Consider the following 1,153,433-nt stretch of genomic DNA (forward strand, 5'->3'; position numbering starts at 1 on the left):
TCTAAAAATAAAGAATTTGAAAAGAAAAAAGCAGAAGTGGGTGTGTGTGGGCACACACAGGTGGTTGAATTTCAGATTATACCATACAACCATCCCTTCCAACTATGTAACGGACAAACCATACAGCACAATGGTGTGCCAATGGTAAGTTTTAGGAGGAGGTGGACAGTAGCCAGGACTCAGAAGCTGGACCATCTTTATATATCTGATAGCATTTTAAATTTGGGCTCCGTGGGTTCTTCAAGTTCTGAGCATGTGCTCCTGGCTGAGTTCCTGTATTAAAACCACCAACATAAAAAGTATTTTCCAGCATTTATTTTGATGGCAGTTCAGAATCTCCCATCCCATAAAAACCCTCCACTGAGCTTTGTTAATTCCTGCTGTAAGCCTCGGGGATCCTCATTATATGAAGCAGAAAATTACCCAGTATAGCCAGTTGTCAGCACATTATAAGCCAGAGCATTGTGCACAGGGCGAGGGGAGACACCCTATAACCTGAAGATATAATTACACCACAGCTGAGAAACACTGCTGTCCTCCAACCTTACCGAGCAGATTATCACTATACTTAATGCAGTCTACAGTGTACAGATGAAGGACTACTATAAGACATAAATAGACAAATAGAGCTCCAAATGGTCCTTCATACTATCTTCGTATATCAACAGGTTTTCTATATTTTGAACCTTTATTTTACTTATTTTCAATAGGTTGGGGAATTACTTGAGCCCCTGACATTTTTTACTGTTGTCTGGAGATACTTTAGAGAGATTTCCCCCCCTTCTATCACTTCTTATAATAGGGACAATTTACCAGACGGGAAGGCAACGGTTTGGCAGGATGGGAGGCTAAACGTCCAACAGCAACTCAGGAATGAAACAGAAATGAAAACACTATTTTTTGGTAGAGGAGAGCTGGAATCCCTATCTGCTTTTTAATGCTCCCTGTGTACCTGATGTAACTTTTCCCTCACTTTCTGTCTGGTTAAATTGGCTTCATCAGGACAGTAATTGAGGTATTACCTCTTTAACGAAGCCCTGGATTGCAGTAAAACCCAACAAGGGTTCTAGCCCTTCCCTAATCTATTAAAAAAATAAATAAAATAATTTTTGATATAGACATTATTGCTTTGGAACTTCATCCAGAACTGTTTTATTTTTTTTCTAATTTTGGTAGGGAAAGGTTGTATTCCCAATCGTTGTGTCCCCAAGAGGAAATTTTAACACACCTTTGAAAAGAAACTTCTTAGAAGTCAGGAGAAATCCTACTACTGAGAATGCTGTTACAAGCAGGGTCGGGACAAGGGGCGGCTGCCCTAGGCACAGTGGTATCATGTGAGGTGGGAGGGGTGCCATAAGGAGATGGGCGGAGGGTGCAGTAGGGAATAAGAATTGTTCTAGTAGGGGAAATTTGGGGGGGGGGGCTTGAGCTAAGGGTGGTGTCCTAGGGGGATATGTGTTGGGAGGAGTGATGGGGGGGAGGATTTGTGCTAGTTGGGGGGATTCAGGGGGTTTGTGCCAGAAGAGGTGATATGGTAGAGGGGGAAGGGGAATTGCCTTTTTTTTTGGGTGGGGGTCTGCTACTAGGGATGAACAGGGGGTATTTGTACTGGGATACTAGGAGTGGAAATTTGAGGGGATTTGGAGGGGGGGGGGGGGTTACCCAGAGATTAAATTTAAGGGATTTGAAGGGTAGAGGATTTGTGCTAGGAGGGTTGATTTATTTGGGGAGGCATTTGTGTTGGGAGAGATTTCAGCAGAGGAAGCGGATTTGTACTGGGAAGAGGGGAGATTTATGCTTAGAGGGAAAGCATGCGGATTAGTGCTAATTTTTTTTGGGGGGGGTTGGGTTTCCTGACACATAATGCTCGTACATATTGGGGGGGGGGCGCAGTTTGGTTACAAGTATCCCCACTTGGAGATTTCCACTCCACTGTAAAATTTCCCTCATTTTCTGTCTCGGTGAGACCAGTTTACCGGCTAAAAATGTAGAGTTAATCTCCCCAATAGGATCACAGACAGAAAGTATAGCCCTGACAGTAGCCCTTCCCCATTCTGCCCAAAACTTTAAATCAGTAAAAAAACATGAGATATTTTTAAGTGACAAGAATATCATGTTTATGATACCAGTGGAGACTTTCTGCCTGCCTTCCATCTCCATTTTTGTATTTATACAGTATTTATACAGCGCACCCTAATGACCTGGATTAACCAAAGCTACTCAAATAAATGATGTGTTACAGTAGACAACAACAACAAATTTGTCACGTCATCCAAAGGTACTGGTACCTCTTGCAGGCTGGTCCTGCAGTAGCCTCATGTCTGAGGGACGAAGCTGAAATTGTATACCGAAGCAATAGATCAATTAGAGATGCTCTGGTACATTGCCACTTCAGAAAACTGGCACTAACGACCCATGTCGCCAGAAAGGGACCTTCATATGTGAAGGCTGCTCCTGTTGTCAGTATATTTCACAAGGCAGGAATCATATATTACCAAATGGGGATACTCATGTAGCAAGGTAAAATGTTATTTGCCAAACTGCGGGCATTGTTTACATGATGATCTGCGGCTGTGGTTTTTTCTACATAGGGAAGACTTAACAAAGATTTTGGAAAAGGATTTATGATCATGTGTCAGCTATCAAGTTAGGGGATATTTCCCCCCCATAGGTAAATGTGGCACCTGGAATCATAATAAAAATCCAAACTGTGTAAAATGTTTTGCTTTTGAGAGGGTGCACCCAGATACTAGAGGAGGTGATTTGGATCATCCTTCAAAAGGAAGCAAGAAGAATACACCAATTGGTGGCAACCAGAGTTGTATAAAGTACTCGAAACCCATACTTGATTAAAAGTACAAGTGCTCGATCAAAAAGTGACTTGAGTAGAAGTACTAAAGTATTCAACATTTTTTGCACTTAAGTATTGCAAGTAGTTTTTTTTTAAAAATTTGCTACTCAAGTACTGAAAGTAAAAGTACCAGTAGTTTTGAAAAAAAAATTGCTACTCAAGTACTGAAAGTAAAAGTACAAGTACTGTGTTATGTAGTTATTAACCACTTTACCACCGGAGGATTTTGCTGTCTTCCGTCCAGGCCACTTTTTGCGATTCGGCGCTGTGCGACTTCAACTGACAATTGCGCGGTCGTGCGACGCTGCACCCAAACGAAATTTACGTCCTTTTTTTCCCACAAACAGAGCTTTCTTTTGGTGGTATTTGATCACCTGTGCGATTTTTACTTTTTACGCTATAAACAAAAAAAGAGCGTTTATTTTGAAAAAATAACAATATTTTTAACATTTTTTTATATGAAATTCCCCCCAAAAAAGATGTAAAAACCAATTTTTTAAAAAATTTTTGGCCAATTTGTTTTCTGCTACCTATGTTTGGTAAAATCGCAATAAGCGTATTTTGATTGGTTTGCGCAAAAGTTATTGCGTTTACTAACAAATGGAAAGATTTCTGTCATTTTTGGTGTTTTTTTTTTAACGCGTAATGGCGGCGATCTGCGATTTTTTTTTGCGGGACTGCGACATTGCGGCGGACAGATCGGACCCTTGACTGACATTTTTGACACTTTTGGGGGTACCAGTCACATTACTGCAGTAATCAGTGCTATATATATGCACTGTTACTGTAAAAATGACACTGGCAGGGAAGGGGTTAATTTTATTGGAGAGGGAGGGGTTAATGTATGCCTGGTGCTTACTGACGTGTAGGGGGGGAGGTGACTGAGTGAGTCATGGACAGATCGGATGTCCAGCTATGCTGAACAGTCCGATCTGTCACTCCCTGTCACTATGGAGATCCGCCCGCTGTGTTTACACACAGCGGGCGGATCTCCAGACTCGATCCCCGACGATCGGGTAAGAGCAGCGGCGATCGCCGCTGCTCCTCCCCTGGCCCGACTCCCGCTGTGAATGAAAACAGCGGGAGCGAGCCTCCGGCGGCGCGCAAGCGCCGCCCAGAAGGGGGAGTGTCTGACGACGTAGTACTACGTCGTCAGACGATAACGAGCCACTTTGCCGCAGTAATATTACTGTGAGCGGTCTTAAAGTGGTTAAAGAAAGAAGTCAAAAGTTTGAACATCATATTGTTTTTTATTATTTCAAATGCAGCTTTTATTTATACATACAGTAGCTTTTATTTTCGTATGCGCTGATAATACACATGTTTTGAGCTTCATGAAACCTGCCATCTGCTGTTCTTGTAGTGGTCTTTTTTTTTAATTGTAATGAGTAACTATGCAGCACAAAAAAAAAAAATCAGAGTAGAAGTATTGAAATTGAAAAAAAATATCGGAGTAAAAGTATTGAAATCATTGAAAAAATGTAGTGAAGTAAAAGTGGAAGTAGGAGAAAAAAATTCTACTCTTTAAGCATGCATGGGATAGGCATAAGGCTATCCTTCATATAAGATAGGGCCAGGGACTATTCATAGGATTCAGATATATTGGGCAGACTAGATGGGCCAAATGGTTCTTATCTGCCGACACATTCTATGTTTCTATGTTTCCAGGAAAGTACAGATACCGCCTTTCGGTACTTAATTACAGTAGTGAAGTAGTTCTACTTAGTTACTATACATCTCTGGTGGCAACCCAGCCCCCATGGTTAAATGATGCCTTGAGCTTTAAACCTTTTTTGCCCCTTTGAGAGAGGGGGCTGTGCAACCCTCAAGAGTTGACACGGCCTTTGGTGTGAGAAATTTGAGCCTTTAAGATATATTTATTTTGATATAGCGCTACCTCTGGTGTTCAGTAGATAACATACCATCATAGTTGTTATAAAGTATGATACGTGGCAACCTCAGGCTGGGCTCCCATCAGGCCATGCCATCAATGTGTTTCCCCATACCCCTCGGAGCCTAATCCTAGGGAATCATCCCCAGCCAGCACTCACAGCAGTGTATCAGGACTAGCACACTTTTCTAACACACGAGGCTTTTGGTCACCATAGTTGTTATATGTATGAAATGCATGGGGAAAAAAGTGTTATTTGTTCAGTATACATAATATTGTGTATATGCACGAATTATATTTTGTTCTGTAAATAACGTATTGTACCATGGGTGCTGTTTCAAGTGCTCTTCTGACAATTGTCCCCATTGGACCGCCGCTGCCATGAATTGAGACCCTAATCTTGTGGGGGGGGGGGGGGGTTTATAAAAAATTTTTATAATTTATTACTTTTTCTTTCCTCTTTTTTTCTTTCCTCTTTTTTTCTTTCAACTTCTTTATTCTCTATTACTTTTTCTTTCTCTCTTTTGCTCCCTTTTCTCTTTCTTTTTTCCTTTTCCTTTCTTTACCCTATAGATACCTCAGGTATCAGCAAGATGGACGCTGAGTCATGATGTCATTACGTGGTGTTTGTGTGATAACGTCATTGCCTGGCACTGTGCGTAATGACGTCATTGTGCATGCGTGGGATCATGCAAATGCCCCTTTTTGGCGCCAGCTTCAAAGGTATTTTAACCCCCTTTTGATCTGGTGATTCCTGGAGCTTGAGTCCCAGGATGGATGCTTGGGAATTTCTTGTTGGTGGACGCCCTGAGGAGTTAGAAAGACAGGAAACATTGGGATCATCATTATTAATGGTAAAGAAAAATGACTACTATCACTATATTGTATTTATAGGAATTGATTTAGCAGTATGGGAAATGTCCTTTATTATTACTGAATATACTGTATTTTTCGGTCAGTTGACATAGATCGTGGATAGACAGATATTTGGAATCCATTAGGATCCAAATATCCCTAAGGGTTAATGTTTATTATGTGATTGGGAAGTAGGGGTATAGTTTGGAAAGCCCTGGTCTACCATGGAGTCTACTGTTATGTAGTGTTTTTCCTTATTCCCCATTTTTCCTCTTTTTTCTTGTTTTTCTTTTCTTTCTTTTTTTTTTTTACACCGTTGTGTACACTATTCACTCTATAGGGCTTATTGCAGCTCTGGTGTATCTGTTATAATCAATCTTTATATGTTTATTTGTGAAGCCTGAATGTGTCCTCTACTGAAATGTACTTGTACTGCTGTCTGGGTAGTGTTACTTACCTGTCTGATTTTGTTTGTAATTTTAGAGATTTTATGCAATTTTATGTTGGAGATAAATAATTTTATGTAAGATACCCTTATGATCAACCGGGACCTAAGACAATATATTGGCATCATTTTTAATCGTACTGTGTTTTGAAACAATACCATGATGTCTGACATTCAGTTTTAATCTTTCATTTTTAATGTTTTGTACAATAAATGTATTGTTTTTTCAACTATAATCTACTGTAGCACCTATAAAGTCCTAGTAGTTTTTCTTGGTAGGGAACTGACTATTTTTCAATGCTACCCAGGATTGTTGATCCTGACTGAATGACGATTCTATATTCTCATTTACGCAAATATCAAGTGGCAGGGCTATGAACTTTAGGCTCATTCTTAGTCATGGGTCACTGGCTGTCTTGTTCTTATGCTAATTTTCCCTCCTGTGTTACAGTGCACATATGTCTGCATTTAGACATTATTACACAATGTAGATACAAACATCTACAACCATACACTATATTACCAAAAGTATTGGGACACCTGCCTTTACACACACAGGAACTTTATTGGCATCCCAGTCTTAGTCCCTAGGGTTCAATATTGACTTGTCCCAACCTTTGCAGCTATAACTGCTTCTGGGAAGGCTGTCCACAAGGTTTAGGAGTGTGTCTATAGGAATGTTTGATTATTCTCCTAGAAGTGCATTTGTGAGGTCAGTCGCTGACATGGACGAGAAGGCCTGGCTTGCAGTCTCTGCTCTAATTCATTACAAGGGTGTTCTATCAGGCTGTGCGGTCCAGTCACGCTCCTCCACCCTAATCTCGCTCATCCATGTCTTTATGAACCTTAATTGTGCACGGGTTGGAACAGGAAGGGGCCATCCCCAAGCTGTTCCCACAAAGTTTGGAGTATGAAATTGTCCAAAATGTCTTGGTATGCCGACGCCTTAAGTGTTCCCTTTACTGGAACTAATGGGTCAAGCCCATCCCTGAAAAACCACCCCACACCATAATCCCCCCTCCATCAAATGATTTGGAAAACTAGATCCATAAAGACATAGATGAGCAAGTTTGGGGTGGAGGAACTTGACTAGTCTGTACAGAGTCCTGACCTCAACCCAATAAAACACATTGGGGATGAACTAGAGTGCAGACTGAAAGCCAGGCCTTCTCGTCCATTATCAATACCTAACCTCACAAATGCGCTTCTGGAAGAATGGTCAAACATAGACACACTCCTAAACCTTGTGGACAGCCTTCCCAGAAGAGTTGAAGCTATTATAACTGCAAAGGGTGGGCCAACTAAATATTGAACCCTATGGACTAAGACTGGGATGACATTAAAGTTCATGTGCTTGTAAAGGCAGGCCCTCACAAAATTTTGGTAATATAGTGTATCTCCAGGGAGGAAATGTGTTACCACAACATAATTAAAAGTGCCAAAAAGTTGAGCATACACACAATATGGCCAAAAATGTGTCCTACTCTACTGTATATGGCCAAAAGGATGTGGACATCCCTCCAAATTTTTGATTTTGGCATACATAGACATTTTAGAAAAATTGTGGCAACAGTTTTGAGGAAGGCCCTTTTCTGTTCCAGCGTAACTGTGCCCCTCAGCACAAAGTAAGCTCTACAAAGACATGGTTTGATAAGCATGGTGTGAGAAAACATGAGTGACTTGACCTGACCTCAACCAGCAGCTGGCACTTTCATCTTCTCCCTGACATCCTGTCTTGTAGACAGTCCCTATGCAATCTCAATTACAATGCAAGGCTTCCACCTGTGCATCCTATTCCACCATCCTGCCCTGATGCCTGCAGCCTATCAAAGTCTATAGCAAACTGCTGCTGGACACAACCAAATGGTGTATTGAGTGGTACTAGCATTTAGAGACATATGTGCTCAGGGACGAATGCCCAGAGCACAGCTATTCTAGACATTCTTTGTGCAAGGGCCCTTAAAGGTACACTCCAGTCAAACATACAGTAAATTACTAACTCAATTGTGCACATTAATGGGTAGAAGAATGTTGATAAGAAATTTTTTAACACAAAAGCTGTAATTGAGCTCTAATTTTAGGTGCCGCCCACACTGTGAAAGTGATCAGTGGCTATACAGCCAACTGATCACTTTCACTTTAGAGCCAGAAGAATTGGAGCACAAACTGATGGCTGCTATTGCAGCTATCAGCTTATGCTTATCCCTTCACTCTTTGGATGTACTACGTATGTCCAAAGAGCTGAACTTGAAAAGTCGGATAGACAGCACCAACTCCATCATTAGTGAGATGAGTGTAGCCAGCCAGGAACAGGAAACATGTTATTTGAAGGATAAGGAGATAAAAATAAAAGGCAAGAAAGCCTGAAAAATATAAACTAATGTGCAATTACATCTAAGGACAGGTAAACTGTAATTTATTATATTCTTCTTTTTGGGGCTTAGATATACTTTAAATTTGCTTGGGCTTAGAAATGGTCTAAATATACACACATTTCTTTCTGTATGCATATTTCCCTGTTAAAAATATAGTTTGACATTGGCACTGTTTAAATATGTTGAAAAAAAAACACACATAAAAGCATACACACAATAAATGTATTGTTGCCTGTCACTATACATAATTATAGCCCTGAAAACACGTGCCAATGCTGGAAAAAATTCAGCAGGGCCCTGGAACGCATTTTCAGAAAATACATTGCTGTAGAAAACTTTTGGATTTCCCTGATTGTTGCAAGCTCCATGTGATGAAAAAGTGTTGTTTATGGATGAACTCCACAGAGGGCTTGGTTTTAACACAACAGAAAGTCCAAATACTGGTGTAGCGCTCACTCCTGGAATGGCCACTGGAAGTAACCCAGGTTACCTGTTGAGAGGCTGCCAGGTACCAGTTCCTTAGTACATGGGCAAACTCAGGCTGAGTCTAGTGGTGACATCTGAATATTTATTGTAGGACTTGAACATACATAAGAAAGAGGGATGAGGGTGAATGATATTAAAAAAAAAAACACATGCAGCTCTTGGAGGACAGTGTTGTTTCAGTAGCATTTTCCCCTTCAGTAGAAACCTCAAAGTTAATTTTGGCAGTAGAGGGGACAGCCAGTTAACCTGAGACTCTATATGAGCAGTCACAGTCATTGCAGCAACCTCTGGCATCTAATCCTCAAAACACTTGCACACCTGGAGCTATAAGTGAAGGGCCTACTCTCAATGTCCGGAGGCAGCTCCCAACTAGCTCCCTCGCAACACTCTCCAGTGAAAGGGTTTCCTCTTCAGCCCAACTTCTACAGATGGTATCTTCCAGCAAGTTTCCAGAAATCCAGCTTGTAGGCAGGTTGGTTTATTAGTTATTCAGGCTTTCCATTGAGGAAGGGGTTAAGCTATTCTCAGCATTTTCCCCATGCATTTTCTGGGTTCTGCCCTCCTGCCTGTGCTGTAAATAAATATGGGGATGACATGGGAAGATTCGGGAGGACAAGTTGAGGATGTAGCCACTGATAACATCTGGAATGCACCTTAGAAAAGACTTCCTGATCTAGGACTCTACTCAAAGGTGTCCGCAGCCTATTGCATTAGAGTGTGCACCCCAAAGCTCCCCAGCCAACTCCCCCTCCCCCCAACTCCGCCGCCGTTACTCAGGGAAGAGAAGTAAAGCAGCCCCAAATAATCTGTACATTGCAACAATATGCAAGGTTTAGGAATGTGTAACAGAGTACCACACTCAGGAGTGCATAACACACTCAACTCAGGAGTGCATACTGTGCAGGTTAGCACAAGGGACAGTACTTGTATATCTCCCCCATAGTAACCATATACTGTTCATGTTCACCTCTGCACACTTCTTTGCTTACCTCTGCTTCTCTCTTTCACAGCTCACCTCTGTAACCCTTGTTCACAGTTCATCTCTGTACCCCCTCTCTGCAGCTCACCTCTGCAACCATCGTCCACAGCTCACCTATGTCCACTCATCCACAGCTCACATTTTCTTCTCCCATCCACAGTTTGCCTCTTACAGCTCTCCTCTTCTACTCTGATCCCCCCACAGTTTTCCTCTTACAGCTCTCCTCTTCTACTCTGATCCCCCCCCAACCATCCACAGCTCACCTCTTCTTTCCTCTTCCAGAGTTCACCTCTTCCTCCCCTTATGCACAGCTCATCTCCTCTCCTCCCGCCTGTCCACAGCTCACCTCTTCTTCCCCCCGTCTACAGCTCCCTTCTTCCCCCATTCACAGCTCACCTCTTCCTCCCCTTATCCACAGCTCAGCTGTTCTCCTCCCTTCTGTTCATACCTCACCTATTCTTCCCCATTCACAGCTCACCTCTTCTCCTCCCCCTGTCCACAACTTACCTCTTCTTCCCCATTCACAGCTCACTTCTTCCTCTCCCATCCACAGCTCACCTCTTCTTCTCCCATCCACAGATCACCTCTTCTTCTTCCATCCACAGCACACCTCTTCTTCCTCCATCTACAGCACACCCCTTCTTCCTCTGTCCACAGCACACCTCTTCCTCCATCTACAGCTCACCTCTTCTTCCTCCATCCACAGCTCACCCCTTCTTCCTCTGTCCACAGCACACCTCCTTTTGCTTTGTCCACCTCCTTTTACTCCATCCACAGCACACCTCCTCTTCCTGCTCCACAGCACACCCCTTCTTCCTCTGTCCATAACACACCCGTTCTTCCTTTGTTCACAGTTTACCTCTTCTTCTTCCATCCACAGCACACCCCTTCCTCCTCCATCCCTAGCACACCTCTTCTACCTTCATCCACAGCACACTTCTTCTTCCTCCATCCTTAGCACATGCTTTCTTCCTCAGTCCACAACACACCTCTTCTTCCCCCAGTCCACAGCTCATCTCTGTACCCTTGCCCAGAGCTCAACTTTGCACCCCTGTCCACAGTTCACCTTAGAACCCCCCTCTGTCCACAACTCACTTGCGGAATCAGCCTGGGATAGGTTAAGAAAGGGTTAATGAAAGAGGGCAAGTACTTTCTTTTCAGGCCTGCTTATTGGGCAACTGGTCAGAGAGGCTGGGAAAATGGCTGTTTTGCTATCAGTACTGAGGATAGCTTGATGCTGGATGGAAGCCTGTTGCCTCTAACTTGAACCAGCCGGGTGAGCTTGCCTGAACTGGGACTTTCTATGTTATATGCTGTGGATGGGACGCTGAGCATTATTCAAAAGGACTGTGTCAAAATACTGATGAGCAGAGCAATGTGAGTCGTTTTGAACTGGCCATGAAGACAAAGTCTGTCATCTTTGTGTTGCTTTTTGCGGAATACAGCTTTTTTTAAGTTGAGTGAACTGTCTCACAGCTACCTGTTAACCGCTCAGTTATTAAAGTATATACTGTCAAAAAAGTCACCTCTGCACCACCCACCCCCCAATCCCCCAAACTATAGCTTACCTCTGCCCCCTTTCACAGTTCCCTTCTGCACCCCCATCTTTAGCTCACCCCAATCATCAGCTCTCATCTCTTCAACCCCCCATCTTTCACCTCTATTACCCCAGCCACCTCTTCACAACCTCCAACATTCCCAGCACTCAACAGCCTTCACCTCTGCACAACAACCCAACCACCCCACCGCTGCTTTTCTGCATTTTTTGCACAACGTCCCCCTCCCCCTTTTCATCCAAAGCTCTCACCTTTCAAAAATTACCCACCCCCCAGCTCCCACTCTGCATAAATTACTCCTCTCCATCTCTCACTTCTGCAAAGTTCCCCCCTCCCCAGTTTTCACCTAAGCACAACACCCCCAACCTCCACACAGCTGTCTGTCTGCACAGCCACCCCCTTTTCCTTCACAGCAATCATCTTTTCAGGAATCCACCCTTGCCCCAGCTGCCACCTCTTCACTACACCTCTGACCTCCCTACAGCTGCCTCTCTCCATAACTGCCCCCCCCCCCCACACACACACACACGCACACTTTTTTACAGCTCTTTCTCACTTCTCCTCTTCATATAACCTTCAGAGTGGTGCAGAAGACACAGTGCAGTCTCCACCTATCAGAAGTTTTGTAGCACAGAGCCTAGGAAGAGTTTCAGAGCTCCATGTCTGACAGACGGGGACCAGGACGGGGATGGGACTGAAGCTGCCTCCTGAAGCGCCACAGGAATTTAGGCAGTTGTGGTGCTGGGACCCGGGCACCCACCAACATATGCCCTTCCCTGGGTGCCCGGCGATAGCACACAAAAGGCAGTAGAGGAAGTGAATAGTGCAGTAACTTCCTCTACCGCCTTCTGTGTATAGTGATGGGTTGGAGGCAACAGGGCTGCTGGAGGTGGCAGAACAAAGTTCTGCCACTTTCTGGCTGATAAGCCTTGTAAAATGTTAATGCACACAGGGTGATTAGGGTGTGCAGAGGCACAAACGACACACCATGTGCGCATGCCTATGACTCTACCTCTTATGGACTCTTACCTTTGAGAAGGTAGGCACTGGGCAGCCTGGGTCTAGTTAGTCAAGAATTAACTGTATTGCATTGTTATACTGTATTGTCGAGTGTCAATTTGTATTCAAAGGGGTGCGTAGAGGTACAAGGCATATCTAGAAGAACAAGGCCTGTAAAGTGTGTGTCAGTGTAGTGGTGAAGAGTGGGGTTTTGCATATCGGTGCGGTGGCAAAGAGTTAAATTGTGCACATTGGTGCAGTGGCAAAGAGTGAATTTGTGCACATTGGTGCAGTGGTGAAGAATGGGATTATGCACAACAGTACAGTGGCAGAGAATGGTGTTTTGCCATCAGTGCAGTACAGTGACAGAGAGTGGGGTTGTGCACGTCAGAGCAGTGGCAAAGAATAGAGTTGTGCACTTTGGTGCAGTGTTGTAGAGGCGAGCTGTGCCTTCCCAGCAGTGGCAGAGAGTGGGGTTGTGTATGTTGGGGCAGTGGTGGAGAGGGAAGTTGTGCACATTAATGCAGTTGCAAGGAGAAGGGATGTGCATGTTGATTCAGTGGAGAAGAGTAGAATGGGGCCATCCCTGCAGTGGCGGAGAGTGGAGTTGTATCATCCCTGCAGTGGTAGAGAGTGCAGTTGTACATGTCAGTGCAGTGACAGAGAGTGGGATTGTGCATGTCTGTGTAGTGTCAGAGAGTGGGGTTGTGCATGTCTGTGCAGTATTGAAGAGTGGGGCTATGTATTTTGGTGCAGTAGCAGACAGTGAGATGTGCACATTGGTTCAGTGGTGGAAAGTGGAGTTGTTCCATCCCTGCAGTGGTGGGGTTGTGCATTTCAGTACAGTGGCGAAGAATGGAGCTGTGCCGTCAGTACAGACATGGTGGAGACTGGGGTTGTACATGTTGGTGCAGTGGAAAAGAGTAGAATTGTTCCACCCCTGCAGTGGAGAAGTGTGGGGTTGTACATGTCAATGGAGTGGCAGAGAGTGGAGTTGTGCATGTCTGTGGTGGAGAGTGGGGTTGTGTATCTAGGTCCAGGGGCACCAACTTAATAAATATTCAGTGTAATGATTTGATGAGGTTTAATTCTATTTTAATATCTTGTAATTAGAACGCTGTGTTAAGGGGGCTATGTGGTTGTCAAAATGTAGCAACAAATATATTTTTTAAGAAATGTAGCATTACACTAACAAATCACTGCAAAATAAAATCACAAAGCTACAAAACCAGCTTCATCACCAAATCTAATTCAAACCTCAACATTATTAAGTTTCATTTCTTGCAATAGCTGTTAAGACAATCCCTACTTAGGTGTTGAAGTGAGATGCTGGCCAATGTCCAGCACGTGATTCGATTTGCTGGACAGACAGCTGGATGGTTCATTTGCAAATCATCAAGTCATAGCGGCATGCAGGCCAGTGTGGGAAGAAAAAGTGTTGTATGGCAAGTGTAAAGAGCTGGCGTCAGCACTCAGGTGACGTGAGGTGCTGCAGACACAAAGCAGACCAGGACAATTCATGTTACGAGAATGTATGGAAGAACAGCTGTCTGTATTGCCCAATAGCAGCCAATCATATTTATCATTTAACTTGCACTCAGAATGTTATACTGAGTTATATTAATCTTTTGGGAAGTTGTATAAAAGGCATGAAATCACTAGTCCTACACATTATTTAAAGTGGACCTTTTCTTGGAAGGGGGCATTCATCCAATGCTAGCTCTCTGGCTGTTATGATGACCCTCTAGTTTCAAAACTAATCAAGTTACTGATCAGAAGCATGTATACAGATCAGGAGATTTGGAAAACGGTCAGAAGACCTTACCTGTGAATGTGTGCTTCATGTTAGTGACCCAAAGTATTGAAGCCAGAGGGTCAGGCAGGCAAGGAGCGTATACAGAGTGACAATTCAGCAATTGCAGTCTCAATGCTTTTCTTAGCAAACATTTTTGTTACTGGTATCCCAGTGACAGGTAATGTTTTAGATGGGGATAACAAAAAAGGACATTATTTTCCAAAGAAGGATGAATGTGAAATGTTATCATCTGGTGATCCAGAGAGAAGAAGAATTCCAGACCCTGCTTGGCTAGGGGAAAAAACAATGCTATTCCCTCAAGGACCAACACAAAGTATACCGCTATTCCTAGTGGGCCTGCATATAGAACAAAGCCAGTCCCCAGTGGTTATTTGAAAGAAAAATGCAATTTCCCAATGGACTTATTGGCCAATGGAAAGTACAACACAGTCCCTAGTGGGTCAGTGAAAGAAACAATGCCATTCCCTGATGGACCAATGGGAAGTACATTGCTAAACCCTAGTGAGCCAATGCAAAGCCAGCTCCTGGTTGGCCAGCGGAAAGTACATTACCAGACTCGCTTGGGCCATGGAAAGTACAACAGTGGTCCTTGATTGCCAAAATGAAAGTACAATAATATTGGAAATATTAGAAAAACAATGCATGACCTTGATTGGCGAGTGGAAAGAATAAAGCCAATCCCTGAGTGACCAGTGGAAAGAACAATGTAATTTCCTGAAGGACCAGCAGAAAGTGCACTGCTATTCCTAGTGGGCCTGTGTATGGAAAAAATCTAGTCCCTATTGGCCACTGGAAAGATAAATATCATTTCCTGATGGACTGGTAAAAAATATATTGCCAGTAGCTGGTGGGTCAATGGAAAGTGCAACACAATCCCTAGTAGGTCAGTGAAAGAAACAATGCCATTCCCTGATGGGCCAGTGGGAAGTACAATGCCCTAGTGTGACAGTGTAAAGAGCAAAGCAAGCTCCTGGCTAGTACATTGCGAGACTGTCTTGGGCCAGTGGAAAGTACAACAGTGGTCCTTGAGTATTTTGTTGAAAGCACAATGCCGTCCCCTGTTGGAAAAACAATGCATGACCCTGATTGGCCAAAGGATAAAATAAAGCTGATCTATAACTGGCCAGTGAAAAGCAAAATGCTATTCCATAATGGGCCTGCTGGGTCAGCGAAGATCATAATAAAACTCAGTAGTGGACTAGGAGAAAAGCAAAATGGAATGGCAGTAGCAGGATAAACAGCAATTCTGAGAAATCCAATTTTTTGTACAGCAAACAAACCAATAACAAATGCTGCATTACACTTTAGGTCTGGGAATTATGTTTTGTTACATTCATGTCTTGTCTTGTAAAGTGGCAGAAATGGACTTTCCACACAGCAGGCTATAAACTCCTCATCTTCATGAATGGCTTGGCTTGTCCTTGTGCCTTTTTTATCACAACTGAAATCATCGAAGCAACAAAGACAAACACAACTTTACAGTCCTGCAAACACTCCTTACATGGAGGCTTTAGGTTCCATAGAGGGCGGAACAGCAAGTGATTTCTGATTACAGGACTAAAAAACTTGCACAAACCTTCGAATGTGCACATTTTTTGCAAAATCTTTCACAATTTTGTTCAGATGATCAGTTGCTTTAGTAGAGAGGAGCGTAGGGTTCAAAAGATTTTCCTGTATACGAAATGTAAAATCACATACTGTATGTAAGCAACTTTGCACTATGTATGGCTCACACTCACATTTTTACAATGTGAAAAAAAAAAAAAAGATTTCTTCTACTATACACAATGAGACAATTTGACATTTGTGGCCATCACTATGATGATACGACTAAAAATCACCCAAGAAACAGTTCGTCCCTCCAGGCCTTCATCCCTGAACACACAAGACCCTAATTGGGTGTACCTCTTGGTACAGGGATGAGCCCCTTCCAGCCACAGCCTCCCATAGACTGACAGGCTGCCTGCAGCAGTTCTGGACGCTGCACTTGAAAGTGCAAGGAGGGATGCACTGTTTCTAGACAACCCTGTGAGCAAGAGGCCCTAAAGTGGAACTCCAGCCACATATTTTTCTTTGATTTGGATAGAATGGGGGTGTTGGAATCATTGATAAAATTCCCATTAGGTAAAGTTGCCCTTACCTCCTGCCTTTTTGACTCATTGTAATAGACACTTTTCCGTTCTCCTTTATACTCAGCAGTATTACTCAATGCCACAGCCTGCATTTAGTGGCTCATTGATAAAACGCAGGCTGCAGTATTGAGCTTGTGGTCCTTTCAAAAATTCCTCCATGATTGGAGAAGAGCCATTCATCTGATTTTGAGGTTATGTGACCAGGGTTTTGTAATGTTCTGGTACCTTTGGGTACCCTAATTACTCTTTCATAAGTGTATGCGCCCCACCATTCTCTTTTGGTAAGGTGCGCATACACCTTTAAGACTGATGCTGTCATCACTGAGCGCCGGACTGGATGGCTATTTAGATCGCCGGCTCTCACTCACATGTGTTCGTTCAAACTGCTTTGTGCCTTGATGCTAACCTGTCTTGAAGCTCTCATGCTTGCAAACATACCTCGCTGTCGGAACCACGCTGCGCTGATCCCTGTATCCCGCTACCGGATCATCCGCTCTTGCCGAACCTCTCCTCTGCTACATTGCTATTAGTGATAAGTACCCCACAGGGGAAACCTCTATAACCTTTATACTAAAGCTTACACTATCTAGCTCTGCATACTAAGGACTATTACTACATCTGCATTATCTAAGATTGCTAGCTCTTGAGCCTACTACCACCTGTTCTTGCACTGGGTTGATCTCTCTTGTATGTCCACCTGCTACTCTGTCATCTGCTACCATACATGATTGCTAAACCTATCTGCATCCCATCTGCTACTATCTTACTTTCAAGAACATTTCCTTTCAAGTGTCTGTCATCTACCATCTCTACCCAACCTGTCTCTTCAGCCTATCATCACTGTGTTACTATATACATAAGTCACTCTAGGAAACATCTTATTGAGTGTGTGTATTTACTTGCTGAATTGAGATCATCCACACATGATGAGTCATTGAGAGTTGGGATTGGTGTCTCAGCGTTTCTCTACATGACTACTGAAGTGGAATATTTCTGCAGCTGAAAATCCACATCATAAGTAAAACGCAGGAGCGTTACAGGTTTGGAGCACAATGCACATTTGTTTAGCATATTGCTATGCATTATAAATATTATATTTTCTTTTCTAAGCATTGGCATGGTTGCTGCATCGTCACTTCAAAATGTATCCACAAGAGTTTTCCAAGAGATCGCTAACTGTTCCTCCATTCTCCTCGCCCATTGAAACAGAAAGTATAAGCTGGTGGTCACAGCTGTGACATCATCAGGTACAATGCAGAACTAGCAGTTCTGCACTGAATGTGAGGATGCCGAGGGTCTGAACACAACCTAGAGCATCAGAAGGAGAAGTTAATGCTGGCTGCTGGAGGAACAAGGCATAAAAATATTTTTTACTAACACCCTAGACAAATACGAGCATTTAATCCTTGCAGCGGGAGGAATCCCTATTGCAAGAGTTTTTTTTTTTGTATTCTCAGGTTTCAGCTTTAAAGCGGACCTCCACTCAAAAGGGGAAGCTCCGCTTGTCTGCCTCTCCCCCCCCCCCCCTCCTCTGCCACATTTGCACCTTTTGGGGGAGAGTGGGTACCTGGTTTTGACAGGTACCTGCTCCCACTTTTGGCTCAGTTAGCAAATTGAGACAGAATTTCGGTGCCCCCTCTCCTTTGCCCACAGCCTTCTGGGACCCTTCACAGGTTCCAGAAGACTGTGGCCCACATGCAAAGCGCAATGTGCAACACGCTTCGCGCATGCGCAGTAAGAAACTAGCTGTGAAGCCACAAGGCTTCACTGCCAGTTTCCCTTAGTCAAGATAGCAGCACCAGCACCCAATAGCCAATTAAAATCAGCTCAAATGAGGACGCTGCTGAATGCCCAGACAGGTAAGTGCTCTAATATTCAAAGTCAGCAGCTACAGTATTTATAGCTGCTGGCTTTAAAAAAAAAATTTGGGAGGGGGGGGAGCCTGGAGCTCCTCTTTAACATAATATTTTTTTATGTGAATATCACAGTTTTATCTCCTTGAAGGTTCATAATTTTGCTGTAACATTGCAGAGATTATTAGATTAGCATTTAAAGGGAGCTCTCAGTGGCTCAGTTCAGTCACTTCATCCATCTGTTAAAGTGAAACACAAAAGAAAAAAAATTGATCAGACTTTAATGATACAGGTGAAAACACCCTCATATTTAAAAACATAGACATTTTATTACATCTTATTTAAATTCAAAATAAATCATCATAACTGTAACAGATTCCCAATACTTGGACCAAGTATTTCTGTCTTAGGTCTCCAGAATCTCACGTAATGCAGTGACCTGGCCCCTCAATTCCCCCCAAACATCAGCCTAAGCTCGATGAAGGGTAAAACAAAAGACACTTTATTCAACAACTCACTTCCAATATATACAGTCTCAGGTGTTTGATTTCATTATCATATGCAATTGCATGCAGAACATAGTCAACATACTTTGGTCATTTGGAAAGAGACAATAGGTGAATGAGACTGCAACATTATCATAATTAACTCAACAGACAACAAGCCCAAAACATAGCCGAATACTCATTCCTAGAAGTGTGAACACACTCCACCTCTAAACAGATGAAAGCAGAAGACATAGGCTCTCAGACTGCCCATCTCCATTTTCAACAGACCTTATTAAAAATTAAGTGTCAATTCACATCCCCCCAGTATACAATAGCTGAATTTGACGTCATTAGCATCTCTTTAGTCTCTCAATGTGTGGAGAAGTCCTCTGCTGCAACAGGCAGCTTTAGGCCTGTAACATTGATCCCAGTATGAGTCTGTATCTTGGGGTGACATGGATTAGAGTCCAAAGCAACCCTACTCCCATGGTCCTCCAGCATATACCCCCACACAGAGGTGCACTCCCCTACAAGCCAGGGCCAATAGTCCGTGGGCAGGAGTCTGGCCTCCACACACCTCCAGTAACCCGTGGCAAACATCCCAGCAAATGAGCGTTCGTCACAATAACCATAAAGTTAGCTTCTGAACTACCCTTCACCACATACTTGTCATTACTGACAGAATGATCTGTCAGTTACCACTCACAGTATAGGCCTAATTCCTAAAAAATTCAATAATCAATTAATGTGGGTCCTTGTGATGGTGGATCTCCTTAGGTCTACGCATTTCTCAAAATTCTTTTGCTTTTCAAGGACCAATTATGGATCATGAAAAGAAGGCAGAAGTGTATCACTATAGGACAGGCATATCCGCATAACGGGAGTCACCCCTGAGAGTGGCCACTAGGACAAAGGAATGGACCAAACGGGCCAGCAGCACATAAAAGCTTATTATTATGGTGGTAGTGTACAACTTGTCATTGACAAAATAACTAAGACTATGGCCCAAACTCTTTAAGATAAGGAAATCTTCTGAGTATACAGGTTGCAGACCTCCCACTATGGGGAATTAATCCCTTGTGTAGTTTTTTTATTCCTCTCATGGTTATGAGCCACAGGTAAGTGTATCATGGGGAAATGGTTTCTGTATTCCCACTCACAATATTTATGTCCTAAGGGCCAACAAAGAAATTCTTTGTTCTCTACAGTCCATATGGGAATATGTTATTTTTAGACAAAAGTTATAAACCAGATTGCCAAATACTCTAAATTTTGAAAAACCACTAACAGGTAGAGTTTTTATATCAGTCAGGGGCATAACTACAGGGGTTGCAGGGGTTGCAATTGCAACCAGGCCCCATGCTCCAGGGGGCCTGTGCAGCTCCCCTGTACACCTGGATAGGAGGAGCGGCGGGGGCAGCATATAGAGAAATTACTGTCCTCTTTTTTCCTCCTGTAGCTGCATGGTACACTGAGTCATGCATGCACAACTCAGAAAACAATTGCAGCACTGCTCTGTGCCATGTGACATCATCAAGGAGCAGCCATTCAAGTGGCCAAATAGAACCCAGAAGGAAGACCAGGCAAAGATGGAATCGCTGGAGTGCTGACACTGTAGTGCTGGTGGACTTAACCTCTTTACAATCGCCCACCGCAGATGTACTGTGGCATGCAGCCGCTCCTGCGCGAATCGGCGTAACTGTACGGCGGTCGCGAGAAGGGAGCTAGGGGGCGAGCATGCGGCGCTGGCAGTGCGCTCCCGCCCCCAGTCAGCAGCGGGGAAGCCAATGCATGGGTCAGGCGGCTCCGAGAGAGAAGGACGGTTGGCTGTTGTAAACATAGCCGATCGTTCTTCTCCCTGGAATGATCATAGAGCCCATGCGATCCTTCTATATAGAATCACATGTCTCTATGGTCATTTCAGAAGCCACGCCCCCCCACAGTTAGAATCACTCCCCTAGGCTCACATTTTTACCCCTTGATCACCCACAGGGTTAACCCCTTCCCTGCCAATGTCATTATTACAGATACAGTGCATATTTTTAGCACTGATTACTCTAGTAATGTCACTGGTCCCCCCAAAAGTGTCTAAATGTCAGTTAAGGGTCCGATCTGTCCGCTGCAATGTCGCAGTCCCGCAAAAAAAAAATCGCAGATCGCCGTCATTACTAGTAAAAAAAAAAAAAACAATAAAAATGACATAAATCTTTCCCATAGATAGTAGACGCAATAACTTTTGCGCAAACCAATCAAAATACACTCATTGCGTTTTTTTCTACCAAAAATATGTAGCAGAAAACAAATTGGCCTAAAATGTTAAAAAATTTGGATTTTTAAAATTTTTTTATTTTTTTTGGGAATGTTATATAGCAGAATGTGAAAAATATAGATTTTTTTCAGAATTGTTGCTTTTTTTGTGTATAGCGCAAAAAATAAACATCACACAGGTGATCAAATATAACCAAAAGAAAGCTCTATTTTTGGGGAAAAAAAGGACATAAATTTAGTTTGGGTACAGCGTCGCACGACTGCGCAAGTGTCAGTTAAAGTCACGCAGTGCCAAGTTGAAAAAAGTGGCCTAGTCATTAAGGGGGCAAATCCTTTCCGGTCTTAAAGTGGTTAATTTGATAATGGTAATTCGACCATCATGTGCTATTATATGTGCTAATATGTGTTAGCACTTTATGGCATAAACCACCTGGGGGCTCAATAAAAAAAAAAAATAGCGGAGCTTAATTCTGCTTTAACAACTGCTGAGAGAAGATATAAGCCACGCAGCGAGTACAATGTTTTAGAATCAGCCAACCCATAGACTTGCATTGTGAGAAGAAGCAATAAAGCACAACCACTGTGTAGTGCTGCAAAGCAGGAAGTGAAACCTGTTTGTGTATATTAGCTGAATACAGTTGCTCCAATGTACATATTTAAACACAAACTGTACAAAGAAACACAATTTTCAACACATTTCAATATGGTCAACCTGTTCTATTTTACACGTATAAAAAAGAAAAAGAAAAAAAAAGCAGAATTGAAAAGGCTAGTCAAGCCTGCACATCAGCCGACAGATCTGAATCTGGGCTGTCGGTTGGATGTCTCCTGTGTTCTTGCTTGCCTTCTGCACCTATACCTTCTGTATATCTGTGTCACCTCTGTTTTCTCAGCATTTTGTTTGATTGTCTGAGTCCCTGTGAACAGGATAACAAGGAGGTGCTGAGACTGCCACTCCCTGCCGCTCAGAAATAAAAAAACTGTATTTACCAAAGGCTCGGGCCTAAGAAAACTTAACAACCTGGAGTGGAGTATGTGGTATTTACAGGCTACCAGATTTACTCTGTAGAGAAGAAGCAGAGTTTCAGAGTACAGGGTTTTCCTTTAGGTGCTGAATTACATTTATACTCATAAAAACGAACCCCTTCTCTTTATTTTTAAAGAGGTTGTAAACTGCAGGTGGTTAACTACTTCCGGCCCGCGCTATAGCCGAAGTACGGCTACAGCGCGGGCTCTAATTTCCGGGAGGCCGTCTTTATACGGCCTCCCAGTAACAGGCTCCCCGCACGCTCCCGCGAACGCGCATCGAGGAAAATCTGTGTCGGCCGTGTCCCTTGGACACAGCCAATCACAGATCGTGGTGAATGGCCAATCACAGCGGCCATTTACCACGTGATCGGACCGTGCAATGAGAGATGATCTCATATGTAAACATATGAGATCATCTCTCATCGCCAGCTCTCTTCCTCACACGGAGACTGCAGTGTGAGGAAGAGGAGATCCGATCATCGGTAAGGGGACACAAAGGAATGTAATCAGGGCACTGATCACCAGTGCCCTGATTACACAAGAGGGGAAATAAAAGCCACAACTGCCCACAGTGCCCGCCATCAGTGCCCCCCATCAGTGCCCATAGTCAGTGCCCATAGTGCATCAGTCAGTGCCTATCAGTGCCTGCTCATCTAGGCACTGATGGGCACTGACTAGCAGCACTATGGGCACTGAGTGTGGGCACTGATGGTGCTGCCCCTCAGTGCTGATCAGTGCCACCCGTCAGTATCCATCAGTGCCACCCATCAGTGTCACCCATCAGTGCCCATCAGTGCCGCCTCTCAGTGCCCATCAGTGCCACCTCTCAGTGCCCATCAGTGCCACCTCTCAGTGCCCATCAGTCCTGCCTCTTAGTTCCCAGCAGTGCCACCTATCAGTGCTCATCAGTGCCGCCTATCAGTACCTCCTCATCAGTGCCACCTCATCAGTGCCCATAGGTGCCACCTCATCAGTGCCCATATGTGCCACCTCATCAGTAACCATCAGTGCAGCCTATCAGTGCCCATCAGTGCCGCCTCATCAGCGCACATCAGTGAAGAAGAAAAATTTATTTATTTTCAAAATTTACTCACAGAAAATAAGAAAAACTTTTTTTTTTTTAATTTTCTGTCTTTTTTCTTTTTTATTTGTAAGAAATAAAAAAGCCAGAGGTGATTAGATACCACCAAAAGAAAGCTCTATTTGTGTGAAAAAAATGATAAAAATTTCATATGGGTACAGTGTAGCATGACCGCGCAATTGTCATTCAAAGCGTGACAGCACTGAAAGCTGAAAATTGGCCTGGGCAGGAAGGGGGTATAAGTGCCCAGTAGGCAAGTGGTTAATAAAAAAAAATCCCCTGCAAAACAATGTCATAATCTGCTACTATGCATGGCATACTGGCACATTCTGAAAGACTTACCTGAGAACGAATCCCTCCAGCACCACAATGTCACCGCTGAGATGGAGGACATCTTCCCCAGTCTTCCTTACGCTGGCTACATGAGTGGCCGGGGGGCACGATGACGTCACTCCCGCGCGTTTCCGCCACGGGCTCTGAAGGTCCGGCACTGTAAGCCAGCCCTTCAGAGTGCATGCGGTGGCTGCATGCACTCTGAATATTTACTAAACTGTGCAAGTTTAGGAGATATTCACAGTACCTACAGGTAAACCTTAATATAGGCTGGCCTGTAGGTACAAGTGGTAGTACAGAGTTTACTACCACTTTAATGAGACAGAAGTCAGCTAAACTCAAAATGTAACTAACATGTAATCAAAATCCAAGATGCAGCCCTGAAGGTACACTCCATGTAAAACTAGCAATTTTGGTCCAAAAACTGAATTCCAGGAAAATAGCTAAATGCTCAGATAAAATACATACTGTAAAGCCTAGTACATGGGGGACGCCCCCCTCCCGCCAGAACACTCTGGTCAGCGCACTCAGCCATTGGCTGAAAGCGCTGTTCGGAAGTCGATCGGCAGACCTTTTTTGGTCATGCCCCATCAGCAGAACCTGGCCGAATGGCCGATTCCTGTCTGACTGGCTGCAGTACACATGGGGCAAATGTTGGCTGGTTTCTATTGAACCGGCCAATGCCATCCGACATTCAGCCCCTGTATACTAGGCTGAAGGGTCCCTAACATTTAGCCGGACGCCATGGGATAGCATAAAGGGGTAAGATGTGCTCTCTCCCTTCCCTGGTTTCTACCGCAGGTTGCTACAACATTCAGGATTCTGCACAGCAACATGAGCAGATTGGTGCATTTTGGTGGGTGCTCTCAGCATATTAACCATTTCCATACAGGTTATATTCTGGTACTCCCCTCCTACATGTAAAAATCATAACCCCCAAAGAGTGTATATGTTTTTTTTTAGCAGAGACCATAGGGAACAAAATTTCAGTTGTTGCAACTTTTTTATGTCACACGGTATTTGAGAATCAATTTTTTAAACATGTTTTTTTTTTGGGGGGGGGGGGGGACTGTTTAACGGATTTAAAAAAACAAAACACTAAAGTTAGCCCAATTTTTTTGTATAATGTGAAGGATGATGTTATGCCAAGTAAATTAGATATCTAACATGTCATGCTTTAAAATTGCGCAAACTTGTGGAATGGCATCGAACTTCAGGACATAAAAATCTCCATAGGCAAAGATTTAAAAATATTTACAGGTTACCAGCTTATAGTTACAGAGGAGGTCTTAGGCTACAATTGTTGCTCTCGCTCTAACGTCTACATATGTGGGAGACCGGGGCGCTCTAAATTTTTTTTAATGTTTATTTCATTTTTATTTTTATTCTTTTATACTTTGCTCTTTAATTTTTTTTTATCACTTTTTTTCTTATTACAAGGAATGTTTACACATCCCTTGTAATAGTAAGTTGGAATGACAAGTCCTCTTTATGGAGAGATGTGGGGTCTATAAGACTTCACATCTCTCCTCTACACAGGAAATACTAAGATCAAAAGAAAAAAAAAAAGAAGATCTCCAGGCGAGTACACAGCAGTGTTTACAACTGCCGAGCCGGACATGACGTGACGTAATTACGTCGCGCCCAGGCCTCCCAAGGTCATAGAGGCTGCCGGGGACCATCTCAGGATTCTCTAAGGTGAACTTCTGCCGCCGGCGGATTCTTTCTCCATCTTGCCGATTGAATGGGCAAGCTGCTAGAAGCACCGGAAGGTGGTGGTGGGGGGGGGGTGTGTCCCCTCCCGCCACCTGTAAGAATGATCATGAGGCTGAACTGCCGCTATGATTGTTCTTACAGTGCAGGGAATCGCCGGCTGAAAAAGATGATATCTGAATGATGCCTGCAGCTTTGACAGCCTTGGGCTGGAAGTCATTAAAGCCAACTGCATGACGCATGATAAGTCATACCACATGATTTCCAATGAGTACCGTTCATATCTGTGCAACTTCAAGTCGCAGCGATTTCAAAGTAGTCCCTGCACTACTTTGGTCTGACTTTAATGCGACTTGAGGTCCATAGATCTCAAAATTACACAGGCATTGCTTGAAGTCACATTGAAGTTGCATCAAAGTCGCACAAGTGTAAAAAGGGTCCTAAGGCTGTGAGCAGATCGGCCTCTACAAACTCAGCAGTGCCTAAAAATGCCTAAAATGGGAGAGCAACTGAGCATGTGCAGAGCAGGGTGAGACCGTGTATTACTGGATTTTAAACAGGATAGACATTTATTTTTAATGTTTTACATAGCTTTACCTGCAAAATGGGCCAACCTGAAGTGATCTAGCAGGACTTCATTTTCTGACTAAAGTTCCACTTTAATTTTACTCTCCTCTAGTAACTCAATGTGAGTGTCAGTTATCAGTCCTGAGGTCAGGCAGGAGAGGAGTCAGCCTCCATGGTGGCTTTATAGCCGGACACAGGGCTGACATTTCTGTTCAGGCAGGGAGAGAATACAAATGAATAACAGTAACCACACCTATCCTAGAAATGTGGCAATTCCTTGCAAAGCTGTAACATTTTAATGTCATTTCAAAAGACATTTTCAACATTTTTAAAGCTCAAACTCACAGATGAGTAACTATACCTTCAATACAGCTTCGACAGTGAGTGTTACAGAAATTATCATTTACAATAGTTGAACTTTAAGAAAAGAGAGAAGGTTGGAACAAATGATAGTAAAGGTTGCTTGTGCTGACTTATCAACTTTTGCTTATCTACAGCATTTGAGTCACAAGAAAAAAAGCTGCAATGTGTTGCTTGTTACAAGTTTTCAGCAAATGGAATATCCATTATGTTTCTCCAAGTTCTGTGTAAGTTAAAGCGTCTTAAATTACAAACACCTTATTTATAAAAGTGTATTTATTTTATAACATTAACATATTTTGGTGCATTTTATGGACACATTTTAACCATTTCCTTCCATGGTCACACATATAGCTACTGCGTCCTCTTTAACCACTTCAGCTCCGGAAGATTTACTCCCCTTTATAAGAGGCCATTTTTTGCAATAAGACACTGCGTTAATTTAACTGACAATTGCGCGGTCGTGCGTCACTGTACACAAATAAAATTTCTGTCCCATTTTTCCCACAGATAGAGTTTTCTTTTGGTGGTATTTGATCACCTTTTTCTTTTTTTTCTTTTTTTGCGCTATAAACAAAAAAAGACCAACAGTTTAAAAAAAAAACATCCAATAAAAAAATTTAAAAAAATCGAATTTCTTCATCAATTTAAACCAATATGTATTCTGCTACATATTTTTGGTAAAAATTGGCAATAAGTGTATCTTGATTGGTTTGCGCAAAAGTTATAGCATCTACAAACTATGGGATATATTTATGGAATTTTTATTTATTGATTTATTTTTTTACTAGTAATTGCAGCAATCAGCGACTCATAATGGGACTGTAATATTGCGGCGGTCAAATCGGACACTAACTGACACTCTTTTGGTAACCAATGGCACCAATACAGTGATCAGTGCTAAAAATATACACTGTCACTGTACTAATGACACTGGCTGGGAAGGGGTTAACATCAGGGACGAACAAAGTCTTAATTGTGTGCCTAGCTGCTGTTTTCTTACTGTGGGGAGGTGCTTTTACTAGGGGAAGGTATGGATCCATGTTCCTGCTTTGCAGGAACACAGGATCGTTGCCTTCCCTGCAGACAGAATGGCAGTCTGCCTTTTGCACAATCACAGCAGGAGTGAGCCGTCCACGACGGAAGTGTGGGATCACGTAGATGTACGTGATCCTGCGCACAGCGGCCACCCTGTAGCATTAAAGCTACAACAGGGCAGTCTTAAAGTGAATAAAGTGGAACTACACTGCATCTGAGCACCAAAAACCCAAAACACTATTTTATCCTCCAGCATTTGTGGCCTTGGCCATCTTGAGTAATGACAAATGATTCATGTAGCATTTACTTCCTGGAATCCAGTTAGGGTAGCCATACATGGATCAAAATTCAGCTGGTTAAGCAGGGTCTGGTTGAACCACTGGTAAACAAAAAAAAAATACCTATGTATAGCCAGTTATAGGCTCCTTTCACATGGGCATCATCTGTGCAGACTAGGCAGTTGAGCTACATATTTAACCTGTTTCAGCCGCCCGTCAAAACCCGTAAAGGCCATTGGTGGCCCCATACACAGTGTCTCAGCCACTAGGCTTTACGTTGTGGCTTGGCGAAAAAAAATTGGAGAGCATACTGTGTTCAGCAGGCATTACCACCCCCAACAAGTGATTGTGCCCACACAGCAACCATGTCTATTGGATGCCATTGTGGCATGATGAAGAGGGATACAGTGTGTAATCCCTCTTCAAAAAGACATGTAGGAAGTGACATACCTCCTCCTAATTGCCCGCTATCCACGGGCCAGCTGCTGCTGACAAATCGATCCACCGTGGATCGCGAGTCAGCAGCGCTGTCCACGTGAAAGTGGCCTCCTACACCTTCAAATTCACTTGTCCCTATGATTGAAAATGAATGTTGTTCTGACCCCACATAACCATTAGTAATTAAAAAAAGGTTCCAAAAACCCCAAAATTTCAAATGAAATTCTACTAGTGTCTGACTGGCTTAAATCCAAAATTTTCAGTAGTCACCGTAACTGGACCAGAGAAGTGTTTCAGAGGAAACAGTTGTTACGATAACAACTGTCTAAGAAAGGACTTCCCTCCACTCTGGAAAGAATTCCTTTCACTTCCTGCTGTGTCTACTGAACAGGAAGCAAAGGAAAATCTCCCTATTGGGACACAAAAGACAACAACAGTGCTGTAAGCATGCAGGGAATGTTCCTTTATTTGGCTGTTGGCCTGTCTATCATGTCTATTAAGGAGGCAGCACAACCATCAACTAAGAAGAGCACACAGCAGGCTGACAACTCTTCTGCTAACTTTAAAGCAGTGAATTAGCATTGTCACCCTGCAACAGGAAGTGCTGTTATTGGTACGATGTCTAGTTAATAAACTTTTACAACAAATTCACAGAAAAGTGCATATAGTGAGGCACAATGTCAAACATTCTGAAATATAGAATATGATATACATTACATATACTTTACAGAAAACAACTATGACCGGAGAACCTACGGTATTAGCACCGCAGTTACCGCATCGCTCATGAATGTGTATATATCCTTATAAATGAGCTCCCTTGTCTCTTCATTTTGATCAATGAGGAAAAAATAACCATGTCTCATCTTTTAACATTCTTTTTGCTGAGCTATTCCTGGATTGAGGATGCCATATGGAAGAGATCAGAGCTGAAACAGCCCTCCTCAGAGTCAGAGGTGAGGATGCAGTGCAGCATATATTCTGGTCTTCTGAGCCGCCTCTCATACTTCTCACTGAAGTATTCGTGTAAATGTAAAGTCATCAGCATCGGTGACTTATGACTGGCCACTAATGAAATAAACACCTCCACTCACTTCAATAGCCCCATTATATACAGAGGGTGAATCACTGTCTGTAGATCCAGAGACACATTTTCCTCTGGACTATGTGACACATTCTGATGCAGAAAAAAGAACTGGGAACCCCCAAACATTGAATTCAGAGCTGCCTACTTTATAAAATAATATACTTGTAGGTCAAGTTCCTTTATAGGGATAGACTTCGGTTCAATCCAAACTCAGAAATTGGTTGTCATTGCTGAGCCAATTATTATTACTATTATTATACAGGATTTATATAGTGCCAACAGTTTGCGCAGCGCTTTACAATATGAGGGAAGACAATACAGTTACAATACAATTCAATACAGGAGGAATTAGAGGGCCCTGCTCGTTAGAGCTTACAATCTAGAAGGGAGGGTCAAGTGAAACAGAAGGCAATAACTGTGGGGGATGAACTGATGGAAAAACTGGAAGTATGGTTGTTAGGTGTGGGTAGGATAGGCTTCCCTGGAGAGGAGGGTTTTCAGGGATCGTCTAAAAGCTAATAGAGTAGGAGATAATCTGACACATTGGGGTAAGGAGTTCCATAGGATTGGAGAGGCTCTGGAAAAGTCCTGGAGGCGAGCATGGGAGGAGGTGACGAGGGAGCTAGAGAGCAGGAGGTTTTGAGAGGAACGAAGAGAGCGATTAGGTTGGTAGTTTGAGACTAGGCTAGTGATGTAGCTGGGGGCTAAATTGTGGATGGTTTTGTAAGATGTTGTTAGTATTTTGAATTTAATTCATTGGGTGAGCGGAAGCCAGTGGAGGGATTGACAGAGAGGAGTAGCGGACACTGAGCGATTGGTAAGGTGATGAGTCTGGCAGCAGCATTCATGATGGATTGAAGGGTGATAGCCTATGTAGAGGTAAGCCAATAAGGAGGGAATTGCAGTAGTCGAGGAACGAGATGACCAGGGAGTGAACTAGGAGCTTTGTTGTGTCATTGGTTAGAAAGGGGCGTATTTTGGAGATGTTGCGGAGGTTGAGGTGGCAAGATTTGGACAGTGATTAGATGTGGGGCTTGAAGGAGAGTTCAGAGTCCACGACTACACCTAGGACCTTGGCATGTGGGGATGGGTTGATAAATGTGAGATCAGGGGAAGGGGCACGTGGTGGAGGAAAAATTATAAGTTCTGTTTTGGATAGATTGAGTTTGAGGAAGTGGTGTGACATCCAGACTGATATATCTACTAGTAAATTAATGATTCGTAAGGAGACTGAGCTGAGGGGTGGATGGTATTGGAAGCCATGGGAGGCTATCAGCTGACCCAGAGAGGAGGTGTAGATTGAAAATAGGAGAGGTCCAAGAACAGAACCTTGGGGGACCCCAAAAGAGAAAGGAAGAGGAGAGGAGGAAGTAGAATTATAAGTATGCTAAATGTGCGGTTGGATAAGTAGGAAGAGAACCAGTGAATAGTACAGACACGAAGACCAAAGGCGTAGAGTTTTTTTGAGGAGGAGGGGGTGGCCAACCGTATCAAAGGCAGCAGAAAGGTCCAGGAGTAGGAGTACAGAATAGTGTCCATTGGTTTTGGCCATTGGTAGATTGTTTGTCAGTTTTAGGAGAGCAGTTTCTGTGGAGTGTTGAGGCCGAAATTCAGACTGAAGGGGATCAAGAAGGCTATTCTCGGCAAGTTGGTTGCTCAGTCGGTTGTAGACCATACGTTCAAGGAGTTTGGATAAAAATGCTAGCAAAGAGATAGGGCGTAGGTTGTTAAGATTGGTTGGGTCCAGTGGGGGCTTTTTAAGTATGGGGCAGATTTATATTGGTTGAAATCTTTCTGAGAACTAGTCTTACACCATAGGCACTCAAGAGCACGGCTACACTTTTTCAGACTTCTAGTGTTGTCTGTTTGCCAAGGTTGAAGGAGTCGGGCCTGATTCGATGTGTAGTGAGGGGGGCCAGTGCGTTCAGGGAGGCTAAAAGTGAAGCGTTGTAGACAGAAGTGACTAGGTTGGTGCAGGACAGGGGTGCAATTTTGTCATAGAGGTGGTCGGTAGCAGAGAGAAGAGTAGGGTTGAGATGGCATAGGTTTCTACGGGTAACTGTAAGGCAGTTGGAGGGAGAGGAGGTGGAGGAGAGGGAGAGAGTGAAACTAATAAGGTAGTGATCAGAGAGAGGGAAAGGATAGTTTAAGAGGTTGTATGGAGTGCATATGCGGGAGAAAACAAGGTCAAGAATATTGCCTTCAGCGTGAGCAGAATCATGTATCCATTGCTTCAGGTCAAAGGAGGAGGTTAGACTGAGAAGTTTGGAAGTGGCAAGAGTGTTAGTATTAATAGGGATGTTGAAGTCGCCGAGAATGATTGTAGGGATTTCAGAAGAGAGAAAGTAGGGTAGCCAGGCAGAGAAGTCATCAAGAAAGGTTGATACTGGTCCAGGGGGGAGGTAGATCACAGCTATTATTAGAGAAACTGGAGAGAAAAGACGAATGCAATGTGCTTCAAATGAGGAGAGTGACAGAGAGGGAGGTGGGTGAAGAACCTGAAAGGTGCTATGTGGGGCTAGAAGTATCCCGACACCCCCTCCCTTGGGTCCACTGGGTCTGAGGGAGTGAGTCCAGAGAAGAACACCTTGGGATAGGGCAGCAGAAGACACAGTTTTGGATTCATGAAGCCAGGTTTTGGTAATGGCAAGTAGATTAAATGAGTTAGCGATAAAGAGGTCATGGAGAGAGGTGAGGTTATTACAGACAGAGCGGGCATTCCAAAGGGCACAAGAAAAAGGGAGTCTGGTCTTGGGAAGAAGAGAGAGAGGGGAACTAAATTGTGCTGATTGCGGCCAGAGGGTGCAGGGTAATGGGTGTGAGGAGTACAGGTAAATGATGGAGGTCCAGGATTTGGGTATATATCTCCAGAGGTTAGGAGAAGCAGAAAGGTGAGGGAGGTAATATGAGAGTGGGATTTATATGAAGTGACATGCCCGTGTCCTGCAGATTTTGTGTGCGTGTGGATTTAGAAATAGCAGGAGATGGTGAGTGCAGTAATAAGGAGAGGACAGAAGTGAGGGTGATATATATAAGCTGTGGGATGGAGAGGGGGGATGAAGGAGAGAGAGTTTCAGGATAGAGGACACGGCTGTCAGAAGGAGTGGTAGAGAGTGCATTTTACAAGGAGAAAGAGCTGAAGTGGTAAACAAGGTCACCTGTAGTCTGTGGGGTGTTTATCTCAGCCTTTCCTGTGTTCAAAAAAATAAAGCATTGCAATAAGAACAGTCTACAGATGGTTGAGCAAAACAAACATACCACAGTTAAAGAAAAGACATAAGGAGAGCAGTTTTCAATATCACAGTTTTGGGTGGAGTTGCAGCAGTATGAACTTACCTACGGAGGGACAGAGGAGAAATATTTAGATTTTCAGAATGAGCTGTGAGTGGAAGATTCCAAGACCTACAACTGTATATATACAAAGAAATAGGGATTTTTGTGACATCATTGACCTAATATGGCCACATGATGTCATGAGCATCCCCACCCCTTTGCAGAAAGTCTCCAGTGCACAGCTCATTGTCTCAGCAATGACAGATAGCATCTGAGTTTGGATAGAACCAAAGCTCATCAATAGTCCTTTAGCACCCAAGGTATAAAGGCAAAGTGCCCCCCCCCCCCCCCCACTACCACCTGCTAAGAGGTTGATTTTTTTTTAGCAGAAAAGTCTTTGCATGTCCCTACTTCCAAAAAAAAATAAATCCTTTCTTTGCACCTAGAAGTGCTTTTTTTTCCAAGTGCAAATGTCTCCAAACTTTTTAAACAAAGGGCTAGTTTACTATCCTTTAGGGCCAGTTTGCACCCCAATGCAGTGTGAGAAAGGTGCATATTGTGAAAGTTTTCTGCATCATGCTCAGAATGTACTGCCTTTGCAATCTGCTGTGGGTGCAAATGTAATGACAACAGCACTCCAAATGCAGATTTGGTGCAGTGAAATTGTAAAGGTTTTGCAAGCACTTCTTTCTCTGCATTCTGGTGTGATTTCAGCCCATTCAAAGTAATCAGCTGCAAAATTGCACGGCATGAGAATGCACAGGAACGTGTGCCTCGTTCCTGTGTGATCCTGGTGTACCTTAGGCTTGGTGGTCAGTGGAAGTAAAAAAAAAATAAAAATACAGCACCTTCAACGATCCTCTTTGACCTTTTAAAGGCCAAATTGACGTGGATCATGATTAACCAGTTCTGAACCGGAAGGATTTGACCCCTTAATGACCAGGCCATTTTCGGCACTGCATTACCTTAATGGAAAATTGTGCGGTCGTGCGATGCTGTACCCAAATAAAATTATGTTTATCAGACTTAACAACACACACTATTTTTAATAGGCTTACCCATGTATACTCCTGATGAGTGGGCAACAGACCCACGAAACGCGTCAAGTTTGAATACATGATATGTCTCAACATGCAATACCGTCATTGTAATTTTGTTATGCTTTATATGCAATTTACCAATGTTTATCAGTACATGCATTTTACTCATTGTATGCTGTTACTTTATTCAATTTTATGACAAGAGTCTTGACCTTTATGCAATTTTGCTGCTGCAATTTTATTAGGTGTGTTTTTCTTGCACTTTGCTTGCCGGTTATGCTTTGTATATTTTTATTCAATAAATTAAAAATTTTTACTTGGTACCCTATATCCACCTAATTTAAAGTCCCACAGGGCTATCCTCTCCGTATTTGCATTGTATTAGGGATGGAGGTGTTTATAGTTGACAATGTCAGATCGTTCCTTTTCTTTTTTCAAATAAAATTTATGTCCTTTTTTCCCCCACAAATAGAGCTTTCATTTGGTGGTATTTGATCACCTGTGTGATTTTTATTTTCTGTGCTATAAACGAAAAAAGAACGACAATTCTAAAAAAAAAAAAAAAACAATATTTTTTACATTCTGCTAAATAACATTCCCAAAAAAAAATTTAAATATCGCATTTTTTCCTCCTTTTAGGTTAATTTGTATTCTGCTACATATTTTTGGTCAAAAAAATCCCAATAAGCGTATTTTGTTTGGTTTGCGTCTACAAACTAGAGGAAAGATTTATGTAATTTTTATTTATTTTTTTTTTACTAGTAATGGCGGCGATCTGCATTTTTTAGCGGGACTGCGACATTGCGGCGGACAGATCGGACCCCTAACTTACCTTTTTGAAACTTTTGGGGGGACCAGTGACATTACTACAGTAATCAGTGCTAAAAATATGCATTGTTAGTGTAATAATGACATTGGCAGGGAAGGGGTTATCCTAGTTGGTGATCAAGGGGTTATATGTAAGCCTAGGGGTATATTTACTAACTGTGAGGGGTTGGGCTTATGAAATGACCATAGAGACCTGTGATCCTATATAGAAGAATCACAGTCCCTCTGTGATCATTTCAGAGAGAAGAACGGTTAGCTGTGTTAACAACAGCTGACCATTCTTTTCTCTCAGCGGGCAGCGATTGCGGGTGCCCGGCGGCAATCACGGCTGTGCATTGGTATCCCTGCTGCCGAGTGGAGGTAGGAGCGCGCTGCCGGCAGTGCGAACTCGCCCCCCAGCACCAGGCGCGCGACCAGAGTACCCCTGCGTTTGTTCGCGCAGGAGGGGCTGCCTGCCACAGTTTAACTGCGGCGGGCAGTCTATTACTGGTTAATGATGTGGCTGTTCTCTGGGATAGGCTGAAATATTTTGAGAAAACATGGGATCCATGGATAAACTACCTCTCTGAACCCTCCTGAACTGGTCAGGGGGACCCTTTGTATACAATGCATTGCAGATGCACGTTTTAGGTTTTACTGGAAATAATTATGCCCCATGGTTGGCGTCAGTGTGAGGAATAGTGTCTTGTACCAGTGGGAGTAATAGTGTTCCAAGGGTTAGAAGAGAAGCAAAGGGAAGCATGCAACCCATAAGCTGCAGTTTGGAGACCACTTCTCTAATGCAGCAACCATGCAGTGTACTATGCACTACTTTCACATTATGGCAAGTGCTATCTATCCCTACAGTTCTGCTTTAAATGCAACCTGTTAAATATGGAGAACTCTTTAAACATTTACAGTTTTGGAACAAAAGGCCATAGTGACCAACCAGCATCCTTGTTTTGCTTTATCAAAGAATAAATAATGAAGACAGACTGAGAAATTTGGGCTGCAGTTGTAACTGGAAAAGACTAAAAAAATATGATTTAAAATGTTTTTAAAGCCCAAACTTTTAAATGTTTTCTTTTGGGCTAAGAGGGAATTTCTCCTACTTCGGAGCGATCTCTTCTCACTACCTGTTCAGTCTCTGGGATTGGAAGTTGAGGAAAAATCTCCCTAATAGGACACAGACAGAAAAAATCTTGTCAGGAGTTTTAATCCTTCTCTAATCCATATTTCCTACCCTACAAAAATGGCTTTAGAAATACTTTAACCGCTTGCCGACCGCCCGCCATACAACACAGTTGTACGGCGGCAGTCTGGCGCTCCCAGGCAAAGTGCCCTACATGTACGGCGCTAGCCTGGGAGGAGCTAGGGGGCGATCGGGCGCTGCCGGAGTTGCGCTCCTGCCCCCGCTCATCAGCTGGGGAGTCAGTGCGTGTGGCCGCCAGCCACTCGCGATCTCCCGCTGCAGTGAGAGAAGGACAGACAGTTGATGTAAATACAGCCTTCTGTCATGCTCACTAAAGTAATCACAGAGGCTATGCGATCCTACTATGTAGGATCGCATGTCTCTGTGATTACATCACAAGCCACGCCCCTTGACAGCTAGAATCACACCCCTAGGGACACACTTAACCCCTTGATCACCAGTAAAGTTAACCCCTTCCCTGCCAGTGTCATTTTTACAGTAATAGTGCATATTTATAGCACTGATTACTGTAGTAATGTCACTGGTACTCCCAAAAGTGTCAAAAATGTCAGTCAGGGGTCCGATCTGTCCGCCGCAATGTCGCAGTCCCGCAAAAAAAAATCGCAGATCGCCGCTATTACTAGTTTAAAAAAAAAACAATAAAAATGACATAAATCTTTTGCGAAAACCAATCAAAATACGCTTATTGCTATTTTTTTTTTTACCAAAAATATATAAAAAAAAAAAATATATAGCAGAAAACAAATTGGCCTAAAATGTTAAAAAATTTAGATTTTTACTTTTTTTTTTTTTAGAATTTCATATAAAAAAAATATGAAAAATATTGTTCTTTTTCAAAATTGTCGCTGTTTTTTGTTTATAGCGCAAAAAATAAAAATCGCACAGGTGATCAAATACCACCAAAAGAAAGCTCTGTTTGTAGGGAAAAAAGGACGTCAATTTTGTTTGGGTACAGTGTTGTACAACCACGCAATTGTCCGTTAAATTCACGCAGTGCGGAATCGCAAAATAGGGTCTGGTCTTTGAGCAGCCAAATCTTCCGGGGCTAAAGTGGTTAAAAGAGCCTTTTTCAATCAGGGTGCCTTGAGGTTTCTTCAGGGGTGCCTTGGCAAAAAGCCTAAAAATTGCCCCAAAATTGTATACAAGCCGGTGGGTGGATGAAACCTGACTTTTAGTTGCACAAAGCCACAGGTTTTCATTGTACACCATTAGATCCTTCTAGCTGCCAACTTCCTAACAGCCAATGACATCATCAGTTGATAAGGAGGATTTCAGTTGCTTGCATATCATCCTTGTTTGACCCTCCCCTGCCCCTCTTCATCAGATTTGGGGTCTTATTAGCTGAGTAATAGAGAAAAAATTAGAGAGAAGAGAAACATTGGAATACTAGTAACTACCAGTTTGCAAAAGTGTATTTGCTTTGAAAGAATAAATCACCTCAAATGTTGGGTGTCCTATGTGTACTGAAGTTGCTGCATTATTTAAAACTATTAGAATAATTTTTAAATTTTAGAATGGTGTGCCTAGAGATTGTCCATCATTTTGGAGGGTGCCTTGACTGAAAAAAGGTTGAGAAACACTGCTTTAAAAACACAAATTCCACCTGTAAACCAACCATATGTGGATGAGGCTCATGTCACTTATATTTATTCGTGGTGAGTGTGGCAAATTGTCATGCTCCTTATAAGCGATAGCAGTACAGGGCACACCTAGGCTCATACTATAGTCAACATGATTTCCTGTTTTTTTCCCATTTCTTTTTGGGTGTGAAGGTGCTGATTCAGGTCACAGCTGTGCCTACTTCCACAATTATACTTCCCTCTTTATATAGTTGAACTTTACCTTGAGAAGCTGCTGATTTTCCTTCAGTAAAAAATTGCCAAAATGGACAATTTACAGGAACAGATTGTTACTATTTGTAAAATGAAATACACTGACTTTTTGGTGTTATAAAATTTGCACGTGTTTCTTCTTGCCCTGAGATGCCCCAACTGCCAGTGACCTTCCAGGCATGAGGTGATGATGTATGGTATGCAAGATTAAAGACACAAGAAAACAATTGAACCATTTTGGTAACTTTACTGTTAATTAACTAATTGCAGACTTTGGGCGTGCTACACACACCCCAAAAAAAGTAATCATTGTACACGGGCCATGTGTAGCACATCCAATCTATATGCCCTACTTCTGGGACCCTCCCTCCAAGTATACCGTAATTGTGGGCCTGCAATTAATCAAAGGTGGGATTACAGTATACTCTGAGAATAATTAAAAAAAAAAAGCAGCCTCAATCAGCGTTTATTGTTTCATACTGCTATTATACAAAGATACAAAGTAACATATTGCTACCTATGTATCTTTCTGTTAATTCATCTGCAGGTCAAAGGGATGAACTTAGATCTGCAGATGATGTCAGTTAGGCTAAGTTCAGACTGAAGGCGGGTTTGAAATCGCTTAAGTTCAGCTGAATCCACATGATTTCAAACGGGCATTTCAGAGTTCGGGGGTGATTTGGGAGACATCTGTGCGGGTTCATTCACAGATGTCTATTGAAATTGCCCCCGAAATTGCCAAAAGAAGTGCAGGAACTACTTTTGGGAATCTATGCGGCATCGAAAAAGTCGGCGTTGCACCATTGCACTGGCAATAGGCTGGCGATTTGGCATGCAATTTGACATGTCAAATCTCCCCGATGTGAACGGTGGCTAAAGGTGATTGTAAAGTCTCATATTTTTTTCTATTAAAATAATAAAAATGTTATACTTACCTGCTCTGTGAAGTGGTTTTGCACAGGGCAGCCTGGATCCTCCTCTTCTTTGTTCCCTGGCTGGAGCTCCTGGTCCCTCCTTCCTGTTGAGTTTGCAGCTTGCTATGGGGGCAATGGAGCCGAGCTGCAGCTCTGTGTGTCCATTCAGACACTGAGCTGTGGCTTGGCCCTGCCCCCTCTCTCCTGACTGGCTAACTGAGTTTGATTGACAGCAGCCATAGCCAATGACGCTGCTGCTTTGTCTCAGCCAATCAGCCGAGGGACATGTGCACATCACTGGATAGAAATGGGCAGGGCCGACATCAGGGGGGGTATGACCGATACTCCTGTATGAGGCCCGGGCTTACAAGGGGGCACAGACAGCAGGAGGATCGGTGAGGAGGGGGATCAATGACAGAACGATGCATTGTGTGCTTCTTCCTCCGCAAGCTGAAAGCCTGTTTCTCCCCCTCTCCCTCTTGCTGGCTTTCAGCTGCTTGTCCCCGCCCATACTCAGAGCATGGACAACGGGAACAACAGCCTGTAGAATTAGGGAAGAGGAAAGAGCCAGGAGGAGGTGCGCTGTGTTGTGCTCTCCCCTCCTGTCAGAACAACACACATGCAGCACAGGAGACAGGATCACTCTTACATTGCATCCGACTGTACACATACACCCAGTATGACTGCGGGCGCACAAGAGAACGCCGGTTCTGGGGCGCTGTCATATGACTAAATAAATCAAAGAAAAAAAACGCGCTAGTGTAACATAAAGCTGCAACTTCAAGTGGTTACAACACCCCAAATATATGTAAAACAATAAGTCGCACTCAAACCTGAATAAAGGAACAATATTCCAAACCAAATGAGTATGGTTAAAATGAGAAAAAAATATAAATGTACAAATTGTGAAATATAATAAATTAAATATTATATAATATACTCATCCAAAGTGTTTAAAGGATAGGGGTAGGTACTTCTTACCAGAAAAATATATAAAAAGGTGCACCAAAGGAGATGTGCAGAAAGAGGGAAGCACTCAGTGGAGGGATTCCTTACAATAGATGGATGAGCCCAAAGAGTTGTGACACCCAATAAAGATGAACCCTTATCAGACCATGATAAGGGAAGCACATCAATATGGCAATCGTAGGGTTGCTGAAGGTAGTGGGGAGATCTCAAATGGACCAATCCTCCGCAAATGAAACGTTAGGGAATGGTATCCACATTACATGAAAAAAGAGGGGGACGCCATAGCATAAAATCCAACACAATTTAATGGCATAAAAATAAAATACACTCACATAAGTCCGCTGTCATATGACGTCATACCAGAACGAGAGCCGCATCGCTCCGCCGTTATTTGATTTATTTAATTTGTAAATAACTTTGCAATACTTTGTACCAAAATCATATTTTATTATAATTTTCAACAGGACAAATTACAGAATAAAATGTGCACATTTTATGTGCAGCAACATTATTTATTTTTAAACTAATACTGCTAATAAAAAAAAGTGTGTTTTAGTTTTATTTTGTTGCGTTTTTTTGTCTAAGGATGGTGAAAAATAAATAATTGTTGCAAAACATCATGAACAGAAAGCTGTGTTTGTCCTTAAAAAAAAAAACAATATGTGTGTTACCTTGTTATCTTTATGTAATGACAAAGTTAAGGCTAAACTGCCCAAGTGAATGCGTGGGCACCATCACAGCTTGAAAATGTGGGCACTGCAAACAGATCCTACATGGCCCAAGGCCAAGTTCTGAGTGGCATTGAAAAACTTTTGAGCTGTGGAACCATTGTTGGGAGCCATGTGAATTAAGCCTAAAAAACAAGGCTGCAGCCCTCCTTTAGAGCAATGCTTCACATAGCATTTCTGTGATTTATTAAAGTAGATCTAAACTTAATTGCTAAAATTTCATTTTCTGAATCAGCTTCACATTCCTATGTCATTTCTAAAAGTTGTTGCCATTTTTTTTTTTTGAATCTCCAGATTTCATGAAATATTACCTGGTGATTCTGCCATAAAGGTCTGTGTTCAGGTACTACTTGTTATGGGGAGACACTTTTCTCCTAGTTGTGCTCCTGCATTGTCATCCTAAAAATTCTGGATTAATCCTCTGCACACTACTATACCACCTTTCAAGCAAATATTTTTAATACTTGGATTGTTTAGATTTGTAATCCCTCTCTGGCCAGTCCCCACTCTGCTCTGCAAAATGCAAATGCTCCACTGGATATAGTGCCTATATGGTGCAGATAGGCGCATGTTTTAGGAGAGCTACAAGGTACATGTCTGGTCACTGACCTGCCGCAGTGTGCAGCAGGTTCATCCAAAGTTTTAGTGTTAACGAATACCTCCACGTTTGTTGAGAAAAAAAACATTCTCCTCTGGGTGATCAATGTACAGTGCAAGGATTTTAACAAACTTTGTTGCAGATTCCTACCTTTTGTTATTCTAAAGAAATAGCCATTTGTCTGTGTCCATGTGCGGAGAGTGAATTTGTATGGGAGTGATTTATAATTATCAATCAGCTGCTGCACTAACAGGGTTCGAATGAGAAAAGTGGCAGGGTCTGAATCCCTTTAGATGTGATTTCCCTTTGGGACTAATTCACCAAAAATTAAGTTTGTGTTGCAAAGGATTCCCATAATCTGATTTACATCTTAATGCAGAGATCTAAGAAAATCAGTAAACCAATCACACGAGCTGGAAATTACGTTTCTGGGGGAAGTTCCGTTACCATCTGTATACAGAACACCTTCAAGTAGCCATATGTCAAAGTCTTACCTTGCCCTCCTGTTGGCAGCCATCTTGGACATGTGCAGATTGCTGCCTCATATAAATTCTGATTGCGTCATTACTTGCCTGCTGCCTGTGTGTTGCACAGTGATGATGCTGAACACCTGACTATATCTATCACCTGATGGGTTGCAGTCCTTGCCCCTGTGTTTGTGCTCCAAGGTGCATCTCTGCTAGCAGTCATCTGTTCTCCGTGTTCCTCTGTGTATGACCTGGCTTGGCTGATGACTCTCCTGGCTCTTGACCCTGCATCAGCAGACGACCCTGCATCGGCAGACGCTCCCGCATCGGCAGACAACCCGCTTCTGAACTCGATCCCGGCTTGGATTACTACCTACTTCTGGACTTGCCCCCGGCTTGTTCCTGCTCTCACTTCCTCACTCTTGTTGTGCGTTTATTGTTGTTTGCTCCAATAAACTGCTTTATTTTACCTGCATCCCCGTGTGGTCTGGTTTCCTGGTACCCTGGCACCATATCGCATTTTTCGGGACATTATAGTGGCTGCAGATTGACAAGGAAATGTAATTTTTAATAACACTGAATTACAATATCACTTGTATAGCAATTGTATATGCTATATTGATTTTCTTTGCTATTTTCCCCATAAAAGTGGAATTACCTTTACCATGTGGTCCCACTCCTTTAGCACCTAATGGATTATATACATGTAGAAGCTACTGGGGTTTAATCACAGTTATAGCTTACTTCTATTGCATTGCAGGTCAGTGACCAGACCTGAACCTTGCCGCTTTTCTACAACTTGTGTCTATTTGGCCCATATTGGCATCGTATCCACTGCAGCATTTGCATTTTGCAGAGCAGAGTGGGGACTGGCCAGAGATGTATTACTTTGACACAGCTGGCGAGCTTAAACATGCAATGTATGTGAACTTAAAATCCCTGTTTTTCTTTCTTTTTTGCAAAGTTTGCCAGTAAGAGTGTGTTGCATTGCAGGTGTGAATACACCCTTAGTTTACCAGGCCCAGAAAGATGAACTCCAGCTTTACCTTTGGTCATGCACATTTGCACAGACTCCTGTCTGGTAGTAAAATTGTTCATTCTGATTTCACTGCATACTGTGAGCTTCTCATAATGCACATTATAATTTGTACCAAGTCAAATAGAGTCTGTCTCATTTTCTTGCTGGAGGACATTCCTGGTCCTGGCCTCTGAACTGTCCCTGGCCGCCTTTTATTTATTGATTGGATTTCAGTTCTTTTAGTCACAAAGGTACAGGATCACATCTGGGTGTATGCATGCAAATGCTGTCTGCGTAGGAATGCCCACTCCTCCAGACTGACATCCACCCGTCTGGCATTTTAACTTTTAAATAACTTCCCAAAGATTTTTTCCACTGCTTGCATCAGGGCTGAGGGCTCTTGGAGGGAGTACTGACCTATGTACGGCATCCTGCTGGCACCTCCCACCAGCCATAATCTGCTGTATTACATAGAGAAACATAGAGATCCAGTGATGATATGACTGAGTCTAAAAATGGTATGTAGTGAAAATAAAGGTTTTATTTAACCCCTTCCCATCTGCCCTGACATTCCTTTAACTGGACTTTTTTGCCCTGGGGCAGGAATTTGTGCCCAATCATATGACCACTGTGAGTGGCTGTCACTGCGGTAACATGATTGGGAGCTGGTCCTGCCTGTTCATGATCATTAGCATAGACTGAAAGCTGTCTTTAACAGCTCAGTTTCTGTGCTAGGAGTGCGCTTTCAACACAGAAACCTAAGATGCCCATAGATCCATGAGAGCGTAAAAGACAGCCCTCTTTGCCCTCTTTGTGTGTTGATCAGGAAGATTTTTTTAATGCAGTCTGCCTAACTATTAACCAGAGATGAACAAAACCAAATTCTCCAAATGGGATTCAACTTGCATTGGGCAGATTCAAGATTTTGACAATCGTGCCCCAATCCACTGGATGAACTGGCTTGCTTCTCCCCTTTTGCCCATGAACTGTAAATGTATTTTACTGAACCTCTTAACAGTTCACTTCTTCATCATTTATTGGGTTCAAGTCCAGGATTGTGGCCACCCTTTCCTAGCAATAGTACTAAATGCAATGGGGAGAATGAAGGACTGCACTTGTACACAAATTTGAACAAAAAAAAGTTAAAGGAATTTTTCCAAACATGGCAGATCAGTCATATACTGTAATTCTGGTAAAACATTGCTGTAGTGGATTTTCAGTTCGATCATCTCCGCTAATCACCGCAGCTTAGACATTGGGACGGACGTTATGACGCCACTTTCCATGACAGCGCTGAAATCTCATACTGTGTTTTGAATTAAAGCTCCATCCTTCTTTGCTACTGATGAAGTGTCAGAGAATCACTGTATACTTCTTACATTCCCCTGACAGCATCTACACTGCGAACCGAGCCGTCGCTATGGGGATTGTGTATAACACTGAAGATGGGGCAGATGATAACTTCCAAATGTCCGGCAAGAGGATAACCCCCTTACTACAAGTCCATCTTCTCAATGAAGTTTTTTTTAAAATTCAGACTGACTTATGGCATACAATCTATGTTGCCCAGAGCAACGAAGCACATTTTCCTTTTCTTTTCCCATACAACACCTGAAGGAGAATGAAATTGTGGTCATCTATTTCCTCAGGACTTCTGAGGAAATTCTTTAATAAATGAAAAATATATCAGCGCAAGTTTATACTCCCCTAGTAGGTGAATAATGATGTTATCCATTCACTTAAAGTGCTAGTGCATCAATATATGTAATAACCCTTATTCATAATTCATATCCAAAAAACAGAACAAAACAAAAATAGTGCCTTACTACTAAAAGTGCTAGTGCAACAAAATCTGTGAACAAAGTGCATCAATACAATAATCAGAAAACAAAAACTGTTATGAGCTTGGTGCGGTCTAAACAAATGACAAATATAAAAAATATGTATGTGAAAAACCTAGTTAATTCATCAAAAAATACATATTATTCAAAAGCCACATAAAATTTTAAATATTTAGTAAAACAGTGTCCAATATTCCTTAAAGTCCCAAATGAATACTAAAAGTGCCAAACAAAGGTGTCTATAAAGTAATACAACTTCTTCAGTGAGCAATTACGCAATACGCCCGATGTGATCCTTCCACCATATCCCCCAAACTGACTCACCAGATGGGGTGGCTGGTCAGATTATAAACCAGCAAATATGCATTTTTACATAAAATTTTCAGCAGGTTGGATCCTGTTTCAAAAAGGAATAATTTCCATCTTCCCATACAGGAACTCTCATAAGGATATGTGAGGGTATGTAGTCATTTGAAAGAAAGGAGAATCCATATCCATATAAAAAAACTCCACTTATTTATTAAAACATAAAGACACTCACATTTCACAAGTGTCTGCCCAAGCCACGAGTGAGACAGACCTGCGCAGTGATGCTTGGCATACTGGCATACATTTCTGTGTTATAGAATTTCTATTCTATAATATAGAACACAGTAGTGCAGTATATGTTACTATAAGCTAATGCTGAACTCTGGCCAGATATCCATATCCCTCCCTCCAGTTAACTGCTCGAGTAGTATAAAAGCTGAACTCCAGGCACAAAAATATATTTCTCAACAGATAGCCACAGTGGATAATTGAATAACAAAATTATAAAAGCGACACTTATGTTTTTTCCCCCATTTTACATGAGCTGAACTCAAAGATCTAAGACTTTTTCTAGGCCTATTTCTCAGTCTCTATTGTCATTACAAGACAGCTGACCGTCGGCTATGGACACCGGTACCGGGTTGATGCCTCTAGCTGCAGGCATCACCCCGGTACATGCACTTTCCCGAAATATCGGCAATATCGGTAAATCAAAAGCCGATTCTGATATATAGGGTTGAAAGTCCATATCGGCCCTCGATATATCGGCTTTGCCGATAATCGGTCGATCCCTACTATATATTTTTTTTAATTCATGCATGGACTGATAATCACATAATTTCAATTTTTTCATTTTTTTGTTTCTTATATGAATTTATGTAAAAAAGTGTTGCGCTTAACTAAGTTTTGCAAATTTATTCTTTAGAGAGGGTGTTGTGGAATCATCTCACAGCGTTATAGCTAGCAACACATTTTCAGTTTTATTGGCCTTTATATTTGTGTTTTGTAGAAGGTAATATAGGCTGCGCTGATTGTTATATAAAAATTGTTTGGTGGTCATGCCTCAGGACACAAAGGATATGGATCTAGGTTTACTCAGTTTTCTATACGGTTCTAAATTGTAACTCATGCAAGGATCCTGTAAAAGTCCTATTAAACAAACATATCTAAACAATTCCGATATGGTGAAATGTTCATCTTGTTCATTGCCATCAAACAAGCCATAGCTTGGGGGTTGCAGAGGACCCCTTGATGCCCATTGGAATTTGGGAGTAGGGCACAACTTTGGTTCCTCCCCTTCCTTTGTCTTTGTCCTCCCTCCTTTTTTTGGACAATTGAACACACATATATATATATATATATATATATATATATAGGTAGATTCCAGGAGATGATCAGTCCTATGAAGCCAGTGCACCAGGGGATTGTTTTAGTCACAGGAAAATACTAGGTGATATGTCCTTTAGCTTCCTTTTTTATACTATACACTAGTGAACTCCATCACTCTTCCTGGCATTGATATGGAAATGTTATTTAGGAGGCTTCTTCTTTCCCCTTTTTACAGATTCCTGGATACATAACTTGAAGTCATCACTAATATTTTAGTTGCTTTCAATAAATATTCTATCTATACCATTTTGATCTGGAACATAAGTAAACCCATTATATCTATATTGTCCTATTTAACTTTAAAAGGGAATTTGTAATAATTAATACTCAAACCATGGTTTCTAACTGTTTCCTTTAGATATTATATCCAAATTGTTGACTATCTTGAATCCCTGGCCCTTCCCCTTTGATATTGTCACTGCTCATCTAAACAATGTTGGGCTGATTCCCCCACTATGGGATGTGGAGGTAGGCACAAAATGTTATAATATGGATTTACTTAACTTCACTATTTACTATTATCACAACCCTCCTGGGGTCTTGCAGCAGTGATGGAGCCCAATTGCAGTGGAACAGCACTCGCTTACAATCACGACCCTTAGGAGCACCTGGAATTGGGGGCAGGGTCCAGAAGGGTCTGTGCTGGCATGGAGGCCTTTAATGGGAAGAAGCAGAAAGCAAGGTCAGTCAATTTGAAGTCAGGGCAGGTGGCTGGCAAGAGAAGTCGATCAATCCGGAGTCAGGTCAGGTGGCAGGCAAGGAGAGCCAAACAGAAGATCAAGGGTCAGGAACCAGGAACACGAGCTAAGAAACAGGACCAAAGACAGGTATACGAGAGCAAGGAAAATAACCAAGCACTGAACTAGAAGGCGTGCTTGGTTTAAATAGAGAGCCAGGATCACATGACCGACCACCTCCCACCAGTAGGTGGGGCACACAGGAGCTATAAAGGGAAGTCAGGGACCCGGCGCCATCTTGATTTGCACCATAGTCCCTGACCTTCCTTCCCCTACCAGATCTGCAGCCCTCCACCCCCTCCATGAGAACACCGGGTCCGCATGGCAGCCACCATCTTGCCATGATGGCGTGCTCCCCACTGACCTCTGCAACGAGAGGGAGCGAGGGAACCACCTCAGACATGGGAGAGAGGTCTCTGAGAGTGGCGAGTGCTGTGAGGACGCCGCGGGCGCCCCAGAGTGGGTGAGTACATGGCAGTGCCATGACAACTATACACCACACCCCCTATCTGTGTTTTCTATTTGTTTGGCAGACCTTTAATACAAATGGGTCCGCCTCCTTTAACCCCTTGTGGGTTGTGTGAGATGGTATACAGCTTTCTGCCTGGATGGTCCTTTGGTAACAAGCAACCACAAAAAAATTCTGTGTGTTTTTAGATGATGTGGTTCTCTTCTACTGTTGTGTGACCTTACTGGGTCAGTATGTACACATATACATTGTAAATACTATGCATTAATGGATGTGTGTGGCTTTAATTGTACTCCTCCTTTTTCTTATATTTTAGAAAATTCTTATATTGTAACCACATATCCCTGAAGAAGAAACTATCAATCTTTTGAAATGCGTTGGGTCCACACCTGTTTTATAAAGATGGATGTGGTTACATCTGTGTAATTTACAAGAGTACTACCATGGTTAACCGTATTGAGATTTTAATTTATAATTATGGTTTGTTGTGTGGTTTTCATACATACATGTGAATAAAGTTACTTTATCTGTTGTTGACGTTTATGCCAAAAAAAAAAGTCCAGCTGGAGGGGGTTGTGTCCATACAGTCCAGTTATTTGGAATGTGTGCATTAGTTTCCACTACACAGCAATTCATCTTATATTTCAAACAAGCCATAGTTCATTCATGGAAAACTCCCCAGGGTTAAACTCTCAAGAAGTTAAAACACAATTAAATGGGGCAATGATTATTGAAATTTTCATAAAATCTGGTCCCCTATGGATAGCCTATACTCAGCTTAACTCTGGAGCCCTGCATATAAAGCTACATTTGGGTGGTTGGCTGACCCCCAAGGATATTATTATTATTATAATATAGGATTTATATAGCGCCGACAGTTTACACAGCGCTTTACAACTTGAGGGTAGACAGTACAAATACAATACATTTTAATACAGTAGGAGTCAGAGGGCCCTGCTCGTTAGGAGATTTCCCAATATCTCTCCCCTTGCATCTCCCCCCTTGCATCTCTCCCTTCCTCCTGTCCCTTTTCACTTAAAATACTTCTTCTTGCTCTCTACATTTCCTTTGGGTAGTGTAGATATAGTAAACTTGCACTTTGGAACTTGCTCCAGGCTTCTAAAGTCCATCCTTTAGTATGTACTAATAGACATGCAAAAATATCCACCACTTTGTACTATTCTATGCTAAAGCTCCCATGGTTGCGAAGGTGCCAGATTACTGAATCTGGTATAATCTATTCAATTATTTGGTATACGTTCAAGAGCAATTCATTGTTTGTGCATTATTGTAATTGTTCTATGGACCTTGAGTTGATACTGCACTGTGTGCTTGTACCTGACTGCAACAGTCTCTTTGTACCTGTTAAATCTTCAATAAAAACCAATGAACAAGAAAGATGTTTATGGGCTCTATTTGACCCAGGGCCGAATATCTAAACCAGGCAAGAATTTAATGGAACGGTCATATGATCAAGTCATACACAATGTACTGACCAACATAATAATCATAATGATCGTCAGCAGGAGTCATTTCCTGCAGTGGTCCTCTGAATCCCTTTTCCACACAGGCAAACTGATGTGATAGGCTTTTAGAGTTGTTGGAGGTTAGAGTTGTTGTGATCCAAGCAAAGCAGCATATTATTGTATGTCTTAATGCATCTACTTTTACTGCCCTATGTTTACGAAGAAGTCCCAAATGACAGGAGCAAAAGACATGATTTATATCAAATCCTTCCTGACACTTTGCTTCTTCTACAGCCAAATAGCCATTAGAGGAGCACTCTCAATTCAGGTGCGTCATGGAAAATTTAAGCCTGCTGTTGGAAGAAGAAAAGTTTCAAAAGTTTTCTTTCTTACACAAACAGCAGATCTGTCCTGCAACAATAAGACTACGGCCTTAGCTGCAGTAAAAACTTCATGATAAAAGTTTTCCTCATCAATTTAGGATTAACCCTAAACTGCTGATTTACGTATTTGGTTAGAAGGAACAAACTTCCTCGTTAAATGAAACTTTTTTAAAAAATACTACTTTTATTAGAAATGAATTATAGGCAAACACCTAAATATATACAACTGAGATATACGTATCTATGTGAAACATTTTACATGCCAAAGGATTTGTAATTTTGTCTAGCCAGCCTTGTAATCTGGGAACCTCTTCTTGATGCCAAAGTCAGGTACTGGATCTCTGCAGACTACACTGCTGTAAAGTCAGGGCCGTTTGAAGGAATTTGGGGGCCCCAAGCAAAATGGACATGGAGGCCCCCCCGCACACATGCAAATTCTAGTAAAAAGTGGTAAAAGTGCAGACATGGTAAAGGAGATGTCATAGGCTGTGCAGACATGGTACAGGACATGTCAGAGGCTGTGCGGACATGGTACAGGACATGTCAGAGGCTGTGCGGACATGGTACAGGAGATGTCAGAGGCTGTGCGGACATGGTACGGGACATGTCAGAGGCTGTGCGGACATGGTACAGGACATGTCAGAGGCTGTGCGGACATGGTACAGGACATCTCAGAGGCTGTGCGGACATGGTACAGGAGATGTCAGAGGCTGTGCGGACATAGTACGGGACATGTCAGAGGCTGTGCGGACATGGTACAGGACATGTCAGAGGCTGTGCGGACATGGTACAGGACATGTCAGAGGCTGTGCGGACATGGTACAGGACATGTCAGAGGCTGTGCGGACATGGTACAGGAGATGTCAGAGGCTGTGCGGACATAGTACGGGACATGTCAGAGGCTGTGCGGACATGGTACAGGACATGTCAGAGGCTGTGCGGACATGGTACAGGAGATGTCAGAGGCTGTGCGGACATAGTACGGGACATGTCAGAGGCTGTGCGGACATGGCACAGGACATGTCAGAGGCTGTGCGGACATGGTACAGGAGATGTCAGAGGCTGTGCGGACATGGTACAGGAGATGTCAGAGGCTGTGCGGACATGGTACAGGAAATGTCAGAGGCTGTGCGGACATGGTACAGGAAATGTCAGAGGCTGTGCGGACATGGTACAGGAAATGCCAGAATTATTAGGGGCCCTAATACAATGCTGATCCCCCTCCCCCTAATACAATGCTGCTCCCCTCCTCCTAATACAATGCTAACCCCCCTCCCCCTAATAAAATGATGACCTCCCCCTAATACAATGCTGTTTCCCCTCCCTACCCCTAAAATTTTGGGGGGGGGGGGGTGGATCAGCATTGTATTAGGGGGAGGAGGCCCCAGGGGAGGATGGCATTGGCAGATAAGCATTGTATGAGGGGGGCGGGTCAGCATTGTATTAGGGGGAGGGGGGGTTAGCATTGTAGTACTAGTGGGGGCCCTAAAATATGCTGATCCCCCCAAATGCAAGAGGTCCAGGTCCCCCCAGGCCCCAGCCCATTAACTCTTGCCTGGCTCAGATGGCTGTCTCAGGCTCTGCTCTGCTCCGCCTCCGCTCCGCTCCGCCTCCGCTCCTTCAGACTGAAGGCTTCAGTCAGTCTCACTCACAGTCAGACAGACTCCTGTGATGTGATGTGAATCGATCCGATCATCATGCTGCTGCTGCTGCTGCTGGCGCCACGTCTGCGTGCTGTGGGAGGGATCGGCGCTGTCAGTGAATGAACAACCGCCACGCAGCCGCTCCAGACGGATGTGACGTCATGCCGCTCATAGCGGCTGACGTAGCAGGAAAGATCCATTACCGGAACACAGCGGGGGCCGGGGCTGCAGCCGGCCCTGATGATAAATAATGTCAGTAGTCTGTGTCGGGTCTTGGGGCCCCAGGCCAGCTCGGGGCCCCAAGCAATTGCTTCGTTTGCCTGCCTTGACGCGACGGCCCTGTGTAAAGTAGTGCCTTGGGGTTTTTTTTTTTCAGGGGTGCCTTGGCAAAATGACTAAAAATTGCCCAAAAATTGTATACAAGCCATCGTGTCGATGAAGCCTGTCTTTTAGTTGCACAAAGCCACAGGTTTTCATTGTGCCCCATTACAACCTTTCAGCTGCCGGTGTTCTAACGACTAATGGCATCATCAGTTAATAAGGAGGATTTCAGTCGCCTGCATGACATCCTTGTTTGACCCTCCCCTGGCCCTCTCTATCAGAGTTGGAGCACATAAGCTGACTGATTGAGAAAAACTGAGGAAGAATAGAAACATTGGAATACTAGTCAGTACCAGTTTTTAAAAGTGTATTCACTTTGGAAGAATAAATCCCCACTAACATTGGGTGTCCTACTTGTGAGATTGTTGCTGCATTATATAAACCTATTAGAATCATTTTTACAATATAGAATGGGGGTGCCTTGAGACTGTCCATGATGTTAAAAAGGGTGCCTCGAGAGTGTCCATAATTTTTAAAGGGTGCCTTGACTCAAAAATGGATGAAAAACACTGCTGTAAAGCAATTAAAGGATAAGTTCACCTTTGGGAACATGTTACCTGTTCCACCCATTTTTAGTAACATGTTGCCACTTCTGCAGCTGCTGCCGGATCCCGCACTCCCTGTGACAGTAGTACGGGGAGAAGTTCCCCGCACTAGCTGACACTTTATGAAAACAGCGCGGCCACAGGGCCACGTGATTTATACACAGAGCTCTGTGTATGTATGAACTACAAGCCTCGACATCCTTTGTGGCTATCAGCTTATAGTTCTCAATGAACAACCATGGTGCTGAGGTCATCTTTGTGTTTTACTGTCCAGTAATCATGTTCTCAATGTTAGACTGAAAGCAATAAAGATATAATTGGCTGACAGTACTGCCCTGCCCTCGGCCAGTCTGAATGTTGATGTAAACGGGTTTTAATGAGGCTGATAGCGATCCCACTTAACCACTCCCCCTCTCACACCTGTTCACCCCCTCTGGACCAGAGCAATTTTACAACTCTGCTATGTACCTGTTTTACGGCAATAACTGTCATTACTAAGGATAATAAGGCGATGCATATATATATATATATATAAAGTAGAACTACGGGCAAACATTTTTTTTTTCATTTTTGATACAGCAAGTGAGGGTTTTAACCCATCAGATATTTTTTCGCCATCTGTGTCCCATTGCGGAGATTTCCCTTTACTTCCTGTTCCATATCCAAACAGAAAGTGAGAGGAAATTCTTACAAATTCTTTGGGGAGCCCCAGTTCACCAGAGCTAGTGTCCCCGCTGAAAGATTTCCCCTTTATTACTTTTCTGGGGACAACCCAACATTTGGGATTTTAGTTAACATACACTTTCAATGATAATGGAAAACAGGACAAATAGAGAGGATGCATCTCCTTAACCACTTTACAACCGGAGGATTTTGCTGTCTTCCGTCCAGGCCACTTTTTGCGATTCGGCGCTGTGCGACTTCAACTGACAATTGCGCGGTCGTGCGACGCCGTACCCGAACGAAATTTACGTCCTTTTTCTCCCACAAACAGAGCTTTCTTTTGGTGGTATTTGATCACCTGTGCGATTTTTACTTTTTGCGCTATAAACAAAAAAAGAGCGTTTATTTTGAAAAAATAACAATATTTTTCACATTTTTTTATATGAAATTCCCCCCAAAAAAGATGTAAAAACCAATTTTTTTAAAAGTTTTTTGCCAATTTGTTTTATGCTACCTATGTTTGGTAAAAAAAATCGCAATAAGCGTATTTTGATTGGTTTGCGCAAAAGTTATTGCGTTTACTAACAAAGGGAAAGATTTCTGTCATTTTTGGTGTTTTTTTTTTAACGCGTAATGGCGGCGATCTGCGATTTTTTTTGCGGGACTGCGACATTGCGGCGGACAGACCGGACCCCTGACTGACATTTTTGACACTTTTGGGGGTACCAGTGACATTACTGCAGTAATCAGTGCTATATATATGCACTGTTACTGTAAAAATGACACTGGCAGGGAAGGGGTTAATTTTATTGGAGAGGGAGGGGTTAATGTATGCCTGGTGCTTACTGACGTGTAGGGGGGGAGGTGACTGAGTGATTCATGGACAGATCGGATGTCCAGCTATGCTGAACAGTCCGATCTGTCACTCCCTGTCACTATGGAGATCCGCCCGCTGTGTTTACACACAGCGGGCGGATCTCCAGACTCGATCCCCGACGATCGGGTAAGAGCAGCGGCGATCGCCGCTGCTCCTCCCCTGGCCCGACTCCCGCTGTGAATGAAAACAGCGGGAGCGAGCCTCCGGCGGCGCGCAAGCGCCGCCCAGAAGGGGAGGAGTCCAGTCACGTTAATACTACGTGACTGGACGGGAACGAGCCACTCTGCCGCAGTAGTATTCCCGTAAGCGGTAGTAAAGTGGTTAACAGGGGTACAGGCATAAAAACTGACAAGTGTTCTAATCCCTCTCCGCTCTATCAAAATTAAAAAAAAAAAATGTTGCCTATATTTATACTTTAATGACAAACAAGGCTTTCTTCTTATGATATTTTTTGCAATGCTTAGACAAAACAACGCAACAAAACAAAACAAAATGCACTTTTTCTTTTTTCTGAGCAGTCTTAGGTCCGGTTCACACTTATGCGATGCGGGAAGGCTGCGAATCCGCAGCCTGTTCCCGCATCGCAAACGCACCCCCGGCAGTTCACACTGCCATATGCGATACGCTGGGGGTGTCAATGTAATCTTAACGACACCCCCAGTTTGATCGCATATCGCAGTGCGATCTTGCAGTTCGCACAGGATCGGATCGCACAAGTGTGACCCGCTGTGCGATCCGATCCTGATGCGGCTGCCAAAAAGGGCCTGTGCGAGTTTGCTGCAGGTGCGGGTGCGAATTTAGCTATACAAAGTGTATGGCTAAACTCGCACCGCACCGCCGATCGCATGTAATGAAGGAGCAGTGCGCTCCGACATTACATGCGAACCCCACACTCGCACATGTGTGAACCGGGGCTTACTGTAAAAATAAATAGAGTTTCTGCATATAAAAAGTGCACATTTTATTTGTAATTTTTCCTTTTTAAAAATGGCACTAAAATTATGATTCTGGTACAATGTATTGCAAAGTTGTTTACAAATAAAATAAAGTGTTTGTTTGTTTTTGTTTTTTGCTCTTTAGAAATGTGTAAGGCCCCGTTCACACTGGGGCGACCCTACTTCCCGGGGCGACCTCACAGGTCGCGGCGCGCTGCTCGCACCGCGACCTCGGAGCGGCCGGCACGGACTTCATAACATTGAAGTCAATGCAGGTCGCTCCGGGTCGCCCCAAAGAAGCTCCGGACCCTTTTTCTAAGTCGGAGCGACTTGTGTCGCTCCTATTAGAACGGGTCCACAGCTTCTCTATGCCAGGCGACCTATGGCGACCTGTCAGGCGACCAGGTCGCCTGACAGGTCGCCCAGTGTGAACGGGGGCTTAAACGATTAAGTGCCGGTTCACATTTATGCGATGTGGAAACGCTGCGAATATACAGCGTGTTCCCCGCATCGCTACCGCACCCCTGACAGTTCACACTGCCATATGCGATATGCTGAGGGTGTCAATTAAAAGTTAACAACACCCCCAGATCAGATCGCATATCGCACAGAATCGGATCGCACTAGTGTGAACCACCATGCGATCAGATTCTGCTGCGGACCAAAAAAAGGGTCCTGTGTGTGTTTTAGTGTGATTGCGGTGCAAATTCAGCCATACAAACTGTATGGCTGAATTTGCACCGCACAGAGATCACATGTGATTTTAGGAGCAGTGCGCTCCGAATTAAATGCGATCTCTGTGATCGCACAAATGTGAACTGGGACTAAGGCTCAATACACACTTTTCAATTTCCTTTAGATTTTTTCATTTAGAGTTACCAAAACCATAAAATATGAGGTCAAAACTAAACACTTTCAATTTGTATGCTGTCATGCAGGCCCTTGCACTACTTAGTTGAAGGTAAATCTAAAGGAAATTGAACAACAAAAGTTGTGCAGTGTGTATCCAGCTTAACAAACAAAACAAAAAAAGTTAAATATGAATACAGTAATACCTTGGTTTGCGAACATAATTTGTTTCGGAAACTTGTAATCCAAAGCGCTCTTATATCAAAGCGCATTTCCCCATAAAAAATAATAGAAACTCAGATGATTTGTTCCACAACCATTTATTCATATACATATAAATACGAGTAAAGTGTACAGTAAAAATAAAACAAATTAACCTGCACTTCAAAATACAGTACTATACAGTATAAAGTGTACTGTACTGTAAAAATAAAACAAATTACCTGCACTTTGCATTTGAAAAGAATTGTGGCTGGTGTGAGGGAGACGAGAGAGAGGAGAGGAGGAGGGTGGTTATTGTATAGGATGTCTATCACTAACTTTAACAAAGAACCTATCCTGTCTGACAGTTTTCTATATGGTGTCTCTCCTAGGCTCGCATGTGGTATACACTGCATTCGCCTATTATAGCTCTAAGGTGCAGTGCTACTTCATACATTAACTGCGTTTAGGTCCCCATGCTCACATGGGCCTTGGCCCACTCAGTGTGCAGGTACATACATACATTAGGGGGTTCCATCCACTGCAGAACTCGGAGACGCTCGGGAACTGTTGACGTCACTTCCGGGTGTTCCGAACGCATGTTACGTCCACCAACCCAGCTACGAATGTCTCAGAATTCTGCAGAAAGCGCTGAGAGCCACCAGCGCCCCTAAACCTCTGGCCACATTCAGAACTGTACACTGTACACCAGCAGCTTTACTCTACAGTACAGTACATATACACCAGCAGCTTTACTCTACAGTACAGTACATATACACCAGCAGCTTTACTCTACAGTACAGTACATATACACCAGCGGCTTTACTCTACAGCACAGTACATATACACCAGCAGCTTTACTCTACAGTACAGTACATATACACCAGCGGCTTTACTCTACAGCACAGTACATATACACCAGCGGCTTTACTGTACAGTACAGTACATATACACCAGCGGCTTTACTCTACAGCACAGTACATATACACCAGCGGCTTTACTGTACAGTACAGTACATATACACCAGCGGCTTTACTCTACAGTACAGTACATATACACCAGCGGCTTTACTGTACAGTACATATACACCAGCGGCTTTGGAATCGCACCAGACTCCTTAACATTGTGAGTATCATTCTTTTTTAACATTAAAACTTTTGCTCGTATATCAAGACACGCTCGCAAATCAAGGCAAAATTTTAAAGAAAACTTTGCTCATCTTTCAAAACGCTCGTAAACCGCGTTACTGTTAAGCCAAGGTTTTTCTGTAGTTAGTAAATTAGAAACAAACAAAAAAAAAAAAAAAAAGAAGGAAAATAATAGTAGAAGAGGGAAGACTAAGCAGTTAAATAACACTTATAAGAGTAAACATAGGGTTAATAAGGGGTTAAACAGAGGAACATTTTATTAACAAAACTTTTTTTTTACTTGTCAAGTTAATTTAAACCCACCATCATCTGAAGATCTAAGTTTATCCCTTTGATCTGCAGATAAATGAAGAGAAAGATACAAAAGTAACAATATGTTACATTGTATCTTTGTATAATTGCAGTCTGGAGTAGTGTTGTTAATAAACACTGATTCAGATTGCTTTTTTGACAGCTAGAGCTACCAACTTCTCCTCTGAGTATGTTGCAAATGTGCGATGTGTGTTTGGGTGTCATTCATTATTATTAGCACCCCAAATGTAGTGAGATTTTGCCACGATTGTCACGTTAAAGCTCACGTGACAAAATCTTGCAAAGCTCGTCACCCAAAAAGGTACATGTACATTTTGTATGGCATGTGGAAATGTGCAAAAACTGCATTAAAAAAAAAAGAAAGCAGAAAGTGAATGGGGCCTCAATCCTTGCCTGTGTTCCAGGCTCGGCTGCTGCCCCAGATTTCCTGTCTCAGGGTAGTCCTTTCACTTGCAGCATCCAATGAAATCACCCTTGCATGCACTGACCCTCTACTGACTTGTGACTCTCTATAGGGGGGTATGTTGGTGCCTCAAACCAAAGTGTGGGACTTTCAGGGCAAGTGATGGATACACGGTTGTATAAAGAAAATACATTTATTGATAAAAAATAGAAACATATATTCAACGAGAATTATAACTGACAGTTATAATGGTGCATAGGTGTTGGGTTATAGACCCAAGGTGCGTAGAGGAAAGGTAAGTTTCGGAAAAGGAGGTTTCCGTGACAGTGGTGAAAATAAGGTGACTTTTAATTTGGATGAATGGCTCTGTTTTCCCAGGCTAGTTTGCTTGGATTTTCACATAGATCATCCGATGTTGATCCTACGCGTTTCGGCTAACAACGTAGCCTTTTTCAAGGATATTCATATCACCAGTTCTGTAGGAATAGTGACGAATTTTAGTAATCGTTCGTATATATCATAGTAAATCTTTTTAACATGGTTGGATAAAAAGGAGGGAGTACATACATTTGACCTATTCTTGTGAGTTTTTCATGTCTGGAGAAGATTCGCAACAGGAACCAATGGGAAGCAGCCTGGAAAGCACTTGTGACTCTCTAAGGCAGTGGTTCTCAACTCCGGGCCTCGGGACCCACTAACAGGCCAGGTTTGCAAGATAACTGAATTATATCACAGGTGATATATTTTGCTGCTCAGTGATTGCAGTACTCTAGTCTGCATCTCCCCAAGGTGATACTTTAAATCTGGCCTGTTAGTTTGTCCCGAGGACCGGAGTTGAGAACCACTGCTCTACGCTGTGGGCATTGATAGAAACACACAGCCTTGTATCCTAGGATGGCAAGGCACTGCTCTGCTCCTTCCTCTTCCTCCCTACTCCAAACAGGCTGACTCAAGACTGCACTGTCCACATGCTTTCCTGTGAAGACCAAACATTCGGGGAAACAGCACTGACAGAGTACAGGTTAGCAGCATTGAAAGTTGTAAACTGCAAATGCTTGAGTTAGAATTTAAAGAAATAGTTTACAAGGGAAAGTTTATTTTATTGTGCTCAATGCATTAAAGTAAAAAACAGTAAGCCCCGGGTCACACTGATGCAAATTCTATGTGGAACAGATGCAATCCAAAAAGCATAGATTCGCATGTCATCTAAAAAGGCATTATTACCAATGAAGGCTGTTCATATACAGGTGCATCTCATAAAATTAGAATATTATCAAAAAGTGAAACTCATATATTTTATATAGATGCGTTACACACAGAGTGATATATTTCAAGCATTTCTTTCTTTTAATTTTGAGGATTAAGGCCCACAGCTAGTAAAAACCCGAAATTCAGTATCTCAGATTCAGTATCTCAGATAATTAGAATAATTTTTAATACAGAAATGTTGGCGTACTGAAAGGCATGTCCATGTACAGTACAGTATGCACTCAATACCTGGTCGGGGCTCCTTTTGCATGAATTACCGCATCAATGTGGTGTGGCATGAAGGCGATCAGCCTGTGGCACTGCTGAGGTGTTATAGAAGCCCAGGTTGCTTTGATAGCTTTTAGCCCATCTACATTTTTGGGTCTGGTGTCTCGCATCTTCCTCTTGACGATACCCCACAGATTCTCTTTGAGGTTTAGGTCAGGCGAGTTTGCTGGCCAATCAAGCACAGTGATACCATCATCATTAAACCAGGTATTGGTACTATTGGCAGTGTGGGAAGGTGCCAAGTCCTGCTAGAAAATTAAATCAGTATCTCCATAAAGCTGGTCAGCAGAGGGAAGCATGAAGTGCTTTAGAATTTCCTGGTAGAGGGTGCACTGACTTTGGACTAGAAAAAACACAGTGGACCAACACCAGCAGATGATATGGCTCCCCAAATTATCACTGACTGTAGAAAATGTTGCATTTCGCTTGGAAATCAAGGTCCCAGAGTCTGGAGGAAGAGTGGAGAGGCACAGAATCCAAGTTGCATGAGGTCCACCGTCCAGTGTAAAGTTTCCACAGTCAGTGATGATTTGGGGAGCCATGTCATCTGCTGGTGTTGGTCCACTGAGCTTTATTAAGTCCAAAGTCAGTGCAGCCCTCTACCAGGAATTTCTAGAGCACCTCAAAAGGGTCCTGTTTGGGTTTTGATGCTGTGTGATCTTCAGCTTTATAGATTTCTATGGGACTGCATTGAAATCGTATCACTGCAATTTTTTTTCTTTACCCAGATGTGAGCACTCCCTTTATAAATTTGCACTAAATTTGCATGTAAAATGCAAATGCTAATTAGAATTTGCATTGCAATGTAAGTAAAAAAAAAATCGCAATGTGCTTTAAATTCGCACCGCATCAGTGTTTAACCACTTTAGGACCGGAGGATTTTCCTGCTTAACGTCCAGGCCACTTTTTGCAACTTGGCACTGCGCGTCTTTAATTGACAATTGCGCGGTCATGCAAGGCCGTACCCAAACAAAATTTACGTCCTTTTTTTCCCACAAACAGAGCTTTCTTTTGGTGGTATTTGATCACCTCTGCGCTTTTCATTTTTTGCGATATTAATAAAAAAAGAGCGAAAATTTTGCGAAAAAATTTACATTTTCTAATTTTACAGTTAAAAAATATCCAATATATTCAATGTGTGTCATATATTTAGGCCAAAATGTATTTAGCTACATGTCTTTGACAAAAAAAATTCTAAATGAGCGTATTTTTAACCACTTTAAGACCTGAAAATTTTCCCCATTCCTGACCAGGCCTAATTTCCGATTCGGCACTGCGTTAATTTAACGGACAATTGCGCGGCAGTGCGACGCTGTACCCAAATTAAATGTATGTCCTTTTTTCCCCCCACAAATAGATATTTCTTTTGGTGGTATTTGATCACCTGTGCAATTTTTAAATTTTGAAAAAAAGAGCGACAATTTTGAAAAAAAAAAAATATATATATATTTTTTACATTCTGATATATAACATTCCCCCCAAAAAATGTGTAAATCAAAATTTTTTAACATTTTAGGCCAATTTGTTTTCTGCTACATATTTTTGGTAAAAAAAAATCACAATAAGCGTAAGTGGTTTGCGCAAAAGTTATTGCGTTTACTAACTACGGGAAAGATTTAATTGGAATAATTAGATATGTGCGCTCCTAGGTCGCAGGATGTCATCCTGGTATCCCCATCCGGGGGGGTGTACACACGGTCGCTGCAGTGTCAGGATCCACAGCCTTAACATACCATTGGTCCATTGGCATGTGAGCTTTTTGCCTCACTGGTCCGTGATTTGGGTCTGTGGGCCGGGGCTTTTCTCCCCACTCGGTCACCACACATTATTCCTCTATGGGACCATACCCTCCATAGTAATAAGCCAATACTTTGCTTTATATTTATGCTACTCCAAGCTCTATATCCTATGATAGTTTGGACGTTTCTACTTGGCTCCTTGTTCTAACTACAGCGTACCGATCCCCCTCGTTATTACCCTTTCCAGCCTTTATGGCATGATTCATCAGAAAGTTCTTTCACCTGTAATATCTTTTTCAGATGTTTGTCTTTACCATATGCTCCAGAAGAAGCTTAATAGGTTAAGCGAAACATGTAGAGCAGCTGGGATTCAACCTAACATCTGCGTCTACTATATACAGACGACCCTTTGGAGACGGCTATCCCTTCTCCAGGGCCGCCTCATGAACACAGGTCTTCCTTGTATCACTTGTGAACACTGTATAATAACCAATATCTGATAAGGCTATGTGACTTGCACTACTTTTTGTAGGCTCTGCCGCCATACTGCAATTATTAACGTATATGACATGTTGCTCTTTTTATATGTCCCCTCTTTTTGTGGTTTATTATGTATGTGTTTTTTGTAAAAAATTTTCTAATAAAGAATATACCATTTTATATTGGTGCCTATAAAGTCCAATCTCTTTTTCCCCCACTCTCAATTACGGGAAAGATTTGTCATTTTTATTGTTTATTTTTTTTACTAGTAATGGCGGCAATTTTTTTCGCGCGACTGCGACATTGTGGCGGACAGATCGGATCCCTGACTGACATTTTTTGACACTTTTGGGGGTACCAGCGACATTACTACAGTAATCAGTGCTATAAATATGCACTGTTACTGTAATAATGACACTGGCAGGGAAGGGGTTAAATAGTAAAGCAAATCTCCTGCGCTCAAGTAGAATATGATGAAGGGAAGAGAGATGCACTTCAGACTTAGATGGAAAAAAAAAAGGGCCAATGGTCTTGCTGCCCCCTCAGGATCAAGGGTATCCAGAATCAACTGAGAGAAAAAGACAAAAAAAAAGGGGCGCACCGACCTAGTGCATTACCACTAAAACCATTTATTAAAATGTTAAAAAGTATACAATATACTCACAAAGCGGGTGTGATTATACACACATCACCATTGCATATACAATCTCCAAGGTAGCCAAGGTCCCATACGTGACAAAATGGCATGCAGAGTGCCGCATGGGGCTGCTATGGCTAGGCTGACGCGTTTCAGGGGCGTACCCCCTTCCTCAGAGCCAGAAAAGTTGCAGCAACTTTTCTGGCTACCTGGGACCTTGGCTACCTTGAAGATTGTATATGCAATGGTGATGTGTGTATAATCACACCCGCTTTGTGAGTATATTGTATACTTTTTAACATTTTAATAAATGGTTTTAGTGGTAATGCACTAGGTCGGTGCGCCCCTTTTCTTTTGTCTTTTTCTCTCAGGGAAGGGGTTAACACTGTTGGCGATCAAGGGGTTAACTGTATGCCTCATACTTACTGACGTGTGTGGGGGAGGGGTTTGTGTGACACAGACACAGATCGCAGGTTCAGCTATGCTGAATCCTGTAATCTGTGACTGTCTGTCACATAGGAGATTTCCTCACTCTGTCCCCGACGATCGGGGAAGAGAGACGGTGATCACCGCCTCTTCTCCCCTGGCCCGACTCCCGCTGTGTCTGAATACAGGGGGAGCGAGCCTCCGGCGGCGCGCGCGCACCGTCGAGAGGGGGCGGGATCCAGCGACGTAGGTCTTCGTCGACAGACCCAGGAGAGCCACTCTACCGCAGTACTGGCAACGTGAGCAGTCGGCAAGTGGTTAAAGAACAAGTATGGCCAAAGTCTTTTTGCCCCTACTTCTCCTAAGGATCACAGAAGTGCAGTTCGTTCTGCACTCTTGTAACCCGTTTTCAGCTGACAGCGGGCTTAAAGTGGTTGTAAAGCATTTTTATGTATTGAAATACCAAACATTCCTATACTTATCTGCTCTGTGCAATGGTTTTGCACAGATCAGCCCCAATCCTCTTCTTCTGGGGTCCCTCGCCGGCGCTCCTGCCTCCTTCTCTTCATCGGGGACCCCCACGGAAATCTGCTTTCAATTAGGCAACCATCTGGGCTCGCTCCCGAGTCCCGCTGCTGTATCTATTGACTCCAATGGCTCCCACTGCTATCAATCTGTCCAATGAGGAGACAGACATCGGCTGGAGCCGCTGTGCTCGTACACATCGCTGGATCGGATCGTGCTCAGGTAAGAAATAGAGGGGGTTTTGGGGATGTGCTGGAGCACAGATGGTTTTTCACCTTCATACATAGAATGCATGTAGGTGAAAAACCTTAACCACTTAAGGACCAGGCCTATTTCTAACACTTGTTGTTTACAAGTTAAAATCAGTATTTTTTGCTAGAAAATTACTTAGTAATAAAAATAAAATGGAGATCGTTGCAATACATTATGTCACACGGTAGTTGCGCAGCGGTCTTACAAATGCAATTTTTAAAAAAAAAAATGCTCCTTTTTTTAATTAAAAAATAAGAAATCAGTAAAGTTAGCCCAATTTTTTTTCTATAATGTGAAAGATAACGTTATGCAGAGTAAATAGATACCCAACATGTCATGCTTCAAAATTGCGCATGTTCGTGGAATGGGGACAAACATTGGTACTTGAAAAAAATCTCTATAGGCGACGCTTTAAAAATTTCTACAGGTTACCAGTTTAGAGTTACAGAGAAGGTCTAGGGCTAGAATTATTGCTCTCACTCTAATGATCGTAGCGATACCTCACGTGTGTGGTTTGAACACCGTTTACATATGTGGGCGCGACTTGCGTATGCTTTCGCTTCTGCACGTGAGCTAGGAGGGACAGGGTGCTTCATAATTTTTTTCTTATTATTTATTTTACCTTATTTTTATTTTTACACTGTCCCTTTAGAAAAAAATGTTTTGCTCACTTTTATTCCTATTTCGAGGAATGTAAACATCACTTGTAATAGAAATAAGCAGGACAGGTTCTTTTTAATGTGAGATCTGGGGTCAAAAAGACCTCACATCTCACATCTACACTTAAAAGCAAAAAGAAAAAAAAATTTCAACCGGGTGCCCACTCCCGCCGCCCATAAAAGTGATCCCACTGCGAAACTGCCACTGGGACCACTTTTATGTGAAAGAGGACCGCTGGCCGAGTATGAAAATACTGGGGTAGCTGCCATAACACTGGTAACGTCAAAGTACTGACATAAAACTGCAGCGGGCGGTCCAGAAGTGGTCAAAGCAAATCTTTATTGCATCTGAACGCCACAAACCAAAAACACTGTTTAATTCATTTTTAATATTCAAAGCAAACTCCCTCATCCATCCATGCCTCAATGATTTATTTTGTTGAGAAACCACATTGAAAGACAGTCCCTAGCATTTATGGCCATGGCCATCTTGAGTAAGAGCAAATGTTTCATGTAGCCGTTACTTCCTGGAATCCATCTTCCCTTAGCTCAAGCATTCATGCAGGAGGGTGTGGTTAGCTGAGAAAACCCCTCCTCCCCTCCGGAAGACTCCCGGATTACTTAAAAAGTAACCCAGTTGTTGACCCTCCTAAGGACTTCTGGGATGTATGACATCATTTGCCTAGGCAAGAAACCAGGAAGTAACTGAAGAAATGTATAAAAAAAAGTTTAAAAAGTAAATATAATACACTTTTATATCAATTTACTAATTCTACCAGCATGAGGGTTTAAATAATCAATGTTGATGTGGAGAGTGAAGTTCCACTTTAAGTCCACAGCTAGTCCCGACTCCGGATTGGTCCTGGGCAGCCACTTAGCACAGGACCTGGAAGAGAGCAGTGATCACTGTAGTATTCTCCATTTCCGCAGGAGTCAGCCAGGTATGCAATATGTATACTTACACTTTAACCACTTCTGGACCGGAAGGTTTTACCCCCTTAATGACCAGGCCATTTTTTGCGATTCGGCACTGTATTAATTTAACTGCCAACTGCGTGGTTGTGCGACGCTGTACCCAATCAAAATTGACGTCTTTTTTTTTTCCACAAACGGGGTTTTTTTTTGGTGGTAGTTGATCACCTATGCGGTTTTTTGATTATGTGCTATAAACAAAAAAAGAGCGACAATTTTGAAAAAAAAATAAAAAAAAACAGTATTTTTCACTTTCTTATATATAACATTCCCAATAAAATAAAAATAAAAATCAAATTCTTTCATCATTTTTGGCCAATTTGTATTTTGCCACATATTTTTGGTAAAAAAAAACCCCAATAAGCGTATTTTGATTGGTTTTTGCAAAAGTTATCACGTCTACAAACTAGGGGAAAGATTTATGTCATTTTTATTTATTTTTTACTAGTAATGGCGGCGATCTGCGCTTTTTAGCAGGACTGCGACATTGCAGCGGACAGTATGGACCCCTAACTGACATTTTTGACACTTTTGGGGGGGGGGGGGGGGACCAGTGACATTACTACAGTAAGCAGTGCTAAAAATATGCACTGTTACTGTAATAATGACACTGGCAGGGGTGGGGTTAACACCAGGGGAGATCAAAGGGTTAAATGTGTACCCAGGGGGTGATTCTAACTGTGTGGAAGCCAGACTTGGTGGATTGGAAACAGGGCTTCTGTGTTCCGAAATCGCCATGGAGATTCAGCAATCAGCAGGTAACCGCCCCCCCCCCCCCCCCAAAATAAAATGCTAAAAGTGATGGGGGAGGGGGCAGAGAAGTGGAACTCCTCCTTTTGGGTGGTGTTGCGCTTAAAATTCTTTGTTGCTATTAAAGAATAGATCTGAATATATAATACATTTAGTGCAGCTTGAATGATGCAAGCTTTGGGCCCCTAGGCCACATAGAATGACCCTTAATCATTGGGATTTCCCCGGAGATTATTGTCAGTGGTGATTCCTGCTCATGTCAGTATTAGGAGGAGAGCTCCTCCTGGGCAGGGACTGACGTCATGGTTTTCAGCCTCCATACAATACTGCAGAAAGGAACACATGGGCTTTTATCATCCTGATCCTCAATGAATGACTACATCCCCCCAGTACGGCGCTCCATGTGCTGGCAGAGGAGGAGTTCCCCGGGTTCCATCCATGATGACGTCACCCCCTCGGCAGACGAAGGTTTCCCTTTCTCCAGCACAGCTGAGCATGGCACGGTGGGCGCGGCCTGTTGAAACAGGGGGCGTGGTTCGCGGCCGTCGGGAACGCGCGGAATAAATTCCCTCTGCAGCCCGAGCCTTTTCTTGTTCCCTCGGTCCACGCGAGACGTCACACGGTCTCGGGAGCGCGCAGCTCCTGCACTGGGTGTCTGGAGCCGCGCATGCGCGCTGTAGGAGGTTGGTAGCGGGATAGACGGGCGGTGCGTAGCGGCTGCAGCGGCGGCGGAGGGAGAAGAGCTGCACCGGGGCGGACCTGGGAGCTGTATTGTGGTTATTGTCCGGTAAACGGAAGATTGCTGCGGCTCTAACGGAGTGCTGGGGAGTCTCGGTATCGCGCTCGGATGCCACTCCCTGTCTGCGCACCGGGAACCGGGGAGAGGAGCGCCTCCATTCACTAGCAGCAGAGGGAGAGGAGAGCGGACACCATGAGGTGAGGAGAGAGGACAGGCTCTACACTGCCCGGCATTGTCTCTACCACTGCCCATTCATTTCTACTGACAGCTCAGCCCCGCACCGGTACCGGAGAGTTGTGTGTCCCCCGCACCGGTACCGGAGAGTTGTGTGTCCCCCGCACCGGTACCGGAGAGTTGTGTGTCCCCCGCACCGGTACCGGAGAGTTGTGTGTCCCCCCGTACTGGTACCGAGCTCCGATCTCCATCACCGAGCCTCCATTATCTCTACACCGCTCATTGTTCACTTCTCAGCCTGCAACCCTCCGATCATCTGTGTACACATTCCCAGTACTGAGCCCCCAACCTATACCCTGCACCCCAACACTGAGCCCCCAACCTATACCCTGCACCCCCAACCTATACCCTACACCCCAACACTGAGCCACCAACCTATACCCTGCACCCCAACACTGAGCCACCAACCTATACCCTGCACTCCCCCCCAACCTATAACCCGCACCCCAACACTGAGCCACCAACCTATACCCTGCACCCCCAACCTATACCCTACACCCCAACACTGAGCCACCAACCTATACCCTGCACCCCAACACTGAGCCACCAACCTATACCCTGCACCCCCAACCTATACCCTGCACCCCAACACTGAGCCACCAACCTATACCCTGCACCCCAACACTGAGCCACCAACCTATACCCTGCACCCCAACACTGAGCCACCAACCTATACCCTGCACCCCCAACCTATACCCTGCACCCCAACACTGAGCCACCAACCTATACCCTGCACCCCAACACTGAGCCACCAACCTATACCCTGCACCCCAACACTGAGCCACCAACCTATACCCTGCACCCCAACACTGAGCCACCAACCTATACCCTGCACCCCCAACCTATGCCCTGCACACCAACACTGAGCCACCAACCTATACCCTGCACCCCCAACCTATGCCCTGCACACCAACACTGAGCCCCCAACCTATACCCTGCACCCCCAACCTATACCCTGCACCCCAACACTGAGCCACCAACCTATACCCTGCATCCCAACTTATACCCTGCACCCCAACACTGAGCCACCAACCTATACCCTGCACCCCAACTTATACCCTGCACCCCAACACTGAGCCACCAACCTATACCCTGCACCCCCAACCTAAACCCTGCACCCCAACACTGAGCCACCAACCTAAACACTGAGCCACCAACCTAAACCCTGCACCCCAACACTGAGCCACCAACCTATACCCTGCACCCCAACACTGAGCCACCAACTTATACCCTGCACCCCAACTTATACCCTGCACCCCAACACTGAGCCACCAACCTATACCCTACACCCCCAACCTTTACCCTACACCCCAACACTGAGCCACCAACCTATACCCTGCACCCCCAACACTGAGTCACCAACCTATACCCTGCACCCCAACACTGAGCCACCAACTTATACCCTGCACCCCAACACTGAGCCACCAACCTATACCCTGCACCCCCAACACTGAGCCACCAACCTATACCCTGCACCCCCAACCTATATACTTAGCCCCCAACCTACTCTGCACCCCAACACTGAGCCACCAGTCTATACCATGCACCCCAACCTATATCCTGCAACCCAACACTGAACCTCCAACATATACCCTGAAACCCAACACTGAGCCACAAACCTTTACCCTGCACCCCCAACCTACTCTGCACCCCAACACTTAGTCCTGAACCTATACCGTGCACCCCCAACACTGAGCCCCCAGCATATACCCTGCAACCCAACACTGAGCCACAAACCTTTACTCTGCACCTCCAACACTGCCCCCCAGCCTACTGTGCCCCTCCCACACACCCTATGCCCCCAACACTGTGCCCACCCCACACACCCTATGCCCCCAACACTGTGCCCCAAACACTGTGCCCCCACACACACCCTATGCCCCCCAACACTGTGCCCCCCCACACACACCCTATGCCCCCTAACACTGTGCCCCCCACACACCCAATGCCCCCCAACACTGTGCCCCCCACACACCCTACGCCCCCAATACTGAGTCATCCAACTCTGAGCCCCCAACATACCCTACAAGCAACTCTGAGCCCCCAACATACCCTACAAGCAACTCTGAGCCCCCAGCATACCCTACAAGCAACTCTGAGCCCCCAACACCGAGCCCCCAACATACACTACAACCTCAACACCTACCTCATTCCCAGGACAGAGCCACAAACCTACCCTGCACCCCAAAACGGAGCCCCCCAATATACCCTGCACCCCAGCACCTACCCCATTCCCAGTACAGAGCCACCAACATACCCTTCAACCTCAATACCTACCACATTCCAAGCACTGAGCCACAAAAGTCCCCTATACCCCAACACGTACCCCATCCCCAGTACAGAGCCACCAACATACCCTGCAACCTCAACACCTACCACATTCCCAGCCCCCAATATTCAACCTGCAATCCTTCAATCGTCTGTGTACATAGCCAGCACTGAGCCACCAGCATATGCTGCACCCCAATACCTACTCTATTCCCAGTACTGAGCCACTAACCTATACCCTGCACCCCAACACCTACCCCATTATCAGCACTTAGCCACCAACATATCCTGCACCCCAACACCTACCCTATCCCCAGTACTGAGCTCCCAAAATTCACCCTAAAGCCCCCGATCATCAGTGTACATTCTCAGTACTGGACCACCAACATACACTGCCCCCATATTCAACCTAAAACCCATGATTATCAGTGTACTTTCCAAGTACTGAGCCACCAACATACCCTACACCCCAACATCTCCCCCTGCACTGAGCCCCCTGTATTCACCCTAACCCCCCCCCCCCCAAATTATCAGTCCACATCCCCAGTAATGAGCTACCAACATACGCTGCAACCCCCCCAATCATCCATCTATATTCTCAGTACACAGCAACCAACCTATACCTTGCACCCCATTACTTACCCCATCCCAAGCATTGAGCCCCCAATATTGCCCACAACCCACCCCCCCCGATCCTCCATCTATATTCCTTGTACAGAACCACCAACCTACAACCCAACACCTAAAACATCCCAGCACTGAGCCTCCAATATTTACCCTGCAAGTTGCAACCCCCTCCCCGATCATTGGTGACCATATCAAGTGCTGAGCATGCAACCTATACCCTACACCAGGTATCCTAAAACTACGGCCTTCCAGCTGTTGGGGAGCTACACATCCACTCTGACATTCACAGACATGACTCTCGGACATGACTAGGCATGATGAGAATTGTAGTTCCTGAACAGCTGGACGGCCATAAGTTGAAGACCCCTGCCCTACACCCTCCCAATCGTGGTTTTACATCCCTAATCACAGCCTATACCCTGCACTGTCCTGATCATCAGTGTACATTCCCATTTGCAGAACTGAGCCTGGAACTTGTATACCCTGCAACCTCCCTAACACCAGTGTAACTGAGCCTGAACCCCCCTGATCATACTGTACAACCCCATCCACAGCTGTGAGCCTGGAACTACTATACCTCGCAACCCAACACCTGCACTATTCCTGGCACCTATATTCTACAACCCCCTGCTCATCAATGTACAACCCCATTCTTCATACTGAACCTGGAGCTTATACCCTGCAACCCCCCAATCATCTAAGTACAACTCCATACTGAGTCTGGAACGCATACCCTGCAACCCTCTAACCATCAATGTACAACCCAATTTCTATGCCCAACACTCACCCCATTCCCATTACTGAGTCCCCAATATTTATCCTACACCCTCCTGATCATCATCGTACCCCAGCACTCAGCCTGCACCCTCCTGAACATACATGTCATCAGTCTGGAACCCCTACCCCATGCTTAGCACTTAGCTTGGAACCCATACCCTGAGTCTCTGACATTTATCATTGAATCCCCCAATCATCAGTCTGCAACACCTTCCCTTATACCAGCATTTTAGTATCTCTATTGTGCCTATTGCCAGCACCCAGCATTTAGCACCCCTGTTGTTGTCATGAGGCATCCCTCAATCCTATTGTCCCCTTTGTCAGTACTGAGCTTTAAGTACATATATTGCGACCACTGCCAGCACTTATGGTGTACTTATTGATTTTATTGCAAGCATTAAGCTTCCATTTTCCCTATTGATCCTATTCAACTTTCTTTACGCTTGTTACCTCCATTGCCAGCATTGGGCTTTCAGTCCCTCAGTTGCCCCCATTTCAAGCATTTAACTTCCTAGATATTTGTTCTCCTATTTGCCTGGGCTTCCTGTACATCCATTACCCCTGTTGCAAGCACTGAGCTGCCATTAACCCTATATCCCCCATTGCCAGCATTGTTGCCTTTGCCCGTGTTATGTACGTCTGTTGCCAGCAGTCAGTTTCCAGTACTGATGATGCAAGCATTTAGCCTCTAGTACCCTACCTTGCCCAGCACTGAGGCTTCATTTTAATTACTGCACCCTCTTTCTGACCCAAAGCCTTTTTTTTTGTTTTGTTTTTTAATCCTAAATAAACCTGTTAACATTGACCCTGCTTGCCCACCATTCTGTCTTCAGAACCTCTATTTCACCTCCTGGCAGTCATATAATTTACCTCCCTTCTATCAATCAACCTTCAGTATTTTCTTTTCCAAATTACAACCAGCACTTCTGCACCCTAGCTCAGCACTGGTACTATATTACTTTTGCTGTACCTTCCCTACAAATAGTCTTCTGTACTTCTTTTGCACCACAGCCCTGCATCTTCCTGTATTCGTCTTGTCCAGCAGTTCGCCTCCAGAATTTCTTCTGTGCCCTTGTCCAATACTGAACCCCCAGTGCCCCTTCTGTTCCCCTTCCCAGCGCTTGGCCTCAAGCACTCCTACTGTACCTCTTCCTAGCCCTGAGCCTCCAGTATCCTTGCTGGTACCTCTGCCCAGCTCTAAGCCTCCAGATCCTATAGTGTTTTCCATGCCAGTGCTGAGCTTCCAGAGACCCAAATTTACCCCTGCCCAGTACTCCACTTTCAGCTACCCTAATGTACCCATGTCTAGTGCTGACCCTCTAACACCCCTGCCTATCACTGTTCATAATGCACCCGTGCTGTACCGTTCCTAGTGCTGGGCTTCGGAACCTGTGCTCAGCACCAAGCCTTGAGTACTTCTATTGAACTCCTTCCCTACAATGGGCATTCATCCTTACTGAACCCCTTCTCTACATTGAGACTCCATGTTCCCTGATTTGCTCCTGTCCCAAATGGAGATTTCTCCTTCCCTCCTATATATCCTTGCCATACATAGCTCCTCCAGTGCCCCTACCATACGCCTGTCCAGCACTGATCCTCCAGCATTTATCCTCCACCTACTGGTTGTCTCCTGGTATTTCTCCATTACCAGTGCTCATGGATCTCCTGTGTATTTATCTCTGTTCTCAATATTTGCTTTCAGTATTCTGGTCTCACTCCTTTAACCATTACTTCAGGGTTTTTACAAGCTTTGTGTTCCTAATATCTCTGCTTTTCAGCAGGCTAATTCCTGGTCTCCATTATGTGCTTGCACTTTCTGCCTGGTGCCCTTGGATATTAAATTGTCGGCCACTTTATGGTTATTATGTAAAACAAATAATGTTCTATGATTACTGTATTCCCGTTACCTGTTCTATACAGTCTTCTCCAAGCATACCTGTCACACTGCCCACCAGTAGGCAGTCGACCTCCAGAACCTAAATCAGTGATGGCGAACCTTGGCACCCCAGATATTTTGGAACTACTTTTCCTATGATGCTAATGCACTCTCCAGTGTAGTGGAGCATCATGCGAAATGTAGTTCCAAAACATCTGGGGTGCCAAGGTTCGCTATCACTGACCTAAATGCTTCTTTGCTCAGGGCTGAGTCCCCCAGTATACTTTTTGATCTCCCTGACCATCAGGCCTTTCTCCCCTCCAGCCCCATGCTAAGCCCTCGCTTTCCTACCTACCCAGCTCTTTCCTAGTGCCTGGCCTGCAGTTGGGTTGTGCTCAATGCTTGGCCTAGTATTTGTCCTGTATACCAAGTCTGCTGCATTCTTCTCTTCTTAGTTTTTACCCATTTCTATATATAAATTCCTACTCAATTTTCCCACATTTCTCAGCCTGCCCTGTAGTGTTTTGGGTCCCCATTGTGCCTTCTCCAGTATGTTGCATGCAGATGATTCCAGCGCACCGATGGACTTTAGCTGTATCTTGGCTCACTGTAAATGTATGCTGAAAAGTCCACAGTAATTGTAGTGTGCAAATGTCTTCCATGTAAAAGTTTTCCCCAACTCTACTCCTTTTATACTCCTCCTAGCAGGTGCTGACTTCATGAACAGTCTTTGTACAGCGTCTAGCTCCTAATGTACACACAAAATATGCAAACACTGGTCCTGTTCCACTTCCTGCTGGTGATCAGGTCGGCCAAAAAAAGGAAAAGGCCATCCAATTGTGCACTTTAACAAGGTGCTTTTTGTCCTGATCTTCAAGATTACACATGGTGTTGAAACACCAAATGCAATTCCTATGCTGCCTTATTGTCTTTAACAATGGAGATGTATATTGTCACTTGGCTCTATTCTAAAGAAGGCAGGTACCTGGGGCATAAAAGTTTTTTGTTGTTCTTCCCCCCCCCCCCCCCCTCTCTGAATGTTTGCATTTAGATGAAGCAGATTGGTTATATGGATGCATTTTATATAAAGAGAGGGCTAGGTGCTGAAACCGTGTACAAATACAATATACTTTCAGCCTGAAGGGGAGTCGGCCAGCTTGATGTGTAGCTGAGAAGTGAGTGGGCTCCACATATGTTGGTGTTTTCTAAATGCAGGGTAATAATTGACTCACGCAGTGTGTGGAATTTGCTCTGAATGGGTGAAGCAGCTGTGCTGCTCTCAGTCTATCTCCAGCTAGGAGACAGCTCATGTGTAGCTCTGCCTGCTAAGGCCTTGTAGTATGGACCTTTCTTGTAGGGGACCGTAAAGCCCCTGAACCGCTATTTTCGATAAGGAGATAGGAAAACCCAGAAAAACTGGCAAATGTTCTTTACCAATGCTCATACACAAGGATCAGAGATGCATTTAAAGTGGATCTTTACTGCATATGAGCACCACAAACCAAAACTGATATTTAATTCCTTTTTATTATTCAAAACAAACTCCCCCCCATCCATGTCTCCCATTCTTTATTTATTTATTTTGAGAAATCACTTTGAAAAAACATCCTCTAGCATTTCTGGTCGTGACCATCTTGAGTAAAGGAAAATAATTCATGCAGCATTTACTTCCTGGAATCCATCTGCCCTTAGTTTAAGCATGTATGCAGGAGAGTGCTTAGCTGAGAAAACCCCCTCCTGAAGACTCGTGGGATGTATGACATTTACCAAGAAGTAACTAACGAAATGTTTAAAACGAGTAAATATATTTCCTATCAGTTTACTAATGCTAGCATCAGATTAAAAATGTTGAGTGGGAGTGTGAAGTTCAACTTTAAGGGCCATTGGTGGTTCTTTTCCATTATTTGCTCTTTCAGTAATCTTAGTTTTTTAAGGTTTTTGTATGCGAAACAGGCTTTTCATTTTGGATAGAGTAGGAAAGGGAGAACCCCTATTGAGATTTTATTTGCTGCCTGTGTTCTGCTGGGGAGATTTTATTTCCTGTCCTAGAGGCGGAAAAGGAAGCAAGAGGAAATTTCCTAAAAGAAATGAAAATTTTGGTTTTACACTGGAACATTTTGTCTTGATTGGATGATTAGGTTCAGCTCTGGTGACAATTATCAAATGTTAGATCTCCCCTCGCTTTCTGTCTGACAGCGGTCACCAGAACAAATACAAAACTTGACAGTGAGTCTAAGGGTCCTTTCACGCGAACGATCCGTTCAGATCCGCTTGTCAGTTTTTTTAGGCGGATCTGATCGGATCCTCCATGCATCCCTATGGAGCAGCAGATGTCAACGGAGACATGTCCGCTTTCACCCGCTGCCATCCGCATCCGATCCTGTCCATGAAATCCGGACGGATGGAAACCCTATTTTCCATCCGTCCAGGGGATCGAATGAGAGCAGACAGGGGGTCCGCTCTCATCCAATTCCCCCATAGAGAGCAGCGGGGCTCTGACACCTCCCGCTCAACACACAGAGCGCAGAGGGAACTGTCACCTGCCTGCTCAGCGGGGATCGGTGTATGGATTGGTGCAAGGAGTCCGCCGACGGAGGCCATGTGGACCGTGTGAAAGGAGCCCTACCCTTCTTTATATCCAAAACTAGAAAAGAAGTTTTGCCTCTACAATACACCATGAGCTGGCAATTCAGGTGGAAATCAAATCTTTTGATCTCACATTTGTGTTTTTTTTTTTTCTTCATTGAAAGTTTCTTGTGCGTAATCCAGTATTTTTAGTATATTTTAGTCTATAAAGTGGAACTCCATGTTACACCTCGCTAGCCTTAAAGTGGTTGTAAAGGCAGAATGTTTTTCTACCTCCCGCTGCTGTCAATCAGAGGGGCCGAGTCCTGGTCTGTATCTTTTGAACACACAGAGCAGGGCTCACGTAGGAGTGCCCCTATAGCAAAAAACTTGCTATGGGGGCACTGGGAGGGGAAGGTGGAGCCAGAAGCAGGTAAGTATAAAAGGTTATTAAAAAAAAAAAAAAAAAAATTGAAGCTTTACAATTTAAAAATGCCAACCATCCTAAGACCTATGCTAACTAACGTGTGTAAAAGATCTGTATACTTATCTGTTTTCAGGCTGCTATGGTCTGGCCAAGTGATCTGGTTCCCCTGTAGCAGTCAGTGCGACTGCAGGGACAACCGTTGGCTCATTGAAGCCTATGAATGATGTCCCTGCACCCAGGCATTACCAGCTGCAGTCTGAACGCTCTCTCTTCTCCCCTGCAGCCGGTGCTGGCTGACTTGGGGGATGAGTTGACTGGACCAGAGTGCCCTGAAAATAGGTAGGTATACAGATGTTTCTTACACAGGTTAGTCGATTAGGTGTTAGGGGGGATCTTTTTAAGGGAAGTTAGGTTTTACCTGAAATTCTACTATGTTTGACAGTTGAATTTCAGAATCATAGGTTGCCGTGATTGTAATCAAAATCTAGTTGAAACTGCTGAAAATAATGTGCTAGTACTATGGCCAGCATTGGGCTATATTTTGTACGTGATTTTGTCAGTGCTAATAAGAGCGATTGAAAAATGATCTATCTGTAATAAAAGAAGAAAGAAAAATCCAAGCTAAAAAATTAGTTGACTGGTATTTTTCCAGTGTAGTCAGTGAATATTCCTATACCAAGAATTTTATTTTATGTCCATTGAATGTTCACAAAATATCCATCAAATCTACCCAGAATTGTTCACCTGTGGCCAGCCATACACATTTCAAACAGGCTTACATAAGGTGCTGACAGAAGAATCACACTGTGCAACTCTGTGTCTTTTTAGATGTCTGCTTAAAGTAAGAGTCGGTTCACACTAATCCGACTCAGTCGCCCCAACTAATGACGTCGCCCGTGCAGCGCGACTTCAGCGCGCTTGCAGCGAATTCTCATAATAGAAGTCAATGCAAGTCGCTCCGACTTTGCAGAAAAATAGTGCAGGAACCTTTTTCTAAGTCGGAGCGACTTGAATCGCTCTGGTTAGAACGGTTCCATTGCACAGCATTGGAAGCTACTTGCCAGGCGACCAAGTCGGATTAGTGTGAACCGGCAGTTATACTAAAGCTTTGTGTTTTGTTTTTTTCTAACATAAATGTTTTACTTACCTGCTCCGTGTACCCCCCCCCCCCCCCCCGAGCATTGCCCCCAGAGGAAGCATGCTCGCTTCCGAGCTGCTGCTCTGAGTTCATAAGACACCTAGAACCGTGGCTCAAACCCCCCTCCCAACACTCTCTCCTCATTGGCTCACTGGCTGTGAGCCAATTTGATTTATGAAAATCCTTGTTGCCTGGTAGTTTTGGGTTTGCAGGGACAAGCAAGCAGCAAGCTAAAGTCAGAGAAAAGCTAACTCTATAGCTGTTCTGGGGAAGTGGCAAACTATTGTATGGCTGCCAGGCAACTAGAATTTTCAAAAGAAGTCAGCAATGATGACCCACATATCTTTTAATGGCAGTGGAACTCCAGGCAGATATAAAAATCACAAATGAGTGGAGTTTTGTATTCATTAAAAAATGAAATTTTAAATGCGGCTAATGTTAAGTACCTGTGTTTGGACCTGGTGTTCCCTGTAAAACGTAGGCAGGTGTCAGGTGCTAACGAGCAGAGGGGTGAAACGCTGCGACTCTATTGTCCAATCACAGGTTGGGGGCAGGGACCTGACCTAGCGTTATTTTTTAACTACGGCTGGGAAAATTCAGGTCAAAGGCCTGCCTGTACTATTGGGCAGATGTAAAAATCATTTGGCAAGTTAAACAGCCAGCCTCCCTGTCTGTATGTCATTTGTGTCTTTAGCATTGTTTTTTATTGGCGTTAAGCGCTGATGTGGTTGTAAAGGCAGAAGGCTTTTTTTTTTTTTTTTTTTTTAATCCGAATACATTTTTTGCATTAAGATAAATGGTCTTCTGTGTGCAGCAGCCCCCTCAGCCCCTCTAATGCATACCTAAGGTTCAACTCGATGTTGCCGGCGTGTCTCGGCTGCCCAGGAATCTCCTTCTCAGTGGCTGAGGCAGCAGCGCTGCGCCAATGGCTCCCGCTGCTGTCAAAGTCAGTCAGCAAATGGGGAGAGAGGGGGCAGGGCCGGGCCGCAGTTCAAGTCTGAATTGACACGGGGAGCTGCAGCTGGGCTCAGGTGCGCCCATAGCAAGCTTTCCACACAATTTCAATGCTTCACATCAATGCAGTTTGCACGGCTGATTTCATTGCAGCTTGCAACTTAATTTAACAAGTCTATGAAATTTGCAATTAAAATGTTAAAAAGTAGTGCAGGAACCTTTTTATAATCACTGCAACGTGAACAGTTCCATTGCTTGAAGTGGGGTGCAACTTGTCATGCGATTTGAAACTGTCAAGTCACACCTGTGTAAAAGGGGGCTAAAGTGGAACTAGGGCCTTCCATTAAAAAATATTGAAATAAAATGCACAGCAGCACTTCAAAAGGCTTCTGTGCTTATTGCTTTCTCTTGGTCCTTGCTGCAAGGTCTTAAAAATTCCTATCGAACCTACCAGTGAAATCCACCCGATCGAGCTTCCTGTGGTGGTGTGTCTATAATGCTACACTGCTCCTGAATGCCTGCAGGCTGCATTGGGCTGCAAAGATGTTGCTTTGTGTGTGGCTGTGGGCATTGTCCCTACTGATTCACAAGTCTCTCTAGATTGCCAATCATTACCTGCCCACACCTTGTGCTGTCCACAGCTTTCTGGATAGACAGCACTGGCTCTGTTGATGAAACCTCCCACTGTGAGCTGCAGTGTCTGGGAGGGGGAGCGTGTGACATCCAAATGAAGGAGGATGTGACTTGGTCATGGAAGTTTTCTTTTTCCTTTTTACTACTATAAAATGCTTGTGCATCGCATAGTAGCTTGATTGTTTAGTTTCTCATACAGGATAGTTGTACTTAAAGTAGATCTATATGCAAAACTTTTTTTTTTTTTTTAATTTTGGATAAAGCAAGGGAGGGTCCCATTGCGGAGATTTCACTTCCTTTCCCATAGCCAAACAAGAAGTGAGAGGAAAATCCTGCAAATTGGGGGTATTTTTTGGGGACCCCCAGATCACCAGAATTTGTGTCCCCATTGGAAGATTTCCCCTCTATTACTTTTCTGGGGACAACCCAAAATTTGGGATTCTCTTTTACTTTCACTTTCAATGATCATGGTAAACAGGGCAAATAGACAGGGTGAATCTCCTAAACGGGGGCACAGTCAGCAATATAAACTGACCGGGGTTCTAATCCCTCTCCACTCTATCCAAAACTAAGTAAAAAGTTATGCCTTTTAGTTATACTTCAAATACAATCTGATGAACACCCACAATGTGTGAGTGCATTTCTTGCACCTGGATACATTGTTGTGATATCTGCTGTAGCAAAAGTTATTTCATCTTTATAGTTTATATTTGGCTTTGAGCACTGTGGAATCCATCACAAGTCTAGAAAATATTAAAACTGATCTCTAGCTTTACTTTAAATAGTTTGGGCCAAGCTGGCCCAAACAAACTATTTCCGACACTAACATGCGCCCGCTGGGTGTGCTGTATAGACTGTGTGGACTACAGCACTGAGTTTCAGATATGAGATGAGACTTTCCAGTCTCACACCCGGGACTAAATGGCATTGGGCTGTCATTGAATACAAAGGATCCTCTGTTTGACCCTCCTCTACAACTCTGCCATCTCCTACTCAGCCAATCAGAAAAACAGTGGGCACAAATTTGTGTAGGGAAAAGTTCCTTTGGGCCAAGTTGGCTCAAAATAACTATAAGGCTGGGTTCACATATATGCGAATTGGGGGCAGGTTTCCCGGCCTCCAATTCACATGACAGGTGGGTGTGACTGGGGGCCCTAGTCCGGATTGCAGAAGGATCTTGTGCATCTTTGGATCCAGTTCTGGTGCGAATTTAGGCAAAAATTCAGACCCGAATTGGTGAAAAGACGCTCCAGACCCCAGGTATGAACCTGCGGCCGCATATATGTGAACCAGGCTTAAGGGAAAGTAAAGCTAAAGATCAGCTTTAAAGTAGAACTATAGGCAAAACTTTTTTTTTTTTTCATTCATTGACGGACACAGCTCCTGATATTCTTAACGATTAGGGTTCACTACCCCTACAGGAGTAAGACACTAGGGAGAAGTCTGGCAACGCCTATGGGCAATCCCAGGGGGTATCCTCTCTGTTATAGGTACTCAGTTTTTTTTTTCTGCCTAGTCAGGCAGGAGTAGGGTAACCTAGTTCCTCGCTGGGATCTTTGGTCCTGGCAAAATTTTTTCTTTTAGATAGTTTTTTTTTTTTTCTCCTGGTTTTTCCTGTGAGATCTATAATCAATTGCTGGACTGGGCGACGGGCTGGATGATCTAGATCCAGCTGTCACCCTAGCCTGCCCAGCGAGTGCTCCGCGCTAGGTCGGCCCGCAACGTAGCCCCATCGAACTGAGGGCTGGCCTGCGAGTTAAACGCCTCCGAGGCTGCATACTACTGGGGTCTTGTCCCGAGTCGCAGCTTTCCTCCTGGCCGACAGCACCCCCCATTTTGATGGCGCGGGGTTTTGTCTGGAGCGGTGCACACTTGGTTCTTGCTATGGTGAATAGCGGTCCCGCTCCTCTCCCCCTGGGGGTTTTGAGGTGTACACGGGCCCCTCCAGGGGATGGTTGCTGCCCCCGGGCTTCCCTCCTTTCCGTTAGGCATCCCCCTCACATGTCCCCCCCATCCTACCCCCCCCCCCCTCCACTATTGCTGGGGCTGTATGGGTGGTCTGGTACACCACCCGAGGTGGGGACAGGGAGCTATGTTGGCAAAGGGGGCTGTGGGGATGCGCCGCCGGCGACCAAACGATCCGCTGTGCAGGGGGGTTGTAGTCCTGCCTGTGCCTGTCCTGAGGCCTAAGGATCCCTCCTGGGTCCCTCGTAGGGCCACGTGGGACCGCCATTTTCTTGTAGCCTTTGTGCTGAAATGCACAGTGGCCATGTTTGTGTAATTTGTGTTGCCATAGAAAACAGCGGCTGCCATGACAGTGGAGCCCTCATCCTCTGGTGTTGACTCCTGGATCCTTTCCTTTCTGGATCTCCGTACACGCAGAGCAGATTCTCCTGGTGGCTGCGGGGTGGTGAGTCTGGTGGGGTCCTCTCCCCCTCTGCTGAGGATTGATTTGGGTTCTGTGACTGGCAACCTGGTGTGCCGCCAGAGTGGTGGAGTTGTCCCTTAAAAGTGTTACACTTTTTCGTGGGGTCCCTTGGTGACTCATGAGTCTTTTAGAGCACATCTCCCCACCTGATCCCCCCCCCCCCTCTCTGAGGCCGTGGGGCCCCTCCGGTCCCATCCATCCATCGACGCACTGACTGCAGTCCTTGAGTCTGTTTTGCGTGACGGGCTGGCCAAAAAAAAAAAAAGCGCCCCCGCTTCCCCCTGCCTCATCTGTCCCCTCAGATCCTGAATCTGATTTGGCCGCCCCAGACGTGGGTCTCGCTGCATTGGTCTGCCACCACGTGCCCTGAATCCTCTGATAGGGAGAATTCCTCCACTTCTGCAACTGTGCAGGAAAAGGTGCTGGGGGACGCACTGATTGTATCTGTGCGCCAGACCTTAAAGATGGAGGCTGCGGCGGAGGCGCAGGTTCCATTTGGCACTCACAAGCCATCCAGAGCGACAGAGGTGTTACCTTTCTCCTCCTATTTTGACAGACTTGTCAATACAGAGTGGGGACGACCAAAGTATCCCCTTGGATAATACCCCTATAAAGAGTCCCTTCTTAAGAAGTGGACTGTTCCACCGGTGGTGGACCCTCCGGTTTCCTAAACAAGGCAACCATGATTCCGGTTGAAGAGTCTCCTGCTTTTAAGGACCTGGCTGACAGGAAGGTGGAGGCTGTGGCCTGCAATATGTGCACTGAGGCCAATATTGACCTGGTGTCGCAGACTCTGACAGAGTGGGCTGAGCTTTTTTGCCTTGACCTGGAGGGAGAACAGCTTCCCCTGCCTTTGCTGAGCTGGTGGACCAGCTAGTCCAGGGGCTGCAGTTTCTGTGATGTCTCTTTTGATGCGGCTCCCCTAGTGGCTCAGATCTCTGTTTCGACAGTGGTCATTCAGCGTATCTTTTTGCTCAAATGCTGGTCTGTGGACCACACTTCTAACAAGGCCTTGAGTAATCTTCCAGTTTTTTTAAGGAAATCTCCCGTTTAGTGCTACCCTGGATGACATTAAATGTCTCCGATAGGGAAAGAGTACTTCCTCCCACAGGCTACCAAGGGCAAGGTCCCTCGTCGTAGACATGGGACCTCCTTCTCGCCTTCAAAAATGTTTTTTTTTTTTTCTTTTCTTTTTTTTCGTCCCTCAGGGTCGACTGACAAGGGATCAAAGCCCTTCAAGACCTCCTCTGGAGGATCCAAGTGAACTTGGTCTGGCAAGTCAAGAGCGGACTTCTGCACTCCCAAGGACAAGGCTTGAAGGTGCGCCCTCACCCATATCTGGGTATCCCCCAGTACAAGACAAGTGGGTCTACAAAGTCCTACGGTTCGGCTACAAGATCGAGTTTCGTTCTTACCCTCCTGAAAGGTTCTTTCCTTCCAATTTTTGCGACTGTCCCCAGTCTGCTTACAGGCTTTCTTTGGGGAGGTACAAGACATTTTTTACTTCAAGGGGTGATAGTCCCGGTTCCGACTTCAGAACGTTTTCAGGGTTTTTACTCAAGCCTGTTTACAGTCCCCTGAAAGGAAGGCAAGGTGCGTCCGATCCTCAAGGTGCTGAACTGCTTGTGCAGGTGCAGAAGTCCAGAATGGAGTCTGTTTGCATGGTGGTGGCTTCCCTGCATTGGGGGGATTTTCTTTTCTCCATCTACATCAAGGACCCTTATCTTCACATTCCAATATGTATAGGTCACCAGCATTTCCTCCCCTTTGCTGTGGGAGAGGAGCATCATCAGTTTGTGGCGTTACCCTGTGGTCTCTCCTCCGCTCCTCCAGTCTTCACAAAAGTGTTGGCCCCGGTGCAAGCATTGTTACATCAGCAGGGGATCGTGTTCCTGGGCTACTTGGACGATCTTCTGCAAGCAGAGTCTCCTACTGCGCTGATGGAGAATCTAGAGATCTACATACAGACCCTGAGGAAGTTTGGCTGGTTTCTAAATCTTCAGAAGCCTGTCTTGGTTCCCTCCATGAAACTAGACTATCATGGTCTGACTCTGCACACGGCCTTAACCAGAGTACTCCTTCCTCTGGACAAACTGAAGGCTGCAATTTGCCTCCTGCTGTCCGTTATTCCTCTGGACTTTCATGTGAGTGCTGGGGCTAATGGTCTCTACCTTCAAGGCGGTCTCGTTTGCACGGTTCCATAGGAGGTCCCTGCAAGGGAGAGTCTGATCAAATGGGACAAGAATTTGCAGTCTCTGGACAGCCAAATCCAGCTGTGCCGGGGTGCAAAAGTGTCCCTGATCTGGTAGCTTCGTGCTCCGGCAGGGCAAATCTTTTTTTTTTTTCTCCCCTTGTATTGGACGGTGGTCACCACTGATGCCAGCTTGTTTGTGTATGCAGACATATTGAACAGAAATTCTGCTCAGGGGGTCTGAACCCTGGAAGAGTCCAGACTACTGATTAATATCCTAAAGCTCTGAGCAATCAGTCTGTGCCTGGAATATTGGTTGGATCATCTCCAAGGATGTCCAGTGCGCATTAAATCAGACAATGCCACAGCCGTTGCTTATGTCAAACATCAAGGGGGTACAAGAAGTATCCTGGCAGCTCTGGAGGTAGCCAGCATTCTCGGGTGGGCAGAACGTATGTTGCAGCCCTTTCTGCCGTACACATTCCTGGGTTGGAAAACTGGCAGGCGTATTCCCTCAGTTGGCAGGCATTGGACCAAAGGGAATGGTCTCTTCATTCGGAGGGGTTTCATCAGTTGTGTTTCCAGGGGGGGCACCCCCGAGGAAGATCTGTTGGCATCTCGGCTCAACAGAAAGGCGCAGAGGTTCGTGGCAGTCATAGAATCCTTTGGCGGATGCCACAGACGTGCTGGTGGCCCTGTGGGGTCAGTATCGTCTGATTTACGCCTTCCCTCCTCTCCAGCTTATGCCAACACTTCTATGCAGGATCGAGGCAGAAGGGATTCTGGTCATCTTGGTGGCCCCGGGCTAGCCTCGCTGGGCTTGGTACGCCGATCTGGTCGCTGATGTTCCTTGGAAGCTTCCTCTCAGGGAGGATCTGCTGTCCCAAGAGCCAATCTTCCACCCTGCTTAACAGTCGCTGGCTTTGACGGCTTGGCTGTTGAAAGCCAGGTACTGAAGGATAGGGGTTGGTCTGAATCGATTACAACACTGTAAAAAGCTAGGAAATCTACTTCTAGGAAGATCTACCATCGTACGTGGAAGACGTACATTGCGTGGTGTGAGTCCCTTTGGGTTCATCCTCGCGCCTTCTCGGCGGCTGGGATCTTGACCTTCCTTCACGGGGGGTTGAACAGAAATTGGCCTTAAGTACCATTAAAGACCAGGTGTCTGTTTTTGGGGTCTTCTTTCAATGACCCTTGGCCACACACTCCCTGGTGCATACTTTTCTTCAGGGTGTTCGCCATTTGGTTCCTCCAGTGCGGTCTCTGTTGCTGCCTTGGGACCTTAATTTGTTACTTTCTGTCTTCCAGAAGTTTACGGTTAAGATTCTTTGGGAGATTCCCTTTTTTTACGCTGTCTCAGAAGGTGGGGAATGAAGATTTTTTTTTTTTTTTTTTTTTGACTGGCGGCATTCTCATGTCTTTCACCTTGGTGGTTATTTGCCCCTGTCTGTCATTCCTTCCAAAGGTTGTCTCTGATTTCCATTTGAATGAAGACATTATGTTGCCTCCCCTGTGTCCCAGGCCAAAACATCCTAAGGAAATTGCCTTGCATTCCTTTAGATGTGGGAAGGGCAATTAGGGTGTACCTGGCAGCTATGGAGTTGTTTAGGAAGTCAGACTCACTATTTGTGCTTATGGATGGGTCTCGGACAGGGTTGTCCGCTTCCTCTGCGACCATTCCCGGATGGATCAGTTAGTGATTCAGGCCTTTTCCGTCAGGGGTCAGGTTCCTCCTTTCCCTATCAAGGTGCACTCTACTTAGGCTCTCAGTGCCTGCTGGGCCTTCCGTCATCAGGCCTCGGTGAAGCACGTTTGCAAGGTGGCCACCTGGTCGTCGGTGCACACTTTCATAAAGTTCTATAAAGTGGATGTGTTGGCATCTGCGAATGCCTCTTTTGGCCGCAAGGTTTTGCAGGCTGCTGTTGAGGACCTGGTCCTCTTTGAGGGTGTATTGTTTTTTTCAGGTGGGCTCCAGTTGTTCTGGTTAATTCCCTGTTGCTTGGTTGGCTACTGTTTTTAGCCTTGGGAATTTTTTGCTGTTCCCACCCCTCCCATGTTTAACACTGCTTTGGGATGTCCCAATGGTTAAGAATATCAGGAGCTGTGTCCGTAATGAATGAAAAAGAAAATGGGATTTTTTACTTACTGTAAAATCCATTTCTCTGATGTTCATTGAGGGACACAGTACCCACCCCTCTGTGGAGTTGTATTTTTCTCTGACACTGCTTGTAACAAAACGGAGTACCTATTGCAGAGAGAGGGAGTATACCCCCTGGGACTGCCCATAGGTGTAGCCAGACTTTTTTTTTTTTTTTTTTTTCTGCCTACTGCCCTATTCCTGTAGGGGTCAGTATAGCCCAATGGTTAAAAATATCAGGAGCTGTGTCCATTAGTGAACATCAGAGAAATGGATTTTACAGTAAGTCAAAAATCCAATTTTTTAAATTTTGGATAGAGTATGGGGGGGGGGGTTACCATCTGTGTCCAATTGCAGAGCTTTCCCTTCACTTCCTGTCCCGTAGCCAAACAGGAAGTAAGAAGAAATCTCTGAAAATTAACTGAATTATTTGAGAACCCCTAGGTCACCAGAACATACCCATGGGAAGATTTTCCCTCTATTACATTACAAATTTTTATTTTTTTTTAAACCTGCTGCTATGCCATTTGTTCTTAAAGGAATACCCAAAGAACCTGCCTTTGCACGTGTTAAATTGCCTAAGCATGCATGGTGTAACATATTACCATGCATTTCGATGTGGTGCATAAAAACAGGTTAAAGCGGAGTTCCACCCACATTTTACAATGCCCTCCATGCAGCACTTCCTAAAAATGGCAATTTTTTTTTTTTTTTTTTTTCCGGTTTACTTACCTTATTTATGGAGCAAAATCTTTTCACTTCTTTTCACTACCTCCTTATGCGGCCGTGGCCAACTACGTAATTTCCGACTTTGCATTGGCTCCTGGGAGAGAAGTGTCGTCAATCCCAGGAGTCAATGGGCTATGGAAACCCAGCCTGCAAGCTGTGGGACTCGCTTGCAACGCACTGCGAATGCGCGAAATCCTGGAAGAGGGACACTGCGGCTTCAGATGGCCACGCTGTACAACAACTGCTCAAATTAAGTAATTCATGCTGCAATGTAAACAAAACAGTTTACTGGATGTCTTTATTTAAATGCATGAGCCCTGACTATTCTAGGGGTATTTTTTGCTAAAAAAAGAAAATTTGGCCGGAACTCCGCTTTAAGAATGTTCTGTTGTCAATGTGCAGTAGGCAACCCCAACATAGACATGTTGCCGCAGCACAAAGATTTTAACGGGGACTAAAAGTTTTTTATATATATATATTATTATAATTATTATTATTTTTTTTTTTTTTTTTTTTTTACTATATACAATTTTTGTAGCCTGGAAAGTACCCTGCGGGCCTCAAGAAAAAGGACATTCTATTGCCTATAACTAGTCAGATTCTTCTATTCTTTGTCTTTTTTATTCATCAGTATTGTAGAATTTTAGGGAGTTTTAAGTATTTTAGGAAATCAGTGCATCAGACTGAATTCTGCAGAAATGGTTTTGGTGAATCCAGAAAACCCCTGGCTGGTGACTGCATAGACCTCTGTTATTTCTGTCACTAAGACCAGCACCAACAATAGTGCATCAGCACACTGATGGAGGTCGTCAATCACAGGCAGGCCAGGTCCTGGACTGATATGTGTTGAATGACTGCACTGTAGTCCGCAGAGAGATCCAGGATCTAGTAAGATCTGGCAAAGGTGCTTGGATCATAAGATTAGCTATACGGAATTCTAAATCCTTATGCAGATAAGAGTAGCTGTTTGGTGTTTGCTTTTATAGCTGAAACTGGTCCTTTTTTATACAAGGCGTTGCAATAGGTTCACTTAAGTGCAGCCTTATCTAGCACCATATACTTGCCCTCTTTTTGCCTCCCCTGCCCCCCCATTCAGCTGCTTGGTGAGTAGATCAGTTAAAAGCTAAGTGTCACTGTGATCTAATTTTACACATGAAATCCCCTGTTGGCTGAGTGCTGTCACATGCTCATTCTTACCTGAAAGATCTGGGTATTTCTTTCCACTTTTGACGCTTAGCCCCGGTTCACACTTATGCGATGCGGGAAGGCTGCGAATTCGCAGCCTGTTCCCGCATCGCAAACACACCCCCGGCAGTTCACACTGCCATATGCGATACGCTGGGGGTGTCAATGTAATCTTAACGACACCCCCAGTTTGATCGCATATCGCAGTGTGATCTTGCAGTTCGCACAGGATCGGATCGCACAAGTGTGAACCGCTGTGCGATCCGATCCTGATGCGGCTGCAAAAAAGGGTCCTGTGCGTGTTTGCTGCGGGTGCGGTGCGAATTTAGCCATACAAAGTGTATGGCTAAACTCGCACCGCACAGCCGATCGCATGTAATGAAGGAGCAGTGCGCTCCGACATTACATGCGAACGCCGCAGCCGCATGAATGTGAACCGGCTCTAAATGGAGCGACAGGGAAGTGAAGGAAATATACGTATATAATAAACAAGCAATTGTACTTGTGGTTATATGGGGGATTAAAGCAAACCCATGCTTTACACTGTTTGGACAAAATACTGGTTTGCTTTAAGGCTCCATGCACACAGGGCGTCATAAAAACGTGCTCCAAAGCTGTTTACTTGACGCCGGGAAACAGCAGCTGTAAAAACGTGCTTTCAGTAGCTTTTTCCATTAGCGTTATTGCACGTTTGGCCACAGTAGCTGTTAGCAGCGTTTTTTCTGCCTCCATTCAAAATCAATGGTTCCCTATGGGAACCATTGCGCTGTGAGAATCTTGAGGGGGAACTCCACGCCAAAATGGGGAAAAAAACGGCGTGGGGTTCCCCCCCAGGTTCCAAACCAGGCCCTTCGGGTCTGGTATGGAATTTGAGGGTAGCCCCCCACCTCAAAGCACCTTGCCTCCATGTTGATGAAGACAAGGGCCTCATCCCCACAACCCTGGCCGGTGGTTGTGGGGGTCTGCGGGCAGGGGGCTCATCGGAATCTGGAAGCCCCCTTTAAAAAGGGGGCCCCCAGATCCCGGACCCCCTCCCTATGTGAATGGATATGGGGTACACTGTACCCCTACTCATTCACCACATAAAAGGCAGTGTGTGTAAATAACGACAGGAGACGTTTTGGAAAGTTTATTAAAAATCTTCATCCCGTCTTCTCCCTCTCCGGTCTTCTGCTCTTTTGCTGTCCTCACTTCTTGTCCTGTCCTCTCTTCTTGTCTTCTGCTCTTTTGCTGTCCGCTCTGGTCTTCTTCTCTCCGGTCTTCTGCTCTTTTGCTGTCGGCTCTTCTTCTTCCTCCGGTCCTCCTCCGACGATGTCTCCGGCGATTATGCCGGTCTCCGGTCTCTGCAGCTTATTATATAGCCATTAGGGGCGTGGCCACCAGATGATGTCATCTGGAGACCCCCGCCCCCTTATGTCACAGATGACATCATCTGTGACACAAGGGGGTGGGGTCTCCAGATGACGTCATCTGGCGGCCACGCCCCTAATGGCTATATAATAAGCTGCAGAGACCGGCATAATCGCTGGAGACGTCGTCGGAGGAAGAAGACGAGTCGACAGCAAAAGACCAGAAGACTGGAGAGAAAATGACAAGAGCGGACAGCAAAAGAGCAGAAGACAAGAAGTGAGGACATCAAAAGAGCAGAAGACCGGAGAGGGAGAAGACGGGATGAAGATTTTTAATAAACTTTCCAAAACGTCTCCTGTCGTTATTTACACACACTGCCTTTTATGTGGTGAATGAGTAGGGGTACAGTGTACCCCATACCCATTCACATAGGGAGGGGGTCCGGGATCTGGGGACCACCTTGTTAAAGGGGGCTTCCAGATTCCGATGAGCCCCCTGCCTGCAGACCCCCACAACCACCGGCCAGGGTTGTGGGGATGAGGCCCTTGTCCTCATCAACATGGGGGCAAGGTGCTTTGAGGTGGGGGGCGCAGAGCCCCCCCTGCCCCAAAGCACCCCCCCATGTTGAGGGCGTGTGGCCTGGTATGATCCAGGGGGGGTGGGGCCGCTCGCTCGTCCCCTCCCCTTTCCTGGTATGCCGGGCTGCATGCTTGGATAAGGGTCTGGTATGGATTTTGGGGGGAACCCCACGCCGTTTTTTCGGCGTGGGGCTACCCTCAAATTCCATACCAGACCCGAAGGGCCTGGTTTGGAACCTGGGGGGGGGAACCCCACGCCGTTTTTTCCCCCATTTTGGCATGGAGTTCCCCCTCAAGATTCTCACAGCGCAAGTCGCGCCGCAAGTCTGATCATCCTGATCCGACTTGTGGTGCGACTTCCATTCAAATCAATAGGCTCCCATAGGGAACCATTGATTTTGAATGGAAGAAAAAAAAAACGTATAACGTGGCTTAACGCACGTTAAGCCACGTTATTCAGCCTTTAGCAGTGTCAGACGTTTTTACAGCTTGACGCTGCAGCTCCAGAACGCACAGTTCCTGTTTTTTTTTTGGAGCTGTAAAAACCTATGCCACTTGGAGCTCCTAAAAGCTCTATGTGTGCATGAGGCCATAGAAGAACATGGATGGGCGTTCTGCAGCTGCAAAAAAAAAAAAAATGTCTAACGCTGCTAACAGCAGCTCCAAAAACGTCCAGTGTGCATGAGGCCTAAGGGTCCATTCATTCTGTTGTGTTGTGATAACACTTGCATTACTGCAACACAGGTTGCATACGTTGACATGTAGTGTTATTTATTCCAGTGCACCCTGCTGATGGACAGTCATTTGAACATGCTGTGTTTCATTGCTCTGCTAGAAATGGTACAAACACATTTTTGGATGCATTTACTATTGTAAAGTTTTTATTTTTTTTATCTTTCTAAAATAATTAAACAAGTGGTCCGAAACTCGTCTTCTGGCGTCCCCCTTGCTGGTGCTCTCGGCTTCTTCTCTTCTGTGCCTGCCAAAATAGCGAGCTACTTGGGAGCAGAGTTGCGGGTTTGTTTCTGAGCTGAGAAGTGTGTCTGTAGACACACACAGCGTGGTTCGACCCTGCCCTCCACACTGCTCACATTGAGATCAGATTGAGTGAGGATTATAAGTATTTAAGAATTGGTGGGTTTTCGATACTGCTACTGGAACTTTTTTACCTAATCTGGGAATGCATTAAAGTGATTGTAAAGCCTCAAGGTTTTTTTTACCTTATTGCGTTCTATGCATTAAGGTGAAAAACATTCTCTGCTGCAGCTCCCCCCAGGCCCCCTCATTTTTCTTGCCTGATCGATCCAGCAATGTGCACGCGCACAGTGACTCCAGCTGCTGTCTCTCTCCTCATTGGACAGATCGATAACAGTGGGAGCCATTCAATCAAATACAGTGACATGGGGGGTGGCGCCGAGTTCTGCTGTCAGTGGATGCACCAGCGGGAGCTAGCCAGCACTGGTCCCCCCCCATTGAAAGCGTCTTTCTGTTAGCCACCCAATGAGGAGGTGCCTGGAGCGGCAGCGGGGCACCCCAGAAGAAGATTGGTGCTGCTCTGTGCAAAACGATTGCACAGAGCAGGTAAGTATAGGCATGTTTTGTTGTGTGTTAAAAAAAAAAAAAAGAGGGTTTACAACCCCTTTAAAAATGTCTTCGCTTTAGAACCACTTTAGGGTTGTTAAGGTCCACATTAAATCTGTCAAATGTAAAAAATCCCTGTGTGACAAGCTGAACATAGAACCTGCTTTTTCCTGGAAAATAAAGCCAAACCCATTCAGTTTCTCTGTTAAGGATGTTGGTGCACCTGAGCTGGCAGGCTACCTGGGATTCTAAGAAAGACTGCTTGCATCTTATGCTTGCCACAGGGTTTTTCCTCCACAATTTCCTTTTAATACTGTGATGCAGAAGGGACCAGAACATGTAGCAAGAAATAACCTAGCAGAGGTCAGTGGCCTGTCCTCATTATACAAAAGCTGCCTTCTGATTGGTTGTTGAGGACTAAAGCTGCTCTTTTTAGCACACTGCTATGGAATGAAGCTGCGGATGTCTCGCTGGCCATGTTGCCTATTGGGGGGGGGGGGGTATAGATTCCCTGCTCTACCTTATAAGCTCGTCATAATACAGACTTAAGGGAAATCCCTGCATTTCATTGTGTACGAATGCAAAGTGCTAAGCGCTTATGGCTGTTGTGAGCCAAATACGAATCCCTAATTCGGCGAGGGGTCCTCGGATAACGTCGAGCCTCCCCCTTGGCAAACCTCGGTTTCAAGCATCTAGCTATGAATGGTTTTTCCTGTAGTGTGATTGTGCTGCTGCAAGAATGAGCAGGGATCCCCCTTCTGCCAGTTTTTTGCGTTGCTGTCTGCAGCATGCACCTTCTGTAGGCTATTCTCGCCGCTGCTCCTCTGCGTTATTTATTGCTTGGTGATCTGTCCAGCCTGCCAGACGGTTTGAGCTGGAAAGGAGGCATACATTTGCCCTTAGAGAAATTGGTTTGAGTTTGATTTCCCAATAATTGTTAGGGCGACGTGCATGGCACAGTGTTTGCCTGCCTTGCTTTGGCTAAAGGGGGGTGTCAAGGTTTTGAACCCCCCCCCCCCCCCTTCACCTCGTTCCTCTTGTTTGTTGCAATGCAGCAGATGCTAGGATCAATACTGTGTTTACAGCATGTAAATCCTCTTTCTTGTCTGCCTGCTCGTTTTAAAGGTAATTTCATCAGGAGTGGAAGCTGTCTCGTCAGGCAGCCAGATGCATAATATATTTATGTGTTTTCTATGCTTCTGCTTTTTTTTTTTTTTTTTTTTGTGGGGGGGGGGGGGGGGGTTATTTTGGTGCATCACTTCGTGAGGCGTGAGACTTGAATGCTGATGTGTTCTAAATGAAATGCTATCTCCACCGCCTCACCAGGCCTCATCCTAAAAGGGTGAAACAAAAGTGCTGCGTTTTGCCGGGAGAAGGGGGTCTTACACGCAGTTGCTGTGCGGTTCCTGTATTAAAGATTAATGAGGAACAGTTGCTCCAGCCTTCCTAATGTAACCTTGGAGGATTCGCTGGAAATAAGACACCGCTGCATTCAGATGAGACAGAGATGCTGTAAAAATGGACAAAGGGGTGTGTTTTTTTTTTTTTACTTTTATTTTTTTGCCTATAAGCCAGTTTCCAGGCCTCATGGCTTTTAAACAAAACCTTAAAAAAAATGAAGACATGAAGGTTGAAATGGCATTCAGACACTTACCCATTGTTTGCCAGCATTGAGTGATCACTGTGATGTTTTGAGGTTACCTGCCGTCTTTTGGTGTGGGAAGAGGGGCCTCCTCTGTGTTTGCCCCATTGCCCTGGCTTGTAAATCTGACACACAATGCCATGCACAGTTTTTGTGTCGCCAGCCCTGGTCATTGTGTACTTGTTGCTATGGCAGCAGTGTTGTCTAAGCGTCACAGCTTCCTAGCAACTTATATAGGGAAGCCAATGGCCGGCTTATGAAGAAAACAGGAGGGGCTGAGGGATGCTGCAGGTCACCTGACCAGCAGGGAAACATCTCAATATTTGCACTCTGGTCCACCTGTATTGGCGTATCTGTAAAATGATATGTTCATGCCTAAAATAGGAAATTTAGGACATATGTTTGATAAGGGCAGGTTGGAATATACGCTGGGGTAAAACGATACATCTTTTTGTCGATCGCCATACTTTTTGGGGTTGAATAGATGGCCATGTTTACATGAAGGTCCACATTTTAAGAGGCTTTTAAATTTTATCCAGTCCCCTGAGTATCTGGTGATAAGAATTACAGTTCCTGGAAGATGCAGGCTTTTATGCGCGTTCACAGGCTGTTTTCTTCTGCCCATATGCGAGTCGCACTGCCCTTTCTGAATGTTCCTGCCATCTTCTGGGACCTCTGTGTGGCCTAGAAGGCAGCGAGGGGAAGGAAGGGCCAGAAATGACCCTCCATCAGTCCTCTAGCTGTGTTTCAACTTTTTTTCTTTTTTTTCTTTTTTTTTTTTTTTTTTTTCAGTCAAGGCACCTTTTCAAAAGTATGGACAGTCCCAAGCCACCCCATTCTAAAATAGAAAAAACTGTTCTAACTACTATTTTATTTCCATAATGCAGCAACCACCACATGTTTTTAGAGGTGATTTTTTTCTTTCAAAGCGAATACACTTTTGCAAACTGGTACTAAATAGTATTCCAATGTTTCTCTTCTCCCTTAATTCTCTCCATCAGTCAGCTAATGTTACCCCAGTTTTGAGGGAGAGGGGCACAGGAGGGTCAAACAAGGATGCTGTAAAGGCAACAGACAGACATCCTCTTTATCATGTTAGGATGCCAGTGTCTAGAAAGCTGTAATGGTGTATAAAGAAAGCCCATGGCTTTGCGTAATTAAAAGGCAGGTTTGATCCACTTGCTGGCTTGTGTACAATTTTGGGGCAATTTTTAGGTATTTTGCCAAGACACCCCTGAAGAGACCAAGGCACCTTGGTGTAAAAAGGCTGTTCTAGCTGGTGGAAAAAAAAAAAAGTCCCATCCATGGCCAGCCTTACTGTGAATGTGATTACAATTGCTTCAGCTCAAATTGAGTCTAAATAAAAAAAAAAAAAAAATGTCTAACCTTTTAACTCTCCATCTAAAACAGTTTTTGAATGCTCGAATATTTATCTGATTTCTGTTTTTTTTTTTCTTACGAGAGCAGCATGTTTGTATGTATTTATGCAGAAATATTGTTGGTTTCCTGTTTTAGCCAGTGGTAGGTGGAAACGAATGTCACTGGAAGTTTAAGCACAGATTTTATCATTACACTGAAACTGTGCTGATGGTACAACGTTGGAATGTTTTACTTAGAGAGGCTTGAAGGGGTTGCTAAAACTGACCATACACTAGAAGAGTTGTTTTAATACTTTTGTTTCAGGAATGTTTGTTTGATTTTTTTGAATCATTTTAATAGGTTCAAATCAACAATTGTTCTCAATTGCAGTGATAAAGTTCAAAAGAGCAGGATGAAAACTTTTTTTATTTTTTTCCTGAGGCCAATTTCTTCGAGTTTAGATGGGTTTTGTCTCGGAGATATTCCATTCATTTCAAAATTGAATGTTCAAAGCAAAAATAATCTTTGAAGTTCTTTCCAGTGACATTCGTTAAGTCATTGAATGTACCTATGACAATCTACCGACAAACATACATATAAAAAGTCTTCTAGTGCAGCCTTTCTCAACCGTGTCAACACAGAGGAACCCTTGAAATTTCGGGTCTTGGGGAACCCCTCTGCTAAAAATGACAATCTACAACTCCTGACACATTAGTGTGACAGTCAGTGGGAAGAATGCTCCTTACTCTGGTCATCGTTGGGAAGAATTACCCCCTTACAGAGAGCTAAAAGGAACAATGGTGTCACTGGGAACTTATATGAGAGGCAGAAATTGCCCATTGCTCAAGGAACCCCTAGCAACCTCAGGAGGAACCCTGGTTGAGAAACCCTGCTCTAGTGTAGAGCTAGCTTTATAGAGCAGCCAATGTGACTTTCATTAAACCTTTATTGAATCAATCACTGTCATTGAAACCACGTGCATCGGGACAATTCACCTGAGGCGAATGTTTGCTTAGTCATATTGACAGCTTTATAAATAAGCCCCCCAACCCAGTGGTTTTATTTTCTTCTTTGAAGGTTTCCTCCAGCCCCTGTAAGAGTGACGTCACACATCCAGCCATTGATCTGCACCAAGCAGACTGCAGAAGTGTAACAGAATAAGCAGTAGAGTTGACTGTTAGTAATCTTTCAAGCTGGACCTCTTTGATTGGGTGCTACTTAGGGCTCTTTTACACGGTCCACCTCCGTAGGCGGATCCGTGCTGCTCAGCCGGGATCGATCCACGATCACCGCTGAGCCGGCGGATGACAGCTCCGTCTTTGCTTGCAGTGCGGAGAGGGAGGTGTCACAGCCCCCACCCCTCTCTATGGGGAATCGGATGAGAGCAGACCGATCACCGATCCATCCGATCCAATCACCAGGACGGATGGAAAATAGGGTTTCCATCAGTCCGGATCTCTCGGATCGGATGCGGATGGCAGCGGTTGTCAGCGGACATGTCTCCGCTGCTCCATAGGGCTGAATGGGGCATCCGATCAGATCCGCCTAAAAAAACTGACAGGCGGATCTGATCTAGGACCGCCTGTGTGAAAGAGCCCTTTGAGTGGGACCTGAAGCTGTCAAGTTGACAGCGGGTCTGTGCCAGGATGATCCCTTTCAGAGCATGTGTCCTGCGAGTGGTTGTTATGGATAGGGAGTAGTTTTTGCAGCCAAGGGTATCTAAACCCAAGAAAAAAGACATTTTGCAGTTTACTAGTCCTTAGGTGTGGTGGCTGCATTCGTTTTGTTTTTTTTTTTTTTCCGTCTGGTAATCCTGCCAATAACGTCCTGTCTTAAGGTGACACCATTTGATTACCCTACTGTATCTTTGGAAGAACAGCATTGTTGCTCTAGGCTGCTCCTTTTGAGGAGATCAAAACAAATGTCTCTCTAACATATGGGGTAGGGGGGGATTAGTTTAATAGTTCAATTTTTAGACTTGGTTTGGATTACAGACATTGTTTAAAACGGAGTTGTGGGAAAACGAAAACTCTACTTGCAGAAGCGGACTGTGCCCACACTGAAAATTTCTCTTTCATGGGGATAAGGCAGTTTTAATGTGGTTGTAGACGATCCCCTTGTAAAGCGACCTATGCAGTTTAAAATTAAAATGAAAGGCAAAACATTTGTGTATAGATAAAAAAAAAAAAAAACATATGAATACTAGCCCCCTTCTTTTCTTCTTTTTTTTTTTTTTTTTTTTTTTTTATTATAAGTGATCACATTCTCACGTTCTCAGCTGCATAAGAGCTGAGGAAGGAGAAGCAGCAGCACACCAAGCTTCCCAGAGAATGGCTGTGCAAGGGTGGGGGGGGGGGGGTGTCAGGACAAGTATGATTATTGGAGGAAAGCAGGCTGGGTTCCCAGCACAGCTGAGAATGGACAGTTTGTTCTCCTGTTAAGTGTGGTCAGCTATTAATAGGAAAGCAGAAGGACTGGCAGGAACACCGGGGATTTCACACAAAGGAAGCAATACAAAGAGAACAGGAGACTTTCTCATACAAGTACATGGTACAGCATGCACATATCTGGAATATGAAATGCTGGGGTAACAAACTCTTTAATTTCCCTGATCCTTCTCTCCGGCATGCTCCATCACTGCTAGGCCGTCCTGGTAGCCCGTCTCCGCTGTACTCTGGCGTTCCAAGGTCCTGTGACGTTTATATTGATTCAGGTTCCATAGTCCTGCATTGAACATGAGTATGTTGAGGGCAGTTCAGCACAAGTTAACCCTTGCAGTGTGGGCGCAGCTCCACTGCAGAGAGTGATTGTTAGTTATACTGGAGTTGGGCTTTATGATTTCAGTGCACAGGACACTGGATTTTTTTGGCAGGATCAACCAGTATTTTCTGTGCTTGCTAGAAGTATACTCGGCCAGAAAAAAAACAAACAAATGCAGCCACTACATTAAGAGCCCATTCACACAGGGGCAACACGACTTGCTGGGGCGACCTGTGAAGTCACGGTGCACAGCGTCATGCACGGACTTCATATAATTGAAGTCAATGCAAGTCGCCTCCAGGTCGCCCCAAAGTAGTACAGGACCCTTTTTCTAAGTTGGAGCGACTTGTATCGCTCCTATTAGAATGGGTCCGTCCTGTGCTAATCAATGGCAGGCGACCCACCGTGACTTGTCGGGCGACCAAGTCGCCTGACAAGTCGCGCTAGTGTGAATGGGGACTTAGTGATGGATACTTTAAAGTGTTTTTTTTTTTTTGGGGGGGGGGGGGGATTAGAAATTCTCCCAAATTCACCAAATGATTGCTTCAGACACAATGGGCGGTGGTTGTTCTTTCAGTAAAGTTGTCATGCTGGGAATAGGAACTCTGTCATTGGTGACCTAAAAAACACTAGTTGCCTGGCTTTTTTTCCTAGTCCCCCGGGATCTATACTTTTGATTGAGCTGGACTGCGCATGCATATCAGAAAATCAAGAAATCCTTCTTTTTATTTTAATTGGGTTTGTGCCTCAGTAAAAGGTCTAATTAAAGGAAGTCTTCAACACAGGTGCTGTGTGTGCAGAAAGTCTGCCCTCAGGATGGCTATGTTATCCCAAATAAAGTCACAAACAATGACACGTGAAAGGCCGTATTTAATAGGTATTTTCTGTACTGTGTAAATTGCCTTTATTGGCCAGTTTATTTGCTTGAAAGTGTTAGAGGTTTAAGCCCCACCCATTTTACAGCTGCCGGCTAATTACTAGTTGGATTCATTTGCAGTGTGGTTTGTTTGACAGCAGCATTTATGTAATGCCCCGTACACACACGTGCAGATTGTCGGCCGAAAAGATTTGGCCGACGACCGATCGGCCGATTTTCGGCTTGTTAGTATGATGCTTCCGACAGCGCACTTTCGGCCGAAAAGAATCTGTCGTGCAAGCAATAATATTTTTGTATGCCGACACCAGAGCGGCCGATTGTTCGCCAGTCAATACAGAATTCGGCCGACAGACAGCAGATTTGCAAGACTGGGCATGCTCAGAAAAGAAAAAACACACGGAAAGTTAACCATCACATGATATCACTTCTGCAGTCGGCTGTAGTCGGCGGACAAAATTCTTGTGCAGTCTTTTGCACTTTTCAACAGACACGACAGCCCGGGGACAAAAGACGGCCGATCGTTCGGCCGACGATCTGCACGTGTGTACGAGGCATAAGTGTCAGAGGTAAGGTAAAATAAAACCTAATATTCAATTGTAGAGATTTTCCTGCAAGCAGGCTTTGGATAGCTCCACTCCTAAAGTGGCTGGTTCCATAGAACGTTATTCACAGGACTCTAAAATTTTTAAAGTAGTAGTAGGGCCAAAGTTTTTTTAGCCATACTTTTCCTGTGGGTGAAAGGAGTGTACTTATTTCTGCATTCATGTGACCCAGATTCAGCCGACAGAGGAATAGTCCACTGTCAGCTGAGGTTGGAGATCTGCTGCAGACTCTGGTGCTCCCAACAATGTGGAGATCTACCCAGAAGCCTGATCTCTGTGCGCTGCTTCCTGCACAGCTCAGCACTCCAGTGAACGCTGGAGGGGCAGAGCACAGAGCCAGTGACTGACAGTCACTGCTCTCTGCTCACCACTGAAGACCAAGAACTGAGTGGTCAGTGGTTATGTGATCGCTCAGTTCTCTGTGTAGAGCCGGCAGGGGACAGCTGCAGCATTGGAGGTAAGTATACATTTTTTTTTTTTCCTATTCCCACGCTTCTCTTTTAAAGGCTAATTTTAGTAACTTGTTATACTTGTATTTAGTGTGTAACATGTTACTAGGCAGCACCACCTGATTCCCCCCCCCCCCCCCCCCACTGTGACAGCAGGCAGGAGTTCTTCTCTCTCTACCCTCTGTTACAATTTAAAGGATAAGTTCACATATGTAACATGTTACACCCATATTCAGGGTGTAACATGTTAAAAATACACTGGCCTCCACACCCCACAAGCAATCTAAACAAAACACGGCGAAGAAGGAGGCCTCTGTCCACATCATCTATATACAGGGTTCTGTGAATGGGAAAACTACAAGTCCCAACAACAACCTTTAACCACTTTACCACCGGAGGATTTTCCTGCTAAAAGACCAGGGGGTGTTTTGTGATCTTTTACTGCGTGACTTTAACGGACAATTGCGCGCTGTACCTAAACGAATTTCACGTCCTTTTTTTTTCCACAAACAGAGCTTTCTTTTGGTGGTATTTGATCACCTGTGCAATTTTTTTTTTTTTTTTTTTTTTGATCACGCGCTATAAACAAAAAAAGAGCGTAATTTTTGCAAAAATAACAATATTTTTCACTTTTTATATGAAATTCCCCCCAAAAAAATGTAAAAATCAAAATTTTTTAACATTTTCGGCCAATTTGTTTTACGCTACCTATGTTTGCTAAAAAAAATCACAAAAAGCGTATTTTGATTGGTTTGCGCAAAAGTTATCGCGTTTACTAACAAAGGGAAAGTTTTTTGTCATTTTTGGTGTTTTTTTTTTTTTAACGAGTAATGGCGGCGATCTGCGATTTTTTTTTTTTTTTTTTTTTTTTTTTTTTTTTTTTTTCTCGGTACTGCGACATTGCGGCGGACAGATCGGACCCTTGACTGACATTTTTGACACTTTTGGGGGTACCAGTGACATTTCTACAGAAATCAGTGCTATATATATGCACTGTTACTGCAAAAATGACACTGGCAGGGAAGGGGTTAACTGTATTGGACAGGGAGGGGTTAAGTGTGTCCTAGGGGCGTGCTTCTAACTGTAGTGGGACATTGCTATTGGTGTAAAAACAAAGATCAACGGGTCTACATAGTAGAACCGTCTGATCTTCATTTTTACACAGGGAGAACTGACAGGCGGCTTGTTTACATAAGTCGCTCTGTCTTTCTCCCGCTGTACCGGCGATCGTAGTGTGACCGGCGGACATCGGGTCCGCTAGTCACACTCCCGCACTCCTCCGTGAACGAGGCGGGCGCATGCTCGCCCGCTATTGGCTCTAGAAGGAGTGACAGGCGAGCGACGTAGACCTACGTCACTCTGCCTGGCCGGGGCTGACTGCCGCAGTAAATATACTGTGCGCAGTCGGCAACCAGTTAAAGGGTCCTAACGGAAAAAAAAGTGATTTTTTAATTTTTTTTTTTTTTTAAAAAGTGACTTGCCCTTTTAAAATTGGCGCATCTCCTAGCCTCTTGATTCATGCACAGGGAACTACAAGTCCCGTCTGCCTTCATGCTGCCTACAGCTCAGGAACTGTCTGCCAGAGGTACAGGCAGAGAGCTCTAGGTGGTGTGGTGCCGGAACCTGACATTGCACCTTCGATCCATTGATTTTCAGGTGCAGTGCTCTGCAGGCTTCTTACAAGGTAAGGGAAAAAATGCATTTTTTTTTTTTTTACTTGCAAACCAATTTTTTTTAAGGCAAACTTAGCCTTTTAAGTGTCAACATTTCCAATATTCTTTTCCTTTATAGATAAACTTATACAAATACTTGTAACTGCTATAACTGGTTCTTCTGCAACAGGGCAAATTGATTTCAACACTTTCTTATTTTCCAAGTAAATTCATGTTTTCCAAACACAGTAGGCTATAGGAGAGGAATAGTGTATAGCTGAGTGTAGTATGTGCAGTAGAGGACTATATGGAGGGTATGACAGTGGGCAGTATATGCAGAAAAGGAATATATATGACCCTGGGCAGTTATGTGGGTGCTATGACATTGGACAGAAGGGAGGCGTGCACAGGATATAACTGCAGAATCTGCAGGATGTGTATTTGAGAAGCAGTATGTGCAGGACAGTGCGCAGGGTATGGGAGTGGGGAGGTTGAGGTTGAAAGGATGCTATATTCATTTTCTGGTGGCAGAATCATTGACCAGTGAAAGGAAAGTTGTGACTTCTCGGTATATTGTGTTGGTAAAATGATTCCTTTTTTTGCTTGTGTTTTTAGCAGCTGATCACCAATATTAGGCCTTTGCACTGTCACTAACAAAACCACTTGCTGACCGGGCCTTTTCTGGAACTTTTTGTTTACAAGTTTAAAGTAGTATTTTTTTCTAGAAATTACTTAGAACCCCTAAACATAATTTTTTTTTTTTTTTTTTTTTTTTATAGTAAAGACCGTAGAGAATAAAATGGCGATTATTGCAATATTTTGTCACACTGTATTTGCGCAATGATCTTTCAAATGCAATAAAAAAAAAAAAAAAAAAAAATGAATAACTAGTTAGCCCAATTTGTTTGTAGAATGTAAAAAGATGATGTTACGCCAAGTAAATGGATACCTAACATGTCATGCTTTAAAATTGCACACGCTCGTGGAATGGTGACAAACTATGGTACTTAAAAAATCTCCATAGGCAATGCTTTAAATAATCATTTACCATTTATTTTTAATTTATTTCAGGTACTTATATAGCGCTGTCAATTTATGCAGCGCTTTACATATACATTGCACATTCACATCAGTCTCTGCCCTCAAGGAGCTTACAATCTAAGGTCCCTAACTCACATTCATACATAGTAGGGCCAATTTTTTATTTTTTTTTTTATACAGGATCCAATTAACCTACCAGCACGACTTTGGAGTGTGGGAGGAAACCGGAGTACCCGGAGGAAACCCACGCAGGCACAGGGAGAACATGCAAACTCCAGGCAGGTAGTGTCGTGGTTGGGATTCAAACCAGCGACCCCCTCCCCCTCTTGCTGCTAGGTGAAAGTGCTAACCACTACACCACTGTGCCGCCCCATCATTTTAATCATTTTATCAGGTTACCTGTTTAGAGTTAGTGTAGGTCTTGTGCTAGAATTATTGCTCTCTCTAACGATTGTGGCGATACCTCACATGTGTGGTCTTAAAAGTATTTACATATGCAGGTGCGACTTGCGTATGCTTCTTTGTGCAAGCATGTGGGGGGATATTTTTTTTTTCTTTATTTTACTTCTTTTTACACTGTCGTGTGTTTTTTTTTTTTTTTTTTCTATTCCTGTTGCAAGGAATGTAAACATACCTTGTAATAGAAATAAGCATGTCAGGCCCTTTTTTATTGAGATATCTGGAGTCAAAAAGACCCCAGATCTCTAATTGTACCCTTTTTATAAAGCAAAAACAAATACAACAATTGACACTTTGGCTTAAAAAAAAAAAAAAAAAAAAAAAAAAATTTATGCCCAAGAACCAGAAGTGACTTCAGACACTGCTCCAGTCCTCCAAGGGCATAGAGCCAAGTAGGGGCCATCTTGCCTTCACTCGACTTGCCATCAGATGGATTGGATAGCTTCCAGGTTTACACGGGAACGACCGTAAATTGGGGGGGGGGGCACCTCTCCCACCGCCTCTAAAAATTATCCCATGGTGTATTCGCCGCAGGGATCACTTTTAGCAAACGCTGAATCGCTCACAGAGAAAAATTATACTGGGGTTCTGGCAGCAGCTAGCGTCGAAGCAATGACGTACATATACTGTGGTCGAGGTCGGCAAGTGGCTAAAATACTGCTAAAAATCGGATCCATCGATGTATAATTTGCCTCTCAGCAGTCCCCTTTGCTCTCTCCTTCTGACCATACTCGCCTAATTTATTCTAAAGCATATTACAGCACTTTGACCATTTACATAATAGTCGTTGCTCAGGCCCAGAAAACCTTCTCTTGACCTTAGTCGTATATAATAGCTTGGAGCTGCATTCAGTTAAAATTCTTAAACTGTTTGTAAGCACTGAAGTATGGGAGCCATCATTAATCTCGGACTCTCAAACTGATCCTGTCTTCAGTACCTGCAAGTCACTGACCTGGAGCTGGCACCCCAGATAAAAGTACACACATTTCAGACGTAATGGGCTGCATGTTTCTGCCAGACTTTCTGGGTAGTCGGCCTTAGAGATTATTTAAATGGTGATGAGTAGTAGTCAGCAATGGCAGCTCTTATTATCCTCACAGGTTGCCTTTAAGATGGCCAGAGGCTTCTAAGGGCTATTAGGGGGCCACACATATCTCATAGAATATCTATCTGTTTAAAAACCCCAAGGATCATGCACAGTGCAGACCACAGTATCCTTATGGCGCTTTTCCACTGCATGGAACTGAATGGTTCGGCTCGCTTTTGTGCTTTTCCACTGCTGGTACTGCATGGTACGGTGTAGGAACGGTTCGGTACGGTATGGCGGCACTTTTCCACTGCATGGAACTGAACGGTACGGCTCTCAAAAACAGTACCACCTCGATTGTGGTTCCAAGAGGTACCATACCCGGTACCATATCCCACAATCCTTTGCATGCAGTCACTACTAGCCACTGATTGGTCAGAGAATCCCACCCACCCCGTTGTTATCCCACCCACTCAACTTTAGTACTACTTTAGTGCAAAAGCAAACCATACCGCACCGAACCGTTCCAACACTGTACCATGCGGTACCAGCAGTGGAAAAGCAAACGGGGCCGAGTAGAGCCGAGCCGGTACTTGTAGTGGAAAAGTGCTATTAGATAGGGTCTGCATCATATGGAATGTGTGCTTATGACCTTTTTTTTCCCCTCCATGCAGCTAAAATTTTCCCCATTACTGACTGATCATACATTGTTCTGCACTTTGTTTGGAGGTGGCCATCTTGGTAGAGGAGCAGGGGTTTGCTTTCTCAAGTTGGAGCTTCTCTAATTACTGGTGTGTTAATCATCAAGGAGAGCTGGAGGGGCACAGATCTACATAATGGATGAGGCAGAAGCAGGCAAATCCTTACACTGCAGGTCCTCAGGTACAGCTTCCTCTCAAGCAAGCAGACCAGTAAGTAGCCCAGTAGTAACATTACCAAACTGGTGAGATTAGCAATCAAAGGCAGCAGTTCCTTAGATGATCTCACACTGCAGAAATGTAGCTATGATGCTCAGGCCACAGGCAGCACATTTTGTTTCCAGGAGTTCAAGGCAAAGGCTATATTGTTGCTTAGGCAGTTAACATTTCTGGATCTTCTTTTTTTGAGTTCAAGTCGACTTGAATAATCTGGAGTATGAACGAGTACTTTTGTGTTAGCAGAATCTGGATTGACAGGGCATGCTCATCCCACGTGCGATGTTGTCAGCACTGTGAAGGAAACCGATGTCTCACCAAAGGCGGCCAACAAAAGGAGGGCTTAGACCGACAGCTGCCTCTGCTGGATGAACATAACGATTATGACATCCTAATGTCATTCACTTTTTCAAACCGTCTCAGCTCTCGGTGCAGCTGTTGTTACTGTCTACTGCTGCTGCAAATGTGGACAGGTGTGGTCAGATTTATGATCTCTCGCTTTTGTTTCTGTTGATACATAACTGGTTGTAAAGAAATGCATGGCATGTGACTGTTGAACCTCGTTTGAAAATAAGATGCCTGGCTATCTTCATGGTAAGCTGGCTTCATTGACCTGGAACAAGTGTGTAGCAAGGCCAAACTCATGATTTGCATATATTTTTATGGGCCAGTTGCTTAATAAGTAGCTAACTGCATGCCTTCAGTCCTTGCAGCAAGAGATCAATTTGTATGCAGCCCTCTGATGCCTTGTCCACTGCGCCATGCTAACAGCACAGCTTGTATAGAATAGAATATGGAAATTTGTTAGGCTTTGTGCACATGGACTTCAGGTTGTACAAGAGCAGTGTGTAAAGAGAGCTTTTGGCAAGCTCCAAATAGTTTTTTTTTTTAAGCCTTTAAACCATCCTTCGCCTCAGGTTGGAGATGTAGGAGACCTTGTCCTGGCTTTTGAAGATTTATGATAGGCATTCCCCTGCAGTAGAGGATAGAATATACTCCCCTGAATGCCACTGAGTTCTGCAGTTACCTAGGGGGTCAAAGGAAAGAACCAGCCTTTGGCAGGGAATATAGGCATCTGACACTCCTGGAAGTGTCGAATGTTGACGAGTTTACCTGGGTACAGTGCTGGAACACAATGTAGGAGAGATTTTATACAACCCCTTCTATAGCAGGGGCGTGCTGGTTTTTACATCTGTAGTAGCAATTTGAGGTGCACTGAATGTAAATTTTGGTGTCAAAACTGAAAATGGAGGATGCACTTGGCCAAAAACCGAAAATGACAGTTAAAAAACAAAAAAAAAAAAAAAATATATATATTATATTATAGCTGTATTAGTCAACTTTTTAATATCATGAATTTAAAGGGATATGATTTTATTGTGGAACATTATTGGCACCAACAAGAAAAGCTCAAGAAAAATTCAGCCCTTTAATTTCTATGTATGTCTTCATAGTGGTCCATTGCGCTTCCATTGTGGTGTTAAAAAATCTTGCTTGCTGCATTTTTGGTCACTTAAAAAAAACGCACCTCCCTGTTGAAATGCATTGAAAATGCAGCAAGAATGCATCAATAACGCACCTGTTTTGTTTTTGATGCAGGTTTTGAGTCACATTAGGCACCATTATCTCCCCCTTTTTTATTTATTGGCAAAATGCAGAAAACGCCATTTTCCGCCGATATGTAAGAGATTACAACCAAAACATACTTTTTTTTTTTTTAGATTGGGTAGAGTAGGGAAGTGTCAGAACCCCAGTCCTGTTTTATTATTATCTGTGTCCTCATCTGTCAGATTTTTCTGTGCTTTGAGGCACAAATGAATGAAAATTGCATCTTTGATCGCTGTCACTTTTTGGAAGATTTTTCATTTTTCTGCTCAGGTGAAATCTTCTCACCCTCACTTTTCCCTCTGGGTGACAGTTTACCAGGACAAGAGTGGGGAAAAACCCGAGGAGTTCTCATCCAATACTAGAAAAACATTAAGCACATAGGGAACAAATGAAACGGAACTCTGGTCAAACCTTTAAAGACATGGAGTACATATCCATCACAAGCAATACATTTTTTTTTTTTTTCTGTCTCTGGGTGTTTTTGTTTTTAGGTGGTCAGTTTAGGGGTGGATATTGCTTAGTGGATTAGTTCTTCTTTAAGAGAACACTGTTTTGAAATGATTAGGCTGTCAGCCAGCAGTGGTGTGGGAACAGAGACAAGTCACACTGATAAACGCCCTATCTTGTGGCCTGTAGCATGCGCCTGTCACTTGGAAGATGGCGACACCCTCCCAGAAGAGTCAGCTCTTGGAAGTAGTCAGCACTGCGTGGCCTGTTTAACCCGAAATATCACTATTTTTAACGTTTCAACCCTATTGGAGGATATACCTCTTTCAGGATTTTTTTGCCCATGTCCTAAAGCACACTATTTTCCACAAGCACTTTGATACTATTGTGTCATAGACCTCACAATAACAAATATGCTGTATTAAAAGTATCTGATTGTAGCAACTAAAAGAAACAAAGTAAAGTATGAATTTTATTCACAGGCTGCTGTTAGCAGAGAACCTTCTGTATGCAAATAAAGATGTCTCTTATGCTGGCCATACACTATACGAAAAATCGTTCAAACTAGTTTTCGAAAAAAGGAACACTCGGCCATGAGAGCAAACGATCATTCCATCATGTAATAACTGATAAATTGGACAATGGATGGAAATGATTCTATTTTTTTTTTTTTTTTATGTTTATTTTTTGGTCTTTTTTTTTTTTTTTTTTTTTCACATATACCTAGTGCAAACCGTTTGGAATAGAAACACATTAACCCTTTCAATTTATCGTTCGTTCGGCAGAAAATTTCCAAACTTTTTTCGGCTCAAAAACGTCACAACCGATTACCGATTTGTGCCCATTAACTGTCCGAAAAAAGAACGAACTGTCCAAATGACCACATTTTGGACGATATTTCATATAGTGTATGGCCAGAATTAGGCTGGCCATAAACAGTACAAGTTTCTTTCCTGCAGCCATAGGTTGCAGGAAAGAGAGTTACACAATTCCCCCATCAGCGTGCACACAGCACTGATTGGGGAATCTCTCCTGCTGGGCCATTGTGGGGGGACAGTAGCGGGCGGGCGAAGCAGTCCCCTCCAGGAGAAGACAGTGATTATCGCTAGCGGCTATAGCAGCTGCTTGTCATAATCCGAAGCGAACCCGGCCTGCTGGTTGTACCCAGGTTGGATCTATGAACTTGGTACATTCAAGCCTGCCCATTAATGGTTCAAATCTAAGCCAGTGCCTTTAAATCTGGTCAAAATTTAAAAGGATAAGTTCACCTTTTAAAAAAATAATAAATGCACATTTTTCTGCAGGTAAAAAAAATTTGCATTTAGTATTACATTCCCGTACTGCTGTCACAGCGAGAGCTTGGATCGCCAAGCCGCTGCAGGAGTGGGAACATGTTTCATCCTAAAAACGGGTGCAACATGTTCCCAAAGCTGAACTTATCCTTTAAAATTCTTGTAACGGATCAGCCGGCACCCCGACCTGGTACTTCCATTGACGGATGCTCCTAGTGCTTCCCAAGGGCTCCAAGCACTCCACCAGACACCGTAACCACTTTAGACCCCAGGAACCGCCGCAGCTTGGTTGGGGTCTCGCCATCTCCTACCCACCCTGGACCTACGACAAGGCTCCAGGTTCCCGTGGGTGACCCTCTCCTTCCCCAGAGAGTGAAGCAGGAACAAGAACAAACTCTTACAAGAGCTAAGTGATTATCCAAGGGAGTATGAAGGATATAGCAATCCCTTGTAGCATATTCCCCCAATGAGACAGGACTCTAGATTGAGGGTGAAGTATATCTCAAACTTTATTTAACAAAAAACATACTTTTATACAGTTTTCCCCCACAAGGTTACCGCCCAGGTGGACCTTGTGGAGAACATGACAATCCTATATTAATTTTCACATTATAATTCAATTATTTCTAGTCTACTCCCATTGTTCTGCACAATCTTTAAGTTTGATAACATTTTCAAGAATCCCACACATTTACTTGGGTTCCATTTACTATGCCCTGTGAATAAGAACTTCTTGTGTCACAGAATTCATAGGCTGCCTTCTGAATTATTGGAGGAACGTCTTCACGGCTTGCTGGCGGTAAGGTACCATGGGATATGTAGTCTTTAGAAATGGGAGGCGGCAGAGGAGAAGTTGCAAAGCATTCAAGGAATCCAGGAAGTTGGGGAAAGAGATGGCCAGCAGATAGGCAGCACTTAGAACCTGTAAGGACGTGTTTCCATGAAAGTGGAGCTCCACCCAAAAGGGGAAGCTCCACTTATCTGCAGCGGCGAGATCAGCTGGAAGTTCAGCCCCCCTCCTCCTTCCTCTGCTGCCAGTCCATTTGCATAGCACAGCGCACTTTGTGCATGGGCAGTAGTAATTTGACTGTGAAGCCGCAAGGCTTCACTGCCGGTTTCCCGTACAGGCAATGGCGGTGGCAACACCCGAGCGCTGAGTGGAAACATCAGCTGGGATGCCGACACCGCTGGATTCAAGAACAGGAAAATGTCCTAATATTAAAAAGTCAAATCTTAAAAGTCAGCAGCTACAGTATTCCCTCCCTCTTTAAGCTTATATTGGGCTGTCAAAAATATTGATTTGTACTATTACAATGCTGCTGATATAAAATGAAAGTCTATACTATGACATCAGATCTCTTTTTAACTTAAATTTCCTGCTGGATAATCGGATCCACTTCTCTCTAGTTTGCATTTGTAATCCAAGATCTGTGCTGCCACGGTCCCAGTTACATATCTGTTCTCAGGCTCCCACTTTTTAAATGGACTAAAAGTCCTCCAACTGGAATTCACAGCTAGCAGAAGCAAAGCACAAATGGTGCAAGCCCCAGGATGACAGTATGCACAGATCCCTTGTCCAAGCTTTCAGTCAATGTGGTAGATCTAATTTTTTAATCTAGTGGGAATTTTCAGTTCACATTGGTACATAGAATACCTTGGGTGTAACAGACCACACACTTCCCAGCATAAAGAAGGCTGTCTGCGGACAGAGGTCTGTGAATAAAATATACATTAATGTGTTCTTTAATTTCTGTTTTTCCCAATTGCTACAACTAGATACTTTTAATACAGCACAAGTTTGTTAGGACTCATTCACATATGTGGTAATACCATGTGTTTTAAGTAGCATTTACCACTTGCCCTCCAGAAGATTTACCCCCCCCCCCCCCTTCTTGACCAGACCTTTTTTTGTGATACGGCACCGCTGTACTTTAACTGACAACTGCGCAGCCGTATAGTGCTGTACTCAAATATCCTTTTTTCCCACCCAAAAATAGAGCATTCTTTTAGTGGTATTTGATCACCTCCTGTGGTTTTTTTATTTTTTTTTTTGAGCTATAAACAAAGACCTGCAATTTTAAGAAAAAAATACTTTCTGCTATAAAACGCAAATAAAAATTTTAAAAATCAAATTTAGGCTAATATGTATTCTGCTACATATTTTTGGTAGAAAAAAAAATCCCAAAAGGGGGAAATTGATTGGCTTGTGCAAATGTTAGTGTCTACAAGCTATGGGATTTTTATTTTATTCTTTACTGGTAATGGCAGCGATCAGCGACTTTTATAGCGGGACTGTGATATTGCAGCGGACAAATCGGACACTGACACTTTTTGGGGACCAATGGCACTAGTACAGTGATCAATGCTAAAAAATATGGTGTACTAATGACACTGGCTGGGAAGAGTTTCAGGGGGTGATAAAGGGGTTAATAGTCCCTAGCTGGTGTTTTTTTTTTTTTTCTACTTCGGGGGAGGTGCTTTTACTAGGGGAATGCATGGATCGTGCCCCTCTGTATTGAAGGATTGGCGGGTACATCAAGTCTGCGGTACCCCCCATCCCCCCCCCCCCCGATCAGCTCCCACTGTGTATAATCACAGCGAGAGCACGTATGCGTGCCCCAGACCCGGTAGTGTCGGATCATGTACTAGGTACGTGGTGCGACGCAGCCGGCCCATTTTACCGCAGTATATCTATCTAAGTTCTACAGTCTGCAAGTGGTTAAAACCCTCTATACCACCATTTAATGCCTGCCATAAAAAAATTACAGCGAGCAACACACAATGTACAACAGGTACAATAGTGATGTGGTAAAAATTAAGCAGTATGTATGATGCTTTCAGGAGTCATCGTCTCCTAACAGCTGCCTCCATTAACTTCAATGGTAGCAAGCCCTAACTATTCCTTAACCACTCCTATAGCATTTACAGCGTGTTAGTGACTCATTTATAAAGTGTTAGCTGGGTGCTGGGGGAGAGGCAGTGGAGGATCCTATATCCCAGAAATGCACTGGGGAAGTGATATAGAATTAGGACAGAGCAGCTTTAACCCCGAGCTTCCAGAGGCACTTTGTATTAGCAAACTGTCAATGCAAGCAAGCAACCATGCCAGCAAGTGTTGGTGCCAGCAAGCGACCTCACCAGAAAGTGACCTACCAGCAAGTATCAGTGCAAACAAGTTACTGTGACAATCTTTTCATGATCATCATCTTGAAATGGACCAAGCCAAGGGATCAAAGTATATGAATCCATCCATCACAAAAATGCTTGCTATTGCACCCCAACCTAAATGCGCCTCTACATCATTTTCCCTTTAACCACTTCCCTCTAGAAAAAACACTTTCATGTGCACATGAAAACTTCAAAAACTCAACAAAAACACGTCATAAACACTTGAAGTGTGTTAATGAGCATTGCTTTATTCTTCATAATCGACATGTATGAATGAGCCCTTAGTGTGGTATCTGTGTGAAATAGTTGATATTTAGCACACTTGGGTACTCATTTACACTCTTGGTCAGGAAGCAACAGCAATAGGCAACTGGGCTGTGGATTTATCGCCCCCCTCCCCCCTCCATCCCCTGTCCGCTATAACATAACACCACGGCTGGATAAAGTTGTACACAAAAATTATAACCACTGGAGTGTTTGGGGCAGCATTGCCTCTGAACGCAACCCATTCAAGTGAACCTCAGACCATGTGCTAGACTCCCAATTGCAGCATGGTATTCCAATTTAAAAATGCTATTCGGCCGTCAAATTGACTTTGGAGTAGTCTTGAAGAGTGAAGGTAAGCCCTCCAATGGGGGCAAATGTGCTGGTGACAACTGAGATTGGAATTTTACTCATGCAGGAAATCAAACTAGCAATAACCAAACCAATAAAAACACAAAAAAGCTTTGGCTCCACAGACACTTTAACAGAGGGTCTAACCCTTATCTATTCCATCCAAAACTAAAGAAAAAACATTCACTATAGATACTTGAACTGGATCTGTTCCCCTCTGTATCCCTAGCGGGGAAAAAAAGTCCACAGCGTGGAATAAATATTTGCCCTGTCATTACAGTAACTAACATGACATTTTAATTTACAGTAGTTGTCAGTGTCTTTTGCACCACCTTGTTAAACAAGAATGTGTCTGTCAAATCTACTGTAGCCTTACTTAACCTTAGATTATGCTAATGTATGTCCTTTTTTTTTTTTTTTTTTTTTTTTTTATTGTTGGCTCTAGAAGTTCTATTACTAAACTTCAGTAGTATTTTATTCCTCCCATGTGTTTGTGGCGCTTAAATTTCACTGCTGTTTTAAGGCTATCAACACTTAAGCCTCATACACGTTGGAACTAGGTTTTTTTTTTAAAATTTATTTTACATTCAACCCAGCACACACGTTTTGTCTATATGGCTTGCACATTGAGCCTGTACTTTTGCGGTTACTGTGAGGATTTTTGAAGACATTTCCACCTGGAGCGGTGTGGTTTCTATCTAGGCATGATGGGAATTGTCATTCCTGAGCAACTGGAGGGCCATCGTTTGAAGACCCCTGCCCTAGAATCTGAAAATCACTGTAGTCGACTCTAATACAACGATCACCACTAGCTGCTGGGTCCCGTGCCAAATGGCTGCCATGCTGCATTGTGAAAACAATGGAGTTCATCTGCTCGCCATGAGCACCAAGTGGGGTATGCAGGGTAGTGCCATCTCTTCCTCCACCTTGATTCAATCAGAGAATGCTTTGCATTCATTAAGATGATAAAATGCTGGAAGCTAGTGGAGATAGCTGGAGTAGCTACAGTGATTTTCAGGTTCTGGGGGGATCCCACAGGTATTGTACATGCATAGTTACATTGGTCCAAGGTGGACAGATGTAATTTTGTAAAAATATCTATACCTGGAATTCTTCATTTAATCATTTTCATCTTCAGTAGCTCTGCCTGAAAACTTCGGTCATGTGACCTTTTGGTAGTGAAATGTAGGCTACCTTTCACCTGTCTTGAGTTAAAGCAGTGGGTCAAAATATAGAATACAAAGACACCGGCAACTAGAAGGTGGCCACGATGGTATCCTGGTTCTCTGACTATATTATCTTCTGAAAGGCAGCTAGAATTTTCATAAGGAAGTAACCCATGCATAGCTCTGTGCTGGGATAAATGTTGGTTCAGCCTTACGGGTGAATATCCCCTGGCATGGCAATTTTAGAGGTTTCGATTTGCTTTAGGTGAAACAAAATAGAGTAATGCCTGATACAGATGAGATTTTTGTTTTTTTGGTTTTTTTACATGCTAATCTCCTACTGAAAATTAAGAGGTTGCTAAAGTTACCAAAATTCTCATGACAGAATAAAAATTCGGAAGTTATGTACTGAATTTGTATTGCACTTTCAGAATAAAACTGTACTGATCATCAGTATCAAATGGGAACATTTTTCGTGTTTTTCCGTTCAGTTATAATCGGATGAACTGTCGTGATTGGCTCTCGAAAGCTGTGAACTAATGATCAGATTATCGCATGATTGCTATGGAAGCTGTATTTGTCGCATGTTTTTATGATCGTGTGTACCGGACTTAAGGTTGGGCCTACTGAGCAATTGGTTTTTCATTCCATTCCTCCATCCATAAAAGTGATAAATGGAGAAATCGCCCACCACCAGGGGCATCCATTGATGTCCTAATACACTGACCAGTGACTGCAGCTGCTGATCGTTGGAAAGTTTTGTCGGGTAGTCCATGCACGGATTGATATTCAGCTGGTCTACCAATGACAGGATGGTTCCCTGGCAAAATTCTGGGCTTGTATACCAGACTGCTCATTAAGCGACTTGCTCAGGGGTTGTATTTTATTCCCATTTTAAAAACGTTCATTGATGGTGCAAGCTGCAGTTCCTTTGTGCTGTGGTGAAAAGGATAGGTTGCCTGGCCTGCCCCCATCTATCAGTTGTCCGATAATGAGATTGCAGCCAGCTTGTTCGTTGGGGATTCCGTTATGTTCTGACTGCATGGAGATGCTGCAACGTGAGTGTTGTGTTCACTCCCAAAAGTGCCACCACATATAGGCCTAGTTATGTTTGACTCAGTGTATATGTAAAGTACATGTATGGATCTGTGTAAACATTCCGTCTAAGGAAAAAACGTTGATCTCAGTTGACTCCACTGCTTGCCTTTCTAAAGATGCTCTGGTGCCAGTTGTCTAATTTTCTGAAGTGGGGACGGCTGATAATATGTAGTTTAGCTGACTATCTTAACCAGACATTGGAAGTAATTGGTTGTCTCCACTCCTTTAAAACTTAAACTCAAGAACTTAGTACAGTAAAGCCTTCTTAGAACAGAAGGTATTCACATATCTTTAAAAGTAAGAGGATTATTCCTTATTTAGGGACAACGGGCAGAGCCATGCAGATCAGTTTATGCCCCAACAGCCAAATGCACAACCAGAACTGCTGGTGTATAGTTCTAATGTAGCCTAACATTAGGGAGCCGTATATTCCAAACTGCATACAGCAGTTTTATGCTTTTGGCCATCATCCGTGCAGTGTATGGAAACCATGGCCTCAATGGAGTAGGGCTCTAGTAAATGGCGCCGAAGAAAAACCAACTGAGGAAATGTTGCTTCCTGTCTAAGATGACATTTTAGACTAGGCAAAGGTACTAATAATGCTAAATGATGGAACCCTTTTTCTCAAATAAATGTATTAATGCATACCTGAAAGGTTAATTTAAAGCCTTGTAATTTGCACAGAGCAGCTGGTGCTCCTTGCTCCTCCCTCCTGCAGGGTGCCCCCACAGCAAGCAGCGTGCAATGGGGACACCCAAGCAGGCGCGATTCCGACCCACGGCTCTGTGTCCTTTCACACACAGAGCTGCAGCTCGGACCCGCTCCCTCCATCTTCTGATTGGCTCATTGGCTGTGATTGACAGCTGCTGCCAAAAGCCAATCAGGAGTGTGAATCCCTGAAGAGGTCAGGCTCTTGTGGACATCGTTAGATCGAGAGGGGGCTTGGTTGAGTATTAGGGGGGGGGGCTACTGCACATAGGTTTTTTTTACTTTCATTCAAAGAAAGCATGAAGGTCAAAACCTTGTGCCTTTTACAACCACTGTAAACCATTTTTTTTTTTTTTTTTTTTTCTCTCCACATTTCCGGTCCACTTCGTTTAGTCCAAAATATTTGTCTCTTGCAGGGTGACAGTGCTGTCCACCTGAAGATGACACCTGTAGCACGTGCCAATGACACAAAGGGATCCAGTGATCAGCTGTGCATTAAGAATTGATGTCTTGCACATGTTAAATGTTCTGTTAACAAACAAGTTGGCTTCAATATCACCTGTATGAGCGTTTCAGATATCCTGTTGTACTTAAAAGTTCACCAGATTGCTGTGTTGGTATGAATGCTGTCTGAAGGTCTCACAATCTGCTGTGATGTATATGGACAGTATGGTGGGTAGCAATGCTTACAGGTTTTGGATGGGATATAATACAAAATCAACCTCTTGTTGCTCGTTTTTGAAGCCGGATTGAACTTTTAGTTCAAATAAGTTAAATACACAATGTGCGTCAAAACGAAAGGTTTGCATGCTCTTAAAATAATTTTAAAATCTGAATTTAGACAAACCTGCCTGTCAGGAATTTTTTTTTCATTCGATCACTGCTGGTAGCTGTAGCAATAAAAAATAAAATCTCTTCTGGGCGAGCTTTGTACTGTACATTGCAAGGATTTATCAAAAACAGGTTACTTAAGTTACAAAAATTCTTGTACGGCAAAATATACATTCGGAAGTGATGTAATGAACTCTCATTAACGAGCATACGTGGTGGTCGTCTTCTTTTTTTTATTTTTTCTATTTTATTTTTTATTTTTTGCGGACCAATACAGTACTGACTTATTAACAAATAGTTCCTTCTAGTATCATCCGAGAGAAATGTTTGTGCTTGTCCCTTAGGATAATTTTGCATGAACTGTCATGATCGGCTCTCGAAATCTGTTTGCTAACAATCAGATTATCGTGCGATCGCTTAGAAAGAAATTATATTTTACGTCTAATTTTCTCATGTGTACTAGGCAATAGTTTTTTCCACTATGTCCTTTCTAGACCTGGTTCCTGAATAGGAAGGTCTGTATTCATTACATTCAGAGATTTACAGATCTCCATATTTAATTTTCTGTTTTATATTAAATCTATAATATTTCATTATAAGTGCTAATGAAACTGGCATTTTTCTTTGTGGAGCCAGTCCCCTGTGTGTGTGTATGTGTATGTGTGTATGTATATATATATATATATATATATATATATATATATATATATATATATATATATATTATTAAAATTAGCTTTTAGTGCTGGTTTACACGGGAATCGCAAAGGCACATCCGATTTGAATGGGCTGAAATCACACTCGATCGCATGAAAAGTAGTGCATGTGTTACTTTTAAAAATGCACTTTAACCAGATCACATAGTACAGGCGCACTGCATTTTGCAATCTGGGGTGTTAGATCTACATTGACATCCGCAGCTGATTGCTTACCCAGTGTGCTTAGAACAGGGTGCGGGAAATGTGCACGGAATGCTGGTTATCTGCACCACATTCTGGTGTGAACTGGGGGTTAAGGTCGGCCATAGTCAGCGCAAATTTCTTTCCTGCAACCATGAGTTGCAGGAAAGAAATTTGCTAGATTCCCCATTAACACACAGTGTTGAAGTGGGAATCCCTCCTGCCGAGCCATTGTCTCCTCCCAGCAGGGGAAGCCGTTCTGATGGGAGAAGATAGTCATTATTGCTAGCTGCTTTAACAGCCGCTACAGATAATCGCAGGTAAAACCCAGCATGCTGGTTGTACCCAAGTTGATCGATCTATCAACTTGGTACATTCACCCTTGCCCATACACGGTTCAAATCTGGGCTGAACCGGGTGAGATTTGAACAGGTATGTCCTGCCTAAGAAAGGAGGCAGTCCTCTTCAGCAGACACAGCATATGTGGCTGGTGAATGCAGCCTGGAGACACCTGGAGCAGTACCGCCTTCCTTTTTTCACCCAGGGTTTAGAAGTGGTATCTCGCAAGGATGACTGGCTGAACAGAACTCCCAATCCTTTGACAAGCAGAACAGTTTGGATATACTGTGTGTATTTTATGCATTTAGGTGTTTGGCTGGAGCTGGTGTTTTGCAGTAGGTGCAAGTCAGCCCCTGGTTATCGGAATGGTCACTTTATCCCCATCCTTTTCCTCTCCATGATCTATTTTTGGGCATGTGTGCCTTCTTTGTCTTCCCTGAAGTCCACGATCCCCCCCCCCCCTCCAGAATTTTGAAGCTGGTGGTCAATTGCTCCTTCTCAGGCTCTAGCTGTTTGCACAGCCCATCCTTGCAGGGAGAACTTATTACAAGAGGTGTGAACCCACTGCCAGCTGTTTACTCGCTGTGGACTGATAGAATTGCTTTGAATGGCTTTCTCTGCAACTGCTTTTGTGAAGGACGTTTTGTGTGGTTAGAGCGATGCCCGCCTGCCGCATTCTTCTCCAACACTGTGACGTCTTTCAGTGTCAGGGCTGCCTTGTGTGCTTTACACCTTTGTTCTTCTTAAAGGGACCTAATCTTGCTTGTCTGGACCTAGCATCCAATATATTTTTCATGGTAAAGCTGAAATGTAATCTGCTAGCGGGCATTCAAAGGCAGACTGCATTTGCAGCAGCAGACCACCCTAGGTAACACCCACATGTGGTTTCCAAACAATAACTTTTTTTTTTTTTCCTTAGCACATGTACCAGCTAGCCTGCAAAAAAAATAATTGTCTAGCAACACACGTTCAAACTGGAGGGTTTAGTTGCACACGTTTTGCAAATTTTTGTGGCAGTCGCTGTGCCTTGCCAAGGACCCCTGCATAGTGGGGTTCTGATTTAATATATTGAGTCTCCCAGTTGGTGTATGTATGTGTGTATGTGATATATCTCCAGTGAATAAATTGAGGGAGGTTATGCCTGGAGCAAGCCCACATTAAAGAGATTTTAAAAAATCTATATCGATCACTCAAAAAAATTAAAGGAAACCTTTTTAACCAGAGTATGGCATCAAGTCAATTAAACTCCTGGGATATTAGTCAGTTAGGTAGCAGAGGGGGTTGGTAATCAGTTTCAGCGGTTTTGGTGTTAGTTAACCACTTGCCGACCAGTCGCGTTGACTGTACTGCGGCAAAGTGGCTCGTTATCGTCTGGCGACGTAGACCTATGTCACCAGACATTCCCCTCTCTCGGTGGGCCGTGCACGCCGCTGGAGGCTCGCTCCCGCTGTGTTCAGTTACAGCGGGAGTCGGGCCAGGGGAAGAGCGGCGGTGATCACCGCCGCTCTTCCCCGATCGTCGGGGATCTAGTGTGGAAATCCGTCCGCTTGTGTAAACAAAGCGGGTGGATCTCCTAAGTGACAGACAGGGTCAGATTGCAGGGTTCAGACCTGCGATCTGTCCCTGTGTCACTCAGTCACCTCCCCCCACACACGTAAGTAAGCACCAGGCATATATTAACCCCTTCCTCTCCAATAAAAATTAACCCCTTCCCTGCCAGTGTCATTTTTACAGTAACCGTGCATATGTATAGCACTGATTACTGTAGAAATGTCACTGGTACCCCCAAAAGTGTCAAAAATGTCAGTCAAGGGTCCGATCTGTCCTCCGCAATGTCACAGTCCCGCAAAAAAAAATCGCAGTTTGCCGCCATTACTCGTTAAAAAAAAAAAAAAAACACCAAAAATGACAAATCTTTCCCTTAGTAAACGCAATAACTTTTGCGCAAACCAATCAAAATACGCTTATTGTGATTTTTTTTTTTTTTTTTTTACCAAAAATATGTAGCAGAAAACAAATTGGCTTAAAATGATAAAAAAATTTGATTTTTTTTTTTTTTTCATTTTTTTTGGAAGGGGGGGGGGGGGGAAATTTCATATAAAAAAAAAATGTGAACAATATTGTTTTTTTTTTTTTTTTCAGAATTGTCGCTCTTTTTTTGTTTATAGCGCAAAAAATAAAAATCGCACAAGTATCAAATACCACCAAAAGAAAGCTCTATTTTTGGGGAAAAAAGGACATTAATTTGGGTACAGCGTCGCACGGCCGCGCAATTGTCTGTTAAAGTAACGCAGAGCCGAATCGCAAAAAGTGGCCTGGTCAGGAATGGGGTGAAACCTTCCGGTCATAAAGCGGTTAAAAATACGCTCATTGAGAATTTTTTTGTCAAAGACATGTAGCTAAATACATTTTGGCCTAAATATGACAAAAAATGAATATATTGGATATTTTTTTAACTGTCAAAGTAGAAAAATATTGTTGTTTTTTTCAATTTCTTTTCATTAATATCGCAAAAAATAAAAAGCGCAGAGGTGATCAAATACCACCAAAAGAAAGCTCTGTTTGTGGGGAAAAGAGGACGTAAATTTAGTTTGGGTACGGCGTTGCATGGCCGCGCAATTGTCAGTTAAAGTCGCACAGTGCCGAATTGCAAAAAGTGGCCTGGACGTAAGACAGCAAAATCCTCCGGTGGTTAAATGAAAAACAGGTTAACTAGATAGGCAACAATGAGACAACCTCCAAAACAGGAATTGTTTTACTGTGGAGGCAAATTATATATTTTTTCCCTTACTCCTTTTTTCTGACTTTTTTTTTTTTTTCAATAGTTTTGCATTTGGCTAGGGTCAGTGTCACTATTGGAAACATGAGGCAATACCTGGACTCTATAGAGGTCTCACAGTCAGTCCAACTCCTCCAGAATGGCACATCAATACATGCCATTGCCAGAGGGTTTACTGTCTCCCAGCACAGGCAGTTACTCTAGGAGAGCTGGATAGGGCTGTAGACGGTCCTTAACTCTTCAGCAGGACCGGTATCTGCTCCTTTGTGCAAGGAGGAACAGGATGAGCACTGCCAGAGCCCTACAAAATGACCTCCAGCAGGCCACTGGTGTGAATGTCTCTGACCAAACAATCAGAAACAGACTTCATGAGGGTGGCCTGAGGGCCCGACGCCCTCTAGTGGGCCCTGTGCTCTCTGCCTGGCACAAAGGAGCTCAATTGACATTTGCCATTGAACACCAGTATTGGCAGGTCTCCCACTGGCACCCTGTTATTTTTACAGATTATAGCAGGTTCAACCTGAGCACGTGACACTTAAAAGGGTCTGAAGAAGCTGTGGAGAATGTTATGCTGCCTCTAACATCCTTCAGCATGACCAGTTTGGTGGTGGGTCAGGGATGGTCTGGGGAGGCATATCCATGGAGAGATGCACATACCTCGACAGGCTAGGCTAGACAATGGCACGCTGGCTGCCATTTGGTATCCTGGTGAAATTCTTGGATCCATTGTCTGATCCTACGCTGGTGCAGTGGGTCCTGGGATCCTCCTGGTGCACGACGATGCCTGACCTCATGTGGCGAGAGTATGCAGCCAGTTCCTGGAGGATGAAGGAATTGATACCATTGAATGGCCCCCACACTCTCACCTGACCTAACTCCAATAGAACAACTCTGGGACATTATGTTTCGGTCCATCCGATGACGCCAAGTTGCACAAGTCTGTTCAGGAGCTCAGTGATGCCCTGATCCAGATCTGGGAAGAAATACCCCCAGGACACCATCTGTCGTCTCATTAGGACTAATGCCCCGACATTGTCCGGCATGCATACAAGCACGTGGGGGGGGGGGGGGGGAGAGCATACAAACTGAGTATAATTTTGATTTGCTGCAATGAAATTTCAGCAAAATAGACTAGCCTTCTGTATCATTTTATTCACTTTGATTTTAGGGCTGTCTTTGAATTTGGCCCTCTGTAGGTTGATCATTCCCTTCAAACGATGTGGCATCCTTTCATTCCTAACACATTACTCGTTCGTATCAGTATAGATATCCAGCATGATGTTTTGTCCCATTTGAGATCTGGTGCTTTCAAAGTGTTCCTTTTATTTTATTTTTGAGCAGTGTGTCTCTCCATTTCTCCCTCTTATATAGATATCTCTCTCTCTCTCTCTCTTTTATATATATATTATATAACAAGCACAGAGCAGCCCCAGTCCTCTTTTTCGGGTCCCCCTGCCGAGCAGTGCCCCCAGAGAAAGCTGTTTGCCTTGGAGGCACCGCTGCATGCTCAATCCCGAGCTGCTGCTCTATGCATCCATAACACGCATAAAACTGGCTCGGCTCTGGCCCATCTCTCCTCATTGGTTTACTGGCTGTGATTGACAGCAGTGACAGCCAATGGTCTACTGCTGCCGTCTCAGCCAATGAGGGAGAACCCCAATACAACCGAAGCTATCATGAACATTGCTGGATCGGAGGGGGCTCAGATAAAAATTGGGTTAGCTGGGGGAGCTCAGCACATAGAAGGTTCTTTCATAGAATGCATGAACCACTTGAAGGCGCCAATGTATCCCCACCCCATATCCAGTAAGCAAGGTATACAAATATCGCAACCACCCCAATCTATAACTAGCCTTTGCGGTAAGGTGCACATGGAAGAGTTTTGCACATTTTCAAACAAACTTCCCAGCACTCTTACCAGCTAGCCTGCACCCACATGTGATGCTGAACCTCAGTGAGTGAAAGAACTAAAATCCAAAGTAATGAAAGGGATGGGACAGAGACTGGGGAGGGAAGTGCTAGAAGATGGCTATCTTCCACCCAGGAAATGAGGTGGGCTCTGTGATTTGATGAGAAGCTCACAGTGTGCAGTGAAATCGGAGTAAGCATCTTCAGTAAAGGAGAGAAGCCTGTACAACCGTGGAAGGCTGGAGTTCCATTGTAAGTTGCGTGTAAGTCTGTCTGCACACAGGACCTAATGGCTAAAGCCATATTTATGGTTTATTGGCCTTAGAGCCCCATGTGCTTTGGACCCAAGTGTGACTTCCAGGAATTTAATAATTTATAAGCACTCACAGAGATCTCCATACTCCCCCTGACAATGATAAGTTTTACTGATCACTGCGGGAGAGAAGGAAGTGCTTCCTCCTGCCTGCGGTATACTAATGCCTATATCTCTGCTTACTGCGGGAGAGAAGGAAGTGCTTCCTCCTGCCTGCGGTATACTAATGCCTATATCTCTGCTTACTGCGGGAGAGAAGGAAGTGCTTCCTCCTGCCTGCGGTAGACTAATGCCTATATCTCTGCTGGAGCAAAGTCAGTGGACTGGAGCTCAGGGATGGCTTTTTAGGCCTCATGCACAAAGGGCATTTGCTTTGCTCCTCTAAATGCGAGAACTTCTAGCAGGAAAAAGGCTGCCTAAAAGGTGCTTTAAGGATGGAGCAAGAGCCCAGTAAACCTCCAGCCTTGGAGGAGTGTTACAATCCCCTTTTCATCCTCACACAATAGCACCCTCTGCGCCAGCAGCCAATTGGTAGGGGTTCGACAACGAGGGGGGCCGGGGTATGGGAGCAGAGCATGGGAAGGTAAAGACAAGATGCTTATGGTGGCTTCTGTAAGTTGGACCTTTTGCATGTCTACTATAAGCAAAGTAGAAGTTCCAGCAGTTCTCTTCTGTGGCCTTTATGGTGGGTCCTCTGTCCTTTAATTTCTTCCTATTGTGATGAATACATAGTAGAACTTTGTCCTATTAGACAGAATAAGGTAGTCGGGTATAGAATTTTATGTATGCTCCGCATCAGAGGGGATAAGGCGAGTTCTGAGGGTTCTAAGCCTGTGACATTCTTTGCCTAAAGGACATTGTCCCTTTTAGTCCACTAGATGACTAGAGGCTGTCATGAGTATGGAACATCTATAGGAAGCAAATGGATGAAGCCAGGACATCTTGCTTGCCTCATCTGGTACCGCACAGTGAAGCTCTCCAGAGTTGGTCTGAAGGTAAGTATCCACCATTCCAGTTTTACCGAGGGAGTGTGAGGTCAACTACAGTAAAAAATTCACCAAAAGTGAAGTTACTTTTTTGATGACCTAAATCCTAAAGCATTATCCAAATGTAAATCATCTGTCATGTTTGTTATCTGCTGTGTTTCTAGCTGTTGCTTGGTATAGCAGTTCGCAGCCCTTTGCCCCATTATTGAAGGTCCCCTGTGCTTTGAAGCTTTACAAACTGCTTTCCTGGTTCTCTGATTCAATCAGTTTGACGTCCTGTTCCTGATTTATATTCAGTCTTGTGACTGGGAACGCTGACAGGCCAGTTTGGACATTGTGCTATGCCTCTAAACCCATTACAGAACAACTCCACACTAAACAAATCCTTTTCTATAGTTTTCACTGGCAGAGCCGTTCAGATCGCTAAATATTACCTGTTAACAATTCCATTTGTTCCCCAAGCCTGGAAGGACTGATGCCTAATAATATGCTTATGGTGTTTATCTCTATCTTAAGATACCTGGACTAACTTGCCCACCCTCTGGATTGAGAGGATCAGAGAACTGTCCTTGTTGACCTTTGTCTCAAAACATACAAATTTATTGGCTCACACCTGCGCTTTTGCTTTAAAGTAAAGTGATTGTAAAGTCCCGTGTGGTTTTTTTTTTTTTTTTTAAATAACCGATTCCTCCTGGGGTTTCCTTTTTGCTGCTCCTGCCCCTCCCTCCTGTCAAATGCCCCCACAGCAAGCAGCTTGCTATGGGAGCACCTGAGCTTGGGCTTCAGCTCCGTGTCCATTTGGATACGGAGCTGCAGTTCGGCCCCACCCCCCACTCCCACCTGATTGACCAACTGACTTTGACAGCCACTGGAGCCAATGGCACTGAGACTGTGTCTCAGCGAATTGGAGGACAGCGTCCTGGTTGACCGAGGGATTTGTGGACATCGCTGGATAGAGATTGAGCACAGGTAAGTATTGGGGGGGGGGTGCTGGGAAGGCTGCTACACACAATGTTTTTTAACTTGATGCATAGAATGCATTAAGATAAAAAAAAAAATCCTCCTGACTTTACAACTCCTTTTAAGGGGTCGTTGACCTTTTAAAGTGTGCAAATTTAGGGAAGCCATAGATGCTTAGATTTCCCCATCAGATCCCCACAGTCCATGCTGATTGGGGAATCCCTCCCACAGCGCTATTGTGTTCAGCGGGTGGTGGGGCGGGGGAGAGCGAAGGGGGCGGCTAGGGGCACGCCGAGCATCTGTAGCTGTTGGCAGTAATCGCATTCCTAAAATTTGACAGGCTGATTGTACTGAAGTCGATCAGTTAAAGCGGAGTTCCGGGCACAAAATCAATATTTTTTTTTTGTGCCCCTCCGCTAGTTAGACATCACCTAAAAAGGAATTGGATAGTTAGGTTTTTTTTTTTTTTTTTGTGTACTTCCTCCCTCAGCGCCGCGGCTCACCCGTCACTTCCTCCTTCGCGATGATTCCTGGGAGCTGAACGTCATCGCTCCCAGGAATCAATGCGACGGCACCGGCCCCGCTCTTCACTTCCGGGCGACAAACAGCTAAACAGAAGCTGTGGAGGAATGCGGCGCCGCCCCGGAAGTGACGAGAGGGGCCGGTGCAGGCGCATTCTGGGACAAGAAGACGCGGAAGAAGACACAGAAGAGGACCGCGCCGGCTTCAGCTGCCCACAAGAGAGATGGAAACGCTGTGGAAGAGATTTTATAAGTGAGTATTTCTTCTAAAAGGTAAGTGTGAACCGGGACAGATCAGAGGCTAGCCATTGTGGAATGTGCTAGCCCTGACTGTCCCGGGGGTATGTTCAGTGAAAAATGACTTCTGTGCCCTGAACTCCGCTTTAACAACCAGCCTTCCTATATATGGATTGATCTTGGCTGGTCATCTATGGCAAGCTTTAGAAAACTGATTAGTCCTTTATTTGCATGCTTTTTCTTCAGTGACCGACCCACAGTCATAATATAAGATCAGGATGGCATTTTCAGAAGGAGAGGTTGGCAATAGTTTGTACCTGTCCCCACCATTCCAGAAGTGTGACACGTGAAAGCACAACTCCACCCCAAACATGTTTTTGGGTAAAGTTTTGAGAGGGTAAAAACTGACTACTTTTTTTTTTTTTTTTTTTGGCCATGTTCCTGTTTGGTGGATTTCATCTTACTTCAATTTGACCTGTGTCCGAACAGATACATCATGCAGTTTTTATCTTGCGATATCCCTCCTGGGTCCTGGCAGCCTTGTGGAGCCCTGTGTGTTGGCCATTTTGTTGTAGCCTATGTCTTTCTATGGCTGGCGGTCATGTTTGTGTAGTCAGGCTGCCATTTTCCATTGGTCTGGCTTGCTAATGGAATGGCGGCCATGTGAGGGGAGCCTCTGGGGGGTCCTCTTTTCCCCTGGTGTGGACTCCTGGGTTTTCCCCTTCCCCTTGGACGCTGCAAGTGGAACAGTGCTACCTGGTGCAGAGCAGTGCTGCTCTGGTGGGGTGGTGAGTCTGGTGCAGGTTGTGGGGTGCTCTGCTTACTGGTGACCCAGTGGTGCTACCGGCATGGTTGGGGTGGCTCATAGTGGTGCTAGACACTTTGTGGGGGTCATCCCTCATTATTTATGGAGACTTAGGAGCATGTTTCCCCACCTGACCCCCCTCTGAGGCTGCATGTCCATAGGGGACACTGATGATGGTCCTGGAGTCCTTTTTTTGCCTTTAGCTAGGATAATCTAAAACGTCCTTTTGTGGTTCCTACAGGCTTTTGCGGTACGGTACCCCTTTGAGGTGTCTCTCCTCAAGAAGTGGACTGTTCTACGAGTGGTGGACCCCCCTGTCTCCAGGTTGAACAAGGCAACCATGATTCTGGTAGTGGAATCTCCGGCTTTTAAAGATCTGGCTGACAGGAAGGTGGCACACAATATGTTTACTGTTGCTGGGTCAGCTCTGAGGCCAGTCCTGGGCGTTGCCCTGGTGTCACAAAAATGAGTGGGCTACACTTTTGCGCTGTGACCTAGGGGGTGAGCAGATTCCCCCTGCTTTTGCTGAGTTGACGGACCAGTTGATCCAGGGGCTGTAGTTTGTCTACGATGCCTCTTTTGGATGCCGCTCCCCTGATTTCCAAGGTATGTTTTGGCAGTGGTGCTTAGGCTTGTATTGTGGCCTAAGTGTTGGTCTGCGGACCAGACTTCTAAAAAAAAAAAAAAAAAAACGGACTGATTTACCCTTTTAAGGCGATCGCCTGGTTGGGGCAACCCTGTATGACATCAAGAGTCTGACAGGGGGAAAGAGTACCTTTCTTCCACATTCTGGGAAGGGAAAAGAACCCCGTCGCAGACCTGGCCCATCTTTCTCAGCTCACAAAAGGGTTTTTCGTTCCTCTGACAAGGGTTCAAAACCTTTCAAGTCCTTAGGAGATTCCAAGCTGCCCTGGTCTGGCAAGCCAGGAGCTGGATTCTCTAGACCCGGGGACAGGGCTCCTTCAACATGAAGATGCGCCCTCACAAATGCCTGGGGTGGGGGGATGTCTTTGCTGGTTTCCGGCCCGTGGACCTCCTTGGTAAACAAGTGGGTTCACTAAGTGATACAGTCTGGTTAGAAGATAGTTTCCATCTTGCCCTCCGCAAGGATTCTTCCTTCCAATGTGTGCCTGTCCCCGGACCAATTTTAAGCTCTCTTTAGGGTGGTGCAAGACCTCTGCTTCAGGGTGTGATTGTCCTGATTCCAGTATCGGAATGATTTCAGGGTTTTTATTCAAACCTTTTCACGGTCCAAAAGAAAGGGTGCAAGGTATGTCCGATTCTGGACCTCAAGGCCCTAAACTGCTTTGTGCGGGGACATAAGTTCGGAATGGAGTCCATTCGCACAGTGGTGGCATCCCTACATCAGGGGTATTTTCTTGCCTCTATCGACATCAAGAATGCGACATCAGCGCTTTCTCCATTTTGCTGTAGGAGAAGAACATTATCAGTTTGTAGCGTTACCCTTTTTGGTCTCGCCTCCACTTCTAAGGTCTTCACAAAAGTGTTGGCTTAGGTTCTGGCATTGCTATGTCAGTGGGGGATTGCAGTACTGTGCTATCTGGACTACCTCCTCTTGCGAGCTTAGTCCTCTACTGCCTTTCTGGACAACGGGAGATCACTATACAGACCCTAAAGGAGTTTGGTTGGCTTCTAAATTACCAGAAATCTGCTTTGATTCTATTCAGGAAAATGGATTATTCTGGGTCTGACTCTGGTCTCGGCTCTAGCCAATGTTCGTTCCTCTGAAACAACTCCTGAAATTACATGCTGCAATTAATCTCCTTTTGTCCAGCAGATGGTCTTCCCTTTGAATTTGCCATGTGGGTGCTAGGCCTGATGGTATCTACCTTCTTCGAGGTTGTCCCGTTTGCACAATTCCATACAAGGTCCCTTCAAAAGGAGATTCTGGAAAAATGTGACAAAGAGTCCGAAGTCTCTGGACAATCTGATCCTGCTGAGCCAGGAAACCAGGGGGTCTCTGGTCTGGTGGCTTCTCTCTGCGGCTCTTCGGCAGGGCAAATCCTGTCTCCCCTTGTATTGGACAGTGGTTACCCTGGACTCCACTCTGTCCGGGTGAAGAGGTGTCCTGGGACCGAGCTCCGCTCAGGGTTGTTGGACGCTGGAGGAGTTCACACTACCGATCAGGGTCTTGGAACTTCGGGCAAATAGGCTGTGCCTGGATCACTGGACGGATTCCCTTAGGGAGTTTCCGGTGCATTGCCAGACAATGCCACGGCGGCGGTTTATGGCAATCACAAGGGAGGATTGTGTTGGCAGCCCTGGAAGTAGCCAGCATTCTCCGGTGGGCAGAACACTTTCGTCCCAACCCTCTCCACAGTACACATTTCAGGAGTGGAAAACTGACAGGCGGACTATCTCAGTCCAGGTGTCCCTTCATCCGGACGTGTTTGATCAGGTATGTCTCTGGTGGGGCTCCCCCAAGGTGGATCTGTTGGATTCCCGGCTCAACAGAAAAGTGCCGAGGTTAGTGGCAAGGTCACAGGATCCTCTGGCAGACGCCGTAGACGCTCTGGTTGCCCTGTGGGGCCAGTATATTCTGATCTTTGCCTTTCCTCCTCTGAAGCTTCTACCGCAGCTTTTGTGCAGGCCGAGGGGATTCCAGTCATTCTAGTGGCCTCAGATTGGCCTCGTTGGTCTTGGTACACTGACCTGGTGCGGCTGGTCGCTGACTTCCCTTGGAGAAATGCCTCTCAGCTATTGTCTCAAGGGCCGAGCTTTCATCCTGGTTTGCAGTCTCTAGCTTTAACAGCCTGGCTGTTGAAAGCCAGGTGCTGAAGGATAGGTTTGCCTGGGTTGGTGATTCTGACGCTGCTGTAGGCTAGGAAGTCTACCTGTGGGAATTTGTACCATGGTACGTGGAAAGCGTACATTTTGTGGTGTGAGTCGCTTGGAGTTCAGCCTTGTTCTTTTTCGGTGGCTCGGATTTTGACTTTTTCTTCAGCGAGGTGTTTTTGCAAAAATTGGCCTTGAGTACCATCAAGGGCCAGGCGTCAGCCTTGGCGGTCTTCTTTCAGCAACCCCTGGCCACGCTTGACCTGGTGTGTTTTTTTTTTTTTTTTAATTCAAGGGGTTCGACATCTGACTCCACTGGTGTGGTCTCCTCTACCGCCATGGGATCTGAACTTGGTGCTTTCAGTTCTCCCAAAGCCTCCCCTTGAGAATATCAGGAGATTCTCCTGCTTACGCTGTCATGAAGGTAGCCATTTTGGCGACTATCACTTCTGCTCTTATGGTGTCGAAACTGGCGGCGTTATCTTGTCCTTCCCCCTATTGGTGGTCCACAAAGATAAGGTGGTTCTTCACCCATGTCTGTCGTTCCTAAGGTTTGTCTCTGCTTTCCATTTGAATGAATACATTCTGTTGCCTTCGCTATGTCCCAGGCCTAAACATCCTAAGGTATTTGCTTTGCATGCCTTTGATGTGGTTCAGGCAATTCAGGTATATTTCGCAGACACTGAGTCTTTTCGGAGACTCATGAAATTGTGGTCTCAGACGGGTCAAGAAAAGGGCTGTCCGCTTCTTTTGCGACCATTTCCAGATGGATCAGACAGGTGGTGACTCAAGCCTATTCTATTAGGCATCCGGTTCCTCCTTTCCCTGTAAAGGCACACTCTACTCAGGCGCTTAGTACTTCTTTTGTCTTTTGTCATTAGGCGTCAGTGGCGCAGGTTTGCAAGGCGGCCACTTGGTCGTCAGTGCACCTTCTTAGGGTATGGAAATCGCTGTACAAGTACCACAGGTGGTCCCCAAAATATAAAAAGCTTGCCATAGTGTGAAAAATACTTAATCTTCTGGGCGGAGCGGCATGCTGACGTCGCCACACTTTTTTCGGATCCTTGAAGGATGGGTAGCTGCGCCCTGCTGCTTGTTCCCAATGTGATTATATGCTCTTCATGTCGGAAGTGCAATATTTTTTTATTTCCAATAAAAATTTAAAGATTTTTTTATTTTTTTTTTTTTATTATGGCAAGCTTTTTATATTTTGGGGACCACCTGTGATATTGGTACCTAGACAGGAATTTCCATACCCTAAGAGGCTCCTGGGATGGTCAAAGGACCTGGCTGGTTTTAGAGCCCCGAGTGTCATTGACCTTCCATGATAGAAGGTCCTTGCAATCTGGTAAGCAAACATTTTCCTATGGTGGAGTTGATTGTCACTGGATCATTTAACTAAAGGTGGCAGATGGTGCGGATGCTATCAAAGAACCTTTTTTACCACTTTGGGACTGTTTACTAACCACTGGTGTTTAACTCAATATTTTTAGCGCAACTCTGTTTATGAACTTCTGATTTGGGATTTGCTATATCTTAGTTTGTGGCTGTTTTTGTTGTTTGTTTAATTTAGAGCAATAGCGCAGTTTTAGGTTTTTGTTTTATACTACAGCAACAGCTGACTCCGAAAGGACACACCCCTTCCATGAGAGGATGGGTTTTCTAGGTTGATCAGTTCTTCACAGGCTGTTAACGAGTATGCAAGCAAAGCTAGACTTCCTTATCAGAAAGTAGGCTTTCTTTACAAATAAAGCATTGCAGATATACCCTGTGTTAAATGTTCACTTGTAAGGTAAAAATAATTTTTTTTTTTCACAAGAAGTTGAAGGAAAGGATACAACTTCGCAAATAAATGAAAATACCGACCAAAACCATGATCTTTTTCCTTTTTTTTTTTTTTTGTTATAAATCACTGTTTAGCTGATAAATGCTCGGTCGCTTTTTCCGGCTGTTACTGGAGACACTTTTATCCCTTCTCTTGCTACGCGTTCATGTCTTTTAATACCAAGATTCTCCCAATGTCAAGTTTTAAAATACCTGTCTATTTTGGATGTCACAAGATCTTTATGGAACAGCAGCTTTTATAAGTTGCATGGTTTTGGATGGAGAACCCTGGCCAGCGGGTAAAATTTCAGCCTTTGGTTTATTTTGGGGATTGGGCGCATTCCTTCAGTGGAGGTTAGAGTATGTGAAAGGAGAGCTTTCTGTTTAAACATGGTCCTGTTCAACTTCTGCTAACATATTGCCCTAAAGGAGACCTACACAGCAGAGTAGAATCTACTATGGGTACAGAAAGGGCGTGTTCTGCATTGTACTCATAGCGATGAGTTCACTTTTTCTACTAGAAGCCTAAAAAAATGTGCTTGTTGCAATATAAGGCTCAATTCACAAAACAAAAAGGATAAGTATTTATATACTATTACTAGTATTTACATACAGTGCATTGCAAAAGTATTCACCCCCTTGGCATTTTTCGTGTTTTGTTGCCTCACAACCTGGAATTAACATGGATTGTTTGAGGATTTGCATCATCTAATTTACAGAACATGCCCACAACTTTGAAGATGATTTTTTTTTTTTTTTTTTTGTGGAGCAAACCACAAATAGGACAAAATAACAAAGTCAATGTGCATAACTATTTACCCCCCTAAAGTCAATACTTTGTAGAGCCACCTTTTGCGGCAATCACAGCTCCAAGTCGTTTTGGATAAGTCTCTGAGCTTGCCACTTACCACTGGGATTTTTGCCCATTTCTCCTTGCAAAACTACTCCAGCTCCTTCAAGTTGGTTGGTTTGCGCTTTTGAATAGCAATTTTTTAAATCTGACCTCAGATTTTCTATTGGATTGAGGTCTGGGCTTTGACTAGGCCATTCCAACACATCTACATGTTTCCCCTTAAACAACTCAAGTGTTGCTTTAGCAGTGTGTTTGAGGTCATTGTCCTGCTGGAAGGTGAACCTCTGCCCTAGCCTCAAATCGCACACAAAGTGGTACAGGTTTTGCTCAAGAATATCCCTGTATTTAGCACCATCCATCTTTCCCTCAACTCTGACCAGTTTCCCATTCCCGGCTGCTGAAAAACATCTCCACATCATGATGCTGCCACCACCATGTTTCACTGTCGGGATGGTGTTCTTTGGGTGATGTGTTGGGTTTGCGCCAGACATAGCGTTTTCTTTGATGGCCAAAAAGTTCAATTTTAGTCTCATCAGACCAGAGCACCTTCCTCCATACATCCGAACATTCCAATTTTCTATTTCTAAAAAATAGTTTTATATATATATTTTTCTCATTTCACTTCACCAACTTAGACTATTGTGTTCTGATCCGTCACATAAAATTCAGCCTAACAAAACATTGAACTTAAGGCTGTAATGTAACAAAAAAGGTTGGGGGGTTGAATACTTTTGCAAGGCACTGTACTGTTTTCAGTTGAGTCCAATTAAATTTGAAAGCGGCAAAATTTAGTTTTTTTTTTTTTTTTTAAATCCCCCCCCCCTTTTTTAAAATGATAAAAAAAAAAAAACTTGTAAAAATTCAATACTAATAGTATTAAAGGGCTGTGAAGAAACCTGCATAGTTGTCAAAAGGAAAACCTTATCATGAAAGCATATGAAACGCCACGGAGGTTTTTGTTTTCATGCTGGCTTTGCTTTTATACACCAGACCACTTTTGCTGTTTAAATTCCCTATAAATAAAAAAATAAAAATATGCGCTGTGAAAAAGTCATCCAAATAAAATAATAAATACGTGGCTGTTTTATACAGAAAGGTAGTATACCAAACCCAAAATGCACATATAAAACTAACTGTGTAATGCCAACTTGTAACAATGTGCAACACTTAACTGTATGTTGTCCAAAAAGTTTAATAAAAATAAATCCAACCTCGATGCTCTTGAGTCCTTATTCCCCCCCCCCCCTTCCCCCCCTAGTTTACTTCTGGTATTGCTTTGCTTCACCTGCTGGGTGAGCCTCTTTCTCATTTGTACCTCCCCCCTACTCAATTACCTCTTGGTTTCTACCTGGTCCTTCCTTTTTCTAACTTTTATAGAATGTATACTATTACTCCACATGGACATTTTTTTTTTTGCAAACTAACCCTTGTTACAATTGTTAAAGCTAGCCCCTGCATGGACAGAAATTTTGCATTTTCTCTTGTAATAACCAAATACTATTGAAATGGAAAAAAGAATCCCCAACAATGTCTCCACTGTGAAGTGAAGAGAGGAAAGTTTTCCACCTTCCTGTATGGTCCACTCTTTTCTGTGCTCGAGCGCTAACCACCACCTCCTTGGGAAATGAAAACTCACCAGAGAGGCATAATCCACCATGAGGTGCCAAGGAACGGAGGAGATTTGACATTGGTGCCCTTGATCTGGGGAGGCTCCATATGTGTTAGAAACGCTTGTGCTGCTCTTCCTCTTTTTACTTCACAGTGGAGTCCATTGTTGGGGATTTGTCTTTATTAAACTTTTTGGACAACTTATAATTTTTGCAAATTGTTACAAGTTGCTGCTCTACAATTTTTGTTTTCTATGTTTAAAATACCCTGGTTGCCTTGTGTCTTGGGAGCCCCTGATCTTCAGTATGTGAATCTGCTGGCCAGGGGTCCCTGAGTCCCTCTGCAGTCTAGAGGATCTCAATCATTTACGAAGAAGATTGACTGCTTAAAATCCCTCTGGGATGCGTCGTATGCAGAGTTGTGCGCATCTGAAAGAGGAAAGTTGCAGATAGTCAATGGCAAGCGGCCTCAGGCCTTTCCAGTAGTGTAGTATTGGACAGACACAGGCTAAACGCTTAGTGTACAGGTCGCCTATAGGAATACCCACATCTAAGAAGATTGTGCTTTGCCTCGCTCCCTCTGTCTTGCAAGCCTCACTGTTGACCTGTCTGTTATGGGCCAGTACAAAGGATTTTTGGGTATGGGGGAGGATCTAAGGTTTCTCATATGAGTGCGCTCAGGGTCTAGCAGCCATTCGCTAGGCTCCAGCACTTGTTGAATAATGGAGGGAGTGACTTTACCACTGTTTTTCAAGTTGACCATAGACGGTTAAGCCTAGTATACAGGGGCCGAATGTCGGGCAGCATCAGCTGGTTCAATAAAAAACGTTCGCCATTCGACCTGTGTGTACTACAGAAAAAGGTCTGTCGATCAGCTCCCGATCAGAACTTTTAATGGCTGGGAGGGCTGACTGGAGTGTTCTGGAGGGGGGCCGTCCCCCTGTCAGAACACAATAGTACAGCAGAGGAGATTGCTGTACTAACGTCGCATAGTTTTTACAGCGGCTTCTCCTGAGCTGTCAGTTTTTTAAGCCCAGTACACACCAGTATTTTTTATTTTTTTTGTCCAATCTAGCAGGGCTGAATGGGAGGGAAAAAAAAGAAATTGTGTCTCAGGAGCAGCCCAACTACCCCCCCCCCCCCCCAAAAAAAAACAGAACACTCGAGTCATTGCTGATCAGGAGCCATTTTGGCTTCTGGCGGACCAACTCCAATATCCATGTGGGCGAATGTCAGCATTTTGAACCGGCCGATGCCACCCATCATTCAAGCCATGTGTACTAGGGTTTAGACTAGCAGATTCCTCCAGTCACACAAACAAGGTGGATGGAGGAATACCGCCCGCCAGAACATTGTATTCTGACAGCGGGATGCGCCAATGTCATAATACACTGATCAGTGGCTGCAGCCAGTGACTGTTAAGTTTTCCAACATTTGCCTTTTAACAGAAGTCAATTGAAGGATTGACTTCTGTCGAGTGTAAATGGCCATACACTGATCAGAATCTGGACAGACCCTGCTGAACTGGCCAAATTTTGATCAGTGCATAGCCAGCTTTTAGGGCCAAAATACGCTAAAACCATAATCAGTGGAAGAATTACTATAGAGTTTTTCTTCACAGCTTTAAAATGATCTAATATTACAATACATGTAAAGCCTTGGCTGGATAGCAATGAATCACTTGATGCATCATGGCTTTTCTGTCTCATTTCTGCTATTTGCTGTCTAATCTTCGTCTGAGAAGTGTGAGCGTTTCCAGGCGGATGGAGATACCAGTATACAGGTCTGATGTGGCATGGCTGTACTGTCATTGCTCTTGCAGGTCCATGCAGCCTTGTAGGAAATGATTGTGCCCTCAGGTGAGCAAGCTTGAGCTGGCAGGGCGGGAGTAATGAACACGTGGATATTTGTATATACCTCATTGTCTGGAGACCGTGTACTGTCACGTTGTATCACTTTGTTCTTTGTACCTCCTATTCTCCTTTGGTAACATTCAGTTCTCTGTACTTGTGTCTGGGTTATAATGAGGAAATAAGCATAGAGGGCAAATAAGTTTAATTTTTCATGATTACTTTTCTTGTTCTCAAGGTTACCTTGACTCCACCATAAATAAAAATTAATTGTAACAGACCAGTAGTCTCTAAACTGAGGGCCAAGCGTGGCACTTTACATACCTTTTTATCCGGCCCTTGGGGCCCTATTCCTCCCACTGACACCAATGATGGGGCACTATTCCTCCCACTGACACCAATGATGGGGCACTATTCCTCCCACTGACACCGATGATGGGGCACTATTCCTCCCACTGACACCGATGATGGGGCACTATTCCTCCCACTGACACCAATGATGGGGCACTATTCCTCCCACTGACACCAATGATGGGGCACTATTCCTCCCACTGACACCAATGATGGGGCACTATTCCTCCCACTGACACCAATGATGGGGCACTATTCCTCCCACTGACACCAATGATGGGGCACTATTCCTCCCACTGACACCAATGATGGGGCACTATTCCTCCCACTGACACCAATGATGGGGCACTATTCCTCCCACTGACACCAATGATGGGGCACTATTCCTCCCACTGACACCAATGATGGGGCACTATTCCTCCCACTGACACCAATGATGGGGCACTATTCCTCCCACTGACACCAATGATGGGGCACTATTCCTCCCACTGACACCAATGATGGGGCACTATTCCTCTCACTGACACCAATGATGGGGCACTATTCCTCTCACTGATCCTCCCACTGAAACCAATGATGGAGCACAATTCCTATTGTTCCCACTGATTCCATGACATTTTCTACTTTAACTGGCCACAGTCTGGCCCCTCAAAGTCTGAAGCACAGTAAACTGGGCCTTTTTTTTTTTTTGTTTAGAAAGTTTGGAGACCCCTGTAATAGACGATGGTGTTAAGGGGTCTTATAGTTTAGATAATAGGGCCTGGTTTCACTTTACCTATTCATATCAGCTGAATGTCTAAGATGGAAGTATGACCAAAAACTATTTTGTACATTTGCAAAGTAAAAAATAAGTTGCCTCTAATAAAGTACGCCCCTCCTCTGGCTGCGGCAGCATTTAAAGTGGTGTTCCACCCAAAAGGGGAGGTTTTCCTGTAATCAATCCTCCCCTGCCACATTTGGGATGTCCTCCTAGATTTGACAGGTTCCCACTTCCGCTCGGATGGAAGTTCTCCTCTCCCCCCTCCCTCCGTGCAGTTTTCTGGGACACGTCACAGGTCCCAGAGGACTGCCCGACCATTTAGCGCAACCCGCACCCGGCTGTGAGGCAGTAAGCTGTCACAGCCGGGTGCCCACGTTTTAAATGCCAGGGAGAGAAGCGACAGTTCAGGTGACCACATCACTGGATCCTGGGACAGAAGAGTGTCTGTTTATTAAAAGTCAGCATCCTACTCTTTTTGTAGCTGCTGACTTTTAATAAACACAAAAAAAAAACTGGAGCTATTTTTATTTTTAATGTCATACCTTGCTCATTTATTGTCTTGGTTTAATATAGGCAATTAGTGTATAATTCTTCAATGTATAAAAAGATATATTTCGCGCTCACCCAAAATAATATAAATATGTGTGTATGTGAAGGTGCTGCAATATGTAAAACAACCTAAAAACATGACAAATACTGAGTGTTCAATTAATAAATATATATATATATATATATATATATATATATATATTATATTATAGTGCCCTTATGGGATTCACAGCACTGGTGCTTTCTCAAACACGGACCACTGCATGCCTCTTGCCAGAAAAGATGGATCCCAAATTATAGGGATCTGATGCGTTTGTATCAAAATAGACCAGCTGGAGTAGTTCACTCCTAGGGCTTTGTGAAAAGCCAATCCTTCCTGGTAAGGTGTCGGCTTCAATCCAGTATTGCCTAAAATATCCTGACTCCTTGGATAATCCCACCATCGGTATTCTTCAGCATAGGGGGTTTAAGAAGGAGACTTCATAAAGCAGTATCTATAATTACCATCTATTAAAAGGTGATTATTGCACTTACATGAAAAAACACATTAGAAGGCAAAAACCTACAGCCGCGGACCTTGTCTGCAGACTGGTGCGTAGTAACATCAGACTTTGGCTCCACCGGTTGCGTTTCCTCATAAGAGTCATCGACTTGGAACGGAGACTCTTCTGAGATGTCGCACACCACGCTATAAATACCTAAACAGGCAGGAAGGACACTGGAACTGCCGAAATTGGTTTCACTGCTCCTGTGTCACCTTAATTTCTAGATATTCTACCTCGCATTCCAATTTTCATATTGATACAAGTACTTTACAAAGCGTCCTTCCAACCATTCTGAATACATGTAAATGTTGTATTAAATTAAAATATTTCCCTAATGCATTTTCTTATAATAAAATTATTCCATAAAGGTCTATTTACCATGTCTGGACTGGAAGGTTTTACCCCCTTAATGACCAGGCCATTTTTTTGCGATTCAGCACTGCGTTACTTTAACTGACAATTGCGCGGTAATGCGACGCTGTACCAAAAAAAAATTGATGCCTTTTTTCGCACAAATAGAGCTTTTTTTTGGTGGTATTTGATAACCTCTGCGATTTTTTTTTTATATATTTTGCGCTATAAACAAAGAGCAACAATTTTGAAAAAAAAAAAGAATATTTTTGTTAGAGGCATTCCAGGCACTGATTTTTTTACATAGTTAAATTGGTGCAGCATATACCGGTGAGATCCCTCCTTGAAGCTGGGAATGACTGTGGTAGATACCACTACTCCATTGATCTCCACTATTTTCTGGGTCCTGTGCTAGACAGCTGCATTCTGAACACAGTAGGTGGTACGCTTGGCATGGGTGCCATTCAGAGATTGCTTTGTGTTTTTCTCAATGAATGTAAAGCATTCTCAGATTGGATGGATGGGGGGTGTAGAGGATAGACATTGATGTCACAATCTTAACCACTTCTGGACCAGAAGATTTTCCCCCCTTAATGACCAGGCCATTTTTTGCGATTCGGCACTGCATTATTTTAACAGACAATTGCGCGGTCGTGCAACGCTGTACCCTAAAAAAAAATGTATGTCTTCCCCCCCCCCCCCCACCACTAATAGAGAGCTTTCTTTTGGTGGTATTTGATCACCTGTTTGACTTTTTTTTTTTTTTTTTGGGTGACTGCGACATTGCGGCGAACAGATCGGACCCCTAACTGACATTTTTGACACTTTTGAGGGAACTAGTGACATTACTACAGTAATAGTGCTAAAAATATGCACAGTTACTGTAATAATGACACTGGCAGGGGAAGGGGTCAACCCAGGGTGGATCAAATGGTTAAATGTGAGCCTAGGGGGTGATTTCTAACTGTAAGGGGAGGTGTGGGCTTGTGAAATTAATACAGAGACCTTTGTTCCTAAATAGGAGGCACACAGGGGCTCTGTATTGTTTCCTGAGAGAACGGTCTGCTGTCGTTACAACAGCAGACTGCTGTTCTCTCTTCATGGGGAGCGATCGCGGGTGCTCTGGCAGATATCGCGGCCGTCGGCCCCGTTGATCGGCTTCCCTGCTGGCGAGTGGGCGTGCACGCGCACCCAGGAACGCTCCTGCGAACCGCAGTACAGGTACGGCAATTCGCGGGAACCTTCCGCCATATATAGGCATCGGCTGGTTGGCATGTTGTTAAACAGGACCTGGAAGATCATGTCTAGAACTGTGGTAGCTACAAATACTAAGATTGTTCGCTCCCTTCAAGTAGAGATGCATACTTGCATTATGCCAAGCTGGACCTATGTACTGCAAGTATGCAATAACCCCCCCCCCCCCCCCCCAAAAAAAAAATTCTTACCCTAGCATGATCTCGATCTAGTGATTTGCATAAGAGCAGCTACTGTCCTGGTTCTCTGCCTCCTCATTGGCTCAGACAGAAGTCATCCAGTGAGGAAGGGGTGGCGCTGAGCCTCAGTCTGTGTCTCTTAAGGGGATGCAGAGCTTGGAAGTGAGCATGCATGAGTGCCCCCAACGCAAGCAGCTTGCTATGGGGGCACTTGGCAGGGGGAGGTGCCTAGAGTACCAGTAGGGGAACCGAGAAGAGGAGGATCAGGGCTGCTGTGTGCAAAACCAACTGCCCAGAGCAGGTAAGTAATAACAGGTTTGTTATTTTAAAAAAAATTGTAAGCCTTTAGTAACCCTTTAAAGGATACCTATATTTAGCTTGTAACATGTTGCTAAGGACTAAAGAAACTTTTTGTGTGCCATCTCTGATGTTTGGATTCTTCTGAGGCCTGCATTGGGCATGCACGGCATGTTTGAGCTGCTTTCTGTGCGTTTTGGAAAGCGTGCATAGCAGAGTGTTATTAATAACCGTGTATTAAACATAGATCTCAGTCTGCATTGACATTTCTGTGGGCGAGTCCCTGATTCTCTCCAATGTATACTGGGTTTGTGACTCATAATCCTACAGGTGGCTTTCCCTTCCAAAACAAAGGCTGGAAGGGTTAAAGGGGAACTCCAGCTCATTGGAGATTGAATCATTTATCCTACGTACATTGTAAGGATTTCAGATGTGTTTTTTTGCCTTCTCTTGAAATGAGCTTTTCCAGGGCCCTTGCTGAAAATGACGGCTACATTTTGAAGGTTTATGTTCACTATAATTATTTGATCTGAGTGTTCGAATAAGGAATGGTTGCACCCTGGCATCCAACATCGATAAAAAACATGCTAATGGGGGGGCTCCCTGCTCTGTGCAATAAGCTGCCTGTAATCCTGACTTAGAGGTTGGTGAAGAATTTTCAGAAGAGCTCAGAGACTGGCCGCAGCAGGGGGGATGGGAAATCATGAGCAGACTACAGGTTGGGTACTGTTACCATGGTTGCAAAGAAAAAGCGCTGTTTTGTGATACAATTTTACTTAAAAGGGTGATCTGTCAATAAAGCTAAACTGGCCAATAAAATGTTGCCCGCGCTCCCATTAGAATGTACATGATGGTGACAAGTTGAGAAAATAGGCATTATGTTGTGCCCAATGTAGGACCAGCGGTTGCTGCTAGGTGAGGGTTTGTTGGCACCACCGGAGGAGGAGACTGGATGTCACTAGCACAACTGGCAGATAGGAATCCTGTGGGACCATGCTTTCCTCGCTATTAAAATCCTCCTTACCCAAGAAGAGAAAACAAGCTTGATCTACTGGGGGGGACTGGCTTTAAAGGAGTACAGCCAAAACTCGTTGGGCTGTACTTTTGGATCACAGGAATGCAGTTGGTTCTGCACTCCTGAGACCTGTTTTGAACTGACGGTTGTCAGCTGACGTCACAGAGCCGGTCTTGACTCTGGAAAGATTGCGACCTGTTTTAAGCTGACAGCAAGCTAAAGCCTGCGGTCGGCTGACTTTACAGAGCCGGTCCAGACTGGGGAAAGATCGTCGGGATTCACCCAGGAGCCTGGACCGGCATCGGGCTCAGCCTCTCAGCGACCCACTGATAGCCTGAGCCAGCCCCACCTGCCCCCTCCATAGCCCGGCACTCCAGTGAGCCTGTGGGGGGGGGGGGGGGGCGTAGAACAGAGTCGGTTACGAACAGTCACTAGCTCACTGAGAACTGAGCATCACCTATGTTTGATCATTGGCTCTGTCCTAGAGCCAGTGTGGGATAGATGCTACATCCACCAAGGTAATGGGCCATACACACTATAAGATTTTCTGAAGACTTTTTCCTTTAGATTTACCAAAACCATATAATATGAGGTCAAACCTAAACACTTTCAATTTGTATGCAATCTGGCAGGCCCTTGCACTACAAAGAAAAGGTAAATCTGAAGGAAATCTAACCACAAAAGTTGGATAGTGTGTATCCAGCTTTAGTATGGATTCTAAAAAAAAAACGAAAAAACCCTGTACTTCTCTTTTAATGATGTCCCACCATTTGCTTGTAACCCCACTGCCATTGATGGTGGTTTGGGCAAACATGCAATTGACAGCCAATCCGCATAATTCCTGATTATGTGATCGCTTTGACAGCCAATCATGGTGAGCACATTGGTTTGTTGACAACAGCCCACCAGCTGAGCTATCATCTTGGCATGGCACATCGGCAGCCACCTGTTAAAGCGAAAAGAGAAAAATACATTAATAAAGAAAAAGCTATAAGCGGTTACTTGTTAATGATATTTAATTATTTTTTTTTAAAATGTCTTATTCATTTACCAGCTTGTAATTAAAAAGAAAGAAGGAAATGTTTTAAAATACCAGTAAATAAGTACCAGTTCTTGTAGATCATTAATAATAATGTGGACATCATTTAGGGAGACACATCAGTCACTGTTATGGTCCTGGTTAACCAGCGCATGCTGCCGCTGCTAAAATTGGCCTTGGCATCCGTGACCCCTGGTGACAGAAGGGTTAAGAGGATCGCCATGGTACAACCAGGAAGCAAAGCCTACGTGTGTATTGAGGAAATGTAGGAGTGTATATATAATATATATTCTCTCCACTTCCCCTTTAGTGCTGTTTATGAGGCTGTTCGTTGCATGCACCTGTGGTTTTGGTTAATAGATCCTTTTGTGACATGACACATTTGTGGTACTGTGGTGTCCCGTTGCTTCATGAGTGGGAAGCCACAGGGTTTTGTCACTTAAAAAGAAGCTGAAATGTCAGATTTGTCACCTCCTTAGTGCTGACATCTGGTGGAGCAGCGTTTTTAAAGATCAAGCAGATACAGTATCTTACAAAAGTGGGTACACCCCTCACATTTTTGTAAATATTTTATTATATCTTTTCATGTGACAACACTGAAGAAATGACACTTTGCTACAATGTAAAGTAGCAAGTTTACAGCTTGTATAACAGTGTAAATTTGCTGTACCCTCAAAATAACTCAACACACAGCCATTAATGTCTAAACCGCCGGCAACAAAAGTGAGTACACCCCTGAGCAGAAATTTCAAAATTGTGGTGTGAATGGGGAGCAGGTGTGGTAAATTTTGTGTCATCACTCTTACTGGTCACTGGAATTTCAACATGGCACCTCATGGCAAAGAACTCTCCAAGGATCTGAAAAAGAGTTGTTGCTGTGCATAAAGATGGCCTAGGCTATAAGAAGATTGGCAAGACCCTGGAACTGAGCTGCAGCACGGTGGCCAAGACCATACAGCGGTTTAACAGGACAGGTTCCACTCAGAACAGGCCTCGCCATGGTTGACCAAATGTTGAGTGCACATGCACTGCGTCATACCTAGAGGTTGACTTTGGTAAATAGACGTATGAATGCTACCAGCATTGCTGCAGAGGTTGCAGGGTTGTGGGGGGGGTCAGCCTGTCAATGCTCAGACCATACGCCGCACACTACATCAAATTGGTCTGCATGGCTGTCCTCCCAGAAGGAAGCCTCTTCTAAAGATGATGCACAAGAAAGTCCGCAAACAGTTTGCTGAAGACAAGAAGACTAAGAACATGGATTACTGGAACCATGTCCTGTGGTCTGATGAGACCAGGATAAACTTATTTGGTTCAGATGGTGTCAAGCGCGTGTGGCAGCAACCAGGGGAGGATTACAAAGACAAGTGTGTGTTGCCTACAGTCAAGCATGGTGGTGGGAGTGTCTTGGTCTGGAGCTGCATAAGAGCTGCCGGCACTGGGGAGCTACAGTTCATTGAGGGAACCGTGAATGCCAGACATACTGAACCAGAGCATGATCCCCCCCCCCCCTCCCTTCAGAAACTGGGCTGCAGGGCAGTATTGCAACATAATGACCCCAAACACACCTCCAACACGACCACGGGCTTGCTAAAGAAGGTGAGATTAAAGATGATGGATTGGCCAAGCATGTCTCCAGGCCTAAACCCCATTGAGCATCTGTGGGGCATCCGCAAACGGAAGGTGGAGGAACGCAAGGTCTCTAACATCCACCAGCTCCGTGATGTTGTCATGGAGGAGTGGAAGAGGACTCCAGTGGCAACCTGTGAAGCTCTTGTGAACTCCATGCCCAAGAGGGTTAAGGCAGTGCTGGAAAATAATGGTGGCCACACAAAATATTGACACTTTGGGCCCAATTTGGACATTTCCACTTAGAGGTGTACTCACTTTTGTTGCCAGCGGTTTAGCCATTAATGGCTGTGTTGAGTTTTTTTGAGGGGACAGCAAATTTACACTGTTATACAAGCTGTACACTCACTACTTTACATTGTAGCAAAGTGTCATTTCTTCAGTGTTGTCACATGAAAAAGTTATTAGAAAAATTTGAAGGGTGTACTCACATTTGTGAGATATTGTATAGAACACACCCTTTAGTACTCTTTCTAAAGACTGAGATTTTTAAAGAGTCTTTGTTCAGTTTTCATATACCAGATGGAAGATGAATTCAGGCTTCCAGTGGGAGTGTCTGCTGTTCACTTTAGTGACCCCCCCCCCCCCCCAGCATCACATACCTTAATTTTGTTTTAAGCAGCTGGGAGTAAAAGGAAAGCCCTGTGTAATTTACTGATTGGCCCAATGCTATCCCTTTTGAGTAGGTCGCTTGCTTCTCCGTGCTTGGAACTACAGGATTTTCCTTTTTGGCTCCCCGCTCCGAACCGAGCGGTGGGAAAGAAAATAAACCATGAGTTTATGATAATGGGAGGGGGTACAAAGAGTGCAAGTTCACCTTTTCAGAAAAAAATACCGTACACCCTCAACACTCCCCCCTGGGGGGGGGGGGGCAAAAGAACTAAAGAAGTAACCTATTAAACTGCTCTGCGACTTTTGTCATAGGTGAATACTTAGGTGGGCTAGCGCGAGGCATCTCCACTGTTGGGGGTGGGGCAGAGTTTTAAAACTATGCATACAGAATTTTTTCTCAAGTGTGTTTTTTTTTTTTTTTTTTTCATCCATCTTTCCCCATAATGCTAAAAAGTATTGGGAGGATCACAAGAGCCATGGGTCTTTTACTAGTCATGAGAAAAATAAGCGGGCAGCCATTGCCAGCCCCTTCTAAGAAAGGGTAGTTGCCAGGCTGTCATGCTTATCCAGTGGCTTCAATACTTTTGAGTCACAGCTTCACAACAAGTGTTCAGACTCTGTTCAGACTCTGTTCAGACTCTGTTCAGACTCTGTTCAGACTCTGTTCAGACTCTGTTCAGACTCTGTTCAGACTCTGTTCAGACTCTGTTCAGACTCTGTTCAGACTCTGTTCAGACTCTGTTCAGACTCTGTTCAGACTCTGTTCAGACTCTGTTCAGACTCTGTTCAGACTCTGTTCAGACTCGGTTCAGACTCGGTTCAGACTCGGTTCAGACTTATACTTGTCAGTGTCTATCCATACAGCTGCATTCTTAAAGGCATTGTAAAGGCAGAAGGTTTTTATCTTCATGCATTTTATACATTAAGATAAAAAGCCTTCTGTGTGAAGCAGCCTCCCAAGCACCCCCTTATACTTACCTGAGCCTCATCTCTGTCCAGCGATGTCCATCGGCCATCCGGGACTATCCCTCCTGATTGGCTGAGATACAGCTGCAGCACCATTTGCTCCCATGGCTATCCATCAAAGTCAGCCATTCAGGAGAGAGGGGGGGGGGGATAAAAGCTCACTCTCGGTCCAGCCGACAATGCCTCAATCGCCCCTCCCTCCCTTTCCTTCACCAACCTGAAATATTATGAACATAAGGGTTATCGCATAATGAGAAGTTTCCAACACTTGTGCCATGGAGTCATCCTGTAGCCATTTAGACCATACTTTGTTGAATTTTTTGAGGCACCCTCTGTTGTAGGAAGTGTTCTTATATAAGGGCAGAGCAGTATTTACCAGCTTCCTCCAAAATGTGACCGTTGGAGTAGTGGGCTTCTTCCATGTGAGAGTGACGTCCTTCCTGGCGTAGAATAGGAGCCCCAGCAGTCCCCATAGGGGCTAGATCTTCGACCAAACCCAGTATGTAGAGAAGTGGAAAAAACCCTTCTGGAGACTGTATGGATGATGAGGGCTATTGACTCCCAATATTGTATGATGACACGGCATGACCAGAAGATTTGAGTGAAATCTCCTTGGAGTCTGTCACCGAGGGAGACAAGTTGTTTAAATAGGGTTCAAAGTTACTTTTTTTCAAACTTTTTGTGGCACCGTCCAACACACTGCAGCAAAATGCAGCAATCTGAATTTTCCTGGACAGCACATCACACCAGCATTTTTGGTGTGAACAGGTCACATAGAAAACCTCTATCAACTAAGCTTTTTTTTTTTTTTATATATAAAGCCAAGTATGTTGTGACCTCATTGGTGTGCAGCTGACTGTTTGTGTACAGATTTACAGGGTGTAGAACTCTGCAGGGAGTTGGTACTGAGGGTTTTCGTGAACACTTGTTGGAACCTTGCATCTGCTCTGACCATTGAGAAGCAACACATGCTATATGTCACTTATCCTTTGATTTGATCTCAGCAGTTGTTCAGCAAGCTTGGCACACAGGGACAAGGGAATGCCTACAAGTATAAACTGTGAAGAAAAGCTACATCAAGTGTAAAAATAATTCACCTTAACAATGATTTCTGAATGTTATAACTGAAAATATGTAAGAATACAGTCCAGTTCCTTTTTACAATAACCATTGCCTCTTCTTGTGTCCTTGCAGTGAACAGAGCATCTGCCAGGCCCGGGCTGCTGTTATGGTGTACGACGATGCCAACAAGAAATGGATACCAGCCGGCGGCTCTACAGGATTTAGCAGAGTCCATATTTATCACCATACAGGAAACAATACGTTCCGGGTGGTGGGCAGGAAGATCCAGGATCACCAGGTGAGTGGTAACTGCAGAACCTACAGACATTAGGACTTCCCCACTCCACTTGAAATTGAAAAAATTATATATTTTTGGTGTGAGTGCCGAATGGTTCAAACTCCCCCTTAGGTTTTTATTGCTGTGTGTTTACCCATTGTAGAGATAACCTCTGGTTTTCTTTACCAGTGATTGAAACCTACTTTTATATGGTGATTTTGTTTGCTCTCCTCTGGAATAACTGTGTGTATTAAGGCCCGTACACACACGCAGATCGTCGTCATACAAACGTCGGCGGACGAAAGATCTGCCGATTGTATGCGTGTTAGTATGGTGCCTCCGACAGATGTCTGCACACAATCTGCGGACAAGAGTCTTTCTTGCAAACATGAAAATTTTTGTCTGCAGACACCAGAACGGACAATTGTTTGCCTGTCAGTACAGAAATCAGCCGACAGACCACAGATTTGCAAGACTGGGCATGCTCAGAAAATAAAAAACACAGGGAAAGTTAACCATTACATGACATCACTTCTGCAGTCAGCTGAAGTCTGCGGACAAAATTCTTGTGCTGTCCTTGTGCTGTCTTTGCACTTTTCAACAGACACCGACATCCCGGGGAGAAAAGACGAACATTTGTATGACGACGATCTGCGTGTGTGTATGGGGCTTAAGATTCTGTAAATGGAGGTTTTCTATTCAAAAACATCCCAAAAGGGAAAGAAGGCTGCCCTGGGACTTTAAATGAAGTGGACACACAGGGGCCAGGCAGATGTATGATGTAAAATAGTTTATTAATAATAGAGCAAATCGTCAAGTGTGGCCATATGTATATCAAAAGTAACATAAAACACATATATATATATATATATATATATATATATATATATATATATATATATATATATATATATATATATATATACATATACATGCTTGTAGGTACAATCGAAAAAAATGCATGGGAAAACTGAGGCATCTTAAAGCGGAGTTCCAGCCCCAAAATCATGCCTGCCGATATTATGGCATCTGCTTCCTTATCCTTTCCTGAGCCCGAATTGGATATTCCCGGCATTTTTATTTTTTTACTTTTTTAGAGAGGATAATATACTCACCTTACCATCCACTTCCTCCTTCCTCGGCTGCGTCCCGCGCCGTCACTTCCTGTCCCGCAGTGCGTCCTGGGAGCTCTTACTCGTGGCTCCCAGGATGCAATGGGCGGTAACGAAGGCGGCTGTCCGCTCCTCTCATCGCGTGATTTCCAAACAGGAAATGACGCGATGTTAGGCGCAGCACAGTACCCCACAGTACATAGTACTGGGCATGCGTGAGATTTCGCACTGGATTCACCGGCCTCCGCCCACTCCAACCAGGAAGCAGGGTAGGCATTTCCCCCACAACGGACTCGGCGATCCAGGACAAAGATAGCGGCGCTCACAAGAATTTTTATAAAGTAAGATTTCATACTTGCAAACGTATTATTACAATGTATGAAACAGGATTAGCGGATGTATAGAGGTCTAAGGGTCACTGTTTGGGGGGGATATAAAAAAAAAAAAAAAAAAAAGATTCTGTAGCTGGAACTCCGCTTTAAGCTCAATGCGTTTCGTGAGAATATCTCACTTCTTCTGGAGTGGATGCTATGGATGGGTCTAGAGCGTACATAAAATAACGTAATCAAGTATAGGAATATATGACATGGTATCTAGTTAGGTATGCAAACTCATCAAAGACCCTATGCAGAAGTAACATACTTACAAGTGTATTAAGCCGTAATGATCAAAAAAAAAATCACTGGACATGGCGTGCAGGCATATATATATGTGTGTGTATATACAGTGGGTATGGAAAGTATTCAGACCCCCTTAAATTTTTCACTCTTTGTTATATTGCAGCCATTTGCTAAAATCATTTAGGTTCATTCTTCTTCCTCATGAATGTACACATAGCACCCTATACTGACAGAAAAACACAGAATTGTTGACATTGTTGCAGATTTATTAAAAAAGAAAAACTGAAATATCACATGGTCCTAAGTATTCAGACCCTTTGCTCAGTATTTAGTAGAAGCCCCCTTTTGATCTAATACAGCCAGGAGTCTTTTTGGGAAAGATGCAACAAGTCTTTCACACCTGGATTTGGGGATCCTCTGCCATTCCTCCTTGCAGATCCTCTCCAGTTCTGTCAGGTTGGATGGTAAACGTTGGTGGACAGCCATTTTTAGGTCTTTCCAGAGATGCTCAATTGGGTTTAAGTCAGGGCTCTGGCTGGGCCATTCAAGAACAGTCACGGAGTTGTTGTGAAGCCACTCCTTCGTTATTTTAGCTGTGTGCTTAGGGTCATTGCCTTGTTGGAAGGTAAACCTTCGGCCCAGTCTGAGGTCCAGAGCACTCTGGAGAAGGTTTTTGTCCAGGATATCCCTGTACTTGGCCGCATTCATCTTTCCCTCGATTGCAACCAGTCGTCCTGTCCCTGCAGCTGAAAAACACCCCCACAGCATGATGCTGCCTCCACCATGCTTCACTGTTGGGACTGTATTGGACAGGTGATGAGCAGTGCCTGGTTTTCTCCACACATACCGCTTAGAATTAAGGCCAAAAAGTTCTATTTTGGTCTCATCAGACCAGAGAATCTTATTTCTCACCATCTTGGAGTCCTTCAGGTGTTTTTTAGCAAACTCCATGCAGGCTTTCATGTGTCTTACACTGAGGAGAGGCTTCCATCGGGCCACTCTGCTATAAAGCCCCGACTGGTGGAGGGCTGCAGTGATGGTTGACTTTCTACAACTTTCTCCCATCTCCTGACTGCATCTCTGGAGCTCAGCCACAGTGATCTTTGGGTTCTTCTTTACCTCTCTCACCAAGGCTCTTCTTCCCCGATAGCTCTAGGAAGGGTTCTGGTCGTCCCAAATGTCTTCCAGTTGAGAATTTTGGAGGCCACTGTGCTCTTAGGAACCTTAAGTGCAGCAGAAATATTTTTGTAACCTTGGCCAGATCTGTGCCTTGCCACAATTCTGTCTCTGAGCTCTTCAGGCAGTTCCTTTGACCTCATGATTCTCATTTGCTCTGACATGCATTGTGATCTGGAAGGTCTTATATAGACAGGTGTGTGGCTTTCCTAATCAAGTCCAATCAGTATAATCAAACACAGCTGGACTCAAATGAAGGTGTAGAACCATCTCAAGGATGATCAGAAGAAATGGAAAGCACCTGAGTTAAATATATGAGTGTCACAGCAAAGGGTCTGAATACTTAGGACCATGTGATATTTCAGTTTTTCTTTTTTAATCTGCAACAAGGTCAACAATTCTGTGTTTTTCTGTCAGTATGGGGTGCTATGTGTACATTCATGAGGAAGAAGAATGAACTTAAAGCGGTTGTAAACCCAGGGGAAAAAAAAAACAAACCCTGCAAGACAAAGGCATAATGAGCTAGTATGCATCGCATACTAGCTCATTATGAATTACTTACCTTAGAACGAAGCCCCGTCACGGACCCCCGGACACCGCTGCGGACGCTGACATGATCCCACGGCGTCTCTTCCGGGTTCGGCGGCTCCGGCGCTGTGATTGGCCGGAGCCGCAATGACGTCACTCCCGCGCATGCGCGCGGGAGCGATTTTCCGGCAAGCTGCCGGCAAGGGAAGCTGAAGGTCCGCCGGACCTTCAGAGCGCATGCGCCGCTCGTGCGAGCGGCTGCATGCACTGCAAATATCTCCTAAACCGTGCCGGTTTAGGAGATATTAATTGTACCTACAGGTAAGCCTTCTCATAGGCTTACCTGTAGTTAAAAGTTAAAAAAATCGTGATACTACCACTTTAAATGATTTTAGCAAATGGCTGCAATATAACAAAGAGTGAAAAATGTAAGGGGGTCTGAATACTTTCCGTACCCACTGTGTGTGTGTGTGTGTGTATATATATATATATATATATATATATATATATATATATATATATATATATATATATATATATATATATAATGATTTTTTTTTTTTTTTTTACATTGCAGCCTTTAAAGCATAGCAGTGTAACGATCAGCAGATGCAATGTGTGGATCCTGCAGACACTCATTAAGCTATCTGCCCATAACTCTGATGCAGGTTACTGAATGGCAGCAAAAATCAATGTACTATGAGGATGCTCATCAGTGAACTTCCAGTTCACTGAGAACTGCAAGCCATCAGCCACAAAAGCCGACTGTACTTTTAGTTTAATTCACAGGATACTGAATAATGCGGGGCCATATTGGTAGAGCCCTAAGGCGTTTTTTTTTTTTTTTTTTTTTTTTCAATTATTTTCTCCCCAAAGTTACTTTGTTTTATGTTACGACTATCCGTGTAAATAGTGCTTAGATGCTTTCTTTGACAGAGGTCACAATGAGTGTTTTGTATTCTTTGAGTTCTTCCTAGTACAAGCAGGAATTGTAGTGAACTCACCGAGGGAAATGCACATGGATAATTTTGTAGAGCATAATTGCTGCTCTGCACTGCGAGCTCCTGTGGCTTCTTTCAGATGACTCCTATATATGTATTGTATGTGCCAGCAGGAGTCACATTGTACAGTCAGGAAGCCAGCGGAGTGGTCTGTGCCCCTCTAGATATGTGAGAACAACAATAGAACTTGCTCTGTGTTCTATAGGTGGGCTTCCAGAGTTTGGGGGAAGTGTGCAACTATACCATTGTGTGTCTGTTATGTTACAGGGTCGGCTCAATCCAAAGTATGCAATACTTTTTAAACTGCTGGTGAGCTGAATTTCTGGGGGTGCTTGTGACCAGACCCTTTTCCAGGTGTTGCACTTCCCCCGTAGGTTCTACATAATGTACAATAACTTAAAGTATATGTAAAGCCAACATTTATTTTGCATCATGTCTCACTGTATACAGTGTTTGTTTTTTGTTTTTTATGGATCTGTTGCAAAGTTTCTTACCTTGAAAACCTGCCAAGAGCAGTACTAGTTGCTAAAATATAAAAGCCGGGGTTGCACCAAGTAAATATGTACCCAACATGTTGGTATCCTATATTTTCCATAGACAGTGCTTTAAAAGCCCTCCTTAGGTCATCAGTTTAGCGTTGCGAAGGTCTGGTGCTAATATTGTTGCTCTCATTGCGGTGTGCGTGGCGATATGCAACATGTATTGTAATCAACGTTTTTAGGCATAGGTGCCACGTTGGTGCATGTATGTTTGTACGTCCATATATGTGGGACTGTCTCCGTTTTTTTTTTTCTATCACATGGGAAAGTCCCCTATGTGATCTTCTTTTTTTTTTTTTTGACAGGTTCTCTCTAGTGAGACATCCAGGGTCTAAAAGACCCTGCATGTCTCTTCTGTGCTCTAGTTAATGTAATGCACATTACACTGCATTACATTCATTGCGGTCCTTGATGGCCAGGGAAACTGAACGGGGACCCAGAAGTGACATCACATCCTGTGTCTGCTCCTCTCCCTCGCCTCTACTCGGCAACACCCTCTATGCCTGCCCCTGGATACATAGCGGAGCGGCACGTGCAGGGTGTGGGGAGAATTCTGGCGCCTAGGGTTTGTCGAGCCCCGATTAACAGTGTTGTCATCTTGCCTTGTGAACTCCTTCAGTTGGCGTTTGTGTTGCCTATCAGGTCAGGCAGACCTTTGGTAAATAAATGCGCTTGCTGACAACAGTGCTGCTATTTGCAAGGCAATGGCTTAGTGGTGTTGGCTTGAAACCGCTTTTGCTGGCAGAGTCTCCAGGTAAGAAACTTTAGAAGAAGTTTATAAACAATATTTACTTAAAGTGGTAGTAAACTTGTAAAAAAAAAAAAAATTCTTCTTGCAAGGTAAAGGCATCACATACTAGCACATTATGAAAGACTTATCTTAAAATGAAGGCCTCCAGAAGTGAGAGCTGTCACCACTGCAGAGGCTTCTATCTTCACCCGGTGTTGCTTCCGGGATCGCGGGCTGTGGCCAATTAAGTGGCCTAGCTGCGATGACGTCACACTGTGCAGGAACCATAGCACAGAGCTCTGAAGGAGGGTATGCCGTTCCTTCACAGCGTATGCGCCACTGAAGTCACCATCTGCCAACCAGGTGAATCTCTCGTAAACTGCATGTTTAGGAGATTATTCGTTTAACCTTCGGGTAAGCTTACCTGTAGGTAAAAATCAAAATCCAGGCTTTACTACCACTTTAAGAAACTGTATATAGTGAGGCATGAGGCTGAACATACTGAAAAATATATTTTATAGTAGATCTAACCCAATCTTTAAAATCTCATAAGCTTTAACATGTTGATTTTAAATGTTTCTCTTGTTAATTTTTTAGATTTTATGAAAATAATAGAAGGGCTGGTGACTAGGAGGTGCCAGGCCGCAAAAGGTATAGCACAGTTTTATTCAAAATGACATAAGTGTACAATAACAAGACACTTATAAACATCCATGGTAACAGGAGGTCCAATCTATGCTGGAGCTGCTGTGATGACAGAGGCACAGGGAGTTGTGCTACCGCCGGGCAACCGCCAAAGGGAAATAGAGCTGTCTAACCCAAAGATTCTGTAACCAATCTGGAATGCCAGAATACACCATCAGCCTTTGCTTATGGAGGCGTGGTCTCTGAAACGCGTTCCTAGTTAGTTGCAATGCCCTTGGGTTTGATAGCACCGTTTCCTTGTGGCTGTTCCCCCGTCGGTAGCCCAGCTCCCTGGAACTCTTCCCGCAGCGGCTCCAGCACAGATTGGACTTCCCTTTGGCCGCTCCACATGGAGCTTTACATTCCTGTTACCATGGGTGTTTGTTGTTGCATTCTTTTTGTACATTTGTCATTTTGAATAAAACTGTCATACACTGTTGGCGGCTTGGCACCTCCTCTTTCCCAACCCTTCTTCTGTTGGTGTTCGGGTTCCCCGCCCACTTCGGGAGGCAGGCTTGTTTCAGCCACAGTAGCCATGTTGTCTATTCATAGATTTTTGTTCAGTTTACCTCTGGGGCTTTTTCTTATATGGTCAAATATATGTGCGTGCATACACCTATTTTCAGTCCTCATTGGTTTTATTGTATGCTAGTGTGTTTTTTTTTTTTTTATGTACATGCTGGCGGTTCATGTTAACATTTGTTCCTTATACACTATCCAATTTTGATTGCATACAATTTTCCTTTGCCGACAGCAAGTCTAGTGCTGAGTGATTGATGTGTGTTGTTCATTAAATAAAACCCCTGGTCATCCTGCCATGAAGATCCTTGTTCACTCACCTTCAGTAATGTGGTGACAACTGTCTTTGTGATTCTGCCTTGTCCTCCTATCACATATGCTCCTGATAATTTGTAGGGGGCTGTGACAAGGTAACTTCCTAAAACAGGAAATGGCATAATCGTCAGCTATTAGTTTAATGAAAGCTGCAGATTAAAAAAGTTAAATCACTTTTAAGAATATTCTAAAGCAGAACCCCAGTTTTAATTTGTGTTACACATTTTTACTGCAGAGGGGTCCCAACGTCCCTTTTTTTTTTTTTCCCCCTGCAGTTGTAGGTTCTGCGTGCAGGACACTTTTTGTGTACTCTGCATTGGTTGTGTGAGATTAAGCCTCATCTGCTGCGTCCCATCATGGCCAGCTGCCAAATAAACACACCATATAGTTCTCATTACTACAGGGGTGATGACCTGATGCAGCCAGTGGCTTTTTACATTGGGCCCAAACAGTACAGCGGCATGCCCACAGGATCTTAAAGTGCACAGACTTCTGGGTAATGTAGTACCTGCATCACTATTGCTTCCTGTCCACTGCCCTACTACAGGAAGGAGGACCGGTGCAGTCATGTGACTACTGCGTTACATTACAAAAAAAGGTATTTGGTTAGGGAATTGAAGATAAAGTGTACACTGTCCAGGAGTAGAATAGGCGACTGCTTTTTATGCCCAGAGTTCTGCTTTATCTTCTTTCATTAGATTTAGATCTACTTTTTAAGGCCTATCCCTGGGATAGGTAAAGCTCTTAAGATCTAGGAGATGGGGGGGGGGGGAGAAACCGTAACCATCCTGTTTTCCTGGCAGTGGTCACACGTCTCTGATCCAGCAGTGGACTATTTCTCAGTGCCCTCACTTTTACTGCAGGATTATGAGCTCAACATTGTACTTGATGTTTGAGGACCTGTGACCGCCAGAGCACAGGGGAGAAGAGGTTGTGGGGAATGGTCTAGCCACATGAAGGGAGCTTTCCTTGGCAGAGGATTGGAAGTGGATTGGAAGTAAAACTGCATTTTTCCAGTCCCCTAGACCTAAACAAGCTTCTAAGCTTACAGTTATGGGGCTGCCCCACTAGAGTCACCTAGCTTTCTGAATTAGCTAGGAAGCGACATGTATTGTCACTTCCTGGTTAAGAGCTGTCATTCTCCGACAGCACTGGCCGTAGAAGCAGGTAATAGTGTGCAATCTGTGTTGGGTTCAGGGGAGACATCATGGGTCCAATAGACCCCTGATGTTTCCATTAAAATAACCTATATTCTATCACATAAGAGCCCATTGGTTTTATTAAAGGGACAAATAAAAAAAAAGTACATTTTTTTTTCTTTTTTAAAGTTTCTCAACACACACACACGATAGGACATCTATGTACAAAAATGGTGAATGCCCCCCCCCCCCAAAAAAAAAAAACACACACACTATATATATATATATATATATATATATATATATATATATATATATATATATATATAATATATGCAACGCTTTTTTTCCCCCATTTTTCATGGGCTGAACTCAAAGATCTAAGACTTTTTCTATGTACACAAAAGGCCCATATCTCTCAAATATTATTCACAAGTCTGTCTTAAGACTTTTTTTGTACAATTTTCTTTAGATCTACCTTCAACTATGTAGTACAAATGCCCGCCTAATTGGATACAATTGAAAGTGTTTGACCTCATATTATATGGATTTTGGTAAATCTAACAGAAAATTGTACAAGAAAATTGAAAATGTATGGCCAGCCTTAATCTGTTTTAGTGAGAATTTCTCCTTTGCCAAGATAATCCATCCACCTCACAGGTGTTGTATATCAAGATGCTGATTAGACAGCATGATTATTGCACAGATGTGCCTTAGGCTGGCCACAACAAAAGGCCACTCTAAAATGTGCAGTTTTGTCACACAGCACAATGCCGCAGAAGTCGCAAGTTTTGACGGAGCGTGCAATTGGCATGCTGATTGCAGGAATGTCCACCAGAGCTTTTTGCATGTGAATTGAATGTTCATTTCTCTACCATAAGCCATCTCCAAAGGCGTGTCAGAGAATTTGGCAGTACACCCAACCAGCCTTACAACCGCAGACCACGTGTGACCACACCAACCCAGGACCTCCACATCCAGCATCTTCACCTCCAATGATCATCTGAGACCAGCCACCCGGACAGTTGCTGCAACAATCGGTTTGCATAACCAAAGAATTTCTGCACAAGCTGTCAGAAACCGTCTCGGGGAAGCTCATCTGCATGCTCCTCATCCTCGTCAAGGTCTCAACCTGACTGCAGTGATAACTGACTTGAGTGGGCAAATGCTCACATTCCATGGCATCTGGCACTTTGGAGAGGTGTTGTCTTCACTGGAGAATCCCGGTTTTCACTGTACAGAGCAGATTGCAGACATCATGTATGGCGTTGTGTGGGTGAGCAGTTTGCTGATGTCCATGTTGTTGATCGAGTGGCCCATGGTGGCTAGTGGGGTTATGGACAACGAACACAGGCGCATTTTATTGATGGCATTTCGAATGCACAGAGAATACCGTGTTGAGATCCTGAGGCCCATTGTTGGGCCAGTCATCCACGACCATCACCTCATGTTGCAGCATAATGTACGGCCCCATGCTGCAAGGATCTGTACACAATTCCTGGAAGCTGAAAACATCCCAGTTCTTGCATGGCCAGCATACTCATCGGACACGTCACCCATTGAGCATGTTTGGGATTTCTCTGAATTAGTGTATATGACAGCGTGTTCCAGGTCCTGCCAATATCCAGCAACTTAGCACAACCATTGAAGAGTGGTCCAACATTCCACAGGCCTCAATCAACAACCTAATCAACTCTATGCGAAGGAGATGTGTTGCACTGTGTGAGGCAAATGGTCACGCCAGATACTGACTGGTTTTTGGACCCCCCCCAAACACAGTAAAACTGCACATTTTAGAGTGGCCTTTACTGTGGCCTAATACCCCTAATTACACACGTTCTGATAATCGTATGATAAAACTCGCTTTCAACCTGATCGCATGATAATCTGATCGTTAGTACACAGCTTTCGACAGCCAATCACGACAGTTGCTCCAACAAAATCCGAAGGGACAAACAGGAAAACTTCTGTCGTACGATAGCCCTGCGAACGTCAGTACACTATGCGTCTGCTAAAAATCGATCGACAGAGACCGCCCATGATTAGAAACCCTAAAATAGCATGGAATAAGCTTGGCTGCCATTGTTTTTGTTTTGCACCATCTGATACGTAGCTAAGCAACCAGGACGTTTTTCCCGAATCGTACGACAAAGTTCAACGGTTTGTACGCATTGTTGAATTCGATGTTAGTATCATGCAACAAAATGTGAACGATAAGTCGTCCGATTATCTGAACGTGTGTACAGGGCATTAGGCACACCTATGCAGTAATCATGCTGTCTAATCGGCATCTTGATATGCCACACATGTGAGGTGGATGGATTATCTCTGCAAAGGAGAAGTGCTCACTAACACAGATTTAGCCAGATGTGTGAACAATATTTGAGAGAAATAGGCCTTTTTGTGTACATAGAAAAAGTCTTAAAACGTTCAGCTCATGAAAAATGGGGGCAAAAACAAAAGCGTTAACGTTTTTATAATTTTGTTCATTGTATATCACTGCGCACGCTGGAGTGAGAGCAATAATTCCAGGCCCATTCTTTATGGTTACTCTAAAACTGGTGACCTGTTGCATGCAATTTTAAAGCTTGACACGTTGAGTATTTACTTGACACAAGCTCAACTTTTGTATTTTTACCAAAACATTGGGTAGTATATTGTTTGTGTGCACTAAAATAATTGTAGTGTATTTTGTACCTAAAATATGGGTTTGATAAACTGTTATGCCAAGGTCATGTGTCGTTAAAAAAAAAAAAAAAATTGCAACTACCACCATTTTATTTTCCACGGCCTCTGCTTTCAGAAAGTATACAATATGCTGTTTGAGGGTTTTAACTAGTTTTCAGGCCTCAGTGTTGCTAAACCCAGGACCCTGCATTCACTACATCTGATCTCCCACAGGAGGCACAACATGGAAATGCAATCAGTCTTGTGACTTCTATCAGTGTCCAGCCAAGCACTGGTTAAAGCTTGTAGGAGGAGTTTTGACTGTCCTGTGGGGACTGCAAGAGCCCTGACCCTCTGTCTGGACAGTGCTGATTGGCCCTGTGCTGATCACATGCCCTTTTCCAAGAAAAAAAAAAACAAAACCTCACAATACACCCCAAACTGAGTATGTGCAGCCTGACTCTATAGGCTCTTTGTTATCAGGAAATTATCAGGACAGTGGAAGGAAGGGAGGATCTGTGCATACAGGATCAAACAGCCTTTTTACACATTGCATAGGATTAACCCCTTAGGTTCCACAATGAGTATACCAAGCATGCCTTACTGCATATGCAGAGTGACATCACTGTTGTGGGTTTAGTAACACTTTAAATGTACATTTTAATGTGTGCAAAAATTGAAAAAATGGCTCCAGGACTGAAGTTGTAAAGGGCATGCCCATCCCAGCCTTCCCCTAGATCAGTGTTTCTCAACTCCGGTCCTCAGGGCACACTAACAGGCCAGATTTTAAGTATTACCTTGGGGAGATGCAGACTAGAATACTGCAATCACTGAGCAGCAAATGATATCAGCTGTGATGTATTTCAGTTTTCTTGCAAACCTGACCTGTTAGTGTGCCCTGAGGACCGGAGTTGAGAAACGCTGCCCTAGATCTTACATCTTCCCCAATCTAATAGCAACCGTGCCTGCCTGCTTAGTGCATTGTGTTAGACTTGTGACTTATTGTTTTGCTATTTGAACATGGCTCCTTTCACACTGGCGGTGCGCCCGACGGAGTCCGATCTGCTCAGCGGCGGATCGATCCGCTGAGCAGGCAGATATCTGCTCTGTCTCCGATCTGTGTGCAGCCCTGCTCTCCTCTATGGTGAGAACGGACCGCCTGTCCGTTCTTATCCAATCCTCCAGTATGATGGAAAATAGGGTTTCCATCCATCTGGATTTCACGGACCGGATCGGATAGCAGCGGGTGTCAGCGGAGATGTCTCCGCTGATATTCGCTGCTCCATGGAGCATTTGATCTGGTCCACCTGAAAGACTGACGATCGGATCGGAAAGCCTGTGTGAAAGGAGCCTTAATGAGCAGTTGTCTTTTAAAAAAATAAATTTGATATACCCAAGTCAAAAAATGTATTGTAACTTAGGTTTCTATTTGTTTGCTCTGAAATTATCAGTTCTTTTACCACAATAATGTTTTGTTTTGTTTTCCTCTATTTTTGGGGACCTGTAATGGAACACATTTGAATAAAGGCCCACGTTCTTTCTTATATTGGGGCAGGTGAGCCCCTTTGTTCTCCACGAACACCTGGGCTCACTTGTGCTGCCTGTCAGTGTGTTTTATCAGATCAGCGTGAAGGAGTTACAGAAGCACGGCCTACTGAAAAATGTAGGAATGCCGCCTTCAAGCTGCCTTTTGTTATCGGTGGCGGGAGGCGGCTGTTTGTAATGTGTAGATATTGGCAGGCATGTGTTTTTGTCAGCTGCGTGAAAAACGTGGTCAAGGTAAGTTCAAGGTTGGAGAGCTGGAGCAGTTGCTTACTACAGCGAGCATGCATTGTAAGCTGCTGAAGGGATTCTATGGTTTCATGATGGACCTTGTCTGCCACAGCTGAAGGCTCCTATCTTAGTGATGGCCCTGAAGTGGTTGCAGAGGCAAGGAGGTGCGATTGGTCCCAGATATACACAGGTGCTGCAGCTCTGATAGACCAAAGCTGCTGTGTCAGGTGCCATTTAAAGTCCAATGAAAATAAAAAGCATCCAAGAGGCGAAAGGACTTTGTGAGCTCATGCAGAGTCCTGAGCAGACTGGCTCAGGTTGGGCTGCCCACAACAGATGGCACTACCCTCCTATGGGTACCCCAGCAGAAGTCCAAATTGATTTATTAGTTTACATTAAAAAAAAAAAATCCCTCCTTGAATAAAACTCCCCCTTCGTCAGTTAACATATCTGAAGAGGGAGTTTTTTCTGGCCCCCAAAACGTGTTTTTTTATTTTTATAAACCAATCAATCAGTTTGGACTGCTGATCCTTCCTTCCATTGGTGCACATTTTTGGTGGCCTGTTTGGAAGACCTCTGATATGCCAAGTTTTATGCTAGAAAAGGCTTGCTTAGGGTATTGTGTGGATCCAGCAATCCTTTTCACAGTGAGCCCTAATTTGATTGGACAATCAAGGAGAAGCATGATACTGGGGTTACAGTTATCTTATAATCATGTTGACTGTGCTTGACTGATGGCACTAGTCATTCCAGTAGAATAAATGTTCTAAAATGGTTGCAGTAAGAAGACCTATTGAAGTGAATCAAACAATTGACAAAAAATCCAGAATTTTGAGCTGTCAGAACCATAATAGAGGGGACTTGAAAAACATAAGTGACTTATGAGATTGCTTGTGAAAGGACATATATACAGTATCTCACAAAAGTTAGTACACCCCTCACATTTTTGTAAATATTTTATTATATCTTTTCATGTGACAACACTGAAGAAATTACACTTTGCTACAATGTAAAGAAGTGAGTGTACAGCTTGTATAACAGTGTAAATTTGTTGTCCCCTCAAAATAACTCAACACACAGCCATTAATGTCTAAACTGCTGGCAACAAAGTGAGTACACCCCTAAGTGAAAATGTCCAAATTGGGCTCAAAGTGTCTATTTTGTGTGGCCACCATTATTTTCTAGCATTGCCTTAATCCTCTTGGGCATGGAGTTCACCAGAGCTTCACAGGTTGCCACTGGAGTCCTCTTCCACTCCTCCATGAGGACATCACGGAGCTGGTGGATGTTAGAGACCTTGTGCTCTTCCACCTTCCGTTTGAGGATGCCCCACAGATGCTCAATAGGGTGTTTAGGTCTGGAGACATGCTTGGCCAGTCCATCACCTTTACCCTCAGCTTCTTTAGCGAGGTAGTGGTCATCTTGGAGGTATGTTTGGGGTTATCATCATGTTGGAATAGTGCCCTGCGGCCCAGTCTCCGAAGGGAGGGGATCATGCTCTGCTTTTATTATGTCACAGTACATGTTGGCATTCATGGTTCCCTCAATGAACTGTAGCTCCCCAGTGCCAGCAGCACTCATGCAGCCCCAGACCATGACGCTCCCACCACCATGCTTGACTGTAGGCAAGACACACTTGTCTTTTGTACTCACCTGGTTGTCGCCACACACGCTTGACACTATCCGAACCAAATTAATTTCATCTTGGTCTCCTCAGACCTCAGGACATGGTTCCAGTAATCCGTGTCTTCAGTCTGCTTGTCTTCAGCAAACTGTTTGTGGGCTTTCTTGTGCATCATCTTTACAAGAGGCTTCCTTCTGGGACGACAGCCATCCAGACCCATTTGATGCAGTGTGCGATGTATGGTTAGAGCACTGACAGGCTGACCCCCACCCCTTCAATCTCTGCAGCAAGGCTGGCGGCACTCATAGGTCTCTTTCCCAAAGACAACCTCTGGATATGATGCCGAGCACGTGCACTCAACTTCTTTGGTCGACCATGGCGAGGCCTGTTCTGAATGGAACCTGTCATGTTAAACCTCTGTATGGTCCTGGCCACCGTGCTGCAGCTCAGTTTCAGGGTCTTGGCAATCTTCTCATAGCCTAGGCCATCTTTATGTAGAGCAACATTTCTTATTTCAGATCTTTAGAGAGTTCTTTGCCATAAGGTGCCATGTTGAACTTCCAGTGACCAGTATGAGAGAGTGAGAGCGAGAACACCAAATATAACACACCTGCTCCCCCATTCACACCTGACACCTTGTAACGCTAACGAGTCACATCTCACCGGGGAGGGAAAATGGCTAATTGGGCCCAATTTGGACACTGTCACTTAGGGGTGTACTCACTTTTGTTGCCAGCGGTTTAGAAATTAATGGCTGTGTTATTTTGAGGGGAAATTTTGCACTTTTATACAAGCTGTACACTCCCTACTTTACATAGCAAAGTGTTATTTCTTCAGTGTTGTCACATGAAAAGATATAATAAAATATTTACAAAAATGTGAGGGGTGTACTCACTTTTGTGAGATACTGTATGAGCAAAAAAAGTAACTGTTGCAAAACAATATAAGCACACAGTACATATATAGTATCTCACAAAGTGAGTACACCCCTCACATTTTTGTAAATATTTTATTTTATCTTTTCTTGTGACAACACTGAAGAAATGATACTTTGCTACAATGTAAACAGCTTGTATAACAGTGTAAATTTGCTGTCCCCTCAAAATAACTCCACACACAGCCATTAATGTCTAAACTACTGGCAACAAAAGTGAGTACACCCCTAGGTGTAAATGTCCAAATTGGGCCCAAAGTGTCAATATTTTGTGTGGCCACCTTTATTTTCCAGCCTTAACCCTCTTGGGTATGGAGTTCATCAGAGCTTCACAGGTTGCCACTGGAGCCCTCTTCCACTCCTCCAGAAATTCTAATTTAATATTTGTGTACACATCTTCTTTAAAGCCTATGTCATTGCTTAAAAAATTAATGACATATCTGCAATAGATATACATTTCCCAAGTTTTTTGTCTTTTCAAAAAACCTGCAAGTAGTGACATTTTTATTTGTTGATATGCTGGAAATCCAGTAAGCATTTAACTTCCTGTAGTGAGCTGACAACATGGCCACTAATGCGCTGAAACCAGAGGTGTCCTCCGCCTAGCCCAGATCAACTGCAGAACCCATTCCCTTATGTGAAAGAATGGAAGATTTTAAGTATTACCTTGGGGAAATGCAGACTAGAGTACTGCAATCACTGAGCAGCAAATTATATCACCTGGGATGTATTTCAGTTATCTTGCAAACCTGGCCTGTTAGTGGGCCCTGAGGACCAGGGTTGAGGACCACTGTTCTAGTCTTGCCAGCTCACTACAGAAAGTTAAAAGCACTCCAGACTTCTGGTAGGATCCACAAGTATTTTCTGTACTTGCAGTATAAAACGTAGTTATATATTATGTACTGCATGTGTATGTATTATAGAGATGTACTGCTTTTATTTTATTTTTTTTATTAATGTTTGCATGCGGGTCCTCCTTTTTTAAAGAGCATCTTCAGACATAAAAAAAAAAAAAAAATAGTGAGCAGCTGAAAATACTGTGGCTGCTGACTTGTAAAAACATAAGTCGCCTGTCCAGGGATTTAGCACGGTCCTCGCTTGGGCCGGTTCTTCACTGGTATTTGGGTCCCTGGCACAGGCATGTTTACTAAGGGAAGCAGGCTGTAACTTCTTGTGGCTTCATAGCTGGCTTCCCACTGCATATATGAGAGCTGTGCTGCACTGTATTAATGGTCCCACGGCCTCCTGGGACCTGTGATGTGCCCCAGACGGTTGCGGGTAGGCAGTGCCTGGCAGAACTTCTGCTTCAATTGCTTAGGTGGCCTTAGCAGAAGTGGGAGCAAGTACCTGCTAAGTAGGTACCCGCTCCTCCAAAAGTGAAAGTGGGGTGGGGGGAGGAGATGTTAAAGTGGATCTTCCCTTTTTAGGGTGAAGTTCTGCTTTCAATAAATGTCTGACATGTAAGGAATTCTCACTGACGTTGTTTTCTGTGTTCTTTACCAAAGGTGGTGATCAACTGTGCCATTCCTAAGGGGCTGAAGTACAACCAGGCAACTCAGACCTTCCACCAGTGGCGGGATGCACGACAAGTTTATGGGCTCAATTTCGGGAGCAAAGAAGATGCCAATGTTTTTGCAAGTGCCATGATGCATGCCTTGGAGGTGCTGAACTCCCAGGAGTCTGGTGAGTGTAAAACTCTGCTTCTGTTCTCATGGTCAGCCAAAAATGAATAGGGATTGTTGGGAAGTGTAAGATGGTTCTGCAGCTTCATAAAATAAAGCAAATTTTAAACTTGGCTCAATAATAAATACTGCCTTTTGTTTCCCTTAAAGCTGAAGTTTAATCTGTATATACTTTGCCCTTTGTGCTGCCAGCCTCATCAACATGATAATTAAATGTTTAAAAAAGCATTCCTATATTATGTACCTTATTCTAGACTTCAAGTCATCACTGAGCCTCTGTTCCTCTCCACACAATGCAGGCAGATTATGGCTGGTGGGAGGGGCCGGCAGGGTACGATACATGGTTTCCTGAAAACATCACAGCACCCTGCTCCGTACTCCTTTCAAGAGCCCCCGTCTCTGGTGCAAGCCGTGGGCTGGCTCTTGGAAGTAGTTGTTCTAGGCAGACTTCATTTGTATGCAGACCGCCCCTAGTTAACACCTACATGGGATGCTGAGCCTTCATGACTGAAAGAACTGAAATCCAATAAATGAAAGTAGTGGGCCGGGAAAGTAAGGCTCCAGAGGAAAGGGCTGGTTAATGCTGGATGTCCTCCAGCAAGGGAAAGAGGTAGACTGACTTGCTCCAGGTTCTAATGCACACTGTGAGAAGCTTACAGTATGGGATGAAACCGGAGTAAGCACTTTCAGTACAGGAGAGACGTTTGTACTACTGTGCAAGACTAAAGCGAAGGCTGAAGTTCAGCTTTAAAGTGTTACTAAACCCAGGAGCCTTCATTCACTATATCTGGTCTCTCACAGTACACAGAACATGGAAATGCAATTATTTTTGTGAATTTAAACTGCTAAATACCTTTTCTCAGCAGTATATAGCAGTATTCTGACTTCTGTTAGTGTCTGGTTGAAGCTTGGAGGAGTTTTTTTTATTCTCCTCTGACTGTCCTAAGAGGCTGCATGACCCCTGACCCTTTGTCTAGACAGTGCTGATTGGGCATGTGCTGATCACATGATCTCTCCCAAAAAAACTTTCTAGCAATACACACCAAACTGATCATGTGCAGAGTGCCCCCCAAGGCTCTATACTATCAGGAGATGGATTGGGGACCGTAAAAGAAGGGGAGGATCAGAGAAGACTTACATAATACTAAGGATTGACCCATTAGGTTCTACAGGGAGCACAACAAGCATGCTTTACTGAGCGTATACACACTGATTTTACTGTTGTAGGAAAACTTTGACATTTTGTCAAAGTTGGCAAGTGGCCAGTTCTTTCTAGGTTTAAAGAGCAACTCCATGGCCAAGCTCTAGCCATACCATCAGTGATTGCCTTGCTGTGGGTACATATAAGACCCTCTTGCTCATAGTTTTAAAGAAGATGCATTCAGCTGTTTAGCTACTGAAAGGGGCTGAAGCTGGTAACAGGTAAGGATTACACAGAAGATGGCAGAGTTTGGTGGAGAAAGGCAATGATATCCTGATTTAGAATTGCATAGTATAATAGTTTATTTCAAAATGGTTGGCAGTAAGTTTGTGCCTGTCTATTGAACCACAATCATTTGCCTGTGGCTAGCTTTGGCTCAGAATGCCACACGCAGGTATGCCTGCTGTATCGGTGATTCCTCTTCTGTTGCAGCCTTGTGTGTTCTGCTGCCGGATTTCCAGCACCAAGGGAGAGCTGGAAGCTCCGAGGCCCTATGCCAGAGGAATGCATATTTACAAGGCCTCTGCCTTCTCCCAAACGCACGCTTGGATGGAGATGGGCCATGGACCGGAGCCAACAGGCTTTGTTCCCTCCATCCCTGCCTGTTTCCAGCAATCAAGCACACTCTTTTAAAGAGTACGTGTTCCAGACCCTAGTGGTTGTATAACAATTTTATAAACCGCCTTTCCTGCATTGTTAGTAGGTAGGGATACCAGTTTCTAAGCCTGCACGCTGGGTGTGTCCCAGTACCTGCTGCAACATGTCAGAGAGCCACAGTTTGAAAAGGGTTACTTAGGACTGGTTCGGCTTGGATGGGTTATAAATGTGGCGAGCAGTCTGTGTGATAAAACTGGTATCTCTAACTAAATACATGGTTGAAATGCCTGTTTGGGATCTATTATGTCTCAACCTTTTTGATATCCTATTTAAACGCTTGTATAGACGGGCTTCTGACTATATTATCCCCATATAAACGCACACCTATTTTGTATCAAAATACATGAATAATGTAAAACTCTGTACTATACACAGCGCAAATGGAATTAAAAAAACTAAAAAGCCCACTTTGATAAAATGTCCTGCGTTTAATGAAAGCTTCAAATAACAAATGTGCCCAAATTCTAATATTGAGAGCACAGAATTAAGTTCAGCCCTCCAACAGTCCCAGTTTCTCATGTAACACCTTGAGAAAATGAATTGCCCACCACTGATTTCCAAGATGGTGTCATCTGTGAGCTGGCATTAGTGACCCTAACTCTAGAGGTTTCCTGAATAAAAGATTATCTGTATGCTGTATCTGTGTATCTCTATTCAGAAAGCTTTGAGTCCGTGTCACTTCCTGAACAGAGATGCCAGCTCACAGCACAAGGATTTTGACTTGGTGGTGGCAGGGCACAGAGCAATACTATAGTGAAGTTAATGCAGTGGGAAGTCATAGCATAGACTCAGGGGGTAGATTTGGCTTCGGACAGGTTTTTTTTTTTTTATATAAAAGAGAACCAGGAGGACCTCAGCCACGTGATAATGGCCATTTATAGACCAATGGACAAGCTGCAAAAGGGCAGCAGTGGTTCTAACCAGCTTTAGTTTGCTTTAGAATGGCTCCTCTTCCCATAGAAATCTGTAAGAATGTAAAAGCAGCTTAAGCAGGCCAAACCCTTTTTGTAATAAATTTTGAGTCACCATTGGTGACAGTGGAGGCATCAAGGACCAAATAGGTACAACCAATGGGCTGGGTGTGTTCAGGGGGCTGCAGTTTGTCCCGGTCTGATGTAAAGCCTGGTGTTTGTGCATTTCTTGGCTATGTTTGTTTGACACAGTCCCTTCTGCAGCCTGACCGCTTGTTTCAAAGTTCCTGTTCTCGTGTGATCATGGGTGAGAGGAGACTAAGGAAATGCTACTTTCTGCTTGCAGCAGACAGCTGACATATTAGCCTAGAAACGTCACTGGACTGGAGCTCAAGGAAAACGTTTTAATTTTAAAAAAAAATGACACTACTACTGTTGTGACGTCAGGAATTTATGCAGACCTGTGGAGTTACCGAAAGGTCCACTGAAAGCATACCTGAACCTAAAGACAAAAGTGTCTTCTATTGTATCTTTCATTCATTGTAGTGGCTGCATTAGTTTTTCAGGCTTTTTTTTTTTTTTCCATCGTCTGATCGGCCCTTAAAATACCTCCTTTTTTAAGGTGGCTACATTCAATCATCCACTGTGACTACGAAGGAGAAACTTAGCCACCCTGGACAGAAGCCTTGTCATTCAGTGGAGAGGGAAGTTTTTTTTTTTGTCAAAACATTTTATTAAACCTTTTGGATAATACAAAAACCAAAACAATGCATACCAAGCCAGAAGAAGGTATACAAATGTCACAATATGTAAAACATGGTCATATAGACTTCACATAAAAGGATCAATAAGGCACCCTGGAAGCAAAAATTGAAAGAACAAACACAGTAGATACAAAGTCATATATATGAGTATCCCAGCTGTGAACAGAATCTGGGGTGTTTAAACAGGTTTAGGAATGTGGTGGACCAGTCTGGGTTCCGACACCCCCAGTGGAGAACTTGCTGTGTCAGAGGTCAGAGGATGGTCACCAGCCAATGTAAGAAATCCCATGTATTAAGAGGCCCTATCAGGGGCTAGCATCAGGTAGTTTAGACGGAGGCATTATGACCTTTGTAATTGTTCTGCGGGTGTCTTGGAGAGGTGGGGGGGGGGGGGGGGAAGAGAAGGATAGAGAGAGAGGAAGAATAACCACGGGAGAAAAAAAAAAAAGGGGGGGGGGTCTGGCCTAAGGCTGAATATTGGGGGGTCGATCTGGAGAGGCTTTCAAGGCAGGTAGTGAGGCAAGTACGTGGGTACAGTTATGGCAGCTAAGTGATCATCGTGCGAAGTTTTAGATGGACTAACAATTTAAGCCAGCTCTAGCTAATACTTAGTTACAGTAACATGTTTTTTTTTTTTTTTTTTTCTTGTTGTGACAGGTTTTACTTAAATGAATAAAAGCTGATCATTGTAAGAACACCTGTCCAACAGTAAATGGTTTGTTTCAACCCTCTGAGTGCCACCTTTGCTGGACAACTTTGATCTGGTAAAGGAAGTTGAAGAAAACGAGACTTGCTAGCCAGATCACAAGGTAATAAATTATTACAGAGGGGATTCAGTAAAACAAGTGTTAAGGGGATTTTAACCACTTCAATGCCGGGCACTTTTGTCACGAGAGCGGCCATCCTGGGCGATGTTATGACATCCCAGAACCATAGCCGCACTGCTCTGCAGTCATTTGATGGCAGGCGGGCAGCAAGTGGTTAAGGACTCAAGATTCTGTGTGCAGCGCCCCCCCCCCCCCAATACTCCAGACCTGAGCTCCCTCTCGATCTAGCGATGTGCACGAGAGCTGAACTTCTCCCAGGTCACTCATTCCTTAGTGGCTAAGGAAGCAGCGGGAGCCATTGGCTCCTGATACTGTCAATCACTGCCAGTAAGACAATGAGGAGAGAGTGGGGACGGGGCGGAGCCGCAGCTCCATGTCTTATAGACGCATGGAGAAGGGCTAAGGCGCGAGCAAGCACCAGTGCCCCCATAGCAGCCAGCTTGCTATTGGGGGGGCACTGGCTGAAGAGGAGCTAGGAGGTCCAGCGGAGGGGGCCTGAGAAGAGGATCGGGGCTGCTCTGTGCAAAACCATTACATAGAGCAGGTAAGTATAACACGTTTAAAGTGACATTAAAGACAATTTTTTTTTTTTTTTTTTTAATAAAGGAGTTTTAAAGGCAGAAGGTTTTTTATCTTAATGCGTTAAAGCGGAGTTCCAGCCTCGGATATGTTTTTTCACTAAAAATACCCCCGGGACAGTCGGGGCTAGTGCATTTCACAATGGCTAGCCTCTGAACTGTCCCAGGTCGGACTTGCCTTTCAGAAGAAATACTTACCTTGAAAATTTCTTCTCCAGCGCTGCCATCTCAGGTGTGGGCAGCTGAAGCCGGAGCGTCCTCTTCTGCGTCCTCTTCTTTCCCACAATGCACTGCACCGGCCCTGCTCGTCACTCTCGGGGCAGGCGCGTCATCCCTGCACAGCTTGTGGGCATGCCCAGAAGCTGTTTAGCAGGGAATGACGCGCCTGCACCGGAACTAACGAGCGGGGTCGGTGCAAGCGCATTGATTCCTGGGAGCGATGATGTTCAGCTCCCAGGAATCAATGCAAGCAGAAAGTGACGGCGCGGGCTGCCGCCAAAGAGGAAGGAAGTGGAAGAAAGGTAAGTTTATTTTCTTCAATATCAAGGTAAGTAATTAAAAAAAAAATCGGGACTATCCATTTGTTTTTTAGGTGATACTGAGCAAGCGGATGGCCCAAAGTGGATTTTGAGGCCGGAATTCCTCTTTAAGATAAAAAGCCTTGTGTACAGCAGCCCTCCCAGCCCCCCTAATAATTACCTGAGCCCCATCTCTCTCCAGCAATGTCCACGAGTCCCCCGGCAATCTGGAATTCTCCCTTCTGATTTGTTGAGACAGCCACGGCTCCATTTGCTTCAGTGGCTGTCAAAGTCAGCCAATCAGGAGAGGGGGGGGGGGGGGCGAATGGCAGATCCGTGTCTGAATGGAGAGACAGAGCTGCAGCTCGGCTCGGGTGCCCCCATAGCGCAAGCTGGTTGCTGCGAGGGCACTCGATGGGAGGGAGGGCCAGGAGCAACAACGAGGGACCCGAGAAGAGAATCAATGCTGCTCTGTGCAAAACCAACTGCACAGATAGGTAAGTATAACATGTTTATTTTCAACAAATAAAAAAACAAGACTTTACAATCACTTTAATGTTACCGACCGACTGCATCATATGTACATTTTTATTTTGGCCCTGGTGTCACTTTTAAATGTAAATCTGTGCTGGTCTGTGAATTGTAAGCTTTTCTGGCAGCAGTGAATGTGTCTGTGCTGTGTAACGTCCTGCATGTTCTTCTGACAGTCCAGAAAGATGGAAATAAGTCATTTTCACAAACCAAAATGAATGAGCTCTGCGACAACAGTGTAAAATCTCACTTGGCATGTGAAATTTTAAACTCTGAGAATCATTACAGTAACAGGAGTAGATGGTGTTCTCAAGCTTATGCAGTGAGGGGATTTAAGGACAAGATGAAAGAAGGAGAAACACCAACAGTAGTAGGTTCATAATTGCATCCAGTTTTGTGAAACAACCATAGAAGGGCCATTTCCCAGTCTCATACTACCCTCTAGTGGCTATTTGCAGGACTGACTGCTGTTATGTCATCTAGTTCTTTATTACAACTTGTAAACAATAATATTTCTTAGTAGTTGATTAGTTAAAAACGAAGACGATACAATTAAATATTGTAATGGTTGTTGCAATTTGTATGGAAAATATAAATTCTGCTTGGCCAGTTGCTGTCTCAACCAAGTGGAACACACAGGGGGACAGTTTTAAATATCTTCAGGGAGACCTCCAGTAGAAGAAATGGGTTTTAAAGGGTAACCTCTGTTTTTATTTATTTTTTTTAGACTTTTGAATGCTGTCGGTTTAGGGCCCAATTCTATCCAAAATAGTTTTTCATTTTGAATAGAGCTAGTAGGGTTTCCCCAGTTTATATTTTTAGCGATGTCGCTTTCGGTCCTAATGACACCGTGTCAGGAAGAGCAGAAATTCTTGTCAACAGAAAGAAATAAAAGTGAAAACACTTTTATTTATAGTGTTTTGTTGACAATATTTAATATTAATGTCTAATCATTCTTGGAACGTGTCACTGGAACAGGAAGTAAGGGTAAATCTCCCAGATTGGTTCACGCATTGAAAAAAAAGAGAATGTAAGTGAATTTATCAATTAGTGGTGTATTACAAATCTGTTTTATTCATAGTTCTACGCTCAGTGATCACTTTTTTGGGTACCCAAAGTACCCACATACCTCAGAAATACCCAGTGAGTCAAATACCTAAATAGGAAATGTCTCCAGCACACAAAGCACCCACAAATGGTCTAGCGTAGTGATGGTGAACCTTGGCCCCCCAGATGTTTATCTACCACCTACTTTCCCATGATGCTCATGCACTCTGCAGTGTAGCTGAGCATCATGGGAAATGTAGTTCCAAAACATTTTGGTTGCCAAGGTTTGCCATCACTGGTCTAGTGGTTTGATCAGGTTTGGGGTTGCTTTGATTAAGCATTACGATGGGGAAGATGCATGCTCCATGAAATATTCACCTTTTGGAATCATTTTGTGCTAGATTTGCTAATTGTAGCATTTCATAAATAATGACCTTATGGGAATTCAATAACTACACTCTCTTGACCTGTGAAAAACATCCAGAGAGCTGCTATTCTTTTGGTGAAAACTGGCAATAAGACCGAGGAGAATGGCCTAACCTGTTTTAAGCTGAAGACCACAAGTTGTCAGGTGATTGATCTTTACATTGGAACAGGCAATGGCTATCTCTGAACACACAGCACACTGGACCTTCTTCTATAGCAGCTAAAGACCAGGTTGGTTTCTGTTCAGCTAAGATCAGGAAATTAGTCTACAGAGGACATTCTTACCAAAATTTAAGACTCAAGTCCTAAAAGACTTAAGGCTCAATTCTAGGGCTGAAACAACTAATCGACTAAATCGATAATAATCAATGACAATCGTTGTCAACGATTGTCATTATCGATTAGTTGCTCCGTCGATTAGTTGTGCTGCTTTGTGAAGTTTCCCCGCCTATCAGCAAGCTGTCTGCTCTGTGAAGCCGCCGGCTGCATTCACTGTCTCTCTCTCTCACAGCTCTGCACTTCCGTGACTTCCTCCCTCCTCCCCCCTCCTTTCCTCTCTGCCTTTCCTCTCCGCCCTCTTGCTGATGTCAGTGAGTCAGCAGCTCGAGGTGAGGCAGGAAAGAGGACAGAAGCAGCAGAACGTGAGTGCCGAGATTAGAGTTAGTGTCCTGTGACTGTCCATGCACTGTCCCGCCAAAAAATATAATAAAAGCTTCTCCAGATAAGTTAATATTCCTTATAAAGTGCAATATTATAATAGAAAAATAAGTGATTATAAACGTCCATATAACACATATAGGTTGTCTTTCTTTGCTCCCTATTTCATATCTTTGGCTGACATGGAAGTTTTTATTCACTTATTTTTCTATTATAATATTGCACCTTATAAGGAATATTAACTCTTTTATCTAGATAAGCATTTATTATATTATTTACAGTATATAGGAGCTTAATTAGGGAAAAAAAAAAAAAAAGTTTTGGTATAAGGCTCGGTTCACAATTGTGCGATGCGGGAAGGCTGCGAATATGCAGCGTGTTCCCGCATTGCATCCGCACAAGAGGCAGTTCACACTGCCATATGCGATACGCAGGGGGTGTCAATTAAATGTTAACGACACCCCCAGTTTGATCGCATATCGCAGTGCGATCTGACAGTTTGCACAGAATCGGATCGTACAAGTGTGAACCACTGTGCGGTGCGATCCGATCCTGAGGCGGCTCAAAAAATGCCTCATGTGCGAGTTTGCTGCGGATGCACTGCGAATTCAGCCATACAAAGTGTATGGCTGAACTCGCATCCGCACATGAGATCGCATGTAATTTAGGAGCAGTGCGCTCCGAATTACACGCGATCTCGCAAACCGCACAAGTGTGAACCGGCACTAAGTGCTGGTTCAAACTACTGCGGGTGCGCTGATTCGCACTGCACCCGCACAAAAGTCGCACATGACCCTTTTTTTCAGCCGCATCAGGATCGGATCGCACAGTGGTTCACACTTGTGCGATCCGATCCTGTGCGAACTGTCAGATCGCACTGCGATATGAGATCAAACTGGGGGTGTCGTTAACATTTAATTGACACCCCCTGCGTATCGCATATGGCAGTGTAAACTGCCTCTTGTGCAGATGCGATGCGGGAACAGGCTGCGAATTCGCAGCCTTCCAGCATCGCACAAGTGTGAACCGGCACTTACACTCTGTTTGCTCATTATTATTTTAAATAAATGAAAAAAAAAGGCATATTGAGTTTTTTTATTATTTTATCCGATTAATCGAAAAAATAATCGGCAACTAATCGATTATTAAAATAATCGTTAGTTGCAGCCCCACTCAATTCACAAAGCTTTAACACGTAACTAAGGATCCTACTAGCCGTGATCCTGAATAACCATTGCGTTTCTTGACATTGAGTCCACCTTTTTAAAGATACATATGTGTCCTAGATAATGGGAATGATTCTCTAAAAAAATAATTATACATTTATATATATATATATATATATATATATATATATATATATATATATATATATATTATCTGGTCTCCCACAGTACACAGAACATGGAAATGCAATTATATTAGTAAATATAATTGGATAAATACCTTTTCTCATCAGCAGTATATTAGCGCTGCACGATTCTGAAAAAAATGAGAATTACAATTTTTTTCTTTATTCTAAAGATCAGGATTCTCACGATTCTCAACACTTTTTACATTATACAAAAAAATTGGGATGACTTTTTAGTTTTTTAAATTCATTTAAAGTGTATTTTTTCCCTAAAAAACTGAGTTTGAAAGACTTCTGCGCAAATACAGTGTGACATAAGAGTGCAACGATCGCCATTTTATTCTCTAGGGTCTTTGCTAAAAAAATACATATGTTTGGTTCTAAGTAATTTTCTAGCAAAAAATACTGATTTTTACTTTTAAGCAACAAGTGTCAGAAAAAGGCCTGGTATTTAAGAGGTTAAACTGCCCTCACTTAAAAACGGAAGTTAATTCCTTTGATCTAAAAGAACGAAATTATACATTGTAAAACATTGTGTTTATAGTTATCTAGCAGCCTCAATAATGTTGATAAACATTTGCTGGGGGCTTCTTTTTTTTGACAGCTGTGAGTGAGCAGCAGTGTTAGAGCCCATTCACACTAGGGCGACTTATGAGGCGACTTGTGTCGCCCCAGGTCGCTTGACATAACAAAAGCAATGTTAATGAATGAGTGCCGTCTTAATTGGCACTACTGAAGTCTCTCCGACTTCAGAAAAGGGTCCTGTACTACTTTGAGGCGACCTGTGATCCGACTTGTCCCATATACTTCAATGGGAGTCTTCTCCTTATTTTAATTGAAGCGACTTGTGATCCGACTTGTGATCCGACTTTCCATAAAAATGGTATTGAACAAGAAAAAAAGAGCATTTTTCTTATAATTTTTATTAAAACATGAATACGGCTTCTCTGCACCCGGTGTTTTTTTCTTGCAGGCATTTATCGGGCATTTTTGGAGGCAGGCATGACTTTTTTTGGATTTAGTGTCTGGGGGGTCTACAAAGTGTACCTGTGAAGTTTTAGCTCTGTAGCATGTCCTGAACCCACACTGAACCCACACTGAACCCACACTGAACCCACACTGAACCCACACTGAACCCACACTGCTGTATTAATAATTATAAGAAAAATGCTCTCTTTTTTTTACTGGTTCTGGACATGCTACAGTGATGAAACTTCACAGGTACACTTTTTAGACCCCCCCAGACACTAATCCAAAAAAAGTCATGCCTGCCTCCAAAAATGCCCGATAAATGCCTGCAAGAAAAAATGCCGTTTGGAGAGGAGCTGTATTCCTGTTCTAATAAAAATTATAAGAAAAATGCTTTTTTTTTTTCTGGTTCTGGACATGCTACAGAGATGAAACTTCACAGGTACACTTTTTTCATATTCTGATTGGCCAAATACAATGTCGTTCAAAGTCGTCTATCATACAAGTCGCGTAAAAAAATTCACAAGTTGCGCCGAAGTCGCGCTAGAAGTCGCCCCTTTATGAGGCGACTTAGAGGTCGCGCTAGTGTGAATGGGCTCTTAATTTCGTCTACTAAAACCGACTAAAATGTTTTCGTCGACTAAATAACACAATTTTAGTCGACTAAAATACGACTAAAACTAAAACAATTCAGATGACTAAAATACGACTAAAACTAAAATGACATTTTAGTCATAATACTATAACTAAAACTAAATAAAAAATTGACATCAAAATTAACATTCCTCTGCTGGCCATTTCTATTTAATGTTAGTAATATATTCAGGTAATATGTTCAATGACATTACAGCCAATGGAGTTTAAAGCAGTGTTAATTTCATCAACGAAAACGTTTTCGTCACCGCTTTCATCACCGGCATTTTTCAACTGACAAAAACGAGACGCAAAGTATATAGCACATTTTCGTCCTATGACGACAACTATGACGAAAATCAAATCAGTTTGCGTTAACGAACGAAAACTAAACGAGAATGTGAAGCAGAGACGTTTACCCAACTTCCGGTCTTTAGAGTTGCTGTAGGCCTCTTGGTAGCCTTGGTAGCCTCTATGTCCAGTTTCCTTCTGGCTTTTTCATCAAGATTGGAGCGACATCCTGATTCAAGAAGGTTCTGTGTTCCACTTCCTAACAATAGACCTCACTATGCTTCTAGGTGTTGATGAAGACTTTGACATTTGTTTGTATTTATCTCCTGCCTTGTGCCTGTCCACAACTTTATCCCAAAGACAGTGCCTTGCCACCGATAGTTGATTGTTTGCTTCAGTTGCATTACCAGGGACTAAAATGCTCCAGGAAAGCTCTTTTCATGCTGAGCTAATCAGAACGACCACAGCTGATCAGTTGAAAGTCAGATTGCTTTGTGTGCCATTGAGAAGGTGATTAGCTACACCTGTTTGAGTTTACAAGTCATTTTTAGGAGGATGGTGATCCTTTTTCTTCAAGTCTGTGATTCTGTTTTTTTTTTTTCCTGACATGGTGCTATATCTCTTACTTGGATGTTATAAGTTGCACTGAGTAAATACAGTTGGATAAAACAAAAACTGTCTTCATTTCAGGCTGCAACGCAACAAAATGTAATCATTTTAAAGGGGGTGATTATTTTCTATACCCACTGTATGTATGCAAAAGTGAACCATTTGCCTCTGACATCCTTTTCTTTTCCTAAAATCTTTATTTTCAAATCTCATGGAAAATGTTGCTTTTCTTGAGCATGGGTATCCTATCCTATTGTTGAAGCTTTGTGATTTGAGCCTATTGTCTGGTGAAACACAATTTCTGCAGCAGCATGCAGCTGGCAGGGTTACAGTGTTCTGTACACAGTCTGATTACATGGGCCTGTCCTGTCTTGTACCAACTGTGCAGGGTGGTGATGGTGTGGAGAATGTCTCTTTTGTGCACATAAGGCACCTTAATACCAATTGAGGATTATTTGATTGTTACAGAATATTCTTAGCCATGTGCACACTTCTAGAGGCATTGGATAGATGGTTCGATATGTGCAGGGCAGCTATCATTCATTACAAATGGCGGCATTGCCTCCTGCTTAGTAGTGATGCAAAGTGGTTGTGCCTTTCTGATCCTCTTGCCTCGCTGCCAAACAGGATTTCTCTGTTTGAATAATAGAGTATCTCTGGTTTACGAAAGAAAATTCTTGTTTAATTGTTTTTACTCCATCTGATTAGATTTTCAGAGTGAACAAGAGTTACTCCGGCCATACATTGATCGAATATTACATTTCGATCCATGTATCGGCAGGCTGATTGCACACAAGTCAATTAATCGATTGACTTGTGTGCGACCAGCGAGCTAAAAATTTTTTTTTTCGATCAGTGCCCCTGGCTATAGCTTGTGGTGCTGAGGACTGTATGCTGATGGCAGAAAAATCTCCCTGCTGTCAGAAAACAATAGAACAGCCGAAGGGATTCACACATTCGATGTGGATGGGGGTTGAACAAAAAAATGACTAGTGTATGGCCAGTCTTGGTTTTTTGATTACTGGATAGCTGAAGTGCATTGTTTCACTGTTTAGTAATTCTGCCTTATTGTGATTTAATAACATAGGTGTAAATGCAATGATGAATCTATTTTAAAGGGTCATTAAACTGTCCATATATGAATCACTTAAAAGCTCCTAATATACAATCCCAATTCCAAAAAGGTTGGGATGCTGTTTATAATCTACATAGAGATAGAATAAAAATCCCATTTTTTTTTTTTTAACTGAGACAATGTACCATTTTAAAGCGGAGTTCCGGGCACAAAAACAATATTTTTTTTTGTGCCCCTCCGCTAGGTAGACCTCACCTGAAAAGGAATTGGATAGTTATTTTTTTTGTTTACTTACCTTGTAATTGAAGATCGAAGATACTCACCCCAGAGTACTTCCTCCCTCGGAGCCGCGGCTCACCCCGTCACTTCCTGTCTCGCTAAGATTCCTGGGAGCTGAACGTCATAGCTCCCAGGAATCAATGCGACGGCACCGGCCCCGCTCGTCATTTCCGGGCGCCGCGCCGGAAGTGACGAGAGGGGCCGGTGCAGGTGCATTCTGGGACAAGAAGACGCGGAAGAATACACAGAAGAGGACCACGCCGGCTTCAGCTGTCCACAAGAGAGATGGAAACGCTGTGGAAGAAATTTTATAAGTATTTCTTCTAAAAGAAGAAAAAGTGCGAACCGGGACAAATCAGAGGCTAGCCATTGTGGAATGTGCTAGCCCTGACTGTCCCGGGGGTATGTTTAGTAAAAAATGACTTCTGTGCCAGGAACTCCGCTTTAAGAGAAACAAAAACATTTTTATTGTGAATACAATGTTTTTGAGATTTGCAAACCATTGCATTCTGTGTTTATGTAGATTTTACACAGCATCCCAACATTTTGGATTTTGGTTGTAGAAATGTGCTCACTATGCAATACAAAAAAAAACAAACATGTTATACTTACCACTTGTATGCAGTTGGTTTCCCTCGTTGCTGCTCCTGGCCCCTCCCTCCTGTTGAGTGACGCCCCCCCCCCCCCCCCCCAAGCAGCTTGCTTTTGGGACCCCCAAGCGGAGCTGAAGCTTCGTGTGTCCATTCAGACACTGAGCTTCCGTTCAGCCCCGCCCCCCTCTCTCCTGATTGGCTAAGTTTGATTGACAGCCGCGGGAGCCAATGGTGCCGCAGCTGTGTTTCAGCCAATCAGGAGGGGAGAGTCCCAGATGGCCGAGGAACTCGTAGACATTGTTGGAGAGAGATGGGGCTCAGGTAAGTATTAGGGGTACTAGGGAGCTGCTACACACAAGGTTGTTTTTTAAAAAAAAAATTCCTTTCAATTACAATTCCTTTCAGTTTAAAAGGAATAATTCAGGGTTCTCCCCCTATTGCATGTATTTAAATGTAAAAATAAACCAAAGGGAAAATGCTCTCAACAGTGTGAAACAACATATTGCATTTTAATGCAACAAAAGTTTAAAAATAACTCGCTACCGAAACCAGCATCAGACAAGACGTACAGGTGCAGCTACCCTCAGTCGCTGAGCAGTCTAATGCCCCTGTGGGTTTGATGGTCTCTACCTTCGAGGCGGTTCTGTTTGCTCAGTTTCATACCAGGCCTCTGCAGAAATATTCTGGCCAAGTGGGACAAGAATTCTTAATCATTGGACAACCTGATTTAGTTGAGCCGGGTTGTGAGAGGATCTCTATTTAGATGCCAGTCTGTCCAGGTGCGGCAGTGTTCTGGGCTCAGACTCCGCTCAAGGTGTGTTTGGACTCGGGAGGATTCCAGTCTGCCGATCAACATCCTGGAGATTCGGGCGATCAGGCTTTGCCTGTCCCAGTGGATGGATCCTCTACAGCGGTGCCCAGTAAGGGTTCTGTCGGACAATGCCACGGCTGTGGCATGTGTCAGTCATCAAGGAGGCACAAGAAGTGCCCTAGCGGCGGGGAAGTAGCCGTTAAGGTGGGCAGAATATGATATTCCACCCCTTTCTGCGGTACACATTCCAGGGGTGGAAATTTGGCAGGCGCACTACCTCAGTCGGCATGGTTTGCAGCCGGGTGAATGGTCTCTTCACCTAGAAGTGTTTCAACAACTGTGTCTCCAGTGGGGAACCCCCATTATGGACCTGTTGGCCTCTTGTTTCAACCGGAAGGTTCAGAGGTTTGTGGTGAGGTCTCGGGATCCACTAGTCGATGCCGACAATGCTCTGGTGGCCCCTTGGGGTCAGTATCGCTTAATTTATGCTTTTCCTCCACTACAACTTCTGCCGAGACTGCTATGCAGAATCGAGGTGGCAGGGATTCCAGTTATTCTGGTTGTACCAGACTGGCCTCGCCGGTCTTGGTACCCAGGCCTGGTAAGGCTGGTAGCCGACGCTCCTTGGGAGACTTCCTCTCAGACGATCTCTTTTCTCAAGGACCAATCTTCGATCCTGCTTTACGATCACTATCTTTAACGACACGGCTAATAAAAGCCAGGTGTTGAAGGGCAGAGGGCTGTCGGATTTGGTGATTCCTATGCTGTTGAAAGATAAAAAATCTACTTCCAGGAAGATTTAGCATTGAGTTTGGCGGGCGTACCTTGGTGTGAGTCTCAGGGGGGGGGGTTTCTCTCTGTTCCTTTTCCGTTGGGGGGTACAAGACATGTTCCTTCAATGGGTGATTGTCCTGGTTCTGATCTGGGAAACTTTTTAAGGTTTTTGCTTAAACCTGTTCCTCGCCTCTGTCGATATCAAGGATGCCTACCTTCCCATTCCATTATGTGCCAGTCACCAGCGTTTTCTCCGCTTTGCTGTGAGAGAGGAGCTTTATCAGTTTGTGGTATTACCTTTTGGTCTCGCGCCTTTTCTTCGGGCCTTCACAAAAGTGTCAGCTTTGCTGCACAAACAGGGGATCGCGATACTGGGCTACTTGGGACGATCTACTGAGAGCGGATTCTCTCTCTGCTCTGGAGGAGAACCTGGAGATCACAATATGAATTCTGCGGGAGTTCGGCTGGATTCTGAATTTTCAGAAGTCTGCTCTGCTCTGGTTCTGTCCACAAAGCTGGATTATCTGGGCCTGACTCTGGGCTTGGCCTAAGTCAGAGTGTTCCTTCCTCTGTACAAACTCCATCAATTCCAGGCTGCAATTCGCCTCCTGCTGTCCAACAAATGGTAATTTCTCCGGACTTGCATGCGGGTGCTGGGCCTGATGGGGTCTACCTTCGAGACTGTTCCATACGAAGTCCCTGCAAAGGGAAATCCTGACAAGTTGGGACAAGACTCCACAGTCTCTGGATAATCGGATCCAGCTGAGTCGGGGCACGAAGGAGTCCCTGATATGGTGGCTTTGTTCTCCGGCGCTTCGGCTGTAAAAATCCCCCCCCCCCCCCGTATTGTATAGTGGTCACTACAGATGCCAGCCTGTCCAGCTGGAGAGGTGTCCTCAGCAAGCATTCTGCTCAGGGGATCTGGATGCTGGAAGAGTCCAGACTCCCGATCAATGTCTTGGAACTTTGAGCGATCAGACATTGGACGGATCGTCTTCAGGGTTGTCCAGTGCGCATTTAATCGGACAATGCCATATCTTATGTCAATCACCAAGGGGGCACAAGAAGTGTCCTGGAGGCTCTGGAGGTAGCCAGAATTCCAAGGTGGGCAAAATTGGTTCTTTCCAACCCTCTCCGCCGTACACATTCCTGGGGTGGAAAATTGTCAGGTGGATTACCTCACTTGGCAGGCGTTGGACCACGGGGAGTGGTCCCTTCATCCGGAGGTGTTTCATCAGCTGTGTCTCCAGGGAGGCACCCCGAGGTGGATCAGTTGGCGTCTCAGCTCAACAGAAAGATGCAGAGGTTTATGGCTTGGTCAAGGGATCCTCTGGCGACCACCAGACGCGCTGGTGGCCGCTTGGGGGGTCAGTATCTTCTGATTTACGCCTTCCCTTCTCTCAAGCTTCTGTCCAGACTTCTAGGCATGATCGAGGCAGAAGGAATTCTGGTCATCTTAGTGGCTCCGGACTGGCCTCGCCGGGCTTGGTATGGTGATCTGGTGCCGCTGGTCGCTGACGTTCCTTGGCAGCTTCCTCTCAGGGATGATCTGCTGTCCCAAGGACCAATCTTCCATCCTGTGTCCCAGGCCTAAACATCCAAAGGAAATTGCCTTTCATGCCTTGGATGTGGTCTGGGCAATTGGGGTGTACCTGGCAGCTTACTGAGTCTTTCAGGAAGTCAGACTGTGTTCATGGATGGACCTCAAAGGGTTGTCAGCTTCCTCTGCGACCATTTCCAGATGGATCAGACAGACGGTGGTTCAGGCCCATTCCATCAGGGGTCAGGTTCCTCCTTTCCCTGTCAAAGTGCATTCTACTAGGGCGCTTAGTGTCTCCTGGGCTTTCTGTCATCAGGCGTCAAGTGACGCAGGTTTGCAAGGCTGCCACCTGTGGTCGTCTGTGCACACTTTCACAAAGTTTTATAAAGTGGATGTTTTGGCATCTGCGGATGCTTCTTTTGACCTCAAGGGTTTGCAGGCTGCTGTAAGGGTGTGTTTCTTTCAGGTGGGCTTCAGTTGTTTGTTTGAGCTCCTGTTGCCTGGTTGGCTAATGTTTAGCTTTGGGAATTTTTGTTGTTCCCACACCTCATGTTAACCACTGCTTTGTGACTCTCAGGAGCTGTGTTTGTCAATGAAAGAAAGCGAAAATGGGATTTTTGACTTACCGTAAAATCCATTTCCCTGGTCCTTGACGGACGCAGCACCCACCCCTCTATGGAGTTATATTTCTCCTGACACTGCTTGTAACAAAACAAAAAGTGGTTATAGCAGATAGAGGGAGTATACCCCCTGGGACAGCCTAGTGTTCTACTCCTGTAGGGGGCATTGTAACCCAATGGTTATGACTATCAGGAGCTGTGTCCGTCAATGAACATCAGAGAAATAGATTTTACGGTAAATCAAAAATCAAATTTTTACACAAAATCCTACCCAAGTATCCTGACCCGGACTTTTGTTACGAACACTATCCCTGGCACTGACCCAGATCAGAACTTGATTTTTTTTCTTTATTTTTTTCATCATTTTTTTTTTTTTTTACACATTTGTTGACCTATTTCTACTCTGCATTAGAGAGAGATACAATGTGTACATTTTTCTTTGTTCCGAGGAGAAAGAAAATACATGGGCAGGCCACACGGTGATTGATCACTATGATAACCAATCGGGGCTGTCACAGCAATCAATTAACCAGGAGTCCTAGATCTCGATTGTTAGAATGAGACCCAGGTCTCTGGGTAAGAGCCAGATCTCTATTCTGGGAGCGTGCTCTTAGCACAAACGGAGGTACACGTATATATTTGCAACCTCATGGATAAAGGGCCACTGGCGTGAAGTAGCATATATATGTAGTCAGTGGGAAAGGGTTAAGATTTGTCTGTGTCCCCTGTGGAGTAGGTTCCCCTCATTTCTTGTCTTCATGATCATGCTGCAAGCAAAATAAAATCCCTACCTTAGGAGAAACAGGCAGGAAGAGAAACTGGTCAGTGGCATAAACTTCCCCACTCAGCTTTGGTTGGAGTTCCCCTTTTATTCACATGCACAGCCGTATAAAGAATGCTTTTCTCTCATTTCCTCTTATTAAATAAATCCACATAGACCACTCTTTTATTCCAGCGCATAAATGCTTCTTATTTTAAGAACTTCTGTTATCGATTTACTTTGCTTAAATGGATGTAAGCAAATTCTATTTTGCCCCATCCCGTCACTGTGCGGACCTAGGCCGTTGCTGACTGTACCGTTAAGCGCTCTCCCTTTAATGGATCTGTCTGAAGGACACTGCCGTCCCTCAGAGCTGGAGGTTAATGAATCAATAATTGCCAACTCCTTGTAATGCTTGGTAATATGCTGAAATGCCTTCCTGTTCGGTGAGGCCAATATTTACATTAGCCTCTCTTAGACGGCAGAGAGATAGAAGTCTTATGGATATAGAAGCATCAATAATTCATGAGACTCAGGGAAAGTGCAGACCACAATCTCACTTCAGTCTCAACATAGCGTAAACAGCAAAAAGAAGCACCGGAGAAGTCGCCGGCTTACCTAGCACAGCCGGCATCATGCTTCACAGTCCTGAGCGTTTTAGCAAGGCATAACTGTAAGGATGGTCCTGTTCCTGCAGTCCGAGGCCAGCCGTGAGACGGCCCCGCAGCCACCCCAGGATGGCATGTGGAAGTATTTGTGTTGTCACAAAAGGGATAGTGCACGGATATTTGCTTGTGAGTATTATTATTCTATTTTAGGATTTAAAAAGCACCAACAGTTTGTGGAATGCTTTACAGTTACAAAACAATTCAAGATGAGGGTTAGGAGGGCCTTGCTCAGGAGAGCTTACGATCTAAAAGGGATGGGCAAGTGATACAAAAAGATAATTGCTATATGAGGACAAGTTCATGTTGAACTCTGCTGCATCAAAATGGGTTATGTAATCAATGTGGCACCTAAAACCTGGGCAACCATACTTAATACGATCATATTACGATCATATCTCCAATCGGATGAGGATTAAGGTGTTGGTCCTGTATCTGATTGTAACTCATAATGGATAACACACATTACAATGCAATCAGACTATCTCCACTGCCACATAGTTGCTCTGATTTGACCATGTATGAAGATGCTAATAATCAGAAGTGATTAGTTCCTGTTTGGGTAATGGATTGTAGAAAATGTATGTGTTAAGATGCTGAAATGGAAAATAATTACTTTGAACTCGCTTGGAATTTGGAAGTAGTATTAAAAATCTGAGCTTCACTGACCTGCCAAGTGATGGGGAGCTGAGTCTTGGAACGGCACAATTTTGTTTTGACTTCTAAAATATATAAAGTATTGGAATTTTCCTTTCTTCCCCAAAGAGAGGGGTCTTGTTGCTTTGTCTACCATCTGCCATGCTGGGAAGAATAATCTGATTCTAAGGTGTTGAATTGGCAGCAATCACAGGGAGGAGGTTCATTCAGCGAGGAACTCTACCTGTGTGATCTGAAAGGGAAAAGGAGCCTGAAGTTTTTAAAGTTTGCTTATATTTGTCTTCTGTGGTTCCTTCCAGCCACTCTATTTAGCATGCTAATGACATTTTTAAATAAAACCTTTACATTTTTCTTTTTTTTTTTTTTTTGCATTTTTTATTTATACTTTTTTCAGTACAAAAGCCAAGAAAAACGGGGGGAACAAAAGAAGTTTTTAGAAAATCGATTGATCAAATAGAATACGCTCCATACAGCACAATTGGAGTCTAACAAGGTATCTGCAAAACTGGGCTATAATGACCTCCTATAACCATATAGTCCATAGAACACCATGATACGTAGGAGGCCAGACAAAGGAAGAGTTAAAGCAGTTTGGGGACATTAGGTTATGGCGGTAGGGAATCCAGAAGCCTGTCTTGAAAAAAAGCCAACATGGTTTATGTATTGTAAATCTCTTCGTAAGAACTTTTCATTTTCATTACGTAACTTACGTAGACTCTGTGCTTTTCTATGTAATGCAGGCAGATGGTGGGAAGGGCTGGCAGGGTGCTGTACATATAGACTCCTAAACACATTGTAGCGCCCTGCCTCATCACTCCTCTCAAGAGTCCTCAGCCTTGAGGCACATCGTGGGCTGCCTCTTGGGAGGAGTTGTGCCAATATCAAAATACCTTAATGGGCACATGTTTGGAGTAGTGGGCGTTCCTAGGCAGACAGCATTTACATACAGACTTATCCTAGATAAAAGCCCACTTGTGATGTTTTGACCCATGATTGAAAGCTGAAATCCAGTGAAGGGTCGGGCCCAGGACAGTGTTGTGAAGGAAAGGGCTACATAATTCTGGACATCCTGCAGCCAGGAAATGCAGTGAGCTCTATCTGACTTGCTTGAGGCTTTTAATGCAAAATATTAAAAACTCCACAGTATGCAGTGAAATCACAGTAAGCAATCTCAATACAGGAGAGGAGCCTGTGCAACTGTGCAAGACTGAAGAGAAGGCTGGAGGTCAGCTTTAAGTCAGAAGTTTGCAGGGTGCAGTGCTGATACAAAGCTGATCTTGATGTGTGGGAAACTGACTGGACTTTTTCGATGGTTTCTTGGAGGTTTTCTAAACCTAGTGAGGTTTGATTGGGTTTTCTCTTGTCTGAATCCCTTTTACTGGTCTATGAATTTGTAGCATTTGTCATCCTACGTTTGTGTGGCTCCTATAGTAATGGCCATTTTAGTGTTTTGAGTGGCTTGTTTAAAGTGGACCTAGCATCAGCAACTGACTGAATTTCGATCCATCTCTGGGCAGGCTGGTTGTACTGAAGCCCGATCTATTGATAGACTTCCGTAAAACCAGCTTGTCAGTTTTTTTTTTTTTAATTAGGATCACTACCGGAGTAATCGTAACCTCCCACTGTCAGAATTCAATAGCGCTCCTTGAGGGATTCCCTATCAATGCTGACTGTTGATGGGGGAGTCAAGCAATTTTCTATCCTTCAACCACAGTTGAAGAAAATCGCTTAATATATGGTTGGCCTAAAAGGGGAATTCCCCTTACTTTGGGATATTTCTTCTAACTTCTTGTGTTTGAGACAAAAGGTGAAGAGAAATTTCTGGGATGGCAAAAACAAACTGAAAGGGGTCCTAACCTTTTCTACCCCTATATAAAAAAAAAGTCTGGGCTATACATACTTATCCTAGAGCTGGATCGCTGCTACACTTTACAAAATAACTACTTTTATGCCAGAAAGTGCAGATAGTGCTGTGCCTAACAGTTGTGAACAGAAATGTATCAAAAGGAGTGTAGCGCTAATAAAGGTTATCACAATAATTCATGAACACATGTGTAGTGACATAGAGATAAAAAATAAATATAAAAAAGTCCATAAGAGACGTGAGTCCCAGAATGGATAATTGATGAAGAGCTGTAGTCCAAAGGCAGAATCCCAATAGGTGGTGAGGCAGGAGGAAAACACCCGGTACTAAAACATGGCTGCTTATCAGAATAAATGGGCCTCCAACTTAATGCCTAGGCCACAATAGGCTTGGTAGAAAGCTCAGCTCAAACTCTTGCCTCCACAAACACAGGGATATAGGCATAGATCCATGCACCCCTTATCAACCTTGGCTCCACAGTGCAGAAGATTAAACAATATATTCAAATAGGGCTCCAATCATGTGTGATGCCATACACGTGGAAGAGAAAAATTGAGGGAGACCATAGCGTAATCCAGTATTGAATACCAAAAAGCATTTATTAGGTCACACTTATATTTTTGTAGACCAAGACATGCAGACAGTAAAAACTGCAGCGTCCCGCAGGGAGGTAACAAGCCGGCGTTTAGAGGGGCGTGATCAGTGTGGTGTCCGGTACAGCCCGACTGGTTTCGTCAGATGTGACGTCTGGGGCGTGGTTACCGGACACCGCCTTCACGCCAGTTATATTCCTCTTGTGGTCAGCACATCCGCTTATCCCACCAATCATAGCCGACTGAGGGCGGAAGTGTCGCAAATGCACCTCCATGTATGAGGGCGGAAGTGACAACATAACAGGAACCTCTCATCAAGCATAAGACGTGTCAGTATACTATCCATAGTGGAGTAGTCTAAACACCATTAAATGCACAAAGAAGCGAACAGAAGACAAAACTTTTTGGGAACAGACAGGGGGAGAGAAAAGGGAGGGTGAAGACAGGATCCCTGCACTGTATATTTGTGTGAAGATTCCTGTAATGCATCTGATTTTTTTTCACTGAATGTTCTTGAGACCACATCATCATGACTCCATAAAGGATAATTGCACTTTAAAACCTTCCTCATATCCATACTAACCCACCCTCCACAGATGTATGCTTACTTAGATTCTTACCCCCGTTCTGCTGTTTACATCCAGTGCCACAAATTAATACTGTCATGGCTGTGCCTACGCATTACAGACCCTAGCCTTTATGGCTCCCATCTTCAATTGTGTCTAGCCTCAGAATGCAGCCCTGTAGAAGTCTATTGGACCTGTAATGCACAGGCTTGGCCAGGACAGTACTGGATATAAAAACTCATAGGATTGAGTTAGTATGGATCTGTGGAGGGGAAGGGTAGGTTCGTTTAGGTCAGGAAAGGGGCAAAATGCACTTTTTTTTTTTTTTTTTTTTTTTTACCACTTGTCTACCAGCTCCATTTATTAACAGCTGGTAGATAAGGATTTTAAATACAGTTTGTGGAGCAGGTGATGGGCTTTCATATTGCTGTGCATAACTTCCACAGCCCTCTGATCCCACATGGTAGACAAATGGTTTAAGTGCACCTAAGGGGGTTTTTTTTTTTTTTTTTGGTTTGTTTTTGTCTTTTAACCTGCTTTCTAAATTTGCATTCACTATTTGTGAGGATGGAGGGAGAATCCAAAATTCTGAGTTGCCCCTGGAACAGGTAGAGGTGAACATTTCCAGATTTACACTATGAGTAATAACTTTATGACCACCCACCCAATATTGAGTAGGTCCCTCTTTTGCCAACAAAACAGCCCTGAGCCATCAAAGCATTGGCACCACTAGACCTCTGATACAAAGACATTCTTAGCAGATACCTTAAAGTGTTTGATACCCTAAAAAAAAAAAAAAAAATCCTGTTTCCTTAAACCATGATATACAGCACAGTGCTTGTGCTGTGTAATTTGCCCACCCCCCTTAACACTTAAAATACCTGGCTGATCCTGCCAGTTTCTTCCCACGACCCTGTACACTGACCAGAGTGCATCATGGCTGCTGAGCCCTGACACTGTGGTCAGCGTACGGGCCTGTCATCCACAGCTATCTGCAGCTCTCTTCTGTCTCCCTCTGTCCTCCTCCCCTCTGTCCTCCTCCCCTCTTTGCCTGTCAGCTCAATAGTGCTGCTCTGCTCCCATCCTAGCTGCCAAAAAAACTATGATCTTTTACATGTATCCCCTTTGTTAGATTACAAACTGTATCCTAGTGCCTGTGCTTTATTGAGAAAAAAAAAAGCCGATTTCTACTGATTTTCACAGCTCTACTCGGCCATCACGTGACTCCCGGCTCTCCTTCTGACATCAGAGGTAGTTCTTGGCCCCGCCCCCTGGAGACGTCCGATGGGGAGAGAAGAGACGGGAGTCCCGTGATCGCTGATAGGAGCTGTGAAAACAGTTAGAAATCTGCTTTTTTTAAAAAAATAAATAAAATAAAGCACAAGCAGTAGGATAGTTTATAATCTAACAGAAGGAGGATGTCAAGATTACATAGTGGCTTAACATCCATTTTAAGTCCTGTGCATTGGGAGGTGGGGCCTCCATGGATTGGACTTGTTCCAGCACCCCCACACGTGCTTGATTAGATTGAAATCTGGAGAATTTGGAGATCAAGTCAACACCTCAAACTCCTTGTGTTCCTCAAACCATTTTTGAACCATTTTTACAGTGTGGCAGGGTGCATTATCCTGCCGAAAGAGGCTACTGCCATCAGGGAATACAGTTTCCATGATGGGATGTAGTTGGTCAGCAACAATATTTTGGTGGTATGTGTCAAAGTAACCTCCATGTGAATGGCAGGACGTAAGGTTTCCCAGCAAAACGCTACCCAAAACATCACGCTGCCTCCGTGCCATCTCTTCCCCAGATAAGCACACACCCCCAGTTATCCACCTGATGTAAAAGATTGTGTGATTCATCACATCAGGCTACTTTCTTTCATTGCTCCATGGTCCATTTCTATTGCTTACATACCCATTGTAGGAGCTTTACCCAACAAGCTGCCTAATATATCCCCCTGACTTTCAGATGCCATTGTAACTAGATAATCAATGTTGTTTACTTAACCTGTCAATGGACATAAAGTTATGGCTGATTGGTGTATGTCTTAAGAAGGGACTTATTTTGTCGAGGGGTTCATTTTGTAGAGGTTTCTTCTTTCTTTCTGTGGTGGGTACAGGACAGGAAGTGAAGGGAAATTCCCCAGTGTGACACAGATGACAAAGAAAACCTGGCAGAAGTTTCAATACTTCCCTACTCTATTCAAAAGAGGAAAAAAAATGTTGACTTTTAAAACACATTAAAGCCTACTGAGCAACAAATATACAACAGGCAAGCATTACCTGTTCTGTGTTTTTGCTGAATTGGCCTGAAGCTTGCTTTGGCTACCTCCTGATATTTTCTATTCTTTCCATCCCCAGTGTTTTTATTAGGTGAGTGACCTTGCTAGGTGGTTTTAGCTGAGGACAAGCCCCCCTCCCCTCCCCCCCAACTTATGTCCAGTCATTGTGACTGGCTGTTGTTGCCCCGTAATGGTTTAGTCTGAATCCACCTATCTGCTTTCAGCTTCATTGTATGTTATTTCCTTAACCTTTCCTTGTGCAATGGCCACCTTGCCACGTGTACTTTTTAGGATTAATATTTGTTGTGACTGTTGTGAACCATTTATGGATGTTAACCATTTTTACACTTGCTGTTATCTCTTTTTAGGTCCAACGTTGTCTCGTCAGAATTCCCACATACCGCAGCAAGTGCAAAATGGCCCCTCGCAAGAAGAGCTGGAGATGCAGAGAAGGTAGGGAGCTTATGGTATAGCTTCAAACAATTCAAACTAGAGCTGCACTAATAATTGTTACAAAAAAAAAATCATGATCTCGATTCAACCCTCTCACGATCTTAATTTCGTATTTCCACGATTCATACAGTTCAGAGCCGTTCTCGGCTCACTCACAGCTGTCAAAAAAAATAAAAGCCTCCGGCAAATGTTTATCAACGTTGCTCAGGCTGGGAGATAACTATAAACATGTTTTACATTGTATCATTTCATTCTTTTAGATCAAAGGGTTGAACTTCGGTCTGTAAGGCTCGGTTCACATTGGTGCGATGCTGGAACCCTGCAAATCCACTTTCGAACTTTCAATTCAGACAGGATACAAGACTTAGCCTTTTTCTGACACTTCTTGCTTAAAAATTAAAATCCGTATTTTTTTTGTTAGCAAACTTAGCCCCCAACCCAGTAGGCTTTGCGGCCTACTCGTGGCTGACTGGCCAAGCTGTCCGGGCTGCTGACGGCCTCACGCGGCCGGACCTGGCCAAAAATTTAGGCCGCGGCCTATTCGCGGCTGACTGACCAAGCTGTCTGAGCTGCTGGCTCAGTGGCCTCACCTGCCTGTTAGGTTTTCAGGGCGAGCTTAGTATAATGCAACCCTACTGGGTCTGTGTCCACGCACTTCGAGTGCTTTGACAGTGAGGATGATTCCTCTTTTACTGCATATGCGTATGAAAAGGTGTTGGTGGATGCACTGATTGTATCGGTGCGGGAAAATTTAAATATGTGGGATGCAGCCGCTGCTGCATCAGAGGTGTGCCGATCCCCTTGGGGCCAGCAGATCCTCTAAAGTGGCAAAAGTATTCCCTTTTTTCCCCGCCTACAATGACAATTGTCGCGAATCAGTGTAGTTGTTCTGAACGCAATATGGCAGTGCCTATGCCTTTTCAATAGACTGTATCCCTTGAAGAGTCTCTGGGTACATGGGCAGTCCCACCTGTGGTGGACTCTCAGGTCTCCAGGCTGAATAAATACACCTTAATTCCGGTGGAGGAGTCTCCAGTTTTTAAAAGATCCTTTGACAGGAGAGCCGAGACTTTGGTCCACCACATGTTTACTGTGGCCGGTTCTGTCCTTAGGCCAGTGTTCACCATAGCGTTGGTGTCTCTGACTGTCCTGAGTGGGCTAAGCTTTTGCGCCAGGTTCTGGAGGGGGAACAGCTTCCACCTCTTTGCGGAGCTGGTGGACTATTTGGGCCAGTGGTTGCAGTTCGTCTATTTTGTCTCTCTGGATGCGGCTCCCTTAGTCTCTGGGTTGTCTGTGACCGCAATGATCCTTCGGCGCATGATACGGCTAATTTACTGGTCTGCGGACCATACTTTCTAGAAGGCCTTATGTGATCTTCCCTTTGTGGGGAATCGCCTGTTTGGAGCCTCTCTGGAGCCTCTCTGGAAGAACCTCCTCCGGAAGTTCCATGAGGACCCCTGCAGACAAGCCCTCTTCTGCCTGAAGGGGCGCCATTACCCCTATTTGGGATGGGGGAGGATGTCTTTGCTTCCGGACCCGTGGACCTCCCTGATTCAAGACAAATTGCTCCACGGGTCCGGAAGTAAGCAAAGACGTCCTCCCCCACCCCAAATATGGGTAATGGTGCCCCTTCAGGCAGAAGAGGTCTTCTGTCAGCCTCTCGAGTTTTCGCAAGTGTTGGCATTATTGCGCCAGCAGGAGATTGCGGTTCTGGAGTACCTGGATGATCTTCTGCAAGCAGAGTCTCTGATTGCTCTGACGGACAACCAGAAGATTACTGTGTGGACTCTGTAGTGTGTTCAGTTGGAAAATAAATTTCCAGGTATTGGCTCTGGTTCCGTCCACTTAGTTGGACTATTTGGGTCTGTTCTGGACTCGGCCTAAACCAGGGTCTTCCTCCCATGGAATGATTTCCAAAATCTGTCCACACGAGACCTCTGGAAAGAGATTCTTGCCATGTGGGGCAAGAATTCAGTCTCTAGACAATCTGATCCCGTTGAGCCAGGGTACGTGAGGGTCCCTGGTTCGGTGGTTCGCTCTCTGGCGCTTCGACGGAGTAAATCTTCCATCCCCTGTACTGGACGGTGCTCACCATGGATGCCAGCCTTTTAGAGTGGGGTGGTGTTTTTTGGCATGGATTGTGATCAGGGGGGACTGGATTCCAGACTCCCAATCGATTATACTGGACATTTCCTCTGGAGGCGTTTTCATCAGTTGTGTCTCTGGTGGGGAACTCCAAAGTTGGTCCTGTTGGCCCCTCGTCTCAACAGGAAGGTGTTTGGGTTTGTGGCATGGTCTCAGGATTCTCTGGCTGACACCACAGGAGCACTGCACTGGTGGCTCTTTTGTGGCCGGTATCATCTGATAGAAGTCTTTCCTCTTCTAGAACTTCTGCCAAGATTCCTGCATAGGCTTGGGGCAGAAGGGATTATGGCCATCCTAGTGGCTCCAGACTGGCTTCGCCGGTCTTGGTACGCAGATATGATACAGTTGGTCGTTGATGCTCCTTGGAGACTTCCTCTTAGAAGAGAGCTGTTGGCTCAAGTGCCAATCTTCCATCTTGCTTTACAATCGCCGGCTTTAATGGCTTGGCTGTCAGAAGCCAGGTGCTGAAGGCTAGAGGGTTGTCTGAATCAGTGATTCCCATGCCGCTGCAAGCTAGTAAATCTACTTCTTAGTAGATTTACCATCGCGTTTGAGGAGTGTACTTTGGGCATGTGAATTTCTTGGGGTTGTTTTTCGGTGACTGGGAATTTTGCTTTCTCCAACGAAGTGTTGCGTAGTGTCTGGCCTCAGGTACCATCAAGGGCCAATTTGCTTTTATCGTCCTTTTGGCTATGTTTCTGTGGTTCACACCTTTGTTCAGGGGTTCGCCACTTGGCTCGCCCAGTGTGGTCTCCATTGTCCTCGTGGGATCCTAACTTGTTGCTGTCTGTTCTTCAGTAACTGCGGTTGGAACATCTTCATGAGATTCCTGTTTACATTGTCCCAGAAGGTAGCCTTCTTGGTGGCTTTTTCTTCTGCACAAAGGGTATCGGAGCTGGCAGCTTGTCTTTTCGTTCACCTTACTTGGTGGTTCACGGAGAGAAAGTGGTGCTTTGTCCCTGCCAGTCGTTCCTTCCTAAAGACTTCTCTGGTTTCCAATTACATAAAGACATTGTGTTGCCTTCCTTGTGTTAGTAGCCCAAGCACCCTAAAGAGATTGCCTTACATTCTTTGGATGTGGTTCGGGCAATCGGGGGAATACCTGGCGGCAACTGAGTTCTGTGAATCGGATTCCCTGTTTGTCTTTAGGGATGGACCCCGTAAGAGGCTGGCCGTGTCTGCTGCGATCATTTTCCAATGAATCAGGCAGACAATGGGCAGGCCTATTCCATCAAGGGCAGGGTCCTCCTTTCCCTGTTAAGGTGCATTCTACGTGGGCACTTAGTGCCTCTTGGGCCTTCCGTCATCAGGTGTCAGTGTTGCAGGTTTGCAAGACAGCCACCTGGTTGTTTGTGCATACTTTCCCAAAATTTTATAAGGTGGATGTGTGGGCATCTGTGAGTTCTTCCTTTGGCCACAAGGTTCTGCAGGCCGCTGTTGGGAGAAGATTAGTCCTCTGAGTGTATTTTTTTTTTTTTTTTTGTCAGGTGAGCTCCAGTTGTTGTTGGTTGAGCTCCTGTTTTGCCTGGTTGGCTACGTTTTAGCCTTTGGGAAGTAGGTTTATTGCTGTGTTCTTCCCACCCCTCATGTTGACACTGTTTTGGGACGTCACAAGGGTCAAGAAGATAAGGAGCTGTGTTAGTTAATGAACAAAAGAGAAAACTGGATTTTTGTCTTACCGTAAAATCCTTTTCTCTTTCGTTCACTGAAAGACACAGTTTAAGTCTTCAGACCATTGGGTATTATGCTGTCACTCTTCAGGAGTAGGACTAGGTGGAAACCTTTTTTGGTTCCCCCCCCCTTGGGCAGTCCAAGGGTATACCATCATTTCCTGCTGTAGGACTCCAGTTTTTTTCTGCCTAGTCAGGACCTGGCTCTCTGCTAGGATCTGTGGTCCTGGCATTTTTTTTACTTTTTTCTTCATTATTTTTGTTCCTGTGTGAACTGCAATTAACAGCCGGACTGGGCGACGCACTGGATTTTCTAGATCCTTACGGTCTTCCAAAGTCAGGCATGCGAGCACAACCCAACAATTAGCTCCATGCTAGGTTGGCCTCGACATAGCCCCACTGGACAGTGGCTGACCGGCGAGTGAAACACTTTGCGAAGTCGCATAGCCCTGGTCACAACAGTCATGACCAAAGTCGCAGCGTACCTCAGGCCTGCACCCCCATTCCAAGATAGTACAGTGGACTGCTGGGTCACGCCCGCCTTGTGACATGGTATGGTGAGTAGTGTCCCCCCCCCCCCCCCCTCCTTTCCTGCAGAATGAATGGGGTGGTCGTGTGCCCCCCCACCGGGCATGATAGGCCCCTCCTGTGTCCTTCTTCCTCTTTGTGCTTCCCCCCTTCTCCTTTTGCGGGGTTCCCCCCTAAGGTGGTGCCCTCATCTGTCCCCCGTCCTCGCTCCTCTGCCCCCCCCCCCCCCCCCCCCGTAGGGGGTGTCCGTACCTGGAAGGAGGGGGTCTGAACTTTTTCCAGGGGTCCAGGGTCCCATGCAGCGCCGCGTGGTGCAGCCTTGTTGCCGTAGTCGGCTCTGTATTAAAATTTTCCTCCACCTCCGTCCTGCCTCCTCTCAGCTCTCCCATCCGCCCCGCCCCCTGTAAGAACCCGATGATGCGGCTGCAACTCCATCCTGCCTCAGCCCCGCCTCCTGTCAGTAAGCTGTCCGCTCTGTAATAAAATTTGACGCACATCTCCCAGGAGCCTGTGTGCCGCAGGAAGTGACGTAGCTCGCCGCGGCGACGAAGGAGGAAGAAAATTGCTTACCCCCTAGCAACAAGGTAAGCCAATTAAGGAAAGAAAAAAAAAAGTCGGCAATGCTGATTTTAATTGAGGAATGCCAGCAATTTCTAAAAAGTTTAAAACATGGGTGGAACTCCACTTTAATGATCTTTTACATAGAGGCACCGAACAGACAGTCACCTACAAAACAGAAGAGCAGTCAGTTTTCTTTTTTTTAGAAGCCTGGTCAGCCGACCAGTACTTCAGCCATATCATGCGGCGAAGGATCACCGCCAAATATACTGGAACCCTTGGATCAACTGATCCGCCAGCTCAGAAGGGTGTTGACTCCCCTCCAGATCCTGGCGCAAAGTCTTAGCCCATTCCGTTAAGGTTTGGGATACAAGGCGATGGCAAACACCGGTCTTAAAATTGAACCAGCCACGGTGAAAAAGCACCGGACCAGAGCCTCAGCTCATTTGTCCACCGGGTCCTTAAGACGGGGAACCTTCCACCAGTAAAGGTGTGGCCTTATTTAGCCTGGAAACCTGAGAGCCCACCCGACGGTGGAACCATTCGATTCTTCAGAAGAGACTCCTCAAAGGGATATCTCCTAGCACAGTGGTCCTCAACCCTGGCCTACAGGGCCCACTAACAGGCCAGATTTGCAAGATAACTGAAATACATCCCAGGTGATATCATTTGCTGCTCAGTGATTGCAGTATTCTAGTCTGCATCTCCCCAAGGTAATACTTAAAATCTGGCCTGTTAGTGGGCCTTGAGGACCACTGTCCTAGAAAAACAATTAGGAATGCCAACCATTCGTTTCGGGGAACCCCACTGACTAGTTGACACGGCCGCACCTCCGTCCCACCTCAGCCCCGCCTCCTCTCAGTCAGCTGTCCGCTCTGTATTAAAATTTTCCTCGACCCTCGAGTATGTCTTCTGACTCTGATAAACCAGCAGCACCTATTCCCGGAAGAAGGTACATGTGGGCTTCACATGTCCACATCTAAGATGGGATCCCGCAGCAGGAGAAATATAAAGTTAGTTTGTTAAAAATAATTATGTATAAGACCGCACACAATACAATAATAAATTTAGCTAATATAAAATAGATTTCATGGATTAAAAAGAATATCTCTGGGTTTTTTAAAAAAAAAAAATTGGGCTGGAACTCCGCTTTAAGGGCCTTACGGGAGGAAAGAGTACATTACTTCCACAGACTGCTAAGGGCAAGGAACCTCGACGTGGGGTCCTTTTTTTTTTTTTTTTTTTTTTTTTTTTTATCGGCTCACAAGGGGCCCTTTCGTCCGGCTGATTCTGCAAGAAAAGGACTCGAGATCCACCCGTAACTTTGTGGGAGGTTCCAAGAGACCCTGGAATGGAAAGTCCAAAGCGGGCACTTCTTGTTCCGTAGACGAGCTTTCTCCAGCCTAAAGGGGCACCCTCACCCGCATCTGGAGTAGGGGGACGTCTTTGCTTCTTTCCGGATCCGTGGACCTTGCTCATTCAGGACAAATGGTTTCACGAACTGATTTTGTTCGGTTAGAAGATCGAGTTTCGATCCTTGCCTCCAGCAATGTCCTTTCCTTCCAACTTGCGTCTGCCTTCAGAGTGGCTTCAGGGCCTCTGCGGAGCAGTGCAGGACCTGTTGGCGCAAGGATTTATTGTGCCGGTTCCAGAGTCGGAACGTTTCCAAGGTTTTTATTCAAATCTGTATACAGTTTCCAGGAAGGAAGACAAGGTTTGCCTGATCTTGGATCTCAAGGCTCTGAACCACTCTGTGCGGGTCCAGAAATTTTGGATGGAGTCCATCCGCACAGTAGTAGCTTTCCTGCATCAAGGAGATCTGCTGGCCTCTATCAATCTCGAGGACACTTACCTCCATATTCCAATATACAGTTGTGCTCATAAGTTTACATACCCTGGCAGAATTTATGATTTCTTGACCATTTTTCAGAGAATATGAATAACACAAACTTTTCATTCACTCATGGTTAGTGTTTGGCTGAAGCCATTTATTATTAATCAACTGTGTTTACTCTCTTTAAATCATAATGACCACAGAAACTACCCAAATGACCCTGATCAAAAGTTTACATACCCAAGTTCTTAATACCATGTATTGCCCCCTTTAACATCAATGACAGCTTGAAGTCTTTTGTAGATGAGGCTCCTTATCCTCTCAGATGGTATAGCTGCCCATTCTCCCTGGCAAAAAGTCTCCAGTTCCTGAAAATGATTGGGCTGTTTTGCATGAACTGCACATTTGAGATCTCCCCCAAGTGGCTCAATGATATTGAGTTCAAGAGACTGAGATGACCACTCCAGAACCCTCACTTTATTTTGCTGTAGCCAATGACCGGTCAACTTGGCCTTGTGTTTAGGATCATTGTCATGTTGAAATGTCCAAGTACGTCCCATGCGCAGCTTCCGGGCTGATGAATTCAAATTTTCCTCCAGTATTTTTTGATAACCTACTGCATTCATCTTGCCATCAATTCTGACCAAATTGCCTGTGCCTTTGTAGCTCACACATCCCCAAAACATCAGCGATCCACCTCCGTGTTTCACAGTAGCAATGGTGTACCTTTCATCATAGGCCTTGTTGACGACTCTCCAAATGTAGCATTTATGGTTGTGGCCAAAAAGCTAAATTTTGGTCTCATCACTCCAAATAACTTTGTGCCAGAAGGTTTGAGGCTTGTCTCTGTGCTGTTTGGCGTATTGTAAGCGGGCTACTTTGTGGCATTTGCGTAGTAATGACTTTCTTTTGGCGACTCAACCATGCAGCCCATCTTTCTTCAAGTGCCTCCTTATTGTGCATCTTGAAACAGCCACACCACTTGTTTTAGAGAGTCCTGTTTTTCACCTAAAGTTATTTGTGGGTTTTTCTTTGCATCCTGAACAATTTTCCTTGCAGTTGTAGCTGAAATTTTAGTTGGTCTACCTGACCTTGGTTTGGTTTCAACAGAACCATTCATTTTCCACTGATTAGAGTTTGAACACTACTGATTGGCATTCTCAGTTCCTTGGATATCTTTTTATATCTCTTTCCTGTTTTATACATTTCAACTACCTTTTCCCACAGATCCTTTGACAATTCTTTTGCTTTCCCCATGACTCAGAATCCAGAAACATCAGTGCAGCACTGTTTGAAAGATGCAAGGGTCTGTCAGGAGTCCAGAAACTCATTGACCTTTTATACACACACACACTAATTACAAGCAAACAGATCACAGGTGAGGATGGTTACCTTTAATAGCCATTCAAACCCCTTTGTGTGCATGTTATCAGGCCAAAATCACCAGGGTATGTAAACTTTTGATCATTGGGTAGTTTCTGTTGTCATTATGATTTAAAAAGAGTAAACACAGTTGATTGATAATAAATGGCTTCAGCCAAACAAACATGAGTGAAAGAAACATTTTTGTGTTATCATATTCTCAGAAAAATGGCCAAGAAATCATAAATTCTGCCAGGGTTTGTAAACTTATGAGCACAACTGTATGTCAGGCATCAGCGTTTTCTTCGTTTTGCTGTGGACGAGGAGCCGATTTGGACGTTACAGTGCGAACTCTGCATGAGTTCGGGCGGGCACTGAATTTTCAGAAATCAGCACCGTCTCCGTCCACAAAGCTGGTCTACCTGGGTTTGACACTGGATTCAGGGTCAGCCTGGGTGTTTGTTCCTCAGGCGAAACTTCTGAAGCTACAGGATGCTGTTCGGCTCCTGTTATTCAACCATTGATCGTCACTCAGGACTTGAATGCAAGTACTTGGTCTGATGGTCTCCACCAATACCCAATGGTCTGAAGACTTGAAGCTGTGTCTGTCAGTGAACCTTAGAGAAAAGGATTTTACAGTAAGACAAAATTCCAGTTTGTTCTCTAATGTTCATTGACGGACGCAGCACCCGCCCCTCTAATGAGTTTGGTTATATGTTGTTCTGACACTGCTTGTTACAAAACTGAAGAGCTATAGCAGGAAGTGGGAGTATACCTCCTGGGACTGCCCTATAGGCGTAGTCAAACTTTTTTCTGCCTAGTGTCCCACTCCTGTAGGGGGCAGCATAACCGAAGGGTCAAGAAGATATGGAGCTGTGTCCGTCAATGAACATCAGAGAAAAGGATTTTACTGTAAGACAAAAATCCAATTTTTTTTGTATAATGTGAAAGCTGTTATGTCGAGAATCGTGATCTTTATTCTAAGCAAAAAAATCACCCAGCTTACTCTGGGGGCACCCGAGCCAAGCTACAGCTCCCTGTTTCCATTCAGACAGAGCTGTGGTCTGGCCCCGCCCCCTCTATCTCCTCTTGGCTAACTGACTTTGACAGCAACAGGAATCCTGGGCAGCCGAGACACTCCTACAACATTGCTAGATCTAGAGGGACCCCAGGTAAGTATGAAGTGGCTGCTGCACCTAGAAGGCTTTTTATCTTAATGCAAAGAATGCATTAGGATAAAAAAAAAGCACCTTCCTTTACAGTCACTTTAAGTGCCAATTGACACTGGTAGCTCACACAGTCGTGCCCTTTGTAACTGTGCAAATCGTGTGCGGTGCTATTTTTGGCTCATGTATTCATTAATCCGCACTTGAAGTAGTGCTTGCTCTACTTTTTTTACAAATTTGCTGCAACCAAACCGCATGGTACTGTGGTGCCATGTGATCCGGTGCAGACAAACTCCCTGCGTGTGCGACCTGCGTTTGGAATGTCGATAGGACTTCATTGCCACCTGCAGCAGATCGCACACCCAGTGCATTCGAAATGGAGCAAGAAGTGTTAACGGAATGCGGGTTTCCTTTACCGCCTTGCAGTTCGAGTAAGTCCCTTTATTTGGACCAGAACTCAAAAGGATGAATCTACTATTATATGGAGGAATGTATGATGCTCCTCCATAGCTGTATGTTTGTAGTGTGGGATCATCTTAGGCACTGCTGCCTCTGGCTGCTAGTTTTCGTTTACATATATTTTATTTACTTTATCAAGGATTTAAAAAAAAAAGGGGGGGGTAAACGCAGATACAATGAAAAGACCTTTAAAGGGGAATTCATAACAACAAGCGCTAACAACACTTCTCTGAGGGTAGTTCACGTTAGTTTCAGCAAGATTACTGACGTGTGTCAAATTCGGATAGTTCTAACTACTGCCACTTTAGGAACCTGTTGCTATGGCAGCAACAGAATCCTAAAGGGTAACTCCACTTTCGTGGGGGGAAAAAACGGCAAATAAAAAAAAAAAAATATAGCATATACAGTTTGGACACAAATCACATTGTAATTGAATGTTATTAAAAATGACCTTCTTTTCAATTTGCAGTGGTAATTTCCTGAAAATGCAATATGGCTAACAAAAAAATATAAATATAAATACAAAAATAGTGTAGCGCTAATCAATTTAAAAATATATATATATATATATATATATATATATATATATATAACATCATTGTGAATAACCACCAATAATGGATAAAAAGTCCAAGATATGAAGCATAAAAGATGTGCATAGGCAAGTCCCAAAAAGCAAGTGAATCAAGGGTTTCCAAGACACAGATGTTATCCAGGTATTATATAGTGTATGTTCTTCTTGTGACACCGCGAGAAGGTGCAAGTAGGGGACACCACAAAGTGAGGGTAATGGGAGGCAGCTTACCAAAACACTGTGGTCACTCAAATTAAGGAGATGACCTCACCAAACATCTAGTTAAATCAGATGGACTCCAGCCGCACCAAGAGGACAGGCAATAATCAGGAAGGTCCAGTCTCCACATCAGATAGTAGTATTCAATAGATGCGGACATGTGTAAAAAAATGCATATAATAGAAGACCATAGCGTGATTCTGAAATCACTAAAATAAGGATTTATTAAAAAACTACTCGCAATACAAGCGAATCAAACAGGCACATGAAAGGAATTGGCTGAAAAGTCCGGTCGCGGCGTCCCGCGTGTTCCCAACAGCAAATAAAGATAAGGCCGGCACGGATGGGGGCGTGTGTATGTAGCGTCTGGTGCCGCAGATACGTTTCGTCATCAAAGGACGTAGTCTGGGCGTGGCTACCAGATGCAGTACACACGCCTCATATCCCCCAACAAATGGAAGAGTGGCAGATGTTCCAGCCAATCACTAACGCGAAAGGGCGGAAGTAGAGAAGTCACCTCTTCAAGTAGGGCGGAAACACAGCACTGATCTGGCCGCCTTACAAAACGGTAAACAAAAACATAGGGATGGGACACAAAAATATAAAAAATTACCCATAGTACATTCAGTACATCTAAAAGGGATAATTGTACCAATCCATGTATATCATACAAAATTGCTGAATGTGCCGTGTACCATACATTGTGCGATGGATGTCGCCATCTTGTGGTGAAAAATGAATATAGCACTTAAAAATTGAAGTAGTGCTATAAACACACAGGTATATGAAACCAATATATGAGAAATATTCTAATTATTATTTGCACAATATATGATGCATAGCAAAAAAGGCAACCATGCATGCACAGACTACATTATAAAAACATTAATAAGACATGTATTTAAAACATCCTGCGAAAAAAACAGCCAAAAGAAATATAGGAAAAAATATATAATAAAAAATAATAGTAAAATCAACTATTATTAATAAATGAATTCCCATCCTATTCGACATTTAAGCCATGTGGCACATAAGTCTTGAGGGAATATATCCACCGAGTCTCCATACGTGAAATTTCAGGTTTCACGTTGGATCCTCTCCAGTGAGGGGTAAATTTGTCGATGGCAATAAATAGTGTGGTGTTGGGATTTCTATGATGGCAATTGATGGCAATGGTCATAGTGCTTGGACACACTATGACCAGGAAATCCCTTTTTAATATTTCCTACATGTTCCCCTAGCCTGGTCTGCATCTTCCTTATTGTTCTCCCCATGTACTGCTTACCACACTTACACTGTAGGAGGTAAACGACATTGGTGGTTGAACAAGTGATGAAGGAGTTGATGTTCTATTCCCGACCTGTGGCAGATGACGTAAATTTCTAAATTTTTTTACCCTTAAAGGAGTTGAGGGAACAAATATTACACCTATGACAGGGATAGTATCCCTTAAAATCACCAAAAAATGTCAGTCGAAGAGGTCTTTCAATGACATTGTTGGCAATCTTATGACTCCCCTGAAAATGACGCTGGGACGGTCTGTAAGGATGGGGCCCAGAATACGGTCACTTTTAATGACCGGCCAATGTTTCTTTATAATATTTTTGATTAAAAAATGAGTTTAAAAGGAAGTAACAAAAGAATTTTTAAAATTATGATTATTGTTCTTCCTTGGATTGGGGACTAATAGTTTTGAGCTGTCTGTAGCCAATGTTTCATTAATGATTATATCCAACTGCGTCTGGTCATAGCCCTTATCTAAAAATTTGGAAAATCATCGAGATGAGTGCAATTCCTGCGTAAATGCAGGAACTGCCCCTTGGGTATAGCCTTAAGCCAGGATTCGTGATGGCAGCTATTTTTTGGAATAAAACTTTCTGTCCGTTTTTAAAAAAAAAAAAAAAAAACGTGGTTGTGATGATTTTATCTTGTACCACCAAATTAAGGTCCAGAAACGTGATATGGGTCTTACTACTGGTGTGATCCAATTTGATTCCTCTATCATTGGTATTCAGACCAGAGATGAAGGAATCTAAGGAGGGGAGATCTCTTTCCCATAGGAGGAGGATGTCATCAATATATCGCCGCCACAGAACTAGCTGTAGCGGACGATCATGAAAGATGACATCCTCCTCCCATTTAGCCATGAACAGATTCACTAAACTGGGGGCAAATTTTGCCCCCATAGCGACTCCATGATTCTGAAGGTAATAGGTGTTATTGAACCAAAAGAAGTTATGGGTCATTGCAAACCTAATGATCTCAAGAATAACCTTCTTTTGTTCATGCAGAAGAGGGCTCCATAAGTCTAGATAGTATTGTACAGCTTCTAATCCTTGTTCATGATGGATTATGGTGTACAAGGACGCCACATCTGCTGTGGCCATAATGAATCCCTCCTTCCAAGTAATGTCCTGCATAATGTTAAGGACATGGGTAGTGTCCTTAAGATAGGGAGGAACTTTTTTTAACCAAAGGCTGCAAGAATTCATCTGCATATTTACCTACACGGGAACATAGGGAATCAATCCTGCTGCAATATGGCTACCTGGAGGTGTTCTGTACACAGAATGTGTACTGACCACACCCCAGAAACATAATTTCCTGCTCGTGTGATTGGCTCATAGATTTTCACAGACGTCTGCACTAAGATACAAGTCAGATTTCTGGCACCCCCTGCAACAAAAATGTCATTTTTAGTGAGATACTCCCAATAGGAACACATCTAAAGGGATGCAGGCCCAGCAGCTTTCCTCATTAGAGCCCTGCAACTGCCACAGCTGATAGATAATTATGAAACCACTCCCATTTGACCCACTTAGCACAGAGGAGCAAACAATGATTTCTTCAGAATAACTAAAGGTAGGAATCTGCAGCAAAGTTTGTTAAAATCCCTGCAATTTACAGAGATCGCCCAGAGGGGAATGTTTTTTTTCCTCAAGAAAAGTGGAGTTATGCTTTTAAGCATTGCCACCAGTTCACAGATTAGGCAACAGGTGGTATTGAAGACCAATTCTGGGCTGGCTTTCGGAAGTAAGCCAGTACTTGGAGTCGGGCATGACGGTGTGAGTGACCGCTTAGCGCACAGTGCTGTATCCCTGGCCCCATTTAGGTATTGGCTGGGAGATTCTTCAGCTGAAAACTAAATGCAAACAAAGGGCCAGCAGCTCTGACCTGAGGAAGCAAAGCTCTACCTTTACCAAAGATAGCTGCCTCCCCACAGAGACCCAGTGCAGAACAAGGCATATTAAAATGACACTAAACAAGATCTATATTGTCCAAAGATCATCCATACATCTCCATTACCTAATGGCTTTGTAATTTTTCTTTTTTATTGTGTTAATTTTTGGTCTCCCTGTAAAATCCGAACCCCTCCCTTTTCCCATCATTTCCATTTTGTTTGGAATGGGCTGTGGATATTAGTTGGGGTTATGTGCCTTGCTCTAGGCACACTCCAAATCCCCGTAGATTATCTCAGAATGAGCAAGAGGGGGGGTGGCTACATTCCTACGTACAGTTGGGACCATGGAGAAGAAATGTAGCCAAGAAAAAAAAAAATGAAACATTTGAGGCTCGGAGGTAGCTAAGAGCAATATAAGATTGCTTGAATTTTTTTTTTTTTTTGTGTAATCAGTTTAGTCTATTAAGGGGGGAAAGATCAGAAGAAGTAAGACAACAGGCAATACTAGTGACTAGTCCTTAGTTCTCTTGATTTCTTTATTCTTGGGCATAACTTTTCAGTGTTCGGGTCTTTTTTTTTTTTTTTTTCTTTTTTTAAAGTCCACTCCATCTTTACCAATGTCCGATGTACACAGCACTTTATATAAACCGCATTCCTGATCCCTGCCTGGAAAGAGGAAGTATAGTCGTTTGGAGAAATTGGTTTATGCATACAGGGTGACTCCAGACCTCAGGATTCTGGGAGCCACTGTTGGTTATAGATATTCTGTGAAAGTTGACCATATGTTGATTCTGGGGTTATAGATCTACTGCGATTCCAGATTTACCACAAGTGAACCCCATAGCTGTATGAATTGGTATCATGATTCATCATGATTTGTCAGATATATATGGACTGCCTTAGATTTTAGAGGCATTGGGGCTGCAGTGGTTAACTAACATTGTCTTATGACTTTTTGTGCATGTATTTATCATGTTTTACTGAACATATGTCCTTTGATACATTTTTTGTATGTCTGTGAAATAAATGATTCATATTTTTAGAGAATTGTTGTATTTATTTCCATCGGGATCAGCACTCACTATTAGCCTCTAAAGTCCCAACCTGTTTGAAAATGAGAGATCTCAATGATTTGTGGGATTCTCTCATTCCCCTCTTCTCTTTTTTCAATTGCATTTACAGGGATGTGGCAATAGTGGGACCCTGAGTATGTCTTATCCATTTTTCATTTTCCAGTTATAGATCTACTGCCAGTGACCTAGCTGCTGATGGAGCAAACTTTAGGAATTTTATTGTGTAGCAGGCAGCCTGGAATTTACTGCCCCCCTTTCCCAAACGGGGTGACAAGTTGTACCAGAGAACATAGTGCTGTAGGTGCCCTGTACTCTGGAAACTAGTATGGTGCAGAATGGTTTCCCCATAGAATCCTGTTTTATATACTTTCATGCAATCTAGGGATCCCCAAAATTTGCTCTTGGACCTATTACATGCCACTCGTTGTCCTGGATTTTAAACCACATGCTGAGTTTTGTCTGGATGATGTCTACAAATTTTTGCTGTTTTTCTCCATTTCTCTCTCAGGCTTTCTGTCAGAGCTCCGCTTCAGTGAAGAATGTCTTTGAAGCTTCACATGTGTGTTTTTGAAGCCGATGTGTGTGTAGGTGATGGTATTTATAGAAGCGCATTCAGTCATAGATATTTATAGCACCTCTGTAGCCATGGCCTGGCAGCCTTCAGGCTTTTGCTGGCCTTCCCCCAGTGCAACGCTTAATCCTTATGGAGATTTTTTCCGAACTGGATTTTGTGTCCTTGATGTATTTCACTCACATTAAGCAATAAGTATGCGTAGGACATATGTGTTTACACAACAAACCTAGTCCACCATTAGCCGCTTCAAAAGCGACGGTGTTGAATTTGACGTAGGCAATAGCAACCTACTATATATATATTTCCAATTACTGAAGTTTTTTTTTTTTTTTTTTTTTTTTTTTTGAAAGGGAAGATTCTAATTTGTTGATTTGGGGTATTGCAAGTGCTTAGTTTATTACCTTAGCAGAACTTTTGTGTTTCTGAGAATGTTTATTGGCCATTCACAATTTATCTGTATATACAGGCAAAGCCCAGCCTGTGTATACTGTCTTGTGGCCTTATGATGGTGGCATACAAACTGAGTACCATTTTGAATTGTTACAATGAAATTTCAGCAAAATGGCTATCCTGCTATTTTCACTTTGATTTTTGGGGTGTCTGAGTTCAGCCCTCTGTAAGTTGATCATTTTAAATTCCATCAAACGATGTGGCATCCTTTCCTTCCTAACACATTACCCAGTCCATATCAGTATAGATATCCAGCATGATATTTTTGAGATCTGATGTGTTTTCCCTTCATTTTTTTGAGGTGTGTGTGTGTGTGTGTGTGTGTGTGTATACACAAACACGCTCTGCAGCAAGCCATCGACCCTTCGCGGGGGGGCGTGACAGGTGGATTGTGACCACGGCTGTGCCTTCCACAACCTCCGCTTCCTCACCTCCCACTCTCCTGTTAAATGCAGAGTGGGAGGTGAGGGCTGGAGCTGCTCAGTGATTGGTTGCTAGGTGGTCCTAGCAACCAATCACCAGCTTACTATTCTGAACCACGTCAGCTTCCGCCTTCCACCCAGCACTATGCTGTCTTCTGATCTCCGCTCTGATGACCACACGCTGGCATGTAAGTGCTAACTACACAGCGCTGTGTGTATGTAAGGGGGGGGGGACAGAGGACACTACGGGGGGGTCCTGGAGGGGCTTGATGTGAAGGGGGTCAGACGGGTTTTTTTTGGGGGGGTACAGGACACCACTGGGGGGAGGGAGGGGGCAGAGGAAACTATAATGGGGGGTATAGGACACTACAGTGGGGAGAGGGGGTATGTGAAGGGGGCAGAGGACACTGCATTTTGGGGGTTACAGAACAATACTGTGGGGGTGGAGGACACAATGAGGGGGGGGATGCCACCCCCCCCCCCCCAGGGGTTTATGCCATAATGTCCTAGTATGCAAAGCATATTGGCACATTATGGCAAACTTGCCTTTTTAAAAAAGCACTGCGGCGTTAGGCCTTGTTCTTTAGAGAGATGTATGGCCTCCTCACTGCCTGTTTTAACCAGCTAAATGGACTACTAATGCAATGTGCGTGGTTGCAGCGTGGGCCAATTCACTTGAATGAGTCATAGGTGGCAGTGCCCACCGAATGAAACTGGGTGTAATTCTTAGTGCAAAGTTTTGCAGTATGTGTACACCCCTGATTGCTGCCTTTCCTGTTATAGGAAGATAGGTTAAAAAGGCAGTAAAAATACAGCGCAACCATGGGGTTTTAGTTTCCCTAATCATTAGTGTGAAGGAGCCCTAATGCTCCTGACAGACAGCATTGTATATCCTTTTGATTTTACTCATAGTTTGACTTTAACACAAATGCCAATAACCACTTCATTTCAGATGTCTCTATTACCACAATTGCAAGGAACCGCTGTCATTCATATCTCAAACTGTTGACATTTCATGTTATGAAATGAATGGAATGTGTTTACAGTTGAGACTATATATTCAATACTGTCCTATTATATTCTATTAGTAACTTAGTCTACATGACTTCATCCCACCACAAGCCAATCAGTGTGTGCTTTGTAATCGGCAGTACAGCTGGCTGTGAACAGAAGCACATGCTAAGAATGACATGAAGATGACTCAGACGCAGAGCAGGTCTCACGGTGTCAGTAAGGCTTGCATACGCTATTAATAGTTAGGAAGTCACTTGGAAGGCTAGCACCGCTTATAAAGAGAAAGCGAGCACTACGAAGCAAGATTCCCCGGGAGTCTCCCAAAAATGAAGCCCTACGGATGTTACATTGTACTCCAACAGGGAAATGGACCAAAAGTAGATCGACTTTTGCTGTAAGTACACCTAGACTAGAAGGTTTCTAGATTAATTGTTGCTGTTTTCAGCAAATTATAGCTATAACTGGGAATGATCAGGTATCTAATCTGATTCTATAGTGGAATCAAAGTTCTGGCATGGATTATTTTCCCAGTCCGTTATTACTGACCCCCACCCATTGCTTTCACAAGTCATAAACTCACAAGCTCAGCTACAGTGTTGGTGCGTGTTTTTACTATCAGCATAGAGAGCTAAGTGTTCTAGTGTCCTCAGGACCATCTGCCACATCCCTGGGAATATCAACCCCAGAAAAGCAAAAAAAAAAAACCTGGGTGGGACTTTATAGGCAGAAAAGAAAGAAATGGAGTAATAAGAATGTAAAATCAAAAAAATTATTGCACAAAATCTTAGTCATATAATCACTAAGATTTTGTGCAAAAAAATTTGAATTTTACAATTATTACTCTATTTCTTTTCTACCTATAAAGTCCCACCCAGGGTTTTTTTTGCTTTTCTGGGTTTCATGTTTTTACTATGATCGTCCTACAGAATGATCATGCTTTTGTCAGACCCTTCATCCACAGCCTTCCGTTTATGGGCTCCTCAATGGATGTGATATATTTAGGAGCTGTGTACAAAGATCAGAGCTGACCTTAAAAGACCCATGTTGCTTTCCACAACCAGTGTCCTATAGTGCAGTGGTCCTCAACCCTGGTCCTCAGGGCCCACTAACAGGCCAGGTTTGCAAGATAACTGAAATACATCACAGGTGATATAATTTGCTGCTCTGTGATTGCAGTACTCCAGTCTGCATCTCCCCAAGGTAATACTTAAAATCTGGCCTGTTAGTGGGCCCTGAGGACCGGAGTTGAGGACCACTGCTATAGTGGATCTAAAAAGCTCTAGAGCAGCCGTTTTCAATGCAGAGGAACCCTTGAAATAGCTTTCCGATCTTAGGCAACCCCTTCTAAAAATGGTCAATAGAATGTCCCTTACACTTGTGGTCATTTGGAAGAATAACCCCCTTATAGATGACTAAAAAGATCAATGGCGTCAGTGAGAGCTTATCTAAGAGGCAGAAATTTCTAATCGCTCAAGGAACCCCTAGCACCTTCTGAAGAAATCCTAGGGTTCCATGGAACCCTGGTGGAGATAGGCTGCTCTAGAGTTTTATAAAAAATGAAGCAAAGTAGTCCAAAGCAACCAAAGTTTGACAAGTAAAACCTAATTGATTGCTATGGGCATTTCCATTTCTGCTCAGAATTTCTTTGCAACAGTTTAACCTGACTTTTGTTCTACATAAAAACTACGAGGACTTGTCACTTATTGACTAAAGTTCTTTTTGTTTAGATGAATTTAGTGCACTGAACTGCTTATTCTTGGGATCTGTGAGTTGTCAGAGTCCCCTTATATAACATGAAAAGACTTGTGTGATCGCCAGGTCCCAGGCTTGCAGCTTTATGCCTAGTACACACAATCAGAAAATCGAATGACAAAAATCACTTTTAGAGTGATCTATGATAATCTGATCATTAGTACACAGCTTTCGATAGCTGATCACAATAGTTCATCAAATATCCGAAGGGACAAGTACGAAGATTTTTCTCATACAATACCAGATCGTACGATTTTTGTTTTAGCCACTTGCCGACCTCCCATATATACTGCGGCAGGCTGGCTCGGCTGCGCAAATTGTCGTACCTGTACAGCGGTTTGGGGGAGCGCTCCTGGGGGCAAGCGACCGCCCCCACTAGGCAGCGGAGTTGCCGATCCACGGCACCCCCGATTGCTCCCCGCTGAGAGAGAACGTCTGTCAGCTGTTGTAAACACAGCAGACCGTTGTTCTCTCTGAAATGACCACAGAGCGCCTGTGATCCTCCTATAAAGGGATCACAGGTCTCTGTGTTCATTTCACAGGTCCCTCCCCCATACAGTTAGAAAACACTCCTCTAGGCTCACACTTAACCCTTTGATCACCCCTAGGTTAACCCCTTCCCTGCCAGTGTCATTGTTAACGGTAACAGTGCATATTTTTAGCACTGACTACTGTAGTAATGTCACTGGTTCCCCCCAAAAGTGTCAAATGTCAGGGGTCCGATCTGTCCACCGCAATGTCGCAGTCCCGCTAAAAAACGCAAATTGTCGCTATTACTAGTAAAAACAAATATAAAAAATAAAAATGACATAAATATTTCCCCTAGTTCGTAGACGCAATAACTTTTGCGCAAACCAATTAAAAAACGCTTATTGGGATTTGCATGCTAGTCGTCCTCATCTGGGTCTCGACCTGACTGCAGTTCGTTGTCGTAACCAACTTGAGTGGGCAAATTCTCACATTCGATGGCGTCTGGCACTTTGGAGAGGTGTTCTCTTCACGGGTTAATCCCGGTTTTCACTGTACAGGGCAGATGGCAGACTGTGTGTATGGTGTTGTGTGGGTGAGCGGTTTGCTGATGTCAATGTTGTGGATCGAGTGGCCCATGGGTGGTGGTGGGGTTTTGGTATGGACAACGAACACCGGTGCATTTTATTGATGGCATTTTGAATGCACAGATACGTGACAAAATCCTGAAGCCCATCATAAAAATTCATCATAAACAATCACCTCATGTGACAGCATGATGATGCACAGCCCCATGTTGCAAGGATCTGTAGATAATTCCTGGAAGCTGAAAACATCCCAGCTCTTGCCCGACCAGCATACTCACCAGACATGCCACCCATTGAGCATGTTGGGGATGCTCTGGATCGGCGCATATGACCGTGTATTCCAGGTCCTGCCAATATCCAGCCACTTCGCACAGCCATTGAAGAGGAGTGGACCAACATTCCAAAGGCCACAATCAACAACCTGATCAACTTTATGTGAAGGAGATGTGTTGCACTGCATGAGGCAAATGGTGGTCACACCAGATACTGACTGGTTTTCGGGCCCCCTTAATACAGTAAAACTGCATATTTTAGAGTGGCCTTTGTGACCAGCCTAAGGCACACCTGTGCAATAATCACACTGTCTAATCAGCATCTTGATATGTCACACCTGAGAGGTGGATGGATTATCTCGGCAAAGGAGAAGTGCTCACTAACACAGATTTAGCCAGATTTTTGAACAATATTTGAGAGAAATAGGCCTTCTGTGTAAATAAAAAAAGTCTTAGATCTTTGAGTTCAGCTTATAAAAAATGGGGGCAAAAACAAAAGTGTTGAGTTTATAATTTTGTTCAGTGTATATAAGAACTGTCAAACGGCGGAGGAGGCATTTGGTGGTGGTCAGTGAGCCACCCCTCAGTGAGTGTGGAGCGTTTTTGTTTTGGTAGTGCTCTACTCATAGTAGTCACATAAAAGGTGGGGGGTGGGATCTGGGGGCCCCCATATTTTCCGATGAGCTCCCTGCCTGCCAACCCCCACAGCCCAGGTTTGTGGGGAAGAGACCCTTGTCCCCATCAACATGGGGACAAGGTGCTTTGAGGCCCCAAAGCACCCCCCCCCCACCACCATTATGGGGCTATGTGGCCTAGTTAGATTCAGGAGATGGGGGCGCTCACTCGTCACCCACCCCCACCCCCCCCCCCCGACCTGCCAGGCTGCGTGCTCAGATAAGAGTCTGGTATGAATTATTGTTTGTTTGTTTTTTTTTTTGTTTTTTTGGTGTGGGGTTCCCCTTAGAGTCCGTACCAGCAATTGCAACTGTGAGTCCATTTAAATGCGATTTGACCCCCTTTTTTTTTTTTAAGAAAAGTCATTTTTGCTGCAGCATGTTTTATTTATGCTACAGATGTGTCACTTTACAGGCAGATTAAGGCCCCTTTCACACTGTAGAGTCTGTTTTTCTCAGCGGGGGATCGATCCGCCGATCCCCCACTGAGCAGGCGGATGGCCCCATAAAGATGCATGCATCCACCTGTCTGTTTTTTTTTTTTTTTTTTTTGGCGGATCTGAATGGTCCGCCTGTGTGAAAGGGGCCTAAGGGGATCCCCCAGGCACTTTTTTTTTTTATTTTAGTTGTTTTTTGTTAAGCATCAAAATCATGCCTAGAAAAAATTAGTTTTTTTTAAAACGTTGTTTGCATTGATACATGTTCCACAGGGCAGTACCCGGACCCCTATAACCCTAATGTGGCCAATTACTTGCATATATGCCTTCAAAATGGGCACTTTTGATTTATCAAGAACTCACTGGCTGACTGACTTTGACAGCAGCGGGAGCCAATGGTGTTGGGCTACTGTCTCAGCCAGTGAGGCGGGTAGTCCCGGGCAGCCAAGGCACTCCTGCAACATCGCTGGATATAGATGGACCTCAGGCAAGTATTATAGGGGCTAAGGGGGAGGGGGTGGCTGCTGCACACACAATGCTTTTTATTTTAATGCATAGACAAACACTTTTACACAAAGAAGGTGCATAGGAAGAGTGGGAAAGCAGAGTGCTGGAATTTTAAGGCTACGTTCACATGTGGGCGTAGCGGATCGCGGGCAGAATCACTGCGATTCTGCCAGCGATCCAGAAATAATTGCAAATCTCGGGACGCCTGTGCGATGCCCATGATTTGCAATGGCACCCCAAATGCTGTGCGATGTTGCCACGATTTCACCTGCCGAATTACGGTAACATCGCGCAAACAGAATCGCGGGACGCATGACGCACAAAAGAAGCTCTTGTTCCTTTTTTGGGCGTCATGCATCCCCCTCTTCTGTTTGCGTGATGTTACATACATAGTTACATAGTAGTTGAGGTTGAATAAAGACCATAGTCCATCCAGTTCAACCTGTGTAGATGTGTGTGGCCGTAATCATCTCTCATACCCCTGAATGTTTTTCTCCTTGACATGTACATCTAAGAGTCTTTTGAAAGCCACCATACCTCCCGCAGAAACCACCTCTTGTGGTAGAGAATTCCACAATCTTGTAGCCCTAACAGTAAAGAACCCCCCACGTTGCCTGAGGTTAAAACGCTTCTCCAATCGCATTGAATGCCCTAGAGTCCTCATGCAATCCTTTCAACTGAATAGCTTTTTTTCTATGCTGAGATCACCATTGAGATATTTATAAATTGCTATCATGTCCCCTCTCAGGCGTCTCTTCTCCAGGGAGAATAAATCAAGCGATTGCAGATGCTCTTCATAATTAAGGCCCTCCAATCCCCTAATTAGTTTAGTTGCCCTTCTCTGGACTCTCTCCAGCTCCAACACATCCCTCCTGAGCACTGGTGACCAGAACTGGACGGAGTACTCCAGATGTGGTCGGACCAGAGTTTTCTAAAGTGGAAGGATTATAGTCTTATCTCTGCAATACATCCCTTTTTTTATGCATGCTAATATTCTGCCGGCTTTGGCAGCTACCGCTTGACATTGCATGCTATTGCCTAGTCTATCCTCTACCAAGACTCCCAGATCTTTCTCCATTTTTGATTCCCCCAAAGGTTCCCCCCCTAAAGTATATTGTGATTTTATGCTTTTAGTCCCCAAGTGCAAAACCTTACACTTCTCCACATTAAACCTCATTTGCCATGTCGTTGCCCACTGTTATTTTGTCCAGGTCATTCTGTAAGATATCTGCTTCATGCTGTGCAGTTATTGCCCTGCCCAATTTTGTGTCATCTGCAAAAACTGATATAGAACTACTGATTCCGTCCTCAATGCTGTTTATGAATAAATTGAACAAGGTTGGTCCCAGGACTGAGCCTTTGGGGACCCCACTTACCACCTCAGACCAGTCTGAGTATGCGCTATTTATTACCACCCTTTGGACACGCCCTTTTAGCCAGTTCCGTATCCAAGAGCAAACCCTGCTGTCGATGCCTGCAGACCTTATTTTGTAAATTAAGCGCTTGTGGGGAACTGTATCAAACGCCTTAGCGAAATCCAGGTACACCACATCCACTGGTCTCCCCCTATCTAACTCACAGCTCACCTCCTCATAGAATGTTAAGAGATTGGTTTGACAAGAACGCCAAATTAATAAACCCGTGCTGATTACTGCTGAAGATGTTGTTGTCTTTAGCAAACTCTACGATATAGTCCCTTATCATCCCCTCCAGAAGTTTTCATACTATCGATGTCAGACTGACAGGCCTATAATTTCCCGGGACATGCCTCTGCTCTTTTTTGAATATCGGTACCACATTTGCTTTCCTCCAATCCCCTGGTAAATTTCCTGTCCTAATACTGTCAGCAAAGATCACGAACAGTGGTCTAGATATAACCTTACTAAGTTCTTTGAGTACTCTTGGATGTACGCCATCCGGGCCTGGTGATTTGTGTTAATTTTTATCCAGCCTTTTCCTGATTTCACCCTCTGTTAGCCATAGCGGCAAGTCCTGTGTATTACTACTAACCATACAGTCATGGTCAGTGTACCCCTCCTTTTCATGTGTAAAGACTGACGAGAAAAAAGCGTTCAGCACGGTTGCTTTTTCAGTGTCCTCTGTAACCATCCTCCCATCATCGTTAATTATGTGTGCAACATGCTCTGCCCTAGTTTTTTTTTGCTGTTGATATATTTAAAGAATTTCTTTGGGTTCTCTTTACTATTCTCCGCTATTTGTCTCTCAAAGTTGATTTTAGCCGTTTTGATTTCGTACTTGCATTTCTTATTTGCCTCCTTGTATTGCTCGAAAGCCAATACTGTGCCCTCTGATTTATATTTCTTGAAGGCCATTTCTTTTCCCCTAATAAGTTTTTTTAACATTTATGGTTTAGCCAGCCAGGTTTGGCTTTATCTCTTCTAAATTTATTTCCCATAGGAATGCACTGCAAGATGCATTTGTTTAATATGTTCCTAAAGCATTCCCATTTTTCCTCTGTGGTCAGTGTTCCCAGGGTTTGGTTCCAGTTTACCCTTTCCATCATTGAGCGCAATTTGGGAAAGTTTGCCCTTCTGAAGTTTAGGGTTCTTATCAGGGCAGCCATCAGAAATGTTGGGGCCCCTTACACAGCTTTAGGACTGGGCCCCCCGGTGCTTGACCACCAACCTTCCCCATGGCCCGCCAACTGGCTGCCCCAGCAAATCTGCCCACTGGCCATCTTACCAAGTAAAGTAGATTTTAAGAAAAATCAGAAGATGAAGGGGGGGGGGGGAAACCACTTTACAGTAAAGGTGCAACAATGGTAACATTTCCATAATTTAAACCACAGTTCCCAGTCCACCACAGTGCCCCGTACATCACCGTGCCGCTTACATAACAGTGCCCTGTAAATCACTGTGCCCCCTATACATCACTGTGCCCCCTATACATCACTGTCCCGCTTACATAACAGTGCCCCGTACATCACAGTGCTCATACATCATGGCCACTTACATCACAGTGCTGCTTACATCACAGGGCCCATATATAAAACAGTGCAGCTTACATCACAGTGATCTGTATAACAGTGCAGCTTACATCACAGTGATCTGTATAACAGTGCAGCTTACATCACAGTGATCTGTATAACAGTGCAGCTTACATCACAGTGATCTGTATAACAGTGCAGCTTACATCACAGTGATCTGTATAACAGTGCTGCTTACAACAAGGTGCCAATAAATCAATGCCACTTACATCACAGTGCCGCTTACATCACAGTGCTGCTTACATCAATGCCACTTACATCACAGTGCTGCTTACATCAATGCCGCTTACATCACAGTGCTGCTTACATCAATGCCACTTACATCAATGCCGCTTACATCACAGTGCTGCTTACATCAATGCCACTTACATCAATGCCACTTACATCACAGTGCTGCTTATATCACAGTGCCAATACATCAATGCCACTTACATCACAGTGCCCATAAATCAGTGCCCCATACATCACAGTGCCCGTTAATCAATGTGCTCCTTTATGCCACAGTACCCCTTTTTTTGCAAGCCTTCCCTGCAGAGTACCACCTTGGTAAGTCATAGGCACTGATCAGCCTGGGTGTCCTCTCCCTTCTGTCTCAAGCCAGCAGCCGCTACAATGCTCACAGTGGACGGAGACTGGAGGTGCTGCAGATCTGGAAGGAAGGCGAGAGCTGGCCAACTTAACAAGCGGGTACTTATCCACTTGTTAGTTTTAAAAGGCTCCCGCACTCTCTGCAGATAGTCCTGCAGCACCTCCCACTCCCTGTGAGTATGGCAGTGGTGGCTGGCGGGAGACCTAGCAAAAAGGACACAACTGCTAAGTGGTGGACCGTGGCCCTGACAGGACTTTCATTTGGCATGGACCGTGGCCCCATTTAGTGTTCCCTACGAAGTACCAAGAGCCTCTCATGGGCCCAAATGTCAGTCCGCCCCAATCCCTGTCCACAATGTATCCCCATCCCCACCCGGATTATCCATCCCTGTCCACAATGTATCCCCATCCCCACCCGGATTTATCCATCCCTGTCCACAATGTATCCCCATCCCCACCCGGATTTATCCATCCCTGTCCACAATGTATCCCCATCCCTGTCCACAATGTATCCCCATCCCTGTCCACAATGTATCCCCATCCGGATTTATCCATCCCTGTCCACAATGTATCCCCATCCCTGTCCACAATGTATCCCCACCCGGATTTATCCATCCCTGTCCACAATGTATCCCCATCCCTGTCCACAATGTATCCCCATCCGGATTTATCCATCCCTGTCCACAATGTATCCCCATCCCTGTCCACAATGTATCCCCATCCCCACCCGGATTTATCCATCCCTGTCCACAATGTATCCCCATCCCCACCCGGATTTATCCATCCCTGTCCACAATGTATCCCCATCCGGATTTATCCATCCCTGTCCACAATGTATCCCCATCCCTGTCCACAATGTATCCCCATCCGGATTTATCCATCCCTGTCCACAATGTATCCCCATCCCCACCCGGATTTATCCATCCCTGTCCACAATGTATCCCCATCCGGATTTATCCATCCCTGTCCACAATGTATCCCCATCCCCACCCGGATTTATCCATCCCTGTCCACAATGTATCCCCATCCGGATTATCCATCCCTGTCCACAATGTATCCCCATCCCTGTCCACAATGTATCCCCATCCGGATTTATCCATCCCTGTCCACAATGTATCCCCATCCCTGTCCACAATGTATCCCCACCCGGATTATCCATCCCTGTCCACAATGTATCCCCATCCCTGTCCACAATGTATCCCCACCCGGATTATCCATCCCTGTCCACAATGTATCCCCATCCCCACCCGGATTATCCATCCCTGTCCACAATGTATCCCCATCCCCACCCGGATTATCCATCCCTCTCCAGGATTCTGGTCGGGGATGGGGATACATTGTGGACAGGGAAGGATAAATCCGGGTGGGGATGGGGATACATTGTGGACAGGGATGGAGGAATCGGGCCTGGATGGGGATGATGGGAGTTGCAGTGTGATAATGGATGAGGATGATTCTGGGTGGGGATGAGAGTTACTAAGTGAAGAGGCTCACCACAATGTAATTCCTTTCCCCACTTACAATCACCCCCAGCCATTTTTACATTGCACCTCCATCATGTCTGGAGTTCTGTGTCCCATCAGGAGTGCAAACAAAGCACTGGAGGAACAGCAGCAGGCTGCAGCACATCACACATAGAACACTCAGTGACTTTTACCCTCCAAGCCGATCTTCACTCTGCTCCATGGCATGCACCTGTGAGGGCTGGAGCCACTTCCTCCATTAGGCAGATAACCACACCCCCATGCTGAGTGCTGGCCAATCAGCTACTGCCCAAACGTTTTTTTAAGAACCAGGCTCCACCTCAGGCACAGAGGTTATTGAAGCTTGCCAGGATCTACCCGCGGTCACTGGGAGGAGAAGAAAGCCTGTATGTAGGTATTTCTTCTCCTTCGCTCCTCAGTCAGAGTACTGCAGCGAGAGGGGGGAGGATTATTACTGACTAGAACACCCCCACCAAGCAAACACACGGCACAAACCCCAAGCAATATCTAGAGCCCAGGTTGTCCTGAACTCCTTCCTCCGAGATTAGGTCTGGGTCATTCGTGATCAATAGATCCAGGACTGCATTTTCTCTAGTAGGAGAATCCACCAACTGAGACATGTAGTTGTCCTGTAACGTTTCCGTGAATAGACTGGCCTTCTGTGAGTGTGTAGTCCCCTCTTCCCAGTCAATGTCGGGATAATTGAAGTCCCCCAATATGATGACTGATCCCAGTTTTGAACTTTACCCAACAGTAATATAAATTCCAGCTCTACCTCCTCCCTTTGGTTGGGTGGCCTATAGCAAACCCCCACAATTACTTTTCCCTTTACTTCTTCCCTATGGAGTTCTATCCACACGGATTCTAATGCCCCATACACACGTGCAGATTATCTGCAGACTTTTGTCTGCAGACTTACCAAAACCATATAATATGAGGTCAAACCTAAACACTTTCAATTTGTATGCAATCCGGCAGGCCCTTGCACTACATAGAAAAGGTAAGTCTGCAGACAAAAGTCTGCAGATAATCTGCACGTGTGTATGGGGCATAACTCCATACTCATCCCTTCCATAATATCACTCCTCTCTCTCTCACCCTTACATTTTTCTTGACATAGAAATACCCCTCTTTTTCCTACCCTGTCCTTCCGGTACACCGAATACCCTTGGATATTGGCCAGCCAGTCATGTGAGGGGTCGAACCAAGTTTCCGTTATTCCCCCAAGGTCTATGTCGTCCTCATGTACTAACATTTCCAACTCATCCATTTTATTAGCTAGGCTCCTGGCATTTGCATATACCCCTCTTAGTTTTGTGGAAGTTGATAGTGAATGGCGATTATTTTAATTCCTGTTTGGTCTGAGGTTTTCCCGCACAGACCCCCCAATTGACGTTATGGAACTACTGTCGCTGTTGACTACTACCTTCTGTTACAGCGATTCGGCAGGCGGAAATCGTGGCAACATCGCACAGCGTTTGGGGTGCTATTGCAAATCCAGGGCATCGCACAGGTGTCCCGCGATTTGCATTGATTTCCGGATCGCGGGCAGAATCGCAGTGATTCTGCCCTTGATCCGCTGCGCCCACATGTGAACGTAGCCTAAGGAATTCACTGCTTCTCCTGTTATACCAGTATGAAACCCGAAACAAAAATGTATTATTTTGCAGCTTACCAATTCTTAGATGTGTGTGCTGCATTCGGTTTTTTTTTTTCACCAATCTGGCCAGTAAGTAGTTTTTTTTTTTTTCAACTTTCTTAGCAGACCAAGCTGTCCAGCAAAATTATCAATTAATGGGTTGAGCCAACCCTTTACCACTGACGGGTGCTAACAATGATCAGCTTTTATCCATTCAAGTAAAGCCTGTGTCCCTAAATCTGCTGGTGACCATGCTGCTGCCCAAGTGGATCTGTTGCTTCTGCATCTGGTGTGAAGTCTATAGAGAAGTCAGTTGAACTGGGGAAAAAAAACTGACTCTATTCTCCTATCAATACACTCTATGCGGATGGGGTAATCCTCCCTACTGAGCTATTCTATTCGGCCAGCCTGGAGACGTCCCCACCATCTGAAAACACTGATCAGCGTTACGGGCTATTGCCTGCAGCGATGACAGGGCGGTTGTACAGAAGTCGTTTGGTAGATTGCCTTCTTTACAACCTCCCTGCTTATACAAAGATTGAAATTTGCTAGTTTCTGCTGAACCGGGCAATTTTTATTTAGATGTATGGCTGTCTTAAGACACCAGGTGACTACCAGGTGAAAATGAAGGGAAAAAGCCAACAGATAAAGCTAATGCAACCACCTCATTTAAGAATTGTCAAACTGCAATAAATTTGTTTTTCGGTTTATTAGTATTTTAACTTTGCGGGTGACTCAGTATTTGTAGCTAGAGAGGTCAGTGAGCATGTGTAATAAACCTCATTTACTACTTAAAAATATGTATATATACGTACATGTTGGCTACAATTATTTTTTGAACCCCTAGTACAAATTATCTACCTTTGTCTTGAGTGACCACTACTCTCAGATTCTATAGCCGATGATCATATGGCCAAGTATTCAGGCTGGTCATCGCCTAGTCTGACGATGACACAGAGAATAATAAAATCTTTTTCTCTTTTGTTCATTGACGGACACCGCTTCATGTCTTCATTAGACGGATGGGTTATGCTGTGCTTCCTAGGAGCAGGACACTAGGCGAAAAAGGGTTAACAAAAGTTAAAGCTTAACTACGTCAATGGGGCAGTCCCAGGTGGTATACTCCCACTTCCTGCTCTACAATCTCAGTTTTTTCTGCCTTGTCAGGATTAAGGACCTAGCTCCTCGCTGGGTTCTCTGGTTCTGGCACTTTTTTTTCTTTTTTAAAATGAATTTTTTCCTTTTATGGTTTTATTTTTCTATGATGGTTTCCACCTTCAAGGCTGTTCCTTTCGCCCAGTTCCATACCAGAGTCTCACAAAAGGAGATTCTAACCAAATGGGACAAGGATCCATTTTCTGGAAAAGTTGATCCTGTTGAGTCGGGGCGCGAGAGGATCTCTGCTTTAGTGGTTCTGCTCCCCAGCCCTTCGACAAGGAAATCCTTTCTCCCCCTGTTTGGACAGTGGTTACCACGGATGCTAGCCTGTCCGGGTGGGGAGAGGTCCTGGGCACGGCAACAACCCAGGGGTTCTGGACCAGGGAGGAATCTAGTCTATCAACATCCTGGAAATTCGAGAGATCAGTTTAGGCCTGTCCCAGTGGGCGGATCGTCTGCAGGGGTGTCCGTTGAGGATTCAATCGGACAACGCTACTGCTGTGGTGTATAGCAATCACCAAGGGGGCACAAGAAGTGCCCTAGCGGGCAAAGAAGTGGCTGGTATTCTAAGGTGGGCAGAACGCTTTGTTTCAGCGCTCTGCTGTGCACATTCCAGGGGTGGAAAATTGTCAGGCGGACTACCTCAGTCGTCATACTCTTTGCCCAGACGAATTGTCCCTTCACCTGGAAGCGTTTCAAGAACTATGTCTCCGGTGGGGAACCCCCGATGTGCACCTGTTGGCCTCTTGGCTCAACCGGAAGGTTCCGAGATTCATTGCGAGGTCTTGGGATCCTCTGGCAGACGCTCTGGTCGCCCCCCGGGGTGGGGTTGGTATTGTCTGATATGCTTTTCCTTCAATACAACTTCTGCCGAGACTTCTGCTCAGAATCGAGGCAGAAGGGATTCCAGTGATTCTGGTGGTTCCAGACTGGCCTCGTCCGTCCTGGTACGCAGGCCTAGTAAGACTGATAGCCGATGCCCCTTGGTGGCTTCCTCTCAGAGAAGATCTTCTGTCTCAAGGACAGATCTTCCATCCTGCTTTACGATCAATGGCTTTGACAGCCTGGCTATTGAAAGCCAGGTGTTGGAGAGGGGGTTGTCGCAATCGGTGATTCCTACTCTGTTCAAAGCTAGGAAAACTACTTCACGGAAGATTTACCGTTGAGTTTGGAGATCGTATATTTCTTGGTCTGGGTCTAGGGGGGTTTTCCCCCGTTCCTTTTCGGTATCACGGCTACGAGATGTAGATCACGTTTGGCTCTGGGTACCATTAAGGGCCAGATTTCAGCTTTGGCAATCTTCTTCCAAAGGCCATTGGCTGCAAATTCCTTGGTTCACACCTTCGGGCAGGAGGTTCACCAACTGGCCCCTGGTGCCTCCGTGGGACCTTAACCTGGTACTGTCGGTCGTGCAAAGACCACCCTTTGAGAATATTCATGAAATTCCTTTGCTTACCTTGTCAAAGATAGTGGCTTTCTTGGTAGCTATTACTTCTGCACGCAGAGTCCCTGGACTGGCTGCGTTGTCCTGTCGGCCGCCTTACCTGATGGTTCACAGGGACAAAGTGGTGCAACGTCCCTGTCAGTCGTTCCTTCCTAAGGTCGTTTCAGGGTACCACTTAAATGAAGACATTGTTTTGCCTTCGTTATGTTGTAAGCCAAAGCATCCGAAAGAGGTTACTTTGCATTCTTTGGATGTGGTTTGAGCCATCAGGGTTTACTTGATGGCTACTGAGTCTATTCCGAAATCAGATTCCTTGTTTATCCTCACAATGGCCCTCATAAGGGGCAGGCTGCATCTGCCGTGACCATTTTCAGATGGATCAGGCAAACGGTGGTGCAGGCCTATTCGGTTAAGGATCAGGTCCCTCCTTTTCCTGTTGGGCCACATTCCACAGGGGCACTTAGTGCCCTCTGGGCCTTCCATCATCAGGCGTCAGTGGTCCAGATTTGCAAAGCGGCCACCTGGGCATCTGTACACACGTTCATCAAGTTCTGCAAGGTGGATGTTTTTGCATCTACTGATGCTGCCTTTGGCTGCAAAGTTTTGCAGGCCGCTGTGGCAGGGTCCTTTTTGCCTCTTGAGGTTTTTTTTTTCTGGTAAGTGAGCTCCAGTTGTTCATGGTTAAGTGCCTAATTTACCTTGTTGGCTAAGTTTAGCCCTTTCTTTTGGGATTAGGTCTATAACTGTTTTACCCACCCCTCATACTGATACTGCTTTGGGACGTCCCATTCATCTAAGAAAGATATGAAGCTGTGTCTGTCAATGAACGAAAGGGAAAACCGGATTTTTGTCTTACCGTAAAATCCTTTTCTCTGATGTTCATTGACGGACACCGCACCCACCCCTCTGTGGAGTTGGGTTATGTATTCTCCTGACACTGGTTGTTAATAAACTGAGATCCTAGAGCAGGAAGTGGGAGTATACCACCTGGGACTGCCCCATAGGCGTAGTTGAGCTTTAACTTTTGTTAACCCTTTTATGCCCAGTGTCCTACTCCTAGGAAGCGCAGCATAACCCATCCGTATAATGAAGATATGAAGTTGTGTCCCTCAATGAACATCACAGAAAAGGATTTTACGGTAAGACAAAAATCCAGTTTTCTCAAAACAGGAACAAAGTTCCAAAAAAAAAAAAATGCAGGGACCTTATTTATAGGGGGAGAAGGAGGTTTTGGGGATAAACATTGGTGGACATACTTTCTCAGCCATCTACAGAATGGAATATTGCTGGAATATGCACATTTTTCACCTGTTTTGTCTCTGTAATCTGAAAATGTTAACACCAACAAGCTTATAACCATTCTGCCTGTGTAGCTCAAGCACAGCCTCCTGTTCACTGCAACAAAAATAACTGATTAGTTGTCTGCTAAAATATTAATGGAGGTTGAGCTGAGCGTTTAACTGGTAACCATAGAGACTTTTCTTACCATAACACTTCTAACTCCTCGACTTTTATTTTACAGGCAGCTGCAGGAGCAGCAGCGGCAGAAGGAGTTTGAACGTGAGCGTCAGGAACGTGAACGTATGGAACGAGAGCGCCTGGACCGTGAGAGGCTGGAAAGAGAGAGACTGGAGCGAGAACGGCTTGAGAGGGAGCAACTGGAGCGTGAACGACTTGAGCGCGAGCGCTTAGAACAAGAGCAATTGGAACGGGAAAGAGAGCGTGAGAGACAGGAGAGAGAGCGCCAGGAGCAGCTGGAGCGAGAGCTGCAAGAGCAAGAGAGGCTGGAGCAAGAGAGGCAGGAGAGAGAGCTGCAGGAACAGCTGGAGAAGGAGCAGCTGCAATGGGAACGTGAGAGGAGGGTGTCCAATGCTGGTAAGAGACTGTTTGCCCACATCTAGACACGCACAAGAATTATGCACCACTCAGTACACCCATTGCCTCCACTCATAACATCTTAAACATCAGACTTGCACACAACTTATTACAGGAGGGGATTAGCAAATTCAGGAATGTCAAATGGAAATTTTATAGGTTCTGGAACAGCCAGAGTCCACGTAAAACTGGCATTTCAAGTTTTTGTAAACTGGAAAAATCAGTCTTATAGTGGTTTCTTATCTCTTTCTCTCTCTCTCGGCTTCTGGTGGTGAAAAGTGCTCTTAAGTAATTGGGTTTCCCCTTGTGGCATCCTCAAAGATCAGTTACATTATCACAGTGGCCTATTCACCAGAATACAATCCACACCATCCCTTTTGCGACACTGACCAGTCCCAACTAGAGACGGTAGAGGTATCAGTGGGGATGGATCCCTGTGATGGATTTATGTAACAAAGTTGACAGCTTCCCTCCTTTATATAAAGAATTTAAAAGTATAAATTGTAGTGAGGGAACTTGAATTAAATCCGTGTAATAGAAGAGTCTGTTTAGGTCACATACGCACCAGTGCCAAAATGCGAGCCCCAGGAAGCAAATCACTGCAACCATTAATTGGTCAATATTGCCAGGGCCTGTGATGTAGCGTTATGTCTAGTGACACTAGTGCTGACCTTATGAGAGAAGTAACTTGTATGTCTAAACCCAACAATGAAAATGGAATATTTTGCAGTCTACACATTTTTTTTAATACATATATATATATATATATATATATATATATATATATAGGTTTAGATACACTTTAGGTCAGACATAAGGCAGGTTGATTAGGAGTAAAGATTGCTACAGAGTTTTTTTTTTTTTTTCCTAACATGGCTATTAAAACAAGTTTTTTTCATTGAGGGGGAAAAATCCTTTTTATCTTTTAAAAACCTTTACATGTGATTTCTACTGATCACCTGTGCAAGTTAAAGGAGAGTAATCGAGATTATCTATGCTAAACAGCATGGATAGAGACCTTTTCACTTCCAAATACTGTATTTAGACAGCAGTAGCACCCACAACTGACACAATATTGTAACTGTGAACGGAAGCAGTCCCTGTTCGGTCAGTAAATTTCCACCTAACTAATGTGATTTTGAAATCAAATTTTGTTGAGCCATGTGGCACTGACTGGGTCAGCCCCGGCTCGAACTTTGGCCGATTTAAGCAGGAATCGTCTAAAATTTGAGCCATGTGTGGCTAGCATACATCTCTCAAGCCATAGGAGGATGTGCTGCAGATGTCTAAATGTGCCTTCAGGTATTATCACCTATCCTCTAGTGTAGAGGGATATGAAATTTGGGGCGCTCTAATATGCTCTCATTCTGCTTGGCCTTACCCTCTCCTAAATCTAATTATTGGTCAGTGAACTGGAAATTTTGCGCTTGGGCGCAGCATGACTGATTCTCTCTGCAACAAAGTTTTATTACCAATTCATCCTAAGGTAGTAGGTCTGATTTTTTTTTTTTTTTCATTGCCCATAGTAAATCTAAAAGCTGAAGTTTCTTGGACTTGCTGCAGGTGTAGGACCATCATTTTTAGGTATCATCACATAACAAATCAGCCAGAATGCTAAGATTAATTTACTCTTTAGTAGTACTTTCTCCTTCGTTCATCGACGGACACATCACTCCATAAATCATAACTAGTGGGTTATATTGCCTCCTCCCAGGAGTAGGACTAGGCAGAACAAAAAATACCTGGCTACGCCCATGGGCCGGCCTCAGCTGGTCTATAACCCCCCCCCTCTGCTCTAGGTAATCAGTTTTAATCTGTCTAGTCAGGAGTAAGGAATCAGGCTCCCCGCTGGGATCTGTGGTCCTAGCAATTTTCTATGGAGGATGCAGCTGATGTAGCCACGGAGGTGGCTGTGTCATTTGGTACGCATAAGTTGCATCATACTCCAAAGGTGTTTCCTTATGTGCCTTATTTTGACAGGTTTTCCTGTAATGAATGGGACCAACCAAAATTACCCTTTGTGGTCCCCAAAACGTTTTGCTTTATGTTACCCTTTTGAGGAGTCACTTTTAAAAAAGTTGAACAAAGCTACCATGATCCCAGTAGAGGAATCCCTGTCCTTTAAGGACCCGGCTGACAAAGCGGAAGCTGTGGCACACAGCTTGTTTACTATGGCTGGTGCGGCATTGTGGCCAGTCTTTGCCTCAGCCCTGGTGTCTCAGACCCTAACTGAATGGGCCAAGCTTTTGCAACAGTGCCTGGGCGTTGGGCAGGTCCCTACTGCTTATGTTCATTTAACAGTCCAGTTGCTCCATGGGCTACAGTTTGTGATGCAGCTTTAGATACAGCTCCTGTGCTGTCTAAACTTTTTCAGCAGTGGTGATTAGGCACGTGCTGAGGCTTAAGAATTGGTCCGCAGACCAAGCTTCTAAGAAAGCTCTCATTGATCTGCCCATTCAAGGCGATTGCTTGTTTGGGGTATCACAGAAGGGAAGAATACCTTCCTGCCACAGTCAAGGAAAGAGAAGGAGCTTCGCCGTAGACAGGGGCCCTTCTTCTTAGCCCATAGAAAATTATTTTTGTGCTTCTGGGACAGAGAATAAGGGAAATGGATCTTTTAAATCTTCCCTGGGAGGTTCCAAGCAACCTTGGTCTGGTAAGCCTAGAGATATCCTCTCCGGACCAGCAGACAAGACTCCTTCAGCATGAAGGTCTGCCCTCACCCATTTTTGGGTTTGGGGGACATCTTCGCTGGTTTCCGGCGCTGTGGACCTCTGAGCGTCAAGGAGATACATGAAATGTTACTTTTGGGGGTACCCAGAAACTAGAAAGGGGGACAAAGCTTGTCCTTTTCAGGTTTTTTTAGGTTTTGTGTTTTCTTGTGCAGATTTAGATCCTGCAAAGGTTCAGGTTATGTCTGAACTATCTAAGGTCCCCCTATCCCTGTCCAGGGAATTGATTTACCCTGGTCTGATTCGATTTCTGACCAGGGTGGTCCTTCCTCTGCGCAAACTTTAGGTACCACAGGCCGTGAATCACTGTCTGCTGTTACACGGATAGTTCTCTCTCCCATTTTGCATACAGGTTTCTGAGTCTGGTGGTATCCAGCTTCAAGACAGTTCTGTTTGCACAGTCTTGCATGCAGCTCCTTTAGCAGGTTCGGCTCCACAGGAGGATACTGAAGTTTGTGGCGAGTTCACAGGGTCCTCTGACAGACGCCACAGGCATCCAAGGGCCACAGTAAGGCCAGTGTCATCCTCGGCTAAGGCTTCTTCCGCAGTTCCTGTGAGGAATCAAGAGTGAGGATCTTCCAATCATGCTGGTGGCTGTAAACATCCCTTGGGGGCTTCCTCTCAGAGAAGAGCAGTTGTCCCAAAGGCTGATCTAACATCTTGCTTTACAGAGGCTGGTTTTAATGGCTTAGCTAATGAAAGCCAGGTACTGAGGGATAGATGTCTGTCTGGATCAGTGTTCCCTACTATGGTGAAGGTGAGGAAGTCCTCTTCCAGCAAGATGAACAATCATACGTGGAAAGCGTACAGTTCTTTGTGTGAGTCGATTGGCGCTCATACTCGATCCTTTTCTGTAGCTCGGATCTTAACCTATCTTCAACAGGGCGTTGATCAGAAGTTGGCCTTGAGTACCATCAAGGGCAAGGTGTCTGCCCTGGCAATCTTCTTTCAGCGACCCCTAGCCACGCACTCTTTACTTCCTACCTTCATTCAGGGGGTTCGACATGTGGCTCCACCGGTCTCTGTTGCCGCCATGGGATTTACATTTAGTACTTTTGGTTCTCCAGAAACCTCAATTTGAGTATATTGGGAGATTCCCTTACCTGCGTTATCCCAGAAAATGACATTCTTGGTGGCTATTACCTCGGCCCGAAGGGTATTGGAATCAGCGGTATTCTCCTGTTGCAGTCCCCATTTAGTGGTCCATAGGGATAAAGTGTTTCTTCGTCCCTGTCCATCATTCCTGCCTAAAGTTGTCTCTGATGTCCAATTGAATGAGGGCATTGTGTGGCCTTCCTTGTGTCCCAAGCTGGCTCATCCCAAGGAATTTGCCTTGCATACCTTGGATGTGGTTCGTGCGATTCGGGTATATCTGGCAGCTACTGAGTCTTTTCAGAGGTCAGACTTGCTTTTTTCGGCTATTTACGGAACAAGAAAAGGGCTGGCCGCTTCAGCTACCATCTCCAGATGGATCAGACAGACGGTGACTCAGGCCTATTCCATTAAAGGTCAGGTTCCACCTTTCCCTGTCACAGGGCATTCTAATCGGGCGCTGAATGGTTCTTGGGCCTTCCGTCATCAGGCTTCAATATCGCAAGTTTGCAAGGCAGCCTCTTGGTCGTCGGTGCATACCTTCACAAAATTCTATAAAGTAGATACTTTGGCATCTGCAGATGCTTCTTTTGGCCGGAAGGTTTTGCAGGATGCTGTTTAAGAGGGGCTGTTCCCTCTTAAGGGGTGTTTTTTCTTTAAACCTTTATTTTTCTGATGGGGCTTCTGTGTCCTGGTTAAGGGCTCCTATGTTTAGTCTTGGGTGATTTTCTCCACCCTTCATTTTCCTTTTGGCACTGCTTTTGGATGTCCCACTAGTTATGTTTTATAGAGCGCTGTGTCCATTGATGAATGAAAGAGAAAATGGGATTTTTGTACTTACCGTAAAATCAATTTTTCTGACTTCATCGATGGACACAGCACCCGCCCCTCTATGGAGTTCTGCTATTTCGAATACTCCTTGCTACTAAACTGATTCGGTGCAAATGAATAAATTAATAAGCGGCCTAAAGTGACAAGTGCATAACTAAACGTGTAAATACATGGGAGATATGAAATATAAGTGCAATGAGGTGCACAGTGCTACATGTCAAGTGATTGTACCAAAAATACTATATGCATGTGATCAATGATCAACCATGCAATATATAAAATAATGTGTGCAAAAACATATGTTTTGCCAATAAACAATGAAATGCTTTGTACAAAGTGCCGTACAGAATATAAAGTGTTAAATAGTGCAATATCACTGAAAAAATAAATTATCAATTCATATTAAGGTCAAATGTCCAAAAAAAATTATCCCAAAAAAAAAAATGTTTTTATCAATATTAATTCACATTAATAATTCTTTTAATTAAAGTTAGTTGAATCAAATTTAAAGTGTTCTAAAGAAGTCACAAGATGTAGTCCAATAAAGTGTTACAGCAAAAATTGTGCAAATGTGCAAACTATGTGACTCTTCAGAGGTAAAGTGCAAATTCTGCCAACTCTTCAAAGGTGATATGCGCAGTGGGGCGTCCTTTGTGCTGCTTCCGCCTGTCCCCCCTCTAAAATAACTCACTGGATGGAATGGCTGGTCCAGTAATAAACGAGCAGTAGCGCTGTGTATGGGTTTATAGGTCTGATATTCCCTTCACTTAGTGATCCTCAGGCAAACAGTCATGTCATGTAGATTCAGGTAGGGATATGTAGGAGAAAGGATAGGCTGACATAGTGTAACTCCATATAAAAAAGCGCTTTTTATTTAATGTTAAAAACACTCACATTTCTCTATCGCTCATTGACAGACGTAGTCTTCTTGATTCTCAAGAGCTGGGTTATGTTGTCTCCGCAGGAGTAGGACTAGGCAGAAAGACAAAACGTTCTGGCTCCACCTTAGGGGCAGTCCCTGAGGGTATATCCTCCCTCTCTCTGCTACAGGGAATCAGTTTTTTTCTGTCTAGTCAGGAGTAAGGACCTAAGCTCCTTGCTGGGATCTTTTTGGTCCTGGCAAGATTTTTTCTTTAGAAGAAATATTTTTTAGGTAGTTTTTTCTCCAGTGTTTTTCCTGTGAGATCTTCAAGCAAAAAACGCCGGACTGGGCGACACTAGTGGTCACCCCAGCCGGCCTACGAGCGCGCGCAGACCATTGCATTGCGCTTGGTCGGCCGCGACACATTCAAGTAAGTATGCGGGGCCGGGCGACGGGCTGGATGTTGAGATCCAGTGGTCACCCCGGTTTCTGCCTACGAGCGCGTGCAGACCAGAGCTCCGCGCTGGGTCGGCCGCGACGGAGTCCCAGTGGAGGGACTGACCTTGCGAGTTAAAAGTCTCGCTTGGACGCCAGGAACCTGAGAGTCGAGGCGTCCGGAGTGGTCCACAAACCCCCACCCCGGTGGAGAGGGTATTGTGAAGAGAGGGTGCCTGTCGGTTCGGTATGGTGAGTAAACGTTCCCTTTTTTCTTTCCTCGTTATGAGGCAGTATGAATTATGGGCCCCTCCATACATGGTCAGTATATATCTGACACTAAAAGTCCCCCTTGTAAATACAGTATGTGTTTGTGGGAAGTGGACTTGGTTTGAGAGCTAACACTCTACCCAGCAGACTGTAGCATTACAGCAGACATAGGAGGTATAATCCTACCTTATTTGTAGTGTATCTCCTGTAGATCTATCAATCGCCACTCAGCAGAGATGCAGGTGGATGTGCTGGGAAAAACGATTTCGGCGGTCCGCCGCCATTTTGCCGTAGACCAGGTGCATGCATGTCCTCAGGTCACGCCGGCCGCCATGTTTTTGGAGTCTAATGTCTCCTATATGGGGGCGGCCATGTTTCATGAGCCCAGCTACCTCGTGGAGAGCTGGGAACGCCGGAAGGCATACACAGGGGGCGGAGCCACGTCCTTCTACCCGGGAAAAAGCAACAGCTCCTTCCAGTCTGTAAAGACAGACGCTGACTGCAGTTGGTTGGAAACTTCACTGCATCGGTTGGTGAGCCTTGGGGGTCCCTCTCTCTCTCTGTGGGATCGAGAAGCAGGTACTCTGAGGGGCGCTATTGCGCTAGGGGGAGACACATAAAAAAAAAAAATTTAAAAAAAAAAGAGGTATTTTTTATTTAAAAAAAAAAAAAAAAGTTTTTTTTTGTGTTTTCTGGCAAAGGTGTCCTGAATTATCATGGACCCTGCCACTCATGTATCTCCTCCGGATCCCCTCGAGGGGTCTGCGGGATCCTCCAGCACCCCACTGACGATTAAATCATTGTCCGCTATTATGGAAGCTTGTTTCCCGGGTGGAAGTGGCTTGTCAGGGACAGGGCGCAAGTAAGCGACCCCCGCCTAACCCCTTATTATCTGAAACCTCGGATTCAGACTCTGAGCCTATTTCTGCAGTTGCAGGTACTTCATCTGGTATTGGTGTCTCGTGTACTGTCTTTTCAGACAGTGAGGAGGATGTTTCGGCATCAGCCATAGCCAGAGAGGAAGCGTTGGTAAACGCACTCATGGTATCTGTTCAAGAGACCTTAAGATTACAGGGTATTCCGTCAGAAATAGCTGAAACTGAAATCCCTTTTGGGACTAAAAACGCATCTAGTGGCGAAGGTTTTTTCCATTGCCCAAATGTTTTGGCAATCCAATCAAAGAAGAATGGAGTCTGCCAAAACGCATTTCTACTATTTCTAAACGCATTAACAGGCGTTATCCGTTTGAGGAAACCCTCATTAAGAAATGGACAGAACCACCTGTGGTGGATTCACCAATTGCTAGATTGAATAAAGCCACGGTTATTCCTCTAGAAGACGCTCCGTCTTTTAAAGATCCAGTGGATCGCAAGATAGAAGCTATGTCTCGCACCATGTTTACCTTGATTGGATCAGCTTTCAGACCAATAATTGCTATTGGTCTGGTTTCGCAGGCTGTAACTGTATGGACCAAGTGGTTACGCCGGGACCTAGAAGAGGTCCCTCAGGCGGTATCAGATTTGTTGGAACAGATGATACAGGGGTTACAGTTTGTGTGTGATGCGGCGTTAGACGCCACTTCATTATTGGCGCGAGCATCTGTCTCAGCGGTGGTTCTCAAGCGTACACTGTGGCTAAAAGGTTGGTTAGCCGACCAAGGTTCCAAAAAAGCATTGGCTAATTTCCCCTTTTTAGGAGAGCGTCTATTTGGAGCCAACTTAGATGAGATCATTAAGGATCTCACGGGTGGAAAGAGCACCTTTTTACCGCAAAATTTTAAAGGTAAAGGAACTCGTCAAAGACGAGGGCCTTCTTTTTCTGCTCACAAGAGGTTTTTTCGTCCCGCGGGTGAAAAAATTAAGTCCTCCAAAGCTCCTGCAGGAGGCGTCAGGGGTCGTTGGTCGGGCAAGCAAAAGCCCGCCCCCTCTAGACCTGAAGATAAACCGTCCAAAGCCTGAAGGTGCGCCCCCCACCCATAACTGGGGTGGGGGGACGTCTTCGCCGGTTCCCGGATCCATGGCTTTCCAGAATCCCGGACAGATGGGTTTGCGAAGTCATAAGGTCAGGGTACAAGATCGAGTTTCGATCTCTCCCACCGGCGCGATTCTTCCCTTCCAATAGCCGACTATCCCCGGATCGTTTAGACGATCTGTGGAGAGCAGTCACAGATTTACTACAACAAGGAGTGGTAGTCCACGTTCCTTGGACAGAACGCTTTCAGGGGTTTTTATTCAAACCTATTTACAATACCCAGGAAAGAGGGCAAAGTGCGTCCAATTCTGGACTTAAGGGCACTCAATTCTTTTGTCTACATAAGAAGATTCAGAATGGAGTCCATTCGCACAGTAGCAGCCTTTCTGCATCCAGGGGATGTCCTAGCGTCCATAGACATCTAGGACGCATATCTTCACATTCCCATTTTCGCAGGACATCAGCGGTTTCTACGCTTTTCCGTAGAAGAGAACCACTATCAGTTTGTGGCGTTACCTCTCGGTCTCGCCACGGCTCCGCGGGTCTTCACGAAGGTGTTGGCCCCAATGTTGGCACTTCTGCGCCAAAGAGGCATATCGATTCTAAGTTACCTAGACGATCTTCTGCTTCATGCAGAGTCTCCTCAGACCTTGCTACAAAACATAGAAATTACTATGATTTCTTTACAGGAATTCGGGTGGCTGGTGAACCAGCAAAAGTCATTTCTGGTTCCCACCCAGAGGCTCGAATATCTGGGTCTAATTCTAGACACAGTCAGGACAAGAGTTTTTTCTTCCGTTAGGGAAACTCCGAAAGATTCAATCAGCAGTCCACCAACAGCTGGTCTTCCCTTCGGACTTGCATGAGGGGTCTGGGGTTGATGGTGGCTTCCTTCGAAGCAGTCCCATTTGCCCAGTCCCATACCCGAATTCTTCAGCAAGAGATTCCTCTCAGATGGAATCGGAATCCGGAATCCCTGGGCAATCAGATCCGATTGAGCAAACAGACCAGAGAGTCTCTGGTCTGGTGGCTTCGGTCTCCGATGCTCAGCCAGGGAAAGTCATTTCTGCCAATATATTGGACGACAGTGACCACGGATGCCAGTCTATCCGGATGGGGAGGAATTCTCGGTCAGTTATCTGTCCAGGGACTTTGGTCCCCGGAAGAATCCAGGTTACCGATAAATGTATTGGAACTGAGAGCGATTAGACTTTGTCTGATTCACTGGACCGAGCAGCTCCAGGGCAGCCCGGTTCGGATCCAGTCGGACAACGCCACGGCCGTGGCTTATGTCAATCACCAGGGGGGCACCAAGAGTGTCCGAGCGGCCAAAGAAGTGGCTTGCATTCTTCGCTGGGCGGAACGATTTGTTCCAGCAATCTCTGCGGTGTTCATTCCGGGGGTGGAGAATTGGCAGGCAGATTATCTCAGCCGTCAGACTCTGGATCAGGGGGAATGGTCCCTCCATCCAGACGTTTTCCACCAGTTGTGCCTACGATGGGGCACCCCGGATATGGATCTGTTGGCATCTCGATTCAACAGGAAAGTTCAGAGATTCGTGGCTCGCTCCCGCGATCCTCTAGCAGAAACCGCAGACGCACTGATCGCCCCGTGGGGGCAATACCAGCTAATGTATGCCTTCCCTCCTCTTGGGTTACTGCCAAGACTTCTTCGCAAGATAGAGGAGGAAGGAATTCCAGTAATCCTGGCAGCTCCGGACTGGCCTCGTCGAGCTTGTTACGCCGACTTGGTCAGACTGATGGCGGACGTCCCGTGGAGACTTCCTCTCAGGGAGGATCTACTGTCTCAGGGACCGATCTTCCATCCTGCTTTACGATCGCTGGTTTTAAACGGCCTGGTTATTGAGACCCAGGTGCTGAAGGACAAGGGATTGTCAGCTTCAGTTATTCCTACTCTAGTTAAAACAAGGAAAGCGACTTCCAGAAAGATTATCATCGTACATGGAAGTCTTATATTGTGTGATGTGAATCCCTTGGGTTCCATCTACATCTTTATTCGGTAGTCCGAATATTGGTTTTCTGCAACAGGGAGTTGAGCAGAAGCTGGCCTTGAGTGTTATCAAGGGTCTGGTTTCAGCATTTGCTATCTTCTTTCAGAAGCTTTTGTCTACTCATTCCTTGGTGCGGAATTTCATCCAGGGGGTGCGACACCTGGCTCTGCCAGTGCACGCGCCGTTACCATCCTGGGATCTTAATTTGGTGCTGTCGGTTCTTCAGACACCTCCCTTTGAAAATATCAGGGAGATTCCCTTGCCTACTTTATCCCAGAAGGTGGTCTTCTTGGTGGCTATCACTTCTGCACGCAGGGCGTCAGAACTGGCTGCATTATACTGTTGTTCCCCAGATCTGGTGGTTCATAGGGATAAGGTTGTTCTTCATCCGAATCCATCCTTCCTTCTAAGGTGGTTTCAAAGTTTCATTGAATAAGGACAGTGTATTGTCCTTCCTATGTCCTTAGCCCAATCATCCTCGAGAATTTGCATGGCATTCCTTGGATGTAGTTCGGGCGATCAGGATATACTTGAATACTACGGATTCAATTTGTAAGACGGATTCACTGTTTGTGATCACGGATGGCCCTAAGAAGGGGTTGCCTGTTCTGCTGCGACCATCTTTAGATGGATCAGACAGACGGTGGTATAGGCTTATTTTATCTAAGGGTCGGGATCCCCCGTTCCCTGTTAAGGCGCATTCTACTCGGGCGCTTAGAGTTTCCTGGACCTTCCGCCATCAGGCGTCAGTGGTTCAGGTTTTCAAGGCGACTGTTTAGTAGTCGGTTCATACCTTTACAATATTGTATAAGGTTTATGTGATGGCATCGTCAGATGCCTCTTCTGGCTGCAAGGTTCCTGCAGGCCACTGTTTGAGGAGACTGTTGGTCTACCTCGAGGATTTGTGGGGTAGGTCTCATCTGTTTACTCGATGAGTCCTTTGATACTTCTGGTTGGCTCCGGTTGGGCCTTCTAGATTGGATTTTGATTCTGTCAATCCCACCCCTCATTTTGTGGCACTGCTTCTGGATGTCCCAGCTCTTGAGAATCAAGACTACGTCTGTCAATGAGCGATAGAGAAAAATGGATTTTTGTAAGATCTTACCTTAAAATCCTTTTCTCTTAAGCTCATTGACAGACGTAGTACCCGCCCCTCTATCATTGAGTTGGGTTAAATTCTCTGTACTGCTTTAAAACAGAACTGATTCCCTGTAGCAGAGAGAGGGAGGATATACCCTCAGGGACTGCCCCTAAGGTGGAGCCAGAACGTTTTGTCTTTCTGCCTAGTCCTACTCCTGCGGAGACAACATAACCCAGCTCTTGAGAATCAAGAAGACTACGTCTGTCAATGAGCTTAAGAGAAAAGGATTTTACGGTAAGATCTTACAAAAATCCATTTTTTTTAAGTGTCCTCCCGACACGAAGGCTTATAGCAGAGTTGCAGTATAGAATAATTTCTTAGGCAATCCTATGTGTTTACAAATCCTCCGTCTCCGGCTACAATGTATCTATACCATGAAGACGTCACACCAACGTAACTAGTTGGGCGTGTCTAAGGAAGGAGGAACACACTGGGCTTTGGTCTCATGGCGGGATACATTGTAGCTGGAGACGGAGGATTTGTGAAGAGGAAATCAGACCTATATACCCATACACGGCGCTACTGCTGGTTTATTACTTGGCCAGATATTCCATCCAGTGAGTTACTTTAGAGGGGGACTTGTGGAAGCAGCACAAAGGACGCCCTACTGCGCGCGCACATCACCTTTGAAGAGTTGGTACAATTTGCAGTTTACCTCTGAAGAGTCATAGTTTGCACATTTTGCACAATTTTTGCTGTTACACTTCATTGGACTACATCTTGGGACTTCTTTAGAACACTATCAATTTGATTCAACTAACTTTAAAGAATTATTAATATGAATTAATATTGATAAAATTGTGTTTTTTTTATTTTGACATTTGACCTTGATATGAATTATGATTTATTTTCTCAGTGATATTGCACGATTTAACACTTTATATCCTGTACGGTAGGGCTGAACGATAGTCGATATGATATAGACTATCGTTCTGCAGACGTGGGCGATATTCATATCGCCGAGGTCACGATATTTTGCATAGTCAGGGAGAAGTCGGGACTCGGAGGAGGACTCAGACATCCGTTAGGCAGGGAGAAGTCGGGACTCGGAGGAGGACTCGCAGACATCCGTTAGGCAGGGAGAAGTCGGGACTCGGAAGAGGACTCGCAGCCGTCCCACACTTAAGCGGTGAGCAGCGCGCCGTGAGCAGCTGCACAGCTAACCACGCGTGCCTGCACACCTGATTGGTTCGCTGTGCCGCTACTCACGGCGTGATTGGTTCGCTGTGCCATTGAGAAAACTAGCTGAGGGCGGAGACTGAACGTGTGGGCTGCAGTGCACGGAAGTGGAGTGAGTCAGTGTATGCGGCTGTGATCTTTTACCGGCTCCTAGTCCTCCGCTCCTACCACCACTGTGAGTCCCGAAGAGAATGAGAGACTGAATAATCCGATTCCACACAATTCCACACTGTCACTGAGAGTATTGAGTACCATTATTAACCCTGGCCTGCCCTGTATCTGCAATTAAAATTTAGAAGGCTGTGCTGCTGCCTGCATGCTTCATGATTTCCATCCATTCCCAGCATCCTTCCCTACAGTGTCAGTAACATTAACCCTGGCTGTCCCAGACTCCCAGTGCAGTATATAATATATACAATCATTAGAAGGGCTGCTGCAAAACTCATCCCATCCCTACAGTAACATTAACCCTGGCTGTCCCAGGTGTCCCTTTGTAAGGTAATTGTTGACTTTAGCCTGGATTGACGGGTCTCTCAATATCGCAATATATATCGTTGAAAAAAAAATATTGCAATATATATTTTTCCAGTATCATGCAGGCCTACTGTACGGCACTTTTGTACAAAGCATTTCATTGTTTATTGGTAAAACATATGTTTTTGCACACATTATCTTAACTATTGAATGGTTGATCATTGATCACATGCATATAGTTTTTTTTGGTACAATCACTTGACATGTAGCACTGTGCACCTTATTGCACTTATATTTCATTTTTCCCATGTATTTACATATGTTTAGTTATGCACTTGTCACTTTAGGCCGCTTATTTATTTATACATTTGCGCCGATTCTTATATCTTGGGTTATTGCATCACTGCACTTTTTTTGCAGGTAATTGGCAGCAATTGTAAATTTGTTTAGACAGCCTCAGACCCCCTTGGTGCCTGATCTAATTATCTCTACTAAACTGATTACCTAGAGCAGAGAGGGGGGTTATATACCAGCTGAGGACAGCCCATGGGCATAGCCAGGTGTTTTTTGTTCTGCCTAGTCCTACTATTGGAGGAGGTAATATAACCCACTAGTTATGATTTATGGAGTGCTGTGTCCGTCGAACTCTGAAAAATAGATTTTACGGTAAGTACAAAAATCCCATTTTATTAATGGGTGGTTCCTTTATGAAGATGATGGGGGGGGGGGTATACAACTTGCTCTATAGCTTCCAATGATTTTATTTTTTGTAATAGCACAGACTCCATAGGCTTGCTGTACACATGGGGATAAGCAGATTGATGGGTTTACTTTTTTGAGTTTTCTTTAGACAGCTAAGTGACATACACCTCCCAAAATCCTCTCCTTTACACGTCTCCATCCGTTATTAGAAGGTGTGTTTTATCTTAGAGGGGTACTTGGGGTGCCACAATAACAAAACGCACCAAGCTCAACAGTGCTTTCAGTTATCCAAACACAAAGCCAGGACTCCAAGGAATGCAGCTTCTACAGTCATGCTCATAAGTTGGTTTATTCCTAGCACAATTTGTAAGATGTGAACCATTTTTAAAGAAACATTTGTGATCAGACCAAACACTTGATTTCACTTTTTAATGTGATTCGAATTGAACTATTGGGCATCCCAGAAAAGCAAAATCATTAAACAAACCATAGCAATAAATACAAATATAAAAATTTTTCAAAAGTTTGCAGACCTTTTAGATTTTAGTTTATCTATACCCCAATTGTTTTTGAAATTTTGGATATCCTGGAGAAGGAGTAAAATCCTTGACCGGTTTTACTGCCGTTAGGAACTTTATTAGGCTCTATTCACATCTGTTTGTTCCAAGATTCGGCATTTCTACGTGTCGCACTTACGGTATCAACAATTGTTAATGGCACCCCAAACGCGGAAAGGAGACAGGTTTTGACACACAGAAAAAGCGCAACCGATGTGGTGAAATACCTAAATTGGAACATGGCAGAAAGCGTCATGACTTACTTTACAGCATCTCTTGCACTTAGGGCAGCCCATTGAAATCAGTGGGCTACCCCGTGCCTGTTACGTGGAAAGACGTGTGTTTCAAAAAAGCTAGGTGTGAATGGGGCTTTCTATTACTGTCCTGAGGACATTGTTTCACTTGGACCTATTTTCTTTCCTATTGTGGTCTGCTTCCCTGTTGAAGATTAAAAATGGCCGTCCCAAACAAAATATCTCTCTAAACAGAAAAGCAGAGAAAACAGAATAGCAGGGGACCTGACGGGATTCTAACCCCCCCCCCCCCTTACTCTATCCAAAACCAAAAACCATAGTTTAGGCTACAGTTACACTTTATTATGTGTTGCCCGTTTTGCATCAATGAGGACTTGTAGTCTTTTGTGATGGGTGTAAATAAGTTGTAGGTACTGTAAATTCTTTGGTTATCTAGCATAAATTGCATGTTTTAAATATCCCTAAAATAACACGTCCCCCCCACCCTTTGCTTCACAGCAGAGAAGGTGTGGTTCTCTTCATAGGCCTTGTTTACTCAACTTCAAACCTAGCATTTATGGTTATGATTATAAAGTTTCATTTTGGTCTCTTCTAATCACTCCAAATGATTTTATGTTCCAAAAGTTTTAAAGGTTTTTCGAAGTGCTGCTTAGCATATTAAAGGCAGGCTGTGTTTGGCGTTGGTGCAATAAAAATGGCTAACCTTTTACAAATTCTGCCAGGCATATGTAAAGCTTTGAGCACAACTGTTAGAAGCTCTGAGTCAGAATACCAAAAGAGCACCAATATGTAATCAAGGGATGTGAACAGCCCCTTCACTGTGGCCTGTATATTGATGATCATTTAGAAATGAGTTGTTGTTCTCCATTTGTACTGTTGAATTGGGACGGGTTGGTGGCAAACTCGTTCAAAGCAATAACGTCTTCTTTATCTAATCTTATACTAACCGTAGTTCTTATTTAATCTTTTCCTTTGAATGCTGGTTTGGTTGCTTCATTAGCTCCTTTTTTTTCTCTTTTTTTTTTTCTTCTTTATTTGTCTTGTCTGTTGCTGCTATGTGCACCAAATCCACCCCAGACTCATCTTTCGACAACTCATATAACACTGCACATCTTGATTACTCTAGCTCTCAGTCTCATTCCACATCCCCCATCTCTTACGCTAAAGCCATCTCTGTCCCAGTGTCGTCTATATGCACAGACTCCATCGCTGACTGTGTCATTGTCACTTCTCAATCCATCAGTTCTACGCCACCCACCCCTCCCTTGCGCCACTCTGCTTCACGATTCGCCACATCGCTGGGCTCTGCCTTCCATCCTGTCCTCCCACATTATGCCACCATTCCTCGGCCTTTAAATAAAATTTCACGGCCGCCATCTCCTGTGAACCAAGCACCTCCTCCACCACCGCCACCCCCTCCCCCAGTGAAGCCCATAACGTGGTCTGCTTCTAACTTTGCTCCACTTCCTCCCTCTCCGCCAGTTATGATCAGTAGTCCGCCTGGCAAAGCCACAGGCCCTAGGGCTGTACATCTAGTGTCTGCAGCGCAGCTGGCGCTCTTGTCCTCCACACCAAATGGGCACGCGGATGCTCCTTCCTATGATACGTCATGTACTCCTGCCCCTCCTCCACCACCCCCGCCACCTCCATCATTTACTCCATTCTCACTGTCCTCATCTCAAGCTGTCAGTTGTTCTCCGAGCGCTTCTGTTGTCTCAGCATGCCAGCCAAGTGTTCTCCCTTCTCCCTCTGCAGCTTCCCCCGCCTCTGTCGAGAACTCTTTACTCTCTGTGCTGGGAGACACCTGTGCTTCTCAGCCAGACTTGACCACCTCCTCTCAACCGACTGACCCTGCGGCCCATCCGGGTAAGGCTTACTGTCACTGCCATTAACTGACTAACCTGAACATGCCATCCTTAAACCTGTGTTAAGAAAGGTTTGGTCTGACCATAACCTGGATGTTTAGTACTTCAATACAGACAGGAACGTTTTGCTGTTTTTATTTTATATTGTTATTTCTTTGATGTGATTTACAGCAGTGATGCACAACCTTTGTTTTATATTTGGTGGCCCAAGTGTTGGTGTGTTTTTTTTTTTTGCCTGCCATAGTTTTTTGGGCCTTGCCCTGTGATAGTGCCCACTACTTTTCTAAATAATTAATGGTGCACATCATGTAGATCTGCCTTGGTCCCCATTAAAGCACAATGAAACCTAGTGTTAAAAAGATTTGCGCTTTATGCTATAATGTACTAGTTTGCACAACCTATTGGCATATAGCCCTGCAATGTCTGTAATCTCAACTCAATCTTCTCCTGGTCTTCTGTTCAAGTTCAGACCTTTCGTTTGTTGTGACGTTAGTCCCGCCCATGGAAGTTGTATCATGCAGAACAGTGCTGTAAATGTACGGCGAACTGTGCATTTGTACGCAGTGTACTTTAACGCTGACAGGGGAAAGCGGATATTACAGAAGAGACCATTAGTGTCTCTTCTGTCATACAAATCCTACTTGTCAGTTTTTATTTATTTTATTTTTTTTAAAAGTTAGATTCCACTTTAATAATCAAGTCTAGAATATTGCACATGGGTATTCAAAAAAGATACCCGGCGATCTAAAAATATTTATTCATTGGCCATAGAGAAATGGTTGACATTGTCCCCAATAGTGGTGTGCTTAGATTTGGCCAGTGCAGTAATAGTTGAACTTGAGTGGTCCTGAATAAGGTGTATTAACTCTTAAAAGTATAACTAAAGGCAAAACTTTGCTTTTGGATAGAGTGGAGACAGTTTAGTTTTTATTGCAGTGTGTGCCCCTATTAAGGAGATTCGCCCTCTCTATTTGTCCTAATTACCATTCATCATTGAAGGTGAAAGTAATCAGGAAAGGTGTCCCCAGAAAAGTAATAGAAGGATCAATGGGAGACACTAGTTCTGGTGACTTGGGGTCCCCAAGGAATTCCTTTAATTTGCAGGGATTTCCTCTCACTTCCTATTTGGCTATGGGGTAGGAAGTGAAATCAAATCTCCCCAATGGGACACAGATGGCGAAAAAAAAAAATCTGACAAGTGTTATAATAACCCTCCCTTGCTCTATCCAAAAATGGTCCAACATACATGATCCTTTGGTACTAGCTTAAACAGCATTGCGCCACATAGTTTTACGCCACAAGAAAAGTAAGTAATAGATATGGTTTACAAAGTTTTTCTTTTTCTCTATCGCATTCTCAGACTTGCTGAAAAGTGGAATTTGGCTTTAAAGTGCAACTAAACCCTCCTATAAGCCAAGGACGGTGGCACATTAGCCTCTATTTAGATCTGCAGTTGCTTTTGTGTGGCACATGTGATCAGCTGGAACACCAGACATTTAACGGCTGAGAAGTTTGGTTGAAAGCTTTGATATAAGTACACTGGCAACTGTGACACTTATCAAGGCATGCCTTGTATGTAGTATGCCCTTAGTGTTCTAACACTGCAAAAAGACAACACTGGTATGTTTAATATTTTAAAACCCTTTTTTAAACCTGAGCTTTCTTTTTGGAAAACCATTAAAAATTGGGTTTAGTTCCTTAAATGTAACTTTTTGACGGACATCATTTATCAGCTGAAGCCAGTGGACTTTCTAAATTACTTCTAAGCATTGAGACAATGTATGGATTAATTGTCCTTTTCCAAAAACCTCAGTGGTACAGATGCAAATTACTTACCAGATCTTTTAAGGAGTGGTCTGCTCTAGACAGTTATTTATTTTTTAGTTCTGTTAAAGTGTACCTAAATCCAAGAACAGCAAAAAAATGTATTGAAGCTTAAAGTCCTTACATGTGTGGCTGCATTAGTTTTCTAGTGCAGCCATTACATCTAAGGGCTGTTAATCCGTATTTTTTTTTTTAGGTTTTGATACACTTTAAGCTAGCTAGCATTGGTGCAGAAGCATGCCTGCTCACTTAGCTTGAGTGAGCATAAGGCAGTGGATAGCGTTTGCAGACACCTGCTGTGCCACAATTATTTTTAGGAAAGAAGTGAGGGCTGTAGCGTTGACTGGTAGTGGCTGTAGAACAATCAGCTGGGTTGTGCTGGTACACGTCACTGTACCATAATATGACCTTAATTCTGTAGGTAGCTTATTAGTCAGTACCTGTCATATCCTGACAAAATTTTGCTGCAGCAGATTTTCCAACAAGACTTCAAAAAGCTTGATCTGCTGCAACAAAACTTCTGGTGTTCTATCTGCCTCTCCCAGTTTCCACCACCCTTTGGGTGAGCAAGTCCTTTATGGTTTCCTGTAACATTTAATTTACATTTTTATTATAATTGCATTTGTTATACTACGGCTTTCCCTTTTTCTAACTTCTACTAACCTCTGTGTTTTTGTTTGCTTTGTGTGTTTTTTTTCTTTCACTTTCTTAATATAAGAATAAAGAAAACTTGTAGTGTGGGGTCTTTAGTAGTGCTGATTTCTCACATTTTCTCCTTTTTTGTAGGTGTTTTACCAGGACCACCGGCGCCTCCGCCCCCACCCCCTCTTCCAATTGGTTCGAATTTGTCTCAAGTGGGCATGCCCCCACCTCCCCCAGCCCCACCACTTCCCCCTTCAGCTCCTGCCCCTCCTCCTCCTCCTCCTCCTCCTCCACCTTGTCCTCCTCCCCCTGCAATTATGGCAGCTCCTCCTCCACCAGCTCCCCCACCACCTCCTGCACCTCCACTTCCTTTTTCCGCGGCTTCCGTGACCTCAGAAGATAACCGTCCACTATCAGGCCTTGCTGCTGCTTTAGCTGGAGCCAAGCTTCGAAAAGTGTCTCGGGTAACTATATTTTAATTGGTTTTAATGTCTTTTACACCTTTGGAGAGATTTGCTTTTACAGGCAGATTAAATGGACTTAATGTATTGAGTCAAATTTATTATACTATCTTTTTACAGCTTCACAATTAGTACTTTAGCATTTTAAAACCTGCATCCGTTCATGCAAAAGATGTTGCTGCAACCCTTTAGGCAGCCCTGGCAAAGTCTGTCTTAACCCCCCCCCCCCCCTCACATTTTTTGTGATGGTGCTCCTTTAGGACTTTTCATACCATATTATTGTTGGAGACCTTGCAGCTGCACAAGCGCTTGTTTGCACTACAGTCTTTCCTGGCAGTTTTTGGCATTTGGTAATTGGTTCTAACTCCTGCCCAACACCCTGCATATATTGAGTCTGTAAGTGTATAATGAGGCAAAAAGCTTAGTGTTTTCTATAGCTTCTAACACACCCGAAGAAAGATCCGAGCTTGGCTTGCACACTGCTAATAAAGACACCAATGAACGTTCTTTTGCATCCAGCACAGTGTGAATGAGGGTTTGTTAAATTGAAGAGGTAGGGAACTAATAGTTATTTTTAATGTTTACACTATGTTCACACTGGTGCGTTGGGAACACCGCATGTGATTCATTTTGTAAGGCTGAAATCACATCCACACCAAAATGGTGCAGGACCCAACACCTGGATCGCATCACATGGCTGTGTATGTATGTAATGCGATTCTGGCAATCGCACAGCATTTTGCAGTCTTTTTCGAGGTGTTAAGATAAAACGGACACCCGCAGCAGACCGCGTGGACGCAGTGCAATATGGGGTAACGCAGCAAATCTTGTGCATAGCATTAGAGTGAACCAGGGCTTAGTCTACTAAGACAAAGTTAAAATTCTTAAAATTCAGGCCAAGCATATAATCAAATATGCATAAGCAGAGTACCTTGGGTAAAAACCTCTTGTCAGGCTGTCCATTAGTTCCAGAAAAATAGGTTTAAGCTGTATATGCCAAGCTTGTACTGACTTCTTCCCCTCTTTAGCTTCTTTATATTTTCACTCAATCAGCGCCACAGGCATCAGGCTGCAGAGCTGGTGTGTGCATTCTGACTGAGACTCTCCTTACTATCAGAAAACAATGACCCAGCAGGGAGGATTCCTACATCCTCATCGAATATTTAGATGGGGGAATTAGGTCAGTTTTTTTTTTTTTTTTTTTTTTTTTCAACCGGTTTGAACAAAAAAAAAAAACCTGACCCATGTATGGTCAACTTGACACTTACAGGTTTTGTCCCTCCCCCCAGCTTGCCATTGGACAATGAAAGGAAAAGCAGCAGGCTGATGAACTAAACCTTCTATCTTCTTTAACAGCTTGTTAGCGAACAAGGAATATTGTAAAGGCCAGAAAGGAGCATACACTAAAGTTAAATAAAAATTACATATTTTGTATTGCACAGAACACTACAAGTTGCTTCCACATTGCCAAAAAGGAGAAACAATTAATAGTAACATATAACTGTACATCTTACAATGTTAATCATTTATATACAGTATTATATGGCTACCCATTTTAATGGCATATCACTGAAGGTTGCTGAGTCGTATTTTTGTGTCTGTAGATTTAGATGCCATATTTTCATTTCACGCCTATCTAATATATGGGCGTATAGGTACGTGAGTATGTCGTGCATCAAACGGTCATGGCCAAGGTGTTAAATAGCCTTAGAGAAAGGGCTTATAGCTTAACCACTTGCCAACCCCCTTCCTGCCCTGGAGGCCAATTTTCAGCTTTCAGCGCTATCGCACTTTGAATGACCATTGCGTGGTCATCCAACGCTGTACCTAAATTACATTTTTCTTTTTTTTTTTTCACAGATACAGTGCTTTCTTTTGGTGGTATTTAATCACTAGAGGGGGGGGGGGGGGTTATTTTGCGCTAATTGGAGCACTGAGCTGTGGAGGGGCGGGGAGCGGACGGCTCAGGCTCTCAGTGGCTCGTTGAGAGGCTGACCCAGGTGTCGGTCCAGGCACCTTGCGGATCCCAACTCCGTGGTCGTGATGACGCGGTGCCTGAAATTACTTCTTTGACATCAGCAGAGAGTGGACTTCAGCCCGCTCTCTGCTGAAAACTGGTCACAGGAGTGCAGAACAAACTGCACTCCTGTGATCCATAGGAGATGTACAGCCAAATGAGCTTTGGCTGTACATCTCCTTTAATGAATATAGAGCTGCACAAATTTGTGGCATTAACATTTGTCTGGAGTGCAAGGACCTTTAGCCTAGGTTTACATTCTGAACTGCATATGAATCACACTGGAATTGCACTGCATTCCTGTGCAAATCACATGCATGCGATTTGGTGCAGTGCAATTTGACTTCATTACTTCTGAATAGCGGAAATCGCACCGCATCAGAAAGGCGCAGGCAGCTTTTTTTTTTTTATTTCACACAGGGACAGGATCACAGGGGTGTTTATCGATCCTGCTCAGGCAAATGCACTGTTTGTGACCTGCTTTTGGGGGTGTCGTCAACTTTCCATTGACACCCGCAACAGAACACAGCGCAATTGTTATGCGGTGTGGGAAATGCACAGGAATCGCTGTGTTTCCTGCACTGCATCAGTGTGAACCAGGGCTTAATCCCACATGAATCTTGATACCATACCACTGCTACATTGAAGCGCTGCACTTGCCACAGACTAAGAGTTAGCTCTGGCATTGTCACTCTGACATTCGTGTTCTAAAAAGCGCTGCATCGCTTTGTCTCTCCCCTGCTCTCTGTCTGCTCCTCTATCATGCTTCTTGGTGTGAAAACTTTGCCTACCCTTACTGGACAACTCAGGAGCCAATTAATTCAAACTAGGATCCAGAATGCTACCCCTGAAGCCTGAGAACAAGCTTTTTGTTAGCGCAGTATTCTTTAGTCATGGCATATTGCCATTGAGAAAATTAAAAATGAAGAACCATTAGGAAATGTTACAAGCCACTGAAAAGTCCACAGCATTTAATGTTGTCATTTTCTCATTTCATAGACTGAAGATGCCTCCGGTCAGGGGAGTGCAGGCTCGGTTGTAACCAGTTCAGGATCTTCTAAAGCTGAATCAAGTCGTGGAAATGGCCCACTGCCTATGGTGGGCGGTGGACTAATGGAGGAAATGAGTGCACTACTAGCCAGGAGGTGAGCCCAAGGACACTGTTTTCCCTAAAGCCTGGTACTCACTGTTTTTTTCCGTTCAACCTAGCAGTTTCTGACAGGGGGACAACCCCCCAGCCAGAGCACTCCGATAAGTGTTTTCAACCATTGGCTAAAAGTACTGATCGTGAGCCGGTCGACTACTGGTTTTCAAGCATGCTCATCCGACAGAAGCTAGCCAAATGGGCGGCTTCTGTCGGATTGGCTGGCATACACGAATGTCTGCCGGTTTTTATTAAATCAGCTGGCATTCGACCCTTGTGGAAGGGGCTTAAACCTTTGAATCCTGGGATCAATTTACTGTATTATTCTCATCGTTTAACAGCCACCCTTCTCCTATGGCATGTTAGTTTTTGTTGATTCTGCCTTTTAGATCTAACATTAAAGTGTTACTAAACCCACATCCGTGAAATCAGTGTGTAAAGCATGCTTGTTATACTCGCTGAGGATCCTAAGGGGTTAATCCTCTGCATTGTGTATAAAGGCTGTGTGAATCCTGTCTCTCTGATCCTCCTTCTTTCACTGACTCCAGACCATTTTCTGATAGAACAGAGCATTAGGGGACTGAGGCTGCACATGCTTAGGTTGGTGTGTATTGCTAGAGTTTTTTTTTTTTTTCTTGGTTGAATGCATATGAGCTGCACAGGGCCAATCAGCACTGTCCAAACAGAGGGTCAGGGGAAAATGAAAAAGTCTCTTACAAGCCTTACAAGCTTTAACCAGACAGTGATACAAGTTGCATAGTGAGGTTGAAAAAGGAAAACCAAGTCCATCCGGCTTGACCGCTTAAAAACAAAAAATAGTCACAAGGCTGCTCTAACTGCTGATGAGAAAAGATATTTAGCAGTTTATATTTACTAAAACTATTGCATTTCCATGTTCTGTGTACTGTGGGAGACCAGATATAGTAAATGCAGGGTCCTGGGTTTAGTAACACTTTAAGTCCCGGTTCACACCGGTGCGATGCGGGAAACCCTGTGAATCAGTGCCGGTTCTAGCATCACACCAGAATCGCACAATGGTTCGCGCTGAGATCTGCGAATCGCTGGGGGTGTCTATGTAAAGTTAATGACACCCCCAGAATAATTTGCAGATCTGTCCCACCACCTGCAGTCTTCCCTCACTCTGCTGCAGAACTATATTGACTGAAACATTTTCAGCTTGGGTCGCTGCTAGGTGTGGCGATTGCCCCAACCTTCTCTGCACATTGCGGTTCCATCCACCATCAGTAGTGATCTAGGGGCCAGAGGATCAAACCACCAATAAACCTGGAAGTGTGTTGAATAAAGAGGTTTTAGCCAGTGTAGCTCTCCTCCCCTGTACTGAAATATTTACTCTTATCAGTGCAAACTATGAGCGTCTCACATTGTGTATATCTTTGCAGGAGGTCTGAGCCCACCTTATTTCCTGGCTAAAGGACAGGACACTCAGTCCTTTCCTCTCTGGCCTGCCTCTTCCAATCATTTTTCACATTTCTTTAAAGTGGTTGTAAACCCATACATATATTCAGAGAAGTGACTGGCCTCAGGTGATACACAAAGATAAACAAATCATCCTACATAAGTTATACCTGTTTATCTGCAGTGTTTTCTTCTCCTCTATACAGCTGTTTAAAGCCTAGAATTTTTTAGGGTTTTCTGAGTGGTCAGAAAAAGGCGGAGAGCTGACATTACACACTGCAGAGCTCAGTGAGGAGAGCTCTGAAGTTGATTGGAGGGAAAGGGGCACACCCCCTCCACACAGGAACAGAGCTGAGGCTGTAAATCAGCTGTAGATTCCTCTTATGTCATCATTTTTCTCTTAATGTCAGGAAAACTTGTCTGAACTGATTTGTGCTGATAGCAGAGGAACGAAGCAGCAGATAAAGGTGACTTGGTGCTCTTAATTGAGACAAGTACACACTAGGGATATGCTTTGTTCAAATTTCATGTCTGAGGTTTACAACCACTTTAAATGAATGAGGCTCCGCATCATGTGTGAAAGTTGCATAAGGCAAATCTGCATGTTAATGCGGGCTGCCTAGAAATGCCCCCACCTCCAGACTTGCACCCACCCATCAAGAGATTAGGGATATTTGCTTAACTCCTCCTAAAAGCAGGTCCACTGCTTACATCAGAACCAGGGGGGCTCTTAAAAGGAGTACTTGGGTGGAGTGCTGTCATGTTTTTAGGAATTTCCAACATCCTGCTGGCTCCTCCTCCCAGTCACAATCTGCCTGAGTTGCATATAAAAGCACAAAGATCCAATGAAATCTCTGGGCCCAAAATTCTGTATGTAATGAAAATGGTAAAGTTTCTTTTATAAGTTTCATTAGCCAGTTGGAGAAAGGGTTTAGTCAAGGGGAAACCAGGGTGGGCAAAATACTAGCTGATGTTCAGCTCTGAAGAAAAATTGTCACTAGAATAAATACTACAAACTGGTGTCGGAATGTTTGAGTACCCACAAGGTGCTGACACCACAGTTATGCAAATTCATATTTTATACACCCTAGGGAGCATCACAATGTACCCAATTTGCTGTAAACTGAATCATATTCATGCACCTCCAATAATGCAAAGGTTGCATCGCTCAGTACTTCACTAAAGTATCTGAATTGGAAATGGGTGCTGCCTTAGGTCTGACAGAGCAAATTTGATCATTTGCATATGAACTTTACTGCAGAAATAATTCATCCTAATTAAGTGTGACTTTTCATCCATTCCTGGTACAGGAGACGGATTGTAGAGAAAGTACCGGCAGACTCTGACTCAAAAGAAGACAAAACGGTAAGAGTGAGCCTACAGTTACAAAATCCATGGTTGGTGACAGTGGTGCAGAGAACTATTATCCATTTACTGGAGTCATTAAACAGTGAGGGAAGTAATGGACCGTGGGGAAAGCAGACTTTTTAGAGGCATCCCAGGGATCACAGGGCCTTGGTGCAGGTTTTAAACTGGGGGCTGGTTCATACCTCTGCTGTGTTCCTCTTTAACAGCTCTCTAAAATGTTCATCTTTTCAGTCTGTAAACATCTAACAGAGCTTTAAAAGCAGATAACACTGGCACTTGCAGCCATGTTTGGGCCACCTGGAATCATAGCATAGCAAGTAGTTATACCCTAGCCACTTTTATACAGCAAGTGTATGAATGCCTTTGATTGCGTTTTCTACTATCTTTGTATTTTGCAGGATGATGCTGAGCAACTACCTACAAAAGCGCCCTCTGCTGGCACACCTGGTAAGAATGCTATGCAACATATGACAACATGACACAGTTGGAAGCAGTTATCAAGCGATTCAAAGTGATTTTAAAGTTTAAAAAATGTTTTTATGCATTAGGGTAAAAAGCTTCTGTGTAACAATTCCAGCCCCCGCTCCCCCTTATACCTACCTGGGCCCATTCCTGATCCAGCGCTGTGCATGAGAGCAAAGGCTCTCCTGGCTCTGTCCATCCTCTCTGGGCAGAGTGAGAGCTTGTCAGTCAGATCTTGTGACGGGGGTCCTGAGCCAATCCTGTCTTTGGCTTCCTATGAAGGCACCCACTGAAGAGGAATGTCAGAAGGGGACCCATGAGGAGGAGGATCGGGGCTGCCCTGTGCAAAATTTGGGGGGGAGAAGCTGTAAAATCACTTTAATTACGCAATTGGATGCAGATCAAGTTGCCTCTTATTTTGTAAAGTTTTTTTTTTTTTTTTTTTCATCCCACAATGGAGTGCTGATGCATTGCTAATCCAGGAAAAAAAATAGTAATTGCCTCTTTTTTTCCTCTTTATTTCCCATAGAACCCACAAGAAAGCCTTGGGAAAGAACGAACACGATAAATGGTAGCAAATCTCCTATTATCTCCAGGTAAATAGTCTCTATTTTGTCTGTAACTTGCTGTAGTGTTGCAAATTTGTGATTGGCTGGTGATGTCGTCTTAGTCATCGATCTTTATTGGGATTGTGCAACCAGGACTTCTGCAGCTTAGAAGTGACCACGTGTCTGAGCATAGCCATCTGTGGCTGGAGAGTTCAGGGTGTCCCATAACTGTTTTCTCTTGTTTCAGACCAAAGTCTACACCAACGGGGCAGCCAAGTGCCAATGGGGTACAATCAGAATCCTTGGATTATGACAGATTGAAACAGGTACTACAATCGACCGACCCCAAGCCAGATTTATGCCTGTTTAATGTTTAAGAGCCCATTCACACTGGGAACTGCATGTGAATGGCGCAGGAACACTGTGCGGTTCTTGTGCCGTTCACATGCAGTTCTCTGCAGTGCCATTTCAGTCATTTTAATTTTCAATATTTTTTTAAATTACAATTTGTGCAAAATAACCCAGTGATGTATTTAGGTTTTATGCTGCCCTAGGCCTAACTAAACTTGTGCACCCCCTAATTTAAATATGACCCACCCCTTCCTGATTATGACCCACCCTGTCATCTGTAAACCATAGACCATAACCACAGTCTATCAGTTTCCATAATTTCAGCCTCATCAGTGCAGCCTTATCAGTGCCACCTGTTTACTGCCCATCAATGCAGCATATCAGTGTGGCCTCCTCAGTGGCCACCAGTGCAGTCTTATCAGTGCCCATTAGTACAGCCTTATGACACAGGATTAGTAAGATTACTCTTTTAAGATATTTGGACTTGTTTGCTGCCACTGTTTGTAATTATAGGATTATTTCACTTATTTGTATATTAAATAGGAAGCCCATAGTCATTATACAAATAATTAAATAATTTTTTTTGTGCTGCCCTAGGCCTGGGCCTTGTTGGCCTAGGTCAGAATACAGCACTGAAATAACCTATGAAAGATAGATGGAAAGTAGAACATTCATCAAGAAAATTATTTTACGGTATCAGAATACAATCAGTGACATGCATATGAATCCAGGAAATTATGCATATAAATCCTATTACAGAATAACGTGTCAAATAGTTGCATTTGAAGCATTAATCACCAGCAACATCCATGTAACATAACAGCATGGGAAAACGTCAACTGAAAACAAACCGTCTAAGCTATATCGGATTATCCTGATAAAGTAGAGTGCAGAACAATGAGAGCAGAAGAGAAAAGGAAAGGATAGAAGAACAAGTCAGTCTCTCCCCCACCCCCCCCCAGGACTGTGCCCCATTATAAGTACAGTATGCCACCTAATATTCAGGGAGCCTAGAGACACGGCTTCCACACCTTCTCAAACTTTATCTGAGTGTGTCTACGGATACTAGTCAATTTTCCGTTAACCATGATCCAGGAGATTTTATGTTTGACCATCACAATATTTAGCACCGGTGACTTACATGAATGTGCTATTATTTTAGCTGCTAGGAGTATAAAAAAGGTGAGGGTACGCAGATGTCTGGGGATCTCCCCCTCAAAGTCGGCAAACAGCACCGTCTTAGCAGCCCTGGGAACATTGTGTCTCGTCACCGAATGGATCAGGTTACACACCCTGATCCAAAGGCGCCGTACCTTCGGACAGGACCACCAGACATGGTGAATATCGCCTACCTGTCCACATCCCCTAAAACATAGGAACGAGGCACCAGGATATAGCTTCGCCAGTTTTGACGGAAATAGATACCAGCGAGATAACACTTTATAATTAGCTTCCACCAGGGAGGTGTTAAGTATTCCCCTGTGCACCATGGTCGACCATTTTATCCATTCCCCCTCCTCAATTGTTTCTCCCAGATCTGATTCCCATGCCTGTTGGTATGAAAGTTTGTGATTGTGAATAGGGCATAGAGTGCCGTTATTCTACCCCCCCCCCCCCCCCACCCCCGGTTCCGACCCACGCAAACATCTGTTCTCGAAAAAAGTTCGAGGTAATGTCAACCCCATCTTTCAATAATGCGTTATTCGACATAGACTAAATGTCTCCCCAGAAGGCATATTCAGCGTCTCCCTAAAATAACTGTGCGGTCTTATCCCCTTGTTGTCCAGGAAGTGAGCAATCCTATAAAGACCTTTGTCAGTCCACCAGGTGAACTGACTAGGCCTTTGGCCCGGAGGGAAGCGAGGATTCAGTCCGATTTGCTCCTAGACATTATTCACACTATCCAATTGCATCATACATACGAGCTACTCATGTCCCCCATGAGTGAGCTCTACCATAAGGAAAAAACTAAATGGTCCCAATGGTATCACTGGTTTAGTTCGAATTTCACTGTATAACCACATCTGACATTTATTATGTGGCCGCTAGATGGTGCACTTGAGCATTTATGATGTCCCTAGCAGCAATGAGTGCTGAGGATGTAAGTCTCATGTCTTATGCTTTAAACCTTCCTGTATTGATATGAGTATTTTATGTGCTGTATGAGCTCAAATAACCTGGTTGAATATTATTTGATTCTCTCATCGTGACTCCTGTTATACATGTTATGCATACCTGCTTATAGTTTTCCCCTGTTGTATGACAAAAATGAAATAAAAATATTTGAAATTAAATAAATGGGCTGAAAATGCACCGCACCAAAATTAGTGCATGCGCTACTTTTTGAAATGCATGGCAACCCCTTCTCATGATACTTTTTTTTTTTATATCTGGTGCGTTTGCGGTGTCGTTAACTTTGCACTGACCCCCCACAGCAGGTCATAAGGGCAGTGTGATTGGAATGCGGCGCAGGAAGCCACACTGGAATGCGACTTTCCTGCACTGCATTCTAGTGTGAACATTTTTGTTTGTGTGTATATGATTCAGAAGCATATTCTATATTTAATCCAATAACAAACATGGAGAAGAGCTAGTATTTTAACCACTTAACCTCTGGAATATTTTACCCCGCTTTATGCCCTGTAATTTTTCTGCTGCTCAGGACTCTGCTACTTGGCAATTGGACGGTCATGCAACACTGTGCATAAATGACATTTTATAGAATTTTTTTTTTTCACACAAATAGAACATTCTTTTAGTGGTATTAGACCGCCACTGGGTTTTTTTTTTTTTTTTTTTTTTTATATTTTTGGAATAAAAAAAACTTTCCACATTCTGCTCTATTCAATAAAAAATTATTTCTTTATAAATTTAGGCCAAAATGTATTCTGCTACAGGTAATTGATAAAAAAAAAAAAAAACATTAGTGTATATTGGTTTGTGTGAAAGTTTTTGAATGTCTACAAACTATGGTATTTATACTGGAATTTATGCAGCTATACTTGTAATGGCGATGATCAGTGACTTCTAGTGTGACTGTGATAAGCAATCTGGCGCTAACAGACACTGACTGTGGGAGGGTCACTGACATCTCTAGTGACACTAATGCAGTGATTGGTGATAATCCTGTACACTGACACTGGCTGGGAAGGGGATAGCATCTAGGGGCAATCAAGGGGTTAACTGTGTGCCTAACAAGTGTAATGTGTGCTGTTGAGAAGAAACAGCTAGATTGCTGTTCCCTGTACACAGAGTTCTGTGTGTGATTGGACACAGTCGATCAGCTGGTTTCAACAGAAATAATTGGCTGAAATCTGCTGCCAAACTCAGTGGCGGCCCGTCCATTAGGGGCGCTGCCCCCCGCCCCGCATCCATGCGTCCGGCCCCCTAATCTAAATGCAGGGCGCCGGACGCATGGATTAAAAAAAAATTGGAAGCGTGATTAGAGCCAGAGACTTTATTAGGCTTCAAAAAAGGTTGAGCCCCCCTAGTTGTGTGACAATAGCGAATGAATATTCGCTATTGCCGCACTGATTCTTCTCCTGGCCAATCGGGAAGCGGGTCCTGAGACCTGTTTCCCGATTGGCCGAAAGGAGAAGGCATCCTATTGGCCAAGAAGGAGAGGGGAGATGGCCAACGAGAGGGAACATGGAGACTGAGGGGGAAGCCCCCACTGCCTTTCAGTCCTGCGGAGCAAGGTAAGTAAACTGGCATGGGGGGGGGGGGGATATATAGTGGTGCAGGCTGGAGTGATTGGAGGGGGTCCGTCTGCCGCCACTGGAGCACCAGCCGCCAAACTCAGAAATGTTGCCAAGTTTGCACCTGCTGCAAGAGGTTAAAATCTGACAGATGCATCCAAAGTTAAACTATACTACCTTTGAGGGAGTTTGTCTGGGCCATATTAAAAAGGCATATTCAGTAGATCCTTGCAATACGTGCACTTTTTCCACTGTTGGGATTTCTGTGCAGTAGAGGCACTTGGTTGTATACACGGGCAGGAAGTTACTGAAATGTTGTCAGTTCAACAGGTTGGTTTTTACAATAGATAAAACATGGGACAATTTGCATAAATTGCAGAGAAGTACTACATATGGATTTTGTTTTTTGCCCAGACATAAATTTTAACCTTTTAGGTCCGAATTACCACAGGTCCGTATCCTAAACAACTCCAGGAACCTGAAATTCTTTGAGCCATCTTACTGAATGTTTCCTGATATCTACTTGTACTAACCTCTTCTTCTTTTTATTTATTTTTTTTAACTCCAGGATATTTTAGAAGAAATGAGGAAAGAATTAACAAAACTAAAAGAGGAACTTATTGATGGTGAGTATAAAGTGGCTTGAAAATCTGAAAATGACCATGGCAGCCAAAAAGCCGAAGTGCAACTCTGGGCAAAATGAAAAATGTATCAGTTTCACTTGCATTCGCACAGCAGTTTTTCTGATTCCCTTTTTTTATAAAGTGTTCTTACCTGTTGATCCTGCCGGTGGATCTGTTATCTTTTCACTTTAGTGTCAATACCGTTCATTCTGGATTGAAATTTTGTCTCCAGCATTGTCACCCTGTGACAGGGTAGTGTCATTTTAAATTACCTTTAAGTCATGGGTGTCCAACCTTTTGGCTTCTCTGGGCCACATTGATTGTAGAGAAATTTTCTCGGGCCGCATTTAAAATATATACTATAGTTAAGGTAAGTAAGCAATAAAACGCCGCCATGCCCTTCCTGCGCCGCTGCGCCCACCCCCCCCCCCCAGCACTAATTTAACACCACTAGAGGACGGTCAAATGAAATGGAATCAGTATACAGAGGTTTACTTCTTATGAGGGATATTAAAGGAACACTCTAACCACCATGACCACTTCAGTGATTTGAAGTGGTCATGGTGGTAGGAGTCAGAAACACATGCTGGGATATTTACAGTTATGTGCTGGGGAATAGTTGCACTCCTAGCACATATGACTTAGACAGCCAGAAAATGTCATGTCCTTATTTATACATGTATGTATAAGGAAATGACATATTATGACAAAACACAACTAGTTATTAAAAAACATATTGCAACAATTTACACACGTTAATGCACAGACCTTTTCTACTTATTTTGTAGACTGCTGGCGGGTACTGCTGGTCATGCGGGTACTGCTGGAGGAAGCAGCGGCTGCGGTAGAGAGCAGAGCCGCTGCTTCCTGTGTGACTCCTGTCACAGGCGGAGTGCATTTCATATCACTCCGCCTGTGACAGAGCCAGAACTATACAGGAAGCAGCGGCTCTGTCACTGACTGCAGACATCCTAAGTCTCCCGCAGCAGCTGGGAGATCGCACGGCACTTGCAGCCCAGTGCGCGCCCATCCAATGCAGCCTTGCCAGTGCGTGCCCATCCAATGCTGCCTCACCAGTGCAAGCCCATCCAATGCAGTCTGCAAAGAAGAGCGCCGCTGGATTACACAGAGCAGGGAACTCCTGCTTACCCGGCAGCCGCTGTCATACGAAGCCCTGCCTCCACCAATGTTCTGTCTATCACAGGAGCAAGTCAAGGAAGCGGGGCTTCATATCGCAGCGGCCGCCGGGTAAGCAGGAGATCCCCCCTCTGTTTGTAATCCGGCGGCGTCGCCCCCCCTCCTCTCCCTCCCCTCCAAGCGGCCTCTGTCTACAGTTAGTTGGAAACCGCTGTGGCCGTGCCCCCGACTCTACTTCCTTTCTCCCCAGCAAAAAAAAATGAATTGTCAGGGGGCAGTGGGCCGCATTGCCTGCGGTTCTGGGCCGCAGGTTGGACATGCCTGCTTTAAGTAAAAGAAGCAAATTAAAGCCTAGTTTCGGCTACCACTTTAAGGGAAACTACAGTCAAAAATTAAATTTCTCTTTCGTTCATTGACGGACACCGCTTCATATCATCTTTGTAACTGTAGGCTCACTCTTACCGTTTTGTCTTCTTCTTGGATTATGCTGCTTTCCAAAGGAATAGGACTAGGCGAAAATTTTGATTACACCCCTAGGGCAGTCCTAGGGGGTATACTTCCCACTTCCTGCTATAGGACTTTAGTTTTTTTCTGTCTACTCAAGAGTAAGAACCTAGTTCCTTGCTGGGATCTCTGGTGCTAGCATTTTTTCCTTTTTGAATGAAATTTGTCTTCCTTTTTATTATTTTCTGTTCCTGTGAGAACTACAATCAACTGCCGAACTGGGTGACGCACTGGATAACCTAGATCCTTATGGTGTTGCCAGTGAGTGCGACCCAACTTTAGCTCCACGCTAAGTTGGCCGCGACGTAGCCCCACTCGACAGTAGCTGGCCGATGAGTGAAACACCTCGCGAGTACACATAGCCCTGGTCACGACCTTAGTCGCAGCGTACCTCTGGCCACAGCACCCCCCATTCCAAGATGGTGTGCTGGACTGCTCAGAGTGCCCGCTCGGTTCCCAGGTGTGGTGAGTAGTGTCCCCCCCCCCCCCTCTCTTTCTCCTTTGGGAAAATTTTAGGGTGGACACGGGTCCTTTCCTTGGGTTGGTAGGCCCCTTATGTGCCCTTCCTTCCCACATCGTGCTCCCCCCCTCACTAGCGGCGTCCCCCTGCACAAGTCACACTTACCCTACCCCTTTAGTCCCCCCTCCCTGCGGTGGCCAGGTGATTCTCAGGTAGTGGTGTCATGCGGTGAGAGGCTGGAGGAGGGGGGGGGTGAGCGTGCCGCTGGTGGCTCACAAAAACGTTTATATGGTAGGGGTCGTGGTTAGGGTCCCTCTGGTGAACTACAAGTACCTGAAGGGTCGTTGGGGGTCCTGGGTGCTGCGCCTCGTGGATGGTTGTTCTGCAGCTTGGTGGGCCATGTTTGTGTAGTTCGGCAGCCATGTTTTCAGAGTTTCCCATTGAATTCAGTGTGGCGGGCTTTTTCGTAGCTTGTGATACGGCGTTGGTCCTCTAGTGGGTGTTGACGCATCTTCCTTTTCTCTAATCGCCACGTGGCAAGCAGCTTGGCGCTCTGCATCCTTCCTTAAGTTGGTGGTGAAGTCTCTGTGGGGTAGTTCCCACTTTTGGCTTTAGCAGTGCTGCTGGTGCGCTGGGACTTGTAGTACTACCACTACAGCGGTGAAGGGTTTTTTATTTTTAGTGCAGTTTTTTCACAATATTATGGGTGGCCTCCAGTTTAACCATGGAGTCCCTGGAGCACGTGTCACCACCTGACCCACTCTCGGAAGCTGTGGGACCCTCTCGGTCTCAGACTGCCCTGGCAGCCATGACAGGGGTCCTGCAGTCATTAGTGTAGATATGGCCATTTCAAAGTGGCCTAGCAAGAAGCGCCCTCTGCCTTCACCGGTCTCCTCTGCCGCCTCAGATTCTGAAGGGTAGATTTGGCTGCTGCGGATGCAAGTCAATCCACCGGGTCTGTGTCTACGCACCCTGAGTGCTCTGAGAGTGAGGATGCATCCTCTTCCACTGCAGTCACGCATGAAAAGGCGCTTTTGGAGACACTGATTGTATAAGTGAGGGAAACTTTAAAATTGGAGGACACAGCCAATGCTGCGTCGGCGGTGTCGTTGCAGTTTAGTACCCACAGACCATCCAAGGTGACTAAGGTGTTTCCCTTTCCTGCTTATTTCAACAAGATTGTTGCAAGTCAGTGGGGATCCCCGAAACGCATGGTTGGGATACCTAAGCATTTCACTAGGAGGTATCCTTTTGAAAAAAAATATAGAGTATATCAAACTGCGCCAACCAAAATTATAAGAAAAGAGAAAAAAGCTGCTAGCACATCAACTGACGTGTTGTGAATAAATTTAAATAGAAAAGTGCAGCGCTAAACCAAATGGATAAATATGTTACCATGTGTAAATAAGTAAACATTCATAAAGTGATCAGATAGATCATATCTGTAACCATCTGTAACCTGTGACTGATGATCAAATGTGTTGCCACATATAAAATAAAAAGTTCATGAAATGAGTCCCCAAGTGGAAACAGAGAAAAATGTGCATCCAAATTCATAGGTGACGGTGAACCGTGTCAGGGAACCCCACACCAAAGATCAATAAATGCGCTCACCGGAGGGACTAACAGTTCCACCGGTGGTAAATTCTCAGGTTTCCAGAATGAATAAAGCCACACTTCTTCTGGTGGAGAATTCCCCATCTTTTAAAGACCCGGTGGACAAGAGAGCTAATGCTCTAGTCCAATACCTTTACACCGTGGCAGGTTCAATGCTGAGGCCGGTGTTTGCCATCACCTTGGTCTCCCAGACCTTAATGGAATGGGCAAAGCTTCTGCGCCAGGATTTGAAAAAAGAGTCAACAACCTCTGAGCTGGCAGATCAGTCGTTACAGGGGTTACAGTATATATCTGTGATGCCTCTCTGGATGCTGCCCCTTTAGCCTGCAGAGTAGCTGTGACACTTTGCCGCATGATTTGGCTGAAATACTGGTCTGCGGACCAGGCTTCCAAAAAGGTGTTGACTGATCTCCTTTTTGTAGGAGACTGCCTGTTTAGAGCATCTGTGGAAGAGATAATTAAAGGTCTTATGGGGAGGTAAGAGTACTCTGCTTCCACAGGTTGCCAAGAGCCTCGTCGTAAAAGTGGTCCTTTATTCTCGGCTCACACACGGCCCTTTCATCCCACGGGCTCGCAGGACAAGAGACAAAACGCGGGATGTTCCAAGAGGCCCTGGGCTGGTAAGTCAAAAGCAAGTTTCCGCTTTTCCTGCAGACAAGCCCCCCTCTGCCTGAAGGGGCGCCCTAACCCATATCTGGGGCGGGGGAACATCTTTGCTTCTTTCCAAACCCGTGGACCCCTCCCATTCAAGACAAATGGATCCACAAGTTGATTCGGTCCGGTTACAAGATCGAGTTTCGGTCCTCGCCTCCGGCAAGATTCTTTCACTCCATCTTGCGCCTGTCCCCGGATCAGCTGCAGGGCCTTTATGGGGGCGATTCAGGATCTGCTATCACAGGGAATAATTTTCCCGGTTCCAGAGTTGGAACGTTTTCAGGGATTTTATTCAAATCAGTTTACTGTTCCCAGGAAAGAAGGCAAGGTCTGTCCAATTATGGATCTCAAGGCCCTGAATTGCTTTGTGCGGGTTCAGAAATTTCCATTGCACGGTGGTGGCATCCCTTCATCAAGGGGATTTTCTGGCCTCTCTCGATATCAAGGACGCTTACCTTCATATCTCTAAATATGTAGGGCACCGGCGTTTTCTTCGATTTGCCATGGGAGAGGAACATTATCAATTTGTGGCGTTACCCTCTGGTCTTGCCTAAGGTCCGGGTGTTCACAAAAGTGTTGGCCCCGGTGTTCGGCTTGGGGGATCTGTTGGCGTCTTGGCTCAACAGAACGGTGCAGAGGTTTGTGGCTCATTCACAGGATCCTCTGGCAGATGCCACAGGCGCGCTGGTGGCCCCGTGGGGTCTTTAATCATCTGATTTACGCCTTCCCTCCCCGCAAACTTCTGCCAAGAATTCTATGCAGGATCGAGGCAGAAGGGATTTCGGTCATCTTAGTGGCTCTGGACTGGCCTCGCTGGGCTTGGTACGCCGATCTGGTGCGGCTGGTCGCCGATGTTCCTTGGCAGCTTCCTCTCAGAGGATCTGCTGTCCCAAGGACCGATCTTCCATCCTGCTTTACAGTCGCTGGCTTTGACGGCTTGGCTGCTGAACACCAGGTTCTGAAGGATAGCGGTTTATCTGAGTCCATGATTCCTACACTGTTAAAAGCTAGGAAATCTACCTCTAGGAAGATCTACCATTGTACGTGGAAGACGTACATTGCGTGGTGTGTGTCTCTTGGGTTTCCTTCCCGCTTCTTCTAGGTGGTCTGGTTCTTGACCTTCCGTCAACGGGGGGGGGGGGGGGGGGGTTGTTGAACAGAAATTGGCCTTGAGTACCATCAAGGGCCAGGTGTCTGCTTTGGTGGTCGTCTTCCAACGACCTTTAGCCACACACTATTTGTGTGTACTTTTCTTTAAGGTGTCCGACATTTGGTTCCGGCCTTGGGATCTTAATTTGGTGCTTTTCAGCTCTACAGAAGCCTCCCTTTGAAAATACTTGGGAGATTCCCCTGCTTCACTGTTCTAAAAGTTAGCTTTTTTAGTGGCTATCACCTCTGCGCGCAGGGTGTTGGAACTGGCGGCATTATCCTGTCGTTCACCTTACTTGGTGATTCACAGGGATAAGGTGGTTCTTCATCCCTGTCTGTCGTTCCTTGTCCCTGATCGTGTCTCTGATTTTAATTTGAATGAAGACATTGTGTTGCCTTCCCTGTGTCCGAAGGAAACTGCCTTGCATGCCTTGGATATGGGCTGGCCAATTAGGGTGTTCCTGGCAGCTACGGAGTGCTTCAGGAAGTTAGACTCTTTTGTGCTCACGGATGAACCTCAAAAAGGGTTGTCCGCTTCTTCTGTGACCATTTCCAGATGGATTAGACAGACAGTGGTTCAGGCCTTTTACTTTACGAGTCAGGTTCCTCCTTTCCCTGTCAAGGTGCATTCTACTAGGGAGCTTAGTGCCTTCTGGGCTTTTCGTCAGGAGTCAGTGATGCAGGTTTGCAAGGCGGCCACCTGGTCGCCAGTGCACACTATAACAAAGTCTTGCAAAGTGGATGTGTTTGCCTCTGCAGATGCTTCTTTTGGCTGCAAGGTTTTGCAGGTTTCTGTTTAAGAGGACCTGATCCTCTTTGAGGGTATTTGTTTTCAGGTGGGTTCCAGTTGTGTGGTTGAGCTACGGTTGTCTGGTTGGCTAAAGTACTAGTGCGCTGAATACAATAAAATTTGTTTACAATGTCTCTCTTTACAAAAGAGTTATCTATATTCTTTAGTAAAGAGAGACGTTGTATACAAATTTTATTTGAGAGATCACTAGATAGCGCACTAGTACTTTTTTTTCAACAGTTTTATTTTATGGTATTCAGGGATTTCCAAGTGCAGCAATCTGTCAATCTAAGCTAGCGCATTCTATTACCCTTTTTCCAATTGGTTAATTGGGAATTGTTTTTTTGTTCCCACCCTATGTTTAACACTGCTTTAGACCATCCCAATGGTTATGAATATCAGGCACTGTGTCCGTAAATGAACGAAAGATAAAATGGGTATTTTAACTTACCGTAAAATCCATTTTTCTGATGTTCATTGATGGACACAGCACCCACCCCTCTGCGGAGTTATAATTATCTTGACACTGCTTGTAACAAAACTGAGTGGCTATAGCAGAGAGAGGGAGTATACCCCCCTGGGACTGCTCATGGGTGTAGCCAGAATTTTGTTTTACCTAGTGTCCTACTCCTGTAGGGGCCAGTATAACCCAAAGGTTATGAATATCCAAAACTGTGCCCGTCAAAGAACATCAGAGAAATGGATTTTACAGTAAGTCAAAAATCCAATTTTTCTTGCGGGTAAAAAAATGTGCGATCTACTATTGTTTTTTTAAGGGGCCTGGAAAGCATTACACCACGGATCAGCAGATCCCTGATGCCATGCTGGTTCTCCTGCAGATCTGTCAGTGTGAGCTGTCTGCCCTATACATCACACCGCAAGGCAATTTCACACTGACAGGAAGACTCTATGAACTACCACAGCACTCAACAGCACCATGGTAGTTGAATGAGAACTACAAGCCGACTGCTGCAAAGGATGTAAGGACTTGTAGTTCATTCATACACAGAGCTCTGTGCGGCCTTGTCGGCGCATTCCTGCACAGCTGCGTTGGTTTCTACAAGTGACAGCTGGTACGGGGAACTTCTTCCCGTACTTGTGTCACAGGGAGCGAGAGAGCAACAAGGAGCGGCTGCAGCAGTGGGAACATGTTGCATGTTCTACCCTAAAAATGGGTGGAGCGTGTAGAATGTTCCCAGAGGTGAACTTATTCTTTTAAGAATCTTCTACTGGTGCTGTAGGGGTTATAATTAGCGACTGTGACACTGAAGCTCGCCCTCTCCCTCCTCCTCCTTCCCAGAATACAAAGCAGTCTTGGCATTCCATTCACAGAACTTTTTGCATTTTGGGAAGAATACTGAATGTTTTGTGAATGGACAAACAGGAGGTGAGTTGTGCCAATGCTTCAGTGCCAAAGCCCCCAACGGGAGAATGGGTGCCATAGGAATGAACCATAACCCTGGACCTGTATAGCACAATGTAGCAAACATGTTGCACCACCTATCATAGTGAGCATCAAACACAGGATCCAGTGCCTGAAGCAAATCATACAGGTTGGCTCCACTTTTGCAGTTCTTGGTACAGTTGCCAAAAAGTACCTTAATAGCAATCTAGAAGCTGTCTGTGAGCTGTAAGGTGATGAACAGTAAGATCTTGACAGAAGTGTCCATCAAAGAAAGAAGGAAAACTAGTAATAGAAAAAATCTTCTTTGACAGGAGAAGGGATCCATTACCTAAAGACACTAGCAAAAAGCTGAAGTCTCAGAGTGGGTGGGGCTATATTGGCACAACTGGTGGGGTGGGGAGGTTTCCAGCAAAGCTTTTGCCAGTGCTACATCACCTGAAGGTAGCAGCATATAACCTGTCCCAGTTAGGAAGATGCTTCCTCTCTGACTGACCTATTTACGATTTATTGAAAGTGAAAATAAATTTTATATCTTGCATACATTGCTAGAATACTACTATACAGCTACCTTCAGATGATTGGACACTGACAAAAGCTTTGCTGGGGAACAGTCTCCCAGTGTACCCATATAACCTCACTCACTCTGTGAGGCATCCGTTTTTTTGGGAAACCCTAATGGTGCCCATACATTAGACTAAAAACCGTTTGAAGAGCTGTCATTCAGAACATTTGTACATTTATTTTTTTTTTTTAAATGGGCACAAATTAAAAATTTTATGTTTTTGAGCAAAAAAAAAAAAAATCGAAGGACAAGTTTGGAAAACTACCGAATGGCTGATAAATTGAAAGGTTAATGTGTTTTTGCCCGTTAAATTTGATCTGTTGGTACTGCGCATATGTAACCCAGAAGAAAAAAGTTAAACTGATTCATTAACTGTATGTTCATTGAGTGATTTACTTTTGAAGTTCAGTCATTACATTAAGGCAATGTCGTTTGCTCTCATTACTGTGTTCGTTTTTCAAAAATGGGTTTGAACTAATTTTCTGGTGTATGGTTAGCATTAAGAGATGGGAAGAGAGGAGAGACTTGTGTACTGTACTATTTTCTTAACTGTACAGTACAACACAGGAGTTAATTCTTGGACCATGCCACCCTTGAGGATGACCAATGTTGGATATGGATGTTAGACCAATGTTAGATGTGGTAAAGAACGCAAGAACCCCACTTCTTGGGCAAATGGATGCAGTTAGAGTAAGAGGGACGGATTCCCTGAGGTCAGAAGCCATGAAAGAAAGGCAAAATAACAACCCGGTTGGGTGGATGAGGAGGGAGAAATCCTATAGAGCAGGGTTCTTCCAACTATGGCCCTTCCATTTGTTCCTGGAACTACAATTTCCGTCATATCTGTGAATGTCAGAGTTTTACAATGCCTCATGGGATGTGTAATTCTGCAACAGAGCAATATTTTGGAGATCCCTTGTATAGAGGGATCGCCCTGTGAGGGACTAACGCTGGGTCAAGTGCAGTGTTAATTTTGGCATCTTATTTTGATTTTGTTTTAGTTAGTCTTTTGACTAAAATGCCGTGTTAGTTTTAGTCCCATTTTAGTAATTGTATTTTAGTTGCCAAAAAATCTCCAGTAGATTTTAGTTGAATAAAATAATTTGTTAATTAAAATCTATTGTGTTAAATTGTAATGCATTATTTAATAATTTCTTTAGAATTTCCAAACTCATATATTCCTAGAGTAAAAAAATCGAATGTTATTTATGGTATTAGGGTTTTAAGAAACTCTCAGATACAGAGTTAGCCACTCTGGAAGGTGGTCAGAGGAGGCCTGTAATGCTGCACAGTGCTGGATGGTAGTTTCAGGTCTAAGGGATGTCCTGTAATACACAGTGCTGCTCTGGTCTCTGGCAGTCGTCACGGATGGCGCACACAGTCACTTCAACTAGCTTGCTTGCTGGGAGCGGAAGCAGGCAAAGCTCAGTGAAAACCAGGAGTTAGTAAACGTCCTGCCTCACATTTTCATCCCGTTTTTTCGTTCGTTTTGTCAGTGGACAAAAATGTGCTGTACTTTTCATTTAGTTTTCGTCACTGTAAAAATGCCACTGACGAAAACTTTTTCGTTGACGAAATGAACACTGGTCAAGTGGCAAGAGTATAAATGGCAGGCAGCCATTTGTGATATTACTGACCCCACCCAGAATGCAAATCCTAAGTGTTTTACATTCCTTCAAGGCAGGACATAGGGAGGGAAAATAACATTCTCACAGAAGGCGACAAATTGAGCCCTAGGGAAGCAAGAAAGGCTTCCTTCCAGGATACTTTGTCCCCATGTAGTATAAGAAAAGGAGGGAGCCTCCAGAAAGAAAACCTGGGTAAGCAAGGCAGACCGATTGCTCTTAGGGTTTACAGAGGGAATAAGGTTCTGTTGCTACAGAGGTCATTATAGGGGGTAACCCTTATAGCAGGGATATGGAAACTGTGCCCCTCCAGCTGTTGCAAAACTATAACTCCCATCATGCCTCTGGGTGTCATGCTTGTGGCTGTCAGTCTTGCTATGCCTCATGGGACTTGTAGTTCTGCAACATCTTGAGGGCCACAGTTTGCATATCTCTGCCGTTATAGTATCTCTCTTAGTAACTTTTGAGCAAAAGTCCTACATTTTTTTTTTTTTTTTAGCGTAGCAGACCTTCAAAAGTCTTGTGTTATGAATGTATATTGTGGCACTGCTTATTTCGTGTTCTGTTTTTAATTTTTTTTTTTTCATCTTTTAGCCATTAGGCAAGAGCTGGGCAAGTCAAACAGCGCATAGAGAACGCCAAGCGCCTGTTCAACTGGCCTGATTAGAAAAGGACTTTTTTTTTTTCTAAGCTGTTTTAAAGGAAGTCTGAACTCCTGCAACCGGGGAACAGCATATAAAGACCTTTCAGAGACTTCTTCACTTTGGATGTATACGAATTCTCTCCTGGATTTCTGCTTCTTCTTTTTTCCTCCTTTCTCTACGCTTCGACAGCGATGGGGATAAATGGTCTTAAAGTTGCTAACCAATTATGCAGAAGTTTTTTTTTTTTTTTTTTTCATGTTTATTTTTTTTCCCCCTTCCTGTCCAACGAGCTTGCAGTGCATATCAAAAAACAACCATGTCAAAAAGAAAGCAATCATTGCACACGTTTCAGATTTTTTAGAACAATCGGCAGGTGGAGAGATGGCTGGTCTAAAGAGGGTTCTACAGTTGGGTGTACTGCAAGTGTTAAACTCAGGTTTGTCTTCCTATAATTCTTTTTAAAAAGGCAAAAACAGAGAGAATGTCAGGTTCCAGGAACAGTGCAGTCCCATGGGTAAATTTTAAATGAGAGCAAAGAGTATTTAAACCCCATTTTTTTTTATTTTCTATAAATTGTTTTGATACCTTGAAAAGCTTTTTTTTTTTTTTTTTTTTAGTACCACAAAAGCATATCTCTGGTGGAAGATATGATATAAGATATATAAAGATTGTTACAACGCTTTACCAAATCCCCTCACCCCAAAAAAAGCAATTGTAAACAGAATCTGCATAAAGCCAGCACTAGGTTTTCTTTTTGCATGGGGAGAAATTTGACAAGGTCTAATGACAATCTGTTTTATTATAGATGCTGTGCATGTCACATTAGTATAAACTTTCCTGATAAGCCTTCAATTTTATCCAGTGCTTTTCTCAAACCTTGGAATTTGTTTGAGTTCCCTTCCTGTTAAGTTTGAATTTCTTAGCAGGCATGTTAGGACGTCCTCTTCATTGTGACCAATCTAGGCATATCTCAAACCAGCTGTTTTGTTGATCTTTTTTTGATAAGGAGTTTAATAAGGGAGTGACTGATGGTTGCCCTGCCAGGTTCGGAGTTATACAGGCTTACAATATCCTTTTCACAGGCCCCTAGCTTAGAAGAAGTTTGGTTTGACCTGCACTGTGAAACTCTTGTGCTGGAAAGGTTCACAGTCCTCCAGTTAATAAAAGGGTGACTTGTTTTTGAGATACAGAATTCAGGAGAGACATTTGAGGTGTAAACTGCGCAGTGGAGTCGTTTTGGACTTTTTGGATTAGAATTGTGCCATATTGCCATGGAACCCCGCGGAGAAGGAACAGACTGCAACTCGAATAACACAACTTCATCGCCCCCCCCCCCCCCCCCCCCACCAGGAAGTGCTGGTCACCAAAGTATCATGCATTTTTAGGAAGCTTTGAGCAACAATCATCCTCTTTGTTGGTCTGCTGTTCAATAGGTACAGAGACCTGGACTCTGCAGATGGACTAATAACATCCAAAAAGTGCAAGCAGCCTTTTTATTCCCACTCTTGTGCATGGTAGGAAGTAAAGGCGTTGTTGACTGACGCATCAAGCTTGTCAAGAACATCATCAAAGCGATCATCCTTTCCAGTCACCATTATACTTCTGTTTACTGCAGTCATTTCAACGATTAGAGAGTTCAGCCATGTATGTGACACTAGAGCGTGCCCCCCATTTATTTTCAAATTTCAAACTTAAAGCCACCTTATTATGGTATGTGATCATGAGCAGTCCAAAGTAAGACAGCTTGATAGGTCTCCCTTGTTATTGAATGGAAACCGGTTTATGCACTACTCGTTTTGTGCCTTGGTGAAAAAAGCATATTTTTCAGTTGTTGAGTGATCCAGTGTCTTCGTTACGTCTTCACATCTTGTCTTGCATATTTACTCATATTTTTCTTTTTCTTGTATCACCCCTACATACATTTTTTTTTTTTTTTTTCCCTGAAATCTTGGATATACAAACAAATAACCTTTCAGTGGTTAAAATTTCATTTTTTATTTTTATTTTGTAGGCTCTCAATCCTGAAAACTATTTTTGGGGAGTGATTTGTTGACTTGTTGGGCAAGTTGTCCTAACTTTAGAACAGTTAGACATCTTTTTTTTTTTTTTTTTTTTTTCAAATCCTCCCTCCAAATGAGAAAAAAAAATTTTTTTTTTTCTTTTTTTTTTTTTTTTGCAACACTGTGACCTAAGCTGTGATAAAATGATACCCAAGAGGTTAAAATCAATCACAATGAAACTGAATGTATAAATCGTGAGTGCTGGTGCTGAAGTCTCTCTTCACACTCATCCTGGTTTTGACACTTTTCCACGCTCATCTTGTGTGTCTCATCCGAAGCTGAATTTGGAACAATTGTAAGTGGAGCTGTCATGCCTGCGCAGTGGAGGAAGTTGACACTAAGCCAATCAGCTCACAAGGAACTTTTGACATTGTAACTGCCTGCGGCATGCAAAGCCTCACGCTGTGATGACATTAGTAGCTCCTGGTGAATTAATAGGCTTGTCAATTTTGGTACGTTGGCCCAAGAACAAAATGCCTCCTGCTGTGTTCAAGGTGACAGGTGCACTTTAATTGAATGTCACTTGTCCATGTTATCAATTTTCACACTTTTATCTTTTTACCCATATCCTTCCAAGTCATCTCTGCTATTTTTTTTACCATTTGTTTGTTTTAAATTTACTACATGCTAACTTTTTGTTTTGTTTGAGCGATTGAAATAAAATTGCAATATAAGTGTTGCCCACCATCGTTCTGTTGAAACCTTCTAATCTTTGGACTGCTATAAGAGTTTCCTGCCAGGATTATTGAATGTGATTTTAAAAATATGCTGAATACCCTATAGAGGACTTTAAAAATGGTACTTGCTATTTGGAGGTTTACATAATGCTATCATTATTTTTCTAATTTTGAAAAGGCATTTTACCAGAATTGAATACTCTCCAATAATGTAAGACTCTATGTAGTATGTATAAATGAAGACTGTACATAAACATATTTGTGTGGGTTTATCTTGACTATGGGGTAGTAGGGGTTAAGCAGGGTCTAGATAAGGGGTAAAATGTGCAAGACCTCTGCCAGAGTAAATGTGGATGGCACATACATTGCTGATTCTATTACAAAAGTTTAAACAGGTCTCTTGATAAAGGTATACTAAATGGACAAAGGTTTGCCTATATTGGTTGGACATTTGATTATTAAACCTTGGACACTTATGGTGTCGGTCCCCCATTTGCAGCTAGAATAGCCTTCAATGTACCTTGGGGGTTTTTCACAAGATTCTGGAGTGTCTGTCAGAATTTGTGCTCATTCCGCAAAAATTCATTTGAGTAGACCACTTGAGTTCCTCTACAACAGGGGTCTCTAAGCTTTCTAAGCAAAGGGCTGATTTACTGTCATTTAGACTTTAGAGCAGCCAGGCTGTGGCCAGTGGGGATAGAAAATGTCAGTGGAAGTAAACAGTGCCTCAGGTTTGGTGGTCAATGGGAGTAAAGAAAATTGCATAGCACCTGTGCTCAGTATGAAGAGAATTTGTGCCCCATCATTAGTGGGAGAAATAGTGCCCTATAGATATCAGTGGAATGAAAAATGCAATTATGTGGGTATCATTGGAAGGAATAGTGCCCCATCATTGGGGTCAGTATAAGCAATAGTGCTCCATTGTTGGTGTCTGTGAATTATGCCACACTATTGGGTGTGTGTGAATGGTGCCTCATCACTGGTGTCTGCAGGAGGAACAGTGCCTTGCATCAGGAATAGTGCTCCAAATGCCAGACAAAGGTAAGCGAAGGACCACAGTTTGGAGACCACTGCTCTACACCAAACTCGTGAAACCATGTCTTCATAGGGGGAACAGTCATACTGTAACAAAAAGGGCCTACCTAAAACTCCTGCTACAAGGTTGGAAGTGCATAATTGTCTAAAATATATTTTCTGCTGTAGCATTAATGGTGTCCTTCACTGTAAACTGAATTCAATGAGGAGCAGCGTTCATATACTATACTAAACATGGGGGTTGGGGCATAGATGTCCTTCCCCCCCACACAGGAGTTACCAGGAACCATGCAGTATATCTAAAATTAACCAGTTTATTGACAAATTTATAAATACCAAACACTAGAAAAATATTACCTCCACCTTCAAACAATAAAAATGACAACATTGTCATAACATAGTGTCCAGACTAAGCCATATCACACCAACCATAAACTGCCAGTTATGGAATCTAGTCCCCAGGTGGGGAAAATTTTGTAAACCAATTAATTGCTATTTATTGGCACTTTGGTAAGGTGTAGCTGGGCTGGAAGAGTGAAAGCTCTTTTGGGCTGGATGGTGTCCTCTTACTGACCGTTCGTGGCTGGTGTGACTTCGCTGTTGTGTTGAAGTGGCCTAGTCCGGACGTTGTATGTTATGACAATGTTGTCAATTTTATTGTTGGAAGGCATAGATTATATATTTTTCTAGTGTTTGCTATTTTTGATAAATTTTTCAATAAACTGGTCATTTTAGATTTACTGCATGGTCCCTGCTACCTCCTGTAGGGCAAGGACGTCTATGCCCTAACCCCCATATTTGGTGTAATATTGAGATCATGTGTTTGTGGACCACATCTGATTGTTTAAGGGTGAGTAAGTGGTTTATGTGATCAGAAGCTTATTTACAAAAAAGGTGAACTGCGTGGCTTTTGGGGCAAACGCTTTGACCTCTTCTTTTGGGTAGTTAAAGCTCCCTAGTTTTAACTAGTTGGTAGTGTTCATATACTTATGGTCTTCCAATTGTCTCAGTCATCATATCTGAATATATAGCAGTTTCACAGCACTCAACTTTATTAGCCAGTAAAGAGGATCTGTTTTTAATTGCTATAACAAGAGTCCTAAAGTACATATAGTTACAAATGTGGAAGTTGGATGTTATATTAAGGTACTTCTCTGATAATTGATGCGCTAAACTGTGTTATGTGTCCTGAGATGCACAACTGAAAACTAACTAAATGCAGGCTTGCGTTGAGGTTACTCTCCCAGGGCAACTAAAAACACCTTTGTGTGCTCTTAATGCTACAAAAAAAGCTAGACAGTTTGGCCAGATCAGTGGATCGCTTGGCTCGCAAGGTGGATGCCTTAGGGACACCAAAACTCAAATCCACTTGTTAACAAAGAGGACTAATGTTCAAAAACACTCAGCCCCATCTGTGAACAAAGAGAACCCTATCACTACCAACAAACAAAACCTGTTCAACAGCATATAACCCCATTAGCCAACAAAAAGGACTTGTACACTAGCACTTGACCCTACTAACCAACAAAAAAAGATATTCAACCTGTATTTAATTTACAATAAAAAGTGGTCTTTGTTGCATACATTTGCAAATACAGTGTATAAGGAGATCGCAGGCCACATTATGGTATCCGTACTAATCTAAAATACTGTATGCTTGTTTTGCATAATCACTATGGTTCTCCTCCACTATAAGCCTGCACCTGGTGTGTTCAGCTAACCCTCTTCCACCTCTTGACATAAATATAACGTTCCAGCAATAAAAATGTATTTATAGAAATGGCTTTTGCAAGACAAACCTTCCCACTGTTGTCCATTGGCTGACTTAACAGTACATTTCCACTGCCATATATAGGTAGTGTTTGCTGGCTGCAGCTAGTATATTGCACTTAAAAAGACTTAACATAAAATTGCAAGCTGGTTTATGTAAAAAAAATTGTAATAAAAAAATTAGTTTATTGAAGTAACGATCTGTTTACAATGAATTATATTGTAGTATAGTGTGGAGGTATATTGTGACATAGCTGACATCCTGTCCAGGAATCCTATAGAAGGATGTTGCCAAATCTTGCTGTGTTTTGAACTAAGAGCAATTTACAAAGAAGAACAATCTCCAAGACAAATACTCAAATTTGTCTTAAATCATTTTTGCAATGATGTGAACTTGTCTTTAAATTTTAAAGCTCACCACAAGTTCCTATGCCAATGTCAGCAGAAGCAGAGCACATAATTGCTTTCATGACCTCATTCTTTTCAGGAAAATAAAGTGCTGGTCCTGCGCTGCTTCATATGACCTAGAGTCTAGGCAAAATCATATGGTTCCCTATTACGAGCACTGTGGATATTTCATATTATCAGAGACTGCATAAAGTTTGTTTTTACTTGGGGGATGTCAATTAAGCCCCTTCACACAGGCTGTCCAATTAGGTCAGCCTGTCAGTGTTTTAGGTGGACATGATTGGAAGCTCCATTCAGCTCTCCATGAGCAGGACCCTGTGCTCACTGCCCAGCACCATGGAGCTTGATTGGCATTTGACATTGAACACCAGAATGGGCAGGTCTGCCACAGGCACCCTGTGCTTTTCACATACGAGAGCAGGTTCACCCTGAGCACATCTGACAGATGTGAGAGGGTCTGGAGAAGCCTTGGAGAACGTTAAGCTGCCTGGAACATCATTCAGCATGACCGGTTTGGTGGTGGGTCAGTGACCCATTGTCAGACCTTTTGCTGGTGCAGTGGGTCCTGGGTTCCTCCTGGTGCATGACAATGCCTGGCCTCATGTGGCAAGAGTAATATAGCCAGTTCCTAGAGGATGAAGGAATTTAAACCATTAAAGGGCCCCCGTATTCGCCTGGCCTAAATCCAATAGAACACCTCTGGGACATTGTTGCAGTCCATCCAACACTGCCAGGTTGCACCTCAATCTGTTCAGGAGCTCAGTGATGCCCTGGTCCAGTTCTGGGGCGAAATACCTCGGGGCACAATACATCTCATTAGAAGCATGCTCTGACTTTGTCAGGCATGCATACAAGCACGTGGGGCCAAACAAACTACCGGGTACCATTTTGAGTTGCTGCAATGAAATTTCAGCAAAATAGACAAGCCTGCTGCATCATTTTCCACCTTTTTATTTTGTGGTGTCCTTTTTATTCAGCCCTCAGGCTGATAATTAGTATTTCCATCAAACGGTGTGGCATCCTTTTCATTCCTAACCTATTACCCAGTCCATATTGGTATAGATATCCAGGTTCAAATTAGTATAGATACCCAGCATTATATTTTGCCCAGTTGAGATCTGATGTGTTTTCAAAGTGATTTTTTGAGCAGTGTAGTTGCATTTTTAAGAGCTGATTAGTAGGAAGCACAAGGAAACATAGCTGTCTTTATGTACCTATACTTACAAACTTTACATAAGGACATGGTTATAATGCAAAACTCTTAAGATTATTTGCATTAAGCTTGATCTATTTAACGTTAGAACTTTGAGCTTCTCAGACATATTTAACCACTTCTGGACCGGAAGGTTTTACCCCCCCCCCCCCTAATGACAGGCCATTTTTTGCAATAAGGCACTGCGTTACTTTAACTGACAATAGCGTGATTGTGCGACACTGTGTCCAAATAAAATTGATGTTTTTTTTCCCCACAAATAGAGCTTTTTTTTCCTTAGTATTTGTTCACCTCTGCAATTTTTTTTTGCGCTATAAACAAAAAAAGCGACAATTCTGAAAACAATTTTTTACTTTCTGCTATAAAAAAAAAAATTTCTCCTATGTCCTCTGACAGACTCAGCTCTCAACGTTTTTTCACGAATGGGTAATGTGCACCCTCTGCAAGGGTAGCTAGGCAGTGAAAGCTTTCACTTGACACGCCCACAGGGACTGTCCCTCACAACATTACCTCAGACACACTGTGCTCACTAACCAGTTTCTTGCTGCCTAGCTTAGGAGTATGACCTAGGTTCCTGTTGGGACTTCGGTCTCAGTGTTTATTTTCTTTGAGAAATGTTTGTTTATTTTTCTTTACTCACTATCGTTAGCTAGTGTCAGGGGGATCCTCCTGGTGAACTACAAGCGACAGCCAGGCTGAGGGTTCACACTGGATAATCTAGATCCTTACGGTCTCCCAGCCTGGCCAACGAGCGTGAGCAGGTTGTAGTCCGCCAAGGCCTCGCCACGACAGAGCCCCGACAGGTGGGGACGAGCCTGCGAGCCTCCCACTCAGGGTGGGAGACGAGCTGTATCAGAGCGGAGCCCCACAGTCCATAGTATGGTGAGTGATACAAGCCCCCCCTTTTCTCTGGGACCGATGCCTGTGGAGGAGCTGTTGGCCCACTCCTGGGGATAAAAGGGCTGTGTTTTCCTCATAATATCCCTCTGGCCTGTCAGGGACAGGTCTTTCCCTCCCTGCTCCCACTGGGGGCGCTATAGTGGTGACTAAAGCATGGGGGAACGGGTGTAATAATGTTATCTTGTCCTGGGGGGGGTCCACCGTAGAGGGTCCTAGTGAAGGCCTCATTCCCTGGGCTCCTGACCGTTGGCGCTGTTTTCGACTGCCATTTTAAGTGTGGGCAATAAGCTGCATTCAAGTAAGGGCAGCAGCCATTTTCTTTCCATGAGTGTTGGGTGCTAGCTTAACTGTGGACAACCGCGCTGTATGGGTGGCGCCGTTTTCTTCAATTCACTTGTATTGGAGTTTTTTTTTCACTTGCTGCTGACAGACTGACAGAGCGGTTTACTTTCCAGGTTGGCCAGTATGAAGGGTTTTTTAGTCCTCACATTCCTAGGAAACACTTAGCTCCTATCAGAATACCTGCTAGCATTAAAGGGGGACCCTGGCTATAGCACGGTTTAGCGGTGCAGACCGCGAGCGCAACATTTAAAGGGCCAGTGTACCCAATTTTAAAATGGAGTCCCAAAGTGAAAATTTCACATCTGAACTTATTTGTGCAGCCAGTCCATCCGATTCACATTCTCTGGGGTCTCTGTCTGAAGCATTAGAAACTCTGGTGTCCAAAGTTGACCTTGTAATGAAACAAGTTGCTACTCAAAAACATCCAATGCCCTCAGTCCTCTGATTCAGAGCCTGATATGGTTGCCACGTACAACGCTCCCCTGAGAGGTCCCTGTCCTCAGTCAGATAATGAGGAGGATGAGTCCTCAGCTGCAGCACGGGAATGCACTCTGGTGGAAACACTGATTCGTTCAGTGAGGGAAACATTAAAACTGGATGATGAGCCCACACAGTCAGAAAAGCAGGTTGTCTTCGGCTCCCACAAAGCCCAGAAGTCGGGTCAGGTTTTTCCTTGTCCTGAGGATTTTTACGAAATAGCGAATGAGCAATGGCGGCGCATTAAGCACATGCTGGTGGTGCCCACATTTTTTTTTTTTTTGCGCCGCTATCCTTTTGCGGACTCTGTGTCCAATCCCTGAACAGTGTCACCCAAGGTGGATCACACTGTTTCCCGTTGAATAAATCAACTGAGGTACCCGTGGAAGATTCTCCGGTGTTTAAAGACCCGTTGGACAGGCGTACAGAGGCACTTTCCCGCCACTTACACTTAGTGGCAGGTTTGCTGCTTAAACCTGTGTTCGTCTGTCTCAAGCCCCGTACACACGTACCGATCGTCGTCATACAAACGTCGGCGGACGAAAGATCTGCCGATTGTACGCTTGTTAGTATGGTGCCTCCGACAGCTGTCTGCGCACATTCTGCGGACAAGAGTCTTTCTTGCAAACATGAAAATTTTTGTATGCCGACACCAGAACGGACGATTGTTCGCCAGTCAGTACAGAATTCTGCCGACAGACCGCAGATTTGCAAGACTGGGCATGCTCAGAAAAGAAAAAACACAGGGAAAGTTAACCATTACATGACATCACTTCTGCAGTCAGCTGAAGTCGGCGGACAACATTCTTGTGCTGTCTTTGCACTTTTCAACAGACATCAACATCCCAGGGAGAAAAGACGAACGTTTGTATGACGACGATCGGTACGTGTGTACGGGGCTTTAGTTTCTCAGATGGTTACGGAATGGATCAAGGTGCTTAAGGGCAACCTGCAGACTGAATCGGTTCCTCAGACTCTGATTGAACTCACAGATCAGATGGCCCAGGCCATGGTGTACCTATGTAATGCGGCCTTGGACAAGGTCCCTCTGGTTGCCAGAGTGTCTGCGGTGGGGCTCGCATTGCGCCGCATGGTGTGGCTGAAGAGCTGGTTGGTCTAAAATGGCAGAGGCTGACCTTCCCTTTTTGGGTGAACGTCTATTTGGTGACTCCTTGGATGAGTTAATCAAGGGCCTAACAGGGGGCAAGAGTACTCTTCTCCCACAATCCTCAAAAAGTAAGGCACCTCGCAGGGCCTTCCTTAAAGGCTTACCGTGCCTCAGGGGCACAGGAAAAAGGCAAACCGTTCAGAGCCTCCAGAGGAAACAAGAAGTCTTGGTCGGGTAAGCCCAAGGCTGGTCAGTCAGGCTCAAAGTCCTCCTCTGCATGAAGGGACACCCTCACCCTGTTCAGGGGTGGTGGACGTCCGCACTCACTTTTGGGAACCCTGGACGTCTCTGATTCTAAACAAATGGGTTCACAAATTGATTTGTACAGGCTACAAGATCGAATTCCAGTCTTGCCCAGCAGACCTGGTTCTTTCCATCAAATCTCCGTCTGTCTCTGGATCGTTTGGCCTATCTCAGGGAGGCAGTGCAGGATATCCTTGCACAGGGGTTATTGTCCCGCTTCCTCTGCCGAACAGGTTTCGGGGTCTTTACTCGAACCTGTTCAAGGTGCGTCCAATTCTGGACCTGAAATCGCTATACCGCTATGTGCGGGTACAGAAGTTTCGGATGGAATCCATCCGGTTGGTGGTTGCGTCTCTGCAACAAGGAGGTTTTTTGGCCTCCATCGATTTGAAAGATGCGTATCTGCACCGATTTACGAGTGCCACTAACGGTAGCTCCGTTTCGCGGCAGCAGGCGAGCACTATCAATTTGTGGCATTACCCTTTGGTCTTGCTTCCGCTCCCAGAGTCTTCACTAAAGTTTTTGGCTCCGGGGGTAGCTTTGCTACGCAAGTAGGGGATTGCGGTCCTCGGTTATCTGGACGAGCTCTTGTCACCCTGCCGGGCAATCTAGCGTTCACAGTTCAGATGCCTCGGGAGTTTGGGTGGACCATCGACCTCCAGAAGTCTGCGCTGACTCCGTCGGTGCGACTGAGTTATCTGGATATGGTATGGGACTCCGCTCAGGTGAGGGTCTTTCTGCCAGGGGAAAAATCTCCAGACTTTGCAGGGTGAGATCAGGATCCTGCTGGACAACGATTTTGCCTCCCCTGCAGACCTGTATTTGGGTCCTGGGGCTGATGGTGTCAGCCTTCAAGGCAGTCCCATTTGCCCGCTTTTACACAGGAATCTATGCAAGCAGAGGTTCTTGCCAAGTGGAACAAGGATCCGCAGTCTTTGGACAGAATGATTCGTCTAAGCCGTCTCACGAAGTCGAAGTTCACATTCGGAGCCAGGGCTGGTCTTTTCTGCCGCTGTTGTGGACGGTGATCACCACAGCACCTCGGTTGCATGGTCTCCCGGTTCGACTTTTGAACCGACGATGCCACGGCTGTGGCTTACATCAATCACCAAGGGGTCACCAAGAGTGCTCGGGTGGCCAAGGAAGTGGCCGAGTTTCTGGCCGAGGCTCACATTCCAGCTCTCTGCCGTTTACATCCCAGGTGTGGTATACTAGCAGGCGGATCACCTGAGTAGTCAGGCTCTGGATCAGGGGGAATGGTCCCTGCATCCGGAGGTTTTTTCGGCTCTTGCATGCCCGATGGGGAACTCCGGAGGGAGATCTGTTTGCATCTCGTCTAAACGGACAGGTAAATCGGTTTGTGGCCAGGGCTCGAGATCCTCTGGCCGACGCCGCGGACGCACTGGTGGTGCCTTGGAGCCGTTATCGACTGATCTATGCCTTTCCTATGTTACAGTTGTTGTCACAGTTCCTCCACAGGTTAGCGGTGGAGACGGTACAGGTGATTCTGGTGGCACCAGACTGGCCTCGCCGGTCTTGTTATGTGGACTTGGTGAGGATGGACGTCGAGCCTCCATGGCGGCTGTCGCTGAGAGAAGATCTGCTGTTTTCAGGACCGATCTTCCATCCTGCTTTACGGTCGCTGGTTCTAACGGCTTGGCTGTTGAAGTCCAGGTGTTGAGAGACGGAGGTCTCTCTGATGCTGTAATTCCTACCTTGTTGAGAGCTAGGAAGGCTACTTCAAGAAAAAATTTATCATACTCGGAAGATGTATATTGCCTGGTGTGAGTCGCATCCTTGTTACTTTTCGGTGACGAGGGTCTTGGGTTTCTTACAAAAAGAAGTGGTGCATCGTTTGGCTTTTGCCACGAATAAAGGTCAGGTGTCGGCCTTAGCCATTTCATTCCAGCGTCTCTTGGCGACTAACCCCTTGATTCGCACCTTTTTATACAGGAGGTGCGTCATCTGGCTCCACCGAGGAAATCCCCTTTACCTCTGTGGGATCTGACTGGTTTTGTCCACTCTACAACGACCTCTCTTTGGTAATATCTGAGAAATCTCAGGCAGCCTATTGTTCGGGCCTATTCATTAAAGGGTCAGGTTTCTTCTTTCCCTGTGAAGGCACATTCTTCTAGAGCGCGGAGTGCCTCTTGGGCTTTTGCCATCAGGTTTTTTGTGGCTCAGGTGTGTAGAGTGGCGACTTGGTTGTCTGTACACACTTTTCGGAAAAAGTTCTATGAGATTGCTTTGCTGGCATCCTGGGATGCTCTTTTGGCCGCAAGGTTTTGCAGGCTGCTGTTTGCTGAAGAGACTTAGAGTTCTCTTTCAGGGGTGAATTTTTGTTTTGGGGTAAGCTCCTGCTTGAGCTTCTGGTAACCTGTTGGCTACGTTTTCTTTTGGCCTTGGCAATACGTTGACTGTTTTTTGGTTGCGTTCTTCCCACCCCTCATGACTACACTGATTTGGGACATCCCATTCGTGAAGAAGCATTGAGAGCTGCATCTGTCAGAGGACATAAGAAAATTTGATTTTTGTAAGAACTTGCAGTAAAATCCTTTTCTCTGAGTCCTCTGACAGACGCAGCTCCCGCCTCTCTATTTTGGGGTTGGTTGTGTTTTCCTTCACTGCTTTGCTACAAAACTGATTGAGCACAGTATGTCTGAGGTAATGTCGTGAGGGACAGCCCCTGTGGGTGTGTCAAGTAAAAGCTTTCACTGCCTAGCTACTCCTGCAGAGTGTGCACATTACCCATTCGTGAAGAAACCTTGAGAGCTGCGTCTGTCAGAGGACTTGGAGAAAAGGATTTTACGATAAGTTCTTACAAAAATCAAATTTTTTCATCATTTTAGGCCAATGTGTATTCTGCTACATATTTTTGGATAAAAAAAAAATCACAATAAGTGTATATTGATTAAAGATGAATAAGGGTGCGCTAACCAAAATAATATGCAGCTGCACTAGAAAAGGTGAAAATAACAGTGAAAAAATGAAATAGTGCACTTACAATGTGGCATAGAGTGTATACAATCAACATAATAAATCATATAGTGATACTGAACCACACGGTGATAAAAAACATAAAAAATAAATGCATCAAAAGTCCATTTAAAAAGCAATCTCTCAAAAGAATGCATAAGCGTGATAACACACGTGTTATCACGCTTATGCATTCTTTTGAGAGATTGCTTTTTTAAATGGACTTTTAAAGCATTTATTTTTTGTTTTTTTATCACCGTGTGGTTCAGTATCACTATATGATTTATTATGTTGATTGTATACACTCTATGCCACATTGTAAGCGCACTATTTCATTTTTTCAAGTGTATATTGATTGGTTTGCGCAAAAGTTATTGCATCTACAAACTAGCGGAAAGATTTGTCATTTTTATTTATTTTTTTTACTATTAATGGCAGCGATCAATGATTTTTAGTGGGGCTACGACATTGCGGCAGATAGATCGGACACCTAACTGACATTTTTGACACTTTTGGGGGGACTGGTGACATTACTACAGTATTCAGTGCTAAAAATATGCACTGTTACTGTACTAATGACACTGGCAGAGAAGGGTTTAACACAAGGGACGATCAAAGGGTTAAATGTGTCCCTAGGGGGTGCTTTCTAACGGTGTGGCAGATGGGTTGGGTTTGCTGAATGAACACAGAGACCTGTGTTCCTAAATAAGAGGAACACAGGATCCCTGTGTTCAATACTGACAGAACAGCGGTCTGCCATGTTTACAACGGCAGACTGCCATTCTGTCTCCATGGGGAGTGATCGTAGGTGCCTGGTGGAAATTGCGGGCGCTGGCCCCGCTGCTTGGCTCCCCCTGTAGCAGGTACGTCTTTGCATAGGACATAGTCGACCTGTCTTTTATAAGTATGGCCGCTGGTCAGCAAGTGGTTAACATGGGTTTTTAGTGAGAAGATGCCTCCTAACATGGGTGATCAGTGGAAAAAGGGCTCTGGTACATTTGTCTGTCTGTGTGTGTGTGTGTGTGGGAGGGGGGGGGGGCAGTAGGGCAGCACTCTAAACCAGTGTTTGCCAATTGGTGTTTCCTCGGAGCTCTAGGATTCCGCGAGAACAAAATTGGAGTTCCACAGCATTTTGCCACATCCAAGATGGCCGTCGGAAGGTCGGAAACAGCAGAGATCACGCGTGATCTTAAGCCTGCCTTTCATTGTCTCAAACTGCAGATCTGGACCTCGTCTTTTGAGCAAAAATAACTTGAACTCTTTGCCAACACTTAAGGATTTTCTTGAAGAATCAGAAATAGAACTTGAAGATGAAATTCGCAATGGAATTGTAGATCATCTTCGACATTTAATCACATCTATTATGTGTATCACAGTATTTTTGCGTTCTTGAATGAAAACAATGACTGGGTTCAAAATCCATTCAGAAAAAACAAGCCAGCCGATTTTTCTGATGCAGATTTTGAGAATCTGATTGATATAACCGACAGTCAACTAAGCCAAAAACTGAAAGAAGTTTCTCATTTCTTTTTGGGGTGATTTATATGAAGAATACCCAGAATTGTTCAAGCGGGCAATCAAAGTTCTGTTGCCATTTGCCAGCACATACTTATCGAAACTGGATTCTCACTTTACTCTGCAACAAAACAAAGTATTGAAATCGGCTTGATGCATTTGCAGACATGCAAATAAAATTGTCAACAATTAATCCAGATATAAAGGATGTTTACTTTTGGAACATGTTGTTAGAATGGAACATGTTCCAGCATCTGCAGCTCTCCCCCATGCTGCCCCCTCTCTTTGTGGCCATAGGTCAGGAATCTTCACTGCACCCCCTGTCACTATTTTAAAACAGTTCCTGTGAATGAATGCCTACAAGTACCATCAGCCTTGTGAGGGCGCTGGTAAGTGTCCTTATAGTTCATTGATTCTCCCTGCTCTCAGGAAACTGTCTACTTGTATAAGGTATGAGCAGACAGCTATGCTGAGAGTCTGCAGGAGCTGGACACCGCTCCTTAAACTACTGATCGCGGGTGCAATGCTCTGCAGGCTCCTTTAAAAAAAAAAAAAATAATAAATGCTTGTTTTTCTCTTTCCTTCATTGAAGGACACAGCTCCTGATATTCTTAACCATTGGGGTATCAGGCCCCACAGGAGTGTAGGACACTAGGTGGAAAAAGTCTGGCTACGCCTATGGGCAGTCCCAGGGGATATACTCCCTCTCTCTGCATTAGGTACTCAGTTTCTTTCTGCCTAGTCAGGAGTAAGGACCTAGTTTCTTGCTGGGATCTCTGGTCCTGGCAATTTTTAGATAGAATTTTTTCTCCTGGTCTCTTCCTGTGAGATCTACAATCGGCTACCTGACTGAGCGACATGATAATCAATCTAGATCCAGTGGTCACCCAAGTATGGCCAGCGAGCGCACGCAGACCTCTGCTCCGCTTAAGGTCAGCTGCGACATAGCCCCACCGGACAAGGGCTGGCCTGCGAGCTAAACTCCTCATGAGGTCGCATACGACCGGGTCTCGGCCCGAGTCGCAACGTTCCTCCTGGCCGACAGCCCCCCATTCAAATGGCGAGGGGTTCTGTATGGACCGGTGCCCGCCTGATTCCTGGTATGGTGAGTAGCTGTTCCCCCTGGAGGGTTTTGGGAGTGGACGAGGGCCCCTCCTTGGAATGGTGGGACCCCCGGGTTCCTCTCCTTCTCCTCAAGCACCCCCTTCATCTGGCCCCCCCTCCACTTATGCTGGCGCTGTGTGGGTGTTCTGGTCCACCTCCTGGAGTGGGGGCAGGGTGCTGTTCTGGCGATTGGGGGAGGGGTGCGCCGCTGGTGACCAGACGATCGGCTGTGCGAGGGGGGGGGGCTGTACCTGGTGTGGGCTTCTGCCAGGGCCTCCTGTCCTGCCAGGGCCTGTCCTTGAGGCCTAGGGATCTCTCCTGGATCCCTGGGAGCCTTGTGGGGCTGCCATTTTAGTTGTAGCTTGTGTGCTCCAGGCACGGCGGCCATGTTTGTGTAGTCCAGTGGCCATTTTGCAGTGGCTTGCCATTGAAAATAGTGGTGGCCATGACTGTGGAGCCCTGTGGGTGGTGATTTTGGTGGTGTTAACCCCCCTCATCCCCTGGTGCTGACTCCTGGATCTTCTAATTTCCTAATTGCCACACACGGAGTGCAGATTCTCCTGGTGGCTGCAGGTGCCGGTTTCTCTCTGCTGAGAATCGCCTGGTGCTTTGTGCCTGGTGACCAGGTGGTGCTGCCAGCGCAGGGGGGTTGTCCCTTTGCAGTGTTTTACACTTTTTGTGGGGTCCCCCTGGTGACTCATGGAGTCTTTGGAGCACATCTCCACACCTGATCCCTTCTCTGAGGCTGCTGGGCCCTCCAGGTCCCAACCATCCATCAGTGCACTGACGAGGGTCTTGAATTCCTTTGTCTCCTAGGTGGAGGTGGTGTACGGCCGACGGGCTAGCAAAAAGCGCCCCTGCCTCATCTGTCTCATAAAATCTTGAATCTGATTTGCCTACTGCGGACGTGGGTCTCCCTGCTGGGTCTGCGACCACACGCCCGGAATCCTTAGAATCCTCCCTTTCACCTGTTTGGAGCTACGCTGGATGATGACATTAAAGGTCTCACAGGGGGGCAAGGAACCTCGTCATAGACGTGGGCCATCCTCCCTGGCTCATAGGAAGTTTTTTCATCCCTCTAGGTCCACTGACAAGGGCTCGATGCCTTTCAGGGTCCCCTTTAGTGGATCTAAACGAACCTGGTCTGGCAAGCCGAGAGCAGGCTTCTCCAGACCCACGGACAAGGCTCCTTCAGCACGAAGGTGCGCCCTTATCCGTATTGGGGTGGGGGGGATGTCTTCACTGGCTTCTGTACCCATGGACTTCCCTGGTACAAGACAAGTTGGGTCCACAAAGTTATTTGGTCGTGCTACAAGATAGAATTTCGCTCTTGTCCTCTGGCAAGGTTCTTTCCTTACAACTTGCGCCTGTCCCTGGTGTGCTTATAGGGTCTGCTTGGGGTGCAGTACAGGACCTGTTACTTCAAGGGGTTATTGTCCTGGTTCCGACCTCCAGAACGTTTTCAGGGTTTTTACTCAAACTAGTTTACAGATCCCAGGAAGGAAGGCAATGTGCGTCTAATCCTGGATGTCAAAGAGCTGAACTGCTTTGTGCAGGTGCAGAAGTTCAGGATGAAGTCCATTCGCACGGTAGTGGCATCCCTGCATTAGAGGGATTGTCTTGCTTCTATCGACATCAAGGATCCTTACCTTCACATTCCAATATGACGCCAGTCACCAGCACTTTCTCCGCTTTGCCGTGGGCGAGGAGTATTATCAGTTTGTGGTGTTACCTTTTAGTCTCGCCTCCTGCTTCTCGGGTCTTCACAAAAATGTTAGCCTGGGTGCTAGCATTGTTATGCCAACGGGGGATCGCAGGACTGAGCTACTTGGACGACATCCTTCTGTGAGCGGAGTCTCCTAGTGCTCTGGTGGAAAACCTGGAGATCACCATAGATCACTGAGGGAGTTCGGGTGGATTCTGTATTTTCAGAAGTCTGCTCTGTTTCCGTCCACAAAGCTGGACTATCGGGGTCTGACTCTGGACTTGGCCTTAGCCAGAGTGCTCCTTCCCCTGGACAAGCTCCAGAAATTGCAGGCTGCAGTTTGTCTCCTGCTGTCCAGCAGATGGTCATCCCTCCGGACTTGCATGTCGGTGCTGGGCCTGATGTCTACCTTTTGAGGCGATTTGCACAGTTCCATATGAGGTCCCTGCAAAGGGAGATTCTGGCCACATGGGACAAGACTCAACAGTCTCTAGACAATCGGATCCGGCTGAGCTGGGTATCGAAAGAGTCCCTGATATGATAGCTTCATTCTCTGGTGCTTTGGCTGGGCAAATCTTTCCTCCCCTTGTATTGTACAGTGGTCACCACGGATGTCAGCCTGTTTGGCTGAGGAGGCATCCTCTGCAAAAGTTCTGCTATGGGGCTCTGGACACTGGAAGAGTCCAGACTACTGGTCAATGTCTTGGAACTTCAAGCAATCAGACTGCCTGGCCCATTGGACGGATCGTCTTCAGGGATGTCCAGTGCGCAGTCAATCAGACAATGCCAGGGCCGTGGCTTATGTCAATCAGCCATCAGGTCCTGGCAGCTCTGGAGGTAGTGGACATTCTAAGGTGGGCAGAGCTGTTTGTTCCAGCCCTCTCCGCTGTACACATTCCTGGGGTGGAAAACTGGCAGGCGGATTATCTCATTTCGGCAGGCGTTGGAACAAAGGGAGTGGTCCCTTCATCCGGATGTGGTTCATCAGTTGTCTCCGGTGGGGTATCCCCGAGGTGGATCTGTTGGTGTCTCGGCTCAACAGAAAGGTGCAGAGGTTTGTGGCTCAGGCACGGGATCCACCATGGGGTCAGTATCGTCTCATTTAAGCCTTCCCATCCCCCAAATTTCTGCCAAGAATTCTACGCAGGATCAAGGCAGAAGAGATTCCAGTCATCTTAGTGGCTCTGGACTGGCCCTGCCGGGCTTGGTGCACCGACGTTCCTTGGAAGCTTCCTCTTGGATGATCTGCTGTGCCAAGGACCAATCTTCCATCCTGCTTTACAGTCGCTGGCTTTGAAGGCTTGGGTGTTGAACGCCAGGTGCTGATGGAAAGAGTCGGTAAATCCAACGTTGGTAAAAGCTAGGAAATCTACTTCTGGAAAGAATTACCATAGTACGTAGAATTCGTACATTGCGTGGGGTGAATCTCCTGAGGTTCACACTCGCTCTTTCTCGGTTTGGATCTTGACCTTCCTTCAACGGGGGGTTGAGCAGAAAATGGCCTTGAGTATTATCAAGCGTCAGGTGTCGGCCTTAGCTGTCTTCTTTCAACAGCCCTTGGCCACATACTCCCTGGTGCGTACTTTTAGGGAGTTATGCACTTGGCCCCTCCAGTGCGATCTCCGTTGCCGCCTTGAGACCTCAATTTGGTGCTCTGTCCTTCAAAAGGCTCCTTTTGAGAACCTTCAGGAGACTCCCCAGCTTATGATGTCCCTGAAGGTGGCCTTATTGGTGGCAATCACTTCTGCGCGCAGGGTGACGGAATTGGCGGCGTTATCCTGTCGTTCACCTTACTTGGTCCCTGCCAGTTGTTCTTCCAAAGGTCAGGGCCGCTGTTAGAAATCATGGGGCCCACTTCGATCCCACCCTTGGCCCTGCCCTCTGTCCCACCCCTGGCCCCTCCCTTGACTGCGCCTGTTCAGTTTGTGTTTGCATGCACCATACAATGGAGAAGGGTGGAATTGTGATGGCTCTATGGGTAACCATTTGTAAATGGTCTCTAATCTGCTCTGGAAAAAGATGCATAGTTTTTTTCTGTCCTGAACGGACATAGAGGTAGGTGTAGACCTAAATAGTGCTTTCAATTAGGTCCACGTAAAAAACTGACAGGCGGCCCTAACTGGAAAGCTTGGAATGTTCTTAACCTCTTCACGCCGGACGCACGCATAAATATAGCCTCTTGACGGGTGGACTAGAATGTACACATTGCTGTGCCGAAAGCATGTGCCCTGTGCGCTCCCTGGACAGTTATTGGCGATTTAATAGAAAGCTCCTAATCTCTACTTGCGATTGGGAGCTTTCCGATCATGTCAGCAACACTGCCCCACCTCCCAGCATCAGAAACCTCTTAAAAAGCTTGGAAGCACCGCTGTAGCATGAAGCTATGTATCCCGTGAAAGCAAATGCGCCAGTTTTCGACAAAAGAAGCCGAGCTCCGAGCCGAGACAGCCGAATATAATTTAACCCTTACATGATGGAGAGGGAGGGGATGCCTATCTTCATGCCATGCCGCCGCTTCCCCAGCTGGGACAAGTGCTGCTGCTCCCTGTCAGTGTCAGTAGCCTCAAGTCGGTCTTTGCATCTGTCCTGATAGAGCGGGACATGTACACAAAATCACTCCGCCAGAGCAGGCAGCCTGCCAACCGACCGGAACTATAACTTGGCAGAGCAGGTTGCAGCATGGAGCATGTTCTTACGCCCCGAAAATGATTAAAAAGTCCCTGCAATGCTACGACCTCCTGGGCCCCACAGCTGATCTGATGGGCCCCAGAAAAATGTGTCTATACACCCCATAGCATGTAGGAGTGGGGCGGGTGTATTTTAGTAAGCCCTATTTCTTTATTTGGCAGACATTGACTATAAAGATTTCGGGGCCCCTGATGGGACCGTATCAGCGGCCCTGCCAAAGGTTGTGTCTGATTTTTAATTTGCATGTAGACATGGTTTTGCCTTCCCTGTGCCCCAGGCCAAAACATCCAAAGTAAGTTGCTTTGCATGCCTGGGCTGTGGTCTGGGCAATTGGGGTGTACCTGGCAGCTACAGAGTCTTTTAGGATGTCCTCGAAACGGGTTGTCCGCTTCCTCTGCGACCATTTCCAGATTGAAGTCTTAGCAGATGAGCGTGTAGGGTACGGCGTGCTGACGTCACTGCGCTGCCCTGAGGATGGGCTACACGAGAGCCAGCCGGCTTCCTGCTTATGGGAGTTTTTATCTGTATCATGTAAGTAGAATTTTACATTTATTTATTAAATGCTGTACGGAATCACACTATCGAGTCCACTTCTTTCTTTATGGTGTATTGGAGCTCCATCTTGTGGACAATACTGGCACTGCTATCTACTTCTGGCTATAACCTGGGGGTTTGCTGAAGTTGGGATCTCTTCAGAGTGGCGCTGTGAGGAACCATTCATAGAGGCTCATTTTATACCAGAATCTGGTGAGAAGACATGCATGTCACTTGTGTGGGAGCACTGTGGTGAATAATAATACAGGATCTTTCCATTCACTTCAACCACCCTGGTTCTGGATTTCATTTTTGGGACTATATTAAGTTCTTTTTATGGACTAACCTTATTTGTTTTATTTGTTCATTTATATTATTTATGTGTTTGGGATTTTCAACGGTCACCAATATTGCACCTATATTTGTTTTTCACTGGTCATCTGGTGTTCTTTATTGTTTTAGGTTTATTCACTTATTCATATGGTTGTGATTTTAGTGGTCATCAGGTGTACACATACTCATTATCTTTGTTGTCCACCTTGCACTTGGTGCTCATTTATTGCAATCTAATATTATTTGGGTAAATTTCTATACTCACTCTAATACTATTGTAAATGGTGTATTGCACAATACCCACTATTAGTTTTCACTAGCGCAGCTTATTTTTATTTACTTTTGTGCTTGGTGTTGTCTCACTTAAAGCTGCTGCTTTTTATTATCCTTTATTGTTAGCGCGGTTACCCAAATTTGACCTAAAGGAAGCAAGCCTGATTCACTCCTGCATGGAGAAACACATTACTCTCCCTGCTATCCACATGCTGGGAATGGCAAATTACAAAGTGGACTTCCTGAGTCTACTCGGGGGGAAGTGGGTCGTCCATCTTCTAATCCTTCCAAATTCTGTCACCAGATGTGGACATAATGATCCTGGTAATTTCCTGGGTCAACATTCGGACTGGTGTATGCTTTCCCTCCCAGGAGGAATTCTTTCTCGACTACACAAGTTGGAAGAACAACAGATTGGTCCTCATTGCCTCAATCTGGCCCAGAAGAACCTGGTACATAGACTCCTGGCGAATGAAACCTTGCCCCTTCCTCTATTACAGGTCTCTCTGTTCTGTTCTGCTTCTCAAATGCTGACTTTAACAGTATTGTTATTGAAACCCGTGTTCTAAAACACAGGAGCATTTCTAACTGTAATTCCCACCTTATTCAAGGTGAGAAAAGCTACCTCTTGTATGATCTACCAATGCACCTGGCTGGAAGGTGCAAAACAAGGCATAGCAACCATTGTGAATAATATATCCCTCACATTTTAGCCTTCCTTGTCTGTTTCAGTCTGGCCTGGACAGATTTCTGCCTTTTCCATTTGTATTCTAGATATCTTTGGCTTTATATTCTTGTCAAAACGTTTGTACAAGGGGCTGCTCATGCCATTCCCCACTTTAAACTCCCATGTCCACCTTGGATATGCATCTGGGTGGTCATTAACCATGTCAGATATGTCTCTGAGTTGGCGGCTCTTTTTTGTTGTTGTAAGGAACATATTCTTACATAGAGACAAAGTGGTCCTGAGACCTAGACTCTCCTTTCTTTGAATGGTGGTCTCTTCTTTTGAAACCTATGGGGATAAAATCCTTCCTTTCCTATCTTCCTCCCTGAAGCATGCAAAGAAGATTTCACTCCACTACCTAGATGTGGTTTGAGCAGTTGTGGTCTACCTAGCTGCAACATCTTCCTTCAGAAAAGCCTAGGCCCTCAGTCCTCCTCCCTGAGGGTCCCAAGAAGGAACATCGCTGCTTCTCTTTCAACTCCTTTCCAGAGCTCATGGGTTTGAGGAAAGGGTTTCTATCTTCCCTATCAGGGCTCATACCACCAGATCTATCTGTGTTTCTTGGGATTTTCAGCATCAATCATCCATTTTGTAGGTTTGCAATGCAAACTGTCCTCTAATTGTTTAGGGCCTGTTGACCCTTCTTTTCTTTGTGCCTGTCCCCTGCTAGCAAGAGTCCAATTTTTCCCTAATAGTTGTAAGAGGGGAAAAAAAAAGCATCTCACAAAGAGCAATTTTAAATTTGACCACAAGATGGCACTTCTCCCCCCGAAATTGAGCAGTAAGTGCCAAACAGGCAAAGGAACTTTTTTTTTTTCTCAGAACTATAATTTCATTACATTACAAAAGTAAAAAGAACAAGTCTTTCTTGTTATGAGATTTCACTTGGAATCATTTTTAAGATGTTCAGAAATTATAATATCTCTGTGCATTAAATAATTGTGGAACTATGGATATATTTTATCTAGAATCAATATACACTTCACATGCAATCTCAAAGTATTATGGGTTATCTAAATAGAGCTTTGCCGCTCTCCTTGCTTGCACTAATTGAAATCTCAGACTCTATCTGATTTAGCTATGATGATGAACTTCTGTAAACAATACTGTTCGTGGACCGTATTGCGATCCGCTCCGGCACTTTTTTTTTTTTTTTTTTTTAACGGACACGGATGACACTTGTGTCAACCGGTCCGTATTTCCGTATATCATCCCATCCATTTGTGAATGATATACGGACATAATGTAAGTCTGTGTCAATGTAACTATCCCAAAAAAAAAAAAAAAAAACCCATGCTTGGAGTTCAGTTTAAGGCTTTCCCCCATCAGTCTGCCTCCTGCACATTCCTATTGCCCAGTGTGGCTGCCCATTATATTGATTGGCCAAAGTAAATGTGTGGGGCTGGGCTGCAAGCTCTGGCACTATCTGAAGGGTCACCACCTAATTTCTGGACTGATAAGGCCTCATGTACACTGCAACTTGTAAACAGACGTTTTTGAGCAGTTGGGCGTTTTTTTTCAGAAGCCCCTGAACCCACCTCAATGTTTTCTTATCTGTCCATGTACACAGGGTCATTTACAGTCATTTTGAGTTCAGTGTAGGTTTTTGGAAAGCAATTATTTGCGTTCAGAATGTGTGTTTACCGGCCAGGGCAGCCATCAGGGGGGTACAGCCCATACACATGTAGGGGGCCCGGGCGTTCTGAGGGGCCCAGCCGCCCAGGCCCCAACCAATGAGATTGAGTTGTTGCTGCTGTATTAACTAGCAATTGCTAAAGCAGGATGGCTCCAGAGGAAGCCGATGCAGCTGAAGGGATGTTTCTTTGCTGTCTCTTTGGTGAAAATATGAGGCTGTCTCTTTACTGGTTGGGGATGTGTCTTTGCTGAATATATGAGGCTGTCATTTTGTTGGATTAGGATATCTCTTTGCTGAATATATGAGGCTGTCATTTTGTTGGATTAGGATATCTCTTTGCTCAATATATGAGGCCGTCTCTTTGCTGGATTCGGATGTCTCTTTGCTGAATATATGGGAATGTCTCTTTGCTGGCTTGGATTAATTTTCATAAGTTGTAAGAGTGTCAAAATATCAGTGGGTGCACTGAAGGACTCGGTGGGATGGCCAGTGGGCGGATTTGGTGGGACGGCCAGAGGGCGGGCCCCAAAAAATGTTGGTGATCAGGCCCGGAGGGGCCCAGGCCTAAAGCGGTGTAAGGGGCCCCAAAATTTCTGATGGCTGCCCTGTTACCGGCATTTCAAATGCAAAAACGCCACCGAACGCGATCACCCGCGTTTTTCCATTTTAAAAGGGAATGATTTTTTTGACCTCTAGAAACTAGGGATGCACCGAAATTTCGGCCACCGAAATTTTCGGCCGAAAATGGGCCTATCCCATTTCGGCCGAAAATGGGTTAAAATGCCGAAATTAATGGCCGCAGCGCAGGTTTGAAAAGTCCCTGATTCTCCCGTCCGTAGGATAGGAGAATCAGTCTGTTCAATTAGGGGCCGTGGCTGCAGCAGAACGGAGCGTCTGTGACACCTCGTCTATCACACAGCCCAGCAGCGAGCAGTACTCCCCCCTCCCAGACACGGACAGGAGAGGAGATAGGCACACACACAGCTCGTCCTCCTCCCCCTCCCACCCCAGTTTTTCTGTCTGCCCGGGGCCGCCCACTCTCCTATCTCGGCGTATGTCTGTGCAGGACAGAGAGGGAGATGTGGGCGGGAAATATGCAGAACAGCAAGCAGCTACGTACACATTCCAAGCCTCATGAATGAAATCTGAGCCATCCTTTTTTTTTTTTTTTCTCTAGCAAAGCGTCCACATGACAACCAGTGAAACTAGTTGTTAAAACTCTTGGGCTATCTTGACCAGTATCTGGCAAAAGCTCCCTGTCTTTGAACTGAAAAGAAGCAATGCAGAAATGGCAGTAACAAACACCAAATTATTCCAAACAGTTCAATTACTTTGCTGTTTGTAATTAAGTTTATTCTAATGTTTGAAATAATGTCAGTTTTTAAAGACATGTACTTTATTTGAAGGTTAATTACCCTGAAGCAGCAAATGTACTTTTTTCTCTTTGTATGTATACATAATGTTTCATTTAAGTTTATGCAATTCTGTGTTCTATAGGAACATAAAAATAAATCTTCTTGCATAAAAAAAAAAAAAAAAAAAAAATTAACCCCTTTTGTACTGCATTAGTGCAACCAGTATCAGTGCAGCGAGTGTTAATTAACACTGATACTGGTTGCACTAATGCAGCACAAAGGGGTTAATTAACTGCCACTGGTCGGTCACTAATGCATCAGTGACCAGCAGTGGCAATACATTAACCCCCCTCATGCTCCTTAATACTAATACCATTGGTAATTAAATTAACCTCTTGCCAACCCTTCACAGTACATATACTGTGACAGGGTGGCAGCAACAGGTGTACGTCACTGCCTGTTTTTTGTGTATGCCCCTGTTCTATCTAATTTAAAATTATTTGGGGGAAAAAGTCATTTTCGATTTCGGTTTCGGTTTTCGGCCAAGGGCCTCCTGCATTTTCGGTTTCGGTTTCGGCCCAGAATTTTCATTTCGGTGCATCCCTACTAGAAACTGTTCTGATGGCAAACGCCCACTAAACGCGGCTGCAAACGCGACACAACGGACGTTTTAAATGTCCTTTAAATTCCAGCGTTCAAGGGACTTTTTAAAACGTCCCGTGTACATGTAGCCTTACCTGGCCCAGAAATGACACAATCCTGTAAATCCTGATGTTTGCACAGTTCTTGACTGTTTTACAAATATCTGATATAAATCCGCTCCTGCAGCAGCCTCTCACCCTGTGACTTGCTACAAAGTTACAATGTTTCAGTCTAGGGGGAGAAGAAAATGCTTCCTCCTGCTTGCAGCAGACTGATGATATCCTTTCAACCTAGACAACGTCACTGCATTGGAGTTCAGGGATGGTATTCAATGATAAAATGTGGAGTCTCCAAAAAAATACTATTCCTATATTATGTTGCATGTCAAGAATGTATTCAAGCAGACATTTAAAGTACCTGAAAGATCCACTTTGTTATTATATAATTGCTACTTTCTGCAAAGGAAGGGTTATGATGCAGCATTTTAGATTGTTAGGGTGAGAGGTGGCTAAATATTTCACTGTCCTCTGGAATGAATTACATTCTACGATTTTAGATTCCATTTAAGATCTTAGTCCATTCCAATCTTTAGAATAAATTAGCAAAGGGCAGGTCTGGTTACTATGTTATTAACTTAGGAACACTTCCTCCCATTTCATACTGCAGGATGCTGGCTGGAGGTGATAATCAAACACTTGTTTCCTGGACTTAGCTAGATGGATGTAAAGGAAATCTATTAAAAAGTTTTTTTTTTTTAGTATGTAAAAGCTTAATGTATGTTATTATAACAACTGGTTTTGTTCACCTGGTGGTGCAACTCTGGGCTGAATTTCTTTTTTTTTTTTTTTTTTTTCCCCTTGAAGCATTAAACAATTTTTTTCAATAATTTGTGCTGGCCCCTGCTATACCTCGTCTTCACCACAAGATGTCCTCAGTCTTCTGAGTTTAATGACATTCAGCTTCACATAACCCAAAAGACTAAGGAAATATTGTTTGTATAGTGCAGGGGTCTTCAAACTATGGCCCTCCAATTGTTCAGGAACTACAATGCCCATCATGCCTAGTCATGTCTGTGAATGTGAGAGTTTTACAATGCCTCATGGGATGTGTAGTTCTGCAACAGCTGGAGGGCCATAGTTTGAGGGTCCCTGGTATAGTGCATGACCCTGCACTCACAATGTATTAATGTAGAGAGCTGTGCTGTTATCGGGCCAGAAATGCCTTACTCTAGAACATGGGTGTCCAACCTTTTGGCTTCTCTGGGCCAAACTGAGTGTAGAGAAATTTCCTCGGGCCGCATATTAAACATATACTATAGTTACAGTATATAAGTCATAAAATGCCGCCGCGCCCCTTCCTGTGCACCCCCCCCCCCCGGCACTAATTTAACACAACTAGAGGATGATCAAATGGAATCAGTATACAGAGGTTTACTTCTTCTGAGCGATAATGAAGGAACACTCTAACCACCATGACCACTTCAGTGATTTGAAGTGGTCATGGTGGTAGGAGTCAGAAACACTGCACATGCTCCCCTCCCCCCTCTGAGGCAGCCTCTGCCTACCGTTAGTTGGAAGCTGCTGTGGCCGTGCCCCCAAACTGACTTCCTTCCTCCCCAGCAAAAAAAATAAATTGTCAGGGGGCAGTGGGCCGCATTGCCCGAGGGTCTGGGCCGCAGGTTGGACATGCCTGCTCTAGAAGATGAGGACCCAGTGCATCATGTGACCAGTCATAAGACCTCAGAAAAAGGCAAGTAGAAGAAAAGGTATAACAAATAGCTTGTAGAAGCTTCAGTGGAGGGAGGCAGTCTCCGGGAATGAAGGGTAGAGCACTCATCCCAGCGCTGATCTTTAGAGCATATGTCTAGCCATTACTCAAATCTACATCTAAACCTCCTTCTCCCCCTGTAAATCATGTCATTGCATTCTATTCTTCATTTAAGCCAACAATTTTTCAATATTTCCTTTTTCTTTTTGTAAAAAGTCTCTTGTTTACAGGACTCAATAGCTCCAGCTGAAATCAACACTCCAAGTGAATAGGAAGAAGTGACTCCTTCCTTTGTGCTCTTTCCTCCAAAAGCTCATTTGAGCTTTCAATTAGAGACAGTTCAGAGCAACCACCATTGTTCTGCACTACAGTTTCTATGTTATTGTGCATAGTTGAGTTGTTTAGCCTTGTTTCCTTGTCCTACGCACAAAAAACATTGGAACTGGGGAGCAGAAAAGGCAGCAGGTGCTCTGAACTGATGAGTCAAAATTTGACACATCTGGCTGTAGCAGGAGGCAGTTTGTTCACAAAGGTTTTGAGAGCAGTACAATAATAAATGTCTGCAGGCAACAGTGACTCGTGGTGGAGGATCCTTGCAAGTTTGGGGCTGCATTTCTGCAAATGGAGTTGGAGATTCGGTCAGGATCAATGATGTCCACAATGCAGAGAAATATAGGCAGACACTTCTCTATCATGCCATAGCATCATTTGATTTGAATTTCTCTTCTGTTAATTTATTTTCCATTTTGTTAATTGATAAAAAACATCTATTAACATTTCTATTCCTGAAAGCATTCTAAATGTAAAGCCTAAAACTTTTGCCACTGTACTGAGTAAATATATATACACATACACACACACACACACACACACACACACACACACACACACTCACACACACTCTCTCTCTCACAAAAGTGAGTACACCCCTCACATTTATGTATATATTTTATTATATCTTTTCATGTGACAACACTGAAGAAATTACACTTTGCTACAATGTAAAGTAGTGAGTGTACAGCTTATATAACAGTGTAAATTTGCTGTCCCCTCAAAATAACTCAACACAGCCATTAATGTCTAAACCGCTGAAAACAAAAGTGAGTACACCCCTAAGTAAATATGTCCAAATTGGGCCCAAAGTGTCAATATTTTAACTGTGGCCATCATTATTTCCCAGCATTGCCTTAACCCTCCTGGGTATGGAGTTCACCAGAGCTTCACAGGTTGCCACTGGAGTCCTCTCCTCCATGACATCACCAAACTGGTGGATGTTAGAGACCTTGAGCTCCTCCACCTTTTGTTTGAGGATGCCCCACAGATACTCAATAGGGTTTAGATCTGGAGACATACTTTGCCAGCCCATCACCTTTACCCTCAGCATCTTTAGGAAGGCAGTGGTCATCTTGGAGGTGTGTTTGGGGTCATTATCATATTGGAATACTGCCCTGCGACCCAGTCTCCAAAGGGAGGGAATCGGGGTCTGCTTCAGTATGTCACAGTACATGTTGCCCTTCATGCTTCCCTCAATGAACTGTAGCTCCCTATTGCCGGCAGTACTCATGTAGCCCAAGACCATGACACACCCAACACCATGCTCTAATGTAGGCAAGACACACTTTGTATTCCTCACCTTGTTGTGGCCGAACACGCTTGACACCATCGGAACCAAATAAGTTTATTTTGGTCTCATCAGGCCACAGGACATGGTTCCAGTAATCCATGTCCTTAGTCTGCTTGTCTTCAGTAAACTGTTTGCGGGCTTTCATGTGCATCATCTTTAGAAGAGGCTTCCTTCTGGGATAACAGCCACACCAACCAATTTGATGCAGTGTGTGGCGTATGGTCTGAGCACTGACTGGCTGATCCCCCCCCCCCCCCACCACCCCTTCATCCTCTTCAGAAATGCTGGCAGCACTCATATGTCTATTTCCCAAAGACAACCTCTGGATATGATGCTGAGCACATGCACTCAACTTATTTGGTTGACCATGGTGAGGCCTGTCCTGTTAAACCGCTGCATGGTATTGGCCATGTGCTGCAGCTCAGTTTCAGGGTCTTGGCAATCTTCTTATAGCCTAGGCCAGGGGTCTTTAAACTATGGTCCTCCAGTTCAGAAACTACTATTCCCATCATGCCTAGTCATATCTGTGAACTTCAGAGTTTTGCAATGTCTCATGGATTGTGTAGTTCCACAACAGCTGGAGGGCCGTAGTTTGAGGATCCCTGGCCTAGGCCATCTTTATGTAGAGCAACAATTCTTTTTTTCAGATCCTCAGAGTTCTTTGCCATGAGGTGCCATGTTGAATTTCAAGTGACCAGTATGAAAGAGTGAGAGCGATAACACCAAATTTAACACACCTGCTCCCCATTCACACCTGGGACCTTGTAATACTGAGTCACATGACACCGGGGAGGGAAAATGGCTAATTGGAACAAATTTGGACATTTTTACTTAGGGGTGTACTTGGTTGCCAGTGGTCTAGACATTAATGGCTGTGTGTTGAGTTCTTTTTAGGGGACAACAAATTTACACTGTTATACAAGCTGTACACTCAATACTTTACATTGTAGCAAAGGGTCATTTCTTCAGTGTTGTCACATGAAAAGATATAATAAAATATTTACAAAAATGTGAGGGGTTTACTCATTTTTGTGAGATACTATGCGTGCGTGCGTGCGTGCACACACACACAAACACACATGTGTGTGTGTGTATATATATATATATATATATATATATATATATATATATATATATATATATATATATATATACCCACACATGAAAACATTTTTTGGTAACCGTATGTAAAAAATGAATGTACTGTGTACTTTGTATTAAAAGGGAAATGTAATGGTGCTTTTGTAGCATGAACCTCCCTTTCCCTGATGGCTTTCAATTTGGGAACCAAAGGAGGGTGTAGTCTTCCTTAAATGCTGGAATAACGACAGGTCCGAGCTTTCAGCTCCTCCACCCAAAAAGGGCTCTTGCTGTTCACTGATTATTGTCTGAAAGTAAAGATATGAGAGGACGAATTTTTATTATGACTGTACAGGACGCTAAACGGAATGAAACCACCACACATAGAATGCTGTATAGATCATGAGATGTGAGCTTTTAAGGAAAATGTAGATATTTTCTTTTTACTATGTTAAGGTCTAAAAGATTTTTAATAAATATCAATTATCTGGTTTTTTTTTTTTGGCAGTCTGTGTACTCTGGGGAGTTTTCTTTCACGTCTGTCTCAATTGTCAACAAGAGGAAATCTCGCCAAAAAAAAGGGAAATTCTTATTTTATTAATTTCAGATCCTTATATAGGGCTGTCAAATTACGCAGGACTTTACATATATATACAGTATTGTACATTTACATCAGTCTCTACCCTCAAGGACTGTTGAGAAATGCAGGCATGCTTGGGTGTCATGACTGTCTGAATACAGTAGCCAGCAGCGGAGATTCCTCCATCTACACTGTTTAGCATGGATGGGGGAATCGCCTGAGGGAATTCTACTCGTGTATGCCTATCTTTACATTTAAAAATTACCTAGCATGCATCAACTTAAAGAGAAACGTCAATCTGCCCCACCATCTCTCTCACCCTTACCTGTCATGCAGTAATATCCCCAATTTAGATACTCACCTGCCCACAGCTCCAGCGTTCTCCTGCTGTGATTCGCTACACAGTTGCCATTGGCTGCCTCTTGGTCGATGTCATTGGGTGCCTTTTCCTAGTTCAGACAGCCCAGCCCCCGGATGATAATGTACGTCAAGCCCTCCCTCTTCTGGCTTCTTCATTCTAATTTTGCTGAGAATGCCAGTCGGGGGTGGGGTGGCCTAAAAATGAGAAAAAAATTCAACAAAAATTCCCATATCTGTTTTAGCTTGCAGAGAGGTTATGGGGAGGAGGGGGGCACAAAAATGGCAAATGCATAGGGTGAAGGACCACTTTAACGGACAATTGCATCTTCTAAAGTTGTCCTTTGATTAACATTGCACCCTCCTGAGTGCAACTCATCTAGGATAATTATTTTCTCCATGGCATGTGTGCCAAGGCTTCATTACTCTGTAGGCAGCTGTGTTCATGGTGTCTTCGAGCAGGGTATAACTTAAGCCCCGTACACACTATCAGATTATCTGAAGACTTTTTCCTTCAGATTTACCTTTTCTATGTAGTGCAAGGGCCTGCCGGATTGCATACGAATTGAAAGTGTTTAGGTTTGACCTCATATTATATGGTTTTGGTAAATCTACAGACAAAAGCCTTCAGATAATCTGATAGTGTGTATGGCCCATCACACGTAGCAATATATGGAACTGCAGCACGCATACGCAGTATGAAGAGGAGCAGGCCTGAATCTTGTCAGAGGAAAGATTGCTGGATCAGGTAGGTAGGTAATTATTATCTAAAGTGATGGAGTAAGAGTCTGGCACCAAAGCATCTTGAAATTAAAGAAATCCCTTTATTTCTCCATCAACACATAAAAAGGTATCAATTCCATATAAAAGTTTGAACCCCTTCCACCAAGGGGCGGGGGGCAGGGTGAGCAAGTGCCCGCCCCCCCCCCCCCCCCCCGGAATCTCAACTTCCTTCCCCAATAAATTCCTTTCTCTGTTTAATACTCCATAGTGTGTGTGTGCCCGTCATTGTGTTTGTGTTTAAAAAATTAGCCGTTGTTCTGTCAAGTACAAGTTTTCAGAGCGCCGCTGCGCTGATCGCCGTCAAGTGATCCGCCGGCTCCCTTCTCTGTCCTCTCCCCGTCTGACAGGCAGGGGGCGGGCCATGCCAAGGATTCCCTGCTGATGTTAGCCGGGAGGGGCGGAGCCACGGCCCATGGAGGAGAGGAGCCTGGAGGACAGAGGCAGCAGTAGTCAGGACAATCATGTGAGCGGCGACGATCGGCGCTCTGAAAACTTAAAAAAGAAGTAAGATTCAAAAGAATGGCATAAGACACATAGGCAGTAGGGCACACTGACTTACATGATTGATTTTGATTTGAAAGGAAGGTTATTATTAATCTTAGGGATATTGGTGCTTATGCACAAGAGGCAGGAGGAGTAGTACACAGGGGCAGTGCAGTGGCCAATGGCGCACACACATGTTGATTTTGATATCACTAGGGATACTAGGATATACTAGGGATATTGGTGCTTATGCATCAACGCTGCACGTGCACCTGCAAATTTGTTGCCCCTGCCCGGCCTCAATCTTACTACCAACTTTTCACACCACCCTCCCTCTCATCACCATTTTTTAACTACCACATACCAGGGGCGTAATTGCAGGGGTTGCAATTGCAACTGGGCCCCATGCTCCAGGGGGCCTGTGAGGCTCCCTTGTACACCTGCATAGGGGGGGCCGCGGGGACAGCATGTAGAGAAATCCCTGTTCTACTTTTTCCTCCTGTAGCTGCAGGAGGAAAATGGAGGAGATTGGTTCCTCTGTGTGGTGCCCCTGCCGCTCCACCTATCCACTTCACTTGTGTTCTGCTGTCTCTCGGCCCCTTTGTGCTCCCTGTTGCCCTCCAAACCCCCCCACTGTGTTGCCGGCTTCCTCCCTCCGACATTGTGTTGCCTTCCTTGTGTCCCAAGCCAGCTCATCCCAAGGATTTTGCTTTGCATACCTTGGATGGGTTGTGCGATTCTGGTGTATCTGGCAGCTACTGAGTCCTTTCAGAGGTCAGACTCGCTTTTTGTGGTTCCGGACGGACCAAGAAAAGGACTGGCTGCTTTTTCGGCAACCATCTCCAGATGGATCAGACAGACGGTGTTTCAGGCCTTTTCCAACTAAGGTCAGGTTCCACCTTTCCCTGTCATGGCGCATTCTACTCGGGCGCTGAGCGCTTCATAGGCCTTTCGTCATCAGGCAACAATATCGCAAGTTTGCAAGGTGGCCACTTGGTCGTTGGTGCATTCTATCAGGTAGGTACTTTGGCATCTGCGGATGCTTCTTTTGGCCACAAAGTTTTGCAGGCTGCTGTTTAGAAGGGGCTGTTCCCTCTTGAGGGGTGTTTTTCTTTAGACTTTTATTTTTCAGATGGGGCACCTGTGACCCGGTTAAGGCTCCTGTGTCCTGGATAAGGGCTCTTATGTTTAGCCTTGGGTTATTTTCCCCACCCACAGAGAAAATGGGAGTTTTGTACTTACCGTAAAATCCATTTCTCTGAGTTCAACGAACACAGCAACCACCCCTCTATGGAGTTCTGATACTTCTAATACTTTGGTGTAGCCAGGTGTTTTTTGTTCTGCTTAGTTCTACTCCTGGAGGAGGCAATATAACCCAGTAATTATGATTAATGGAGCGCTGTGTCCGTAGATGAACTCGGAGAAATAGATTTTACGGTAAGTGCAAATATCCCATTTTTACTCAGTGAACTGCAATTCAATTTATAACATTTGTATCATGTGTTTTTTCTGGATTTTTGGTTGATATTCTGTCTCTATCATATAAAATACACCCATGATAAAAATTATAGACCCTTCATTTTTTTTGTAAGTGGGCAAACTTCCGAAATTTGCAGGGGATCAAATAATTATTTTCCCCACTGTATAAGATCTTGGGGTAGTAGCATCATTAACTTTTGTTTGGATATTATCCAAAGTGGGCTGCCCTCAGGGGGTCAAGGAAATAACTGAAGGTGAATTTGTCATTTAGGCTCCATGCACACACTGTAGCTTAAAAAATGGCAGAAAAATGCTCATAATAGCGTTTTTGTTCCAGCTTTTAGCAGCAGTTAGGAGCTTTCATCTTTTTTTTTTTTTTTCTGCTGGCAAATCGCTTCCAAAAACTGTTTCTGCTCCTAGAAGCTGAAGCTTCAGCAATACTTCTAGACTAAAATAGTGTGCATGTATGTGACTTTTATATGGATGGTTGTTTCATAAGCCTACTGATCAATGGTTGTGTATGTACACTACCCACTTTGATGTAACAGTCGTGTTTATCTTTACTTACATTACACTTACACTTTTTTCTCTTTTTTATTTTATGTATGTCCTGTTCAATTTTGAAAAATTTCAATAAAAATAAATTGTTAAAAAAAAATGGACACCTAGGATAACACTATTTGCTTCTAGAAGTAGAAAAACAATTGTGCATTGTGCTGCTGCTAGGAGTGTTTTTTTTAAGCTAGTGTGCATGGAGCTTAAAGCGAATGTTTCTAAATTCTAAATGACAAAAACTTTGCCCATGCAAACTCATGCTATAATGTGAGATTGTGTTTCATAGATGGTCTATTTGCAATAATTAGATCACATCCATATAAATAAAACAACTTCACTAACCCAATATACTCTTTTTTTTGTTTTAGGGCACAGCTTTTTACTCAATGACCTATCCTCTTGCAGCAGAGCAGACTGTTCCCATACTGCAGAGGAAATGGGCTTGGTTAGTCTGGCATGTGGTTGGACTTGTGATTGCTCTGACCTTGTGCCAGATGTGTGATAGGGATTTATGCACCAGCCTCAGGAGCTGCACCTGACCCCCATGTGCCATTCCTCAAGTGTGAGCTATATCATTAATGCAGCAAATAACTACAAGTCTGTCTCTAATGCATGTTTTGGTGCACTGCCATTAACTAGACACAAGCCAGGGGCACAATAAAGTCAGCTGTTTCTTTGTTTTGTTTTTTTGTTTGTTTCATATTTCTGCTAAAACAATACACACAGACTGCATCCATTGACATAGATAGACTGCAGGACTTGGCCCCGCCCCTGCTCCTTTGCCACTGACTGATTGACAGCACTGGGAGCCAATGGTTCCAGGTGCCCCAGCAAAGCCAGTGAGACCCGGAAGTGAGGGAGAGAAGGAGTGCAGGACTGAATAGGGGCTCAGGTAAGTAAAAGGTTGGGGAGGGGGGGGGGATGAGGGGTAATGCTGATTCCTAAACATTTTTACCTTAATGCAAGGAATGCATTAAGGTAAAAAAAATGTTAAGGCTCGGTTTCCACTATTGCGACTTGCTGTGCGACTTGACACATGTCAAGTCGCACAGCAAGTCAAAAGCCATTCATTTCTATTTGGCCCGTTTTCACTGCCGCGACCTGAGTTGCGGCGACTTGAAAAGTAGTTTGTGCACTACTTTTGTTCCGACTTCAGTGCGACTTCCCTCTATAATGAGGGACAAGTCTCACTGAAAGCCGCAAACAAGTGAACACTACAGAGTCGCGCTAGAAGTAGCGCGACTCTGTAGCCGCAGCAGTGGAAAACGAGCCTTAGGCTTTAGAACCGCTTTAAACGCATTAAGGTAAAAAGAAAAAAAAACCTTTTGACTTTAGAACCACTTTAATGCTGAATCTGCCTATTTTGGTTCTTTTGAATATTTCTATGTAGATCATGCTAATCTGTGGGGTGTACAAAGTAGAAGGTCATGCAATCACGATTTAACAATTGCATGATTATTAGACTGAAGAAAACTGCAAACATTTACTCAAAGAATGTCAGTTTGCTGACCAGTCTAGTTTTTGAACGCATTCACTCATCAGTAACGGTTGGAGTGGCCTACAGCCAGGTCATTTGCATGACAACCTAGACAGGCGGATGTCCTGGAGCTTGGCTACAACCTTCTTCTGCAGTAAACCAGGTGCATAGCATAATTGGTCAGAGTTGAGCACCTGTCACTTAACAAAGAAGGAGGACATTGTCTATGCCTGTATATGGGTCGATGCTGGTACAGACAATGCTAGTGGAGCAACTTCTCCATCCAGAAAAAAAACTGAGGGAGAAGAGAAACATTGGAATACTAGTCAGTACCAGTGTGCAAAAGTGTATTGGATTTGGAAGAATAAATCGCCTCTAACATTGGGTGTCCTACGTGTGAATGTTGATGTGTTATTTAAAACTATTAGAGTAGTTTTTTATATTTTAGAATGGGGTGCCTCGAAACTGTCCATAATTTTAAAGGGTGCCTTGACTGAAAAAAGGCTGAGCACCACTGCAGCAGTAGATGGCAAGATCGCTGTCACATTTTTATCTCTGTCTGTATCAATGATGCCTAATTTTCCTAATTTCCCATCTAATTAAACCCTTATCAGCAAGACAGGAAGTGGGGGGGGCGGGAATCTCTCTAACGGGGATTTGAGTAGCAGCAGGGCTGCTGATAGGGGGTTACAGGCAGTATTCCCATCCCCAGTGCCCCATTGAGTCAGTAGGGGGTCATGTCAACATGTTATGTGGTGGGGTTGACCAGGGGGAGGCCCTGTGAAAACTCTTCAGGAGTTTGAATCTTTTCCCACCCTATCCAAAACTAGAAAAAATAATATTAGGCCTCACATACACTTTAATCCATCTCTACAGCAAATAGTCAGCTGTTTTCTGAATTCTAAAAGACCCTATGAAACAGAGACATGAATTTTTTTTTTTTTTCTTTGGGCTGTGGAACCTGTTTTTTTCCATATTCCAGCCTCCTCCGTACAATGCTGAAGTATAATTTTGGGGGAGAACAGTATGTTGTTGTTACATGGACTAGCCAGAGGGAACATAACTGAAATGCCTTTCTTGTGTGGAAGGATGAACTCTAATCACTTAAGTTCCTCAAAGTCTCTGCAGATGGATGAATCTCGGCACATATCCTGTACAGAGGGAAGTGAAACAGGTTTTTCAAAAACAACTGGAGCCTTTGAAAATACTTAAGTCAATTATTGTAGTGAATGGAGTGAAAACATTGCCTTGTTAACACATGTTCTGGCTATGATCATATTTTCTTTTGTCTGAATATTTATTTAGGTTTTCAAATAGGAGACAAAGAAAACAGTAACGTCTCAAAAAGAATATGCGGATGCTTGCTGAAAAATAGGCATACGAAGCATCGCATAAGCGTAAAACAAAGATCAGGATATCAATGTTTAAAAAGGAACTTTACTTTACCAATCAATATTGATTATTTTTTTTAATCCTCATGCTACTACCATTAGTAAATAGATAGGAAAAGTGTATCATATTTGCTTGTTTTAAACTTTTTTTCTTTTTTTTCTACATTTTTTCAGTTACTTTCTGGTTTCCTGTCTAGGCAAATGATGTCATACATCCCAGGAGTCTTCAGGAGGGAAGGAGAGGAGGAGCGGTTTTCTCAGCTAAGCACAATCTCCTGCATGGATACTTGAGCTAAGGGCAGGAAGTAAATGCTACATGAACCATTTGCCCTTACTCAGGATGGCCACAGCCAGAAATGCTAGGGGGTGTTTTTCAAAGTGATTTCTCACCAAAATGAAGGATGGAGACATGGATGGATGAGGGAGTTTGCTTTGAATGTTAAAAATGAATGATATAGTGCTTTTTGGTTTGTGGTGCTCAGATGCAGTCAAGATCCGCTTTAAGAAGAGGATTCCTTCTTTTGTATGACATGATATAAGTCCCTTGTGCAAAGGTGTAATTTCCACCAATATTGAGAGCTTAGGGAAAACATTAGGAGTCAGTGTAGTCTAGCCCTTCTGATCTGGGAGTGTAGTAAAAAAAAAAAAAAATTCAGGGGGTGCATAATGTCAACGAAGTGTCCCTGACAGTCCGCCCTACAGTGAGACAGAGATGTAGGGAACCAGTGTTCCCTAATCAATAAGAGCGCTTCTGTGCCATGAATCACAACCCAAAAGTACTGTCTGAAATGACAGTGGGTAGTATAGAGGCAGTGCTGGAGTGAACAGGTAATGTTAGTTCCCTGCATCTCTACATGGCTGCCACGAAAAACAGGTGAATTTGGCTATCATTAGATTAAGATGAATAAACAGAACCTTAAATTAAATGTCCTCATCTGGGTATTCCCTTACATCAAATGTCCCCACTGAGATGCCCTCTTACACCAATTGTCCCAATCGGATTGCCCCCTTACATCAATTGTCCCTTTACGTTAGTTGTCCCTATCAGAGTGTCCCCCTAAATCAGTTGTCCCTATCAGACTGCCCCCTTACATAAACTGTCTGCATTTGAGAGCCCCCTTACATCAACTGTCCTTATCAGTGTCCCCTTACATCAACTGTCCCCTTATACCAATTACCCCCTTACATCAATTACACTATTAAGAGTGCCTCTTTGATTAATTGCCCCCATTAACATGTCTCCTTACATCAACTGTCTCCATCAGAGTGTTCTCGTTTATAAAGTGTACACTTACATCAATTGCACTGATCAGAGTGTACCCTTACATCAATAGTCCCTTTCAATATGAGTGTCAGTGAGTACTGAGTGTCAGTGGGTACTGAGTACCTGAGTGTCAGCGAGCGCCTGAGTACCTGAGTGTCATTGAGTACCTGAGGGTCAGTGAGTACCTGAGGGTCAGTGAGTGCGTGAATGTCATTGTGTAACTAAGGTACCTGAGTGTCAGTGAGTACTGAGTACCTGAGTGTCAGTGAGCGCCTGAGTATCAGTAAGTGCCTGAGTGTCAGTGAGTGTCACGGAGTACCAGAGTGTGAGAAAGTAGAGTTAGGAAGCTAGAAAACAGCCACACAGGACAGACTCAAATTTCTGAATCCCCATTATAGGAGATAGTGGGTACGATGCCCGGCAGGTGTGGAGATGCGACTCGGTGCACATCTTGTGGCATGTATACGTTCTTTGATCATGCGATCGAGGGCGAGTACAGCTGCACAAAATGTAAGCACGTTGCTTCCCTGGAGGCTCAAGTGCTGAATCTAGGGAAGCAGCTGGCAACACTGAGAAGAATCTCCATACTGAAGGAGAGCTGGGAACATACCCATCAGGTGCAGGCAGGGGTCTGCACAGAGGAGGGCGGAGATACAAGGGTGCAGGCATCAGAGCAGAGTAGTTGGGTGACAGGAAGGGTAGAAGGGAACAAGGCAAGGAGGCCGGTCCTGGGCTGGAGCACCTCAATAAATACGCCCTGTTGCGTGATGTTGGGGAAACCAGTCAGGGACCAGCATTGCTTGAGCAGAGGGATGCCCCTAGCTGCTAGGGGAAGAACTCCTCCAGTGAGGGCGGGGAGCAAGGGAAAGGAAAGACAGGTTCTGGTGGTAGGGGACTCAATTATTACAAGGACAGAGAGGGCAATCTGTCAAAAAGACCGTAGGTGCCGAACTGTCTGTTGTTTACCGTTCGCTCGGGTTCGGCACATCACAGATCTGGTGGACAGATTATTGGGTGGGGCTGGGGAAGACCTAGCTGTCATGGTACATGTGGGTACCAATGACAAAGTCAGAGGGAGATAGAGAGTCCTAAAAAACGATTTTAGGGACTTAGGAGCTAAGTTGAGGAGTAGGACCTCCAAGGTAGTATTTTCAGAAATACTGCCTGTACCTCGAGCCACACCAGAGAGGCAGCGGGAGATTAGGGAAGTAAACGAGTGGCTGAGGAGCTGGTGTAGTAAAGAGGGTTTTGGGTTCCTGGAGAACTGGGCCGACTTCTAAGTTGGCTACCAACTCTTTAGTAGCAACGGTTTGCACCTAAATGGGGAGGGTGCAACCATACTGGGAGAGAAGATGGCCAACAAGTTAGAGGGGCTTTTAAACTAGGTGATGGGGGGGGGAGGGTACAGATGTAGTATTAGCCAGCGGGGAGCAAGGTTCAGCGGGCAAAAATGGGGACATTAGCGGTAGGGTATTCAGAGTTCCAAGGTGGGTATGGGGAAAAATCGCAAGAGCAACCTAAAAACAACATCAAATGAGGATATAGTATGCATCTGGACACAATTACAAGGTTTGTATACCAATGCTAGAAGCCTGGCCAACAAGATGGGAGAGCTGGAGCTGCTAATGTATGAGGAGGACTTAGATTTTGTGCGGGTTTCAGAGACTTGGTTTGACAGCTCTCATAATTGGCTGGCGACCATTCAGGGGTACTCCCTTTATCGCAGAGATAGAGAAGGTAAAAAAGGGGGAGGGGTATGTCTGTATATTAAGAACAGTGTACAGGTAAATATGAGGGAGAATATTAATAATGGAGCTAAGGATGAGGTAGAATCCCTATGGGTAGAACTTCAAAGGGAAAGCACTATGGGGAAAGTAATATTGGGAGTGTGCTATAGGCCCCCCAACCAGAGGGAGGAGGGGGAGGCGAACCTCCTATCACAGCTTGGAATGGCAGCAAGGATGGGAAATGTTATTATAATGGGGGACTTTAATTATCCAGATATAGACTGGGCAGAAGGAATCGCGCATTCATCCAAGGCTCGGCAGTTCCTAAATGTTTTGCAGGACAATTTCATGGGTCAAATGGTTAATGCACCGACAAGAAACAATGCGGTACTTGACCTACTGATTACCAACAATACGGACCTGATTACGGATATAGAAATAGGGGGAAACTTAGGAAGCAGTGACCATAGGTCAATTAGTTTCAGAATGAATCATAGTAATAGGAAACACAAGGGTAATATAAGGACACTGAATTTCAAAATAGTCAAAGAGGGAACAAAGAACACTGAGGAAAAATGGGAGTGCTTCAAGAGCATACGAAATAAAGGGATTGGCCAGTTCATTCCAAAGGGGAATACATTTAAAAGAGCTAGAATAAACCCTGGGTGGCTAAACTCCAACATAAAAATGCATATTAATACTAAGGCCTTCAAAAAAGACAAGGCTGAGAGGTCATTGGCAGCATTCCAACATTACAAAGAGTGCAATAAGAAATGTAAAGGAGAAATCAAAGCGGCTAAAATGGAACATGACAGACATATAGCTGAAGAGAGTAAAAAGAACCCCAAGAAATTCTTTAAGTATATAAATAGTAAGAAAGCGAGGCCAGAACACATTGGCCCCATAAAAGACGACAAAGGGAATCTGGCCACAGAGGACAGAGAGAAGGGGAAAGTGTTAAATAATTTCTTCTCTTCAATCTTCACAAAAGAATTGGGGGGCTACACTAACCCAGCTTGTAATGATAAATTAAATAACACACCTCAGGAAGTATCCCCATGGTTAACAGAAGATAGACTTAGAACCAAACTAGAGAAACTTAACATAAATAAATCACCAGGACCAGATGGCTTACACCCGAGGGTTCTTAAAGAACTCAGCCAGGTGATAGCCAGACCATTATTCTTGATCTTTATGGATAGTCTACAGAGGGGTATGGTGCCAGCTGATTGAAAAAAGCCAATGTGGTACCAATATTTAAAAAAGGGCTGAGATATATCCCAGGTAACTATAGGCCGGTCAGCCTAACATCAGTAGTCTGCAAGATTATGGAAGGGATGTTAAGGGACTATATACAAGACTTTAGTAATGAAAACGGTATTATTAGTAGTAATTAGCATGGATTCATGAAAAATCGTTCTTGCCAGACCAATCTATTAACCTTCTATGATGAAGTGAGTTGCCATCTAGATAAAGGAAGGCCTGTGGATGTGGTGTATCTGGATTTTGCAAAGGCATTTGACACAGTTCCCCACAAACGCTTACTGTACAAACTAAGATACATAGGTATGGACCATAGGGTGAGTACTTGGATAGAGAACTGGCTCCAGGGGCGAGTCCAGAGGGTGGTAATAAATGGGGAGTACTCGGGTTGGGCGGATGTGCAAAGGGGGGTCCCCCAAGGATCTGTCCTGGGACCAATCCTGTTTAATTTATTCATAAACGATCTAGAGGAGGGCAGGGCCATCTTACCGAATTGGCACGCTGGGCAGTTGCCCAGGGGCCCCACATGCCCAGGGGGCCCCACCTGCCCAGGGCCCCAGCCAAGCTTTAGTCGTGATTCCTGTGTGCATCCTGCCTGCCAAACTTGGCAGCTGGCAAGCGCCTGTTGGCCTTGCGCTGCTGTCAGGCCACTTAGGTCATGGAAGGGGGGCCGACAACTGCAGGAATGCCTGACCACCTCCATGGGAACAGGCACACACAGGACAGTAGAGTCTGAGTCCCATCCATGTGTGTGTTCACCGGAACCAGCCGCCCAACTTGGAAGCTGTCATTAGCCTGGCACTGCCAATAAATATCGCCTTATCGATAATTTTCATTTTTATTCTCGTCTGTGATTGTGTAGGCAGGGCCTCAGTGCACTGCATTGCCCGGGGCCCTTTAATGTCCTTAAGATGGCACTGGAGAAGGGGATATCTAGCACAATCTCTGTATTTGCGGATGATACTAAACTAAGCATGCCAAAATCTTTTATGCAGGATGTGGAAACCTTACAAGCAGACCTGAACAAAATAATGGGGTGGGCAACTACATGGCAGATGAAGTTTAATGTTAAAAAATGTAAGGTAATGCACTTGGGCGTCAGAAACACGAAAGCAAGCTACTCACTAGGGGGGGGGGGGGACCTCTGGGTGAATCTAAGATGGAAAAGGACCTGGGGGTATTAGTGGACAACAGGCTTGGCAGTGGCATGCAATGCCAAGCCGCTGCAAGCAAAGCCAACAGAATACTGACATGTATAAAAAAGGGGATTCACTCCAGAAATAAAGAGATTATTCTCCCACTTTACAAGACTCTGGTCCGGCCACATCAGGAGTATGCCATCCAGTTCTGAGCACCGGTCCTCAGAAAGGATGTGCTGGAAATGGAAAGAGTCCAGAGAAGGTCAACAAAGATAATTAGGGGAATGGAGAACATCAGCTATGAGAAAAGACTGCAAATATTGAACTTATTCTCTCTGGAGAAGAGATGCTTGAGGGGGGATGTGATATCAATGTACAAATACTGTACTGGTGATGGCTATAGCATAAGGAACAAACTTTTCAGAGAAAGAGAATACAATAAGACACGTGGCCACTCAATAAAACTAGAGAAAAAAACGGTTTAACCTTAAAATACGTTCTTTACTGTCAGAGCGGTAAGGATGTGGAATTCTCTTCCACAAGCAGTGGTATCAGCGGGGAGCATCGATAGTTTCAAAAAACTATTAGATGGGCACCTTAAAGACCACAACATAAAGGGGTATAAAAAGTACGGTTAACAGCAAATACACACACACATCATAGGTTGAACTGTATGGACTGATGTCTTTTTTCAACCTCACTAACTATGTAATATATTCCCATATACCAATTGCTCCCTTACATTACCTGTCACCATCAGAATGTTATTTTACATAAATTGCCCCCTTACATCAATTACATTAATCAGAGTGCCCTCTTACATCAAGTGCCCCCTCCAGAGTGTCCCCTTATCGGTCAACGCCAGACTGGTATGGAGCAGTAGCCCGGAGGTGGATCATGTTGCAGGTCTAGAGGGAGGAAGTTCCAGTTCAATCCTCCTGTAATCTCTGGAGGCAGGACATGCACATGGCGCCATTGGTTGTTAGGATGCCGGCGGTCCTAGCAAGCAACAATTTCAGGGGAGAGAAAAGACCTGTGCTGGGGATTGGGGAACTTGGTGAAGGCCCAGTGGATGCACCAGTCTCAGAGACCTGAGGAAGGGGGTGAATAAAATCCTGATCTGGACTAATTTGTTTTGGACAAAAATCCTAGATCTAGGCCTGCAGTGTATCTTTAAATATTTCAATATTTAAAGGGTGATATGTGGTAGCGTTAAGACCTTAGTAACGCGAAGGGAAAGAGAGTAGATTTGAAAAAGAAAAGGAAGTTATTTTCAGGAAAAAGGGGCGTAGAGGAGGGGAAGAATCAAGGATTGGCCAACAGGCGTAAGCAATGGTAGCTGAGCTGGTAATAGGGATCAGCCCTTTTTTGAATAAAGTAATTGTTCCAAACCTCCAAAACAGCATTAAGTGTATTTATTGTGTTATGTATTGCTGTTTTTTCATCAATCATATTTTTTATTTGGTTAAATTAGTAATGCATGGTTCGTGAGGGGGCGGGCGGCACACGTCTGTTTGCATTCGGTAGTGATCAAGCAGCTGTGAGGATTTGGGAAAGGAGTTTTTCATGTTTTTTTCTAATACACTGATTGGAAATCCAAAAAAGTTTGTTGATGAATCCAAAGTTTTTGAACGTTCTACAAGTTTAGAGAGTAGGATGCCTATTTTTTGCCAGGGGGCAAGATATTAGGGCAAGACCAAAGGCTATGATAGAGTGAGCCCCCTTTCAAATTGCATCTTCAATATAGATTGCAAGCTATGGTGTAAATAGTTTCATATTTCTGGTGTATAATGCCAAAGTATTAAAATCTTATATACATTTTCTTTACAATGTATATACAGTGCATATGAACCTTCTATGGGGTGCTGGGGTCATAACATTTTCCATACTTCTAATGGCAATTCTTGTCCTGGGGTCTTCTCTCATTTCCTCATTGCCCTAGTGCCATTGTATTCCATACAAGCAGTGCCGGTGTTGGCAGGTGTAAAGCAGGAGCAATGCTATCCGGAGAAACCGAAAGCCATCTTGTTTAAAGAACGGAAACCTGACCCTACTACAAAGCAAAGGTAAACACCTACTATGCTCTGGGACATTATTAAAAGGATGCTGACCAGAGTTGGTCTTTAATGTCCTTTTGAGTGTGTCTGTATGAGCATTTATTTGCCTTTTTCATGTTATTAATGGCAAACCTTCAAACGCCATTGTGAGCTGAATATAAAATAAAAAAATAGCAATTTACATAACAAACTGTAGTTCGAATCCTTGATTTTATGACATGAAGTTGATTGTTGAAAATAAAAATTCATGTTTATATTTTCATCAGATGTAAATAACAAAATAAGGAATTGATACATATGCGGTCAGAAATTGTTTTAGAATGACATATTGTAGCGGTCAGTGACAAGAATCCCCAGCCACAGTGTTCTAGAATCATTTTTATTTACTATGCCCCCAGAGGTCATGCCAACCTAGAATCATTTTTATTTACTATACCCCCAGTAGTACATGTATACTATGAAGACACCTGACTATTACACCTACTACTGGGCAAAATGTATGTGGACACCTTTTCAAATGATTGACTTCAGGCACTGTTAATTGTACAGCATGCAAAAACATTTTAGATAACTGTGTACTCCCAACTTTGTGTCAGTGGTTTGGAGAAGGCCCTTTTCTGTTATAACGAGACCGGTGGTAGGACAGGGATGTCCAGTGCCCAGGTGCGTATTACCCTGCGTGCTCTGGAATTCTTATTCTCTGCCCCCCTTTGCCTGCTATCTACCCATAGTTAGTACAGCGTTTGCACTGCCCATGTTTGATCATCCACTTGCTTTCCAGCAACATGGCGGGTGGGCAGTTGCACATTTGCATTTTGTTTTTCCTAGGGGCTATAGGCAGTTGGGGCAAGGGGAGTATGGTGTGACAGCTGCAGCACCCTAGTAGAGGTGATGCCAGGATCCACTACTTAACCACCATCAATCTAGGGTGTCCATACAGTGCTCGCAGCATGGTGCCCCCCCCCCTCCTTATTAGGGTGTTGCGCCGACGGAGCCTACCCCTCCTATCTACCCCTTGTCCCAGCCCTGAGTTTGACTGTACCTCTGTGTATAAAGCCAGCTCCATAAAGACCTTGTTTAATGAGTTTGATGTGGAGGAACTTGAGTAGCCTGCACAGATTCCTGAGTTCACTCCTACAGAAAAGCTTTGGGATAAATTGGAATGACGATTGTGAATCGGGTCCAACATCAGTATCTGATCCCACAAATGCTATTTTGGCTGACTCTGCATAAATTCCCTCAGACACTACCCCAAATCTTATGGAAAGTCTTTCCAGAACAGGTAGAGTTGTCATAGAGGCTAAGGAGGGCCAACTCATGATTTTGGAATGGAATGTCCAACCAGCCTATATTGGTTTGATAATCAGGTGTTCACAAGCTTGCAAAATAGTTTGGGTGTACGTGTGCCTTTAGATAGGTGCACTATTCTCACAGACAATTCTATGATCAGATTCTCCTTGGACCTCACTGTTTGTGTGCAGTGGTGGATATACTGTACAGTATGTTCTGTTGGTTCTACAACTCATGTGTCAGCTGTGATTTAGCTTTCATTCAATGTTACTCTAATATATAGAACTTTTTTTTTCTAGAAACGCTAAAGGCAAAATATTCTTGCAAGAATGTAAAAAAAATTCCATGCAGCCTTTCAGACATAATCGCTGTAATTCTTTGAGTTGGGAGCCAAATAAGGTAATCTGTCATTTTTTTTACTGGAGCAGAAGGTATGCCTGTGATGATGTGACCACATTTCTCCTTGATTTGTCTTGTTGATGTGAGCTCCAGTCTTTTTGAAAGAGCAGGCATTTCGCACTTGCTGTTAGAACCGGTTTATGTCTGTGCATCTGCCTGTGGTATAATGCACTTTTTTATCTGTGGGTAAATGGATGGACAACAGACATCAGTTTATGTCTGTATAGAGTTTTCAGGTAACACCATTCTAATAATGTACAGACCTAGACTGCCCCAGAATGAAAGTCAATCCTGACAATCTCTGCAGACACAGGAACTGTGGACAGGATGTTAGCACAGGGTCTTCCCAAGGTTTTTTGATGAAGGTTTTTTGGTTGTACCTAGTGCGCCCTACTTCTCTAATTGGTAAGAAAGCAGTCCTTTTTCTCTAGTCCAAGGACTTTGCCTAGACTGAGAAAATGCAGCTGCAGGCAGGAAGAAGCATTTCCTTAGTCTCCTCCCTTTCCTAGTGATCAGAACATTGTGGCTTTTTAGTAAGCCATGGCAAGGAGCTTCAGCAGGGGCTGATCTGAATCAGACATTTGTGAACACAGCCAAAGACTGCACAGGGACCAGGATTTATAGAACTGTGATACTGTATATATGAGCCAGCTTTTCAGTCTTGGAAGTAGAAGGTGATCCTGAACAATGCCTGACAAAGATGGCCCCATCTTCCTGGAGAGAAAAGCAGATAAAGGCATTGGAATACTGTGATCTCCCCACCTAGAATTGATAACTTACACAGTGCATATTTCTTTCCTGCAATGAAAGACATTTGTACAATTCCCCCATCAACACAGAAAGTGCTGACAGGTGAGTCCCTTCTGCCGGGCCTCAGTGATTTTTGCTAGTGGCTATAGCAGCTGCTAGCGATAATGGCTAGAGAATCCGGCAGGCTGTTTGCACCCAAGTTGATCGACCCTTATTTGGCTCAGATGGTGTCAAGCGTGTGTGGCAGCAACCAGGTGAGGAGTATAAAGACAAGTGTGTCTTGCCTATAGTCAAGCATGGTGGTGGGAGTGTCATGGTGTGGGGCTGCATGAGTGCTGCTGGCAATGGGGAGCTACAGTTCATTGAGGGAACCATGAATGCCAACATGTACTGTGACATACTGAAGCAGAGCATGATACCCTCCCTTCGGAGATTGGGCCACAGGGCACTATTCCAACATAACGAACCCAAACACGCCTCCAAGACGACCACTGCCTAGCCAAAAAAGCTGAGGGTTAAGGTGATGGACTGGCCAAGCATGTCTCCAGACCTAAACCCTATTGAGCATCTGTGGGACATCCTCAAATAGAAGGTGGAGGAGTGCAAGGTCTCTAACATCTATCAGCTCCGTGATATTGTCATGGAGGAGTAGAAAAGGACTCCAGTGGCCGCCTGTGAAGCTCTCGTGACCTCCATGCCCAAAACGGTTAAGGCAGTGCTGAAAAATAATGGTGGCCACACAAAATATTGACACTTTGGGCCCAACTTGGACATTTCTACTTAGGGGTGTACTCGCTTTTGTTGCCAGCTTTTTAGAAATGAATGGACGTGTGTTGAGGTATTTTGAGGGGACAGCAAATTTACACTGTTATACAAGCTATACAATCACTACTTTACATTGTAGCAAAGTGTAATTTCTTCATGGAAAGATATAATAAAATATTTTCAAAAATGTGAGGGGTGTTGTGACGGGAGTCACTTTGGCTGGGGGGCCTGTAGAACCCAGCTTACATTAGAGAGGTTGGGAGATCCCTGTCTCAGGCAGGCCCCTCTTATGTGTAAGTCACCCTGTGTCTATTATGGGCACAGGGTGGCCAAGAAATTATGGACTTAATGGACACTGAGAATATGGTTTGGATTACTCAAATGGGACAGTAATACTTGTCAACAATATATCTCAAAGAATATATGAAGACTCTGGGACTCTAAGCCTTGCTGCCTATTGCCAATAAGGCTTCATGCAGGCAGACTCCTAGCAGATGCTAATATCATCAGCTCAATCACCTGTCTTCCACACATCATAATTATGCTGATTTATTCTGTGTTTACACTTCTAATAATGTGTAATTTTGTGGGGGGTTTTTTAACCTTGTTGCTGGCAGTCTGGTCTTCCAATCTGGTTTAAGTGCGCTGAGTTAATTAGCATGTTAATGATAACCTTGTCTAGATGGGATTAGCCATGATGTTGTGAGTAAATATTCTGGTCATTGTTCATGTAGTGATTGACATACTTCTCAAGTGTATAAAAAGTCTGTTTCTTGTTCAATAAAGAGTTAGTTGTTTTCAGATACATACAAGCTAGGTTGTCAGCTAGTTTTGTATGTAGGGCGGCTGGAATATCTATGTTCAAGACTGTAGGAAGCCGTATACTGACAGAAGCCCAAAAACACAGTGTGGGTCGCGGTTCTGTTACACTGGTTGGCAGCATAGGTAGGCAGCATACGTACCTACTGCTCTCTCGGTCACTATAGGCTGCACCTCGCCCCGTGCTCTGGTTCTCTGCTCATAGCTGTGGGGTGTAGCGCCGTCCTCTGTAGCACGGGGCGAGGTCCGGCCTATAGTGACCGAGTGAGAGCGGAAGGTATGTATGTCCTATTGCCTTGTGAGCTCTAATGGACCTTATGGATGAGTGCCTGTGATCCCCTATCTGGATTTAGTTACCTGGTGGATTGTACAAGCGTCATTGACCCTTGAGATCAGGTGGCTCTGGTAAGGATTTATTCTTATCGGTGGAGGATATTTTCATTAGGTGGTTATCTCTCAATACAGAGTATCACACAGTATCACACTGTGATTTCACCTAGAAAAATCTGCATTTTTTTTTTTTGGACTATCACTGGTTTTGTCACTGACTTTTTCAATTTAATGTTTTTTTTTTAATATCAGCACACAGTATATACTGTGTTTTCATTTAGAATTATTTGCATTTTTTTGGGCTATCATGGGTGGTGTGTTATTGACAGGGCTTTTTTTCAGTGGGAACGCGGGGGAACGCAGTTCCGGCACCTCTAATACTAAATGTACTGTATGTAATGACAAGGGTTGCTGGGGTGTGCTGGAGGAGCTAATGTTGCTGCAGGGGATCTTTTTTGCATGTTGATCTATTGTTGCTGAGGATGTCTGTTGTTTCTTTTTGCTGGGGGGGTACTTATGTTGCTGAGGGGGGGGGGAAGGTCAATTGTTGCTTGTCTTCTGCTGTTGAGGGAGGGTTCTATTGATGCTTGCTGCTTGCTGGGAGATCTGTTGCATGGTGCTCAAGGTCTATTGCTGGCCCTGGGGTGGTATGTTTTTTGCAGGGGTCCATTGTTGCTGGGGGACATCTATTGTTGCTGGGGGGGAGGTCTATTGTTGCCATACAAATTACTTAGCACCACGAAATGGTTCTTGGCTCTGTATTCTCTAAAAAGGGACAGTACTAAGAGCTGGGTGGGGGGTGGAATCAAGAAACAGTGCTTGGAGGTGGGTAGGGGGCGGAGACAGAATTGCCTCAGAAAAGGGGAGTTCCGGCACCTATTCTCTGAGAAAAAAAGCCCTGGTTATTGATATTTATCTCTACACTTAACATATGTTTTTGTGACTGTAGTTGTACACAAATTTAATTTTGTTTTTTAGCGCAACTATCTTTGTCATTTTTTGCTTGGTTGGGCGGTATCTCACTTTATAGTTGCAGCTCATATGTATCATTATTTTTATTATTTTCTTTAGGGTCCTTTCACATGGGGCGGACCGTTTTTTGATCCGCTCCGGCACTTTTTTTTTTTTTTTTTTTTTTTACGGACATTTTTTTATGTCTATGGGATTGCAGGTGTCATCCGTTTTTGCATCCGTTCCGTTTTTTTAAACGGAAGAAAAATAGGGTTCTCTTCCATTCCAAAAAACGGAAGTGATCGGGAAGGACGCAAATCGAATGTCAGCGGATGACCATCCGCTGACATCCGCAATCCCATTGACATGCATTATGTCCATTTTTCATCCGCAAAAAGATGGGATGAAAAGCGGACATTCGGACCGCCCATGTGAAAGGACCCTTAGTGTTGTTTTAAGCAGTTATTTTTTTCTTTTTTCTTTTTCCTTTTTCACATATTATACTTAACCTATGGGAAATTAGAAGAAAGACAGGAAAAAGGGGAGAAATGTAATCTGGGAAAATGGATCAAGGAAATATTAATTCACAAATGCAACAGGCCTTGTTTACCAAAATTGGCAAGTTGATTCAACAATCCAGTTCCTCCAAATTTTCTAGAATTTTGAGCAAGTGGATTTTTAAAAAAGGTGTCAGTATTTCCCAGATAATGAAGTCAATGCATTTTAACCACTATAGCCCCTTAAGGTTTTACCCCCTTAATAACCAGGCAATTTTTTTGTGATTGCGTTATTTTAACTGACAATTGTGCGGTCGTGCGATGCTGTAGTGGCATTTGCTCACCTCTGCGGTTTTTATTTTTTGCGCTATTAACAAAAACAAGAGCAACAAATTTGAAAAAAAAACAAAAAACAATATTTTTTACTTTCTGCTAAAAAAACACATCCAATAAAAATAAATGGAAAAAATGAAAAATTTTCTTCATCAGTTTTGGCCAATATGTATTCTGCTACATATTTTTGGTAAAAAGAATCCCAAAAAGCGTATATTGATTGGTTTGCGCAAAAGTTAAAGCGTCTACAAACGATGGGATATTTTTATGGAATTTTTATTTATTTTTTTACTGGTAATGCCGGCGATCAGTGATTTTTAGTGGGACTGCGACATTGCGGCGGACAAATCAGACATCTAATTGACACTTTTGACACTTTTTTGGGGACCAGTAATAATATAGTGATCAGAGCTAAAAATATGCACTGTCACTGTACTCATGACACTGGCAGGGAATGGGGTTAACATCAGGGGTGATCAAATGGCTAAATGTGTCCCTAGGGGGTGCTTGCTAACTGTGTAGGGGAGGTGCTCTGACTGAATAAAGACACAGATCCGTGTCAGAATGGCGATCTGCCTTGTTCACATAGGCAGATCGCCGTTCTGCCTCTCTGGGAAACAATCACGGGTGGCAGGTGCATATCGGGTCCGCCGGACCCACTGATTGGTTTCACCTATGTCTAATCAGCGCATGATTGCGCCTTTGTGGCTACTCCACAAAATGACGTACAGGTATGTGATTTTGCGCAATAGAGCCATCCTGCTGCAGTAAATATGCGGTAGGTGGTCAGCAAGTGGTTAAATTACATACACCCCTTTAAATTTCCAAATACATTTTTTCATACCTCTCCTCCTCTACAGCTGCAGTCCTTGAGAAGATGGTTGGTTACAGTCCTTCTCAGAGGCAGCCTTAAAGTCCTGTTGAGGCTGGCATTTTTGTGTTGGTAGGAATGTGCAAGTTAGCAGCACCTTTAATGTCTTGAAGAAGAATTCCAGGTACAGTATAGATACTTTATTCATAGTTACATCAATACAAATATAACTATGTATACACCCTACCTGGCCAATGCCCCTGGAAGCTGAAAATCACACCACTACTCCAGTGATCATTAAGAGCACAGAAGATCAGCCTGTAAGGGCGGTAAGGTGATGGGGTGGTTGTCACGTCCTCAATGTTTTCCCCCTCTTTGGGTGCCAAGCAAGGATCACATGAGAGGCCTACCCCACATTGGGTTCTTCTGGGCTATGCTAGGACCCTTTACATTTAGGAGGGTCACCCAGAGCCCTTGCCCTCCCCACCTGTCCAGCATATCACTGCTACCTCACTCTCAGTAATGGTATGGGGTTCCGCTGTGCACCTAGCGCTGACTCCATGCATCCACATCACTTCACTTAATTCTTCTTTTTCCGTATCTGTGTACGGGTTTAGGGACCTGACGGCTCAGATCTATTCCCGTTGCTATGGGAGTCGGATCTCTGCGGAAGGAGTGGCAACAACATCTCCCTCGCTGCAAGAAGCTATCTCCTCTGCCATATGTACACGCTTAATCACAGGCTGCTAGAGAAACCTTTGTTACCTTTGGCAACCACTATATCTTCACACTGTGTTTTAGTGGTTGTAAACCCTCACATATACTCATTGAAGTGACTGGCCTCAGGTGATACAAAGAGATGAAACAAATCCTCCTACATACATTGTACCTGTTTATCTGCAGCACTCTCTTCTCTACATCCTTTTAAAGTGCTGAATTTTAAAGCTTGTTTGAGAGCTCAGAAAAAAGGGGACGGAGAGCAGAAGTTACACTCTGCAGAGCTCAGTGAGGAGAGCTCTGATGGCTGATTGGAGGGAAGGGACACCCCCCTTCACACAGCTCGCAGGAACAGAGCTGAAGCTGTCAATTAGCCGGAGGCCCCTCCCTTGTCACCATTTTTCTCCTAATGCCAGGAGGTGTCAGAGGTGATTCATGCTGATAGCAGAGGAAAGAAGCAGCAGACAAAAATTAAACTAAGACCGCATTCACACTGAAGCGGCACGACTTCGGGGGCGACTTCACGAGTCACGTGCACCGAGACTTCGGCGCGACTTGCACGGACTTCATATAATGAATGTCTATGCAAGTCGCTCCAGGTCGCCCCGAAGTAGTACAGGACCCTTTTTCTAAGTCGGAGCGACTTGTGTCGCTCCTATTAGAACGGGTCCTGTAGCACTGCATGGACCGCGACGGACCGCGACTTGTCAGGCTGACAAGTCGCCTGACAAGTCGCGGTAGTGTGAATGGAGACTTAGTGCTCTTATTTGAGACAAGTGCACACTATAGAGGGATATGCTTTATTCATATTTCATGAGGTTTAAAACCTTTTTAACTCTCGTACTGTTATCTTTATACCCCAATGTAGTGATCCAACTTCAAACTATGTGTGTCAGTTACTTACATTGCACCCTTTGAATAACTTCAGACCAGGCAAAGACAAAGTTTTAAACATTTTACTAAAATAATTTATCATTGTGACTAAGCCACAGTCCAAAATAAAGTGTAAACATTTCCCTAACGTTAATAATCCTTAACTCAGGCTTGTGGCTGCCCCAGAATACCTGCATAGGAAAGGGTCCATTTTTGGCAAAGACCATGGTTTGTGTGTTCAGGAGGGACTACAAGCCCCAGCAATCCTCCTAGGCAGTGGGAACTCCAACTTTGGCTTTCCAGACTCCGGCAAAACAGCAGCATGGACCCCCTTATGCCCCCAGTCCACTCCCTAGGATCCAGGCCTCCTTTCCCTTATATAGCACACAGGACTAGGTTGAACCCAGGGAAAACCCACCATAAAGTCCCGGTAAACACACTTAACTCTCAGCTGGAGCAACATTAAATATTACCTTCCTACAAGCCACTTGGCATGGATGCCGTTTAGGGAGAGCTTTGCATTTTCTGAATGAATGCAAAACGGATTGGATGTGGTGGAGAAGTCAACAATGTCACACGCTCTACCTTGTCCAATCAGAGAACGTTTCACACTTGTTTTTAGGAAGCTAGGTACAGCACCTAGCTGGCTCCTCCCACCAGACATGATCTGCCTAGAGCAGGGCTTCCCAAACTTTTTTGGGCCGAGACCCACTTCTGAATACAGTTATTTTTCGGGCCCTTCTTGCTTGTTATTGAATATTATAAAGCGCTACAGAATTTGTTGGCGCTATATAAATGCAAATAATAATAATGCATATTTTAAAGGGAGGGGGATGGTAAATTAAAAATATAAATTTACTACTTTTCAATTTATTTTTGAATACACTAGCCAGATGTTCTAAGTGAGGGGTCAGAAACCTGTGGCATATAAGCTGAATTTTAAGTAATCAGCACCCTCATAGACAGTATAAGGCAGGCAGAGGACAGAAATCAAAGACTCCAGGACAGTGATTAGCAGGCTATATGGCACTCACCCTCCTTCCTCTCCCAGCAGTCCACGGTGAAGGTGAAGCCCCTGTTTGCCCTCTCCAGGGCCCAGCACACCTCACCCAGAGTCTCCATGATGAGGAGCTCTATGCTGGTCTTCTTCTCCTTCAGATCCTTTACTGGGGTCACAGAAGCTGCCATGAACTCCTGACACCACCGGGCCACCTGGTCCTCCTATGACACCGAGGCTGTCGTCTCCGCTCGCTATAGCTGAGAGAATCCCGCCTCCAGTCTAGCCATTACCTCTGCCACCAGCAGGACCGAGGAGCTGGCTATGCACCCCATGAACATATACTACATAATAGCCCACATACGTACTCACTGATGCAAGTATCCTCCTCGTGGGAAATGCAGACCAGCCTCCGTAAACTGCGTGGGCGGGGTCCCGAATCAATCGCAATTTTGGCGCTTTTCCACTGCATGGAACCGTACCGGCTCGGCACGCTTTTGTGCTTTTCCACTGCGGTACCGCATGGTATAGGGTCGGAACGGTTCGGTACGGTACGGTATAGGTTTGCTTTTCCACTGCATGGAACCGAACGGTACGGTACGGTACGGCTCTGAAAAAACAGTACCTACTCGATTGTGGTTCCAACAGATACCAAACTGGTACCATATCCCACAATCCTTTGCATGCAGTCACTACTAGCCACTGATTGGTCAGAGAATCACACCCACTCCGTTGTTATCCCACCCACTTAACTTTAGTACTACTTTAGTGGAAAAGCAAACCTATACCGTACCGTACCGAACCGTTCCGACCCTATACCATGCGGTACCAGCAGTGGAAAAGCAAACCGGGCCAAGCAGGGCCGAGTAGAGCCGAGCCGGTACTTGCAGTGGAAAAGTGCCATTTGACTGCTCTGGCTCTGTAATTTGCACGGGCTCGCACAGCACAATTTAAGCAGGTCCACGCTCAGTGATTTCCTTCTCAGCGCGACCCACTCAAATGCAGCTCGCGACCCACCAGTTCGGGAACTCCTGGCCTAGAGAATAGAGGAACACAGAGATCCAGTGATGACATCACTGAGTCTAAAATAAGATATGTAAAGAAAACAGAAAGGTTTTTAATCTAATAATGCATTTAACATGTTTATAAAGGGGTATGTAGGAAGCAAGGAAGGCAAATTTGTCAAATAAAACCTTAATTTTTTTACTGGACTAAAGGGAGTTTTTTTTTTTTTTTTTTTTTGTATCAGCTTGGAATTAGTCATTATCTTTTTGATGTGCAGGAGAACTCATTGTATGTTAAATTTACATCAGAGCTACAGTGAAAGGCAGAAAATATGGTGTAACTGCAATATTACTGAAACAGGAAATCTCTTTCTAACGGAAACAGCAGCACCGGCTACAAGCCTCAACCAGCTGTAACTATAAAAGAACAAAGTTACACAGGCTGATGACTCTATTGCACAAAGTAAATCATTTATGCAAGCACCTGCTATTGGGAAAATGTTATTAGCTGCTGGTACACCTAAACCTAAAGTAGAACTAGCACTGGATATATGTTTTACATTAAAAATGAATTCCAGGTATAGATATTTTACATAGTGAAAGTTGTCAGGCTTGGAGAATGGAACTATGCATACAAAATACCTGGCTGATCCCCATGGAAGCTGGAAATCACTGTAGTAGGCTTTGCTAATACAGTGATTGCCTCTAGCTTCTGGGCCCTATGCTGAGCCGCTACCCTGCTGCATTCTGAACATAGGAAATTGGCCTCTTGGCACAAACGCTATTCAGAAAATGCTTTGCATTTTCTCAACCTCATCTTATCAGAGAATGCTTTATATTTACTGAGAAAATGCAAAGTGTTCTTTGAATGGCGTCCGTGCTGAGCAAGTGACCTCCTGTGTGCACAATGCAGCAGGGAAACTGCTCTGCTTGGGACCTGGAAGCTACTGGAGATCACTGGAGTAGCAGTGCCTACTACAGGCCATCTAAATACAGACTTACGTAAAGTGGTTATAAAGGCTAAACATTTTTTACCTTAAATTGTTTGTAAAGGAAAACATAAATAAATAAATAAGTATAAACCAGTTATTTACTTATTTATCTGATCTGTGCAATGGTTTTGCACAGAGCAGCCCCGATCCTCCTCTTCTTGGGTCCCCTGCTGGCGCTCTAGGCCCCTTCCCTTTGCCGAGTGTCCACCACAACAAGTACCTTGTTATGGGGGCTCTCACGCATGCTTGTTGGCATTGCTGAGCCAGCTCTCTATGCCCATAAGGCACACAGAGCGTGGCTCAGCTCCGCCCCCTGCTCCCTACCCAGTGGCTGTTATTGACAGCAGTGGGAGCCAATAGCTTCTGCTGCTGCATCTCAGCCAATGAGGAGGGAAAGACCTGGGGGAGCTGCTGCTCTCATGCACATCGCCGGATCAAGATGGGGCTCAGGTTAGAATTAGGGTGGCTGAGGGGGGAGCTGCATAGTGAAGGTTTTTTACCTTCATGCATTCTATGTTAGAAAACCTTCAGCCTTTAGAAGCACTTTAATTCCTTGCATTAAGGTAAAAAATGTTTCTGTCAATATACCCCCCTCACCCCCCCCCTCTTTTTACATACCTGAGCCCTAATTCAATCCAGCCCTGTGCCCGTCTGCAGCTCTTCTCTCCCCTCACTTTCGATCTCACATGCTTTTCTGTCAATCAAATCCAGTGACGGGGGGAGCTAGAGACAAGGCCAAGTCCCTCAGACAGCAAGGCTCCGGAGCGACCCTGCATGAGTGCCCCTAAAGAAAGACTTTTTTTTATGGGGGCACTCACCGAAGAGGAGGAGCCAGAAGTGCTGGCTGGGGACCCGAGAAGGGGAGGTTTAGGGGCCACTCTGTGCATGTGCAATTCCATGTCCCAATACTTTTGGTAATATACTGTATAATGTGTGTGTGTGTGTGTGTGTGTGTGTGTGTGTGTGTGTGTGTGTGTGTGTGTGTATATATATATATATATATATATAATTTTTTTCCCAATGTCTATACTTTTACTCAGGAAAGATAGTTCTATAGGCCAGATGCTTCATACACCAGCAAGGTCACTAATGAGTTGGCCCGATGAATGGTTAAGAATTATGAATGTCTGGCTGCACTGTTTATGGGTGAAGATAGGCACACTTCCAAATTGCTACATAATGAAACATTTCTTGCCTTCAATAAAAACTGTTTAAAAAGAAACATTTCTATCTATATATGTAACTAGCATGTATCCAGATCACCTTTTGTCAACTTCAGCATTGTAATAAAGCTGTAACTGTATTTGGCAGTTACCTGGAATATTCTCATCAATGACCTTGTTCTCCTGTTTATTTTGGCTGTGTCTGTACAATTGGCATGAGAGGTCTACATCTAGATTTCCCAGATCAGTCAACACTTATGAAACACTTATATAACTTTATATCCAGCTAGGATTAAGTGTATGCTGTAGTTATCAAAAGCTTAAAGCATAATTCTTGAAGCAGGGTTTAAACTCGAGGATCTCCAGAAAAAAGTTCTTAGGAAACCTTAACTTTCTTGGTAAAATCTCTCATTTTACAATTTCATTTTTACTGTCAAGCCTACTAGAGGCTCCCCTAGCACATAAGAGTACAGAAAAGCAGTGTGTTCAAAAATCAGCAATGCTGTGTTCTATACAGAAAAATGTAAATATAAAGTAAGCGTACTGTGCCTTGAAAAAGTATTCATATCCCTTGAAATTTTCCACATTTTGTCATGTTACAGCCAAAAACGTAAATTTATTTTTTTGGGATTTTATGTGATAAACCAACACAAAGTGACACATAATTGTGAAGTGGAAGGAAAATGATAAATGATTTTTAAAATTGTATGTCAAATGTCACTAGTTGGTCAAACGTTTGTGGCCATCTGACCATCACAAATACGGGGCAGTAAGATGGACACCCCTCCAAATTATTGAGTTCAAGTGATTCCAGCAAAATGTACTGTTAATGCTACAGCATACATAGACATTTTACACAATTGTGCACTTCTGACCTTGTGGCAAAAGATTGGAGAAGGTAATTTTCCATTCCAAGGACTATGTCCTTGTGCACAAAGCCAGCTTGTCCGGGAAGAATCCCGAGACAAATCTGCATGTGCAACGGAGAACTGGCTTACACAAAGCGTTCTAATTTCCAGTCTTCACTGGCTTATATAAGGACACCAGTTGCTCTCACAAATTGCTGGATTATCGTCAGCCCTGTATCCTGTGTTCCTATGATTTGTGCTTCTGCTTGATTACCTGTTACTGACCCGGTATACCCCTGACCTGCTCTGTCTTCTACTTTGGCTCTGAATCCGGCTTGCTCCATAGACCCGCTCTTGCCTTTTTCCTGATTGACTTCCTGTGTTTGACCCCAGGTTGATCTCTACCACGCTTCTGTCTCTGCACCTGACTTTCAGTGTTTGACCCCCGTCCTGCTTGTGGCCTTGCTTTCTGCTTCACCCACCTGTCAAGACCTGCCAGCACCTTCCGAGAATCATCTACTGTGATCACTTTTCTGCTCTTGGGTGTCCTCACATCTGAAATTATCAGGCAGCTTCATCTTCAGGCAACCCGTGCATCTTTGGGCATATCACCCTCTGTCACCACCTTCGGGGGTACTCTGCACTCAGACACAAGGGGAGCCCTCTCGTCACTTCAGCCTCCAGCCCAGTACATGACACAGCTCCATAAAGACATGGTGTGATGAGTTTGGCATTGGAGATGAGTGAGATGCACAGAGACCTGGCCTCAACCCTAGTGAACACCTTTGAAATAATTTGGAAAATCAATCGTAAAGCAGGTCTTCTCAACCAACATCCGTAATAATCACCTCACAAATGGCCTTTAGGATAAACAGTAATGAATTCTAACACACACTCCAAAATGTTGTGGAAAGTCTTTCTAGAAGAATGGTGGCTCTTATAGCTATGAAGGGAAGGGAGAAGGAGGGGAGGGGACCCCTACCATATTAATGCCAATAGTTTTAGAATGGGGTTTCCAACAAGCTTGTAAAAATGCAAAGGTCAGATGCCCACAAACTTTTGTTCATGTAGTGTATACACACTAGTGGTCAACAAGGGTGTAAATATTTACAGTACACTGAATTTAAAGTATTTGGGATCATTCCTTAGGCTTCATTAACATACTGGCGTCCCGATTCCGAATCACGGCGAATCTCAGGGCGCCTGTGCGATTCCCGTCACTTCCAATGTCACCCCAAATGCTGCGTGATTTTGCCAGGATTGTCGTCCGATAAATCGCGGTTACATCGCGCAAACAGAATTGCGGGACACATGTCGCTCAAAAAATGTTTTTGTACTTTTTTTTTTTTTTGCCGACAGGCATCCTGTGATTCTGTTTGTGAGATTGTACCCCTATTTGTTGGGCAACAATCGCAGGAAAATCATGCCACGTTTGGAGTGCCATTGGAAGTGACAGGAATTGCGCAGGCGTCCTGCGATTTGCCGTGATTCGGAATCGCAGCGATTTTGCCAGTGATCCGGGATGCCAATATATAAATGGAGCCTTAGTGATTGGGTAAAGCAGATCCAGCAGGCAATAACTGATGGTTGCCAAGAAGGATATTTAAAAGGCTAGGAACATATAACCAGTTCATGGTTTCCAAATTATTTTTTATGATGCCATGAAACTAGAGCACACTTTAGCACAGTGGCTTGGTGGTTAGTCCTCCTGCTTTGCAGCACTGGGCTCCTCAGTTTCAGTCTCAGTCGGGACACTATCTTTATGAAGCTTGCATGTTTTCCCTGTCCTGCATGGGTTTCTTCTATGTACTCCATTTTCCTTCTACACTCCAAAGACATGCTGCTATAATATTTGATTTCTGTCTAAATTGGCCCTAGTACATGTGTGTGTATGCAAGTGAAATAGAGACCTTAGACTGTAAGTTCCTCGAGGACAAGGACTGATGTGAATGTACATACCGTACAAGCGTTGCATAAATTGTCCTCACTATATATACACCCGTAATAAATAAATAATGTTGTATTTTTAGACATCATGATCAAGTGAAACTGGCCCTTGACCAGCTCCACTGGAAGGGTATAATACTTTCACATTGTGGCCCTATGAATTTTGTCGGCCATGGCTATATAATGAATGTGTTTATGGTATGGGGTTTGCACATCTTGGTATGTATCACCTAGGAGGAGGACCAAGGTGAGTTTAGGTAAACTCCTGGCAATTTTGTGGATGACAGATTAGTAATAAGAAACCAAAATGCTGACGCAGCTTGACCACGCCATAAAATACACAAACGTTGAATGATTGAACCTGTGGCTTAGCAGCCTCCGAAACCAAAAGGTATGTTGAGGAAAAGTACTGTGAATATTTTCTGCTACTAAATATATACTGTGAAATAACTTGGGAGAGGGTTCCATTAAGGTTATTGGATAGCTTCCTTTGCTGAGTGTAGCACTCATGCCAGCTGTCCAACATTTTGTTAATACCCAAGTCCTTCTCCCAGGCAAGCACAATCCATAATTTAGTATCAACAGGTGCCAGTTGATCTTTAATTTCTCCCACCAAGTCCTTACATCCTCCTCCCTACTCTACCCCACCCTTAAATTAGAAAAAAAAAACAGCATACATACCTAAACTTCATCACGGAAATTTTAATTAAGTCCTAACAACAATTCTGAGGTGGTAGTTTTCTTAAAGCAGAACTAAACCCCTATCATTTTCAGCCAAGGAAGCTGCTATCTTTGCCTCTGTTTATTCTTCAACTGCCATGATGCTGCAAATGTGATCAGGTATGGCACAAACCGTTTGATGGTTTGATAATTTGGTTGAGAACACAACCAATGTGACAGTTACATTCCCTGCACATGCTTGAAACTGTTAAATTGATGGGATTAGTTATGCTTTTGTAGCCATACCCACGTAGGGGCCGCTGGTGATTGTGGTCCATCTCCCACCCTGCACAGCCAGTCACACAAACTTCCAAACACAAAGAAGTCCTTGCACTTTGTTTTATTAGGGGTCAAGAAGAAGTCCTTGCACTTTGTTTTATTAGGGGAATTAAACATGGACGGGGATGGGGTACATATGGGCTGCCCACTTGATTGAAGAAATGTAAATAGGCAATCAACTATATATACCAATGGTATATGCATCCTCTTCTCTTCACCTTCAGCACATACACTTGCTTGCAGCAACCAACTAGCATAAGGGTTGGGGCCCAACACTGGCTCAGACAGGCCCAATCGAATACCCTTTGCAGGCAGGGACCGTGGGCCCCTATGGTCCAGCAAAAATGGTAGTAGTTCTTAGTGCTAGCTGTTTCACATGTGACTTCTGCTCAAAGTACCAGCTCTTCAGGCCCTGCCAGCCCTCCTGGCTGCAGCTGCCTCTTTCCACTGCCCGTGCCACCACAGTCCTCCTGGCTGGCTCTGCAACCATCCAAGACTGCTCCATCCCAGTCCTCTCAGCTATGTCTCCCAGTCTTCCTGACTGTGTGTCGCTCACCAGCCCTCCTGGCTATTCCTTGTTCCTCCTGGAGACTTGCCTGGCAGTGTTCTCCCACTGTCCTCTCCTTGCTCCTGAGCCTCCTTTCCAGGACACCTCCGTGTGTGTTAAGAGGGTCCTGTCCACACCCGAGCTCAGGTCCAAGGTCAACTCCCCCTGACTGGGGAGCTCCTTCAAAGGCCATGACAGCCGAACACAACTCCTTCCTAACTGGGCTGACCCTGAGTATTTGATTGGGCCTGCCCCCTGCCAATCCTGGTTGGGGATGGGTCAGGGCCCTCAGAACACTCCAGGCAGCTCCACTTTACTTCCCCTCCCATCTTTCTAGAAGGTTCAGTACATTCCAGAAATAGGGGGAGGTCTTAGTGATGCTGCCTGTGAGTCATCCAGCCCTCCCTGGATCTCTGCCCAACCCAGGAAAAAAAAAAAAAATCAGGCTTGCCTGCCAGCCAAGTCTGAAAAAAAACAAACAAAAAAAACAAATGACCTGTACTAGAAAGAAAAAAAAAAACCAAAAAGCCTATTTACACTTCTAGCACTAGAGGGTGCTACACTCACCCTTCCCTAATGCCCAGCCAGTCCCTTGGCTGGGGAAATTTGGAAAAATGGCTCCTGGGCCCAGGAGCAAGGGCATCCCATACAAATACAGTTTTGGAAGGGGGAAAGGGAAAAAACTGGGACAGGGCTATTTTACAAATAAAGAGCAGTAAAAAGATAAAGATATTTTGTTTGTATAGACATCTATGTATATCACACTATACACAATCCTAACTACAGGTCCCTGTAGCTAACACAGCAACATCAACACTGTACATGATGAACTAAAAGTAATGACAAATGTGAAAGGTGAACCTTTAGTACAAATGACTGCTACAAACAAGTGCTGAGTGAAAGTCCAAGAAAAAATTCCATTGTTGATCCAGATAAAGTGTTGAGGTGCCTCACAACTTCAAACTCATACAGTGAACTGTGCTTTTGGCCCTCTTGCGCTTGCACTTGACCAAAAGATGTGGACCCCTTAGCAATATTGCATGTGGGTCTATTGGGCTGTATATGGTAAGTGGGAGGATGTCACATCTCATGTATCTTGTGGCTTGGCACTCATAAATGGAGAAGAGAAAATCCCAATAGTGTAATATAGCCTTGTTTATTAGTAGAAACCATTAAAATTACACTTACAGTGTTGCAGACAAAGTATCGCTTTGGGTAAAGCATAAAACGGCAGGGCAGTCAATCACTCAGTCCGAGTCCGTGCCACGAGGTGGGCATTGAAGGCAAATCTCCGCTTACGTTACACCGCTAGCCAGATGTTACATCACTGAGGAATCGGAATCTACGTCGACGCGTTTCGCCATTCCCACAGGATGTTATCAAAGACAAAGATTCCTGGTTAAAGCAAGTTAAATAGCCATGCGCGAAAAACTTCCGTTCACATGACCTGGATAAAATGTCCATTAGGGTGTACTTGGCTTCACAGTCAAAACAGTGGTCTACTTTCTGCCTATATATGGATATGGTCAGCTTCGTAATTAACATGTAGGCTCCTATTTACCTACATTCGCTTGTTGCCACTCAACCGAGGACCCTAATGACATACCACTTGTAAGATAAAAGGTATTACATATTAATTTAACCAATCGTTTAATGTTTATATTCCAGACATAAAAACTAACATATATAAAAAATATATTATTAATAATAATAAAAATTATATTCAATTTTAAAAAATTCTAAAAAAATGAACAATTGGAAAAATAATAATAATTGAAATTAAACCTTTAAAAATAGAATGAAAATTCATGATGTCAGAAAAAACATTTTCAAATTTCCTTTTTAAAAATTATGGGCCAATCTGTCCAATCACAGCTAGTCACATGTAAATGAGGAAGTGCCGTTTACCGGCTCTCCTCGCTTCACACTGTCAGAGTGTGTGGTGAGGAGAGCCGATCAGCGGCTCCTCCTCAAAAGGGAACCTAGAAAAGGTAATTAGGGCACTGATCATCAGTGCCCTGATTACAGAAATTAGTAGAAAAACTAAAAAACAATGCCCACCATCAGTGCCCACAATCAGTGCCCATAGTGTTGCCAGTCAGTGCCTGCTCATCTGTGCCGACCATCAGTGCTCATCAGTGCCGCCCATCAGTGCGGCATATTAGTACCTCCTCATCAGTGCCACCTCATCAGTGCCCATCACTGAAGGAGAAAAATTACTTATTTTTAAAATTTACTCACAGAAAATAAGAAAAACTTTTTTTCAAAATTTTCTGTATTTTTTCTTTTTTTTTTTTGTAAGAAATATAAAACCCAGCGGTGATTAAATACCACCAAAAGAAAGCTCTATTTGTGTGAAAAAAAATGATAAAGATTTCATATGGGTACAGTGTAGCATGACCGCGCAATTGCCATTCAAAATGTGACAACAATGAAAGCTGTGTCAGTTTTTTTGGCGGATCTGAACGGTACCCCCATGCATTCCTATGGGGCATCGGATGTCAGCTGAGACATGTCCGCTGACATCCGATCCGATCCAATCCTTCAAATCTGGACGGACAGAAACCCTATTTTCCATCTGTCCAGCTGATCGGATCGGATGAGAACGGACCGACAGTCTGTTCCCATCCGATTTCCCCCATAGAACTCACAGAAATATCAAGCTATAGCAGGTCAACAGATTCCAACTTACTTCAATGGTGCGATGTGGATGACGGTTCTGGGTTTTACATACTTTGCATTTCTTAGAATATAGCAGGTCATTTTATGCATTTGCATTGCAGAGCCAGGACGCACACAATGCATTTTGCATTTGAATGCCTATGTTTGATTACAGATGTGTTCTAATAAAAAACAAGCAACATTTGGCAACGCCCATGTACACAAACCGTAATAAAGACCTAATTGGGTTTCCATTTACATGGCTAAAAAAAAAAGAAAAAAGGAAAAAGAAAAAAAAAAAACGATATCACACAGCTATGAACTTTATGTTATACACCTTCACTTTTTTTTTTGTTGTTCAACCAGCAGGATGAACAAAAACCCCCCCGGAAGATCCCTGCATCGTCTTCATACCTCAACATGTTAAAGACCCACTTGTGTGTGCTGGTTACTTGTGTGTGCCGGATACTTGTGTGTGCTGGATACTTGTGTGTGCTGGTTACTTGTGTGTGCTGGATACTTGTGTGTGCCGGTTACTTGTGTGTGACGGATACTTGTGTGTGCCGGATACTTGTGTGTGCTGGTTACTTGTGTGTGCCGGATACTTGTGTGTGCCGGTTACTTGTGTGTGCCGGATACTTGTGTGTGCCGGTTACTTGTGTGTGCCGGTTACTTGTGTGTGCCGGATACTTACAATACTCCTCTTTATTACCATCAGGTAAAACATTTCAAAACTACTTAGAAAAAAGTACAAAAATAGACATTTCACAGTCCAACAGGCAAGACATGATACTTTCCTAGCTCCCTAAACTATGGTTACAGGCTTGTGTTGTGTCCCGGCATACCTGCAAATCATAATCCAGTAATTCCAGTCCTTCAGGCTGGGGTTAACATATGTGCAGGCGCGATTCCCAGCATGGGGTCCGGTGCCTCCCCGTTTAGGTGTGAATTAGGTCCACATTTTTGCATGAGTTCGCACCTGAATTGGACCCAAAGGTGCAGAGGACCCTTTTGGAATGCGGACCGTGGCCGCCTCGGACATGTGTGAACCGGCTCTATTGCCCGCCGGGCACCACACTTGCCTGTTATTCTTATTGGAAAGCGGGGAAACTGGCATCCAATTTGCACAAATGTGAGCCCAGCCTCAGAGGCATTTCTATAGCATTGGTGTCTTCAGGGCGAACCCCAAGTTAAAGTAGAACAATAAGAAAAACTATTTTTTTTTAAAATTTTGGATAGAGCAGGGGAAGGTTATAACCCCTGTATGATTTTTTTTTGCCATCTGTGTCCCGTTGCGGAAATTTCCTTTCACTTCCTGTCCCAGAGAGGAAATCCCTGCAAATAAAGAGAATTCCTTTGTCACCACCAGGTCACCAGAACTAGTGTCCTCATTGGAAGATTTCCTTTCTATTTGATGGAGACAACCCAAAATGTGGGATATTCTTATACTTTCACTTTTAATGATAATGGTAAACTGGACAAATAGAAAGGGTGAGTCTCCCTAACGGGGACACGGTTAAAAAAACTGACAGGGGTTAATTCCCTCTCCACTCTATCCAAAACCAAAAAACTGAAAATTGTATCATACTTACCGTAATTTTCTTTTCCTGGTGCCTGTCCATGGTAGCATACAGAACATGGAGGCACCAGGTAAAAGTTTTGCATTTGGTTATACTTTAAGAGTCTCTATGAGCCAGGCCATGATGAGCGACATCCTCCTACGACTCTCTTTGTCTGTATCCATCCATTACAGGCCTCACAGATCAACCCTCTGGACTTTACTCAATGAATTCTATTCTAATTCCATGTGCTGGACCCCTGACCATATTTATATGTCACAGGACAGGTGTGCCAGACCCAGAGTAGAATGCCTTAAGAGTTCCCTTCACTGGAACTAAGGGGCCAAGCCCAACCCCTGAAAAACAACCCCACCCCATAATCCCCCCTCCACCAAATGATTTGAAGGGGTGGCCCAATACTTTTGGCAATATAGTGTGGATGAGCGAGTTTGGAGTGAAGGGATTTGACTGGCCTGCACAGAGTCCTGACCTCAACCTGATAGAACACAATTGGGATAAATTAGAGTGGAGACTGCAAGCCAGACCTTATGCAACATCAGTGCCTGACCATACAAATGCTCTTCTGGAAGAATGGTCAAACATTCCCATAGACACACTCCTAAACCTTGTGGACAGTCTTCCCAGAAGAGTTGAAGCTGTTATAGCTGCAAAGGGTGGGACAACTCAATATTGAACCCTACAGAATTAGACTGGGATGCCATTAACGTTCATGTGTGTGTAAAGGCAGGTGTCCCAATACTTTTGGCAATATAGTGTATTTAGGTTCAGATTTTCGTTAAATAAAAAGAACTAACTCCAAATATCCTGGCCAGTCATTTGGACCCCCACTGCGCATTCCCAATGCAGGTGCAGCAGTCCGTACCCCACAAAACAGCCCTGGAGTGAACAATTGCAATGGCAAGCCATCTTCCAAATATGCTCTGCAGCGCTAGTGGAATGTTCTACGGTTTACTCAGGGGCGTAACAACAGGGGTTGCAATTGCACCTGGGCCCAATGTTCCAGGCGGCCTGTGCGGCCCCCCTGCACACCTGGATAGGAGGGGCGGCGGGGGCAGCATGTAGAGAAATCACTGTCCTCTGTTTTCCTAATGTAGCTGCAGGAGGAAAATGGAGGAGATTGGTTCCTGTGTGCTGCCCCCGCCACCCCTCCTATCCAGTTCACTTGTGTTCTGCTGTCTCTGGGCCCCTGTGTGCTCCCCCGCCCCCCCTACTGTGCTGCCCCCCCCCCCCCCCACACTGTGCTCCCTTCCCTCTCCTGCCGGCTGCTGCAGGGGATGTGTCACAATAGAGAACCAGGAAGGGGTCAGTAAATATGTAATTTACCAGCTCCTTCCTTTTCTGAATGGACAGAGTCATAGTCAGTGACATTGTAAAAAAAATAAAATAATAAAAAAATAATACAATTAAAATACCAAAAAATAAAAACTACTGACACCAGAGGGTGAACTTCCAGTATTGCAAATGTCACACTTGTGACTGGGCCCTGGCATTCCAGCACTGTGGGGAGGCCCCAAGATGGCAGGAAGGGGACCCACTGCAGAACTTGTGAAAGGGTCCCGCTGCGGGACGGTAATAATGGGCCCCGAAACGAGAGTAAAGGGCCCCAGGATCAGTGGGAAGAGCCCCAGGCTTAAAGGGAAGGGCCCCGGTCAGGGGTCCGAGGGTCCTTTCATGGTTTCTTGCACTGGGGCCCCAAAGGTTCTAGTTATGACTCTGGGTTTGCCCCAAGGCCTCCCGGGACCCATGATGTGGGTATCTAGGAGACATTGCAGGCATTTATCCCACCATTCTCATCTGAAGATTTTTTTTTTTTACAAATAAATAATATTAATAATAAATAAATAAATGATCTGTGATGTGATTTTGTTAAAGGAGGGGAGAAGGAGCAATATTTATAAGAATGAAGGGATTGAAGGTTCAAAAAGCAGCATTTTTATTCTTGGGTCTGGTCCAGAGATGTATTTAGCTGCCATTAGTGGGTATATTAATGTTATTAGTCCCTGTCAGAACTCGGTCATGTTTGTGTGGTAAACTGCCTGTTATTATTTATTTTCTGGCTCTTATTTTATACAAACATCTGAAACTTCGCAACCGCTTTGTGTTTCCACACATGTCCCGTATTTCTCGGTGTTTTGTACGTTGATAGGAGACTTATAAGTTCAGTGGGGACGGTATTAGGCTGAGTACAGGGCTCTATGAGGTGAATCCTCAGCAGCCCGCCCTGCTCTCATCATCAACGACCCAGCTCACTTCCCGCCTCCATTTTACTCCTCTCTGCCTCAAGCGCCAGACCGCGGGGCGTGGCCAGCCTCTGCCCACAACACCTGCTCCGTCCAATCCTAGCCAGGGGCATGTTCCAAATAACCCCCGGCGACCAATCGGATTCCTTCGCGCCTAGGAACACTTTTGAGAACTCGCCGAGAACCGAAGCCGGAGCCGTTACGGGCGGGGGGCGCTGTGAGTGCTGTGAGGTAACCGGAGCGGCTGGTCAGCAAAGCGGGAGGAGCAGGTAATGACCAGGGGGCGTGTGGGTGGGGGAGAAGTGTTATGGCGCCGGGTAGCTGAGCGGCCGCGATGGTTATCTGTCTGGGTGTTTGTTTAGTGGTCTGGGGGAGGGCCGGGTGTCACCATGGCAGGCCGGGAGATCCGCTCAGGGTCCTCTTATAAACTTTTTACGGGAAAGTTTTGGAGATATACATGGGGGGTATAATGTGAAAAGCGTAAAGCACACTCCAGGGGGCAGTAATGGGTAAAATGCTGCAGGGCCTGGGGGTCATAGCAACCGAGTCCGAACCTGTTAGTGTGCCGATTATTCTCATCAAAAGTCCGCTAGAGAGGCCGTATGAAGTGCTACAGGACTGGGCTGAGAGCCCTTCATCAGACAGGAAACCTCTAATAACATTGTATGAAAAGAACACCATTGTATCCAATGAGAAAAGTAACAAAAAACTGGAATTCTGCTATCACTCCCATCCTAGAACAGGTGTAAGAAGAGATACAACCACCAGGGGGCGCTGACAGTAAAGAAGTACATGACTTTACCATCTGATATCCATCCCATAATAATCCCAACCAGGAAATCATCATTACTAAGGGCTCTTTTACACCACAGTCTCTGTATTTTTGGATACGTACTTTGTAGTGCGTTTTTTAACCACTTAAGCCCTGGAAGATTTTACCCCCTTCCTGACCAGGGCCTATTTTGCGATTCGGCACTGCGTTACTTTAACGGACAATTGCGCGGTCGTGCTACGCTGTACCCAAACGAAATTGACGTCCTTCCCCCCCCCCCCCCAAACAGAGCTTTCTTTTGGTGGTATTTGATCACCTGTGCGATTTTTGATCATGCGCTATAAAAAAAGAGCGACAATTTTGCCAAAATATTTTTCAAATTTGTTTATTTGTTTTCCCCCCAAAAAAATGCAATTTGTTTTCTGCTACATATGTTTGGTAAAAAAAATCGCAAAAAGGGTATTTTGGTTTGCGCAAAAGTTATTGCGTTTACTAACTAAGGGAAAGATTTTTGTAATTTTTATTATTTTTTTTTTTTAACGAGTAATGACAGCGATCTGCGTTGGTTTTTTTTTTTTTTCTTCTTTTTGCGGGACTGCGACATTGCGGCGGACAGATCGGACCCTTGACTGACACTTTTGGGGGGACCAGTGACATTACTACAGTAATCAGTGCTATACATATGCACTGTTACTGTAAAAATGACACTGGTGGGGAAGGGGTTAACTTTATTGGAGAAGGAGGGGTTAAGTGTATCCCTAGGGGCGTGCTTCTAACTGTGATTGGGTGTGGCTTTTCATGTAACAGCAGAGATCTATGGTCCTACATAGCAGGACCGTATGATCTCTGCTGTTACACAGGGGAGAAAGACAGGCGGCTTTGTTTACATTAGCCGCCTGCCTTTGTCCCGGTGTAACCGACGATCACGAGTGACCGGCGGACATCAGGTCCACCACCAAATGGTGGGTCTGTCCGTGAGCAAGCGAGAGCGCGCCTCCAGCGGCGCGCGCTCGCTCCCTAGAGCCTCACAGGCTAGCGACGTAGTACTACGTCACTTTGCCTGAGAGGGGCTGACCGCCGACGTAGATAGTCGTTAGGCAGTCGGCAAGTGGTTAATAGTTAATATCCTTTGCTAAGCTCTGACACGTATGCTGCTGTGTGTTCCGCAGGTGCATGGGCACGGCAGCGCATTCATTTGGGTGGGCTGTGTTTTCTGCAAAGAAAACCTCGTTGAACATTTTCGAAGAAAAAAAACATATTTTTTACTTTCTGCTATAAAACATATCCAATAAAAAAATCTAACTTTTTCATAAATTTAGGCCAATATTTATTCTGCTATGTATTTTTGGTAAAAACAAATCCTAATAAGTGTGTATTGATTGGTTTACGTAAAAGTTATAGCGTCTACAAGCTATGGGATATTTTTATGGAATTTTTGTTTTTACTAGTAATGGCGATCAGTGATTTTTAGTGGGACTGCGACATTGCGGTGGACAAATCTGACACTCAGTGACACTTTTTGGGCACCAGTGATCAGTGCTCATGAAAATGCACTGTTACTGTATAAATGACACTGGTAGGGAAGGGGTTAACACCAGGGGGGATCAAAGGGGTTAAGTGTGCTCCTAGGGAGTGCTTTCTACTTGTGGGGGAAGTGGATGCACTAAAGGAAAAGAGAGATCAGTGTTTTAGCTTAGTTGAAACACAAGATCTCTTTTCCTCCCTGACAGAACAGCAGTCTACCTTGTTTACATAGGCAGACCGCAGTTCTGTCATTCCCCTGAACGATCTGCAGGTCTCGGCGGCCACCCAAACCCGCTGATTGGCTCCCGCTCTGTCCAATCACAGCGGGAGCGACGCTTGTGCCCCTGATATCTCATGCACAAAATTACGTAGATGTATGTGATTTTGCCCAGCCAGGCCTCCCTGCCGCAGTATATATGTGGCAGGCAGTGTGGAAGTGGTTAAAGTGGCTGTAAACCCCCAGGCGCCTCCTCTTCATTGGGTGCCCCCGCAGAAAGCTGCTTTCCCTGGGGGCACTTGTGCAGGCTCGCTCTGGAGTACTGCTGCTGCGTCCATTGACACAGACAGCGAGACTTGGCCATGCCCTCTGCCTCCCGTGTCACCATATTTGATTGACCACAGCTTTGAGCCAATGGCACCTGCTATTAATCTGTCAAATGAGGAAAGGGACAGTGGCTAGAGCCGCTGCACTCTTGCACATTGCTGGATCAGATCGGGCTCAGGTAAAAAAAAAAAAGGTGGAGGGGGTCTGGGAGGAGAGCTGCAGCACAGGTTTTTCACCTTAATGCATAAATGCATTAAGGTGAAAAACCTTGAGGCTTTACAACCTCTTAAAAACGGCGCAGTTTTCATGTGTAGGAAAGCACACCGTGGCGTTCAGTGTGCAGGGGTGCTATTAGTTAATGGCACCCCCATATTTTGGGTCATTTACTTGCACACCCACATATATGTGAACGTAGCTTAAAGGCCCATTCAAACCAGAAATTGTGCGTTTACTGCGCATTTTTGCATGTGCATTGACATGAATTTAATTAGAGTTTTTTTTTTTACACAGTGTATTCTTCCTTAGCTTGCATTTCCTTTGAGGTTACTTCTGTCATCTGTGGTCCTTGGGCTTTTTGTGCACTGTGTTGCAGTAAATTTCAGTGCATTTACAGTGCAGAAAATTGCAGCTTGCTGTACTATTTTGCACTGTAGTAGTGTGCCCATAGGATAACCTGTGTTTTGGACTGTCATAAGCAGTCAAAAATGCATCTCGCTGCATCTGGTGTGAACGGGGCTCTTAGGCCACTATCACACTGCCACGTTGGAGTTTGGCCGCAGTGTGGGTGCAGTGTATCCCTAATTTCCCATAGACATTCCAATATTTCATTTTCTGAAAGTGCACCAAAGATGCAGCATGCAGGACTTGGTGCACTTTCAGAAAACACGACAAATATGCGGGGCATTAATAGAAAGTCTATGTCAAACTGCTTGTACACTGCTCTGCGGGCAAAGTGCAACAATGCAGTGTGAAAGGAGTCTAGGTTACATTTGCACATGTTTATTCGTGTTTGTGTCAGTGCCTTCCAGTGTGGAAAAATGCAGCATGCTTTGTTTTTTTTGTTTTTTTTTTTTAAACCCACATAAAAGTACTGCAGTGGTGTAAACTAGGCTTTCTGGAATGCATTCATTTTTCTTATGCATTTTTGCTGCATCTGGTGTAAGGGACGGTTCACACCAGAATAAGGAACGTGTTCCTGTGTGAGTCCTGAGTTTTCCCTTGCAGTCTGATTTTTGTAGCCCATTCATTTGGATGTGCATTTTGCATAGGAAAACATACAATTTGGTGCCTCGATCCTGTATAAAAGTCTCGAGAAGCTTGAAAGGAGGAAAAGCAAAAATTGGACGATATTGACCTCATGGGACCACCAGTGCATCTGTGGCGTTCGCCAGAGGATCCCCTGACCTCTGCACCATTCTGTTGAGCAGAGATGCCAACAGATCCACCTTGGGGATGCCCCAACATAGACACAACTGATGAAACATGAAGAACGAAGCCACCATATCAGGGACTCCTTCAATCCCTGGCTCAGCCGGATCTGATTGCCCAGAGACTGCAGAATCTTGTCCCATTTGGCCAGAATCTCCCTTTGCATGGTCCTTGTATTGAACTGTGCAAACGGAATCGCCTTGAAGGTAGACACCATCGGGTCCAGCACCCACATGTAAGTCCGGAAGGATGACCATCTGCTGGACAGCAGGAGATGAATTGCAGCCTGCAATTTCTGGAGCTTGTCCAGAGGAAGGAGCACTCTGGCCAAGTCCAGAGTCAGACCCAGATAGTCCAGCTTTGTGGACAGAACCAGAGCACTTCTGAAAATTAAGAATCCAGCCGAACTCCCCCAGAGTTCGTTTGGTGATGTCCAGGTTTTCCACAAGAGCAGTAGGAGACTCCGCTCGCAGAAGGAGGTTGTCCAAGTAGCGCAATAACATGATCCCCCATTGGCGTAACAATGCTAGCACCTGGACTTACTTTTGTGAAGACCCGAGGAGCAGAGGTGAGACCAAAGGATAAAACTGATAATGCGCCTCTCCCACGGCAAAGCGGAGGAAGCGCTGGCGACTGGCACATATTGGAACGTGAAGGTAAGCATCCTTGATGTCGATAGAGGCAAGAAAATCCCCCTGATGCAGGGATGCCACCACCGTGTGAATAGACTCCACCCTGAACTTCTGTACCCGCACAAAGCAGTTCAGCACCTTGAGGTCCAGGATTGGATGCACCTTGCCTTCCTTCCAGGGAGCTGTAAACCGGTTTGAGTAAAAACCCTGAAAACATTGAGGTGTTAGTGAAAATATACTACCTGGGATGGCTATTGTCCAGGATATCCAGGATCCCCCTCCACATATGAAAACATGCAGCTACCTAGTATTTACCGGACTAAAGCTGGCCATATGTTTATTTGGGTTTTTTATTTTCTAGCCAGTGGGAATCCCCTCCACCCTGCCCCAGCTGGGACATTGTATTCTGGCAGAGGCAACTACAGCTGTCAGGATGCCCTGATAATTGGCTGCAGCCACTAATCAATGAACCTTTTTCAGCACCCTTTAACATAAGTTGTTCAATCAACTTCTGTCTATCTGGAACAGCCACAAGCTGATTTTGCTCTACTGAAAATTTGCTGTTCCTTTTCTTTCATCCTCAGTGATAACAGTAAAAAGGACAGATAGGGATAATGAATCTCCTCCCCATAACAGGGGCACAGACAATAAGCTGACAAATATAACCCTTCTCCATTCCATCCCAATTGGAAAAAAAAATTCCCTCTGGTTAAGTGGTTGTAAAGGCAGAAGGGTTTTCACCTTGCATGTAAGATAAAAAACACCTTCTGCATGCAGCTTCCCCCTGGAGACCCCCCCCCCCCCCCCCAATACATACCTGAACCCGATCTCGATCCAGCAATGTGCATGAGAGCCGATATTAGTGTTTACTAGATGATGGAAAGTTAAAGTGGCACTAAACTCTGATTTGAGAATAAATATTCTTTGCATGTATGTGTTCCTAAAGGATAAGTACACATTTGGGTGTTTTTAGTTTGCATTTTTTTGCTTTCTGTAACAAACCATGAATAGCTGGTTAAGGAGCAGGCTGGGAAGCAGGGTTCTCTGCTGACAGCTGAATGTAAAAACAAGAATTGACAGCAATGAAACCAGTGTGGTGTACCTCTCGCCCAATCCATACAAAAAAAAAACTTTGAAGGATAATTGCGTGTGATTTCCCCTACAATCCATAGCAGACCCTTATCTGAGCATGCAGGTCAGGAAAGGGAGGGGGAGAGCCATCGCCCCCTCCCGAACTATATCAGGCCACGTGTCGTCAACTATTTGGGGGTGGGGGGGGTTTGCTTTAGATTCCCAAAGCTCCTTGTTCCATGTTGAAAGTGACAGGTCCAGGATTGTGGGGGTCTGTGAGGAGGGGGGGGGGATATCGGAATCTGAAAACCCTCTTTAACAAGGGTCTTGGATCTTGGCCCCCTCATGTGAATGCGTAGGGGTAAGTAGTACCCCTAGTCATTCACCAAAAAAAAGTGGCGTTTAACATTTTCAATTCTCTGAAATAAATCAACTTTTTGGTGTTCTAGTTTTGAGATGCACCTCTATTTATAATATGTATTATATTTTACTTAACGCAAATTTAAATGAATATGAATTTGTCAGCCATTATTGGCACCTTTTTGAAGCGGGATTTAAAAATTCTGTTTTCTAAATTTTTGGTGCATATTCAGTTAAAAACTACCAAAATCGCACCTCCCCATTGAAATGCATTGAAAAAGCAAAAAACGCATCAAAAATGCACCCAGGTCACATGGCCTATGAAAAACACACCATAAGCAAAGTAAAATCACAAGCATTTTTTGGCATCCATAATTGGCACTTTTTTTTTTCTGTTTCGGCACAACGCTGAAAAACCTATTTTCGGACAATATTTTTAGGAGACCGACATTTCGGTGCATCACTATAGGAAACATGTTAAATAGACTGTGGGGCGTTTCTGCAAACTGCTAAACACATAGGTGTGAAGTGAACCTTGCCTTAATAAATCACACGACTGCCATCTAAGTACCACATACAAATGAGGGTGATAAAAGCTGGCAATAAAAACAATGACAGCAGTGCGGTGTACACAGGCGGAATAATGTGCATGATATCAGTACATCTCGTTTGCTCAGATGCATTTTTATACAACTTACCTGGGTGCATCAAAAAAATGTGAATTTAATATTTTTATCTATTTTCCTTTGTGTAGTGAAAAATGACAGCTGATTGTTTACGACAGTTTTATTATAGCAGTTTAGGGGGGGAGGCTTGAAGCGGTGTTCCAGCCTCCCCCTCCAAAAATTAAGGCAGTAGCTGCTGACTTTTAATATTAGGACACTTACCTGTCCTGGAGTCCAGTAATGTCGGCACCACAGCCGATGTTTCCATTAACTGTCGGGTGCTGCCGCCGCTATTGCCATTAAGGGGATTTGGCAGTGAAGCCTTGCGGCTTCAAGGATGGGTCCGAACTGGGCATGCGCGAAGCTCGCTGAGCATTCAGATTGGCTTGGCCGCGGGGGAAGGAGGAGCGGGGCCCAAACTTCTGAGGGACAGTGCCGCGGCACCATCTCCTGGAAGTGGGGAAGGGTACCTGTCAAAAACAGGTACCTGTCCCCCCTGAAAGGTGCCAAATGTGGCATTGAAGGGGGGGAGGAAGCAAATGAGCAGAAGTTCCACTTTTGGGTAGAACTCCGCATTAACTACTATCATTGTAAGAGCAGCACATAACATTCAGTATATGTAATTCTAGAGAGGGACTGTCAAACTGCAGATGTATCAGAGGAAATGATGGTCAGACTGTGGACATGCTGCAGAATAGAGACTGTGTGTCATCTTAACATAAATCTAGAGCAGTTCACTGCTATTACCCCTTTACAAATCAATCCTTCAGCTACAGACTTCTGGGACCCACGGGCCACATAGAAAGTACCAAAGGGCTGCATGTTGGGCACCAGGGGGTCTAAATGGGAATGACAACTGTCACTGGAGAAAAATGGTGGCTGGCATTGCTGCACTTGCCTTTGAGAATGTCTGGCTTTTATGCTAACGCTTTGATCCTTGACCCACACTCCTTGTACAGCACAATTCATCCCGGTCTCTGACTCAAAAGTGCTTGAGTCAGACACAGATCGGATCTAGTATTTTTAGGAGGCAAGCAGCAGATGGCAGCCCCTGTACTTTCTCTCATGACAGTCACTTTAAATGTACATAAATTCTTACTGCGGGCCTTATGTTTGAGTGTTCGAGGGAAGAATTGTTTTTGCTTTCTGTAGCTGCCAGTCCGCTTTCCCCATACAACGTTTGGTATCTATATCCTAGCTGGTGCACGGAAGTGGTTGGCGACAACTAGGCCTTCTTAGCAATCTTAACCGCTTGCCGACCGCCCTACGTATATATTTTGCGGGGTAACGGCTCTTCTGCGCAAAATCACATACCTGAACGTCATTTCGTGCCACAGAGTCTCGGGCGCACATGCGCTCCGCTGGCAACCAACCCACACTGAGATTGGACTCAAGCCAATCAGCGGGTCCCGCGGAACCAACAGATCGTTCACGAGAGGCAGAACAGCTAGTTAAAAAAAAAAAAAAAAATTGTAGACGCTATAACTTTTGCGCAGACCAATATACGCTTATTGGGATTTTCTTTTACCAAAAACATGTAGCAGAATACATATTGGCCTAAACTGATGAAGAAAATTGAAAGTAAAAACTGCAGAGGTGATAAAATGTCACCAAAAGAAAGCTTTTTAGTGGGGGAAAAAAGGGCATCAATTTTATTTAGTACAGCTTCGCAAAGGCCGCGCAATTGTCAGTTAAAGTAACGCAATGCGGTATTGCAAAAAATGGTCTGGTCAGGAGGGGGGTAAACCTTTCCGGAGCTGAAGTAGTTAAAATCTTTCATGCATCCTCCTCAAAGCTACAAAATGCTTGCTTTTTTGTTTTTCTGAAATCTTTCCTCATTGATCTAACCATATGCAAGTAATGTAAGAATGAAAGCATGCAGTTAGCAAAGTATTGAGTGTGCATTACATTCCCATTCTTGCTCTTCCTCAATTTACTATGTAGTGAAGATAAGTATGACCGCCTCAGAGCTTGCACTTCAAAAAAAGTTGACTCCCATTATTTATTGCTGGCATGTTCCTTTTCCTATTGGACCTTGCGTAGTTACCCTTAGTCCATTGACATGAGATGAAAATTACAATGCCCTTGGGAAAGTTGAATTGGGCCTGAACTTTCATCTGCTCTCTGTTGTGTTTAAGCAACCTAATGGGTTGTTGACTTAAGGTACAAAAATGTATACCGTGATATGCATGCCATCATCCCCATAAATAAAGCAAAAAACAGAAAAACAAGGACCAAGGGAGGTCCAGAAAAGCGGGACTATATCGGTATGTGTATGGTTGTAGGGATGCAATCACAACACCACTATATAAAAAACATATCAATTTATTGTTGATTAAAAGAAACAAATGTGACATCACAGAATGACAAATGTATAGTTTTGTTAAAAAATACATTTATCCGTGTGTAAAGAAATTGCTTGAGATCGATACAGTATACCACACCAACGGATTTCGATGTATATGCAGTCTAACGGTCCCTGGAAAAGCCAACGCGTTTCGCAATTATAGCTTAGTCTAGGGCTGCAACTAACGATTATTTTAATAATCGATTAGTTGCCGATTATTTTTTCGATTAATCGGATAAAATCATAAAAAACTCAATATGCCTTTTTTTTTCATTTATTTAAAATAATAATGAACAAACAGAGTGTTCCGGTTCACACTTGTGCGGTTTGCGAAATCGCAAGTAATTCGGAGCGCACTGCTCCTAAATTACATGCGATCTCATGTGCAGATGCGAGTTCATCCATACACTTTATATGGCTGAATTCGCAGCGCAACCACAACAAACTCGCACATGAGGCTTTTATTGAGCCGCCTCAGAATCGGATCGCACAGTGGTAAGTGGTTCACACTTGTGCGATCTGATTCTGTGCGAACTTGCAGATCGCACTGCAATATGCAATCGCAACTGGGGGTGTCGTTAACTTTTAATTTGCACCCCCTGCGTATCGCATATGGCAGTGTGAACTGCCAGATGTGCGGATGCGATGCGGAACACGCTGCATATTCGCAGCGTTCCCGCATCGCACAAATGTGAACCGGCACGAAGGCCATCACATCCGCACATCTGGCAGTTCACACTGCCATATGCGATACGCAGGGGGTGCAAATTAAAAGTTAATGATATACCCAGTTGCGATTGCATATTGCAGTGCGATCTGCAAGTTCGCACAGAATCGGATCGCACAAATGTGAACCACATACCACTGTGCGATCCGATTCTGAGGCGGCTCAAATAAAGCCTCATGTATGGCTGAACTCGCATCCGCACATGAGATCGCATGTAATTTAGGAGCAGTGCGCTCCGAATTACATGCAATGGCGCAAACCGCACAAGTGTGAACCGGTACTTGTACCAAAACTTTTTTTTTTTTTTTTATCTGCTATATACTGTAAATAATATAATAAATGCTTATCTAGATAAAAGAGTTAATATTCCTTATAAGGTGCAATATTACAATAGAAAAATAAGTGAATAAAAACGTCTGTCAGCCATAGATATGAAATAGGGAGCAAAGAAAGACAACCTATATGTGTTATATGGACGTTTATAATCACTTATTTTTTTATTATAATATTGCACTTTATAAGGAATATTAACTCTTTTATCTGGATAGGCTTTTATTCTGTTTTTGGCGGGCTACATTGCATGGAATGGACACTGTAACTAGTACTAAGCTCGGCACTCACGTTTTGCTGCTTCTCCCTCAGCTCGATATGACTCACTCCCTCACTCACTGACTCAGCAAGAAGGCAGAGAGGAAAGGAGGAGGGAGGGGGAGGTCACGGAAGTGCCGAGCTGTGAGAGAGACAGAGAGGGCACACTGCTGCTTCACAGAGCAGACGGAGCTCGCTGACAGTCGTGGAATGTCAAGAATGCAGCACAACTAATCGACAGAGCAACTAATCGATAATGACAATCGTTGACAACGATTGTCATTATCGATTTAGTCGATTAGTTGATTCAGCCTTAGCTTAGTCAGGGCACTACAAAGACCAGATAGATGCTGCACTAAAGAGATATTAAAGAATATACATTACAATCATAATTTTCTCTGTCGCTCATTGACAGACGTAGTCTTCTTGATTCACAAGAACTGGGTTATGTTGTCTCCGCAGGAGTAGGACTAGGCAGAAAAGAAAAAACGTTCTGGCTCCACCCTAGGGGCAGTCCCAGAGGGTATATCCTCCCTCTCTCTGCTACAAGGCATCAGTTTTTTTCTGTCTAGTCAGGAGTAAGGACCTAAGTTCCTTGCTGGGATCTCTGGTCCTGGCAAGATTTTTTTTTTAGAAAAAATATTTTTTAGGTAGTTTTTCTCCAGTGTTTTTTCCTGTGAGATCTTCAAGCAAATACGCCGGACTGGGCGACACCAGTGGTCACCCCAGCCGGCCTACGAGCGCGCGCAGACCATTGCATTGCGCTTGGTCGGCCGCGACACATTCAAGTAAGTATGCGGGGCCGGGCGACGGGCTGGATGTTGAGATCCAGTGGTCACCCCGGTTTCTGCCTACGAGCGCGTGCAGACCAGAGCTCCGCGCTGGGTCGGCCGTGACGGAGTCCCATTGGAGGGACTGACCTTGCGAGTTAAAAGTATCGCTTGGATGCCAGGAACCAGAGAGTCGAGGCGTCCGGAGTGGTCCACAACCCCCCACCCCGGTGGAGAGGGTATTGTGAAGAGAGGGTGCCTGACGGTTCGGTATGGTGAGTAAACGTTCCCTTTTTGCCTCGTTATGAGGCAGTATGAATTATGGGCCCCTCCATACATGGTCAGTATCTGTCTGACACTAAAAGTCCCCCTTGTAAATACAGCATGTGTTTGGTGGGAAGTGGACTTGGTTTGAGAGCTAACACTCTACCCAGCAGACTGTAGTATTACAGCAGACATAGGAGGTATAATCCTACCTTAATTGTAGTGTACCTCCTGCAGATCGATAAACCGCCATTTAGCAGAGATGCAGGTGGATGTGCTGGGAAAAACGATTTCGGCAGTCCGCCGCCATTTTGCCGTAGACTGGGTGCATGAATGTCCTCGGGTCACGCCGGCCGCCATGTTTTTGGAGTCTATTGTCTCCTGTATGGGGGCGGCCATGTTTGATGAGCCCAGCTACCTCGTGGAGAGCTGGGAACGCCGGAAGGCGTACACAGGGGGCGGAGCCACGTCCTTCTACCCGGGAAAACTAACACAGCTCTTTCCAGTCTGTAAAAGACAGACGCTGACTGCAGTTGGTTGGAAACTTCTCTGCATCGGGTGGTGAGCCTTGAGGGTCCCTCTCTCTCTCTGTGGGGATCGAGAAGCAGGTACTCTGAGGGGCGCTATTGCGCTAGGGGGATACACATAAAAAAAAAAAAAAAAAAAAAAGGTATTTTTTATTTAAAAAAAAAAAAAAAAGTTTTTGTTTTTTCTGGCAGAGGTGTCCTGAATTAACATGGACCCTGCCACTCATGTATCTCCACCGGATCCCCTCGAGGTGTCTGCAGGATCCTCCAGCACCCCACTGACGGTTGAATCATTGTCAGCTATTATGGAAACTTTTGTGTCCCGGGTGGAAGTGGCTTGTCAGGGCGCAAGAAAGCGACCCCCGCCTAACCCCTTATTATCTGAAACTTCAGATTCAGAATCTGAGCCTATTTCTGCAGTTGCAGGTACTTCATCTGGGATTGGTGTCTCGGGTACTGTCTCTTCAGACAGTGAGGAGGATGTTTCGGCATCAGCCATAGCCCGAGAGGAAGCGTTGGTAAACGCACTCATTGTATCTGTTCAAGAAACCTTAAGATTACAGGGTATTCCGTCGGAAATAGCTGAAACTGAAATCCCCTTTGGGACTAAAAAACGCATCAAAGTAGCGAAGGTTTTTCCATTGCCCAAATGTTTTGGCAATCCAATCAAAGAAGAATGGAGTCTGCCAAAACGCACTTCTGCTATTTCTAAACGCATTAACAGGCGTTATCCGTTTGAGGAAACCCTCATTAAGAAATGGACAGAACCACCTGTGGTGGATTCACCAATTGCTAGATTGAATAAAGCCACGGTTATTCCTTTAGAAGACGCTCCGTCTTTTAAAGATCCAGTGGATCGCAAGATAGAAGCTATGTCTCGCACCATGTTTTCCTTGATTGGATCAGCTTTCAGACCAATAATTGCTATTGGACTGGTTTCGCAGACTGTAACTGAATGGACCAAGTGGTTGCGCCGGGACTTAGAAGAAGTCCCTCAGGCGGTATCAGATTTGTTGGAACAAATGATACAGGGGTTACAGTTTGTGTGTGATGCGGCGTTAGACGCCACTCCATTATTGGCGCGAGCATCAGTTTCAGCAGTGTTTCTCAGGCGTACACTGTGGCTAAAAGGTTGGTTAGCCGACCAAGGTTCCAAAAAAGCATTGGCTAAATATCCCCTTTTTAGGAGAGCGTCTATTTGGAGCCAACTTAGATGAGATCATTAAGGATCTCACGGGAGGAAAGAGCACCTTTTTACCGCAAAATGTTAAAGGTAAAGGACCTCGTCAAAGACGAGGGCCTTCTTTCTCTGCTCACAAAAAGTTTTTTCGTCCCGCGGGTGAAAAAATTAAGTCCTCCAAAGCTCCTTCAGGAGGCTTCAGGGGACGTTGGTCGGGCAAGCAAAAGCCCGCCCCCTCCAGACCTGAAGATAAATCGTCTAAAGCCTGAAGGTGCGCCCCCACCCATAACTGGGGTGGGGGGACGTCTTCGCCGGTTCCCGGATCCATGGCTTTCCAGAATCCCGGACAAGTGGGTTTGCGAAGTCATAAGGTCAGGGTACAAGATCGAGTTTCGATCTCTCCCACCGGCGCGATTCTTCCCTTCCAATATCCGACTATCCCCGGATCGTCTAGAAGATCTGCGGAGAGCAGTCACGGATTTACTACAACAAGGAGTGGTAGTCCACGTTCCTTGGACAGAACGTTTTCAGGGGTTTTATTCAAACCTATTTACAATACCCAGGAAAGAGGGCAAAGTGCGTCCAATTCTGGACTTAAGGGCACTCAATTCCTTTCTCAACATAAGAAAATTCAAGATGGAATCCATTCGCACAGTAGCAGCCTTCCTGCATCCAGGGGATGTCCTAGCATCCATAGATATCAAGGACGCCTATCTTCACATTCCCATTTTCGCAGGACATCAGCGGTTTCTACGCTTTTCCGTAGAAGAGAACCATTATCAGTTTGTGGCGTTACCTTTCGGTCTCGCCACGGCTCCTCGGGTCTTCACGAAGGTGTTGGCCCCAATGTTGGCACTACTGCGCCAAAGAGGCATATCGATTCTAGGTTACCTAGACGATCTCCTGCTTCATGCAGAGTCTCCTCAGACCCTGCTACAAAACATAGAAATTACTATAATTTCTTTACAGGAATTCAGGTGGCTGGTGAACCAGCAAAAGTCATTTCTGGTTCCCACCCAGAGGCTCGAATATCTGGGTCTAATTCTAGACACAGTCAGGACAAGAGTTTTCCTTCCGGTAGGGAAACTCTGGAAGATTCAATCAGCAGTCCAGTGGTTACTATCCAACAGCTGGTCTTCTCTTCGAACTTGCATGAGGGTTCTGGGGTTGATGGTGGCTTCCTTCGAAGCAGTCCCATTTGCCCAGTCCCATACCCGAATTCTTCAGCAAGAGATTCTTCTCAGATGGAATCGGAATCCGGAATCCCTGGAGAATCGGATCCGATTGAGCAAACAGACCAGAGAGTCTCTGGTCTGGTGGCTTCGGTCTCCGATGCTCAGCCAGGGAAAGTCATTTCTGCCAATATATTGGACGATAGTGACCACGGATGCCAGTCTATCCGGATGGGGAGGAATTCTCGGTCAGTTATCTGTCCAGGGACTTTGGTCCCCGGAAGAATCCAGGTTGCCGATAAATGTATTGGAACTGAGAGCGATCAGACTTTGTCTGATTCACTGGACCGAGCAGCTCCAGGGCAGCCCGGTTCGGATCCACTCGGACAACGCCACGGCCGTGGCTTATGTCAATCACCAGGGGGGCACCAAGAGTGTCCGAGCGGCCAAGGAAGTGGCTTGCATTCTTCGCTGGGCGGAACGATTTGTTCCAGCGATCTCTGCGGTGTTCATTCCGGGGGTGGAGAATTGGCAGGCAGATTATCTCAGCCGTCAGACTCTGGATCAGGGGGAATGGTCCCTCCATCCAGAAGTCTTCCACCAGTTGTGCCTACGTTGGGGCACCCCGGATGTGGATCTGTTAGCATCACGATTCAACAGGAAAGTACAGAGATTCGTGGCTCGCTCCCGCGATCCTCTAGCAGAGACCGCAGACGCACTGATCGCCCCGTGGGGGCAATACCAGCTAATGTATGCCTTCCCTCCTCTCGGGTTACTGCCAAGACTTCTTCGCAGGATAGAGGAGGAAGGAATTCTAGTAATCCTGGTAGCTCCGGACTGGCCTCGCCGAGCGTGGTACGCCGACTTGGTCAGACTGGTGGCGGACGTCCCGTGGAGACTTCCTCTCAGGGAGGACCTACTGTCTCAGGGACCGATCTTCCATCCTGCTTTACGATCGCTGGCTTTAACGGCCTGGCTATTGAGACCCAGGTGCTGAAGGACAAGGGATTGTCGGCTTCAGTTATTCCTACTCTAGTTAAAGCAAGGAAAGCGACTTCCAGAAAGATTTATCATCGCACATGGAAGTCCTACATTGCATGGTGTGAACCTCCTGGGGTTCCGTCCTCGGTCTTATTCGGTTAGTCGAATATTAGCTTTTCTGCAACAAGGGGTTGAGCAGAAACTGGCCTTGAGTACTATCAAGGGTCAGGTCTCAGCATTAGCTATCTTCTTTCAGAAGCCTTTGGCTACTCATTCCTTGGTGCGGAATTTCATCCAGGGGGTGCGACATCTGGCTCCGCCAGTGCGCGCGCCGTTACCACCCTGGGATCTTAATTTAGTATTGTCGGTTCTTCAGAAACCTCCCTTTGAAGATATTAGGGAGATTCCTCTACCTACGTTGTCCCAGAAGGTGGCCTTCTTGGTGGCTATCACTTCTGCACGCAGGGTGTCAGAACTGGCCGCATTATCTTGTCGTTCCCCATATCTGGTGGTTCATAGAGATAAGGTGGTTCTTCGTCCGAATCCATCCTTCCTACCAAAAGTGGTTTCAGAATTTCATCTGAATGAAGAAATTGTATTACCTTCCCTGTGTCCTAAGCCCAGTCATCCTCGGGAGTTTGCTTTGCACTCCTTGGATGTGGTCCGGGCGATCAGGGTATACTTGAAAACGACAGACTCGTTTCGCAAGATGGATTCACTTTTTGTGATCCCGGATGGACCCAAAAAGGGGTTGCCTGCATCTGCCGCGACTATTTCCAAATGGATCAGACAGACGGTGGTACAGGCTTATTCTATTCAGGGTCGGGAGCCCCCGTTCCCTGTTAAGGCGCACTCCACTCGGGCACTTAGTGCGTCATGGGCCTTTCGCCATCAGGCGTCAGTGGTCCAGGTGTGCAAGGCGGCTACCTGGTCGTCGGTGCATACCTTTACAAAACATTATAAAGTTGATGTAATGGCATCGTCTGATGCCTCGTTTGGCCGCAAGGTTTTGCAGGCCGCCATTTGAGGAGACCAGTGGTCTACCTCGAGGGTTTTTTTCCGTTGGAATTTTTGAGTCTCATTCTTTGTTTATAATGAGCCTTTAAAACTTCTAGTTTGGCACCGGTTGGGCCTTCTAGATTGGATTTTGATTTCTGTCAATCCCACCCCTCATTTGTGGCACTGCTTCTGGATGTCCCAGTTCTTGTGAATCAAGAAGACTACGTCTGTCAATGAGCGACAGAGAAAATCGGATTTTTGTAAGATCTTACCGTAAAATCCTTTTCTCTTAGCTCATTGACAGACGTAGTACCCGCCCCTCTATCATTGGGTTGGGTTAAATTCTCTGTTGCTGCTTTGTGACAGAACTGATGCCTTGTAGCAGAGAGAGGGAGGATATACCCTCTGGGACTGCCCCTAGGGTGGAGCCAGAACGTTTTTTCTTTTCTGCCTAGTCCTACTCCTGCGGAGACAACATAACCCAGTTCTTGTGAATCAAGAAGACTACGTCTGTCAATGAGCTAAGAGAAAAGGATTTTACGGTAAGATCTTACAAAAATCCGATTATTGCATTTGCATCAAATGTTACATGAATACATAATTCATAATTGTGCTGACCTAAGAACAAGGCAGGCAGGAGGAACAACACTTCCTTTGCAGGCGTCGGGAGCCCATTAAAGTGGACCAATGTCAGTGGTGGGAATTAAGTTTCACATTGGGGGCAAAATAGATGAACCCCTTGCACAAAAAATAATAATGGGATAGAATGGCTAACATGGAGGGGGAAGGAGAAAGAAAACCTCCATTAGATTCCCCCCCAAGAAACCTCGCATACCTTGCCGCACAGTGTCTCCAGTGTATGCTGCCTTGCTCTTTCCGATCATGTGACCGGCTTAAATAGGGCACCACCTCTGCCTAGAGCGAATCAAATCAGCTGCAGTAGAGACAATTAGTCCACAAGCTGCAGCTGTGAGACAGGCCTGTGTGTCACATCTGCACAGCGGCGGAAGTGACGTCGGCAGAGCGGCGGAAGTCCAAAGGGAAAACCACAGAGAGCCTCTCTGTAACTTCCGCGATCCATCCGCTCCCTGGAGGACGAAGGGTGAACTTACCACCGAACGCCTGCTGGAAATATAAATCATCTCATGCCTGCCAGGTCTCGGTCTGTGAACAAACATTTAAACAACAAACGCTCATCAGAACGATTGCATTACATTTACTATTACATATATAGAATGGCAGAGTAACATAATGTGAATAAGGGAAGGAATTTAGATTAAAAAAAATCAAAAATCAGCAAACATATATATGTATTTCACTCCCACAGCACCCTCTATTGGGGGCTATAGGAATGATTTAAAGCTCAAGACGTTGTTGAGGCCTGAATACTGGGTGGCCTTTAGGTCAAAAATCCACTTAGACTCCTTACATAATACTTTCTTGTCAACATTTCCCCCCCTAGAATCCTGATGTATTACTTCCAAAACTGTAAATTTGATCACTGAATCATCAAACCTGTGTTTTAACCCCACATGTCCTCCAATGGGTGTATTGATCTGTCCTGTATTTATATAGAAAATATGATCAGAAATGCGCTCATGCAAAAATTTGATCGTCTTCCCTACATAAAATGAACCACAAATACATAACATAATATATACCACATTTTTCGTTTGACAGGCCATATGTTCATTTATGTAGTGTATACGTCCTGATGGTAACCTATAGGATGGCCCTTCTAAAATCCAAGGGCAGAAATTGCAATTTCCACACTTGAACATCCCTTTGGGTAATTGATCATTCTTATGAGGTCTGGCATAGTGACTGTATCAAGCTATCTCGTAGTGATTTTGCCCTCCTATATGTAACACTTGGAGAAGGTCCAAGGTACTTGCACAGTACTGGGTCATCTGTAAGGATGCTCCAATTTTTTCTAAGTATCTCATAAATCTCAGAGTGCTGTCCAGAATACGTGGTAATAAACCTCGTCCTATCATCTCCTTCCTCTCTTTCTTGTTAAAGAGTAGTTCATGACGTGTTTTTTTAATAACTTTATTGCATGCTTTGGGTAATATCGACTTAGAATATCCTTTTTGCATGAGTCTAGTTTTGAGTTTATCAGATTCTTGTTTGAAAAGGGCATCTTCTGAACAGTTTCTCCTAAGTCGGAGATATTGTGAGTATGGTAGACTATTAAGCTTTATTGTCATAAGTGAAATCTAAATTTTAGCAATCATCCCTGAAGTGACTGCCACTAAAACCTGTTGGGGAAAAAAAATGTATTCAGAAGGAAATACCTCTTCTGCTGCCTGCTCTTCGAACCACTGCTATATTGAAAATAAATTGCCAGGTAACATTTTCTTAAGCCAACGTTTCTGGATGGCTTGATCTCATATGTCCTGTTGTAATAGAGTTGGTAAGGGTGCAGCTGGCCATACAATCTGAAATATTCCTCCATCCATGCTTTAAAGCACAGATGGATGAATCTCTTTTTGCAGCTGTCAGAATACCTCAACAGTGGCTACTTCTGATCTGGATGCAGCTGTTATTCAGATGCCAATTTTCTGCTTGCCTCCTGCAATTTTCTAATTGGATGTCTTTGGGAAGGTGGCTACAGGGCCACACACGCAGGGCATTTTGGCTGGTTCATCAGGATTTGGTCAAAATTTGCATAATGGATGGCCAGCTTATAATAGAAACTGTACCATTTACAATATTTTAAACATGGTGGCATCAGAGTTTTTTTAGTACAGCTCCAAAGTAAATAACAGTTGCTCTTAAGTGCCGGTTCACACTAGGGCGACCTGTGAGGCATCTCACTGGTATTTAGGAACATAAACTTAAATAGTCAGTCAAAAAGCCTTTAAAAAAAACACTGACCTATCATTTAGCTTATGTTCACGTTTTTCATCAGAAAGATCAAAATATCTACATTGCAAGAAAAAAAAAAAAAAAACAGTAAAAAAAATCCTTAAACTCTGGTCTATGTGGTTAACAATGATTTGTTCCGCGGGACTGTGTTTGTTTATTCCTCTTGCTTTTTGACGGACACCTGTCCTTTTAATATTGTAACCCAACCACGACGATATCGAGACACGACCACGACGATACGATATCGCGATATCTTCGTTATCGTTACATCCCTATTTGTGACTGCAATGCATCTTTTAAATGGTTCTAAAGGCTCTAGGTTTTTTATACCTTAAAGTGGTTGTAAGCGTTCGATTTAAAAAAACCTGACTATACTTATGTGCAATCGTTTTGCACAGATCAGCCTTGATCCTCTTCTGGGGTCCCCTGCCAGCGCTCTAGGCCCCTCTTCTTTATCTGGTGCCCCCACGGAAAGCCGCTTGCAATGGGTGCACCCGTGAGGGCTCACTCTCGAGTCCCCCTGCTGTGTCCGTTGACACAGATAGCAGGACTCAGCCCTGCTGGGCTAGCTGCGCTCGTGCACATCACTAGATCGAATCAGGCTCAGGTAAAAAGAAAAGGGGAAGGGGGGCTGCAGCACAGGTTTTTTTTTTTTTTTCACCCTAATGCATAGAATGCATTAAGGAGAGAAACCTATGGCTTTATGACCTCTTTAATGCATTCTATGCAGTAAGGTTAAAAAAACCTGTGTGCACCCCCCCCCCCCCCCCCTTGTCATGTCATTGTAGAATGTTCACCTTGCGACAGACAACTGGGAATGCAGTTGCACAGCTGTGTGTCCATAGCTCTGACCTTATAATCTGAAAATGATCCTAAATGTATTTGTTTTCTGAAGCTGCTTATTTTGGTCTCCATCTAAGCTTTAATAATCTTTGGTCATAAAATATTTGCACTGTAAATAGTTGACATGAAAAATGTGTTCTTTCAACACTGGAGTTTCACTTTTTTATATTTTTTATAGTTAAATCTCATCAAAATGCCAAGTCAAAAATTTGACACTGGATCCGCAGTCATGGGCAGATGGCCAGGAAGCAGCCTTTACTATGAAGTACAGATTGTGGCATTTGATCCTATAACTCAGTTTTATACTGTGCAGTATAAAGATGGAACGGAGCTTGATATAAAAGAAAATGATATTCGAGTGAGTATTGGTTTTACTTGGTTACATTATAGCATCTAGTCTGATCCTTATTATTTTTCCAGGGTAAATATACGAATACCATCAGCTTTATATAGGGCTATGTTCAAAATACCTTTTTATTTCAATGATCTTAAAAGCTCTTGCTCCTTCATGTGATCTAACTCATGACATGAGGTCACATGGTCTTGGGGAGCTACAAGCTTTCACATTCCCTGTCTGGTTAAACTCAAGCTAGCCATACACAGTTCAGTTTTTTTTTTTTTTTTTTCTTCTTTCAATCAATGAGCTAAATAAAACTGAACGGATTCCCTCATCCATACACATTTGAGGTGGTTGGAGGAATCCTGCCGCTGCGCTATTGTATTCTGACAGCTAGGAGCCTCCCCCCCAGCTGTCAAATACTCAGTTCACTGCGGCAGCGTGAATCAAGCCACTTTTATTTGACATGGTAGTTGAACAGAACTCGAACAGTAGATTGACTTCTGTTCAACCGCAGTGGCTGAACGTGGAACGAAATTTGGAAGGTGCGCAGCTTAAGCTTGGTCCATCTAAGGCCAGCTTAACTGTGAGAATAAGAAATTTAGCAAAGCCGTGTGTAGAATTACTAAGAAGATAGTAAAAATTGCATACGTAAAAAAAAAATTTCCATTGTACATATGCATTTGCATGAAACAAGGTTTTTAACTGGTAGCTGCCCGAACACAGTACATTTACTGCTGCAGGGAGGCTTGGGCAAGCTGGATCACGTATGTGTGTGACATCCAGCTGAGGGGCACGCAGGACACTCCCGACTATCCAATCACTGTCGTCAAAGCTCTTTTTAATGAATTTCATTGAGGCATACGCAATTTTAAAATGTGACATATTGGGTATCTTTACTTGGTCAGTAGAAATGTTTGAATTCCTCTGCAATGGAGAATGTTTGTAATGAAGAGTTGCTGCCTGCCTTCAATACTTCTCACTACTTGTGGAAAGTCTGAAAAATTAAATGAATGTGTAGGCCTTGGCGCTACTCTATGTTGGTAATTGAATGTATGGTATGTAAATACGTATATATCTTGAGAGTGGTATCACAATCCAATAAATCAATTTGTATGCAGTATTGTAAATAAATAATCCAATGAATGCAATATTGATAAGACAGTGATACAATAACTCAATACATAGTTAATAAAAATTAAATCCAATAAAGTGCTGGTGAAACAGTGGGTAGGTGAATCAATAAATAATGCTATAAATATAGTGTTAATTGATACGTGAATGGACCAATGCCTTAGTCCACTATACTATCTCAGTGTTTAAGCAGTGAATATGTATTTAAAAATCAGTGGATATATATTTAAAAATCAAATGCAATATTGTTTCCACTCCATGAATTAGTGGAGCTAATACTTAACAGTATTACGCTATGGCACATCTATTCTCTCCCCATGGGATAACATCCAACTAAGGCCCATTTAACACCCACGGGATCCCAGCAGCCGGTGGCCCCTTTGTGTGTAGGAAACGCACATCCACACAGGACCAAGAGGGACAGACCCAACACAGAGGGATATAGGAACGCCCAGAGGGACAACTAGAAATATCTTGATACCCAGTTGCTGTGCAAGGCCCGATACCCTTTTATGGGGAAATCATTGCGGTGAGTGCAAACACAAAAAGAGGGAACAGAGCACTTCACCGGGCATAGCAAGTATCCTCATCTGCACCAGCACCATAATTAATATTTCTATATATATATATATTTTTCTTTTTTAGCAGAGACCCTATAGAATAAAATGGTGATCGTTGCAATCCTGTGTCATAACATTGATGTCTATGGCGGTCGCCTCCGGGTCGCCCCAAAGAAGCTCCGGACCCTTTTTCTAAGTCGGAGCGACTTGTGTCGCTCCTATTTGAACAGGTCCGCAGCTTCCCTATGGAAGGCGACCTGTGAGGCGACCAGGTCGCCTTAGTGTGAACGGGGACTTAATCGTGCAGCTTTAGGCCCCGTTTACACTGGGGCGACGCTACTTTGCCGGGCGACCTCATAGGTCGCGGCGCGCTGCTCGCCCCGCGACCTCGCAGCGGCTGGCATGGACTTCATAACATTGAAGTCTATGCAGGTCGCTCCGGGTCGCCCCAAAGAAGCTCCGGACCCTTTTTCTAAGTCGGAGCGACTTGTGTCGCTCCTATTAGAACGGGTCCATAGCTTCTCTATGGAAGGCGACCTACAGCGACCTCAGTGTGAACTGGGGCTTAGTGCACAATAAACAGAAGTAATTGAGTTAAAGTACCATGTTTGAGTTTTGTAATTTTTTGGATGTGTTCTTCTTTGTTGAAAGCACGGAGTGTTAATTTTCCTTTCTTGACCTATTTACTGTGGTAGACCCTGGGTGCTTTCAAAACCAAAAAAAGAAGCTCAACCTCTCCCTCCAGACGTAGAAGCCGATCTAGATCACGTTCTCCTGCCCGCACAAAGTCACCAGGCCGAACGCCGAAGAAAGTCCAGCAGCCATCTCCTGTTCCTGTCACCAGAGACAGTCGGAAAGGGGGCTTTTTAAAGGTCCATTTAACACCATTGGTATGGCTTTTTAATGCTCTAAAGCTTTTATTCTATTCACAATGGCATAATAGGAAGTCCATGTTGCTTTGCCGATTTATATTTTTCTTTAGGTGTGAAGGATGTTGGCATAACTGACTCGCTTCCTTAATTTCAGAGACTTGAAGACTATAGCATTGAAAAAAGCAATGGTGATGCAGAGGTTATTGGGGAAACTGATTTTCTCACAGAGCATTTGCGTACTAATGTGGAGAAAGATTACCTTAGGGAACCTTTGCGTAGTAACGTGAAGAGAGAGGATTACTTCAGGGAGACTTTGCATAGTAACGTGGAGAGAGAGGATTTCGTCAAGGAGTCTTTACATAGTAACGTGGAGAGAGAGGTAAGCTGCTACAATACATTTGATTTTTCCAGCATGGTTTATCATCTCTAACCTTTTCTACTTCTTTTGTCAGAACTATTTGCTCTCCCTCTGCTAGGATAAGGTCACACTTTTCATGCATACAGTCCTATCTGAGGAGAACTTCTGAAAACACGGTCGGATCCTGAAAATGTCACCTTTATCACAATTTATACATGTCCCTCACAGTTTTCTGTGCCCCATACAAAGTCTTCACCTTCTGGCCTGTATTATTAAGTTTTCACTAAGACAGGAAGTTGGAGGAAGTCACCCCCACATGGACGACTATAAAAAAAAAAATAATAAATCCTCTACAGAAAATGTCCTATTGTCTATAGACTTGGCCCCCTTTGCTTGTGGCTTGTTCCCACTGTTCTTGGAAGGCTTCCCATAGGATTTTAAAGTTTGTGAAGATTTGCATCTGTTCAGCCAAAAGAGAATTTGTGAGTCAGGGACTGATGTCGAATCGGAAGACATGACACTCAATCTGTGTCCCAGTTCATGCCAAAAGTGTTTAGTCGGATTGAGGTCAGGGTCCTGTGCAGGCCATTAGAGTTCCTCCACACCAATATCACTAAACCGTGGAACGAAAAAGAGCCTTCCACAAACTTAACACAAGGTTGGAAGTGAACATTGGGGAGAATTTATTAGATCTGTAGCAGCTGTGGATGTTCAGTTAAGCTTTTAAAATGAACGCTAAAAGCTGTTACCATGTACAGATCTTCCAGATCATGGCTGCTCCAGTTTTAAAGAGGTTGTAAACTCGTTTGAAAGTTTTTATTTTTTTTTACAACCTGCAAGAGAAACGCATAATGAGCTAGTATGCATCGCATACTAGCTCATTATGAAATACTTGCCTTACAACGAGCCCCCGCCGTGCCGCTCACTCACCTGTATGACGGGCGACATGTTCAGTCGCCCGTCTTCCGGGATCGCGGCATCCGGCCATCTGATTGGCCGGAGCCGCGGTGACGCCACGCACGCGCGCGGGAGCCGACGGTCACGGCACGGGACTCTGAAGGAACGGCACGAGCGGCCGGTCCTTCAGAGCGCATGCGCCAGTGACGTCACTGGATGCATCGAAGGTAAATATCTCCTAAACGGTGCATGTTTAGGAGATATTTACAGTACCTATAGGTACAACTTGCCGAGGAGGGTTTACTTCCTCTTTAATAAATTCCCCTCGTTGACTAAAATGTTTTTGCATGCTGTAGTATAAATTGTATCCTTCACTGGAAACACCTGAAATCGGTCATTTGGTTTTGCGGGTCCAGGCCTATGGCCTATATCATGGGTCGCCAAACTTTCTAAATAGCCAGTTTACTGCCTTTCAGACTTTAGAAGGGCCGCACTGTGGTCAGTGGGATAAGAAAATGTCCTAATAGGGAAAGTAAGCAATCCCACTTTTGGTATTGGGAGGAAGTGTGTCCCATCATTGGTACCAATTAGAGGAATAGTGCCCCATCGTTGGTGTCAGTGGCAGGAATTATGGAAGGAAGTGTCCTAAGGGCCACATCTGACCCCAGGGCCTCCGTTTGAAGACCACTGGCCCACATAATGTATATTTGCAGAAACTCAGTAGTAGTTAACTTTCCCTATCGTTCATTGACAGACACAGCTTCATATCTTCTTAGCCATTGGGTTATGCTCCTCCCATCAGGAATATGACACTAGGCAGGAAAAAGCTTTTACCACGCCTATGGGGCTGTCCCTGCAGGCATAACCCCACACACTCTGCTACAGCCCTCAGTTTTTCTGCCTAATTTAGGAGTAGGACCTAGTTCCCTGCTGGTTAGCTGTTATTTTTTGGGAGCCTTTTTTTTTTTTTGTATCTTGTTAAGTAGAGTTCCTGGAGAACTACAAGCAACAGCCAGCTGGGTTTCGAACTGGATATTCTAGATCCTTAAGGTCTCCCAGGCTGTCCAGCGAGCGTGAGCAGGTTATAGTTCCGCACTAGGCCTCGTCACGACAGAGCCCCGATGGACGAGTCCGAGAGTGGACCATCTTGCTGGGACGCGAAGGACCTGGAACGCCCTAAGTCGCAGCGTTCCCCCCCCCCCCCCCATTTCCCCCCATTTCTCCCGTGGTCTTGGGGTGGACGTGGGCTCCCTCCATGAAATAGTCGGACCCTTGGGTCTCCCTTGGTTCCCCTGGCCTCTTGGACATAACTGGCCCTGCTATCAACTGCCCCCTCCCAATACAAGTTCCTACCTTTTTTGGGGGTTTTTTTTCTGGTGGGGCCCCTTCCTGGGAGTCATCCAATGCCTTTGTCGGTGACCCCCCTGGGGGTCCTGGAGACCTTATGGTGTGCCGTGGGGGCCTCCATTTTGCTGTAGACTTGCTCTGCATTGCCAGAATCCCTCATTGTATTGTATGGGCAGCCATTTTATAAATCTTCCCCATAGGAATACACGGGGCTGCCATTTTCTTGTGGTCCATGGTTGTGGACAGCATATGCAAGGCTAAAGACACTCTAGGCATGACCCAGGTGCTTTCACTTCCTGTGTCAGATCATTTCTCTCTGCTGTACAGATCGTTCCTGCAAGCCTCCTGATCTGTGTGGTAAAATTGGGTCTCTTGTGGGTTTCCTCACACACCCTGACAAACATACTGTGTTAGAATGGGACTTCTGTACCGCCAGTGCAGCGGTGTGATCACGTTTTTGCGACTAAAGTGACACTACATCTTTTTAAAATTAGTGAACATGGAGTCCCAGGACAAAATTTCACCTACAGACCCCCCCTCAGTGCGACTGCGGAACCTTCTGGGTCGCAGCTCTTACAGCAGTTTTGGAAAGCCTAGTATCAAAAGTGGATTTTGTGTTAAAAAAAAACACTAGCCGTAAGCACCTTTTGCCTTCACCCCCCCCCTTATTTGTATCTTCAGATTCAGAGGCAAATGTGGCTGCCGCAGACGCATCCCACCCTGGTGGCTCTGTCATTTTGATGGCGAAGAGGACCTGTCCTGGTCAGCCGCTGCGCAGGAAAGCGCATTGGTGGAAGCAGGTGTATTTTGGCACCCGCAAATCCCAGAAATCGGGCAAAGTGTTCCCTTGTTCTCAACTTTTTGACAATAGTGTCAGTGAACAGTGGGGGTCCATTAAGCACATGCTAGTGATGCCCAAGCGTTTAAATGCTATTATCCCTTCGGATAAGGTTTCCACTCTGCGGACCGTGCCACCAAAGGTGGATCATCCTGTTTCCGGACTGAATAAGCCTACTGTGGTCCCGGTGGAAGAATCCCCGGCCTTTATGGATCCCGTTGTTAGACGAATTAAGTCTGTCCCGCCATTTTTATGGAATACTGTACTCCATATTGAAACCAATTTTTGTGACCACCCTGGTTTCGCAGACCGTCACTGAATGGGTGAAATTACTAAAAGGTGTCTTGGAAACTGAACAGCTCTCCCCGGGGCTGATTGAGCTCTTGGATCAAATGGCTCAAGCCCTTCTGTATATATGCAATGCTTTTCTGGGTGTGGCTCCAGTGGTAGGGGTGGGGATTGCTAATAGACGCATGGTGTGGCTAAAAAGCTGGTCTTCAGACCAGGCTTCTAAAAGGCTCTTTCTGACCTTCCCTTTACGGGGAGAGGTTGTTTGGATCCTCCCTGAATGAGTTGATCAAAGGCCTTACGGATGGGAAGAGTACTCTTCTTCCTCAATCCTCTAAGGGCAAGGCACCATGTGCTAGACCGGGGACCTTCTTTCACTGCTCATAGGCAGTACCCCCAGGTCGCAAGAAAAGGGAAAGCCATTCAGGTCTTCTGGGACTTCCAAGAAGATGTGGTCAGGCAAACCGAAGTCAGGCCAATACGGATCTACTGAAAAATCCTCGTCGGCATGAAGGGGCGCCCTCACCCGATTCTGGGGTGGGGGGATGTCTTTGCTTCTTTCCGGAACGTTGGACTTCCTTGTTTCAGGACAAATGGGTTGGTGAACTGATCCGATTGGGGTACAAGATCGAATTCTGGTCTCATCCAACGGACAGGTTTTTCCCATCCAATCTGCGCCTATCTCCAGACCGTTTAAGGGGTCTCCGAGAGGCGGTACAAGATCTGCTGTCGCAAAGGGTGATTGTGCCTGTTCCCTCTACGGAACTTTTTCAAGGGTTTTATTCTAACCTGTTTACTGGGCCCGGGAAAGAAGGCCAAAGTGCATCCAATCCTGGACCTCAAGACTTTGAACCGCTTTGTGTGGGTACAGAGGTTTCGATTGGAGTCCATTCGCAGAGTAGTGGCGTCCCTACACCAGAGAGACTTTTTGACCTCCATTGATATCAAGGACGCATATCTACACATCCCTATCTACCCTTGACCCACCAGCATTTTCTCTGATTCGCTATAGGAGAGGAGCATTATCAATTTGCGGTGTTACCCTTTGGTCTTGCCTCCGCCCCGAGGGTCTTCACCAAGGTGCTGGCATTACTGCGCCAACAGGGGATTTTGGTTCTGGGGTACCTGGACGATCTCCTATTGAGGGCGGACTCTCACTCAGTCCTGTTTGGGCGATTTGACTGTCACTGTTCAAACACTGCAAGAGTTCGGTTGGAACATCAAAAAAAATCTGCCCTGATACCTTCAATGAGACTGGATTATCTGGGCCTGACTCTGGACTCCGCTTTGGTGAGGGTCTTTCTTCCCCCCGGACAAGTTGCAAAAATTGCAGGGGGAGATCTAGTTGTTAGCAAACAATCTCTCCTCTGCGGACTTTCATGCGGGCCTTGGATCTGCTCTTCTGTGGTGGCTTCACTCATCAGCACTTTGCCAAGGCAAGTCCTACCTGCCGTTGTATTGGACGGTGGTTACCACGGACGCCAGCCTGTCAGAGTGGAGAAGAGTGCTGGGGAAACTCTGCACCCAGGGGTCATGGACGGTGGAGGAGTCTAAGCTGCCGATAAATATCTTGGCGCTCAGAGCAATAACGCTTTGGCTGAGTCATTGGTCGGCTCGTCTGCAAGGTTGCTCTGTCCGGATTCAGTCGGACAATGCCACGGCCCTGGCAAACATCAATCATCAAGGGGGCACCAAGAGTGTCTTGGCGGCCTAGGAGGTGGCCGAGATTCTGGATTTGGGTGGAGAAGTTTGTTTCAGCTCTTTCTGCTGTGCACATCCCAGGGATGGAAAACTGGCAGGCGGATTACCGAAGTCATCAGGTGTTGGATCAGGGGGAGTGGTCCCTGCATCCGGAGGTGTTTCAACTCCTGTGTGTCTGGTGGGGGACACCCTCTGTTGACCTGTTTGCTTCTCATCTCAACAAGAAGGTTTAGAGGTTTGTGGCCAGGTGAAGGGATACTCTGGCCGACACCACAGACGCACTGGTGGCTCCTTGGGGGTCAGTATCAGCTGATCTATGCGTTTCCTCCGCTGAAACTCCTGCCAAAGCTGCTGCGCAGAATAGGTGGAAGGGATTCCAGTCATTCTGGTAGCCCCAGACTGGCCTCGCCGGTCTTGGTACGCAGACCTGGTAAGGTTGGTCGCCGATGCTCCTTGGAGGTTTCCTCTCAGGGAAGATCTGCTGTCTCAAGGGTCGATCTTCCATCCTGCTTTACAGTCGCTGTCTTTAACTGCGTGGCTGTTGAAAGCCAGGTATTGAAGGATAGAGGTCTTTCTGACTCTGTGATCCCTACACTGTTGAAGGCCAGGAAGTCTACTTCCAGGAAGATCTTCCACTGTACGTGGAAATCGTACATTTCATGGTGTGAATCGTTGGAAGTGCACCCTCGCTTGTATTGGTAGCTAGGGTTTTGGCTTTTCTTCCACAAGGACAGTGTTTGGGTTTGGGCACTATCAAAGGCCAGCTGTCGACTTTGGCAGTGTTTTTCCAACGCCCTTTTTAGCTATGCATGCCCTGATTCGCACTTTTATTCAGAGGGTGTGTCATATGGCGCCTCCGAGACGAACCCCATTACCTCCGTGGGATCTGAATTTGGTGTCATCGGTTCTTCAAAAACCTACCTTTTAAAAACGGGGAGATTCCCCTGCTTACATTCTCAGAAGGTTGCCTTTTTTGTGGCAATCACTTCTGCCCGTAGGGTGTCTGAACTGTGGCATTGTCTTGCCTTTCACCTTATCTGGTGGTCCACCGAGATAAAGTGGTGCTTCAACCTAATCCGTCGTTTCTTCCTAAGGTGGTTTCTGATTTCCATTTGAATGAAGACATTGTGCTGCCTTCACTCTGTTCTAAGCCCAAGCATCCCAAGGAAATTGCTTTGCATTCTTTGGATGTGGTTCGGGCAATTAGAGTTTACCTGGTCTCTACGGAATCTTTCAGGAAATCAGACTTTGTCCTTACCGAAGGATCTCAAAGGGTTGGCTGCATCTGCTGCGACCATATCCAGATGGATCAGGCAGACGGTTCAGACTTATTCACTGAAGGGTCAGGTTCCTCTTTCCCAGTGAATGCACATTCTACTAGAGCAGTGATCCTCAAACTATGGCCCTCCAGCTGTTGCGAAACTACACATCCCGTGAGGCATAGTAAAACTCTGACATTCAGACATGACAAGGAATGATGGGAATTGTAGTTCCTGAACAACTGGAGAGCCATCGTTTGATGACTCCTGTACTAGAACATTGAGTGCCTTTTGGGCTATTCGCCATCAGGCATCAGTGTTGCAAGTTTGCAAGGCGGCAACTTGGTTGTCAGTGCACACGTTTACAAATTTCTACAAGGTAGATGTGTGGGCATCTTCGGGTGCCTCTAAGACCTGTCTCGTGAATAAATATTCTTATATATTCCCTACTGCAGACTGTTTCACTAAGATTGGTATATGCTTTTAAAAAGAAATTAATCAAAAATAACTCATTATACTCGTTCAGAATAATATTCTCGAACGTGTAGAACGCACAACAGGTCGCAAGGTTTTGTAGGCTGCTGTTTAAAAGAGATCTTTTGTTCTCTTTGAGGGTGTATGCTTTTTCTAGGTGAGCTCCAGTTATTCCTGGTTGGCTAGGTTTAGCCTTTAGGGAATTATGTTCTTCTTTGCGTTTTTTCCCACCCCTTATGAAAATACTGCTTTGGAACATCCCAATGGCTAAGAAGATATGAAGCTGCGTCTATCAATGAACGATAGAGAAAACTGGATTTTTGACTTACGGTAAAATCATTTTCTCTGAAGTTCATTGACAGGCGCAGCACCCGCCCCTCTACTTATGAGTGGAATGGAATTGTTGTCTTCTAAACGCTGCTTGCAATGAAACTGAGGGCTGTAACAGTGTGTGGGGTGTTTTCTGCAGGGACAGCCCTATAGGCGTGGTGAAAGCTTTTTCCTGCCTAGTGTCCTATTCCTGATGGGAGGAGCATAACCCAATGGCTAAGAAGATATGAAGCTGCCTCTTTCAATGAACTTCAGAGAAAAGGATTTTACGGTAAGTCAAAAATCCCGTTTATCTCAAGGAATGCTCATGGGAAGACCTTCTTTTGCCTTTGTCTTTAGCTCTAACTTGGGTGTTGTATCTATATCTAGATCTATAATTTTTTAATTCATTTTTACAGGTGAAAGTGGTGGAAGAGATTGTGAGAAGTGATAGAGTCTTGCGGTATAAGCGTAGGAAAGAGGATTACGTAGAAAAAGAATCGAACAACATAGAAGTTGTTCAAGCAAAGCCAGCTGAGGAGAGTCATTTGGAGTTTGGCAGTGCAATAGGTAAGTCTTCATTTATTAAACTGCCTTTTTTTTTTTTTCCCCTCTTTACCCTAGTATTCTATGAGTGATTCTATTTTACGGAAATGATTCTTGCGCTGTCGTGGGAACATTGTATACAATTCTACCCTTGATGCTGCTCATATGGTAACTGGTACCTCAAACAGTTTAGACAGTGGTGGGGGGGGGTATTGCGCTTCAAGGGTGGTAATTGCGACTTACAGTGGTGATCGAAAGTTTGGCCACCCCAGGTAAAAATTTGTATTAATGTGCATAAAGAAGCCAAGGAAAGATGGAAAAATCTCCAAAAGGCATCAAATTACAGATTAGTCATTCTTATAATATGTCAATAAAAGTAAGATTTTATTTCCATCATTTACACTTTTAAAATTACAGAAAACAAAATGGCATCTGCAAATGTTTGGGCACCCTGCAGAGTTAATATCTTGTACTGCCCCCTTTGGCTTGTTTGAGGTATCTTTGCCCATTCTTCCTTACAAAAGCCTTCCAGTTCTTTGAGATTTCTGGGCTGTCTGTCACGCACTGCTCTTTTAAGTCTATCCATAGATTTTCAATTATGTTGAGGTCAGAAGATTATGAAGGCCATGGCAAAACCTTCAGTTTATGCCTCTTGATGTAATCCCCCGTGGATTTCGAGGTGTGTTTAGGATCATTATCCATTTGTAGAAGCCATCCTCTCTTTAACTTAAGCTTTTTCACAGATGGCATCAAGTTATTATTATTATTATTATTATACAGGATTTATATAGCGTCAACAGTTTGCGCAGCGCTTTACAATGTGAAGGAAGACAATAGTTACAATACAGTTCAAAACAGGAGGAACTAGAGGGCCCTGCTCGTTAGAGCTTACAATCTAGAAGGGAGGGTCAAGTGAAACAAAAGGCAATAACTGTGGGGGATGGGTTGATGGAGAAAAAGGAGGTACATTTGTAAGTTACCATCCAAAATTTGCTGAAATCTTATTGAATCCATTTTTCCTTCTACTCGTGAGATGTTCCCTGTGCCACTGGCTGCAATACAACCCCAAAGCATGATTGATCCACCCCCATGCATAACAGTTGGACAGAGGTTCTTTTCATTAAATTCTGTGCCCCTTCTTCTCCAAACATACCTTTGCTCATTCCGGCCAAAAAGTTCAATTTTAACCTCATCGGTCCACAGAACTTGTTTCCAAAATGCATTAGGCTTGTCTATATGTTCATTTGCAAAGTTCAAACGCTGATTTTGGTGGTGAGGACGTAGAAGAGGTTTTCTTCCGATTACTCTTCCATGAAGACCATATTTGTACAAGTATCTCTTTATAGTGGATTAGTGTACCACAACTCCAGTGTCTGCCAGATCTTTCTGGAGGGATCGTGCAGTCAAACATTGGTTTTGAATTTTTTTTCTCACAATCCTGCGAGCTGTTCTGTCTGATATTTTTCTTGGTCTTCCAGATCTTGCTTTAACTTCCACGGTTCCTGATGAATGCAATTTCTTAATTACATTCCGAACAGACGATATTGACATCTGAAAACTAGGGATGCACCGATCCGATATTCGGATCGGAAATCAGGGCCTGATCCGGACAAAATAGCTGAATCGGAGATCGGTAAAATTTAGCCGTCCCACGGGCCGATCTGGTTTTTGCTGAGTAACGGCTCAGCCATCCCTTACTAGGTGCAGTAATAGTATGGAACGGGAGCCGCTACTTCCTGTATAGGTTTGGCTCACAGGCGGAGTGATATCAGATGCACTCCGCCTGTGAATGGAGGAGCCACACACATGAAGCAGCGGCTTTGCTCTGTACTGCAGCCGCTTGCTTTGTGTGTAGCTCCGGATCGGTTCCGTATCGGTATCGGCGATTTCACAACGCCAGGTATCGGCTCCAAAAAAGTCGGATCAGTGCATCCCTACTGAAAACGCTTTGCTATCTTCTTATAGCCTTCTCCAGCTTTGTGAGCGTCAGCTATTTTCAGTTTGTTTTCTAGGCAACTGCTTAGAAGATCCCATGGTGCTGATTGTTGGGGCAAGGTCAGATGAGTCTGGGCATTTAAAACCTTTGAGATTGACATCACCTGGTGTTCCCAGACGATGATTGAGAACAATCCATGACACTGGCAGGTCTCAGCCTTGCAAAGGGGGCAGTGCATGCTATAAATTCTGCTTTTTTGCAGATGCCATTTTTTTATTTTCTGTAATTTTGAAAGTGTCAATGATGGAAATAAAATCTAACTTTTGTTGACATATTAGAAGAATGTCTAATCTGTAATTTGATGTCTTTTGGAGATTTTTCCATCTTTCCTTGGCTTCTTTCTGCACATTAATACACATTTTTACCTGGGGTGCCCAAACTTTCGATCACCACTGTATAATCTCAGGGTATATCTTCCCTATTCAAAAACTTATAAATATTCAATAATTGTACAGTAATAAATATGTGCACTATTGGATATTAAATATACGAAATTTGATAAATAATAAATATGTGCACTATTAGATCTTAACCGCAAATATCGATCATGTGCAATTATAGGTAAAACAATAATTAATAGAATAAATGTGCACTGTGATATGTTATAAATCATGTATCTAAAAATAAAGTGAATTAGTATCACCTATGAAGTGTAAAGTGCATAAATATACATAAATATAAAGTGCATAGAACTCAGTACATTGTGGGATTGTGCAATAATGCTAGTATAGTATACAGTAATTCTTCCAGGTGCAAGTGCTCATAATCACAAAATAACTTGTATTGTTGTTGTTCCAATTGATTCTACATATTAAGACAAAATTAATCCATATTAGACAAAGGTGCTTCAGTGTCCAGATATGGAAAAGTGACAATGTCCCATTTTTCCACTCCAGTGGATTATAATGGATCTCTTCCACCTCTAAACCTTGTGAATAATAGTGTTCTTCAGTGACAGCCACTTCTAGGTGTGCTAACCACTCACCTTAATAATGGCGCAAATAATGTGCCTCTGGTATCATTGCCAGACCCATTTTCCACTCCTGTCTCAGCTTGGTTGTATTTTCAGCTTAGTGTGGGACTGCGAGTGCTCTTTCACCTCTCTGGGGTACAACAGATCTTTGTACACCGTTATCTCTTTTCCTCTGCCTCGTATCTCAAAATAATGGGGCCATCATGGTGTAGTATTTAAAACGTTTATTGCTTAAAAAACATTGTAACTTACAATTTAAGATCACTTTCTGCTGCCTGTTTGTGTGCCGTGGGACTCGCGTCTGTGTCCCGTAACGTCACTTCCGGTAGTGTGCTCCCGTGTACGCCCTACGCGTTGCGTCTCGTTACCACGCGACTTCTTCAGGGTATCCAAGTCTTCAGGAGATTATAAGTCGCAATTACCCCCCTTGAAGCGCAGTACCCCCCCCCACCGTTCTGCGTGATGGTTTGCTTTACAGGTACAGGCTAGTTCCTTAAAATGTTCTGTTTAGTGATCATGAGCAAACAAGCTTCCAATGATGACAGTGGGAGACATGTATGGCAAATCAGTGGCCATCTCCATCCAGATTTTTCAGTTTTCTAGTTGCTGTCTGCTTAAATACTATATTGATATTGTTCTCCTGGTGTAAAATCCCCAGAAGGTTTTCCATATCTTCTGACTTTCACATAATTATTGTACTTGATTTCCTAAAATGACTAATGTATTATGACCTGGGGAACGGTCAATACCAATGGTATAAATGGTAAAATATGTATAAAATGCTACCTGCATGGCTGTCAGTGATTAAAAAAACAAAAAATTGGCTTTTCTCCCTTTCGTTTACTGCATGCATCGTATGGCCTGTGATTAAAAATGATAAAGTCAGATCTGGCCAGCCAATTAACATTTTCAGATTGAGGCAGCAAACCATAGTAGCATTTGTTCTCTAATAAATCTGTTTCACAAGCTAATTTTTTTTATATTTTTTTCTTCTTTTTAAGGAACATTTTTTATGACCCTGACTTTGCTTCCATTGTTGTACTATTTGCTGTATCAGTGTACTCAGAAGAATGCGTCACTCCTACATTTCTACCCTCACTGGTCACTGGCTGAATTGTGGAATCCTACAGTTTTGGGATATTTTACTTTGTGGGTGCTTTTGAATATAGTATTCTACCTGCTTCCCATTGGAAAGGTGAGGACTTTACAATAGTTATGTGGAATTTTGGTATGTAAAGTGTCTTTTTGAACTTACAATCAAGCTTACCTGTAGGTTCAATGAATATCTCAAGTATGCACTGCTTAGGAGATATTCACATCAGCAATAGCCAATGGTGTCACCCGCGCATGTGCAGTGATGCTCTGCATTCAGGGCAGGCAGTATGAAGTGGAATGCAGAGCGCCGCAATTGGGGGTTCCCACGCTTATGAGCGGGAGGGATGTTATTGCGGATCTGGCCATTTAAGCGGCCGGAGCCCACAAACTTAGGAAGAAGACCGGGTGAAGACAGAAGCTCCAGGAGAACTGTGACAGCGCTACGCTGGAGAGCTCCATTTGCAGGTGAGTTTATCATAATGCGCTAGTATGCCGTGCTAATTAGCATGTTCTGTAGTAAACCTGCAGGGGGCCCCAAATGTTTTTTTTTTTTTTTTTTTTTTTTTTTTACGGTTTACTACAACTTTAAGCAATGAAGCAACCTTACTTCCTGTTAAGCTTTGATGACGTAGTAAGATTTTTTAATTTGTCAGATGTCTGTCAGGCAAGTCTTTTTCATGTTTTCTTCTGCAAACTAAACAGCAATTTTACTTTGCAATTATCCATCACTTTGATTGCAATGAAAAACCTGACCACAGATTCAAGCCGCTTGTGTGTATGTGTGTGTGTGTATATATGTGTGTGTGTGTATATATATATATATATATATATATATATATATATATATATATATATATATATATATATATATATATATTTACACACATGCGCACACACTGCCTTAAAGTATTCATACCCCTTGATATTTGCCACATTTTTTCAAGTTACAACCAAAAGCGTAAATTTATTTTTTTGGGATGTTATGTGGGACCAACACAAAGTGGTACAAAATTGTGAAGTTGAAGGGAATGATAAATGGTTTTCAAAATGATTTACACTGAATACAGTGTGGTGTGCATTTGTATTCAGCCCCCCTGGGTCAATACTTTGTAGAACCACCTTTCACTGCAATTACAGCTGCAAGTCTTTTTGGGTATGTCTCTACCAGCTTTGCACATCTAGAGAGTGACATTTTTGCCCATTCTTTGCAAAATAGCTCAAGCTCTGTCAGATTGGATGGAGAGCGTCTGGACAGCAATTTTCAAGTCTTGCCACATACTCTCAATTGAATCCTGATCTAGACTTTGACTGGACCATTCTAACACATGAATATGCTTTAAACTAAACCATGCCCTCTAGTTCCTCCTGTTTTGAACTGTATTGTAACTGTATTGTCTTCCTTCACATTGTAAAGCGCTGCGCAAACTGTTGGCGCTATATAAATCCTGTATAATAATATTCCATTGTAGCTCTGGCTGTATGTTTAGGGTTGTTGTCACGCTGGAAGGTGAACCTCCGCCCAAGTCTCAAGTCTTTTGCAGACTCTTAACAGGTTTTCTTCCACGATTGTCCTGTATTTGGCTCCATCCATCTGACCAGCTTCCCTGTCCTTGCTAAAGAAAAGCATCTCCACAACATGATGCTGCCACCAACATGTTTCACGGTGGGGATGGTGTGTGTGTGTTCAGGGTGATATGTAGTGTTTTCCGCTGCACATAGTGTTTTGCTTTTAGGCCAGAAAGTTCAATTTTGGTCTCATCTGACAAAAGCACTTTCTTTCACTTGCTGTGTCCCCCATATGGCTTCTAGCAAACTGCAAACGGGACATCTTACTCTTCCATAAAGGGCAAATTTGTGGAGTGCATGAATAATAGTTGTCCTGTGGACAGATTCTCTCACCTAAGCTGTGCAGCTCCTCCAGAGTTACCATGGGCCCCTTAGCTGCTTCTCTGAATAATGCTCTCCTTGCCTGGAGAGCATTTCCTCTATTTCATACAGAGCTGTTCTCTGCTCAAAGAAAAAGAAAAAAAAAACCTCCAGCAAATGTTTATCAACATTGTTAAGGCTGCAGTATAGCTATAAACACAATGCTTCAGTTCCGGTTCACACTTGTGCGATGCGGGAAGGCTGCGAATTTGAAAGACTGCGAGTTCACACTGCCATATGCGATATGCAGGGGGTGTCAATTAAATGTTAACGACACCCCCAGTTTGATCGCATATCGCAGTGCGATCTGACAGTTCGCACAGGATCGGATCGCACAAGTGTGAACCACAATGCGATCCGATCCTGATGCGGCTGGAAAAAGGGTCCTGTGCGTCTTTTGTGCGGGTGCAGTGCGAATTTCAGCCATACAAAGTGTATGGCTGAATTTGCATACACACATCCGATCGCATGTAATGAAGGAGCAGTGCGCTCCGAATTACATGCGATCGCCGCACTCGCAAGAGTGTCAACCGGCCCTTACGATGTATAGTTTTGTTCTTTAAGACCGCGTTCACACTAGTCCGGCTTGGACCGCAACTTGTCAGCCTGACAAGTCACGGTCCGTCACGCTCCCATTGTGCGGTACAGGAGCCGTTCTAAAAGGAGCGACAAGTCGCTCCGACTTAGAAAAAGAGTCCTGTACTACTTTGGGGCGACCTGGAGGCGACTTGCATAGACATTCATTTTATGAAGTCCGTGCAAGTCACGCCGAGGTCGCGCTGCACGCGACTTCACAGGTTGCCCCCTAAGTCAGAGCGACGTAGTGTGAACCGGCACTTAGATCAATGAGCTTCTGTCTGTGAGGGCAGTTTAACCTCTTAACTAAGCATTTTCTCTTTCGTTCATTGATGGGACACAGCTCATGATCTTCATAACCATTGGGTTATACTGTCCCCTACAGGAGTAGGACACTAGGCAAAAAAGAATCTGGCTACGCCTAGGGGCAGTCCCAGGGGGTGTAATCCCTCTCCCTGCTTTAAGTACTCAATTTTTCTTTTCTGCCTAGTCAGGAGTAATGACCTAGTTCATTGCTGAGATCTCTGGTCCTGGCAAATATTTTCTTTTTAGATTTTTTTCTCCTGGATTTTTCCTGTGAGATCTACAGTCAACTGCCGGAGTGGGGGACGGGCTGGATAATCTGGATCCAGTGGTCATCCCAGTCTGGCCAGCGAGCGTGCGCAGACCTCAGCTCTGTGTTAGGTCGGCCACGACATAGCCCCACTGGACGAGGCGAGTTAAACGCCTCACGAGATCGCATACGACTGGGTCTCGGCCCGAATCAGTGTTCCTCCTGGCCGACAGCCCCCACTTTGGTGGTGAGGGCTTCTGTCTGGAGCGGTGCCCACCCGATTCCTGGTATGGTAAGTGGCTGCCCCCCCTCTCCCCCTGGAGGGTTTTGGGGTGGGCGTGGGCCACTCCTTGGGACAGTCCCTGCCTTCCCAACAGGCAGCCCCCCTGTCATATGTCCCCCATCGTACCCTCTCCACTTACACTGGGGCTGTTTGGGTGGTCTGGTCCACCTCCTGGGGTGGGGGCAGAGCAGGGCATGTCACTATACTGGGGGGGGGGTGTACTATCTGGCTCTGACTCTGGACTTGGCTTTAGCCAGAGGGATCCTTCCTCTGGATAAACTCTGGAAATTGGAATTTTATTCCTGCTGTCCAGCAGAAGGTCATCCCCCCCCCCCCCCCCCCCAGACTTGCATGTGGGTGCTAGGCCTGATGGTGTCTACCTTTTGTGGAGGTTCCACTTGCACGGTTCCTTACAAGATCCCTGTAAAAGGGAGATTCTGGCCAAATGGGACACGACACCGTAGTCTCTGGACAATCAAATCCGGCTGAGTCAGAGAACGAAGGACTCCCTGATATGGTGGCTTCGTTCTCCGGCTCTTCGTCTGGGTAATTCCTTCCTCCCCTTGTAATGGCCAGTGGTCACCATGGATGCCAACCTGTTCGGCTGGGAAGGCGTCCTCGTCAAACATTCTGCTCAGCAGGGCATCTGGAAACTGGAAGAGTTCAGCCTACCGATCAATGTCTTGGAACTCTGAACTATCAGACTGTGTCTGGACCATTGGACGGATCGTATTCAGGGATGCCCATTCAATCCGATGCCACGGATGTGGCTTATGTCAATCCCCAGGGGGGAACAAGGGGGGGGGGGTTGAGCAGAAATTGGCCTAGTGTCAGCTTTGACGGTCTTTTTTCAAGGACCCTTGGCCACAAGCTCCCTGGTATGTTTTTTTTCTTCAGGGTGTCCGATGTTTGGTTCCTCCAGTGCAGTCTTAGTTGCTGCCTTGGGACCTCAATTTGGTGCTTTCGGTCCTCCAGAAGCCTCCCTTTGAGAATCTTCGGGAGATTCCCTTGCTTACACGGTCTCAGAAGGTGGCGCTTTTGGCGGTGATTACCTCTGCGTGCAGGGTGTTGGAACTGGCGGCGTTATCCTGTCCACCTTACCTGGTAAAATCACAGAGATAAGGTGGTTCTTCACCCATGTCTGTCGTTCCCCGCCCCCCATTGTGTTGCCTTCTTTGTGTCCCAGGCCTAAACATCCGAAGGAAATTGACTTGCATGCCTTGGATGTGTTCTGGGCAATTGGGGTGTACCTTGCAGCTACGAGGTCTTTCAGGAAGTCACTCAATATTTGTGCTCACGGATGGGCCTTGGAAAGGGTCTGCTTCCTCTGGGACCATTTTCCAGATGGATCAGACAGGCGGTGATTCAGGCCTATTCCATCAAGGGTCAGGTTCCTCCTTTCCTTGTTACAGCGCACTCTACTCAGGCTCTTAGTGTCTCCTGGGCCTTCCATCATCTGGAGTCAGCGACGCAGGTTTGCAAGGCGGCCACCTGGCCTTCGGTGCACACTTTCACAATGTTCTATAAAGGGGATGTGTTTGCATCCTCTTTGAGGGTGTATTGTTTTTTTCTGGTGGGCTCCAGTTGTTTTGGTTGAGCTCCTGTTGTCTGGTTGGCTACTGTTAAGCCTTGGGAATTTATTTGCTGTTCCCACCCCATGTTTAACACTGCTATGGGACATCCAAATGGTTATCAGGAATGGAAGATCAGGAGCTGTGTCCGTCAATGAACGAAAGAGAAAATGGGATTTTGGCCGTGAAATCCATTTCTCTGATCATTGACGGACACAGCACCCACCCCTCTGGAGTTGTAATTCTTCTGACACTGCTTGTAACTAAACGGAGTACCTTGAGCAGGGAGAGGGAATATACCCCCTGGGACTGCCCAGAGGCATAGCCAGATTCTTTTTCTGCCTAGTGTCCTACTCCTGTAGGGGGCAGTATAACCCAATGGTAATCAAGATCAGGAGCTGTGTTCGTCAATGAACATCAGAGAAATGGGTTTTACGCTAAGTCAAAAATACCATTTTCTTTTTTGTACACTGACGGGCACAGCTCCAGAATCTTCTTGACCATTGGGTTATGCTGCCCCCTTCAGGAGTAGGACATTAGGCAGAAAAAGAATCTGGGACATGCCTATGGGCAGTCCCAGGGGGTATATTCCCTCTCCCTGCTCAAGGTACTCAGGCAGTAATAAGCTTTACCATGCCTATGGGGCAGTCCCAGAGGGTATACTCCCAATTCCTGCTATAGTCACCTAGTTCCTTGCTGGGATTTCTGGTCCTAGCATCTTTTATTTTTTTTTAAATGGATTTTTTCTTTTATTTTCCGTTCCTGTGAGAACTACAATCAATTGCTGTACTGGGTGACAGACTGGATATTCTAGATCCTTGGTCTCCCCAGTCCGGCCAGCGAGCGCGTGCAGACCTCAGCTCCGCGCTAGTTTGGCCACGACATAGCCCCACTTGACGGGGGCTGGCCTGCGAGTTAAATGTCTCATGAGGACGCATGCGACCTGGTCCAGGCCTGAGTGGCAGCGTGCCTCCTAGCCTGCAGCACCCCAAATTCCAGTGGAGAGTTGGTCTGCCTGGAGCGGTGCCCACCTGGTTCCATTGTATGGTAAGTAGTACACCCCCCCCCCCCCCCCCATTGCCTGGGGGACAGGCCTTGGACCAAGGAGTTTGGTCACTTCATCCGGAGGTGTTTCATCAGCTGTGTCTCCGGTGGGGAACCCCTGAAGTGGCTCTGTTGGCCTCTGGTCTCAATAGGAAGGTGCAGGGAATCGTGGCAAGGTGTTGGGATCCTCTAGCCTGCACCACGGACACACTGGTGGCTCCTTGGGGCAAGTACTGTCTGATATATGCCTTTCCCCCCTCTCAAACTTTGCCGAGACTTCTGTGAAGGATCGAGGCAGAAGGAATTCCGGTCATCCTTGTGACCCCAGACTGGCCTCGCCGGTCTTGGTACGCGGATCTGGTACGGCTGGTCGCTGATGTCCCTTGGCAAATCGCTCTCCGAGAAGACCTTGTAGCCCAAGGGCCGATCTTCCATCCTGCTTTACAGTGGCTGGCTTTAACGGCTTGGCTGAAGGATAGGGGGTTGTCTGACTCAGTGATTCCATCGCGTCTGGTAGTCGTATATTGCGTGGTATGAGTCTCTGTGGGTTTCTCCCCGTTCCTTTTCAGTGGCTCGAATTTTGGCATTCCTCCAAAGAGGTGTGGAGCAGTGCCTGGCCTTGGGTACCATCCAGGGCCAGGTTTCGGCCTTGGTGATTTTCGCTCAATGTCCTTTGGCTACCCATTCCTTGGGACGCACCTTTGTTCAGGGGGTTCGCCACTTTGCTCCGCCTGTGCAGTTTTCGTTGCCTCGGTGGGACCTCAAGTTGGTACTGTCGGTTCTTTAGAAACCGCCTTTTCAAAACATTTGTGAGATTCCTCAGCGTACATTGTCCCAGAAGGTAGCCTTCTTGGTAACGATTTCTTCCGCACGCAGGGTGTCCAAGCTGGCAGCTTTGTCTTGTTTATCTTATTTGGTGGTTCACAGAGATAAAGTGGTGCTTCGCCCTTGTCAGTTGTTCCTTCCTTAGGTTGTCTCTGGTTTCTATCTGAAGACATTGTGTTGTCTTCCCTGTGTCCTAAGCATCCTAAGGACATTGCCTTGTATTCTCTGGATGTGGTTCGGGCGATCAGGGTGTACCTGGCGGCAACAGTTGTTTAGGAAACCAGACTCACGTTTTGTCCTTACGGATGGATCTCGCAAAGGGTTGGCCGCGACCATTTCCAGATGGATCAGACACAGTAGTGCAAGCCTATTCGATCAAGGGTCAGGTTCCTCCTTTCCCTGTTAAGGAGCAATCTATGCAGGCGCTTCGTGCCTCCTGGGCCTTCAGTCCTCAAGCGTCAGTGATACAGGTTTGCAGGGCGGCCACCTGGCCGTCTGTGCACACTTTCACAAAATTTTACAAAGTAGATGTTTTGGCATCTGCGTATGCTGCTTTTCTCCACAAGGTTTTGTTGGATGCTGTTTGAGAGGACCTGGTCCTCATAGGGTGTATTGTTTTCAAGGGAGCTCCAGTTATTCCTGGTTAAGCTCCTTGTTACCTGGTTTGCTAGGTTTAGCCTTTTGGGAATTTTTTTCTGCTGTTTTTCCCACCCCTCATGTTTGACACTGCTTTGGGACGTCCCAATGGTCGAGAAGATTCTGGAGCTGTGTCCGTCAATGAACGAAAGAGAACTGGATTGTTGTCTTACCGTAAAATCCTTTTCTCTGATGTTCATTGACGGACCCAGCACCCACCCCTTTATTGAGTTGGATTATTTTTCTTCTGACACTGCTTGCAACAAAACTAAATGCCTATAGCGGGCAGTGGGTGTTTACCCCCTGGGACTGCCCTATTGGCATGGTAAAGCTTTTTCCTGCCTGGTGTCCTACTCCTGCTGGGGACAGCATAACCCAATGGTCAAGAAGATTCTGGAGCTGTGTCTGAAGGAATTTACGGTAAGACAAAAATCCAGTTTTTCTGACACTTGTTGCTTACAAGTTTAAATCAGTATTTTTTACTAGAAAATTACTTGGAACCCCCAAATATATATATATATTTTTTTTTTAGTAGAGACCCTAGAGATTTTTAATGGCGATCGGTGCAATCTTTTATGTCACACTATTTGCGCAGCGGTCTTTCAAACGCAGTTTTTTGGGGGAAAAATACACTTAATTTTATAAACTAAACAGTAAAGTTAGCCCAATTTTTTTGTATAATGTAAAAGATGTTACGGGTCAAGCTATTTGACTTCTTTTTATAATGCAGGTCATTAGTAGAAGGTAAAAGTGTACATGTAATTTGACTTGTTTACTGTCGCAGCGCATTTTAACTTTGTCTGCATCACATAAAGTAACTAGTATAAAGAGGACCTGAACTCTGGAAGCCAAAAACCACAAGCCACGGACAAAGGACCAGTATTAGCGGTCTCCCTGCAGCTTTGCTTTCTTACTGACTTACTTACTTTGCCTTGTTCTGTGCTGTGTGGCAGAGGTAATCTTGGTAGAGATAGGGCTTTGCTTTCTCATATCAGTGATATGTTATATCGCCAGTCATTGGTGTGATAAAGAAACAGCTGGAGTGTTGGAGGTAATTGGCCTCAGGTAATGCTTCCTTTATATAGCAAGCAGTGCAGTAGTGACATCCTAAATCTTACTATAGCTCTAGTCCAGTGAGACAAGCGGTCATTGGCAGCAGTGCCTTAGATCAGTGGTCCTCAACCCTGGCCTACAGGGCCCACTAACAGGCCAGGTTTGCAAGATAACATCCCAGGTGATATAATTTGCTGCTCAGTGATTGCAGTACTCTAGTCTGCATCTCCCCAAGGTAATACTTAACATCTGGCCTGTTAGTGGGCCCTGAGGACCGGAGTTGAGGACCACTGCCTTAGATGACTTCACAATGCATATATTCAGCTATGAGGTTCAAGGCAGTGAAATGTCTAGGCAGAGTCACATTTTAGGAAGTACACTGCTATAATTGTAGAAATTTAAAGCAAAAAATAAATATTTCAGGTTACTGCTCAGGCACAATTAACTTTTTTAGATGTTCCCTATAAAATGGAAAATGTATTTTGCATTCAGGTCCACTTAAGGTTACTTAAGCTCACGGTTTCCAGAAGTGGGGCTTGAATAATCATTCTGCGGTTTTAATTTTGTGTTGACTTTTGTTTTATTTTTTTTTAGATTGCATATGGTGTGCCCCTTCCAAATGGGAAAAGGCTAAAATACAGACTTCATGGTAAGATTTTTGTATTCTTTCTGGTAATTGCGCTGGTCTCCCGATCTGTTATTTTGAGCCTGTGGACTGTAGATCATACTCGGCTGGACATAACGTTTTCAAGTTTGTGTGTGGCATTCTATGTTTTGTTGAGCATTCTATATAATAACCCTCTGGAGTCAGCTGGGGAGTTAGAGGAGCCAGTGACTGCAGAGCTGAGTCCTGCTTCTAAAAAGAATCATGCTTATTTGCCTTACTTGAGTAGAGTTGGTGGCTATACAAGGCAGTAAATTAGGAGCATGTTTTAGAAGTTTCTGGCACGATTAACCGCCTCTCGCCCGCCTTATAGTAAAATGACAAGGGGCAGGATCGCCTCTCGTTCTAAGGCAACATCATATGACTTCGCACCAGAGTCACTGCTCTAGCGTGCCCATAGATGGCGAGGCTTTATCCCCATGTCATTCAAAGTGTAACAGCACTGAAAGCTGAAAAGTGGGTTTAAGCATCCAGTATTGAAGCGGTTAAAATTTCGCTCAATTATTCATAGACACTGTTCTGTTTTTAAACGGAGACACTGACTGGACTGGATATACACCCTGTGGTGGCTGGCTGGCACCCTGTGGTGGCTGGGCTGGCTGGTACAGGGCCTGTGACTTGCTTTCTGGCACCCTGTCTGTGGGTGGCTGGGTGGCACATTGCCTGTGGAAGTGGGTGGCTGGTACAGGGCCTGTGGAAGTGGGTGGCTGGCTGGCACTGGGCTGCTGTGGGTGGGTGTATGGCTGTGATACACTCCCACGGTACTAGTCCCAACTCCAGATGAGGCTGTCCAAGGCGAGGGAGGCGGCCTAAGAAAGCAGAATGACGTCACAAAAATATCTGGCCCGATACCGATATATCAGGGAAAGTGCAGATCGGCCTTGCCCTAATGGGAACTATGAAAACATCTCTTCTACATTGTAGTATGCTATAGCAAATGACCAGCATTGCATTAACTTGGGTCCAGGATAAAAAAGTTTAGTAAAGTGTTTTTCATATTTATAGCTGCTTGTTAATAATCCAACTTTAAGGAGGCATAGATGTATCTCGTTCTAAATGCAAGTGCAGCATCACTTACCTGTCTGTAGATCCTGAGTCCATGCAAAGACACAAAGCCCATCAATATTCATGAAGGACAGCAATGTCATAACTACTGCCAGCAAGATAAGCAAAGTGTTTGATCTGAGCAAGTCTTTGACGAGCAGTCCTTGACTTTGGCGTTTTCGTATTCGACACAAGTATCTTATGATTGTTTTCTCCTTACAGGACTCCATTGTTTGCTTCTGGTTGCTGTGGTGGTAGCAGCACTTTTGTACTATCAGGTCAATCTGATTTGGGTATACAAACACCTCCACAAGTTTGCAGCTGCAGCTACTTTATTCTCTGTCGTTGTAAGTGTTTTTGCATTTGCACGTTCATATAGAGCCCCAAAAGAAGATCTTTCCGAGGCTGGGAAATATGGTAGGTCATTTTTTTTTTTTTTAATTTAAAGTGTTTGTAAAATCTCGCTTTTTTTTTTTCTCCTAAAATAACAAACATTTTATACTTGCTTCCTCTTGGTTTTGCAAATACCAGCCTGGATCCTCCTCTTCTCGGGTCCCTCGTTGCTGCTCCTGGTCCTTCCCTCCTATTGAGTGCCCCCACAGCAAGCAGCTTGCTATGGGGGCAACCGAGCCGAGCTGCAGCTCCGTGTTTCCATTCAGACACGGAGCTGCTTTTTGCCCCCCCCCCCCCCCCCTCCTGATTGGCTGACTTTGATTGCCGTGGGAGGCAATGGCGCTGCGGCTGTGTCTCAGCCAATTGGGGGGGGGTGCCTTAAATGCATTAAGACAAAAAAACCTAACTTTACAACTCCTTTAACAAGCTGGTTGTAAAGCACACCCTTCCTCATTTGGCATTTTGGAGAACATAAACCAGAATCAACTTACCATGTTTAAAAGTAGTTTGAGAGGTTACTTTAACTGTCCCAAGCTTACTTGTTTACCACTGTAGGTGCATTTTTCTTTTTATAAAAAAAAAAAAAAAAGGTAATTTACAAAGCCTGGAGCAGGTGAAGCCCCACTTATATTTGGCGCTTGGCGGCCGCATGACTGGTCATGTCATTGGACTTCTTCCCTATCAGGGAGTATTCTCTGCAGGTTTATATAGAAAACGCTGCAAAGGAGACTGCATGCTCCACACCACTCCGCTTATAATTGTTTGAAAAATGCAGGCACTATGTGGAGCAATTTACTGTGGTAGTCTATGAAAAGCAGTTTCTATTCTGTTATAAATTTACCTTTTTAGTGTTTTTATATGGCTATTTCTTTCTTTGGTCTTTAATTTTTATAATCTAAGATGCCAACATATTTCCCAATGTTTGTTTAGAAATGTAAAGTAACCCTGTCATGAGAAAAGTATGTTTAGGCTGCCATTGTTGGTTTACCTTTGAACATGGTTCCCTGGCTAGCTCTGTCTACTTTGGACCCATAGACTCAGAACAAGTGTGCTGTAAATGTCGGAATTCTCTATATTCCAACAAAAAAACTCAGGAAGCACTAAAGCAAAATATCAGCATGACCGTTAGGAAATGAACATTCTCAAAGGAGAGGTCAGCAAAGGCAGGCTTCATGCTTTTATCATGAATGAGTTGGGTATTTCTTTGTATAGCCGCTTCATAGACACCCAGCTCAGATATTTAAAGAGGATCTTCAGTCTGGGGGAAAAAAATGCAGCTTTACAGTTGGCGCCCCACTGCACATTGTGAATGGACCCCCAGTCTCCTGGTACCTGTGACTTGTCCCAGGAGGTTGCAAGTAGGGAGGCAGAGAATCATGTAGGCCAGCGGTCCCCAACTCTAGGAACTGGCTTCATGGAAGACAACTCGTCCATGGACTGGGTCAGGATGGAACCAGGGGGCTGTGCAACACATTTACTGGGAAGTAAATCCTGAATAGATAAGAATTCCGTGTGAGCTGGGGTATCTCTCCAGTTGCAGACTAGGTGGGGACTCTGAGCTATCAGGTGCAGTAGGCGACGGCTGCAGGCACTGTGAATTCTCTGGGTGGAAAGTGATGCTGGGAAAAGGGGAGGGAGTGCCTTTAGTGGTTGGAGGCTCACTCCACTGCTACCCACCCTGAGGTTTGGGGACCTCTAAAGTAGGCGATCGGAGCGGGTACCTGCTCGCAAAAAGGAAAAAAAAAAGCGTGTTAGAGAAAGGGAGGAGGGGGAGAAAAAGTGGAAGCTCCCTTTTTCAGGTGATCTGCTTTAAATGCTAGACATTTGTTTTATATTAATGATTTTATGTTTAATTTGCTTGCTACGAGTCACACAGTCTGACATGCTTCCTTATTACAGGCAATTTCCTCTATGGTTTTTTCATGGGTCGGGAACTAAACCCTCGCATCAAGAACTTTGACTTGAAGTATTTTACCACCATTCAGCCTATGCTTATTGGTTGGGTAAGTCATGTTTTGTGTTTGAATATTTCAGTGAAAACTAAAACTCAAATAATTAGTAACTCAATATAGGCGGCTTACATTATAAGGAAGTCCTGACCTTTCCTATAAATGTTGGTGCTGACATTTGCCGGTTACTCAGTCCACCCACCTATATTAAAGGAACCAATGTAAGGTGTAAGAGTGTCTACAGGAAAAATTGGGAAGTTTAAGTTTCTACATGTCTGAATCGACTAATAGTTTGACTGTTATCATTGAAGCTATCTTTTGTTAATTTCTTTCATGATATTCTCTATTCATGTTTTAAAATTGTTTAAATGCTATTCTAATGCAGGAAGTCTACAGTTATAATTTTACACTCTGATCTTTCATGATTTCCTAGGTTTTGCTGAACTTGATAATGCTTTTGGCTGAAATGGATACTCAGAAGCTTGACAAACCTTCAGTATCTATGATCCTCGTAAACAGCTTTCAGCTGTTGTATGTCCTTCATTTTCTTTGGAATCAGGTAATTCAAAGTTACTCAACCTAATCTCTTTCTTTTCTTTTTAAGTTGTACAATATATAATCTGTTACATCTGTCTATAAGTAACTGATTGCTGTAATTACTAGTTAAAAAAATAAAAATCTCAGTTTGTAGACACTATAACGTTTGCGCAAACCAATAAATTTACACTTATTGGGACTTTAACAAAAATATGTAGCAGAATACTTACGGCCTAAATTAATAAACCAAATGGTGCATATACTAATCAAACACCAAGCTGCGCAAAAAATCATATATAAATAATGAATATCCTCGGTGTATCCAAAGAAATATGTGAATAATTGTAAGGAAATCAATTATAAACAATGAAAGTTCATAAACATGGTGCTGTAAATGTTGCTATAAAAAGGTGCTCCTTGATGGAATCCTTTCAATGCTTTAAGTCCCGTGAAATAAACCATTCAATAATATGAATGAATTAATTAAACAGATCACATTGACATCCACCACCAATGTGACAACCACTCCCATCGGTTGTTCACTCACCAGAAAGTGCCCCTCATTCTCATGGTATGGGAAAATGCGCTTGTAGGGATTAGATCACACCAGTCCTCTCTGGGTTGAAGAGCAATTTTTCGTTTCCTCCTCCAAACGACGACTTTGTAGTCATAAGGAAAAGAAAACCTCAATTGGCGTGATAACGTTTAACAATACTATTTATTAAAACATAAATCCCTCTTCCATTGCTCTTAGAGTTTGCAAAGAAAATGCACATTGATATACAAACTCTGTAGGTGCAATGGAAGAGGGATTAATGTTTTAATAAATAGTATTGTTAAACGTTATCACACTAGTTGAGGTTTTCTTTTCCTTCTATGACTACACGGGAGTCGTTTGGAGGAGGAAACTAAAGATTGCTGTTCAACACAGAGGGGACTGGTGTGATATAACCCCTACAAGCGCATTTGCCCATACCATGAGAATGGGGGCAACACTTTCTGGTGAGTGGTTGTCACATTGGTGGTGGATGTCAAGGTGATCTGTTTAATTCACAGGAGTCACATTATTGAATTGTTTATTTCACTGGACTTAGAGCATTGAAAGGATTTCATCAAGGAGCACCTTTTTATAGCAACATTAATTTACAGCACCATGTGGGACTTTTTATGAACTTTTATTGTTTATAATGGATTTCCTTACAATTATTCACATATTTCTTGATTGATTATACACTATTTTTTTCGCAGCTTTGTTTGATTTAGTATATGCACCATTTGGTTGATTTATTTTAAGATAAGTTGCGCCATCACTTAATTACGAAATGGTTATATGAGCACATCGGTTTTTGCAATCAGTGTGTTTGGAGTTATATCATTATTTCATGTTTTTTTGATAGATAAATTCATTTATTTTTTAATTGTATTGGATGGGTTTTATAGCAGAGTTTTTTTTTTTTTCTTTTCTTTTTTTTTTTTTAAGTTGTCGGTCATTTTCTGTTTATAGTCCAAAAAATAACCACGGTGGTGATCAAATACCACCAAAAGAAAGCTCTATTTGTGGGGGAAAAGACATAAATTTTACATAGGTACAATTGCGCAATTGTCAAAGTAATGCAGTGCCGTATCGCAAAAAAACTGGACTTTAGTCTTACTGTGAAATCCTTTTTGCTGAGGTTCATTGACGGACACAACTCCATGTCTTCTAGACCACTGGGCTTATGCTGCTCTCTTCAGGAGTAGGATTAGGCGGAAACCTTTTTGGTTATGCCCCTGATGCAGTCCCAGAGGGTATACCATCACTTCCTGCTATAGCACTTCAGTTTGTAACAAGCAGTGTCTTAACCAATTAAAGCCCCAGAAGATTTTACCCCCTTCTGACCAGGGGGTATTTTGCGATTCGGCACTGCGTGACTTTAACGGACAATTGCGCGGTCGTGCGACACTGTACTTAAACTAATTTGACGTCCTTTTTTTTCCGACAAACAGAGCTTTCGTTTGGTGGTATTTGATCACCTGTGCGATTTTTTTTTTTTTTTTTTTTTGATCATGCGCCATAAACAAAGAGCGACAATTTTGCAAAAATACAATATTTTTCAAATTTTTTATATGAAATTCCCCAAAAAAAGTAAAAATCTAAATTTTTAAGAAATTTTCGGCCAATTTGTTTTATGCTACATATGTTTGGTAAAAAAAAATTGCAAAAAGCGTATTTTGATTGGTTTGCGCAAAAGTTATCTCGCTTACTAACAAAGGGAAAGATTTGTCATTTTTGTTGTTTTTTTTTATTTTTTAACGCGTAATGGCGGCGATCTGCGATTTTTTTTATTTTTTATTTTTGCGGGACCTGCAACATTGGGGGGGGGGGACAGATCGGACCCTTGACTGACATTTTTGATACTTTTGGGGTTACCAGTGACATTTCTACAGTAATCAGTGCTATACATATGCACTGTTACTGCAAAATGACACTGGTAGTGAAGGGGTTAACTTTTTTTGAGCGGGAGGGGTGGTGTGTGTCCCTAGGGGCGTGATTCTAACTGTGATTGGCTGTGGCTTGAGCTGTAGGAACAGTGATCAACGGTCCTACATAGTAGAACCGTATGATCACTGTTTCTACACAGGGGAGAATGACAGGCGGCTTGTTTACACTAGCCGCCTGCCTTTCTCCCTCTCCACCGACGATTGCCGAGTGACCAGCAGACATCAGGTCCGCCGGTCACACGCACGGGGGGGGGGGGGGGGGGGGGGGGTCTGTGACCGCGCGGGAGCGGCGGCGCATGCTCGCTCCCCAGAGCCTCACAGGCTAGTGATGTACCCATACGTCACTTTGCCTGTGAGGGGCTGACCGCCGCAGTATATGTACTTGCGGCGGTCGGCAAGTGGTTAAGAACACAACTCAACCCAACAGAGGGGCAGGTGCTGTCCATCAGTGAACCTCAGAGAAAAAGATTTTACAGTAAAGCAAAAATGCAGTTTTCTCTTTAGTTCACTGACGGTCACAGCTCCACTAGACCAGTGGTCCTCAACCCTGGCCTACAGGGCCCACTAACAGGCCAGATTTGCAAGATAACTGAAATACATCCCAGGTGATATCATTTGCTGCTCAGTGATTGCAGTACTCTAGTCTGCATCTCCCCAAGGTGATACTTAAAATCTGGCCTGTTAGTGGGCCCTGAGGACCGGAGTTGAGGACCACTGTTCTAGACCATTGGGATGCCCCAAAGCAGTGTCAACATGAGGGGTGGGAAAAAACACAGCAATACGTAGAATTACCAACAAGGCTAAACATAGCCAACCAGGTAAAAACAGTAGCTCAACCAGGAACAACTGAGCTCACCACCAGGAAAAAATTACACCCTCAAGAAGCGGAAGCCTCTGCAACCGCAGCCTGCAAAACATTGCGGTGAAATGCCGCACCTGAAGATGCAAGTATGTCCACTTTATAAAACTTTGTGAATCTGTGTACAGATGACCACGTAGCTGCCTTGTACACCTGAACCACTGAGCGCCCTCGTAGAATGCGCCTTAACAGGGAAAAGAGAAACCTGACTCTTAATAGAATAGCCATGCACCACCGTCTGCCTGATCCACTTGGAAATGGTTGCAGCAGACGCGGTCTGCCCCTTACGAGGTCCATCCATAAGAACAAACAAAGAATCATATTTCTGAAACGGCTTAGTCACCGCCAGGTACACCCAAGGAATGTAAAGCAATTTTCTTAGGATGTTTAGGACAGAAGGACGGTAACACAATATCTTCATTCAAATGAAACCCTGAGACAACCTTAGGAAGGAATGCCTGACAGGGTCGCAGCACCACTTTGTCCCTATGAATCAACAGATAAGGCGACCGACAGGACAACGCAGCCAACTCCCGACACCCTACATGCGGAAGTAACTGCGATTAAAAAGACCACCTTCTGCGACATAGGGAGCAGAGAAAGGTTCTCGAATATTTTCAAAGGGAGGTTTTTGAAGCACCAACAGTACCAAATTGAGATCCCACGAGGCACCAGGGATCGCACCGGAGGAGCCAGATGGCGAACTCCCTGCACAAAAGTGAGAACTAAGGACTTTGCTTCCAACAGCCTTTGGAAAAATATAGCAAAGTGATCTGGCCCTTGATGGTGCCCAGCACCAAACGTTAATCTATACGCAGTTGTAGAAACTCCAACAGGCGAGACACAAAAGGAACGGGGAGAAACCCCCCGGAGACAACACCAAGTAATGTACTCCTTCCAAACTCTGATAAACCTTCCTGGAAGTAAATTTCCTAGCTTTTAACAGCGTAGGTTTTCAATAGCCAAGCTGTTAAAGCCAGGCGGATGGAAGATTGATACCGGAGACAGAAGATCTTCCCTGAGAGGAATTTTTGAAGGGACGTCTACTACCGGCCTTACCAGGCCTGCATACCAAAACTGGTGAGGCCAGTCTGGTGCCACCAGAATGACTGGAATACCTTTTACCTTGATTCTGCATAGCAATCTCGACAGAAGTTGCATTGGAGGAAAGGCGTAAATCAGACAATATTGACTCCAAGGGGCCACCAGGGTGTTGGCCAGAGGATCCCAAGATCTTGACATGAACCTCTGCACCTTCCTGTTGAGACGAAAGGTCCAACAGGTCCACATCGGGGGACCCCCACCTTCACATCCGGGTGAAGAGACCATTCTTCCGGATCCAACGTCTGCTGACTGAGATGGTCCGCTTGCAAATTCTCTACCCCCAGAATTTGCACAGCAAAGAAGACCAGAACATCTAGTTCTGCCCACCTCAAGATGCCGGCCACTTCCCGGGCTGCCAGGGCACTCCTTGTGCCCTCTTGATTGACATATGCCACAGCCGTAGCATTGTCCGGTTGTATCCTAACAGGGCGTCCCTGCAGACAATCCGTCCATCAAGACAGACCAAGCCTGATCGCCCGTATCTCCAGGATGTTGATCGGCAGACTGGACTCACCTAGAGTCCAAATACCTTGGGACTAGTACACTCCCAAGACACCTCCCCACCCAGATAGACTGGCATCTGTAGTGATTACAGTCCAATACAGAGGAAGGACCGAAACTCAATCTTGTAACAGCAAAAGGCGAAGATGTCCCCTGAGACGGGGCAGGTAATGGCACCCGACGCAGGGGGAACCCCGATGGAGACTGGAGGAAAAACATGAGGGGGAGGGAGGGGGCCTATCATCCCTAGAGAGGGCCCGCAAAAGACCCCCCCCCCCCCCAGCAATTCTGAATACTATTCACTACACTACGGCACCAGGCGGGCGCTACTCCTAGCAGTCCACCGCACCATCTTGGAATGGGGGTGCTGTGGCCTAAGGTATGCTACGAGACTGATCGTGACTGCTGTCGTGACCAGGGCTATGCAACCTCGCAAAGTGTTTCACTCGCCGGCCAGCCCCTGTCCAGTGGGGCTATGTCACGGCCGACCGAGCGCAGAGCTAATAGTTGGGTAACGCTCACAGGCCCGACTGGGAAGACCATAAGGATCTAGGATATCCAGTGCTTCGCCCAGTCCGGCTGTTGATTGTAGTTCACACAGGAACAACAATAATAAAGTAAAAAATTCCATATAAAAAGGAATGCCAGGACCCGCAGATCCCAGCAGGGAGCCAGGTCCTCACTCCTGACTAGGCAGAAAAAACTAAAGTCCTTTAGCAGGAAGTGATGGTATACCCTCTGGGACTGCTTCAGGGATGTAACCAAAAAGGTTTCCGCTTAGTCTTACTCCTGAGGTGAGCAGCATAAGCTCATTAGTCTAGAAGACATAGAGCTGTGTCCGTCAGTGAACGAAAGAGAAAAATGTCCTGGTCGTGAAGTGGGTAAATCTTCTCAATCAACATGAACCACAGTCAAGTGGTTAATTCATACACATTCAAAATTCATACACATCCACTAAATGATCCTATAATCTATTTTCATGAAATCATTTTTTACCGTTTTTTTTTTTTTTTGTTCCTTCCGCCTTGAAACATCCTCCCAGAGCTCCCAAACCATTCCTTTTTCTTTTCACTTATGTTTGTTTGGAACAGGCAGTGCATTTTAGTTGTGGTCATGTGCACTGCTCTATGCACACTACAAATCCCATAGTCTCCAGCCCATCTTGGGAGCAAGCAAGAGACAATAGCTACGTTCCTGCATGCAGTGAGACCATGGAGAATGAATGTAGCCACCCTCTAGCAAGATGTTTAATTACAGCAGTAAAAAAGGAATTTAGAGGAGGCTGAGAGCAATAAAAGGACAAATTATGTATGGTCATCTGATGAAAATATATTCTCATAAGAAAATGAATTTGTGATCAGGAAAAAAAAAATGTATCCCGCCATGCCAGTGATTAACATGACTAGGTAATGTAAGCGCCCCCTACAATGCATTGTGTGTGCCCCTTGAAGTGCCTGCAAACACGTACTGGCTATTTACCTTCAGATCAGGGAAGGGTTGTTGTGCATGTAGGCACCCCCACAGACATTTAGATAAAGTTCATCTAGTTTGGGGTTTTACTTCTGATGTGAATTTGCTTAATTGTACAAAGACCATACATTGGCTGAGTCGTTAATGCATGGCTGGTCACCGCTTTTAGGTAACTTTAGCTATTTGCCTCTTATGTATTCAGAGCAAAGGGGGGAAGAAAATCACCATCTGCATCATACGTGCTTTACAAAACAATTTAGTGTAGCTTATTAATGTGTATATTGATTGATCGGGTGTCCTTATTTCTAGGAGGGGGTCCTAACCTCTTTGGATATTGCCTACGATGGGTTTGGCTTTATGTTGGCATTTGGAGGCTTTGTATGGGTTCCGTTCACTTACTCCCTGCAGGCATTGTATCTGGTCAACCATCCAGTGGATATTTCCTCTGCAACTGTTGCAGCTATTCTTGCTTTGAACAGTAAGTTTTCTTCTTTATTGTGCATTGTTTGCATACTGCTAGATACTGGGGGCATTTGTCCAATGTGCTCACTCACTTTTCTAAATGTGTGTATGGTTTAAGTAATTGCAGAATAGAAAATTATATGACTGAGCTAATTTTTTTTATTTTTTTATATTACTGCAGTGCCGTTGCATGTTTTCCCTATTTTTGTTCTTATTAGAGGTAGGGTGGAATAGCTGCTTTGGTGACATTGCATAACTCTTGATTCACAACCCAGAATGGAACCTGAATGTACGAGACAAAAAAATTGTCCTATGTTCACGAAACTACAAATTGTTCACTTCTGGCTCATCTTTTGTGTACATCCAAAAAAAAATCATTTTACTTTAGTATATGAATGTAAAACCAGCATCATTGCTAGTGTCACTTTCTCTTACGTCCTCTGACAGTCGCCGCCCACTCATACAGTCTTCACCAATGGGTATTGACCTCTTATCCATAGGAGCAAGCTAATACCCATTGGTGAAGACTGTATGAGTGGGTGGCGACTGTCAGAGGACTCGGAGAAAGGAATTTTACGGTAAGATTTTACAAAAATTCCGTTTTTTTTTTTTTTTTTTTGTGTGGGGTTTTTTTTTCCACACAATTCTCTTATGAGAAACCACTTCAGCTCTTACACCTGCTCACCCCTTATGGAACAGAGCAATTTTCAAATTTCTGCTATGAACCTGTTTGGCGACAATTTTGTCATTACTTAAGATAACGTTATACATAAAAAAAATTTTAAGGACAAACAAGGCTTTTTTTGTGAAAATTGTCCTGCAACAATGATTTTGTTCTGCAATTCTTAGAGCTCTTTCACATGGTCCGCCTCCGTAGGCGGATCCGTGCTGCTCAGCAGGGATCGATCCGCGATCCCCGCTGAGCCGGCGGGTGACAGCTCCGTCTCCGCTTGCAGTGCGGAGAGGGAGGTGTCTCAGCCCCCGCTGCTCTCTATGGGGGATCGGATGAGAGCGGACCGCCTGTCTGCTCTCATCCGAGCCGATACCTGAACGGATGGAAAAACAGGGTTTCAGATACGGATGGCAGCGGGTGTCAGCGGAGGTGTCTCCGCTGACATCCGCTGCACCATAGAGCTGCATGGAGGATCCGATCCGCCTAAAAAAACTGACAGGCGGATCTGATCGGACCGCCCGTGTGAAAGAGCCCTTAGACAATTAATGTAACAAAACTAGACAAAAGGAACTTTTTTTTTAAATCTTGTTTGTTTGCCGACTGCTCCACGTATGTATTTATACTGCGGGGCCCCTGTGCGAAATCATGTAGGGGACACCAGTTGCAGACTCTGGGCGTACTAGACATGCCCTGTGTATACTGATGACTTTTTTGGGCATGTCTAGTACACCCAGAGTCTGCAACTGGTTAAAATGCTGTCCTGGAATAGACTTACGTTGGTACGAGTCATGGCCTTCAAGCTGGTCCAAACTATTTTCTTAACTAATACAGTTGCTTTGTCAGAGATATGTGTTCCGGCAGCGGCATGAGAAACTTCCAGCTTGGTTCAAGCAAACTATTTTAAAATTTCACTAAAACTTGGAGTTAGGCTTTAAGCTGGCATATTTATAATGCATTCATCCATGCCTGGTCAGGCATTTATGGTGTTTTTATGCTTGTTTAATTTAGCTCTCGGATACTTTCTATTTCAACGCGCAAACAACCAAAAGTTGGCCTTCAGGAAAAATCCAGATGACCCGAAGCTTTCACGTAAGTCCAAACCCCCATCTGTTTGTGATTTTTTTTTTTTTTTGTGGTTTGAATCCAGTGCTTGTCCTCTGGATTACATTCAGCTGTGTAAATGTTCTCTTTTCTCTCTCCAGATCTAAAAACAATCCCAACTTCAGCTGGCAGTAAGCTGATTGTGTCTGGGCTTTGGGGATGGGTCCGACACCCAAACTACTTAGGTGATATCATAATGGCCTGGGCCTGGTGTTTGCCTTGTGGTGAGTATTAGTGTGACAGTATTCAAATATTCTAAAACTGTTTTGTAGTAGGAAGAAAACACCACAGTTTGGCTCTTGTATTCAGGTTACATGAATGTATGTTTAGTTCGCGCCTTGCCTTTACATGGGCTCAGCGGCCCGTTAATTTGAATGGGCTCCTATATCTGTTTTTTCTGCAGGGAAAGTCCCTGGCTCTTTTTTTTCTTTTTAACCCGGCGACAATGCAGTTTCTTGCACGTAACATGCTACATTTTATGATGTGTGGGGGTGCTATTAAAAATTGATTGCACCCTCATGTATCTGCAAAAGAGCAGCACATTATGGCTGTACAAATGAGTGCAGTTAACATGAGCGATGAACACGCAGTCCTGTGACAGTGTGAACATAGCCTTACAGCTACCACTTAAAGAAAATATATGGTTGCCACATAATTTATTTTAAAAACCATCTGCATTGTGCTGCCTGCCTGATGGTCACCTTTCCACGACTTCTGCATTCTCTTGCTGCCTGCAAGCATTGATTCCTGTGATGACTCCTGAAACTTCTCCTCTCAGCACCTTTGTAGATCAGAAGGCAGGCTCTGAGATGTGCGACACAGCAATGTCTACTCAACAGCGCATAGTGAATAAATGTTACATTTAGTTACTGTATTTCTAATTGTGAATTGTATACTGCCACAAATTGCCAGTAATAGTTTAACCCTTTTTCTTCCTTTCTAGGTTTCACCAGTGTTTTGCCATACTTCCACGGCTTCTTCCTTACCGCCGTACTCATGCACCGAGTGATTAGAGTGGAACAGCAATGTAAAATAAAATACGGCCCTGACTGGCAGAAGTATTGTCAGCATGTCCCATATCGCCTATTACCTTACATTTACTAGCAGAGCAACTATATCGATTTCACAATTGTCACCATCTTTTGGATTTTATTCTGATTTGGTGACAAGTGAAAGGCTTTTGTAAATGTTTGATATTTTGTATATAATGTTTAAAGTTATTTTTATGTATGCTATAGGAGCACAGAGGCTTTTAAATTTCCCACTGACCAAGGAAAGCTATTTTCTACTGTATGTAAATGTATTTCCCATGCTTTGCATTTTCCGTTAGGTTGGCTTAGATGTACATTAGGAGAACCTACAAGCTAAAGTGCTTGTTTTTGGCAAGATGACATGGGATTGCCATTATGTTAACTGTCTTTAGAGATTTACCCTCTATGTCCTGTGACCAGTGAAACGAGGACTGAAAATTAAAGTTTGCGTCAAAATAGGAATAAGGCGAAAAAAAGGGATTTCCATTACATTGGAAAGAGATCCTCTCCCTTTCTGATTTGTTTACAAGACAGAAGTAAATAAGACTCCTTAAGCCCCCGTTCACATAGGGGCGATCCGACTTCGGCTGGCGACCTCCGAGGTCGCGGTGCGAGCAGCGCGCCGCGACCTCGGAGCGGCTGCCACGGACTTCATAACATTGAAGTCTATGGCGGTCGCCTCCTGGTCGCCCCAAAGAAGCTCCGGACCCTTTTTCTAAGTCGGAGCGACTTGTGTCGCTCCTATTAGAACGGGTCCGCAGCTTCCCTATGGAAGGTGACCTGCGGCGACCTGTGAGGCGACCAGGTCGCCTCACAGGTCGCCTCTATGTGAACGGGGGCTAATGGGACTCAAGGTTTTTACCCTTCCCTATTTATAAAAAGAAAGGCAACCTTTTGGCTTTAAGCCCCCCCCCCTCCTCCCTGTATGTTGGTCTTCAGCACACGTATGGATAAACATACATTTTATAGATGTATATATGTGTATATATGCTCTCTCCTTGGATGCCAAGTACTTGTGTTTTGGGAAAATTACACATACGGGCTTCTCTTTTTTAATGAAGTATATATTAATCTCTGGGGGAAAATCACTATTTTCTACTACTACGCCCTGGGATGTGCTGTCAGTAGAACTGCTAGCAGGTGAACATGTTAATCTGAGTTTGCAGCACTAAGATTTCATGCATAAGTCTTCTAAACATCTCATTTACTACACTGTCAGAGCTGTAATGTGAAAAATCGCTATCCATTTCCTTCTGCACTGCATTCAGACCTCTCAACTACTGACTGCCATATACAAACAAAAATCTGCTTTACCATAATACAGCGATCACAACTTCTAATATAAAAAAAAAAAATGCAGCTAGCCGTACAATTCATTTCGAGTGGACACTTTTTTGCAGACTTTTTTTTAGGAGCCACTGTAACCCATTTGGCAGCTGGAGAACATTTCATGAATTTACCCAAAAATATTACAGCTTTCTCTGTACATTAATATGCAGTTCAGTTTTGTAGAAGAATGCTTTAGCTGGGGCAGATAATATATTGGTTCTGCTTTACTGCCTCTGAGCTAGTCTATACCTTGTGACACACACGGTGATTGCTTCCAGCTGAACCTTCTGAACTTTCAAAGAGCTGTTAAAAACTCGAAACCCAATCCCCCAACCATACCGTTTTCTGGGTCTGTAATATGCAAATTGTGTAAACAAGACGCTCAGAATAATTTGTTTTCCATGCAAGCTCTGCTTTACTAGAATTGGTAGTTAGTGGGGAGCCATGCTGTGATTGTGCTCCCCAACACCATTAACAGCTGTGACATGCCAAGGAGGGGTTAATATTTTTTTTTTTCTTTTTTTACTGTGTGGCTTGTTAGATACAAATAATACGGAAGACCTTTTTTATGCCAATATGTGATCTTACAACTAAGTATTGTATATTTGTTGAAGTTGTATGTTTTATTGTGAAACGATCGCTTTCTCAGGTCTTTTTTAATCTTTTTTTGAAATCCCATATTTAAAATAGATAACTTATTATGGGTATTTTATAATGTGAGATTAATCAAAAATGTGTGTATTTATGCTACCTCTGCTATATAGCTTTCTTGGCATAGCCGTGACTGTTTACAAAATGTATCACAAAGGCGTGAACTAGTCATTGATTGGTGTTTTCTGCAGCATTTTGTTTTCAGTTTAGACAACCACCCTCTGAAATCACAATTATTTGTCTCACGCCAGTCCTATGCACAAACCCCAACTTCAGAGTAGGAGGGTGTGCGCTTTTAGATGTTAGTGCAGTGTTGCCACAGCAGACAAGGTGCTGCCAAACTGTAAATATTATAGGTTATTTTTTTGCAGAGGAGTGTTTAGTTTGAGCTTCAGACTCTGCAGGGTTGGCACAGTGATTCCTTTTCCCTCTGGTGTTGTAGGCGCGGTCAGACAGAGGGTTTGATTTTCCAAAGGTAAATCTGCTGTGCACTTGCTCCAGCGCTTACTAAATTAGGTAAAGCTTCACTTTACAAAGTATACTCAGTCACATTCAAGGAAAATTAAAAACAGCATTTTTGCTTGTACATGATTGGATGATAGAAATCAGGGCTTCCCCTCAGATCAAGAGCAACTGCATATTTGCCTTTAGTAAATGAGCCTCAGTGTTTGCCATTTGGAGGGCCAACTGGGCTGATTGAGACCTTCAGTTCTCTTTTCTCTTCTCTTGGCACATGCTACTCCACTTTTATGCTGTTATGTGCTCCTGGAGGATGTGAACCCTGGCAGCTCAGACCATACATTCTGCAACCAAAGTACCCTTTAAATGTAGCAGTACATCATCTGCCTGTTGCAATCCTGTAGTTTTACATGGAAAACTCTTAAGGCCCATACACACCTTTGCAAACTGTAATGCACATCACTCATTGCCGTTTATTATGAAGGGTACCCCAACTCACCCGCCTGCACACCACAACACAAAGGATGGTGTTGCATCATAAAACATGGTGTATATCTGCTTTTTTACAGTGTTGTGGTGTAGTTATGGGCTGCCCTAATGCAACACATGCTAACCATGTGTTCACCAATGCAGCACAGATGTAAATTTACTTTTAATATTTTCTTTATGCTCTGTCTGCATAATGAATTTTTTTTTTTTTACATGAATACATTTTGTATTATAGTCATATGTTTTTGTATTAAGATATATATGCTTCTATTTTTGCTTTTTTTTTTTCTACACATTCACATAAACCATTGAATTGTTATTCTAAGCATTACATTGCTCCCAAAATGTACTATAACATTTTTAAATAAATATTTTGTGTGGACTTTTACCAGTTTTTGTAGAAGTTTTGCCTGTTAATGTGTTTCCTTGTATAGTTACCTAGAAAAGGACCGCTTTATTTGATTGGATTATATGCAGAGCTCAGGGTGGACTGTTTGCTGGTGTGGGAATGAGGCTGGACAGTGGCATGGAACTAGGCACTGATAATGGCATTGCCCCTTTAAAGATTCAGAAGTGACAAATGAAACACAATGGTGTGGTAGATAATGCAGCTTAATTTATGGATTAAAAAGCCATACATTTTTACTCAACATAACTGTTTTACAATATCAGTGCTATGCAAAAAAAGTTATTGTGGGAAATATAATTTTTTATATAGGCTAAAATTTAGGGGGCAAGCAGCCTAATCTAATATTTCACCTAAGGTTGAGTCGACTGGCCTTGGTCATCCCCCTGCTTGATGGATACCAACCAGCTGACCTTGATGGTGGATACGAGTAATGTCAGTGGCAGGCTGTAGAAATTGCCCTCCACCAAGACGACTGTTAATATCCTTTTGGGAGGGAAACCCCCAGACGGGCACAAAGTGTAAGATGTAAGAAAGGTACACCAGTATAAAAGGAGTGTCATTCAGTTATTTGGCAGAGCATGGCCACCCCTCTTTGTATCCAGTGCTCAGGTCTGACCAATGTTGGTATATTCACAGATGTTACGTAATTGGTGGAATGTCCCGTTGAAGATAAAGTTCCAGCCCTCAGTGGTGTTCTGTATAATGGACATTCATAAGTGAAGGCTGTGTTGTGTTCATCAGTGCAGCTGCTTGCAGTCTCCAGTTCAATCTGTATATTGAGAAAAAAAATTAATACTAATAACTTTTAAATTAAAAAAAAAAAAAAATTGAATAAAAGGTACCATGAGGACAGATAATGCAGAAAAAAATGCACCTTCCTGCTTACCATTTGTGGGATGAAGTGGATTTGTGGCAGTGGGTAAAATCTTTGCTGATGTTCACACTCCTCCAAGACATGTGTATCATGGCTCCACTGTGCACTGTCCAGGAAGAGGCCGAATACCAGAACACCCTGTTCAGGTGGATGTGAGCCCTGCACATGGCACAGATCGTACAGTGGGGATTAGAAGAGCTAATGCTGAAAACTCAGCAATAGGAAAAACAATCCTACATTACTTTGCCCAGCATCCCATAATAAAAAGCTGTTCTGCCTCCTCCATGGTGCTGTCCCCCCCCCCCCCCCCCCCCAACGCACCTGCCTATTTATCCAGCGCTGGCCCCTTTTTCTGGGTTGAATGATACCAGATGTCATTCAGACCTCTTCTTGTGAGCCCAAAGCAGTAAGATTCCACCTTTCAGAGCTGTAGTTATAGGATAGTGAAGAGTCAGATGGCGCTGCAGAATTTAGAAATGCACACACTGGAGGGACCTGGAAAAATGTTAGAATATCTTTTCCATTGAGGGACACAGAAAACCTTACCTTTGGGATAATACTGCCTCCTACTGAAGGACTGGACACTCAATCTGTAGTTAGAACTACAAAGGTATAACCAGCATGCTCCACTTTATTTTTTTTTATTTTTGCTGCACTTGCCCTGTTCCTTAGCTGATTTAGTAGGCCCTCTGGGACTGACGTCCAGAGCTCATGTTTATTGGTGCCACATATAGCCTTTTTTTTTTTTTTCCCTGTCAGAATAGTTTTTGCTCTGCACCTCCTAGCATTGGTCCTATACTGGATGCTACTGGTCCCGGGCCCAGTACAGGCAATCCCTCCTGTACTGAGCCTGGGCACTCCAGGCCAGAGAAGAGCACATCTCAAAATATTTCCGTTCGGACAACTTAGTCCCCACAAGTGCACTTGCTATCCTGGAGAATGCAGAAATAAATCACTGTCAGAGATGCGTGCCACATTCTTGGTCCCTGGTATATCCTGATTAGATTATACTTTGATTGCTGGGCTTGAGGCTCAGAGGAAAACTATTCATTCATAAGATACAAAGCCTCCTGTCAATGGCTGAGCAGCGCTTAACCCAACTTGATTTTGTTCCAAGAACTGGAAGTCTTCATACTGCTGCTGAAACACAGCACATGTATATACTGTATGTAGCATATGCCACATATAGATTGTACAGTGGTGTATCGGTTAGTGAAGGAAATTGTTTGGACCAGCACAGGAAAATTAAGGGTAAACAAAACATGGAGTTAGGCTTTAAAGTATATCTATACTCAAAATGTAACCTCCATTTTTGATCTTTTGCTTAAAAAAATAAATAAATAAAATGGTTTACTTCCACCCTGGACCGTCGCTTCGGTCCTCCAAGGCTATAGAGGCAATTAAAGAAGACTTAAGCCCTGTACACACGCAACGATTATCGGCCGACCGATCGTCTGTCTTTTGTCCAGAGTTGTGTTTTATTGGTTGGAATGTGCCTAGACTACACACGAATTTTCTCGCCCAACAAAATTCTACTTCAGAAGTGATGTCATGTGTTGGTTTGCTTTCTTTGTGTTCTTTCTTCACTGAGCATGCCCAGACTTGCTCATTAGATTTTTCCCTGTCAATCTGTACTGACTGCATGAAAATCGGCCGTTATGTTGACGGCCAACAAAAATTTTATAGTCTGCACACCAGATTTTTTTCGGCTGAAAAGTCGGTGTTGGTTGTCGGAAGCATCAAACTAACAAGCTGAAAATCGGCAGATCGGTCGTTGGACGAAAATTCCCTGCCAATTTTCGATGCGTGTGTACGGGGCTTTAGTCCAGGGGTAGGCAACTTTTTAGAGGTTGAGATCTACCAAGTTTCCAATAAAAAGAGTGTTCTGTACACTCCCCTGCACATCACCAACCCCCTCCCCCAAGGCAGTAACCTCAATCCCCTCCACACACACTGTAGTGTCCTCTGTCTCCCGACCCCCCCCCCCCCCCACACACACACACACAACCAGGCTGTGTAGGTACCACTTGCTAGCAGCCAACATGTGTACCCCCCCCACACCCACACACTCACACTCCTGCAGGCTGGGAGGAGGAAAAGTGGTGGTCCATCCCCAGGCTTGCCAACCGCCAGTCTAAAGTCTACTTACATTAAAAGCTATTTCAGTGATGCTGGTGATTCTGTTGGTATCAAGATTGGGAACAGTCACAACAGGCTGTACTCGGTGTTTAAAGGTGAGCGAGTCCACTGATAGACTTCTTTTTCGGGCATAGTTTTGTAACACAGCGGTCAGGAACCCTGAGGAAAATAAAGCATAGAAAGTACGAACTTGGGAGTAGTTGAGATTATACACACACTTTAGCTTTGCCATTTTTATGATCTTGTAGAGTCTCATTCTCTGACCTTTTAATCTACCTGAAAGTTTAGCTGCAGAGGGAGTCCAGTGCCATGAGCCACCCTCTAGTGTTTATATTTCAAATTTTTTTTTTTTATGTTTTTTTGAACATAACAAAAACATACCAGTGGATTAATTAACAAAGTATTCTCTGCCTTTGCCAAGAACACATTGTACAAAACGATGCAATGAGATGAGCCAAGAGAAAATGAGAAAAGCGGTTTACTTTCTAGTTAAATATCAGTGAATTCAGCCACTTGCCTACCTTGAGGGAAGAAGAACGCAGGAATCCAGTATTTGTACGGCTCCCCTGTGAGGTGTGACCCATTCTCCGGAACAGTGTCGGAAGTTTGGGATGAATTTGGTCTGGAATGTTTGAATGTCTTTTTCAGCCCCAGCTGCTGGCCAAACCTAAATATAATACATCATAATATATTTAAAGTGTAACTTTAGGCATGAAAATGGGTGGCCAGGCAGGATTTTTAATGCAGAAGAGACATGCCTTGTCTCGTCTGTATTAAAGCTACTTACCTGCCTGTCCTATGTGCTCACTGCACAAATTTGGCAATACCGAAGCTGACGAAAATCCCATGCATATGCGGGAGTGATGTCATCTTAGCCTAGCCAACGGCAGCGACCTGCTGGATTCAGTAATAAATAACAATTATACAACTGCAAGAAAAAGTATGTGAACCCTTTCAAATTATATGGATTTCTGCACAAATTGGTCATAAAATGTGATCTGATCATCATCTAAGTCACAACAATAGACAATCACAGCCTGCTTAAACTAATAACACACAAAGAATGAAATGTTGCCATGTTTTTATTGAACACACCATGTAAACATTCACAGTTCAGGTGGAAAAAGTATGTGAACCCCTAGACCAGGGGTGTCAAACTTAATTTCATCGCGGGCCACATTAGCATTATGGTTGCGTGCAAAGGGCCGGTTATATGATTAGATGTCCAGAGCATCCCACGCCCCCTTACAAGAGGTATCAAGAGCCCCCCCACCATAATAATTTAAGATTCATCCACCCTTCTTGATATCACAATGCACCGCTTTACCTTGTGCTACTGCCAGGAAGAAGATGCGGGTTGACCTGGGAAGCAGAATGTTCAAGGTCTGGAGGAGGGCTGGAGTCAGCTTCCAGAGTCTGCTGAATGCTGAGACCAGGGGGGGGGGGGGGGGCAGAGACAAGGTGGTGTTGTGGTTGCACAGGGAGGTGCAGGATCTGTAGGAATTCTGACCTCCTTTCTGTTGCAGACTGCTGAGAAGGGTGGGAAGAGGGGCAAACATGAGCCTTTCTGCAGCAGCACAGTGAAGCACTGGATCTGGCAAAGGAGTTCTGTCCTCTCTGCTGTCGACTACTGAGACAAGGTGGGGGCAGAGACCAGGGGGGTGCTGCAGCTGCAGAAGAGGTGCGAGGGCCACATGAAATGGCCTGGGGGGCCGCATTCGGCCCACGGGCCTTGTGTTTGACACCTGTGCCCTAGACGAATGACATCTTTAAGAGCTAATTGGAGTGAGATGTCAGCCAACTGGAGTCCAATCAATGAGATTGGAGGTGTTGGTTACAGCTGCCCTGCCCTATAAAAAACACCAGTTCTGGGTTTGCTTTTCACAAGAAGCATTGCCTGATGTGAATGATGCCTCGCACAAAAGGAGCTCTCAGAAGACCTACAATTAAGAATTGTTGACTTGCATAAAGCTGGAAAGGGTTATAAAAGTATCTCCAAAAGCCTTGCTGTTCATCAGTCCACGGTAAGACAAATTGTCTATAAATGGAGAAAGTTTGGCACTGCTGCTACTCTCCCTAGGAGTGGCCGTCCTGTAAAGATGACTGCAAGGGGGCGTGTCCAAGATGGCGACTTGAGAGGACGTGTTGAAGAGAGCTCCGCTGCCTAGCCCGGAATTTATCCTGCTTCTCTGCTGCCCTGTGACCCCTGGCTAGCCCTGTGTTGGCCAGTGTGTCCCCCCGGACTGATATGACCAGAGGCCGACAGTCTTCGGTGTCCCGTAAGCCGCCCACGGACCAGGCTACCCCGGCTGGCGCGAAAGCGGGGCCTCGTGCTCCCTCCAATATGGCGACACAGACCGAGGGAGAGGACCCGGCGCTGAGGGAGTCCAGCAACTTTAATGCCCTCATGCAGGCCATCACCTCCTGCCAAACGACACTGACTGGGAAGATAGATTCGGTCCAAATGGACATCGGCCTGATTCGCCGGGATATGGACAAATTCCGCACCAAGCTGACCGAGGTGGAGCGCCGGGTGAGCGATACTGAGGACGTGCTGCGAGACCATTCTGCTTCCCTACACACGCTGCGGGTCAAAGTTAAGGCCCTGGAGTACCGAGCCGAGGATTCGGAGAACCGGAACCGGCGCAACAACTTACGGATCCTTGGTCTCCCGGAAGGCGCTGAGGATCCGCATCCTGCAGATTTCACGGAGAAGCTCCTCCGCACCCTGCTCCCTCAAGCGGCCTTCTCTCCCTACTTTGCGGTGGAGCGCGCCCATCGGATGCCAGCGCGCCGGGGACCCCCTGGTTCCCCTCCCCGCACTTTTATCCTGCGCCTACTTAACTTTAGGGATCGGGACTTGGTGCTCCGGGAGAGCCGGCGGCTGGAGTCTCTGAGGTATGAAGGGTCCAGGCTGATGATCTTCCCGGACTTCTCGGTCGAGACACAGAAGCTGCGCAAGTCGTTCGACCAGGTTAAGGCGGCTCTCCGCCAGCGGGGCATGAAATACAGCATGTTGTTCCCAGCTCGCCTCAGGGTTCAGGACGGTGAGTCCCTCAAGTTTTTTACCTCGCCAGAGGAGGCCTCTTCCTGGTTGGAGTCGTTGCCCAGACGTTAGGACTCCTGCCCGGCTGGGCGGGATGGATGGATCGATCTTGAGGTTCTCTGCTGGTCGGTATCTACCGCTTAATGGCCACTTCCCCCTTGTTTTAGCGATTGCTCCGGTCCTCCCTACCTACCTGGGGGTTTGTTGACTCTGCGGGGCCTCTGGCTGGCCGATTTCCGGACGGATGGACAGACGGATGGACAAGGGATCCCTGAATTCTTTACCCTGACTGTTGTCATTCGTTGGCTGCTCCATGCCCCCTTTGCCCCTTTTCTTTTTGCTTATCCTACAGCCCTGGCGGGTGGGGGGGGGTGGGGGGACTATGCTGGGGGCTGGGGGCCTTGATTCCCCCCCCCCCTTTTTTTCTTCTGTTTTTTCTATGGTCATGGTCTATTTTTCTAGAACTTATTTTTCGTTTCTCCTGGTTTTTGTTATTTATTTTCCGGGCACTACTGCGGAGGCTCGTGGACTCAGGACTAGTCACTGTTGACGCTTTCCTGGTGCATGGTCCCCCATTGACCGATGGTTGTGTTCTTTTTGGGGTCTCAGGCTCACCCGAGTTTTTGGGGTGTAGCAGGGTGGGGGGAGGGGGGGGGAGTTCATTTGGGAATGTTCTATTTTTATGTTTGACCGTTTCTTCTTTTCCAGGTTTGCCACCAGGGTATTGGGTCTCTATTGTGCACATTATTTGCTTTGTTCCTGCCTTGTTTCTTACACGTGGGGGTGCTGTATGGTGGGGGCGGTATGTGTTCTCGGGCTCGAGTGTTGATCCAGCAGCTGCCCCCCTGTTTTTATTTCCTTTATTTGTCTTATGGCTCCGTTAAGAATTCTAACTTGGAATGTGCGGGGCTTGAATTCTAAATTTAAAAGGTCCCTTGTGTTCTCCTTTCTACAAAAACATCACCCGCACATCTGCATTCTACAGGAGACGCATCTCACGGGGGCCCGGGTGCTGTCCTTAAAAAAATCGTGGGTTGGGTCTTATTATCATTCCACCTTCTCCTCCTACTCCCGGGGTGTCAGTATCCTCATACATCGTTCCCTACCTTTCACGCTGCTGGATCTGCATCTTGACCCTGAGGGCAGGTACGTGGTTTTACATGCTATGTGTGATTGCATTGAATTGGTCATTGCTGGTTTATATGTGCCGCCGCCTGCGGCTATGTCCGTTCTGCATCGGCTTCAGAGTGTGGTTGCTGGCTATCCTACCCCAAATGTGATCTTTGCGGGCGACTTTAATATGGCCCCGGAGCCGGGTATGGACAGGCTGGGTGGTGATCCGGCGGCCGATTCGGCCCTGGCACGTTGGGCGGAGGCCCTGGGGTTAGGGGATGCGTGGCGCTGGAAGCATCCCACTCTACGACAATACACTTGCCACTCAGCCGCGCATGCCTCTTTTTCACGTATAGATGTGGTCTATATTGGCTCGTCCCTGTTGCCGCGGGTGGAGGAGGCTACCATCCTGCCCCGGGGCATATCTGACCATGCCCCGGTGCTGGTGAGTTTTATGACGGATACGGCTGCGGGCCAGGGCTTGTGGAGATTGTCTAGGTTCTGGGTCACGGATGAGCGGGTGGTGCCGCCGGTGGCCTCTGAGCTGTTGGCCTACTGGGGTCACAATGAGGGCACGGCCGCTCCGGCCATGGTGTGGGACGCATTTAAAGCGTATGCAAGGGGACGCTACCAGTACACGATTGCCAAGGTTCGGAGGGACTCACGAGCCCGCCTCTCCTTGGCGGAGTCCACAGCGGCGTCCCTCGAGGCGGGTTACCTGGCCTCGCGGGATAGTGGTACCTATGCTGACATGCAGGCGGCCTATAGGGAGGTGGCGCTCATTCGCGCGGAGTCCTGCCGCAGGTTTCTTCTTTCCCAGTCCCAGCGGGTGTTTGAGCAGGGGGAGCGGTCGGGCAGGCTACTGGCGTGGTTGGCGTCGGAGCGTTCCGGTACCACGGGTATCGCCAATATCAGAGCGGGGGACGGAACCCTGCTGTCTGACCCCAGTCTAATCAATGCTCGGTTTGCCAAATATTATGCACAGCTATATGAGTCCAGGGTCACCTACTCCTCCTCTGAGCTGTCGGGGTACTTGGAGAACATAGATTTCCCCTCACTCTCTCCCGCCAAAGTCCAGCTTCTTGACGCCCCCATCTCTTTGAAGGAGGTTCGCAAGGCTATTCAGTCTCTCCCAGTGGGCAAGACGCCAGGGCCCGATGGGCTCCCTACAGAATTTTACAAAACTAACCTGGAGGTGGTTGCCTCTCATCTTCACGAGACGTTTCGCAGCACACTGGAGGCGGGCGCCCTGCCGCCCTCTATGTCGGAGGCTGTTGTGGTTGTCCTGCCTAAGCCCGGGAAGGATCCCGAGTTGTGTGCCTCTTACCGGCCTATTTCACTTTTGAATGTAGATGCAAAAATCCTTACTAAAATATTGGCCAATCGCCTCAACTCGGTGATACTGTCTTTGGTGCACGGCGACCAAACTGGCTTTATGCCGGGTAAGGGCACGGACATAAACATTCGCCGCCTACATACCAACCTGGCGCAAGGGGTGACTAGCGGTTCCCGGGGGGCAGTGGCCTCTCTTGATGCCGAGAAGGCTTTTGATTCTGTGGAGTGGGAGTACCTGTGGCAGGTGCTGTCCCGCTTTGGCGTTGGACCGCGCTTTATTGCCTGGGTTCGCCTTCTCTATGAGGCCCCTGTCGCCCGGGTCCGCACAAATGGCCTCCTCTCCCCATCTTTTCGGCTATACAGGGGCACCAGGCAGGGTTGCCCGCTTTCCCCGGGCCTCTTTGCATTGGCTATTGAGCCGCTCGCAATTTTGCTGCGGACGTCGGGGGAGGTGGGGGGTTTGGGGGTAGGCCCGGTGGTGGAGCGGATCTCTCTGTATGCTGATGACACTCTGTTATACTTGAATGACACCGCTGATTCTCTGGTGGCGGCATTGGGTATAATTGATCGCCATGGCGACTACTCTGGAGTGCGGATCAACTGGTCCAAGTCGAGCCTGCTCCCTATTGATGCTGCGGCGCTTCCTCCTTCCCCCCCTGTGGCTCCGCTGGAATGGGTCTCTCATTTCCGTTACTTGGGGGTCGTCGTGAGGCTTGACCTCTCTTGCTACCTGGCGGACAATCTGGAGCCGGTGTTTCGACAGCTGGTCGCTAAGTGTCAGGTGTGGCGGTCGCTCCCCTTGACCCCTGTGGGACGTATCAACCTATTGAAAATGACCTTTCTCCCCAAATTTTTGTATGTTTTTAGAAATACCCCTGTACCCATCCCGGCGTCCTTTTTTCGTCGCCTGGACAGTGTTGTCTCCTCCTTCATCTGGGCGGGGTCGGCTCCGCGTATTTCTCTGCGGAAATTGCAGATGCCCCTTTCCTCCGGGGGACTGGCCCTGCCTTGTTTTCGGAAGTACTACTGGGCGGCGGTGTTGATCTCTGTCCGCTGGTGGTTCGCTCAATCCAGGTCCAATCCGGCGGTCAATCTCGAAGCGGCGATTTTGGGCTCCTATGCGGCGTTGACTAACCTAGTGTACAGGGGGGCGGGGGCTGCCCCTCAGGTGACTACTCCTATGCGGACGGTGGTACGGGTGTGGGAGCAGATGCTGGGTGCCACGGGGGAGGCTGGCACGGTCTCACCTTATACTCCTCTGTGGGGTAACCCTCGGTTGCCTCATTTTCGCTCCATCCCTGATCCAGCCATATGGGCGCGGCATGGAGTGACTATGATACAACATATAATGCCCTCGGGCTCTCTGCTGACCTTCCAGGCCCTGCGGGATAAATTTCACCTCCCGTCGCGTATGTTGTTTCGGTTTTTGCAACTTCGCCATGCAGCCCAGGCTCAGTTTCCAACACCCCCTACGCTTGCTCCCCATGGGGTGGAGCGATTTTTGACCACACGCAATGCTGACAAACTACTGTCCTCTATCTATCTTAGACTTACGTGTGGTCGGCAGGCACGAGAACCTCCTCTGCTCCAGCTGTGGCGGCAAGATATCCCTGCGCTGGTCGAGGATGATTGGGATCATTGTATCCCTCATTATATCCCCACGGTAATCTCGGCCAGGGATAGATTTATTCAATTGAAGTTTTTGCATAGGGCATACTACACCCCGCAACGATTGGCTAGAATATACAGCACCCACTCTGACGTATGCACTAAATGCCAGCAGGCGGTAGGTACTTTTCTCCATGTTACCTGGGACTGCCGGCTCCTCCAGGACTACTGGATGGGCGTTGTATGTGAGCTCAGCGCAGTGCTGCAGGTGCCGGTGCCCTTGGACCCTAGGGTCCTCCTCTTGGGGATGGGGGAACTGGTGACTCAGGCGAAGTACTCTAAGCTCCTCTTATTCTTTCTCTGCTTCTATGCCCGAAAGGCATTATTGATGAAATGGAAGGGTGCTGACCCCCCCACGGTTGCACAATGGAGGGCGTTGGTGGATGCTGCTCTGCCCCTCTACAAGCTGACCTATATGGGGCGTCAATGCCCTCAAAAATTTGGGAAGGTGTGGGATGCCTGGATCGCAGCTAGACCTCTGCAGATCTGACCACGTTATGTTGTTTATTGCTTTTGGGGCCCTGGTGGCGAGGCTGCTGCTGTGTGGTTATGGGCCGTGGGGTACTGTGGAGGCGCTTATGTGTCTCTGCTCCCCTGCGGTTCGGCCTCCTGGAGCTCCCCTCGGCGCCTCCCCCTCCCAGGGGACCAGGGGTCTGGGGGGACTGTGGGCTATTGCGGCCCTGATGTTACTTCTGTATATTGAGCTGAAAGCCATTCCTTATGTCTGTTTACTTGCTTTATTTATCGCTGATGTGCATTTGCTCTCTTTTGATTGATTGTGTTTCTTTTTTATTTCCTGTGTATCCATACCTTGTTGGCACTGTTACTTTATTATTTGTTTTAAATCAATAAAACGTTTCTGTTAAAAAAAAAGATGACTGCAAGAGCACAGCGCAGATCGCTCAATGAGGTGAAGAAGAATCCTAGAGTGTCGGCTAAAGACTTGCAAAAGTCACTGGCAAATGCTAACATCCCTGTTAGCAAATCTACAATACGTAAAACACTAAACAAGAATGGATTTCATGGGAGGATACCACAGAGGAAGCCACTGCTGTCCAAACAAAACATTGCTGCACGTTTACAGTTTGCACAAGAGCACCTGGATGTTCCACAGCAGTACTGGCAAAATATTCTGTGAAAAGATGAAACCAAAGTTGAGTTGTTTGGAAGAAACACACAACATTATGTGTGGCGAAAAAGAGGCACAGCACACCATCAAAACCTCATCCCAACTGTGAAGTGTGATGGGGGCATCATGGTTTGGGGCTACTTTGCTGTGTCAGGGCCTGGACGGATTGCTATCATCGAAGGAAAAATGAATTCCCAAGTTTATTAAGACATTTTGCTGGAGAGCTTTAGGCCATCTGTCTACCGGCTGAAGCTCAACAGAAGATGGGTGTTGAAACAGGACAATGACCCAAAGCATAGAAGTAAATCAACAGAATGCCTTAAACAGAAGAAAATATGCCTTCTGAAGTGGCCCATTCAGGGTCCTGACCTCAACCCGAATGAGATGCTGTGGCATGACCTCAAGAAAGCGATTCACACCAGACATCCCAAGAATATTGCTGAACTGAAATGGTTCTGTAAAGAGGAATGGTCAAGAATTACTCCTGACCGTTGTGCACGTCTGATCTGCAACTACAGGAAATGTTTGGTTGAAGTTATTGCTGCCAAAGGAGGTTCAACCAGTTATTAAATCCAAGGGTTCACATACTTTTTCCACCTGCACTGTGAATGTTTACATGGTGTGTTCAATAAAAACATGGCAACATTTCATGCTTTGTGTGTTATTAGTTTAAGCAGACTGTGATTGTCTATTGTTGTGACTTAGATGATGATCAGATCACATTTTATGACCAATTTGTGCAGAAATCCATATCATTCCAAAGGGTTCACATACTTTTTCTTGCAGCTGTAGGTTTTGGGGGCTGCTGTGTGAAGTCTCTCACCTCTCCTCTACACAATGAATCGCATGACTGCACCATGTGGCGAAAAAAACAATTCTCTGTACAAGATCATCTACCCAGGAGCCAAGTAGTTTGCAAGATTCGTATGAACACCGCTGAAACACAATATATATTACACATTAGTTTTAACATTCAAGTTACTGTTGAATTACAATCATGTTTCAAAAGCCCTCCCCTCATCACCTACTATACCATACAGTGGCGTAGCGTGGGTTCTCAGCGCCTGGGGGAAGGCAAGTAATTTACACCCCCTAACGCATGGACTTTTAGGCTCAGTGCACACCAGCAGTTCCAAAACCGCTAGAAAAAATGCGAACATTAGCATTTTTGCAGTCTTTAGGAATGCTAGCATGTATAGCGAGCAGTAGCCGCTGCTGTCCCTGACAACCAGTTGGTTGTCATGGAGCTGGCCGCCGCACTCTTAACAGCAGATGAGTCGTCAGCTGTAAGTGGGGTTCCCCGCTGACAGCTGAATGTAAATGAAACAATGGACAGCAATGAAAACTTCAGAAAAAAAATCAGTGTTGGGGTCCACCCTTCCAATCCATATCAGGCCCTTAGAGGAACCGCATGCCAAAATTTAAAGAGAATGGCGTACCCCCCCCCCCCCCCCCCCAAACTTAGACCAGGCCCTTAGGTCTGGTATGGATTTTGAGGGGAACCCCATGCCAAAATTTGTAAAAAGCTCCTTATCTTCATGACTCATAGGGTTATGCTCCTCCTATCAGGAATAGGCACTAGGCAGGAAAAAAAGCTTAACCACACCTATGGGGGCTGTCCCTGCAGGCACAACCCCTCAGACTCTGCCATCATCAACCCGTTTGTTCTGCCTAGTGTTAGGAATAGGACCTAGCTCCCTGCTGGGACTTTGGTCCTAGCTGTAACAGGGAAGGTTTTGTGATCAGGTTATAGTCTAGAACTAGGCCTCGCTACGACGGATGGGGATGAGCCTGTGGGTGGACAGTCTCACTGGGACACATCAACCTGGAACGCCCTTAGTCGCAGCTTCCCACTTGGCTGACAGCACCCCCATCCCGGGTGGGAGGTGATCTGTTTCAGAGTGGCGCCCCCCTGGTACCGTGGTATGGTACCCTTGGCGGTCACGGGGTGGGAGTGCGCCCCTTCCTGGAATGGTTGGACCCTAGGGACTCCTTTGGTTCCCTGGCACCCCGGAGGACTAATCTGGTGTACCCCTTGGCATTCCCCTAGCAGGTTTTACCTTGGGGGGCGGTAATAATGCGGCCATTATGGTGCTTCTATTAGGGGGGTGGATTGTCCTGGGTGGGTCCCTGGCTAGGGACCTTTAGATGCCTATTGTTCTGGGACCCCTTTGGGGGGTCCTGGAGACTGCATGGGGCACCGTGGGGGCAGCCATTTTACTGTGGTTCATGATCTCTGTGTTCCCATTAGATTGCATGGGCAGCTATTTTCTATAATTCCCCCATTAAGAATGTATGAGCGGCCATTTTCTTGAGGTCCGTGGAATGGACAGGCACGCGGCATGGCTTATAATAGAGGCAGAGCTTCTTTCTCTTCCTGTGCAGACAGTGTTAGTTTCGTTTTTTCACTGATCAGGCTGGATGCTTCTCTGTGGTCTAGTAACGTTCCTGGGTTTCCCTGTGGGTTTTTTCCTCTTCTGCTCTGCTATTATTACATAATAATCAGGGATTGTGAATCCACAGTAATAGCGGTGGGACCGCGTTTTTTGCGGTCTTAAAGGGACATTACACAAAACTTTTTTTTATTTGAGCAATGGAGTCCCAGGATAAAAATTCACCTGCAGACCCATTGGAAGCGACTGTGGGACCCTCTGGTTCACAGTCGCAGCCAGAAATTGCAGTTTTTTTTTTTTTTTGCAAAGCCTGGGCAGTTTTTTTTTTTTTTTGCAAAGCCTGATGTCAAAAGTAGATTTTGTCATTTCTGGTGCTGCCAGCCGCAAACGCCCTCTGCCCTCGCCTCCATTGGCAGGGTCTTCTGATTCTGAGACAGATCTGGTAGCTGCGGACGCAGACCACATTGAGGGGTTGGTGTCTTCACATTCTGACGGTGAAGAAGACCTGTCCTCCTCAGCCGCCGTGTGGGAACACGCATTGGTAGAAGCCCTGATAGTTTCTGTGCGGGAAACCCTGAAATTGGCTGATGAGCCTACAGCGTCAGATACGCAGGTGTCTTTTGGCTCCCACAAATCTCGTAAATCGGGCAATGTATTCCCTTGTCTAGAATTTTTTCATACTACTGTGGGTGAACAATGGGGATGCATTAAGCACATGTTGGTGGTGCCTAAGAGTTTTACACGCCATTATCCCTTTTGTAGAGGCGGTGTCCAATAAGTGGATTGTACCACCGAAAGTGTATTCTCCGGTGGCCAGGTTGAATAATGCGATTCTGGTACCGGTGGAAGAGTCTCCAACCTTTCCGGATCCCATGGATAGACGGGTGGAATCCTTTTCCCGCCATTTACATGTGGTAGCAGGTCACATGTTAAAGGCTACCTTTTATGAATGTTTTAATAGCGCAGACTGCTACTGAATGGGTGAAGTTACTGAAAAGTAACTTGGAAACAGCACGGCTTCCCCCTGCGGTACTGGAACTAATAGACCGGTTGACCCAAAACCTGGTGTTCATGTGTGATATGCCCCTGGACTCAGCTTTCTTGGTGGCCAGGATGTCAGCAGTGGGGATTGCTATTAGGCGCATGGTATGGCTAAAATGCTGGTCAGCTGACCAGGCTTCTAAGAAGGCTGTGACTGATCTTCCTTTTACAGGGGAGAGGCTGTTTGGTCCTCCCTGGACGAGTTGATCAACGGGGGGTAAGAGCACTAATCTGCCCCAATCCTCTAAGGGCAAGGTGCTGCGTAGTAGGCGGGGGCTTTCCTTTACTGCTCACAAATGTATTTTTCGGGCCTCCGGGTCGCAAGAAAAAGGTAAACCGTTTAGGTCTTCTGGAGGTTCCAAGAAGCCATGGTCTGGAAAATCTAAGTCCGGCCAATCTGGACCTGGAGACAAGTCCTCGGCTGCATGAAGGGGCGCCCTCATCCGAGTTTGGGGTGGGGGGACGTCTTAGATTCTTTTATGGAACCCTGGACCTCCTTGATTCAGGACAAAAGGGTTCACAAACTGATCCGACTTGGATACAAGATCGAATTCCAGTCTCGTCTGTTCTCCCTGTCCAATCTTCAATCATCCCCAGTCCAGTTAAGGGACTTGCGAGGGGCGGTACGCGACTTGCTGACGCAAGGAGTGATTGTGCGGGTTCCCGCTCAGGAACATTTTCAGGGGTTTTATTCAAACCTATTCACCGTGCCCAGAAAAGAAGGCAAGGTGTGTCTCATCCTGGATCTCAAGGCCCTGAAACACTTTGTGCGGGTACAGAGGTTTTGGATGGAATCCATCTGCATGGTAGTAGCGCCTCTGCATCAGGGAGATTTCTTAGCCTCCATAGATATCAAGAATATATCTATGCTGGACAACAGCGGTTTCATCGGAGCATTATCAATTTGTGGCGTTACCCTTTGGTCTCGCCTCCGCTCCCAGAGTGTTTAACAAGCTACTAGCACCTGTATTAGCACTGCTACGCCGGCGGGGGATTACGGTACTGGGGTACCTGGACGATCTCCTGTTGAGAGCGGACTCTTTCAGCCTTGTTGGGGGATCTGACGATCAGAACCCTGCAGGTGTTCAGTTGGAACATCAATTTAAAGAAATCCATGCTGACTCTGGTTCTAAAACTGGATTATCTGGGCTTGACTCTGGATTCAGCCTTGGTGAGGTTTTTCTATCCCCGGACAAGCTGCAAAAGTTGCAGGGGGCAATTCAGTTGTTGTTGGACAACAGTCTGTCCTCTCGACGAGTTAGGCTACATTCACACCTGAGCGTAGCGTTTTTCGCGCGTTTTTTACCGCGATTTTACAGCGATTTTTGCTGCGTTTTTTTACCGCGATTTTTACCGCGATTTTTGTGCAGGCATTTTTAGATTGAATAGAGATCAATGGAAAACGCCTGTAATCTGCCCAAAAAGAAGCTCATGTACTTTTTTGAGCGTTGGGCGTTTTGTATACAGCGTCAAAACGCTCAGATGTGAACAGGGGCCATTGAAATGAATAGGATTTGTCTTGTTGGGCGTTTTGAGAGCTGATCCTAGAGCAGAAAAACGCCCCAAAACGCCTAGATGTGAACGGAGCCTTACCATCAGACCCAAGGCTCGCATGCAATCGACCTTTGAGGCGGTTCCATTTGCTCAGTTATACAAGGCCTTTGCAAAAGGAGATTCTTGTAAAATGGAACAAGGATCCAAAGTCCTTGGATTCTTTGATTTGGTTGAGCCACAACACAAAATCTGCTCTGTTGTGGTGGATTCAGTCTCCAGCACTGTGCCAGGGCAAGTTCTTCCTTCCGTTGTTTTGGACGGTGGTAACCACTGACGCCAGCCATTCGGGCTGGGGAGGGGTGCTGGGGAAGCTCTGTGCCCAGGATACCTGGACGATGGAAGAGTCAAAACTTCCGATAAACGTTTTGGAGCTCAGAGCGATAAAGCTTTGTCTGAGTCATTGGATGACAGGTCTGCAAGGTTGTCCAGTTCGGATTCAATCAGACAATGCCACGGCTGTGGCTTACATCAAACACCAGGGGGGCACCAAGAGCGTCTTGGCGGGTAAGGAGGTGGCCGAGATTCTGGCCTGGACGGAAAGCTTGTTCCAGCTCTGTCTGCTGTACACATTCCAGGTGTGGAAAATTGGCATGCGGATTACCTGAGTCGTCAGGTGTTGGATCAAGGGGTCTTTCTGACTCTGTGATTCCTACACTCTTGAAGGCTAGGAAGTCTACTCCCAGGAAGATCTACCATCGTACGTGGAAATCGTACATTTCGGGGTGTAAATTGCTGAAGGTGCACCCTCGCTTGTTTTCAATTGCTAGGGTTTTGGCCTTTTTGCAGAAAGGGGTGAACAGCGGTTGGTTTTGGGTAATATCAAAGGCCAAGTTTCGGCTTTGGCAATACATTATCAACGCCCGTTAGCCACGCATTTCTTAATCTGGATTTTTATCCAGGGAGTGCTCCATATGGCTCCTCCGAGGCAATCCCCGTTACCTCCGTGGGATCTAAATCTGGTGTTATCTGTTCTTCTAAAGCCTCCTTTTGAAAAAATGTGGGAGATTTTGCTGCTTTCTTTGCCTCAGAAGGCTGCCTTCTTGGTGGTGATCACTTCTGCCCGCAGGGTATCTGTATTAGCGGCGTTTTCCTGCCGCTCACCTTATCTGGTGGTACACAGGGATAAGGTGGTACTTCGACCTGATCAGTCGTTCCTTCCTAAGGTGGTTTCTGATTTTCATCTAAATGAAGACATTGTGTTGCCTTCACCTTGCCCTAAACCTCAGCATCCTAAGGAGTATGCCTTGAATTCTTTGGATGTGGTTTGGGCGATCAGGGTTTATTTAGAGACCACTGAGTACTTTAGAAAATCAGACGCTCTTTTTGTCCTTACTGATGGACCTCGTAAGGGATAGCTGCGTCTGCTGTGACCATTCCCAGATGGATCAGGCAGACGGTGGTACAGGTTCATTCTACGAGAGCCCTGAGTACCTCTTGTGCTTTTTGCCATCAGGCGTCGGTGCTACAAGTTGCAATGCGACAACTTGGTTGTCTGTACACACGTTCACAAAATTCTACAAGGTAGATGTGTTGGCATCCATGGATGTTTCTTTTGGCCGCAAGGTTTTGCAGGCTGCAGTTTAAAAGAGAACTCTGTTTAGTTTCTCTATGAGGGTTAAATGTTTTCCGGGTGAGCTCAGTTGTTCCTGGTTGAGCACCATGTTACCTGGTTGGCTAAGTTTAGCCATTGGGGACTTAGGTTTGGTTTCTGCTTTGTTTCACACCCCTCATGATTATACTGCTTTGCGACATCCCTACGAGTCAAGAAGATAAGGAGCTGCGTCTGTCGAACAATAGAGAAAACTGGATTTTTGTAAGAACTTACCGTAAAATCCTTTTCTCTGAAGTTCGACAGACGCAGCTCCTTATCTTCATGACTCATAGTGTTATGCTCCTCCTATCAGGAATAGGCACTAGGCAGGAAAAAAGCTTAACCACACCTATGGGGGCTGTCTCTGCAGGCATAACCCCTCAGACTCTGCCATCGTCAACCAGTTTAGCTGCAAGCAGTGTTTAGAAGACAAAAAAACCCATACCTCAGAAGTAAACACTGCTTGCAACTAAACTGGTTGGTGATGGCAGAGTCTGAGGGGTTATGCCTGTAGAGACAGCCCCCATAGGTGTGGTTAAGCTTTTTTCCTGCCTAGTGCCTATTCCTGATAGGAGGAGCATAACCCTATGAGTCATGAAGATAAGGAGCTGCGTCTGTCGATGAACTTCAGAGAAAAGGATTTTACGGTAAGTTCTTACAAAAATCCAGTTATTACATAAGCCCAATAAAAAAAAAAAAAAAGGATTTTTAATACAGAAATGTTGGCTTACCGAAAAGTATGCCCATGTACAGTATAGTATGCACTCAATACTTGGTTAGGGCTCTCTTTTTTTTTTTTTTTTAATGAATTACTGCATGAATGCGGCGTGGCATGGAGCCAATCAGTCTGTGGCACTGCTGAGCTGTTATGGAAGCCCAGCTTTCTTTGATAGTGGCTTTAAGCTCATCTGCATTGTTTGTCTGGTGTTTCATCTTCCTCTTGGCAATACCCCACAGATTCTCAATGGGGTTTAGGGTTAGGTCTGGCGAGTTTTCTGGCCAATCAAGCACAGTGATACCATGATCATTAAACCAGGTATTGGTACTTTTGGGAGTGTGGGCAGGTGCCAAGTCCTGCTGGAAAATGAAATCAGCATCTCCATATAAAGCTGGTCAGCAGAGGGAACCATGAAGTGCTTTAGAATTTCCTGGTAGAGGGCTATGCTGACTTTGGACTTGATAAAACACAGTGGACCAACACCAGCAGATGACATGGCCCCCCAAATCATCACTGACTGTGTAATTAATCTAAATAAAACACAAGTTTCACTTTTTTTAACTGAATTACTGAAATAAATTAACTTTTTGATGATATTCTCATTTTATGAGATGTACCTGTAGTTCACTGCTATCTAAGTGAACCCTTTTTTTATCATCAGCAACTGAGGGCATACATTAGTAATCACCCACACTTTTTAAAGAATACAAATAGACATGACCCAAATCTAACATTAAGCCTCCCTCTAAACTACAGCAAGGGTCTGGCCCTCCAGCTGTTGCGGGACCACAAGTCCTAATGGCTCATAAGACTTGAATTCTGCATTAGCTGGAGGGCCACAGGTTAAGAACCAATGCTCTATACAGAGTGTACCAACATTATTTTCTTCTTTTCCTGTAGAAAAAAACAACATTGTTTGTTTTTTTTGTTTTTTTTGTTTTTTTTATACACCCTCTTGAAATTATCACCAGCCTTGTAACATTCTTAAAGGGGTTGCTTCTGGAGGTTCAGTTCCTACTGTCGTAGGCCTGCCCCTAGAACTACATCTCCCAAGCCCTTTCTGTACACATCTTGGCAGTCAAGGCATCCGCATTTTCTTGGGGTTAGGTTGAGTCCAGTTGGCTGGGCTGACAACACTTCTTGGGATTTCACAACACTGTCAGCTTGCTACAGGAGCTCACCACATTTTTGAGAGGCTCAACAGGTTTTTTTTTTCTGTACTTGAAGCATAAATAAGAAAAAAACACGGGAAACTATGCATGTGTTGCAGCATTGTACTAAATATTTTTCCTTTACCAAGAAATATGCTTTAAATAAAACCTCCTAACAGTGAACATTGTAAAAACAAAGCTTGATGAATCTGCTCGCACTTACCTGCCACAGCTCAGGCACCTTGAGGTTGCCCAGGGAGTTATAGAGCTCCTCCAGGACCCTATTCAGTATAATTTCTCCCCGCACAGCCTGCTGCAGAGCATTGAGTGAGCTGTGCATGACTGACAGTAGATGATTAAACCGATCAATCTCCTGGTGGAGAACAGTGAGTAGAGCTGAATTCACCAGAGGGTCATAACCTGCAAACACAAACCCAAAAACTGTTATTACAGGAAATATCCAGTTCTCATGATTTACTCAATGTTTTTAATACTGTCAGTTGAGGAACAGAGTATAGATTTTTTGGAGTTTCTCACTCTGGACTGCATTTTGGCTTCTGAATATCACTAAGGGCCGTCACTGCAAAAGTTTGTGACACAAGGATTTTGTACATTCATTTGTTTAGAGTAGGTAGAATGATGTTTTGACACAGAGATAATCATATCTGAAAATCAAAAAAACAAGTAATTTACCTTAAAACCTCAATTGAACCCCTAACTCTAAATGATATGCCTTTATACAAAATCTCAACTTCCAAAACTCTAACCCTCAATTCAATCCCTAAACCTTCAACTCAATCCCTACACCCAACTCTGATTTTGCACAATGCCTAGGCAGTAACAGGTTCATTTAGCTGCCGGCCATTCTATCTGCATATGCTCATTTTATCTTTGCTTCATGGCACTAAAGCCCTGTACACACGATCAGAATATTGTGCAAAAAATACCGCTTTCAAAGCGATTGTGTGATAATCTGATTGTTAGTACATAGCTTTCATCTACACGAAAATTTTTCTTGTATAACACCAGATTTTACAATTTTTGTATAATCAGGACACAGTTTTTGTCCGAAAACACAATACAAATACATTATATCACTTCTGAATACTTATTCTGTCATACGAGAATTTGTGTACTTTAGTAACCTTTTTGTTTTCTATATGCAGACTAGAATAAAAAAAAAAAAAAAACCAACAATCATTCGCCCGGTAATCTTATTGTGTGTATTAGGCCTAAGTTTGGCTGTTCAGAATAAAGAGAAAAAAAAGTACACAGTGCATCCAGGTATGAGGGAGCATGTGACTCACTCCCATTACCCTCACATGACAACGCTGCCGTTTAATGACTGTCTGCTCATGCACCCAGGACCATCACATGAGAGCGTCTAAGACCTTACACAGAGCTTAACTCTGCTGCTAGTGGCCAAATAGAGCAGAGAAGGTGAATATGTGATTCTAGGGAGAGTGGCACTTATAGTGCACCTGAGCCAAGATTATAGGCACTCTTATTTTTGTTTTACATAATCTTAAACAAGTCATCCCTGACCTCTCTAGCTGCTTGTACTGTGAAGTAATTCATCCCCAAAGACCACAATACTATAAAGTCATAACAGCCTATAAAATACCTATTGTGTGTCTTTGTGATGTGATTTCAGTGTGTCTGTTGTAAACTTTGAAGATGAATTTCTCCACAAGGACTATAGCTAGAGATGTGAATGAGGGCTTGTATTTAAGTGCTTTTACTGCTTGTTCGGAATAGGTGACAATCTGAATGGAATTTAAGTGAATCAAGGCAACCTACAATTACCAGTTTCTATCAAGACTGCAAAATAATGTACACTGTTGAATAAAGGCTGCCATAATAAGTTTCATGTGACCCAAAGTCCTGTTATAGTGGGTTGCCAGCTGACAAAGTAGAGATGCTCCAGGCTTTGGAAGGATCCCGACCATATTGTTGGGATCCACCCAGCTGCCTGATTGGCAGATGGCTCCAGTTCTCAGCACACGGCTAACAGCGAAATCCCGCTGTGCCTGCGCCTCTCCAGCCCAATGCTTCAGTGAGTGTTCAAAGGGCGGAGCAGAGAGAACAGACTGACAGTCACTGCTTTGTGTTCCGATTGGAACAAGAACTGAGTGATCGCTAGTCATGTGATAACTTATTTCTTGGGCTTAGAACTGATGTGGGGCAGCTGTAGTATCAGACCAATTCTGCAGCATAGAGGTGAATATAGATGTTTGTTTTTCTTTTTATATACCCCATATATCTCTTATCCTCTTCACATAAATGTTGGTGCCAAAATACAACACACCAAGAGATCATTGTTGTACAACCTACACTAAAAGATCTGACCTACATGCAACTCTTTCATTGCTAGTATTGGCAGGTGGAAAATAGAACAAGAGATAAATACAATCCTATTTGTCTCTGTGCCAAGGTTGTCTCTTCACAGAATAGGGAAAGAGGAGTGATACAAATGTAGCAGATAATCAAGGTGCAGGTAGATGTTCAGATGACAATGAAGTAGAAAATAAAAAGTTTGTATATAGTAACAGCTGGCTAGCTTACATTGGCCAGCAGATGGTAATATTGCTACATGTACTGGCATGTTGACACATGAAGGTGAATTCAAGTGTACCAGTCATAAAAGGAACAGGAAAACTGTCATTGCTGACCTCCTTCAGAAATGCTATTTTCTGCCAGATATATAATAAAACTCTAATTTCTAAAATACTAAAATACTGACTGTATTTAATTCAGGGAATAAGTATGTTTTAGAATACATATGTGTATGTTATTCAGGAAAACCCCAAGTTCCTATGTGCATACTAGTTCTGCGTCAGTGACTCAAAGTATTGACTCCAAAGGGCCAGCATGAGAGTCAGCGGGAGAGATGATGAATCAGTGCAATCCCTTTCAGCCATAAACCATTGATGAAGGCCGTTCCTGAGTTGAATTGACAGTGTCAAAAATCAGAAAAATTTGCACCAGCACATTGTTGTAGCAAATAAAGAAAAACCATTTATTCGCCAGCACATACATAATGTGTGTGATGGTTTTAGCAGCAGTGACAGGTGAACATAACAACAGGGATTAAATATCCAGCCTGACCAGTCACCAATCCCCTGTGATGATTACTCAGGCCGGGTATTTAATCCTTCTTGTTGTTATATTCCTTAGTCACTGCTGCCTGAGGAAGGGGTTCTCAGTGCCCCTGAAAGGTCTCCTGTGGTGGCAAATAAAAGTTTACCTTTATTTTACAACAATGGTGTCCAGAAGTAAAGATCACATCATAGCATCCCACATATCCACATATATCTATAAGGACAGGTTTCCATTAAGTGAGGCATACAGCCAGTGGCGGCCCATCCATTGGGGGCGCAGGGGCGCTGCCCCCTCCCCTAATCTACATGCAGGGCGCCAGAGCATGGATTCCAATGGGTTTATTTTTTTTGAAGCACGTGATTAGAGCCAGAGGCTCAAATAGGCTTTAAAAAAAGGGTGGGCTCGGGGCGCAGAGCACTGCACCCTGAGCCAACCCAGTTGTGTGACAATAGCAAATGAATATTCACTATTGTCACACGGATTCTCCTCGTGGCCAATCAGGAAGCGGGTCCTGAGACCCGTTTTCCAGTTGGCCGAAAGGAGAAGCCATGCTATTAGCCAAAGAGGAGGAGGAGGAGACGCAGGGGACACAGGGGAAGCTGCTGCTGCTGCCTGCTCTCCACATGTCAGTCCAGGGTGAGTGGGCCAGCGACCGGGGGGTATGGTGTGAGGGGGCTGGAGCTGGTGTGGTCCGGGGGGGAGGGGGGCATGGTATGCGGGCTAGAGCTGGTGTGGTCCGGGGGGGTAGAGGGGTATGGTGTGGCCTGTCTCGCGCCCCCCCGCCCGTGGAGCCGCCACTACATACATCCAAGGATAATAAAGCACAGATACACAAATGTTTAGCAGTGGTGACATTCATCTAATTCAGTGTCACAAAGGGCAAAGTGTGGTGGAGAAATCAAAACTAACAATCAGAAATCATCTTTTAATGATCTAAATGAATTCAACTGAAAATCTGATTTGTTAGTATGTATCACTGCTTTTTTAACACTTCACAGACATATTCATTTACATATTGACCCATTACATATAGAGGTTCTAGTTCTCTGCTTGGCATTGCTGCACACAGTGACTGTGCTTTACTGCTCCTCTCTTTCTCAGTGCAAGTTTAATTACAAACAACAGGCCATCTAAAAAGCTCAGTGGATTTATATCAGCAGTGGCGCTTATCACTTTCCTTTATATCCATATAATCACTAGAATTTTAAATCAGTGCAATTGTAGGGCTCCATGCAAATAGCGTTTTTTTTTAAGCTAAGAAATGCTGGCAATAGCTTTTTGTAGTAGCGTTTTAGGAGCGTTTAGGAATGTTATAGCTTTATTAGCATTTTTGTGGTTCCTTTAACCACTTCCCACCCAAGGACGTGCACGTACGTCCTTGGGTTTCAGTTGTTATACCGGGATGATGCCTGCACCTATTGGCATCATCCCGGTACCATTATTTTCAGCCGGCGATTCTGTAGAAGGCAGAAGTGATCTGAGTGGCTACTTAGCCACTCAATCACTTCTGCGGGTGGTGGAAGGGGGTCCCACCCCCTCCCGCCGCCTATCCCGGGCTCTCTGGACCCATCGCAGAGGCCGGGAGCGATGTGGCCAGCGGCGATGGCTGCCCTTGGACAGAGAGAGAGGAACTGATGTCCTTCCCCTCTCTCTGTAACCCTGGAAACTGGGAGCGACAAGTATTCCTCACTTCCCATTCCGTCTTTTTGTTTACCTGGCCACCAGCGGCCAGAGAAGCAGCCGACCTTACTGATCTCGTTCCGATCGGCAGCATTGGGAGCAAGAGGAGAGATTTGGGGTCTAACAGAGATTTGGGGTCTATTTGTTGAAAATGACTTAGAACCCCCAAACATTGGGATGTACTTAGAAATGACCCCATTTTGGGTACCGTTTTACCTGTACGACCCTCGGTCACTTTCAGAGGTGCACCTGCATTAAGAGGACAATTAGCTCCCAATGTACCGGATGAACCAATTAAACCAAAAAAATTTTTTGCTGATCTTATTGGTTTTTATCCCTGCCGGAAGTGCAGAGTGTGCGAATATAATTGTGATAAAAGAAGGAAATTTACATCCTTTCAATCTTCTGTCACAGGGAGTCTTCACCATATCAAATTTTTCGCCACTTGCATAACTACTCATATTGTTTATTTGTTAACGTGCCCCTGTAAAAAGCAGTACGTGGGACGCACTATAAGGTCCTTTAATGTGCGTGTTAATGAACATATTACGAGCATTCTCACAGGCAAGGATAAGCATACTGTAGGTAAACATTACCTTCTTTATCACCATAAAGATCCCACTGGCACTTTATTTCAGGTCATAGACCAGTATGTACCTCCCTGGAGGGGTGGCTCAAAAATTCGTGGTGTCTCTAGGAGAGAGACATACTGGATCTATACTTTGAAGTCCTACCATCCTTTTGGGTTGAATATAGAGTGGGATATAAACGCCTTTATAAACACAGCTTAGCGTACTAAATATCCCATTCCCATCTGCCTTTCTGGCTATTTTTAGCCTTATATGTTCCCTTTATCCTCATTCGTTCTTTTATGTGATTTTATTATTTTTATTCACGATATTTTTTAAAATATTTTTATTATATTTGTCTTTTGGCTGTATACATCATGTAGTTATGTAATAAAAATATTTTTTGTTATAGATATCCTGTATTAAGGGTCACCTAATATGGAGATAGACTATGGACTGTATATAGACAAAATTTGTTATTATGTCCCTTCAACTGTGGACAATTGACATTTTTGTTTTTTTCAATATACTGGTTTCTCAATAAATGAGCCCACTATGTTGATATATTATGGTTTAGATAACTAAACCGATTTTTTCCTCTCCCCTTTTTTGTTGGCGCTGTTTAACTATAACGTCATCTTTTTATTCTCCCCCGTTTTTTGTTCTCTTATTGGCGATATTCACTACTCGCTGAATCGGCCAATCTGAGCTGTCTCCATTTCTGTTTTGTTGACCTGGTGCATTGATATGCTCCAACTTCCGGTAAAGCGGTCCGCCTTGCCGTGCTGACATCACTTCCGCCCAATCCCGGATGTGATGTCGGCATATCCGGTCTTACACTTCAGATGGAGGCTTGGGGTTGATGATGGTTAAAGGCCGTCCCCCCTCGATGTTTTGACGCTGACATCGCTTCCGCCTATTCCCGGATGTGATGTCAGCACTTCCTGTCTTACAATTCATAAAGAGGCTTGGGATGTACGATGGCTAATGCCATCCCCTCCAGGCATTTCATCACTTCCTGTTTCCCCTTATGATTTAATAGACTTCATTTTTGGCGCTATACCATAGTGAGGCTTGGAACACACGCCGGTTTTACTTCCGGTTTCCATGCAGTCCACCGCCTACTTCCTACAGGTGTACCCAATTAATTCTACCTCTATATATATATGAACACTGGCTACCTGCTGACTTTATCTTTTGAAAAAGGCATTTATGCCGAAACATGTAAAGAGGACTTGGTCAGCCCAGCTGTTTTACATCTTATATGCCTGTCTTTCACGGATGTCTGTAAGTGTATCAGCTTTATTGTTATTAAATTGATTTTAGCAATATTACGCTATATGTCCCTCCATTTTTTTCGGTTTTACCACCCACCATGTGGAAGGGGAATCTCTGAACTATTCCATCTACCGGAGATTTGCATGGTTGCCGTTGGAATCGGTGAAAAATCTGTGGGGACACTCCATCATTTTTAAGCCTGTTTGACTCCTACACTATATGGTGTTTTGGGGTCCCATCCATCTGGTGAGCGCAATATATTTCTACCTTCACTGGTGACGGGATTTGCTGCACTTATATATGATTTGCACCATTATATATTGGACTTTTTCTCACCATCAATTGTTTACGTTACTTGTGGAATGTTTCCTGCGATTGGACAATTTATTTTGTTGGGAATTTTTTTCTTCTAGCGCTGCACATATTTTTGTATTTATTGATTTATCACCCTCCTTAGTTCAGTGATTGATGTCAGCTGCTTACATTTTTTAAGTTAGCGCAATAATCTCTATTTTATTCTATATATATATATATTTTTTTAGCAGAGACCCTATAGAACAAAATGGTGTGTGTTGCAATATTATATGTCACACAGCAATTTTTCAAACACAATTTTTTGGGGGAAAAAACAGCATTCGCAAATTTAAAAAAAAAGCTAGCTCAATTTTTTTGTATAATGTGAAAGATGATGATATGTCAAGTAAATAGATACCTAACATGTCATGTTTTAAAATTGTGTCTGCCCATGGAATAGCGGCAAACTACGGTGCTTACAATTCTCCATAGGCGATGCTTTAAATGCCTTTACAGGTTACCAGTTTAGAGTGGCCCCACACACCATTGTGTTCTATAGGGTCTCTGCAAAAAAAAAATATATATATATAATGTTTGGGATTTATAAGTAATTTTCTAGCATTTTTACACGTAGGAGCAAAGTGTCAGAATAGGCTTGGGAAGAAGGTGGTTAAAAAAAAAAAAAAAAAGCTTAAAAAACCCTGTTTAGAGTGTTTAGCAACGTTTTCTTCTGCTGGAAAAATGCTCCAAGAAACTACAAAAACATTTTTTTTTTCCTGCTACAAGACGCTGAAGCTAAAAAAACACTAATAGACTAAGGTCTCTTTCACACGGGCGATCCGATCAGATCCGCCTGTCAGTTTTTTAGGCAGATCTGATTGGATCCTCCATGCAGCTCTATGGGGCAGCGGATGTCAGTGGAGACACCTCCGCTGACACCCGCTGCCATCCTTATCCGATCCTGTCCGTGAAATCCGGACGGATGGAAACCCTATTTTTCCAAACGTTCAGGGATCGGATCGGATGAGAGCGGACAGGCGGTCCGCTCTCATCCGATCCCCCATAGAGAGCAGCGGGAGCTGTGACACGGAGCTGACATCCGCCGGCTCAGCGGGGATCGGCGGATCGATCCCTGCTAAAGCTTCTAAGAGCAGAAAAAAATACTAATAACTGCTTCTAGAAGCAGAAAAAAAGGCTAGTATGCATGGAGCCTAAGCGTCACATCAAAAATGACTTTTAGCCTAACTTCACACTTAGGCCGTTTCAGCTGAACTCGCACAAATTCAAGCCGGCATTTCAGTCCGACTTCGATGGTGATTTCACAGATATGTATTGCGGGTTCCTTCACAGATGTCTATTGAGATCGCCCCCTGAGGTCGCCCAAAGTAGTACAGAAAATACCTTTGGGAATCTGTGTGGAGCCGCAAAGTTGGCATCGCGCCAATTCGGACAGTCCCATTGCCGGCAATTGGCTCTGTTTTGACATGCGATTTGACATGTCAAATCGGACCAATGTGAACGTGAGCTTAGTTTCAGAGCGGGCTCACTGAAAATACATGCCACTTTCCCCTCTAAACCCCTTTAGCTCTATCTAGTAAGTGCTATTGGGGGAGAGAAGAAGGGCAATACCCTAAGCCCAGCATGGGCAATGCATTGGTTTGTTTTAAACAAAAGGGACTAAAGTTGAATATCATACCTTCCATTGATTTCACAAGTCTTTCCCAAGCAGGATCAGTAAACAAGCTGCTGAGAGTGGTGGTCTTGTCTGATGTAGCTGCTGACTTGTCCTGCTCTGTCCTTCCTTCCACTGTAACTGGCAGTCTGCTGAGGATACTGGAGGCCAAGTGCAGAACAATCTCATCCCGGCTGCTGTCACCTCTGCTGGAAAATGAACACCATTAACCAGCTGATACCAAATCTCAACAACGGATATATAAACTCAAATGACGCCAATTCCCATCACCTTAAAGTTGAACTCCAGAATAGACAAATACACCAATTCACCATAAGATTATGATCACCCACCAAAATAAATCTTGGGTATGTTCCCCTTCTGCCACAAAAACAAACTCTGGCCCACCCAGGCATGGACTCCACTAGACCACCGCTTGCTTTCTTCCCATACTGCATTGATGATCACGTGCCCATTGTAGGTACTTTTGGTTGTGGTCACTCTGACTGTTCGTGGCTTTGCAGCCACATACACAACAAACTGCAGTATTCTGACATCGTTCTATCGAAAGCAGCATTACATTTTATTTGAGCTTCAGTAGCTCCTCTATTGGATTGGACTACATAGGCCAGCTCACATGAATCAGTAAACCTTGGCTGCCCATCACCCTGCTGCTGCTTTTCCTTCCTTTGACCCATTTTGGGGGGTCCTGACCAATGCAGACTGGGAACATCCCATGAGAGCTGCAGTTTTACAGATGCCCTGACCCCATTGTCTATCCATTACAATTCGGCCCTTTTCAAAGTCTCTCAAATCCTTATACTTGCCCATTTTTTTCTCCTTTCAACACCTCAACTTCAGGGACAACACATTCGCGTGCTGCCTAATACATCCAACCCACTTTCAGGTGGCATTGTAACAAGATAATCAACGTTATTCACTTTACCTGTAAGAGGTCATAAGGTTATGGCTGATTGGTTTTTTGTCTAAATACAAGAGTTTTGTGTTCTTACTTGGATCCTGGAGTGATTTGTGTATTTCTTCCAGATCTGTGCAGTAATCCAGTGTGAAAATGAACCCTCTCTACAGGAGCTTGCTGTAATAAAGACCAGTTACTGCTGCTCTCTTTCCTTGTGCAGGGTAACTGGTCTTGTCTCTGCCCCCTCCTGCAGTTTTCTGCAGGTCGCCTGTAGTGGGAGGAGTCTTCTGTGCCCCGTCCCACAGCTCTGCTCTCTGCAGCTTTTTTTATTGTTGCTCTATAGCTTATGAACTGTAATGAAGTATATCCCAAATCCTGCAGAAAACTTCACTACAGGGGTGCCCCATTCTCTGAACTTCCAGCACGGAGGGGGTTAATATCTTTGGGCTGAGCTTCTGTGAAAATAGCTTCTGATAAGGACCCACCCCCCTCCTCGCTCCTCCATTAAGAAACCTTCTTTGATTACTTTTACCGCATGTAACAATCTGTAAATGCTGCAGAGAATCCTGTGACCCATCAGACTCCCCCATTCCTAAATCATATAACAGTAATTGTTTAGCCCATGTACGTCCAATCCCAACATTTTCTTGGCACCGGTGCAGCATCCAGCCCCGCTGCCTGTAGCTGGTCAAAATATATGGCAGGCTAAAATATGCTGCGGATAGAATGGACTGTACCAAGTGGTACTTGCATTAATGGCTTTATGCGATCAGGGTTGAATGTCCAGAACGCAGCTATTCCTTAACCTCCTCCTTAACCAGAGCAATTACTTGGATGATGCCAGTGCTGGCCTTTTGTTTCTTTCATTTTTGGGACTTACTGCAATATGATCCCTCTCTACTTTACTTGAATTGTTTTTATTGCTGTCTTGCCATAGACAACAAAGAAGTTTCCCATTTACAGAATAGAGTCATGTATTATACTAGTCAGCCTTTAGTGAATACGAACCTAACAGTTATATATTCTGCGCTGATTCTCGGCTGCATACTGACGATGGTGTCTGTGAAGAGCTGTGCCTGAGAAGTGAGGAATGCTCTGTCTGCGTCGGGGTGCATCCCGAATATCTGAGGGGTGTCTGTATCCGGGAGAGAGCTGATATAATCTCGGCATTCCCATAGTGTGGTATTATCCGCTATGGTCCGGTATACCTGGAAACAGACACGTCTGTTAAAGTATATATAAACCCAATCAATCTTGTAGAAGCTTTAACGTGTAATGTCATTTTAAAAGTAATTTTCAATATTTGTTAACCTGCAACTTTCATTAAAATAATCCCTAGTGATCCTGCCATGAAGGTCCTTGTTCAAGTACCTCGTGTTATTCTCTGTCCCTGTCTCCTAATCATGCTCCTGCATGGTTACCTTGTCACATGGGCATTCAATGCTACAAGTGGCCGTTTCAATATAATCTACAGGCATGGCCAGTCATTGTCACCATCAGGAAACCCTAACTGAGAAATGTCCCTGAGACACTGCTGGAGTGCATGTATACAGAAAGATGAAAAAAAGGTGAAAACAAGAATATTACTAAAAATGTCAATTTTATATTATTAATATAAATGTCTTTCAATTAGGGTTTACATTAACAGTATGCACATTATGACCTGAACCGGACCAGAAGGATTATCTTTATTATTAATATTATTTTGACGAGCATGGCATTTCTATGTCCAGCATGTTCACAATAAATTTTACTTATTTACTACATTTATTTAATATTTGTATTATTATTATTATTTTATTATTAGGCTTGGTTCAGCCTCAATTTCCCTGCATTTTTTTAAAGGAGTCCTGTGCAGTTTTGTTCACCAGCTTAGGTGCGATTCAGGTGTGAATTTTACTTAAAATTGCACTTGAACCGGACTAAAAATGCACAGGACTCTTTTTAAAAATGAACCGCAGCAACCGCAGATATATGAACTGGCTCCATAGAGAAGGCTGCCACTTCATATGTCATGCAAATTAGATGCGGTTAACCACTTTGCCGCTGCTCACTAGAGCTCTACTGCGGCAAAGTGGCTCTTGTAGGTCTGACGACGTAGACCTACGTCGGTAGACACTCCCCCTTCTCGGCGGCGCGCGCGCGCGCCGCCGGAGTCTCGCTCCCGCTGTATTCAGTCACAGCGGGAGACGTGCCAGGGGAGGAGCGGCGGGGATCGCCGCTGCTCTTCTCCGATCGTCGGGGAATCGAGTCTGGAGATCCGCCCGCTTGTGTAAACAAAGCGGGCGGATCTCCGAAGTGACAGGCAGGGTCAGTTTGCAGGGTTCAGCATAGCTGAACCCAGGATCTGTCCTTGTGTCACACAGTCACCTCCCCCCACACACGTTAGTAAGCACCAGGCATACATTAACCCCTCCCTCTCCAATAAAATTAACCCCTTCCCTGCCAGTGTCATTTTTACAGTAACAGTGCATATTTATAGCACTGATTACTGCAGTAATGTCACTGGTACCCCCAAAAGTGTCAAAAATGTCAGTCAAGGGTCCGATCTGTCCGCCGCAATGTCGCAGTCCCGCAAAAAAAAAAATCGCAGATCGCCGCCATTACTCGTTTAAAAAAAAACACCAAAAATGACAGAAATCTTTCCCTTAGTTAGTAAACGCAATAACTTTTGTGCAAACCAATCAAAATACGCCTATTGCGATTTTTTTTTTACCAAAAATATGTAGCAGAAAACAAATTGGCCTAAAATGATAAAAAATTTTGATTTTTAAATTTTTTTGGGGGGGGGGAATTTCATATAAAAAAATGTGAAAAATATTGTTATTTTTTCAAAATTGTCGCTCTTTTTTGTTTATAGCGCAAAAAGTAAAAATCGCACAGGTGATCAAATACCCCCAAAAGAAAGCTCTGTTTGTGGGAAAAAAAGGACGTAAATTTTGTTTGGGTACGGCGTCGCATGACCGCGCAATTGTCAGTTAAATTCGCACAGTGCCGAATCGCAAAAAGTGTCCCAGACGTAAGACAGCAAAATCCTCCGGTGGTAAAGTGGTTAAAAATGCATCCAATTCACATATATAACAAGGCCATATTATTACTATTACTATAATTATTATTACGACATGCGTATTCTATGTCCAGCATGTTCACAAAATATTTATCTAACATTGTCTAAAAACATGCAGAATATTTTAAATAAACAGTAAACAATAAAAACATAAAACAAATATTTTTTTTAAATTAGTCGATTATCAACAGTTGTTACAATGCAATGTTATTATATACTATTTAACTTTTTTAGTCTAAATATGTTTTTTTAAATACAGAAAATGGGCCACACATTTGATTATCATTTAGAAATTTACAAAGTGCAGAAATGTCAGGAAATCTGAAAATATAACTTTTAGGTTATAACAATGCAAAGATTTTAGTCTGCAATGATAAAGTATTATTGTACATTAAATCATCAGGTAAAAAGCCTGTGTTCTATACCCTGAATTAAATGCTTTAAAGAATGGTTTCAAGAAACAAAAATGTTTTGAGAAATAATAAAGTGGAGATGCCGGGGATTGAACCCGGGGCCTCATACATGCAAAGCATGCGCTCTACCACTGAGCTACATCCCCTACTGGTTATCTGTAGCAGCAGAAAAGGAATAGAGTCTGAACAGAGAACAATGACTCACTTCATTCACAGAGGAATTACGTCACCATGGTTGACAGCATGCAGTATAAAAGACCTGAGCTGAGACAAGCACAAATCTGTCAATCCTTATCACTATTTCAAAGTGAGTGTGACCTTCGTGTTACTAAGAAAATGGAGTTTATTACCAATGCATTGTCCTGAGAATGCCATCATACATTCATCCTGCTTTTTCTTTATGTTTCCATTTCTTATTTACAGTATTCCTCTTTATTATGCTACTATGTACAGTGTGTGTTAATTTTATATTTTTATACTACAGTAAACAACCGTTATATCACGGTTCAGTTTTTGCGGTTTATTGGATTTTTTTCTGTAAGACCTATTAATATTATTTTACTAATTAAATCATTATTAATTAAAAATCTTTGTGTTTTCCATAGCTCTTGCTATGTCTCTCAGTATCTTTTATGTGTTTAAATGAGTTTCTATTGTTTTAAAAGTGTGTTTAAAGACCTTAAAATGCTTTTAAAAGTACAGTGAAATACCGCGACTGCTCTGCCCCCCTGCGACGGACCTGGACACCAATCCCCCCTACTGATCCTGGACCCCATCTTCTCCCTACCTTCCCCTTTTCCGCTTCTTTCTACTTTCTTTTCCTTCCTTTCCTATTTCTTTCTATACCCCTCTTTTCCTTTGTGTTGCTCTGTCACCCGACAGACCTGGTCCCCTGGGGACCTTTCTAAAACTTGTTAGCACCGCTTACTGCGGCCACATTGTTATTCATTGTTATATTTTGCATTTGACATGTCCCTGCGGTCGTTTTGATGTCCCAGGGCCGGTTGTGTGGCTGTGGGTTGGGGCCTGGGCAGTCGCCCCCCCCCCTCTGTTTGGTGCAGTGTGTTCCCTTTTTGGGGCGCCGGGGGGGGGGGGCCTGGGCCTGACTCGGATCGCCTCGGTATGGGATATAGTAGGCTATATGTTGCTTAGCGGGATGTGCTCTTGTTACGTGTTCCCTCGGGGGCTGCGTCCCTTCATCTCTTTCTCACATTATGTTGTTATGTTTCATGACAGATGCTATTCCATTGTTTTCTTATGTATGTTTAACTTGCACTTAAACCAAATAAACATCTATTGAAATCTAAAAGTACAGTGAAAGTTATAAAAACGTGCCTAGAGTGTATTTAATTAGGGTCTTTCTATTTCGCGGATTTTCACTTTTCGCGGGTGGGTCCGGAACATAACCCCCCCCGATGGAGGGGGGTTTACTGTATAGTGTTATATACATTTTCTACAAGAACACAGATTCTTTACTGCACAGCACAAACTTTTCTCTCTGTTTCTCAGATTCAAATCTCTTTTCCTCCACAATCATTCCTATTTTAGACATTAAGTAAACAAATAGTATAAATGAACATGCTGCTGCTCCTTCATTGTCCAATCATTAGGCAGGGATTGCACATCCTGGATCAAGCTGCGTTGCTACTGCAATGAAGACCCCGGACCTAGCTATGCTGCTCATCAAGGATGCCTGGATCATAAGACTGGCTGAGCAGTTTTACATTTTTAGAACCAAACTATTATTAGGGCTACAATTATCTGGATGAATGAGAACCTATAATACTATTTCATGCAGCCTTTTGTGAACTGTGAGGTCACCTTGTCCTCGGAGAAGGAATACCCATCATGTAACACGGCCGGATTATAGAAGGTGTCCAGGATGCTGAGCAGACATCGGCGGTCCCAAAGATCTGTAACACGGCCTCCATACACCACCTCCCCGGTCAGGTAATGGAGAGCCTTCCAGGGAATCTCACTGCGACCCTCAGTAAGCATCGCCAACATTTGTATAGAGACCTGCAAACACAGCCTGGGTTATATTACACATAACATAGATTTATATTAACAGGATATCCATGTCATTCTTTATTCTAGAATTTAACTAAAGGCAAAACTTTTTTTTTTGGATAGAGTGGAAGGGGATTAGAACCCCTGTCAGGTTTTTAATGCTGCCTGTGCCCCTGTTAGGGAGATTCACACTCTCTACTTGTCACTTATACAATTATCATCAGAAGTGAAATAAAATCTCACATTTGGGTTGTCTCCAGAACAGTAAGGCCCCTTTCACACTGTAAAGTTCGTCGGCGGACTCCTTTTATCTCAGCGGGGGATCGATCCGCCGATCCCCCGCTGAGCAGGCGGATGGCAGCTGTGTCTCTGCGCTGTGTGCGAAGACACAGCTATCAGGTCCCCACTGTTCTCTATGGGGAATCGGATGGGAACGGACCGTCTGTCTGTTCTCATCCGATCCGCTGGACAGATGGAAAATAGGGTTTCCATCTGTCCAGATTTGACGGACAGGATCGGATTGGATGTCAGCGGACATGTCTCCGCTGACATCCGATGCCCCATAGAGATGCATGGGGCATCCGTTCAGATCCGCCAAAAAAACAGACAGGCGGATCTGAACGGTCCGCCTGTGTGAAAGGGGCCTAACAGAGATGAAATCTTTCAATGGGGACACCAGTTCTGGTAGCCCTGGTGACAACCAAGGATTTCTTCACTTTGCAATAATTTTCTCCCACTTCCTGCTTTGGCTATGGGACAGGAAGTGAAGGGAAATCCTCCCAATGTAATAAAGATGAAAAAAAAAAAAAAAAACTGACAGGGCTAATAACCCTCCCTTACTCTATCCAAAATGGAAAAAACAAAAAGTTTTGCCTTCAGTTCTTCTTTAACAAAAGGTACAATATCTGTTACTGCAAGAGTCCCTGGTATATAAATCAGCCATCCTCGCCCACTCCAGTGTGACATTGTTTTGTAAAATGAATTAAACGCAGCACTGCTCAGATGCTTCTGTCAGATACATCAGCCACAAATATCGCCGCAAATGTTTCCCAGGGCCAAACATCAACATAGTGAATCACATAAAAAATGATCACAAAATGGCTTCAGCTGGCTCTCCACCCATAAGGAAAGCCCATCTAACATGTTTCACCCATATAGGGCCTAATCATAGAGCATATACTGTATATTAGAGTTGCACCAATACCCTTTTTTTATTGACTAGTACGAGTACCAATACTTTCGGCCAATTACTCGCTGATACCGAGTATTGATACTTTGCAGTGTGATTTGAGCCCATACAAAATGAATGGGCTCAAATCGCACTGCAAAGAACTGCATGCACTTTGAACTGGAATGCAGTGCGATTCCTGTCCAACTCACATGCGGTTTCCCCCACTGCTCTTGTGTGAACTCAGGCTACCCATAGGGATTTTAACCTGGGTTCACACAGGAGCAGTGCAGGAAACCACATGCGATTTGGACAGGAATTGCACCGCATTCCTGTTCAAATCACATACAATTCTTTTCAGTGTGATTTGAGCTCATTCATTTTGTATGGGCTCAAATCGCACCGCAAAGTATCAGTTTCCGTTATTGGGGCATTTTCACGAGTATGAGTGCATCCCTAATATATAATTAAGCCCTATACGGATGAAACATGTTAGAGGGGCTTTCCTTATTGGTGGAGAGTCAGCTGAAGCCGTTTTGTGTTCATTTGTTTTGAGATTCACTATATTGATGTGCGGACCTGGGAAACATTTACGGCAACATTGTTTTTTAGCTTTGTCTTATTGAAGGGTCATGAGGCTTCCCTCCTACTTCATCAGAAGTTGTCATGCTGCATGAGCTTTCCATTATCTCTCCAATCAAATAGATGACACTGCTGACATCACAGGGGGTGGAGACATACTGCAGGAGTAAATCCAACTGTTGTAAAGACACCTCTTATTTAAATATTTGATCTCTAGGAACCACTCATGCCCACTACCTTTTAACCCTCACCCCCTCTAACTAATCAATGAGTTAATAAAATAAAATGCCTTTTTTTTATCTTAATTCCGGCTCTAAGTCTTCTCCCTTCCTCAATGCAAAGTGGAAGGGTTCTACGTCTGGAGCCCACATCGCTGTCTGGGTGAGATGAACATTTCTCATTGGCTGTTCAGTAGTGGGGTCCAGAATACTGCAGTGGCATAACGAGGTCATGTAGGGTCAGCAACAAGACCAGTTAAAGGTCCTCCCAAAGTGCTGATCACCAACCTTTACCCCTGGAAGAGGCTTCACAAAGGGAAACAAGATGGCGAATCAAGTAAGTTAAATGGTGTTTTTAGCATACCTTTTTAATGGGTGGTGGGAGGAACCTCCACATCCAGTGTGGGCAAATGTATTAAACAGCAGCTGCTCAAGACAGTGAAGACTGCACTTGCTGTACACCGGAAAGGTGAATATGTAATATGGTATGTTCTTTTTTAGGCTGCCTTTTATTACATTTTGGTACTGTACTGGCATGATCACTTTAATGGAAAACTGAAATGTGTTTCCCAAGCAATGTCTGATTGGCTGATATAGGCAAAACTTGCAGCTTACAGTACTGTAAGTCACAGTGGATATAAAAAGTCTACACACCCCTGTTAAAATGTCATGTTTCTGTGATGTAAACAAATGTGACAAAGATAAATAATTTCAGAACATTTTTCACATTTAATGTGGCCTATAAACGGTACAACTCAATTAAAAAACAAACTGAAATATATATATTTTTTTTTGGGGGGGGTGGGGGGTAAAATAAAAAAAAACAAAATAAAAGTGTGCACACCCTTTTATAACTGGGAATGTAGCTGTGTTCAGAATTAGGCAATCACATTCAAACTCACGTTGAACAGGGGTCAGTACACACCTGCCATCATTTAAAGTGCCTCTAATTAACCCCAAATAAAGTTTAACTGTTCTACTAGGTCTTTCCTGACATTCGAATGCTACAGCAAAAGCCACGGTCTGCAGAGAGCTTCCAAAGAATCAGAGGGATCTCATTGTTAAAAGTTATCAGTCAGGAGAACGGTAAAAAAGAATTTCCAAGGCATTAGATATACCAGGGAACACAGTGAAGACAGTCATCATCAAGTGGAGAAGATATGGCACAAGAGTGACATTACCAAGATCTGGACATCCCTCCAAAATTGATGAAAAGTTGAGAAGAAATCTGGTCAGGGAGACTGCCAAGAGGCCTACAGCAACATTAAAGGAGCTGCAGGAATATCTGGCAAGTACTGGCTGTGTGGTACATGTGACAACAATGTCCCATATTCGTCATATGTCTGGGCTATGGGGTAGTGTGGCAAGGCGGAAGCCTTTTCTTACCAAGAAAAACATCCTAGCCTGGCTAAATTTAGCAAAAACACATCTTAAGTCTTCCAAAAGCATGTGGGAAAATGTGTTATAGTGTATATATTAAGGCTTACCTATAGGTACTATAAATATCTCCTAGACTTGCACTGTTTAGGAGATATTTACATCGCATGCAGCCAATGACGTCATTGGCACATGCACTATGAAGGAACAGCCGCCGTGCCATTTCTTCAGAGCCCTGTGCCATGACCGGCAGCTCTCATGCGCATGCGCGGGAGTGACGTCATGCGGCTTCAGCGAGTAGCACAGCCGGAGTCTGCCGACCCGGAAGAAAGACGGGTGATGATGGATGCGGCCTCCAGCGGGGACAACGCTGGCTTCGCCTTGCAGGTAAGTGTCACATAATATGCTAGTATGCATAGCACATTATGCATTTACTTTGCAGGTAAACAAAAAAAAAATTTCAAGACTTTACTTCCTTTTTATGGTCGGATGAAACCAAGGTTGAACTTTTTAGCCATAATTCCAAAAGATATGTTTGGCGCAAAAACAACACTGCACATCACCAAAAGAACACCATACCCACAGTGAAGCACAGTGGTGGCAGTATCATGCTTTGGGGCTGTTTTTCTATAGCTGGAACAGGGGCCTTAGACAAGGTAGAGGGAATTATGAACAGTTCCAAATATCAGTCAATATTGGCACAAAACCTTCAGGCTTCTGCTAGAAAGTTGAACATGAAGAGGAACTTCATCTTTCAGCATGACAACAACCCAAAGCATACATCCAAATCAATAAAGAAATGGCTTCACCAGAAGAAGATTAAAGTTTTGGAATGGCCCAGCCAGAGCCCAGACCTGAATCTGAATGAAAATCTGTGGGGTGATCTAAAGAGGGCTGTGCACAGGAGATGCCTTTGCAATCTGACAGGTTAGGAGTGTTTTTGCAAAGAAAAGTGGGCAAATATTGCCAAGTCAAGATGTGCCATGATGATAGACTCATACTCGTACCACCAGTGCTGTAAAAAAAATCAGGTGCTTCAACAAAGTATTAGTTTAAAGGTGTGCACACTTATGCAACCATATTATTTTAGTTTATTATTTTTACTTCCCTCTATCTAAAAGATTTCAGTTTATTGTTCAACTGAGTTGTACCGTTTATAGGTCACATTAAAGGTAGAAAAAGTTCTGAAATTATTTATCTTTGTCTCATTTTTTTACATTACAAAAACCTGACATTTTACCAGGGGTGTGTAGACTTTTTAGATCCACTGTATGTGTATACAAAAAGAAGCGAGTACAGACCTCCAGGTCAGAAGAAGTGAACTCGTAGGGAATATTCCAGCCCAGTGCCCCGTATTTTCGCCTCTCATTTAACACAGAGTGGAAGAGGCATAGACTGAAGAGCAGCTTTTTCCAGGGCTGTCCATGGTTCTCCTTCCCAAACGTCTTCTCGGTTATTAGTCCAGTTCCACTATTGTCGAACGTCTGCAGCATTTTCCCTTTCAAACCCATAGGGGGCTCTACAGCCATCTACCAGAAAACAGAAGAAACATTAAAACAAAACCCCAGGAACAGCTAAACATGCAGTTGGAATAAATATATGTGAACTATTTAATCTGTCAGAATAGTAGTTGTAAATCTGTTCAGCCAGTCTTGTAATTCTGATTCTCCTGCCTCACTGCATAGCCAGCAGGGTGACACCACTGTTCACTATTGTAGTTTTGTAGATGTCTGCATCACTTGTCTACTTTTTGGGCTATAAAAAGTGATCATTTTGTTTAAGTCTCGCATGTTCCCCTTTCTCCTCATTCACATGAGATTTTACTCACAGCTGTGACAGGAATCCAGCGTATTCCTGCCGCTGCTTTTACAGGTATATGTTAATAGTGGAAGCTGCTCAGCCTTTATAAAACCATGACAGGGTGACAGCGGCAATTTAATTGCACATGCAGAGATTACCTGCAGTTAGGGACAGATGACAGTCCCTGGATGCAAGCAGATGGCGTCCAGGAATGACCATCTTTCCCTAACGTTGGTAATCTCTCCATGTGCGATTACATCTGAACACGCACGGACAGCTGCTGCTGCCAACTATTCGCATCTATCTGTGAATCCAGCCACAGGATTACACCGCATTCTTGCCACAGCTGTCAGTAGAATACAGTGTGAATAAGGCCTCAGATGCCCAAGACTAGAGTGTAATTTATGCAATTTTATGATTGGATTATGTGAGTGTAATTATTGGAGTTTTAATAAATGTGATGTTATATAACGGTATTACACTAGTGGAGGTTATTCCTTTTTACAAATGTCCGCACTCTGCCGGCGGACTCTTTGCTGCTCAGCGGGGGATCCATACACTGATCCCCGCTGAGTAGGCAGGTGACAGCTCCGTCTCCACTCTGTGTGCGGAGAGGGAGGTGTCAGAGCCCCGCTGCTCTCTATGGGGGAATTGGATGAGAGATCCCAGGGACGGATAAGAAAATAGGGTTTCCATCCGTCCGAATTTCACGGAGAGGATCGGATGCGGATGGATGCGGACATGTCTCCGCTTACATCCGCTGCCCCATAGGGATGCATGGGGCATCCGATCAGATCCGCCTAAAAAACTGACAGGCGGATCTGATCGGATCGCTCCTGTGAAAGAGGCCTTACATCGGTGAGGAGGAGACAGTGAGAGGATCGCACATCAACCTAAGTGATTTGGACAAATCATTTATATGATCTTGGCCTTGTCCATGAGAGTGGAGAGACTGAGACATGAGAGTGGAAAAAGTGGAATTTTGTTCTGTGAGTGGTTCATTTATCAGGAGTGTGATTACACATCGGTGGTGGCGTGTGAGGTGTTCCTGTAATTTCACATTGGGTTACCATGGTCTCTTCCAGAATATGCTACTCACATGTATCTTCAAGTTTGTTGATGAACTTTTTTAACTACTTTATGGAATTTAATTTATGATTTTGGATTGTCATATTATGCTACTGATTTCCCTTACGTGTAATTTGGAATACTCAGTTGCATGTTGGATTTCTATTTTATGATATATGTGTTTGTTGAAGTAGCAGCAGTAATATTATCAGTATTTAAGGTTTATCCAAGTGCAGGGGATAACTATATGGTATTACATCAATTTAATTTTGTTTCGTTGCATTCGTAATGAAATTCGTTTAGCTTATTCTTTTTTCAACTGGATTCAATTTTTTCCAATGGATTCAAAGTATTTATATTCAAATAATAAAATATTGAATTTGAATTTCAATTATTTTTATTCTATTCTATATTAGTATTTTTTTCTATTCTATTCTTTTATTTTTATTCTATTCTAATCTATTATTTTTTTTCTATTCTATTCTTTTCTATTATATTTTATTCTATTCTATAAAGCAGCCTAAGTAGGAGTCATCATCTTATTTCACTTTTATACCTTACTTGCAATGTTTCAATTTCAAATTCATTTTCGAATTCTAGTTCAGAAAATTTGTTTTGTTATCATTTATTTCTGATTCGTTGAAATTTGGTACTATTGTGATTCGGATACATCCGAATCTCCAAAGAATGCAAATTTCATCCGAGTTTTGATTTGTAACTAAATTAATTGCACATGTCTACCCAAGACCCCCCTCCCCCTCTCCAGCCCTCAGTGCTTGAAAACATGTTAGACTGGCAGCACTATGCACTGCCACAGAATTTAAATAACTCACAGGAATGAACTTCACACTCTCTGCCATGCAGCTGATGGTTGGAGGATTGGGAATGGTATACAATGTTCTTAAAAATTTTAATTTTAAGTGCTATTTTTTCCATATATATATATATATATATATATTTTATTCAAAAATATAATGCTAAATTCTATTTTGACTGTTGGCCCAATCCACCTCTCCCTGTCTGGACTACTTGTAAGTCTATACATTATGGCTGCACTGCATTCATGTGATTGTTACCTTGCCCGATGAATTGTAACCTGCTGTTTTGTCCTCTGAGTTGAAGTGTACCTCAGCTTTTTTTTGTAATTTTGTACAAGTCCAATAAAAACGCTTTTGATAAAAAAATAAATAAATAAATATATATATATATATATATATATATATATATATATATAGCATCTGGCATACTGGATTGGTGGCTAGTACCGCTGTGCAGCACAGAGTGCAGGGAATCACTTCCTAACAGGGACAGTATCTGCATAGGATTTGCACATTTGTGTGTGTTTTCGATGGGTGCTCCAGTTTCCTCCCTGGCTCTTCCTACACCAGCTCTAACGGGAGTGTATTCATGTTGAGACATCAAGCTGTTTAATGAATAGTTCAGTCTCACCTTGAAACCCTTTTGAAGAATGGACACTGGAAACAACCGGTCTGATTTGGAGCTCAGCCACAGTCTAAACTGAGGATCTATAGATTGACTCTGCTGCTCGAATCTGTGAAGAAAACAGCCACAAATCAGCGGAGTGCAGCTTGTCATAGATTGTGCTTTTTAAACAAATAAGATATATAGGTCATACACAATCCATTATGGACTCCAAGTGGTCCTAACATCATTTGCATTTGTTGTAACTTAAGTAACATATTAGTTAGTCAGGTATTTATTACCTATCACAGAGATCATGATACTCCCCCTGACAATGCCTTTATCTGCTTTTCTCTCCCAAAGGACGGAGCCATCTTTTTTTTTTTTTTAAGCATCTTTAACATCCACTTTCTGGACTGAGATATTGGTAGCAAAATGACCAAATTCTGTAAATCCTGGTACCTGTGAATTTTTTGGCAGCGTTCACGAACGTCTGACATAGATTAGCCCTCACCTTGTTACTTGCTAGATGTACAGTGTATAGCCTAGGTCAGGGATATGGAAACGCTGGTACTCCAGCTGTTGCAGAACCACAAGTCCCATTTATTCTCCCTGTAGAAGAGACGTCTGAGGGGGGACATGATAGCAATTTATAAATATCTTAATGGGGATCCCAGCTTAGAAAAAAAAGCTGTTCATTCGAAGGGATTGCATGAGGACTCGAGGGCATACAATGCGATTAGAGGAGAAGCGTTTTAACCACAGGCAACGTGGGGGGTTCTTTACTGTTAGGGCTACAAGATTGTGGAATTCTCTACCACAAGAGGTGGTTTCTGCGGGTAGTATGGTGGCTTTCAAAAGACTCTTAGACTTACATCTCAAGGATCAGAACATTCAGGGGTATGTGAGATGAGTACAGCCACACACACCTACACAGGTTGAACTGGATGGACTATTGTCTTTATTCAACCTCACCTACTATGTAACTATGTAACTATGTAATGATGCATAGCAAGACTCTGACAGTCGTAAGCATGACACCCAGAGGCATGATGGGAGTTGTAGTTTTGAAACAGCTGGATGGCCACAGTTTGCATATCCCTGGCCTAGGTGATCATTTGGTGAGAGGAGATTGCAGAAATGCTGTCTACTGCCTGCAGCAAACTGGTGACATAATTTCAGCCTAGACAAGTCACTTGACTGGAGCATTAGGGTGGCTTTTTTACTGATAAATGGTGGTGCTTTTCAGAAAAATTATACTGTTTCTGTATGTTGTGACACATCAGGAGTTTATTTATGCAAACATGTAAAGTTTGGTCCACTTTAAGTTCCAGTTGATAAGGAGTAATATGAGTACATTCCTTTATAGCACTATATTTTAGTGTCATTTATAATAAAGAATAGACTTACCCCTCCACAATTTCCCTCAGCCTGGGCATAAAGGAAGCAGCAAGGTGGCAGTTTTGCAGGAACACCCAATGTCCTTTCAGCCTCTTGGATTTGTTGATCAGTTCTTCCGCCTTCACCCCCTGACCGCGGCCCAGAGAGATCATGTCCAGGTGCAGCGTGTTCCCTCGGGTCTCCAGTGCTAGGCGCTCCAGGTCACCAACAGGGTCACTACCTGTTATGATGTATTGTGTGAAAGTTAGATGCATCCCTCTAGCTACAAACCTAATAAAGCCAGACTGATTTTGTTTTGGATGAAGAAAGAAAGGGTTAGACCTTCTGTCAGGCTTGTTTTTTTACAGGTTAGAGTCGGGGGCAATGTCAAGCATCACTGTCAAGTTTAAAGATTACACTCAGGGTGTGATTAAAACTACTTTCTGGTATGTTCACAGGTACGATATGAAGGTCAGACAGGGAAGACACTGGGAGAACAACATACAAATATTGGATTTCACTGGGAGAAGCTTTCCTCATTCCAGAAACTTCTACTGGTAAATATGACATTTTTTATTATGTTAGTTAATTGTTACAGTGCCTTGAAAAAGTAATTATACCCCTTGAAATTTTCCACATTTTCTCATGTTACAACACAAAATATAAATGTATTTTATTGGGATTTTATGTGATTGACCAACACAAAGTGTCACATAATTGTGAAGTGGAAGGAAAATGATAAATGGTTTTCAAACTTTTTTACAAATAAATATCTGAAAAGTGTGGCGTACATTTGCATTCAGCCCCGTTTACGCTGATACCCCTAACTAAAATATAGAGGAACCAACTGCCTTCAGAAGTCACCTAATTAGTAAATAGAGTCCACCTGTGTGTAGATTAATTTCACTATAAATACAGCTGTTCTATGAGGCCCTCAGAGGTTTGCTAGAGAACCTTAGTGAACAAACAGCATCATGAAGGCCAAGGAACACACCAAACAGATCAGGGATAAAAGTTGTGGAGAAATTAAAGCAGGGTTAGGTTATAAAAAAAATATCCCAAGCTTTGAACATCTCACATCTCAACATCTTCGCTGTTCAATCCATTATCCGAAAATGGAAAGAGTATGGCACAACTGCAAATCTACCAGGACATGGCCATCCACCTAAACTGACAGGCTGGGCAAGGAGAGGATAATTCAGAGAAGCAGCCAAGAAGCCAATGGTAACTCTGGAGGAGCTGCAGAGATCCACAGCTCAGGTGGGAGAATCTGTCCACAGGACAACTATTAGTCGTGCACTCCACAAATGTGGCCTTTATGGAAGAGTGGCAAAAAGAAAGCCATTGTAGAAAGAAAGCCATAGGAAGTCCTGTTTGCAGTTTGCGAGAAGCCATGTGGTTGACAGAGCAAACATGTGGAAGAAGGTGCTCTGGTCAGATGAGACCAAAATTTAACTTTTTGGCCTAAAAGCAAAAGGCTATAAGTGGGGGAAAACTAACACTGCTGATCACCATAAACACACCATCCCCACCGTGAAACATGGTGGTGGCAGCATCATGTCGTGAGGATATCTTTCTTCAGAAGGGACAGGGAAGCTGGTCAGAGTTGATGGGAAGATGGATGGAGCCAAATACAGGGCAATCTTAGAAGAAAACCTGTTTGAGTCTGCAAAAGACTTGAGACTGGGGTAGAGGTTCACCTTCCAGCAAGACAACAACCCTAAACAAACAGCCAGAGCTACAATTAGCTTAGGTCAAAGCATATTCATGTGTTCGAATGGCCCAGTCACAGTGCAGACCTAAATCCAATTGAGAATCTGTAACAAGACTTGAAAATTGCTGTTCACAGACACTCTCCATCCAATCTAAAAGAGCTTGAGCTATTTTGCAAAGAAGAAGGGGCAAAAATGTCACTCTCTAGTCTAGATGTGCAAAGCTGGTAGAGACATCCCCAAAAAGACTTGCAGCTGTAATTGCAGCGAAAGGTGGTTCTACAAAGTATTGAACTCAGGGGGGCTGAATACAAATGCACGCCGCAGTTTTCAGATGTTTGTAAAGAAATTTGAAAACCATTTATTTTCCTTTCACTTCACAATTATTTGCCACTTTGTGTTGGTCTATCACATAAAATCCAATAATAAAATACATCTACGTTTTTGGTTGTAACATGACAAAATGTGGAAAAGGGGTATGAATACTTTTTCAAGGCACTGCACATATGTACTATCGCCGCAAATGCCAGGATGGAATTTATATCAGTGACAGTAGATGGTAATGGCACAAAATTTACAGGTAAATGTTGAAATATATTTTTTTATATATTTTTTTTTGGGGGGGGGGGGGGGTCTCTGGGGACATTACTGTGAAGGGGGCTGAAAACACTGATGTGAAGGGTGAACTGATATGATGGAGACTGATGTAAAGGGAGGGGATTGTATTATGCAGGGGGGACTGAGGACACTGATGTAAGAATGGGATTGTGATATAAGAGGAGCGGGGCTGTGATGTGAAAGATTCGAGTTATCCCACAAACATGCAATTCAGACCTTTGCTGGAGGAAAATTTTACTGATCAGACTCCAGTGAATTTTCATTCAATACTCCCATTCTAGAATGGTGAAATAATACATTTCCTTCAAAGGGATTTATCATAACTGTATAAAAGATGAACTACTCACCAGAAGAGAGTATGAAGATAATTGGGGAAGTGTTGCTGGTTTCCTCTAGGGCTTGTTTCAGATTAATTGCACTGCTCTGAACATATTCTTTACCCATCTTCTCAATGATAAACTCCTGGATGGCGTTGATTAAACATTCTGGACGGAGGATTTTGATCTAAAAACACGGAGATCCATTTGAGTTTATTTTATGACTTAGGGCAGGTGGAAACTGACACTTAGAAGGCATTTTGACTATCACCTGCTGTGCATGGCAGAGCAAAGGACCTCAACAGGACCATATGCCTGCACAGGAGGTGTGCCAGGTGTGCCTGTGTACACCCTAATCATTATGTGCAGTGTGTTTACTATGCTTCAGTTTGCGAATGAACACAAAGCCACTCAGCACAGAGCACTTCCCATTCATTCATTGCCACTTGCAACTGAAGCTGTAGAGAAAGGCATGTGTGTTTGAGTTTTGAGGTGCACACCCTAATGCAATAGGCTGCGCACACCTATGAACAAGGCACTGCTTTACTGAAATGAGCTGTGCTCAGCAGCTATGCCAAGTGTGAACTCTATAGGTGGTAAAGAGGAGTGACAGCTTATGGAGGGCTATAGACTGCCTATGGATCAGTGTTGTTCAGTGCAGCGCTGTCACATAGGAGTATGTCACATGCTTCTCCATACCTGGAAGTACAGGATTTTTCATTTAGCTCCTGGCTCTAAATGGAATGTCTAGGGAGTGAAAGAAGTTGTGGTGCTAGGAAAGAGGGGATTCAAGTAAACCTGTTGCTTGAATCGACGAAGTACAATTTTACATTATGCACAAACATTATTTTACCTGTGGAATGGCTCATCCCAATATAACAATTTGGAAGCTACACTATATTGTCAAAAGTATTGGGACGCCTGTCTTTACACACACATGAACATTAATGTCATCCCAGTCTTAGTCCGTAGGGTTCAATATTGAGTTAGCCCACCCTTTACAGCTATAACAGCTTCAACTCTTCTGGGAAGGCTGTCCACAAGGTTTAGGAGTGTGTCTATGGGAATGTTTGACCATTCTTCCAGAAGCGGATTTGTGAGGTCAGGCACTGATATTGGACAAGAAGGCCTGGCTCGCATTCTCCGCTCTAAAGCATTCCAAAGGTGTTCTATCGGGTTGTGCAGGCCAGTCAAGTTCCTTCACCCCAAACTTCGCCACAAACCCCATTCATGTCTTTATGGACCTTGTTTGTGCACTGGTGCCATGTTGGAACAGGAGGGGGCCATCCCCAAACTGCTCCCACAAAGTTGGGAGCATGAAATTGTCCAAAATGTCTTGGTATGTTGACGCCTTAAGAGTTCCCTTCTCTGGAACTAAGGGGCCAACCCCTGAAAAACAACCCCCCACCATATTTCCCCTCCACCAAATGCTTTGAACCAGGAACTTGACTAGCCTACACAGAGTCCTGACCTCAACCCGACAGAACACCTTTGGGATGAATTAGACCAGAGACTGCGAGCCAGGCCTTCTCGCCCAACATCAGTGTCTGACCTCACAAATGTGCTTCTAGAAGAATGGTCAAACATTCCCATAGACACACTCCTAAACCGTGTGGACAGCCTTCCCAGAAGAGTTGAAGCTGTTATAGCTGCAAAGGGTGGGCCAACATAATTACTGAACCCTACAGACTAAGACTGGGATGCCATTAAAGGTCACATGCGTGTAAAGGCAGACGTCCCAATACTTTTGAAAATATAATGCCTATACTCAACAAAGTATCGCAACCTTGTGATGAAAATAAAATTGCACAATTTTATTGAGGTATCCCACATTTCTGTTACAAAGGATTTATTGAAGGTTTTTTCTTTTTTTTTTGTTCAGGAAAATACAAATAAACTGCATTCAAAAAGCAGCAACTGTGTGAAGTTACTCAAATAACAATATAGTAAGGCATTCACAAGATAAGGTATTTTTTTTAGTAGCAAAGGCACTAACAATGAAAATTAGCGAAGTGGCAAAGATAGTCATAAAGAATTCAAAAGTGATATTCCAAATATGGGGGAGTTTGCTCTTCGCTTGCTAGGCTGGTCACTTTGTTGGACTACTAAAAAAAGAAAACAGTTATGCTACTAAAAGTGAGAAAGGGAAAAAAGGGAGGAGGGAGGATGGGGGAATGAGAACACTTGCCTGGGAAAAAGAAAAAAAACAAAGGAAGGAAGAAGAAACCCGAGTAGTCCAACCAGTAGGCCTCAGCAATCTTTATGGAGGTAGGTTATAGAGGTATCCCACAACTCTAAAGGTGAATATAGATCTCAGGCAAAGGTGCGATGTGCAGAGACAATCCAACCATTGGCCGAAGCTTTCCTCTCAAGCTTGGTGCATAACAATGTCTGTCAGGATAGTCCAAGCATATTGGTAATGGATTGAGGAGAAAAGACTAGCAGGAAACATCTTCAATGCCAGGATATCTTAGGATAAACAATTGCTATTGGTAAAGTTTTTGACACCTGTCCAAGTAATCAAACAGTCCTAGACTAAAAGGAAGATCCAACATATCCTCTACTTCTAAAGCGCTGTGTCCAAAACAGAGTTTTATCGGGAGTTCCGCTTTAAGGCTACTTATTTACTGGATATATACAGTGCCTTGAAAAAGCATTCATACCCCTTGAAAGTTCCCACATTTTGTCCTGTTACAACCAAAAACCTAAATGTGTTTTATTGGATTTTATGTGATAGGCCAGCACAAAGTAGGGCATAATTGTGCAGTGAAAGTAAAATGATAAATGTTTTTCAAAATGTATTTACAAATAACTATCTGAAAAGTGTCGCATGCCCCCCTGAGTCAATACTTTGTAGAACCACCTTTCCCTGCGATTACAGCTGCAAGTCTTTCTGGAGATGTCTCTACCAGCTTTGCACATCTAGATGGAGAGCGTCTGTGAACAGAAATTTTCTTGCCACAGGTTCTCAATTGGATTTAGGTCTGGACTTTGGCCTATTCTCACAGATGAATATGCTTTGATCAAAACCATGCCATTGTAGCTCTGGCTGTATGTTTAGGGTCATTGTTCTGCTGGAAGGTGAACCTCCACCCCAATTTCAAGTCTGTTGCAGACTCTAACAGGTTTTCTTCTAAGATTGCCCTAAATTTGGCTCCATCCATCTTCCTATCAATTCTGACCAGCTTCCCAGTCCCTGCTGAAGAAAAGTATCCCCACAACATGATGCTGCTACCACCATGTTTCACAGTGGGGATGGTGTGTCCATGATGGTGTGCAGTGCTAGTTTTCCACCACACATAGCGTTTTGCTTTTAGGCCAAAAAGTTCAATTTTGGTCCCATCTGACCAGAGCACCTTCTTCCACATGTTTGCTGTGTCCCTCATATGGCTTCTCGCAAACTGCAAATGGGACTTCATATGGCTTTCTTTCAACAATGGCTTTCTTCTTGTCACTCTTCCATAAAGGCCAGATTTGTGGAGTGCATGACTAATAATTGTCCTGTGGACAGATTCTTCCACCTCAGCTTTGGATCTCTGCAGCTCCTCCAGAGTTACCATGGGCTTCTTGCCTGCTTCTCTGATGAATGCTTTCCTTGCCCGGCCTGTCAGTTTAGGTGACGGCCATGTCTTGGTAGGTTTGCAGTTATGCCATTCTTGGATGATGAATTAAACTGTGCTCTGTGAGATGTTTAAAGCTCGGGACATTTTTTTTATAACCTAACCCTGCGTTCACAACTTTATACCTGAACTGTCTGGTGTGTTCCTTGGCCTTCATGATGCTGTTTGTTCACTAAGGTTCTCTAACAAACCTCTGAGGGCTTCACAGAACAGCTGTAGTTATACTGAAATTAAATTACACACAGGTGGACTCTATTTACTAAGTCACTTCTGAAGGCAATTTGTTCCTTTAGAGTTTAGAAAGGGGTATCAGAGTAAACGGGGCTGAATACAAATGCACTCCACACTTTTCAGATATTTGTTTGTAGTAAATATTGAAAACCATTTAAAACGTTCCTTCTAATTCACAATTATTTGACACTTTGTGTTGGTCTATCGCATACAACCCCAATAAAATACATTTATGTTTTTGGTAGTAACATGACAATGTGGAAAATTTCAAAGGGTATGAATACTTTTTGAAGGCACTGTAACAATTAACTAACATAATAGATCATTTAATATTTACCAGTATAAGTTTCTGGAATGAGGAAAGCTTCTCCCAGTGAAATCCAATATTTGTATGATGTTCTCCCAGGTCCCCAGTGTCTTCTCTGTCTGACCTTTGTGTCGTACCTGTGAACACACCAGAAAGGAGTTTTAATCAACAGCTAAACATCTGTCTACAGCTCTGCTAAACTATACTAAGGGCTCTTTCACATGGTCCGCCTCCGTAGGCGGATCCGTGCTGCTCAGCGGGGATCGATCCGCTGATCCCCGCTGAGCCGGCGGATGACAGCTCCGTCTCCGCTTGCAGTGCGGAGAGGGAGGTGTCACAGCCCCCGCTGCTCTCTATGGGGGATCAGATGAGAGTGGACCGCCTGTCCGCTCTCATCCGATTCCTGAATTGATGGAAAAATAGGGTTTCCATCCGTCCAAATTTCACAGACAGGATTGGATACGGATGGCAGCGGGTGTCAGCGGAGGTGACAGGCGGATCTGATCGGATCGCCCGTGTGAAAGAGCCCTTAGACAGTGCGGAGGATCCAGTGACAGGTGGGCAGCGCACAGCAGGAGGATGAATCGAATCTTCAGGATGGGGAGCGAGAGGTTGGCAAACATGTCTCTACTGTTTTTTTTACCAACCACTAGCTTCACTTTCATGAATGAACACAGTAAGTGATCAGTACTGGACTTCTAATGGTTAACTAGTAAATATCATTAAAGTGATTCTAAGGCTCCATGCACACTGGTGTTTTTTTTCAGCTCCTTGAGCAGAAAAAAAATTGTTTTTGTAGAGTTACTTGGAGTGTCCTGGGCAAAGCGACGTGGGTATATGTCTCTCGCTCTCATCAGCAGGGAAGCCGATGCATGTGTCAGGTGGCTCTGATTGCCGCCTGACACCCACGATCGTTCCCCGCTGAGAGAGAACAGTCAGCTGTTGTAAACACAGCCGACTGTCCTTCTCCCTGCAATGATCATAGAGCTCATGTGATCCTTCAATATAGGATCACATGTCTCTATGGTCATTTTAGAAACCCCACCCCCCCCACAGTTAGAATCACTCCCCTAGGCTCACATTTAACCCCTTTATCACCCATAATGTTAACCCCTTCCCTGCCAGTGTCATTACAGTAACAGTGCATATTTCTAGCACCGATTACTGTATTATTGTCACTGGTACACCCAAAAGTGTCCAAAATGTCAGTTAGGGGTCTGATCTGTCTGCCGCAATGTCGCAGTCCTGCAAAAAATCGCAGATTGCCGCCATTACTAGTAAAAAAAAACAATAAAAATGACATAAATCTTTCCCGTAGTTTGTAGACGTGATCACTTTTGCGCAAACCAATCAAAATACGCTTATGGCGATTTTTACCAAAAATATGTAGCAGAGACAAATTGGCCTAAAATGTTAAAAAATGTTGATTCTTTAATTTTTTTTTTGACAATGTTATATAGCAGAATGTGAAAAATATTGTTTTTTTTTTTTTTCCAAAATTGTTGCTCCTTTTTTTGTTTATAACACAAAAAATAAAAATCACACAGGTATTCAAATACCACCAAAAGAAAGTTCTAATAGTGGGAAAAAAAGGACGTCAATTTTATTTGGGTACAGCATTGCACGACCACGCAATTGTCAGTTAAAGTAACACAGTGCCGAATCGCAAAATAGGGCCTGGTCATTAAGGGGGCAAATCCTTCCGGTCTTAAAGTGGTTAAACGCTCCTAAAACACTGCTAATATGCTACTACAAAAAGCTATTACCAACGTTTTTTATCCAGCATTTTTTTTAGCTTAAAAAAACAGCTAGTGTGCATGGAGCCATAACAAACATGTAAGCCCTAATCCTCCTCTTCTGGGGTCTGCTGCCAGCGCTCACAGCAACCTCTGCCTTCTGACTGTGGCTTGCTATGAGGGCACACATGCAGGCTCAATCCTGAGCTGTACTGCGTCTGACACACACAGTGCGACTCAGCCCTACCCTCCTCTGTTCACAGGATTTGATTGACATCAGCAGGAACCAATGGCTCCCGCTGCTGCCAAGCCTCCTGTGAGAGAGGGGAGGGGAAGAATAGCGCTGATGCAGGCGGGCACAGTATTGGATTGAGATCAGGCTCAGATAAGTATTTGAGGAGGGGCTGGGGGGAGCTGACATTGAAAGGTTTTTTTTAACCTTAATGTGGAGAATTCGTTAAGGTAAAAAATATTTTGCCATTATATCAACTTTAACTGCTTCCCAACCACCCGCCGCCTTTTTACTGCGACAGGGTGGCCCTCCTGTGCAAACTGACCTAGACCTACATCGGTCGCGTGCGAGAAACTAGGGGGCAAGCGCGAGCTGCCGCCAGCACGCTCCCGCCCCCACTCGGCAGCAGGGATGCTGATGCAGCGGGCAGGCGGCTCCGATTGCCGCCTGACACCCGCGATCGCTCCCCGCTGAGAGAGAAGAACGATCAGCTGTTGTAAACACAGCTGACCGTCCTTCTCCCTGCAATTATCATAGAGCCCCTGTGATCCTTCTATATAGGATCACATGCCTCTATGGTCATTTGAGAAGCCATACCCCCCCCCCCACAGTTAGAATCACTCCCCTAGGCTCACATTTAACCCCTTGATCACCCACAGCGTTAACTCAATGGCATTATTACAGTAACAGTGCATATTTTTAGCACTGATTACTGTAGTAATGTCACTGGTTCCCCCAAAAGTGTCAGTTAGGGGTCCGATCTGTCCGCCGCAATGTCGCAGTCCCACAAAAAATCGCAGATTGCCACCATTACTAGTAAAAAAAAAAAAATGACATACATCTTTCCCGTAGTTAGTAGATGCAATAACTTTTGCGCAAACCACTCAAAATACGCTTATTGTGATTTTTTTTTTTACCAAAAATATGTAGCAAAAAACAAATGTTAAAAAATTTTGATTTTTAATTTTTTTTTGAGAATGACATAGATATAGCAGAATGTGAAAAATATATATATATATATATTTTTTTTTTTTAAATTGTCATTCTTTTTTTTGTTTATAGCGCAAAAAATAAAAATTGCACAGGTGATCAAATACCACCAAAAGAAAGCTCTATTTGTGGGAAAAAAAAGGACATCAATTTTATTTAGGTGCAGCATTGCACAACCGCGCAATTGTCTGTTAAAGTAACACAGTGCCAAATCGCAAAATAGGGCCTTGTCATTAAGGGGGCAAATGCTTCCAGTCTTAAAGTGGTTAACTGACATGTTTACTGGAAATATACATTTCACCATCAGGAAATGACATGATACTTAAGGTCTAATTTGTTGGATTGCTGTTTCATGCCAACCAAATACAGTGTTAAAGTTCATATATCTCTCCTGTTAGTTATATTGGTTTCTTTTTTTTCCCCTTAATTTTGTTGCTTGCACATCATTTTGCCAATCACATCCCACAGAAGCCTGTGTACATAACTGGCACAAGAACTGCTTGTAAAGACCAATCAGAATTTGAATGTATATATATCCACAGAACACTGGCTATAATTGGTTATATACTCCAGCGGGTTGGTGCGGCATTGTTTACCTTCCTGTAACGAGAGGTCCTCTCCTCTATAGGGGCTCCTGAGGAACTCATACAAGTTGTTGCTGTTGTAGAACTCCTTCCACTGCTGGTCACTGGATAGCAGAGAGTCACAGAGAGCAGAGAATGGCTCCAGGTAGTGTGTCAGATACTCACACTGCCTCCAGGTGGAGCCAGAGAGCCACTGTGGGATGTCAGGTGCTGCAGAGTCATCTGAAACAATGGGGACAACAACTTAAAAAAATGCAGGTAAAAACACAGAAAAATCAAGTATTTTAAATTCTTTTTTTCATGTTTAATTTCTTTCCCTAATTGATTTTCTATTGACTTGCAATGTGCCTATGTACTTTGACTGCTTCAGGAGGAATTAATGACCTAGCACAGCCCTTTCTCCCCTTTCTGGGAGTGTCTTATTACTGTCTCTGCTGGCCCAGCTCCCTTACCCTTTTATGTAGATGACAGGGGAAGAGTGACAGGAAATAGAAAGGAGTGTCACTCCAGTGAGAGTCTGCTGGGACTGCTGACATGACATCCAAGATGGCAGCCCACAGCAGTGTTCTCAGGGAGGCGTTTATAAGTAAATAACATGCTTAAAATACATTTAATGCACATATATTCTCATGAGAAGATTGTTGTTGAAATTACTGGTTTGGCGAAAGGGTCTTTTTAGGTTATAGTACTATGTTACAATGAATAGCGGAACTCCCTTCCATATCTTCCTAAACAACACATACAGTACATTTTTACTAAAAAAGGGCAGCTGCACAGGCTGTTCAGGGTCCATAGTGGTCACATACCATACGATAACCATGTTATATTGGTGTAGATATTTTACCAACAATTTGATGCTTTGTCACAAAACATTTGTTACATTGATTTTTTTTTGGCACATGATATTGCAACTATCTGCCTCTCTCAGGCCCCGCAATCGTTCCTGAGAGAGGCAGAATGGCGGTCTGCCTATGTAAACAAAGCAGATCACCGCTCTGACAGGAGAGAAGATAGAGATCTTGTGTTCCTGGTATGCAGGAACATGGATCTCTGTCTTCCCCCAGTCAGAGCAACCCCCACACAGTTAGAAAGCGCCCCCTAGGGACACATTTAACCCTTTGATCGCCCCTGGTGTTAACCCTTCCCTGCCAGTGTCATTAGTACAGTAAGGGCTCTTTCACACGGTCCGCCTCCGTAGGCGGATCCGTGCTGCTCAGCAGGGATCGATCCGCCGATCCCCGCTGAGCCGGCGGATGACAGCTCCGTCTCTGCTTGCAGTGCGGAGAGGGAGGTGTCACAGCTCCCGCTGCTCTCTATGGGGGATCGGATGAGAGCGGACCGCCTGTCCGCTCTCATCCGATCCGATCCGATCCCTAAACGGATGGAAAAATAGGGTTTCCATCCGTCCAGATTTCACGGACAGGATCGGATACAGATGGCAGCGGGTGTCAGCGGAGGTGTCTCCGCTGACATCCGCTGCCCCATAGAGCTGCATGGAGGATCCGATCAGATCCGCCTAAAAAACTGACAGGCGGATCTGATCGGACCGCCCGTGTGAAAGAGCCCTAACAGTGCATATCTTTAGCACTGATCACTGTAATAATGTCGCTGGTCCCCAAAATAGAGTCAGTTAGGTGTCCGATTTGTCCGCAGCAATGTCCCAGTCCCACTAAAAATTGCTGATCGTCGCCATTACTAGTAGAAAAATAAATCAATAAAAATGCCATAAAAATATCCCATCGTTTGTAGACACAATAACTTTTGCACAAACCAATTAATATATGCTTATTGAGATTTTTTTTACCAAAAAATTTGTAGCAGAATACATATTGGCCTAAATTGATGAAGAAATTCGATTTTTTTTTACATTTTTTTATTGGATGTGTTTTATAGCAGAAAGTAAAAAATATAGTTTTTCTTTTACAAATTGTCGCTCTTTGTTTGTTTATAGCGCAAAAAATAAAATTTGCAGAGGCGATCAAATGATCAAATACCCCCAAAAGAAAGCTCTATTTGTGGGGAAAAAAGGACATCGATTTTATTTGTTATTGCATTCGTTAAAAAAATAGTACCAATGTGCTTTGGGGGTCCAAAAGGCCCCCTTTATTTGGACTTCCATATTATGGATAAACTAGATATACGCACTTTGGGGAGTGTGAGGTGCAGAGTCTAAACACAACCACCAGATCTTCATCAGAGCACCCCACAACAAGTGATGGACTTAACTGGTGGGTGTACCAGTCATTGGCCCAGGGAGGTTCACCTTCTCTATTTGTAATGTCTAACAAATGTGCATCTTCTAATGGGAACACCTGCTCCAGTTAGCGCCCATTCACACTGGCGCGACACGACTTGCTGGGGCGACCTGTGAAGTGCACCGCGACCTCGGCGCGACTTGCACGGACTTCATATCATTGAAGTCAATGCAAGTCGCCTCCAGGTCGCCCCAAAGTAGTACAGGACCCTTTTTCTAAGTCGGAGCGACTTGTGTCGCTCCTATTAGAACGGGTCCTGTACTATTCAATGGCGAGCGACCCACCGCGACTTGTCAGGCGACCAAGTCGCCTGACAAGTCGCGCTAGTGTGAATGGGGTCTTAAAAAAAATTCAAAGAAGCTGATGTCACAGAAATGTTTTTTTCTAATTCCTTGTAGTGTCTCTGGGACAGGCAGTGAAAAGAAATCTTCCCAATGGGACACAAACCGCAATGAACGCCTGACAGGTGTTTTAAACATTCCCCTCTCTATCCGAAACTGAAAAAATATTCAATACAAATAAACTTTACGCAGTTTGTGTGGAGTTTTTTCCTTTAGGTAGAATACATCAGGAAGCACATGTATGAAGTAGCACATATGTGAAAAGGAAAGAATATGAGATTGCGGTACCACTGTCTCCTGCAGAGTCTTTTCTGTACATGAAGTTAGTCAGCAGCACTGAGTTCAGGAAGAAATTCCACTCAGAATGTGGTAGGAACCCCAAAGGACCTGGAAGATCCTCACTGCCATTCCTCATGATGTTCACAACCAGCAGGAAGGAGAAGCAGAGCTTGTGTTCTGTGAAGAGGGACGATGACACTATCTACAGGGAAAAAAAAGAAAACAAAGCTTCAGAATTCTCAATGCTACAACTGCTGAATTTCTGACTCAATTAAACATGTATTAAACACATTTATATTTGTCTTCATTCTTAGGTAGCTTACTTTGTAGAGCAAGAAATTGACTTACTCAAATTTGCAGACCAATCGCCTGCCTTGTTTTCCTACACATGAACAGGCTATAATATATCCATTGTGCACAGTAGGAAATGTGTAAAAAAATCAGTTTATTGCCATATGTGACACAGGTGTGTTTAACCACTTGCTGACTGTCTCACATATATTTACTGCGGCAGGTCGGCTCTATTGCGTAAAATCACCTACCTGTATGTCATTTATGCAATAGCCACTAGAGGATGCCAGCTGCCGCCAGAGGCACGATCGCATGCAAATTGGACAGAGTAGGAGCCAATCAGTGGGTACGGCGGACCCGGAATCCGCTGGACCCGTGATCGTTCCTGACAGAGGCAGAACGGTAGTCTGCCTATGTAAACAAGGCAGATCGCCATTTTGACGGGAGAGAAGATGGAGATCTTGTGTTCCTGCTAAGCAGGAACACGAATCTCTGTCTTCCCCCAGTCAGAGCAATCCCCACACAGAAAGCACTCCCTAGGGACACATTTAACCCTTTGATCGCCCCTGATGTTAACCCCTTCCCTGCAAGTGTCATAGTACAGTAACAGTGCATATTTTTAGCACTGATCACTGTAATAATGTCACTGGTCCCCAAAATAGTGTCAGTTAGGTATTCGATTTGTCCGCAGCAATGTCATAGCCCCACTAAAACTTCCTGATCGCTGCCATTACTAGTGAAAAAATAAATAAATAAAAATGCCATAAAAATACCCCATAGATTGTAGACGCGATAACGTTTGCGCAAACCAATTAATATACGCTTATTGGGATTTTTTTTTTTACCAAAAATGTGTAGAAGAATACATATTGGCCGAAATTGATGAAGAAATTTGATTTTTTACATTTTTTTTAATTGGATGTGTTTATAGTAGAAAGTAAAAAATTAAGTTTTTTTTTTTTCCCCACAATTGTCGCTCTTTGTTTGTTTATAGCACGAAAGAAAAAAAAACAAAAAAAAAAACGCAGAGGTGATCAAATACCACCAAAAGAAAGCTCTATTTGTGGGGAAAAAAGGACATATTTTTTTTTTTTTTTGTGTACAGCATCGCATGATTGTGCAATTGTTAGTTAAAATAACGCAGTGCCATATTGCAAAAAAAAAGGCCAGGTCATGAGGGCTGAAATGGTTAATGAGTAGGAGTGAATGGAGCAGTACCTCTAGCTCCCACATGGCAACAAATACCACTTCTACAGCTGACACTCAGGTACCTTAGGGATCTGCATGAGCCCACTGGGTTAAGATAATAAATAATATGTTAAAATGGTTGACTTAAGGCCCGTACACACGTAGCAATTGTCGGCCGTAAATATTCGATTGTCGGCTTGTTAGTATGATGCTTCCGACAACCAACTGCAACTTTTCGGCCGAACAGAATCGGGTGTGCAGGCTATAAAGTTTCTGTTGGCCGTCACCAGAACGGCCAATTGTTCGCCAGTCAGTACAGAATTCGGCCGACAAACAGAAGATGAGCAAGACTGGGCATGCTCGGAGAAGAAAAAACACACGGAAAGTTAACCATCACATGACATCAATTCTGCAGTCGGCTGCTGTTGGCCGACAAAATTCGTGTGCAGTCTTTAGCACTTTTCAACCGACAGGACAGCCCTGGACAAAAGACGGCCGATCATTCGGCTGACATTTGGTACGTGTGTACGGGGCTTAAGTCTCCCTGCAGCCTTACAAATGTATCAGAAAGTTTAAGGCAGGTAATTCACACCTTATAGGGAATACGCTGTAAAGGGTCATCACTAGTAAAGTTACCTTTTCTAAAATTTATAGATAATTACTTCCCATATTTTTTAAGCCTTGGACTTTGTTAAAGCTGTACTATTTTTAAACAGCAGCAGGCACGCTACTTACCAGCAATGAAGTGCATCCTTTGTGCTGGTGGCTGTTTACAGTAGAAATCCTCACCAGCTCTAGAGACATTCATGGCACCTGTACTATAGGTTTCCATAATGGAAAGCATTGCATTCATCTGCCCATACTGGAGCAGAAAGGGCAAGCATAGTCTGAACTTTATTTTTTTTTTTTTTTAATATATATCTTAGTGAGGATTTTCAAGTGAATACAATTTTGCATCGGAAACGCAATACAGGTGCAGCAACATAAAAAGGTACATGACCTTATACAATAAAAAAGAGAACAACTTAATGGTATGCAGTAAAGTTGTTGCACTAATATGGAGACATGGATGTGTTACTAGGTTTTCTAAATAATATGAAGTGTTGGTATGAGGCTTATCAAGAGAGCATAAAAACAAGAGAGGGAGGGGGTACTTTTTTTTTATTTTGATAAAAAACAGTCACAGGCACAGCCAATGATATTTAACCCCTGCAGCACTAGAAGATGTATCCAGGGTAGAGGACTGAGCTGTTATCAGCAACCACCAGCACACAGCACACACTTCACTACTGGCAAGTAGAGTCCCTAGAGCTGTTTAATTTTAATGTTTTTCTCCACAGAACTTCAGCTTTAAAGATAATGTATGTTGGTTTTGCATCTCACTTTTCAGGAGAGTTTTTAAAATTATGTTGTCAATAAAATTTACAAAGTTGAATACAAATATTTTGTAGTTTAATATCCAGTCAGCAATTGTTTTCAGCTAATTTTTACACATTCTCTAGGCTTTCATTTACTCAAATATTGAATATAGACTGTTGGTTAAAGTTCTAAGTAAACTTTACATCCATGGAATGAATCAGCCTACTGGGTTATCTCCCTTCCATCTGTTTGTTTTGATCAGATGCTCCCACATAGCTCATCACATGCATCCCACAAGGCAAACAGCTTTTACTATACTCTATTCAGAAAACCTATAATGCTATTTGATAATATTGGTATTAAACCCCAACAGCAGCCATAACTTTATTTTTATGAAGTTTAATGGAACATGGGTTAGAACTTTTGTCAAGTTTTTATTAGTGGTCTGTCCTCATTGGGGAGATTGTCCCCTTACTTACTTACCCTTAGAATGTGAAAACCAGTAAATGCTCAGACTACAGCAGAATACACCATTAAAGTAAATTAAGATGGGTTAGAACCTCTCTTAGGTTATTAATGTTTGCTTGTTCCATGGCTATCTATATAAATAAAATAGATACAAACTAACATACATAGACTGTATGCAAAGATATAAAAAAACACCAGTTTCAAAACATATCAGCTTTGAAAAAATTACCCCAAGCCATTCGATTTTGCTTTAAGTTTGATTAGGTTCTCATATTTGGGTGTTACACAGCCCGATCACAAAGAATAAATTATCCAGGGATGAACAAGTTTAAGAAGCTTTAAAAACACTGCAAATAATAACCACATGATTACCTTGTAGACATTTCTGGTAAGAGTGTCACAGATATTGTGCAGGTGCCTTTTGATGTCCTTATTTTCCTCGTCACTGGCTTCCTTCTCTATAGATTTCTGTAGGCTCAGTGGGCGAATGGTGCCAGAAGACGACATTAAAGAGACATACGTTTGGTTTGTCTTTGAAACATCCATGGACTCCACAAACACCTTGTGGAACCAGTGCAGAGAGAATTGGTACATGTAGTTGAGATGAACAAGGTCAGCCACTACAAAGTACAGCACGGCCCCTCTACAGGCCAAAGATAGGTAGATACCACGGGCTGCTTCAATGGTTTCCTCTGTTTTTTCAGAAGCCCTCATTCTCTTTATAATGTCCTTGGAAGTAATTTTGGATTTCTGCAGAGTGTCGATGAGGTCCTCATCATCGAGTAGGTGTCCTAGTTAAATAATTACATGGTTATACTACAGGGGACAGTATTTCGCTATGTAAGGTCTTGAATTTGATTAGGCAAACTACAGGCAAATATAAAAAGTGGGCCTAATAATACCTTATGAAATGAATTACGCTTCCAAATGAATACCTTTTATTTCAGGATTTGCCTGTCCAGCTTTGTCTGGAGCCCTTCCAGGTTGGCCACAGGGCTTTCTTTTAGCTGGAACTTGGTGGAACTCAGTTCCACCACCTCTGGCTCAGGCCCTGTAGCCAACCTAGAAGGGATCCAGACAAAGCTGGACAGGCAAATCCTGAAGTAAAAGGTATTCATTTGGAAGCGTAATTAATTTAATCACTATCACTTGTAAACACAGAAATCCAGCTTTTGTGTTTACAAGTGACAGCTTGTCTCCCAATGGTTCCCATAGATCTGATCTCCTGAGTGGATTCCAACTGAGTGCAGGATGGGGACAAGGGAGATGCAGGTGCCCAGGCTGCAGTGCAGATGCTGACACCCCCACTGGATGATCTCCCTGCAAGTGAGAGAGGCGGAGCCACCTACAGTGTGTGGGGAGGTACAAGAGGCGGCTGAATGCTTCAGCTTAATGCAGCAACAAAAGTAAGCTGGATGATGGTGGAGCTCTTAAGGGGGAGAATATTGGGGCAGTGGAGGGAGGTTGCATGCATAGGTCAGAGCTGAAGAGGGGTGAAAGTGAGGTGTGGTTAGGAATGCAGAGGCAAGCAGCTGCGGAAGAAGCCTGAACTCTGCACTCTGTGTGTGGCGCACCCCTGAACTCTGCACTCTGTGTGTAGCGCACCCCTGAACTCTGCACTCTGTATCTAATGCACTCCTGGTAATTATTGCCCCTTTAAGACCCTCCCACTGTTAGTTAAATTTGACCACACCCACTATTTGATGCTATTTGGAGTGTGTGTGTGTGGGGGGGAGGGGGATTTGGTGGGTTGTGGTTGAGTTTCTATACCTATTTTGTGAGAAAAAAGCCCTAACTTATAAAGCCTAAATTTGAATAGCTAAGAACATCCCCCTCTCTCCCTCAAATGACAGTTCATCCAGTCCATCGTTCTGCTGATAGGCTGCTCGGGCATTGGGCATTTTTGGATCAGAACATGAGGTGTACCTAATACACTATGAGAAAATGGAGACAAATAAGGGCAGCTTGAGGCAGCACTTGAGGGACACAATCTGAAGAAAGAGATACAATCAGCTACTTTTGTTTCAGTTGTTTTGTAGTTTCCACAGGTTCAAAGCAACTCTATCACAAATTTCACAATAAAAACCTGCTAACCTGCACATATTTACTGCAGTCTATAAGCTCCATCCATATGCCCTTGTGCCAAGAAAAGCTTTGACACTTCCTGAGCTTGCCCCCACTCATTCCTATTGGTCTGTCATTATAATGAAGTTTCTCACTGGGCAATAAAATGTGCAGGTGGCAGTAAGTGTTGGAGCTTTCTCCATCAGAAAGGCCTTGGACTGTTGACCTCTCAAGGTAAACAGGACCGCTTTAAAGATACTTGGACTGGGTGGATGTAGTACTCGGAAGAGATTCCGGATGCTTAGCTTACGGGCCTTGCACTGGGGTCGTGAGACTTATTTTGGGTACTGTGTCTCCTTTATAGGGTGCCTTCTCCTTTTTTACCCCTGTTCACTCCAGGTTTTTCCTTTGCCTTTTCTCTCTCTCTTCTTCTCCATCCTATCCTTCGCTCTTTCTCTCACTAGCTCTGTCTGGAGCTGTCCATCTCCTCCCCCCACCTTTTCTTCCTTCTTTCTACAGAGGCCTTTTTTTTTGTCTTTATCCTGAACATGGTTACTGATGTAGATGTGTATGTGCACTTGTCTCGGGTTTCAATCCTACCCGGCCTTCCTGAGAGTATCCCTTCGGGGGTCCTGCCGGGTAGTTGAGATGGACATGTTAATAATATAAGGTTTATCCTTTGTCTGGCCGAATGGCACCTTCTTCACCCTAACAGCAATGTCCCCCACTTTATGTATATGCTCATTATTTTACATCTATGTTCTACTCCATACAAACTGTGCCCCTTTTCTGTTTTTGACTTACTGTTCGAAACTTTGTTTGGTTCCTTCTTTTGTATTGTGTGTTTTTGTACTTTCACAAATTTACAAAATAAAGATTATTTAAAAAAAAAAAAAGAAAGGCCTTGGACTGGATGTGGGATAGGCTATAGGCTTGGAGGATGAGATAGGTATTTGAAGGCACCTTTAGGTCAGTTATTCTGCCGTTATATTCTTGAATGGTGAAAGGAAATCAGGGCACCAGCAAGAATCCCACATAAATACAGGGAGATCATACAAACTCAATGAAGATAATGTTATAGTAACAACCAAACCCTGGATCCTAGTACTACAAGGGCAGTGCTCTAACCACTGATCAATATTGCTGCTGATGTATGGTCAAACATCACTGAAAACAAAATTCTTCTTACAGAACTGGAAAATGAAGGACAGATCTTTTTACTATGGCTCGTAGGAACCCTTTTTACCATGGCGCAGTTTGATAAATAAAACCTTACCTTCTGTTTTCTGCAGTAAAGTGAGTGAGCGTTCCTCCAGCTCTCGCAACGTGGATAGATCAGAAGATATATTCTCCAGTAAATTGTTCCTCTGCAGCTCCAGGTGTGGCTGCTCATGTGTCACCACACTGGACAACAGCTGGTCCTGCAGCCCTTTAAATGTTACTGTGAAGCTGATCACAGTCACCATAATACAAACAGCAGGCAGGAAGTGAGGGCTGGGGTTCTGGGTGGACATGTAGAGCCTGGAAAAAGAGAATCATAAATGTTCTATCAAAATACAGTAAACCCCCCTCCATTGCGGGGGTTACGTTCCGGACCCAGCCACGAAAAGTGAAAATCCACGAAATAGAAAAACCCTATTAAAATACATTGTAGGCATGTTTTTTTACTGTCACTATACGTGTAAAAGCATTTTAAGGTCTTTAAACACACTTTTAAAACAATAGAAACTCATTTAAACACATAAAAGATACTGAGAGACATAGCAAGAGCTATGGAAAACACAAAAATATTTCATTTTTAATGATTTATATAGTAAAATAACATTACAAAAAAAAAACGCAATATACCGGGACCGCAAAAACTGAACCGCGATGGAGCGGGGGTTTACTGCATACAATATTATTTTTTTGAGCATTTGAGAAAGCCAATTCGGGCGCTACACTTTAGATGGGGAGTGATATCATCGCACTGGGCAGAGTTTTGATGCCATTTTTGAGGACTGTGTTTGCCAGTTGTAGAGATATGCCTGTAAAACCCTGCTATGAGTACAACATTTATGTTTTGCAATAAAAATTGAATAGTTGTCTGCACTTTCCGATATCTATCTTTTCCTTTTTTGTGGCTCATCTACTCCTGAGGATCTGATCACCAGTAATCTGCAATGCATGGAAGAAGTCTGATTCATTACATGTAAAGGAAGAGCATTTGACCTCATATATGCAATTGGGGTCCACAGTATCAGGTGGACACCCATAGGATGTGGTAAAGGGCACTGCAGTGTTTTCATTCAAGTTAAAGGATACGTGAAATAACAAGAAATCAGAAAATAACACTGATTGCACAGAGATTGGAAGATGTATTTTTTTATGTTTTTTTGGACTAAATTAACTCTTTCACACATGTGTATATATTTTATTGCACTATTGTTTGTAAAATATTTAACACAGGAAAAAGAGTGTTTTGATTATTTTTTTTATTTTGAATTTGAATATATATTTATTTAGATTGTACAGGTCACTTTAACATATTGGATGTAGCTGTTGTTCAAAGCGCTTCACCATTTGTTTTAAAATATAATTTTTTCCCCTTATCCATAGGTCTATCATTGTCTATTGAATGGTCTATCACAAGTCTATCAGAATTAAAAGACATTATACTGTATATATATATATATATATATATATATATATATATATATATATATATATATATATATATATGAATATGAATATATATATGAATACCCCGCTGGCTAAATCTGTATGGTTGCCAGTATCCTTAAGCCTGAGTTCACACTGTTGCGAACACAGACATCGCATGTGATTCGCATTGCACTGCTGTGCAGATCACATGTGATGTCTGTGCGATGCAAATTCAGTCATACAGTTTGCATGGCTGGACTTGCATACAATTCGCACGAAAATGCTTTTCCCACACTGGAATCGGATCGCATTGGTTGTTCACACCCATGAGATCCAATTCCTGTCCGAATTCACAGTTCGCAATGCCATCTGCGAACCCATCTGGGGATGGCAATAACTTTCTATTGACACTCGCAGCAGTTCACAGAGGGCAGTGTGAACTTCCTGAGGGGGGGATGGAATGCGGGAACACGCACTAGAATCGCGCTGGTTCCTGCATCGCAGTAGTGTGAACCCAGGCAGTGTAAAGCCCCGTACACACGTACCGATTGTCGGCCGTAAATCGGCCGATTGTTGGCTTGTTAGTATGATGCTTCCGACAGCCGACAGCCCATTTTCGGCCAAACAGAATCTGTCGTGCAGGCATTAAAATTTTTGTTGGCCAACACCAGAACGGCCGATTGTTCGCCAGTCAGTAAAGATTTCGGCCGACAGACAGCAGATTTGCAAGACTGGGCATGCTCAGAAAAGAAAAAAGACAAGGAAAGTTAACCATCACATGACATCACTTCTGCAGTCGGCTGTTGTTGGCCGACAAAATTCGTGTGCAGTCTTTTGCAGTTTTCAACAGACACGACAGCCCTGGACAAAAGACGGCCGATCGTTCGGCCGACGATCAGTACGTGTGAACGGGGCTTAACTCCAGAAAAAACATTTAGACAAAGTGCAGACATATTACAACCTATGTCCTTGCTAATGATTTGGAGCATTACCTGCAATTCCAATGAAAATTCTGGTATAATAATGTCAGTCTCTGTTGGTTAAAATAGGAGCCCAACACATTTGAGGTGAGATATGTGTGTTGGACATATTTTACCCAATACAGACAGAATTTATAAAGCCTGTATTTTCTTTGTCTATTCATTGTGGTGCTCTCTTTACAAATTCCCTCACCTGCTTTTACCCAAGACTTTACATCTGGCAATAGTATAAGTGAACTCTAATTTAGAGTTCACTTATACTATTGCCAGATGTAAAGTCTTGGGTAAAAGCAGGTGAGGGAATTTGTAAAGAGAGCACCACTATGAATAGAAAATTTAGAGTCTCTAAATATGAACTTCTCTTTGTTCCCTTTTGTTCTGTTATTTACTGTATACTAATGAAAGTGTTTTGGTGCAAACAATAACCTGTTGGTCTTGCCAGAAAGTTTGTGAGCTGATAACTACCTGTGTTCTCTGTGTGTGCGGTTTTCATTTTTCCCAGCTTCCCCCTGTGAATTACAGAGCAGCTTTCCTCTATGTTATGGAGATCAGGAGAGAGGGGTGTTCTGTAGTTTTTGCTTTCCTAAGGTGACAATGCTGCTCCTCCATAGATACAGCATGGTAAATGAGTGGTGTCACCCCCTGGACAGGAAGTGTATTTCTAGCAGGATTAGCAGGTAAAAATCCTGAAAACCACTTCTAAGGACTAGCCATCTTCAACATATTACAATACATTTTATTAGGCTACACTATGGGGTCTACTTCTAAAAAATCAGAATACATAAATGAATCATCTAGTGACTCTGCCTGTACATTTGTGCTGTGTGGATTAGGCACAAACAAATGTTGTATAAGCTATTATTCTCTTCTGTCAAATGTTTTTTTTCAGTGGTAAAATACCACAGTATGGACACTAGATGAAGCCGAGGAGCAGAGAAAATGCATCTTTAAAACAAGAGATACAATGTAACAATTCTAAATAACACTAGCTAGGGGAATTGAAAAATAAATGTAGCCAATGATTATTTGCTAATTCCCTTTGGCATTCTCTAGAATTGTTACATTGTATCTCTTGTCACAAAGAGATATGTATTTCCTAGAGTCCTGAGCTCCATCTAGTAGCTAAAATGTGGTATTTTACTACTGTAAATAAAAAAAAGAACATTTGTTCAAAAGAGAAAAATAGCCGAAACATTTGTATTTGTCCAATTTGCATAGACGGCTTATAAAAAGTTTCAGCCACTTTTGAGACTTTTGGTTCCCTGGTCTGAATGTAATACCAAATGTCACCTTCAGGCTACTCTAGAGGGCAAATACTGTAAATATAGAAATTTTGGTAGAACTCGGTGTTCCTACATGGAGAGGTCAAACACAGGAGTGGTGACAGGTTAATTTAGAGTATCCATAGCCTTTAATCTAGAGATATTTAAAGATATTTTGCAGGCCCATAAATCTCTTTTGTGATCGATGTGGGCTAATGCCTAGTTTTGTACTGCTCTACATCTATGTATAGCTACCAGGCATTCTTGGGTGTCCTACCTCTTTGATAGGTTTTTGCCTTCATTGTTGTTTGTTACATCATTTGCCTTATTATGTGAAAAATCTGTACAGAAGCTTTCCAATTTTTCAATAAAAATGACATTTAAATGCACAAAAAACAAACAAAAACATGAGTGGAATCCTGAAATCCTTTGGATGCAAAATAACACCTTACCTAAAATTCTGGTTGTACTCGATTTCAGAATCACCTAGTCGTATAAAATCTTGTCCAGCCCGACTGTGAATTTCTTTTCCCAAAACTGACTTTAAAGTTGGATCCAAATCTTCTGAAACGTCCTAACAAAGCAGAACCCAATAAGCAGGTTGTATCTGAATACTAGTAACAGTATTACTATATACAATTGCTACTAATTATAATTTTAACAACAATAATAAAAAATATTAACACATATGGTTTAAAATGTATGAGTATATTTAATGTAGTATCTTTTATGGTAAAACTATAGATGTGCGTAGCCTTTTGCATTAGGGTGTGCACCCCAAAGATCATACACACACACCATATTAAAAAAAAAATGTAAACAAATATTTTAAAATGTTTTAAAACATGGACAATGTCAGTAGAGCAGTAGACGGTATCAGTCGTTTTTTATTTTTTTTATTATATTTTACAATTTTTAAAATTATTTTTTATAATATTTTTTTTTCTTTTACAATTTTTTAGGAGCCCTGTTGGGGGACTTTTGTGAAATATCAAGGGTCTAAACAGACCCCTGATGTCTCACTTTTTTTAATGAAAATTCTATATTTAGTAAGACATGAAGGCGTACAAGAAGGCAACAATAGATGGGAAAAAGTAACAGTAGTCCATTAGCACATTACAAACAGTAAATCCAGCATCGAGAAGTTTTCAAAAACATGACAGCATATGAAATCACAGAAAGGAGATGGACCACCATGGGACCCCAATGGTTGAAGGCACTATGACTTAGATAGAGAAGGAGGACCAGCGGGCACATCTAGGGAGATCCCTTCCCCCACCGGCATTCATCTCAGGGCCGGCTTCAGGGAATTGGGAGAAACATCCCCAGAGTCCCAGGTCACCACGACAGTAACCAAGGGGTCTCGCGTGTGTATGCCCCCTAGGGGGGAGAGCAAGATACAGGCCTAGGAAACAGGCTGAACCTATTGTAAAGAAACCAGTGATGTCTCACTTTTGAGCCTGAGAAAGGAACTGAGGACAGAGATTCCCTAGTCCCTTTCTCTGCAGCCTCAGCTGCATTTGACAGTAAATGAATGGGAAGTGCTTTGTGCTAAGGAGCTTCCTGTTCCTTCACAAACACGGTTTACTATGCTTCAATTACGAATGGACATGGGAGTGATTGATCACTCACTGTGTTAATTCTAAAAAATAAAGGGGCTGGTAAATGACATATTTACCAGCCCCTTCTCCAGTCTCCATCCTGACATAACCCCCGCAGCAGCCGACGAGAGAGGAGAGGAGGGAAGCTGGCAGAGCTGCCAATTGTTCTCTATGTATCCTGTTCCTAATCTGTGTTGCACCAAAATCTTAACCACTGTTATCAGTCTGGCCTTACTCTCCTCTATGGACTACAGAACACCTCCCCTATGTTTTGAAGGAGAGTAGATGATGGTCTGCAGTCATGTCTTAGGATGACAAAGCTGCTCCCTTATAGAGACAGTACAGTAAGTGAGCTTTGTCACCCTAGGATAGTAAATGCGTTATTGGCAGGATCATTAGGTGAAATCAGGTTAAAAAAAGACTGAAAAAAGAAAAATTACTGAAACCACCACATCTAAAGACTGTTAAGCAGCAATATATCACATTTTTCTTCTGGGGTTTACATACCATTTTAAATGTTTTTTTTGGCCTGGTTCTGCTGTGTGACAGAGCTATGTAAATCTCAGCACCGTATAGACAGAAATACAAGCCTTTGAAGTCAATTGATATCACAAGCTCAACATTTGGCACATAACTTGGTTACATTGTTTAAACAAATACCCTTTACCAGGACAGATAGCCACACCATGGAGGGAATGTGTTATACATTTATAAAACACCTGTAATAGTATGGGTTCCCCAAGGCGTATAGCATTTTCCAAAGTCTTCATATAGCCGGGGTCGGAGGCCAGAACCTGGCGCAGTTTGTTGCCTTCCATCTGGCGAATCCAGTTATAGGCCTGATCGTGGGGGTCAATAAGAAGAGGCCAGCGCCGACCATTCTTTACCAGTATGGCATTTTCTGTGGAGTATGGGTCCGGGGGTAACCCTTCACTCTGCCACCTCCTCACCTACCAGACACAGAGAGACAGAGGGGGAAATTATGTCACAGCACTGAGCAAATAAGAGCACTATGGCATTGCTTGATAATATTACAACATATACATATAAAAACTTTACAAAATGGTAGTTATAGACATATGGCATCTCATGGATCTGTTGGCAAACCAGGGCAGAACCCCTCATTAAGATGGAACTTAGTCAGAATGTTCCTGCTAGATCACTTCAGGTTGGCCCTTTTTGTGGATATAGCTATGTAAAACATTAAATAAAGTCCCTTTACTGTTTAATATCCAGTAATACACTGTCTCACCCTACTCTGCACATGCTCAGTTGCTCTCCATTTTTAGGCATTGCTGAGTTTGCAGATCTGCTGACAGCTTTAAAGTGGCATTAACCACTTAAGCCCCAGAGGATTTGGCTGCTCAATGACCAGGCCCCATTTTGCGATTCGGCACTGCGTGATTTTAACGGACAATTGCGCGGTCGTGCGACGCTGTACCCAAATGAAATTGGCGTCCTTTTTTCCCCCCACAAACAGAGCTTTCTTTTGGTGGTATTTGATCACCTGTGCGATTTTTATTTTTTGCGCTATAAACAATTTTGAAAAAATAATATTTTTCACATTTTTTTATATGAAATTCTCAAAAAAAAAATGTAAAAATCTAAATTTTTTTAACATTTTAGGCCAATTTGTTTTCTGCTACATATTTTTGGTAAAAAAAAATCACAATAAGCGTATTTTGATTGGTTTGCGCAAAAGTTATTGCGTTTACTAACTACGGGAAAGATTTATGTCATTTTATTGTTTTTTTTTTTTAACTAGTAATGGTGGCGATCTGCAATTTTTTTTGCGGGACTGCGACTTTGCGGCGGACAGATCGGACCCTTGACTGACATTTTTGACACTTTTGGGGTTACCAGTGACAATACTACAGTAATCAGTGCTATAAATATGCACTGTTACTGTAAAAATGACACTGGCAGGGAAGGGGTTAACTTTACTGGTGATCAAGGGGTTAAATGTTTCCCTAGGGGCGTGATTCTAACTGTTAGGGGGCGTGGCTAGTGAAGTAACTACAGAGACATGCGATCCTATATAGCAGGATCGCATAGCCTCTGTGCCTACTTCAGTGAGAATGACAGACGGCTGTGTTTACATCAGCCGTCTGTATTTCTCCCTCTCCTGCGGGAGATTGCGAGTGGCCGGCGATCACACGCACTGGCTCAGCAGGGAACGAGCGGGGCAGTAGCGCGCCCCCGGCGGGCGAGTGGCGTAGGTCTACGTCGGTTAGCCTGTAGGGGGCTGACTGCCGCAGTAAAAAGTCGTGCGGCGGTCAGCAAGTGGTTAAACCCTCCTATCCTTTACAGCCAAGGAAGCTGCTTCTTGTTTGATCTGCACTACCATGGCACTGCACATGTGATCAGTTATAACACCAGCCATTTTATGGTTAGACAGTTTGGTTGAGGGTGCAAGCAAATGTGACAGTTAGCAATTTTGGCATTCCAGGAATGTATCTGTTTTTTAAAACAGAAAAATGTATTGGGCTAAGTCCCACTTTATGATTTACTGCTGTTCAGGGGCTCTGGGCTTCAGCAAAATGGCAGCCTTCTGTAAGAAGGCACATGAACAATGCTGGAGATAATTTACAGCACACAGTAATTTTGGTAGCATATTTATTCATGTAGAATGCATATTCCTGGCTATACTTTTTTTATCAAGTTATGGGTAAAGTTCCACCTTAAAGTGGTTGTAAACCCTTACATATACAGTACACATTGAATCGACTGGCCTCAAGTGACACACAGAGATTAAACAAATCCTCCTACATAAGTTGTACCTGTTTATCTGAAATCTTGTTTTCTCTACATCCATTCAAAGTACACAATTAATAAAGCTTGTCTGAGCTTCCAGAAAACAGGGCAAGGATTGCTGATAATACACACTGCAGGGCTCAGTGAGGAGAGCTGATTGGAAGGGACACACTCCCTTTTACACAACACACAGGAACAAAGCTGAGGCTGCCCGGTACAAGCTCTGTGCTGGAGATCCCTCCCCTGTCACTTTTTTATTTTGGTGTTAGGAAAACATGTCAGAAGTGATTTGTGCTGATAGCAGAGGAACAAAGCAGCAGACAGAATAGACATTTAGTGCTCTTAGTTGAGACAAGTATAGACTATAGAGGGATATGCTTTGTTCACATTTCGTGCCTGAGGTTAACAATCACTTTAATGATTTTTACAAAAAGAGAATACATAGAGGGGGTACCTTACCTCACTCCTTCCTGCCATCGCTCTAATGATGGAATAATCTTCTGATACTGGTATCTTGTAGTTTCTACAGAATCCCAACCACTGCTCAACCAGCTGTACCCGATACTCTGATGTAAACACACCACAGTATGCGATAAATGCAGCTGAAACCAGAACATCACCAATGATTCCATCCAGTCGAAGGTCCAGCCTGTCCACTGACTCCTTCCAGCGTACCTATGTAGGGAAACAGTGCTGTCATTAGGACTGGAACATAGCCCTACCAATGGCTTAAAGTGAACATACAGGAGCTCAATTAAAAAGGAGTAACAACAAATAATGCACATTTACAAAGTATAGCAATCTCATTTACAAGCATGCTCTGCATATTTTTAATAATGATGAATTGTATACAATTTTGTTTATGATAAATCATTTTACCTGTCTTTTTAGGTTATGACTACATAAAATGCACTGATTTGTTTTATTACTACTTAATCATGCACTGTAAAGCAGTTCTTCAGTCTGAAGAAAAAAGTCAGCAGCTATAGATACTGTACTTGCTGACTTTTAATAAAAGAACACTTACCTGTCCAAGGATCCTCACCCAAGCTGGTTCTTCCCTGGTCTTTGGGTCCTCCCTGCCAGCATCTTTAGTGTGGGAAGCCGGCTGTGACTTCTTGCAGCTTCACAGGCAGCTTCCTAATGCACATGTGTGAACCGCGCTTTGTGAATGGTCCTGCAGCCTTCTGGGACCTGTGATGTGTCCCAAGAGGCTGTAGGCAGGGAGGGAGGGGGTGAACTTCCTCTTGTAACGCCTAGGTGATCTGAGCAGAAGTGGAAATGGGTACCTGTCAAAACCAGAAACTCGTATCCCCCAAAAAATGTAATGTGCCAAAAGTTAAAGGGAGGGGGGGGGGGGGAGAGGAGAGAGACGAGAAAGAAAAGCAGAACTTCTTCTTTGGGTGAAGTTCTTCTTTAAATTCTTAATGTAAATAGATTTTATATAGATAGTGACATCTATATTTATATTTTGTTATCCCTAAAGAAGGGGGAAGCTCCTAAAATGTTTTGGCTTTGTATACATTTTCATCTGATTTTAGGTTGAAATAAATTTGTATCTAGACTACTACATGATGTGGAACTTCAATTCTAGATTTACTCATCCAAGTCACAGTATGGGCTGACCATGGATAACCTTTCGGGTATGCACCACCACTGAGTGGTAATATGGAAAAACTCCAGGGATCCAGCGATCTATCAACTCTCTTAAAGTGATGCTAAACATACAATGTTTATTTTTACATTATCCCTTCTATTTATGTATAAAGAGCATGGCACTGCATTTATTTTAATATAAAAAGCATCTCAGTATTTATTCATTGCTGTCCAGAGGTCACATGACATTTCCTCGGACTTTCCTGTCCTCAGGGAAAGTTCTAAGGGAGGAGTCTCTAGTACTCTAGTACACTGACTGGTGCTGTGCCGGTCACAAGACAAAAAAAAAGACTTTCAGAATAAAGATATAAAAAAGAATTAATGGCAACAAAGCGTTTCAAAGTTTCATACAAATCTATATTTCAAGCAATGGTTATTTATATAATATTTTTGTAATAACATAGTGTAGGTGGAGTTTAAGTTGACCGGCAATAGCTTTCACTTTGTTCACACTGTAAAGATATCTGGAGGGGGTTCTTGCAATCACAGGCTGTGTCACGCCCCTCCAGCCTATGTCTATGGTGTGTATGTGCTGGGACAAACAGGGAAGTGAAGCCTCAATCAATCATCATCTTATATTGCACCCCCCATAGTGTTTAGCAATATGAGGACATGGAGGAAAAGGGAGAGAGAGTGTTATTTACCACTGTGTATACACCTACATGTGTGTCACATGGACTTCACAGATAAGACAAAGGAGCAAATGAACAGCTTAGAATGCAACTGAAACTGGAGCATGTTCAGTAGATGTCAACTGCTGGTCTACCGAATCTCAGGCTGTAGTGGGGACACCGATAAGGAGGGAGGGACCGGGACTTTGGCAGTATGAGTATGAAAACAATGTATTATAGCATGTATTGACAGTTTTTGATAATTTGGGTTTATTGACACTTTAGGGAAAAAATATCCAAAACGTAAACAAATGCTTCAGCTATGGACTTTTAGCCAAGAGAGCAAATACAAATATTTTAGGTAATGGGTAAGCCTGAACAATAGAGGAAAACATGTTCATATTCTTGCTTGAGGCCAATTGTGACTGTTCTCTCCAAACAATAGTTCTGCATAGTACCTTCTCCTCCTCCAGAGCGGTGATCAGCACAGAGGCCCTTTCCAGGCGTTTGGTGGTGAGCTGTTTTCTGTACGCCAGCTGGTCTTTCTCTGCCACACTGTCATTGTACTGTTTTTGGAGTCGTTGCTGATGTTCTTCAACCTAAATGGCACCCACAACACATTTATATATAAGTACAGAATAACACCCTCTATGCATGACAGACCCAGTAAGGTTAGAGGTTCTATTACATTGCTTCCTCCCTTAGTCACGCTCTCTCGTTTTTCTGTTAGCTTTAAGGGATTTCTGCATCTGGATATCTACTTTGTGTACAAACATGACTGCTGAAATCCCCCTAACTTGATTATACCAATAAGGTATGCACAGTGCAGCTCGCATATGGCTCAAAATAGAAGATAGGATACCTGAAGATTTTCTCTATAAAGTATATCTAAACCTAAAAACAAAAATGTAACATACTGAAGCTTAGATGTGGTGGCTGTATTCATTTTAATTTTTAGGGTAAAAACATATTCAGCAAATTCAGAAATGAAAGCACAAATATCCTTATTCTTCTTGTGTAATCTACTAATCCCACCAATCCACCATATAATAGAAATGTTACAACAATGGCTGCTCACATACATACAATGTAGAAATAAGACATGATGGGACTGGAATAGTACTGTCTGCAGTCCCACCAGCTGAAAATTTAGGTGAAAAAACCCTGGAAAAAGAAAACAAATGCAGCCACCACATCTAAGCACTGGTAAACTGCAATATATTACATTTTTATTTTTGGGTTTGAATATGCTTTAAAGAGGAATGGAGGCTGTGGGAGTCATTAAAGCACTTGCCATAATATGAATGGTATACTTGAACATTATGACAAACTTTCCCCTTAATTTGCACAATTTCAGTGGTGACAGCTCCATGTTCTCCGTCACTCCAACTACCTTCTTCTCCACCATTACTTTAGCATCAGATGCATTCAGTTTAGATTATGAGGCAACCGGTGATAATACAATTCCCACACATGCATGCTGGAGTTACAATATCTCTCTTGGCATCTTCCAGACGCCGAGAGTGTACCAGGAGTGTAAAATATATTGCAAGCAGTGTACGCAAAAAAAAAACCCCATAAAAACCACAACAGTAGGAGAAAGGGTAACAGGTCTTTGTCTTTTTCACAAAAGGGAAATACAAAGTCATATTTGTTTTAAACTTCAGTTCCACTGTGATAGAATTCATGAAAATAACAAACACCAATTCATATATGAAATTGACAAAGTACAAAATATTTTTAAAGTATCAATTTAAAGCTGAACTCTATACAGGGATAAAAGGTACCCATTAATGCTGCTCTATATTCATTAATAAATCAAAAAGTTTGTTTTATTCTCAGTGAAAGCAGTGTAAGTTCCTGAATATGACCAGGAATTAGTCTATTGCAGTCTCTGTACAGCAAAGCTCAGAAGGGAGAGGAAGAAGCAGCAGAAGAAGTCATTCAGTTGTGCTGTAGTGCAAGGAGCAGGAGGACAGAGGCAAGAGCAGAGTGACACTGTCTAGTCACAGGATGCCAAAGAGACATTTTGTCAAGGAGGATAGGAGTAATGTGATTTGCTTCCTCTATTTTTTGCCCCTAAAGGCTTCCTTCTCTTACATAGTTACATAGTCTGGGGGGTTGAAAAAAGACACCAGTCCATCACGATCCACCTGTGGTGTGTGTGCTTGTGTTTATGTCAATAGTACATTGTATATCCCTGTATCCTTAAGGTGCTCGTCTAATAGTTTTTTGAATTTATAAACACCCTGTTGATACCACTGCTTGTGGAAGAGAGTTCAACATCCTTACCACTCTGACAGTAAAGAACCCTCTGCACAGTTTAAGGTTAAACTGCTTCTCTTCCAATTTCAGTAAATGGCCGCGTGTCTTTTTTTATTCCCTTTCACTGAAAAGTTTTTTCCCTTTGCTAGGGTCACCAATACAGAATTTGTACATCACTATTATATCCCCTTTTCAAGCATCTCCTCTCCAGACAGAATAAGTTCAATGCTTGTAGTCTTTCCCCATAGCTGAGATCCTCTAGTCCTTTGTTAGCTTTGTTGCCCTTCTCTAGACTCTCTCCAGTTCCAGCACATCCTTCTTGAGAACTGGTGCCCAGAACTGGATGGCATACTCAAGATGCGGCTGGACCAGAGTCTTGTAGAGTGGGAGAATTATCGTTTTTTCTCTCTGGAGTGAATCCCCTTTTTAATGCTTTAAATATTCTGTCGGCTTTGCTTGCTGGCTGGCCTTGCTTGTTGGCCTTCTCTTTGTGCAAGCCTCTTCTCTTTGTTGTCTGACCAATCACAGCTCTTTAATGTCATCCTGTAAAATGCAGGACTGCTGGTCCCACCCACAACCCAGGATATCATACAGGTTTGGCTACCAGGAAAGTGAGGAATAAAGCATATCACTGTATTCATTAACACCTTTGAAAAATGAGATGCTAACCCTTCCAGAGGGGTAAGTGACCCACTGAAAGGGTAACAATTTTTCCTTCCTTGAACTCAGTTTTAGGGCTCTTTCACACGGGTGATCCCATCAGATCCGCCTGTCAATTTTTTAGGCGGATCTGATCGGATCCTCCATGCAGCTCTATGGGGCAGCGGGTGTCAGCGGAGACACCTCCGCTGACACCCGCTGCCATCCGCATCCGATCCTGTGCTTGAAATCTGGACGGATGGAAACCCTATTTTTCCATCCGTTCAGTAATCGGATCAGATTGGATCGGATCTGATGAGAGCGGACAAGCGGTCCGCTCTCATCCGATCCCCCATAGAGGGCAGCGGGGGCTGAGACACCTCACTCTCCGCTCTGCAAGCGGAGACGGAGCTGTCATCCGCCCGGCTCAGCGGGGATCGCGGATCGATCCCCGCTGAGCAACACGGATCCGCCTACGGAGGCGGATCGTGTGAAAGAGCCCTTAATCTGTTTATTTAGTTGTTTGACATAAAGATACATTTACACAGAGAGCCATGATAAAAAAAGATGGCATCTTACCATGGATAAATTGGCCTGTTTCTGTCCAAGTCTTTCTTGGGCCAACTTCAAGGCCTCCTGAGCTTCTGCGACACGATGTTGTTTGGGTATCACCATCTGGAATAAAACAGGACACGCAACATGTCAACGAGGAAAATTGCTGCAATCTGACTTTGATCTGGTTTTCAGTGTAATTATGGAATACAACCTGGATGCAACTTAAGGTCTGCATATTGTATGAGGCAAAAATCGCACTGCAGTCGCACCAAAGTAGTACAGGAACCCTTTCTAAGTCTAAGGAACCCATCTAGTCGCATAGATGTGAATGGACACCCGTGAAAACAATGTGATTTTCATTGTCATGTGATTCTGTGTGACTCAAGTTGCATTTAAAAAGATTTTCAAGTACCGTAGTTTGTGGCCATTCCACAAGTGTGCACAATTTTAAAGCATGATATGTTATGTATCTATTCGGCGTAACATCATCTTTCACATTATACAAAAAAATTTGGCTAACTTTATGGTTTTTTTCTTTATTGTTTTAAATCACGAAAGTGCATATTTTCCAAAGAAATTGCGTTTGAAAAACCTGTGATACAAAATACTGTGATACATAATATATTGCAACAATCACCATTTTATTCTCTAGGGTCTCTACCAAAAATATATAATTAATGTTTGGGGTTTCTAAGTAATTTTCTAGCAAAAAAATATGAATTTTAACTTATAGGCAACAAATGTCTGAAAAAGGCTTAGGCATGAAGGGTTTAAATGAGAACTACAGTAAAAATGTCTTTATTTTAGGAGGGTTATTTACCTCTATTAGGGTTTTACAGCTGTCTGCTGCATTTATTTCTCTATGAAGCCACCATCACAGTTTTGGGACTTTAAAAAGATTCAGGCCTAACTTCCTGAATCTTTTTAAAGTTATGAAGACACTTAGACGAAGGCCCAAGTTAAGAGACAACAGTGAGATTAAGGAAGATGAACCCAAGTTATCAAAAATAGTGAGCTACAGATGGGAGCACCTAAGGTACGGGACCATAGTGAGGTGCAGGAAGGTGGGCCCAAGTTATGGATAAATAATGAGGTAGGGGAGGGTGTTCCCAAGCAAAGGGACAATAGTAAGGCACAGGAAGGGAGACCAGCTTAGAGAACTATAATGTGGTTCAAGCAAGAAGGATTCAACAGGAGGAACAGAAGAGGAACAGCAGAAAGGACCCAAGTTATAGGACAATAGTGAGATGCAGGAAGGTGGGCCTAACTTATGGATCTATAGTGACGTGCAGTAAGGTGGGCCTAAGTGAAGTGCAGGAGATTGGTATTACCTTATGGGTCAATAGTGAGGTGCAAAAGGGTGGGAAAAATGATAGAACAATAGCGAGGTACAGGAGAGCAGGACCAAGTATGCGAAAATGATGAGGTATAGAAAGGTAAGTCCAAGTTATGGGACAATAGCATGGTGTAGAAGGATGGGCCCAAGTTACGAGACAAAAGTAAGGTAGGAGGATGGGCCCAAGTTATGGGACAAAAAGTGTGGTCACCAAACTGGATATGCCAGTCTGGCAGGGGTGCCTGGATCACAGGACTGGCTAAACACTATTACAGATGTTTTGGCAGTTAAAATATAACTTGTATGTACTTAATGTGGCTCTAAAGGCAGAAGGTTTTTTTATACCTGCATTCTATGCATTAAGGCAAAAACTCCTTGTGCATGCAGCTGCTTCCCACCCAGCCCCTCCCCCGTATTGATCCAGCGCTGTGCACGGGAGCGGGGACTCTCTCCACTTTTTCCCTCCTCATTAGTTCCTACTGCTCTCAATCACAGGCAGTTAGCAGGGCGCGGGGGGGCCGAGACGTGCTCTGTGTGGCCGGCTTGGGGGCAAGCACGCACGAGTGCCCCCATAGCTAGCTAGAGGCTTGCTATGGGGGCACTCGTTGAAGGGGAGGAGACAGGGGCGTCAGAAGGGGACCTGAGCAGAAAAGAATCAAGGCTGCTCTGTACAAGCCACTGCACAGTGCAGGTAAATATAACATGTTTGTTATTTTAAGAAAATAAAAGGTGATCTTTTACAATCACTTTAAACTGTTTTCAGCTGCTTGCCCAGAATTCAGTTTACACTTAAAATGAACTGTTCCCCCTGCAAGTCCTATACTATCCAGCGAAATATCAACCACAAAGCCCTTGAGCTGCTTATCAAAACTGTATAAACTGGGCCTTTGCATGAGTGGTACAGGTAGTACATTTTACAATAATTCTTACAAAATGATTTTACTCCAGGCTCAGGTGGACTACAACCTCTCCATATGATTGAATGGAAAATGCAGAAGACATGCATGGAGCCAGCAAAGATTTTTTTTGGGGGCCAAGGGGAGGGGGGTCAGTACAGTATAAGTGTAAGCACTCTAAGGGTCAAATTCAGTCCCATAATTCATAGACAACCTAAATTTTCCCATAAAGCTAAAGCCTTCCTAATATTAACGACATCCTTTACATTGCTTAGTTTGTTTTTCTAACCTGTAGCCTACATACTAGGGATCCACCGATTATCGGCAATGCCGATATATCGGGGGCCGATATGCACTTTCCCCGATATATCAGAATCAGCCCCTGAGGTTACCAATATTGCTGATATTTCAGAAAAGTGCTCGTACCAGAGTGATGCCTGCAGCTAGAGGCATCACCCTAGTACCGGTGTCCATAGCCGAAGGTCAGCTGTCTTATAATGACAACCGGGTACTCACGCCAAATTAAAAAAAATGACAGTATTCAAAACAGCCACACTTGGCGTTTTGAATGCTTTTAAGTGCAAAGGAGGGGTTTGGGGTCTTTTAGACCCCCAGACCCCTCCACAACAGTACCTGTCAAGAAAAAAAAAAAAAATTTAAATGTACAAAAATACCGATATTCAATGGCCAAAATATTGGTATCGGCTTTAAAAAAACAAAATCAGTCGATCACTACTACATACCTTGTAGACTTCATGATAGTGCTCTAGAGCCAGCACCCACTGACAAAGAGAACGGCAGGCCGTGGACACTAAACCAACTTTTTGCGGGTTAAAATCCGGGGTGCTTGTATATTTCTTTAACTGATGGAAAACCTGTAAGAAGATATCAAAGCATCATGTCACATCAAACTAGAGCTGCACAATTCTGGATAAAATGAGAAAAACAATCTTTTTGCCTAAAATAAAGATCACGATTCTTGGCGTAACTTCATCTTTCACATTATACAAAAAATTGGGCTAACTTTACTGTTTAGTGTTTTTTTCATTCAAGTGTATTTTTTCCCAAAAAATTGCATTTGAAAGACAGCTGCCCAAATATAGTGTGACATAAAATATTGCAATAATCACCATTTTATTTTCTAGGGTCTCTGCTAAAATATATATATGTAATTTTCTAGCAAAAAATACTGATTTTAACTTGTAAGCAACAAGTGTCAGAACAAGGCTTAGTCTTTAAGTGGTTTAACTGCACTACAGAGTTAAGTTTGTCCCTCTAGACCCCATTCAGACTAGCGCGACTTGTCAGGCGACTTGTCAGCCTGACAAGTCGCAGTCGGTCGCTCGCCATTGAGTAGTACAGGAACCGTTGTAATAGGAGCGACACAAGTCGCTCCGACTTAGAAAAAGGGTCCTGTACTACTTTGGGGCCACCTATGAGCGACTTGCATAGACTTCCATTATGTGAAGTCCCTGCACGCTGTGCACCGCAACTTCACAGGTCGCCCCTCGAAGTCGGATCGCCTCAGTGTGAACCGGCTCTTAATCTAAAAGAAGGAAATGATACAATGTTTCACCTTATCTCTCAACACTTAGCAATGTTGTGATAAACTTTGCTGGTTGTTTTTTATTTTTTTCTTTGACAGCGGTCAATTGTGAGCAGAGAACGGCTCTGCACTGAATAGTGGAAATGCCAGATTAAGATTGTGAAGGGGGTTTAATCGAGATTGCGATTTTTGAATAAATAATCGTGCAGCTCTTCATCAACCCTTTTCATAATTTAAAGATAAATATGGATTTTTCTAAGTGAGCACATATTTTGAGTTATAATTTCTGTGTTTACCTTAAAAGTATGGGTTTCCTTTTTTTTTTTTTTTTTGCTTAATCTTAATGCCTATGAGCTTCTAGTATCTACCAATCTTTCCTGCCATCTGAGAAGTGCACCGTTTCTGTTAAAGTAAATAGAGTTAATTACCTGTGGGAGGGTCTACAGACTTTCTTGAAGTGTCATACCGACAATGGGAGTCTGGATCCGCCCCCTTTCCTCTCCTCGATTGATGTTCTGGGCTCTCTGCTCGTTCCCGAGAGCTCACATAACACACAGAGCTGCTCTCCTCCTCCCCCTCCCTCCTCTGTTCCAGGCAGAAACATCTCAGCTCACACACACACAAAAGTCACTGAATGTGCTCTTTATATTACAATCTACATTCCTAGTAGTTATAATGCAAAGCATAAATTCTAAAGTAAAATAAAACTGGCCTTTATCAGATATTTCACTTTAGATTTAGAGGGCAGGGAGTTCTCAACTTTCCTCTACCATTTCCATTACCATGTCTTTCCTTATAAATTAATACAGTGGGATGCTTAGGCTCCGTTCACATATTGGCGTCCCAGATTGTGGGCAGAATCACCGCAATTCTGCTCGCGATCCCGAATCACGAAATCCCAAATCAGGTTCTGAAGTGGCCATTTCAGTCTCCTGACCTCAATATCATTGAGCCACTCTTAGGGAGATCTCAAACATGCAGTTCATGAAAGACAGCCCAAGAATTTCCAGGAGCTCAAGGCTTTTTGTCAGGAGGAATGGACAGCTTTACTATCTGAGAAGATAAAGAGCCTCATCCACAAATACCATAAAAGACTTCAAGCTGTCGTTGATGTTAAAGGGGGCAATACACGGTATTAGGAACTGGGGTATGTAAACTTTTGATCAGGGTCATTTGGGTAGTTTCTGTTGTCATTATGATTTAAAAAGAGTAAACACAGTTGATTGATAGTAAATGGCTTCAGCCAAACACTAACCATGAGTGAAAGAAAGGTTTTTGTATTATCATTCATATTCTCTGAAAAAAAGAAATCATAAATTCTGCCAGGGTATGTAAATCTATGAGCACAACTGTAGTAAAGTATGGTAAAGATCCAAGATATACAAAAAGGCATTCAAACCCCACATTTTTCACTGCTAATTCCTACATTTCATGTTAACTTCACATTTCAAAAATACATTAAAGCTGCACAGTAACCAGGAAAGCATTTACTGAATATAGCCTCGCTATAGGTCTCCAGGACGTCAAGGTGATAGGAAGCTGTTATTTCTTCTTTTTAACTCTCTGATAAACTCATCACATCCAAAAAGCACTTTTTACATTTACATTTTGTATTATGTAATAATTTTACACATTGAACCAATCACTTCTCAATGATTGGTGGACCAGGATGCAGAGTGGTGTGGATTTTAATAATGATACCTTCTCCGGCACGCTGTCCTTGTCGAGATTGACCAGTCTCTTGAGGAATCCCTGGTCTCCAAGGAGTAGCTTGGCTGTGGCCCAATCAGGTTTCTTCTGCAGAAGCACGCACACAGCGTTCATGACCGTCAGTACCAGGAATGGAGGATTTGTGTACACTCTGCATGATAATGTTCAACAGTTAAACTCTAATAAAGCAAGCTTAATAGATGACCTTAATTTTTTGTTAGTGACAAAGGTTTCATATTTGACTTTTGTTATCTGTCACAATTTTCTGATATCTGTTAGTATTAGATGGATATCTGATAGATGCCAGCTCATAAAACAGGCCTAGTTAGAACCAGAACAGGGAACCGTTGATCTAGGGGGCAAGTAGGAACAACAGGCCCTTCACTGAGAGACCTGCAGAATGCTGAGGCTCTGGTTTCATCTATAAAACATTAAACACTTGACCCATCCCCTCTTCCAAAATGACCAGACGGCACATTTTATTTGTAGTAGAATGACCATAGCAGCCTTTTTTATTACAAACCATTAAATACAACATTCACAGGAAAACAAGTTTAATTCATATAATACAGTCAATGCAAAATAAACCAACCTCAGCTTATGCCCGGTCTAAAGGTCTTTGAAGGCCTATATACTCATGATTAACAGGTTGTGTATCTGCCACCCAATCAAAGGCCCCCAGCCGCAACTAAACCGGCTCAGTGACAATTAACTACTTATGTACTACCAGATACAACCTAATTAATACCCTGATGTTACCCCTGTATTGTTAGGAAAGGACACCCATAACTCAAATGGGCCCAACCCACAATTTTCCACAATTATTTAACCAGCACCGCCTTCAGACCCCTGCCACAGCACACAAGCATGAAACCTTACGCACGTGTTGCCCTCCAAACCCGGAAGGCCTGCTGAATACCATCCTGCAATCCCAGATGCCACAAATCGATGCCTATGGCATTCAGATGCACACCATCTTTTCTTTCCCCATTTCAGGCAAAAAAACTTACTACCTCCTTGTTCACCTTTATTCTGGGTTTGTTGATCTTTTCAACAGAGTGAGCCATATGCCACTCAGACCTGGCAACTTTATCTGACCACACAAATATGGTATCCAAGAAAAAATGACTGAACTTGTAAAAAAAAAATCAAACTTAATATCCTGTATTAGGTTACGCATGGAGCACAAGCCAAGGTTATTACCCCCCGACATGCAAGAGGACCACATCAGGGTGCTTGTCCAATCTAGAATAAAGATGCATGTCAGGCAAGATCCCAGACCACAGGATTCCTGAGACCACAGGATTCCTGGAACACCCAGACAGCGTACTCTGACCTCACTCCTGGACAAGTCTAACTGCCTACCCTCTGTCCTAACCTCTGTCCGCCTGGCACCCCAAAAAACATAGGAGTGACCCAGGATCCATACCAACCACAGCTCGGAATTAGCAAGAGAAAAGAAAACGGGGAGGGGGGAAATACAACACCCCCAAAAATCCTAACCATATCAACAAACAACAACAAGAGGATAGGAAACACATTAAATAATGAAGACAGGTTATACCCTATAAAATGGCACAACTTAGCCTGACCCAACAGATAGCAAACCTTAGAAGTTGCAATAAATGAGGGCACACATATGACCAAAATCTGACTGATTCCCACCGCCCAATGTGCTGAACGACCTGGTCACTAAGTCCCCATCGGACCGCTTCTATTGCCGCCCCAATTCGAAAGTAATGAGAAGAATAGTTGTTTGCACTTAAACCAGCGGACAACAGGCATTTCCCGAACACCGCCCTAAACTGGAATCAGTACATTGCTGTCTCATCCGCATGCATAAAGGAAACTCCCGAAAGATTTGGCTGAAGCCGTGAAAAAAACCCCCCGCAGCCCGGACAAGGCAAACTGGAGAAGAGGGAACCATGCACAGCTCAATCCAAGAACCCCTCCTACTGATCTGTGTTATATTTTCTTAACAGAATAACCAATGTAGTGTCCCGTAACTATACATCCTCTACGTTTAAACCACCCTCACCAAGTTTGTTCCAGCTCACCAATTCCCTCACCTGAAAAGCCCCAAAAAAGGCCAGAACAAAGATGGCCTGGAACAAAGCAACCTCATAGGTGGAATACCAAACCCTATCCAAGTGACCCACTACAGCACCAAGAACTTCAAATGACACTGGGCGTCAAGCGTCCGCCACAGAGCAACCCTTGCCTGGCCAGAAAAAACCTTAGTAACATCTCAATAACAATAAAATAAAGCAACACGTGTACATCATCGTCACAAGAACAACTTCATTCACCAGTTCGCTCCATTCCTGCCGCACCCTGTAGTACGAGGACCAAACTGACGCACATACCGAATGATGAATTGAGAACATGGAAGTGGCAATGCAATGCTCTATAGATGCTTGGGGCATAAAATTCCACACTGCTCTGCTTCCAGTGCCAACCGACAGAATCTGTCCCCAAGGAAACTAAACAAAGCATCAGCCAACTCATGGAGTTATCAACTTATGGAGTGTGCACAATTCCATTACCAGTACATTGGGAAACAGTTTCAGAAAAGCAAAATTACGCACTAAACCAACCTCCCTCCATTCCACTGGCCAACTCTCAGCACTTCAATGACCCTGACAGTAGGTTCCATAACCAGCAGACCCCGGCGCATTAGTAAACAGTTTTAGATCAAAATTGGAAATCACCTGCTCCTGCCAAAGAGAGCGATCATTGTAAGAAACCAGAAATTAATCCCACACTCGCATGTCCACTCACTGATCCTGCCCCAGCTGAATATAAGGGTGTGGAGCCCTAATGCCAACTGTAGTAGATGGCAGTCGTCTACAAAAAACATAGCCCATGGGCATACTGCAACAAGCAAAATTAAACTTGCCCAAGATAGATTGCAAAGCACAAAAGTTGAATTTTTTTTTGCATTGCCTGGTGGCAAAAACTGTCTCCTTCAGAATTTTAAGTTTGTCCAAAGGCAATTGGCATTCCATCGCCACGATGTCTATGACAATACTTAGAAACCGCAACTCAGTGGCAAGGCACTCTGTCTTCCCTTCCCGATATGCTCCTTCACTTCCGCTTTTAGATGAGCATCCAAAGGCCCTTTTATAAACAAACATACCCTTTGCATTTTTGCCAGACATATCCCATCAACCCCGGTAACCCCTTCGTCAGGCGTTCTGTTGTCCAAAGCCTTACCAGCCGTAGTTACCACATACGCCACCAGCTGTTGACCAGAGGAATCTAATGGTCCCGCACCTGCACCAAGAGGGTTAGCTGAGGCCTCAGATGTAGACCTGACTGCCTGATCTCTGACACTGGAGGTGGCAGCTTGTGCTGTGGACCATGCAGCTAGCGAAGAGGACCTCCCTATGACCTGCTAACAGGGTATGTACAACATCTGTGCCAGGGGCCCCCACCAAAGAAGGGATTGAGGACCCAGCACTGCCCCCCAAAACTTGAGAGGGTAGGGGAGTAGGTGGCAGATGAAAAAAACTCCCACCATGGGTTTGCCATAGATGGGGATTCCTTTCCGACTCACACATCAGGGGAAGCAGGTGTGAGCTTGGCTGATGGGGTCTGAGGGTCCCTTAAGAGGCTCCTAGAATGGCACTGAACCAGAGATGTCGCCACAGGACTGAAGCGCTCAGAAGGCCTACACCTCCTAGCATGTGGGTGACTAGAAGAGGGCCCAGGAGAGACTTGCCTGGGCTCCTGCAATAAGTGTGATAGTTTTTCTTTTAACCACCCAGGGCCTAAGGCCACAGCTGCAGCTCTAAGCTGGGGCAGCATGTTGTCCAAGTCACCCATCTTTTTTTCTTCGTACGGGTGAAGTCCAGGAACGCAGAAAAAAACTGTCTGTTGCTGTGATGGGCTCCGACTGAGCTCTGACACGATCCCCCCTCCTCTCTACCTCTCTACAGGACACACCCTTTGCCTTGAATTCTTCAATCTTGTACACAGAATGCATAATTCTAAATCATCCAACTAATACTCCGCCTCTTCTGCAGGCCCCAGTCATGCTGGCCATCCTCCTAGTTTCCCTAAGATCCAGGGCATATACTTTCATGGCAGCGAAAGTTTCCTATGGGCTCAAGAAATTGCATGTAATGCAGCAATGATTGGTAGGCCTGGTAAGTGGATGGTGTTGCAAAGGACATGGTTTATTGTGACACATATTTTCCCATTTACATTATGCATATGCTAAAAAAAAGAAAATATAAAGAATGAATTGTATACAATGAAGAACTTTATGGGCTAAACAAGATAACTATTCACGAATAACATTAAATTAAATCAAATCAAGAAATCACATGACATCTCAGATCAGGAGTTCTAGTTTCTCTCTGACTTTGCTTGTTGCTCCGGTTTAATAATGCCATAAACAACCCAGTGACTGTTTTCATAAGTCAGTGCACAATGAATTTCAGGTAAACATGACACAGCTTTTGTGATGTCACTTACTTGACTTCTGAAATGTCAGATTTGTCCAGGGAATCCAGGGCAGACACGGCCTCAGCTAGAGCGGGGAGGACCTCACTGAGCTCTTGCTGGGATTGCTGCAAAGCAACACAGGAAATAAAAAGGCATAGATACAGGTTGCAAAGACATTTGATTTTTTTTAAACTGCCATGTTTGCCATATTAAGCTAACGAGCTGCAGCATTTTAGGCAGGCATGCCCTAAATCTGCAGGGGCTGCTGACATCACATTCAAGATGGTGGCAGCCAGCAGCAGCAGCCTCAGCTATTTTGGATATCTACCCATTGGAGGCTTGTAAAGATACATAACATACAAAAATGCATATAATGCACATATGGTCTTATGGGAGGATTGTTGTCAAAATGAATAGTCTGGCTAAAGGGTTTCTTTAAGCTTTAATGAGATGAGTGTATTTCTACAGATAATGGGACAATATGCTGTATGTAGTAACTATTTTACTGATGACACTTTAAGGCACAGACCTTCTACGCCTAACATAACATCTGGTCTTGCATACATGGCAAACCACATGTAAACACCTGTTACCTCAGCATATTCTTGTACGATTCTGGTTTCTTGAGCCATCACCTCTTCTTCCTGCTTTACAATGGCTCGAACTTGCTCCACTACAACTGAGTCTCTGTGGAGTTTAGCCATCAATTCTTCTATTTCCTACAGGAAGAAGAAACATTATATACATTACTATAAAAAAGAACAGTTTGGTGTACATCAACTTTGATTGAGACAAAAAAGCCTTCAGCTGAGGAGAAATTACGAGTTCCTAGGTGATGTATGTAGCATAATTACATCACAACAACCTTACCTTTGTTTTTTGCTCTATTTGTGGTCCCAAAGCCCCCAGTTCATACTGCATGATCTCAATGGATGAGGAGGCCTCCAGCAGCTTAGAGAGCCCGGTATAGAAACGTTTTCTAAGAGAAAGAACAATTCACTATAACAATGCTGATTGGAAGGTTTGAAAGTATGCCAACTGTGACCCCCCCCCCCCCCCCCCATCACAGAAGCAAGAGACAAACAGGCTATGTATCTTGACCTAATGCAAAGCGACAGAAAATGACCAAAGGGCTTATCAAAGTAATACCACTAACCCCCAGAAATAGTCGGAGCTGAGGTGATTACTGTTCCAGGCACTGCAGGGCTACCAAATATTTAAAAATAGGGGTATCTTTACTATAAAAAAATTGATTGCTGGTTTACCTGTAAAATCCGTTTCTTGGAGTATATCATAGGACACAGAGAACTTAGTAACATAGAAAAGTGACGGCAGTAAAAAGACAGAGTAGTCCATCAAGTCTGCCCGTTTTTATTTTTTGTTTTGTTCTCAAATTAATTTTGAACTTTCCTCCAGCTAGTTTGAGGTCATGTCCCTATGTTCTTGATTTTGGTTTTATATTGAAAAAACTGTGCTCCTGAACCTTATTCACCTACTTAGTTTATTTAAAGATCTCCCCTTTACCTTCTTTCTTCCAGACTGTACATTTTAAGTTCATGAAGTCATTCATGACAGGTCCCCCTGAAGAAGCAAGGAAATCACCACCTGGTGGACTCCATGCTGACTTTTTGGACCTTCAAGACGTTGTTGAGACCCTCGTGGTCCAGAACAGGCTAGACATCTCCATTAGGCTTTGGAACTATAAACAGGTTGCAATTGAAGTCTTGAGACCTCTCCTCTGCTGGTACAGATGAAACAACCCTTTGGGACAGCAGTCTTTCCAGGACCTTAAAGAAAACCACTCTATTTTGTGGATCAAAAGATACCCTTGAGCGTACAACTCATGGAGGGAAAAAGCACCAAAATTCCTGCTTGTAGCTTCTGAAGACCACTTTGTATACACAATTGTCTGTGACTTCCTGAATCCAGGCCGCCATTAAAGCCAACACACATCCTCCCACCCACGCAAGGAAGATTTGGCTTAATTTGCCTTAACTGAAGAATTTAGGAGTCCAGTTCTTCTTAAGGAACTGGGATGTATGCTTCTGCTTAGAGCCCGAGGCTAGTTGCTTATGAGAAGAGCACTTTTTAGATTCTGAAGTCACAGGTTTCTGACCGGTCACCTTAACCTTCTTTGTTAGGGGTAAGAGCGTGCTTCTACCTACGGTCACCTTCTGTGGAGAACAGTTCAAACAAGAAATTACCATCACAAGCCAGCCTTTCGTTTTGCTTTTTGCAGAAATGTTCTGCTGACCAACATTTGAGCCATTTGATCATTCTCATATGGGCAGCCATTGTACCCACTCTTGAAAGCTGCTGTATGGAATTTTACTTAAAAACCCATAGCTCTCTGAAAATCTTTCAGGCACTGCCAAATGGCAGGATCCTCAGAATCTGACTCTCTGTAACACAACATGCTTTTTGTTCAAATCTTAAGGGCTTGGCAGATTTTCACCACAGTCACTGCAGACTGCATAGCCATTATGACCAAAAAGAAGGATGGCCTCTAACCTCTTACCCATTGTGTCTTTAAATACTAGGTTCTCGTGGTCTAATTTAAGCAGGAAATAGCCCAATTTCCTGAAGAATTTCAAACCTCTTTAGTGGTGAGCTCAGTCAGCCTGCATAGTAAGTGAAGGTGCACCAAAAGGACTAGGAATCCTTTGGCGGTCGCCAGGACCCAAAACCAGTGACTTTAGGAAAAGAGGATTGCATCAGCGGTGACTACAGATTTAGGAGCGTCACATCTGCCAGGAAACCAGCTGTGGTTATCTGTGTCTGAAACAGCCCTGGACTCTGAGATTCTTCCTGGGAGGACTCATCTAAGGAGGATCCCCAAACCCTGATGGCTTCCTCCTCCCACAAAAGGTAAGAAGGGGAAGGAGAGCATCCATGTTTGCATCCCAGGCGTTTTAAGGCAGTGAATACCCATGAGAATTGATTTCAGAAACCAGATTTGGCTACAGAAAATTCCTCCCTTGACACAAATGAAAAGGAGGATTGTACCTCTGAGACAGATAAGCTAATCTGAACCTTATGGGAGCCACTGCAGAAAGAACTGTGCAGGGGGGATCCCCCTTACCTGATAGAGGGATTCAGAAGCCCATGCCATTGTCCTTTAGCTGAGAGGAGTGTAGGCACAGGCAAACACTGAAGTGGGAGTCAACCCCTAATCAGGTGCCCTCAGTATTTGCTGCACCCCACAAGCTGCACTGTGCAGGTGTTGAAATGTATGAATCTGGAAGAGTCAATTTTGCCCCAGGTAAGTGGTAAAATGGTGCTGATGTATGTGCAGAATGTACATATACTATTACTGCACATGTACCACAACGCCCCTTTTGAACACTGCTACTGTGGTGAAGCACTCCACTCTAAAAGTAGTCAGAGACAGCTCAAAAGCACATGGACCACACAGGGACACCAGAGACCGCCACAAGGTCCACAAATCCCAGACTCAATTCTCAGGCTCCACAGGGATGTTCCCTGCAGAGCCTTAAGGAACTCAATTCCCCTCCAGGGTGATCAATGTTCTGGACCTGTGGAGCACCCTGCTAGCAAGGTAACATAGTAAGCGTAACCAGGAGACTGGCAGGATACAGCACCTACTGGCCGTGTTACAAGCTGTATATGCTCTTGCATGCTAGGTTCAGGTACAGTTCCTCTTGTCCTGCTGGCCATAGTGACTGATCTGGGTAAAGCCACCTCTGTCCTATCAGGGGTGTAGAGGACAAGACAGGATTTATGGAACAAAGCCCATGTGAGAAATATTCTCAGGTAAATATACTATTAAATGCATTTGTTATATCTCTGCCTCATACACAATCATACACAACTGACTTTTTTTTTTTTAATACTGTACTTGTTTTCACCTATTCTATATCCTTTGTTGCTGATCCGCTGCATTCTCTCTACAGCCGCTGCCTGTGTGACAGGGTAACAACATAGATGCACAACTGGGAGACAATTAGGAGACAGGGATTTGATTACATGGGGTCTTCGTATTTATTAACATTTGTACTGAAGCAGCATCAGTATAATGGACTTAAGATTATAAGAAAAGGGCATAGAGGTAGTCAGCCAAAGCAGATCAAAAAGTTATTTGCTTGCAGGACATTTGTGGCTGTAGATGTTTCCTATCTAGAATAACTAACATAACAGTTTATGTAGGTGCTGTCACTATACACAGCTAGACTCATTAAAAGGGGTCCCTCACCCTCTCAGAAGCAGATCTCCTTTAAAAAAACATAATCAGATGCATTGCAAAGAATAGAAGACAGTATACATTCAATTATTATTACTAGTTAGTAAGGTCCTTTACCTGTCTGTGGTCAGTTTTTGTCTCTTAGTCTGTAGGATGTTTGAGAAAGTTTCTATGAAACTCAAGTAGCTCTGAGGGGTCACATAATAATGTTTTCTGCTTTCCTTCAAATATTGTTCTGCTTTGCTGGAAACACTTTTGTGAATGGCGACACAAGCCTGAGCGATCCCCTCCTGAAGACTCTGCAGAGGAAAACACATACCTACTTATCAGAGGTGCTACCACTACTTTCAAAGTTCACTTCATGGAAAAGCTTCATTAAAGTGAATGGTAAAGTGTAGCCAAAACCTTCCTTTTTAGTTTCATGCAGAGCAGACAAATGTTAAACTCCTACTGATCTTACAAGTATTGAGTGTTTTACTCATGTGGGATGCTTCCATGCAACAGGACTGTAATTTGGATACTGACAAAGAAAAAACAATACAATGGCAGCTCGGTATAACCCGTTTTCCTTCCAGCATACTTGGTTTTGTGGAAAAGCACACAGAGAAGGATGGGGCATGTGTCCCTCAATATATTACAAGAAAAGGTTCTGCGGGGAATACAAAGTTTCCATTTTCATTTAAACTCATTCAAAGACAGATTAATTCAATGACTGTTGGGAAGTACCAAAAAAAAAAAAAAAAAGCAGTCCAACCGGGGGAGTGGGCAAAAGCAACAAAACACTAACAGACCAACATCAATACAACACATGTTGGGAGTATGTGAGGTCCACCTAGTAGAAGTTGAAGAACCTGTAAATAGATGATCAGATGGTAGCCTTACAAATCTGGGAAACAGTATCCTGATGTGGAGCCCTCCCAGATCTGGTGGAGTGTACCCTGACATTAAAGCGTTAAATATAATTCTTAAACCCACAGGCCTAAATGATGATCTGTCTGAGCTTGTGCAAAAATAAATGAGAGGCAGGTTCCCCTTCATGGGTACAAGCAGGAATGGCAAAGGGAGAGTGAGTATTGCTAAATAAAGCAGTAGCTGGGAGGTAAATACGCACAGCATAAACTACATCCAGGCAATGGAGGTAAGTGTCCTTCTGATGAACTGGAGATAATGTCCTGGTTGAGGCCAAAGCTACCCTAGGGAGGCAGGAAGTTCTAGGCTTTAACACCATCTTGTCCTTGTATAAAACCAGGAAGGAGACTTCACAGGATAAAACAAGCAAGACACTCGTCAGCTTAGACACATATCTCTGATAGGTTCAAAGGTGTTAAAAGAACTACGTTAGACCCCACTGAGTAACTGGGGAGTGCACAGTGGAGCCACATGGAAGACACCCTGAACTTGATTAATGAATGGGAAGCTAGTGGTCTTTGGAACAAAATACTCAGTGCTTAGATTTGACTCTTAATAGTACTCAGGGCCTATTGTTGATGCAGACCTGATTGCAGAAAGGTCAGTATTAGTCCCACAGAGAATTTTCTGGAATTAAATTTTCTCTGCTCACACCAAGTAAAGTATGCCCTCCACATGCAATGATCATCCTTTTGGGAAATGGATTTCCTTGCTTTCACCATAGTGGGAACCACCATTTCAGAAATAATATTGTCCCTCAAGACCGGTTCATTTATGGCAGTAAAGTCAGTGCCCATAAAGCAGGATGGTAAAATGGTCCCAGGGACAGAATAGTCACCAAAGCATCTACTAGTATTCTGATCAGGCAGAGTACCTCTGTGCCAGTCTAAAGCACTGGAATACCCACTATCTCGATCCCGTAGGAAAGAAGAGGAAGGAGATTCAATGGAAGAAAGCTGTAAATCAGGCTGTACTGATCCAACTGAGATAATAGAACATTCACTGATTACACCACACATGTAAAGTATCACCACAAACGAGTGAGAACAATAATTCTAGAGGCATAGCTCACAATTAAAGTGATTTTAAACCTTTAACTTTTTTTTTTTTAATAACAAACATGTTATACTTACCTGCTCTATACAATGGTTTTGAACAGAGCAGCCCCAATCTTCCTTTTCTGGGTTACCCTACTGGTGCTCTTGGCTTTTCCAGTCCCTCTTAGTACCCCCCCTAGCAAGTGGGTGGTACCCAAACCCGCAGGCTGCATCCATAGACACAGACCATAGGGTTTCTCCCCAGCCCCCTCCTTCATCATAGGACTTGACTGACAGCAGCAGGAGCCCATGGCTCCGAATGCTATCAATCTGACTAGTGGAGAGGGAGAGAGAGGAGAGAGCTGCTTCTCTTGGACACAGCGCTGGATCAAAATCCGGCTCAGGAAAGTATGAGGTGGGGCTGGGGGGGGGGGGGAATCCTGGACACAGAAGGTTTTTTACCTGAATGCAGAGAATGTATTAGGGTAAAAAACATGAGGCTTTAGAACCACTTTAACTCTAAAATGGTAGTCTATAATGGCTTTTAAAGGGTCACTTATGGACAATTTTAGTTACCATTGTTTGTCACCATTTCACTGATGTGTATAACAATAAATCTTGACATGTTAGGTATCTATTTACTTGACACAACATCATTTGTTATACTTTACCAAAAAATTGGGTTTTATATTGTGTTTGTATGCACTAACTTTCATTAAAGGGTATTTCCTCCTGAAAACCTGCTTTAATAAACAGATGTGCATATATGGTGCTACAAAAACAAAATTCAGGGCCTCTGCTTTTATAAAATATATAATGTCTGGAAGTTCTAAGTAATTTTCTAGCAACAAAATGCTGATTTTAACATGGATGTCAAAAATGAGACAGCAAGTGGTTAACCCCCCCCCCCCCCATATACCCCCATTGGTAATCAGTTGCACATTACATGCTCCCGCACTGTTCTTTCTCCCCAAGCCAGGATTTTAGTTGTATTGTGGCAATAACTCCTGTCAGTGAATGAGAACCCCAGCAGGTGACCTAAGTCCTATGTCACACTGGCCCCAGGTACACAGTGAAATTGTTGGAGCCAAAATCTACAAGAATACAAGGCCTTGAAAGGACCAAGGGGATGGTGTTATGGGGGTTTCAGCCTATCATCTGAACATACAGCGAGCAGATAAAATGTATTTGTGTAGGCTCACGTAGATGTAGTGCTGGAAAGCAGCCCAGGAGAGTCCTGTACTTCTGTAGACCCCTTAGCGGAGCAGTGATGATGTGTGACTGCTGAGGCCTGTTTACAAACTGGAGCATGCTAGGAATAAGAAGGGTTATACCAAGCAACCACTTTTTTTGTTTGCCAGTGTGCGAATACTCTTGTAGACAGCAGTATAACCCAAAAGTTTTGAATTCCTTTGTCCCTGAATGAATGCTAAATAAATTCTATTTGTGTCGGGATAGACCTGTGCATTGGAAGAAACTCTTCATGGATACCTTTAAGTACATGAATAATGGGAATTTGTACTCACCGTAAAATCCATTTCTCTGAGTTCATTGATGGACACAGGGCTCCATTAATCTTGACTATAGGGTTATATCGCCTCCTGCAGGAGTAGGACTAGACAGAAAAAAAAACTTGGCTATGCCCATGGGCCGTCTTTAGCTGGTATAAAACCCCTCTCTGATATAGTTATTCAGTTTAGTAGCAAGCAGTATTAAAAAAACTCCTTAGAGGGGTGGGTGCTGTGTGCATCGATGAACTCAGAGAAATGGATTTTACGGTGAGTACAAAAATCCCATTTTCTCTTTAGTTCATCGACAGACACAGCGCTCCATTAATCATGTCTATAGGGACCCCCAAAAGCAGTGGCAAAAGGAAAATGATGGGTGGGGGAAAAAAACCCACGGCTAAACATAAGAGCCCTTAACGAGGACACAGGAGCCCCATCTGAAATACAAATTTAAAGAAAAACACACCTCAAGAGTGAACAGCCCCTCCTAAACAGCAGCCTGCAAAACCTTGCGGCCAAAAGAAGCATCCGCAGATGCCAAAATATCTACTTTGTAGAATTTGGTGAAAGTATACACCGACGACCAAGTGGCTTCCTTGCAAACCTGAGATATTGACGCTTGATGATGAAAGGCCCATAAAGTACTAAGCGTCCGAGTAGAATGCGCCGTGAACTAGACAGAAACAATCTGAATACCTATATCAGAGAGGCGGTTATATACCAGCTGAGGACGGCCCATGGGCGTAGCCAAGTTTTTTGTTCTGCCTAGTGCTAATCCTGCAGGAGGAGATATAACCCTATAGTCACGATTAATGGAGCGCTGTGTCTGTCGATGAACTAAAGAGAAATTCGAGTAGATGTTACATCTTTATGCCAAGGGTAGTATTCTGCTGAGAACCCATCTTGCCTATTTGTGCAATTTGTTCAATATTTTCTTACACTTTGAGTGTAGGAAAATGCAATACGAAGTGATTATATAGGACTAGAAGACCTTATCAGAAGAAAGATGCATTTAATCATATAACAGAGAATTCTAAACATGTATAGGAAGATGTGCTTAATACACCATAGAATATACAGACATGGAAATATCAATAGAAAAATCTGTGTACAAAATGCAGAGTAAATTACACAGATACAGCCCAGGATTATAGGGAGAGAGATCTATGTACTAGCATTTATGTTTTATTGCCCCTCCTTCCTTTTATAGAGGCTGATTGACAGCATAGTACTTCTCAATGCCCTGCCTACTTTAAAGAACAAAACCCAATTTTTGCCTCCTCAGCTGCTTCTTTTGAAACATAAGGCTTCATGCACACTATGCTTTTTGCTAACTCCCCTAGACTCCTTTCCTCCTGGCAGCAGCATTTTGGCAGAAAAAACACTTGACGCCTGTAAACTCTTGTAACGTGTATAGGCGTAGCAAGTGCTTGGGCCTTAATTCATTTCATTAGCCAGAGTAATAACTTATTGAAATGGATTAACGCTAATGGATTAAGTGCTAAATGTGTCTAATGCTTTTAGGCCCCTAAAGTGTTTTTTTGCCAAAACTGCTGCTCCTGGACACACTGGAAGTGTGTTTTTTTAGCTGCCGCTACACGCCTCTGCCTCTAAACTCCTCCAAAGGTCTATGTGTGCATGGACACACAGGCTAACATGCAGGGGCATTTAGAGGCAGGAAAAAAGATGCCAAACACTCCTAGGGGCAGCAGAATAAATGTCCAGTGTGCATGAGGCCTAAAGCAGACCAACAGGATTATGTGACTTAATTTAATAGAGGGTTTTTTTTTTTTTTTTAGCACGGTCACAAATTAATTTTAGAAGTTTAGTTTTATAGGCTCTCTCTTGAACCTTTCTTATTCTGGTGGCTTGACTTCTGATTTAAGGCTCATACCACTGAAAAAAAAATTGTGTGCTTAGTAGGGGCTGTGGCTTTTGTAAACATTCTAGGATTGAGACCGTAAAATCTCTGCACCAAGCAATTTCAGCTTCTCCCACATGAGTTCCCAGCACCTCCCACCTTATGTGGTCAGTGCAAGGTGGTCTACCTGTTAGATTCTTTTACATTATGGACAAAGCTGAAAGAAATGACAGACCTCTGCTGTTTAATCAGGAGTAAGATTTGAGGTGGGAGTGAGGGGCATAGCTGATCGGGATCTCAATCTGGGTGAAACTGCAGCTGCAGTTTTTAAGAAATGCAAAAAGACTAATTTGACTAAATACACCAATCTTAACCCATAATAGACACATTCATTTTTGGTTGAGCAGCCCTCTAATGAAAGCATAAATGGATTGAGTAGCTCACCGGATTGTCTTGCAGCAGATGATGCTCTTGCAGCAGATTGTGCTCTGTGATGTAACTGTTAACCACACTGCAGAGGGCTTCCTCCGGCCACTCGTCATACCAGTCTATAGTACAGCAGTTGACCAGAGATGGGTGAGATCGGCAGTGTTCACGTAATGTCTGTCCTGCAGGACTCAGGGCAAGGACCACGTGTAGCTTCGAACGAACCCGCTGCAGCCAATGAGAGGTTTGGTAATGTCACATTATTTTACAGAGTACTTTGAATTTCAAAATATGGAAAGACAAAGATGGGGAGACACTAACACTAAAATTACTCATATTCCTAAAGATCTGATTAATAGGCAATCAGGTCCCTGTCTAAAGAAATGGCAAACAGCTCAATTAGTTTATTCCCAGTGATGTGCATAAAATATAACAACTACCTATACTTTTTTTTTGTAGTTTTGGATAGAGTGGAGAAGGGTTAGAATCTCCATCGGGTTTTCTTCTCCTGGCTGTGTCCTTGTTGGGCAGACCTTATATCACTATTTATCCAAAGGCACCAGTATAAATGCAATAACTTCAGATTTCCTGTCCCCTTCAGTGGATTGAAAACAACATCCTGCACTGTCAAAAACAGCAAAAACTTATAGTAATGAAAATACTGCATGCATTATGCTTTATGGTATATTCAAATGATGGTGCTGCATTGGGGTGTGTAAATGTTGTGTTGCACATAACATGCATTGCGTTAAGGCAGCCTAATAATTTTGAAAGGCCTGGCAATGCAGCCAAAAACAGACATGCATAAATGTATTCACATTGTAGAAGCTCTTTCACAATACAGTGCACTGTGCCACAACATGCACTATTTTGGTGCATTGCGGTATGTTGCACTATACAGCCCATTCAATATGAATGGTTTGAAACGCACCTTAATGCATTAAAATTTGGGTCATGCTGTATTTATGTCAAGCGCACCACAATACATATCCAGTGCAGTACCTTGCATTGCGGTAATGCGTGCATTTTAACGTGTATTACCACAATGCAATGGTGTGATTGAACCTGAAGGATACAGTGTACACACAATTTGGTGAGTAGGCAAAGTGGGCAAGAAATCTTGCAGGTGGGAATCAGTGGTGGTAAAGGACATAAAGTCAGTCTCATGGATAAGAAGGACTATAAGGCTTGTCTACTCTGCTTATACTTTATCTTCTCCAGTTCCTCCTTTCTCCATCAGCAGCACAGTGAGAGCAGCAGTACATAGCGTCCTTAAAATGTTACTGCTCTACAGTGGCAAACCTATCGCATTTGGCACCTAACCCCTCAGTAGTAGAAACCATTATTCCCCTCCACCAGTACAAATCCCTCAGTACATACAACCCTTCCTCTGCAGTACAGACCTCTCAGTACAGTAACCCCCTATCTCCTCCAGTATAAACCCCTCAGTAGCAGAATCCCCCCATAGAGACAAGCACGCCCCCCCCCCCCCCAGTACAGAAACTCTCATCCTCTCTGTAGTACATTCCCCTAAGTAGAAAACCCCCCCTTCCCCCCAAGACAGACTTCTTAGTACAGACAACCCCCACTCCAATACAGACCCTTCAGTAGTAGAAACCCTCCTATCCCCCAGGCACAGAACCTTGAGGTAAAGGGGGGCAGGGACCTCGGAACCCCCCCCTCCCCCAACTCACCAGCAGGAGCTAAGAGTGAGAGGTAGTCTTGCTCTTGGCTCTGTTATATGAGTGGAGAGGAAAGGAGACTTCCTTCGACTCGGAGCTCTGCAGTCACTGAACCGGGGGCTGTGGACTAGCTGGGGGTGCTGCATTTGCATAAAATTTATTTTTATCTGTTTTGTGGCACTGCAGGGCAACGCCATGCAACACAAAAAGAAAGAAATGTCAGGCAGCCCAAGCACCCCCTGCAAGTGTGCACCCAATACAGACTGCACCCTCTGCACCCCCATTAGTATGTTACTGCTGCCCTTGGTCACACTTACATGTGATCCTGAGCTGCCATGTTTGAAAGAACTGAAAGAGGTTCTAAAACCTAAGGGTCCTTTCACACGAGCAGTCCGCTTGGTGGACTCCCCTTTGCTCAGCGATCCGCTGATCCCCACTGAGCAGGCGGGTGACAGGTGTGTCTCTGCTCACTGTGCAAAGACGGACCTGTCAGAGTCCCGCTGTCCTCTATGAGGAGATCGGATGAAAACAGACCCCCTGTCTGTTTTCATCTTATCCCATCTGATCCAATCCTCTAGATGAATGGAAAATAGGGTCACCATCTGTCTGGATATGGCGGACAGGATTGGATCGCATAGCGGCAGGTTTTAGCGGACATGTGAATGCTGACAACTGCAGCTCCTTAGAGGTGAATGGAGGGTCTGATCAGGTCTGCCTGAAAAACTGACAGGTTTTTCCTTATCGGAAAGCTCATGTTAAAAGGGCCCTTATGGTTTTTTGCACTAATGCATAGAATGCATTAAGGTAAAAAACCTTCTGTTCTGCATGTGTCCCCCCAGCCCCCCGTTACATTTACTTGAGCCTGATTTTGATCCAGTAATGTGCAGGAGAGCAGAGGCTCTCTTTGCTCTCTCCCTCCTCACTGGACAGATTGATAGCAGTGGGAGCCATTGGCAGATTGCTGCTGTCAATCAAATTCTGTAATGAAGGACAGAGCGCGGGGCCTTCACAAGTGCCCCATAGGAAGCGGCTTCCTATCACCGAAGAGCATATATACCCCAATAGAAAAGGGTTTTCTGTGTAGAAGAGGTAGTCTCTTTATAGAGGTCTGGCACATCCCCTGCTGAGTCGCACCTGGTGGTAATCAGCAGGGAGCATTACCTTTGCCACTTGCAGACCAGCTCTAGCTCTGACTCAGTAAAGGGTATGACCAACCTCTGCAGATAGATCACTCCTTCCACACAGAGAGCAAGGATCCTTCTCTACAGCATGCTGTGGGGTTAGACTGTGCGCACCTTTCTATGCATTAAGGTGAAAAACCTTCTGTGCTGCAGCTCCTCCCCCCACTGTCGCTCTCCTCATTGGACAGATTGATAGCAGCAGGAGCCATTGGCTCCCGCTTCTGTCAATCAAAAGCTGTGACGCGGGGGACGAGGTTGAGTCCCGATGTCTGTGTCAGTGGACACAGCAGCAGGACTCGAGAGCGAGCCCGTACAGATGCCCCCATAGAAAACAGCTTTTCGAAGAGGGGCCTGGAGCACCGGTGGGGGGGACCCCAGAAGAAGAGGATCGGAGCTGTTCTGTGCAATACCATTTCTGGATGTTTTCCAATTAGGAAACAAGGTAGATTTTACCTGATTTGCAGCTTCTAATTAATACTGGAAGAATAAACAGTTTGAGTACAGGAGAGGAGTGAAGGGAAGGTTGGAGTTCAGCCTTAAAAACAGACACACACTGTCTATGTACAGCATTGAATTAACATTAATCCCACTTCTACAGAGAGGATTAATCTACCTGTAGGAAGAAGGTCAGCATAGACTCTGCACTGTCAGACATGTTGGCTTCTGCAGCCTCTGTTTGGATCTCCACAAACAGACCATCCAGTTCCTCCTTGTCAAACAAGTCAGGAACTTCTCCTGAATTCAAGATGCTGTTTATATCCTCCAGGAAAGAACCCTGTGCAAAGACAAAAGTATACAGTATATACAGTAGTTACCAAGTGCCTAGAATCAGTCGCTTTGGTTGGAACCTGAAGAGCGGATAATGAGAAGTCATGAAAGGTTCATGAGTTCATCAAACGAGACACATATTATGAATAGTATCTGTTGAAACCGCTGCATCCCAAACAAGTCTTAAGCCAAAGCATTTATTTCATTTTAAATAGAGAAGAAAAGAATAATATTCTGCCCATTGGTTTTTTTTTGTCATCTGTCACAATAGGGAATTTTCCCTTTACTTTTCCCAGTGGGGACACAGACCTAAAAAAAACTTTACAGAGATTCTAACCTTTTGCTATATATCCATTTTAGACTATCCTGTCCAAAAGGTGACAACAATCCTGTGTCATTTTACTGCAGAGCAATCAGCGTTGTTTTAGAAAGAGATAAGGTGACAAATCTACTGGCAGGATCAACAGCTACCAAAACCACAGGTGGGACTTACAGTACATCACATATGCCATCGATTGATTTTGCCCATAGTTTTATTTTACACATTTTATACGAATAAAAGTGAACCACTGTAAGCATATATGGTTTTTCCCAATCAATATAACTGTCACTTTTGATGGACAGTTTAGTCTGCATGTACATATGGAGAAAATTATAAATAAGGCATGTAAAATAAAAAATAAATTCATATCTAGAAATACTATCCCTACATGTTTTTTTTTTTTTGTACTCCATACAGTTACCTGTTACAAGATCTTTCCCAATAATGAGCCTTTAAATAAATTAAATGTAAACTAGGTCAAGAAAGGGTTAAAATGTAATCACAAGCAATTAAATCTTGCGTACAGATGAGCCATTAACCACAGTAAAAGGCAGTTTATTTGTTAGTAATGATTAAATACTAAGTAGCTTAATTGATCCATTAGATTAATCTCACCGCCACGTGAGCTGAGAAAAGACTGTTTTTTCACTTTGTGAGGATAACATGGCGGTTGAAAAGCTCTTTTGTTTTTCCTCCATATAGAACATCAGAATTCCAGTCATTTTAATGCGGAAATTGTCATTCTTTTTCAGAATTTCTTACTATGTGTGCAAAATCAAAAAAGATTTTGCTTTAGGATAAGGTGACCAGATTTTTAAAATGAAATCCAGTGACATATTTTTTTTTACTGGCAAATGGTAAACTATTTTATAAGCATATTTTCCTCAAATTATATATGCAGTGTATGTGGTACGTGTTTATGGAATGATTGTATGATATATACGTTATTTCTCACATTTCGCCTATGAGATCAAAAAATTATACTTATACTGTCTCTCCCTCTCTCTTTATACTGTATTTTCCTCTCTCTCTATACTGTATTTTCTCTCTATGATTAGTAGAGCTATCTCTTTCTCTCACTCGGGACCCCCTGGGGTTCTCTCTGTACCTCAACAATGTGGTTCTGGCTCTCTACTGGTCACGTGTAGTCTCTCTGCAGGCTGCAGCCCATGGTCAGTCATTGTGTGGCCCCTGAAGCTCCTCCCAGAGTGTGTCTGGGCCCCGCCCCCTCCCTGCTGCGTTCTTCTATTTAGCACAGCAGCCAGAACAGCCATGTGTGCAATGACTGTGCACCGCTCAGGGGGATCGGGGCTGGATCAGCACTGCAGGGGGAGAAAAGCAGTGACCACGGCCTGGAGTTGGACCCAGCGGCCGGACCAACAGGGCAAATGCCTGCAATCCAGGGACAAAACCAGGGACAGGCTTGGTCCAGGGAGAGTGTCCCTGGAGTCCCCTCTGGGGACTGTCCCTGGAAACCGGGGACATCTGGTTACCCTACTTTGGGTAGGATTGCCACCTCATCCCTTTAAACCAGGACACTCATTACTTACACAAGTTCTGTGGCTGATTAAGGTGGTAATCAAAATCACTTGGTGCTTTATCTGCATTATATTAGCCTCAGAACCTGTGTAAAAATATGTGTCTTGGTTTAAAGTGATGAGGTGCAACTTTAAAAGGACATGGCTAAATTACATATATTGATAAATTAAATTTTACCTTGATTATGTCAGAGCCTCTAATGAGGAGTACCGCGTTCTTGCCTTGCAGTCCAGCTTCCTTGAATACTTTCTTCAGCTCCTCCCTGAATTCCGCATGGCTGTAACTCTGTGTTATGGACAGCCGAAAGAGCTTGCAATCTGATATGTAGCAGGCCAAGGCTGCACTGCTAACTTTCCCTGTTCCATCCAGTCCGATCTGCACAAACAAATCATCACAATGTTATACCCAGATAGCAAGCAATTATGCTGCAAGTTTTGATTTGCTAAGCTATTGCTAGACTTGCCAGGCTTCACAAGTTTGTTGCACAATTTCAGCAAGTCGGCATTGCATGACTCCAGATCAACTTTCTTCGCAAACATTCTGCAAGTGTTCTGCAAGTTCTGTTATGCTGTGCAATAGTCATCCCACCACAGGGGTCACTGTGGCTGAATTTTCATGCTGTAGACTTGCGGAGCTCTTGCTATAGACTCACCACTGCAACTTTACTCTTGTTAGAGATTTGCCATGCAAATTTGAAAAGTGTCAACTTGAACGTGTGCTTTAAGTGCTCTGCAAATGTACAACTTGCCAGTGAAAATGTGCAGCAAGATACCAGACTTACAATTCAACACTTCCACAAATTTGTGGCAAGTTATCCTTGCTATCTGGGTTCATTATTCAATTATAAAGATCATGGAGTTTTACTCAAGATAGTAAAAAGCAAGCAAATACCTACACTGGAAGAGCACCCAGTAGGTATGATGCAATGCTTTGCCCATAATGTGAACCCTTTCTAGAGAGAGGCAGGGTCAGGCAACAGAAGAAATGTTAACTTATTGGAAGATAGGACCTAATGTCACAAGCAGATATGCCATGTTCATACCTTGTTCTCTTCCTCTCCTGCCTGGGGGGGATTTTTAGTACTTCTTTTTGCTGGTGCTCGGCCTTGCTCAAGATGGTCACGGCCAGAAATGCTAGGGGGGTGTTTTTCAGAATGATTTCTCAGCAAAATAAAGCATGGAGACAAGGATGGATGGGGGAGTCTGGTTTAAATATTAGAAAATTAAATAAACAGCATTTTTGGTTTATGGTGCTCAGATGCAGTGTAGTCCTGCTTTTAGCTTGTAACAATGTTTGCTGGAGTTAATGATCCTTGTCCTTTACTAATAATGCCACTGTTCAATATCTTGGCAGGATATATTAATTGGGGTCTTTACACGTGGCAGTTATTCTGCAAATTAGAACTAAAATTAATTTCACTCCTGATTAGGTCTATGGTAAAAAAAAAATTAAAACTGGAAATTGTCGTTATTTATCTGAGCAGTACACATCCCAAGATGAACTTATGTACAATACATGATTTCAATACCAGCATCATGTGACCTCCAGGCTGTCTGAAGACTCTAGCCGCTCTTATGATGTGCTGTACAGCTTCAGTAAAGAACACATATGTATCCTGTATAAATGGAACAGAAAGAAGATTTAGCATAGGCACAAGTATATCCATTTACTGTATGCTGGAATGATATGTGAAGTGTGCAGAGCATCCAGTGTGATGTCAGTTTATTTTAAGTTCAGGATTTTTACACTTTATTCATTGCTGTAGTTTTTTTTTGCACTGCCTAAAGCAGCTTCTAGTGTTCAAGTGTACACAGTTAGCTATTGAAAACAAATTAAAAGCTTTCAGCAACTTCTTTGAAGCCTTAGGGCCCATTTACACCACACCACCGTAGGAACATGCGTTATGCACATTGGTGCAATCCAGCACCACTCTAATGGCAGCCTAACACACCTTCTAATCAGACTTGGTTTGTAGCGCATCGCAACCTGCGGAAACATACTTAAGTGCATTGCTTTGGTTGAATTGGTTTGTTGTGGTGTGTTGGGCAGCCCATTCAAATAAATAGGCTGCCCTAGCACAACAATTTCAGGCTACGTTCACATCTTGGCGTTGCTAATTACAGGCGTTTTTTTTCAGGCGTTTTTATGGGCGTTTATTCAGGCGTTTTACAGGCATTTTACAGGCGTTTTTTCAGGCGTTTTTGTGCAGGCATTTTTAGGTTGACTAGTGACCAATGGAAAAAAATAAAAACGCCTGTAATCTGCCCAAAAAGAAGCTCATGTACTTTTTTGAGCGTTGGGCGTTTTGCTTAAAACGTCAAAACGCTCAGATGTGAACAGGGGCCATTGAAATGAATAGGATTTGTCTTGTTGGGCGTTTTTTGAGCTGATCCTAGAGCAGAAAAACTCTCCAAAAGCTCCCCAAAACGCCTACATGTGATCTTAGCCTTAAGCCTAGTACACACGCAACGAATTTCCGCCGACCGGTCGTCCATCTTTTGTCCAGAGTGGTGTTTTGTTGGTTGGAATGTGCCTAGACTGCACACAAATTTTCCCGCAAGACAAAATTCTACTTCAGAAGTGATGTCATGTGTTGGTTTGCTTTCTTTGTGTTCTTTCTTCTCTGAGCATGCCCAGTCTTGCTCATAAGATTTTTCCCTGTCGAAATCTGTACTGACTGCACGAAAATCGGACGTGTTTTGACGGAGGACAAAAATTTTAAAGCCTGCACACCAGATTTTTTTCGGCCGAAAAGTCGGAGTCGGTTGTCGGAAGCATCATACTAACAAGCCGAAAATTTGGCGGATCGGTCGTCGGACGAAAATTCCCGGCCAAATTTTGCATGCTTGTCCCACTTCCGTTCACAGCGCCAACAATTTATTCATAGGAAAACTGCATTCCATGGCCACTGAAACTATGGTTATTCTGACTTTTGTGGCTGGGCCTTCCATCTTGTCCGGGGCAAAAGACATGCCGAAACATTCCGCAGGATGTTACAATGTCCCCAGCAGGATCTCACAAGTCCTTGACTCTGGCGGTCCAATGCACAAAAAATCATCCAGATAGTGGATGACTGAGTTCACCCCCGAGACTCCCCCAACGGTCCACTCAAGGAACGAACTAAACATTTCAAACAGGGCACATGGGATAGAACAATCCATCAGCAAGCAACGATCTTCAAAGTAAGAACCTTGCCAACAACATCCTAGCAAATGAAAAATCTGAGCCGCTGGGAGCCGCCAGAATACCAATTGAACATGAGATTTAGCCATGAGTGAGCCCTGGCCGTATCTACGTACCCAGGAAACAGCTGCGTCAAATGATGTGTAGGTAACTGCACATTCCAGCGTGTTAAAACCATCATTCACTGAGCCTCCTTTTCGGATATGAGAGATGATGAATCATCTGAAACTTTCTTAGCTCCTTCTTCGGAGCTACACCCAATGGGGAAACTTCAAGACGCGGAAGAGGCGGGAAAGGAAATGATTCACTCATGTAACCCAAGGTCACTTCTTTCAGCAGCTTCTTTGACACAACTAACGGACTAACCACTTTACAACCAGCCGCTGCAGATGTACTGCGGCAGGCTGACTCGTACAGGCAAAGCGCTGTACATGTACGGCGCTCGTCTGGGACGAGCTAGGGGGAGATCGCGTGCCACCGGAGGTGCGGGGAAGCCAGTGCGGGTGTCAGGCGGCTCCTATGGCCGCCGGCCACCTGTGATCTCTTGCCGCTGACAGAGAAGGACGAACGGCTGATGTAAACACAGCCGTCCGTACTTCTCCCTAAAGTGATCACAGATGACATGTGATCCTGCTATATAGGATCACATGTCTCTGTGATGACTTCACAAGCCACGCCCCCCCAGTTAGGATCATGCCCCTAGGGTCAAATTTAACCCCTTGATTACCAGTACTGTTAACCCCTTCCCTGCCAGTGTCATTTTTACAGTAACAGTCCATATTTTAGCACTGATTACTGTAGTAATGTTACTGGTACCCCCAAAAGTGTCAAAAATGTCAGTTAGGGGACCGATCTGTCGCTGCAATGTCGCAGTCCCGCAAAAAATCACAGATCGCCGCCATTACTAGGAAAAAAAAAACAATAAAAATAACATAAATCTTTCCCGTAGTTAGTAAACGCAATAACTTTTGCGCAAACCAAATAAAATACGCTTATTGAGATTTTTTTTACCAAAAATATGGAGCAGAAAACAAATTGGCCTACAATGTTAAAAAATTTTGATTTTTACATTTTTTTTGAGAATTTCATATAAAAGAATGTGAAAATGTTTTTATTTTTTCAAAATTGTCGCTCTTTTTTTGTTTATAGCGCAAAAAATAAAAATCGCACAGGTGATCAAATACCATCAAAAGAAAGCTCTATTTGTGGGTAAAAAAGGACGTCAAATTTGTTTGGGTACAGCGTCGCATGACCGCACAATTGTCTGTTAAAATCACGCAGTGCCCAATTGCAAAATAGGACCTGGTCATTGAGCAGCCAAATCCTCCGGTCTGAAAGTGGTTAAGGAGCGCCGAACATAAATTATTGGAAACGGGAGGGACCCCCCCGCAACATAATTGGGATGTGTCCTTTCCAGCCTCAGCAGCGTCGTCCCTTTTTCCAGAATTGTCGCTGGCACGCCCTTTCTCTTGTCTAAAATGCGAACGAGGGAATGATTTCCTCCGCAGCCTGAATATTCGTGTTTGAAGCTGCAGGCACTTCCAAAACGACACATTCCTTCATTAAACTGCCAACAAATCCTTCTAGGGGCCGGCGATCCAGAGGTGGAGGCACCGTCGACACCCCCCCCCCCCAGGAAAAAACGTACCCCCAGCCCTGGAAGAAGCCTTCAACTGCATGCAGAGGCTAATATATTTGTGATCCCAGTGTATGGGGGGGGGGATGGTTTTTCGTTGACAAAAACTATTTGTCATAGCGGATCCATACCAGCCCCCTGTATACCCTGTGAGCCTCACTAATGGCTTCTAATTAGAAAAACAGGGCCGAACAGTTCTCCAGTGCTTTTTCCACGATCACGCTAACAAAAATTGCAAATGCTTGCAACCAATTTGCAAACGTCGGAGGAATAAGCCGATACCTCCTCTTCTCCTCATTTTCCTTTTGGCTTTTGTCCGGTCTAACACGATCCAAGTTAAATTTGGAGCAAGGAAAATATTTTCACATACTCACTCTTCCAGAGTTTTTTGCAAACTTCAGCTTTAGGGTGTGCCCCCAACGGTCTCTCGAAGCATATATATACCTCACATTTTGCAGAATCAGCTAACCGCACCTTTTCCACTTCCTTGTCTCCATCCTTCCAAGTCTCAGCGGTGATCGCTACAGCTGCCACGATGTCCTCGTTTGTTTGTGTGCCCACGAATACCGCTGCTGACGTCAAAGAGGGAGCTCTTGAAGAGGCACAAATGCCCTCGGAAAACGTCTCCCTTTCTTGACGGGAGCCTACGGCAATACTGGGGGGGGACTCCCTTGTCACCCCTGCTTCCAATCTCTGCAGCAAGTCCTGAAGACTATTCCAGAGGCCCCTGCCAACCTGACCTGAACCCACCACCTGCTCTTAGGCCCCCCCAACACAACAGAAGAAAAACAAGACAAATCAGAAACAGTACACTCATCAGGGTGCACTGGGCAGGAAGCCATACCAGCCGTCATTTGGGATGCCCCTGCTGCCTCCAGAGTCTCCATCTCCAGCTCCCCATCCTCAAAGCTGCTGACTTCCCCCTCAGAGCGGACCTCTGTCTGTCTGTGGAGCTGCTGTCCCCTGCCAGACAACTGACTCCTCATCCTGGACACTGTATGTGCTGCTACTGTGCTGGGGTACCCTGAGGGCTTAAGAACTGGCCGCAGCAGCTCTGTCTCCCTCTGAAGATGTCATCAGCGCTTCTCTGGCAGCCCGCACAGGCCCCCCTCGACCACCGGGCTCCCCCAGCAGAGGAGCCGAATATCCCATGGCGCTGTTCTCCCACAGAATGAGGGGCACCGGCTGCTCCCAGAGACAGGCCGGAGCCCGCTTTGCATACTCTCCCCCGCCGAGCTGACATGCCGACCGGGTCTTTGCCTGCAGTGCCAGCCGCCCGCACCTGGGTCTGGACTACAGATGAGGAGACTGCAGCATGGTGAGCTTCTCTCTCCTGTGGGCTCTGCCTTGGATGGGGATTCCTCCCAGGACCACTACCCCCACAGTAGCAGGCAATTGCTTAGCAGGTAGGCCTGGAGGGTCATCTGGGCTAAGGCGCACCCGGGGGCCAAGACTTCCTAGCTTGTGTGGTGGCAGGACCCGGCAAAGGGGGGTCCTGCCTGCGGTGTCCCCCACCGCTTTTGTATGAACCCAGGCATGTCATAGTGACTTCAGCCTGGGTTCACACAGGAATGCTGCGGGAAACTGCATGCGATTCTGACAGAAACTGCACCACAAGTATCGGTACGTGTACTTGCCGATGAAAAAAACAGTATTGGTGCAACCCTAGTGCCAACATAAAATAACAATTAAACCCTAAGGCCTCATTCACACTGGTGTACCGATCTATATACCTTTTTTTTTTTTTTTTAAGGGCCGATTTTATCTGCATTAGATGCACAATATATCTGCCAGAATAGACAGGGGTTTTTTATACTTATTCAACAGACATAACAACACACATTAATTGGATATTTACCAAACAAAAAGAGATCAAATAAGAAAAGTTCATTGTTAGGCCTCATTCACATGAGCATAAGCCCATGCCAAGGGCTGTTTCTACCAGAATGGGATGGACAAGTGTTTTGTGCACCCAGTGCAGGCAATGACACCAGTGCTTTTGAAGTATGTTTTTGTAGCCATCTTGTTATTCAATTTAAAAATGGTAAGATCCAAATAATTAATTTCTGTGTTGTTAATACTAGCCGTAAAAGAAATGTGGTATTTATTATTATTCATATGTTCAATAAAATTCAGTAATGTATGCTGTGATCCTTCCCAAATAATGAAAATATCATCAATATATTGTTTAAAACCTTTCAACTGGGGGTGTGGGTTATTAAAAATATACTCTGCTTCCCACTTATTCATAAAAATATTAGCCACCGTAGGTGCATATTTTGCCCCCATTGCGACGCCTTTGATTTGCTTATAAAAATTCTTTGAGTGCCAAAAATAATTATTGCACATAGCCATCTCTAAAATCTCTAATAAAAAATCTATTTGTAAAGGAGGTAATTTCTTATCTTCCTTTAAGGCCCACTTTACTGCTGCTAAGGCGTCCTTTTGTCTAATTTTAAAAGATGTTTGTAAGTAAGTTTCTTTTTGCAATACATTTTTAAGTGAACGTACTTCACTATGGATGGCCTTTTATTTCCTATGAGGGGACTCGGGATGCAATAAGGACCACCATCCAGGATCTCTCCTACAACATTGTGGATTCCAGGCTGACAGAAAGAGGCTGTGACTACACTGCTGGATTTACATTGAATGACTTATATCAAACAAAATTGTGGTAAGTAGATAACCACAAGGGGAGTACCCCAGTTTATATACACAGTGAAGCACAGAAGCACTTTATCTGCACCTGATGGACACTTGTTTGATTTTATGGACTTTATGATTTAACATTATTCTCAGTATAATTTTCTGCTTTGTCTTGCAAGATTTTGCACATTTTTGCACATTTGCATAACTTTTCAATTGGTTGAATGGTAAGATTAATCTATTTAATAAATAGCAGCGCTGCAATATTAGGTTTATAACATTTTAAAGGCACCAGCACTTTAACTTGCAGCAAGCAGCTATTGATTGCACAGGCACTTTTTTATTTAATTTATTTATTTATATATATATGCACAGCACTTACCATAGGCGTGAGGATATACTGTTATACATTTAGATAAACTTTAACCCTTACAATTGCATTTGTTGCAAGCAATGCTAAATGTGCTCACAATGGATGAAAATGTTGGATTGTGAATGGCCAAGCCATGAAAGAGCACAGATTACCTGTCAGTGACTTCTTATGTAGAAGGTTCTGTGTCAGAGGTCTACCTGTATTTTGTCTGCACAGCAAAGAAGTTGATTCCATAAATTTAATAGAAAAACACAGAGGAAGATACTCACTCCAGAGCTGGGGGAGTTCATTCTCATCTTCATCCGGTACTCCTCCAATTTAGATACAAGCTGTCTCTGGTTGGTGACTGGTCGGTACACCCTGCTCTTTGCTGTTGAGCTAGTCTCTAAAAAGTCTACAAACTGAACTGGCTCTTTCATCAGCTTCTCTTTTGACCAGGTAATCTACAACAAATAAAAGTGCAAATGACAATTACAGAAAGAACCCCCCACCACGCTACGTTCAGCCTTATAAACTGCAAAGAATTGCATGACACCATTTTTTTTTTTTTTCATTTTATCAGTAGCATGCATGACACAATTTTAAAAGATTCCAATCAATAAAGTAAATTTAACAAGATTAAAGTGGATCTTTAAGTTTAAAGTGGTTGTAAACGTTCGATTTAAAAAGAAAACACAACAAACATGCCTATACTTACTTGCTCTGTGCAATGCTTTTGCACACAGCAGCCCCAATCCTCTTCTTCTGGGTTCCCCCACCGGCTCTCCAGGCCCCTCTTCAAAAAGATGCTTTCAATGGGGGCACCTGTACGGGCTCGCTCTCGAGTCCTGCTGCTGTGTTCACTGACACAGACAGCGGGACTCGGCCCTATCCCCCGTGATTGACAGAAGTGGGGGCCAATGGCTCCTGCTGCTATCAATCTGTCCAATGAGGAGAGCGACATCGGATGGAGCCGCTGCGCTCGTGCACATTGCTGGCTCAGACCTGGCTCAGGTAAGAAAATGGGGGGGGGGGGGGGTCTGGGGAGGGGGAGCTGCAGCACAGAAGGTTTTTCACCTTAATGCATAGGATGCATTAAGGGGGAAAAACCTTACATTTTTACAACCACTTTAAATCAGCTAAATATGTGTATCAAACCCCACAGCATGCTGTAGAGAAGGAACCTTGCTCTCTGTGTGGAAGGAGTGGTCTATCTGCAGAGGTTGGTCATGCCCCTTACTGAGTCAGAGCTAGAGCTGGTCTGCAAGACCTCTGTAGAGAGAGTATCTCTTTTACACAGAAAACCCTTTTCTATTGGGGCTAGGCTTTTTTAAGAAAAACTATAACACATATTGCACACATTTTCATTTTAATGTACCTGGGATGTATTTTGCTGATTTAAACTGAAAGTTCCTCTGGGGGTTGAGGAAAACTTGTACTGAGAAAAATATGAGAGCTGTCATTGCTGACCTAGGCTTCTAAAGATTCTAGTAGTCCGACCTAGCCACTGGATTGTACTGATCCAGTGGCTTTAAAGCCTTTTGAGTCACTGAGCTGGAACAGATCAGGAGAACATGCATGGAGATCTGGAGTTTTGAGCTCATTCCGATATAACTTGTCAGATGTTTGTTGTAGGTTAATGACGTAAAGTTGAGATTGAGACAGCCAGGCAACTGGCATTTTTAGAAGGTTGTCAGCAATGGCATCTCATATATTTCTCCTAGTACAAGTTTCTATCACCTTTAGTAGGCTAGGAGAGAGTAGTATTCCTCTCTCCAGGACTTGAAGCAATATTGCATGAAATAAAATGTTAAATGGATCTCACTATGAGGCTCCCTATATATTTTGTCTAATTTACCATTGGCCGTCCTTGGAGTGCACTAAAGGGGACCCTGTGCCCGGGAGCAGCGCGAGGACCAGCTATATTGCTTCAAGTCCTGGAGAGAGGAATTCCACCTTTTATAAGCCTGTATGATCCCCCTACCGTAAGGTTAGAGGGGATCCAACATATCTGGTGAGCCTCCTGACAAACTCCCTTGAGCACTGGTGACCCCTTATGAACATCCTTATCACGGTCTCCCCTTTTGCTTCCTGCTTGGATCATTAACATTTGGGAATTTTGGACATACCTTTATTTCTATATGTATGGTTCACACCCCATATAGATAAATTAGTTGTGGACATTATTTATATATTGATTATCCCAATTTTTATTGTATCTATACCTTTATTGGTTGGTTGTAATATTTTGGTATTATTACATTTAGTTAGTTGTATGTACAATCTTTGAGGTGGTATTACATACACATATACTTATAGACTATTGTTAAGCGCACTAAACGTGGGAGATTACTCCTTCTTTCTTCCTATACACCATTTAGTTACAGTTACACCAGTAAGTTAATACAGGAAGTTACAAGGACTGTAATATGGAACTATATTCTTTAAGTGCCGGTTCACATTTCTGCGATGACAGAGATCGCATGTAATTCGGAGCGCACTGCTCCTAAAATTACATGCGATCTCTGTGCGGTGCAAATTCAGCCATACAGTTTGTATGGCTGAATTTGCACCGCAATCGCACCAAACTTGCACAGGACCCTTTTTTTGGTCCGCAGCAGAATCGGATCGCATAGTGGTTCACACCAGTGTGATCCGATTCTGTGCGAACTTTCAGATCGCACTGCGAAATGCGATCTGATCTGGGGGTGTCGTTAACTTTTAATTGACACCCCCAGCGTATCGCATATGGCAGTGTGAACTGCCAGGGGTGCGGATGCGATGCGGGAATACACTGTATATTCGCAGCGTTCCAGCATCGCAGAAATGTGAACTGGCACTTAAAGGTGTAATGAATATGTAAACTATTGTTTGAATGAATTATTAACGTGATGAAGGTTTGTTACGTTGGGTACTTTTGTGTTTATGAAGATACCTGAACATAACTCTGCACAATTTAGGCATATCCACTACACCTCTTCCCAGATTGTTCTTTTTTACCTTAAAATAATTGTGCAGTTCATCTGACACACACTGATAGAAGCACTCTCTGTCTTCTTGATCCACAAGGCGATCGTAAAAAACACGTGTAGCTTCATGAACAAGTAGCTGGGCTGCCATTTCCTTTGTCACAATAACTGATTCGCTCGCCTGCAGCAACCCTTGGAGGACCTGTTGGAGTTTGATTGCAGTGATACAAGAAGATTACATTACTTTGTTTGTAAACTAACCACAGATCAAAATTGATGATAAAACTTGGAAACATGACAGTGTCATCACAATAAGGGATTTTGCAATTGGGCCTGCTGAGCCTGTTTAGGATAATTGCAGCCATATTTCCTTCACCCAGGCATCCCAGATACAGCATACAGCTATCATTAACACAAGTGCAGTGAATGTGCTAATGCAAAAATAGCAAAATGTCTTTTTTTTGCATGCATGCCCTGCTGCCTGGGCAGAGGAAATACAGCTGCATTTATGCTGAATGAGCTCAGCTAGCCCGAATGGAAGAACCCTATCCCTACTGTGTTTCAATGGAGAAAATCAATGTGATGTGATATCCAGTTAAAGTGGATGTAAACCCCAATCATGAAATCTGACCTAGACACATAGATCTGTAGTGTTTACCCATCTCTCTCCAAAGCCCTAAGTCCCATATTTTTCTACAGCTCAGTTCCCTATGTTATCAGCATTATAACTTCTGACAGGCTCTCCGACACAGGATATAAAAGCAGCTGGAAATTCATGTCAGGGAAGGGACTTAGAGACAGATAAGTAGAGAGAGTGTCTATTCACAGCACAGCTCTGCATGTTACTTCCTTCCTCTGCCTATGTGGAGGTGGGGGGTGGGACGGTGTGCCTTTCCTCCAATCAGCTCACACACAGTGTATGCCTAGACTCCCCTCCCACTGCTGAAACAGGAGGAAAAATTTGTAAAACGATATGTACTTTCTAAAGAACATAGAAAGCTGAAGACAGCAGATATACATGTGAAACTTTTGTAGGGAGATTTGTCTCATCTCTGCGTATCGTCTGAGGCTGCTCACTTCACTGGGTATATGTGTGGGTTTACATCTACTTCAAGGCTGCCTGAAACTTATTTAACTAAAAATTGAACCTTTGCTTTACTCTTGCAGCTCCCAGCTCATATACTAATTTTCTTGTCAGTCCCCTGTTGCTCGAGGGAGTGAACAGTTGGCGTATAAAAGCTGACTAAAAGCTAAAACAACTACCTCCTGCTTCCATGTGACATTACTCAGGGAATGAGCGGCATTTACCAAGGAAAAGCCTGGCATGTGGAAGAACATAGAATAAGGCCGTTCCATAAGTCCCATAACTGGAAATACCAAGAATGTTACTTTGCTTTCCTTGGTGAACAGAGTAGCTTGAAGCAAAGGGAAGTTAAATAAAGGTAGTTGTTGGTGCAAGCATCAAAGGGAACCTTCTGCTTTGCCTTGCATATGCAAAGCACAGATTCAATTCAAGTATAAGATCATCTGTCCAGAAAAAAAAATTAAAAAGTGAGCTAACAGTATACATCCACCCCCCGCCCCCACCCCGATCCCTGCTGTACTTTAGTCAGGTTGAAAAAAGACACAAGTACTGTACATCTAGCTCAACCAATAAAAAAAAAAAAAAAACAATAAAAAAAAAAACCACAATCATACAAGCCCATATACACAATCCTATACCCACAGTTGATCCAGATAAAGGCAAAAAACCCCAGCAAAGCATGATCAAATTTGTTACAGCAGGGGAAAAAATTCCTTCCTGATCCCCCGAGAGCCAACCAGATATTCCCTGGATCAACTTTACCTATAAATGTCAGTACCCATTTATATTATGTACACCTAGGGAAGAATCCAGGCCTTTTTTAACGACTTCTGGACCGGAAGGATTTGCCCCTTTATGACTAGGCCATTTTTTGCGATTCAGCACTGCGTTATTTAACGGATTGCGCGGTCTTGCGGCATTGTATCTAAATACAATTGATGTCCTTTTTTTCCCCACAAATAGAGCTTTCTTTTGGTGGTATTTGATCACCTGTGTAATTTTTATTTTATGCGCTATAAACAAAAAAATAGCGACATTTCTGAAAAAAAACAAAACAAAAAAAAAAACAATATTTTTCACATTCTGCTATATAACATTCCCGATAAAAAAAAATTTTAAACCAAAAATTTTCATCATTTTAAGCCACTTTGTATTCTGCTACATATTTTTGGTAAACAAAATCGCAATAAGTGTACTTTGATTGGTTTGCACAAACGTTTTTGTGTTTACAAACTAGGGGAAAGATTTGTGTCATTTTTATTTATTTATTTATTTTTTTACTAGTAATGGCCGCCTTCCTGCGATATTTAGCACAGGTCGGACCCCTAACTGACATTTTTGACACTTTTGGGGGGACCAGTGACATTACTACAGTAATCAGTGCTAAAAATATGCACTGTTACTCTAATAATGACACTGGCAGGGAAGGGGTTAACCTAGGGGTGATCAAAAGGTTAGATGTTATGGGCTTGTGAAATTAGCACAGAGACCTGTGTTCCTATTTAGAAGGATCATAGGCGCTCTGTGATCATTTCATTGAGAACAACGGTGGGCTGTGTTTACAACAGGTGACCGGGGGTTCTCTCTCAGCTGGGAGCGATCGTGGGTGTCCGGCGGCAATCGATGCGGTCGTTCCCGTGCATCGGCATCCCCGCTGCCTATTGGGGTGTGCTCGTCACCCAGAACCGCTCCCTCGAGCCGATGTACCTCTACGTCAGTTCGCGCAGCCAAGCCAGCCTGTCGCAGTAAATTTGCGGCGGGCGGTCAGCAAGCGGTTAAAGCAATATACTGAGCTCGCTAGAACCACCTCTGGAGGGAGTCTATTCCACATTTTCACAGCTCTTACTGTGAAGAAACCTTTCCATATCTGGAGATGAAATCTCTTTTCTTCTAGACATAAAAAGTGCCCCCTTGTCCTCTGTGATGACCTTAAAGTGAATAACTCCACGCCAAGTTCACTATAAAGACCCCTTATGTATTTATACATGTTGATCATATCCCCTCTCAATCTCCTCTTCTCAAGAGGGAATAAATTCAGTTCCTCTAGTGTTTCCTCATAGCTGAGCTCCTCCATGCCTCTCGTCAGTTTGGTTGCCCTTCTCTGCACTTTCTCCAGTTCCCCGATATCCTTTTTGAGAACTGGTGCCCAAAACTGAACTGCATATTTCAGGTAAAGTCTTACTAATGATTTGTACAGGAGCAAAATCATAACTCTCTCTCTCTCTGCAGTCCATCCCTCTCTTAATACAAGAAAGGTTTTTGCACGCTTTAGAAACTGCAGCATTGCATTGCAAGCTATTATTAAGTATATGATCTACCAAAACCCCCAGATCCTTCTCTACTGTGAATTCCCCCAGTTGCCGTTACCTTATGTCTGTGGGTGAAGAGATGTCAGAATTCACGCAGCTGTCTGGGGATTGGAAATCTCTGATCTTCTCCCTCTTCTTTCTGCAGTGCTTCAGGGACAGATCAGAGTGATCCTGATTGGTCACAGCCACAGAGCATTACATATCACCCACGGAGGTAAGTACAACTGAGATCAGAGGGGGTGGGATTGAGGGCGTATGGTGTTAGTTCGCCTTTTCATTTTACTTAAAAGGTGAACTAACCCTTTAAAGTATGTCTAAAGAATACACTAATTTGTTTTGTATATCTTGGATAGAGTAAATAATGGTTAAAACCAACATCAGATTTCTACTAACATTTTGTGCAATTTCAGAGATTTCCCTTCACTTCCTGTACTGTAGACTCATCAGGAAGTTAGAAAAGTTCTCAGCAAAGTGAGGAAATTCTCCTCTTAGAAAGTTCTCACCAGAAAAAGTGTCATCATTGGAAGATTTTCCCTTTTTTTCCACTTCTGGAGACAATTCAAAATTCTGCCTTTCTCCCTAACTTCTTGAACCAGTGAGGCCATCAGAAAAAAATAGAAAGTTTAAATCTCACTAATGGGGGATACAGAAATAACTAAAAACAAAAAAGAAAAGTTTTGCCTTTGGATACACTTTAAGCAAGAACTCCAAAGGGTCCTGTATTTAGGCTATTTTTGGGCAGTAGGAAAGTAAACTGGCCCTGTAATATGAATATTTGTGGGACAGTAGAAAAGTAGACGATTACCTTAAACAGGTCCCTGAGATTGAAGGTGTAATGACACTTAGTGGGGGTGGGTAACAAGCTCTGACACGTCTTGTAATAGATGGCGATTGCACAGGATGACAGTAACTCTCTGCACTTCTGGATGTCCGCTAAAAAGTTCTGGTTCAGCAGAAATGAACCCAGCTGTACCTGAAAGAAGAGAAGTACATGCATTAAAATACGTTTCCACAGTTGAGTTGAAAACAAGCTATTGCAATAAAGTCCAATTTCTGGTTATTTTTGGGATTTCAGTTCTTTTAATCATGAAGACTCAGGTGTAGGTGTTATTTAGGTTGGTTAGTACACAAATGCAGACTGCCTAGATTCCCCCACTTAGTAACACCCATTAAGGCATTTGAACTTTGCATAACTCCTCCAAAGAATTGAATCACTGCTCGGATCTGTCCTCAGATCTCTGCAGCACTGTGAACTTAAAGAACTCAACCCTGAGCACTTCTGGTTCACAGCTGTCGAAATCCAGGCTAGGAAGTTGGGTGTACAGCAGATCGAGCACAATCCTGTGCTTGCCTGGCTGGAGCAGATGGCAGGTAACACATTAGGGGGTACTTTCGATTTTTGGCATTTCACGAGTGCAGGCGCGTGCAGTTTTGAGGCTGGCACATTTAGTTACTAATTTTCCTCTTTTTAACCTTCAAGGCCTCTGCCTTTAGAAAATATATAATTTTCTGGGGGTATAGCTAAAAAACGCAGATTTTAACATGTGAAAATGCAAATGCAAAACAAAAACTGGCTGATGTTGATGAGGCAGAAAATGAGGAACCAGCAAAGGAAAAATATAAGCAGATTAAACTTCATCTTTAAAACCCAACTTTGGGTTAGAAAAAAATTTACCCATGCAGTGGGGCTGTGCCTGCACTGCATGGGTTAACTGCTAGTTTTTGTCTAGGGGACTGGAGAATGGAGACATACACTTACCTAATCCTCTGATCCTTCCCGCACAAGACCGGTCCCTGTGGCTCCTGCTTCCCACCACCTCCCGGTACAGCAGTCTAGTGCGGTAGATTGCTCCTTAAGTTATCGCATCCATAGACTTGCTCTGGACATGAGGACATCAGGAACAGTCCACTGCTGGATCGTGGGGGAGCGCCGTTTGCAGGTGGATTGGAGGTTTGGGTGAGTATAAGCTTTCTCCAATCCCTTAGACAAAAATGACCAGTTGACCCGTGCAGTGCGGGCACAGCCCGACTGCATGGGAAAACCTTTTTATTGCCCAGAGTTGGGTTTTATGGAGAAAAATTGCAAAATAATAACAGAAGAGTATCTGTCATCCTTCTTGGGTTTTATTCATTCTCTTTATTATGGCATATATTGGGCATATTTCTATAATGAAGAATCTATGTTTGACTGATCATTTGCAGTTTATTTGTTCAGGATCCAGTTGGATGTTTCACCATATTTATAATGTGTTTTTACCTTCAGGTTCACTAGATCGATTCACATTTATTACAGTTTACTTTTCAGGACTTCCTGTTCTTGAATGGAAAATGTATGTCTCCTCCTGCTCACACATGTTCGCTTATCACTCCACACACTTGCTGAAAATAAGGTTTTTGGCCAAAAATCCTCATTTAGCATTTTCATTCTCCACCCCCTTTAGATGTTACAGCTAATGTTAATCTGCTGTGAGAATTCAGACAAATAGAAGTGCTACTTTTAAATAAAACCTGAAGAAATGAGTAGACTCAATTCAATACTAGCACCCAGACTGTCATACTAACCCAGTCGCTCCAATATTTTCTGACCTGGAAAAAGTACAGAGATAAAAGATTTTCTCTTTTCTTTGATTCGTTATTGTTGCAAATTTGTTTCAGGTGTTCGACTCCAGGTCTATTGAAATTGACAGCCAGGCAATCAAAATTTTCAGAAAGAAGTCAATGGTAGCCAACATATTTCTTTTTTATGACATGTGTACATAAAATGACTCTGTCATTACTAAAATATTTTTAAAAAGGCACCGCATAAGGATAATACATAGTAGTCTCACTGCTGGTGACTGTGATATTGGTTCTATTGCAGTGCTGGATATATCTGATGCTTGTGCCCCCCCCCCCCCCCCAATGCATTGTGATCCCACCCACTAGCCCCTACTTCACTACTGTGTTCCTGCAGAGCTGTATAGCTATGGTGGCCAGTGGGTGGAACCACACTGCACAGATCCTTCAATTGGTGTAGCTCTGCAAGACAGTGACCGGGAGTGGTAAGTGACCAGGTCTGGTAAGTATTAATCCTGATCTTTTCAAGGAGAGTTTTTTTTTTTTTTATACTTTTACTCATTTTTTTTTTTTTTTTTTTTAACAAACTAGCCACTTTAATAAACATGGCCACAAGATGTCAGCAAAGCATCATAAAAAAATAACTGAAGTTAAAAAAAAATATATATATATATATATATATATTGGATTACACTGTTCCAGGCAAAAAAGTACCGAATAAAGAGATGAGAGTACAAAACAACATTGGATTGTGGCTGATAGAGATTTCATGGTCCAGCTACTGAATGACCTCTCGAATGAAAGATTATGTCACAAACATGCGCATCCACATGAGGCTTGTGCCTATAAAGGGAAGTACTATGCAGACTTCCTCTTCCTCCCTTCATTTGATATCATTGCAGGTTATACTCTTATGCATGTTTTAATAGTACCCATTTGGATATTATCACTTCTTTGTCGTATTCATTATCTTGCATTTTTTTACTATACTGAATGACCGAATGGATGTATGCTTTAAACTGCAAAAGCTGATGTTAAGGAACGGCTATTTTTCCAGTTTTGACAGATTTTCCAACTTTGACCAATGTCAGTAAGTATGCACCATATCTGTGGGATCCCTGTGGAAGATGAAAATCAAGTTAGCAGACACCCCTACTACAGTGATCTCCACTAGCTATCAGGTCCTGTGTTGAGCAATTGCCCTGCTGCATTGTGAACACAGGAGGCCGCTCGCTTGGCACAGGCGCCAGTCAGGGAACACTTTGCAGATTCTCAATGAATGCAAAGCGCGCCATTCTGAACAAGGTGAAGAGGTGATGCGGTGACATCACAATCTTTACCTCATCCAATCAAAGAATAATACTAAAATTCAAAGTGTTCTCTAAATGGCATTTGTACCCCATGTGCTCACTAAGCAGCAGGGCAGCTGCTTGGCACAGATTCTGGAAGCTAGTGGAGATCACTGTAGTAGCGGTGTCTATTACAGTAATTTCCAGCTTTCATGGGGATCCCAAAGGTATGGAACATACTTACTTACATTGGTCCAATACCTAAACTTTAGCTTTAGTTCATTTACAAGTTGTTGAACTACAATAATCAAATACCACCATAACTATCATACATAATCATTTTAAAAGAAGATTCTTCAGATATATTTGATTACAAAGAGTGGTTCTCAGCATGGCTTCCTGTGACTTGTATAACTGATTGACACATATTTACAGTACCATAGATTTTTTTTTTATATTAAATTAGGTTATGGGGGTTGTATAGGCTTAGTGTAGGAACTGCATAAACGACTAACCTATCTGTTTTATCCTAAAGTTTTGTCAGATCACAGCTACAGTATTTTATAATAACTAATAAAGCCGTAAAATGTTTAGGTTACTTTAGGTGGATGACTATATAAGCCTTTTTCGATTTATTCCCTTTATGAAAGCATCAGTCTCCACCATTTTTGTTGAAATGATTATACAGTATACTGATAGATCTGTATCCCATATATCGTATACACATCTGTTGACAATGCAAATGTTACATTAATGGATTATTCAGTAGAATTTTCTCTGATGGCACAAAAAAGCATAGTTACACTGAAAGTAAAGATGTCCCCACACAGTACCACCTCTTTACCACAGACCTCAGTCCTCAAGGTTGACCACTAGCAATATCCAACTAGGAATAATGAGGAATAACTATAACTGCAGAACATCATGGCCAGGCACCTTGCACCTTCAGTGTATTAATGCAGAGAGTGGCAATCATTTCATCATAACAAGAGAAGACTGAGGAGGAAAAGGTCCCAGCACATCAGACAACTGGCCAGAAGACATCACAAGAGGATACACATAATAAAAAAAGCATAATTAAAAGCAAAAAAAAAAAAAATCAGTGGCTCCAAGGGGGAGGGTAGCCACTGGTGGTACCCCGGAATTGGGTTGTCAGTGTTCCACATTCAAACCCTGCATGCATTCTGTATTACCACCCATGTCTATAGGAGTTTCATCACTGCTAAAACTGATAAAATGATTGCTATACACCACAGGTGTCAAACACAAGGCCCGCGGGCCGAATGCGGCCCCCCAGGCCATTTCATGTGGCCCTCGCACTTCTCCTGCAGCTGCAGCACCCCCCTTTGTCTCTGCCCCCACATTGTCTCAGTAGTCGGCAACAGAGGGGACAGAACTCATTTGCCAGATCAGTGCTTCTCTGTGTAGCTGCATAAAAGCTCATCTTTGCCCCCCCCCCTTCGCAGCAGTCCGTAGCTGAGAGGAGGGCAGAACTCCTTCAGATCCTGCACCTCTCTGTGCAACCGCAACACCACCTTGTCTCTGCCTCTCCTGGTCTCAGCATTCAGCAGACTCTGGAAGCTCACTCCAGGATGTAAGGGGGTGCAATGTGATGTAAGGAAGGGTGGGTGACTCTTGACTTCTGATGATGAGGGGGCTCTTGACATCTCATGTAAGGGTGTAAGGGGGCGTGGGGTGCTCTGGACATCTAATCTTACAGATATAACCGGCCCTTTGAGGGCATCCATAATGCTGATGTGGCCCCACGATGAAATTGAGTTTGACACCCCTGCTATACACTCTGCTGACATCGGGTACTTAAACATGGGGCTGTTTAAGATGACTGAGAAAATAATTTGCTTTGCAGCACTTTGCCCAATATCACCGTTAAAATTGTTTTCACATTAGTATTGCTAAAATAGAAAACTGCAATGCTGAATTAAATTAAAGAAAAAAAAATGACAAAAGTCATTAAGGTACTTTGAGGAGTTCATTATATAGTCTGCCCCTATTGGAAATAACAGATTTCACCGGGTGCCACAAACAAAGCAAAACTTTGCAGGTGAGAAATTCTTTTCAATGCTAAAAAAACTGAGAACAATTCATTAAGAAATGGATTGTATGGTTATAATAAAGAGCTGAAGCTGTAAAAAAAATTGTTTTTGTATAAATGTGATTTAAGGGATTAAAAAAAGAACAAAAACAATTAAAAAAGCAATAAACTTTTTTATAGATTACTTTCTTGCGGTTTGTGGGAGTCTAAAGTTTGAAAGATTTAAAAAAATGTGATTTCACTCTTTAAAATATTTAAAATATTATACCCCCCAATGGTGGAGGTGTGTCCAGGCTAAGCATTACTTCCACTGGACCATCCTTACATTAAATTGAACCTATGTTTTACCAAGTAGAGCGATGTACCAGATCCACACTCATACTGAACCCACCTGCACGTATTAACCTTTTGCTCCCCCACAAATCTGTTTAATAAGGAAGAGACATGACCCTGCATTAGCTACAGGTTGCAACTCTGATAGGTCTGAGAACTCTCTCTCTCTCCAACCCCAACTAACCCCATCTGATAACACTCTGTGTGCTTGGACTGAGTGGCCAAGCAGAAGTGCTGTGGTAGGGAGGGAATCCTATGCTCCCCATACCTTTAAGGTACCAGGTATTGTTTTCTCTGAGGGCAGTTCTGAGGACCTTAGTGACCAATTGGCAAGTGCCAGTGACAGAGGCGGCTCTAGGCTCTGTGAGGCCTAAGGCAAAACTTGGACATGAGGCCCCACTCACGCCCATAATGAAAAAAATAATTAAAGCGATAAAAATTAACTGTATAAATTGTATATATTAAGAGCCTTAACCTTTGTACTATGAATTCACAATTTCTAGAATTCTCTCTAACCAATTCTTCTTTAATCAAAGATCATTAAACTTTGGGTATGTATGTATGTATGTATATATATATATATATATATATATGTCTGCTCTTACATCGCAGTCCCCAGCATTTCCCTATAGGTCATGATTCCCTGAGACACTCCTTACTCCCCCCAGGGGCCCTCTCCTTCTCCCCCAGCCACCCATGGGCCCTCTCCTTCTCCCCCAGCCACCCATGGGCCATCTGCTTCTCCCCCAGCCACCCAAGGGCCCTCTCCTTCTCCCCCAGCCACCCAGGGGCCCTCACCCTGTCCCCCAGCCACCAAGGGGCCCTCTTCTCCCCCAGTCACTCAGGGGCTCTCTCCTTCTCCCCCAGCCATCCAGGGGCCATCTCCTTCAACCACCCAGGGGCCCTCTCCTCCTTCTCCTCCAGCCACCCAGGCGCCCTCTCCTTCTCCCCCAGCCATCCAGGGGCCATCTCCTTCTCCTTCAACCACCCAGGGGCCCTCTCCTCCTTCTCCTCCAGCCACCCAGGCGCCCTCTCCTTCTTCCCCAGCCACCCAGGGGCCCTCTCCTTCTTCCCCAGCTACCCAGGGGCCATCTCCTTCTCCCCCAGCCACCAAGGGTCCCTCTCCTCCCCCAGCCACTCAGGGGCTCTCTCCTTCTCCCCCAGCCATCCAGGGGCCATCTTCTTCTCCTGCAGCCACCCAAGGGCCCTCTACTTCTTCCCCAGCCACCCAGGGGCCCTCTCCTTCTCCCACAGCCACCCATGGGCCCTCTCCTTCTCCACCAGCCACCCAGGGGCCCTCTCCTTCTCCCAAAGCCACACAGGGGCCCTCTCCATCTCCCCCAGCCACCCAGGGGCCCTCTCCTTCTCCCCCAATCACCCAGGGCCATCTCCTTCTCCACCAGCCACCCAGGGGCCCACTCCTCCTCCCTCAGCCACCCAGGGGCCCCTTCCTTCTCCCTAGGCCACCCAGTGGCCCTCTCCTTCAGCCACCCAGGGGCCCTCACCTCCCTTAGCCACCCAGGTACCCTCTCCTTTTCCTTCAGCCACTCAGGGGCCCTCTCCTCTTCCCCTAGCCACACAGGGGCCCTCTCCTTTTCCCCTAGCCACCCAGGGGCCCTCTCCTTTTCCCATAGCCACCCAGGGGCCCTCTCTTTTTCCCCTAGCCACCCAGGGGCCCTCTCTGACCGGGCAGTCACTTCCTACTAATGCAGGTACACACCCACCGATTCCTCCACATCTTAGAATTACATGATCAGACAGCCAATCCACAGGCAGAGAAGGCGGGGTAAGTGTCAGTGGACAACAGACACCTGGCAGCTGCAGTTAAAGGACTGCAGCACACTGCTGCAACTTTTATATCCGAGGATTTAAAGCAATCTTTAACTTGGGAGATTTCCCTGACTGCACCCTTCTAAATGTTGTCGCTCCGTCACTGGCCGTGAGGCCCCTGTATGTGCGAGGCCTTAGGCGACCGCCTAATTTGCCTAATTAGAGAGCCGCCTATGGCCAGTGATGTAATATAGGATGAATAAAAAAATAGTCACACGATCTGCCATACCTGGAAGTTCTCTTCACCATTGATGGTTAAATGGATTAGTGGGGGAGCAAACAGAAAGCAAGTATTTGCTGCTGATGGGGCTGGAATTAAAATAATCTGCATGGGCAAAGCACATGTTTGCTTTGAAGTCCAACCCTAGGTTAAGCAGACACCTCTAGATGAGCAATATGCTGCCAAAGCGTAACTTCCCTGCATTCCTTTTTGTGACGTTGGATCTGTTTTCTGCATTGCTCCCTGTGATCCATGACATTGCGATCATCATAACATAGACTCACTGGAAAAGAATCTAATGAGGCTAAAGAGCCCTATAACATATGCTATTAGAAAACATAGAAGAGATGTTATCCGGCAAATTTATGTGCACATACTCATTAGAATTGAAAGTTGTTTATGTATAGTTGCAAGTAATCAGATCTGGGAACTTTCTGGCTTTGACCTGCAGATAATTATATGATTTCCACATCAGGCTCTCACATTTCCACATCGGGCTCTCACATTTCACTATTAGTTAACAGAGAGTAGAAAGGGAGGATGAGTTGTTGAATTTCCTCCCTACTTCAGTCAGGGTAGATGTTAAAAGAAGATAACTACTCATGGGTCTGCAACCAAGTGCAGTAATATTGACCTACTTGCTGCAATTAAGTTTACTAAAGGGATTTGGAAAGTTTGCCGGCAAAATTTTCAATATCTGGTGCCTCCCCCATGGTATCTTTTCTTTACAAACCAGCTATTCCACTGACCATATGGTATTGCCATGGAAACTCAAATACTTCTTCCACACTGACACCCTTATTGATGCGAAGACAAAATTATTTCCTCCAACTCTACAGCGACAGTTACACTTGCAAGTCTTTTTTAGATACTTTCAAATTAAACACTTTCCACAAAATTAATCCCAATTACCCCCCTCCCCCACCACTCTCTTTGAAAAGCCTTGTATTACAGGTGCAACTTGCAGGGGACTAATCTCATGTATAAGGTCATCCTGATCACCCCACTCTCTGATACATCCCTGAAACATAGCAACATGATTAAATGGGAACTGATACTAAATAAACTTTTGTTAGAGGACTGTAGTGCGATTTGGACAGCCACACACAAAATTTCTCTCTGTACTGTTTATAAGGAAAATAAATCTAAACTCTTTTTGGTATTATACATCTGCTTTCTTACATACTCTTTACCACACCTATTTTGGACTTGCCCCAAGATACGGCCATTTTGGCAAAGAATAAAATCCTTTGTCTACACTCTTTTACAAATTAAAATCTTACTTGATCTAAGCTTATACTGTATATTTGCTGGGTCTCCCTTCACCTGTGGTGTCTAAAAGAAAGTTAGTTCTACATGTACTTACTGCAGCCAGATGCTTGATTGCTTCAAGCCTCACTATATCATCTGTCGCAATCTTGTTCACAATAGGCATCACCTTTCCTATGCTGAACTTAAAGTGTTCCATTCTTTGCCGAAATACCATACTGTGCCATACTTTGTTATGGCTTGTAAAAATGTTCTAAAAATAATAAAAATGCATTGAAACTGAAAAGACTGGGTAGGAGAGTCGGGTGTATGCCACCCATGCCAGTACTATTAGGATATGTTGGGCTGGTGGTTCTGAGTGGAGATGCTTCAACATTCAAAGATCAGAGTTGGATTCATAGTCAGTGACACATGCTGGGTATTATACAGTAACCTGCTCCTTGTTAAGAGCTGCTATCAAAGTCTTCCAGCACCCTTTGCAGCTCTGAGATGTCACTTGTCCAATGAAGTAGTGATGTGGTGGTGCACTGAGCTACAAGTGGACTGAGAGCTGACTGATCAGCGGTCATGTGATCTGTCAGCTCTCTTAAAGCTGGTATGGGATGGTTGCAGTGTTACACAAATGCTGCAAAATGGAGGCGAGTATGCGTGTTTGTTATTTTGCATACCCCATAATTCTGCTTTAAATTTTCATCCATACTGTATTCTTGTTTACCTGGAATATATGCTGCAGTGCCTGCACAGATGGGTGAGGCAGGGTGAACATACAGAAATGTTTTAGAAGACGGGGACTGAGCTCATTCCTTCCTCCACCAGGGGGCGCACAAGCAGCGATGAGAGAGACATCCTGGATGTTCTGGAGGAAACAGGTAGTTGCTGAATTAGGATTTTATACTATTTTGGCAATCCGACATTTAAAAATACCCACTGACAGAAGAAGTCAAGACAATTTTTGCCAGATGAAAAGATGAGGCTATTTCTCTAGATACCAAGCAACACAAACACACTAGGTGTTTTTTTTTTTTTTTTTTTTTTTAACAATACCTTTTCTTATACTGATATGGCCAGGACATTAATGACATTAAGGACATTTTTATTATACAAGTAAGACCTTTTAAACCTTTAAACCTATTGCTAAAACAACAGGTTTTCTTTTCGGCAGATACATTTAAAAAATGAGCAGAATAGACTGGATTATGACAAACCAAAAATTTTCCAGTATTGTTTGAGCCAACAAATAAAAAAATAAGAGTTTTGCTATTAAAGTCCTATTAGGCTCAATTCATAAAGCTACCACACATGCATAAGGATCATTAAAACAAAGTGACAGATATTTTAAATCAAGTTCAATGAGATTTAAAAACTACAATCATGTGACTACAATAAAGATCCTTTTCTTTTTTGAAAGTTTTGTAAACCCTATGTTAACAATAAAACACCAGCATCAACTGAATGATTGCTCTAACCATGTCTAAGGCCTCCATTTTTTTTTCTTTGCTTTCATTTTTTTTTTTTTTTTTTTTTGTTTCCAACATTTTTAAAGTATCTGTCCACCTAAAAATAATATTTTAGCTACAGATGCAACTGGTTGGCTTTGCCAATCCAGGGATCTTCCTGCAATAATGACACTTTTCATGTCCAGAAAGGTGTTTTAGGTGTTCCTGTCCACCTTTGTTTTCTGGCTACTTCTGTGTAAACTCAGTGCAGAGATTTCACCGCTAGAGTACCCAACAGGGATTTCATCAATAGAGTTTAAGGGGCCGATTTACATCTTTGCATTGCGGCTACATATGTGTTACCCAAATGCATGGCAATGTATTTTAAACACTAAGGCTCCGTTCACACCTGAGCGTATCGTTTTCAGGTGTTTTTTTGGGCATTTTTTCAGGTGTTTTGTGCAGGTGTTTGGAGGCAGGCATTGACATCTAACAAAAATGCTTGTAATCTGCCAAAAAATAAGTGCATGTACCTTTTTGAGCTTCAGGCCTTTTGCTTCAGGTGGCAAAACCCCCATATGTGAACAGGGGCCATTAAAATAAATGGGACTTTGCTTGTTGGGCGTTTTGAGACTTCAGAGATGAGCTTTTTTTGAGCTGAAAAATGCTCAGGTGTAAACAGGGCCTTAGGCAATGCACCAGTGTTGCAATGTGCTGCGATGCACCATAGTGTGTTGCAGCAAAAAAATGTTCAACACAATTTTTGGGGCATTAGAAGCCTATTGATTTTGATCAACCACACATGTGTAAAAGTGTCCTCACTCTCCAGCATCCACCAAAAATATAAATATGAGTTTTGGGTGGGCTAACCATTAACTTGCTTTCCCCCTTTCTTCTGTCCTTACTATTTCCAAATTATTTTAAGCTTTAACTTCCAGTACCTACAGTGTGTGTCCTCACTTAATAGTGCACAGATCAGTGAAGAAAAAAAAGGTTTATTAGTGTAAAAAAAAAATGATTACTGTTGCCCACAGTAATCATTTTTCTTACACACTTGGTTTTGTTACTGTGTACCCCATACTCATTCACATGGGGGGGGGGGGGGGGGGTTGGCAGCCTTTTTTAAAGCAGCTTCAGATTCCGATAAATCTGCTACCTGCACACCCCCAACCCACAGCCCAGGGTTGTGGGGAAGAGAACCTTGTCTCCATCAACATAGGGACAAGGCAGAGCCCCCCCCCCCCCGCCCCATGCCAGGCTGCAAGCTCGGATAAGGGTCTTCCATTTTGGTGTGGGCTTCCCCTCAAAATCCATACCAGACCTAATGCTCTGGTATAGATTTGGAGGGAGGGACCCCATGCCGTTTATTTTTTCGAATACATTTTGCATTGCTAACATTGCCTCTGAGCACATGTCGCATGTCACAAGTTGGATCAGTTAAGATGCTGATCCGACTTGGATTAGACTTCTATTAATTTAAATGGGCTACAAATCGAACCCAAGTTGGACCAAAGTCAGGCCGACACAAGTCGGACCAGTTAAGATGGCTCTCACAGGGAAACATTGATTTTTACATGACATGCGACATGTGCTCTCAAAGTCTGAGCGCATGTCACACCAGTGTGAACCGGTCCTAAGGTGGCTCTCATAGGGAAACATTGACTTTTACAAGTCATGTGACATATGCTCTCAAAGTCGGAGCGCATGTTGCACCAGTGCTAACCGGGCCTTAAGTGGCTGCAACACTTAGGAAGCAATGACCAGCTGTTTCCCAATCTACAGTACAGAGACTTCTGTCATCAATAACTGACTTCACCAGCTACCAGTTTCAACCTGAGGCATCATCGGTTATAACCAAGAACCAGTACTAGGAACCATAATCATATAAAGAATAAAATAAAGATACCCACCTTCCAGGTAAGTGATTTTGTGTCGTAGAAGCCACCCAGTTCTAGTAATTGACGAATGAGCTCTAGTGGTGGCTGGGCACCATATTGTTCAGGGTTTGGCATGTTCAGGTCATCAATAAATATGGCCACCTAAGAAAAGCCATGAAGAAAATAAGAGACATTTAGTTAACCCAGTTTAATTTGAAAACATTTCTTAAAATCTGTTGCCACTTAAAATTGTATATATAACCAAAAAACCTGCTCACATTTGCACACTTTTTGCTTCTTATGTATAGCAGTGAAAGATTTTTTATTAGGATTTTATTAAGAAAGCATAGCACAGAAACAGCCATTGAACCAAATGGAAGCATAGAACTTGACCACAGCAAAAGATAAAGTCAGCCAGTCATATTAAAAGTTCCCATTTATACAGTAAACCTGGAAACAAGGCCATATAGGAAAATTGGTGAGGTCGATCCCCTGTCAAAATTGGATATTGCAAAGAGTAATAGTGTCTACAAAACTGAATAGGACGGTGGCTTAACCATCCTGCCAGGCTGAAAGAATGTTTTTTTTATTACGGTTTCAAAACACTTACTATATACAGTGAGGAAAAAAAGTATTTGATTCCCTGCTGATTTTGTACATTTGCCCACTGACAAAGAAATGATCAGTCTATAATTTTAATGGTAGGTTTATTTTAACAGCGAGAGGCAGAATAACAACAAAATATCCAGAAAAAGGCATTTAAAAAAAGTTATAAATTTATTTGCATTTTAATGATTGAAATAAGTATTTGAACCCTTCATTATTTTTTATGGGATTAAGGTCTGGAGACTGGCTAGGCCATTCCAGGACCTTAATGTGCTTCTTATTGAGCCACTTCTTTGTTGCATTGGCTGTGTTTTTTGGGTCATTATCATGTTGGAATACCCATCCATGACCCATTTCTATTGCCCTGGCTGAACGAAGGAAATTCTCACCCAAGATTTGACAGTACATGGCCCCTGTCCATCGTCCCTTTGATGTAGTGAAGTTGTCCTGTCACCTTCTTGGGGTCATAGGCAGCATTCCTGCTCCTCCAAGTTAGGTTGATGCCAAACAGCTTGATTTTGGTCTCATCCGACAAAAACACTTTTACCTAATTCTCCTCTGAATCATTCAGATGTTCATTAGCAAACTACAGACGGGCCTGTACATATGCTTTCATGAGCAGGGGGACCTTGCGGGTGCTCCATGATTTCAGTCCTTCAATGCGTAGTGTGTTACCAATTGTTTTCTTGGTGACTATGGTGCCAGCTGCCTTGAGAACATTGACAAGATTCTCCCATGTAGTTCTGTGCTGATTCCACACCGTTCTCATGATCATTGAAACTCCACAAGGTGAGATCTTGGTCTTGGAGCCCCAGACCAAGGGAGATTGAGAGTTATTTTGTGTTTCTCCCATTTCCGAAAAATCGCACCAACTGTTGTCACCCTCTCACCAAGCTGCTCGGCGATGGTCTTGTAGCCCATTCCAGAGCCTTGTGTAGGAATACAATCTTGTCCCTGACATCCTTGGTCAGCTCTTTGGTCTTGGCCATAGTGGAGAGATTGGAATCTGATTGAGACCCGGTTCACACCGGGGCGACTCAAAGTCGCCCCGACTTTGAAGCCGCCTGTGCAGCACGACTTTAATCGCGGCTTGCAAACGACTTCTCTAATAGAAGTCAATGCAAGTCGCTCCGACTTCGCCCCAAAGTAGTGCAGGGACCTTTTTCTAAGTCGGAGCGACTTGAGTCGCTCTGATTAGAACGGTTCCATTGCACAGAATGGAGCGCTACTTGTCAGGCGACCAAGTTGCCTGACAAGTCGTGGCAGTGTGAACCAACTCTTAATGATTGCTTCTGTATACAGGTGTCTTTTATACAAGTAACAAGCTGAGATTGGGAGCACTCCATTTAACAGAGTGCTCCTAATCTTAGCTCGTTACCTGTATAGAAGACACCTAGGGGATCAAATACTTATTTCACTCATTTAAAATGCAAATCAATTTATAACTTTTTTGAAATCCCTTTTTGTTTATTTTGTTGTTATTCTGTCTCTCGCTGTTAAAATAAACCTACCATTAAAATTATAGACTAATCATTTCTTTGTCAGTGGGCAAAGGTACAAAATCAGCAGGGGATCAAATACTTTTTTCCCCTCACTGTACCTGGTGATCCCGACAATTTTTCCTGACGCTGTAGTCTTACTGTGAAAGGGTGACAAATATGCTCATTTGCTTTAGGAGTACAGAATGCTGTGCCTGTAGGGTCCTGTTAGCAGGATCCCCTGACTGCTATCCTTTGAGATCTCCAATGCAGTTTGCCTGACAGTAATACAGAAAAATGCTGTTCTCAGCTGTACGCACGCATTCAATTGTACACAAACTTACACTGGATTTGGATTACAAATGGCCCTTTTTCTTGTTAAATAATCTTTTTTTGCTGTCCTACAGAAGGAATTGGATAAAAGTGGAGAGTATGCATTTTTAAAAATCATTTTATCTAATTTGCAGAAAAGACAGCAAACTGACACCCAGCTGCTTATTTTAATCTTTGTTTTCAGTGATGAGCTTCCAAGCTACTAATTAGACATGGCTATCAGCATCTACCAGGGATGTGTCCAATTTATGTTTTAAGACTTGTCAGATGACACGTTCCTGTTACAGAAGATTATGCCAAATGTTTCACATCAGACGCACTGTAATTCACAGACAAGGGAAAGTCTATTCTTTTCAGCAGCATATGATTGCACCCATGTGTTGGGAAAAGTCCTGCACACTTTAATTTTGATTTGTTGAGCTGTATATCCTGTGTGTTGTGGTGCACTGCATTAATAAAAAATGAGTCATGCACATTTTTTACCCACTGTGGTATGTTGGCATGTTGGTTATTATGAATGGACTACCTAAATGCAAGACGTGTTAGGACAAGCCATTAAGTGCATGCATAAATGCATCACAAATGAACACTAATGTGTGAATAGCTACAGGACCCAACAACAAAAATATAATATATTGCAACAGAACAGTCCTTAGATGTGGTGGCTGCAATCATTCTCTTTTTCAGGCTTTCTTCTTTTAATTTTTACCTGGCGATTCTGCCAGCAATGATAACCCTCACTCACTGTACTGTATCTATAAAAAAAGTAGCTTTGTCACATTTCCTGTGTGTACAGCAATATAATGGTTGATTCTGACAGAAATCCAGTTTTCTTGTAACTTCCAACAATATTTTCTTAAATTATTAAATAGTGCTGCACAATAAATAACTAATTACCAAGCAGCGAATCAATAAATCAATAAATAGAGATGACAATAAAAAAATATTAATTTGCATGTGTAAATAAATCAAATCAATAGCAAAAAATGTATATATAGTAGTAAAATCATAAAGAATCAATAAATAAATTCACAAGGGGGTGCACAGTTGTTGCTTATCTGTGACACTCTGGTCACTCACTTTTTTGGGAAAGCACCAGCCACAATTAGGTGGCCTGAGCACTTATAGAAGATATTTGCTTCATCACCAATTGTCACTGGAACTGTCATATTGTATTCATTTATTTATTTAGCTTTGACAGCATTTTGCACTTATATATATTGATATATATATCTCATTTTTTGTTTGATTTTTTTGATTACTGGGACTGTTATATTGGACTTCTATTTTGCACTTTGCACTATTTTGCTCCTTTGCACGTATTTTGGATTTTATCCGAGTGTCCATTGTTTTATAATTTTCCGCACATATATTTATATACATTTTTTTGTTTGATTCTTTATGATTTTACTACTATATATACATTTTTTGCTATTGACTTGATTTATTTACACATGCAAATTAATATTTTTTTATTGTCATCTCTATTTATTGATTTATTGATTCACTGATTGGTAATTAGTTATTTATTGCCCAGCACTATTTAATTATTTATGTACCATTTACACTTATATGAGAAGTGAGGTGCTTGCAGCAATATATTATCTTATTTAGGGAGGCTGCTCGCGGGATCCCTTGTCTGTTTTGCTCCAACAATATTTTCTGCTCTCAAAATACCACCCCCTATGTAAAGGAGATGAGAAGAGGGAAGGTGTTCTTTAGTCCTGTCCTAAGGTGACAATTCTCCATAGATACAGTATGGGGAGTAGGGTTTCCACCTTTCTGGGATTCACCCGATCAGTCCGGGATGTGTTTGGGTTCCAGTCCACCTGAAACCCAGATACATTATTCAGACAGGAATGTGGCTTGGAACAAGACTTGAAAGGAGGGTGAGGGGCGCTATGAGTGCCGCATTACTATTCTCTTTGGAGGACCCAAAGGTGTCCCAGGTCTGTTACAATCCTTGTATACAAAAAAAAAAATACTGTGCGCCGATAAAGTGTTTGGATTTGGCTTGAAGAAAAAGTGGCAGCTCTAATGGGGAGTGAGCATTGCCAACCTAGGAAAGAAAGGGTGTTACTGGTAGGATCATTAGATGGAACTAAAGGTAAAAAAAATCCTGAAAAAATAATACAGCCACCACACATAGGGACTAATAAGCTTTAATAATTTATTCTTGAAGTTAGATACACTTTAAAGCTAAATTCCAGGAATTCAGCCACTTTGAAAAATGTACACGTCACCTAGTGGGTGTATCTCTTATTTACCAGTGAAAGTTTTATGGAGCTCTATATTTCCAGTGTTTTGGGAGTATGGCTATTGCTACATTTCCAGAGCTTTAATGCTGGACCTCTTGGTCCCAGCTCCTTCAGCTGTAGGACTGCATGCAGCTGCAGTGCCCACCCCTCCTTCTGCCCAATCATAGCTCACCTTGTAATATGTGAAGTCATTCACAGACTACAGTGGGAGGCAGAGATGCTCTGTGTGAGAACACAGCATCATCTCCATAAAACCGCCCAATGTGAATAGAAGAGATACGTCCAGGAGGTGGTATGTACCTAGTTGGACTCATTGTATGCCTGCACATTTTACAAAGTGGCTGAATTCCTGGAGTTCAGCTTTAAAGTGTATGCAATACCAAAATATTTTTTTTGTATAAAGTAGGGGAGGGTTACAACCCCTATTTTGAATAATCCCCTTTTTGCTGTATGTGACCTGCTGGGAGTATTTCCCTACACATCCTGTCTGGAAATCTTTCTACAGTGATAGGAAGCTCACAGACAGATGTTACCAAAACATCTGCCACATTGGATGATTTTCCTCTCACCTCTACCTCTGGTGATGAACTCTATATTTTTAATTTCTCCTCACTTACATTTCAGTGACAATGAACAATGAACAAATAGAGGGTAAATTTCTCCAGCGGTGAAGCAGACATATCAATAAAGAAAACTGAGGATCTAACCCTTTCCCCACATTATGCAGAACTAAAAAAAAAAAAAATGTTATTGGTTTTCCCATTTTACCCACAGCAACCTATCAAGCTATTACTGTTCTAGTACAGGAACATTGAAATTGTAGCATAGGACTGAGAGCTGAACTCCAGGCAAACATCTAAATACACAAGTAAGATATTTTCTGTATAGGGGGCGTGGCCGGGGTGTGAAGCTGAGAAGACGTGCGGCGCCTGAGCTCCGATCCTGACCTTATCCTTTTATCACATCCGAGCTATCTCTTACCTCCTCGGCACCCCCTTACCAACCTGGGTCCCCCTAAGAAGACGAGCGGCAAGCAGCGGGTCCCTCCGCTGCCTCCTGGCAAGCTCCGATCCTTGGCTGCTGCAGTGTCTTCTCCTGGTCCCTCGGGACGGTCAGCGGCCATCTTGGCCACGAGCTCCTTTACCCACAACATGTCTGTTAGCACACAGACGGAGGCCGGCCCGAGTGGTAGCCAGGATCCATCGCCATCTGAGATCCTGCAGGCGATCAAGGCATGCAAGGACACCTTGACAGTTAAGATGGATTACCTCGCTATGGACATCAGCCTCATCCGCCATGATTTGGACAAATTCCGGTCGCGGATGTCCGAGGCGGAAGATCGCATCCCAACTGGAAGATTCCACAAGAGAGGAATCCCGCGACCTCCGGGCCTTGCAACTACAGGTTAAGGCGCTCCAAGACAGGGCAATAGATACAGAGAACCGCTTGCGGGCGGAATAATATCCGCATCCTGGGCTTGCCGGAGCGGGCGGAGGGCCCCAGGCCGGCTGAATTTGCGGAATCCTTCTTGCCTACTCTCCTGGATCTCCCTGCCATGCCGCCTACTTTCGTGGTGGAGCGGGCCCATAGGGTCCCACCAGCGCCTCCCAGACCTTTCCTCCTCAGACTCCTGGACTACAGGGACCGGGATCGTCTCCTGTCGGCTGCCAGGGCTAAGAAGGAGCTCCGCTTTGAGGATGCCCGTATAATGCTTTTCCCGGATTACTCACCTGAAGTGCAGCAGAAACGTCGCCAGTTTACGGAGATCCGACGTCGCCTCCGGGATCAAGGCCTCAAATACAGCCTCCTCTACCCTAGCAGGCTCCGGGTCATTGATGGCGACCGTACCCGCTTCATTGATACGCCTGAGCAGGCGGCCTCCTGGCTTGATGTACGCTGATCCGGGGACCCTCCTGTGGACTGGTATGAGGGTTGCCCCTATCCCTGCTGTCTTTTCTGTGGCCTGTTAATCCCTGGGGTCCCCTCTGCCCCCCCTTCCCCTTTTCACTTGACTCTCGCCATAGACTTTGCTTGGTTCATTTACCCCCCTTCCCCCCCCTCCTTTACAGTTGCCAAGTGCCATCGTTGTCGTGCATCAAGATAGCTCGCCATCGTGGAGCTACCCTAAGCACCTACCAGTACTGCACGGTTTCATCCACAAAGCTCCTTGATTTCTCCACTCTCCCCCCCGGACTACCGGGCTTCTCTTCCTCTTCCCAGGGGAACAGCAACCCCTCTCCCACCCTGCAGCCATGTTCTGGATCTAACGGGTAGACTTGTGTTTCCTTTGCTGGGGATGTTGTTTTTCGGGGTACAGGCCGTCCCTAGCTCCCCCCGGGGGGTCCAGGTTCCCCCCCGGTTCCTTTTTTCTTTTTGCGGGGGATGCTGGGGTTTGGCAGGATAGGCACTGCATGCCTGGGCATTTTTTTTGTTATTGTATGTTCCTTTGTATGCTTCATGTTGTTCACTGTTTATGGGTTGCGTGTGCGGTGCTTGGGCTCGACTGAACTTGCTACTCCCCTGATGCTAAGGCTGTCCCCTGCGGGATCCCCCCTCATCTACACCCTCTGTGGTTGTCATGGCCCCACGTGACCCTCAGTCATTTTCCATCATCTCATGGAATGTCCGTGGCCTTAATTCCAAATTTAAGAGAGCGCTTATGTTCCAATATCTGTCCTCCCACAAACCATCCGTAGTAATTCTTCAGGAAACGCATCTGGTGGGGAGCAAGTTACAGTCCCTCAAAAAACCGTGGGTTCATAAATCATTCCATGCCTCTTACTCTGTTTATGCCAGGGGGGTCTCGATATTGATCCGCAAGTCTCTGCCTTGTGAGGTGGAGGCGGTCCATACAGATCCCCAGGGCAGATATGTTGTCCTGGTCCTCATCCTTTGGCAACGCAGATATGTGTTGGTGGGTCTATACGTCCCCCCCATTTAAGTCTGAAGTCCTCTACTCTGTGTTGGATAAGGTGACCCCCTATTGCCCGGCAAAGCTGCTGTTCTTGGGGGATTTTAACGCCATCCTCTCCCCCACCTTAGACAGGCCTGCTCCCCCTAAAACCTTTTCAGCGGATTTGTTGCAATGGGCGGAGGCTGCCGGGGTGTGGGAGGTTTGGCGTTGGAAGCACCCGGACCAAAGAGGTTACTCCTGTTTTTCCTCTTCGTACAAGACTTCCTCCAGAATTGACCTGGCGTTGTCTGATGTGGTGACGGCGCGGTACTTACCGGCAGGTTTGTCGGACCACTGCCCCTTGGAGCTTACCCTGCGCTCTCACATGGCTCGTTCAGGCTCCATGTGGCGTTTGGGCCCTCAATGGGTGGAACACCCCGGGGTCGCCTCTCAGACTCCACCGGTTCTGGAGGAATATTGGAAACATAACGCTGACTCGACATCACCTGGGATGGTGTGGGATGCCTTTAAGGCGTTCACCAGGGGCCACTATATGTCCACCATTGGGGCGGTCAGGTGGCAACAGGCCTCTGAGCTGGCCCGTCTGGAGGGGGAGGTGGAGGGGGCCTCTGTTGCTTACGGCCTGGACCCCTCGGTCTCCAACTTCGAGGCGTTGCAGGCGGTGAAGCGGGACCTCCATCTACACATGTCAGAGGTTACGAGATTGTCCATGTATAACGCCCGCTAAAACGTGTTCGAACAAGGGGATAGGAATGGTCGATTTTTAGCTCTCATATCCCAACATGATGCGCCCTTGACGGTGATCCCTGAACTTACGTCTCCCACAGGGGGGGCCCTCACCGCCCCCGAGGACATCTTGGAGGCCTTTCGTTCTTACTACAGCTCCCTCTACTCTACTACCCTCCCCCCGGACTTTCGACCGTCTGACTTGAACTCCCTTCTGGATCCGGTGGCCCTGGGATGGCTCTCTGACAGTGAGCCGCAATGGCTGGTGAGACCCATTGCCTCTGAGGAGGTTTTGGCTATTCTCTCGACCATCCCGAGCGGCAGGGCCCCGGGTCCAGATGGTCTCCCTGTGGACTTCTATAAGACCCACTCCGGACTTCTGGCTCCTCTGCTGGCCGCAACGTTCACTAGGTGTCTCGCGGAGGGGTCCCTCCCTCCTTCGATGGCTGAAGCGCATGTCATCCTCATCTATAAGTCCCCTAAGGACCCTAAGTTGTGCGCCTCTTACAGACCTATTGCGCTGCTCATTACTGACTTGAAAATCTTGACTAAGTTGCTGGCCACCCGGCTCCAGCCCATGCTGCCCTCAGTGGTAGACCAGGACCAGACCGGTTTTATGCCCCATAGGTCCACTGACGTGAATCTGCACAGACTTTACACCAACCTTCAGGCGCACCATCTTAATGTAGGCACAAGAGTGGTGGCCTCCTTGGACATAGAAAAGGCCTTCGATTCGGTCGAGTGGCCCTTCCTGTGGGAGACTCTTCGGAGGATGGGATTTCCCCTGCTCTTTATTGAGTGGTTGAAAATCATATACCGTTCGCCAATGGTGGCTATTCGTTTGGGTGGACAGGTGTCGTCCTGGTTTGCCCTGTCTAGGGGCACGCGGCAGGGTTGCCCTCTCTCCCCGGCCCTGTTTGCCATTGCTATGGAGCCGGTGGCGGAAGCTCTTCGCATTTTCCCGCTGGTTCGGGGTCTGCGGATTGCCGGGCTGGAGGAGAGGGTAGCCCTGTACGCCGACGATCTCCTGTTGTTCCTTAACGACGCCGACTCTTCACTTAAGGGGGCGCTGCATGTTTTGGAGGCGTTCTCTCGGGTGACCGGGTTGAGGGTCAACTGGTCCAAATCGCAGCTGTTGGCGATCAACCAGGGGGCCCGCTCCTCAGCTCCGTCTGACATTCAGTTGGAATGGGTGGAGGAGATGGTCTATTTGGGGGTGCGGATCTCTAGGGATGTTGCAGAATTTATCACTCTCAATCTGGACCCGGTGGTAGTGGCGGTCAGGGCGAAATTGAAGGCATGGGAGAATCTGCCCCTTTCTCTCCTGGGACGGGTCAACCTGATCAAAATGAAGGTGCTACCTAAATTTACTTACCTCTTCCGCCACTCTCCCAGGTGGATACCGAAGTCCTTCTTTCATTCCCTAAACAAATTGTTCTCCTCCTTCTTATGGGGGCCTCGGCCCCCGAGATATAAATTTTCCACCCTGATGCGCCCCCTCTCCTAAGGGGGACTTGCATTCCCGGATTGCCACAAGTATTTCCTTGCGTCCCAACTGGTCTCGGCTGCTTGGTGGCTGAACCCGGATCTCTATAACTCGGTGACTGCGGTGGAGGCGGCGGTGCTCGGGTCCGTGGAAGCTCTCTCACACTTACTATTCAGGGGACCTAAAGCCCCACATGAGCCTACGTCTTCCATGGCCGCGGTCCTGCGAGCCTGGAGAACTGGCTTGCAGTTCGAGGGCTACCCGGACACTGCCGTCTCCCCAAACGCACCGTTGTGGCATAACCCCACCCTTCCTCATCTTTACTCCCTCCCTGACCCGGTGGTTTGGACGAAGCATAATGTTAAAAGGATTTCGGATATCTCCTCGGATCTTTCCTTCCCCCCCTTTAGTTTCTTTACTGACACCTTCCAGGTCCCGTCGTCTTTGGTTTTCAGATATCTACAACTCTCCCATGCCTTCAAGTCCCAGTTTCCGTCCGGGGGCTTCCAGGCGGTTCAGTCGGATCTAGAGAGGGTTTTGAGGTACGAATGCTCGGAGAGGGCGGTGTCGACCCTCTACGCGCATCTCCTTCGGGTCCACTCTCCGGAGCTCACTGGTCTACTTGCTCGCTGGACCAGGGACGTCCCGGACTTGGACCAGGAAGACTGGATTAACATGTGGGAACAACCATTTCAAGTGCTAGTTTCTCTCCGAGACAGACTTATTCAATTCAAGATTGCCCACAGAGCCTATCTCACCCGCACCGGATGCACAAGATCCACGTCTCCCACTCTCCGGAGTGCTGGCGGTGCGGCCAGGTCCCGGGGGATTTCCTCCACATTTTTTGGACCTGTCCCCACCTTTCTGCCTTCTGGTCCGGGGTGCTCCATATGATCAGTCGGGTCTCCTCTGTTTCGCTGGATCCCTCCCCGAGGATCTGTCTCTTGGGGTTGCTCGATGACCTGGTGACCCGGGTGGCGGAGCGGACGTTGCTCGGCCTTTTACTTTTTTATGCCAGGAAATCTATTGTACTTCACTGGCGACGCCGCTCCCCACCCACGGTACATCAGTGGAAGATCCTGGTGAACTCGGTTCTTCCCCTCTATAAGGACACATATGCTCACAGGGGGTGCCCCAAAAAGTTTGACAAGGTGTGGTCCAGATGGTTAGCGGACTCCTCCACGGCCGGGAGTGACTGAGATGGGCCTCGCCTTTTGCCCCACAGTGCCTGGCGATCCCTGTCCCAGTGCATGGATGAAACCCGGGGTGATGGGGGGAATTTTCATGTCTACTAATTGGCCATATAGGTGGGTCTCGTGGGGCCCTCGGCACTAGCTGTATGCACTGTTTGTCGCTCTTACATGACTTCTTCTCAGGGTTCGTATGTCATTGTATCTACTGTACTCTGTAATGGACCCCTGCGTGGGTACTCTGCCTTACATGCCTACATGATTGGTCGAGTCGGTTCTAGTCTGAGTCTTTGCACCGCTGTTTGTTGAAGTTGTTTTTCTGTGTTTATATTTCAATAAAAAGATTTTCAAAAAAAAAAAAAAAAGATATTTTCTGTATATGTGATATACCGAAACTGCTTAAAGATTTATATTATATCCGATCAGGCAGCCTTATGATCCAGGCACCACTGAAAGACAGCGCAACCAGGCCTTATACTTCGGGAAACCTTCTTCTGCAGACTACACTGCAGTTAAGCAATACAGCCTACGATGCTAAATTCACGATCATTGCTTTCAACTCTTCACAGAGTTATGTGAAATGTCTGCGCGTTAGAGAAAAAATAATTTACCCAATTGGTAGTGCTCTCTGCTAAGGTTGTTTAAATCTTAGACCTGAATGGAAATATATATCCTTTGGCAGGTAAAACAGCTCCCTTATATGTATTTTATCTCTGTATTTAGCTGTTAGCCTGGAGTTCAGCTTTCATTTCCTGCTATTCCCTATTACTTATACTCCCTTTATAATCTATGCACCATTCGCACAGCACAGCAGAGAAAATGACCAGTAAAATCACCAATACAGTCTGCTCAGAATTCATCCAAGGAAAAAGACCCCCCCCCCCCCTTAGGGATCGACCGATATCGGTTTTTCGTTGCAAATACCGATATTTTGGCCAACGCATATCGGTATCGCCCGATATGGGCCAATATTTTGTACATCCTATGTCAGGGTCCGAGACTAGTCTTCTCCTCCTTCAACCATTAGGTGGTGATGCTCATGTAAGGGTAAAATGATGTCACATAGCATAATTCCATTTACAAATGTTATTGAATATGCCACTCACATATGTACAAATTAAAGATATAAGCAATTCCACATTAGCAGATCTGCTGGCAGATCGGTATCTCTCACCCACTTGCCGTAAGTGATACCCGGATGATACCGCTCTGTTCGGCATCCACTCAATACTGCTCTGTGTCTCACCTGCTCCATCTCCCACCTACCCGATAACGATCCGTTTCTCACCCACTTGCTGTAAGTGACACCCGGGTAATACCGCTCCGCTCGACATCCGCTCGACATCCACTCAATACTGCTCTGTCTCTCACCCGCTCCATCTCCCACCCACCCGATACCGATCCATCTCTCTCCCACTTGCCGTAAGTGACACCCGGGTGATACCACTCTGTCCAGCATACGATATCGGAGGTCACGTGCGTGGTCACGCCCAGCGTGACTTAATTTGTACATATGTGAGTGGCATAATCAATAACATTTGTAAATGGAATTATGCTATGTGACATCATTTTACCCTTACATGAGCAATATTTGGAATATCGGCAATATCGGCCAGTTCCGGGGCCAATACAGATATATCGGCAAAAGTCAATATCGGCCCTCAAAATATCGGCCTTGCCGATAATCGGTCGATCCCTACCCCTCATGCTCCCAAGTGATCACAATCAGGCCAGGTGACTGGTTGCTTAGGTACCAATCACTGCATTGTGGGAGGAAGGGGAGACGGTCACATGATATCCATACCAAGAAGTACCAGGTATCTCTCTCCAGCAGGCTAATGAAGGGCCAGAAGGGAGAAGGGAAGGAAAAGCAGTGAAGGGAAAGGGAGGGGGGTGTATGTTAGGGGCAGCGTCTGACAAGTAAATGTTGCTTTACATTGTCAGGAAAAAGCACAGGTTCAATTTAAAAGGTGAACTTTGGGATAAACAAAAATTTCCAGATACAAGTATATTTGTATTTTAATCTTGGGTGGGATTTGTGCATTTCTCCAAGATATGTGCAGTAATCAAGTGTGAAACTGCCACTGTGCAATAGCTTCTTATAATAAAAACTGGTCACTGCTGTTATTCTTCCTTGTGCAGGGTGACGGGTCTTGTACCCACCTCCCTCCTATAGTTCACTTCTGGCAGCCTGCAGGGGGTGGAGCCTACTGACCCCCCCCCCCCCCCACTGCGCTGTGTTCTACATAATACAGTAATATCTGGGTTTGTAAAGGCATTTGGAACACACAGAGTGAATTCATAGCCTTCATGGCTTTTGAGGAATATATTTCAGTCAAAGTTTTTGTGCGAGGACTTAGCTTTAGCCCTCGTTCAGCTTAACTTGTACGATTTTAAACCAGCAAGTCAGTGCGAGTTCGGGGGTGATTTGACAGACATCTGTGTGGGTTACTGAACAGATGTCTATTGAACTCGCCCTCGAAGTCGCCAAAAGTCAGCGTCGCACCAATTACGTTGCGGGCAAAAGGCTTTGATTTGGCATGCGATTTGACTTGTCAAACACATCAAAGTCGGACCAAAGTAGTGCAGGAACTACTTTGAAGTCGTTGTGACTTGAAGTAGCACAGATATGAACGTTACTCATTGGAAATAATGGAGTACGACTTGTCATGTTACTTTGCAGTCCCAAGTCATAGGACAAGTTGCATATGTTAGAAAGTTAGGGAGCAGAGAGAAAAGAGAAGACATCAAATACGCTACAAATTATACTATAACAATCAGGATCAGATGTGTGAGTAAAGTTCAATAATAGACATATTGGAGTGTAAAAATGTGGATGTCGAAACAGTTCTGCTATTTAGCATAATGTTTTTAGCAAGGAACAGAACAATCCTTTATGTGTACGGGCATTTTACTGTAGTCATTAACCTCTGATGTCTCTGCCTAGAAAGAGCCACAAATATCTCCTGAGTTGGGAACAGAAAACTGAAGGCTGCACAGGGAGCCCGGTCATCATTCCGAGAGTGTGCAGCTATTGGAACTTTTATTGTACTCTCCAAGCTTCTATCAGCATAGGGCAAATGGTTAAAAAATTACAATAAAGAGTAAGAAGGATAATACATTTGGGACATCTGAAATTTAAAAGTAAGTGCCTCTGCCAATGGACTTTGGGCTTGTGTCAATGGCATGTGGGAAGCATCTAAGATCATTCAGAGTTCATTGACGTGCACATTTGATTTTATGTGGGGTGTTGATGTGGTCAGGGCCGCTGATAAGGCAGTACAGCCAGCCCTCTTGTACTGGGCCCAGGCCCCATCAGTTCAAAAGGGGTGCTCGGGCAATTGCTGAGCTGTGCTGTCTTATTGCAGGCACAGATCCTTTCTTGCCTCCCCCTGCAGTGTTTCTAGCTTCTCCTCCCCCATCACTGGCTGCACTGCAGGGAGAGTGTTTCTAACACATGGGCCCCTTCCATCTGCTGTCCGGGCCCCCCTGTGTGCCCCTTTCCCCTGCAGCGCTGACAGCTTCCCACCTAATATCTCCCACTGCCAGCTGCTGCGGGCACACAGAGGGATGCTTCAGGAAGAGGAGAGGGGGAAGGGGTCCGTAAGGAGGGCCCTGTCAGGTAAGCTTATGAGGCCCATGATTGGTAAGAACAGCCCTGTATGTGGTGATAGCTGTTGGTAACTGCTGGTGCCACGTGTGAATTCCTGTGATCCAGTACATGTTCCCTGCTGTTCTATCATGTGGCTGACTCACTTGAACTCTATTGTACAAGACAGGGGGGTTTATTTACTAAATCTGGAGAGTGTAAAATCAGGCTCCGTTCTGCATAGAAACCAAACAGCTTCCAGGTTTTATTGCCTAATCATTAAGTGTTACTAAACCCAGGACCCTGCATTCACTATATCTGGTCTCCCACAGAACACGGAAATTCAAATTTTAATAAATATACACTGCTAAATACTTTTTTCTCAATAACAGTATATAGCAGCTTTGTGACTTCTATCCTTTCCTGAATAAGGTTGTTGGAGGAGTTTTCATACTACACTGAACCGTCCTATCAGGATGTAGGACCCCTGACCCTCTGTCTGGACAGTGCTCATTGGCCCTGTGCTGATCACATGCTCTCTCACAAGAAAAAAAACCTCTCTAGCAATACACACCAAACTGAGCATGTGCAGCGTCTTATCCAGACATGTTCTGGAGTCAGTGAAATAAGAGAAGGATCTGTGCACACAGGATCAAACAGACTTTTTTACACAATGCAGAGGATTAACCCCTTAGGTTCTACAGTGAGTATCATAAGCATGCTTTACTGCATATAAAGACTGATTTTACTGTTGTGGGTTTCATAACACTTAAAATTGAACAAGCTAAGTTTAGCAGCTGATTGGTTTCTATGCAGAAGTGAGCCTAATTTTGCACTCTCCGGCTTTAGAAAACAAACCCCAAAGTCTTTTAACACTGCTTTTATAGATTGACCCTTAAGAGAAACTGAACATAAATAAATCACCGGGACCGGATGGCTTGCACCCGAGGGTTCTTAAAGAGCTCAGCCAGGTGATTGCCAGACCATTATTCTTGATCTTTAAGGATAGTTTACAGACAGGTATGGTGCCAGCTGATTGGAAAAAAGCCAACGTGGTACCAATATTTAAAAAGGGGCCGAGATGTTTCCCGGGTAACTATAGGCCGGTCAGCCTAACATCTGTAGTCTGCAAGATTTTGGAGGGGATGTTAAGTGACCACATACAAGACTTTAGTAATGAAAACTGTATTATTAGTAGTAATCAGCATGGATTCATGAAAAATCGTTCTTGCCAAACCAATCTATTAACCTTCTATGATGAAGTGAGCTGCCACCTAGATAAAGGAAAGCCTGTGGATGTGGTGTATCTGGACTTTGCAAAGGCCTTTGACACCGTTCCCCACAAACGCTTACTGTACAAACTAAGGAAGGTAGGTATGGACCATAAGGTGAGTACCTGGATAGAGAATTGGCTCCAGGGGAGAGTCCAGAGGGTGATGATTAATGGGGAGTACTTGGATTGGGCGGGTGTGGAAAGTGGGGTCCCCCAGGGTTCTGTCCTGGGACCAATCCTGTTTAATTTATTCATAAATGATCTAGAGGAGGGGATATCTAGTACAATCTCAGTATTTGCAGATGATACTAAACTAAGCATGCCAATATCTTCTATGCAGGATGTGGAAACCTTACAAGCGGACCTGAACAAAATAACGGGGTGGGCAACTACATGGCAGATGAGGTTTAATGTTGAAAAATGTAAAGCAATGCACTTGGGGGCCAGAAACCAGAAAGCAAGCTACTCACTAGGGGGGGAACCTCTGGGTGAGTCTAGGATGGAAAAGGACTTGGGGGTACTGGTAGACAACAGGCTTGGCAGTGGCATGCAATGCCAAGCCGCTGCAAGCAAAGCCAACAGAATACTGGGATGTATAAAAAAAGGGGATTCACTCCAGAAATAAAGAGATTATTCTCCCACTCTACAAGACTCTGGTCCGGCCACATCTGGAGTATGCTGTCCAGTTCTGGGCACCGGTCCTCAGGAAGGATGTGCTGGAACTGGAAAGAGTCCAGAGAAGGGCAACAAAAATATTTAGGGGAATGGAGGACATCAGCTATGAGGAAAGACTACAAGCACTGAACCTATTCTCTCTGGAGAAGAGACGATTGAGGGGGGATATGATATCAATGTACAAATACTATACTGGCGACCCTAGCATAAGGAACAAGCTATTCAGAGAAAAGAGATACAATAAGACACAAGGCCACTCACTAAAACTAGAGGAAAGGCGGTTTACCCTTAAAGTGCGTAAGGGGTTCTTCACTGTAAGAGCGGTAAGGATGTGGAATTCTCTTCCACAAGCAGTCGTATCAGCAGGGAGCATTGATAGTTTCAAAAAACTATTAGATGGGCACCTTAGAGACCACAACATACAGGGGTATACAATGTATGTTTAAAAGCAAACACACACACACATCATAGGTTGAACTGGATGGACTGATGTCTTTTTCAACCTCATTAACTATGTAACTATGTAACCCTGTTCTGGACATCATATGTGTTCACATGCGCTCCTGAAGAAGAAAGAGAATGTTTTCCAAACACGTCAAGCTTCTCATGTGGACCAATTTTGTAAAAACAGGAATATTCTCTGTATTATAGATGTAAACTTTACATGGGATGTGGTTAGTACGATGTCTTTTTTTAACTTTTGTATAATACATTTGGAATTGCATGTGATATATTTCTGTTTTGTTGGTTGTGCTCACTACTCGTATGCCTACACATTTTGTTATGCATTTGACTTGCAATTTACCTTTTTCTGACCCGTATTTGACTTTCTTCAAGCAGGATTTGCATCCAACTAGTCTTGTATTGAAAAGCAAAACAACTTGAATAAAACAAAAGCCCAAAATCTGCATATGGTATATTGCTATGGTATAGCAATCACAGCCAGAATTCTGTCGCTGGAACCTGTATATAGGCTTTGAAGTCCAGAGCAACATCACCTCTTTTACATACAGTGTATGTTCCAGCTGTCCCTCACTTGGAACCAAATCACTTTGTCTCCTATTCTTCCTCAGTTGTCTCTCTTTGGTCTCATGTATAGACCTCTATAGAAAAATATTATTTAATGTAATCAAACGTTTTATGCCACACTAAACCTTTCATCCAGCCTTGAAATAATTGCATCCAAAGTTGTATTAAATGTTCGTTTTCTGTTTTCTTTTGAAATAACACTCATGTTATACTTACCTGCTCTATGCAGTGGTTTTGCACAGAGCAGCCCCGATCTTTCACTACTCGGGTCCCCCGTCGGCGCTCCTGGCCCCTCCCTTCACCAAGCATCTTGCTATGGTGGCACCTGAGCAGGCTCGCTCCTGAGCAACTGCTCTGTCTGACCATTTAGACACAGAGCACAGCTGGGCCCCGCCGTCACTCTCTCCTCATTGGCTCACTGGCTGTGATTGACAGTAGCAGGAGCCGATGGCTCCCACTGCTGTCTCAGTCAACGACAAGGCAGAGACCCTGGAGAGCCGCTGCTCCTGTGCACATCCTTGGATCGGGCATATGTAATTATTAGGGGAGGCTGGGAGGGCTGCTAAGCACAGAAGGTTTTTTACCTTCATGCATTCTGTAATAAAACCTTAAGCCTTTAAAACCACTTTAAAAAGAGAAAACAAAAAACATGCATTTGTTGTTTTGAAAAGCTTGTATGAAGGAAAATGAATGGTGCGAAAAAATAACTTGTTATTGTTATTATTCAAACAGTTTTTGCATATTCATTTTTTGTGGCCTGTATAACTGTTGGCGTGGCAGGGGTGTATCCTTTGCCTACATACCTGTCAGAATGTGGAGAAATATTCTTGAAGGAAATAAGACGCATATGAATCCATACTGCACTGACTTGCTTCTGAGTCCGAGTTGCTCTGAATTATTACTGAGTTGCTTTGACTTGCCGTAGCTGCCTCTAGTTACTTTTATCTGCTTTTATATTCATACTGACTTATGCAGGGAAAAAAGCAGCGCAGATGCAAATTGCCTATTGTCCTAACACAGAACATTTTCTTTTTCTACTACCTGGATCAGAATCATGTGAAATGTGTGAATACACTTATAACTGTGTTTCTATTGATTATGAGAAATATGTATGGCCAAAAGCTATACAGAGAAAAGACACCTCTTTAATGCCTATAAGCGTAGAGCTACTATGCCTTATGCTAAATCCATTCCTGATGGCAATGCACACAGTCAGTGAAAGAACATCATCTTGCTATTCTTACTTGTTTTGACTTTGGTGCTCCCAATGTATCCCGGCCCTTCTTCACCAGCTTACTCAGGATTTGGCTCTGGATTCTGGCTGGATTGGTGTGTGTTCCTAGATGTATGGTGGAAATCATCAGCTGGTTCTGTTTTCGATTTCCTGAGCCACTGGCTGACATTCGCCCAGTGAGCGATCTTTCTGTAAAAGAAGATATAACATGTTACCACTGGTGCCATGTCAAATATTGTGACAAACCCGAGCAGTTCAATTTGAGAAACCAGTGAAAACATGTAAAGCATGTTTATGTACCAGAAGATCCAAATATTTAAGCCTAGCAGCATAGCACACCTTGCATAACACCCTCTTCTCCAATCTCCTAAGCCTTGCTATTGATCAGTGAGTCCACTCATAAAGAACCAGAAGGAAAGGTTTTGGAAACGGGACAAGCTCAACAGTTACATAAAAGGTTATGATTTACATTTACAGTGTATTTTAGGGAAAATAAAAACTATTCAGTAAATCTCTGCAATACATACAAGTCTCCCCATGAAGTTATATGGTCTCCTAACTATAGAAGTTTATTGATTGCAATTTATACAGCTCTTATAATCTTAAAAAGAATTACCATTATTTTTTTTTTATTTTACTAACCTGTCCCCTGTGGGATAAAGTACATGTAGTACTTTGTTCCACATTGCTAGGTGCTTTCTAACCCTTGCTGAGGTCAGACTGGGTACCTTTTCCCCACGTGGCTGTTTGACAACTTAGCTAGGAAGGAGATGGCTGCTTGTGTAGGCTCTGAACAATCTCCTAAGATAAGCGAAGGCAAGAGGAATGCAGAGGGGGATGAGATGTGCAAACTTCCTGACCCTTTGCATTCCTCTTGCTACTGCCTAAAGGAGTTGTAAAGTCTCAATGTTTTTCACCTAAATGCATTCTATGTATTAGGGTGAAAAACCTTTGGTGCTGCAGCTGCCGCCCAGACCCCCAGCCGCTGTCTCGGGTCCTCATTGGATAGATTGATAGCAGCAGGAGCCATTGGCTACAGCTGCTCTCAATCAAATCAAGTGACACAGGAGTGGGGGCGGGGCTGAGTCCTGCTGTCTGTGTCAGTGGACGCAGCAGGACTCATGAGCGCACCCACGCGGGTGCCCTCATGGAAAGCGGCTCTCCATTAGGGATGATCGAACGGTTCGGGTCCACCATCGGTTCGGCCTGAACATTGGGTGTTCGAGGTTCGGCCGAATTTAGAACTTTTTGCCCAAAAAGTTCGGAATTCGGCAACCAGAACCGACCAAAATGCAATGGTTCAGGAAATGGGCTTTAAAAGCCCGTGATTGGACCAGAACCATTAGCAAAAGCCAATTGAGGGGGCAGAAGAATGCTAGGAATGTGATTGAAGTGACTAGGGGGTCCCTAGACCAATCATTAGTGAATACGCCCCCCCCGTATATAAGATAGCCCCCGCCAAATTCCTAGCATTGTTATACTGGACATGGAAGAGAGTGGAAGCAGTTCTGTTAATTTTACTTTAAAAGTGTCATTTAGCATTTATTAGTGTGAGGAAAGGGATATCTAGTGTAGTTAGAGTGCTCCTTTACACTTTAGTTAGCTTCAAAAATGTAGTTTCTGTAGGGAAAGTATGAAGTGTCAGGGTGACCGTAATGTAGTGTAGGGTTAACTGACTGCTATGGCAGGGTGACCGAACCCTTCCATACCAGGGTGACCGTAATGTAGTGTAGGGTGAACTGACAGTGACTGCTATGGCAGGGTGACCAAACCCTTCCATAGCAGGGTGACCGCAATAGAGAAAAGCTATTTTCTCTTAGCTGACTTTTGTTTCTGTAATATGGCTTCGCCGCCGCCAGCATTTTTGGCTGCAGGCGTTGCTAGTGCTTTTTTGAGCACATGTTTGGAGTCAGACATGACTTTTGAACATGTGTATAGGGGGTATATATACACATCCATGTCTGTATATATACACCTGCACATATATACGTGTGAAAGGAGCAGAAAAAACTACTTGCGCTAATGAAATAATTAACACCAATATATTTCTGCTCCTATCACACCTATATATGTCTAGGTGTGTATATACATATAAGTATGTGTGTATATACACCACTATACACAAGTTCAGATATTTTGCCTGCCTCCAAAGAACCCAAAAAAATGCCCAAAAAACGCTAGCGTCAAAAAAAAAAAAACGCCCATGTGTGTTGTTGCAGGCATTTTTTGGGGGTTTTTGGAGGCAGGCAAAACATCTGAACTTGTGTATACAGTACCACTATACACAAGTTCAGATGTTTTTCCTGACTCCAAAGAACCCAAAAAAATGCCCAAAAAAAAACACCTGCTATTAAACCGGCAAGGTGTGAAAAGCGAGAAGCCATATTCCAGATCTATAATTGCACTAATACAAACAATCTTTTTTATGGTTCTGGACATGCTACAGAGCTGAAACTTCACAGGTACACTTTTTAGACCCCCCAGATACTAAATCCAATTTTTTTTTTTTCAATAATTGGCTCTCTATCAAAAATGACAATTTTTAGACCCCCCAGATACTAAATCCAAAGAAATATATATATATATTTTTTTTAATTTTTTTTAAAAAATTTTAAATAATTGGCTCTCTATCAAAAAATGACAATTTTTAAGAACTTTTTTTGTGTGATTTTGTGTCTGGGGGGTCTAAAAGGTGTACCTGTGAAGTTTCAGCTCTGTAGCATGTCCAGAACCCCCAAAAAAAGATCATATAGGTGTAAAAGTGGGGTCCCAAGTTCCCTGCTCTAATGAAAAATTATCTTTTTTTCTGGTTCTGGACATGCTACAGAGCTGAAACTTTACAGGTATACTTTTTTAGACCCCCAGATACTAAATCCAAAGTCAAAATAAAAAAATCTCTTTTTTTTTTTTTAATTTTTTCAATAATTGGCTTTTTTATCAAAAATTACAATTTTTAAGAACTTTTTTTTGTGTGATTAATAGTCCCTGGGGCATGACCCAGAACCCTAGGCACTTTTTAGGGGCATTTATTGGGTTTTAGGGCTTTAAAATTGTGTTTTTTGATTACCGAAGTTCGGGTCCATTGATTTCAATGGGGTTCTGAAATCCGGGCCGAACTTTCGGGTAGTTCGGATGTTCTGGCCGAACCGAACTTTTCAAAAGTTCGATCATCCCTACTCTCCATGGGAGTACCTGATGAAGAGGAGGAGCCAGGAGCGCCAACTGGGCACCCCATAAGAGGAGGATGGGGGCTGCTCTGTGCAAAATCCTTGCACAAAGCAGGTAAGTATAACATGTTTGTTATTTTGCAAAATAAAAAAAACAAACCTTTACAATCACTTTAACTTGATAAAGTGCTCAGACCTGAGACAAGTGGCTGTTAGGAAGCAGCCATCCCCTTCCTAGCTATGTCGTGGATGGCCACAGGGGGAAATAAGGGTAGGGAAGGGGAGGTGCCAAGTCCAACCTCAAAGAATATTGATCGCTCTTCTTTAAAGCAACCCTGTGCTTCACCCTGCTAGGGCACAGCAACAGGTTCACTTTAATGCTAGTCTACTCAGCTGCACATACTAACATTTCTTTTGCATCCGACTGCTCTGTCTGGCTGCCAGGAAAAAAGAAACAAAACCAAATTTAAGCTCCAAGTTGTGACCTAGAGCTTACACAGGGTTGAGGATGTTTTCCTTGTCCCCATGTGACAGCACTGGACGAGTGTGGCTGCATAGTATTCAGACCAAACTCGTGCATGACCCTTTTTTTTGTCCGCACCAGAATCGGTTCACACCCATGCGATCAGATTCCTGTCTGAATGCACAGTTCACATTGCGATCTGCGAACAAATCTGGGCATGTCATTAACTTTGTATTGACACCTGCCATGGTTCGCAGAGTGCAGTGTAAACCGCCGGCATTTAAGGCGCGATACGGGAACCCGCACTGGATTTGCAGGGTTTCCCGCATCGCACAAGTGTGAACCGGCCCCTAACTTAGATTATAGTAAATTACTGAAAGCCAAATGATGTCAAGGTCAGCTTTTGATTTACCACAAACTGTAGTCATTTTACATTAGGCGCAATTAATGGCTTTCTTAATAAACAACAAAACACATTAATTGAAGCTGGCAGGGGGGAAATTTGGTCAAATGAGAAACCTCTAATTTTGTGGCAAAATTAGGTTTTTATAAAATTTCACACTCCGATTTCGGAGATTGGCTGATTCTGGCACACTTGCAGAATGCCCCGCTCAATCCTCCACAGTTACAGTAACAAACATGTAATGGATGTGATTGTACACGTTTGTAGAACACATGGCTACTTGCCACCCTATGTCTGTATGGAGCTTTACCTGTGCCTTCAGCTAAAACTCCAATCTCTTCATCACCTCCAGAAATTGATCCTGTTATAGATGTGATATTCTGCAAAAGGCTACAAACACACAGTACAACAGTTATGTTATATGAGTAAATTTACACAGATACAGGTATAATAAAGGGGTAAGGAGACTGAGGGAACACTTCCTCCTGCTTGCAGCAGACTGATGACTTTAGTGCCGATCCACACATATGCGATGCGGGAACCCATGCGAGTACACTGCGGGTTCCCGCATCGCACTCGACTCACAGGCAGTTCACACTGCCATATGGAAATCGCTGGAGGTGTCAATATATAGTTAATAACACCCCCAGATCAGTTTGCATATCACAGTGTGAACTGTCAGTTCGAACAGGAATCGGATCGCATAGGTGTGAACACCCATGCTATCCGATTCTGGTGCAGACCAAAAAAGGGGTCAGAATGCGATGCGAATTCAGCCAATCTGTATGGCTGAATTCGCAATGCACAGACATTGCATGTGATTTGCAGAGCAGTGCGCTGCAAATCACATGCAATGTCTGACATCCCATATGTGTAAACCGCCACTAATTCTTCTAAGATGTTCCTGTCAGAAGAGGCCTGGACATCATGCCTGGACACAGTCTCTTATTTAGGAAAAGTACAGGTTTATGGAAAATGATACAGTTGCTAAATATTGTGACATGTCAGGAGTTTTTTCATGCAGATTCAGTTTGCTGATATGTCCTGTTCACTGCAGCAATGATGTGCTGTAACCTGTAACTATCTATCAGAAATAATCATTCTGGAACACCCATTTCAGTGAAATAACATTGCTAGTTAGCTATATATTTGCTATGGGTTACTACACAGAAAGAAAAATAAATAGCATTCTGTTATTCACACAATAGCCTTATGTATATAGTCAAACCTATAATCAGTGGTAAGCTTTCTTACTTTGCAGTGCTGCGGTTCTACTAGGCTTAATTCCCACTAAATAAATTACTGAAGACAATAGAGTTGATTTACTAAAGGCAAATAGACGGTGCACTTTGCAATATGCAGTTGTACTCTGTAAGTGCATTTGCTCCAGAGCTTAGTAAATGAGCAGAAGCTCTGCTGACCTCCATCATCCCAATCACGTGCAAGCAAAAATCTATTTTTTTTTTTCTTCTCTGCATGTGATTCAATATTCTTTGCAAAGTGAAGCTTTACCTCATTTAATAATTGGAGAAATTGCACTTGCAGAGTGCAACTGCACTTTGCAAAGTGCATAGTCTATTTGCCTTTAGTAAATCTACCTCAATATGTTATGCTTGTGTTTGTCTGGGTTACTGATGGGTGCTCAAGCTGCTGCACACCACCCAAAGACATACTTACAGATTAATGCTGAACTCCAGTAAGTGCAGATATACTTCAAATGGCAAGCTACTGTATTATTTGAACACAGTCTAATTTCAGTTTTTGTTTTCCAACTAAAGCTGGCCATACATGGATTAAAGTGCAGCAGGAATCGGATGAATTTAAATTCATGTATGGATCTTCCAGTTCATGAGAAGTTGATCTATTGATAGACTTTTCATTAATAGGGCTTATTTTCGCTTGATCAGCATTTGCAGGGAATCGGCTGCAGTGCTGATTGGTGTATTCTGACGGTGAGGGAGTCCCGAATGTGTAGATGGGTAAATTGAATCAGTTTTTCCGTTCAGCCAGCAAACCAAATCATATAAGGCGAGCTTAAGACCTTCAAGGTAGTAGTTTCCAGCAATGACAATCAGTTGCTGCTACTCCTGACTGGTCTTGTTCCTGCCCCCTTGAAGGGAATACCGTAAGTGATGCCAGTAGTTTGTGATCACCTTGGTTTTTCCTTGCCCATAAACAACCATAGGATGGGCATGGGCACCTGAAAAGACCCTCCTCACAGCAGCCAATGTGGGGAAAATGCAGAGAAATCAGTATAAGTAGGTAAATCCAATGCCTTTTGGGGGCTCACAACTCCCCCTTCATCAGGACTTGTGCTGTTGGTGATAGAAGGAAACACTGGAAAATGAGAATAGAAACAACGATCAGAATGATGAAGCACAAGCCCTGATGAGGGGGGAACTGTGAGCTACTGATTTACCTACTGATTTTTCATCTAGATCTAAATTAATAAACCAAATCAATTTTAGACTTGTAGCGCTCTCATCCTTTACACTTTTATTGGATTACTCTGGGGACTTAAAGGGTTACCCCATATAATAGAGAGCTGCCTCCTAAGATTGGAGACTACACCAGATCATACTTTTGAGTCTAGTGCTCCACCAGCACCTATTCTGTAATGGATTTACCTACTAATCTTTCATCTAGATCTAAATTAATAAACCAAATCAATATTAGACTTGTAGCGCTCTCATCCTTTACACTTTTATTGGATTACTCTGGGGACTTATAGGGTTACCCCATATAATAGAGAGCTGCCTCCTAAGATTGGAGACTACACCAGATCATACTTTTGAGTCTAGTGCTCCACCAGCACCCATTCTGTAATGTGCTAACGAAAACAAGTGCTGTCTAAATGACCTAAATATGAAACTAGTTGCACTGTTTTACACACAAGTGCTGGGAATTCAGAGTAATACCTGATTGTCCTGGAATCACTAAATAGGAAGATGTGCCCTAGCACAGTCCCAGCCTTTACAGACAGTCCACCAGGTTTCTGGAGTTTATGCAACATATTCTGGATTAAGGTGGATTTCCCAACTCCTGAATCACCTAGAAATGCAAAAAAAAAAAAAAAAAATAGGTAACACAAGAGCACCCCGAAAAGGATATAGATGGATACTGATATAAATTGATCCATGGATACTCCGGTATCAGGAGCTCACCTGTGAAGAGGATGGGCTGCTTGGCTATCAGGAGAAGGCTGCTTAGGAAGGAATACCTCACACTGTCCACAGTAGAGATGAAGCGTTGGACAATGCCACCTCTGTCCTTTAAAGGGTTAAGCTCTGAGAACAGTAAGGTCTCTAAAAAGACAAAAAAGGGCAAAAATAACATATACACACCCAAATATACTGCAGCATTTCCTAAATTGTATATATATATATATTTTTTTTTTTTTTTTTTTTCTTTTACCATATGAGCAAAAGTAAACATTGTTGAAGCAGAACTATAGCCAAAATAGCAAGATAAAAATGCATAGCCCAATTAATTAGATAGTATATGTGCTATGCATTCACCCGTCGTGAATGTTGTTGTATTTTTTTGTATACAAACTTTTATTGAAAGGAAACAGAAGATGGTGGTACAAAGAGAATTGGTACAATAATATGACAAATAATGGTATCACGTAGAGTAAACAGAGATATAACAATCTTAAGTAATTTCAAGTTATCTCTATTCAAAATGGGAATTTGATATCAAAATAACAACAAGGATATCAAGAATATAGTTCCTGGACATAGGTACAGAGCAGTTTTAAATAGTTAGTCACCTGTACAGTAGTCAGAAAAAAAAATATATGAGTGTGTATCCATGGGTCCCATTTATTAGTGTGAAATTTCATAGAGTTGTAAATAGTATGAAAATTTTTTTCCATAATATAGATCAAATTTATTCTTGTTTTAAGTTGTGAAACCGGAAAAAGAGTTTGATTTCCAATGTATGGCAATCAGCCATTGTATAGCATCTGAGATAGTGTGAATTAATCTAGTGTGAGGTATGGATAAATTAATAATTGGTGAAAAAAGTAAGCAATTAGATATAGTGAGGGTGATGTTAGTATCTGCGATTTTTGAAGAAAAAATGTCCAACTGGCACCAGATGAAAGAAATTTTATCGCAATACCAAAACATGTGGGTAAGGGAACCAGGAGAGGAGCAGCCTCTGAAACAATTTGAGGGAGTGGAAGGGAAAATAGCGTGTAGTTTAAGAGGTGTTAAATACCATCTCGTAAGCAATTTGATCAGTGTTTCTCTAATAGTGAGGGATAAATTTAATCGTCTCTCAGTCACTATCACTCTGGAGAACATACAGTCAGGTCCATAAATATTGGGACATCGACACAATTCTAATCTTTTTGGCTCTATACACCACCACAATGTATTTAAAATGAAACAAACAAGATGTGCTTTAACTAAAGACTTTTAGCTTTAATTTGAGGGTATTTGCATCCAAATCAGGTGAACGGTGTAGGAATTACAACAGTTTGTATATGTGCCTCCCACTTTTTAAGGGACCAAAAGTAATGGGACAGATTAACAATCATAAATCAAACTTTCACTTTTTAATACTTGGTTGCAAATCCTTTGCAGTCAATTACAGCCTGAAGTCTGGAACGCATAGACATCACTAGACGCTGGGTTTCATCCCTGGTGATGCTCTTCCAGGCCTTTACTGCAACTGTCTTCAGTTCCTGCTTGTTCTTGGGGCATTTTCCCTTCAGTTTTGTCTTCAGCAAGTGAAATGCATGCTCAATCGGATTCAGGTCAGGTGATTGACTTGGCCATTGCATAACATTCCACTTCTTTGCCTTAAAAAAACTCTCTGGTTGCTTTCTCAGAATGCTTTGGGTCATTGTCCATCTGCACTGTGAAGCGTCGTCCAATGAGTTCTGAAGCATTTGGCTGAATACGAGCAGATAATATTGCCTGAAACACTTCAGAATTCATCCTGCTGCTTTTGTCAGCAGTCACATCATCAATAAATACAAGAGATTTAGTTTCATTGGCAGCCATACATGCCCACGCCATGACACTACCACCACCATGCTTCACTGATGAGGTGGTATGCTTTGGATCATGAGCAGTTCCTTTCCTTCTCCATACTCTTCTCTTCCCATCACTCTGGTACAAGTTGATCTTGGTCTCATCTGTCCATAGGATGTTGTTCCAGAACTGTGAAGGCTTTTTTAGATGTTGTTTGGCAAACTCTAATCTGGCCTTCCTGTTTTTGAGGCTCACCAATGGTTTACATCTTGTGGTGAACCCTCTTTATTCACTCTGGTGAAGTCTTCTCTTGATTGCTGACTTTGACACACATATACCTACCTCCTGGAGAGTGTTCTTGATCTGGCCAACTGTTGTGAAGGGTGTTTTATTCACCAGGGAAAGAATTCTTCGGTCATCCAGCACAGTTGTTTTCCGTGGTCTTCCGGGTCTTTTGGTGTTGCTGAGCTCACCGGTGCTTTCTTTCTTTTTAAGGATGTTCCAAACAGTTGATTTGGCCACACCTAATGTTTTTGCTATCTCTCTGATGGGTTTTTTTTTTTTAGACTAATGATGGCTTGCTTCACTGATAGTGACAGCTCTTTGGATGTTATATTGAGAGTTGACAGCAACAGATTCCAAATGCAAATAGCACACTTGAAATTAACTCGGGACCTTTTATCTGCTCCTTGTAAATGGGATAATGAGCAAATAACACACACCTGGCCATGGAACAGCTGAGCAGCCAATTGTTCCATTACTTTTGGTCCCTTTAAAAGTGGGAGGCACATATACAAACTGTTGTAATTCCTACACCTACCACTTGATTTGGATGTAAATACCCTCAAATTAAAGCTGAAAGTCTGCAGTTAAAGCACATCTTGTTTGTTTAATTTCAAATCCATTGTGGTGGTGTATAGAGTCAAAAAGATTAGAATTGTGTTGATGTCCCAATATTTATGGACCTGACTGTAGGTTTCTAAATTCCATTTGTCCTCTACAACTCCTATTAATGCCACATTCCTTGGTGACGCAAAATTTCCATTAGTTCTCTATAACACGAGTATCCTCTCTCCTTGGATTAGTAAAAACCTAATGACTTTATCTAAATTCATCATAGATTCGAGTTTTGTTGATTTCTCTTCCCTACAATCAAAATACAATCTTCCGAATTCGGAGCATTGAAACTTTCTACAAATTTGACATTTTTGTCATAAATATTATCCACTTTCCAATCTAGATTCCCCTACCTTTTAAGAAAATATATGCCTCAAAGACCCTAGAGGTAAAGGCCTTATTTCTTTAATTTATTATAACTTAATTAATACCAATCCTCCAAACAAGCTCCCACATATGCTCAAATGGGAGATTGAATGTTCGCTTACTCTATCCATAGAAGATTTGTATGTGAATAATCTCAGGAAATGTGAATGTTGTTGTAACATATACCTTCAATACAGATATTTCCCCGGGAGCATTTTTTTTCTGCCGTTAGATTTCCTTACATGTATTCAACTCACTACCTATGAGCCAAAGTTGTTGTGGACCCAACCCCAGCCTTTGACTGGACAGGGAAAGGAGAAGCGGCACAGTGATGAGCTCATCTCTCTGTCACTTTGCTCCTTCCGCCTATCAGCATGCTGACTCCTTGTTCTGTTTGTTCTTCTCACGCTCCAGTCCTGCTGTACAGGTCAAATTCAGGTACTTACAAAAAACATTTAGGGATGCATTTATGATTACAGAACTGCATTAATCTGTGCCTTTTACCTCTGCCTAGAGTTTAGTTTTAAAAGAAAATGATTTGTATTTTCAGTTAGCATTTTAGTCATTACTGCAGGTTTTCTTAAAAAGGTTCATCTGTTTTTTTATTTTTACATGTTTACTTCCAAATTCTTGCTGTTGTATTAAAGTGTATGTCTAGGCAAAAATAAAAATAAATAATGTTTAGCATATCTCTGCAATACCTGCACATTCCTCCACTTTAACTTAATTATAGTTATTTATTATATTATAATTTATGATTTTGTGTTTCAAACTTTATCATACCTGAGATGTTATAAAGAAGAACGCACAATAAAAAAAAAAAATCATATGTAAATAGTTGGTTTGGGCTGCTCGTTCTTAAGAATTACATGCAAAATAATGGTACCGCTTTCAGCACCTAAAATCGGAAAGAATCATATTGCCAGGGAGGTTAAATAACGGAAAATTCCTATCATACTTACCGTAATTTTCCTTTCCTGGTGGTCTCCATGGCAGCCTACGTGTGGGTTAACCCCGCCTCCTCTCCAATGGTATAGGACCCCCCTCTATAAATTTCAGCTTGCAGGCACAGCCAGTGTTCCATATCTTAGCCGAATCCAAGACCAGAGGGTGGGAACTCCGGCTGCCATGGAGACCACCAGGAAAGGAAAATTACGGTAAGTATGATAGGAATTTTCCGTTTTCCTGGCAGTCTCCATGGCAGCCTACGTGTGGGAAATAACTAGCCCAAACCACACGGGTGGGAATGTTTCAAATCAAATTTTACTTCAAATTATTAGCAGACAAAACAGTCAAGCCAAAATTAACTGAAGATAAGGAGGCTGGCTCCACACAATAATGTGTCATAAACGTATTTACAGAAGACCATGAAGCTGCTCTGCAGACTACTTCTGGTGCAACATGATGTGAAGCCGCCCAGGACGTTGAGATGCTTCTCGTCGAGTGGGCTGTCACCGCCTCCGGAGGAGCCAAACCCTCTACACAGTAAGCTCGCTGAATGGCAGACACAATCCAGGCCGCAATGGACCTTGACGAGGCCCGTTTCCCTCTATTCTTGCCTGAGAAAAGGACGAAGAGATTATCCGATTGTCTGAAAGAAGACGTTGACTGGAGATATTCCATAAGAGTTTTCCCTACATCCAAGGGATGAGGTTCATTATCCTCTGAAGAACGAAAGGTAGGAAGTACAATCTCCTGGTTCTCATGAAAAACCGATGATACCTTCGGATTGGAATTGAGCATCGGAATTAGGACTACTCGGTCCGGGAAAAACGTGAGAAAAGGTTCTTTATAACCAAGAGAACTGATCTCAGAAACTCTTTTAGCTGAAGTGATTGCTACTAAAAAGGCTGTTTTAATGGTAAGATCTTTAATGGAGTCCGACAAACTAGATCTTGAAAGGACGTTAAGGACAAGGGGAAGGTCCCATTTTGGGAACCTTGGCTTCCTCTGAGGTCTGAGTCTGACCGCACCTTTGAAGAATTGTTGTATGAGTATATGCTTGGCCCAGGAGAACCCTGAGAACACCGATAAGGCTGATATTTGCACCCTGAGAGTCCCAACTGATAGGGACTTATCCAGACCTGCTTGAAGGAACTTCAGGACTTCTTGAACTCCGAAATTCAGGGAAGGATTTCCCTCCGGGTACGTGAATTCCAAGAATCTAGACCAGACTCTACAGTAAACTCTGTTCGTGCTAGGTCTCCTAGAGTTCATTAAAGTAGGGATTGCCCCAGGAGGGCATCCGAGTGACTCCAACCTCTCCCTCTCAAGAACCAGACCGTTAACCTGAGCAAGGCGGGGCAGGGGTGTAATGTTGTTCCCTGCGAGAGAAGGTCTGGTTTGATGGGCAGGGGAATCGGGCTCCGATAGCTGAGTTGCAGGAGAAGTGGGAACCAGGGCCTGTTCGGCCAGTGAGGGGCTACCATGACGATCTCCACATCTTCTGCTTGGAGTCTCTGAAGAAATCTGAGGATGATGGGAAATGGGGGAAAAGCATATGCCCTGCTGAATTCCCATCTGTCGGTCAGAGCATCCGTTCCGCATGCTTGGTGACACTTGCTGCGTGTGAAGTACCGGACTAGCTTGTGGTTGCATGGAGATGCAAACAGGTCTACTTCTGGTGAGACCCCTAGGGACAGAATCCACTTGAATGAGTCTATGTGGAGAGACCACTCGTTTTGATTCAACTGAACTCTGGAAAGGAAATCTGCCTGAACATTCTGTGGCCCCGGAATGTAGGCCGCCGAGATGTTGGACAGATGGGCTTGGGCCCATGTCATGATTGGGTCTACTTCTTGAAGAAGGGAGAGACTCCTGGTACCGCCCTGTCTTTTCACATAAGCCACTGCCGTGGTGTTGTCCATTCGAAGAAGTACGGATTTGCCTTCTATTAGATGATGGAAAGCTTGAAGAGCTAGAAAAGCTGCACGAAGCTCCAGGACGTTGGAAACCGGGGAGTGGGCTTGCGGGGGCCATTTCCCTTGAGCCACCCCTGTCATGCAATGGGCTCCCCAGCCAGAGTTGCTGGCGTCGGTTGTAATGATGACCCATGTGATGGGGACTAGAGAATGGCAATTGAGCAGGTTCTTGCGTTGGAGCCACCAAAATAAGCTGCTCCTCATGCTGTGGGAAATAAAGATATGCTGATCGTGATCTTCCGGATTCCACTGCCGAAGGAAGCCCCTCTGAAAGGGCCGCATTCGCCACAGTGCCCACTTGACCATAGGGGCCGTCGAGACCATTGTGCCGATGATCTTGAGACACTGGGATGCCGTCAGAAAAGAGGATGAGAGGGCTGGAAGGATCCTCTCCCGAACCACCGGGATTTTCTCTAGAGGCAGAGAAAGTGTATTCTGAACGGTGTTGAATTGAGCCCCTAGATAGACCAGATGTTGAGAGGGCTCCAGATGACTTTTTTGAAGATTCAACAACCACCCGAACTCCATGAGAGTTGTAGTGACCAGGTCCCTGTGGAACAAAAGTTGATCCCGGTCTTGTGACAACAGTAGAAGATCGTCCAAGTAGTGATGTAGACGTACACCCTTTGTTCTGATTAGAGCCACCACAGCTAGAAGGACCTTGGAAAACACCCTTGGGGATGTGGACAGGCCAAAAGGAAGGCAGATGAACTGGAAGTGTTGATGTTCTACCGCGAAACGAAGGTACTTGTGGAAGTTTACTGCTATAGGCACATGGAAATACGCGTCTTTGAGATCTATTGACACTAGCCAGTCTCCTGGAAGTACTGCTTTCTGGATAGTAGATAAGGTTTCCATTTTGAACTTTTCGTTCTTGATGAACCTGTTGAGATAGGTGAGATCTATCACAGGGGGCCAGGATCCATTCTTCTTCTGTACTAGAAAGAGGGGCGAGTATACGCCTTGGAATCTTTCCTGCACGGGCACCGGAATTATTGCGCCCTGAGCTACCAAAGTGCTTACATAGTCGAGCAAAACGTTTCTTTTCTCGTCCTGAGAAGGCAAGCGAGTGGGAATAAATCTGGACACGGGATCTGTTGAGAAAGTCCATGTGTGTCCTGTGGACACTGTCCTGATGGTCCAGAAGTCTGAGATTGAGGCCGCCCAGACACGCTGAAAGCGGAGCAGGCGTGCCCCCACCTGGCATGTCTGAACGGGCCCAATCTCAAAAGGACTTCGAGGTTTCTTGACCGGAAGGTGCTGAGCCTCTGACCGGCTTACGAGAGGATGCTTGGCTGCTCTTCCAATTTCTCCTGTAATCTCGCCCAGGCCTATATGAGCGGGCATCCTTTGATCGCTCTGCAAACTGCTTTCTTGGTTGCTGCTTCTTAGGGCCAAAGAGGCGCCTATCTTGGGGAAGGAGACCTGACTTTCCACCCGTCACTTTAGTAATTGCATTATCCAATTTGTTTCCAAATAAAGAGGAACCTTCAAAAGGGATTTTGCACCAAGCCTGTTTAGAGGCTGGGTCTGCCAGCCAGGGACGCAACCACAGGGCCCGTTTGGCTGTGACAGAAGCCAACATGGATCTGGATAAGAGACGTAACACATCAATGGATGCTTCTCCAAGAAACACAGAAGCTAACTTCAGTTCCTGAACAGGAGAGTTCTCTACTGCATCTTCAGACACACTTCTTAATTTTAATTCAACATCAGAAACCCAGGTTTCCATGGCCTTAGACATGGCTGCTAGTGCTAGCACAGGTTTACAAGCCGCACCGGCTGTGACATAAATTCTTTTTAAATCCAAGTCCATCTTCCTATCCAGAGGGTCTTTAAAGGACACCGCATTATCCAGCGGGAGTGTAACGTGTTTAGCCAGTCTGGAAACTGCAGCATCAACCAGAGGAGCTGATTCCAGGTGACTGACTTCTTCCGATTTAAAAGGATACAACTTGGACAGTTTGGAGGATAAGGAGGTCTTGCTGTCCCCTTTACTCCACTCTTCTAGGATGACATCCTTCAATTCGGACAGGAGCGGAAAGTTTAGCCGCTCTTTCCCCAAATGTTTGAAAAACCTTCTCTGTTTTACTTGTGGGGTACTGGGATCTTCCCATTTCAGAGCCTCTTTGACTGCTCTTATGAGAGGTGCAACAAGGGCAAAATCAAAACCCCCAACTGCACCTTCCTCTTCTTCCGAATCGCTCTCTGAGGATTTCCCGGAAGTGAAGCTTGGCTGAGAGGGATCTTGCTCTTCAGGAGCATCAGCAGGAGAGCTGGGAGTAGCAGATCCAGGTGTGGGACTAGCATTCCACTCTTTCATGGATTGTTGGACAATCCGTTTCACCAGGGATTCCAATCTCTGATCTTCAGACTCTCTTTCACCAGCTGCACGAGCGAAACAGGGCTCGCAAAGGGACTTGTCCTCCGGGACATGCGCCCCACAACCCCAACAGGCTCTCTGGGCCATATGGCTACTGTGGCGGTGTGTGCGGTGTCTGGAGGAGGAATGTGAGCGTCTCCTCTCATGTCTGCTCCCTGATGGAGACTCACGGCGTCTTGACCTTGAAGATGATTCTCTTCGTGGCCTGACAGGGTCTCTTTCTTGACCAGACCTGGAGGAGCTGGGAGAAAGAGAAATCCAGGGAGACACAGGATTTAGCCATGAATCATGAGCCAGCATCCCTCCCTTCATATCCCTCTAAATGTACCAGCACTCACCTGTTGTGAGAGGGCTGGCCACAAGAGGGCGGTGAAGCAGGATCCATGTTTCAGGCAAAACCACAAACTCACTAGGAAGTAGAGCATACAGGGATCACTACAAAGCAATAAGGAACATTCAGGTGTTGTCCTAATATGCATCCAACCGCTCTCCCCCCCCCCCCTGCATACCACAAAAAGGTATGCAGCATCCGGTCCCCACATACCTGGTAAACAAACGGACAAGGTACCGGGAAGACGTCACTATGCCCACAGTGCATTCCCAAATGCTCTGGAGCTGACAGGCGTTTAAATTTTCGCGCCAGGATGACGTCAGCGATGGCCGGCCGTGATCGCAAGTGCGCATGCGCGGACCAGGCCTCGCTTCCGATCGCGGCGAAGTGCGCATGCGCAGGCAGCGAGCGGAGCTCCATTACCATACAGCGCATGCGTCCGCCAGACTGAGCGGAGGGGAAGCAGGAAGGAGATGGCTGGAACGCACGGAGCGTTCCAGCCGCCATTGGGCCACCAGGGATAGCAAAGAAAGATAGTTTGGAGACAAACAAACATAACAAAAACACTGCCATGGAGGAGACAAATCTTCAGACCCTGTCAGGATATCCGTCGGCCATCCGAAGCACCGCACAGTTATCAGCCAAAGGGGATTTTGAAATGTCACTCACCCGCCCGTGGCTGGGCCCTGGACATAGACACCGACTTTTCATTCTGAGGTAAGCCGACCAAATTCCAACAGGAAATAATCCAAATAGTTGGTCCTTGGAGGAGGACAAAAAAGGAACACTGGCTGTGCCTGCAAGCTGAAATTTATAGAGGGGGGTCCTATACCATTGGAGAGGAGGCGGGGTTAACCCACACGTAGGCTGCCATGGAGACTGCCAGGAAAAAAGGGTATTTTTTTTTTTTTTTGCTGCCTCTAACCCCATTGTAAAGATTTTTCATTACTTTCTGTCCTTCCGACTTCCATAACAGGAAATGTCTCACATTAAAAATTTGACAGAGGCTCTTATCCTTCCATACTCTATCCAAAACAAAAGTGATAACCTTAAAAACAAAAAAAATCTAAAACAAAATGGTTACAGTTTTTTTGTTGGAGGCAAACATCTTGCTTTAGGTTCACAAGCTGTTTAAAAAATTCTAGGATAAGCAAATATTGTCAAAATACAAATAGCATGTATATTGTTACTTGAATCTTGGTATGCTTTGGGTTTCTTCCAGATCCGTGCAGTCATTCCCCATGAAACTTTACCTCTGTGCAGGAGCTTCCTGTAATAAAGACCTGTCACTGTTGAACTTTCATTGGGCAGGGTGACTCGTCTTGTCTCCGCCCCCTCCTTTCGTTTTCTGCAGACAGAATGTAGTGGGTGGACCTGCTGGGTCCCTCTCACAGCTCTGCTCTCTGGACAATTTATGTACAGCACAGTGAGAGTGCTAACTAAAGTTACCTGCAGCTGATGACCTGCAGGAAGGCCCCAGGGCTTAGCAGACAGTGAAGCACACGGCCCCCCTTCCTCCAGGGGAAGAACAAGTTAATGGGCTTGAGGGAAGGGAGTAGTCCAGCAGCCAGGAAGGAAGGCCCCAGTGCTTAGCAGCCCCTGAAGCACATGGCCCCCCTTCTTGCAGGGGAAGAACAAGTTTGAACAGGTTCCAGAATATTTACCAACTCATTGACCACCTACTGGGCACACCTCCCCAGGGATAGGCCAGAGGGTAGTAAATATTCAGGTAAAAGATTTGAGTGCCCCTTTCTGAACTCTGAAAGGTTCTTAACAGAGACAGGGGTAAGTAATTGATCTCACCATCCGGTAAACCACAAACAGATCCAAACAATCAACAACTGCTCCACTGATAAAACAGGAGCCCAAAAAGAACAAAATTTGTCTAAGACCCGAGCAACCTAACTAGGAGGGTGCTACATATGGTAAGCTCTGGGCTTGCAAAGTTGTTTAGTGCACACAATGTGTATTTATATGCTCTGTGGCCACTGAGGAATATATTTAGATCAATTTTTCCCAGAATTCAACTTTAATTGCCAAGGAAATTTAACCCTCCTCTTGTGTTAGGGTCAAAACTGACCCGTTTTCAGGTTTTGAATGTCTATAAGTATCACATAAATTTGTTTATTGCATCAAGATTTTTTTTACTTTGTCAGGAACCTCTATTTAAGCAATGTAATAGAAAAATAATCCTTTTCACTAAATTATAAAATACTGTGGTGAAAATTAAGACGTTCATGGTGTTAGGGTCAATTCTGACCCAGTTATAATATAGGATTTTAGGACACTAATAAGTGCCAAAACTGAAATCATAAACACTCTCTCTGCTTAGTAACAGTGACAGCCAATCCCCTCTCAACCCTGTGAGCTGTAGTTAGGGAGGGGCCTATCTCTTTTCCTGCTTGTCTGCTTCTCTAAATAAAGTGAAGAAACATAGGACAAATTCATTTCAGAGTTGCTGACTTTATTTTACCATCTTTTCAATTTGACAATGAGAGGTATGCTATCAAAAGAAAGGTCTAAGGGGTCACACCAAAAATATTAAAACCAATCTTTTCAAGGATAAAGAAGCCTAACAAGGTAACCAAGAGGTAAGAAACAAATTTGATGATAAATAATTATTCAGAGGGTATTTTATGGCTGATTTAAAACACGGGTAAAAACTGACAATAACATCATGGATAGTAACGGAATTCTAACATAAGAGGAGGGTTAAAAGGAAATGTATATGGTGCTGTCAACAATCAGATGGTTTGTTTCACATATTCTGGATATGCCCCCGTACCTGCTCTTTCTGAGACTCAATCCGGAACCTGATCTTTGGACTGACAGACATTTTGCTAGCAGACGAACCAAAACACTGCTTGCTTCACCACATCCCATTTTCAAGGTGTAGATATAAGAAGTCCCTCTTGATCCATCTTCTCGATGTCACTAAAATATGTATACCACAAAATTGGAAATGCCCAGAACCCCCAACAGTTGGCCAGTGGATAGCTGTTGCAAACTAAATTAACCTGATTGAACAGTTAACGGCTGTGTTTTATTGACAAGATTTCCAGTACTCACAAGCCTACAGCTCCCTTCTGACCTCCTCGGATGAGCAATTGTGACTGCGCAAGCGTACCCATCCCCCCTCTCTTTTCTCTTTTTTTTATTTACCTTTTCCCAAAGCCTTCCGTTCTTTTTTTTTCAATTCTTTATTTTAAGACAACTCACAATAAGTACCGAAATTATTTGACATTTGCGTCAACAGATAACACAAAATCAGAAAGTCAAAACATTTGGAATACAGTTTCTGTCATGAGTGGCATCCAGAGGATGAAAATAGTGTCCCGATAAACCCTGCACAAAAGAGTCTCTGTACCCCGTGTGGTTTTTGCACAGTGAACACCGTCAGTAATAAAAAATAAAAAGACAGGAAAAATCAGGTGGAGAAAGGAAAAAGAAGAAAGAAAAAGGAATAGAACAGAAAGGAAGGGACGGGAAGGGGTCCAGTCACAGCCACCACCCAAGAAGCTCGCTGGTACAGTCTCAATTTGGAAAAATGGAAAATTCCTATCAATTACTTACCGTAATTTTCCTTTCCTGATAGTCTCCATGGCAGCCTACGTGTGGGTTAACCCCGCCTCCACTCCAAGGGTATACGACCCCCCTCCCATAAATTTCAGCTCTCAGGTACAGCAGGTGTTCCATATCTTAGCCGAATCCAAGACGAGAGGGTGGGTACTCCGGCTGCCATGGAGACTATCAGGAAAGGAAAATTACAGTAAGTAATTGATAGGAATTTTCCGTTTTCCTGTCAGTCTCCATGGCAGCCTACGTGTGGGAAATAACTAGCTCACGCCACACGGGTGGGAATGCTTTAGCAAAGAAAATTTTAATTCATGCTATTTGCAGACAAAACAGTCAGACCAAAATTAACTGAGGATAGAGAAGCAGGCTCTACACAATAGTGGGTCATAAAAGTATTGACCGATGACCACGAAGCCGCTCTGCAAATTACATCTGGAGCCACGTGCCGCGAGGCCACCCAGGAAGTAGAGATACTCCTTGTAGAGTGCGCCATCACCGCCTCCGGAGGAACCAGCCCCTCAGCTCTTTAGGCCTGCTGGATAGCTGCCACTATCCATGATGCGATAGTCCTGGATGAAGCAGGTTTACCTCTGTTCTTTCCCCAGAACAGGACAAAGAGGTTGTCAGACTGCCTGAATGGTGCAGTTGCTTGAAGATAGACTTTCAAGGATTCTCCTACATCCAACGGATGAGGATTGGACTCATTAGATGACCGGAAGGTAGGCAGGACGATCTCCTGATTCTGGTGAAACACCGAGGTGACTTTCGGATTTGAATTCAGCCTGGGTATTAGAACTACCCGATCCGGGAAGAAAGTCAAAAATGGTTCTCTACATCCGAGAGAACTTAATTCAGAGACCCTTTTAGCCGAAGTAATGGCTACCAGGAAAACAGTTCGGATGGTCAAATCCTCGATAGAAGAAGAGGAATCTATGCCCGTTTTTGAGAGGGCATTTAGGACAAGAGGTAGATCCCACTTCGGAAACCTAGGTCTTCTTTGAGGATTGAGCCTGACTGCTCCTTTGAAGAACTGTTGAATCAGTGGGTGTTGGGCCCACATGACCCCAGAGAAGGCAGACAAAGCCGAAACTTGGACTCTAAGAGTTGCCACTGAAAGGGGCATATCCAGACCAGCCTGAAGAAAACTTAGTATTTCTTGAATCCCAGGGACTGAGGAAGACATATCTTCTGGATATGGAGACTTCATGAATCTTGCCCAGATTCTACAGTATACTCTATTAGTACTTGGTCGTCTAGCATTCATCAAGGTGGAAATGGCTGTAGATGGGCAGCCGAGCGATTCCAACCTTTCCCTCTCAAGAACCAGACCGTCAACCTGTAACGCTCCTGCGTTTTTATATGGTGTGGATTTTCAGCTGCAGAAATAGTTCCACGTCAGTAGTCATGTAAGAGATATGCTGAGATACCATTCCCAACCTCAATGACTCATCATGTGTGGAAGGTCTTATTTCAGCCAGTAAATACACACAATTAGCAAGCTGGTTCTTAGAGTGACTTTATGCATGTGGTAACACAATGATGAAGGTTGAGGGATAGGTTGAGTGGAGGTGGTAGGTGATAGACACTTGAAGGTGAGACAGTAGCAGATGGATGCAGGAAGGTTTAGCAATGTTGTATGATAGCAGATGATAGAATAGCAGGTGGACATACAAAAGAGATCAACCCAGTGCAGAAAAGTAGCAGTAGTCTCAAGAGCTAGCAATCTAGTTTATGCAGATGTGATAAACAGTCTCTACTATGCAGAGCTAGATAGTGTAAGCTTAGTATAAGTTTATAGAGAATTCCCCTGCGGGGTACTTAACACTATTAGCGATACAGCCGAAGGGTGGTTCAGGAGAGGCGGATGATCCAGTAGCGGGATACAGGGATCAGCGCAGCGAGGTTCCGTCAGCGAAGTAAGCTTGCAAGCATGGAAGCTTCAAGCAAGGTTAGCATCCAGATAAGGGTGTTTGAACGAACACATGTGAGTGAGAACCGACGCCTTAAATAGCCATCTAGTCCGGCGCTGAGTGATGACAGCTCCAGTCTTAAAGGTGTATGCGCACCTTTCCAAAAGTAAATGGTAGGGCGCATACACTTGTGGAAAGTGTAATTTAGGGTACCAAAGGTACCGGAACATTACACAACCGGAGAATTGCAGGGCAGGGGTGCACTGATGTTCCCTGAAGAAGCAAGTCTGGTCTGAGGGGAAGAGGGACCGGGTCCCGGTAACTCAGCTGTAGGAACAGCGGAAACCATGGCCTGTTCGGCCAGAAAGGCGCCACCATCACTATCTCCACATCTTCCGCTTGAAGTCTCTGCAGAAATTTGAGAATGATGAGTACTGGAGGAAAGGCGTAAGCTGAACTCCTACCTGTCGGTTAGCGCATCTGTCCCGTAGGCTTGAGGGCATTTGCCTCTCGTGACATACTTCTCCAACTTGTGGTTGCAAGGAGTGGCGAACAGATCGACTTCGGGAGAAACTCCCAACGACAGGATCCATTTGAACGACTCCACATGGAGAGACCACTCGTTGTGGTTCAACTGGACCCTGGACAGAAAATCTGCTTGAACATTCTGTGAACCTGGAATGTAGACTGCCGAGATATTTACTAGGTGAGTCTGGGCCCAGGACATGATTGGGTCTAATTCTCGTAGCAGAGAGAGACTCCGTGTCCCACCTTATCTCTTCACATAAGACACTGCCATGGTGTTGTCCATCCGAATTAATACAGATTTCCCCTCTAGTAGGTGTTGGAAAGATCGAAGACCCTGGTAGGCTGCTCGGAGCTCCAGTATATTGGAGACTGGTGTGTGTCTCTGAAAAGACCACTTTCCCTGTGTCATCTCTGTCAGACAATGAGCCCCCCAACCTGAGTTGCTGGCGTCTGTTGTGATTATAGTCCATGAGACTGGAATCAGAGAGTGACAATTGAGCAGATTCCTGCGTTGCAGCCACCAGACTGTATCTCATGCTGGAGGAGATATGAATGTACTGATCCTTCTCTTCTGTGTTCCATTGCTGTAGGAACCCTTTCTGGAAGGGCCTCATATGCCAAAGAGCCCATTTGACCATTGGAGCCGTGGACACCATGGTGCCAATGATTTTGAGGCACTGAGAGGCTTTCAGCCGAGGAGAGGAAAGAGCCGGAAGGATTCTCTCCCTCACTACCGGTATCTTCTCTAATGGGAGAGAGATTGAATTCTCAACGGTGTCGAATTGCGCCCCAAGATAGACTAGGCGCTGAGTGGGCTCCAGCTGACTTTTTTGTAGGTTTAACAGCCAGCCAAACTCTTTGAGGGTCGATATGACCTGATCTCTGTGTGCCAATAACTGATGTTTCTCTTGAGACAGCAGCAGAAGATCGTCTAAGTAATGATGTAGACGTATACCCTTCAATCTTATGAAGGCTACTACAGCCAGAAGATCTTTGGTGAATACTCTGGGCAAGGTAGACAGGCCGAAGGGTAGGCAAATGAATTGTAGATGCCGATTCTGAACACAGAAGCGGAGATATTTGTGGAAGTCGGTTGCCACGGGTACATGAAAGTACGCGTCTTTCAAATCTATTGAGGCGAGCCAGTCTCCCGGCAGTACTGCCTTTTGAATAGTTGAGAGTGTTTCCATCTTGAATTTTTCGTTCTTTATGAACTTGTTCAGGTATGTGAGATCTATAACAGGCCTCCAGGCCCCGTTCTTCTTCTGGACTAGGAAGAGGGGTGAGTAAACCCCTTGAAATTTTTCTTGTTCTGGAACTGGAGCTACCGCTCCTTGAGCCACCAAAGCGTCTACATAGGCGAGCAAGACTTCTCTTCTCTCTTCTAGACAGGGCAAATGAGTTGAGATAAATCATGGAACTGGATCTGCCAGGAATGACCATCTGTGGCCTGTAGAGACCGTCCTTAAGGTCCAAAAGTCCGTGATTGAGGCAGTCCAGACATGCTGAAAATGGAGAAGACGTGCCCCCACCTGACATGCCTGAACGGGCCCAATCTCAAAAAGATTTAGTGGAATCTTGTCCAGCAGGCGCTGGATTTTTCGATGACCTCCGAGTAGAGGATTGACCACCTCTCCAGTTTCTCCGGAAGTCTCTATTAGGTTTGTAAGAGCGTGAATCTCTTGATCGTTCCGTGTATTGCCTCCTAGGTTGGGGCTTCTTCTGACCGAACAATCGTCTGTCCTGCGGGAGGAAGCCTGACTTTCCGCCAATAGCCTTGGCGATGGCACTGTCTAATTTATTCCCAAAAAGGGAAGTACCCTCAAAAGGGATTTTACACCATGCTTGTTTAGAGGCTGGATCCGCAAGCCACGGGCGAAGCCACAAGGCCCTTTTTGCTGTCACTGAGGATAACATCGATCTGGACAGAAGGCGCAGAACATCGATAGATGCTTCTCCTAAAAATACTGAAGCCAACTTGAGTTCATGAATAGGGGAACTTTCCACAGCTTCTTCTGAGAGGCTTCCAAGCTTAGTCTCAATATCAGATACCCAGACTTCCAAGGCTTTAGACATCGTAGCTAATGTCATAATGGGTTTGCAGGCCGCGCCGGCCGTCACATAGATCCTCTTTAGGTCTAGATCTATTTTTCTATCCAAGGGGTCTTTGAAGGAGACCGCGTCATCTAGGGGCAAAGTGACATGCTTTGCTAATCTTGTAACTGCCGCATCCACAAGGGGAGCAGATTCCAGACGGACGACATCTTCAGGTTTAAAGGGATATAATTTCCCAAGTTTGGAGGATAAGGAAGACTTACTATCCCCTTTACTCCACTCTTCAGTAATCACCTCTTGTAATTCAGAGAGGGAAGGAAAGTTGACACGCTCCTTGCCAAGGTGCTTGAAGAACTTCCGCTGCTTTTTCTGAGGAGACACAGGATCCTCCCATCTTAGAGCTTCCTTAATGGCTCTGATCAGGGGTGAAACCAGGGCAAACTCAAAGCCGCCTACAGCCCCTTCTTCTTCCGAATCACTGTCAGATGATTTTGCAGAAGTAATGCTCGGTTGAGAGGGGCCTTGATCTTCCTGTACTTCCGCTGGAGAACTAGATGTAGTAGGACCAGGTGGTGGGACTGTACCCCATTCTTTCAGGGACTGTTGTACTATTCTCTTCACTAGAGATTCCAATCCTTGGTCCTCATGCACCCTCTCACCGTCTGCTTGAGCAAAACATGGCTCACATAGGGACTTGTCCTCCGGGACATACGCCCCACAACCCCAACAGGCTCTCTGGTATGTGCGGTGACTCTGGTGTTGTTTGTGGTGTCTGGGGGAGGAATTAGAGCGTCTCCCCTGCTGCCTACTCCCTGATGGAGATTCATGGCGCTTTGATCTGGAGGATGAACTCCCACGAGGTCTGACAGGGTCTCTTTCTTGTGGCAAATCAGGCCTGGAAGAGCTGATGGAGAAAGAGAAAATCAGGGAGACACTGGATTTAGCCATGAAATAGGGACCAGCAAGCCCTGCCCCGCCCCCCCCTGGAAAACGCCAGCACCCACCTGTTGTGAGAGGGCTGGCCACAGGAGGGCGGTGACGCAGGATCCTAACTTCAGGCCAAACAACCTGACTGATAAAGAAAGGTAATACACATCAGACGCCATGTCAGTGATACATTGTGAGGTAGCAACCATCTACCCCCCCTACCCCCTCTGCAGTCAAGTATCCATTGCACATACCTGTAGCAAGGAATCCAGAGACACTGGGAAGCTGCCGCAACGCCCACAGTACATTCCCAAAGTACAGGGGAACCGTCAGCTGTTTAAATCTCCCGCCGGAATGACGTCAGCGGTGATGCGGCCACGAACGCTAATGCGCATGCGCGAACCAAGCCTCGGCTTCATTCGCAACGTACTGCTCATGTGCGGGACCACAAAGCGTCTACCGATTGGACGCAAGGAGCAGAGGAGGAACAGGAAGGGTTGCTGGAACGCAGGAAGCGTTCCAGCGCCATTGGGGCCAAACAAACTTTTGCAAAGCGATAGAAAAGAGAGACAAACAAGGTGCACATAAATGACAAATACCGCTGCCATGAAGGGATGCAATGCGAATCTTCAGACCCATGTCAGGAAATGCCGGCCAAGCTTCAGTCAATCGCAGAGAGCAGGGGAATTTAAATGTCACTCACCCGCCCGTGGCTGGGCCCTGGACATGCAGACACCATCCAAAGTATCCTAAGGTAAGCCGGACGATAGTAAAACATCAGAAATGTAGGTCCTTGGAGGAGGAAAAAAAAGGAACACCTGCTGTACCTGAGAGCTGAAATTTATGGGAGGGGGGTCCTATACCCTTGGAGTGGAGGCGGGGTTAACCCACATGTAGGCTGCCATGGAGACTGACAGGAAAACTTCATTCAACAAAGCCTTGTACTCTTCAGAGTAAACAAATTTGTGCTGTCAAACCATTTTTTGAGGAATTTATCTCAGAAGCCCCTTTCAGTGGCCACCAGGTCCTCCAACTCGTTGATTTTAAAGACTTTTCTCAATCAGACTGTAATGGGCGGTGCCTGCTTCCAAAAGAGTGCAGTTCTTTGCTGTGGTAATCAAAAGTGGTAAGATGGATTGCCTGGAGGCCTTGCCTGAGAAACAGTGGTGATGCAGAAAGAAAAGCGCTGGGTCCTTCGGTAGGTCACGGTTAGTAAATTTTTGGATTATGCGATGGACTTCTGTCCAAAAGGAATGCAATAGTTGGCAAGTCCAGAAAATATGGAGAAGGGAGCCAGTCTTCTCTCCACATCTCCAGCAAAGTTCTGAGCTTTGGTGTATGGTACCACCGGGTCAGGGTCTTGAAACCAGATTCCTGATGTTTAGCACAAATAGAGGTTTAAAGGAAAAAAGGAGAATTCTGTCCACCTGTTTCGTAAGGCTCAGCCCTGGGTCCCATTACAATTTGGAAATATATGGCAGTCGAAAGGTCGGAGGTCGGGACACCAGCAATCGATAGGTCTGAGAGACTGCGTGACGCAAAGGAGACTGCTCTGTAAATAAGAGCTTAAACGTGCTAAGGGGACATGTAAAGGTATCCGGGGAGGGTAGAAAGCCAATGAAATGTGCCAACAGTACTTTCTGCCAAAAGGAAAGTCCTGCGTATACCTGGTCATGCATGATTAGCTGTCTGGTAATCCATTATCCACACGCTATAAAGTGCCTGGCTTGATGATGATCCGCAGATTTTAAATCCGGAAATCCTGACTCATAAAGACCAGGACTGAAGGTGGGGTTCCCAACTATAGGGGTAAGCGGTGATGAAGCAATGGTGGTAGATCAAAAGACTTTGGCACAGACTTGCCAGGTTTCCCCCACGTAGGGTGGGTATGAACCGAGGCCAGCAAGTCCTTAAGACACAAGGGCACGGAGTCGAGTGGGATCCTGGAAGGGGTCCACTCCACCTGTATCCAGGCAGCACCAATCCAATAAACTTGTAAGATGACACGCTGCATGATAGAGGTTAGCATCTGATAGAGCCATACCTACCAGCAGTTTCGGCAATCACAGGATTGTCTGACTAAGACGCAGGGGCTTTTGAGCCAACAGAAAGTGCACCATAGCTTGGTTGACCACCCGAAGAAAGGTGCCCAGAACATGAATTGGGAGGGCCTAAAGAGGATAAAGAAAACGTGACATGACATTCATCTTGGCGATACTGCACCATCCAAACCAAGAGAAAAAGTCATTTTGCCAAGAGTCCAGCTTTTTTTGATAGTCGTCAGCAGGGGGGAACAATTTAGGGCACATATGCTTCCCACCTTGCTAGGTAAAAACGTGCCCAGGTAGTTTATGTGGAAAGTTGCCCATTTAAAGGAGAAATCTGTCTTGAGAAGAGCAGTCTAGGACGATGGCAGGGATACATTCAGTGCTTCTGATTTTTGGTAGTAGATCCAAAAAAAAAGATAGACCTTCATAGATCTTCAATTCTGAGTGTAAGTTTGGGGCTAGGCAACTAGGGGGTTGGACAGAAAAAATAACAAGTCATCGGCTTAAGCTGCAACCTTTGGAGCAAACGCAGAGTCTAGATTATGCCAGTGATGTCGGGGTTATTCCGTAGAAAGGGTTCAAGGGTCAAGATGAATATCAAGGGAGAAAGGAGGCACCCCTGTCGGGTCCCATTAGTGATCCCGAAGGAAGAAGAAAGATGATCATTCACCTTCACTTGGGCAGTCGGCAGAGAATAAAGAGCATGAATTCAATCCATCATTCGTTGACCCACTCCAATATGTTTGAGAGTCTCAGTCAGCAAAACCCAGTTTATCTTATTGAATGCCTTTTCGGCATCTGTTGACAGTAGCAACATAGGGATTTTCCAAACATGGGCAGCATGAATCAGGTTGATAGCCTTTATTATGTTGTCCTGACCTTCTCTCGTTGGGATGAAGCCCACCTGACCAGAATGGACCAGCTGAGGGATCAACTCAATCAGGCGCATTGCAAGAATTTTGGTGAACAGTTTAAGTTCAGTGTTCAGGAGTGGCCTTCCATTCTTTATCTGTTGTTTTCAATAGAGTTAGTTTACTCTTTCTTTCTGCTCACTGTTGTTTGCTTGCCATCTGTCCTTTGTGATGACATACTTTCCCTATACCCCTTTGTTGAAAAAGTGAACTGGTACATCGGTCTCTGGATTAGAGTTCTGAAGTTCTCAGTTGCCGCTCAGCATGTTTTGTACTTTATGCCTATGGCTTTATTTTAATTGTATATCTCTGTAACAGTTGTAAATATTATACCCAAATTCGACGCAGGAATTTGTATTATTTTGCTGGTGTGAAAAATAAAACTTTAAATGAAAAAATGGAAATGTATGGGTGACAAAACTGTACTGCCTTCCACTCCCAAAGATAAATGATGTATATTTTATAAATAACACCTTCATAAATATGTAAACAAGTGACCCCTGTTGGCAGGCGATAAGTGATAAATGAGCTGTGATGAAATGCACTGTCAGCACAACGGTAAAAAGTAACATTTACAAAGAATAAAAGAGAAGATGGGATATTTTTAGAAAGTGACACCAACAAACGCTGCCATGATATACTGAGAGAGGATGCTGTCAGCTCTGATGATCATCTGTGTTGTACGAGCCTGCAGAAATCCCTCCAGCTATAGAGGATGGGTTGCAGAAGGTTAACTTCCCTTACCCATCTATAAATGATTATAAGATAATGGACACCTTACAGATAATGTTGAATAATTTGGGGACAGAAAAGTGTCTGTGTACCAACCTGATTTCAGCTGCTCTTTTTCACCTAGTGCAGATTAGAGATAGATTAAAGCACAATCCTAAATGGTAGATTTCTCCTGTTCCGATGACAACTCAAAATTTGTGATTTTCCCTCACTTTCAGGCCCAGAGACAATGTCCAGCAGAAAAAATTGAGAGAATGAAACTCCTCTGTGGGAGCACAGATTGCAATATAAACTTTGGTGCGGAAGGAGGAAAGTGCAAAAAGCCCCCATTGAAGGAGGACCCTTTGAGCCCTTATTACATGTTGGCTTTTTATTAGGGGTGCACCGATCTGACTTTTCTTGTCCCGATACCGATTTCTGGCATTGTGTATCTGCCGATACCGATACCAATACCAATCCGGAACTACACACATACACAATATGCATGCGTCTGCAGTACAGAGCAAAGCCACTGCTTCATGTGCATGGCTCCTCCATTCACAGGCGGAGTGCATCTGATATCACTCTGCCTGTGAGCCAGACCTATACAGGAAGTAGCGGCTCCCATCCCATACTACTACTAAACCTAGTAAGGGACGGCTGAGCCGGGACTCAGCAAAACCGGATCAGCCCACGGATCCGTTAATTTTACCGATCCCCCGATCCAGCTATTGTGGCAGTATCGGCGCCGATATCCGATCCTAATCCCTACTTTTTATGATACAAGAATATGAATAAAATTAAATCTGGACTTTATACATTATGCTTTTGCCACTTTCCTCCATGTATAACCAGTCTATACTTGAGTAAAGACCTCTCACCACCAATCCTGAAGGAGCTTTCTGAAGGTAATCAACGCCTCCACGCTGCAAAAGGTCTGAATAAAAACACCTACAACTATAATGTTGGCCAAAAAAAAAAAAAGATTGATTTTGTTCAGCTATTGTATACTGACAGCCAGAAGGTCTGGCAGAATACCCAAAATGTGCCAACATGGATTTTCATCCTGGCTCCTTCGACAGAAGTTGATTACTTAGTTGCCTTTTGTGGAGATGGCATGGCCATCCACCTCCTCTGCATTGGTCAAAATTCTAACAGAGTAGGGCTAGCTTAAGAGATCCAGTGCCTCACAATTTCTTCTAATTTCCAGCAATAAAAACCATGACAGGGGTTCTAAACCTTCCACACTCTATCCAAACAAAGTAAACTAAAAGAAAAGTTTTACCTTTAGATACATTAAAATTCTAGTAAAACTATGCTGCATTTGTAGTTGGCAGCAACTCCAGGTTGTTTTATATATATATATATACATATATATATAGTAGGGATCGACCAATTATCTGCAAAGCCGATATATCGAGGGTCGATATGCACTTTTCCCGATATATCAGAAATCGGCCCCGAAGGTTAGCGATATTGCCAATATTTCGGGAAACTACATGTACCGGAGTGATGTCTGAAGCTGGAGGCATCACCCCGGTACCGGCGTCCATAGCCGACGGTCAGCTGTCGGCTAAGAAGCCGCTCGGCTGTTATTACAAGGAGCGGGAGGGGACGTCCGCCCCCCTCCCGCCATCATCCTGCACTGCCGCCGAAGACCTGATGAAAGCCACATTCGGCTCTGATCGGGTCTCCATGCAAAAACCTGGTGCCAGATTAAAAAAATGACAGCATTCAAAACAGCCAAACTTGGCGTTTTGAATGCTTTTAAGTGCAGAGGAGGGGTTTGGGGTCTTTTAGACCCCCAGATCCCTCCACAAAAGTACATTTAAAAAAAAAAAAAAAAAAATAAAATACTTTTTTTTTAAATGTAAAAAAATATCGGCCAATATCAGCCGATACCGATATGCATTGGCCAAAATATGGGTATCGGTATCGGCAACGAAAAACCAATATTGGTCGATCACTAGTTCTGACTTCCCCTTAGTGAGCATTCCTATGACATTCCCAAACCCTCCGCCTTGGCATTACTCAACCCAAAAGACTGAGGACATCTTTAATTGAAGCACTGTAGGGTGCAGCATCAGAGAAGAGGTGAGTATTGAAAATACAGATGATATTTTATTACTTTTATTGGACCGTTTTTATATATATATATATATATATATATATATATATATATATATATATATATATATATATATATGTGACACTGCCCCTAGGGGGCTGCTGGATATAACACTTTCTGGATTCCCCTGGGTTACCCTTAGCAACTGATAGCAGAAAATTTGTACTTTAAGTCCTTGGCTCAGTCAATGATCAGTCCAGGGGATGTTGTTTTTGTGTTTTTATTGAGAACTTGAATAGGAAAAAGGGAGAAAGGATGAGTGGGATACTCCAACTGACAACTGTTCACAATATTAAGGACAGCTCCTGGTTAAAATTCTCTTCAGGGCTTTAAACTTGGCACCCCCTTTCACTCTCTCTCTCTCTGTGCTGACACCTGTCCACTGACTCTACACACCAGAGTGTTCCCCTTCCCGGGCAGACCCCTGGGCAAGTTCCTCTGTACTCAATGACACTGTTTTTTCAGATTTACTTCAGCCCCAACTCCTTCAATCAGCATCTCCAGGACATCTGGGTTCAGCCACACTGTCTGGTTCACCAGGCCGACTGCCTGTGACCACCATCCATAACTACAGAAGGAGAGACAGCCGTCTACCCCCTTCTGGGACCTGGCTTCCCGCCCAAAGACCTCTTGCCTCATGTGCTCCTGGCTTTTATACCCTATCCCATGATGCACCACTTCCTGTGCCAATCCAATGGGATGGTATCTAAGCCTGTGTGTCATTGGCTGGGTTTCCTCCACTGTCCAACATACCACTCCCTCAGCCCACATGAATCACACATGGAACACATGAGCAGGCCTAACTAATGATCAGGCTCCCCTGATAAGCAGAAGGAGCAACTAGGCTTTACCTACCTAGCACCTATCTAGGAGGGTGCTACAGAACGCTGCCTTGCAATACTCACCTTTAGGTTCACACCTATGTGGTGGATTTTTGGAAAACGCACATATAATGCATAGGTGAGAATGGGGCCCTAACATTGAGCTGCCCCCCACCCCACAGTATCTTTTCTCTGCCATAAGTATGTCCTCAGACTTCTGTTTTGAATGACACCCAGGGTCATTCAACCTAGAAGATTGTGGACACACTGGGGTTGATTTACTATAGACAAATAGACTGCACTTTGCACTGTGCAGTTACAATCTGCAAGAGCAGCTGCTCCAGAGATTAGTAAATGAGCAGAAGATCTGCTGACTTCCATCATCCAATCCAATCATGTGCAAACCAAAAAAACGGAATTTTTGTAAAATCTTACCTGTAAAATTCCTTTCTCTGAGTCCTCCGACAGTCGCCGCCTCCTCTAAGTCATCACTATTGGGTATTGTCCACCTATCCGTAGGAATAGCTAGGCATATAGACTTAGTCAAAAGACAAAAGGCATTAGCATATACACACCCACGGGGGCTGTCCCATCTGGTCAATACCCCCCCTGCATCACCACTCCCAACTCAGTTTGGTAGCATAGCAGTAGGTAATAAGAACCCCAAAAGAGGGGCGGGGGCGGCGACTGTCGGAGGACTCAGAGAAAGGAATTTTACAGGTAAGATTTTACAAAAATTCAATTTTCTCTTACGTCCTCCGACAGTCGCCGCCTCCTCTAAGTCATCACTATTGGGATGTCCCAAAGCAGTATAGACATGAGGGGTGGGAGACGCAACCGCAGAAAAGGCAACGCAGTACCCACATCAGAGAAAGGAATCTTACATGCACCGTAAGAATCAACTGGGCAACAGAAAAAACAATGCTCAACAGGAGCAACAGCCCAGGAAAGCAAATGCCAACAGCCAGGGACTCAAGGCATAGGCCTGCTCAATGGTCTGTCTGATCCACTTGGCAATAGTCGCTGCCGATGCAGCCATGCCCTTCCCGAGGTCCCTCAGGAAGGACAAAGAGAGAGTCCACCTTCCGAAAGGATTCCGTAGACTTCAGGTAGACCTTGATCGCCCTGACAACATCCAAGGAGTGCAAATCAATCTCCTTAGGATGCTTAGGCTTTGTACAAAGCGAAGGCAAGACAATTTTCTCATTAAGGTGGAAATCAGTGATCACCTTGGGAAGAAGGGACGGGGGTGTTCTCAACACCACCTTATCTTTGTGAATTGTCAAGTAAGGGGAGCGGCAAGACAACGCCGCCAGCTCCGACACTCTGCGAGCCGAAGTGATCGCCACAAGAAAGGCAACCTTTTTCGACAGCAGAGGCAACGAAATCTCCCTGATATTTTCAAAAGGAGCATGCTGCAATGCGGACAGGACCAAGTTCAAGTCCCATGGAGGTAAAGGCTCCTTCCTAGGAGGGGCCAAATGTCGCACACCTTGAATGAATGTGCGCACCAAGGAATGAGACGCCACAGGGCGTTGGAAAACGACCGCCAGTGCTGACACCTGGCCCTTTATAGTGGCCAGCGCCAGGCGCTGATCCACTCCAGACTGGAGGAAAGCCAAGATTCTCGACACCGAGTAAGAACGAGGGGAGAACCCCCTAGACTCACACCAGGTGAAATAGGCTTTCCAGGTACGGTAATAGATCTTACCAGAGGAAGATTTCCTAGCCTTGATCAGGGTAGGGATAACCTCAGAAGATAGACCCTTGTCCCTCAAGACCTGGGTCTCAACAGCCAGGCTGTTAAAGCCAGTGACTGTAAAGCAGGATGGAAGATCGGACCTTGAGACAGGAGATCTTCCCGCAGAGGCAGACGCCATGGAGGCGCCACTGCCAGGTGAACAACGTCGGCGTACCAAGACCGGCGAGGCCAGTCCGGCGCCACCAGAATCACCATGTGCGGTTCCGAGACCAATCTGCGAAGGAACCGGGATAGTAACTGAATCGGAGGAAAGGCGTACATCAGACGATACTGATGCCAAGGGGCCACCAACGCATCCGAGGCGTCCGCCAACGGATCGCGCGTTCTTGCCATGAACCTTTCCACCTTTTGATTTAGCCGGGATGCGAACAGATCCACGTCTGGGGATCCCCACTTCGCACACAGCATCTGAAAGACCTCCGGGTGTAGGGACCATTCCCCCTGGTCCAGGGTCTGGCGGCTCAGATAGTCGGCCTACCAATTTTCCACACCCGGAATGTGAACTGCCGAGATCGCCGGGACATGAGTCTCGGCCCAAGACAGGATGTCGGTCACCTCCCGGGCTGCTCGAGCACTCCTGGTGCCCCCCTGGTGGTTGATGTAAGCCACCGCGGTAGCATTGTCCGTCTGTACGCGAACAGGCAGGCCCTGGAGACGGTCCGACCACTGGAAGAGACAGAGTTTTATCGCTCGTAGTTCCAGCACATTTATCGGGAGGGAGGATTCCTCCTCCGACCAAGTGCCCTGGGCAGACAGGGTGCCCAGGACTCCACCCCAGCCCGACAGGCTGGCATCCGTGGTAACCACTGTACACACCAACGGGCGGAAGGACTTGCCTTCCGCCACCGACGGGGACTGGATCCACCACAGAAGAGCCAATCTGGTCCGGCGACTCAAGGAGACCTCCAGATCCAAGGACTGAGGAAGTCTGTCCCACCTGGCCAGGATCTCCGTCTGGAGAGCCCGCGTGTGGAACTGGGCAAAGGGAATTGCCTGGAAGGCCGACACCATCAACCCCAGGCCCCGCATGCAGGTCCTGAGTGACAAGGACGGATTGTCCCTGAGGGATCGGATTTCGTCCCGCAAAGTCCGGAGCTTGTCCTCCGGCAAGAACACCTTTGCCTGAGCAGTGTCCAGAACCATTCCCAGATAGGGAAGGCGAAGCGATGGAGACAACGCTGATTTTTGAACGTTGATGGTCCACCCGAACTCCTGAAGCGTCTGTACCGTGATGGACAGATCGCGCACAAGGTCCTGACTGGCACGCGATCTCAGAAGCAGATCGTCCAGGTACCCCAGGACCGCAATGCCCTGGGCCCGCAGCAGGCCCAGAACCGGTGCCAACACCTTGGTAAATACCCTGGGTGCCGAAGCGAGACCGAACGGTAACGCCACAAACTGGTAGTGGTCCTCCGCGATAGCGAACCGAAGGTACCGCTGATGACCCTCGAAAATGGGGATGTGCAGGTACGCATCCTTCAGATCTATCGAAGCCAGGAATTCTCCTGGACTCAAGGAGGCCACAACCGAACGGAGAGATTCCATTCGAAACTTCCGAACACGCACGAAGCGGTTCAGCGCTTTTAGGTCCAGAATAGGACGCACTTTGCCCTCCTTTCTGGGCACAGTGAACAGATTCGAATAAAAACCCCCGAAACCTGTCCCGATGAGGCACCGGGACAATCACCCCCTGAGCAAGCATGTCCTGCACTGCTTGATGCAAGTCCTGCAGACGCCCCGGAAGTAGCTGGAGATTGGAGGGAAAGAATCTGTCTGCCGGCCTGGAAAGGAATTCGATCTTGTAACCTGATCAAACGATTTCCTGGACCCACCTGTCTGAGGTCCGGAGCAGCCAAGGTTGGAGGAAACCGCGCAAACGTCCCCCCACCCCAGAAATGGGTGAGGGCGCCCCTTCAGGCAGAGGCGGAGTGTCCCGCCGAACCGGCATTGCCGGTCTTCTGCTTACCCGCCCAGGGCTTCTTCTGGTTGCCCTGGGCTTTGAAGGGCTTGCCCTTGGATTGGTTCCGAAAGGCACGAAAGGACCCCTGATTTGATCTAGGCGCAGAACCCCGCTTTCCACGGAAAGACTTGTTCTTCTGGTTTTGGGGTAGCATAGTGCTCTTACCCCCCGTGACGCCCTTCACCAGGGTATCCAACGCCACGCCAAAAAGGCGAGAGCCAGCATAGGGAAAATCAGCAACCGTTTTCCACGAGGACTGGTCGCCGACCAGCTCTTCAGCCTATCAGTCGCCGGTTAAGCACCGCGACACTCGAGAGGCGAGCCACCAAGGGGGCCTCATTTAGGGCTGCATCACACAGATACATGACTCCTTGATGGATCTGATCCACCATTTCCAGTCGTGCAGGCGGCACGTCATCGGACACTAGGTTGCTTCTAAGCACCTTAATCCAATCAGCCACCGCCTGAGCCACCATAATGGACGCGAAAACCAGTTTGAGCAACGAACCCGCCACCGTATAGGAATGGCGGGCTAGAGACTCCAACCGCCGGTCCGTGGGATCCTGGAAAACCGGGGTATCCTCAGTAGGAACCAAGGTAGACTTGTTCAGCACGGCCACAGTGTGATCTACCTGTGGAGGCACACACCATCGCGATTCCTTAGCCGGCGCAAAAGGATAAAGCAATTTGAACCGACTAGGTACCAGGAAAGGACGTTTTAACGTGCGCCACATTTCATTAACAGTGTAATGAAATTCAGCTGGGCAGGGAAAACCCTGCGCAGACTTGCGGGTCCTGTGCGTCCCAAATGAGGACACCCGGAGGACAGGGCTCATCCTCTAAATGTAAGGTTTCCTTAACAGAAACAATCAACTCATCCATGGTCGCCCGTTCTTCGGGTGACCCTGGGGAGGATGTATCAACACCCTCCACCTCAGCCTCCCCCTCAGACCCCGGGGGGTCTAAGGATGAGCGGGACCCTGAAAAGGGCACACTCGCAGCAGCAGCAGCATCCATATCCCCATCTGAATCAGAAGAGAGAGACAGCCTTGGCCGTTTTCTCACAGCCCGTTCAGACATCAGCATTTCCATATTTGCCACTAAAGTCGCAACCACAGCAGCCAGATCAGGTCGCAGCGGGGCCACAGGAGAACTGGGGCCCCCCACTAAAGAAGGAGGAAACTTGCTTTCCTGAGAATCCATGGCTCAAGATAATAAAAAAACTACAGTGCAAAAAAGTAATGTACTGTCCCCTTAAATAGCGCTGCGGAGTGTAGGCATGAGGGGTGGGAAGAATGCAACCAAAAACTGTTAACATATTTCCAAGGCTAAAAACGTAGCCAACTGGGCAACAAAAAGCTCAACCAATACCAACAGGAGCTTACCCACAAAAGAAAAAAATGCAACCCCTCAAAGAGAAAAAAAAACAAGTCTCTTTAAACAGCAGCCTGCAAAACCTTGCGGCCAAAGGAGGCATCCGAGGATGCCAATAAGTCAACTTTATAGAATTTTGCAAAAGTGTGTACAGACGACCAAGTCGCCGCATTACACACCTGAGCAACCGATGCCTGATGGAGAAAAGCCCAAGGGGCACTCATCGCTAAAGTAGAATGTGCCCTCACAGGGAAAGGAGGAACCTGACCCTTCAATGAATAGGCCTGAACAATGGTCTGCCTAATCCATTATGATATGGTCGCAGCAGACGCAGCCGAACCCTTTGCCAGATCCCTCAGGAAGGACAAACAAAGAACCAGATGTCTGAAAAGACTCTGTTTCTGACAGGTATACCCTGTTCGCCCAAACCACATCCAGTGAATGCAAGGCAAATTCCTTAGGATGCTTGGGCTTAGCACAGAGCGACGGTAACACAATATCTTCGTTGAGGTGGAAAGAACACCACCTTAGGGAGAAAAGATTGATTAGGTCAAAGAACAACCTTATCCCTATGAACGACCAAATAGGGCGAACGGCAGGACAGATCCGCCAACTCAGACACTCTGCGGCAGAAGTGATAGCCACCAGAAAGGCAACCTTCTGAGACAACAAAGTCAGAAATATTTCCCTAATATTTTCAAAGGGAGGCCGTTGAAGAATGGACAACACAAATTCAGATCCCACGGCGGCAAAGGGGATTTCCTTGGCGGAGCCAGATGACGCACCCCTTGAATAAAGGTGCGGATCAAGGAATTAGTCACCAAGGGACGTTGGAAGTAAATGGCTAATGCCAGCACCTGACCTTTTATCGTGCCTAAGGTTAAAAGAAACAAAAAACTGATATCGGAGTCCCAGCAGAAAACCTAGGTCTTACTCCTTAACTAGACAGCAAGAAACTGATTTGAGAGCACAGTGTGTCTGGGGTTAGGTCATAAGGGACAGCCCCTATAGGCGTGTCGAGGGAAAATTTTTCACTGCCTAGTCTACTCCTGTAGATGGCGCATAACCCATTAGTGAAGAAGCATTAAGAGCTGCGTCTGTCAAAGGACGTAAGAGAAATGCTCTTTTAACTTTTCCTTACATGTGATTAGGTATTCTTTGCAAAGTGAAGCTTTACCTCATTCACTAAGCTCTGTAGCACCTGCACTTGTAGAGTGCAACTGCACTTTGCAAAGTGCACATTCTATTTGCCTTTAGTAAATCAACCACAGAGTAAGTGCATGAGACTGCCTCTTGTCCTGCATACCACCACAGCTCCCTGCACTCACATTGTGCCAACATGTCTTCATGTTAGCACTGCTTCCTGCATTATCTAGGCAGGACCATCCACTGCTAGAGAAATTAACCTTAAGGTGAGCATATTAAAATGTATAACCTTAAATAAATATTAAACAAGAGCAATTTTTATTGAAATATCGAGTCTCCTAAGCAGTTCTATGACACAACATCCAAGCAAAAAGACAAAGATTACCAATTCAAAATCCGACAATTAAACTCAGCAAAACTAAAACACGACCGAATAGAAATAGAAAGCGCAAGCATTCATCCGGTGATTAATGTGTCCTGTCTGGTGTAATATTTGTCTTCAAGCAGATGGCCTTTAACAATGTGAAAAATTACAGCTGAGAGAATGAGGAAAACAAAAGAATAGAATTGGACGCAACAAAAACTTCATAATCGAAAAGTGGAAGACACACGGCGAGGGCATCACAAAACTGCCCTTTTATTCAGTGCTATAAATATTTTTTAATCCTTCAAGCCATCAGGGCATTTTATTGCCTCTGTATGCTAAAGAAGTATCATGCAAATAGTACAGATATAGAGTTGGAGGCTGTGGGAACTGGGAACACAGAGGTATTATGGTGAATGAGTAAGATAAATGCCCACAGCCACAAAACAACAACCAGATGTAAAACGTAGAATCAGCATACTCATTGTGATAAAAAGAAAATTAGAGTAAACATAACTAGACAAGGAAAATTCATAAAGGAGATTTAACCAAATAGGAAAGGAATGTCAAGCTTTAATAAACTGTATGAAGAGAAAGTGCTGATAGAAGTTATATGAATCCTTCACAAACCATTTTAAATACTCAGGATTACAGTGGAACTCCATTTAAAAAGGTAAATAAATAGTTTACAAAGAATCAAAGTATACTATATGCTAAAACTGAGTGGATACTTGACCATCACAACTACTATATGGCTAAAAGAATGCGGACACCCCTCTAACCCTACATTCACACCTATGCGGTTTTTAATGCATTTTCTGTTTTCTAGAAACGCACTACAGGTTATTTAACATATATTCCTACGGTACACGTTCACCTCTATGCGTTTTTCAGCCTGTGTGTTTCTGGAAAGGGTCGGGAACTTTTTTTCCCTCAGCAGATTCCGTTTTTCACATAATAAACTTCAATACAGTCACACCAGAAAAACAGTGTCTTTAGCAACCAGCTATATATAGTGTTTTTAAAGGGAAAAAAACAAACGAACGCAAAATGCATGAAAACTTCATACAAAAACACATAAGAACCAAGGGTTTAAAAACACAAAACGCACCGCAAAGCGACCTGGAAAACCATATCATGCACAACCCACAAAGATGTGAACCTAGACTAACTGATTGCTTTCCAATGGTGGGGAAGGCCCTTTTCTTGTGCTGTGTGCTTGTGGAGCTGCATGTGTATGCAGCCAACTCCATATGAAGGCATGGTTTGATGAGATTGGAGTGGAGGGACTCAAATGGCCTGCATAGAGCCCTGACCTCAACCCTACTGAACACCTTTGGGATGAGTTGGAACACCAATTGTGAGCCAGATCTTTTAATTCAAGATACAGTGGGTAAAACAAATATTGTACATGTCACAATTTTTCTAGGTAAATACAGTGGGTACGGAAAGTATTCAGACCCCCTTAAATTTTTCACTCTTTGTTATATTGCAGCCATTTGCTAAAATCATTTAAGTTCATTCTTCTTCCTCATGAATGTACACATAGCACCCCATACTGACAGAAAAACACAGAATTGTTGACATTGTTGCAGATTTATTAAAAAAGAAAAACTGAAATATCACATGGTCCTAAGTATTCAGACCCTTTGCTGTGACACTCATATATTTAACTCAGGTGCTTTCCATTTCTTCTGATCATCCTTGAGATGGTTCTACACCTTCATTTGAGTCCAGCTGTGTTTGATTATACTGATTGGACTTGATTAGGAAAGCCACACACCTGTCTATATAAGACCTTCCAGATCACAATGCATGTCAGAGCAAATGAGAATCATGAGGTCAAAGGAACTGCCTGAAGAGCTCAGAGACAGAATTGTGGCAAGGCACAGATCTGGCCAAGGTTACAAAAATATTTCTGCTGCACTTAAGGTTCCTAAGAGCACAGTGGCCTCCATAATCCTCAAATGGAAGACGTTTGGGACGACCAGAACCCTTCCTAGAGCTGGCCGTCCGGCCAAACTGAGCTATCGGGGGAGAAGAGCCTTGGTGAGAGAGGTAAAGAAGAACCCAAAGATCACTGTGCCTGAGCTCCAGAGATGCAGTCAGGAGATGGGAGAAAGTTGTAGAAAGTCAACCATCACTGCAGCCCTCCACCAGTCGGGGCTTTATGGCAGAGTGGCCCGACGGAAGCCTCTCCTCAGTGTAAGACACATGAAAGCCCGCATGGAGTTTGCTAAAAAAACACCTGAAGGACTCCAAGATGGTGAGAAATAAGATTCTCTGGTCTGATGAGACCAAAATAGAACTTTTTGGCCTTAATTCTAAGCGGTATGTGTGGAGAAAACCAGGCACTGCTCATCACCTGTCCAATACAGTCCCAACAGTGAAGCATGGTGGTGGCAGCATCATGCTGTGGGGGTGTTTTTCAGCTGCAGGGACAGGACGACTGGTTGCAATCGAGGGAAAGATGAATGCGGCCAAGTACAGGGATATCCTGGACAAAAACCTTCTCCAGAGTGCTCTGGACCTCAGACTGGGCCGAAGGTTTACCTTCCAACAAGACAATGACCCTAAGCACACAGTTAAAATAACGAAGGAGTGGCTTCACAACAACTCCGTGACTGTTCTTGAATGGCCCAGCCAGAGCCCTGACTTAAACCCAATTGAGCATCTCTGGAGAGACCTAAAAATGGCTGTCCACCAACGTTTACCATCCAAGCTGACAGAACTGGAGAGGATCTGCAAGGAGGAATGGCAGAGGATCCCCAAATCCAGGTGTGAAAGACATATTGCATCTTTCCCAAAAAGACTCCTGGCTGTATTAGATCAAAAGAGGGCTTCTACTAAATACTGAGCAAAGGGTCTGAATACTTAGGACCATGTGATATTTCAGTTTTTCTTTTTTAATAAATCTGCAACAATGTCAACAATTCTGTGTTTTTCTGTCAGTATGGGGTGCTATGTGTACATTCATGAGGAAGAAGAATGAACTTAAATGATTTTAGCAAATGGCTGCAATATAACAAAGAGTGAAAAATTTAAGGGGGTCTGAATACTTTCCGTACCCACTGTATATTTCTAAAGGTGCTATTGACATGAAGTTTTCACCACATGTCGGTAACAACCCATGCAATCCATACATACAAAGAAACCCAAACAAATACTTTCAGAAGTTATGTGTAATAGAATGGAATGACACAGTGAAAAAGTATTGAACACGCTAACTGAAATTTATTTATTACTTCATACAAAATCTTCTTTGTATGTATGGATTGTATGGGTTGTTACTGACATGTCAATAGCAACTTTAGAAATATATTTACCTAGAAAAATGGTGACGTGTTCAATACTTATTTTACCCGCTGTATCTTATTCCTCTTCCATACCACTGTAATGTTTATTCTTATCTGCAATGTTGCAATGTTTCTTCTCTTTGTGTCCTCCAATGTAAAAACAACAAAAAAGTATTCAGAAATAAAAATGAAAACTAATACAGCCATCACATGTAATGCTGGCCATACACTATACAAAAATTGACTCTGAAAAGTTAACGATTTTCTATTTGTGCCCATTAAGTGGACGAAAAACGAATGAACTGCTAGTGTATAGCCAGCATAAGAATTGGTAAGCTGTAATACACTGCTCAAAAAAATTAAAGCGGAGTTCTGGCCTCAGGGGTGAAATTTAGATAAAAATACCCCTGGGACAGTCAGGGCTAGTACATTCCACAATGGATAGCCTCTGAACTGTCCCGGGTCGCACTTACCTGCAAGAAGAAATACTTACCTTGAAAATTTCTTCTTCAGCGCTGCCATCTCAGGTGTGGGCAGCTGAAGCCAGCGCGTCCTCTTCTGCGTCCTCTTCCGTGTCCTCTTCTCCCAGAATGCGCCTGCACCGGCCCCGTTCGTCACTTCCGGTGCAGGCGCGTCATCCCTCCACAGCTTCTGGGCATGCCCAAAAGCTGTTTAGCAGGGAATGACGCGCCCGCACCAGAACTGAAGAGTGGGGCCAGGGGCAGGCGCATTGATTCCTGGGAGCGATGACGTTCAGCTCCCAGGAATCAATGCAAGGAGGAAGTGACGGCACTGGCCGCGGCCGCAGAGGGAGGAAGTAGAAGAAAGGTGAGTATATTTTTTTCAATATCAAGGTAAGTAAACAAAAAAAAAAATCTTAAATATCCATTTATTTTTCAGGTGACCCAGAGCAAGCGGATGGCCCAAAATCGATTTTGTCGATTTTGAGGTCGGAACTCCGCTTTAAAGGAACAATTTTTAATCAGAGTATAGCATCAAGTCAATTAAACTCTTGGATTATTTATCTGCTCAGTTAAGCAGCAGGGGGGTTGTTATTCAGTTTCAGCTGCTAGCATGAGGCGATACCTGGACCCTATACAGGTTGCACAGGCAGTCCAACTCTTCCAGGATGGCACTTCAATACGTGCCATTGCCAGGAGGTTTGCTGTGTCTCAAGAGCATGGAGGAGATTCCAGGAGACAGGCAGTTACTCTAGTAGACCTGGACAGGCTCGAAGGAAGTCCTTAACCCATCAGCAGGACCGGTATTTGCTCCTTCGTGCAAGGAGGAACAGGATGAGCACCGCCAGAGCCCTACAAAATTACCTCAAGCAGGCCACTGGTGTTAATGTCTCTGACCAAACAATCAGAAACAGACTTTATCAGGGTGGCCTGAGGGCCCTATGTCTGCTAGTGGGCCCTGTGCTCACTGCCTGGAACAGTGGAGCTCAATTGGCATTTGCGATTCAACACCAGAATTGGCAGGTCCGCCACTGGCGCCCTTTCCTTTTAACAGTTGAGAGCAGGTTGACCCTGAGCACATGTGACAGACATGAAAGGGTCTGGAGAAGCAGTGGAGAACATTATGCTGCCTGTTACATTGTTCAGCATGACCGGTTTGGTGGTGGGTCAGTGATGGTCTGGGGAGGTATTTCCATGGAGGGATGCATAGGCCCCTACAGGCTAGACATAAGCACCTTGACTGCCATTTGGTATCGGATGAAATCCTTGAACCCATTGTCAGACCCTACGCTGGTTCAGTGGATCCTCGGTTCCTCCTGGCGCATGAAAATGCCGGCCTCATGTGGCAAGAGTATGCAGCCAGTTCCTGAAGGATGAATGAATTTATACCATTGAATGGCCCCCACGCTTGCCTGACCTAAATCCAATAGAACACCTCTGGGACATTATATTTCGGTCCATCAGATGCTGCCAGGTTGCACCTTAGTCTGTTCAGGAGCTCAGTGATGCCCTGGTCCAGATCTGGGAGGAAATACCCCAGGACACCATCTGATGTCTCATTAGAAGCATGCCCCAACATTGTCAGGCATGCATACAAACTACTGAGTACCATTGTGAGTTGCTGCAATGACATTTCAGCAAAAATGCACAAGCATGCTGCATCGTTTTTTCACTTTGATTTTTGGGGTGTATTTGAATTCAGCCCTCTGTAGGTTAATGATTTTCATTTCCATCAAACGATGTGGCATCCTTTCGTTCCTAACACATTACCCAGTCCATATCAGTATAGATATCCAGCATGATATTTTTCCCCATTGAGATCTGATGTGTTTTTAAAGTTTTCCTAAGAAATTTTTTTGAGCAGTGTGTATTAAATGTATGGTTTTATATTTAAAACTGATTTAACTCAGTTAACCCTAATCAGCCCTAACCGACTCTTCCCCCCTCATCTCCCCTGAGCTTTTTCTCTTCTGATAATTTTTTTTTTTTTAAATCAACAATATTTGAATGGGGCTTGAAAAAATATGTAAAGTTAAAAAAAATATTTTTTGTAAATAACTTTGTAATTCTTAGTACCACAAACATAATAATAGTTACAAACATGGCAAGAATATATATATATATATATATATATATATATATATATTACTTTGTGATTTTTGTAACCTTAAAGCAGAAATAAAGGCAAACCTTTTTTTTGCCATCTCATGTCCCATTGGGGAGATTTCCTTTCACTTCCTCTCCCATAGCCAAAACAGGAGGTGAGAAATCCTTCCAGAGTGAGGAAATCGCTGGATTGTCAGCCGTTAATCACAGGTATTGGTTTGTTCAGCAGAGTCTGCTGAACAGTTCTATAAGTTCATGCTCACTGAAGTGACCATGAGGTTATAGCAGAAGGAGGAATGTCAGGTCAGTACGGCGTAAGACCTGGCCAGCTTCGAAGCAGCGTTGTAGGTCTATACGCCATACAGGCCTGGCAGCAAAAAGGTTAATACAATTGGAAGAGGACATGTTATAAAGTTGTGCGCTGTGCCCTGTGTGTGGACTCATCCCTACATTCAGCAGTGGTTATAAGAAACTTGGAGCTTGGAGTGTATTCTTACGTTTATGACCTTCTTGTAACAAAGAGGTCATTATAGTCTGGTAAGTTCCCTGTGCTGGGTAGAGGTGGTGGAATTACTGGTTGATGGAAGATGGCTGTGTGATTTTTTGTATAAGCACGAGGTGTGATATGTATAGAAGATCTGTGCAAATTGAACAGTTCTGAAACACAGAAGGACTTTTTGATACATGTTACATTTGTTTGGACTTTTGTTATATGCATGATACTATATTTTTTCACATTTACATTAACTCTTAAAAACCCGAATGACTCTAACTTCCCTTTAGATAAAACAGACAAAGACATGATGCATACTCCATTAGCATCAAGTGCAGGTGAAACATTACCTTTCTGGATTAAAGATTCTGTAGATGGAACTAAATTGTGCCAAGGCACAAAGTTGCCGGTTTTTAGATCCACAAAATAACTGAAGATTGAACTCTCTCCTAGTGGTATCTGAACTCCTAAAAGGAAAAAAAATATGAGCGCTTTATAAATGTAGTGTAAGTTCTTAAAGCACATTCTGATAACAAAAAGTGTGAAAGGATTTCTAAAGCTAAGAACAATCATGTAATATATTATGACTTACCACTTCTTAGTGGTGTGGCTGCATGCGTTTTCTTTTTTGAAGTTAAAGCGGAGCTCCTTCAAACAGGGGAAGCTCAGCTTATCTGCCCCCCCCCCCCTCCGGTGTCACATTTGGCACCTTTTGGAGGGAGAGGGCACCTGGTTTTGACCCCCCTCCTCCTGGCCATTCACAAAGCGCAGCGCGCTTCACACATGTACAGTAGAGAACCAGCTGTGAAGCCACAAGGCTTCACTGCGAATTACCCTCACAAGCAATGGCGGTGGCAGCACCTGATAGCCAATGGAAAAATCGGCTGGGGTGAAGACACTGCTGGATTCGTGGAGAGGCAAGTGTCCTAATATTAAAAATCAGCAGCTATAGTATTAGCTGCTGACTTAATTTTTTCTGAAGGAGCCTAGACCTCTTTAAGAGCATTTTTAGCAAATGCAGAAAATACCTGCTGTTTTCACAAAAATGCATTGACCTTTTCACTTCCTGTGAGCTTACCAGGAGACATAAAACAATCTTATTTTCTTTCTGTAAATGCCAATGTCCCCATCCCTGTGTAATGGAGATGGACAAAGGCATGTCTATCATCCTGTCCTAGAGGGGCAACCATGGCTCTCTTTATAGATGGGGTGCAGGAGTGAACGTGGTCACCATAGGAAGTGTGTTATTCACAGTATCCCTAGGTGAAAATAAAGGATCAAAAGCATGGGAAAAACAAAAGCAGCCACCACATCTAAGAACTAATAAGTTACAGTACACACCTCTGACCAGTAGGCAGTGTGACAGCAATTCATGCGGGCCCACCCACTCCCCACACATGAGGAACTACACGTTACTGCCATAGGTTACACATAACTCGGAATTTAGGTATCTGGATTTTATTGTAAAGCATCTAATCATTAGGGAGACAAAAAACAATCAGATAATGGGAGTGGTCACTTAGACAGGTTCTTCATCTTCAGGCAGAAAGCTGAAGATGGCATGTTCTTTTAAATTGAAGGACTACATCAAAGCATGTTTTGGTAATCATGCGTGCACTACAACAAATCAAAGGCAGCTGTTATTTATGCTGAAAATGGTAGTTGTCTGACTAGTTGTCGGGCTCTTATACTGGTCCATGGATTCAAACTCAATTTCTGAGTCCCTGACCTGAAACAGAAATGCAGATCAGGAAAGTCAGAAGTTCTTATAATTGTCCTGGGTTAATGAATCAATGTACTAAAACTAGAGGGATGAGTATGAGAGCCAGGCATCCGGTGCCTACAGAGTGATGGGACAGCACTTCAGCCCTAATGTGACTCCTAGGAAAAGTTTCCTTTAAAGGTGTCAGGACATTAGACAAATGTCATCTGGTAGCTACAGTTCTGTTCAGGTGACAATCAAGCAAAAGTTAAAGGTGGCAATATCCTCGGGGCATATTCACTGTAGAGAAAATTTGTGAGTGGAGAGAAAAGTGGGTCACTGCAAGTCCTTAGGATTCATATTTCTATGAGATATATCTGCCATAAAGAACGGGAAATCTACATATTGGACAGATGATTGCAAAACTATCTCATTCAGACAAAAGTTTAAGTGAATACAGACAACAAATGTATTTAAAGCTATCTAAGCCCAAGGACAAAAATGTAATAAATTGCAGCTTATCAATCCTTTTATGTCAGTGAGTGAGGGTGTATCCAAAGTTCTGAGTTGCCACCAGAACAGGAATAGAAGGGAAACCCTACAACATTTGATCCCATGACAACTGTTGCGCTATCCCTCACATTGCAAAGATATCCTCTCACTTCCTGTAACTTCCTGTTAGTCTACAGGACAGGAAGTAACAGAAAATATCCCACAAGACACAAATTACAATAAAAAAATAAAAAAGAGGTTCACCCTTCTTTACTTCATAGCAAATGAAAAAAAAAATGTTTATATATACCTAAAATTTTACTTTTTACTTCTCATTACAGCCACTAAGAGAACACTATAGTAGTGATCTACCATTGCAGGGGGGTGGCAGAACAGATGTCACGTGTAATGTCACGTCAAATCCTCACTAGGTACACTGGAGGACATTTATAGAGAAAATTTGTGACACTATGTGGTTTATTTGCTAAAGGCAACTCCACTGTGCACTACAAGTGCACTGCAAGTGTCATTGGAAGGGCAGTCGCTGCAGATCTGAAGGGGAAGGAAAATAAAAAAAAAAGCATTTTTTCTTGCACATGATTGGATGATAGAAATCAGCAGAGCTTCCACCCATTTCAGATCTTTCCCTCAGATCTACAGCGACTGCACTTCCAAGTGTACTTGCAGTGCACTTGTAGTGCACAGTGGATTTGCCTTTAGTAAATCAACCCCTATTAGTTGAAATTATGCTGTTTCTCAATCAGAAAAGTCTATACTATAGTTTTTCTGTGTATATGAGACCCCTGAGCCTGTAATCCTTGGCAGTCAACTGCAACAGATTTTTACAGGTCTGTGACAGGTCATTGGCGATGAAACAGATTTTTCACTCCAAACAGATACCCAAAAAAGTGGTCAGGGTCAGGTTTTATTCTATGGCAGTGCCGCTTAGGAGCAGCTGAGGAAGCTGTAAGCTTACAGTAAATCAATTTCATTATCTGTTTTACTACTCCTGTTTAGCATTTCTTTTCTGTGCAACAGATTTGATATATGTCCCTGAAAGATATCCAAATTGTGTTCTGAATGCTCTGCTACACAGTGCACATAAGGAGCAGTCTGTAGCATGGTCAGAAGGCCAGTAGCTGATCATTTCAGCTCTGGTACTTAGTGCTGGACTGTGGTTGTCACAGACAGCTAGTGGTTTGATTCATAAAGCTTGTCACAGCTGCTGGCACTCAACAGGAGTATACCCAAAGCTATTTTGGTTATACTTCTGGGGATCACATGAGTGCAGTTCCTTCAGTCAGGATCCACCCACCTTTACAGTTGGGATCCACCCAGATGTAGACAAGCAGCTTGCTCAGACTCTCAGAAAATAGCTAGGAGACTGAGCCAGCTGTTTCTGCCCCCTTCCCAGCTCAGCCCTCCAGTAAGCTCTGGAGGGACAGAGCAGAGAGCTGGTGACCAAAAGTTACTTTTTTTTACTGGTGTTTGATCATTAAGTTCTCAGTGTTAGAAGCTGGGGGGGGGGGGGGGGGGAAATGCAGCATTGGATCCATGCTGCTTCCACCTAGGTGAATATGAATGTTTATTTTTTAAAAGACCATACTTCGCTTTTAAAGTCCGGAGCAGAGCAGGCTGCATTCTAAGCATTTGTAGGCCACATGTTGGCAAGAGGAGCATAAAGTCTGAAGGTACCATTAGAACCTACTTGCCTTCAGTTTGTAGATTAACATTCTTTAGCACAGTTGCCTGTGCAAAGGCAACTCTAATCTACATTCTATCGGGGGAAGAAGACTGAGGTGAACTTCCACTCGGATCGCCAGGGTGATCTGACTAGAAGTCAAAACCAAATGTGGCAGAGGAGGGAAGGAGGTGCAAATAAATGTAACTTCCCCTTTTGGGTGAAGTTCCACTTCAAGCTCATGGATTTGTTCATAAAAAAAACCTGCCTGCCCGAGCTGACACTGTGCTTACACAGAGGGATCCAAGTGTAATAGGTCAAAGAGAGAGCAAAATTTAAAATCCTAAGGAGTCCAAAGTCTTTATTGTCCAATTGGTTATAACAATCAGGGAAAGGTCAGCCAACCTACTGTGAATACCAGCACTGACTGTTGTCTATAACATCCTCTGCCTGCATATTAGTTTGCTTAACCTCCCTGGCGGTATTCCAGAGTGTGGCTCGAGGTGGAATTTCATTACCATTAGTGGTAACCCCAAGTCACACTCGGGGTACCGCCAGGGAGAAATCGCTGGATCCTGGAAGAGGTTACTTCACTTGTCCCAGAGATCCCATGATGTATTCCTGCAGTGTATGGCGGCCGGATCTTCCGCCTGATGCTGTGTGCCCCTGCTTCCGTTCCCTGTGAGCGTTGCGTCGCAGGGGGGTGGAACCGGTGGCAAATTCAAAAAGTAAAACACACAAACACACGAATAAATTACTTAATAAAATAAATGGACCTTAGTTTGCCCCCCAGTCCTTTCTCCAGTGCCCTCCAGCGCCTTTGCCTGCAGTTTTACTGTACTTATGTATATATAGTAATTATGTATATATTATGTGTTTATATATACTATATATATATATATATATATATATATATATATATATATATATATATATATATAATATATATATATCTATACATATATATATATATATATATATATATCCATAAATATATATATATATATATATATACTTTAACTTATTTATAGTTATTTATTATATTAAAATTTTATTATTTTGTGTTTCAAACTTTGTCATACCTGAGATGTTATAAAGAAGAACGCACAGTAAAAAAAAAATCTTATGTAAGTAGTAGGTTTGGGCTGCTCGTCCTTAACCACTTGCCGACCGCTCACTCGAGCTCTACTGCGGCAAAGTGGTTAGTTCCCGTCCAGCGATGTAGATCTACGTCGCCGTACTCCTCCCCTCAGTCACAGCGGGAGTCGGCCAGGGGAGGAGCAGCGGTGATCACAGCCGCTCTTCCCCGATCGTCGGGGAATCGAGTTTGGAGATCCGCCCGCTTGTGTAAACAGAGCGGGCGGATCTCCTAAGTGACAAGGAGTGACAGATTGCAGTGTTCAGCATAGCTGAACCTCCGATCTGTCCCTGTGTCACTCAGTCACCTCCCCCACACACGTTAGTAAGCACCAGGTATACATTAACCCCTCCCTCTCCAATAAAATTAACCCCTTCCCTGCCAGTGTCATTTTTACAGTAACAGTGCACATGTATAGCACTGATTACTGTAGTAATGTCACTGGTACCCCAAAAGTGTCAAAAATGTCAGTCAAGGGTCCGATCTGTCCGCCGCAATGTCGCAGTCCCGCAAAAAAAAAATCGCTTATCGCCGCCATTACTCGTTAAAAAAAAACACCAAAAATAACAGAAATCTTTCCCTTAGTTAGTAAACGCAATAACTTTTGCGCAAACCAATCAAAATACGCTTATTGTGATTTTTTTTTACCAAACATAGGTAGCAGAAAACAAATTGGCCAAAAATTTAAAAAAATTTAGATTTTTACATTTTTACATTTTTTTGGGGGGAATTTCATATAAAAAAATGTGAAAAATATTGTTATTTTTTCAAAATTTACGCTCTTTTGTTGTTTATAGCGCAAAAAGTAAAAATCGCACAAGTGATCAAATACCACCAAAAGAAAGCTCTGTTTGTGGGAAAAAAAGGACCTAAATTTTGTTTGGGTATGGTGTCGCACGACCGCGCAATTGTCAGTTAAAGTCGCACAGTGCCGAATCGCAAAAAGTGGCCTGGACGCAAGACAGCAAAATCCTCCGGTGGTAAAGTGGTAAAGAATTACATGCAAAATAATGGTCCTGCTTTCAGCACCTAAAATCTGAAATAATCATACCGCCAGGGAGGTTAAGAGTATTGTTGAGTTCATTTAACATTCTGCCATTTCACTCAGCACTGATGAAGGGGGATTGCATGATCTCGAAATGCATTGGCTGTCTTTCTCCCTGCTCTGTCCTTCTCTCTCTTGGATTTCTCAACCTGGGTGAATGTAATCTCCTGGGGATCTCTATCTTTGCGAATACAGGCCAATTGGACTAAAGTAATGACTTACTCCACATTTTGATAACCTGTGAAAACCCCCCTCCCATCACTATATTCTGGACTCTTGCACAGATGGAGGGAAAGTAATAACTGATACACTGCAGCTGTCACAGTGAAATACAGTGAATAAAAAATATGAGTTTAAAAAGTTTTAAAGCCAATTATTAAAAACTTTTATGTTAAAAAAACTTAACTTTTTTTTTTTTTTTACATCTTTGTCTTTTGTCATCGTATAATAGAAGAAATGTTCAGGAAATGTATTAAACCAATGTACCAAATAAAAGCCACATACAGTATCTCACAAAAGTGAGTACACCCCTCACATATTTTATTAAATATTTTCATGTGACAACACTGAAGAAATTACACTTTGCTACAATGTTAAATAATAGAGAGTATCAACTCTGAAGATAGTACCGAACCCACATTCCAGGTTCACATACTAAAGAAAAAAAGAGGAAAGGTATATGACCACGTGGTCATAGAAGCCAATCATGATCATGCCTATTAATAGGACTTTGTAGGGTCTGGCACTCACAGTAATAGAGGTAAGCATATATAAAAGAAATACGTTTATTGAACCACAATCCCAAGCCCATCTATGGGTGACGGCTTGGGATTGTGATTTCTGATGGTCTTGAGGCATACCTGGTTGAACCAGTACTTGACTGATGATTTTAAAATATGAAGTATGGTAAGCATGCATTTATATGATGTAGGTATGGTGTTATTTCCCATACACTAAATTTATTGCACATATAACTGTATATCTATGGTGATTTTTTCTTTTGTTCTTTTCTTGAAGTCTGTAAAGGTGAATTAACCGCCTATTGTGTTCCTGACGAAGCAGTGACTGGTTATACCAGTCTGCGAAACGCGTTAAACTGGCAGTTCACAGGACACCTTACAGTTCATTATGATGATATATTGTCTGAACTATTTTTGATGTTTACTATTTTTAATATTTTTTTGAATAAACTTATTTCTTTTATATATGCTTACCTCTATTACTGTGAGTGCCAGACCCTACAAAGTCCCATTAATAGGCATGATCATGATTGGATTCTAGGATAACGTGGTCATATACCTATCCTCTTTTTACTTTGCTACAATGTAAAGTAGTGAGTGTACAGCTTGTATAACAGTGTAAATTTGCTGTCCCCTCAAAATAATTCAACACACAGCCATTAATGTCTAAACCGCTAGCAACATAAATGAGTACACCTTTAAGTGAAAAAAATCCAAACTGGGCTCAATTAGCCATTTTCTCTCCCTGTTGTCATGTGACTCATTAGTGTGATAAGGTCTCAGGTGTGAATGGGGAGCAGGTGTGTTAAATTTGGTGTTATCGCTCTCACTCTCTCATACTGGTCACTGGAAGTTCAACATGGCACCTCATGGCAAAGAACTCTCTGAGGATCTGAAAACAAAAATTGTTGCTTTACATAAAGATGGCCTAGGCTATAAGAAGATTGCCAAGACCCTGAAACTGAGCTGCAGCACGGTGGCCAAGATCATACAGCGGTTTAACAGGACAGGTTTCACTCAGAACAGGCCTCACCATGGTGGACCAAAGAAGTTGATTGCATGTACTCAGCGTCATATCCAGAGGTTGTCTTTGGTAAATAGAGGTATGAGTGCTGCCAGTATTGCTGCAGGGGTTGAAGGGGGTGGGGGGGGTCAGCCTGTCAGTGCTCAGACCATACGCTGCACACTACATCAAATTGGTCTGCATGCCTGTCGTCTCAAAAGGAAGCCTCTTCCAAAGATGATGCACAAAAAAGCCCGCAAACAGTTTGTTGAAGACAAGCAGACTAAGGACATGGATTACTGGAACCATATCCTGTGGTCATGGTTCCTGATTACTGATAAACACTGACGCTGCAAAATTTGGCTTGATCATGTAGGCAACAAGGAGTTCTGGTTAGGGTAATAAAAGTAGAAGGATCCGTGCATGGAATGGGATAATTGTGTTACTGTTATAGATACTAATAACAAAAAACTGGAAGCAGTTTCTTACCACGGGCTTGTTCTCCTTCAAACAAATCATGAACGAAATTGCTGAAGTCATATGTCACATTGACCAGGAGCTCATCTCTAGCCTTTAATCCGATGAGAGAATCTCCTTCCTGCTCATCTTCGCGGGTTAGAACCCCTCCAAATGCCCATGTGTATGCAAATATATACAACTTCCCCAGCATAGGAATTAGCTTCTCCGGGTGCTTCTCTAAAAACCATTTGAGTTCTTCTCTACAGATAAATGTAAAAATGAAGAGAAATAAGAAAGCTGACATTGCTGACCTTCAAAATATGCAAATTTCCTAGTTGCCTCTGAATGAAATGAAACAAATATACAGAAAATGGATTAGGGTGAGGTCATGAGTCCTAATCTGAGTACTTGTTCCAGATATATAAGGAAATAAATATGTTTCAAGCACACAGCATAAAAGCTAGGTGAGGTGTATTTTCAGAAGAAGAGTTCACCAAAGGAACCCTTGAAGTGTATGTAAATCCTCACCTTGTAAAACAACCCATTCAGTTTAAAACATAAATGAAAGGTAAAACATTTGTGTATAGATATAAAATAAAAAAAAACACATTATAACCCCCCCTCCCTTTTTTATAGGTGATCACATTCCATCCATTCTCAGCTGCATAAGAGCAGGGGAGGGAGGAACACCAGCACACTGAACTTCCCAGTGAAGGCTGTGCAGGGGGTGTGTGTCAGGACAAGTCTGAACATTGGAGGAAAGCAGCCTGAGTTCCCAGCATAGTTAGAGAGTTGACCATAGTGTGTTCTACTGCTTAGTGTGGTCAGTTTTGTTATAGGAAAGCAGAGGGACTGACGGGAACACCAGGAATTCCCCACAAAGGAAGCAAAACAAAGAGAACAGGATACTTTTTCATACAAGCACATGGTACAGCAAGCACATATCAGGAATATGAAATGTTGGGTTTACATACTCTAATGCCTACTACAGGTTTCCAGTTAAATATGGAATAACACAAAGTTTTAAGGGATGATTCACATGCTTCAGTGATGAACTAAATTTAAAAATCAAGGATTAATGGTGATATAAAATTATACAATCCAGTATGTGCTCATGGTTGGAATGTAAGTGACTTTAATCAACACTAAGCCTGCAAAAGAACTCCTCCAACATCCCACTGTACAGTTTACAATAATTTTTTTCGCTAGTAAAATCTGTCTAATGATCACGTAGTTAAGGGAAAAAAAACAGGACATTACCCAGGGGTCCAAGACTGGCAAAGTTATTCAAACCTCTAGCTGGTTTTATTGGAGCTTTCACATCAAAAAATTACCATGGAGTTTCTTTAGCTTAAAGTAAATCCATCCATTAATGGGCTCAAACCTCAAACCTGCACTTAGCATGAAAACTTCATGACTAGTACAGGTTTCCATTTTTGTCAATGTTGCATTAATTTTGGCAAACACTATTGCAGATCTTGATATAAATCATAGCTTTCATTACTAACCCTCTAGAATCCCTTAAGACATGCTGCAACCCTTACCAGTATCACCTTTACCCTGGGCTTTATTCATAGAATCATCTGCAGCTTTATTGAAGTGCACCTGAACTCAAAAAGTGATGGTCTGCTACTTCATAGAGAACTTCTAGAGATGTTAATCATAAGGGAAATAGACAGTACACTGCACATAGAGGTTGAAGTGCACTTGTGGGTGCAATTGCAGTGCACAGACTATTTACCTTCAGTAAATCAACCCCATTGTTTAGTATGACTCAGTGAACTTTATTAAAACCAAAGAAAGTTACTAAAAGGGGAATTATAGTGGCATATGGAACCAATTGGAATAGAGGCCGGTGCATAGCTGTGAAACCTTCTGGCAGGATGTGAGTACGGCATTGAGGATGTCAGGCAGCCTGTGTACACTGAGCACTCATATCCTGCTGGACAGTTTTGCAGCAGTCTGGCAGTGAATGTCACCAGTGGGGACACAGGCAGCAACAATGGCTACTTCAAACATGCAGTAAGTTTCCTTGTATATCCTTAAATTTACGTGTCTATTGTTTTCTAACCTTTTTTGTAGACCTTCACTCAGGCTTGGAGAGTACGATGTCCTAGTGTTGGCGGCGGAGTGGGTTTCATAAGTGTTTGGTAAAGAACTGAGCTTCTCCTTTAATTCATCTGTTGCTGTAATGGAAAAATATCAGTGGTCAAATATTGGGTTCTTCACCAAACTATAGTAATTGCAGTGCCATTTTAAAGAAGACCTGTACTGTGGAAGTTATGCCTGTGGGCTGCTCTTTTCCCCATAACTAGCCATACCTTGTGCTGCATCCTCAATATTTTCTCAATCACTGCTTTATAAATGATGAGTATATCTAGGTCGCCACTAACATAGGCACCTTAACCATCTAATCCTATTTATAAAACAAAATACTGTATATTAACATATTTGCAATTTTGCAGATGCATCCAAAACCAGATTACAAGCGAGATTTTTCTGTAACTACTTATTCAATGAGAATTAAGACCAGTATGCCCCTAAATAAGATGGTGACATTGGGGGTTCACACAGAATCTGGTGCAGCTGTGCATAGTAACCAATCAGCTTCTAGGTTTTAATGTCAAAGTCTATGTTTGAAGCTGATTGGTTACTATGCACAGCTTTAACAGATTCTCTGTGCACCAGTATTAGTAAATCTCTCCCATTGAACTGTAGCATGCATTTTTAGGCGCAAGCAAAAATAGAAGATAACTGATGACAATAAATAGAAATACACACTGACTTTGGGACGTCAGTGTGCGTGCATTCCGTGCATACATAGCATGATGATGTTGTGTACTCGTGGTGATGATGTCATCACATTGATATAAGTGCCATTATAAATAGAGGGAGTTTCTTTGAATAGCCGCCGTTATACATTTTTGTTAAACTCTTCACATATGTTGCACTATTTCAGCCCTGACAAATCCAGTTAAGTCAAAACATGTTGGGTTTTCAGTACTTTGAATAGTACTAGCACTTTTTTGTAATTAGAGGGTACAGGAAAATTTGTGACTTTTCGGAGAACAGATGAAGCAGTCAAACAACAAATAGATAATAAGAAAGACATTGGAGATCTAAATACAGGCTTGCAAAGACTATCATATAGTGTGTTGACAGATTAATTCATGTAGTCTTAGGTGACAGATTAATAGGACAGTAAGTGTTCAGAGATAGATGCAGTAGATTTAGAGACTTCTTATTGATCTATTCCTGTTCCTCACTGCAGGAGGCACAGTTAGATCACATGAATAGCTTTTGAGACCAACTGTATTTTAACATTAGTAATAAATAAGAAGTGGTAAGTCTAAATGGGTTAGGTGCATGGTGATGGACGTGCATCAACTTTGCTTTCCTTTACACTGCTAAAAAAAAGTAGGAGATAGGGTTGTTAATCAGTTTCGGCTTCTTTGGTTAATCAGTTTCTGCTTCTTTGGTGTTAATGAAATTAACAACAGGTTCACTAGATGGGCAACAATGAGGTGACCTCCAAAACAGGAATGGTTTTACAGGTGGAGGCCACTGACATTTCTTTACCATACTCATCTTTTCTGACTGTTTTTCACTAGTTTTGCATTTGGCTAGGGTCAGTGTCACTACTGGTAGCATGAGGCCATACCTTGACCCTAAAGAGGTTGCACAGGCAGCCCAACTCCTCCAGGATGGCACATCAATATGTGCCACTGCCAGAAAGTCTTAAGAGCATGGAGGAGATTCCAGGAGACAGGTAGTTACTCTAGGAGAGCTGGACAGGGCCAGTATCAGCTCCTTTGTGCAAGAAGGAACAGGATTAGCACTGCCAGAGCCCTACAAAATAACCTCCAGCAGGCCACTGGTGTGAATGCTTCTGACCAAACAATCAGAAACAGACTTCATGAGGTTGACCTGAGGGCCCAACGTCCTCTAGTGGGCGTGCAGTGGGTCCTGGTTTCCTCTTGGTGCCCGACAATGCCCAGCTTCATGTGACAAGAGTATGCAGCCAGTTCCTGGAGAATGAAGGAATTGATATAATATCCAATAGAACACCTCTGGGACATTATGATTCGGTCCATCTGACGCTGCCAGGTTGCACCTCAGTCTGTTCAGGAGCTCAGTGATGCCTTGGTCCAGATCTGGGTGGAAATGCCCCAGGACACCATCAGTCATCTCATTAGGAGCATGCCCCAACATTGTCAAGCATACATAGAAGCATGTTAAAGGGCCATGCAAACTACTGAGTACCATTCTGGGTTGCTGCAATGAAATTTCAACAAAATGGACTAGCCTGCTGCATAATTTCTTCACTTTGATTTTCGGGGTGTCTTTGAATTCAGCCCTCTGTAGGTTGATCATTTAATTTCCATCAAACGATGTGGCATCCATCCATTCCTAACACAATACCCAGTGCTATAGATATCAACCATGATCATTTTTTCCCCATTGAGATCTGATGTGTTTTCAAAGTGTTCCTTTAATTTCTTTGAGCAGTGTGCTAATGTTAACTCCCACAGTAAGGTCATGTTATAGTACTGAAAAATTCAGCTATATATTATTTTTTGAACTTTCATTTATCCAAGCACTTTTGCTTCTTTGGTAAACCTTAAAAATCGAATCCACCAGAACCCAATATATACAAAAATCAGAACTTACTTTGCCCGAAACCTCCATTCCTGCTCATGAAATCGATAAAGGCACCCAGGATTTTGCACAAATTCATGACGAGGACTGTGTCTTGGACAGGGAAAGGTAAGCTGCTCCTATGCCTATGGATGAATTTTATGCCCTCATCCACACTGAGACTGAACAGTACGTTAAGGTACTGCACTCCCTTGGCAGGGAGCTTAGTTGATATCCGAGTCACCCAGGTCCGAACAAAGGGTTCCCATCCCAGATCCACTGGATCCTACAAAAGATGATTCACATTTTTTTAAGCTCTGTTGGCATCTAAGCTGGCAATATAACATTAAACAGAAGTATTTTTGAACAAGATCAAAAAATAAATTACAAAATATAGAAACACTGAAAAAAACGATTAAGATATCTGCAAAAAGCTTTCACAGAGTTATTAAAAATTTCTGATTTGAACTAATGTGACATTATCAATCCCCCACTCAGACTGCTTTTCACTGATAAAATGTTTTCAAGGTTGTGCTTGCAGAGGTGAGGTCTTGGGCCTTCAGGTAACATTTTATAATCACAGGGGAGGTCCACTGTAAAACCCTTGACCTGGAACCAATAACAATTAAGCAAACTTACTACACTATATGGCCAAAAGTATGTGGACACCCCTTCAAATTAATTATTCCCAGGCAAGGGTACTCTTAATACTACAGCATACAAAGACATTTAGACAGTTGTGCACTTCCAACCTTGTGGTAACAATTTGGGGAAGGCCCTTTCCTGTTGCAGCATGACTGTGCCCATGTGCACAAAGCCAGCTTCATAAAGACATATCTTGACAAGTAGGGTATAAAGGAACTCAAGTGACCTGCACAAAACCCTGCCCTTAACACTATTGAACACCCTTGGAATAAATCAAAATGCCAACCGCGAGCCATATAGGCATAGAGTTCATATTACAGGTGGTCGTTTTGGATGAGCTTGAGTTCCAATAGCAGAATGGGGTTATATGGAATGGCTATCCCAAGAACACAGGGAAGCAGCAAATGCAAATTTAAGTTGGCCATACACAAGTAAAATATTGCATGAATTGGAATTCGTGCTCAACCATATTGATAAAGAAATACAAAGGAGCAGGATGAAATTTTTTTCTTAAAAAAATGACTTTCAAACCATGTATGTGTTTTTTGTGCAGGAAAGTCCATTCACTCTAAAATGGGATTTTAAAAGAACACAGATTTTGGGGCACTTTTGAATTGCATTCCTCAAGTTATCAAATGTACTCAGAATTTTTGTATGAATGTTCATATAAATGCTTGTTAGAAAATCTACTAGTATATGGCCAGCTTTAAAAAGAATATATATTGTTTTGAGATCCATATATGCATAGTTTCCAGTATTTGCATTCAATAGTATGCAGGCATGCTGGAGTTCTGAACACTATACCATATCTAGCTTTACATGTCTCTGATAATTATATTTCCATGATTTGTAGACAGGTGGTATGCAAACATTGCAAGGATTTATGTTATGGTGGGACACAACACAACTAAAGTTTGGGAAACCCTGTCCCAGAGAGAGATTTATTGACCTACTGTTTGTTAATGGAGTGTGGAAGAAAACAAGAGCCCTCAGGGGAAACCCACAAAAAAAAAAAGTAGGACATATAAACTTGAAGATCACCTGACTAAAATGCTAACCGCTAAGCTGCCTGTGTACCACTACAGGGTTCTTACCATATACACCATGGCACAGCGGCTCACTGTAGCAGGACTGGCCTGTGATAAGTTATCCACCTCGAATATCATTCTCATCCCCTGAGGAAGACGAATTCTTTCACTGTTGGCCAAGCAGAGAGTCCTTGTGTCATCCAGAACAGTATTTAGGTTTTCAACCCACACTGTGTCCACTGGGCCATCGAGAATTATCCAGTACCAATCTGGAGCCACATCTCCTGAAAAGAAAGCAAGGATGTGTTTGATTATCTTACACAATTTGGTGCTAGGTATATGCAAATAATAACTTAGTATGAAGAATATCCAAAATAAAATATATTTATGCAATTGACTGCATAGAATTCAGATTACTCCAAGGATTGGGGGTATGACACAACACTTTATGTTATCTATACACCTTAGGTGTATTGGGAACCAAATTTTGAGGGCTCAGGATTTTGAACAATTAAAAAAAATTGAAACAGGAATGTCTGCAGTACCGAACCTGAAATTAAAGTGGAGATATTGACTGGATGTGTCAGATGACATTCTAGTAACACTAGCAGTTCGATCCTACCTTTTAAATGTACTAAAACAACAGCAGAAATATCAATAGCTGTATCTACCTTTCATATTTGAGATTCAGATGTTTTTTATATATAAATATATTAAGAACCTCATGATTTTCTTTCAGCTGTTCGGTTTCTAGCTATCCATATGAAAATTAAAACCGAGCTATTAACTGACACTCTATTGGACTTGTAATGGTGGTGATGGTTGGTGATTTTAACAGTTTCAGAACAAGGATATGGAGACAAATTTGGCAATCCATTGGGGGTTTGTCATCATAAATAGGTTGTAAACCCGCTGGGCATCCTGTATAAAACAAATCTACATTTGTCTGCAAATAAACTATTGTCTGCAAATAAACGAAGACCTGGCCGTCCTTCTAAACTTTCAGCTCATACAAGGAGAAGACTGATTAGAGATGCAGCCAAGAGGCCCATGATCACTCTGGATGAACTACAGAGATCTACAGCTGAGGTGGGAGACTCTGTCCATAGGACAACAATCAGTCGTATACTGCACAAATCTGGCCTTTATGGAAGAGTGGCAAGAAGAAAGCCATTTCTTAAAGATATCCATAAAAAGTGTTGTTTAAAGTTTGCCACAAGCCACCTGGGAGACACACCAAACATGTGGAAGAAGGTGCTCTGGTCAGATGAAACCAAAATCGAACTTTTTGGCAACCATGCAAAACATTATATTTGGCGTAAAAGCAACACAGCTCATCACCCTGTACACACCATCCCCACTGTCAAACATGGTGGTGGCAGCATCATGGTTTGGAACTGCTTTTCTTCAGCAGGGACAGGGAAGATGGTTAAAATTGATGGGAAGATGGATGGAGCCAAATACAGGACCATTCTGGAAGAAAACCTGATGGAGTCTGCAAAAGACCTGAGACTGGGACGGAGATTTGTCTTCCAACAAGACAATGATCCAAAACATAAAGCAAAATCTACAATGGAATGGTTCACAAATAAACATATCCAGGTGTTAGAATGGCCAAGTCAAAGTCCAGACCTGAATCCAATCGAGAATCTGTGGAAAGAACTGAAAGATGCTGTTCACAAACGCTCTTCATCCAACCTCACTAAGCTCGAATTGTTTTGCAAGGAGGAATGGGCAAAAATTTCAGTCTCTCAATGTGCAAAACTGATAGAGACATACCCCAAGCGACTTACAGCTGTAATCGCAGCAAAAGGTGGCGTTACAAAGTATTAACTTACGGGGGCTGAATAATTTTGCACGCCCAATTTTTCAGTTTTTTTATCTGTTAAAAAAGTTTGAAATATCTAATAAATTTCGGTCCAATTCATGATTGTGTCCCACTTGTTGTTGATTCTTCACAAAAAATTACAGTTTTATATCTTTATGTTTGAAGCTGGAAATGTGGCAAAAGGTCGCAAAGTTCAAGGGGGCCAAATACTTTCGCAAAGCACTGTATGGCCAGCTTAAGAGCACACTCACCTATAGACTGCGGTGCTGCATTATCAGGATGATCTTCAGCTGTGTTCATATTCACAAATTTGGGCACCTCGTGTACGTTTTTCTCCTTGTCCCCATCATTGTGCTATAAGGTAACAAGCATTAGAGACAATAATGTTTTATTTATTTACTTTTTACAAATAATAATGCACACATGCTGAATGAATCACTGTAATGACATAGGAGGAAAGGAAAGTGTCTGCCTATGGTCTCTGTTTTCTTTATTCCCACTGAAAGGACATTGAAAAAGAGAAGGGAAGAATTCAGCCAGATTTACTTCTCTATTGGATTTCTTTTGTTCACTCACAGTAGGCTCAGTAAGAAAAGAAAGCTTGTCTAAACCCAATAATAAAATTGCATTGCAGCTTACCAGACCTTGAATGTGGAGGATTCATTTTCCTTTTGTTAGGGTTTTTTCCTCTATTTTCACCCGGTGATCCTGCCAGTAACATTTGTTATCCTACAGTGGAATCATTCACTTCATTGTATCTATGGAGCAGCAGCTTTATTACCCTATGGCAGTGATGGTAAACCTTGGCACTCCAGATGTTTTGGAACTACATTTCCCATGATGCTCATGCACTTTGCAGTGTAGTGGAGCACCATTGGAAATGTAGTTTCAAAACATCTGGGGTGCCAAGGTTCGCCATCACTGCCCTATGGCAGTAAGTGTGTTGGGACTACAAAAAAAAAACCCATTCTCATCTCCATTAACCGCTTGCCGAACGCCGCACGACTATTTACTGCGGCGGCCAGCCCCTCACAGGCGCGCTCCCGCGCGGTCACGGACCCCCCCCGCGCGTGTGACCGGCGGACCCGATGTCCGCCCGTCACTTGGCGATCGTCGGTGCAGAGGGAGAAAGGCAGGCGGCTGATGTAAACAAGCCGCCTGTCATTCTCCCCTGTGTAGGAATAGTGATTATACGGTTCTACTATGTAGGACCGTTGATCACTGTTCCTACACCTCAAGCCACAGCCAATCACAGTTAGAATCACGCCCCTAGGGACACACATAACCCCTCCCTCTCAAAAAAGTTAACCCCTTCACTACCAGTGTAATTTTACAGTAACAGTGCATATGTATAGCACTGATTACTGTAGAAATGTCACTGGTAACCCCAAAAGTGTCAAAAATGTCAGTCAAGGGTCCGATCTGTCCGCTGCAATGTCGCAGTACCGCAAAAAAAAAATCGCAGATCGCCGCCATTACGCGTTAAAAAAAAACAACAAAGATTTTTTTTACCAAACATATGTAGCATAAAACAAATTGGCCGAAAATGTTAAAAAATTTTGATTTTTACATTTTTTTTGGGGAATTTCATATAAAAAAAAAATGTGAAAAATATTATTTTTTCAAAATTGACCCTCCTTTTTTGTTTATAGCGCATGATCAAAAAAATCGCACAGGTGATCAAATACCACTAAAAGAAAGCTCTGTTTGTGGTAAAAAAGGACATCAAATTAGTTTAGGTACAGCGTCGCACGACCGCACAATTGTCCGTTAAAGTCACGCAGTGCCGAATCGCAAAAAAACCCCTGGTCGGAATGGGGGTAAAATCTTCCGGGGCTTAAGTGGTTAAATAGGGGGGAGATGTTTCGTAGTTAAAAAAAAGAACTCCGGTATCAATGTTTGAGATTTCAGTTCAATGCACAGGAAGTTACAAGGACACTGTATTTCTGGCAGGATTAGCATGTGTTTTACTTGCAGAAAATGTACTTTGTACACTCTTCCTGTCCTGAGATGACAACACTGCTCTTTCATAGATACAGTGCATGAAGTGAGTGTTGTCAGTGTTACTGGCAGGAAATACATCCTGGAAAAGAAAACGAATACAGCCACCACAACTAAGGACTGGTAAACTGCAATATATAATTTTATTCTTTGATTTAGATATTCTAGAATACAATTTTGCAAAGAACAAAATCTCCTTATGTTGTCCTATTCTGCTCTCTGTCTCCTGTATCTATACACAGAATCAATGTAAAGACAGGCCAACTTCTTTTTTTAGTTTTGTTTGGAGCGGGGAAGGGTTAGAACCCTAGTAACATTTTATAAATGTCCATGTACATATTGTACATCCTTTCTCTTCATTCAGATGAGCACTGTCATCAGGACAAAATGTAATGGGGAATCTTTCAGCGGGGGCACTTGTTCTAGTAGTAGCTATCACAGGAGATCCCCCCTCACTTTGGAGAGATTGTCTCTCACTTCCAGTTGGTCAGGACACAAACAGAAATGTACCCAACTGGACAGACCAATGGTTGGTATGCCAAATGAAAGATCGGCACATGTATGAAGTCTCAGGCAGCAACATATATTTTTAAAACCTCCATAACAACCCTCCTAAGTCATTTAGTGTTAGTAACAATGTAATGTATAATGCAGTCCCAGGTCAAAATAACCCACAGTTTTACATGAAAACCTTTGGTATTTTATATAAAACAAATGACTCTGTGTAGCCACAAAAATCTAAAGCTATGGGGCTATAAAGACTCGTACACACGATAAGATTACATTTAGTCCGACGAACGATCTACCGATTTTCGGATTGTTAGTATAGTGCTTTCGACAGCCGGATATGAATTTTCGTACGGCAAAACTTGGATGTGCAGGCTATAAAATTGTTATCGTACGTGAACACAATGTCTGATTTTCGTTTAATTAGTACAGTTTTTTTTCGAAAAAAATCATAAGAGCAAGACTGGGCATGCTCAGAAACTAAAGAACACATACAAAACAATCCAACACATGACATCACTTCTGAAGTTGAATTCTGTCATACGGGAATTTTCGTATGAAAATAACCTCTTCACTTTCCATATGAGACTAGCATGCAACAAAAAACTAAAGAAAATTTGTCTGATAATCTGATTGTGTGTATGAGGCTTTAGCCTTACCTTCCATCGTGCACAGGTTCCTCTCCTGTACTGAAATTGCTTCTCCCTGTGTGCATTAGACACTGCAGAAAGTCAAATTGAGCAAGCCTGGTTTCGTAGCTAAAAGATGTCCAGAATCACCTTTCCTACTTCCTCCCTAATCTAAAGCCTGGCATCCAGTGTGCTGATGAAACAAACTGACAGCTCTGGTCGGAGCAGCTGTACTAACGACCTGACGTTAGTGCAGCGATCCCCCGCTTAGCTGTTGTGTTCTGACAGGGGACGACCCCCCCCGCAAGAACACTCCAATCAGCGCTCTCAGTCATTGGCTGAGAGAGCTGATCGGGAGCCGGTCGGATGCTGCTTTTCCAGCATGCTTCTCTGACAGTAGAGGGTTTCTCTCGGACTGGCTGGCTTAAACACGGCCTGAACATCAGCCAGTCTTTATTGAACAGCTCATACTTTGTACTGGGCTTTAGGGCTCATTTAAACTTGTGTTAGCCCCCTGAAGAGCGATCCTATCTGCGTTTTTTAAACCCCTAAAAGCCTGCATCATCACCTCATCCACTTCACTTGAACGAGTTTTCAGGGGGCGGTAGTGCCACATGTGATGGGGAGATAACTTTGCAGCACTGCGATGCATGTGCATATTCCCATAAAGCTGCCATTGCAGCTTTGGGGGGCAGTTGGAGGGTGGTAATAACACAGCTCAATCGCCAGTTTTTTTACCCCTACTCAAATGTAAAATAGGTATTACTGTCTCTCACTTACCTCATTGATTAGATTTCACTTTTACAATCATGAAGGCTCAGCATCACATGTGGACATTACCCAGGGGGTCTGCATGCATATGTAGCCTGCCAAGCAACGCCCACCCCTCCAGACTGACATCCACCCATCAAGAGCCAGGGAGGGCAAAATATAAGCAGATTAAACTTAAGTTTTAAGTGATCTGCAGAGCATCCCACTAAAGCCTTACTTTAAGGTTATGTTTTCTCTTTTCTGAGGGTAGGGCGTAGATCACTACTCCACTAATCAGGGAGTAGGATGATAACCTTAAATGTGAGAATGGAAGGGATAACGACCCGCTTACATGACTGAGTTCAGAACTTTGTTGCAACACGGAGCACTTGGAACAAATTCTCAGAATTTTTCCGGTTTCAAGCTCTTCCCCTCATTTGTTTGTTGCCAGCTGAAAGTCTCATTTGGATGCTATGGGGCTCTCCCGGCTAGACCTTCACCCCCCCCCCCATTCCTTCCTGCCCTCTATTGCTCCTTCTTTGTGTGATGCACAGCCTACTGTCTGGGCGCAGTGGGTGGAGAGAGGTGCCCCTCCAACCATATGTAGAAATTCTGATTAATTGATTCACACTGTAATATTAGGAATTTCAGTACACTGCTCTTTGTATGCCTCCCTATTTAATATAATGATGTAACCCTCAAGTCTGCTTCCCAACTATGCATTTTGCGTGTATTGTATTGAGAAATCCAATAAAACGTATTCTTTAAAAAAATCTTACTTCAAAGTAGTAATGCTAAACCACTGTGCAACCTTTAGAAGGTTAGTAACTGGTCGTTATATTGAGTGGTGAAGATTAGAGGGTGAAAGTATCATACTTACATGAGAAGGAGAATCAGCAGCATTAGTCCTTTCCTCTTTAGATGACTGCTGAGTAAAGATGCGTACAGCATGAGCTAGGAGACCGTCCGACCAGTCCATGGTATTGGGGTTGATTTCTCCATAGAGTTCTCCAAGGGTCACACATTTGGGGTTGATGATGAAAGTGTCCACCTTTCCCTTCTTCACAAAGTTTTTAAAGGTATAGAAAGTATACAGTTGTGTTAGTACACAGCAAATACACTTTAAAGTAGAACTTCAGGCAAATACACTGATGAAATACATACTGTACAAAGAAGTTGTTTCTTGCTAAAGGATTTACATTTCTGTCCATCCAGTCCTAATAGTTACACATCCCTGCCAAGCAGCACAGCCCTGTTTGGTGAGTTGAGACCTTTCTTTACTGCAGTTTAGTAACACTTACCTAGCCTGTAACTGGACTGTGTGGAGAAAGAATCAGTAAATTGATAAAGTTCATATTCCCATCGCACACCTTTCTGGATATAGGCACGTGTGTTGTGGGTGTTGTGGGTGGTGTCACCAGCTGGACACTGGATCTATCACAGGTACATACATATTTGCCAGCACACCATGGATCTTGCAAAAGCAGTCCAAAAACTTTTTATTGCAGAGGATCACATCAGAAACAGTGCAACGTTTCGGAGTCACGCAGGACCCCTTCATCACATGCCTGACGAAGGGGTCTTGCATGACTCCGAAATGTTGTACTGTTTCTGATGTCATCCTCTCTGCAATAAAAAGTTTTTGGACTGCTTTTGCAAGATCCATAGTGTGCTGGCGAACATGTATGTATCAATAAACTCATAATCGTATTTCTCTGGGAGCCCTATCTCTCCACCTATCAGCATGTTCCTTAAACTGAAGCACAACTGGTTTGCTCTCTGGGCTGCTTCTCTCTCCCCTAGTCTGAGCTCTGTTACACATGGACTGTAACAGGCTGAAACCTATGGCACTTTTCCACTGCAAGTACTGGCTCGGCTCCACTCGGCCCTGCTTGACCTTGCTTGGCTCTGTTTGGTTTTCCACTGCATGGTACCGCATGGTACGGTGTTGGAACGGTTCGGTACGGTTTGCTTTTCCACTAAAGTAAAGTGGGTGGGATAACAATGATTCTCTGACCAATCAGTGGCTAGTAGTGACAAACAGTCAAGACTGCATACAAAGGATTGTGGGATATGCTACTGGTACGGCCCTCTTGGAACCACAACTGAGGTGGTACTGTTTAAGCGAGCCGTACCGTTCGGTTCCATGTAGTGGAAAAGCGCCACCGTACTGTACCGAACCGTTCCAACACCGTACCATGTGGTACCATGCAGTGGAAAAGCACAAAAGCGAGCCGAACCGTTCGGTTCCATGCAGTGGAAAAGCGCCATTAGTCATATTCAGGTACTTAAAGGTGCATTAAAGAATTTGGAGCCGTACTGATTTGTGTCTTTTGGATCCGTCTGGCGTTCAACTTTAAAGTGTATGTAAAGCCAAAGCTTTTGTGTCTTTTGAACTCCCATCAGGTTTTACTGGTGTCTATGTTCCCGCTGGAGAGATTCATTCTCTCTATATGTCCTGGTGACTGTGGTCTCCATAACAGAATATGATGGAGAATGCAAAAAATTGATTTTTGTAAAATCTTACCGTAAAATCCTTTTCTCTTAGCTCATTGACAGACGTAGTCCTCGGTGATACACCACCTTCGGGTTATGTTGCCTCCACAGGAGCAGGACTAGACAGGAAATTAAAAAGCTCTGGCCACACCCCAGGGGCAGTCCCAGAGGGTATATCCTCTCTCTCTCTGCCTCAGCAAATCAGTTATGTGAAAAAGCAGTCTTTAGAGATTTTAACCCAACTCAAAAAAACAGAGGGGCGGGGACTACGTCTGTCAATGAGCTAAGAGAAAAGGATTTTACGGTAAGATTTTACAAAAATCCATTTTTCTCTAGCGCTCATTGACAGACGTAGTCCTCGGTGATACACCACCTTCGGGACGTCCCAGAGCAGTATCACAACTGAGGGGTGGGAAAATGGAAATCAAATCCCAATCTAGAAGGCCCAACCGGTGCCAACTAGAAGTTTACAATGCTCATCCTTAATGATGAGACTCAACAAAAAAAGAGAAAACTATTTTTTTTTTTTTTTTCAAACAGAAAAAAACCCTCGAGGTAGACCACCGGTCTCCTCAAATTGCGGCCTGCAAAACCTTGCGGCCAAATGAGGCATCCGCCGATGCCGTCACATCAATTTTATAGAATTTTGTAAAGGTATGTACTGACGACCAGGTGGCCGCCTTACATACCTGGACCACTGACGCCTGATGGCGAAAGGCCCAGGAAGTACTGAGCGCTCGAGTGGAGTGCGCCCTAACAGGGAACGGAGGACTCTGACCCTTAATAGAATAAGCCTGTACCACCGTTTGTCTAATCCATTTGGCAATGGTCGCGGCAGATGCAGGCAAACCCTTTCTGGGGCCATCCGTGATCACAAAAGTGAATCCGTCTTACGGAAAGATTCCGTAGCTTTCAGGTATACCCTGATTGCCCGAACCACATCTAAGGAATGCAACGCATGTTCCCGATGATGCTTGGGCTGAGGACACAAGGAAGGTAGTACAATATCCTCATTCAGATGAAAATCTGAAACCACCTTAGGAAGAAAAGATGGCTTAGGATGAAGTACTACCTTATCCCTATAAATCACTAGGTATGGGGACTGGCATGATAATGCAGCCAGTTCTGACACCCTGCGAGCAGAAGTAATAGCCACCAAGAAGGCCACTTTCTGGGATAAAGTAAGCAAGGGAATCTCCCTGATGTTTTCAAAAGGAGGTTTCTGTAGAACCAACAAAACCAAATTAAGATCCCACGGCGGTAAGGGCGCGCGGACTGGAGGAGCCAGGTGCCGCACCCCCTGGATGAAATTCCGCACCAAGGATTTGGTAGCTAAAGGCTTCTGAAAGAAGATTGCTAATGCTGAAACTTGACCCTTGATAGTGCTCAAGGCTAGCTTCTGCTCAACCCCTTGTTGCAAAAAGGCCAATATTCGAGACACCGAATAGGTACGTGGAGGAAATCCTAAAGATTCGCACCACGCAATATAAGTTTTCCATGTGTGATAATAGACTTTGCTGGAAGTCGCTTTCCTTGCTTTAATAAGGGTAGAAATGACTGAAGCTGACAAACCTCTGTCCTTCAGTACTTGGGTCTCAATGGCCAGGCCATTAAACCCAGCGACTGTAAAGCATGATGGTAAATTGGTCCTTGAGACCATAGACACTCCCTGAGACGAAGTTCCCACGGAACGTCTACGACTAACATGTCCAAGTCGGCTAGGCCGGCTTGAGGAGGCCAGCCTAGAATTTCTAGGACCACTGGCGCTGATTGGATCTGAACCAGGCGTCCCTAGAGGTATCTGGCCCCGACCATCCGAGAAAGTCTGGTCGTTTTCTGTTCCCACACATTTATCAGATACCTGATAGTTATCAGGAAAAGGTGATCTTTTCTGGTTGTACCTCAGGGACCGAAGTCACCCGACTAGAGGCTACTTGGCCTACCTGGTCAACCAGATCCGATTCCTGTGAGGTATCGGGACTAATCTTAGGAAAAGGTAAAGGAAAAGATCTATTCAGGGAACGGTAATTACCGCTTCCTGTAGTGCTTAAATGTTGGAAGGGAAGAATCGCACCGGTAGTAGTGGTTGATGCTCGATCTAATGTCCTGAATACCGGTGAAAACGTCCCCCCACCCTGAAACCGGGTGGGGGCGCACCTTCAGGCTGTGTACTCCTTAGCTTCGGGTTTGGCTGGGTTGGTCCTTTGCTTGTCCGACCAGCCCCTCTTGAACCCTCCTGGAGGAGTCTTGCCTTTCCCGCTAGTACCAGCCGGGCGCCCTTTATGGGCGGTAAAGAAAGGTCCTCGCTTGTTGCGAGGTCCCTTAGCTTTAGCAGCCTGTGGCAAAAAAGTGCTCTTGCCCCCAGTGGCATCCTTAATGATTTCATCTAGGTTGGCCCCAAATAGACGATTCCCCTGAAAGGGGAGATTTGTCAAGGTCTTCTTGGAACCTAGGTCAGCTGACCAGCATTTTAACCACAGCACACGTCTGAGGATCACCGCTGTCTTAGATGCATGCCCTAATAAGGGAGTAGTGTCCAAGGCTGCGTCACAGATAAACTGTAGCCCTTGTATAATCTGTTCCATCAAATCAGATGTCTCCTGGGGAATATCTTTTCCCCTAAGATCTTGGCGTACCATTTTCGCCCATTCCGTAAGTGTCTGGGAAACTAGACCAATAACAATTACTGGTCTAAAAGCTGACCCTATCAGAGAGAAGATGGTGCGGGACTTTGCTTCCATCTTTTGATCCACCGGATCCTTAAAGGACGAAGTGTCCTCCACTGGAATAACCGTGGCTTTATTCAGCCTGGAAATAGGCGGATCCACGACTGGTGGTACCGTCCATTTCTTAATGATGGATTCCTCAAACGGATAGCGTCTAGCAATACGCTTGGAAATAGTAAAGGTACGTTTAGAATGCTCCCATTCTCCTTTAATCTGATTACCGAAACATTTAGGTACAGGAAAAGCCTTCATCGTCTTGATGGGCTTATTAGTACCAAAAGGAATCTCTGTTTCAGTTGCCTCTGCCGGTAAAGCCTCAACTGGGATAACAGCCCTTGCAGAGGAACCTGCAACTGCCGTGACCACCTCTGAATCTGAGTCAGAGGTGTCAGATGGTATAGGGGTAGGCGGGGGTCGCTTCCTTGACCCCCATCCCTGACAGGCCGCCTCCACCCGAGCCACCATAGACTCCAAAATTGCTGTAAATGACTCTATACTCTGTGCACCGGCGGGTCCCGTGGCCCCCTCGAGGGAAACAGGTGGGGGAATATGTGTGGCAGGGTCCATGATAACTCCAGTTACTTCCTGGATAATATAATTCAAAAAAACTTTTCTTTTTTTTTTTTTTTTTTTTTTTTCGACCCCCAGCGCACAAAAGCCCCTTAGTGTTACCTGCTAGGGATCCCTATCGATCGAGAGAGAGAGAAATAAACCCCCAGGCTCACCACTTGATGCTCAGAGTTTAACTGCAACAGGTTACAGCGCTGTCTTAACAAACAGGAAGTCTTTTGGCTGGCTGTCCAGGAAGAAAGGAGGCGGCTCCGCCCCTCTGTACGCCTTCCGGCGCCTCCCCCAAGCTCCACGAGGTGTTTGGATCACCTCAAACATGGCCGCCCCCATGCTGGAGACACGAGGCTACGCCAAAATGGCGGCTCGTGCGATCCAGCAAAAAAAATGGCGGCGGCCCGTACTGAATAGCGGTGTGCTGCAGGGCACACAACACTCTCACTGCATGGGGATATGGCGTGGTTGGCGGTACCGGCCCTGGCGGACCGCATGGCCGTTCGGGAGGCCTGCTGATAGCTGGAGATCTGATTAGGAAGGCAGTCTACATGTCCGTGGCTTCTGACTGGTAGGTAGCTTATTCTTAACCCATAAGATTCCCAGAATGCCACAGATTACATCTTTAAAACATGTATACAATTAGATTGTTAGCTCCCAAACCAAGCCTCCTGGCTTTTTGCACACATAAAATCACACTCAAAGTAGGAGGATCTGTGTCATGTTGTAGGATAGAAAGGGACTCTATCTTACCATACAGAGAGGGGCCCGCGTTCACCACAAAACCCGTCAGGGGGAAAGGGGGAACATAGTACTCACCATACCGGAACCAGGCGGGCACCAACTCCTGACAGTACCCCTCTCCACCGGGGCGGGAGGGCTGTCGACCGATACGGACGCCGTGACTCATGGTCTTTGGCGTTTCAGCGAGACGTTTAACTCGCGTGGACAGTCCTTTAATGGGACTTTGTCGCGGCCGACCCAGCGCGGAGCTATGGCCTGCACGCGCTCGTAGGCTGAACTGGGGTGACCACCGGATCTCAACATCCAGCCCGTCGCCCAGTTCAGCTTTCTTGCTTGAAGATCTCACAGGAACACTGGAGAAAAAAGCTGTCTAAAAAAATCCTTTAAGAAAAAATTCTTGCCAGGACCTAAGATCCCAGCAAGGTATCTAGGTCCTTACTCCTAACTAGACAGAAAATAACTGATTTGCTGAGGCAGAGAGAGAGAGGATATACCCTCTGGGACTGCCCCTGGGGTGTGGCCAGAGCTTTTTAATTTCCTGTCTAGTCCTGCTCCTGTGGAGGCAACATAACCCGAAGGTGGTGTATCACCGAGGACTACGTCTGTCAATGAGCGCTAGAGAAACTGTTGAATTACTGCATCACAGGAAAAAGAATAAAGGGGAAAGCTTCCAATTGTAAAACCTGTTCCGGTAACAACCATCAAGTAGAGGATATCGATTCACCTTGGAGATATCTTTTCTTACATTCTGCTGTTTTTTAAAGTCAGGAAGCGGAGGAAAATCTCTGACACTAAAAAAAGGCATGACATAGATCCTACCCATTCCAACACTCTAAAAACCGGTTTGGGCTTTACACACTCTTTAAAGTCAAACTCCAACGAAATGTTTTTTTATTTTATTTTTTAACTTTAGTTTTTCCTTCAGTCTTGCACAGTTGTACAGGTTAATCTCCTGTACAGGCTTAAGCCGGCCATACGTGGATTGAAACCTCTTTAGGGGAACTGATTTACTCTCAGGTCCTGCAACCTTTAAGGAAATGAGGGGAAACTTCCCTATTGGGGCAACAGATAGAAGAAAAAAAAAATGACAGAAGTTCTATCCCTTCTCACTCTGTCCAAAGCTTAAAAAAAGTTTTGGGTGGAGATGTACTTTAAACAAACATCCCCAACTATTACAGTATAGTGACCACTCAGGGATTCATTCAGTAGGTTTAATACGTGGACATTGGCATAAAAAAAGTGCTGAGAGTAACAAGTCCGGGTGTGGCAATATAATAAAGTTATCTGAAACCAGAAAATGTTGCATTTCCACTCTACATGATAAAATATTTTTTGAACCAGAAAAATACAAAGAAATTACTGCTAGAGTAGGTCCTCCTTTTAAAATTGATGGTAAATGAACCAATGCTTTTTCCAAAATTCTTCGTACAGTTGTTTTTCCTCCCCCGGTGGGACCCACCAACATCACGCCATGACGAGCCTGAAAAAAAGACACAGGGCATGCACACTGTAATTCATGATATTTACGCTGAAATTAAAGTGATTCTAAACTGAAACCGTTGTTTTCCTTTAATGCATTCTCTACATTAGGGTAAAAACAGCTGCAAGGATGAGCACAGATAGGTGGCATTGATGGGCCTCCCCCCTACCTGTCCTAGCCCCTCCTGCCCCTAAACACTTACCCAAGTCCTCTATTGAATTAGTGCTGTGCCCAGCTGCAGCTCTACTCTCCCCGCTTTTTGCTCTCACAGGCTACACTGGGAGCAGCGGTAGCCAAAAAGCTCCTGCTGCTGTCAGTCAAATCCTATAAGGAGGGATCGGTGGGGCGTAGCTGGCCGTGTTGTGTGTGCCTATGGACGCACACAGCTCAGCTCGGGATGACAGAGCAAGTAAGTATAATCTCTTTTATTTTAATAAAAAAAAGTTAGTCTTTTCCACCACTTTAGGTTTCTACAGTATACTCTATATTCTCATATGTTGTATAGGTGACATTTCTACTTTATCAATGGGTAATTCTGCCTCCAATGGTGAATTTAGCTGAACATAAAATGCCCCATCAGTGAGCTCCCACCCCCACCATACACCGTGGTCTTTTGCCCATATCACATGCTCCCCATTTTGCCCATAGAACACATACCTATCTTCCCAGTAACCGTGCCAAAAGTGAGATGGCCCATTCAGAACACATAGATAATTAGCTAGCCTTTACCAAAGCATTGTATGTACATTGTGTAGCGCCGGCTATCAGAAATGTGGCTAGTGTATACAGTATGTATCACCTAGGTTTCTCAGCAATACATAGTGAAGGGATCCAGAATTTGTATCTGCTATAGAGAAAACAAACCTGTTATTTTTTAGATCTTAATAAGTTCACTTCTGGGTCTTGAATCCTGTAGGCTTTGTAAAGCTGGGCTCTGGAGCCAATGGACTTTTTATAACTGGGTCCTTGAGTTTGTAGGCTTTGTAGAGCATTGTATGGGATCCGTTTGTTCAAGTTTTACTAATTAGCCAGACCAAAGGTGTAACTAGAACCTTCAGGGCCTCTGGTGCAAGAAACCATGATGGGCCCCCCTGACACCCCCCTTTCCATTCGAGCCTCGGCCTTCCAATTTTGGGAGGGCGGCCATGTACATCCTCCCAGAACTTTGCCTCCCGCGTGCCACCTGGGGCGTGAATCCAGCGCACTCTGTGACTGCTGTGTCTTTTGGATGATCACAGATCATGGTAAAGGGTCAATCACAGCAGCCCTTTACCATGTGATCAGCTGATCACATGTAAACAGATTGAGGTTTATCAACAGCCCTTTCCTCCCATGCTGTTTCTGTCTGAGAAAAAGGCTAGCCATTAAAAGGCAAGAATGTCAGCGCATTGTTTACACTGATAATCAGTGGCCTGATCATCAGTGCAGCCTATCAGTGCTCATCAATGCTGCCCAATATTGCCCATCAATGCCACCTACCTGTGCTCATCCTTGCAGCTGTCAGTGCTCATCTAGGCCGCCTATCAGTGTCGCCTATCAGTGCTCAATGCCCATCAGTGCCACCTATCAGTGCTCATCAATGCCACCTATCAGTGCGCATCAATGCCACCTATCAGGGTCCATCAGTGCTGCCTATCAGTGCCCAATACCCATCAGTGCCACCTATCAGTGCCACATATCAGTGCTCATCAATGCCACCTACTGTATCAGTGTCCATCAATGCCACCTATCAGTGCTCATTAATGCTCATCAGTGCTGCCTATAAGTGCCCATCAGTGCAGCCTATTAGTGCTCATCAATGCTACTTATCAGTGCAGCCTATCAGTGCTCATCAATCCCAGCTATCAGTGCCCATTAGTGCCTCCTATCAGCCCTGCCTATCAGTGCCACCTGATCGGCAGGGCTCATCAATGCCATCTGCCTCCTCAGCAAGGCTTTGAGCTGAGAGCGTCTCTCTCATATGGCTCAGAGCGGGCCCAGCATTGAAAATTCCCCCTCCTCTCTTGTACAGATGGGAGACGAGACAGCCGATCAGCAGATCGGCTGTCTCTTCTCCCATCCGTACGAGGGAGGAGAGGGAACTGTCAATGCTTGACCGGCTCTGAGCTATATGAGAGAGACATTTTCAGCTCAGAGCCCTGCGACTAGCAACCCTGCTGAGCCCCCCCCCCCCCCCCATTTGACAGTGGCAGAAGGCTAGAGCCCGGTCACATATTAACTAGTAATATAAAATACATTTAAAAAATCCAACAGTGATGTTGGGAGCCCCTCATAACAGGCACAACAGGTCTGTAGACCTGAGAAACTCAGCACAGAGATCTGACCAATAGAATGCTCTAGTTTTTTAAAAAAAACTGACAGCTGATTTCTAACGATAATGGAAAGAACACCTTTGGTGGAACTGGCCCTTTAAGTTTTGTTGCATTGTATTGAACTACATTTTGTTATATTACGTTATCATACAAATATCCGCTAAGCTAAGGCACTCACCAGAATCTGATTATAGAACTGGATGACCTTCTCTGTCTGGCTCTCCCAGGGCTGAAGGCCTAATTCATTTGTTGCCAAAGATATTGCTTTCTAAAACAAAACAAAAAAAAAAACACAGACACAGTGCTTTACGCTGCAGAAAATGCACAGAAAAATATTTTTAATAAATGCTTAGCCCATTGTGCCAGGTTCAGCTAACGTCTGTTAATGAGGCAGGGGAACCAATTAGAGAGAAAATGGCAAAACTGCTTAAACAATCAGACACAAATAACTGCTGTTAAATCAGATTTTATATGCGCTGAGTCCCTCAAAGGTGGAATAAATAAAACAGATGCATGTGTAAGATAAATGACAAAATGAAGGAGGTTTTTTTTTCACATCAAAAAAATATTATAAGACTAAAAATACCAAGAAGCATTGTTTTTTGCTTTGTAAATATTGTTCTTAAAGGGATACCTCCCTGTGGTGATGTAGGGGCTGGTAGGAGCATCCAGACACCTGACACTCCTGTAGGTGTCTTCTGCTGAAGATTCCTTAGCCACCAGTGCTCTTGAAAACAGAATATCTGCTGCACTGTCCACCAAAGTAGTATGTATTACATCGTTTTCTTTGCAGGCAAGATTGTGGGACTTTTTGTATCCCTTTAAATAGCCTCTGTGACTTGGCACATTCAGGACCAAGTGATAGGGTCTCTTTAAATTTCACCCCAATCTACCTACATTTACCTTTGCTTCACTCTGTTCCTTTGCCGTTTTACCCCTGTGTAAGCTCCATGTCAGAGGGCTAAAGAGCATACACAAGTTTTATTATACCCCTCATCCTTTAATGACAGTGTTTGGCCTTGCAATAAGCTACTCAGGCCTGAGTACTGCATCATGGTTGTAGGCCACATATAACCCAAAGCATTGGAAATTTTGCAGCACTTGCGACAGAGCAACAGAACAGAGGGGGAAGCACAGAGGACAGGGGTCCTTTAAAGTGACCCTCTCACAATTACCCGAATAGATGAAATGACATAATCTTTTGTGCTGATCTTTTGGGCTACTTCCACCGAACTCAACCTTTCTGGGATAGGCCTATACTTGTGACAGGCCCCAAGAATCTCCTTATACTTAGTTGAGAATTTAAACATGTGTTATGATACCTTTCCCCTATTTGCTAAGGGACAAAGTAAGGTCTTCCATTTCATTATCTCATTTACTGCCGCAACCCATTGCCCCACTGTGGAGGAGTTGTATCCTTCCATTTAGCTGCTATATAGGCTCTGGCTGCATTTAGAAAATGAATGGACAGGGAGCAGCTGTAGTTCCTTTGGAAAAGAAGACTGGAATGAAGGAGGCATACTGCCAGGTTGTGCCCTAGGGACAGTCCAGTGAGTTCCTGGATCAGTTCATATACTGAACCCGTGGACAGGACCAAAAGACATTCAAGGTGGAGCCATCTGATTCTCCACATCTCCAAAAGTTCGGCCTCAGGGAGTGTCTGATATAGCCTCCTGGGGACCCAATACCACCTAGTTAGCAATGTACAGCCAGACTCCTGGAATCTTCTAGAAATGGAGAATTTATGAGTAAAGTGTAGTGCATAATCTCTCCCCATTTACTCAGAAATGGGGTATAGTCTTCTAGAGGTGTAAGTGACATAATCTTTTTAACATATCAACTTCAAGTTTTAAATACAATTAGTACAGAGATATGAACTACTTTTATCAGTCTCTTGTAATCTCCTGCACATTCTCACTCTGGGAGGGGGAGGAAATGCAATCTTAGCCAGTCAAGCACTATTGCATGAACATGGGCTGATTAGTAGACCTCTAACTCAACAAATCGCATGCCAGACCTTTGCAGAGATAGTACTCCTATTACACGGGGAGCACGTGTCTCTCTGCAGCATGCTGGCAGAGGTTAGACTTTTCTACTCAGCTTGTGGCTGCCTTATAAAGAAAACAAACTGTTTTTAGTACATTGGACACCTTTTGCTTTGATGTTCCTGGAATGTATGTAGCCGATTTGGCTTCTTGAGTCCCTAGTCGTTGCTCCAAAACAGCACTAGGACAGAAGCTATTTAAAACAGTACTGGCATATAGCAGCTCTGGCAGGTTCCAGCCAATGTTCAGCCTGAAACCAGTGGCTGTCAGTGACAGCCAGCATCTAGCACTAAGCTCAGAAGCTAAAACAGTCAGCTCCTAGATTTATGATTTTGCTACACATCACAAAATAGAGTGTTAGTAGCAGATCAATGTTAACACAATGCTTTAGCAGGTCAGCCATGTTTCTTTCACAGAGTGGAAGATCTTCAGCCAAAAATGTGGGAAGATTAGCTTTCTTTTAGGCAGTAATAATTACTGCAACATTGTCAGCAGACAGGAAATATTTCTCTGTGGTTGTGATGAAAAATAATGAATTAGAGTAGGAATGTAGGGACATCATGGCAATTCATTGTGGTATGGAGGTTTAGACAGAGCTGTTGCAGCTCTGTCCAGTATCTCCCTGCTGCAATAGATCCCTGCTATACTGCTCTATTGCTGGCTGATTACAGATCATTGTAGATCACTGTTAGTAGTGATTTGTTGATGCAAAGTTGCATAGGAGGGATCTAGATTAATTTCCTGGCCCCAACAATGACCTTGGATGACATTTGCATTTTCTGCACAAGCGCAAAATGCTAATGTATTTGTTCACATGGATTTTTTAGAGACTGCAAATCTGTGAAAAAGTCATTGTCATGCTAACCTATGCCCTTGCCAACCCAACTTGGTCTCATTTTAATGTTATGCTACCAATTTACACAAAAATATTATTTTTAGAATCAACAGAGGAGTACAGTTTTCCTAAAGTAAAACACATACAAGAATTTTGAGCTTTAATGCTTCGCTATGTTACATAAAAAATCTTGCTTATGTGTTATAATTTTAATTTTAACCAACAGACTGTGAAGATTATGTTTTTTGCTTAATACCTTGGGGTGCGCTAATTGTGTACTTTTTGTGTTTGGAAAAAGTACAGGAAAATGCTCCTTTTCTCATTTTCAATGTTTCATTTAAATAAAAATCTAGGAAATAAAAATATATGTATACAAATCCACTACCAGATTAAAGCCCTATCTGCTCCCCTCCCCAAAAACAAAAAAATTAGAATTCGCTATGATAGACTACAAAAGCTAAAAGGTATAAGGTATGGAAACAAGGCATCTCTTAAACTAATAAACCATTCTGGAATCTGAATATGATTAAGGAGGAAGGGCCTGGGGATCTAAGCCGTTAAACTGAAAATGTAATTTTAGTTGGGCTTTAAAGAGTAATTCCATCTAAAAAAAAAAAAAAATTGTCCTCTGGATGATCAATGTATTTTGCAAGGATTTTAACAAGTTTTGTTACAGATTACTAGATCTTGCTGCACTGAAGTAAAAATGGTTTGTTCCACATTGTTTCCTGCATATTGGTTCTAAATGGGAGTCATTTTAGTCAGCTAGTGCACTTGGGATTGCTCTGATGAGAAAAACCGCAGTGTTTGTATACCTTTAGATGTAACCCTTTGTGAGCATTTCACCAAAAATTACATTTTTGTTGCAGAGGATGCCTAAAACCTGACTTGTATTAATGCAGAGTTCTTCACACAAGCAGGAACTGACATTTCTGGAGGCAGTCTGTACACTAGCTGTGTACGAAACACCTCCAGGAGCCATACTGCATTGACTTTTTTTTAGAAAAGACGCTGCAGTTTGAAAAGGAAAGATAATTTTTAACAACATTAAATTACAATATGGCTTGTATAGCAATCATATATACTCTTTTTTTTTTTGCTCACGAAAATGAAGTTATCCATTTAACAAAGTATTTTTACCATTTATGTGTAGTTGAGTATGACAGTAGCAAAAGAAAGAGTTTTGATATTCAGAAATGAATGGCTTAATCCATTACCTCTAATCTCTTGGCATTTGCTTTTTCAAAAACGACACCCGGAAACAGGTCAGCCATGATGCTTTCAAAGAGTGGAACATCTTCAGCCAAAAATTTGGGCAGATTGGCTTCCTTTAATGCGGTGATAATAATTATGGCCTCATCATCAGCAGACAGGTGAGATTTTGTCTCTCTGGTTGTGATGAAAAAGAATGATTTAATACATCTGTTCTCCTGCAGAGTGCACAGGGGCTGCATGCTACCTTGATGGTTCTCTCAGCTCTTCAAATAAATTGCTTATATTTTGGCAGAAACAAAGACATTTATCATTCCTTTCAGTAAGTACATCATTGGAGTTACTGCAATGTAATGATTTGCAATTTTTGTGTCATTTCATATTTCTACACCCTTGATTTTCCATATTGCTTCTACTGTCTAATACAGATTCAGTTGGACTCTTTCTAGTGCATTTACAAAGTATATTACTACTTGTTTAACTATAGACATAGCAGACCAGAAGACTGCTATAGGACCCAAAAGCAATGGGGTCCCAGAGCAATCTGTTTACACACTAAACAAAGCAAAATACAATATGTATTCATTTAGTGATGTGAGTAATGACAAGTTACAGCCTAACCAATAAGCCAACAGCAGAATTGTAAAATCTGTTCTGGTCTAATAAGGGTGTATGAGTGCAGGAGCTCAAGTGATTAGATACAGAGGTTCACAAATTAATCATTAAGAGTTCACATTATCTCAACAGTTGTTGATGTGAGGTATAAAGCACTGGCAGCTGGAGGTGCACATTTCTGCTTTCATTCATTCTAGCTATGGCCAAAAGTTGAACATTCTGGCACTGGCACAACTCTGGCATTTCCGTTTAGTTGGAGCTCGTCTACTCCCTTCCATCTCCCACATAATTCTATTGGTCAAGAAGCATAGTGATAAGCCACAAGAAATGAGGGGACAGAGTAGCTTTAAAGTTACTTGTACCTCACATACCTATTGGCCTATAGCTGATGGGCTACTTTCTTGACCAATAGAAAGGTGTGTGAGGTGGAAGGGAGCAAACAAGCTACAACACTAAATAGAAGTGCCAGAGATTTGCCAGTTCAGAACTTCAAAAGGAGCTCCAGGCTCCCCAAAAAAAATGAAAAGTCAGCAGCTAAAAATACTGTAGCTGCTGACTTTTAATATAAGGACACTTACCTGTCCAGAGATCAAGCGATGTCCTCACCTGAGCCAATTCTGCAATCAGCTTCGGTTTCAGGCACCTGCATCGTGAGTAAGGGAGAAAGGCAGTGAAGCCTTGCAGCCTCATAACCAATTTCCTACTGGGTATGCACAAGTCAGGCTGCACGTTGGAATGATCCCGTAGTCTTCTTGGACCTGTGATGTGTCCCAAAAGTCTGTGGGGGAAGGAGGGGAGGGGGAAAACTTCTGGCTCAGATCGCCACAGTGACCAGATGTGGTCAAAACCAGGTACAGGCAGTCCCTGAGTTACAAACAAGATAGGTTCTGTAGGTTTGTTCTTAAGTTGAATTTGTATGTAAGTTGGAACAGCTAAATTTTTTTAAGAGTAACTCCAGCCAAAAAATATGTTTTAAGTTTTTTGGATAGCATAGGGAAGGGTTAACATCCCTGTAACATTTGTTTTGCTGTCTGTGCCCCTGTTCAGAAGATTTCATCTTACTTTCTGTCTCTGTGACAATTAGACTTTGAAAATTTTGGGTTGTTGTAGAAACAACGATTGGTAATAAAGCTTCAGTGGAGACAACTTTTTCCCATGATAAATCTCATAGGAGTAAATTTCCCTTTCTAGGGGTAGACTTCTCACTTTATGTTGCTTCCCTCCATTTGTAAGTATAAGTCATAGTTTGTAACTCTGGGACTGCCTGTACCCGCTCCCCCCCCCCCCAAAAAAAGTGCCAAATGTGGCAGTGGAGGGGAAGAGGATGCAAACAAGCGGAAATTACCCAAAAGTTACCCTTTAAGCTTTAAAAAAGTGGAAAGAAACTGATTTAAATACACTTTTCCAGTAGTCAGTGTACAAATATTTTTATGCATCTAAACTCAAAAACTATTTAGTTGTGCATAGACGAGGAAAATGTTAAAATCTCTGTCAGATTCATATTGCTGTCTGCTTTGCCCCGGCGACCATTGTCTTCAGCATAGACGGTGATGAGAAATCCAAAATGTTACAGTTGTCAACAATGCAGGAATAGAAAAGAAGTCTCATGGGGACACCTGTCGCAGGGAGGATTAAAGTGAGGGAATTTCCCTGCACTTATCATTTTCTATCACTTTAGTGTCTGCATTACAGAAAGAAAAGGAAAATTGTGGGGATTTAAATAAATCTCAGATTATTCAACAAATTAGGGATATGGCACAACAGTTCTGTTTGCAATAAACGCTGTGTGTTCTCCCAGCTGCGACAGCTCCCCCCACAGGAGAGCAGAACAGCTCTGCTGGAGGGACCCCCCATCAATACTGACTTCTTGATGGGGAAATCTAGCGATTTTGTTTCCTGCAAAGCCCCGCCCCCACAAATTAATAGCTGACAACAGCTCTACTTTAATTACACATAGTGTAAAGAGAAGAGGAACTAGAACACTAAATTCTCTAAGAAAATGGCGAACTTTGCAGGGATTACATGAGGCAATTTATAAAACAAATCATCAATCTTTCATACAAAATTTCATTCAAATTGAGAAGATAAAAAATCATAGCAGCACCCTCTACATTAAACCATTGAACAGGTCAAAAATACCCAATCCCAAGCATGGAGATACAGATCCAGCTAAGTTATAGATGGAAGTTCATAAAACAATGCTGGTATGTGTGGTGTCAGCATGGATCTCACAGATCAACTTTGCGGTTCCTCCATGCTTGATAGTCAAAGTGTTTCACAAGATTTGCTTGCTTCTTCAGGGGTTATTGGGTGAGTGCTTGAAAGTAGAGTCTAGGGTGACATGCAACCATAGGGATGTACATAGGGGCCACCCTGGGGAGGAGTGGAGGGAACCAGGTTACAGAATCCAGATTCCCATTTCTCCCAATACACAGACCAGAAACTTGTGAACAGACTAAAGCGTGACTTTACTGTGCCATTCCGGATCAAAACTGATAAAGGGATACAAGATGCATGGGCTCAGGAGAAGGGGTAGAAGGTAAGAGGGCTTGCGATCCTATATCAGGTGAAGTTGACTGTAATCTTAAATGGGCTTCAAAATGGAATGATGTTCCCAGTACATATCAGAGCAAGGGTGAAAGCCCTGAGGTATTTGTATATTGGGACAAATGTAGAAGATATCACCTTTACATACTGATAAAGCCCCTGATCAATGGAATCTCCTGCACCCTGTCTCCCGGCCAAATCCTTGAATAGGTTGTTGTTGCTGGATCTGTATCTCTATCATGCTTGGGATTGGGTATTGTTGACCTGTTCAGTGTAGAGGGGTGCTGCTATGATTTTATATGTGCTTGAATTTAATGAAATTTAGTAATAAAGATTGATTATTTTATTATAAGTTGCCTCATGCTATGCCTACAAAGTCCACCATTTTCTTAGGGAATCTAGAGTTCAAGTTCATCTTCTCTTTACACTCATTTTGGATGTTGGCTAAGTGAGGGTCTTCCTTTTTCTTTAATTAAACATAATAATAAAGCTGAAGTTTTTCTGCTTAGAATTTGCCTTCCCTCATCAACACACAAATAGGGCTTTCATCTGTTCAAAAAAACGGATGTTAACAGAAGCGGATGAAAACGGATGTAAATGGTTGATCATCCATTTACATCCGTTTTTCAATAGGAATGCATTGATGTCCGTTTTTCATCCGTCTGTATGTGTGAAAGGGGCCTTATGCCAATATCAAACTGCGCTGATGAGTGCATGCCAGTTTAGAGGAGTGGGTGTTCCTAGTTCTAATTTAGAGAGTGTCGTTTTGGCTCTCTCTGCTTACCAGAAGAGCAGCAGGCAAAACATTTGCGCACTCTGCTTATCAGGGAGCAGGATTGGTAGTTAGGTGTACTCAGTGTGCCCAGTGTGTGATTCATCTGGTCTCAGGGAGTGTCCCCTAGCTGATCCAATGAGGAGGCACGTTGGATGCTGGAGGAAACCTGACCAATGACACACAGGCTTTTGGTACTTTCACAGGGGTTGGCACAGAGAGCGGTGCATTATGGGACAGGGTATAAAAAGCCACGGGCACATAAGGTCTTTGGCAGGAAGCAGAGTCCCAGAAGTAGGATGGCGGCTGCCTCCTCTTCTGCAGCAGTTTATGGTGGTCACAGGCAGTCGGCCTGGTGTACCGGTGGTGTGAGGCTGAACCCAGAGGTCCAGGATAGCTGACCACAGGAGTTGGGGCATTGGAGAATCTGGAAAAACAGTGTCGTGAGTACAGAGGAACTTGCCCAGGGGTCTGCCCAAGAAGGGGACCACTCCGGAGTGGACGGGTGTCAGCTAGCCCAGAGAGAAAGGGGGTACTAGGGGAGAACCCTGAAGAGAAATACTATAGGAACACTTATCTCATCTTCCGTCAAGTGGCAGGATGAAGTAGCGGCCTTGCCGCATTCTCAAACTAGAAGTCCTCAGCATTGTGAATAGTTAACAGTTGGAGTATCCCACTCATCCCTTCTCCCATCCCAATTTAAATAAAACCACAAAAAACAACAACCCCTGGACTGATCTTTGACTGAGCCAAGAACTTAAAGTGTTAAGTTTCTGCAAACAGTTGGCAACCCAGGGAAATCCAGCAGCCCTCTAGGGGGCAGTGCTACACTAGGCAGATTACATTTGCATGTAGTCTGCCCTGTTAACCACCCACATGTGATTCTGAGACTCCATGATTGAAAGAAGTGAAATCCAGTTATTGAAAGAGGTGGGCCAGGAACAGTCAGGTTGGGGAGGAAAAAACTAGATGAAACGGGACGTCCTTCAGGCAGGAAATTAATTATTTAAATAAATAATTAAATAAATATAAGCAATATCCATACAGGAGAGGAGCCTGTGCAACTGTGAAAGACTAAAAGTAGAACTCGAGCTCAATTTTAAATTCACACTTTACATGAACTGATGGGGACAAGTCAGCATCAAATCAAATTATTATACTATGTCATGATTTAACCACTTGCCGACTGCCGCACGACTATATACTGCAGCAGTCAGCCCCCTACAGGCAAAGTGACGTACCGGTACGTCACTCGCCCACAAGCCTGTAGGGGGCGAGCGCGCCCAGCCGCCGGCGTGCTGGTTCCCTGCCATCCCTGCGCGTGTGAACGGCGGCTCTGATGTCCGCCGGCCACTCGCGATCTCCCTCAGGAGAGGGAGAAAGACAGACGGCTGATGTAAATACAGCCGTCTGTCATTCTCCCTTAGATCATCACAGAGGCTATGCGATTCTGCTATGTAGGATCGTATGTCTCTGTAATGATCTAACAAGCAACCCCCCCTGACAGTTAGAATCACGCCCCTAGGGACACACTTAACCCCTTGATCACCAATAAAGTTAACCCCTTCCCTGCCAGTGTCATTTTGACAGTAACAGTGCATATTTATAGCACTGATTACTGTAGTAATGTCACTGGTACTCCCAAAAGTGTCATAAATGTCAGTAAGGGGTCCAATCTATCCGCCACAATGTCGCAGTTCCACAAAAAAATAAAAAATTGCAGATCGCCGCCATTACTAGTTAAAAAAAAACAATGAAAATGACATAAATCTTTCCCGTAGTTAGTAAACGCAATAACTTTTGCGCAAACCAAACAAAATATGTTTATTGCGATTTTTTTTTACCAAAAATATGTAGCAGAAAACAAATTGGCCTAAAATGTTAGAAAATTTTGATTTTTACATGTTTTTTTTTTTTTGAGAATTTCATATAAAAAAATGTGAAAAATATTGTTATTTTTTCAAAATTGTCGCTATTTTTTTGTTTATAGCGCAAAAAATAAAAATCGCACAGGTGATCAAATACCATCAAAAGAAAGCTCTGTTTGTGGGAAAAAAAGGACGTCAATTTAATTTTGGTACAGCGTCGCACGACCGCGCAATTGTCCATTAAAGTCACGCCGTGCCGAATCGCAAAATAGAGCCTGGTCTTTGAGCAGCCAAATCCTCCGGGGCTTAAGTGGTTAAGAAAAAAAGGAGAGTAAGTATTAGGAAAACATTAAAATCATAATAAATATTCCTTAATGCTAACTCAATATATTGTAAATACTTAATAGAAAGACACTGTACTTTCACGTTATGTTTTCCCTTTAAGCTGCTGATCTTTCTCAATATAAATTAAATATTTTTAAATATATATATATATATATATATATATATATATATATACACACACACACACACATATACAGTGAAGGAAACCCTTGATGCCCCACGACACAGGAAGAGACACAGCTATGTGGGACAGCTCAGACAGCACCCGCATATCATGTCAGACCATATTCCAGTCTCAGCTGATCCTCATTTGTCTGGATTTTAGGGTTATTTTTAACAGGAGCAGTTTCCCCTCACATACATATTAATATTTCGCTTTGCTGGCTCATTTGTGGTTTATTGCAGTATCAGCTAAAGGCTTCAGTTTGACTGCTAAAACCTAGATCACAAAGCAGTAGCCTCGGTGGAACTTTTTTCTGCTATTTGTGCTTTTGATGGAATTAGCAGGTGCGCAGACCTTAAAGTTTCCCTCTATGCCACAAGCTGATTATCCTATTAAAACTGCTGATCACCACTCATTATTTTTAAAGGGATCCTGGCAGGAAACCTGTTATCTTTTACAGCCGAGGAGTCCATCTGATGCTGGAGGCTACCACTGAGTCACTGAGCTGTTAACCTAAGCTAATGGGAGTCTTGGCTGTGCCAGATAACAGCTATTTTTATATGGTTTCCTTGAAGCAGGCTGCCTTGAGGCTGCTTTTGAAAAAAAAAAAAAAGCCTTTCAGATACCTACCTCTGTACCAGTGGCATTACTTTTGTTCAGTCACCCATGGCAAAGGACCAAATCTGTGTGAAGTGGAGGCTTTGACTGACTGTTTTGGTAGAAGAAGCCAATCAAAGGCACCATCTAGTGCCACCTCATCCCTTTAAACCAGGACACACATGAATTACACAGGTTATGAGGCTAAAATAATGCACATAAGGCATTAAGTGAGTTTAATTACCACCTTAATCAGCCACAGAACCTGTGTAATTAATGTGTTTCCGGGTTTAAATGGATGAGGTGGCAACCCTACCACTATCTCACACAATTTTGGTCCTTTGTCACACAAGTGGGAAGAGGATGAGAGTCAGCATCTGCCATGCATTGTACTGCACTGCAAAAAAACAGCAAAAAAGGGTCATGTTTGTTTTTCCATGCATTAGAGTGTGCTGCCAGCCCATTAAAAATTAATAGACTTTCCTAATGCAGTGTATCTAAACTCAATGGAAAATTAATACAGCCCATAATGTGGATCAGGCCAAAGTCCATTAAGACTTCAGGTCAATTTTAAAGTCCAAACCCAGCCAATTTTTTTTAATGTATATAGTTGAATAAAGTTTGTTCTTCTGATTGTGGCTCCACTAGGGAGATTTGAACTCAAGCCCCGTACACGCTTACCGATTGTCGGCCGATCGATCGGCCGTCTTTTGTCCAAGGGCTGTCTTGTCTGTTGAAAAGTGCAAAAGACTGCACACGAATTTTGTCGGCCAACAACAGCCGACTGCAGAAGTGATGTCATGTGATGGTTAACTTTCCTTTTCTTTTTTCTTTTCTGAGCATGCCCAGTCTTGCAAATCTGCTGTCTGTCGGCCGAAATCTGTACTGGCTGGCGAACAATCGGCCGTTCTGGTGTTGGCCAACAAAAATTTTAATGCTTGCACGGCAGATTCTGTTCGGCCGAAAGTGCGCTGTCGGCTGTCGGAAGCATCATACTAACAAGCCTACAATCGGCCGATCGGTCGTCGGCCGAATCTTTACGGCCGACAATCGGTACGTGTGTATGGGCCTTTACTCTTTAAACCTTTGACACCAGGACAACAAATGAATGGTGGTGTTTGATAGCATGTCAAAGCACTGATAGCAATATAAAAAAACCGAGAGAGGTTCAGACCCTACCCCTTTTTACTAACTACGTGTTTTGAATTATTTTTATTGATTTGAGCTCTATACAGAAAAAAACAGCAAAAGCCAACAGGTTCTTTTATTGCAATTATGAAGCTGTATGCAACCTACAGTATCTCACAAAAGTGAGTACACCTCTCACATTTTTGTAAATATTTTATTATATCTTTTCATGTGACAACACAGAATAAATGGCACTTTGCTACAATTTAAAGTAGTGAATGTACAGTTTGTATAACAATTTGCTGTCCCCTCAAAATAACTCAACACATAGCCATTAATGTCTAAACTGCTGGCAACAAAAGTGTGTACACCCCTAAGTGGCAATGTCCAAATTGGGCCCAATTAGCCATTTTCCCTCGCCGGTGCCATGTGACTTGTTAGTGTTACAAGGTCTCCGGTGTGAATTGGGAGCAAGTGTGTTAAATTTGGTGTTATTGCTCTCACTCTCTCATACTGGTCACTGGAAGTTCAACATGGCACCTCATGGCAAAGAACTTTCCTGGGGATCTGAAAAAAAGAATTGTTGCTCTACAAAAAGATGGTCTAGGCTATTAGAAGGTTGCCAAGACCCTGAAACTGAGCTCCAGCATGGTGGCCAAGACCATACAGCGGTTTAACAGCGGTTTAACAGGACAGCTTCCAGCTGAGGGCCAAGCATGTCTCCAGACCTAAGCCCTATTGAGCATTTGTGGGGCACCCTCAAATGGAAGGTGGAGGAGCGCAAGGTCTCTAACATCCACCAGCTCCGTGATGTCGTCATGGAGGAGTGGAATAGGACTCCAGTGGCAACCTGTGAAGCTCTGGTGAACTCCATGCCCAAGAGGGTTAAGGCAGTGCTGGAAAATAATTGTGGCCACACAAAATAATGACACTTTGGGCCCAATTTGGACATTTTTACTTAGGGGTGTACTCACTTTTGTTGCCAGTGGTTTAGACATTAATGGCTGTGTGTTGAGTTGAGATACTGTAAACAGACAGATAAATCTCTTTCTGTTCAAATATTCACAATGCTGGCCTCTAATCTGTATCACAGTAGAAAAAGATAATAAAGTATGTATGTTTGATAGCATTACATTGAGCCACACTGTATGGATTATGGATATAAGCTATTAATTACACAGGTGTAACAGGTCCTATATAAATAAAGCTTACTGTACAATGGTCATGTTTTGTTTCTATTCCCACCTGGTCTCCAAGTCGTGTTTTTTCTGGCCAGCCACAACTAGAACCGTCTTGATGGCTCTCATCCCAAAATCATAGTGATTCTAGAAAACAAAACTTACTTTATTTATCATTATTTTAAGTAACAGTGTACAAGTATTTAGCATCCACCATGAAAAAAATGTGAATTACTTTTGAATCTGCTTCAGCATTGGACCAGTACTAATGCAGCATAATGTGTCCCATAGTCTCTGTGATGATCAGAGATCTCCTAATAGCTGATGACAGCCATTAAAGTCAGTAGAGGTCCGTGGGTGTGACAATCTCCTTGCCTAAGATACTTTGATGTTGTGTGTACATGATAGAATCTGAGCATTGACTGTAATGATTGTATGAGAACTGGGAAATACAGATCCTCTGCAGAGAGTTTAGAAGTTCCCTCACACACACAGCAACTTAAGTAAAATATCTGTCCACCAATATATCACTCTTCTCTGGTGAAACACACTGCTTAAAGACACCAGTCAAGTCACTAAACTGCTTGTCTTTATATAAACCACCTAGAGGGGATTGTGCCTTAAATAACAAAACTGGAGTTACACTTTAATCCAACCATGGGATATGTCAAAGCAGATGTTGATTGTCCAAGTATATTACCAGAGGTAGCAATGGGTTCGGGCATGTTCGGATCGAGCTCACCAGGAAGCCGGCACTGCACACCGCCAATCATTGGGAACGTGTGTATGTGCAGCTGCCAGTCGGTAAATGCCTCACTGGCTATGATTGGTGGTGTGCAGTGACGACTTCCTGGCAGGCTCAATCCAAACAAGCCCGAGCCTATCACGAATCGGATGTGTGAAAGTTTGTAACATCACCATAGAAATAGCTAGCAGTAGTTAGTCACATTCAGCTGGCCTTGTTCTGTAATGTTGAAGACATTTTATAGCTTCTACAAGCCGATTCTTTAGTTGTAATGGAAATTGTATAGGGTGGTTCCAAACATTTTCATTCGCAAGATGGCTAATGTTTCGAATTCCATAACTGGAAGATTATAATACAACATTTCTGGAGTCCCAAAACAATGGATGATATGTGGGATCCTAGAGACATGGCTCCTAAAGGTGTTAAATAGCACAAAGATCACTAACACTCAGAAAATGCAGTTATATTGAGCCTTTTTCTTTTTTTATGCATATAAATGTCAATACAGTTTGCATTGATGCAGAGAGAAGATGAGAGGCGTTGAGCCACCCCGACTCAGAACCCCTAGGGGAACAATGTCACCAAGTCATGGATCGTCCCCACCTCTCGACCTCCCCAAGATCAACACAAATAAAGATGAGCTCAAAACAAGTGGAACTAAGCTAAGTAAAGGGTTAGATTATAAACTTCTAGTTTCAGGTGCCAAATAGGGCCACTCCGACCAAGCTTTTTGAAATTTGTGATGCGTTAAAGTATTGAAGGATAAGGCTTTTTCCAGTTTATAGTTCTCATTGACCAAGGTGATTGCCTCAGAGAGATTCAGAGTGTCAGTGGTTTTCCATTTTCGTAATATTAAAGTCCTAGCTACCGAAAAGAGATGTACAATCATTTGTCTATATGTGAGTGGATATAATTCAATGTTTCCAGTGATGGATGCCATACATTGGAAAATTGCTTTCCAAAAACTTGTAAGGGAGGGGCACTCCCAGAGGATGTGTTGTAGGGTACCAATTTTACCACATTCTCTCCAGCATAGTGGAGAGAGGGAAGCATTCATTTTGGATAACCTATAGGGAGTGAAATACCACCTATTCACAATCTTAGTTATCATTTCCCAATGATTTGTGCAATGTGATAATTTGTGGGTAGAATTGATCGCTATTTGCCATTGTTTTAGAGTGAAAGATTGGTTAAGCGTTTTCTCCCACTTCAGCATGTGTTGTGATTTGGTTTTGAGGGAATCAGATGTAAGGCAGGAGTGAGTGCCGGTTCACACTACTGCGGGTGCGCTGATCGCATGTAATTCGGAGCGCACTGCTCCTTCATTACATGCGATCTCCTGTGTGGATGCAAATTCAGCCATACACTTTGTATGGCTGAAATTCGCACTGCACCCGCACAAAAGACGCACAGGACCCTTTTTTTCAGCCGCATCAGGATCGGATCGCACAGTGGTTCACACTTGTGCGATCCGATCCTGTGCGAACTGTCAGATCGCACTGCGATATACGATCAAACTGGGGGTGTCGTTAACATTTAATTGACACCCCCTGCGTATCGCATATGGCAGTGTGAACTGCCTCTTGTGCGGATGCGATGCGGGAACAGGCTGCAAATTCGCAGCCTTCCCACATCGCACAAGTGTGAACTGGCACTAAAAGAGAGATATTCCTTTAGTTAGGGGTGGAACTGTGGAGATGAAATTCCATGTTTGGGAATTAGTTAGTAGTTCTGATAGTAGATGTTTGGCTATATTGAGCCTTTTTCTTAAAGTAGACCTACAGGTGCATCTCATAAAATATCATCATAAAGTAAACTTATATCAGTAATTCAAATTAAAAAGCGAAAATCATATATTTTACATAGATGCGTTACACACAGAGTGATATATTACAAGCATTTCTTTCTTTTAGATTTGATGATTATTGCTTACAGCTAGTGAAAACCCAAAATTCAGTATCTAAGAAAATTTGAATATTACATAAGACTAATAAAAAAAAAAGGATTTTAAATACAGAAATGTTGCCCTACTGAAAAGTATGTCCATGTACAGTACAATATGTACTCAATAATTGATCGGTGTGACGGAATCCGGACACCCTGACTGGGTATCTCCACCAAGAAGCTGCTTCCTAAGCTCTGGAACCCGAGATCCGTGAATATGACTATAGTTACCCCAAGAACTCGACAGTACAAGTTTTGGAGTCAAACCAGAATCAAACTGCTTATTGAAACACAAAGCAGAAGGAGATATACACTCTGACAACCCCTCCCCCTTAGCCAATCCACACAAACATACACATCCCATAATAAGCTTACTCAAGGCAGACATGAACAATAGAAAAATGGAATGCAGGTATTCAACATTAACAAACCCCCACCCCACTAGCAAGGGTCTATGAAAACACTTTATACAATATATCTTTATATTTCCTGAGCGACACTGTTTAGAAATATTACAGTCCCAAGTGAAAGAGCCCCTCACTCCCCCAACACAAACCACACATATAGAACCCAGGATAACAAGGGTAACACGAAAGGCTGAGTCCAGTGTGGTTGTACAGCGAGTCTGATTAGTGCAGACCCGACTGGGGTTCTTGCTCACCCTGTGCCCCTAATAGACACAGGGTGACTTACACACAAGAGGGGCTGGGGAAGCTGGACAAGTAGTCTCCCAACCTCCCTAAAGCAATCTGGGTTCCACAAGCCCCCCAGCCAAAGTGACTCACGTCACAGTCGTGGCTCCTTTTGCATGAATTACTGCATCAATGCGGTGTGGCATGGAGGCGATCAGCCTGTGACACTGCTGAGGTGTTATGGAAGCCCAGGTTGCTTTGATAGCGGCTTTCAGCTTGTCTGCATTGTTGGGTCTGGTGTCTCTCATCTTCCTCTTGACAATACCCCACAGATTATCTATGGGGTTTAGGTCAGGCAAGTTTGCTGGCCGATGAAGCACAGTGATACCATAATCATTAAACCAGGTATTGGTACTTTTGGCAGTGTGGGCAGGTGTCAAGTTCTTCTGGAAAATGAAATCAGCATCTCCATAAAGATGGTTAGCAAAGGAAAACATGAAGTGCTCTAGAATTTCCTGAAAGAGGGCTGCGCTGACCCCGGACTTGATAAAACACAGTTGACCATCACCAGCAGATGACATGGCTCCCCAAATTGTCATGGACTGTGGAAAATGGTGCATTTCAGTTGGAAATCAAAGTTCCAGAGTCTGGAGGAAGAGTGAAGAGGCACAGAATCCAAGTTGCATGAGGTCCAGTGTGAAGTTTCCAAAAGGAGCCCTGACCAAATACTGAGTGCATACTGTACTGTACATGGACATACTTTTCACTAAGCCAAATCCTTTTTTTATTGGTCTTATGTAATATTCTAATTTTCTGAGATACTGAATTTTGGGTTTTCACTAGCTGTAAGCCATAATCATCAAAATTAAAAGAAAGAAATGTTTGAAATATATCACTCTGTGTGCAACGCATTTATATAAAATATATGCTTCACTTTTTGAATTGAAATAAATTAACTTTTTGATGATATTCTAATTTTATGAGCTGCACCTGTATATTTAGACAGCTTAAAACTGGATACACACTATACAATTTTCTTTAGATTTTTTGGGATTTTCTGGGTTGATGGAGGGCCATCAGCATCCTAACATACAATGCAGGACTGCTGGTCCTGCATTGTACATGATGATATCAGAGTGCCTGTGTATGATGGAGCAGCAATGAAAAGAAGCTTCAGGGGACTGGTTGTGCAGCTGGGAGGAAACCCAAGGCAGTTAGAAATAAGATAAATATAGTTGATTTTTTTTCTGTTCTTCCTATACATAACAAGTATTTAACCCTTAACTGCGGGGATACATTTTAGCTTTAAACACAAGTTTCACCATGGGTGTTGAAATCCCCTACAGGTCAGTTGCCATCAATGCTTTTTGTATCACATGGATCGTTCTGACCCTGTCAAAATGGATAAATAAAGGGTAAAAAAATTATGAGGGTTATACCTGCTGGGAAAGCTGCTTACTGGCCAGTTGGTACAGATTCACAAGCTTCCCTGACAGAGGTTTGGCTGCTTTGAATCCCTCAGAAAAGAGCATGATCTCTGCAATGAGCTGGTAGTCCGGGACCATCATAGAGACAGGTCTGAATAGGGATTTTAAATTGTCTGGAAGCTCTACTCTGCCTTTATATCTGAAAAGAAAAACGTGAAGTGTTCCATAAGAAGAGGTCTGAAGGACAGCAATAAACTAAATATTTTGTTCAATTCTCCCATACTGAACGAGAAGAAAAAAAATGGAGAGCCAAAATGGTGCTCAGTACATCAAACAGCATTGTTTCAAGCTAGACTTTTTAATAGTTTTTAGACATATTTGTGAACATTAACAACCTAACGTAAATAATTTTATCGAGGACTGTTAAAAACCAACTCCAGCTACAATGTATTTAATTTTGGGTTGAGCTAAGAAGAATTAGATATTCCGTCAGTTTTTATTATTCTTTAATATTCATTATCCTACTGTCCCTAAGTTCATGAATCCATAAAATAAAGTGCACTCCTTACAGTCATAGACATGTAAAGTCACGGGTGCTTAAGGTGAACCTGACAGATGGCATTGTCAACAAACAGTCCAAATATGCTATGTATTACTGGCAGACCATTGGTGTAATACAAAGATTTATTTGCTATCAAACAGTGCACTGTTTTGGGACCACTGAGGATCCCTTTTTTAGGCAGCAGTGCCAAAAAAAATGGCTTGAGTTAGGCTTTACAAATCCTTTTTCTATGTAAAGCTTTTGAAATAACTATGTAAATTGGGTACCCAGATTTGGTAATTAAATATGCAGACTTTGCTTCCTGCTTATTAGTACTGTACAGTGACTGTGCTTCACTATTCTTCTCTCTCTGTGAATCTTTCCATACATGGTTAAATGTTTTCTGCTAAATCAGCACCATGCATCTTGACACACTTTAACTGAAAAACCAAAAGATGTTGGTTAGACAATTTGAGGTAAACAGTGATTGTAGTCAATAAAATGCCATCACTGCACAGCTATTCAGACAGCCTCAGGTGCTGCCGCTGTCTGATTATAATAGCCGGCAGGGGTCATCCCTCCATCTATGGAAGACATGTACAGCTGTGGCCAAAAGTTTTGAGAATTACACAAATGAACCTAATCCCATAAAAAAACATTTCCACTGCATTTGTGAAGAAGGCTTCAGGGTCCAAGAAGGTCCAGCAAGTGCCAGGACCATCTCCTACAGTTGATTCAGCTGCGGGATCGGGGCACCACCAGTGCAGAGCTTGCCCAGGAATGGCAGCAGGCAGGTGTGAGTGCATCTGCATGCACAGTGAGGAGAAGACTTTTGGAGGATGGACCGGTGTCAAGAAGGGCAGCAAAGTAATTTCTCTCCAGGAAAAACATCAGGATCAGACTGATATTCTACATTTGACACAGTTCCCCACAAACGCTTACTGTACAAATTAAGGTACGAAGGTATGGACCATAAAGTGAGTACCTGGATTGAAAACTGGCTTCAGGGGCGAGTCCAGAGAGTGGTAAAAAATGGGGAGTACTTGGATTGGTCAGCTGTGGAAAGTGGGGTCCCCCAAGGATCTGTCCTGGGACCAATCCTGTTTAATTTATTCATAAACGATCTGGAGGATGGGATGACCAGCACAATTTCAGTATTTGTGGACATCCATTTGCAGGAACCCGCTGATCGGCTTGAGCTGTGTCTAATCACAGAACAGCCAGTGTGCCGGCACCGCGTGCGCTCACACCCCCTATGCGAAAGTGCTAGATCATGTACAAGGTACATGATCCAGCACAGGAGAACCACTTTGCCACCGTATATGGGTGTTATCTGGTCAGCAAGTGGTTAAAGAGTCCCTGAAAATTAGAAACAATGGCTTTGAAATAATAGAGCTTAATTCTTTTAGGACCCGTGGGTGTATGCCATCTGGTCCAGTTACCTTACTCACCATTATTCTGTCTAAATATTTCTACTTTGTCCCCAGTCACCCACTCCAGATTATTTTGTAAAGGGCCTACATGCTCAGACTTGATTTTTTTTTACTATTAATATATTTTAAGAATTTTTTTAAGGTTTGTCCTACTCTCTTTTGCAATCTAAAGTTTGTTTTGAATTTTTGTGGCCTTGATTTCCTTTTTACATATTGTTATATTCCTTGTAACATTTAAATGATGATAGTGTTCCCTCATTTTTATATTTTTTAAAAGCTATTTTTTAATTATTTATAGTTTTTTTAACTTAGCTGTGAGCCACATAGGTTTCATTTTTTACTTAAAACTTATTGCCCATGGAAATATATTTTGCTGTCTGTTCTGTGTTCATCAGTGGCAATATTCCCTCCCAGTCTAAGACTTGGACAGCAGCCCTAATCCTTGGAAAATTTTCTCTCTTAAAGTTAAGTGTTTTTATTTTTCCAGTATGTGCTTGTTTTTTACAGCTAACATTAAATTAAATAGTGTTATGGTCACTGCTACTCAGATTATCTTTTACATAATCATTAGTAATAAACTCTGCGTGGCTAGAGATTACCAGGTTCAGCAGAGCATCATTTCTAGTTGGGGCCTCTATGAACTGTACCATAAAGTTGTCTTGTAATAGGTTAATACATTTTTGCCCTTTAACTGTTCCTGCAGTGCATTAATCCAGTCAGTTTCTGGGTTGGTTCAAATCCCCCATTATTATCCCTGTCCCAGCTCTAGCAGCCCTTTCTATCTGTGCAAGAAGGCTTCACCTCCTCATTAACACTGGGTGGCCTATAACAAACTCCAATGATTAACTTTGTTGTAGGCACACACATATGCAGTTCCACCCATAATGATTCAGCCCCATCACACCCTCCATCGAGTAGGTCCTCTTTCACACTGGCTTTGAAATAACTTCTCACACAGAGACTGACACCATCACCAGCCTCTAACTCACCAATTTTGCTTTGCAGACTTCTGGCATTGGTGAAGAAACACTTTAATTAATTGTCACATTTTGCACATGTATTTTTCATGTTTTTTTTTTTAATACAAATAGTATTATTTCCAATGGTTGTTTGTAACATGGGAACCTTCTAATCACCTGCCATAGCCCCCATCTTCCCCCATTCCTCCCACCATTAGGGATTGACCCCTGTCTTTACTGAAATAACCCACGCAAACGGAGAAATATTTTTTTTTTAAAAAACAGAGCATGTTCTTCTACAGGGGTCTCCAAACTTTCTAAACAAAGGACAGGTTTACTGCCCTTCAGACTTCAGGGGGTCGGACGTTGGCCATCAGGAGTACAAAATGTCCCATCATTGATGTACTTGGCAGGAATTGTGCCCAATCATTGGTCTGATTGGGCCCATTTGTTGGTGTCATTGGGAGAACTGTGCCCCATTGTTAATGTCATTGGTAGGGATTGTGCCCCATCGTTGGTGTCATTGGGAGGAATGGTGCCCTTCATCTGTGTCAATTAATGAAATATTGCCCCAAAGTCCAGATAAAAGCAAGGCAGCATCTGGCCCTCGGGCCACAGTTTGAAGACCACTGTTCTACCATATTACCTAAAAGTGCTAGCTGGAGTTAGGCTACAATTTGTTTGTCACTTACCTAAAGTCTATCTAATACCAAATGCCAATGTAAGACCATCTTGCCCACAGGTTGACAACGCTGCAGTGTGATTTCACTCCAGACCCAACAGCGATGTCAACCTGCAAAAGACAGATGTGCTGACAGGATCAACAAACAAAATTATGCAAGAGGAAGGAACCAGACAACCCCTAAATACTGTGCTGTTACTGTTGATAGACTACATGGTATATGTCAAGCCAATGAAATCCTATCGCAACCAAAACATATGTGCCCTGTAATCACATCCATATAAGGTAATTATTGATTAGATGCTGTACTTTGCACTGCCTTGCTTAATCAGTCTGTAAGATGAAGAATAAAACTTTTACTGTACTGGAAAAAACTCTGCAGATAAAACCAGCCTATGCTATGAACATACTTTCCAATACATAACCCCACAGGGCGGAACTGAGTATCCTAAAATAGTACTGGGTTCTACCATCCCATAGAGGCACTCCATGTATTATGCACATCATTCTATTAAAAACACAGCAGCCACAAGCCCTGTTTTGATCCAGACATTTGATATGAACGGGGGAAGCCAATTAGGTAGCCAAAAAGAAAAATATTTCTCATTATCTGGGGGAGGGTAGTCCCACTACTCGTTAATTCTGAATGTGCTACCTATATGTATAATTTATTGGGAAGAACATTTACTATTCCCTGTGTCAGGAAATGGTGTCGGCTTTGCACCTACCCTGGATTCATGGTAATGAAAATTCCACACGACATATTCAGACGGATCTCTCTTCCTTCGAACATAAACCTACCGAAAACACAAGAACTTTTAAATCCACAGATATAGAAGTACAGGGATTCATCAATAATTCATTACTCAAGCGTATGACTTCTATACAAAATACTTAAGTCCATTTATGTGTAAAAATTTGGCCATTACATTTTCAACTAGGATTGTCAGGAGGACACCAACAGGAGGACACCAACCAAATTTTGTTTTATAGATGTGTTGCAGTGTTTTTTCCTGGTTGAATTTTTTTTTTTTTTAAGAAAAAAATAAAACACAGATTAAGTTTGTCTGTTTGATTAATATTTAACTTTGTTGATCAGAAATGATTAATTAAGAATCATACTGTCAAGAAACTCTTGTTAACAATACAACATTTTAGACTGCATAGAAAACAGTAAAAATCTTGGACCTGCTCAATTGCTTATTTTTTTATATTGTCTTGAAAAAAAAAATGAATGGAATATTCAAATAATAATCTGATTGTAATGTTTGTACATCACATACTAAGAAAAGGCAAACAGCAACAAAAAACGTTCTTCTGTACAAATGAACAAAAGTGTTTAATTTAACTACAAAAATACTCTCTCTGGCTTTTTCTGGGTGCTGGTGCTCTGCCGAATTGCAGAACAGACATTTCAGGTCTCTGCTCCAATGAAGTACCTGCCTGCTCCCACTTTTTTTCTTTTCAGACTTTAGTTCCACTTTAAGACACATTAAACACAAACTGATACCAATGATATAAAGGACCCCAAAATATACATTTTCATAAACAAGCAGGCACTCCCAGCAAAAAAACTGTTCACAACTGAACAACTGATGATCAAAACAGGGTATTATATAATAAACAAAGTTCACTATTTAAAGTGGAAGTAAACTTCCATCTCCGGCTTTTACTTATAGGTAAGCCTATAATAAAGCTTTATAGCAGGGGGGGGGGGGGAGTACCGCGCTTTAAAGGTGCTTAGTGAAAATAAATTAGTGCATATTAATCATATAAATAAAATTGCTTTCAGTGCTTCCAAATATATTAATCATATGAATCCCTATGTGCTTGAATAAAATTCTGCTTACTAATAAATAAATTTTCTCCAGTGCATAAATAATATCTTATAGGTGATGCAAATATAAATTAATAATAAATTGATTTCTCTTCAGTACATAAATATTATCTTATAAGTGATGTAAAAATTGGTGCTTAATAAAATCCACAATCCTTATATAAAAATTATTAAAGTGCCAGTGAAAAAATTATATAGTAGTGCTGTTAAATCGACAATAAATATATAATTCAAAAAATCGGCGAAGTGCTAAAGTGTCCTTGAAATAAGTTCAATAAATAAAGAAGTATGTGTTCAAAAGAATCTTCTTTCCCAAATCTCATGCAGGTGCTCTTCCATGCAGTGACCACTAGGTGTCCTAAGCGCTCACCTCAATTGCCTTTACAATAAGCCTTGTATTATTTGCCTTTGTGTGGTATTTCCTCCTTCTCTATGGCGTGTAGGTCCCGCTAATAATACCCGAAAATTCTCCTTTATGGACCGGTATTTCAGGGGGTATATGTGGAACCGTTGTATCTCCAAAAATAAATGGGCCACAATAGTGAAGTACCGTTGATAATTTATTAAAATAGACTTCTTCCAGGGATGAAGCTGTGTGGGCACGCAGCGTAACGCGTAGGACGCCAAACCGGAAGTGACGTATCGGCAATACGAGTGTTATGCAATAGGAAAGACGGAATACAATGTGAGTCTTATTTTAAAGTCTATTTTAATAAATTATCAACGGTACTTCACTATTGTGGCCCATTTCTTTTTGGAGATACAACGGTTCCACATATACCCCCTGAAATACCGGTCCATAAAGGAGAATTTTCGGGTATTATTAGCGGGACCTACACGCCATAGAGAAGGAGGAAATACCACACAAAGGCAAATAATACAAGGCTTATTGTAAAGGCAATTGAGGTGAGCGCTTAGGACACCTAGTGGTCACTGCATGGAAGAGCACCTGCATGAGATTTGGGAAAGAAGATTCTTTTGAACACATACTTCTTTATTTATTTAACTTATTTCAAGGACACTTTACCGATTTTTTGAATTATATATTTATTATCGATTTAACAGCACTACTATATAATTTTTTCACTGGCACTTTAATAATTTTTATATAAGGATTGTGGATTTTATTAAGCACCAATTTTTACATAGCTTATAAGATAATATTTATGTACTGAAGAGAAATCAATTTATTATTAATTTATATTTGCATCACCTATAAGATATTATTTATGCACTGGAGAAAATTTATTTATTAGTAAGCAGAATTTTATTCAAGCACATAGGGATTCATATGATTAATATATTTGGAAGCACTGAAAGCAATTTTATTTATATGATTAATATGCACTAATTTATTTTCACTAAGCACCTTTAAAGCGCGGTACTCCCCCCTGCTATAAATATCTGTATTGTGTAGGTTACCAATAACAGTACCTGCAGCATTAAAGGAGATAAGGAGTTCATAAAGAGTGACAGCGCGAGAATTTCACCAACCCATTACTATAATAAAGCTTACCTATATGTAGTGTAAATTTCTCCTAAACATGCACTGTTTAGGAGATATTTACTGTACATGCAGCCAGTGACAACCTCCTGTCCCTGCTGCAAAAGCCTGATGGCACCCTCAATGCTGCTCATTTGGCAAGGTTAATCTGTAGTGGAAAGTAAGGCTTAAATTCACTTTCCAGAGAAACTATACCCAACTTATAGAATTTTAGTACTAAAATCTACTATACTATACACACTTATTTATATATAGCTTTCCTTTATATTCTTTACAATTTAAAGAATGATAATTCCCAATCAATAATAATTACACATGATGAAGAGGTTTCTAATCTTCAACATTAATCTAACATGTCCACAGACCTATGAGGGTAGCTGGATGTGTACTCATGACCCATAACCATACTCAGGCAAAAATAATAGTCTGAGATGTATGGTTCACTTACCGCTTTACATCATTTATACTGCTTTCCACACTAGCCACATCTTATTTTCCCTCAAGCAATAATATATTGTAATGTACCTCCCCAGTGAGAAGAGTGAGGCTGCAGAGGATATTGCAGCCTGTAGACAGACATGATTTTCACAAACTGATATTGGACTAGACTACATGCAGCTTGTTCATTCTGCGTGTAGCTCTTGTTAAGAGTAAGTTAACAATCTCCATCACAGGCCAGACAAATGAATTTTGTTTCTGTCAGCACTCCTCAGTTAACAATATGTATTCATTTTTTTTTACAACCCCTTTAATTTAGGTTTGCTGCAGAGTGCTACATGATTGCTTACCTTATGGCTTGGCTGTCCTTTGCCATTTTGATGGCATGAACCTGCGAGGCGATTACGGACAGCACTTCCACGTCTATGCGGTTAAACTCATCAAAACAGCACCAGGATCCAGACTGAGCCATTCCTGAGAAGAATTTTCCCATCATCTATAACAAAGTATAAGTCATTATTAGCCATCTAGCATTGTTCTAAATGTATATATTACAAAAAAGAAGGCTTTGGAACTTGGAACTAACCTTTAAACTCCATAAATCTAAATTAATATAAAACCAATTTCAAACAGCAATAAATCATGGATTTAAAGGTAAAGGAACTTTCTAAGATCAGGCACCAAAACTCACTCGCACATACGTTTAGTTAGCAGAAAAATGTTTTGTGTATGCCAGGAGAGTTCTGTAGACCATCCTTTCTCAATCAGGGTTCACTGGAACTCTAGGGTCCCTCCATAGGTTACTAATACCATATAGTATACAATACAATTTCCTTATTTAATTTCCTTTAGATTTACCTTCAACTATGTATTGCAAGGGCCATCCTGATTGCAAACAAATTGTAAAAGTTTAGGTTTGACCTCATATTATAAGGTTTTGATAACTCTAAAAGACAATTGTATAATGTATGGCCAGCCTTAGGGTTCTAACTAACGGTGCATACATAGTTCCAGGACAAACATCACTCAGTAGAGGCATCAGCATGGGACCAAGGAAGACTCTTTCCTTCTCTCAAGTTATAAACCACTTACATCAATAATATTTTTAAATGTCTGTAAGGGGGGGTCCATCTTTCTAACCAACAAGGGGGGAATTTTTCCACTGACCACTGATGTAAGGGAACACTTCTCATCTGACTATCTATATAAGGGGGCATGTTCCCAGTGACCGCCAATATAAAGAAGCACTACACTAACCAACAATGTAAGCCAGCCCTTTTCCCACTGATCACCAATTAGAATGGACTCTTTTCATCGGACTGTCAATGTAAGTGGACCCCTCTCTACTGACCACCAATGCAAGAGAGTCCTAAAATGACCACCAATGTAGGGTGACAAGTTTCACTATCTGTGTATCTATTCTGGCCATTGTTATTCTTTGTTTTTCATTATAAATCTTTGCATTTCTCAAAAACATGATTCACTTTGGGTGTCACATATGCTAGTTATTATTCTTATTATTTATTATTAGAGCTACAACTTAACACACTAGTGTACCATAAACTATAGATATAATCATGTAGATACAATAATTGTAAGCAGGGTTCCCTTAGACCTAAAAATTATTTTAAGGCCTCCTCCAAGGTAATATGGTTGAAAAAGTCTGCTTTAGATTCTACTAGATTTGAGCTCTTGCAATGCTTTCCTTACCCCCTCTGCTTCTGACAATTTTTGAACTGTAAACCTAAAGGACAGTTTTATTTAATGTCAAGTTGTTTTCAAAAGTTTTAAAAGTACTAAAACTAATCAAGGCCCTGGTCAGCCTAATTGTCGTACTTTCCTTCATCAGATATTCTTAAGTTTACTTTTAAAAGATAAGTTCAGCTTTAAATAATAAATGCACATCTTTTTTTCCAGGTAAAAAAAAATTTGCATTTTATTATTTTTTGTCACTGCAGTCTGTAAGGCATTGCACACACAATCAGCAGATTGTGAGTGCAATACCTGGGTCCTGCACAGACTCAATAAGCTATCTGCCTGTACTTCGTAAAAGCAGATTACTGAATGGCAGGAAGCTGATACATATTCCTAAATACAGGTGGAACATGTAAAATATTCCAAAGGCGAAATTAGCCTTTAAAGAAGATGATCCATACACTGTACCACTGTACTAGAACCCCCGGACTCTGTAAGCATCATAATTCTTATTGGTCAGCACAGCCATCTTTCAGGATGTAAGAGAAGGCTTAGAAGTGACTCTCATTGGTAAACGCAGTCACATAGTAGCGCTGACCAATAACCACTTGCCATAGGGAGCAGTATGATGGTTACAGGCTCCAGGGCTGCTAGTGCAGTGTCAGATTGTCCTTTCAAAAGGAAAATTACTCTGTAAATTTACTAAAATTCTATTTATTTAGGATACTCATTTATGCCAAATAAACCTGAATCTGCTGAAATGATTACCATTGTTTTTTTTAACTGTCATGCTTTTAAGGATGGAAGGGTAAGATTTTCAGGTAAACCATAAAAGCCATTTAATAAACATACCTTGTAGTCAAGGCCTTCTGAGCAATTAAACACCACACACTGTTTTCCTAAAGCCTGTTAATAAAAATAGAATGATATGAATACCAATAATTTCTTGTCAGGAGAAAAATGTTTTCTGTTTCATACAGTGACTTACTTTGGCCAGATCCTTGACGGTTTCTGTTTTTCCTGTCCCAGCTGGCCCTGCTGGGGACCCTCCAAGATGCAAGTCCAGAGCTCCGGTCAGGGTCAGCCAACAGCGGTCGGTGAGAGGTGTTATAACAAGGCGTGAAGAGCAGCCCAAATACTCATAGCCATAGATAAAGGAGGCACTGCCCTGCACTACATAGCATGAGTTATTTTGGTCGTTCCACTCATATCGCAGCTGCCTGAAAGGAAACCGAGGTGATAGCAAGTGATATGTAGAAAAATTGTGGAAACCCTTACTGGGGTTTTATCCTCCTACAGTAAGCTTATATCTCTGTTAAATGTCTTTATTGCCCCCTGTTCTGCTCTGCATATCATAAAGAAGACAAAAAAATCTGGCCCTCATGCCAGAAAATAGCCCAATTTAATCCAGTTATGTATTCATTATAAATCTGTAAAATTATCTTTAAATTGTACTAAAATCTATCCTTATATTAGCCTCCGGTAATCCCTTCACAAAGCCTCTACTGCATTTCACAGTGCTCTCAATATAACATCGGAAGCTTGCTTACAAGAGAAGGAGCTCAGGGATGATGTCATATGAGAGCTTCCTTTTATAATCAACTGTTGACCAAGCGGTATGTCTTAGCTGCAGTAGAGAAAAGTCAGGTAACTGAATAGGCTGAGCTGTCTGGCAGGGGTGTTTGAATCATGAAAATTTCCATAGGAAGAAAATACAAAAGCACTATAGCAAACAAAAAAAGAAAAACAAACAAAACACAGACTGTCTTCACAATGGTGAAGACCATCAAGAGCATATTTGATGAACTTTTAAGGACAAATTCTATTTTCTAATTGCCAGTTGTTGAATGTACAAAAGTCTAAACAACTGTTAATGTTTTTTTGAATTGCTGTGCCAAGGCCCCTCTGCAAAGTGCAGTCCCCAATGCCAGTCTACTAGGGCTCGCATCTTGAAACATACTGCATAGAAAAGAAATAACTTGAGTAGGTACAGTGCCTTGCGAAAGTATTCGGCCCCCTTGAACTTTGCGACCTTTTGCCACATTTCAGGCTTCCAACATAAAGATATAAAACTGTAATTTTTTGTGAAGAATCAACAACAAGTGGGACACAATCATGAAGTGGAACGAAATTTATTGGATATTTCAAACTTTTTTAACAAATAAAAAACTGAAAAATTGGGCGTGCAAAATTATTCAGCCCCTTTACTTTCAGTGCAGCAAACTCTTTCCAGAAGTTCAGTGAGGATCTCTGAATGATCCAACGTTGACCTAAATGACTAATGATGATAAATAGAATCCACCTGTGTGTAATCAAGTCTCCGTATAAATGCACCTGCACTGTGATAGTCTCAGAGGTCCGTTTAAAGCGCAGAGAGCGTGTTCATGAAGAACAAGGAACACACCAGGCAGGTCCGAGATACTGTTGTGGAGAAGTTTAAAGCCGGATTTGGATACAAAAAGATTTCCCAAGCTTTAAACATCCCAAGGAGCACTGTGCAAGCGATAAAATTTAAATGGAAGGAGTATCAGACTACTGCAAATCTACGAAGACCTGGCCGTCCCTCTAAACTTTCAGCTCATACAAGGAGAAGACTGATCAGAGATGCAGCCAAGAGGCCCATGATCACTCTGGATGAACTGCAGAGTTCTACAGCTGAGGTGGGAGACTCTGTCCATAGGACAACAATCAGTCGTATACTGCACAAATCTGGCCTTTATGGAAGAGTGGCAAGAAGAAAGCCATTTCTTAACGATATCCATAAAAAGTGTCGTTTAAAGTTTGCCACAAGCCACCTGGGAGACACACCAAACATGTGGAAGAAGGTGCTCTGGTCAGATGAAACCAAAATCAAACTTTTTGGCAACAATGCAAAACGTTATGTTTGGCGTAAAAGCAACACAGCTCATCACCCTGAACACACCATCCCCACTGTCAAACATGGTGGTGGCAGCATCATGGTTTGGGCCTGCTTTTCTTCAGCAGGGACAGGGAAGATGGTTAAAATTGATGGGAAGATGGATGGAGCCAAATACAGGACCATTCTGGAAGAAAACCTGATGGAGTCTGCAAAAGACCTGAGACTGGGACGGAGATTTGTCTTCCAACAAGACAATGATCCAAAACATAAAGCAAAATCTACAATGGAATGGTTCACAAATAAACACATCCAGGTGTTAGAATGGCCAAGTCAAAGTCCAGACCTGAATCCAATCGAGAACCTGTGGAAAGAACTGAAAACTGCTGCTCACAAACGCTCTCCATCCAACCTCACTGAGCTCGAACTGTTTTGCAAGGAGGAATGGGCAAAAATTTCAGTCTCTCGATGTGCAAAACTGATGGAGACATACCCCAAGCGACTTACAGCTGTAATCGCAGCAAATGGTGGCGCTACAAAGTATTAACTTAAGGGGGCTGAATAATTTTGCATGCCCAATTTTTCAGTTTTTTATTTGTTAAAAAAGTTTGAAATATCCAATAAATTTCGTTCTACTTCATGATTGTGTCCCACTTGTTGTTGATTCTTCACAAAAAATTAAATTTTTATATCTTTATGTTTGAAGCCTGAAATGTGGCAAAAGGTCGCAAAGTTCAAGGGGGCCGAATACTTTCGAAAGGCACTGTATGTAATGGAGGTAACCCAATAAACTCACACTACGTAGGAATATAGCCACCCTAGATTACAGGGTCATTAGGTAAAAAATGTGTATGGATTATTATTTGATATTTAAGGTGCGGGGACACATCAGAAACCCAGCACAACTCAGTGGCAGCTGAAGACCTTTAGTATTTATCCACATAAATACAAGCAAATTAAAAATGGTATACCAAGATTAGGTTGGGTTCACATGGGCAGTACAATTCACATAAATGTTTTTCAACTATGTGTTTGTGTCTTTGCCTGGAGCTAAGATTTGTGTCTTTGCCTGGAGCTAAGATTTGCTCTACAACATTAAAATCGATAATCATTACATCTATAGGCAGTCTATCGTTGATCACATAGGGTTCTTAAATCTTGATTACACAACTGTATAGAAAGTACAAGATGTATTTGAATAATTTTTTAAGCACTGACCATTTTTTAAGCACTGACAATTTTTCCACAGTATTTTATAGGGAATGTTCAACCATTCACATCAATCCCGCAATGTACAATTTATTGCCCCCAAAAATAATCTACATACTACCTGTATGCTTTTGAATTGAATGAGGGAGGAAACTGATGCTTTCACCGGGAGGACATACAAACTCCACACACAGAGTGGTTGATTTACTGAAGGCATGTAGGCTTTTAACTTTGCAAGGGAGGTTACACTTTAAGGGAATTTGCCCCAGAGATTAGGTACCCAATCATGTGCACATGGTTGGATGCTGGAAGTCAGCAGAGCTTCACCTTATTCACTAAGCTCTGGGGCAAATTCCCTTACAAAGTGCAACTTACCTTGCAAAGTGAACAGCCTACATGTCTTTAAAAAATCACCCCAAAGTATCCTTACTAGAACACAAACCCTAACCACTTATTCACTTTGATGTCCAACCAAGGCCTAGTTAAAATTACCTTGTCCATTCAAAATCTTCTGGAATGAACACCTTGTTCTTTATCAGTTCAGTCAGTACGTCTCTACAATGTACATAGATGGTCAAAAGGGCTTCCAGAGTTGTTTTCTGGTGAGGAAGGGGAATATCCAGAGCCATTTCAGCCAGTTCACCAAGCTGATTTATTAGATTAGACAGGACGATCTTTAGCTCCTTCTCTGGCTCAGGGGCAGAGAAACTTCTCATACAATCCTTACTGAACATTATTTGGCTCTAAAATAAAAAAATAAAAAAAAAAAAACAATGCAGCCTTAGCTAAAATACTGTATGCCTCACTAAACATTATAATTTATGTAACCCCTAAAGCTATTTTCAGTATGTCATATCATGTCTTACTGTATACAGTTTATTTAAAGGAATCATTTTTAGTAAAGCTGTTGCAAAGTTTCTTACCTGGAAATTTTGCTGAAAACAGCACTTCCTGTTGCAGACTGACAGGGATAAGCCACTGTCTTGCAATTAACAGCATCACTGTCAGCCTGCTGTGTGAGTGCCTTCAGTCTGATAGACCTGAATGGAAGCCCAACAGCTAACTGGAGCAGCCTACATGGCAAGCTGATAACTCTGCTGCTAATTGTGAGTTAGTGGCTTAGTTATCGTCCTGCAATAGGAAACGCTGTTACCACATTATCTCCAGATAAGGGATTCACAAAATACAATTTACATGAGAAATCTAGCTGGCCACAGATGGATCAAATTTTGGCAACTTCAGCAGCAAGCGGACAATTTCCAATGCATCTATGGCCGTTCCGGCTAGAAAGAAGTTGATTAAATAATTTACTTCTCTCGAACAGGAATGCTGGAATTTTATTTTTGATCAGTACTGCAGCCAGAGGCGGAGTCCCACTGTCAGAATTTTTGATGCATTTGATAAGATACTAAATACAGGCAGTAATGGTATAAAATGTAGTATGTGTGTAGGTGGAAAATCAGTGTCCTTTCTTGACACTATGATTTATATCCACAATGGCAGAATGGAATCTGACATTTACATCAAACCTACTGACAGGAATCAATTGTTGATTTTTTATAGTTTTCGTCCTCCACTTGTGTTTAGATCAATTATACGGATACTGATTAGAGTTAAAAAAAAAAAAGTCAGCAATGAGGAGAGAACACAGAAAATGGAGGAAATGTGTCAGAGATTTAGAAACTGTATATATCCAGTTAATAAGATACAGCATGAACTGGGGAAACAAAGATACATTGAGAATCCCCAAAAAGATAAGAGATTTGGTATGGTCTTCCCTTCTCCATGAAATATAACAGTTATAGTGAAAAGATATTTAATATTAGGAAACACTGGATACTGTTGCAACGTGCATAGCCAGAGATAGAGTACTTTCAACAAATACCATTAAAAGCATATAGAAGAAATGGTAAATTGAGGGATATGTTAGTACATTTCAAACATAAAAACTACAAGCAAAGAAAAGGACCTTCCTAGGAAGTAGGAGAAATGGATCATATCCATGTTTCAGTTGTGTGCAATGCAAACTAATGAAAAAAGGAAACAGTTTTGTACACCCTACAAGTGGGAAAAAACATGGAATCCGTGGTTTCCACACATGCCAAACATCATATGTGATTTATGCATTACTTTTGTCCATGTAATCTAATATATGTTGGGGAGACTACACAAAAAAATCAAAGACGGTAATATCACAACATCGGTCATCCATTCAGGGTAACCAACCGGGTTTACCAGTCCCTAAACATTTTATGCAAGATGGGCACAAAGACAGAGAGTTACAATTTATGATCTTGTTGGAGGTACGGAAAGACAAGAGAGGAGGGGATAGGATCCATAAACCTAAACAAAGGGAAGTGTGGTGGATAAACAATTGACTTTTCATCCACAGGGTTTTACAAAGATTATGATTTATATTTATTCTTATGAAATTTTTTTTTTCATTAACAAGGAGTATATATGATTGGTCAGTATAGACATAATTTATAAGTATGATCTTTTTCAGAAATGGAAGAACTAAGAAGTTTTATGAAGTACGGTACCATCGGGACTGATAGATATAGATGCCGAATATGGGGGCACAGCCTCGAAGCTTTGTGTACATTGATTTGCTTGTTGAATTTTTTTGATTCATTTTTTTAAGTTTTTCCTTGGATGGTATTTATTTGTCAGTAGATTAGGATATAGAACAGGTTAACCTGAGGGTTCACTTAATGTTTGGTAAAGGGATGCACCTGTGTGGACTGTGACGCTCTTTGTATGTGAGAAAAAAAATGTGATTAAAAAAATCAGTACTATGCATGCAGCTTGACAAAGGACTTGTATGTGTCTGCAACTGCAGTCATTTGTATTCGCAAGCCTATAATATGCACGAAGGTTTGAAGTAAAGGAAATTCAGCAAAGACTGAGATTGCATCTCCAATTTTTCTGTTTATGTCTGGTAGAAAACTTAGGCTGGATATACACTATACAACTTTTGTTGTTATATTTCCTTTACATTTACCTTCAACTTTGTAGTGGAAGGGCCTGCCTTATTGCATACAAATTGAAAGTGTTTAGGTCTGACCTCATATTATATGGTTTTGGTAAGTCTTAAAAAAAAATCTTAAGAAAATTGTATAGTGTGTATCCAGCTTAAGGAGTACCACATTAGATGCAACCCTGTGAAAGGAACCTTTATTGCACGGCAGAGGTGTCCCACCCTGACATTTATATATATATATATATATATATATATATATATATAAGTAAAAGATCATGAATATAAAAATAAATACATAAGTAAAAAATAATGAATATAAAAATGAAAGAGTTCATTTATAATGTTCTAGACATAGGGATTCTCAGAGCATGTTCATTTTAACACCACTGACAAATCTCATTTAGTTTATGTTGATTGTAATATTGTCCTGTCTTTATTAAAGATGTTGCCTATCATTTTATTTGTTTTATTAATTTTACTGTTTGCTAATGAAGGGTTGTGAGTGACCTTTGGTGTCTCTATGTAAGATAATATCTTTGAGTCTGCTGTATACTGGAATCAGATATTATATACCAATGAATACTTACCCTTTCATTTTCATATTCATTATTTTTTACTTTTATATTTGTATTTGTTTTGTAGCGTTTGGCTCCCGAAAAGCGTTGGCTTTTTTTTCTGTTATGAATCAAATTTATCATTTTAAACATTGGACTCTTGGATGTTTGTTTGGCATTCTTTTTAGACTGTATTTAAAGGGTCTAATGCTATCTTTGTCCCCTTAGAAAAGTTCTCATCCATTCCTTTCTGCCACTTGGGAGAGGAAGTGAGGGAAAATATGGCCTCAACAGGGACACTGATAGCAGGAAAAAAACACATTTTATAACAGAGGGGTGAATGGTTAGAGCCTCTTTCAGATTTGTATAGCCCTTGCCCTCTTGGACATATAAGTAACTTTTATTTATCAAAACAGCCACTTCAGATCTCACGGCCCCCAGCATGGAGAAGTCCAAAGCAGACATCCTTTTTACATTTTTAATCTGTGATTTCCATACCTTTATGTGTTTTAGTTTACAGTAGTTCTGCCCCTCATGCAGGGCCAGGCTGTTGTTTCTCTTACTAAACAATTGGAAACTTCAACCCAGAACAAGTTTAATAACAAAGGTTCTGCATATGCTCCATAACGCTCTTATGGCCTTACTTTCAAACTATATGGACAATGCCATTCAGTGACTTGGAATAGGAAATCCATACTGATTATTATTTGAACCCTATCTCTGGGAAAAGATAAGATTATGGGCAATAGCTGATGTTAACTGTACTTACCACAACAAGAACAACCTGCCCGGGGTGGCAAAGCATCCATTCTTTGAAGCCTGACTTGCCCCAATCCTGTACTCCAGCCCTGACCAGTCTGTAAAAAAACAGGACTTTTGTTGTTAGTATTAAAGCAAGCACACAGTGAACTGGGTGGAAGTAGAGAAGAATTTTTTAAACTTATTTACAGGCACATCTTTTATTGGGACCTTTAGTTAGGAGACAGAATCACTTCAAAGGCCCATTGACAACTGTAAGTGCATTAACACACATAATTATGTGTTGGGGTAAAAACGTGTATAGATTCAGCTGATTAGAAAGGAGGAAATCCCATACATCAATAACAATTAAATCAATTGCTACAACTCCGAAGGAGTTCTGTAAGTTTCAATTGCTACAACTCCGAAGGAGTTCTGTAAGTTTCAATTGCTGCAACTCCAGAGGAGTTCTGTAAGTTTCTGTGAATATTTTCATGATAGGTTTTTTAGATGATGGTATATGTAAAGTCTTTGCAATTTTACGTTGAGGAACACTATTCTGAAATTGCAAAACAATTTTTAGATGCAGCTTTTCACAGATTGGTAAACTTCTGAGACACTGACTCTCTGAGATGCTGTTTTTATACCCTATCATGTTACTAACCTGTTGCCAAATAACCCAATTAGTTGCAATAGGTTCTTCCAGCTCTTCCCTGTTAGAACCACTTACTTTGCCAGCTTTTGTTGTCCTGTCTCATTTTTATGAGATGTGTTGCTGCCATTCATTTCAAAATTACCTTATTTAATATTCAAAAGGAAAATTTTCTCAATTTAAACATTTTGTATGTTTTATATTTTGTGATTAGAGATGGGTTCAGGCATGTTTGGGATCCTAGTCTCAACCCACCTGCCGGATCCCACCAGGAAGCCGGCACTAAACACCGCTAATCACAGGCAGTGAGACATTTCCCGCACTGCAGGTGCACAGACCCTTGAGACATTTTCTGGTCTGTGCAGCTGTGGACTTGGAAATATCTCACTGCCTGTGATTAGCGATGTGCAGTGTTGGCTTCCTGGCGGGATCCGGCAGGTGGGTTGGGACTAGGATCGCGGATCATGTGATTAGTAAGAATCATCTTGGCCCTTTTCCTTTATGTTTTTCAAGGCCATTTATTACCTTGTGGGGTGATTATATTTTTAAACAAAAGAATATAGGAACATTGGAAGCAAAGGTAAAATTATGATCCAAGATTCTGGACAGGGTTCACTAAAAAACAGGCTTTCCGCTAGGGCATTATAAAAAAATGTCCGGTAATTACTCCCCCAACAACTAGGTCAAAACTTACTTTTTTACCACATCAAACATGCTGGTCTCCAGGTTTCCTAGCCATTGCTCCACTGGGCCTCTGATTCGAACATTCCTACGCAAAGCAAAAAACGTTAATAAAGCTGTGTCTGTTACACTGAGTTCTTTGTAATGATAAAGACTAATGAAAACACATGTACTTAGGCATGCAGATTTTCTCTCCTTCCGCAGATATAATCATCTCCACCTCAGGGGGACTTTTAATGGGGTATTTAATGTCCAGGTGTCGGATGTTCTCAAAACACTTCACTAGGTGAGGCTACATGGCAGAAGCAAAGTTGCATAGTGAAAATGAAAAATATAACCTTCATACCTACAATCCATAAATGTATGTCCAACCAAATATTTTTAGATTTGGATAGAATGGCAAAGGATTGAACCCCTGTCAACTTCTAATGCTTTCTGGGGATGTATTAGAACAATATCTATCCCCCCTTTCTTGTCCAGGGTCAAAGGTTTTACCAGACAGAAAATCCAACACTTTACAGTTGTGACTGGAACAGGAGATCTTTCAATGGGCACACCTGTTCTAGCGACAACTGCCTAAGACAATTAGTCCCCTCATTTCAGAAAGACTCCCACTTCCTGTTGTGTCTGTGGGACAGAAAGTAAAGGGGAAATCTCTCCAAACAAACACAGAGAGCATTAAAAATAGGTTTTATACATTCCTTACTATCCAAAACTGACAAAATAGCTGTAGATACCTGTAAATCTCAGTTGTGAATAGTTACTTTAATAGTTAATAGTTACTTTAAGGCTGGGTTCACACTTTTGCGCTCTACCACAACACATGTCATTTGTACAGGAGTCGCACTGGATTTCTGTAGAAATGACATGCAATTCAATGCAGTGTTAATTGAGCCATACATTATGTATGGCTCAATTCCCAATGGACCCACACCAAAAACGAGCAGGACCCTTTTTTGGTCCACAGTGGAATCGGAAATGCATAGGTGTTCAGAACCATGGGATCCAATTCCATCTGATTCCACAGTTCGCACTGCATTCTGCAAAGCTTTTGGGGTGTCATTAACTTTATATTAACACATGCAGCGGTTCGTAGAGCGCAGTCTGAACTGCCTGCGTTTCTGATGTGGTGCGGGAACCCGCACAGGAATTGCTGTGGTTCCCACACCACATTAGTGTGAACCCAGCCTTAAGCTGAACTCTGAGATAATAAAGATTGTCTAAATACAGTAATCATGTGTATTACTACTTGAATATCGGTGTGCTTTGTGTATTTCTTACAGATTTGTGCAGTAATCCAGTGTGAAACTTTTCCTGTGCAGAAGCTTCCTGTAATAAAGACCGGTCACTGCTGCTCTCTCTCCTTGTGCAAGGTGCCTGGTCTTTGCTCCACCCCCTCCTGTAGTTTTCTGCAGACAGTCTGTAGTGGGTGGACCTGCTGGGTCTGCTCTCTGCACAGGGCATGTGCAGCCCAGTGATGATGTCACTACTACTTTCATAAGGTAATAATTGGGTTTGGTGCACACAACAAAGAATTATATTTTTTGTGTCTATTGAGGAATATATTTATGAAAGTTTTTGTACCATAATCAGCTATAACTATTTCAATTACCATTCTGTTAAATACTACTGGTTAAAAAAACACAACCTTAGTTTTAAATAAAAGGATTTTTCATTTTATGTGTTGCAGGAAAACTGCCACCATGTGGCAGATTATTGGTCTTTTACCTGGACGACATTGGGATTCCTGCTCTCCGCCAAGATGGCCAGAAGCTCGTCATTGCTCAGAAAGTAGAATCTCGGAAAAACTCTTCGCTTGATTTCTAGAAAGTCCTGAAAAAAAAACAGTTTGGAGGTTATAGACATCAAGTGAACTTAGTGGGCAACATCAAGGGCAAGTGATCTGGTGGTCACCCTCAGTGTCCATGCCACAACTAGATGCAACCCAATACAGGACCCCTACACCTCCCCATTGCCAGTTTTCCACCCTAAACCCTTTAAAAAGACAAACGTTTTGCAGTTAATAATGAGAATATATTGTGTTGATTACATTGATTCAGTGTAATGTAGTGGCGCAAGCAGATTTAATGGACCATTTGTTCTGCCACATGGAAGGAAATTTTATGCAGCTCAGCAACATATTGAAAAAAGAACCATGATTCTTTAACTGTTTACATTAAAAAGTTAAAACTCATCCCAGACTCACCAGTGATTATGGGTTGTGGAATATATTTTTATTAATTTTGTAGCCTGTTGCATTCCTTTAAGTGCGTTCCATACAGAGGGAGTGTATATTTGCATTGCAGCCCATGGGTTCTTCTAGGCTAAATGGCATCCTGTATTATCTAACCCCTTCAGTGGCCTAGGCATCATGGACACGCCCCCTAATTTTGGTCATGCAGGCAGTGGCATTACATGGATCTTTTGGGAAGTTCTAGACATAAGCTGGATACACACTATCCAACTTTTGTGGTTAGATTTCCTTCAGATTTACCTTTTCTACGTAGTGCAAGGGCCTGCCAGATTGCATACTAATTGAAAGTGTTTAGGTTTGACCACATATTATATGGTTTTGGTAAGTCTAAAGGAAAAAGTCTTCAGAAAATCTTCTAGTGTGTATGGCCCATTAGTGTAGATGGGGCTAACTGCAGGTATGTCAACAGTTTTAGGCCCCTTTCACTCTTGTGCAACTTGTCATGCAACTTTGGACATTAGAGTTGCACGACATGTCATTCCCCATATTTTCCAATGATACCCATTCATATATGCGCAACTTAAAGTTGCAGCAACTTCAAAGTAGTTCATGAACTACTTTGGTCTGATTTTCATGCAAGTTGAGGGCCACAGACTTCAATGTTAACCCTCAGAAGTTGCATGAAAGTCATACCTGAATAATATACAATGCAAGCTGTGCAACAGTTGTCCATTAAAACTGATCAAAGCCAAAGTCGTATGCAAGTTTCACCCATCCAAAGTTGTGTCAAAGTTGCACTCCAAAGTTGGCGCAACTTTGGAGTCGTACAAGTGTGAATGCTGCCACAATGTCGCTGTTCCTCCTGTCGCGAAAACACCAGGATTTTCACAGACCATCGGAACAGGGAGGCAGTGAAGGCAAGTATAAACACCAAAGCTCATCTAATATGCTATTAGTCCATAAGCCATAAATAGTTGAAACCCTAACTGGATGTCATTATTTTGTTAAAGTATAAACATTACAGTTGTTGTGTTTGTCAATTTTTTTTGTAAAATACTGCCTTCAGAGCTGCTGAACTTCTACAGCCTCCTTCAGCCACTTCATGTCTATATGCAATCGATCCACCATTGGCTGCACATCATTGTTCTGGACTGGCTCACAGATATTAACATTGGTTGAACATGCCCATGCAATATGTGTCCTCACTGGCTACTTGTAGTCTCCTCCAGGGGTGCCTGTGACAGGGTGACAACACAGAAGTACATCTGGGAGACAGTTGTCACCCTGTAACAAGAAGTGTTTAACCCCTTCCGTACCGCGTCATGTCAAATGACGTCGGCACAAATCCTTTCTCGATCCGGGCGGACGTCATATGACGGCGCCCGGATCTCCCCGCTACTGCGCGCCCCCAGGGGCGCGCAGCGCGGCGATTGGGGGTGAGGCTCGTCCCTCGGACTGAGCCCAACCCCGATCAAGGTAAACAGCCAATGAAATTGGCTGTTTACCACGTGATCGGCTGTGTCAATCACAGCCGATCACATGAGCGGCTCCAGCGCGAGCCGCTCGTTCCTTCCTTAATGCGCGCCCCCGGGGGCGCGCAGCGCGGCGATCGGGGACGAGGCTCGTCCCTCGGACAGAGTCGATCCCCGATCTAGGTAAAGAGCCAATGAAATTGGCTCTTTACCACGTGACCGGCTGTGTCCAATCACAGCCGGTCACAAATGTCATCAGAGAACACGGTAACTAGCTGTCACCGTGTTCTCCTCCTCACACACTGATCCTGTGTGAGGAGGAGATTTTGGTAACAGCTAGTTACCAACTACAGTGCACCCCAAACACACTGATTGCCCCCCCCCCCCCAATAAAGAGCACCTGTCACTAGCCCATCAAAGTACCCGAGTACCTGTCACCAGCCCATCAGGTACTCTGATGACAGGTACTCGGGTACTCTGATGATAGGTACTCGGGTACTCTGATGACAGGTACTCGGGTACTCTGATGATGGGTACTCGGGTACTCTGATGACAGGTACTCGGGTACTCTGATGACAGGTACTCGGGTACTCTGATGACAGGTACTCTGATGGGCTGGTGACAGGTACTCGGGTACTCTGATGATGGGTACTCGGGTACTCTGATGACAGGTACTCGGGTACTCTGATGACAGGTACTCGGGTACTCTGATGACAGGTACTCGGATACTCTGATGACAGGTACTCGGATACTCTGATGACGGGTACTCGGGTACCCTGATGACAGGTACTCGGGTACTCTGATGACAGGTACTCGGGTACTCTGACGACAGGTACTCTGGTACTTTGAGTACCCGTCATCGGAGTACCCGAGTACCTGTCACCTACCCATCAGAGTACCCAAGTACCTGTCACCTACCCAACAGAGTACCCGAGTACCTTCCACCTGCTCATCAGAGTACCTGACACCTGAAGTACCCGAGTACTTGCCACCTGCTCATCATTACCCATCACTACTCATCAGTACTCATCAGTACCCATCAGTACCTATCACCTATTAGTATCAGTACTGATCATCCGTACCCATCATCAGTACAGTATCAGTATCACCTATCAGTATCAGTACTACTCATCAGTACCTATCACCTGCCTGTCACCTGCCCATAAGAGTACCCGAGTACCTGTCACCTGCCTATCGGAGTACTCGAGTACCTGCCACTTGCTCATCAGTACCAGAGTACCTGTCACCTGCCCAGCAAAGTACCCGAGTACCTGTCACCCTTCATACAGCCACCATGTCCAAGTCCAAAAAGGTTTATATACGTCGTCCGTTTAAACCTAAATACCGGTGTTATGGCAGTAGATAGCTGCCACAACCCTGGTATTTTTTTAAACGGTGGACGGTTGGCTTTCCGATAAGGGTGGTCCCAGCGGCGGATTCGCCGCGGGATCACCCTTCCGGGGTGGCGGAAGAGGTGCCCCCCCCCTCCCGCTGCATTCTGGTCCTTTTCCCCGTTTACCGGACCCGCCGGCAGCGGGGAAAACGATCCGGTCCCAGATCCTCACAGACAGGATGTCGAGTGAGGGCGAGCTTGCCCTCACTTGACTCTATGGTCTTGGAGGACCGGAGCTACGGCAAACGTCATTGCCTAGCAACCAGTTTAAAGGTCCCCTTTTTTTTTTTCATTTTATTTAATTTTTTTTTAATTTTTTTTTTTTTTTTTTATCTATCTTTTAGTGTACTTGTGAGATCTGAGGACTTTTTGACCCCAGATCTCACAAAAAAGAGGTCCTGTCGTGCCTTTTTCTATTACAAGTAATGTTTACATTTCTTGTAATAGAAATAAAAATGATCAATTTTTTTTTTTAAAAAAACAGTGTAAAAATAAAAAATAATAAATAAAATAAATAGTAAAAAAAAAAAAAAAAAAAATTAAAGCGCCCTGTCCCCGCGAGCTCGCGCGCAGAAGCGAACGCATACGGAAACCCCGCCCACATATGTAAACAGTGTTCAAACTACACATGTGAGGTATCGTCGCGATCGTTAGAGCAAGAGTAATAATTTGAGCCCTAGACCTCCTCTGTAACTCTAAGATAGCAACCTGTAGAAATTTTTAAAATGTCGCCTATGGGGATTTTTAAGTACCAAAGTTTGTCACCATTCTGTGAGCGTGCGCAATTTTGAAGCATGACATGTTGGGTATCTATTTACTCGGCGTAACATTATCTTTCACATTATGGAAAACAATTGGGCTAACTTTACTGTTTTCTTATTTTTTAATTAAAAAAAGTGATTTTTTTCTCAAAAAATTGCGTTTGGAAGACCGCTGCGCAAATACGGTGTGATAAAAAATATTGCAATAATCTCCATTTTATTCTCTAGGGTCTCTGCTAAAAAAAAATATATAATGTTTTGGGGTTCTAAGTAGTTTTCTAGCAAAAACAACTGATTTTAGCTTGTAAACACCAAATGTCAAAAATAGGCCTAGGCAAGTGGCTAGGATGCATGATGATGCTCCTTGGATGTTTAGGCCCCTCTATATGGCTAGGCTGTGAAAAAGTCTCACACATGTGGTATTGCCATACTCAGGAGGAGTGGCAGAATGTATTTTGGGGTGTCATTTTTGCTATGTACATGCTATGTGTTAGGAATATTCTATAAATTTACAACTTTGTGTAAAAAAAAAAGTTTTTATTTTTTTCCCACATTTTCCAAAAACTTGTGGAAAAAAATGACATGTTAAAAGGACCCATAATGCCTCATAGAATATACGTTGGAGTGTTTGCTTTCCAAAATGGGGTCATTTTGTGGACTTTTCCATTGTATTGGTGCTCTAGGGCCTTGAAAAGTGTGATAGGTAGTAAGAAAGTTTTATGTGTATTTATGCTCCTAAAACGCCTTATGGTGCTACTTGGACGTGGAGTCTCTTTTTGTGGCCAGGCTGTGTAAAAGTCTCACACATGTGGTATCACCATACTCAGAAGGAGTAGCAGAATGAATTTTGGGGTGTCATTTTTGCTGTGTACATGCTATGTGTTAGAAATAGCTTATAAATTGACAACGTTTTGGGAAAAAAATAGAAAAAAAAATGTTTTCTTCATTTTCCCAAGAATTGTGGGAAAAAATTATAACTTCAAAAAACTCACCATGCCTCTTACTAAATACCTTGGACTGTCTACTTTACAAAAAAGGGTCATTTGGGGGGTATTTGTACTGTCCTGACATTTCAGGGCCTCAAGAAAGGAGATAGGCCATCAGTACATCTGGTGTGATCAATTTTCAGTAATTGGTACCATAGCTTCTAGACTCAATAACTTTCACACAGACTAAATAATATACACTAATTTGGGTTAATTTTACCAGAGATATGTAGCAGTATAAATTTTGGCCCAAATGTATGAAGAAAAATTAATTTTTTGCAAAATTTTATAATAGAAACTAAAAAAAAGTGTTTTTTTTGCAAAATTTTTGCTCTTTTTTTGCTTATATCACGGAAAAAAAAACCCCAGTTGTGATCAAATACCACCAAAAGAAAGCTCTATTTGTGTGAAAAAAATGATAAAAATTTTGTTTGGTTACAGTGTAGCATGACTGAGCAATTGTCATTCAAAGTGTGAGAGTGCTGAAAGCTGAAAATTGGTCTGGGCAGGAAGGGGGTCTAACTGCACTGTATGGAAGCGGTTAAACAAAGACCTTCATGTCAGGATCACAAGGTATTATTTTAATAAAGCCAGCAAATTTAAAAAAAATAAATAAATGACTATTTAAATGAAATTTACATGTTAAATCTCATATCATATTTAGGTGATTGGGCATATATTTAGTTTATTGAGTGCAGAAATAAGTTCTGTTAGTAGAACGTAGATCTACTATATTTAATTAAGTCAGACCTGACCCACAGCCTTTCACTAAAATAGTGGCGTAATAAAGCCCAGTCAATGTGCATCACTACGAAGCAGGAAGCAGAGCCTCTAATAAGCAAATACGTCTTCCTCCATGTACAGTACATATATAATTACAAACTTTACAAATGTTCTATAGCATTAGCATGCAACTCTTATGTAATTTACATTCACTATGAACACCAGCAGGGGTTTCAAATATAAAAACTTATCTCTAACTGAAATGTTATCCCTCAATCCATTTGGTCAAATAATTTTTATCCTTTTTTTTGTGGGATTGTGTAGGCAATTAATAATAAAGAAAAACCGTTTAAAAGAATTTAGATTTTATTAAATTACATATAAAAAGAAGACCAAATCCCCTCTAAATGGGGGTCTTGTAATCTTAAAAATCAGAACCACCATATAACAATGACAATATATTGGGGCTTATGTGAGCTCGATCAATATTTGACAGAGCCCATATAGTCCACCATATTGCATATGAAAATCAACATGACTTAGCCCACAGTGGTAATCCCAGCTAATTGTAGAAATCCTTCATTCATACGACACTTTCAATTATGGTGAATGCTACAAATATGCTGGGATCCCCAGCATATTTGTAGCATAAGTACAATTATACAGTGCTGGCACCATCACATCAGCGCCACTCTTTATACCATCCAGGACTGCTTTGCGTTGCAACAAGAAGGCCAAAAAAAAGGACCCAGAGTGATTGACATAAAGACTTAAAGAGTGAGTATTAAAAAGAAAGAAAACTGACAGCCGAGGACTCTGTGGGGAAAGGGGGAGGGGTAAAGGGGCTAGGCAAAAAGTTAGGCTTTAAGCTAAGCATATTCATTTAAAATTTCAAAAATATATTGCCTGTGGAACTGGGGTGCACAAGTGTGCCCTCCTCGCAGACGACATTTTACTGTACTTGTCTACCCCGCTGGTCTCGGTCCCTAATTTGCTTCAGGACTTGGGGTCGTTCACTGCGATCTCTGGACTGCGGGTGAACCATTCCAAGTCCCAGGCCCTAAACCTCACCCTGGATGACGCCACTGTGTCTGCTATTAAAACCAATTTTCCCTTTAAATGGCAGGATAGGTCTCTACCATACCTAGGCATCCACCTGACTCCCTCGGTAGCCACGCTCTACGCCTCCAACTATCCTCCCCTGTACAAGACTTTGCGGGAGGACCTCCTGAGATGGGCGGTTAGCCCTCCGTCGTGGTTCGGCAGGTTGCATTCGGTGAAGATGAATGTTTTACCAGGGTTACTTTACTTGTTTCGCACCTTAGCGATCTCAATTAATATGCCTGATCTTAAAGCATTTCAGAATAAGCTTGTTCAGTTTATATGGGGGGACAAGAGGCCCAGAGTGAATAGGCGAACTCTGTTTACACCCAAATTGCGAGGGGGGGTCTGGGGGTCCCCGACTTACTTAAATAATATTATGCTGCTTAGCTCACTCACTTAATCAGATTGTAAAATGCCCCACCCGATTTGGATGCAGCTTGAAGCCACCCATTTGCCCACTACTCCAATTAATCACCTGATGTGGCTGCAGCCCAAAGATTGTCCTGCGATCCTATGCCCCACTTTATCTCTGTCCCTGGGGATATGGGACACACTGGCGAAACGCCATGGCTTCAAGTCTCCCCACACACCGTTGGCACCCCTACTGGGCAATCCGCGGTTCCCTCCGGGCCTCTGTCCTCCTGCTTTTGAATGGTGGACCAATAAGGGATTTCTCCATCTGGCGGACCTTTGTGATAGGAGGGGTCTGCTCCCTAGAGCTACACTACAGGAAAAACACTCTCTTCTAGAGGGTGAGGTTTTTCGCTATACTCAGATTTCCCACTATGCTGCCTCTATGAAACGTTATTGTGACCTAGCAACCTCGACTCCCATGGAGTATCTATGCAACACAATTGATAAACAGAAAGGCTACATAGCTACGATATACAATGTATTGCATGATTACTGTACTAAACTGCCTTATATGACCCATTGGGAAGCAGACTTGGGGGAGGAATTGGACAGAGCGGAATGGAATAAGTTGGTGCAGCTGAACTCGAAATCCCTGATTAATACTTCTCTGATAGAAGCCAACTATAAAGTCTTCTTGAGGTGGTATATGGTCCCGGTCCGGTTGGTGGCAGCAGTCTGGGAGGCCTCTCTTTTATGCTTTCGGGGCTGTGGTCAATCGGGCACAGTTCTACACATCTGGTGGACCTGTCCCAAGGTCCGCAGATTCTGGATCCGAGAGTATAATTTTATATACTCACTTACCAACGTTAATTTGGTCAAGTCCCCTCTACATGCGCTATTGGGAAAACCTATTGAACAGGCCCCCAAACACGTCAAACGCTTGGTTGCCTTTATCTTTACGGGGGCCAAAATTGCCATAGCCCGATCCTGGAGATCGCCAGCGATATTGCTGGAGCTGCTTAAAGCTAAGCTGACCTGGATCATGGTCAATGAGAGAATGGTGGCCATTCTCCAAGACAAAATGCACCTCTTTGGGACCCCTGGATGAGATATCTGGCGGGCCCCCTGTAAATTCGAGGATATACCCTTTGTAACTTGAGAGCTGATGACTCTCTGTTGCTATCTTGACCCCTCTCTAGCGGACCTGGACACCAACCCCTTACCGCTCCTGTCTCTTACTCCCCCCCTTTCCATCCCCCACCTCTTCCTTATCCCTTCTTTTCTTTCTTTCCTTTTCATTCTTACCTGTACTCCTTTTTATTTCCACTGCTTTGACACTCTGCAGACCTGGTCCTCCTTGGATCATTATAGATCTGTCACTGCCGCTTAAAGCGGCTCTTACGCTGTAATTTGCCATATCGGTAGCCTTGGTATATCAATGCGATTGAATCGGCTTTCCGAGGCCGGTGATGTTGCGGCAGGCTGGGGATTGGGTGACCGCTCTCCTCCTTGGGGCGCAGCATGTTCCCCTGGGGGCGGGCCCGGACCTGGTTGGCGTCGCCCCGGTTCGGGGAATAACCGGAAGGGTGCTCTCTGCCTTGTATACCATTGCCACGCGCTCCTTCGGGGGCTATGTCAACTGTTCAACATTGTTCTCTGTTTATTTTCATAGCAGATGTTAACTCTATGCTTTCTTGTGTATTTTTCTTTGCACATAAATTAAATAAAAATCTATTGAAATCTAAAATTTCAAAAACATGAAAAGAGTGTAGTTTCCCTTGAAGGTCCATTACTTATATTCACAATGATCAAGGATATTACATTTAGAAAACTGTGATCATTTAGGCAAAGCAAGCTGTGCAAGCCTCACGCTCTGAGCATAACAAAGCCCAGTACAATTACAGGCCTCTTATATAGTATAAAATCAGCACACGCCAGACAGGATAAGCAAAATACAAGGGATGGCTTATTATCTTATCAGTGGGGAATATAAGGGTATGAACATTAAGGAACAAGTTTTTGTTAGCACAGCACTAGCACAAGCATTTAAGTCCAGTCATTTTTAGTGAAACTGTGGTCCTCTTCTGTAAGATAATCTGTTGATAAGTTTGGTAATAATAAAAGATATAGTAACAATAAGGAACTTACACTGCTGTATAAATCACAGGAACAATTGTCAACCTAATAATTGTCATTAACAACAAATATTCTTATGCATAGAGATGTGTGTTGTAGTGTACCAATGTTTCTGTACGAAAAAACAAGGTCATGCCTTTCACAACAGTTAAGATAAAGTATTGTAGAAATGAAGAAAAAAGAAAAAGTGTGTGAAAAACAAAGGAAAAAAGGGGGAAAAAAGAGGATGAAGATGCATCAGGACCCAAAATTTTAGGTTGTTTATCGTTCATCTGAAAGTTACTGTAACCATGTTTGTCATATTTTATCAAATAAAGGTATTTTATCATTCAAGATGGTTGTCAGTTTTTTCTTCATCATAATGGAAAATTTTACTTTTATCAATGCAAATGGGATGGATGGAGATGTCCACGACCTGGCGATAACTATCATAGCTGCCAGAAAATTAAACTAGATCAATTTTTTAGTATGTTGTGGTGCCTCCTCTATGAGTTTGTTCAGAAGGGATTGCCAACAAGATTTCTTTTAGACTATTATGTGTAATGGAAAAAATTAAACTGAAACTAGAATCCAAAATCTTTTAACCTTTGGGCATGTCTACCATATATGATGTGCAGACCCTTCTTGTCCACACCCTCTGAAACAGTTAGCGGAGAAACTGTGGTCTTTTTAAAGGAAAAACAACATAGCTTCTTTCACATCAGCAGTTCTGCTTACCACACTCTGAAAAGCAATATGTGGTTGATCCCTTTTCAGAGGTCAGTAAAGCAGCAGTTGATGCCAGATGTGCTACTACCAACTCCTGAAAGCCTGTTTTTTTTTGGTTTGCTTTTTACTTTTCTTTTTAAATTGCCAAACAACAACTGGTTGCAGTGCGGCATCATTGAACTCGATGGATGAGTTTGATAGGCGGCGCTGTCTGTCAAAGTCTGCACTTAATTTAAAAATACCTTGGCTGCAGCTTGTGTAGAGCCACTTGTTTTTTTTCACTCCCAAGCCGCCCATCTAAAACAGCCCTATATGGGAAAAACACCACTGCTAACACCTTTCTAAAACCACTGGGTGCCTAGTAGTCATAGCAAACCTCTTTGCTGATTCTTTTGTGCTCGTTTCTGAGTCAATAACCTGCAACATATTCAGTATCTCACAAAAGTGAGTACAACCCTCACATCTTTGTAAATATTTTATTATATCTTTTCATGTGACAATACTGAAGAAATGACTCTTTGCTACAATGTAAAGTAGTGAGTGTACAGCTTGCATAACAGTGTAAATTTGCTGTCCCCTCAAAATAATTCAACACACCGTCATTGCTGTCTAAACCGCTGACTGAGTATATCCCTAAGTGGCAATGTCCAAATTGGGCCCAATTAGCCATTTTCCCTCCCCAGTGTCATGTGACTCGTTAGTGTTAGAAGGTCCCAGGTGTGAATGGGGAGCAAATGTGTAAAATTTGTTATTGCTCTCACTCTCTCATACTGGTCACTGGAAGTTTAACATGGCACCTCATGGCAAAGAACTCTCTGAGGATCTGGAAAAAAAGAAGCGTTGCTCTACATAAAGATGGCCTAGGCTAAAAGAAGACCCTGAAACTGAGCTGCAGCACGGTAGCCAAGATCATACAGAGGTTTAACAGGACAGGTTCCACTCAGAACAGGCCTTGCCATGGTCGACCAAAGAAGTTGAGTGCACATGCTCAGCATCATATCCAGAGGTTGTCTTTGGGAAATAGACGTATGAGTGCTGCCAGCATTGCTGCAGAGGTTGAAGGGTTGTGGGGGGGTCAGCCTGTCAGTGCTCAGACCATACGCCACACACTACATCAAATTGGTCTGCATGGCTGTCATCCCAGAAGGAAGCCTCTTCTAAAGATGATGCACAAGAAAGCCCGCAAACTGTTTGCTGAAGACAAGGAGACTAAGGACATGGGTTACTGGAGCCATGTCACGTGGTCTGATGAGACCAAGATAAACTTATTTGGTTCAGATGGTGTCAAGCCTGTGTGGCGGCAACCAGGTGAGGAGTACAAAGACAAGTGTGTCTTGCCTACAGTCAAGCATGGTGGTGAAAGTGTCATGGTCTGGGGCTGCATGAGTGCTGCCGGCACTGGGGAGCTACAGTTCCTTGAGGGAACCATGAATGCCAACTTGTACTGTGATATACTGAAGCAGAGCATGATCCCTTCCCTTTGGAGACTGGGCTGCAGGGCAGTATTCCAACATCAAAATGACCCCAAACACACCTCCAAGATGACCACTGCTTTGCTAAAGAACCTGAGGGTAAAGGTGATGGACTGGCCAAGCATGTCTCCAGGTCTAAACCCTATTGAGCATCTGTGGGGCATCCTCAAACGGAAGATGGAGGAGCGCAAGGTCTCTAACTTTCACCAGTTCAGTGATGTCGTCATGGAGGAGTGGAAGAGGACTCCAGTGGCAACCTGTGAAGCTCTGGTGAACTCCATGCCCAAGAGGGTTAAGGCAGTGCTGGAAAATAATGGTGGCCACAAAAAATATTGACACTTAGGGCCCAATTCAGACATTTCCACTTAGGGGTGTACTCACTTTTGTTGCCAACGGCTTAGATATTAATGGCCGTGTGTTGTTATTTTGAGGGGACAGCAAATTTACACTGTTATACAAGCTGTACACTCACTACTTTACATTGTAGCAAAGTGTCATTTCCTCAGTGTTGTCACAGGAAAAGATATAATAAAACATTTACAAAAATGTGACATATATCACAAAAAACTCACTTTTGTGATATACTGTATGTAGATAAGGAGTTCGGGTTTCTGTTTTTTTGGTCTATGACTCAAAAAGTATTGACAAAGTGAGCTACGCAAATAGCATTTTCAGAAGGTGGTAAGCAGAGACAGCACCTGTATTTCTCATTATAGGTTGCAAATCGGTAGAATTGGTGGGAAGCAGCCACTGCCATAAGGTGCCCGCATGTCAGTTCACACAGCTTACCTTGTACATCTCCTAAATCCAGGCTAAACCTTTGCATGTGTGAGCAGTGCTGAAGAGGAACTAGAACTGCCATTTCTCCAGGAAAAGAAAATATGTCAGCGCATTTACTACTTGTTTAATCATACAGTCCAGCATAAATGATAGCATAGTATTATGTTAACATCTCAGGAGAGGTCCCTTTGTGGCTAATGTTACAGCAGATAATGCAATCTAGCTGCAGTAGAACAAAATGTAAACCAAAAATCTTAAGCTGGTCATAGATGGTTCTTTTTTTTTTCAGCTCGCGGGCTAAACGAAAAAAAGAAAAAAACAAAACAAAATGAACAGGTTCCTCCATCTACACATGAGAGGAGGATCAAGGAATCTCCCCTTCCCCCAGGGATTTTGTATTCTGACAGTGGGACTCTCCTCTATTGATCAACAAAAGTTTTCCAGCTTGCCCATCTGACAGAAGTAGATCTAATGATTAACTGTTGAACAGGGACGGCCACACACTGAGCGAAATTCATCCTGTCCCTGCTGAACCGGCTGAATTTTATTCTGTCTCTGGGTAACTTAAAAGTAAAAGGCAAAATAAAAAGACTGCAAACTAGAAGAGAGAAAATTCAAGGTACTTGGCTGACAGGGCAACCGGCATAAATAGACCTAACAACAGTCACTGCTCAGGAAGGTAGAGTGATCTCAAGAAAGACAATGACTGGTGACAATTTGCAATCGGAGGGTGAATGCCACCAGCAGGAGAAATACGGGGCAGCAAACATGCCAGCTGCTTCTTTCACCTACCTCCAGACATTTTACTATCTTCTCCAAATGAGCATTGTTAGTCTGTAGGATCTCAAGGACTCCTGGTGCAGTAGCAGCCCGTAGGGCATTGAGTCTATCCTTCGTGTGGCTCATTAATTCTTTCCAGGAACTGTCCACTTGGGCGAACAGCTTGGCCTCTGCCGGGAGCTGCCTATAACGAGAAATAAAAGTCTAAATACAGAAGCACTTTCTTTTTCATGGTTCTTTTGAAAGATAAGTCCTCCCCAAAAGTGATAATTTAGAGAGATATAAGAAACTGTCAGCAGGCTAAACAAACATTGCCTAAATGCAATTAACGTGTAATCTTAATCTTGAATATTGGCCTCATTTGTGTATTTCCTGCAGATCTGTGCAGTAATCCAGCAAGAAAATCCCCTTTGTTTCTGGGCAGGAGCTTTCTGTAATACAAACTGGTCACCGCTGCTCTGTCTTGTTGTACAGGGTGACTGGTCTTTTATTCACCTCTTTGTAGCTTTCTGCAGGCAGCCTGTAGTGAATGGGGACTGCTGGGTCCCTGCCATAGCCCAGCTTTCTGCACAGGCTATGTGAAACCCAGTAATGACATCACTGGTACATTTACCAGGTAATATCTGGGTTTTCAAAGGCAATTAATGTACATAATATGGGGCTATAACACATTGGGTTGATTTACTAAAGGCAAAGAGACTGTGCACTTTGCAAAGTGCAGTTGCACTCTGCAAGAAAAATTGCCCCAGAGTTTAGTAAATAAGCAGAAGCTCTGCTGACTTCCATCATCCAAACATGTGCAAGTAAAAATGCAATTTTTTTATTTTCCTTGCATGTGATTGGGTATTTTTTCCCAAATGTAGTGCTACCTCATTTACTCAGCTCTGGAGCAACTACACTTTACAAAGTGCACAGTCTATTTGCGTGTACTAAATCAACCACAATTCCCTTTCCATAGACCTACCTCTCCATAGGCAATACCCTCTTCAGTCCACCATGAATGCTCCTGCCAAGCTTATCTACCTTACCAACCACTCACTGTCTGCTACCCCTCTCTGCCAATCCCTACCCTGGCTTCCAATTGCCCAAGTTCTGTATATGTTGTAAAACTTGTATTTTGAACAAATTTCACTTTAAAGTTTTCACATCTCAGAGTCAGCTGAATTCTGTACTAGTATTGGCATACATATTATCCTATAATATGCTAGGAAAAAAAATAAATTGTATTGTTTTGTAATAAAAGAATAATCAAGTGTCACAATGAATTTTCTTTACACGGACTACAGAATTACATGTAATCGTGTAAAGATGACATCAATGCAAAATATCTACAGCTTGGCTGGCCCCTAGGGCAATATAACTGCATCACTTTTCTCAGGCTGCAAAAAGTTTAGGACCAAATCAGCATCTATGAAAGTTTTGAAGATCAGCTGTCTTCTTTTACTTGCGACAGTGCACATCAATACAGTATATAACCCCTATTGGAATATATTACAGCAGACCCAACAGCAATTACAATGCAGGTCAATCTTTTTATATTTCCAAGTCAACTTAGTGAATAAATTAAATAAAAATGTTTTAAAAGAAGTTTTACATTTTCATAAAAATTGAATTCTGGGCCTCTCTGATGGTCAGTCACATGACCAGTACCCCTTGAGAAAGTCACGTGATTGGCGACGAAACGCATCGGGCAGAGCCTTGTGACATTACCGCGCAGCAATAGGAAGTACACTGTGATTTCCAGAGCCGAGTACCTGCGGATATCTCTATGACATTTGAGGGGACTATATACCCCTATGTGTATAGTGGTTTCACTTGAGTGCACTAGAGGACCCGATGTCCACCGGACACCCGCAATATTTCCCGAGAGAGGCAGAGTGGCAGTCTGCCTATGTAAACAAGGCAGATCACTGTTCTGACAAGGGAGAAGATAGAGATCATGTGTTCCTGCTAAGCAGGAACACCGATCTCTGTTTTTATCCAGTCAGAGCAACCCCCCCACCCCAAAGTAAGCAAGCACCCCCTAATGACACATTTAACCCTTTGATCCCCTCTGATGTTAACCCCTTCCCTGCCAGTGTCATTAGAACAGTAACAGTGCATATTTTTAGCACTGATTACTGTAATAATGTCTCTGGTCCCCAAAAAAGTGTCAAAAGTGTCAGTTAGGTGTCTGATTTGTCCGCTGCAATGTTGCAGTCCTGCTAGAAATCGCTGATCGCTGCCATTACTAGTAAACAAATATTAAATAAATAAAAAACGCCATAAAAAATATCCCATAGTATGTAGACGCGATAACTTTTGCGCAAACCAATCAATATACGCTTATTGGGATTTTTTATTTTATCAAAAATATGTAGCAGAACATATATTGGCCAATCTGATGAAATTCGATTTTATCGGATGTTTTATAGCAAAAAGTAAAAAATATTGTTTTTTTTTTTCATAATTGTCGCTGTTTTTTTTTGTTTATAGCACAAAAAATTAAAAAACACAGAGATGATCAAATACCACCAAAAGAAAGCTCTATTTGTGGACATAAATTTTATTTGGGTACAGCGTCGCACGACCGCGCAATTGCCAGTTAAAATAAAGCAGTGCCGTATCGCAAAAAATGGCCTGGTCATTAAGGGGGTAAAACCTTCTGGGGCTGAAGTGGTTAAGGATTGCTATCACTGTGTGTTTTGGCATGTTCACTTTTTGATGGACTTGATTTATTACTAGTACAGTAGCTGGGTTTATACACTGATTTCAGTTGCAATTTAGTCAGGTTGGTCAAGTCCTCACAATTCTGTACATTCATTTGTACATTTAATACCATTTTTTATTATTGCCACTTTATTATATTTAGCTATTATTGTTGATTCTAGGCCCACCATGTGGGGGTCATCATCATCACTGTCAGTTAACAATATTTACAGCATCATTGAAGTATTCACAATTCCTTTTTTATATATTTGGGCAATTTTTATTTTCATTTTTGCTAGTGAGGTAGCGCTTCACTTTTCACTGTTATTATTGTCTTTGGTTTATGTGGGAACACATTTAGGTGTTCAGCAGCAACCTAAGTTACATCACCTCATTGGTGAATATTACAAGCCTGTAGATTCACTCATAGTAGTATTTATTTGTTTCAGAAATTACAATGCAGCTCAGTAATTTTATGATATTTCCAAGTCTAGCTAGTGAATTAATTGAATAAAAACATTTTAAAAGAAGTTTTTAATTTTCAGAAAAATTGAAGTCTGGGCCCTCTGATGGTCAGTCACATGACCAGTACCTAGTCAATGGGCATGTGATCTCTGCGGTACACTGATGTTCATATAAAGCAGTGCAGTGTAGGCAGATGTAATTTAGCCTCCCTGCAAGGGTGGTGCTGTTTGGCGGCCGCCCATGCAGGGAGGGTGGAGGACAAGGGAGAAATCAGGTTCCTCCGAGGCCTCTGTAGGTGTCATCAGGGAAGCAGCTGCTACCATGACTGATCTGGCAGCCATCTTTGACGTGGGCAGTGCTTATAAAGAGCACTGTCACCTTTGGGTTGGTGCGCATTCTGCATAGTGTGTAGGTCAGGGACAGATTCCCCGCCAGTTAGGGACAGTGGGATTAGCATAGGGCCAGGTTCCTATAGAGGAGGGACAGAGTAGGGACTGTCGCTGTATCTCTAGCAGTAGCCTCCCTGATTAAGGTGATTAGTTGCTGGTCTACCTTCCAGCCTCCTCCTCTGTGGGATGCTGTCAATCGTCTACAGTGTGCATTGCTTCTCCTTGCCTGGTTCAATGTAAGTGTTCTGGTCCAGTGTGGCTGAGTTTGGAAAGCTTGCTGTTCTTGCTGAACATTACCATATAAATATACAGTACATTGCTGCCCCAACCAGTCTCTGTGTAAGTCCTCTCACCCTGTGGGCAGTGAGCCTGCATCAAACCTGCAGCCTGGCAGTCAGTGGCTCGGCCTGAACATTCTGCTGACCTCACTCTTCAAAGACTCTGCACATCAAAAGTAACCACATGACTTATACCATGGCTTTAGCCTAAAGGCAGCCAAAAGTCAACCAAAACTCAGTGTATGTTACTGTATGTTACTAGCATCTCTACACAATGTGCATGTAAACCCTATCTATGAATTTCTTCAAAAATCTGTTTCTGCCAGTTCCTACCAGAAATCAAGTGAGCTTGTAACAATATGTATGCTCTGCTGATCTCAAGTGTTATTGGCCTTGCCTAGTTCCATTTTGTGGACTACAGTACAAACCCCTATTATGTTATAGGGATGAGGAAGGGGAAGATGTTCTGTTGTATAAATCAGAAGTGACTAGCCCAAGGAGATAACTCCTCACTGCAATGAGGGGGCGTTGTCACCCAAAAGGTGGCTATACACTAAATCTGATTGAATATTCTCCTTTAGATCTACCATGAACTTTGAAGTGCAAAGGCCTGCCTGAATTGACACCAATTGAATGGCTTGTTCAGGTGTGTCCGCCGGTTCCAACGTTTTGGAAACTCTAAAAGAGGTTGTACAAAAATTTTATAATTTAGATTGTATAGTGTATGGCCATCTTAACCACTGGCCTACTGGGCACTTCTACCCTCTTCCTGCTCAGGCCAATTTTCAGCTTTCAGCGCTATCGCACTTTAAATGACTATTGCGCAGTCATAGATAACTGTACCCAAACAAAATTTTGATCATACTTTTCACACAAATAGAGCTTTCTTTTGGTGGTATTTAATCACCACTGGGGTTTTTTTTCAACCTTTTGCTAAATAAACAAAAAAGAAAAAGTGAAAAAAAAAAAGTTTTTCATAGTTTGTTAGCAAATTTTGCAAACAGGTATTTTCGCTCCTTCACTGATGAGCACTGATAGGCTGCACTGATGAGAAGGCACTGATAAGGCTGCACTAAAAGGTGACACTGATGGGCACTGAAAGGTGGCATTGACAGGCGGCACTGATGAGCGGCACTGATGGGCACTGGTAGGTGACATTGATGGGAACTGGTAGGCGGCACTAATAGGTAACACTGGTGGGCACTGATTGGCAGCACTGATTGGCAGCACTGGTGGGCACTGATTGGCAGCACTGATGGACACTGCTGGAGCTGCACTGATAATCAGGACACTGATAATCAGTGCGCTAATTATCAGTTTACATGTCCCTTATACAGAAGCTGGTTATTGGCTCTCTTCTCCCTTTCTCATGCTGTCAGCGTGGTTAAGGAAAGCAGATAAATAGCTTCTGTTTACATCCTGACCAGCTGTTATTGGACACAGCTGATCACGTGGTAAAGAGCCGCTGATTGGCTCTTTACCTCAATCTGTGATCAGCAGCGTCCAGGAGACACTGATGACCGTGCAGGCGGACGGTGGGTGCGATCACTGGAGGACATCATATGACAGCCTCCCAGAACTGGCTGTCCCCGCTGTAGCCGTCATTCAGTATAGTGAGGTCGGCAAGTGGTTAAGACAGGACGTGTGTTACCGGCAGGATCACCAGGTGAAAAAAATGTAAAAAAGTCTAAAAAAAGTAAAACTATTCTATCCACCACATCTAAGGGGGTCTTACACAACCCATGTCAAGTCTGAGTTATAACTCTCTAATCAACTAGGAGTATTGATGGGGTGTGGCGAACAACTGTAGAAAGAGCACTGTTTCCACAAAGGTCCTTCTCCACAATATGCTGGAAGGGGACAGGCTTTTCTACTCAGGATGTGGCTGCTTTAGAATGAAAACGAATTGTAAGACTTTGCACACCTTTTGTTTTGATGCACCTGGAATGTATTTAGTTGAAAGTTAGATTGGGGTTTAACAACTCCTCCAGTCAGTGAAGGAATCAACTGAACTTCACTATTAAATAATAATGAATGGGGATCTGCTTTCATTATTTGGTGAGATGCTCCAACCCCTGCCACTTATAATGTTATTAAAGAGCCAGTACCTCTGGATGTCAGATGTCAGGAAGATTTGTTCCAAGTACAGCCAATTTCTTTGGCACGTCATCCACTCCTCCATGGTACGAAAAAAGAGGTTAAGTTTTCTGTCCCATTCATCAACAATGTTCTGAAAAACATATAAAAGACATCAGAATATTTTTTAAGCATTGAAGGTTTCCTATTAACAGCCATTCTGGTGGATGTTATTTTAACGAGAACTAAGGTCCAAAAACAAAAAACTACTAGGTGGTAGAGTTTTTATTTGGCGTAAAATACTTTATATGTTCTTCTTTCTATTGTTCTCAGCAGTTTTTTTTATCATGTGTACACTCTGGGGGAGATTTACTAAAACTGGAGAGTGTAAAACCTGGTGCAGCTCTGCAGAGAAATCAATCAGCTTCTAGGTTTTATTGTCAAAGCTTAATTGAACGAGCTGAAGTTAGAAGCTGATTGGCTACTATGCACAGCTGCACCAGATTCTGAGTGCTCCAGCTTTAGAAAATCTCCTCTCTCTCTGCATCTGTGAGATGCTGAGAATGGAGGGATGATGTAACTCCAACATCAAGCATGCGCAGGAGTCACATCATCAGTGGCCAGAAGATGCTAGATCCAAAAAAAAGACTGTCAAAAGAAGTCAGCAGTGGCAATGGAGTGACAAGGGGGAGTATGGACATTGCAACACAGAAGAATGGCACGTAATATGCAAACATGCTGTATATATGTGCATGTTATGGCAAGAGCCAAGCCACCCCAAGACCGGTAAAGTTCTGTTTTTGTAAATGGACAAATGCAGCATGCTTTGTATTTGAGATGCAGTTTAGAAGCTTCTGAGATCTATCTGAAGTGAATTGTCTCTGAGCTCCCCCTGAGCTGCTGCCTTGGGGTAGTAAGCAGACCGTGTTTTGTGCGGTTTAGGTGTGGAGGTGGGATTATGAAGTTAGGGATTCATAGCTGAACCGCGGGGAATAAAACACTTCACCCTTGCAGTGGGTTTCCTGCTGCAATGTAAGGGTTAACATCAGATAAGTATCTCACTTTATTTATTATCTCATAGAAAAATCAAGCAGTGTGCACCCACTGCAATTGTAAAGCTATAAAAGGAATATATACATATCTGTCACAGCAAGATATAGTAATCTTACAAGAGGATCTCAATAAAATAATGGGGTGGGAAACTACATGGCAAAGGAGGTTTAATGTTGAAAAATGTAAAGTAATCCACTTGGGGGCTAAAAATGTGAATGCTAGTTACTCGCTGGGGGGGGGGGGAGAACCCCTGGGGGAATCCAGGATGGAAAAAGATCTTTGGGTCCTAGTAGAAGACAGACTGAGCAATAGCATGCAATACCAAGCTACAGCAAGCAAAGCCAGCAGAAAATTAGCATGCATAAAAGAGGGAATTTATTCCAGAGATAAAACTATAATCCTGTCACTTTATAAATCTTAGATTCGGATACATCTGGAGTATGCCGTCCCGTTCTGGTCACCAGTCTTTAGGAGGGAGGTGCAGGAACTGGAGAGAGTTCAGAGAAGGGCAACAAAGTTAACAAGCGGACTGGAAGACCTCAGCTACGAGGAACAACTACAAACATAAATGTATTCTCTCTGGAGAAGAGATGGTTAAGAGGTGATATGATAGCAATATATAAATGCCTCAATAGAAAGTAAAAGCAGCGCTAAACTAATAAATCACATGTGAATATATTAAGCATAAGTACATGTCATATAAAAATTCATAAATATATAACACAAATGGTGAAAGAAAGTCAAAAAAGTGCTCAAAAAGTCCCAATAAACAAAAATGTGAATATTCATCCGGGGAAGGGGAACTTATTTCCAAAGCTCCTTATGAGACAACCACAGGGAAGTATAAGTAGGGGACACCACTGTGCGAATATTATAGGGTGCAGCTTACCAGACCAGTATGGCCAATCAAATTAATGAAATGGCCTCACGAGCATGTAGATAAACAGATGGATTCCAGAGTTATCAAGCTCAATACCTGGGAGGTCCAGTCTCCACGATATATCCGGATTGCCAGATAGGTGCAGTATATATAGGGGATATATGACAAAAGACCATAGCGTAATCCCGTAAAGTTGATACACGCAAGTTTATTAAAAAGCTACTTACAAGATTGTAGAGACAAACAGGCACATCAAACATGTATAGGCTGCAGCTACGATCGCGGCGTCCCGCGTCTTCACAGCAGATAGAGGACACAAGCCGGAAAGGAAGGGGGCGTGTAGACGCTGCGTCTGGTCCCGCCCTTACTTTGGATCACTGTCTGTTGGTCTAGTGTCGGCAGCTTGGTAAAAAACGTTTTACCTCACTCCATTTAACAATTTTTTTAGCGCAGAAATTCCCCATTGTTTTTTTCTATAAATGCCTCAATGGCATTTCTGGCATAGGGAATAAACTTTTCAGTCTCAAGGAGTGTATGAAGACATGGGGTCACTCAATTAAATTTAAGGGGAAGCGGTTTATCCTTAAACTGTGTAGGGGGTTTTTCACAGTCAGGGCGGTAAGGATGTGGAATTTACTTCCACAATTGGTGGTGTCAGCAGGAAGTATCGATAGTTTTAAAAAAACTCTTCGAGGGGTATCCTAGTAAACACAGTATACAGGGATACAGGAAATTATTTTTGACCTGAACACACACACACACCCACACAGGTTGAACTGGATGGACTGATGTCTTTATTCAACCTTACTAACTATGTAACTACATCTACTGTTATAGAAGGAAATGGTTTGCTCGTGTTACCAGAACGGCAAGTCATGGTAGTTATGGTTGTTACCATCACCACCTCTAAAAATCTGTAGAGGCATACCCAAAACGTTTATTTTTTTTTTAGTTTTGGATTGACTAGAAAAAGGGTTATATTATCTGTCAATTTACTTTTTGCAGTCTGCCTCCTATGGGAGAGGTTTCCCTTCACTTCCTGTCTTGAAGACGAAACAGGAAGTTAAAGGAAATCTTCACAAAGAAGACCGTTGTCACCCAAACAGATTTCCCCTTTAGAAGACTTTCCTTCACCCCTGTAACAATTTATATTTAGACAAATAGATGGGGTGAATCTCTCTAATGGGGACAGAGACATAAAAAAAAAAAACCTGACTTTTTACTCTTCTTTTATAATGTATTTATTTATTTAGCTGTTGCTTTTTCCTCTACTTCTTCCATCCTGTCAACCTATGACATTATCCCTCATTTACCTTATTACCCAACCTGATGGCATACCACTATATATTGGCTGGCTTAATTTAAAAAAAAATAGCTTTAGCAATATTCAGCTTCCAAAGTTGAGGGATGAAAACCATATATCATGATCACAATTTTAAATTAATTATTGAATATACAACTTTTTAAACAGATTCAGAAATCAATAATTGGACCACAGAGTTAACAGATAAAAATTATATGTTAGTATCAAACTGTCATAATAAATACTGAATATATAACACCTTGCTGTCATAACAACACATTTGCTATCTTTTCATATATGATTATTCTGTTATACTTTATACACTGTCTAATGTATTTGTTATACATTAAACTTAAAAAAAATAAAAAAAAATATTGAAATACATTTTTTTCTTTAGATACATTTCAAAAGTTATGCCTACTTCCCCCACCTTCCCCCACCAATGACCTTTCTACATATTCAGGTCTGATAGGGGTCCAAGCCATTTTGTGCACAGCAGAAGTTTATGTTCTCAACTTATAAACTCCTGTTTATATTTTGTGTGCTTGCAGCAGTGCTACCGGCACCATAGGAAATTATGTTCTTATTAAAACGCACGCTGAGTGTTTCCCCCCTCTTTCACGACTTCTAATTTTGTTCATTGTTGCTCAGGCAGGCATGCAATTCCCCAAAAACTCATATGCAGACTTGCTATAATTATAATATCATTTTATGTTTTACATTAAAAGACTCATTAATTGTAAATGAGTCCCAAAATAGTTGCGCAGGTGTAATAAACACACAGAACACTTTTCAAACTTTTTTTGCTGTAAATGTCACCTTTTACTGTATTGAATCATTTTGGGTTAGAGCTGCACGATTCTGGATAAAATGAGAATCACAATTTTTTTGCTTAGAATAAAGATCTCGTGGTTCTGAAGAACTTTTTTATTTTAAAGATTTACAGCTCCTAAACATTGGGTTATTAAACAAGATGGCAATAAAATAAAACATAATACCCTTTGCTTCAATCAAATTTAAAGAAATGTAATGAAAAATAATGTGTAAAGAAATAAAAAAATTACCATTAAGTTATATTAGGGTCTTTTTTTTTAGTACTCATTGATACCAATTACCGATACCTACCACAACTTTTTTGTTTACACTTCAGCTGTCAGCAATGGTACAAAGCAATGAAAAGTTTTTTTTACAAATTAAATCATTTTTTTTTTTTTTTTTTTAATTTTGGGCTATTTTCAATGTGAAACATGTAAATATATGTTAAAGGTGTAAAAATATTAATGAACAAAGCATACAAAAAATCAGCAGGAAAATAACAATTAAATGAAGTAGGGGAATAAGGAGTTAATAAGGCTGATTAGAGTAAATTAAGGGTTAATAAGGGGATAAACAGAGGAACAATTTAATAAGAAAAAAAAACCCAAAAATTTTTTTTTTTCACTTGACAAGGTTGATTTAAATTGGCTTAATTTGCAGACCGAAGTTTATCCCTTTTATCTGTAAATGAACGGAAAGATACAATGTTTATTTTAATCTCTCTTCCAGCACTGAGCAAAGTTGTTCATAAACATTGCCTGTTGCTTTTTTTTTTTTTAGGCTGCATTCACACTTGAGCGTAGGGTTTAACCACGATTTTTACCGCGATTTTCAGGCATTTTTGGAGGCAGGCATTGACATCTATCAAAAACGCTGGTAATCAGCCCAAAAAGAAGCTCATGTACTTTTTTCAGCTACAGGCGTTTTGCAAAACGCTCAGATGTGAACAGGGGCCATTTAAATGAATGGGGTTTTACTTGTTGGGCGTTTTGGAACGTTTTTTTTTTAGCGTTTTTGGAGCTGAAAAACACTCAAAAATGCCCAGGTGTGAATGGAGCCTACAGCAGTGAGCAGTTAAATGCTCTGCACTTGTTGCATGAATCATGGAAATGCTGGATTAGGATTGTGTGGGGGGTTGAATCGAGATCGTGATATTTTAACGATTCAGCGTGTAGCTCTATTTTGGGTTCTGTAAATGTTACCAGACAGAACTAGGCAAAAGAAACATACTGTAAACATATTGTAAAAAAGACAAAACCTCCCCTAAAAGCTAATAAAATGAAAGTCCATAAACTGATATCAGTTAGTTTGTTCACCAGCAACTGGAAGCACAATCTCAGCACCTAAATTCCTGAATCTCCCTGGTACATTGGGGCAGCAATTCAGATTCAATCCACACTCAGATACCCACACACTACATATGTGTGCTCTGATGGAAATAACATAAAACATTGCCAGTCCAAACTGGGCACATTTATCTCAGGAGAAATCTTCTGTGAAGTAACACAAATTTCATTAGTAGCTTTGTAATTAATTACAAAATGATTATAAAATACAGTGATTCTCTAAGAGAACTATTGTTATCACTGCTCAGACTTCAGTCCATCAAGCAGTGCATCCAACAGAAAGACTCAAGTTAGGATGTTAGGACCCCTCCATTGTTAAGATAACACTTTTTAAAGGACAACCATACCTTTGGATTAAGTTGTCCCCTAAGGCATGATCCCACCCATTTGTGTGCAGTCACTTGGACACCTGGAAAAATGCTAACATACATCCTCAATCCAGAAATTTTCTCTGCGTGTCCTTGCTTTAAAAAAAGCACTTAGTCCTCCTTAACCGGCACATGTGCACAAAATCTCAACGAAATTGATTTAATCTCCATTAGGTGAAATGCATTAGAGCCAGTGAGGAAGTGGTTTTAAAGGGTGCAGAGAGCTTTAATCTCCCTGGCCGTATTCCCGAGTGTGGCTTGGGGTGGAATTTCAGTTCCATTACCGATAACCCCGAGCCACACTCGGGGTACCGCCAGGGAGAAATCGCTGGATCCTGGAAGAGGTTACTTAACTTGTCCCCAGGTGTATTCCGGCAGTGTACGGTGCCCTGGCTTCAGTTCCCTGCGAGCGTTGCGTCGCAGGGGGGTGGAACCGGCAGCAAATTTGAAAAGTAAAACACACAAACACACTGATATATTGTAATCCTATTGGATTACATTACTAAATAAAATACATTGACCTTAGTTTGCCCCCCAGTGCCCTTGCACATATATATATATATATATATATATATATACAAACATATATATATATATATATATATATAATTTATGATTTTGTGTTTCAAACTTCATACCCGAGATGTTATAAAGAAGAACGCACAGTAAAAAAAAATCATATGTAAATAGTTAGTTTGGGCTGCTTGTCCTTAAGAATAACATGCAAAATAATGGTACCGCTTTCAGCACCTAAGATCTGAAATAATCATACCGCCAGGGAGGTTAAATAACTCCTGAAGGTATGTCCCCTGGACCTATTACTGCGCCATTCCTAGTCTTAGAGCAAACCCCAATGGTAATCATAACCCTAAACCAAACAATAACCCTAGTGCTAAGTCTACAAACAAAGTAATATAGTCGCCATGTTAACACACTCATGGTGATCACATGACTTTGCTTATTAACAAAACTACATGAAGGATCATATTATTAGCTAACATGGTTATTGATGGTTTTGTTGGTAAAAAAAAAGCCAAGTGATTGCGATGGGATATGGCATGGCTATGTTGGTAAACAATAATATCTCTAAAGCCCGAGAACCTGCATTTTCAGAAGAAGTTCAGCAATGGCAGCCTATCTATTTACCTCAGCACCCTCAACACCTGTTTCTTTTAACAAGGAAAAATTCATATTGGGGCTTATCATCTGAAATGGCAACAGGAAAGGTTACCTTGATTGGTCCACAGTAACGAGAGCCCTTCACAGTGGAGAGAATAACCTGACTTTCCTCTAATTGAGTCATAATATCCTCTGCAGAGGCAATAATCAGGATTTCGGACTGTTCAGACTGGTGCACGGCTAGCTTGAATTCAGTTTTATTCCAGAGCATAATAATTTTATTCAGCATCCCCTCCAGGGTGGCTTCATTTGTTGCTGTTGTGGAAATGTCAATTATTTTGTCTTTATGCTGAAATATCTAAAGTGGAAAAAAAAAGCGAGAGATCAAAATCAGGAAATATAATCAAAAAAGTTTATTAAAAGAGAAATATAAACACTTTTGAATTTGCCGCCGGTTCCACCCCCCTGCATTTCGTCGCTCGCAGGGAAGGGAAGTGGAAGGCTAGTGCCGGCAATCGGCCGTGCACAGAGTGGGGAGAGAATGTGAGGAGGACAGGGAGGACGGCGGGGGGAGAGCAGGGAGGGTGAGTAACGTTCTGGGGTAATCCCGAGTGTGGCTCGGTGTTACCGCTTTTGGTACTGAAAATTAACCCCCGAGCCACACTTGGGAATACCGCCAGGGAGGTTAAACAAAATCAGTCAAAAATATTAAAAACAAAGGTCCATGCGTAATAGAAGTACCTCTGGTTACCATCTAGGCCAGTAGAGAGCAGTTCCTTTTATCACTTTTTTTACACCATGTTTCTTAAAATGCAGTCAGCATTCTGTCATAAGCATCACAACTGTCATCTATATATCTGGCACCCCTTATTCTGTGCTATTAACAGTTTCTAGAGAGATGTTTGCAGGATTCATGTACCAGCTTTCTACACAGCAACAGCATGCATAATAGGAACATCAGTGGGTTAAATCAACCAATGGCTTATAACTATCGGATACTCTGGGGTTGAATTATTAAAGGCAAATAGACTGTGCACTTTGCAAAGTGCAATTGCACTCTGCAAGAGCAGTTGCTCCCGTGCTCAGTAAATAAGTACTAGCTCTGCTAACTGCCATCATCCAATCATGCAAGCAAAAATGCATTTTTTTTTTAAATAATTTTCCTTGTATGTGATTGGATATTCTTTGCAAGGTGAATCTTTACCTCCAGTGGCGTAACTAGAACCTTCAGGGCCCCTATGCAAGAAACCATAAAGGGCCCCCCGGACGAGGCCCTTCCCTCCCAGCCTGGTGGCGGAACGCCAGGGTCGGTCGCAAGTGCGATGTTTGTGTGGTAGTTCTGCCATTGGTGTCAGTAGTTTTTTATTTTAATAACATTTTTCTACCATTTGCTCTATTCATTTTTTTTAACAATATTATTTTTCTTAAATATTTTTTACAATTTTTTAGGAGCCCCATTTGGGGGCTTTGGTGAAATATCAGGAGTCCAAACAGACCCCTGATATTCCACCTTTGAGACACAGCTATCCATCTCCTTCTCTGAAGCATCAGCTGCACAGAATATATGGATAGGAATAGCTCTGTACAGAGCTTCCCATTCATTCACACACTGAAGCATTGTAAACACAGAACGATGTTTCAGTTATGAATAGACAGAGTCAGTGATCGGTAGGGATCACTGACTCTCCATTCAGAAAAGGCTTCATCCTGACAGATCCCCCGCAGCAGCCAGTGGGAGAGGGGAAGGGGGAACCTTGCAGAGCTGTAGGGACGAGGGGGGGCAGCAGAAAGAAGCTGCATAGGAGGAGCTGTGGGGGTAGCTGCATATAAAGGAACCAATCTCTTCATTTCCCCCCGCTTCTCCTCCTCTCACCCCCCCCCCCCCAGGCATTCAGCAGCTGCAGGAGGAAAATGGAGAGACGGGTTCCTCTATGCCGGTGTTTCTCCATCTTTTTCCAGTCAGGGCATCTTGAAAGTATTTTCAGTCTGGAGGCCCCCCAGTCTAAGGCTTGGTTCACATTACTCCGTGTCACAGAATACGCGCAAAATTGCACATGTTCCTGACACGCAGACAAACATGCAGGGGTGTCATTCATTCTTAATGGTACCCCTACACATTGGCAAACATGGTGCATTTTTGCTGCAGCACGATAAAAAAAAAAAAAAGGATTTTTTTTTCCCTGCGTTTTTGTGGGGCGGCCCACTGAAATGAATTTGCTGCCCTATATGCAGCACACAGCTGCACAGATGTGAACCAAGGGCTTGTTCACATGTGAGGTTGAGGGGTGGTAAAACCACACGCTTTAACTGTGTTTTTACCAACCCCAACTGTTCACCCTGTAGCTGCAGAGACAGCAGCTGGGGGTGGACACATGCTGTGGCTGGTATACGCCCTGGTGAATGGGGCTGCACTACAACCACCCTGCAATTGTGTGCATTGTACACAGTTACAGCATAGTGATAATGCATTAGGCGTTAAAACAGGCGGTGAGGAGACAACATATTGCCTTTTCACCGCCTGTCAAATGCCTCTGAAAAGCGATATGAGCATGGAACGCTTTTCAGAGGAATGGCATTTTCTTGCTGGTACTATGAACAAACTGTAAAAAAAATTACTTCTGATTGTACACATATATGGGGTCAGGATTAAAAGTAATGCGCACACACACACATAAACGCACATGTACACACATATACATACTCATATATAAGCACATATACACACACACACAAACACACACACATATATATATATATATATATATATATATATATATCTATATATATATATATATATATATATATATATATATATATATATATATATATAAGCATACACATAAGCACACACACACACACACATATATATACAGTATATATATATATATATATATATATATATATATATATATATATATATTGTGACAGGAAGTCAGGTAAATCTGGGAATGTAGTCACTGAGAGGAGACACATTCCCACCTGCTTTGAAAGTTCACTGATACTATAGGGTGTTGGCTGCAAAAAGAGCCAGCAGGAAGTTGAAAACCATTCAGCTGTTCAGAATGAGGAGATCAAGGCCTCTATAATTTGTCCAGAGAAAATCTATTGAGTGCTGCCTCCTGTCGCCGTGTGGGCTGGGAGAGGAAGGCAGACATACGTGTACCTCCCGACGCCGTGTGGGCATGGGAGAAGGACTGCTGCCTCCTGTCGCCGTGTGGGCTGGGAGAGGGGGACAGTCGGATGTGTGCCTCCCGACAAGCTGGTGAGCATGGGAGAAGACCCCCTACAGCGATGTGAAGCTAAGGAGGGTAACCACGAGTGAAGACGTCTCAAAGGTGAGAAGACAAAGTGTTCCATGTGAAGAGTGTGAAGAGTAAAGGGACCTGTTAAATGAACTGTGTTCAATGTGAAGAATCTGAAGAGTAAAGGATCCTGTTATAAATGAACATGTGCTGTGTGAAAGAAAACAAAGGGACATGTTCAATGGACAATGTTTGTGCTGTGTGAAAAGCAAACAAATGGACATTTGAGTGTCTGCTGTAGGATCAGCAGTGTCGGCCCAACAGTAGGTTGGAAAGACTTCTTAGGTAGGTTCCAGCGTGAGAAGGTAGCCGCCCACAGAGGCAAGGATTTATTTTCTGTTTTATTTTATTTTGGATGTTTTGCTGCATACAGCCTGGTGAAGAAAACACCATTTAATAAACCACACTGTTTGTTTGCAAGCACTTGTCGGCTACCTCTCTGGGAAAACGCACCCCCCAAGGGGTCATCCACGCCTACCACCGAGCTAATCCCTCACAATATATATATATATATATATATATATATATATATACTGTATATAAGCACACACACACGTACATATATCCACACACATATAAACACACACACATACATACATACATGCACACACACATATATACACATACATGCACACATGCACACACATACATATATACACATACATGCACACACACATACATACATGCACACACACATATGCATACATACATAAATGTACATACATACAGAAAGAGAGACAGACATACATACAGAGAGAGGACTGTACCTTCCTGTAACTTCCTGCGAGGTATTGCATTGTAGGGGGAGGCAGAGAGCACAGCACACACTGTGCTTTCACTTTCCTATGTGAGAGCAGCTCCCTCTGTGCCGATTTACAGTTCGGCTGAGGATCGGGGAGCTCGGTCTCAGCTGCGCTTGTTTCTCCTCCTCTCTCTACATACAGGGGGCCCTCTCAGGCCCCCTGCAGCATGGGGCCAGGTCGCCATGGCGACCCCTGTACGTCTGCCCCTGCTGCGTAGGAACCTGGACAACAGTTGGATCAGGGGAAAGGCATAGAACAGCCGATACTGGTGCCAAGGCACCACTAAAGTGTCCGTGGCAGCCGCTAGAGGATCGCGGGTTCTGGCCACAAACCCTTCTACCTTTCCGTTGAGACAGGAGGTGAACAGATCCACCTCCGGAGTTCCCCATCGGGCACACAGGAGGCGGAAGATCTCCTGGTGTAAGGACCATTCCCCTAGGTCCAAGGTCTGCTGGCTCAGATAATCTGCCTGCCAGTTCTCCACTTCCGGAATGTGGACGGTCGAAATCGCTGGAACGTGCGTATCGGCCCAAGACAGAATCTCGGCCACTTCTTTGGCCGCCCGGGCACTCTTGGTGCCCCCTTGATGATTGACATAGGCCACCGCCGTGGCGTTGTCCGTCTGAACATGGACCGGACGACCCTGTAGCCGTGTCATCCAATGAAAAAGGCAGAGTTTGATTGCTCTGAGCTCCAAGACATTTATAGGCAAAGAAGGTTCCTCCGCCGACCAAGTCCCCTGAGCACAAAGCGTGTCCAGGACACCCCCCCCCCCCCAGCCTGACATCCGTGGTGACCACCATCCACAAAAGGGGCAGAAAAGATTTGCCCTGTGTCAAGGTGGGAGACAGGAGCCACCACAACATCGTGAGGTGGCTTAGGGATATCCTCTTGTCTAGAGACAGAGTCTGCTAGTCCCATCTGGCAAGAATCTCTGCTTGCAGTGTTCTTGTGTGGAACTGAGCAAACGGCACGGCCTCGAAGGCCGAGACCATCAGACCCAGGGACTGCATGCAGGTCCGGCAGCGAGAAGAGATCGGCTTCCCTGAGGGACCTGAGCTCGCTCCGTAGGGTCCGAAGCTTCTCTTCTGGGAGAAAAACCTTTGCTTGGACTGAGTCCAGGACCATCCCCAGATAAGTGAGACGAACTGAGGGGGTCAGTGTTGACTTCCAAAAGTTTCTGGTCCAACCGAACTCCTGGAACGTCTGAACCATAACCGTCAGATCGCTCATCAGAGATGCATTTGAGTTCGACCTCAATAGGAGATCGTCCAGGTAGCCGATGACTGCAATCCCTTTCATGCGCAGCAATGCCAATACTGGAGCCAAAACCTTGGAGAACACCCTTGGAGCCGAAGCGAGACCGAAGGGTAAGGCCACAAACTGAAAGTGCTCCTCTGCCACTTTGAAACGGAGATACCGCTGATGACCTTCGAAGATAGGGATGTGCAGATATGCATCCTGTAGGTCGACGGAGGCCATGAAGGCTCCTGGACTTAAGGATGCCACCACCAATGAGATGGACTCCATCCTGAATGTCTGTACCCACACAAATCGTTTCAGGGACTTGAGGTGCAGAATCGGACGCAACTTGCCCTCTTTTCGGGGCACCATGAACAGATTGGAATAAAACCCGTGAAATCTGTCCCGCTGAGGGACTGGCACAATCACTTCTTGGACAACTATGCTACCTGAAAGTAACACAGATGTCCCCCCACCCCTACAACGGGTGAGGGTGTCCCTTCAGGCGGAGGAGGACTGGGCCGCCGAGCCGGACTGACCCATCTTGGACTTACCAGACCAGGATTTCTTGGTCCCCCAGGGGGCCTTGAAGGATTCACCTTATTCTTGTGACCCTGAGGCACGAAAGGACCCCCAATATAGCGATCCCCACCGCAGACAGCCGTGCGACCAAAGGAGCCTCGTCCAAAGCCGCATCACCTAGATACAATACGGCTTGGGCCATTTGATCCACCAGATCGAGGGCCACAGGGGGGGCCGATTCCGCCACCAGGATTCGCTTAAGCTCCTTGAGCCATTCGCTGACCGCCCGAGACACCATCACAGAAGCGAAAACCGGTTTGAGTAGGGAACCCGCCAACAAAAATATAAGGCGTGAAAGCGTTTCCGTGTGCCTGTCCACCGGGTCCTTAAAAACCGGGAAGTCCCCAGCATTAGTGTGGACTTGTTTAACTTAGAAACCGTATGGTCCACCATAGGTGGCACTGTCCAGCGGTTGTCAACTGTATCTGCAAAGGGATAACGGTACTGGAAGCGCCTAGGTACTGTCAGCATATGTTTTATGCGACGCCATTGTTCGTTCACTGTTTCGTAAAACTCCTCGGGACAGGGGAAAACCTGACCCGTCCTCTGGGCTTTGCGGGACCCGATAGAAACCCGCTTACCAGATTGAGTGGGTTTTTCTACAATATTTAAAATTTCCCTGACAGAGGTAATGCGTGCATCCATCATAGCGCGTTCCTGCGCTGTATTGGGGGGAGACTCCTCCTCTTCCCCATCTGAATGTGAGGACAGGGACCCCTCCAGGGGGACGTTGTCCGTGGCAAACAATTCAGGCTCTGAGTCAGAAGACTGAGAGGGCATCGGCCGTTTTTGAGTAGTGCGTTCTGACATTAGCAGATCCACCTTAAGTGCAGCAGATAAGGAGGCCATGGAAGAAGATTCAGGAGTCCCTGAAGCCCCAACCAGGTCTGGAGGGAATTTGCTGTCCTGTGACACTGCCCCTTTAAATCGGCGGTTCCCGGGGTTCCCATCGCAAATCTACACTTGTGGACAGCCTTCCCAGAAGAGTTGAAGCTGTTATAGCTGTAAAGAGTAGGCCAACTCAATATTGAACCCTACGAACTAAGACTGGGATGCCTTTAAAGTTCATGTGTGTGTAAAGGTCCCAATACTTTTGGTAATATACCATTTTCTTTGTATCTGGTATAAAAGCCTAAGCCTATGGTACTGACTAAATCATTTGCCAATTAGCAATATCTGGCAAACTTTGAACTTCCCAACTTGATGTAAAAGCAAAAACTCTGCTAGTTGCATCCTGCAAATAAAATAAAATAAGCAATCTGATCCACCTACTGTGAAAGTGCTCAAAACTGCACCCCTATTGGAGGAGAGTGGTGGACACTCTGAACAGGGTATTTCAGGTTTCACTTCCTTTAGATCCCAAAGCCTGCTTGCTTAATTTACCAGAACTAGATTCATTTGAATGGGAGAAACACACCAGAGAGGCAATTGTTAGGACCCCATTTTTAGCTTGTAAGGTAATAATGACACACTGGAAGTCAGAGAGCCCTCCCACCGTTAAAGAGTAGATTGTTGCTGTGAGTAACACACTTTGGATGGAAAAGATTATTTACCAGCATAGGAGGTGTCCATGCAAGTACATGTAAGTAAGAAAAACTCTGGGACCCATGGTTAGATGTACCCGGGCTTGCCCCGATGGATCTGGTCATGGACAGGCTCCTTGGACTTATTGCTGGATGATAATCCAACTTAAATTTATTATGGGTGGTAATGGTGACATGGTCATGTAATTTTCCTACATATGTTGGATCTTGTATAGTATGTTCGCTTTAAATTGGTAGTCACTCTGCGGTTTTTGATGGCGTTAATCTTGACTGTTTTTATATACCATACAAAGTATGTGGTTGGCTATGTTGTACCAACAAAAGTTTTTCTTTGGATAAAAAAAAAAATGCTCTGTTCTATACTGGCGCTAAAACACCTCTGAGCTAGATGCCTAGTAACTGATAATATCCCTCCTGCTGCCAGAGGTTAGAAGAGGTCACAGCACTCTACAGAGGTCCACAGCAAGTTGTGTGGTATACAAGCCAAATACCCACTACAGATCTGTAAATGGATTTATGCCCATCTAATCCATCTAGTATAAGACTAATATGAAATCCTTAGTCCTGCTGACTATAAAAACACTATGTTTGTCTAGCATAGCTTGAATTAAATAATTCATCTACGGTTCACAGACACCAATTTAGATTTTCTGGCCCAAGGCAACACAGCTTTTAAATCCAGATCTAGTTTGCCAAGAAAGTAAAATTGAAATCTAAACTGCTGTCAACTTTTTCTATTGCTAAAATATTTTTGCATGTTTTCTTATGTAATGAATGTTAAGATTATGCTAACTTGCACATACAAAATGCAAATCTCTCATTTTACCGCATGTTAATGGATATATCGACAGTTTATCCACCGAGCAGGAAATTAGCAATTAGAGAAATAATTCTGTGGCAAACAGTAAAAACAGCGAGATAATGAGAACTTTTAATGTCTTTTTTTCTAATATCATTTATTTCCTAAGGGGAAGATTATCTCAGCTCAAGGGGTGTTGCTGTCCAGGTACATAATTCCATATTTGTATTTTCTAAAAATCTCAGAGTTGCAACACTTTTTGCTCAAATAATTTAGTTAGTTTACACTTACTCTAAATTCCAGAAGATTTCCCAAGGTGAAATTCTTATCTCTTGTAATCATTCGACCAATAGTAAAATGTATGGCATCCCAATGTCGAGCTTGGAGACACGGATTCCTTAGTGCCACCACAATGGGTAAACTTTGTTTAAAGTCCAAGATGGATTGCTTCAGACTGATCACAACATCATTGGGTGGCAATCCTAAAAAGGGGTCAAAAATAGTTTTTAGCTGGTTTTAGAAGGAACTTGGCTCTAACATATCTTGCGTTTCTAGGTAAGAACATACAAGAGCTGTGCCGATAAGTGAATGTAAATTTGTGCAGTAAAATCTCTTATAAGCTTTCTTGTGCAAAACTTTTGTTTGGGGTTTTTTAGTAGAGAATAAAATCTCTTAAAAGCTTTTAACATGTTAATGTAATTTTATGATTTATCCATTATTTTTAAGGCTGCAGTTTTTAATTAAATAATATCTAGCAACCCTGCCATGAAGGTCTTTATATAGGTGCTTGTTCTTAGAAGACAATACTCTGTCCCTGTCTCCTAATTGCCAGCCTGGATGTCCCTGTCCCCTAATTGAACCCCTTGATGGACACTAAAAGCGGCCATGGTAACAAACACTGGTTAGACATGATCTCTTGTTGTCAATCTTCAGAAAACCTGCCCTGAGAAATGGCATACAGTTATTGCTGGAGTGCAAATACAGAAAGTATTTGCAAGAGTTCAGCAGCACTGAGATACAACAAAGAATTGGGTGAAAATAAGCATTTTATTTGAAAAATGGCACTTGTTTATTATACACAGTGGCTTTAGCCAACTATAGGCCATTTAGTAAGGGTTTACATGTACTTTAAATGCCACTACATGAAACAAAAGCTATTATAAACTGGCCAAAATGCTTACAATCTATAAATTTGTCAGAAACAATTGTGATAGGCTGTTTAAACAGAGCACATTATTAAAAAATTCTCCAGCAGAGGTTACCTTCAGTGAAAATTGCAGGACATAATTATCAGTAGATACAGAAAGTAGGGCAACTTATTTAGTATACAATTCTTTAATTTTACTCGAAATTCGAACTTGCCCCCGCCCCCTTATACCTTGTGTGACAATAGGGAAGACCTGAGGCTGAGGTGCCTAAAAGCTTGAAATGTATAGATAAAGCCAAGCTTTCCATATAACTTCATATATCTGTATCTTTGAACCCACTCATTGCTCTGATAATTGATTTTTGATTCTATTCATGAAAAGCACAGTTTGCATTCTTTAGGTTTGTGGAAATGTTACTTTACACCCCATTCACACTTGTGTGACTTCTCATACCACTTTGGACATCAAAGTCGCATTACAAGTTGTACCCCGTGTTTTCCAATGATAACCATTTATATATGTGCGACCTAAAATAATAGCGACTTCAAAGTAGTTCATGCACTACTTTGGTCTGACTTTCATGGGCCATAGACTTCAATGTTAACCCTCACAAGTTGCATGAAAGTCATACCTGAATGTTTTACATGCAACAGTGGTGCACCAGTGGGTCTGTCGTTGCAGAGGGACAATAAGTTATATCCAAATCACACCCATCCCAAGTTGCGTCAATGTTGCATCAAAGATGCCCCAAAGTTGCCCTCCAAATCCTGCAACTTTGGAGTAGTACAAGTGTGAATGGAGCCTTAAAGCGAACATGTTCTGCATTTTAACCTTTTAAAAGTCCTGCTCAAAATACCCTGTCGGGGAACAAATTATGTAAATAATGGTACCCTGCAAAATAAGACACTGCATACTCACCCCTACGGCAACCTGTCTCCTACCTTCTCTCTGTTTCAGTGCTGCAATCTCTGCCTGACATCAGCATTCGACAGGAGTGGTAAAAACCTTGGTAAATGTTCACTTTGCAAGGGAATTTGCCCCAGAGCTTGGTGAAAGTTGTGAAGTTTCACTTTGCAAAAAAAAAATACCCCATCATATGCAAGAAAAAAACAGGAATTTTTTCTTGCATATGATTGGATGATGGACATTAGCTCATTCATGAAGCTGTTGGGCAAATTCTCTTGCAAACTGCAACTTTCCTTGCGAAATCAACAGCCTAATAAATAAATTATTACTTCCGCCCTATGGGGACAAAAGTTACAGCTGCTAGCACACTGTCTCTATATCCCAAAATGGATATAAGATAAATAAAAATTGTATACAGAGGTGTATAGCGCCACACCACTATATACAATTTTTTTAAAAATCAACAGCCTAATTGCCTTTAGTAAATCAACTCCAGTGTCTTTTCTTTCAGTGCACCTTTATTTTTCGCTGACAGGGTCACTTTCAAAGAGACATGTCACCCTGTCCATGCAGGGCAAAGAGAAAGTGTCTCTGGAATGGGCATTTCCTAACCCCTTGATACTCATTTGGACTCTTGAATGACCTTTATGGTTGAGTTAGCAAATACATTCAAGTGACAGTATTTTCAGCCAATTGCTAGGCCCTGACACCATCACAGGGGGGGGGGGGGGGGGGTCACGAATCCCACCATTCCCAAAACTGCTGGTTATACTTGTTGATTGTAGAGGAGCTGTGAGGAAGTACTGGTAAGCTGAGAGAAAGGGGGTTGGGGCCCTTTGCAGAAACATTGTCATTGTGCCTGTTTGGTCAGGGTCCTTTTAACTGCAGACAACACAAGATGGCTCCTATTACGTGTGTAATTGTTATTTCTTTTGTGATTTACTGTATTTATTTTGGTACTGTGGCATTGGCATTTTGTCAACTTTGTTATGCTAGCTAAACAATAATGACAAACTACCTTTTTCAAGCATAAACAATGTATGGCTGAATCGATTGACATCTCGCTGTATTATGTCCACGTTGAGGCTTTCGAATGAGGTGAGTCTCCACTCTGCTGACAGTTTTGCCCATTCTTCTTTGGCTTCCCAAAGGAGCTTCCTCAAACTCAAATCAGACTCAACCTCAGAGAGCTCCCCATTGACCATCTGGGTGGTGATGGCATCTCCAGAGCTTTTCTGCGATAGCAACACATCCAATAACCTTGCCTTCATCTGAGTGATTGAACTGCCAAACCGCTCCTGGTATGAGGAGTAATATTGGGCCTTGTTTGCAATTACTTCAAACTCCTCCAGCAAGTTGACGATGACTTCTTTGGCTTCCAGAGGGAAAGTATCAACTTCTAGAAGTATTGGGTTCCGTACCTATCAATATAAATTGATGTTATATCTACAGCAATAGTGGGGGTATTATTGAAAGTTACAACCAAGTGTACAAACCTCTGTATTCACATAAATACAGCTTAAGATACATACTAATAATTGAGAACAACATCCGTTTGCAATTTTGTCAACAATATAATTTTGGCAGGCAATGATCAAAGTGTAACTATAAGCAAAGCTTTTTTTAAATTTTGGATAGAGTGGAGAGGTATTAGAACAGTGTTTATTGCGGTCTGTGCCCCTGTTAGGGAGATGCACCCTCTCTATTTGTTCTGTTTACTGTTATCATCAAAAGTGAAAGTAAAAGAAAATCCCACATTTTGGGTTGACATCCAAACACTAATAGAGGGGAAACCTTCCAATGTGGGCACTAGTTCCATTGGCAAACCAGGATTTTCCTCACTTTAGAGCAGTGGTTCTCAACCTGTGGGTCGTGACCCCTTTCACAGGGGTTGCCTAAGACCATCGGAAAACACATATTTCCGATGGTCTCACAGAGGGAACGCACCGCTCAACTGTTGGTGCAGGGCAGCGCCATTTTTAAATGCAAGACGCCTCATCAAATGGTAAGTGAGACCCCTCCGAAGCCCCTGCATCTCCTCAGGAGATGAAGTGCTGCGGCATGGTACAGGAGATTCTCCAGGAAAATCCCCTGTACCATGCCCGCAGCACTGCATCTCCTGTACTATGCCTGCAGCACTGCCTCTCCTGTACCATGCCCACAGCTCTGCATGTACCATGCCCACAGCCCTGCATCATGCCTGCAGCCCTGCATCTCCTACATGATGCCCGCAGGCCCTGCATCTCCTGCACCATGCCTGCGGCCCCTGCACTATGCCCACAGCCCCTGCACCATGCCCGCAGCCCTGCATCTCCTGCACCATGCCCGCGGCCCCTGCATCTTCTGCATCATGCCTGCAGCCTCTTTATCTCCTGCACCATGCCTGCAGCCACTGCATCTCCTGCACCATGCCAGCAGCCCCTGCATCTTTTGTGCCATGCCCGCAGCCCCTGCCTCTCCTGCACCATGCCCGCAGCTCCTGCACCATGCCCGCAGCCCCAGCATCTCCTGCTCCATGTCTGCAGCCCATGCATCTCCTGCACCATGCCCGCAGCCCCTGCATCTCCTGCACCATGCCCACAGCCCCTACACCATGCCCGCAGCACCTGCATCTCCTGCACCATGCCCGCAGCCTCAGCATCTCCTGCACCATGCCCGAAGCCCCTGCATCAATTTGTAACAATGAAAATACATCCTGCATATCAGATATTTACACAGGGCCGGTCCGAGGCAGGTGCTTAGGGTGCAGTGCGCCCAGGCGCCACCTGATGGGGGGCGCACTATCCTCTCCCGGCCGCAAGTCTCTCACTGCAGCCTCGGAGCTGCCTGCTATATCTTTTGTAGTTGTGAGCTGAGGGGAGGGGCGACAGTGGGGGAGGAAGACAGGCAGGGCCGGTGTGGTGGGCGGAGAATTACATGAAGGGGGAGGGGCGCACTGGAGCCGCTCTGTTCTGAAGCTTCCTCCCTTACAGAAGTGTCATTACTGTCCAGCAGCTATGGAGTTCCCAGCTCTGCCCAAGGGAGGAGACTGCTCTCTCCTCCCCTGATAGCATCCTGTGGGCGGAAGAGAGGAGGACAGCCATAGAGAACAGCTCCTGAGTACAGAAGTGAGTGTGTGCAGAGTGAGGGCAGAGCCTCCTGTAGTTTGTTTCCAAAGGGCAGAGAAATTCAGTATATTGGCTATGAAAGGATGAAAAATAAAAGTGTGTGCAATCCCTGCTCCCCCGCCCCCTCCCCACATGCCAGCCTCCTGCTAACCTCTACAGTCAGCCATGTGTGTCCTACGGAGGGACAGAGCTGCTGAGAACCGACTGGCAGCATTCCTAGAAGTGACTAGCAGCATGGAGGACCCAAGCTGAGCTACTGCCCTCTGTTGCTGTTACTGAAAGGTGGGAGGAAACAGCTTCAGAGTCCTACAGCCGATATGTGGATGATTGTAGCAGAGGAGATCTTGCTTCATACAGACTGATAGCATGGATTTTTAGAAGGGGGGGGGGGATGGAAATGCAGGGACAGGGTGTCAGTTATGTGTTACACAGAGATAGGGAAAAATACACTATTCCTAAAAAGCTTCTTCAGTGCAACAAAAAATGCTCTTTTATTACCAATTCAAGTTAACAATAGGCAAGTTATAGGAAACCTAACATGAAACAGGGAGGCTGTCATTGCTGTTTTTTTTCTGAAAATGCTAGTTGCTTGGTTGGGATGCTGACTGCATTGTTCTGATTCAGTGGAGGTATACAGATTGTGGTATGTGAATTCTAGCAGACTTTCCTGACATACATGACATGTTTGAGGTCAGAATGTATTAGATAGTGGGTCAGCATAACGCCATCTAACTAGCATTCTCAGGAAGAGGTTGGCAGTAAAAGGCTTATATTTCACTAATCAGACCCAGTCCTCCTTTTCCCAAACACACAAATTCACAGGACTCTGCTAAGGGGTAGGGGTGTTATAAGTAAAGTGTAATATCCCTTATTATAGGTAACTTAGGAGGCATTATGTTGCCTCTTATGTAGTACACTACACATACACTTCCAAAACATGATGGTGATGTCACATTACCATTATGGAAGTGTATGTGTAGTGTACTACATTACATGGTCTGACTGTAACTTAGACTGAAGTTTAATGCATAGTAAAACATTTTAGGCTTATGGAAGTGTATGTGTACTAATAATGCGCATTGTGCCGCACATTCACGAGCATATGAGGGGGGGAGCGGCAATTTTTATTTTGCCTAGGGAGCCAAAAATCCTTGCACCAGCCCTGGAGAGGAGGAGCCGTACAGAGGAAGCAGCGGCTTTGCTCTCTACTGCAGCCGCCTGCTTTCTCTGTACGGCTCATCCTCTCACAGGCGGAGTGCATTTGATATCACTTCGCCTGTGAGCCAGGACTATGGAGGCGCCATTCTCACAGTGACAGCCGCAGCCCCACTGAGATATCACACAAGAGCTTTACACCACAGAGCCTACAGAGCCCAGCACACCACAGAGCCCAGCACACCACAGAGCACAGCCCAGCACACCACAGAGCCCAGCACACCACAGAGCCCAGCACACCACAGAGCCCAACACACCACAGAGCCCAGTACCACCGGCACCACAGAGCCAGCATACCACAGAGACTGGCACCACAGCCCAGCATACCACAGAGACCGGCACACCACAGAGGAGCCAGGAATCAGGACAGGCAGCCAAGAATCAGGACCAGCAGCCAAGAATCAGGACCAGAAGCCAGCCCCAAGGCCCCAGTAGCCAGACCCCAGGACCAGCAGCCGGAATACAGGACCAGCAGTCTAGCCCCAAAAACCAGGACCAGCAGCCAGGAATCAGGAGGACCAGCAGCCAGACCCCAGGACCAGCAGGCCAGCCCCAGCAGCCAGACCTTAGGACCAGCAGCAAAGCCCCAGAAGCCAGGGCCCAGGACCAGCAGCCAGCCCCAGTACCCATTATTTAAGGTAAGTGAAGTCTTCTAGTCTTGGGCCTGGGCATCAAAGTGCTATTAATTAATATAATATTGTTTATTTTTCTATTGTTCGGTGACACTCTAATGTAGTCTCTCATCGGGGATGGAGGGGACTCTTTCTATCAAAGACTCTCCAATAGGCACAGAGAAGGCCTCTGTAAGATAAACCCCCCTCCAGGTCCCATTAGACTCCGTTGTAGTCTCTAATGGGGCCTGGTGGGGGCTCTTTCTAACAGACTCTCTAACAGAGGCCCTCTCTGTGTTCCTTGGAGAGACCCCCTCCAGGTCCCATTAGGAAAGGGGAGGAGTTAGTAAGATGACCACGCCCACCCGGGGGCGCCATAAATATTTCTGCACCCAGGCGTCTGTTACCCTAGGATCGGCCCTGTATTTACATTATGATTCACAGCAGTATAAAAATTACAGTTATGAAGTAGCAACGAAATGGGTAAGCGTGGAACATGCTTGTGACCATGGAAGACGGTGTCAGATCATGGGCTGGGTGTGGGTGGCTGGTGAACAAGGGAAGTTGGAACAGGTGTAAGCTGGTGAACATGGGGAGCTGGAGCAAGGCATTTTTTAAAGACAGATGTTGTCAAACAAATAGGATTTCTTTTTATGAGGTTGTGAGCAAAACCTTGAACAGAGGGGTGGCTGTTTGACACAGTTCCTCACACACTGATAATATGTAAGCTAAAGTCTTCAGGCTTGGAAAAATCAGTTTGTAAATGGATAGAAAACTAGCTAAAAGATAGAATTCAGAGAGTAGTAAATAATGATTCTTACTATAAATGGTCTAAGGTTATCAGTGGTTTGCCCCAAGGTTCAATGCTCGGACCCTTACTATTTAATACATTTATAAATTATATAGGGTCTGGGATTAAAAGTAGCATTTCAGTCTTTGCAGGTGACACCAAGCTATGCAGTGGAATAAGTTCCTTACAGGATGTCTCCAACTTACAAGCCAACCCCAGTGCATTATTTCTTTGGGCAACTATGTGGCAGATGAGGCTTATTGTTGATAAATGTAAAGTTATGCACTTGGGGGCTAAGAATATGCATGCATCGTACATACTAGGCGGAGTACAACTGAGGGAGTCAATGGTGGAGAAGGATCTGGGTGTTCTGGTAGATCGAAAGCTTAATAATGGCACGCAATGCCAAGCTGTGGTTTCCAAAGGGAGCAAAATTCTCTCTTGTGTTAACCACTTTAATACTGGACACTTTTACTCACTTCCTGACCAGGCCAATTTTCAGATTTCAGCCTTGTCACATTTTGAATGACAATTGCGTGGTCATGCACCACTGTACTAATATGACTTTTAAAAAATGTTTTGACACAAATAGAGCTTTATTTTGGTGGTATTTATTCAAAGATGGGTTTTTTATTTAGAGACAGAATTTTTGTTTCCTCATTTCTGTTATAACATTTTGCAATTAATATTTCTTCATAAATTTAGGAAAAAATGTATACTGCTACATTTCTTTGGTGCAAAAAACCCAAATCAGTGTATGGTATTTAGTCTGTAGGAATGTTAGAGTCCACAAATTATGATATACTGTATATGTATATCTAAAAATCGATCAATCCTGATGTACTGACAGACCCTCATTTCTTGAGGCTCGTAAATGCCAGGACAGTACAAAGAGCCTCTAATTACCCCTTTTTGGAAAAAGTAGACAGTCCCAAGATATTTAGTAAGAGGTTTAGTAGGTTGTTATTTTTTTTATTTCTTGGAAAATTAGGATTTTTACATTATTTTTTACATACTATCACCCGTACAGTACAGCGTCATCATATAACTGGTGTGGCGGTGATCAGGGACACTGTCTGGTGACAGTATGTAAAAAAAAAAAAAATAAATGTTAACTTTTTATTTTATTTTTAAATATTTTTTCTCTTTTTTATTAAATTTTTTTCTTTTTTTTACAATTTTTTTTTTACATACAGTGACCAGAGCAATACAGTGTTACCATAGTAACACTGTACCACTCTGGGGAGGTGATCTGGATTTTTTTTGGACACACTGATTGCTTATATCTATGGATTTTACAGTTATAAGCAACCATTTTTTCTACAATGAAAACTATTAATTCAGTGTTTCTTATTGTGATTAGCTGTGACTAGCCACAGCTAATCACATGGTACACATGAGGTTATCCCTGTCTGTACCATGTGATCACTTTGACCAATCACAGAGCTTATCACAATAGTACACAATAAAAGGCATGAATCAAAGCCTTTCATTGTGTACAATTGTCATGTGATCTGCTGTGATTGGCCATTGCGATCACATGGTACCGGCAGCGGGCCAGTACAGTGATCTATCATCAGTCATGTCTGGTGGACACAGCGGGTGGCAGATCATGCCAGAGCGTGTCCCGTGAGACGTGCGAGGCACGATCCTGGGAGGACATCATATGATGTCCTCCCAGGATAACAGGGTTCCCACTCAGTCCTCATATTACAATAGGCTGGACAGGGGGGTTAAAAGAGGTATGGACTGCAGAGAAAGAGAGACGTGATTTTGCCCCTGTGCAAATCATTGGTAAGACATCATCTGGAATATGCAGTTCAGTTCTGGACATCAGTTCACAAAAAGGATGTCAGAGAACTGGAGAAAGTGCAGAGGAGGGCAACCAAACTGATAATAAGCATAGAGGAGCTATGAGGAAAGATTAGTTGAACATAATTTATTCTCTCTTGAGAAGAGGAGATTAAGGGGGGATATGATCAACATGTATAAATACATGAGTAGTCCATATAGTAAACTCAGTGTAGAGTTATTCACCCTAGGGTCATCACAGAGGACAGGGGGGTATCTGGAGGAAAAGAGATTGAATCTCCATATATGGAAAGGTTTCTAATACTTTAATACTTTACCCTGGATTCTAAACATGAGCTCATGTATGCACACCTGGCCTGAAACTGACATTTTGCCCACTGATATGGCACCACAATACTAGCATGGAGTTATTCTAGGTGAAGGGTAGATGGCTTAGACAGAAAGCTGTATTAGAAAAAGAGGGTGTTGGAAAAGGGGAGGTGGAAGTGGGAAATTCTTGTCCAGGAGAGACAAGTCAAGAAGCTGTGGCAATCTAGAAAACTTGGATAATACCTGTGTGGAGGAGGGGGTAGAGCAGGATGGGAGGGATTCAGGGGCAAGGCATCTAAAAGTGAGGAGGTGGCTGAGAATGCAGTTTAAGAATCTAAGGGTGTTGGGAGAGGAGAGGTGGGTACAATGGAAGTGGGGGAGCTTTGCCCTGCAGTTGATGACAGACATGGGGTTATGGGAGGTAAGGCAACTTGGACAAAACATAGGGATGGGGGAGGGGTAGTAAGGAGTAAAGTTGGATAGCATTAGAGTGCAGTGTCAGGTTGTGCAGGCCCCCAAATAGGGTAACTTCTGGGCAAAGAAGTTGAAAGTCAGGAGAAGACTGGGGTGCTAGGGTGCTGGCAGTTGCAGGGATCTAACACAAAGTAGCTGAGTGAGAGGGGTAGCAATATTAGGGTTGCAGGACGTAAAGAGAGGAGACAGTAGGATTGTAGGGCAGGGCCGTGCAAAGACCTTTGGAGGGGCAGGTGCTCAAAGTATAAAAGGGGCACATGGAACAGGGCTTTAAATAGGGCTGTGCTCAAAAAATCAAAACAGCAATGTATCGTGACGCATTCCTTTCTGATACGCGTTTCAATATGGATGATTCTGTATTGATAGAGCAGAAAAATGCTGTGATGCAGCTTTGAAAAAGAAACAGAACAGAAAAGACGTTTTTAAGTTTAAAAGTAATAAATATTTTGTGTCTTAAGTTGTGCCAACCTGAAGACTTTTGCTAACTCTGTTATGCAACGTTCAACTTAGCCCATGTTTCGTACAGAAGAGTATAGTTTTATTTAATGCCATGTCATAATTAGATTGAGCACTTGGGCAGTCATTCACAAAAGGGCATTTAATTACAAAAAGGAGAGGAAATTTTGCCTTGCAAACATCCCAACCTGCAAAAACTAATTTCAGGGAGGTGGCAAACTCATTTCAGGGAGATGGCACTCCGCGCCCTCCATGCCCCCCCTTCCCCACCAATTTAACACAACTATAGGATGATCAAATGACATTGAATAAGTATACAGAGGTTTCCTTCTTCTGAGAGATATTAAAGGCACACTCTAACCACCATGACCACTTCAGTGATTTGAAGTGGTCATGGTGGTAGGAGTCAAAAACAATGCACATGCTGGGATAAATACAATTATGTGCAGGGGGCTAGTTGCACCCCTAGCACATGTGACGTAGCCAGACAGAAAATGTCATGTCCTTGTTCATACATGTATGAACAAGGACATGACATTTTATTATGACAGAACACCACTAAGTATTAAAAAATACATTACAACAATTTACACACGCTAATGCACAGACCAATGATGTGAAAGGGGCCTAAGGTTGCTTTCACATGGATGCACTACGGTTTACCTGCTGGCGGGTACTGCTGGCTGGTACTGCTGGTGGGTACTGCTGGCGGATACTGTTGGATGGTACTGCTGGCGGGTACTGCTGGCAGGTACTGATGATGGGTAATGATGGCATGTACGGCTAGCTGGTACTGCTGGTGGGTACTGCTGGCGGGTACTGCTTGCGAGAAATGCTGGCTCCTCTGAGACACATCAATGCCGGAGTATGAGGAGCGGTGCTGGAGGAAGCATGCAGAGCCGATGCTTCCTGTATCTTTCCTCTCACAGCCGGAACTATACAGGAAGCATTGGCTCCGCTCAGACTCTGGGATACGCTGACAGCTGACAGCCAGGCAGTCAGCCGGGACATCGCGTGGCACTTGCGGGTGTCAGGGAGCCACAGTCCAAATGCAGGAGACTCCTGCACCTCGTGAGAGATTTGGAATGTTTGCCTTGACAGAAAGGCAGTTTGGGCATCAAGGGGCGCCCCCCCCTATGGTCGTGCCTGCTGTAGGATCAAATGGGGAAAACAGTTTGGGGAAAAGGAGTCAGTACAAGGTGGGGCAACTTGACTAATAGTAGGGGTGGAGCTTGAGTGCAATGTCATGTGTATTGGGGCACCCAAATGGGGGATTCATAGATGGGGGGATGTTAATTAGGAGTAGCATGACAACAGAAGGCCTGAATGGGGGGGGGGCAGTATTAGGTGTGAGTGAAAGGAGTAAGGGTGGGGGGACAGCAGGTGTGTAGGGTAACATGGGAAACTCAGTTTGGGCAAACAGAGCAAAGGTGGTAGGAGAAATAGGAGAGGCTTTGGCATGTGAAGCAGGGTAAAACAACATACAGCTGATGAGTGAGGGAAGTAATATAGAGGCACCTGACTCTAAGTGGGTCTATAGATAATGGAATTGGGAGGTGAGAGAAGGCAGGGATCATTGAGAATATGGGGGTTCAGGCTGATGGAAGAAAGATGAACATTGGTTACTTTGATCCATGGAGGAGCATTGGGCATGCACAGTTGTAATGGAGGTACAGGGTGACATTGGCATCCTGGGGGGGGGGGGGGCTGCTGTGGAAGAGGTACTCCTCTCAGAACCCTCCCCCCATACACACACTTTTGTTCCTTACAATCTTTCCACAGCTCTACCAACCCATCCCCCACCATCTTCCAACTGGATGTCCCTAGCACATCCGTGTCAAATTTCTTTTTTATATCAGATATTTTTTATTTTGGTCCATGTTAAGTTAAAAAACTACCAGTACTTCCAATGATTTTCGGCCTAAAACTACTTTCCTGCACCCAGCACAAGCCAAACTCCCAGTGACCCCTCATCGATTTAGCCAGCAGACTCATTATCTGCCTGTCAGGCTGCCCCCCTCAGTACTCCCTACATCCACTGCATACAACCCTTCAAATACTAGATTTTTTTTTGTCTAAAATATTCCTCTTTAGATTTTAGTTATGTAAAACCACTTCTAATATCAGCTTTATGAAGCAGTAAGACCCATCCAGGATTAGAGTCAGCTGTGCTAATTTTGTTAAAAAAATGTTTTAAGATGATTTGTAATTTTATCTTCATTTCTGGGTTGGAAAAAAAATCTGTATTAAGTCTCCATCTGTATGGGGTATTAGAATGCAGGAGAAATTCAAATATAATGAAAACATTTTTCCTGATTGGGCGAGGTTTTATTTTTAGTTTTTAGGGAAATACACAGTACGTGTTAAAGTAGAACAAACACTTGCTAAACATATGTTCAACTTTCCTTTCTGTGCTATAATCTGCTTTATAGCAGCCTCTGCCTTTAGAAAACCCTTCCATGGAATGCTTGCACCACACTGAGCATTACTGTACATGCACAAAACCAGTGCAGGCGATAAACTTACTTTGATCTTGAAATCCATTAACTCAAAGTGTAAGTTAGAAATATACTTGTCCAAATCCCCGCTGAACTTCACAATGTCCTCATCCTTCTTAGCTTCGCAGTAGAGAACCATGGATTTCAGCTGCTGGAAGCAGGGAGTTAGGCTCTGATACATTGCCGTTTCCTCCGAAGGGATGTTGATACCATAGTCTTTTGCAACAGAGTACAACTGGATGATGGTGTTATATTGTTTCTCAAAGGCAGGAAGGTCTGAAGAGATCTGACCCAGGAATGTCAGGTGCTCCACGAACTCTTCCACGTTGGTCAGCACCAGGTTTAGCTTTTGCAATGACTTATGTATGACCTGGAAGAGAGTAGAGATATGTTCACAATATAGTAGGAAAATAAATATAACATGGCAGCTTGGGGACCAAGTCTACCTTTTATGCATTTTCTATTGGTAGCATATTTGTAGTTCCTTACACATTGGCTAAATTACATCACTATTTCTTCCATTTTAACTTTCATGTTTACTGTGTTTTACTGGATCCCTTTTTGACAGCCATTACTGTAATTAGAGGAGCCCCTATGTGTATATAAACAGCTGCTGCAGATCACATAATATTGCCTGTAACTAAAAGTGCATGGGGAAGAGTAGGAGCAGTAACCAATTACTAAGTCGTGTCTCAGTCTTGATGATAAGGTAGCTTCAATCCATTTTGTGTTCAAGATCATGGACTGATTTAAATATTGGGTAAATCTATAAGCATAGAATGTTATTCCCCGCACAGTGGAGCTCTGACTGAAATAGGGAGGTACAAGAACTAGGATCCTGCTGCATTCGTATCTGTAAGCAGGGGTTAGTACCCCTTTTAGTGAGGTCCCTCCCCTGGGTGGGTATAGTGGTTGGAGAAGGTCACCCTACATAAGCTGGAGCATAATTGCCAACATTTAAAAAAAAAAATCTAGGGACATCTAGGGATCAAGAATTCATCACTCCTGAGTCCTGAAGGAAGGGGGGGAGGGGGGGGGGGTTACAGGCATTATTATTATACAGGATTTATATAGCACCGACAGTTTACGCAGCTCTTTACAATATAAAAGGGAGACAATACAGTTACAATACAATAAAATAAAATACAAGAGGATTAAGAGGACCCTGCTCAGAAGAGCTTGCAGTCTAATAGGGTGGGGCAGGTGTTACAAAAGGTTGTAACTGTGGGGAATCAGCTGATGGAACAGGTCAAAGATTAGTTGGAGGTGTTATAGGCTTCCCTAAACAGATTTTTTTAAGGGATTGCCTGAAGGCAGCTAAAGAAGGAGATAGCCGGACAGGTTGAGGTAGAGCATTCCAGAGGATGGGAGAGGCTCTGGAGAAATCCTGGAGATGAACATGGAGGAGGAGACAAGGGAGTTTGAGAGTAGGAGGTTTTGAGAGTAGCGGAGAGAATGGTTTGGGTGATATTTGGAGACAAGTTTGGTGATGTAGCTCAGGGCAGAGTTGTGAATGGCTTTGTATGCTTTGGATAGTATTTTAAATGTAATAATGCTGTGATGGCGCCTGGTTCTGAACAAGATTTACACTTATAGAGTCACCCGCTGCCCCTTTCAGTGTGTGCCAAGCACACTTGAACTAATATAAAAATGAAAGTAGGCGCTGGTGCTAGTGTTAAAATAATCAAACAATGTGAAATATGCAAAATACAAAAATGCTCAGAAGGTGCTAGAATCAATAGATATAAGTGACGTGCACAAATCTGCAAATATTCTAATATATACCTCCATATACACAGTGCCAAAGTGTTTTTACAAAAAAAGCAAAAATAATTGGTAAATGTAAATAAAATAAAAAATATATAAATATTAAGTGCAATTGGGTGTTGCCAGGTATGAACAAGCCCATGCAAGGTTAACAAACTTAAAAGTGCCCGCTGAAAGAAATCCACCTTGTGAGCTGTGATACATAAATGTGCTCACTGGAAATAAGCAGGCCACACAGACCTATAGTGCTTGATCAATAATCCAGAATACTGGAAATGGACACTTTCCTCCTCCTCCTCTTCCCTCCTGAAAGGGTCCTCTGGATCCCTCATACAACAGGTATAAGTGGGAGACAAGAAGCCATATATAGTGTAATACTGCCTTTATTGTAAAATTATGCGGTAAAAAATAGTAGTGTGCTTACATATAAAGTGCCCTCCTGGCACAGGAAGAATCGCCAAAGGTTGCTATATGTGACAGCCAGCCGCGCAGAGATCTCTCCCTGATATTCTGGTAGCTTGGCAGGCGTCGGCGTGCGACTTCCTGATGATGCTACTTGAGAAATGCATTGTGGTCTAAGCTTCGCCCGGAAATTCTAACCAGTGACATCACTTCCTCTGTAAGCGGTGGAACGTACGCCGACCGCTGCCATGCTACCAGAATATCAGGGAGAGATCTCTGCACGGCTGGCTGTCACATATAGCAACCTTTAGCGATTCTTCCTGTGCCAGGAGGGCACTTTATATGTAAGCACCCAACAATTTTTTACTGCATAATTTTACAATAAAGGCAGTATTACACTATATATGGCTTCTTGTCTCCCTACCTATTGTATGAGGGATCCAGAGGACCCTTCCAGGAGGGAAGAGGAGGAAAGTGTCCATTTCCAGTATTCTGGATTATTGATCAAGCACTATAGGTCTGTGTGGCCTGCTTATTTCCAGTGAGCACATTTATGTATCTCAGCTCACGAGGTGGATTTCTTTCAGCGGGCACTTTTAAGTTTGTTAACTTTGCACAGACTTGTTTATACCTGGCAACACCCAATTAAACGTAATACTTATATATTTTTAATATAAATTTTTGTAAGATCTTACCGTAAAATCTTTTTCTCTGATGTCCATCGACAGACGCAGCCTCATCTCCATGAGCTGAGTGGTATATGCTCCTCCCATCAGGAGTAGTCTAGGCAAGAAAATTTGAATACACACGCCCAGGGGGCTGTCCCTCCAGGCATAAACCCCCACTGCACAACCCAGCACATCAGTTTAGTTTAAAAGCAGTGAAGACAACAGAACCAACCCCAAACAGAGGGGTGGGTGCTGCGTCTGTCGATGGACATCAGAGAAAAAGATTTTACGGTAAGATCTTACAAAAATCGTATTTTCTCTATCGTCCATCGACAGACGCAGCCTCATCTCCATGAGCTGAGTGGGACGTCCCAAAGCAGTATAGGCATGAGGGGTGGGAAAACCGCAACCAGACAGTAACGTCAACTCCAAAAGGCTAAACGTAGCCAACTGGGCAACATGGAGCTCAACCAAACAACAGGAGCTCACCCAGATAAAAGACCCCAAAGAGAAGTACAAACAAACATTCTCTTATGAAACAGCAGCCTGCAAAACCTTGCGGCCAAAAGAGGCATCCGAAGAAGCCAACAAATCCACTTTGTAAAATTTGTTAAAGGTGTGCACAGATGACCAAGTCGCTGCCTTACAAACTTGTACAACAGAGGCCTGATGGTGAAAAGCCCAAGAGGCACTCAGCGTTCTAGTAGAATGCGCCTTCGCAGGATACGGAGGAACCTGACCTTTGATCGAATAAGCCTGAACAACCGTCTTCCAGTTCCATCTCAAAATGGTCGCAGCAGACGCAGCCAAACCTTTGCGAGGACTGTCCGGAAGAACAAAGAGAGAGTCCGACTTTCTGAAGAACTCAGCCGTCAGATAAACCCTTATCGCCCGAACCTCATCCACAGAGTCTTCATTCAGGTGAAAATCCGACACCACCTTAGGAAGAAAAGACGGATTAGGTCGGAGGACCACTTTATCCCTGTGGACCAGCACAGGGGCTAGGACCTTGGTAAAAACTCTGGGAGCCGAGGTGAGACCAAAGGGTAATGGCACAAATTGAAAGTGCTCCTCTGCCACAGCGAAGCGGAGGAATCGCTGATGTCCCTCGAATATGGGGACGTGGAAATACGCATCTTTGACATCGATGGAAGCCAGACAATCCACCTGATTCAAAGATGCCACCACCGACCGAATGGACCTCATTCTGAATTTCTGCACCCGTACAAAGCGGTTCAGAGCCTTGAAGTCCAGGATTGGGCGCACCTTGCCTTCCTTTTTGGGCACGATGAACAGGTTTGAATAGAAACCTTGAGAGCATTCCTGTTGGGGAACTGGCACAATCACCCCTGGAGCCCGCAGATCCTTCAAATGCTCTGGAGAGAGGTAACGATTTGACTGAAAAAACCTGTCCCCTGGCCGGGACCAAAATTTGATCTTGTACCCGGAACAAACCAGTTTGCGAACCCATTTGTCCTAAATGAAGGAAGTTCAGGGTTCCTGAAAGAAGAGCAGACGTCCCCCCACCCCTATGATGGGTGAGGGCGCCCCTTAATGCTGAAGAGGACTTGTCTGCAGCACCGGAATGACCGGGCTTGGACTTGCCCCACGGTTTGTTAGCACCTCCAGAAGTCCTGAACGCCTTACCTTTTTCTTGCGCCATGGAGGCACGAAAAAACAGAATTTTTGTAAAATCTTACCTGTAAAATTCCTTTCTCTGAGTCCTCCGACAGTCGCCGCCTCACCATATTCGTCACTATGGGGTTATTGACCTTTGCTCCGTAGAAGTAGCTAGGCAACAGAATATGTCAATATTAAAGCTTTTAGCATATCCCACCCCCAGGGGGTGGTCCCCTCAGTCAATACCCTCCTGCTTCCTGTATCCATACCTCAGTTTCAGTAGAACAGCAGTAGAGTACATAAACAAACCCCAAAAGAGGGGCGGGGGCGGCGACTGTCGGAGGACTCAGAGAAAGGAATTTTACAGGTAAGATTTTACAAAAATTCCGTTTTCTCTTACGTCCTCCGACAGTCGCCGCCTCTCCATATTCGTCACTATGGGGACGTCCCAAAGAAGTGCATACATGAGGGGTGGGAAACGCAGCCGCGCCTAAGGCAACGCAGTACCCACAGCAGAAAAAAAAGGAACCTCACCAAAGGAAGGAAACCAGCTGGGCAGCATGAAAAAAACTTTGCTCAACAGGAGCAACAACCCAGGAAAAACAAATAACCCAGGGATAAAAACATCCCAAACAGCCAAGGGCCCAAAAATAAGGGACCCTAAGGCACTGCCGCACTAAGAACCTTGCGGCCAAAAGAAGCATCTGCCGATGCCTGAACATCCACTTTGTAGAACTTTGAGAAGGTGTGAACGGACGACCAAGTCGCCGCCTTACACACCTGGGCCACAGAAGCCCGATGATGACAGGCCCAAGACGTACTCAGAGATCTGGTAGAGTGTGCCTTCACAGGCATAGGGGGAACTTTTCCCTTCAAAACATATGCCTGTTCAATAGTCTGTCTGATCCATTTGGCGATGGTAGAAGCCAACGCCGCCAAGCCCTTCCGAGGCCCCTCTGGAAGGACAAATAGAGAATCCGTCTAGCGAAAGGATTTAGTCGATGACAGGTAAACCCTGATCGCCCGAACAACATCCAAGGAGTGTAAATCCACCACCTTAGGATGTCTAGGCTTCGTGCAAAGTGAAGGCAAGACAATGTCCTCATTGAGATGAAATTCCGAGATCCTCTTCGGGAGAAAAGAAGGGTTAGGTCGCAAGACCACCTTATCCAAGTGAATCACCAAATACGGAGACCTGCAGGACAAGGCTGCCAGCTCCGACACTCTGCGAGCTGAAGTGATCGCCACCAAAAAAGCGACCTTCTTGGACAACAGAGGTAACGAGATCTCCCTGATCTTTTCAAAGGGAGCATGTTGCAACACGGACAGAACGAGGTTCAAGTCCCATGGAGGCAAAGGCTCCCTCCTAGGAGGGACCAGGTGTCGCACCCCTTGAACAAAGGTGCTAACCAAAGAATTAGATGCCACAGGGCGTTGAAAGAGAACGGCCAGCGCAGAAATCTGACCCTTAATCGTGGCCAACGCCAAACGCTGGTCCACACCCGTTTATAGGAAAGACAACACCCTAGACACCGAGTATGTGCGAGGGGAAAACCCCCTGGACTCACACCAGGCAAAATAGGCCTTCCAAGTACGGTAGTAAACCTTCCCCGAAGAAGTCTTTCTAGCGTTGATCAAAGTGTGAATGACCTCCGGGGAGAGACCCCTATCCCTCAGGACCTCGGTTTCAACAGCCAGGCCGTCAAAGCCAGCGACTGTAAAGCAGGATGGAATATCGGTCCTTGAGACAGAAGATCTTCTCGAAGAGGCAGACGCCATGGAGCGTCGACCGCCAGATTCACGAGGTCTGCGTACCAAGACCGGCGAGGCCAGTCTGGCGCCACCAGAATCACCGTGAGCGGTTCCGAGGACAACCTGCAAAGGAACCTGGATAGTAGCTGAATCGTTGGGAATGCATACATCAGTCGATACTGATGCCACAGAGCCACTAACGCGTCCGACGCGTCTGCCCGAGGATCGCGCGTCCTTGCCACGAACCTTCCCACCTTGTTGTTCAGACGAGACGCGAACAGGTCCACATCTGGAAGACCCCACTTCGCGCACAACATCTGGAAGACATCCGGGTGGAGTGACCATTCCCCCTGGTCCAAGGTCTGGCGAAAAGGTAATCCGCCTGCAGTTCTCCACCCCCGGAATGTGAACTGCCGTGATCGCCGGGACGTGCGTCTCGGCCCAAGACAGAATGTCGGCCACCTCCCGAGCCGCTCGGGCACTCCTGGTGCCCCCTTGGTGGTTGATGTAGGCCACTGCTGTGGCATTGTCTGTCTGCACCCGAACCGGACGGCCCTGAAGCCTGTCCGTCCAATGTCGAAGGCAGAGATTTATCGCCCGCAATTCCAGAATGTTGATCGGAAGGGAGGATTCCCCCTCCGACCAAGTACCCTGGGCGGACAGAAAGCCCAGAACACCACCCCAGCCCGACAGGCTGGCATCCGTGGTGATCACCGTCCACGAAAGAGGGCGAAAAGACTTGCCCCCCGACACCGCCGGGGACTGTAGCCACCACAGAAGATCCCTTCTGGTGCGAGGACTCAACGAGATCTGAAGATCCAGAGATTGTGGTCGCCCGTCCCACCTGGACAGGATCTCCGCTTGGAGACCCTGTGAAACTGGGCAAAGGGAATTGCCTCGAAAGCCGAGACCATCAATCCCAGACACCTCATGCCCGTCCGGAGGGAAGACCACGGAACGTCCCGGAGGGACCTGACTTCTCCCTGAAGTGTCCTGAGCTTGTCTTCCGGCAGGAAGACCTTCGCCTGAACAGAGTCCAGGATCATTCCCAGGTAGGGAAGACGAACTGACGGGCACAGCGTCGATTTTGGAAAGTTTATCGTCCAACCAAACTCCTGTAGAGTTTGCATCGTGATGGACAGGTCTTTCACCAGACCCTGACTGGTTGCAGACCGAACCAGAATGTCGTCCAGATACCCCAGGACCGAGATGCCCTGGGCTCTCAATAAAGCCAGAACCGGTGCAAGCACCTTGGTGAACACCCGCGGAGCCGAAGCGAGACCAAAAGGCAGCGCCACGAATTGGTAATGATCCTCCGCAATGGCGAATCGAAGGTACCCCTGGTGACCCTCGAAAATGGGGATGTGAAGGTACGCATCCTTCAAATCGATGGATGCCATGAATTCTCCCGGAACTAGAGCAGCCACCACCGAGCGCAGGGATTCCATGCGGAACTTGCGAACCCGCACAAAGCGGTTCAGAGCTTTTAAGTCCAGAATTGGATGTACCTTGCCCTCCTTTCTGGGCACAGTGAACAGATTTGAATAAAACCCCCGAAATCTGTCCCGATGAGGCACCGGAACCACCACTCCCTGAGCCCGCAGGTCCCGCACCGCCAGGTGCAGATCTCGCAAACGCTCCGGAGACAGTTGAAGATTTGAGGGAAAAAATCTGCTCGCCGGCCGAGAGATAAACTCGATCTTGTAACCGGACCGAACGATCTCCTGAACCCACCTGTCCCGAACGCGGGCCAGCCAGGGTGGAAGAAAACCGAGCAAACGTCCCCCCACCCCAGAACTGGGTGAGGGCGCCCCTTCAGGCCGCATTGTTATGGGCAGCGGACCCGGACTGGCCGGACTTCTGCTTACCTGTCCACGGCTTCTTTTGGGAGCCTTGACCTTTGAAGGGTTTGCCCTTATAGTGCGACCGAAAGGCACGAAAGGACCCCTGAGAGGGTCTAAACGAAGCATGCTTCTTACCTTGAGCAACCTTAGCCTTGTGAGACTGGGGCAAGAGCGTGCTCTTACCCCCAGTGATCCCCTTTATCAGCGTATCCAAGGAGTCGCCAAAAAGGCGAGATCCCGTATAGGGTAGATTAGCTAAAGTTTTGCGAGAAGATTGGTCCACAGACCAACATTTCAGCCAAATCAAGCGGCGTGTCAACACCGCCACGCTGTGCACACGTGCAGCCAAAGGGACTATATCTAAGTCCGCATCACACAAATACATGACACCCTGATGAATTTGATCCACCTTATCCAACGTTGTCGGCGGGGCAGAATCAGCCACCAGGACGCGCCTGAGCACCTGCGTCCAATCCCCGACAGCCTGAGCTGCCATAAGGGAAGCAAAAATAGCTTTTAGCATGGAACCGGTAACCGAGTAAGTATGGTGGGCAAGAGACTCCAGTCTCCTGTCCGTGGGATCCCGGAACACCGGGGTATCCTCCGCCGGAATCACAGTAGATTTATTCAAAACTGCCACCGCGTGATCCACCGGAGGCGGCACAAACCAACGTTCATCAGTGGCGGGTGTGAAGGGATAACGCAGCTTGAACCTACTTGGCACAGCAAAAGGCTTCTTTATATTGCGCCATTGTTCACTAACAGCGCACTGAAAATCCTCAGTGCAAGGAAAAACCTGCGACGATTTGCGTCTCCGCTGCGTCCCATAAGAGGCCAGGATGGCAGGAGGACATGGTTCATCCTGCAAATGCAGTGTTTGTTGCAACCAATTCATCCATGATTGCAAGCTCTTCAGACGAGCCAGGGGGGGAATCATCAACCCCTTTAACCTCTGCCTCCCCTTCCGACCCTACAAGGTCCAGGGACGAACGGGACCTCGATAAGGGGACCCCAGCCATAGCAGCCCCATCACCATCGCCCTCTGAATCAGAGGAAATTGAAACTCTGGGCCGTTTTGTGGATTGAGCAGCCACAAGCATCTGCACCTGAGCAGCTAGGTTAGCCACAATGGTAGCCAAATCGCCCCCCTCGGGGGAAGCAGCAGACCCTTGGCCCCCCACTAAAGTGGGAGGAAATTTGCTTTCCTGAGAATCCATGCCCCAAAATTTTGCAGGAAAAAAAGGGGTACTGCCCCTTTAAGATCGCGGCGAGCGTAGCCCACCGCACACACACAGCACACACCGACCCCCACAGGGAGAAGCACAAAACTTAGGCAAGGAATACAGGAATAAGGAAGGTAAACCTGGAGAGATCACTGCATCGATCGCTGTTCTCAGGGCAAAGGAAGTGATGCAATACAGACCGCTCCTATAAAGCCTATGGAAGGCTCCACAAACATGGCCGCCGGTGGGGGACTGCAAAGGCAGAGCATGCAGCGCTGACATGTGGCCTGAGCGATCGCCGCCAAAATGGCGGCGCTTGGCGCCAAAAACGCCGCTCTCCTCATACAGTAATGGCCATCATACGCCTGCAGTAATGATAAAAAAATGGCGGACCGCAGCAGCGGCCGCCGCATGTATGCACAAACATGTCTCACATCATGCCCCACAGCATACAGCATGTCACACAGAAAAACACACAGCCTGTAACACAGAACAGTGCAGGATAGCCCCCCTCCTTGCAGCCCACAGAAGGCAGCAAACCAGACAGGGAGCCCAATAGTGTGTACAGAAATGCAGGGTTACACAGTCCCAGACTGACACCCACTAAACAGACAGGTCCCCACACAGAGTACACTTACCTTCTGAATGGCGTGGGGAGCCCGCACAAGCGATCAAGCCGCTGCACAGAGGACAGGGAGAGTCGCAGCCAGGACGCAGTAGAACTGCGGTGCGAAACCGCATGGCGTCCAGTGAGGTAGCCACCTCACCGCAGCATCCCTGCAGCGAACAGGGTTGGGTCGTCCACACATGCCAGGAAAAAACCTGACTGAACGCTCGATGGCAGGCTGGGAAGCCTCTGGCCCACAACCTGCGACCAGGGGGGCCAGCCCGAGACCCAGCCCGCACGATCCTCTTCATCAGAAGAACTAACTAATGCTGAAAAAATTAACAGCTAAGCAAAGAGAGAGAAAAGCACTCAAATAAAATCAAAAAGAAGATAAAGGCTGAGACAAAAAGCCCCAGCACAGAAACAGCCTGCTACTCCTGATAGCTAGACAATGAAACTGAGGTATGGATACAGGAAGCAGGAGGGTATTGACTGAGGGGACCACCCCCTGGGGGTGGGATATGCTAAAAGCTTTAATATTGACATATTCTGTTGCCTAGCTACTCCTACGGAGCAAAGGTCAATAACCCCATAGTGACGAATATGGAGAGGCGGCGACTGTCGGAGGACGTAAGAGAAAAAACGTTTATGAGCAGAAAAGGAGGGACCCCGCTTAATACGGGGTGTCTTACCCTTGGATGATTGAGGAAGCAGAGTACTCTTCCCGCCAGTCAGGCCCTTGATCAACTCATCCAATGAGTCACTAAAACAACCTGTCTCCCAGAAAGGGGAGATCAGCAAAGGCTTTTTTAGAAGCTCTTCAACCAGACCATGCGTCTTAAAACAATGCCCATGGTCAAGACCCTAGCCACCAGGGGTGCAGCATCCATATAGACACATCACACAGGAACACAAGAGCCTGGATCACCTGGTCCAACAGTTCCAGCTGTTCCGGAGGAACAGTCTCGGGGTCCAAAGACTCCCGCAAACCCCTAATCCAGTCCATCATCGTCTGTGAGACTAGCACAGAATGGAACCCGCCAGCACGTGAAGATTGCGGGAAAGGGATTCCACCCGCCTGTCCACTAGATCTGTAAAAACTGGGGAATCCTCCACAGGCACACAGTAGATTTGTTTAATCTGGAAACAGGATGGTCCACTTCAGGTGGCACCATCCTACGGTTGGAAACCTTTTCAGCAAAAGGATACCGGCGTTTAAAGAGTTTAGGCACCACTAACAAGTGCTTAACGCACCGCCATTGATCACTCACAATATCGTGAAAAGTGTCGGGACAAGGGAAAACCCTGTAAGCTTTTGGAGACTTCTGGGAGCCAAAAGCCACCCGTGTCCCTGCCGGTGTGGGATCATCAGCCAATTTTAAAGTATCCCGCACTGAAATAATCAGGGCTTCCACCAAAGCACGTTCCCGGACTGCAGCTGAAGAAGACAGGTCCTCTTCACCATCTGACTGTGAGGACAGTGATCCCTCAGGAAGAGCAGCATCTGGGGCAACCACATCAGCCTCTGAATCAGAGGACACCTCGACAGATGGAGAAGGCAGCGGCCGTTTATGGCTATCAACCTTTTTCATGACTAAATCAACTTTATTTGTCAGGCTTTCCAGGGCAGCTGAAATTGCAGCCAGCAACTGCGATCCGGACTGTTTGGGAGTCACACAGAGTGGGTCTGAGAGTGAAATTCCAGCTTGGGACTCCATAGTGCAATTTGCAAAAAACTGAGTACTGTAGCTTTAAGAACACAGATCGCGGTATCGACCACGGATCGCAGTGGTCTGCAGGGAGCCGCTTTAAACCAAAGTGATAACAGAAAGTGCAAGGATATGCCCGCAGGGACCCTCAATACTTTACCACCTCAGACACAAAGCCTCCTGAATCTTCCACAGCATGGAGAGAGAAGCAGGAAGTGACCTCGGCTCAGCAGCAGGAAATGACCACACAGGAAGTGATGTCACCTGGTAGGGATACACTGCCAAGTATAGCACCAGGGCTACACAAAGATGGAAGTCCATACAAAACAATAGGAAGCTGCAGGGAAAATGGCTGCCGCATACAAGTCTATGGGGAAAATATTTGATTGCCCACACCTAAGATGGCGTCGCCCACGGCGCACCATGCGGCTAGGGACTGACACAGTAAGGCCTCAGGAACCACAACAGGGACCAGGAAACCCAAGGTACCATGTCACCCCCCCCCCGAGTGCCAGAGCACTCCAGACACACAGCCCCCGCAGGGACAGGGAGAGGGAAGGATACACAGACCGGGCACCGGGCAGACAAGGGGAATCTCTTGGGAAGCACAATCCCCCATCCCCCAAGGCCATCAGAGGCAAGGGGGGCACAGTTACTCACCATACCATGGACCGGGTGGGCTCCGCTCCGGGCAGGCTGCCTCCCACCCGAAGTGGGGGTGCTGACAGCCAAGGGGTACGCTGTGACTCAGGGTGTTCCAGGTCGTTGCGTCCCAGTGAGGCATCCGCTCGCAGGCTCGTCCCCCTCCAGACAAGGGGGCACCATCGTGGCTAGGCCTAGGTCGGAACTATAACCTGCTTACACTCGTAGGCCAGACTGGGGGGACCATAAGGATCTAGATTATCCAGTACGAAGCCCCACCCAGCATCGTTGCTTGTAGATCACCAAGAAATTCTTTCCTGAACAATAGCTAGCAAGTGAGTAAATGTAAATAAAAGAAAATATTCTGAAAAGAATAAAAAACCGGGACTGGAGTCCCAGCAGGAAACCTAGGTCTTGCTGGCAGATCGGTATCTCTCACCCACCTGCCGTAAGTGATACCCGGGTGATACCGCTCTGTTCGGCATCCACTCAATACTACTCCGTCCCTCATACCGCTCCATCTCCCACCCACCTGATACCGCTCTGTCTGAGAGATGGAGAAGTATCGGGTGGGTGGGAGACAGAGCGGGTGAGAGACGGAGTGGGTGAGAGACGGAGCGGTATCGTGTGGGTGCCGGGTGGAGCGGTATCACCTGGGTATTACGTACGGCAAGTGGGTGAGAGATACCGAACTGCCAGCACATCTGCTGATGTGGAATTGCTTATATCTTTTGTACATATGTGAGTGGCATATTCAATAACATTTGTAAGCGGAATTATGCTATGTGACTTAATTTTACCCTTACATGAGCATCACCACCTAATGGTTGGAGGAGGAGAAGACTAGTCTCGGACCCTGACATAGGATGTACAAAATATCAGCCCATATCGGCCGATACCGATACGTTGTGACTAGGGTTGAGCGGACACCTAGATGTCCGTGTTCGATGGGTTCGGCCGAACTTTAAAAAAAAGTCCGGGTCCGTGTCCCGGACTTTTACCGAACTTTTCCCGGACACCGAACCCCATTGAAGTCAATGGGGACCCGAACTTTAAGGCACTAAAATGGCTCTAAAACACCAAAGGAAAGGGCTAGAGTGCTGCAAATGGCAGCAAAACGTAATTAAGAGCATGGCAAGTGCTCTGCAAACAAATGTGGATAGGGAAATAACTTAAAACAACAAAAAAAAACAGAAAAATAAAACAATGTTCTTCTTCATCTCTGAAGGACGAGGCCCATATGGAGTAGGAGGGAGGTTGAGGTGGTGGTGGATGTGGCGGTGACATAGGCGTGCGCACAGGGTGTGCTGGGTGTGCCTGGGCACACCCTAATCACCTAGGGCACATAGCATTGCCAGTGAGGAGATGGGAAAGATCTCCCTGGGACCTGCTCTGCTCTATTTCTCCTTGCCTACAGGTACATGGCCCCGATACATTACTCTCCCTGCTGGCAAACACATGCATGTGTATTTCAACTTTGGGGTGCACACCTTAATGCAATAGGCTGCGCACACCTATGGGCGGTGTAGGTGGAAGCGGCGGTGGAGGAGGACCAGGGCCGGATTAACAGCATCATGGGCTTGGTGCTGAGGATTTTGAAGGGCCTTAGGGCCGTGCCTTGCCATGCACCCAGAGGAGGAAGGGTGCAGCCATGCATGCCTAATTCAACATGGGATGCTGTCTCTGAAGCCCATAAACACATCCATGCATCGCCAACTGTCCCTCCTTGTCCGGCCTTCACGCTGTGTGGGGAGGTTCTGAGGGTGCTGCCTGGGGAAGCGAGCATAGAAGCCAGACTTCTGTGTTTACAAGTGACAGAAGAGCGGTAACAGTGAATATGGCCAACCCGGGGCCTATATAAAAGGTAGGGGCCTGGAGCTGCAGCTCCAATAGCCCCTACATTAATCTGGCCCTGAGGAGGAGGACGAGGTAGCCAACACTGCTTCTTTTCACAAATTTTAAATGAGGGTACACCCCAAAAGAGTGAGAAAGAGCAAAAATGGAACAATGGGTGGGTAAGGTCGGTATCCATTGCTATTCTGCATAAGGTACGGAAAAGTCCCGTGGGATCCATGCCTGGTTCATTTTAATGAACGTGAGCTTGTCCACATTGTCTCTGGACAGGCGGCTGCGCTTGTCTGTTATAACGCCCCCAGCCGTGCTAAATACCCGTTCAGATAATACACTGGCTGCAGGGCACGCCAGCACCTCCAAGGCGTAAAGGGCAAGCTCAGGCCATGTGCCCAATTTGGAGACCCAGAAGTTGAAGGGGGCAGACCCGTCATTCATTACATGTAGGCGTGTGCACACATACTGCTCCACCATGTTGGTAAAATGCTGCCTCCTGCTAAGACGTTCTATCTGAGCTGCTGGTGCTGCTGTTTGTTGTGGCGTGCTGACAAAGCTTTTCCACATTTCGGCCATGCTAACCCTGCCTTCTGAGGTGCTGGCGGTGCCCTGGTTGCGTTGGCGACCTCCTCCTCCTCCTCCTCTGCCTTGTGCTTCCACTGTGGCCCCGCTGTCAGATGGGAATGCCAGCAGCATGGCGTCTACCAGCGTGCGCTTGTACTCGCGCATCTTGCGATCGCGCTCCAGTGAGTGAATTAAGGACGGTACGTTGTCCTTGTAACGGGGATCCAGCAGCGTGGCCACCCAGTAATCAGCACAAGTTAGAATGTGGGCAACTCGGCGGTCGTTGTGGAGACACTGCAGCATGTAATCGCTCATGTGTGCCAGGCTGCCCAGAGGCAACGAAAGGCTGTCCTCTGTGGGAGGTGTATGGTCCGTGTCCTCTGTATCCCCCCAGCCACGCACCAGTGATGGCCATGAGCTGGCCTGGGTGCCACCCTGCTGTGAACATGGTTCCATCTCCTCCTCCAGCTCCTCCTCCTCCTCATCCTCCTCATCCTCCAGAACTGTGCCCCTGCTGGACAATTGCGTCCCTGGCGTTTGCGTGTGCAGGAACCCACCCTCGGAGCCCCTTGCGAATGACTGCCCTGAAAGCCTTGGAAATGTTACCTCTTCATCCTCCTCCTCCTCCTCATCCTGTGCCACATCCTCTTCCATCATCGCCCGAATTGTTTTTTCAAGGAGGCATAGAAGTGGGATAGTTAAGCTGAGAACGGCGTCATTGCCACTGGCCATGTTGGTGGAGTACTCAAAACAGCGCAACAAGGCACACAGGTCTCGCATGGAGGCCCAGTTATTGGTGGTGAAGTGGTGCTGTTCCGCAGAGCGACTCACGCGTGCGTGCTGCAGCTGAAACTCCACTATGGCCTGCTGCTGCTCGCACAGTCTTTCCAGCATGTGCAAGGTGGAGTTCCACCTTGTGGGCACGTCACATATGAGGCGGTGAGCGGGAAGGCCGAAGTTACGCTGCAGCGCTGCCAGGCGAGCAGCAGCAGGGTGAGAACGCCGAAAGTGCGCACAAACGGCCCGCACTTTCTGCAGCAGCTCTGACATATCGGGGTAGTTTTTAAGGAACCTCTGCACCACCAAATTCAGCACATGCGCCAGGCAAGGGATGTGCGTCAAACCGGCTAGGCCCAGAGCTGCTATGAGATTTCGCCCGTTATCGCACACCACCAGGCCGGGCTTGAGGCTCGCTGGCAGCAACCACTCATTTGTCTGCTGTTCCATGCTCCTCCACAACTCCTGCGCGGTGTGTGGTTTGTCCCCCAAACAGGCAAGTTGTAAAACTGCCTGCTGTCGTTTACCCCTGGCCGTGCTGAAGTTGGTGGTGAAGGTGTTACGCTGTCCGGATGAGGAGGCGGTAGAGGATGAGGAAGCGGAGTAGGAGGAGTTAGGAACAGGAGGCAAACTGAAGCGCCCTGCAATCCTCGGTGGTGGAAGGACATGCGCCAAATTGCTATCCGCCTCAGGCCCATCCGCCACTGCATTTACCCAGTGTGCCGTTAGGGAGATATAACGCCCCTGACCGTGCTTACTGGTCCACGTATCCGTAGTTAGGTGGACCTTGGCACAGATGGCGTTGCGCAGTGCACACCTGATTTTTTCCCCCACTTGGTTGTGCAGGGAAGGGATGGCTTGCCTGGAAAAGTAGTGGCGGCTGGGCACGACGTACTGTGGGACAGCCACCGACATAAGGTTTTTAAAACTGTGCGTCTCCACCAGACGGAATGACAGCATTTCAAAGGCCAATAATTTTGAAATGCTGGCATTCAGGGCCAGGGATCGCGGGTGGGTAGGGGGGTACTTCCTCTTCCTCTCAAGTGTTTGGGAGATGGAAAGCTGAACGCTTCCACGGGACATTGTGGAGATGGTTGTTGGTGACCCAGGTGGTGGTGTTGCTGACAGATCGTCTGTTTGCGGGGTGGCAGGTGCCGGTATCACTACAGATGTGGCTGGAGCGGCCGAGACTGCAGCAGAAGAGGAAGCAGGATGAGCCAGAGACGTTTCTTGGTTTTGAAGGTGTGTACTCCACTGCAGCTCGTGCTTTGCACTTAGATGCCTGATCATGCAGGTTGTGCTCAGGTTGAGAAGGTTCATGCCTCGCTTCAAGCTCTGATTGCACAGGGTGCAAACCACTCGTGTCCTGTCATCAGCACATTTTCTAAAGAACTTCCACGCTAGAGAACTCCTTTGAGCTGACTTTGGTGCGCTCGTTCCCTTGCTGCGTTGGGCAGTAGCGGGCGTAGTGTCTAGGGCACGGCCGCTCCGCTTCTGCACCCTGCTCCCTCTTCTGCTGTGCTGGTGGCTCTGTGCGACCACCGCCTCTTCCTCCAAACTACTCAGTTCACCTGCATGACGTTCATTCCATGTGGGGTCGAGGACCTCATCGTCCTCCACATCATCTTCCACCCAGTCTTCACCCCTGCCCTCCTTGTCGGTCTCCACAATGCTGAACGCCGCAGCAGTTGGCACCTGCGTTTCGTCATCATCGGAGACGTGCTGCGATGATCCTTGCATGTACTCATCTTGAGAAATAAGTGGTTGGGCATCGCTGCACTCAATCTCTTCCACTTCTGGGGCAGGGCTAGGTGGATGGCCCTGGGAAACCCTGCTGACAGAGTCCTCAAAAAGAATAAGAGACTGCTGTATGGCTTGGGGCTCAGACTGCTGGCCTGATTTGCAAGGGGGTGAGGTGAAAGACGGTTGGACATTGGCTGCAGGTGCCAACTCTGACCTTTCTGCAGTAGACTGGGTGGGAGACAATGTGAAGGAACTGGAGGCACTGTCAGCAGCAAACCAATCTACTATCGCCTCAACTTGTTCTGGCCTCATCACTTCTAGGGGCGTTTGATGCCCTACCAAATACTGATGCAGGTTCTGTCGCCTACTCACACTTGAGGAAGGTGTTTCACTTGTGCGTGTAGCTGGCACAGATCGACCATGTCCTCTCCTTGCAACAGGAGCTCTACCAGCAGCACCACGACCCAGGCCACGGCCCTTATTTGACGGTCTCCTCATATTTCTGTAATTTAAGATCTTGCCCTAGAAAGGTTTTTATTGAATAGCGGAATAGAAAATATGATCCAAAAAAAGTGTATGTATATCACACGTACACAACCACACTAGGCCCCAATTACTATTGTTTGTACCCCTAAAAGGCTAGATGAGGAGTAGGGGGAGTATGGAACAGGCAGCACCCTCAAACCTTCAGAAGTATGAGATGAACCCCAACAACTTGGAAAGGTGGATCTCTCTCACACGTACCGACACAGACTATCCCGCAATTCAATTGATCCTCAAAGGTTTTTATTGAATAGCGGAATAGGAAATATGATCAAAAAAAGTGTATGTATCTCGCACGTACACAACCACACTAGGCCCCAATTACTATTGTTTGTACCCCTAAAAGGCTAGATGAGGAGTAGGGGGGGTATGGAACAGGCAGCACCCTCAAACCTTCAGAAGTATGAGATGAACCCCAACAACTTGGAAAGGTGGATCTCTCTCACACGTACCGACACAGACTATCCCGCAATTCAATTGATCCTCAAAGGTTTTTATTGAATAGCGGAATAGGAAATATGATCAAAAAAAGTGTATGTATCTCGCACGTACACAACCACACTAGGCCCCAATTACTATTGTTTGTACCCCTAAAAGGCTAGATGAGGAGTAGGGGGGGTATGGAACAGGCAGCACCCTCAAACCTTCAGAAGTATGAGATGAACCCCAACAACTTGGAAAGGTGGATCTCTCTCACACGTACCGACACAGACTATCCCGCAATTCAATTGATCCTCAAAGGTTTTTATTGAATAGCGGAATAGGAAATATGATCAAAAAAAGTGTATGTATCTCGCACGTACACAACCACACTAGGCCCCAATTACTATTGTTTGTACCCCTAAAAGGCTAGATGAGGAGTAGGGGGGGTATGGAACAGGCAGCACCCTCAAACCTTCAGAAGTATGAGATGAACCCCAACAACTTGGAAAGGTGGATCTCTCTCACACGTACCGACACAGACTATCCCGCAATTCAATTGATCCTCAAAGGTTTTTATTGAATAGCGGAATAGGAAATATGATCAAAAAAAGTGTATGTATCTCGCACGTACACAACCACACTAGGCCCCAATTACTATTGTTTGTACCCCTAAAAGGCTAGATGAGGAGTAGGGGGGGTATGGAACAGGCAGCACCCTCAAACCTTCAGAAGTATGAGATGAACCCCAACAACTTGGAAAGGTGGATCTCTCTCACACGTACCGACACAGACTATCCCGCAATTCAATTGATCCTCAAAGGTTTTTATTGAATAGCGGAATAGGAAATATGATCAAAAAAAGTGTATGTATCTCGCACGTACACAACCACACTAGGCCCCAATTACTATTGTTTGTACCCCTAAAAGGCTAGATGAGGAGTAGGGGGGGTATGGAACAGGCAGCACCCTCAAACCTTCAGAAGTATGAGATGAACCCCAACAACTTGGAAAGGTGGATCTCTCTCACACGTACCGACACAGACTATCCCGCAATTCAATTGATCCTCAAAGGTTTTTATTGAATAGCGGAATAGGAAATATGATCAAAAAAAGTGTATGTATCTCGCACGTACACAACCACACTAGGCCCCAATTACTATTGTTTGTACCCCTAAAAGGCTAGATGAGGAGTAGGGGGGGTATGGAACAGGCAGCACCCTCAAACCTTCAGAAGTATGAGATGAACCCCAACAACTTGGAAAGGTGGATCTCTCTCACACGTACCGACACAGACTATCCCGCAATTCAATTGATCCTCAAAGGTTTTTATTGAATAGCGGAATAGGAAATATGATCAAAAAAAGTGTATGTATCTCGCAAGTACACAACCACACTAGGCCCCAATTACTATTGTTTGTACCCCTAAAAGGCTAGGAGTAGGGGGAGTATGGAACAGGCAGCACCCTCAAACCTTCAGAAGTATGAGATGAACCCCAACAACTTGGAAAGGTGGATCTCTCTCACACGTACCAACACAGACTATCCCCCAATTTAACTGATCCCCAAAGGTTTTTGATTAAATAGCGGAATAGAAAATATGATCCCAAAAAAGTGTATGTATATCACACGTACACAACCACACTAGGCCCCAATTACTATTGTTTGTACCCCTAAAAGGCTAGGAGTAGGGGGAGTATGGAACAGGCAGCACCCTCAAACCTTCAGAAGTATGAGATGAACCCCAACAACTTGGAAAGGTGGATCTCTCTCACACGTACCAACACAGACTATCCCCCAATTTAACTGATCCCCAGAGGTTTTTGATTAAATAGCGGAATAGAAAATATGATCCCAAAAAAGTGTATGTATATCACACGTACACAACCACACTAGGCCCCAATTACTATTGTTTGTACCCCTAAAAGGCTAGGAGTAGGGGGAGTATGGAACAGGCAGCACCCTCAAACCTTCAGAAGTATGAGATGAACCCCAACAACTTGGAAAGGTGGATCTCTCTCACACGTACCAACACAGACTATCCCCCAATTTAACTGATCCCCAGAGGTTTTTGATTAAATAGCGGAATAGAAAATATGATCCCAAAAAAGTGTATGTATATCACACGTACACAACCACACTAGGCCCCAATTACTATTGTTTGTACCCCTAAAAGGCTAGGAGTAGGGGGAGTATGGAACAGGCAGCACCCTCAAACCTTCAGAAGTATGAGATGAACCCCAACAACTTGGAAAGGTGGATCTCTCTCACACGTACCAACACAGACTATCCCCCAATTTAACTGATCCCCAAAGGTTTTTGATTAAATAGCGGAATAGAAAATATGATCCCAAAAAAGTGTATGTATATCACACGTACACAACCACACTAGGCCCCAATTACTATTGTTTGTACCCCTAAAAGGCTAGGAGTAGGGGGAGTATGGAACAGGCAGCACCCTCAAACCTTCAGAAGTATGAGATGAACCCCAACAACTTGGAAAGGTGGATCTCTCTCACACGTACCAACACAGACTATCCCCCAATTTAACTGATCCCCAAAGGTTTTTGATTAAATAGCGGAATAGAAAATATGATCCCAAAAAAGTGTATGTATATCACACGTACACAACCACACTAGGCCCCAATTACTATTGTTTGTACCCCTAAAAGGCTAGGAGTAGGGGGAGTATGGAACAGGCAGCACCCTCAAACCTTCAGAAGTATGAGATGAACCCCAACAACTTGGAAAGGTGGATCTCTCTCACACGTACCAACACAGACTATCCCCCAATTTAACTGATCCCCAGAGGTTTTTGATTAAATAGCGGAATAGAAAATATGATCCCAAAAAAGTGTATGTATATCACACGTACACAACCACACTAGGCCCCAATTACTATTGTTTGTACCCCTAAAAGGCTAGGAGTAGGGGGAGTATGGAACAGGCAGCACCCTCAAACCTTCAGAAGTATGAGATGAACCCCAACAACTTGGAAAGGTGGATCTCTCTCACACGTACCAACACAGACTATCCCCCAATTTAACTGATCCCCAAAGGTTTTTGATTAAATAGCGGAATAGAAAATATGATCCCAAAAAAGTGTATGTATATCACACGTACACAACCACACTAGGCCCCAATTACTATTGTTTGTACCCCTAAAAGGCTAGGAGTAGGGGGAGTATGGAACAGGCAGCACCCTCAAACCTTCAGAAGTATGAGATGAACCCCAACAACTTGGAAAGGTGGATCTCTCTCACACGTACCAACACAGACTATCCCCCAATTTAACTGATCCCCAAAGGTTTTTGATTAAATAGCGGAATAGAAAATATGATCCCAAAAAAGTGTATGTATATCACACGTACACAACCACACTAGGCCCCAATTACTATTGTTTGTACCCCTAAAAGGCTAGGAGTAGGGGGAGTATGGAACAGGCAGCACCCTCAAACCTTCAGAAGTATGAGATGAACCCCAACAACTTGGAAAGGTGGATCTCTCTCACACGTACCAACACAGACTATCCCCCAATTTAACTGATCCCCAAAGGTTTTTGATTAAATAGCGGAATAGAAAATATGATCCCAAAAAAGTGTATGTATATCACACGTACACAACCACACTAGGCCCCAATTACTATTGTTTGTACCCCTAAAAGGCTAGGAGTAGGGGGAGTATGGAACAGGCAGCACCCTCAAACCTTCAGAAGTATGAGATGAACCCCAACAACTTGGAAAGGTGGATCTCTCTCACACGTACCAACACAGACTATCCCCCAATTTAACTGATCCCCAAAGGTTTTTGATTAAATAGCGGAATAGAAAATATGATCCCAAAAAAGTGTATGTATATCACACGTACACAACCACACTAGGCCCCAATTACTATTGTTTGTACCCCTAAAAGGCTAGGAGTAGGGGGAGTATGGAACAGGCAGCACCCTCAAACCTTCAGAAGTATGAGATGAACCCCAACAACTTGGAAAGGTGGATCTCTCTCACACGTACCAACACAGACTATCCCCCAATTTAACTGATCCCCAAAGGTTTTTGATTAAATAGCGGAATAGAAAATATGATCCCAAAAAAGTGTATGTATATCACACGTACACAACCACACTAGGCCCCAATTACTATTGTTTGTACCCCTAAAAGGCTAGATGAGGAGTAGGGGGAGTATGGAACAGGCAGCACCCTCAAACCTTCAGTATGAGATTGTGTTCACTGTACCCCACAAAGATTGAGTTCACTGCACCCCACAATGATTGTGTTCACTGCACCCCACAAAGATTGTGTTCACTGCACCTCACAAAGATTGTGTTCACTGTACCCCCCAAAGATTGTGTTCACTGCACCCCACAAAGATTCTGTTCACTGTACCCCACAAAGATTGTGTTCACTGCACCCCAAAAAGATTGTGTTCACTGCACCCCAAAAAGGATGTTGTTCACTGCACCCCAAAAAGGATGTTGTTCACTCCACCCCAAAAAGATTGTGTTCACTGCACCCCACAAAGATTGTGTTCACTGCACCCCAAAAAGATTGTGTTCACTGCACCCCAAAAATGATTTTGTTCACTGCACCCCAAAAAGGATTTTGTTCACTGCACCCCAAAAAGGATGTTGTTCACTCCACCCCAAAAAGATTGTGTTCACTGCACCCCAAAAAGATTGTGTTCACTGCACCCCACAAAGGATTTTGTTCACTGCACCCCAAAAAGATTGTGTTCACTGCACCCCAAAAAGGATGTTGTTCACTGCACCCCAAAAAGGATTTTGTTCACTGCACCCCAAAAAGATTGTGTTCACTGCACCCCACAAAGGATTTTGTTCACTGCACCCCACAAAGATTGTGTTCACTGCACACCAAAAAGGATTGTGTTCACTGCACCCCAAAAAGATTTTGTTCACTGCACCCCAAAAAGATTGTGTTCACTGCAGCCCAAAAAGATTGTGTTCACTGCAGCCCAAAAAGATTGTGTTCACTGCAGCCCAAAAAGATTGTGTTCACTGCAGCCCAAAAAGATTGTGTTCACTGCAGCCCAAAAAGATTGTGTTCACTGCAGCTCACACACAGAAAAATGGATGTGGATCACTGACACCTGCCTATCTCCAATCCCACACCACACAGCAATATCGATTGTAGTTTGTAGAACACAGTTTCCCTAAAATTCAGCAGACTCTGTCCCTAACAGGATTGAGAAGAGATCGTAGATCAGGATTGAGTGCAGACCCCACCCCCCACACAGCAATATCGATTGTAGTTTGTAGAAGACACTGACCCTATATAATTCAGCAGACTCTATCCCTAAAATGCCTACAACTCGCCCTGCCTAAACACTCCGACCTGTCCCTCAATTCTATCCGGACACAAATGGTTTTTTCCTGCCTATCTTTCCCTAATCAGCAGCCAGCACGTTGATGTGTGCTCTGTCCCTGAATCTAAGCAGCATAATGACGCCGCTGCGGCTGCCTCGAACTTATAAAGACTTGGTCACATGCTTCAGACGGCCAATCACAGCTACTGAGACATTTGCAGGCATGGCTGGGATGGCTTAAGGCACACCAGTTAAACGATTGTTGATTGGCTGTTGAAAGCCCGCCATGAAAAGAGCGCCAAAGCATGCAAAACCCGGAAATAAAACGACCGAACACGGATTTTTACCCGAACATACAGTAAAGTGTCCGTGTCCGTGTTCGGGTACAAAAAATCCAATTATTCGGTACGAACACGAATAATACAGTCCGTGTTCGCTCAACACTAGTTGTGACCAATATATCGGTATCTGTATCGGCCCTGAAGAAACCATAACGGTCTATCCCTAGTCCAGAGCACTGTGCATTACAGGCCTTCTCAAACGGTCCAGAGCACTGTGCATTACAGGCCTCCTCAGGCTGTTTAGAGCACTGCGCATTACAGGTCTCCTCAGACCAGAGCAGTGTGTACATTACACGGCTAAATCTGTGTCTGTGTAGTTTCTTCCAACCTTAATACTATAATTAAACCCTTGTTATTAGATTTTTTTTTACTCTAGGAGTATATAATGAGTTTGGAATTTATAGAGAAATGCTTAAATAATGCATTGCAATTAAACCCATTCGATTTTAATCAACTAAAATTATTATAGTCGACTAAAATGCACTGCTGATTTTAGTCGACTAAAATACAACTAAAACGAAAATAATTCAGATGACTAAAATATGACTAAGACTAAAAATAAAATGGCAATTTAGTCAATAGACTATGACTAAAACTAAATCAAAATTTGATGTAAAAACTAGCACTGGTGCCATTGAAAGGAATGGGGTGCGACTTGTCATGCAACTTTGATGTCCAAAGACACATGACAAATCACACAAGTGTGAAAGAAGCCTTAACCTACAATAAAAAAAAAAAAAAAAAAAAATTAAAAACACATCTTCATTTTAAAACAATATTCAGATTTAATTACGCTGAAGTTTTTTAACGAATGGCTCCTACATAGTATTTGGGAGAAACGAATTACAATACATTTTAATACTGTTCAGCTGAATTCTTGCATCAAGTTTCTAAGCCAGTAATAGCACTGTTATTAATATTTAGATATCATCTGTAAAGGCCCTATGGATCATTATGAGCCAGGCAAGGGAGCTATGAAAAACTGTTTTCTGCTCCACAAATTATTACTCTTTGGTGTCTCAAACTTTATTTCAGAACTTCTTTCCTCTGCTGCGTTCATAAAATATAGAAAAAAGTACATGAAGAACTTCATTATTTGCCACATCATCTGTTCTACTAGATGATAACTTTTCTACAAAATAGACAAATGTGCTGCTTGGAGATAATAAAGTGCTGTAGAATATTAAGGCACTGTATAAATTAGGAATATGTATAAAAAATAAATATCCGGATCTACTTTTCTTCCTTTGATACCCTCGCAGAGATGCTCACTATAACTGGTGGCTCACCATCTGTTCTCCCTTAACTCAGGTTGGGGGCAACTCAGCAAACCTCTGAGATCCTTTGGATCCTTTTTAAAGGTCAACAATGCAGAACATTCTCACTATTATGCTTTTCCCTAGATTACCCTTTTCTTGAATTGTTTTAAGTATGTGATATCTCTCTTGGCCCACTGGATGACTAGGTCCTTCATCTTGCTCTTCCTACTCCTATTCTCCTTCTCTTTTTATCCTTCTCTTCCCTCCTCTTTTTCCTCCTTTTATATTTTCTTTCCCCTTTCTTTCCCTTTCTTTTATGAATAGTTATGTGACTTCATGTTGTACCAGGCTATGCTTCCATTGTCCATATGATCCCAGTTGATGGATACGCTAGTGGCCTTGTCACATTTGAATTTGATATTTCGATCATATGATGCATTGCCTATACATTCTTTTTATTTACAGTATGCTTAGTCTGGTCCTCCTCATGTGACACAACCCTTAGCTCAGAATTTTTGATTTGTATGTGTCATGCTTTGGGCGATAACCTTTGATGTTGACTTGTGGATATTTTATTGTTGTGTCCTTTACTTTTTGTAAAGTGTGAAACAATAAAAACATTTTCACCTCTAAAAAATAAATATCCCTAAATGTTGCCCTTGGCCATACATGCTAAACATGTGAAGCCACTGTGTTCAGACTTCTAGGATCCTCCTGTGGTACTTGTTACTACCACTCCACATATACTATTTGGAAAAATGTTTGGGAAAACCTTACACTATATGGGCAAAAGTATGTGGATACCTCTCCAAATTATTTAGTTCAGGTAAAGTAAAGGATACTGCTACACCATACAAACTCATTATAGAGAATTATGCGCTTCCAACCTTTTCCCACGTTTGGAGAAGGCTTTTCTGCTCTAACATGAGTTCTGTGCCTCTGTGTACAAAGCAAGCTCCATAAAAAACATGGTTTGATGAGTTTGGTGTAGAGGAATTCAAACAGCCTGCACAGAGCCCTGACCTCAACCCTCCCAAACTCTTCTTGAAAAATTTAGAACGCTGGCTGACTTCTCATCCAACATCATTACCTGGCCTCACAAATGCCCTTTTTGATTGAATGGGCACAAATTCCCACAGACACACTCCAAAATATTATGAAAAGCCTTCACAGAAAAAAGAAGACTGTTATGTTTGAAAATCAGGCATCAAAAAGTACACATTCAATATTTAATAAAAAACATTTATACTCACCTAGGTGGATGCAGCATTCATCTGATGCTGCATCTGTTCCCCACCAGGTCTGCAGTGAGAAGTGAGCCATCAAACACGGCTGGTTGCTCAGTTCTCTCCCTCTGCTCTGAGCAGAGAGCCATGACTGTCAGTCAGCAGCTGTCTGCTCTCCCCTCCAGTGAACATGGCAGCGCTGGGCTGTGGAGGGGACGGGAGGGGCTGGCTCAGGCTCTCAGTGGATCGCTGCAAGGATGAGCCAGGTGTTGCTCCAGGCTTCTGGTCAGATAATGACCATATGATCGGCATCTTTTCCGAGCCTAGACCAGTTGAGTGGCATCAGCCAACAGTGGGCTTTAGCACGCTGTTGACTGAAAATGGGTCACAGGAGTGCAGAATGGCCCTGTAATGATTAATGGCAGGTTGGAGCTTATTTGACACATCTCTCCCAGGAAATGGTAAAGAATGGTAGACAATACTGTCAAATCACGATCTCCTATGTTAAATATATGCATTATTCCTAGGCACCTATTATAATAGAGGTGAAACTTCAGCTGCTGCTATTTTAAAAACTAAAAATATGTTGTCCACTTCAGTTAAACATAAAAAAAAAGTTTTACAGCACCTTCAATCCAGCTGCTCCCTGTGGAAAATTAGCTCCTCCACTAGATTGCGATCATCTTCCAGACAGAATGACTGCATCATTTAACCTACTTCTTATGAGTTCAGTGTTCTCTTCAGACACACCTAAAGCCCCGTACACACGTACCGATTGTCGGCCGTAAATATTTGGCCGACGACCGATCGGCCGATTGTAGGCTTGTTAGTATGATGCTTCCAACAGCCGACAGCGCATTTTCGGCCAAACAGAATCTGTCGTGCAGGCATTAAAATTTTTGTTGGCCAACACCAGAACGGCCGATTGTTCGTCAGTCAGTACAGATTTCGGCCGACAGACAGCAGATTAGCAAGACTGGGCATACTCAGAAAAGAAAAAAGACAAGGATAGTTAACCATCACATGACATCACTTCTGCAGTCGGCTGTTGTTGGCCGACAAAATTCGTGTGCAGTCTTTTGCAGTTTTCAACAGACACGACAGCCCTGGACAAAAGACGGCCGATCGTTCGGCCGACGATCAGTACGTGTGTACGGGGCTTTATAGTATGTGAGCACCACTGCATGCAGGAGGACCACCCACTGCTGCTGCAATCATGAAATTAGCCTAAAGGCTGCTGTTGTTAAGGCATGTATAAGGTGAATAATAAAAAAAAAAACAAGAAAAAAAAAACAGTGCGGGTGGAGGTACAGGGGGGTGTGCGGAGTTTGGATTGGGGGAGGGGGCAATTTTGCTATTTGTTAAAAAAAAATATTTTTTTTTCAGATGAGTGCCTTTTTTATTTTACAGTATAACCAGAGATAAAACTTAGTTTTTTTGTTTTGGATAGAGTGGGGAGGGATTAGAACACCTAATAGGTTTTTATTGCTGTCTGTGCCCCCGTTAAGGAGATTTACCCTCTCTGTTTGTCCTGTTTACCGTTATCGTCAAAAGTGAAAGTAAAGGAAAATCCCAAATTTTGAGTTGTCCCCAGAAAAGTAGTTGAGGGGAAATCTTCCAATGAGGACACTAGTTCTTATGGTTTTTTTTTTTCCTTAGTCCCCAAGGAATTCCCATCATTTGCAGGTATTTCCTCTCACTTCCTGTTTTGGCTATAGGACAGGAAGTGAAGTGAAATCTCCGCACGGAACACCGATGGCAAACAATAAACTGACAGGAGTTATGCCCGGCCCGTACTCTAACCACAGTGGAAAAAAATGTTTTGCCCATAGTTCTACTTTAAGCATAGTAGGGACAGGATGGGTAGGAATTGAGGGTGTTATTTTAGTAGAAGTTAAAGTAATTATTTCTGATTGTACGAGGGGTCTTCAAAAAGTTTCCACACTTTTTTTATATTTAATAGAGTTAAAAAAAGTGTGGAAACTTTTTGAAGAACCCTCATGCATCATTATTTGCACTGTGATTTTAAACAAATCTGTAGGTGTATACAGACCCAGAAGGCAGTGTCCACTTTGCTCATTGCCAAGAAGACAGTGTCTTCTTCAGTCATCGCCAAGGACAAAACTGAACCACCCCAGCTCTCATTTTTAGGTAAATATGAATGTATAGAATATTAATAATTTTTTAAAGGGAAATTATTAATTTTTACACACAAGATCCGATTCTGTACTGCATGCATTATTCGTAGTCCTGTGAATTGAGAACCCTGAGATAAATGTTAATATTCTTCTGTAATATAAAAGAAACACACTGAGAGCAAAATAGATGCCCCTACCCAGTGCTCCTGCAGAACGCTCACAGTGAAAAAAACAAACTCTTAAAAGCAGCTACTATACAAAGTGAACCTCATACAGAATATGCTAATGAAACCTAGGTAATCACAGCATTAGCAGCGCTCTAAAAATAAACCAAATAAAATAAAGATAGGTCCTTCAATATTTGCATAAAGAATGTCCACATAAACACCCGGTGAGTCTTACTTTCTTGCAGAAGGTAGGCAATGGTTACAGGTTCAGATGATCTATATAACCGTAACCACACCTCGTGGAATACTGTTCCCCATAGATATTACACTCATCAGAGCTCTAATCGGATACGCTGTAAATAGAGTCTCCCTCTCTCCATCACAATCTCATGCCACAATCAGTCTCCATGACCATTAGAGACAACAACCTGGGCTCTCGCTCAAACTAGGACATGCTGTCTCTAAGAATCTCCTCTCAAAAGTAGCAAGTTTAAAGAATAACATAATAATATCCCCAGCCTGCGCATCTCTCACCACCCTTTAAACACCGACCAGTGGTGATTCCCTGGGAGAGATGCGCTCTGTCTGTAATGTTGATAGCTGCAGGGTCAGGCCCTAACGCGTTTCGTCATCAACTTCATCAGGGGGCGTGGCCACCTGACGCAGGTCATTCAATTTATAGGCTGATAACTTTTTATTGACCTCAAATACCGGTGTGATAATATAATCAAACATCGGCAATACCTAAGATGGGACAGCATGGGGGATTTTGAGATGCTAGATGCGTTGTAAAACACTGAAGACATTATAAATGCCTGAAGGTCCTACATTGTGATTAACCATGAATCCCCGGAACAAAGATTGCTCCACGATCACAATCATCACCCTGGCCACTCAAAAAATAAAACTGATTAACTAAATCAGAAAACAATTAGGTATAAAAATCAGATAAAAAGGACTGACTCTCAGTGGACCCAATCATAAATTAGAGCAAAGAACACCCTTTATATATAAAAAAACTACCAATACTTCCCATGAATTGCTAATCCTTTACAAATATCTCTCATAGGGAAAAACTATATTAAATAAAAACAATGAAAAGAATCCAATGTCCTCATCATTATACATATTCTTATTGCACAAAAAAACGTAAAAAATAAAAACTAAAAAAAACACATACTGTATTAAAGTGTACTAAATCAATAATCACTTATAAAACAATTCTTATCCAATTCTACATTCATTTTTCTGGGGCCTACAGTATTAGTCAAATAAATCTATTTTGTCTCATTTTTTGATAGATCACTTACCCTTGTGGTCTCAATATCACCCCATGCCGTTCCATCCTATGTATTGCCGACGTTTGATTGTATTATCACACCAGTATTTGGGGTCAATTTAGAGTTAACAACCTTGCTTTGAGACTATAAATTGAATGAGCCGCGTCGGGTGGCCCCGCCCTCTGACGAAGTCAATAGCGAAACACGTTACAGTGTGACTCCGCGACTATCAACATTACAGACAGAGCGCACCTCTCCCAGGGAATCACTGCTGGCGTGGTGAGAGATGCACAGGCTGGAGATCTTCTGTAATATATTCCTTTCCAACTCAAATCAGCTAAATTAACAAAGCCATTACACCTTTATTTTGTTATAAGAATCAGGCACATTCGGCTTTCAACCAGTGCCATATGAAATTAACCACTTGTGAAAAACCCACAGACAGCAACTTGAGCAAATCTAATGAACAGCACTGGTACTTTATCATTCTAAACATTTTTATTGTTATGCTGGAAGGGTGGTTTGCTTTATTGATTAAAACTATAACACAGAACTCATATTAGAATAATGTGTGAGGTTAAAAGGCAACAAAAAAGGCAACAAGCATATGTATGGTTTGTCTGAGCAAGGGAAAGCAACAGGTTCTCTTTAATGTTGGCCTTGCCAGCAGTACATACTTATGATCCCTTCACTCCCCCGACACTTAGTTCAGCTGGTGGAGATTTTGACTAAGCTACCTTTTTCTCTCACATGACAGTGATAATGATTGATGACTGGATGCTCAGGCACCTAGTGAGAGAGAGTCCTCAGTGTAACTCCAAATTGCAATCTTACACTGAGTTTTTTTTCCTCCTTTGCTCCTGGTGGCAGAACAGAGTGGAGGGTAAGTAAAAGGAAGTTAGGTGTGTGCTATTGGTGGAACTGGCATTTGCAATGGTGCTGGGGTGGTTCACAGGAGCTCTTGCCATAATGTCCAAGTATGCACAGGTTACTTGTCCATTATGGCAAACTTACTTCTGGTTTACCCTCCTCCAAAGTTGACAAGTGTAACATTCTTGTTGGACCATCACTTCCATCTTAAAAATCTTACCTCCAGAAGCTGCATGTTCTTAGTGTAGGCGATAGTGGGCAGCGAGGTGTGAATAATATCAACAACTGTTTGCAAATGCTGCAGACAGGCTGCCTGGAAATCTAAGCTCTTCACTTTAACAGCACCGACTCTCCGCTCTATATTCATCTGTTCACAGTCCATGATGAAACCTCTAAACATGGACAGAATGTTTCGGTATTCCTCAGGTGACAGCTCAGCTTTACCACTGGATATTTTGCCTTTTATCTTCTCCGCAGTTTCCACCATGGAGCAGAACTTGCTAAAATGCCTGCTGTAAGCCTCAACTTCCTCCATGGAGAGTTTAACAATTGAAAAGATCTTTTTCACCTTAATATGAAAAGATAATCAATGGAAAAACAAAAGATAAACATTAACCTTTAGGCAATTATGGGCCATGCATTGAAAGGGAACTTTACGTGTTTTTTTGAAAAATGTATTTTTATTGAGAATATTTTTTGGATTACAATAGACAGAGAAGGTACATTTCTAAACCATAGATAAGGGACAGTGATCATACAAAACAGCGTTCAAGTACGTATTGACGATACCGAAAAGAATCGGGAAGTTTAAGTGTTCTTATATGTTTTATTTATTGTGTTCAGTACTAAAATATACTCTTTAATATTTCTTCAGTAAATCTGAAATGCTATTTATGAATCTTTTAATCATTAATCACCACTGTCAGAAAGACTGCCAAAAGTGTGCAGACTGTGCTTGGCTTTGTTAATAGAAAATCCAGCATGCTTTACAGTCATTACAGTCATTTACAGTATTTACAGCTTGTAATAAAAGGTTATTTGTAAAAAAAAAAAAAAAAAAAAATGTATTCAAACAATTTAAAAAAAAACATAAAAAATTAAAGTATATAAATAATATAAACTTGACCAAAACTATTATAATATTCCTTAAAAATGAAAAATTCCTATTTTTTTCTACTAGGATTCACCGCAACCTAAGTCACTAAGGACGATTTGGCATTGGCATTAGCCAGCCTTGAGGGTAGGATTGCTGGCATGATTGCAGCATCACAAGGAAGGAGGAAATGTGATAGATCCCCCTCACCTGAATCAGTTCAGGATTGGGCAGAGGATGTGGAAGAAGTAGCTGATGATGACCCTATGGAAGGTCAAACTGAGGTTTCCACTTCTGGGGAGTCAGGGTCAGAGGAGTCTCTATCAGCCTCTCAAACCCAGAGATTGTTAGTTCAGTCTCTTACTGAATGGTACGGTCTGGATACAAATTTCCTCCCTTGGAGACGGCTGAAGTCTCTTTTTCCTCTTTAGGCTCCTTGCGCCCTCCTCATAGTCCTTCCCATACATCCGCTCTTAGAGCAAGAAATGTATAATGATTGGGTCCATCCTGATAGGATTTTTGTTCCTCCTAAAAGTTTTTCACTATTTTATCCTATGGAGGAAAAGTTTACTAAGAAATGGAATATTCCCACTGTGGGTGTTGCCATTCCTTCGATTAACAAGAGCTTAACCTGCCCTGTGGATAATGCCCAGGTTTTTAAAGCTGCAGCAGATAAGAAGTTGGAATCTTTATTGAAAGCCTCCTTTGCGGTTGCAGGTTCTGCGATTCAACCACCAATAGCGACCATAGGCGTTTGTCAGTCTTTAAAAGACCGTATGAATCGAGTGTTCAAGACAGTTCCTTCTCAAGGAGAGTCTGTAGAAGATCTGTCAGATCTACCTTTCACTTTATGTTTAACAGTGGATGCTCTTATGGACTCCATAAGGCAGATGTCACAGGTTGCTCAGATGACAGTGCATATGCGCAGAATCCTTTGGTTAAAGAGCTGGTCTGCGGAATTACCATGCAAAAGGTTACTGGCTGGTTTCCCTTTTCAGAGAGAACACCTTTTTGGTGATGATCTGGATAAGTATATCCAAAAGATCTCGGGGGGAGTATGTTTCTACCTGTAAAAAGGAACAGCAAGCGTCTTTCTTTTAGGATCCCCAGCACTCATACTACTAGTGCTTCTAATTCCAGATGGTGGCAACGGCCTCAGCCATCTGGGTCCGTAACCAAGCCTTCAGGGCAAGGTCAGAAAAATCCCTGGGCCTGGAGATCAGCTAAGTCTTCCTCTAAGTCTACTCTGTGAGGGGGCACCCCAAATCACTTGGGTGGGGGGAAGGCTGGTTCGGTTCTTGATGGTTTGGGTGGAAAATTATCCAAGACAACTGGGTTATTTCCACCATCTCACAGGGGTACAAACTGGAATTTCGGGTGTTCCCGCATCCTCCGTTTGTAAAGTCAAGTATACCAACAGATCCCCTAAAAAGAAGATCTCTCTTTCTAGCGATGGACCAGCTGAGGGCCCAAAGAGTGATAACGGAGGTTCCAGAGATTGAAAGGTTCAGGGGTTTTTACTCAAACCTGTTCATAATCCCCAAACCAAGCGGGGATGTGAGACCTATTCTCGATCTCAAAGCTCTAAACCAGTTTCTAAACGTTCGTACTTTCCGTCAATTTGTTCAGTCATAGCCTCCCTGCAGGGAGAGGAATTTCTAGCATCCATAGACATCAAAGATGCATATCTTCACATGCCTATATTCCAGGCTCATCAAAGGTTTCTACGCTTTGCAATATAAAACCGTCATTTTCAGTTTGTGGCCCTGCCCTTCATGTTAGCCACAGCTCCAAGAGTGTTCACTAAGATCCTAGCTCCAGTATTGGCTGTTCTAAGGTCCCGAGGGATATCTGTAAAAGGGTATCTGGACGATCTATTACTTGTAGATCAAACGGCTTCGGTTCTAAGCCGAAATGTCCTCCAGACAGTACAGTTCCTAGAAAGTCCGGGTTGGATATCGAAATTGGCAAAGTGAGCATTACAGCCGGTCCAGCAACTGGAATATCTGTGTCTTCTTGTGGATACAGTACAGGCAAAGATATTCTTACCAACAAGAAAGGTCACAGACCTGAAGGATCTGGTTCGGTCCATAGTAAGGCTGAGATATCCTTCTATACGTCTTTGCATGATGTTATTGCGGAAGATGGTGCCTACATTCGAGGCAATTCCCTATGCTCAAATCCATGTCAGACCCTTACAGAACAACATTCTGTCTACATGGACCGGAAGGGTTCAATCTCTGGACTGGTCGTTGTCTTTGGTACCAAGAGTAAGTCAGAGTCTAAATTTGTGGCTAATGACCAGAAATATGGAGAAGGGGAAATCCTTTCTTCCAGTAACCTGGAAGGTGGTGACTATAGATACCAGTCTCTCCAGCAGGGGAGCAGTTCTGGAGAAAGCCACTGTCCAGGGGAAATGGTCTTGGGTGGAGAGAGGTCCCCCAATCAACATTCTGGAAATCCAAGCAGTCAGTCGGGCTTTGAAATACTGGACGCCCAGATGTCAGGGGTCACCCTGTCAGGGTGCAATCCAACAATGCCACAGCCATGGCTTATATTACCCATCAAGGAGGCACAAAGAGTCAGTCAGCCCAGAAAGAGGTGGATATCATCCTGTCCTGGGCAGAGAAGTTTGTGCCATGCCTGACAGCAGTTTTTATTCCAGGAATAGAGAACTGGTAGGCAGATTTTCTGATCCGTCAACAGCTATTTCCGGGGAAATGGTCCTTACATCTAGAGATTTTTCAATCAATCTGCCTATGCTGGGGGATCCCCAATTTGACAGCTTGGCTATTAAAGCCTTAATTTTGAAGGAGCGGGGTGTATTTGGCCCTGCAGTTTATACCCTGATAAATGCTAGGAAACCAGTCTCTAGAAACATTTATTACAGGGTCTGGAAATCCTACATTACCTGGTGTGCAGCCAGGAAATAGTGATGTCGCCAACATAAAATTTAATGTTCGCGAACGGCGAACGCGAACTTCCGCAAATGTTCGCGAACCGGCGAACATTGCGAACTGCCATAGACTTCAATAGGCAGGCGAATTTTAAAACCCACAGGGACTCTTTCTGGCCACAATAGTGATGGAAAAGTTGTTTCAAGGGGACTAACGCCTGGACTGTGGCATGCCGGAGGGGGATCCATGACAAAACTCCCATGGAAAATTACGTAGTTGACGTAGTTACGTACGTAGTCAGGTTTTAATCCATAAAGGGCATAAATCACCTAACATTCCTAAATTGTTTGGAATAACGTGCTTTAAAACATCCAGTGTGTGTATACGATCAGGTATGATGTTGTATCGATCAGGTAGTATAAGGGTTACGCCCGCTTCACAGTGACAGACCAAACTCTGACAGACCAAACTCCCCGTTTAACGCACCGCAAACATCCGCAAACAGACCAGAACCGACCAAAATGGGACAGGAACTGGGCTTTAAGGGTTAGGGTTAGGTTTAGTGTTAGGGTTATGGTGAGATACTTAGGGTTAGAGTTAGTAACCCTACCCCTATGCCTCTAACCCTAACCCTCTAACCCTAAGCACTAAAAATAACCCTAACCCTAGCCCTAGCCCTAACCCTAATTCTAATTTTTTTTCTGGTTCTGGACATGCTACAGAGCTGAAACTTCACAGGTACACTTTTTAGACCCCCCAGACACCAAATCACACAAAAAAAAGTTCTTAAAAATTGTCATTTTTGATAGAGCCAATTATTGGAAAAATTAAAAAAAAAATTAAAAATGTCTTTGGATTTAGTGTCTGGGGGGTCTAAAAAGTGTACCTGTGAAGTTTCAGCTCTGTAGCATGTCCAGAACCAGAAAAAATTATGAATTAGGGTTAGGGCTAGGGTTAGGGCTAGGGTTAGGGGGTTAAGTTTAAGGTTAGAGGGTTAGGGTTAGGGCTAGGGTTAGGTTTAGGGTTAGGGTTATTTTTATGGCTAGGCTTAGAGGGTTAGGGTTAAGGTTAGAGGGTTAGGGTTATGGTTAGATGGTTAGGGTTAGGTTTAGTGTTAGGGGATAGGGTTAGGGTTACGGTGAGATACTTAGGGTTAGAGTTAGTACCCTACCCCTTCCCCTCTAACCCTAACCCTCTAACCCTAAGCACTAAAAATAACCCTAACCTTAACGCTGACCCTAACTCTAGCCCTAACCCTAATTCAAATTTTTTTTCTGGTTCTGGACATGCTACAGAGCTGAAACTTCACAGGTACACATTTTAGACCCACCAGACAATAAATCCAAAGAATTTTTTTTTTTTTTAATTTTTCCAATAATTGGCTCTCTATCAAAAATGACAATTTTTAAAAACTTTTTTTGTGTGATTTAGTGTCTGGGGGGTCTAAAAAGTGTACGTGTGAAGTTTCAGCTCTGTAGCATGTCCAGAACCAGAAAAAAAAGATAATTTTTCAGTAGAGCAGGGATGGTGGGAACCCTCCTTTTATAACTATATGATCTTTTTTTTCTGGTTCTGGACATGCTACAGAGCTGAAACTTCACAGGTACACTTTTTAGACCCCCCAGACACTAAATCCAAAGAATTTTTTTTTTTTTAAGTTTTTTTTTTATTTTTTCAATAATTGGCTCTCTATCAAAAATGACAATTTTTAAGAACTTTTTTGTGTGTGATTTAGTGTCTGGGGGGGGGGGGGGTCTAAAAAGTGTACCTGTGAAGTTTCAGCTCTGTAGCATGTCCAGAACCAGAAAAAAATATCATTTTTCAGTAGAGCAGGGATGGTGGGAACCCTCCTTTTATAACTATATGATCTTTTTTTTTCTGGTTCTGGACATGCTACAGAGCTGAAACTTCACAGGTACACTTGTTAGACCCCCCAAACACTAAATCCAAAGAAATTTTTGTTTTTTTAAATTTTTCCAATAATTGGCTCTCTATCAAAAATGACAATTTTTAAGAGCTTCTTTTTGTGTGATTTAGTGTCTGGGGGGTCTAAAAAGTGTACATGTGAAGTTTCAGCTCTGTAGCATGTCCAGAACCAGAAAAAAAGATAATTTTTCAGTAGAGCAGGGATGGTGGAAACCCTCCTTTTACACCTATATGATCTTTCTTTTCTGGTTCTGGACATGCTACAGAGCTGAAACTTCACAGGTACACTTTTTAGACCCCCCCCCCCCCGACACTAATCCCAAAAAAGTCATGCCTGCCTCCAAAAATGCCTGATAAATATATAGAAAAAAAATAAATAAAAGCAGACTCATATACCAGCCCTAAAAAGGGCTTTTTGGAGTGCTGTCAGGATGCTGTCATTACAGCAGGAGTGGACACAGAACACTGGCCTAGCTAATGATTTCCCTATCAATTCAGCAGCAACAGCAGCCCTCTCCCTGCTCTAACTAACTCTGCAGCTTCAGAATGAATCTAAGATGGATGCTGCTCTTGCTTTTTTATAGGAGGTGGGAGGGTCTGGGAGGGAGGGTATGCTGATTGGCTGGAATGTGTCTGCTGACTGTGAGGTACAGGGTCAAAGTTTGCTCAATGATAATGTATAGGAGGCGGACCGAACATCGCATATGTTCGCCCGCCGAGGCGAACGCGAACATGCGAAGTTCGCCGGGAACTGTTCGCCGGCGAACAGTTCGGGACATCTCTACCAGGAAATGGCATCCCCGCAAATATATCATCAGGAGAATTCTATCTTTCCTTCAAGCAGGGGTAGATATGAAATTAGCCTTGAGCACTATTAAAGGGATGATTTCAGCCTTATCGGTTTTCTTCCAAGAACTGACCTTTCCCATTTGTTAGTTCAGACCTTTGTCCAGGGAATGTTACGTTTGCTTCCACTTGTGAAGCCACCATTATCTCCTTGGGACTTAAATTTGGTGCTGGCAGTTTTACAAAGACAGCCTTTTGAACCTCTGGGGCAGGTTCCCCTGGTTCTTCTGACCAGGAAACTGGTCTTTTTGATTACGATAACCTCGGCTAGTAGGGTATCAGAACTTGCAGCTCTTTCTTGTAAAGAGACATTCTTTATATTTCATCAAGATAGGGTGATTCTTCATCCACACCCAGATTTTTTGCCCAAGGTCGTGTCCGCCTTTCATTTGAATCAGGACATTATACTACCTTCCTTTTTTCCAAATCCCTACTCAGAGGAGGAAAAGTTATTGCATTCTCTTGATGTAATGCGTGCACTTAAGTTTTACTTGGAAAGATCGGCTCGGATTCGTAAGACTGAGAGCTTGTTTGTGCTTCCAGAAGGGCCAGGGAAGGGGTTGGCAGCATCAAAGTCTACAATTTCTTTTTGGATTTGCAAGGTTATTACCCAGGCGTATGATTTAGAGGGGAGGGTTCGACCTTTTCCTGTAAGAGCACATTCTACGAGAGGAGTAGGTGCCTCTTGGGCACATCACCATCAAGCCTCTATGGCTCAGATTTGCATGGCCGCGACCTGTCGTCAGTGCAAATGTTCACTCGTTTCTATAAAGTGGATGTTGGGACCAAGGAGGAATCTGCATTTGGTCACAGTGTTCTGCAGGCAGCGGTGTAATCCTTTTTGTGGTCGCATGGCGGTATTTTTTTGGTGTCCCCCCCTCCCCTCAAATGCATTGATTTGGGAAATCCCATATGTTATGATTTATGGCTCTGTGTCCCGTGATGTACGAAAAGAAAAATTGATTTAATACAGACTTACCTGTAAATTCCATTTCTTGAAGTACATCAGAGGACACAGAGGTTCCTCCTCTCTTCTATGGGGCCTTAATTGCTAGCTACAAAACTGAGGTACTTCCTGTGTGGGAGGGGTTACATAGAGAGACACCCTTCCTGATTGGTTGCCAGTGTCCTTCACCTGTAGGTCACTATATAACCCATATGATTTATGGCTCTGTGTCCCGTGATGTACTTCAAGAAATGGATTTTACAGGTAAGTCTGTATTAAAAAATGTAATTTTTTTCCATAGCATTGACAGAACCCTTCACTTTAAACACATGAACTTTGAAGGGAAGTCAACATACTGTTGGCCATGCAAAGTCAATGTGATGGTCAGGTGTCAACAAATTTTGGCTATATAGTGTTTTCAAAGAAAAATGTACAGCAGGTACAAGTATTTAAGAATATGCAAACTGACATAAAGGCAAGCATGTATGTGTTATAGGCTATGTACATGGAAACCAGGATGGCTGCTGGAATATGTTTGATCACTACTGACATCAAAGACAAATTTCACACATGCCAGAGACATGAGCATGAAAGCTTTACACACCTGGATAATGTAATCTTTGTCTGTTCCGAGAAGGAGATCACAGTCAGGCCAAATCTTATGACCACTCCTTTTACTTCCCTTTTTCTCTGTGTGAAGCAACATTTTCATATCTTTTGGTGGTTGGCAGCAGAAGTTGGAGAAACAAGGCTCGAGGCTGAGAGGAGACATTTTACCTGGAATAAAACAAAGGTAACAGTTTAAAATTTGGTATTGAATTATTGTTAAAGCACTGGTCCCTCTGGTATAGTATAAGGTGGGAGATGCAAAGGGATTTCTTCTAAAGGAAAAAACCTGTTTCAGTTACAAGTGTCGGGGGTGGAAACATGTTCTTTATGAAAGCAATCTTTTGTACTCTTATACCCATAACAACTGTAAAATTTTGAATTTTCTCTCTGTTGTCATCAGAGCAAACAATGGGTGTGGAATTCTCCAAAGGAAACAGAAATAGAACAAGTTATTTTAAAAGCTTCTTACACCCACTCAATCTAAAAGAAAATAGTCTGTGGTTCTACCTTAAAACACTAGATTAATTGGCATTTTTTAATATCTGCTTTTTTTAAAGGATCACTATAGGAAAAAATGTAACTGTATGTTGGTAATGCATTGTCAGGGTGTGTAAACGCTCCTATTTTGTGACAGCTGCTGGTCTCATTTTAGCATCCTGGTTTTGGCTATGATGCATTCCTGTCTCCCTGTAAACCTGCAAGGTGATTGACGTGGCCAGTCTCTGGGTGGAGAGTAAATCTGATTTAAGCCAGCCAGCCCTGCATTTTCATGCTTGTTATTGCATTTGTAACATGTGCTCTAAGCTCTCTGTTTGGCCTGCCTGCTTTGGATTCCCTTGTTGATGACCTCAGATTGGATATTGGCTAATCTCTGAATTCTGCTTGCCTTTTAAATATGGATTGGACCCTGCATTTTCTGAACCTTGCCTGCTTTTACCTGGACTGTCATCCAACCATTCTGCCTGTCTGCCAACTGCAAGTATCTGCTGTGCTCAGTCCACGCCTGCCCCAACGTGGTAGCCAGGCACTATAGCATTGTGCATAAGTCCTGGGGGCAACCGAGTACCGGTAGCCCTGCTTGCCTTATAGAAAAGGGGCTGCTATAGGTGAAGAGCACAAAAGTCAGCTATAGGGACTAACCACCTGCATTTGGGGTAACTGTGAGATACAGGTAATGATAGCACTCAGTATATGAATTCCTTTTTTATCAAACTAATAATTGCTGTGAAGCTAAAACTCTGAAATGTCATAGAATTTTTCTGATAGTGGCAGCGACATTTGAAGAGCCGCCTTAATAAATGATGTGGATCAGGAAGGATTGTGGTCCAGTAATATGCAGAGCAGTGACAGGCATATAAATACAATGGATGTCATGTCAATGGCTGAGATGCTGAGCTGCCATAGCCCTTGGCTACTCGTTAATATGGCATTAACGTTACACATGACAGTCTTGTCACTCACAAATTTCACTGCCAGATGGGATATGCTGTCAAATGACAGTGCAAATAGATCTCCCAGAGTCATTTGTGTAAATACATGCAGGCACTCTTTTCTAATGCGATAAAAACAAATGGGAGAAAATCATCATTAATATTAGCTGAAACAGAGAGACTGGCTTGGTTTACATCATCATCTCACCATAAATTGGTGAACTACCAATACCAGAGACAATGAGCTTAATTCACAAAGCATAACACAAGGATAATAGGATTTTTATACTCATGTCAAATAATTTACTTGGAGTTCATTGAGGGTCACAGAAATTATTTAAATTCTTAGACTGTCCTCAGGAAGGAATTTCTGGGCCTCAACCCTCAAACCACCATGAACTCCTGTGTCCCTCAATTGATATTAAAGAAAATAGGAGTTTTGCATTCACTGTAAAATCTTTTTCTTGGATTTTTATTTGTATATCTGCTGTCTTCAGCTTTCTACACTGTTTAGAAAGTGAACATTGTGTTAGAATTTTTTCCTCCTATTCCAGAACTGGGTGTGGAGTCTTGGCATACACTGTGTAACAGCTGATTAGAGGAAAGGCACAGACCCCCCTCCACATAGGCAGAGGAAGGAAGAAACATGCAGCGCTGTGCTGCGAATAAACCAGCTCTCTGCTATTCAATGCACCCACCCAGACACAAATTTCCAGCTGCTTTTATCTCCAGAGAACTTGTCAGAAGTTATGCTGATAACAGAGGAACAGAGCAGCAGAAAGACACAGGACTTAGGGCTTTGGGGAGACATAAGTAAACACTACACATATATGTGCCCAGGTCAAATTTCAGGAACTGTTAGAAATCACAAGACTGCTATATTCTGGTGAAGAGAAAAGGTATTTAGCAGTTTATATTTACTAAAACTATTGCATATCCATGTTCTGTGTACTGTGGGAACCCAGATATAATGAATGCAGGCTTCTGGGTTAAGTAACACTTTAATAGTGGTTACAAACCATTTTTTATCTGTTTGTTAATCAAAATACTGACTAAGGTCTGCACTCCAAGGGTATTCTTTTCTTTTTGGAATACAATGATTCTTGGTTGTGGAGATAATGAAACTGATATACAAACATACCTATTGTCTGCTCAAATCCATTCACTATGCCCCGTATGTGAAGGTCAAAATCATTTTTTGGGGGAAACACATAAACTTTCTTTGAAACACCTGAAGACCTACAAAATAAAAAAAACATAATTTTAATGGATCAGTGTTTTGACAAATGGGTGCAAAGGTGTGTGCTTGGTAGTGTCTAGCCACCTTCCCGTGCTCTGATGTAAAAAGTGCTGTCATTGGAAGCAGTGAGTGGAGAGTTGGCTACAAACCATGGTGGTACTAAGGATTGAGTCCAAATCTTTATTTCAAGAGACCTAAATATGATGACTTTTTTCCTCAGAGGGCCTTCACCTTGAGCCTCACCTTGCAGTATCAATGTCATCCTCCTCCTCATCCTCTTCTTCTTCACGCCATTCTTCAGAATCTAAAATATAAAAATATGTATACAATATTGTATGTATACAATATAATAGATACAGCAGTTAGCTCCATCATACAGCTTCCTACAGAAAAAGAGTCAGATGGGAACAATTGGACTTATTAACACATGGAGCTAACAGATATAAGCCATATGAACACCACTCAACCAGTCTTACCTAACACAATTTCAACCAATGAGAATTTATTCTAGATCAGTTGAGAGTGGGCAGAACAGTAATAGATATTTTCTGATTCCTTGCTAAGGCTGGTCAAACACAAATTTATTTTCTGCAACAACTTGTTTCTCTTGTAGGAAAGTAGTGAGTGTACAGCTTGTATAACAGTTTAAATTTGCTGTCTCCTCAAAATAACTCAACACACAGTCATTAATGTCTAAACCCCTGCCTACAAAAGTGAGTACATCCCTAAGTGGAAATGTCCAACTTGGGCCCAATTAGCCATTTTCCCCTTCCCGGTGTCATGTGACTTATTAGTGTTACAAGGTCCCAAGTGTGAATGGGGAGCAGGTGCGTAAATTTGGTGTTATCGCTCTCACTCTCTCATACTGGTCACTGGATATTCAACATGGCACCTCATGGCAAAGAACTCTCTGAGGCTCTGAAAAAAAGAATTGTTGCTCTACATAAAGATGGCCTAGGCTATAAGAAGATTGACAAGACCTGGAACTGAGCTGCAGCACGGTGGCCAAGACTCTACAGCGGTTTAACAGGACAGGTTCCACTCAGAACAGGGCTCGACATGGTCGATCAAAGAAGTTCAGTGCACGTGCTCAGCGTCATATCCAGAGGTTGTCTTTGGGAAATAGACGTATGAGTGCTGCCAGCAATGCTGCAGAGGTCGAAGGGGTGGGGGGTCAGCCTGTCAGTGCTCAGACCATGCACCACACACTGCATCAAATTGGTCTGCATGGCTGTCATCCCAGAAGGGAGCCTCTTCTAAAGATGATGCACAAGAAAGCCCGCAAACAGTTTGCTGAAGACAAGCAGACTAAGGACATGGATTACCGGAACCATGTCCTGTGGTCTGATGAGATCAAGATAAACTTATTCGGTTCAGATGGTGTCAAGCGTGTGTGGCGGCAACCAGGTGAGGAGTACAAGTGTGTCTTGCCTACAGTAAGGCATGATGGTGGGAGTGTCATGGTCTTGGGCTGCATAAGTGCTGCCGGCACTGGGGAACTACAGTTAATTGAGGGTACCATGAATGCCAACATGTACTGTGACATACTGAAGCAGAGCATGATCCCCTCCCTCTGGAGGCTGGGCCGCAGGGCAGTATTCCAACATGATAATGACCCCAAACACACCTCCAAGATGACCACTGCCTTGCTAAAGCAGCTGAGGGTAAAGGTGATGGACTGGCCAAGCATGTCTCCAGACCTAAACCCTATTGAACATCTGTGGGGCATCCCCAAACAGAAGGTGGAGGAACGCAAGGTCTCTAACATCCACCAGCTCCGTGATGTCATCATGGAGAAGTGAAGAAGACTCCAGTGGCAACCTGTGAAGCTCTGGTGAACTCCATGCCCAAGAGGATTAAGGCAGAGCTGGAAATGAATGATGGTAAAACAAAATATTGACACTTTGCGCCCAACTTGGACATGTTGACTTAGGGGTGTACTCACTTTTGTTGCCATCAGTTTGGACATTAATGGCTGTGTGTTGAGTTATTTTGAGGAGACAGCAAATTTACACTGTTATACAAGCTGTACACTCACTACTTTACATTGTAGCAAAGTGTAATTTCTTCAGTGTTGTCACATGAAAAGATATAATAAAATATTTACAAAAATGTTAGAGGTGTACTCACTTTTGTGAGATACTGTATACATTGCATAAACAAAGTAAAAAAAAGATATGTTTTAATTTATAATCCCAAGTAATGGCAAAGATATTAGCGAATAAACAAGGCTATACCGGAAAAACAAAAATTGCTCTGGTCCATATGAGGTAGATAGGTACGAAAGCTGAAATGTTTTACTGACTTCTCCTAATGAAACTACGGGGACAGGAAGTGAAGGAAAATCTCCCCAAGGGGCCACAAACCACAATTAAACCTGGGCTCTAGAATTCCCTTAAAGCAAAAGTGGAACTTCCGCTCTTTTGTTTCCTCCCCCCCTTCGGTGCCACATTTGGCACCTTTCAGGGGGAAGGGGGGAATGGGTACCTGTTTTTGACAGGTACCCTACCCCACTTCCGGGATACGGCGCAGAGGCGCCGTCGCTCGGAAGTTTGGCCCCTTTCTCCCTCCTCCACCGGCAAGCCAATAGGAATGCGCAGCGTGCTTTGCGCATGCGCAGTAGGGACCCGCCCGTGAAGCCGCAAGGCTTCACTGCCGGGTTCCCTTACCAGCAATGGCGGCGGCAGCACCCGACAGCCGATGGAACCATGGGCTGCGGTGCCGACATTGCTGGACTCCAGGACAGGTAAGTAATTTTTGGAGGGGGAGGCAGAACTCCGCTTTAAGTTGTTCAAAGTTATATAGGCTACTCTTCTGTACTGAGTCTGATTTCACTGCACCCCATGAGCCCTTCACAGCGTGTATTAGAAAAACGGCAACAAGCTACATAGAGCCTAATCTCATTTTTTCCGGGCTGGAGGATATCCAGCATCATCTCGTTCCAGCTTACTGTCCCTGTCCAAGTCTTTTAAGCCTGGAGGCTCAGCATCATGTGTGGGCATTTGCCTAACGCCCACTCTCTCAGACTAACATCCACGCATCAAGGCATTTTGATATTTGCATATCTCCTCCCAAGAGCCAGCCGTACTTTGGCAGGGTGCTGTAATATTTTCAAGAAGCTATGTACAGCACGCTGCTAGTGCCTCTCCTCAACCATGATCTGCCTGCACTGTATAAAGAAGCATAGAGAACCAGTGATGATGTCACTGTGTCTAAAATAGAGTATGTAAGGAGAATAAAAAGGTTTTATTAAAAAATTTTGTCAGCATGATGATGACGTGGGTTCTAATGGTGCACATACGGTTACCTCTGGATTATATACAAAGCATAAGCAGCCATTTTGTAAGCTGAAATCATATTTTAGACTTACTTCAGGAAGAACTTTAGAAGTTACATTGTTATAAAACAGTCAATAGTTTCCATAAACTGGCTGACGTGTTATGATGACCAGTGTATTGTATGTTCTGTGACTGGAAAGACGCAGTAAAAAAAAGGTTACCTGAGGACTGCTCTTTTTCCTGTTCAAACATCACTCGTTTCTTCTCTCCCGTATTCTTTTTTGTTGTTTTATTGGTTCTTAATGTCAGCTGTTCATTGTCTTCTTCACCAATCCCATGTGGAAAAGATGACGTAGTAGGTACATAGCTTGTGGATGTCGGCTGCTTCAGGTCTGACAGAGAGCACAGGCCCAAACCTACCTCAAAGACTGCCACTGCCTTTTGCTTTCCCTTTATATTCCTTTGAATTTGACTCAGAACCTAAAATAAATCCAGCAAAGTTACTCAGTGGTCGCATGGCTACATGAAAAGCGGAATTAATATTAATAAAAGGTAGGAAAAGACTGTGCTTTGACATGGAATTCCAGGCTAACCCAATCTGTCCCCTCCCCCTCCTAATACCTATCTAATACCTATACTTATAATAAATAATGAATAAATCAGCGCAAAATAATATCTAAAAACAAAATAACAGCTGGACACTCAGGGTCAAAATATCAAATCTCAGAAAGAGTCATTAATAAAAAAATCAGTGCAGCGCTCAAAAAAATTAAAGAGAAACAGACGCCCAACAATATATATGGAACGTCCCATGCAGTGACATATGTGCTCCAAAGTAACGTTCTTGAGTGATCAAGTGCCAGAGTTCCTCCACCAGTAGTACAAGGCTCTCACCTCAAGGGGCGACCCCTGAATTAACAGATGGGTCTAAATGTTTGTCGCCTATAAGGCAGAAAAGACTCTCCAGCAAGGATCCCCAATGGAGCCGGACATATGCAAGACAGGAACAGATCATACAATGATTCCGCATCCCTCCACGTAAATCATTCCAGGACTCCCCAGTAGATGTCATATAAAATAAAGAATATAAAATATAGCATATATATATATATATATATATATATATAGTGCTCTCCGTTTGCTAATTTAAAGCTTTAATGAAGTAAAAAAAAGGCTTACATAAACAGCACTGTAACCCAGTGCCAGGCGATAATAGCTTAAGAACAAGTGAAGAGACAAGATGACCGCGGGTGATGTCAGATGCTCCCCTCCTCCTCTGTATGTGTTACGTCCCATGGGCTGGACTTTTTCAGCAGATACGGAGGCAACGACGGCACCCGCTAAATATAGGAAAACTGATCTGCGAAAGGCGGAGACCCGCTCATCACCTGATCCAGTAACTGTGGCAGCCACAAACGCTCCTAAAAAGGACCGGAGGCTGGAAGACTGAGATCAGCGGAAACTCACTCATAATCTGATCAAGTTACTATGGAAACCACCTATGCTCCCAAAAAGGATCGGAGGCCAGACACCCTCACAATATAAATAGTCATTAGAGCAAATGCCCAAACAACAGCACAGTTTCTACCGTCAATGGTCAGCTACTTATACAGTAGGGATCGACCGATTATCGGCAAGGCTGATATATCGAGGGCCGATATGCACTTTCCCCAATATATCAGAATCGGCCCCGGAAGTTACTGATATTGCCGATATTGTGCGCGGCGCACACGTGACATCATTGCGTGTGTTGCTTCACGTGTCTCCGCGCGCTGGGCCTATAATTTGACACGTTTTGCCTTCTAAGACCGCCTCCCACGCCTCGGACAGTGTGTGCATCTGCAGTCCGGTCACGGTGCCAGCCACCCACAGGCCCTGGCCTCAGCCACCCACCACAGGGTGCCAGCCAGCCACCCACCACAGGGTGCCAGCCAGCCACAGCAGGGTGCCAGCCGCCAGCCATCGACCCACAACAGGGTGCCAGGCCAGCATCCAGCCACCCACCCCACAACAGGGTGCCAGCAGCCAGCCACCCACCCACCCCACAACAGGGTTCCAGCAAGCCAGCCACCCACAGGGTGACACCAAGCCAGACACCCACCGCAGTGTTCCAGCAAGCCAGCCACCCACAACAGGCCAGGGTGAGTGACACCAAGCCAGCCACCCACAACAGGGTGACACCGAGCCAGCCACCCACAACAGGGTGACACCAAGCCAGCCACCCACCACAGTGTTCCAGCAAGTCAGCCACCCACAACAGGGTGAAACCAAGCCAGTCACCCACAACAGGGTAACACCAAGCCAGCCACCCACAACAGGTGACACCAAGCCAGCCACCCACGACAGGGTAACACCAAGCCAGCCACCCACAACAGGGTGACACCAAGCCAGCCACCCACAACAGAATGACACCAAGCCAGCCACCCACCACAATGTTCCAGCAAGCCAGCCACCCACAACAGAGTGATACCAAGCCAGCCACCCACCACAGTGTTCCTGCAAGCCAGCCACCCACAACAGGGTGATTACAATCCAGCCACCCACAACAGGGTAACACCAAGCCAGCCATCCACCCACCACAGTGTTCCAGCAAGCCAGCCACCCACAACAGGGTGACACCAAGCCAGCCACCCACCACAGTGTTCCAGCAAGCCAGCCACCCACAACAGGGTGACACCAAGCCAGCCACCCATAACAGGGTGCCAGCAAGCCACCCACACTGCCAGGCGTCAGCCACTGACCCACAACAGGGTGCCAGCAAGCCACCCACTCTGTCAGGCGTCAGCCACCGACCCACAACAGGGTTCCAGCCAGCCACCCACACTGCCAGGCGTCAGCCACCGACCCACAACAGGGTGACAGCAGCAAACCACCCCACAACATGATGCCAGCAAGCCACCCACACTGCCAGGCATCATCCACTGACCCACAAAAGGATGCAAGCAAGCCAGGGTGTCAGCAGCCAGTCAGCCATTTTTTTTAACCTTATTGTCTCTTTGAAATTGCAATGGAGATGGATGAAGACAGAAAATTTAAAAGTGCGCTCTGGGACTATTTCTCGTCTCAACCATCTCCAGGAAAAACAGGAGAATGCAACACATGCACAAACAATATAAGCATGGGATCAATAACTGCAAAAAACAAAAATATTTTAAATCTTTGGGCCCATCTAAGAATTCATCATATTGAATTATATCATGCAGCACAGAAAAAACAAAATGAATATCAATGTGATTTTGAAATACCTCCTCCACTATCCCAGGCAACAATAACAGATATGTTTCAGAAAAAAACAGGTGTCACAGTCTAGATTCAGATGGAAGATCCCAACTGCTGGACAGATTAATCATAGATGATGGCCACTGATAACCAGCCATTTACAATGGTGTCTGACACAGGATTTAGGCGGTTGATGTCCATACTTGAGCAAAGGTACACATTGAAGAGTGAGAAGTACTATCGAACCGAAATGCTGGGAAAGATTCACCAAAAGGTCATTGAGAAAGTAAAGGCTATGCTGCAACCAGAGAATGCTGGCAACTCACTTCACGACTGACTGCTGGTCAGGAGGAGGACGAACAGAGTCACTAATGAATCTTACATGCGACTTCATTGACAGCGGATGGACAAAAAGGCAATTGGTCTTGAATACAAAATTGATGCAAGGATCCCACACTGGGGAGTACAGTAGAGAAATGTTTCTAGGCATGCTTGAAGAATGGGGAATAACCTGAGTGATGCTTGTGCTCCTTCGAGACAGAGGAGCAAACATGCGGAAAGGAATGAGGCATGCTGATATGTCAGACCTCAGTGTCATGGCACACAACACCCTCCAACTTTCAAATGATGGTCTGTCAAGCCAGAGAGCTTTTATTGATATATGTTTTGAGAAGCATGAAGAGATTAAAAATGTTGTGCTGGCAAGTCTTTTGAATCCTCCATACAAGAACCATGTTTCTCTTCTGATGATGTATTGGCCAAGGCAAAACAATGGCTGACAGAAGATATTCAAAAGGAGGTGTAGGAAGTTCCTGCCGAAAAGACAAGTCCAGAACAGCTTTTTTATAATCTGAAAGAGCAGCATGCTGCAAAAACAGAAAAATGTCCAAAAAGACGACAACCAACAGAAGAGAATCTTCTTCATCATGGTCGAATTAATCATGACATTTTCAGTGTTTTATTGGGGCCTCATGCAGAGAATTCTTTTGAATCTGCAATAATGAGCCTGGATGATGAACTTCATCTCTATTTGAAGGAACCAGTAACTGACAGAAGAAGTGGTGATCCTCTTCAGTGGTCGAAAGAAAATGAGGCACGCTACAAAAGACTTGCTTGCCATGCTAGAAGATACCTCTCTCTCTGCTCCTCTGTCCTCCTCTCCTCCTGTACCAAGTGAGCATGTTAATGAAGTGGTAGCATTATATGAAAAAAAAGAAGCCGTTTAACAGGTGAACATGAACATGCTGAAATGTTTTGCTTTCTGCAGTATAATATTGTTCTACTTAACTGGGAGTAATAAAAAGTGTAGTAGTACTAGTGTCCACTCCAATCCACTGTCTAGTTTTTTTTCTAGCAGTTTTGCACTGACTGCAGTAGTGATTAAAATCATTGCAGTGAGTGCACTACTGCAGCAGTAGTCCACCGACTCCAGTCCAATCCACTGTCTAGCTGTTGTCTAGCTTTTTTTCTAGAAGTTTTGCACTGACTGCAGCAGTGATTTAAAATCATTGCAGTGAGTGCACTATTGCTGCAGTAGTCCACTGACTTCAATCCACTGTCTATCTGTTGTCTAGCTTGTTTCTAGCAGTTTTGCTGCCACTGACTGCACTGTTACAGTAGTGATTTAAAATGAATGCAGTGTGTGAGTGCACTACTGCAGCAGTTTTTGCATCATTGACAATCAGATGATGTGAAACTGATGTCCCTGCAAGTGCAGTTTTCCTATTAGTTTTCATGCAGTTAAGGTGTGAAGAACAAGCCCTTAATGTTAAAAAAAAGTTAATAAATAAACATTAACATGTTCAGTAACAGATTTGTGTCGAAATTTGTGTTTATTTTTGCAAAATTTTAAATGTACAAAATATCGGCCCATACCGATATGCGATGGCCAAAATATCGGTATCGGCTACGAAAAACCGATATCGGTCGATCCCTACTTCCAACCTCTGTAGGGGTACCTCCATCTGGTGAGTGCGGTCCTATTAGGGGAGCACCATTTCACTGGCACATACCTGCACAGATTGATTTCATTATTACCACTGACTTTTTCTGCACTTTTTTGTTGCACTTTACTTCTATTGGAATATTTAGACTTCATAATTGTATTTATTATCTATAGGATACTCACTTCAAATTGGTTTGTTATTTTCAAGCTTTTTATATATTTTATATTTATTGATTTTTATATATTTATGACTTTGCACATATGATGAATTGATTTGCAGCACCACGGCTATATTTTGGATTTTTGCACACTTTTTATATATTAAGATCATTGGACTTTATTATTATTTATTTATTTATTTATTTATTTATTTGTTATTGACTTAACATTGGTTTACACTGATTTATTAGTATTAAGTTTACTGATTATTATTGATTTATTCAAATATCAATTAACAAGCACATTAGAGCACAATTTTATATATACCACATATAGCATTTATCGATTTATTTATTGGTTGTATAAACATTTATCAGTTTTTTAGGCAGCGCCACCATACCTTTATTTTCTTCCTGTAGCATTTATAGCGTGTTAGTGAAGCATTTATAAAGTGTTAGCTGGGCAATGGGGGGGGGGGGGCAGTTAACAGAGAACTAGGACAGAGAAGCTCCAGCTACTTCCTGTTTGTACTGAACAGCTGTGTGGTAACTGTATTTGCTTCTGTGTGCAGGCAAAAACATCAAGCTAGGCAGCAATACTGACTGTGCCAGGTAGAAGCAGAGGCATTGAGCATGACTGTCAGGGGCAAAGCCTTTTGTTTTAGCACAGTTGAGCTGGACCAAGCCGAGTGTTTAAGAGATCAAAGTATATAAATTCATCTTGCAGAGAATTCACAAAAATGTCTGCTATTACACCACAACCTAACTATGCCTCAAAGCAGATTTTTTCCTCTACATCAATTGCTATTGTGGTTTGCCATTTTGCAGCAATACTAAGGAGGAAACTGGCCAACCATATGCACCCTAAAGAGCCATGTTCATCCACATTTATGTAGACCTACCTTAACAATATCAAGCTCAGATGCCAAGGGTGCGTGTTGAATGTTAGCAACTTCATTATTTCCTTTTGCTAAATCTGAGTCAGAGAGTTTCTTGTCACTGAAAAAAAAAAATGTTATTGAATACTTCTAATAATCATAAGGAGATCTAAAACCACAGTTCAGACCAATTTAAAATCCTTGCATGTAAACTGAACCTGTGCCTTGTCCATGCAGGCCAAAGCAGCAAATTTACTTTACTATGTGTCTATGGGGATTGGGCTTGTGTCTATGGCATCAGTTTGACATCAGTTGAGGTTCTTCTGAAATGATTCAGAATTTGCATTTGATCTGCAGTTGACCTCCCTCTGACAAGTGTGTTTTACATCACTATAGACATGTAATAAAAAACATTAAGCGAACAAAGGCCTATCGACGCTAATGAAGTATCTACTATTTGTACTCCCACTGCTTCCCCACCACAAGGAGTAATAAGGAGAAGTCACGTGAGCTCTGAGCCAATCCCAGCTTAAAGAGGCTGAAGACTCTCTCCCTACCCCCATGAGACAGCAAAGGGCAAAATACCAATGATGTCATGTAAAAAAAAAAAAAAAATTTGCTCAACACTCTAAGGTATTTTCTTGGTCCTGACAGTGGAATAAAGCTATGGGGTAGCTAAGGAAAGGGGAATGTATGCATAAGGAGTGTTGGGCATTAAAGTGAATAAATGGAGGAAAGAGAACAGGGATGTCCTCATAAGTGACCTGCCGCTCCTTCCCTGTCTAATCTGCTGGCAGGGGGTGGTGAGGTCACCAAGGAAATAGCGATTTGGAGCTAGTATTTGCTTTGATCATCCAATAGAAGGGTGAGTACTTTTACTAACACTACAAAAGGGTAAGTGGCAAAGTGCACATGAAAACACAGTAAGGCCTTATGCAAAAAGGATGACATAGATGCCACTTTTAAGGGTTTGATTATTTTTTTTTTTCTGCCTCTAATGCCCTGCTATATTAGCCAATGTGTCCTTGCACACATGGGTGTTTAGAGGCAGAAAAAAAAAACGGGAGCAAGAATGTTCAGGATGGGAATGTTTTGGCAAAAAAAAAAAAAGCCATAAGCGCCCGAAACGCGTGTTAATAGCAGTTATGCGCAAGGCTTGTTTAGCGCTTGAGCGTTCATTCATTCCAATGGCCAGAATAGATTAACATTCTGGCCAATAGAATGAATGAACATCCAAGCATGTGATGCGCCTAAATGTGTTTGCAAAATGCGGCATTAGGCGCATTTGTAAAGCTGCTTTTATCTCCCCCTGGAGCATAGGCATCCAGGGGATGAAAAAAAGGCCTGGTTGCATGAGGCCTAAAGTAAGTGCCTTCGAAAGTATTCGGCCCCCTTGAACTTTTCGACCTTTTGCCACATTTCGGGCTTCAAACATAAATATATAAAACTGTATTTTTTTTTTTGAAGAATCAAGAAGTGGGACACAATCATGAAGTGTAATGAAATTTATTGGATATTTCAAACTTTTTTAACAAATAAAAAACTGAAAAATTGGGCGTGCAAAATTATTCAGCCCCTTTACTTTCAGTGCAGCAAACTCTCTCCAGAAGTTCAGTGTGGATCTCTGAATGATCCAATGTTGACCTAAATGACTAATGATGATAAATAGAATCCACCTGTGTGTAATCAAGTCTCCGCATAAATGCACCTGCACTGTGATAGTCTCAGAGGTCTGTTTAAAGCGCAGCGAGCATCATGAAGAACAAGGAACACACCAGGCAGGTCCGAGATACTGTTGTGGAGAAGTTTAAAGCCGGATTTGGATACCAAAAGATTTCCCAAGCTTTAAACATCCCAAGGAGCACTGTGCAAGCGATAATAAAATGGAAGGAGTATCAGACCACTGCAAATCTACGAAGACCTGGCTGTCCCTCTAAACTTTCAGCTCATACAAGGAGAAGACTGATCAGAGATGCAGCCAAGAGGCCCATGATCACTCTGGATGAACTGCAGAGATCTACAGCTGAGGTGGGAGTCTCTGTCCATAGGTCAACAATCAGTCGTATACTGCACAAATCTGGCCTTTATGGAAGAGTGGCAAGAAGAAAGCCATTTCTTAAAGATATCCATAAAAAGTGTAGTTTAAAGTTTGCCACAAGCCACCTGGGAGACACACCAAACATGTGGAAGAAGGTGCTCTGGTCAGATGAAACCAAAATCAAACTTTTTGGCAACAATTCAAAACGTTATGTTTGGCGTAAAAGCAACACAGCTCATCACCCTGAACACACCATCCCCACTGTCAAACATGGTGGTGGCAGCATCATGGTTTGGGCCTGCTTTTCTTCAGCAGGGACAGGGAAGATGGTTAAAATTGATGGGAAGATGGATGGAGCCAAATACAGGACCATTCTGGAAGAAAACCTGATGGAGTCTGCAAAAGACCTGAGACTGGGACGGAGATTTGTCTTCCAACAAGACTGATCCAAAACATAAAGCAAAATCTACAATGGAATGGTTCACAAATAAACATATCCAGGTGTTAGAATGGCCAAGTCAAAATCCAGACCTGAATCCAATTGAGAATCTGTGGAAAGAACTGAAAACTGATGTTCACAAATGCACTCCATCCAACCTCACTGAGCTCGAGCTGTTTTGCAAGGAGGAATGGGCAAAAATTTCAGTCTCTCAATGTTCAAAACTGATAGAGACATACCCCAAGTGACTTACAGCTGTAATCGCAGCAAAAGGTGGCACTACAAAGTATTAACTTAAGGGGGCTGAATAATTTTGCATGCCCAATTTTTCAGTTTTTTATCTGTTAAAAAAGTTTGAAATATCCAATACATTTCGTTCCACTTCATGATTGTGTCCCACTTGTTGTTGATTCTTCAAAAAAAATTACAGTTTTATATCCTTATGTTTGAAGCCCGAAATGTGGAAAAGGTCGAAAAGTTCAAGGGGGCCAAATACTTTTGCAATGCACTGTATATGTGGGGCATTAAAATTAGCTTACATACAGGATTTTTGCTTGGAGCTCTGCTTTAAGCTTTCATTAGCAGTGGTGCAATAGTTAGCGGTCTGATTACCTTAAGTTATAATTTTTCTTCTCCTCTGTTGATGTCACATTGTGGGAATTTTCTAGGAATTTAGCAAGTATCTGGACAGAATTGGTGACGACATAGCGCAGCATCTCCTGAAAAATGCAGTCTGCAAGTTTTAAAAATCGATTAAACCTCTCCTCCAAGTTCCTCCAATCAGAGATCTGTGTGTAGTTTGGCTTCACAGCGGAGTCAGATAAGAAAAGGTCTTTCAGCCCTGCAGACTCGGCCACCTGAATCATAAACAAAACAATCTTTTGAATTTGTTGTCAGAGAGGTGTATATACAGCATTTATCTTGCAATATAATGTAACAGCAACAGGGAGACTCATTCAAGGGAATTCAAAATAGCATTAGCGACAGATTTTGGTGATAGTTCACTTAAGAACTAGAACTAAAGAACTACCTGTGCCTATTTCAGGCAGGAATTGCGAAGTCCATAACATACACATGCAGCAAAATCAGGTAGTTCTTACTACCACTGCTTTAAGAATTTGTTGCTATGTTAGTGACAACTTCTTAAAGAATTTCAGTTCTTAGATTAGGAAACTGGCAGTAATTAAGACCAACTCTGAGCTGGTGCACAGAGATAAATCAGTACTGTGCTGGGAAGCTGTCATCTATGTGTTTAGGTTAAAGTTTTTTTACCTGGAGTTAAGCTGAATTTAAACCCTAATAGTGAACTTTTACAATATTCTAACAAAAAAAAAATGAATGAATCCTTTTTGGCCCAATAAATTTGCCATTGAAAGCGTTTTGTTATATCTGTTTAATAAGAAAAAAAAAAATGTTGACGCTGCCAGAAATTTTTTGAGCTGTTAACTTTCGGCCTGTGCAGACTGTCATAAATAACATTGTTATCTGTATCTTTTGACACAGAAGGGTGAGTAAAGCCGGTCATACGGATCAAAACTTGGCCGGTTAAGCAGCGACCAGCCGAATTTTGATCTATGCAGGGCCGTCTTTAATATTAATTGGACCCTGGACAAACATTTTCTTGGGCCCTCTTGAATCAACTATTTTTGGGCAGTGAAGGCTCAAAGGGCAGATGCTTTGGACCCCACAACAATGACTGGGCCCGAGGCAGCTTCCCCTTTTGCCCTGCTATAAAGACGGCCCTGGATCTATGTATGGGCTAGCTTGTAGGCAAGTTGCCTGTGTGTATTTAGTTAGCACTGACTGCCCAGGTTGGGAGGGAAGGGGTTAATGCGTGTGCCACCTTTTCTTGTGTGTTTTCCTCTGGGGTCCTATCTCCCTCCAGTGCGATATAAAGGGAAGGGGCCTAGATCCTGGGGGTGGGGTTCTGGAACCTATAACGACTCGGGATGTACGCACGGGAGCTCAGAGCTATACCTTAAAGGGGTTTGAAAGGTTTCCCCTGTGCTGGGTTGAGTGACCCTGTGCTTCGTCTGGAGTAGGCCAAAGAACCCACCCCAGGGGTAGGTCTCCTATGTGACCTACACTTGGCAGGCCAACTAGGCAATGGGGAACATAGATGAATTGTCACCAGGCTTCCCCTACAGCATGGTTGTCCAGAAGTTGATATACCAATCCATGTCTGTACAACCATTCTGTCTGGATTTTCCCAATGGATTAGTCAGGTTGGTCATTGCACTATGTGTGAATACAGACTGGACTGCATTCTAAAACGCTGGTCACTGCAAGGACATCCAGAAAACAATGTTTTCTATGTGTCGCATTCACACTGCAAAGCAGGCCCGAGTTGCAGTGCAGCGAGATGCAATAAAATGCAGACATGTATAGGATCGCTTGTACTTTTGTACACTTCCAGTAAAGTTAAGCGAGGGAAAAAAAGAGATCCGTGTATGCACACCACACAGCCCCCTACCACAGCCACAAACAGTCAGCTGCTGGAAAGGAAACTGCACCGGTTTACTCCTGGCAGTTGTACGTTGTGTGTGAACAAGCCGTCAAGAGTCTTGAAAAATGACTTGCTGATTCAGGGGCATGAGGAATAAGAAACAGAATGTCACCTATACATTGTGGATGTGTATACCCTTATACAGTGGTGATCGAAAGTTTGGGCACCCCAGGTAAAAATGTGTATTAATGTGCATAAAGAAGCCAAGGAAAGTGTAATGTTCTGGTACCTTTGGTACCCTAATTCCACTTTTCCTAAGTGTATGCGCCCCACCATTCTCTTTTGGTAAGGTGCGCATACACCTTTAAGACCGATGCTGTCATCACTGAGCGCCGCTGGAGAGGCTATTTCAGCCTCCGGCGGTCTCACTCACATGTTCGTTCAACGTCGCATAATCTGCCTTGAAGCTCTCATGCTTGCAAGCATACCTCGCTATCGGAACCACGCTGCTGATCCCTGTATCCCGTTACCGGATCATCCGCTCTTGCCGAACCTCTCCTCTACTACATTGCTACTAGTGATAAGTACCCCACAGGGGAAACCTCTATAACCTTCATACTAAAGCTTACACTATCTAGCTCTGCATACTAAGGACTATTACTACATCTGCATTAACTAAGATTGCTAGCTCTTGAGCCTAATACCATCTGCTCTTGCACTGGGTTGGTCTATCCTGTATGTTCACCTGCTACTCTATCATCTGCTACCATACATGATTGCTAAACCTATCTGCATCCCATCTGCTACTATCTTACTTTCAAGAACATTCCTTTCAAGTGTCTGTCATCTACCATCTCTACCCAACCTGTCTCTTCAGCCTATCATCACTATATTACTATACATATAAGTCACTCTAGGAACATCTTATTGAGTGTGTGTATCTACTTGCTGAATTGAGACTATCCACACATGATGAGTCTTGGGAGTTGGGATTGGTGTCTCAGCGTTTCTCTACATGACTACTGAAGTGGAATATTTCTGCAGCTGTAAATCCACATTATACATAAAACGCAGGAGCGTTACAGATTGAACGAACCTCAAATGGATTCAGCAGAAATAACCACTCAGGTGACACAATTAAAACAGCAAGTAACTGCGTTAATACACGCACTTGCTGAATTAAGAGAAGAAAATCAGGCTCTGACGCAGCAGGTAACCAGACTGACACAACTTACCACTGCTCAGTCCCCTGAACCCAAAATAAATCCTCCTCTGATATTTACAGGCGATCGCAAAAAATTTCGCGAATTTAAAAACGCATGTGATTTACTTTTCTTGCTAAAACCCCGTACCTACCTTACTGATCACATTAAGGTTTGTACTATTATTTCTTACCTAACAGGCGATCCTCGGGCCTGGGCAGACTCTCTTTTTGAGAAAAACGATCAGCTTCTCAAATCCTATGCCTTATTTCTAACAGAACTTACTAGCCTATATAATGATCCCAATAGGCAGAGTACTGCCGATCTTCAATTAAGGTCCTTGAAACAAGGTAGGAGACCTGTGGAAGACTTTGTCGCAGAATTCAAGAGATGGACCCTTGATTCAGAATGGAATGATGCATCTCTGAAAACTCAATTTAGGCTTGGCCTATCAGAGGCCGTTGAAGACGAGCTCGCCCGAGCGGATCTGCCAAAAACCCTGGATGCATTGATACAACTCAGTATCACCATAGATAGAAGACTACGAGAAAGAAAGGCTGAAAAAATGGGAATGCCATTATCCAGTTCTTCTCGGATTTCGGGCGATGACCCCACTCCTATGGAGGTAGGAACCATACGCCCACCTCTATCAACTATGGAAAGAGCCAGAAGACGATCTGGTAATCTCTGCTTGTACTGTGCATCCCCGGATCACAAGATAAACGTCTGTCCCCTAGTCTACAAAAAGAAGGGTGAGTGTTCACATGTCCTCCTAGGGGGATTGACAACTTCAATTACTAACCCTTACCTTTTTGTTTGCTTAACATTACAGTGGGACCAGAACAGGATTACTACTAAGGCCATGATTGACACAGGATCTTGTGGAAATTATATTGACATACGTTTTGCTGCTTTAAATAAAGTCCCTATTATTTCTAAACCTAAACCTGTCTCAGTGAGTCTTATTAACGGTGTTCCTTTATTCTCTGGTCCGATCACTGATCAGACACAGGCACTCCTAGTCACTACTAACGGGTCTCATATGGAGACCACTACCTTCGATCTAATACCTTCACCCCACTTTCCCATTGTTTTGGGACTTCCCTGGTTACACACACATCAACCAACCATAGATTGGAAGGAACGGACCCTGGCCTTCCTCTCTTGCTATTGCGAGGGTACGTGTAACCTCCCGTCTTCCGGGAAGATCCTGTCTGTGGTGACAGATGAGATTGCACCACTATGTTATCAGGATCTCTCTGAGGTTTTTCTTGAGAAAAATGCTCAAGCACTACCTCCCCATCGAGACTATGATTGTAGTATTGATCTACTCCCAAATAGCAAATTGCCGTTCGGTCATGTTTATCCTCTTTCACAGGATGAACTTTCCCATCTCAAAGAATATTTGGATGAGAATTTGAAAAAAGGTTTTTTTAGACCTTCCACTTCTTCCACAGCAGCAGGACTCTTTTTTGTCCGCAATAAGGACTCAAGTCTCAGGCCTATCATCGACTATAGGCAATTGAATGCTATTACAATAAAAGATCGCTATCCTCTACCGCTTATCCCTGAGCTCATTGAGCAGGTGCGTGGAGCTACCTATTTTTCAAAATTGGACCTGAAAGGGGCATACAATCTCATTCGAATCCGTGATGGACACGAGTGGAAGACTGCATTCAGAACCAGATACGGATTGTTCGAATATCTTGTAATGCCATTCGGGCTATGCAACGCCCCTGCAGCCTTTCAACGATTTATAAACGATATTTTCAGAGACTTACTAGATGTCTGTGTTGTGGTATATCTGGACGATCCTTGTCTGAACACATAAGACATGTAAGACTAGTATTATCGAGATTGCTTGCACACAACCTATACGTGAAACTGAAAAAATGCTTGTTTCATAAAGAAGAGGTACTGTTTCTAGGCTACATCATATCCAAAACAGGAATCAAGATGGACATGAGTAAGATATCCTGCATTCAGGATTGGCCTACACCAACCACCCGCAAGGCGCTACAGCGATTCCTTGGATTTTCTAATTTCTACAGGGAATTCATCAGGAACTTCTCTGCCATTGTGAGACCCCTCACACAGCTCACTAGCATTAAGAGACCATTCAAATGGTCAGATGAAGCAAATAAAGCTTTTCATCTGTTAAAGACAAGGTTTACTTCTGCTCCCATACTACGCCATCCAGACCCATCCCTCCAATACATTCTGGAAGTAGATGCGTCAAACATGGCAGTAGGAGCAATACTCTCCCAACGACCAACTAACACTTCACCACTCCATCCAGTCGCCTTCTTTTCTAAATCCTTAAGCAGTCCAGAGGTAAATTACCCCGTGGGTGAAAAGGAACTGCTTGCTATAAAATTGGCTCTGGAGAATTGGCGACATCTACTCGAAGGCACCCGATTACCAATACTTATATACACAGACCATAAAAATCTTCAATATCTTCAGACTAACAAAACTCTCTCTCACCGACAGGTACGATGGTCACTATTCTTTCTAAGGTTTAACTTCCTAGTGACCTACACACCTGCAGATAAGAACAAAAAGGCGGATGCACTATCACGACTAACTGAAGAAAACTACTTCGAAATCCCTTCCGTTCCTATAATACCTCACAAGCGTATTATTGGAGTTGTCTGTTCTTTGAAGGAAGAGGTTTTGCATGGTATAAGTTTGGATTCACCCCCACCACAACTAAATACCGATGCAGAAGGCTTCCTCTACTACAACGACAAACTTTACATACCACCTACCATGCGCACTTATCGCATGATGTGCCTATGGCAGGACATATGGGTATGACAAAGACTCTTAATCTGATTACCAGACAATTCTGGTGGCCTGACATGAAAACATCTATACAAAAATTCGTCTCTTCATGCAATGTCTGTGCTAGGTCCAAAATTGACACTACGAGACCATCCGGTCTACTATGCAGTCTACCAATACCCCAAACTCCATGGGAAGTTGTGTCCTTGGACTTTATAGTAGAACTACCTCCTTCCAAAGGATTTAATACCATCTTGGTGTCAGTGGACCATCTGACAAAGATGGCACATTTCATTGCTATTCGCAGACTACCTTCGTCCAAACAAACGGCAGAACTCCTGATGAAACATGTCTTTAAGTTACATGGTACCCCAAAAACTCTTCTGTCTGGATCACAATTTATTTCCAAGTTCTGGCAAGAACTATGTCACATACTACGAATTGAGCGGAAGCTCACTTCTCCTTACCATCCGCAGACCAACGGACAGACTGAAAGAGTCAACCAATGCATCGAGCAATATTTACGTTGTTACACTTCTTACCAACAGGATGATTGGGTGGATCTTCTCCCTCTGGCAGATTTTGCCTACAACAACGCAACCCACAGTACGACCAAGCAGAGTCCGTTCTACTTGAACTATGGGTTTCATCCCTCTATTCTTCCACCACGCATCCTTCCTTCAAATAACCCAGTAGCCTCAGACTATCTTACCCAAATAAAGGACTCTCTGGGTTTGCTTAATACTACCATTGCACACGCTCATAGTCAACAAAAGAAGTACTATGATCTTCGCAGAAGACCTTCTCCTCAGTATGCTATTGGGGACCTCGTTTGGCTCTCAACAAAAAATTTAAGAATGAAAATCCCTAGCAAAAAGCTTGGACCTCTCTTCTTGGGACCTTTCCCAATCAAGAAACTTATTGGAAAAGCTGCAGTACAGCTTACATTGCCAATAGACCTCAAAATACATCCCATTTTCCATGTGTCTCTACTGAAGCCCCATGTTTCTGACCAAGGAATAAGGCCTACTATCCCACTTCCTCCCCCTGTACAAGTTGAAGGTGGAGAAGAATATGAGATAAAAGAGATTCTGGATTCTCGTATCCACAGAAGAAAACTTCAATACTTAGTTCGATGGAAGAACTATGGGCCCCAAGACGACACCTGGCTAAACACCTCTGAAATACATGCCCCTAGATTAATCCGCAACTTTCATGCAAAGTACCCAGACAAACCAGCTCCAGAGGCCTTCAGGAGCCGGCCTTAAGGGGGGGGTACTGTAATGTTCTGGTACCTTTGGTACCCTAATTCCACTTTTCCTAAGTGTATGCGCCCCACCATTCTCTTTTGGTAAGGTGCGCATACACCTTTAAGACCGATGCTGTCATCACTGAGCGCCGCTGGAGCGGCTATTTCAGCCTCCGGCGGTCTCACTCACATGTTCGTTCAACGCCGCATAATCTGCCTTGAAGCTCTCATGCTTGCAAGCATACCTCGCTATCGGAACCACGCTGCTGATCCCTGTATCCCGTTACCGGATCATCCACTCTTGCCGAACCTCTCCTCTACTACATTGCTACTAGTGATAAGTACCCCACAGGGGAAACCTCTATAACCTTCATACTAAAGCTTACACTATCTAGCTCTGCATACTAAGGACTATTACTACATCTGCATTAACTAAGATTGCTAGCTCTTGAGCCTAATACCATCTGCTCTTGCACTGGGTTGGTCTATCCTGTATGTTCACCTGCTACTCTATCATCTGCTACCATACATGATTGCTAAACCTATCTGCATCCCATCTGCTACTATCTTACTTTCAAGAACATTCCTTTCAAGTGTCTGTCATCTACCATCTCTACCCAACCTGTCTCTTCAGCCTATCATCACTATATTACTATACATATAAGTCACTCTAGGAACATCTTATTGAGTGTGTGTATCTACTTGCTGAATTGAGACTATCCACACATGATGAGTCTTGGGAGTTGGGATTGGTGTCTCAGCGTTTCTCTACATGACTACTGAAGTGGAATATTTCTGCAGCTGTAAATCCACATTATACATAAAACGCAGGAGCGTTACAGAAAGATGGAAAAATCTCCAAAAGGCATCAAATTACAGATTAGACATTCTTATAATATGTCAACAAAAGTTAGATTTTATTTTCATCATTTACACTTTCAAAACAACAGAAAACGAAAAAATGGCTTCCGCAAAAGTTTGGGCACCCTGCAGAGTTAATATCTTGTACTGCCCCCTTTGGCAAGTATCACAGCTTGTAAATGCTTTTTGTATCCAGCTAAGAGTCTTTCAATTCTTGTTTGAGGTATCTTTGCCCATTCTTCCTTACAAAAGTCTTCCAGTTCTTTGAGATTTCTGGTCTGTCTGTCACGCACTGCTCTTTTAAGGTCTATCCATAGATTTTCAATTATGTTGAGGTCAGGAGATTGTGAAGGCCATGGCAAAACCTTCAGTTTACGCCTCTTGATGTAATCCCCCGTGGATTTCGAGGTGTGTTTAGGATCATTATCCATTTGTAGAAGCCATCCTATCTTTAACTTCAGCTTTTTCACAGATGGCATCAAGTTACCATCCAAAATTTGCTGAAATTTTATTAAATCCATTTTTCCTTCTACTCGTGAGATGTTCCCTGTGCCACTGGCTGTAATACAACCCCAAAGTATGATTGATCCACCCCCATGCTTAACAGTTGGACAGAGGTTCTTTTCATTAAATTCTGTGCCCCTTCTTCTCCAAACGTACCTTTGCGGTGAGGACGTAGAAGAGGTTTTCTTCTGATGACTCTTCCATGAAGACCATATTTGTACAAGTATCTCTTTATAGTGGAATAGTGTACCAGAACTCCAGTGTCTGCCAGATCTTTCTGGAGGAATCGTGCAGTCAAACGTGGGTTTTGAATTGTTTTTCTCACAATCCTGCGAGCTGTTCTGTCTGATATTTTTCTTGGTCTTCCAGATCTTGCTTTAACTTCCACTGTTCCTGATGACTGCCATTTCTTAATTACATTCCGAACAGAGGACATTGACATCTGAAAACGCTTTGCTATCTTCTTATAGCCTTCTCCAGCTTTGTGAGCGTCAACTATTTCAGTTTCAGTTTTCTAGACAACTGCTTAGAAGATCCCATGGTGCTGATTGTTGGGGCAAGGTCAGATGAGTCTGGGCATTTAAAACCTTTGAGATTGACATCACCTGGTCTTCCCAGACGATGATTGAGAACAATCACTGGCAGGTCTCAGCCTTGCAAAGGGGGCAGTGCATGCTATAAATTCTGTAGGGTGCCCAAACTTTTGCAGACACCATTTTTTTGTTTTCTGTAATTTTGAAAGTGTCAATGATGGAAATAAAATCTAACTTTTGTTGACATATTATAAGAATGTCTAATCTGTAATTTGATGCCTTTTGGAGATTTTTCCATCTTTCCTTGGCTTCTTTATGCACATTAATACAAATTTTTACCTGGGGTGCCCAAATTTTCGATCACCACTGTAGTCACAAGAATGCTTTAAAGTTAATATCTGACCTCCAAAAAAGTTTGGTTGATGGCAGAAATGGCTTTCCCCCGAAGTGTCTGAAGCCTGGCCAGAGCGGTGTCACATTGTTTGGTCTGAATGTCACAGAACTCTTTCAAACAATAGCTGCGGGAGTCATCTACCTGTAGGATCAGAATACATCAATTAACTCTTATATACTGCATGTAAAAGGTTCCAAAATGTTTCACAGCATACTTCAGTACTGTACAGCAGAAATCATCCTTATGACTTGGCAATATTCTGGATGGGATTAGTCTGACTCTTACTCAAGCAAGTCTAAGAGCTAATCTAAAGCTCCACCCCTGCGGAACTTTAGCTTTAGAACTGTTATACATTATATTCATTAGAACTCTACTAAAAAAGGAAACAGCTATACATGGATAGCTCAAAAATTGAGATTTTTGACATTTATGTCACTTTGATGAGATTACTGAAGGAAATCAGTAGTGTATTTTATTTGATCACCCCACTATGGTACTTTAACTTTAATTGTTTTATATCCTGATATTTTCTTGAAGCAAAGTTTTGCAATATTTTTTTTTCCAAGAACATTTTTCATGAAATAAGCAATGTTGGTTATTACATACAAGAACACATAATGAATTCTGTGAGGTGATATAAACATAGATGAGATTGTGATAAGTGTTACAATATATTAATACAAAGAACAGTTTGTAATATAACTAAATGTGCAAAAATATAACTGTAGAACAGTAATATTCAATAGTAGTACAAGTAGAGTGTTTAAATGGTTGCAAAAATGGTCAGCAAAGGATTAATTATTAAGCTGAATGTAATAACCTCTACTCAGGTGTTTGATTTACATTGGGGAGAGCAATGGGGCTGGTGAGGATATGATGATGAGTGGGGACAGGACAATCTGATTTTGGAGAATATAGATAGAATGTGAACGTGAGTGGCAGGCACTAACCCTGTAGAGAGGAGGGGGGGGGATGAAAAAAAAGCAAGGGGAGGGAAGGGAGGAATGAGATGTTATGGTTGTTTTAATGATGTTGGGTATAGTTTTTGATGGCTTGATTTTGGACAGGAGTGCAAGGGTTAGGTATAACGAGAATAAGAGAAGGTAAAAGAGGTGTATGGCGCTGCCTGTGTGCTCTTACCAATTAATAAAATTAATAAAATTCCACAAAAGTGCCACAGTGCAATAAATATATAAAATATATAACTCCTTGTTATTGATAGTGAATGAAGTGGTATAAAAAAGCTGGTGATAGTGATAGGAATTAGATGATGGTAAAAAATGGGTAAATAAATAGTGTTACTTAAGGTGCTCTATGGTCCTAAATAGGACCTAATGACATGAAAATGAATGGTGAAAAAAACAACACAAATAAACAAGCCGTAGCTTGTTAAAGTGATATAAAGTGAAGGGTGTTTCAAAATGTATGTAGTGGTAATACATAAAATAAGGTGAAAAAGGTGAAAAAATCCCCTAAGGATCCTGTCCCTTGGTATAGCTGAATAAAGACAATCCCAAAATGTATGGTGTAAGATCAGCAGGGCACTTATATATAGCAATCCATAAATGATCTAAGAGATAAGTGGTAAAAGTCTAAGAAATGCGTGATATAAAATCTAAAAAATACCTGATGTAAAGGTAAAAAATGCGTGATATAAAAGGTATATGGGCAGCTATACCGGTCCCTAGATATAGCTAAATGAAGATAATATCAAATATGCAGTATAAAACCAGCAGAGCACTATATATATAAGCCAACCTATAAATAATCTAAGAGATACGAAAATATAAAAGGTGTACAAGCAGCAGGAAACCACATAAAAGAGTAGCAGAGATTATTACCCACAAGAATCTCAAATAAATATAGTAAAAATGTAGTCCATAAAAAAGCAGTCCAATTGATTTCTTTCAGATGTATCATAATCAATATTTTTCACAGTTTTTCTTAAAATACTATGATAATAAATTATCCATAAATAACTTCTGTGCAAAACGAGATATTTCCCAAAAAAAGGTGACTTCAGTGCAGGTGCATCAATATGTCTCTTTAAGGGTGCCAAACACAGGTGATCACTCCGTGCTCCCCTCACCCCCAGGGCCGCACTCACCAGAAATAATCACCCCTACAGGGGTAACAAGCCTTGGGTATACTATCAGTGATGGTAGTAACTGCATTTAAGTAAACGGCGTTACTTAACGCAGTTACTTTTGAGGGTAACAAGTAATCTATCTGATTACTCGTCCTCTCCCTGTAATGCCGTTGCCCTTACTTTCGGCTGCGTTACCGCAATTACATCTACCGCCACTAGATGGCAGTAGATTTCATTGTAATTCCCCCTCTACTCTATGACCGCTGTCTGCGGTCAGAGCTGCAGACATTGAGGAGATTGGGCACCGGGGAGCAGCAGGGAGAGAAGATGGAGTGAGACAGGGATTGGTTTCTCACTCACATGCCACGGAGTTAATCCCAGCAGCACATAGAGAAGATGGGGAGCAAAGTGCTGGGGAGGGATCAGAGGTGATTGGCAGGAAGAGCTCTCCTCTGTTCCGGACACGCCCCTCCAGTCATTAGCATTCAATGACAGGGCTCCCATCTACCCCTTTTCTGCATCGATGTACTGTCTCCTCCCCCCCCCTGCAGATGTTGGTGAGTGGCTGTGTTTAGGCATATGTAGTAAGTGAAACTTTATGTTACAGGTAGTGACTGGATTATAGTACTTTGATATCTCACAATTAATGTATTCCCCCACCCCCAAGTCACTTTTCATATGAGTCTGCTAATTATAGAATATGTCCAGTCATTGCTTTGTATCTGAGATCTTCATGTTCCCATCTAATCTCCCTTCACTATGCTTGCTTCTATACCTATAATGTATGTGAGCCCCGATCCAGTCTTCTCATCACTACAGAGTGCTGCACAAATATTCCAGCAAGAATCCCTAATATCAGCTCTGGGTGACATTACTGTGATTGCCTCATGCCTAGTGGAGGGGTTGCGGCTCTTATAGATTGCTGCATTTTACCAATTTTCCATGCAGTTCTGTCACTCTGGATATCAGCTTTTGCTACTATCACTTCTTTCTGCTGTCGGGGCCCAAAAAATAATAACAAAATAAATGACACTGTTCGCTGCCTATTGACATGGGATGGGGGAGGAGGGAACATGGGATGAAGGAGCAGTAGGACATGGGATGGAGGAGGACATGGGTTGGAGAACATGGGATTGCAGAGGAGGGGGCATGGGATGGAAGAGGAGGAGGACATAGGACAGAGGACATGGGATGGCAGAGGAGGGGGGCATTGGATGGAAGAGGAGGAGGACATGGTGAGGAGGAGGAGGGGGGCATTGGGATGAAGGAGGAGGTGACATGGGATGGAGGAGGAGGGGGCATGGGGTGGCTGAGGGGACATGGGATGGAGGAGGACATGGGATGGAAGAGGAGGATGACATGGGATCGGGGGATGAGATTGTAAGAAGAGGACATGGGATGGGGAGATGGGACTGAAGGAAGAGGAGGAAGAGGACATGGGATGGAGGAGATGGGACTGGTGAAGGAAGAGGACATGTGATGGAGGAGGAGGAGAACATGGGATGGGGGAGGTGAGATTGTGAGAGGAGGAGATGAGATGGGGAGATGGGACTCAAGGAGGGGGACATGGGAAGAATGAGGGGGAAATGGTATGGAACTCGGTGGGATTGTCAGTGAGCGGATTCGGTAGGGCCCAGACCTAAAGCTGTGTAAGGGGCCACAAACTTTCTGATGGCTGCCCTGTCTGCGGTACTGGAGAGAGAGGAGGAGGAGACTCAGACTGTGAGAGAGGAGAGGCAAAAGGCAGAGAGAGCACAGCGTGCCAGGCCCAGGAGGAGGGCATGCCAGAGCATGTGGCGACCCTCTGCCATTTTGCCAGCCTGGCCGGCCATATAGGTAGAGAAAATAAGTATAAAAAAATAAAGTCAAGGACCAGGACTCCACCAGGGCAGCAGGAAGTCCACCACCAGTCCACCACCGCACACAGCCAGCCCAGAAGAGAAGAGAGAGGCGCAGACAGACAAGCCTGGAGGAGGACAGAGCCAGACAGACCCGGACCACAGTGTGCCAGTGCCTGGGCAGGCCACGCCACCACAGCAGGTACCAAAAAACAAAAACCTCACAGTCACAGGCTCAGTCACAGTCAGGAGTCAGGACTCAGACCCCCACCACCACCAGTGTGCCACACCGCCACCACCACCACCAGTGTGCCACACCGGCACCACCACCAGTGTGCCACACCGCCACCACCAGTGTGCCACACTACCACCGTCACCATCAGTGTGCCACACCGCCACCACCACCACCAGTGCCACACTGCCATCACCACCGTGCCACACAGCCATCACCACCACCAGTGTGCCACACTGCCACCACCAGTGTGCCACACCACCACTATCGTGTCACACGGCCACCACCAGTTTGCCACACGGCCACCACCACCAGTGTGCCACACCGCCACCACCCGTGTACCACACCACCACCAGCCAGCCACTCCAGGCAGCAGGTACCAAAAAACAAAAAAAAATACAGTTACTCACACAGTCAGGAGGAATCAGACCCCCACAGTGTGCCACGCCGCCACCACTATTAAAGATCTTATAAAACATAATTGCATTATAAAATAGTAAAAAAAAAAGTCACATTTACTTTGCTGAGTAACTAATTACTTTTTCAATGTGGTAACTGAGTCAGTAACTCAATTACTTTTTGGGAGAAGTAATTTGTAACTGTAACTAATTACTTTTTTAAAGTAAGATGACCAACACTGTATACTATTGCCTCTGGTAACCTCCAGGTCCCCTTTGGTCTCCCTAGATGATCCAGTTAGTATTGAGTGCTGTCCTATAGCCTGCCCGAGTCCGATCTCACTTCCCTTTGGGTATACACTCCACGGGTATGTATGGGGAAGAAAGGGCCTCACATAGAGTAGTATTGTCTAATAATCACTTTATTACATCCAAAAAATAATACTCACAATGCGAACGTTATCAATAAGCAGGAATACACAATAGCGGTTGCGCACTTCCGGGACGCCGTGCGTTCCACAAACCGGATGTGCGTTCCAACCAGGCGGATGTGATATGATGACGCTCTACGCGTTTCGTCTGTCCGACGTCATCAGGAGTCATCTTAGATTATTTATAGGTTGGCTTATATATAGTGCTCTGCTGGTTTTATACTGCATATTTGATATTATCTTCATTTAGCTATATCTAGGGACCGGTATAGCTGCCCATATACCTTTTATATCACGCATTTTTTACCTTTGCATCACGTATTTTTTAGATTTTATATCACTTATTTCTTAGACTTTTACCACTTATCTCTTAGATCATTTATGGATTGCTATATATAAGTGCCCTGCTGATCTTACACCATACATTTTGGGATTGCCTTTATTCAGCTATACCAAGGGACAGGATCCTTAGGGGATTTTTTCACCTTTTTCACCTTATTTTATGTATTACCACTACATACATTTTGAAACACCCTTCACTTTATATCACTTTAACAAGCTACGGCTTGTTTATTTGTGTTGTTTTTTTCACCATTAATTTTCATGTCATTAGGTCCTATTTAGGACCATAGAGCACCTTAAGTAACACTATTTACCATCATCTAATTCCTATCATTATCACCAGCTTTTTTATACCACTTCATTCACTATCAATAACAAGGAGTTATATATTTTATATATTTATTGCACTGTGGCACTTTTGTGGAATTGTATTAATTTTATTATTTGGTAAGAGCACACAGGCAGCGCCATACACCTCTTTTACCTTCTTTTAATTTTTACTATATATCCTAGGATTATAGTTACATAGGTGGGCTGCAGCCAGTTATACTTAGATTCTAGTATATCCTAAGCGTGGATCTTTTTTACATACATAATGAGAATAAGGTATTTCAATGTGATAAATTGATAGCTTTGACTCCTTGGAGTTAAAAAGGTATTGGGGAGAAAATTGGCTCTATAGCTATTGTGAGCTGGGTGAGCATGGTTCATTTCTTGCTTTGAAAGTGTAGCCAACTGGCCCAGGTATTTGCAAATTTGGAGGGTGAGTCATGGGATATTGAAATAAGTTCTTAAATTTCTGCTATTTTGTCTATGCGTTTGTATCAATCCGAGAGAGAGGGAACTTGTGGGGTGCGCCACAGCCGAGGAACACACATTTTAGCAGCATTGATCAGTAGCATGGGTAGGGATTTATATTAAGATGGGTCATTGGACTGTTGATGGTGGAGAAGGAATTGGGCAGGCGAGAATTCTAGAGAGTGAGATGTTATTAATTCACTTTGGGAATGTATTCTTTTCCAAAACGCTTTGATGATAGAGCAGTTCCACCAAATTTGGAGAAGGTTGTCTTTCGATTGATGGCATCTCCAACATTGATCAGGAATAGATCTATTCATTTTGTGTAGGAGAAAGGGTGTAAGGTACCGTCTGGATAGTATTTTCTGGTTGTTTTCCTGTATGGAAACATTGATGGACCCCTTGTGAACGTTGTGGAAGATTTTCTCCCACTGGGCTTCTGAGACTTCCATATATAGGTCTTGGGCCCAGTCATCACAGACTTTCCATTTGTTAGCTGAGATACTGTTCCAGAGTAATATGTGCATTTTAGGTATAATTAATTCTAAGGCCTGAGCAGGTTTTAAATCGATCAAAAATAGAGATGATGGTGCGCATATCTGAGGCGGGGCTACAGGTAAAAATAAGTATATCGTGCGCAAAAAGAGATATGCGGAGTTCTTGGGAGCAGAGTCTAATCCCATGGAGTGGGGCCACTTCAAGGAGGTAGCTGGAGAGGGGTTCCAGGGCTAAGTTGAAGAGCAACGGGGATAGGGGGCAGCCTTGTCTCGTGCCCTTATATAGACGGAATTCTTCGGTGAGGGACCCGGTCACCCAGAGCCTGGCCGCTGGAGAAGCATACATGGCTTTGACAACATGTGTGAAAGGACCAGAGAAGCCAAAGGCTGTAAGAACCATCGACAGCCATTCAAAGTTAACGTTGTCAAAGGCTTCCTCCGCGTCCAGGGTTATGATCGCCAGGTCCTCCACCGACTGAACTCTAGCCTGGTCCAGGGCTAACAGCACTTTGCGGAGGTTGGAGGCAGCTGATCTGCCCTTGGTGAAGCCTGATTGTGCTGGGTGTATCAAAGAGGGCATGATTTGGGCCAGTCTAGATGCAACAATCTTAGACAAGATCTTAACATCTAGATTCAGAAGGGATATTGGTCTATAGGATCCAGGTTCTAGGGGGTCTGCTAAGGTTCCAGACAGAATAAAAAAATGATCTGACAAGTCCCTGAGCTCTGCCCACTCCTTCTGAAATGGAAAAATAACTTTGAAAAGGTTGCTATTTAAAGTGACGAGTATACTTTAAAAATGATTGCAGTAGCAGGGGCAGTTTTTTTTTTTTTTTACCTTAATAAGCACAACAGGTATGTCTCTGCCATTGTTATCTTGCTGGATGTCCACAGCACCCTCACACAATGACTGGAGGTATAGCAGGCAGTCCTGGGACAGCTCATCAGCCGTAAACAGCTGTTGAAGAAGTATTTCCCTGTAATGGAAGACCACAGCATAGTTATTTCTAAGAAGGCTTAATGTCCAATACCTGATATGTAAAATTCCAGAGGGTCTGAAAACCATCAAAGACAGCCTAGGACAAAGATTCTCAATCAAGTGTTACTCATAACCCACTGGAGCTTCTAACATGTTCAAAATACTTAAAAACCTACTGAGATGAGAAAAAATAACTCCTTTTAATGGCAAGGCAGGTATGTAGGGTTGTGGTCCTGAGTGGCGTTACTTGACCAATCCATCCCTACCATAACAGGGCTACATAACAGTGTTTGCCCCTTAGGCTGAAGGTTTTCAGTACTGCCCTGTCCCCATAGCAATTATAGAGGGAGGATACAGGAGTTAACCACTGCCTTTTTCCAATTTGCAGAGTTTGTGGATACCTTTTTCAGCCATGCCCCCATGCTACTTTGACCTGTCTCTTGTACTGTTATGCCATGTCTACTTTGAATATGACAGCTGTTGGGAAGTTAGTTGCTGGGTTAGGTGGAAAAGCTTGGTATCATTTAAATTACTATTGAGACATGCTGAATAGCTGCTGTGTTTGTCGTACCTACAGTGGGGAACATAATTATTCGATCCCCTGCAGATTTTGTAAGTTTGACAACTTACAGATCGGATGAAAAACGGATGCAAACGGATGAAAAACTGATGAAAAACAGATGAAAACGGATGAAAAACTAATGAAAAACTGATGAGAAAAGAAAAAAAACTGATGACAAAGGATGAAAAACTGATGTTGACTGGAAAAAACTGATGGCAAAAAAACATGACAGCTGATGAAATGAATGCTCCGTATGTGTGAAAAGGGGCCTTAAGAGGGTGATGGCTCCTAATGACAACTCATTATGTGTATAAAAGACACCTGTCCACAGAATCTCTTTCTTCCATTTAAACCTCACCATCATGGGCAAGACCAAAGAGCTATCAAAGGACGTCAGGGACAATATTGTAGACCTGCAAAAGGTTGGAATGGGCTACAAGACCATCAGCAAGAAGCTTGGTGAGAAGGAGGCAACTGTTGGGAGCGATTATTCGCAAATGGAAGAAATACAAAATAACCATCAATCACCCTCGGTCTGTAGCTCCATGCAAGATTTTGCCTCATTAAAGCAGTGTTCTGGCCTCCCACTACAAAATCTAAAAATCAGCAGCTACAAACACTGTAGCTGCTGACTTTTATTATTAGGACACTTACCTGTCCTGGAATCCAGCGATGTCGGCACCGCAGCTGATGTTTCCATCAGCTTTTGGGTGCTGCCGCCGCCATTGCCTGTAAGGAAGCCCGGCCATGAAGCCTTGTGGCTTCTCAGCTGGGTCCCTACTACTCACGCACGAAGCATGCTGCACTCTTTTACTGGCCTGGCAGCAGGGGAAGGAGGAGGAGGGGCCGAACTTCAGACGTATCTCGTTGCGTTGAGGTCCGACAGGAGTGGGGACAGGGTACAAATACAGGTACCCGCTCCCCCCTCCCCCCCAAAAGGTGCCAAATGTGGCATCAGAGGAGGGGAGGAGACAGATAAGCGCAAGTTCCACTTTTGGATCTAACTCCGCTTTAAGTAAGGATGATCATGAGAAAAGTGAGGGATCAGCCCAGAACTACACAGAAGGAGCTTGTGAATGATCTCAAGGCAGTTGGGACCACACTCACCAAACAAACCATTGGTAACACAATTCAATGCCATGAATTGAAATCCTGCAGGACCCCCAAGGTCCCCCTCTTCAAGAAGGCACATGTACAGGCCCCTCTGAAGTTTGACAGTGAACATCTAAATGATTCAGTGAAGGATTGGGAGAACATGCTGTGGTCAGATGAGACCAAAATTAAGATCTTTGGCATTAACTCGAGTCAATGTTTGGAGGAAGAAAAATGCTGAATATGACACTAAGAACACCATCCCTACAGTGAAGCACAGGGGTGGAAATATTATGCTTTGGGGCTGTTTCTCTGCTAAGGCCTCATGCAGACTGGATGTTTTTAAAACGCCAGTAGAAAGCTGTAGCTGTAGAAGGAGTTTTTCAGCTTTTTTGCAGTAGCATATTTCAGCGATTTTTTTTAGCATTTTCAGCTGTAGCGTTTTTTTTTTTTTAGCTTCTTTAGCAAAACTATACACCCACAAAAGCTTTTGGCTCAAAAACATAGATAAATGCCAAAAAGCTGCGTTTTCAGAGTTTTTAAGCTTTTATCAGAGTTAGAGAGTTTTTACAGCTGAAAAACGCCTCTCAAAACCCACTAGTTCTGGGGTTTTTCCCCAGCAAAAAAAGCCCCTGCCAAAAACTGCTAATAACAGTCTATGTATGCATGGACACATAGGATAACATGCTGGGGAGTTTATTGGCTGTAGAAAAAAAACATCTGATGCCAAAAACAGCAGCTGTAAAAATGTCCAGTGTGCATGAGGCCTAAAGATACAGGCCGATTTTGCCACATTGAGTAGCCAATGGACGTAGCCATGTATAGTAAAATCTTGGATGAAAACCTTCTTCCCTCAGCCAGAACACTGAAGATGGGTCGTGGATAGATCTTCTAGCATGACATCGACCCAAAACATTCTGCCAAGGCAACAAAAGAGTAGCTCAAGAAGAAGCACATTGGGGTCATGGATTGACCTAGCCGTTCCCAGACCTTAATCCTATAGAGAATTTATGGAGGGAGCTGAAACTTTGATTTTCCAAGTGACAGCCAAGAAACCTTAAAGATTTAGAGAAGATCTGTGAAGAGTGGACCAAAACCCCTCCTGAGATGTGTGCAAACCTGGTAACCAACTACAAGACGTCTTACGTGCTTGTCAACAAGGGATTCTCCCGTAAGTACTAAGTCATGTTTTGCTTGGGGATCAAATACTTATTTTACCCACTGAACTGCATCTCAGTTCTGGTTGATATTCTGTCTCTATCATTTAAAATACACCTATGGTAAAATTTATAGACCTTCATTTCTTTGTAAGTGGCCAAATTTACAAAATCTGCAGGGGATCAAACAACTATTTTCCCCACTGTACTTAATTCTTTCTTAACCTAACTTGCCATGGCAACAGGTAAACAACATGGAGGCACATTGCAATGGAGTAGGAGGCCTTAACATGACACTTCCAATATCCATTACAACCTTCATAAATAGAGGAAATAAATGCATAGTTTGCTTCCCTAACCACTTTTTTCATAGCATCATATTAATTAGCACGTGGGTTTTCAATTATAGTTTGAATTTTTCTAAGGAATATAGTAAATTAGGCTGGCCATACATTATACAATTCTCTTGTACAATTTTCCTTTAGATTTACCAAAATGATATAATATGAGGTCAAACCTAAACACTTGCAATTTGTATGCAATCAGGCAGGCCCTTGCACTACATAGTTGAAGGTAAATCTAAAGGAAATTGAATAAGAAAATTGTATAATGTATAGTCAGACTTAGTCTGATTGAAAAAAGACACAAGCGAACTAGGCAGGGATGTCCTCTCTCACCATTCCTCTTCATGATAGCTATCGAGACATTGGCAATAGCTGTTAGATCAAACCTAAATATCCATGGCATTGAAAGAGGTGGCAAAACGCATAAATGCGGCCTATTTGCAGATGACATGCTGCTATTCATAACGGATCCTGTTATGACCTTGCCCAATTTATTTACCCTACTGTCCGATTTGGGACCCATCTCGGGTTAAGGGTAAATCAACTAAAATTGGAGGCACTGAATAGAAATCTCCCAGACATGGTCCTAAATTCTATACAGCCATCTTTTTCCTTTTAATGGTGTACGCAGGGGCTCCCATATCTTGGGGTTAAACTGATCTCTGACATTGTTGAAAATTAAATTAAATTTTATACTAAATTTTATACTAAAAATTAAATTTTTAGTATACATTTTAATAAAGGTTTTTATCTTTTTAGAAACATAATTCAGTATTAAATATTTAATTTTATTTTTAACTTTACCGATATATGGATTTTAAACATAATTCACTGAATATTTGTGACCGTTTCTAGTTATGCATACTAAGATGTTTAAATTCTTATATAAACTCATTAATGTGTAAGTTATGGAAAAGGTTTAACGAATTGGAAACAGGAAGTAGTTAATACCCTCCTCCGGTGTCACATCCCCTTATGAATGCAGTAAAATAGAAGTCCGAGCGCTAAATATCACTTTAATTACAAATATCTCTTGTAGAATACTGTAAGAGTGAAAATACAAGTGATCTTTATAGTATATATACTATCTGTGAAATAAAAGAGACACTTCCGGCGCTCGGGACATTCTCTGCAGACACCGGAAGAGGAAGATAACACTAACCTGTATAAATTGGCGGAAATGACGGCGCGCGCCTATCTCCCATCTCAAGTCGAAGCCCTATTGGAGGAAACGCGTCAGGAGGGAGGCGTGCCGTCATTGCGTCATCGGCGGTCCGTGCTGCAGCCGGACCCGATGCACCTAGAGATCCTCAGCCTGTCATTATATGATTTTCTGCTCGTAACCATTCAACCCAACTGTAAGTGCAAATCTGTATATAAATAAATCGTATATTAAGGTAATGCACTATTAGTCCCATCCATTCTTTTATGTACTTTGGAACATCGTGGGGAGTCTATCACCCCAAAAGAATAGGAGACACACGCTGGCTTACACAGAGGGAAGAAAGTGGGAATGATTTCATCCATCTACGGTGTTAAGGAAGCATCCTCATGATCAGGATATTTAGAGGCTTGATTGTCTCTTACATCTGGTAAGAGGCTTGCATATATTTATCACCCGGGTGACCGTGCACGTGTGCAGGTGGAATTAGAACACTGGCTTTATCTATATAAGAATATCATTATCAGGCACTTACCTTCTTTCCGCCAGGTAAGGAGGCATTTCACCCGGTGGAGGGAACACTACATCATCACCTTGATTCTTAATTGGATTCTCTTCACCATTTTTCACAGTTTGGATCACAATATCTAATGGACTTTTATTTCAGTGTTTTATTTGTTTAGTCACATTGAGTGTTATTTGAGAATTTTGTTTGTTCATTTATACACACTTACCCATCACTGTGATTCCGATTGGGTTTTTTTCCCTATTGTTTGTTATATATGATTTTTCACATATAAGAAAAGCGCACCATCACTTTTAAACATGATCTCTGACATTGACACACTGTATCAGGCAAATTACATGCCTCTATATGACTCTACAGAACGTGATCTGAAGACTTGACAAGCCCGCAGTCTTTTCTGGATGGGTAGAATAGCGGCTGTTAAGATGACGGTTCTCCCTCCAATACTATACTATTTTCGGTCCCTTACGATTCCAGCTCCACCCGTTTTCTTCTGGCAGTTACAGTCTCTAAGCTATAAATTTATTTGGAACAAGGGTGGCTGCTGGGTGGCCCATTCTACTTTGTATAGGTCCAAATGGCGAGATGGGCTGGGAGTTCCCTGTTTCTTGCAATACTATAGGCGGCACATTTGGTCCAGTTATACCAAATTTTTGCCAAAAAATACAGGCCTAATTGGGTCCATTTGGAGGCACAGGCTAGCCCGACCCTTCCCCTGGATCTTCTAATGTGGCTCCCTGCGAAGGAGCATCGGGCGGTGTGGAGCCCTTCCTTATCCCACTTTTTGCATTTGTGGGACACGGCATGTAAGTTGTACTCTTTCAAATCTTCCCACTCGCGGGTGACCCCCCTCTTCAATAATCCTCATTTCCTCCCAGGCCAACAGATTAATCAATTCCCATGGTGGGTCAACAAGTGTCTTTACAGAATAGCACACTTTATAGACCATAAGGTGATAAGACAACTAAGCTACTTTAGGGAAACATTACAAATGCCCCCTGTGGAGACTTATCATCTATGGCAAATTATCCACTTCATGCAAACCCCAACAAGGGATCAGGTGGACATAACTACTAGGACCCTATTTGAGAACAGGTGCAAACCTTGGCCCGAACCATGGGAAGGGATTACGGAGTTATATGCTCTGTTCAGCAATCAGGGTAACAAACCTTCCTACCAAACGGCATGGGAATCAGACTAGGGTAGACAGTGCTGTTTACGGACCTCCCGGAGGAGATCACCAGGCATCTACAAACTCCTATATTTTTCATTCTTTTAGCAGCTAAAATAACCATAGCATGAGCATGGAAATCACCCTTGATCTTGGTTTTACGTTGGTGAAACATAAAATATCCTGGATTATGATTAATGAAAAACTGACTAGTATTTGAAGAGGTAACCAAGCTAGGCTTCAAAAAGTGTGGAATCCCTGGATTGCTTATCTTCAGGCTCTCTAAACACTGAGCCATTTTGTGAGGGGAGGCCCAGGCTGAGGGAAGCTACTCCACTCTACCCCATTCTGATCCTTTCTTCTCCCTCTCTTTTTTATTTTTCAATTTTCCTGTAATTCGTTCTGTTATACCATAATAATAATTTTTGGAAGGATGCTGCTTGGGGACCGTAACGTTTCCCCAGTTGTTCTATTTTTTTTTATTTTTTGGATCGAGACCACATGATTTGAGGTACCGGTACCAGTCCTAGTTGACATCGCTTTTATATCTCCATATTCTGGAGCAATGGGTGTTTACCAGCTTACTGTAATGTTACTTGATTCTTATTATTTCCTATTGATGTTTTTTGGTGCCTAGGTGCTGAGATATGTGGGCTCATTGCCTTAGACATGCCAATGAGTCATGCCAATGAGTAGAACTGAATTGTTGGGCCTACAACTTTTTGATATAGTTTTTCTGTTTAACTGGTCAGGGTTTCAGATCGTATTGGAAAATGCATCCTTGTTCTGATAACTTTCTGACAATTGTTAAAGTATAAATTTGGGATCGACCGATTATTGGCAATGCGGAGGCCGATATGTACTTTCCCCGATATATCAGAATCGGCCCTTGAGGTTACCGATATTGCCGATATTCCAGGAAAGTGATGTACCGGAGTGATGCCTGCCACTAGAGGCATCACCCCGGTACCGGCGTCCATATGTGAAAGGCGAACTACTTGGTAGATTACTCTTCAGGGTTCTACTTGGCACCCCCTTTCCCACTGACTGTGTGCGCTGACCTTCTGTCCACTGACCTCACTGGAGTGGTCCCCTTTCTGGACAGACCACTTACCAAGCCCCCTGGTACTCACGGACACTGTTTTTCCCACGTAGCTCTGCCGTCAGCTCCACTGTCAGTTTCTCCAGTACCTTTATGGCTCAGCTCCACACCTGGCTCACCAGGCCAACTGCCTGTGGACACTTTCCTCAGCATTCAGAAGGAGAGACAGCCATCACCCTCTTCCTGGGACTCATGTGCTCTCGGCTTTTAAGGTCAAATTCCAGGATGCACTGCGATGGTGTCCTCCCACTGGGACTCCCACAAAAGCCTGTGCATCATTGGCTAGGTTTCCTCCACTGTCCCACAGGCCTCCCTATTGGATGCAGTGGGGACACTCCCTCAGACCAAATGAATGCACACTGAGCACAGAGAGCAGGCCTAACAAAAAGATCAGGCTCCCCTGATAAGCAGACGGAGCAAAACAAATGCTTTACCTAGCACCTGTCTAGGAGGGTACTACATGTTAGTATGCAGTTATTTTATATACATTCAGGAAATAATCTAGGCCTTTTTTAAAGCAATCTACTCAGCTGGGCAGAACCAACTCTTGAGGGAATCTATTTCACATTTTTACAGCTCTTACTGTGAAGAAACCTTTCTGTATTTGGAGATTAACATCTCTTTTCCTCCAGACATTACTAGGGAGCTTGAAACATCTGGTGCAGCTCTGCATAGAAACCAAACAGCTACCAGGTTTTTATTGTCAAAGCTTAACCACTTTAGAACCGCTCACAGTAATACTACTGCGGCAGAGTGGCTCGTTATCGTCCAGCAACGTAGTATTAACGTCGTTAGACACTCCCCCTTCTGGGCGGCGCTTGCGCGCCGCCGGAGGCTCGCTCCCGCTGTTTTCATTCACAGCGGGAGTCGGGCCAGGGGAGGAGCAGCGGCGATCGCCGCTGCTCTTACCCGATCGTCGGGGATCGAGTCTGGAGATCCGCCCGCTGTGTGTAAACACAGCGGGCGGATCTCCATAGTGACAGGGAGTGACAGATCGGACTGTTCAGCATAGCTGGACATCCGATCTGTCCATGACTCACACAGTCACCTCCCCCCTACACGTCAGTAAGCACCAGGCATACATTAACCCCTCCCTCTCCAATAAAATTAACCCCTTCCCTGCCAGTGTCATTTTTACAGTAACAGTGAATATATATAGCACTGATTACTGCAGTAATGTCACTGGTACCCCCAAAAGTGTCAAAAATGTCAGTCAAGGGTCCGATCTGTCCGCCGCAATGTCGCAGTCCCGCAAAAAAAATTGCAGATCGCCGCCATTACGCGTTAAAAAAAAAACACCAAAAATGACAGAAATCTTTCCCTTTGTTAGTAAACGCAATAACTTTTGCGCAAACCAATCAAAATACGCTTATTGCGATTTTTTTTACCAAACATATGTAGCATAAAACAAATTGGCCAAAAATTTTTAAAAAAATTGGTTTTTACATCTTTTTTGGGGGGAATTTCATATAAAAAAATGTTAAAAATATTGTTATTTTTTCAAAATAAACGCTCTTTTTTTGTTTATAGCGCAAAAAGTAAAAATCGCACAGGTGATCAAATACCACCAAAAGAAAGCTCTATTTGTGGGAAAAAAAGGACGTAAATTTCGTTTGGGTACGGCGTCGCACGACCGCGCAATTGTCAGTTGAAGTCGCACAGCGCCGAATCGCAAAAAGTGGCCTGGACGGAAGACAGCAAAATCCTCCGGTGGTAAAGTGGTTAATTGAACAAGCTGAAGTTAGAAGCTCCAGTTTTAGTAAATCTCCCCTCTTTGTGTTATAATATGATGATATGTGCCTCATACACACCTGCTGTTGTCTGTCTTTGATCGATGGACATTCATTTTCCAAATTGTAAATGCTTTCCAAAGTCTTTGGGAAAAACAGAATAATGATGACATGAATATATATTGAAAATGTCAGAAACAACAATACAAATGTATGATTTAATGCATTTCAAGTAGAATATGTGTTCTCTGTTTACACCTAAAGCTCAACTCCATCCAAATTTTTTTTTTTTCGTTTTGGACAGAGTGGGGAAAGGGTTAGAAGCTCAGTTAGGTGTCCCTAACTATTTACTGGCAAAATTGAATGCATACCTAAACACATGAAGAAAATTGTGATCTATTACAGCTTGCCACTTTATAGATGTGGTGGCTGCATTCTTTCTCTTTTTCAGGCTTTTTTTCCTCTATTTCCCCCTAGTGAGAACACTGTTTTAGAGAAACAACACTCACTTACTGCACTGTGTCGATGTAGGAGTAGACCTGGCACTCCACGACAAGAAAGGTGCTAGGACCTTAGAACACCTTCCCCTCATCTCCATAACATGGGAGTAGGTGTCTTGTAAATGACAAAAAGAACCAGGCTTGTTGTTAGTCTGCTGGATTTCAATATTGTACCCTGTATTGATATGGACGCACAAGATTGACACTCCAAGAAATGTTGGTTTCCCAGTGGACTTTTGGAGATGATTTCTTAGGATCACAGTGGTGTTCAGTGGCACAGGCAGTGGTACAGTCAAGTATTGGCAGTCTTCTTTTTCAGGTATATCTTTGGGATAACCTTTATATAGCAACAGAGTCTCTTTAACAATAACCCAACTACTCAGAAAGGCTGAGAGGAAAAATATTATTATCTGCAGGCACACTTGTATAGGCACACTTGTATAAAGTACTCAAAACCCATACTTGAGTAAAAGTACAAGTGATTGATCAAAAAGTGACTTGAGTAGAAGTGGAAGTGCTCTATCAAAAAGTGACTTGAGTAGAAGTACTAAAGTATTCAACATTTTTTGTACTTAAGTATTGCAAGTAGTTTTTTTTTTTAATTTTGCTACTCAAGTACTGAAAGTAAAAGTACCAGTAGTTTTTAAAAAAGAATGTGCTACTCAAGTACTGAAAGTAAAAGTACTGAGTTATGTAGTTATTAAAGAAAGAAGTCAAAAGTTTGAACATCATATTGTTTTTTATTATTTCAAATGATTAACCTAAAGGACAATCACAATTCCTTTGGCTGTAACTTTTTGTAAACAAAAACAGATAAAGTATGTCCTTCCCTTCCCCCTTTAAAGCATCCCTCCTTCTCTTCCCTGCATGTTTTTTTTTTCTCCACAGCTTATTGGTGCGCAAAATCATATATAAACCAATGTGATATACAACAATATATTCCAATAATGAAATAAAGGAAGAGTGTATGAAATCAAAGTCAATAAAAAGTCCATATATATAATGCCATAATGCCATAATACCATATATATGTGACAAAACAAGATGAATATATTTTCAAAGGTGCAGGAATCAAACAGGGGCTATTCCAAATAACAGGTGCAGACTCCCACCACCTTGTGGATTTCCCCCTTACCCAGCGGATGAAGGTAAGTGCAAAATAATATCCAAATAGACTCTTCCAGTGAAACAAAACTGCAAAACCTGTGCTCTCAACTTCCAGTGAAAAAAGCAAAATCAGCCTCTTACCAGAAAAAAGGTCTATGTACGCTTGTGACTCTCCTTGGTTGGGGGAGGTTCTCTTTCCCCTTAACAGCAGATATGTAGACCATTTTATTTATACATACAGTAGCATTTATTTTCGTATGTGCTGATTTACACATGACATTATACACATTTTTTTGAACTTCATGAAACCTGCCATCTACTGTTCTGGCAGTGGTAATTTTTATAATTGTAACGAGTAACTATGCAGCACAAAAAAAAAAGATTGGAGTAGAAGTATTGAAATCATCGAAAAAAATGTAGTGAAGTAAAAGTGGAAGTAGGAGAAAATAATTCTACTCCAGGAAAGTACAGATACCGCCTTTCGGTACTTAAGTACAGTAGTGAAGTAGTTCTACTTAGTTACTATACATCTCTGTCTGCAGGGGACATCTAGCCTGCATAATGATCTATCTGCCTTAGGTGCACAGGACTTGGCTTCCTTAAGGCTTCTATCACACTAGCGGTAATGGTTACCGCCCTCTGAAAAGTGGTGGATTGCTTTTCAGAAGTTTGTATAGCTGTGGTGCACAGGCGTTCAGGAGGCAATCCTGCCATCTCCTGAACATCTGTTTTTTGTTTTTAAATCCCAAGGGGGATTTTGAAGTACAGCAATTGCACTGCAACCTTGAGACAAGTACCTTTAGACAATACCTTTAGAAAATCAATCACTTTTAAGGATGCACAATTGTTTGGCCACCATCTTACCTGAACTGGGTGAACACTTGCATATTTCTAATTGCGTAGTATTTCTGTTGCTCATATAACCATTCCATAACAGGTACAGTCTCCATTATCTCTGCTCCATTCACCTTATATATCTAAAAAATGACACAAGACGTGCAAATAAAAGAGACTGCCAGCCAAGAGACAAATCAACAAAAGCGTATAATACTTAAAGATCAATTAAAGTCACAGTAAAAGTTTGTGGAGTCAGTTAGACATTGTACTTGACAGCCTCTATTTGCCCAATCTTACCCTTCTGTTATAGCATAGTTACATAGTTAACCTATTGGTTTTCAATATGAGACTAGCATGCAAAAATAAAAAAGAGGATGATCATTTGTCCGATATTCTTACAGTGTGTACGAGGCATTACATATTTCGTTTGGTTGAAAAAAGGACATCCAGTTCAACCCACAGAGAGAAAAAAATAACATACACACATCCAAAACCTCCATATACACAATCCTATACTCACAGTTGATCCAGAGGAAGGCAAAACAAAAAAATCTAATCAAGCATGATATTGCATCAGCAGGGGAAAAAAAACCTTCCAGATTCCCCAAGTGGCAATCGGATTTTCCCTGGATCACCTTTACCTATAAATATTAGTATGTGGTTATATTTTGTGCATTTAGGAAATGATACAGGTCTGGCCAGGACCAGCTCTTGAGGGAGTCTATTCTCCTTTCCTCAAGAGAGAATAAATTCAGTTCCTCTAATCTATCCTCATAGCTGAGCTCCTCCATGCCTCTTATAAGTTTGATTGCCCTTCTCGGCACTTTCTCCAGTTCCCCAATATCCTTTTTGAGAACTGGTGCCCAAAACTGAACTGCATATTCCAGATGAGGTCTTACTAATGATTTGTACAGGGGCAAAATTATATCTCTCTCTCTGCAGTCTATACCTCTTCTTTTAATACAAGAAAGGATTTTGCTCGCTTTGGAAACCGCAGCTTGGAATTGCATGATAATATTAAGCCTACAATACCCAGATCTTTCTCCATTATTGATTTCCCCAGTTGTACCCCCCCCCCCCCCCTAGTATGTATGATGCATGCATATTTTAGCTCCCAAATGCATAACTTTACATTTATCAACATTGAACCTCATTTACCACATGGTTGCCCAATAAAACAGTGCATTGAGGTTGGCTTGTAAGCTGGAGACATCCTGTAAGGATGTTATTCCACTGCATAGTTTGGTGTCATCTACAAAGACTGATATGGTACTTTTATTCCCAGACCCTATATCTTTGAACATCTCACGGAGCACTGTTCAATCCATCATCCAAAAATGGAAACAGTATGGCACAACTGCAAATCTACCAAGACATGGTCGTCCACCGAAACTGACAGGTCGGGCAAAGGAGAGCATTTTTCATAAAAGCAGCCAAGAGGCCCATGGTAACTCTGGAGGAGCTGCAGAGATCCACAGCTCAGGTGGGAGAATCTGTCCACAGGACAACTATTAGTCATGCACTCCACAAATGTGCCTTTATGGTGAGTGGAAAGAAGAAAGCCATTATTGAAAGAAAGCCATACGAAGTACCGTTTGCAGTTTGAGAGAAGCCATGTGGGGAACATGGAGTTCCCCATATGGGGAGACATACCTAAAAAGACTTGCAGCTGTAATTGCAGCGAAAGGTGGTTCTACAAACTATTGACTCAGGGGGGCAGAATATAAATCCATGCCACACTTTTCACATATTTATTTGTAAAAAATGTCCAAACCATTTATCATTTTCCTTTTACTTCACAATAACGTGCCACTTTGTGTTGGTCTATCACACAAAATTACAATAAAATACATTTATTATTTTTTGTTGTAACATGACAAAATGTGGAAAATTTCAAGGGGTATGAATATTTTTTCAAGGCACTGTATGTGGTCTTTTATTAAACTCTACAGGATCTTCCCAACAGTATAAGTCGCGCCCACATATGTAAGCGATGTTCAAACCACAAATGTGAGGTATCGCCACGATCGTTAGAGCGAGAGCAATAATTCTAGCCCTGGACCTTCTCTGTGACTCAAAACTGGTAACCTGTAGAAATTTTTAAAATGTCGTCAATGGAGATTTTTAAATATCAATGTTTGTCGCTATTCCACTAGCATGCGCAATTTTGAAGCATGACATGTTGGGTATCTATTTACTCGGCGTAACAATATCTTACACATTATAGAAATAAATTGAGCTAACTTTACTGTTTTCTTATTTTTTAATTAAAAAACTGGATTTTTGACTTACCGTAAAATCCTTTTCTCTGAAGTTCATTGACAGACACAGCTCCATATTCTTCTTAACCATTGGTTATGCTGCCTAAAGAAGTAGGACACTAAGAAGGTAAAAACTTTACCACGCCTATGGGGCAGTCCCTGAAGGCATACACCCACTCACTCTTCTATTGGATTCAGTTTTGTTGCAAGCAGTGTCAGAAGTAAAAAAAAACCCAACCCACTCAGAAATAGAGAGGCGGGTGCTGCGTCCATCAATGAATTTCAGAGAAAAAGATTTTATGGTAAGTCAAAAATCCAGTTTTCTCTATTGTTCAATGACAGAAGCAGCTCCATATTCTTCTTAACCATTGGGCTGTCACAAAGCAGTATTTGCATGAGTGGTGGGAAAACAACGCAGAGAAAGAACGTAGTTCCCCAAAGGCTAAACTTAGCCAACCAGGTAACATGGAGCTCAACCAGGAACAACTGGAGCTCACCTAGAAACAACATACACCCTCAAAGAGAAAAATTGCTCTTTTAAACAGCAGCCTGCAAAACCTTGCGGCCAAAAGAAGCATCCGAGGATGCCAACACATTGTAGTGAACGTGTGCACAGACGACCAAGTTACCGCCTTGCAAACTTGCATCACTGACGCCTGATGGCGAAAGACCCAAGAGGCACTCAGCGCCCTAGAAAAATGTGCCTTCACAGGGAAAGGTGGAACCTGACCCTTAAGTGAATACGCCTGTACCACCGTCTGCCTGATCCATCTGGATATGGGCGCAGCAGACGCAGCCAATCCCTTTAAATTGAAAGATTAATGTGTTTCTCGCCCAAACTGTTTGCACTAGGCATATGTGACAAACTGAACGAAAAACAGATTAATTTATGTTCATTGAACGATTTATTCGGTCATTACATGATGGCACGATCGTCTGCTCTTACGCCCGATTTTTCGTTTTTCGAAAATTAGTTTGAATAATTTTTCGGCTAGTGTATGGCCAGTTTAAGTACACACGTAAAGGTTTTTTTTTCGTTCAACCAAGCAAGCTAAATGAAAAAAACTGAGAGATCGTCATACTAACACAGGTAATGTTAGTATGGCAATCTCTCCCGCTGTGTCTTTGTATTCTGACAGGGGACTGCTCCCCGCCAGAACACACTGATTGGATGCTGGCTTTCCAGCATGTCCCTTTGACAAAAGTCAGTCATTAGACCAACTTCTGTCAGACAGGCTGCCGTACACACTTGTTGAATGTTACCCGGTTTCTGTTGAACTGGCTGATATTTGGCCCATGTTTACCCAGCTTGACAGGGTTATAATGTTAAGTCCAACTTTTCATTTTGTAAATGTGCAAAATAGATAATCCTAGGAAAATGTTTTGAAAGTCTTGTGGAAATCTAGAAATAGCAGCATTCCATTTATCGTTCCAGCCTAATTGTAATAGACAGATAAGGTCTATTACCTTTGTAATTTGGTGTGATATGGTGGATCGTTAGCTCAGTGGTAGTAGCATAGAGACCAGGACAGTGCAAAATTTATTTTAGGGCTTGCCAGCCCAATTTTATTACACATAACAAAAGTCCATAAAACTTGCCCATGCAAGGTTTTTTAGTTGCACACAGCAAAACAAATTCATGAAAATATCAAGACACCTGGCTCACTCTTCAGCAGCATGGCTACTCTTGTCACTGGTCCCTCAGATCTTCCAAATAGCTCTTCTGGCCCTCTGTACTCTCTCCTGGCTCACCCACCATTAAGTCACAGCTCCCTGCTGTACAGGCCCATTCCTGGATTCTCAATAGGGGTTCTCTGGGCTCTCTCAATCCTCTGAGGTTTACAGATTCCCTCAGTCCTCTGGACTTGCCTAGTTGTCTTAGCGTTCTCAGTCTCCTAAACATTCTCTTAATCTCCTAGACCTATGTAGTCGCCTCAACTTTCTCAGCTGGATGGACAAGAAATCTCTCCACCATGGAGAACTGTCTCTTGAGTAGAGCACAACTGTCTCCAGACAGGATCACATACATGTCTTCATATGGGAGCACATCTCCTTCCTGGCTTGAACTCTGAGCTTGGGCCAAGCCTTGCTTATAACGAGTGTGCATACTTGCACCCTCACACAATCAGCCGGTCTCCAATAAGACCCGGACAAGGGATTGAAGGCTTCATCCCACCCAAGACACTTTGAAACCTCCAAGCTCCAGACCCCGATTTGGGATTACAAAACCTAGAGAAAGCTGCAAACGTAGTTTTCTCTGCTCCCAATAAACACTCTAGAGACCTGCACTCTGCATTATTGTGAACCCTGTGTCATTCATACATCCATTTTCACAGTGGCAGGGCCTCGCACTGTCACAGTGATCATATGCCCGTCCATTAGGGACCCATTAAATGTATTTAATATAGCAAGCAGAACTTCAATTTGACTTGGTTTCATCATCCTGCAGTCCCTGTACGGCACGGCTCAGGCTGGAAGGGTAAGAAGCAACACAATGAACCGGTCAGCCCTATATGCTAATAGGAGGAGAAAGCAGAGTGACAGAGAGAAGAGCTCATCATTCAACAGTTTCTCCTTCACTATTCGGTGGTGGGCTGATAGAGGGAAAAGACCTTTAAGAGCTACAGAACTGATAAAAATTAGGTCACAACCCTACTTGTGTAAATCTCAGGATTGGGTGGACAAAAATAAAACCATTTTTGGCTGGTAAAACAGTTCCCATATATTTATTCTATCTATTCAGCTGTTTGCCTGAAGTAGAGCTTTAAGACATTTCTAACTAAAAATGAGTGCCCAACCACAACATGCAGGGATACAGAATTCTAAAGAGTTAAAAAGGTGTCAGACTTCAGTCTGGTTGTAGTATAACAATATTTTCACACTATTTGCAGCCATTGTTGACTTCCTTTTGAAAAAAAAGTTTGCCTGGCTGTCTCTGGCTTGTGAGTCACTATTGACAATCAAGCATGCCAGGGTAGCAGCATTTTTTAGAATAGGACAGTGGTTCTTAACCTTGTTGGAGGTACTGAACCCCACCAGTTTTATATGCGCATTCACCGAACCCTTCTTAATTGGAAAAATAAAATATGATTTTTTCAAATTCAAAACATAGGTATATATTTAAGTATATATTTATACATAGGTGCACAAAATGAACAAAAACATTAAAGTACAAAACCATTAAAACATGATTTTCACACAAAAACAAAAACATAATAATGAATATTTACTGCAAATCAGTGTGACTTCTGCTGTTGTCTTTCAGACACCAGTTTAGAAATGACCTCCGCCGAACCCGCGAGACTGACTCACCGAACCCCTGGGGTTCGATCGAACCCAGGTTAAGAACCACTGGAATAGGATCACAATACCAGTCTCCATATTTTCTCAATACAGGAGTCCTCTAAACATCAGCCCCAGATATCTGGAGTGTTAATCACCAGCACCTCAGGTTTCTGCCTGCTATTCTGATCACCTTGGGTGCATCAACATTCTGCCCCACTCCACTCTAAATTGAAAATATTGTTTTGGGTAATGTTGTTTTTTTACACATTTTTTCCAAATAGCACTCACAGCAAAAATTATGCTATCCATATGCCTACAGGGAAATTGCCAATATCTGTACACAATTGCTACCATATGCGAGAGTGTATGATTGAAATATTTGGAGACACACAGGCAGATGGTTTATAAATGGCAGTCGGGTTTAGTTATACAAAATGAACAAAGACACAGTTGGACTTACTCATTAAGGCAGAGAACAATGTGAAAATGTGAATTAATCCAAAACACCCAATCAGGATTCATGTTTCACTGGCTTATAACTATAAGGCTAGAGTCACATTTCCAGTTTGCTATAATAGCTTCCATTGTAGTGTCATTCATTTTGTATGGCATCCAATGCACTAAGGTAACACACCTGCGTGTAGTGCGCCACATTGCACAGCAACACACATTAATGAAAATCATATTTCTTGTATGGCTAGTTTTCATAACATTACCGACACAGATGACAAATTCATGTAGTTTTTACGACCGCCACTTTAAGAACTTGTCACAATGGCAGCAACACATTCTTCAAGAATTACCACCAGTTTGTAGACTAGGAAACTGGAGGTAATTAAGACCAGGTCTGAGCTGGTTTACAGAGGATTGCCATTATTCAGAGTGCGGCATGTCTGTGCTGGGAAGCTGCCATGTATGTGACATCTTCCTGGACAGGGCTTTATCGCAAATAAGCTGTCAGCTGGGAGATTTCCAGGCCAAAAGCTAAATGTGAACAAAGTGGTTGGAGATACAGGTGATGGCATTTCCTAATTATGGTAAAGCCCATGAATGGAAAATGAATTTTGTCACTATGTGGATGGAGCCTGATTGATAAGCTCCCATGGGGTCCTTTTTATTTCTGCTTGACAGCGCACAGCAGTGGGCAGATTTGAAAGCTGCTACTGAACTGAATAATATCTATAGACACACCAACTGCTGTGAGCTGGCAATCAAAAGCCAAGTGGACTTGATAGGGAACTAGTTTCTCAGTTCCTCATCAGGTTCCACACATCTGTACTATAAAAATGCTTGGCCATTCGCCTGTCAGTGTGACAGCTGGATTGGGGGGAAAGTCTGTAAAAGGCTGAAAACAGCAAATGTAATGTTTCTGGGAGATGGGATATGTGCCCTATCGCATACACACAAGCATTAGCTACTCCAGCACACATGTCTGTGGTTGGAAGCAGGGCCACAGATGGTGACTCAAGTGGGACAACCCCAATGCAGAGTTAGTTTTGGTTTCTGAAAAGTGTACCTTAGACACCCATGAGGCACTAACAGTCCAGTAAATGGCAAACTGTACAGCAGTAGAAGCCGGAACCACTTGGAGATCGTAGGGATCATATCGCACAGAGGGATCATCATGACACCTGGGCAGACAGTATACAAATTTTCCGTTGTCTTCCTTTTTTAGAGCTTGATCCTAAACATGGAAATCATAGACACATCATACACAGTATCATAAAAAAATACATGCCTAATGCTTTAAACCCTGCCCTCAATATGCCACCCTCTGCTGCCCCCATATTGCAGAAAGATACCTCCATTTTCGCTATGTGTAAAAGTCTAGACAAGGAGATGCATAGAAAAGGGAGGAGGGGGGGGGGGTAAATGCTCACAGCTGGCCCCATGACATAGGAATGTCATTATGTATAGATTTAAAGTTTAGTTCACTGCCACATAAAGCCCAACTATTGCTTTGAATAGCGCGACAAAGGGTTAGAGCCTCCGATTCTGAATCCTTTTAATGGAAACTTGACCTCACTTCCTGTCTTGACAGGAAGTGATGGACAATCCCTTCAGTGGGAAAACATGAAAACAAAAACACATTTTCAATAAAACCAGGATGGGTTAGAAATTCTAGCCATGTTTTTATTGGTGTTTGCGGCTTCCTGTCCCTGAAACGCCCACGTGCCATTTTTCCTGTATAGGTGTTAAAGGGGCAAATATCCCCATTGAAGTCACATAAAGAAAAAAAAAAGGAAAAGTCTTCTGTGCTCACTTCAAGGGAAAACTATAGAACATGGATGAGGTTAGACTTTAAATCTTCTTGGATGGCTGCAATTACATTGGCCTGAACAGTTGAGGGATTTACTGAAGAGAACGGCAGTTACAGAGACAAATTTGTCAGATTTTGAGAGGTCTCCTCCTTTGTTCTACTTGGCTCAACACAACCTTTAGCTCTGGGAGTCTAAGGAACGCTTGGTGATGTCTGGAACCCATAACTTGTTAGGTATAGCAAAATTAGTGATATGGCTATAATTCTTCTAAAGGTCATGGTGAAGTTAGGAAGGCACAGACTGACCTAATGTTTGATGATAACAATTTAAAAAGTGATAACATTTGCTGTTAAAGTTTAACCTTACCTCAATGAGCCTCTTATATTTATCAGTGTTTGACAATCTGGTCACCTGCTGGACTCTGGGAGACTGTGTTTTCCAGCCGAGTCTGGCTCTTAGCCTGTGGATGTGCAATATGACGCTGTCATCTGGAACTGGAAATTATGAGAACAAGTCACAAAAGGATACTACAGATACCGCATGATACTTCATATTACTTCTTCTAAGAGCATTTTGTGGCTTAATAATTTTGTGGCTTAACCACTTAAGCCCCGGAAGATTTTACCCCCTTCCTGACCAGGGCCTATTTTGCGATTCGGCACTGCGTGACTTTAACGGACAATTGCGCGGTCGTGCGATGCTGTACCCAAATGAAATTGATATCCCTTTTTTCCCCACAAACAGAGCTTTCTTTTGGTGGTATTTGATCACCTGTGAGATTTTTTGATCATGCGCTATAAACAAAAAAAGAGCGCCAATTTTGCAAAAATAACAATATTTTTCACATTTTTTATATGAAATTCCCCCCCAAAAAAATGTAAAAAATCAAAATTTTTTAACATTTTAGGCCAATTTGTTTTCTGCTACATATGTTTGGTAAAAAAAATCACAAAAAGCGTATTTTGATTGGTTTGCGCAAAAGTTATTGCATTTACTAACTAAGGGAAAGATTTTTGTCATTTTTATTTATTTTTTTTAACGAGTAATGGCGGCGATCTGCGATTTTTTTTTGCGGGACTGCGACATTGTGGCGGACAGATCGGACCCTTGACTGACATTTTTTACACTTTTGGGGGTACCAGTGACATTACTAAAGTAATCAGTGCTATACATATGCATTGTTACTGTGAAAATGACACTGGGAGGGAAGGGGTTAACTTTATTGGAGAGGGAGGGGTTAAGTGTTTCTCTAGGGGCGTGCTTCTAACTGTGATTGGATGTGGCTGTGTGTTTAACAGCAGAGATCAACGGTCCTACATAGCAGGACCGTATGATCTGTGCTTTTACACAGGGGAGAATGACAGGCGGCTTTGTTTACACTAGCCGCCTGCCTTTCTCCCTCTCCACCCGACATCAGGTCCGCTGGTCACACGCGCGGGCTTCTTAGGGAACGAGCGGGGGCGGCCGGCGGCGCTCGCTCGCCCCCTATTGGCTCCCAGGCTAGTGATGTACCGGTACGTCACTTTGTCTGGGAGGGGCTGACCGCCGCCATATATTGTTGGGCGGCGGTCGGCAAGAGGTTAATACAGTAGGTCAGTGTCTAAAAAAAGAACTACCTGGGTTGCCTTACTGTAAACTGTAACCCATACCAAACTCTATTTTACCATCAATTCCTGCTTGGTATAAGCAGTGAGGAGAGCAGTTGCCAGCACTCTTCTTGATGCACATCCCCTTTCTCTAAAAACTCAGAAGCACAATGTTCTTTTCAATCCAGAGGCAGCTGGAACAGGTGTACTGCCAAACCCCCACTTCCATCTTTTCCCCAATGCCCCCATGACAACTCTTAGTATTTAGTTTGATTTTATAAATACGCATATGACAGTGCTATGCTTAAAGAGCTACTGTCCCCTTTCTTATTCAGGGCAAGGTGATAGAGTGTTAAACCTCCCTAACCATTTTATTCTCAGCTGCCTGCTTCTGTGGCTGCCACATGGGAGGAGCATGTGAACTCTTCCCATGATGCACTTGCTAGCAGTCCATTGCTATGATCCAAGCATCATCAAATGACAGAGGGACTAATGCCATTGCTTGCTCTAGGATCTGCAAGACACCTGCAAAACACTGGGCATTTTGATGGTAGCTGCAACAGAGTGCAAGGGAATAACTAGAGAGGAGGTGGCCAGAAGCAGGCTTTACAAGAATTCCAGATCAGGGGCCTAGGCCCCAATGGATGTCATGAGGGTCTCATCTAAAAACTTTACGCACATGTGATAAACCAGGAGAACAGTGCAATGGGTCTAATCTGTGTACCTGTCCATCATTTCAGAAGGAAGATGTCAGCGCAATTTTGTCATTTTGGCTAAACTTGGTTGTGGATGGTTTTCAGATCTTTAAATGGCTCTTGGGGATTATAGAGGCTCAACATAATTATCCTAGACATGTCAATTTCCCAAACAAAATGTCCTCTCATTAGCATCATATTTGTACATTTTTTTTATAGGAATAAAAAAAAAATTCTAAGTAAAAAATGAATGCAAAGTACGCAAGTAAAAAAAAAAAAAAAAAAAAAAAAAAGATTAGATCCTTTTTTAAGCATGTTTTATCTAAGCGGCTCAGTGTTTAAAATTTAGGAAATACAGCTTTGGCAAAATCTCCCCTACTTGCCACATCTTTAGAAAGATTTTCAGCAAAACATACTTCTAAAAGGGATGAATAGTAATTCATGTAAAATTCCTACAACACACCACATCAAAAACGCAGAGGTGTGAAATGACCTAAGATCAATATTGAAGCATTTATTTTTCCTTTTCTTGTACTCATTTGTCATTCTTAGTTGAAAACTATTACCTTCATGCATGGTATTGAAATTTCCTAATACCCTGCCCAAACTGCTTGGTTGTAGGAAATTCTGGCTTTTAGGTTAGCAGTACTCATCTCTGTGTCCAGTTTATTGTGTGTCTCTACGGATTCATTGTTTTTGTAATTTATATATTGATTGCTGGAAATCTCTCTGACAGCAGGCTATATAGAGCATAGAAAAGGATCAAAGTACTGCACATGCTGGTGTGAGCCTCAGGCAGGGCGGGGGGGGGGGGGGGGGGGCGGGGGAATCTGTGGCACCCAAGGTGAGGATGCCAAAATCATGCCTCCACAGAGATCCTTATTTCCAAGCTACAAAACTAATACACATTTAAAGTGGTAAATAAAGCTTTAGCGCAGGGAATGAATAAGTTAATAATGGTCCCCTGATGAAGTCTTTGAGAAATAAGGCACAAGAAGACGATAGTGAAGTGACATCATTACGTTGAATACCAGAATTCAGACATCAAGAAGTGGTTATTGCAAAGCACGGCTTTAGTACACCTATTTTGTAAGTGTATTTCTTACTTTGTCTGCATCACTGGAATAAATGCATAAGTGATTGACCAAGGTAAAATAAAAATTCATAACCTCTAAGAGATTGTTTACACTTGCTTTAAAACGTGGCATTGGACACGCTTTTTTAAAGCACTCTGAATACCAATCGAAGCCCCTGTCACTAAAAACAATGGTTTCCTAAAGTCCTATTCACAAGTTGTGTTTGCTTCACTTCAAAAATTATACCCCATGCCCATGTTGCTTTCTTGGTGCTTCTAAGTGTCTCCAAAGCCTCCATAGAAGTCTACGACAAAGCTTGTTTACTGCACCTGTAACGCAGCCCCTGGCTTTCAGCACCAAGTTTTTGAGAGGCTTCTATTCAGCGTTAGCTTCACTTTGTTTTGAAAGTATTGCAGGTATGAGATTTCCCAGAATGCACTGGAAAACCAACAAGTGAACCTGAAAGACGTCACCAGCAGTCACTTCTGGTACTTGTGTATAAATTCTGAAAGCGTCGGGTGCTGACGTCACATCTGGTGTAGAGCAGCAGCAAAGTAAGCAGAGTAACTAGCAGACGGCACACATGGTGTGCAACATGGGACTGCTATAGCAGAAGGTGAGTGTGGACAGGAGAGAGAGGACTGAGTGGCAGAGGATCAGCAGACCTGGAGGACCGAAGCAGGGGAAAGTAGAGGATGTCAGAAGTGGTAAGCAGCATGGAAGCAATATAGCGGGTGGTGAGCCGGGACCAGAGAGAGCGGTGGATCAGCAAACCAGAGGATCAACAGAGCTAAGCATTAATACTGAGTGGGGGATTAGCAGAGCTGCAGGTTATTACTGAGCAGGGGATCAGCAAAGATGGGGGTACTACTGAGTGGGACATGAGAAGAGCTGGGGGTACTACCGAGCAGGGGATCTGCTGAACGAGGATACTAATAAGCTGGGGGTCTGCTGAACAGGGGTACCAAAGAGCTGGGGATATGCTGAGTGGGGCTACTATTGAGCCAGGGTTCTACGGAGCCCCTTTAAAAGAAATCGAAAACCAATACACACAGGGCATTTGCTAAGCTTCATCAAAGTTTCAAAAAAGCAACACCAAAGCATCATAGAAGCATCACAGAAGCATCAAAAACACATTTAAAAAAAGCACGGTAAAGCAGTTGGTGCTTTAATGTGTGTTAAAGCTGAAGCAAGTGTAAATGAGCCTTAAGCCTAGTACATACGGGCCGAATGTCGGGCAACATCGGCTGGTTCAATAGCAACTGGCCGTCATTCAGGCCGTGTGTACAGCAGGTGGTCCAACAAAGATGTTTTGGAAGTAAACACAGTTGGAAGTAACAGCACATGATTTATATACAAATGATGAAAAAAAAAATAACGTAATGGAAAAAAAAAAAAAGAGAAGGAAAGAAGGGAATGAAGGAGGTAATTATTTGGTCTCACTAAGTCAGTGGTCTCCAAACAGTGGCCCTGGGGCCAGATGCGGCCCTTTGCTCACCTTTATTAGGCCCTTGGGGTACTTTTCCTCCAACTGATACAAGACACTATTCCTTCCGCGAACACCAACAATGGGCATATTTCCTGGTGGTGACATCAACAATGGGGTACTATTCCTCAAACTGACAGCAACGACGGGGATCTATTTCACCCACTAACACCAACAATGGGGCACTATATCTCCCACTGACACCAACAATAGTGCACTATTCCTTTTACTGATACCAATGGTGGGTCACTATTCCTCCCACTGACACCAATGACGGGGCATTATTCCTCCCACTTATACTAATGATGGGACACTATTTCTCCCAGTGATTCCAATGATGGGACACAATCCAGTGGCGGAGCCAGAGGGTTAGCTGGGGTGTCAATTGACACCCCAGAAAAAGTCCCTGCCACCCCTGTTGCCACCCCGATCCTGGCTGGCAGCGGAGAATCACAGGCAGTGGTGGGATGGGATCAGCCGGTTCGCAGAACCGGCTGATCCCTCTAAGCTGGCGGCCAGGGTCAGGGAGCAGCAAAGCAGTGCGTCCCGACTCCCGAAGCCGAGCCCGCCCATTCTGTGACAATAGCGAATGAAAATTCGCTATTGTCACATGGATCCTCCTCCGGCCAATCAGGGAGCGGGTCCTCCCGCTTCCTGATTGGCCGAATGGCAAACGCTGTGCCATTGGTCGAGGAGGCGCCGGCGGGAGGACTGAGAAGATGCAGGGAGCCGCGGACCGTCCGTGAGGTAAGTAAGCTGGTCTCACGGGGGGGACGCTGGCACTCTGCAATGATTGCGGGCAAATGCTGTGGCTGTCGCACTCTGCAATAATAATTGGGGGCATTGCTGTCGCACTCTGCAATAATAATTGGGGGCAAGGCTGTCGCACTCTGCAATAATAATTGGGGGCATTGCTGTCGCACTCTGCAATAATCATTGGGGGCAAGGCTGTCGCACTCTGCAATAATAATTGGGGGCAAGGCTGTCGCACTCTGCAATAATAATTGGGGGCAAGGCTGTCGCACTCTGCAATAATAATTGGGGGCAAGGCTGTCGCACTCTGCAATAATAATTGGGGGCAAGGCTGTCGCACTCTGCAATAATAATTGGGGGCATTGCTGTCGCACTCTGCAATAATCATTGGGGGCAAGGCTGTCGCACTCTGCAATAATAATTGGGGGCAAGGCTGTCGCACTCTGCAATAATAATTGGGGGCAAGGCTGTCGCACTCTGCAATAATAATTGGGGGCAAGGCTGTCGCACTCTGCAATAATCATTGGGGGCATTGCTGTCGCACTCTGCAATAATAATTGGGGGCAAGGCTGTCGCACTCTGCAATAATAATTGGGGGCAAGGCTGTCGCACTCTGCAATAATAATTGGGGGCAAGGCTGTCGCACTCTGCAATAATAATTGGGGGCAAGGCTGTCGCACTCTGCAATAATCATTGGGGGCATTGCTGTCGCACTCTGCAATAATAATTGGGGGCAAGGCTGTCGCACTCTGCAATAATAATTGGGGGCAAGGCTGTCGCACTCTGCAATAATAATTGGGGGCAAGGCTGTCGCACTCTGCAATAATAATTGGGGGCATTGCTGTCGCACTCTGCAATAATAATTGGGGGCAAGGCTGTCGCACTCTGCAATAATAATTGGGGGCAAGGCTGTCGCACTCTGCAATAATAATTGGGGGCATTGCTGTCGCACTCTGCAATAATAATTGGGGGCAAGGCTGTCGCACTCTGCAATAATAATTGGGGGCATTGCTGTCGCACTCTGCAATAATAATTGGGGGCAAGGCTGTCGCACTCTGCAATAATCATTGGGGGCAAGGCTGTCGCACTCTGCAATAATAATTGGGGGCAAGGCTGTCGCACTCTGCAATAATAATTGGGGGCATTGCTGTCGCACTCTGCAATAATAATTGGGGGCAAGGCTGTCGCACTCTGCAATAATAATTGGGGGCAAGGCTGTCGCACTCTGCAATAATAATTGGGGGCATTGCTGTCGCACTCTGCAATAATAATTGGGGGCAAGGCTGTCGCACTCTGCAATAATAATTGGGGGCATTGCTGTCGCACTCTGCAATAATAATTGGGGGCAAGGCTGTCGCACTCTGCAATAATCATTGGGGGCAAGGCTGTCGCACTCTGCAATAATAATTGGGGGCATTGCTGTCGCACTCTGCAATAATAATTGGGGGCAAGGCTGTCGCACTCTGCAATAATAATTGGGGGCATTACTGTCGCACTCTGCAATAATAATTGGGGGCAAGGCTGTCGCACTCTGCAATAATAATTGGGGGCATTGCTGTCGCACTCTGCAATAATAATTGGGGGCAAGGCTGTCGCACTCTGCAATAATAATTGGGGGCAAGGCTGTCGCACTCTGCAATAATAATTGGGGGCATTGCTGTCGCACTCTGCAATAATAATTGGGGGCAAGGCTGTCGCACTCTGCAATAATAATTGGGGGCATTGCTGTCGCACTCTGCAATAATAATTGGGGGCAAGGCTGTCGCACTCTGCAATAATCATTGGGGGCAAGGCTGTCGCACTCTGCAATAATAATTGGGGGCAAGGCTGTCGCACTCTGCAATAATAATTGGGGGCATTGCTGTCGCACTCTGCAATAATAATTGGGGGCAAGGCTGTCGCACTCTGCAATAATAATTGGGGGCAAGGCTGTCGCACTCTGCAATAATAATTGGGGGCATTGCTGTCGCACTCTGCAATAATAATTGGGGGCAAGGCTGTCGCACTCTGCAATAATAATTGGGGGCATTGCTGTCGCACTCTGCAATAATAATTGGGGGCAAGGCTGTCGCACTCTGCAATAATCATTGGGGGCAAGGCTGTCGCACTCTGCAATAATAATTGGGGGCATTGCTGTCGCACTCTGCAATAATAATTGGGGGCAAGGCTGTCGCACTCTGCAATAATAATTGGGGGCATTACTGTCGCACTCTGCAATAATAATTGGGGGCAAGGCTGTCGCACTCTGCAATAATCATTGGGGGCATTGCTGTCTCACTCTGCAATAATAATTGGGGGCATTGTTGTCTCACTGCAATAATCATTGGGGGCATTGCTGTCTCACTGTAATAATCATTGGGGGCATTGCTGTCTCACTGCAATAATCATTGGGGGCATTGCTGTCTCACTGCAATAATCATTGGGGGCATTGCTGTCGCACTCTGCAATAATCATTGGGGGCAAACCTGTATCCTCTGATCACCACCACCTGTATCCTGTCTTTACTAGTAATGGCAGCGATCATTAGAGGGACTGCGACATTGCGGTGGACGAATCTGACACTAAATTACACTTTGTATATTGACCCCCCAAAATAATACCTAGCCACCCCTTTGCCACCCCTGTTTTAAAAGTCTAGCTCCGCCACTGACACAATCCCCCCACTGATACCAATGATGGGGGCACTAATTCTCCCACTAATACCAAGTATTTGGCATTATTCTTCCCCCTAATACCAAAGATGCATTGTTTACTCCCACTGACGCCAGGACAATTTCTACTCCCAATGGCCACAGTCCGGAGGAAGAAAAATGCTGAGTTACCCTAAGAAAACCATCCCTACAGTTAAGCAAGGAGGTGGAAACATTATGCTTTGGGGCTGTTTCTCTGCTAAATGTACAGGCCAACTTTTACTGCATTGAGGGGCCAATGGACGGGGCCATGTATTGTAAAATCTTGGATGAGAACCTTCTTTCCTCAGCCATAACACTAAAGATGGGTCGTGGATGAGTCTTCCAGCATGACAATCACCCAAAACATACCGCCAAGGCAACAAAGGAGTGGCTCAAGAAGAAGCACATTAGGGTCATGGAGTGGCCTAGTCAGTCTCCATACCTTAATCTTATAGCACATTTATGGAGGAAGCTAAAACTTCAAGTTGCCAAGAGACAGCCAAGAAACCTTAAGGATTTAGAGAAGATCTGTAAAGAAGAGTGGACCCACCTGAGATGTGTGCAAACTTGGTAACCAACTACAAGAAACATCTTACCTGTGCTTGCCAACAAGGGTTTCTCCGCAGAGTACTAGGTCATGTTTTGCTTGGGGATCAAATACTTATTTTAATCACTAAACTGCAACTTCATTTAGAGCTTGTTTTATGGATTTTTGGTTGGTATTTTGTCTCTATCATTTAAAATACACCTATGATAAAAATGATAGACCCTTTGTTTCTTTGTAAGTGGGCAAACGTACGAAATCTGCAGGGGATCAAATCATTATTTTCCCCACTGTATCTGCAGGGAACTCTGGAGGTGAGACCTTCCACCATAGTTCTCACCCCTGTTCCTGCACACCTTGGAGTTTTAGGTGTTTCTGCCTTCTAAGGTTGTTTTCTTGACTCCTGTTTCATTCAGCATAAAATTAATCAACTTAATTAAGTGAACACAGCAGGTCTGCAGACCTGGTAACTCAGATGAAGATATCTTGCTATCGGAGCGCCTGAAGATATGTGAAATTGTTAGATGGTTTAACTTTCCTTCCAAGAACTAAACTATAAGTTTAGAGGGGATTGTTGTTTTAATTAGATGCCAAAAGCAAGTTGGCTACCCACACTTCTGCCTGTGCACTATGTGAATATAGAACAGTAAAAGACGAATAAACAACTGTGACTATTCATTATACAGAGCATGAGTCAATAGAATGAGACACTAATGTTTTTTTTCAGTGAAAAACAGATTGCCTTGTTCTGTGTGATAATAAACACCACCAAATGAAATAATAATTTAGTGTGGTGGGTGATTCTTGGTGAATCCTTGATGTTTACCCATGGCTTTGTCCTGACAGGTGTCACTCTGGAAATGGACAGGCTGTGTAGGAAGATCCCCTCTCATTGTATTCGCCTCTTTAAAGCAGGTCTGAGTGTCTTTCCTCTCTCTTCCTCCTGACTTTAAGGACAACATTGTATTCTCTGTGCTTACATCACTCATTACTTCTTTCCTGTGTTTGCTGGAAGGAATAAGAACAAAAAGATCTAGCAAGACTAGTTTCCAAGAAGCAATTGATTTATTCCATTATATACTATAAGCTAGAACAGGGGTCTCCAAACCGCAGCCCATGGCCTGGATGTGGTCCTTTGCTTGCCTTCTTTCAGCCCTTGGAGGAATATTGCTCCCACTGACACCAATGATGGGGTACTATTGCTCCTATTGACACCAGAGATGGGGAACTAATTCTACCACTGACAACAATTATGAGGCACTATTCCTCCCACTGACACCAATTATGGGGAAATACTATTTCCAACGACACCAAGTATTGGGAACTATGCTTCCCACAATCCTTAAACAATCCCACAAGCAATAAATAAGCACATGGTGTGAAACGCGTTTGCTGCTATCCTGTTTGTCTTGCTACATTTCGATGTTGGACTTTTTGATTTGAAGAAATAAAACTCAAGTTTCTACTTTCCTGAGACTGGAGGTGCCGCTTTCTTTCTACATGCATATGGACTTCTTAGGTTGCGGACCTTGGTGAGCACCCAGTCTTGCAGGACTACTACAGTTTACTTGGGAATCCTACTGGCCCAGCTGTCAGCCCTTTGAGCGGTGATTTGTTTCTTTGCTACTATGCTTCCCACTGACACCAATGAAGGGACACTATTCCTCCCACTGACACCAATGGTGTAATGTGTTTTACTCCCACTAATCACAGAGTCTGTGGCATTGTTTATTCCCACTGATGCCAGGGCATTTTCTACTTTCACTGGCCACAGTCCAGCCCCCCTAAGTTTGAAGGGCAGTAAACTTGCCCTTTGTTTTTTATGATTGGAGACCCCTGAGCTAGAAAATAACCTGCATGCCAATCAATAAAGTGAACCTCTGACTATAAACCACAGTACTGTATATCGTTTCATAACAGTGTGAAAGTGGACATGGCATAATTCTGATCTATATCATCCCATATCTTATTTTTCAGTAAAGTTTCCTGGCATATAAACACTAATTACCACCACCCCTGTTTATCACTTTATTATTTTTAAAGCACAAGTCATTTTGTGACATTCCAATAAAAATAAAGAATAAAGTAGCCATTGAGTTGCACTTTAATCAGCATATTGGCACTGTCTACTTCACATTGCATATCAGCAGCTGCATCCAAATATGGCTGCTGGTGTGAACAGGCCATGTGAGGAAAAGATTCCTACTGTTTTTAAATAGATGTGTTTCCCATTCTTTTTTTACACTCTTTTTATTGATCTCAAACAGTTGTTCAAGATTCTATATGTACATGGGACCAACACATATTGCAATCCAAAAACGACTGTACAAAAAAGAGTATCAGTGTAAAACAAAAATGAAAGGTATATGAACATTGGAAATTACGGCTGAAACATTATTTTTTGCTTAGTAGTTATGTTACGATAAGGTCCATACGAGATAAGAAAATTTGTCAAAATATGCAAGCCAGGGCAGTTTATCCTGAGCTCAGCATAGGCATCAATTTACACCACAGATCTCATATTTTATGGAACATAAGGGGACAGTTTCTCCTTTCATACATAATTTCTTATAGAGAATTATCAATTTAACTAACAACTTCCACTGAGATGCACGAGGAGGGGATGAATTCATCCAACTGACAGCCATGACCTTGTGGGCCATAAATAATGATCCCCTTAGGAAGTTTCTCGTGTAATGAGACCAGTGGTCTTCATCCAATAAACCAAACAAGCATATTTCAGGTGTGTTAGAAAGTGTGTTATAGTAGCTGGGAAATTAACCAATAATTTTCAAAAGTCAGATTTAACTGGGCAGATCTACATTGGGTGGACAAAATCTGACCTAGAACCACAGAGAACAGCGCACACATACAAAAAAATGGTTACTTTCAAATCTTACAAGGCTACCTAAAAACACCTAATCTTAGTAAGTAAATGAGGGGATTCAGTCACACCATATGGCCATACCATGCTTAAGCTCACCACTGCGCCAAAGTACCCCATTTTCATGGGTCCTACACTATTCATAGCATGAAAGAAAAATCTGACTTAGGGTTGGCCATATCACAAACAGTTAGAAGTGGACATACATCCCATATGGTTCTCCTTCTTTAACATGATTATAATGCTATTCACATGGAAAAGAATGATATTGGAGTATTTTGAGCAAATGCCTAAAAAAAAAAACCTTACGCCATAAGTTTATTTTTGTCTTCTTTTAGCTTCCCTAAGCTTCTTCTTGTCCGATCCTCTTTGCAGATGAAGGTATGAATTGTAGAATACTTCTCTACGTTTCCTGAAGGTGGCTTCGGAATAAAACCCTGTTAAAGAACATAATGAAAAATACAGGGATATACAGTACTTTTAGTAATAGGATAATTTCTTCAATGAATGTGTATGATCCATGATCAACTAAATGTTTCTAAAGATTTTTCTCATATATATCCTAGTGAGTCTGTAGACAGTTCAGCTCATAAAGTGTATTAATGCTGAACTTCAGGAATTAGGAAAGATGCACCCTTGCAGTGCCCGCTCCCATACTGCAAGGGTTACCTGGTCATTAAAGAGGAACTATGCTGTATCTGAGCACCACAAATCAAATGTACTATTTCATTTATTATTAATGTTCAAAGCAAACTCCCCCGTCCATCCATGTCTCCATGCTTTATTTTGCTGAGAAAAAACTTAGAAAAACACCCCTAGCATTTCTGGTCGTGGCCATTTTGAGTAAGGGCAGAGGATTCATGTAGCAATTACTTCCTAAAATCCATATGCCCTTAGCTCAGGCATGCAGACAGGAGGCTGTGCTTAGCTGAGGAAACTCCTCCTCCTCTTCTTAAGACTCATGGGATGTATGACATAATTTGCCTAGGCATGGGAAGTAGGAAGTAACTAAAGAGATGTAAAAAAAAAAAAACTTTAAATCAAGTAAATATAATATATGTTTCTATCTATTTACTAATGTTAGTAGTGTAAGGATGTAAAATAGTTAACAGAGAGAGTGAAGTTCCACATTAAGAAAAATAAGTAATACTTGCCTCACTACCTGCTCCGGCAGGCTCCCTCGATCTGTGTGACTAATTCAGCGCAGCCTCCTCTCTAAGACATTCCAGCCATGGTCACAATTCAGCCTCCTTCACGTACAATACAGGGGTAATAGCTCTGCATTGTATGTAATGATGCTGAGGGACGCCTACCTTGCTGGATCCTCAGGAAGAGCACAGGAGCCGGTCAAAGTGGGGGTTAAAGTGGTTCAAAAGGCAGAAGGTTTTTCTATCCTAATGCATTCTATGCAAAAAGATAAAAAACCTTCTGTGTGCAGCAGCCTCCCTTAGCCCCCTAATACTTACCTGAGCCCCATCTCTATTCAGCGATGTTGTGCGAGAGACTCTGCTATCCGGGGCTCTCCCTCTTGATTGGCTGAGACAGCAGCGGGCGCCACTGGTCAGTGAGCAAATGAGGAGAGAGAGTTGGCGGGCCAAGCCGTGGCTGTGTCTAAATGGACACACAGCGCAGCGACTCGGGTGCCCCCATAGCAAGTTCTTGCTGTGGTGCACTCTGCAGGAGGGAGAGGCCAGGAACGCCGGCAAGGGACCCGAGAAGACCCGAGAAGAGGAGGATCTGGGCTGCTCTGTGCAAAACCACTACACAGAGCAGATACTGTAAGTTTAACATGTTTGTTATTTTCAAACAAAACTTTACGGTAAGTAATAGAGCTTCTTCTTCTACATCCTAGACTAAATTACCATTTAACCCTTGAAGTACGGAGGGAGGAGGGACCCACTGCTAGGGTGCATTTTGCCTTATTCCTGGAGTTCAGCTTTTAAGCATACTGTATATAAACCCTAGGACAATGTGTAATGTATTATATTTTTTAGTCCTCAAGTGTGGCTGCATTTGTTTTTTTCAGGTTTTCTTTCCTATAAATAGGGAGAAGGTTTTCTGTAGCCCATGGAGTGAACTGGGCAGGACTAATAAGACTGCTTGAGATAACAGTACAAAGTGCAAAGGACGCAGGACAGAATCAGATTTCTGTTAAAAACAAACTTTTTTTTTGCACTGAAAACAGATAACCTGGGGTGCCTTGAGGTTTCTACAGGGGTGCATTGGCAAAATGCCCAAAAATTGTATACAAGCCGGCATGTGGATGAAGGCTACCTTTTAGTTACACTAAGTCACAAGTTTTCATTGTTCACCATTACAACCTTCGAGGCTGCCAGCATCCTAACGACCCATGGCCTCCTCAGTTGATAAGGATGTCACTCATCTGCATATCATCCTTGTTTGACCCTCCCCTGCCCCTCTCCATCAGAGTTGGGGAGAAGAGAAACATTGGAATGCTAGTCAGTACCAGTTTTCAAAAGTGTAGTTGCTTTGGAAGAATAAATCACCTTTAATATTGGGTGTCCTACTTGGACTTGTGGATGTTACTGCATTTTTTAGAATACCGCATTTATCGGCGTATAACACGCACCGGCGTATAACACGCACCGGCGTATAACAGACACCTAAATTTTAGGAGAGAAATTTCAGGAAAAAAGCTGAAATTTAAAATAAACAGCTTTGAACTCAGAACATTTTTTTTAATCAAATGCAGTCTCACCAGTGCCCACGAATGTAGCCTCATCAGTGCAGTGTCCATCAATGCAGCCTCGCCAGCGCAGTGTCCATCAATGCAGCCTCGCCAGCGCAGTGTCCATCAATGCAGCCTCGCCAGCGCAGTGCCCATGAATGCAGCCTCACCAGTGCAGTGCCCATAAATGCAGCCTCACCAGCGCAGTGCCCATAAATGCAGCCTTGCCAGCGCAGTGCCCATAAATGCAGCCTCGGCCGCGCAGTGCCCATAAATGCAGCCTCGCCAGCGCAGTGTCCTTAAATGCAGCCTCGCCAGCACCAGTGTCCATCAATGCAGCCTCGCCAGCGCAGTGTCCATCAATGCAGCCTCGCCAGCGCAGTGCCCATGAATGCAGCCTCACCAGTGCAGTGCCCATAAATGCAGCCTCACCAGCGCAGTGCCCATAAATGCAGCCTCGCCAGCGCAGTGCCCATAAATGCAGCCTCGCCAGCGCAGTGTCCTTAAATGCAGCCTCGCCAGCACCAGCGTCCTTAAATGCATCCTCGCCAGCGCCAGTGTCCTTTAATGCAGCCTCGCCAGCGCCAGTGTCCTTAAATGCAGCCTCGCCAGCGCCAGTGACACTATCCAAATCCATTTTAAAAAGAGAGAAGGGAGGACGAGCTATTGCAATCATCGGAAGTCCCGGCGCTTATGATAGACGTCACACAGCTCAGCATAGGAGGCGGGACTTCCAATGATAGCTTGTCATTCCTTCTCCTTGAACCGGCTCACCCCCTTCTACCTCTCGGCGCTGCTTCCTGGCCTTTTTTTTTCTTATATCGGCCTATAACACGCACTGTTGCTTTTTTCCTCCATTTTCAGGAGGAAAAAGTGCGTGTTATACGCCGATAAATACGGTAGTTTTTACATTTTAGAATGGGGTGCCTTGATACTGTCCATAATTTTTAAAGTGTGCCTTATGTAAACAAAGCAGGCGAGTCTTCTGTCAGACAGGCAGGGAGAAATCAGGAGTTTCAGCTAAGATGAAAACCTGATCTCTCTGTGCCTGTCACAGAACCTTCCCCCTCACAGTGAGTAAGCACCAACAGGCATACATTAACCTCTTTGATCACCCCAGTGTTAACCCCTTCCCTGCCAGTGTCATTTATACAGTAACTGGTGACAGTACGTAAAAAAAAAAATGTATAACGTTTTTTTTACAATCTTTTAAAAAAAATGTTTCCCTATTTTACAATTTTCTTTACATGCTGTCACCAGAGAAATAAATGACACCATAGTGACACTGTACTGCTCTGATAAGGTGATCAGGACATTTTTTTTACACTATAATTGCTTATTAAAGTTTTAATGGCATTCATCCTTGTTCCATTGTGTACTATGGTGATAGCTGTGATTGGCCACAGCTATCACATGGTACAGGTCTGCTGTGATTGTCCTTGTTATCACTGTGAACAATCACACAGATCACAATAGTACACAATGGTTTTGAATGACAAGCCATTGTTTGTTTACAACTGACATGTGAGCGCTGTGATTGGTCACAGCGTTCACACTTTACCAGGGCTGCTCAAAGCAGCCCAGTACAACAATCAGAATTCTGCTGTGTTCAAGGGCCTGCACGAGGTATGCAAGTGGGAGGACGTCATCTGACATCCATCCAGGATAACAGAGTACCCGACCTTTTTATTATAAAAGGCCGAGTAAACCTGTTGCTTTTTCCAGCATTGGCAATTCACAGGTTTATTATAATTTGATTTCCCTCATATGAATAGTTAGACTAGTTAAAAAGGCTTCAGTTCCCTTTAAATCAGGTCAGCCTGGGCCTTAACAATCCATTGCTTGTTTAAAAAACTGGCAGAAGAGGACCACTCCAAGGTTGATGCGTGGATATTATATGGCAATTATAAAAACTGCAGCGCAGTTCTATTCGCAGAGCTTATTGGAAGAGACACTTTGTTTTTATGCTGGAAAAAAAGGAGTGCTCACCAGTCTGTGTTCATTAGGGCTGACAGGCTGTTTATGCATGGCAGTCTTTCTGGATACCATCTGGAGAACATCTGAATTCTCTGCTGTGAGATGTAAGCGAGAGAGCAGATCGCTCCTGCGCTCCGTGGCATACATCATGTGTCTTTCTTCCTGAGGTCAACAGAAAGAAAACAAAGGAAAATACAATTATTTCTCAAATATTCTTTGTAATTAATTTGATTACAAGACATAGGCAATATACTTTATGCTGGCCACAAAGGATCTATGCCATCTTTATTCATCCTGTATTTGTTTTAACTTCCAAAGAAGTCTAAGAACACTGCTTTTTTTGTTTTTACTGTATAAAGTAACACCATGACTTGATCATTCAGGGCAAAGAAACAGATTTGCTTTCATCACCTCTTCCCATCAGTTTTACTTACCTTTCCCTTGCTACAACTACGTCAGCCATGACCACGGCAACGTGTAACCCACACATGGCTCTCCTTTGCTCCCAGTAGATGAATGGAGTGCCAGGGGAGCGACAAGAAAATGTGTGCTGCTGGGGAGGGCTAAGGTAAAGCCTAACTCTAGGTTGGGCTCCTTTCCTTATTTCCTGCCCCAAACAACCCCTCCTACATAGAAATTGTGGAAAGATAATGGAATATAGTGAGAGGATGTGGGGGCTAGAATAGGAGGTTGGGGAAGAGGAACAAGTATGGCAGAATAGGTGTGGGTATAGATAGTAAGATTATCAGGTTTGTAGGGGAATGAAAGCTGTCTGTGTCTGAGGTAGGTTGGGCATCAGAAATGTGGCTATTTCAGGCCAAAAGGAGTTGTTTAAGTCCATTGTCAAAGAGTGTGCTATCCAGTAGTACTGGCTATTACAGAATTAAGTTTCAGTACCTTGTAGGGACCTAGAGAGACCCCCTATATGTCTGATGTCCTTCACACATTGTATCATTGGAGGGGTAGTGGACTTCACTTGAGTGGGAATCCATGATCTGGCTGTGTTAATCAAATATCTATTCACTGACTTTTTACATAATTATAAAGAGGCTGTGTTGTGACGCAGTGAATTTCTGTACAATGGTATAGAGTCCAAAAAATTCTGGAGGTCTGGATAGGACCAGAAGATTTAGAGTACATCTCCAGATGTGTGACTACATCTCCAGCAGGTCTCCGGTACAGATGAGAACATCTTATGCAATACAGTTGGTGTGCGATACCATTGGGTAACTATCTTATAGCCCAATTTCTGATATCTACTGCAGAAAGATGAGTTGTATGAGAAGGTTAGAATTTTGGTATGTGTCTCTTATGAGAGAGCGATCTGAAGGTCTAAAGAAAATAATATTGCTGCGCCAAGTCTTTCACTGGAGATAAATAAATAAATAAATATGTTTGGTGTACAAATTGTTATCACAATAACTCTAAATCAGTCCATCAACTGTGATACTAAAGTGATAAATCAATTTCTGAGCCGTGATTATAAAATCAATAATATTAATAGTCCCAATCCTCAGTGAAAATAGTGACTGAAAGAAAATCAAAAAATCTTCATCCACAAACGTGATTAAAAGTGCTGCATGCTTCACTCCAGGTGCTCCTAGTGACTAGTGACAGATTAGCAGCTCACCTTAGGAACAGACTCCTGAGAGTCAATACACACTCTGGCATAATCACTGCAGTCTGGTTTGCCTTCCCATCACCGCCTCCTGATAGTCCATTTCAAAGCACTTCAGCAGTGCGGACTTATCATAGCATCAAACGCTGCCTGTGGTCTCCGGCAATCGACGTGATGACGTGTACACCAAACATATTTATTTATTTATTTATCTCCAATGAAAGACTTGGCACAGCAATATTATTTTCTTTACGTTTTCACAGGTGTTTTTGTGTTTGGCACTGATTGTTTGCAGCCTTGTGCACAAGAATTTTGATTGATTCTTTTTTTCTGTTTAATGTGGGCTTGCGCTGATTATTTTTGATTTACATATGATCTGAAGGTCTGTTTCCCAGAGGACTAGAAAATGTAACAGGGTCTAGGATGTTTCCTCAAGCAGTAGTTTGTAACTATGCATAAGAGAATGCCTCAATGAGCCAGATTCCTTACATTCCCATTTAAACTGTGCGAGGGAAGAGAATGCTTGAAGAGGTTGGCTACTGGTGGAGATTTGAGGAAATTATCATCTTGGAGGATCTGTAGATGGCCTAAAGTGGAAAAAAACTGTGTCCTGTTGCATTTGGTCTATTGTTATCCAGGAGGAGTTCTAATAAGGTGCACGACACTGTGTTTGGTATTTTGTCTAAGTGGTAGGTAGGAGTTTTCCTGAAACCCAAGTGGCAAGTTAGGATTTCTTAGTATTGGCCATAGTGTGGACGGGGCGGTGAGATCCAATATGACTCAAATGCTAATTTGGCAAAGTTTCAATTTGCAGCAATAGTCCCGTGTATATGTAAGAGGGAGGTTGGTATAGGAGCCCCCTCAAATTGATATTTATTGCTTCATTGTCCCATGTCTGCACCAATCAGTTACCCTAGTTAAGTGTTAGGTGAGCTTGTATAGTCTTATGTCATTAATGTCACCCCATATGCAACTGCGGTCTGCGGAGAATGAAGTGTTTTATTCAGGCTGGTTTGCCTGGCCATATGAACTAGTTTAAGACTAAATGGATTGAGTGAAAGAAGGGCTTGGGTATATGTATTAGGTTCATCTGGAAAAGATATAATATGCAGGGAAGAATATTTTGTTTAATTATGTTGCATCTTCCCCATCCAAAAAAAAAACTACCTGTTTACCACCTGATCATTCCACATGTAAAGATCAGGGGGTGCCAAATTTAGGATGAAAAGCTGGGAGGGGTCCTTAGACAGTTGGATACCGAGGTATCTGATATGGGAGCTTTTTTTTATGTTGTAAAAGTCTATATGCAGCACTAAAAAAGGTTTATGGCAGTTCGGATTGAAATTGGAATAAAAAGGGGAATGAAGATGGAACCCCGCACCAGGTTCAGTATGAGTAGGAAACACACCACACCACTGTGACACTCCAATCTCCTTACCAGAAGAGGAAAAAAAGCAGGCAAAAACTGGGATCCAAAAGGCACTAAGTTCCAACAGCAGATGAACGGCTGTATGTTGAGAGCAATGAGACTGAAAAAAGTTGCTACAATCCTCACACAGGACTCCAGTAGATAGACTCACATATACGATATCACCAAAATAGACTCTTTGCTGCTGCGGTTCCAGTGGAAGTTTTTTTAGTCTCAATTCTCTCAGCATACAGCCGTAGATCTGCTGTTGGAACATAGTGCATTTTGGACCCCGGTTGTTGTCTGCTTTGTTTTTTCTTCTGGTAAAGAGAATGGAGTGTGTGGCCTGGCATTAACCATTTTTACCACTGCATATAGACTTTTACATGTTTTTTTATTTGCTATTAACAAATTTAGGCTGGCTGCTTTCAAATTTGTACAATTTTTTTATATTACCTGATCGCGCAGATATTTCTGTAAATTTTTGTATTTTTTATGTTGGATAGTGGGGAAATAGGTTTTGCCTAAAGGCTTCCAAAAATGTAAAACCAGCACTCCCCTGCAGGACTCTTGTCTCTCTCCCCAGTCCAGCCCCTGGTTTTACCCCTCCTCTGTTTTTACTTTCTTTTCCTTTCATAAAAAGAGTAAAAAGGAAGAGTCTCAATGAGTCTGAGTCATACAATATGTGCACATTCTTTAAATACAGTATATTTTCAAATAAGAAGTCTCAGCAGGTACTGTATGGATCTTGGAAAAATACATTTAAGCAATATTTGGACTTTGTAGGTACTCCATGCACACAAAACTCCAATATGTATAAAAACATGAATATTATAGTACAGCATTATTTAAAAAATAATTGAAAAGGTGACTTAAAAAAGATGCAACCCTATTTGACTGAGGGGGTCCCCATACACAATCCAAACACTATCAGAAGACATGTGAGTAGTATACTGGGGAACATGACCTCCAACAGTGTTCTGTGCATGGGGTACCGAGAAAGTCCAATTAATATTTGTTTGTCTTTTTCCAAGATTACCATTAGGATGGGGTACCCCTTTTTGAACACTGGCACTCTTCCTTTTGCTTTCTATTAAGCCACTGTATGTATTAAAAATTAGAAAGTATAATTTTTCTTAGATGTCCTGTAATGCGTTAATACAAAAAAGAGTTGCGTACTAAAGTTTTCAATATACAACCCATTCCAAAAAAAGTTGGGACACTGTACAAATTGTGAGTAAAAAAGGAATGGACTAATTTAAAAATCTCATAAACTAATATTTTATTCACAATATAATATAGATAACATATCAAATGTTGAAAGTGAGACATTTTGAAATGTCATGCCAAATATTGACTTATTTTGGATTTCATGAGAGCTACACATTCCAAAAAAGTTGGGACAGGTAGCAGTAAGAGGCTGGAAAAGTTAAATGTACATATAAGAAACAACTGGAGGACCAATTTGCAACTTATTAGGTCAATTGGCAACATGATTGGGTATAAAAAGAGCCTCTCAGAGTGGTAGTGTCTCTCAGAAGTCAAGATGGACAGAGGATCACCAATTCCCCCAATGCTGCGGTGAAAAATAGTGAAGCAATATCAGAAAGAAAAATTGCAAAGAGTTTGAAGTTATCATCATCTACAGTGCATAATATCATCCAAAGATTCAGAGAATCTGGAACAATCTCTGTGCGTAAAGGTCAAGGCCAGAAAACTATACTGGATGCCCGTGATCTTCAGGCCCTTAGATGGCACTGCATCACATACAGGAATGCTATTGTAATGGAAATCACAACATGGGCTCAGGAATACTTCCAGAAAACATTGTCAGTGAACACAATCCACCGTGCCATTCGCCGTTGCTGGCTAAAACTCTATAGGCCAAAAAAGAAGCCAAATCTAAACATGATCCAGAAGCGCAGGCGTTTTCTCTGGGCCAAGGCTCATTTAAAATGGACTGTGGCAAAGTGGAAAACTGTTCTGTGGTCAAACTAATCAAAATTTGAAGTTCTTTTTGGAAAACTGGGACGCCATGTCATTCGGACTAAAGAGGACAAGGACAACCCAAGTTGTTATCAGCGCTCAGTTCAGAAGCCTGCATCTCTGATGGTATGGGGTTGCATGAGTGCCTGTGGCATGGGCAGCTTACACATCTGTAAAGGCACCATCAATGCTGAAAGGTATATCCAAGTTCTAGAACAACATATGCTCCCATCCAGACGTCGTCTCTTTCAGGGAAGACCTTGCATTTTCCAACATGACAATGCCAGACCACATACTGCATCAATTACAACATCATGGCTGCGTAGAAGAAGGATCCGGGTACTGAAATGGCCAGCCTGCAGTCCAGATCTTTCACCCATAGAAAACATTTGGTGCATCATAAAGAGGAAGATGTGACAAAGAAGACCTAAGACAGTTGAGCAACTAGTAGCCTATATTAGACAAGAATGGGACAACATTCCTATTCCTAAACTTGGGCAACTTGTCTCCTCAGTCCCCAGATGTTTGCAGACTGTTATAAAAAGAAGAGGGGGTGCCACACAGTGGTAAACATGGCCTTGTCTCAACTTTTTTGAGATGTGTTGATGCCACGAAATTTAAAATCGACTTATTTTTCCCTTAAAATTATACATTTTCTCATTGATATGTCACATATGTTGTATTCTGAATAAAATATTGAAATTTGAAACTTCCACATCATTGCATTCTGTTTTTATTCACAATTTGTAGTGTCCCAACTTTTTTGGAATTGGGCTTGTATTTGAATCTTTTGAGTATTTTATGACTCTTAAACATGGGTGCCTTAGCACATGCGATGAAAATGGCTGTGTCTTTTCCCCACACGGGAAGCCCAGGTGCTGTGTACAGACTCCTACAGACACCAATGGCTGTGTGCAGATGTACTTAGGTATACATCAGTGCTATCGTAAACACAAGTGCAGCGTTACGGATGTATGCAAAAGACTAATGGCGCTTTTCCACTGCATGGAACCGGACAGTTCGGCTCGCTTTTGTGCTTTTCCACTGCTGGTACCGCATGGTATGGTGTAGGAACGGTTCGGTACGGTACGGCGGCGCTTTTCCACTGAATGGAACCGAACGGTACGGCTCTCTAAAACAGTACCACCTCGATTGTGGTTCCAAGAGGTACCATACCGGTACCCAGTGGCGTAGGGTGGGGGGTGCAGGGGGGGCCGACCGCACCGGGCGCAACATCTGGGGGGGCGCATCCGCAGTGTCACTCTGTCTGTCTGACTCTGACATACACAGTTCACACACTGTCTGCGGCTGCCTCTATCTTTAGGCTGGGAGATGTCCAGCGCGGCCGCCCTATGGCTGAAACTGGCGGGGCGGGGCTGGACTGTGCCTCACCTGTCCATTGGTGTAGGGTGGGGTGGCGTTGCAAGCCAAGCCCCGCCTATGCCGCCTCTCCTCACTGCTCAGTCAGTTTAGCAGCGAGTGGGTCAGCAGCCTGGCGCTGTCACAGAGTGGGTTTTTTTTTTAAATCACCTGATTAGAGCCAGAGGCTACAATAGGCTTCAAAAAAGGGTGGACCCAGGGCGCAGAGCAGTGCGCCCCGAGCCCACCCATTGTGTGACAATAGCCAATGAAAATTCACTATTTTCACACGGATCCTCCTCCTGGCTAATCAGGAAGCGGGTCCGAGACCCGCTTCCTGATTGGACAAAATGTGAACGCATGCCATTGGCCGAGGAGGAGGCGGGAGGACTCGAGAAGACGCGGGGAACTGAGGAGAAGCCGCCGCTGCAGGTAAGTCTCTCTGCATTGAAAGGGGGCACGCTGGTCTCTCTGCATTGAAAGGGGGCACGCTGGTCTCTCTGCACTGAAAGGGGGCACGCTGGTCATTCTGCATTGAAAGGGGGCACGCTGGTCACTCTGCATTGAAAGGGGGCACACTGGTCTCTCTGCATTGAATGGGGGCACGCTCGTCTCTCTGCATTGAAAGGGGGCACGCTGGTCTCTCTGCATTGAAAGGGGGCAGGCTGATCTCTCTGCATTGAAAGAGGGCACGCTGGTCATTCTGCATTGAAAGGGGGCACGCTGGTCATTCTGCATTGAAAGGGGGCACGCTGGTCATTCTGCATTGAAAAGGGACAGGCTGGTCACTCTGCATTGAAAGGGGACAGGCTGGTCTCTCTGCATTGAAAGGGGGCACGCTGGTCTCTCTGCATTGAAAGGGGGCACGCTGGTCATTCTGCATTGAAAGGGGGCACGCTGGTCTCTCTGCATTGAAAGGGGGCACGCTGGTCATTCAAACTTGTATTTAGATGCATTTTACTTTAATTACATAAGTATTTTCATAACAAACAATACATGTGCTTAGGGGGTAAGGGTTTCTTTAACTAATCTAGTGGAAGAGACTCGAGTGCTAAAATCCCGCGGTTTAGGGGGCGCAAATTACTTGCCTTGCCCCGGGTGCTGACAACCCACGCTACGCCACTGCCGGTACCATATCCCACAATCCTTTGCATGCAGTCACTACTAGCCACTGATTGGTCAGAGAATCGTTGTTATCCCACCCACTTAACTTTAGTACTACTTTAGTGGAAAAGCAAACCATACCAAACCGTACCGAACCGTTCCAACACCGTACCATGCAAAAGTTAGAAAATGTTCTACTTTCGGCATACATCCTTACTTTTATATTTGTGAGCACCAGCTTATACTGGAGTACAGCTACGCAATGCTGTGTCCATAGAAGACTGTATGCATCTGGACTTCCCAGGCGGGAGAAAGACACCGGAATTTGTTGCAGGGGCTCAGCCATCTATGTGAAAGATGCCTTATAATTTAATATTGTTGTGTACATGCTTCGGGTATCGTTTTTAGTGATAGTAGTACAAATAAAAATTACAAAGACACAGGCTCTTTATCACAGAAGAGACACGCAATATCTCTTCTGCAATAAAATAAACATCCCCTCCCTCTTCTGCAGAATGTACACTGAGCCGCACATGCTTAGCTCACTTTGCATTTCTAGCACAGTGGCAGTGTGCTGGGAAGAAGGATTCCTGCACATGCGCCAGAGTGAACTTATGCCAGCACCAGTAATGTTCCTTGAGGGCGTTGAATCATTGGGACAGAGATAAGTATTCCTGCCTTTAGTTCTGCTCTAAATCCACAATGGTGGGGTAGTTGTTTCCACCTACGTGCAATAAAGTTGCTTGAAATACCTGACTCACATGACCTTTGTGGGCATGCAGAGTTTTTTGTGGGACACCAGCTGGTAATGCTGGAACACCCTTTTTGCTGACTCAAACATGCTGAAGATTGTATGCAAGATACCATAACAGTTTCTTACAGTCCCCAACCAGTCTCAAATCTGGCCTGGAAGTCTGAATATGATTAGTGATGTAGAAAGCAGAGAGAAGTTACACCACACAGGCATCAAGGACTATATTCCTACTGCCCTCCTTATGGGAGGACTGGGCCAGGGGGGCAATTGCCCCCTGGGCCGCTCTGATGCCCCATAAAAAGGCTGCACCGCTTCTGCCAAAAACATGCCTAAAGGATTCCTGGAGAAAAGAAGTGAAAAGTCCCTGCTGCTGACCTACTGAGTACAGGTTGAAGACAAGGACAGAGCGCAGACCTCCTCCACCAGCATGGATAGTGTAAACTGTGTCTGAGAAGAGGCCGGTTCCATGCCCCACTGGAGACTCTCCAGCCCCAGCTCCCCCCCAACCGCCCCCTGCTGGCCAGATCGGAAACCCGGATTCGGCCAGTGAGTGGAGAATACCTGGAGCGGAGCTTCAGCCTGGAATGGGGGTCAGGAGGAGGCCAGGAAGAGGGAGAGTGGGAGGGGGGCCAAGTCACTGCACCATGGGCCTCTGGTTTGTACTTGCCCCATGGGCTGAAAGTTGCCAGTCAGCCCCTAGCCCTCCTATTAACTCTCTAAAGACATGCATATGAGGAAAAGAATGCAATAGGTTTTCATTGTAATAGAAGATTCTGCACTGTACCAAGAGAATGCCACTGTTAATAAAAAGTCCTGCATTGTCTGTAATTGCACATGTAACAGTGTATTTTGATTGGTTTGTGCAAAAGTTATAGCATCTAAAATCTATGGGATAGACTGATAGCATTTTTAGTTTTTTATTGTTTTTACTAGTAATAGCGGCAATAAGCGATTTTTAGCGGGACTGCGACATTGCGGTGGACAAATCTGACACCCCGTGACATTTTAAGGGACTAGCGATGCCAATACAGTGATCAGTGCTAAAAACAATGCACTGTTACTGTATAAATAAATGACACTGGCAGGGAAGGGGTTAACACTAGAGGTGATCAAGGAGTTAAGTGTACTCCTAGGGAGTGCTTTCTAACTGTGTGGGGGATGGCTGTGCTAAAGAAAAAGAGAGATCTGTGTTTCAGCTTGGCTGAAACACAAGATCTCACTCTTCCTCTGTGACAGAACAGCCGTCTGCCTTGTTTACATAGCGGCCATCGCGGCCGCCGGACCGGCTGATTTGCTCCCACTGTGTCTAATCACAGCGGGAGTGGCGCTCCAGCGGCGCGCGCATGCCCCTGAGAACATCTGCACAAAATCACGTACCTATACGTGTTTTTTCGTAGCTAGGCCGCCCTGCCGCAGTATATATGCAGTGGGCAGTCTGGAAGTGGTTAAGGAGCCATAGGCTCCTTTCACACTTGTACGACCTGAAATTGCGCGACTTAAAGCAATGCCTGTGTAATCTTAAAGGTCGATGGACCTCAAGTTACTGCAAGTCACTGCAATTTGCAGTTGCACAGATATGAATGGTACTCTCTGGAAATCATGGGGTACGACTTGTCATGTGACTTTGCTGTCCCAAGTCGTAAGACAAGTTGCACAAATGTGAAAGCGGCCTTATAGGTAAAATGGTCATAAGCTCTTTAACCACTTGCCTACAGTGCACTTTCAGCCCCCTTCCTGCCCAGGCCAATTTTCAGCTTTCAGCGCTCTCACACTTTGAATGACAATTGCGCGGTCATGCTACACTGTACCCATATGAATTTTTTATCATTTTTTTCACACAAATATAGCTTTCTTTTGGTGGTATTTAATCACCTCTGGGTTTTTTATTTCTTACAAAAAAAAGAAAAACGACAGAAAATTTTGAAAAAAATGTTTTTCCTATTTTCTGTGAGTAAATTTTGAAAATAAATAAATGTTTCTCCTTCACTGATGTGCACTGATGAGGCAGCACTGATAAGCTGCACTGATGGGCACTGATGAGGTGGCACTTATGGGCACTGATGAGGTGGCACTTATGGGCACTGATGAGGTGGTACTGACGAGGAGGTACTAATATGCCGCACTGATGAGCACTGATAGGTGGCACTGATAGGCGGCACTGATGAGCACTGATAGGTGGCCCTGAGATGTGGCACTAGTGGGCACTGAGAGGCGGCACTGATGGGCACTGACAGGCAGCACTGATAGACACTGACAGGTGGCACTGATGGACACTGACGGGTGGCACTGATGGGCAGCCACATCAGTGCCCACACTCAGTGCCCATAGTGCTGCCAGTCAGTGCCCATCAATGCCTAGATGAGCAGACACTGATGTGCACTGACTGGCAGCACTATGGGCATTGATTGTGGGCACTGATGGTGGACACTGATGGCGGGCACTGTGGGCACTGATGGTGGGCAGTTATGGCACTTTATTTCACGTTTGTACAATCAGGGCACTGGTGATCAGTGCCCTGATTTCTTTTCCCTGTGTCCCCTATGAGGAGGAGCCGCTGATCGGCTCTCCTCGCCTCACACGCTGACAGTGTGACCCGAGGAGAGCCGAATAACGGCACTTCCTCATTTACATGTGACCGGCTGTGATTAGACACAGCCGATCACATGGGTAAAGAGTCATGTCATTGACTCTTTACCGAGATCGGGATCGCGCTGTGTCCTAGCAACCTGGCGCGGTCATGATCGCCGCTCCGCTCGCCCCCGGGGGCGCGCGAGAGAGGCTGTTCTGGTGCGCCATCATATGACGGCGTCCCAGGATAATGGCCACACCGCTCCGCCGTCATTTGACGGCGGGCAGGTAGTAAGTGGTTAAGTAAGCTGGAGTCTCCCCAAACCGCAGCTCATCCAACCAATAATGACAGCAGTACACAGCTTCATTTAAAAATGTGAGTGGACTCAAAGTAAGGCTTTCCTGTTTGAAACTGTGCAGGGAGGCTGACCCAGGAATGCTGCATTAGGATTTCTGGCCAGCAGTCAAAATTAGACTTCTTATTTGGCATGAAGAAGTGGCCATACATTTGCGTTTAGTACTGGATGGTGAACACACATTTACACTTTGAAGCTTTGTTGACCATTGTTTATTATACATGGTCCACGTGGTTTGGTAAGAGGCTATTATTTTACTTACGTCAGCATGGAATTTCACTCTTGCTTGCACTGGATGGTGATCTGCACGTAGTTGAAGAACTTCTTCATGAACTTTATTTTAACTGTTTATAGTTCCTATGTTATGAAATTGAACTTTTTTATGTAGCACAACCCCCCCCCCCCGACCTCCAGAGGCCTGGTGTTGACCCCCAGAGACAGGGATAGCCGACATTCCTCCTCAGGGTGCAGATTCCTAGGCATGGTGGGTGGTGAACACGATAGAAAGATGGGCGCCAGTCACTTTTATGCTTAAACAGAGAGAAGTTTATTTCTCACTACAGGCAGGGCTGTATTTTGGCCTAGGCCAACAAGGCCCAGGCCTAGGATGGCACTTTGCAGGGGGGGCAGCAAAAAAACTGCCCCCCCTCCACCTGAGACTCTATTGGCCACTGGTTGCTAGAGCGGCCTCTCTCATTCCCCCCTCTCTCTCTCTCGCTCTTTTCCCCCCTCTCTCTGTCACCCCCTCTCTCATCCCCCCTCTCACTCTCTCATCCCCCCTCTCGCTCTCTCTCTCATCCCCCCTCTCGCTCTCTCTCTCTCATCCCCCCTCTCGCTCTCTCTCATCCCCCCTCTCACTCTCTCATCCCCCCTCTCGCTCTCTCATCCCCCCTCTCGCTCTCTCATCCCCCCTCTCGCTCTCTCTCTCATCCCCCCTCTCGCTCTCTCTCTCTTACCCCCCTTCTCTCTCTCTCTCTCTCATCCCCCCTTACCCTCCCCCCTCTCTCTCTCCCTCACCCACCCCCCCCTCTCATGATATCTCAGGGGTTCATGCTGGGACTTGTAGTCCTTCAATTTTGGAGGGAGCCACATCCGTTAAGAAAGGAGGGGGGCAAATTTACATAGGAAGGGGGGGGGGGTGCCCAATTTAAGTCTTGCCTAGGGCAGCACAAAACCAAAATACACCACTGACTACAGGAACAAAAAAAAATGGGAGAGATGGGTAGGGCACAGGACATCCTTAGTGAAAAATGGCAGACTCCTTAGACAAAATGAAGAATAGGCAGACAACAGTATAGATAAAGAACCTTTAAGCTTGGACTGACCTGGGAGGCAACTACTCTCCCTTGAGTCCAGTCTCCTATAGTAATTTGTACTTTGTAGCTTCAACTGTCTCCTATAACAACAGCATGTAACTCACAGAAGGTCTAAGAGTTCTGTGGATGATTCCATCTTGATGCTTTCTCAGGCTCTCTAACACATGGCAGAGTCACCTCTGGTACTTCATCTCAGGTCTCCATCCTTTCCTTCACTCTTCCAAGCAGTGCAGTGTGCAGGCTCTCCCTTGCAGAGCCCCGAGCACATGGCTAGGCTTCAGATTTCGGTCCTACCCAGCAGCAGCTATTTATCACACACCCACCCAGACAGGGGTCTGTGTGTTAAGAGACAGATCACCTGACTTCCTCAAAATAAATAGCCTCCCCCAGCATGCCCCGCTACCAGTGTGATTGGCTGAGAGAAACATACATATTCATAACCTGACTCACTGTAATTCATCACATTAATGACAAAGGTAACAGTGCCACCCACTGACAGAAGGGAGAAATACAGCCAGACCAGGATTAGGAGGGAAATCCAATGACCACAATAATATAAATCAGCCAAGCTAGCTACCACCTAGCACAACTAAATTTACTAGCAACCCTGCTTAGGACAAGGGTGCTACAATTATTTAAGAACTTTAAATTCTTAAATTCAATTGCTGCACATTATACATTTTTATAGGATATTAGTTAGATGTTTGTTTGTTATCACCTACTATTGATGAGTATTTATTTAATTAATTATTGATATATTTACTTTGTTGAGAGTGAGTGGGCCCCGGTTCACACTAGGGCGACCTGTGAGGCGACCTGGTCGCCTCACAGGTCGCCGCAGGTCGCCTCCCATAGGAAAGCTGCGGACCCGTTCTAATAGGAGCGACACAAGTCGCTCCGACCTAGAAAAAGGGTCCGGAGCTTCTTTGGGGCGACCAGGAGACGACCGCCATAGACTTCAATGTTATGAAGTCCGTGGCGGCCGCTCGGAGGTCGCGGCGCGCTGCTCGCACCGCGATCTCGGAGGTCGCCCCTGAAAGTAGCGTCGCTCCTATGTGAACCGGCGCTTAGCGCTACACTATATATTTTGAGACAGATATATCTTTATTGTTTACAACAAAGAAAAACAAAAGTAGAGGGATACCTTCTCATCAAATATCATCATGTATGAAAGACTGATCAATGGCAACAGATACAATATATATTTAATTGTGGTGTACACATGGGCTGAATGTCAGATGTTTCTGTAGAATCGGCCTATACTGGCCAATATTTGGTCCATGTGTACCAGGCATTAATTACACAGAGTTTACTAAAAGCAATGAAGGACTGAAACGTTGCCAGTGACAAAAACAAATAGGCCCAAGTGTAGCTGTCGCAGCCATAGCGGGAGCAGGAAAAGCCCTCCTAGGTTTAAATCTACACAGAAAAATTTAAAATTAAATTAAAAAAAAGGTATTTATGCAGGCATTTGTTTTTTAAAAATCACATTTGTGGAACCCACTGCCGCACAGAGCCGCCCATTAAGATGAATTAGAAGATGGAATTGTTTTGTCCTGGCGACTGAGTAAAAACACCAGCTTGAGTACTTTTGGGTTGATTTACAAATCCACTTTGCGCTACAAGTGCACTTGGAAATGCAGTCGCTGTAGATCTAAGGGGAAGACCTGAAATATGGGGAAGCTTTGCTGATTTCTATCATCCATGGTACAAGAGATGGTCAGAGATTGCAGACATAGTACAAGAGATGGTCAGAAATTGCAAACATGGGATGGTCAGAGACTTCAGACATGGTATAAGGTGGTTAGAGACTGCAGATATGGGATGGTCAGAGACTGCAGACATGGTACAAGAGGCGGTCAGAGACTGCAGACATGGGATGGTCAGAGACTGCAGACATGGAAGAGGTGGTGAGAGATTGCAAACATGCTGTGCCAGACTGGTCAAGAGACTTTGAACATGTTATAGGAGTTGTTGGAGATTGGGGAAATGTTTCAGGAGGTCATTGGCTGGAGACATATTATATGAGACTGCTAGATATCACTGCTATAACAGGACAATAGGGAAACAAACATTAGTGTCTGCAGGGGCGTATTCCCTGGTAATGTGTACTCTGGAGTATAATGCAGCACTCTCTTACATGGCTTAACCAATTAAAGCATTCTCTCATGTACATTCTGTAGCACAAAACAGAACTCTTTGCTAACATGTAGATCTTGTATCACAATGCAGCACTATCTTGCAATGCGTATATTCTGTAGCACAATGCAGCATTCTCTGATAACATTTACAATCAGTAGTACAATTTAAAGCGGTTGTATACTGAAAAAAACAAACAAACCCTGCAAGACAAAGGCATAATGAGTTAGTATGCATCGCATACTAGCTCATTATGAAATACTTACCTTAAAACTAAGCCCCGACACGGACCCCAGGACACCGCTGTGGGAGCTGACATGCTGAGTGGCCGGAGCTGCGATGATGTCACTCCCGCGCATGCGCGCAGGAGTTTCACTTTCCGGCAAGTTCCCGGCAAGAAACTCTGAAGGTCCGCCGGACCTTCAGAGCGCATGCGCCGCTTATGTCAGCGGCTGCATGCAGGGCAAATATCTCCTAAACCATGTAGGTTTAGGAGATATTAATTGTACCTACCCTCCATGTTCTGAGAATACGCAGCACCCTCAGATAAAATGCAGCTCTTTCTGGTGACATACAGCACACATTGATAACATGAGAGAACATTTTGGTAACCAGTGTGATCCTTCAACCTTGACCTCAACCCGATAGAACATCTTTGAGATAAATAAGAGGGGAGACTAAACCAGGCCTTCTTGTCCACATCAGTGCCTGGCCTCATAAATGTGCTTCAGGAAGAATGGTAAAACATTCCCATAGACACACTCCTAAACCTTGTGGACAGCCTTCCCAGAAGATTTGAAGCTGTTATAGCTGCAAAGGGGGGGCCAACTCACTATTGAACCCTAAGACTAAGACTAGGATGCCATTAAAGCGGAGTTCCGGCCTCAAAAACCCCTTTGGGACATCCACTTGCTGACAATCACCTGAAAAAGAAATGGTTTTAGTTTACTTACCTTGTTATTGAAGAAAATCTACTTACCTTTCTTCCACTTCCTCCCTCTGCGGCCGCGGCCCGCGCCGTCACTTCCTGCTTGCATTGACTCCTGGGAGCTGAACGTCATCACTCCCAGGAATCAATGCGCCTGCACCGGCCCCGCTCGTCAGTTCCGGTGCAGGCGCGTCATTCCCTGCTAAACAGCTTCTGGGCATGCCCAGAAGCTGTGCAGGGATGACGCGCCTGCACTGGAAGTAACGAGCGGGGCCGGAGCAGGGCATTCTGGGACCGAAGAGGACACCGAAGAGGATGCTCCGGCTTCAGCTGCCCACACCTGAGATGGCAGCGCTGGACAAGACATTTTCAAGGTAAGTATTTCTTCTAAAAGGTAAGTGCAACCGGGGACAGTTCAGAGGCTATCCATTGTGGAATGCACTAGCCCTGACTGTCCCGGGGGTATTTTTATCTAAAAAACGTTTCCGAGGCCGGAACTCCGCTTTAAAGTTCATGTGCGTGTAAAGGCAGGCGTCTCAATACTTCTGGTAATATAGTGTAATTCTTATACCAATGCAGCAAGCCACATCACTTTTTAATCCTATAACAAGCCCAATGCTCTTTCTCGCTGTGCAAATCTAATAAATAGGAATGAAAAAGGAGCTGCACACAGAGTTTTTTGAAGCTAATGATACCTCTCAAAACCCAGAGGGAAGAGAGGCTCAACCGCCTCATTTCAGTGCTCAGCTAATACCCTCACACTCATAGATTCATAAAATACATGTAGTTTCACAAACCCATTTGAAATTGACTATTTAGTAGCTTTAAAAGTCTGCATGATGAATAAATTGCTGACTAGTCTAATATACAGCAGTTATTTTCAAAGCTCCCTCTTTTAAAAATGAAAAAAACAATCTTTAAGCTCCAGTCAGGGATTGGCTGCAATGATGTCATCAGTCTTCAAAAGGAAAAGGGAAGCCCCCCCCCCCAGTGATCACCTAGACTGTACACTGTAACTTTGAAGCAAGGCCCAGTTTAAGAAGCTGCAGAAAGAGCTGATCTGTGTCAGACATTTGTGAACACAGTCAGAAAAATGCACAGGCAGCAGGATTTACATGATTTTGTCATCTCTGAGTTATTAACGCATTCATTAACTCATTCACCTCCCTAAGTAGCCCAGGGTACCGAACCCCAAGGCTCTTTAATTCTTGTAATTCAATTATTATGCTTCCAGGTGCACTTAAAGCTGAACCTGGGCAGAAATATCTTCCTTTGTGTGCACCAAATGCCTTTGCAAACCCATTACCATGTAAAAGTAGCAATGACATCATTATTGTCCTGTACATAGACTGTGCAGAGAGCAGAGCTGTGGAAGGGGCCTAGCAGGCTCCATACACTACAGACTGTCTGCAGGATTGGGTGGAGACAGGATTAGTCACCCTGCACCAGGAGAGAGAGCAAGTGTGACTGGTCTTTATTACAGAAAGATGCTGCACAGAAGCAAAGTTTCACACTGGATTACTGCACAGATCTAGAAGAAATACACAAAGCACACCAAGATTAAGGAAGAATATACAGGACTCTTATATTTATACATTATTTGCTATTCTGGAATTCAGCTTTCAATAATCACCAGATGCTGTATCTCATTTGTGTTACATTGTTTATTGACATATCGGAGGGTCTTGAAACTTTCTAAACAAAGGGCCAGCTAACTGTCCTTCACGCTTTAGGAGGGTTGGCCTGTGGCCAGTGGAAGTAGAAAACGCCCCGGTGTCGGTTAGAAAAAACAATGCCCCATCATTGGTTTTAGTGGAAGGAATAGTGTCTTATTGTTGGTATGAGTGTGAGGAATAATTCCCCATCGATGGTGTCAGTGGAAGGAAGAATGCCCCTTCGATGGTGTCAGTGGAAGGAATAATGCCCCATTGATGGTATCAGTGGGAGGAATGGTGCCCCATCATTGGTTTTAGTGGAAGGAATAGTGTCTTATTGTTGGTATGAGTGTGAGGAATAATTCCCCATCGATGGTGTCAGTGGAAGGAAGAATGCCCCATCGATGGTGTTAGTGGAAGGAAGAATGCCCCATCATTGATGTCAGTTGGAGGAAAAGCGTACCAAGAACTGGAAAAAGGAAAACAGCGGGCCGCATGTGGCCCCTGGGCCACAATTTGGAGACTACTGACGTATATCATCGCTGAGATTTGTTACAACCTTTTGCAACCAAACAACTGCATTTTCTGGTAAAGCATAATTAAGAACTATTGCAATTGAGAAAAATACACAGATTATTTATGAAAATAACTAATCAGTGAATCATGTGTCAGCAGTGCAGTGCATAAAATCACCCAGACATGAGTTAGATGCTTCAGTTATTGTTCACATCATATACCGAATTAGGGAAAATATGTGATCGCACTGATTATGATCATGAAATGATTGTTGGTACTAGGTAGGCTGGTTCGGCCCCTTTTTACATGGGCGATCCGATCAGGTCCACCTGTCAGTTTGTCAGGAAGTCCATGCATTCGCCTGGACAGGACTTGTGTCGTTTTACACCCGCCTACCTCTGGGCCTGATCTGGTCTGCTAAAAAAAAAAAGAAGGGTATCCACCCCATTCCGTTCAGGCAGATCGGAGGGGGATCAGGTGTATGTTTACTCTTGCCTGAACATAGAGTAGGGCGAGCTCTGTCTGTGTCCACTCTGAAAAAACTGAGCGGACATGGATGTGTCATACACCCACTCTACTCAGATCAGCAGGGGATCATCGAGCTGATACCCCTGCTGATGGGAACAGAATCTGCTCCATGTAAAAGGAGCCTATAACTAGCCATAGATGGAGCAAATATTAGCCAGTTCAGCAAGGAAGAGCCAAGATTTGATCACAGCTGGTCACATGTAAATGAGAAAGTGCTGTTTATCGGCTCTCCTCGCCTCCCACTGTCAGAGTATGTAGCAAGGAGAGCTGATCAGTGGCTCCTCCTCAAAGAGGAGCCTAGGACAGGTAATAAGGGCACTGATCATCAGTGCCCTGATTACTGTAAAGTAAAAAAACTTGCCCATAAGTCCCCCCAACCAATGCCCATCAGTGCCCACCATCAGTGCCCATAGTGCTGCCAGTCAGTGCCCATCAGTGCCTGCTCATCTGTGCTATCCATCAGTGTCCATCAGTGCCCATCACTGCCGCCCGTCAGTGCTCATCAGTGCTGCTCATCAGTTCCCATCAGTGCCGCCTAGCAGTGCCCATCAGTGCCACCTCTCAGTGCCCATCAGTACCACCTACCAGTGCCCATCAGTGCGGCATATTAGTACTTCCTCATCAGTGCTACCTCATTAGTGCCCATAAGTGCCACCTCATCAGTGCCCATCAGTGCAGCCTATCAGCGCACATCAGTGAAGGAGAAAAATTACTTATTTTCAAAATTTACTCACAGAAAATAAGAAAAACCTTTTTTTTTTTTTTTCAAAATTTTCATTTTTTTTCTTTTTTTTTTGTAAGAAATAAAAAACCCATCAGTGATTAAATACCACCAAAAGAAAGCTCTATTTGTGTGAAAAAAATGATAAAAATGTCATATGGGTACAGTGTAGCATGACCGCACAATTGTCATCCAAAGTGTGACAGCGCTGAAAATTGGCCTGGGCAGGAAGGGGGTGAAAGGGCCCTGTATTGAAGTGGTTAAGGAAACAACCACTTTAACCACTTGCCGACCAGCCACCGCAGACATACGGCGGCAGGTTCCCGCAAAGCGATTTACCCGTTTGTCGATTCACCGGAGTGATTGTGGGGGTGTGGAAGCTGATCTGCAGGGCCAGCTGCCACGATTGCCGCCGGGCACCCGCGATAGCTCCCCGTGGAGACAGAACGGCGGTCTGCTGGTGTAAACACAGCAAACCGTTGTTCTGTCAGCAATCAACACAGGGCTCCTGTGTTCCTTCTATTTTGGAACACGGGTCCCTGTGTTGATTACACAAGCCCACAACACCCCACCCCCCACAGTTGGAAAACACCCCTAGGCATACATTTAACCCTTTGATCGCCCCGGTGTTAACCCCTTCCCCGCCAGTGTAATTAGTACAGTAACAGTGCATATTTTTAGCACTGATTACTGTAGTAATGTCACTGGTCCCCCCAAAAGTGTAAAAAATGTCAATTAGGTGTCCGATTTGTCTGCCGCAATGTCGCAGTCCCGCTAAAAATCGCTGATCGCCGCCAGTACTATTAAAAAAATAGAAAATAAATAAAAATGACAAATTTTTCCCCTAGTTTGTAGACACGATAACTTTTGCGCAAACCAATCAAAATACGCTTATTGGGATTTTGTTTACCAAAAATGTGTAGCAGAATACAAATTGGCCTAAAATGATGAAAAAATTAGATTTTTCATTTTTTTTTATTGGGAATGTTATATAGCAAAAAGTGAAAAATATTGTTTTTTTTTTGTTTTTTTAGAATTGTCGCTATTTTTATGTTTATAGCGCAAAAAATAAAAATCGCAGAGGTGACCAAATACCACCAAAAGAAGGTTCTATTTGTGGGAAAAGAGAATATCATTTTTTTGGGGTACATTGTCGCACGACTGCACAATTATTAGTTAAATTAACGCAGTTTAGAATCTCAAAAAATGGCCTGGTCATTAGTGGAAAAATCTTACAGTCCAGAAGTGGTTAAAGCAGAACTAAACCCATCAATTTAATGGATTAAAACTGTAACAGTTTAACGGTAATGCTAACTGTCACATTTGCTTGTGCTCTTACCCAAACTGTCAAACCATCAAATGGCTGGTGTCATAACTGATCACTTGTGCAGCACCTGATTGGTTACTGCAGATGATTGCACAATCTCATTTGGCTCTGGATTGTCCAAAACCAGCCCAATCATTTTTGGTGGTTGTAAAACTGCCCAGCTTTGCTACAGATATAATTATGTGTAGAATAATATACTAATGGCATAATTGAAATAAGCATAAATAGGAGTACAAGCTCCAACAGTGTAATTACTGATCTGAAAATGAAGTTCATTATTGAACCATTAATTGGCAACTAAGAAACTGAGAGATAATTAAAAAAAAAAAACGAATCTCAAAAAATATAATTATCTTCTCTTCTATTGTGTATGAAGTATCCTATTAAATATCTAATGAAGGCAATCGGCTAAATGAAGCTCCTAGGCGAAAATATAATTGTGTATCATTTAAAAAAAACAGCAGATGAAAATGTAAAGTATAATAAAAAATTGGGTTTTTGACTTCCCGTAAAATCCATTTCTCTAATGTTCATTGATGGACACAGCTCCTCATCTTCTTGATTGCGTGGGTTATGCTGCCCCCTACAGGAGTAGGACACTAGGTAGGAAAGAACTTGACTACTCCTATGGGGCAGTCCCAGGGGATATACTCCCACTCTCTGCTATAGGTATTCAGTTTTGTTACAAGCAGTATCAGAAGAAAAAACCCAAACTCCATAGACGGCTGGGTGCTGTGTCCACCAATGAACATCAGAGAAATGGATTTTACAGTAAGTCAAAAATCCCATTTTCTCTTTCGTTCATTGACAGACACCGCTCCTCATCTTCTTGACTGCGTGGGACGTCCCAAAGCAGTGTCAAAACATGAGGGGTGGGAACAGCAAGAAAAAATACTTCCCAAGGCTAAACATAGCCAACCAGGTAACATGCAGCTCAACCATAAAACAACTGGAGCTCACCTTAAAAAAATAAAACACAAAAAAATAAATATATAAAACACCCTCAAAGAGGACCAAGTCCTCTAAACAGCAGCCTGCAAAACCTTGCTGCCGAAGGAAACATCAGCAGATACCAACACATCCACCTTATAAAACTTTGTGAACATGTGCATAGACGACCAGGTGGCAACCTTGCAAACCTGCATCACTGATGCCTGATGACGGAAGGCCCAGGAAGCACCAAGCGCCCCCCGAGCAGAATGCGCCCAAACAGGGAAAGGAGACACCGGACCCTTGATGGAATAGGCCTGAATCACTGTCTGTCTGATCCATCTGGAAACGGTTGCAGCGGAAGCAGCCAACCCTTTTTGAGGTCCATCCGTGAGGACAAATAGTGAGTCTGACTTCCTAAAAGACTCCGTAGCTGCCAGGTACACCCTAATTGCCTGAACCACATCCAAGGTACGCAAGGCAATTTCCTTCGGATGTTTAGGCCTGGGACACAGGGAAGGCAACACAATATCTTCATTCAAATGAAAATCAAAGACGACCTTTGGAAGGAACGACGGACACGGATGAAAATCCACCTTATCCCTGTGAACCACCAGGTAAGGTGAACAACAAAACAGTGCCGCCAGCTCCAACACCCTGCACGCAAAAGTAATAGCCACCAAAAAGGCCACTTTCTGAAACAACGTAAGCAGGGGAACCTCCCGAATATTTTCAAAAGTAGGCATCTGGAGAACTGACAACACCAAATTGAGATCCCACGGCGGCAATGGAGACCGCACTGTAGGAGCCAAGTGTCGAACACCCTAGATAAAGGTACGCACCAAGGAATGTGTGGCCAGTGGACGTTGAAAGAAAACTGCCAAGGCGGAAACCTGGCCCTTGATGGTACTTAAGGTCAGTCGCTGCTAAACCCCCCATTGGAAGAAAGCCAAGACCAGAGCCACCGAAAAGGAGCGAGGGTGAATTCTAAGAGACTCACACCATGCAATGTACGTCTTCCAAGAGCGATGGTAAATCTTCCTAGAGGTAGATTTTCTAGCCTTTAAGAACGTAGGAATCACCGATTCAGGCAACCCACTATCCTTCAGCACCTGGCTTTCAACAGCCAAGCCGTTAAAGTCAGCGACTGTAAAGCAGGATGGAAGATTGGCCCTTGGGACAGCAGATCTTCCCTGAGAGGAAATCTCCATGGAGCATCGGCGACCAGCCATACCAGATCGGCGTACCAAGACCGGCGAGGCCAGTCTGGAGCCACTAGAATGACCAGAATCCTTTCTGCCTCAATCCTGTGCAGGAGTCTCGGCAGAATTTTAAAGGCATAAATCAGAGGACATTGACTCCAAGGAGCCACTAAGGCATTTGTAGCGTCGGCTAGAGGATCCTGAGACCGTGCCACAAACCTCTGTACTTTCCTGAGAAGAGAGGACAGAAGATCCACCTGGGAAGTACCCCACCAGAGACACAACTGATGAAGTGACCATTCCCCCTGGTCCAATGTCTGTCGACTAAGGTAATCCACTTGCCAATTCTCCACGCCTGGAATGTGCACAGCAGAGAGGGCTGGAACGAACCGTTCTGCCCACCTCAGAATACTGCAGGGCGTAACTACAGGGGTTGCAATTGCAACCGGGCCCCATGCTCCAGGGGGCCTGTGTGGCTCCCCTGTACACCTGGATAGGAGGGGGGCGGTGGCAGCATGTAGAGAAATCCCCGTCCTCCTTATTCCTCCTGTAGCTGCAGGAGGAAAATTGAGGAGATTGGTTCCCCTCATGCTGCCCCCGCCACTCCTCCTATCCAGTTCACTTGTGTTCTGCTGTCTCTGGGCCCCTGTGTGCTCCCCTGCCCCCCCCCCCACTGTGCTAACCCCCCCCCCTCCCCACTGTGCGTCCGGCTTCTTCCCTCCCCTCTCCTGCCGGCTGCTGCAGGGGATGTGTCACAATAGAGAACCAGAAAGGGGTCGGTAAATATATAATTCACCAGCTCCTTCCTTTTCTGAATGGACAGAGTCATAGTCAGTGACATTGTAAAAAAATAAAATAAAATGATAAAAAATAATACAAATAAAAAAAACAAACAATAAAAACGACTGACACCAGAGGGTGAACTTCCAGGATCGCAAAGGTTACACTTGCGTCTGGGCCCTGGCATTCCACCACCGTGGGGAGGCCCCAAGATGGCAAGAAGGGGGCCCACTGCAGAACTTGTGAAAGGGTCCCGCTGCGGGACAGTATTAAAGGGCCCCGCAATGAGAGTAAAGGGCCCCAGGATCAGTGCGAAGAGCCCCAGGCTTGAAGGGAAGGGCCCCAGCCAGGGGTCTGGGGGGCCCTTCATGGTTTCTTGCACCGGGGCCCTGAAGGTTCTAGTTACGCCTCTGGAATACTGGCTATTCCCCGAGCCGCCAGGGCACTTCTTGTGCCCCCTTGGTGATTGACATAAGCCACAGCCATGGCATTGTCTGATTGAATATGCACCGGACAACCCTGAAGACGAATAGCCCAATGATCCAGGCAAAGTCTAATCGCTTTGAGTTCCAGTACATTGATCGGTAGCCTGGACTCTTCCTGAGTTCAGACCCCCTGAGCACAATCTGTGCTGAGGACTCCCCCCCCCCACCCGGACAGGCTGGCATCCGTGGTGATGACTGTCCAGTACAGGGGAAGAAAAGATGCCAGAGAAAGAAGCCACCAAACAAGGGACTCTCTCATACTCTGGCTCAACAGGATCAGATTATCTAGAGACTGAGGATTCTTGTTCCATTTCACCAGGATCTCTTTTTGCTGAGATCTCATGTGGAACTGTGCAAATGGAACTGCCTCGAAGGGAGACACCATCAGGCCCAGCACCCGCATGCAAGTCCGAAGAGATGACCGTCTGCTGGACAGCAGAAGCTGAATAGCCTCCTGCAATTTATGGAGTTTTTCCTGAGGAAGAAACACCCTGGCTGAGTCCAGAGTCAGACCCAGATAATCCAGACTGGTGGACAGAACCAGAGCAGACTTCTGAAAATTCAGAATCCAACCGAACTCCCTCAGAGTTCGCAGAGTAATCTCCAAGTTGTCCAACAGAGCAGTTGAAGACTCTGTTTGCAACAGCAGATTGTCTAGGTACCCCAGTACCGCAATTCCCCGCTGACGCAATAATGCTAGCACCAGGGCCAACACTTTTGTGAAGACCCGAGGAGCAGAGGCGAGACCAAAGGGTAAGGCCACAAACTAATAATACTCCTCATCCACGGCAAAGCAGAGGAAGCGCTGGTGGCCGGCACATATTGGGATGTGAAGGTAGGTGTCCTTGATGTCGATGAAAGCGAGGAGATCCCCCTGGTGTAAGGATGCCACTACTGTGCGAATGGACTCCATTCTAAACTTCTGTACCCGCACAAAGCAGTTTGGCGCCTTGAGGTTCAGAATTAGACGTACCTTGCCTTCCTTCCCGGGAACTGTAAACAGGTTTGAGTAATGACCTTGAAAACGTTCTGATGTTGGAATTGGAACAATCACCCCTTGAAGTAAAAAATATTGCACTGCCCCAAAGAGATACCTTAAGCGATCTGGGGACAAGCACAGGTTGGAAGGGAAGAATCTTTCCGGAGGATAAAATCGAAAACTCGATCTTGTAGCGGGAGCGAAGGACTTTGTGGACCCATTTGTCCTGTATAAGGGAGGTCCACAGATCCAGAAACCAACATGAACATCCCCCCACCCCAGACACGGGTAAGGTTGCCCCTTCATGCAGAGGACGCCTTGTCCGCAGGTCTGACAGAACCCACTTGGCTTGCCAGACCAGGTCCTCCTGGAACCCCCGGTGGAGGCCCTGAAGGGCTTAGAACCCTTGTCTTGGGACCCTGAGGGATGAAAAGGCCTCTTGTGAGCAGAAAAGAAAGGCCCCCGTTGCGACGGGGCTCCTAACCCTTGAAAATCTGTGGAAGAAGAGTACTCTTTCCCTCTGACGGTTCCGAACCATTGTGGAGGATATACACGGTGCCTTATATCCTCCACAGTGGATCAGGACCGTCTGTTGCTGCAGATCAATAGCTGAATATAACCAAACACAAGAGATTACATGCAGCTTGCATCTTGTTGTTGTCTGGTGGTGCTGGATAAGTTCCTTTCGAAACATAACTGCCATGAATTTACATGAAATCAAACTAAGGCACAATAGTGCAATATTCCAGGGAAGGTATATCCTTTTACAGTATATATACATTGGTTTTGTGTTTTCTGTTCCCCAACAGATGATTTAAATCTGGATCCGGTTGTCCCTTATGGTACACTAATACTTACCTGGAAACATTTATACTATTACAACTGAATAGAATGTCTCCAATGCGATTTTATTTCTGTGGGTCTCAAATCTGCGATTCTACATTTATAGATTTTTTTCACAAAAAGTGTCTGCAGGTTCTTCCTATCAAGATGAGACACCTCTACCTATAACCCAATACATGTGAGCACCTCTTTTCCTAGAAGCCTACTTATATATGAAAAATACTTTTATGTTTAATGATATGAAAATATCACAATGCAATAATGATTAATGATTTGTCTATTTTCATCAGCATAGGGAAGCAATATCCATAAACTCCTTTGAAACATGTTGAGAAAGATCACGATTGATCTGGATTCATTGCTTGATGTATGCAGAGATCAAATGTAAATGGTTATGTATGATTTTTAATATGTCTTAATACATTTTGAAAATTTTAAACAAAATTGTTTGTGTCATATGCACCTGTAAAGCCCTATGACATTACTCCCTCTATTCCTTTTAATTAAAAATAGGAAGTTGAATTTTACTGACCACTCTGCCACAAGTTACCTTTGCCACTGACCACATCAGTACACACTTCTGCAGTTGCAGTGTGGAGCGACAAAAATGATAGCACAGGTTATGTTTGGCGGGTGGTGTTGTGTCCAAACACGAGCCATTCAAATGAATGGGGCTACACCGCAACTGCTTTACAACTGCATGTAATCCACACAGTTGCAGTGCAGTGCTGCAGGCCTTTCAAAGGTTATAATGGGAGATGAGGAGGCAAAATTGCATCTCTGATCTCCTATCAAATATCTCTGAAAAGCGATCCACCACAGACGATGACAGACGCAAGTGTAAGCACCTCCTAAAGCCCAACTCCGGTGAAAACTTTTTTACGTGTTATTTTGGAAAGATGGGGGAAGGGTTAGAAGTGAACCTGTAAGGTTGATATATTGCAGAGAGATTTCCCCTGTCAAGACAGGAAGCGGTGGGAGATTTCCCTGGCAGACACTAGCAAAAAGAAAATGAAAGCACATTTTTAGGGGGGGTTGGAACTTCTGACAATGCTTGCATTGGTGTCTGTGCTTGGTCCCAGTAAACAGCTGCTCCCCCAATTCTTGTCCTGGTGTCACAGAGACAGGAAGTGAGGGAAAACGTTCCAATGGGGTCACAAACAGAAATAAAACATAACAGAAAGTTAAGAGTGACCGTGGTTATCCAATACTATACAGATGGTAGAAATCAGGCACTAAAGATGTCAGGTCTATCATACCACCATACAGTAAATGCTTATCTTGGCTTCAATGATTATAAATGCAGGGAAATAAGGACTATTAGCCTGTAGTACTGCAGGGCCCATGTATTAGGAAGCACTCACCATGTGCCCAGCTGGGTGACCTGTCCCCGATCTCTGCTGTCTGTACTGAGCACGGAGAACTCACACTGGTCCGCACATCGGAGTTTGTTGTGATTTCTCACTCTCTGCAGGGAGACGCCGCCCGGGGTTGCCGTGGGGACGGGGGCGGAGCTCCGCAGATGAAAGGCCCGCCTACTTCCCCGGGACTTGTCAGTCAAGCGCAAGCAACGAAAGTTAGGAGGGCGGAGTTCATTCTGATATCGGGCACGCCCCCTCACAGAGTGGAGTAGCCTAAGCATCTCACAGCACAGAAGGAGGTATTAGGCAGGGCTGGGACAAGGGGTGGGCAGGAGGAATGTCTGCCCTGGGTACTGTGGTGTCATGTGAGGTGGGGGCACCAAGAGGAGATGAGAGGGGGGGTTTGTGTTGAGAGGGGGAAGGTGAAGGGTTGCAGAGGATAAGAATCGTTCTAGGAGGGGTGTTAGGGATGGTGATTTGGGGGATTTGTGTTGGAAGGGGGAATGGGGGAGGACAATTTGTGCTACAAGGGAATTTTTCTTTTTTGGGGGGGGGGGGGGGGGGGGGGACAATTTGTGCTAGTAGGAATGATTTGTGCTAGGAAGGGGGAATAGGAGTGGGAGGAGAGGATTTGTGCTTGGAGGGGAAATTTGAGGGGTAGAGGATTTGTGCTAGGAAGGGTGATTTTTTTTTTGGGGGGGGGGGGGGGTTGTGTTGCAGGGTGATAGTGAGAGAGAGGATTTGAACTCGGAGGGAGAGTAGGGGGGCAAATATTTATGCTGACGGGGGGCAGACTTGTATTGGGAGGAGGGGGATTCTATGCATAGGGGTAAGCATGCAGATTAGTGCTTAATTTATTTTATTTTATTTTTGGGGGGGGGGGGGGTTTGCTGACACATAATGGTCATACATTTTGGGGGTAGGGAGGGGGGTGCTTATTTGCCCAGGGCTCTAGGTGACCTCGTCCTGGCACTAGGTGTCCTGGTCCCGACACTGGGCATCGGTCCTCCACACATACATTTCCACTACTAGAAAGTATCCGTGTCCTATGATACATTGTAAAGTGCAGTGCAGGGCCTTTGTTCACCCCAAAGACTTCAAAGGGAACGCATGGAAAGTACATGTAAAATGCGTGCACACATGTTTTCAGGGCCAGTTCACACCATAGAAACGCAGTCCAGATGTTTTTCTGCATAAACATTTTTTATGCATTTTCAATGCGTTTTTGTGTTGCATTACAATGCATTTCTCCTCCCCCTCCTCTTTTTTCTTCACCTTTAGTCTAGGTTCATACTGAATGCTGGTTTGAAATCGCACAATTTCAAACCGGCATTTCAGTGCGACTTCGGGGGCGATTTGAGAGACATCTGTGCGGGCTCATGCACAGATATCTATTAAAATCGCATCGCCCCCCCCAAAGTCGCCAAAAGTAGTGCAGGAACTTCTTTTGGGAATCGGTGCAGTGCTGCAAATTCAGCGTCACACTGATTCGGACGGTGCCGTTGCTGGCAATAGGCTCCGATTTGGCATGTCAAATCAGCCTGAAGTGAACGGGGGCTTAGGCCCCTTTAACATAGGCTGTCCGATCAGCTCCACCTGTCAGTTTTTCAGGCAGACCTGATCGGACCTTGCACTCTCCCCTATGGAGTGGCGGATGTCAGCGGACACATGTCTGCTGACATCCACTGCTATCTGATTCTGCCCACAAAATCCAGACAAATGGTGGGTTTATTTGGTACTCGGATCAGGTGAAAATTGACAGGTGGTCCGTTTTCACCCAATTACCCCATAGAGGAGAGCAGGACTGGGTCTGTGTCAGCTCTGCACGGCAGAGCGGACAAGACCTGTCATCCGCCTGCTCAGCAGGGATCAGCGTAGCAATGTCACAGTCCCACTAAAAATCACTGATCGTCACCATTACTAGTAAAAAAGAAATAAATAAATAAAAATTACATAAATCTATCCCCTAGTTTGTAGACGTGATAATTTTTGCGTAAACCAATCAATATACACCTATTGGGATTTTTTTTTTTACCAAAAACATGTGGCAAAATACATATTGGTTAAAATTGATGAAAACAATTGATTTTTAAATTTTTTTTTTTTTTTTGGATATGTTTTATAGCAGAAAGTAAAAAAAAGTGTTTTTTTTTTTCTGAATTGTCGCTCTTTTTTTGTTTATGGTGCAAAAAATAAAAACCGCAGATGTGACCAAATACCACCAAAAGAAAGCTCTATTTGTGGGGAAAATATGGCATTCATCTTATTTGGGTACAGCAATGCACAACTGCGCAATTGTCAGTAAAATTAACGCAGTGCCGTATAGCAAAAAATGGCCTGGTCATTAAGGGGGTAAAACCTTTCATTCCTTAAGTGGTTAAACTTGTAAACAAAAAGTTCAAAAAAAAAACATTTTTTTATAAAAAAAAGTACATAATTGGGGTAAAAATATGAGATTTATTGTTTGGATTTACATATACTCGAAGATCAGAGAATTGAAAGGTTTTTTTGTAATTAGCAGGGTGAACCAGGGACAAATCTTTAAAATCAGGCGATGCCCCTGGATATCAGCGACAGATGGAAAATACAGTGGTTTTTAGTTCTTAAAAAGCATCAGGCATTAGCTGAACATTTCCCGCTGGGCTCAGTGGGTACTTCAAGACCCTGTAGAGGAATAAAGGGAAAAAGGTAGGTAATGAGAACTACTTACAAAGTCAATTTCATTGCTCTGCTATACAATACTACATCTGTACAAAGCTAAGGTCGAAAAATGTATAACTTTATAATGAGCTTACTGGATGCACCACGTTTCCTATGTCTCTGCTGGGAATCCGTTCACAAGTTTCAGAAGTCTGTATGTTCCCTGGCACCATTATATATAGTGTTTGATCAGAACGGTTGGATAGATGAACATAGGAAGTGAATTAAAAGGGCAGTTAAACCAATGTGCTTTAAATATACACGCCACATGTGGTGCGTTTTTCAGATATGGCGGAGTAATGAGACTGATTCCTGCGAGAGCCATGACTTTAGTAGAACATATGGTCACAGCGGAGAATGGAGATGAGATGGCCACACTTTTTTTATTTCGTTGTTCTGTATCAATGGAACCAAAAAAAAAAAAAAAAAATGCTGAAAAGACCTATAACATTCAATAGCAACCTAAAGCGCTGATATTTGGAAGCTAAGGGGCCATACACACTATACAATCGTCTTTAGATTTTTTCCTTTAGATTTACCAAAACCATATAATATGAGGTCAAACCTAAACACTTTCAATTTGTATGCAATCAGGCAGGCCTTTGCACTGCATAGTAAAGGTAAATCTAAAGGAAATCTAACAACAAAAGTTGTATAGTGTGTATCCAGCTTTAGTCTGTCACAAGAATAGTATTGACCCTTTTCATTGAAGTTTTGGTGCAAACCCTGAACCTTTTGCAAAATGCTTTAAAGTCAATTGGTACAGTGACAATCAGGTGTTTTTATAGGTTTTAAGGGGGAATAAGCTTTAAATGGATGTCTGGGATTTTTTTTATGCTTTAGGTTTGAATTTTGTTGCATACTTAGATTGGTCCAGCTTGGAGCGATGCCTGTACAAGCTGCAAAGGATTGTAGTAGTCACTGCTACTACAGTGATAGCATAGCTCCCAACTGTCCATGATTTCAAGCGACTGTCCCTCATTTGCAACAAAGTCACTCTGTCCCTCCTTCTGCCTCATGTGTACCTCATTTTGGTCTAATCTATAAAGTTGTATATAAAATGCAGTATTTATCCATCAAAAAGTATTTTACAGGGCTAAACCTTTCATCCAATTTCTAAATTGCTGCATTTGTAAATTTCAAAAGCCAATATAAAGGAATAGTAGTGTTAAAAAAAATCATTTATGTTTTAAACCAATAATGTTTTTTTGTATTCTCCTCTAAGGGGGCGTGACCTATGCCTCCATACTTTTACTAATTGTAGTCCCTCATTTGCATCTCAAAAAGCTGGGAGGTATGGTGATAGTAGTAGTCTTCTGGGTCCAGTGTGGCATATCTCATACCTGAAAGATGCCCGTGCAAGCTGAAAATCACTGTAGCTGCTTCTGCCACAGTGATAGCAATAGTCTTCTGGGTCCAGTGCTAAGCGGTTGCCCTTCTGCATAGTAACCACAGGGGGTCACTTGCTTGGCACTGCCTCCATTCACAGAAAGTCTTGTATTTTTGTCAATGAATACTAAGGGGTGATAACAGTAGTACAGTATGCGTTCGCTAAAAATCACTTGACAAAGACCATGCATGATGCTAATGCCTTGTATCCTATCCATCCAGTGTATCCACATTTGAGGAGCACGATCAATTGGAAACTGATCTAGAGGGTCTGCTGGTTGACCTTATATACCTGAAACGCTCATTTGAGTGTTAATGGAGGTGAGCGGCCATTACACTTAATTGTGGATTTCCTAGCTCACCAAAGTCCGCACTGGGTTGTCACCGGAAGTGTCCTGTGTCACTGCACCTCTTTGAACTTTTATTAGATAATATTATCTTTTTTACTTTTTTTGGCAATTTTTTTTAGTGCACTATTTGCACCCCCCTGTTTTTTACCTTTGTGGGACTTCCTTATTGGAGAATTTATTTATTACGTTTTTTTATTCACCGGACATTTGGAGATCAATTGATTGTCATTTGTTTCCTTTTTAACTGGCACGTCTTTATCTCAATGTTATATTCCCATTGTGCAACCTATTGGTTGTAGGGGTTCACTCTTCATAGGGCACCCACTTGATCATCACTTTTTTATTCTTCACTTCATTTATGATCTGAATAAGAGCTTTCACTTTTAGAGTCATATTTATTTAACACAGGAGCACCTTTTATATCACCTCAATAAGAATTGTATTATTTATATTTATTTAACACAATAAGCACTTTATTGATCACGGTTGCACTTCACCCACATATTTGTATTATTTTAGAAAATTTAAGAAGAATTTTATATATTTCATCAGTTTTATTCATGTATTTATGGTTCACCTAGTAGGGACATCTTGCGCTGATTCTTCCTTTTTTCTTTCACATGTATATGACATCACTTCTGATACGTAGCTACGCAAACAGGAAGCTTTATCAGAATCCTACGAAAAAAAATCATACGTTTAGTACGCCTTGTTGAATTCGATACTAGTATCATGCAAAAAAATGCGAACGATAAGTCGTCCGATTATCTGATTGTGTGTACGAGGCATTAGGTATGAGATATGCCGCACTGGACCCAGAAGACTGCTGCTCTCACTGTAGTAGTAAAGACTACTACAGGAAATTTAGTTTCCTCAGGCATCTCTCAGGTATGAGATATACATACTTACTTGGTCCAAGCTAGACCAATGTAGCTATGCAATAAAACTCATATCTTTGTAACGTTCATGCGTTTTTGTTAGTGGATGGATTTACAGCTGCAGAATTATTACACTCAGTAGCCTTGTAGAGAATCTGTTGAACAAACATATCCAACTCTCAGGACTTCATCACCGTGTTCAGCCTGTTATATACCATATATATATTAATAGATGTTTAATGGAGGGATAGAATATATGAGGATGTATAGATGAGAGACAGGCTATTGTATGGTGAGCACTAGAAGTAGTATTAGGAGAGTTGCAGGTGATGGTAAAGCAGATAGGTTCTGATGTCAAGTATAGTGCAGATGGTAAGAGGACACAGATGGAGTATACTTAGACAGAGTAACCTAGTGCAAGGATAGTTGAAGGTAGTCCCAAGAGCTAACAGTCTATGCAGAGGATAGTGAATAGATAGATACAGATAGTCTTGGTAATTGCAGTAGATGACAGTAGGAGATTGGTTAGTAAGAATCCCCTGTGGGGTACTTATCACTTAGATAGGTTAGTAGTAACAGTGTCCATTGGAGAGAGGTGATCCCGAAGCGAGATACGGATCACCAGCGAGGTTTCCGGCTTCAGTTCAGCAAGGGAGAATGTCAGCAGCTCCGACTTCACAGGAGTAGGTGCGGTGAACATGTGGTTTGAACGAGCGATGAGTGAGAGCAAACCGGCGATTGAAATAGCCGCTCATAACGGCGCTCGGCAATGATGTCATCCGGTCTTAAAGGTATATGCGTCCCTTGTTACACAAGATGGGACGCAATTAGCAGAGGAGAAATATGGAGACAAGGGTACCAGAGGTACCAGAACATTACAGTACCCCCCCCCTTAAGGCCGGCTCCGGAAGGCCTCTAGAACTGTTTTTTCCGGATATTTCGAGTGGAAATTGCGAATCTAGGGGCATGTATATCGGAGGTATCCAGCCAGGTGTCATCTTGGGGCCCATAGTTCTTCCATCGTACAAGATACTGGAGTCTTCTTCTATTGAAACGGGAATCCAAAATTTCTTTTATCTCAAATTCTTCTCCACCTTCCACTTGTACAGGAGGTGGAGGTGAGATAGTAGGCCTTATTCCTTGGTTAGGAACATGGGGCTTCAGTAGAGACACATGGAAGACAGGATGTATCTTGAGGTCTACTGGCAATGTGAGTTGTACTGCAGCTTTTCCAATAAGCTTCTCTATTGGAAAAGGTCCCAGAAATAGAGGTCCAAGTTTTTTACTAGGGATTTTTGGTCTCAGATTTTTTGTAGAAAGCCAAACAAGATCCCCAATGGCATATTGGGGAGAGGGTTTCCTACGGAGGTCGTAGTACTTCTTTTGTTGGCTATGAGCATGGGATATGGTATTGTTGAGTAATCCCAGAGAATTCTTTATCTGGGCAAGATAATCAGATGCCACTGGATTACTTGATGGCAAGATACGTGGAGGAAGGAGTGTGGGATGAAACCCATAATTCAGGTAAAACGGACTTTGCTTAGTAGTGCTATGAGTCGCGTTGTTATAGGCGAATTCCGCCAGCGGGAGGAGATCTGCCCATTCGTCCTGTAGATACGAAGTATAGCAACGCAGGTACGGTTCAATGCACTGGTTAACTCTCTCTGTCTGTCTGTTGGTCTGAGGGTGGTAGGGAGAAGTAAGGTTACGCTCTATTCGCAGTATCTGACATAGAGCTAGCCAAAACTTTGAGATGAATTGTGAACCACGGTCAGACAGCAGTGTTTTTGGAATACCATGTAACTTAAAGACATGTTTCACAAGTAATTCCGCTGTTTGTTTGGATGAAGGTAGTTTTCGGATAGGAGTGAAATGTGCCATCTTGGTCAGATGGTCCACTGACACCAAGATGGTGTTGAATCCTTTGGAAGGTGGTAGTTCCACTATGAAGTCTAAGGATACCACTTCCCACGGAACCTGGGGTATTGGTAAACTACAAAGTAACCCCGATGGTTTCGTGTTGTCAATTTTAGACCTTGCACAGATATCACAAGATGAAACGAACTTTTTTACGGTTGTCTTCATGTCTGGCCACCAAAATTGCCTAGTGAGTAGATTGAGAGTTTTAGTCATACCCATATGTCCTGCCATAGGTACATCATGTGACAATTCTAAGATCTTGGTTCGCATAGTAGGGGGTATGTATAATTTATCGTTGTAGTAGAGGAAGCCTTCTGCGTCAGTAGTTAGTTGTGGTGGAGGTGAGTCCAATCCTATGCTGTGCAAAATCTCCTCCTTCAGGGAGTGAACGACTCCGATAATACGTTCAAGTGGTATTATAGGAACTGAGGGAACCTCAGTACAATCTTTCTCGGCTAGTCGTGAGAGTGCATCCGCTTTTTTATTTTTGTCTGCGGGCGTGTAAGTCACTAAAAAATTAAATCTCAGAAAGAATAATGACCACCGTACCTGCCGGTGGGAAAGAGTTCTATTAGTTTGAAGGTATTGAAGGTTTTTGTGATCAGTATATATCAGATTTGCCAATTGAGTGCCCTCAAGTAGATGTCGCCAATTCTCTAACGCCAGTTTTATGGCTAATAACTCCTTCTCACCTACTGGGTAGTTCACCTCGGGGCTACTTAATGACTTTGAGAAGAAAGCAACTGGGTGAAGAGGTGAGGTGTTTGTTGGTCGTTGTGAGAGAACTGCTCCTACTGCCATATTAGACGCATCTACCTCCAAGATGTATTGAAGGGATGGGTCTGGATGGCATAGTATGGGGGCAGTAGTAAAGCTTGATTTCAGCAGAGAGAATGCTCCAATTGCTTCTTTTGACCAATTAAATGGTTTCTTCGTGCTTGTAAGTTGTGTGAGTGGTTTCACAATCGCAGAGAAGTTCTTAATGAATTTCCTATAGTAGTTAGAGAATCCTAGGAACCTTTGTAATGCTTTGCGAGTGGTTGGCACAGGCCAATCCAGAATGCAGGATATTTTGCTCATGTCCATTTTGATTCCACTTTTAGATATAATATATCCTAGGAATAGTACTTCCTCTTTATGAAACAAACATTTCTTTGATTTAACATATAAGTTATGTGCAAGTAGTCTTGACAACACAAGTCTCACATGTTTTATGTGCTCAGGTAAGGAATGAGAATAGATAAGTATATCGTCCAAATATACTACCACACAAACATCAAGCAAGTCTCGGAATATCTCATTTATAAACCGTTGGAAGGCTGCGGGAGCATTACGTAGCCCAAATGGCATTACAAGGTACTCAAACAGTCCGTATCTGGTTCTGAATGCCGTCTTCCATTCATCCCCTTTACGGATTCGAATTAAATTGTATGCCCCTTTTAGGTCCAATTTTGAAAAGAAAGAAGCCCCACGCACCTGTTCGATAAGTTCAGGAATAAGAGGTAAAGGATAACGATCCTTTATTGTGATGGCATTTAATTGTCTGAAATCAATGATAGGCCTAAGGCTAGAGTCCTTATTGCGGACGAAGAAGAGCCCAGCAGCAGTGGAGGAAGTAGAAGGTCGGATGAATCCTTTTGCCAAGTTCTCATCCAGATACTCCTTAAGATGAGAGAGTTCATCCTGTGAGAGAGGATAAACATGTCCGAAAGGCAACTTGCTATTAGGGAGTAGATCGATACAACAATCATAGTCCCTATGGGGAGGTAGCATTTGAGCGTTTTTCTCAAGGAAAACCTCCGATAAATCCTGATAACACTTGGGAATAATGTCATCCGGCAGTACAGACAGGATCCTATCATGTGTGGGGAGGTTACACGTCGTCTCACAATAGTGAGAAGAGAAGGCTAACGTTCTTGTTTTCCAATCGATGATTGGTTGATGTATGTGTAACCAGGGAAGTCCCAAAATGATTGGAAAATGTGGTGAAGTTAATACATCAAAGGTGGTGGTCTCCACATGAGACTCGTCAGCAGTTACAAGCAGTGCCTGTGTCTGACTGGTGATAGGACCAGAGGATAAAGGGGTACCGTTAATAAAACTAACGGAGACAGGTTTGGGTTTTGAAACAATAGGTATTTTATTAAGGGAGACAAAACAAATGTCAATGTAGTTTCCACAAGTTTCGGTGTCAATCATAGCCTTGGTGGTGATCCTAGTTTGGTCCCACTGCAATGTTAATTGAACAAAAAGATAAGGATTAGAAAAGGAAGTTGTGAGTCCCCCTAGCAAGACATTTGAACACTCACCCTCTTTTCTGCGGACAAGAGGACAGCCGTTTACCAAATGATTCGGGGATGCGCAGTACATGCAAAGATGTTCGGTTTTCCTCCTGGCACGTTCAGAAAGGGTCAGAGGTGGGCGTATCATTCCTACTTCCATAGGAGTAGGGTCAGCAGGCAACATCCGAGAAGGACTGGAAAATGGTGAGCCCATCTTCTCAGCCTTTCTTTCTCGTAGTCGTCTGTCAATATTGATACTGGTCTGTATCAGTCCCTCTAGAGTGCCAGGTAAATCCGCTCGGGCGAGCTCGTCTTTAACGGCCTCAGATAGGCCGAGTCTAAACTGCGTTCGCAAAGATGTGTCGTTCCACCCTGAATCAGGGGACCATCTTTTAAAATTCGCCACAAAATCTTCAACAGGTCTCCTTCCTTGTTTTAAGGCCCGTAATTGGGTATCAGCGGTACTCTGCTTGTTGGGGGTCTTCATATAAACTAGCAAGTTGTGCTAGAAATAAGGGATAAGAATTAAGGAGTGGATCATCCTTTTCAAAGAGAGCATCTGCCCAGGCCCGGGGTTCACCCGTTAAATAGGAGATGATGGTACAAACCTTAATTTGGTCAGTGGTGTAGGTTAGAGGTTTTAACAAAAAAAACAATCGACATGCGTTTTTAAATTCACGGAATTTGCTCCGATCACCAGAAAACACTATAGGAGGGTTTATCTTAGGCTCACGGGGCTGAGCAGCAGGAGGCTGTGTGAGACGGCCAAGCTGCTGTCTCAAGGTTTGATTGTCATTTTTTACCTCTGTAAGTGCATGGATCAATGCATCTACTTGTTGTTTTAATTTTAGTACATGAGTGGATAATTCTGCTGAATCCATATTTTTTTTAAGGGCTCGTTCAATCTGTAACGTTCATGCGTTTTTGTTTGTGGATGGATTTACAGCTGCAGAATTATTACACTCAGTAGCCTTGTAGAGAATCTGTTGAACAACATATCCAACTCTCAGGACTTCATCACCGTGTACAGCCTGTTATATACCATATATATATTAATAGATGTTTAATGGAGGGATAGAATATATGAGGATGTATAGATGAGAGACAGGCTATTGTATGGTGAGCACTAGAAGTAGTATTAGGAGAGTTGCAGGTGATGGTAAAGCAGATAGGTTCTGATGTCAAGTATAGTGCAGATGGTAAGAGGACACAGATAGAGTAACCTAGTGCAAGGATAGTTGAAGGTAGTCCCAAGAGCTAACAGTCTATGCAGAGGATAGTGAATAGATAGATACAGATAGTCTTGGTAATTGCAGTAGATGACAGTAGGAGATTGGTTAGTAAGAATCCCCTGTGGGGTACTTATCACTTAGATAGGTTAGTAGTAACAGTGTCCATTGGAGAGAGGTGATCCCGTAGCGAGATACGGATCACCAGTGAGGTTTCCGGCTTCAGTTCAGCAAGGGAGAATGTCAGCAGCTCCGACTTCACAGGAGTAGGTGCGGTGAACATGTGGTTTGAACGAGCGATGAGTGAGAGCAAACCGGCGATTGAAATAGCCGCTCATAGCGGCGCTCGGCAATGATGTCATCCGGTCTTAAAGGTATATGCGTCCCTTGTTACACAAGATGGGACGCAATTAGCAGAGGAGAAATATGGAGACAAGGGTAGCAGAGGTACCAGAACATTACAATCTTACAGTAAGTTCTACTTTAATGTTTTCTTTCCTTTTTGTGTATTTTGTTGTTAAAGCGGAGTTCCACTCAAAAGTGGAACTTCTGCTTTAAGGCCTCCTGACCCCCTGACATGCCACATGTGGCATGTCATTTTTTTTTGGGGGGGGGAGTGGGTACCTAGTTTTGTCAGGTACCCGCTCCCACTTCCACTTAGGCTGCCTAGGCAGAAGTTCTCCTCTCCCCCTCCCTCCCTGCAATCTTCTGGGACACGTCACAAGTCCCAGAAGATTGCCCGGCCACTCAGAATGCGCAGTGCGCACCCGGCTGTGAACCTGCAAGCTGTCACAGCCGGGTGCTCACAGTAGTGATGCTGGCGCCATGGGGAGAAGAGGGAGAAAACCGAGGCTCCCGCCAGCCGCATCGCTGGATCATGAAACAGGTGAGTGTGTGTTTAATAAAAGTCAGCAGCTACACTTTTTGTAGCTGCTGACTTTTAATAAACACAAAAGCCAGTGGAACTCCACTTTAATTTGACTTTATTTTACAGAGATTAAAAAATGGAGAGTAAAAAGACATTGTATTATAGACATTTCACTAACAATTTCAAAGCTTTCTCTCTACTTTCTAGTTACAGCAGTTGCACAGTGTGTCTGAATGATTCCACAATTCTGTAGGCGCTGGAGTTTGACCTTGCTGTCCAGGGCACCCTGTTGTCTAACTGACCTGGTCAGACACTGCCCCCTTCCTTTTTTCCACAGTACATTTTTAGAAGACACCGTAGGCTTTGTATTAGAGAGACATTATGGATTTTCGCTCTAGAATCCTTAACCCCCAAGGGATTAAATTAAGAAATAGAGCTTCATTCTGCGATGTAACACCACTTCTTTACACTATGGCCACTTTAGTTCTAGCTTCTCAACCAGAGGGGCAGGCCGACAACTTTGTCTGGCCAGCTGGATTTGCCCAATGGCTTAAAGGGCTTTTTTTCAGGTCTGCACATATGTGTGTACTATGGCCTATTTTGGTGTACTGTACATGCAGACATACATACAATCAATATATGTCCTTATTTAGAGGGACATTCTGTCCCGGAATGATACAGTCCTTGTTTGGTTTAACCTTAACCCTCCTTTTAGATAAAGGACAACTATGTCCTTTTTAAACTGATTCTATTGTGTTATTAGCCTCATGGCACTACTTACCTTTTTTTTTTTTTTTTATATAGTAAGGCCTATACATTTTAACTCCTGTTTCAACCGTTTTAAGTTAAGGCAGCCAGGCCTGTTTCATGTTGAATATCACTTAAAATACATGCAGGGAGAGGCGGGCACTTGCCCATGTTGGTGATTGTCAACATGGACAGGTCCCCTTTGACCTCTCTCTGAATATATGGGTAGCACTTTAAATATACGGATATATCAATTTCCACATTTTATACCGTAATCGTGGATTTTATAAGTATTTTTGTTCTTTCAAGTTTGATACCCAGGATACCTAAGTAGAAGTAGGTCCTATTATGAATGACATTTATACTACTATTAATATTATCATCAGTATTATTCTTTTTAAATCTACAACCATACAGTGAGTGTAGCCAGAGGAGTAGGAAAAATTCATAGGGGAGGGCGGGGGTTAACTAACAACAGACCCGCCTTTGCCGCTCTCTGCCCACACCATGTAACATTGCCAAGCTCCTAGATTGGGCCGGTGTTCTATCAGAATACCGCTACCTATCAGATTTTGCAACCGGAAGTGACGTTCTGACGAGAACAACTTACTGTGCATGCGCCATGAGTTCCAACATAGCCACTATGCGTTCCAATAGATTTCCTAATGTGACAGAACACGAAGCAGCGGCGGACATCTTCCTACACCCACGCATGTCTTGAATTTTACATTTATTTTAGCAGTAAACTTACCCTATATACTAAAATAGACTATTTCACTACATATTCAGTTTGTCGCTGAGCAGTGCGGGGTGTACCAAGATGGCCATCGCCACCTTCTACCTGCAGGTTGCTCGCTATACTTACTAGAATACAATAATAATACAAATGTAATACTGTGATTCAGTATAAAAGCTGAGTTTACTGCTAAAATAAATGTAAAATTCAAGACTTGCCTGGGTGTAAGAAGATGTCCGCCTCTGCTTCATGTTCTGTCACATTAGGAAACCTATTGGAACGCATAGCGGCCATGTTGGAATGCATGGCGCATGCGCAGTAAGTTCTTCTAGTCCGTACATCACTCCCAGGTTGCAGAATCTGATAGGTAGTGCTATTCTGATACACCGGACGTGATGTGGTTAGATACCAGAAGTGACCTAGAGGCTGGTGGAACGTATACCCACCCTCACTTTAAGGTTTGCGAAGATAGTGTGCGTTCTGGATGTGGTGCCTCTGTATCACCTATGGTATGATCTGTGCCCTTTGTTTGAGAAGTGCCAGCATCAATAGGAGCACCCTATGCAACCTCATCTATAGAGGACTTTATGTGTGAATGCGTACTACAAGTAAATGACGGTGGGAACATTGAGGGAAGCCTAGTGTTCAACCAATTGATGCATATATATATATATATATTGTTATATATTTATACATGTTGATGTGTATATATATTTTTATTTATTTTTTATATGTTTTTATACAGTATATACTGTATATATTGTTAACTAACAGGCTACATGTGGATGATACTGCAAATAAGTATTAGAGATGTGCCGGTTTTCGGTAATTCGATATATCGCAGTATTGCATACCCACGGTATTGTTATTGTGGCATTTTTAAAATACCGTGTTTCTCTGCTCCTCAAGTCTGTCTTTTGAAATGATACATTTCAGTGAGCTGGATGACTCATTCACTCACACAACAGTTCACTCACTCAATAGAAACCGCTCTGGTAATATGATCCTAGAGAGACTTAGCTCCTCCCTGTAACCAATCAGACGGCTCCCACTCAGCACACACCCACATGCTTCTTCCAGGGCTCAGCCACAGAAACACTGCTAATACAAGCAAGTTTCTGCAGATATATAGAATTTGATAGATAGAACAAGATAGATAGAATTAGATAGATATTATATATATATTTATATATAGATAGAGATATACATACATACATACATGGGCATAGCAGCATATCATATATATATATTGTAAGGGATTAGCTCGGTGGTAGGCGTGGATGACCCCTTTGGGGGTGCGTTTTCACAGAGAGATAGCCGACAAGTGCTTGCAAACAAACAGTGTGGTTTATTAAATGGTGTTTTCTTCACCAGGCTGTATACAGCAAAACATCCAAAATAAAATAAAACACAAAATAAATCCTTGCCTCTGTGGGCGGCTACCTTCTCACAGCTGGAACCTACCTAAGAAGTCTTTCCAACCTACTGTTGGGCCGACACTGCTGATCCTACAGCAGACACTCAAATGTCCATTTGTTTGCTTTTCACACAGCACAAACATTGTCCATTGAACATGTCCCTTTGTTTTCTTTCACACAGCACATGTTCATTTATAACAGGATCCTTTACTCTTCAGATTCTTCACATTGAACACAGTTCATTTAACAGGTCCCTTTACTCTTCACACTCTTCACATGGAACACTTTGTCTTCTCACCTTTGAGACGTCTTCACTCGTGGTTACCCTCCTTAGCTTCACATCGCTGTAGGGGGTCTTCTCCCATGCTCACCAGCTTGTCGGGAGGCACACATCCGACTGTCCCCCTCTCCCAGCCCACACGGCGACAGGCGGCAGCAGTCCTTCTCCCATGCCCACACGGCGTCGGGAGGTACACGTATGTCTGTCCTCCTCTTCCCAGCTCACACAGCGACAGGAGGCAGCACTCAATAGATTTTCTCTGGACAAATTATAGAGTCCTTGATCTCCTCATTCTGAACAGCTGAATGGTTTTCAACTTCCTGCTGGCTCTCTCTGCAGCCAACACCCTATAGTATCAGTGAACTTTCAAAGCAGGTGGGAATGTGTCTCCTCTCAGTGACTACATTCCCAGATTTACCTGACTTCCTGTCACATACCCCCCCCTCTTGTTTCAACCCTAGGGTTGGGACACATATTTCCAGGCACGCATGTGTCAGGCACTGCTGACTCACTGATAAGCCTCCTATTATCCTCAAGCTTCCGGATGAAACTGTTTTGTCATCTTCATTGACAGATTTCTCATAAATGCCACACAGTTTGTCTCTCATCTCATATACACATTCTTCAACTGCATTTTTGGCATCATTTTGCTCCTTCTCGTTTCTGTCATCTTCATTGACAGCTTTCTCATAAATGTCAGACAGCTTGTCCCTCATAACCGTCTGTCCAATCCACCATGGAGGACCGTGATCCATAGGCAACTCAATTGGGCTAGTCCTAATGTCTTCAACATTCTTAAGACGCCTCTCTCTGCAATCCATAAATGTTTTCCACAAAACTTTGAGAACCTTTGCTTCACTAAGCTTTGTTCCAAGTAGGGACTCTTGACATCCCTCTGTGACTTGAGTTGCCTCTCCATACATCTGTACACAATCATTGACTTTTTGTTGTAAAAGGGAATGATCTTCCTTCTTGAGCTTTGCTTGCTCTAAGATGCTGTGCAGAGGATTTTCCAATTGAGACAACAGGCTGTCACACATTTCTTCAAAGTGACCCCTGTTCCTTTTCCCAGAGATATCAATATCATTCAAACATTTCATATTCATAGGCAGATCTGAAGCATTTGCACTCATCAACTTCTTAAACTTTTCGCCCTCCTGAGCGAGTCGCAGTAAAGGCCTACTATTTGATTTGATATTCAGTTTATATTTCTTGCCAAACTCTTCACAGAAGTAGCCAACCAGAACATCATCAACTTTCCTTCCACCAACATAGGGGTCAAAGGCAACAACACAGTTGAACCCAGCGATCTGGGTGGTATCCATTATAGACCTCCTCTCTGCATCAGTGAAGAAGCATGGAACTGCAACACATTCTTTTACAGGTTTCTTCAATGCACTTTCTGCTGAACTATTTGACCGCTCAAGGTCACCTAGTTCCTTTTCTCTATCTGAATTCCACATGGAATGCATCTCAAGATCACGATCAAACTTCTGCCACCCGTCTTTCACCAGTTCCATTTTGGAAACACTCCCTGAAAGGCACTTATTCATTTGCTTCACGTTTTCACCAACAGCCTTAGTTTTCTCCACTAGGTTTTCAGCCTGAACTGAGAAATCATCACATTTCTTACTCAGCTCCTTTGTTTGCTGAAGTTCTAATGATACATTTTCCAATGCTTGAAGTTTTTGAAGGAACGGTTTATTCCAAAGGGGTGATTCAAGCCACATGTCGTCACATTTCTGAGGCTCACTCAGGACAGACCCCAAAACACTGATCCTTTTAAAAACTGCATCAGGCACACTATCCCCTCTTTGGGACAGATCCTCTGTTGCCTGGAATTCCTCTTCCAGTTCCTGCAACGGAATCTTCATCTCTTCTAGTTGCTGTTCTAAGGCTCGCTTAGACTTTTCTAGCTCCTGAACGCTTTTCACAACATCATCCTTGGAGCTGACCAATTCTTCCATTTCTGTACGCAGCTGTTTAACACTTTCTAGTTCAGCCTTACACTCTAGAGCTTCCTCCAAAGAGCGAGCCAAGAACAGGGCTTTGCTCTCGTTATCACGCGCCTCCGTTTCTGCACGTGCGCGTTCTTCTGCATATTTTGCAGACACATTCTTCTCTTCACCAAGCATCTGATCAAACTTCTTTTTCACATCTTCAACACACTGTAATGAACCAACGCTTTCTTCCATGCGTTTTTTCATAACCGCTATCTGAGCTTGCAATGTTGCGACTTGCTCTGATAGGTTTTTCTTTGCTTCCGCCTCCTCTTTTAATTGTTCCAGGAAGCCATTTTTCTCATCTTCCATTTGTTTGAGCTTTGTGCTAAAACTCAGCCTTTGACACCTCTCTTCCTGTAAGAGTTCCTGCGTGTCTTGCAGCTGCGATTCCAAGATAGAAAAATCTTCCGCAATTTCTCTAGATTTGCTGTCTGCTTGAGAAAGCTGATTTGTAACATTGTCCAACTCAACCTGCAGTCGGTTTGCCTTCTCTGACAGCTTAGCACACAATCGGTCACCTTCTGACACCTTGACTTGCGATTCCAGAAGCTGTGCCTCTACTTTTTCCCTCTTATGTTCACAATCTCCTTTTCCCTGCATAAGAGCCTTCACCTCATTGGCTAGCATCTGGGAATAAGAATGTAATTCTGCCACACAGGCTTCTTTCTCCTTTAACTGCTGCTGGAAACGTTGGGCTTCACCTTTCCAACTTTCACAGTCTGCACGTAATTCATCTACCACATTGTTCAAAGTGGTGAGCTCATACACAGTACTCAGTAATTTAGCCTCTCTTTCACTTTTCTCTTTGTCGCTGAGAGACAATGTCGCTTTCAGAGCAACATTCTGTTCCTGCGACTCCTGCAGGTCTATTTTTGTAGCTCCCAAAGACTGAAGACTTTTTTCCAGCTGATTACGCAACTCCAACATATCAGCCATACTTTGCTTCTGCAAAGTCTGAATTTCACTTTCCTTTTCCATGAGGATGGTATCTTTCTCCATTATAGTCTCTCTGCGTTTTTGCAACTCGACCAAAAGAAGAGCAGTGGATTCTTCCCACTGTAACACATGAGACTTGAGTAGTTCATTCATTTCCTGCAAGTTTCTATGCTCCATTTTAAGCAATTCCAAGGCTTGTTCCTTTTCTTCCATTTTCCGTTGCAAGGCATCCAACTCAGCCCTGCACACATACTCGGTTTCCTCCAAACCGATGGCCTCCATTGGCTGCTGGCGTCTCTGTTTCCAGCCTGCCATGCTCTCTTGATGAGCCTTTTGTTGAGCTGCAAAGCTCTGCTGAAAATCCGCATTTGCCTGCTGTTGAGCTGCATTTGCTTGCTGTTGAGCTGCATTTGATATAATCAGATGTTTCAACATCTCCTCCATTTTGAGTTTACTTTTCATCTGAGCACACGTTTCATCAGTGTTGCTAGGGACAACAACCTTCCTCTTTAGTAGACTCTCTTTAGGCATGGATGGGGCTGGTTCAGACGGCAACATCCCCTCCATCCATAGAATCCGGTCTCTCATTTCATCTATCTTTGCATTTTTCAGGCGTTTGGATCGCCCCATCTTCAATAACTCCACAAACAAATTTTTCACAGTCCAGCAAACAATTTTCAGACCACTGTCTCTTCAACACATGTAGTTTTTCTCTCTCTCTTGCAAGATCTCTTTTCCTGCACACACAGTTTGTGCAGTCACTTGCACCAGACACAACAAAGTTCATCAAATAATTTTGAGACCGCTGTCTCTTTAAAACACTTTTTTTTTTTTTTCTGTCAGGATCTTCTCTCCTGCACACATAGATTGTGCAATCTCATGCACCAGATAAAGTTCATCAAACATTTGCACTTCCTTGCAGGGATCTCTGCTTATGCCCGCATCCTCCACCATATGTAAGGGATTAGCTCGGTGGTAGGCGTGGATGACCCCTTTGGGGGTGCGTTTTCACAGAGAGATAGCCGACAAGTGCTTGCAAACAAACAGTGTGGTTTATTAAATGGTGTTTTCTTCACCAGGCTGTATACAGCAAAACATCCAAAATAAAATAAAACACAAAATAAATCCTTGCCTCTGTGGGCGGCTACCTTCTCACAGCTGGAACCTACCTAAGAAGTCTTTCCAACCTACTGTTGGGCCGACACTGCTGATCCTACAGCAGACACTCAAATGTCCATTTGTTTGCTTTTCACACAGCACAAACATTGTCCATTGAACATGTCCCTTTGTTTTCTTTCACACAGCACATGTTCATTTATAACAGGATCCTTTACTCTTCAGATTCTTCACATTGAACACAGTTCATTTAACAGGTCCCTTTACTCTTCACACTCTTCACATGGAACACTTTGTCTTCTCACCTTTGAGACGTCTTCACTCGTGGTTACCCTCCTTAGCTTCACATCGCTGTAGGGGGTCTTCTCCCATGCTCACCAGCTTGTCGGGAGGCACACATCCGACTGTCCCCCTCTCCCAGCCCACACGGCGACAGGCGGCAGCAGTCCTTCTCCCATGCCCACACGGCGTCGGGAGGTACACGTATGTCTGTCCTCCTCTTCCCAGCTCACACAGCGACAGGAGGCAGCACTCAATAGATTTTCTCTGGACAAATTATAGAGTCCTTGATCTCCTCATTCTGAACAGCTGAATGGTTTTCAACTTCCTGCTGGCTCTCTCTGCAGCCAACACCCTATAGTATCAGTGAACTTTCAAAGCAGGTGGGAATGTGTCTCCTCTCAGTGACTACATTCCCAGATTTACCTGACTTCCTGTCACAATATATATATATATATACATACATACATACATACATACACACACACGCATAGCAGCCCACATTACATTATTATATAGCCATCAAGCAGTGTCTGGCCTACCTGGTGATGACTGGTCCTGGCGCTCTGATCCGATGGCCTGGTCTTTAAAGGGGCAAATCCTTGCAGTCCAGAAAAGGTTAAACCTGCAGGAGTACCGGTGTTTTTATCTATAAATGACTTTACTATTGCTTTAGGCCTGGTTCACATGTATGGGGGTTGGGGGCCCACATTTGCACAGGCATAGCAGCCCATTGATTTGAATGGGCTTGAGCTGCTGTGCCTGCGTTTTCAGCTGAAAAAAGGTGCATGCAGAATTTAAAAAAATGCAGTGACCATGAAATCCATCCTTCTTTTGCACCATGCGACTTACCTGCCGTTGCTGCACACGCAAACTGTGTTTTTAAATGCCGTGCCCACGTATATAAAAAAACGCAGAAAGCTTGCCAGAGCAGAAACTGCAGGTTAGTCACATGGTGCAAAAACAGGATGGATTTCAAGGCCACTGAATTTAAAAAAAATGCTGCATGCACCTTTTTTCTGCGGAAAATGAGGGCATAACAGCCCGTTCAAATCAAGCTATGCCTGTGCAAATGTGGGCCGCCAACCCGCATACATGTGAACCAGGCCTAAAGCAATAGTAAAGTAATTTATAAATAACAACACCTCCTTCAGGTTTAACCACTTCTTGACCACAAGGTTTTCCCCCTTTAATGACCAGGCCATCGGATCGGAGCCGAGCGCCAGGACCAGTCATCACCAGTTAGGCCAGACACTGCTTGATGGCTTATTTTAGGCCTGTTTCACAGAGTCTGTACTGACTGACTATATAATAATGTGCATAAGTGAACCAAAGCCCCTAAATTCAGCAATGAAATTCAAGGGAGGAAATTTAATAATTTAAATTAAATAATTGAATACCGTGCGAATACCGTATACCGTGGCAAAACCTTAATCAATTAATCGCAGTATGAAAATCTGATACCGTCACAAGCCTAATAAGTATGTTACATGTACTTTGCATGGTGTTTTCTGACATAGAGAGCAACTATTGATCTGCAGTTAGACCCTGAAATAAAACACACCAATAAGGGGGTTCTCCCTTGAAACGTGTCAGCCTAAGCCATCACAGACACCATCTGCTCTCCCTGCAGCATTGGAGCATTCCAATAGTCCTGAAGGCAATTTGTCGATATTGCTTTTGACATACGTATTCACCAAATGCGCGTTTTATCAGTTCAACAAATGTTATAATGGAATTGGACTAGGCCGATGCTCCATTGTTTTCATTGTTTTTCACAGTACAAGCCTGTGTGAGGACATGTGATGAGGGGTGTGGCTGGTAATCAGCTCTGCCAGCACAGAGCACTGAAGTAGGAGTGCAGAAAGCCCATTTCCACTTGGAGAAAAGCATATTTGAAGGCATTCCATGTGAAAATCAGCTATAAATTCTAATGTACAGCACTACAGGTCTATTAAACACAATAAAAGGTGTTAGACTTTAACCAGGCTTTAGGGCCAATGGGCATACTTCACTACTAAGAGCATAATGCCATATACATCTTCCTTGTTTATCTATGCATAAGCATCTGTAACACAACAGTCAGTTCTCCTTGATTACAGGGATGGAATAAATTCCTGCCTTACAGCTTCTCATGCAGTAATTACAACGCACATTATGAATATTTAAACACACAGGATACTCTAAGTGATTTCACCAAAGAGTATAGCAACAGCTGCCTATGCGCTTTAACGGGGCAGGTATTAAATCTTATGCTGCGTGAACCGTAGCGGTGATTCTTCTTGTATGCAAACGCACTAGACTGGAAAAAAGAGAACATCTGTAATCATACGGCTCTTGGAAGTGCACCCAAGGGTGTTGTTAGATGGAAGAACACTCAGAAACAATTCTAGAAGTGACTTTTGCTGCCCATGTAGCTGCAAAATAGGACATGACAACATTGTTATCTGTGTGTATAATATTATTTTACTTATATTAGATTGTCAATATACATGCCATTAAAGTGTAAGTGAGTTTAGTTTCACATGTGGTTGCAGTTATTGCGTTTTTTTAGGCACGTTTTGTGGTGTGATCTGCATTTTTAAACCCATGTTTTTGATGTGTATTTGCATGCAGTATTCATGCATTTTGCGTTTTCTTTTTCTCTTTAAACACACTGTATATAGCTGGTTAAAGCGGAGGTCCGGGCACAGAAATTTTTTTTCAATGAGCATACCCCTGGGACAGTCAGGGCTAATACATTCCACAATGGCTAGCCTCTGATCTGTCCCGGTTTGCACTTACCTGCAAGCAGAAATACTCACTTATAAAATTTCTTCTCCAGCGTTGCCATCTCTCTTGTGGGCAGCTGAAGCCGGCGCGATCCTCTTCTGCGTCCTCTTCCGCGTCTTCTTCTCCCAGAATGCGCCTGCACCGGCCCCGCTCGTCACTTCCGGTGCGGCGCTGCATTACTCCACAGATTCTGGGCATGCCCAGAAGCTGTTTAGCAGGGGAATGCGGCTTCGCCCCGGAAGTGACGAGCGGGGCCGGTGCCGTCGCATTGATTCCTGGGAGCGATGACGTTCAGCTCCCAGGAATCATTGCAAGCCTGGAAGTGACGGCTGAGCCGCGGCGCAGAGGGAGGAAGTGAAGAATAGGTGAGTATCTTCTATCTACAATTACAAGGTGAGTAAAAAAAAAAAAAACCTAACTATCCAATTCCTTTTCAGGTGAAGGAGAACAAGCAGATGGGCACAAAAAAAAAGGTCTATTTTGTGCCCGGAACTCCGCTTTAAAGAGGAAGTAAACCCTCCTCTGCAAGTTGTACCTATAGGTAAGCCTATGATAAGACTTACCTATAGGTACTGTAAATATCTCCTAAACATGTACCGTTTAGGAGATATTTACCTTCGATGCATCCAGTGACGTCACTGGCGCATGCGCTATGAAGGAACGGCCGCTCGTGCCGTTCCTTCAGAGCCCCGTGCCGTGACTGTCGGCTCCCGCGCGCGTGCGCGAGAGTGACGTCACCGCGGCTCCGGCCAATCAGATGGCCGGATGCCGCGATCCCGGAAGACGGACGACTAGACATGTCGCCCGTCATAGAGGAGAGCGGACGGCACGGCGGGGGCTCGTTCTAAGGTAAGTATTTCATAATGAGCTAGTATGCGATGCATACTAGCTCATTATGTATTTCTCTTTCAGGTTGTAAAAAAAAAAAAAAATGTTTTACCGAGTTTACAACCTCTTTAAGGAGCAGGCTGAGAAGCCAGCCGCCGCATCCTTAACAACAGATGAGTCATCAGCTGTCCGCAGGGTTCCTCGCTGACAGCTGAATGTTAAAAAAAGAGAATTGCTGGCAAAAAGCCCCTCACCCACAGATCCCCACAACCACAGCCCAAGGTTGTGGGGAAGAAGCCCTTGAACAAGGTGCTTTGTGGGGGGGGGGGTTCTTGCTCGTCCCCTCCCTTACTTGACCTGCCAGGCTGCATATATGGGTTTGGGGGGGGGACCCAACGCAATTTTTATTTTACATTTTGGCGTGGGGTTCCTCTTCAAATCCATACCATAGGTATGGATTTGGGAGGGGGCACATTGTTTTTTTTCACAATTTTTTTTTTGCCAACAATTCCCTTTTTTACATTCAGCTGTCAGCAGGGTACCCCTGTTAACGAGGGGTTAACTCGGAATATGTAAAATGGAGGTCACTGCGAATAATGAGGTTTGTCTCCGAGCTGGTGTGTTGCAGCTGGGGGCCGAAGTGGAAGAAAAGGTTTTCGCAGTGAATAGTTTGTGTTGTTGCCCTCAAAGACCTCCAGGCTTCATTTCTCAGTTTCTGTTATAAGGAAGGTTATGTTATTTATTTGTAGTTGCTGTTTTTTGTAACAAACGGCTGCAATGGCCATTTTGACTCCAAAAAGTTGTTGTGTTTTTTAGGCCCCGTTCACACTGGGGCGACGCTGCTTCGCCGGGCGACCTCACATTGAAGTCTATGCAGGTCGCTCCGGGTCGCCCCAAAGAAGCTCCGGACCCTTTTTCTAAGTCGGAGCGACTTGCGTCGCTCCTATTAGAATGGGTCCATAGCTTCTGTATGGCAGGCGACGTACGGCGACCTGTCAGGCGACCAGGTCGCCTGACAGGTCGCCCCAGTGTGAATGGGGGCTTATGGTATAAGTTGGGGGTTGGAGGGGATGGCCTTGAAGATTGGATAGTATTGACAAATGTCTATACTACACGTGTCATGTACTAGGGTGACAACGCTGCTTCTCTGTAGATACTGTATGTGAAGGAACTATTGTCATCCTAGGACAGCAAGTGTGTTTCTGTCAGGATCACAAAGTGAAACTTAAAGGGTAACTCCACTTTCGTGGGGAAAAAAATAGCAAATAAAGAAAAAACATTTTTTGTATACAATTGTGATACAAGTCATATTGTGATGGAATGTTATTAAAAACTACCTTTCCTTTTCAATCTGCAGCCACTGTAATTTTCCGAAAATGCAATGCAATATGGCTGACCACACTCCAGAAACATCATTTCCTGCTTGTGAGATTGGCTCATCAATTTTCCTAGAAGTCTGCCTAAAATACAAGTCAGATTTCAGGCATCCCCTGCAACAAAAATGTCATTTTTGAAGGGATACTCCCAATAGGAACACGTCTAAAGGGATGCAGGCCCAGAAGATTTCCTCATTAGTGCTCTGCAGCTGCACAGCTGATTGATAATTATGTAACCGCTTCAAATAAGACCCATTCTGCACATTGGCTCAGAGAAACAAACAGTGAATTCTTATTGAATAACAAAAGGTAGGAATCTGCAACAAATCCATGTAATGTACAGAGATCACCCAGAGAGGAATGTTTTTTTCCTCAACAAAAGTGGAGTTAGCCCCGGTTCACACTTATGCGATGCGGGAAGGCTACGAATTCGCAGCCTGTTCCCGCATCGCAAACGCACCCCTGGCAGTTCACACTGTCATATGCGATACGCTGGGGGTGTCAATGTAATCCTAACGACACCCCCAGTTTGATCGCATATCACAGTGCGATCTTACAGTTCGCACAGGATCGGATCGCACAAGTGTGAACCACTGTGCGATCCGATCCTGATGCGGCTGCAAAAAAGGGTCCTGTGCGTCTTTGCTGCGGGTGCGGTGCGAATTTAGCCATACAAAGTGTATGGCTAAACTCGCACCGCACAGCCGATCGCATGTAATGAAGGAGCAGTGCGCTCTGACATTACATGCGATCGCCGCACTAGTGTGAACCGGCACTTAGGCTTTAAGGAAGAAACGAAAAATGAATGCAGCCACCACCTAGCGTGGTAAATACAGTTTAAAGACAATGTTTTTTATAGCAATAAACACATCCACTTACTATATCAGTTCCCCTCCTCCATAATAACCAGCAACATGAAAGTATGAAAAAACTTTGGGAAAACCATTATTAAATATACTTACCTTATAACCAGCTTCCCCCTGCAGTGCCTAGGGGAGGGTGACACCACCATCCATCCAGTAGAATCCCAGGGAATTCTAAGTGTTCCAAATTTCATGATAAGACACCCCTACACTGTGCTGAGGTTTTTTTTTCTTGCAAGATTTGGAATACTTACTACTCTCAGGGATCGCACTTGAAGGGTCATGACATTACCTCCTGCAGTATGGAAACCAAAGATAAGGTAAGTATTAGGGATCGACCGATTATCGGCAACACCTATATATCTGGGCCCGATATGCACTTTCCCCGATATATCGTAATCGGCCCCTGAGGTTACCGATATTGCCGATATTTCGGGAAAGTGCTTGTACCGGAGTGATGCCTACAGCTAGAGGATGCCTGCAGCTGTCTTGTAATGACAACCGATGTGGCTGAGAAGCCGCTCGGCTGTCATTACATTACATGGAGTGGGAGGGGACGTCTCCCCCCTTTCTGCCGCCTTCCGCGGCTCGCCCGGGTCTCCCATCCCACCGGGAGACCCAGGCATCCTACCTGCACGGCCGCCGAAGAGAAGACCCGATCAAAGCCGCATCCGGCTCTGATCAGGTCTCCATGTAAAAAACTCAGAAGTGATGTCATGACATCACTTCCGGGGAAATTTGGCACCAAATAAAAAAAAATGTGAGCATTAAAAACAGCCAAACTTGGCTTTTTTGAATGCTTTCAAGTGCAGAGGAGGGGTTTGGGGTCTTTTAGACCCCCAGATCCCTCCACAAGAGTACTTGTGAAAAAAAAAAAAATTTTTTTTTTTAACCACTCTACAACCGCTCACAGTAATACTACTGCGGCAGAGTGGTTCGTTATCGTCCAGCGACGTAGTATTAACATCGTTGGACACTCCCCCTTCTGGGCGGCGCTTGCGCGCCGCCGGAGGCTCGCTCCCGCTGTTTTCATTCACAGCGGGAGTCGGGCCAGGGGAGGAGCAGCGGCGATCGCCGCTGCTCTTACCCGATCGTCGGGGATCGAGTCTGGAGATCCGCCCGCTGTGTGTAAACACAGCGGGCGGATCTCCATAGTGACAGGGAGTGACAGATCGGACTGTTCAGCATAGCTGGACATCCGATCTGTCCATGACTCACACAGTCACCTCCCCCCCTACACGTCAGTAAGCACCAGGCATACATTAACCCCTCCCTCTCCAATAAAATTAACCCCTTCCCTGCCAGTGTCATTTTTACAGTAACAGTGCATATTTATAGCACTGATTACTGCAGTAATGTCACTGGTACCCCCAAAAGTGTCAAAAATGTCAGTCAAGGGTCCGATCTGTCCGCCGCAATGTCGCAGTCCCGCAAAAAAAATCGCAGATCGCCGCCATTACGCGTTAAAAAAAACCCACCAAAAATGACAGAAATCTTTCCCTTTGTTATTAAACGCAATAACTTTTGCGCAAACCAATCAAAATACGCTTATTGCGATTTTTTTTTACCAAACATATGTAGCATAAAACAAATTGGCCAAAAATTTTTTAAAAAATTGGTTTTTACATCTTTTTTGGGGGGAATTTCATATAAAAAAATGTTAAAAATATTGTTATTTTTTCAAAATAAACGCTCTTTTTTTGTTTATAGCGCAAAAAGTAAAAATCGCACAGGTGATCAAATACCACCAAAAGAAAGCTCTGTTTGTGGGAAAAAAAGGACGTAAATTTCGTTTGGGTACGGCGTCGCACGACCGCGCAATTGCCAGTTGAAGTCGCACAGCGCCGAATCGCAAAAAGTGGCCTGGACGGAAGACAGCAAAATCCTCCGGTGGTAAAGTGGTTAAATGTCTGAAAATATCGGCCGATACCGATATCAGATGACCAAAATATCGGTATCGGCAATGAAAAAACGATATCGGTCGATCACTAGTAAGTATACTTACTAACCTTTTACCTCCAGTTTTTTTTCCATGCTTTCATGCTATTATTCACTTTGAGAGAGAGGGCCTGGATATATTAAAGCCAAATTAATCTCCACTATGTTTTTCTCCCCCCCCCAGGGGGTCTATGCCATAATGTGCATTTGATGGCAAATTAATCATTATGGCAGCCGTACCTCTCAAACGAAACCCTTTAGCACTGCGCTGTCACTCCTCAAGCTGGTCTAGAGCGCTTCCATCATCGCTCGGTCTTACTTAGGGGTTCGCTCTCTCCAGCCACTTGAATGGCCGGGCAACGATGATGCCACTCTCACAATTGCGCAGAAGAGTCGCTACATCACAGCACAGAGCTCTGAGCTGCACATATCCGACTTAGATTACATTACCAGCTGACAGAGAGGTCTCTTCTGTTTATAAGAACCTTGCCTGTCAGTAATTTTTTTTTTTTTTTTTATATTTGACTTTATTACAAGGGGACCTTGCTGTTTACTGTAAGATCCATTTCAAGTTTACTCCCTCCCCTGTAAATATGCGCTTTAACAGTGTTTTTAGAAGTAAGATTGCAGGTCAGCCAGGCAGCAAAGTCTCAACATTGTCACATTGTGCAATTCTGCTTTGCAAGCCAGAGATGGAATGATTCAGAGGTGTTGGAAGAGTCCAGCAAAAGCCATATGGCGCTGCATGCTTGGTGATTTGGAAAGAGTAGTCCAAATCTGGCATCGCCATTCATATAAAAGCCTCCAATAGATGCAATATTTGATGATTGTACAGCATCCTGTCCATAAAAAACACATCAAAGTCTGTTCATATGCTAATAATTCATGGCAAGCATAGATTCAGCACTCAAGCTGTTTTTAATGACATTTTAATGCCTCTTTCCTCCACCAGTTTTGTCCTAAGCTGTAGGAGATTGTGCAGATTCAGATACTGCATTGTAATGGCAGAGTGGGGTTCTCAAAGTTATTTTCTTTCCTCTTTGTGTGTCCCGCTCTGCGTGGTACAAACTGCGGGGTTCACTCCTCAACCCGGCAACAGCAGCGGGAGAGCAATCTATCACGCTCCAAGTTCTCCCACCCCCAATTAACTAATTACCGTGCAGGCAGTAGATAATAATCCAAAAACAAGTAAGAAGATAGAATGTTGTGAATTGTATTGCAGGCGATCGTTTGTCTGCGTGACACAGCTCATTTATCCTTGCTATTTCTTGTTTGCCCATTTATTATTGCCGAGCTGATAATAATAATGTGGGGGCATTACATTAAACATGTTTATGCGTTAAACTGACTGATGATAATTCTGCCAGGACTGTGTCAATTTGTAGAAAATACAAGAAAAATGTTTCCCATCTCTGTTTGTATCAAAGAAAGCTGCTGTGCGCTTTCAGTGTGTCCCAATAAAAAATAAAAAGAAAAAGTTTCAAAAATTACTGGAAAGTTATATTGGTTTTGTGATCAACCTTAATTATTTCATAAAACTTTTGGTAATCTTTTTAAACTATAGATTCAGAATGGATTACTACGCTTGCTAAGGAAGAAGAAAAGAGGCTGTAGGCACTCCAATACAACAATATTGTTACTAACTTATATAATCCTTATATGTGCCACGCTCAAAATGTATAAAGTCAGATTCCTCCCACTTATATAACAATTAAAGTGTAACCACTTGAAGAGTGCATATAGTGTAAACATCAAACAAATGTGATATGTATCATCGCATAATAGGAAGAATAGATCTCCCAATGCATAAAAACTTATACTATTCCTGAATCGGAAGTCACCCTTTTACATTTATAAATAACAGGTTAGTAAACAGAATAGAAAAGTGCTTAGTGCATACTGTGCAAAAAAAATATTAATGTGCAAAGTCATCAAGGAGCTGAGTATCAATGTCCTATCCAATGTGGGAGTCACTGTACCTCTCAATGAGTATTGACCACCTCCACAATTTGGAGACAGCTCACACAAAAACAGAATAAATGTGATATTCCACCAAAACAAATTAAAAACTTGTATTAAGGTGCAACTGTAAAGTCCACTTAGTGAAGAAAATGTGTCCAAAGAGTAGGAATGTTGATCTCCTAGTGTATGTCCACCTTAGTCTACCAAATACACCAAGTGTAATTCCAAGTGAAAGAGCAGGTAAATCTCCACCAGTGTAGCTGCCACCACAATAGACTCAGGAGCGCTTACCGGAACATGTGGACCCTTTATGCCTTTGGCACAGAGTCATGCAAGCAATAAGTTAAAGGTCTCGTAGAAAACCACCATGACGGATAACCTTCTCCTCTGGAAGACCAAATCACTCAGATATGCGTCCTTTCCCCAGGACCCAGGTACTCAGAAAACAAAAGAAAGCCTCCACATGGTGTAATAACGCATGGATAAGATATTTATTAAAAGTAGAAAACCTATAGTGTAGAAAATTAATAACGGCAATGCATAGTGACCACAATCAGTTGGTACAAGCGCAATACAATGGTAGGTTCACTGTAACCTACCAGGGGTTAAGGGTGGGGTACTGATGGGGTCATGTTTGGTTTCTTAGGTACAACATGCCTAGAACCAGTCCCCGACACTGCAACACTATTTTGCTTCTTAGGTACTCAAAATGTTCTCTATCAACATTGCAGATGTAGCACCCTCCTAGTGTAGATGGCTAGGCAAATTTAGCTTTGGCTCCTTTTGTACTTAATCTGGCCGGTTCAAGGTCTCACAGGCTTTGAGTTTGATTATGTAATGTTCCGGTACCTTTGGTACCCTAAATTACTCTTTTCACAAGTGTATGCGCCCCACCATTCTCTTTTGGAAAGGTGCGCATACACCTTTAAGACTGAAGCTGTCATCACTCAGCGCCGGACTAGATGGCTATTTAAAGCGCCGGTTCTCACTCACATGTGTTCGTTCAAACACCCTTACCTGGATGCTAACTTGGCTTGAAGCTTTCGTGCTTGCAAGCATACCTCGCTGACGGAACTTCGCTGTGCTGATCCCTGCATCCCGCTTCCGGATCATCCGCTCCTCCTGAACCAACCTTCGGCTGTATTGCTATTAGTGCTAAGTACCCCGCAGGGGAACCCTCTATAAACTTATACTAAGCTTACACTATCTAGCTCTGCATAGTAAAGACTATTTATCACATCTGCATATCTAGATTGCTAGCTCTTAAGACTACTGCTACTTATTCCTGCACTGGGTTGATCACTCTTGTATGTCCACCTGCTACTCTGTCATCTGCTACCATACATGATTGCTAAACCTACCTGCATCCATCTGCTACTGTCTTACCTTCAAGTGTCTGTCACCTACCACCTCCACTCAACCTGTCTCTTAAATCTTCATCACTGTGTTACTACATACATAAAGTCACTCTAGGAACCAGCTTGTTGAGTGTGTGTATTTACTAGCTGAATTAAGACCTTCCACACATGATGAGTCATTGAGGTTGGGAATGGTATCTCAGCATCTCTCTTACATGACTACTGAAGTGGAATATTTCTGCAGCTGAAAATCCACACCATACATGAAACGCAGGAGCGTTACAGACTGTAGGCAAGACACACATGTTTTTGTACTCCTCACCTGGTTGCCGCTACACACACTTGAGACCATCTGAACCAAATAAGTTTATCTTGGTTTCATCAAACCACAGGACATGGTTCCAGTAATCCATGTCCTTAGTCTGCTTGTCTTCAGCATTCTGTTTGTGGGCTTTCTTGTGAATCATCTTTAGAAGAGACTTCCTTCTGGGACGACAGCCATGCAGACCAATTTGATACAATGTGCGGCGTATGGTCTAAGCACTGACAAGCTAATCCCCCACCCCTTCAACCTCTGCAGCAATGCTGACAGTACTCATACGTCTACTGCTCAAAGACAACCTCTGGATATGATGCTGAGCATGTGCACTCAACTTCTTTGGTTGACCATGGCGAGTAGGGCCGGGACAAGGTTGCCCTGGGCGCATTAGTTTACTGGGCGTGGGATCCTCTAAGCTTGCACATCATAAATAGGGGAGGGGGGGCACAGTTTGGCATCTTTGCCTTGGGTACTGGATGACCTTGTCCCGGCACTGATGGCGATACCTGTTCTGAGTGGAACCTGTCCTTTTAAACCACTGTATGGTCTTGGCCACTGTGCTGCAGCTCAGTTTCAGGCGTCTTGGCATTCTTCTTATAGCCTAGGCCATCCTTATGTAGAGCAACAATTCTTTTTTTCAGATCCTCAGAGAGTTCTTTGCCATGAAGTGCCATGTTGAACTTCCAGTGACCAGTATGAGAGAGTGAGAGCGATAACCCCAAATTTAACATACCTGCTCCCCATTCATACCTGAGACCTTGTAACACTAACGAGTCCCATGACACCAGGGAGGGAAAATGGCTAATTGGGCCCAGTTTGGACATTTTCACTTAGGGGTGTACTCACTTTTGTTGCCAGCAGTTTAGACATTAATGGCTGTGTGTTGAGTTATATTGAGGGGACAGCAAATTTATACTGTTATACAAGCTGTGAGATACCGTACAGTGCAAAGGAAACAAGCCAACTGCATTTCAAAACAATTCTGGAGGGATAGAAGGATGAGTAGCTACAGTGTCCAGACCGCCGTGGAGCCGGCATCTCCACTCCCACTTGGCTTCCTCACTCCTTAAGGACAGCACTCAATGGATGATGGTCCCCTTAAGGTGCAGGGTCAAAGGACGCTTTACGAGGACTCCTCTTCTTCATTTAACCCCTGGAGCTACCCACTTTCAAAAAATAAAAAATTGTAAAATGCAGACAAATGATGTAAAATGCAGACAAATGCTCAACTATAGTTACATTAATACACTACAAATTAGAAAACAAAACTACAGAATCATAAACACATGCACAATTGGTAAAAAAAAAAAAGAGTGGAAAAACCAAAGTTCAAAAAACCTATAAAAATCATTATCTATAGATGTATGTGTAAACATTGACATGCCCACCAGAGTATATAAGTCAACAGAATGTGAAAACTCATTGAATGATTTAGAAAAAACATTTTAAATAAAATATATTAAAATAATTTTTTTATAAGAATGCTTAGAAAGGAGAAATAAAAAATAGTAGCTATAGAACACTAACCTGCAATTATATAACCAAAATGCATGGTGGCGACAGCCATAAAAGACAGCCGCTACTACACTATGAATCATGTAAAATTGGACAGAAAACCTCAAAGAGTAACATGCTCCTAAGAATGCAACTATTGACATACTAAGCAAACCTAGAAAACAGTACGATGTGTGGGCAACCAGACCAATATATGATGGATCATAAACTAAAAAAAAAAAAGAACAATAGAGACAATATTCTTTAAGTGCTTGGGGAGAAGGAGTTCCCCTTTTAGGTCCAGAAAGTTTCCCTGGAGCAGTCTTTTGAATATGTCATCTTCAGAAAGCTTATGAGAAACAGACTCAATGGCGATGAGATTAAGATTCCTAGGGTTCTTAGCATGATATTTCTTAAAGTGTCTAGAGACTCTATACTTCGGAGAGCCTTTCTCTATACCTCTTCTATGCTCCCCAAAGTGTGTCCTCAAAGTCCTAAATGTCCTGCCTACATATTGTAGGTCACACAAACAGGTGATACAATAGATCACAAAGAAACAGGAGCACGTAAGCTCCTTGATGATGGGGTACTTTGACGCAGTGGTGGGCTTGAGCACGATATGGCCATATGGTGGGACTAAATCCCCATTTTTATTTATGGATTGTCTCCATATTTGATAGTCATTTCTTTTGCATGTGTGCGCTATTCTTTTTTAATATACATGTCGCTTGGTCCATAGCTGCACCGGCTTTAGATATACATGTTCAGGGTTTGCTCCCCCAATTTTTTGCTTGTTTAACTAATAACTATAACTGAGCATTTTTTAGGTATCCCATGCCCTAATCCCTCTCCCCTTAAAAGTTCTTCAAGCAATAAACCTTAAAAAGACATCCCTTAGCCTAAAGTGTTTATTGGAGCCAGTGTGAATGGACTGTTGCTTGTGAGGACAGGCAGCCTCTGTACCCATTTCGGAAGAACTAGTTATATCAGCAGCCCTTGCGGGGGTAGCACTACATGTGGGAGCTTGTCCAGGGATTTCCCCCTGCGCATGCTGTCGTCACCAATAGAAACGACATGAAGACTGCGGAACTGAGGGGTGCTATGGACTGTTAGGGTATATGTGCATAAAGAAGAGGACTGCTACTGTGCTGAGTTGTTGAGGAAACAGAGCTTTGCCTAAGGAGATAGCAGCCAGTGCAGAGTACTAAGATGGTGTTCATTCGCTTCTTTGGGTGCCACTGAGTGCTGACAACTGGAGGCGTTATGTTGCAGCGTATGGACTGAAGCGCAGGAGCTAATGACAGACATTGACGTGCTGGTGCACTGAGGATGCTTCGCCTTGGGCACTGTCTGGGGAACCAAAACACCTATGTTTGATCTGCAGCAACTGTCAGAAGCCAACAGCAGTGATGAGAGCCTATAGTCACTGTGGCCACTGCAGAGAGCCTTTGCTGCAGCTCTTATCGCACAATATGCCACCGACCGTGTACAAGTTTAACTGAGGGTTGAGACTGTATACAACCCCCTGGACTGCAGGAGGTATCACCCACCGCTGCCACCACTACCCAGTGCACCACCACTTCAGAGCCGTTACTGAGGAGGATAGGATATGTGCATGGGTGTGTATCACAGCATATCACCAGCCAGCTGGATATAAAACCACCACCATGCTTTGACAAACCAACATTGGAATCACAGGAGGTAGCTGCTAATTTTAGAGGAGCTGGTGCCCATGACATTTTCAGCTACCGGTAATGTAGAGGAGCTAAGGGAGGCAGCTGAGGAAGGTTAGCCTGCAAGGGAGGTTAGTGATGAAGAAACTGGGGGGCTGGCAGTGCAGCTGAGGACGCAGAGGTTTGGAGGACTGGAGCTGTTCGGGGTCCTCACAGTCATGCACAGAGTGGTACTGGGGGGGCCACATTAACCACTTTACCACCGGAGGATTTTGCTGTCTTATGTCCAGGCCACTTTTTGCGATTCGGCGCTGTGTAACTTTAACTGACAATTGCGCGGTCGTGCGACGCCGTACCCAAACAAAATTTTTCGTCCTTTTTTTCCCACAAATAGAGCTTTCTTTTGGTGGTATTTGATCACCTGTGCGATTTTTATTTTTTGGGCTATAAACAAAAAAATAGCGTTTATTTTGAAAAAATAACAATATTTTTAACATTTTTTATATGAAATTCCCCCCCAAAAAAATGTAAAAATCTAAATTTTTTTAAATTTTTGGCCAATTTGTTTTCTGCTACCTATGTTTGGTAAAAAAAATCACAATAAGCTCATTTTGATTGGTTTGTGCAAAAGTTATTGCGTTTACTAACTAAGGGAAAGATTTCTGTAATTTTTGGTGTTTTTTTTTTAACGCGTAATGGCGGCGATCTGCGATTTTATTGGCGGGACTGCGACATTGCGGCGGACAGATCAGACCCTTGACTGACATTTTTGACACTTTTGGGGGTACCAGTGACATTACTGCAGTAATCAGTGCTATATATATGCACTGTTACTGTAAAAATGACATTGGCAGGGAAGGGGTTAATTTTATTGGAGAGGGAGGGGTTAATGTATGCCTGGTGCTTACTGACGTGTGGGGGGGGAGGTGACTGAGTGACACAAGGACAGATCGGATGTTCAGCTATGCTGAACACTGCGATCTGTCACTCCCTGTCACTGAGGAGATCCGCCCGCTCTGTTTACACAGGCGGGCGGATCTCTAAACTAGATTCCCCGACGATCAGGGAAGAGCAGCGGCGATCGCCGCCGCTACTCCCCTGGCCCGACTCCCGCAGTGAATGAAAACAGCGGGAGGAGTCCAGCGACGTAGTACTACGGGAGGAGTCCAGCGACGTAGTACTACGTCGCTGGACGATAACGAACCACTTTGCCACAGTACGGTCAACATGACCGGTCGGCAAGTGGTTAAGGACCAGTAGGTCGGGAAAGCCTCTGAACCAGATCATGAGCCCCAAAAACACAGAGAACATGTCTGACAAGTGCTAAAGAGCATGAAAGGACTACTGTTCCATGAAACCCATAGGGAGCGATGAGTGCCTTCACGCAATGTAAGACAGGCTGCAGCTCAGCACCTGGCCCCCACGGAGTTGATCCATAAAACCCCAAAATCTAGCGTCCTGCTAGGAAGTGGAGACATAGAGAAGTTTCACGGTCTGTCTCGCTTTCATAGGATCATCCAGAAGTGAGTAACTGTAGATTTTGGGTTGGATTACCCCTATGTACCCAAAGCCATCATGGACGAAATAGAAGATAAAAGACAGGGATGGTGTGACGAGGAGGTACGGGAGTACCTCAGTGTCCCAAAACCTTGCAGGAACCCAATTGTTTCTGACCTGTCTTAGCACAGAAGAACTCTTTTCCCACAGGGTATTGTTGGGTCAGAGGAGGCAGACAGAGATTTTCGGCCAGTTTATTGTATGGCCACCTTTAGGATTGTTAAAAAAGCCAGTGGTAACCATTATGTCTTCATTATGTCACCTTTATTATGGTATTATCTTGGCACTGATGCTAACCCATAGCCCAAAACTCCAATCATAAACAGGGGGGAATGATGTTTCAAAAAGTACAGCTGGTCTTTGAATGCAATTTTTTTTTCCAATTTCACCTGTTTGAGTCTCGACATCAGTGACAGAAAAAACTTATTAATCTACGCAAGGTTCTTGACATTCAAAAATAGATCTGTCACACAACTGGAAAGAGCAAATGACGCAGGGAAACGGCTTCTTACCAAAAATAATAAATAGGTCAGAGAACAAAGCTCTAGGCTATATATATTTCCAAGATTGCAGCCAGTATTTGCCGAGACAAGACAGTTTAGCATCATCCATGAGCTCCAGCTGGCTCAAGTTTCCACAGCGAAGGGATGGGGGGGACATGAGATGCTACATGATTGAATGTGACAAGGTGGTTGCAATGATCTCAGGACTGAGTAAGGTTCTTTGATGAGATCGGACATGACGGGTGAGAAGTGATGGTAATGTAATGTGTTGCAGAGCTGTTCTCCAGCTAAGTCCAGAGACCTTTAACCAGACAAAGACAAAGGTGAGTATCATATAACTAGACATAGGCTGCAGATGACCCCTGTGCAAGGGGACTTTGGGTCCTCCATTAATCTAATGCTTGAACAGAGAGATGACGATGAAACCTTTCCAATGGGCATCCTCGCCTTCTGATGAGACTTATCACCATCTTATTCAAACGTTTCACATTCTTGGGTTTCTAACTGGAAAACAAAAGTGGTTCTTGAGTCTTTTTTTAAATATATGTTACTAGGCCCCATTCAGTGGAGGCATAATATCTGACATATAGTTTGAGCCAGCCTCCAGCTGATAACAAACCGTGCTTCATATTTTCCTGGGAGAGGGACCAACGCATCAACTTCACTCTTGACAGCACCAGTGTTGTACAGCCCTAGGGGCTTGAGTTGATGGGTGTTAATATATTTTGCATTTATTTATAAATACAAAATGTTGCAAATGGCTTTGTTTGAACTGTTCTGCCTGTAGTATAAATGCATCTCAATACGACATACTGCATCCAAAGTAACATAATACAAAGCAGCCTCAGAACTGTCATCTACACTATACCATGGAGGTGAACATGAATATGCTAACTTATGTACATTTCAAAATCAGTAAAGCAACTCACATTTTCATGAGTACTTAGCTAATGAAGTCACAGAGTAACCTTGATGGAATTGTCTTCGTGATTTTTACATACATTTTTCTATGGTATGGACCCTACAGAGGCTGGGCTCTACCACCCCTATATAGTGCAAATTACCTGTTGTATTTTATTTCTGAATACAAACTAGATGTTATTCAAACTTATTGGTGGAATTTATAAATCTATCATGCAACAAGGAAAGAGTACACCAATTTAGTTTCATAAATACTGTAGATCAACCTTTCTTGACCAGGGTTCTCAGGAAGCCTAGGGTTCCTTCAGAGGTTGCTAGGGGTTCCTTTAGCAGTGGCAGATTGATTTCTCACTTACACTTACCACCATTGTTAGGGGCAGACATTTCAATTGACATCTTATGAAAGGGGCTCTTCTTCCTGTAACCAGCAATGTAAGTGGCCACTATTCCATTGATTACAAATTTATGTGGGTGCCTTTCCACTGTCCATCAACATAAGGAGCTCTTCTTTCAGTAACCACCAATGTAAATGGGCACTTTTCTACTGGCTTACACTCTTATAGTGTAAGGAAACTCTGCAGTCTTCTTTGTCTATGTTTCTTTTCTCTTTAATATTATTATTTGTTACATTTTAGGATGATTACTAAAGATTATATTATAATAATTTACATTTTAGAATTATTACTGTAGATTATTTTGTTTTATAGAGGTTGGTAAATATTATCTGGTAACGTAGTCAAACACACGACTTTGGTCACATTTTCTTTATTGTTTTTATTAAAACCTTTTGCAACTGAGCATGTGAATGTGCCTTGCACTGCAGATATAATATTTTTCACCCGGGGGTTTTCCTGAGCTAGGGAAGGTGGTAATTAAACTTGCTTGAAATTTTTTTTTTTTCAGATGTTCCCATTTAACATTCCAGGTACATGATAAATATATGATAATTTAATATCAGACTTGAAGATGACTTAATGAAATACATGCAAGATTAGAGTCAGGCTAATGAAAATGAAAAATTGTCTGTCATCACTACAGCACAGCCCGTCAGTATGAAATCACCTTTCCGGTTAGGGGAATCCGCTTCTGTACATTAAGTGACGGCGAGTGATCGAAAGAAAAAAAAAAAGAAGGAACTAGAGATAAATGTTTCAGGTATTCATGCTTCATCGTTTAGGCATCAGTCCCAATCAGCAGCATGCATTAACTATGCACAGAGTGAAAAAAATTTTTTTAAAGGAATACTCCTCTTTGAGCAATTTCAGCAATCTAACCTATTGAAAGGCACCAACATAACATTGTAGGATGCAGTAGGGTAGGTGGTGCTTTAGATCCAATCTATAGGAAAGTCAGTATTGGTTAGTTCACCTGCCTGCAGTTTAGGGGCTCCCAGGGTATGCTGAAGCCATGTTTTAAACGGCAACTATAGTGTCTGTGTGTGTGTGTATATATATATATACACACACACACACACACACACACACACACCACACACACACACACACACACATACATACATACTGTATACATATAAAATCAGCAATGTATGTGATCACCCTAAAGTGACTCTAAGTCCATGAAGGAGTTCCCTGTAGGGAAAACAGTAAATACTTACTTCTTCTGCTACCAGCACTTCTGAACACTCTGAATACTGCTGTAATACAAAGAAATCGACCACTGTGATCTCTTTCGAAACCAACTTTTCCAGGAGTATCCATCTCCTGGGTTCCTTCTGCACTGTGGTTCCTTTCATAGACTCTTACATCAGTACAGGACACAATGGTGCCTAAAGGCAGAAAGGAGGAACCACAGTGCAGAAGGAACCCAGGAGATGTATACTACTGGAAAAGTTGGTTTCAAAAGAGATTACAGTGGTCGATTTCCTTGTATTACAGCAGTATTCAGAGTGTTCAGAAGTGCTGGTGCTCTCGCCTTTGTGCTTAATAAGACATCCTGCAATTTTTATTTAAATCTTATTAACCTATCACAAGAAAAATATGGAAGCTACTTTTGTTAACCCCCTTCAGAAAATGTATTAAAGGGTACCACCAATGTACCACATCCAAAAATGTTTTCTAATCATCTACGCAAGGTTTCAACAGACTTGCCCAAATTTCATAAAATAATTATACAATAATTAATTCATAATGATTAAAACAAGTGGATCTCCTTGATCTTTAAAAACTAAACTATGACCAGGTAACTGTAGGAAAAATGTAGTTATATTTGAAACATATTTTTAATGTACTTGCTGTTTGATTTAATGAACTGCTTTTTTCACATTTCGTGCTCACTATTATCTCCTCATTGGATCCTTGGATGGTCCCGAAGAAGCATTATGAGAAAGGAGTTGACCTAAGGGGATTTACAATGTTAAAGTGATATTTGTACAGTAAAATATCCTTGTATGGAGCTTGGAATGTACATGTAACAATATATGTTGTCAATTGAGAGAAGATATCATGCATTACATGGTCAGAGTTTTTAGGATTAAGGAAATCCACTTGTTTTAATCAATGTGAATAAAGTATTGTATAAAGTGTTATCTCATTTGTACCAGAAAATATCAACCCATCAGCATTTTCTAAGTCACAGACGTAGACAAGTACATAGATCAGAAAAGTCAGGCATGTCAGCAATGACAGCTTCCATGTGCCTGTCATGACAAATTTCCTTTAAACCATGTTCCTCTGAATTCAACTCCTCCCCTTTCCTAGGAAGTAGTTACCCAGATACTGCCCTGCTTACGTTTTGTGTTCAAGGGATATCATAGTAAACCTGCTGCTGGTAGACATGTCCTTCCTCTTCACTTTCCTCCACACTCACTGGGATAGCAAAATGGCAGTGTATAAGCCTGTTTGTCTTGTTATCCCCTACTTAAATATGGATGTTACCATATACAGTACAGCCGTGGCCAAAAGTTTGGAGAATGATACAAATATTTCAGTATTTATAATGGCAATTTGCATATACTCCAGAATGTTATGAAGAGTAATCAGATGAATTGCAATTAATTGCAAAGTCCCTCTTTGCCATGAAAAAGAATGTAATCCCATAAAAAACATTTCCACTTTCCACAAAAGTCCAGCAAGCGCCAGGACCGTCTCCTACAGTTGATTCAGCAGCAGGATTTGGGCACCACCAGGAATGTCAGCAGGCAGGTGTGAGTACATCTGCATGCACAGTGAGGCAAATTTTTTTTTGGAGGTTGGAGGATGGCCTGGTGTCAAGAAGGGCAGCAAAGAAGCCACTTCTCTCCAGGAAAAACATCAGGGACAGATTGATACTCTGCAAAAGGTGCAGGGATTGGACTGCTGAGGACAGGGGTAAAGTCATTTTCCTGACAGACTTCCATGGCAGCATACGTTTGTGTAGCCCTGCCCTCGTTCCTACCCAATAGGACCACACTCCTATAAATTTTCAGGCTGAGCCAGAGGCCGCATTCCTTTTTTGTCCTCCTCAGGCATAAGGACCATTTTGTATGAAGTTTCCTACCTTTTGGAAGATGTTGCGATTGGGGTCTCATGCGGGGCAGCCGTGGATATTGGGAGCATCCTGTGGTGTCTTGTGCTGTCCAGAAGTTCCAGGATGGCTCCAGTAGTCACCAAATGCCTGGCTAACAGCAGGGTGGTGAATGGCACACATGCGCAGAAGATTGACAACCATAATAACGGAAGCTATGCCAATGGCAAGCATTTGCGCTAGGTCGGATGCCCTGCTAAAAGCAGGTGACCTCTAAAGTGTGCCCCGCATGATGGTGTGCTCTGCTGTTCTTGGGATCCAGGTCGCCCTACGGATGCATCGATTGGTCCAGGATACGTGAGTATGTTTGGCTTGAGGTCAGGAGAAGGGACCAGATGCCATGCGGGCTTGTGTTAGAAAAGAAAATAAATAAATAACCAAAATGCAAACATATGGAGATGTCTATGCTGTGATGTGCATTGTAGCATTGTTTTCAAAGTTTGGGACAGTTGCTTTCAGTACTGAACAAATATCTGTTTATTTTAGCAAAGTTTTTCTTTCTGTGATGAATGCTCTGTCTAATGAAATCACCTGTGGTGAGAAGTCTGCTATGGTAATATTTCTTTAGCAGTGGTTAACCCCTTGGGGGTATTCTCTCACCTAGCAAACAAACCACTTTTACTTAGTCACTCTGAACAGCTTTAACAGCTTAAACTTCAGCAGTCACAATTTTTATTGGGTAGGGTATTTAATAAACTACTGCACGGCTTGAGTAGCAATTGTACATGCTATAAAATTTATTTTCTTAACAATCAGGAGATCTTCCTTAAACTTACTGAGATTTGTTTATTTCTGCAACAAATCCTCTGCAGCCTTATACCTCTATGCTTTGTCTGCTCTATGCAGGTTATAGCTGGAGGGGGGCAGTTTCTCCCTAGTCCCTACTGATACTGTTCATGGATTGGCAGCCCTTTTGCGGGTCTCCTAAAGCTAGTGCATAAAAAGCTGACTAATGGACACTTGCTATTAAGCGTCTCCAGATCTACATGTGGGAGAGCTGGAGCTGCTGATGTTTGAGGAGGACTTAGATTTTGTGGGGATAACTGAGACTTGGTTTGACAGCTCTCATGACTGGATGGCGTCCATTCAGGGGTATTCCCTTTATCGCAGAGATAGAGAAAGTAAAAAAGGGGGAGGGGTATGTTTGTATATTAAGAACAGTATACAGGTAAATATGAGGGATGATATTAATAATGGAGCTATGGACGAGGCAGAATCCCTATGGGTAGAGCTTCAAAGGGAAGGCACGGCGGGGAAGGTAATATTGGGCGTATGCTATAGGCCCCCCAACCAGAGGGAGGAGGGTGAGGCGGACCTCATGTTACAGATAGGATTGGCAGCAAGGATGGGAAATGTCATTATAATGGGGGACTTTAATTATCCAGAAATAGACTGGGCAGAAGGAACCGCACACTCAGCCAAGGCTCGGCAGTTCCTAAATGTTTTGCAGGACAATTTCATGGGTCAGATGGTGAATGCACCGACAAGAAGCAATGCGGTACTTGACCTACTGATTACCAACAATACAGACCTGATCACGGATATAGAAATACGGGACAACTTAGGGAACAGTGACCATAGGTCAATTGGTTTCAGTATTAATTACAGTAATAGGAAACACAAGGGTAATAGAAGGACGCTGAATTTCACAAGAGCCAATTTCCCTAAACTGCGCTCGCTGCTAGAAAATATCAAATGGGATAGAACCCTGGGAACAAAGAACACGGAGGAAAAATGGGAGTGCTTCAAGAGCATACTTAACAAGGGAGTGGGCCAGTGCATTCCACAGGGAAATAAATTTAAAAGAGCAAAACTAAACCCTGGGTGGCTAAACTCCAACATAAAAATGTATATTAGAGCTAAAGAAAAGGCCTTCAAAAAATACAAGACTGAGGGGTCATTGGCAGCATTTAAGCACTACAAAGAGTGTAATAAGAAATGTAAAGACGAAATCAGGGCGGCTAAAATAGAACACGAGAGACATATAGCGGAGGAGAGCAAAAAGAACCCCAAGAAGTTCTTTAAGTATATAAACAGTAAGAAAGCCAGGCCAGAGCACATTGGCCCCATAAAAGATGATAAAGGAAAAATGGCCACAGAGGACAGAGAAAAGGCGGAAGTGTTAAATAATTTCTTTTCTTCAGTCTTCACAAAGGAATCGGGGGGCTACACGAAACCCGCTTGTAAGGCCGAACTAAATAATACACCTCAGGAAGTGCCGCCATGGCTAACAGAGGATAGACTTAGAGCTAAACTAGAGAAACTTAACATAAATAAATCCCCGGGACCGGATGGCTTGCACCCGAGGGTTCTTAATGAGCTCAGCCAGGTGATTGCCAGACCATTATTCTTGATCTTTAAGGATAGTTTACAGACGGGTATGGTGCCAGCTGATTGGAAAAAAGCCAACGTGGTACCAATATTTAAAAAAGGGCCGAGATATATCCCGGGTAACTATAGGCCGGTCAGCCTAACATCTGTAGTCTGCAAAATTTTGGAGGGGATGATAAGGGACCACATACAAGACTTTAGTAATGAAAATGGTATTATAAGTAGAAATCAGCATGGATTCATGAAAAATCGTTCGTGCCAAACCAATCTATTAACCTTCTACGATGAAGTGAGCTGCCACCTAGATAAAGGTAAGCCTGTGGATGTGGTGTATCTGGACTTTGCAAAGGCCTTTGACACCGTTCCTCACAAACGCTTACTGTTCAAACTAAGGAAGGTAGGTATGGATCATAAGGTGAGTACCTGGATAGAGACCTGGCTCCAGGGGAGAGTACAGAGGGTGGTGATTAATGGGGAGTACTCGGATTGGGCGGGTGTGGAAAGTGGGGTCCCCCAGGGTTCTGTCCTGGGACCAATCCTGTTTAATTTATTCATAAATGATCTAGAGGAGGGGATATCTAGTACAATCTCAGTATTTGCAGATGATACTAAATTAGGCATGCCAATATCTTCTATGCAGGATGTGGAAACCTTGCAAGCAGACCTGAACAAAATAACGGGGTGGGCAACCACATGGCAGATGAGGTTTAATGTAGAAAAATGTAAAGTAATGCACTTGGGTGCCAGAAACCCGAAAGCAAGCTATTCACTAGGGGGTGAACCTCTGGGTGAGTCTAGGATGGAAAAGGACTTGGGGGTACTGGTAGACAACAGGCTTGGCAGTGGCATGCAATGCCAAGCCGCCGCAAGCAAAGCCAACAGAATACTGGGATGTATAAAAAAGGGGATTCACTCCAGAAATAAAGAGATTATTCTCCCGCTCTACAAGACTCTGGTCCGGCCACATCTGGAGTATGCTGTCCAGTTCTGGGCACCGGTCCGCAGGAAGGATGTGCTGGAACTGGAGAAAGTCCAGAGGAGGGCAACAAAAATAATTAGGGGAATGGAGGACATCGGCTATGAGGAAAGACTACAAGCACTGAACCTATTCTCTCTGGAGAAGAGACGATTGAGGGGGGATATGATATCAATGTACAAATACTGTACTGGCGACCCTAGCATAAGGAACAAACTATTCAGAGAAAGGGAATACAATAAGACACGTGGCCACTCACTAAAACTAGAGGAAAGGCGGTTTAACCTTAAAGTGCGTAAGGGGTTCTTCACTGTAAGAGCGGTAAGGATGTGGAATTCTCTTCCACAAGCAGTCGTATCAGCGGGGAGCATAGATAGTTTCAAAAAACTATTGGATGTACACCTTAAAGACCACAACATACAGGGGTACACAATGTACGGTTAAAAGCAAACACACACACGCATCATGGGTTGAACTGGATGGACTTGTGTCTTTTTTCAACCTCACTAACTATGTAACTATGTAACTATGTATGTATTATGCACACCGTAAACTGGGCCTTTGCTGCTCATGCCTTGGCTGGTAAAACCCTGTATGAATTTCTTGCCTTGTTCAGTCATCCAGGTTGCAAGATGGCAGTGACCATCAGGTTGCCACGGGTAGTCAAAACACTCTAAAGGAGTCTGTTACAAGTACAACTCTCCCTGTGCAAGGATTCTCTACTCTGACAATGTCAAGCTTTTCCTTGCAGGACCAGTCAATTGGCCAATTTACTTCTCTTCAAACAATTTCTAAAAGGACCATGCAGCTGAGAAAGATCTTTGAGCAGGTTTTTTTTTGTACCTCCTTTCGTAGGCTGCTAGGATGCCTTAAATGGCAGAGGTACCTGCAATGCAATTGTCACTTACTCTGGTGATAGCCCTGTGTTGGACTTGTCCCTAAAGCCCCGTACACACGTGTAGCGGAGTAGCCGTACGATCCACGATATCTCCACTGGTAGTCAGGCAGAGCATACAATAAACCTGGTAGCGTATAATATTAACAACCCTATAATAACCAGCAGACACATGGCTTGAAGGTCAACACTAGACTGCCTTGTTTATTGAAAAACACAGGGATTACACTCAGCCAAAACCCCTCCCTCTTCGAGACATTCCACACACAAAACTTAACATCCCATAATACCTTACTCTGCCAGACAAACAATAGGACAATATCCAGTGGCTGTGTTTGCCACACGGGGTCTCCACAGAGGGACAGCAGGGGTTTCCAATACACATTCATGAGCCAGCAGCTAACACAATACAAAATCCTACAGGTGCTGCACGAGTTACGTTTGCACATACAATACACACATAATACAGTTGGACAATCATTCCTGACAGAATACTCTGTAAGTGGCGATGTTTGCCACAATGCTCCCCCAGAACCAAGCCGGCATACACAGTCTGATCCCAACGGATCGGCTTGGGGATGTCCGGGGAGTACTCACAGATAATTTTTCCAGTTCAGTTTGTCGCGATAACCCGTCAGCATGGCCATTCTGTTTTCCGGGGCGGTAGTGACTAGCAAAGTCATAAGGTTGAAACACCAAACTCCAGTGCAACAACCGGGCTCAGTACTGTTCTTAATCCAAACATTGAAGCGTCTGGACCTCAGAAGGCCATTAGGTCTCCGGGATATTGGCTGGGGCTCTGGACTGGCAGGATCGCTGAGGGCAACTGGCCTAGATCGTTCCCCAGTAAGATGTCGGTGGGGAGCTCCCATATCAGCCCCACATCAATCAGACCTGCCCCGGCACCCCAATTCAAGTGGACCCTCGCAGTGGGTAGTCGGTGTACTGCTCCCCCTGCCATCCGTACCACTGCTGAGCCTCCGGTTCGGGCGGCATCTGGAACCAGGTGTCGCTTGACCAAGGTGAGAGTGTGTAATGTTCTGGTACCTCTGGTACCCTTGTTTCCATATTTCTCCTCTGCTAACTGCGTCCCATCTTGTGTAACAAGAGACGCATATACCTTTAAGACCGGATGACATCATTGCCGAGCGCCGCTATGAGCGGCTATTTCAATCGCCGGCTTGCTCTCACTCATCGCTCGTTCAAACCACATGTTCACCGCACCTACTCCTGTGAAGTCGGAGCTGCTGACATTTTCCCTTGCTGAACTGAAGCCGGAACCTCGCTGGTGATCCGTATCTCGCTACGGGATCACCTCTCTCTAATGGACACTGTTACTACCAACCTATCTAAGTGATAAGTACCCCACAGGGGATTCTTACTAACCAATCTCCTACTGTCATCTACTGCAATTACCAAGACTATCTGTATCTATCTATTCACTATCATCTGCATAGACTGTTAGCTCTTGGGACTACCTTCAACTATCCTTGCACTAGGTTACTCTGTCTAAGTATACTCCATCTGTGTCCTTTTACCATCTGCACTATACTTGACATCAGAACCTATCTGCTTTACCATCACCTGCAACTCTCCTAATACTACTTCTAGTGCTCACCATACAATAGCCTGTCTCTCATCTATACATCCTCATATATTCTATCCCTCCATTAAACATCTAATTAAGTATATATATGGTATATAACAGGCTGTGCACGGTGATGAAGTCCTGAGAGTTGGATATGTTTGTTCAACAGAATCTCTACAAGGCTACTGAGTGTAATAATTCTGCAGCTGTAAATCCATTCACTAACAAAAACGCATGAACGTTACAGATTGAACGAGCCTTTAAAAAAAAAATATGGATTCAGCAGAATTATCCACTCATGTACTACAATTAAAACAGCAAGTAGATGCATTGATCCTTGCGCTTACAGAGGTACAAAATGAAAATCAGACCTTGAGACAGCAGCTTGGCCGTCTCACACAGCCTCCTGCTGCTCAGCCCCGTGAGCCTAAGATAAACCCTCCTATAGTGTTTTCTGGTGATCGGAGCAAATTTCGTGAATTTAAAAACGCATGTCGATTGTTTTGTTTGTTAAAACCTCTAACCTACACCACTGACCAAATTAAGGTTTGTACCGTCATCTCCTATTTAACGGGTGAACCCCGGGCCTGGGCAGACGCTCTCTTTGAAAAGGATGATCCACTCCTTAATTCTTATCCCTTATTCCTAGCACAACTCGCTAGTTTATATGAAGACCCCAACAAGCAGAGTACCGCTGATACCCAATTACGGGCCTTAAAACAAGGAAGGAGACCTGTTGAAGATTTTGTGGCGAATTTTAAAAGATGGTCCCCTGATTCAGGGTGGAACGACACATCTTTGCGAACGCAGTTTAGACTCGGCCTATCTGAGGCCGTTAAAGACGAGCTCGCCCGAGCGGATTTACCTGGCACCCTAGAGGGACTGATACAGACCAGTATCAATATTGACAGACGACTACGAGAAAGAAAGGCTGAGAAGATGGGCTCACCATTTTCCAGTCCTTCTCGGATGTTGCCTGCTGACCCTACTCCTATGGAAGTAGGAATGATACGCCCACCTCTGACCCTTTCTGAACGTGCCAGGAGGAAAACCGAACATCTTTGCATGTACTGCGCATCCCCGAATCATTTGATAAACGGCTGTCCCCTTGTCCGCAGAAAAGAGGGTGAGTGTTCAAATGTCTTTCTAGTGGGACTCACAACTTCCTTTTCTAATCCTTATCTTTTTGTTCATTTAACATTGCAGTGGGACCAAACTAGGATCACCACCAAGGCTATGATCGACACAGGATCTTGTGGAAACTACATTGACATTTGTTTTGTCTCCCTTAATAAAATACCTATTGTTTCAAAACCCAAACCTGTCTCCGTTAGTTTTATTAACGGTACCCCTTTATCCTATGGTCCTATCACCAGTCAGACACAGGCACTCCTTGTAACTGCTGACGAGTCTCATGTGGAGACCACCACCTTTGATGTATTAACTTCACCACATTTTCCAATCATTTTGGGACTTCCCTGGTTACACATACATCAACCAATCATCGATTGGAAAACAAGAACGCTAGCCTTCTCTTCTCACTATTGTGAGACGACGTGTAATCTCCCCACACATGATAGGATCCTGTCTGTAGTGCCGGATGACATTATTCCCAAGTGTTATCAGGATTTATCGGAGGTTTTCCTTGAGAAAAACGCTCAAATGCTACCTCCCCATAGGGACTATGATTGTTGTATCGATCTACTCCCTAATAGCAAGTTGCCTTTCGGACATGTTTATCCTCTCTCACAGGATGAACTCTCTCATCTTAAGGAGTATCTGGATGAGAACTTGGCAAAAGGATTCATCCGACCTTCTACTTCCTCCACTGCTGCTGGACTCTTCTTTGTCCGCAATAAGGATTCTAGCCTTAGGCCTATCATTGATTTCAGACAATTAAATGCCATTACAATAAAGGATCGTTATCCTTTACCTCTTATTCCTGAACTTATCGAACAGGTGCGTGGGGCTTCTTTCTTTTCAAAATTGGACCTAAAAGGGGCATACAATTTAATTCGAATCCGTAAAGGGAATGAATGGAAGACGGCATTCAGAACCAGATACGGACTGTTTGAGTACCTTGTAATGCCATTTGGGCTATGTAATGCTCCCGCAGCCTTCCAACGGTTTATAAATGAGATATTCAGAGACTTGCTTGATGTTTGTGTTGTAGTATATTTGGACGATATACTTATCTATTCTCATTCCTTACCTGAGCACATAAAACATGTGAGACTTGTGTTGTCAAGACTACTTGCACATAACTTATATGTTAAATCAAAAAAATGTTTGTTTCATAAAGAGGAAGTACTATTCCTAGGATATATTATATCTAAAAATGGAATCAAAATGGACATGAGCAAAATATCCTGCATTCTGGATTGGCCTGTGCCAACCACTCGCAAAGCATTACAAAGGTTCCTAGGATTCTCTAACTACTATAGGAAATTCATTAAGAACTTCTCTGCGATTGTGAAACCTCTCACACAACTTACAAGCACGAAGAAACCATTTAATTGGTCAAAAGAAGCAAATGGAGCATTCTGTCTGCTGAAATCAAGTTTTACTACTGCCCCCATACTATGCCATCCAGACCCATCCCTTCAATACATCTTGGAGGTAGATGCGTCAAATATGGCAGTAGGAGCAGTTCTCTCACAACGACCAACAAACACCTCACCTCTTCACCCAGTTGCTTTCTTCTCAAAGTCATTAAGCAGCCCCGAGGTGAACTACCCAGTAGGTGAGAAGGAGTTATTAGCCATAAAACTGGCGTTAGAGAATTGGCGACATCTACTTGAGGGCACTCAATTGCCAATTCTGATATATACTGATCACAAAAACCTTCAATACCTTCAAACTAATAGAACTCTTTCCCACCGGCAGGTACGGTGGTCGTTATTCTTTCTGATATTTAATTTTTTAGTGACTTACACGCCCGCAGACAAAAATAAAAAAGCGGATGCACTTTCACGACTAGCCGAGAAAGATTGTACTGAGGTTCCCTCAGTTCCTATAATACCACTTGAACGTATTATCGGTGTCGTTCGCTCCCTGAAGGAAGAGATTTTGCACAGCATAGGATTGGACTCACCTCCACCACAACTAACTACTGACGCAGAAGGCTTCCTCTACTACAACGATAAATTATACATACCCCCTACTATGCGAACCAAGATCTTAGAATTGTCGCATGATGTACCTATGGCAGGACATATGGGTATGACTAAAACTTTCAATCTACTTACTAGGCAGTTTTGGTGGCCAGACATGAAGACAACCGTAAAAAAGTTAGTTTCATCTTGTGATATCTGTGCAAGGTCTAAAATTGACAACACGAAACCATCGGGGTTACTTTGTAGTTTACCGATACCCCAGGTTCCGTGGGAAGTGGTATCCTTAGACTTCATAGTGGAACTACCACCTTCCAAAGGATTCAACACCATCTTGGTGTCAGTGGACCATCTGACCAAGATGGCACATTTCACTCCTATCCGAAAACTACCTTCATCCAAACAAACAGCGGAATTACTTGTGAAACATGTCTTTAAGTTACATGGTATTCCAAAAACACTGCTGTCTGACCGTGGTTCACAATTCATCTCAACGTTTTGGCTAGCTCTATGTCAGATACTGCGAATAGAGCGTAACCTTACTTCTCCCTACCACCCTCAGACCAACGGACAGACAGAGAGAGTTAACCAGTGCATTGAACAGTATCTGCGTTGCTATACTTCGTATCTACAGGACGATTGGGCAGATCTCCTCCCGCTGGCGGAATTCGCCTATAACAACGCAACTCATAGCACTACTAAACAAAGTCCGTTTTACCTAAATTATGGGTTTCATCCCACACTCCTTCCTCCACGTATCTTGCCATCAAGTAATCCAGTGGCATCTGATTATCTTGCCCAGATAAAGGATTCTCTGGGATTACTCAACAATACCATATCCCATGCTCATAGCCAACAAAAGAAGTACTACGACCTCCGTAGGAAACCCTCTCCCCAATATGCCATTGGGGATCTTGTTTGGCTTTCTACAAAAAAATCTGAGACTAAAAATCCCTAGTAAAAAACTTGGACCTCTATTTCTGGGACCTTTTCCAATAGAGAAGCTTATTGGAAAAGCTGCAGTACAACTCACATTGCCAGCAGACCTCAAGATACATCCTGTCTTCCATGTGTCTCTACTGAAGCCCCATGTTCCTAACCAAGGAATAAGGCCTACTATCTCACCTCCACCTCCTGTACAAGTGGAAGGTGGAGAAGAATTTGAGATAAAAGAAATTTTGGATTCCCGTTTCAATAGAAGAAGACTCCAGTATCTTGTACGATGGAAGAACTATGGGCCCCAAGATGACACCTGGCTGGATACCTCCGATATACATGCCCCTAGACTGATTCGCAATTTCCACTCGAAATATCCAGAAAAACCAGTTCTAGAGGCCTTCCGGAGCCGGCCTTAAGGGGGGGGTACTGTAATGTTCTGGTACCTCTGGTACCCTTGTTTCCATATTTCTCCTCTGCTAACTGCGTCCCATCTTGTGTAACAAGAGACGCATATACCTTTAAGACCGGATGACATCATTGCCGAGCGCCGCTATGAGCGGCTATTTCAATCGCCGGCTTGCTCTCACTCATCGCTCGTTCAAACCACATGTTCACCGCACCTACTCCTGTGAAGTCGGAGCTGCTGACATTTTCCCTTGCTGAACTGAAGCCGGAACCTCGCTGGTGATCCGTATCTCGCTACGGGATCACCTCTCTCTAATGGACACTGTTACTACTAACCTATCTAAGTGATAAGTACCCCACAGGGGATTCTTACTAACCAATCTCCTACTGTCATCTACTGCAATTACCAAGACTATCTGTATCTATCTATTCACTATCATCTGCATAGACTGTTAGCTCTTGGGACTACCTTCAACTATCCTTGCACTAGGTTACTCTGTCTAAGTATACTCCATCTGTGTCCTTTTACCATCTGCACTATACTTGACATCAGAACCTATCTGCTTTACCATCACCTGCAACTCTCCTAATACTACTTCTAGTGCTCACCATACAATAGCCTGTCTCTCATCTATACATCCTCATATATTCTATCCCTCCATTAAACATCTAATTAAGTATATATATGGTATATAACAGGCTGTGCACGGTGATGAAGTCCTGAGAGTTGGATATGTTTGTTCAACAGAATCTCTACAAGGCTACTGAGTGTAATAATTCTGCAGCTGTAAATCCATCCACTAACAAAAACGCATGAACGTTACAGAGTGGCTCCCGTGTCTCGGAGACCTTGAGCGGGCATTCCATTTAACTGGACTGATTGTAGATGATGCTGTTGGTTCTCCGTGGTGGCTTGCACCGGGTTAGCTTCATGAAGGGTACCCCATTGCTCCTCTGTGTGTTTGAACCTGGGTACAACTGGGGAAACCTCTGTGGGATAGTAGGGGACCGTTGTCCGTGCTGAAGGGGGTGACCCTGGTCGGATCCATGCAGCTTGGTTCCTGCTATGGGTACAGTCTCGTCGATAGTGCCCAAACTGCTTGCACCTGTGGCACTGTACCCCACTGCGGGACGGGTGTCTGGTGTTTGGAGGAGTTTCGCCCCGTCTGTGGTAGTAGGGGTCCTGTGGTGCGAGCCTGCTGCTGGGTAACAACCGAATAAGCTTCGTGGATGGTAGATTGGGGAACAAAAGCTGAAGTCAGCTCCCCCAGGTCGTTGCCCAAAATACCGTCTGCGGGTAAATCCTGCATCATGCCCACCTCCACATTCCCTGACCCAGCTCCCCAATTCAGGTGTACTTTTGCAGTGGGAACTTTGAAAATGGCTCCCCCAGCTACTCGCACAGCTACAGAATCCCCAGTGAGTTGTCTGGATGCAATAAGGTGATTCCGGACCAACGTGATGGTAGCCCCAGAGTCACGAAACCCTTCTAGTTGTCTCCCCTCCAGGTGAACAGCTTGTCGGTGGTTTTGTCGATTGTCCGATGCCGCTTGGATGGGGTTAACCTCGTGTAGGGTGCCCAGGGGTTCCTCCATTTGGATTGCTGTGGGGGGTTGTATGCACACTGCTTGGTAACAGTGTACAGCGGCTCGAGGTGCTGGTGTGTAGCCCTGATTCGGCCAGGGCTGACAAGGCCGATTTCGGGGACAGTCCTTCTGTATGTGCCCCATTTGGTTGCAGAGATGGCACTGGGTATGGGCTCGTGGTTGGTACCTGGGGTACTGACTGTTACCTCCTCCTGAACGCGGGTGTGCTGGTTCGATAACTGCTGGTCGGTGATAGGGTTGCTGGGCAACTACCCTAGGCGGTGGTCATTGTTCCCGTCTAGTGTCTTGGTGCTCATCTGCTAATTTAGCAGCCTCTGGAAGGGTGCAAGGTTTACAGTCCCTTACCCAGAGCTGCATTTCTTGAGGTAGTCTCCGGAAAAACTGCTCCAACAATAATAATTGCAAAACATCCTCTCGTGAAGTGGCTTGTGCTGCATCTAACCATCCGGTGGCCGCCCTGTGCAAACGATGGGCAAACTCAGTGTGGGAATCTTGGTCCTGCTTTTTAAGATCCCGGAATTGGAGTCGGTATGCCTCGGAGGTGATGGCATACCTGGTTAAAATCGCCTGCTTAACTTTCGGGTAGTCCCGGATGTCGGCATTAGGGACTGCCCGATATGCATCGGCCGCCCGGCCAGACAATTTCCCAGCCAATATCTGTACCTGATCCTCTGGGTCAATGTTATGTAACTGGCACAGCCTCTCGAAGTCTTGCAAATACCCATCTATTTCTCCCTCCGTGTCCATGAAGTTTTTAAATGCCTGGTACGGTATTTTGGGCTTCCCCTGGGTAATGTGGACAGGCGTTGGAGCTCTCTCCCCGGCTCGCTGACTTGCTTGGTGTTTGACCACCAGGTATTCCTGTATGTCCGCCATCAGCCGGTCCAGTATTTCTCTTGAGTGGGGCTCTGGGTAGTAGGCAAGTCTGCTTTGTAGCTCCTTGTCAAATTCGCTGCGTTCTGCCTCTGGCCTTGCATCCATGGCTGCTCTGTCTTCTTCCATGAGTTCTTCGATCAGTGTCGCCTTGGTTTTGTTGCTGGCTATCTTGCCTCTTGCCTCCAGCAATGCTTTCAATGTCTTCCGCTTTAGCCGCGTATAATCCGTTCCCATTCACCAGCCTTTCGTGTAGTTTTACGTACTGCCGAAAGCTGCTTTGCTGTGTGGATAAAGATCCCGTCGCTTGCCACCAATTGTAGCGGAGTAGCCGTACGATCCACGATATCTCCACTGGTAGTCAGGCAGAGCATACAATAATCCTGGTAGCGTATAATATTAACAACCCTATAATAACCAGCAGACACATGGCTTGAAGGTCAACACTAGACTGCCTTGTTTATTGAAAAACACAGGGATTACACTCAGCCAAAACCCCTCCCTCTTCGAGACATTCCACACACAAAACTGAACATCCCATAATACCTTACTCTGCCAGACAAACAATAGGACAATATCCAGTGGCTGTGTTTGCCACACGGGGTCTCCACAGAGGGACAGCAGGGGTTTCCAATACACATTCATGAGCCAGCAGCTAACACAATACAAAATCCTACAGGTGCTGCACGAGTTACGTTTGCACATACAATACACACATAATACAGTTGGACAATCATTCCTGACAGAATACTCTGTAAGTGGCGATGTTTGCCACAACACGTACCAATCGTCGGCCGAACGATCGGCCGTCTTTTGTCCGAGGGCTGTCTTGTCTGTTGAAAAGTGCAAAAGACTGCACACGAATTTTGTCGGCCAACAACAGCCGACTGCAGAAGTGATGTCATGTGATGGTTAACTTTCCTTGTCTTCTTTCTTTTCTGAGCATGCTCAGTCTTGCAAATCTGCTGTCTGTCGGCCGAAATCTGTACTGACTGGCGAACAATCGGCCGTTCTGGTGTCGGCATACAAAAATTTTAATGCTTGCACGACAGATTCTGTTCGGCCGAAAGTGCGCTGTCGGAAGCATCATACTAACAAGCCGAAAATAGGCCTATCGTTCGGCGGCCGAACATTTTCGGCCAACAATCGGTACGTGTGTACGGGCCTTTAGGGGTACATCTGTCTGCAGTTGCAGCCTGGGAGCCTGCCTTAACCCTTGCCTCCCTTCCAATGCAATGAACGTTGGGATGAAGACTGTTCTATCCTAAATAATAATTATGTCAAGTGGGACAATCTGGTCTGCATTGCAAGAGTTTATTCTGCCCATTCAAGGGCTAGCTTTATCTTGATGGAAAATAGGTAGAGATGATTCTACAAGTAGAACATTCTTGTCTGCATTGTGAGAGTCTAAACAATCCCCTTAAAGGGCTAGCTTCATTTGATAGAAAATAGCTGGGAATAATTCTACAAATGGGACAATCTTGTCTGCATTGAGAGGGTCCAGCAGTCCCCTTAAAGGGCTAGCTTTATTTGATAGAAAATTGCTGGGAATAATCCTCCCAAGTGGTACAATCATATTTGCATTATGAAATTGCAGCAGTCCCCTTCAAGGGCTAGCTTTATTTGATAGCAAATAGCTGGGAATAATTCTACAAGTAGGACAATCTTGTCTTCATTTTGTGAGTCCAAACAGTACCCTTCAAGGGCTAGTCTCATTTGACAGCCAAGAGCTGTGTTTAAGTCTGGCCTCCTTCCCTCAGAGTACAATTTTGGCTGCAATTTTGGCCTGGAGTCCAGAAAGAATTGAAGAGAGAAAGAGTCCTCAACCAAGTAGTCGGCAAAGAGCTTCACCCGTTGGGTAAAGGTTGCTTACTGGCCTTTTTCAGATTTGTGCCACCCATGCGTACCTTATGGATACCTGTTTGCTCCTCCTCTGCTAGGAAAATAAAGCTTTGGTCTTGAATGGTTGGACCTTCAGGTCAAGCACTTCAGGCCATGTTGGTCAATCAGCCACCTTCAAGCTTCTGACTGTGCCAGGAGGAATCCTTTGCTGCAGCAACAATAAGCAAGTTCTGCTAGCCAACATGGTTCTTACCGTATCTAGGGATGGCAATTCCAGTTCAGGAACATGTGACTTTAAGAGAAGTACAATTGTTGCTCAAAGGGAGGCCTATTTCCAATTCCCAGAGCTGTCTTCTGACATACCTGTTTATACATGTTTTAAGACGTCATGCAGCAGCATATATGTCTGCTGGTTGGGTTCTCGATCCACTCCTCTTCTAGACAGGAATTCCTGTCAAGTATACGGAGGGAGTTCTCAAAACCCTACAAGAGATTGGCTGTCTAGTCTTTCAAAAAGGGTCTTGTGACTCCTACACAAATCCTTGTGTATCTGAGAGCTTAATCCATCACAGTTCAGAATACATAGTTTTTGCCACTATAGCATACTGGCGGTAGGATGCTGGGTATTCCTGACTTTCCTCTCTTCACCTGTCAGTGTCTCAATACCTGATGATCAGGACCATGGTCTCTCCCATCCCTATATTAAGCTCAATGGAAAATGTCTCCTGTCCTGAAAGGGTTTTTTTTTTTCTCCAATGTTGATCATGCACCCAGCGATTAATGTCTTGCAAACAGGCAAATGAAGCCGTGGGTGCTCCCTTTGCCTTTTGTCATCTGACAGCAGGCTTTTTATTCTCCAGTGAGGCTGAACAACTTCACAGTGGTGTCCTACATCAGGGGCAGGTCAGGACCTGCAGGGTCAGTCCACTGAGAAGAGGTAGAGATGACTGTGGTCTGGCTGGAGCAGAATCTTCCTTATCTCTTTTAAATCTACATAGAATTTCTGGAAAGAATCCATATTCCTTGGCTCAATTGGTGTTAAGTGGTTCATAACATACAGGTCCCTCCTAGTGTATTTTATCTCTGGATAAGGTTTCAGAGTTACATCGGGTACCATCTCCTTACTGTTACAAGCTGGAAAGCCTTTCCTTTTGGACCGGGCTAAGCCCTGGGTGCGGATGCTGTGTCAGATCAGGAAAGGTCTCACAAGCCATATGCTTTCCAGTTCAAAGCATATACAGTTTTTTTTTGGAGAGTCTGTTGCTAAGAACGTGGCAATGTTTGCAATGTGTTGCTGATGCGATCTCCTGTCATAAAGAGCAATATTCCTCCTTCATCTCTTCCACTTTCTCATCCTGGCAGGAAGAGACTAATCAGGCTTGGCTGTGTCTCTAAGCTAATATTTCAAAATTTTACAAAAGGATTTGAAAAGAGCTTGTTCAGTTTGGACTGCTTTGTTTTCTTTGCTTCAGTTCTCTGGTGAGGTGCATTCCAGACTTCAACTAAACCTAAAGATTTCTTATAGGAAAGATCTCTGCAGTCCTTGTCATATCCAATGTCTCCTGGGTAGACTATCCCTTACTCATCCCATACTTTGATTGGGGGTTGCATCTGAGATTTGAAGGAGAACCAAGTCTCTCCAGGCAGGATTTATTTCTTGCTCTGGGCTTTCTTGCTGGCTCCAGATGGGATCTGTTTACAGTTCAGCCTGGATAAAGACAGCTATGAAGACATGCACTCTAAGGGCTCAACCAGGAAATTTGCCAATATCACAGCTTTAGGGTAGGAAGGATCCTTTGTTGACTTACAGCTCCAGATGGGATCCTCTCCAGGCCAGTTAGAGTAAGGATTGAACCATGATGTCAATCTCTCTAGGTCTACATCCTCAGCAGGAAGCTTGGTCAGAATCAGGACTCTTAATGCCCCTTGACAGCTTGCTGCTCTAGGTGGAATCTTTTAGTTCAGTTTTGAGTAAAGTCTCCGTCATGAAGGCAACTTTTCTATGGGTTCTTCTCCTCAGTCAGGAGATTGCCGGGATCTGGGCTTTGTGCAAAGAGGGATCATTGTGGCTTCCTGCCCAGTACGGGTAGTGTTTATAGCCATACTGGGCGGAAATCTGAGGTGTCTTTGGCATTCTATGAGAACAAAGGATTAGTTCATCCCATATGCAGGACCACCAAGAATAACTGGTTCCATGCCATGGATATTGGGATTTTTGGAGCATGCTTTCAAGCTTATGTTTTTCTCAGAGTTTTAGGACATATTTGTCACTCACTCAGCAGAATCAGCAGGACGGAGATGTTGTTCAGAATTTTTGCTGTATGTGTCATTCCAGCTAGTCATTAGGCTTATAAAGCTTAGGGCTTGGTTCCTTTGGAAGCAGTCACCACACAGTCATCCAGGAGTTTGTAGGCTTCATGGGCTTCCTGTGAAAGAGCACCAGGAATAGTTGGAGGAGGACATCTCTTCCATTAAAGCTGTTCTGGCTCTTTGTTGGGTGTAGCTAACTTCCTTATACTGTCAATATCTATCCATAGGGTTTGTTGGCTATAAATGAAACCCTACTTTTCTGACATCCCACCCTTGTTTTTTGGGCTAGTAAGTTCCCAAACATATGCTGCCATGGAAGTCTGTAAGGAAAACGGAAAATTTAATATCAAATACTTACCGTAATCTTCCTTTCCTGATGGACACCATGACAGCAGGAGTTCCCTCGAAGAGTCATGAGTAGGCTAGTCACAGAAAATGTGGCCTCTGGCTCAGCCTGAAAAATTATGGGAGTGGGGTCCTATGGGGTAGGAGCGGGGCTACCCACTTATATGCTGCCATGGAGTCAATCAGGAAAAGAAAATTACAGTAAGTATTTGATAGTAAATTTTCAGTTTTCTCTGATGAATTCCCTTTCCGATTGTTTGGGGCATCCAGAAAAAACCTTGTCCAGAAAAGAGAGAAAAAGGTGAGCACTGCCATCAGTCCTGTGCCATGCCAACAGTAAAGCATCCTGAGACCATTTATCTGTAGGGTTGTTTCTCAGACAAGAGAGTGGGCTCACTCACAATTTTACCTAAGAACACAGCCATGAATAAAGAATGGTACAAAAACATCCCCTGAGAGCAACTTCTCCCAAACATCCAAGAACAGTTTGGCGACGAACAATGCCTTTTCCAGCATGCTGGAGCACTTCGCCATAAGGAAAAATTGATAACTAAGTGTCTTGGGGAACAAAACATTGACATTTTGGTTCCGAGGCCAGGACATTCTCCAGACCTTAATCTTATTGAGAATGTGTGGTCACTCTCCAAGAGGCAGGTGAACAACCGCCCCCCCACCCCCCCCCCCAAATTTCTGACAAACTCCAAGCATTGGTTATGCAAGAATGGAATGCCATCAGTCAGGATATGGCCCAGAAGTTGAATGACAGCATGCTAGGGCAAATTGCAAAGGTCTTAAAAAAGAAGGTTCAACGTTGCAAATATTGACGCCTTGCATAAACTTAATGTAATTGTCAATAAAACCCTTTGACACTTATGAAATGCTTGTAAATATAATTCAGTATATCAAAGTAACATCTGACAAAAACATATAAAAACACGGCAGACTTTGTGAAAATTAATACTTGTGTCATTCTCAACACTTTTGGCCACGGCTGCAGCTAAAAAAGCTACAGCTTGCAATTGCAATCAGTGTGGCATTTATTTAAAGAGAAACTAAACCCACTCCAGCAAATCTTTTTTTTTTTTATCCCACCTCCCTGCTACACAAAAGCTAAAAATGTTTATTCTATATTTTTACCTTTTTGTTTCCTGCTCTGCTGCTAAGCGGCACTTCTGAGTTTTCGGCCTAGGCCAGAAACCCGCTCCCTCCAAGATGTTACATCATAGCTATCACAGAAGGTAGTGTGTTACTAAGCTGCAACTGTGGGCACAAATGCCGCTGGGCAGTATAGTGGCAATCTACCAGGAGCTGGCAGCATTTTTGCAAATGTACAGAAATCCCGCCACGCATGTGCGGAAGAGAGAGTGGGGAGGCTGATCCTACAGTGGTTTTTGTGCTTTAACCAGGGGGAGAATCAGTATTGGTTTTCTTTAAGTAAAACTAAAGGCAAAGCTTTTTTATTTTATTTTGGATTGCTTAAGTGAGGGTGATAACCCACGTCAGTTTGTTTTTTTTGCCATCTGTGTCCCATTAGAGTGATTTCCCTTCACTTCCTGTCCCAAAACAGGAAGGAAGTAAGAGGAAATACCATAAAAGTGAGGGAATTGCTGGTTGTCGCCAGAATTACATTGGAAGGTATCTGCTCTGTCCTAAAATGTGGTATTTTCCTTCACTTGCACTCTTAGAGAGTCTGAATCGCCCAGTCTGGGCAAAGACACCAATAAAAACCTGACAGATGTTTTAACCACTTCAATACTTAGCCAATTCTGACACTTTCCACATACATGTAAAAGTTAGATGTTAGCAGAGGCCCTATAGAAAAAATTGATGGGTGTTGCAATTTTGTTATGTCACACAGTATTTGCACAGCGGTTTTTCAAACTGAATTTTTTGGAAAAAATACACTGATTAATTTTATTCTGCACACACACAATATAAGACCTATTTTAAGATAAAATGTAAGAGATGTTGTTACGCCGAGTAAATAGATACCTAACATGTTATGCTTTTAAATTGTGTCTGCCCATGGAATGGCAACAAAATATGGTACTTAAAATTCTGCATAGGCTATGCTTTAAATGCCTTTACAGACAGTAATACCTCACAAGTATGGTGCGATCACTGTTCATATATGCTTTTGGGACTTACGTATGCTTTTGCGCTTAAGCATGGCAGGACTGGGCGTTTTTTTAATGTTTTATTAATTTTATCTAAAACCTCTCTTTTACACTGTCTATTTAATTTTTTTTAATTAACTTTATTGCTATTGCAAAGGATGAACAAAATCCCTTATGACAGCATGGGCATGTCATTACAGGTCCTCTTTATTGAGAGATCTGGCATCTATTAGACCCCAAATCTCTCCTCTGGTCTCCAATGCAGCTGATCAGACACAGATAGGTCTGATAGGCTGCTTTCCTGGCCGCTAGCAGCCAGGTAAATAAATAGCTGAACATGGAAGTGATGAGATCCTTGCTGCTTCTGGTTTCTGGGGTCACAGAGAGGGAGGAACAACGTCACTTCCTCTCTCTCTGTGCTGTTCAGCCCCTCAAATCACTTCTGCCTTAGAAGGAATCACCAGCTGGAAATTTTGATACCGGGATGATGCCTCATCATCCCGGTAAAACCACTTCAACCTAAGGACATCCATGGACGTCCTATGGTCTTGAAGTGGCTAATCCTTCTCCACGCTAAAAAAAAAAAAAAATAAATACGTTTTGCCTTTAGCTATGCTTTAAGCTGATGCTGATCACATTTCCTGATACACAGATGATCACTCAAGGGAACATTTATAAAGCTGTATATGTAATACAGTAATCAAAATATAGAACAAAAGCAAGGAAAAATCTTAACGTCACATTTTATAAGTAAATGTTATAACTCAAAATGGGTACACTGTAGGAAAAACTTTATAAGCAAGCCCCACCTGTAAAAGAAGACAAGGCATAAGTACTGCTCTTCTGCTGAAGTCTTCTGGGAGTGTAAGTCTCACTGGACACCCACATGTTCAGTGGTCCCTCCCTCTGACCTCCACCCTTTGTAGGATACAACAGTGGCATAGGGGTCAGCAAGAGGACCTAGGGAGAGCTGTGGGGGGGATTGCCACTCCCATGAGTTTTCTCATGACCTACAGCAGAAGTTTTTTCAGCATTCGGTGGCATGGGCAACAGGAAAAGTATACTGTAGCCTCTCTTCTGTCAGAAGCGTGTACGTATACATGCATAATCTCTTTTTCTGTCAGTATGTCTTTCCTGCTCTGCTCTGCTGTTTCGATTCCCCTGTTTATGACCTTGAATCGGATACCAACTATTCTATGAACTTCGCCTGCCTTTTGACTACGGATTTGACCCTGACTACTCTAAACCTTGCCTGCCTTGTTCCTGGACTCTCATTAAACCACTGTGCTTGTCTGCCAACCGCATGTACCTCTTTGCATGTACCAGGCACTATAGCATTGTAAATATAAAAAGAAGGTTATAACCGCGCTAAAGGCAACAAATAGTGAGCTGCGACTTCAAGTGTGACCACACCCTTAAAAATTATATATTGTATAAGTCGCGCTAAATTGAAAAATAAACAAATGAATGTCCAACTGTTTAAGCATTGTGTATAAGACCTGGGGGCAACCGAGTACCAGTAGGCCTGTTTGCCTTATGGGAAAGGGGGCTGCTATAGGTGAAGAACACAGAAGCCAGCTATAGTGTCTGACCACCTGCGTTAAGGATAAGCACGATATCTTCTTTTACAGGTATAGCTTACTTTTTCTATAGCAACAGGGTCACTTTAAGAAAACTGGCACATAGTCTGCTGTCATAAAGTAAGGTTTTAGTGACTGATGACAGATTAGCTTTACATGTTAAAGGTTAGTATTCCATCCATCATTACAATCCATAGTTCTGGTTCTCATGTTATTAACCCTGCTTGTGTTTTTCTGGAGGGCAAAGGTCACATAACTTTAGTTCAGTACATCATATATTGTAGCCATTTGGAAACTTGCATTTTCCTCTGTCTTGCAAAGCTGAAGAGCTGATGGAGAGCAGAGACACAGAAGAGCAATAATCAATACGCTGAATCACTTTTAAAACTCAGTGGTGTATAAGGTGTTCAGTTTTTATAGCTTATTTTAGGTAACCACAAATGCATTACAATATACTACCAAAAAACATGGCATAAACTAAAATTCCCCCATCAAGATAAAGTCTGGAAGTTTATTGTATTTTTTTTTTTTTTACTAAACGTCCCTTTTAAACGTAAGTACCTGCATATTAATTCCACATGTTATTGCAAAAGGGAGTCACCAAATTCATATTCCAAAAAGTGTGCTTTTTTAAAAAAAATAATAGTCCACAAATGATAAATCCCACTGTCCATCACCCAGTTTCTGATGGCCGTCCAGTTCAGCTTTTGGAAATGTTGATATTCAACTTTCAGTAAAGAAAAAAATCCAATGTACAGAGCAAGTAAGGCTTTAAAGTCTCCATCTTCCGAGTCAGCAGTGGATCAGCCCATCAGCTGTGAAGCCGGGCAAGAAATGTATGTTTTGCACAAATTCCACAATAACTTTTCAGCTGGATCTCCAGGGCTCCAAAGTATCATCCAACAGAGGCTGTCCACAATGTGCTGCGGGTGGTTTGGTGTCTAGCTGCATACAATAGCCAGACAATTGTTTATTTTCAACTGGCATAACCTTCTCAGTCTTCTGCTTCTTCTTCCTTAGGAACTCATTAAAGTATATATCATACTGAAGAAATACGAAGAAGATTTTGTTAGTGAGAATTCACAAGACTTCCTATCACATTCAATTTAAGTAAAACGCCAGTTTTGTTGAGGAAAAAGATCCCCTAGCCTGTCAGCTATATACATTGCAAACATTTTAGAAAATATCATAGCAGATCATAGTGGTTTCTTCGCTGGACCTATTAACCCCTTCCCGTCTAAAGCCTCGTACACACGCAACAAATTTCCGCCGACCGGTCGTCCGTCTTTTGTCCAGAGTGGTGTCTGTTGGTTGGAATGTGCTCTAGACTGCACACGAATTTTGTCGTCCGACAGAATTATACTTCAGAAGTGATGTCATGTGTTGGATTGCTTTTCTTTGTGTTCTTTCTTCTCTGAGCATGCCCAGTCTTGCTCATAAGATATTTCCCTGTCTAAATCTGTACTGACTGCACGAAAATCGGACGTGTTTTGACGGTGGACAAAAATTTTATAGCCTGCACACCAGAATTTTTTCGGAAGAAAAGTCAGAGTCGGTTGTCGAGAGCACCATACTAACAAGCCGAAAATCGGGAGATCGGTCGTCGGACGAAAATTCCCGGCCGAATTTCGACGCGTGTATATGAGGCTTAAGGGTAAAACAAATGTTAATGGCTAAGCACAATTTTGCAACTTTGACATGTGTTAGAAAAACCGTACCTATCATCAAACTACTTTGTGCATCCGGGTGGCTTATACCTTGTTTTTTTCCCAGAAGAAATTGGGCTTTCATTTGCTGGTAATGGATATCTCTTGATTTCTCTTTTTATTATCAAAGGAAAACTGTTCCAAAATAGTAAAGAAAAATCTTTTTTTTTTTTTTTTTTTAATTAAGCTGTATGTTTCTTGCTACTACAATAACATTCCATCACAGAACAACCCAAAATAAATTCTCCTGCACCTGGCTATCACAGCGATACCATATATGTATATGTTGGTTGTTGTTTGTACCCGTAGTACAGCCCAGGCACAACAGTGCGCATTGTGCTTTTTTTCATCCTATGTAAAACACACTGACACTGAAACTTACTGATGCTAATTAAAAAAAAAAAATCCTGCCCAAAAAAAATACTAACCTAACCTTTGACCCTGACCTTGATCCAATCACTAACCCTGGCACTGAACCAGATCAAACCTTGATCTAGGTATTTTTTTATTATTATTTTTATTATTATTCCTATTTTTATTATTATTTTTATTGCACTCCCAGCAAAAAGAAAGATACACAAAAATGAAGCCCCATGGAAAAAAGCCGAGTCCAGTGGGGCCGCTTATTTGTGTATGCTCGGCACCAAGGGGTTAAAGATGAACTCTAGACAAATGTATGAAAAACAGTAATGATTAAGCACACAGTCAGTGTGTGAAACGCGTCTACTTTGTCACGATGTCATAATTTGGATGTCCAGTCAATAAATCTGGATTTTGACTCAACCTGGAGTGCTGCCAATTCCTTTTCCTTTATGAAAAACAGTTATTGCAGTTCTGTAATCCTGAATACATCATTAAATATATTTTTATATTATATAAGTAAAGTAACCAAATTTAAAGTAGTATCAGCCACTTGCAGTCGCTGTACAGCAGGGCTGGAGTGTGAGAGTGAGACACAGCACAAGGAGTCTATCAGTTCATATGATGACATGAAGCATGTTGACAATAGGAAAGAGCAGAGCGACAGAGAGATGAGTTCATCATGGTGTTGCTTCTGCATTCACTGTCCAATCACAGGCTGGAAGTGGGTCCAGGGTGACCGGGGCTCGGAGGAATTAGGTTGACTAATGCTGGCTATTAGACTAAGGACATCTAGTGGCGGAAAATAAGTATTGCGAGGGACAGTTCCTGATTGAAAATGAATTTTTGGCTGGAGTTCTACTTTAAAGCGGGCCTTGCAATCCAAACTAACTACAGGTGGTCCCCGGGTTACAAAAAAGAGGGACTGTAGGTTTGTTCTTAAGTCAAATTTGTTTGTAAGTCGGAATAGGTACATTTGTAGATTTGTACAAGTGTAGCTCCAGCCAAAATAATACATTTTAAGTTTTTTTGGATATCATAGGGAAGGGTTACCACCCCTGTACCATTTTTTTTTGCTGTCTGTACCCCTGTTCAGAAGATTTCACCTCACTTTCTGTCCCTCTGACAACTGTATTTTGAAAAGTTTGGGTTGTTGTGGAAAGAAGGATTAGTGATAAAGCTTCAGTGGAGAAACTTTTTTCCCATTAAACCTCTTACAGGAGTGAATTTCCCTTCCTAGGGGGAGATTTCCTCTCACTTCCTGTTGTCTCGCTTCATTTGTAAGTAGGAGTCCTTTGTAAGTCGGATGTTTATAACCCGGGGACCGCCTGTATTACCTAAATGCTATGGTTAGCTGTTATAATTTGCTGTCTTGCTGACTGGTTTTCATTCAATAATCTGAGATTTGTGGCTGTTTGCGACAGCTTAGTCTGAGAACTACTAGGATGCACTGGTGTCCAATCTTTAGATGAACAATCTGTAGATTAAAGTGGTATTAAACTAAAAATGTAATATATTGCAGCTTACCAATCATTAGATGTGGTGACTGCATCTTTTCTTAGTTTTTTCCCTGGTGATCTGGCCTGTAACACACCTCCAGTATTAGTGAGACACAACTCTGGATGAATGTGCACAGGAGGTAAAGCAGACAGCAGCATTGTCTGTCTTGGGGGTAGGGTAGTGTTAAATGTACTAGCAGATTTAAATACACTTACAAATTGAAGCTCACACTTTATTATCAGGTACAGCAAACATTTTTTTTCCTCTTTGGGATAAAGGTTTTACATGGATAAATAAAAGCGGATTATTTTATTTTTCTATTATTTTAAGCACCCTGCCAGTGTTAAAAGGTTTGTCTCATCCATGTAAACAGATACAAACTTGGATCACCAGATGAAAACAGAATAAAAAAAGCCTAAAAAGGAAACTAATATAGCTATCTAGCCAAAGACATCACATGTAAGAATTGGTAAACTGAAATATAATACATTTTTGCTTTTGGGTTTTATACTGCTTTAGTCTGTAGATTAGGGTTCTAAAGGCACAGGAAACCGATGCTAAGGGCTTAAAGATGAATTCCAGGTATAGATATTTTACACATAGTTAAAATGGTCCAGCTTGAACCATGGCACTATGCATGTATAATACCTGGCCAATGCCCTGGAAGTTGGAAATCACTGTAGTAGACACTGCTTCTCCAGTGATCTCCATTTGCATCTGAATTCTGTGCCAATCGGCTAGTGTAAATATGGACTGTATAAACTATCCATACATAGATCTCTTCTTTGATGAAGACCCTGCAGTCCAAATCAACCATTAACTATCTGTTACCCCCTACATCCCTATACCAAAATCTATATGGCCAACTAAAAGAAACACCATAAGCAAAGAAAAAAAAAAAAAAGTAAAACTAACTGTATTTACCTTAGACTCAGGCAGCAGCCTTCTTATGTCCTCCTGTGAAACCTGAGGATCCCTAATTTTATGGGAATATACTCTTTCACATGCATCAATTTGGATTGCTCAGGTTTTAAAGGAGGTACCAGGAGGCTGCAAGACATCACCAGTGCCTATCCTAACAGGCTGGCAGCAGGGGCGGATCCAGAGTCTAGTCTCGGGAGGGGCACTTCCAGAAAATAAGGTGTTGCTTACAGAACTGAATTAAACGTATCATACAGAGTAAAATGTACAGAGGTCAGTAGTATGTAGGGCAGTGTATAGAGCTCAGTAGTATGTAGGGCAGTGTAAAGAGGTCAGTAGGCTGTAGGGCAGCGTACAGAGGTCAGAAGGCTGTAGGGCAGTGTACAGAGGTCAGTAGGCTGTAGGGCAGCGTACAGAGGTCAGTAGGCTGTAGGGCAGCGTACAGAGGTCAGTAGGCTGTAGGGCAGCGTACAGAGGTGTCAGGGTTACCTGATCCGAAGCCGAGGTGCTGAGAGGGCTCCCCTTGCGGCTCAGTGCGGCTCAGTGCGGCACACCCCTGGAAATGGTACAGAGGGTGTGGCGCCCCAAGTGGCACAGGTTACCAGCTGCAGGCAGGTAGGTAGAACCAGGAGCAATCCGAGAGTGAACTGGAACAGGCTGGAATCATAGCAGGGTATGAGTCTTCAAAGGCTCTGAAGCAGCCGGGCTACCTTGTGCCGAGGAATAGTCTCTAGTAGCGGAGACAGGAACTGGCCGAGGTCTGGGACTGAAGCATGCAGCGTGAACCGTGGTACAAGCTGAGGTCATGCACAGGAGACAACCAGAATAGCCGAAGTCTTGAACCAACCCAGGGTCATACACGGTAGGTAACGGAAGCAAGGTCAGTGGGAGAAGCCAAAGGGTCAAACCAGGAGCAGGAAATCAAACGGAATCAGGGACAAGCCAAGTCACAACAGGAAATCCAAACAGGAAACAGGAAGCACAGTAACACAGGAAGCTGAGAGATAATCCAGCAATGAGTCTGATCCAATGGCCACCTTTTATAGGTCAATTCCCTGATAGGCCAGCAGAGGGCTGTGTCAGTTGAGTCAGGAGCGTCCATTGCTATTACTTGCAATGTTGCCAGTTCTCCTATGGCCATTTCCCTGACAGTGCCCCCCCCCCCAAGGGGCAGCCTCCGGATGCCCAGACGGAACCAGTCTCTCTGAGTGTCTGTTGTGGAACTCCCGGATCAGTCTAGGAGCGTGTACATTATCTGCAGGCTCCCAGGAATTTTCCTCTGCAGAATACCCCTTCCACTTGATGAGGTACTGGGTTTGCCTACCCCTCTTTCTGCAGTCAATTATGGCCTCCACTTCATACTCCGCTTCGCCTTCCACCAGGACTGGAGGAGGAGGTAATTCATCCCTACCAGAAAAAGGGCTGGGTACAACTGGTTTTAGCAGAGATACGTGAAATACCGGGTGAATTTTGTAGGAGTTGGGTAAAACCAGTTAGAAAGCCACAGGGTTGACCTCCCTTTTGATCTCAAAGGGTCCAACGAATCTCGGACCCAGTTTCCGGGATGGGAAGGAAAGTTTAACATTAGCTGAGGAGAGCCACACTTTGTCTCCTTTTGTAAAGGTAGGTTAATTTCTTTTTAACATAGAACCTCTTGTAATCCGTTTGTGCTTTCTGGATGGCCTCCTGAAGGAGTAAGTAGTTCGTCTGAATAGAATCAATCTGGTCTTGGACTGCAGGGACAGATGCTTCAGGAAGGGAATTGGGCAAAATGGAGGGATGGAACCCATAATTCGCCCATAATGGGGACTGGTTAGTGGCGGTATGTACCGAATTATTGTATGCAAACTCTGCACATGGGAGAAGGGATATCCAGTCATTTTGGGCAAAAGTACAGAAACAACGAAGATACTGTTCTAGAGTCTGGTTTGTTCTCTTTGTCTGGCCATTGCTTTGGGGATGGTAAGCGGAAGAAAGACATATTTTAATGGACAAGGTCTTACAAAGATCCTTCCAAAATCTGGAGGTGAACTGTACTCCACTATCGGAAACAATATTATCCGGAAGCCCATGTAGTCTGATTACTTCCTTGATTAATATTTTTGCTGTTTCTGGGGCTGATGGAGTGCCGGTCATGGGTAGTAAGTGGGCCATTTTGGTCAGACGATCCACTACCACCAAGATGGTAGTAAAACCCACAGAGGAAGGTAAGTCAACAATAAAGTCCAATGAGATCATCTTTCAGGGTTGCTCAGGGATGGGTAGAGGCCTTAACAGACCCCAGGACTTGGTGTTGGATCCCTTGTTGCGCTGACAGACAACGCAGGAGCTAACATAAGACTAGCAATCCTTCCTTAAACTAGACCACCAGAAGGAGCGTTGGATAAGCTCAAGGGTCTTTCGTACACCAAAATGTCCAGCCAGCTGATGGTCATGGAAAGTCTTTAGAACTTGGAGCCTGACTGGTTGGGGAACGAAAACTTTGTCCTGGTGCCAAAGAAACCCGTCTTGACTCTCCAAGGGGGGGTATTTCTGTGTCCGCATACTGGGTGGATGCCTGTCTAATTGAGGATTTTAATTCTGGCTGGATCAGGGAAAAATGTTGTGCTGACAGAATGGTACTTGGTTCCACAGTCTTGGTGGTATCAGGGAACATTCGGGAGAGTGCGTCTGCTTTCCCGTTCTTGGAGCCTGGTTGGTAAGTTATGTGGAAATTAAATCTCGAGAAAAATAAAGCCCACCGGGCTTGTCGTGGTCTCAGACGTGTAGTGGCCCTCAGATATTCTAAATTTTTATGATCCATGAAGATCATAATTGGGTGGGCGGCACCTTCCAATAAATATCTCCACTCCTCCAAGGCGGTTTTAATGGCCAACAGTTCTCGGTCACCCACGTCATAATTTCTCTCTGAGGGGCTCATCTTTTGAGAGAAAGAGGCAATAGGGTGGAGTAGGGCCTTAGGTCCTTGGCGCTTAGACAAGATGGCTCCTGTGGCTATTTCTGAGGCGTCTACCTCTAATACAAAGGGTAAAGCTGGATCTGGGTGCTGTAAGACTGGTGCAGAGGTGAACAGTCTTTTGAGTTTGTCAAATGCTGCCTGAGCTTCTGGGGATTATTTGAATCTGGTCTGCTGGCGAGTCAGCTGAGTAATCGGTGAAATGATAGCTGAAAAGTCTTTTACAAATCTTTCGTAAAAATTAGCAAATCCTATGAATCATTGAACACCTTTCTTGTCTGAAGGGGCTGGCCATTCAAAGATAGCTTTCACTTTTTGTGGATCCATTGCGATTCCCTCGGTAGAGATGATAAGACCTAGGAATTGGATGGAAGTCTTTTCAAATTCACACTTTTCTGCTTTAATGTATAAACCGTGCTTCCTTAGAGTCGCAAGGACTTTTTTCACATGAACTCTGTGAAGATCCAGGGTAGCAGAGAAGATGAGGATGTCATCTAGGTAAACGATTATGAAATAGTCCAGAAATTCCCGGAAAATATCGTTTACAAAGTGCTGGAACGTGGCTGGGGCGTTACATAATCCGAATGGCATAACTAAATATTCAAAATGTCCAAACCGGGTCCTGAAAGCTGTTTCCAATTCGCCTCCCTCCCGGATATGAACAAGATTGTAAGCTCCCCGTAGGTCAAGTTTAGTAAAGAGCTGGGCGGTTCGGAACCTTTGGAAAAGTTCAGGGATGAGGGGAATTGGGTATCGGTTTTTAATAGTAATTTTGTTAAGTTCCCTGTAATCCACACATGGCCTTAGTGAACCATCCTTCTTCCCGACAAAAAAAATTCCAGCTCGGGCGGATGAAACCCTTTTCAAGGTTCTTATCAATATACAGTCGTAAAGTCTCTAGCTCAACCTCAGATAACGGAAATATACGTCCGAAGGGGATCTCGGCACCGGGAAGCAGTTCAATGGGGCAGTCGTAAGGCCGATGAAGTGGGAGAACATTAGCCTTCTTCTCATCAAAAAAAATCCAAAAACTCGTGATAGACTATAGGTATAGCCTGACCGACATCTGGAATTGATTGGATGGTTGAATAACTGGCGGGACTGCTAACCCCGGGAACGAAGCAGTGTTGCAGGCAGTAGAAAGAGGGAAAGGAAATCTCCTTCTTGGCCCAGTTGATTTGTGGATTATGGGCCTGCAACCAGGGAATTCCCAGGATGAGTTGGAGTGAAGTGGTAAGGGGCCCTAGGCAACATCCAGGTTGGGCGAGAAGTCTGTGAGCGCTCAGACCGACGCTCCCGGAGGCGCCTATAGAGCTGGATAGTAAGTTGAATCAGTCCCTCCAAAGTAGTGGGAGTCTCTATCCTGGCCAGCTCATCCTTAAGAGATTCGGATAATCCCAGACAGTATTGGTACCTGAGGGCCGCCTCATTCCAGCACGTATCAGCGGACCACTTGCGGAACTCTACTGTGTAATTTTCGGTGGGGTGTTTTCCTTGCTGGAGGGAATGCAAGGTAGCCTCGGCCGTAGCCACACGCTGAGGATCATCATAAAGTTGGGCCATTAGATCAAAGAAGGTGTCCATCGAATTGAGAGCAGGGTCCTTTTGCTCCAGCAGGCCATGCGCCCAGGCCTGGGGCTCCTCCAATAGTAATGAAATCACAAACCCAAACTTTACAGTCTCTGAAGTGAAAGTCCTAGGCTGTAGGGCCAGGAATAGTTGGCATGCATTTCTGAAGGCCCTGAATTTCTTCCGTTCACCGGAAAAGCGTTCAGGTATTGGCACCCGTGGCTCAGGAGGAGGAACCATCATAGTGTGGGAGGTCATGCACAGGAGACCACCAGAATAGCCAAAGTCTTGAAACAGCCCGGGGTCATACACGGTAGGTAATGGAAGCAAGGTCAGTGGGAGAAGCCAAGGGTCAAACCAGGAGCAGGAGATCAAACGGAATCAGGAACAAGCCAAGTCACAACAGGAAATCCAAAAAGGAAACAGGAAGCACAGGAACACAGAAAGCTGAGAGATAATCCAGCAATGAGCCTGATCCTATGGCCACCTTTTATAGGCCAATTCCCTGACAGGCCAGCAGAGGGCTATGTCAGTTGAGTCAGGAGCGTCCGTTGCTATTACTGGCAATGTTGCCAGTTCTCCTATGGCCATTTCCCTGACAAAAGGTCAGTAGGATGTAGGGCAGCGTACAGAGGTCAGTAGGTTGTAGGGCAGCGTACAGAGGTCAGTAGGCTGTAGGGCAGCGTACAGAGGTCAGTAGGCTGTAGGGCAGCGTGCACAGGTCAGTAGTATGTAGGGCAGTGTGCAGTGGTGAGAAGTTTGTAGGGCAGTGTGCATTGGTCAGTATGTAGGGTAGTGTACAGTGCTCAGTAGTTTGTAGGGCAGTGTAGAGATGTCAGTAGCATGTAGGGCAGTGTATAGGGGTCAGTAGTTTTTAGGGCGGTGTAGAGAGGTCAGTAGGATGTAGGGCAGTTTACAGAGGTCAGTAGCATGTAGGGCAGTGTATAGGGGTCAGTTGATTGTAGGGTAGGATAGAGTGGTCAGTAGGCTGTAGGGCGGTGTACAGAGAATAGGGCTGGGGGGAGGGTCAGGAGGATACACACTGTGGGGGAGGGTAGTGAGGGCACACACCAGGGGAGAGTCAGGAGGCCACACTCTGGGTGTCAGGAGGGCACACATCAGTGGTTGGGAGGGCACACACTGGGGGAGCCAGGAGGGCACACACTGGGGGGGGGGGTTGGGGGGGCATACCATGGGGTGTCAGGAGGGCACACACTGGGAGGGGGGGTTGGGAGGGTATACAATGGGGTGTCAGGAGGGCACACACTGGGTTGGGGTTGGGGGGGCATACCATGGGGTGTCAGGGGGGTACACACTGGGGGGGAATTGTTGGGAGGGCATACCATGGGGTATCAGGAGGGCACACACCAGGGGCATCCAGGGGGCATTCACAATGCTTTATTGAGCTAAATGAAAAGGACATGCATTTCCATTTGTCAGCTAACAGCACCTCTATGCTTAGCTAAACTAATCCACCATGTACAGCTAGCTGAGCCTACCTCCAGGAACATTCATTCGGCTCCCTTTGCTCAGCTGCTCACACTTCCCCCTTCCAGGCAGGCACAATCTCCGTGGTCCGGTACATCCCCATCCCACCCACTCAAGCAGCAAGCAGCCTGCAGGAGATAGGCTGGAAACCTGCTGGGGGAGGTACAGGGGTGGAGCGTCAAGTGTCTATGTGTAATGGCTGTGAGTTGTCCCGACCGCAGTTCTGATTTCCCGGGGTGCGCTCGGCCTCACAATCAGTAATATTTTCTCGGGGGAGCAATTGCTTGTTGCTTGTTCAGCTTCCTCCTGGGATAATTGTGAGAAATCATTGATTCCTCTATGTATGCTGTTTAGCTATTGTATTCAGCAGCCTTTTCCAGCTCCTGCTGAAAACCTGGACAGTGCCTGCATCAGACTGGATGCAGGCACTATTTAGATGAAATATCTTTTGACTGAATTCTTCAACAGAAACTGATTGAAAGATTGACTTTTGTCAAGGGGATGGGTGCTGGCAGGGAAACCTATCCCCTTAGCTGATTCAGCAGGAATCAGCCAAAATTTCAACTGTGTATGACCACCAGTGTTAATTTTGTAGACAAAAAATATTTTCATAGATGAAATTAGCACAATTTTAGTCAACTAAAATACCACTAAAACTAAAACAATTCAGATGACTGAAATACGACTAAAACTAAAATGGCATTTTAGTCAAAAGACTATGACTAAAGCTAAATCGAAATCTGAAGGCAAAATTAACACTGGTTATATATCACAACGGCTACATCTGTGTCTGTAGTGCATGTTCAAACTTTAATACCATAAATAATAACATGTTATTCAATTTTTACTCCAGGAGTATATAATGAGTTTGGAAATTCTAGAGAATTCCTTAAATAATGCATTGCAATTTAACTAAAACCATTGTAATTTTAGTCAACTAAAATGAACTGGATATTTTAGATGTCTAAAATGAAAATTTTAGTCAACTAAAATATGAATAAAGGCCCGTACACTAGATAAGAAAATTGGAAGTAAAATTTAGTCCGATGAACGATCTGCGGATTTTCGGATCGTTAGTATAGTGCTTTCGACAGCCGATTGCAAATTTTCGAACAACAAAACCTGAATGTGTAGGCTATAAAATTTTTATCATATGTCCACACAATGTCAGATTTTCATTTAATTAGTACAGTTTTCATCCGAAAAAAATCATAAGAGCAAGACCACGCATGCTCGGAAACGAAAGAACACATACAAAAAAATGTAACACATGACATCACTTCTGAAATGAAATTCTGTCGTATGAGAATTTTTGTATGAAAGTAACCTCTTCAATTTCAGTATGAGACTAGCATGCGACATAAAACGGACAAAAATTAGTCCGATATTCTGATCGTGTGTACGAGGTTTAAAACAATTCAGATGACTAGAATACGACTACAACTAAAATGCCATCCAAATTTGAAGTCAAAAGTAACACTGATGGGCACCTTCAGGCAAGTTTTCCCATGCAGTACTTGGGAAGGTAAAGAGGAGGGGGGAGGGGCTGGCAACAGAATTGTGGTTACAGAATCTCAGCTCAAAATAGGCAGACAACAGTTGGCAAATATCTATCAATGATAGCAGAAAAAAGAGAAAATGTGCTCTGCAGCCCAGCACGTACAAGGTAAGAAATAATCATGTTAGGGCCATGACACATGTGCATTCCCTTGCCAATGATGCCTGCCCAGCAAGACAGAGACACCTTGGAAACAGGTGAGTATTTCTTTCTTCTGTGACAGAATTGCAAGTGTGACAAGACCCTTGGACCCCTTTCTCACAGGTTTTTACGATCAGGTCCGCATTTCAGTTTTTTAGGTGGACCTGATCAGAAGCTCCATGCAGCTCTATGGGCAGGAGGATATAAACAGACAAATCCATCCAAGTCTAGAAAAAAAACAGGAAAAAGACTGTATCCTTTTCCATTTTTCTGGACCTAAGTCTGTTTATTTCTGACCGCCAATAGAGCCATCACAGGTCCACCACAGTCTGCTGTCAAAATGTGGACACAAAGCTGATTAAGCTCTGATTCAGTAAAGGGTTTGCTCAGTATCACCTGCTGAATTGAGTGGAGTGGCACCATGTGAAAGGGCCCTTAGGGCCTGTGTTGACGGGTTTCGATGGGCAAATGCAGCAAGCTTTGGACATCAATTTGAGATACTACTAACTAACCATTTGGAATTTATGGCAGGTCCTCTTGACCTGCTTTAGCTGCTTTTGTATTCCCCTAGACTTGTCTGGGAGGGGAGAAGCAATTCTGAAACAAACCAAAGGTTTTCAGTGCTGGCCCTTACACTGCTAGAAAGGGACACTTGGGGCCAAATTCACTGTACCTCCAACGCTGATTTTGTTCTATTTTACCTCAATTTTGACTATTTTTAGGTTCAAATGCAATTCACTATAACTCCATCAGAAACGTTATGAGCAGTGTCAAATTCATTAAGATCAAATAACGTCAGGACTGGACTTAAAAACAGTCCAGCTAAAAGGTGGACTGTTTTGTTCAAAATCACAAAATATGGCAGGAAAAAAAAAAAAAAATGTGTGGGAAAGATGTGTTATATGATTTTGAGCTAAACTGCTTTTAAACTGTGTGAAAAAGTTAAGTAGAAAAAAAGATTTTAATAAAAGTGTAAAATGCAAAAATAGCTCCAGAGTCTATTTCTGGCAGATAGCCCATGTGCGCATGCTCCATACCAAAAAGTAGGCTAAAAATAACGTTTGATTAAATTAAAATTAAAAAATTAAATTAAACGTTAGTGGGAGTTATAGTGAATTTGCGGCAAATACCGCCGCAAATTTGCGGTAAAACGGCGCTATTCCGGTGCTAATGAGAGAAATGCACATTTATGTCTATATATATATATATATATATATATATATATATATATATATATGTATATATATATATATATATATATATATATATATATACATATATATATGAATCACAAAAAAATATATATATATATCTATACATATATATATATGTGTGTGTGTATGTATATATATATATATATATATATATATATATATATATATATATATATATATATATATGTAGAAAAAGGTAAAGTACAGTCAAATCAAAGACCTACTATACCAAGCCCACATCCTATTAGTACATGAAAAAAGAGGGGGTATTAGCGGGAATACAACAAATCCACCGGGTAGGGACCAGAGACCAGATGGAATTCCCAGGACAAAAAATGGGCTTTAAAGGGCTGGTATAGCAATTGGTGAGCAACACAGAGATAAAATCTTAGAAATCTTTATTAGAAATTGTAAAAACATACAAAAAAAGGGGAGAACACATGACAAAAGTCACAGATAGTAACTATTAGCATAAAACAATCATGGAGATATGAGAATATTGCATTGATAACTCATCCATGTTGAAACATAGGAGGGTGTTCCTATAGGTGGTTCTATAGATGGTTCGACGCGTTTCGCCGAAACAATATACTCGGCTTCTTCAGGAACCATGTATTAGGGCTGAAAAGCCTCTATTTAGAACATATACAGAGAAAAAAAGAAAAAAAAAGAAACAATCATAAGCAACCTTTGTATTATGCCAATTAATTGGACATATATAATACATAACATGTATATTGAAATTCCAATTTGAACTTAATCAAAAACAGGTGTATACTAAATTGTCAACTTGCTCACCTGGTTCACATTTAGGGTTAACATGAATAGGATCCAAGACTGCCAGGGTTATTGAGTATAAGCCAGGACACATAGAATCCCCTCCTACTGATCCTTGAAAGGGGACCAGAAAATACCTCTTCCGAGGTCAGGTGGACCGGACCTCTTTCCGAATTCCTCAATATATAATTACGCCCATAGATTAATGCCAACGTGTAACCCATATAAATTTGCACAGGGGTACACTATATCCAACTGATGGTATAGGCAGGAAATTGTGGTAACAAGCCCAATGTAGCTCTGCAGTGATTGAATGAAAACAAAAAGGGGGGAGGGAAGACACAAAAAGAAAAAATAATGAAAAATTGATGAAAAATTTAACCGACCCAATACAAACATAATCTGTTTGGAGGTCAGTTATATAAACCAAAAAGGAAAGGATATAATTCATTTCAAGGGCTCACCTTGTTAACAGACTGTATAACATAGAGGTCCGGGCGCCGATGCCTGCAGTGGCAATTACCGATGCCATCGGCGTCTTTGCCTCGTGGGCTTATGAGCAGGAAGACGTCACTTCCGGCGCGGGCGCCATGCAAGCGCGCCATTTCCGGTGTGGCTGAGAGTGGTAATACAGCTTCCGGATGGCGCAGCTGAATCCCATTGCTGGGAGAGGACTGGGTGTCAGCAGAGGACATCCTTCCTCTGCTTTGCGCCTGGATCCACCTGTAAGAGGGAGGGGAGTTCAAATGGATGCCGGCTCTAACCAAATACATTGGCACTTCCTAGGTCCTGAACAAAGAACGAAAGAAACATAAATAATTATATATAACAGTTGAGAGTAAACTCATTGGGAGGTCCCTTGGAAATATATCATACATTATATAGACAACAATAAGTATAATTCGAATACATAAGACTCCATAGAGGAGCTAACTATAGGAAACATATCTAATTTATATAATTGCCAAATATTTAGGCTTGTAAAAAAGAAAGCAATAGGATGGCCTCTAATTGGAATAAAGTCAAGTATAACCAAGGGACAAAGATGTGGTAAGCTAGGGCAAAAATTAAAATTATAAACAGGGGGAAAAAAAGGAAAGAACGGGGAAACCGAGGGGGACTCCAAGGTAGGAGAAAAAAAAAAAAAAAAGGGGGGGGGAAAGAATGGAGGGGACATGGAAAACAGAAAAGGGGACACAATAAAAGAGGAATAGGTATCACAAAGCATATGAATGCAAAGCAAACGACAGTCAAAGAAAATAGTGCTAAATAGCTATAAATTAAAGAAAAGGTTTATACGATACCGCTGTGTTTAAACCTGGCCACTTAGTAGCTTGCTGATTAAAGATCCATTTGCTTCCCTTTGGAGGATAATTTTGTCGGTGTTTCCACCTCGCGGATTGTGATTCACCACCTCTAAGATCGAGAAAGATACCATATGGGGGTCGAAACTATGGTTAAGACCGACATGTTTACATATCGGTGTAAATATGAGTCCCACCTCTAAATAATAGAGGTGGTCATTGATCCTTTGCCAAAATTTTCTTTTCGTTTTCCCTATATAAAAGGCGCCGCATTTACATGTGGCTAAGTAGACGACCCCCTCGGTCTGACAGGTAGCTGAAAATCTCGGTCTTAGAGTTCCTCCTCGTGGCAACGGAAGGGTAGTACCCTCCCTTACCCATGGGCATTGGTCACAAGCCCCACATCTATGGGTCCCTAGTTCACCTTCAAATGTCAAAGGGGTAGGGGGCTGATAATGGCTATGAACCAGTGAGTCGCCCAATGATCTAGCCTTTCTAAACACTAATTCTGGCGTAGAGCAGACATATCTGGATATTGTTGGGTCTTCCGTCAAAAAATGCCAGTTTTTGGCCAAGATCGAACAAATCTCTTGGTGGTGAGCACTGAAAGTGGTGATCATTTTTGTTGTAGGAAGGGGTTCCTGTTTCTTGGGGGTATAAATCAGGCACTCCCTGTTTTGAGATTTAGCCTTTTGATAGGCATTTTTGAGAACCCTGTTACTATATCCCCTCAGTTTTAATCTCTGTTGTAAGGCTCTTGCTTCCTTCTCAAAGTCCTCATCCCTTCCACAGTTACGGCGTATCCTGAGGTACTGGCAATAAGGGATATTCCGTACTAGTGGTCTAGGATGACCACTTTGGTAATGAAGGATGGTATTGCCAGCTGTTGTAATGTTCTGGTACCTTTGGGTACCCTAATTACTCTTTCATAAGTGTATGCGCCCCACCATTCTCTTTTGGTAAGGTGCGCATACACCTTTAAGACTGATGCTGTCATCACTGAGCGCCGGACTGGATGGCTATTTAGATCGCCGGCTCTCACTCACATGTGTTCGTTCAAACTGCTTTGTGCCTTGATGCTAACCTGTCTTGAAGCTCTCATGCTTGCAAGCATACCTCGCTGTCGGAACCACGCTGCGCTGATCCCTGTATCCCGCTACCGGATCATCCGCTCTTGCCGAACCTCTCCTCTGCTACATTGCTATTAGTGATAAGTACCCCACAGGGGAAACCTCTATAACCTTTATACTAAAGCTTACACTATCTAGCTCTGCATACTAAGGACTATTACTACATCTGCATTATCTAAGATTGCTAGCTCTTGAGCCTACTACCACCTGTTCTTGCACTGGGTTGATCTCTCTTGTATGTCCACCTGCTACTCTGTCATCTGCTACCATACATGATTGCTAAAACTATCTGCATCCCATCTGCTACTATCTTACTTTCAAGAACATTTCCTTTCAAGTGTCTGTCATCTACCATCTCTACCCAACCTGTCTCTTCAGCCTATCATCACTGTGTTACTATATACATAAGTCACTCTAGGAAACATCTTATTGAGTGTGTGTATTTACTTGCTGAATTGAGATCATCCACACATGATGAGTCATTTAGAGTTGGGATAGGTGTCTCAGCGTTTCTCTACATGACTACTGAAGTGGAATATTTCTGCAGCTGAAAATCCACATCATACGTAAAACGTAGGAGCGTTACAGATTGAACGAACCACAAATGGATTCAGCAGAAATAACCACTCAGATGACACAATTAAAACAGCAAGTAACTGCGTTAATACACGCACTTGCTGAATTAAAAGAAGACAATCAGGCTCTGTCGCAGCAGGTAATTAGACTGACACAACTTACCACTGCCCAGTCCCCTGAACCCAAAATAAATCCTCCTTTGGTATTTACAGGCGATCGCAAAAAATTTCGCGAATTTAAAAACGCATGTGAGTTACTTTTCTTGCTAAAACCCCGTACCTACCTTACTGATCACATTAAGGTTTGTACTATTATTTCTTACCTAACAGGCAATCCTCGGGCCTGGGCAGACTCTCTTTTTGAGAAAAGCGACCAGCTTCTCAACTCCTATGCCTTGTTCCTAGCAGAACTCACTAGCCTATATGATGATCCCAATAGGCAGAGTACTGCCGATCTTCAATTAAGATCCTTGAAACAAGGTGGGAGACCTGTAGAAGACTTTGTCGCAGAATTCAAGAGATGGACCCTTGATTCAGAATGGAATGATGCATCTCTGAAATCCCAATTTAGGCTTGGCCTATCAGAGGCCGTTAAAGACGAGCTCGCCCGAGCGGATCTGCCAAAAACCCTGGATGCATTGATACAACTCAGTATCACCATAGATAGAAGACTACGAGAAAGAAAGGCTGAGAAAATGGGAATGCCATTATCCAGTTCTTCTCGGATCTCGGCCGTTGACCCCGTTCCTATGGAGGTAGGAACCATACGCCCACCTCTATCAACTATGGAAAGAGCCAGAAGACGATCTGGTAATCTCTGCTTGTACTGTGCATCCCCGGATCACAAGATAAACGTCTGTCCCCTAGTCTACAAAAAGAAGGGTGAGTGTTCACATGTCCTCCTAGGGGGATTGACAACTTCAATCACTAACCCTTACCTTTCTGTTTGCTTAACATTACAGTGGGACCAGAACAGGATTACTACTAAGGCCATGATTGACACAGGATCTTGTGGAAATTATATTGACATACGTTTTGCTGCTTTAAATAAAGTTCCTATTATTTCTAAACTTAAACCTGTCTCAGTGAGTCTTATTAACGGTGTTCCTTTATCCTCTGGTCCAATCACTGATCAGACACAGGCACTCCTAGTCACTACTAACGGGTCTCATATGGAAACCACTACCTTCGATCTAATACCTTCACCCCACTTTCCCATTGTTTTGGGACTTCCCTGGTTGCACACACATCAACCAACCATAGATTGGAAGGAACGGACCCTGACCTTCCTCTCTTGCTATTGCGAGGGTACGTGTAACCTCCGTCTTTCGGGAAGATCCTGTCTGTGGTGACAGATGAGATTGCACCACTATGTTATCAGGATCTCTCTGAGGTTTTTCTTGAGAAAAATGCTCAAGCACTACCTCCCCATCGAGACTATGATTGTAGCATTGATCTACTCCCAAATAGCAAATTGCCGTTCGGTCATGTTTATCCTCTTTCACAGGATGAACTTTCCCATCTCAAAGACTATTTGGATGAGAATTTGGAAAAAGGTTTTATTAGACCTTCCACTTCTTCCACAGCAGCAGGACTCTTTTTTGTCCGCAATAAGGACTCAAGTCTCAGGCCTATCATCGACTATAGGCAATTGAATGCTATTACAATAAAAGATCGCTATCCTCTACCGCTTATCCCTGAGCTCATTGAGCAGGTGCGTGGAGCTACCTATTTTTCAAAATTGGACCTGAAAGGAGCATACAATCTCATTCGAATCCGTGATGGACACGAGTGGAAGACTTCATTCAGAACCAGATACGGATTGTTCGAATATCTTGTAATGCCATTCGGGCTATGCAACGCCCCTGCAGTTTTTCAACTATTTATAAACGATATTTTCAGAGACTTACTAGATGTCTGTGTTGTGGTATATCTGGACGATATACTTATATATTCACGATCCCTGTCTGAACACATAAGACATGTAAGACTAGTATTATCGAGATTGCTTGCACACAACCTTTATGTGAAACTGAAAAAATGCTTGTTTCATAAAGAAGAGGTACTGTTTCTAGGCTACATCATATCCAAAACAGGAATCGAGATGGACATGAGTAAGATATCCTGCATTCAGGATTGGCCTACACCAACCACACGCAAGGCGCTACAGCGATTCCTTGGATTTTCGAATTTCTACAGGAAGTTCATTAGAAACTTCTCTGCCATTGTGAGGCCCCTCACACAGCTCACTAGCATTAAAAAACCATTCAAATGGTCAGATGAAGCAAATAAAGCTTTTCACCTGTTAAAGACAAGATTTACTTCTGCTCCCATACTACGCCATCCAGACCCATCCCTCCAATACATTCTGGAAGTAGATGCGTCAAACATGGCAGTAGGAGCAATACTCTCCCAACGACCAACTCACACTTCACCACTTCATCTAGTCGCCTTTTTTTCTAAATCCCTAAGCAGTCCAGAGATAAATTACCCCGTGGGTGAAAAGGAACTGCTTGCTATAAAATTGGCTCTGGAGAATTGGCGACATCTACTCGAAGGCACCCAATTACCAATACTTATATACACGGACCATAAAAATCTCCAATATCTTCAGACTAACAAAACTCTCTCGCACCGACAGGTACGATGGTCACTATTCTTTCTAAGGTTTAACTTCCTAGTGACCTACACACCTGCAGATAAGAACAAAAAGGCGGATGCACTATCACGACTAAATGAAGAAAACTACTTCGAAATCCCTTCCGTTCCTATAATACCTCACAAACGCATTATTGGAGTTGTCCGTTCCTTGAAGGAAGAGGTTTTGCATGGTATAAGTTTGGATACACCCCCACCACAACTAAATACTGATGCAGAAGGCTTCCTCTACTACAACGACAAACTTTACATACCACCTACCATACGCACCAAGATCTTGGAATTATCGCATGATGTGCCTATGGCAGGACATATGGGTATGACAAAGACTCTTAATCTGATTACCAGGCAATTCTGGTGGCCTGACATGAAAACATCTATACAAAAATTCGTCTCTTCATGCAATGTCTGTGCCAGGTCCAAAATTGACACTACGAGACCATCCGGTCTACTATGCAGTCTACCAATACCCCAAACTCCATGGGAAGTTGTGTCCTTGGACTTTATAGTGGAATTGCCTCCTTCCAAAGGATTTAATACCATCTTAGTGTCAGTGGACCATCTGACAAAAATGGCACATTTCATTGCTATTCGCAGACTACCTTCGTCCAAACAAACGGCAGAACTGAAAGAGTCAACCAATGCATCGAGCAATATTTACGTTGTTACACTTCTTACCAACAGGATGATTGGGTGGATCTTCTCCCTCTGGCAGAATTTGCCTACAACAACGCAACCCACAGTACGACCAAGCAGAGTCCGTTCTACTTGAACTATGGGTTTCATCCCTCTATTCTTCCACCACGCATCCTTCCTTCAAATAACCCAGTAGCTTCAGACTATCTTACCCAAATAAAGGACTCTCTGGGTTTGCTTAATACTACCATTGCACACGCTCATAGTCAACAAAAGAAGTACTATGATCTTCGCAGAAGACCTTCTCCTCAGTACGCTATCGGGGACCTCGTTTGGCTCTCAACAAAAAATTTAAGACTGAAAATCCCTAGCAAAAAGCTTGGACCTCTGTTCTTGGGACCTTTCCCAATCAAGAAACTTATTGGAAAAGATGCAGTACAGCTTACATTGCCAATAGACCTCAAAATACATCCCATTTTCCATGTGTCGCTACTGAAGCCCCATGTTCCTGACCAAGGAATAAGGCCTACTATCCCACCTCCTCCTCCTCCTGTACAAGTTGAAGGTGGAGAAGAATACGAGATAAAAGAGATTCTGGATTCTCGTATCCACAGAGGAAGACTTCAGTACTTGGTTCGATGGAAGAACTATGGGCCCCAAGACGACACCTGGCTAAACACCTCTGACATACATGCCTCTAGATTAATCCGCAATTTTCATGCGAAGTACCCAGACAAACCAGCTCCAGAGGCCTTCAGGAGCCGGCCTTAAGGGGGGGGGGTACTGTAATGTTCTGGTACCTTTGGGTACCCTAATTACTCTTTCATAAGTGTATGCGCCCCACCATTCTCTTTTGGTAAGGTGCGCATACACCTTTAAGACTGATGCTGTCATCACTGAGCGCCGGACTGGATGGCTATTTAGATCGCCGGCTCTCACTCACATGTGTTCGTTCAAACTGCTTTGTGCCTTGATGCTAACCTGTCTTGAAGCTCTCATGCTTGCAAGCATACCTCGCTGTCGGAACCACGCTGCGCTGATCCCTGTATCCCGCTACCTGATCATCCACTCTTGCCGAACCTCTCCTCTGCTACATTGCTATTAGTGATAAGTACCCCACAGGGGAAACCTCTATAACCTTTATACTAAAGCTTACACTATCTAGCTCTGCATACTAAGGACTATTACTACATCTGCATTATCTAAGATTGCTAGCTCTTGAGCCTACTACCACCTGTTCTTGCACTGGGTTGATCTCTCTTGTATGTCCACCTGCTACTCTGTCATCTGCTACCATACATGATTGCTAAACCTATCTGCATCCCATCTGCTACTATCTTACTTTCAAGAACATTTCCTTTCAAGTGTCTGTCATCTACCATCTCTACCCAACCTGTCTCTTCAGCCTATCATCACTGTGTTACTATATACATAAGTCACTCTAGGAAACATCTTATTGAGTGTGTGTATTTACTTGCTGAATTGAGATCATCCACACATGATGAGTCATTGAGAGTTGGGATAGGTGTCTCAGCGTTTCTCTACATGACTACTGAAGTGGAATATTTCTGCAGCTGAAAATCCACATCATACGTAAAACGCAGGAGCGTTACAGCTGTATCCTTCCGATACAGAGACGTAAAAAGTGTTCCATCAGGAGACATGTGTGTATAGGTGTCTAGGAAGGGGATCACCAACTTGCTGCATTGCATTGTAAATTTTAAGTTATATTGATTGATCGAAAGAAACTGCATAAATTCCATCAGCTGTTCATAAGATCCCGTCCACACCACCAGGACGTCATCAATATATCTTTTCCAGATGAGGACGTATTGAAAAAAGGGTGACGCCTTTTCATCGGAGAACAAGTAACGCTCCCATCCCCCCAGGTACAGGTTGGCATACGATGGGGCACATGCTGTCCCCATCGCTACCCCCTGTACCTGGAGGAATGTCTCATTGTTGAAGGTAAAGATATTGGAATTTAAAATAAACTCCAAAAGTTGGAGAACAAAGTCGGTTCGAGCCCAATTGGAGCGCTCCTGTTCCCGGAGGAATAAAGACGCCACCCTTAAACCTTTAGTGTGAGGGGCTCAGAGGAGGGCCCCGGCTCATCGTCAGAGGAAGATTCCGAGCCAGGGTCATCCACCGGACCTCCACTCTCTTCTAGAAGCTGAATGAGTATTTTTAACATTTTGAAATCATTAATTTTGAAACCTTGTGAAATTTTGAACCTTTTGAAATGTACCAAACTAGACCGCGTGCTCACGTGGTCTAGTTTGGTACATTTAGAATATCCTAGGAGTCCCCGGGTCACGCCATCAGAGTCCGGACGTATTTGGGATATTGCTGGCAGGATCACCCATATCGTGCGGCTCAGTGGGGACAACGTTGACGGCGGGTAGACTGGGATATTGCCTTGGACATGTACTTCTGCCTGATTATGTTTCATCCCATGTGAGTGTGATTTTAATTATAAATAAAAGTTTAGTGTGTGCATATTACGCTATGGGTCCCTGTCGTTCTCTTTGCATGTGAGAGGAGAGGAGGAGGTGCTGACCATTGCTCTATCAGTTGGAGTTGAATCCCAAGGAGGATCGCCATTTTAAACTGGAGGATCTCTGGTTGGATAAAGCGCTTTACCCAAGTGCTAAGGGTACGTGTGCACACTATAGGGGGGAGCACAGCGGTGTGGTGAAGGATTTTGGTGGTTGCTGTGGGAACAGCAAGGAAGATTCTGTGTTATACAGCACTGGCTCTTACCATTTACATCTGAACACTAAGTCTTCCATACACCTTGTTTTTTGCAGGACTCCCACCCCAAAAAAACTTTTTATGGACTTTAACAACATTGGTCCATAAGGATCCACTTGCTAATGTATATAGCTATATATCCGCTGACCTTTTTGTAGATAGGTACTTAGCGCTGCTAGTGCTTATGTGGGTTTTGCTCTTGTACGCACCTTGTTTTAGGTAAATTTAATTGTTTTGTTTTGGGCTTAGTCCCTGTATTAGGGAGTAACTGAGAGGAGTCCAGGTCCATATTGAACATTGAACACTGAGTCTGCTCAGTTCTAGGTGCATGGAGATTAAGTTGACCCCTATCTAGACTAGGCAGCTGTTTTGGTTTAGGTGTTGTTTCATGCGGTGACACTTTTTAGGCCTTGTCCTGTTGAAAGTCCATACGGGTCGACCCACCCCTTAGGGATGGTCTACCCCTTTTTGGTTTACCTCTTTGTGTTTGGTTCGTACTTTTATAGGAAGAAGCTGAGGATGACAAAGATGCTTCAGATTCTGTTCTAATGATGCTATAAATATTGTTGGTATTATTTCTTGGGGCATATGGCCTGTTCTTTTTTTTTTTTTTTTCCAACTATTTTTATTCCATTTGTAGGCTGTACCACCTGCAAAGGCCAGTCTGTCTTTCATATATTTAAAATCCTTCTTTCCAACTATTTCATTAGTTCATAGCCATTATCAGCCCCCTACCCCTTTGAAATTTGAAGGTGAACTAGGGACCCATAGATGTGGGGCTTGTGACCAATGCCCATGGGTAAGGGAGGGTACTACCCTTCCGTTGCCACGAGGAGGAACTCTAAGACCGAGATTTTCAGCTACCTGTCAGACCGAGGGGGTCGTCTACTTAGCCACATGTAAATGCGGCGCCTTTTATATAGGGAAAACGAAAAGAAAATTTTGGCAAAGGATCAATGACCACCTCTATTATTTAGAGGTGGGACTCATATTTACACCGATATGTAAACATGTCGGTCTTAACCATAGTTTCGACCCCCATATGGTATCTTTCTCGATCTTAGAGGTGGTGAATCACAATCCGCGAGGTGGAAACACCGACAAAATTATCCTCCAAAGGGAAGCAAAATGGATCTTTAATCAGCAAGCTACTAAGTGGCCAGGTTTAAACACAGCGGTATCGTATAAACCTTTTCTTTAATTTATAGCTATTTAGCACTATTTTCTTTGACTGTCGTTTGCTTTGCATTCATATGCTTTGTGATACCTATTCCTCTTTTATTGTGTCCCCTTTTCTGTTTTCCATGTCCCCTCCATTCTTTTCCCCCCCCTTTTTTTTTTCTCCTACCTTGGGGTCCCCCTCGGTTTCCCCGTTCTTTCCTTTTTTCCCCCCTGTTTATAATTTTAATTTTTGCCCTAGCTTACCACATCTTTGTCCCTTGGTTATACTTGACTTTATTCCAATTAGAGGCCATCCTATTGCTTTCTTTTTTACAAGCCTAAATATTTGGCAATTATATAAATTAGATATGTTTCCTATAGTTAGCTCCTCTATGGAGTCTTATGTATTCGAATTATACTTATTGTTGTCTATATAATGTATGATATATTTCCAAGGGACCTCCCAATGAGTTTACTCTCAACTGTTATATATAATTATTTATGTTTCTTTCGTTCTTTGTTCAGGACCTAGGAAGTGCCAATGTATTTGGTTAGAGCCGGCATCCATTTGAACTCCCCTCCCTCTTACAGGTGGATCCGGGCGCAAAGCAGAGGAAGGATGTCCTCTGCTGACACCCAGTCCTCTCCCAGCAATGGGATTCAGCTGCGCCATCCGGAAGCTGTATTACCACTCTCAGCCACACCGGAAATGGCGCGCTTGCATGGCGCCCGCGCCGGAAGTGACGTTAGGACGCTTCTGGCGTCACACTTCCGGCGGGACCTCTTCCTGCTCATAAGCCCACGAGGCAAAGACGCCGATGGCAGCGGTAATTGCCACCGCAGGCATCGGCGCCCGGACCTCTATGTTATACAGTCTGTTAACAAGGTGAGCCCTTGAAATGGATTATATCCTTTCCTTTTTGGTTTATATAACTGACCTCCAAACAGATTATGTTTGTATTGGGTCGGTTAAATTTTTCATCAATTTTTCATTATTTTTTCTTTTTGTGTCTTCCCTCCCCCCTTTTTGTTTTCATTCAATCACTGCAGAGCTACATTGGGCTTGTTACCACAATTTCCTGCTTATACCATCAGTTGGATATAGTGTACCCCTGTGCAAATTTATATGGGTTACACATTGGCATTAATCTATGGGCGTAATTATATATTGAGGAATTCGGAAAGAGGTCTGGTCCACCTGACCTCGCAAGAGGTATTTTCTGGTCCCCTTTCAAGGATCAGTAGGAGGGGATTCTATGTGTCCTGGCTTATACTCAATAACCCTGGCAGTCTTGGATCCTATTCATGTTAACCCTAAATGTGAACCAGGTGAGCAAGTTGACAATTTAGTATACACCTGTTTTTGATTAAGTTCAAATTGGAATTTCAATATACATGTTATGTATTATATATGTCCAATTAATTGGCATAATACAAAGGTTGCTTATGATTGTTTCTTTTTTTTTTTTTCTTTTTTTCTCTGTATATGTTCTAAATAGAGGCTTTTCAGCCCTAATACATGGTTCCTGAAGAAGCCGAGTATATTGTTTCGGTGAAACGCGTCAAACCATCTATAGAACCACCTATAGGAACACCCTCCTATGTTTCAACATGGATGAGTTATCAATGCAATATTCTCATATCTCCATGATTGTTTTATGCTGCTAGTTACTATCTGTGACTTTTGTCATGTGTTCTCCCCTTTTTTTGTATGTTTTAACAATTTCTAATAAAGATATCTAAGATTTTATCTCTGTGTTGCTCACCAATTGCTATACCAGCCCTTTAAAGTCCATTTTTTGTCCTGGGAATTCCATCTGGTCTCTGGTCCCTACCCAGTGGATTTGTTGTATTCCCGCCAATACCCCCTCTTTTTTCATATATATATAAGTTTTTTTTAGTTGATTTGCCTATGTGTGTATATATATATATATATATATGAAAAGCAACACTAATATGGCTTCTCCCCAAAAATAAAACATTGTTATTGTGTGAAATTAATATATTTTTGGGTTGGTTAGATATAGAAAGTAACAATAATATATTGGTTTTTGCATATGCATATATATATATATATATATATATATATATATATATATATATATAAATATGCAAAAAACAATATATTATTGTTACTTCCTATATCTAAGCAACCCAAAAATATGTTAATTTCACACATATACAATGTTTTATTTTTGAGCAGAAGCCATATTAGTGTTGCTTGTCATATATAACAACAGACAGTTGTAGGTAGTTCCGGGATTTTAACACCCAAATACACGGTTGCACGGCAGATGTGCTAACCACTTGCCTACCTGGAGCTAATGAAATTCATTCAAAGCATGTGTGATTTGTGATTTCTTTAAAAAAAAAATAATAAAAAATATATAAAAAAAAAAAATATATATATATATATTCTATCTAGACCCAATTCAAGCTCAAATAATTTGTATTTATTATAATTTTTTGATGGACTAATCGAATCAAACTATATTAACTTTTAGCGTCGGTTCACACTGCAGCGACGCTACTTCGCACCGCGACCTCCGAGGTCGCGGTGCGAGCAGCACGCCGCGACCTCGGAGTGGCCGCCACGGACTTCATAACATTGAAGTCTATGGCGGTCGCCTCCGGGTCGCCCCAAAGAAGCTCCGGACCCTTTTTCTAGGTCGGAGCGACTTGTGTCGCTCCTATTAGAACGGGTCCACAGCTTCCCTATGGGAGGCGACCTGCGGCGACCTGTGAGGCGACCAGGTCGCCTCACAGGTCGCCCTAGTGTGAACCGGCACTTAAGGTGCCAGTGCATGTATGTTTGGTATAAAGATAACAAAAAACAAAACAAAAAAAAAAACCTAAGAGAACACAATTCCCAAATAATTAACCTAGTTTAGTGAAACGGTATAAAATCAACAAATTTATAAAAATAATCCTGCATGCTGGAAATTATATATAGGTGTTTAAAACATTTATTTCTGTGAAAAATTAGTATTTTAAATATAAATTGATAGGCTAAGAAACTATCAGTGGCATATATTATGAAATAAATGTAACAAAAGTGATTATGTTTGTGTAAATTGTGTTTTGCAAAATGTTGTAAATATGTACCCAAAACAACTATTAGAAATTGAGCTTGATTAAATAAACTGACCACTAGATGGCAGTGGTGTGACAAAATATAAACTAACTATAGTGCAATATATATATATATATATATATATATATATATATATATATATATGTGCATAGTCCTTACTTTTATCCAAAGATAATATCCAAGGCGCTTGATCACATATTTTCTCAAATATTTATATATATATATATATATATATATATATATATACATATACACACAGATAGATATATATATATATATATATATATATATATATATATATATATATATATATATATAACTAATTATTATTATTTTTTTAATTATTTAAAGAAATCACAAATCACACATGCTTTGAATAAATTTCATTAGCTCCAGGTAGCCAAGTGGTTAGCACATCTGCTGTGCAACAGTGTATTTGGGTGTTCAAATCCCTGAACTACCTACAACTGTCTGTTGATATATATGACAAGCAACACTAATATGGCTTCTCCCCAAAAATAAAACATTGTATATGTGTGAAATTAATATATTTGTTGAGTGGGGAGCCATATTAGTGTTGCTTCCTATATAGAGCCACATTCCACTCTGAAAAATAGCAAAGTGTTTGAGCTTGAACATCTTAGAATTTGCAAATTCATTGAGCATATGCAGTGGAACCCCAGAACTCAGAATTCAACAACTCCAAATATATATATATAGATATACATATCCCCAAAATATAATTTATATATTTTTTTGTTTTTTTTGTTTCTGAAAGATTTCTGGGTTCAGCTGCTCATGCTCCAAACATTTGCTATATTGCCCTTTTTTTTTTCTAACAAAAATACTACATCAAGTCAACACACATAAGAAATGCTTTCAATAATCTCAGAATGAGCACAAAGTGGCTTTTTCATTTAGACTAAGGCTGGCCATACATGATCCAATTTTCTTACAATTTTCTGTCCAATTTTCTTGAAATTTACCTTCAAGTATGTAGTACAAAGGCCTGCCTAATTGGATACAAGTGAAAATGTTGTTTAGCTTTGACCTCATATTATGTGGTTTGTGGTAAATCTATCAGAAAATTGTACCTATCAAAAAAAAAAGGGCAATATAGCAAATGTTTGGAGCATGAGCAGCTGAACCCAGAAATCTTTCAGAAACAAAAAAAACAAAAAAATATATAAATTATATTTTGGGGATATGTATATCTATATATATATATTTGGAGTTGTTGAATTCTGAGTTCTGGGGTTCCACTGCATATGCTCAATGAATTTGCAAATTCTAAGATGTTCAAGCTCAAACACTTAAATGTTGTTTGCATTTAGCTTCATCTTGGCTAAATGCATATCTCTTAGTGGCCTCTTTATAATTATATTTATTTTGATATATTTATGTATTTAATTGTTATATTATATTATATTTTGCAACTCCAGTCATGTAATTGCATGATGCGACGAACATCTGTTTCTCCAAAAACATCCAATCAGGTAATTATCCTTCCATTTCAATCTAAAACCCTCCTTCCCCCCTCCCTCTCTTTTTCCCTTCCCTTCTCCTAGTGGGTCCACTTCCCGGCTGTCTGGATGTCATAATCATGTGATCTCATGTTTCCATATTTGTTTTTTGGAGAGATATCCCGCAGCTGGGAGCCCGGCACGGGTGAGACTACTCTCCCTGGGACCCAAAATTGATTTTGGATGTCCCATTTTCTATCTGGAGAGCATATGCGTTATATAGCTGGATTAATTTCCTACAATCTTTGTGGAAATTCCATGCTTGAACCCCCGACCATCTAAGGGTTAAACGCCACCACCCGTGCCGGGGCGATATCTTATAAGATTTCCCCTTCTGTATCTACTAGGCCAAGTATCCATAATGAGAAATTGGCATCTCTTGAAACTTTCGTATAATATTTATTATTATGACTCCGACATATTTATGGTTGGAATCACACTTTGTTAAAACACTTTATTGTCCTATTTTGCATCAAGATGTACCAATTATTAGAATCAAGGGCGGGTATTACTATCTTGCCCCTTCTGCAAGTGAGGGCGGAAGTCCATCACTGCGGCTACGTCCCGTGAAGTGCTGGATTACACGCCCAAACCGGATGTGATGTCACCGTCCTAGACTCGCGGTATTTTACTCGAGATTAAACAGACGGAAATGACGACATCACTCTAAACCTCGCGATGCCTATCGGCAAATCACGGGCCTCGTTATGATACTTTAGGGAACGCCGAGAATCAGTCCGGTGAGTGATCTCTCCGTGATAGGACAGAATTGTCGTTCCTCCAACCCTCCCTACAGCTGAGTAAGTAATCTTTCTTGGGGAATTTTTGATCGTTAGAATGCTTTGGGTACTTTTACCAAGGTGAACCCTATCTTATACCCTATACATATTTACTCCTTCAGATCTATGGGCGAACCCCACTAGCTGTATTATCAGCCGTGGGGGTTTTCATCCGTCCCCGCTTGGAAGACATTGTCATTGGGTGTCTGCCACCTCATTTCATCCTACGGTATTTATATTTATACTTTTATTGGGGACACTCCTGCCATATACAATATCCTGGATAGGTAACCAGATAGATGCAATATAAAACTTTTTATATTTTAGACACAAGCATAAAACCAATATCTATATTGAACCACTCTGGGACAGAAAGCACACCCCCAAGTAGATACTTCATCTGCTGAAGTGGCATTGAATTTGGCTGTTATTTACTCTTTATCTACACGGAGGTAAGATACCCCAAATAACAAAATAATTCCAACTGTGGATAATCTATATTTTGAGCTTTTTGCTCTCCAGTACTTTCTCGTTCTATGTTTTTCCCCCCCCCTTTTTTTCGTTTTTAGGGGTCACCACCTATTAAGTCCTAATAGGCACCTCTGGTTTAGGATAACCAAAGGTGACTGGAACCCTCTCCGTCACTTGAAGGATTCCTTTCTTCCATATTTTTTTACACACCTATTCCCCTTTTGGATCATTACAACAGGTGAAGTGATCCGTAATCATATACTTAAGGAAATTCATCCTTGGAGTGAATCTTTCTGACATTGCATTATTATTTACAGGCTATAGGAAATTAATACAAATACCTGATTCTAGCTCCCACCCTGCGGGACCCCTACATATCTCCCCGTGGACAATATGAGCGGCTCCGGACATTTGCCGGTATGTGTACAACCCCCCCTCCCCTACCATCCTCTCTTTTCCCTTTCCCTTTCCCCCACCCCCTCTTCCTTTCCCCCCCTCCCCCTTCCCTCCTCGCTCTTTCCCCTTGATATATTACCTCTTGAGATGGAACAACATGTTGTCGCATATGCAAAAACCTTGATATGATTGATGTAACACACTAATGTATGTTTTTGTATTTTGCTTTTATTCTCTTGGATTCACCTTTGGCATATGATTATGCTTTCCAGGAAAACATACAGATTCCCTGAGGAAGATTTTGGTACTATACAAATTTCGAAACGCGTTGGACTCTGTCATGCATCTGCAACTGTATTGTATTGCACATTGAATGTATTATTACTGTTTGATTGATCCCTTACATTCATATTTTTTTCAATAAATTGTTAAATATTTTAATTAATTTTATCTTTTTCGAAAGATCCTTATTAGTTACCTTTAAAGTCCCACCCTTCTAGGGGGTCATTCCCTTTTTCTTTATCAAGCTCAAACACTTTGCTATTTTTCAGAGTGGAATGTGGCTCTATATAGGAAGCAACACTAATATGGCTCCCCACTCAACAAATATATTAATTTCACACATATACTACATACTTGAAGGTAAATTTCAAGAAAATTGTAAGAAAATTGGATCATGTATGGCCAGCCAAACACTCATTCATTAGTGAACTGGTGATTTTGGTTTAGGAACCAACAGACCCAATTAATTACTTTGCTGGGCGTTTCCTATACTGGGTGGGTGTAGTTTAACCAAGGTTATATAAAGTAATGTTTAAGAGCAGCTCATTTGGCCACTGGCAGCAGGGCCACATGTCTTTATGTCAAAATTTGCTTTTGGGGGTGGGGTTTGCCGGCATGCGGGCATGCCTAAGGTCCCATATTGCAGTAAGTGTATTTTGTTGGATGAATACTTTTCATGCTCTAAATGTTTGGTATAGTTTTTGAAAAGTGTGTCTTTATGTACTCTATACATGTGTTTTTTTTTATTTTCATGCCTCTGTGTAGCTGCATGTTCTAGTGATTTGATGGTATTTAAATGGAAAGGCAGGCTCATGCAAACAATAACCATAAAAGTATGTTGGGTATGTTTTATGCTTAATACTAAGGTGTCTACAACTTATTTTGCTTGACTGTTGGATATTGTAAGCTCTATATCTATTCATCATATGTTGTATCTTTGCACTGTAATTTGAATAAAGATTAATTGATTTGGGGGTTTTGGGGGGGGGGGGGGCATTTCACATGCCTGCTTGAGTGATTACTGATGTTTTATACATGTTTAATAAAGCTTATTCATTTGTACACAGCTCCTGTTTTTTTGTTTTCTTTTCTTCATATTTGTCTGGATGTAATTCAGATATCTTTTGTGTCTATTGAATGTAACCCATTTCTTGTATTTTTTGTGTATGTGCAATGGCAGTACAGTATGAACATGGGTAGGGTTTCTCCCTTTACTCCAGCGAAGTGTGTATGGGTGTGTGGGTGTGTATGGCGGTGGGAATGGGGTGTGTGTGTGGGGGAGAGGAGTGTATGTGTGTGTATGTGTGGGTGGGGGGAGTGTATGTGTGTGTGGGGGGAGGAGTGTATGTGTGTGTGGGGGGAGGGGGAGGAGTGTATGTGTGTGTGGGGGGGAGGGGGAGGAGTGTCTCTGTGTGTCGGGGGGGGAGTGTCTGTGTGTGTGGGGGGAGAGGGGGAGGAATGTGTGTGGGGGGGAGGGGGAGGAGTGTATGTGTGTGTGTGGGGGGAGGGGGAGGAGTGTATGTGTGTGTGGGGGGGAGGGGGAGGAGTGTGTGAGGGAAAGGGGGAGGAGTGTGTGTGTGGGGAGGGGGAGAAGTGTGTGTGTGTGTGTGTGTGTGTGTGGCTAAATTGTAAGAAATAATTAAAGTGCGTATGTATAGATTTAGCTAAATATCTATATATAAATTAAGGAATAATACAAAATTTCCATTCAGCCTCTGTGGATGAATGTAACCAAAACATTTAATAAAAAATCGCTAAAAATTATTACTAAATAAAAGATGATGATGAACCTTGGCAACACAGGTGTTTTGTAACATTTCCCATGATGCTCACCTACACTGCAGAGTACATGAGCATTATGGGAAATGTAGGGCAAAAACATCTAGGGGGGGTTAAAGATTACCATCACTGGCCTAGGTAATACATTTCCAATACATTTTAGTTGTCTGTGTGCACCATTTTTAAAATAAATCAAAATCTCTTTAAAATAAATTGCAAATGGCACATTGGCATTCGCCCTGGACCAGAAATGACACCAAATTGGGTTGCACACATTCCAGCAAGTGGTCACAATCAACTGGCTAATCATGGTGAGGGCCACTTTCAGCTGTGAAGAAATGGCATTCATATGCAAAGTAAGTGTGTGTGTAGGGGGGGGGGGTCTGTGCTTGTAATCAGACCATTGATTACCAGTGCAGACCCTTGGGGATGCCACTAGAGCCACCAGGGATTGCTGACCCATGGCCACCAGGGATGCCCACCCATGCCTCCATTGATGCCAATCAGTGCTCAGGGAGCCTGTTAGTGCTATCCTCATCAGTGCTGCCCATCCTTACCATCTATCAGTGCTGCCCACCAGTGCCAATCATTGCCCATCAGTGCCATCTATCAATGCCCCATCAGTGCTGTATATTAGTGCCTCATCGGTGCCTGCCAGCACAGCCTCATCAATGCTCATCAGTGCAACAAAAAACATATTGATTTACCAAATTTTATTACATAAACAAAAACACATTTTTTTAGGGGTCAAACATTTAGGTCTTCTTTTTGCCAATAAAAAAAACCTTGCAGTGATCAAATACTACCAAAAGAAAGCAATATTTGTGTGAAAATAATGTCATACATTTACGTTAGGTACAGGGTTGCAGGACCGCGCAATTGCCATTCAAAATGCAACAGCATAAAAAGCTGAAAATTGGCCTGGGCAGGAAGGGGTGTAACTGCCCTGTAAGGAAGTGGTTAACTATTGAAACATCAGCTCAATGGTTTAGTGGTTAGTGTTCCTGTCTATAAACACTGAGAGCATGAGTTCAAATCCCAAGTGTGCCATCACCTCCTTAGATTTTAGACAACTGTAAATAAATACTGAAACTTGGCAAATGCATAATTGCACCCTGCACATATGCATGTCTGTTTCTTGAATATACATGGCCATTGACATGCAATTTTAGGTGATGTAGCCAATGTATTACTATGTGGCCAAAAAAAATAATGACACACAACTGTGAGCACACAGGGTGTTATTATGGTTGGGCCTTGAACTCATGACCTAGCAATCTTTGTCTATGAGCATAGACCACTACACCAAAGTGCTGAATACAATCAGACATGCCTGAAAGTTACAGATGAATAAAGAATGAAGATTGCTAATTATTAAATCGAAAAGGTTAAAACACATAAGATACATAACTATACCTTACAATTAAAACAAACCATAATAGATGACATTGCTGTGTAATAGTGATTCAGAATAGACAAATTTCCTTTTATGAAAAACACAAAGGGAATTTGGTTAACACCAAACCCCAATTCAATCTTGGTTAACTACAACTCTGAGTTCACTAAAGCACCTAGTTGAAGGTTTAACTCCAGCCACTTACCTAATTAGGATGCTAATGAGTTTAGGCTGGAGTTATTTTTGGAGAAGTGAGCAGCTCTACTCCCAACTTATAGTGAATTAGGCCCTTAGTGTCACTATCTTTCATATGTTGGCTCAAGGGACAACAAATAATTACAGACAGGAGCAGACCTACCAATATAGATAGTAGAAGAAGGAGAGCAGGTAAAATGCCAGCTTGCACCAGGCCTCCTTTTGGCAGTAGCTCAGCGTACTGGCATTCATTACTGCAGGTGGGTCGTACGACAACTCGGAGCTGTCGGCTGGGCCATAAAAATACCTATTAGTGGGAAACAAAAACATAAGTTATTATAATGGACAGTTTGCAGCATAAATATCACATTAGTAATTGCCATCATTGTTGTTTTTTCATGGTTTTTTGTTGATTTTTCATATCCTAGCATATTTATGCTAAAATAAACCAGTAACATTATATAACAGGTTTAGTTTCATGCAGGAAAGTGTTGGTGCAAAAGTAATATCAGGATTGAGACAATGGCTCTTGTACATTGAGGGTTCAGCATTAAACAGAAAGTTTAGAGATTTTACCTATATTTGATTTCTTTATGTATTAGGGCCAGTACTAAAACCAATGTTTTTTTTATAAATATGAAATACTGTATAGAAATGTTTTATACACTATATGGCCAAAGGTATGATGACACCTGACCTTCATACCTATACTAAATGGTCAAAACAATGTGGACAACAGACTCCAAATTAATATATTCAGGTGTTGCTAGTGAAGGGAACGGTTATTGTTACATCCCTAAGACGTTTCAGGCAATTGTGCACTTCCAACCTTTTAGTAAAGCAATATAGTGTATTTTTATATGCAGCCAGCAAGTTGTACTCTCGACTCTTTTTCACCTGTTTGCCATGCTCTTTTCAGTGCTACCTTTAAAAAAATGCCTAGCTTCAGGGGGCTCAGTATGAAATTTCATTCCGACAGAGAGTCTCAAAGGTCACAACAGTTGGTCTATTTTTAGGAAACCCACAGCACAATGTTCAGGGAATCATTTGCCATGATAGTACACTATATTATAGGTTTCTAATAAAAAAAAATTTAATATATATATATATATATATATATATATATATATATACAGTATATATACATATATACTGTATATACAATATATACAGGTGCATCTCAAAAAAATAAAATATCATCAAAAAGGTAATTTATTTCAGTAATTCAATTCAAAAAGTGAATATCATATATTTGATATAGAAGCTTTACACACTAGAGATCGACCGATATATCGAGGGCCGATATGCACTTTCTGCGATATATCGGAATCGGCCACCAAGGTGACCGATATTGCCGTTATTTTGGGAAAGGGCTTGTACCGGAGTGATGTCTGCAGCTAGAGGCATCACCCGGGTACCGGCGTCCATAGCCAACGGTCGGCTATCTTGTAATGACAACCGATGAGACTGAGAAGCCACTCAGCTGTCATTATAAGGAGGTCTCACCCTCCCACCGCCTTCCACAGCTCACCCGAGTCTCCCATCCCACCAGGAGACCCGGGCAACCAGCCTGCACGCCTGCCAAAGGCCCGATCAAAGCCACATTCAGCTCTGATCGGGTCTCAATGCAAAAACCCAGAAGTGATGTCATGAGTGACATCACTTATGGGTACTGTCTGGCGCCAGATTAAAAAAAATTACAGCATTCAAAACAGCCAAACTTGGCGTTTTGAATGCTTTTAAGTGCAGAGAAAAGGTTTGGGGTCTTTTAGACCCCCAGATCCCTCAACAATAGTACCTGTCAAATAAAAAAAAATACACATTTTTTTTTGTAAGAAAACATCGGCCCACATCGGCCGATACCGATATGCATTGGCCAAAATATTGGTATCAGTATCGGCAAAGAAAAAACGATATTGATCGATCACTATTACACACAGTGATATATTTAAGTATATATATTTATATATATATTAATTTTGATGAATATGGCTTACAGCTAGTGAAATTTCAGTATCTCAGAAAATGTGATTAATACATAAGACCAATAAAATAAAAAAAAAAGCATTTTTAATACAGAAATGTTGTCTTACAGAAAAGTAAGTCTATGTATGGTAAAATATTCACTATACCAATACTTGGTTGGAGCTCCTTTTGCATGAAATACTGCATCAATGCGGTGAGGCATGGAGGCGATCAGCCTGTGGCACTGCTGAGGTGTTATGAAAGCCCAGGTTGCTTTGATAGTAGCCTTCAGCTCGTCTGCATTGTTGGGTCTGGTGTCTCTCATCTTCCGCTTGACAATACCCCACAGATTCTCTATGGGGTTTAGGTCAGACGAGTTTTCTGGCCAATCAAGCACAGTGATACCATGATCATTAAACCAGGTATTGGTACTTTTGGCAGTGTGGGTCAGTACCAAGTCCTGCTGAAAAATGAAATCAGCATCTCCATAAAGCTGGTCAGCAGAGGGAAGCATGAAGTGCTCTGGAATTTCCTGGTAGAGGGCTATGCTGACTTTGGGCTTGATAAAACACAGTGGACCAACACCAGCAGAAGACATGGCTCCCCAAATCATCACAGACGGTGAAAAATTTAGCATATTATTTGGAAATCAAGGTCCCAGAGTCTGGAGGAAGAGTGGAGAGGCACAGGATGCACATTGCAATAAGTCCAGTGTGAAGTTTCCACAGTCCGTGATGATTTGGGGGAGCCCTGTCATCTGCTGGCGTTGGTCCACTGTGTTTTAGTCCAAAGTCAACGCAGCCCTCTACCAGGAAATTCTAGAGCAGTTTGTGTTTCCCGCTGCTGACCAGCTTTATTGAGATGCTGCTTTGATTTTCCAGTAGGACTTGGCACCTGCCCACACTGCCAAAAGTACTAATACCTGGTTTAATGATCATGGTATCATTGTGCTTGTTTGGCCAGAAAACTCGCCTGACCTAAACCCTATAGAGAATATTTTGGGTATTGTCAAGAGGAAGGTGAGAGACACAAGACCCAACAATGCAGACGAGCTGGACACCGCTGTCAAAGCAAGTCCTGCTGCTCCAGGTGAATTAACACAGCTGTAGTGTCTACTCCCAAGCCCGTAGTATGGGGTGCACGCCTCGTCACTGCTGCAGACACGTAGGGAAAGGAAAAAGGTTGAACGGCTGCACACCCATATGATGCTTGCAAAAATGTATTGAAAAATCATCAATAAAAACAAGGCACAATTGGCATATCGGCAGGGAAGAAGGGAGGTCAACGCGGTTCGCATGTTAAACGTGCTTTGTCAAAACCATACAGGATACAACCATCACACTCATTTATATAATAAATATCACATGGTTACACAGATGTAAAACATGAGTTTATGGGATCCAAGAACTTCAATCAGCTGTTCCCGCTTCACATGAAGAGCAAGCCATATTAATCAGCCCATTCTTCAAAAAATAAACAAAAAATAGGAAACATCCAGAAAAAATCTGAAAAAGTAACAAAATTAACAACATGAAACATATAACTCAAAATAAAAATGCAAAGTGTCTGTGTGTGTCCATAGCAGACCACACACAAATTCTGCAAAAAATGCATACATTTTATGTATATTTAAATTAAAAAAGAATCTACAGAAAATTCAGAAAATATATAAAACATACAAATATGACTCAAAATTGGGAACATACACACCACTTGAAAAACAAGAAAATTACACTATCTTTAAACCGTAACTCCACTCTTGTTGAGAAAAAGACATTCCCCTCTGGGTGATCTCTGTACATTGCAGGGATTTTAACAAACTTTGTTGCAGATTCCTACCTTTTGGTATTCTGAAGAAATCATTGTTTGTTCCTCTGTGCCTCTGTGCTGAGTGGGTTATAATGGGAGTGATTTCATAATTATCTGTCAGCTGTGGCAGCTGCAGGGCTCTAATGAGGAAAGCTTCTGGGCCTGCATCCCTTTAGACGTGTTCCTATTGGGATTTTCTCAGCAAAAATTACATTTTTGTTGCAGGGGGTGTCAGAAATCTGACTTGTATCTTAGGCATACTTCTGGGAAAATTGGTGAGCCAATCACACAAGCAGGAAATGATGTTTCTGGGGTGTGGTCAGTACACATGCTGTGTACAGAACAGTTCCAGGTAGCCATATTGCATTGCAATTTCAGAACATTACAACAGCTGCAGATTGAAAAGGAAAGGTATTTACTAATAACATTCAATTACAATATGATTTGTGTCGCAATTGTATACGCTGAATTGTTTTTTCTTTTTTTGCTGATTTTTTTCCTCATGAAAGTGGAGTTACTCTTTAAATTACTACAGATCAAAAGGTTTCAATCATATAAGTGAATCAAATGCCACTCAGAATTCAAACCCTCTGGAATTCTTGTTTGGAGAAAAAATATCCAATAAACCTCATGATTACAGAGAATTCCAAAACAGTCTCCACCTCTCCTGGGGGTGACAACCTTTTCAATTCCCTGTATTTGTAACAAAGAAGTGTCACCTTCATGAACTTCATTAAAATGTATAGCAACACTAGTGCTGTGCTCCTTTTCAATATCATAAACATGATCGTGCAAACGATCTCAGAGCCTTCTAGTTGGGTGACCCACATATTGAGTGGCACACTTTTTACAAGTGATCAAATCGATCGCTTTCCAGTGTTGCAGTTAATGAAGGCATTGATTTTAAAGCTTCTGCAATTTGCAGTGGAGAGAAAATGGTCACCTTTGATAATTCAAAGGCAACATGGTCAGCGATCAGCACTGCACTCAAATGAACCTACAAAATCCAGCCACGTTCCAGACCGATTGCAGGAACTAAAACCACTAGGAGATAAAGAATTGGCCAATGATGGTGCCCGGCATAACACAGATTTTAACCCTCCAGACAAATTATTGGCATAATATTCATTAACATACAGGATGGGTATATATCGTTCGCCTATCCTTCTGATTTTGTTATACTCCATGCTGTAGGAGGTGGGAAAATTGGGGTTTTATTCAAAGTGGATCTAAGTCTCTTGTCCTGTAATCATTTCTCTCTAGGTGTAGACTCTGCTATTTCAAATGCTCTATTAATAGTTTTATATTGATAACCTCTGTCACAAAACCTGGAGCACGTCTTGTCTCTTTCTTGATGGAAATCACACTCCTCATTGCAGATCCTGTGCAACCTCTGAAATTGACCAATTGGTATACCCTGGGTCACATGACTAGGGTGCCCAGAGTCAGCACGGAGGAGGGTGTTTCCTGAGAGGTGTTTCTTATATAAACTGGATTCAATGAGACCCTCCTTACTGGACAAAACCACATCCAAAAAAGGAATAGATCTGTCACTCAAAAGTCTTGTAAACTTTAGATTTAGATCAATGTTTTTCAAAAATAACAAAAAATTATCCAATGTGCCTACAGATCTGGAACAAATGAACTGCAGATCATCGATGAAACTATGATGAAACTTAATACTGGAACGAAAAGGATTATTATCCCCAAAAATGCGCTCCCCCTCCCACCAAATCATGTACAGGTTGGCGAGAGGGTGTAAACCAAGCGCCCATGGCTGCTCCACACTTCTGGGGATAGAAAGAACTATCAAACGAGAAGGAATTATGTGTTGGGTTGGGTAATCAAGGCATTCAAGGATATATTCCCTGTGTATAAGAGAGTTTCCACTATGGTGGTCCAGAAAGTATTCCACAGCTCGCATACTAGAGGAATGCGGTATGGAGGAGTACAGACTGGACACGTCGCAAGTGATCCATAGATCCCCTTCCTTCCATCTCATCTGGTTATATAAATTCAAAAGATGCTTAGTGTCCCTCAAGTGGCTGGGTAAACTCTTGACTAACTGTTGCAACTGACAATTTAACCACAGACCAAGATTTTCATTCAAAGAGCCTATCCCAGCCACTATAGTGCGACTAGTGAGAGGGGTTAAACCCCTGTGTGTTTTAGGGAGGTGATGGAATATGGGGAGTACAGTGAAATCAGGAACCATGGATTCACTATCTTTGGGGGGGGGACCTAAACAAACCCCCTTTTGCACAAGATCACTCAAGATTTTCTTAAACTGAACAGTGGGGTTCCCTTTTAATTTAGTATAGGTGCTCTCATCCAACAATTGCTGAATAGCCTCCTCACAGTACACGGAGGTATCCTGAACTACTACTAGACCACCCTTATCTGAGTTCTAAATAACGACAGAAGGATCCTGACTGAGAGTTTTTATTGCATCTCGTTCATCTACAGTAAGATTATCGTTATAAATCAACTTTCTGTTAGTAGTACGGGATGCTAGCTCCTTTTCAATACTCCTGTGGAATAAATCTAGAGATTTGCCCCTTGAGTTCACAGGGTAAAAGTCCGACTGCACCTTAAAGGGAGCAACCACAGCCAAGGTATGGAACTCCTCCTGACTGCCGACAGACTCCCCCCTGTAAATCCGGAAGGTCCTGCACCAGACATTGATCAAGAAAGTGGTCCCTGAGGTCAGGGATGGATGGGTCCATTTTGTCCAAGACTAATTTTAAGCCCAGTGTGGGTAATTCTTACTTTCATGACAACAGCAACCACTATTCACAATGGATAAAAAATGTACCTTTTGGGCAATTTTGTAGACTTAGGCGTATCTGTACCCTCAAGTGTGACTATATGAAACAGAGCAGCATCCTCAAAAAGAAATTTAGGCATAAGGGCTACCAAGATAGCCATATAGAAGAGGCATATAACAAATATCTACTCTCATACGAGAGCCCGGATATCTACATCAATACAGATCGAGAAAAGAGTCAGGCCCCTAAGAAGCATGAAATGCAACAGGTCAACCTTTGTACCCGATATAACAACAAGGCCTGGCACATGCAGCAGATCTTCCATAAACATTGAGATATCCTAAAAAAGGACCGGATTCTAGGTAGCCAGATTTCAGATAAGCCCCGCTTTATCTAAAGAAAGCCCAGAGATTTGAGGAGTTTAGTTGCTCCCAGCAGGGTACAGAAACCCAAAAAAGCATGTAATAACCATTTAGACCAATGGTCTTCATTTTTTAGACCAAAAGGGTAATTACAAGTGTGGAGTCAGAAATTGTGGCACTTGTAATTACTGTACATGTGGAATCGTAAACAGGTTATTCTAGGTACTGATGGCAAAACACATCGGATTAAACAATTCATCAACTGTAGGACCTCTTTTGTAGCATATGGCATTCTATGCCGTTGTGGCCTATTGTACGTCAGCCAGACTTCACAACCACTCAGGGTACGCATTGGCGAACATAAATGTAGTATTATTAAAGGGAGAGATAAATACTCTGTCCCCCAACACTTTAAAGATTGTCATCAGACATATCGTATGTGGTAAATTTCTTGATTCTCAGACCTCTCTGGATTCTTTTGAGGGAGAGATAATCTGTGAGGGTATTTTTATCCCAAAAAGATTCCATCTCTTTAACCTTGAGTTTCTTCATCTTCATAAACATGAACCTTAATGAACCCACATCTTCATTAACAATGGTGTGTAAACTTCAAACCTCAAAGGGTTCTCTTTCACCCACTCCCAAAGTTCTACTATATCTCTCCCCTGCCGTATTGCCAATATTGTCTAATAAAGTGCTCATAATTAGGTATAAATCCTCTTTAATGTAATGACACTCAGCTGTGTACTCACTGAGCTCACATGCAATGAATAATCATTTTGAAATGAGAACAATTTGCATATCGGCAGGGAAGAAGGGAGGTCGACACATTTGACATGTTTAACATGCTTTGTCAAAACCATACAGGATACAACCATCACACACACATATATATAATAAATATCACATGGTTACACAGGTGTAAAACATGAGTTGATGGGATCCAAGAACTTCAATAAGCTGTTCCTGCTTCACAAGCCATATTGATCAGCAGAAATCAGCCGTTCCTGCTTCACAAGCCATATTGATCAGCCCATTCTTCAAAAAATAAACCAAAAATTGGAAACATCGAGAAAATCTTAAGAAGTAACAAAATTAACAACATGAAACATATAGCTCAAAATAAAAATGCAAAGTATATGTGTGTGTCAATATCTGACCACACACAAATTCTGCAAAAAATGCATAAATTATCTAAGCAACCTGGGTTTCCATAACACCTCAGCAGTGCCACAGGCTGATCGCCTCCATGCCACGCCGCATTGATTCAGTAATTCATGGAAAAGGAGCCCCAATCAAGTATTAGTATAGTGCATACTATACTTTACATGGACATACTTTTCGGTAAGCCAACATTACTGTATTAAAAATCCTTTTTTTTTTTAATTGGTCTTATGTAATATTCTAATTTTTTTGAGATACGGATTTTTGAGTTTTCATTAGCTGTAAGCCATAATCATCAAAATTTAGAAAAAAGAAATGCTTGAAATACTGTAAATCACTCTGTGTGTAACACATATATATATAAAGTATTTGAGTTTCACTTTTTGAAATTGAATTACTGAAATAAATTAACTTTTTGATGATATTCTAATTTTTTGAGATGCACATCAAATAAATAAATAAATAAATAAATATATATATATATATATATATATTAGAAAAAGAAAAAACATATATACATATATTTCAAATAGATATACTGTAAAACATTAACATAGTAATTTATATGAAAAAGAAATTGACTGAAAACCTTCTCTTTAACGTTCTTCTTTCTCTATCATATTCACATAAAAAAAAAAAGGAAAAAAAAAAACTCGACCTTGAATTTGAAATTTGCAGATAATTTTTTTCAGATTTTCTTCACATTCTATTAGCTTCATGGTTAGTTGTAAATTAAGTCAGAGATCCAATATAACTGTCAGGGAAATAGCATTTTCTGAAGGAAGTCAGTACCCTTATTTCTTTATTCCAACAAGTTTACTTTAAAGTGAGCTTTTAATTTTACTGTAGTTCTGTATTGAGTGGTGAAGGGCTAAAACCTTGAGTGGGTTTTTATTGCTGCCCGTGTCACTACTGGAGAGATTTTACATAATTTCCTGTTCTTGTCACGCCTGATAATAAGACGGGGAAACCTTCCTAGTGGAGACACAGACAGCAAACCTGACAGTTCCAAGCCTTTATCTTTTTTCTGGATTTGGGTTTTGGTATAACTGTGATATGCTGCATAGGAGAGAATTCTTACCTCCATACATGATAGAAAAGCAATGGTGCATTTAACCCAAGTGTCAACCATTCCTCTGCACAAAGAAACATTATACAGAAGAGGCTGTGTATGGAATATTCTGGAAGAACCAGCTAAACACAGAACAGAAGAAAAATATGTTAGCAGGCAGGATTATAATTACAAAGGAGCAATAATGCAAAAGTCATCATTAAAGCTGTAGCTGTAGATATAAACAATGAAATTGCAGCTTCCACTACACTTGCACAAAGGACAGGTTTGCAGGCAAATTTTAGTTCAGTTATTAATATTAGGGTCAGCCGCCAAATTTTGTTATATTTACCTGTCTGTGCTCTGTCCTGGTGGGTGCACACAGACCCTTTTTTTTAAATCACCCAGCCCTGTTTACTATGATGTCTATCTCCTTAAGATATTCTTTTCATACTCCGCTGTGTAGCTCTACTACACAGTAAGATTGAAGCCTTGACCAAACAACAGCAATCACTAACACAATGTTTTCTTATAGAAGTTCAGTTGACCATCACAAGAAATTGGACACTCATTATTTTCCTATAGTTTAAACAAAAAGTAAATAACATCTAAAAATTGTACAAATTCCTTTGAATAGAGGAGCCATATGCGTTCCTTTCATTCCATTCAGGAATGGATATCGTTTGGGATACTTTTACATGGGGGGCTACCTACCTCCCATGCATATATATTAAGGCCTATCTAACCAATTGCCTCCAATGCAACCTTTGATGATGGACGTATCTTCCTTCACCCTTTTATTCTATTGTAACCTCTTTGTCTTAGGTCTCCTTAGGTCTCTTATATTTACTGACCTTACAGACTAATACATATAGTAGATCCTGGGAGTCACGCACAACCTGCTGCAGAGCTAATCCTAACACTAGCCATACACTTATAAAAATTACTGGATCAGGGGGAGACTTAATCAGTCAGTCCAGGTGGTAGGGTTTCCTGTGTGTGCTGCTTGTCCTTTTTCATGCTCTTTAACTCTACTTCAAGGCTGGAAAGTTGCCACATGTATGGTCAGCTTATTTGTTAGATGAAACACCCAAATGTGGGCAGAAACACACAAATCTCTCATCAGGACAGGAGCAGAAATGACACATGGCAAATATGGGATACTATTGGAGTGAATACATTTAGGACATGTAGCTACCCTGCCCTAGGCTGGCAAATTTAGTTTTCGGCTCTGCTGTACCCAGCAGAGCAGCAATTTATTTTCCAGGTCTAGTCAGGTCTCCCTAAACAGGGTGGTTGATTTCTCCTGCCTGCCTCTAGAAGAAGCTTCCACCCAGAAAGTTTGGCTGGTGATACAATAAATGTTAGGGAGGGTTTGTTTAAAGCTCACTTTCCTGGGGTATCTGTCCCTGGGAGGCAGCTTGCATTACTGAAGAGCTTGTGCTTGGCTGAGGGCCTGGAGAAACCTAGACTGACAGAAATCTAGGGGATCCCACCTTAGGAAGCTGGGCTGCAGAAGAACCCCTTTCAGTGAAGAGTGTTGCAGTGTCAGGGATTTGACTTGAACCTGGGACCTCTGCTGTGTCTGGCAATGACTCCTCTCACTGAGCTACCTAAGATGCTGGACAACACACAGTCTGATTCATTGGAAAGCCCTGCCTTGTGTCTTAACTTCTAGTGAATGTTGAACTCTTTGCTCCTCCCATGAACTTCCTGATTCAAGCCATGTCTCTGCACTCCCTGTTTGCCAGATTATTGTGCTCTTTTCAGCCAGTATCTCGCTCTCGTCTTCCCTGATGTCATCCATATTTTGCTACCATTCGTTATTGACCCCTGGCTTGTTCTTCGACTACACTTTTGCCTAATCCCAATCTGCAACTACTCATTACTGACCCTTGGCTTGTTCACTTCGCTTCTGTTTGATCCTTACCTACTTATCCGCTACTGGACCCTGGCTTGATCACCTCCTGGTGGGGTGACTCTGAGGACTGTGGCCTGGTACTAACACGCAGCAAAATCTATCTACACCATAATGAGCTCTGGTGAACACCAATTAGTACTTAGACCCCGCACCTCAGCAGAGCCTGCCTCATTGGTCAGGGTGACTGTGTACTTATCCTGCTGGTCGGAGTAGTCATGCAACTGCTATAGCAGCTGGTCTTCGAGCCTGACCCCTGATTGTAATACGCAGGGAAGCTGGTTGTGAAGCTGTCTCCGGACACTGAGCAGGACCTTTTGTCTGGAGCTCCAGGTGGGCCTGTTCTTTGAGGGCTAGTTGCCAGAGGTTGCTACAATTACTGTGACTGCTCTTATACAGTCTCAGACTAATTGGCTGTCTCCCAGACTGCTACTTAAGGACTTTGCCTGAGAATCTGTCCTCTAATGCCCACGTGTATTTTGGAGTATCCTGCATCCTCATCCCTCTACCCATCTGTGTTCACCTACTACAATAAATCTTCAAAGAGACACCCCTAAACTATGCCTGTGTTTGTTGGTGTGCTCTGGAACTGGCATATAAGGGACGACATATAAGAAACCATGAGCTGACTCGGCTCACTAAGCTCCACCTAAACATCTAACTTAACAATCACTTTTAGGTGGATTGGTCCTCTAAAACCTTTATAAGACATGTGTGGTTCGTTTTGTTCCAAATCAAAATTTGGATGAATTTTTCATTATTCGGATGTATCCAAATTTCCGAATTGCAATAGTAATAAATTTAAATAAATCAGAAATAACAAAACTAAATTTCGTACAAAAATTTGAATTCCAATCATATTCATAAAGTATTCGAATATAGTTGGAATTTGAATCATTTTCCAATACTTTTTGAATTTCTGACTAGAATAAAAGAGAATCCATAATAAAGGAATGGAATAGAAAAGAATATAATATAATGGAACAGAATATAAAAGAAAAAAATAATAGAAAATAAAGGAATAGAATAGAAAAAAAAACAAAATAATAAAATAGAATGAAATAAAAAGAATAAAACCATCTTCTGAAATTTGAATTTTAAATAGAACAAATTCAAATTGGAATAGAATAGAAAAGAATAAAATGGAATAGAAAAAAGAGAATATAACCATCTTCCAAAATTTGAATTTCAAATAGATTAAATTTGAATTAGAATAAAATAGAAAATAATAGAATAGAATAAAATAAAAAGAATATAATAATTTCCTAAAATTCAATTAGAATACATTTGAATAGACTAGAAAATAATAGATTAGAATAAAAAAGAATATAATAAAATAGAAAGAATATACTGTAACCATCTTCCAAAACTTAAGTTTTCAAATAGAATAGAAAAGAATATAATATAATAGAAAATAATAGAAAAATAAAAGAACAGAATATAAAAGAATAGAATAAAATAGAAAAAAACAATAGAATAGAAAGAATATAACCATCTTCCAAAATTGGAATTTCGAATAAAATAAATTTGAATTAGAATAGAATTAATATAGAATTCTATTCAAATTAGATTAAAATTCTCTGATTTTGGTCAAATAGAGTTTAACCACTTAAGGGTCAGAAGGTTTTACCCCCTTAATGCTCAGGCCATTTTTTGCGATTCGGCACTGCATTACTTTAACTGACAATTGCATGGTCGTGCCCTAATAAAATCTATGTCCTTTTTTCCCACAAATAGAGCTTTCTTTTGCTGGTATTTGATCACCTGTGAGATTTTTATTTAGTGCGCTATGCACAAAAAAAGAGCGACAATTCTGAAAAAAAAAAAAAAAACAATATTTTTCACTTCCTGCTATATAACATTCCCAGAGAAAATATGTGAAAATCAAATTTTTCCATCATTTTATGCCAATTTGTATTCTGCCACAAATTTTTGGTAAAAAAATTGCAATAAGCGTATTTTTATTGGCTTGCGCAAAAGTTATCACGTCTACAAACTCTAGGGGAAAGATTTATGTAATTTTGTTTATTTATTTTTTTTACTAGTAATGGCGGCGATCTGCAATTTTTAGCGGGACTGCGACTTTGCGGCGGACAGATTTGACCCCTAACTGACATTTTTGACACTTTTGGGGAGACCAGTGACATTACTACAGTACAGTAGTACAGCTAAAAATATGCACTGTTACTGTACTAATGACACTGGCAGGGAAGGGGTTAACACCAGGGCGATCAAAGGGTTAAGTGTGAGCCTAGAGGGTGTTTTCTAACTGTGAGGGGGAGGGACTTGTGGAATCAACACAAAGACCTGTGATCCTAAATAGGAGGATCACAGGCGCAGACCGTCGTTCTCTGCACACGGGGAGCGATCACGGGTGCCTGGCGGCAATCGCTGCTGCCGGCCCTGTGGATTAGCTTCCCAGCTGCCTAATGGGGGCGGACGCACGCCTCCGGCGGCTCACGCATGCCCCCAGGAGTGCTCCCGCGAACCGCTATATAGGTACGGTGGTTCGCGCAGCGGAGCCAGCCTGCCGCAGTATACCTGCGGCGGGCAGTCGGCAAGTGCTTAATTCGAATTTGAATAAACAAAACAAATTCCGAAAACAAATTAAATGAATTTAACGAATTTAAGGAAACAAATTTCTGTAACTAACAAAAACTAAATACATTTTTGCGTTCTGCACATGTCCAATCATTGTGCTCAAAAAGACCTTTTCTTTTCCTGTGTTTTATTGTACTATGCAAGGAACAAAGGAACAATTTGGTAAAGGAAAATGGTAGCTTCATAGATGTCACTCCGGGAGTACAGCAGCTAGATTAAAATTTTATGTGTTCGCTCAATTCCCAGAAATCGTCTCACATGTTTTGCACACATCCAAAAGATGAACTCATTTGTGATGTATCATTACCTGCCTATTCATGTATAACATATAAGACAAATTCTATATCCACTAATTAGATATAAGACAGTGGCCTATAAGTCATGCAAGTGACTGGAGGGATATATGAAATATTTACTAATTTTCCTTTGCATTATCTGATCAGATAAAAAAAATATCAGCGGTATGAACACCCGCCAGTGGGTGACCTTTACTTGCACGTGTTTTCTGGATGTTTAAGTAATTAGCTATATAAGTCTTTCTGACCTTTAAAAACTAGAGCTACAGGTTTCAGCTGCCGGGCAGCCTATACTAAAGGCTAATGTGCTTGTACAGAGCAAGTGCACAGGGTCTTTTGTATACACATTTAGGGCATGATCCAATTATGATCCCCCCCGGGTTGTCACATTATTTATTTTCCAGAATCTCAAACAAGAAGTTGCTCATTGGAGATGACAAAGAATAGAACATTGCTATTTATTAAAAATACATTTTCAAGTTCATAGTAGGCCTAATATCTAATGATAACCGGTCATGGTTCTTTCTGTGAGATTAAACAAGTCATCTGAACCCTTTTGCTGCCAGAGTCTTTTTTTCCAAACACATGTTAAAGTACCCATAGAATAGAAACATGCTCGTTACAGTTTTTGTTATGTTGCATGATGTTAGTACAACTGTTTATCAAATTTTATTTACATCACAATTTAAGTTTAAATTAAGTTTAGTGCACAGAAACACAAAATTTCAAGAGTTTCTGTCGATTAGAAAAGATGAGACTGAGGCGAGTAAGTAGACACCAAATATGTCAGGTCCTAAAACTGTTTGCAGCCACATAGGCTTGGTTTACACTAGTGCGGGCTGTGCATCCCGTGTCTGCTCGGGTACGGCAGCCTATTTGTTTGAATGGGCTGCTGCGCCACATGAAACACACAAAAAGCTCCTTGCACCTTTTTAAAAACACGGCTACAGGGAAACCGCATGGTCTTTTTGACCATGCAGTTTCCCTGCGGTTCCCACACCTGCAATCGCGCTTTGGGCTGAGATCTACGAGGATGCCATTCAGAATGAATAAAAGCCCTGCACGTCTCCCAAAAGCAGAGTCGGCTGTGGGTGGTTGCGGTTCGCACTAGTGTGAACCTAACCTACATGGAGACAAATTAGAATACCCAAAATTTTCTATAGGCGATGCTTTAAAAACCTTTACAGTTCATCAATTTAGTTAACCATTAATTATGGCCCTGGAAAAAAAAATTCTTACAATGATGTGTGCATTGGTACACAATATGTATCATGCAATAGTAGTTTATGCTCCCGAGTGCACTTTATCTGTTTGCGTGTGCGTGGGGGGAGGGGGGGACTTTAGACTTTTTTTAAAAAAAATTTTTATTGATTTTATTATTTTAACCTTTTTTTTTTTTTTCGACAAACCTTATTACTATCACAAGAAGGCTGACAAGCCCCCTATGTAATAGCATATATTGGGAGCAAGAGAACCCGGAACAGATGTGGGTGGTCACTTGTATTTGACAGTCCAAAGCTGTCTTACATCGTAATACTACCACGTAGTAACAATTACAGCAGTGGCAGTAAAGGGGTTAAAGGGAAACAGAGCAATGTGTGACGGACCATTTACACCTGTCCATGTTTATTGAAACCCTCATTTTAATGTATGTTAGTGCAGTGGTATATGTGTGTACGCCAACGTAATAATACGGTAAAGAAAATGTACCTGCACTATAAGGCCCCACAACACACATATGTAAATGCTTTGTACATTTTTTTTTTTTTTTTATCTTTTTTTTACCTTTATATATAATGTACGTACGTTTTCTTTTTTTTTTTTTTGATGTGTTGAGGCTCGTTATTTGCCCATTTAAAGTTTTACTAAACCCAGGACTTTGCATTCACTATATCTGGTATCCCACAGTACACAGAAAACGGAAATGAAATTATTTTATTAAATATAAATTGCGGTATTCCTTTTCTTATCAGACGTATATAGCAGTCTTGTGACTTCTATCAGTGTCCAGCTGAGCAATGGTTAAAACTTGTAGGAGGAGTTCCCATTCTCCTCTGACTGTCCTATGTGGCTGCATGATTCATGACCCTCTGTCTGGACAGTGCTGATTGGCCCTGTGCTGATCACATAGAGAGAAGACAGGATTAAACAGACTTTTAACACAATGTGGAGGAATAACTCTTAACGTTCTACAGTGAGTATTACAAGCATGCTTTACTGCATATACAGACTGATTTTACTGTTATGGGTTTAGTAACACCTTAAAGTTAATAGGATAACGTAATGCAACAGAAACACATGGAAAACGCCTTATGTGATTTATTTACAGTCTGAACATCTTGCAAGAAGATGTCAAAGGTTTCCTTGTGCCCTATACTACTAGATATCTCTGGTGCGCCATCTCTCATTTGACAAACTGTCCTAATGTCCTAACAAGTTCTAATCAACCTTGAAGCCAATATCTGGGTTATAGATCCAGGATCATTGAAGAAAGCTTCAATAACCTTCGGGAACCATTTGAAGACAAATGGCTTTCCTAAAACCCTTAAAGTGGTATGTTTTAAAGTGACATTTTCTACATTAAGGTAAATAATCCCCCTCTATTAGTTTTGGGTGAACAGTCCAGCCTGAGCATGAGTTTGGGATGAACGTTAGTTGTTCACCCGTTCAGGCAAACACCTGAATTGTCAGGGCGTTTGACTGTTTGTTCGGCCTGCTGAGCGCCCAACAATCCAGTGCTTGCCATACAGTGCAATGGAAGCCCCAATTGGTTGAAGCAGTAAAGGATTTGCCCAATCAGGGCACAGAACACTATCAGAGCCATGATTAAAAAAAGTAATGATGACTGTGCCCAATCATGGCTCATTGCACATAGACCCACCCCACACTATAAAAGGTTCCTTCCCAGAGCAGACATTTGCAATGTGATATTGGAGTGGAGATAAAAATAACAGGGCTCTGATCATTGCTACTAGCGGGTTAGTTTGCTATTGTGATTCTATTGTGAGTGTAGAATGTCAGTGTAGTGTAAATATAGTGATAGTGCAGCGTGAGTGTAGTGCGACCGTTCATTTTTACTGTAGTGCCAGTTTAGTGTTTCAGGGCAGCATGTAGAAGTGTGTCAGTTTAGAGTGTCAGGGCAGTTTTAATGCAGCATAGTAGTGCATCAGGGCACTTTTACAGAAGTATATTGAAGCGCGTTAGTGCACTTTTACTGTAGTATATTGAAGCATGTTAGTGCACGTTTACTACAGTATATTGAAGTGCGTTAGTGCACGTGTACTGTAGTATATTGAAGTGCGTTAGTTCACTTTTTCGGCAGTATATTGAAGTGTGTTAGTGTACGTTTACTGCAGTATATTGAAATGCGTTAGTGCACGATGACGGCAGTATATTGAAGTACATTAGTGCACGTTTATGGCAGTATATTGAAGTGCGTAAGTGCACTTTTACGGCAGTATACTGAAGTGTGTTAGTGCACTTTTACTGCAATGTATTGAATTGCGTTAGGTCACTTTTACTGCAGTATATTAAGGTGTGTCAGAGTACTTTTACGGCAGTATATTGAAATGCGTTAGTGCACTATTATGGCAGTATATTGAAGTGCAATAGTACACTTTTACTGCAGTATATTGAAGTGCATTAATGCAGTTTTACTGCAGTAAATTAAATTGCATTAGTGCACTTTTACTGCAGTATATTGAAGTGCTTTAGTGCACTTTTATGGCAGTATACTGAAGTGCGTTAGTGCACTTTTACTGCAATGTATTGAATTGCGTTAGTGCACTTTTACTGCAGTATATTGAGGTGTGTCAGAGTACTTTTATGGCAGTATATTGAAGTGCATTAGTGCACTATTATGGCAGTATATTGAAGTGCAATAGTGCACTTTTACTGCAGTATATTGAAGTGCGTTAAGGCAGTTCTACTGCAGTATATTAAATTGCATTAGTGCACTTTTACTGCAGTATATTGAAGTGCTTTAGTGCACTTTTGCTGCAGTATATTGAATTGCGTCAGTGCATTTTTTCTGCAGTATATTGTAGTGTGTCAGTGGAGCATGTGCACCAAACACCACTTTCCATTGATTAAAGCGCATCCAAGTAAACATTTACCCGTCTCTATTACATTTCGGTAATAACCCCCCTTGATCATGTACGTAAGGTGGATGTAGTCCGTCCTCAGGCAGGGCACCAATTCCTCTGTTTCGTGATGTTGCCTGTGCTATCCAGCCACAGTATGCAGAGGAGGTGGTGGACTGCCTTACTAAACTATCCTCATTCTCTATCACCCAAGCAGAGACTAGTGCACAGACCACCGCAGCTGCCAGAGCGGCTTGTTCTGCCTCCTTGTCCACAGCTACTCTTGTCATAACCCAAGCATCATGCATGGAGGAGTTATTTGAACACAGCATCAGCCACTTGCTCCTTGACTATGCAAAGCCATTACTTGTTTCATCAACAGTACCTCTATAGGGTTAGGGTGTGAAGGCACCACCAACACCTAAAGCCCAATTTTTTTCCACACCTGTTACTTCTATCCAAAGTCTGTGAAAGAGACACCAGAATTTAACCAAAAAATCTTTAATCTTGCACTAATTTGTGGCCTTATCATACAGCCTGGCTCCCCAAGCTGTTTATAAAATAAAGAAAGCTTGAAGGAAAAATGTCATTTTTTTGCCTATATAAAAGTCAGTTTTGCTGTAGCAGGTTCTATACATGGTACAGATGTTCCACTTTACAGGCAGACTAAGGAGACCCCCCAGGCACTATATTTAAAGGAATTTTTCATTTTTTTTCCACTTTAAGTATCAGTAAATCATTGCATCATTCATTTGAAAATAGTGTTATTTTTTTTTTTTTTTTAAATGTTTCATTGATACATGTCCTACTGTGCAGTACCTGGAACCCCATACCCTTTGCATTCCCAATAACTTGCATCTAAGTCTTCAAATGTGCACTTTTGATTTTTCCAGTTCGGGTCCTATAGACTTCAATAGGGTTCATTATTTGGGCTCCAAACTTTTAGGTTGTTTTGATGGTTTTTGCGGGAACCGAACTGGGGGGTGTTTGGCCCATGTCTACCCACTACTTGTCCTACCCCACTCCCCAAACAACCCCCCCCCCCCCCGTCGCTAAACACTTGATTTTTTTTTATGGCATTTAACACTTTTTTACTCACTATTTCATCACAGACAGCATCTCTGTCTGCAGTGGGAAGTGAAGCATTTAGTAGCTGTATTACTACTGCTGGTAAATGTGCCAGCTCCCACTTAGAGCTACTGGTTGCCAAGAACCTGATGACATCCTAACAACCAGTCACTCATACCCACCCAAATTATTCAGCTGTCAACTGAATACTTCCAGGAAAAAAACAGTATGGGGTTATCCCACAATTCATTCCAGGCCCTATAGGTCTGGTATGATTTTTTAAAGGGAAACCAATGTAAAAATCAAGAAAAAAAGTAGGATCTCCCCCACACCAAGAACCCATACCAGATCTTTATCCTAGCATGCATCATGGCAGGCCAGAAAAGGAGAGGGAATTTTTTTTTAGATTTTTGTGTGAGGTTCCCCCTTAAAAACCAGACCAGGAGTGAAGGCCCTGGTATAATTTATGAACGAACCCCCACGTTGCCTTTTTTTATTCCCCTGTCAGCTGGGAATCCCAGAGACATACTGATGGTGGGATAAAGGTAAAAGCCTAGTACACACAATAAGATTATCGGATGAATGATCGTCTGTTTTTTTTTTTACATGCTAGTCTCCATATCAAAAATGAATAGGTTACTAAAGTACGAAAGTTCTCATATGACAGAATACAAATTCGGAAGTGATGTAATGTATTTATATTGTATTTTCAGACGAAAACTGTACTGATTAAACAAAAATCGTACGATCCAGTATCGTACAAGAAAAATTTTCATGTTTGTCACTTCGTATAATTTCGGACAAAAACTGTGTACTCACCCATCAGAATATTGTAAGATCTCTTTGAAAGTGGCATTTTGTGTACGATATTCTAATCGTGTGTACTAGGCTTAAGGGATGCACTGAGACCAAATATTAACAGGCCAGTGGTGTGTACTGGCATCATGTGATGCCTGCTACCAGGCTTAGTGGTTGTAAACTTCAGAAATGAAATATGAAAAAATCATATCCCTCTATAGTGTGTACCTGTCTGATAAGCACTAAGCGTCATTTCTGTCTGCTGCCTCCTTCCTCTGCTATCTGCATAAATCGCTTCGGACAAGTTTTCGTGACACCAAGAGAAAAAAGGTGACAGTGGGGGGACCTAAAGCTAATGGACAGTCTCAGCTCTTTTTCTGTGAGCTGTGTGGAGTATGCGTGTTTCTTCCCTCCAATCAGCTGTCAGAGCGCTCCTCACTAAGCTTTGCAGAGTGTAAGTACAGCTCTCCACCCCCTAGTTTCATAACTCTCAGACAAGCTGCATAAATTTATCACTTTGAAGGGATGTAGAGAAGAGAAGACTGCAGATAGACAGGTATAACTTGGATTTGTTTCATCTCTGTGTATCACCCGAGGCCAGTCAATTCATTGGGTATATGTAAAGGTTTAAAACCACTTTAAAGTTTGAATTTTCACATTGTTTCATAATTTCTGGTCCCCTTTAAATAACTCTTTTCCTTAAATGCAGATGTAGGAATGTAATTTTGTAAAATTTTGTATTTTGTGAAATGTGTAATATTTTTTAGTACTGTAATCTGGTCTGCTTAATAGTTAAGATATTCCAAGTTGTATGCATGGTAAATCCTCCATCCCTCGTATCAACAGCTAAGTATAAAATTCAGGCTTCCAATCAACCAATGCTCCTCCTCATCAATATTAAGCTTAATCTGTGTTGACTCATCAGCTTTCCAGTGTGACCGCAACAGAAAAGGGGATTTTTGTATTGCTCCAATAATGCAAGAATGGCTTAAGACTGCAATATTTTCATGTCACCAGCTGGAAGTAATTAGCTGTGGGCTGTATGGAGAATATTCCTGTTTCAATATACGTGTGACTTTGATCATGATTTTAATAAATTCATCTTGTTCCTTTGAAGTTGCTTAATGGAGTTTGTGTCCATTTTCTGTTAAGAAATGTGAACAGCAGGATGTGTTTAGTCCACATCTAAGAGGCCAATTTATAAAGGGTCAAGTAGGTTGTTTCTAATTTGCTGCTTTTTCTAGCGTGTTCTCTTTGCATCTGTATTTGACACTTTAATCAAAAGGTTGTTCCAGCCATCTGAAACCACTGGTCCGGCACTTTTACCATTTACGGTTTATTTATTTACTTATTTATTTTAGTACAGGGATTTTGTACATATCCTTCTTTATTATGATCAGGCATAAAAAAAAAAAAAAAAAAATGAAGGGCCTGTTTACACTGTTTTACTATAACGCACATATTCTAAAATGCATAGGTCATGGGTCCCCAAAATATAGACGGGTCTGTTCCCATTTCAGTGCTGCCTGCATTTTAGTTCATTGGGAGGCCCATAGAAGTCAATAGCAACACGTCAAAGCGCATATTACATATGTTTTGAGGAGTTAGCAAAAGGTATTAACAAGCCTTTGTCTGGTTTGTATTAACAAAAGGTATTAACAAGCCCTATCTAGACATGTGCAAATTGTTTCAGTCTGAATCTAAATTCGGACGATTTTTTGATTATTTGGAGATTCAGATATAAAGTATATCACAAAAGTGAGTACACCCCTCACATTATTGTAAATATTTTATTCTATCTTTTCATGCGACAACACTGAAGAAATTACACTTTGCTACAATGTAAAGTAGTGAGTGTACAACTTGTATAACAGTGTAAATTTTCTGTCCCCTCAAGACATGCTCGGCCAGTCCATCACCTTTACCTCAGCTTCTTTAGCAAGGCGGTGGTCGTCTTGGAGGTGTGTTTGGGGTCGTTATGTTGGAATACTGCCCTGCTCCAGTCTCCGAAGGGAGGGGATTATGCTCTGCTTCAGTATATCACAGTACATGTTGGCATTCTTAGTTCCCTCAATGAACTGTAGCTCCCCAATGCCAGCAGCACTCATGCAGCCCCAGACCATGACACTCCCACCACCATGCTTGACTGTAGGCAGCAGGGCCGGTACAAGGGGTGGGCGGAAGGGACGGATGCCCTGGGCGGTACCATTTAATAGAGGAGGGGGGGCGCAGGTGAAGTGCCGGCAGAGTACACTGTCTGTGTTTATGACTGTAAACACCATTGGCTTTATATCTGCAACAATGTGCTGAGTGTGCTCCAGCACTCGGCACAAGCCTGGAACAGCAGAGCCCTTCCCTTCCCGCAGAGATACTCCCCCTGACAGGACCTTCACAGTTCACAGTGCCGGCTTTGTGTGATGTCACTGAGACGCCGGCCGGAGGCGGGATGGCAGAGGATCGCTGCCAGGGCTGAAACCTAGAGGAGGAACCGAGTGTGTATCCCTCACAGGGGCGGACTGACTATTAGGGCACTCGGGCATTTGCCATGAGAGGCTCAGTCCGCCCCTCACTCACGGTGGTTTCTGCAGTGTTCGGAGAGGACTCTGGTGCTGGCGGGGATGAGAGAGCAGCGGTAGTTGCAGCAGTAGCCTCTCTGGGCACTTTTTCCCCCGGAGAATTCAGCTGAGGGGCGGGGCCCAATCCACATCCCCGCCATGTAGAGTGCACTGCAGAGTGGATTGGTCTCGGAGCTGGTAGCAACCTGTTTGCAGCACAGCAGCAGGTTAGTGTGTGATGGCCAGCCCTCTGCCCAGTAGTTTAGTATATCACACTGCTTTAATCTATACCATCCAGGCTGAGTGTTGATTTCTGTATACACTGAGCGCACACTGATAACTGTATAGTGAGTGCCACTCAGTGTACAGATATCAGTGTTGTATATAGGGAATAGCACTGAGAGTACAGTCCCAGGTATTAGCACTCTGTACAGAGATCAGTATTATAAATAGGGAATAGCACTTAGTGAGTGCTATTCCCAATATATAGCACTGATATCTGTACTCTTAGTGCTATTCCTTAAAAATAACACTTATATCTATACACTGAGTGGCACTCAGTATACAGATATCAGTTTTATATATATAGGGAATAGTCCTCACTGTACAGATATCCAGGAACAGCCTGACCATTTGGGCACCAAGGCAGTGCCCGGGGCCATTAGGGGGCCCCATGAGAGGCTCCTGTCCTAAATTTCACTCCACTCCTCCTTCTTCATATGGAAAGGGTCAAGTTGAAGAGGAGCGGGCGACATGGGTTGGGGGTGGTGTGTACATGGAGGGCACAGTCTGTACAACTGAGGACAGTATACATTCTCACAGTGCGCAGCTCCTCCACAGGTGAAGGGTCCTGTGATGAGAGGAGATGTGAGGAGAGAACCCACCCATTGTCCTATACTGTGTCTGGGGACAACCCCACTCATGTCCCTTCCTCCGCAGTTTGCCATCTTCGCCCTGGGCTCCAAATTACCTTGTCCCAGCACTGGGTCTGTAGGTAAGACACACTTCTCTTTCTACCCCTCACCTGGTTGCCGCCACACACACTTGACACCATCTGAACCAAATAAGTTTATCTTGGTCTCCTCAGACTACAGGACATGGTTCCAGTAATCCATGTCCTTAGTCAGCTTGTCTTTAGCAAACTGTTTGCAGGCTTTCTTGTGCATCATCTTTACAAGAGGCTTCCTTCTGGGACGTCAGCCATGCAGACCAATTTGACAGTCTGACCCCCCCACCCGTTCAACCTCTGTAGCAATGCTGTCAGCACTCATTTGTCTATTTCCCAAAGACAACCTCTGGATATGACGCATGTGCACTCAACTTCTTTGGCTGACTGTTCTGAGTGGAACCTGTCCTGTTAAACCACTGTATGGTCTTGGCCACCGTGCTGCAGCTCAGTTTCAGGGTCTTGGCAATCTTCTTATAGCCTAGGCCATCTTTATGTAGAGTGACAATTCTTTTTTCAGAAACTCAGAGAGTTCTTTGCCATGAGGTGCCATGTTGAACTTCCAGTGAGCAGTATGAGAGAGTGAGAGGGATAACACCAATTTTAACACACCTGAGACCTTGTAACACTAGGGAGGGAAAATGGCTAATTGGGCCCGATTTGGATATTTTCACTTAGGGGTGTACTCACTTTTGTTACCAGTGGTTCAGACATTAATGGCTGTGTGTTTTGATTTATTTTGAGGGAACAGCAAATTTACATTTTTATACAAGCTGTATACTCACTACTTTACATTGTAGCAAAGTGTAATTTCTTCAGTGTTGTTACATGAAAATATATAATAAAATATTTACAAAAATGTGAGGGGTGTACTCACTTTTATACTGTATCTGAATCTCCAATGACAATAATAACAAATTTAGTTGAAATTCGTTACATTTTGTTTATTCCATTTCTAACAAATTCAACATTTTTGGAAAGATTCGAATTTGGAATTCGGTCGAAAAATTATAGACCAATTCGAATTCCGTGTGAAGAATAGCTGGTTGTTAAGGAGTGGGCCAGGAAGCTTGCTGCTGCCTCCTTATCAACCGATAACTCATCAGTTGTCAGCGGGTTTCATTACTGACAGCTGAAATGTAAACAAAAGAATGCCGGCAATGAAAAATTCAGAAACAAAACAGCATGCCACCGAATATCCATATCAGACCCTTATATCTGGTATGGATTTTAAGGGGAACCCCACGCCAACATTTAAAAAAAAAATGGCATGGGGTCCATCCCAAAATCCATACCAGACCCTTATCCGAGCATGTAGCCCGGCAGGCCAGGAAAGAGGGGGGGGGGTGCTTGCTCACTCCTGAACTATACCCGACCACATGCCCTTAACATGGGGGGGGGTGATTTGGGGAATAGGGACAAGGGCCTCTTCCCCACAACCCTGGCTCAGTGTCTTTTACAGGGCGCTGTCCTTGTTGCAAAGTATGAAGAACAGGTTCAGCAGTGGCCATGCATTGCGGGTCATCAAAAAATTGGGCCATGGCTTCAAACAACAAATCCATAGAGTTAGTAGCGGGATTCTTTTGCTAAAGCAGGCGATGGGCCTAAGACTGAGGTTGATCGAAAAGCAGAGAGATGACGAACCCCACTTTAAGAGTACCTAAAGAAAAAGTTCTTGGCTGTAGGACCAGGCATTCTTGAATGCTCTGAACTTCCCCTGGTCACCCGAGAACCCTTGTGGAGTGGGTACTTTTGGGTTCCTGAACAGGTGAAGAGGATATAGCGACTGCAGCAGGCAGATTAGGAGTTACTGCAGCAGAGTACATCGTCAGGTTTTATAGGCAACCCTCCAATTGAAAATACTGTAGGCTCGTCACTGCTTGGGTGAGGACATGCTACTTGTTGGCACAAAGCCTTGAGCAGAGAAGCACCTCTGTCGGCCTCCAATATATTGGCTGGATGATACTGTCACGTACCTGGTCGGAGGCTGAAGTGCTGAGAGGGCTTCTCTTGTGACTAAGCGCAGAGCGCCCCTGAAGGTGATCATAGGAAGTGCTATTCTCAGAGAAGCAGGGATTGCCAGCTGCAACAGACTGAGGTGATGAGGAGATGTCTGCTGGGTGGCAGCTGATGAGCAGGATGCACTGCTGGGCAGGAGTCCCTTAGGAGTTCCAGGTGAGACTTGGCAGAAGGGAGAGCCCGGAGCAAAGTCAGGAGCCAGGCAAGAAGTCATGCACAGAGGATCAGCCAGGAGTAAGGCAGCAAGCAGAGTCAGGAGACAGACGGGGTCATACACAGATCAGCAGGGAGAAGCAGAGTCACTGGAATAAGCCAAGGGTCAAAGCCAGGAATAGAGATAGGATAGGTCAAAGGCAAGCCGGGTCGGTAGCAGGAAATCCAATAGTAGCAGGAACAAGAACTCGGAAACACACAGGGGAGCTGAAGATCATCCAGCAACTATTGGCTCATGCTGCTGGCTTTAAATAGGCCCCTGAGCGCCAGAACCTGTTGGGCATTAGCAGATATCTGAATTCTTCTGCGAACCGTTCTCTGATATACTGGCTGGATCACCAGATAAAAATAGAAAGAAGAAGAATAAAGCCTAAAAAAGAAAACTAATGCAGAAATGACAAATAAGAACTGGTAAGCTGCAAATTAATAAATAAATGCTTTTGGGTTGGATAGTACTCGTACAAAATGAAGAGTGCATCCTTGTTTTACTTCACCAAAATATTAAGTTCCACTTTATTGAAACACAAACCTAAGGCTAGTTGCAATATAGGAGGTATACCCATACAATAAACAATCAGTGGAATTTACTGCCATGATCCTGACTTTTAATACTCATCTCTGCTGCTCCCAAAAACTTTATTTTTTTTCTAAATCTTTTGTGCCTAATCTGCGCCTGGAGGCCTCATGCGGCCATTCGGCACTTATAGTGAGACCTTCAGAGCCCCTGCAGGCAGAAGTCTGTTTTGAATAATAATAAAACAGTGCTTGCCTTTACAAAAAATATATAGCATTCATAACATTTATACAATAGTGTTCATATGCAGAAATATAGTATATTCATAACATCAATAAAGTGCTGAAGTGTTCCAAAAAATTACTAATATAAGTGCTAAAAGTGCTCCAAAATGTCCACAAAGTGTGTTAAAGTGCTTGAAGATATAAAAGTGCTGAAGTGCTTCAAACAAATTATACAGTGCGGGGTGGTTCACTTCCCTCCTGTGTCCCCACTCACCAGAAGTGAGTGAAATGAACCCTCAGCTTTTTCAGTCTGGGAGTCAATAAGGCTTAAAACTGGTGAGATGAAATGCCAATACACCTGCTTAATGCTGCCACACTGCTGCTGTACACCGACTTGCAAAGGGTCTTTGGGGCTCAAATAAAATAGACAGCTAACATAGTGAACGCCGTTTTCAAAAATATTTATTGCGCATATCAATAAATTACTCACAAGAAATACCTGCAAGATCAGCTTGTAGAAGAATAAACACGGCTCTTCCGGGAACACCATCTAACGTGCGTTCCACAGAACATAGGAAGTGACGTCAATGGTTCAGCGTAACCGGAAATACGTCAATGCGTTTCGCCCCACCTTCCAGGGTGTCATCAAAGGACATCTGTTTGGCTTTCCTATCTGCTTACTCAAGCCAGCAAAAGACAAATATACTTTAGGCTAGGTTTTAGTAGTTAAATACTTTGGTTTCTTTTTTAAAATCTTACTTTATTTTCTGCCATCATTTCTGTCTATTGCTTTTTAGCTTTTATATTTTTTAGAAAGGATTTGCTGAGAGAAATATAAGATATATTTAAGGAGGCTGTATTGATTTATGAAGGGGCTGTCATTACAGTGTTCTTGTAATATGTTTCCAGTCTATGACTGTCTCTTGAAGCATGTCCCCTGTCTCCAACAACTCCTTGAAAGAGAACCAGTTTGTGTCCTACTCTGTGAAAATAGTGTGATGACATAATGGCTTCACCTTTAGCAGCTGCCTTTCCCTTAAAGTTTTTTTAAAGGCAAAAGGTTTTTTATATCTTAATGCATTATATGCATTAAGATAAAAAAACCTTCTGTGTGCAGCAGCCCCCCTCAGCCCCCCTAATACTTACCTGAGCCCCCTCTCGGTCCAGCGATGTTTCACGAGACACTCTGCTGTCCAAGACTCTCCCTCCTCATTGGCTGAGACAGCAGCAGGCGCCATTGGCTCCCGCTGCTGTCAATCAAAGTCACTGAGCCAATGAGGAGAGAGAGGGTGCGAGGACACGTGGAGCTGTGGCTCAGCTCCGGCGCCCCCATAGCAAGCTGTTGCTGTGAGGCCACTCAGCAGGAGGGAGGGGCCAGGCGCTCCGAAGAGGGACCAGAGAAGAGGAGGATCTGGGCTGCTCTGTGCAAAACCAACTGCACAGAGGTGGTAAGTATAACATGTTTGTTGTTTTTAAACAAACAAAATGAGGCTTTAGTATCACTTTAAAGTCATTGTAAAGGTAATTTTTTCTCCCTAAAAAAATGGTTTACTTACTTACTCATCTCCTCCAAGTGCCCCTTTAGCAAGCTATGTGCTAAAGTGGCACCCATGCGGGCACGCTCCCGAGTGTTGCTTTGGATACGGCAATGCAACAGGGACATGTGTCTGGAGCTAAGAAGCAAACACTATAACAAGGCCAGAGCTCTGGGCTTCTGATGCTCAAATAAAGCTCCAAACCGCCACAGATAATCATGAGTGAGTAGGCAGGGTGGCTTGAGCTGACCACTGCCTAGTAATCGAGATGCTGCCTATGGAGGTGTGCTGCTGCCAGACAATCAGAGAAGGGATTTCTCAGGCTAGAAAGAGCACATGGCCACTGGCTGTTAAGAATACAACTAGCTCTCCTAGGGGTGTCTGAGGATGAAGGTAGAGCGTGTCCATTTCTCCTAGCCTTCCTACAGCACGTCTGCAGTCTCTGACAGCTTTCTGTAGAATCACATTCACTGAATACACTATATTGTCAAAATTATTGGCTCCCAACTTTGTGGAAACAGTTTGGGGATGGCCCCTTCCTGTTCCAACATGACTGCGCACCAGTGCACAAAGCAAGGTCCATAAAGACATGGGTGAGTGAGTTTGGGGAGGAGGAACTTGACTGGCCTGCACAGAGTCCAGACCTCAATGCGAGAGAAAACGCTTTAAGAGTTTCCTTCACTGGAACTAAGAAACCAAGGCCAACCCCACACCATAATCCCCCCTCCACCAAATGATTTGGACCAGTGCACAAAGCAAGGTCCACAAAGACATTGATGAGGGAGTTTGGGGTGGAGGAACTTGACTGGCCCGCACAGAGTCCTGACCTCAACTCGATAGAACACCTTTGGGATGAATTAGAGCGCAGACTGCGAGCCAGGTCTTCTCATCCAACATCAGTGCCTGACCTCACAAATGCGCTTCTGGAAGAATGGTGAAACATTCCCATAGACACAGTCCTAAACCTTGTGGACAGCCTTCTCAGAAGAGTTGAAACTGTTATAGCTGCAAAGGGTGGGTCAACTCTATATTGAGCCCTAAGACTAAGACTGGGATGCCATTAAAGTTCATGTGCGTGTAAAGGCAGGCGTCCCAATGCCTTTGACGATATAGTGTATTATAATGTGAGGCCCTTTGGTAATTTCAGGGACCACACTTGAATCCCCTTGTGTAAAGTGATTTGACCACTACCACTCTAAAAAACAAACAGAACATCACTTTCTCAATTTTGTGCGGGAAACACGAATGCTAATTGGTTACTGCATTTTCATGGAGCATGCCTGACAGTATTTCAAGCCAGGTAACGTTTGGCTGCGATCCCACTTTTAAATACAGCATTTATGGCTCATCACGACTGTAACACAATTATCCAGTTAACACGAGGCGTTATGTTAATATCCCATTACAAGCACACAGTATAATTAATTCTGCCTAGTTGGTGGTGCATGTTTTATTCATGAAAATATATTTGTCGAAGTGCCGGAATGGAAAGCGTCTTTCACAAGCTGCCCACAAAACGCGTGAGTGCATTTGACAAAACATTAATATTTAATGCACTGTGAAGGAAGAGCAGGTGTGTGCAGAAGGTAATTCGCTACGCACAGGGAAGAGACAGCAACATGTAAATGACCCTGTCACTACAACAGGCTTAGCAGCAATCTTAGTTATACAGGGAACAGGTCTCTGCTCTGGAGCAAGTAGGCAACCAGTGAAGTCAGGGCTGCTTATCTGTAAGTTTCTGGGTCAGTGACTTATAGTTGCATGTATGGCTCTGATCATGAACCCATTTAAAATGGCAGCCCTAGACCATTAAAAAATAGTAGCAATGGCCACTGCCATATGGCTATTCTAAAGGTGCGTTCACACCACTGTGTTGCCCAATGCACTCCCAACAAAGCCTTGCTTTGTATAGGCCCGTTCACTACAATGCGCTAAATTGGTGTGTATTGCAATAAAATGATTCAGGCATACATTTTATCACAACACATCATGCTAAAACGTGTGGCAATGCGCTACAACATGCTGTGTACATGACAGGATGAGTAGGGTTACCACCTCATCCCTTTAAACCAGGACACATATTAATTACACAGGTTCTGTGACTGATTAAGGTGGTAATTAAACTCACTCAGTGCCTTAAGTGCATTATATCGGCCTCCGAACCTGTGTACTTATTATATGTCCTGGATTAAAGAGATGAGGTGGCAACCCTAAGGATGAGACGCTGTCACGGTGAAAACAGTTGATTAAAGGACACAGGGTGTGCACATTGGCTCAGTGCAGGATTACAGGGTGTAGATGTGGAGTGGAGAAAACTGCTTTTGCAGCTTTCTCCAGGTTTTGGTATACCTGGATGGGGCTCTGTAGTTGGGAGATTCCAAGACACAAGGGTGTCTTGGGTGGGACAGAATCTCCAACCCTCTGTTCAGGTTTTGGGAACGACCAGCAGGGTGTGTGCTCAGGTGCACACAGCCCTTATAATGGATGTTTAGGAATATCTCATGGCTCCCAGTTGGAGACTGATCCACCCAACAGACAGGAGGTCTGTGCATGGGAGTCAAGAGGACTCCAATCTTCTCCAGGAGTCAGAGGCTGCAGGTGGCAGCCAGAGTGTGTGTATCTACAAGAGGGAGTAAGCGGCCTGAGGACTAAGGCCAGAGCGGAGCTGTAGACACTAGAGTAAAGCAGTCTGCACAGAAGCACCTATAGTCAGGGTGACCAGCATAAAGAGACAGGTGGGCTAGCATTTTCTGTTTGTTTATTTACCGGGAGAAGAACCCCTGCATGGGAAACCTATATGTTACTGACTTTTTATTTGCCTTTTAATAAAAATGGGCTACCAGCTCCTTAAAATATAGTTCATAACTACCGTGAAGCACTTGAAAACGTACCTACCACTAGAGCTAATAGTCCCCCATGTTACAGGTGTTATTTATGTTGTAAATAGAGTTAAAAAAATAAAAAAAGGCAAGCACTGTGATGCAGTGCAACAATGCATCACAGTGTGAATTCACAAAGCACACCAGCACATGCCTTATGTATATCATAGTGCATGCCCACTGGTGTGAATGGGCCCTTCTAACAGGTCCCGTTAAACAATCAGTCTGCCAAAAACTGATATTTCAGTGTCTGGTAAATGCAGAGGAACTGAAACCCCTGACAGCTTCTTCCGACTCTCAGGGACTCTATTGGTGGATCTGAGTTCCCAGATCTGCACACCTGCTCTGCCCATTTTAAAGGGCTTCCACTGCCCCTATTATGGAGAATAATTATGGAAAGTCACTCCACTGGGGACAAAAACTTCAGCAAAACAGTTACTCAAATCAAGAGTTAAAACATCTGTCAGTATATTATTGTAGCCCTGGCTGGTGGCCACTTTAAGCCACATGAGCTGCGTAGCCCGGGTATTTTCTGGGCCACACCACAGGACATCTCTACCAGGTAACTTAACATGACTTTAGCACTTTTTCATTCACTGCCCCTGAATAATAGTGCAGCTAGTGAAACCCAGAGTGAAGTTAGATTGCCATTCATTTACACTACTGTATATTGTCAAAAGTATTGTACCGCCTGCCTTTACATGCACTTGAACTGTAATGGAATTCCACTCTTAGTCCGTAGGGTTCAATATTGAGTTGGCCCACCCTTTGCAGCTATAAAAGCTTCAACTCTTCTGGGAAGAAGGTTTAGGAGTGTGTCTATGGGAAAGTTTGACAATTCTTCCAGAAGCGCATTTGTGAGGTCAGGCACTTATGTTGGACGATAAGGCCTGACTCGCAGTCTTCACCCTAATTCATCCCAAAGATGTTCTATTGGGTTGAGATCAGGACTCTGTGCAGGCCGGTCAATTTCCTCCACCCCAAACCTGCTCATTTATGTCTTTATGGACCTTGCTCTGTGCACTGGTCCAAATCATTTGGTTGAAGGTGGATTATAGTGTGGGGTTGTTAGTTCCAGTGAAGGGAACTCTTAAGGCATTGGCATACCAAGACATTTTGGACAATTTCATGCTTCCAAATTTGTGGGAACATTTTAGGGATGGCCCCTTCCTGTTCCAACATGACCGCGTACCAGTGCACAAAGCAAAATCCATAAGAACATGGATGAGTGAGTGTGGGGTGGAGGAACTTGACTGGCCTACACAGAGGCCTGACCTCAACCCAATAGAACACCTTTGGTATGAATTAGAGCGGAGAGCGGCACATTCTTCTTTCTTTCTTTTTTATTTTTTTTTATTCAAATTACATTTTTGGATGAGTGGATTGACTTTGGTGAAAAAAAACTGATTTTGCTGTTGGCAAGATTTCACCAATATGGAAATCAGCAAGTTCTCTAATTTTGCTCTCCACCTGAGATCCAACTGTTGGATCCAAGGTGGAGGGTTTGGAATGCTTTATATGTGTTTTATTTATTGTGAGTGTGGTTGCACTCTACACACACACTCTGTCACCACTGGTAACATAGTGTTGCTCCACATTTATTTGTGATTTTCACACTCATTGAGCTGCTTAGGCAAAATTTGCTTGAAAGAAAAGTGATCTGCTCTCAACTGGTTTCTTCATTTCAGAGAGTTCAGGGTTTTTGTTTTATTTAATCCAGTTATAAAAAAAAATGTGTGAGTTCTAGATGAAAGTTGTGTGAATAATGGATGAAAACATTCATGAAGGGATCCCTAGTGTCCTTTGAATTCAAATAGTTGTTTGTATACTGTTGCTTTACATATTTATTTTTACTTTTATTTGCCATCTATTATGTAATGGAAAATACTATGGATAATTAGGTGCCTTTTTTTTTGCACCGAAATGGGTCTAGTTTAGTTTAAAGAGCTTTTGTAACTCTCAGCAGCCATTTTAAAGACAATTGTACCCTTAGAAAGCACCCACAACTACCTTAACCAGTCTCGGACCGGAAGGTTTTACTCCCTTAATGACCAGGTCATTTTTTGCAATACGACACTACGTTACTTTGACTGACAGTCGTGCGACGCTGTACCCAAATAAAATTGCTGTCCATTTTTTTCCCACAAATACAGCTTTCTTTTGGTGGTATTTGATCGCCTCTGCGTTTTTTTCTTTTTTTGCACTATAAACAAAAAAAGAGCGCCAATTCTAAAAAAAAAATCAATATTTTTTTCTTTCTGCTATAAAACATTCCCAATAAAAAAATAAAATAAAAAATAATCTAATATGTATTCTGCTACATATTTTTGGTAAATAAAAAATCCCAATAAGTGTATATTGATTGGTTTGCGCAAAAGTTATCTGGCATCTGAGTCTGGCATCCTACACGAAGGATACTATACACCTTTTGCGACTAATAGACAATGTGAAGATTACAGAAACTGCATATTTGGTTACAGTGGATGTGGAGTATGACTGTATACCACATGAGAAATGACTTGCAGCTGTCAGACAGGTGTTATACCAACGAAGTATGCATGTATGGAAGTTCAAATAATTCATTCTGCAGATGTTAGAATACATCCTTTTTCATAATGTTTTCTCTTTCCAGGGCTCCCACTATTTCTCAGGTACTTGGCGTAGCGATGGGGACCTGTTGTGCCCCGTCCTACGCCAAATGTATACCTGTGGGTGTGGGAGCAAAACTTCTTGACCAGGGAGGATTTGTCTATGTACACTTGCCATATTTTATTCTGGCAAAGGTACATAGATGATATTCTATTTGTATGGGGTGGACCCGAAAAATTGTTAAAAGAATGTTTTCAAAAATCCAACCAAAATGATATTAACCTTTTTCTCACTATGACGTATGACCGGCACGAGTGGATTTTCTTGATATAGGTATATGCTAGGATGACAGGACGTTTAAGTAGTAAGCTTTATACAAAAGAAACAGCTGGCAATACATTATTGCCAGTGGAAAATTTTCACCCAGAGCCTCTAAAAAGATCCATCCCCTTTGGTGAATTTTTGCGGATCAAACGGAACTGCACATGTAAGGAGGATTTTCAAAGTGAAGCAGATGAACTTACAAAGAGACTGTTGGAAAGAGAATATACTAAAACCTGTCTAAAAAAGGTCTTTAACCATGTTAAGGGCTTAGAAAGGCAGGACCTTTTATTTAAAAACAAAGGAAAAGAGAAAAGGGGAAAGATGGATAAATGGGATAATCCAACTAGGGTAATATAAGGATTTTCTAATGAACATGATGGGATCCAAAAGATCCTAAAAAAACATTGGTCGATTTTGACGGATGATATGATGCTAAGTAGCTTTGTGACACAACTTTCATCTATTTCCTATAGAAAAGCAAGTTTAATTAAAGAAACCCTGGTTCAGAGTAAATACTGTATAAGGGAGAACAGAGAAGGGATCCTTGTTGGGATTTTGGGACTTTCTCATGTGGGGGATTTGCCCAGTGTCCGGTTATTCAAAAGTGTAAAGACACGATATTACCTATTGGGGGAAAATTTACAGTGAAACATTTTGTCAATTACAAAACCAAAGGCATTGTGTATCTAATGCGGTGCAAATGCGGTTCGTTCTATGTAGATAAAACAAGACAGGAACTCGTAAAACGGGTAAACAGCATATGCATAGCATGAGAATTGTCAATCTGTATTTGCCATTGGGAAGACACATGGCCAAGACACATTGTCACGACACAAATATAGGATGCCCTGGGTTGCCTTTATGGCCTTGGACAGACTACATATTCCATGGGAGGGGAGACTGGAATAGGACGCTGCTCCCGGGGACTAAATGAAGCTAAAAGTTATAGACTGTTCTTGGAGGGTTTTTCTTCAGGCAAAACAGATTAGGGACGAAGCATACTGAGAGGGTTCTTAGAGAGGGTTGTAGGTGGAAGTGAATAAAGGGCTTAACCCACTCCCTTCCTGGGAGGATTTGAATTAGTTATCCTGCTGAATGTTTATTTGTTTATTTATTGTTTGGAAATTGATGATTTGTAATCGCTGGGCCATGATACCTGTATATATCTCTTTCTTATAAAAGGGTATGGAAGGATATGGGGCACAGCGAAATAGTAAGCGATTTTGAAGTGCTGTAAGAATGTATAATGTGCAGTGCTGTCTTGATTTGCACTTATTGACATGCTATGGCAGCTTGAATGGTGGGATCTGGAGGTCCGCCACAGTTTGTACCCGGCACAGAAAAGCCCCAGTAACTTTTGTATGCTGGGGCGTATCATGCCGCTAGAGGAAACAGTGCTACCTCTTGTTTCCCTGTAGTCCAGACAAATTCAGGACGATGGCGGTGTAATTTTCTGTGTTGACGGCTGTCTTTTGGGTGCGGGCAGCCCCTGGCCTCCCCTGTGTGGAGCCAGTTAGACATCCAAGGGGGGAAGAACCGAGTGGGTGGCACATGCACACCGGGGGAGTGGGCATCGCCGTACGGAGCTGTGTACCTCGTATGAAGACGCATGGCCCAGTGGTGACGTAGGCATGCCCGACAAGGCGCCGCACATATACGGTGCAATAAGTAAGACACTAGGATTTTTTAGATTTGTCATCTGCCTCTCACGGGGAAGACAGCTGAGGAAGGAAGGGGGGTTGTTACCCCAGTATTTGGAAAGTACTTCTTTAAGAAAAGTGAAACGATTCCATTTTCTTTGTAAGTAGAATGGGGATCTATACACTATTGGGCCCCTCACTTCTTGAATGAATAGAAGATTGATGGGATTCCCATTTTATCTTACAAACCCGATTCCAAAAAAGTTGGGACACTGTACAAATTGTGAATAAAAACAGAATGCAATGTGGAAGTTTCAAATTTCAATATTTTATTCAGAATACAACATAGATGACATATCAAATGTTTAAACTGAGAAAATATCATTTTAAGGGAAAAATACGTTTATTTTAAATTTCATGGCATCAACACATCTCAAAAAAGTTGGGACAAGGCCATGTTTAACACTGTGTGGCATCCCCTCTTCTTTATATAACAGTCTGCAAACGTCTAGGGACTGAGGAGACAAGTTGCTCAAGTTTAGGAATAGGAATGTTGTCCCATTCTTGTCTAATACAGGCTTCTAGTTGCTCAACTGTCTTGGGTCTTCTTTGTCGCATCTTCTTCTTAATGATGCACCAAATGTTTTCTATGGGTGAAAGATCTGGACTGCAGGCTGGCCATTTCAGTAGCAAGGACCTTCTTCTACGCAGCCATGATGTTGTAATTGATGCAGTATATGGTCTGGCATTGTCATGTTGGAAAATGCAAGGTCTTCTCTGAAAGTCTGGATGGGAGCATATGTTGTTCTAGAACTTGGATATACCTTTCAGTATTGATTGTGCCTTTCCAGATGTGTAAGCTGCCCATGTCACATGCACTCATGCAATCCCATACCATCAGAGATGCAGGCTTCTGAACTGAGCGCTGATAACAACTTGGGTTGTTCTTGTCCTCTTAAGTCTGGATGACATGGCGTCCCAGTTTTCTAAAAAGAACTTCAAATTTTGATTCGTCTGACCACAGAACAGTTTTCCACTTTGCCACAGTCCATTTTTAATGAGCCTTGGCCCAGAGAAAACGCCTGCACTTCTGGATCATGTTTAGATATGACTTCTATTTTGGCTTATAGAGTTTTAGCCGGCAACGGCGAATGGCACGGTGGATTGTGTTCCCTGACAATGTTTTCTGGAAGTATTCCTGAGCCCATGTTGTGATTTCTATTACAGTAGCATTACTGTATTGATGCAGTGCTGTCTAAGGGCCCGAAGATCACCGCCATCCAGTATGGTTTTCCGGCATTGACCCTTACGCACAGAGATTGTTCCAGATTCTTTGAAACTTTGGATGATATTATGCACTGTAGATAATGATAACTTCAAACTCTTTGCAATTTTTCTCTGAGAAACTCCTTTCTGATATTCCTCCACTATTTTTCGCCACAGCATTGGGGGAATTGGTGATCCTCTGCCGATCTTGACTTCTGAGAGACACTGCCACTCTGAGAGGCTCTTTTTATACCCAATCATGTTGCAAATTGACCTAATAAGTTGCAATTGGTCCTCCAGCTGTTCCTTATATGTACATTTAACTTTTCCGGCTTCTTATTGCTACCTGTCCTGACTTTTTTGGAATGTGTAGCTCTCATGAAATCCAAAATGAGCCAATATTTGGCATGACATTTCAAAATGTCTCACTTTCAACATTTGATATGTTATCTATATTATATTGTGAATAAAATATAAGTTTATGAGATTTGTAAATTAGTCCATTCCTTTTTTACTCACAATTTGTACAGTGTCCCAACTTTTTTGGAATTGGGTTTGTATAACTATTATGGATGACATCAAGGCATGATATGATAGAAGTTACTTTCTCCCTGTTTTAGGGCTAATTTAGAGAGGCGGCTGTAATCACTCCTTATGTTCTGGTCTGCGACATCCTAATAACACCTTGCTAAACAACAAGCAATCGTTGCTCTGTAAGTATTATGAGAGAATAACTAGTTCAATTTGGGAAAGGGGGTTGTATACACAATATATCCCTCTCACCAGATATATCCCCTAGATGGCATTCTTTGATATGCCCCAATTGTTGTTTTGATACTTATTCTTACCTGTAGTTGTGGCCAACATGGAGGAATTATATTTTAAATATATCTTCTTTCTTGAATAGAGATGAACCCAGTCTGAGAGTGTAGGCACCGGGAGTCTTTAGGGACCAGATAAGGCTCTTGTACAACTTACTATAGTGCGGAAGGACAGATTCTCTGCTGGAAGGCTGCTGGTATGTCAAAGGTGCAAAGGACTGAACTGTTGTGCATACATAGGCGTTTACTGTACACTATATATTTTATATTGAAATGAAGGAATTGTAGCCTATTGTTGGTCATTTATTACAGAGTGGTAAACAATCCCTGATGAAGAAAATTAATTCAATGTTTTCGAAACGCGTTGGATGTTCCAGCTTGGAGCAGCAACTCTTTGTACCTGATGTGCAAGTAGGATGCTAAAAATCCAGATACAGCTGGAAATTACCACCTGCTCCCAAAGATTTTGAACTTCTGTAATATGGCTATATCTGTCCCCTAGAGGGAATTTTAGATGATTTTGTACTGTTTTCACTTAAAGGAAGGTTTTTTACTTTATGTCAAAATTAAATATTGATATGTTTTAAGGAATTTGAAAAATATTTGCTTTGGATAATTACTATATTTTTATAGATTTGCAAATTGCCCCATATAGTCCTGTTAGCATAGAGGAACTTTTTCTTTCTTTTTCATAAACTATATTCGGGATGAAGCAAACACACCCTCTACAATGTGAGCTCTAACATGATAATTGTTTATAAAATTTGGAGACCCTTGGTTTATAAGAATAGGAGGCACGAGTGCAGCATTTTTTGGAAGTTCAGTGTACACTGTAAGCTAGGACTGCACCCCGTACATCAGATATAGTATGCAATCAGCTGGATAAGTTAATGGATTGCAATCACTACGGTATATGAGCAAACATCTGTGCGCATATGTGAGCCTGTAATGCAAGTGTACTATAGTAAGTTGTACCTGTTCTTGTTCATTTGCTTTGATAAATGAGCCCCAGTGTGTTTGCTACTAACACTCAGGTGCCCTTTAAAACCTAAAAGCTTTTCTTTTTTGCATGAATCTGAACACACCGTCTACTTAAAATTGAAATATAGCTGTGGCACAGGCAGTACTCAGCGTTTTCTAAATTTGCCTGGGTTCTCATTACAGTAACAAGGAGGAAATCGGGTTTTCTGGGATAATTTCCAGCCATTGTTTCTGTGGCGGAAACCTCAGCTGGAAGCCCTGCGTGCGGCTCTCCTACTGTGCCCTATTGTTATGAGTGATCGAATATGCAAGATTGCTTTGGGTCCTCGTGGCTTTTTAAATACAGCAGCTCTCCGAGGACACTTTGTACTTCGCGGATGTAATTGATGAGCGCAATAAAATCTATTTCTACTGTTTTATTACGCTTATGTAAAACATTGAAAAGGGGCACTCCACGTGAAAAAGAAAACAAAACTTTTTTTTGAAAAAGCTATTGAAAACAACTGGCTGCTTGAAACCCTTTCTTTTCCTGTACAGAGTTTTGTCCTCTCAGTGCCACCTGGTCATATGAGTGCTTTGGCACAGAGAGGGTGACCACAAGGACTGAAATGATTTCTGTATTACGTAGTCACTGCCCCACCTTTCACCTATGCTCAACCTAAGTGCATGTGGTCAAAATACCATCATTTAATGGGGATCAATGATGAAAATGTAATATTAGGAAGTAATATAGGTGATTATTTGTATCATATTCTCTCTCTCTAACATACACCATAAGCAAACAGCGTACCTATCATTTGGGGTAATTTCATGATGGTCCAAATCTGCTAAACAAGCTGGACCCTAAGGAGTTAGTTAACTGCTTATGAAGGTTATATCCATATCTTCAGATTCAAAGATAAGAATAAGACAACTCTCGGCACAGAAGAGTTCATGATTGGCTCCTAACTCAGGAGTATGGGAAGTAGTAAGTAAAGAGCACCAAACAGGCAATCAAGTCTTGAATATAATTTTGTGTCCACAAAATCCAATAATCATGCAATGTGTTTTTAGTGGTTCTAAGTGACTTTAAATTATCAAAGGGAATCAAATCTGGACTAAGGATATAAAATGAGTACATAAAAGTTATTTTAATTTGACAAGAGTTTACAGGATGAGCTTATCCTGTATGCTCCTGCAAACTGAATGAATCACTTCATGATGATTTGAAGCCCTGATGTAGGGGGTGACATTGCAGGAAGCCTTTAGGATAGGTTTTAAACTGGACTTATTTATTTACCACTCTCTTCCTCCCTGTTCTTAAAAAAGGGGCAGCCTTTGTAGACAGCACCAAGAGATAGCAGCAAACCATTACAGTTATGTGCAGAGTATCCAGGACAATGATTACATGTTGGCATGTGAACCTCACTTTACAGTCTCTCTGCAACATGTGGAATGTTGTCATTTGGACAAGCATTCCGTACAACTAGGGTGGACTAAAGTTAAAGGGCTAGCTGACTGAAGCAGCAATGTTGCCAACTGCTTGCTATAGCTTTTAGGAACTCCCATTTTCAGGGTTTTCTTATGATTGTTTCTGGCTTTGTCCCGGTCTTTCCTAGAACCGTTCCAACTCTTGCTGCATTCTTTGTAATATAAACTGTAATAAATATCCAGAAGGGTAAGTGGGCACTTTAAATGGCCATGGCATGGAGGCAGACCTGGGAATTCATATATACATAGCGCTAGGGCTTTTTTTCTCAGAGGATAGGTGCAGGAACTCCCCTTGTCTCCACCCTACTAACCTCTGAGCATCATTCCTTGGTTCCACGACCTACCCACCTCCCCAGTACTGCCTCTTTTTGAGAATATAGAACCAAGTAGCATTTGTGGTATTTAGTGCACTTGTTGTATGGCACTTGTTAATAATAACAAGAAAAGCAGTAAAATAGATCCCCTGCAGCCAGCAACAAAAGACCACCCCATCAAATACCGATTCCCCCAGCAACAATGGACCACCTGCAACAAAATACTCCCATCAATAATAGACCCAAGGCAGCAAAAACAGATCCCCCCTGCAGCTAGCATCAATATACTCTTCAGCAACCAGCAACAATAGACCCCTCCCCTCAACAGTAGATCCTTCCCAGCATCAACTGACCCCCAGCAACAAAATACCCACCTCCAGCAACAATAGTGCCCCAACCAGCAACAATAGACCTCCCCCTCTGGCAAAAAATAGATACCCTCAAGTGACAATAGATCCCCTAGCAGCCATCATCAATAGATCCTATAGTACACCCCTTGCCATTACATACATTCAGTGCTAGGGGTGCCGGAACTGCATTCTCCGCTAAAAAAAAAGCCCTGCCTAGCTCACCAAAATATATCTTACAAACTCTGATTTATCTATTTTGGGTGGGCTGACCCTTTAATACATTTTGCAATTTTTTTCTATGTGCATTCTCCTAGGATTGGGGTATATTTTACACCGCTTCAAGGCATAGATAACATATGTACAGTGCGTTTCAGATGCTTTTTACATGTGGTGACATCCATCACTATAGGACATGCACCAAAAATGCAGCAAGCAGGATTTTTGAAGAATGCGCCCTCCACAATAAAACATTGAAATATGCTCTAGAGCAGTTGAAGGTTCATTAAAGCGGAGTTCCACCTAAAAGTTGAACTTCCGCTTTGAGGCCTCCTCCCCAGCTCCTGCTTGTAAAACTGAGCTTTTGGGAAGGAGGGGGGGGGACATTTTAGGCGATGGGAATCTGAAGTTCTCCTTCCCGAAGTCTTCTTGGACACATGAGAGGTCCTAGAAGACTTTGGGACCAGTCAGAGTACAGCGCCACTCGCACATGCGCAGTGGGAATTCGGCTGTGAAGCTGCAAGCTGTCACAGCCGGGTGCCCATAGTAAAGATGCCAGTGCCACCAAAGGATTCACGGGGGAAACGCGACTGGGGTGAGTACCCCGCTGGATTGTGGGACAGGTGAGTGTTTTTTTTTTAAAAGTCAGCAGCTACACTTTTTGTAGCGGTTGACTTTTTTTAAACAAAAAAAAATGACTGGAGCTCCGCTTTAATATGTACCTAAAAGCAGAGATGTATAGTAACGAAGTAGAACTACTTCACTACTGTACTTAAGTACTAAAAGGTGGTATCTGTACTTTACTAGAGTATAATTTTTTTTTCTCCTACTTCCACTTTTACTTAAGTACATATTTTCAAAGAGTTTAATACTTTTACTCCAATATTTTTTTTATGTGCTGCATAGTTACTCGTTACAATTATAAAAATGTTACAAATAATTCCATTCCAAACCCGCACTGCCGCTGACTTTTTTTTTACTCGAGTCTCACTGTCTCTTAGACTCACAAGTCACGACCAATCCCCAACCCGATGTGATGACTCAGCCTCGCCTCCTCTGCCCTCGGCTCGGCCCGAGTCCTGCCTCCCGCTCGGCTCTCAAGTGAAGTGGTGGTGGCGAGAGAGGAGAGACACCTGCCTGCAGAGTGATCTCTCTGGGCCCTGGCTGGGGGAGGGACTGTGAGTTACTAGAGTCTAGACTACTGGACTGTCTCTGGGCACTGTGCAGCGCGGCCGCCCAGCGTGGGAGAACTGGATGGAGGTAGGAATATACTGTATTCTTCTTTCAGCAGGGGGGACTTTACTGAAGACTGTGGAGAGAGAGGCTGGAGGACTCGAGACAGCCTAAGGTAGTAGAAGTAAGAACTGTCTTGAAGTCAAGTCACTCACTAAGGGGATCGGTTCTATTCAATGGGGGGAGGGACCTGCCCTGGCCTGCCCTACTGTAAGGGGGATCTATAATGGGAGGGGGACCCTGGCCTGCTCTAAGGGGGCTCTATAATGGGAGGGGGACCCTGGCCTGGTCTAAGGGGAATCTATAATGGGAGGCGGACACTGGCCTGCTCTAAGGGGAATCTATAATGGGAGGGGGACACTGGCCTGCTCTAAGGGGAATCTATAATGGTAGGGGGACACTGGCCTGCTCTAAGGGGAATCTATAATGGGAGGGGGACACTGGCCTGCTCTAAGGGGAATCTTTAATGGGAGGGGGGACACTGGCCTGCTCTAAGGGGAATCTATAATGGGAGGGGGACACTGGCCTGCTCTAAGGGGAATCTATAATGAGAGGGGGACCCTGGCCTGCTCTAAGGTGATATATAATGGGAGGGGGACCCTGGCCAGCTCTAAGCGGGATATATAATGGGAGGGGGACCCTGGCCTGCTCTAAGTGGGATCTATAATGGGAGGGGGGCCCTGGCATGCTCTAAGGGCAGAGTTGTATAAAGTATTCGAAACCCATACTTGAGTAAAAGTACAAGTGCTTGATCAAAAGTGACTTGAGTAGAAGTGGAAGTGCTCAATCAAAAAGTGAATTGAGTAGAAGTACTAAAGTATTCAACATTTTTTGTACTTAAGTATTGCAAGTAGTTTTTTAAAATTTTTGCTACTCAAGTACTGAAAGTAAAAGTACCAGTAGTTTTGAAAAAAAAATTGCTACTCAAGTACTGAAAATAAAAGTACAAGTACTGTGTTATGTAGTTATTAAAGAAAGAAGTCAAAAGTTTGAACATCATATTGTTTTTTATTATTTCAAATGCAGCTTTTATTTATACACACAGTAGCATTTATTTTTGTATGCGCTGATAATACACATATTTTGAGCTTCATGAAACCTGCCATCTACTGTTCTAGCAGTGGTAATTTTTATAATAGTAACGAGTAACTATGCAGCACAAAAAAAAAAAATATTGGAGTAGAAGTATTGAAATCATTTAAAAAATGTAGTAAAGTAAAAGTGGAAGTAGGAGAAAAAAATTCTACTCTAGGAAAGTACAGATACTGCCTTTCGGTACTTAAGTACAGTAGTGAAGTAGTTCTACTTAGTTACTATACATCTCTGTCTAAGGGGGATCTATAATGGGAGGAGGACCCTGGCTTACTCTAAGGGGAATCTGTAATGGGAGGGGGACCCTGGCCTGCTCTAAGGGGATCTATAATGGGAGGGGGACCCTGGCCTGCTCTAAGGGGGATCTAAAATGGGAGGGGGGCCCTGGCCTTTTGACTACTTTCTTTAATAAATACATAACACAATACTTGTACTTTTACTTTCAGTACTTGAGTAGTAAATTTTAAAATAAACTTCTTGCAATACTTAAGTACAAAAAATGAATACTTTAGTACTTCTACTTAAGTGTGGTGCTTAAAGAGCACTTTAACTTCTACTCAAGTCACTTTTTTGATAGAGCACTTGTACTTTTACTCAAGTCTGGGTCTCTAGTACTTTATACATCTCTGCCTAAAAGAGATATGAGTGGCTCATTATGCTTCCAAGACTTTTTTGCATTTGTTGTCTAATATACAGACAAAATTAAACTTACTCTCCCTGGAGAAGATCAGCTTAAGAGTGGGTATAATTACAACATGCAAATCTTTCAATGATGATTACAGTTTCGGGAGAAAACTGTTTAAGGTCACCAAGGAAGAAATAAGGCCACAAAATGAAGTTGGACGATAAACTGTTTAATCTTAAAATGCATAATGGGTTTCTACTGTTAAAGTGGTAAAGATGCAGAACTCCTTTCCAGTTAGTAGTGTCAGAGTAGAGTGTAGATAAATTCATACAATTATTAGATGTGTTTCTCAGCGATCATAATTTACAGGGATATGGAAATTCATAGCGTCAAACAGACATACATATAGGTTGAAGTGGATGGCTGCATGTCTATATTTAACCTTACCAACTATATAAAAAGGTATAAAATAAAAGTGCCTAAAATGATGACCTAAAATAAATACAAACTGAAAGTGCAGGGAGGTGCTTCCGCACTTTGAGTAAGCTGTAAAGGGCTTCATGATTTCTAATAATGATCCTGTATATACCCACCTTTCTCAAGAGGAAGCAGATTCTCTCAATATTTCGAAGTCGTTCTCTCTGTGAAGAAATAAGAAAGTGTTAAAGGTGCTTAAAAAACAGACCTGGATATATTTTACAAGAGCAGTTTGACTCCACCAATTTTGAGTTAATGCAAACAAGGCTTTTTTTTTATTAAATAGAATCCATTTCAGGCCAGCAAGATGCAGTGCAAGAATTTTGTTTATTGCGGATTCCTACTATCTGCTTTTGTTTGCTGATACTGCGAAATATCATATTAGTGCACTTGCTGAAGGTGAGTGCTAACTGGAAGGGTCTGCCTCTAGTCATCATACAGCCAGTCTAAAGTCTCGTACACACCACTATTTTTTTTTTTTTTCCGTTCAACCAGCTGGGTTGAAGAAAAACTGACAGCTCCGCTATACTAACAATTCGATGTTAGTGCAGAAATATCCCCTGCTGTGCTACTATTTTCTAACAGGGGATGTCCCCCCCCCCCCCACTTCCCTCCCTTCCCTTCCCCACCAGGGCATTCCAGCATGCTCGTCCGAAAGGCCGGCTTCTGTCAGACCGGCTGCCATACACACGGGCTATGTTTGTATTGAACTGGCCGAAGTCGCTGACATTCAGCCTGTGTGTACTAGGCTTAAGGCTGTATTCACACCTGAGCGTAGCGAATTACTGCAATTTTTTAATTTAGAGTTTTTGAGTGTTTTTAGAAGTGCATTACAAGTGTTCTAGACGCGTATTACAAGCGTTTTCCAGCTTCAGGTGTTTTTGTTTAGCCAATAGAAAGCGCTTGGATGAGGAGAGTGAAAGGAATTTATGGGTGGAGAGTTGCTGTTTGAGCAGAAAACACGTGATAAAACGCTCAAGTCAGGCTTTTCTATTGAAGTCTATGGGGCCCAAAAACGCTTGTAATCTGGTACTTTTCTGAGCGTCAGGCGTTTTGCTTCGCACATTTGAGAACAAGGGCCATTGAAATTAATGGGATTTGCTTGTTGAGTGTTTTAGAGCTACAAGCTTCAAACAGAAGCTCAGGTGTAAATGGGGCCTAAGGCTGGCCATACACAGAGTGATTTTCTTTCCTGCAACCACAGGCCTGTCAGTGTTGATGGGAGAACCCTTTCGGCAGAGCCAATGTGTTCTCCCGGGGGGGGGGGGGTGTTACCACCGGGAGATCACAGCGATTATTGATAGCAGCTCTAACAGCCACTAGCAATAATCGCATGTAAAATCCAAGAGGCTGGTATTACCCAAGTTGATCAATTGATCAACTTGACTACATTCAGTCTGCCCATACATGATTGGAATTCTGCTGAACCGGCCAAGATTTAAACCGCCTATGGCCAGCTTAAGGCAAGCCATAGATGATTACATTTTCTTTCCTGCAAGAACAGATTGCAGTAAAGAAAATTGCTCGACTGTGTTGATGGGGGAGCCGTTTCACCTCCCTTCCCCAATATATTGATTATTAATACAAAGCAATGAGTATCTTGACATGGAAAGTGATTCAAATGAAGCATAAAGAAAAGGTAAAAAACTGAATTTGCTAGATCTCTACACAGAGTCTAAAACTGCACAATCCATTTGAAGACCTCAGCTTTTGTCCATGAAAAAGAATGATTATGCCATATTTAAAATGTTCAGGACTTATTGAGAGTCTGCAAGAAAACCCAGATAAACAACATGCAAAAAAGTATGTAGACACTTGACCATCAAACCTACTACACTGTATATGACCAATAGTTTGTGGACCCCCCTCCAAATTATAGTAACGTAGTAACGTAGGGCTACATCGCTAGCCTGTGAGGGTTTTGGGAGCGAGCGCGCGCCGCCGGAGGTCACGGACCCCCCCGCGCGTGTGCCCGGCGAACCTGATGTCCGCCGGGCACTCGCGATCGTCCGTGACAGCGGGAGAAAGGCAGGCAGCTAATATAAACAGAATGATGATCAAACGGTTCTACTATGTAGGACCGTTGATCACTGTTCTAACACATCAAGCCACAGCCAATCACAGTTAGAAGCACGCCCCTAGGACACACTTAACCCCTCCCTCTCCAATACAGTTAACTCCTTCACTGCCAGTGTCATTTTTACAGTAACAGTTCAGATATATAGCACTGATTACTGTAGTAATGTCACTGGTAACCCCAAAAGTGTCAAAAATGTCAGTCAAGGGTCCGATTTGTCTGCCCCAATGTCGCAGTCCCGCAAAAAAATCGCAGATCGCCGCCATTATGCGCTAAAAAAACAACAACAAAAATGACAAAAATCTTTCTCTTTGTTAGTAAACGCAATAACTTTTGCGCAAACCAATCAAAGTACGCTTTTTGCAATTTTTTTTTACCAAACATATGGTAAAATAAAAAAATTGGCCTAAAATGTTAAAAAATTTTGATTTTTACATTTTTTTTGGGGAATTTCATATAAAAAATTTGAAAAATATTGTTATTTTTGCAAAATTTACGCTCTTTTTTTGTTTATAGCGCATGATCAAAAAATCGCACAGGTGATCAAATACCACCAAAAGAAAGCTCTGTTTGTGGGAAAAAAAGGACGCCAAATTCGTTTAGGTACAGCGTCGCACGACCGCGCAATTGTCCGTTAAAATCACGCAGTGCCGAATCGCAAAATAGGCCCTGGTCAGGAAGGGGGTAAAATCTTCCGGGGCTTAAGTGGTTAATCATAACTAAAATCGCAACCATATGTGCATTACCTAAATAGGGCTATACACAGCTGAATGTCCCAATTAAGTCAATTGATCTACAGTAGGAAGACATAACATAGGAAGAGGGAAAAAGAAGCCAAAACTGCTACACCCCATTCAAGAATTCACATGGTTAGGCAATCCCAACACAAAAGAGAATGAAACCATGGTTGAAAGCAATGTTGAAATAAAAACCATTCTAAATACACGGGCAGGTGACAACGCATCTGAACATATAGGAAGCGGTGAATAAAACAATAATCAAAAAATAATAAAATAAGTAAAAAGAAAATGAAACATAGATGAAAAATTGATAAAGGAGACGGAAAATGTGTTAAATGGGCATAATCATGTAGGCATAAAGGAAACTTTCTCATTGCGGTATATATATATATGAACTAACAAAGCGTAAGCAAGATAAATAAGCTGTATGTGCAACATACAACAAAATAAATTAGGATGCATAGAACATATATATAAAAAATATATACACCAACATGTGAACTGTTCGCCAGCACATTACAGATCATTTAGTAACGTCCAAAAACTTTACTGAAGAAAGATTATATCACAAAGGACATGGTGCAATGTTTCTGAGCCACACAGGATCCCTTCGTCAGGCATTTGACATTAGAAGGTCATGAGGTGTGACAAGGTAATGGAGACACTTCATTTTGGATGGAGTAGGGGAGGATGAGAACCTCTATCATGTTTTTTATTGCTGTCTGTGAACCTGGCTGGGAGATCTGTCCTCTTTATTTGTGCTTGGCTTTAGAGATATCTAAGCTTATCATACAATAAAATTTCAAATGAACGTTTAAATAAACCTTTAATGGAAATTCTTATCAGTGCATTCGATAACATAATGAATGTCATTCAAAAGTACTTAAAAAAACTTTTGCTTTTACCATTCAATTTTGAAATAAATGGAATTTCCTAAATCAAAACCACATTCACTGTTAGAAATTTGGTTGTTCACGAAAAAATTTCCACCCTTCTCTTTTGAATTTTCTTATTGCTAGGTTTGGAAGCGATTAGAAAATCAAATTGTTCTCAAAACAAAACATTTCTAAGGAACATTTTGTGTATGGCCAGCTTTGAAATCCTAGCTCTGGGTAAATACCTATGTGCACATTTGAAATAAATACGTATATGAGCAATTTAAAATAAGATATAAAATGATGTGTAATGCTTTTCAGTTGTCTTGTGATGTACACACCACTCTGTACAGCCAGACAAGTAACAAACTTATGTTGCCCTCCTTTGGGAGAGTGGGGGTTATAAGAAATGACCCTGCCCAAATAGGATATTGCGTTAAACCTGTAGGTTAATAAGAGAACCAAAACCTTCGCTAAGTGGAAAAGTGGGTTTAAGGATAAAGCTGGCAGTGCCCTCACACAGGACAAGGGATTCCCTTCCTAGGGAATTAACCAGTAATCTAATCCTAGGAATTGGGAGCAGAGGAACTACTGCAACCTGCATTTAACATTAACCATAAGCATGTACTGTACATACATACCAGTATAGAAATAATACAAGCTTTATATAAGAAGAGATCAATAATAGTACAAACATCCAATGTACAAACAGATGCTATCAGCAAAGAGCCTGATAGAAGTCCTAGTAGCACTGTGCACATATACTCAGGTATATATAGTTATTATTTGCGATATCTCCAGATAAATGTTGCAGCAAACTCCAGGGGCCCCTGAGGAGGATGCAGTGTCTGTTTTTGTGTCGGAGACCTGAAGACACGATCTGCAGTTATAGGGTTATAGATCTCCCAACTGTTGTCCAATCAGCCTGGAATGGAGCTTTTCACCAGTAGGAACTGTGGTGTGGCACTGGAACTGTGGTACTGGAACTCAGAGACAGCCTATTTACTCTGCGCTTTAGTTCCTTCCTAATAGTTTTTATTCTGACATGCAATCAAACCTCTAAGCTAATGATCCAGAAATGGCCCCCAGATGCTTAACCTGGTTCTAGCCTATGTCGGTTATAGAGCCCTAAACTAAAACTAGCTATAGAATCCTAGACCCATAGAAACAGAGTTTGCTAGAATAACAGGAGCTGCATATAAACGATATTTCAATAAACAGGTTCACTTGTGGGTGGGGCTTAGGTACCCATGTGGGGACACTAGAACTACACTTGCTAATCACCTAGGTTCTATGCAGGAGTTTGCTTTCATGTGAAAATCAGAATTAAGGCATAACTTGAGACTTACAATTAAGTCACCTTGAGCACAGTTAACACTCTATTAAATCATAGCTAACTGACTATATGGTTAATGCTAAGAACACTAGACACCACTACAGTTAGAGAACGGCAAATCCCAGGTGCACAGCATTTAGAAACCAGTACTACAGAGCTTGCATTAGCATTCACCAACCCAGAAATACCTGTCGCCTCACTCCCAGTGACTTGTCCACAGTTACCAATAGTTACAGCAAATTAACCTCACTTTGTAACTACTTGCTCACTTCTTCTCTCAGGGACCCCTCTACGTCTCTCCTGTGTCTCCCAGGCTAGGTCCCTAGGCACTCTGTGTCGCAGGTCCAGTCCCAAAATGCAGAGAGCCGGCTGATAGTGAAGGGGGCAAGCACAACACCCCTTCACTACCAGAGTAATCGTCACCCTACACTAAGTCACCCATTCCCTGGCTTTTTGATTGCATTAAGCTATGATATATGTAGCTGTCCCTAGCAACAGCTACATGGCCTACACTAGACAGCAAACTACATGCTGGACTGAATTGCACTGCATCTACTCTATACAGTACCCTGTTCTTTGGATACACCATGCAATACACCACTTAAGAAGAAACTTCAGACCAGGCATTACCAGTAACTTTACTGAAAAAAGGCAACATGCAGGAACAGTTTTTATCAGGCAGCTTCTCATATTAATTCCTGTAAAAGGTGCTTTAGTGCCCATAGGGTAATCAGACCTGGATAACAGCAGAGAGTCCTTAATGTCCATTAGAGGCAGAGCCCATCATTGTTAAATAATCCATCTGAGGCAGCACAGAGTCCATATAGTCTATATTTGGCAAAGATACTTATACGCAAATCCAAGATTGGTAGTTAACAATCCTCAGGCTCCAATTCCCGCAGGGAGCCCTGAGTGCATCCCCAACTGGGGGCACTGTCCACCAGCATAACAGCCTACATCTTTTCACTGATTCCAGCAGCTCTCTATTGGGGTACTGAAGGGTCCCTTTTTATGTGGATTTGTGGAAAATTGGTGGGAAAATCTAGCCACTCAGCCCTCAGATCCACCACACATCTACATTGTAACAGTTTCACAGGAAAGACAGCAGGCTTGACCTAAATAACTTTAGAATATGAGTCAGCAAAGAAACAAAATATATAAACAATCCTGTAGGCACCTGTCTCCACACCAACTAATATACTGGAAGGTGACCACTAAACACATACAGTAGCACAGACGTAGCTATCTGGCACTGTGTATGTGAGATAATGGCAGTAGGACAGAGATAATCTGTCACAGGGATTCAGAAATACACTCAAGAAGTTAAACTATTACAACATAGGATAGAATACTTGCATAATAGTCTCTTCTGGCCCAAGATTTAGTAGCAGGGACAGGACACGTGACTGAGATTTTCTCTATCTCTCTCTTCACTTCCTCCTTCCAGGATTTTTACCCAACAACCCAGAGGCAGGAAGTTACATACACAATTAACTCTGTAGTAACAAACAAAATCTATATACAAATTCAGACAGTAGAGGGCAGCAAATCCCTACACTTATTTAGTGGTTCGGTAAAGAGAGTTTCCTGTTACCTCCAGTCTGCTCATTGGACAGTGAACTTCCTCCCCTTTGTCCAGTAAGCAGGTAAGCAGGAAGTAAGTGATCTCAAATTTTGTCTTAACAACAAATTATTTAATAAAACATATAAAAATTTCAACTGCATATTTAAAGCAGAAGTAGACTCTCTCAATCAACATTAACTATTTTTTAACCACTTGCGGACTGCCCTATAGCAGTTTTACTCTTAGTTTCTGAGAAGGCTGTCCACAAGGTTTGGGAATGTTTGACCATTCTTCTAGAAGTGCATTTGTGAGGTCAGGCATGGATGATGAAGAGAAGTCTGCGCTCCAATTTATTCCAAAGGTGTTCTATCGGGTTGAGATCAGGACTCTGTGCAGGCCAGTCAAGTTCCTCCACCGAAACTCACTCATCCGTGTCTTTATGGACCTTGCTTTGTGCACTGGGGTGCAGTCATTTTGGAACAGGAAGGGCTAACCCTAAACTGTACCCACAAAGTTGGGAGCATGAAATTGTCCAAAATGTCTTAGTATGCTGACACCTTAAAGGAGTTGTAAAGTCAGGACGTTTTTTTATCTTAATGCATTCTATGCATTAGGATAAAAAGTCTTGTGTGCGTAACAAGTGGAGGGGGAAGAAGAGATCAGCGCCACCTCAGTGCAGATTAAAAACATATCATTTATTGCACATAGACAGTGATGCACTCACATATGGATGTGATAAGCCAGCATGTATACAGAGGTATTTCTGTTCCACTGAAGATGGAGACTGGCAGGAGAGGGAAAGACAGCCACTGGTCCCGACTGTGTCGGTGGCTTCCAGTACTTCCTGGTGTCCTGGCCCTGACTCCGCAGTTCCTACGTCAGGTTCGGCAGGAAGCAGGAGGGTGCTCGCGTTCGGAGCATGCGTGCTCCTTAATCAGGCGTTGCTAGGTTACCACGGGAGGATGCAGGTTAAGTAACATAGCGAAAGTCGACGCCAGCGTCACCCGCTTTCATGGCAACAAGAAGTCGGCTTAGACATTGGTGTGGAAGACCGCCATACATGTAAACAAAGGACAGTAATATACATGGATGAAGGTCCGATTTACATTTATAAAGGATAACAATAAATGAGAAAAGGGAAGTGTGACAAGGGGGAAGAAAGGGAGGGAGAAAGGAGGGAAAAGAGAAAGGGAGCATGAAGAGGAAATCCCCTGATGGATACATGAGGGGTAGCTGTTTAAAAATAGCAGAGGGCATCTGTTTCAGAGCAATAATATATACGTATATGCGATGAAGATATATATATATATATATATATATATATATATATATATACTCTTAGTGAAACAAACTGCACCCAGTATCAAAATGGTACTGGGCTTCCGCAGAAAAAGGAGATATTGACTATAGGGTGAGGAGGTGTATTTTATAAAAACAATTTATAATAACGGATTAACCTCTATTTCTTTGTTTAGACCCCATGGGCCAAGGTGTCCAGATGATAGATCCAATAAGATTCTCAAGCACAAAGATGTTTAAACCTCTCGGCTGGGGGGAGACTCTTTAGCATGGCTTCAATAACCCACACCTTTAGTTCCACAGGGGCCAGGAGCAGGAATGAGGGACCCAAGAAATGGAGGAGGATCCCGGCTGCTCTGCGCAAAACCAACTGCACAGAAGAGGTAAGTATAACATGTTTGTTATTTTTTTATTTTTTTTAACTACTTCAGCCCCCGAAGGTTCTGCCCCCTAATGACCAGGGCATTTTTTGCAGTTCGGCACTGCGTTACTTTAACGGACAATTGCGCGGTCCTGCGATGCTGTAACCTAAAAAAAGTTGTTCTTTTTTTCCCACAAATAGAACTTTCTTTTGGTGGTGTTTGATCACCTGTGTGATTTTTATTTTTTGTGCTATAAACAAAAAAAGAGCGACAATTCTGAAAAAAAAAAAAAAAAAAAAAAACAATATTCTTCACTTTCTGCTATATAACATTCTACCCCCCCCCCAAAAAAAAATTAAAAATCAAATGTTTTCATCATTTTAGGCAAATTTGTATTCTGCTACATATTTTTGGTAAACAAAATACCAATAAGCATATTTTGATTGGTATGCGCAAAAGTTATAGCATCTACAAATTAGGGAAAAATATATGTCATTTTTATTTTTTATTTTTTTACTAGTAATGGCGGTGATCTGCGATTTTTAGTGGGACTGCGACATTGCGGCAGACAGATCGGACCCCTAACTGACATTTTTGACACTTTTGGGGGGGACCAGTGACATTACTACAGTAATCAGTGCTAAAAATATGCACTGTTACTGTACTAATGACATTGGCAGGGAAGGGGTTAACTCAGGGGCGGTCAAAGGGTTAAGTGTATGCCTAGGGGGTGTTTTCTAACTGTGAGGGGGATGGGCTTGTGGAATCCACACAGGGACCTGTGATCCTAAATAGGAGGAACACAGGCGCTCTGTGTTCATTCCAGAGAGAACAACGGTCTGCTCTGTTTACAATTGTGGTAATTGCGGCTGCCGGCCTCGTAGATCAGCCTCTCCACTGCCTGATGTGAGTGTGCGAGTGTGCCTTTAGTGGTGCGCGTGCCCCCAGGAGCGATCCCCCTAACTGCCGTACAGGTATGGTGGTTCACGTGGCCGAGCCAGCCTGCCGCAGTATATCTGTGGCGGGCAGACGGCAAGAAGTTAAAAACAAGATTTTACAATTGCTTTAAGAGTACCCTTCACTGGAACTATGGGGCCATGCAAACCCCTGAAAAACAGCCCCAGACCATAATCCCCCACTCCACCAAATGATTTGGACCAGTGCACATGTGTCTTCATGGGCATTTTTTTCTTTCATCTGGAGGAGGTTTTATGGCTTAAGCCCCGTACACACGTACCGTTCATCGGCATACAAACGTTCGTCTTTTCCCCCCCGGGATGTCGGTGTCTGTTGAAAAGTGCAAAGACTGCCCAAGAATTTTGTCCGCCGACTACAGCCGACTGCAGAAGTGATGTCATGTAATGGTTAACTTTCCCTGTGTTTTTTCTTTTCTGAGCATGCCCAGTCTTGCAAATCTGCGGTCTGTCGGCAGAATTCTGTACTGACTGGCGAACAATCGTCCGTTCTGGTGTCGGCATACAAAAATTTTAATGTTTGCAAGAAAGACTCTTGTCCGCAGAATGTGCGCAGACAGCTGTCGGAGGCACCATACTAACAAGCGTACAATCGGCAGATCTTTCGTCCGCCGACGTTTGTATGCCGACGATCGGTACGTGTGTACGGGCCTTTAGGCCAAAATAATGTAATACGTTCCAGGAGTTTTTGTGGGCATTTGTTTTTCTTTCATCTGGAGTAGGGTAGGAGGGATTTTCTCAGTTAAACACACCCTTTTGCTTTCATGCCTGAGCTAAGGGCAGATGGATTCTAGAAAGTAAACCATACACAAATCATCTGCCCCTACTCAAGATGGCCACAGTTAGAACTACTAAGGGGTCAATTTTTTAAAGTGATTTCTCAACAAAATAAAGCATAGAGACATGGATGGATGGGTGAGCTTGCTTTAAAGCGGAGCTCCAGCCAAAAGGGGAAGTTCCGCATTCCTCCCTTCCTCCTATGCCACAATTGGCATGTCATTTTTGTTGGGGGGGTTGCGGGTACCTAGTTTTGTCAGGTACCTGCTTTCACTTACGCTCGGGCCATCTAGGCGACTCGATCTGAAGTTCTCCTCTCCTCCTCCCTCCCTGCAATCTTCTGGGACACATCACAGGTCCTAGAAGTTTGCCCAATCATTTAGAAGGCGCACTGCAACTCGTGCATGTGCAGTGCGCACCTGGCTGTGAAGCCGCAAGCTGTCCGAGCCGAGTGCCCACACTTGTAATGCCAACCCGGGAGGAGAGGCGAAGGAGAGAAGCGAGGGTTCGGGTGGCCGAATCGCTAGATCCTGGGACAAGTGAGTGTGGAATTATTAAGTCAGCAGCTACATTTTTTTGTACAAAAAAGGTGAGGTTGGCCCAAACCCCAAAAGGCAAAACAGATAGAATGAAACCTAGATAGAATGAAAAAGACTACTGCTTCAATACGGGTGATCTATATCAGCTGAAGAAATATTATCTAGACTGGTCTACATCACCAGCCGTTGTCACAAGATATCTACTAATATAGAAGTCTATATATCCTGCCTACTATCAATACCCCCACACACAGCAAGAAATATCGTTATTGCTCGGTCTCTCTGGCCCTGACGAAGCCCGATGCGAAAAGCGTTGGCTCATTGGGACCTTCAAACCGAATATCAACAAAGACTTCTTGCACCAACATCAGCTTGAAGCATGTATTTTTCCCTTCTCAGGGATATATTTCTGTGCTGTTATTTTTAATGTTATTGGTGAATATATGGGGGATTCTCGTGTCTTTCAGTGATCCCTCATGTACACACTATACTTTTTATGGAATCAATTCAATAAAATGTTCTATTTTATAAAATATGGATTCTTGGTTTTCCTTTTTCCAGTTGACCCTTAAAACCCATACTTTCTCTACGTTGTGACACATTTTTTTGTAGCTGCTGACTTTTATTAAAACAAAAACGACTGGAACTCCTGTTTAACCATTTAAGCCCCAGAAGATTTTACCCCCTTCCTGACCAGGGGGTATTTTGCGATTCGGCACTGCGTGACTTTAATGGACAATTGCGCGGTCGTGCGAAGCCGTACCTAAACGAATGTTTTTTCCCACAAACAGAGCTTTCTTTTGGTGGTATTTGATCACCTGTCCGATTTTTTGATCATGCGCTATAAACAAAAAAAGAGCGTCAATTTTGCAAAAATAACAATATTTTTCACATTTTTTTATATGAAATTCCCCCCCAAAAAAATGTAAAAATCAAATTTTTTTTAACATTTTCGGCCAATTTGTTTTATGCTACATATGTTTGGTAAAAAAATCGCAAAAAGCATATTTTGATTGGTTTGCGCAAAAGTTATCGCGTTTACTAACAAAGGGAAAGATTTTTGTCATTTTTGTTGTTTTTTTTTAACGCGTAATGGCGGCGATCTGCAATTTTTTTTGCGGTAATGCGACATTGCGGCGGACAGATCGGACCCTTGACTGACATTTTTGACACTTTTGGGGTTACCAGTGACATTAATACAGTAATCAGTGCTGTGGCTGTGGCTTGAGCTGTAGGAACAATGATCAACGGTCCTACATAGTAGAACCGTATGATCGCTGCTCCTACACAGGGGAGAATGACAGGCGGCTTGTTTACACTAGCCGTCTGACTTTCTCCCTCTGCAGCGACGATCGCAAAGTGACCGGCGGACATCGGGTCCGCCGGTCACATGCGCGGGGGGGGGTCCGTGACCGCCGCGGGAGCGGGAGCGCGCCTCCGGCGGCGCGCACTTGCTCCCCAGAGCCTCACAGGCTGGTGACGTTTATATATGTCACTTTGCCTGTGAGGGACTGACCGCCGCAGTATATCTACTTGCGGCGGTCGGCAAGTGGTTAACAACTACAAATGAATTAAATAATGTTTTCAATTTGTGATCCTCAGATACAGTTTAATTCCACTTTAACAATGTACTGAACTCCACTTTCCACAGTCAATACACCTGTAGGACACCTTGCAAAAATCTTCAAATATTTCAATACCTTAATTGAAAGCAGACACCAAAGCAGGTAAAGGAAAAAACTTAATATCCCTGGATCCCTGGATCAACTGTGGGTATAGGATTGTGTATATGGGAATGTATGGTTGGGTTTTCTTTACTGTTTTTTTTTTTATTGGTTGAGCCAGATGGACTTGTGTCTTTTTTCAACCTGACTAACTATGTAATATATTGTCACCCAATATGACTGGTAACTAGGCATGCATAAAATGGATTAACAGTGGTAAAAACACAATTTAGCACACACCAAGATTAACAGTAAAGACTAGGCATAAGATGACAGTATAAAACCGTATCAAAACATGAGAAAAAACAAACTGTCCAGTTTCATATATTATCTTCACTTCCTTAGAGGCCAGTGACTGCTTTATCATGTCCCTTTTTGCTATCTTTTTGCCACACATAATTGACTGACATTATTACATGTCTGTGTGGAGGGACCTTTTCTCCATTAAACAACAGTAACAAGTTCTGGATAATATACTGTAATGTCAGTGCTGGGTAAATATAGATATTCCTGTTAATGGTAATACATGATGGGGCTCTTTCGCAGATTGAGGTAAACAGAGATTTATTGTAGCAATTGGAAAAGTCCCGTATCAAACCTCTAAATCTACTCCAGGAAATAATGGGATCACAGTCTAGCGCAGTGAATACAAATTAAACTGAACGAGTTATAATATACTCCCCAGCCAAAAGCAAAATGTCCTCAAAGTTTAGGGGATGCCGTAAATGGAACCTGGAAAGCCAAAGCTACATGGGCAATCGGATTAAGCAATCAAGCAATTGTTTTTAGCAAGTGATCAACAGCTTACAGTAGCCCTTTAAAAGAGTGGGAGAGGGGATGAAATTATTATTTATTTGATCATTTTCTATTCTAATGTAGCAAGGTTTCCAGGCCTGTGGCCTGATGTGGGTCTGCCATTAGTACCTGAATCCTCTCCAGCCCATGTGAGCTGAGTCCCCAGGTGTGACAACTGAAGCAACGACAACTCCTGCATCTTTGTTTGTGGTTTTTATTATAAGTTAAAGGGGAGGGGAGAAGGGAATGAGTGGGATACTCCTTTTGGCTCAAATTAATTACAATTGGGACTTTGATTCTGAAAATGCCCGTTGGCGCTTCCTCGACTCCAGCCGGTGCCAGTCAGCGCTCACTAACACTGAGTACACACTGCAACTTGATAGAAGTGCTGAATCCTCGACTGAAAGTCCAGAAGATCCAGGACTGTGAAACTGTAGAACTCCTGACACTGTTATGCTGTACAATTCACTGAATACTGTCCCCCGCTTTGGCCAGCTTGAGGTAGTATGAATCAGAACTCTGCAAATCTGTACTTGCAACTGACACACTCTATACAATTCAGGACCCAGATGCAGATGCCCCCTTGACTGTAACTCTTCAGGGTCCACTGAATATGTACCCCCTTTGTAACTTCAGGGTCCTCAACCTAGGTACCCCCTTTGCAGCTAGCTGACACTGGATCCCAGAACCTCTTCCGGAGTGGTCCCCTCTGACTCTAGGCAGACCCCCAGGGGCAATCCTCAGTACTCACGACCTGTGTAGGCTTTCCTGGGACTGGACCCCTCTCTCTCTCTGCAGGCTCTTGGCACACCGGATCCCCTCAGCTAAATTCAGCACTCTCTGGATACTCAGGCGACACCCCGAGATATCCTCTTCCTCAGACAGGAGAGACAGCCGCACTCTCCCTCCTGGGACTCTGCTCCCGCCAAAGACAGCGTGCCACGCACTTCCCCCCAAACTTATAACCACTCCCAGAATCCTTTGCAGCCTAATCTGCCTTCTGGGATGTGTCCCCTGATTGGGCTTCCCACACTGCCCTATGAGAAGCCTCTCACAGGAGCCAGTGGGGATACTTCTCTCTTCAGCAGGCCCATCTGGAAGCCCTGACACCCTAGCCAAATAGATCACAGCCCTGCTGTTAGGCAGACAAGGCCCACTATACATTTACCTAGCACCTACCTGTAGGGTGCTACACTAATATAGCACTACCCCTGGAGGAGCCACTGGATAGGATGGATCCTTTGTTCTTGGCCTCAATCTTCTCAAGAACCTCAGTTCCTCTGGCACACTAGGTTGAGTGTACAAACATACAGGAAACCATTGAAAGCAATGCATATGTTCCAATAGTAGTGCTATATCACAGAAAGCAGGCACCAAACCAGGTAAAGGGACAAACCTAATATATTGTCACCCAATATGACTGGTATCTAGGCAAGCATAAAATGGATTAACAATGGTAAAAACACAATTTAGCATACACCAAGATTAACAGTAAAGATTAGGCAAAAAAATTACATTTGGTGTCCAGATTAGCATAAACAATAGCAAGGCCACCTCAAGTGAAGCAGTGAGCAGTAGTAATGTTTAATCTACTGATTTCTGCAACTATACTGCCAGAGCGCATTTCTGGTGGCGAGGTTCGTACGACAGAATAAAAATTTGTACAAAGTGATAGAATGTATTGTATTTTATTTGTATTGTATTTTTTTAATGGAATCTGTACTGAATAAACGAAAACTGTACAATCTGGTATTGTATGAGAAAAGTTTTTGTGTTTGTGTTTTTGTGTTAGGTTTAAGAAGCCTGCCGTCTGTTCTGCCATTGCAATAGGGAGAGTGCTGAAAATTACACTTATATGCTATGCCTGGCTTATTGGGACAATGGATCTCTGAAATATGTGTAGAGGGAACCAGTGGAAGCCAGCCTATGGACTTTGGATGTTGTCCTGGAAGAAGGCGCTCACTTCTTTAAGCTACGCCTGTATGTAAGAGCATTTTGATAGTTGTAACTGGCCAAATACAAATGGCAGTACCCTCTGACTACTGATGTAGCGTTCTCAATCCCGGGCATAAGGGGGAGCAGGCCTTCCACTTCCTTACACATAGACCGCATTGAAAAAGTGACAGAGATTAGAACACTTTCCTATTCTAACAGATCTATTTTAAAAAAGGGTTCTCACTTAAGCTCATCTTTGAAGTGTATCTAAACCTAAGAGTATAACTTTAATATATAGTGCAGGTTACCAGTCCTTAGGTGTGGTGGCTTTATTAGTTTTCATTTTTTTCAGGCTTTTTTTCTTTATTTTCACCCAATGATGCTGCCAGTGACGCATTTCCTATGCTAGGGTGACAACATTTGCTTACTGTACTGTAGAGGCAGTGTTGGCACTCAAGGATAGGAGATGTGTTAGGACTACAGAACATCTCCCTCTTCTCATCACTGCCATAACAAAAGAGGGGGGGGGGTGTTGGTAGTCCTAACCTAACTTTTGACAGGATCATCTGGTATTTTTTTCACCCATTGAAGAGATATAATTAAAAACCTTTAATGAAATACTGTCTATTTACCAGACTAAAAGGGAGCATATAATAGAAGTTTAATATTAGGGGTAACATACATTTTGATAAAGCTTAGTGGATGAGAATCTTTTCTGGACCACTAACCCACTTTCCTATGGCACTTGCATCAGCTACTTACCATGGATCACACATACATTTAAAATGTTAATACTGGCTCTTGACCGTCTGATGACCCAAATATTCTGACCAGCAACATTGAAAAAAGTCATTAGCGCTCAACGAGCCATAATTTTCTTGCAAATGACAGGGGCCACTTACCGCATGTGCAGGATTACACTGGTCAATGGGGCTTTTGAAGTCTGTTCTTAATTCATCAAAGGCAATTATCTGCAAAATATGATTAGATGAGAGGAGGGTCTCAGCATGGATCAGAGAATATAAATGCATTTTCAAAGTTAAGCTATTGGACTTTGGTTATTTGAAACCATCAAAGCTTCTGTTTAATGATTTTATTCTCTTTTTTTCTAAAGTAGTCCTTTTAGTAACTTTACATATCTGGGTGAATACATTCCTGTATGTCTTTGGTAAAAACAAATCCCAATAAGTGTATACTCAATTGACTGGTTTGTGGGAAAGGAATAGCGTCTGCAAACTACGATATACTGTATATACTGTGTATTGGGATTTTTATTTATTTCTATTTTTTATACTACTAATGTCCATGATTAGTGACTTATAATGGGACTGCGATAGTGCAGTGGAAAATCTGACACTAACTGATGCTGGGGGGAAACTGACTAACTGCTACTGACTTCACCAGTGACATTAGTGCTAATATGCACTGTCACTTTACTGGCTGGGAAGGGGTTAACATATTGGGCTATCAAGGGGTTAAATGTGTGCGTAACAATGTTTACTGTTCATATTAGGCAATGTGCCGGTGCTTTGCTCACTCATATGATCAACGGGTTCTGGCTATAAAACGCTGGCTGTGACCCGCTGATCAGCTTGTGCTGTAGCGAACAGCACAGCTGGGACTATGCATGCACCTGCGCAGCAGAGCCGTACCGTACTGTAGCAGTAAAGCTACAGGAGGTGGTCAGTAAATGGTTATTGGGCAGAAATTCCCCATGATGTCAGTTGTTTCTAGGGAAGCTGCAGGTTTAAGCGCCCACAGCTTCCTCAGCAATTAGAGACAGCGGGATGCTCTCATATATAGAAACAGTAGAAATATACATGGACATTTGTCTGAATGCCTCGACAGCCAAGGTTTGATTTCAACTTGGGTTTGGACTGAACCGTCTGCTCATCTCTAGTCAGAACCTGCAGCAAGATTATCATTTTTGGAAACGATTGCACTTTTTGTCATTAAAAAAAAAAAAAAAATCTGTCCTTGAACGCCAGCTAGTGTCTTTGCTTAGGCTGAGCCAAGTCAGAGCTAGAACTCTCCAATCAGTGGGGAGCATAAGCTCTGTTGATTGCAGACCTATAGGTTAGTGATCTTCCGATATCGTTTTTTCATTGCCGATACCGATATTTTGGCCATTGAATATCGGTATCGGCCGATATTTTCGTACATTTAAATTTATTTATTTTTTTTAGCACTTGACAGGTACTGTTGTGGAGGGATCTAGGGGTCTAAAAGACCCCAAACCCCTCCTCTGCACTTAAAAGCATTCAAAACGCCAAGTTTGGCTGTTTTGAATGCTGTAATTTTTTTTAAATCTGAGTACTCGGAAGTTACATGGAGACCAGATCAGAACCGAATGCGGCTTTGATCGGGTCTTTGGTGGCGTCCTGCCGAGGACAGCGGCCGTGCAGGCTGGTTGTCCGGTGTTGTGCCGAAACCAGGCACTCGGCTCTGATCCGAATTCCGCTTCTCTAGCCGTCTGCAATCCACCTCCACCCCCCCAGCTAAAATAAATTCAGCCCCTCCAGCCTTCTGCACTCCAGCTCCTCCCATGCTCCCTCCATTCCGTGTAATCTATGTTTATAAAAGACTACACTACTTTAGCCGAGTGCCTGGGGAAACTGGTCCGGGTCTCCCCTCCCGCTCCTTGTAATGACAGTTGATCAGCTTCTCAGCCGCATCGGTTGTCATTACAAGACAGCCGTCCGTCAGCTATGGACGTCGGTACCGGGGTGATACCTCTAGTTGCAGGCATCACTCCGATACAAGCACTTTCTAAAATATCGGCAATATCGGCCACCTTGGTGGCCTATTCGATATATCGGGGGAAAGTGCATATCGGCCCCAGATATCTCGGCTTTGCCGATAATTGGTCAATCCCTACTATAGGTGTGACTCAGCAGGGGGGGGGGGGTGTGGAACCTCTGTAATGAGACATTTGCCTCCAAACCCAAGGCAAGGGTCCCACTCTGTAGCTACAGGCAGGGGGCAGGTTTCTCTACACAGTAGGGTTGCCACCTTTTCTTCAAGCCAAACCCCAACACTTTAGCGACTCACAGCAATTTATTTTTTGTAGTATACACTATAGCACTGTAAATGATCTGGGATACCTTTGGGTGCCCCAAGGACAGTAGTAATGCCCCCACAACACTCCTATCCAGGTGTGACAGGGAGACCGTATGGGTCCCTGGAGCGTAGGGAGCCACAGTCCAGTATGAATAATGTGTCTGGGTTTCAAGCGAACTGAAACCCAGACACAAGATTCAAAACCTGGACTTTCCGGGGGAATCCAGAAAATAGGTGGCAATCCTACTACACAGGCTGCTGCTGCTTTAAAAAAGAAAATGAATTGTAAAACATTGAGCACCTTTTATTTTGATGCACCTGGAATGTATGAAGCTGCTTTAAACTGAAAGTTCATTTGGGCTTTACATTTCAGACTCCCTATTTCCTTCAAAGAAGGCAGCCAAAAGAAGACAAATTCCCCATGTGGGCTGTCAGAGATGAAGACATCAGTTCTTGTCGGTTTATCTTGTATCGCTGGCATGATACATTTCACCCTCAGCTATTCCTTACTTATTCAACCATTGATAAAACAGTTTTCTTACTACTTAGAAAAAGAGCAGAAATGCCTGAGAGCATCAAGCTACTCCAGCCCCAAATTCCCGTTATTTTCTTGCTCTATTTCCTCATTGATTGTCAACAAATCTGGCTTTATGCTGCCAACATTCACATGTTAAAAGGTAGCCTGCAATCAAATGCAATTGGTGCATATGTAACTCTTTCATGACCAAGTGATGCAGACCTATGCCATAATTTGGGGTGCCTTTTTGCAGAAATCTGCTAACTGGACATACTGGGGTAGGGAGTTCCAAATGATGGGAGAGGTTCTGGAAAAGTCCTGGAGGCAAACATAGGAGGAGGCAACAAGTGAACTAGTATTCCTTAAAGCAGAACATAAAAAAAAATGTTTTTCTCCCATGCAGTGAGGCTGGAAATGTCTTGGAGGCGAACATGGGAGGAAGTAACAAGTGAACTAGTATTTCTTAAAGCAGAACATGAAAAAAAAAAAGTCTCCCATGCAGTGAGGCTGTGCCCGCACTGGATGAGTTAACTGCTTATTTTGTCATAGGGCGCATTAAAGGCTATACTTACCCGATCCTTCAATCCTCTAGAAAACCGTGCTCCCCTATGTATGGGTGTGATAACGTTATGAACAGTCCATTCACAAGACAGCTAGTGTGCAGGGGAGCAGGAGCAGAGGGGACCAGTGTTGTGTTCAGAGGATTGGCAGATTAAGTAAGTATACCATTGCTCTGCAATCCCCTAGACAAAAACAAGCAGTTAATTCATGCAACTTTTCTGGGGTTTTTCTGGGCATTTTTCGGGCTTTTTTTGCAGGTGTTTGGAGGCAGGTTTTGACATCTAGCAAAAACGCTTGTATTTTGCCAAAAAAGAAGCTTGTGTCCTTTTTTGAGCTTTCAGGAGTTTTGCTTCAGGCGACAATACTCTCAAATGTGAACAGGGGCCATTGAAATGAATAGGATTTTGCTTGTTGGGCGTTTCGAGGCTTTAGAGATAAGCGTTTTATGCGCTGAAAAACACTTAGGTGTGAACAGAGCCTAACAGAGAAATTGTGTCTTTCTCCTGGCGGTGCTCTTGGCAAGCGTTAAGTCTTGTACATATTACTAGTTTTTTCAGTTAAACAAAAAAAAAAACTTTACAGCTCAGGTCGGAGCCGCTGTACTAACAATCCAATGTTAGTACAGCAATATCTCCTTCTGTTCTATTGTGTTCTGACAGGGGCAGTCAGAACACTCCGCCAGAACACTCCGGTCATTACTCCCAGCCATTGGCTGAAAGCCCTGATTGGGAGCCGGTCGGCTAACTGTTTTGGGTCATGATCCTTTGACAGAAGTCAGCTGCTGTACACACAGGTTGTATGTTTCCTGGTTTCTATTGAATTGGCCAATGCCGCCTGACATTCAGCGGATGTGTAGGCTTTAAATGGGTCAAAAAAGAAGCTTGATAAAATGACAAAGCCTGAACCAGGTAAGATAGTTCACATATGTGTATTTAGCCATTTGCCTAAAGTTCAATAATAAAGTAAACCTGTGGCGAGGTTTTGGACAATCAAAGATTTAAATATTCCTAGCAAGCAGTAAATAAACTGTAAAAGAAGCCCTTACTAGCATCTGTAGTTGCACTGCTAAGCAATTCATCCTCAAAATTCACAACAGAAACAGTGACGTCAAATTGGAAAGCACACTATCTGCTTTGTGAGCATACTTCAGTGCTTTACGCAGGGGCTTTACGCAACCCCCCAGTAGTGTTCAGCCACCTCTTCTAATTCATCTCAATTGGATAAGACCAGAATAGGAATATCTTCTAATGGGAAATGAATGTATTCTTTCTTCAAAAGAGGTGATTAAGGGGGAATATGATCAACATGTATAAAAAGGGTCCATACAGTGAACTTGGTGTGGAGTTATTCACTTTAAGGTCATCACAGAGGACAAGGGGGGCACTCTTTACATTTAGAGGAAAAGAGATTTAATCTCCAAATATGAAAAAGTTTCTTCCCAGTAAGAGCTGGGAAAATGTGGAATAGACTCCCTCCAGAGGTGGCTCTGGCGAGCTCAGTAGATTGCTTAAAAAAGGCCTGAATTCTTTCCGAAATGTACATAATATAACGGTACTAACATTTATAGGTAAAACTGATGCAGGGAATATTCGATTTGCCTCTCAGGGGATCAGTAAGGAATTTTTTCCCCTGCCTTAATTAATTGGATCATGCTTTCCTGGGTTTTTTGCCTTCCTCTGGATCAACTGTGGATATAGGATTGTGTATATGGGATTGTATGATTTTTTTTTCTCTTTTATTGGTTGAACTAGATGCACTTGTGTCTTTTTTTCAATCTGACTATATATGTAACTATGAACGCAGCCACTGGTGTGCTGTAGGATGACAATGGTGCTGATGTGCTTATTGCGACATATTGCTCTGTTTCCTTCAAACAAACTTTATTGAAATATCAAGTTCTGCTGATTGCACGAGGGTGTGAGGCAATGGATTGCTTTGCGCTGAGCTATGTTGAAAAAAGCGCTACATGCTGCAACACAGTGGTGTGAACTGGCCAGGGTGGAGACATGGCATTTTGCCTTGTCTTGAGGTGGGACTGTGCTAGAATAGCTGCTTAAGACAGTCCTACCGCATTTGGTGTGAACAAGCTCTTAAAGTGGTTGTAAAGCCATAAGGTTTCTTTACTTTCATGCAACCCAACCTTCCTCCAAGCCCGCCCACTACTCACCTAATGCAAAGAAAAGAGCAACACCGCTCAGGCTCAATCAACTGTGCTCTACAATCCAGCTGGGTGCACACCTTGGCTCACCACCGTGAAAGTATTTGTAGAAAAAGAAATAGGTTGCACTCCGTCATGGAATGAAGTTGCTTGAATTTATTGAAGTATCATCAAGCCAAACATCCAAACAGACAGGAACTAGGACCAATACTTACCTAAGGAAGCCTGGTCTGGATCCAAAGCTGTGCATGAGAGATGAGGCTGTCTCCACTCTCTCACTACTCATTGGCTCAGAGACAGCAGCGGGAGTCATTGACATGTTTGTTATTTTAAAGAAAAAAAATCTGAACGTTTTCTATCAATTTAATCTTCTGCTTTTATTAAAATAATACCTGGTGATCCTGCCATGAAAGCCCTTGTTCTGGCACCTCTTGTTATGGGGCAACAACACTCCTCCCTGGTCTCCTAACTGCCCCAAAAAATTGATTGGAAAGGGATAGAAACAGCAAATGATTTAATCTTTTTTTATTTATTTTAAAGGCAGTTGTTTGTGATACATAGTGCTCCAGCAAAATGCTATCCAGTTAGGTTCTAGTTCTTTAAAACAAGGGAAATACTGCGCTAAATAGGCATATCAGCTTCTAGCATTACAATTGACATGAATTGAAACTGGAAATCAAAATGTTGCGCTTAACAAGTGAACAATCGAGTAAAAAACAGAAATCCTATATTAATATAGCTTAGATAATAACATATAACATAAATATAACAAAAGTAAACAAGAATAAAGTGCAAGAAGGTGCACCCAAAAGTGCCGTAACAAAAAGTGTCACAAAAGTCCATTATGTGTGGCTTCAAACAAATGACTCAGAGGATGTCAGATGTGACGAAACGCATTGATTCGATCCCTATACAAGTCATTGCATTCGTACATACATGGTTTTTAACCCCCTTTCTTAAACAAATTACTTATACGGAATCACACTATGTGAGGGCATCTCTGTTTTTGGATGGATCCATTGAATGGGAGAATGTTCTTCATACAATGAATTAGGCCATAGCAGATATGGTAGAAGAGTCCAACCTGCTCCAGGTCCAGCTGATGTGGGATTTCTTTCAGTAATTTACTATCACATAGCTCTCTGCCTAATAGGTAGTTGAGTCCACTACTTTTGGTAATAGCAACCTCACTCTTTTGGGTGTTGGAAGTTTTGCACTGGAGACACGCCTTAGGAAGAATTATTTGGAGTCATTTGTTTGAAGCCACACATAATTAACTTATGAACTTTTGTGACACTATTGGATGCACCTTGCACTTTATTCTTGTTCACTTTTGTTATATTTATGTTATTATTTAAGCTATATTAATATAGTCTCTCTTTTATTTACTTGATCATTCACTTGTTAAGCGCAGAATTTTGATTTCCTAGGTTGTAGTTCTACTTTAAATGCACAATGTTCATGTTTCACCGCAGTGTATCTTTGTGTGGCTGAGCAATGATGAGAATTGAGAAATAATTAGAAATAGCTGAAAATCTCATCTTGCCGTTCTGCCATGTGAAAATATGTTAATATGCATTGACAGGGCAAATCTAATAACGTGTTACTTTAAAACAGCAGGGATTCCCTGAGGCGTCACATAGTTACTGAAATATTCAGACTTTGGAATACAAATATGTTTTTGCAGAGAAACAATAACAAATATGTGACTTTTCCAAAACAAGACAGACTACTGGAACCCTGGAGAGATTTGTTAACATTCTGAGTTCTCATCCCGATGTAGCTGTTTCTAGTGTATAGAGTAGGCTGCTCGGTAAATGTATTTACAGTGGGTACGGAAAGTATTCAGACCCCCTTAAATTTTTCACTCTTTGTTATATTGCAGCCATTTGCTAAAATCATTTAAGTTCATTCTTCTTCCTCATGAATGTACACATAGCACCCCATACTGACAGAAAAACACAGAATTGTTGACATTGTTGCAGATTTATTAAAAAAGAAAAACTAAAATATCACATGGTCCTAAGTATTCAGACCCTTTGCTCAGTATTTAGTAGAAGCCCCCTTTTGATCTAATACAGCCAGGAGTCTTTTTGGGAAAGATGCAACAAGTCTTTAACACCTGGATTTGGGGATCCTCTGCCATTCCTCCTTGCAGATCCTCTCCAGTTCTGTCAGGTTGGATGGTAAACGTTGGTGGACAGCCATTTTTAGGTCTCTCCAGAGATGCTTAATTGGGTTTAAGTCAGGGCTCTGGCTGGGCCATTCAAGAACAGTCACGGAGTTGTTGTGAAGCCACTCCTTCGTTATTTTAGCTGTGTGCTTAGGGTCATTGTCTTGTTGGAAGGTAAACCTTCGGCCCAGTCTGAGGTCCAGAGCACTCTGGAGAAGGTTTTTGTCCAGGATATCCCTGTACTTGGCCGCATTCATCTTTCCCTCGATTGCAACCAGTCGTCCTGTCCCTGCAGCTGAAAAACACCCCCACAGCATGATGCTGCCACCACCATGCTTCACTGTTGGGACTGTATTGGACAGGTGATGAGCAGTGCCTGGTTTTCTCCACACATACCGCTTAGAATTAAGGCCAAAAAGTTCTATTTTGGTCTCATCAGACCAGAGAATCTTATTTCTCACCATCTTGGAGTCCTTCAGGTGTTTTTTAGCAAACTTCATGCGGGCTTTCATGTGTCTTACACTGAGGAGAGGCTTCCGTCGGGCCACTCTGCCATAAAGCCCCAACTGGTGGAGGGCTGCAGTGATGGTTGACTTTCTACAACTTTCTCCCATCTCCTGACTGCATCTCTGGAGCTCAGCCACAGTGATCTTTTGGTTCTTCTTTACCTCTCTCACCAAGGCTCTTCTCCCCCGATAGCTCAGTTTGGCCGGACGGCCAGCTCTAGGAAGGGTTCTGGTCGTCCCAAACGTCTTCCATTTGAGGATTATGGAGGCCACTGTGCTCTTAGGAACCTTAAGTGCAGCAGAAATCTTTTCGTAACCTTGGCCAGATCTGTGCCTTGCCACAATTCTGTCTCTGAGCTCTTCAGGCAGTTCCTTTGACCTCATGATTCTCATTGCTCTGACATGCATTGTGATCTGGAAGGTCTTATATAGACAGGTGTGTGGCTTTCCTAATCAAGTACAATCAGTATAATCAAACACAGTTGGACTCAAATGAAGGTGTAGAACCATCTCAAGGATGATCAGAAGAAATGGAAAGCACCTGAGTTAAATATATGAGTGTTACAGCAAAGGGTCTGAATACTTAGGACCATGTGATATTTCAGTTTTTCTTTTTTAATAAATCTGCAACAATGTCAACAATTCTGTGTTTTTCTGTCAGTATGGGGTGCTATGTGTACATTCATGAGGAAGAAGAATGAACCTAAATGATTTTAGCAAATGGCTGCAATATAACAAAGAGCGAAAAATTTAAGGGGGTCTGAATACTTTCCGTACCCACTGTAATTCTAGAACCATACTGGAAGGAAAGACAGGGCATGCAGCCTGAATATTTATAGAACTCCAGCCAATCCCTGGGGAGACATGCCCAGTTGATGGTGGAAGAGCCCCTGGTGCACAACCTGAGAAAAGCCTTTTAGGAAGACACCAAAGTCCCAGCTAGGCTTAGCTCAGGAGCCTATTCGCAAGTTCAAGTCCAGGGATCAAGTTGGGTCTGGAGAAGCCCACTGAAAAGAGCCAGAAGGAAGTTGGTAGGAAAGAGTCCAGCTGCCCAACGGTGGAGTCTACATCTCCCTCACTAGGAAGAGCCTGGTGGATATCATCAAAAGGCAACCAATGGTCCTGTGGCTATGTGAGTAAATTACTCCAGGGCAGAAGAGTAGTGACTGTGTGAAGCTTTTAACTCTGAAAGGAGGCCACCATCAGCATAGAGATCCTGTGGGATATTCCTTGTTTTGTACAGTGCAGCCAGAAGTGAAGAGTCCTTATGTTGCACAGTTCTATAGTTTACCGGGGTATCCCATACTCCCTATTCCTATCCAAGTTTATTGTTCCCAATAAAACCCAAAAAGAAACCCCTAGACCATTCTTTGGAGCCAGTGGAAGACTGCAGGGAAAGTTGTGTACCTAGCTGTGTGTGCTATAAGCAGGAAATAGGACCAAAATTCACCAGTAGATTTTTAGGGGTGTGCTACATTTGGTGACCCCATCAAGGATATTTCCCCCGTAAATTCAAACAGCTGTTGTCAGTAGCAGCTAGGAGCAAAACAAAACCTTGCAAGGCTGTAGTGCAGGGGTGTCAAACTCAATTTCATTGTGGGCCACATCAGCATTCGGCATATCCATAGAGGGAGGCACAGACCTCTACAGGCTAGACAATGGCACTCTGGCACCCTGACTGCCATTAGGTATCAGAATGAAATCCTTGGACCCAGTGTCAGACCCTACACTGGTGCAGTGGGTCCTGGTTCCTCCTGATGCACAAAAATGCCCAGCGTCATGTGGTGAGAGTGTGCACACAGTTCCTGGAGGATGAAAGAATTAATACCATTTAATTGCCCCCATGCTCGCTTGACCTACTGTAAATCCAAAAGAACACCTCTGGGACATTATGTTTCGGTCCATCTGATGCTGCCAGGTTGCACCTCAGTCTGTTCAGGAGCTCAATGATGCCCTGGTCCAAATCTGGGAGGAAATATCCCAGGACACCATACAAGAACATGGGGGCCATACAAACTACTGAGTACTATTTTGAGTTGCTACAATGACATTTCGGCAAAATGACTTAGCTGCTGCATCATTTTTTCACGTTGATTTTCGGGGTGATCATTTTAATTTCCATCAAACAATGTTGCATCCTAACACATTACCCAGTCCATATCAGTATAGATATCCAGCATGATATTTTTCCCCATTGAGATCTGATGTGTTTTCAAAGTGTTCCTTTAATTTTTTTTGAGCATACACTGCAGTCTCTAATAGTGTTGTCCTGAAGCAGTTATTGACCCAAATAATCAGTGAAATTCCTCCTCTACACTAAAAAAAGGCTTTAACCCCTGGTCTGATCTGGTGTTAAATCCAGGGGATTTAACACCAAGTTTACACCAGTGTTAAGACTTTTCTGAGCTTACACAGGTTATTAAACAGATACATTCCTTTACTAACACTGTAGCTAACAAAGAGACAACAAAGTAAAGTGAAGTGAGGAGATATTTGGTTCCTACCTTAGTTAAAGTGGAGTTCCACCCTAAATTGATACTTACCTCCATCTTCTCGCTCCGGGTCACCTGAAAAACAAATGGATAATCGCAATTTTATTTTTTTTTTTACTTACCTTGTAGAGAAAATATACTTACCTTACTTCCTTCTTCCTCCCCTCGGCGGCCACGGCGATTCGTCACTTCCTGGCTTTTGCAATGATTCCTGGGAGCTGAACGTCATCGCTCCCAGGAATCAATGCGCCTGCACCGTCCCCGACATCAGTTCCGGTGCGCGTGCGTCATTCCCTTCTAAACAGCTTCTGGGCATGAGGGATGACGCGCGCGCACCGGAAGTGACGGCAGGGCCGGTGCAGTGCATCGTGGGACCGAAGAAGAAGGAAGAGGATGCCGAAGAGGATCGCGCTGGCTTCAAGCTGCCCACACCTGAGATGGCAGCGCTGGAGAATACTTTTTCAAGGTAAGTATTTCTCCTAAAAGGTAAGTGCAACCCGGGACAGATCAGAGGCTAGCCATTGTGGAATGTACTAGCCCTGACTGTCCCGGGGGTATTTTTATTAAAAAAAGTATCCCCTGGGTGGAACTCCGCTTTAACACTGTTTTTTAAACACCTCTTAAGAAATTACCACCCTTATTCTCTGTGATAAGGCTTAACATAACTTAACACCTGCTTAACACCGTTTAAAAAAAGTACACTATAGCCTTTTGCTGTTAGGCCAAAACGTTCAATTTTGGTTTAATCTGACCAGAGCACCATCTTCCACAGGTTTGCTGTGTCCCCCACATGGCTTCTTGCAAACTACAAACAGGACTTCTTATGGCTTTCTTTCAACTTTCTTCTTGCCACTCTTTCATAAGGCCAGATTTGTGGAGTAAACCACTAATAATTGTCCTGTGGACAGATTCTGCCACCTGAGCTGTGACTCTCTGCACTTCCTCCAGAGTCACCATTGTTCTCCTGGCTGCTTCTTTGATTAATGCTCTCTTTGCCTGGCCTGTCAGTTTACCTGGACGACCATGTCTTGGTAGGTTTGCAGTTGTGCCATACTCTTTCTTTGAGATGTTCAAAGCTTGGGATATTTTTTATAACCGAACCCTGCTTTAAACTGCCCCACAACTTTATCCATGACCTGTCTGATGTGTTCCTTGGCCTTCATGATGCTGTTTGTTCACTAAGGTTCTCTAACAAACCTCTGAGGGCTTAACAGAACCGCTGTATTTATACTAAGATTAAATTAAACAGAGGTGGATTCTATTTACTAATTAGGTGACTTCTGAAAGCAATTGGTTTCACCAGATTTTAGTTAGAGGTGTCATAGAAAAGGGGGCTGAAAACAAATTCACGCCACACTTTTTAGATATTTGTAAAACATTTTGAAAATCATTTATCCTTTTCCTTTCACTCCAGAATTATGTGCCACTTTGCATTGGTCTGTCACAAAAAAACCCAACAAAATACATTTATGTTTTTGGTTGTAACATGCCAAATGTGGATAATTTCATGGGGTATAAATACTTTTTCAAGGCAATGTATGTTTTGGATGCAAAAAACCCACGACCACAGTGGGAGTGTGGGCGAGGTGTGAGCACTGTGATGAGCCTCTGATGGAGTTTATGTCAAGTTGTCTACCCCTGTTGACTTATGCTGTAGATCCACTCATTGGGCTTTGCGCTGAAGTGGCAGAGCCGCAGAGTCATCCTGGTCAGCTGGAGGGCAGCAGGAGGAGCATAGTTACAAGTGCTGTGCAACAAAAGGTTGCCAGCCAGGGAGTATGGGAGTTCACCCACAGTCGGGTCCATCTCAGTGGAGTCACCATTGCTGACCAGCAGGAATGCAACACAAGAGCAAGGAGGAACTCTGAAGAAGCCCAGTGCTGCCATCTGCCCTGTCACCTCTACTTGGAAGGAGTTAGAGTCTGACAAGTCATTAGGTGAGCCGGTGGGGAGTGGGGAAACAGACCCAGGGTCCAATAATTCTGAGCCACACATGAGACCCTGGAAGAGGACGCGAGGAACTGGGACTCACCCAGCTCTTCTGATATTGAGTAGGAATAGGGAGATACCCTGGGAATGGGTGATGAGACTGTCCGCAGGGTTTAAGGAGGAGTCCAGTAATCCTGACACAGCAGGAATAGGGACTTCAGCAAAGCTGTTAGAGAGTGCCTGGGTGCAACAGTTAGAATAGGCTTACTGTATATGGAAAGTCGGATAAAGTCTGGACCACCCATTTCTTGGACATGGGCGATGGCACAGGATTTGGCATTTAAAGAGCTTATTGACAAGTCGCCTGAGTATTGTGTTCCCCCTGGAGGGGGCAGAATCAGGAGACAAAGTTCTCAGGGTTTCCGCAAGAGGTTCAAAGGAGAGTGGCACTGGAATGGGGACTTGACTATCCTTATGTCCCAAAACATATCATGGAGGACACAGAAATGAGACATCTTGGATAGAAAGCCTGGGACATTCTGCACCCCCCCCTCCAAGTCCTTGTCATGGGCATCACTATATCAGCTTCTGGGCTTGCTTTCAAGACATAAAAAGAGAGTGGTGCCTGGGGCATGCCATTTACAAAGGACGTGGTAGTGGTGTAAAGGGTTGGATACAAGACCGCCACTACACCGTCAACATCTGGGGGCCTGACGGGCAGATGGTCCAGTTCCTGGATACCAGCCTCTACTGATAGGGCCAGACTGACCCCCTTTGTTTTTTTATTGTGTTGTTTGTGTCAGGAGCCAGATTCTTTGTTGGAAGGATGCTGTTTACTTGAACTTCCAGCTCTCTAGAAAAAAAAATCCTTAGAAAGACACTCCCTTGTTTCGTTCCTGGACATGGCTAATTTCCTTGATCAGCAATTGGCCTTGTTTATATTAGGGCAGGGGAGTAATATGTTTCTCAAGTATCCCCCTTAAAACTTTTTTTTTATACTGGATTTCAGCTTGCAGAGCCAATCCTCCTTTCAAGAACTTGGACACTCATGCATTAAGTGACCCTGACAGCAGAAAGATCCTTTTGTGCAGGGTGGGTGCATATATGCTGTAGATAGTTTTGTAGAGTAAATAGGAGGTGTTTATCTGATTGCTTCTAAGGAACTGGAGGGGAACAATGCATCAAGATTAGGCCGCTAGGTGTCTCTGCATTTAGAAGGAGGGTACATGGACTTTCAAAATTGCTTTCTAGCTTAGGCTGATTTCGTTGTTTGTGGAGGATCATCTTCTCAGAGATGATGCTCCTACCCGAGATGTATTGACAAATTAATTTATTAACTTGTTTTTTTTTTCAGGCAAGCACCCTGATGATATACACTCCTATGAAATTGTATGCACTGCTGATTTGTCTGGCTAGTGATAGGGCTCTACCTAATTAGGATGTACATTTTTAGTGTATATTTGTAAATAGATACAATGTCTGTGCCAGCCCTTACATGCTTTGAAGCTGATCACCCTTTCTGCTAAAGGAAACTTTATATTTAAATTTTGTATTGTTGGTTATTTATCGTTGTGTTGAAGTGTTTTCCTATTACCATGTGGAATGCCACAAGTTATGTTTGCTATTTCCCTTCTCCCTACCCCTTTTTAGCATGGGATACCCATGCTCCTGGGATTGTGCCTCGACTCATGAGTACGGGGCCTACTTTTTAGAGGGGGGGGGGGGTGGTGGTGGTAGTTATTCTCTCCTTTTCCAGGAGAGGATAACAAGTTTCCTGGTATAAAATAATAGCAGGGAGAGCAGCTTACAAATGGGTTTAGTGGGGGCTAGAGGACGGATCTTAATGGAATGTAACATGAATTAATGTTACTGGACTATGCAGAACCTTTTTTCTTCCACAAGATGGCAACACCAGTTATACTTGTTTGGATTCAACCTAAACTTCAGAATGCTAGAAAATGTAGTCTGGGCTGGGAAAAGGACTACTGTACCCTAGTGCACCTGAGAGCAGGAGAAAGGGACCAAAGGGGGGTATAAATAGGGAAGCATAGGAAATGAAGGGGAAGAGTTGGAGAGAGCATTCAACTGAAGAGCTGTTGCTGAGTAGAAACGCTTTTCATGACTCATGAAGGAGCAGGCGAGTGGATTCTGTGCTGAGTGCTGCTGGAACCTAACACAGACTGCTGGACTAAGCTAGATGAAACCTGCACTGTCGGCTGCTCCAGTGCTAGTATGATTTGCCACCCAGTAATCCCAGTACCCCCTTCCAGGATCTGCAACAGAAGCAAGGGAGGTGTCCTGCTGCTACGATACATAACATCTTGCCCGCCAGACAGATAAAGTGCATCAAAGGGGGGTCCCTTCAACGTCTCATCTGGTCACTAAATGAAATCCCAAGGGAGAGTGGTGACAGGGTTGTAGACTCACAGTCAAGCTGGAATAATGACATTGTTTTTGTTCACTTGCCAGAAGTTTGTGTTTTTCTCAAAATACTGCACACAACTGCCCTAGTGTTCAGCTGCTGCTGAATTAAGGCCACTTGGCCTTTTTTGTCTGCTTTTCACTCAACTGCTGAAATTATCTCTTAAAGAAATCCTATCACTTTCATCCCAACCTATTGGGTGGAAGATTGTAACTATTGACATTATAGACATACCTCATTTCATTCATGCGTGCCAACGTCTTCAACAGCCCCAACTTACCCCGCAGAATATTAAAGTGGTTCTAAAGCCAAAATGGTTTTTACCTTAATGCATTCCCTGCGTTAAGATAACAAGTGTTTTATATTGCTCTGTCCGCCCCCTTTCCTGCATAAAGGGGAAGAGAGAGGAGAAGTTGCATCTCTTCTCCCCTTTATTCCTCTTTACACAGGGACTCGAGCAGCAGCATGAGCCATTGCCAATCAAACAAAGTGAAGAGGAAGCAGGGTGTGGGCTTAAGCCCCACTGTGTCTTTATAGCTTGGGAGCGAGACTTTGTGCCCCCAAAGCAAGCAGCTTGCTATGGGGGCACACGAAGAAGAGGAGGATCCAAGTTTGCTGGTGGGGGACCCAGGAAGAGGAGAATACGGGCTGCTCTGTGCAATACCATTGCACAGAGAAAAAGGCAATCCGACCCGAAGTTCTCCTCTCCCCCACTCTCCATGCAATCTTCTGGGACACCTCACAGGTCCCAAAAGTTTGCCAGACTATTAAGAAGCCGCAAGCTGTCACAGGTGGGTGCCCAGCATTGTAATGCTAGTGTCAGGGAGAGGAGAGGGAGAGAATCGAGGGTTTGGGTGGCTGCATCACTGAATCCTGCGACAGGTGAGTGTGCGTTTAATAAAAGTCAGCAGCTACGCTTGTAGCTGCTGACTTTTAATAAACACAAAAGACTGGAATTCCACTTTAACAATAAGTACTGTATCTAGATTACTTTACCCTGAGAGCAGATCTGTACTGACACTGACTCAATTACCACAGGCCCAGGCTTAGTCCCTCATTGTGAGAGCTCCCAAGTGACTTAGCTCATATTCAAGTTTGTTACTCATTGGTCTCACTTGCTGCAGCTCCTCTTATGAGGAGAGCTACGGTTTACGCTGCTGGGGTCACAGTATATGCCAAAGTTTATAATCACTGCGAGTAACTCTGTGGATCGGGTTTTGTTTCCATTATTATGCTTTACGTCGGTTGACTTTAACTTGCCAAGACATTCCGCTAATTTCCACTGCGGTGTGAGTCTAATTCTTGTGTGCTCAAAGAATTAATGATTAAAGCTCAAAGAAGGCTATACTTGTGGTGTCGGTGAGGTTGAGGACTCAAACAGGGCTGGAACATAAGCAGAGGACCCAAATATACCAAAAACTCCAGCAGGGGTAGCGCTACAGGAGGGAATATCAAAGCTGCATTTATTTATGTAGTATATATCTGCTTGGAGTTAAGCCTTAAAGAGAACTAGTCAGCAGTGAGCATATAGTAATTTTATATTTAATGATGTCTCCTGGTTCTCACTGAATAATAGGCTGATTGTTATGGCAACAACATGGCCACCTGCTCCATATACAAATGACAAGTGCACTTTAAAGGAGCTAAAAAGAGATCCTGAATTGAAATGGCAACACTGCTTATTTTCGCGATTCCCTTTTTTTTTTTTTCCTCAGGCTTAAAATAGCAAGCTGAGCAATAACACTGCAAATTGTTCTGAGGTCTTCACAACTTCATCTCCTCCAGCAGACGAAAATATAAATGTTCAGGTTGGCATTTTGGCCTCATTAAAAACGTTCCTGTGTTTTTACCCAGGACCTCTAATGCAATTCAGTGCTTGGAGCAATTTTATATTCAGATTGGACTCATCTGAATAATGTGTTATTGTTGTGCGTTATCACCTGGGACTGGAGAATTGTCTGCAGTCCTAATTGCTATAGCAATATTTTATGTCCTATCAGGGCTTAAAGAGGTAAAGTGCATTCGGTGGAGAGGTTTTGGAACTCGCAAAGACTAATCAGAAAAGGAGTTTTATTTGTTTTGCGAGGATAAAAAAAAGAAAACAGGGGTCAGTCCATCCAAAACTGATTTCAGTTTTTAGTAAATTCTGGAGAGTTAAATCACTTGCCATTTATTAATATCAATAATTTCTAGGATATTATAAATGGGCAAGTTACAGGGAAATAGATAAAAAACGTAGTCTAACACAGCACCAAGTATGATAAACAATTGCCATTTTTTTTTAAATAATATACTCGTCTTCCTCTCTCTTTTTTTTAGTTGCAGCTTAGTGCTGTGGATCTCCTGCAGGCTCTTTTCATCCATTTTTTGTCTACATGCACTCCAGGGAGAGCTGCATGGCATTTCTAGAGGCAGGCTTCCTGATGGTGATAGCGGAGGACCATGCCTGTTTATTTTGTGCTAAAATGGCCCTTTCTAGTTGAAAGTCAGGGTGACAGCAGTAGGAAACAAGAACAGGAAGACCTTCCTGGCAGAATAATTGGGAATAATTTTAAAGGAGAAGTTTCAAGTTGTTAAAAAAACAAAAACATACATACTCACCTCCATGCTGCAGCATCGGTGTGATGCTGCAGCTGTCCCCAGCCAGCTCCAAGCCCGAGAAGTGAGCAATTGCGTTGTGTGGCTATTCCAGTACAGTCCCACTGTAGTCATCTACGAGCAGAGAGTGGGAACTGTCAGCCACTACTCTCTGCTCTGCCCCTCCAGCGCTGGGCTGGGGGAGGGAACAGCCAGCTCCGGCTGGAACATGTTTCTTGAACAATCAGATTTCTAACAGTGTATGTGGTTTTGGTTCAGGAAATTATATTCATTCCAACATTGAACGTTAAAAGCAAAACAACATTTTTGAACGACTTTCATCCAGTCATTGAATGTACAAAGAATTTTTGTACGAATACTCGTTTGAAAATCTACGAGTGTATAGCCAGCTTTAGACACTTCCCCTAGCGTGAGTGATGTGGACTGGTGCATTCACTACCTGTGCACATCATTCAATGTATACTGTGGTTTGGGCTCCATTCACACCTGAGCGTATCATTTTCAGGCGTTTGGTTGGGCGTTTTTCAACCGTTTTTTCAGGCGACAAAACGCTCATATGTGAACAAGGCCCATTGAAATGAATGGGATTTTGCTTGTTGGGCGTTTGGAGACTTCAGAGATAAGTGCTTTACGAGCTGAAAAACGCTCAGGTGTAAACAGGGCCTCAGCAATAAGGATCCTGAAGAGGTGGCAAAATTGAGCACATCTTCATCTCTTATTATAACTGGGAAGAGGAATTCTAGTTGCATTGCTATGATACACTGCACAATAAGCAACAAGAGTTGGTACTCATTTTGCCATTTACACTGCAGCAACAGAAAAGTTCCTGCTATTATGCCAGGCTACTTAAAGAAGAACTGCACTGAATCTGGGCACCACAAACCAAAAAACGCTATTTCATTCACTTTTAGTATTTAAAATAAACTCCCCCATCTATCAATGTCTCCATGCTTTAATTTGCTGAGAAATAATTTTTAAAAACGCCCCCTGGCATTTCTGGCTGAGGCCATCTTGAGTAAGGGCAGATGATTCATGTATCATTTACTTCCTGGAATTTGTCGTAGTCATTGGCTGAGTGGAGAACCCTCCTCCCCTCCTCAAGACTTCTGGGATGTATGTGATACAAACTTAAAACAGCGCTAAACACGTAAATGAGAAAAATTATTACAAATGGTCCTTCTGTGAAGTGGATGAAAAATAAATCATACGAAAATCAGTGTAAAATGTAGTGCAGCTGCTGTACATCCAAAACATTTTTTGGAAAGAATGTGCATACAAAGTTAAAACAGCGCTAGCAATAAAACCCAAATGAATAAATATCTCAAAGTGCAAAGTGATCTGTGCAAAATAGCTATTGATAATACATCTATACATCAAAATAACCACCAAAAAATATAAGTAGAATCCTTAGTCCTTGGTGCAGAGAAATATAAAGTGCTCAGGTGCAAAACGATCGATCCAATCAATTGGTGCTCCAGTGAGTGTCCCGACCCTCTAGGTCCCCTACTCACCACAAATATGGTCTTTCAACGCATGAAGGGATCAGTTTAAGGCCACCGAGCTCCAATATATGATACCATGTGAGAAGCCTTGATGGGATCACTCCAAACAAGTAACCGAGGTATCCAAATATATGGAAGAAAAAGAATGGGGCCAATAGTGTAATATGTTTAAGGTATTTATTCCCCCAAATAATTATAGGTACTTACAAAAACGAAGTGAAAAAACGGCATGTAAATAACAAACAGGAACGCCGCATTGGCGTGCGTTCCACCAACTCCAGGAAGTAAACCGGAAGCGACGTCTCGTGGTAGTACGCAGGAAATTACGTCAACGCGTTTCACCCTATCCGTGGGCGTTTTCAAAGACCTCATTTCCGGGTACAGTCGGCTTGTTTGTATCCCGCTCGGATCTAATTAATATCCGGGGTAATAGCTATATCCGGTTTTATAATCCTTTAATCTTATAACATAATGATCGGAAAGCTGCCTATTAAAGCAACTTAAGGATAATAATAACTTATTAATGGTGCCATATTAAAAATGTATCAATAAGAATATTATGATATGATTGGTGTTACGGTATTACTTCCTGTTTACATATGTGATCATTTCATAAGCAATAAATCCATAATAATACATCAAATGGTGAAATGTGCAATAAAAGTGTGATTTGGTGAAATATGTAAACGAAAAAAGACTTTTTTATTATTATAATGTGATTTGGCTTATTCAAAGTGAGCAGAAGGAATGTGATCATACGTAGGTGAATGACTAAAAAAATATAAATATGGGTGCTGAATATAATAAATTTGTGTATGAGTTATCTAAATAAATATGTTGACTGTATTGTTATTAAGAACAAACCAAAACTATAAAATCGGGGGATGATGATAATTATTATAAGTATTAATGGATTTTGAGGGTTTAAACTTTTTAGATTTATTTATTTTTAAAAATGAAAACAGACTCTATACCAAAACATTTTTTAAAGAAGTTGACGCCAATGGCTATATTCCGTTAGGAAGTTGTCATCATCCGAAATGGCTTAATGCCATCCCAAAAGGACAAATGATGAGAGTTAGAAGAAACTGCAATAGAAATCAGGATTATGAAAAGCAAGCGGATCTATTGATAGATAAATTTAAAGAAAAAGGTTACAAGAACAAAGACCTGATTAAAATAAAAAATAAAGTGAAAAATATGGAAAGGAAAGATCTTTTTACTAAGAAAACCAAAAATAAAGATGATTTTAGCCTAGCGTTTTTAACCGGTTTTTCTAGGCAACACTTAGAATTGGAAAAAAATTTTAAAAAACATTGGCCTCTACTGTTGAAAGATGATATTTTAAAAACTTTTTTACCCCCCAAACCCAAATTCATCTACACTAAGCCCGAAACTTTAAGGTTACAACTAGCCCACAATGTGGTGAACCCGCCTAAAAAAACCTGCGTATTCTTAGACCAAGTGGGGTTTTTTAGTTGCGGAAAATGCATGATATGCAGGACATCAAAACACAGAAGAAGGAAAACCACTGAATTCAAATCCCACTTTAATGGTAAAACTTATCAGATTCAGAAATTTATCACATGCGCGTCAACACATGTAACCTACCTCCTCTCATGCCCCTGTGGCCTCCAATACATTGGTAGGACCACCAGGGAATTGAGAGTGAGACTAAGGGAACATGTTTTGAATATTAAAAATGGCTTCAAGAACCATAGTCTTTCTCACCATTTTAAAACTGTACATAACAAAGACCCAAGCCTCCTCACTTTTTGCGCTATAGATCAAGTTGGACCCCATTGGAGAGGGGGCAACTTAAAAAAGGCTATATCGCAAAATGAGACCCAATGGATCCACCGGATGGACACTCTGAAACCCAAAGGGTTAAACGTTGACCTAGACGTGAATTGATTTTTATCTAATTGGTAAAACACCCCTTCCTCTTATATTTCAATCTGCCTATATTTTTAATGTCACTTATTTATATTTATATTTATTTTTTAATCAAATAATAAACTATTTTACCATACGTTTTAGCTATGAACCAATAAATATTTTTTAATACTTATATAAAAAAAATATTTTTTAATACTTATAATAATTATCATCATCCCCCGATTTTATAGTTTTGGTTTGTTCTTAATAACAATACACTCAACATATTTATTTAGATAACTCATACACAAATTTATTATATTCAGCACCCATATTTATGTTTTTTTAGTCATTCACCTACGTATGATCACATTCCTTCTGCTCACTTTGAATAAGCCAAATCACATTATAATAATAAAAAAGTCTTTTTTCGTTTACATATTTCACCAAATCACACTTTTATTGCACATTTCACCATTTGATGTATTATTATGGATTTATTGCTTATGAAATGATCACATATGTAAACAGGAAGTAATACCGTAACACCAATCATATCATAATATTCTTATTGATACATTTTTAATATGGCACCATTAATAAGTTATTATTATCCTTAAGTTGCTTTAACCACTTGCCGACCGCCGCACGACTATCTACGTCGGGGGTCAGCCCCTCACAGGCAAACTGACGTAGGTCTACGTCGCTTGCTTGTGAGGGTCTAGGGAGCGAGCGCGCGCCCCCCGGAGGAGCGCTTCCGCTCCTGCGTGGTCACGGACCCCCCCGCTCGTGTGACCGGCGGACTCGATGTCCGCCGGTCACTCTGCGATCGGCGGGGGAGAGGGAGAAAGTCAGGCGGCTTGTGTAAACAAGCTGCCTGTCATTCTCCCCTGTGTATGATTGATGATCATACGGTTCTACTATGTAGAACCGTTGATCACCGTTCATACAGCTGAAGCCACAGCCAATCACAGTAGAAAGCACGCCCCTAGGGACACACATAGCCCCTCCCTTTCAAAAAAGTTAACCCCTTCACTGCCAGTGTATTTTTACAGTAACAGTGCATATGTATAGCACTGATTACTGTAGAAATGTCACTGGTAACCCCAAAAGTGTCAAAAATGTCAGTCAAGGGTCCGATCTGTCCGCTGCAATGTCGCAGTACCGCAAAAAAAATCGCAGATCGCCGCCATTGCGCGTTAAAAAAAAAACAATAAAAATGACAAAAATCTTTCCCTTTGTTAGTAAACGCAATAACTTTTGCGCAAACCAATCAAAATACGCTTTTTATGATTTTTTTTACCAAACATAGGTAGCATAAAACAAATTGGCCGAAAATGTTAAAAAATTTAGATTTTTACATTTTTTTGGGGGGGGAATTTCATATAAAAAAATGTGAAAAATATTGCTATTTTTGCAAAATTTACGCTCTTTTTTTGTTTATAGCGCGTGATCAAAAAATCGCACAGGTGATCAAATACCACCAAAAGAAAGCTCTGTTTGTGGGAAAAAAAGGACACCAAATTTGTTTAGGTACAGCGTCGCACGACCGCGCAATTGTCCGTTAAAGTCACGCAGTGCCGAATCGCAAAATACCCCCTGGTCGTTTAGCAGCCAAATCCTCCGGGGCTTAAGTGGTTAATAGGCAGCTTTCAGATCATTATGTTATCAGATTAAAGGATTATAAAACCGGATATAGCTATTACCCCGGATATTAATTCGATCCGAGCGGGATATAAACAAGCCGACCGTACCCGGAAATGAGGTCTTTGAAAACGCCCACGGATTGGGTGAAACGCGTTGATGTAATTTCCGGCGTACTTCCACGAGACGTCACTTCCGGTTTACTTCCTGGAGTTGGTGGAACGCACGCCAATGCAGCGTTCCTGTTTGTTATTTACATGCCGTTTTTTCACTTCGTTTTTGTAAGTACCTAGAATTATTTGGGGGAATAAATACCTTAAACATATTACACTATTGGCCCCATTCTTTTTCTTCCATATATTTGGATACCTCAGTTACTTGTTTGGAGTGATCCCATCAAGGCTTCTCACATGGTATCATATATTGGAGCTCGGTGGCCTTAAACTGATCCCTTCATGCGCTGAAAGACCATATTTGTGGTGAGTAGGGGACCTAGAGGGTCGGGACACTCACTGGAGCACCAATTGATTGGATCGATCGTTCTGGGATGTATGACATCATTTGCCAAGGCATGAAAACCAGCAAGTAATTGAAGAAATGCAAAAAAAAAAAGTGTAAAATAAGTAAATATGATATACTTTCCTTTCTATTTACTAATGCTAGCAGCATAAAGATTAGAAATAGTCCATGTTGATTGAGAGAGTGCAGTTCCACTTTAAGCTGGCCATACACTAGTAGAAATTCATTAGACATTTTAAACTTTAGGAATGTTTAAGAATGGAGTTTGAGGGGTCGAATTGATATTAGTTTTCAGAAACAGGTTGGAAAGATCAGCTCTAAACAATGCCTCAACAGTTTCTTCCTTTTCTGCCATATTAATCATCCTGTTTCTGGAGCCTCCAGTCCCTCAGTGAACATATTTAGCGTGGAGGTCTGAGAAACTTTATTCGTAATGGGCCTTCCTGAAGGAGCACTGAAAGTCAATGACCCAACAGTATTAAAAGTGGGTCAGTCATTGCAGGCAGCATGATTCAAGACAAATAAAGCCTTTAATGTTGTAGCATACTGAGCTGTTTGGCTCAATGCAACCTAATGCATCTGAAGTTAAGGATCATTTTAGCAACTGTGTGATCAGGACCATCATAGAGAACTTAGGCCCTGATGTCTCATGCATGAACCACTGCTTGTACCATTCAGCCCCTGCGGTGATAGAAAATCTCTTCAGTGGGGACACAGACTGCAATAAAATGTGACAGTTCTAGCCTTCCCCTACTCTAATGAAAAAAACTATTTTTTTCCCACTCTGTACAAAACTAGAAAAACGTTTCTGCTGTACATACACCAAGTGGTTGATTTATTATTATTTTGCATACCTGTTCACCCAGTGACAGACTGACAGTGCATGTACATACATTCTGTGCGAATGAAGCAAAAAAATGAATGTACATAGCTAATGGCCTCTGCTGTTCGAATGTAAACAATTGATATAAAAAGAACACTACTGCATTTTGCCACTAGAAGGAGCTAATCATCAGAATAATGATGTACCATCTAGTAGCCAAATGTGGCATTTTCTTTTAAAATCAATTGTTATTGGAACAACATAGGATATAGTCTGTTTTATATTTATTTATTATTTTTATTTGCCCCATTCTCCAAGAATGAATACAAATGCACTTTCACTGGGTGATGGCTATTCAAATTCTTTATAAATAAAGCCCAATAAAATGGGTTCCTTTGAGGTTCCCATTTAGTGATCAGTTTCAGGGCCATAAGATACAGTTCTGGGTATGATCTATAATGTTTTTGCATTTGTTTACCTGTGAAACTTAGTTGCGCGAGGCTCGTAAGTGTTCAAGAATGCTGCATCTATTTATATGCACGTAAAAATAAACATACTTACGGCATTATTTCCCTTTTTTGCCATAAGGTGACAGGTTGTTTTAGGAACAGTGCCATGCAAATCAATCCTTTTTGACCCTGTGGCCAACTATGCATTCCGAGCTGCTGCATTATTGCCCTGATACAATGTAAAATTATAAATAAGTATGAGCTCAGGAGTGTTCGAAACCTAGTCTGAACCTATCGGATATTGGTATCAGCCGATATTGACCGATATTTTTAGACATTAAAACATTTTATTTATTTTTTTTAATGTCTACAGGTACTGACCCCAAAACCCTCCTCTGCACTTAAAAGCATTCAAAATGCCAAGTTTGGATGCTTTGAATGCTTTACGTTTTTTGAATTCGGCGCCGCCAGTACCCGGAAGTGATGTCATTTCATGACATCACTTCTGGGTACTCGGCAGCGCCGAATTCAAAGAAATGGAGACCCGGTCAGATGGCCTCTGTGAAGGAAGGTCCCCTCCCGCTCCTTCTCAGCCGCATCGGTTGTCATTACAAGACAGCCGACCATCGGCTATGGACACCGGTACCGGGGTGATGCCTCTAGCTGCAGGCATCACCCCGTTACAAGCACTTTACCGAAATATCGGCAATATCGGTAAATCAAAAGGCCGATTGCGATATATCGGGCAAAGTGCATATCGGCCCTCGATATATCGGTCGATCACTAATATGTAGCATCCTCTAGTGTGCAACTAGTGTAGGTAAATTTATTTGTTGACTTATGGTAGTTGTGGAAGCCTGTAATTAGGTCAGGTTACTGCAGATCAGGCTGGATGGCTCTACAGGGCAGGTCTCTGGTACCTCCCCTTGGAGAAGCATCTGGAAGTTAGTGGGCAGAGACCAGGAGGCCCTGATCTGCATAATTGAGGGAATCTGGCTAAGCCCTAGACAGAGGGCCCGGCAGGGTGGATGGGTCAGCCCTTAAATATGGTGGAGCCTGACCATAATGGGAGTGGGGTATAAGATGGAGTGCTTGGATTGCTGTCGTTTGGCATGGTCTGGGGGCTCTACTGCTAGGCTGGAGCTGAGGAAAGGAAGGAGAGGAAGCCTTCATTACCTTTGGAAATCCAGGCTGGCATGGAAAGATCTGATGAGTTGGAGGCCTGAACCAGAGTCCTGCCCAGTGCAGCAGAGAGCAAAGGACAGTGTGAGTACCTCAGCACACCCAGGAGCATACAAGGGGAAAGACTGCCAGACGTAGCATACTTTCCAGCATTGTTGTCCAGCATTGATCCCTTGTCCTGGGGAGTTTTTCTGCAAGGGTCAGAACTGGGTGAAGCTCTACTGAGGAAACAAGATACTTCTGCATACAGTTTGCAGCTATGTGCTAATTCTTTAAAGGGGACTGAGAGCACCTGGTCCATAAAGGATCTTGTCACTGATCCATTAAGGCTGTGTTTATTCCAGCGGGAGTACAATCCAGGATCTTCATTTTTGTACACAGAGAAGGAAGTTTGTCCTCATCTGTTGTTTGTCAAGTTAAGTTGGTCATCCCATAATCCCTTCACCCTATGCAAGTTAATTCCCCAACAAAACAGCAAGAACAAGCCCATGTCTGGATGCAAGTTGGAAATGCGTGTTGCCGGTCTGTGCAGAAATACGGGAACCGATAACCAGTGGCTCCTGCAGGGGTAGCGCTACATATACATGCCCTATGTAGGCAGGGAATGCTCTGGATGCAGATGATTGGCCCATCACAGGTGACAACTTCCTGATGGGTGCAATCAGTTCAGGCCAACAGGATTTACCGCCCCCGGCCACTCATGTGAAAGAGCCTTACCAGACCTGCAAAAGGCTGACAACAGGTCAAAGTGCACACAAATACTACCATAAACCAGACATATAACTAAAAATCAGTCCAAAGAATCTTTACAAAATGAAAACAGTGGAAATAATAATCCTACAAATCCTCCACCAACTCAGCTAGTTGCAGGATCATGAAAATCACTGTTCTTGCTGCAGCTTCTCCAAAGATTAGGGTAATTTTAGGCTGACAACAAATGGAAAAAAAAGAGGGTGCAAACTAAGTACAGTAACACTTTAACCACTTGCCACTTGCTGTGGTGGGGCAGCACGTGCAGGCTCACTCACACATATATTTATGTAATTGAGCCTGCTGCGGACCCAGTGGACCACCGTTACCCTTACCCGGTAAGCGGCTATCATGTGATTGCTATGATTGGTCATAGTGATCACATGATCGCAATGGCCTTCCATTCATGAACAGCCTGCTTACCATTGCGATTTGTGATTGGCCCAAAGCAACTGCATGGTACCTGGCTACCTGTACCATGTGATCAGCTTAGCCAAGCAGAGATCACAATAAAAAGCAAGCTGTTCCTGAATGGGAAACCATTTAATGACAGCTAAAGCTATTGCTTACACAGTGGTCAACACCATATAAGCAATAACATAAATAAAAAAACAATGAACCACTCTGATGACAGGATGTAAAAAAAAAAAAGTAAAAAACAAAAATTGATTAAAAAAATGTAATATTTTTAATGTAATAAATTATTTTTATTTTTTTACATATTGTCATTACTCAGTATTCCTGATCACCGCCACATCAGTCATATGATGACCCTGTACTGCACTGTTGAAAGTATGTAAAAAAAATTGTAACAAAAAAAAATATATTTCATTTCTTAATTTTCCAAAAAACTATGACATGAAATTACAACTTCCAAAAACTTGCTATGCCTCTTACTAAATGCCGCAAACTGTCTACTTTCCAAAAAGGGGCCATTTGGGGGATATTTGTACTCCTGGCGTTTTGGGTCTCAAGAAATGAGCTTGGCTGCCAGTAGATCAGGATTGATCAATTATCAAATAAATATACCATAGTTTGTAGATGCTCTAACTTTTACACAAACTGATTAATATACACTTATTGGTATTTGAAAAAAATTGTATAAATTTCATTTGCGGGCAGTGTTGCATGACCGCACAATTGCCAGTTAAAGTACAGCAGTACCGAATAGCAAAAGAAATGGACTGGTCATGAAGGGGGAAAACTTTCTGGAGCTCGAGTGGTTAATAAATATATAGGTATAAAAAGTGGCAACACACATGACTCTCATATCAAGGAGGCATATAAAGAATGATTTCTCATGAGATCACTCCATTCCCCGATGTAAATCCTAAACCAGCGCTTGTCAGGATCAGGGAATCCCCAGTGCCTGAAGGCAAACTAAGAGGTTGATTTTAGTAACACCGGAGAGTGCAAAATCTTGTGCAGCTGTGCATGGTGGCCAATCAGCTTCTAACTTCAAATTACCGCTTGCAGACTGCCCCACGTATATTCACTGCAGGGTGGCGGCTCTTACAGACGAAATCACGTGCAGATACGTCATCGCCACTTCCCGGTTTGCGGCGCGCATGCTTGAACACAGCGAGAGCCAGTCAGCAGGTCCGGCGGACCCAATGTCCGCCAGGACTTGGCGATCGTTCCCAACAGAGGCAGAATGGCAGTCTGCCTATGTAAACAAGGTAGATCCCCATTCTGTGACAAGGGGAGACAGAGATCCTGTGTTTCTGCTAAGCAGGAACACTGATCTCTGTCTTTCCCAGTCATAGGACCCCCCACACAGTTAGAAAGCACTCCCTAGGGACACATTTACCCTTTGATTGCCCCTGATGTTGACCCCTTCCTTGTCAGTGTCACTAGTACAGTGATCTCTGCATTCATGTCACTGGTCCCTAAAAAGTGCCTGATTTGTCCGCAGCAATGTCGCAGTCCCGCTATAAGGTACTGATCGCCGCCATTACAAGTAAAAAAAAATACATAAATAAAAATTCCATAAAAATATCCCCTGGTTTGTAGACGCTATAATTTTTTCACAAGCCAATTAATATACACTTATTGGGTTTTCTTTTTTTACCAAAAACATGTAGCAGAATAGTATTATTGGCCTAAACTGATGAAGAAATTAGATTTTTTACTTTTTATTTCATTGAGTATGTTTTATAGCAAAATGTAAAAAATATTGTTTTTTATTTTTCAAAATCATCAGTCTTTTTTGTTTCCAGCGCAACCCCCCCCCCCCCCCCCAAAAAAAAAAAAACCCACAGGGGTGATCAAATACCATAAAAAAAAGCATTGTTTGTGGGGAAAAAAGGACATCAACTTTATTTGGGTACAGGGTCGCAAGAACGCACAATTGTTAGTTAAAGTAACGCAGTGCCGTTGTAACGTTAGAATTCCATACCTCGTTAGAATTCCATACCGTCATCACTTCCTGTCTGAAACAGCTGAGCAGCGCAGCAGTGCACATGCTCAGAGCCCTGGAAACATCATTGAAGAGCAAAGAATTTGAGAAGTGCGCATGCTCGGAGGGAATGAACTTCTCACGGTACTCTGTGTAATTTTATGCTTGCGGCGGTTAAATAAAAGCACTTCGGCTGCAACATCAATCATCTCCTCTCCTGTCCCTGTCACTTCCCTGATCTCGCCTAATAAATATAAAAGCGGTGGCGGGTGTATGAGATGTAAATGACGGCGATCGTGGCTCCGTGATCCGCTGTTATATTTATTACCCGTGATCAGGGAAGTGACAGGGGAAGGAGCGGACATGAGCCATGATGCAGAGGAGCTGTTTTAATGTAACCGCCGCAAGTTTAAAGAGGAAGTAAACCCTCCTCAGGAAGTTGTACCTATAGGTAAGCCTATATTAAGGCTTACCTATAGGTACTGTAAATATCTCCTAAACATGCACCGTTTAGGAGATATTTACCTTTAATGCAGCCAGTGACGTCACTGGCGCATGCGCTCTGAAGGAACGGCAGATCGTGCCGTTCCTTCAGAGCCCCGTGCCGTGACCGTCGGCTCCCGCGCGCGTGCGCGGGAGTGACGTCACCGCGGCTCCGGCCAATCAGATGGCCGGATGCCGCGATCCCGGAAGACGGGCGACTATACATGTCGCCCGTCATACAGGTAAGCGGACGGCACGGCGGGGGCTCGTTCTAAGGTAAGTATTTCATAATGAGCTACTATGCGATGCATACTAGCTCATTATGGGTTTCTCTTTCAGGATGTAAAGAAGAGAAAAAAATTTTTTCTCGGTTTACAACCTCTTTAAGTACCGTGAGAAATCCATACCCTCCGTTGGTGCACCGGAAGTGACGACGGTATGGTTTTCTCACAGGTATGGTTTTTTCACGGAACACCGTATCGCAAAAAATGGACTAGTCATGAAGGGGGGTAAACTTTCCGGAGCGTAGGTGGTTAATAAAAATTTGACATAAGAAAAAACTGGAAGCTGATTGGTTTCTTTGCAGAGCTGCACCTTATTTTGCACTCTCCGGTTTTATTAAATCAACCCCAATGTCAGATCTCATAGCAGTGCTGTAGAAAGCAGAGAAGACTCATTCGTGACGTCACGTGCTACGGGAGGAGAAGTGGGCCTGGTGATGCGTTTATCAAGCCTCCTAGGGGAAGATGTACATTGGCCTATAAACCCACCAGGTTAAATTTAGATACTGTATGCATGCTTTGTACATTTAACCACTTTACCACCGGAGGATTTTGCTGTCTTCCGTCCAGGCCACTTTTTGCGATTCGGCGCTGTGCGACTTCAACTGACAATTGCGGGGACGTGCGACGCCGTACCCAAACGAAATTTACGTCCTTTTTTTCCCACAAACAGAGCTTTCTTTTGGTGGTATTTGATCACCTGTGCGATTTTTACTTTTTGCGCTATAAACAAAAAAAGAGCGTTTATTTTGAAAAAATAACAATATTTTTAACATTTTTTTATATGAAATTCCCCCCAAAAAAGATGTAAAAACCAATTTTTTTAAAAATTTTTGGCCAATTTGTTTTATGCTACCTATGTTTGGTAAAAAAAATCGCAATAAGCGTATTTTGATTGGTTTGCGCAAAAGTTATTGCGTTTACTAACAAAGGGAAAGATTTCTGTCATTTTTGGTGTTTTTTTTTTAACGCGTAATGGCGGCGATCTGCGATTTTTTTTGCGGGACTGCGACATTGCGGCAGACAGATCGGACCCTTGACTGACATTTTTGACACTTTTGGGGGTACCAGTGACATTACTGCAGTAATCAGTGCTATAAATATGCACTGTTACTGTAAAAATGACACTGGCAGGGAAGGGGTTAATTTTATTGGAGAGGGAGGGGTTAATGTATGCCTGGTGCTTACTGACGTGTAGGGGGGGAGGTGACTGTGTGAGTCATGGACAGATCGGATGTCCAGCTATGCTGAACAGTCCGATCTGTCACTCCCTGTCACTATGGAGATCCGCCCGCTGTGTTTACACACAGCGGGCGGATCTCCAGACTCGATCCCCGACGATCGGGTAAGAGCAGCGGCGATCGCCGCTGCTCCTCCCCTGGCCCGACTCCCGCTGTGAATGAAAACAGCGGGAGCGAGCCTCCGGCGGCGCGCAAGCGCCGCCCAGAAGGGGGAGTGTCTAACGACGTTAATACTACGTCGCTGGACGATAACGAACCACTCTGCCGCAGTAGTATTACTGTGAGCGGTTCTAAAGTGGTTAAAGAGAACTAAACCCTCCTATCTTTTATAGCTAAGGAAGCTGCCATCTTAGACTCTGTTTTTCATGTTGCACATGAGATCAGTTACGATGTCAACTATTTGATGGCTTATAAGTTCATTTGAGAGCACAAGCAACTGTGACCATTATCATTCACGGCATGTCTTCAATGTAACTGTTGAGAAACCGATGGTTTTAGTTCCACTTAAAAAAAAAAATTATTTGTAGCACTACTCCCTTGGGAGCTGCTGGTTACGGGTTCCCCTAGGTTACTATTAGCAACAACAGAACAGTCTGGCATTATTCCAAGTGTTTTACCTCAGACAAGAAACAGTCCAGTAGCTTTGGATTTTAGGTTTTATTTGGAACTTGGATAGGAGAAGGGAATGAGTGGGATACTCCAACTTAAAGAACTATGCACAATAGGCTGGAACAACTTGAATAGAGCTGAATAGCGCTGGTTAATGCTGTATAATACTGAGCAATGCTGAGTAACGCTGAATAGAGCTGAATAGAGCTAGTCATGGCTAGGCCGCTGCTTCACTCCGCCCTCGGCTGTGAATGAAGTAATAGGGCCTCCTGAGGTAAGCTGTACTCTGAGGTAGACTGTACTGCTGAACAACTTCAGGGCCCTTCCTGGCACCCCCTTTGTCCCTAATCTTCAGGGTTAACTACTTGGCACCCCCTTTCCTGTAACACTCTGTGTGAGCTGGCTCCTTGATCCTCTGACTTCTCTGGAGTGGTCCCCTCTCCTAGGCAGACCCTTGAGCAGATTCCTCAGTACTCACGATACTGTTTTTCTCGAAGTCTTCTGCCCAACAGCTCCACTGGTCAGCACACTAGATCCTCTGTAGCCCAGCTCCACACCTGGTTCAACAGGCCGACTTCCTGAACCACCTTCCTCACATCAGCAGGAGGAGTGACAGCCGTCCATCTCCTCCTGGGACTTTGCTCCCATCAAAAGACGCCCTGTCACATTCTCCCTCCGGATTTATAGCCAATCCCAGGATGCATTGCAGCAATGCCAACCCACTGAGACAGCCATTAACCCTGGTGTGCGACTGCTTAGGTTTCCTCCACTGTCCAACAAGCTCCCTTATTGGATACAGTGGGGAGACTCCCTTAGACCCAATAAATCACACCTGGAAACATGTGACAGGTCAAACTGACAGGTCTGGCTCTCCTGATAAGCAAAACAGAGCCACTAAATATGTTTTCCTAGCACCTACCTAGGAGGGTGCTACATATTAAGGCAGTGGTGCTCAACCCTGGCCTACAGGGCCCACTAACAGGCCAGATTTGCAAGATAACTGAAATACATCCCAGGTGATATCATTTGCTGCTCAGTGATTGCAGTACTCTAGTCTGCATCTCCCCAAGGTAATATCTAAAATCTGGCCTGTTAGTGGGCCCTGTAGGCCAGGGTTGAGGACCACTGTATTAACCACTTGCCGACCGCCGCACGACTATCTACGTCGGCGGTCAGCCCCTCACAGGCAAAGTGACGTAGGGCTACGTCACTAGCTTGTGAGGGTCTAGGGAGCGAGCGCGCGCCCCCGGAGGCGCGCTCCCGCTCCCGAGTGGTCACGGACCCCCCCGCGCGTGTGACCGGCGGACCCGATGTCCGCCGGCCACTCTGCGATCGGCGGGGGAGAGGGAGAAAGTCAGGCAGCTTGTGTAAACAAGCTGCCTGTCATTCTCCTCGCTGTATGAGAGCTGATCATCTGGATCTACTATGTAGATCCGTTGATCACTCTGCATACAGCTGAAGCCCCAGCCAATCACAGTTAGAATCACGCCCCTAGGGACACACACAGCCCCTCCCTCTCAAATAAAGTTAACCCCTTCACTACCAGTGTATTTTTACAGTAACAGTGCATATGTATAGCACTGATTACTGTAGAAATGTCACTGGTAACCCCAAAAGTGTCAAAAATGTCAGTCAAGGGTCCGATCTGTCCGCCCCAATGTCGCAGTACCGCAAAAAAAATCGCAGATCGCCGCCATTACGCGTTAAAAAAAAAAACAACAAAAATGACAAAAATCTTTCCCTTAGTTAGTAAACGCAATAACTTTTGCGCAAACCAATCAAAATACGCTTTTTGCGATTTTTTTTACCAAACATAGGTAGCATAAAACAAATTGGCCGAAAATTTTAAAAAATTTTGATTTTTACATTTTTTTTGGGGGGAATTTCATATAAAAAAAAGGGAAAAATATTGCTATTTTTGCAAAATGGACGCTCTTTTTTTGTTTATAGCGCGTGATCAAAAAATCGCACAGGTGATCAAATACCGCCAAAAGAAAGCTCTGTTTGTGGGAAAAAAAGGACGCCAAATTCGTTTAGGTACAGCATCGCACGACCGCGCAATTCTCCGTTAAAGTCACGCAGTGCCGAATCGCAAAATACCCCCTGGTCGGAATGGGGGTAAAATCTTCCGGGGCTTAAGTGGTTAAGGTATACAGAGATGTTTATAATTTGTCATTTATTTATGTCTAGAGTTCATCTTTAAAGTAAGAAATACACCTGTTATTTTTTTTTTTAATTTGTGATGGACTTGAGATATACAGATACCCAAATGCTAGATAATCTGCATAATCACTAATTTACCCAATTCATTTTGATTGGCCCGATCCTCACATCACGAAAACATTGTTGCAGAATTGCTTTCCATGATATGAATAGTTAATGTACAGAGACCTGCCTGCATACATCAGAAGTATAGGGCCATTCTGCACACACTGTGCATCTCATAACCGTATAATTCCATCTGATTGCAATAAACGTGCTATTTGTTTACATCTGTGACAGCAAGAGGCTGAGCAAATGAAATGTATAAATCTCAAGGGCATGCAAACAGTGTTATCACCGACTGTGTCTCTGCTTTACCATTGCATGCGGAATCGCTGCTGCTCGAAAGACAAATAGCATCTGATTATTTTATTATTTATACCTCCCACTTGTTATTGTCTGATTTTAGAGATATAAAGGTATACTATTGTAAATCATTTCTTTTAGCTGTAGGTATACAGTCTACTCAGAGATTGCCTAGAATTTCCATATTAGCAAGTTTTTACCCCACCATGCCAAGTTCCTGGCATCCTAACCTCCTAACAGATTTCTGAATGCATTGAAGGAAATAAATAGTATTGTTGCAGTAGTGAGGCCTAGGTGTTTTTTTACCTTAATGTAGGAACAATAAAAGTACCTTTATTTTAACCGCTTGCCGACCGCCGCACGACTATATACGTCGGCAGTCAGCCCCTCACAGGCAAAGCGACGTAGGGCTACGTCGCTAGCCTGTGAGGGTCTAGGGAGCGAGCGCGCACCGCCGGAGGCACGCTCCCGTGCGGTCACGGACCCCCCCGCGCGTGTGCCCGGCGGACCCTATGTCCGCCGGTCACTCGCGATCGTCCGTTAGAGCGGGAGAAAGGCAGGCGGCTAATGTAAACAAGCCGCCTGTCATTCTCCCCTGTGTATGAACAGTGATCATACGGTTCTACTATGTAGGACCATTGATCACTGTTCCTACACCTCAAGCCACAGCCGATCACAGTTAGAATCACGCCCCTAGGGACACACATAACCCCTCCTTCTCAAAAAAAGTTAACTCCTTCACTGCCAGTGTCATTTTACAGTAACAGTGCATATGTATAGCACTGATTACTGTAGTAATGTCACTGGTAACCCCAAAAGTGTAAAAAATGTCAGTCAAGGGTCCGATCTATCCGCCGCAATGTCGCAGTCCCGCCAAAAAATCGTAGATCGCCGCCATTACGCGTTTAAAAAAAAAACAACAAAAATGACAAAAATCTTTCCCTTTGTTAGTAAACGCAATAACTTTTGTGCAAACCAGACAAAATACGCTTTTTGCGATTTTTTTTACCAAACATATGGTTAAAAAAAAAATTGGCCCAAAATGTTAAAAAATTTAGATTTTTACTTTTTTTGGGGGGGAATTTCATATAAAAAAATTTGAAAAATATTGTTATTTTTGCAAAATTTACGCTCTTTTTTTGTTTATAGAGCAAAAAGTAAAAATCGCACAAGTGATCAAATACCACCAAAAAAAAGCTCTGTTTGTGGGAAAAAAAGGACGTCGAATTCGTTTAGGTACAGCGTCGCACGACCGCGCAGTTGTCCATTAAAGTCACGCAGTGCCGAATCGCAAAATAGGCCCTGGTCAGGAAGGGGGTAAAATCTTCCGGGGCTTAAGTGGTTAACAATGCTAGTTCCAATCTGAGGGCTGGTTCACACCACAAAAACACACTCCAGATCCGTTCTGGATGTCTTTCTGCATGCGCGTTTCCGTTTTTGATGTGTCCTGATGCATTTTTAATGTGTTTCCGGATGCATTCCAAATCCTATTTTTATTCTTTTTTCCTGTGTTTTTTTTTTTTTTACTGTACTGGGGTCCGGTGTGTTTTTGCTGTGTTCCAGTGCATTCTGGTGCGTTTTTGATGCATTTTACTGTGTTTCTGTACAGTCCAGTGCAGGAGAAATGCAGCATGTTCTACTTTTTTTTTTCCTGGATCTGGAAAGCCCTGGAACTGATCTCACTGGTGTGAACTATGCCATTGGAAACCATATAACCTACTTTAATTTTTTTGATGCAGAAAGAAAACGCACTGGACTGCATGTGGTGTGAACTGGCCCTTAACTACTTGCCGACCGCCCGCCGCACTTGTACGGTGGCAGTCTGGCGCTCCCAGGCAAAACGTCGTTCGTGTACGGTGCTAGCCTGTGAGGAGCTGGGGAGCCAGCGCGTGTGACCGGTGGCTCCGAAGGCCCGTCGGCCACTCGCGATCTCCCGCAGCAGAGGGAGAAAGACAGACGGCTGATGTAAACACAGCCATCTGTCATTCTTCCTGATGTAAGCACAGAGGCTATGCGATCCTGATCGCATGTATCTGTGGTTACTTCACTAGCCATGCCCCCTGACAGTTAGAATCACGCCCCTAGGGACACACTTAACCCCTTGATCACCAGTAAAGTTAACCCCTGCCAGTGTCATTTTGACAGTAACAGTGCATATTTATAGCACTGATTACTGTAGTAATGTCACTGGTACCCCCAAAAGTGTCAAAATATCAGTTAGGGATCCGATCTGTCCGCCGCAATGTCACAGTCCCGGAAAAAAAAACGCAGATCACCACCATTACTAGTTAAAAAAAAAACCAATGAAAATTACATTTATCTTTCCCGTAGTTTGTAAACGCAATAACTTTTGCGCAAACCAATCAAAATACGCTTATTGCAATTTTTTTTACCAAAAATATGTAGCAGAAAACAAATTGGCCTAAAATGTTAAAAAAATTGGATTTTTACATTTTTTTTTTTTTGAGAACTTCATATAACAAAATGTGAAAAATATTGTTATTTTTTTTCAAAATTGTCGCTCTTTTTTTGTTTATAGCGCAAAAAATAAAAATCACACAGGTGATCAAATACCACCAAAAGAAAGCTCTGTTTGTGGGAAAAAAAGGATGTCAATTTTGTTTGGGTACAGCGTCGCCCGACCGCGCAATTGTCCATAAAAATCACGCAGTGCCGAATCGCAAAATAGGGCCTGGTCTTTGAGCAGCCAAATCCTCTGGGGCTAAAGTGGTTAATGTCCAGCTAAATAATGGCCTCTATAGGAATCTTCCTGGCCAGAGCACTTTGCAGCTTCCATTAGTCAATACCAGGCATAGACTCAGGAAAAGACGAAGCACATCTCCCTGGCGCAATAAAACACTTTATTATGCAATATACCTCTGGTGCAAAAAGTTTATATTGCTTAGCCCCTTGATGACAAAGGAAAAACAAATCTTAATGCATGAAACCAGTTTTGTAACTTTGAAACTTGTTAGTCTTTATGCACACTGTATTCTATTGACGCTTTTTTCTCCTAAAGGAGTTTAGCAGCAGTAAAAAGTTGCGTTTTTGCATGCGCATTCATGCATTTTTACGCATCTGGCATTAACACATTATATTGGCCAGAATTCTGGGATTAGAATGCATTAACACAAGATTGCACCTAAACGCGCCCAGTGTTAATGTTTAGATGCTTTTGCAAGTGTATGCTCAAAGGCTCCTCTCCTGAATGCACAAGTGATGTTTTTTTTAACTGCCTTGAAATGCCCCTGCCTCTAATCTCTTATGTGGGCATGTGGGGGGTGGATGAAGCTGGTATGGGATCAGGTGGAAGAATGGGGCTGGTATGGGATCAGATGGATGGATGGAGCTGGTATGGGATCAAGGGGAAGGATGGAGCTGGAATGGGTGTGGGGAATGGATGGAGCTGTTATGGGATCAGGGGATGAAGCCAGGATTGGATTGGGGTGGTGGATGGAGCCGGAATGGGTTTGGGGGAAAAGATGGAACTGCCCCTTGCATTCTATGCATTACACAGTACTATCCTCTGCATTCTGTCCATTAAATACTCCTGTCCCCTGCATTCTATACATTACATACTCCTGTCCCCTGCAGATTACACACTCCTGTCCCCTGCATTCTGTGCATTACATACTCCTGTCCCCTGCATGCTGTACATTACATACATCTGTCCTCTGCATTCTGTACATCACATACTCTTGCACTCTTCATTCTGTACATTACAGACTTCTGCCCCCTACATTCTGTACATTACATACTCCAGTCCCCTGGATTCTGTACATTACATACTCCTGTCCCCTGCATTCTGTGCATTACATACTCCTGTCCCCTGCATTCTGTGCATTACATAACCCTGTCCCCTGCATTCTGTACATTACACACTCCTGTCCCCTGCATTCTGCACATTACATACTCCTGCCCCCTGCATTGTGTGCATTACATACTCCTGCCCTATATACAGACTACTGTACATTATATACTTCTCACAAAGTCTTCATTGTCTCAACAGTTGCTGGTTGCTATGCAGTCCCTATTTTAATGAACTTCTTCTTTAGGGAAGGCTCAGACAAAGCAATCAAAGTATATTTTACAGGTACAAGGAAGCCTGGGTTTTGTTTAACCACATCTCTTAAGCCCCTCCCACTGCTGAGTGATTGACCACTCGCACATTTTACCACTACGCACGCCACAGGTCTTGCCCGCTCTTTCAGTGTCCCTCATTCTGAAGATCAAATGTTGGGAGGTATGAAAATAGAGCTTTCTTTTGGTGGTATTTGATCACCACTGTTTTTTTTTTTTTTTGTGATTTAAGTAATAAAAAAAAAAAGTGAAAATTTTGAAAAAAAACAAACAAACTTTTTAGTTTCTATTACAAAATTTAGCAAATAAGCAATTACATACAGTAAATACATTTGGGCTAAAATGTATACTGCTACATATGCTTGGTAAAAATAACAAAATTCGTGGATATTTTTTAGTCTGTGTGAAAGTTATAGAGTCTACAAGCTACGATTAGGGTTGAGCGAACACGAACTGTATTGTTCGGGATCGTACCGGACTTTTGGGTTTTCGGTACCCGGACACGGACCCGAACATTTTACTGTATATACGGGATACAGTCCGTTGTTCGGTAATTTTATTTCATGTTTTGGCGCGGTTTTAATGTTTTGGCGGGGTTTCAACAGCTGCAGGGCAGCCAATCAACAAGCGTTTAACTAGTGTGCCCTTAGAAGCCATCACAGCCATGCCTACTAATGGCATGGCTGTGATTGGCCAGTGCAGCATGTGACCCAGCCTCTATATAAGCTGGAGTCACGTAGCGCCGCACGTCACTCTGCTCTAACTACTGTAGGGTCAGGTTCCTGCTGCTGCTGATATGAGGGAGAGATAGGAGATTATTGTAGGGGCATGCTGGAGATTGCTTTCAGGGAAAGAATAGGAGAATCTTCTTTAATCAGAAGGAGATCTACATAAATTTTATTGTGTGGGGGTGCAGTGCACAATCTTTTTGCCCTGACCTGAGCCCAGTGAGGAGGAGGGAGAAAAAAAAACTTTTATCAGTCTGTTAGGTGGGCGGTGTGCGGCATGTAGCGGCCATGTAATACAAGCTCAGTGCATATGTGTCTGCCTAATCTGGGTTAAAAAAAAAAAACGTTTTTTCCTTCATATTTTACTGTTCTAATCTGCTATTTAAAAATCACCAATTTAAGGGGAAAATAATTAATTTCCAGTTTTTAGGGAAAAATCATTATTTTTCAGTTTTTCATTCAAATGTGTTTTTATTCAATAGCGGAATAAAACAACAACAGTATCCAACCTGTTAGGTGGGTGGCGGGCGGTGTGTAGCGGCCATGTAATGCAAGCTCAGTGCATATGTGTCTGCCTAATCTGGATTTAAAAAAAAAATAAAAATTTTCCTTCATATTTTACTGTGACATACAGTATTTAGACACTGCTGTTCTAATCTGCTATTCAAAAATCACCAATTAAAGGGAAAAATAAAAATTTTTCATTCATACGTTACTGTGAGATACACCCTTTGGATACTGTTGTTCTATTGCGCTATTCAATAAACACCCATTTAGGGGGAAAAAAAATTGCGGCCTAGTCTGCATATTTTACTGTGAGATACACATATTGTATACTGTTGTTCTATTCCGCTATTCAATAAACACCCATTTAGGGAAAAAATATTAAATTGCAGCCTAGTCTGTATCTGTATTTGTGAGATACACCTGTTGTATACTGTTGTTCTATTCCGCTATACAATAAACACCCATTTAGGGAAAAAATATTAAATTGCGGCCTAGTCTGTATCTGTACGTGTGAGATACACCCTTTTAGATACTGTTGTTCTATTCTGCTATTCAATAAACACCCATGTAGGGGAAAGAAAGATATTAAATTGCGGCTTAGTCTGTATCTGTACGTGTGAGATACACCCTTTGGATACTGTTGTTCTATTCCGCTATTCAATAAACACCCATTTAGGGAAAAAATATTAAATTGTGGCCTAGTCTGCATATGTTACTGTGAGATACACCCTTTGAATACTGTTGTTCTATTCTGCTATTCAATAAACACCCATTTAGGGGAAAGAAAGATATTAAATTGCGGCTTAGTCTGTATCTGTACGTGTGAGATACACCCTTTGGATACTGTTTTTTTATTCTGCTATTCAATAAACACCCATTTAGGGGAAAATTAATAATTTTGCAGTGTTTGCTGATTATGTTACTGTAAGATACACCCTTTAAATTTGTTTGACGCATCTCCTTCCACCACCAAGGATTGCAGGGCGCTTCAGTTTGCCTCCTGTTGCTAACTCCTCCTTCTCCGTCTCCTCATCGTCATCCTCTACCGCCTCCGCATCCGGAGCAGTGATAATTTCCAAGGTTTTCAGGGCAGTCATTCACAAGTGGCTCCGAGAGTGGGTTCCTGCACCCACAAATGCCAGGTACACAATTGTCCAGCAAGGGCACAGTTCTGGAGGATGACGAGGTGGAGGATGAGGAGGAGATGGAGGAGGAGGAACCATGTTCACAACAGGGTGGCACCCAGATAACAACAGATACTACACTTGATATTAGCAGAAAGGTCAAGAAGTGATGCTGGTGGCATTCCCACCTGACAGCGGGGGCACAGTGGAAGCACAAGGTGAAGGCAGAGGAGGAGGTCACCAACACAGCCAGGGTACCGCCAGCACCTCATAAGGCAGGATTAGCATGTATGAAATATGGAAAAGCTTTGTCGGCACGCCACAACAACCAGGACCACCAGCTGTTTTTCTTTTTTTTTTAAGCCCGTGGTGTGTGAACATACTCAGACTATCACCCGGTGGGTGCATAAAAAAGTGCACACCAAAAAAGTGAAACACAAAAAGTGCACAGGGTATACACATGGTCCTTGACCCTGATCTCTGGGGCTCAAGGCTCCTGACAGGGACTGGGGTACTTACACTGGCTAACCTGGCCGAAACCAGGCAGCCCCGTTCTTTAGGAGGTCTGCTGAAACAGACCACCCCAAGTACTAGGTGGGGCTCTCCCGAAGAGAGACCCCATGAGAGAGGGTGAACCAAGCCAGAAGGCCATATCCACCCCCTCCCAAGACTTTCAGAGACAGGCCCAAGGACCTACACCCTACTAATCACGCTGTGCAAAATAAAGTGTACCGCCACAATAAAAAACACAAAACGTGAGACACACAACACATAAAAGTGGGGAAAGGGATAGTGGAGAAGTGCAAGGTTAGTGCCACGTTGCAATACTATGGCAGGCCCTTCGGCCAGGAATAAAAAATTCCTCTGGTCCTGACTCCTGACCAAAAGGCCCGGCCCTAGAGGCAGGTGTGAAAAACGTATGTAGGAAGTGCAGTGTCCTTGGTACCATACTCATAGTGTTGCCCTCCACCGTGAATTATGGCACCCCTGGACTGCCACTCCAGGGGCACATACACCACAGGCTTTTCAGAATCTCGGTCCCTGGCAAGACCAGTGCAGCCCCGTCCCTACCAGAAGGCCTCAGAACTTAGACAGCTTTGGGAGAGCCCAGCCCACAACCAGGGACACATACCTTTTCCAAGGCCAGACTCAACCCAGAAGGGAGAAAAAAGCCCCCCCGTCCCCATCACCGTTCCTTACCATATACCATATACAGTTTCTTACTGTTCCTTACGTACTATACACGTACCGAATGACGGGTCTGCCCCCTTCAACTTCTGGGTCTCCAAATTGGGCACATGGCCTGAGCTTGCCCTTTACGCCTTGGAGGTGCTGGCCTGCCCTGCAGCCAGTGTATTATCTGAACATGTATTTAGCACGGCTGGGGGTGTTATCACAGACAAGCGCAGCCGCCTGTCCAGAGCTAATGTGGACAAGCTCACGTTCATTAAAATGAACCAGGCATGGATCCCACAGGACTTGTCCGTACCTTGTGCAGAATAGACATGTATACCGGCCTTACCCAGCCATTGTTATATTTTTGATCTTTCTCACTCTTTTGGGGTGTACCCTAATTTAAAAAGAAATAAATTAAAAACAAAAACCAGTGTTGGCTACCTCGTCCTCCTCCACCGCCGCTTCCACCTACACCGCCACATCCACCGCCACCTTAACCTCCTACTCCAATAGGTGCCTCGTCCTCCTAGATCAAGATGATTTTTTTTTTCTGTTTTTTTATGTTATTTTAAGTTATTTCCCTATCCACATTTGTTTGCAGAGCACTTACCATGCTCTTAAGAAGATTTTGCTGCCATTTGCAGCCCTCTAGCCCTTTGACTTCAATGGGGTTCGGGATCGGGGTAAAGTTCGGGTTAAGTTTGGGTCACGAACCCAGACTTTTTTTTCAAGTTCGGCCGAACCCGGACATCCAGGTGTTCACTCAACTCTAGCTATGATACCAATCATTGAAAATTGATCACACTTGATGTACTGATGGCAATGATGATCTAATGATGATGATGTAATGATGATCTCATTTCTTGAAGCCTTGACATGTCAGAACAGTACAAATACCCTCAAAATGTCCCCTTTTTTGGAAACTAGACAGTCCAAGGTATTTAATAAGAAACATGGTGAATTTTGTGAAGTTGTAATTTTTTTCCACAAATCTTAGGAAAATAAAGAAATTTTTTTTTTGTTTACACAAAATTGTCATCAACAAGTTATTTCTCACACACAGTATAGGCATACTTGCAATGACACCCCGAAACACATTCTGCTACTCCTTCTGAGTATGGCCATACCACATGTGTGAAACTTTTACACAGCCTGGCCACATAGAGAGGTTCAACATGCAAGTACCACCTCCAGGGGTTCTAGGAGCATAAATTACACATGTAAATGTCTAGAATTCTGATAGAACACCGGACATACATGGTTCAAATCTCGGCTGGTTCCTGCTGATTGAAACCGTTAATGGACAGGCTGAACGTACCAAGTTGATCGATCGTTTAACTTGGGTACAACCAGCCTTCTGGATTCTCTTGCGATTATCACTAGAGGCTGCTATTGCCACTAGCAATAATCGCTGTCTTCTCCTGGCGGGGATGGCTTCCCCCCGCCGGGAGAAGACAATTGCTGATTCCCCTGTCAACACTGTCGGTGTTGATTGGGAATCATGCAAATTTCTTTCCTGCAATCCGTAGTTGAAGGAAAGAAATTTGCATGCTTTATGGCCAGCCTTAGTGTGTCCAAGTAAATTATATCTTGTTCCTTTTCAGGACAATTTTGGCTTTCCTTTGCTGGTAAATTCTAATGGATATATCCTATTTTTTTATCATTAAAAGAGAACTGGCCCAAATAGTAAAAAAAAAAAATCTTTTTGAAATGTAGCTGTATATTTCTCACTATTACCATGATCTACCAGCAAACAACCCAAAATAAATTCTCACATTTTTGACACTAAGAAAAAAAAAAAAAAGCTTTTTTTTTTTTAAACCTAACAAACAAACTGACCTTGATTTTTGACCCCATCCGCTTACTCTGACCTATATCAAATCCTAATCTAGCTATTTTATCTTAAATGTTTTTTTCAACTGACTTTTTTTTTTGTTTATATACTTCTCTCCTAGCAAGGAGATACACTGTACCCCTTCTCATCATTCAAGAGGAAAGAGAGTAAATCAGGGGGCTGTGCAGTGACTGATCACTGTGATAGTCTGTGATTGACTATCACAGTGATCAGTCACTGTGAGTTGGTCATGTGAATCGGTCCTCCCATATTCAAATCCTTACTACAAGACATGGAGCTGTCAGTGATAGCTAGATTTCTGTGCTGGAAGCATGCTTTGTGGCATGCTCTCAGGACAAACACACATATGCACATATGTGATCCCATGCTTTGTGGCATGCTCTCAGGACAAACACACATATGCACATATGTGATCCCATCCCATAGAAGAAGACCCACTTCAGTGAACCCCCATATATGTGTGTGCATAAGAATAGAAAAATATTTAAATTGCTTAATAAAGTGTTTTCTTGCCCCAGAGAAATGCGCTTCCTTTTCCACCTTTGTTTTTTGCCTCAAAGTAGAACAAAAAGCAGGATTTTATACAGGATTTATATAGCGCCAAAAGTTTGTGCAGCGCTTTACACATTAAACTATAGTTCTACCTAGAGGCACTACTAAACCCTATCCAACAAGGATCAATAGTTTGCAACACAATAATGAGCCATTTGAGGTTTGGCAGCCTACATTCAACTAATAAAATGTTTCTAGTGTAGGTCATTTTGTCATTGATAGATGGCAGTTTCTGTCAAAATATCTTACGCTGACCTATAGCGCGTTTCTCCAGGATAAAAACTGCAGGCATCTTGTAATCTTACTATACAGTTATTTTTTGCTATGTTCATATTTTAATTGGAGGTAGGCTATATTGCTGTGAATTTTGTTTCTTTATTATATTATTATTTTTGTTTTACTTTGGGTGTTGAGCTGTTACTATATGCAAAAACCTTTATATGGGTATTGTATAAATTTTGCAGTTTTAAGCAATGTTTTAAACACATGGTTTAATAAATATATATATAATAAATATATTGTTGCGGGTTATACAATGCAACACATGTTCACTGCTTTGTAAAACTGGTGTTATGTTTATAAAAAAGTTTGTTATGCAATAATTGCATTCATTCTTAATAATTTACTACTTGCCTTCTGTTCTGCTTTTTTTTTAGCTGTGGTATGCTCTACTCATAATAAATGTAGGGCTTAGGAATGAACATGTCTGTGCACTTTAATTAAAGTGTGTCCTTTGGTACCGTTCATGTTCATTAAAGTACAATTATCTTCAGCAAAAGTTTGTTTTTTCATTTGCACGACAGGGGCATACCTTAGAGTGCAGCATGTGTTAACGAATACCACATTACATATTTTCTACACCTATAGGCTTGCAAAATATAAATTTGGCCAGTGTGTGCCATTCCTAAAATTATTCTAAAATCCAATCTAAATCAAAAGACAAAAACTACTTTTCAGTGCCTTCCTTTCAGCCCCCTCTGTGTCTAATAATCGGCTCAGATATCTTCAAGTGCATCATTTAGCTTCCCATTTGAATGAATAGCTGTATGAATTAGTAAAATTAGTATAAAAGAGCTGGGGGGAAGGGAGGGAGGGCACAGTTATTTAGATTAACCTGTTACTTATTTCATGCGTAGGCAAAACACTGGTACAATTTAAAATAGGAACCTATAACCTTCCCTAACCTATACCTTCCCAATGGTCATGATTTGTAGCTCACCACAATGCATAGTAATGTACAACTGTGCAGTGTGGTGTGCTACTTTAAAGAAAAATCGCATTGGGCTACCTAAGCAGAAGCCATTCAACCATGTAACATAACAGGTGTTAATGTGCATGTGTTACCACACCACTGATGTAAAAGTTCAGCTTAAGTCAGGCATGTCCAACCTGTGGCTCGGAACCTCAGGCAATGCGGCCCACTGCCCCCTGATCATTTTTTTATTTTGCTGGGGAGGAAGGAGGTCAGGTCGGGGGCACGGCCACAGCAGCTGCCAACTAACGGTAGGCAGAGGCTGCCTCAGAGGGGAGGGGGGGGAGCATGTACAGTGTTTCTGACTCCTACCACCATGACCACTTTAAATCACTGAAGTGGTCATGGTGGTTAGAGTGTTCCTTTATTATCGCTCAGAAGAAGTAAACCTCTGTATACTGATTCCATTTCATTTGACCATCCTCTAGTTGTGTTAAATTAGTGCAGGGGGCGTGGCGGCGCAGGAAGGGCGCAGCGGTATCTTATTACTTATATACCTTAACTATAGTATATATTTTATATGAGGCCCGAGAACATTTCTCTACACTCAATGTGGCCCAGAGAAGCCAAAAGGTTGGACACCCATGGCTTAAGTCATGGTTCACACTGGTGCAGCTCCCATAATGCCCCCAAACCTCCTAAAGTAGCTTACAGTGCCCTCCACAGTGATCCGCCAACCTCCCACAGTAATTACCAGCTTGCCCCCAGCACCCAGCCTGCTATAGAGCCTCCAGCCCGTCATAGTGCCCCTGACCTCTAACAGTGTTCCACAGTGAATCCTAAACTCCAACAGTGCTCCACACCAGCGTCCAGAAACCTCATCCCCTACAGAGTCATCAGGTTTGCTGCAGAGTCCCATAACCTACTTCACAACCCCATTATCCCCCTAGAGTGACAAATTACACCCTGCCCCATATAGAGACTTCCAGTAATTCAATAAATGCTTTGCATTGCCATATTTCTATTGTGTGAGTTTACACTTTATTCTCTGCTGTTGGGGTGTGGGAGGTTTTGTAAGAATTTACCAGGCCCTGGTCTAAAAAATGTTGAGAACCTCGGCTCTAGACCTCTTTGACCTTTTTGTATTTTTCCCGTTACCCCAACTCTGTACATCTGGCAGTTTCAATAAACACGTTTATTTTCTACTTGTCTGGTCTTTACACTGACTGAATTCACAATCTAAACCAAACATCTCAGATGTGCAGCTCTAAATAATGTGGACTGACCTCTGGAAATGTGGTGGAGCAATTTTCCCTGACAAGTACAGCTTTACAGATTATGGAATTGTCTCATTTCATTATTTAACCAAGAAAAGAATTAATGGCAACAAGAAAGTTCACCAAAGCCAAGAACTGCCTGCTTGGAGAGGCTCCCCGATATAATCCAATTAGTCACAAATGATTATTCTTTGAAAGAGATGACTGGCTGAGTGTAAAAAATATTATTAAAACAATTTATTTGTGAAATGTATTAACATTGTCATGTTGTAAAGTATTGCACAAATTGCTGATAAAAGGTGAGCTTGCTTAGTGGGAACATTGATGTTTCTGACAATAAAAGAGCAAGAACAGTTGCTGAGATAACAGGTTATATAGTTCTATAGATATAATAAAGGAGAGGTGACACTGTTGTCCTCAAACACTGTTTACGTCATCTTCTGAAATCACATAGTATAGAACACAAATTAAGAGGAAACACTAGAAACATAGAAGAAAGATAACTCTTTTACACTGTACTTAAAGCTAAACTCCATCCTTATCTTCAATCCCAAGTATTACCAGTGCCGGGACAAGGTCATCTAGAGCCCAGAGAAAACATACCAAATCCCCCCCCCCCCCCCACACCAGTACACCTCTCTAATTTTGCCCTACTAGAACAATTCTTACCCCCACCCCCAAAATTCTTCTTTTCAACACAAATCCCCTCCCCCCCATCTCTGTGTGGCGCCCCTCCCCCACCTCACATGATACCACAGTGCCCAGGGCAGCTTCCCCTCCTGCCCAGCCCTTGTCCCAGCCCTGAGTATTACAGGCTCCCCTCCTGTACTTAAGTTGCATACTCTGATCTTGCTGCACACTGTAAGCTTCTCACAGTATAAATTAGAAACTGCAGAAACTGAGATCCCACCGTATTTACTGACTGGAGGATGTCACGTATCAGTATATAGTCCTTTCCTACCAAGCCTTAGAAAGGCCATAGAATATGCGATTTTCTTTTCTGCAACTCAAGGTTGATGGGGGAATCCCTCTGACTGAGCTATTGTGTTTTTCTGGCAGGGGGGTGCAGGGATCCGTCCCTACCAAAAGAACACAATGGGATTGATTTACTAAAGGCAAATAGTTTGTGCACTGCAAGTACAGTTGCTCTAGATCTAAGGGGAACATGCAAGGAATAAATAAATTAATAAAAAAAAAAAACAGCATCTTTGCTTGCACAAGATTGGATGATAGAAATCTGTAGAGCTTTCCCTAACTGCAGAGCTTCCCCTCAGATCTAGTGCAAATGCACTTGCAGTGCACAGTATATTTGCCTTTAGTAAAACAACCTCAATGATTATTGCTAGCAGCTACAGCCACTTGCAATAATCGCATGCTAGAAATCCGACATGCAGGCTGTACTCAAGTCGATCAATGGATCAACTTGGGTACAATCAGTGTGCCCATAAATGGTTCAAATCCTGGCTGGTTCAGCAGGGACCATCTATGGCTGGCTATACTGTCCCATGGCTCACTGCTCTCATTAACCACTTCACGCAAAATCACGTACCTGTACCTCATTTTTTTTAAGTGGTTGTACCGGGTTGATGCCTGCAGCTGCAGGCATCGCCCTGGTTCCCTTTTTTTTAGATCTGAAGGTCGGCTTTCTTGTGATAACAACCGATGCAGCTAATCAGTCGCTCGGCTGTCATTTCAAGCAGTGGGAGGGGACTCCCGCCACCTTCTGCCGCTCCGCCCAGGTCTCCCATCCCACTGGGAGACTTGAGCGACCAGCCGACACATCCGCCAGCTGGCTGGAGACCCAAACAAAGCCGGAATCAGCTTTGATCGGGTCTCCGATGTAGTAACCCGTAAGCGACGCCACAAAGTCCCCTTTGGTTTACTCGGCAGCCAACAGCGCCAGATTTAAAAACTCCAAAGTATTCAATGTAGCCGGGAGCGGACTTCAATTATCTGACACTGCAGACTTATTCTCTACTCTCAGATTGTCTCTGTGCTTCCCTAGGGTTGGTCTTGGATTTCATGCATCATGAGACTGAAAGAAAAGCATTGTGGGAACTGTAGTTTTCCGGAAAGATATTACTGCACTGCTGAACTGTTTATAATCTACACCTCCAAGCAGGCCATTCGCTCCAGGGGAGAATTGTGGGAGAGACTTTAAAGGGATCTGCTGACCAGGCCTACGCTCTCTTTCTTTCCGGGATCCATTGTGTGTGCATTGGTCCGCCGCAGAGAGAGGGGACTGCAGCCTTCTGCACGCCACCCAGCTGTCTGCAGACTCAACCCAGACGAGACAGATGACACTCTCTACATTGTGAACATCACTGCAGCATCGCTAATCCAATCGGAGTCGGTGAGACTCACAGGATCAGCAGGACACGGCCATCTCAGTGTTTCACAGCGAGGAGAGTTAAATTTGCTTGTTCTTCCAGAAGTGATAAGAGGGGCATCAGGATTGGTGAGAGAGCAGCTGCTTAAAGTCCAGTTATCAATTGCTTCAGCATCTCTTGAACACTGTATACAGACACCCTACACTTGGATCATTTAGTGGATTATCATTAATCAGAACCAGCTATCTTGCATTGCTTGTCTCACACTGTGCTACACTGGGGAATCATTTGTTCTTTGAGCTCCAACTACCGATGAAGATAATAGCAAGGCCTTGCATTCTGAACATTGCTATCTTATTGCTTTTAAAGGGGACATGCTGCTGGTATCTAGATTACCTCATCTGTCATTTGGATGCAGGTACTATATAGGCTGGCCTGGGATTCCCCTTTAGTAGGAGTATTTCATATAGCAATTTATAGCTTTCTGAGAGATTCATTCACTTACTGTCAGATACTGTGTATATTGGTGCATTTGCTTGTTACTATAACTGCTTATTTACCTGCTCTTTAGTATTATTTCAACTGAGCCTTGGCGGTTTACCCAGGGCCTAGTTGAATAATACCTCTTTTAAGCCTTATTTTTGAGTAAAGCAAATCTAAAGAGTTAAAACAGATCTGCATTGTGTCATTTAAATGTATACACAACATGTCTGAACCTAGAGTGTCAGGAGGGCTGGACCGTTCATGGGGTCAAAGCGGCACAGAAGAACATACAACTACAAGCAACTCCCAAGGGGGCAGTGTTACATCAAAAAAGGCAGATTTGGGCATTTTGAATACTTTGAAGTGCAGAGGGGGGTTACCTGTCACTGTCTATTACTGTCACAAAGGATGTTTACATTCCTTGTGACAGCAATAAAAGTGATCAGGAAATTTTTTCTTAAAAGGGACAGTGTAAACATCAAAATATTAAATAAATAAGAAAAAAATAATTTGAGAATGGTACTAAGGCAGGGTGCTATGATGGTTTCAGAAAGCCAAATACAGCACTCTGCTGGCCCCTCCCACCAGCCATGAGCCCCCTGCATTGCACAGGGACCCAGTAACAATGTTACTGGGTTTACAAAAGGTAGATTTCATTTTAATAATGAATTAAATATTTGATGGGGGAGCTGGGAGAGGCAAAATATAAGCAGATTTAAAAAGAGACCCTGTCACTTTACCAATTCAGATTCCTATGTTGCAACCAGCGCTAAAATCCTCTGTGCTGGCTGGTGTCAGACACTAGGGGGCACAGTGCCCAGACCTAGTGATTGGCCACAGGATGGAGATGAGGGGAAGGGCTGGCAAGGTGAACATCAGTAGACAGTGGAGACACCTTTGCAAAGCCATTATGATTTTGCCCAATCTCTCAAAGACTTTCGCACAAATCATTTTGTAGTAATGGTTAGATTCCCTCTCTATAACCCTATGTGGAGATTTACCACTACTTACTGACCTGGTGATAACCACAGCACTAAAAATCCAACAGTTTCTAAAAAAAACTGTGTGAAAGGGGATTTACACTGCTTGCACTTTAAAAAAAAAAAAAACATTCAGGGCCCATTTACACACCCGCATCATAATAGCGTGGGTGGTAATGCTTATAACGTGCATTATGGTGTTGCAGTGCCTTTCATTTTGGATAGTACTCCAACACACAAGGCAATTGTAGTGTGCTGCATTAGAGAAAAAAATTCAATTACAATTTTTAGCACTTTAGGGTGTGTTGGCAACCTATTCCATTCAATACCCTGCCTTAACGCAACACCCTCTAATGTGCATCATAACATGCGTTATTGCACAGGTGGGCCGTTAGTGATATTTAATAATTACTGAGCTGTAATTCAGCATTGAAGTGTGTGTGTGTGTGTGTGTCTATGTGTGTCTTTGTGTTTGTCAGTTTATGTGTCAGTTTGTATTTGCGTGTCTATGTGTGAGTCAGTGTGTGTATTTGTGTGTCAGTGTATGTATATATGTGTCTATGTGTCTTTGTGTGTGTCAGTGTGTGTTTGTGTGTCTGTGTGTGTGTCTGTGTGTGTCTTTGTGTGTCTGTGTGTGTCTTTGTGTGTCTGTTTGTGTCAGTAGTGTGTCTATGTGTGTGTATTTGTGTGTATTTGTGTGTCTGTGTTTCTTTGTGCGTCTGTGTGTGACTATGTGTGTCTATATGTGTGTCTATGTGTGTATCTGTGTGTGTCTGTGTGTCTTTGTGCGTCTGTGTGGCTATGTGTGGCTATGCGTGTCTATGTGTGTGTCTGTGTGTGGCTATGTGTGTCTATACGTGTGTCTATGTGTGTTTCTGTGTGTGTCTCTGTGTCTTTGTGTGTGTCAGTGTGCGTCTTTATGTGTCAGTGTGTATTTGTGTGTCTATGTGTGTGTCTATGTGTGTGTGTGTCTTTGTGTGTCTGTGTGTGTCTTTGTGTGTCTGTGTGTGTTAGTGTGTGTCTGTGTGTCTTTGTGTGTCTGTGTGTTTCTGTGTGTCTATGTGTGTGTCTGTGTGTGTCTCTGTGTCTTTGTGTGTGTCAGTGTGCGTCTTTATGTGTCAGTGTGTATTTGTGTGTCTGTTTGTGTGTGTACTTGTGTGTCTGTATGTGTGTGTACGCATGTGTATTATTTTCTTGGAATCAGCCAGCTGTCTGTTCTTCTTCTCTTGGATCTGGGCTTCTTCTGCCTTGGGTCACATTACAGTGGAGATATAATTCTGTCTAGTCTCATCTCAGCTTCTGCCTTTCATTGTTTAATTCTCGCATAGCACAGGCTGCCTTGTTACGTTGTTGTTCCACACAACAGTATGCAATCCTTCGCTGCATGCAGAAAACTAAAATTTTGGCTAAAGTCCAAACGCTTCTTTCCCGACAGAACATTTTTATAATTTCAGAAGAATATGTCACTTCCTGTTATCCTACGAGATATCAAAGCTTTTGTCTATGATATTTGTGCATATTTTTTTTGTTGGAGAGTATTAATCTTGTGGTTGCCCTGTAGCCTAAGATAATGTTAGAACATTCACAGTAGTAGATCAACCTTCAGGAAAATGGAGAATGCAAACGTTTACAAGTGTACACCCACCTGTAGCCAGTCAGATTATTAGAACCTTCATTGGGCCATGAAAACGACAGATTACATAGGAGAGCATTAGCATCAGCATACTGTACTGTATCTATGGACCCTTGTCACACTAGGGCAGGACTACAGAACAACTCCCCCCCCCCTTTTCTCCATAAAATGGGGGTTGTTCTGAAATCCTCAGAGACAGCTGAGAACTATGTAACTGAAAATAGTGCAGCACAGGCAGAGAACACAGGAAGTTATCAGCTCACAAGATTTCTGGCAGAATCAACAGGTATTTTTGCACATATTAAACACATAAAATAAAGCACTTTCAATAAGATATTTAACAGATCAAAAGGGAGCAAAACATTATTTAATTGTCAGAATTTACACTTTAAGCCAATCAAAACAAAGTGCATGTACAACTTCTTTCTCTAATTAGAATAAGATTCTTACACATTAACTGTCTTATCTGATACGGATTTGAAATTTTGTGATTTATTCTTCTCTGTCAAGCCCCACAGTCAAGAAGGTGACACCGCTGTTAGAAGAAAGAGTGGTGTCAACCCCACTCCCACCTGACTAACTTGACAAAGACGTAATAGCAACTGATAAATCATAAACTTTTTTTATCAGGACTTCTTCAGGAAATATGCACTACTCCTTGAGGAAGTCCTGGTGATGAAACACATTGAGGCAGAAGTGACGTCAGATGCTGTGGGAACCTGGAAGTACTGAGTGTAAATTTGTGAGATCTCAATTAGTAAGTGCATTTCTTTTAATATAATAAATGTGAAAATAACATATTACACCATAGAGACTGTTTCTGCTTGATTTTAGTTAAGAAATAGACAGATGGCGCACCGGCCTAGTGCATTATCCACAATAAAAATGGCTTTATTAAATAAAAATTCATGCTTACAAACATATGCTTGACAAGGCACATCAACTCAACAACTATAGTATCCAGAGTCATGCAAAATAGATGTGACGTCCTCAATTCGACTGGCTGACGCGTTTCGAGGCCTCGTCTCTTCCTCAGAGCCAACTAAACTGTATCTCAACCTTTATATTTATAAAGCCAAACTTGATAAAGAGAGGGTGTGATCAAAGACTAGCCCCTCCTCAATGGGTGTGCATTCCCATGGTATCAACCCACGCAGCGTTGCCATGTACCTCAAAACATAGTAAGTAAATAAGGACATAGTTATAACACCATAAAGACATTTTTAAAAACAAAATAACATATTGGTGCCATGAGTAATGTTACCCTTGAATATCATGGAGGGGGATGTATATGAAGATAAGTGCCCACAGACAATGCGTCCCCTTAAAAAAAAGGAGGGCTGAAGTGCCGCCCGATGGTGTCTATGGCCAACCATAGTACAGATTTAATTTGGCCAGGGATGCTATGGATCTATTTCATCCAGGGGTCTCACATAGTGGTAGGGCTCCAACAGAACGCACCTTGCCACAACTAGGAAGTGCGACCGCATCCCACGTTCCAAGCCGCTGATGTCACTTCCACCCGCATCACTTCCGGGCCATTGGCATTGTCACTTCTGCCCTTATTGTAGCCCTAACTACAAGTGCCTGATGCGTACCCCAATGAGGTGAGGGACACCACACTCCCCCATCCCACCAGTGAAGTGCACACCCACCAATACAGACTTCCCACAAAGGAAAACTGTATGTCACCAATATGGGAGGCCAATACAACAATACACGGAATCCACCCAATGCAGCCAGCAGAGTATATACATGCAGGGCAGTCTTATTCAGGGGGAGTTTATCACAGCCATATAGTGCAAAGTGGTGTGGCGACCCTACCTCTCGATATAACTTATATGGCAAAGTCACCATGATTTCACAGAAGGCCCACTGCGTGAATCCACACAACACATACACACCCCAAATATCTTTGAATAGCTACAATATGGATCAGGGAGCCACTTGGGTGAGAAACATAAATAATAATATAGCTATATAATGATCAAGGTTAAATCAAACAAAATATCATAATTGCCACCATAAATATAAAAACACACTGCATGATTGACTGGTTCAAAATTAAAATGATCCAAAAGGTAAAAGTGTAAAAACCCCTAAAAGATACAGTAATAAATGCATTAAAACCAATAGTAATAGTAGTGATCGTATAGCAGAATAGGTTCAAACCTTAAATGGGAGAACACTAATCTAACATACTTATTGAGTCATTTAATTATAAATGACAAATGTATGGTGCCACAATATCTCAACAGAAGAATGGATGGATTATCTCTATATCTCTCAACTGAACACAAAAGGATAAAATGGAAAAATTAGAAAGAAAAGGAAAAACCAAAAAACCCCTAAAATTTGGAGCATTAGGAGACGGTATCTGAGACATTGCAGATATCTGTATATGAAAATAAATTAAAGGGTTAAGGATATTCTCACCCATCTATAATCACATGTAAACCATAGATATCTGATGTATTTACTACACAGAGAATGGGAATCATCGCTGGATTGATGGGGTGGACTAACCAGACCCTAAATAAATACATAATCCTGAAATGACTCCATGTATCTCGAGGTCCTCATTGAGTCCCCCAGGGGTCAGAGATCCCAAAGTGAAGATCCAATAGGTCTCCCTCTTACACAGTTTTTGAAACCTTCTGCCACTATCTTGATCTCTGCTTATGGCCTCAATGCCAAAAACCCTCAAACCAGACGGGTCCCCATTATGGTGTTGCCTAAAATGTTCGGGGACTGATTATTTATTTCTCTTTCATTTTTGTTCTTGTTCAAAATACTACATTTAGTAGAACCCTACCCTCAGTGGGCGTATCGTACGCCCCACATAGAGAAGGCCATGAGGGCAGATGAGACCATATATGACATAATTGGTACCGGAATAGATAAATTGTCTGATCTTAAAGGTATGACCATCACACCCCATTACCTCCTTCTTTCTATGCCACATGAGTGAACAAGACCCACAATTTCTCACACCAAATCTGTAATTCCCCCTTTGTTTGAACATTGTGGACCAAGTGTTGCCCTTAGTTGCCTCCTGACTGACCCGGGGGTTTGCAGACTTTTCTGGGGGCTATTTAACTCCTGAGGTCTCTAGGTTTCCTGAAGACCATCTCAGGCCTAGGCGACAAGATTTTTCCCAGGACAGGATCCCATCTCAGGATTTTCCAGTTCTGTTAGAGTGCATGTTATATCTCAAAGGCTTTGGTGTTATAAGTAGTGCTGAACCTGATGGAGTCTGTTTTATTTAGTTTAGCATTTTCACTATTTCTCTTACTCTTATATCTGGACTCATTTACCATTTGATTGGCACCTTGTGGGGCATTCTCACTATGCAGCAGCCAGTATTTCTTATATGCTTCATCCGCCTGGTCCTCTCTATATAACCTTTCTCCAATAATTTTTTCCTGAGGTCTCGTAATCTATCCTCCTAGTACAGGTCCTATGCAATCTGCAATATTGACCAAAGGGGATATTTATAATCCACCTAGGATGATGGTTGCTCTTTGCATGTAGGTAGGAGTTCCCCGCACTAGGCTTGAAATGTGTTTTAGAGATGATGCTACCATCTCCTGCTCGAAGCTCAAGGTCTAACAAGACCAGGTGAGTGTCATCAATGACATGGGTGAAAGATATATCAAAGGGGTTACTTTTGCAATGAGAAAGAAACCCACTAAGGTCCTCAGCTGTCCTGTCCAAGATGATTAGAATATAATCGATCTACCTGGCATACAGGGCCAGATGTGCTCATAATTGGCCCAAATATATTGGTCTTCCCAATAACCCATAAATAGGTTGTCATAACTGGGGACACATTTGGTCCCCATAGCAGTACCTCTGACTTGTCTGTAGTAATCCCCTATGTAGGAAAAATTGTTGTGTCAGAGTGAATTCTATAGAATTCACCAGAAAGGATGCCTGAAGGGGGTGCAGATTGCTATGATAGTATTTGACTGCTTTCAAGTCATATTAATGTTCTATTGACGTACACAACAATGTTACGTCAAGGGATAGCCACTTGTATTGCTTGCGCCACTTGATAGAAGACAAAATGTCCAACATATGACTAGAGTCTCTAAAGTAGCTCCGTGACCAAGTCCTGGAGAAAATAATCTATATAACTTCCTAGATTGCTGATGCTATCAATGCCTGCAATGATGGGTCTACCTGGGGGATTACCCTGGTCCTTGTGTATCTTAGGTATGTGGTAAAAATGTGGGGTCAGTGGGTGTTGTCTGAATAAAAACCGATATTCATTTTTTTGTAATTGTTTGGTCCAACAATGCCCTATCTAGTAATTGTTTGAGCAAAATGTTATACTCGGGCCGCGGATCTTTGGGGAGTGTCTCAGATGTATCTCTATCTCATAGCAGTCTCAGAGCCTCTGCTAGATAAGTTGACCTGTCCTGTATAACAAGACCCCTGCCTTTGTCTGCCTGTCTGATGATTATCTGATCATTGTTTTTAAAGCCTTTGATTGTATCTACCAAATTGTCCCATTTAGTACCTCTGGCTGTGTATTTGGTTTTAGAATCATTGTTGTTCTTATAGCAAATATGCCTCCATTAACCAAATTCTACTTCATAGAATGTAGGGCTAAAGTTGCCCATGACCCAATGAGGAAAGAATGAAGATTTAGGTTTAAAGTGTGTATACATCATTTTTCTCTCCTCCTGACCTGATATTTCTAATTCCATTTGTAAATCCTCGCAGCCCCCCTCCTGGAATAAACTTTTCAGGATGGGTAGCACATCATCTTCAAAAATCTCACCCATGTCTATTGGTTCTCTCTCAGGGCTATCAGCTCCTTTGTTGTTTCTTTTTTAAGGGCAAAATATTTCTTAATAGTCAGGCCTCTAACGTATTTATTAACGTCCACGATTAGCTCAAACAAATTGGGATGGTTTTTGGGAGCAAAAATAAGCCCTTTTACGTAATTAGTCCAGCTCCTTGTCTGTAAACACAGAGCTGGACAAATTATAGATCTTATTGGTAGAATGTTCTTGGGTTACCTTCTCCCTCTTTTTGATATTCTTTCCTCCTCTCTTCCTCCTCCTTTCCTTTTTCCCACTGACTGTCTCTATGGGAGTGAGCTATAATGTCTGGAGGCTACTGGGGGGAATCCCCTCGCAGCCCCCCACTCTAAAAAAGGGGGGAAGGGGTCGATACCAGGCTCCACACCCTGGGGAAGACTAGATACAAATGGGCAGGGCTGCTGTTAGAAATCATGGGGCCCCGTACAGCCTACCTGACTGGGCCTCCTAAAAAATATCAAAACAATATTTTTGCTAAAAATATACCAAAATTATTATTAGTGGACACAAACACAACATAACTTACTAACTTACGGGGAAACAGGAGGGTACAGTACAGGGGAAGGGGGGCAGGATAGCACAGTACAGGGGTAGCAGAAGGGCACAGTATGGGGGGGAGGAGTGTACAGTACAGGGGGGGCAGGAGGGTACAGTACAGGGGGCAGCAGTGCGCATTAAGGGGGGGGCAAAATGGCTCAGTACAGGGGAGGCAGAAGGGTACAGTACAGGGGGAGGCAGCAGGGCACAGTACAGAGGGGGGGGACAGAAGGGTACAGTACAGGGGAGGCAGGAGGGCACAGTTTGGGGGGCAGGAAGGTACAATATGGGGGGGGGAGGGCACAGTACAGTGGTTGGGAGTGTACAGTACAGAGGGGAGCAGGAGGGCACTGTACAGGGGGAGGGCAAGTGTACACAGTACAAGAAGAAAGCAGGTACAGTAGAGGGGTAGTAATGTATAATACAGATATGGTTTCCTCAAGAAGAGCTGTACAGGGAAGCTGCTGTCACAGATTCTACCTATTATGGAGGGATGTTACTGGGCTAAATCTACAAATGGAATGACAACTCCCCCTCTACTGTACCTTTCCATCCAGTGTTTCTGTCTCTCTTTCAGTGCTTTGCAGGGGTTAAGGAAGAACCCAAAGGTGCAGAATCTTACTACTGCTGCTGCTCGTGTGGGCAGGATGTGTACTGCACCAATTACATGGGATGAATAGAGGAGGAGGGACAGCAGAGATTGGCGCAGTACACATCATACTCACACAAGCAACAGCAGTAAAAAGATGCTCCACCTTGGGGTTCTTCCAAAGCCTCTGAAAAAATTGTGTGGGGGGGATGGAGACGGGAACCATTGGGTAGTTGCGATGGTTAGAGGAGAACTGGAGTGAGACTGGGGGAATCCTGGTCTGTAAAGGGATAAAAAAAAAAAAGGTGGAGGATTTGTGCTGGCATTAGGAAAGAGGAGGAGAGGCAAACAGATAAGGGTCAAGGGGACCTGAAAGGAATGGCCAGGGATGGGCATGGGGAATACTGTCAGCTGGTAAGGAATAGTCACAGTATAATAAAAGCAAATAGGCTGTCTGTCTGGCAGGGAGGGGAGAATGAGTGATGTCCATTAACTAGTAATTGTCACACCACAATGATCTGCCTCCCTGTCTGGGCCCCTATGTGTGCTCGGGCCCCCTACAGGAGGATCAGTGGTCCCCCCCCCCCCCCCCCATCAGTGGTCCTGCAAACGGGGCAGTATTCTTAGAAAGGCTGGATTCCATGGAATGTGTACCCTTTATACTGTGATCTGTATTATCCCATGGAGGGGAAATCTAAGTTGGAGTTTTGGGCTCTACAGAAGCTCCCTAATTTTTGGAGGGATGTTTCATGTTTCAGGTTTTGTTGGATATTGCAGAGGAGATGTTGCTATTGTTCTTACTGCTAGGTCCTAAACTATCCTAAACTATGGTTTCTAATTGGACTATTATCTCTATGACTTTTCTTTGGCTTCTTTTTTTAGTGAAAATGTTGTCTATTTCTTCCCCTGGCATGAGCTCTATTGAACTCCTGGCTGGGGGGGGGGGGGGGGGCCTAGTGCCCTAAATTTTTTCCTGATCTCCCCCACCTGACTGATATGTATGTGGGCCTCTTTTCCAATTAAATCCACGCCCCTGCTGGAAGTCCTGTCTATCCCTTTCAAATTTGTCTGATTTCTTATTAATCAAATCAGTTTCAAAACTAACCATTTGTTTGTTTGCTCCATTATCCCAAGTGTTAAAGTGTTAAAAGATTTAATATCTACAGTATATATGAGGCAAGCTCCTCTTGTATGTTTTTTAACCACTTAAGCCCCGGAAGATTTTACCCCCTTCCTGACCAGGGTTTTTTTTGCGATTCGGCACTGCGTGACTTTAAGGCTTCTTTCACACGGTCCGCCTCCGCAGGCGGATCAGTGTTGCTCAGCGGGGATCGATCCGCAATCCCCGCTGAGCCGGGCGGATGACAGCTCCGTCTCCGCTTGCAGAGCGGAGAGGGAGGTGTCTCAGCACCCGCTGCCCTCTATGGGGGATCGGAGGAGAGCGGACCGCTTGTCCGCTCTCATCAGATGCGATCCGCTCCGATTACTGAATGGATGGAAAAATAGGGTTTCCATCCGTCCATATTTCAGCACAGGATCGGATGCGGATGGCAGCGGGTGTCAGCGGAGGTGACCTCCGCTGACACCCGCTGCCCCATAGAGCTGCATGGAGGATCTGATCAGATCCGCCTAAAAAACTGACAGGCGGATCTGATTGGACCGCCCCTGTGAAAGAGCCCTAACGGACAATTGCGCGGTCGTGCGACACTGTACCTAAACAAATTTGACGTCCTTTTTTTCCCACAAACAGAGCTTTCTTTTGATGGTATTTGATCACCTGTGCGATTTTTACTTTTTGCGCTATAAACAAAAAAAGAGCTTCAATTTTGCAAAAATAACAATTTTTTTCACATTTTTTTATATGAAATTCCCCCCCAAAAAAAATGTAAAAATCTAATTTTTTTAACATTTTAGGCCAATTTGTTTTATGCTACATATGTTTGGTAAAAAAAAATCGCAAAAAGCGTATTTTGATTGGTTTGCGCAAAAGTTATTGCATTTACAAACTAAGGGAAAGATTTCTGTCATTTTTGGTGTTTTTTTTTTAACGCGTAATAACAGCGATCTGCGATTTTTTTTGCGGTACTGCGACATTGCGGCGGATAGATCGGACTCTTGACTGACATTTTTGACACTTTTGGGGTTACCAGTGACATTACTACAGTAATCAGTGCTATATATATGCACTGTTACTGCAAAATGACACTGGCAGGGAAGGGGTTAACTTTATTGGGGAAGGAGGGGTTAAGTGTGTCCCTAGGGGCGTGCTTCTAACTGTGATTGGACATGGCTACTGGTGTAGGAACAGTGATCAACGGTCCTACATAGTAGAACCGTATGATCACTATTCATACACAGGGGAGAATGACAGGCGGCTTGTTTACATTAGCCGCCTGCCTTTCTCCCTTCACGGCGGACGATTCCTTTTCCTTTGAGTTGTTATAAATTGGAGGAGTAACTTGATGGATTCCGTTAGTTTCCCTATCCATTCTGTTTATATATCATCTTCTAACCATACACACATTTTGGTCAGTCCTAAACCTCTCAGTATTCTGTCCACCTTCAGGTTTTTCCCTAGTAGTAGGATATCCCACCACTGGGTAATTTCTCTCTCCAAAGTGTGCTTCCGTTTATAAAAAAAGAGACACTTTTAATATAATATAAATATAAAGGTTGAGATACAGTTTAGTTGGCTTTGAGGAAGAGACAAGGTCTCGAAACGTGTCAGCTGGTCGAATTGAGGATGTCACATCTGTTATGCGTGACTCTGGATGCTATAGTCATTGAGTTGATGTGTCTTTGTCAAGCATATATTTGTGAGTATGAATTTTTATTTAATAAAGTCATTTTTTATTGAGGAAAATGCACTAGGCCAATGTGCCCTCCCGCTATTTCTTAATTCTAGTGTATCCAGACATCCCCAGTCTTGAGAGAGCAGCAAGGTGGCAGTTATACAGATCCGATAAGATTAGGAGCCTAGTGTGATATCTTTGTGGGGCCTACCTCTAAGCGCAGGAGAGAGGTATGTTGTACTTGTCTGCTTGATTTTAATGCTGACCAGTGAGCTGAAGAAGGAAGTAGCCGACTGGACGTGTATTTGGAAATGGAAGAGAGCTGGAGGTGTTTTACCATTTGGGCATCGATAAACGTACTCTGTTTGACCATCAAGCGATATATAACCACTTTAGAAATAAGGGATCATATAGATCTGGGGAAATATGTACTTCTGTATGTGACATGTGGAGGTATTGAATATAAAGGAAGAAGGAGTATCAATATATGTGGAACTCACTGTTTTAGGGACTATTATATACTCTGATTTACTAGTTTACATATTTATTATTTTGCATAGCTGTTTTTTCAGCATAATATTAGCATTTATCTCGGGGGAAAAATGCAGTCGCTTTGTAAGGATTAGGGTGTGTTTTTTTTTTTTTTCTGTTGAAGTGCAGATTTTACATTAATACAATAAAAATGTATCTCCCTCCCCAAAACAAAATTCCCCCAAGTACATATCTCCCCCTATTACAGATCTTCCTCCCAGGCAGATCCATCCTTCCAGTATTGATATCCCCCCCATACCAGCTCTTCCTCGGGTGCCAATCTTACCCGCAGTACAACTCTCCCTCCCAGTACAGATCCTCCCTAGTGAAAATCCCCTCCCCCCATAAAATACACTAACCAGTCAAGCCACACATTTAAGAGTGAGTCTTTCTTTGACTGTGTCATGTGATCAGTAAAGAGGAGGGGATAAGGGGAGCATCCCTTGCTCTTAACTGCTGCTGCCTGTATCTAAGGTTTGATAGGGGCAGTAACGGCGGCTGCAGCAATTCAGGTGCAGGGCCACTGTCAGCACTAACCGCTGCATTGCAGACAGACACTGGGGGGTTTGAACCCCCTTTATCTACTCCCCTGTTCACCAGGACAAACAGAGAGAGGGACACATAAAGCAATAAAATGATGACAGCAACTCAGCATATATCAAAAACTCAAAATAAAGAGAAAAAAAGTTGACTTTAAGTACACTTTAACGCATAAGCATACTGTATATTATATATGTAACCCATACACTGTATTGTGTATTGTGAGATATAAAAATAGGACAAATTTATCATGGTTTAAAAGAGCACTCAAAACCAAGTATATTTGGGGTTTACCCATGGAGGAATTGTACACGTTTCATGGGTCAATAACCAGGAGTAGCCATTTTGTCCAGTGGGATATGGCAATGCTAATTCACTGCTGTTTATGCTACAATGCATTCCCTGCACCCGTGTAATTTCACATTGTTTTAAACTGACATGACATGACAGCAATATACAGTGATATTAAATTATCCAACAGCATCAAGGCTTCTGAGAAATTTTCCTTTCCCCTATAAATTTCCTTTCAATAATTCATTGATAGAGGTCTCCCTTGCCGCACCATTACCGAGGTGGTGAGAGAGAACCGCAGTGCTTGGCATGAGCTGGTGGAAGTGCTGCAATTAAATTTCCATGACTTTATACCTATTACATGACACATTAAACAGCAATCTGTCGAAATACTAAATTCGCCTTAAGGGATCCTTATCACTTTGACTCAGTTTATTTGAAATATTTTTTATTTTATGGCAACAGAACAGAACAAAATTTTGGCCAAATTCAGTTTTTATAAGTCCTAAAAGCAATCTGCATTAAAATCGTTCATGACACCTGTTTTATACATGGACCTTTTTTTCTATATTCGGTCCTACTGTTGGTTTATGGCTGTATTGCAATAAAACTTATATATATATATATATATATATATATATATATATATATATATATATATATATGTAGCACCACCCCCGCAGGAGCTGCTGATTATGTTATTGGGTCTACACCCTGCCTAACAACCCTATAGAACTGGCTCGATCCCTCCTCAGGCACAACTGACCAGAATAGGACTGGACCTTCAAATGGATACACAGATTGGACTACAATACTTCAATATGCAACAGTGACTTATTACCTTCTTCAATGGTAGTCTTTCTGGGTGACACAATGGAACAGCACACAGGATTGTAATTAACCAAAGCTTAATTTACTGTATATCAAATTAAGCAAGTGAGATACAATGAAATACGGTTATTTTAAAGGGTTACTTAAATCGGCTTTAAAAAGATAAAAGAAATCTCCCACACTACTCCCTCATTGATGCTAGACACAGTACAATATAGATAGGCCTATCTGAGTCCCTTCCCCAAAGTCCTCTTCTTTCTTCTTCTTGAATCTTCGCTAGCAAGATAACTGCGCAGATATATTTGTAATCCGCATTAGGAATGAAGATCAAGAGAGAGAAAAAGAGCAGTGAGCTGTTGGTTGTCACCACAGGGTATCTGTGTAGCTGAGCAATAACTTCTGTGAGAGAGATGGGCCTCTGGCGACTCCTTTACAGATATTATTGTTTGTCTATGAATCTCCTGAGAGAGTATGCTGATCTACCCCGGGGTTTATCACCTTCTGTTACACTATAGCTATCTGTGGATAACGTTACTTCTTTTGGTAGATAAAGTCAGGTTTGGGCAAGTGCCCTCTCACCAACAGGATTTTCCCTTAGAACTCTCCACGGCTGTCTTAGTCTCTGTTCTCTGTCCCCAGCCGCGCGAGGTGTTTGGGGTGGATGGCTCCGGTCTCTGCAAACAGCGATGGGACCTCTGGGAAGGGTCTCTTGCTTTGCATGGAACGTTTCAGCGTCGTCACTTCAGGCCCAGAGGCTTCGGCCTAGCATGCAGCATCAGCCTACAGCGCTGGCTTCCTGCTTGTCTCACTGTGTCTCTCCCAAGAGACTGAGCCTGGCTCCTCCCTTCCTTTATCAAGCTTCCCCCAGAAGGCTGTGCGGTGAAGCAGTGCATCCTGGTAGTCCAAGAGCACTATGGATGATGAAGTCTCTCAACTTCCTGAAAGGAAAATCACATCACAAGAAATTCCATAGTAGCTGCAGTGTGTCGTTTTGGCCACTAGATGGAGCCGAGTTCCTCTCAAATGTCAAACAATCATCTTTCAGGCATATTAAACACCGCTACACACTCCCCCCACTTAAGAAACTTTGGTCCCCAAAGAGGACAACAGCATGTACTCCAGTGCATATGTTGGCAGTACACAACAAAAACATTAACATATGCATAACAGGGAATTATCTTCCTTTTCATAAGCAGAATTCAAACTCAACAACTGCATATTACAACACAGGTTCGACATAGGAACCTCCCACCAATTGTCAGGGGAGGGAAGGTAATTCTGTTCACAGACCCCCGACACTTGGGTGGCTTGTACAGATGTGCCTGGGGGTGAGCTAGGGTTGTCCTCCACCAAATCTGCGGTGGAAGAACTAGGCTGATCAAGAGATCGTTTGGAAGTAAAGATAGCTTCTTCCGAGCATTCACCCAATTGGTCATAGGTCAGTCTTTTGGGTGGGTGAATGACTCTCCTGTCCCTCTGTTCTTTGGGAGGCACGATCTCAGAGGTACTAGGACCAGCCACTTCTGGGGATTCTTCAATGTCCTCCTCCTCATGTTCCAACACACAGGAATCTGATGTTTCAAGAGCGGTCAGTTCTTCTTCAGAGAAAGGTGCAACCTCCTCCTCAGGATCTTCATCATCAACTACTTCTTCTGGAAGCATGTGAAAAGGTATGAATTCGGGGGCTTCTGCCCGAAGGGTTCCTCTTTCAGCCAATTCGGATGAAGACAGGGAGGCAGGTGTGGGTTCTGGTAACTGAGATGACCACATCCAGTCAGGTACCTCCTCTTCATCTTCCAGATCTTCAGATGAAGAATTTCCCTCCCTCACATCTGGGAGTGTCGACTGAGATCTGGTGACTGGTCTGGATAGGCGGGAGGTCGAAGGGGTATCTGGCGAATCTACGACAGGAGGCATGCGAACTGCTTCAGAGAGAGGCAGTAGATGGTTCCTATGCCAAGTCTTCAATGGGCCCACACTTCCTTCAGGCCGAATTTGATACACAGGGAGGTTTGGTAGTTGCTTGCAGATAACATAAGGTTGGGATTTCCAGCGGTCTGCCAACTTGTGTTTTCCCGGGACACCCAAGTTCCTCAACAATACCCTGTCCCCGGGTTGCAAGTCTTGGATCCGAACTTTTAAGTCGAAATTCCTTTTATTCCTCAGTCCACGTTGATCAGATGTGGCCTGAGCTTTATCATAGGCCGATTTCAGACTCTTCCGCAGTCGGTCCACATATCCCTTGTGCGATGCTGAAGAGGTGTGATCGGGCGAGATGCCAAAGGCCAAATCCACTGGCAACCGAGCCTCTCGTCCAAACATTAGACGATAAGGGGAATATCCAGTAGCATCACTGACAGTACTGTTGTAGGCATGCACAATGGCAGCTACATGTTTGCCCCAATGCTGTTTCTTCTCTGAGCTCAAAGTCCCCAACATGTCCAAAAGAGTCCTGTTAAATCTTTCCGGCTGGGCATCCCCTTGTGGATGGTAGGGAGTAGTTCTAGTCTTTTGGATGCCTAACAGATCTAACAGTCTCTTGATCAGTCTGCTTTCAAAGTCTCTTCCCTGATCTGAATGGAGGCGTTGTGGTAACCCATAGTGTACAAAGAACTTTTCTACAAGAACTTTGGCTACCGTTGAGGCCTTCTGATCCTTTGTTGGGAATGCTTGGGCGTATCTGGTAAAATGGTCTGTTATCACAAGGACATTCCCTTGGCCACTCAGATCAGGCTCTAGGCAAAGGAAATCAATGCACACCAGTTCCATGGGTCCCTGGCTTTGCAGATGGCCCATTGGGGCTGCTTGACGTGGCAGAGTCTTCCTTTGTATACATCGGACACAAGAATGACAGTATCCTTCAACTTCGGCCCTCATACAGGGCCAGTAGAACCTGTCTCTGACAAGCTGAAAAGTTCTTTCAGGTCCCAGATGGCCATGATTATCATGAAGAGCAGCCAGAACTCTCTCCCTGTATTTAGCTGGTAAGAACAGTTGCCACTTCTCCTCCAGATCTTCAGATGGGCCTCTTCGGTAGGCCACCCCTTCTCGGATCTGTAACCGGGTCCACTCTCTATGCAACAGGCGGGCCCCCTGAGGAGAATCGGTTAGAAGCAACTCAGGGCGCTGGATCTCCAAGGCTTCCAAAAGAAGTTTTCCCAGAGGGTCTTCCAGCTGCTCCTTCCTCAAGTCCCTTTTGGATAGCCGGGGTAAATCTTCCCCTTCAACCTGGGTCCCCCTGCAATAGTATTTGGGTACCCCGACAGCCGAAACCCCAATCTCTTCGGCTCTTGATCCTCCTCTGGATCGAAGTTCAGTTCCCTGATATAGGGCACGCACCCCTTCTGGAGCCAAATGGGTCCATTCTTCATCAGGTTCGTGTGGTGCATGCAACCTTCTGGATAGGGCATCTGCATCCCTGTTCCCGATTCCTGGCCGATACTTCAGGCTGAAGTTGAAGCTAGAGAGGGCAGCCAACCATCTGTGTCCTGTGGCATCCAGCTTGGCTGTAGTCAACAGATAGGTAAGGGGATTATTATCCGTCTTGACAATGAATTCAGCTCCGTACAGGTAATCTTTCAATTTGTCAACCACTGCCCACTTCAAGGCCAAGAATTCAAGTTTGTGGGTAGGATAATTCCTTTCAGCAGGTAGTAGACTCCTGCTCACGTAGGCGACAGGTCGCAAGTGACCCTCATGTTCCTGGTAGAGTACCCCACCCAGCCCATCTCGGCTGGCATCGACATGCAGTTCATATGATTTCATGGGGTCTGCATAGGCCAACACAGGGGCAGTGGTTAGATTCTTTTTCAGCTGAATGAAAGCCCCTTCACATTCTGGGGTCCACTGATCCTGGATGGATTCCTTAGCCTTCCGGGGTCCCATGGTGGACTTCGTCGGCTTGACCAGTTCAGGAACGTCATCTTCCTCGTTCTTTAGTAGCTCATTGAGGGGTCGGGCAATCTTGGCGAACCCCTCCACAAACCTCCTGTAATAGGAGCAAAAGCCCAGGAACGACTGAAGTTCGGTCACATTTGTAGGTCTCGGCCAGGAGGAGACAGCATCCAGCTTGTCCGGGTCGGTGGCTACCCCTTCTGCAGACACGATGTGGCCCAGGTAATGGACCGAGGATTGATAGAACTGACACTTCTCAGGAGAAAGTTTCAGGCCTTCTTCGTGTAGCCTCTTCAGGACCTTTTCCAACCTCTCCTCGTGTTCTTCCAAAGTCCTGCCAAACACGATAACATCATCCAAGTATACCAGTACCTCTATCAAATTCATATCCCCAACAGTCCTTTCCATCAGCCTCTGGAAAGTAGCAGGGGCTCCTGACAACCCCTGCGGCATGCGATTGAACTCAAAGAACCCCACGGGGGTTATGAAGGCTGTCTTCTCCCGGTCTTCAGGGTGCATGGGGATCTGATAGTACCCACTCTTTAAGTCCATCACACTGAACCACTTCGCCCCTGACAGGCTCTGTAGGGCGTCTTCAATTCGAGGAGTGGTATACTGGTCTGGGATGGTTCTTCTGTTCAGTGTTCGGTAGTCGATACAAAGCCTCAAAGATCCGTTTTTCTTCCGGACTACCACTATCGGAGAAGCATATGGGCTCCTGGATTCTCGAATAACCCCAGTCTTCTTGAGTTCCGCCAGCTGCTGACGTAGATCTTCTAAGTCACCCAAGGGAACTCGCCGGACTCTTTCTCGGAAAGGTTTGTCCTCACTCAGGCGGATCTTATGAGTGGCACTCCTGGCGCAGCCCACGTCAAACTCATCCTTAGAAAATATTCCTCGCCATCGAGCAAGTTGTGCCTTGGCCCTCTTCACCCATTCCGGTGGGAGGGCAGCGCTTCCAGAGCAGAGCTCTTCTATGACAACTTCACCACTTCCCTCCTCTTTAAGATCAGATGGGACAACTGGGGTAGCCGGGTTAACCTGGCCCAACAGCAATCTGGCCGGTACCTTCACCGGTGTAGTAGAGGTGTTTCTGACACTCACTAAAACCCTTCCACGGTTTTTCTGTAACACCTTCAAAGGGATCACTTCAGGGATTACTTCTATCCCTCTCTCCTCTTCCTGTGGACCTGATTCAAAGATGATAAAAGGGCCAGGCTGTTTCCATGTGAGTTTAACTGAAGCTTTCAGACAAGCCACCTCTCCTGGCTGCAAGACCTTTTCTGTTCTGTCCAACTTCCAGAGTCTTCCAACTCCTTCTGCAGGAGTCTCTTGCTCCAATACTAGTCGTTGATAGGCCTGCCGTAGCATGGGGTGAATCCTTGGCGCTGGAGAATCCTGTCCCTGGACCAGTTGTGTCAGGAGGCGCCTTACTAGGTCAGTGTTGGTCCCTACAATGAGAGAGCTTTTGTTGGCCCCTGGCGGACGAGGACAGACCACCGCTAGGGTGTCAAAGGTTTCAGCTTCACCAGCCACTGATGGGTCAAAGGTCAACTTGATTGGCAGATACCCGTCATAGGGAAAACTTTGAGTCCCGATACCCCATATCTCCAGATCTTCCAACTTCTGCAGAGGTAGATGGGTAAGGTGTTTATCATAGAAGTCTCTATACAGAAGAGTCACTTGGGCCCCAGTGTCGAGGAGGGCTCTTGTGTAAATTCCTTCTACCTGGACGGAGACTACAGGGGAAGGCCCGACCAAGTTAGTTGGGAATTCTCTTGAAGTGGCCTTGTTGTCTGATTCAGTTCTCTGCACCCAAGCTCTTTTCTTCTTTCTTTTTTTTCTTGGATTCAGTCCCCGCTGGGCACGGTGTGCATTGATTTTCCTCCCCCCAGTAGCCTGGAGTATAGAACGAGGGGCGTTGTACCTAGATCTTACTCCCTGACTCAGTTTCCCTGAACCAGTGAGCCTCCTGGAGTCCCTTGAAACTGGCGGGCACCCGGTTGACTCCTTCACCGGGGGCCCTCTGAAGTTTTCCGCTGGCTTGCGAGGTTTTGAGACAACCTTTCCTGGGCTGGGACATACTCCTCTAACATGACCTACTCCCCCACAGTTGAAACAAGTTAACAATCTTGTAGGTCTCGGTTCCGGATCTGCTCTAAGGTTAGCAGGTTCATCTGGCTTCTCTGATATGTTCCCATTAGGTAGAGTGGATGCCTGACTAGTCAGGATAGACACCATTTCTATCAACTGGGACACCTGGGTCTTTAGGAGTTCAACTTGCGAATCACCTTCTTCTACACTTATCACTCTGACTCGAGCAGTTGAGTCAAACTGCCGACTCTTCTTTTTGTTGTCCAACATGACCTCTTCCTCTCTGACCATTCGAATCAGGTCAGGGTATTCTAGAATGCCACCGTCTTGACGAGTTCGCAACAGTATGGCAATGGGATCTAAAGGTTGAGCCCCTCTCAGCACCTGCCGTGCACGAGTCTCATCTACCTTCCGGGGGTCTATCCCTTTCTTTAACAGGATCTGGTGGATGATCTTATCCAGGCGTCTAATAAATTCGGACAACTTCTCTTCCTCTTCTTGGTAACAGTGGTCTAACTGGTAAAGAAGTTCAGCCACGTTCTCCGTCCGACCAAATACATCTTGTAGAATGTCTAGATAATCCTGTGCAGTACAGTTCTTTTTGCTTAGCTTGAGATTACGTACGGCCTCTAGTGCAGGTCCCCTTAAACTTTCTGTGATTCTCTGTTTCTTATGCTGTTCTGGTACCTCCCACTCTTCCAAAGCCTGAGTGGCGGTATCTAACCACTCTTCAAACCCATCTTCTGTTGAAGGCACAGGCTGTTTCCCAGAGAATGTCCTGAGCTTCCTATATCCAGTCATCAGATAGTTTGGGGAGTCCTTACTACATTTTGCTACGATTTCCCCGAGAACAGCACACAGTTCTGAGCTAAAGGTAGACAAAGGTGGTGACTCTGGACTTCCTTCTTGGACACCTTTTTCTTTGCTGGATCCCCCAGGAGTGGTGGATGAGGGACCTTCAGTAAGGACTTCTGGATGTATTAAAAAAAGTTCTGTTTGGTCAGTAGTCTTTACACTGGTTCCCTTAAAGTAATCGGGGACCCCCTTCCTCCACTCACACAATGCATACGTGTGTGGAACGGTGGTGTCTGTCTTTATGTCAGTCACCCAGAATTTCCTGTCTGTGGACAGTGCCCTTAAAACTGGGAGGAGTTTTTCCTCAGTCCAGACCTCTCCCTTGATTTCAACCACCAGGCCATTTTCCACTACGACATTCTCTTCCCTGCACCACTCGGCTGCAGCGGTAGGATCCATTTCTGCGTTGAGGGGGATTCTGTGGCTGAGAGGGTTGTGTTGCAGAACTGTAGAGATCCCGGACGAGCCCCCACGTGTAGCACCACCCCCGCAGGAGCTGCTGATTATGTTATTGGGTCTACACCCTGCCTAACAACCCTATAGAACTGGCTCGATCCCTCCTCAGGCACAACTGACCAGAATAGGACTGGACCTTCAAATGGATACACAGATTGGACTACAATACTTCAATATGCAACAGTGACTTATTACCTTCTTCAATGGTAGTCTTTCTGGGTGACACAATGGAACAGCACACAGGATTGTAATTAACCAAAGCTTAATTTACTGTATATCAAATTAAGCAAGTGAGATACAATGAAATACGGTTATTTTAAAGGGTTACTTAAATCGGCTTTAAAAAGATAAAAGAAATCTCCCACACTACTCCCTCATTGATGCTAGACACAGTACAATATAGATAGGCCTATCTGAGTCCCTTCCCCAAAGTCCTCTTCTTTCTTCTTCTTGAATCTTCGCTAGCAAGATAACTGCGCAGATATATTTGTAATCCGCATTAGGAATGAAGATCAAGAGAGAGAAAAAGAGCAGTGAGCTGTTGGTTGTCACCACAGGGTATCTGTGTAGCTGAGCAATAACTTCTGTGAGAGAGATGGGCCTCTGGCGACTCCTTTACAGATATTATTGTTTGTCTATGAATCTCCTGAGAGAGTATGCTGATCTACCCCGGGGTTTATCACCTTCTGTTACACTATAGCTATCTGTGGATAACGTTACTTCTTTTGGTAGATAAAGTCAGGTTTGGGCAAGTGCCCTCTCACCAACAGGATTTTCCCTTAGAACTCTCCACGGCTGTCTTAGTCTCTGTTCTCTGTCCCCAGCCGCGCGAGGTGTTTGGGGTGGATGGCTCCGGTCTCTGCAAACAGCGATGGGACCTCTGGGAAGGGTCTCTTGCTTTGCATGGAACGTTTCAGCGTCGTCACTTCAGGCCCAGAGGCTTCGGCCTAGCATGCAGCATCAGCCTACAGCGCTGGCTTCCTGCTTGTCTCACTGTGTCTCTCCCAAGAGACTGAGCCTGGCTCCTCCCTTCCTTTATCAAGCTTCCCCCAGAAGGCTGTGCGGTGAAGCAGTGCATCCTGGTAGTCCAAGAGCACTATGGATGATGAAGTCTCTCAACTTCCTGAAAGGAAAATCACATCACAAGAAATTCCATAGTAGCTGCAGTGTGTCGTTTTGGCCACTAGATGGAGCCGAGTTCCTCTCAAATGTCAAACAATCATCTTTCAGGCATATTAAACACCGCTACATATATATACTGTATATATATATATATATATATAGAGAGAGAGAGAAAGAGATAGATAGATATCCAATGGTTGCCACCGCACAAAAATCAGGGATAAAAAACAGGTCCACGTGCACAGCAAAGACTGTAGTGCATATAAACCAAAAAAGAGAGCGGCACTCACGGGTCTTCAAAGGTGAATGCACGATAACAGTTTTATTCAACGTTTCAATGAGGTACAAGCTTGTGCCTTGTTTACAACCATTTCTAGGGGAGCATGGTGAACCATTTCTTGAAGATAAGGACTGTTTATATATATATATATATATATACATGGGAGCTGTTTTACCTACCAATTAATGCATTTTTCTGTACATCCAGTTCTAAGATTTAAACAGCTATTCCATCTAACAGAGTCCTATCTGGTTGAGAATTTGACCTGAATTTTCTGTATTGCAGTTCTTATATCTGGGTGCGCAAGTCACAGATAGAGCAGCCTATTCATTTCAGTGGGCTACCCTGCCTGCCAGAAATACTGGGAGAGGTCCTTGACTTTTTATTTTAAATTGTGCACCATACCACATGGAGCTGTGGCACCATGTGATTTGGCGCCTGCAAAATGGTGCTGATGCATGGGGATGCCATTAAGAAGTAATATCACCCCTGTGTGTCTGCTTAAGTGGAGCACGTTTCTCTGTGGGTCAGGAATGTGCATTCCCAAGTTGCAGAGATGTGAACCTAGTGAAAAAAATAGAGACAACATAGAAAAAAGAGTTACCCCAAAAGCACCATATCTTATGTATGGATAAGCTAAATTTCCAAAAAATTACCGACAAATTATAAGATAATGGAAGGATTGGAAGGCAAGGATTTAATTGGCACAATAGTATTAAAAAATCAATTTTTATTGATAAATTCTTATAAAAGCAAGGAATTACAATAAAATATAAATATTGGTTGGCCTTAGACAAGGCACACATAAATTTGGTGTAGCAGTAGAGTCAGTAAGTACTTGATACAGAATATCCAACTATATATGACAAAAACTTTAGGTAATAAAGTAAATAATTCACATCTAGGGTATCTAACGAAGGGTGACATGAGACTGCCGTCCAACAAGATCAGTTGATGCTGTATTCAGTTATTCATATTGTTATTATTCACATTGCTCGACATGTTTCGCTAGAATTAGCTTAGTCTGGAGCGTTATAGTAAAGTATTCTGTATATTACTGTAGAGGACAGAAAACGCGAATAGCGTCAAGTGTAGCTAACGAAGAGGGTATCGTGGATCGAAACAGGAGTGGACGAAGCATGTAGTGGAATGAACAATAAGCCCATTTAGAATCTAGCATCCAAAGGTAAGTGGATGCTTAGCTGACATCAGTCAGCCATAACAAATATAGATAATATGGCACAAATCCAGACTGAAAACCCAAACAATGGGTACATGCGTATACTCCTGTACGAACACACGAAGAACCCTCCCCGGATGGGGAACCGCCGCCAAGAGAAATTTATAAGATAAAAGCTGATGTTTATTAAATAATCAACAAACACTAATAATGGAAAAAAATCCTTGGAAAAATGTCTTGTCTCTCTCTTCAGCCTGTGACTGGCCAGAAAAAGGAGAAGCAGCTCATCTCTGCCAGCCTGATGTCTCCTCCTATCCGCATATTCCTTTTTTTAGCACACAAGCACTGCAGGACCACTGACTAGCTCCTTGTGTTGCTTCTCCTTTGTCCAGTCTAAGATCTACTATACAAGTAATTGTTAGAGGATAACGCCAAGTTAAATGTAAGCACTTACACTGCGTGCACTGAAAAAATTGTATGTAATAATTTAACAAGGAGCTGCATTTGTGTATTTTATTTTATATTTTTTACATTTTATGTACTGTATTTTACAAAGCTGATTTTGTGTATTTGCCTGGTCCTTTGTGTTAAATGCACTGGGGCTGTGCTCCCCAATGCATTCAAATTCCATCATAGTTCCTGGAGCTGAAAGTGACAAACATTTGGCTATTGCTTTCAGCAACATGATCTTGTTTTCTTTATAATGCTGTATAATAAGCAACATGGTCATTTACAAGATAGCTTTGTTTGGCAGGCATGATAGTCTATCAAATTTTGAAATCTTGCATCTTCTATAAGTGAAGCATCCCTCAGGCAGAATATGACAGTCAGGAGGTTCGGCTGTTTTTGAAAATGTTACATCTATGGTGGCAGGCAGATGCCCACTGGCTGTTGGGGTAAACAATAATCAGACAGGATAGAAAAAATGTTCTGATCACTACCGGCTTTCCTCAGGATAAGCGGTGCCAGCATTGTCTGGCCAGGTTGCACAAATTTCAACTTGTTCCATCATAGACATAAACTCACCAAGCCAGCAAAACCAACCCTGAAAGTTTAAGGATGTCATAGGGGGCTGTCATAGCCTGACATTAAGCTGATCTGGGCTCAGATTAATATTGCAGTGAACTAAATTCACCTTTTTATGGTAATGGTCCAGCCAAAAGAACTTTGATGCGCAGGCAGGAGCCTTTTGTGTTAATTCTGCTTTGTGCTAAAAAATGGTTGGTGTTTTAGCGGTTAAATGTGTGATGTAATGTGCATGTGTCATATATGCAGGAAAAGGTCGGGCATGAGGGTCTTCTGGGAAAGGTAGAGAGGGACCATACACACAGAGATGTAATCGCTACATCATGAATGGGTCTTATTATTCATCCTGTGGGAACAAGTACAACAAAAAGGTATGAGCACCACAATCACAGCACTGCACAATCCCATATTTATGGATGTTGCACTGTTCTGATAGGAATAACTGAGAGCTGTATGTACAAGGCATTTATTTTTTAAAGTAATATATGTTCCTGTTAAGCAACAACGCTTGGTTACATTCTTGTAAAAAGAAATGATCAGAGAAACAAAGTGTAAACCTTCAAGTTAACCCTCTAGGTGGTAAGGAGTGTAAATAAATGGAAGGAGAAGCAGCTAGCTCAGAAGAGCAGTGCTGGTGGCTGCTTGATGAAATGTAGGTAGGGTGTTCTGGGACAGGGGGCACCCCGGCAAGCGGTTGGGTCCATATTTTAGAGCCCGCTGCAGAACAGAACCATCCTAGGAGCCTGGCCTGGAACCATTGTGTGGGAGGCCTTGCGATGTATGTGTATTGACTCTCCTCTTGGCCTTCGAAATAAAGATGGCAAGGTGTAAAGTGTGTGAAGAGCTTGTAGAGATACTCAGGGCTCAATGTTATATCTCTCAAAATGACTCGTAGACAGTGCCAGGAGAGGATATCATCTTTTCATATGTGTGATAATATGGCCTCTGGCCATCATGGGGTGCGCACACATGTTACAAAAGGCCTTTAGGCTAACAACCATAAAGTAAAGATAGGTATCGTCACGATTTAGCCTGAAGTTGTCCTGCCTGTGTAATTCTTACCTCCTTGCTGCAGTGTTTCTCCTAGACCTGTGATTCCTTTCACATGTGTTGTTTGACTTCTGTGCTCACCTATGGACTCTTCCTGCCATTCTGTAGGTTTATATTTCCTTTCCCTTCCATCACTTCCTGGCCTGCCTCCCAATCTTCTTTTCTATATAAGACTTGCTCAATGCAGCTCACGTTGCCTGAGCAACTTCCCAGTTCTCTAAGCTCCTGTTTGCCTACTCTTACATGTATTTAGTGTCTAACTCCCTGTGTACCGACCCCAGCTTTGTCTACCATCTATGCTCATCTGCCACCTGCCCTAACATTGGGTGGATTCCTTCCATCAGGGGCCCTGGTAAAAAAGCAGGCTAGGGCTTAGACTGCACACCCTGGGGAACCCCGAGTTGGCAGTCTACAAGTACACACTATCAGACACCTGACAGGTATGTACAACACTCAATAGGTGGAGGTTGAGGCACTCACAGATCTTGCAGCAGGAGAATGAATTCAAATACATTTTTTTTGTGTTCAACATTTTGATAGGTCTCAGGCCATCTGTCAGGGTGCCAGGCAACCAGACCGCACGAAGATAAAGTAAAATAAAGTGATTTATTTATGCAACAATAATAATCGCACAGCAAGAGAGAGGAGCAAAATAAAGAACAGCCAGGGTCAAGTGCGGAAGTTAGTCATCCAAGCCGGGATCAAGTCCAGGAACAGGTAGTCATCCAAGCTGAGATAGAGTCCAGAAGTGGGTAGTCTGCTGAAGCCAGGTAGCTGTCTGATGCGGGGTCATCTGCCGATGTGGAATCGAGAGCCAGGAAGGTCATCAGCCAAGCCAAGTCATGCACGGAGAAACCACAGAGACAAGCGGACTGCTAGCAGTGATGCACCTTGGAGCACAAACCCAAGGGCAAGGTCTGAAAGCCATCAGGTGATATATATATATATATATATATAGTCAGGTGTGCAACATCATCACTGAGAGACGCCCAGGCAGCAGACAAGTGATGATGCAAACAGAGTTTATAAGAGACAGCAGTCTACACATGTCCAAGATGGCTGCCAACAGGAAGGCAAGGTAAGACCTCGACACCATCGTTATCAAGGCCCCCATCAAGATGGACTGAGACCCATCGAAATTTCAGACACAATAAAAAAACTGTTTTTGATTATATTTTCCTGCTGCAAGACATGTGAATGCCTCAACCTACACTTGATCTATTGATGCTTTTTTTTTAAATTGCAGAGCACTTAGGTGGATCTCATTTAACATATCTATATATAATGGTAAACCTGAAGATTAGTATAATTTTTTTAAACAGCAAAAGGAACATTACTTACCAGTAATTAAGAGTGTTCCCTGAGCTGGTGACTTCGGTTTACGATAGAAATGCTCAGTCTTCTGCCCCCAAATGCCCCTTCAGTCATGACCTTCCAGTGCTGTTAAGGTTTCATGCTCAGGGGTCAGGCTTGGAGACTAGTAGCTATAGCAGAAGAGAGGATCCCACCGACCAGGAAGTAAACAAACAGGTGAAGGGTCTAAGCACTAACTGATATTCACCAGAGCTCCTGATGGTGAAAATAAGTTTTGCTGCGTGTTAGAACCAGGTTGTGGTCCCCAGGATTGTGAGCAGGATCCAGTAACAGATATAGGAGGTAAGGATCAAGCAGAAGCGTAGTCAGTAAACAAGCCAAAGAGTGGTAACAAATGGTTGCAGGTAGGAATAGAGAGGAAGTGTAGTCAAGAAACAAGCCAAATTATAAAAAATGGGTAGTGGAGATAGGGACAGCTGCAGTTACACAAAGGAGCAAGATATTCGCTGGAGAGAGCTCCATATTCTGGGAAACAGGAGGTGCAGAGACATGGCTTAAAACAGGAAGATCATTGGAGGAGCAAAGAGTTCAAGATTCATAGGAAATAAGAGACAAGGCAAAGTCCAAAGGATCAGACAGCTGTCCAGCATCTCAGCTTGCTCAGCAAGAAGAGCCCCTACCAGACGCAGCAGAGGATGTGGGTCCAGATCCCAGTCCTGGCAGGGGGCTATAATCAGTGGCTGCACCTGTGTCAGACACTGTTCACTCAATCTTGGAAATTTGTGTGGCCATGTGGCTGGATGCATTTCCCATATGATTGGTAACAGGTGGGACTTTGGGTTCTCATAGTCCATCTTTATACCTCTCTTTGTTTTCCTGGTGGGGTGCCGTTCCCCTTCCACAACTTCTGGGGCAGACACTGTGGTGCTCACCAATTGGAGGTGCCACAACAATGATCTTGTTATCAAGCTGGTTTCTTACAGATTTTATAAAGATGGCATCTACTGCTGTGCTGAAGAAGTAAAGATTCTCAAAACGCGTTGTTTTTATGATGCCTTTCTATTTAGTCATTTAACTATGTGGCAATATATGTATGGATTCATTCTAACAATATGTGTACCCTAGGGTGCTATATGTGGGATAGAACTAATCAGCTTGTTGTTTTAATCTGTGAGATTTTTAAGTAACGCTCAATAAATTGATAATTTTTTTTATATATAATCTACTCTATGTTATGCCTCATTTAAAGTCCCATGGGCATTTGATTTGGTTTATACACTATATTGTGAAAACTCTTGGGTTGCCTGCCTTTACACGCATATGAACTTTAATGGCATTCCAGTCTTAGTCCATAGAGTTCAATATTGAGTTGGCCCACCCTTTGCAGCTAGAACAGCTTCAACTAATCTGGGAAGGCTGTCCACAAGATTTAGGAGTGTGTCTATGGGCATGTTTGACCATTCTTCCAGAAGCGCTATCCATAAAAACATGGATGACTGATTTTGGGGTGCAGGAACTTGACTGGCCTGCACACAGTCCTGACCTCAACCTGATATAACACCTTTGGAATGAATTAGAGTGGAGAGTGATGTAGATCATCCACATCAGTGACCGATCTCATAAATGCGCTTCTGGGAGAATGGTCAAACATTCCCATAGACACACTCCTAAACCTTGTGGAAAGCTTTCCCAGAAGAGTTGAAGCTGTTCTAACTTCAAGGCTGGACCAACTCAATATTGAACCCTATAGACTAAGACTGGGATGCCATTAAAGTTCATGTGTGTGCAAAGGCAGGTGCCCCAATACTTTTGACAATATAGTGTATATATGCACCTGTAACAGGCATTTGACAACAGTACCAACTAATAGGTACTGTCAAGCCTGATATACAATAAGGGTTCTAGGTACCAACATCCCAAATTGACTGATAAATGTGATTAATGTGCTGATCCCCATGGGGAATCATCCACAAAGAGGGGCTAATTGTGACTGAGGCTTCATGAGGACTTCTTACTTCTGACTACCTCATGGGATCTCTGCATATTGTATGCCAATTCCATTCCATATAGTGCTTGTGCACCCTCATAGTATATGGTTTTCTTTTTCTCCCCCCCCCCCCCGGTGGACGATGTTTATATTGCAACCTTTCATGGTCTCCCATGTCCGCAGGTGAGAGGTTTTGGTGGCTGACCCGCTAGTAGGGTTATGATCCATGCTGTTCTCAGAGTGCATGTATATCCTCCTGAGGAAGCGGTTCTGCCGTGAAACATGTAGAGGAATGCATATCTGAATAATACATGGCACCTTTTGTCTATTCAACTTCCCATTTTTGAAGTTATGTATTAATGATGGACTTTGGTCCATTTTTAACATGTATGTGTTTGTTATTTGAAATTTTGATAAAAACTTTTTTATGTGAAGTACCTGTCAGTTAAAATGGTACCCTAAAAATCCATTTTTTTTCCCTTGTCTCCCTCCCCCTTACCCGGGACCGTTTTGTGGGGCTAACGGTTTCCCTTTTCCTTAATCACATTTAACAGTACCAACTAGGCCCGCCTTTTCTTTCCATGTGCTCTATTGAAAGCAGTCGTTCTATAGGTTCCCACAATGCCAAGCGTTCCAAAATTGAAGGACAGGTGGAAGAATAAAAGGTTGGCATGCTCCAATCACAGGACGCTATGCATTGTGGGAACCTGTAGTATGGGTGCTATGAATGGAGTGAGCATAGTCAGTATTTCTGACAAGAGGCTATGACAGGCGCAGCCACTATTATTAACCCCCGCAGCACCGGAAGATCCCCACTGTGGAGGTACCACAGGGGAAGAGGACTCAGGATTCCGACTGTAAACAGCAGCCAACAGCACATGGGAGTGACTTCATTGCTGGTAAGTAGCATCCTTGGCGCTGTTTAAAAAATATTTTTTCACTCAACCTGAGCTGTGCGGTAGGGTGTCTATTTTAAAAGGTTGAAGATCTATTTTATTATTTGTATGGTACTCTCTCAGTTGTTTTTGAATATTTCATGCTCTTCTAGTTATGATGTTCTATCAATGCCATGCATTTCAACCCTCTTAGTCTTTTAATAATTGCCTGTTGTCTTCTCTATTACAGCCTAGTGATGTGCGGTACTGAACTCTGTACAGAATGTCTTCATCGTAATGTGCGAGAACTGGCATGAAACTTTCTCACCTAGAGACAAATTCATTTTCCTGGCCCAGATCTCACATAGCGTCTGTCTGCAATTAGCTGACTTGCGGGGTCTGTAATATGCTGTCTCAGGAGCATTCGGGAACAAAGGACCTTGTTGCTTACAGTGCAGTTCTTGGTAAAGGGACTGTCAGTCAGTAGACAGGCAGATCGAGGAGTCCGGTAAATGGACAGCTAGGCACGGATAAATCACACTTCTTATAGATGGACAGACAGCTCAAGGGATTCGAGGGGGCCTGCAGGTCTCCCTGTACACAGACTGTGTAATATGAGGGCCCAGATTACAGGAGATTTCTAGATATGTTAGAATTGTAAATACTTTGTTAGCAGTTCAGACAAATCTTAACATTTGCCACTGTTTAAAGTATATTAATGTGGCCCGCCAAACCATTACATTTGGCCCTCACACCTCTACTGCAGCTGCAGCACCCCCCCCTCCCCCTCAACTCCACCCCTACCTTGTCTCAGTAGTTGGCAGAGAGAAGGACAGAGCCCCTCCTCCAGATCCCGCACTTCTCTGCGCAGCTAGAGCACTCCCTCCCTCTTTTTTTGTCTCAACTTCCTTTACAAAAGTTTTTATTGTATAACAGGCAGAAGTATATAACAGGCCATACGAATGAATGCAATAAAAAATGGAACACAGAAGCAAAAAAAAAAAAAACATAATGAAGAACAAACAGGAATGCATAACAATACATGAATCATTGTAAGCAGGCGTACAAGTATAAAGAAGATCATAAGGATGGAGACAAACAGTTTCCCACACGCAGGTAGCATAAATGTGCACATTCCCTTCAATGGGTGTGAAGAGCAATAAAAATAAAAGAGGGAAAAAGCAACAGTAATAAAGTAGGTTCCATTGATTGTAGGTAGACATGTTCATTCAGCATAGAACGCAGACACATGCACGTCATGTCAACACATACATGACACAGAAAAGAAGGAAAGGAAAGGAAAAGGAAAGAAAGAATGAATGAGCAGAAAGGATGGTGAGAAGAGGGGGCAAGGGGAAGACAAAGGGTGGGTCCTGCGGGATGAGCGCCCGGGGGCCCGCTAAATGGAAAGGAGTGTCGCATGGAATCTGGACAGAGTAATATACGACGTCCAGGCAGGGGCGTAACTAGAACTTTCAGGGCCCAGGTGCAAGAAATCATGAAGGCCCCACCCAACACTGCCCTAAAACTCCTTCAAGACCCTCAACCTCTCACAGGCTTGTAAGGCCCCTTGGACACCGACGGGGTACATACAAAAAAAAAAACTACTGTATATACTTTATATAATGTTCTTTCATTAAAGGGAATGTGAACCTCAACAATTCATTTCTTTGATTTGCCTCCTTAGGATCGGTAAAATCTGACATGGGGAACGGGACCAGTAATAGTGCTGGTGGGGAGAGGGGGGTATGGGATCAGTGGCAGGACTGGTGGGGAGGGGGGAATGGGACCAGTAATAGTGCTGGTGGGGAAAGGGGGGTATGGGATCAGTGGCAGGACTGGTGGGGAGGGGGGAATGGGACCAGTAATAGTGCTGGTGGGGAAAGGGGGGTATGGGATCAGTGGCAGGACTGGTGGGGAGGGGGGAATGGGAACACTAATAGTGCTGGTGGACTAAAGAAACACCTCCAAATTCGCCCATAAAAGGCAAACAATTGCAGAGTGACCCTATGCGCTCAGGAGTATAGGACACATATAACACAATGCTGCTACTTATATAGAAGTAATTATAGGTAATGAAATCATGTATAAATGTTGTCATAAGAATTAGATCACACAATACATAATAGAAAAATTTCAGTAGCGCAGGAATGGTGGTATCCTATCCACCTTTAAGTGTTTAAAGTAAATTGAGAAAACCGACTATAATATAATAACTGAATTACTGCACACTTCAGCTTAAAATCAATTAAAAGTCCTTAAAAGTCCATAAAGTCAAATGGGCAATAACTTGAAGATCTCATCCAGGGAAGAGCAACAAATGTGATTTTAGAGGGGACACCCTCACTCTCCACCACCAATGTGCCAGGAATAATACGGATGAATGGGAGACTCACCAGACCACTATGCCTACCCACTCTCATGGATCAGGCACAAATAACGTATTATCACAGATGTATTCCATCCAGCATGGATCAGCTCCTCTCCAGCACTGTTTCCACTCACCAGTATATGTAGAGATAAAAAACAACCCTCCACTAGTGATACCGTTTCAAATTAATATTATTCAAATAAAACAGCACACATTACACTCACTTTGTGGATGAGAAAATCGCACAATAATAACCAAATACACGAGTAGTGGTCGCCTTCGGTCCCCTGTCAGCTCCACGCTGACTAAATCACCTGGAGAGGAGCTGATCCATACTGGATGGAATACATCTGTGATAATACGTTATTTGTGCCTGATCCATGAGAGTGGGTAGGCATAGTGGTCTGGTGAGTCTCCCATTCATCCGTATTATTCCGGGCACATTGGTGGTGGAAGAAAAAAATCGCAGATCGCCGCCATTACGCGTTAAAAAAAAAACAACAAAAATGACAAAAATCTTTCCCTTAGTAAATGCAATAACTTTTGCGCAAACCAATCAAAATACGCTTTTTGCGATTTTTCTTTTACCAAACATATGTAGCATAAAACAAATTGGCCTAAAATGTTAAAAAATTTTGATTTTTACATTTTTTTGGGGAATTTCATATAAAAAAATGTGAAAAATATTGTTATTTTTGCAAAATTGACGCTCTCTTTTTGTTTATAGCACATGATCAAAAAAATCACACAGGTGATCAAATACCACCAAAAGAAAGCTCTGTTTGTGGGAAAATAAGGACGTAAAATTTGTTTAGGTACAGCGTCGCACAACCGCGCAATTGTCCGTTAAAGTCAAGCAGTGCCGAATCGCAAAATAGGCCCTGGTCAGGAAGGGGGTAAAATCTTCCGGGGCTTCAGTGGTTAACAGGATGAGTTAGAGGGGGCGAGAGGGATAGGGAAAGTAAAGGGCTTTCATATTGTTCTTTCTGTGGATCACAAAATGCCTCCCTTCTATGTTATGATCCACGCTGCTACATACAGTAAAGTTAGTAAGCCTTGTCACACTTAGGCCCCTTTCTCATGATCAGACAGCTCGGGTCCGCCTGTCCTTTTTTCAGGCGGATAAGATCGGGCCACCCATTGACCTCTATGGGGAGGCTGATGTCAGTGGACATGGATTTTTATCCGATCTCCCTATAGAGGAGAGCGGGACTCTGACAGGTTTGTCTCCGCACAGTGAGTGGAGTTGGACCTGTCACCCGCCTGCTCAGCGGGGATCAGCAGAGCGATCCCCCCCCCCCCCCCCCGCTGGGCAAGAGGAGTCCGTCAATACGGATCCACCCCATGTGAAAGGGACCTAAGATAGCAAGCTTTTTACTGCACCAGGTGAAAATAAAGGGACCATAGACTACAGGACACTTCCCCTCTGATATGTAGGAGAGAAGAGGAAAAAATGTTTTCTATTCCGTGGTGACAACACTGCTCTTCCATGACCAGGACAGAGAGTACTTTTCTTTAGGAAGGCAAACCTGTGCTTTGTCAATTATTATATTGGATGGCACTGTCCATGGTGCTGAAGGATGATGCAGGGTTCTTCAGTTATATTTTAAAAATGTAAAAGTCAGCAGCTACAAAAACTGTAGCTGCTGACTTTAAATAATTAGACAGTCACCTGTCCCAGCGGTGTCCTCACCCAGCTGGTTTCTTCACCGGACTTCGGACCCCAGCACCAATATACTAGCTGTGAGCTGATTGATCCCGCAGCTTTCTGGGACCTGTGACATGTCCCAGAACGCTGCAGAGGGAGGAGGGGAGGCAAACTTCCGCTCAGATCGACGCAGCAATCCGACTTGAAGTGGGGGAGCAGATGCCTGTCAAAAACAGGTATCCGCCCCCCACACTGAAAAAAAAAATGAAGTGCCAAAACTGAAGGAGGAGGGGGGCCCTCACTTTTTGGGTGAAGCTTAGCTTTAAAGTGGTTCTAAAGGCTGAAAATTTTGTTTTACCTAAATGCATTCTCTGCATGAAGTTAAGAAAAAACCTAAGTGCAGCTCCCCCTCAGTCTCCCCTTATACTTACATGAGCCTAATCTTGATCCAGCGATATGCTCAAGAGTATCAGCTCTCTCGGCTCTCTCTCCCCTCATAGGCTCAGAGACAGCAGCGGGAGCCATTGTCAATCACAGCCTGTGAGGAGGAAATGGGGAGCGAGGCTGAGCCGCGTTCTGTATGTTTATGAACACACAGAGCCAGCTCGGAAGCGAGGCCCACATAAGTGGCCTCATACCAAGCGGTTTGCTATGGCGCACTCGGCAGGGGTAGGAGTCAGGAGTGCCAGCAGGGGTCCAGAGAAAAGGAGGATCAAGGCTCTGCTCTGTACAAAACCATTGCACGGAGCAGGTAAGTATATATATATATATATATATATATATATATATATATACATAATATATATACATATATATACACATTATCTCACAAAAGTGAGTACACCCCTCACATTTTTGTAAATATTTTATTATAACTTTTCATGTGACAACACTGAAGAAATGACACTTTGCTACAATGTAAAGTGTGAATGTTGTCATCCTGGGACAGGGAATGTGTTACTGGCAGGATCACCAGGTGAAAACAAAGGGGGGGGGGGGAAGCCTGAAAAGGAAACAAATGCAGTCACCAGACTGATAAGCTGCAATACATAGCATGTTTGTTCTCAGGGCTTTAAAGCCCAATATATCCAAACCCTGTTTTTTTGTAGTTTGCAAATGGGAAAAGGTTAAAACCTATGTTGAAATTTTATAATCTGTGTCTCCATTTGAAAGATTTCCCATCCCTTCCTGTCTAATCCCTGCACATATTTATATGTTGAGCAGATAACCCTGTTGTTGGCCTTATCTCAGGAATACAGTCGTATTAAGCAAGGAAAATCCATGTTACCCAGGTTCAAAAACAGACATAAATTTACTTCTCAGGACCATGTTGAATGGCAGTTTTCTAGCAGAGATTAATTGCTGTTACAATTAAATGTCAGCAGTTAGCAGCAATTTGTAGATAGCAATTTAATCGCTAGAATCGCTGGCAATTTGTTGCTAAGAAGTGATTTGTCATTTGTACATGTATAACTATTATTGGGTTGGTGCACAATGCTACAAATCACTCTCCAACAATTTGAAGCTAAGCCATAGAGGTAAATAAAGAGTGTCTGATGCTGGTGCTTGTTGCTGACTTGAAACGCTGCTCAGTCGCTGAGCGACTGCGATTTCCATAATAAAAACAATTCAAAAAAGAGGATTGCTTCAAATAAATCGCCCATCTGACATGTGGCCCTCTCGGCGGTTGGGCCTTGGCGCAGAGCGGACGCATATTTGTGAGAATTAGTGTTAATACAGCTGCCTAACAATTCTTCTGCCAGTTGTTACTGTAATCTTTCTTGGTCTACCTGACCTTAGCTTGGTATCAAGAGATCCCAGAATTTTCCACTTGGTAATGAGTGATTGAGCAGTACTGAGTGGCATATTCAAGGCTTTTAATATTTTTTAATATTCTTTTCAATCTTCATAAAGTTCCATTGCCTTTGTTACGCAGGTCTTTTGACAGTTCTTTTCTGCTCCCAATGGCTCAATATCTAGCCTGCTCAGTGCATCCGCATAAGAGCTAACAAACAAATTGACCATCTATACACAGACAATAAAGTCATGGACGTGGGAAATTAACATTTAATTGCCATTTGAACCCGTGTGTGTCACTTTGTGTGATACAACAATCCTTAAACAAAAGACAGTTTTTTTTTTTTTTTTTGTCATGATCAGTCATATTTTCGATATCAATGACAAAATTTCACAATTTCTGGCAGGATTTGCAAAATTTTGAGCACAACTGTACATACATGGGGATTCTTTTACCTGCTGAAGGGTTTGTATTTCTGTCCATACAGACCTTAGATTTACACAGCTCTGCCACTCAGCAGTGCCCTGTCTGGCAAGGCAGGAGACCTAATACTTGTGTATTAAAGTAACTGCACAGCAATGTACTGCAGTCAATTTTAGGCCTCATTTAGATGGGTGGCAGTCTGTCGCTCTAAAAAGCAATCTGTGGTGGAAATTCTGCCACCTTCTGAATGGCTGTTTTTTTCACGCCAAAGCTGAATTTTGTATTAAAATACACAGTTGTGGGCACAGTCCCATTGACTTTTATGGGCGAGTTTGACAGCTGATGTCCCCTGTCAAATTTACCAAGCCCAGGTAAAGTAACTGCATCTGTGGCATGGGTGAGCCCCTTCCGCATGCATGTTATTTGTTAGGTGACGTAGGCAGTCAAGGGCAGTAAAACCACAGCTCAACTCCCTGTTCTTACTGCCCCCTTGATGCCTTCAAAACAAGACTTTATGTTACTATGTCATATGTGTTTTACCGCACGTTCCCGCAACACACAAGACTGAATAGACTCTAGCCTGAAATAATCCATAATTATACATCAATATTTTATTGCAGCTATAATTACCAATAAAGGAGAAGCGTTCTCATGCTGTGCTCCAATTATGTCTCCTGGAAGATACGCAGAACTTTTCTCTGGCGGTTATGAAATCTTGTAGAAACCAAAAAGGCCATTGAGTTCCATAGACAAATGTCACATGTATCTCGCGGCTGTCATACCTAGAGGCAAATCCACTATCTTCCTTAACTGCTTAATGGCTGGAGGACAGCAGATAATCAAACAGCTGAACTACGGAGCGCAATAATAGGGGAAGTAATTCCAACCAAGATCAATAAGCCTAGGGCAATGCAAAGAGAGCAGTGTAGTACCTTTGTGTCTATAGAAGATCTGTACTGAGACATAAGTAAGCTGTCCCTGCTGACTTTCCTCTAAAAATGTGAAGTACCTTCACTCCTATTGTGATCCCTTTACCTGGAACAAGCACACGAGTCAGGAATTTCGACTCACTGCGCCATTGTTGTGTTTTGGTTACTTAGAAAACGATTAAAGTGTATCCAAAGCCAAACCTTTATTTGTTACATCAAGTATGGAATGGTTGGAACCCCTATCAGTTTTTTTTTTTGGTTGCCTATGTGTGTGGAGATTTCCCTTTTAGTTCACATATATGTGATGACAGACATCGCATGTGATTCGGAGCGCACATGCGATGTCTGTGCGATGCAAATTCAGATCGTATGGCTGAATTCACATCGCATTTGGACACAGCTCGCACAGGACCCTTTTTTGTGTCCGCACCAGAATCGGATCGCATGGGTGTTCACACCTATGCAATCCGATTCATGTCAGAACTGACAGTTCGCACTGCGATATGCAAACTGATCTGGGGGTGTCGTTAAATTTGTATGAGCTCTCAGGAAGGTCTTGGCTCCAGCCCGGAAGACAGTGCGGTATGCTGTATGTGGCCTCCGCTACATACGGTTTATATAGCACATCCAGCAGCCTCCCATGTTAGTGAGGGACATAGTTCATTTCGGCATTCTTGGCTTGGCCCAAACAAACTATGTAAAGTGTAAGAAAAGCTGGAGTTCGGCTTTAAACAGTATTATACCTATAGCGTTAATGAGTATTTTGGATGTGTTGTATGGGCATGTTGTGTCAGGCAACGCTCCTGAAACACCCTGTGAGTTTTTTTTTTGTTCAAGGAATGGTCACTTGCCTGCCAAACTCTGCAGACAGCATTATTTTTGCCTCACTGCAATGTGAAGCAACACTAACGCTGCAGTGTGAAGCAACACTAACGCTGCAGTGTGAACACCTCCATTACCTCCCTATTTTAACAATTTTTTAATTGCATTGATAGGCATTTGAGAAGCGTTAAAAACGCGACCCATCCACATATTTTCAATGCCTGTGTGAAAGAGCCCTGTTTGTGCAGATGCAGCATCCAAATTGACATGAATGGACTGCCTGCAAGGGGATGCACAGAACACCTGTGTGCTCCCACGCAGGCAAACAGGACCATCGCAGGGGTGTATGCTATAGTACGCCGGTGTGAATGATGTCTTAGGTATCACCGAAACAGTTTTCCTAGTTGGAAGGTATCCCCTCATTTCTTGTCCTTTTAAGAAATTAACTTTGAAGCTTGATCTATATCTGTCCAAGGCTGGGTTCACACGGGTTGCAGTCCGCTTCAGGGGCGATTCAGGGCTGAATTTTTCCCTGAATTTGCACCTGAACCAGACACAAAAACGCACAGAACCCTTTTTAAATTTGCACCGCAGCTGCCCCGGACATGTTTGAACCGGCTCCATTGGCCACACTCACCTGTTGTGTGAATTGAATGCAAAATGCATCCAATTCACATATAGTACAGTAGAATCTTGGACTGAGAGTAACTTGGTTTGAGAGCGTTTCGCAAGACAAGCAACATTTTCTTTGTAAATTTTGACTTGATAAACAAGCGATGTCTTGATATACAAGTATCGTCATGTCACAACTGAGTATAAAAGAGAAAAGAGGCGCCTCTAAGAGTCGGTTCACACTGGGGCGACACGACACCTTACCACTTCGGGGGCGACTTGTGCATTACCATGCACCACGACTTCGGAGCGACTTGCAGGGACTTCACATAATGGAAGTCTATGCAAGTTGCTCCGAGGTCGCCCCGAAGTAGTACAGGACCCTTTTTCTAAGTCTGAGAGACCGCATCGCTGGATCGTGGGAGAGGTGAGTGTGTGTTTTTTTTAAAAGTCAGCAGCTACACTTTTTGTAGCTGTTGACTTTTAATTCACACAAAAACGGCAGGAACTCTGCTTTAACTATTGATCAAAGTCCACTTCGCTGTGAATGGCATACCAATCAATTGGGTTTTTGGCTATAGACTGATTAATCCTATCGGAAGTGTACATGGCCACCATTACACATCATTGTGTGTATGGTCTGCACTAATTCCCTACTGCAGTAAAATAAGCAAACACGGGCTAGGACCAGTTTGGTCCGAAACCAATGAACATGTGTTTTGGATTTTTGGAAGTGCACACAAAGGTGGGTAGGTTGCAAACTCTATGATATGCAAAGTATAGGAAACCACAAGACCCAATCCTGTCTCACTTTTAATCACTTCAGCCCCAGAAGGTTTTTTGCCCCCTTAATGACCTTTTTTGTTATACGGCACTGCGCTACTTTAACGAACAATTGCACAGTCGTGCGACACTGTACCCAAATAATTTGATAAAATTTATGTCCTTTTTCCCCCAAAAATAAAGCTTTCTTTTGGTGGTATTTAATCACCTCTGCAGTTTTTCGTTTTTGCGACAAAGAGCGACAATTTTGAAAAAAAAAAAAAAAAAACAATATTTTTTCTTTCTGCAATGAACATATCCAATAAAAAAAATGTAAAAAAAAAAAACGAATTTCTTCATCAATTTATGTCAATATGTATTCAGCTACATATTTTTGTTATAAAAAATCCCAATAAGCGCAAGTTGATTGGTTTGTGCAAAAGTTATTGCGTCTACAAACTATGAGATATTTTTATGGCATTTTTATTTATTTATTTTACTAGTATTTGCGGCAATTAGTGATTTTTAGCAAGACTGCAACATTGTGGCAGACCAATCGGACACCTGACACTTTTGACTCTTTTTTGGGAACCAGTGACATCATTACAGAGATCAGTGCTAAAAATATGCACTGGTACTGTACTAATGACACTGGCAGGGAAGGGGTTAACATCAGGGGCGATCAAAGGGTTAAATGTGCTCCTAGCTGGTGCTTACTTACTGTGTGGGGGATGGTCTGACTGGATGAAGACAGAGATCGGGCTTCCTGCTTAGCATCGGTGTTCCTACTCCATCTTCCTCCCTGTCAGAACGGCGATCTGCCTTGTTTCTGTCTCTCTGGGGAATGACCGCCGGACCTGCTGATTGGTATCCCCTGTGTCCAATCAGTGCACGATCATGCCTCCATGTGCCACCCAGTGGCTATTGCACAAAATAACATACAGGTATGTGATTTTGCGCAATAGAGCCAACCTGCCACAGCAAATATATGGTAGGCGGCCGGCAAGTGGTAATCCGTTCAATGATGAATTCGGAGACAGCTGTACTTTGCATACTGTGCATGCTACTCATTTCTGTCTGCTGTTTCATTCCTCTGCTATTAGCATGAATCACTTCTGACAAGTTTTCCTGATACCAAGAGAAAATGGTGACAGGGGAGGGACCTTCAGCAGATTGACAGCCTCTGCTCTGTGTGCCCTTTGAAGAGGTCTGTGTCTCTTCCATCCAATCAGCTTGCAGAACTCTCCTCCCTGAGCTCTGCAGAGAGTAAAGCCCCGTACACACGTACCGATTGTCGGCCGTAAATATTCGGCCGACGACCGATCGGCCGATTGTAGGCTTGTTAGTATGATGCTTCCGACAGCCGTCAGCGCATTTTCGGCCGAACAGAATCTGTCGTGCAGGCATTAAAATTTTTGTTGGCCAACACCAGAACGGCCGATTGTTCGCCAGTCAGTACAGATTTCAGCCGACAGACAGCAGATTTGCAAGACTGGGCATGCTCAGAAAAGAAAAAAGACAAGTAAAGTTAACCATCACATGACATCACTTCTGCAGTCGGCTGTTGTTGGCCGACAAAATTCGTGTGCAGTCTTTTGCAGTTTTCAACAGACACGACAGCCCTGGACAAAAGACGGCCGATCGTTCGGCCGACGATCAGTACGTGTGTACGGGGCTTTACTCCAGCTCTTTTTGGAGCTGGAGTTAAACTCTGCAGCGCCCAGCGCCCCCTTTTTCTGAACTTTCAGACAAACTTTAAAAATTCTGCACTTTGAACGCATGTAGAGGAGAGAAGACTGAAGATAAACAGGTACAACTTATATAGGAGGATTTATTTTATCTCTGTGTTGTGGTGTGCTGTCATGTTGTGTGCGTTGATCTCTACTGTACAATGCGTTTGGGTGCTATTCACGATAAATGGCACCGCATAACGCATAGAGCAAGTACACTGGCATGTGCTGTGGTGACATGCGTGTTTTTGCCCCAAGACACACTTAAGAATGGCCCCCTGGATACAGTAACTGTGAGCAGTATTTGTGAGAATTCGGAAGCTCACTGGTTAACAATCGCAACAAAGTATGAAAAATTCACAGCTTCTGTCACGTAACATTTCCATGGTTAATTTCCATGGTGCTTAGTACTCAGCAATGACAGATCGCTACTATTATGTTTTTGGCACCGTATTCCCAGCACAGAAAACATGTTTAAATCCTTTAGCTCTACCAAGTGTTACAAAGAGTCCCTATGCTTTAAAATATATCTAAAGCCAAAACTTTTTTTTGAGGAGGGGTTAGAACCGGTTAGGTATTGATGGCTTTTTTTTGGTGAGATCAACTCCCTCTCTATTTGTCCCCGGGACTGATAGCATACCGCCTAATTTTCTAAGATGAGAAATACAGACGCATTTTAGTAAAAAATGTAAAAAAAGAACAAACCCTTGCTAATTATCTGCACAAAAACAATTTATTTCTTTCACTGCCGCTCATGTATTTAATACATTGGCAGCAACGGGGGGTATTTACACACACTTCTGCTACAGCAGTCGGTGTTCTGTCAGAATAGCGCTCCCTATCAGATTCTGCAACTGGAAGTGACGTTTGGACGAGAACAACGTACTACGGATGCGCCATACCGTCCAATAGGTTTCCTTATGTGACAGAACACGAAGCAGTGGAGGACATCTTCTTACACCCACACAAGTCCTGGATTTTACATTTATTCTAGCAGTAAACTCACCTTATATACTGAAATAGACAATTTCACAGCGACCGATTGAAATAGTCCAATTCACTATGTAGCAGGTTTTCCAGGCATTGGGTTTGATGTGGGTCTGCCATTGTTACCGGTGACACCTTCAGCCCATTTAAGCTGAATACCCAAGTGTGAGATTGGAGACAATGACCATTCCGGCATCTTTGGTTTGTTTTGTTTATTTGATATTGGGGATGGGAGAAGGGAATGACTGGGATACTCCTCTGGTTCAACTAGGTACAAAATGGGACACTTTGCAGAAAAATGCCTATTAGCGCTGTCATGACACCGGCTGGATGCCGACCAACGCTTTCCGGCGCTTGAAAAATACTGACTTGCTGAACTTGACTCTTGACACTCTGGTTAGCTCAAAAGTCCTGTAAACAGCTCCCTCCAGCCCTTCCTGACTGAAGTAGCTTTTTGTAACTGCTTGTGCTGCTGCTGCTTTACACTGTACATTTTAATTCTTCAGGACCCAACCACTGGCGTCCCCTTTACACTTCAGGGTCCTCTCACTAGGCCCCCCCCCCTCTGAACTTCAGGGTCCTCTCACTAGGCCCCCCCCTCTGAACTTCAGGGTCCTCTCACTAGGCACCCCCTCTACACTTCAGGGACAACACTGGCACCCCCTTTACCGCTAGCTGGCTCCGGGATCCCTTGGACCTTCACCGGAGTGGTCCCCTCTGCTAGGCAGACCCCCAGGGGCAGTTTGCAGTACTCATGAACTGGGAATGCTTTACTGAAACTGGACCCCTCTGCTCCGCTGGTCCTCGGCACACCTGATCCTTTCTGCAGCTCATCTCAGCTCACTCCATCCCCTCAGGCAAGCCGCCCAGGACACCCGATTCTGCTGAGAGGAGAAGAGACAACAGTACCCTCCCTCCTGGGACTCTGCTTCCCGCCAAAAGATGCTGTGTCATGCGCTCCCCTCAAATCTATACCCACTCCCAGAATCCTGTGTGGCAGAATCTGCCTTTCTGGGGTAGATACAGGCCTGAGTGTGCCATTGGCTGGGTTTCCTCCACTGTGCCCAATGAGAACCCTCTCATGGAGCACAGTGGAGAGACTCCCCAGTCTCAACAGCCACACCTGGGAGACATGACAGTCCAGCTGAAAATCACGGCCCAGCTGTTAGGCAGCTAAGGCCCACTATACTTTGCCTAGCACCTACCATGTAGGGTGCTACAACTATATAACCAGTTTGTCGCTGAGTAGTGCAGGGTGTACCAAGATGGCCGTCACAACCTTCTACCTGCAGGTTTCTCGCTCTATTTAATATATTACAATAATAATAGAAGTGTAATACTGTTATTCACTCTATAAGGTGGGTTTGCTGCTAAAATAAATGTAAAATTCAGGACTTGGGTGTAAGAAGATGTCCGCCGCTGCTTTGTGTTCTTTCACATTAGGAAACCTATTGAGTTTAGCAGCCATGTTGGAACGCATGGCGCATGCACAGTAAGTTGCTTTAACCACTTGCCGACCGCCGCACGACTATCTACGTCGGCGGTCAGCCCCTCACAGGCAAAGTGACGTAGGGCTACGTCACTAGCTTGTGAGGGTCTAGGGAGCGAGCGCGCGCCGCCGGAGGCGAGCTCCCGCTCCCGCGTGGTCACGGACCCCCCCGTGCGTGTGACCGGCGGACCCGATGTCCGCCGGTCACTCTGCGATCGGCGGGGGAGAGGGAGAAAGTCAGGCGGCTTGTGTAAACAAGCTGCCTGTCATTCTCCCCTGTGTATGAAGGATGATCATACGGTTCTACTATGTAGAACCGTTGATCACTCTTCATACATCTGAAGCCACAGCCAATCACAGTAGAAAGCACGCCCCTAGGGACACACATAGCCCCTCCCTTTCAAAAAAAGTTAACCCCTTCACTGCCAGTGTATTTTTACAGTAACAGTGCATATGTATAGCTCTGATTACTGTAGAAATGTCACTGGTAACCCCAAAAGTGGCAAAAATGTCAGTCAAGGGTCCGATCTGTCCGCCGCAATGTCGCAGTACCGCAAAAAAATCGCAGATCGCCGCCATTACGCGTTAAAAAAAAAACAACAAAAATGACAAAAATCTTTCCCTTTGTTAGTAAACGCGATAACTTTTGCGCAAACCAATCAAAATACGCTTTTTGCGATTTTTTTTACCAAACATAGGTAGCATAAAACAAATTGGCCGAAAATGTTAAAAAATTTTGATTTTTACATTTTTTTGGGGGGGAATTTCATATAAAAAAATTTGAAAAATATTGCTATTTTTGCAAAATTTACGCTCTTTTTTGTTTATAGCGCATGATCAAAAAATCGCACAGGTGATCAAATACCACCAAAAGAAGGCTCTGTTTGTGGGAAAAAAAGGACGCCAAATTCGTTTAGATACAGCGTCGCATGACCGCGCAATTGTCCGTTAAAGTCACGCAGTGCCGAATCGCAAAATACCCCCTGGTCAGGAAGGGGGTAAAATCTTCCGGGGCTTAAGTGGTTAACTGACAACTGTCATGCGACACTGTACCTAAATAACATTTTTGTCCTTTTTTTCCCACAAATAGAGCTTCCTTTTGGTGGTATTTCATCACCTCTGTGGTTTTTATTTTTTGTGCTCTAAACAAAGACATGATTGGGGTATAACCGATGCCCACTCTTGATCTTACATGTACCCACACCCCTTCTCTTAATTCTAAACAAAATACTACTGACAACCGACTTGGAGAAAATTGTGGCCTGGTAGGCCATTTTATTAACAAAAACCAAAATACCAAAATAAACATTTTAAACATGAACCATAAATACTCCAGTATCATATCAAGAAAAAGGGGTTGTTGGTCTTGGGAGGCACCAAAAATTCCAATTCAAAAACGGTATCAGTATCCAAAAATCCAACGGTCCCCAGCCGCAAAACACCAGCACGGGAACAAACACACTTCACCCCTGATACCACTTCTTTACCACTTCCCGGTTAATCCCCTACTAACCGGGATCCACTAGAGGGCTCCATACCTTGGATGGGTCACCCTATGCACTGACCAAAATCTGTTAACGCCTCCAAAGACCCCCAACCGCCAGCACAAAAACACTGTACAACCCACATGCCAACTTGCATCTTCCAGCTCTATGTTCCACATCCTGAAGCTCAAGGGCGGGAGGGCGGGGATTCTTCTTCCTTCCAACGATCCCACGCGGCACTGCTGCAGATTCCAAGCCCCCTCCCAGTGTTACCAGGCCATTGACCCCACCCCACCTTTTAGCTAGCCAATGGCCACCCTTGACCACCGGCCACAGCCCCACCATTAACCCCTCCATTGCCGTGTCCCCTGTCCACCCCCTCATGAGGCCCTACGCCTATTTTTTTTTTTTTTGCTCCGGGCCTGTCTTGATTGGAGTATAACCGATGCCCACTCTTGATCTTACATGTACCCACACCCCTTCTCTTAATTCTAAACAAAATACTACTGACAACCGACTTGGAGAAAATTGTGGCCTGGTAGGCCATTTTATTAACAAAAACCAAAATACCAAAATAAACATTTTAAACATGAACCATAAATACTCCAGTATCATATCAAGAAAAAGGGGTTTTTGGTCTTGGGAGGCACCAAAAATTCCAATTCAAAAACGGTATCAGTATCCAAAAATCCAACGGTCCCCAGTCGCAAAACACCAGCACGGGAACAAACACACTTCACCCCTGATACCACTTCTTTACCACTTCCCGGTTAATCCCCTACTAACCGGGATCCACTAGAGGGCTCCATACCTTGGATGGGTCACCCTATGCACTGACCAAAATCTGTTAACGCCTCCAAAGACCCCCAACCGCCACAGCACACAGGTGTGACACCTTACACCTGTGAGCGCCGCCACACTCGCAGAGCCCATTGAACACCGTCCTGGATGCCGAGGGCCCACAAGTCGGTGCCCACAGCATTCAGGTGCACTCCGTCGCTCCGCAGGTAACGCCACGTGTCAACCTCCAGCTCCAGGTGTCTAACCACCAAACCCCCATTACGGCAAACAAAACGGCCAACAGCCTTGTTCACTTTAATACGGGCCTTATTCAGCCTCGCAGCCGACCTCGCAAAACGCCACGAGGTCCGGCCAACGATTTTCGACCAAACAATGATCATATCAGGGAAAGAGGTGCGCAGCTGCAGAAAATCAAACTTGATATCGCGGATCAGGTGGCGCATGGAACGGACACCCAAATCGTTACCCCCAGCGTGCAGCACCAAGACGCCCGGTGCCCTGTCCAGCCGAGCAAAACGGTGCACTTCCGGCAGGACCTTGCACCAGATCAATCCCGGAACACCTATCCACCGAACAATGGCCTCCCCCCTGGAAAATCCCAATTGACGCCCGTTTGGACGAACCTCCGCCCGCCTAGCCCCCCAGAACACATAGGAATGCCCCAGGATCCATATAAGGCAGGCAGGTCCCTCTGTAAGGAAAACAGCAAGAAACATGACAAACAAAGCAACACCACACAACACAAGGTCAACCACTCACAACAAATGAGGACGAACGTACAGCCTAAAACGGTTAGACTCCCACCTACCAATCCGTTTCAGAACAGAGTCATCCACTCCCCACCTGGCGGCCTCAGTAGCCGCCCCGATGCGGAAAGGAGTGCGACGAATATTCGCCAGGACTGTAACCCAAAGCAGACAAACACCCCCGGAGCACCGCCCGGAACTGAAACCTGGACAAGGATGTCCCGTCCAAATGCACCAGGAAGGAACCACCAAACGGGGGGCATGCCCCCAGAAACTCCCGCACCACCGACACGGGGCAAAGGGCAGACCCCTCCACCCGATACAGGCGAACATACTTACCCTTGCCCAACTGCTCGGTCTTGGATTTTCTAAGAAAAATCGCCACTGAAGAGCCAGAGCAACTCACCTCACCTGCCAAAAGTCCACCAGGAACCCTCCGGTTGCAACTTACCAGTTCGCCAATACGGAACGCCCCAAAAAAGGCCAAAACAAAAGCCGTTTTGAACAGTTGAAGAGCACGCGCAGCCCACTTGCCACACCAACTCACCCAGCATGCCAAACGAGATTGGGCGACGGCCATCCAGCCGACGCGAACCCCTCCTATAACCTTTCAAGGCCTGTCGAATCACGAAATCCTTTGTAAAGTCGGGGAGACCCCCCACCTTGAACATAAAAGCTAAGCCCGCCAGCTTGCGGCCGATGGCCGAGGGCGACACCCCTTGTTCAAAATTCAGACACAAGAAATACAGTACCAGGGACGGATAGACCATACTCACCGCACCTGCTCCAACCCGCTCCAGAAGGTCCGCCTACTCCCGCCATACCTTCGAATAGGCCATCCACGTAGCATCACTCAGCGACCTTTTGAGCAGACTCGAGGCGATCCCAATGCAATGCGCCACAGTCCCGGCGGACAAGGCTCCCCCCGCTGCTCCGCCTCTGGCGCCAGCTCCCGGAATCGGTCCAGCTGAAACCGAGACAAAGCATCAGCCACCGAGTTGTCCACACCGGGCAAGTGAACAGCATACAAGAAAATATTCAACTGTAAACAACGTAAAACCAAGTGACGTAACAATCCGATCACCGGCGGAGACGAACCGGAGAGCTGATTGATAACTTGCACCACACCCATGTTGTCACAGTGCAGTCGCACCTTCTTGTCCCTGAACTCCGCCCCCCACAGTTCCACCGCGACCACCACAGGAAAAAGTTCTAACAGAACCAAATTCCGCAAGAATCCCGCCTCGTGCCACGCCGCTGGCCAACGCTCCGCACACCACCGACCCCCGAGGAAGGCGCCAAAACCCGTCGAGCCAGCCGCATCCGTGTACAACTCCAGATCGCAGCTGCTGACCGGCCCCCTTGCCAGAGCGACCGACCGTTAAAGGACGACAGAAACACCTGCCAGACCCGCAAATCCTCCGCGTGATCCGCCGTCAACGTAACAAAATGATGCGGCGACCGGACACCGGCCGTAGCAGCCGACAAACGCCGGCTAAAAACCCGACCCATGGGCATGATACAGCACGCAAATGCAAGCTTGCCCAACAAAGACTGTAACCGCCGAAGCTGCACTTTACGCCTACCGACCAGCCAGCATATTTCCGCCTGAATGTCCAGCAGCTTGTCCTCCGCCAGCGACATTCCATGGCCACTGAGTCAATGAGGATCCCCAAAAAACTAATCACAGTCTTCGGGCCTTCAGTCTTGTCCGCCGCCAATGGAATGCAAAAGCGTTCCGCGACATGCTGAACAGTGGCCAGCAGAGTGCCGCACAGAGTGGACGAAGGAGGGACCACACACAGGAAATCATCCAAGTAGTGGATGACCGAATTCACCCCGGCCACTTCCCGCACGACCCATTCCACAAAGGAGCTGAACTGCTCAAAGAACGCGCACGAGATGGAACAACCCATGGGCAAACACAGATCCACATAGAAGGAGCCCAGCCACTGGCAGCCCAACAGCCGAAAACTCTGCGGATGGACGGGAAGCAACCGAAAAGCCGCCTCAATGTCCGTCTTCGCCAGCAGCGCACCCCGCCCGTACTGACGCACCCAAAAGATGGCCGCATCAAAGGAAGTATAGGACACCGCACAGGCCTCAGGATCAATGCCGTCATTGACTGACCCCCCTTTGGGAAAGGACAAGTGATGAATCAGCCGAAACTTACCCGATTCCTTCTTGGGCACCAATCCCAAAGGGGATACCACCAGGTCGACCAAAGGCGGCTGGGCAAAAGGCCCCGCCATGCGGCCCAATGCCACCTCCTTAGCCAACTTGTCCGACACCACCCCCGGATTCAGTCGCGTCGACCGCAAGTTGTCCGCCACAGGGGGAACAGCGGTCATAACACACGGAATGACAAACCCCACCGAAAACCCAGATTCCAGCAAACGAGCAGCCGCCCGATCCGGATACCTACTTAGAAAAGGACGCATCCTTTCCACCATCACCGGCGTCTTCCCTCTTCTGCTGAGCGTCTCCGGAACGCGACTTACCTTGTTTAAAACAACGGGAGAGGGGGTGCGCGCCACCGCAGCCGGAGCACTCATGCTTGAAACGGCACGCGGACCTGAACTTGCATGTCCCCTCGTTAAACTGCCAGCAGAAACCCCTACGTTTTGCGGCCGGCTGTCCAGGGGAGTTCTGACCTCCGGCCGTCCCTGGAAAAGGGGATGGCGAGGCCCTCGCCGACGTCATGAGGCGCATCCACAGGCTAATGTCCTTATGATCCCAGCGCAACGCAGGGCGAACCGCCTTACGTTGGCGGAATTGCTCGTCATACCGAAGCCAAGCAACCCCACCATACACCCTGTACGCCTCCCCAATCGCATCCAGGTAACAAAACAAGGCAGAGAAATGCTTCGGATGTTTCTCCCCCACCACGCTCGCAAAGATGGCGAAGGCCTGTAGCCAATTACCAAAAGTGCGCGGAATCAACCTATAGCGCCGACGCTCCTCGTCCTCCTTCTTGGACTCCTCCGGCTTCACTCGATCCAAATTGAACTTCTCCAAAGGAAGCAACGTGAAGATTTCGACATATTCATTCTTCCAAATCTTCTCCCTGACCTCGGGCTTAAGGTGCACCCCCAAGGGGCCCTCAAAGCACACATACACCTCACACTTGGCCGCATCCGCGAGCCGAACAGTATCCGCATCCTTACCTGTAGTCTTGGGGTCCGCGGCCTTGTCCCCCGCCGTCTGCGCCGGTGGCGCCACCACCGACACCGGAACGGCCGTCCCAGGAGCGGCAGCCACAGACCCAGGCCCAGCCGCGACCACACCATCCGCCGCCGGGCAGGGGGGCGGCACCTGGCCCCACGCCGCAGTCGGCGCACCGCCACCAGATCCCTCGAAGCGTTGCACCAAAGAGCGCAGCCCCGCCAACAGATCCCACAGACCAGCCCCTACGCCAGAAGCAGCGGGCCCTCGGTCCCCCATGAGCGCGGCCGCAGGAGCCCCCGACTCCCGAGGCACCCCCCAGCCCCCCCGATCCCATGTCCCGCCAGAGGAGGGGCAGCAGGAGCCCCTGACTCACAAGGCACCCCCTTCGCCCCCCCCCGAACCCCCCCGGCTAGGCCCCGCCCCCAACCCCCCAGACAGAGCCTGCAACACGGACAAAACAGAAGAAGTGACATTGAAAGACTCACCAAGCGGAGCGGGGCCAGGCCCCGCCGCCGCTGATCCGGCATCCCCCGCTGGCAAAGGATCAGGGACCGCACCGTCTTCAGAGCCCGACAGCTCCCCCTCAGAACGCTCCTCCATCATAGCAGGCTCCACCTCCGGACCGACACTGGAAGGCATCACGGGGTCAGGCCGACTGCCCTCCCCCCCTGCTGCCGACAGGCCGCCGCTCCTCCATCTCCTCGTCTGGGCCTCTTCTGACTAGGCCCCGCACAGCCATCCACCGCCGAGCCATCCGACCGCTCCACCGCACCGGGCGTGCGCCGATAGGGGCCTCCGGCCGCTCCCTCCGATAGGCCGGCGCCCGCTGGAAGCCGCCTCCCTGAGCCGTCCCGGCCGCACGATCCACACCGGCCGGGGCGGTCGAAGATCCGGAAGCCATCAGACGAGCAGGCGGGGTCGGCAAGGATGTGCGAGCGGGACCCCGCCTGGCCGAGCTCCGCCGCTGCAGGGGATTCCTCCCAGAGGCCCCGCCGGCCCCAGCAGGAGAACGCTGGACCGGCGAGCCTGGAGGGTCCACGTGTGGGCTCCAAAAATGGCGCACAGCTCGGGGGGACACAGGAGGGCTGTAACGCTCCGGCGGCCGTAACCGCCGAGCGCGGGAACGCCCGTCCCCCACCGCAGCAGGCCCCCCCTCGAGCATAGAGGAGACCTGCGCCCGCAACCAGTCTGGCCCCCTCGAGGCGGCAGCCTCCCTGAGCCGGCCAAATAGGGCATCAAAGTCCTCCATGGAGAAAAACAGCAGTGCAGCAGAACAGGGGAATTCTTCTTCCTTCCAACGATCCCACGCGGCACTGCTGCAGATTCCAAGCCCCCTCCCAGTGTTACCAGGCCATTGACCCCACCCCACCTTTTAGCTAGCCAATGGCCCCCCTTGACCACCGGCCACAGCCCCACCATTAACCCCTCCATTGCCGTGTCCCCTGTCCACCCCCTCATGAGGCCCTACGCCTATTTTTTTTTTTTTGCTCCGGGCCTGTCTGACATTTTTTTTAAAAAAACAATATTTTTTACTTTCTGCTAAAAAAAAACATATCCATTTTAAAAATGTGAAAAAATCTGATTTCTTCATCAATTTACGCCAAGATGTATTCTGCTACATATTTTTGGTAAACCAAAATCACAATAAGCGTATATCGATTGGTTTGCGCAAAAGTTAAAGCTTCTAAAAACGATGAAATATTTTTATTTTATCGTTTTTTTACTAGTAATGGCAGCGATCAGCAACTTATAGCAGGCTGATATTGCGGCGGACAAATCGGACACCTAACTGACACTTCTTGGGCACCAGTGACACTAATACAGTGATCAGTGCTAAAAATATGCAATATAAAAATATATAAAATATAAAAGTAAGTCACTGTACTAATGACACTGGCTGGGAAGGGGTTAACATCAGGGGCGATCAAAGTGTTAACTGTGTGCCTAGCCTGTGCTTACTGACTGTGGGGGAGGTACTTTGACTAGGGGAAAGCAAAGATCTATGCTCCTGCTTTGCAGGAACACAGGATCAGTACCTTCCCTTCTGACAGAACGACAATCTGCCTTGTTTACATTGTTGTTCCACCTGTGTCCTGTGTATTTGACTGCTCCTGACGGACATGGAGTCGGCGGTACCTGCCGCTGGGCTCTAGCTGTGTGTAATCACTGCTGGAGCAAGTAGCCAGCAGTGCATGCACGCACGCCCCAGATTCGGAAGTGTTAGATCACATACTGGGTACGTCATCTGGCACAGAGCGGCCGCCCTGACGCAGTACATGTACAGTGGGTGGTCCGCAAAGTGGATAAACCCTGGAAGCGGCATGTATTGAGTCACTTCATGGTACGGAACTGTCATTCCCCAGCAACCCTGTGTGCGATTGGGGCCACTCAACTCTCCCTGTCTGTTGCATTAGGATGAGCTGACTATAATAACTTTAAAAAAATAAACTTTTTACAAAATCGCCATGCATTCCCTTTACAGTTCAAGTTGTATGAGTGTAGGAAGGTGCAGGGTGGTGCAGCAGCAGAAAAACACAGAGTTCCAGTGCAGAGAAACAGAAAAATATTGTATCTGAAGTTCAGCAATACAGAACAGGCCCGACAGGAAGGTAACCAGACCGGTAACACTCACAGCATGTAACATGTCAGTAAAAGCAGACCTCGGATGTACCAACAGCGTCTGTCTCAAGGGGTAGAATGTGGCCTGGCTTATCTATACCCAAGTGGGGAGGCTTCCAGAGAGGATGGCTTGTCCCTGCACTTTCCCTAATTGTCTGGAACCTCTCCCTGACGATAAACACTTCCCCTGGCAGAAAGGTAACCTGTCCATACTCTAGTAACACGCTACATGCACGCCAAGCTCGGGAGCCAGTGTGGTAAATAGATTCTGCCTAAGCCAAGATGGCCACCAAAAACACATTGGGCGCCAGCATGCAATCAGATGCTGCCCCCTACAACCCAGGAAACCATAGAGGAACTAAATTCTCTCCTTCTGCAATGCCGCTGCGGTTTAACGCCATCTGCAGTGGAAAAAGCAGACTGCACCTGCCTACATGTGTTTAATACAATGGCAGCAGCAGCAAGGGGTAGTTACAAACACTCCTGCTACAGTAGCCAGGATTAAACCTACACTTGTCAGGCTAATTGCTGGGCTTCTGATGTGTTTCAGATGGGCTTCCACAAGCACCAGTAAATACCAACCCCCCCCCCCCCCCAACACCCTATAACTTGGGCTCTGCTGCCCCACCTGTAGGCCTGGGACCAGCATGGCTGATGTCCCTGGGGAAAGTGAAGGATGCTCAGCAAACATCCACCTGCTAATCTTTCCACAGTGAATGAACCTGATTACATTGCTTCCTGGTTTAGGGTTGTCATTCCCGCACTTGAGGCACCCACCCACTCCTGTACATCTGTCACATTAGGATGAGCTGTCTGTACAGCTGCTTCATCTCCATAGAGAAACATAGACTGCCTGCACACAGCCGCAAAACACAACGCTCTATGGCCCTCAGCCCTGGTGTGAATAAGGCCTTACCTGATGAAAAGAAAATCATTTTTTTTACTCCTGACCATAATGAAATAAATAATTTTTTAACAAATTTGCCAGGCATTCCCTTTACCACTTGCTGATCAGCCGCCACCTATATATGGAGGAAGGTCTGCAGGCTCCCGCCAATCGCCGTACCCGTACGGCGGTTCGAGAGAGCGATCCTGGGGGATCACAGCAGACCGTTCTCTCAATAATCATCAAAGGGCTCCTGTGTTTCTCCTATTTAGGAACACAGGTCCCTGTGATGATTCCATAAGCCCATCCCCTCCACAGGCAAACATTTAACGCTTTGATCGCCCCTGGGTTAACCCCAACCCTGCCAGTGTCATTAGTACAGTAGCAGTGCAAATTTTTAGCACTGATTACTGTAGTAATGTCACTGGTCCACCCCAAAAGTGTCAAAAATGTCAGTTAGGTGTCCGATCTGTCCGCTGCAATGTCGCAGTCCTGCTAAAAATCGCTGATCACTACCATTACTAGTAAATAAAATAAATAAAAATGATCTTTCCCCTAGTTTGTAGACGTGATAACTTTTGTGCAAACCAATCAATATACACTTATTGGGATTTTTTTTTACCAAAAATATGTAACAGAATACAAATTGGCCTAAAATGCTGAAAAAATTAGATTTTTATATTTTTTTTTATTTGGGAATGTGAAATAGCAAAAAATGAAAAATATTGTTTTTTTTTTTTTCAGAATTGTCGCTTTTTTTTTTTTTTTTTTTATCGCCAAAAAACACAAATAGCATAGGTGATCAAATACCACCAAAAGAAGGCTCTATTTGTGGGAAAAAAAGGACATCAATTTTATTTGGGTACAGCGTCCCACGGCCACGTATTTGTCCGTTAAAGTAACACAGTGTCGAATCGCAAAAAATGGCCTGGTCATTAAGGGGGAAAATCTTCCGGTCCAGAAGTGGTTAAATACAGCTCAAGTTGCATGAACAAGTTTCTGTCGTCTGCGAGTGGCTGGAGGCAACGTTCTGTGCAGGGCACAGATGCTCAAACACATGTCTGAGAGCGCAGCCTAAACAGGATGAAGCACTTGAGGTATTATCACTGAGCAATGAGCAGTATATCAGTGTACACTGTCACTCACATCCTACATCCTTGTGTGATCTCTGTTACCTCAACTGAGGTCAAAGACAATAGCTACTCTCTGTCTTCTTTCTTACATTTAGACACCAAAAGTAACTGTGCAAAATGTCATGGCATCCTGCTGCACCAGGCACACAGAAAATTATGTTCTTCTGTACAAGCTCCGCCCCTGGTGGTTATTTTAGTTTAAAATAAATGCTAGAATGTACCATTGGAGGCAGACTGGGGTCTGATATATAATATATTCACATCTACTTCTAATGTTCTACTGCAGGGGTCAGGTACCTTTTTGGCTGAGAGAGCCACGACCACCACATATTTTCAAATGTAATTCCGTGAGAGCCATACACTATATTTCAGGGGTCGGTAACCTTTATTTAAGTAATTAACGCAGTGGCGAATTGCAAAAAATGGCCTGGTCATTAAGAGGGTAAAACCTTCCAGGGCTGAAGTGGTTAAAGGAGCTGAAATATTAAAGTTGATTTCCCCTGCTCACACTAGTGCGATTTGCAGGGCACGACAATGGAAAGGAGAAATAACCTTAGCGCAAACAAAAAGTGGATGTTTAGCCCATATGTGCCAAAATGTCAATGTCTGGGGAAATGGTATTAAAAAAACTCCACTGTGTATACGGCTGCAGGCCTGCAGCACTTCTTCAGTGAGGGTATTGGGAGCCTCTGTAAACTGTGAATAAAAGGTAAAAAGAATGTGCAGGCTAGCCTATAATTTTTTGCTTTCTGTGCTTCCCTGTCTCAACTTAGTAATTGCAAATACTCTTTCTGAAAAAGTGTAACGGAACAGAACACCCCTGACTGGGTACCTCCAGTGCTCCTAGTGCTTCCCGAGGGCTCCAAGCACTCCACCAGACACCATAGCCGCCTCAGACCCCACGAACCGCCGCAGCTTGGTTAGGGTCTCGCCGTCTCCTACCCACCCTGGACCTACGACAAGGCTCCAGGTTCCCGTGGGTGAACCTCTCTTTCCCCAGAGAGTGCAGCAGAACAAGCTCTACACAAGCTCTTACAAGAGCTTAGTGATTATCCAAGGGAGTATAGAAGACCATAGCAATCCCTTGTAGCCGATACCCCCATTGAGAGACAGGACTCTAGATTGAGGGTGAAGTAGCACTAGAACTCTTTATTGAACAAGAAACAGACTTATATACAGTTTTTCCCCCCACAAGGTTACCGCCCAGGTGAACCTTGTTGAAGACTGGACGTGACATTCACAATCCAATAGAAATAGGGTTTTACACTCCCATACAGTGTACGCAAAAATATACAATGTGGGACAACCCCCCTCCCCCTTAGCATCCACTCCACATACATATATACATCCCATAATAAGTTTCTCTTAAGGCAGACAGACAGAACAATGTGAGGTCATTAACATTTAACAATGGAAGTCTGCGAATTACAGTCTTTGTGTCTCTCTCACAGCCAAGCATGGAATACACTGTGTAAGGTGGTATTAAATCTTCATATTTCTATATAAAGATTTTGCTGACAAATATTGAAGCAATCCAAACCATTACTTATCTGTCTTTCACTCATAGTGACGGTTAGTACCGTCACAAAGAGTATTTGCAATTACTTGAGACAGGGGAAGCACAGAAAGCAAAATATTTACAATGACGAGTCTGACTGACTGACCTGTCGCTTCAGGACCTCCCTTGGCTCTACGCTGAGCCCGCGCTGCCGCCTGGAGAAGAGGGAGGTGGGCGGTGGTGGGTGGAGTCAATTTCGGAGTGGAGGAGGAATTTGACCATTGCCCTCGCTCTCCCACTGTCATGTGAGGACGCTGACGTCACGTGACATCACTGGTTGCTAGACGCCAAGCGGCATATTAGCAACCAGTGTGGCCACAGCGCGCAGGCATGGACTCGAATCGGGGCTAATAATGATAAACTCATAGCAGGAGACCCTTTTTGTCAGCGAGCCAAATGCAGCCATCAAAAGAGCCACATCTGGCTCGCGAGCCATAGGTTCCAGACCCCTGTTCTACTGTATAGACCAGGAATGCTCAACCTTTGGCCAATTGAACCAATAATTCCCCTATGAGAGTGGGGATTTTTCAGGCAGGCATGACACCAATGTAAAGAGAATGGGGGGAAAGGGGAGCTTTTAGCACCCCTTTTCCTCATGGGATGGTGGCAGGAATAGGTTATATTAATACGTTTTGAACTCATTTAGCTATTGAGGGGAAAGATGCTATACCTCTGTGGAAAAGGTCAAGCTGACCTTTTTCTGGGAAGGTCAAGTGGCCTTTTTCCAGCTCAAAATTCCCACTCTTTTAGCCCTGTATCTGAGGAGATTAGGTGGCTGACCTCTCTCATGAGGTCAGATAGCTCCTTCCCGCTCTTTTCTCCCGCCTGAATAGCCCACTGGTTTATTCCAGAACCTTATTCTGGGGTATTTAAGGGGGTGCTTCAATAGGCTCAGGTCAATCGCCTCAGAAATCAGAACTGTGGGTTTCCCCTCCCTCCCCTTGGTTATTACGTGGTAGTGTCATCTTTTTTTGATTCAAAGGAGGACTAAAGTGTTACGCTAAGATTTTATTATTATTATTATTATTATTATTATTATGTTTGTTTGTATTGCTGGAAAAATATTTTGGAACAAATCTGGTGTTTATACAACCTGGGTCGTAGTGGCTACGTTGTTACAGTGTTGTTACGATTAATTGATGTGTTTATTTATGAATTCTTTGAAACCAGTAATAAACTGCTGTGGCCCTATTTATCCAACTCAATGTCTGGTGTGTTATTTTTTAATAATTGATGATATTCATTGATTTATTCTAATGGTTTTTGGTAATGTTTATTTATTGGAATTCCTGCCTGCCGTCCAATAAAAAGTATACGATTTTATTTATATCATATTAAAGTGGCTAATAATGATTTATAATCAATAAAACCAAAACAGAAACAATGGAATGAACAAGCATCTTCATGACAATATGCGTCCTAATATTGTGAATCATAGATAGTACAAATAAACTCCATATTACCCAACGAGTTTCAGGTTGCTATCCTTTCATCAGGGGTATATGATAGGGAGGTTGCATAAATTAAAAAATATATAAACCTTTGGCTGATGGGCAACATGTGGCCCTTGGAGCCCTCTGATGTGTCCCTCGACCTCCAACCAGGCAAGCACACTTCTATTATTTTCTATGGGTTAGGTGCGTTTCCTCAAAGTGTACCACACCAGCAAGATATAATAGAAGTCTATGGCAAAGCGCAGCTAACCCGCAGGAAAATCACAGGTGCACTGTGCAGCACCCGCGGTGCAGCTAAACCGCAGCACATCAGTGTGAAAACAGCCTCATAGCGGGCTCAGGACAGTAAGGGCTCATTTACATTTGTGGTTTGAGGGGGTAATAAAACCCCAAAGTTGAGATGTGTTTTTACCACACTTCCCCTAACCACTGATAAGTGGTTGCAATGGTGACCCCGCCCCATGCTCCAGGGGGCCCGTGCAGCCTCCCTGTCACACTCTGTTTTACACTTGGACAGGAGGGGTGGTGGGGGCAGAAACCGATCCCCTTCATTTTCCTCCTGCAGCCGGAGGAAGGGAGAGGAGGAGAAGCCAGTTTTCAGCGGTTGCAGGAGGAAAATATTCATTATGCTATTCAAAATAAAATTCTAAATTCTGAACCATTTCATTGTGGCCCGCGATCGGTTACCAAATCACTTAAGTGGCCCTCCCGTTGAGCACCCCTGGTTTAGATCAAAAAGCAAGTGGTGGTTAAGGGACCCCGCACAAAGACTGGCTGAGCCCATTCAGCATAATTGCAGCCATCTTTCCTCCGCTTGGGCACTCAAGGTGTTGCATACAGTCTGTCCTTGACATGAATGGCTGCATGCTCCTGTATTATATTCTGACAGCGGGAGGTCAGAATACAATGATCCCTACTGGCATCTATAGCCACCAGCAGTGATCATACGAGAAAAAGCTGACAGGCCGGTTGCACTGAAGTCGATTGATTGACTTTAGTACAAGCAGCCAGACCATAGATAGATTGAGATTCTGCAAGTTTCTGCTGAACCGGCTGATTTTCAACCTGTCAATGGCTGGCCTAACCTGGCCTGTGTGTTAGAGCCCCCAGGGCCTGTTCATACTTCTCTGTGTATATTAATGCAAGCCTTAAAAATTTAATCGAAACCCAAAAAGAAAAATCTCATATATTGTCAGGTTATCAGTTCTTAGATGTGATGGCTGCATTCATTTTCTGTTTTCAGTAGACCTTTTTTCTCTATTTTCACCAGGTGATCCTGTAAGTAACACACTTCCTGTCTTAGGGGCAGGGCCGGACTGGGTATGAAAACCAGCCCTGGAAAAAATGACATACCAGCCCCATAGCATTGCGTCATTATACCAGCGCAATGTCATTTTCAGCACAACGTCCCTCCCCCTAATACAATGCTGATCCCCCCTCCCCCTAATACAATGCTGACCCTCCCTCCCCCTAATACAATGCTGTTCCCCCGGCCCCTCCCCCTTATAAAATGCTGACCCCCCCTCCCCCTAATATAATACTGTTTCCCCCTATCCCTAATACAATACAGACCCCTTAGTAAGCCCCCCTCCCAGTACAGACCCCTTAGTAAGCCCCCATCCCAGTACAGACCCCTTAGTAAGCCCCCATCCCAGTACAGACCCCTTAGTAAGCCCCCCTCCCAGTACAGACAGACCCCTCAGTAAGCCCCCCTCCCAGTACAGACAGACCCCTCAGTAAGCCCCTCCCAGTACAGTCTACAGACCCCTTAGTAAGCCCCCCTCCCAGTACAGACAGACCCCTCAGTAAGCCCCCCTCCCAGTACAGACCCCCCAGTAAGCCCCCCTCCCAGTACAGACCCCTCAGCAAGCCCCCCTCCCAGTACAGACCCCTCAGCAAGCCCCCCTCTCAGTACAGACCCCCCAGTAAGCCCCCCTCCAGGTACAGATCCCCTCCCAGTACAGACCCCTCAGCAAGCCCCCCTCCCAGTACAGACCCCTCAGCAAGAACCCCCTCTCAGTACAGACCCCTCAGTATGCCCCCCTCCCAGTACAGACCCCTTAGTAAGCCCCCCTCCCAGTACAGACCCCTCAGCAAGCCCCCCTCCCAGTACAGACCCCTCAGCAAGCCCCCCTCTCAGTACAGACCCCCCAGTAAGCCCCCCTCCAGGTACAGATCCCCTCCCAGTACAGACCCCTCAGCAAGCCCCCCTCCCAGTACAGACAGTGATGTAATCAGGGATCAGAAGTCGGCAGCCGGAGCCCTGTTGTGCATGCTCCGCCGCGGCCAGTGACAACTAGCAGCCCCACAGCGGCTCGGCTATACCTCTGGAACCTCACCACCTTCTCCTATGACCACTATCCTGGAAGAGGAAGATGGATGACCCTAACAGTCTTTGTGTACCGGTCTCACCCAACCTCGGACAGTGAGTCACCAATTTTAACAGTGTTAAATAAACTTGTACTATACTAAGCTGGCGCCGCTCTCTCCTTTCTTGCATCTCTCAGGGCTTCTCCACGCTTCAGCCGGCTGCCGCGGACTATAGCTTCCCTACAGTACCAAACTTTGTTCCCCCCCCCACGCAGCCCCATAACCCCCCCCCCCTCCCATCCACCCACATTCCTTGTACCACCTTGGGATATTAGAAGAGCGCCATGACACCCCCCACTTCCAGGATCCCTGCCGGGCCTTCCAGGATTCCTCACAGGATCCCTGCCGGGCCTTCCAGGATTCCTCACAGGATCCCTGCCGGGCCTTCCAGGATTCCTCACAGGATCCCTGCCGGGCCTTCCAGGATTCCTCACAGGATCCCTGCCGGGTCTTCCAGGATTCCTCACAGGATCCCTGCCGAGCCTTCCAGGATTCCTCACAGGATCCCTGCCGAGCCTTCCAGGATTCCTCACAGGATCTCTGCCAGGACTTCCAGGATTCCTCAAAGGATCCCTGCCGGCCTTCCAGGATTCCTCACAGGATCTCTACCACCATTTCCAGGATTCCTAGGATGTCCACTACCCCCAAGACTTATGAAGTTCCCAGTAATGATGTTAGGCAGGTTCTCCAACCAGAAGGGTATGTAAAGATGTACTCCAGACATGGTATATATTTTTACATAGTTACATTGGTCCAGCTTGGACCAGCCTGGCCAATCCCCCTGGAAGCTAGAAATCAGTGAAATAGACACCACCTGCTTCCAGGTCCTAAGCTGAGTGGCTAACTTGATGCATTCTGAACACAGGATATCGGCCGCTCAGCCTGGACACCATTCAGAGAAATTTTGCATTATCTTAATGGATGCAAAGCATTCTCTGAATGGATGAGGTGGAAAAGCGAGGTGAATGGTGTTGCTGAGAGGCCGACCTATGTTCAGAATGTATCAGGCCAGCTGCTCAGCAAGTAGAGATCACTGGAGTAGCGATGTCCAGCTGGAGCAATGTAATTATGTAAAAATATACCAAATCTGGAATTCTGCTTTAGGCTCCAGCCTTTCATTTGGCTGGTGCTGTGTCTAATTACCAGTTACCTGAGAGCTAAGGAGCTATAATATTTACCTGCAATTTGCCTGTTTGTTACTGACCTAAACTGACCTGACTACTCTTTTGCTTGCCATCACCCCTGTCTAGGCCTGACTACTCTCTTGCCTGTAGTGTTCATTTTGATGTCAAATTTTGATTTAGTTATAGTCATAGTCTTTGGAATAAAATGCCACTTTAGTTTTAGTTGTATTTTAGTCATCTGAATTGTTTTAGTTTGAGTTGTATTTTAGTAGACTAAAATAAAAATTTAATGGGTTTAGTTAACCAGTTCTGGTCCGGAAGGAATTGCCCCCTTAATGACCAGGCCATTTTTTGAGATTCGGCACTGCATTATTTTAGCGGAAATTGCGTGGTCGTGCGACACTGTACCAAAATAAAATTGATGTCCTTTTTTTTTCCCACAAATAGAGCTTTCTTTTGGTGGTATTTAATCACCTGTGCGATTTTTTTTTTTGTGCGCTATAAACAAAAAAAGAGCGACAATTCTGAAAAAAACACCATATTTTTCACATTCAGCTATATAACATTCCGAAAAAAAATGTAAAAATCAGATTTTTTCATCCTCTTAGGCCAATTTGTATTTCACTACATATTTTTGGTAAAAAAAAAAATCGCAATAAGCGTATTTTGATTGATTTGCGCAAAAGTTAATGCGTCTACAAACTAGGGGAAAGATTTATGTCATTTTTACTTTTTTTTTTTTTACTAGTAATGGCGGCGATCTGAGATTTTTAGCGGGACTGCCACATTGCGGCGGACAGATCGGACCCCTCACTGACTTTTTTGAGACTTTTGGGGGGACCAGTGACATTACTACAGTAATCAGTGCTAAAAATATGCACTATTACTGTAATAATGACACTGGCATGGAAGGGGTTAACCTAGTGGGCGATTAAAGGGTTAAATGTAAGCCTAGGGGAGTGTTTACTAACTGTGGGGGGAGGGGATTGTGAAATTACCATAGAGACCTGTGATCCTAAATAGAAGGATCACAGGCGCTCTGTGATCATTTCAGAGAGAAGAAAGGTTGGCTGTGTTTACAACAGCTGACCGTCCTTCTCTCTCAGCGGGGAGCGATTGTGGGTGGCCGGCGGCAATCGGTGCCACCAGCCCCTTGCATCGGCATCCCCGGCGCCAGCGTGCACTCGCCCACCAGCACCACGCGCGTAGTACTATGTCATTTGCGCAGCCGAGCCAGCCTGCCGCAGTAAAACTGCGGCGGGCAGGCGGGCGGCAAGAGGTTAAATTGTAATGTATTATTTAAGCATTTCTCTAGAATTCCCAAACTCATTACAGGCGGTCACAGGGTTACAAGCATCTGACTTACAAACGATTCCTACTTACAAACTGAGGGATACAACAGGAAGTGAGAGGAAATCTCTCCCTAGGAAGGGAAATTCGCTCCTGTAAGAATTCTCATGGGAAAAAGATGTCTCCACTGAAGCTTTATCACCAACAGTGCTGTCTCTTGGCCTAGGCCAACAAGGCCCAGGCCTAGGGCAGCACTTTGCAGGGGGGGCAGCAAAAAGCTGCTCCCTGCACGAAAAAAAAAAACAGCCTCCTCCCGGCACGAAAAGGGTCCCCGCCGGCTTGCGCTACACTTTTTGTATAGTGCCAGTCTTATGTGGTGAATTGGGCCGGGAGGCAAATCAGTCTGGTACCCCCATAAAGCGGTCACACTGCTACCTACCAGTATGATAATACCGGCCGGTCAGGACATTCGGACAGACCGCAGGCCACCGACCACACTTAATACAACTGGCCCAACTGCCGCCAATGCTAATAAGTGTGGCACTGCAGCCAAATGCTCCGCCTACTCTCCTCTGCCCCCAGGCACTGATGGGCACTCATATGCTGCACTGATGGGCACTAATATGCTGCTCTAATGGCCATTGATGAGGCAGCAACGGTGGGTACTGATAAACTGCACTGATGGGCACTAATGAGGCTGCACTGATAAGGCAGCACTGATATGCTGCACTGATGGGCACTGATGAGGCTGCACTGATGGTCACTGATGAGGCTGCACTTATGGGAACTGATGAGGCTGCACTTATAGACTGTGGTTGTGGTCTGTGGTTTACAGATGACAGGGCGGGTCATAAACAGGAAGGGGTGTGGCCTTTACAGGAAGGGGTGGGTCATATTTAAATTGGGAGTGCACAAGTTTAGTCAGGCCTAGGGCAGCACAAAACCTAAATATGCCACTGATCACCAATCCTTGTTTCCAAAACAACCCAAATTTTTCAAAATCCAATTGTCATAGGGTCAGAAAGTGAGGTGAAATCTTCTGAACAGGGGCACAGACAGCAACACAAACATTACAGGGGTGTTAACCCTTCCCTATGCTATCCAAAAAACATAAAAATTTGTTTTGGCTGGAGCTACACTTAAAACATTTACCTGTTCCAATTTACAAATAAATTCAACTTAAGAACAAACCTACAGACCCTAACTTGTTTGCAACCCGGGGACCGCCTGTATATACTCCTGGAGTAGAAATCGAATAACATGTTATTATGGTATTCAGGTTTGAAAATGCACTACAGATACAGATTTAACTGTTATGATATATAACCAGTGTTCATTTTGGAATCAAATTTGATTTAGTTTTAGTCCTAGTCTTTTGACAAAAAATGCCATTTTAGTTTTAGTCATATTTTAGCCATCTGAATTGTTTGCCTGATCTCCTGCTGCCTGCCATGACCCCTGCCTCAACCTGACTATTCTCTTGCCTGCAGCCTGCCACAACCTCAGACTGGACTTGACTAGACTCTTGTTTGATGCCTGCCACATTGTCTGCCTGGATCCGACTACTCTCTTTTCTACCCCAATGTGAACAGTCTCCTTCTGTCCCAGAAACTCCTTGGAGGTGTCAATCCTGAGGACTGAGGTGCCAGTTTGGAGCAAAGACAACTGGGGACCTCTAGGGTTTCTGGCCCATCTCAACCATCAGGAGCTTTGGTGAAAACCATCTGGTACTTAGCAGTGGTGTATTTAGGTTTTGTGCTGCCCTAGGCCTGACTAAACTTGTGCACCCCCTAATTTACATATGACCCACCCCTTCCTGTAAAGGCCACGCCCTTTACTGTTTACGACCCGCCCTGTCATCTGTGAACCACAGACCACAAGTCTATCAGTGCCCATCAGCGTAGCCTCATCAGTTCCCACACGTTCAGCCTCATCAGTGCCTATCTGTGCAGCCTTATGAGTGCCGCCTCATTACTGCCCATCAGTGCAGCCTCATCACTAACCGCTTTATGGGGGTGCCAGACCGATTTGCCTCCTGGACTCTGCCCTCTGGCCCAATTCACCCCATAAGACTGGCACTATATTAAAAGTGTAGCTCAAGTTGGCAGAGACCATTTTCGTGCGGGAACCGGGAGGAGGCTGTCTTTTTTTTGTGCAGGGTGCAGCTTTATTGCTGCCCCCCTGCAAAGTGCCGCCCTAGGCCTGGGCCTTGTTGGCCTAGGCCAAGATACAGCACTGGTACTTAGACCCTGCATTTTGGGTAAGCTGTATTACCTGCCAGTTGTAATGGTGACCATTGTCAGTGAGACATAATATGATGATGGGAAATCCAAAGTTGTATCAGTTGTCAATAGACATGGGTCGAACACCCCCCTGTTCAGTTCGCAGCAGAACTCCCGAGCAGGGAAAATTCCTGTTCCGAACGGCGAACCCCATGGAAGTCTATGGGAGCCGAAGCGGAAAAATCAAAAGTGCCCATTTTAAAGGCTTTTATGCAAGTAATTGGCCATAAAAGGGGTACAGGGGGGGGTACGGGGGGGGTCCGGGTACTGCCCTGGGGGACATGTATCAATGCAAAAACATTTTTTTAAAGTGGTTGTAAACCCACTTTGATGACTTTTACCTATAGGTAAGCCTAGCTGCTCCCGCCAGTAATACAGTCGGAGTCCACAGACCCGAAAAGGAAGACGGGTGAAGATGAATGTGGCCGGTAGCAGGAACATCGCGGGCTTCTTGCAGGTAAGTGTCACATAATGTGCTAGTATGCGATGCATACTAGCACATTATGCATTTACTTTGCAGGGGGGAAAAAAAGAAAAAAAAACGAAGAGTTTACTTCCTCTTTAAAACAATTGTATTTTTTCAGGAGCAGTGATTTCAATGATGCTTAAAGTGCAACAATAAAAATGAAATAGCCCTTTAAATATAGTGCCTGGGAGGGTCCCCTTAGTCTGCCTGTAAAGTAGCACATCTGTAGCATGCATAAAACATGCTGCAGAAAAAATGAGTCAAATCACATTTAAAATGACTTGCAATTGCTGGCACCCCCCCCCCCCCCCCGAAGTCCGTACCAGGCCCTTTGGATCTGGTATGTATTTTAAGGGGAACCCCACACCAAAATTAAAAAAAAAAAAACGGCATAAGGTAGCCCCCAAAATCCATACCAGACCCATATCCAAGCAAGCGGTCCAGCAGGTCAGGAGCGAGCCCCCCCCCCCCCGAAACCATAGCAGGCCCACCCCAAAGCACCTTGTCCCCATCAAGGACCTCAACCCCACACCCCAACCGTGGCTGTGGGCAAGGGACTTACCGGAATCTGAAAGCCCCCTTTAACCACATTAAAGTGGAGTTCCACCCTAAAATAAAACTTACCTCCATCTTCTTGCTCCGGGTCACCTGAAAAACAAATGGATAATCACTATTTTTTTTTTTTTTTTTTTACTTACCTCGTTTAGAAGAAAATATACTTACCTTACTTCCTCCTCCTCCCCTCGGCGGCCACGGCGATTCGTCACTTCCTGGCTTTGCAATGATTCCTGGGAGCTGAACGTCATCGCTCCCAGGAATCAATGCGCCTGCACCGGCCCCGACGTCAGTTCCGGCGCGCGCGCCATCATACCTTGCTAAACAGCTTCTGGGCATGCCCAGAAGCTGTGCAGGGATGACGCTGTCGCACCGGAAGTGAGGTGTAACGCTCCTGCGTTTCATGTATGGTGTGGATTTTCAGCTGCAGAAATATTCCACTTCAGTAGTCATGTAAGAGAGATGCTGAGATACCATTCCCAACCTCAATGACTCATCATGCGTGGAAGGTCTTAATTCAGCTAGTAAATACACACACTCAACAAGCTGGTTCCTAGAGTGACTTTATGTATGTAGTAACACAGTGATGAAGATTTAAGAGACAGGTTGAGTGGAGGTGGTAGGTGACAGACACTTGAAGGTAAGACAGTAGCAGATGGATGCAGGTAGGTTTAGCAATCATGTATGGTAGCAGATGACAGAGTAGCAGATGGACATACAAGAGTGATCAACCCAGTGCAGGAATAAGTAGCAGTAGTCTTAAGAGCTAGCAATCTAGATATGCAGATGTGATAAATAGTCTTTACTATGCAGAGCTAGATAGTGTAAGCTTAGTATAAGTTTATAGAGGGTTCCCCTGCGGGGTACTTAGCACTAATAGCAATACAGCCGAAGGTTGGTTCAGGAGGAGCGGATGATCCGGAAGCGGGGTGCAGGGATCAGCGCAGCGAGGTTCCGTCAGCGAAGTATGCTTGCAAGCACGAAAGCTTCAAGCCAAGTTAGCATCCAGGTAAGGGTGTTTGAACGAACACATGTGAGTGAGAACCGGCGCTTTAAATAGCCATCTAGTCCGGCGCTGAGTGATGACAGCTTCAGTCTTAAAGGTGTATGCGCACCTTTCCAAAAGAGAATGGTGGGGCGCATATACTTGTGAAAAGAGTAATTTAGGGTACCAAAGGTACCGGAACATTACAATACCCCCCCTTAAGGCCGGCTCCTGAAGGCCTCTGGAGCTGGTTTGTCTGGGTATTTCGCATGAAAATTGCGGATTAATCTAGGGGCATGTATTTCAGAGGTGTTTAGCCAGGTGTCGTCTTGGGGCCCATAGTTCTTCCATCTAACCAAGTACTGAAGTCTTCTTCTGTAGATACGAGAATCCAGAATCTCTTTTATCTCGTATTCTTCTCCACCTTCAACTTGTACAGGAGGCGGAGGTGGAATATTAGGCCTTATTCCGTGGTCCGGAACATGGGGCTTCAGTAGCGACACATGGAAAATGGGATGGATTTTTAGGTCTATTGGCAATGGAAGCTGTACTGCAGCTTTTCCAATAAGTTTTTTGATTGGGAAAGGTCCCAAGAACAGAGGTCCAAGCTTTTTGCTAGGGATCTTCAGTCTTAAATTTTTGTTGAGAGCCAAACGAGGTCCCCGATAGTGTACTGTGGAGAAGGTCTTCTGCGAAGATCATAGTACTTCTTTTGTTGACTGTGAGCGTGTGCAATGGTAGTATTTAATAAACCCAGAGAATCCTTTATTTGGGTAAGATAGTCTGAGGCTACTGGGTTGTTTGAAGGAAGGATGCGTGGTGGAAGAATAGAGGGATGAAACCCATAGTTCAAGTAGAACGGACTCTGCTTGGTTGTACTGTGGGTTGCGTTGTTGTAGGCAAATTCTGCCAGAGGGAGAAGATCCACCCAATCATCCTGTTGGTAAGAAGTGTAACAACGTAAATACTGCTCGATGCATTGGTTGACTCTTTCAGTCTGTCCGTTGGTCTGCGGATGGTAAGGAGAAGTGAGCTTCCGCTCGATCCGTAGTATGTGACATAGTTCTTGCCAGAACTTAGAAATAAATTGGGATCCACGGTCAGACAGAAGAGTTTTTGGGATACCATGTAATCTGAAGACATGTTTCATCAGGAGTTCTGCCGTTTGTTTGGACGAAGGTAGTCTGCGAATAGCAATGAAATGTGCCATCTTTGTCAGATGGTCCACTGACACCAAGATGGTATTAAATCCTTTGGAAAGAGGCAATTCTACGATGAAGTCCAAGGACAAAACTTCCCATGGAGTTTGGGGTATTGGTAGACTGCATAGTAGACCGGATGGTAGTGTCAATTTTGGACCTGGCACAGACATTGCATGAAGAGACGAATTTTTGTATAGATGTTTTCATGTCAGGCCACCAGAATTGCCGGGAAATCAAATTAAGAGTCTTTGTCATACCCATATGTCCTGCCATAGGCACATCATGAGATAATTCCAAGATCTTGGTGCGTAGGGTAGGTGGTATGTAAAGTTTGTCGTTGTAGTAGAGGAAGCCTTCTGCATCAGTATTTAGTTGTGGTGGGGGTGAATCCAAACTTATACCATGCAAAACCTCTTCCTTCAAGGAACGGACAACTCCAATAATGCGTTTGTGAGGTATTATAGGAACGGAAGGGATTTCAAAGTAGTTTTCTTCAGTTAGTCGTGATAGTGCATCCGCCTTTTTGTTTTTATCTGCAGGTGTGTAAGTCACTAGGAAGTTAAACCTTAGAAAGAATAGTGACCATCAGTGGCGTACCTAGAGCATTTGGCACCCGGGGCGGATCCTATATCTGGCACCCCCCCCCCCCCCCCCCCCAACTTTAAAATGTAAAAACACCCACAAAAAAATTGTAATGTGTTCAAGAATATATTTTTTGCACAAATTTCATAGCCCCCCATCACAGTGCCCCTTTAAGTTTGAGTAATAGATTGGAGACTTGCTAAAGGAGATATTCAGAGACTGCAGACATGATACAGGAGATGGTCAGAGACTACAGACATGATACAGGAGATGGTCAGAGACTAAGGGCATGATACAGGAGATGGTCAGAGACTGAAGACATGATACAGGAGATGGTCAGAGACTGAAGACATGATACAGGAGATGGTCAGAGACTACAGACGTGATACAAGAGATGGTCAGAGACTGAGGACATGATACAGTAGATGCTCAGAAACTGCAGACATGATACAGTAGATGGTCAGAGACTGCAGACATGATACAGTAGATGGTCAGAGACTGCAGACGTGATACAGGGGATGGTCAGAGACTGCAGACATGATACAGGAGATGGTCAGAGACTGCAGACATTAGTACAGTAGATGGTCAGAGACTGCAGACATGATACAGTAGATGGTCAGAGACTGCAGACATGATACAGTAGATGGTCAGAGACTGAGGACATGATACAGTAGATGGTCAGAGACTGCAGACGTGATACAGGGGATGGTCAGAGACTGCAGACATGATACAGAAGACTGCCAGAGACTGCAGACATGATACAGGAGATGGTCAGAGACTGCAGACATGATACAGAAGATGGCCAAAGACTGAAGACATGATACAGGAGAAGGTCAGAGACTACAGACATGATACAGGAGATGGTCAGAGACTGCAGACATGATACAGGAGATGGTCAGAGACTGCAGACATGATACAGTAGATGGTCAGAGACTGAGGACATGATACAGTAGATGGTCAGACACTGCAGACATGATACAGTAGATGGTCAGAGACTACAGACATGATACAGTAGATGGTCAGAGACTGAGGACATGATACAGTAGATGGTCAGACACTGCAGACATGATACAGTAGATGGTCAGAGACTACAGACATGATACAGTAGATGCTCAGAGACTGAGGACATGATAGAAGATAGAAGAGCACTAGGGGGGCCGGAGAGCACAGACGAAGCAGAGAGCACTGGAGGAGTTGAAGGGCACGGTGGGGGGGGGGGGCGGGGCTGTAGAGAATTAATAGGGGGTTTGGAAAGCATTGTAGGGGGGTTGGAAGGTGCAGGGGGTGGAGAGCACTGGGGGGACAGGGAGCACTTGGGGGGCGAGCAGGGAAAACCATGGGGGTGGAGAGCACTGGGGGGGGGGGCAGGGAGCACTTGGGGGGGTGGGCAGGAAAAATCAGGGGGGTGGAGATCACTGGGGGGGACAGGGAGCACTTGGGGGGCGAGCAGGGAAAACCATGGGGGTGGAGAGCACTGGGGGGGGGCAGGGAGCACTTGGGGGGTGGGCAGGGAAAATCAGGGGGGTGGAGAGCACTGGGGGGACAGGGAGAACTTGGGGGGAGGGGGTGGGCAGGGAAAATCAGGGGGGTGGGGAGCACTGGGGGGGACAGGGAGCACTTGGGGGGCGGGCAGGGAAAACCAGGGGGGGGGAGCACTGGGGGGGACAGGGAGCACTTGGGGGGCGGGCAGGGAAAACCAGGGGGGTGGAGAGCACTGCGGGGGACAGGGAGCACTTGGGGGGTGGGCAGGGAAAACCAGGGGGGTGGAGAGCACTGGGGGGGGCAGGGAGCACTTTGGGGGTGGGCAGGGAAAACCAGGGGGGTGGAGAGCACTGGGGGGGCAGGGAGCACTTGGGGGGTGGGCAGGGAAAACCAGGGGGGTGGAGAGCACTGGGGGGGGCAGGGAGCACTTTGGGGGTGGGCAGGGAAAACCAGGGGGGTGGAGAGCACTGGGGGGGCAGGGAGCACTTGGGGGGTGGGCAGGGAAAACCAGGGGGGTGGAGAGCACTGGGGGGGCAGGGAGCACTTTGGGGGTGGGCAGGGAAAACCAGGGGGGTGGAGAGCACTGGGGGGGCAGGGAGCACTTGGGGGGCGGGAGAAAGCACTGTGGGGAGCTGAAGAGCATGGGGGGGGGCTAAAGAAAAGGGGGGTCAGCAAAAGAAGTTGTATTGGAGGGGGATGGGGCAGCTGCATATAGATGAATTGATCTTTCCCTATTCTTCCTGCAGGAGGGAGAGGAGAATCAGTTATTCAGCAGGAAGCTGCAGGAAGAATAGAGAAAGATTAATTCCTCTATATGCAGCTTCCCCATCCCCCTCCGATCCAGCACACACACTTGGGCAATGGGCACTCACCTTCTTCCCACCGAGGCTCTGCCCCTTCTTCCAGCCAAGGCTCCGCCCCCTTATTCCCGCCGCGGCTCCGCCCCCTTTCCCCCCCCCCCCGGCTCCGCCCCCCGCTAGCAGCACGGACTGAAGGAGCTGCCACTGCAGCTGCCTTCACACTGCGGGATCTGTCTGAACACACCGGCAGGACACCGGCTGACACCCCCCAGAGCGTGGCACCCGGGGCGGGCCGCACCCCCGCCCCCCCCATTGGTACGCCACTGGTGACCATCGTACCTGTCGGTGCGAGAGAGTTTTGCTAGTCTGAAGATATTGGAGGTTTTTATGGTCCGTGTATATAATTATTGGTAATTGGGTGCCTTCGAGTAAATGTCGCCAATTCTCCAGAGCCAATTTTATAGCAAGCAGTTCCTTTTCACCCAGGGGGTAATTGATCTCAGGACTGCTTAGGGATTTAGAAAAAAAGGCGACTGGATGAAGTGGTGAAGTGTGGGTTGGTCGTTGGGAGAGTATTGCTCCTACTGCCATGTTTGACGCATCTACCTCCAGAATGTATTGGAGGGATGGGTCTGGATGGCGTAATATGGGAGCGGAAGTAAACCTTGTCTTTAACAAGTGAAAAGCTTTATTGGCTTCTTCTGACCATTTGAATGTTTTTTTTATGCTAGTGAGCTGTGTGAGGGGTCTCACAATAGCAGAAAAGTTTTTAATGAACTTCCTGTAGAAATTTGAAAATCCCAGGAATCGCTGTAGCGCCTTGCGTGTGGTTGGTGTAGGCCAATCCTGAATGCAGGATATTTTACTCATGTCCATCTCGATTCCTGTTTTGGATATGATGTAGCCTAGAAAGAGTACCTCGTCTTTATGAAACAAGCATTTCTTCAGTTTCACATAAAGGTTATGTGCAAGCAATCTCGATAGTACAAGTCTTACATGTCTTATGTGTTCAGACAGGGATCGTGAATATATAAGTATATTGTCCAGATATACCACAACACAGACATCTAGTAAGTCTTTAAAAATATCGTTTATAAATCGTTGGAAAACTGCAGGGGCGTTGCATAGCCCGAATGGCATCACAAGATATTCGAACAATCCGTATCTGGTTCTGAATGCAGTCTTCCACTCGTCTCCATCACGGATTCGAATGAGATTGTATGCTCCTTTCAGGTCCAATTTTGAAAAATAGGTAGCTCCACGCACCTGCTCAATGCGCTCAGGGATAAGCGGTAGAGGATAGCGATCTTTTATTGTGATAGCATTCAATTTCCTGTAGTCGATGATAGGTCTGAGACTTGAGTCCTTATTGCGAACAAAAAAGAGTCCTGCTGCTGTGGAAGAAGTGGAAGGTCTAATAAAACCTTTTTCCAAATTCTCATCCAAATAGGTTTTGAGATGGGAAAGTTCATCTTGTGAAAGAGGATAAACATGACCGAACGGCAATTTGCTATTTGGGAGTAGATCAATGCTACAATCATAGTCTCGATGAGGAGGTAATGCTTGAGCATTTTTCTCAAGAAAAACCTCAGAAAGATCCTGATAACATAGTGGTGCAATCTCATCTGTCACCATAGACAGAATCTTCCTGGAAGACGGGAGGTTACACGTATCCTCGCAATAGCAAGAGAGAAAGGCCAAGGACCGTTCCTTCCAATCTATGGTTGGTTGGTGTGTGTGTAACCAGGGAAGTCTCAACACAATGGGAAAGTGGGGTGAAGGTATTAAATCGAAGGTAGTAGTCTCCCTATGAGACTCGTTAATAGTGACTAGAAGTGCTTGTGTCTGATCGGTGATTGGACCAGAGGATAATGGAACACCGGTAATAAGACTTACTGAGACAGGTTTAAGTTTAGAAATAATAGGAATTTTATTTGAAGCAGCAAAACATATATCAATATAATTTCCACAAGATCCTGTGTCAATCATGGCCTTAGTAGTAATCCTGTTCTGGTCCCACTGTAATGTCAAACAAACAAAAATGTAAGGGTTAGTGAATGAAGTTGTCAATCCCCCTAGGAGGACATGTGAACACTCACCCTTCTTTTTGTTGACTAGGGGACAGACATTTATCTTGTGATCCGGGGATGCACAGTACAAGCAGAGATTTTCATATCGTCTTTTGGCTTTTTCCATAGTTGATAGCGGTGGGCGTATGGTTCCTACCTCCATAGGAACGGGGTTAACGGCCGGAATCCGAGAGGAAACGGATAATGGCATTCCCATTTTCTCAGCCTTTCTTTCTCGTAGTCTTCTATCTATGGTAATACTGAGTTGTATTAATGCATCCAGGGTTTTTGGTAGATCCGCTCGGGCGAGCTCGTCCTTAACGGCTTCTGATAGGCCAAGCCTAAATTGGGTTTTCAGAGATGCATCATTCCATTCTGAATCAAGGGTCCATCTCTTGAATTCTGCGACAAAGTCTTCTACAGGCCTCCTTCCTTGTTTCAAGGATCTTAATTGAAGATCGGCAGTACTCTGCCTATTGGGGTCATCATATAGGCTAGTGAGTTCTGCTAGGAACAAGGCATAGGAGTTGAGAAGCTGGTCGTTTTTCTCAAAAAGAGAGTCTGCCCAGGCGCGAGGATCGCCTGTTAGGTAAGAAATAATAGTACAAACCTTAATGTGATCAGTAAGGTAGGTACGAGGTTTTAGCAAAAAAAGTAACTCACATGCGTTTTTAAATTCGCGAAATTTTTTGCGATCGCCTGTAAATACCAAAGGGGGATTTATCTTGGGTTCAGGGGACTGAGCAGAGGTAAGTTGTGTCAGTCTAATTACCTGCTGCGACAGAGCCTGATTGTCTTCTTTTAATTCAGCAAGTGAGTGTATTAACGCAGTTACTTGCTGTTTTAATTGTGTCACCTGAGTGGTTATTTCTGCTGAATCCATTTGTAGGTTCGTTCAATCTGTAACGCTCCTGTGTTTCATGTATGGTGTGGATTTTCAGCTGCAGAAATATTCCACTTCAGTAGTCATGTAAGAGAGATGCTGAGATACCATTCCCAACCTCAATGACTCATCATGCGTGGAAGGTCTTAATTCAGCTAGTAAATACACACACTCAACAAGCTGGTTCCTAGAGTGACTTTATGTATGTAGTAACACAGTGATGAAGATTTAAGAGACAGGTTGAGTGGAGGTGGTAGGTGACAGACACTTGAAGGTAAGACAGTAGCAGATGGATGCAGGTAGGTTTAGCAATCATGTATGGTAGCAGATGACAGAGTAGCAGATGGACATACAAGAGTGATCAACCCAGTGCAGGAATAAGTAGCAGTAGTCTTAAGAGCTAGCAATCTAGATATGCAGATGTGATAAATAGTCTTTACTATGCAGAGCTAGATAGTGTAAGCTTAGTATAAGTTTATAGAGGGTTCCCCTGCGGGGTACTTAGCACTAATAGCAATACAGCCGAAGGTTGGTTCAGGAGGAGCGGATGATCCGGAAGCGGGATGCAGGGATCAGCGCAGCGAGGTTCCGTCAGCGAAGTATGCTTGCAAGCACGAAAGCTTCAAGCCAAGTTAGCATCCAGGTAATCGTTTGAACGAACACATGTGAGTGAGAACCGGCGCTTTAAATAGCCATCTAGTCCGGCGCTGAGTGATGACAGCTTCAGTCTTAAAGGTGTATGCGCACCTTTCCAAAAGAGAATGGTGGGGCGCATACACTTGTGAAAAGAGTAATTTAGGGTACCAAAGGTACCGGAACATTACATGAGGGCGGGGCCGGTGCAGTGCATCGTGGGACCGAAGAAGATGGAAGAGGACACAGTAGAGGATCGCGCTGGCTTCAAGCTGCCCACACCTGAGATGGCAGCGCTGGACAATACATTTTCAAAGTAAGTATTTCTTCTTGCAGGTAAGTGCAACCCGGAACAGATCAGAGTCTATCCATTGTGGAATGTACTAGCCCTGACTGTCCCGGGGGTATTTTTATTTAAAAAAAATGTCCCAGGGTGGAACTCCGCTTTAAGGCCGCCCAGCCTCTCTTCTGCGCGAACCGACGTAGCCCTACATCGGTCGCACGTGTAGTGCTGGGGGGCAAGCGCGCCCTGCTGGCAGCATGCTCCCTTCCCCACTAGGCAGAGGGGATGCCGATGCACAGGGGCCGGCAGCCGCGATTGCCGCTCGGGCACCCGCGACAGCTCCCTGCTGAGAGAGAAGGATGGACAACTGTTGTAAACACAGCTGACAGTTCTCTCTGAAATGATCACAAAGCGCCTGTGATCCTTCTACTGTATATAGGAACACAAGTCTTTGTGGTTATTTCACAAGCCCATCCCCCATACAGTTAGTAAACACTCCTCTAGGCTCACACCTAACCCCTTGATCACCCCCAGGTTAACCCCTTCCCTGCCAGTGTCATTAGTATAGTAACAGTGAATATTTTTAGCACTGATTACTGTAGTAATGTCACTGGTCCCTCCAAAAGTGTCAAAAATGTCAGTTAGGGGACCGATCTGTCCACTGCAAAGTCGCAGTCCTGCTAAAAATCGCAGATCGCCACCATTACTAGTAAAAAATAAATAAATAAATAAAAATGACATAAATCTTTCCCCTAGTTTGTAGACGCGATAACTTTTGCGCAAACCAATCAAAATATGTTTATTGCTATTTTATTTTACCAAAAATATGTAGCAGAATACAAATTGGCCTAAAATTATGAAAATTTTTTCAGAAATGTCGCTCTTTTTTTGTTTATAGCACAAAAAATAAAAATCGCACAGGTGATCAGATACCCACAAAAGAAAGCTCCATTTGTGGGGGAAAAAGGACATCATGTTTATTTCGGTAAAGTGTCGCATGACCGCGCAATGCAGTGCCGAATTGCAAAAAATGGCCTGGTCATTAAGGGGGCAAATCCTTTCCGGTCCAGAAGTGGTTAACAAGGGGCCCCCAGATCCCCCCCATGTGAATGAGTATGTCACCAAAAAAGTGTCAAAACTTTACGAAAACACAGAGACAGTTTTTGACAATTCCTTTCTTAAAAAAATAAAAATATAGTGTCCCCTGATGTAAAACCATCATCAACCACGTCACCTGCCGCACCCGGAAAAAAAAAAACGCTCCCGCCGACATGAAGGCTGGCTGCCTAATGCAGGCTAAGTTGTTTGACAGTTCTTAGATAGGTAAGGGGCGGAGCCACCTGGCTACGTCACCTGGTGGCACCGCCCCTTCTGAGGTTACAGACCAGTGCATGCTGGGTCAGTGACTTCAGAATTGGGACGGTGCCACCAGGTGACGTAGCCAGGTGGCCCCGCCCCTTACCTATATAAGAACTGTCAAACGGCTTAGTCTGCAGTAGGCGGTCGGCCTACATGAGCGGCAGAAAGCGTTTTTATTTTTATTAGTTTTCGGGTGCGGCAGGCAGCATGATTGACGATAGATTTACATTGGGGGACACTGTTTTTTTTTATTTTTTAATAAAGCAATTGTCAAAAACTGTGTGTATTTTTATTACTTTTTTGGCACGTTCTTGGTGAATGGGTAAGGGTACCCCATACTCATTCACATAGGGGGGGCCAGGATCTGGGGCCCCCTTGCTAAAAAATAAAATCCATACCAGGCCCAACCAGCTTATACTGCGCTCTCTGATTGGGCAAGGCTTTGCCCAATCAGGGTGCAAAATGCAATGTTCAGCGTGCAGTGCATTGCAGGCAGGGCGGACACCCACCAAACACCATGCAAATTCGGGGGTTCCCTCAACTGAGTGATCAGCCAATTTTTGGCCCGAACTGATCCACAGGCCGAACAGTTGGCCAATTCTAGTTGTCAACAGAACAAGAATAGTGGGATGTGCAATGCATACCAGCACATTATACCAGTGCCTTGCAGGGAATTTTTATTTTTTAATGCCGCAGTTTACTAATGCTTTAACTTAGTCCTTCTTGGGTCCGCCTGGTGCTAGGATGGCCTCTGCCCAGATCTTGCTTATTCACCAACGTGGTCTTCTCAAACCGAATTTTGAACCCTGCTTACAATAATGAATGTCTAATTACATAGTTACATAGTTTGTGAGGCTGAAAAAAGACATCAGTTCATCCAGTTCAATCTATGATATGTGTGTGTGTGCTGTTAACCGTACATTGTATACCCCTGTATGTTGTGGTCTTTAGGGGGCCCATCTAAAAGTTTTTTGAAAATATCGATGCTCCCTGCTGATACCACTGCCTGTGGAAGCAAATTCCACATCCTTACTGCTCTGACAGTGAAGAACCCCTTACATATTTTAAGGTTAAACCGTTTTTCCTCTAGTTTTAGTGAGTTAATTAAGTACTGCGCATGGCTGTGATCACATTGCTGGGACACGCAGGGCTGCTGTTAGAAATCGCGGGGCCCTGTACAGACTACCTGGCAGGCCCCCCCCCCCCCCCCAAGAAAATATTAAAGATAAATTTAGCTAAAATTACAACAAAATCACTATTAACAGACACAAATATAACATAACTCACATAATTCCTGCTAAATTAAAAAAAAAAAACTATGTTAAATAAAAATAAAGATGAGATGAGAAAAATTTACAGGCTGTGCTCAGTGATCCGAGAGACAGAGGGACAGAAACAAAGTTACAAATAAACTCCTGAGCAGAGATAACAGAGCCAGTGCTGGTAGGGGGGGGGGGCACACAAGGGAGGGGATTAGTGAGAAACAAATGTCTCTTTCTCAGCAGATAAAAGCTGATAGTAGGGAGAGGGACAGATCAGATTCAGGTTCTGGAGGAAGATTTCTGTATTTGTTGTCCATCACTAATCCCCCTCTCTGTGTGGGCCCCCCTGTGTGCTCGGGCCCCCTACAAGAGGGCTGGTGGTCCCCTCCCTATCAGCGGCGGAACCACTGGGTCTAAGGTCTAAGATGCAGGCCTGTCGCATCAAATCCGGGACAGGTGGCATTTATGAGGCTGCATGTGATAACCGGGTGGCAACCAGGAGCTCAACTGGGAGCCTGCTGTTACCCTATAAGAACTACCTGAACAAGGACAGTAATAGCAGGATCTAAGGGTATTATGTTCATGAAAGCTGCAAATTTAAAAAGGAATAAATACATTTGAAATACCATCAATACTGCTTATGTGGAATTTTAGTGATTGGGTTTAGGTCTACTTTTTGTTAAACAGATACCCACTATACCAATTGTATTTAAAAAAAAATGTAAGATTGTGATATTTTTTACATGGCAGAGCATGCTGGAAATTGTAGTCCATTGAAAATAAGAATGTGTGTATATATAGATTATCACATCAGAACTTATAATTTTTTTTTTCCTGTCTGCTTTGGTTTGAGATAAAGCAAGAACTTCTGCAGGTTGTGATTTTCCAAAATATAAATGGTAGAGTGTGTTGTGTGTGCCAATGAAGAGGATTTCAACCCAGCATAACTTGCTAAGCGGATTGCCATTCTGTTATTACAGCGGCATCATAGTGAGCGATCTGATCCAAAGGATGCTGCCGTCCCCTGTGCTTGTGTTACACCGGAGAGATTCATAGGGAGATCTATATAGAGAGAAATCAGCTTCTGCTCAGAGGAGACGAATGTATGCTGTTGTTTCAGCTCAGAAATATTGTGAACAGAAATACAAATGCATAACAGACGTGGGAAGTCAATGGAAATATCAGATTTTGTGTGTGTGTGTATATTATATATATATATATATATACAGTAAAACCTTGGATTGCGAGCATAATTCGTTCCGGAAGCATGCTTGTAATCCAAAGCACTCTTATATCAAAGCGAATTTCCCCATAAGAAATAATGGAAACTCAGATGATTCGTTCCACAACCATTTATTCATAAATCCTTCAGTTTATAGTCCACAGAAAAAAATTATAGCATTGCGATAGGTTGTGTAACTAAAAATGTCCATCCACAAATAGCCGCTTCCACAAGGGGATTGAAAGCAAAATCCAGCAGGAGCTACAGAGTATCAAAGAGAAGAGAGGCGCCTCAAAGTGTAGCAATATGGTTCCATATAATGAAGGTTCAACATTTAGCAACTCACATGGTTGATGATTAGAAGAGGCACATCTAAGTATGCAGGCATCCGTGGTAAAGCTGTCCACATAGACCATCTTCTGCACCGCCGGCTGCCAGTCTAATCCTGACCAGGAAGACCACCCTGCAGTAAAGCGATCTGAAAGCAAGAGGCAGCATGGAAAGGATGACGTAAATGACGGTGCAGAGGATGGTCTATGTGGACAGCTTTACCCCGGATGCCTGCATACTTAGATGGGCCTCTTTATCATCAACCATGTGAGTTGCTAAATGTTGAACCTTCATTAAATGTAACCATATTGCTACACTTAGAGGCTCCTCTCTTCTCTTTTATACTCATCTGTGACTTGACGCTACTTGTATATCAAGACATCGCTTGTATATCAAGTCAAAATTTATTTGAAAATTTTGCTTGTCTTGCAAAGCGCTCTTAAACCAAGTTACTCTCAAACCAAGGTTTTACTGTATATATATATGTATATATGTGTATGTGTGTGTGTGTGTGCATGTGTGTGTATATAATATATATATATATATATATATATATATATATATATATATATATATGTGTGTGTGTGTGTATGTGCGTTAATATATATATATATATACACTATATTGTCAAAAGTATTGGGACGCCTGTATTTAGTCTTAGTTGTTAGCTTCAACTCTTCTGAGAAGGCTGTCCACAAGGTTTAGGAGTGTGTCTATATGGGAAGGTTTGACTATTCTTCCAGAAGTGCATTGATGTTGGATTGAAGGCCTGGCTCGCAGTCCCTACTCTAATACATCTCAAAGGTGTTCTATGAGGTTGAGGTCAGGACTCTGTGCAGGCCAGTCAAGTTCCTCCACACCAAACTCGCTCATCCATGTTATCATGGACCTTGATTTCTGCTCACAGAAGGTTTTTTACCTTCATACATAGAATTAATGAAGGTAAAAAACCTTGTGCCTTTACAACCACTTTAACCCTGGTTTGATCTGCAGTTACAGTGGGTACGGAAAGTATTCAGACCCCCTTACATTTTTCACTTTTTGTTATATTGCAGCCATTTGCTAAAATCATTTAAGTTCATTCTTCTTCCTCATGAATGTACACATAGCACCCCATACTGACAGAAAAACACAGAATTGTTGACATTGTTGCAGATTTATTAAAAAAGAAAAACTGAAATATCACATGGTCTAGTATTCAGACCCTTTGCTGTGACACTCATATATTTAACTCAGGTGCTTTCCATTTCTTCTGATCATCCTTGAGATGGTTCTACACCTTCATTTGAGTCCAGCTGTGTTTGATTATACTGATTGGACTTGATTAGGAAAGCCACACACCTGTCTATATAAGACCTTCCAGATCACAATGCATGTCAGAGCAAATGAGAATCATGAGGTCAAAGGAACTGCCTGAAGAGCTCAGAGACAGAATTGTGGCAAGGCACAGATCTGGCCAAGGTTACAAAAAGATTTCTGATGCACTTAAGGTTCCTAAGAGCACAGTGGCCTCCATAATCCTCAAATGGAAGACGTTTGGGACGACCAGAACCCTTCCTAGAGCTGGCCGTCCGGCCAAACTGAGCTATCGGGGGAGAAGAGCCTTGGTGAGAGAGGTAAAGAAGAACCCAAAGATCACTGTGGCTGAGCTCCAGAGATGCAGTCAGGAGATGGGTGAAAGTTGTAGAAAGTCAACCATTACTGCAGCCCTCCACCAGTCGGGGCTTCATGGCAGAGTGGCCTGACGGAAGCCTCTCCTCAGTGTAAGACACATGAAAGCCCGCATGGAGTTTGCTAAAAAACACCTGAAGGACTCCAAGATGGTGAGAAATAAGATTCTCTGGTCTGATGAGACCAAAATAGAGCTTTTTGGCCTTAATTCTAAGCGGTATGTGTGGAGAAAACCAGGCACTGCTCATCACCTGTCCAATACAGTCCCAACAGTGAAGCATGGTGGTGGCAGCATCATGCTGTGGGGGTGTTTTTCAGCTGCAGGGACAGGACGACTGGTTGCAATCGAGGGAAAGATGAATGCGGCCAAGTACAGGGATATCCTGGACAAAAACCTTCTCCAGAGTGCTCTGGACCTCAGACTGGGCCGAAGGTTTACCTTCCAACAAGACAATGACCCTAAGCACACAGCTAAAATAACGAAGGAGTGGCTTCACAACAACTCTGTGACTGTTCTTCAATGGCCCAGCCAGAGCCCTGACTTAAACCCAATTGAGCATCTCTGGAGAGACCTAAAAATGGCTGTCCACCAACGTTTACCATCCAACCTGACAGAACTGGAGAGGATCTGCAAGGAGGAATGGCAGAGGATCCCCAAATCCAGGTGTGAAAGACTTGTTGCATCTTTCCCAAAAAGACTCCTGGCTGTATTAGATCAAGGTGGTAGAGAAGGGGGCTTCTACTAAATACTGAGCAAAGGGTCTGAATACTTAGGACCATGTGATATTTCAGTTTTTCTTTTTTAATAAATCTGCAACAATGTCAACAATTCTGTGTTTTTCTGTCAGTATGGGGTGCTATGTGTACATTCATGAGGAAGAAGAATGAACCTAAATGATTTTAGCAAATGGCTGCAATATAACAAAGAGTGAAAAATTTAAGGGGGTCTGAATACTTTCCTTACCCACTGTATGTTGCCATACATGTGATCAGTTAGGACACAAGCCATTCAATGGTTTGACAGTTCGGTTGTGAACACAAGCAACTGTGACAGTGACTTGAATGTAACTGTTTTGGAAAGCAGTTAAATCTATGGGTTTAGTTCGGCTTTAATGCCCCTTTTACACTTGTGCTACCTAAAAGTCGCGCAATATTGCATCGATTTTGACTGGACCTGAAGCAATGCCTGTCTAATCTTGGGGTCTATGGACCTCAAAATGCATTAAAGTTGGACAAAAGTAGTGCAGGGACTACTTTGAAGTCATTGCAGCTTGAAGTCACACAGATATGAACGGTACTCATTGGAAATCATGAAATACAGCTTTTCATGCGACTTTTCAGTCCCAAGTCTCAGGACAAGTCACACAAGTGTGAAAGGGGCCTAAGGCTACATTCACAAGGCAGTAAGGGATGTACAGTGGATTCCTGTGGCAAGAATCAGCAGATTCTCGTGGCTGAAATCACAGGTGTATGCAAAGAGCAGTGGCAGCTCAGCCTCTACTAAGCAATGACATGCTGACAGGAGCCGCGACTGTTTGCAGGTATATACACATCCAGTGGCTGTCTGTGGAAAGGGACCGATGCCTGACCCTGGATGCAATCTTTCTAAGTCCAGGGTCGCCTAACTGCAAGTAACCTCTGGATGTAGGGATACATGCAAACAGCCATGGCTCCTGTCAGCCTGTCATTGCTTTGTACAGGCTTCCTGGCTGCAGATGTTCACACACATCTCTGATCCCAGTTGCAGGAATGTTTGCCCCTAATCTCCATGTAAATGTAGCCTTAAACTTTGTGAATTGAGCTTTTTGAGTCTCTTACCTGGAACAAGCATACATCTAAGAGCAAATTCCTTATATTATATTCCTTAGTATTACCTTGCATAATTTTACCTGATATAAGTACTTAAAGATGAAAGAACAATACTTACCTCCCATTATGTGGTGCGACTCTGTGACTTGTCTCACTAGTACCATCATTTTTGCTTGGTCTTCTTCTGGGCGTGGAATCTTTGGCCATCTTGATTAGCTATGCTAGGATAGTGTAACTCCCACACATGTGTGGGAACTCATCTGTCCCAGAAGATGCAGAAATTGTACACCGAACTATGCAAGGGAGGCCCAGAGAAAAAGAGCAAAACTTAGAAGGAGCTTAGACGGAGGGCCGGCATGACTGGGTCTGAATGGGTTTGGGCATAGGAGGAGTCAGGATAAAATAATAGGGATTGGTAAAAGCTGGGAGTAGGTAGAGCATGGGAAGGGCTGGGACGAGCCTTAGTTGGGAGAAAAACGTGGACGGGACAACTTGTTCTTGGTCTTTTTTCTGTATTTCACAGGTCATGGAGCTGGGACATTCATGTCATAGCGGCTGGCGGGGCACGAGGTCCTTCGATGTGTTATGATTTCGGGCAAAAGGTACATTTGGAGGGACCCGTCTTAGGTATGGCTCCTACTATTCTGGCTGGTGGTACTGTCTCTGAGTCGGTGCTTTCTGCGGCTGGAGGCTAAAAATGGTGGTTATGCAGGTACTTGTAGTGCATGCCCATAAGTACCTTGGGGCCCCTTGAATACTGTCTGATGTTCATATGCTAATATGTTTAATATGTTATTTATATTTGGGCAATAAAAGTCTGCTATGGCCATTAACCACTTGCCGACCGCCGCACGACTATCTACGTCGGCGGTCAGCCCCTCACAGGCAAAGTGACGTAGGGCTACGTCACTAGCTTGTGAGGGTCTAGGGAGCGAGCGCGCGCCGTCGGAGGTCCGCTCCCGCTCCCGCGTGGTCATGGACCCCCCCGCGCGTGTGACCGGCGGACCCGATGTCCACCGGTCACTCTGCGATCGTCGGGGGGAGAGGGAGAAAGTCAGGCGGCTTGTGTAAACAAGCTGCCTGTCATTCTCCCCTGTGTATGAAGGATGATCACACGGTTCTACTATGTAGAACAGTTGATCACTCTTCATACATCTGAAGCCACAGCCAATCACAGTAGAAAGCACGCCCCTAGGGACACACATAGCCCCTCCCTTTCAAAAAAAGTTAACCCCTTCACTGCCAGTGTATTTTTACAGTAACAGTGCATATGTATAGCACTGATTACTGTAGAAATGTCACTGGTAACCCCAAAAATGGCAAAAATGGCAGTCAAGGGTCCGATCTGTCCGCCGCAATGTCGCAGTACCGCAAAAAAAATCGCAGATCGCCGCCATTACACGTTAAAAAAAACAACAAAAATGACAAAAATCTTTCCTTTTGTTAGTAAACGCGATAACTTTTGCGCAAACCAATCAAAATACGCTTTTTGCGATTTTTTTTTACCAAACATAGGTAGCATAAAACAAATTGGCTGAAAATGTTACTTTTTTGGGGGGGAATTTCATATAAACAAATGTGAAAAATATTGCTATTTTTGCAAAATGTACTCTCTTTTTTTGTTTATAGCGCGAGATCAAAAAATCGCACAGGTGATCAAATACCACCAAAAGAAAGTTCTGTTTGTGGGAAAAAAGGACGCCAAATTCGTTTAGATACAGCGTCGCACGACCGCGCAATTGTCCGTTAAAGTCACGCAGTGCCGAATCGCAAAATACCCCCTGGTCAGGAAGGGGGTAAAATCTTCCGGGGCTTAAGTGGTTAAACTCCAGTCGGTGTCATGTCTGGTCATTTTAGGTTAAGTGGATGGTGGAGTGGTGGTCAGGCAGTCCGGTAAAAAAACCCTCTTTGGTACCCTAGTCATGTGCCATAAAGATTGTGAAGAGACTGGTATAAGACCTTAAAGTGATATTAAAGGTAAAAATGTTTTAAAAAAAAAAAAAAAATAACAAACATGTCATACTTACCTGCTCTGTGTAATGGTTCTGCACAGAACAGCCCCAATCCTCCTCTTCTCTGGTCCCCCACCAGCGCTTTTAGCTCCCCCCCCCCCCGCCGAGTGCACTCGTACATGTTCACTCCATAAAGCACACAGAAAGGGGCTCAGCCCCACCCAAGTTCCCTCCTAACTGGCTGCCATTGGCTCCTGCTGCTGTCTTCCAGCCAATGAGGAGGCAGAAACCTAGGAGAGCATCTGCTCTCGTGCACATCACTGGATGGAACTCAGGTAAGTATTAGGGGGGCTACGGGGGGGGGGGGGAATGCATACTAAAGGTTTTTTACCTTCATGCAGATAATAGAACAAGTTTAATTGCATAGTATGTTTCTTCTGCAATAAAGACCTGCTTGTTCACACTTTTTGACAAAAAATGTTGACGTTCCACCTTATGCTAATGGTCCAGTACGGCAGCCAGGCAATTAACATTTTCAGAAGAGGTCAGCAATGGCATGAATGTCAGGAGCATACTGCAGCATTTATACCTACAGGGGTCACTCAATCACCCTAATCCAATCAGCATGGATTGTGTATTTAGAACAGAATAGTTTCCCAAACAATTGACCCTCCCACAAGTTCTTGGACAATCAACATCTGCCTTGACACATTCCAGTCCAGTTACAGAACAAGTTTAGTTGAATGTGACTAACTACTGCTAGCTATACCATGACATGGATAAATGAGAACCTTCACAGAAGGAGGAAATGATTTGGATGAGGTACAAGCGGTGGAACTGAAGAGACTCAGAAATGGGTCCCCCTGGGCTGATGAGCGCGCTCTGCCTACTGCACAGACGATTCCCCAACAGGGGCTCATGGAGAAGCTTTATTAACACTTCAGCCTCACATTAGACCCGGATGCTTTAGGACAAAGCTGTGAGTGCGTAAATTAAACTTTGCAGTGGAATAATACATCAACATCCCTGGAAGAGTCAATATTCCTAAGGGACCTGTTCACACCATATGACGGGTCCAATATAATTGAATAGCGCATATATAAATATGAAGAAAAGGGGAAAGGTCTGTATAGATTTGGGGATGTGTGGGTATGTTCTAATTACTTTTATTATGTTTATTTAATTATTTATTTATTTATTTATTACTTTATTATTGTTTATTTATTATTTTTACTATATTTATTAATATAAAATATTATTTTTATTCTTTGAAAAATCTGGGTGATAGTGTTTCAAATAACATATAATCACTGCAATTACATGCTGGGATGTAGCAGTTGTTACAATGTATATTCTATGGTGTCTCATTAAAAATGACTTACAGCACTCCAAGGATTCGCAGCCATTAGCGCCGGGGCGCTTGTTCACACTGGGGGTGTTTTTTGGTGAATTTGTGCTGTATATTCTGACTCCAATGATGGGACTTGTCAAAAGCCATCAATATCCGAATGCTCACATTAACACACGTGCTCCTTTGAAGAGCGCTGGAGGACAGCCCTGCCTACCGCAAGTCTCCTTTCGATTTTGCACTGACCTCTCTTTTTCAGATCAAGTCAACTGAAAGTGGTCCTTTACGAGTAGAGTCATCGGGTATATCTGAGATCTACATTTAACATTGCGCTGTAACATGAGGAACTACAACTCCCAGCATGACTTATAGCTCCAGCAGCAACAAGCTGCTTTCTGTAGCTGTCAGTCAAAAAAAATATTATAAAGACTGTCATTTGTGACCCAGTTGCTTGGTTGACCCAGAACTAGCAATTGTAGTCAGAATTTGCATACCTGTCCCAAGTAAGTGACCTACAAAGTACTGATAACAATGGGTCAGCATAACAGCCAAGCAATTAGTAGTGGCACCTTCTGTTGTTTTCTTATAACAAAGGAATATTAGATAAAGGGAAAGCAAGCTATATATAATACATATATAATTCTAACAACAACAACCGTGCACAGAGTTCCAGATAAAACCCCCCCTCCCCAAAAAATGATTTCCCAGCATACATTCCATTTTTGCATAGCTTAAATCCTCTCTATAATACCAACAACATATGTACAGCCTTTTCTCCTCCAGATACTGAGGAACTACAAGACCCAGGGGCCTTCTGTACCTTGTAGTTCCTCAGAAGCCAGAGGAGCACAGGTTGTCCCTCCCCAAACAAGCAGCCCCATTCCCTATTACTCACATGCCAGATTGCAAAGAAGATGAGAGCAGCGCAGAGCACCAGAGAGAGCATGTAGCAGAAGGCAGCGAAAGTAAATGCCATTGTGTCCCCAAAAAGAGCAGAAAATCCAAGCGTGACCCCAGCTTTAGAAATCAAAGGACAGAAGACCCCCAACGGTGTCCCCAGCTTGAAGCGTAGAGCCACCCCCAGCCTGGTCCTATGGGGGGGGACCCTTCACATGGATGTCCTGCAGCTTTGCAGAGTGCCCCTAAGTTTGAAAAAGAGCAGTGGCAGGCTCCTGGCTATACCCTGCATCCCCCCGCCACTGGCAGGACACTTCTGGAGTGCCGGAATCCTGGAAGTAGAGGACTAAGTGACTCATTTGCAGCCTGGATTTCAGAGGAGGAGAAGAGATGGCAGGGCTGGAAGGAGGGGCTGTATACAATACATCGCTCCATGTGCCGCTGCTGGATTGCAATGTGTAGACAATAGGCTCAGTTCACAAAGCTTTAATACAAGGAGAAGCATCTTTATTTTGACCATGTGACTGTTATTTTTAAACCTCATTGGATTCAGTTGAAAATAGCTGTCACTTTTTGGAAAATAAGTGTCCTTATCTTAGGGTGTTAGCTTTGTGAACTGATCCTCTTGTTAGGGGGCTGCAGGCTGTCATATGCCGTCAGAGCTCCTAGTTGTCTCTCTATTGAAGTGCCCATTTCTGTTTTGGACCCAAATCCACCCCACCAGCTGTCCTTTTTTGAGGTCTGTATATTGCACTTGAATTGAAACCGTGCTTTGTCCAGGCAGGGCAAAGCAAAAGGTTACTTTTAAAGCAGTATTAACCACTTGCCACCTGCCCGCCGCAGATTTACTGCGGCAGGCTGACTCGGCTGCGCGAAACGACGTAGCCCTATGTCGGTCGCGCGCGTGGTGCTGGGGGGGGGTGAGCGTGCACCGCCGCCGGCGCGCTCCTGCCCCCACTAGGCAGCAGGGATGCTGATCCACGGGACTGTTGGCCACGATTGCCGTCGGGCACCCGCGATCGCTCCCCGCTCCCCGCTGAGAGAGAACGATGGTCAGCTGTTGCTGACCGTTGTTCTCTCTGAAATGATCACAGAGCACCTGTGATCCTTCTATACAGAATCACAGGTCTCTATGATCATTTCACAAGTCCCTCCCCCACATTTAGAAAAAACTCCCCTAGGCGCACAATTAACCCTTTGATCACCCCTAGGTTAACCTCTTCCCTGGCAGTGTCATTATTACAGTAACAGTGCATATTTTTAGCACTGATTACTGTAGTAATGTCACTGGGCCCCCCAAAAGTGTCAAAAATGTCAGTTAGGGGTCCGATCTGTCCGCCGCAATCTTGAAGTCCTGCTAAAAATTGCTGCCATTACTAGTAAAAATAAATAAATAAATAAAAATGTCATAAATCTTTCCCCCAGTTTGTAGACGCGATAACTTTTGCGCAAACCAATCAAAATACACTTATTGGGATTTTCTTTACCAAAAATATGTAGCAGAATACAAATTGACCTAAAAGGATTAAAAATTTAGATTTTTACATTTTTTGGGGGGGGAATGTTATATAACAGAATGTGAAAAATATTGGTTTTTTTTTTTTTTTTTTTTCAGAATTGTCGCTCTTTTTTTGTTTATAGCTCAAAAAATAGAAACCGCACGGGTGATCAAATACCACCAAAAGAAAGCTCCATTTATGGGGGAAAAAAGGACATCAATTTTATTTAGGTACAGTGTCGCACGACAATTTTCCATTAAAGTAATGCAGTGCCGAATCGCAAAAAATGGCCTGGTCATTAAGTGGCAAATCCTTCTGGTCCAGAACTGGTTAAACACAAAAGCAATAATTTATTAAATCGCAGCTTACCAATCATTAGATGTGATGGCTGCATTTGTTTTCCTTTTTTTGGTTTTATTTCTGTAATTTCATCTGGTGCTCCTAATTATAAATCTGTTGTTTTTCAACAGAAAAAGCTACCCTGCAGATGTAGCAGTTAGAGGGTTGAGATAAACCATTTACCACTGACAGGGATGCTTACAATGATCAGCTTTTATTTAAAGAGGAAGTAAACTCTAAGCCACACCTCACAACTTCTTGAGATGGGAACGAGGTACACCTACTAGCAAAAGTATTTAGGCATAAGACACACCCCCCTGTCACACCCACTTAAAGGAAAATTATACAAAAGAAAAAGATTATTAAACCAACAAGTGCTTTTTTACCACTAGTATTTATTTCTATTGGCTTTTGACATTTACAAATGCAGCAATTTAGAAATTGTATGAAAGGTTTAGCCCTGGGAAACACTTTTTTTTTTTAAAGTTAAATAGAGCATTTTATATACAACTGTATAGATCAGACCACAATGAGGGACAAATGAGGAGCAAAGAGGAACAGGGGGACTTTGTTCCAAATCAGGGACAGTCCCTCGAAATCAGGGACAGTTGGGAGCTTTGTCTAAGCTATAACTTGTATTTATAGATAAGCCTATAATAACGCTTACCTATAGGTACTGTAAATATCTCCTACATTGCATGCAGTAGATGACATCACCGGCGCATGCGCTCTGAAGAACGGCCATCCGTGCCATTCCTTCAGATACTTGTGCAGTGAATGACGTCATTGCGGCTCTGGCTTGTCACACAGCCGGAGTCCGAAGACCCAGAAGGAAGACCAGGAGAGGATGGACGCAGCCTCCAGCAATTACATTACATCACTGGAGGGCTTTGTTTTTCAGGTAAGTTTCACATATTGTGCTAGTATGCATTGCATTTGCAATGCCTTTACCTTGCAGGTCCTAAAAAAAAAAAGCAACCAGTGGTTTACAACCACTTTAAAGTAAAACTATAGGCAAAACAGTTTCTTTTTTTTTTTTTTTTTTCATTTTGGGTAGAGCGAGGGAGGATTATAAGCCCTGTCAGATTTTGTTTCGCCATTGTCCCATTGAGAAGATTTCCCTTCACTTCCTGTCCCGTGGCCAAACAGGAAGTGAGAGGAAATCCCGGCAAATTTAGGGAATTCCTTGGGGATCCCCAGGTCACCAGAAGTAGTGTCCCCCAGGGGCAGACTGAGAACCCTCAGGGCCCCCGAGCAAATAAAATCAAGGGCCCCTTTCCAGGCCACACCCATGTTCCGCCTCCAGTCACACCCTTGCCCCACCTCCAGCCACACCCACATCCCATCTCAAGTCACATCCTACACAATCTTTAGACTGTAACATCTCATTAGACCACCTCAACTCCATTACTTACCTGTGGAGGCGGCGCACGTTGACGTCACATCGACACGCCCCTGCTCACAGGACAACATGGAAACCCAGTGCCGGGCCCCTCCTCCCACCTACGTAGCGCTGGCCTCCGGGCCCCTCCCCTCCTCCCACATACGTAGCGCCGGCCTCCGGGCTCCGCCCCTCTTCCCATCTACATAGCGTCGACCTCCGGGCCCCTCCCCTCCTCCCATCCACGTAGCGCCAGCATCCGGGCCCCTCCTCCCACCTACGTAACGGCAGCGGCCAGGCTCCGATAGCCCGATGTTGTCTCTGAAACAACACATCGGGTGAATTCCTTCTGTACTGGGCGGCGGGCCCCACTTGACGGCCGGGCCCTCGGACCACGTCCAAAGTGCCCGACCGCTCAGTCCACCCCTGGTGTCCCCATTTCTCCTCTGGGGAAGATTACTGTTCTGGGGACAACCCAAAATTTGGGGTTTTCTTTTACTTTCACTTATAATGATAATGGTAAACAGGACAAATAGAGAGGGTGAATCTTCCTAACCGGGGCACAGACAGCAAAAAAAACAGAGAGGTTTCAATCCACCTCCACTGTCCAAAACAAAAATTAAAAGTGTTGTCTTTAGTTATACTATAAGTAAATCTTTTATCCCCCCCCCCCCCCCCAAAAAAAAACTGCTGTAATGCTTATAAAGTGTTAGCTGGAGTTTGGATTTAATATATTAGTGTATGTAAATCTGCTAGTACATCTACCACTCCCCTCCCCCCAGACTGACAATGCTGCCGTCCAAAGCCTTCTCTGTTGCACATCCAACCAGAGGCACCCTAAGGGCTCGTTCACACGTGTGCTGATTATGAAGAATGAAGCAATGCTCGTTAAAGTGGTAGTAAAGTCAATTTTTGAGCTGATATCTACCTAAAACAAGGCTTACCTGTAGGTACAGTGAATATCTGGATGCAGCTGGTGAAGTCACTGACGCATGCACTCTTGAAGGTCCAGCATAGCATGCCGGACCTTCAGAGCTCTGTGCCGCAGCCTCCGCGCACATGGGTGGGAGGAATGTCATTGCAGCCCCGGCTACTCATACAACTTCAGCCTGTGAACCTGGAAGAAAGACCGGGGGAAGATGGAAGCCCTGTTAGCGGTGACAGCACACCACTGAAGTGCTTTGTTCTAATGTAAGTATTTCATATTGTATATTAGCCCATTATGCCATTGCCTTGCAGGAGATTTTTTTTTTTTTAATGCCGCAGTTTACTACTGCTTTACCGGTTCTATGGCATTTATGACATGTTTTTATTGTGTTCATGAAGCATTAAAAAAAAGCTAAAAGAATGCTTGTAAATGTCCATAGAAGTGTTGCTTTTCTAGTGGGAAGTGCTTAAAATGGGAAGTGATGTAGAGGAAATAGTTTACTTTGAGGCGTGTTTAGGTTGTGGTGTGATAGCAGATATATTTTTATGAATTCTCTGCTAGATGGATTTGTAAACTTTAATCTCATTGACAGTTGGCTTGGTCCATCTCAACTGTACAACCAGGAAGTGGCTGGAGCTGCTCTGTCCTAGTTCCTTATTATTTCCCAGTGCATTCTGGGACACAGGAAGTTCCACAACGTCTCCTCCAATGCCCAGCTAACACTTTTTAAATGCTTCATTAACACGCCATAAAGCAACATGCTGCCAAATTTTTAACACAACACTACCGCATTACTTACTACTGACCGCTGAACTCTATGTTAATTACTACTGACCGCTGAACTCTGCGTTACTTATTCCTGACCCTTGCACTCTGCAGTACTTACTGCTGACCTTTGAACTGCGTGTTACATACTTTTGACCCCTGAATTCTGCATTACATACCAATAACCCCTGTATTTAATTGGACTAATTGCTAGTTTTTCTGCTTAAAGAGGAGTTCCGGGCACAAAAACGTTTTTTCAATAAACATACCCCCGGGACAGTCAGGGCTAGTACATTCCACAATGGCTAGCCTCTGATCTGTCCCGGTTCGCACTTACCTGCAAGAAGAAATACTCACTTATAAAATTTCTTCTACAGCGTTGCCATCTCTGTTGTGGGCAGCTGAAGCCGGCGCGATCCTCTTCTGCGTCCTCTTCCTTGTGTTCTTCTCCCAGAATGCGCCTGCACCGGCCCCTCTCGTCACTTCCGGTGTGGCGCCGCATTCCTCCACAGCTTCTGGGCATGCCCAGAAGCTGTTTAGCAGGGAATGCGGTGTCGCCCCGGAAGTGACGAGCGGGGCCGGTGCCGTCGCATTGATTCCTGGAAGCGATGACGTTCAGCTCCCAGGAATCATCGCAAGACAGGAAGTGACGGCGAAGCCGCGGCACAGAGGGAGGAAGTGGAGAATAGGCGAGTATTTTCTATCTACAATTACAAGGTGAGTAAAAAAAAAATATACCTAACTATCCAATTCCTTTTCAGGTGAAGAAGATCCAGCGGATGGGCACAAAATCGATTAGGTCGATTTTGTGCCCGGAACTCTGCTTTAAAGTATAGCTAAAGCTTTTTTGGCTATACTTCTCCTAAGGATCACAGGGGTGTAGCTCTTTCTGCATTCATTCTGCACTCCTGTGACCTGTTTTCCGCCGACATTGGGCTTTAGATATCACAGAACTGGTCCAAGCTCTAAAAAGATCCTGACCCTATGGTAGGGATCCACCCAAATGCCTGGACTAGCATCTAGCTCCGCCTCTCAGAGTGCTGCTGGGAGACTGAGCCAGCCCCTCCTGCCCCCTCCGCAGCCCAGGGCTCCAATGAGTGATGGAGGGGCAGAGCAGAGAGCTGGTAAATGACAGTCACTGCTATCTGCAGCCTGAAGACTGAGAGCTGAGCAATCAGTGGTGTTTGATGCTCAGTTCTCAGATTGGATCTAATGCTGCATCCACCATGTGAGTATAATTTTTTGTTTTACCTTAAGTGGTTGTAAAGCCTTAAGGTTTGCCACGCTAACGCATTCTATGCATTAAGGTGAAAAACCTTCTGTGCTGCAGCTGCCCCCCAGACCCCCCACCCCCTTTTTCTTACCTGAGCCCAATATGATCCAGAAATGTGCATGAGCGCAGCGGCTCCAGCCACTGTCGCTCTCCCTATTGGACAGATTGATAGCAGCAGGAGCCTGTGGCTCCCGCTGTTGTCAATCAAACGCTGTGACACGGGAGCTTGGGGCAGGGCCAAATCCTACTGTGTCAATGGATGCAGCAGTGGGACTCAGGAGCAAGCCCACACAGGGGTCCCTATCGAAGCAGCTTTCTGCGGGGGCACCCAATGAAGAGGAGGAGCCAGGAGCACCAGCGGGGGACCCCAGAAGAGGAGGATTGGAGCTGCTCTGTGCAAAACCATTGCACAAAGCAGGTACTGTAAGTATAGACATGTTTGTTATTTTTTTATTTTTAATAAAATGTAGGTTTACGATCACTTTAAACCCAAACCTCTCTTTGAAAAGAGAAACAAAAGAGTGCTGCACTCTGCACCCCTCTTGGATTCTTCCCATGTTGTACAGGTTGATCTCCACCTCTCTATGTTTGCCTATCCCTGCTGTACATGAACTTGCATGTAGTCATTAAATAATCCTTTACATATTTTGTTTTTCAGCCACAAAATTTGTTGTTCTATTGAAATTGTATCCGCCTTCTGATGTGACACAGAATTTGAAGGCAAAGCGGATTTCTTCAAATGAGCCCAACAGACTCAGACATGCTCCTGCTGATTACCTTGCATGTAACTGCTGTCTTCTCATAGACCTTGCAGGAGGATGATGCAACTACAAGGATGTTAAGAAATATTGTGTCTTGAAGGGGTTAAACTATATCTGTGACCTTTAGCTGGTTGCTGCTTTAGTCACAACGTGTTAATGTCACCGCACTGTAGGGGGGCGCACAGCATCCAATACGTCAAGTAACGCACTCAGTATCCCTGAACAGTCAGCAACCAATTACGTCTGGGGGGGAAGCTTCTGCTTAAACTTCAGCATTTGACATATATAGAATTTTTTTCTGTACATATGTGTAAAAAGCGCAAGAAAATAAAAATGTATCATTTACCCCTTGCAACAAATGGGGTGGTTTTTTTTTTCATTTTGAAATTTGCACTATAAAAAGTGACTACTAAATTTATAACTGGCTGCTAAATGCAACACTGATTTTTTAAAAATATTTTGCTTCTTTTAGTATATTTGTTTTATATGTCCTGGTCATCCCCCAATGTCAGTATGTACAGTAATGCTTAAAGTGGAACTACACTGCTTCTGAGCACCACAAACCAAAATCGCTATTTAATTCATTTTTGTTATTTAAAGCAAACTCACGCATCCATCTACACTTCTACAGTATGTCTCTATGCTTAATTTTGCTGAGAAATCACTTTGAAAAACACCCCCCTAGCTTTTCTGGCTGTGGCCATCTTAAGTAAGGGCAGATGATTTATGTTGCATTTACTTCTTGGAATCCATCTGCCCTTAGCTCAGGCATATGGACAGTAGGGTGTGATTAGCTCAGCGAACCCCTCCATCATTTGCCTAGACATGGAAACCAGGAAGTAACTAAAATGTAAACAGGAAAGTTATAAACAAGTAAAAAGGATACACTTTTCTATTTATTTACTAATGATAGCAGCATTGGGATTACAAATAATTTAAAGCTTTAAATAATTTAAACTTCTGGCATGTGGCAAAAATGAATAGTGACTGCAGCATTATACATGATGAATTTGGCAAGAAGTGGGGGGTGACACAACTGGAGAAGTGGTTTCATGGGGGGTCCTTTTTTTAGTGCCCATCAGTAATGCCTGTCAGTGTTCATCAGTGCCGCTTATCAGTGCCCACCAGTGCCACCCATCAGTACCAATAAATGCCGTCTATCAGTGCCCATAAGTGCCACCTATCAGTGTCCATCAATGCTGCATATCGGTGCCGCCTATCAGTGCTGCATATTAGTGCCAGCTTATCGGTGCCACCTCATCAGTGCAGCCTATCAGTGCCCGTCAGTGCAGCCTAATCAGCCCACATCAGTGAAGGAGAAAAATTACTTATTTACAACATTAAGAAAAAAATTTCTTCAAAAATTTTCGGTCTTTTTTCGTTGTTGACCAATTCTCCAACAGTAAAATATGGGGCTAATAGTGATGTAGAAAGGAATGCCCAGCATCCTAGTGTGGAGAAAATGCTCATTTTGATGGTGTCACTAGAAGAATAGAATGCCCCAGGATCGGTAGTGTCGCTAGAAGGAAAAATGTCCCTGTGTCTGTGGTGTCACTGAAAAGAAAAATGTCCCTTCATCTGTGGCGTCACTGTAAGGGAGACATATCTCTGCGTTGGTGGTGTCACTAGAATGTCCCTGCATTGGTGGCGTCAATGGAAGGAAAAATGTCCCTGTGCCCATTGTGTCACTGGAAAGACAAATGTCCCTGCATCAGTGTGGTCAATGAAAGGAGAAATGTCCCTGTGTCTGTGGTGTCACTGGAAGGCAAAGATGCCCCTCTGTCAGTGATATCACTGGAAGGAAAACTGCCCACAGTATTGGTGGTATCAGTCTAAGGAGGATTATTTGGGCAATGGTATGAAGGGTGGAGGGGAGCTGGGAGGGTGGGTGCTCTGTGAGGTGCAATTAACTAAGGGGCCCTGTGTGACTCTGAAGGCTACTTTACTCTATCGCTATCCCTCAGAAAAGCGATCCTTGGTGAGCTGGTTTTCAGAGAGTAGCTGACAGGCAGTGGAGAAGTCCTATTAAAAATGCCCACCAGACGCAACCCATTTAACTGAATGTTTAATGTAGTTGCTGCTGGGCAGATGTGGCCCTATTCAGTTGAATGGGTTGTGTCTGGCAGGTGCTACTGACCCGACACGTCTGTCCGTGTATTGCACTGTCTGTCTGCTGTCTGTTGGATTTATGGAGAATAAAGGAGTCCTAAGGATTTTTATTTAACATCTTTGAGTGCGGTCTCTCTCTTTTGGATGTCTACATGCCTGGATGGCGGATCTGACCTGCACCGAGTGCTGAACTTGCACCTGAGCGGCTTTCTTCTTTGTTTTAGGTGCTACTGACCAACAAACGTGACAGGGAGGTTCATTCTTGCCACGGCTGCAGCATGCATACACCCCCATCTGCTGCCTTTGCAGCTTAAGACAGAGCAGTTGGGGGAGAGCAGTTGCGTAAAAATGCAGCTCAATCGCATGTTTTTACCACCCCCAAACCATAGGTGTAAATGAGCCCTGACAGAGGTAGGTTGGCTATGGAAAGGAGAGGGAGAGGGGAGTTTTGAAGCTAACTTGCTCCTCCCACCCTCTGCAAACTCACAGGTAAAGTGTTACTAAACCCCGGACACTGCATTCACTATATCTGGTCTCCCACAGTACACAGAACATGGAAATGCAATTATTTTAGTAAATATAAACTAAATCCTAAAGACCTTTTCTCATCAGCACTTAGAGCAGTCTTGTGATTTCTTTCAATGTCCTGTAGAGCACTGGTTAAAGCTTGTAGGAGGAGTTTTCATTCTCCCCTGATTGTCCTATGAGGCTGCAGGACCCCTGACCCTCTGTCTGAACAGTGCTGATTGGCCCTGTGCTGATCACATACACCCTCCCAAGAAAAAAAAACCTCTCTACAAGAAGAGGGAGGATCATAGAAGACAGGATCAAACAGCCTTTTTACAAAATGCAGAGGATTAACCCCTTAGGTTCCACAGTGAGTATAACAAGCATGCTTTACTGCAAATACAGACTGATTTTATAGTTGTGGGTTTAGTAACACTTTAGGTCTTAACCACTTTACCACCGGAGGATTTTGCTGTCTTACGTCCAGGCCATTTTTTGCGATTCGACACTGTGCGACTTTAACTCACAATTGTGCGGTCATGCAACGCCGTACCCAAACTAAATTTACGTCCTTTTTTTCCCACAAACAGAGCTTTCTTTTGGTGGTATTTTATCATCTCTGCAATTTAAATTTTTTGCGATATTAATAAAAAAATGCGACAATTTTGAAAAAATAACAATATTTTTCTACTTTGACAGTTAAAAAATATCCAATATATTCAATTTTTGTCATATATTTAGGCCAAAATGTATTTAGCTACATGTCTTTGACAAAAATATTCTCAATGAGCCTATTTTTAACCGCTTTAAGACCGGAAGATTTTACCCCATTCCTGACCAGGCCATATTTTGCGATTCGGCACTGCGTTACTTTAACGGACAATTGCGCAGTCGTGCAATGCTGTACCCAAATTAAATGTATGTCTTTTTTTTCCCCACAAATAGAGCATTTTTTTTGGTGGTATTTGATCACCTGTGCGATTTTTACTTTTTGAGCTATAAACAAAAAAAAGCAACAATTTTGAAAAAATAACAATATTTTTCACATTTTTTTATATGAAATTCCCCCCCCCCCCCCCCCCCAAAAAAAAAATTAAAAAATCAAAATTTTTTAACATTTTAGGCCAATTTGTTTTCTGCTACATATTTTTTGTAAAAAAAAAATCGCAATAAGCGTATTTTGATTGGTTTGCGCAAAAGTTATCGCAGCTACTAACTACGGGAAATTTATGTCATTTTTATTGTTTTTTTTTAACTAGTAATGGCGGCGATCTGCGATTTTTTTTTTTGCGGGACTGCGACATTGCGGCGGACAGATCGGACCCTTGACTGACATTTTTGACACTTTTGGGGGTACCAGTGACATTACTACAGTAATCAGTGCTATAAATACGCACTGTTACTGTAAAAATGACACTGGCAGGGAAGGGGTTAACTTTTATTGGTGATCAAGGGGTTAATGTATGCCTGGTGCTTACTGACGTGTGTGCGGGGAGGGGACTATGTGACACAGGGACAGATCGCAGGTTCAGCTATGCTGAACCCTGCAATCTGACCCTGCCTGTCACTTAGGAGATCCGCCAAATTTGTTTACACAAGCAGGCGGATCTCCACACTCGATCCCCGACGATCAGGGAAGAGCGGCGGTGATCACCGCCGCTCCTCCCCTGGCCTGACTCCCGCTGTAACTGAATACAGCAGGAGCGAGCCTCCGGCGGCGCGCACGCGCCGCCCACAAGGGGAGGAGTCCAGCGTCTAGGAGGAGTCTAGGTCTACGTCGCTGGACGATAACAAACCACTTTGCTGCAAAACTTTCAATGTGAGCGGTCGGCAAGTGGTTAAGCCTGGTACACACAGGAAGTTTTTTTTTTTTTTGTGTAACCCAGCAGGTTGAATGAAAAAAAAAAGAACTGAGGATGTGCTGTGCTAATGTGTTCTGACAGGGGGACCAACCAACCCCACCCCCGAACACACCAGTCAGCGCTCACAGCCATTGGCTGCAAGCACTGATCGGGTACCGATCGGCTGCTAGTTTTCCAGCATAGTCATTCAACAAAAGACCAGCTTCTATCGGACAGGGAGCTGTACATCTTGCCTTTTTTAGGAAGACGGGTGATTAGAATATCATATAGTGTACACTAAAGCCCCTTTAACACTTGTGTGACTTGTCTTGCGACTTGGGACTGCAAAGTCACATGACAAGTCGTACTCTATTATCTCCAATAAATACTGTTCATATCTGTGCCACTTCAAAGTAGTCCCTGCACTACTTTGGTCAGACGTTGATGTGACTTGGGGTCCATAGACCTCAAGATTACACAGACATTGCTTCAAGTCACGTCAAAGTCGCGTCAAAGTCAAAATCGCATGGCAAAGTGGCATGTCTTTTAGTACGCACAAGTGTGAAAGGGGCCTTTTTTATTTTTTTAGAAAAGTACCATGTGCTGGAAAAGTTACATTCCACCCCAAAAATACCCAGACCCCTATTAGCTGGATAAAAAAAAGCCAGCCTTTTCCTTCTTTAGGCCCCTTTCACACCAACGATCCGATCAGATCCGCCTGTCAGTTTTTTTCGCCAGATCTGATCGGATCCTCCATGCATCCCTATGGGGGAGCGGATGTCAGCGGAGACATGTCCGCTGACACCCGCCGTTATTCCGCATCCGATCCTGTCCGTGAAATACGGACGGATGGAAACCCTATTTTCCATCCTTCCAGGGGATCGGATTGGATGGGATCGGATGAGAACGGACAGGCGGTACGCTCTCATCCAATTCCCCATAGAGAGCAGCGAGACTCTGACACCTCCCTCTCCGCACACAGAGCAGAGATGGAGCTGTCATCCGCCTGCTCAGCGGGGATCGGCGGATCGATCCCCGCTGAGCAGAGAACGGTCCGCACCGGACAGCGGACTGTGTGAAAGGAGCCTTATACTGTACTCCTAGTGTAAGTTGCCAAATGACAGGTGCACTTTAATTTGTTTTACATGCAATCACAGACAATGATAGCACAGACACCTTGGGTTGTAGGGCCATTGTACCCCCTGGTTCTGTGTCTTTGTGTTGTGAAGTTGCAATCACAGCAGGTGATACCATAAAAGCGGTGTCTATCGTGTGTTACCTCCGGCAATGATCGGCACTATAAAGTTCACTGCCAGGATCTGTCTGTCCTACTTTCTCATCTCTGCGCTGACGTGAGTCCAGAAGAGAGAGTGTGTGCTGTTTCATCTTCCTCTGTGCTCTGTATCTAACCCGAGAGATGCCTAATCACCAATCAGTTCTGCTTCCAAGCCGAAACCACACAGTGGGGACCAGATACAAAAACTGGAGCTGTTACATGAAGCTATTCATTAGACGCCTGGCTTAGAGTTATATAGTTAAAGCTGAACTCCAGCCAGGCAGACGGCTAAATACAATGTTGAAATACATTTATCTACCTCAGCCTCAGTTAGCCCCCCCAAATCAAAATTTTTGAATAAAACCTATGCATTTCGTTGGATCTTTGCTAGATCAGGTTAGATCAATTGTCGTTTGCGTTAGATCTCACACAGAAGAAGCAGCATTAACAGCTACTTGCTGGGGGGGGCAGGGCCGGTGCTAGACTATTTTACCCCCTAGGCAAGACCACCTACTTGCGCCCCCCCCCCCCCCCCTAAAAAAAAAAAAAAAAAAAGGGAAGGGGTTAAATACTCCTCTATGTCATACCCAGTGACCCTGAACTGATGGTTCCTCCATGTTATGCTTTCATACCCAGTGACCCCCCATGTTCCTCCATGTCACACCCGGGGACCCTAATGTCCCTCCGTGTCACACCCAGGGACTTTAATGTTTTTCTGCGGGACTGCGACATTGCGGCGGACAGATCGGACCCTTGACTGACATTTTTTTGACACTTTTGGGGTTACCAGTGACATTACTACAGTAATCAGTGCTATACATATGCACTGTTACTGTAAAAATGACACTGGCAGGGAAGGGGTTAACTGTATTGGAGAGGGAGGGGTTAAGTGTGTCCTAGGGGCGTGTTTCTAACTGTGATGGGACATGTGTACTATTGTAAAAACAGAGATCAAAGGTTCTACATAGTAGAACCATCTGATCTCCATTTTTACACAGGGGAGAATGACAGGCGGCTTGTTTACATAAGTCGCCCACCTTTCTCCCTCTCTACCGACGATCGTAGTGTGACCGGCGGACATCGGGTCCGCCGGTCACACGTGCGGACTCCTCAGTGAACGAGCCGGGGCGGGCCCACTATTGGCTCACAAGCCGGTCACAGGCTAGCGACGTAGACCTACGTCACTCTGCCTGGTCGGGGCTGACTGCCGCAGTAAATATACTGTGCGCAGTCGGCAAGCGGTTAAAATGCAGTTTTCATTAGTAATAAAACCTGGATATCTTACCATGAAGGTCACCTAAGGGTGACAATGCTTTGTCCTTGTCTCCTAATTGTGCTCCTGTGTTGTCACACTATTGCATAGAGACTATGAGTTGATTTACTAAAAGCAAGTAGACTTCACTCTGCAAATCTATTGGAGAGCTTTAGTGAATGTGGTGAAGCTCTGCTGATTCCATGCAACCAAAGTTGGAGTGCATGTAGACAGAAAGTGACTGCACAGAGGATGCAGGAGATCAGCAGCACTAAGATGCATCACAAGATGAAATGTGTATTATAAAATATTTGATTTATTTATGTCACACAGTGCTTTAGAAAACATTTATAAATGTCACTTAGGCTTCATGTACACTGGCCTACATTTACCGTGGGCGCGAGAAAAAGCAAAATGCTGCAAAAATCGGGATTTCGCGTTTTCCTGCAGCCAGCGGTCAAAACGTTCCTATCCTGAGCGCGATTCTTCTACATTCAGGAGCGGGGGAGTGAAGCTCACCTAAACGCAGCAGCTTCTAAACTCTGCTAGGAGCCTCGGCGTTCGCGACCATTCTTTCAAGCTATTATTGTGGAGTGTGAAAACACGTGGGTACCCCCCCATTATTTTTAAGTTAAAGAGTAACTTCACTTATGTGGGAAAAAAATAGCAATAAAAAAATTATATATAATATAGCGTATACAATTGCGGCTCAAGTCATATTGTAATTGAATGTTATTAAAAATGTCCTTTCCTTTTCAATCTGCAGCTGTTGTATTTTCTGAAAATGCAATGCAATATGGCTACCTGGAGCTGTTCTGTACACAGAATGTGTACTGACCACACCCCAGAAACATAATTTCCTGCTTGTGTGATTGGCTCACTGATTTCCCCAGAAGTCTGCACTAAGATACAAGTCAGATTTTAGGCATCCCCTGCAACAAAAATGTAATTTTTGGTGAGATACTCCCAATAGGAAATCACGTCTAAAGGGATGCAGGCCCAGCAATTTTCCTCATTAGTGCTCTGCAGGAGAACCAGCTGGTTTATTATTATGAAACCACTCCCATTAGATTACATTACCACATGGACACAGATGGGCACAGACAAACACACAAGGATATCCACAGAATAACAAAAGGTAGGAATCTGCAACACAGTTTGTGAAAACCCCTGCAATGTACAGAGATCACCTAGGGGAAGGTTTTTTTTCTCAACAAAAGTGGAGTTGCTCTTTAAGGTTTCAGTTCAACTAGTAACTAGTTCCAAGGTCATTCAGCACCATGGACAGTCCAGTGCAGTGTATTGTATGGATTGTTTGTCCTCTCCCCTTAGGTTGGAGGCTATGCAGTGTCAGGGTTGGAACCAACAGGTTGAAAAACAGCTTCTCCCTGATGCTATGAGATTGACCAATTCTTATTGAGTAACTGCTACATTTTCGGAAATTATTATTATTCACTCTTCCACTTTTTTTTACTATATACTTATCTTTCTATATTTATTAATTTTTATTATTACTTTTAGGCAATAGGCATCCTTCACATGTTTCTTTGGGGATAGACCGTCCGGGGTGGGGGGTAAAAATGCAGCTTAACCACTTATTTTTACTGCCCCCTGACCATCCACCTTCAAAGGAACATTGTGGTCGCTCAGTTGAGTACACAATGTTGGGGCCATAATGCTTCACATCATGGTGCTACAATTTTAGCTTGGCAGACAAAGTTTGGCAGGCGGTGCTCCTTGGCAGTCTCGCCATTTGAAGTCAATGAGACTGTTCTGTAAGGATGTAGTATTTTAATCAAAAATCTCTGTTGTGCTATTGAAAAAAAAAAAAACAGGCATTCAGGAGGGGGCAATATCACCTGAACACTTGCAAACCACCCCTGCTGTGGTCTGTTTATTGAAAAGAAAAATCCTTCTGGGGGAAGGGGGGAGGCTTTTTTTTTTTTAAACAGATGATGAATATAACATCAAATGTAACACATCTCAATAAGATGTGAACTGGCATGATAGCAGACATCCCAACCTGCAAAAATTCATTTAAGGGAGTTGGCAACCTAATTTCAGGGAGGTGGCACTCCACGCCCCCTCTTTGACCCCCCCCCCCTTTACTTACAATTATGCTTTATTGCAGGCTGGTATTGCTGGTGGGTACTGTTGTTGGGTACTGCTGGCAGGTACCACTGGTGGGTACAGCTGGCTGGTATTGCTGGCAGGTACTGTTGGCTGGTACTGCTGGGTGGTACTGCTGGTGGGAAATGATGCCTGGTACTGCTGTGGGTACTGCTGGCTGGTACTGCTGGTGGGTACAGCTGGCTGGTACTGCTGGTGGGTACAGCTGGCTGGTACTGCTAGTGGTTACTGCTGGCTGGTACTGCTGGTGGGTAATGCTGGCTGGTACTGTTGGCGGTACTGCTGGCTGGTACTGCTGGTGGGTACTGCTCATTGGTACTGCTGTGGGTACTGATGGCTCAGGCTGGTACTGCTGGCTGGTACTGTGCTGTGGGTACTGCTGGCTCAGGCTGGTACTGCTGGCTGGTACTACTGTGGGTACTGCTGGCTGGTAGTGCTGGCTGGTACTGCTGTGGGTACTGTTGGCTGGTACTGCTGCGGGTACTGCTGGTGGGAAATGCTGGCTAGAGACACATGTCATGATGAAATCAACTTCAATGGAGCGAGTGTGAGGACTCAGGAGCAGCGCAGTGCTGGAAGAAGATCCTTCCTGACTGTATTGGTCAGTCTCATTACAGGCGGAGTGCATTTGATATCACTCCGCCTGTGACTGACTCAGACTGTCAGTATGGAGCCGGAACTATACAGGAAACATCCTCCTGTGTTCTGACTGCTTAGCTGAGACAGACACAGACTCAGCGGCCCCCGGGACATCGTGCGGCACTTGCGGGTGTGAGGGGGCCATAAGCCGCATGCGGGAGACTCCGGCACCTCGCGGGAGTCTTGGGATGTCTGTGATAGGGAACAAGGTGTTTTCTTTTTTAATGCACCTAGTGTGAATTTTGCCTTAGGCTTCGTTTAGACTTGTGGTTGGATGTGGCAAAAAATGCGCGGTTTTATTTTTGGATAGAGTAAGGGAGGGTTATAATCCTTGTGTTTTTTTTTTTTTTTGCCACGTGTGTCTCATTGAGGAGATTTCCCTTCTCTTCCTGTCCCATGGCCAAAACAGGAGGTGAGAGAAAATCCCTACACAGTTATAGAACCTCGGGGTGTCACTGGAACTAGTGTCCCTATTTTAAGATCTCCCCTCTATTACTGTTCCAGTGTCAACCCAAAATTTAGAATTTTCTTTTACTTTCATTTTCGATGATAATGGTAAACAGGACAAATAGAGAGGGAGAATCCTCCGAATGGGGGCACAGACAGCTATAAAAACTGACAGGGGTCCTAATCCTTCCCACTCTATCCAAAACTAAATTTAAAAAAAATGGCCTTTAGTTACAATTTAATTACTAGGTGTTTCTATACCAATGTTAGGTTTTCTATAGTCTCAAGTTTTCAAAAGTTTCACCATGAGGCAAGGTTGTCGCTTTCCTTATTAGCGAGTCCTTTTTGAAAAGGTGGGTTAAAGCCATGTTTTCCCATGGTGGAAGAACGAGATCTGCTGAGCGAATGAATAAAGATGGGATCTTTCAAGCAGTTTATCATCTGTGCAGCAATTAAAGCCCATCTTATATATTATTGACACGGACTAATTCTGCTTCCCGAATGATGCCGCTTTAAATCAGTCCAGAGACACTCGCTGGAAGACGCCGAGCTGGAGGCCTGAAACAGCTGCCTTACTTACACACCGCAGTATGAAGATCTGATTTGTTTTCCTCCATAGGACGGCTCAATCTGCATAATGACCAGCTACAGTCCTGGCCCTCTGTGAATTATGTGACTGAGCCAGATTTACCAGTGTATCAGATTATACCGTCTAGCAAACAAAAGGTTTATAAAACAACTTGAAACATGAAAAGATAAAAGTGGCCATAAACAGGCCAACATTTAAAAGCCTTGCTTCTAATTTAACCACTTTACCACCGGAGGATTTTGCTGTCTTCCGTCCAGGCCACTTTTTGCAATTCGGCGCTGTGCGACTTCAACTGACAATTGCGCGGTCGTGCGACGCCGTACCCAAACGAAATTTACGTCCTTTTTTTCCCACAAACAGAGCTTTCTTTTGGTGGTATTTGATCACCTGTGCAATTTTTACTTTTTGCGCTATAAACAAAAAAATAGCGTTTATTTTGAAAAAATAACAATATTTTTAACATTTTTATATATGAAATTCCCCCCAAAAAAGATGTAAAAACCAATTTTTTTAAAAATTTTTGGCCAATTTATTTTATGCTACATATGTTTGGTAAAAAAAATCGCAATAAGCGTATTTTGATTGGTTTGCGCAAAAGTTATTGCGTTTACTAACAAAGGGAAAGATTTCTGTCATTTTTGGTGTTTTTTTTTTAACGCGTAATGGCGGCGATCTGCGATTTTTTTTGCGGGACTGCGACATTGCGGCGGACAGACTGGACCCCTGACTGACATTTTTGACACTTTTGGGGGTACCAGTGACATTACTGCAGTAATCAGTGCTATAAATATGCACTGTTACTGTAAAAATGACACTGGCAGGGAAGGGGTTAATTTTATTGGAGAGGGAGGGGTTAATGTATGCCTGGTGCTTACTGACGTGTAGGGGGGGAGGTGACTGAGTGATTCATGGACAGATCGGATGTCCAGCTATGCTGAACAGTCCGATCTGTCACTCCCTGTCACTATGGAGATCCGCCCACTGTGTTTACACACAGCGGGCGGATCTCCAGACTCGATCCCCGACGATCGGGTAAGAGCAGCGGCGATCGCCGCTGCTCCTCCCCTGGCCCGACTCCCGCTGTGAATGAAAACAGCGGGAGCGAGCCTCCGGCGGCGCGCAAGCGCCGCCCAGAAGGGGGAGTGTCCAGTCACGTTAATACTACGTGGCTGGACGATAACGAACCACTCTGCCGCAGTAGTATTACTGTGAGCGGTTGCAGAGTGGTTAAAGCCCTATTGAGGATACTAGTATGAGTTACATGGGTCTGTGTACAACTACTTCAATCCAAGAAACATTTAGGACTCTTCTTTAAATCTTTACAGCTTCATTTGCTTGCTTGAGAAATGTTTTATTGCTGTTGTAAAGAGTATCCTGATAAATTTTGTTGTATGTAGTAGGGATCGACCGATTATTGGCAACACCGATATATCGGGGGCCGATATGCACTTTCCCTGATATGTCAGAATTGGCCCCTGAGGTTACCGATTTTTTTTGCGGGACTGCGACATTGCGGCGGACAGACTGGACCCCTGACTGACATTTTTGACACTTTTGGGGGTACCAGTGACATTACTGCAGTAATCAGTGCTATAAATATGCACTGTTACTGTAAAAATGACACTGGCAGGGAAGGGGTTAATTTTATTGGAGAGGGAGGGGTTAATGTATGCCTGGTGCTTACTGACGTGTAGGGGGGGAGGTGACTGAGTGATTCATGGACAGATCGGATGTCCAGCTATGCTGAACAGTCCGATCTGTCACTCCCTGTCACTATGGAGATCCGCCCACTGTGTTTACACACAGCGGGCGGATCTCCAGACTCGATCCCCGACGATCGGGTAAGAGCAGCGGCGATCGCCGCTGCTCCTCCCCTGGCCCGACTCCCGCTGTGAATGAAAACAGCGGGAGCGAGCCTCCGGCGGCGCGCAAGCGCCGCCCAGAAGGGGGAGTGTCCAGTCACGTTAATACTACGTGGCTGGACGATAACGAACCACTCTGCCGCAGTAGTATTACTGTGAGCGGTTGCAGAGTGGTTAAAGCCCTATTGAGGATACTAGTATGAGTTACATGGGTCTGTGTACAACTACTTCAATCCAAGAAACATTTAGGACTCTTCTTTAAATCTTTACAGCTTCATTTGCTTGCTTGAGAAATGTTTTATTGCTGTTGTAAAGAGTATCCTGATAAATTTTGTTGTATGTAGTAGGGATCGACCGATTATTGGCAACACCGATATATCGGGGGCCGATATGCACTTTCCCTGATATGTCAGAATTGGCCCCTGAGGTTACCGATGTTGCTGATATTTCGGGAAAGTGCTGTACCGGAGTGACGCCTGCAGCTAGAGGCATCACCCCGGTACCGGCGTCCATAGCCGACAGTCGGCTGTCTTGTAATGACAAACGATGCGGCTAAGAAGCCGCTCGGCTGTCATTACAAGGAGCGGGAGGGGACGTAACCCCACTGGGAGACCCGGGCATCCTACCTGCACAGCCGCCGAAGAGAAGACCCGATCAAAGCTGCATTCGGCTCTGATCGGGTCTCCATGTAAAAAACCCGGAAGTGATGTCATGACATCCCTTCCAGGTACTCAGCGCCAAATTAAAAAAAATGAACGCATTAAAAACAGCCAAACTTGGTGTTTTAAATGCTTTTAAGTGCAGAAGAGGGGTTTGGGGTCCTTTAGACCACCAGATCCCTCCACAACAGTACCTGTGAAAAAAAGAAATAAAAAAAAAATTGTTTTAAATGTCCGGAAATATCGGCCAATATTGGCCTATACCGTTACCTGTTGACCAAAATATTGGTATCGGCTTAAAAAAAACGATATCGGTCGATCACTAGTATGTATACTATGACAAAAAAGTATATTAACTTATCTTATTATCTTGCTTGACAAAACATTTACAGTGTACATTGTTACTGGAGCCTGACCTCTTCTGACTTTATGCCTCAGTGTCAGTTCACATACTGTATATGCGATGCGGGAACCCTGCAAATCCCCTGTGGGTTCCCGCATCGCATTCAACTCGCACTCGCTCGTTCCCCCCCCCCCCCCCCCCTCCTGTCCTGACCTGTCAGGCTGCATGCTCGGATAAGGGTCTGGTATGGGTTTTGGAGGGACATCACGCAGTTGTTTTTTAAATTTTGGCTTGAGGTTCCCCTTAAAATTCATACCAGACCCGAAGGGCATAGTATGGATTGGGGAGGACCCCACACTGTTTTTTTTCTACATTTTTAATTGCAGGCATTCTTTTTTTACATTGATCTGTCAGCTGGGAAGCCCACTGAAAGCTGATGAGTCATCAGTTGTTAAGGAGGTGGTGGCCGGCTTATCGGCCTACTCCTTAACAGCCAGCTATTCTTCACACAGAATTTGAATTGGTCGATCATTTTCTCACCAGTCCGAATTGGAATCGTTATGAATGGTTCTGAAAATTTGGAATTTGTCTGAAAAGGAATATACAAAATGAAATTAAACAAATTTCATCGAAATTTGTAACTATTTCATTCAGAGATTCAGACACATCCAAATCTCTGAATAACCAAAAAATTGTCCAAATTTATATTGGGACTGAAACTAATTACACATGTCTAGGGGGAACAGCCCTGTCAGACTTTAATGTTAGAACTTTGGTGGGTGGTAAAATCACAGCTTAGCCTCTTGTTTTTAACACCTGTCCAGGCCACTCATGTGAAAGAGCCCTACATATGATTTTCACCAAACATTTAGTAGTAGTGAGTCAATCACTCACTGAAAACACTTACACCAGAAAGTATTATCTGCAGTGAATGTTTGTTGAATGTCAGTTTCACTGCTTTAGAAATATGCCCTTAAAGAGGAAGTAAACCCTCCTCAGGAAGTTGTACCTATAGGTAAGCCTATGATAAGGCTTACCTATAGGTACTGTAAATATCTCCTAAACATGTACGGTTTAGGAGATATTTACCTTTAATGCAGCCAGTGACGTCACTGGCGCATGCGCTCTGAAGGAACGGCTGATCGTGCCGTTCTTTCAGAGCCCCGTGCCGTGACCGTCGGCTCCAGCTCATTATGTCTTTCTCTTGCAGGTTGTAAAAAAAAAAAATTTTTTTGAACGAGTTTACAACCTCTTTAATACAAAAATAAAGGCAAAGGAAAGGTCCCAGTCAGTTTTTTTTCCATCTGTGTCCTATTGGGGAGATTTCTCTTCACTTCCCATCCCGGAGGCAAACCAGAAAGGGGCAGGAAATCACTCCAAAGTGAGGGAATTCCTTTTGTCACCAGGGTCGCAAGAACTAGTGTCCCCATTGATAAATTCCCCCCTCTATTCCTGTTCTAGGGACAATCCAAAATTTGGGATTTTCTTTCACATTCACTTTCAGTGAGAACATTAAACAGGACAAACAGAGGGAGTGAATCTCCCTAACAGGACACAATCATAAAAACCTGACAGATGTAATGCCTCTCCACTCTGTCTGAACCTAAAAAAGCACTGATTGTGGGCACTGATGGGGGGCACTGTGGGCACTGATGGTGGGCACTTAGTGTATGTTCTGTCTCAGCATCGATTGTACCTGTGACCTTCTTGTAGACCCCCAGTCTGAAAGTGTGTGCAGCAGGTTGAATGATGGCTTTAACAGATAGTTTACTCAATGAATAAAGACTCCAGAGGTGTTCTCCAATGCTTCTTTATGCTTCAAGTTAGCAAAGGCATAAACATAGAGGCTTTTCCATAGAGTAAACTATCTGTTAAAGCCATCATTCAACCTGCTGCACACACTTTCAGACTGGGGGTCTACAAGAAGGTCACAGGTACAATCGATGCTGAGACAGAACAGTAAATTTACAATGAAGTTACACAGCTTCCACACGCTGCAGTCTCCTCATAACAACTCAACAAAATGGTAGTTACAGCAGGAAAATGGAGGATGGGAGAAACCATCTAGCCAGAAACAGCAGGGGTGCAAGGAAGATACCAATAACATAGCATAACATAACATGTAATAACAACTGCTAGACAGTTAAAGCTGCGTGGCAGCACACTCCCCGCCTGGTATCGTGAGATACCACTACACAATTATTTTCCATAAACATACAATTAACATTGCATACAGTATAATGCTATGTAGCCCTCTCCTCTAAGCTAACTATGCTAGAGGTCTAAGTGACTCCTACACATAACACTGAATCAGGATTTTTGGAAGCAGGCATAATTAGGACTGTCTCAGTGACTGGTCTCAGGAAGGTTTTTGGGCTCCCGTCTTTTACAATCCTGACTTCCACACTTCGGACCTTTCCATCATCACTAGCAATGGCCTTTGTAATAACTCCAACTGGCCACTGGATCCGATTGGTTTGCTTGTCTTTTAGAAGAACCAGGTCCCCTTCCTTGCTCTTTGGCACTGGGGTCTGTCCAATTTTCCGGCTCAATAATGCAGCTGGAGTTAAAACAGTCGGACATTCTGGGTCTGTAGATACAGCGGTCAACGGTCTTGAGTTGATTATTGCTGCGACCTCAGCAAGGAATGTAGTAAGTACTTCATGGGTAGGACGTGAAGAACTCACATCAAGCAACATAGAATCCAGTATGCGCCTTGCTATCCCAATCATACGTTCCCATGCTCCGCCCATGTGTGAAGCGTGTGGTGGGTTGAATTTCCACTGGTTTGCAGTGGCGGAGAAGGTGGTCCTTGGAGGTGGCTCTGTCTGAGAAGCTCGCTCCCGCAGGGGTTTGTTAATGTTCTGGGACGCTCTCTCGCTATAATTGAACTGGTTGGTCAGTTTTCTCTCCTTCTTGTTCCTGGATGGTATTTCCTCACCTTCTGTCCATTCTTCACTAGCCTGAGCGTCAGACTTCCCATCTGTATCTTTGTCTCCCGGCTCTGTGGAGTCGTTGGTCTGAGTCTTTTCAATGACTCCAAACTTCGCCATCTGTCGCCGCGCTTCATCAGAGTCTTCGTTTAACATGTTTCCATCCAGGGAGAAGCGTTCGGCCAGCTGGTCCACGATGTTAATGGGTTTGTAGGCCCGTTCCTTAAAACTGTACCTCACAATGTTCTGGGGGGCATGAGGGTTGTTTGCAGTCAGGATACGAGTGAATTCCTCCTTAAGTTCAGCCTCGCTGAGTTCCAGCTGGTCCGGAGGCTTAACCAGAGTCTTGGCCTGCATCCATTCATCAGCTCCATCCCCCATATCTGTGGAGTCATCTTCATCCTCCAAATTTCTTCTTGAGCAGATGTTGGAACTCAATGCTACAACTTCAGGCCGGATTTCCGGATCAGTATCTGGATCCTCCAGGTGGAAATCAATATCTTCTTCTGAGTTTGTAGAAGACTGGTCAATTAAAAACTTGGGTCCTGAAAACCAAATGGTTTGTGTGAGGACAACTGCTGGCACTAAAATCTTCTGCATGAATGCTAGAAAGTGCTCTCGCTTCTCAGGTTTGTTACGGAGAGTTTTCTTAAGTGCAGCAAATCTGGTTAAAGCTTGTTCTCGATTGTTAGGGAGAGGAAGCCTTGGTACTCGGAAGGGTAATGGTGCTACCCAACTGTTGGAATTGTCCTTGAAGAACTCTTCATCCATAATCTTGATGAACTCCTTGTCTTCGACTGAAGGGGCAATCTTGTTGTCATCACAAGTAGTCTGGTATACTGAATCACCAAAGTCCTTTTGAGAAGTGAGCTTACAGTTAATACTTTGAAGTGCTTTATATGGAACTTCGTTCTTAAAATCAAGTCTTTCCTTCACATAATAGTGCGATGGACATTCCATCAATTGACAGGTAACATTAGTTTTGTAGGAAGCTACATCCAAGAGCTTGTGAGATTGGTCTAAGCAGACTTCTCCTATTATCACCCATCCAAGATCAAGTTTCTGGGCTTGAGGAGCATCATCTGGACCGTTACATAACTCTCTTATTTTATGAACTCTAGGAATGTCTCTCCCTAGTAGAATCAAAATCTTAACATCCTTGTTAAGTGGTGGAATGTAGTTAGCAATGTGGCTCAAATGAGGGTGATGATGTGCAACCTCTGGTGTGGGGATTTCTTCTCTGTTGTTCGGTAGTTGATCACATTCGATTAGAGTTGGAAGAGGAAACTCTGTGTCCTCATATTCTGATGCAACTACGAAGCCATGGGCTCTTCTTCCAGAAGTATTAACCTTTCCTGCACATGTCTGCAAGGTATAAGACCAGGTCTCTCCTTGAATGTTGAATAGGTAAAAGAATTCTGTACTGGCCAATGAGCGATTGCTCTGATCATCGACTATGGCATACATTTTTATGGAATTTTGTGGACATCCTTCAGGAAAAACTCTTACAAGACATATCTTGCTACAAGACTTGCTATGAAGCCCTTCTCCACATACCTCTGTACATCTTGTGGTTACGGGGTCGGCATATTGCTCAGTTCTCTCCCCGCCATCATCTGATGTAGTCTTGGGGTTGCTGCCGGGTGAAGGTTTCCTTTTGAACAGGTCTGAATGAAGAGCGTCCACATGTTTGGCACTGTTGCAGAGAGAACATCTGATGGCGATCTTACAGTCTCTAGCTAAATGATCGGAGGATGCACAACACTTAAAACAGATATTATGCTCTTTGAGAAATGACTTGCGTTCTTCAATAGGCTTGTCCTTAAATGCACGACATTTGGAGAGAGAGTGTGGCGCATTATGAATAGGACACTGTTGATTAAGATTGCTAGCTTTAATGTCTGTAGCTAAGACGTTGGATGCTATTGCAGTCTTCCTCACGGCAATAGGATGCCTTAAATCCTTGAATTTACTGTTGGTGGCAATACCCCTTGAAGTACTTAAAGGAATGGTGGTTGTATCTGGATAGAAGAAGCTTGGGTCATTCTTGGATCTTGCAACCTTCCGCACGAACTCTGAAAAATAAGAAAAGGGAGGGAAGGAAACACAATGCTCATACTTATACTTTGATCCTACACTAGTCCACTTTCCCTGAAGATGACTAGGCAACTTTGCTACAATAGGATTTACGCCCTGAGCAGTGTCTAAATAGCTAAGACCTGGTAAACTAGGATCTAACTTAGCAATTTCAAGTTCATGAAGGAGGTCACCTAACTCTCTAAGCTTATGATTGTCCTTAACAGAGATTTTAGGAAAGTTGTTTAGTCTCTGGAATAAGGCAGATTCAATGACTTCGGGGCTCCCATAGTCTTGTTCTAGACGTTCCCAGGCAGCATCAAGGCCTGCTTTAAAGTTATAAATGTAGACAGATTTAAGTCTCTTTACTTGTTCTGAAGATTGACGCCCCAACCACTTTATTAGTAAGTCAAGTTCTGCTTGAGGTTCAATGTCCAAGTTCTTGGTTACCGCCTTAAATGTAGATCTCCAACTCCTGTAGTTCTCTGGGCGGTCATCAAATCTAGACAGTCCAGTTGTAATCAACTCTCGTCGAATCATATACTTGCTGAACTCTGCAATGTCAGTGCTTTCAGTTTTTATAGCCACAGGGTCTACTGATGGTGCGCCGTCTTGGACCATGGTTGGTATATGATGTTGGCTGGTAGGTAGAGAGAAAGGTGTTGCAGATGGGTTTAATTTAGGTAAGGGTCTGTCGTCTGAAGGTCTCTGAGCATTTGAAGTCAAAGAGAGATGTATCAAAGGGGGTATAGAGTTCATTCTGTAGTCTTCTGCTGTGCCCTTGTAATCTCTATGCACATAGGGTTGTGGTGGCACATGAGCTGCATAGGTTGATTCACTTGATTTTGTGACGTGCGGTAGTTGTGGAGTGTCTCTATTAGTAGGTGCGTCTAGTTGACCAGCTTGCTTTGGCGACACATTGCCTTCTGATCCACTTGCTGGATGATTATGAGAAGAATCTCCAACTGTAGGTGGGACTGTATTGTCGTGGTTCTGAGTTAGGACAAACTGTAGGGTCCTTTCAACAGGGTCTTGACAAGCAGCTAAGCTGGTACAAGCTGCTCCTTCTTCTTCCAATAGGGCTTGTTCCAAGACAGATAACTCTGCTAAAGCTACTTCCTTTTCTCTATTCTTCTGAAGAATTTCTAGCTGAGCCTCTGTTTCTGCTTGTATTCTTGCTTGAATGCGTTGAGCTTCTGCTTCCTTGCATTTCGCTTCTGCTTCCTTGCATTTAGCTTCTGCCTTGATGGCTGCTTCTTTTTCAGAGCAGGCGGCTTGAACCTGGGCTACTGCAACCTTTTGGCGAGCTTTGAGTATTTGGTCGCTCAGTATTGACCTTATAGAGCAGGACCGCAATGACTTAGAAGAAGATTTATGATATGAGCGGGCAGACCTAGAAGATTTTCCTGAGTGTCTGGAAGAAGCAGAGTTACAGGATGTAGTCTCATGTAGCTGTGTCAATCTACCTTCTATCTGTGCCTTTGCTTCAAGATATGTACTATGCCTCTGCTGGTCATTAGAAGTAAAGTCCTTTAATTCCAATGCAGCTTCCTCTATGTTGGAATGTGACAATAGTGAATAGTACTTCTCAGAAAGTCTTTTATAATTCTCAAATGCCTTCTTAACCCTTGAGAGAGCAGTGTTCAATTGCTCAGAATTGTTGCTAGTTTCATTAGTGGCTGTTATACAACTTAAAGTCTTTTCCCACAATGCAGTCAGGTTACTAGATGTTTCTTCCTTACTTGCTTCATAAACCTCCCTTGCCTTCAAGGATGGATGAGGGGCTCTGACAGGACGAGCAGAATGAAGTAAGGAGTCTGCTTTATCTTGACTAAATTCAGGTAATTCTGTGAGATCTCTGTCAGACATAATAAGTACTGTATTTCTGGTGTCTTGTTAGAAATCTGCCAGAGCTCAGCTCTGTAAATAGTGACTTCTGTTATTAAGCAGGCTGGGCTGAGGTATTTTTTGTTACAATAGTGGCTAGTGCTGGAACTAGTTCAAACTGGATCACCTCAGAAGGCTGTAACAGTAATGAAGCATTCAGTAGGTGGCTGGTTTCATATGCAGAGTAATGCTTCTGGTGACACACAGGTGTGGTACTTACGTTTCTGAAGCTGCAGAGTCTTGGAAATTTACTTTCTGAAGCTGCAGAGATACCTGTGTGATGAAACAACTGGAAATTTACTTCAAGTACTTCTTGGAAATGTACTCTCTGAAGCTGTGTATTCCTGGAAATTTACTTTTCTTAAGCTGCAGAGATACCTGTGATGGATTCTTCATGGAAATGTACTCTCTGAAGCCGTGTATTCCTGTAAATTTACTTCAAGTACTTCTTGGAAATGTACTTTCTGAAGCTGCAGAGATACCTGTGTGATGAAGCCATTGTAAATTTACTGTTCTGTCTCAGCATCGATTGTACCTGTGACCTCCTTGTAGACCCCCAGTCTGAAAGTGTGTGCAGCAGGTTGAATGATGGCTTTAACAGATAGTTTACTCAATGAATAAAGACTCCAGAGGTGTTCTCCAATGCTTCTTTATGCTTCAAGTTAGCAAAGGCATAAACACAGAGGCTTTTCCATAGGTAAATTTATTTACCTTGTGTAATCAGGGCACTGGTGATCAGTGCCCTGATTACATTTCTCTGTGTCCCCGAACGGCTGATTGGCTCTGCTCCTTCCTCACACGCAGTCTCTGTGTGAGGAAGGAGAGCTGGCAATGAGAGATGATCTCATATGTTTACATATGAGATCATCTCTCATTGCATGGGCCGATCACATGGTAAATGGCCGCTGTGATTGGCCATTTACCACGATCTGTGATTGGCCGACACAGATTTTCCCCGATGCGCGCTTACGGGAGCGCGGGGAGCCTGTCTCTGGGAGGCCGTATAAAGACGGCCTCCCAGAAATTAGAGTCCGCGCTGTAGCCGTACTTCGGCTATAGCGCGGACCGGAAGAAGTTAAAAACTCATGTTTGTCACCGAGGCATGGGATAAAATATACTTCAGTTGAAAGAGTTATTTTCTAAAATGACTGCGGTGCTAGGTTTTGATGTAATTTTAGATAAATATAGTGCTTGGTAGAGTTTATTTGTGACTACTGTGTGGTGTCCTGGAATTACCTGGACAGAAGGGTGAATGGAGGTCTGTGAAAAAGCTATCCTTCTAAGTAGATGCGGCAAACCTTATAACCTTGAGTGTCTGTGTCTCCTGTGGAAATACACACCACAGAGGACTGCGGGAAATGTCCTGGTGCTTCTTTTGGCCTTATATTGTGTTGTATGGTAGAAGAATGCAACTGCTCTTTAACCCATTCCACCCTGGACCCAGGGTTAGTGACCTTGTTTTAGCAGCATACCATAGACATGGGGACCTCCAGGGGAACTAGCATACTCTTCTATGTGTGGACAGACGCCTGCGGGTGACTCATTCTGAAATAACCAGTACCTGTTGATGGTCCTTTGCACACCTGCTTCAGGCCTTACACTAACTGACCCCACTTTGCCCCTTTTCACAAGTTTAGTTTCCAGGAGATGTCCCAATATAGAGGTTGGAGGAAGGAGGAGGCCTCACTAGGAATTCCTTTTAACAGTTTACTAAATAGATTGAAGGAGAAGCATTTACGTATGTAGCACTGTCCCAGTAGGGACTTCTTGGGCCTCCTCTGATTACCTACAGACAGTCACTTAGGTACAGTTCACATATTCATCCTTACTCCCAATGGCTCATTACTCAATAAACAGTCCAGGGGTTCTGGTTTTTGGTATTTATTGTGGAATTTGGATGGGAGAAGGCAACAGTGGGATACTATAACTGGAACTATTTCTAGTTGATAAGGACAACTCTCACTTGGCCTCACCAGGTTACTTGTTAAAGCAGTCACACTGCTTTGACCATACTGCAACTTGTATGGAAAGGGTTAAGTCTCCTGGCCCTTTCTCCAGCAATAGCCATGATGAACTACATTATCTTCAGGACACACTATAGCATCCTCTTTACTGACACCCATCCACTGACTCTTCTAGCTGCAGGGATGGCTCCCCTCAGGACAGGCCCCTTGACACAGATCTGTACTCACTGTATGCAGAATAAGATTCTTCCAGTGTCTTTCTTCCGGTCAGCTTTGCAGGACCTCCGGGTTCAGTTCCTCTTTAGCTCTTAGGCCCTCAGGTCGACCGAGGATGCATGGCAACTTCTATAGAGAAAGAGGCAGCCGCCCCTCCCACCGGGATTCCGCTCTCCAGCTGAAAGACACCGAGCACATGTGCCCTTGGCATTTATACAGTATCCCAGCATGCACAGAGGCATTTTCCGCTGCCAATTACCAGGGCTGTACTAAATGCCTGTGCACTCATTTGTCAGGTTTCCTCCCATTGTCCAATGTGCAGTGTAACAAACTGAGCTGCACCTGAGCACAGTGAGCAGACCTCACTAGCAGATCCTGCTCTCTGGTAGGCAGAGAACAATATAGATTTACCTGGCAATCCTTTTGGTAAGCAGAAAGGATCCAAAACTATATTCTCTATCTCTATCACCTACCTAGGAGGGTGCTACACGTACTTTCACCATCCCTTGACAGTAGCGACACTCAGTTTGTGGCAACTAAAGTTCAGTGGGCAGGATTGCAGAAGAAACATGCTATGTTTCTTCTCTAATAACCTACTCCATGCAGAAATGGAATACAGGTATGGGAAGAGCATAAATACATATTTTTAAAATCAGATTCGTTTAGATTACTGTTATGTAATGAGGTTCATGGACTGTACAGGGATGGCATATAGAGGAACCAATTGGTCCATTTCCCTCCTGCCACCACGAAATGCCCGCTTCTCCTCCTCTCCCTCCTGATGGCATTCAGCATCTGCTGGAGAGAAATGGACGAAGCTATATGCTGCACAAGAGTCCGGACTGTGGCTTTCTAGTGGCTGCAGGGCTCTGAGCTGAGAGAGCCTCTCTGTCACAGGCCAGAGCCAGCACTAATAGTCACTCCACCCCCCCCCCCCCCCCCGCACGGACAGCAAAGGAGAGAGAGAGACAATTCCTTTCCTTCCTTTTCTCTCTCTCTCTCTCTCCTTCCTTATCTCTCTTTCCTTTGTCTCTCTCTCTCTCTCTCTCTCTCTCTCTCTCTCTCAAT

General features: G+C 43.7%; 5 protein-coding genes across 7 annotated transcripts; 2 read left to right on the plus strand and 3 right to left on the minus strand.

Moving 5' to 3' along the window:
* Positions 1–64,855: 64,855 nt before the first annotated feature.
* ENAH (ENAH actin regulator) lies at positions 64,856–259,891 on the plus strand. Of its 3 annotated transcripts, XM_082251233.1 has the most exons (14): positions 64,856–65,240; positions 141,858–142,023; positions 158,869–159,046; positions 184,462–184,546; positions 217,315–217,667; positions 233,256–234,044; positions 236,654–236,973; positions 239,987–240,132; positions 242,858–242,912; positions 243,314–243,362; positions 243,907–243,973; positions 244,173–244,251; positions 248,543–248,600; positions 259,095–259,891. In XM_082251233.1, exons 1-14 carry the CDS (start codon positions 65,236–65,238, stop codon positions 259,130–259,132), a joined length of 2,388 nt encoding a protein of 795 aa, XP_082107359.1. In that variant the 5' UTR covers positions 64,856–65,235; the 3' UTR covers positions 259,133–259,891. The 3 variants fall into 3 exon arrangements, with proteins under 3 accessions (XP_082107359.1, XP_082107361.1, XP_082107360.1); XM_082251235.1 differs by lacking the exon at positions 233,256–234,044 and having other exon boundaries at positions 64,866–65,240; XM_082251234.1 differs by lacking the exons at positions 64,856–65,240; positions 141,858–142,023; positions 158,869–159,046; positions 184,462–184,546 and adding an exon at positions 202,033–202,169.
* Positions 259,892–327,509: 67,618 nt separating this feature from the next.
* Positions 327,510–385,587, plus strand: LBR (lamin B receptor). Its single transcript, XM_082252618.1, has 14 exons — positions 327,510–327,733; positions 347,908–348,087; positions 350,456–350,650; positions 350,787–351,011; positions 358,523–358,673; positions 362,620–362,813; positions 371,775–371,829; positions 373,111–373,305; positions 375,181–375,284; positions 375,664–375,789; positions 382,492–382,660; positions 384,326–384,406; positions 384,520–384,642; positions 385,362–385,587. The coding sequence occupies exons 2-14, from the start codon at positions 347,923–347,925 to the stop codon at positions 385,520–385,522; spliced, it is 1,944 nt and encodes a 647-aa protein (XP_082108744.1). The 5' UTR covers positions 327,510–327,733; positions 347,908–347,922; the 3' UTR covers positions 385,523–385,587.
* Positions 385,588–389,342: 3,755 nt separating this feature from the next.
* On the minus strand, positions 389,343–832,156 carry DNAH14 (dynein axonemal heavy chain 14; the record flags this gene model as incomplete). The annotated part of the gene is made up of 86 exons (XM_082252323.1): positions 832,058–832,156; positions 805,204–805,353; positions 800,835–800,962; positions 798,468–798,649; positions 789,196–789,323; positions 788,085–788,252; positions 781,050–781,162; positions 778,660–778,722; positions 769,592–769,730; positions 762,138–762,269; positions 752,765–753,009; positions 749,700–749,796; positions 743,697–743,955; positions 740,441–740,501; positions 740,099–740,196; positions 737,523–737,695; positions 729,431–729,778; positions 698,507–698,848; positions 688,225–688,627; positions 685,444–685,634; positions 676,993–677,238; positions 670,028–670,149; positions 664,112–664,283; positions 650,965–651,069; positions 649,410–649,528; positions 649,250–649,324; positions 647,935–648,022; positions 644,121–644,371; positions 640,551–640,782; positions 640,415–640,468; positions 638,218–638,363; positions 634,817–634,885; positions 630,486–630,672; positions 625,793–625,872; positions 616,518–616,689; positions 612,599–612,688; positions 609,989–610,108; positions 602,982–603,161; positions 598,466–598,568; positions 596,453–596,670; positions 594,747–594,999; positions 592,147–592,261; positions 590,106–590,335; positions 582,166–582,282; positions 544,520–544,660; positions 544,274–544,406; positions 541,666–541,745; positions 537,333–537,511; positions 518,565–518,693; positions 515,934–516,074; positions 506,474–506,641; positions 502,307–502,477; positions 499,597–499,770; positions 493,018–493,104; positions 491,667–491,864; positions 489,474–489,635; positions 486,016–486,225; positions 480,374–480,555; positions 476,926–477,034; positions 476,649–476,774; positions 476,086–476,180; positions 471,595–471,754; positions 469,091–469,222; positions 466,140–466,235; positions 463,115–463,255; positions 460,849–461,064; positions 458,355–458,585; positions 456,487–456,608; positions 452,426–452,670; positions 449,458–449,876; positions 445,789–445,981; positions 442,917–443,126; positions 439,393–439,499; positions 435,235–435,391; positions 432,588–432,798; positions 431,205–431,307; positions 428,189–428,416; positions 423,354–423,551; positions 419,061–419,260; positions 417,158–417,339; positions 408,762–408,958; positions 400,914–401,026; positions 392,321–392,466; positions 391,810–391,958; positions 389,673–389,819; positions 389,343–389,555 (listed from the first exon to the last, which is right to left on the minus strand). Exons 1-86 carry the CDS (start codon positions 832,058–832,060, stop codon positions 389,343–389,345), a joined length of 13,968 nt encoding a protein of 4,655 aa, XP_082108449.1. The 5' UTR covers positions 832,061–832,156.
* A 61,781-nt stretch (positions 832,157–893,937) lies between these two features.
* On the minus strand, positions 893,938–1,123,126 carry CNIH3 (cornichon family AMPA receptor auxiliary protein 3). Its single transcript, XM_082252324.1, has 6 exons — positions 1,122,688–1,123,126; positions 987,580–987,648; positions 971,797–971,844; positions 936,665–936,777; positions 927,679–927,822; positions 893,938–894,236 (listed from the first exon to the last, which is right to left on the minus strand). Exons 1-6 carry the CDS (start codon positions 1,122,766–1,122,768, stop codon positions 894,209–894,211), a joined length of 483 nt encoding a protein of 160 aa, XP_082108450.1. The 5' UTR covers positions 1,122,769–1,123,126; the 3' UTR covers positions 893,938–894,208.
* Positions 1,123,127–1,143,847: 20,721 nt separating this feature from the next.
* Positions 1,143,848–1,150,167, minus strand: LOC309550640 (uncharacterized protein; the record flags this gene model as incomplete). The annotated part of the gene is made up of 3 exons (XM_082250978.1): positions 1,143,848–1,143,878; positions 1,148,369–1,149,447; positions 1,149,535–1,150,167. The coding sequence occupies 3 exons, from the start codon at positions 1,150,165–1,150,167 to the stop codon at positions 1,143,848–1,143,850; spliced, it is 1,743 nt and encodes a 580-aa protein (XP_082107104.1).
* Positions 1,150,168–1,153,433: the final 3,266 nt, after the last annotated feature.

This window comes from Pelophylax lessonae, assembly GCF_965119305.1.
Source record: "Pelophylax lessonae genome assembly, chromosome: 3".
Taxonomy (NCBI): Eukaryota; Metazoa; Chordata; class Amphibia; order Anura; family Ranidae; genus Pelophylax; species Pelophylax lessonae.

Excerpts from the sequence above, each read along its gene's own strand:
- ENAH (XM_082251233.1), top strand. Across the intron at positions 234,045-236,653 it reads TGACCCTGCGGCCCATCCGG|GTGTTTTACCAGGACCACCG; the intron begins GTAAGGCTTACT and ends CCTTTTTTGTAG. Across the intron at positions 244,252-248,542 it reads ATTATGACAGATTGAAACAG|GATATTTTAGAAGAAATGAG; the intron begins GTACTACAATCG and ends TTTTAACTCCAG.
- LBR (XM_082252618.1), top strand. The coding sequence starts at position 347,923 with ATGCCAAGTCAAAAATTTGACACTGGATCCGCAGTCATGGGCAGATGG. Across the intron at positions 375,285-375,663 it reads AGCCTATGCTTATTGGTTGG|GTTTTGCTGAACTTGATAAT; the intron begins GTAAGTCATGTT and ends ATGATTTCCTAG. Across the intron at positions 382,661-384,325 it reads AGCTATTCTTGCTTTGAACA|CTCTCGGATACTTTCTATTT; the intron begins GTAAGTTTTCTT and ends TGTTTAATTTAG.
- CNIH3 (XM_082252324.1), bottom strand. The coding sequence starts at position 1,122,768 with ATGGCATTTACTTTCGCTGCCTTCTGCTACATGCTCTCTCTGGTGCTC. Across the intron at positions 936,778-971,796 it reads TCTGCTTCCTCTTGAGAAAG|CTGGTTCTTCCAGAATATTC; the intron begins GTGGGTATATAC and ends TTCTGTGTTTAG. Across the intron at positions 894,237-927,678 it reads TTCTTCTACTATCTATATTG|TATGATATATACTTTAATGA; the intron begins GTAGGTCTGCTC and ends GTATTTCTTCAG.